Source organism: Lissotriton vulgaris, chromosome 5 (assembly GCF_964263255.1).
Source record: "Lissotriton vulgaris chromosome 5, aLisVul1.2, whole genome shotgun sequence".
In the NCBI taxonomy this organism is placed as follows: Eukaryota; Metazoa; Chordata; class Amphibia; order Caudata; family Salamandridae; genus Lissotriton; species Lissotriton vulgaris.
Window position 1 is genome coordinate 1,061,883,403 of NC_141693.1, and position 1,078,924 is coordinate 1,062,962,326.

The following is a 1,078,924-nucleotide window of genomic DNA, read 5'->3' on the forward strand; positions in this document are numbered from 1 at the left end:
CCATTCTCAACTCCCAGGTATGCTCTTCATAACATTTTAAACATTTGACTACACATAATGTTTGGTGGTGAGGAAAAGCTGGATAAACAATGCATCTCGAATCCATCTTATTTCATTTTGCTATGGAAAATGACATCCCCACAGGAGTGAACACTACCTGGATGAATGCGAATTGGAAGGTTACAGGATAACTCCATCACCACTGGAAAGTACGACTGCGCCTTCCACAGCCGAGTAACTAGCACCACCTCGGCTATTTGCATGCTCACTTGTGCCAGAACCCTATGAATCATTGAAAAAGGAGTGAAGGCATATGACAGGTCCCCCGACCAATCTTGTAGGAACGCATACGAGCTAATTGCTCGAGGATCCGGTATTCAGCTGTTGAATTATGGAAGCTGAGAGTTGAGTCGCGAGGCAAATAGGTCCATCGAGCATGGATCCCTGTGCAAATTCTGGACCAGAAACACTTGTGGGTGCAGCCTCCAATCACTGGAGTCTTGAAGGAAATGTGCATTTCAGTGCACCCATACGTTGGACAAGCGCGAAATGTATTCCGCTGTCACCGAGATTTGATTCTGAAGACAAAAGAACCAAAAGTCCTTGGCAATCTCCGCCAGAAGGCAAGACCTTGTCCCCCCTAAACGGTTGATATAACAAACCACCAATTCATTGTCCATCTGTAAGAGAATGTAACAACTCATCTTGTGTGGTGACAACGTCTAGATCAGAAAGGAACCTGTCAGTAATTCTAGGCAATTTATGTGGAGAGAGTTTTCCTCGGAGGACGACCTGCCTCCTGTCTCCACCGAGTCGCAATGGGTTCCCCAGCCCCATCGACTGGCATCCAACTCTATCACTACTTCTGGCATTGAAGCAAAAATGGCCTTACCATTCCAGGGGTCCATGTGCTCCAGCCACCAATTCATCTCTGTCTTGATCTCTCGTGCTGTGTCAAGGAAATCTGTCCTGTGAAATCGCCGCCCAATTGTAATAAAACAACTGAATTCCCCCTCTACTATGATTTCTGATTGAGAAAGTAGGCTCACCTGCGTAAGCGATATCCGCATTGCTGTCTCCACCTCGGTAACCTCCTCGGCGGGCACGACCTCTGCCGCATCAATTTCATGTAGGGTAGAAATTTGATTGACCGTGGGGAGCGCCCCTTCCTCTGAGGGTGTATCCTCGTACGGCCTGTTGAAAGCCACGGCCGGACACTAGTCCACAATAGCGTCCGGCCCTGACAAAAAGGTCCCTATTAAAGACCACCTTCAACAATGTCTGTGCCTTGTCCAGGGCTGAAAATGTTGACAACATACTTTCCCAAATCTTTGATGAACTTTTCGGTGAACAGCAAACCGTTGACCAAAGTGCCCGCCTCGTTACAGGCCAGATCTGCCAGTTGCGGATCTATGGCATCTAGGGCCCCCTCAACCTCTGCCACAAGATTTAGGTATGGACTGGCCGCTGTTGCCCATTGGATGACGGCTAACTGCTTGCAGTTGAACGCAGGGAAAACCGAGGTGCTGCTCCTTGGTAAGAACCTAAGCTGCTGGAGCAACCACTGGTGGCCCTCTTCGTTGGGCCCCATCCCTCCCCCTAAGACCTTGGTGAAAAACCTGGGAGTATGGCTAGACTCCTCGCTGAGCTACAAAACCCACACAAAAAGAGTGGCCGCTACGTGTGTGGGCCTGTTGAGAAGCCTCTATCCTATTCTTGGCTTCTTTGATTTCAAAACACGTCAGCTCATAGTCCAATCTATCATTCTGTCCAGGTTGGACTATGCCAGCGTCCTGCTGATAGGCGCTAATAAAGCAGACAACAAGGCTTCAACAAATTCAGAATTCTGCGGCTAGGGCCATAGTGGGCCTTCCAAGAAGATGCTCTGCTAGAGCCACCATACAAAGACTCCACTGGCTCCCGGTGGAATCTAGAATCCAATTTAAGGCCCTTACTACTGCTTTTAAAATCTTTAAAACAGATGGCCCTGAACTCCTCCGCCCGCTCTTAGTACCCTATACCCCTCAGCGCAATCTGCGCTCCCTAGGTCAACATCTGGTAGTAGTCCCCCGCACAAAACTTTGCCGTGTCGGAGGACGCTCCTTCAGAGTTTGGGAGCAAAACTCTGGAACTCCCTTCCCCTGAACATCCGTTGCCTTGACAATCTGTCCGCCTTCCATAAGGCAATTAAAACCCATCTGTTCCCACTGTCCTAAGCCTCCCCCCTCCCTCTCAGTAGGTTTGCTCTGGTTTCTTAGCGCCGGGACGCCCCGTTGCTGGGGCAGCTGTCGCGCTTTAACAAAATCGTAACATAACATAACATTAGAACTGACTTGCGACGTTCGGTGGATAATGAGCAATTGCCGTTATCTAGGAGGCATAGAGCTCACTGCTCCTATTCCAGGATTGTGCCCGGGTACAACAGGGATTGGGTGTCTTTAGCCTGTATCACCAAATTCAGAATCTTTGTGATGGGGCCAGAAATATATTTGTCCTGGCAGCCTCTCCAGGCCCTGTCTAGGCCCTTCTTGGGGTCCTTGCAGAACTTCTTAAGGAACGTGGCCATGTTGGGGATGAGTACTATCACACAAGAATAGATTCAGTGAAGAAGCTATGCAGAGTGTTCACCAGTGTTCAAGAGTTGCAGTGCAAGCCTCCCAATCTAGATGCTGCATAGAAAGTGTTGCTCTGATTTGACGGCCTTTAGTGAAAGTGGAACAACAAGTACAAAGTCACACATAATGCATGAAAAGTATTTTCCAAGGCACAGAGTTTACTCACTAATTTTACACTTCATGTCCACAATTAATTTCTTGTTTCTTGAAAGTGCAAGTCTCAGGAGGTGATCCAGATGTGAATCAGCCAGTCTGTTTACTAGTTTATTGTTTAGAACTCCCATTGTGGAAAAGGAACACTCGCATACAAATGTGGAGCCCAACATGCAAAGTATTTTCTGTGCCAAGGTAAAAAGAAGAGGGAATGTATCAGATGGCACACAGAAATCTTCTGGTTCCTTCCCCAAGAAAGAGAACTCAATCACAGAGCTGTATTGCATGTCAATTAGTTCTATCTCAGCTTGTGCCCTTTTCAAACCAAGAAGTTCAACAGCTTTAAGATTCCTTGCACTAACCATCCATGGATTTTCTACATGCCTGAAAAATGGGATGAGACTCTAAACTGAGAAAATCGTCTCTTAATGTCCCCAGACATTTCCTCCAGATACGCACACTGATTGTGCCTCAACAACATTTCCTGGGCTTTTCAACCCTCTGTGTTAAAGCTTGCAACTTAGGAAAGTGTGTGAGATCACCATCGTCCAGCTGCTCTCGGAACAGGTTGAGTTTACTTTGGAAGGAGTATATGGCACTCATCATTGAGGACACAAGTTTCTGACTACCTTGAAGTGCCAGATTGAGAGTGTTGAAATGTGAGAAGCTGTCACACAGAAAATGGAGCATGGTTAGCCCTTGCAAGTCATATAATTCTGGGAAGGACTGCTCCCGACTGATTACAAATTGTTCAATTTCTGGAAGGAAAATAATAAACCTTTCGAGCACTCTACCTTTGCTCAAACACCTAACTTTAGTATGCAACAACAGGTCTGCATAGTCACTTTCGGCATCCCTCAGCAATACTTTAAAAAGTCTGTGGTTGAGTGCTTTTGCTTGAATATAATTAACAATTCTCACGACTAACTTCATAATATCGTTTAGTTGCCCTTGTTTTATTTTTGCACATAATGCTTCCTGATGGATTATGCAATGGTAATCAATTAAAGTGGATGATTGAAGTTTTTTTCTTAACAGAGATACAAAGCCCGTCTCATATCCAATCATGATGGTACCCCATCTGTTGTGATACTTACAAGATTGTTTGATGGCAAGTTATGAGATTCAAAGAAATGACACATGCTGGCCAATACATCCTTCCCTCTCATATGACTATGCAATGACAAAAGGCAGAGGAGCTCTTCCTTTGGAATGATCTCTTGTTACAAATACCTCATCCAAATCATTAACTGAGCCACATCACCTTTATCGGTTGACTCATCAACAGCAATGCTAAAGAAAGGGGACAGCTTGACTGCATTGATGACCTGTGCTAGAACATTGCCACCCATTGACTCAGTTCTACGTGTGCATGTGGAATCTGACAGTTTAATACACCTATTTCCTTCATATTGTTGGATTTATTAGGACAGTTGACAAATAAAAGGTCTGCTGCCGAAAGAAAACATTTCTTAACCAGCTCTGCCTCTGTAAATGGTTTGTTTCGCAAAAAAGTAGCATATTTGGAAGAATACCTCAGTTACAGCCTCAGATTCTTTCATTTTGCACAGAAAGAGCTTTTTTTGGGATAGAAGGGCTCGCTTCAGTGATGCCACCTTCGCAGAACACGGTTTTGGGGACATTGGGAAGTTTTCTGTAAATTTAGAATGTCTTGTTTTATAGTGCCGCTCCAGGTTATATCTTTTGAGGACATTAACCTTTTCTTTGCAAAGGAGAGAAGTAGCTTTCTCTATTGGACATTCCATAAGCCTGGAACACCCTGTGTTTGCTCTGTATGGATCTGGGTCTTTTGCAAGACTTTGTTAATAGGCTGTATGCAGTGGTATAAGTGGGCGCCGATCGGAAGGGCACGGCATGCCCCTACTTTTAAAAATTATTTCAGTCTGTTCCCCTACTTCTTTGTTTTAAAAAACGGTCTCAGGACAGCAGGAATAGTCCAACTTTATCTTTCAGCATGTGTTGTGCACATCGAGGAAGCCTCTGCAGTGCCCACAACCTCCCCCCGCCCCCCTTCCCCTCTGTATCTAGGGGCCTGCAAAGCAACACTGAAAGGGCCATCAGTCTTAAGCTAGTGCGAAAGGGCTAGCTCTGATGGCCCTGCTGCTGCTGTGATTCACACCTCATTCAGTGAGGACGCTAACTGCCTGCCCCCACTGTGACCAATACAATGGTCACATCAGGATGCTTTGGTGCACCCCCCCCTGACCTCCTCTGCCCTTTATTTTTGGGCTGACGCCACCTTGAAAAGAAGAAAAGGGCTTCATTGTGGAATTTGTGGCTTGCTGTAAATCTGCTTTCCACCCAGCCAGAACTCGAAAATAGGACGACGGCGGCTGCTGTAGAAGAGGCCCTCCACTGTACCCACAGCTGACCCAGCCCCACCAGCCTCTCCTGGATATTGTTCTGCGTGCCTGCCCAGAGGTCCCCTTCCCCTCCTTTACAGCTCTGCTCTTTTGTCTGCACTGGGGCCTGCAAGAGGAGCCTGGACTGCCTCTGAACTCCTCATGTAATTTAGTAAAGATGTTTTTTTTTTTTTAAATAACTGGAAAACTTCTTATGTTATTTTTGCAAATGTGTACCACTGCTTCGTCTGTGTTCAGGGATGTGGTCTTTTAAAACAAGTATTTGCAATGCAATAGGTCTAGCATTATTGAAAGTTTGACCTATTGGGGTTGCAAATAATAATGCAGCGCCAAAAGCTTAAACTTTCAGTAATGTGAGGCCAATTGCATTGCAAATACTTGCGTTTTTAGGCAGGGGGAAACTAAGTGATTTCCCCAGAATCAAAGGATTCTTGTGCCTCCTGCCAGGCACAAACCTGGCTCCTCAGCTTCCGTCTTGTAGGGCACCAAAATATATTGATTATGGCTACTTCTAGAGTTGCCCCTCAGTAGCAGCTTCGTTCACACTGAAGCAAGGTAGAGGTCAGACAGATAAGGGCTGACAAAATACTGTAAATACAAAAAAGTTTCCAAGCACGTCAGCTGTGCTATTGCAAAGCCGGCATTGCAGCACCAGCCTGTGATTCGTTGGTAAATTGCAACATCAGTTCAACTTGACTTGTGTACACGCCAATATTAGTTGCAAAGCGCTTTATACCACTTCTGCCGTTTTTAAGCATTATTTATCCAATCTAGCAATACTCAAATTATCTGACCTGGAAAGGATTAATTGGTTTTGCCAACGTGATCAACACACAAGACGTCAATGATGAGTATTAATTCACAGAGGTATGTTGGCACCTTAGAAATACCGTCTATAGTGCCTGCCTGCTTTTTCAGTGTGCTTTGTGTTTGTTACAAGGTGGAAGCCATATGTGGCACACACTACCACAAGGCTTGCACAGATACGGAAGAGCCTATTTACTCAGGTAGAGAGGGGGACCGGGGTGGAGCTTCATTGAGAACCAAGTCAAGTGCCAAATCTTGTGTAATTAACCTGCTGGACAATTGTGTACAGGTTTTGACAACATTTTACAGTGATAGTTGCACTGACGATCAGTTACAAATCCAAATTTGCACTGATAAGTTAACTAAACAGAACATTTTATTTTTCTACCAGTCGGAGGGGCCAAATATTGGTACAAAACTTCCCAACATACCTGCAAAACCTCATGCCACTTGTGCAAATCATGAGGCCTGGTCCATAGTGATCACACCTGAGCCTCTGCGCTCAAGACAGCCAGTAAAGTGACTGCGCAGCCCCATCTCAGTTCATGATAAAGCCTGCAGCCAGTACTTAATTTGAGCCGGTGGTTGCAGGTGCGGATATTCAGCAGGGTGGTTCCATGAGTTAAACACTCTCTACTGAGATCTGCGAGCCATTAGTGTCGTGTTCTATCTAGGACCCCGATCAATATTGTGATCTTATGCCCCTATACGGCTATAATCCATCCATACCCCTATAATGGCATAAACGATCAGAGCCATATTTCAGAAACTCGCCTCTGCAGCTCATTACAGTATATGACACAGCAGAAGCCACTATCTTAGATTCCTAGATTACACACCGAGTTCTTTCAACAGATAAAACCCCCAGCAACCTGGGAAAGCCCCACTTGCTTTGTTTTCATTAGTAATAGAACTCTAATGAGCACTGTAAGAACGACCAGTTCTTAGTGACATCTTTATTGACGTCTTATGTCCAAAAACATACGTCAAACAAGGCACCTTCCAGGTATAAATAATACCAGCGTTGCCTTAAGCAAACACAGCGATGGTGGTGATGAATACAGGAGCAGAACAGCTGTCCCTTGCAGAGCCCAGCAGATGCGAGAAGCCCACGGACGCTGACCCTCCTCCTCCTTGACGCGCTGAGAAAGACGCTGTCTTTTCTCCTGCCGTGAAAATTCAGGTCCGGCGTTTCCAGCCTACCCTTGCGGGTAACTGGGATATCGAGCCCTGAGAGGAGATACAAGACCTCCAACATTCTATTCCAGAGGTACAGTGTTGACTAAACCCTTAGAGATATTTCTTGAGGCAAACCCTTGGCAAACCAACTTAACTTAAACTGCTACTTACTTACTCCCTCCCAAGTATTAGGCTTAGGTCAGGTACACTGGGGTAGGCGTAGTTAGAAGCACCAGTTGAGGACGTTAGCTAAATGTATATATGAATGTATATATTTTATTCATTTTAACTATTGTATGGCTAAGAAACCATATCAATGCTTTTACAGTATTATTTCTCAATCCTCATTTTACTGTACGCACTTTTTATAATAACAAGTCCTGCAATTGTGGCAATTCATTTCTCTTGCATGAGAAGAAAGACTGTTCAATAAATAATACCTTTTATTGAAAACGCCCGTCTCTCTATTCTCTGCATCCTGGTGAAAGTAATTCTTGCACAACTGACTGAGTGAAATAGCTGTCTATTGTTTCACACGACTAGAGATTGACTCTTATTCTAAGGAGCAAAGTTGTCATGTTTATGCGGTTGTTGGAAAACTGAATCCCTTCTTGTCTGAGCCAAGGAAGCGGATCACTTCCTATTCAGTCAAGAAAGTTTCCAGTGACCTCTGAGCTAGTTGGTACAAACCCAATTAAGTCTAACATAGTCAGTAGAGACCTGGAAGACCGCACTTCTACGTCTACACTGCTGTTTATGTTATTCCAATGCGCAGGGCCTATAGGGAAAATAGGAACTACACTATATGGCGCCCAACGTTTGGTAAGGGGATAAAACCAACGCAAGACGTTAGAGTAACTTAGTCGTGCTATTTCACACAGACCCTTTCTCTCGTAAATACTCCAATAGACATCTGGAGTGGATGAAAGGTTAAAATCCGCCCGAACTTAGTAGGAAGTGATTCCTATGTAAAGCTCTGGTTTATTCAACGTTGAAGGATACAGTGTTCCAAAATATTGTGCACCTAATCTTTGTCTCCTTGGAGACCTGCTCTGAAAAACTTTCATTTATACAATGTCAGTACTAGACAACGGGACCGCTGATGCCGCAGTAAATGCGACTCAGCAGGGTCCCGATGAAATTAATGAACTGGGTGCGATAATCATCCCGGTCAACATAAGAAAAACTATAACATTAAAACTTATAGAAAATGGACTGACCACACAAGGTGGCACAGTCGTCTTCATGATAGAGGCACATGAATATCGGCAGACAGAGGTATTCTATTCTTGGATAAAATTTCCAGCGGCAAACGCTGCAAGACACGAATTCCACTATTACAAAATAGAGGAACCTCCGGAAGAGTACGCTCCTTTCGAGGAGATTGAAATCCCATTAAAATACCAAGAGCACCTGCTCTGGTTTAAAGGCGCCCTAAAACATAATGATCATATTACCAGGCTCGGTCCACTAGGTAGACCAGGAGCAACGTGGCCGGTTCTAGCCAGCTACACACCACATCCGGACATTGCAAAAATGTCGAAAGAAGAACTTTTAGCACAGCTAAAAACATTAATTAAAATACATAGACAATTAGTACAATATGTAATGCGGACTGCAACAGTCCAAATAGCTGTTAATGTCCCACAGCTGACCCCTCATCAGGGGAACACAAATAAAATTACACCACAGAACATACAATCATGTCTTGGTAAAACACCCTTAAAACTGGAACAAATTCCTTTCTGGTTAGCGCAGAAAATTACTCAAATAGAGGAAGTATTTCCGAATACTACCCCTATTGAGAAACACAGAATTCTGACCATCTGCCTTCCAATGGGGGTGGCACCACATGTGGAGGACTGTGACACTTGGGGCACAGTCTTTGCTTCCATTTACACGAAAACACAAGGTGTTCCGTCCATGGCGGTAATACCAGATGTGCTGAAACAGATTCAGAATGAATACGGTCCAGAACCTGCTTTAACTCTTGGTATGAAATTACTGAAAGACTTCAAGCAGGTCACGGCTATATTACTAGCAAATATAAAAGGAGAAGCAGCATCTGTGGCGATCCGCCAGAAATTGAAGGAAACAGATATAACAGATCAACCAATTGAGCTTGCCAGAATTATAGAAAAATGTTATGAAGAATTAGGTAGAGACCGCTTGGGTGGGAAACAGTAAAACCCCAACTACTCAAAAATCCTGAAAAATTATTTATTAAAAATTATCCAAACACTCCTAAAAAGAACTGGGATGTAAATAAACAATCCACTCCCAAGGAAAAAGTTTTCCAGTCCAGAGGAAGGTCTCCTCGACGGAGGGAAAGAACTCCGACTCGAGAACACCAGTCTCCCCAGAGGGAGCCCTCTGAGAAAAGATACCTTAGAAATAGGGATAACTTGAAGAAGCCTGATAGATATCAAAGTATTGATTCACGTTCCTCTCGATCTTTTTCGCAGAAATCGGAAAGAAGAGGACGGTCAGACCCAGGAGAGCACACCAAGTCCAAAGACAAGGAACCTGCTGAAAAGTAAAAAATCACAATTTCCAAGAAATAAGGTAGCCAGTATTAGAGTAATCGAACATTCCGAGAATACTGAGGACACAGCTGAAAAACGGAGAGTGGGGACAGACAATGCTAGACAGTGCAGCAGAAATCGCCATAGCTCGCAAGATCCTGATGAGTCATCTGGAGGCAGTGGACACGAATGAATACATTCAAGAAGAAACTGCCGACACCAGAGTTAGAGAACCTCATAAGATATACGAAATAACACTGTGTATAGAGGGAGATAAGACTAGGAAAATAAGGGGTCTATTCTGGGATAAACTCTCAAAAGGCTATGACATCCTGTTAGCTGAAAAAGATTGGCCCCCGGAGTTTGTCAGGGAGTGCCCTCGTGGCGAAGAAATGATTATGCCTGCCTTCTCGAATCACATTCCGATTCACACTAAATATATATATGCAAGGAAATGGGCAGTGGCCCAGGCACCAGCATTATATAAAAACCATGTAGGATGGGATGAGGACTCTCCTCCTCACAAAATCCAGTTAAAAAGTCAACCGACTGCACAAAGGCAGTATCCAATTAAGCAAGAAGCTAAAAAACAAGTCAGGGAGATTTTAGATCAACTTGAATACCAGGGGGTGATTGAAACATGCACCTCTCAAATGAACAATCCTTTGTTTCCTGTCTCCAAACCGGACGATTCATATCGTCTAGTCTTGGACTACAGACACCTTAACTCATGTTGCAAAACATTTGCAGTACAAAATTTGCATAGTGCTGCACTAATGAATAACATAGTTCGCAAAAAATATAAAACAACATTAGACATATCTAATGGTTTCTTTTGTCAAAATATTGCACCAGAAAGCAGATACTTGACGCTTTCTCAGTAATGGGGTCTCAGAAAAATTTCTGTAGGCTCCCACAGGGATTCAAGAACAGCCCAGGATTATTCTCAGCCAGAGTAACAGAGGGGCATATTATCAAGGGGGTTTATCTCCGCTTTTTTGGCTTTAAAAGCCAAGAAAGCGGAGATAAAATTATCTCCCTATTACCAAGCTGTCGCTAACACCAGTTAGTGACAGCTAAAAGGAGATAGCGACCATCTTGGGCCCCGCTTTGCATGTCAGTGATATTTATCACTAATGACATGCAAAGTGGGCGTGCCAAGATGTTAACGACTGGAAACAGTCCCTCACATCGCTATCTCCTATTACCAACTTTTGGAGATATTCGCGCTAAGCGCGAATTTCTCCAAAAGCTAACACCTGCCCTGAGCAGTTCTTAGCCATGTTATCCAATGGGAGGTGGATAACATGGCTAAGAGCATTTGCTCGATAATGCATGAATATCGCTGACTTTTCAGCGATATTCATGCATTGCGGCCGTTTTTTAACGCATTTGCGATAATCCTTGCTAATAGCAAGGTTTATCTGCGATAAAAATCGCCGATGTGCGGCGATAATTTTTGTCTCTAAACAAGTTAGAGACAAAAATTATCGCTAGTTGTTGGTAATATGCCCCAGAGTTACTACAAATATATGATGATGAGGCATTATCTTATGTCGATGACATCTATCTCACAGACGACGACTTGGAGACTCACTTGAAAAGGGTGAATACCATAGTACTTGGTTTCGCAGCAGAGGGTTACAAATTCAACTTTAAAAAGTCTCGAATTGCCTATCTGACAGTCTTATTTTTAGGATACGAATTATCAAATGAATGAAAAAGCCTAGCAGACAACTTCTTAAAGAAGTGTGCGTACTCCAAGCACCAAAAACGCTGAAGAACTTACAATCAATTCTAAGCTTCCTGAATTTCGGAAGAACTTACATTCTAAATTATGCGGAGAGGGTTAAACCTCTCTACGAACTAATTAAACCTGATTTTAAACCAATCAACTGGACTCAAAAACACACAGAAATTTGAGATCACTGCAAACAGACATGTTAGCAAAAACAAAATTAGATACACGTGACAATAAAATCAACCTTGTAATCCGAGTCATCCCAGGAAGATGCGGATTCACGTACCTGACCTCTAATGAGGGAGAAACGGTACCAATAGCTTACAAATCTCACTTGTACACACAAGCAGAAAAAACATTCAGTCTCACAGAAAATACTGTGAAAGCAGTACAAACTGCAATAGCGAATGAACGAGAACTAGCACATGGCAAAAGGATCATTGTCCTCACAGCGGAATCCGCCTTCGAGGCGCTATTCAGCCCAGTAAACCTGCCTACAGTGTCACTGGATCCGAAATGGATACAGTGGGAAAATTCTCTTGCTGCGGAAGACGTGAAATACTATTTCACCCCACGCATGAAAAAACTGAATGATTTAACTTATGAAAAAGAATATCCTCTGCCAATCAAAATTCTGCCTCTTGAACAGTACTCATGTATAATCTACACAGACAGATTTGTACAGCATTACAATGTAGAAAATAAATCCTACGATGCAGCCTGCGCGATTGTTAAAGTTCGCTGGCTGTGCGGTAAATTCAGACCGAAAATAACAAAAACTGAATCACTGAGAAAATGTTCGGCTCAGCGAGCTGAAATCAGATCTTTAAAGATTGCGCTTGAAAATACAGAACGTGAATTCCCGACACTAATCGTGTGCGATTCGCATTTTTGCGTCAACTCCTACAATAATGATTTGCAGAGCTGGGTTCAAAATGATTACAAAGAACCATATAAACAATCAAGCATAAAATGCTTTGGAAACAGGTAGTTCTTTTACAGAAAGAACTACAAAAGACTCACGTGATACACACTCTGAGTCATCAACGTGATGGCGTTCATGTTGCAGGGAATTCATTGGCTAATACAGCCACAGCGGAAGCAACTAAACCGGCTTCCGTAGCCACAAAAAAGCGTTCAGAAAAATACATAGACGGGAAAACCATGCTGGCAGTAAAGACGTCCTTAAAAGGCGACTGTGCAGCACTACCCGTGAACTATCCACTCAATTATGCATACGTAATTGATGCAAACGCCGTTCCTTTTGCTCGAATCCCTGGAGTGGGGGATAGGGTAATTCCAAACACGAACCGGAGAATCTTTTTAATAGCATACGCACACATGGGATTGGGTCCGAGGCATAAAAAGATCAAAGAATCTCTGACTGAATTACAATCAAAGTACTGGTGGCCGGGGATGAGCGTGCAATATCAAATATTTGCAAAAAACTGTCAAGACTGCGAAAGAGATCGCAGTAGTGAACCGGTCCAGCCTGTTGCCCAGATACCTTTTATGGACAGGGTAATACTGTGTATATGCAAACCAGCGTCCTATTAATTGTTTAAGACTACATTCACTTAGAAAATGTGGCCCCAGCGCTCGGCTGACGCCAAAACTGTTATAAAAGATCTGCAAGTCTTTATCGGCACATACGCAATTGCCATGTTCCATTCTGACCAAGGTCCTGCTTTCAGCTCTCGAGCTTATAAGGAGGCCATGGCCAGTATGGGCGTTGGGTTGCGATTCTCTTGTCCATCACACCCTAAGGGGAACAGTGTAGTGGAAAGAAAAAACCGAGACATAAAGTAATCTATAACAGCGAAGGTATTAGGTTCGGGTGATGGGTGGGTCAAACATTTAATAAGTGTCCAACTTAGTCTAAATAATTTGCCAAGAAATTCTCTAAAAGGTTTCAGCCCGTACGAACTATTGTTCGGAACTAGAATGCATGTTCAGGACCTCGATAGTCAGGCTTCAGTGGTAAAAGATTGTTTGGCTGTTTTACAGGACTTGAATGAAACATGAAAATCCTTAAGCAACATAAAGTTAAAGCAAGAGCCAACTACCACTGAAGACACACCACCTGTCCCAGCAAGACCTGTCTGGGTTCCAAAGATTGGGGATCTAGTCAGAGAGAAAATAGCGGTGAAGAAGGAATTTGGGCCTTCTTACAGAAAAGCAGTACCTGTCTTGGCAATCAACGGAACAAGATCAGTAGTACTACCACCTCTTGCTGGTAAAAAGGAGAACTGAGTTGTATCAATCGACCTGGTAAAACCACAATCATGTGGCCTATAATCAACAGTAGGCCAAGTGGACTCCCAAGAAATAACAGAATACCCAAATTTGCAACAATCCAAGAGGTTCAAACTGAAAGACTAATCACATTTGATAAACCTGCAGTGCACAGAGAGGGACTATGCAATAATGCCATGGAACTCGTGCCTCTTGAAACACAGATTGAAACAGTTCGTCATGAAACACCAGTCTATAATGATGTGGCATCAGAATGTACTAACGAAAGACAAATTGAGAAACAAATTCCAACAATTGACAGAACTGCCTCTGGCTACTTCATCAACTTCGATACCTTTTCTGAAGATCAAAACGACCCTGAAGTGAGACCAGAAACAAAGACTTTTAAAGAAAAAGCAACAGAACTCTTTCATCAACTCAAGGAAACTTACCTTATTTCTCCATGGTTAGAGTTTTGGTTTGGGCTAGGTGTATTTTTCCCCCTGCTTTGGCTCATCATGATACTTTGTTTGGGAAAATTCATTGAAGGGAAATACAGTTCAATGGACACAGCAAGTCAGAACATCAACTTAGTTCTAAAACCTCACAAATCATCCCACGTGAAGAAAAGAGGACTATCATCAGTAAATGTCACAGCCATTCCAATACCCGGCGGGGTAGTATGGGACAAGACTGACTATGAAGTATATGGCCCGGTCGAGATCTTGAAATATCCTCACCAGTTCAAGGTTTCCTTAAGTGACTTTGTAAAACCAAGTACATTCTCTGATGATTGGGATTTTGAAAGTATAAATAATATGATGTCAGATTTAGTGTTGTCAGCCAGATTTACAGAACATGATTATTTACAAGGTTCGTCTAATTATGAACAGATGTACTGCTTCTCACATTACGGAGACCATTACTTACATAAATCTGCACAACCTAGAAATGTTTTTAAATATAACCAATGGGAACATTGTGCTACTCCACCTAAAAGCAGTTCAAAACGTTTTTTGAGAAATTCCAATACTTCTCAGGGTTTAATACAAGTAATGCAGAAACGTTTTATTATAAACTGTTGGATAAAACAGGGTTGAAAACAATGCTTACAAATACTAAATTGATATATTCAGAAGCATTTTATGAAAAAATTATGACATTTGGTTTTGATTTCTGGAAAAACAACATTGAAAGAAAAACAATCTGGGGTACAAAAGATTGGCAGGTACAAGGCCTAGAAGCATTATTTCGAGCCAGCATGATCCCAGAACAAATAATGTTCTTAAATGACACAATTCACCAAACAACCTGTCTTGGCCTAGCTAAGATTAAAGACCTTAACAAACCGTCTATTCCAAAGCCAATACCTGATAATGAAACAACAGAAATTGAAATAGACGTATCAATAATTTTACATCTAAACAGAACACATCCTGATTGGAAAAAGTGGTTAATCTGGCCTACTGACACAAATAACTGTCAAGATAGATTCCTGAACAAAACACAGGGGTTAACAATGACCAGACCAGACCCTAGATAATCCCAGAGACAACATCCAGGGATAGTAACAACATACAGTGTAGGGAAGCTGTGCCTTGAATGGCTAGAATAATCCACACTGGCAGAAATTAAGCAACACTTATCTTTACTTAAAGATGGTGCTGATTTGCGCGATTTCATTCTGCGACCATGCAAACAGCGTCAAAAAAGTTTCATAGCGGCAAGTGTATATGCGGCTTACAACGAGGCATGGAAAGTAATGCAAATTGAAACAGCTGAAAAAATACGAGAAATTGATCGTATTAATTTGGAAAAATCACTTTCTGTTGTGGACAATGGGTTAATGACTCTGTCCTCCAGAATATATTCACTGGACAGTATTGTATCAGCTGCCATCGATATAATAGATAAAGACTTCCTAATGTTACAACATGGCCAGTCGCAATTGCGTTCTATTGTACAGCTAGGCTGGACGCTGCAAAATCTTCGTTCAGGCTATGTGCCATGGCGTCTAATCAACACAACGTGATTGTTTTCTATCTTTAACCTTACTGATAAACAAATCAGCTTGGCACAGAAAGGAGCAGACTATACAATCCTGAGCATCGAAACACTTGAGAGATTACCATTGACAATATCAGAAAGACCTGTCATTGAATGGATAATACACGGGATTATCACAATTCCGATAACAACTTTCCAATTTAAAAATTGCCTTGAGTATATACCGACTGGCCAGTATGAACGATTGGGTAAAGGGTACATTAAGTCAGCATGGAAATCACCATATACACACACATGCTATAGTGACAGCAACAAAAATGTATTTCTTACTGGTGAAAATTGCACAAACATTCACTAAGCGGTATACTTTTGTGCCAGGGTATTAATTTACACAGGGCCTGTGAAGGAACTTCAAACAACCTTTTATGCCACCAACATGTCACACCTGCAACGCAGATAGAGCCTTTCTTTAAGCAACTTTCTAACGGGAGTTACATTCTAATAACAGATCACAGCTGTTGTGGCTTGATGCGTAACTTCCATGGTCACTTGCTGTATGCAAGCATTGTTTCCAACCGGCCCTGGAGATTCCGAGATGCCGATTTGGCCTCCTTTGAATGTCTCTTCTATACAAATTGATACTTTAAGCAGAATGAAGTCTGTGCTTTTACAGACAACAGTGCCCATAACGTCATCAAAAGAGACGTATGATCTCCAAGTTGCAAGGACAACATCGGAGATATATGACCTTTTATCAACAAATTGCCCCGTGCATTTCACAGAAATGCTTAGCCAAATTCTAAATATGTCGGATGCCGTAGGTATCTCAAACGTATTTAAAACGATTTTTTCGGGACTATTAACACCATTCAAAGCAATCCTGGGAATTATTCCTAATTTTGTCCATTCAGTCTTTGGAGGCATACCCCTAACTTTGGGACTTGTAGCAGGCATTTTATTTTTGACCCTGCTGCTCCGATATGGCAAGCCAAAACACAGACATGACTCCGGCAAGGATGGAAGGAACGATCCTAGCAGTACGCTACCAGGACCGCATAACTAGAGTCCTTGGATTGGCCAGGCTGAGAGATCTGAACATGACCTGGTTTCTTTCATTCAGACCTATATGGCAGACCTGCATCTTACCTGTGCTTCGATGTATGCTATGCGGAGAAGAATGCGTGTTAGACACCTGTCTTGCACTACCATCAGCAGTACCAATGGATATTGATACTTTGCTAAGTCCTGTAACGGCTCATGCATCGTGTTGTCCCCAGCGGCTACCAATCCTGATGACAGCATTCGTTGAGACTCCTGTGCTACGACTAGGTGGCGGCAGTGAAGCGATACATGAAAGCAACATCACCCAGGTACGGCCTTCTGTGAGCATTGCTTATCCAAACATCGATGATAGCAATCATTCTCACACCTGCTAAGTTACAGCATTATCGAACTTGGTCAAACTGTCACCTGAATATGTAGACCTGTTCGTTAAAAGCCTGTCTGATATGATGTTCTCGCCTGAACAACAACAATGAATTTTTTGAAACACATTCCGGCGCACAGCGTTCCCATGAACTCTGAATTTGGCCTTCAGTTTTGATCAACAAAAACTACTCAAAAGCGTTTGGAACTCTATTCCCCCGTTCACCATGAATTTTTTTTTTTATTGAACATTTTTCAAAATCTTTACCTTTTTTTTTTCCTGGCACGAATACCTTTGCTTAAAGTAGCACTATTCATAAAGAACACAACTTTTATTGTTAGTAAATCTAGAGACAAAATAACTTTTCCTCAGCCTCTAGCACATTTTACAGCAAATGCATTTACATGTGATGAAATAGTCGTGTTCTTCCTTTTTGTATTAAGAGACATTTCATGTGTTATTTTTTCACAAAATCGTTCAATTGATTACATATGCTATAATTTTTGAATGATTTCTATGCTTAAAGACGTACAGTACCTATATTTTCATGTATTTCAAATACGCCATTTCAAATACTATATGTATTTTGGGGTGGGAAGTATTACACGCACATCTTATTGCTTTAGTTTTTAGTAATTTGATGGACATAAATTCATGAAGTGGGTGTCGTGTTCTATCTAGGACCCCGATCAATATTGTGATATTATGCCCCTATACGGCTATAATCCATCCATACCCCTATAATGGCATAAACGATCAGAGCCATATTTCAGAAACTCGCCTCTGCAGCTCATTACAGTATATGACACAGCAGAAGCCACTATCTTAGATTCCTAGATTACACACCGAGTTCTTTCAACAGATAAAACCCCCAGCAACCTGGGAAAGCCCCACTTGCTTTGTTTTCATTAGTAATAGAACTCTAATGAGCACTGTAAGAACGACCAGTTCTTAGCGACATCTTTATTGACGTCTTATGTCCAGAAACTTACATCAAACAAGGCACCTTCCAGGTATAAATAATACCAACGTTGCCTTAAGCAAACACAGCGATGGTGGTGATGAATACAGGAGCAGAACAGCTGTCCCTTGCAGAGCCCAGCAGATGCGAGAAGCCCACGGACGCTGCCCCTCCTCCTCCTTGACGCGCTGAGAAAGACGCTGTCTTTTCTCCTGCCGAGAAAATCCAGCTCCGGCGTTTCCAGCCTACCCTTGCGGGTAACTGGGATATCGAATCCTGAGAGGAGATACAAGACCTCCAACATTCTATTCCAGAGGTACAGTGTTGACTAAACCCTTAGAGAGAATTCTTGAAGCAAACCCTTGGCAAACCAACTTAACTTAAACTGCTACTTACTTACTCCACTATCTTAGATTCCTAGATTACACACCGACTTCTTTCAACAGATAAAATCCCCAGCAACATGGGAAGAAAGCCCCACTTGCTTTGTTTTCATTAGTAATAGAACTCTAATGAGCACTTTAAGAACGACCAGTTCTTAGTGACATCTTTATTGACGTCTTATGTCCAAAAACATACGTCAAACAAGGCACCTTCCAGGTATAAATAATACCAATGTTGCCTTAAGCAAACACAGCGATGGTGGTGATGAATACAGGAGCAGAACAGCTGTCCCTTGCAGAGCCCAGCAGATGCGAGAAGCCCACGGACGCTGCCCCTCCTCCTTGACACGCTGAGAAAGACGCTGTCTTTTCTCCTGCCGAGAAAATCCAGCTCCGGAGTTTCCACCCTACCCTTGCGGGTAACTGGGATATCGAGTCTTGAGAGGAGATACAAGACCTCCAACATTCTATTCCAGAGGTACAGTGTTGACTAAACCCTTGGAGAGAATTCTTGAAGCAAACCCTTGGCAAACCAACTTAACTTAAACTGCTACTTACTTGCTCCCTCCCAAGTATTAGGCTTAGGTCAGGTACACTGGGGTAGGCGTAGTTAGAAGCACCAGTTGAGGACGTTAGCTAAATGTATATATGAATGTATATATTTTATTCATTTTAACTATTGTATGGCTAAGAAACCATATCAATGCTTTTACAGTATTATTTCGCAATCCTCCTTTTACTGTACGCACTTTTTATAACAATAAGTCTTGCAATTGTGGCAATTCATTTCTCTTGCATGAGAAGAAAGACTGTTCAATAAATAATACCTTTTTTTGAAAACGCCCGTCTCTCTATTCTCTGCATCCTGGTGAAAGTAATTCTTGCACAACTGACTGAGTGAAATAGCTGTCTATTGTTTCACACGACTCTAGAGATTGACTCTTATTATTCTAAAGGAGCAAAGTTGTCATGTTTATGCGGTTGTTGGAAAACTGAATCCCTTCTTGTCTGAGCCAAGGAAGCTGATCCCTCCTATTCAGTCAAGAAAGTTTCCAGTGACCTCTGAGCTAGTTGGTACAAACCCAATTAAGTCTAACATAGTCAGTAGAGACCTGGAAGACCGCACTTCTACATCTACACTGCTGTTTATGTTATTTCAATGCGCAGGGCCTATAGGGAAAATAGGAACTACACTACATTAGTCGGAACCATAGAAAGGCTAAGTGGGACCTCGATCCTTCAGAGGGTGGTAAATTAAATATCATTCCACAGGGTAATAGTAACATACATTATTTACAATGCTTGGAAGCGCAGGTTGAAACTCAATATTAAACAGGTTATTACCCTTAAAATATGGACAATTATAGGATGGAGGGTGATGAAGGCATACGAGAGACGAAGCCACCTGCTTAATACTAACTTCATTTTAAGAGCCACTTGTGGCTAAGCACGCTGAGGGGGGTCCATTGAGACCCACCGCCAAAATGAACAGTCTTGTCCATTCTATTGACCTCCTCCCTATCCTCTGTTACCCACTCAATTCTCAGCGGCCTGGATGCCCTCAAAGTCTAAATTAAGAGTCCTTCCTATGTGTGAATGGAGCCCCGAATAGTGAAGAGTGGCACGCACAGAAGCAGTGTTCCCTTCTGCTTTCCCATCACCCCTCTTCGCTTATGTTCTCTCTCTTGCATACCTACACTTAATTTTCCTCCTCTCCATCAGCGCTTCGTAGTTGCAGTCAGCCATAAATCTCATTCCCACGACCAACTCCATACAGCCCTCTCCTATATCCCTTGCAGTGCCCTGAAGAGGACAGCAGATGACTAGTACTTCTATGAACTAATGCATACGATGGCTCTTGAACGCCGCGATGCAATTTATTGTTTTAGAAAATGCTAACTCCGCACAAGCAGGTCTCAGAGTGCTGTGCACAAGAGGGTGTTCGAACACAAGACAACTGTGAATTAACTGGTGACACAACAGAGCAGGTATAGTCTACAGTATAGTTCCGTTGGGTAGCAAATAATTACAGACAATCAATCATAGTATAGTCATTAAGCAAAAACATGAAATTTTTTCAACAAACTCACTACACCAATTTGTAGTATTCTTATATATATCCCCGCCCAGGATGACTTGTTGGTAGTGGGGAGAGAGCAGCACAACCGTGCTGGCTGGAGCTGAATCCGGGAGACGATTGCCACCATCGGAGAATCCCCGCAGCAGTATATGGCAATTTCGTGAGCTGGCAGCGCTGGGGCATAATTGGTGCCCGGACCGGTCATTGAACCAGAGTCCGCGACAAAGCTTGCTACATTTCTGTTTGGGCAAAAGATCGACACACTGGCGTGGGGACTACAGTGGCCATCATTCATTGCGAGGACTTCAAAGGAGGTGGAAAAGAACGGTGCCTCCAAACTGGATTATCCAGGCTCCAATGTGAGTTTTTTACCAGCAGCATGGCCCCCACGGAAATAATACAGCACAGAACACAAAAGACTGGCAAAAATGCGTCTGCCAGGTGTTTTTTAATTGTGTCTTCTTGGTGGTGTCAATAAATTTACCTGGATTGGCCCCAGTGCATGTGTCGGACTTGTTTCTTCACGGAGGAGGCGGGATTGGAGGGGGATAGAGATATATATATATATATATATATATATATATATATATATATATATATATATATATATATATATATATATATATATCTTGAACAAGATACTGGCTCTCCCCTCTTCCAGCACGGACTCCAAATTGCGTGGCAAAAACAGATCTTTATTCAGCAAAGCCGTATGACGCGTTTCGGACAACAATGTGCCCTTGATCACATGTGGAAACGCAGTCCGCCTGCAATTTTTATTCTATGTTGTGTCATTTCCCCTGTGTCACGTGAGTAATACAGCATACTATGTTATACACTCTCACATAGTCTGATCTTTAGTTTTGCTAGATCTTCTATTAAGACATTTGTGTTTTTCCAAGCGCTGTACTATTTATTGTTTTCCCCTCAAGCAAAAACGGATGAGTCTTTGGATTACATCATTGTGATTATAATCTAATTGCACATTATCACAGTTCGATAAATAGGTAAATGCATATGAATTAAAACAATTTGAATATATATACACATTTCAAAACAATAGATGTTTTAAATATTTAAAATGCACTGGATGTTAAATAATTAAACATGTAATATTAAATATTAAACGTTAAAACCATGTATTGCTGCATAAATGCTGCCTACTATATGTTGCTGATTGAACTGTGCAAAAAAACTCACATAGTTACGCCTCAAATAACCAAGGTTGGACTGGTGGATATATGGTGTGGTACTATAGTGTAGAGTGAACCTCCTATAACTGCATGAGTGCTGTAAATTAGCTTAGCCGCCTTATTTCATCCTAATCATCCGACAGATTTAATAGTGTAACAGCTCAATGTGCTGGAGGTGTCTATTGATGAAATAGCCTGAAAACTCGGATTGCAGTATCTGTAAAGTGCAAAGTTAAGTGCAAAAAAAGTGCTGTTGCTTATTGGTAGCAAAGAAAACAAGTGATGGACCGAATGTGGATCAATGTCACACATTCATCCCAGTCCAAAGATCTGGGCCCAAATCCATCGTTTTTTTGCACTCCACACCACTCTGGGTTAGACAATGGCGATATGCAAATCAGCTCTGACCCTGTGCCCCATGGGAACAGTCCAGTCCGAACTACAAAAGCCATGTCCTTCCCAGAACGGAATCAAGCATCCGAGGACCGGACCGGTTTCGAGGTAACACCTCTCATCAGCCCGGCTAGCTTGACTCCAGTGGTGTGGAGTGCCTGGGACCCACGTCTGAGCATCCCCAGCGCACTTCGGGCGGAATTTGCAAACAAAACAAGTGATGGACCGAATGTGGATCAATGTCACACATTCATCCCAGTCCAAAGATCTGGGCCCAAATCCATCGTTTTTTTGCACTCCACACCACTCTGGGTTAGACAATGGCGATATGCAAATCAGCTCTGACCCTGTGCCCCATGGGAACAGTCCAGTCCGAACTACAAAAGCCATGTCCTTCCCAGAACGGAATCAAGCATCCGAGGACCGGACCGGTTTCGAGGTAACACCTCTCATCAGCCCGGCTAGCTTGACTCCAGTGGTGTGGAGTGCCTGGGACCCACGTCTGAGCATCCCCAGCGCACTTAGGGCGGAATTTGCAAACAAAACAAGTGATGGACCGAATGTGGATCAATGTCACACATTCATCCCAGTCCAAAGATCTGGGCCCAAATCCATCGTTTTTTTGCACTCCACACCACTCTGGGTTAGACAATGGCGATATGCAAATCAGCTCTGACCCTGTGCCCCATGGGAACAGTCCAGTCCGAACTACAAAAGCCATGTCCTTCCCAGAACGGAATCAAGCATCCGAGGACCGGACCGGTTTCGAGGTAACACCTCTCATCAGCCCGGCTAGCTTGACTCCAGTGGTGTGGAGTGCCTGGGACCCACGTCTGAGCATCCCCAGCGCACTTAGGGCGGAATTTGCAAACAAAACAAGTGATGGACCGAATGTGGATCAATGTCACACATTCATCCCAGTCCAAAGATCTGGGCCCAAATCCATCGTTTTTTTGCACTCCACACCACTCTGGGTTAGACAATGGCGATATGCAAATCAGCTCTGACCCTGTGCCCCATGGGAACAGTCCAGTCCGAACTACAAAAGCCATGTCCTTCCCAGAACGGAATCAAGCATCCGAGGACCGGACCGGTTTCGAGGTAACACCTCTCATCAGCCCGGCTAGCTTGACTCCAGTGGTGTGGAGTGCCTGGGACCCACGTCTGAGCATCCCCAGGGCACTTAGGGCGGAATTTGCAAACAAAACAAGTGATGGACCGAATGTGGATCAATGTCACACATTCATCCCAGTCCAAAGATCTGGGCCCAAATCCATCGTTTTTTTGCACTCCACACCACTTTGGGTTAGACAATGGCGATATGCAAATCAGCTCTGACCCTGTGCCCCATGGGAACAGTCCAGTCCGAACTACAAAAGCCATGTCCTTCCCAGAGCGAAAGCGAGGGTTAGGTGCCGCTGTGATCACATAGTATTTGAGACACCTAAGGTCATTGTTGTGTTCTAACTCAAAGTGCCTGGCAACTGGGTATGTTGTGTCATTATTGACAATTGCTTGCAGGTGCTGCAATATTCTGACATGCACCTGTAGCTTCGTACTACCAATGTACCTGAAGCCACAGGTGCACGACAGGACATATACAGCAAATTCTGTTCTGTTCTGCAAAAATGTAGTTGCCTTTAATCATTACTGCAGTAGGGCTGAAGGGGTTCGTATATTTTGTGTTTTTTTCTCCAAATTTACATATTCCGCAGGTAGAGCATTTGAAGAACCCTTGTCTTGACTGTAGCCACATTTTGCTAGAATGAACCTCAGGGCTACTTTTGACTAGTTGGGACCTCATGTTGACACCCTTCCTGAAAGTAATAGTAGGATTGTCTGTTAGATTTGGTGCCAAAGTCACATCTTTAATGATGATGGGCCAATTGGTTTGATTATAGACCTAATTTGTCTTTCCTGCTGGTTATAGGTAAGGATGGGTCTAGGTGCGTTAGTGTCCTATGATTCATCTGTGGTATCGATCTTCAGTTCCAACAGGGAATCTCTGGATTTCAGAGCCACATTTTCTAGCGCATCCTTGAGGACTGAGTCACTGTATCCTCTATGTCTGAATCTCATTGTTGCTTCATGTGTGCATCTTTCTAATTCCTGTTCGGTACTGCATATTCTTTTGATTCTCAGGAGTTCCCCATATGGTATACTTCTTACTAGATGATTTGGATGTCCGCTGTCGGCATGGAGAGTCGAATTTCCTGCTGTAGACTTTCTGTGCAGGGTAGTGGCTATGTGTCCATTTTTAAACTCTAACATCTAAACACTCAATGCTATCTTTACTGATATGTGAAGTGAACTTTAGATTAGCAGAGTTAACATTGATACTGTTGATAAATACATTCGCACTTTCTAGTATTTAACATGCCTGGCATACATATCTGAGTGTACAGCCCTGAGATCCTGCTTCTCCCACCAGCCCACCAACAAACAGGCGTAGCTAGGAGAGAAGCAGGCCCCCACAGTTGTCTATATAGGTCAGTACCGAACATGAAATAGTTATTGTTGAGGCACAATGATATACAGTCCATCAGCATGTTGTTGTGTTCATAGCATTCTGCTGGTCTGGTGTCTAAAAAGTGTTTGACCGCCATGGGCCCTGTATGATGTTCTATACATGTATATAGTGACTCAATGTCTAAAGTTATAAATACCATGTCATCATCCCACTGGATGCCTTTAATCTTGTTTAGGAAATCTCTTGTATCCTTTACATATGTAGGGAGATTTTTGACCAGTCCTTGTAAAAAGAAATCCACATACTGTGATATGTGTTCCCCCATGCTGTTTATGGCTGATATTATCGGTCGTCCTGGAATGGGGCTGATGTTTTTATGTGTCTTCGGGATAAAATATATTATTGAAACCACCGGATACTCCACCGATAAACATTTGAATTCCTCCAATGATATCAAGCCATCTCGTTAAAATAGATGTAACTTTTTTGCCAGAGATTCCTTAGCTTTGTTATATTCTTTCCAGTAGGATTTGCCATAGGACTCTCGATCTGAAAGTTGTCTTTGTGCTGCTTTAACACAGTCTGCTTTTGGCCATATTATGATGTTACCACCTTTATCTGCTTTTGTGATAACCACCTCATGGTGTTTGCTGAGTTTGTTGATCAATTTAATGTATTCACTTTCTCTGTACTTCTTTTTCCGTTTTTTGTGGTTTACTCGATGGTACAGTTTTTTTCATTTCCTCTGTCACGGTCTCATGGAATATGTCTATTGAGTCTTTGGGCATCACTGGTATGAACGTGGATCTTGATTTAAATTGGCTGCTGCCTGCCCCTCGTTGTATGATGTCCATTCGCAGGAGCTGCTCTTGCGTTGAGCCTGCTGATCTATGGAGCTCATTTTTATTGTCAGTTTCAGCATTCAATTCATGTGTAGTGAGCAATAGTGGGATATCTGAAACGTTCAGATTGCTTTTGTTGCTTTGCTCTGTCTGTTTTTCTAATCGATTGGCTTCCTAGACGTTTTTAATTGTGAAAATTCTTTTAAGTTTCAGTTTTCGGATATAGCTGAACAGATCAATTCTGGTTTGTGCGTAGTTAAAATCATTAGGTGGACAATAAGACAACCTCAAACTTTAAACTTGTTTCTCTGCATTTGTTAATACCATTGTAGATAGATTAACAATGATTTTATCTTCCATAATGTTCATTTGCGCCAATATCTTCTTTTTGGTTTTTGATTTGTGTATTTTGCGTCTGTTTCTCCTTTTTGCCTTCCTGCATTTTCTGATTGCTGCACTTGTTTGTGCGGTCTTAGTATGTTTCAATGGTCCATGACTAAAAAATCAACCTCTTCTCATAGGCTGAGTCGTCTATCTTCCATTGTTGCACTGATGGTGCTCACACTGCCACTTTCGAGCCTGTGTCGCTGGTCAAGGAATTTCCATCAGAGATTGACAGCGAGTCCTTAGATGTGCCTGCGCCGTATTGCATTGTGGTCTCTGTGCCTTTTCTAGATTCAGCATTGAATTTCTGTTTCTTAGCATTGGCGTATTTGCGGGCAAATGTATAGATCTGGCCCTGCTCGTAATCTGCAGGATCTCGCGCAAATTTGTATACTTTACGGAGTTTGATTTTCTCTTCTTGTTTTTTGAGGGGCGTTCCTGTATTTCTTGTCTAGTTTTGGTAATGTAGTCGTTGGGCTCTAGCCTGCTTAATTTCTCATTTTTTTTGTCTATTTCTTTTATCAGTTCAAGGCGATTAGACTGCATATTCAATGAAAATACGAACATCATTCATTAATGCCTCAAGATTGCTTTGTCCCCATTCCTTTAGCATGCTCAGATTAGGGTTTTCGAAACTGGGCGCCAAAGGATCCTCAGCCTGCGTGGCACTCAGCCTACTTCCTTCTATTTTATTAGTGATTTGTTTTCCCACCATTTGGTTACTTCAGACCTCATACATTTTTCTAACTTTTTCAAAAGAACTTTCACATTGCTGTCTTTGCTGCTGTTACTTGCACTTGCTTGCATATTTTCTCCTGTTGCAGTGACGTTAGGTACATTTTTGAACAGTTCATCAGCTGCTGCTTCTCTTTCTCAGACAACTTCAGCTGACATACCGTATTTCCCGGCGTTTAAGACGACCCGGCGTATAAGACGACCCCCTACTTTTCTTGATAAAATGTAGGTTTCGTGCTATACTCGCCGTATAAGACTACCCCCACTTCCAGCGCAGTCCAACGCAGTCCTGCATAGCCATTTTGAGAATTTATTTTGGCCTTATTAGTGATTCTAGTCCTCCTCCGTTTGGGTGAGCAGTAAGGCTTTATCAGTGGACAGTGTTAAGCGTTTATTGTACACACTCAAAGACTGAACTCAAACAAATTGGTTGTATAAACAATATTGCTTTAGTCACAATATTTTTATTTAGAAACATATGAAAAACAGTCACTTGTGAACATACCTGTTTGTCATCAAACATGTACGGTAAACATAAATTAGTGCATGAAACAGTGCAAGTGGATTAAACTTTTCATAACTTTTCATAAGTCCAAGCGATTTTTACAGGATTTGCCAACATTCCCTTTAAAAGCCTTCAAAATCCTCCTCTTCGTCATCTGATCTCATCAGTAAATCAATGAGATCTTGTGGTACATCTGTAAAGCAGTCATCGTATGGATCTGGTAATTCCGTATCAGATGGTGTGGTCTCGGCTTCGGCATCCTCTTCATCTTGCCACAAGTAGTCGTCCTAAATACCATCTAATGAATTTGATATGCCACACTTCTTGAAAGACTTTATGACTGTTTCTGCATCGATGTCATTCCAGGATTTTATGACAAAGTTGCACAAAACATCCAACTGTGGAGCACGCATGTTTCCTCCTTTTGTGAATGTTTTTTCACCGCTAACCATCCACTCATTCCACTGTTCTCGGATGCGATCTTTAAATGGCTTGTTTAGGCACACATCCAGTGGCTGCACCAACGATGTCAATCCTCCAGGTATAACTGCAGCATCTGTTTTTATTCTTGCCAGCCTTTGCTTGGTGCTTGGAGTTAAATGAGCCCTGAACATATCCCACACCAGTAGACTACGTTTTTGTAGAAGTCCACCTGGTCGCCTGCTCCATACATTATCAAGCCATAGCTTTACCCCTTCTTCATCCATCCAGCCTTTTTCATTCACATGCACAAAACAACCAACAGGAAACTTGAGTTTCGGCATTGTATTTCTTTTAAAAATAACCATTGGTCTCAGTTTGGCGCCATCAGCTGTGCATGCTAGTACCATTGTGAAACTGGACTTCTCATGTCCTGTTGTTTTTATTAAAATTGTTTTTTCACCTTTTTGATGGACAGTTTTGTTTGCAACCATATCAAAATTCATTGGAGTTTCATCTATATTTCCGATACTACTTAGCGCATAGCCATGTTCATTGCGCAGCTTAATAACGTAGCAATGGAAACTATGCATTTTGGCATCAAGATCTGCAGGTAATTTTTGGGCAATTTTTGTCTTTTGCCTCAATACCAGATTATGCCTTCCCAAGAATCTAGTACACCAGGATACAGTGGCCTTAAATCTGTTGCTGAGATCTGGGTTAGATTTGGCCCACTGAAGTGCAAACAATCGTATTTTATTTCGTGTCACTACATAACCGCTTTGGCGATGCTCATTCACCATGTCTGCTACATGTTTTTCGAGTTCTGGCCAATGTGGGGTGCCTCTTCTTAATGCTCACTTACCCCTTGGCATACTCCTTAATGCTTTCTCATTTGCTTTCCAGGCCCGAACCATCTTTTCTGTTACTCCATATTGTCTTGCAGCAGCACAGTTATTATGTTCCATGGCAAAATTCACAACTTTAAGTTTGTAACTGGCTTCATATTTCTTTCTTCTTGCTACTGCTGGAGCCATGATGGGTTCTTGACTGTCAGCCATTTGCACTGTATGTACTGGTGCTGTACAGTATGAACAGGTACAGAGACTGGTGCTGTACTGTCTTCACCACCACATGTAAATATCTGCTCACCAGACTGCCTTTCCTGTTTGCAACAACCAGCCAATCACGGCAAGTGCTCTACTGGTACTGGTACCGGTACTTCCTGTGTACACTGCATACAAACTCTGTACTCACTACAGCCCCTCTCGGTGTATCAAAAGAAGGTGAGTACCTAACTTATGAAATAAATATAATAATGGTTGTTTTAGCTCAGTCAGTCATATAAAAACCTTGGTAATAATAAATGTAGTGTAATGTTTTGTAATTCATTACATGTACCATGCTGAAAGAACTGCTGCAAAAACTGCCATCGGGAACATTCTACAGTCCCCTTTCTATGCCCATGGCCTGAGGCGATCATGTGGTACTGACGCTCCTCTCCTTCCGATCAGCGTGAGATTCATGGAGAGTGCATGTGGAGGAGCGCGTGTCAAACGTGCAACACAGCGGGGGCCGCCATCTTCGGCGCTGGCTGCCCGTTATATATTTCGGACGTCCTGCTGCCTCGTCCTGCTGCCTCGTCTGCCTGGGGATGTGCAAGCGGTTGGAGGCGCGTGTGCAGCGGCAGCGGCAGTCTAGGTAAGACTCATGGCGCCATTTGCTCGCTTGTGAAGCAGTCTGACACCTTCGAGTGAAGTCCTCGCTATGAAAAAACGCTCGCTTTCGATACTTGCACAGTTCATGGCGCGGGGCCTGGGTGTGGACGTTGCCAGTGCCGGTGGCTGTATTTTTTAACATAAGGTGTGTTGTTTCTTGTTATTTCCTATTGTGAAGCGGTCTGACACCTTCGAGTGAAGTCCTCGCTATGAAAAAACGCTCGCTTTCGATACTTGCACAGTTCATGGCGCGGGGCCTGGGTGTGGGTGTTGCCAGTGCCGGTGGCTGTATTTTTAACATAAGATGTGTTGTTTCTTGTTATTTCCTATTGTGAAGCGGTCTGACACCTTCGAGTGAAGTCCTCGCTATGAAAAAACGCATGAAAACATACCATAAAATTTGGCACCCAGCGTATAAGACGACCCCCGACTTTCCAGAACATTTTACGGGGTTAAAAAGTCGTCTTATACGCCGGAAAATACGGTACTCAGCTATTTGTGAATGCCAAGCCTTAGTTATTAGGCTAATGGTGTTTCCTTTCCACACCTCCCAACCTACGCAAATCCTATGGGCACTCACCGCTTTTGAATATGTTGTTGGCGGGCCCTCCAACCCTGCCGCCTCCGTCTCCTTAGTTTGTAGTCCAATTTGGCTGCGATAGGGGGTCGCCACCAATAATCCTTTCAGGATCCTCGCAAAAACCATATGTCAAATCATATTCATAAAGAGTGGGCTGTCATACAATACAAGAAAAAAAGTGGTTGAATAGTGACTGTTGTGATATGAAGTGAATATGGTGAGACAATGGAAACAAGAAATAAAAACACTAATACATGGATAACACAGATTGATGGCCAGGAAAGCTAGATCTCTGTCCAAGTGAACAAATACAGTAGTAACCTGGGCCTTCAATTATTTATGTTCACTGTTATCGGACATGAGAGACGGCACGTCGACGTTTCAACCCAACTTATCTATTTCATGGGGACATCATGGTGGGTCTTCTTCAGGACGAAAAGAGGGGGTTTAGACAGCCAAGTCATAAGGAAACAAACTCCTCCAAGCCTGGATGGAGTGAGAGTGGGGCGTCTTGTCAGGGCATCTCTACAAAATGGGATGGTGCCTTCGTAAATGTGAAGGAGAACGGAAATCTCTTTGAGTGTGACATGACAGTCATCTCATCATCAAAAGGACCATGAGGGAGTTTTCCTCTCAGAGAGTAAAAAAGTAGTAGGTGCTTGCATCTAGATCTGCCTCAGGAGCTGGTTCTTCAAAGAGAACGTCGAACAGCAGAGGTAGGGAAACCGGGACCGATCAACATTCTGATCAGGTCCTTAGGTGCGTCTCCCAGAATGGGGCACTAGTTACAAAACCTCTGTAAGGCCCTCAATAGTAAATATATCGCCATGTGTGCAGCTTGCGGAAGAATTGAAAGCAAAGCTACCTCCCGGGGTTGTCTCAGCCGAGTGAAAACAGAGTAGATTGTTGACAATGCAATATCGGCCCTTGATTAGCAGTGGATTCCAGAACAAGGAGTGTAAAATCCTCTGTGTAGAGTATGGTGCAGAGAGGGCAAGCAAACTAGTTTATTTTAACAAACTTACTACATTGAACGGGGTACCTGTGCAAACTGGAAACAAGGCTAATAACACAAGAGACGTGGGATTAGAGAGTGCCGCTGAATCTGGGACTAGTAGAAAGGCCATGAAGAGGCTGGACACATGGATCCTACCCTGAAGAGCTGGGTAATCCTCTGCCTTGACAAAGCACGGCTGTGTCACGCAGCTTCCAATCCACTTATAGCAAGCGTGTCTCTGAACCAGGTAGAGGAGAGCTTAGCCTCTGGCACAACACAGGAACAACTGCCTCAGGAAGATTTCGGCTGGGAGCTAACCCGGCCTGGACCCAAACCCATCTCTGCACAATACAGCTTCTTTTCAACTCAAAGTCACAGGACTGCAGAACAGATGGTTGCATTCTGCCTTTACTTCTATTCTGTACTGCATGCCCGAAAAAATTTACTAAATTGTCTAGAAGTTAAAAAACATTTTATATTGCTTGTTAGAAAGTTTATGTTAAAGGTGTAAACTTTAAAACATCTGCCAAAAAGGTTATGCCTAGTAAAGAACAGGCAGGAATTGAAAACATCTGCCAAAAAGATTATGCCTTGTAAAGAACAGGCAGGAATTGTAAAGGAAGGTCAAAAAGGTAAGTGGTCCTGTGTGAGGGTCCTTAGGAATAACATTAAATGTGCTTACCTAAGAGGTTTACCCACAGGCCCACTTTTGTGTACGAAACTGCTCATGTGTATCATTCAGGCAGGAGCCCAATTCAAAGGATATTCAGGAAGAATCTGTGTCTTACACTAAGAGTGATACGTCACGTTTATATCAAATAAGCATACATATTTGCAGTTTTGCATTGAAAAAGGTTTTGCAGTAACTAGGCAAGGTCTGGCTATTCCAGGCATCAGGCGTTTTCCAGGGCGACTGGAAGGGTAAGTGGGCCGCTTTAGTTTGTGGTGTTTTGTAGCAGTGCAGGAGTTTTAAAAACACTGTAAAGTTCTTTGTATATTCAGCTGGTTTCGGGCAACAATAAAAGTGCCAAGATAACTCTGGTGATCAATGTACCTGCTGGAGATAGATGGGGGGGGGGGGGAGTTTTGTCTAATAGCTGTTGTGACTCATCTAAGGTAGCGCAGACGGTTAATACACCTGCTGCAAGGAACGTGTACCATACATATTGAAGAGCAATATTTTATGTGCATAGCTCAGTGGGTTACTGCTTTTCGTTCACTTCCTGAATGAAAATATAATTTTGACTTTTACTCTCATTTTATGTTCAGAAATGGTTAGAAAAGGGAGGAGAAGTGCTGATGAAAGAAACGGCATGGCTCGGAGACAAATGGCCTATGATTCCACTTATAAGCGTATTTGGGACATTCTGTGATTGGATATATGTCCCACATTGCAAATGTATTTTAATGTAAACAACTTATATATTGAACCTCAAATAATCATGTTTATCCATTGTTTGAATTGAATAACATAAGCTGTAGCTGTTCAGTGAAATGCAAACGTACAAAAAATTGGCATGTTTTGCTATTTCCAGACACACCTCTGACTCCGCCCACTGATCCAATCCTCTGGCATGACCCCCTCTCACAGCAGATGGCAAGACCCAGTTTTAAATACAGAGCTCTGCACAAATCAACGAGGTGACACTGGAGTGCTGCTATTTGGGGGGAAACATGTTTGAAAATAAAATTTGTGTTGAAAAATGTAAATGTCCACATTGACTGTTTACTCCTCACTGCATGTTTTGACAGTGCCCTATTTGTACATATTAAGATACATTCGTGCATTTAAGCTTATAACTAGATATTAGTGCTTTACAAATAAAACATATTGGTATCACATTTCTCATGTACAGCCATCCCTACTTGAGAGCATTAATGGAATGAAGAAAGAAATAACATGAGGCCACCCTTTCTTAATAAATTAAGTACATATTTGTACAGTGCATCCACTACCTCAAATCCCTTCTTTCCCTATTACCCAGTCAGGTGAAATAGTAGCTAAGCAAAATATCTTGCCACTTACAATAGTGAACTGAAGTCTAGACCCTGGCAGGCCACATATGGTCCTGCCCTCTTGCATTCGTTGGAGAAAAGGTCTTATTTCAGTGCAAATTTCCAACAGCCGCAAATGCGCTTCGTGAAAAGGAGAGGGGAGAAGAATGCCATATTTACAGCAATATCGCACTCTCCTCCCCTTTCCCTAACACCGGCGCTGAAATCACCAGTCGTGTGCCAGAGATACACCTTTGCGCCACAGTACCGCCGCTCTGGAATTACTGCGTGCAAAGCCCGCCTCGTGCCAAGTCAAATCACATGTAGACGTGCCCCCTGTTGCACCCAACAATTTGCGACGGCCATAGCTTTTCAGGGATTGGGTAAAGGGCCGTAAGGCTTTAATTAATGCCCGGTTAACCGAACACTGCACTTGAGTATCAAGTGCCTTCACAAGTCGCTCCTCCATATCATGCTCAAAGGGGACTTTTGCATATTCCAGATAGTCCTCACTCACATCTTCCTGATATGCCATTGCCACTACACAGAGGAACAGGAGGAGGTTTAAGGGGGGAGAGTTAGCCCCAACCAGATGCTGTCTTAGTTGTTAAAACTAGATAAAGATAAAAGGGTCCCCAAAAAAAACTAACATTGCCAAAGTTCTTGTGGAGGGATGCACCGGTCTCTCCAAGGACAGAGCCCTTATCAACATTTATTTTGCCCCGTGGGGCGTTCACCAGTGACTATGAGCACTCTGTGCCTCTTTTAAAGGTATTACAGTTTGACCTGGAAATTAAAACAGGCTCTTACATATGGACTTATCGCATTGTCAAACAATAACTGCACTCAGTGTAGAGCTTCATAGGTATGACATGCATACCCTCATCTGGACGATCCCTTCCACCATTCACCCAGACATTTAGTAAAGGATCGACTGCTGTACAGGGCAATGTTCACTGTTTTCCCTCCTATGGGGCGTGATAACCCTCCCCCCAACTGTCTTTGCCATCTTTGACATGTACTACCGGAACAGACCGTAGACATCCTTTGGTCTTATATTTGGGACTTGGAGATATACATACATCTCAGCCCCTTCTTTGTAGAATAAAATATCCCAGACCTAGTCCCACTGTCTGGGTGTGAGGCCCCTCAGCCGCACCCTAGCAATGCATCGGCGGGCAAGAACCAGTAGCATTGTCACCAACTTCCTTTTACAGTGGGGTATATCAACAACACAGCCTATGAGCATTGGAAGAGACACACAGGTAGGCTGGGTGTTTGCTATTTCATTTATTGTGACTGTAACCTCAGCCCAAAAAGCATTAACTGTAGGACAGCTACAGGACAAATGCCTAAAATCAACAGGATTCTAAAAGCATCTGGCACATTCAGGGAGCATGCTGGATGTCTCTGATGTAGTCACCTAGAGATATAAAATACTCTATTTATAAATTTGAAAGGTATAAGTCCATGTCTTTGATTTATGGAAACTGGCTTTATCTGGTCACAACAAAGTCCTCCTCCCATCATTCCCTAATAGAATAGGTTGTTGAGACCATACCTTCCGTGACCATATATAATCGCGACTGCCCAGTGCATAAGGATAAGGTACATCAGTGCGAGCTGGTAAAACTCCCATGGCTCCTGAGAAAGCCTATCCTTCTGTACTGAGTCCACATGGTGTAATCTAATGTATGTGAAGAGATCAGGAGCTTTACTCTCACAAAGAGTCTTGAATTACTCTAGTGGAAAGAAGCTGCTGTCTACAAATAATCAACCCACTGTAGTACCTAATCATAGAAGAGTGGTATAGCTGACTTATCAGCCATGAAGGATTAAGTATAGGTTATTTTGAATGGGCATCACAGAAAAGTAGACTGTGGCAATGGACCAAGGCCAGCTCACTTCACCAAGTGCTGCATGCCCAGTGTGGACAGTGGGCCGTTTCTATACATGTACCTTGTGTCAGAACCCCATTCGGGGGGGCCTCCAGGCAAGCAGGAGCTACTGGGCTCACCTGTGGGGTTTGAGGCCTTTTACTCCTGATGTCCTGGGGTCCGACTTATTATCTGTGCTTACTTTGTAAAATATTAAGTGCCAGGATTCTGACCAGGAGGCCACTGCAGCTTGCATCACCCATCACCCATGTCATTGCTGCCAAAACAACTCCTAACCATCTCTCTTGCATGTAAATGTGACAGTTCAGATTATTCCAGGTCCCCGAAGCTAAAGGAATGGCTGGGGAGGCAGGTATTAGTCATGTTTTAATGTATTATTTTCCTAAACAACTGTGATAATGCTCATCCCTAAATTACATGAGCAGAACCACCTTATGGCAGAATGTGTGGTGTTGACACTTAGGTGCCGGTGCTCAGCACCAGAAAGCTCCGGCTCAAAATAAGCACTGCCTAATATGGGTCCTGAGTAACTGGGCCACTGGGCAATACCCACCAATCAAGAAACGGACAAAAAAATCTCATCTCAGGTCACCAAAAAACCCACAGACTTAAGCTTGCCAAGCATGCACTCAACAAGGCAGTGAGAGCAAAAAAGAAAGGTATCTACCTGCCAGGGGGGCTCCCCATTGCTGTTTTGCGAGCCAAGTACAAAAAGAACATCTGGGATCTGAAAAGAAAACGGATCGAACAGAATTGGCTGACAGTGTTTTCCATAATTAAAGGCAAAGATAATAGCAAGCTCTGGCGCTACATCAACAGCTTGTCATCAGGTGGCGTACATAAGGTTAACAGTGTTGGAAGAAAAGTATGGGAACAATATTCAAAGGGGCTGTATACTTGTGAGTCAAATCGGACGTCTCACGGTACCACCGGGTGGCCCAAGGCGGCGGCAGCTACCATCAGCCCGGAAAGTGCCTTGAACGATGTCTCAAGTCCGCCCGTACCTGGAAAATTCTCGGAGGCAAAGATAGCAAAATACATCAAAGCCATCAGAACCGACGGTGCCCCAGGCCCTAACGGAATCCCCGCACAGGTTTTTAAGAAAGATCCTGCATTCTTCGCTTCCAAACTTACTCCTCTATTTAACCACGCATTAGCAACTGCAACCCTGCCATTCTCCTGGAAAGGCTCAATTCTCTTTCCTATCCACAAAAAAGGTGACCACTCGAATCCGGCTAATTACAGACTGATAGCCCTCCTTGACATTGAAGCCAAGATCTATGCCCGCCTGCTACTTAAGGACTTGGAAACTTGGGTGGATAAGAACGGCATACTCCCGCCCTCACAGACCGGCTTCAGGGCTAACTGTTCCACGCTGGACAAAATCATAGCGCTCTCGTACCTCGCTAAGAAGGCCAACATGCGGAATAAGCTGCCCCTGTTCTGTTGCTTTATAGACTATTCAACGGCCTTCGACCGTGTGAACAGATGCCGACTCTGGGCAAAACTAGAGTCTTGGGGGATCCCTAGAGATCTTCTAAAGGCCATAAAAGCACTTTACGAGGGGACCTGGGTTCAGGTGAAACTAAGCGCCACATCTGTAACCACAAGAATTGCCACTGACTCTGGATTAAAGCAGGGGTGTGTTCTGGCCCCCCTGCTTTTCAACCTGTACACTGCAGACATGGGGCACGCCCTGAAAGATGCCAACCTAGCACCGCCCAGACTGGGGAAGCTGGTTCTGGGTACGCTCCAGTACGCAGATGGCACGGTAATTATGGACCACACCAGGGTAGGCCTCCAAAGAGCCTTAAACAGTCTTGCGACGTACAACAAGGAAAACAAGTTACATATTAATGTGAGCAAGACCAAGATAATAATCTTTGGTAAATATCCACACAAAACAAAATTTTCATGGTCTCTGGGGGAACACCGAATCACCACGGCCCCATCCTACAACTATCTGGGCACATGGGTATCAGAGAGGGCCACCGCAGTCAAACATCTGAAGGCGCTTAAACCAAAAATCGACAAAATAATTACATCTCTAAGACGTCTAAGCCACAGCCTGGTCAGTCCCTCTGCATATCCGATGCTGACAGTACTCAGGGCCAAATTGATCCCCGCTATCACGTACGGCCATATAGCCTACCCAGGGGCTTTTGAGAAAGTGGTCCAAGCGGCATAGGTGAAAGCATACAAGATGGTCCTACGGGCCCCCAAACAGGCTAGGAATAACAGGGTGAGACTGGAAATAGGCCTGAAACGTCCTGAACTGATACTATTGGGGGAATTGCTAAAATACTACATCAGAGTTCTGAAGTCGCCCGAAAACACCTTAAAGCACGCGCTAAAAACCATCTTTGGCAAAGCAGGCTCCCCATGGCAAGCCAAGATGGAACTAGCCATTGAACTTCTGAAGATCGAGGGGCGGAGTCTGCACTTAACACGAAATCCCATATTCCGCCTGGGCAAAGTCCAGTCTATTTCCTTTGAGCTAGACCTTTCCTCGCTCCGGCCCAACCCACTAACGTTGGCCCTGGACAAGTCCTACACTCCCGGTAAACCTCAACCATACTTACAAGACTCACTAACAACCGAAACAAGACAGAAAATTCTGTTTATGCGCCTCTTGGCCCTCAGGATAACGGACTTCAATCCACGCAGGGCACGCTCGGACGGAGCCACTGCCTGCCGACTTTGCAATTATCGCAGAGAATCCTGGCTACACTTGCTATGTTGCTGCACCAAGCTGGCCAGCAGCCGACAGCGTCTGCTACGTCCGGCACTACGCATCTTGGGCCACAGAACTTGCAAAGAGGCTTCGGATTGGTGTTTCTCTGAAACCACAACATGTTTACTAGCTAGGATAGGCAAGTTCATCCATCAAATTAAAATGGCACTCGAAAACCAATTAAAGGATACCATCCCGAAGAGCCCTGTGACCCGCCGTCCCAAAGTTGGCAATCCATAGATAACACAGGGAGCCGCCGAAAAGAAAAGGGTTCCATCGGTCAGAGGTATCCAACCGGGGCCAACCCAGGGTCCGATGTAGTCCACAGTGCAACTGAGGATGTCGAACTTATATACGCCTTCCAGACTCTAGTAAGAGAGGTCTCACGATGACTCTAAATTTTTAGTTCTTTTAATAAAGTATAGCACCAGTGAACATAGTCCGCACCAAGAACAAATATCGGTACTAATGGGCCAGACCAGTGTATACCGAGCGAGGGGGGGCATTTTACTGCATTTTACTGTATTTTATTGAACCAAACTGTATTTTTCTATACTGTAATGATTTTAAGTAATCGCACAGTTCATAAATAAATAAATACACTGGGCCAAGTGACCCTTCATCACTTGAATCTCAGTGGTATTGCGGGTCGAGCAGTCCAAGGCTTCTCTTGGTGGGCGAGGAGGAGGTAGATACAGGCTCACACCTCAAAATACGTTCAATAGCAGCAATAAATGATTGTCCAGTCAAATACCACACGATCCTCACTAACCCCTCCGCTCGCTATTCAATCTGTATGTTCGCCTGGTAGCAGAGATTGTATTTGCACTTGGTTTTACAGTGGTGTCCTACGCATATGACACACAGATTGTTATTTCACTGCCCCCAGGTGAAGTGGAAGTTTCCAATCAGTTAAATGCATGTCTAAAGGAAGTAGCATAATGGATGTCTGCCAGCTGTTTAAAATTAAATGGTGATAGAACTGAAGTATTAGTAGTTGGCAACAATACTGCTAGCGGAACTAAATTTTGCTGGTCGGACTTTCTAGGCGACCATCCAATTCCAAAATAAGGGTTAAAAAGTGTGGGATTTTGAATTGATAATAAGCTTTCCCTGGAAGTTAAAGCGAGGAAACTAGGCACAAGCTGCATTGGTCTATTAAGAACACTTAAAAAATTGTTGAATTCGCTACCCTGTTCTACGCGGAGAGTGGTGTTGCAAGTGCTTTCACGATTGGATTATAGTAGTTCACTCTACGTAGGTAGCCCTCAATCTGTTGGCAAAAGACTTCAACTCAGGGCCAGCTCTAGGGTGGTGCGACCTGTGACACCGCACCAGGTGCTGACTTCAGGGAGCGGCGTGTTTGTTGATTTATTTTGATTTTAAAAGTACCTGCTGCCGCGTTTCTCGCCTCCAGCAATTTCCAGGCAACAATATATATGTCAAAATAACTCCAGTGATTAATGTTCTTCCTTGACAGAGATATCAGAGTTTTTTTCGTTGAGGTTTTCGCTGATCATAAAATAGCACAGAGGATTAAGATGCCTGCTGCAAAGAATGTTTACTATGCAGATCACAAGGAGCATACAATGTAAATAGGACAGTGGGTTACTGCTTTTCTAAGAGACATCCTTTTGTTACTTGCCGTTTATAAGGTAAAATCCTAATATAGAACAGTGAATTATTAAGTGTCATCGTAGTGCTGCATGCACACTGTAAAGTATAGATTAAGCATAGATTGACGTTGCAAAAAGGGTTCTTTTGGGTAGACATCGATACTTATTATTAAAGAGAACCCCAAACTATGGTGTTCCATTTTCAAGTCTGAGTTTGTACTTCTCAAGAGCAAGCACTCAAACTATACTGCCTACCAGTATGGATGACATCACTCCTACACCTTGTAGTCCTCTGGCTTATGCAACATATCCTATACAATGATTTACACATGTATGATTGATTGTCTCTGTGTAATGTGTGTGTGATGCAAAGTGCTCTGACACCTTACACTGGTATGAGTGGCGCTATATAACCAATTAAATGCATCTGAAAGAGAGTGGTTATGGAGCCTTGAGGGGCACTGTTAAAGGGTGGTGGTGAGCGAATCTGTTGTGGAGGTGGTCACCGACTCCACCATGGATGGAGGACGCCACCAAACATTGTCCACACTGGGTGCCACCAGCCCTAAAGCCAGCCCTTTGTCAACTGATACAAAATGCAGCTGCATGGACACTGTTGAAAATACCTAAACACAATTCTGTTTCCAATGCTGTGGTTTCTCTGCACTGGTGGCCGGTATCCAAGAGTATACAGTTCAAGCCCCTCTATATATCCCATTGGGCTTTGCATTAGAAGGGCCTCCCGCTTCTACAGCACTCAGTGGCGGGTCCACCACTAAGGTGAAGGTGCGTTGCCCCACTGCTCAAAAGGAAAAATAAAATTATAATAACATATCATTATTATCATTTTATTTTACCAATTGCAGTCAGTGGTGGGGAGGAGCCTGGCCAGAGCAGGGGGAGGAGTGGTTTGCACACCCTAAGTGGGCATGACTGTTTGGCTGGCCTTCTTGGGAATAACGAGCAATAACGGGCACTGCACGAACCACAAATATGATTAGGCTTTCCTGTTTTCAGTTTCTATTTTTGGTAAATTCTGGTGGGTTTTTTTCCAGTTTTTTCAATATCTTAAAAAAACAGTTGTTATCAGTGGTTACACATTTTCACGCCATTAAAAACAACAGAAATAGTGTTTATGGAATTTTAATTTAATTGTAATTATTGCTAGCCTTCTGCCCTAATAGTGCATGTGTATAGATCGCATGTGCACAGGGTAACTGAGGTCCAAATACATTTTTACTGCACCAGAATGGACTACAAAGTCAATAGCATTCTTCATTATCACCGGAGATTGTAAAGATGCTTTTAGCATGCCATCTAGCAAGTGACAGCGATCTCTTTCAGGGAAGCATTTCAGCTCAGGTATTGATTTTGACAGGTCATCTTACAACTTTTTCATATACATAGCTGAAGTGTTGCAAATGTAAACAATATCACTCCATTCTTTATTGAACTAGGTAGGAACTTTTTTCAGCAGCGTTCCAAGTGACACTGCTTTCCATGTTTCCCAAACATCCGGTGTCATGTTTTCACCACTATCTCAGATGCTTGGTGACACCATTCTTTTCACATAAACCGGCCACTACATCTTGCATTGAATGTTTAAAGCCTGGGGTGTTTGGCAATTCACTTACAATCAATACTGACTCTCTAGAAAAGGGGGCTGATGTATCAAAAGATTTCACCCATTCTCTGTCTGTGGGTAAATGTGATGGTACATATTTGGAAAGATTCTTATGGAACCTGCCATTTTACCCATCAATGAAATCAAATGTAGCCAAAATATCAAATATCTACAGTTGATAAAATATCTAAATAAGACTTAAAACATGCATCTAAACACTGCATCATTAGACCAAAGACCAAAAAGCTGAAAAAAGCTGTAGGGAGAAGAGACAATGTTAGCTCAGTACTTCTTCACGCTACCTTGTATAACAAAGTTTCTTGTATGGGCCCCTTCAGGAAGAAATGAAAATGACTATTTCACTCATCTTTTCCTTTCTTTGAATGGCACTTAGTTTGTGGTTGCAAATGTGCTTTTTCAGTGTTTATTTGTTTACACCGTTGTTGGCTATTTTCCTTTTGGTGGGGTTTTATCAGTTATAATAGGTTTAAACCTAAAACCAGAATGCCTAAGTATAATTAAAGTGGTGCCTTGGAATGTTGCTGGATTGAAGGCCAAACTTGACTGTGCAGATTGGAGATCATTCCTAGATCAGTATTATATTTGTCTATTTCACAAAACCTAGCAGATCAAGGGAGCCCAACGTACAGATTTTGCTGACTTTTCTAAGGCAGCTTGGGGGGTAGGGGCAGAACCTCTTAGGAACTGTCCACCTGGATAGACACACACTGGGGCTGTGAAGTTAAGTTAAGTTAAGAAGACTACTACAGAGGATATTCTATGTCTCCTTCTTACTTTCCCCCTAACATAGATGTGCATTTGTTGAATGTCTACTCAAGATCAGTTAGTATGGAGCAAGAATACCCCATTGTGGAGCAACTAGCCACGCTCTTGACTACATTACCGGAGGGTGCTTTCAAGGTGGTGGGAAGAGAGTTTAACTGTCAATTTGGGGGAGCATCGTTTACGACGCGGTTTTTACACCGCAGTGCCTTTACCCCACAGCTATTACAACGCAAGTCGTTACTACGACTTGCGCTGGATGGCGCTGTGGGATAAGGAATCTTGCAATTTTATATTCCAACACCTCCCTACTATTACGGGGACTGGTGTTGGAATATAAAATTATAAGATTCCTAAATCCACGCCCTACAACGCAAGTCGTTGTAACGACTTGCGTTGTAAGACTTGCGTGGTAAAGGCATGCGTTGTTACAACATGCGTCATAACAACGTACATCCGTCGATTTGAGCCCCTTGAAGACAACCTCGATGATACTTTATGTAATGAGGATAGTATTTGGTCCATTCCAGCATTGTCCATACCCCCATCGAGAAATGGTCTCCCCTAGCTTTGCAAATATACGCACTTATCCAAAATCACTGTATACGTGCCTAAACTCAGATAGCCTTGGGTCACATACTTTTAATCGAGTAGGGTATTCAACACTGCTAGATTACATTCTTGTTGATGTAAGGTTATGGCCCTTTGTGGTCGATCTGGAAGTTTTAGCAAGACATGATCACAATCACAATGCCCTTTCCCCTGACCTAGCTCTTCCAACCAGAAAGGTAATGGCCACACAAATGGACCACTTGGATGGAAGACTCCATTTGGTTTCCAATAGATGCAGAATTAGATGGAGTGTATTGGAGCAGTCCCCGGGCTCAATCAAAACACTCTACAGAGTGGTGGGTAGATCCTTGACAGAATTGAGTAAATAAATCACCCCAGATGGCAAACTTGGCCAACAGGCAAAGGTGGGCGAGATTCACTCGATGCTAGCTGGTGTACTGAAAGATCTCTTCTACGTAGAATCTAGGTCTAAGGTGAATAAAACACATCTGCCCTTATGGTTTGGCAAACAGTGTAGATCTGCCAAAGTAGCCGTAATAGACACAATTAAATGTAAAGACAGAAACTTGATCCAAGCCATGAGAGCTTCCTGCAAAAATACTACCAGCTCTGCTAAAAGAGAGTGTGATATAGCCAAATGGGATGCTCTACTCTATGCTATTAAGCGCAATGATCACAAGGCTTTCTGGAGCATAATATTACAGGTGACATGTAGAATGAGCACTATCAGATCCTGGATGGTGAACTGAAGGGATCGGGTGATCTCTGCTGGTACCATTGAAAATGCTAGGCTGGGCAGGGAGTCTATTCAGGACCCAAAGGACTATCCAGCTATCAACCTTGATGACGTTCATAGGGCTGTAAATAAGATTGCACTACATAAGGTCCCTGATATCCATAAAATACCAGAGACCTTTATCTCTCAGAACCAGCTGTTTGGGGCCCTTACCTTTTGATTATTTTAAATGCTATCATGGAGTGATCCCCATTCCATATTCATAGTCAGGGGTAGAAATTATCCCTATTCATAAAAAAAGGCTCTTCACTGCTACCTGGAAATTACAGGCCTATCAGTTTGGTTCACATGATGCAAAAAGTATTCTCTAGAGTCATACTAGAAAGAATTCAGAAAAGGATAGTGAAAAATAAGGTTTTAAACCCCTTTCAAGCAGGTTTCTGGCAACGCACCGCCACTGTATACTACGTTTTTAGACTTCAACGCCTGTATTGGAAATCAGTGGTTTTAGAGGGTGGCAGACTATCTGATCTTTGTGGATTTAAGGTTGTCTTTTAATTTCCAGATATCGGTTTTCATTTTGGTGCATAATGAAATTACTTTGTGATTGCAACCATCTTGTTCAAATGGATCAAGTAAAAGACCTGCCGAGTCTGTCTAAATTTTAGTCTGTATTCTGTGGCAATGCTTTTTACTGGTGTGTTCTCCTGGCTCTATTTGTTGTACTGTATGATGAAATGTGTTTAAATACATTTTTTTAATTATTTTTATTGTACTGAACTATGCACTTTTTGATGTGCTCTTAAGGTTCTATGAACCGAAATAAAGTGAATAAAGTAAAGTAAAGCATATAAAATTAAACACACACACACCTGCAACGTAAATCTGTCAGAAATGCATTTTCCTTGAAGGACAGCTCTGTTAGTTAATGCAATCCCTTCAGATATATGGTTGTAACTGGATGGTTAATTATTTCAATCCTGCTCGGTGCACTAGGAAAATAGTGATGAGTGCTTATAGTGTAATGTGTTCCAAGTCTGAGACAGAAAGCTCTGTGAATAAGTCATTGATTTAAACATGTATTATATACAACTTAAGATAGGCTGCTCACAGTGTAAAATAGGCTGTTGCAAAAAGATTATGTTTAAATGTTTACAATGCTTTCAGAAAATATGTTTTTAGTAATATGCTAATTGCACCTAGTGCAAACGTTTTAAATGCAAATTATAGGAACGGTTTTGATCAAACGTATGAAGCTTGGGAACTAAACTACTTCAGTCTCTGAATACAAAATGGTATAGCGTAACAGAGGTACAATATGACTGATTTAGCCGTGTGGTATTGCAGTAGTTTACCAAATGAACGCTAGGTGGTGGTGTTGGATCACAGAGTCCCTTACATGGACCAAACACGATACATAGCAGACATGCCGTTTGCCATTCAGATGCCTGTTCTGTCAGTGAGTTATGGGTGATGAGAGGGGATTTTCTTCTTCAGCAGTATGAGGGGATTCGAGAAAAAGCTTGGAAAGAATACCTAGGACTAGAATTGGTACACATTTCGATACTGCTTCTTTACCGTGCGTATTTACAACTCCTGTTGCCAAAAGCAGCAGTAAAACATGATAGTTGATTACACTACTGTTGCATTTCAAGTGAATATGACTCTTTTCTTCTGGATATTCAAACAAATCTGTAGCAAAGAATTGTGCCCAGCATAGTCTAAGAAGTACATTCTGTAAACCGAAGATATTTTCAAATCAAATTGATCTCCCCAAAGCACTTCTTGAGAACTACTGCATGCTTTTGACTGGGATGTTCTTAAAGACATCCTAGAAACGACGAGCATGTGAGTTTGTTTCACCAGGAGACACTGTAAAGGCAGTGTGTATGCACTAGTTTATGCATCAGTTCTGTTATAGGCGACTACAGACCTAGTACTTTGGGAAAGCAGTCAACCAGTCAACTTCTAGACCCAAATTGTCACATGTGGTTGCTATATTTTAATATCATCCTACAGGTACTGTTTCATGTTGATGTAAGAGTGGATTTAGTGGTGACAGAAGCAGGGGTTATTACTTAATCATGTTCTTGTTTATCTCTTACAAGAAAGCCTAATTCCTACAACTGCTTCCTAACCCTTTCCCAGGGGCGGCTCTCCCGCTAAAGCGGAGGGGCATTGCCCCACTGCTTAGAGCAGGAAAAAAAATGATAACATCGTTATTATAATATTTTGGTGTCACAGAGGAAGGAGTGGTTCATGCACACTCTTTAAGTGCGCTTGGCGATTTGGCCAGCCTTCTTGGGCGTGCCAAACAGTCATGTGCACTTTGCAAGTTCCCCAACAGGCTGTAATGCACAGCCTGATGGGGAACATGCCCAGGCCCCCAGTCCCCGTCTGAGCGCCGAATCACGGTAATCAGAGCAATCACAATGCTGCATTGTATAGTTCTGATTGGCGTAGGAGAGCCGGTTGTGCCGGTTGAGCGGAGGGACAGGAAGCAGTAGAGCACCAGAAAATGTCAGCATAGTGACCCGCCCCTCCTGCCTACTTAATTTCACCCCCAGCGCGGACGCGCGCAGCGGCGCGCAGCGGCGCGCCAAAGGCAAGCCCGTCTGCGCCAGGACGCCGCCCGCCGCCCGGACCCCTGGCCTATTTACGGTCGTTAACGGTGAGGGATTACTATAGTTGTAGATATGATTCGCTATTCCAGGCTAGAACTCATATCTCTCAATCCAAAGAGTGCGACTATCATTTATCCTCAACCCTTGCGTTGCACTCTTGTGAATAACCCCGATATTACTGCCGCTTCCCTAGCGTCTGTGCCCACCTTTGCGACCTCCATATCTGTTACAAACCCAGGAAAAATAATCAGATCCACCACCTCTCTCTGCCCTTTACATAAATACGAGGTCCATCCCCAAGCACGCCTTGGAGTTATGGAGTCTACTTGACCATGAACGACCGGCTATATGTTTCCTTACAGAAACATGGCTTCATAGTCAAGCATCGCCAGATGTTGCCATTGCATTTCCACCAGAATACCATGTTATCAGACAAGACAGAGAGGGGAGGAGAGGAGAGGAGGTGGAGTTGCAGTGGCAGCAAAGGCCCCGATTGGTATCTCCCTGTTGGAATCCTTTTCAAACCCCCTGTTTGGAATTTTAATAGTTAACATCTCGTATTTTAAAACGACGATAGGAGGAGTTGCTCTGGTCTATAGACGCCCTGGTGATAAATCCAAATTTGTTAATGCTCTCTTGGACATTATCGCCTCACATGTATTAGCCACGGATCACTTCATTTTAATAGGAGATTTTAATTATCACATGGACCTTACTCTTGACACTGACTCCTGTCATCTAAGGACCACTATGGAAACCTTGTCATTAACACAAAGGGTTCTAGGACCTACTCACCAGGCAGGGCACACTCTTGATCTAATTTTTACTAATATGCCCAGTTTCACCTGTGAGCCCCCTCTGCCTATGACCTGGACGGACCATTTTTTAGTGAAATTTAGCTTCCTTGGTCCTAATAAGCCTAGGATCTCTAAGTGTTCAGACTCAATGCTCATACGGCCCTGGCATAAACTGACACTGGAGGCTTTTGAGACTCACTTTTACCCTTTCAGTGACACACCTAACAACATCGACAGTATGGCCAACCAGCTGGAAGAGTGCGTGAAGATTGCACTGGACAAGGTCATTCCTGAAACTAGAGTTAAAGTAAAATCTATTGCCTCCCCTTGGTTTACGGAGGAACTGAAAATAAAGAAAACTGCTAGTAGAGTAGCAGAAAGGTTGTGGAGATTGAAGATCGTAAAAATTATAAACAAATCCATTCTATCTACTTGGAAAAAATAAAAGAAGCCAAATCTAGCTATCTCACACAAAGAAATAATAAAGCCTCACACTCCTCCAAAGAACTATTTAAAATATTAAATGAGTTCACCGCACCACAGGTGGAGCAATCATCTTTCACCCCCACCTTGGAGTGGGTCAATGCATTGGCTGCGCACTTTTATAACAAAATCAAGTCTATCTACTCTACGTTTACAACCCCCGGACTCAATGACACCTTAATTGGTGAGGTTTCTTCCTGTAACTCCTTGACTCCACACCATACTGAGGGTCCTTTGCTTATGGAATTTGATCCTACCACGGCTGCCGAAGTGTTAGTTGCACTGGGGTAAGTGAAATCAGGTTCTCCCACAGACTCGCTAACCCCTCGCAAGTGCAATGAAATATTCCCACGCCTGGCCTGCTCTCTTTCTAAAATCTATAACACCTCTTTTGAGCTTGCATCTATGCCTAGCAGCTGGAAGGTGGCCCAGGTAAAACCTATCCTTAAAAAGCCCACTAGCGACCCCACCATTGCCTCTAATTACAGGCCTATATCTTTATTGCCCTACTTTGGAAAGGTACAGGAACACCTTGTTAACAAACGTATCTCCAGTTTTGTGGAAACACATTCACTTTTAGACCCTTCGCAATCAGGCTTCCGTGCTGCCCATGGCACTGAAACGGCAGTGATGGAAGTGGTAGATAACATTCGTCTTGAAGAACCAGGTTTTAGAACCCAGCAGCGCCAGGGATAACGCCCGATGTCTTCGGATTCCCCTGCCTCGGCAAACAGAGACATGGGGCACTTCTTGATGACATCAAAGACCATATTTTATTAGCTGCAACCAGGAACAGAGATCTACGAAGCACAACACGGGTGGTTCGCTAGAGACTGCACAAATTCATGGAGCAGAGCATCGTCTTTTATGCTAAAAATCACATTCCTGGCTAGCATCAATTACATACAAACTGACCAATAGAAGGGTGAAATTTCAAACATATCGCATAACGACAATCCCACTTTCCATTGTCCAGCCCACCAGAAATGACCAGGCAAAATTCAACATTCCTGTTCGAACGGGTCGGACAAACCCATCATAAAAGACCTCAACCCAAATCAATAATTAAGCCATAAAGGAAGGAAAAGAAGCAGATTAGAAGCAAGATAGAAGGGTGTGTGCATGTCCCATAAACTCAGCAATGTCCTGCTCTTTGATCCCTATCTGACCAGCTGCTTAACAAGGAACTGGCTCAACGAGGTTAGCCTTGGGCAAGAAGTCAGTTCGTCCAGGTCACACAGAAGTCAGCTAAAGGTGTACGTGTCCCAAAGACTCGTTCGGCCATAGTCATCGGCCTATGTGAGGGCAACCACACAAAATGGCTGCCACACACAAAATGGAACCCGAGGGTTCAAACGAAATCCCTGAATACGTAGTGTTCTCATTGATCGATTATGACGAAAACACTCGTACATAACGCACTCGTCATTTGCGGTCCGCTGATACCAAAATCGTCTATATCCGACGACCTTCATTGAACGGGTTCGGAATCTCGGAACCTCAGGACCACAGAACCACAGACCCTCCTTTTGCCCTTACATAGGCAACAAACCCAAACCCATGTCAGCCTGAATCCAGGTCTATATTCATCAGATCATCAAGATGTTGCTGTAGCATCATCCTAGTACTTAGCAACTCTCTTTGGACAGGTCTCCTCGCACACGAAGTAGCACAGAGGCCACATATAGCAGGAGCACACTGTACACAGAGACAGAACAGGAAAAGGATAGCTAAGATCATCCCAATGACCATCAGAATCGTCCATCCCCACGTGGATATCAATCCCCAAAACCATCCCATCAACGACCAATCTCCCTTGTCTATATGTCCAGACTCGGAGATCTTATGTAGCTTAGAAATGGCCTGGAAAACTGTTGGAGCGTTGTCTGGAATAAAAACACAGCAGCTCGATTGAATCAGTTTACACACCCCACCTCTATCTGCAAGTATGACATCTAGCGCAACTCTGTTCTGAAGTGTCATAAGGCGATCCGACTGGAGCTCAGTAGTCAAGTTACTAAGGGCACCGGCAGTTTCGACTATGGTGGACTCAACCACTCTCGTCAACTGTCGAATGTTCCTGCTGTTAGCCATAGGTTCCCAGAACGGAAAAAAAACCTTAAAGAAATCTCCCAATTCTTGTCCTGTGGTATCTTCCTTACTGAAGACACCTCTAGCAACTCTCGTCTTATGGTAATCTGCCGCAGCTGTAAAAGTGGGAGGCAACAGGAACGAAACAAAACATGTGCCTGAGAAATCAGGGGGCAACCATGTGTACGCTTTATCATAACAGATGAAATAGGTACCCTTAGCTGCTAAAAATGCTGGGGAAGTCTGAGACGCAAATACATATGTCTCAGTGCAAACACTCTTCCCTAACTGAGCTCTCGGATGCTTGCCATTACCTTGCAGACAATAATGACCTTGATGGGGCACTATCCAAATCGGTGTAGAACTCTTCGCTCGCTGGTTAACACTCAGACTAAATCCATATCCAGTAACGTTCCAACCAATGTATGCTTGTGTCTCATCTCTCGGGATAGTCTCATAGGAACTAATTCCTCTAATCATGTCGACTATACCCTTGACCAGAGCACTAGTCTTTGGACTATCTTTCACGGAACGTTGGGGATAGACTCCATGAGCATAAATGAACATCGTTCTATATGCCCAAATTGAACCATTGTAGCTGAAAGGCAAAACCAGGTAAGGAATACCTTTATCGGTTGTATGGGGTATGAGGCCACAAACCCAACAATTTGTCGTGTTCATTACTAGCTGGTGTTGGTGCAGGAGTTGAACAAAGGAATTATTTGCAAATTCCAATCTTCTAACGATTTCATGTTCGGGAAAAGGGTGAAAAGAATGAGAAGAAACAGTAGGAGGAGGCATAGGTTGCGTAGTGGGCATGAACGTCACGTGAAAGGAGAATGTCACATATCCAATTTAAAACATCATTAAACTAAGCAATGTAAGCAAACACAATATCAAAAAACATTTTCAGCTCATCAATTTACAAATTTTGCTCTTAAAGCTATTTCTTTCAACAGGTCTCTCCATCTCGAAGAACTCAATCCTCTCTAATTGCTGCTCGCGGTGGTAGGGTGTTCTATGCTAAGGAATGCTTCTGTCAGTCCAGGGCAACTCCCTTAGACCAACCAGAACCGTCGACTTAACGTCTTCGGCTTGCACTCCAAAGACTTGACAACCGCGACCCTACAGCTGAACCCGGATGGCGGTTCGAAAAACAAAAATCAAAGTAGTTCCTCGGGGGAGAGCTAACCTTCAAAAATCAGTAAAAGAAAGAATTTATCTTTTTATTAGTACTGCGACTCTCGGTCGCAAATTATAACGCTCTTTGCCAGGCAAAGTCTGTTCACGGAACAGTAAGTCAGGTTCAACAGTGTTCAAGCGGTTCAATGGAGGCACAGCTTCTTGAAGAAGATCATCACTTTCTTGTTCAGTGTTCATTCCAATCAAACAGGCATCGCTGAAAGGCAGAAAATGAGGCACGGTCTCAGTCTCAGAATCAGGAAGTCCTTTCTGGACCCACCGGTCGTATGGCAGAGGCAAAGGGGCCCTCTTATAATGTACACCGTGGATCCAGTTCTTTTTACCGTGCACTCGTACTGCAGAACGGGTTGATAGCAACACCAGATATGGTCCTGTCCAGCGGGGCTGCTCGTTCTTGGTCCGCTGAACATTTTTCACGAGCACACATGATCCAGGTTCAATGGCGTGTCCTGGATCTTCAGAAGCCTGTGGCAATGAATCGTGAACCTGTTGATGCAAAACACGCAATTTAGCCATCAATTCATACAGGTAGTCAAGCAACACAGGATGTTCTATTTCGCTAAACTTTGTCGGCCGTGGAACTCCCCAAACATTTGCCGGGCGACCAAAAACCACCTCGTACGGACTCAAACCCATTCATGAATGCACAGTCACTCTAGTGGACAAAAGGGCTAGAGGCAAGGCATCTGGCTATTGTAAACCAGAGCTCGCTTGAATCTTAGCTAATTTCAGTTTAAGAGTGCCATTGTAGCACTCGACTAGACCAGCTGATTGGGGGTGATTTGCAGCGTGAAACTTCTGCCGAATACCTAATCCATCACATATTATCTTCATCACTTGACCCACAAATTCACTCCCACCCATCTAGAAAAAGAGCAAACAACCACTAACACGTATTTCAGGTTGTTGCACCTCTCCATGTGGATGAAATCTAGCTGCAAAGCCTCAACCGGATACGTTGAAGGAGCAAAATGACCAGCTGGAGTTGGAGTTCCCTTACCAGGATTGTACATCAAACACACCATACAGTTCTTAACCAGATTCTCTTCACACTTAGGAATTCCAGCATTCTGCCATACTGGAGCCAACAACTTGCAAATCCCTTTCACGCTGATATGAGCCAATCCATGAGCCATTGTAACCACTAGAAGTACATACGCATCGGGTAACAACCATCTCTGATGCTCTGACAACTCAATCCAACACCCATTCGAATCCAATTTACCCTTGCTCTCTCTCCATTCATTCAACTCTTTCTCTGTAGCTTCAGCTTGGATAGATTTCACACTCTCAATCGTATCTTCACACATACTTCCATCTGGAACCCATCTCGCCAGACCTGCAACATACATTCGACTCATCACATCTCTCGCAGTTTCTTTCGCGACTTCATCTGCAAATGCATTACCACGACCAACATCATCCGTAACTTTCTTATGCGCACTGCATTTCACAATCGCAACTTGCAACGGCAAAGTAAGTGATTCAAGAAGTTCATTCACCAACTGACCATGCTGGATCTTGGTCCCATGCGAAGTCAGGAACCCACGCTCTCTCCACAAATGTCCAAAACTATGAGCCACCCGGAACGCATACTGGCTATCAGTATACACAGTCACTCGTTTTCCTTTCGCCAACACACACGCTCTTGTTAATGCAATCAACTCTGCTGCTTGCGCTGAATTATGTGGGATACGTGCAGCTTCAACAATCGTATGCAAAGTCGTAACAGCATATGCCGCAGTCGTATCACCATTCGGGAGCTTGACGCACGAACCATCAACCCATAGAGTACCATCAGACTCTGGAAGAGGAGTATCCCTAAGATCTATCCTCCCTTTCGTTTCTTCCTCTGTCCTAAGGAAACAATCATGCTGTTCGGTAACGTCTGTCTCAGTTGAAATCGGCAACAACGTAGCTGGATTCAACGTGTTGCATCTCTTTATATGCACATGACTCGCTAACAAGGTCAATTCGTAACCCGACAACCGAGCACTAGTTAAGTGCTGTGTCTTGGTACGATTCAACAAGGTATCCACTGCATGTGGAACCATCACAATCAGTGTATTATCCATCACCAAACCAGCAGACTGTCGAATTGAAACAGCCGCTGCCGCTGTAGCTCTCAGACAACTCGGCAATGCTCTAGCTACCGGATCCAAAGCTGATGAAAAATAAGCACATGGACGCTGCTTATCGCCAAACTGTTGAGTCAAAACTGACAATGCTCATCCCTCTCACTCGTGGACATACAATGTGAAAGGCTTACTGTAGTCGGGGGTACCCAACACAGGAGCCGAACACAACGCATCGCGTAATTCTGAAAAGCTCTTCTGACATTCGTCAGTCCAAGGAATAGGATTTGGAGTATCCTTAACAGTAAGAGCTATCAAAGGCTTAGCAAGCAACGAAAAAGTAGTGATCCACTGTCTGCAATACGATGTAATATCTAAGAAAGCACGTACTTCTCTCTGTGTCGTAGGCACACTCATTTTCGCAATCGCTTGAATTCTTTCTGGGGTCAGTTTCCTTCCCTCCTTCGATAAGAGGTGACCTAAATAGGTAACTTCTTGTCGACAATATTGCAACTTTGAAAGAGAAACCTTATGATGGAAATCAGACAAATGACGTAACAACGACAAGGTAGCCTCTCTACAGATCTCTTCATTGTCGGCCGCAACTAACAGATCGTCAACATACTGAATAAGAGCAGCACCATCAGGTAAAACCAGCAAATCAAGTTGTGTTTTTAAAGCCTGACTATAGATCGATGGACTCTCACAATATCCTTGAGGAGCACGCTTAAACCGGAAACTTCGTCCTTCTAAAGAGAAGCCAAAGATATCTCTACTCTCCACGGCAATCGGGATGCTGAAGAAAGCATTCTTCAAGCCAATCACCGAAAACCACGTGGCTGTAGCCGGGATCAAAGTCAGTAAAGCGGTGATATCAGGTACAACTGGAAATTGCGGAACAACGATCTTATTCACCTCGCGGAGATCGATCACAAACCTATATACAGGAGGTTGTGAAGAATCAGTTCTCTTCAGAACGGGCAAAACCGGACTATTGCACATGTTACCTCTAGTTTCCTCAATCACACCTTTCTCAATCAGATCATAGATGATCGCCAAAAGCGCCCTTTCACCATCACTGGAAATGCGATATTGCGGAATGCGTGGTAATCTAGCATTCGCTTTCAACGTCACAACATGTGGCGGAATCTCTAGAAGACCCACGTCATTAGGACCAGTAGCCCAAAGAGAATCAGGGAGAGAAGACAATTCAGGTGGAAGATGATCTTTAGACAAGTACATCGGAGAGATCACTCTCTTACCCAATGTAAGGTTTACTCCTGATGGAGAACAATATAGCGTCGCATACAATCTCTTCAACAAGTCCAATCCCAACAAGTTCTCACCACAACCAGTCGTCAGAATGAGGGGTGCTTCAAATTCACAAGGACCAACAGAAATAGACAACGGACTAGGAATCGGATTCGTAACCGGGGCGCCAGAAAAACCTACTGAAACATTCTTTAAGCCGGACAAAGGTGCGCCAGGGAGTTTAGAGTGCATGATAGAACTCTTCGCAGCACCAGTATCGAACAGAAAAGGCTCTGACACACCTGATGCAATCACTTCAACATAGGGTCCACTCTGATCTACTGGAACTGAAACAACTCCCTCTCTTTGTCTATGGCTGTCCTAGCAATCATTACCATCCACATTCTCACCTTCGACATAGTAATCATCCTCATAGTACTGCGCCGTCCTACCAGACGCACCATTCTGCTGATCAAAGCTATTCATAGAATTCTGTGGAGGCAAAGAACGCGCATTCTGACCACGACCTCTACCTCTTGGAGCTTGTTGAACACCTCGACCTCTCACACCAGAAGCACCATTTGTGCGCTGTAACAGAACCGGACAACTACTCTTGAAATGACCCTCTTCTTTGCAATACGCACATTGATTAGGGCCTACGGGAAAACGCTGTTGAGAAGTCTCGAACCTTTGCGAGTTTCTCTGATATTGCTGAGGTTGCTGATAATCGCGCTGATTATTACGAGGCAGATAAGCTTGCTGTAGAAGAACTTTAGTCTTCAATTCCTTAGTCTTCTTATCCGCTTTCTCTATCTCATCTTTGTTTCTATTCTCATAGTACTGGGCAGTAGCCAAACTCTGCGCTGACGTAGAAACAGCCAAAGCACTCTCAGAATCCTTCAAACTATTGCACAATTCTGGAAGCAAATTATGAACAAATTTGTCAACTAACAACCGTTGACCACCTTCTGTACTCATGTCCTGACCACTGTGGTCTACAAATGTCTCTTCGAACCTAGTGAAAAAGTCGGACACAGTTTCGTCTTTCTTCTGCTTGCATGCAGACAATTTATCCCAATTAACACGCAAAGCCGGCATCAAAGTCTTCATATAATCAATAATCCTACCAGGTAGTTCAGCAATTACATCCTCAGGCTTAGCACCACCTACTTGTCTACCATCTGCAGCTCTAAGATTATTCCATGTATCACCTAATTCCTGCGCATGATCAGTGTAACGAATCTTTCCCCAAATAGGCTGTGGAACAACATTCCCAAACAACATATCTATATCAGCTAGATTCACGATACATGAAAACCGCGGTTTGAGATAGCTCCTTATAAAACCCTGCTGGATTTTTGCGCGGATCAAGCAAAGTTTGCTTAAGAGCTAAAACTTCAGCACGCTTCCATGGAACATGTACCCAGACACGCTGAAAATGTGGCGGAATGGCTGGATTAGCAGCTGCATCACCAGGTCTCCAAACTGGAGGAACCTCACGCATCGGATATTGTCGCGCCTTTCTCCTAACTGAAGAATCAGGCTCAAACAGTCGCTGAGAAGGAGATTCACTCCTAAACGACAACGTCGCAACTGCTTTCTCAACCCCAAGACCCACAACAGTCCCTTTCGCAAACTCAGAACGTATACGGTACAACTCAGGCGGAGTTTGTCCTACCTCACCATCTTCCCATTGTTCGCGAAGGAAAGAACACATCATATCGAAAACATATCTTTGTTTCGGTGCTTCCCATTGATGGAAAACATCCAGAACACCCTCAAGGTCATAATGCGAAGGATATGTAATCCATTTACGCGCTAAGTGATCTAACACTGTCCGTTCATTATGATCAGGCAACTGACTACGCAATTGCTTACGCTCTACAACAGGAGATATACCCAATGAACCCAACAGAGGAGAAAAGAGACCAGTAACGGCATCAGTCATTCTCTGTCGAGCAGAAGGAGAAGTTGACAAAAGAACAGGAGACGGAGCAGAATGAGAAGAAACCGAAGTTGGAACAGTAACAGAAGGAACAGACAATACAGGTGTAGGAGTAGCAGATGAAGGAGGTAGCAAAGTCGGCGGCCCTTGAGAAGGCTGCACCAAAGGAATAGGAGCCAGTGGAAGAGGAGCTGGCTGTTGAGAAATCGCAGGTGGCAAAGCAACCCGAGGTTGCGCAACTACAAATTGTGGAGGTGCCGTAGCACTCAACACATAAGAGGGTGGCAAACTCAATAGATGCGACATTAAAGGATCTTTTTCAAGATCTTTCTTCTCTTCTTGCTGTTGAGGAGGAAAAGATGGATAGCACTTGTCTACCGCTAGTTTACGTTGCCTAAGCATTCGTTCGCTTTCTTGTTCTTCCTCATTATCCCTAAACTGTATAGCAGCTTGCACCATTGACATACCTCGTTCTCGTTTATTTCGTTTCGCTAACTTAATTTCTTTCTGTTTGGCATCCTTTCGCCATAAGCGGAAAGAGTCAAACATCGCCGGCCGGGCTTTCTTCTTGAACAGTTTAACTTCGAGATTGTCTAAAATCTCTGTTTCAAAGCTACCATAACGGGGCCACTGTAGGACACAATCTTTCCTGGTATATTTGATCCATATTTCATTATACGTGATGGGGCCCACTCCATGTTTTACGTAGAGCTCATAGGTCGGAGTTCCAATCGGAGGAACCGGACACGAATCCTCCAATCGAGAATCCCAAGTACAACCAAAACCAAATATCTTTCCAAATCTGCTAAGACCAGGTATCTTCGCTCACTAGTCTAGCTTCAAACTTCAAGGGAAATCTCAAAACGATAGTCTATATATACACGAGTCCCTCGGCTTTGGGGCCTGCAGGTACCAAATCAAAGCGATCCCGTTGGGATACCAAAACAAAACTAAGGACTGGAAGACGCTCCACTCATACTTAACTGAAATGTCAATGGCGTCACCAGAAGACCCGTCTATTGTCTCGCTCTACAAATCGTCTAATGGCTCCAAGACAGGGCGACAGTCAGGGCAGCAGTCCTTCGTAGCCGTCGGAAAGCGGGGAACCTCGCAGCAAAGACTTTCGGACAACGACAACATACAGGGGTCGATGAAGTGGCAGGCCTTCCTCCAGAATTTCCACACGAAGCTCCTCACGATCTTCAGGCTTGGACCGGTACCGCTGAAGTCGCCCTACGTTGGGCTCCAACTGAAGAACCGGGTTTTAGAACCCAGTGGCGCCAGGGATAACGCCCGATGTCTTTGGATTCCCATGCCTCGGCAAACAGAGACACGGGACTAAGCATGGGCGAATTTTGCGAATCTGGCGTTCGCGAATTTTGCGAATTTGCGAACTCGCAATCCGCAAAATCCGCGAATTCTCACGAATTTGCCGATTTTTTTTTTGTGTTCGCAAGGATTTCTGCCAGTTCGCAAGGATTTCTGACAGTTCGCGAGGGTTTTGTAACAGTTCGCAATCGCGAACTTACATGTCGGCTCGCAACGGTCACGATTATGTTGTTTCTACGTCTGGTTCATCATCATAGGTTCCCAGCACCCTCTGTTTCACCCCTGCCACCCTCTGTTTTACCCATGCCACCCTCTGGTACATCAATGCCTTATGCCACCCTCTGGTTCATAGATTATGGGGGGAAAAAGCAAGCACACCTGCCTGCTTCAACTGACATGAATTAATTTGGGGTTGATTTATTAATGTGTCACTGTTTTAAAATTCCAGTCTGGCACCTGCATCCTTATCTGTAATTTGCTTTCTGTTGCAGTGCAATTTTTTTTTCCAGGACCTTTGTGGCCTACTTGTAGCTATTCTATGAGCCTGCTGTGAGGGTCAGAGCAGGGTCATACAATTGTTGCAACTAGCAACTGAACAATTGTTGCAACTAGCAACTGAACTTTGGAGGGGCCCTTGTCAGGAAGCACTACAGGGAACGGTTACTAATGATGAGTTTGAACTTTTGAACCTGCTTTCACTTTGCAAAACTCGTTTTTCTGCAGAGCAGCATTACAGCAACTTTAATGCCCCACCAAGCTTATATGAGAAAGTTGATTTCTAATCCAAAAGTTATCCAAAGAAAATCAAAAGGCCTCAAATCTAAAAAAGTGCAGGCAAATGTCAACCTGAGGAGTTATTCTGATAAAAATAATCATTTTCAGAAGGTCTATGCTGCTTGCTAGTAGATTTCTTGTGCGGAATTGCAATTTTTGTAATTTTGCGAGTGCGAGATTGTTGCTGCCCGCCGCACCTACATGTTCGCAATTGCGAACTTACACCGCAAAGAAAAAAAATCTGCTGCGTGCGAATTTGCGGATTTTGCGGGAAATTCGTGAATCTCGCAGATTGCGAATTTACCGAAAATCCGCAAAATCCGCGAGCGTAACGGATTTTCCGCCCATGCTTACACGGGACACTTCTTGATGACGTCAAATACCACATTTTATTGGCTGCAACCAGGAACAGAGATCTACGAAGCACAACACGGGTGGTTCGCTAGAGACTGCACAAATTCATGGAGCGGAGCATCGTCTTTTATGCTAAAAATCACATTCCTGGCTAGCATCAATTACATACATGGGGTCCCGCTACGCTTTTTGCGCATACCAGAGATGCTGTTGCTGCCCCTGGAGGGGATCAAGGGGGAGGAACTTGCCCATTTCTCTTGAGGGGGACGTCTTCTGGCCATCAGCTCGCCGCACGGGACTCGGGAAACCAGGAGTCCGTGCGTGCCTGCAGCTGCTAGGAGCCCCGCCCACCCGCACACCGGGGGATTCAAAGCTCCTTGCCGGACCCGCTGGCGCGCGTCCCGCTACGCTTTTTGCGCATACCGGAGCTGCTGTTGCTGCCCCTGGAGGGGATCAAGGGGGAGGAACTTGCCCATTTCTCTTGAGGGGGACGTCTTCTGGCCATCAGCTCGCCGCACGGGACTCGGGAGACCAGGAGTCCGTGCGTGCCTGCAGCTGCTAGGAGCCCCGCCCACCCGCACACCGGGGGATTCAAAACTCCTTGCCGGACCCGCTGGCGCGGGTCCCGCTACGCTTTTTGCGCATACCGGAGCTGCTGTTGCTGCCCCTGGAGGGGATCAAGGGGGAGGAACTTGCCCATTTCTCTTGAGGGGGACGTCTTCTGGCCATCAGCTCGCCGCACGGGACTCGGGAGACCAGGAGTCCGTGCGTGCCTGCAGCTGCTAGGAGCCCCGCCCACCCACACACCGGAAGATATAGAACCTTCATACTCCCGCAGCGCGGGACCGCGCGCGGATCAGCGCCGGGCTAAGCCCGGGCAAACGGTGGGCCCTCTGTGGCCCTCAGAGGACCTGAGGAGGACGGGACGGGCCACCCCACTTGGCCCTATCAAAGGATGAGGTATAGAGACATTCTACCCTTTTCTTTTGTGTTGTGATTTGCCTATTGACGTTTGGGACCCCTTTTTGTAAACCAACTACCATGTCTCTCTGGGAAGAACTTAATGCCTTGTGTGGCACAAACTATGCCCCCGATATTCTTACTTCCCCTACAATGGACAGAGATATGGATCTCACAAACTGCACTCCCCAGGCCCTTGAAATAATCCTGCCTCAATCTGATACACCGTCTCGGGAACCAATCAGCAAAAGGAAAAATGAGGTTACTCCACCAAATGCCGCCCCTCTTTTTCCTTCGTCAACCCAAGCGTATTAACGCCATCTAAAGCGGGGACCACATCAAATGACTCTGTCTCCCCCTCCATTCGACCCTACTGGCCCATATTGAGCGACTGTTGAATGCGGCTTTAACACCCTTGCTCTCAAAAATTACGGATCTGGGAAATAGGTTGTCTGATGTTGAAAAAATAGTACAAAGGATTGCACCATCACCTGTAAATACTGTTACTCTCTCTCGCCCTACGCTCTCTACTAACCTTGTAAACCCCGAGTCCATCGAACACAGGAAAGATCCCTCTCTCAGTACACCCATCCTAAGCGGCAGTAAAGTTACTCCTAAGCCCACTCGCCTCCCTCTCAAAGCCTCTAGGCTCCCTCAAGAAAGAAGACACCAAATGAACTTACCCCCTGAAGCCGCCCCCTATGTGACTGTTCTCTCCGGGGTACCCGAACTTAGTCAGGACAAACATGAAACAAGCCAGGACCTGCTGAATAAAGCCATCTTTTGGCTCAATAACAATAGACCGCTGCCACCTGACCTAGATGGCGGAATCCTGAGCGTCAGGAGGGTGGGATGGCTAGGGATGATGCCCAAAGACATTCCGGGAGACCTGATACTAATTAAATTCAAACATAGGAACATTGTCCCATTTTTAAGATTTTCCCAGCCCAAAATTGGAGATGGCCCTATTTCTATCTGGGACTTGTTTGATTTTTACCCTGGCCCCAGAGCATCGAACTATAACACCTGGTGAAAGGGGTTTCTGTCTACCATGCGTTTTTCTAATTTGCACTAGATTGGTTTTAGTTTGTTTTAAATATCCAGTCTTTTCTCAACATTGTAATGAACTGTTGATTTCTATATACATGTATGTATTTCTTTTTGCTGCTTTTATGGTTTAAACTCAAAAACCGAAATAAAGCTTATTTGACTTGACTTTGACTTGAATACAAACTGACCAATAGAAGGGTGACATTTCAAACATATCGCATAATGACAATCCCACTTTCCGTTGTCCAGCCCACCAGAAATGACCAGGCAAAATTCAACATTCCTGTTCGAACAGGCCGGACAAACCCATCATAAAAGACCTCAACCCAAATCAATAATTAAGCCATAAAGGAAGGAACAGAAGCAGATGAGAAGCAAGATAGAAGGGTGTGTGCATGTCCCATAAACTCAGCAATACCCTGCTCTTTGATCCCTATCTGACCAGCTGCTTAACAAGGAACTGGCTCAACGAGGTCAGCCTCGGGCAAGGAGTCAGCTCGTCCAGGTCACACAGAAGTCAGCTAAAGGTGTACGTGTCCCAAAGACTCGTTCGGCCATAGTCATCGACCTATGTGAGGGCAACCACACAAAATGGCTGCCACACACAAAATGGAACCCGAGGGTTCAAACGAAATCCCTGAATACGTAGTGTTCTCATTGATCGATTATGACGAAAACACTCGTACATACCGCACTCGTCATTTGCGGTCCGCTGATACCAAAATCGTCTATATCCGACGACCTTCATTGAAGGGGTTCGGAATCTCAGGACCTCAGGACCACAGAACCACAGTCTCACACTGGACAGAGGTGATTCCGCATTTTTTATCTTATTAGATCTTTCAGCAGCCTTTGACACAATCTCCCACAGCATTCTACATCAACGGCTGTGGGAGATTGGTGTCAGAGGCAAGGCTCTGGCCTGGTTCAAGAGTTATCTCGCCAACCGGCATACTTACATCAGGATTAACTCTTTGGAATACAGTAGGACTCCTCTTTCTGTTGGGGTACCTCAAGGGTCTATTCTGAGCCCCATGTTATTTAACATTTATGTCACTCCTTTGGCCAGAATTATAAAATCTTACGGTTTCACCACAGTGTCCTATGCGGACGACACGCAGGTTCTTATTACCTGTAGTCCAGACCTTCTTGACACCCGCACCAGATTTAAGAGATGTATGATCCAGATCAGCGAATGGATGAATGAGAATAAACTCCAGCTCAGTTTCAGTAAAACGGAAATTATGCTATTTGGCAAGGCAAAGACACAGTGGTCACATGACTGGTGGCCTTCAGAATTCGGACCTTGCCCTGAGCTCAAAGAAGCGGTTCGGGACTTGGGAATAATGCTCGAATGTGCCCTTTCCATGAAGGCTCAGTTTACCCAAGTATCTGGCATCTGTTACGGTATACTACGAAAATTGCGGAAGATTTTCAGATGGCTACCCACTGAATCCAGAAAACCTTTGGTCCAAGGACTGGTTGTTAGCCGTCTGGATTATGGCAATGCAATGTATACCTCCATCAATGAAGGCCTGTTAACTAAGCTACAAACCCTCCAAAACGCTGCTGCACGCTTGGTGCTAGGTTTGCCCCCCAGGTCCCCCTCCTTGCCCTGTCTTAGACAATTGCACTGGCTCCCAGTGCGACAAAGAAGCCAGTTTAAGATCCTTAGTCTCACACATAAACTTCTACATGGGACTGGACCTTCTTATCTTGTTGAGAAAGTGGCCAGGTACATACCCTCCAGAACCTTAAGGTCTAGTTCTAAAGCCCTTCTGGTACAGCCTAGGGCTAGAACGACGAGAATGGGTGTAGAGCCTTTTCTTATTTAGCCCCCATCTATGGAACAAACTACCTGCACATCTGCTGTCTCTCTCCAATCATCAGGCTTTTTGTAAGGGCTTAAAAACCTGTTTTTTTCCCAATTAATTTTCTCTCCATTTCCCCCTTCTGTACTTGGTTGTTGTTTGTTGCTAAGCGCCTTGAGACTTTTGTGAAATGTGCGCTATACAAGAAATTATGACTATGACTATGACTGTGTGCTTCCTGCTTCCAGGACTCTCTAGGAAGCAAGCTGAGGAGAGACAGTAGCCGTGAGAAGGAAAGTGTTTTTTCAAATTTATATTTAATTCCCCCCTCCCGCCAGCCCTGTTCCCTGCAAGCTGCTACTGCCCTTTCCAAGTAATATGGGGAACTGTTGGGCCGGAATGGGATCCTAGGTATTTCCATGAGGATGACATGGACCTTTGACTGGTGGGATAGGCTCTTCTTTGACACTCGTTGGCATCAGCTGTGCATCTCTTTGAAGGGACAGATCACAGGCGCACAAGGGGAAAAAACAGAACACACCCGAGTACTGCTGAGCGTTGGAGTTATTACAGCTTAAAAAAGAGGCTACAATATATGGCAAAAGACCCTATTGGTAACCCCCGCATTATTGTGGTATCACGGAATGGGGCACCATTATGGAGCTGCTCTGTTGTTGGCAGAATGGTGGAAATGTCACCAAGAAGTCTCAAAGAAATAATTTTTTGCCAGTACCTACTAATGTGTGAGCTGTGTTCTTGCATTAAATCTCTATCCACCACGATTTTAAAACCAGCAATGAAACAAAGCAAAAGCATGCGAAAGTCATTAGGAACTAATATAAGATATGTAACTAATAAATAAAAATACTCTGCTTATGTTAAGTTATGTTAATATATTTATTAAGCGCACGAATATCCGGAGGTGTCTTGGTGCTGAAAGGTAGATTAAGCATGTATCTGTAAGACGTAGATCTCTATTTCTCAAATAGCCAGGTTTTCAAGGCCTTCCTAAAGGCAAATAGAGTTGGAAGTTTTCTAATGGAGAGGGCTTATAGACTGATGAGTAAAATGAGTAGAGTCTAGTCACCAGTGGGCTTTGAAAAGCCTCATCAAACCAGGGACTGAACTGAAAGAAGCCTGTGGCGGCCCTTAATGTTACCAAGTATAGAATAAACTGTAGCCTGTAGAAATTTTGAAGGAATAAAAGTTAGTAAAATACAGACATAAGCATGATTATCAATGTAATGGAAAGCAAGTATTTATGGCTTCATATATTTCATACTTTTACAGTGTTCCTACTGAAAAATCCTACATGTAGGTTGGTTGGTCCAACTCGCTAATAACATACATTTACATAATGAGGCTAATTAAATGCATCAACATAGAATAATAATCTATTTAGGATGCCTGTTAGACAAGAGTTATAGGCCTGGATGGAGAATCTGTTCCACTCACAGGCCCTGCTGGGTCAAGGTTGGTAAGCGCACACTGGAAGCATTGCCTTGCGGAATTGTTTCTCTTTTCCCTGCTTTGCCACCTCTCTTGTACCCACTGGGCCCGGTGTGCATTATACTGCTGACTTTCTTACTGTTACTGAACCTTCACCCCACAGAGAGCTTCCTTGAATTCAGGACTAACCAGCTTTCAGTCAGTCCATCTTCACATTTTTGTCCCGTCTGTAGGACCTTCATGGAGTAGCTGCCAACCCTTGAACACCTCTCAGGTTTGAGCTCCTCTTCAGTAATAGCTGCCACTGACTTGGTTTTTCAATACCAGCCCACATGTGTCTACGACATATTCTGGAATAATTGCTATTATTTTGCCTTAGGCAGCGCTCTCAGGACAGCACTTCATGGCAATGCAACATTACAACAATTCGACCCTTATTTAAAATACTTATTAACTTTCCCCAACATATTCCAGGACTGGAGAAAGAACTGTAAATAAGCCCTCTTAGGCGAAAGTTGCACTTTCACCAAATATTCTAAGACTACAGTTAGCAGAGTAAATTTTCCTTCCCAACATCCCCGACCCCTCTACTGGCCTCAGCGTGCAACTGAAGGCAAGTAACTCACAGAAACTTTTAAAAAATATACTGCCAGTAGTTTAATAGTCAAACTAAGTATGGTAAAGTGAATTTTTGTCTATATTTCAACTAAGTATCAGAACTGATTGAGTTGACCTTATAAATATATCATTTTTTCCAGCTGGAAGAGCAAACCAGAAAAGACAAGAGGTATGTCAGAGGAAATTGAAAAGGTGACAACATCTGTTAGCATAGGTGTAGAAGTTAACGTATGGAAGCAGTTCACATGCAGTACATTTTAATTTTATTGTGGAACACAAGAGAAGATTTTGTGCCATACTTAAATCATATTTCACCGCCTTGCGCTCAGCCTAATGATGTTTTCAAATAGTCTGCATGCTTGCTTTCCTGTTTTTTTTTGCTGTTTCGTCACCACATATTTGTGCAATTCCTCTGCTGAAGTATGGGGACATTTATCTGGGTGTGCTCGTGTCCATATTCTTCGTGCCCGCTTGTAGGTTCCTTGCATTTTCTTATGTCTTTGGCTGGATAATCTGGGTTCCAGATGGACTTGTTTTGTGGTGTTACCTTGAATTGCTCTTCTCCTTTTGCTCCTTGTTCAGCATGCCTATGTCTGATCAACTTGGGTGTCTGGAGTCAGATTTCCAGTTTGGTTATATATTCACTTACACCTAACTTCATTATTCCAATTCCAATTCCTCCTAACCCTGCCCTCCCTTTCTTTCTTTCTTCTGGGATCACCTCCGTGTCACTTTCACCAGGACTCTTAATTGGCTCACTTGGTATTTGGCAGTTGGGGCCTTGGTACAGTGCAAGTGTTATTGCACAGGTACAGCTAGAGTATGGGGATGTGAGAGAGGGGGGGGAAGCCTCTCCGCTATGTTTTAAAATTGTAAAAAGCTTTTTCCTAGTTATGGAACATGGGCGTTTCTTTTTTTAGGGTCAGAACTCAACTCACATACATAAAGAATGGGACGGGAAGAATTGGCTTAGTAGTAATGAAGGTTACGAACAAGTAACTGCTACATCACTCATTTTAATGGTACTGATGGAGCAGGGTGACGAGCAAAATTTTGTTCTAACCTGTCAACTTAGTTTAAAAATGCAATTATCAGTACACGTGGGATAAACTAATGTGCTTTATGTTGCAAACGCAAAGAAGAAAATAATAAACTAACCTTGTCTATTGTCTTTGTCAGTATTAAATGCGGCTGTATAACTAATGGCATGTGCTTATTATGTGTGCTTATGTTATGTCTTTCTGTGACAAAAGCTTTTGGAGTTCGTGCAGTTCCTGGAGGAAGAGTAAATATAAAAGCTGCATATTCGTGCTTCTGCTAGATAACATCATTAACAGGGTTAATTATTAGAAGGGGGCGGGTAACAGAATGGGTCTCAATTCTTTAATTAATTGATGTCTTGTGTTTGTTTAATAATAGTTTCCAAAGTGAGGCCTGAAAAGGTGGCCTAGAAAATATGGCTGACAGAGATGCAGACGTGAAACCTTGTCCAGAGTGGAGCCTTGCATTTACGCAGTAGAGGAGATTTTTGCAGCACAAACATTATTAATTGAAAGAACAGTTATTTGCTTGAATAGAATATGCTCACGGAGAGAAGGCTCAAGGACAGGAAGAAAGTGTCTGCCAAGATTAGGAAGTAATGTTCTGAACTCGAGGGAAAGCAACTTTTCTGAGGAAACGGAGAGACATGGAAATGAATAGACAATAGGGCTCATATGAAGCCTGGACTTGGTCAAAATTCAGAGATGACCTAACAGTGGACTGACATGGGTCAGCCAATGGGAAGCCTGGATTCCATTGAAAGAATGTAAAATGTAGAAAGTTTAGATAGAAAAAAGGGATAAAACCTGACACTTGGGTCAGGGAAAAAACGCTTGCTTCCCGATTCCTGAATGACGTGCTGTTGGACTGTTGGCGCACGTAAGGACAACAGACTTTAAATTATATTTTCCTTTTCAGGTGAAGCGAGAAATAGTCAGGGAAATAGATGTAGGGCATGGAAACTGTTATTTGCTAATATTTCATGATTCTGAACTTGCTTAAATAAACAAAGAAGCTGAAAGAAAAAGCTATGTGGGCACAGGTAAAAGTGGCTGAACAGCAAATAGCAACTTTAAACAAAAATGTTGATCAGAATCAAGGAAAATTTAAAGGTAATTACAATAAACCAATATTGATTGGAAACATAGAAGAGTTAAAAAAGAAACTCCCATGTTTTAATTGTGGCGAAATTGGACACTGGAAGCACGAGTGTAAGAATCCGCCCAGAAATTTTGGAAAAAATGCATCATTAAATCCACAGATGCAGAATGAGATAAATGTGCAGCAACAGCTACAGCGACACATAATGAATCAGCAAGGTCAGATACCACAACCGCCACTTCCAAACTGTGTAAATGTGCAGAGATACAATACAGAAACAGGATTCTGCGGAGGTGAACAGGTAAACAGATCACCGAGAGTGAATGTGTTAAATGTGTCCCAACAATTTTGGATGAAGGGAGTGAATCTGAGAATTACTTCTGACGGTGCCTGAGAGAGGAGGAAGAGTGTGTGCTTGGAGCCACTCTTGTCAGTTTATCCTAATAAAATGTTGCTTTCTTATTTGCTTATAAAATAAAGATTCTAAAATGGGCAAAGAAAAAATATGAAGACACAACAAGCTTAGCTTTTCCTATCAGAGAAAAGGAGACAGTGGCAAATGAGTTTCCAGTGAGAGAAATAGCAGGAGGTGGCTATGTGCATGTTCCTTGGACAAGGCAGGACATTTTAATGTTTACAAATGATTTTCCCCGATTAAGAGAAAAACCTGTAGAATGGTATCGACAGGTAGACAGATTTGTGAAGGTTTCAAAAGTCCTGTGGGTTGATCTAGATGGATTCTTTGACATAGTTGTCCCATCAGATCTTTGGACAGAATGTACAATTTCTATAGATTGGCCTAGAGAAGAACTCTCTTGAGATAAGGTAACAGGTGCTCCTTCGCCAGATGTAATGAAAATGTATGATAAAGTAATTGTATTTTTGAAAAACAAGATTCCCCCAAAAGAGGTAGATTGGGTTAAAATAGACAGAACAACCCAAGAGCCGAAAGAATCAGTACATTCATTCTATGAAAGATTGCTGCTGGTATTTAAACAATACAGTGGGTATGAGCATCTAAGTGAAAAGGATATGAGCCATTTTATATACAGGTTTGTATATGGCTTTAGACCTGAAATTGGTGAAATGATAAGATCTGGAATTGTTGGCTGGTAGTCACTCACAGTGGATGGTATTTTGAGAAAGGCAAAATACTGTAGTGATGAATTAGATGCGAAACAAAGAAGCTGAAAGAAAAAGCTATGTGGGCACAGGTAAAAGTGGCTGAACAGCAAATAGCAACTTTAAACAAAAATGTTGATCAGAATCAAGGAAAATTTAAAGGTAATTACAATAAACCAAAATTGATTGGAAACATAGAAGAGTTAAAAAAAGAAACTCCCATGTTTTAATTGTGGCGAAATTGGACACTGGAAGCACGAGTGTAAGAATCCGCCCAGAAATTTTGGAAAAAATGCATCATTAAATCCACAGATGCAGAATGAGATAAATGTGCAGCAACAGCTACAGCGACACATAATGAATCAGCAAGGTCAGATACCACAACCGCCACTTCCAAACTGTGTAAATGTGCAGAGATACAATACAGAAACAGGATTCTGCGGAGGTGAACAGGTAAACAGATCACCGAGAGTGAATGTGTTAAATGTGTCCCAACAATTTTGGATGAAGGGAGTGAATCTGAGAATTACTTCTGACGGTGCCTGAGAGAGGAGGAAGAGTGTGTGCTTGGAGCCACTCTTGAGTTAGATCAATCTGGTCCATTTGTGAATGGTAAAGTGAATGATGTAGAAATTACTTTCCTAGTGGATATAGGTGCTACCCGTTCTACTGTTAGATCAGTGTAAATAGAAAACCTCCCTCTCTCTGGTGAAAAGATCCAAGTAGTAGGTGTAGCTAATCAGCAAATTAAAACAGATCTAACTGAACCAGTTGAAGTTGAAATAGGTAAATTTAAGGACATGCATAGATTTGTAGTTTGTGATAGCAGTCCTGTAAATCTTTTAGGAAGGGATATCCTCTGTAAGATGAATTGTGCAATATATTGCTCACCGGATGGTATAGAGCTTCAAACTCCAGAAGAGGATGGACTATACAAATTAACAATGTCAATGGTTGAGGCAGAAGAAAGTAAATTATTTCCTGTTTTTGATAAAAATAATTTGCCTGAAGAATTAAAAGACACAGTGAATGTAAACATTTGGGATTTCACTGGAGATTAAATGGGTTTGATGAAAAACGTATATCCAGTACAAATAACAGTAAAACAAGGAGCAGATTACCCAAACATTCCTCAGTATAAAATGAAACCAGAAGTGATTTACGGTGTTACACCTGTAATAGACAAATTCATAAAACAAGGAGTTCTAAGAGAAATCGAGAGTAGCCCATGTAAGTCACCGATTATGGGAATTAAAAAGCCAAACGGTACTTTCAGAATTGTTCAGGACCTGAGAAAGGTAAACAAAATTGTCGTTCCATATTGTCCAGTTGTACCAATTCCAGCGGTAATTTTATATCAGATTCCGCATGATGCAGAATGGTATACAGTTATTGATTTATGCAATGCATTCTTTACGGTTCCATTGCATCCAGAAAGCCAACAAATTTTGCCTTCCGGTTCAAAGAGCGCATATTAGCATTGTGTAGAATCCCTCAAGGGTACACCGAGAGTCTATCCATTTTTAACCAATTGCTAAAGAAATCCCTGGAAGATCTAGAATTACCTGGAAATTCTATGTTAGTGCAGTATATTGATGATCTCCTTGTAGCTGCAAAAACAAGAGATAACTGTGTAACAGATACCATTACTCTTTTAAATCATCTGGCAGATGAGGGACATAAAGTGTCACCTGCAAAATTACAGTTTTGCAAACAAGAAGTAAAATATCTTGGTCAAAGAATTGCAAAGGGAATCAGACAAGTGACAACAGAAAGAATGAAAATGATTCAAGCAATGCAACCTCCAAAAACACAGAGACAGGTTAGAATGTATCTGGGAATGGTAGGTTATTGTCGCCAATGGATCAGTGGATTTTCAGTAATTGCAAAACCACTGCAGAGACTGACAAAAGCAGACATAAAAGACCCAATTAAATTAACAAAAACTGAATTAGAAGCTTTTGAACAATTAAAGAAAAGCTTGTGTGAAGCTCCAGCATTGGGAATGCCTGATTATGAAAAAGAGCTGTATTGCAGTGAGAGAGATGGATGTGCATTATCAGTTCTGATTCAAAGACATGGAAGACTGAGAAAACCAATAGCATATTTCTCAGCTGTGCTTGATCCTGTTGCAAAAGCTTTACCAGGTTGCTTAAAGGCAGTAGCTGCAACAAGTGTGCCTTTTGAGCAAAGTGAAGGAATAATAATGAGATTTCCAGTGACAGTTTATGTGCCACATTCAGTTGAGATTCTCCTCACCAGAAGCAAAACACAGCATTTGACAAAGAACAGGTTGACTAAATATGAAAAGGTTATTCTTGGTTCAGATAATGTCTCGATTTCAAGATGTGTGAATTTAAATCCTTCCACATTGTTACCTGACACTACTGAAACAGAAGTCGGAGATGAGGTTGATCATGAATGCCTGGATGTATTAGAATATTGTACAAAACCAAGGCAGGATATTAAAGATGTCCCATTGCCTGAATCAGATTTTGTTTTGTTTGTTGATGGTTCATGCTTAAGAACAGATGATGGTGTTCTGTGTGCAGCATATTCAGTGTGCACTGTTGCAGATGTACTTGAAGCCTCCAGTCTCAAAGGAATTCCTTCAGCTCAAGTGGCAGAATTAATTGCTTTGATTCGTGCATGTGAATTGGGAAAAGATCAGAAGATTACCATAGTGACTGATAGTCAATATGGTTATGGTGTAGTCTATGATTATGGCCTGCTTTGGCCTCAAAGAGGTTATTTAACTTCTGCGGGATCACCAATAAGAAATGCTCAACTGATTAAAAGACTAATTGACGGAATTCAGTTACCAGAAAAGATTGTTGTAGTGAAATGCACAGCTCACAAAAAGGGAGAGGATTATATAACTTTGGGAAATGCATATGCTGATGCAATTGCAAAATTTTGTGCAAAACAAAATGTGTCTGTAAATCGGGAAAAAAATAATGAACATGTTTTGAACTCACTTATGCGAATATCTGTAGTTAAAACTTGGCAAGGAGTAAAACAGTTACAAGATGAGGCAAGTGATGAGGAAAAAGACACATGGCTAAAAGCAGGATGCAGGCAAAGAGAGGAAGATGAGATCTGGGTTTACAAAGATGACAGACCAGTAATGCCAGATAGCATGATTTCTGATATGGCACGCATGTACAATGGTCCAGGACATATCGGAAGAGACTCTATGATCAGATTATTTAGGCAAACTTGGTACAATCCAAAATTCAGAATAATTGTAGAGTCTTTTTGCCAGAGATGTCTTATCTGCCAACAGATTAAACCTAACAGAAAAACTGTTGTAAGCATGGGAACCATAGGACGGGAGGGTGGTCCATTTACCAGAATACAGCTTGATTTCATTGAAATGCCACGTCACAACAGACTAAGATATGTTTTGGTGATAATCTGTTTGTTTTCAAGATGGGCGGAAGCATTTCCAACATGTCACAATGATTCAATTACTGTGGCAAAATTGCTTTTGAGAGAACTCATACCAAGGTATGGTTTTCCAGTGTCGATTGAGACAGATCACGGCACACATTTTGAAAACAGATTGCTAAAACTGATTTGTGAAGCACTAGGAATAAAGCAGAAATTGCATTGTGCCTACAGACCAGAAGCATCAGGTGTTGTTGAGCAAGTGAATGGTACAATAAAAAACAGGCTAGCTAAAATGTGTTTAGCAACAGGAATGAAGTGGACAGATGCACTTCCACTTGTTTTAATGACTTTGAGAAGCATTCCAGATAGAAAAACAGGTTTGAGCCCCCATGAGATTCTTATGGGAAGGGTCATGAGACAAGCATTTGTTCCAGTTGATAAACTACTGAGCATAAATGATAGCGTCATTATGGATTACTGCAAAAATCTATCTGACGTGGTGACTTATGTGTTCCACCAGGTAAGAACTGAAGTACTTCCAAAAGAGTAAGAACAAGCTCATGATCTGTTACCAGGAGACTGGGTAAGGACAAAGGTACATCGAAGGAGGAATTGCCTAGTTCCAAGGTGGCAAAAGGCAAGACAGGTGATACTGGTCACAACAAATGCAATAAAGTGTAGGGGACTGAAAAGATGGATTCATGCTAGTCATACTATACGTGTCCCTCCACCTGAAAATCCTGACGACGAAGGTGATACAAAAGCTGATTCAGATTCAGAAGAAGAACCTGAAAGAAATCCAGATTCTGAAGATCGACAAGAAAGTTGAGATCTGGAAAATTCAAATGCGAATGAAGCATTGAATGAAGAGAATGAAGAAGTTGTGATACAAGATTCTGAAGAAGAAAATGATAATGATCTGCTAGATCAAGTAGCAGAAGAGCAAACCGAACAAGAAGTGATTCAAGATCAAGATCAGGAGAGTATTGAAAAGCAGATTGGAAACTTTGGAAGAAGGAACGAAAATTCTGAAACTGGTGGATTGGAAGTAATTGAAGAAAAAGAAGAAGAAGAAATTCCAAGTATCAGCTATAAGGATGCTGTTCCTAACAAAGTGAAACTGCAGAGTAAAGAAGTAACTGAATCTGAAGAAGAATCCGATACAGAAAAACTGATAATTAATGAATCAGCTGATAACACAGAAAGTGAAACAGATGACAGTGGAGATGAATCAAAAGTGAAAAGATCAAGGAAAAGAGCTTGGAGAGTGGAATATAATTTGACAGAGCCAAAAAGGAGATTAACAAGAAAAGGAGACAATTGGCCAAGTGAAAACGAAGGCCTAAAATTCAAATTAGTGAATAAAGCAAAAGAGCAGGTGAATGAGATTACAAGTCAAAAAGAAGAAGACTTGAATAAGAAAAAGCAAACAGGAAAAAGAATAGAAGTGATCAGTAGCAGGCCAAAGAGAACAGTAAAACCAAATCAGAAGTATAAGTCTCCTGAGTGGAGCTACATAATAATCCCACCAGTGGTGGAAGTAAATAGTAGTCAAGTTGATTTAGATGATGAAAGAGAATGATTGATTTTATTCTTTAAGGTGACACAAGGTCGAAAAAAAATAGTTAGGAGACACAAGGTCGAAGAAATTGTGTTAGCTGAAAAACACATTTGATGTATGACATAAGGTCGAAGAAAAACGGTTAGAAAGCAAAGTTATCTGTTGAAAAAAAAAAAAAAATAAGAGGGGAGTATATTAGTAATTTTTAATTTTTCAATTTTTCTATTTTTATTTTTTAGTAAAGATGCCTTCTTATAATAATAATTCGAGATGCTCAATTCTCAGAAGATGTTGCAAATTGTCTTTAATATGTGTAATTTTGATAATTTTAGTTTGGTTAATTTTAGCTGTCATTTTTAGGTCGAGCCTAGACGAAAGCAAAGCGAAGCTTTGCTGTCTAGAGCGAGACAACTAATGTTGTTACTTTTGGGGGAATGTGGACAGCAGAGTGCCACGCGCTTTTTCAGGCAGAGATTTGACCTCGTGGGCGCGCACGTTATTTCCGTGCGCACACAGCCAGCCCCCACACCCCTGCACACAGATTACACAGGCACACGCTGCAGCCCCCCACCACACACACACACATACAGACACGCACGCATACGCACGCCGCTGCCCCCTACCCCCCCGCACAGACACACACCCCCGCCCCATGCATCGGGAGATCTGCCATACCTTCAGGGGAAGGACCGAGAGTGGCTGCAAAACCGGCAGCTTCCCCCACACCGGGGGCGCATCTCCACCAACATCGCAGAGAGCGGCGGTTGCAGGCCCCCAGCGTCAGAAACAGGCCCCCGCGGTGCGCACACTGGGAATAGCAAAAGGGGACGAGATCCATGGCACGTGACACGGCACAGGGAGGCGGTGCGCGCCACGCCTCCTTCGCTGCCTGGAACGTGTGCGCGTGCTCCCCAGCCTGTCGCGAGCACGCCTCCTTCTGGTTGTGACTTTTTACTTTACTTTAATAAGCGCGTCGCACGCTTTAGGCACCACGCTCACTTTATTTATTTATTTCCCGCTACACTTTCCTCGTGAAGCCCAACGCTCCATTCCTCTCCCTTCTCAACATACTCTGCGCTTGTTTTCTTGTCCATGCCAATGCTTTTGATGGCTCGTCGTGCCTGGGCACTGAGCGCCAAGCAGACCCTCGGCTCAGTTCTCGGAGTTCATTGCCTGGCTCGCTGCCTCGAGGTGGAAAGGGGAATTCCCCCGCAGTGCAGGGACCTGCCCTCCGGGGCAAGAAAGGCCCTGGCTGCAGAGAGCCCGGTTCACCCAGAGGCGCTGCGCGCTCTTGGAGGAAACTAAACTGAAAGTGATATTGACAGTACTTGGTTTCATCATTTCAAGTGGTTTTGCGTCTGTGATGTCATCAGTCAGACATTTAAGTGGCCTCCGAGTGTCTGCTCACTATAGTGCGCCTCTAGCAGCTGCCTGCCTCTGGAGACTCACTCCCAGACCAGGTGAGTGAACAGGGATCTGGGGTAAGGGGGTGAACCAACAAGTGAACAGCGAAGAGCCCTTGGCCGGCTCTGAGAGCCCGTGCACGAGACGAGCCTTGACAATGTGTTCGTGTAATTCATACAGCAATCCCCGTGCAAAATTGAGATAAAGTTGCTTCTTCGTTTACAAAATGTAGTTCTTTAACATGTGGGGTGGGTATTTAACCTAAGGTAACCCGTTTAAATCGCACTGTATCGAGGGCTATGTAATATAAGCGATAGATATTTAACAGGAAGTTAGAAACATTCATGCCCGTCCCTGCCCAGACAATGCCACCAGTGAGCTGAAGTGCAAGAGCCATCAGTTACTACCTAGTGTATTAATCAATACAATGTTTTTTTTTAGAGCACGAGTCCTGAAATCACTTACTTAAAAATGCTCTTTTATGTGGTGATGAAGAAAGCAGGCTCGGTGAAATAACACATTTGCCTAGGATCACACAATTTGGTCAAGCCGGGACTGATCCAGAGCTTTCTAGTTTCAGATTGTGTAATTCAAGCACTAGATGGTGTTGACCACATTTTCCTATTATATATTGCATTCAAATAGCACATTCACTCTTTCTTCCATTCTTGGCACCGGACGTTACACCATGGGTGGCAGGTAGAAGCCACTGGAAGGCTGGTCGCGTATTGGGCGCACGTGTCCATAAGGGCTCGAGATCAGCCAGAGGCAATTGTCTGCCTCGAGCCATCAGTGAGTCGCCCACCTTCAGGGGCTCACACGATGAGGCGGGCAGCGCTTGCTTCAACAGTACCCCACAGTAAGGGCGACAAGTACTTATGTTACTGGGCCACCACTTTCCCACTCCTGTGCTTATACAAATCATTGCATTCTGGGAGTTGTGGTATTGGTTTATTGAACCAACACAGCTGATAACAATGATATTTGAAAGCAAATTCCAGGAGTGGAAACCAAGTGTGTCATAAATGGAGGTACTTACTTCCCTCATACCTGTTTTGGCAGTTGCGATGGTTTCACTTCTGCAGGTCAGGTAGGCCACTCTTTTCATAGAGACAACACCTCCTTAGTGCCTCTGCTGCGGGGGAAACAGCCGTTACAATGCGACTATTACAACGCACTTCCATTACAACGCATTTTTTACAACGCAGGATCCATTACATCGCATGCCATTACAACGTAAGTATAGGTAAGTATTTACTTTTAGTTTATATTTTATTTAACATTATTTATTTAATTTAATTAATATTAAAATATATATATATTAATTTATGTATTTTAATATAATAAATTAAATATATTAATTTAAGTAATTTTTAAAAATAAGTATGAGTATAGGAGTATATGTTTTGGGGTACTGAGGTATATGTTTTGGGGTGTTTGGGTATTTCTAGGGTTCAGGGCTAGGTTTGGGTTATGGGGTACAGGGGTATTTTTAGGTTTCAGGGCTGGGTTTGGGTTTTGGGGTACAGGGGTATTTTTAAGTTTCAGGGTTGGGTTTGGGTTTTGGGGTACAGGGGTATTTTTAGGTTTCAGGGCTGGGTTTGGTTTTTGGGGTACAGGGGTATTTTTAGGTTTCAGGGTTGGGTTTGGGTATTGGGGTACAGGGGTATTTTTAGGGTTCAGGGCTGGGTTTGGGTTTTGGGGTACAGGGGTATTTTAAGGTTTCAGGGCTGGGTTTGGGTTTTGGGGTACAGGGGTATTTTTAGGTTTCAGGGTTGGGTTTGGGTTTTGGGGTACAGGGGTATTTTTAGGTTTCAGGGTTGGGTTTGGGTTTTGGGGTACAGCAGTATTTTTAGGGTTCAGGGCTGGGTTTGGGTTTTGGGGTACAGGAGTATTTTTAGGTTTCAGGGCTGGGTTTGGATTTTGGGGTACAGGGGTATTTTTAGGTTTCAGGGCTGGGTTTGGGTTTTGGGGTACAGGGGTATTTTTAGGTTTTAGGGCTGGGTTTGGTTTTTGGGGTACGGGGGTTTTTTAGGTTTCAGGGCTGGGTTTGGTTTTTGGGGTACAGGGGTATTTTTAGGTTTCAGGGTTGGGTTTGGGTTTTGGGGTACAGGGGTATTTTTAGGGTTCAGGGCTGGGTTTGGGTTTTGGGGTACAGGGGTATTTTTAGGTTTCTGGGCTGGGTTTGGGTTTTGGGGTACAGGGGTATTTTTAGGTTTCAGGGCTGGGTTTGGGTTTTGGGGTACAGGGGTATTTTTAGGTTTTTAAAAAAAAACAAATCTTTTAATTTAATTTTATAAATTAATTTTAATAATTGTATTATTTATTAATAATAGTTCTTTATTAATAATAGTTCTTTTAAAAATAAACTTAAAGTAATATATGTACAAAATAATTATTAAAAAATAATTTAATTTATTAAGTTAATTAAATTTAAATTAATTACATTTTTTTTTTAAATAATATACTTACCTATACTTACGTTGTAATGGCATGCGTTGTAATAGCATCTGCTATGTAATGTCATGCGTTGTAAAGCCATGCGATGTAATGGATCCTGCGTTGTAAAAAATGCGTTGTAACGGTGTGCGTTGTATTATTTCGCGTTGTAACGTCATACATCCCTGCTGCGGTCGAAGGTGTTTACCTGAATTGTGTCTTAGGATGATGCAGGAGGGCAGACGCGAGCCTGCCCCTGTCTACCCCCAACACGTCGGCCACCCCACCCATCCTTAAACCGAACACTGGATCGGGGTTGCACTTTGACCTCTGTTTACAACAGCTTGTGTTACACTGAGAGTAGCTCTTCTGTTTAACCCCTTCCATGCTCATGACGGAACGGTTCCGTCATGAGCATAAGGTGGCCTGTGCTTATGACGGAACCGTTCCGTCATGGTTCCATAGGCCCAATGGAACGTTCAGCACCGGGGGAAAATCCGCGCAGCACAGAAGGGGTTAAACATTAAACCTGTTACATCTGTGTGAACTTGGGCATATCGCTGCTGTTCAATCAACACCTGTGCTATGAGACTGAGATCCCCTGTTTAAACAAGCGTGGTACTTTGTGCGACCCGAAAGATAGTTCTGCTTTCCAAACCTGGCATGCCTCGCGGCGCAGCTCTGCTGTTTCAACTCTATATTTACTACATCTTTAGTTGGAGGCAGGGCACAAGTCCTAAACAAGCATTTGCAATGCATCAGGTCTCGTATTTACATGAGTTTCAGCTATTGGCATTGTAAATGACAATGGTTTTTATTTATATTTTGGTTTTTGAAAGCTAAATAAAACTCATTGTCATTTACAATGCCAATGTCCTAAAGTTGCGAAATGCAAGACCTATTGCATTGCAAATGCTTGTTTGTAATGTCCTTCACGTTCTGGATGAGACTGTTATGTTGCAGATGATCAAACAATTAACTGCAAGGAGAAAGAGTCCACCTCCGACACCTACCCCAGAGCATGCATATTGACCCTCCAGAAAGTGGGAGTTGCTGTGTGCAGCCTGCTGTTGAGATTGGAGAAATCAAGGGCCCCAAACAGGGATGGCAATATAATAAAACAAGCATTGAAAATGCAATGGGCCTAGCCTTTGATCAAGTTAAAGCCATTTGCTTTTCTATTGGAATTGTATAGCATAGCAAATGCCTTTAACTTAATGAAAGGCGAGACCTATTGCATTTTTAATGCTTGTTCCTTTTGGAATAGATAAAGAGATGTATAAAGCTAACATGACTAGTAAAGTTGTGGTCAATCAAGACAAAATTGATGACCCTGATAAGGTTATTGTACATAAACCAGAGATTCATCAAGATATATCCGTGGGAGATTTTCCTAGAAATACCTTTTCAAGACTTTTATCTGAATATGTTAAGGTGATGAACGCAAAAGATTGCTATGTTTGTGTGAAATTACCAACCAAGTGTCAGAGGGCATTACTTACAATATGCTTCCTCTTACTTATGGTATAACATGTAGTGTAATAGCTAGTTTGTTTTTATAAAACTGGACGTCTAGAATATTATTACTCTGATTTTGATGACATTTTTGCAAATTTAAAAATTGTAGAAAGCTTGAATGAAGTGAAATATGCTAAACAGATGAGGGAATTTTTCTTAGTGACTAGTGAACTTACATATGAGTATGCTTTTAAAAATAATCTAACATGTAAATTGAGAACAGAAGAGAAAAGGTTTTTAAATATGGTGGAAGAGAGGAGGGCAATTTACAGCGAAACGAAATGTCGAAGCAGACAAAGTCTAAATTTTGGCAGATAGAAGATGAAAAGTTTAATGGTAGAAATGTAAATGTCGCAATTCACATAGATAAACCTGTTAGTGGAAAATTTTGTATAAGAAGAGATAATACCCAATTTGATAATTATTTTGTCGGTGCAAGTCAACGTGAAGACACTTATCGTATTGTAGGGGGTTGGGGATTTAAAGGAGGCAAAGATCCAACTTTTCCTGGAATTTATTTTATCTGTGGAGATAAAGCTTATTACAATCTCCCGCACCACTGGTATGGGACATGTTTCGTAGGTTTAGTTTTTCCAAAATGTTTTCATGTTGATAGAAATGCAAAGGGTTCATTTGAAATTGGTAATCACTTAAGTAGATTTAGAAGGGAAAGCTTTTCAGAAATATTGGGAGATATATTTTGTGCGTTAATACCTATGGTAGGAATAACCCTGAATGCAAACAAAATTAGAAAGATGTCCACAATTGTTGATAGATTGTCAACAGACACTGCAGGTGGGTTTCAATTAGTAGATACAGAACTTGTTGCCATGAGATTGAAGGTAATGCAAAATCGTCTTGCCTTAGACATTTTGCAAGCAAAAGAGGGTGGAGTTTGTGGGATATTACATGTTCAACATTGCTGCACATATATACCTGATAAGAGTCAGAATATAGAAATGTATATAAAAAATATTACAGAGTTACACAGTGAAATAGTACCCATAGAAGATGAAAGTTTTTCAGAACGCTTGGGTAAAAGAGTTACACAGTAAAATAGTACCCATAGAAGATAAAAGTTTTTCAGAATGCTTGGGTAAAAGATTTGCAACAATTAAGCGCTGGTTTCAAGAGATTGGTAGTTCAATTATAAGTAAAATAGTTTTTCCTTTAATAGTCATAGCTATATTAGCACTTTTGTTTAAATTTTGTTGCATGATACACAAGAGAAGAAAACACTTACTAGAAAAGAAAAGAATTTACAAACTCAGAAAAGGGAAAGAAAAAGAGATAGAATTAGAAGAGTTTCGGAGAACTCAATATGAAAAATGCAGAAAAACAGATGAATCTAAAGTTTAGAAATACTAATATTAAGAAAGTCCAAAACATGTTCAGGGGTTGAAAATGTATAACATTTTGGGTATTGTTTGGTGATTGTGAAATCACCAGATTAGGGAGTTGATGGAGCAGGGTGAAGAGCAAAATGTTGTTCTAACCTGTGAAGTTAATCTCTCATAATGAATAACTAAACTAATAAGCATGTGGTGAAATTATTAATCAACTTATTTTAAAAATGCAATTATCAGTACACGCGGGATAAACTAATGTGCTTTATGTTGCAAACGCAAGGAAGAAAATAATAAACTAACCTGGTCTATTGTCTTTGTCAGTATTAAATGCGGCTGTTAACTAATGGCATGTGCTTATTATGTGTGCTTATGTTATGTCTTTCTGTGACAAAAGCATTTGGAGTTCGTGCAGTTCCTGGAGGAAGAGTAAATATAAAAGCTGCATATTCGTGCTTCTGCTAGATAACATAATTAACAGGGTTAATTATTAGAAGGGGGGCAGGTAACAGAATGGGTCTCAATTCTTTAATTAATTGATGTCTTGTGTTTGTTTAATATTAGTTTCCAAAGTGAGGCCTGAAAGGGTGGCCTAGAAAATATGGCTGACAGAGATGCAGACGTGAAACTTTGTCCAGAGTGGAGCCTTGCATTTACGCAGTAGTGGAGATTTTTGCTGCACAAACATTATTAATTGAAAGAACAGTTCTTTGCTTGAATAGAATATGCTCACGGAGAGAAGGCTCAAGGACAGGAAGAAAGTGTCTGCCAAGATTAGGAAGTAATGTTCTGAACTCGAAGGAAAGTAACTATTCTGAGGAAACAGAGAGACATGGACATGAATAGACAATAGGGCTCATATGAAGCCTGGACTTGGTCAAAATTCAGAGATGACCTAACAGTGGACTGACATGGGTCAGCCAATGAGAAGCCTGGATTCCATTGAAAGAATGCAAAATGTAGAAAGTTTAGATAGAAAAAAGGTATAAAACCTGACACTTGGGTCAGGGAAAAAACGCTTGCTTCCCGATTCCTGAATGACGTGCTGTTGGACTGTTGGTGCACGTAGGGACAGCAGACTTTAACTGATATTTTCCTTTTCAGGTGAAGCGAGAAATAGTCAGGGAAATAGATGTAGGGCATGGAAACTGTTATTTGCTAATATTTCATGATTCTGAACTTACTTAAATAATGTCAGTTTATTCATTAATTTCCTAATAAAATGTTGCTTTCTTATTTGCTTATAAAATAAAGATTCTAAAACGTAAATGCTCTTTCTTTATGAAGAATAAAGTTAATAAAAATTAGATTCGAAAAGACAGGCTGGTCTTGTTTATTCATGGTCTAGTTACTATCAGTTGATCCAATCGCCTTAAGTGGTCTGATTTAATAAATGATAAATGCTTAAATCCATGGTAAAAGATGATAAACTGCAGTTGTAATTAATGTTGTAAAGATTATGTCAATAGTTTTATAAATCATACCACTAGATTCAGTTGCTCAAAAATTGTCTCATTGGTGTTATGGGCCTGTTTAAGTGTTTCATGATTAATGGTGAGTATTGAGGTGATAGGTAGCGTTTGTGAGACAGTTTTTCTACTGGAGCGCTGGATCAGTACACAGTGTATCAGGCAACAAGATTTGAAGGGAGGAGTTGGCCCAACTGAGTCTCGAACCCTTGATTTGAAGGCTCTACAGCAATGTCAGCAGCAAGTACATAAAACACTGAACCTTCCTGCTAGCCATCATCTGTGCTCTAAAGAAAAAATTATTAGACTGTATACTTTTGGCAAACAATGGGCTATTTTTTGTAACAGTTTACTAAAATTGTTACATTCCACACAGAACAAATACAAATTAATTTCACATGATAGGATCTTTCTTCCATCTGCTCGTTCAATTTAGTCATGGCCAGGCAAATAGTAGATATTAATAGTACCATTAATATTCATGATACACTGGCTGTATTAGGTACTTGTAAAATAATTTGCTGATGATTAAGATTACCACACTCTGAAATGGTTGAGCAAAGTTACTTAGAGAGTCCACCTCCTTTCACGGACTGAGCTGATAGATTATCAGAAGATCATTGCATGGAGGGTATCTTGGTATTTTAATTCAGTAGGAGCGCTGCAGTAACGTCAAACAGTTACATTCCCACATTTTTTACCTTGATAAGGGCAGCTCTCTTGTCATACGTAGAGAAGCCTTAATGCCTTTCACCCTTACTAGAAGCGATTAACTGTTTAGTAAGCAGTATCTGGGTGAATAGCAGAATACTGGAATTGACTTGTTCAGGATATATATGGCCTAAGACAGCAAATCACATTTTAAGCACCACCCCTTTGGATTTAATTAATGAAATCAAAGAAGATTTATCAAGTGCGTGGGGCGTGGCTTGACCGCCGAAGCAGCATGGCGGACCCCGAGTGAGCTCCGTCACTTCCCGGAACTCGTTCTTCATTTACGAGCCTCTTTCGACTGCATTGTGCCTATCCTGCGGTTCGTGCAGCCCTATGCAGACGGGGTGAGTCTTCCGACGTGCTCTGAAGGGCATTTCTGTTCTTCCTTGCCGATTTTTATATCGCTGCATTTTTCTCTTCCTCACGAAATGCGAGCGGCCACCATTTTGGATCGCGGCGCTCGCACTCATTTTTTCTTGCCGAAGTGAAGAATTTGAATGTCCTGGTGAGCTGTTTTCATGCAATTTTCTTGCATTTGGCCCTCTATTCGACTGCTTCTCTTTGGAACTTTCTTCTGCTGTCACAGCTGATATAGCATTTTCGTTTTTTCTCTCAAGTCTCATTGTGTTTTGCATGTGGAATTTCGTCCTCCTTCAGGAGATAATGGGTGTTCCTGATTACTACACACCCCTGTTAAGCCTATTTTAAGAGCTGTGCTTTTAAAGTTCCTTGCTCCCCAGCTTTGCAGCATTTTGGTGCAGGTTGCAGGTTGCTCCATTTACCTCATATCACCTATACCAGTATTTGCCAGGTTCTGCCCTGCCACCTTTTCTCTGTTGCCTCATAAGTTTTACAGTATTTAATATGGCTCATGATCTTCAATCTACAAGATCCTCCTCCACTGGAACAAAGCCATAAAGGTATAAGAATGATCCTCCTTCTTCTATCCTCTCCTCACAGAACCCTGTTTTAGATTCTATTTTGGATGAGGTACGTGGTTTGGAGCCATTTATGACCACTACCAATGAAAAATTAAAACAGATTTAGGATCGATGGATTGTCATGGAGAGTAAGGTCCTGGAACTGTAAAAACTGGTTAGTGATATCCAAGATGTTTCCGTGAAAATTCCAATGCTTGAAATGGAAATTCATAAATTAAAAATTCACACTGAGGATCTTGAAAATCGTAATCGTAGAAATAACCTACGCCTTTATGGTCTTCCAGAAAATGTTGAAGGGACTGACCTGGGTTCATTTTTACAGAAGTTTCTTCCTGAATTACTGGACCTTCAAGTTGCGCCATCTTCCCTTAACATTCAGAGAGCACATTGTCTGGGTCGTCTGATTCCCATGTCAACCAAACCTCGTGGAATTATAATGCTTTTTTCTGGAATTTACTGAACTTATGCATGTCTTGAGGGCTGTAAGACTCAAACGTCGCCTAACTTGTTCGGGTCATAATATCTTTATTTCCCAAGACATTTCTAATGCTACAAATGCTCGGCGCAAAGAGTTCCTGGCTTTACGACTGCAAATGAGACAACTCAACATCAAATATGGAATTATCCATCCCGGTCTTTGTAAAATCACACGATGGTCGATCTCGTTCATTTGATGATCCTGCCAAACTTAAACTCTTCCTTGATACCATTTCATTGCATGGCATGGAGACTAATGACTAATATTTATTCTATTTGACGATTAGTTCATTATTCTCAGAGTATTTAACTACTTTTTCCTTTGCAGGATTATTAACTTCCTCTGTCAACTATTTAGCTTATATAATGCTTTTACTTGTTGATGGTTATCATTGTTCTTTTTGAGTTTCTGTATTCTAATTTTCCTACCTTCATGTGTATCCGTGTTCTTCGCTGTCACCATGTTTCTCTTATCTCGCATTTCTCTTCTTCTTCAGATCTGGATTTCTCTCTTTGATCTGTCTACCTTCTTTTTTGTATCTTCCTATCCCTCTCTTTTTTATTTCTTTTCTTCCTTTCTTTCTCACTTTCTTTTCTTACCAGTTCTGTTGTTCATTACTTGTCTTCTCTTTTGCATTGTCGCAAAATAATTGGTGTCTTCTTTTTCTTCTTATTTTATTGGTCCCACAGTTTCCCTTCGTTGAATTTGCTGTTTTGTGTTCCTGGTTACTTCCATATTCCCTAATCCTACTCCATGGTTAAGGTCGTCTCGTGGAATGTTCGTGGTCTAGGTCATCCTGTTAAACGTCAAAAGGTATTGTCTCACCCAGTTAAACTTAATGCTGAAGTTGCTTTTTTGCAAGAAACCCATTGTAATGATGTTGAATTTTTAAAACTCAAACGTAATAAGGTTGGCCAAGTTATTTTTTCTCCGGCTATTGATCGTCATGGTGGTGTTGCTATCTTATTTCACAAATCCATTCAAGCTCAAATTGTATCATCTGATTGTGATTCTCATGGTAGATGGGTGATTGTTGATGCTACTATTAACAAAACATTAATTATTTTTTTCTATATTTATGGTCCTGTGAAACCAGACACTGAATTTTGGCATACTATTAAATTGAAACTGATGTCTATCTCTAACCCTAATGTGGTGTTTGGCGGCGATTTTAATAATCAGTTAGACCCTTTCTCCGACAGAGTGTCATATTATAAATTTAAACCTGATAAGACCCATAAATCCTTTCAATCGGCCATCTCCTCTTGTACCTTGTTTGACTCATGAAAAACATGTAATCCTGATATATCTGAATTTACCTTTTTCTCCCCTGTCCACGATACAAGGTCCCGTATTGAATATATTTAAATTTCCAAGTCATTGTTACCTTGTTTGCAATCCTCTGAAATTGGTTCTATTTTTATTTCAGACCATGCTCCAGTTTCTACATGTATAGATACATCCCTTTCCCCACCCAAACAAGGCTTTAATAATTATTTGTTTTCTGACCGAACTTTCATTTCGGAAGCAACCTCTTTCATTAAGGAATTTTTTTAATTCAGTAACTCTTTAGACACCTCTATACATAACAACTGGGATGCTTTTAAAGCATCTTTCAGAGCTTTTACTGTTGCTTACTCAGGTAGGAAGAAAAACTTGCTAAATAAAGAATATAAAGATACACTTGACTTAATTAAAACCTTGGAACATAGTTACTTCTCCTCTAAATCTCCCTCTTCTTTACAAGAATTAATTAAAGCCAAATCCAAATTAAGCAAAATTGCCTCAGTAGATGCATGAAACATCCTCCTTAAAATCAAATCCAAATTTCATGGGGGTCAAAATAAAGCTGGGAAAATGTTGGCAAATTATTTAAAAATCAAACCCGAGTGCAAAAATATTGGCCCTATGCACTCAGAAATTCATAATCAACTACTTTCTTCTTATTCTGATATCATAAACACTTTTCTATCATATTACAATACATTATACACAGAAACCACTAAACCAACTGCAGGGGATTTCACATCTTTTTTCCAAAATATTCCCAAACCTATTACCCCCTGATATCTTTACCTCTCTTGAGGGAGATATATCTCTACAGGAAATTAAGGACACCCTTAAATCCCTGAAAAAGGCTAAAGCCCCTGGATCTGATGGGTTTTCTGTGGAATTACTTACCACCTTTTCCTCCATTTTTGCACCTAATTTTGCTGGAACTCCTTAATTCCTTTTTTATCTAATTATAAGGCTTCTGGTTCTTTTTTAGAAGCCCTTATTATCCTTATTCCCAAACCCGATAAATACCCTTCATTTTGTAAGAATTTCCACCCTATTTCCTTAACCAATTAACCCTATTCTTATTCACCCGGATCAGTCTGGTTTTGTTAAGGGTCGTTTGGCCTCTGATAATGCCAGAATGTTCTCGAACATTCTTACCCTTAGCCAAAAATACTCTACTCCTTTAGCAGCTTTATCATTAGATGCTGAAAAAGCTTTTGACCGGATTAGTTGGAATTTTATGTTACATACTTTACATTGGTTTGCATATCTGCGCAGTGCATTATTAAACTCGCCAAAATCAGAGGTGGCCACAGCTATATATATGTTATGTCTAGAACGTGCGCTGATCAGACCGAACAACAACCACTGTGTTGAAATAACCTTGAAGGCCTCTGCACTCACTGTTCAGACAAAGCTTACCAAGCAAAGCTGCTACTATAGGAAAACATTATTCTCTTGTGAAGCAAAACAGTCTGGTAGACTCTAAACATTTGTAATAATGTGTGCCGTGTGCAATGGCCAGCAGAAAGGAAAAATGGTGTTTAAACTTCTAATAAGCTCATGCTAACTTAACACAGCGTAAATGCAAGGCTCATCCCCATGACACCCTCCCTTGATCCGAGCACGGATAAGACAAGGGGCAAATTTGGAAAGCAGAGTTCAAGAACAACTGTCAAAACCAAGGTCAAATTGCCACAGGGAAAAAAGGGAACAAAAAACTCCATAATTTGAATGTACTTCAAATCAAGTAATTCTACCCATGGACATAGTGAAGTCAATAGGTCGGGGTAGAAAAAAATGAAACTGAGAAAAAAATATTCGATGTCCAACTCGTGACCTCGGTCATGGAAGAGAGAGAAGCGATGACACAACTCAATCCAATATTGTATATGCAAAATATGTAGCAACAGCCTCCAATAGGAAGTCACTGTTCTCATCTGAAAGCATGTCAGCCATCCAATTTAACAAAGGGAAAGAACATACATGTTCTTCAATTACCTGAGCCTCTAGCACCATCAGAGGGCAACTCGGTGTATCCTCAATGTAGCTGTGTGCCAAGAAATCTTGCACCGCTACGAAAACATTCCAACGTCCCAGGACTCCATGCATCGCTGCAAAGGCCATAATCCCTCCGACAGAACAAAGCAATTCATGAGCAACTAAGGGGCTCATAAGCTGATTATAATCAGCATCGGGAGACACCGTATCGCAGAGACACAAATCCAGGGCCCAGTCGAAATCGCAACTGAGGCAATGAAAGACAGGCTGGACGCATGTAAAGTAGGAAAATCGAAACGATAATCCATAAGCCGCACTCAATGTAGCAAGAGGCAGCGCTCCATCAAATTCAAGCATTCAGCCGTGGAGCAGCAGCTGTCGTGACACATCTTCTCGCAATACAGGACGTGCATCCATTTTGAAATAAACAAAACAGCAGAAGTACGCCTGCAACCAGAGCCAGCATTAAGGGAAATCCACCAAACAGGTTGGAAAAAATCGAATAAAAAAATGCTGGGAACACACCAAATCTAGTTTGAAAAGAAGACACAAGGCTACTGCTAAAAACTTTAAAAAAGTGAGCCAGCCCTGTGGTGGAGGATGCATTAAAGATAGTGTGAATTAATTCACCGAAATGCAGGGGCAAATCTGTATTTAATAAAGCATGCACTTCTGTGCGGGTGTTTGCCACGTGAAGGGCAAATGTTTCACGAGCAGATGTGAGGGCGACTTCTTTCTGGGACAATAGAGCTCTTATACGACTCAACTTGTTGAACTCTGCTTTCATGGTCGGAATCGTCGGCCAGATGGAAACATCAAGCTTCCCATGCGGAGGAAGAAACATCACATTTTTACAACAAAGCACACGCTCACTGACGGTAAACACGTAAGGAATTCCTGTCACCATCCCACAACAATCTTCATTATTTAAAAGTAAATAACTCCCGTTTGCCAGTAATGTGAATGTTGGTATGATAGCAGGTGCTGGTGTACCTTCCAAAACACAGGCCAAATTTGGCTCGTTCTGGTTACAATAGCCATGCAATTGGATATTCCTACACATCAATGAGTGATCAGGAGTTGTAGTGCAATCCTCACCATTCAAGTAAACTTCTTTTCCCTCCCTAAGTCATCTATAGGTAAATGGTAGCGACCAAGCTTCATGGAGATAAGCGGTGCCCAGTGGTTCATATCTGCCAATTGCATAGTACTTCACACAGGCTTCGAATTTGAAAAGGGGAAAAGGTAGAGTTATTAACCCGTGGATAAGCCACATTGCAGAATTGGTCTCAGCCACAGAAAATGGTAACGGTTCTAACTTTTCAATGTGTAACATAGAAAAAGTTGCATCCTTCATTGACATAAAACATTGTTTTTCAGTCAAATTAAATGGGCCAAACAATGATGACATATTCATGTAGTGCCACAGCACTTTTCCTGCTTTCAAGGTTTGTAAGGTCCATGCAAACTGCATAATAGAACTCAATTGATTTTGCACAATATCAACAACAGACACAATGTTATCTAACGTGTAAATGCGGGAAGAAAGTGTGTTAATGCTGTTATATACAACTGCTAGCACTTTTTCTAAATTTGCTTGATCTATAGCTCTGATGCGGGAAGCCGCCTCAATTTGGGACAGTTTCAAACTTTGTTGTAAATAGCATATATCTATCTTTTAGATCTGCCGGAAGCCGGGCCTTTCACAAAATCATTCAGATCAACATTGTCAGTCAATTTAGATAAATGATGCTTAACTGACGCCAAAGTGGAATGTTTGAGCCAACTCTGACATAATTTGCCTACAGTATAGGTAGTCACAGAATGGCACTTTCAAAACGGGGATCCACCCTGACCTGTGTGTAGCCTGGAGCTAAACCCAGAAAATTATGCTGGCATGGATCAGCACTTCTGTGCCACAGCAACCAACCCTTAGGATCCAAACTGGATATGTTAAAGGAAGAATTCAGTAACAGAGTCTGCAATTCTCTGATGGAAAACTTGGTATTATTATTCCAACCGGAATATTCTTCTAATTCAGGAAAGGAAGGAGCATTTAATTTTTTCATAGTAGCCAATCCAAAGCAAGTAGTTTGTGAAATTGTAGAATTAAAAAACAACATATGGTTCGGGATGAGGCATACATGATGCAAAGCCTCAGTGCCTTGCACTTGCCAACTTTTAGAGCCCCAAACAGATTTACGATCAATAGTATCTTTCCACAACTCGTAGCCTTCAACGGCCAATTGGTCTAAAAAGGACTTTGAATACAATAATTTTGTGTGGGAAAGTCTAACCTTGGAAGTGGACTTCTCAGTCATTTTAAAATAAAATGCATTGGGATTTGACTGATTAAAATCAGTAAAATAAGAGAACCTCTTCAACAAAGAAGTGGAACTGCCTTGTACAGGAGCGGGACAATGTTCCCACTGGGTATAATTAACAGTATTCCTCCTGGTATTTGCTTTATGCAGGTAGTGATTGCCAAAATGTTGATAACAAAACAAATCACCATAATTTGCGGAATCTAGATACAAATCTTCAGCATCAAAGGCAGCATAATATTTCAAATCAGAAAACAAAGCTTCTACGGCCTGAACATCCCAATCATCAGAACGTATATTTTGTTTAATTACATCCCCCATAGAAACTCTTAGGACATTTATAACTTCAGTGGGCTCATGGATTTGAAATCTAATAGCATCCCACACAATCCCATCTAAGACGGTCCAAGCAGTTATATTAACAAAAGCCAGGTCCGTCTTCAATCTGTGTGATGAGGAATGGGGAGCCAATGTTCCATTAATATGTCGAACGCATGTTCTTTCTTCAACATAGTGTCCGTTGACAAGGCGGAAATAATACACCACAAATCCAATAGACATGAACAGGTAAATTGAAAAAAGCACCAACCAAATGTAGGTCGAAGGAGGAATCAAAAAATGTTTTTCAAACAGTGTTGCAAGAAGGAAAATCTTGGAAGAGGTCTTCGATGTGTGAGAGTCAGTGTCAAATAAAAATCTGGATTCTGTAGCCAAACAAGTTTGCAAATCAGGCATTGATAAGTCAGTGGGGTAAGTATATTCAGTCTCATCAAGGTGAGCACCAGGTAGTGAGCTCAATAAAGGACTTGAAACTGCAGGCATCTCGAGGGCAACATCAGGCCTGGGGTTAGGAGCCGGGGCCAAAACAGAATTTCTCAAAATCGATGGACATGAGACTGCCGGAGTCATACTAAGAAGAATCGGCCACTCTGTGTAGTTTGACATTGTCAATGGAGATATACCTTTTATCTTTATGACCTGGAAGTGGTGGTAAAATGACTGTTCTTTTGCCCTGCACGCCAAGCATTGGAACCAGAGATCGATATGACCGACCAAACTCCTTTTTGTTTTCGATCTTCTCTCGAACCAGTTCTCCAACTTGGGTTAGCCAGCCAACTACCGGAATCTGCAACGCAGCTTCAGATGTGGAGGGCAAGTGTTCCTTTGCAAGACTGTCTCCTGTCTTTTGTAGACCCTGTAAAACATTGCAATGTTCATCTACGTCAAAGGAGGCAGCAACTGCCACCTGGTCTAGACCGTCAAGGTCTGGGACAAACATCTTGATACCAAAGAGCATCTTGTATGGGGTCCGCCCACCCAGAGACCTTCTAGGGAGATTATTAAGGGCACGCTGCACGCTATTGAGGTGGGCCAGCCAGTTCCTGCCAGTGCCTATAACCCTAGCTGTCAAAGACTGCTTTAAATCTCGGTTCATTCGTTCCACAACACTATTATCCTCAGGTCTGTATGGAGATGAAAACTTGACTTGGACCCCAAACAAAGTCATGGCATACCTATACGCCTTAGAGGGGAAAGCAGGACCCTGATCCGAATGGAAGGTGCCACAGACAAAAATCCCTACAAAGACACGCAAGTCTCTTATGACAGTTCGGGAATCAGCGCTGAAGTGTGACCACACCCACACAAAGCATGTGCATGAATCAACTACTACTAAGATGCACTTATACGCAGTATCAGAAGAAAAAGGACCGCAGTGATCTAAGTAAACACAACCAAGTGGTTTATTAGAAATGTACAACTAGGGCGGACGCGCAGCAGTTGAAGGTTTAATCTGCTGGCAAATGTCACATTGAAGGACATATTCACGCGTCTGTTTGTACAGTCCCCGCCACCAGAAACGTTGTTGTAACTGAGATACAGTAGCCGAAACGCCTGCATGCGCAGACGCAACACCTTCATGGGCAGCTGTAATCAGTGTGGACCTGCGGTCCGCGTTGGGAATTAGCCTGTCACCAACGTCCAGTATTTTCACATAAGGAAATTTATCAGGACTTAAGTGGTATGAATTCTTTGAAGGGAACCCCTTAGGATATTTACTTCCCTTCTCAGTTGCGGCTACAGCCGCCAAGATATAATTATCAATCTTACTCTTGGAACAGAGTAATGCAAGGCTCATCCCCATGACCCCCTCCCTTGATCCGAGCACGGATAAGACAAAGGGCAAATTTGTGTAACTGCTGCAACCAAATATGCCGATACTGCTGATTTTGCTGCCTCATCGGCCAAAGAATTGCCAACAACGTGAACTTCAACGCGCTGATGACCGAGAGTGTGAATTACATACACGAGTGGCAACTGCTCTTTAAGCTCAGCCACTCGGACCCAGATCATTTTATCTTTTATTGTGCTACCTTTGGAGTCACGAAAAGCATTCTGAATCCAAAAGAACAGGTTCTGATGCAAGCGTCAGAGCATGGAGCTCTGCCAATTGTGCGGTACAGTCCCCTAAAGTCTGCGTGTGCATGACTTTGGACTTGAATTCATCATTCACCATTGTACCTACCACAGTGGCGCAAGCTGAGACGTATGCATGCTTACACCCATGCACAACTTGCGCTGAACTATCAGTGTATATGATACAATGGAAATCCTCCAAAGGTCGCATTGTCAATGGCGCAGGATGAACAAATTCATACTGCAAAAACTCTTGTGACTGTAAGGAGGCATAAAAAATAAACGTGACATCGGGAGACGTCAAAGATGCTGCCCATTGTATCCACCGTGGGTGCAAAGCCTTAGAATTTGGTACACTGGCCTTCGTTACTGCCTCTAGTGCGGGGTACGAGGTAACAACCAACATATGTTTTCCCTGCGACAGTGCACGTTCTTTAAGAATCGCCATTTGCACTGCTGTCAAAACTTTTTCCATAGTGGAAAACCGCATATCTGCCGAAATGTACAAGTGTGACTTGTAAGCAATAGGTACTGTGTCTCCTTCGTTAAAAGTAAGGTAAGTGAAACCCACCGCCCCAGGGATGATTCTTACCACCAGGTTGGTGTGGTTATCACGAGTCAGTAAGAATTTAGATTCTAGAAGATCAGCCTGCAAAGATTGCAAAATGGCTGAATTGTGCAGGTAGCCAGCACGATTTGGTGAAAGTAGGTTGTATCAAAGCATACAAAGGCTTGATACGCTGGGCATATTCGGGAATGTATGTACCCCCGAAATTCAAAAATCCCAGCAAGGACTGTCGTTTTTTCAGCGTTTCTAGGAGCGCGCAGCTGTGCGCATTTCTCCAAGAAGTGAGAAGCCAATCCTCGACCTTCATTGTTGAGTTCATAGCCCAGGAACAACACTGTGTGCTCCGCAATGTGTAACTTTGCAAAGTTACATTTGTAACCGAAGTCCGCAAAGTTACAAATTATGCGGTCAACGCGACACAGATGCGCTCAAATTTCGTCTGTGAGATAGATGTCATCCACATACGAACACGCATCTGGGTCAACTCTCTCTAAGAGAGAGATGATACGGGAGGCAAAGACACCTGGACTATTCTTATAGCCCATAGCCAGGTGTTTAAATTGGCGTTGTTTGCTGCCACAAGTGAAACTGGTCCATTGGGAACTTAGACCATCCAATTTGTGGGCAAGAAAACCGTTGGATATGTCAAGTGTGGTTTTAAACCATTTTCACACAAGATCATCCAATAGAGCAGAGCCGTGGGTATTCTGTACTGCACAGGTACGGCAATACGAGTTCAAATGCCGGTAATCCAATACCAAACGGTACGAACCGTCTGGCTTAGTCACAGTAAAAAGTGGGGTATTCATCGGCAACACGCAAGTTTCAATTACACCTTGATATTCCAATTGTTTAAGGATTTCCACAACGGAAGCCTTAGCTTCACGTCGGATGGGATATTGAGGTTGAGGCTGTGTGTAAAGGGATGCCCGGCCAGGTAGAAGCGGGACCGTTCTTTTACGACTGGTGGAGTGCTGACTTTGCTTCCCCTCCCTCTTTGCACCATTGTCACAGCAATTGGAGTAACGAAGGATGCAGCCCGTGGCTAGAGCCAGAGGACGGCGAGGAGGACTACACCTTTAAGGAGAGATTCCGAGAGGACGAGGACACGCCCCCTGATGACGACGGACTCCTTGGATTGTGTAAAAGACAGGAACTCCAGAGTTTGGCATGTGACGACACCGCAGTGGAGTTCGGAGGAGGCGTGTGGAGCGGAGTAGAGACGGACGGAGTTACAGAGACGAGAAGAGAGGACGAAGAGAGAAAGCCAGGAGGCCAACGGTTTCGCGGAGTGCCATGCCACACTCCCGAGGAAGGAGTGTGGCTGCAGCAGGTACAGCAGCGGTTTGCAGGGTGGGTCGGGAGACGGGGATCCGCGGGCTCCTTAACACCGTGCGCATGCCTATCTAAAACCGAGCAACTCCTCCCCATTATACCTTCCTCCCTCCTAGTGTAAAACCCCCACCATCACTCATTCCTACCTCACCACTCAGGCACTGAGACCTGTTTGTACAGCACCGTTTCACGGGTTTCCCCTCACTACCCCGGTTTCCCTTGGGCATCCGACAGTGTACGATGTTCCTGACAAGCTGTTCTCTCTCTCTCTCTCTCTCCCTCTCTCTCTCTGCACGATTTGGGAACTGCCCGAGGGAGGAACTAGAAGAGCACCGGGAACAAGAGGGACCACGAGGGAGAAGAGCGTGCCCTTAAGACCGGAGGTTGCCTAACCAAAGTCATTGCCAACACGGATCCCGCTGTGTTCCAGAGAGAGAGACTTACCACTCGTTCTAAAAAGACACTGTCTAAAATAAAACCGTACTTACCCCGATCTAGTCTCGGGCCCCTTTCTGATACCCCGCCACACTGTGGCATAGACTGTAAGGAAATCTCGTTGTGTGGGGAAAATGTATCCTAAACACAGTGCGTACGGTGCAGAGCCGGCGCAAGGGCTTTAGCCCACTCTTCTGCAAAATTCAGCGCATGCTCCTTCGAGACTGTGTGCGCGAAACTAGGGAGGATCACCTCCTCCCCTCTCGGAGCTGCGAGAACAAAAGGTGGGGGCCAGTCAGCCTCCGCTAACAAAATGTCATAGGTAGTTGTAAGATTTTCCCAAAATACCCCTTTTATGGTACATTGTATGTCACCTTCAATTAAAAGGACTATTTCATAAAGTCTATCAGGGGGAGCTACTCTGGTATCAGCTGTCTCCACAACAACATATCGGTCAGTCGTTGTCACCTTCAGTAGTGGACGCAGGGCCTCTCGCACTATCGTAATCTCTGCTGCGCTGTTCAACAACATCAGCGCCCATGTCTGATTCCGAACCTGCGTTCTCACTATCTGTGGCATATCTCGCTGTTAAAGCGGCAATATACTTTTTCTGAAACTAGGGTCTTATTCTGTGAAGAATCGTCCTGCTTGCCTTTTCCATCTTTTGGGCGGGGCTGGCCACCCCGACCTCTGCCACCACCTCCACCACCGGAAGATGAGTACTGTAAAGAACGAGGAGAACGTTGATCAGGAACCTGAAATCTATCAGGCGACTTAATCGTAGTGTGGTCGTGCAAATCATAAAACGCGATCAGTAGACGCAGGCCCTGGTGATGGGGGACAGGACTCTTGTTTCTGTTGCTGTTTCCTCTGTTTTTATTTCTGTTCCTATTTTTATTTGGAGCTGTGGGTTGAACGTCTGTTTCAGACTTCGCACCCTGAGTTTGCTTCTTATCTTTAGCAGTAAAGGGCTTGCCACCTAAACTATTGCGGCCAATGGTTTTATACGCAGCCGTAATAATTCTCAGTAACTGTCGGGGTTTGTCGGCATCGGGGACATCGCGTAAGGCATTAGCCACTTGAAAGTTCACTGCATCTCCCTTTACATTAGAAAGGACGAGATCAGCTACTACATCAAACGTGCCAAAGAGTCTCATTCCCAATTCAACCGCAGCCTCAGGTCAGTGTTCATCTTGAACACACTTAATGACCGTCGGAAGGACAGTCATTGACGGAGTGCCGAAGCACCTAGTGTACACTGCCGCAAACATCCTACCCCATGACTCACAGTCACCGGCTTCTGGTACCAAATCCTTGGATAAACTAATTGTAAGAATCCTGTGTTTTTCTAAGGGACTCGAATTAGGAAAAACTGCCTCCAGCTGGTCAAATTTCTCGGCAAGCCAAAAAGGCATATCATCCTTAACTTGAGGACGCTTGCCCATTACTACATTGACCATCACAGGACTAAGCTTCATTCCGCTCGGTCCAGCTGTAAGGGCCGCAACACCAGGGGCCCCGCCCTGGAAATTGTGGGTAATATATTGAACTAGGGCCCGAATGACACTAATAGAAGAGTCATATAGGGTCCATAACTCAGCAACGGGGACCTGCCCCCCACGAGGATGCGGGGTGAATCCATCCAAAAACGGCCAGGAAGCGCCTGGAATGGGCAAAGGACCCAATCTAGCCGTCGTTACACTGTGGGGAAGGGCGCCATCAAACCAAACATGGTGCTGCCATGCAGAAATCGGAATCTACTGTGTCCTATAAGGGACATATTCCCTGGGCACAGCTGTGTGAGTGTAAATGTGAAAAACCTGCGTAGCCACTTCTACTGCAGGAAGCGTCACACAAGAGTAGAATATCTCAAACGGGTAAGCAACCTCAGCACTTACAACCAAAATCACTGCCATGCCCTCCAAATCAACATTGTATGCTTGCAAATGATTGCGAACCGCAATGCGACTATGCGGTATAACATTGTCAGCCATAGTGACACCGAGAAGAAAAAGCTACAATGTAAAACTTAGTAGCACAACTGGGTAGTAATTTGAAAGGAACCCGTTTGAAAAGATTCAAGCTTGAAAAGACCTATGTAACTATAGGTAGGTTTGTCCGACGCTACTATTATCCGGAAACAATAGCGAACAGAACTGTACATAGAGACTTGGAACCTCAGTGAATTAGGGTGTACCAAAACTCACCTTAGTAGCCAAAATCCCCTACCAGACTAGCAATCAGTGTCTCATTGGTTCTTCCATACCCCCAATGATTAGGCAACCCAGAACATGGAACTTAGAATACCTCAGGCAATGTGGAATACATTTAGTGATACTCTCATACCAGTCCAAAACGGGGAGTAAATGAAGACACGTGCAAGTTTGAAATATTTATTTCTAATGCCGTGTTCTCAGGCGCAGTATCTTAGCTAATACAAGCAGACATATTATAAGCAACAAGATTATCAGCATAGTTACTATTCCATAAACTATTCCATGGGGCCCACACCCTCCCCCTCAGAAACAGTGAAGAACCTCGGTGTCTTCTTGAACTCCAGCCTATCCTATGGACAGCACATTGGAAGGCTAGTGGGCAAATGCTATGGAGTCCTTAAAACCATACGTAAAGTACTCGACTATTTGCCCATTGACACCAGGAAATCTGTCATACATGCACTAGTCACCCCCCATCTGGATTATGGAAACTCCCTGTATATTGGCCTGAGTAAGAAAGGGTTACAGCAGCTGCAACGCGTACAAAACTTGGCTGCCAGATTGGTCCTGAATTGGTCCAGAAGAGCCTCAGGGAAACAGGCTCTTAAGACCCTCCATTGGCTACCCATGCAGGAACGCATCCTGTTCAAATCACTATGTATTACACATCGTGTAGCCCAGGGAAAGGACCAAGCTATCTCCAAAAGCTTCTTACGATCCATCACCCAAAACGCAATTTGAGATCATCTGGGAGCATGCTGTTTCAGGTTCCTCGCATCTTCAAAGCACGAATGGGAGGTCGCTCGTTCAGATACTTAGCTTGTAAGAGATGGAATGAGCTCCCTATCGAACTCCGTATGGAACCATCGGAAGCAAGATTCTGACTTAAATTGAAAACATACCTATTCCCTCAAACCTAAGCCCAGTATTTGTTTCCTCCCCCCCCCCCCCCCACCCCCCCCCCCCCCCCCCTTGTGGTGCCAAGTGCAGAAGGTCTTGCTCGCTGGTCGGTTTCTCTCCATAGCGCGGGGACACACTGTTATAGTGTAACCATGCGCTCTACAAATGGTTTTATTATTATTATTATTATTATAAAATACAAAAGGAGAAAGCATGTTAAAATGCTAAATGGAAATAGGCTAGATTACACCTAGATTTCACCCTCCCTTGTTAGTAGGTTACTTTACATCTACAGAAGCTCTCTTGGGTTTACAAGGGCGGCCCCATACCTCTGGTCCTAGTAGAAATGGATCACATCATTTTCTACACCAGCTCTCTGCATGCGAATGTTCTCCAAAGTGTGTTTGCATATGCCTGCGCAGTGCATTATTAAACGCGCCAAAATCAGAGGTGGCCACAGCTGCGTATATGTTATGTCTAAAATGTGCGCTGATCAGACCGAACAACAACCACTGTGTTGAATTAACCTTGAAGGCCTCGTCACTTAATGTTCAGACAAAGCTTACCAAGCAAAGCTGCTACTATAGGAAAACATATTATTCTCGTTTGAAGCAAAACAGTCTGCAAGACTCTAAACATTTGTAATAATGTGTGCCGTGTGCAAAGGCAGCAGAAAGGAAAAATGGCGTTTAAACTTCTAATAGGCTCATGCTAACTTAACACAGCGTAAATGCAAGGCTCATCCCCATGACAAACGTAGAAGGAGGACTTAGACAGCTGGTGCAATAATATGGTTCAATTAGAAACCATGGCAATTCAAGTTCAATACAGTTATCTGTGAGGCACCAGAGTGAACCCATTCAACAGGAGGCATCACACAGAATGCTTAAAGCCTCACTAAAATGATACCACCTCCAGCCCCAGCTCAGGGAAATCAACCAGCTGGCACAAGGGGAAATGAGCATCCAGAAATCACTAGAAACGCAACAAGACGCAGCAGAGAAGCAGTTTACCGTGAGGAGAAGACAGTGAAGATTACTCAGTCTTGTGTAGAAAAACTTGAAGAAGAGGCCATAAGATGGAGCGAATATTCTACAGGGGTGAAGATACTTTGCTGTCCCCTGCGCAGCATACCATCATCGTCACCAGTGAAGAAAACACCACCAGGAAGTTCTTTTATTTTAGCAAACTGGATTAGTATCTTCCGTCTAACCACCATGCAGAGCAGATCTGACAGAAATCAATACAATTCCAAACCAATTCTACTATAAACATTACAGTTGGGACGAGAAGTGGTGTGTAATGGGAAGGAAGATGTAAAGGGGCAAAGTAAAGGGTAAGGAAAACAACCACAATACTGTTTTATTCTTTTTTGGGCATATATCTGACAGATCGATGTGAAGCGAAAATGTATTAGACCAATAACAACAGATTTGGATACTTGGCATTCACCTTGGGACAGAGCCCAACATCTTTCACCCATCCAGAGAGACATTCTATGGGGGTTAGTCATTATCGCCGACCTGTGGATGGAAAAAGAATATGAACTCAAGCCAGTGCACAGTGGGAAGAATTTCTGAGACTGCAAATCCCCAGCAGTGGATGTACCAGTCTCATCTATCGGTATACCAGTTGGGCAAAGAGGTATGTATCACAGCAGGGACAGTCTTGGTTGGTTAGCTTACCCTGATCAGTAATATGGACTGATAAGAGACTGCCCAGCATTAAGATTCATCACCATACATATGGGAGATTGATTTGTATTTGACAGGATGGCAGTCATTTATTAACAAGAAAACAAGTTACTTACCTGTAACTTTAGTTCCCCAGTATTGGTAACTTTCATAGATTCCCATGCTTTGTATCATTCCCCGTCGTCGGAATGGGAGTCTCGGTAACAAAAATACCATAGCTGTAGGTACAAAAGACAATGGAAAAGGGCCTAGGCCTCATTACCTTTTGTAGCATATCACCCTCTTTGTGCAAAAGAGACCAAACTTTTGGCCTCAGCCAATCAGAAGTGCCTCACCACTTAGAACCTTCCTGAAGGAACCTCAGAGCCTCAGATTTTCGTAGCCGTTGTGTACTGAGACACCAGCTGTGCTGTAGGCTGAGCTTTCCCCGGGGAGGTGGGTGGGCGCATGGGAATCTATGAAAGTTACCAATACTGGGGAACTAAAGTTACAGGTAAGTAACTTGTTTTCTTACCCCAGTATTGGAACTTTCATAGATTCCCATGCTTTGTATCAGAGTAGTAAGCAGTAGCAAGATAATCACATTTTGCATTGTAAATAATAGCAGTAGAAAACATGACATTAGGTACAAAATGTGAAAAAATGGAAGGTGGGAAGATAGGAAAGCTCACCATTAGTGGAAGAGGTTCCTCAGGACAGCCTGTCCAACTGCTGCATCCTCCTGCTGCAGAGATTCCAAGCAGTAGTGCTTGGTAAAAGTGTGGACGCTGCTCCAGGTTGCAGCCCTGCAGATGTCCTTAATTTGCACCCCTGCGAAGAGTGCTGTGGAGGAAGCCACAGATCTTGTGGAATGCGCTCGTATCTTTCCAGTCAGAGGCTTACCAGCAGCCCTGTGACAATGTAATATAGCACTTGTAATCCACCTTGAAACACCCTGTTTGGAGAGTGGAAGGCCCTTACTCGGTCCCCCGAAGGCCACAAACAGTTGGGTAGATTTTCGAAAATCCTTAGTACGCTGTAAGTAAAACTTCAAGCATCGCTGTACATCCAATGAATGCAAGGCTTTTTCCGCCGGTGTGGAAGGCTGAGGAAAAAACGTTTTCAGAATGACCGGTTCATTCAAATGGAAATCCGAGGGGACCTTTGGCATGAACCTAGGGTTAGTCCTCATGATGACAGTGTTCCTCTTGAATTGAAGGAAAGGTTCCTGAATGGTCAAGGCCTGTAACTCCCCTACACGCCGAGCCGACGTGAGAGCGAGGAGAAGAGCCAATTTCCACGAAAGGTATTTGATGTCAGAACGATGGACTGGTTCGAATGGGCCCTTCATGAGTTGAGAAAGGACCAGATTCAAATGCCATGTTGGTGGAGGCGGTCTCACCGGTGGATAGACCCTGAACAGACCTTTAAGAAACTGTTTGATTATCCTTGAAGACCATAATGAAGGTCCAGATTCCGTCCTCCTGAAACGTGACAAAGCAGCCAAATGGACTTTAATTGATGAGTGGGCCAGACCAGACTTGGCCAAGGACAGTAGGTATGGGAGGACCTGATGAGGTTTGGAAGTGAATGGATCAATGTGTTGCTGTCGACACCAACAACAGAATCTTTTCCACTTAAGGCGGTAAGTTTTGTTAGTGGAAGGGGCCCTTGCTTGGGACAAAACCTCCCTAACCTCCTTAGACAATGGCAGGTTCATAAATTCTCGCTGCTCAGGAGCCATGCAGTCAGGTGTAACGACTGAGGGTCTGGATGTAGAATCTGTCCTTCGGACATCGTGAGAAGGTCCGGCAGAATTTGGAGAGGTAAAGGAGGAGCGATCGATAGCAGATGGAGCTCCGTGAACCAGAACTGTCTCGGCCAAGCCGGGGCTATCAGGATCATCCTGCACGGTTCCATCTTGAATTTCTTGATTAGTCGTGGTATTAGAGGAATGGGAGGAAAAGCGTAGACAAATGTCTTCGACCAGGGTATCAAAAGGGCATTTCCCAGAGAATTTGGATGGGGAAGCCTGCTTGCGTAAGACCGGCATTTGTTGTTGGTCGGGGTGGCAAACAGGTCGATGTCCGGTTTTCCCCACCGGCTGAAGATTTGTTCCAAAATGTCTTGATTCAACTCCCATTCGTGGCTGACCGATGATGACCTGCTCAGTTTGTCGGCGTTTTCGTTGAGGACGCCCGGCAAGTGTTCCGCCATCAGAGACATGTTGTGTCGGATAGCCCATTCCCAAATCTGCTGGGCTTCTTGTGACAATGGGCGCGATCTGGTCCCTCCTTCCTTGTTCACATAGTGCATGGCCGTGGTGTTGTCCGTCCTGATAAGCACTTGTGAACCCTCCAGGAGAGGAAGAAACGATTGCAGAGCCAGACGTATCGCCCTGAGTTCTAACAGGTTGATGTGGAGGCATTTCTCCTGGGGTGACCAATGACCACTGACATGAAGGTCCAGCAGTACTGCTCCCCAGCCTTCCAACGACGCGTCCGTCGTTATCACTTGTGGAGACGGGTCGCTTGCGAAGGATAGGCCTTGGGACAAGTTGTCTAGGTCTGTCCACCATTGGGCCGCATTCTTCATTTCCGGAGTGATAGCCACCTTGTCGTCGAAGGAACCGTGGACTTGCCGCCATTGATTGTCCAGTTGTTCCTGCAAGGGACGCATCCTCAGTCTGCAATGGGGAATCAGTGGAATGCACGACGATATTACTCCCAGCAGAGACTTGTAGCGGCGAACTGAAAGAGACTTTTTTGTTTGTAAGTCTTGGGCCATCGTCTGTAACTTGTGCCTCCTTTCCAGAGTAGGAAAAGCTCGTGAAAGCTTTGAGTCCAAGATGGCTCCCAGAAACCGGGCTCTTCTGGACGGGATCTGGCAAGATTTCTCGTCGTTGAGAGTGAGACCCAGGTTTTGGAATAAATTGGTACACGCTTGAACCGCCTGTAGCGCTGCCTCTCTGGACGGAGCCTTCAGCAGCCAGTCGTCCAGATAGGGGAAGACTTGAAACTTGTGCCTCCGCAGGAAAGCCGCTACTGGAGCCAGCACTTTCGTGAATATCCTTGGGGCTGAACGGAGTCCAAAGGGTAAAACCCTGAATTGGTAATGGCTCTTGGCTACTGTGAATCGCAGAAACCTTCTGTGTGCTGGGTGAATCGGAACATGAAAATAGGCATCTTCGAGATCGAGTGTGGCCATGTAATCTCCCGGGTTGATTAGCTTCAAGATGTCCTGGAGGGACACCATCCTGAAGGACAGAGAGATGAGATAGGTGTTTAGCCCCCTGAGGTCTAAAATGGGACGCCACTTGTCGAGCGTTTTCTTCACCAGGAAGAACCTGGAATAAAATCCCTGGTTTCTTTGGTTCGATGGAACTGGCTCTATCGCCCCTTTTCGGAGCATTTGTTGAACCTCGAGCCGAAGGAGACGCTGGTGTTTTGAAGGAGTGGCTGCCGGGGGCTTGGGTGGCGGAACTTGAGTGAACTCTAAGGTATGCCCTTTCCGAATGATGTTGAGCACCCAACGGTCCGATGTTATTAGGGACCAGTTGTGAAGGTATTTGTTGACCCTGCCTCCAACTGATGACTTCCTGGAGGAGGGTCCAGTAGGAAGAGCCAGGAGGCCGCTATTGGCGCTTGGACGAATCTCGTCCTCGCGCACCCTGCTTTCCTTTACTGTAAGGCCTGGAGTAGTTGGTAGACTGGCCTTGCCGCTGTTGGTAAGATTGGCGGTGCTGTTGGGAACCGGATCCTGTGTTGGAATACCGTTGTTGTTGGAAGGATCCTCTATATGTAGCACCCCTGCCTCTGGCTCCCTTGAAGGGGGACTTCCTGTACTGAAGTGTTCCTAAACACCTAGCGGTCTCTGTGTCTTTTTTAATATCTTGCAAAGTGTCGTCAATAAGTTTGCCGAATAGAGCCTCTCCATCAAAGGGGAGATCCAACACTTTATTCTGGACCTCTGGTCGGAACCAAGTAGCTTTAAGCCACCCTTGGCGACGGAGCACTGCCGCTCCAGCTAGTGAACGAAATGCCGTAGTCGCAATGTCCATTGCACAATCGATTATTTCCATCGACGTCGCTTCTCCCTCTTTCAGAACTTTCTTTGCCTCCGACATAGATTCAGGAGGTAGCTGGCCAAGGTACGGGGAGACATCGCACCAGAGTTGACGGTCGTACCTACCCAGGATGGCTAAGGCATTAGCTGCTCGCACCAGCAAACTTGCCATCGCTGAGAATCTTTTCCCCACATTATCTAACCTCCGTCCTTCCTTGTCCGGAGGAGTTGTCAGCGGTGCTGAAGGGTTGCGCGATTTCCTCTGCGCTGCCTGCGAGATCACAGAGTCTGGTTTCGGATGACCTGTCAAGGCCGCTGGGGCATCATCGGTCGCTTTGTACTTTTTTTCCAGACGCGGTAGCACCGGCACCACCGTCGCCGGGTGTGTCATGGTCTTTATGCCCTCTTTCCATAAATGATCCACAATTGGAATAGATCTGGCACTTTTCTGGAAAGGTTCTTTAAAGTCATATAAGAAGCAATCCGTGGTGACTTTAGGCATTGCTAACTTAAATCTCGCCGCCGCCCTCTCCATTAGCTGATGGAAACCTCCAATATCTGCTGGCGGGGAGTCCGCCGGGTCCGGATTCGGTGATGCGGGATTGTCAATAATGTACTCATCATATTCCGTGTCGGGAATAGAGACGTGATCCGACTGCTGATCCTCATCCGAGGATTCATCAACATCATGTGATCTTGGTACCCCAGAGGAATCCTGAGGGACGGCTGTTTGAGACTGTGGAGAGGTTGGTGCCGAGAGCGTAGGTGGCACCAATGACGCCTGAGTCGTGGAAGGTGTAGCAGGTGTTGATGTATTTGGCAAAGGTCTACTGGCCTTAGACTTATAGTCCTGTAGCATCCTATGTAGATCCTGTAGGAAAGATGTTGGCACTGAAACCATTCCCTGGTCAGAGTGCTGCTGTTGATATTGACTATGATCATGTTCCTCGTGGGTGTATTCGCCCTCTGAGTCAGTGTCCTGGCATTTGACAAATAGTTGCGAAGGACTATTGGCATAGCTATATGCATCTTGGTCATCTTCCTCTGACTGTCCCTCCTGCAAGAGCATTGTTGGTAGCAGAGGGGACACTGCCCTTGGAGAGGTCATCTCCGGTGTGATCCGCGTCACAGAAATGGTGATACGTTTTTCTGTGGCCAAGATCGTGGGTTCCGTCGGCGACAGTTGTACAGACGCCATCGAGATAGGCGTCGTGGACGTCGTCGTCGACGAAACTGTGGACACACCAGCCATCGTCATAGTCACCGTAGTCGTCGTCGACGCCCTCGTAGACGAGACCGTAGTTGACGACACCGTCGTCATTGCCGTCGACGGGACTCTCGTCGTCGACACCGTCGTCATCGCCGTCGACGGGACTCTCGTCGTCGACACCGTTGTCATCGTCGTCGACGGGGCTTTCGTCGTCGACGGGGCCTTCGTCGTCGACGGGGCCTTCGTCGTCGACTGGACCTTGGGCGTCGACGAGGCTCTCGTCGTCGACGGCTCCTTCGTCGACACCTGTGAAGCTGGTACCTTCGTCGGCGGCGCCTTCTCCGCCGTCGACGGTCTCGTCGTCGACGAACCTCCAGTCGACGGAGCCTTAGATGATTTAGTCGACGGGACTCCCGCTGTCGACGTCTTCGTCGTCGAGGACCTAGAAGTCCTCTCAGAAGACTGGCCTGAAGGCGTTTTGAAGGCTGTGGAAGTCTTCGCACCTGTAGACTGCGTAGAAGGTCCATCCCTCTCCTTTACACTTCCGTGAGGAGATTTGCTGGGACCTGGGCTCTCAGACTCACTGGGGGTCTTTTTTGAGGCCTTAGAAGATCGACTTACAGAAGAAGAAGGGGAACCCCTACCCCTTTTCACTGACCTTCTAGTAGAAGCCATCGATCCAGCATCTTCACTGTCACTGGAGACAGTATCCTTCCTCGATTTAAGCCTTTGCAACCATGTCAGGAGCCTACCCTCACGGTCCCGGAGGGTTTGGGCAGAAAAAGAGCGACAGATTGCACATGTAGCCACCTGGTGGTCAGGATAGAGGCAATAGATGCAGTCCTTATGCTTATCCTCCACAAAAAGCCTTTTCTTGCCACAGGAGGAACAAGGCTTGAAAAGCGCTTTTTTCTTCTCAATTTCCGACATTCTGTCAGGCAGCAACAATCCTGAGAAGAATCTGAAAGATCCTGAAGAAAAATACTGTAGAAAAACCTGAAGAAATCCTGTAGAAGACTAGAAGTTGAGCAGAGCTCAAAGGAGACTCCCTAGCACAACGTGCGGTAGAAAATCTGAGGCTCTGAGGTTCCTTCAGGAAGGTTCTAAGTGGTGAGGCACTTCTGATTGGCTGAGGCCAAAAGTTTGGTCTCTTTTGCACAAAGAGGGTGATATGCTACAAAAGGTAATGAGGCCTAGGCCTTTTTCCATTGTCTTTTGTACCTACAGCTATGGTATTTTTGTTACCGAGACTCCCATTCCGACGACGGGGAATGATACAAAGCATGGGAATCTATGAAAGTTCCAATACTGGGGTAATAAATGTTACATTTCAGATTAAAAAAGTAGAGGTGGGGCTGGAGGAATAGACAGGGAGGAGGGACTGTTAAGAAGTCTAGCACTACTTAACTTTATTTTGGCAGTGCAATAGTTCTGCCACATCAAAAAACAAGCTATTTTTAACAAGCATTGGAAATGCAATAGGGCTTGCATTTGGAAAGTTTGAGCTATTGGTCTTATAAATGATTTTTTTTATTTATGTTATTTTTTCAAATAGTTAAATTAATAGCTTTGTCATTTACAATGCCAGTAGTTATAACTTTCGCAAATGTGACACCTATAGCATTTGTAATGCAACATGTTTTGTAGTTACGTGACTTAGATGTATTGATATTACAAATAACAATGCTTTTAATTTTTTTAAATAATACTTAAATAATTTATTTAATTTGTAATGGCAATAGCTTAAATTTTTGTAAATAACTTTTGTGAAGATTATGTTCATTGTTTTTTATTGTGACGAAAATATAAGAACAGAAGTGAAATATTAACATCTTTTTGTGACATTTGTAATAAAGCTTGAAACATTGAGAGAACATATTTGAACCAGTGATGCTGTGGTGGTGTTGAGTGATGCTGTGGCTGTGCTGAGTGATGCTGTAGTTGCGCTGAGTGATGCTGTGGTTGCGCTGAGTGATGCAGTGGTGGTGCTGTGGTGGTGCTGTGGTGGTGCTGAGTGGTGCTGTGGTGCTGAGTGGTGCTGTGGTGCTGCTGAATGATGCTGTGGTGGTGCAAATAATCTCTGCGACACCCTCCCCGTTCTCATATGTGAGATCCTGTTTTGATCTGAAAATAAAACTTTGTTTAGGGATGGTGCATGAAATAGAATCACATTTCTCTGCAAAATGTCTATAATAGACTCTGCAACATCACCCACATTAAACAAGCGGTGCATAAACATAATTTTGTACTTCGTTGTTGCTTACCAGAAGCGCCTCGTTTACTGACAGCTTTACTTTTTATAAGCAAGGACTATAAGTACAAAGTGCGTTTTTACGCACCACTTACAGGTTTTCAAAACTTATAAATAAAAGGAATTGTCATTTATAATGCCAATAGCGCCAAACTTGAAAATACGAGACCTATTGCATTGCAAATTCTTCTTTTGTGAACCACGCAACTCCAGTTGCATCAAAACGTACTCTTGGCTCCGAAAATGAAGGCAGAGGCAAAACCCCTCTTCAAATAATACTAATTAGCATGTGGCTGATGAAGGAACAACTTCAGGGGGCAGCTGAAAAACGTGAAGTCCTGAGTGCTTACATAAAAAGAGTAGTTTCTTAAAAGCGAACAGTTGAAAGATACAAATCTGCCGATTAATGAAAATAATGTTAGGGAGGCTATGGTTTAGAGGGAAGGACAAACACGAGAAAGTAAAACATATTATGGAAGTAAACAAATTAGTGATAATCCAACCAACAGCAGGGAATGGGTAGGCTGTAAGTTCATAGGTCACTGTCAACTATACAGCTTTCACTGTCTATTAGGCACGACATAAAAAATAAAAAAAACTGTAGCATTGAAGTGATGAAAGCGTCCTCTATGATATGGGGTGAAGGACTAAAAGGAAAATCGGTGATCGGCTCCGCAATGCCTCAGAAGTCCTACAGAACAAGGGCAGCGCCAAACACTTAATGCGAGCCAGGCTCACTCAACAGTAGGATGCGGTATGTGCATGCCCCAGGGCTGGTCATTCTCTAAGGCATAAGCGAGGGACAGTGAACGAGGCTGTAGGATGTGAAACATCACTCTAGAGACCATACCGGAGCTAGAGGGGGAAGCCAAAACTAGTAACACTAGTATTGATGCAGTAGCAGGCATAATCCAGGAAGTTGTAACAGATAAAGTGTGAAGTGCTTCCTTCCTTCTGGCCATTTAACTCGTGAGACAAGCTGGTACAAGAAAGAAAACACACAAAAAACAGCAGTAGCTTCTGGAAAAACGTGTACCCCAAACAAAGGCAAACTTTTCCTTTTAGAGAGGCCGAAGCGCACACATTAGGGAAGCATGCATATACAGCAGGCACGCAATGCCGATAGTGCTCAAAAGGCTTTAGCACCTCCCCCCTTCGTCTTGCGTGTCAGCGCGCGCTGTTATGTTAAACAGATAGTAAACAAGAAAGAAAAACATGAGTGTTAACGGCAAAAATCTTTGTACCAGTAAGTTATTTCCAAGTAAATATAGCCATTTAATGTAAACGTACATTGTGTTGGAGTAAAAAAGCGAAATTCCACAGAGGCAATTACTTGTAGTGATTGAGGGAGGGAAGGGAGAGAGGGAGAGATAGAGGAGAGGAGGCAGAGGGAGAGAGAGAGGGGGAGAGAGGGACAGGGAGAAAAAGGAGAGGAGGGAGTGGGAGAAAAAGGTGAGCAGGGAGTGGGAGTGAGTGACAGGGAAAAGAGGAGAGAGGAGAGAGACGGAGACGGGGAGAGAGGAGAAGGAAGAGAGGGAAAGGAAGAGAGGGAAAGGGAGAGAGGGAAAGGGAGAGAGGGAAAGGGAGAGAGGGAAATGAAGAGAGGGAAAGGGAGAGAGGGTAGAGGGAGAGAGGGAGGGGAAGAAGAGAGGGAGAGGACGAGAGCGAAGGACGAGAGCGAAGGACGGAGGGGAGAGAGAGGGGAGGGAGAGAGAAAGGAGAGCAGGCAGAGAGGGAGATGGGGAGAGGGAGAAAAAGGAGAGCAGGGAGAGGGTAAAGAGAGGGAGAGAGGAGAGAGAGGAGGATTGAAGAATTGACATGTTCGAGCAAGGCTGTACTGGTAACCAGGAGGTCACAAGTTATTGTCTTACAGATGACATTTACCCCGCATATCTGGGAAACATAGTTTGTAACATTTTAGAAGTCTTTGTTCTGGTTGCTCTGAGCAGGACAATGCGAACCACCATAGCCATTGCCTCCAAGTCCTTCACAGATCTGTACCTTTCTGGCAAAAATCTTTATCAAACTGCAGCTGTGTTTTGTTGTAGTGTCTTTATAGACAGAGCGTCACCGAGGTGCAGCCAGAAGAAGCCAAAACGGGTGTCGCAGAGCAGAAAATAATGTTTATTTTTAGCAACTTGTGTCAGCCCTATATAAACAAGTCTGAAATGTGCCTGGCTGCCAAGATACTCAATAACAAATAGCAGCAAGCCTAAAATAAATGCGCAGAACAGTATAGGCATGATCAGATCTGGCAGTGACTTCCGGCACAAGGGGAATACCAGCGTTCTGGAGGAAGCAGTCTCAGATGCAAGTGAACGAAAATGAAACAAAAGCACATTCTTTCAGCATTTGATCATTGCGGCTGAAGGTGGGTCCGTAAACCACCTTACAGCAAAACAAACCGCATAAAACTTTCTTAAATAAACAAGGCAGCGCTGGGAGGGGGGCTGGGCACGAAGGAAGGAGAAATGCGAGTCACGGCCTGGCGGCCGGGAAGTGTGAAGCAGTGGGCGGGGAAGCAGATCCCTTTGAAGCTCTCGGAGGCAGGAGCAAATGGTAAGGGGAGGAGAAATGCTGCTGGAAGGCTCGGGCAAGCTCGTGCACGAGGACGTGCACTTCTAGAAATCCGCTTTGCTTTTGAGAGCTTAGCTTAGCTTTTGGTTTCACCCCAATAGGGCTCGCCTATTATATCCCTGCGGGATATTAATAGGCGAGCCCTAAAAATGGGATAAAGTACCCCCACCATAAGTCACCGTGAGGTTTCATCAACTTATAGAGAAAAAAGGCTGAAGGCCGAGTTCTCTTATAAGGTTATGCAACTGAGGTGATGTGCAATGTCTTTATCATGTACGACAGGGAATACTTTATTCCTTCTAAAACATGGTCACACCATTACCTTTTCCACAAACCACTTAAATAATTGGTGCGCAGCTCTTTCATATGTAAGAGAGAGCATGTTTGCAAATATGAAGAACAAAAATAGAATCACTGGTATATAATAAAGTGTGTTAATAAAGCTGTTAGGTATTTGTTACAAAAAGATAGAATCTGTTAAAAACTTGTCAGTGTTTTTTATATTTTGCACCTCAGCACGTGTAGAAACATGGAAACGATTCTAACTTTTCTATAATTACTTAAGGAGTGCAAAAAATAAACATCTTGCCATAAATATCTCCTTTTTACTTGTCACTGTACAGCAAGAAAAACAGAGCAGAAGAAGTCTTTGAAAAGCTGATTTCATTATGCTCTGTAAACTGTCCTGCCTTTCCCCTTTCCCCTTGGCTGCTGACTCAGGCAGTAGGCATTGTGATGTTAGAACTCAACTGCAATAAGTTAATACAGATGAGCAGCTATGTCATTGCTTTATTAAAATCGACCTGGTGCATTACATATATGGGATACATTACACCCTACTGTACATTATAAGGATATTGCAAGTCAACAATGAGTTCCTGGATGGATCTCCAAGTTGACTTGCAATAGCCTTATAATGTATGGGAGAGGGTACTTTATCCCTTATAATAGTATATATACTTTTAGCAGTTTTTATTAGTGTTAGACCTGGCACCATTGACATGGGTCTCCCTTCCATTTTTTGCTGTTGCCTCATGTGTTTTTGCTGGTGTTAGATGCTTTGAGCACTGTGCCACTGCTGCCCAGTGCCACAGTGCGAGTGCTCCCTACTGTAAATTGATGTATTTATTAGTGGTTCCATGATTGGATATTTGGTTTACTTGTCAGACCCTAGTACAGTGCACTGATTGTGCCCAGGGTGTGTAAATCCAAATGCTGCTAGTGGGCTTGCAGCACTGGTTGTGCCACCCACAGAAGCTGACTTGCAAAATGTGTCTAAGGTCTGCCATTGCAGAGCCCGAGTGCAGTCTGGTACTATCATGCAGACTGGGCAAGTGCACCCACTTGCCAGTCCCTGAAGCTTCCCTTTTCTTCATATTAGTCCCCCCTATGGTAGGCCCAAGGGCAGGGTGCATTGTAAGTATAAGGTAGGACAAGCCCTGATGTGTGTGGCATGTCCGAATAGTGAATTACAGCCATTTTCGTTTTTCACTTTTGCAAGGCTACCTGTTCTCCATAGGCCAGAATAGGCTGCTGGATTGTTACATGTTTATAATCCTAACAGGCTCAGAGAACATGGTAGAAATTCGAGTTTAGTATGCCTGGACTCAGAATACTAAAATACATCTTTTAGTAAAGTTTATTTTAACATTCTGTGTTTGCAAATACCACTTTTAGAAAGTAGGTATTTGCTTGCCTAACCATTTGAGCCCGCCTCTGCTAGGTTGTGTATTCCTTGTCTGGGTTTGTATGCGACAGGGATGGGGAATTCCAGGAGACAGGCTGGGGCAGCCCGGTGGTGAATAGAGAGATCTGCATCTAGATGGGAGGGAGGAGTTGCACCTGGGACCTGAATAGGGCTGGGCTTCCCTTTACAATGCTGGCTCCACCCCCTGTGGTGCGTCTGATGTCTCTGCCCTGCACACTGAAATAAGGGAAGGAAGACTGTCAACAAAGTGCTCCAGGACTGTACTTGCCTTCCACAATTGCTGGCTCCACCTCCTCTGAGGTGTCTGATGTGCCTGCCCTGCTCAGTGAAAGGAAAGGAGAAGGCTGGTAAACAGAATGCTTCAGAACTGGCTTGAACTGGACACAGGCCCCTCTCCTCTCAGAGAACAAAGGATTTTGGGGTATAAGTATTAGGACCCTGATCCCATGAAATTAGATCACTTCTGGACTTACAAGACAAAACCTCTGCTGAGGAGAAGGAACCTGAAGAAACTGAGGGGAGACTATTGACAAGCTGAAGTGCTGCTTGGGGGATTTGCCTGCAGTGGTTGCCTGACTGCCAAAGAGAGGAGAAAGAACTTTGTGGACTTTTCTTTCAAACTTGTGCAAAGATCTCCAAGGGCTTGGAGGAGAGCTTGCTCCCTGACCGAAGTCCCAGGACCGGTGGACTTCACCAGCCTTTGTGAATTGCTGCTGGAAACAAGTGGCTACAGAGGCAGGGAGCTGTGACCGACTCTCACGACCAGCCCGGTGTCCTGTAGGCACCGCATCAAGCAACGTCCGCCTCGAACAACGCAAGTTCTGCGCTCACCCACTCCGTCCTGACGCCGTCACCGAGCCGTAGCCTGCACCGCGACTGGAAGGTCACCGCGACGTGCAACTCCTCGCTACACCGAATCGAAATGGTCTGACCGACGTGGTCACTGCTGCTGACTTCGAGTCCTGTGACCGCACCGGGGTTGGGCACCGCCTCGCATGCTTTGCAACACACCGCCCGACCCATACCGCTGTCCGGACTGATCAACACCAGCTCCTGAACTCCGGCTTATTCGCCGCACCGCAAACTGCAAGCACCGCATTGAAGCACCGTCTCGCCCTGCAACGCAAGCATTGGATCCATCGACTCTGTCAACGGGCCACTGCCTGCACCGCATCGAGGGAAAACGCATCCTGCAACACTTCCTTTCTGCACGCGACGATCAACGGAACCGGCTCGCACATCCGTGCCGGCTGCCCCAAGTAAAAGGTACTGTGACTGAGTCTGTAAACCATTGAGTGGACCCGTACCGACGTGGTCCGCTGGATTTGCTAGACTCTGTTATTTTTAACAACGCTGTAGCCCGTCCGGGCTACCGACTCGCACAGAACCTTGACTTAATCCTTTTCAACAAGGTGATGTCCTTGTTCTTCAAATGGATGATGGAATGGAAGATACACGTGTACTCAGTGAACCTGGAGTGTGCACAGATATACAGTAGAACAATAAATATGTGGACACTATTCGCAGCTTACCTAGCACTGACGCATGCCTACTGCCAGAGAGATTTGCATAATATTGCCTCAGGAGGGGTGAGGGCAGATCCCCATTTGTGATCAAGCCCAGTGATGGATTAAGGGATGGGGTGAATAGGCAAACCTTGAAGACAAACGCTGCAGGATGGCCAACAGGGCATCATCAGCTCCCACCCAGTGTGTTAGCCACACTGAAAGAATCTTTGTCCAACTAAATGTCCCTCTGTAGGACAGAGAAGCCAGACACCTGCCCAGCTAGAATGAGGTTTCTATATTGAATGGGCCCAAATTCTGGAACAAAGAGGCAGCATAGATGTGTGTCGCTCAAGAGTAACTAACGAGATATACTTGGCCATCTCCATCAACCTATAAACATTCAGCAGTACTGTGGGTAGGGCGCTAGGAGTTCCCAGGTGCCCCCATCCCCACACACACACACAAACCTTGAATCTTTTAGGATGGCACAGAGATCTTCTGGGGAGTAGCATATACCAAAAGCCAACATCCACTTCTCACGGGCCAGGTAGCTTATGCTATAATATGTGCCTTATATCAGCATACTTAACACACAGATTTAGGTGCTTGTGCAACCATGTTTACACTTTAGAAAATACATGCCATTTGTATACTATTGCTTGATTCCTGTAAAGCGCTCTGATACCCTAAAGGGTCAAGTTCGCGCTCTATAAAACTCTAAATTACTAAATTAACTAACTCTAGAAAGCTAATAGTACTGTGGATTATTTTTGTTGTTTATTGGTCTTGTGGTAACTCTATATAAAGTATAACTTATTTTTTTATATAAAACCTTCGTGGTGTCCATTTGTAGTGTTGTCACTGGGTTACTGTATGTGGTCATAAATGCTTAACTTACACCGCCTCTGAAATAAGCCTTGACTGCTTGCGCCATGCCACCTAGAGGGTGAGCAGGGGTTATTTTAGGAGTGTAATCTCCCTTACTCTGACTAGAGGACAGGGTCCCTATTTGTCACAAGTACCTACCTGTGCCAACTAGGGGCCTTTAGTTCTAACAATTAGGGTTGAAAATACAGCGAATTTATTGAAGGAATATTGTACTTATTTTACAATTATGCTACTGTGCCCTGTTGCTCATTTTGCCTTAATAACGGGCTTCTTTCACTGTGTTTATTTTCTCGCCCAGACAGACCTTTGTTTTCATGTATGTCTTGAGGTGGGTGAGGTAGAAGTTCGGCCTCTATAATACTGTGAGAAATGCCAATAGTGGTGTGCACTAGAGCAAGGATAAAAACAGTGTTTATTTTATAAAATGCGAAATAAAGTTTTACGAAGGGCTTTTCTCAATGTTAACAGGACAGCTTTGAGTTATTTTTGCTATGCCAGCACGCAGTGCTGCCTCTATTGTTAATGTGGAGGAGGCTTTATTTATGATAATGGACACAGCACTGAAGGGCCCTCTGAATGGCTGGCTGTTTTCCCCATGACAGTTTAATGAAGTAAGATGATGCTGTGTTCGAGGTTATAACAGGCGACGTGTGACATTTTCCTCATTACAGGCATGTTCTGACCTCAGAACGCGCCTGTAAATTGGAAACAAAGCTGTTCTCTTCATAAAGATATTTCAGCATCCTTAGTAATATAAAGACATAAGAAAAATGTTTTATACAGGGACTGCAGGATCCCATGTATTCATATTTCATTCCGATTAGATATGATGATGGAGCCACGCTGGATTAGAACTTTTGGGTGACTTCTATAGAAGTGTGACAATATTTCATCAGGTTATATTAATAGCTGTGCCTGTTCATAAAAGAATACTCCTCCCATAGAGTACATGGCCATTTGAAAGTTTGTAACCAGGTGAATTGGAACTCATTTTGAGTTCAGATGGATGAAAACCGCAGTTTACCCTATTTTCTTTGGGCAATTTCTTATACTTTTGTTTATAAGAGCAGTAGCGGTATATGACAGGAGACATAGTAATGTGGATTCTCTTGATAAGTAGTGCACTATCTGATGGCGTACTTCTTCACAGAATACGTGCCTCCTTGTCCACAGATGTTAGACTTTACTGTCTGAACCCCGGAAGAGCAATTGTTTTATCACTTTGCCACCAAATGAACAAGCTACTTGCCTTCGGTAATGCTTTAGCTGGTAGGTACTCTATCTAGCTGCAGATTCCTTACCGTAAAATTATCCCCAGACATCAGGCTGGATCCATCACTTTTTTGTGAGCAGTACCCCTGCCTGACGGTAGGTGGCATCAATTGGCTCTGCATGGTGCCAGAAGTGATGTGTGCTGTGCCTACAGAGGCGCCAACCCAGCACACTGACATCAGCTTCTTTTCACAATTTTCCATGCCAGGAGCGCGGTGCCATGAAGAACACGAATCATTGATGTGGAACAGCGTTAACCCTAGAAATCTGTTCTCAGAGCGAGGAGGATGGTTGGGTCAGTAAGCAATCAGTGGCTAGATGAAGACTCTACCAGATAAAGCTTAACAAAGGTGAGTAAATTGTTCATTTGATAGAGATTTTGAGCCACAGATACCTTACCTTAGGATAGATACCCAAGCAACACTTCCCCGAAGGTGGGTCTGCAAAACAATTTTACACAAAAAAGTCCTGAAGGACCGAAAGGGCAAAGTGCCTGTTCGAATGGACGTTAAAGTCCAGGTAGTAGAGTTTTGTGAGTGTGCAGAGAGGCCCATGTTTCTGCCTGGCAGATGTCCAGGATCAGGACTCCACATTCTAACGCAGTGGTCACAGCTGTGGTTCTGATGGAATAAGCATGCAAAGCCTCAGGGGGTTGCTTCTTGGCCCATGCATAGCAGATTGTAATGCACAACAACAACAATGATCCTTTTGGGTATAGTCTGTGAAGTCGTTCCTCTACTCTCTAGAGGTGAGGTAGAGCATCCAAAGTAGGTAGGGTGATGGACTAGCCTACATGAAAGGTAGTGAATCTTAGTAGAAAATAAGGTCAAGCTCACACAGCTTGTATATGTTTAAGTATGGAGGCTAGAATGACAAAGCCTGAAGCACACTGTCCCTCGGGCAGATGTTATTGCCACCAGGAAGGCCGTCTTGATGGCAAGGGGTCAAAGGGAGCACACATCAGGAACGTCAGGACAAGAATAAGGTCCACCCGAGGCATGATTAAGGCAGAAGGAGGAAAAATATGTTGCAAACCTTTCAAGAGCCTATGTATAATATAGGGTTTGAAGAGGGACCGCTGGTCAGGCAACCACTAAAATACTGATATATCAGATAGGTTGCAAGGGAAAGAATAAACAGAAGAACCTGAGAAGGGGAGCAGACGGGGGTTAACCAGTCTTTCTGCATACCATGCCACAAACTTGCCCCAACGGGAGGCGTATACTGTCTTGGTAGATGGACGTCCGACTGCCAAAATAACATTGCAGACTTCAGGTGGAAGATCGAAAGCTATCAAATGTCGCAGCTCAATCTGCATGCAAGACGGAGCATTGACCGATTTGGGTGGAGAACCCTTCCCTACTGCTGCAACAGAAGATCCTCCTGAAGGGGCAGCCGGATCGGCGGATAGATGACCCTGCTCAACAGCTCGGGATACCCAAACTCTCCGAGCCCAGCCTGGAGCCACAAGGATGGCTTGGGCCCGGTCATTCCTGATCTTCTTGAGAATTCCGGGCAGGAGTGGTACAGGCGGAAAGGAGTATAGGAAGCTTAAGCTCGTTCAAGACAAAAAGCCCCTCAGAGCATGAGCCGCATTAGAAGCTCCAGGATGCAGAACTACTGATATTGCTCATTCTAGACGGTGGTTAACAGATCTAACCAAGGCTCTTCCCACAGGTGAAAGAGACCTTGAACCACCTCCGAATGGAGATGCCACTCGTGATCCGCTAGGCATCTTCGTCTGAGTTTGTCTGCCCTGATGTTTAGAGAGTCTGCCACGTGCTGAACCACAACGGATATGCCCGGACGTTCCAGCCATGTCCAGAGATGCAGAGCCTCTTGACAAAGGGTCCACGACCCCACCTGCCCTGTTTGTTGCAGTACAACATGGCGGTGGTGTTGTCAATGAGCACCCACACTAGCCTTCCTTTGATGAAGGGTAGAAAGATTGAATCCCAGCCAGATCATCTGGAGCTCCAGAAGGTTAACGTGGAGCCCGGATTCCACCAGAGGCCCCTAATCTCCACCTCTCAAAGAAGGCCAGTCCACCCCAGAAGTGACGCATCTGTCACCACTGTCATATCTGGTTGGGGAAGGGAGAGGGGTCGTTAACCACCACTGCAGATCTTTTGCAGTTCCCTCTGAGATCTGGACAATGTCAGAGAGATTCCCCTGTTGCTGCACCCAATGGAACTTCAGGTCCCACTGCAGAGCCCACATATGCCAGCAGGCATGTGTCACAATCAGGATGCAGGAGGCCATGAGGCCCAGTAGCCTCAGAGTCAGTCTCATGAAACTCAGGATAGAGGCTGAAAGATTGGTATCATAGACTGAATATCCTGGACTCATGGTAAGAGAGTAGACAATAAGGGTTTGGAGGCTTCGGCTCCGAAGGGGGTGGACTGGCTTGACCTCTGGTTGCCCGACCCATGGGGTCTGTCGGTACCATGTCCTCGGCCATGCAGAGGCTGGAAAGCTTGTGCGCCATGGTGGCTGGAATGGTAGAGATGGGGCTGGGAGCCTCTTCCATGACCACAAAAGGAGCGATAGGCGGATTGGGGATGGTGAGTGACCATGGAACGGCCCAAAGACCTGGCCATAGCCCTGCTGCCCATAAAGCGCTCCAGTATTGAATCCGCCTGGTCTCCAAAGTGACAGGAGCCATCAAAGGGCATGTCCATAAGTGATGCTTGGACATCCCCTGAAAAGCCTGTTGTTCTCGACCAGGCGTGGTGCCGTATGCCCACTGTCAAGGAAACTGCTCTGCCCAGCGAGTTGGTGGTATTCAGTCCACATCTGATCGTGAACTTCACTGCATCTCTCCCGTCAGCAACATCCTGGGAGAGTATGGTCTGCGCCTCCTCAGGAACCATGGGTAGCACCTGTGCACCAAAATCCCATAGAGCATGGGAGTAACGACTCAAAAGGCACGTGATGTTCACAGACCGCAGTGTCGGCCTGGTGGAAGAAAACATATTTTTCCTTTAAGTATCCAGCCTCTTGGATTCCCTATTCAGTGGGGCAGTAGGGAATGCACCAGGATTTACACACACAACCCCATTCTCCTCACACAACACCCTTAACCAGAGACCACCAAGCTCTCTGCGGAAGGCTGCTGTGTGAGGAAATTGGGGCCCCCCTGTGGCAGGGTGGTGGCGGCGGCCAATCGTCTTGTTCACAGGAGCCCATTTGCTGGAGTTGGACCAGGTCCCAAGCAGGATGTCTGTAGGGACCTCATTAAATGGGAGAAGCAGTTCTGAGGGGGACACTCTAAGCTGGAGCACCTCTGTCAAGATAGTCGTCTTGACTGCCACTGAGGGCAGGCTAAGGTCCAGAACCTTGGCCACCCTTCGCACAACCATGCAAAGGATGTTCCCTCCTCCGTAGCCATGATAGGGGGAGAAGCATGCCGGTATCTGGCGAAAAGACCAGTCCACTGCCCCCTGACAGGTCCTCACACCAGTCCATTTGTGGATCTAGAGGCTGTTATTCCTCAGGGTCCAGCGACCCCCCTCCCCATCCTCCACAAATTCTAGCCTTTAGGAATAGGGCTCAGGCTCTGGCCTGAAAGGCATGGCTCCAGTCTGCCTCAGAGGACGCCCCTCTGGCTCTGAGTCGGGTAGAGAATGGGGTGGTGCCACTAGTGGGTGCCATCAGCACTGGGAACGTTAACATCAGGACCGACACTGGGGAAGATCGAGTTGGTACAATCATCAAGATCAATGGGGCTGCCCCTTGTACCTCAGAAGCTGGGTTTACAATGCTGTAAGCTGCAATGTTTCTTGTCGGGTGTCGCAATTTCGTTGTAAGAAAAATAGGTTTTGGAGCGTTGCACCTATATAAGAAGACACATTTGTATGTTCTTCAAAACAATCCGTACTGGTTGGCCAATGCTGACCATTGTTTTACACCACTAAAGCAAATCAACAAATTTGTCACATAGGTGTGACATTTAAACACCTATTTTTCATGCAAAGAAATTGTGATACCCAACTGAACATATTGTAGCTTATAACTAGATGGTACAACCAGCGCCAGTCCAGATCTATCCCTGGATCCTACGGGCTTGACTGACACTGGAGCCGCAGGCGTGGAACCAGTTGGGGCCCGTCCCGAACCAGCTGGAACGTAGCACTCAAATATGAGGCGCTTGGCCTCATAAAACTCTTGGAGTTGAGCAGGGATTGTTCCAGCTCTTGAAAACTCTGAGCCAACCCAGATGTTGACTCAACCGTGCAGCAAGACCTCCAATGGCGATGCACCATCGTCAGCCGATGGATGAGGGGAAGTGGAAGATCTCTTCCACTTCTTATTCGCCTTCTTCTGGTGGGACTCACCCAAGTGACCTGACGACTTAGAGTGTGACAAAGATTTTCAGGCTCTGCGACCAATTCTGGGACCTTCCTCTCGACTGGGATCGAGACCATTGCAGCATCACACATTGAGCAACCAGGAGCTTGAGTGACTGCTCCCTCAAGGCCTTTGGATTCATTGCGTGACAGCTGAAGCACGTCATGGTCATGCTCGAGGCACCAGAAGCAAACAAGGTGCAGGTCCGTCACTGGTATAGATTGTTGACAGGCGCCACAGGGCTTGAAACCGGCTTTCCTAGAGGACATTCCTGCCACACCAGGATAAATACTGCTTTAAAAAATCATCAAAAGTTGAAAAAAGGGCTAGTTAGAAAATGACTAGGAGTAGCTCTCCTGATCTGCGCTGACCAGTGCAGATGGGGTGGCGCCTAGATAGGCAGTGGGCATGTCATTTCTGGAGCAGACGATAAAGATACCATGTGGAGCAGATCAAAGTAAGTAAGTAAAGTATGAAGTCTTATATAGCGCACGACTTACCCTGGGGCATCTCGGCGCTTGCTTAGGGAACCCGTCCTGGTATTCCCCTGTGAGATAGCCCTGGCAGGGTATCCACAAGGTGAAAGCCAGGCATCCCACCGCGAGGGGCCGTTGTGGAGATTAAGCAAGCTATTGCCCAGAGTCGCAGAGTGTGAACCCGTGAGCTGAGAAGGCACCGGAGCGAGAATTAACGAGTCCGCGGAATTTTGAGCCCAAGACCCGCCGAGGCGGGGAATTGAACGCCACCTTCACTGCACAAGGGTACTACTCAGGAAAAATACCGATACTATCTGATGTTTCAAGATAGTTCTGCGGCTATTTGTCAACAGATAATACTTGCCATGGCCCCTTGTTAATAAAAGGCCCACTCTCTTCTGCAGTCTCTTCATTTTTATTGATATTAAATGATCTGTTTTATTTCTAAACACGTTCCGCCTTTTATTCATTTCCCTTTTCAGCTGTACAGTTGTAACAGTAAATTCTACTTATTTTTATTTATTTCACGAGACATCCCGCTGTAAAGAAGTAAGGGGCCCTAACAAGGAGCCGAGCATAGACAAAGTCAGATTTTAGCAAATGTTTGAATAGTGTGTCAGTGAAAATACATGCTGAAAAACACATGTTCATGCTTTTTCATGTTTTATGGTGTTTACATATTTTTGTATTACTGTTCTGTATTGTTGTAAATATTGTACTAGGGTTTTAGGGAACTAGTGTCAAAATAAGTCTAATTTAAAGCAAAAAACCCACAAGACTTCATGGACAGAATATGCTGGGATATTTATGTGTGGTGTTTCTAGTTAATAAATTAATGTTGAATACGTTACAAGGCAACAGAGAAATGTTATTTAATATAGTGCTATGGATAAATAGGACAATAACAACAGCCAGAAAGATTACTCTTGGAGAATAGACATAGTAACCCTTATGGTTAGGCTACGATTTTCTGAAATAGTATGCAGAACGTTTTTGGACGTATAAGGCTAAGGGAAAATGTAATAAGCAAATGATCAATTGAAATTTTTGACGTGTAATTGTCACTGTAAATCATGATATTGCTAAGTGTTTAAAATAAAAATAACCTCTCCACAAATGTTGCCTGAGGCACTATCTATCTGCAATATGTGCCATACCTCCGAAAGTGGATGGATGTGGATGCTAACCCATCCTGGTACAGCATACATGCCATTACCTTGGGGAATAAGTGGTCATAAAATAATGTGTAGTGCCTGAATTGTTGTATTTAGGTACCGGAATGGCTCCTGGTGAGCATCTGGGGCAGAAACCACACATACGCAGACAGGCTGGATGTCGTACTGAAGAACTGTAGTTACTTAAACCACGGTAACAGTAGCCCAGCACACAGGTGTGCACAACCATAGCCCTCCAGCAGGCCAGGTACAACCATACTGTATCAGGAAACATTCTCACTTCACACACCCTTATGTCTCGTACACTTATCTGTTTTTTTTTCTGGCTCTCATTCACTGTTGGGAAAGGCACTTCCTCCCTCCCTGGTAAGTATACTCAGAAGTTTCCTACAGCTATTCTGAGAGAGTAGCTAAATAAATGGTGAGGCTGCAAGCAAGGCAGAGTACCTGCTACAATCTCTCTAGATGGAGGTGATCTCCTCTCTCTGGGAAATTACCGGTCCACGTATGCTCCTGCAAAGGTAACCATTTAGGATGAAATCTCATAGTTTACATAATCTTTTGTGAAGATACAGTGTTCAGTTTTCTCATTGACTCTACATATGTGGCTTGCTGTGAGCTCTACAAAACCTTGCTCATAAAGTTGTCTCACAGCCCTCTGCCATTGCACTCATTCATACCCTGAGAGCCAGCAGCAAGGTTGGGGGGCCAGCAGTAGTATATGCCCAAGGTAGTATATGATGCATTCATGTTGGGTGATATGCATAAATGCATAACCACTTAGTGAAGCCTCAACAAACCTTATGTAAACTAATGTATTCTTTAATTGCATCCAAAGTTTAAAGAACTGTGGGAAAAGGCACAATACAATACAAAAAAGAAGTCAAATGCATTAATAAAAATTAGACCTAATGAATAGCTATTTTAAAAAATAACAAATCAAAACAAGTATGATGGCTGATCTAAGATGTGTAAGGTGGGAAAATCTCTGTAGGAGAACAACTGTAAAACAAAAGTTGAAAATGTGATGTATTGCAATGTATAATAGATTAGAGCTTACTTTTTCTGCCACTGTCTCTTTATAAGGTACTGAATTATGCAATTTCAATATTGTAAAACATTTAGGAACAGAGTTAAAAAAGAGTTGGCGACTAAAGGAATACCAGTGTGCAGATAACATTTTTTAAGCCGGTCCTGGAATTTCTCAACATACATTTACAAAGAAGGAAATCACGGACGTTTGTTTTTATATTAAAATGGTCAAAATATTTATTTTTGTTTTTTTAGGGCAATATAAGTTGCAATGTAAACATGAACAAATTACAGAAGACATATCACAAACCATATGTTACAGTTTACAAAGATTGACACACAGGGCATTTTCCCCCAGGAGTCCTATAAACTGGAAACCAGGTCAGCTTTATAAATCAACATTGCACAGTGAATCCTGACATATCACAGCTGCAACTGAGAATACTATTTTACGATAAGACTGCATCCATGCGATAAAAACATAATTTTTGGCTTAACATAAATATATTTTAAAAATACACAAAACATAAGCTCATTAGCACCACCTTTGGTCCAAGAAATGTAAAAAAGCAGGGAGATGATCAAATATACTATACAGAAGAGCTTCACTGAAATAAAAAATCTGTTATTGGAATAATTGCAAACCTGATTTATTACACATTTGCTCTTTCGTCTAACAACCAAATTTTGCAGTAAATGTTTTTCGTATGCTACTGGAGAGTGGGGTGGGTGAGGTTGTGAAACCGAGTAAACATTATAATATGGGAGCAAGATCCACAGAACATGTGCTATGGCTATGTGAGGAATTTGTTGGCCAAACTGCACAGTAAACAAAGTATAACCGAGTTGTAATTCAATGCACAAATATGGCTAGGAACAGATTAACATCTCTAAAACATTCATGTGTTTCCACACTTTTGTCTGAATTGTGAACAGCTCATCTGTGGAGTATTCTTTTGCCCGGGAAATATTTGAACTGTGCTTTCAGTGTTCAAAGTGTTAACCACTGAAGGCTTACAGTCCAGATGCCATTATTTTTCCAACAATCATTCTTACAATCTGGGACTAGCACACTGCAAGGTTGAGCTAAGCTAAAAAGAAAGGTCATATTACCTAATGATCAGGAACTTGTAAGATTATTTGGTGTGCCAACCCTCCTGGGACTGGTTGGAATTAGTGGCACCAAACACCTAGTCTATGGTTGGATGTGACTAAGTTGTGGCTTTTCCAAGAGCTTCATGGCGAATAGTTGAACAATCTAAAACCCTGAATGGCTACATTCCTACAATTGCAGTCAAGTTTCATTTAAATTCTGCCTACCTCAATATTTTCTTCACCTGCCTCAACACAAACTTGGTCTGCTCCAGCCTCATCCTTTCTAAAAACATAATCTCGCAATCCTCCCTTTTCACCTATTCTTAGAACCCACTATGCATAAACATCAAAACACATACAACACCAACTAAAAGCCAAGAGCAAGTAAGACACCTTTGCTCACCAGCATCCAACAAACATTAAAACACATCCCTGTCCTTGCTTCCTGCAGTCAACAAACTTTCACACTTTCATCTCCCATCAGCAATAACCTCTTACATCATAAGTAAGAGTATCAATTTTACCAGAGTATCAATTTTACAACCTTTCGCATAATCAGCTTTTAGCTCTAATGGTGGCAAAACAGTCTCAAAAAGTGTGCTTGAATTCAGAGGGGTTAACAGCAGAACATTGCCAGTCTATTAAAAAATCCTTTTCCACACATTTTTGCATAATATTGATTTGACAAACTTGAGACAGCTGTACTGTTCTTTTTTGCCATATTAAGGAAATATCACTGCCAAAAAGACAACCTCACTCTTAACACAACCCTCACATTTACAAAGTGAAACTGCAAAAATACGGATGAGCCACTAAAAGTTCACATACATTGGGTAAAATTAATAACTTTAACTCTCTCCAATAATATGAACGTCTTTAGTAAGATGAATACATCCATAGCAACACCCATTCAAATTTCACCGGAAAGATGTGATGTATAGACCATACAGCCATTTCTATCCAAGACAAATCCGGATGCTAAAACTTATAATCGTCAGAAATCTTCGGATGCTCTTTTCTGACTATACATGACTGCAAACACCATGTCCAATTAGCCATATTGGGATGCAAAGGGCTAAGTATGCTCAAATCCTTTTGGTTGTTGTATCCTGAATATCCTATAATGTCATTACTAATTTGGAAAATTATTTGACAAAAAGCAAAACATAGCTGTTTGACAGTTATCACAACATTTGTAGAGACGGAAACATATTTTATAATTAACTCCACTTCAGTTTTTCTTCTGAAAAGAAGGAAAGAATCCCATTTAGTAGACAAAATGATAATGCTTCAGCAAATTGAACATGTCAAATAGTTCAGCAGTTGCTTGGATTTCGTATTGTTACAGCTTTTCTTTTAAAGAAATTATCAATTTTCTTTTCTCCATTAACCACAATCCCACATAGCTTCAGTGACCATCTTGCAGAATGAATAGGTCTGCCTTTTAAAGTCAATTTTCAGTAAGAACAAGACCACTAAAGTGTAGAATTCCTGACAGCAATAAGTGGAGTGGTTGTTTAAGGGCATAAAACATGTGGTTAATAAAATTCCACCCTTTTAAATTGTTACTTAAATGAATATTTCAGTTTGGTTTGTGAAATGTTATCTTTAATGTGAAAGGACTGCACAATAAATTGTCTGCAACCAGTCGGGGGATTTGGGATACATTTTAGATGTACCTCAAATGATACCAATGGCGTTCTCCCAAGAACTAATGTATCGTGGAGTGTTTGACCTGCACTGCCATCTTCTTGGTAAAGTTTCTATGCAGTTAAAAAAGAGAGGTTATGGTTAGACATTGTAGCTCATGGTCTCATAAGTAAAAATGGCTATATTTGACCAATCTGAATAAACATTTTTTTAACTGACAAAACTGAGAATGCAGAAAAGAGACATACAACACAATAAGCACTATTCAATAGGAAACCCAATATGGAACAATAATAGGGGTGCATTTCTGATCCTACTTTTAATTCATTTAATTTTCTTCATTTATATATTGATCTTGATCTGTGTGTCATGAAATTATGTTCATGTTTATCTAACTTACAGGAGTCTCAACACAGGACAGAAGTGGTTTGTGCTGTTTGTGACCAATCTGCAAATGCATGAAGCTCACCAATTACAAGGCTTATAAACAATTGCACTCTTGTACTACAACCTGCTTGAATGAACATACTCTAAAAAAAAAACTTTTTAGGAGCCATGCGGGACCAGCCCTACACTATTTACCCTTACCTGATAAGATCAAGCATACCTCTTCCAAGAGTAACATTTCATGTATGATAGAAAAGAAACAGTCATTCCTGGCACTTGATAGAAGTAGGTATTAGCAGTTCAGCAATGCAAAGTCTAACCTGACAGCAGTTGTTTATAGTCTTTGGCTCAAAATATTTAAGTGATAGCTCCAAGAAAAGCAGCCATTGCTATTGATATGACAATCGCAATCTAAAATAGCATACTTTACTTGAACAGCACACTACTAAAATTATGAGGTCTATATCATATTTCAAGTGCTTGTCTATTGTGGTTCATGCCTTGTAGCCCATGTTCCCATTCTTAAATCTAAAATGATCTGTCCCAGTACTTACTAAGAATCCACTGTGAACATTGTTCTCTCTGTAAACACATTTACCTGCAACAGGCAGTGAAAGTTCAGTGCAGTGGATTTTGTACTAGAGGCCCACATTATCCACCAGGTTGTGTGATAAATCCCCAGTAGATGGTCAACAGTCTGCATATACTGTGAAAGCACAACTCAATGTTGATGTTTGGTTGGATCATAAAGAAAATGCAACTAAAAATAGGTAGCAACTTTACACCCACAGTATCTGACCATTAGTGGAAATGAGGTTATATGGTTAAAAATTCTCTCAAAATTTTACTTAATGTAGAAAAATATAATTCAATTAAAAACTCATTTTGCGGAGTCAAGTGCAAATTACTCTGTAGCAAACACACAATTACGAAAATCAGGTCTCTCACCCATTTAACGGTTTTAAAATACTCTAGTACAAATACGTCTAGAAAGGAAAATGGTGCCACATCTAAAGCATATTTGCTGCACCAAGCTCCACTAGTTGTGATATCCTTGTTTATTATTTTTTCATTTGGGTTAGACTCACTAAATCAAAGCATTTCAAATACCAAAGTGTACACAAATGTTTGATAATTACACAATATCTTAGTTGACAGCCTATTTAGATCTAATGTATAGCAACATCTTTACACAAAGAGTGCATTAGTAGATAATAAGGTCATTTACACTGCACACCACTTTAAGTCCTGGATGAGGGGCCTGATAGTTCTTTCATATTATAAATATTGCACATATCCTCTCAATGTATTTTTTTGGTTTTAAAAGAAAAATGAATCGGTCATTTGCCATAAAAAAAAGAGCACAGCATTATGAATACAAAACGGAAAATACGTAACACATAAAAGCTACCAAAAAAGTTCACAAATTAAATACTACAGGTGTGACTCTCAATACTAATAATAGATATTTAATTATGCTTTACCAAATTCCCTTGTGTTTTTGAACATATAAAGCTATTTTACTCAGGAAAGCATCAAGATACATGAAATAAAGGCAAGCTGTACTAAAACTGAAAATGATTAAACAATTATATAATGCCATCGTCAATATTTATAAAAAGAATACAAAAAGATGATCATTCTGTTTTGCTGGGGTGCTTGCTTTGTTAAAATTATCTATTATCATTTGAAACGGGTTAGAATTTATTAAGGTACAGTGAAGAAACCCAGTGCAATGAACAGTTCTTCCACAATCATGCATTAATTTTCCATTAACCAAGAACAAAAATTCTGCTGATTTTAAATGTCTACTCATCTACCCACTGTAGAAATGAATGCTGTATATGGGCTGATTCTGAATTTGATTTTGTAGTCAAAATTCAATAAAAGACAATTAGAACAAAAAAATATTAGTGCCCGTCATTCATTCAGTAGCATTACAATGGTCTCCATTCTTCATATCTGTTAAATTCTGAAAGCAATACATTATGAATAGAGACATAGGGTCTTACTTACAGTTGGGCAAATGGAATTCTCCATTACATATCTGGGGGATGTCTCGTCCGCGATAGCACAAGTGCTTTATAGCATGTGGCACTTGTAATATGGTGGACCATAGATCTGTCATATTTTGACTGAGTATCCTGTCCGCTAAAGTCTAAATAAAACCCAATATCTAGTTATTATTGAGTATCAAGCCATGAGTGGCTCCTTTTTGTGCTTCCGATTTAGATATGGAGAAATGTAACAAATTTGAGAATTGTTTTTTCATATTAAGTAGTATTACATTTTCCAAAAGTAAACATGGAACCTGATTGTATTGGGCTAACTGGATATGCTGAAAATGTTAACAGTGCAAAAATCAATGTTGTGTTGGTGATCGGATATGCACATAATCAGTACATGTTTTTTTCCAATGGAAGTTTGTAATGATTTTGAGAGGAGTTGCTTTAACCCTGTCTAATCATGCTACTACATTTTTAGAACAGTTTCCAAAAAACACCAAGACATAATATTACATTTGTCCAAAGCCTGTGCTTTTTCTTTACCACTTGCTCCATTGTAATCTTTTATCTGTAGTGCCCCTTTCAAAAGGAATCTGTTCATTACTGAAGGATTGTGCAATTGAGGGAGCATTCAAGTATAGGACACTGAGGCCAAATTTTACCACTTCTTTTGCTATCGTGAGACCTGATGGTGTGTGAACACAAAGCATGGAAAATATATTGGGTTGGACGTTCTTTAAACTTGGTATAACTAAACTATACTTATATACGTGGCTGATCGGCCAATAAGTCTCCTCCATTTCGCCGGGGCTCTGCTGTTATGGGTCCGATAGCGCCGGGACACTCTGCTAGAGTAGCTGAGCGCTCAATAAAACACCAGCTAACATAACATAACCTAACATATCCACAGAATGTGAGCAGCGGGAAAACAAGCAAAGGACAAATATCCACTAGAGAACTGATTGAGGTCATTGCATTGTGTTACATTGACAAAAACAAAATCCAGAAGTTAATAAAGGCTTTTGTGACCTCCATGTTTTGGCCAGATTTAAAGTAGCAAAGTAGAGATGAAAGATTTTTAAAGCAATTACAAACGCCCACTTGACAGTGGTGCAAAGAGAGCATTGTGACTTCGAGATTTGATTTTTAATGATATACATTACTCTAAATTCATGTATGACTTCCCCTTTGAAACTTAAGTTCACAATTGAAGTTCGTGTATCTGGATTGACTCATATCACATTTCTTCGCAAAAGCTCCTTTGAAGCAGATGACTTCAAAATGCAGCACCGATATTTAACAGACTGAAAAATATTAGTTTCAAACATGTTATCATAGAGCTTTTGTGGGGCTTTTTGGTACTGCACTATGAACATTTTGCAGCATATACTAAGATATCAAAACTTGGATGCCCCGATTGCCTTAACTGCACCGATACTCTACATTAAGCTCGACTCTAAATTAGGCTGCATTTTTAAATCATGATACTAAAGACACAGTGCAAAGCAAGACACTGCAAAGTAATTTCCTGCACATTTATATAACCAGTTACACAAGAAAAACTGAAAGAAATGAACACATATCTCAAGTGATAGTGTACATTTTAGTAAATCAAACTGGATACATTTTCCCCCATAACAAAACAGTTTGAAAAGTGAAAAAAGAGACCCTTTCAAATTAACTATATCAGGCATTATATAAAAACTCAATAACAATCTCAGAAGTGCTCATTATTATTGAAGTTGCAGTAAACAGCAAGTAAAATTTAAATTCACATTTTAGATTCTATCCTAATTAAATTTCAGTTTGACTTTGAGGCAGTTTCAGTAATTGTGTGTTTTTGTTTTTAGAAAGATAATGCAATTTCAATGAGCTCAGTCCAGCTGCAGTACCCATATCCCCTGCCAGAGGGCCTCACCTTACTTTAAAACATTATTTATTTTTAGTGTCCGTCTAAGAACTACCATCAGCTTCAAGATCTAAGGATTAATAAAACAGTACTTTTGATTTCGGTAGACTGGTTCAAAATGTAATTTTGAATCTTCTTGTCCAACTATTGGTCTATGATCACAGTGTAAGTTGTGGCAAGACCGAGTCAAATGTAACTTGAAGATTTGTCTTACAAATCCAGTGCTTCAAGTAATATATTCAATATAAGCCACATATGGTTCTTTAAAACCGTGGCACATTCTATCTTTGATGTCCCTGTTGATTGCACAAAGTCTTATAGGATGCTGAACACACAAACACACACATAACAGCAAACCCAGCTGTACCAGAACGTCTGAGCATTGATATTGCGTATTATCTAGCTAAGCGGCACTGTGGCATTAGATGCTAAACATCACATGCAAATGGCACAGTGTGCACCCAAACATTGAGGATAACAGATATGTGGTCACTGCTGCTTTACATATATTTAAAAAATACTGTATTTTATCAACACAGCACTTTATCCTCTGACTACACAATTTGTAGCTTTCCATGGGTGTCAAATCAAAATGGCCTCAGCATGATCGCAATTTTTGCTATTTTCCTCAAATAGGACTCACTTTGGATTAAAACAGAGAGGCCTGAAATGGCTTCAAGGAAGCACCTCCAAGGTGGTAATGTAAAGCAGCTTTCTAACAAATCCTTTGAACATAATGTTAAAACATGTATAAATAATTATAAATTATTTTTTATAAATATGTGCTGTTTTCTGTACTGTGCATGCTGCACCTTCAAATAATGCACTTAATATTTTGTTGCATTTGTGTTGCTAAAGTGCATCAATTGAAAATAATGAACAACTTCTTCATCATTATTGTAACAATCAAAGCAAGTTACCTACCCTCATGTGTTTCCATCCATGGTTCACACCTTTGGAATTATTTCTCCCTGCAGAAGGAGCTGGGACCCTTTGAACAAAGGCTAAAAAGTTGAAATATATTATGAATGTCAGAGACCGCCTATGCACTTGCTACCTCCCATGTGGCAACATGAGCACTCGTCGTGGCGAAGTTTCAGACCTTCCTAAGTTCTGGAGGAAAACTGAACTTAATGCAGCCCTCAAACCTACAACAATATACCTGTTTGCTGTGTTGTGTTACAAGAGACTGCCTAAGAACACTCTCTAAGGGATTGGTATTATATTTTATGTTTGAGGACAAAATGGGGTCTTTCAATAAGAAGACAACAGAGGGTAAATATTTTCAAAGTCATAGTCTGAAACTAAAATGACTATGCAGCTCTTTCTACATTGATCTAACTATCTTCATGTTAAGCAGATTAGTCCTATAGCATAAGGAATACAACAGAAAAAATAACCTATTGGTTCAAATACTATTCTTTAAATGCAAAGTAAGATGTCAGAGGAGTGGTGCTTGTGGATCTCTTCTTGTCAGACCTTATGAAATGTTCTTCTGCACATTGCTTAGTTAACAAAGCGAATCTTTCAATCTGATGGTAGGCTGAGGAGGGACATTGTAACCTAATTACCAAAGCTCATTCGTAACCACAGAAAAAGCCAGAGGTGGTTTCTACTAGAAGCAGGCATATGAAGAAGAGATAGGTTTATTGTAGACCGAGAACATAGTAATTGACCACATTCAGAGTACATATACTAAGGTTGGTAGGGCTCTTAAATACGCAGGCAAATCGAGAGCTACTGTGTCAAGGATGTATATTTTGGTGAATATTTTTTGAGTAAATGAAGCCATTCCACAATATCAAGAACCTGGCAAGAAACTGTATTGATTAGACCACTGCTCTTCTGTGTTGCTTTCCTTGGTATAGCACATTGAAATGATCTAGCAAATCCCCCACAGTTTCTAAAAGATTGGGATGACAATTTTAAACCCTTTGTGAAGCAATATGTGTAATTTAGATTGGATATCATAGCTTTAGAAGTGCTCAACTCCTCTCTTGGCTGGTCCTTATTCTTGACACAGGACATAATGAACTCAGCACTGAAAGGCATGTTTGGTGAAGCAAGAACTAGTGTCCCCGATTTAGAGCCCATTCCTTAACAGAGCCCCATGTTCATAAAGCATTTTAAATTTACCCTGATGAGGAAACCATTCTAATTGCAACACCTCATACTTCAACATTTTTGAGGGCCTAATACTTCCGAGACTATTATGGGATAGATAATTGGGTCAATTCACATCTTACTCTTCGGCTCCATATCACCTTCTTTTGAGAACCTGAGGAGGTTAAGAAATACTGATTACAATGAGAGTGCATTACCTTCTTGGACAGAGGGCACCCCTCAGGCTTCACTTTGTAAAACATAGTTGTCATTCCCACACAGTTTGGGACTTTCTTGCTTGGCCCAATATAAAGCAATCCTCCATTTAGGTATAAATGAATGACTGCTCTCTCATCACAAAATGCTGAGAGGTGTATGATATTGGCAAATATTTATAGTACTGATGGGAAACCAATTGCAAGAGCCTGGAACATGTGATGGGAAATTTTATTCTGAAATATGATGCCCTTTATCTAAGAAGGATGGATTGGTGTATGTAAATAATGCATTCATTTGATGTATGCATCCAATCGACACCCCATTTCATGGCTTAACCTTAACTGTTCTGAATAACAGGATGAAATGAATGGTCATCTCTGATTGACTCAGTATACCTGGATTCATCCTTGTGGCGAGGACTTCTGTGGCCACGCAAGTATGCAACTTCATTTGAAGGAGCAGCGGGTCTGCTATTTTTTTGTTTCATTGGAGAGGAAAGGGAGAAACTGCTGAGTCGAAGGTCATTGTCCGCTAATCACCTCCAGAGCACAGTCGCGCAATGCTATCATCCATTGCTGATGGGGAAGAAATGTGCCCTCTGGCTGATTATGGGTTTGGCTGCACTCTCACTGAGACGTTTCATGTTGATGGTTTCGAAGCTAATGGTTTAACAGCAGATTGAGAGATCTGGAATGATTTCCCTCGTCTCTTCATTGATTAAATGCTCTTTTCAGAGACACAGATCGCCATTATGGAATAAACCTCAGCTCAGTCACTAGAAACATCAAGACAAGCCTCTCTCCTCAATGATCTACCAGTAGACAAAGCACTAGCCAAGATTGTTGCAGTTTTGACAGTGATAGAAATGTATTTAAACCAGGTGAAGTCACAAGGAAGGTCTCGCCTCTGCAGCCATCCCATTTCTGCTCATCTTTTGATATCAGATAGATTTTTGAACCCTGCATAAGAATACTATATCACTCTTCTTCTGGCTAACACTATAAGACACATTCTGACAGGCCATACCACTGACTTTGAGGTGAGTGAATGAATTCTACAACCAATATCTCCAGATACAAATGAGGAATATTAGATGGTAAATAAGAAAGAAACATTTAAAGAACCAGTTCTGATTTTTTTCAGCAGCAAACATTCAGTTCTACATGGAGTTCAATCAGCAATCCCTTTCTGTGGCTGTCTGGCCTTTGATCCTATATTTCTCTAATAGATTATTTCCCGATTAACAGACTGTGCTAGAGGACATTCAGCAGAGGGGTCAGTCTGATTGAATGATTCTTATCAGGACCTATGCCACCAATGGTAATCTTCAATGAGGATCTGCACACACATGCTGGTCTTTAGAATCAGCTCTGGTTTCCCCTTCTAGCAAGGAAGGAGGGACAATCCAGCAAGGATGTTATGATGGCTTCTGTTTTATTACAAAGTTTTCTTAACATATTCAGATCCTTAGCTGTACCACAGAATGCTTGACTCCAGAAATTGCATCTTTGATCTTTTGGTAGATATCCATAAAAGGATAAACTGTCAGAAGTACACCCAGAGCAGTAGTGGGTTGAAAGATGGCACCCTTATTAATAACTTGATTTCCGTTATTGTTCCTGAAACCTCACTGATCGGAAATGAACAATAAAATTCTTCAAGGTACAAACAGGAATGACAGGATCTTCATCACCAGCAGGAAATAAGAAATGAAGTTGTGCAAGGAAACGAGAAGTGTGAGCAAAAGGCATAACCCTGTTTTTCCCTTTTAGCCTTTGTAAAAAGTGGTCTTTGGTGCAGCTGAAGGAAGCATAATTTCTTAAGGTGAGATGTCACAGATAAAACCACATGGGAGACATACATTAGTATAGTTGAAATATTCAGAATAACTAAATCACTACTTATTAGTACTGCAATCAAGCAGATAATTATTATGTATTTCTCTATTTAATACTGTCCAGCAGAGAATATAGTATTTCTAATAAAAAATCACAAAAAACAACCCTTGTTCTTAATTTCTACAGTCTATACATCACACGCACCACGTGTGGTAATAGTGGCCCTGCAGAGCAATTATAGCTGCAGACCATAATTGCTCTGGAACACACCTCAGGTTACTTCTTCTATTTAGTTTTTTTATATGGACTCTTCTAGAACTTTGCATTAGCCCAGGCACCAGCAGACCTACCACTAGGGTGCACCCCAACCCAAAGATTCCAATTATTTAGGAAGGAGCTGAGGAACACTGGTACCAGAAGCTCTTCAGCTCCGGGTCTAAACCATATGAAACATCTCAGTAAGTCCCAATGGAATTAATTTGCATACTAACACAAAAACAATAAACAAACCTAACTTCTAAAGGACATTTTTTACAAATGCACGATGCCCCTACATACAGTACTTGCTGTAAGGCAATCCACTACCTGTCATCCCTACATACAGTACTTTCTGTATGGGAATCCAGTACCTGATGCCCTTATATACAGTACTGGTTGTATGGGAATCTACCACTCCAAAAAGTCTAAGTACCTCATATTTTATAGGTGGAAATGTAAAAATCCTTTGCCCCTGCTCTCTTAAGTAACACAGGAGCACGGACGAATGGATAACTAGTGTAATGTTATTTTATTTTACTGAAGTTGATAAGACACTGAAACCTAGCATTTAATTAGTTATGGGGCTTTCCAAACGTCATTAAACGGGTTTGCAAGTATGCTTTTCTTGTCCCATCTAAGCACAGGGTTCATAAATGTAGGCTCCACAGTCTGTTTCACCTTTACCACACCCTTGCTGCCTTCTAGATCAGTGTACATCGCAGATATATAATATTCTTTTTTTCTACCTCAAATTAAAGATGGATGGATAAGGGGAACATGCACACCACGTCTGTCCATGTTGTCACATTTTGGGTCTAACTAAATATCACGTATTCCCTGTTTTGCCCTGAAATTACACCAGGCATGTTTTCCAGTACAGATGTTTTGAATTCAAGTGGGCACAATACACACATTGGGCCTTACGAGTTTGCAGTTAACTCTTTCCTGGTAAACAAAGCCATTTCAAGCCACAAAATGAAATCTGAAAACATAAAAACAAATATCTTGAGCAGATTCCGAATGAAGGAATGACTCTGTAAACACTGATTCTTCCAAAGGCTTCAGCCAAGTGCCGTCTGGATAGTACGCCCTTCTTTCCTCAGCACTGAATCCATTAGAGAGACCTTACTTTATTGTAGTTAATATTTAACTTGTAGTAACAATATAAGCATTTTTTTATCAAAATGGCAGTGTAGCATGTCACCAAAGGAGATCTTTCAGTCAATCACACCAAAAGCCAGGCCCTACAGTACAATACATATGTAAAGTAAGTGCTGCAAAGCGGGCACCGGAAGCTGGCAAGATGTCAGGATAGGACAGGCAAGATGCTGAGGGGCTCCAGGAGGGTGGCACGCGTGAAGCTCAGTACCCACACCTAGGCAAAGTCTAAAACATACATGGACTATTTATAAAACTGAGCTCCTGCATCCGGGCCATGCTTGTGTTTGGTTCCATGAATGCTTGGCTTACTCACGATTGTGTTCCATGTGCTTGGCACCAAGGCTCTGGTATCACTGATGCACGGGAGCGAGCAGGAAGAAGAGCTAAGGCTTAGATGCACACCCTGCAGCAGTGTTCACTACCCCGATATGCTTCTGAGCAGGCGTCTCGTGGGAAGGCACGTTTTGGTTTACTACAACTGACCATGATAGATGGGGATACCCTGTTGCATAAATGGTTAACAGTTCCACAAAATGCGTTCTTTTTTCCTTTTTACATACATTGCTTTACAAAATCTCTTCACCAGTTCTATCTGGAACTCAATTTTTTCCAAACATGGCAGCTAAACTACTGTTTCCATCCTCTTTTGAAACTGCTTCCGAGAACCAGCACTTTGCTGGACTTAGTGTAAAATACCTCACATATATATATATATATATGTATATACACAGCTATTATATAAATTAGTAACGCACAGTTCATTAGTTCTTTTTTTCTAAATAATTTGAAGGCACCCAGCCTTTGAAAGGTCGGCCGCCACCGAGGATCTGGCAGTACCACCAGCCATTTGGGTTTTTCTCCAACACTTCCATGGAGACCCCTTCTTGGAACCCTGCAGTCTCGTCATCCCCCTCATAGTCCGCAATGGAGACGTAGACCTCCTTGAGGTTATTGTGAATGAACTGAGATTTCTCAATTGGTTTCGGTCGGACAGCGGAAACTGGAATCCCATTTCGCTGAGGGGGCTGGGCTGGGCTTTCTGGCCTGTCCACGGCTGACCTGTCTACTGGTTTCACCTTCGCTTCTGTTCCCTGTGGTCTTACCGTGTTAAACGAGGAGTTCCGACGGACAGGCCTCAAGTGGTCTGTGGAAGACAAAGACTCATTCCTTCGCAGAGAGCTACAGATATTGTTTTCTTTGGGTGGCACAGACACAAAAACTGACTGTGGCCTCACTGCAGCTTGCCGCACTCCATTTCTCAACTTTACAGCAGCTGTGCCTGAGTGTTTAGCAAAGCCTCCAGGGGGTCTGGATGGAATTGGTGGTGTTGCTCTTTTGTTTTGGTTGATGATATTTAAAGCCTGGACTTTTTTCTCAATTTTCTCCAAACTATTTGATTTTTCATTTGCTTTTGTCGAGCTCGAGCAGGGTTCAGATTCGGGAGCAGGGTATTTGGGTGGTTTGTGATCTTTGAGTACTAAGTAATGGGAAGGGGCCCATCCCATTGAATCGCCATGCTTTATATACCACCACCCACTCTCTTGTTTCTCTAACACTTCAACTTCAACTCTTGCTGGAAAACTGATTTCAGTCTCTAAAACCTTCTGATATGCACTTGTAGTAATGTAGGCAGTACCCTTGGAATCTCCATCTTGCTCGGTTTTGACTTGATGGCTGGAGCAAAAAACAGGACTTGAAACAGATGTAGTAAGATCCATGGAGCATCTTCTTGGCAGCTCATCAATATGCTCAGTGCCTGAGCGTGGGGGGCTTTCAGCCTCTTCACTTTTTGAAGCTTTAAGTCCACTCTTGAGTTGGCCTGTCGGTCTCAGTTGCCGTCTTAAAGTGCTTATATCCATTTTTTCTTGGCTTTGCGAATCTGCCTTGCTAAGGAAAGGCTTAGGCCTAACTATCGGCTTTGCTCTTGCAGACTGGATTTGTGCTGCTTTTTGTTCCAGTTCTTTCTTTGCGCTAATTTTTGGCACATTACGCAAACCGGCATCTGAAGCGGACCTGGGCTTTGTTTCTTCACTTTTTGAGGTTGAATCCGGTTTACCTACTTCAGGCTGAATCATTTTTTCCACTTTGAACCTGACAAGAGAGGATTTTGGGGAAGAAGAAACGGGGGAGCCTCTGCTGATCAAAGACAACGAAGAGCTCTTGAAGGAATCTGAATCTCCACTTGACTCTTTACTCGATATGGCATCCTCGGCACATTGTCTGAACCCATCGTTTTCATAAATGTTCTCATCTTCATGTGTCACATCCTCCAATGACTCTCCTACTTTGAATGTTGCCCTTGGCTGCTGAGACACATGAGACGGCTTGCATGCCTGAAACATTTTTTCAAACGCAGAATCTTGACTTTGAGATAAGTGGTCAGCCTTGAAGCTGTTATTCAGATCAGGCTCAGAGTCAAAGCCCATAGCAGGGATATCATATTCTGGTTCCTCATAATACTGCTTTGATGGAGAATCTTGGATTTCTCCTATGGATCCATTTCTAGGAGTCGGTCCATCCTCTGGCTCTTTCACCTTGCTCGGAGGTGCAGGAGGAGGAACTTTTGGCCTTGTCAGAGTGCTAGTTCTTCTGTTTAAATTAGGTTTCTTCCTCTTATCAATGTAGGAACATGGTGCCCAACCTTCTTTTTCTCCAATCTGTACATACCACCAACCACCGGAGTTCTTATCAATCACCTGAAAATACATTAATACCGTTTTTTATTTGTACTTTTTACAAATAGTAGTAGTTTTACAAAAAAACTTTTCGTGTTTAGTTCCCAGCACTTACATCAGCTTTTTGTCCACCTTGAAAACTAATTCCATCAGAGATACAGGACTGAAACTCTGCAATAGTGTAGTATTCCACTTCTACCGATGGAGGCTCAGGAGGCTGTGGCAATTGAAATCCCTGTGGGAGAAGCAGAACAAACGAATTAGTTGGAATCGTACAGTCTATGAAGTCTAATTTCATAATATTGCTCAGAATAAAAACAATATACCAAGAGTCTTCCAAACGTTTAAGAAGGAATGGAAACTGTACTTTAGAAAAACTCATGTGCAAAAAATATGCAGCAATGATATAATGATTCTTTTCAGGAAACCTCTGAAAACATCAAAACAGGCTGCTAGGAAGTCAGTCAACTCCCGCCTGCCATGCCAGGCACATCCATGTTCCTTCTGTGATCTTTCTATGAAGGTTTACAAAATCTGTGTTGTATCACATTCTGCAATGAAGAGAAGATGCTTATTTCTCTGCCAGTACGGAATACTTCTTGCTCCCTATATAACGTTGCAGGTGGCACTCTTTGGGCATATAATTGTACTTTTGGCCATGCGAGTCCTCGTTTGATCCTTGGGTTCACAGGTTTATGACATAATGGCAGTTGTTGCCAATAGGGGGGCACCACTGACAATGGATTTGCCCTCTGGTCATATGTTGTCAATTCATAGGTACTCTTAAACGTAGCAGGACAAGGAGATTTGGGCGTTAAAATATACAATCTCCTATACAATAGAACAATTTCAAAGGGGTAACCTGCTTTGATGTAAACGTCTAGGTGATATATTAAGGACCTAGAATGTAGTGCCTCAATAGGAGCATCTGCTCTTAGAAGCAAGTGCCCTCACCCACCTGAAGGTGGCATGCTTCATCATCAGGCCTGCTCCTCGGGCTGGTGCTGCAATGCACAACGGGCCCCAAGAGTGGGCACATTGTTGGAGATCTTTAGATTTGCCGGAGGAAACCTGGGAATACTAGTGTATCCCAATATATGGGTGAGGAGATTGTAAGTGAATCTGGGTTAAAATTGACTATAGATACTTTGTAGTCTGTTTTAACAAATGTAAGGGAATATATATAAAAGCTAAAAAGAATTTGGGAAACTAAGGGACATAATGATCTTCGTTCCTCCTCAGCAAAACCGAATTAAGGTGTAGGAAAGAATGCGCAATCAAATGAATTCAAATTAATATATCACCTGGAAGTTTACATTGGAATGGGCTACTCCATTGAAATAGTCAATTCATAGGCATACATAGGCCTAAAATGGCACTTTTTGGATGTGTTGGCACTTCAGTACTATAATGTGGGGATTCCTATGAACTTCTGGGGCATAATATGGCACGTTTGGGAATGAGGCTGGCACAGATAATAGAACTATAAGGCCATGCTTTCGCTGCACATGCTGGCATCTGTTTGACTTATGTGCCCCTCCTCTGCCATATGATGGCCCTCTTTTTACATATAATGACAACCTTATTTAAACTCTGAACAGTTTACATACAGTTTACATACTGCTACAATACACGACATAGACTTGCAAAAATGAGCTTTGGTGTTTTTCTCTTTCTTTTGTTAATGTCTCATTGATACATTGCGGTTAATACAGTCATAAAGCAATGGATATGTACTCTCTAATGTTGTTACTTTCCAATAGAGGACACTCCTCTAATAAATCCACTCAGAAGAGTTATTGTAACCAGCAGATAAGCTGTTTAAAGTTTGTTATTTAAAATGTTATATAGGATGATACACTGAGCTGTGTGGTGATATCATCCCCTCATGCTTCATGGTGGACTTAATGGTGTAGTAATGTGGCAAATGTGGCGCAGTGTCACCTTGTGGTGGTAAAGGAGGATGGTCAAAGTAGTCTTAAACTCTTTAAAAAATCTTTGTGGCAATACACACATAATTTAGTGAGAAAGGAGAGTCTTAAAAAACTATAAAGTTCTTGGCAACGCACACATAGTTTAGTGAGAACAGATATACCATACATGCATCATCATTGTGCCAGGACACTTGCCAGAATATAGAACCACGGTAGATGACCAGCCATCACATGACAATAATCTACCCTGCGACTAGAGCATCACCTTGTGGATTGACCACCACTGCACAATGATGATGCATGTATAGTATATCTTACTACACCACTAAGTCCACCATAAAGCATGAGTGAATGATATCACCACACAGCTCAGTGTATCATCCTGGTAAACAGTCTAAATATCGACTTTTTTTCCGACAAACAAGAATATCGAGTTTCAAATATCGGAAGGACAGAATATTGAAATCAAGAATATCGACGACCAGAATATCTACCTGAAGGTAAGAAATATTGTTTTTGTTAATATCGATGTTACTAATATCGATATTAATATTAGTGTTATGTTTCTTATAATGCATTTTATATGTTTGTTTTTATAATTGTTGTTAATTATTGTACTAGTTTTAAAATATATGTATTACATTTTTAGAAATTGTACTAGTTTTAAAATATATGTATTACATTTTTAGAAGTTAGTAATCATTTTTTAAAGTAAATTATGCGTTTTAGTACCGCAGCGGGTTGTGGGTTAATAGGGAAATATGGTGGGAAGTAATTATAGTAAATTAATTAAATATTTTTTAGTAATAATAAATATTTTTAAATACATTTTGCGTTTCAGATCAGTAGCAGGTTGTGGGTTTATAGGGGAATAGGGTGGGAAGTAATTTAATTGGAATTAAGTAAATATTATATTTTAATGTATTCGTATTGATAAATATTTATATGTTAATTATTAATTGGTAATTATTTTTTAGTAATTGGTAATTCATTTATTAATTGATTAATTGGTAATTATATTAAGTGCATTAATGTATTATTGAAGTGTGTTGTGAGGCTATAGGGTAATAGGGTGGGAAGTAATTTAATTGTAATTAAGTAATTATTTATTTTAGTGTTGAGTATTGATAAATTATTGTTAATCAATTATTAATTGGTAATACATTTTTAATAATGAATCTATATTTTTAAATTAATATATTGTTAATTAATTATTGATTGTAATTCAATCAGATTTTTTATAATTTATTGGTATGTATCAATAATTTATTGTTAATTATTAATGGTTACATGTTTTTTTAATTATTGTTTTTTAGTATTGAAAATTAATTTATGTTTATTTTATTATTATTTGTTAATACATTTGTAATAACTATTTAATTGTATTTATTTTAATTAATTAATTGGTAATTATTTTTAAATTATTAATTGGTATTGTTAATTAATTTGCTGTAATTTAATAATTAAATTATTTTTTTTTGGTACAAAAAAGTATTTTGATTATTAGTAAGTTATTTTGACCCCTACCATATCCAACACTTTCCCTACTGTTGCACCCTCTGAAGTTGGAATAGTAATTTTAACCCCTACGCTATCCAACACCTTCCCTACTGTTGCACCCTCTGGAGTTGGAATAGTAAAATGTACCCCTACGCTATCCAACACTTTCCCTACTATTAAACTCTCTGGAGTTGGAACAGTAATTTTTACCCCTACGCTATCCAATATGTACTGTTCTAGGTAATGTAGTGTATAATTTATTTAAAATTATTTTTTTCAATTTGTTATATATAGTTTTGATATTGTTATTTATATTATCTTTGTATGTGTATGTATGTATTTATAATTTATTAAATGTTTTTTTAATAATTTATAAGTTATTAGAGTAATTGTAAATATTATTAAGTATATATATTATATTTTATATGTATGTTTATTTTTTTTACATATGTATTACTCATAATTTTGAACATATTTGTAACTATGTTTATTTTAATTATATTATTTATTTAATTTTATATTATTTTTAAATATTAAAAAGACCAATATTTTTTAACTATTTTTTACAATAGTTTTTTTCTCGATATTTTTGTACTTACCTTTATGTAGATAGGACTTCGATATGCTTGACATCGATATTCCGCCTCTGATATTTTTGACATGGATATTATGTCAGACATTCTATCATCCTATAAAACATTTTAAATAAGAACATAAGTTACTTACCTGTAAACTGTGGTTCTCCAGTATTGGTGTCTTTCATAGATTCACATGCTTGAATATTCCCCGTCGTCGAAGTGGGAGTCCCACGGTACATAAAATAGCAGTAATATATGCATGTATATATGAGAAATATTATAAATAAAATATACATACATATAATGCAATAAAAATGTAAACTTAAAAAAGTACCATAGAACAGAATAGGCCCATTGAAAAGCCCAAGGGAGAATTCACTTTAGTAACTTATAGGAGTCATTATGTGTTGGTCCACATTCCAGCCAATCAGGCTGTAGCCTCCTCTAGAACCTTCTCCTCAGAAGCCCAAGTCCTCAGATTTTCGTAGCACAAGTAAGTATAAATGCTTGAGGAGAAGAGAGCCTCTGAGGGGAGGATGGGAGGGTCGCATGTGAATCTATGAAAGACACCAATACTGGAGAACCACAGTTTACAGGTAAGTAACTTATGTTCTTCTCCAGTATTAGGGGTGTCTTTCATAGATTCACATGCTTGAATAAGAATAGAAAGCAGTAAAACATACATTAGTCATAAAGGAAGATACAAATTAAGTTTAGGCATAACTTATCACTTAATAAGCAATAAAAAACCAAAACATGACAATACCTTTATGACTGGAGGCGGGTAGCAACAGAGGCTCACCTTTAATGGAAAAGATTCCGCAGCACCGCTTGACCCACTGCCGCATCCGCGGCATCTGTTGATTGCAGGCAGTAGTGCTTCGTGAAAGCATGGCTGCTGGACCAAGTAGCAGCTCTGCAGATTTGTCTTAGAGGTACCCCCGCAAAGAGGGCAGCAGAAGTCGACACAGCTCTCGTGGAATGAGCTCGAGCAGGAAGGGGCTTGCCAGCCCGTTGATGACAATAGGATATGGCAGACGATATCCATCTGGTGATAGTCTGTTAAGTTACGGGTTGTCCTTTGCATACTGGGCCATATGCAACAAACAATTGATCAGACTTTCTGAAGGCAGCTGTGCGTTGAATGTAAAATTTAAGATAGCGCTTGTAAAATTTAAGATAGCGCTTCACATCCAGAGTGTGTAAGGAGCGCTCCGCTGCAGATTGAGGTGCAGGGAAGAAAGTCTTAAGAACAATAGGTTCATTGAGATGAAAGTCACTGGGAACCTTAGGAATAAAACTGGGATTTGTTCTCAAGGTAACAGCCTCGTTGGAAAATTGCAAAAACGGTGGCTGTATAGTAAAAGCTTGAATGTCGCTGACGCATCTAGAAGAGGTCAGAGCAAGTAACAGAGCCACTTTCCACGTGAGGAACTTCAGATTGGAAGAATGGATGGGCTCGAATGGAGGCAAAAGCAGCTGAGACAGAACTAGGTTGAGTCGCCATGAAGGTGGAGGCCGACGGATTGGAGGAAACATCCTAAAAAGGCCTTTGAAGAACTGTCTTATGATCCTGGAAGAGTACAAAGATGTTATGCCATCATGACGGAAACGAGAGATAGCAGCCAGAAAAACCTTAAGGGTGGAGTGAGATAGTCCTGATTTTGCTAGCGACAAAAAGAATGGCAAAATTTGTTCTGGCTGAGCACACATGGGATCTAGTGATCTAGTGGAACACCAAGCGCAGAAACGCTTCCATTTCAGCTGGTAAGTTTTGACAGTAGATTGTGCTCGAGCATTTGATAGCACTGCCCTACAATCCTTGTCGATATTCATGTGTGTAAATTCATAGTACTCAGGTTCCAAGCATGAAGTTGAAGGTATGCTGGATCCGGATGGCATATTTGACCCTGATGCATTGTGAGAAGATGTGGCAGAGGATGCAACCGTATCGGTTGTGTCAGAGAGAATAGGAGGAGATCTGAGAACCAAGGACGTCTCGGCCATTTGGGTCCGATCAGGATCATCCGACATGGTTGGAATCTCATTCTGTGTAACAGACGTGGAATGAGCGGCAGAGAAGGGAATGCATAACTGAAGGCGTTCGACCAATTTATTGAAAAGGCATTCCCACTCGACTCCTTGTGTGGATGCCGGCTCGCAAACCTTAGACATTTCCTGTTGAGAACAGTTGCAAAGAGATCCAACTGCGGTCGGCCCCACTGTCGGAAGATGTACTCCAACGTTGGTTGGTGGAGTTCCCATTCGTGGTTGTCCGAGAGGGCTGTGCTGAGCGCGTCCGCCAGCACATTGGCCACACCTGGTACATGGATAGCTTGGAGATGTATTTGACGTTGTAGAGCCCAGTCCCAAATTTCCTGTGCCAGCTGTGATAGCACGAGAGATCTTGTGCCGCCTTGTTTGTTGATGTAGTGCATGCTGGTGGTATTGTCTGTCTTCACCAACAATGTCTGTCCCTGCACTACTCTTTGAAAGGACTTCAAGGCCAAGAAAATCGCCAGTAGTTCTAAGCGATTTATGTGCCAAGTTCGCTGAGACGCCGTCCACTTGCCTCTCACGGACATTCCGTTGAGATGAGCACCCCAACCTTCTAGGGAGGCGTCTGTCGTCAGTGTCAGTGTTGGTTGTTCGTCCTTGAATGAACGACCTGTTGCTATATTTGGAGGATGAGCCCACCACTCCAAAGCTATTTGTATGCGGGACGTTAGATGTATCTTGTCCTCGAACGACCCTGATACCTGCTTCCACTGGCTGTCGAGTTCTTCCTGAAGGACTCTCATGTGCAGTCTGCAGTTGGGAATCAGTTGAATGCACGAGGAAGCCATGCCGAGGAATGACTTGTACATTCGGACAGAAACGTACTGTCTTGACTGCAGGAACTGAACTTTCTGTAACATTCTGCTCTGACGTTCCTGCGAAACGAACACTTGCCCTAGCCGAGAATCGAGCGAGGCTCCTAGAAAGTCTCGTTGTTGAGAAGGGCGAGTGTGACTTCAGGCAATTGATGGAGAAACCTAAAGTTTCGAACAGGGATATGCAGACTTGTGTGTGTTCTTGTGTCAGTTGGAAAGTCCTGGCTTTTATGAGGCAATCGTCCAGATACGGATAAAACTGGATGCTCTGTAAGCGCAGGTAAGCGGCCACCGGGGCTAGGATCTTGGTAAATACCCTCGGTGCCGATCGAAGGCCGAATGGGAGGACCTTGAATTGGTAATGAAATTGGCCGACTGTAAAACGAAGGTATTTCCTGTGCCTGGTGTGAATAGGCACATGGAAATATGCATCTTGAAGGTCTATTGTCGAAAAGAACTCCCCTGGAATGAGGAAATTCAAGATTTGAAGCAGGGTTAGCATCTGAAAAGTCTTGGACGCGATGAACTTGTTTAGAGCCCTCAGATCCAAGATGGGGCGCCACTCTCCTGATTTTTTCTTCACTAGAAAGAAACGGGAGTAGAATCCCTTGCCGCGTTGACATTGCGGTACCAATTCTATGGCTCCTTTCCTGATCAGAAGCTGCACCTGGGCCATCAGTTCCTTGAAATGGGGAGAAGGTGGGCCCGAAGGCGGGCGAGCGGGGGGAAATTTCGTAAATTCCAGGGTGTGTCCTTTTGAAACTACATCCAAGACCCATCGGTCGTTGGTGATGTTCGACCAATTGCAGAAGAATTTCGAGATTCGACCTCCAAGATGCACAATCCTCTCACTGTTTTTTGCTGGTGTTCGCACCACCTCTGTAGTTGGACTTCCGCTGGTAAGGTCTGGAGGTGGATGAACGATTTTGGGACTGATAAGATCCTCTTTGTCTGTTGTCGTAAGTGTATCCTCTATATTGGCCCGTGCCTCGAAAAGTAGAGGTTCCTCCTCCTCTACCACGTGCCCCACGAAATGGCCTCTTTCTGTATTGAAGAGTTGTTAAGGACTTCGCTGTGTCCGTGTCTTTTTTGATGAGTTCCAAGGCATCATCAACGTGCTTACCAAACAGAGACTCGCCATCGTAGGGCAAATCAAGCACTCTGGATTGAACTTCCGGCCGGAAGGTTGTTGACTTTAGCCAGCCTTGGCGACACAAAACTGCAGCACCCGCCAATTGTCGGAATCCAGTAGAGGCTATATCGACGGCACAGTCGATAATCTCAGTTGAAATCTTTTCTCCCTCGAGAATGATGGCCTGTGCTTCCTCCCGGATGGAGTCGGGCATTTGGGGAAGTAGACCAGCGATCTCGGACCACATTTGACGGTCGTATCGACCCAGAATGGCTAAGGCGTTGGAAGCTCTTACCGTTGTCGCTGCCATTGTGGTAAATTTCTTACCAAGGGAGTCCAATTTGCGGCCATCCTGATCCGGGGGGGAAGTTAGGGGAATGGCTGGATTTCGAGACCTTTTTTGTGCCGCCTGAGTGATCACTGAGTCTGCTTTAGGCTGTGAAACTAAGCAGGCCGGGGAAGTAGGCGGCGCTTTATATTTTTTGTCCAGTCTAGGTAGAACGGCTGGAATGGAGTTATGACGTTCCATCAACTTCAGACCCTCTTCCCATATGTGGTCAATAATAGGAATGGTATGAGTTTGGCGTTGAGGCAAATCTTTAAAGTCATACAGAAAACATTCTGCTTGCTGCGTTTCTAACGTTAGGTGGAACCTCTTTGCTGCACGAACCATAAGGCTGTGGAAACTTGCGATATCCACTGGTGGCGAAGTTCTTGGTGATGTTGGTGGAGTAGAGGGTGTCTGTGCCCTATAATTGTCCCAATCCTGCATTTCCTCGTCATCAGTGTCATTATCTCCAGTGTTTTGTGGAGTTTGACCCTCATTATCTGTATCAGGAGCAGCACCTAAAGGAGACGTAGGTGCAATAGTCGCTTGAGCTCGAGGCCTAGGTGCTGGAGACTGTGGTTGAAGCACTGGAGACGGAGGGCGTGGAGCTGGAGCCTGGGACCGCTGCACTTGGGGTGCTGGGGAAGGCGGCAGCGATGGTGGAAATCTACGATTGTAGTCATCCAGCATATGTTGTAGGTTTTTCACCATAGACATAGGAATTTGTGTAAAGCGTTCGTAATTTGGTTTTTGCGTGCTATCCAATGGAAAAAGGACATTCCCATCTTCGACGGTATTATCCGCATACTCATCCTCATCGCTGTAGTCCTGACACTTTATATGTAAATCCGATGGACTGGTTGCTGGTTGATAAAGTTGATCCACTTCTGAATCATTTCCAGATTCCTCTGCTCCAGATTGAAATAATTTCTCCGGAGGTTGCGATCCACTCCTAATAGGACTTAACTGGATAAGTGGGACAGACTTGAGGGACGAAGTAGAAACTACTTTGAAGGTGGTAGCAGATTGCAGTGGTTGCTGTGTCGTCGACGAGCCCGTCGACGAGAGTTGTATAACTTTAACACCCTCTAGTTGTTTTTTCGTTGGCGCCGCTGCATCCGGCGTAGGAATTTTAATTTTGGTAGACGATGATTTTTTGGTCGTCGACGAGGCCGTCGATGGAATCGCAGTCTTTGCTGTCGACGAGGAAGTCGTCGGCGGAGCAGCCGTCGACGGGGGGGTTCATCGTCTGCGTCGATGGTATCGTCGACGGGGCTGTCGTCGACAAGGATCCGGTCGTCGACGATGAAGCCTTGGTCTTCGTCGGCGGGAGAGCCGTCGACGATGGATGCGTCGACGGTGGTTTCTTCGTCGACGGTTTGATTGACGAGATCATAATAATGGATGAGATGGGTCTCACCTCCTGGCTGCTCGTCGACGAGATGATCATCGTCGTGGCAGAACTAGTCGACATGGAAGAAGTAGTCGTCGACGTGGAAAATGCCAAAACAGACTTCGTAGACGCTGAAGACGTCGACGGACGCGTCGACGAGCCCGTCGACGAGCCAATGCCCGTTTTAGAAACGGAGGGCATGGTCTTGGGACGAGACGCCAGAGAACCAGGTCCCGTAGGCGCGCCCTGAAGCAAGTCTTGTGAGGAGACATCCTTGGAAGATCCCAACTTTTTACTCTTCTTAAGAAAAGGAGAGGGGACTTCAGTCTCAGACCCACGCTTCTGAGAGGTTTTCGAAAAACCAGATGACATACTCTCAGCATCGGACACGATGTTGTCAGATGATTTCAACTTCTGTAGCCACAGAAGGAGACGAGCCTCTCTGTCCCTCAAAGTCTTAGGAGGAAATTTGCGACAGAGTCTGCAGGTAGAGACAACATGGTCCGGATAAAGACAGTAAATACACTTACTGTGTGGATCCTCATGAAAAAGGCGAAGTTTCCCACAGGATGGACAAGCCTTGAACAGAGTTTTCTTTGAAGAAGACATTTTGAAGAAAAAATATGAAGAAACTTGAAGAAACTGAGCAGAGCTCAGGGAGACTCCCTTCACACGACGTGCGGTAGAAAATCTGAGGACTTGGGCTTCTGAGGAGAAGGTTCTAGAGGAGGCTACAGCCTGATTGGCTGGAATGTGGACCAACACATAATGACTCCTATAAGTTACTAAAGTGAATTCTCCCTTGGGCTTTTCAATGGGCCTATTCTGTTCTATGGTACTTTTTTAAGTTTACATTTTTATTGCATTATATGTATGTATATTTTATTTATAATATTTCTCATATATACATGCATATATTACTGCTATTTTATGTACCGTGGGACTCCCACTTCGACGACGGGGAATATTCAAGCATGTGAATCTATGAAAGACACCCCTAATACTGGAGAACAAACTTTCTTTGGGCTATGAATTTGTCTCCCGTCTTTCCTCAGGTTGCGACTTGCTTGCTGTATCTACTCTTTCCCTAGGTGTTACCATACCTACGCTCTCCCTATGATCCCATGGTCTCTCTCTCTCCAGTGTAAGCACGGCCATTCCCTACCCTGCATTAACCTTTCTTCTTCTTTGACCCCTTTCCTCTAGGTGCATTATTTTCCAGAAGGTATACTCATACCTCCGGTAACTTTTTTCCACCATTTCCACACTTCCAGGATTACTATTGAATCCAGACTTAAGGGGGCGTGACACATAGTTCCTACTGGCGGAACATTACTTGCTGCCCCTTTAGAGTACATGAGGATTTTAAGGTCCTGAATTGCTGAAATTCTACCGGACTGATTGAGGCAAGAATCACGTTGACCCTCAACACAACTCACTAGGACTGACACAGGTTTAATTCTCACTTCCCAGTCCATGACTCTTTAGTCTGTTTTTATTCATGGCCCAGGTAGTCCACGAATCCAGGAGCCATTTTTACTGCACACTCACCATCTCACTTGTACTCACTGTTTAAAGGCACCCTCACATTAATACCATCACAATCAATCAATCAAAGACATTTATATAGCGCACTACTTACCCGTAGGGTCTCAAGGCGCTTGGGGGGGGGGGGGGGTGCCGTTACTGCTCGAACAGCCAGGTCTTGAGCTTCTTCCTGAAGGAGAGGTGGTCTTGGGTCAGGCGCAGGTCGGCCGGGAGGGTGTTCCAGGTCTTGGCGGCCAGGTAGGAGAACGACCTTCCTCCTGTTGTCGCTCTTCAGATGCGTGGGACGGCGGCGAGGGCGTGGCTGGCTGATCGGAGGTGGCGTTTGGGAGCGTAGAACTTGATACGGTTGTTGAGGTACTCGGGCCTTGATCGTGTAGGGCTTTGTGTGCGTGGGTGAGGAGACGGAAGGTGATTCTTTTGTTGACGGGGAGCCAATGCAGTTCTCTCAGGTGGCCGGAGATGTGGCTGTTTCGTGGGATGTCGAGGATGAGTCTGGCCGAGGCGTTCTGGATCCGCTGGAGTCTCTTCTGGAGCTTGGCGGTGGTTCCGGCATAGAGGGTGTTGCCGTAGTCCAGTCGGCTGGTGACGAGGGCTTGGGTGACGGTCTTCCTGGTGTCCGTGGGGATCCACCAGAAGATCTTCCGTAGCATGCGCAGGATGTTGAAGCACGACGAGGAGACGGCGTTGACTTGTCTGGTCATGGAGAGGGAGGAGTCCAGGATGAAGCCCAGGTTGCGTGCGTGGTCAGTCGGTTTGGGTGCGGTGCCCAGGGCGGGGGGCCACCAGGAGTCGTCCCAGGCGGAGGGCGAGGAGCCCAGGATGAGGACCTCCGTCTTGTCTGAGTTCAGTTTCAGGCGGCTGGTCGTCATCCACTCGGCTACATCTTTCATCCCTTCGTGCAGGTTGGCTCTGGTGGTGGCGGGGTCGTTGGTCAGGGAGAGGATCAGCTGGGTGTCGTCGGCGTAGGAGATTATGTTGAGGTTGTGTTGGCGTGCGATGGCCGCGAGGGGGCTCATGTAGACGTTGAACAGGGTAGGGCTCAGCGAGGATCCTTGAGGGACGCCGCAGATGACTTCGGTGGCCTCTGACTTGTACGGTGGTAGGCGGACTCTCTGTGTTCTTCCGTCGAGGAAGGAGACGATCCATTCCAGTGCCTTCTCCTGGATTCCGACGGTGCTGAGGCGTTCCACTAGGGTGCGGTGGCAGACGGTGTCGAATGCCGCGGAGAGGTCTAGGAGGATGAGGGCCGCTGTTTCTCCGTTGTCCATCAGGGCTCGGATGTCGTCGGTGGCGGCGATGAGGGCGGTCTCGGTGCTGTGGTTGGCTCGGAAGCCAGACTGTGAGGGGTCGAGGGATCCATTAGTCTCGAGGAAGGCGGCCAGCTGTTTGTTGACGGTCTTCTCGATGACTTTGGCTGGAAACGGGAGGAGTGAGATGGGGCGGTAATTCTTGAGTTCGGTGGGGTCTGCTGTAGGTTTCTTGAGTAGAGCGCTGAGTTTGGCGTGCTTCCAGCTCTCAGGGAAGGTGGCGGTGTCGAAGGAGGTGTTGATAATGTCCCGCAGGTGGGGTGCGATGACAGCGTCGGCCTTGTTGAAGACGTGGTGGGGGCAGGGGTCGGTCGGAGATCCGGAGTGTACGGAGTTCATCATGCGGATGGTGTCTTCGGTGCTGATCGGAGTCCAGGCTCGGAGGGTGGTGGTGGGCGGCGATGCTGTGGTCGTGGCGTGCGTTGGTTGAATGCTGAAGCTGTTGTGTATGTCTGCGATCTTGTTGTGGAAGTAGGAGGCGAGGGAGTTGCAGAGGTCTTGCGAAGGGGTGATGTCGTTGTTTCCGGCGTTGGGGTTGGAGAGCTCTTTCACGATGTTGAAGAGTTCTTTGCTGTTGTGTGCGTTGTTGTCCAGCCGGTCTTTGAATGCAGTTTTCTTGGCGGCGCGGATCATTTGGTGGTGCTTCCGGGTGGCATGCTTGAGGGTGGTCAGGTTGTTCGGTGTTGGTTCCCTTCTCCAGACTTTCTCGAGGGCTCGGCAGTTCTTCTTGGAGCTCTTGAGTTTGTCGGTGAACCATGGGGCTTTCTTGCTGGCGGGTCTGCTGGGCTGGGTTCTCAGCGGGGCGAGTTCGTCCGCGCAGTTGCTGATCCACTTCGTGAGGTGTCGGCGGCCTGGCTGGGGTTCGCTGAGCTGGCAGGAGGGTGCTGGCTCAGGGAAGCGGCGAGCTGGTCGGCTGTGATCTTGTTCCAGCTTCTTCGGGCAACCTGTGGCTGGTGGTGGTGGATCGTCGTTCTTTTAAAGGTGAAGTGGACGCAGCTGTGGTCCGTCCATTGGAGTCCTGTGGCGTGGCTGAAGGCGATGTCTTTGCTGGATGAGAAGATGGCGTCGAGTGTGTGTCCGGCGAGGTGGGTGGGGGTGGTCACCAGTTGCTTGAGTCCCAGGTTGGCGAGGTTGTCCAGCAGGGTGGTGGTGTTGCGGTCGTTGTTGTTCTCCAGGTGGAAGTTGAGGTCCCCCAGGAGGATGTAGTCAGCGGAGGGGAGGGCATGCGGGCTGACGAAGTCGGCGATGTCCTCGCTGAATTGGGTGCGTGGTCCCGGGGGTCGGTAGATCAGGGTGCCTCTGAGGGTGGTCTTGGGGTCGATGTGGATCTGGAAGTGTAGGTGTTCCGCGGTGGTAGGGGAGTTGTCGGTGCTGGTCGTGATAAGGATGGTGTTCCTGTGGATGATGGCGATGCCTCCTCCCATCTGGTTGGCGGAGCGGTCCCTCCGGGTGATCTTGTAGCCCTCAGGGACGGCGATGGCGATGTCGGGCGCTGAAGAGGCGTTCATCCAGGTCTCCGTGAGGAAGGCTTCTAGCTTCACAACAGCAAACCGAGAAGACCTCTGGCAAATAGCCCCCCTGCGGGGCCCGTTGGGCAATGCAGTGCCAGCCCACCGAGGAGCTGGCCTATGATGAAGCATGACACCCTCCAGGGTGTGTGAGGGCCCTTGCTCCTTATAGGAGCTATCCCTAGATGAGTGCTCCTGTCTCTGCTCTGTCTAGCACCTTGCGGAAACCAGCCATCACTGACGTGGCCCGTCCCCTTCCTTCTTTCATTACCTCTAGGAACAGCATACTTCTTTTCTTTATCAGTCGTCTGGGGACCTGTATGCTGGACCTATTAAGCCCCCGTCCCTCCCTGTGAGACTTTGACCCAAACAGGTACCAAATATTTATTTTCTTGACTAAATAACAACATGTTCTTCATACATACATTGATCATGTCAGTAACAGTGCATGTGACTTTTATACCTAACTGGACTACTAAATTAAAATCGAAAATACCCTTAGGCGTTGGCATCAACTGAATATATACTTGAGATTATTAGGAACACACATTAATTCTGATGAGCTTGTATGTATTCGATCTCCTCAGGAGATTAGTTGGACAATTTATAGCAAATCAACCTATGGAACTAACTTCTGATCTACACAGCAGCACAGTTATAATCATGTATTACAAAATAGAAAAATTATTGCAGATATTACTTGAAATGTGACGAATAGGCTTAGATATTCATTTTTTTATGGGATTTTAAAAAACGGCCAAATGTTGCATGGATTACATTGAGATTTTCTCCAGCGCTGTACTTTGGCAATGCTAGATCCACACCCTTTACATTATTGCCCTTTATTCCCCATTCTTCCTCATATTTGATGTATAGTTAGTTATTTTCCTTCTTTGTCTTTTAACACCCAATACATATGTTGCTGGTCAGCTGCGTGCTTCAGCTTCTGTTCCTCTTGCTTCACATGCTTTTTTAGGAAGACGGGCAGACTTCACAAACTTCACCTGTGTTTCAACCTACTCTGTTCTTCCTATCAGCTGCCTCCGTCCACTTTCAGCCCACCAAATTATACCACTCATCTCCACATTCTAGAGATTCCTGGATAGGACTTTCCTCCTGGGTAATGGTTTCAAAGAGGGGTCCCCGACCTTTTGTAATTGCAAGCCACATTTGAGTGTCATACAAAATGATGAGCAACTTTCAAAACACAGCAAGAACCTATTTATGCAGAAGTGTCAGTAAAAATAATAAAATGTGATTTTACACAGGGAGAAAAATAATATATGGATATACTGTGCTATACAGAATATATAGATGCCTACCTACATATTAATCAATGTTTCTCAAACGTGACAAAAAGCATTCTAAAACACTAAATTGGCCAGTAACGTACATCAAAATTTAATTCAACGACAAGGCAACAAAGGTCTGAAAAGTATTCCCTGGCGTTTTTTTTTAATTGTAAGTTATAAGGTATAACTGGCCAGCAAGGTAAATATTTGGTAAGCTTTCTTAATTTGGAGGCTCACCTGCCACGGAATAATGTGAACATATTGTGTTTAACGCTGTATTTTAAAGCATGTTAGGGGAGGAACTTTGTAAAATTTGAAACAAATTAAAATAGACTACACAGCAGAATATGAGCTTCACCCAAGGATTTTGGGGGAAATGCAATCAAAAATGGTCCTCTTTAATTCATTTTGTCAATAAAATTGGTAAAACTGGTTATCATACAAATTAGGTATGCGTTTCTCCTCCAATAAATGTTTGGGAAGTTAGGTGGCAAATGGCACATTAAGGCATATTTACCAAAACATATTGGGAACACTCAACATGGATACAAACTTAATCTTTACTCAAATGTATGTATGTATTTGTCTATCTATGTAGGTACTTGGTATTTCTGAAGCGCATAGCCAGACAAAATGCAGCAGAGCGCTGTACATGGCCCAAGGCATGCTTAAAGCTAATGAATCATAGGAGAGGAAGAGTTGTGGGTGGTTAATCATGATGTATTCGCTTAATTTTCTGTGCACTCTCTCAGCATCTGCAAATTAGGAACTAAATAATTTCCATACATACCAGACTTGACTCCCTTCTTGGTGGTGGTTTCATCCTTAGGTTCGGTGAACCTAAAAAATAAAGTGTTTATAGTGTCAATTTTTTTTAACGCTGTGTAATTTCATTATTCTTAGTATTTGATCACACAATTCCAGAGCCATGCCCTGCAGGTGGTACAGACATTATTATTAATAATTCTGCCCTCAGAATACTGCATGCATTACTAATTGCCACTGAGAATGCTCTATGCCCAATGCCACATAGCATATCCCATATGTATGAAATTCATGAGTACTCCTTAAAGGGCATGGCAATTTACCCAGAACCTGCAGGTATTCACTAGGTGGTGAAAGATGCAATCTGTCCTTTCGCAATAAATGTTTCAAAGCTTTCCGAACTGTCTGAACTACAGTCAAAAATATTCTATATTAATGGCATCTGAACTTAGATCAGCTTGTTTTCAGCTACAAAATTGCCAAAGGCTACAGATTTCCTGATAGGCATGTGATGAGAGGAGGGGTTCCATCAGGTGAGCTAAGGGGAATCACCTACTGGTGACACCAAATTATTGCTGAAGGTGATAAAATTGCCTTTTTCGGTGGATTGGGAGTACCCGAAAAGACAAACATTTGCCTGACGTTCTGAACGTCCTTCAGCTGATTTTCTGTGCAAATTTTAGGTTAGCATTCTCTAAGCAAGCATGGTGACAGCTTCTTACAAACAATACATCTTATAATGACTCTGCGAGTAAGGCAGTTCTTTAATTTTAGATTGAAAGATGATGTGTTCTATTTTGCATTCATTGTCCCTACAGTTCTAAGCATGTGAAGAACAATACTGGCAAATATTTCCCCCTGGTTAGTGGAAAGCACCATCTTGTGAAGGCCGAACAAACTACATGTTTTATGTTGCAATCTTCGTCTCCATTAATAAATCTCTTTCTGGGATGTAGATCTCTAACATGACTGGAAGTAAAACAGAACACATAGTGGAATTACACAAGTTTAGAGACTGAGGTTTATTTTATAGCTGCAAACTCTTCTTACTGAGGGGGCAAGGAGAGAACAAAATATTCCCTTTTCCAGACATTCAGCCAGAAAGATCATTGGACGGTCACTCTTTGGAAACAGATCGCTGCCAGCTGGCAGGAAAAGAATACTACAAATGCAAACTGTAGGACCGTAGTACTTCTTTAATCATTTGAACTTTCTATACATGTATGTAGCCACGCTATGCTTACAACATGAGAGCAATGATTAATTGCATAACAACCTTTTACCCCATCAGCGTTTTTGCTCCAAGATGTGCAGTAATAGAGCAAGGAATTCCAGCTGCAGGATTAGCAAATCATATACAAAGGTAAAGGGGCCAATTCATGCACATTTTAGGCTACTTTAGTTAATCTTAGGACTGAAAAAAATAATCTACAATTGTTAATTCTACATCCTGATTCTCAGACTCGAGATGTAGAATTTTAATCCATCTTAATATAAGTGGAAAATGTACCTTGATGGTGTTTTTTTCAGGCAGAAAAGGAGGCATGACAGTAGAGTACCCAGAAACGTAAATTTAGTTTTGAATGATCAAAAGCCCCATGACTACTTCTACGGGGCCTTGCAACTGTGAGAAAGAACACTGGCCCACTAAGCAGCTGGGTTGGCAGAAGCACTGTCAGAATGATGGCTGGCCCATCCAATTTAGAGTTTGCTGCCTGTTCACTGGAGACTTTTTGCCTAAAGTATGTCCACCTTATAGTTTCAACCTTGTATCAAATTTCTCCCTTCAACTTATGATTCTGCTTTTTTCAAATTTTGGTCATCAGATTTTTGCCGGCTGCTGACTGTTGCACTCAGAGTACTACCACAGCATGAATCATACAAATACTAAGCGGCTAGAAGATCAACAACCAAAATATTGTGACAGTACATATCTATAGGTAAGTGTAGATGTTCTATCCTTGACTCCACATCTACGTACCTTGAAGATATATACACGAGAGAGTGTTAAAAAATCTATACTTCACAATATATTTTTGTAGTCGCTATTCTGGCTATGTTTTTTTAGCAGCTCCCTGTTTATATGCTTGATTTTCTGACATGCAGTCATTCACAGTGTCTTCTTCTTGTACCGCCTTCTGACAATCCTTATGTTTTTTGATACTCTGTGTTGCAGGGAATTCTCATGTTTTGAATCACAGTGTACCCTGGCTAGGAATCTTTCCCTAAACTCCCTTACCTAAATCTTTCTCTGATGCTCGAACATCTCTACCAAGTGTAACTAAGTCTCATTCTATAGGCAAGCCAGCAACAAGTTATGTGCCTCCTGTAAAAATGTCAATATATTTAGTCAAAGTATATCAGTTCTGTGCGCTGAGTCTTTTCCCTTCTAACTCACTGCGACGTTACAATGCCTGTAGTATGACTGGCGATTTGGTCTCTAATATTTGGTCTCCAAAAGTGTGTTAAGTGTTAACGGTGTGGTTGATGCAACACAGAAAAAAGTACTGGAAAACATTAGTGTCTTGAGTGATTCATTTCCTTGCTCTGTGGCTCTAGGTCCCTCACTGAAAAAAAGTTAGAACACTGATGGATAAGAGTTTAGAAATCGCACACCGAGAAGGAGTGGAGAGCTTATACAATGTATTTATAAAAAGAACAAGGCTGGCCCTATCAGACTTTGCCCAAGAGTTAACCATTTCAACATTTCATGAAGATGTAATATGCTTTTATGACATAATATCCAAGTTAAGAATATTGAGATACAAAAATATTGCAGCAAAAATATACCGTACAAAAATATCAACTTTACATACAATGCAAAATACAATAATATCGATTACAAGAATATCGTGGATAAACATACTGAAAATTAATAGGTAAATATGGGTGAAATTCAGTTTAAAAATGCATATAAAACAAAAAAATAAAAATAAATATAATAACTTTAAAAAAAGAAATGTAACGTGAAATAGAATATAAACAAAATATATGTATTAACCTTTATATAAATAATTTAAATACAAATGTAGTAATGTAGTAAGTTATACATATAAATATTACTGAAATTAAAATTCTAAAATCTAGTTAAATCATACAAATTAAATATAAAAATACATAATGAAAAGTAACATTTCTCCCACAAAAAACAAAAACAAAATAAAAAAATTGGATGCTTTGAACTTGAATAACACTAGTTCTAAAAATTTCAAAATAAACTTTTTTTAAGCATTCAAATAAAACATTCTTAAAGATAATCACAATTACAACTAATAATGTAATTCTGAAAACAAATAAAAATGCATACAACTTAAAAACAAAGAAAAACATTACAACTCTAATTATATATAAAATACAATTAAAAATCAATTACCTTCATAACTCGAAGCAAACAAAAGATATAAAAAGAAAAAAAAAATCTACTTCTCAAACTCCAACCTAAGCAACCTATGGAAAGTACTTCACTTCAGATGGTCAGTGTATAATTCCTGCGCCAAACTGAGCAAAAGTAGGGAAAGTGTTTGTTTTTGGATGGGTGAGATTTACTACTCCCAATTCAACATAAACAGTAGAGAAAATGTTGCACTTTGAAGGTCACATTTACTGTTGCAAATTCAACATGGCCAACAGTAGAAAAAGCTTTTGACCTAAATAAATCAGAATCAAAGTAAAACAAACAAAAATTATGATATATATATATAGTCAGTGGCAAAGCAAAGGTTAAAATAACATTATAGCTTGGTGAATAGGTCAGTGACAACATTAACATTTTGACCTTAAAAAACACATAAATTCACCGTTATAGTCTACCTATAACTTGTGCACCCACGCCATGAACTGATTATGACCTCACATTACATCACTCATGACATGTTCTTTGACATCACTGATGACATCATCCAAGCTTCTTTTGTACACATTACTCTATAAACTACTATGGCATTAGAGGCCATGATAATGCCCTGTCTCTTTTGCCTCAGCATCAAGGGGATTGTGTTTGCTGAACACATCAAGATAGCAGCAGCTGTTGATGCAGTCTAAAAACGGCCCAAAGTCACTCCCTCCCATAACATACTGATGTCTTGCACTTACACACTGCTCTGGGGAGAGGCTAGTATTGCAGATGCTGTGGTGGTCAGTTGAAGGATGGTTGGCATGCACTGTGGGCAAAAATGGAAGGGTGTTTAATTCATCACCCTGTATTTGCCTACATTCCTTAAGTTGCTACTCCAGAGGCAGGAAGGATTTAAACGGAGGCCTCACATCCGAATGTTGAACATGTACCATGGCACCGCAGAGATTTTTCTCCAGTTGATTCAGATTGTTCTCAGTTTATCATGGAACCAGAAGGATTGGTCTCCTATCTTTTGTGTCGAAGGTTGCAGGCGTCTATGTCCAAGAAAGGCCCAGGGAGACTGTCAACGTTGGAACCATTTGCAGAACACTTCCAAATCAGATGCAGAAAAAAAAAAGAATCTAAGCATGGAGTCAGTGCCCATGAGCATTGTAACACTAAGGGGGTCATTAGGATGACGGGCGGACTTTGTCCGCCCACCATCCTGCCGGTATGCATGACCGCCCGCCATAAGGGGGGGGGGTCCCGGGGGTGGTATTAGGCTGTGCCCGCCACAGTGGTGTGCACATCCTGCATGTACAGCATTGTGGCGGGAGGTGCTCTCAGCACCGACCGCCACAATGCTTAAAAAACACTTTTACATTTGCATAATCAAAGCAGCAGGCAGCGCACGGTGCCTGCCGCTTTGATTATGCAAATGCGGGGGGGTACCACAGGTACCCCCCCCCGTGTGCACCCCCCTACACTCCTTCACTCTGGGGGCCCGCACGGGGCCCCCAGAGTGAAGTCCGCCTGCCTTTCCTAGGCGGCATTGCCGCCAGGGAAAGGCATTGCCTAGAGCACTTCATAATATGGCTGGCGGTGTCTGATAGACACCGCCATAATATTATTCCTTTTCCGCCCCGGCCGCAAGGCATCCGGGGTGGAAAAGTGGCGGGCGGTGTTTTACTCCGCTGCGGTCCCCCCGCCATTGTAATATGGCGGGGGGAATTCAGGGAAGGATGTCAGGCGGATTGCCCCTGCCAGGCTGGCGGTGGCTACCGCCAGCCTGGCGGGGGCAATCCGCCAGACATCCTAATGGGCCCCTTAGGGAGGAGTTATACAACATTTTGTGACTTGTCATTTCTTCGAAGAAATACAACTTGTAATGTCCTAGCCCAACACTAGATGGCAGGGGTATGCAGCAAATAAAGTGCATTCACAGCCATATATTCTATTAATTTGAGTAAATTAAGAAATATGTAAAAAATCAAATTAAAATGGATAACCTAATTAATCAATGAAAACTGAATACGTTATGAATTTCTAAAGCATGATAAAATATACATTACAATGCTTCCCACCCTATTACCTTATAAACCCAATAAACCGCCAAAACATTTGTTAAATTTATAATTATTTACATTCATTACAAACTCCAAAAGCATTTCTAAAAATTACTTGCCAATAAGTAACATTCAAATAATATTAATAACTTAGAACACTAAAACCAATAAAACATTAAAAAATATCAAAAGCCGATATAATACACAATGGTATTACAGTAAACGTTGTTAAATACTTCCATACTCTTAGCGGAGTAAGAACATACATATTCTTATTTCTGATATTATGTCCCACAATATTAAAGTCATCACAGCATTTGTACAAATATAATAGGGTCGAACACAACTTGTTCAGTTTTACAGGTCTTAACTTCCCTTTTACTCAGAAAGACACCGTTTTTTTTATTCAACATGATAAATTTCATATTCATCAGTTTCTTGGTGCTGTAGAATCATTTTGTGCGTAGGTCCATGCAGACAGGAAATGAAGATCTGTTATCTACACAGCTAATTTTTAAGTTCTCCTAAACTTTAACAATAGAGATTTTTATGTAGGTGTATAAGCACGGTAATCCAAACATTTGTGTACCAATGTGAGTATTGCGTCCAGTTGAGTTTGTTTTTGTAAAGCTTTAAAAGTGGATTACTAAAACTGACTCACGATATTAACTGGGGCAGCAAGATAAATGCTGTTGCCAAGGTCCAGTTGTTACTGAGCACACATTTACCGCTGGCATAGGGAATACAGCATGAATTAAAGGTACCTTTAACCGTTTTAGACCGTAACATTTTGGAAACGGTTCACCGATTTTGCTGCTAATCGTCAGGAATCCCATTGAGGAAGTCCATAAATTCGCCCAGGAGACTCTGAATTTGATCGCAGAAGCTCTGTTATTTCAGAAAGCTTTAGGAAATCCACCAGGTAATCCTACTGTGGCAGGGGTACAGCAACCAGGCTCCTGCGTTGTATAACGACCCAAGTGAGATGTTCTTTAAACTGATGACTAGATGGCTGTTTTCTGCGTACCATGAGAAACGTGCACCATAATTGTGTAAAATGCTTGCTAGTGTCTGTTTGAAGCCCACCCCTTCTATAGGGCAGCTCCCAACCCGTTTTAACAGGGGCGACCACTTTACTACCATCACTCCATGTCCCACATGTACACATGACTTCCAGCATCCTGCATCCCCTTCCCTGTGATTGCTGCTTTCTCCACTCTTCTCCTGTGACCTGGCTTCTTCTCTCCCCTCTCATGATATTCTCACATATCCATCTTGCTTCTTCCTATAACTTCTCTTTTTGTCTCCCACCACTTTCCTAGGGATCTTCCAGCCTCCTCTTTGTCTTAAGGCCACCCAGCCCTCCAGCCTTTCAGTAACATTCCTCTCGCTTCTTCCGCCTCACATCAACTTCTGCTCAGTTAGCCTGCCAAGAACCCCCTACAATGTTTCTGCACCTTCATGGACTGTGTGAATGCCAGCTTCTTGTCGCCTTAAAGCCCACCTGTCAAGCTCTTCTTCCCCCACAGCCAGTGTGTCAGCTCCTAACCATCCCACCATCTGCCTGTCAGCTACTGTCTCCTGCCTTCCACCCTTGTCCTTCTCCCTCCTACCTTAGAAGCTCCTCTCATCTACCTGGGAGCGATCGTGTTCCCCTACTACTTTCCCGTTAGCCCTTGTGCCTCCTGCTCACGCTTCATCGCCTACAAATGTTGCTGATGTGTCATGAGACATGGGCTGATTGTATCTGAATAATGTGGGATGTTGTATGCTTTTAGCACACGTTTCACTTTTTTCGAACAGTGGGAAAAGGTGAACAGAAGTGTATGGCATGTTTTTACCCTTGCTACGATTGTGCAGAAAAGTCTATCAGCAAAGTGTCATGTGATGTGACAGCTGGCGATTTGAAGGGAGGTTCACAAAGTACTCATTAGGAGATTCCACAATTCAAATGCATCCTGTATCTGTTTCCAAACCTGTTTCCATCCCACAGCAAGCAAAGGTTTTCAAAAGACGGGAGGCATACGACTGCAGGCTTTAAAAAGAAACTCGACATTTCAGTGGATTGAACAGAGGGTACCATTCCTAAAGACTGGCCAATCTGAAAAGATTTTCAGGCACTTCTTATAAGTAAGAAAAGAAAAAAAGAAAGTATGAACGTCTTGAAGTTTAAGGGTTTCATTCAAACCCGATCTGGTGCTGCTTAGTGGTCATTATATAGTAAAACCTTGAGTAAGCGAGTTAGATTTGCACAGCTTGGAGAGAATTTCATCACACAACCCTGCAGTACCATGTTAAAAACAGACCACGCGCACGTGTGCGCACACACTCACAAATTCTCACTCTAACAGTGTCATTCTCTCCTTCTCTTTCCCTAAGAATCAGATTGTGTTCACCAATGTCCTAGTGTGGATAACGTGGACTTACTTATCTCCGATCTTTGGGGTGCTATCCTTGCCACAGCGGGGGACCCTTGGGCTAGCTTGGATGCATGTTTCTCCGGTGAGACCATGGCGTTGCCGTTGGAGTCGTTGCAAAGGATGGGCAGACTGATCTCTTTCTTGGTGATGTGTGGCTCCTCTGGCTCGTTCTCGGTTGAGGGCTCTTTGTCAGTGGACCCTTTCTTGTTCAGGAGGTTGCTGATCTCCATGATGTTCCCTATGATCTCCACTGGCCCTGATATGTTCTTCTTTCGGGAGGGAAGATCGTCTTTGGCCTTTTTCAGGTACGATGCGGGGGCCCAGCCCTCTTTGCCTTGATACCTGTGCACAGCAAAAGGAGAATGTTACCTTTATGGTGGCACCAGCACCTACAATTTGGGATAGAAGGATGCAAAACGTGAAATATATACACAACTACCATGGACTGGGCAAGGGCGGGGCAAGTCGCCTACTTCATGAGTGTCCAGCATTAGTCAAAAGGGGTCTGCTCCATTATTTTGAGGATATCCAGGTAAAATAGATTAAGATAAATGGAAATCAAATAGATAGTGGTTACCCTAAGCTGAGGCACAGATTCTGGCCCTCTTGAACCAATGTTGGACTCGGCAGACCTAATTCCTAGTTAAACAATGGGGCGCAGAAGCACATTTGAAAACAATGAACCTGGCTCAAGGTATGCTACGTAAGTGAAACCTGTTATTGTAAGCAAACTTTAAAGAGCAGAACACTACAGTTCCTGTGGTTTGCGTTGTGTTTAAATCTGTTTATTTTTGTGGTTAACAAGACAAATTATTAAGCAAGATAGAGTACAGGCTACAAAACCGGTCCCTTGTTAGGGAATGACATCCTCCAAACAAAATTTACAAATATCAACAAACTGTCTGCATGGGTAAATGCATGGCTACGCAACATCAATATCAATAAAGTGTAGGCCCACGTGAGAAAGCAATGCCACTCCGCACCTGTACAACTCTGTCTGCACTCTACTGTATTTTTCAACTAGTAGAATCAACATTCTGTGATTTTACCTGACATTGTCCATGATTTTGATGACTGTCAAAAGTAGAGCCCTTAGATATGCGGGTCATTTGAGGAGCTAAAGTGTATCCTTTTCCACAGTCAAGGACTGGTAGTCCCCCACATGTCAGGTTATGGGCAGGATGGTTGGTGGCAGATGTTCGTGGATACAGATCTTTTTACTTCTGTACATTATTTTGTAACTTGAGTTCGTATTTCTCTTATATGGTGTGTTAGCATGTGTCTAACTCTCATGAGGTTTACACATGAATGGCTGCATTTGTGAACTAGACTGCTAGAGGTAGTTATCTTGACAAAACCTTTATACGAATAAACCCCAAATGGTGGCTCTTAATTTTAGAGCGCTAACTGGGCCCCCTCCTCAGTCTTATCCTAAGAGAGGTTCCAAGCTCCTGATGGGTGTCAGAAGAGCTGAATTATAACCGAAGTTTGGCCCTCAGTGGACAGGGGTGGACCCTTTTTTAGCAAAATATGTGCAGGTTGTCACACCTGATAAGATTAATGCAAGGAAAACTGTGCAAAGGAGTGAATATGGTGGGACTATGTAGTATGCCACCACCGAGGTAATGAGAGCGGATGATTCATATCCAAAGTTGATTTGTAAGTACAATATATATTATTGACAGAACGTGAAAGCGAGAGCTATGCCTGCAAAGAGCTCGTTTAGAGACATAATTTAAGGCAAGATTCACAAAGTAATGGTGCAGATGTACTATAAAGGGATTTTACATTGAGAAAGTATTTTAAGTAGGAACAATATTCACAACAAGAATGGAGCTGTGTGGCTGTTTTCTTTTCAGGGAGTGGTATGGATAATGCAGTTCACTGCTCTCCATCTAGTATCCTAACTTTGTTCCCCGGGGCTGAATATGTGGCACACCCGTTTCACTTAAGTGTTATATGTTCTGTGTTTTAGTGTTAAATGACAGCTTGTTGCGGAGTGAGTGAAAACATGAATAGTGCAGAACAAAACAAATGTAATTTTTTATATGTACATTGGATATATAATATCAAAATGTTATTGAAAAATGTGTACGTAGTTGACTGGTTTAAATTAATTAGAAAAATATACACCTATTTCTGTAGCAAATAGTAGCCTTTTGACGGACTGCTGTCAGGCTAAAGCTCTGAACGACTGACGGTAAATCCAAAGCTGTGATGAGGCCTTTGTCCATCTGAACTCAGACAAAACCGAAGTCCTCATCTTAGGTAAATCCCCCTCTGCATGGGACGACTCCTGGTGGCCGGAAGCCCTCGGAAAAGCACCCATCCCAACAGACCACGCACGGAACCTTGGCGTCATCCTAGATTCCTCACTCTCAATGAACAGACAAGTCAGCGCCGTATCCTCTTCCTGCTTTAACATTCTTCGCATGCTCAGAAAAACATTTTGCTGGATCCCCCCCGAAACAAGGAAAACAGTCACCCACGCTCTAGTCACGAGCCGACTGGACTACGGAAACACCCTCTACGCAGGTACCACCGCTAAACTCCAGAAGAAACTACAACGAATCCAAAATGCCTCAGCCAGGTTGATATTAGACATCCCACGCAACGAACACATCTCTGGTCACCTTAAAGACCTCCACTGGCTTCCCGTCAATAAGAGGATCACTTTCCGACTGCTTACCCACGCACACAAATCACTCTACGACATCGGACCAGATTGCCTCAACTCTCGACTGTCCTTCTACACCCCCCCCCCGCCAACTTCGCTCTTCCAGCCTAGCCTTCGCCACTGTTCCTCGCATCAACAAGACCACCATGGGAGGCAGATCCTTTTCATACCTGGCTGCTAAAACATGGAACTCACTCCCCGCCTACCTTCGCCTCACCCAGAACCACCTAGCGTTCAGAAAGCAGCTTAAAACATGGATATTCGACAAATAATCCCCCTCCCCTTCCTAAGCGCCTTGAAACCCTCTGGGTATGTAGTGCGCTATACAAATTTTATGACTTGACTTGACTTATTAAACACGCTATATTTTGAACCGGAGAGAACCCTGGTACACATCGGAGGTCACAGTATGTGCATGCACAAAATAGTGACTCTCCCGCAAGTCACCTTTGTCCTTCCCTGTGGACATGACTACATGCATTCTGTTGTCTTTAGGGCACTCACCCTAACAGCGTGTAGATGGGCTGTGGGAATATAAACTGTGTCAGTGCCCAATGGAATCAACGCAAATCCATTTCTCCAAAAGTCATGCAAAGTAGCATGACCCAGCCTAGCATAGACTACAAGTGCCAAATTAAACCAGGCGCACACAATGGGCAAAATTTGGGGTAGATAACATTACCCAAGTTCACAACACTTACTATGGGATCCAATCACATACAATTCTCATGCTACTTATCTACATTTGACCGACATTCGAGGTGAAGATAATTGTATATAAGAGTATGCTTTGAGAACACGTCATCCAAGCTATAATTCAAAAGCCTTTAGTACTGCGCTGCAAGATTAAATTACGTTTAGTATCACTCACACAGCATTATTTGGGTTTGCGTGGCCAGAGTCATCATGGGCGTGCAACACATTATAAATACAACGCTGTCTTATTATTGTGTTTTAGCACGAGGAATCTGATTTTAATGCAGAACTGCAGAAAGCCCGTCCGTCGTATTAAAAGCGCATTATAGCCTACAGCATTTGTAATGCAGAGGACAGAAATATCTGCATACAATTTGATGGAGGATCCTCTCTGCCAAACTCTAAATACGGCCCTAATTTCCTAGAGTAGACATGTACTATATGGATTGTATACTGTGAGCACACCCATGTTTTTGAAAAAGGTTTTTTTTAGGTACAGTGTGCAAAATTTCCGTGTGTATAGGTTTACAATGAAAAACTCTAATATTAGGTCGTGTGGGCATTAACTATGCATTTCCAAATTTACACGTGAATTTGTGACGCAGCCCTGTTGCATCAAATTAATTATATTTCACTACTGAATTCCGAGGATATATTGGCGAAGGATGCATAAATAATTAACACACACAAAAGCAAATTTAGCCCCAGAAGTTCATCCGAGTCTGTTGTTTTCTAATGTATGAATGCTGGCAAGCACAGATCACTGCTAAAGCCTGCTCGACTCCTCCAACTCCCGAGCTGCATCACAACGTCCAGCACAGTAGATCAAATCCCGCAGAAAACAGAATGAAGACAACCTTCCAAGTTTTTACTGTCAGAAGCGGTAGCATGCATTTCCCAAATGGCCATTCTCAATTACCCTGCACCACAGGCCAGGTCCCATAAATACAAGCTTGCATCCCGATTCTGAGATCAGATTGCTTTCCTTTCATGGCAAGTCTATTGCCTTGGCAAGGGAACAAACATTTTGTAGAAGAGAAGTTTCCTTTTTTTTACCCAGCTACTGTTAACTCCACATGAATTATATGATACAACATGTTTGACCAGATAGAAATTGAATACATATTCTGTAATTTAAGAGGCGCGATTTCCCAGCTTCAGGATTTTCCATTTCCAGGTGGATGGATAAAAGTTCAACTAAAAACTCCTCTATGAAAGTCCCCAGAAATCTTTCAATGATGGGAAGTAGCTGTTGGGACATTACAAGGTCTACTAAGAAAAAAAGGACATCCCTTCGAAGCCTACGTAGCTGTACGCTCTACCTAGTCCACAACAGGGATCGAGGTCAACAATTGATGGGAGTAGAGGTGAGTTTGAGGATTGCAATCCTTTTCCACCTATGGAAATCATTGCAGACTGAAGTTCGGGCTTCAAAATCCCCTCAACTTCGAGAAGCAAATTAAGACCTTACTAGTGTTTTGATGGCTGCCCATATATCCGCGGTTTTTCCCCAAGTAGGTCCTCTGACGGGGGTGTAAAATGACAAACCGTGAAATCATGGCTTTAGTTTATTTTTTCAAATTCTCGTCAGTTTTCTTGAAAAAGACAAAACTTTCCCCTTGAATCAAAGACAACGGTGAAGTCAACATTTTCCAAATCCGTTTTTTTCTTCTGATTTGCCAAAAACCTTTGTATGACAATGAACAGCGTGATTGAAAATCAAGCCCATATGTTAGACAATTTTAAAGTTGTAAGTTCAGTAATTTACCACCACATTGAACAGTAGGCAGTCTGGACTGAATGTCTTGTTGTCGAAGATTAGGATTGAATTGCCAAGCATTCCAGCTCTGTGACAGACAACATCAGTGTGAATTTGCCATTACATTTTTGAGATGTCCATTACATCCAGAGTCTTTTACAATCACAGACCCGTCCGAATGCTTAGAAGTTAAAAAGCTATGGTCCAGCTATTTTGCTAACCAGTACCTTTAACAGTATAGCCAGTGACAAAAACTACATATTTAGTAGCAAGATTATGCTATTTGACCTCATGGTACATTCGCGTTGATTTGTGCAAAAAAACCTGGTTTGGCAATTGCCGTCTAGTAATTCAAAGGCTGCCCTACGTTGTCGTGTAAATGCAGCACTCAAGGGCAACAAGAGCTTTCGCGACCACAATGCAGGACTCGTAGGAGTCAAGAAAATTACTCATAACTTACTGCTCAGCTCTCTGCTTCCAAGGCACAGTAGCTGTCATCACCAAATATCAAAGGGGTTTGTCGGCCAAAAAGCTCCCTTTATCAGATGCAGCAAAGCACTTACTTTGATTCAGACAGTACCAAGGACCAAACAAAGAGCAGCCAACATGCTCCATTAGGAACACCCGTCCTGAATACCCAACTGCACTGCTGTCTGGATCCCTAATGCAGATTTTTGTTGTGATAGGCAAACACAGATAATGCGTGTGCCATGACATAGGCCTGTATCAAAAATTGTGGTCCTGTTGAACAGGGGAGGGGCACCCAAAGCGCTACCCATGTACTGGTGGAAGGCTAATGACTTCACCAGGAGTTAAGCAGCACACGTGTGGTGGTGGAAACATGCAGTGTAATGATCAGTAGGGGTAAACATGTTCGTTCTATCGTGTCAATAGATTGAAGCCCACAGGCTTATTCACCTTTTTAAAGTGCTGCTGCTGTGTGCTTAACTCACACTTGGCCGACATCAGATAAATGTAAACTGCTGCGAAGTGCAGGAATGGTCATTCTGTGCTGGATGTATGTGGGCATGGGAAGAGTGCAGTACAAGACTAAAGCAGTGCTGTGCAGCCGATGCATGGTGTGTGCATTTACTGGGTGTATGTATACCTGTCAGGGATACATTACATGAGTGATGCAGTGCTGTGCAATGAGTGCACAGTGGAAGCATGTGCTGGGTGTATGTGTACTTGCGAGAAGTACAATACATAAAGGGTGAAGTGTTGTGCAGCACGTGCACAGTGAGTGTGTGTGCTGGCAGTGTGTGTTAGCAAATATCACATCATGAACAATACAGAAATGCTACCGTACTGAGCAGTCCACACAGAATAAATGTGTGAGCTGAATGTATATGTACTTGTGATGGCACAATGCATCGAGAGAACAGTACTGGATGGTGTACGTGCTATGACCGTACACTAAGTGCAAGTGTACCTGTAATTGTATATTACATTGAAGACCCTGCATTCCATTTTGGGAAGCCCAGGCCTGCCTAGTGAATACATGAGTAGAAGAATCTCACAGACAGATCTGTGTATTGCTGCATTCCTGTGAGCTGGGTGGTGCACACTGGAAGAAGGGAGAGAGAGACTCCCCTGTAAACTTCAAAGGGGGCTCTTCTATTCGGTAATAGATGACAAGGAAAGGGCCTCAACACATCTCAGGAAAGAGATAGGGCTGATAAGGGAATCATAAAGAGTAGGCTTGGAGCCCAGCATTAAACTTGTGATGCCTATATCACTGTGACTGACATCCAGGTGTTAAATCTAGTCACTCCTGTGGCTGATGTTGTAGGACTATCCACTTCGGAGTAGCTCCTGCTGTGCCAGACAGCCTTTCAAAAGGATGAAGAGAGAGAGAAGTTTACATATCAAAAGAAGCATAACCCAGACATAAAACTTCAAAGACCCCGACCCTAAATCACATTTGATGTCTGGAAATGGACTATAAGTAGGGGAGGTTGAGATCCCAAAATGTTCATCTGCCATGCAGGTAGATGGGCTGGGTGAGAAGGGAAAGCTCTGCAACACTTCTGCCGGTCAACAGGGCGGGGTGCCAGAGCCTGCACATCCCCCTCCTGGGTGAGGGGACATCACCCACAGAAATCAAGACCACCTGTCGTTTAGCCTGGAGCACCAGCACCTACCGGCTTGCCAAGACCAGTTTGCCCTGTGAAGAAGAGGAGTGAGAGGTCCAGGGGGGAACCCTGTCAAGAGGACACCGGGTGGGAGGTGTGAAGAGACGGCTAGGCACTGATTTGGTTGTTGTCCATATGTAGGATTGAATCAGTGACTTCGGTATGCCAGGAGAGGGACACCGTGGACTGACCATGAATCGATTACCGTGCAGTGTGCAAAGCCAATACAACTACGTTATGGTGATCCCTTATGTCACAGGTGGCCACAGTAGAAGTGACTATGGCGACAAAGAGCCAAGTTGATTAGTTTTTACATAAAGAATGGCATAGAACAACCAACCATTGAATTGACTTCTTAATTAGTCTGTGGCAAGATAAAGATGGGCCTAAAGGTGGGGCTCAAGTTTCTATCTATGTGAAAGGCAGTTATATGGTTGGTGTAACCCTGATCAACAGGTCTGGGAGGGGGATCAGTAAAACATTTTTTTTTCCGGAAGGCTATTAAAGAATATTATATCAATATGAATACCGTGAAGGTAGTTTCCTTTAATGCAAATAGTGTTAATAATAGTAAGAAACTACGGGCCATAAAAAGTTGGATTTTAGCTGAACACCCAGCAGGGATTTTGGTTCAGGAGACCCATGTCCCGGTTGGAAAGCTGTCAGGATATTTGATGTTAAAAAACTGAGAAGCATATGAGGGTTTTATTCCTCTCAAGCAGCCCATCAGGGCACTGATGTTTTGGGGCAAAATGTCGGAGATCTATAGTTGTAAACAGTGCCAGCGATAAAGGAGGTCGCTGGTGCTGGGTGAGCTGCTTGGTGTGGTCAAGGCTTCCAATGTTGGTAAGCTTTTATGCCCCAGTCGAAGATAATATTACATCATACGAAGATTTGTTCTGGTCATTATTACAAAATATTGGTGAATTGATCATCGGGGGGTTAATATGCTGCAGATCCCAATAGTGGACTCCTCAGTTAAGTGATAAAAACAGACAAAACCAAAATCTCTGAAAATCATTAGGATCTTTCAGGAAATACTTGCATTAGTAGACCCTTAGAGGGCGGCCAGTCGTACTAAAATTATATGCACTTGCTTTTCAAGGAGATTCCGTAGTTCTTCACGCATAGATTTCTATTTAATCTCCAAAGCTTAGCATTTTAAAACACAAAGCACCATTCCTAATGAGTTTTCAGATCACACATTGATTATTCTTGAGATAGTGGTGGGTAAATTCCCATTTCTTCCTTGACGCTGGTTTTTTGATAAACAATATTTGCAGGAGGAAGGGTGGGTGCGTGCAAAAATGCAGAGGGGCGATAAGAGAATTTTTGATCATTGATGATAAGACCGCTCCACCAGGTATCATAAAGGATTGACCTGAAGGCATTTATTAGGGGGAGAGTGATGAGCAAAGATGCAGAAAATGGCTTAAAAGCAAAAAAACAAAAGCACATTTTAGAACAAAAAGGTACAGCAGAGCTGTTACAGATTTTTGAAGAATAAATACAGGACTAATAAAAAAGCGTTTGACACTGCTAGACAGGCAATGATCGAAGCATATTATGTAAAATGTGCCGCTCTAAGTCAGGCCCATTTCCAAAAAGTGTATGAGGAAAGCAACTGCACTGGAAAATTCTTAAGATTGGCAGGCACAAGAACAAGCGGTCAATAACAGGATAAATGTCCTGAAATGATCAGCCCCTGGATTTAGGAGTAATGAACTAGAGAAGATGGACGAAATCATGTAGATGTAAGGTATGTAAGGTTTTAAACCTTACAGGTCCTCGGATTGTGGAAATATGATCATTCCTAGGGTGCGGAAAGCAAAAGGGGAGGTAAAAGTTTTACCCATACTATCACCAAGCTTTTTTAATGGTGACTCTATCGTAATATTTGAAGTCCACTAGTATGAAGGAGCGCCTAAACTCTCTTGGGTACATGTGGCGCTATATAAATACTTAGTTTCATTTTTCATTGCATTTCATTACATTAGAACATGTCAAACAGCAGAGCCACTTCCCCAGCCAAAGTGGCAGGGCGCGGGAGGAGGGAGCTGGGGTCGAGGTATTCAGGGAACACATTTTTTTTTAAACGTACCTGACCGCTACCGCCGTCCGCTCTATCGTGCTCTACCCGCTTCTGGGACAGACTACCAGACTGCACTGCAACCAATCATGCTGCTGCAGGAAAGTGGTGTCAGGACTGGCCTGACCGCTATGACTTGGTGCTCCCAGGCAGACTGGGAGTCTGTGCCTGCTTTCTCCAGCAACGCAGCTGGGGCTGGAGAAAGCTTCACGGTGCATGAGATGTTTGGCTGGCCTGAAACGGCTGGACAAACACCTTATGGGCAGTGAAGGGATAAGGGAGTGCACTAGCATTCCCCCCACCACAGTGTCATCCCCCTGAGACCACCACCAAGACTCGTCATAGTCCTGGGGGAAGGTCCATAGATATTAAAATAAAACTGGTTAAAACCTGTTTTAATACTGTTTTATTTGGGGGTGGTGGTAGGGGGGCGTCGCTCCTCCGTCCTAATGGAGGGCCCGCAGCTGATTACAGATATATACACAAACTCAGTCGGTCAACATAGACTCTCTGGACAGGTTTTTCGAGGATTGCAACATTAACTAGAGAAGAGGGGGTTACTATGTCTCGCATACTTTTTTTTTAGATGTTTTAGCTGATTGCCTTTTACTGCTCGCTAATACAATGCTACAAGATGGGTCCTATACCACCACCTTTTTTTAAAGGGAATGCAGTACTTTTTTTAAAGAAAGGTAAGGATGCCAAGGATTCAAACTCGTACCGCCCTATTACTTTACTAAACACTGATTAATTATCACAAAGCTGGTTGCCAATAGATTTATTCAATTGCTTCAGGATTAATTCATATAGATCAGAATGGCTTTATAGCCAGATGGCATTTCGGGACAAATACACATTATTTGGCGGAAGCCTTGGACTATTTTGCAGTTAATGATATACAAGCTTTGGTGCTTCTGCTAGATGCGGAAACAGCTTTAGACCTCAGGGTCTGGGAAACCTTATTTAATATTTTGACTAGATTTGGTATTCCGCCCGAGGTCACAGGGCTTATATAGAAGATGTATTGTAAAGTAGAAGCTAGTATCATCATCAACACAAGTGGGGCAAATGAAGGTGTTGCCAGAACCCGACAAGGGTGCCTGCTATCTCCCAATTTATTTTCCTTCGTGATTGAGCCATTAGCTAGAGCAGTCCGAGGAAATAACAGTATCCGCCCCTCCCACAGATGGTTAAGATAATAAAACTATGCACTGACTATATTATGTTAATTTTGGTTAGTAGGAAGGAGAACCAAGAAAAGGCCTTTGAGATTTTTGTCATATATGAGAAGCTGGCAGGGTATAGAATTAACAAGAAGACAGAAATAATATTGCATGGATGTATCCCTGACGTCCTACATTCAGACAGTCTCATGTATTAATTTACATCCGAAGCGATATCTCGGCATCAGGTTCACATCGAAGAACGAGGATCGGTATTGCCCTTAACTTTGCTCTTCTCCTCTCAAAAGTAGAAGATCTATTTTCTCTGTGGAATTCTCTCCCGTTGACCCTTGTAGGGAGAGTCTACCTGACTAAAACGTGGGTCCTTCCATTGTTCAATTTTTTGTTTTCACCTATTCCATGTGTTTTAACTGCCCATTTTTTAAATCTGTAGAGTCCAAGTTCTCATCATTTATTTGGCAAAAAAACTGCCAGGGACCACTAAGCATTTTATATGAACAGCGGGAGGATGGATGGTTGGGTCTTCCCAACGTTAAGGATTACTATTTCGCCTATTTTGCATAATACATGTCTAGGTTTAAATCAAAAGGTTCACACGGGTCTTTTTATGAATAAAAGTATGCAGCTGATCTTTAAATAGTATCATATTCTGGATGCGTTAAAGTCTGTTAAGTCACCTAAAAGAATTCGCTATACGAGCTTGAAGTGGTTTTTCCAGAAGCGTGGGGATCTCAATTGGAGATATTCCATTCCCCATATTATTGCAGCGACCCCCCCTTGCCATATTAGACACTGAACCCGTGGTGAAGCTTGCACCCAAAATTGTCAAAAAGCAGGATATGGGAAAATCTCGAATTTTCTTTTGGGGGATAGATGGCTAAACACAGTGGAAGTCCGGCAGTGTATACAAGATGACTTTCTGCTTCTGGGTTCTCTTAGGACGTTCAATAAATGTTTCTCTAATTCGGACCTAGGGCAAATTCTTAGTAGCAGAGAGGTGGTTTCTGCAATAATTGAAGATGGGGTATTGGAAATGCCAGGGAATGGAAAAGAATATTTACTTCTATTAAAGGCTCCGACCTAGCTCAAAAAGCCACAAAAAAGGGAGCAAATTTAAGGCCTGGAAGTGACAAACACGATGTGGGTCACTAAATTGAATTTTAATGTGTTGAGGGGGGCCAATTGGTATTGAATGCTATTTTTTTTACCAAATGGCTCCCATATAGAACCCCATCCTTTTTTAATAAAAATTAACTCCAGTCTCCCAGGCCACTGTTTTCGATGCATAGACCGATTGGCTGCTAACTGGGTGCATGTAATCAGTCACTGCTCATCAATTAAGGGATTCTGAGATGAAATTGTCCAGTATCTTGCGAGGGAGTGGCAGGTGGATTTGGCTCCGACCACTTGGCTGAGAGTTCTGGGGTATGATCCGGCACTGGCCCTATCTTATAAATAGATAAAATTATTATATATAGCAACACCTGTAGCTCGGTACCTCTTGCTCCAAAACGGTGAACTCAGTTGATCCCTACAATGAAGCACTGCCTACAGAAAATTGGGTGAGTTAGAATTAAAGTTAGTATACTCTGAGCAGCTACTAGGCTATAGAATATGAAATATGTTTTTATATTTGTTTGTATGCTTGATTAATGACGAAAATTACCTGGAAAATATATATATGTGTGATGCAAGTTTATATCCTAATTTTAAAAAAATGTGTTAAAAAGTGCCAAGACTTGTGTGAACCTTACTGGCGACCCATATGCTGGGAGGGGCTGCAAAGAAGAGGTTGACGCCTTGCCAACAGGTACCGCGGCAATCCCGGATGCAAGGAGGGGCTGCCGGTGCTTATTATTGACAAATTCAGGCAGTCGCCTGGTAAAACTGAAGCTGTGACCTGCAGGTCAAAATTGAGAACCGAGACTTGCCCCATGGACTCTGGAAGCCTTGAGAGGACTTCGCTCCATCGCTGGGACCCGGTCGGGGGTAAAAAGATCAACCCATTCCCCTCATGTGGGAAAAAGCTGAGCTTACCACGCCAAGCATTGTTAAGACTGGCCACACCGTTCAGGAGAGCCAGTGCCTACTAGATGCTGCTGCGTGTCCTGTGTGTAGACCTTCTCGACCAAGCAAGACTGGAGTTTTGCAAGTGGCCATGGCACCTGCTGAAACACTGAACACCTCTGTGCTGCTGGAGTGGGTAAGACTTCATATGGGACCATTGGGCCCAGGGGACTTGCTGCTAAAGGTGCTGTGGCACCATAGACATTTTGACTATTTTCTAAGACTCAGAGTGTACTCTTGAGTAAGGCTTACACCAGTGAGCATTCCCTGGATGTGGTCACCAGTGAATGAGGAATAACTCCGACCATAATACACAGAAGAGGGTGGGGCAGAGATTTTTCAGATAAACTCTAGAGCCCCGACCTCATGTGGATTGTGTTATTGCCTACGAATGTTATAATACTTTGAATGCATAGCATTAGAAATAACACTTCTTGTTAATAGAACACCAGGTATTTGATTTGACATTGATTTATTGAAACTGCTGAATGCAATTTGAGTTTTGAGTCATTTGAAGGAGATGCACAGCTGTCAAAATATTGACGGGGCGAAAGGTAAAGAATATGCAGTACTTACAGGTATGTGTGTTGTGTTTTGGCACGGTGAGAGGGCAGTGATGCAGGCATGCATGTGAAGGAGAAAAAGGGCTTAAGTGTCTAACTGAGAGACTGAAGAACACAGTGGTGTTAAGAGGAGAACAGGAGTAATTGAAATACTTCAAAGAATGCTACCTCATCCACGGTCCATAGTAAAGTTTGATTTGTAGTTTGCTTACAATGTTTAAAGAAGAGTGAGTGAGTGTGTGTGTGTGTGTAAAAAACACATGTGCACACAATCTTCATGATGACCCGTTGTATGGAGCCCCAACACTTATCTGCTCCCCACCCTCCCCCCAACCCCCCAAACAATCACTTCTGGAGGCGCAACTGGTCCTGAGAACTCCCAATTTACCAGCACTCCCATATTCTTACAGGGAGCTGTTGTGCTTCTCTAGATGTGTAGTGGTGGGACACTTCTTCAGTCTGCCTTAATTTTACCTTTCAGTGCTACCTCCTCAGACCACCCTTCACACCCTGTTGTGCTAAACCTACACCTGAGAATTAAAGGCTCCAGTAAAGATGCTCTCAGTTGAATATCCTGTACCAACGCTCAAGAAAAACATTGGGATCAGTCATTATCTCCCTGTCTACTGGCATGTTTTATCACTCCCGTCCTCCAGGGATCCGCAGATCAAGACACTGAAGGCAGGGCAAGGAGAGCGCTCACTGGCCGATGTGGACATTCCAAGAGAGGTACGGTGCCTGGTGAGTATTCCCTGGGGGAATCGAAGATGAATCTTGGGTTGTAGCCGGATGCTGATGGCTTGGGACTATGCGGAGCAAGGACAGCTCAGGTCTGTTAGGAGAGGACAGGATACTCATGTAGTTCATATTCCAGAAGAAACAGGACTCTGAAAAAAGAAGCATTGTCACAGGAGAAAGCCTGGAAAGCCAATGTACAAATCTGTTGTTTATGTGCCACCTCAGTAACCTACTTAGCAAGACTTATCACTTTGTATTTTATTGTGTCGTGTTGAAAATTTGGTTATGCCCTATTGGCTAGAAGATCCAGTTCCTGGAAGTCACTACCTCAGGACGTCTGAAATGAAAACAAGTAGGAATCCACACCCTGCATCTTCCATGCTGGCCCAACCTTTAAAAAACATGAGCTCAAGTCTGTCTCTGGCCGCTCGATTGAGCCACCAGGCAAGTAAAGCCCAAGGTTTTTAGGGATTAAAGAGCCGTCCAACCACACTATATTTGGTGTATGTTAGCACAAAGCCTCTTAAAAGACCCAGCAAAGGGATCCTACTATAAGCCTATGCCTCTTGCCTCCCAGACGCCTCAAAACCAAAGGAATGGAAGAGCCTCCAACTTCGACATCCACCCCCCAATTCTCCAATTTCAGCTAGGGTACACATAGGTAGTCAAAGTCCTGACTTACAGGGAAGGCAGTGTCCTGATTTATAGGGCCTGACCAAGTGTTTCTCAAACAGCTAAAAGAATTTTATAACTTTTATTCATGACATTTTCTGTTCAACTCGCCCCTTCCTTCCAATCTACCTCTATCCCCTGGACGTCTGTCTCAACTCGTTTCCTGATCCATCCTGCTTTCCCCTCCCCAAATCCTCTCCGCCCTTTCTCCGTCACATACCCAAGACTGGCTACTCACCTGGCACTGATTTGCTGTCTTGTGTGATATTACTCTTTTGGGGGTAAGCTGCTCCACACCCAAGGCTCTCTCATCATTTCCTCTATCTGGTCCCCCTTTGTATTGCCTCCTAGCCCGCTTTTACATACTTTTGCTTCCTCATCAGAGCTTTGAGTGACCTAGTTGTGAAGTAAAGCACTAAATAAATAAGCAAAATGACATGAGGGCTGCACTCTGGTTATCTGGGAATGCTACTTAAAGGCCTGATAAAAAAAGAAAACAGCATATGGCAACAGGCTGTTGAGGAAAGTATTTCGTCGTATGTGGAAGTCTGTGAATAATGGCAATCCTGTTTCCGATTACCCAAGCGAAGCGTTTTTTACTGACCTATAATGCAAAAAACATCCACACATAAGAAAACAATCTGTAAGAAAATGCTCATTTTCACAACGAACAAGAAGCATGATGCTGGAATTAGTAAAAGATCTAAGGCACCAGTTCCTTTTATCCTGAAACATATGTGCTCACTGTTTGAGGATGCAGTGTATGTGTGCAAGACGATAAGCTGCATTATCCTATTATGATACACAGAGCATCGACATATCCTCAAATTCATAACCAAAATGTGAAGATTGTATTCCTTTATTTCACGTTTTTATTAAAGTGCAATCTTAAATTGTTGAACAGCGATGGATAACGAGTCAACAAAAAACGCAGTCAGGGTAATATGGTAAGCAATGGCTCTGAGACAATATAGTTGGCTCTGAGGAATGGCACAGTGGTAGGAAGGTGAATGAAAAATGTGAAGTTAGTAATGTAATGTAATATAATGTAGGGTGATTTGTAGAGCACTGCTTGCCACTTGTACGAGTATGCAGGTGCTGAAATAAAGAGAGGACAAGACGGTACCAGAGGATAAGATAATTGTAATTGTATTCATATAGCACTTTCTACCCCTGATGAAGGCATCAACGTGCTTTTCGTGAGTAGCACGCTATTCCAGAAGAAGAAAGAGACAAGCGAAAAAGCTGAACAGAGGATAGCATATAGCATAAGAAAAAAGAGGGGTGGGGTTGAAATCACAATAGAAATCTAAGGGAAGGGGACAGGTAATTTGATGCAAGGTGGCGATATAAGAGCAGGCTAAATGCAAAGGGGAAAAAAAGAATTCAGGGCCAGCGATGGCAGACTCCAAGGAAGAACTGGAGTACAAGGTGACATGCGGACATGCGTGAGAGACAGATGATGTCAGAAGAGGGAGGAAGTTGTTTGGCAGAAAAATAATGAAAGAGAAGGACAGGTAAATTAAAAGGCGAGATACAGAGAGAAGCAGGCAAGGGAGGCAATACTCGAAGAGAAAGAAAAAGTGGAAAGCACAGAAGGGGAGGTCAATAGGAGACTGAAGAGGATGTTAATGAGGATACGTTGAAAGGTGATGTGATGGTGAGGAGAAAAGAGAGTGACTGATAGGCAGCTGTGACTACTCAAGAAAATGTTTACTCAAAATGGGACAAGTTGAAGGAACTCAAAATGAGACTGTGAGGGAAAAGTTATCTAAAGTGTAGTATAGAGGTCAACAGAGGGTAGGCAATAGCGACTGCTCAGTCAGAATCTAAACGGGAGTTTTTAGCCTTTTCTTGGAGAAGGCCTTAGCAACCTCTTAGGTAAACTGATAGTGAGTTCCAAATGGAGGGAACTTCCTGTAGATAGATTGGTGCCGGCATTGTGGGATCTTATTTTTTTGAGGGGACGGTGGTTCCAGTTTTAATTTATTGATGATTTTTAAGTTATTAACACCCAAGATTTTGAGAGACGCTCTGAGATATTTCAGGTGCAGTTTATGTATGGCCTTAAAAGTGAAGCACAGCACCTTTAATTATATTCTTGCTTGACAGGAAGCCACTAGAGGGTCTTTTAATAGAGGTGATATGTGGTTACAGGGACAAATGGATTTCGATGGACAGACCCAGTGGTTTGGCTTCACTGACCAGAATGCGGGAAAAGCCGTCAATGTAGAACTCGGCCATTCCATCTTGAATTTGGATTCAGTAAGTCATCTGTTGAGGATCACTTCAGTTTTCTCTGGATTTAGCTTAAGGACGTCCAGTGGCATCCATTTGTGGACGTTAGTTAAACAGTTATATTAAAGAGTGTACTTGTGGAGATTAAATGTTTTTAGGTATAATTGGGTGTCACCTGCATATCCGTGGAATACTCACTCCTGCAGCATCCGTAAAGATTTCTAGTGCTCCAATTTACATGTCCAGGATAGTATATTAGCAGAGATGTGTGGGTGCTCATGCACACTCTGTGACCCACAAAGAGATAAAGAAATGTATTTTTGCTGGCAGTGCAGGAAGACCATGCATGAGCATATATGTACCAGCCTCTGACAAACTCTGAGGGAAAGAAGGGGCCTGTTCTGACTACGACCTCAGCACCCACCTACAACCTGAAACTGGTGTAGGCATTCGATTTCAGGAAGTCTACAGCATTATGAGAGGAGCTTCTGCTGGAATGTTGCAAATCAAGGCAATGCCTTTGTAAAGGAAAGTAATAAATATAGTACAGTGGGAAGTAAATATATAAAAAGGTACTTTTGAAGAACCAAAAACAAAAGCTGAACAGAAAAGAGTAGAGTGGGAGGCTAATGGAAACATGTTTACGGAAGACCAGCGGGGGAAAGCAACACTACTTGTTTGGTAACAAAAAGGGAGAGGAAAGAGAACAATAGTAACTGGGCTAGGAGAACCATGGAAGGATAAACACAAAAATGTGTTTATGAAGTAGGAAGCAGAGGGACATCCTAGTAATTCGTGGAATGACATACATCTAACTCTGCTTATAAGGGAGAGTATCTATAAGCTGCCTCAGGAGTGTGTGACTTTTGAAGACGCGCAGCCTGGGAATGTGTGCCTCTCTATGATGATGGGATTCATTGGTGACTGACAATATCGTTATAAAGAACAGTTAGTGGGTACCTTATGCCCAGAAAATATATGGGGAGTGTGATGTCTATTCAAAGCCCTGTAAATTAAATTCCTATTACAGGCACGCCATCAATAGTAAAATGATGTCCCTAGTGGCCTGTTTGCAAAGATGACTACTGCCCTGTCAGGTGCGGCAGTAGAAAGTGGACAGCTACATTCCCTCATACACTGTCTGGGACGACGTTGCGTAGCTGCCCACTCTGTGTCTGTGAATCACAACATGTCTCAAACACCCCGGCTGCTTCCGACTCATAGGAACATTGGTCAGCTGGTCACGCACTATCTTTCTGCAAAAATCACTTAGAGTCTCTGCACCCACTCTTTTCTGCTGCTAGAGCAGAAAATAAATGATTAGTAACCAGATACTCGGACAGAAAAGTAAAGGTGGCATCAGAAGTCGAAAAGTTATAGTGCGATGGTGGAGTATATGCTTCCAAAACCTATGTTTTCGAAGAGAGGGCGAGGAAGGAGATGGTGGTATGGATTATCAAAAATGTGACCTAAAAAAGCAGGGCGATAGATAGAGAAGGAAAGAAAATTATTGGCAAAGGCAATAGGTCTCACCTATGCAAGAGCCCTTTACTTTCCTAATGTGTTTTAGCCATGTTGTACACCAGTGTGGCCTCTGTTCAGCATGGCTAAAAGTTGTTGGCGTAGAGGAGAGTGGTGTGGAGTGCCGTAGAGTGGAATGATGAAGAGTGGAGTAGAGTGTCTTAGAGTGGAGCGGCATAGAGCGTAATGTATTGAAGTGGCATAGTGTGGAGTTGTGTAGAGTGAACTGGTGTAGAGTGCATTGGCATAGAGTGTTGCAAAGTATAGTGGCGTAGAGTGCAGGTGCATAGAATTCAGCGACGTACAATGTAGCATCATAGAACGCAGTGGCATAGATTATAGTGTTGCATAGTAGAGTGCATTGACGTAGAATGCATTTGTAGAGTGGAATGGTGCAGAGTAGAGTGATGTGGAGTACAGTGAGGTTGAGAGCAGTGTTGCAGAGTGCAGTGGCATAGAGTAATGCAGAGTAGAGTGGTAAAGACTGGTGAGGTGTAGAGTATAGTGGCATAAAGTGGAGTGGCATTGTGTGGAGCAATGCAGAGTAGAGTGGCGTAGAGTGCATGGTCATGGGAAGGCAGCAGTGAAGGGTAGAATGGCGTAGAGTTCAGTGGCATAGAGTGCAGTGTTGTTAAATGGCAGAGTTTAGTAGAGTGGTGTAGAGTAGAGTGGTGTAGATTAGAATGGTGTAGAGTAGAGTGGCATAGAGTGCAAATGAGTGAGTACAGTGGCGCAGAGTAGAGTGCAGTGGCATACAGTGAAATGGTGCAGAGGACTACAATGGTGTGGAGTGGTGTAGAGTACAGTAGACTGTTGCACTAGAGTGGAGTGTTGCAGAGTATAGTGGTGTATAGTGCAGCACCATAGAATTCAGCAGCGTACAATGTAGCATCATAGAATGCAGTGGCGTAGATCAGAGTGGTGCATAACCGAGTACAGTAGCATAGAGTGCAGTACTGCTAAGTGGTACAGTGTGGAGTGGCGTAGAATGTAGTGGTGCAGAGTAGAGTGGCACAGAGTGCAGTGGTGTACAGTAGTGCAGAGTAGAGTGCCATAGGGCGCAGTGGTGTCTGGTGGAATACTGCAGAGTGCAGTGATGCAGAGCAGAGCGGCGGAGAGTGCAATGTTAAAGAGTGGCATAGAGAGCAGCGGCATAGAATACAGGGATGCAGAGCAGAGTGCAGTGGCACAGAGTTTAGTGGTTTAGAGTGGTGTAGAGGGCAGTGGCAAAGTGGAGTTGTGCAGAGTGGAGTAGAGTGGCGTAGAGTGCAGTGGCATAGTTTGCAGTGGTGTAGAGTAGATTGTTTCAGTGAAGTGTATTGGCATAGAGGGCAGTGTTGCAGAGAGATGTAGAGTGGAGTGGTGTAGAGTGGATTTGTGCAGAGTGGAGTAGACTTGACTGGAGTGGTTTAGAGTAGAGTGTATTGGCATAGAGTAGAGTGTTGCAGAATAGAGAGGCGTAGAGTGAAGTGGAGTAGAGTGCAGTGGCGTAGAGTTCAAAAAAACTACTTAGCAAGAGAAGGAACCAGTGTTTCTGAAACAAGAGAAAAGTAGAACTGACTTTAGCATACATTGGGCTATATTACCTCTCAGGCACACTGTCCCGAAGTGGTGTAGAGTGAAGTGGAGCAGCATGGAGTACAGTGGCGTCGAGTGGTGCACAGTAGAGTGGTTAAGATTATTCATGGTGTAGTAGTACACTGCCATTTCAGACAACACATTTGAAAAGACCTGCTCATTTGCACAGACATACAGTTTTACTGATAAAACTATACAGCTCACAAACGATTACTTGAAGAAATGCCATTACCTAGTGTATCGATTTGTTTTCATATTAAAGTATTTATTTTCAACACACTTGTGCTTCATTTCTGCTTTCCTAATTCTGATATATTCTGAAATAGATGCACAGTTCGTTTGAATGTTGTGTGCTAAAAAAGCACCCCTCCCTAAACCCAGTATCCAACAAGATAGTCACATAAATCCTCTCACTTTGAAGTCAAAGAAAGAAAAGTAAACACCAAGCTCCCTTGGAAAAGAGAGCCTGATCTTTGACTACTGTCTTTGAATGCACAGCAAATGTGGCAAGATAAGAACAAGATGTACAGGCCAGTTTACAAAAAGGAGTACTTGTGGAAGAATACAGGGAGAGCTAGTATGAAAAGGTGTTGCTACTTGGCAGGGCCAAACCCAAGCTCGACAGCCTAAAACAAATAAAGCCAGGTAGTACAAAGCCAGAAAATGTGAGTTACAAACCACAAAGCCAATGGTAAGCAATGGTCAGAATGCCTTCCCAGGGAAGCCCCAAAGAAGTCTTTAGCAAACCAGACAGCTGCACTGTATGGTAGGCTTCATCCTAAAAAAGAAAGACTGGGTTCGAAACAGAGAGACATGCACACAAATATCTATTTGAAAACTAGAGGAGGGAGTTGAAGAACAAAAAAGCTACTCAGCAAGCGAAGGAACCATGTTTCTGAAACAAAAGAAAAATAGAACTGAATTTGCATACTAGGGGCTATATTACCTCTTAGGCACACTGTCCCAGACAGAATTGTTGTACAACGCTCAAGTGGGTTTGCTGGGCACAAGTTGGGTCTGTGTGAAAGATTACAAAAAAAATTAACTGTCCCAGGTGTGAAATCTTGACTGTTAGTGAATATGCTGGGGGGAGATAGTCAGCGAAGTTTGCAACCACAGCTCAGTCTTTCATTGCCTCAATTTCAAGAGGGTATGCTCAGACGTGAGTCCCTTGCTTACTTGGACACTGGATTCAAGATAGCCTGGCTGATGAGGATTATGAATCCGAAACCGGTCCCAGAATGTTTTTTTCCGGTCCGGGGAAGACATGGATTGGCAGTTCGGGCTGGACTGTTCCCATGAGGCACAGGGTCAGACTGATTTGCATATGGCCATGTCTGAACTGGGGTGGCTGAGTGAGCTAAGGAATGGTGATGGATTAAACCCAGATCAGTTGACTGGGGGCGAGTGTTTGATTTGCTCAAACGCTCCGTCCATCATCCCCTTTTGTATCGCTTTGTTCGCCCTAAGGTGGCAGGGTATGCTCAGACGTGAGTCCCTTGCTCACTTGGCCACTGGATTCAAGATAGCCTGGCTGATGAGGATTATGAATCCAAAACCGGTCCCAGAATGCCTGCTTCCGGTCCAGGGAAGACATGGCTTGGCAGTTCGGGCTGGACTGTTCCCATGAGGCACAGGGTCAGACTGATTTGCATATGGCCATGTCTGAACTGGGGTGGCTGAGTGAGCTAAAGAATGGTGATGGATTAAACCCAGATCAGTTGACTGGGGGTGAGTGTTTGATTTGCTCAAACGCTCAGTCCATCATCCCCTTTTGTATCGCTTTGTTCGCCCTAAATTGGCAGGGTATGTTCAGACCTAAGTCCCTTGCTCACTTGGCCACTGGATTCAAAGTAGCCTGGCTTGTGAGGATAATGAATCCGAAACCGGTCCCAGAATGCTGGTTTCCGGTCCAGGGAAGACATGGCTTGGCAGTTCGGGCTGGACAGTTCCCATGAGGCACAGGGTCAGGCTGATTTGCATATGGTCATGTCTGAACTGGGGTGGCTGAGTGAGCTAAAGAATGGTGATGGATTAAACCTAGATCAGTTGACTGGGGGTGAGTGTTTGATTTGCTCAAAGGCTCCGTCCATCATCCCCTTTTGTATCGCTTTGTTTGCCCTAAGTTGGCAGGGTATGCTCAGACGTGAGTCCCTTGCTCACTTGGCCACTGGATTCAAGATAGCCTGGCTGATTAGGATTATGAATCCGAAACCGGTCCCAGAATGCTCGTTTCCGGTCCAGGGAAGACAAGGCTTGGCAGTTCGGGCTGGACTGTTCGCATGAGGCACAGGGTCAGACTGATTTGCATATGGCCATGTCTGAACTGGGGTGGCTGAGTGAGCTAAAGAATGGTGATGGATTAAACCCAGATCAGTTGACTGGGGGTGAGTGTTTGATTTTCTCAAACGCTCCGTCCATCATCCCCTTTTGTATCGCTCAATTTCAAGAGGGAGCAGGGGTTCCCCCAAATGTAGGTGCAAATTTTGACTGCGGCAGGTAGCTGGGGAAAGCCTAGACGGACCATGTCACCATATGCTCCTCTCCTATCGAGTGCACCAATTGCTATGTAGTGCTCAATCAGTTTGCTACAGAGTCCGCCTCTATAATGTGGCACGGGTACAAGGGTAAATATTTTCCTTCATTTCCATGGGCCAGTGCCAGCCTACAAATACGGAATTCCACTCATGGTATCGCATGAGCCCATAAAGTATGCTTGAGCAAACCATATTACAGAAGGGTCCACACAAGCACCCCAGAGTGGTTTAAAAACAACAAAAACACACTCCTTGATTGGCTCATCTAATACAGCCCCAGGTCAAGGACAGAAAGGAGCGGATTTCTATATATTTTAGGAATGACATACTCTCAACTGTACATAAAAAGGATATAGCAAGCCAACACAGAGTTTGTGACTTCATAAAGATAGATTGGCTGCAGTCTTGTGTCTCCATGCTCATGAAACGCCTCAATTACTGGAGTATGGTTGTATTATTATGTGTACTTTATCAAAGACACACACATATACATCATACAAATAATGACATATAAATTAGCCTTTGATAAATTATTAAAGTTGAGATCATACCACTAAGTATATTCTGCCAGTGAGGAAAAATCAACTCAGCAGCGACAATGCAACTGCAGCCTGTTCATTTAAGGGCACTAGGGGCTCTGTTTCTAAAAAAATCCCTTTCACATGAACTCTCTTTCTCATGTTGTACACAGTCCATGGCAACAAGGAAATATATTGTTCTGCGTTTAGTCTTGTTGCTGCAAGTTGTCCAGAAAGAAGAAAAGGTATCCAAGTGTAAAGTACCAGAGGTGTGACAACAAGCAGCTGGAGTTGAAAGTGGCCTCAATTAAAGTGCTTCAATCACTTGTGTTCATGTGTTCATTTACCTTATGAGATGTGGTCTAGAATGCCAACTAAGCAAACCAGGGTCAGAATGGGAAAGAAAATAGGTCCAGGCACCAAATAAAAGTGGCCTGTCCCTATTAGTGAATTAGATAGCTAAAAAAAGTTGTTAAGACAAGCTGTATAAGTATTTTGCAAGGTACGGAAGACTGCATTGATCTGAGCTTGCTGCATGCAATGCTTGTTTTAATATCAGAACAAACAGCAAAAACCGGCATACCAAACCACAAAACAGGCCAACCAAAAGCCAGAAAATGGCCCACACACTGACCTGTCAGACTAGCCCTTTGGACACTGCCTGATAGCCCCAATCTCATAAGATTAACATTTTATGAGATAAATACATTTACAATGTTAAAAAGCTAATTGTTGGGAGAGAATTAGCACGAATTAAATGCGGATGGTACAATATCTGATAATGGTGCGACTTATCCTTAATGTTACAGAGCCAAACGTGCTTGTATAAAAATTTATTACTTTTGTTGCAGATTTCAAATTGAATTTTACGTTTGGGATCGTTTTGCAACTGTTTGCAACTATACTAATTGATATTTAATTGAAAACTATTTGGTCCTTAACTATATAGCAAGGACTACAATAACAAGTTCTATAATTATGTTGCAATTCATTACCAAGTGCGTGGGCCTTCCCTTATCTCAAATACAATAGCTACAGAAATACAATGCCGTTATAATTTGTTGGAGCTAAACGGTCTGTAACTGTGTGGTTGTGAGGTCACAATTCGCTGATTACATTACAACCAATGCCTTTCCGACCCAAGAGAACAGTATTGACAAGAACCAGAGGTCACAGGAAACAGCTACAGTTTACAGAGGCCCTCCTCTCCGCTGAGGAAAAGCAGCCAAGATGCACATTAACTCGCAGACAGCCAGCTTTCCACAAAACAAACCATAGCTTTTCTAAATAATGAAACGCCCCCCCCCCCCACTTCCATTTTCAAGGCACCCAATGAACATTTAAAAGGATGATCTGACAGATTTTAGGGCCTTGTGTAGATGGATTGGTATATTCCCTTTACTCTGTCAGTTTTTTGAGCGTTAACATTTGGTGTACCTGCCAGTGGTTCCCTGATAATTTAGACAAGCTTTTGTAATGCCAAAAGGTCTGCCTATAAAGGACTGATGTATGTTAATGTGGAGCATTACCATTAAGTAAGCAGTAAATAAGGCTATAGTAGTGGATGTGCATTTCTTTGAAAGCAAAGAACTGGTGAATAATATTGATGTAGGGTAAAAGGTCTATTGACAGTTAGACTGTCAAGCCAGCCCTAAAAATCCATGTAGGTTAATGACTGCCCTCCTCCCATCTGTGCTTGCTGCCAGAGGAAAAACAACATAAATGATCTAGTTATCCAAGACTCTTCAATAGCATTGCAGTGTCAGGCGTGTACCCCTGAAAATTCAAGCCTAGGCTGCTGGATAAATAAAATGATCACAGCTGTGTGGATGAAACGCACTTTTTTGTGAAAGTACACAACTTTAATCAAAACATGTACTCCTGGCTTCCTACATGTGGACGGAGCCAAAGCCCCTCTCTTGGTAATTCTCACATAATTGTCTTGGGACAGCTAAACTCTTAAGCCAGACCATAAAAAATGATGTAAAATTTACAAAAGGGGGATAAATATTTGCATACATGGGTTTCCAACTATCTAGCATGGAAACAAACCTTCTCAGGTGTCTCATATGTTCATTGCAAAGCACAAACTCTCCTAGAGATGGTAAAATTCAAGAAGGCAAACTCAAACAATCGTGTCCTGGTAGTAGACGTAAAGAGTGGGACTCTCAACCTCCCACTTTAGGACATACCCCTCCTACAGCAAAGCCCTTCTCTTTCAGCGCTACTTCCAAATGGGAATGTCTACAAGGTAACTCACCCTTATCCTGACCCAAGCTATGGGTGCTTTGAGATCTACTTCCAGTGACTTTCCAATTACTGGACAATATGCGTACTGTTTTTATGAATACTTATTTAATTGAAGCTTGGCTTTAGTTTTTCACCATGCCCCTCCATCTTTTAGCTTTGTATTCATTCTTGCTTATTTTAAAGCACTCTGCAACCTGGATCTGTTTCATGCTATATAAAATTACAAAAAAATTAATATATTATTTGTAATCTTCCTAGTTATGCCCAGTTTACTATTGGTTGGTGTACAACTGCCTAAACGGAAATATTCATTGTGCCCCTTGTTCATAATTGAGAAAGACCAAACAGCAAATGGAACTTGGTATTCTTGAAGCTAGAGAGGATGTGATTATAGAGAAGAGGTGTTCTGCATTTTAAGAAAAGGTTATGTTCCCACATGCTTGTGCATTGACTCTGGGTTAAAAACTCTTGATAAAGGATCAGTGGATAGGTGTAGCTGTTTTCTTCTGCACATAATTTGGTACAGTTTGGGAACTAGCTTTGGTGCTGCCACTCTCCCAAAGTAAAAAACAAATGTTCCAACAATGATAGAGACGCACGTATGAGCCTCATCCATGAACCAAAATCAAAATCCCAAAGTACATATTTGATGCTTTTAAACCAAGCCTTTTTAAGGTGTTGGCATCTTCTGCTTTTGGAATAGCCGTTAACACTGTTGTTGCTTGTGTTTGAAGACACAAACTGAGCTGCAACAAAATGAAGATCACTTTCAAAATCCTAGAATTTATGGGGGGAGCCTTACATTTGGCGGGTTACGGTTAAAACTATTGAGTTTTGATGCTAGCTTACAATAGTCAGAAGCCAAAAGGGTGAAGACTGTGAGTGAGTGAACAAGATAAACTGTATGTGTCTGTCTCCTTCTTCGCTTGTAAAGTATCTCACGGAGTTAAGCTCCCGCAACTTACATATTGAAATGCACCGGAGACAGACTCAGTCTTTGATCTTTCTGAGTTCAATAAAATGACAAATGTTGAGTAATAGAAAAACATCCATTATAAATGCAGGCGATTTCACTGCAACAATCATACCAATTCTCCTTGAATAATTTAGGGCAATGGTTGCTGGTGGTCAGCATCAGAACTCATTTTTAGGGACAAGGCCTTTATGTTTATGCATTTGGTTGCAAAGGCCAATCATTAATAATTTTATTAAAGAAATATATACTACATGGAATCTTGGGTGGAGGCCAAGACCATCACTCACTGCACAGTGTAAGATGCCACAGGTTGGAGATACCACCCAAGGCACAAGCCGACACACATCTGCTTCCCTCCAGCAGATATAATGAGCTGGGCAGGCTACACATGCAAGTGCATTTTCTTTACTCAAAGTCTGTGCAGGGTGGCTCTTGTCGGTGGTGACACCACAGCAGACTAGACTTGTTCTAGTGTCACCTGTGCCATCTTGCTGCTGGCCATACTCAAGGCACCAAAGGAGTGGGCTACAGAAAGCAATTTGAGCCACAACATGACCAGTCCTATATCACCAACATGGATTGGGTCTGGCACACTGTAACCGCTTGGACAGGGACCCTGGTGGGCAGATCAGTGAATCATAAATACCCCAGTGATTCAGTGAATGTAAATGCCCTTGCGGCATCGTGGAACACCTTCCCCGATCATACAGGAATTAACATCCTTTGTTGGATTTTCTCATTAAAGCTTCAGACAGAGTAGCAGAATGGAGGACTACATCATCTTTCGCCAATGTTTTTAGACATGGTGCTGATTCCTCACTGAACCTTCCATCTTTCAAAGGGGGCTTGTCTGGAAATCTTCCACTCAGCCTGTACAGCTCCGGTGATTGACACTGCGAATAACGAAATTACATATTCTGGCATCCATCTATCTGACTGGCCAGTCGAATATCAAGTTATCAAATTACCCGAAGGTAATTCCAGTGACTAGCATATAGTGTCTAAATGTAGCGTATATAGGATTTAGCTATCTAAACATGGGTATCTGTATGTATGACGAACTGCTAGGAAATAAACTCCCATGCTGCCAAGTGGCCTCATTTTACAGGAAAGACTCTACAGTTAAACAGTAATGAAATGTTGTTGATCTAACACAGGATATGGAAACATGTGAATTCCTGTTGATTTAAGTAGCTGCTTCCAATTGTTTCTTCATATTTACAGTGTCTGCTCCGGATTTCGTTTTTTATTCCAGTATCATTTCCCTTATTTTTTCTGCTTATCTTATCTTGGGCCAGAAGAAACCATTTGTAATGGTCAACTGGAAATTCCACTACCGTTGTAAAACCAAATGCTGTTATGGAATTAAATTCCAAAATCAGAATTCTGATTGTTGTGTCAGAACCTCCAGTAAAGTGAAACAGTAACAAAGGTTTCTAATGTTTGTGTTTTATAATTTAGTAACATATAGCCACAGGTGCTCAAATACAAAAGCCCTGTGTAAGTAAGGTTTGCTACAATAGTGTACAGAGCAATATGTATCTGGATGGGCCTAGCATTACTTACCTGTCTCTCAGTTTTTGTTTCTATTCTAAATATTTTAGCTGCGTTTACCTTTGCCTGTTTCACCTGAGATCAATAAATATCTTCTAGCCTCATACTTTAAGAGGGATAGAAAAAGCTGATCACTCTTGCAACGTGTTGGGTACAATAGAGGAATGGGTTCAATACTCCGGGAGAGGAAATTAAAGTAATGCATTGTCCAATGCAGCTTGAACTATGAAGATAGTAAGCAAAACCATTTCAAAAGCAGTTAAAAGACTGAATATTGTCTCACCCGGCGGCAAACTGTTAACATGGAAAATGTACTGACCTCCAAGGGTAGGTGAGCTCTAGTAATTCACATCCTGAATTCTAGCTCTCAGCATGTTGGACATTTGTACTCATACAAAAGATATAAACAAAAGTAACACAAAAGGGATGTAAAAGTTGACTTTTCAGTAAATGTAACTGCAGTAGCTGGTTAATACAACACCAGGACAAACAGAATAAACATAGATCAACATAGAATTGTGGAAAATATAAGAGCAGGGGTGTCTCAGGATGCAAGAATGTGGGGTATGTCTTTGTGTTTGCTGGCTCTCAGTGAAGTTGCACAGCAATTGCCACTCAAGTTTTTTCCTAGGCCACTATCCAGCAGCTGAAATGTGTGGGCCTTTTAGCCTTGATTCCCAATGTAATGAATGATATCATAAGTACAGGTTAAACTACGTAGTTAGTGTTGAAATAATGTTTACTCTCATGTTTTGTTCAAGTAAAAAATTCTCAAGAACACTATGACAATGATTTTCTTTTTTTTAACAACCTTGCTAAATTATTAAAAATACAGTCTTTCACATAAACATTTATTTTAACCATGGAGACATAACACAACTTCATCGGACGGCCAACATAAGGTCGGTAATAGCTGTTGCATGCACACAAATTACTTGATTAAAAGTTAGGGTTTTTGTAGTTCGTGTTGTTTTTACACTCTTAATGGGGAAGGCAATACCTTATGTACCACCATCCCTCCAGGTTCTTCTGGATCACATCAACAGAAACTCCTTTCTCGAACCCAATCTCGTCCTTCCCCTGGCTGGTGTAAGGCTGCACTGTGACATATTTTTCTTCTAGCCCATCAAGAAAAACACAAAGGAAAAAAATAAATAAGTTATGTCTGTAAAAATCACTCTCAAACACTGCAGAGGTCAAACTGGGTTTACAAGTGTTCGTGCCACACAGCATCAGTGTTCAAATACAACAAGAATTTGGTCTCAAGCCATTGATCAGCGGTGTTGAGTTAAAGCCAACGGGAACAGCAAATCCCAAACAGCATCCCTCCCATCCGGCTGAGAGAGCTCAAGACAACCTTTCTTCACACAAGGTTAATATCAATATGAACGCGAAGTAAGCAGTGTCGGGCTTTTTGCAGTTGGCTGTTCTGCCTCTGTTCGCATGTATAACAAGAATATTGTATTTGTACTGTGACTAGATGGCTCCCACATTCAATAAGGCATACACAACCAGCCCAACTGGGCAAGGCTTTTTGTATTATGAATGTGGTTGTATGTCTGGTTTGTTTGCTCACAACATATCTGACCCTGTGCTGTTAGACTTGCCAATGCAGGAAGCAGAGATGGGAATGGTATGCAAAGATTTAGTAAAAACATTACACACAGTCAATTCAGGGTAAGCACGAATAAGGAAGAGAAATAACCAAAAGTCTTTGGAATGTATTTGGAAAGACAAAGGTAAGTCCAATTGCAAAGCTTAAAGATAAGGCATACCCTCTGTGTCTGTATGGATAAAAACATTTTAGGGTATAATCTTTTCTTTTTTTTGGTCCTCATTTGCCTTATCCCCACAACAACAAAAAAGAGTAACCTCCATCTTTCTTTTCGTGTCCTGGTGTTCTCGTTGTTTGCTGCCCTCCACCGAAGACACTCAATTACTCAAAGGAGGCACGTGGGAAGAAGATTTATACTCCATCTAGGTTATCGCAAAACCTGTCGGACCATATATCTGGGAGACCCTTTAAGGAAGTCCAAGGAGCATTACAGGCATAATCATAGGACCCGGGGGAAAAACACAAAACAAAAAAAACCGACTCCTACTTCCAATTTCTCAACAGGTCCCAAAATGCCAAGTTGTTCTTATTACAGAATCTGGCCAAGTCAACCTTGGAGACTTCATACAGTGAAGACAGCCATTCTGAATGGGTCGGTGCTGTTGGTTCTATCCAATACTTGCATATTTGCCTCCTTGCCAGAAGCATTGCGTAGAAAAGCAAAGATTTTGCTGGGCCAACAATACGATCATCCAGGCCAAAGATGATAAGCTGTAAGCCAATAGTCAAAGGGATTCCCAAGATGGATTCCATAGATGTTCTTACTTTATCCAAAACAAAAACTCAGCTAAGGAGGGGCAGTCTTTAAACATGTGTATGTCAGATGCTTCTGGGAAGCCGCATTTGTTACAGACTTTCCCGGGCTGGAATTTCGAGAGTTTAAGGGGGGAGAGGTATGCTCTATGGGCTGTAAATATAGGATTACGCCTGAGCCAAGCAGGTTTGACTATTCTATAGAGAGTATTAAATGAATCCCTCCACAACAAGTCACACTGTTTATTCAACTGTGCTCCCCATAATTCATCGGCCAATGTAAATTCGCCATCTACTTCTTCTGCTATAGCCCAATACCATAATGAAATCTCTCTTCTCCCTCTAGGTTTTACTATAAGTTCATCTTCTAAATTGCTATCTTTCCCAAGAGGAACTTTGCTTTTAACCTGTGAGTGGAACCAACTATTCAATTGAAGATATTTAAACTTAGATAAGCCAGAACCCACTACCTCACGAAGATCTTTCCAAGAAAGCAAGGCTGGCCCATTTAACAAGTCTCCCCACGTCAAAAGCCCAGATTCTCTCAGAGGAGTACTCAAAGTGTCTCAGAGACATGCAGGAGTGCCCGGGGAATCCCATAATGGTGCCCTTTTTTAGAAATAGCCCAGCCCGAATCTCCTTCTGATATCCGACCAGCTTCTGGCTGTTGACTGTAGGTTCTTCAATTTAATTTTTAATTTTTGGTCTCCAAATTTGAACAAAAAAACGGATTTCGACAAGTCGGATCCCCTTAGCATAGCCAGATACATTGCTCCCACCGCTGTGCCAGTTGGCATTTTCAGCAACATTCGTGAGTGGGACAGCTGAAATGCCCATGCATAATATTGCAAGTCAGGTAATGCCAAACCCCCCTTTTCCCTCTTCCGCCTAAGTTTTTCCAGGCTAACCTAGTTGCTCTGTGCTTCCAGATGAATTAATTTATTTTACTTTGGTATTTAGCTAGTTGTTTCGTGTCAAAAGCAAGTGGTCTTGAGTTAAAAAAGAAATGTTATCTTGGGGAGGATGGACATTTTAACTAGGTTCATCCTTCCCAAGATTGTTAGAGGCAGGTGCAACCATGAGTTAAACTGTTTTTGACATTCTTTGGAAATGCGATTAAGGTTGACTTCCGGGATTGTTTTCTACATTCTGAGTTATTGTTATACCGAGATATCTCATATTAGTGACAATATCATGATGTAGGGTCTCCATATTCCACGCCATTATCTCAGACTTGTTAGCATTGATTTCATACCCCGATATGGCACCTAACTCCTCTGCCCTTGTAACGATAGTAGCAAAGGCTGTATCAAGGTCAGCTGTAAAAACCAAAATATTGTCCGCATACAGGGCCACCTTCCTCTCCCACTCTCTAAATTTAAACGGAACAATGTTAAAAACCTCTCTAAGTGCCTGTGCAAATGGCTCTATATAGAGGTTAAACAGGAGAGGTGCCTCTAGTAATCGCAAGAGTCAGTCAATATTCCATTAACAAGTAGTCTGGCCATAGGGTCTATATACAGCAAATCTATGACCCGTCGACAGCCTTTTCCTATGTTAAATTTATTTAACACCTCCGAAAGATATGGCCAATAGACCCTATCAAAGGCCTTAGTTGCGTCTAGTGTTAAAACTGCCAATGGGAGGGAAAAGACAGACGCAATATCTATAGCACCTATTAAATCATAGGTAAGATCTGCCAAGTGGCGCCCTTGAATGAAGCCCTTTTGATCATCGTGAATAATATTACCCACTACTGCCCCCAACCTTTTTGAGAGTATTGAGGGAAATATTTTATAGTCGCTGTTTAAAAGTGAGATAGGGCGGTATGAGCCACAGGCTGTTGAAGCTTTCCCAGGTTTTTAAATTAAGACAACAGTGGCATCGCTCCAAGAGCCAGGGGGGCCTCGCCCGTCATAAGTATGCTATTAAAAAGCTTCACCAACACTGGAACAATAGAACCAGAGAGTGCCCAATATACCTCTCCTGGGAGGCCATCTGGGCCAGACGTCTTTCCAGATTTGGAAAGGTAGATTGCATCTCTAACTTCCTTTTCGGTGATTTCTTTGTCTAAGCCTGCCTGTTGTTCGTTAGTGAGGCTCAGTAGACAAATCTTATCAAGCCATCTCTTCCTTTTCTTGGGATCCTCCATGCTGTCATTAGTATAGATTGCTTGAAAGAAGTCCCGAAAAGCCATCCCTATATCTGAATTAGATGAACGCGGCAAAGACTCCCCTTCCACCTTAATCTGCTTGGTGTGATTTCGTGCCTGGTCAGATTTTATTTTCCATGCAAGTATCTTGCCGGCACGCTCCCCAAACTCAAAATTGGAGATTTTGCTCGCTTGCCATCTGCGAGCAATTCTCTCCTGGCGAGTACTCTCTAATTGATTTTTAAGTGAGGCTAGCTCTTGCAAGTCTGCCTCTGCAATTATCCCTGGTTGAATATCTGGTTTTGATTGGATTCTAGCCATATCTTCTTCCAACCTCTTTACAGCATTGCTAAATTCCTTTTTCATGAAAGAAGCTCGCTGGTAATACAACCTCTCCAGAAAGCTTTCAGGGTGTCCCATACCACTGATACGTTAGCTGTATCTAAGTTAGTGTCAAGGAACTGGGTGGTCTCAAGAGCGAGATAGTTTACTTCATCCTCTACTAATAATATAGTACACTCAAAAGACCACGACCTAGATTGTTGTTTTTGTGTGAAGTAAAGGCTAAAAACTAGTGCCGAGTGATCCGATAAATGAGAAGGAAGATACTCGATATTTTTAACCAGATCATTTAGAGAGTAACTAAACAGCGCATAGTCTATCCTAGATTTTTGATGGTATTTTAGATTGATGAATAAAACCCCCGGTTGGTCGCATGCGCGTTCTCTCCAGATATCTGAAAGGCCAAGCTCCCTCAAGATGTTTACGAGAGTCTGACGTGATTTAGAAGGTGCTACCACTCGTGACTTAGGGGATTTATCTAATCTTGGATCTAAGACGATATTGAAATCACCCATCCATATATTAGGGTCAAGGAAGTCGAGCAAATGGTTACGAATAATATCAAGTCTAGAGGGGTCATCCTGAATGGGCCCATAGTACACCACCAAAGTAAAAGGTATATCCCCTAACAATATTTTTAATATGAGCAATCTGCCACTTGGGTCCTCCCTACGCTCCAATACCTGTGCTCTGGCTAGTTTTTTAAATAAAACCATCACCCCCCTGATGTTAGCTGACTGGTCTGTACATACAAAAGTGTCAACCCACTTCTGTTTTCTTAGTAGGTCCATAGTTTCTGACTTTACTAGATGTGATTCCTGGATGGCAATGACCTGCGCTGACGAATCTCTTAAGTATTGCAAGATTTTATCTAGTCTGTTCCTCGTGTGCAGGCCATTGAGATTCCAGGACAGAAACTGTATCAATACCATAATAAGTCTTTCAACCTACCCGTCAAAGCCAGGAAAAAAGAATGTAACAGCAGAGATAGACGGCCAATTTACCTCCCACCTGCTACTAACCCAACCCATCCACCAAAAATTTACTAATGAAAATTATGTGAGATTATCTAGTGCTAAAAAAAAAAAAAGGTAACAGCAGTGCTAATACTGTGGAAAACAGTACTCCCACCCATCACCCTGTTTCTCAGGAAGAAACCTTACTCAATTACATTTTACCCCTTTTCTCTTTCCCATTTAAAGGGTAGAAATTGTATTTTTATTTTATTTATTATTATTTTTTTCTGTTTTTGCTTCTTCCTTTTTTTTTTTTCCTTTCCTCTTCACCCGATCATTTCTCAAACAAAAAAGGGGGGGTGAACGCTGATCCCTTAATACTCGAGATAAAGATCATTCCTTCTCCCGTGAGGCGCAAGTCAAGGTTTCCAATAACTCGTCAGCCTCAAACGGGGTTCTGATGTTATACATCTTGTTGTTATACATAATCTTGAGAAAGGCTGGAAATCTCATCTGGACTGTAGCTCCTACTGACCTGAACTTATCCATTCGCTGGCCAAGTTCATATTGCTGCTCCAGAGTTACTCTAGATAAATCGGAACGAACCTCGAATGAAAAATCAGGCCCTTCCAGCAATTTAGCCTTAAGCGCTAAATTCAAGATTTTTTCCTTTACCACATAGGTAAGGAAATTTATGAGGATCTTTCTTGGTTTAGGTCTACTTGGGTTCAGACAAAATGGGTCTCTGTGGATCCTCTGGATATCTTGCTCTAGGAACCCCACAGATTTGCCTAGATTCAGCGAGTCCTTGAGAAATGTCACTATATAGGTCTTCAGATCGCTTCCCTCCTTACCCTCCGGAATTTTTAAGAGGCGTAGATTATTTCTGCGAGAATTATTCTCAAGAGACTCAACTATCTCGCACAGGACATCTCCGTCTCTGCGTAATGATTGGATTTTAGCCTCTGCTGACCCAAGGCTGGCTTTAAGATGGTCTACGGAACCCTCCAGGTTTTCAGTTCTTAAATTCAATAGGTCCACCTTCTTCTCCAGGGCGTCACATGCCGCTCGAATCTCAGTCTGATTTTCCTGAGAGACTGCAAACCCCTGTTTTTGATCGCTTTTCAGCGAAAGAAGCAGTGCCTCTTTCGAGCTAGTATCTAGCCCTTCCCCTTCTTTTTTTTCGCTCTTATCGTCATCCACCAGAGAGAGGGCAGTCACTGAAGGAGATTCCTCAAGAAGGTCAACTGAGTTTAAGAGCTTAGGGCTATTGTCTTGGTTACCGGAGCCGAAGTTGGCACCGACAGTTGTGTTCTAGGGGGGCATGAGAGATTCAGAGATTTCAGGAGGAGTGGATATCACCATTAAAGGTACAGTAGAAGTTACTGAGTTAGCCATCCTAAAAGAACTGGAGGGAGAACAAAAAAGATCTTCACCAGGAACAGATTAACTACCCCACTGAGAGGATGTTCCTTGGTTTGTGACGTTCAATATCTGTGGTTGAACTTTGAAAAAAGAACGTAGAGAGGGGGTGACCTTTATAGGAGCTGCCTGTAAAAGTGCCTTAATATTTCCCTTAGTCCCTTTGAAACTCCTCCCTTTTACTTGATAATTCTGAAAGGCCGAGTCATGCCCCCCACGAGGCTCTTCTTGCTTCTTTTCCCCTCTTTTCTGTTTAGGTTTTAGTGCCGGAGTATCTTTAGAACTGTCTTTATATGTGACCAAAACGCTATTGTCTCCACCTAAGTTACAAATGGGACTCCCCAGCTGCTTCTTATGTACAGAGTTATCGCACTTTCCCTTCCTTTTTCTCCCTCTTCTAGAAACCATAGATTTAGATGAGGTCTCAGGGATTGCTGTGACAAGTGTTGGGGAACAGGCGATAATGGGAGGAGAATCCAATGCCTGAGGGCAAGAACAACAATCAGTGCCGAGAACCGGCTTGTCCCCACTCCTACCTTCAATGGCCTGATCCAGCAGGGAGAGGAGAAACTCCTACGAGCCCGGCAGCTCTCTCCCGCAAGAGGAAGGCCCCTATGCCGCTTGTACTGCCTCTGCCCAAACCGCTCCGGAGGAGACCCCGAGCCGCCGCTTTGTGACCGCGTCTCAGCTCCAGGGCAACTGATTCCCAGCGCACCGGGAGCAGAGGGGCAGAGAAGGCGTAGAAAACTCAGTCTGGTCCGGGACACATCCAGAAGAGGCCGTGGTAGGAATACCGCAAATGTAGAGATAATCTGATGACTGCTACATGTCTAGCTCCATGAATCCCTTACGTTGTGGTGGCAGGTAGGGAGAGCGCAGAGCTGGGACGTGCGCTCCGCTCAACTAGCGGGCGCCATGTTTCCCCACATCCATTTTAGGGTATAATCTTATTAAATGTTGCACCTTGCAAATTAATTTAACTTCCCTAAAGTAACTCCCATTGGTTTTCAAGTGGAAAATGATGTACTACCTATTTGCTCAAATTCAATGTATTTCATTTGTTTCAGATGCAAACTTTATATTGACTGTCCCCCACGGTCTTTCAATAACAAGCGAAAACTAAAGTCATTGGCAAAGTGGTGGCTCATCATTAAGAGTGTTTGGGCAGTGCCTCACCCTCTGCAAGTGGATACTAAGCATGATATGCATAATGTAGTTTTCAGATTACATTACTGTTCTCTTTAGCCCTGTTTTGTAAATACTTTCTGATGACACTACTGTATATAAAAAATAGGGTAGCTCGAAGAGTAAACTCACAGGCATAATATCACTATCACACTAGACTATCTTCTGACAGCAGGGCCATGTAATCAAAGAGCCGTGCCTTTACGAGTGATAACTGAATTAGCTAGTCAACTGAGTATGTATGTTCAGATGGTTGGGAAGCTTTTGCCGACTGGGTATTCGTGTGCATTTTAAAGCCTTTGGCAACCTGTGCTGTGGACAAACAACGCTGTCTGCAGTTCTCTAACGGAGTGCTGGGTTTCCTGCCCAAACAGAGCCAGCCACTTTTAATTCTGAAGAGCGACAACGGGATTGTTGGCTTTGGTAGGCTGCAACTGTCCCACAAGTGTGCACTGTATACGGACAGTGGAAACAAATATATAGGGGTGGCAGGAATAAGAAAACAGGCCTATGACCCTGCATCTTTATTATAAAACAGCAAGATGGTTGGTCAAGTTTGGCTTCTCCATGCGGTTATTCACACACAAGATGTGTTTGCCCGGCAAGTGCGATAAGTGGTGAGCTGCTAGACCTCCATTTGTCACCTCAGAGGAGAACTGTGAGTGAACTTCCTGGGCCATCTAAAACAATAGACGGTAAATAAAGATACATTCATAATAAAAAATACTCTGAAATTAGATATTCCCTCCGACAGTAAGACAAGTACAATCCCAAACCTGGACAGGAGCAGAGATATGAACTTAAATGAGTAGTTGGCCGCATTGGAGGCAGTCATTTGCCATAGACTGGCTGTTTTTGAATAGGAAACCGCTCTACAAGAGAGCAGCAGACGATGATTTATTTTGTATTTAATGTTTTATTTTAGTAGCTTTACAGTTATTTATAGATTGAACTCGATCCAAGGGGATTAGAGCGTGTTGTTTGAGCCCCAGATTTCATTACATAAAGTCAGAAAATTATTATTGTGTTTTTTTGTAGGTGCGGGGATGTTACGTGACCTGGTTCCAAAGATTCCAGTCAGCAGCTCTAGACATTAGGCCACATGCCCCCCTCATGACAATGTGATGAGCGAATTTTCCACTGGAGTGTCAAGTACAGAGTAGTTGCACAGATGTGTGCGTTTTTTTTATTCATGTGAGTAAGTTAAATTGTGGGAAGGATTGTGTACCTCAAAAGGTGGATTACACGTTTTAGAGCAGTTACCAAAACCCCAGTAAATGTCACTATTCTCTATGACTGATATTTTTATTAGTAATCTCATAAGCAAACATCACCACTGGTGTTCAATCAAATACACTGCTACAGCAACATACCTTGTGTCTAGGAAAGTAGCATTCTATTATGTGTATGGAGTTGAAGGATAGCTTTTATTATGGGGTTTTGATTAAAGTCTAATGCAGAGGTCTTCAAACTTTTGTAGGTTGAGCCCCCCCAGCAGAATTGTTTTCGATGTTGGGCCCCCCCACCACTTGACAGAAATTTCTGGAATCTAGTACACTACATAATCGACCGCCGCGTACATATAAGGGGCCATATCTATTAACTAAACTGTAGTTATCAATTACATCTTTTTAAACACTAATCTGCTGCTGCCGTGAATAGATTGCTGTTACAGTTTTTTTTAGCTATGGGACTAGGTTTGTGTAGTACTAGTAGTAGGGCAGAAAAGTACCACGCCACGGAAGAACACTATCACAGCATGGGGGATTTTAGTTTAGGATGGGCGCACCACCTTATGCTTTGGGAGGCCTACAGTCAGGAGCCACAAGTGATGACAAGAACACCATGCTGGAATGGCTGACCTGCAGGCATGATGTATTTTTTACTCATGTATGTATGTGTCTGTTTAACAGAAGACAACATCTCTGGTAAATTATTTCAAATCTGCAGGCCTGGCCGCAGGGCTGCTCTGTCTCCTCATCCTTATCATGGCCGCCCTGACTAACTAGATTTATCTTCACAGACTACGGTTGACAGTTTTACCAGCACACTCTCCCTCCTCTCTTGGCACTGGGGCCCGGCTGGGGGAGGGGGAGGAAAGGAAGGGGGTCTGTTATGGCTCACGTCATAATCCTCATTCTTCAGATGCCCACTGTCCGCTCTCATTTGTTGTAACATCATTATTTCACAGCGTGGAGCGCACCACGCATTGCAAATGATTGAGATGAGATGAGATAAGATGATAATTAACTGAGATACAGAAATCTGCAGGCGCTGGGCCGCTCGTCATCCTTTAGGTTTACATCTGCAAGAGATCTCGGGTTTCATTTAATTCTGCAGACAGTAATCTCGCAGGCCGTGGTACTTCACTTGAGGCTCAGGTATTTTCTTTAAACTACGGGTGCCTGTGTCTGATTTGCCACTAGTGTCCTTCCATTTCTGGTGCTCTACAGCAGTTTCAAGAAGTTTTTGGAGTTTTTTGTTCAAATGGCTGCAATTTCTGATATTTGAAAGTTTCCTTCGTGTTCATTGAATGCTTTTTGTTCGCGAGAAAGTGTCACTCATAGAAGTTGGAATTTCACACATAGCAATCTGAAACCTTGACAGCTATGTCAGCGCTACCTATTAACCCCCTCCTGGGATGCTGAACAGTTAGCACTTCGCAAACAAAAGCATGGGCGCATCGTGCCCAATGATTCCCCCTCCCTCCCCCCTTCAACCCTCTGTCACCTGGAGTTCTTTAATGAAGGAAATTCCCATTTGAAATGGGTGAAGACTTGCTATGAGGAGGACAACAAAGGTAACATTTTAGTGCCGAGTGCGCGTCGCGCCCCCCCCTGGGATGGTGTCGCGCCCCCCTGGGGGGGCGCGCCCCACAGTTTGAAGAACTCTGGTCTAATGGGTTTAATCTCCAACTCCACCTACTTCTCACGTAATACTTCATATTTATGATTTGGGCTTACTTTCAGATCCGTACAAGGTCCAAAAAGAGATTTCACTCGCATGTAGTATTATACTAAAGATGTGAAAAATATTACCTCAAACATTGTGATATTCATTCATAATTATTATAAAGACAATGACAGGTGTTCAAAACTCAATCAGATCTCTGGGAGCTATACAAAATAGCCTTATGTGCGTGCCATGAAAAGATAACAGCACAGGAGCAATCTGAATAGCTTCCACAAGAACAAGGCTGAAGAAATTTCCGTTGACTCTGTAAAAACAAAATCATGATGTAATGTCTAATAGTGGCACAACTCTGCACTGTTTTATCCAAGTGTCTAAGCACATGCTTAATTAATAATTAAGCAAATGATACCCTGCAGCAAGTGCATCATCCTGCTGAGCTATATAGTCGGTGTGTGCCTTTTCTACATTATCGTTCTGGCAATGCTTCGTTACTCGTTGAAACTGGGGTGTACAAGAAGTTCGCTCTGCATGTTGTGTCTTGTGGGTGCGAATCTTACTATTTGCTATACTTACATGCAGTTCGGTTACGCCATGTAAATAAAAACACAAATGAAAAGTAACCAGAATATTCTGCTCCAATCTCGAATATTAAGTACCTTTGTAATACCGAATGCTACAACTCTGCTCCAATGACTAGCCCTTAACTTGCCATGGAGTATGTTGTGTGCATCTGTTGTATGATGGTGGCCACTGCCTACCTCTGGTACAGTGTGGGCTCTGGACAAAATTGTGATCATTTCTGGCCTAGTGAGGGCATCCCTCCCATGATTATGCCCACCATTGGAATAAGGGTCGCCATGACATACTAATGGTAATTAATGCATATATTTGGTACCCTTGGTATGATCGTCCCCACCCATGTTATAATTCTTGCTCAAACCTCATGGTGGTAATTCTGACCTATTTTGGGCAACCTAGGCATGAGATGGTGATATTTTGACATACAAGGCAAAATCTATGTGTAGTAGTAGTCCACATGAGTACTTAAAAAAAGTAACACATTGTTGCTAGGGTTCTAAACCACTATTTATCAAAGATAAAAAGCCAGTATTACCAGTCTATTTTCTCATTAAAATTTGATTTTTGGACGATGAGAACTATGTATATTTTTCATAAAATGAAACGCTCACAGTTGTTGGCAAAATGTACCTATTTCCAGGCTAAAAATGTAATGTTATGGAGGGAAAACATCGATTTCCAAATGTATATTTAAATTGGATAGTACAGTGATACTTCCTGCTGTTGTCTGAGACCCTATTTTGTAAAATTGGTGGGTCCCCACTGTTTTCCGAACCGGTTAGGTCTTCGTGACCCGAGTGATAGTATTGGTGTAAAATCTGACCAGCTCTGCAGTGAAGTAGGAGGAACCGTGAGATTGTGCATTTTTAGGTCGAGCCTAGGCAGTGCATGAGTTGTCTCTTTGAGACATGCTGTATTCACTCTGTGGGCTTACAGCTGGCCCACTGCTTTTCAATTCTTTGTGTCCTTTAAAAAACTCTCATGATTGAAACTGGGCTCACAATACCTCAACTGTGTACATCCTCCACTCCACTATTGAACTGAAGTAACCTGTATGTGCTTGTTTCTTTATTGCTTGTTTATGATTAAGACCCAACACTAAACACTTACAGAGTCCCAAAGGTGAGACCTATTGGCTATGGTGATGCTTGTTTTTTCTATCTTGCCCTTCCCAATGAGTTTGTTAGTTATAACATATGACGGAGAGTCTATTTTGAAGGGGTAGAACTGACAAATAAAAGGAGGAGAAGTGCAGATAGATGCTATAAATTAAAGGGGCATATTGAAATTGCATTTTTTGAACGGCCTGCATTATCTATGACTTTTCAGCCATTCTTTAATTTATGCTGAAACTGCACCATTATGCCCTTACTGTTTCAACATTGCCCAGTAAAATTAACTCGTTGGTGCCAATTTTTCAACCTCAGGTGAGAACCCTCCCCAACAGACCATCTAGTAAGTCATGTTTGCTTGCTTCGGTCGTTTATGTGTTAATATGTTATTCACAAACGTCTGCAGAAAGAGAAGCTTAACTCGGTTCTATCTAGAAGTGCAAACAACAGAAGTACCACTGAAACCCATATGAGACACTAAAGCAAGAGAGAGCTGTATTTCCACGTATAAATGAGAGATGGATAGAAGTGAATGTGGAAAATATTATTAACAGTAGCTCCAATGTTAGTTAGCATGGCTTCAGCTGGCCAGTCTCTGCACCTATATCATTTAGAGGTGTATAATATTATGGGCGATTTTTATTCACAGGACTCCCCAACCTGAAAGTCCCATTCAAGGAAACAAATCATCAGACCCTTCCAAGCTACTCTTTGTAATTAACATCATTCTAAATCCTTGATTTCTGAGGGAAATGTAAAGTAGTTGGACATAATGACTTTTCTATATCTTCATAGAAATTAAAACTCAAGTGAATGTGATGGACATCACATTGCGAGCCCCATTGAGGCATTGAGGCATTGAGAACAGGCAGCTTGATAGTGTAACATTTTGTCGCCCTATGCCCTTGCCCCTTCGGCCACTGTGGGATCTCTTTTAGATTGTATCCATTTTCTACCAGTAAAGGCCCCCATGGAACTTAACCAAAAAAAGCATTATATTTTACACCCTTGCATAAGGCCCATGCAGACTACAATGCGAAGTTTGTCTTAGTCAAAGACATTCAGATATTCACAGGGGTCTTTTGTCTTAGAGAGGAGGGAGAGTGCTAGGCCAGGCACACTAGTTGAATTCATGATATACCGAGATATCAGTAGATTTGATTGTCTTTTTGCTCGTTCCTCTTTACTTGTACTCTTTACATCCGTACGTAGACAATACTGCATGTATCTTTCAGTACTTGAAAATACATTTTGACTCCATACATTTCAATGAGAAAGACTTTTTGGGAACAGACATGTATTGCAAATATTGCATGAAAATCTAATGATCAGAATTCGAAGGATGGAAAGATGTTGGGAGAAGTCATACAGTGACAGATGAAATCAGACAATCATATTTGAAATATTCTTGGACAGATGTAATCATGTTCATCTGTGATAGTTCTTGTATTCCAATTCAAATACAACCCCATTTATTTAATTCTTTAACAACATGAGAATCTGTTGCTAAGCAATGGTCAAACAATAATAAACAACTGAATAAACATATAAAATAATAAGATACAGAAAGATGCACAAAGGCAACAAAGAAACACCAAATAATCTAGGAAGACTTGCTGCAGACAATAGCCAGATGTACGGAAATTTGAAAACAGTTGCATACCGCAAAGATAATTTTCTTTTCTGTAAAGAACATTATTGAATGTGCAACTGAACGTACGAAAAATATATAACCAAAAAAGCCCTCAATACTTCCACGAAGATTCATTCAATGAGTTATTCACTCTTAGCTGGCAATTGTGAGTGATCTGCAGGGCAAGAGTGCGGATCCTAATTAGACCAGCTCAGCCTTTCGTCGTTCTGAGCTGGATAAATTTAGTATTATTAACCAAAGTAAGTATAACATTTGTAATTTACATTGCATAGAAATGGCAACATTTTAAATTAAGTCAAAAATACAAAGAAAATAATAATTATTACTAAATGTGATTGTTAAGTAGCCCTGGGAGAAATTGTTTTTATCCTATAAGTAAAACAAAAATCTACCAAAATGTTCGTTTTTTACACATATTCTGCATAGGGTCAGCCACATAAAAATTGTAGGAGAGGAACCCCCTTTATGTCCAGAAAGCATGCAAGATGCAAGCTCAACACACTGCTTATTTCAAAGTCACGCCGTGACTGTAGGATAACACAAACGGATGCAGAATCATCTCAATATCATTAGTCTAACTACGTAAATGAGCCCTGTCTCGGAGCCTCCTTCCAAGCTCTTTTCCAAATGGAATGCTGGCAGACTCCAGCTGCAGTGTTTTTGACTTGGCGTGGATTTCTTTAAGAGATAACGGGATTCATGCTATTAGTAATTGTTTTTCTATACTCTAGTAAAATAGGCTGGGAAGAGAATGTCTTCTGTAATTCTTAGGTGTGACCATTTACTGACACAATCTGGCCAGGAGAGTTTTCAACTTTTAACTGGGGTGTAACACACGGTACATATGATATAGGTGACATATCTCTGGCTGAAAAAACTTTGATTAGAACATCCTTAGCTCTTAGCTATGTAATCACCAGAGCTTGTAGGGTGGAAACAAAGGGAGCCTGAAAAAACTGAAAGGAAGGGAAATAGGCCCTTTGTCTATCTTGCACGCCTCTCGCAGGACAACTGAGACTACCGTTAAAAATCAGGAGGGACTCTATTACTGTTTGTATGACTGTATCTATACATGTTATGTATTTTGTTCATTGTGGATCTAGCTGGAGGGAGCAGCTGGGTGCTTTTAGGGAACCAATTTTTAATAACAAAATTGTATTGGTTTGAGATAAATACACCACTATACAAGTACATTTTATTACTTCGATTCGACCTCCCAACCCGTGTCCCTCCAGGAACCATTTTTATGGTAGGAGGAACATGTCAAGCTTAAAGTGCTGCACATGGAACGGTATTGTATGTGAGATTTGATAAGGACTCAATTGCAGAAATTGGAGAATGGACAGATCATGAAACCGGGACAGCACTAGGTAGTAAACAAATGTCTGAGATAATTTGGGTTGACCTCAAAGATAATTTTGGAAAATTATACTTCGGACACAAACACAACACCAATAACAGAGCTGGCACAATAATCACAATGGAGACAACACAGTACATTTCTTAAAACATTCTAACCAAATAATAACTTTTGCTCGGACAGGTTCTCAGGATTACCCCTCTTTCTTCCTTAAACTCTGTCACCAATAACAATGTGGCTGTTAGACAACTTTTCTACTGTTTCAGTGGGAGAGAAGCCTGCCTTGTACCCCACAAACTGTGAGCGCGCAGTCGCTCTTCAAAACTTCAGTAATATAAGAGAGGTGGTGCTCACTAAAGCAGCTTCCTCAGAGATACAGAAAATTAGAAGCAGCTGTCGGGTCGTCAAACATAAAGGTCCAAAATAATCACTTCCAGGGACATCTTCTCTTTGAAATAGAGTCCAGAATAGCGGTGTTCTCCCACTGCCAGAAAATGTAAAACATGAGGCAACAGCAGTGGGCCTGCCACTGCTGCGACCGTACCTCAGCTGCTACTCAGCTGTCCTCGCGGACACAGGACTCAACGTTCTATGCCAAGCTACCAATGCTTGTAGAAGTTCACGCAGGGATAACAATAGAATTGAGATCATAGAAATAAAAGTGTTCTTAAATAAAATAATGTAATTAGAGAAGACCAACAGTGAATTTAGATGTTGGACAACTGCTGCAACAACAAATGACAGTCATTTCATGAAGTGTAAGAACGCAGTGTGAGCCTCAGGGATCTGAAGGCTTTGAGACTTGTGTGGGAGGAATGAAGATGGGGGATTGGGTTTGTTAAGGACAATCGTGACCAGCACAGACTGTCCTGAGGTAAACCAGGGTGGGCATCTGGGGAGCAGCCTGGTTGGCCTCGTCCACATTTGCTGATCTAAAAAAACCCTGCCTGAAATTGGCTTTTATTTGACAAGGAGAAGGCGGCAAATTGTGAATGTTAAGGATGAGAATGTGGAATCGAGGCCATTTCTTTATATTCATTAATTACATTTGTACTGCACCCCACAAAGAACTGATCTGTTGCAGGATGCCGCCAGGTCAGTAACTGAGGTTGCACTTAAAATGTCTCAGGAAAGTGACCCTGGCATGGCGATTCAGTTCATGGAAGGTGGGAGAGAATTGGGACTTCACTTATGAAGTGAGTTGGATTGTGACTAAGGCTCGACAATATTTAAATTACTCATATGTCAAAAAGCATGTGTCTTTGTAAAGATGATTGGTCAGCATCTAACCTAAGACAATGGCAGGATGGAGTCTGATCGTGATCTGAAGTCAAATGATCACCCACTCTTCAGGTTGGATGTACATGTCCATTAAGATTTAAGAGGCAACATATGCCCTAAAGGCCACGTCATCTTTAGTAGCAGCTTATGAACGTTTTTAGTGGCTCTCCTAGCCTGCCCATAAGACATGCATGTTTGCACCCCCAAGACAACACATTATCTCCTCTGTAGTGCCTTTTAAAATCTTTGGCTCTGTATTTGTTAGTTCCCATGGGCCAGGAAGTCCTTGTTGATATAAATAATATAGTCAAAGAGCCAGCAATTTACACAGAGCATCGCTCAAATTGTTTTCTAATGTTGCTTACATTCTGGTTAGATAAATAAACGTGGGTTTCTTTGGTTAACCAGACACATTAAATTAGTCATGTCCTATGGATTCACACATTTTGATTTTAACTTAAAAAAATTGTTAGCTACTAGCCCACCCATGTTGACAATGTGATGTCCATTTCTGTCACCCCAACGCGATTCTTAAAAAAAAAAAGGCAACAATTGAGTCCAGTTATCATCTAGGAAATCTTGTAGATGATCATCTACCCATGAAAGTATCATTTTACAAATGGCACAAAAACATCCAAAAAGCGAGTTTTTTTGTGACAAAATACACTACTGGATTCAATTAAATAACTTTCGCCCTTCAACATCCCTTCCTGCGGCACTTGCTTAAAGTTCCCTTTGTGGACCTAGGCCTAAGAGCTCTAGTCTGAATAGCAACAAAGAACAATCCCCACAAAATCATATCCAAAACAGTTTGGAAATTGTTTAAATTGTATACTGCACAGACATCATCACTAATAATGCCACTTGAATTCAAGCTGGTAGCAGCAAAATTCCCATAGACTACAACAACACATTACAATTAGACCAAGATCCACAACAAAATGAACAATTAGATGGTAACTGAGGCACTCCACCAAGGAGTAACTGTTAGAAATCCTAAGGAAGGTACAAACTCACAAGACCAAGAAACTAGCTCAAAACCAAAAATATTTAATCAACATCTATGAAAATATTATGCTAGGCATGTGACCCAAACTTAAAGCACTGAGAAGCAGACTTCAGTCTCCTTAAATGATGGCAAGTAAATTAACTTAAATCCCATGTTACGTTACGCTTTCAGCAAGATCCAAGTAATGGCTCCACCCACCATAGTCCATGACAGTCAGCCCTCGAATCACTTAGCGAATGTCACTGCTGGACGATCAAGAGCAGATTTCAATTATGACACTGTCAATCAACCTTATCCGGCAAAACTCCATATCAATATCCGCCCTACAGAAACCATAAACCTGCCAGAGTCCTTGTTGGAGCTACGAGCGGAAATACAAAGAACAAACTGAGCACCAAAAGAACCCTGCTATCCCACCAACAAACCAAAAACTGATCATAGGAGTCCCATTTGGCAGAATACATACCAATGATGCTGTCTAGACTCAATTTTTATCAGTAACAGGCCAGGAGGACCAGCTCACCCCAAGGGTATATATAAAGCACTGAAATAGTCTCCATAATGAAAATACACACAACAAAAACAAAAGGACCTCAGACACGCATTGCAAGAGGCAATAGCTGAAAAACATCTAGGCTGGAACAATAGTGAAGTCTGACATAGGGCCAAACCCAGTTCAGACTTGTAACAGACAGAAACCCTGTGGTTCAGAATAAATCAATCACGATGAGCAATTGTGGTGAACAGGAAAAACCATAAGAACGTCATACCATCATGATCATTTTTTTTAACTTATCATCAGACTAATTTACATGGCACAAACCAGAACTGCAATTTCAATTGAGCATTGAGATGGGAGATATTTGCATTATTCTACAAAATGGAGAGGCAAGTCACTTAACACCAGCAATCGGCAGATCCAAGACTGCAAACCTAAATGAATGGACTGCCAATTCAGCACTATAACATATAGACCTCAATGAAATATGTCATCATGGGTAATCCACAAAACCTTGAAGCATACGCATAATGCGACGTAAACCATAACGTATGCTGGTGAGTTTTAGAATAGCTACAGTGTAATTACAAAAACTTTGGCCACCAGGACCTCAATCAAGAAAAGGAAATCTAAAACTGAGAAAATTCAGCAAACTAGAGAAAGAGAAAATAGTTAGCAAACTTCAGCCAGGAGAAAATGGTGTGGCACCAAAAGATCACTAACCGGCCAAACTAGCGAAAGCCAACGGAAAATGTATTATATATTTTAAAAATATGAAATCACTGTCTTTGAACAAGTGAAAGTTTACACACCTTCACAACAGCTGACAGGAGACCAAATCTCATTCCTTTTGAACACAACTGAGTACATAGATAAACTGACATCCAGTCAACAGTAGTACCTGCCATGATGATACCATCATTAAAATCTGCTCCACTCCGCATAGACATCTGTCCACCAACATTTGAATCTTCAGGTATTAATCATCCATACAAGAATATGACTAGTCAGATCCTTCATTAATCAGATAAACACCCTCAGGCCTGAATTAGCTAGAATCTTAAATGCCTTTTACACCATTAGAAGGTCTCAGATCACCTCGGGTAGGCACTATTTACTGGTCTCTCCACAGAAAAAACAAAAAATGCGGATGCCAAAAACATACACAGTTCCGGGCCTATCTCAAATCTTCTCATAAAGACAAAAGTTGTGGAATGAAAGATAATCTCTGCTACACTACGAGATGATGGTCCTGCCAAAACTCTTGTCCATGCTCTTGGCAGGAGTGATTACCTCCCTTGTACACCTAGAACAATCATAGTTTATGCCCTACAGAGGAACTAGACTAAATCTCCAGAGGTTTTTTGGTGTCCTCCACTTGACCGAGCAGGAACCAGGAGAGCAATCAGCCCTTCTGTCCCTAGACCCCAGAATGGCATTTGACAGTGTGGAATGGAACTACCTTTTCGCGGGACTTGGAGCAGCTGGGTATGGACCCCAAGTTCACATGGTGGGTTAGAATTCTCTACCAGCAGCCATTGGTTAGTGTACGGGTCAATGCCACGGTGTCTCAGGTGTTTCCCTTGCAGAGGGGGATAAGACAGGGCTGTCCACTGTCCCCTATTTTGGGAAGAACAGATATCTCTGTATTCGGATGTTATCCTTCTAGACGTTAGGAAACTGCGACAATCGGTAGACCGAATGTTACAGATACTTCGCATATACGGAGAATACTCTGGATACCATATCAACTGGGACAAGTTGCTGCTTTTTCCCTTGGCGGGTGGGATACCCAGGCAAACAACCAGGAGTGTAGTGCTCATCGTAGAGCAAGGCTTTAAATACCTTGGGATCCACATAACAAAGGATGCCCAAGAGTTCTATCAGAAGAATCTAGGCCATCAACTAGATAGACATATAACAGATGCCAAACACTGGCATACCCTACCCTTAGCCATGATGGGCCAGACAGCGATATTCAAAATTATGGCTCTTCCCCGACTATTGTATACTCTGCAGAACACATCATTCGAGAGGTACCCTTCCTTCTTCCAAAGGGTGAATTCGGAACTCGGAGCGCTACTGTGGTGAGGATCTGTGCCGCAGATAGAATTAGGCAAACTGCAAATGAGGGGAGACTGGCGATACCAGATATTCGCAGCTGCTACTGGGCTGCCCTGTTGGTCACAATCAATGGATGGATGGATTTTCAGAGAGGGGATCAAACCAACTTACAGGGTAGATAGACTGGCCATAGGCAGGAAAGGGCCCCGGGCAATAATATACACCAGGTGAGCTGGGATGAACCTTCAAACTCATACCAGAACAGTAGTAAGAGCATGGCATGCAGCGACAAAATATCTTACAGGGATGACGCCCCTCTGGGCGGGCGACCGCCCGAAAGGAATATGCGACCTGGGGGCTTTACCAATTTGGATCTATTGACCCTGGAGACTCTGGGGGATTTATGGAGAGGACAGGCTTATATAATGTTAACAACCCTACAAACGGAATATGAAATGGGGAGTGGGAAGTGGCTTAGATACACCCAGTTAGGACACACCTTACATAAATATATTAGTAAGGGGGAGACCCTAGTGGAAGTCTCTACATTGGAAGACGGGATACTTACAGAACAGCTACAGGATAAAACTACCTCTGTGCTGTATAAAAAGATAACCAAAAAGGCTCCAGACACCTTGGGCACACTGAGAAGTACCTGGGAACGTGATTTGGGCCCCCTGGAGGAGGAGGAATGGGCGGAGGAGCTCAAAAGTCCAAGAGAAGTGGTAATTCGAACAAGGTTTCAATTGATACAACTAAAAACTCTTCATTGAGTATATTATCCCATATCAGTGCTGCACAAAATGAGACACTGTGACAACACACTTTGCCACAGAGGGTGCGAGTCAGACGGGTCCTTCTATCATTTACTATGGGAATGCCCAATCCTCCATGCATACTGGCTGAAAATAGCAGAGGCGATGGCAGCAACAATAGGCTTAGCGGTACAAGTGGAGCCAAAATGGTTCCTATTGCTGACCGCAGGAGAAGAAGACTGGCCAAGACATGTAAGACAATAGCTGGCTTTAGCAGCAATGGTTGCAAAAAGGAATGTTGCATAGAAATGGGAGGTAATCACCACTCCGACAGTAGAAGAATAGACAAATGATTTAGATTGGGGTTGGCAAGTGGAGCGCACGACATACAAGAGTAGATGGTGCCCCAAGAAATGGAAAAATATACGGGGGCCTTGCAAGCATACAGAGGCTATAGGGAGGGCACGGTATTTTAAAGGTTCGTTATTATTCAATAATGCTGTAAGTAACGTCATTATACAGCAGCACTTAACAAATGTTAAATCAAAGGGAATGATGATACAATATAACTGTTCCCAGTATTTACAATTCAGTGTGCATGCACCAATAAAAAAAAAGAGTTTAAAATAAATATATTTTACACAACCGTCCACTAGCAAAACACACAGTTGCCCACATGATGCTAATTTAGATCATCCGTTTATTTATCTTATTTATTTTTAGGATTTCTGTTGGCAGGGCACGGTCACCCTAGCGGAATCTTCTGGTACTGCCAACTGATGTCATTAGAAAACAAGATCTAAGGATTAAAGTTTGTTGAAGAGTGATGTTTTAATGGCTTTCATGTAGGTAAGTGGTGGATACAATGGATGGTGGGTGGAATTTTATTCCAGGGTAGGGCACCTTGTACCTAAAAAACACGACTGCCCCATCTAGTAAGTTTTATTGGCTGTATCACTGAATTGCTATGGAACAGGAGTAAATGGTTTTGGGTGGAGAATACTTTATTTTTTTCAGTCCAAAGATTTGCGGATTGGCTGTAGCAGATTTTATGCAGTAGGGAGCATGATTTAAATAATATATGTTTACGTATCGGCGAGGCAGTGGAGTTGCTTGAGCAAATGGGACAGCGAGTCAGATTTCTTTAGGTTGAAAATGACTTTTTTTTTTTTAAATGTATTCTTTGTATTTTTTTTAGGGAGACCAACGTATACGGAGTGTCTATAATCTAATCTCGAATGCACAAATGTATTAGTCAGGGTAGCTTTGTCTGAGAAAGACAGACACGGGATGACGCTTCGAAGAAGCCTGATTTGGTAAGGGCAGGTCTGTGTGACTCGTTATTTAAGCATCCATGTTCAGGTTGGAATCATAAATAATGCTCAGAGTGTGTACTGAGGTAACTCGTCGTGGATAATCTCCAAGAGAGAAGGCTAGTGTGAATTATCCTATTTGTTAATGGGACTTAAAGATGGAAAAAATACTGATTTACCTCACTTTAATTTAAGAAAATTGTCATTCTTCCTTCTGATGGTACGCATGGTCGATTGAACCCTAAAATTCTCATGATGTGTTTCATTTTGTAAATTATCAACCGTGTGTCATCTGCCTATAAATAGGATGTTTCTTTTACGAGGTTTAGAACCACTGTAAAAGGCTGACCATAAAGGGTAAAAAGCAGATGTGATAATGAGGAGCACTGAGGGAAACTACCTGGCAACTGATTGTGGGTGGATTATAATTTTCCCAAGTGAATTGTTTGGGATCTCTCTGTACTAAAAATTTCTAACCAATTAAGTGCATTCAGCTATCGAGTTAGCAGTTTTGTGGTCAATTTTGAATAAGGACGCAGAACGGTCAAGTATGATCAGCCCTGAACCACTAGCATTTGCAATCATTCTTCGATCGTCAACTGCTGAGTTTAAAACTGTCTGTCAAGAAGCTTGGTCTAAAATTGCTTCAGTCTTAAAGAGAAGTTGATTAGCCTCCGTGAAGGCCTACAGTTTCATAGGTACCACTTTTCCAACAATCTTAGTCACTAAACGAGGTTAGGGGGGAAAAGGCCTATAGTTCACAGGGTATGTTGGGTCAAGATGGGATTTCTTTAAGATTGGGTGAACTATTTCTCTCTGGAGATTAGGTGGGACCATGCCTATGTTAAGTGGAGCATTTATTATTTTGGTGATCATAAGACCAAATGTATTGCATAATGATTTGAGGACTACTGCTGGGCAGGTGTCACAGGGTGCCCAAAGGCTTTCTGGATTTTATTACATCAAGACCTTCTCTTGACAGGGGAGTGTAGGTAGAGACACTTGGTGTGGTCGGCGGAATCAGATTAGCCTGTTTGGATTCATTTTCACTTTTAAAGTATGTTTAACTTTAAATTAGTCCATAGAGACTTGTGAAATTTCTATGTCAGCTTTATTAGAGGAGTATATAGATTATCTATTGCATGAAATAGGATATGGATATTTTTATTAGTGAGTAGTAGTTTGTTTAAGTAATATGTTTGTTGAGCTTTTCTGATCATGGGATTGCTTTTTGCTTCTATATTTGATCAATTATTTTGTCATTCGGTGTGTACTTTTTACTCTATGATCTTTCTGGTTGGTTTATGAATTTTTTTTATTATGTGACCAGCCAGAATATTGACATTTTGTGCACTTTACCACTACTGACCAGTGCTGAAGTGTGTTTGCTCACTCTCTAAAACATGGCAAAATTGCATTGCACCCAATTGGCACATTTAATTTGCTTGCGAGTCCCTAGTAAAGTGGTACTACATGTACACAGGGACTGTAAATTAAACTGAAGTTTTAAACTGCCATTTCGGCCTGGCAAAATAAACCTTTTGCCATACCTAAACCTTCCTTTTTAATTCATATAATTCACTCATAGGGAAGGCCCTATAAAGCCCATAGGGCAGGGTGCAGAGTATTTAAAAAGTTGGACATGTACTTTTTTTTTCTTTTTACATATCCTAGTAGTAAAATAAAAATAAATTCATTTTTCATTACTTCAAGACCAACCTCGCCCATAGGATAACATTGGGTTACCTTATTACATTTAAGAAGTGATAACTTTCCATTAGGAGCAGGTAGGATTATAGTTTGGGGTCTAAAGAATTGCAATTTAAAACCCTCTAAAAATGGTAAAGTTGGATTTTAAGTCACAATTCTGAAAATGTCACTTTCAGAAAGTTAGCATTTTCTTGGCCTAACCACTTGGTGCCTGAGTCTGTATCCTGAGTCAAATGACTAGGTGTAGCTTTAGTTAGCTTTGTATATTGAGCACAGACAGTGAGACAAAGGGGTAAGAGATGTTGCCAGGATGGGCCATCTGACTTGAAAAGGGGAGGAGCGGTCACCTACAACACTTAAACATCACAAAGGATCTGCCTCAGCACATTCACAAAGGGTTTCACACCAGGGCCGGAATGGTATTACCAGGCATTGGGCATTTCCCCGGGAGGCTGAAAGTGTGGGGGCCAGTGATTCATCAGAGGGGGCTGGTTTTGCAGTGGTGCTGCAATGTCAGCCCCAATAACAAAAGCAGCAGTGTTTCACACTTGCACGTCCCCCTTATACCCCCCTTTCAAGGGAGCTGGTCGGATAAACGCCAGGGCTGCTTTGGGTTTTCAGTCCGGCCTGTTTCACATTAGTCTTTTGTACCCCCAGACACGCTAGGGCCTGGGCAGGGAGACAGGAAATTCCAAACTCCTACTTCAAGGCTAGCACCAAGTATAAATATTGGACCCTTAGACCCAACTTTTCAGTACACCCTTGGACCTGTGGAAGACTCGGAAGGACTGCTGTGCTGCTCTGCTGCAAAAGAACTGCTACTCTGCTGCCCTGCTCCTCTGCTGCCTCATTGAAAATGGCTGGACCTCTATTTTGAACCCATGACCACCAGAGTGACTCCAATTTCAGCAGAAGCCTTAAAACAAAGATTTTAAATTTGATCATCATGGTACAGAGACCATGCATGACAAGGATAACACTGGATGAGACTAATAGAAATAGCATTTCTCTTTTAAAGTTTATTTGCCCTATTTCTGGTGATTGATACACAGTATTCACTTGATGCTTAATTGCTTGTATTGTTGGGTGTTATTCGATACTCAATCCTGATATTTTGTAAGGTGTTGTAGGGCCACATTTGTGCTACATAAATAAACTGAGCTTTGGTCAACAAGGTCAATTTAGATCAAAATAATTTATAAAGACCTCACTGAAAGGAGAAGTCGATCCTCTCTCCCAGCCACGGCCTTGCAAAGATGAATTGTCAAAGCACACAATTGATTTCTTCCAGTCTTCTCCATACTCCCCTTCTTACTTACTTATTCCCATATTTTCCATTTGGAGCTTTAAAACCATATAAATAAAAGCAATAAAATGAGTTCATAATGCATATTCACAGAAATAAGTTTTTGTCAAAGCTTTACAGTCAAATGCAAAAATCCTGGAAAACGTAGCTCATTGTTTTAGCACATTCTTCCCTATCATTCTCCAAGATTTATTATTAGATTTTGATTTAGACTGGATAATTTGTGATATGAGAAAATATGCCACTGCTTAAAAAAATTCTGCAAACTTTAGAAAAACAGACTACTGAATTTTATAGGATACTTTTCATATACATTGGGGTTGACACACTGAGAACGCCTCAATCTCAATGAATCTGAACCCACACTAGCTGCATATTTTGTTTTTAATCAGTCAGTCACACAGTTGACATAAAATAACTAGATAATCTGTCAAAGACTATAATTTATGTCGAGTTCCTTTCTAAAAATGTCTCATGGCTGGTTGGCGGGGGCTTCTCTGCATCTTCGAGACCACAAAATTCATTTCTTTCAGACTTGTTTCCCTTCTGTCAGCAATCTCTTTTTTTTTCACTCTTCCGCCTGGAAAAATGCTCTCCGTTCCAGGAGGCACTGAATTAATACAAACTAGACTCTGTGCCAACAGTTTTGGGGAAGATTCAGTTTCTTTGGCTTACTTCGTTACTTGCTGATGCCCAAAAAACTCAGCGAAAACTGCAGAATCTTTTTCTCTTTTTTTTAACAAACTTAACCCGGATTTTGAATAATGCTTAATCGGAAAAAATCAAGTTTCAGATCGTGTCCAGGATCTCTGGGAGTGTTTGGTGATTCCACTGGCTTCGCGGATTCCCATACCTAAAATATCAAGCACCCTTTTTCGTAGAAAGTGCTGTGCATCATCTGGAGTTGTAAAATTTTCCAAGAGAAGCCAATGCGAAATCCGTAATATCAGGATAGCATCGGGCATGAAATAGCACTGCCGAATAACTGCTTTATGCCTGCCTGAAATTTCATTATTCCTTGCGTGTAATTGTATGTCCTATTCCTTCTCAATTGGGGAGGCTAATGAAAGGAAGGGAGATTGTTGCTTCCGGCTTGTCCCTCACTTCTCCATTGCTCCCCATCTGTCCCCAAGCCTTCAAGATGATCTTTGCCCCATCACCTCTATTGTAAGTATGGTCCATGACGCCCTATTTGTAATAATTCTCTAGTAGAAAACAAAATCTCTAGATCAGGGGCTGTATTACATACAGTTCCCTGGGGCGCAACGGGGTTTGCGCCCTCTTTGCGCGCCCCTCGGGCACTTTTATATTACAGAAAGGGCAGCTGATGCCTGAGCAGCCCCTTCTGGAATACCAATAGCGCTGGCGTATATAGAGCGTCAGCGCTATCTTCAAGCGGGAGTTCCCTCATTTGCATGGGAGCGTGCCAATCCAAATTAGAGAATCCCTTTGCCTCTGTGCCCGCGCTGTATTACAGACACCGGCTCAGAGGCAAAGAAGCACTCAAGAGACACACTAACAGTGCACATTATATAAGGTGGTGCACTGTCAGTGCGCCCCTGAGAGCAGCCCTCTGAAGGGAGGAATGGGTGTACTATGGACCCCCCCCAATCATCCCCTTGCAGCAAGGGGATCTCTATCCGCTTTAAAGTTGAGGCGGGTTGCCACCTGCACAGTGAAACACAAACCAGCTTCAAAGCAGCTGCTCTGAATTTCACGTGAGTGCGCTGCCACCCCGGGAAGCACGATTTCGCAGCTGCCTTGGGGGCAGTGCATTCCCCATAATGCGGCACACTGTCCTTAATTGGGCCGGGGACCCCTTTTAAAGGTGCCCCCAGCATAAAGAAGTAAAGTGTGCCACATGTATAATAATGCCCATGGTCTCCTTCAGATCAGAAACACAATCTCCACCATTGGCCAAGATGGCACCTTCAAACCCAGGCCAATATTACGCAAACCATGCCAGGTGAGGTCTTTCACAGCAACCAGAACATGGATCAAGCCACATCCAGGCTCAATATAGAGCTTCACCTTCAGAACTCACCATCAACCCAGATGGGTGCTGAGACAACAACACGTCACTTTCCCAAATGTGTTCTGGATCCTTTCAGGTGCAGGGTCCTCCTCCCCTCCCCCATAGGAAAGCTTACTGGTAGTATTGCCCAGTGTTACCATAGCACAGATTTATTTCAAGAAACGCTCCTATTGTATGCAAACAATGACAACAGTCATGAAATGGGATTATGAAGACATTTTTGGCAAAGCTGACAAAAAATGGTAGAAGCTTAAACAATAAAACAGCAACATGGGGAGTAGGATGCACACAGACAACTTTAACCAATATGTTCTCATGCACTTTACTGCAGTATCAGTTTGCCACATGTGACCCAGTCATGGAAGTCAATTCACCTCGACTCTGCTGCCTGTTGACCATGCCACCCAGAGTCCATCGCCGGTCCAGGCGCCGCAGGTGAGCTTTGCGTCTCTTAGTAACTGATGGGAAACATGGATGAAAACAAAGAAAAAGAAAGGAAGATGACGGGGAGATGAGAACAAAAAATAACCATGAAAATTACATGGAAGACAACCATGGCGCTAACTGATTACATGGAATGCAAAAAAAGTGATAGGTATTAGCCAAATGGAGGAAACAGGTGAACCTTTTGAGATCTGGATGCAAGTACAGAAGAATCGCGGTCTTCTCTTTGAAAACAAAGAAGTATACCCTTTTATTGCAAGCTCTCGATGTTTTGGAACAAAATGTCCTAATTTAGCACACATGATCTACAGAGTGGACAGATCATGTGTTCGTTCATGGGGCCAAATAAATGAAAGCTCTCCCTCTATTTCTTTTTAAATTTATGAACAAACGTGCAAGGAGCTGCCAAGTGTTTTGCAAACCAAATGTTTGACTTCCAAATATAAACTACATTGAGTAACTCTCAAACCACGAGGTCCACACAGTCTTAGTGTCTCTACTTGGTCTCGAAGCCTCTTCGGCTGATACTGGTATGCAGAACGAGGAACTGGCTGAATGCATCACTACAATGAAGACAATCACTGTCCTGAATGAGAATCACCTCTAAAGGGGACTGCTAATTAAGGCCATCACAAGGAGACTCAAACATACAAATGGGAAGTCTAGAATCATTGCTTCTCACTGTTGTCATGTTTATAGTGCACTGGGGCCACTTTTGTGACCTTGAAAAGTTCTTTTTTGAACTTGTAAGGTAAAGGTGTTGGCTAGTGACACCTAAATGTCAAGAGTTGGGGTATTTGTGTGGGAGGAGAATAGTGGTGTTCCAGTCATGTTGAAGCATAGTGCTTGAAGGGTGGTTGGAAATAGTGTTGAGCGATGCTCAGTGGGCAAAGAATTGTGCGAGAGCAGACAGGCACAGCAGGAAGGTATGTGTGGGTAAATGACAGCACATGAGTGTAAAAGTGTGTGGGTGAAAAGTGGTTGGCCATGTGGTCAGAAAGACACACCGATCTTGGTGCAGTGAACAAGATGTACAGATAAGGACTTTGCTAAGATAGGGTGCAGCGGACAGTGATCCTTCCTCAGAGCGAATTCTAGTAATAGCTGAGTTTTGGGAAACAGCTATATCAAGAGAGCAGTTACGAAGGCAATGTGATTGTGATTATTCCTTAAGCCGGTCAGAAGGGATTTCAAATGTTTCGCAAAAAAGGCAAAGAATGCTAAGCCTTTGTGTCAAAATGTGTTGAATTTTCGGGTTTGAAGTTCGAGTAAAAGGCAAGAAATGGCTCAGTGGTGCAAAGTTCACCAACGGATGTTCAGGTCAATGCCATCCATCTAAGACTAGGTAGATGGTACATAGGGCCTTGAAGGAGACTCCCCTGGCTCGAAGGCAGTGTAGATTAGGCAAAGCTTGAGATTTAATGCTCCAAAGTTGAAGATGATATGAAAGCCACACCACTATATTTTGCACCTAATGGTACTTACATAGATGGTATTTTGGTACATCCCAATAATGTTTCTTTGTGTACCTCAAATATGATTTTCGAATCCAATAGTGGCTTGCCCCAGATGGGCAAATGTAGAAGATTCACCTGTGTTAGACAATGAAAGAAAGATTTGGCAGCCGGGTCAACTTGGGCTCCGATTAATAGAATATACATCTAAAGAGACTCAAACACTTCTTAATATTTCTAGTCATCCACTCAATGACTGAGAAAGAATGAATCTAAATTCTGAAATCAGAAGCTCTATTTGTGGTTCTATTATGAAACTTGTGTTTGTTGCCAAGGTCAATGTAGCAGATCAGACTGAATGACTACAGCCGTTAAGGGAAAGCCTGTGGGGAGCCCGTTGTCAGAGATGGAACTGGAGATAAGGAAGGTGGCGTGCAGGTGAAGCGGAGAGTGTTGAAATGAAAGATGAAGATGAAGGCAAATCCAAGGCCCTGTCTTGAATGTTAAAAACACAAGTTTGGGAAGGAGGGTGGGGTGATTAAGCAGGCTAAAACTACTGAGATGTGGGTAGCTGCATTCGTATCCACATGGGTCTTGAGGTCATGCAAGTTGGTACTGGTGATGACTCATTCCTGCTCATATGTTGAGAAAGCAGACTTGGCCTTCGACCAGAAGGTTGAGGGTTTGAATGTTACTGTCAAACCGGTTCCAGGATGTTTGTTTCCAGTCCAGGGAAGACCTGGCTTCGCAGTTTGGGTTGGACTGTTCCCACGAGGAACAGGGTCAAGGGGCCTGAACTGGAGTGGCGCAGTGAGCTAAAGAACGATGATGGATTCAACCCAGATCTGTGACTGAGGACGAGTGCCTGAAAAGTTTCAGCACTCTGCCCATTATCAAAATCAAAAGATGGTCAGGCAAGATACTTTGGCATCAAATGCTGCAAAATGGACCACTTTAGCTTTTTTTTAACATTTGCTTGTTTACAAAACAGACAGATACCGCTCTGGCCCCCTCAGAGCCCCTGTTCTGAAGACATGTAACTGTAAAGAGTTCTTGCTGCTAATGGTATAGCCTTGCAAGTTTAAAAAGCATGAGTGAAAGCTGTAGGTAACAGGATTTCCAAACATTAGGGTTTACATGTTAGTGGGCGGACCAAGTCATGCTTAATTTGTAAACAAATAAGTGCCTGGACCCTTGTCAGGAGGACATTGCAGCTTGCACAAATCATTGCCCGTGCTGCCAAAGATAGTGCCAGCACAACTTCTAACCATCAATCTTCTAAAAGTGTGCCAATTCCGACTATTCCAGCCCCCAAAGCTATTAGAATGGCATGGGTGAAAGGTAATGGTCATTTTAAATATTTATATTGAATTCATAAACTGCTGCTGTTTACATTTGAAAATTAGACAAACAGTGCCACCATGTGGCAGACATTCACAAGCACAGGTGTTGACAAGTAAGTGCAGGTGCCCAGCACCGGAAACCATCGCTTCAAATTAGACACTGGGACCAAGGAGACCTGTTCTGGGCTCGGGTCAAATGCCTGGCTCTCTTTGAACATCATATCAAACACTCTGGCCACTTCACTGCTCTGCTGTGTAAAAAACACATTGGCCTGCTTAATGAAGGAGAGCTGGTGTGTTAAAGTTTGGGCATAATTCAAACACAAAGGTGTTGTTCTCACTTTCCACTGAAATTACAGTTTATAATAAATGCAGAAAGAGAAATTAAAATTATAATCAACAGCAAGTCAAGTTTACTTCTCAGATCCATCTACTGAGGGCTGGTAACTTGACAGCAAGTCGAATTGAATTTAGGGTGACCAGATTTTCCCTGACAGTCACTGTTTTCAGAGGACTGTCCTGGTGTTCCAACGCTTTCATTAATTTTGGCTACATCTCTCGGTTTTTGGGACAAAGGCCAGGTCATCCTGTGAAGCAGGATTGAAAGGTATCTTCCCCTTTCACAGGGGCCTCTGAAGTCCAAAAAAACGTATTGTTTTTAGCCAAGCAGCACAGGAGGAGGCTCGTGTCTGCATCCAGCAGAGACAGAGTGGGGAGCAGGGGGCGGCAGGGGGGCGGTCTTGCGATTGCTAAGGGTATGTAGCCATGTAAACGTGTGTGTATATGTATATATATATATATATAAATACACACACACACAGGCACGCAGTCCTACTTTTATATCTGACCTTTCCTGGTTTTTAACCTCTTCGCTGCTGATGACGAGCTCAGCTCGTCATCAGCCACGGTGGCCGTGTGTGGATGACGAGCTGAGCTCGTCATGTAACGCGGCTTTTTAAAATTTGTCGCACACAGCGGGAAAAGCCGCCGCAGCGATGCGGTTAATTCTCCAAATCCGGTCACGCTAATTGAATTGCAGTATCTGCGACTTCACTCTTATTGATAACGCATGTTCTCTCCTCTACTTGTTCCTTAGGAAATAGGTTTGTTTTAGTCCTGGGATACCATGGAGAACCAGAATGATGCACTTTAATGTCGTTTGCTGGATGTTTTTTTTTAACACTAAATCTGACGTGAATTATTACTTTCTGTGGCCTCTTTCTGTATTTTACTTCTACAAAAATGTTTTTATTTAGTTTCAGGTTGATATATATAATTTCCAGAGGCTTTGCCGAACACAGTCCACTGATTTATCTTTTCGAAATACAAATACACGCAAAGCTTTGTCCTTTTCTGTAAAACTAGGAGGATATCCCTCCTAAGGCTGTATTTCACACTGAGTGACCAGGAAACCTTGGTTCATATCTCGACTTCTTCTGCTTGTGCCCATTTGTGTGATCTTGTGCAAATAATTGTACATCAATGGGCTTATTTCTCTTTAATTTAAACATTTCAGACGACCTAGAAGCTAAAAGTAATTCAATAATCTATAACATGCTATATTTTGTTTCACATGTAATAATACTTTTGCCCGTTTATATAATGTACAGGACACCAAAAATGTAGGAGTCTTTTGGTTCATTCATGGCACCACAATCAGGCCATTTCCTTTTACAAACTTTCATGGGGACCTTTAATAAAAGGTACACCTATTGAGACATGGTTATTAGAATTTATGTGCAATTGTTCTGTAAAATGTTACTGTTAATGGTCTCGTCATATTTTTACATTCCATAAAAGGCCTTTGGATGGCTCGGTTCCTGCTGTTGCTCTAATGGCACAGTCACCTCTCAAACCGAACTCCCCCTTGTTCAGCCTGCCCTGCTCTATTTGTACAGCTCTACAGGCAACTGCAGGCTCAACCTATTACGTTTACTTTCTTGGAAAGGACCAGATCAGGAGGTGGGAAGTAGGCAAACTCAAAGAAAGGAAAAGGGTTCCGTTTGGAACCATTAGTTTAATTCTGGTTGCTCACAGAGACCTAATATGTGTGTCTTTCTTTAATTACTTCAACAGATCTAAGCTACAGTATAGGTTTGTAAATCGCTAACCCTGCTTGTGAAACAACAAAAGTTGCGATGATTGTAATTGGCAATATCAGCATACGGATAAAGCTATCAAAGTTAAAGTAAATAATGGACCAAAATGCAAAAGTCCTCCTTGCACAGGCGTGACAACAGATAACTAAATGGTTGACAACGTTGTGAGGATGGCAGCAGAACAGGAAGATGGTTATCCCATGAAAACATGGAGTCTTGAAAGCGCACACAGGAGACTAGCAGGGTGGAGAGACTGTGAAACACCCCCCCCCCCCACACACACACATTTCATATGTAGACTGGTAAAGTATTGATGACGAGTGTGCCATCATCGTCTGTTCTTGGTAGGGTGGGAAGACTAAAAGCGAGACCTTGGTTGTGCTCATGGTTTTATGCTTCTCTGGTATGCCCAGACAGAGCATAATAGTTTAAGCCGGACCGGAGAGCAGGGTGGGACACAATACAACCCTGCTAGAATAGGAGAAGTAGCAACGCTATCGTCGGCGGAGGTGTAACTTAAATCATCTTTGCAATGGGAATAGCTGCCAAGGTTTCAAATTGCCATGTGTGACATTTTCATAACCTCAGTGTAATTATGAGTGACATATCAAAGACTGAGTGACACTTTCACATGACCAAAATGAAGCAGTGAAGACGAGGGAAACATATATATATTAGAAATTACACCGGAGAGTGAGGCGGAGGCACGCATAGGTAACAGCCAGGCTGTGTTTTAATATGTAATACTAGTTTAGTAGCCTCAATGCCAGGGGTTTAAGTTGGATGAAAAAACTGGGTGGGGCGGGTGTCTCTCAAATGTAATTAAGGGTGTAGGTTAAAAACACGTAATGAGAAAAACTGTTGGCATATTGTACCGCCCGACTAGTATTTTGCTGCTTCTTTCCTTGCATCCTTTTGCTGCTTCTGTCATTGCATCCAGATATATAATACAAGTATCATTACTGCTGCAACAAGTTAGGATTATTTAGCTTTGTCAGTGCTTATTAGTTACATAAGATAAATAAGCAACAACTATAGCTTTGTTGCAAATAACATTGAAAATGCTTCCTTTGTGACATGGTGAGACTGTGAAAGAAACATAAGGAGTATCTTTGATGTTACATCAATGTCAGTGAAGGGTGTTATTGCTGTGCCCGACAGAGACCCATCTCGCTAAACCCTAATAATCATTACTCCAAGCTGAGAGGTCTGCCTGAGGCGGCAAGTGGAGTCCCTATATAAGCAGCCCTGCAGCAGGCACCAGCTCACACCAGCCTCAGGCAGGCTGTCACAGAGTTCCAGACAGGCTATGCTGATAGTGACGCTCCGGTTCAGAGCTGAAAGCCTGGGCGACAGGCACAAACATTACTGAAAGCAAAGATGGGGGCTAGGGAACCAGCATGAGGGTCTCAGACTCAAGATCTTGCCCCTCCCAGCACCATACTGACAATTGTGTTAACAGTGACACCATATTGTGGTTAACACTGACAAACAGGGTGGCAAGTGGCTAAAACAACAAACTGTCTACTTACTGTGATCATTTTCAGCCGGAACTTGCGTGATTGGACGTCGGACGGTGACTTGCACTGCAACGAAGGCTGCTGGGTGCTCATGCCACGAGTGAGATACCCCACAGGGCAATCTGCCTTATACTTTGCTCCAGGCTGCTGATGTCCTCACGGAGACCTGGCGGACCTGACAGTGACGGTCAGTCATGGCTCTCCGTACCCGCCACTGCACAATTCTCTCTGCGGCCGGATCGGAAATTTTAAGTGAATGCTGCGGCGGCCTTGATTATAATGGCCTACAGCACCGTGTGGCCGGGCCATCATGTGCGAGCAACAGCGCTGCCTGTCCCATAATTGATTATGACCCCTTTGGCGCCTTCAAGTTACTGAACAATAAACTCCCCGCTCTCGGAGCCAGCAGGATGTGACATACCCCGCGGAGCCCTAGATATTCATTGGGCAATGGACGTGACGTCAGGCAGGCTGACTCCGAGCCAAGCAGCACCGCGGCTGCAGGAGATACATTGTAGCAGAGAGCCTGCGACTGGCAAGCTAAAGGCCATAGCTTAGCTGGGATCACTGCCTCAAGACCACGGAAGCAGCCCGCTGGAGCAGGCCGACCACAGGCAGTGCCTGCAGCGAGCTTCCACACTCACGTTTGCAGCCATCATGTACACCTGAGACTGCCACTATGCATTATGCGTGACAATGCATTTCAGTGCGGTAATGCGGAGCACAACACTGAAATGCATTAGTGTCACGTCTGATGTGTGATACTTGGCAAGACTGAATGGGTATGCAGGACTGCAGGGGAGCTTCACTCATGAGTCCATTGAACAGGTAAAGGAGATGGGTAGCAAATAAACATAGCTTATATAAGGCACAAAAACACAGACTCTCCAGAGGTCATTTTCCTGTCAAGATCCTGAACCTGGTAGATGTCAGGGAGCTGTGGGAGGCCGTAGACCAGAACACAGGGCTTTTATCTCTTTCAGAAAGGGACATCCTCAGCCTGTTTTACCTGTAAAGGAGTTGGCCACACATAAACCTCAATGAGTAAGTCACCTCTGATGTGGAGATGTCCCACCACAGTGTCTTGAGTGTACGCATTGCTGGGTTTAACTATATGGTTTATCAATTGCTTTCAGCTTGAGCAAAGGTGAAGCTTGTAACTAACATTATGGAATTGCAGTATGGCACAAAAGCCTTTCCTTGTTTGCTCATCCCCGTAGCACATTGCTATGCATATTAGTTTCAAAACAACCACTCAACTTTTAGCATCCTTATACGGTTTAATTTAACTTGCATCATATTGCCTGCTCAACGAGGCTAGACGAGAGGGCGCGAAGACTACACAATTCCATATGCACAATCGACAAGTAATTACTGAATGGTATAAGTCTCCAAAAGTCGAGTCTGTACCTTCTCCCATTTTCGAGGTGTTAATGTCAGAGTCATCTTTTGTTCCATTCTGACACTCCAGGTAAGTTGCAGGGACCCAGCCCTGCTCTTCTGCGGTGCTCACAAACCACCAGCCTGAAAGACAAAACAAAAATCCTACTTATTGATCAGTGAGAGGACTACCAAACTGCTTAAAATGCCAACATAGCTAGTTAGGCTTTATATTGTCTACTACTAGCAGGTTGCCCAACATTAGTGCACAAAGACTGGATCTATGCCGTATTTTCATGACAGTGGGCGATCATGTGAGTGATAAATATTCAGATTTAGACTATGTAATTTTATCCTATGTGCATATTGATATTCTTCATCGGGCATGAATGTAGCCAAGTAGACTAATGCTGGACACCCCTGTACTTCTGTCTGCACAAGAGAGCAAGACTGCTGCGCCAGATATAGGACTATTCTTCATTTCACATGAAAGACGAGGACATTAAATTCAGCAGTGCGATGCAAGTCTTTACTACATCTTGCCTTGTGCAAACAGGTTTCCCTAATTTTTTCATGTAGCACACATGGGGCTAAATATGGTTGCTTTGTTCCAGAAATAAAACATTTTGTAGTCGGAGGCAAAGAAAAACAAGTTAATGCATTGCAGTGGTGTTGAAGTGATCATACAAAAGGGTAACACATGCGCCCTGCATGGTTTTCATGCAAGCTAAGCATCAAAAAAGAATTAAAAGGGAAAGATTCCTAATAACAGGAAAGTGAATGAAACCACGGTTTCTGCTGCTGGCATCTTGAAGACATTCCACTACATAAATCAGTATAGCTGATCACTTAATTCGCGGTTAGCACAAAGAGTACTGGTCGGTCTAGAAACAAACAATAAATCAGGATGGCGTAGATAAGTAGTCACCAATAAACTACTCAAGATATTGGCGCATATTAGTATGAAGGAGGCCGAGTGCAAGAGATGCCAAACTTCAAGTGGAATATCATACTATTTAGCAAGTTCTGAACACTTTAAGTCCAAGTAGGTCACTCAGTTCACAAATCAAGGTATATTCCAGATAAATAATAAACATCAAAGATCTCCTGAGAAACCCACAATTATATTACAAATTTGAGGAATAATATAGAAAATGCAAAGAATGCCTCAAACAACTGTTTAAATAGTTGAGACAGGCTTGAGGCGAAGCAGTTAAAAGATTAGAAGCAAGAATATAAACTCTATTATAATAATCATTTAAAACTAAATAAGGCAGCTTTTTAATCAGTCAAAAAGAGTCCTTGGGCTAAACCATTAATAAATGCAGTTCAGAAATGTGGGGCGCAGTTCAAATGATTTAGTCCCTGACTCATCCCACTTCATTATCTACTAACATAAACTCTGTCAAGATCAGATTCTTTTTTATTTATTGAGACAATTTGATCTGTAGACTACAATCAGTCTATGACTACTAGCTGCCCAGTCATGCCCACTGATTATGGTATGGTGGTGACTAAGTTGTTTATACCCCCCAAAAGAAAGGGGAATGATTATTCTCAATAATTCTGTAACTCACTAGCGCAGCACTTTCAAATGCGAAGTGGAGGAAATCTTTACCACTTTTGATAATAGGGTAAAATCGGATACTCATGACACCATAAGATCACGATACCAGAGCGCTCCCACCTTCTCAGAATTCAGAGCAGTACCCGTGAATTAGATAACCACTCATATTTTAAAAACAAAATTGGTCTCTACCCATGATCCTCTCCCTCCTATGATATTTAAAAAAGCCCCTGAGATCCTTGGCCCAAGTTTAACCTCCATTTTTAATTCAATGATCACAGAAGGTGTGTTTCACTCTATTTGGAAGAGGGCCTCGATTTTGCCCCTTCTGAAAAAAATCTATCCTTGATGCACTAGACCCAGGCATCTATAAGCTGATCTCGTGTCTTCCATTTCCAGCTAATTTGGTTGAAAAAGTCATGAATAACCAGCTCACATCATACTTACGTGAGCACAACTTGCTGAATGAGTCTCAATTTGGATTCAGGTCAGAACATAGCACAGAAACAGCCCTAATAAAAGCCAAAGATGAAATCAGAGCAGTATTGGACGCAGGTGGAGCTGCAGCTCTGGTCCTGCTCCGACTTTCGACACAGTAGACCATAAGATGCTGCTTAACCATCTGAATTCTCCTGGTATTTCAGAAAAGGCATTGGCATTGGTCTCCTTTTTAAGCGGATAGGCTACAATCAGTTGCCCTGGGCGACTACACCTCTCCATCCTTCATACTCCCATGTGGAGTTCCACAGGGTTCCTCTTTGAGTCCCACGCTTTTCAATGTATATGTATCTGAACTGGAGGCATTAATAAGATCATTCGGGATGGCACTAACATCCTATGCGGATGACACTCAAATCGTCGTGTCCATCTGTAAAAATGCCCAGCCGCCAGTAAAAAGATTTAGGGACTGCATGATAGCAGGTAACTTATGGAGAAGATCACACTGCCTTAAGTTGAACTCTTGGAAGACCGAGGTAATACTGCTCAGTAATTACTCCCCCTCCTGGTCTCAGATTTGGTGGCCAGATGACCTGGAAACAGCACCCATCCCGGTCCCTAAAGCCAAAAATCTGGGTGTGGTGAGAGATGAGAGACTGGACTTCGAAGCTCAAGTCAAGACAGTTTCATTATCCAGCTTCTTTATACTCAAAACGATTAAGAAAATCTTTCCATTCATTCCAACATACCCAAAAAGCAACTACATAGGCTTCCGATGATTCAAAATGCGGCTCCTCCTAGGGAATCCCAAATTTCAATCTGTGGGAAAGCAACATCGGAGTCTGTATTGGCTACCAGTCAAAAGTGGTCTTGAGTTCAAGCATCTGTGCATTACATATAAGGCACTACATGGTACCGGTCCTCAGTTCTTGAGGTGGTCACTGTATTGGTACTCTCCAAACAGATGACTTTGATCACAAGGGGAAAAATTGATACTTTCTCAGAGATTTTTTTAATCAAACTGGGGCGGTAGAAGTTTTAAGGTGGGTGCTACGAAGCTCTGGAACACCCTCCCTATTACCATCAGTAATCTTCGATCCTTGATATCTTTCAGGAAAGCCATTAAGACCTAGTTGTTTGATGAATAGTGGTCCAGCTCGCTTCTTGATTGTTAGCGCCAAGACACCGATGGTATTCGTGCGCTGTATAAATATATAACATAATTTAACATACTCTCCTAAAGGAACCAGGGCTCGTCTATAGACTTTCTATTGCGTTTACAGTGTATTTATCACTTACCTCTTGACCAACCTCAAGAGCGACTGACAATGAATCTGTTTTTTGAATTCTGCCATTGATCTGCACCCTTATTTATATCTCCATTGGTGAACCCTTATTTATATCTCCATTGGTGAACCCAAGCTCCTTTGTTCTGGTGATCCAAATATAAGAAAATAATCTAGACTCCAACATGTTGGCCAGGTTTGTGATACAAACTTTTACCAGTTTTGCCTGAGCTTGTTGAAATATCTGTGGTTGTCAGCAGCCATGGCCTCTGGAGGGAGTTTCTGTGGGGCGGAGAGGTGGGGCGGGGGAGGGGCAGGGTGGGGGTGCTAAAAACTGGAGTATGGAGAATTGAAGTTAATAAACAATTTGATTAATAAAACGAATTTCGTAGCGCTCCCTGCATCGCATTTTGCTCTCACAGCACGAGAGCAGCAACGGGACTGTTTAAGGCACTTCTCAAGGGCTCGCGCTACAGGAGGAAGGCATGCAGCAAGAAAGCGGTCAGAGACAGACATGTCGCAGTTTAGTCTTTTTTTATTTTTATTTTTACCCACCACCAATTTGCCCGCCTCACGACTCCCATAGATGCCAGCCGCCACTGGCGCTCTCATTAGCACGTTTGAAGAAGGCTGGCCTGCACATGGATGTCGACTTTAGGGTTCAGCTGTTGGAATGTTGTTTGTGTTATCGTGTATGGGTTACAATTGGGGTCTGAGTGGCCTAGACTACCTTGGGTTCTTAGGGTTTAAGAGGGTGATTGTACTAAATAGAATAGATTTCTAAAGATTGAAATGTGTTTGCGAATCAGATCGATATTTTCTCTAGCAGTGAATTTGTGTTTAGGATTAACAGGTTTCTAGGGCTTAGACCATAAACTTTTTTTTCTTTCCTTAGTTAAACACATACTAAGTAATGAACTGCTAGTCTTCCTATAGCTTGACCTGCCCATCTGCACCATGTTCCCAGTTCTGCAATCGATGGATGTAAGTGGCAATACAACCATGGCATAAAGGAGGCGCATCCGCATGGGGAATAACGAGCCATACCACTTGTCTGGTATCAGCCAGCAAGATTTGTTGACTCAAGCTGGCACCACTGCTACTATAACGATGCCACATGACTGCAGCCCCTCACCTACAAGGGAACGCGGTAAAACGTCTTGCTTTGGATCACACAATGTCAGAATACAGCTCGTTGTACCTTCATTGCTATAAATGTAATCATTTTTATTAAGCAGCAAAGGGGAGCTTCTGTGAAAACAGTTTTATAGTATTGGGTAAGGCACAAACAGAAATGCATATTTTTGAATTGTGTATGACCTACATACAATTTGGAAATACATAAAATGTGGAAAGAGGGAAGCATAACCACTCAACACAATGCTACCCGTTTAATCAGTACAATTGGGTGTACCTGTCTCCCTCTGCCACCTGAATGACCTTCTCCAGGAGCAAACGAATTTATTCAATCGGATCTATTCCTCTTGTCAAGGCAAATTAAACTGCTTTAAGTTATGCGTCGACCTCACAATATACTAACTGTTCCTGAAATCATCCAGAACACTTTTATGCAACTGGAGCCCGCCGTATAGTAGCCAATAGTTTATAGAGGCGCAGATTGACAGCTATGAAAAGTGACAACTCCCAAAATAAATGAGCATGATACCTGCAAGTGGATGGATTCCTTTGTATTCACTTCAGCTTTGGAAAGTCTCGCACAATAAACTTAAACTGACGACCAAAACAAAATAAACTTAAACTGACGACCAAAACAATGTGCGAAACCGTTTGCACCAGTGAGTTTAACACAATTATTAAAAATATTTTTTCCCTCAAAAAATCTTTTAAGACCTGTTCACATAGATTAAGGTATATATCTGCAGTCCAGAGCTGAAAATCCGTTTACACAATTTATTAACACAAATACTATGACCAGAGGTAGGCCTGGATTCAACAACAGCGGCTAGGTGACCTAGTTTAGGACACCCCCCGCGCCGCACGGCCACCAGCTGCTGCGTGTGCCTCCCGCCTGCCTGCCTCGCTGCCCCGGCCGCCGCCGTGTGACCACGCCCCCTGCCACCGAGCGGCGTGGTCTCCTACGGTGTAGCGCTGTGCTCGCCTGACCTGCAGCCGTTCTCTTGCTGTGTCCCCCTCTGCTTGTAGAGCTATTTTGCTCATTTGTATTGCATTGTGAATTTGTATATTTGTTTTTGTCGCCTGTTTCTCGCTCCCTCCGGTCTCCTCCCTACCTGCTCCCCGCTTCCCGCCACCGCCGCTAACCACGCCCCCTTTTTCTTTCTGTACCCTCCCCGCTCCCACCTCCCAGCTGCTCCGCCCTCCCTCGCACTTCGCCATATATGGCGACCGTGCGAACGCGCAGCGGTCACGCGCAGCGGGAGCGCCGATTGTGCGCTGAAGGCGCGCCAAAGGTAAGCCCGTCTGCGCCCGTCCGCGCCTGGACCGCGCCCAGTGCCAGGACCCCTGGTCCCCGCAGACACCAGCCCACCCGCCGGACCTACGACGCCGCCACCCTCAACGCACTCAACACCGGCGGGATCCCTGGATGCTACCGAGCCACTTTGAAGCACACCCACGGACCCTTCAGCTGCCACGCCTGCAAGTTCACCTGCATCCGGACCTGCCTCGCACCAGCACCCGCCAAGCCGAACACCAGCAGCAACCACCTCAAGTGCATCCTGCTCAACACCCGCTCCGTCCACAGACACGCCATCGAACTCTGGAACCTCCTCGACACCACAGCTCCTGACGTTGCCTTCCTCACGGAAACCTGGATGAACGACTCCTCAGCACCCGACATCGCCATCGCCATCCCAGAGGGATACAAGATCACCCGAAGAGAGCGCGTCAAACAGACGGGAGGAGGCATCGCCATCATCCACAGGGACACCATCCACATCACGACCAACACCGACGACACCCTGACAACCGCCGAACACCTGCACTACCAGATCCGCACCGACCCGAACACCACCCTCAGAGGCACCCTGATCTAAAGACCCCCGGGACCACGCACAAAATTCAGCGAGGACATCGCCGACTTAGTCAGCCCGCATGCCCTCCCCTCCGCTGACTACATCCTCATGGGGGACCTCAACTTCCACCTGGAGAACAACAACGACCGCAACACCATCACCCTGCTCGACAACCTCGACAACCTCGGACTCAAGCAGCTGGTGTCCACCCCCACCCACCTCGCCGGACACACACTCGACGCCGTCTTCTCATCCAGCAAAGACATCGCCCACGCCACTGGACGGACCACAGCTGCGTCCACTTCACCTTCAGAAAAACGACGATCCACCACCACCAGCAACAGGTTGCTCGAAGAAGCTGGAACAAGATCACAGCCGACCAGCTCGCCGCTTCCCTGAGCAAGCACCCTCCCGCCAGCTCAGCGAACCCCAGCCAGGCCGCCGACAACATCACGAAGTGGATCAGCAACTGCGCGGACGAACTCGCCCCACTAAGGGCCCCACCCGGCAGCAAGAAGGCCCCATGGTTCACCGACGAACTCAAGAGCTCCAAGAAGAATTGCCGAGCCCTCGAGAAAGCCTGGAGAAGGGAACCAACACCGGACAACATGACCACCCTCAAGCTTGCCACCCGGAAACACCACCAACTGATCCGCGCCACCAAGAAAACGGCTTTCAAGGACCGGCTGGACAACAACGCGCACAACTGCAAGGAACTCTTCAACATCGTGAAAGAGCTCTCCAACCCCAACGCCGGAAACAACAACATCACCCCATCGCAAGACCTCTGCAATTCCCTCGCCTCCTACTTCCACAACAAGATCGCGGACATACACAACAGCTTCAGCACTCAACCGACGCACGCCACGACCGAACCACCGCCCCCCACCACCACCATCCGCGTCTGGACTCCGATCAGCACCGAAGACACCGTCCGCATGATGAACTCCATCCACTCCGGATCTCCAACCGACCCCTGCCCTCACCACGTCTTCAACAAGGCCGACGCTGTCATCGCACCCCACCTGCGGGACATCATCAACACCTCCTTCGACACCGCCACCTTCCCGGAGAGCTGGAAGCACGCCAAACTCAGCGCCCTACTAAAGAAACCTACAGCGGACCCCACCGAACTCAAGAATTACCGCCCCATCTCGCTCCTCCCGTTCCCAGCCAAAGTCATCGAGAAGACCGTCAACAAACAGCTGGCCGCCTTCCTCGAGACAAATGGATCCCTCGACCCCTCACAGTCTGGCTTCCGAGCCAACCACAGCACCGAGACCGCCCTCATCGCTGCCACCGATGACATCCGAGCCCTGATGGACAACGGAGAAACAGCGGCCCTCATCCTCCTAGACCTCTCCGCGGCATTCAACACTGTCTGCCACCGCACCCTAGTGCAGCGCCTCAGCGACGTCGGAATCCAGGAGAAGGCTCTGGAATGGATCATCTCCTTCCTCGACGGAAGAACACAGAGAGTCCGCCTACCACCGTACAAGTCAGAGGCCACCGAAGTCATCTGCGGCGTCCCTCAAGGATCCTCGCTGAGCCCCACCCTCTTCAACGTCTACATGAGCCCCCTCGCGGCCATCGCACGCCAACACAACCTCAACATCATCTCCTACGCTGACGACACCCAGCTGATCCTCTCCCTGACCAACGGCCCTGCCGCCGCCAGAGCCAACCTTCACGAAGGGATGAAAGACGTAGCCGAGTGGATGACGACCAGCCGCCTGAAACTGAACTCAGACAAGACGGAAGTCCTCATCCTGGGTTCCTCGCCCTCCGCCTGGGATGACTCCTGGTGGCCCCCCGCCCTGGGCACCGCACCCAAACCGACAGACCACGCACGCAACCTGGGCTTCATCTTGGACTCCTCCCTCACCATGACCAGACAAGTCAACGCCGTCTCCTCGTCATGCTTCAACATCCTGCGCATGCTACGGAAGATCTTCCGGTGGATCCCCACCGAGACCAGGAAGACAGTCACCCAGGCCCTCGTCACCAGCCGACTGGACTATGGCAACGCCCTCTACGCCGGAACCACCGCGAAGCTCCAGAAGAGACTCCAGCGGATCCAGAACGCCTCAGCCAGACTCATCCTCGACATCCCACGACACAGCCACATCTCCGGACACCTGAGAGACCTGCATTGGCTCCCCGTCAACAAAAGAATCACCTCCCGTCTCCTCACCCACGCACACAAAGCCCTACATGATCAAGGCCCGAGCTACCTAAACAACCGCATCAACTTCTACGCTCCCAAACGCCATCTCCGATCAGCCAGTCACGCCCTCGCCGCCGTCCCCCGCATCCGAAGAACGACAACAGGAGGAAGGTCCTTCTCCTACCTGGCCGCCAAGACCTGGAACTCCCTCCCTCCCGACCTGCGCCTGACCCAAGACCACCTCTCCTTCAGGAAGAAGCTCAAGACCTGGCTCTTCGAGCAGTAGCAGCACCCCCCCCCCCCCCCCCCAAGCGCCTTGAGACCCTCCGGGTAAGTAGTGCGCTCTATAAATGTCTTTGATTGATTGATTGATTGGAGACTTCTTGTGGTTTGGGGCCTATCAGCCCTTAATCCAAAATGCTATGATGTCTAGAGGTCAAAGAATCAATGTATGCCATGTCCGGGTCACTAATAAAATTTCATCTGGGTGAATTGGAAATGAGCTGGTAATATTTTGATTCACTGGTGAGGACGTTAACAACCAAACCTAAGAGAAATGGTGAAGAGAGGATCTTAGGAAGTGCGGCTAAAAGCACTTCATGGGTAACTCCAGCCCTACACACGACAGTAACTCAAATATCTACCTGGTGTAGGTTCAGCAGAATTCAGCTTTCAGAACACTAGCCAGGAGCGGTAGAAGAGAGGCCATAAGCCCACTGGCGACAGGCAAATCACTGAGTAAATGCAAGAGTACAATTTACGGTCTGTTTGTGTGTACCAAAAAAGGGAAGGCCTGATTAGGCCACAGACCTGAGTAAGGTTTATGACCACCATGCTCTAACGGAATCTGCTGCAACACTTCACATCACAGTGCTTCACAGGTGCAACACTAGGACAGGAAGGCTTGCACTAATAGTGGAATATTGTTGCTACTGGTCACATTGCAGATCTGTTCCTCCAATGAAGGACGAAGCAATAAGGTCACTTTAAGTCAGGTTTTTATTGATGCTCTGTGATAAACCTATATGTGCTGCTCACTCAAAGGGCCTCTACATGTTGCCTTATTCTTGGCCTTTGAGGCGATCACATTCTTTGTATTGTGTACGACGCCTAGGCCGATTAACTAGAGAGCTAGGCAACTGGGTTGGATTGTAACATTTCTTCAAGCATCAGTGTCTATGTGTTGTATAGTTGGAGGTCAGAAGAAGAACGACATGCATCAAGGGTAGAGCTATTAATATGTGTCACATTGATTGGCCTCCTTCAGGTATTACACATACTCTCCTTTAGCATTGTTAAAATACGGGCAACACAGAGGAGGAATCCTTAGAGCAGCTCCATTACCCTTTTCCCTAGATTGCAAACCTATTCTATTCGATGCTGCAATATTGTAAAGTACTGCAGCACTTAAAATTGAAGAATATGCATGATTGTACATAGGTGGTGGCAATGTCAAGTGCGCCAAAAGGTGTATATAAAAGAAAAGTGCACAGTGACTTTTGCAGGAGAAACTTCACCATAAGTCCATTTCACATGAACCCTAGTTGGAAACACACACACCCTTTTGCTCTAGATCATATTATGCCTCTGAGGAGTAGCATGCATTTGTGTCCGCTCTCCTTGTGACCTTTGTGCAGGTTGTTTTAACATCTACTGCGATTTTGCATAGTGGCCTTAGCCACCTCTGTCAAAGATGCCTTCTCTCGGTGTTTAATAAATGTTCATCCCACTGCCAAAGACCCAAATCTGGACGAGCTTCTGGAAACAACAGCAATAGGATAATTATAGCAGCTCATCAACCCTATCACCTTTGGATTCCACCCTAAATTGTTTTCAATAATCCCTGGGGACTGAGTCAATCTTAATTGCCACAGATGGCACATTGTGTTTGAGATGGCTGGTGGAGGTATCAGAGTCCCGACCTGATTGCATATTTCTAATCATCCCACTATTCTATCTCTCTACACACTGTGGAAGTTACAGACCTCGCTTGTTGGTGTAGTAAATGTCTTGCAGTGAGCGTCCATCAGTGATAGTTGCCCGTAACACCTCACGCTTCAATGCTGTAATATGTCCCTGAGTCTTATCCTTTGACCTATAATACGACTAAATAAGAACTGGCTTGTATCTTGAGGTCATGGTTTAACTTTTCATGAACATCTCAATGACGCAGAGACTGGATTAAGGTAAGTCAGTGAACCATCTCGGACCACTACCCACTCCTCTGCTTGCAATTCTGATGACAATCCATGAAATCACAAAATTATCCAAAATTGTATCCCAGGAGGGCAGGAGCTATTAAAGTTTGACTCCAGCTTTCCTCCGTCCACGGGGCCTAAGACTGTAGCCAAGCACTGTGTGCAAATAATATGAGGGTTATCCGTGCCTCTGAACTCTCTCTTCAGCCACAGATCGTGCTAGTTTCACCAGAGGAAGTTTAAAGAATCTTTCCCTAAAAGGGTGCAAGCTATCACTGCGCTGTAGTTGTCAAGGCTTGATTCTGCAAAAAGGCCATATTCATTTCTTTATTTGTGGTCTATGAACATGACCTACCTTTTAAGGTTTTAAAATATATATCCCGTTGCAAACCTTGGGCGCCGTGCTTGCTAGTACAGACAGTTTATACATTTGTCATATTCAATTGGATTTGGAAAGCAAATAGACTAAAATTAAACAAATTCCATGTCATCCCTTTTCCTTCCTGTAAATGTTTTCATACTTTTTGCAGTTTGACATTTTTTACTCTGTCTACAGTTTTTAAAGTGAAGCATCCTGAAGGTAAAATGGGCATGTGCAGCTTTCAAACCGCTTTACCCATATCACTAGGAACCTTTTACTGTCTCTAGGACAGAATAGTACAGATGAACAAACAAGTACTCCATGCAGAGAGAAAATGCTTGGTGAAGAATTCAGCCAGGCAGGAAGTATTGGTGAGTGGGTGAGGAGAAAACAGATACAGCTGGAGGAAGAGGAAAACGCAACAAAGAGCAGGGAACTCCGGTGGACTGCTTAACCCCTTCGCTGCTGCATGCAGTACACTGGTCGTGTGCTTATGAAGAACAGAGCTCGTCATGAACAATGGATTCCAATGATTCTCAGCACAGAGGGGGCATTGCTGCAGCAGTCAAGGTGTTAAATCAAAACAAAAAAAGTGTCCTCTTAAGGGAGCAGTGGAGGGATACCACTCGTCCAATCAGAACAGTGGGAGAACGAAATGGTCCTAGGTGGGACAAACAGGAAGGAAAGCCTTCCAATCAAGAGCAAACTACTGAAATAGGCACAAAGCCATCCAACCACGAGTAAGGGATGTCCCAGAGCACATTCTAAGCATATATTATGTAACAGAAACAATAGGTCAGTTTACGGACAACTGTAGTTGAGTCCTAAAAAGACCCCTGGAGTTGCCTTCTATCATAATTTAATCCAATGGATTTGCTCTTCAAGTCCATACACAAAAATCGGTCTCGTAAAAACAGCCAATTCCCGCATATTGGCATAGAATTGCAGACATGCAAGAAGTGCTGCCCTGTGCTACTAGTACTGCATGGAAAAAGCAAGTTAACAATTTGACTGAACACTTTAGAAGGTATCACAGAACGATAAAGGAAGAAGTAAAAGGATACAAGAATATTGGCTTAGACATTAAAGCTCCGTATAGAATAGAAAAATATTGCAAAAAAAGAAGACATACAAAATTCCAATTATTGGAGTTATGGGGAATGTAATTCCAATAGTCATGAAGTATAGATCCATCGTAAACGAAGCAACGTGAATATAGTTCCAATATAGATGAAGTGAGGCGAATATATATATTCCCAAAGTGTTTTAAGTTTAAGAATACATTTGCAGCATAGTTTTCATGTGAATGTGCAAAGGAAGTATAGACTTTAATCACAGGCTTCACCACTACAAAATCACTGGCTGCCATGTATAAAAGACATTTTGTGAGTCCGAAAACATTTTCAGCCCATTTTAACTCGCAAATAGGCGGGCTTGAGTTTTCCTCCTATTTGTGAGTTGCAGTAGAATGCATCAATCAATGGCTTGCGACCACATCTGCTGTTGCAAACCACTGAAAGGTTACTAACACCCAACTTGGGGTGGTAAACAATGTGCAGAATGGAGGTTGGCCACTAGGTCAGCTTAAACTTTGTGAAGTCTGGAGGTGGGGGGGATGGGGGGTCTAATGGAGAGCAGAGAGTGAACCAGAGGACCACTGCATGCTTCCTCATATGCCATTTTTAGGTTGAGCCTAAGCAGCGCGCATACGAGGCATGGTGTATTCGATCTGTGTTGTGTGGCCACGCCCATCACTTATAATTGGTTTTTTGTAGTGCCCCATGTAAAATCTTGCTTTTGAATGGTCCCTTTGATGTCTTTGTCCCGCCTTTTGGATGTTTGTTTCCGCCCTGGCGACTGACGCAGTTTACATTGATCAGTTACCTTTTAGCCACTTAAGCCCTTTTGGTGCACTACTTTTTGTTTTGGCTCAGCTCTCACACCGTCTCTTCACCACCACCACCCACCCCTTGCTGCCTTTCATGCTTGTTTTTTTTTCCTCTGCTCGCGCACCGTCCTACACCCCCCCTGCGGCTCCTTTTCACAGTAGTTTTTTAAACGTCCTGGCACTGTTAAAAGTTAAACTAAGTATGAGAAAGCAGTGTAATGTGGGACAGACGCCAGTAAGTTATCCCGGGCGATAGGGGAACGTGTATAAGGAGAGCTAGCACCGTGTTCCTGGGAAATGCTGGCTCAAGTTTGCCAGTCGCTGGCCATGGTGCAGTCTCACTGGCAGCAACTGTTGGTGGCTTCATGTCTTCTGCTTAAGGCTGCCTTGGGTAGAAATAAAACTGTACCCTGCGGCCAAGCTCTTTCTCCTCCTCACAGTGTTTTAACCCCTTCCCTGCTCGGCACATTACCCTGCTGTGCTGGGGGGAGGGAGGGGGGGCGCGCAGCGCCCCGGTGCTCATGACGTGCTCAGCTCCTCATGAGCTACAAGTGCTCCTGTGCTCATGACGAGCCGAGCTTGTCACGGCCACACCCGTTTTAGAACGCTCAGCACAGCAGGGGAATTTGCCCAGCGTGCGAGCGTTCTAAAGGCCATGACGAGCACCGGAGCACTGTAGCTCATGACGAGCTCAGCTCGTCATGAGCATGCAAGGGGTTAAAGCAGATCGACCGCAGCGGCTGAGACCACCGCCCGCTGGCCGAATGCTGTGGTGGGAGCACTGCCCTCGCCCTTTTCAGCCTGGGGCTTGTTTAATCTGTAGTCACGCCCAGCGGAGTGCTAGGTTTTATTTTTGCAGTTCTCCGTTTCGATGGACAGCATCCATCTGGAGAGGGTCACCCCTTCTCCCAAGCAGCTGAGGAGGTCAAGGTAATCATTTGACTTAAACACAGCTCTGCCCATCTCATGGCTTCCAGAGACAAGCATTTGAAATGCAATAGGTCTCGCATTTACGCGAGTTTAAGCTACTGGCATTGTTGTAAATTACAATGCCTCTTATTTATGTTTTAAAAACCAAAACATAAATAAAGGGCATTGTCATTTACAATGCCAATAGCTCAAACTTGCGTAAATCGAGACCTATTGTATTCCAAATGCTTGTTTAAATATGTAACCATTTTCTTTTTAGAGCAGCCCCTGGACCCTTAAGAGGAGGAGGGTGAAGGCGCTGCGCAAAAAAACTTTCATATGCAGGAAAAACTGGTTGCTGTATTTGTAGGCTTCCATCTTTGCGATCCACAGGGAGTTGAGTAAAGCCACTTGCCTCATACACATGACACGTGAATTTTTGAGACCTCCTGTGAATGGACATTTTGTTATGTAATTGATTATTATACCATTTGTATCACAACATAAAATGATAACGGGTTGCAAACCAGCGTGAAAAAACACTGACTAAAATGAAACTGGGCTTCATACTTCAGGTCCATGATTCCAATTTATAGTATATATAAATATATATATAAAAATAAAGTTTGAGTGTGCATGGACTACATGTTCCATTTTCTGCATGATGCTTAAAGAGCAGATTCCGTAAACATGGTGCTAGAGAATTATTTTTCTATTGTGCATGGGAATATAGCTCCAGTGCTGCTAGCCTTGCTGAATGTACTCCTACTACTGAGTAAGGAAAAGCATGCTACTTCTGCTGTAAATATGAGCCATATGGTTTGCTTCAATTTTCTTTCTATGACATTTTCTGCTAACACCAGTCTTCCCCCAAGAAAACATGTGGTAATCCAGTTACAGCTGACATTATTTTGGCTTCCAGTATTTTATCTCCCAGTGTCAGTTGGGGCTTCGTAAATTCAAGTGAGCTTACGATCATACAATTCGATACGCTCTCTGACTAACATATTCACAAAGCCACATGATGCAATCGCAATGGTTGTCCCTCACACCTGCTCCTGGGGGTTTAGGAAAGAAAAATAGCAAGTCCTGAAAGGTAAATCATCCTAAGGGTAATCACAGCTGATGTTTCATTTCAGGGTAGACCAGGCCAACCCTTCTTTAATCTGTTGCAGCGAATTGAGCCAATGTGAAAAAAAGTCTGTTCAATGAGTTATACTGAGGCGCAGTACAGGACCGTTAGTTAGAGTTCATGTTGTGGTCAAAGGTCATAGAACTCATGAGGGAGATGAAATGGTGTCAACTTGCGTTGATGACGCCCATATAAAATAGTATGAGTACTTGACAAAGTGATGAAAACTTTAAAAAAATGGTCTCATTTATCAAAATTCCTCAATAATGAATTGGCTAATTAAATGCATTCCTCCTCCCTCTAGGGTACAGTCGCACCCTGTCCCATTCTCAGTCTCTGTGATATGGCACCCCACTTCACTGCATACAGTGCAACAATCCACCATTGATTTAGGTCTAAAAACATCCTTCTCAATGGGTAATCTATTCATTATATTACACATTATACATGAAAATTTAATGATCCACATATGTGCAGTGGGAGCAGGAAGCACAAGAGGAAGATCGTTGATATATAATATGTCGACGTTTCGACCCCAAAAGGAAGACAGGCCAATTAATTCCTTAAGTGGTCTTCATAAGGAGAGGGCAACGAGCAACCTGTAAAACAATTAAGGTGGGGGAGAGCTAATCAATTCATAGATCTTTGGAGTGTCTGTGAAAGGTACTATTAAAAGGTGGTTAAACTCACCTAGAGGCCACCGGTCGAAGACTGGTGGGGGTGGGGCACACTTTCAGAGCCAGCGGCTCCTTGGGGCCGATAAATCAGTATAAATGATAGTTCACAAGGATCCAATCCGTGGAATGCTGGAATATTTAAAGGCACGTCGAGTACCAAGACCAAAATGTAATACATAAATCATACAGGGCGAAGAATGAAGGGAAAAACTCACCTCAGTGTGTGTAAATTTAAACCTCGAACATACGGGGATCCAAATTAAGAGCTTTAACTTTTCTCCATAATATAGGTTTCTAGGTAAGACGTTGGAAAGGAGTATTATAAGGACATTCCAGACAGGCTCTCTTTGTTTTGTATGAATCTGTATATATTTCTTTTATGTAATGTATGTTCGCACTTATACCTTTGCCTTTCTTTTGATCTCTTTCACGAGCACTCTCTTCAATCACTTTCTTAATCACCTTTGAGACACTTTATTATATAAGAAATGAATGAATAAATGCATAAATATGTATCAATTATTAAACTTACGATAAAGGGTTAAAAAAATGTTTTGCATTCCTTTAGTGTCTGTTTCTGATGGTTCGGGTGCCTTCTACATGAATTTAATCCGGCTGGGGTCACCTGAAAAGCCAGGTCCTGAGGTTCTTTTGAACTGGGGCAATGACAGAGAATGCAGGAGGGGGAGGGTGTTCCAGTCTTTTGCTGTGAGGCAGGAGAAGGACTTTCCTCCCATTCTAGTCTTGCTGATACGATGGACAGTGGTTAGTGAGAGCTGGGCTGATCGAAAGTGTCTTTTGTGTGCGTGGAATGAGAGGTGGCTGTTCCGGTATGCTGGTCCGGTGTTGTGAAGGGTCTTGAATGCGTGGTTGAGGAGTTTGAAGGATATTCTGTTTTCGACTGGAAGCCAGTGGAGATCGTGGCGGTGTTGGATGATGTTAACAAAGTCTATAGATATTGTGCGATGCTGCCTGGGAGGGATAGACATTAGTCTTAAAGGCCAGTAGGTGTGTTGTGTGAAATCTTCTTAATCTATCCACATACAGAACCAGTCTGCACATATGATCAAACATCTGTGGATAAGATAGACCACTAAAAATTCATTTGAATTGTTACTACTGCAGGATGCTCAGCCATCTAATAGTCAGGAAGCCAATTCATAAATTGTGTCATTGTTGCTTTGAAGGTAAATACAAAACTTACTTTTATAAAAATTATTTGTTCCCACCTCTGCCTTCTTTTTCTCTCACTCATGTTTATTTATCAACCAACTCTAATTCTGAGCGTGCATTGGGTAGAAAGGAGTGTGATTCTGCAACATGTCCACCAAGTTGTTAAAACTTTATATCGAATTAATACAGCACATAAGATGAGTTTGTCACCTGTTCCTATTGTTGCTGCTGATGCCAGTTCTCCGATTTACCCTTCATAAAAATGTTACGGCGCAACTGAACGCAAATTTCTTTTTTTTTTTAATAATCAGCTTCATGCTGCCTTTATGAATCGACACTGGCTGATAAAAAAGCTGGCCTCATTGGAAATGTAATAAATGACGATTGCCTATATCCTGTTCTCTTGCTAGAAACATGGATTTAGGAAAATGCTGACCGTGGCATTTTCTTTTCTTCATCATCCTGGGCTTGAGATAGTTCAAGGTGTTTGGCAGAGTAGACCTGGTGGTGGGATAGCAGTGATTTCAGGGAGCATCTTCACTTAAGAGTTCATAACACTGAAGTATTTCTTTTTGCTGGGAGGATGTTTTTTTCTATCTCATCCATGGCTTCTACCTTACGTCCTGGTGTCCTGGAATATCGAACTCCTGGAAATCTTTCAGCATTTTTTGCTCATATTGTTAATTTCATTTCCACACTAGTTTTACTCCCTGTCAAATTTCTCTTGTTTGGAGAGTTTATCTTTTGAGATGACTCTTTATCTTCGAATGCATCTCTAAACTAATTCTAGGCCGTGCTGCAGTCAGCAGGCTACATTTTAGACTTAATATTTGTTGTAATTATGTTTCTCCGAAAAACAGACATTTTAGTTGTTTGGTCTGATCATGTGGCACGGCTGTTATATTTAAAAACGAACAATTTTCATACAATTCTCTGCGACCGCTAAGATGTTGACATCAAAGTGTAATTTGGCAAGTCTTCCCCCTGCCAAACTGAGTCAGTGCTCGAGGAGTGTCCTTAAACTATTAATGACAATGCTCAGGATAAAAGTACTAATTTTACTGCATGCATAGTTTTGGCTTTAGATGCTGTTGCTCCCCAGTCATAGTAGTGTCTCAATATAGGTCTCTTTCAGCTGCATAGTAAACTAATGAACTTGCAGATGCTAAACGTGCATGCAAAGCGATTGGAGAGGACGTTGCTATAAAATGATTCCCCGGCTGACAAAAATAAATATAAACAAAGACTTAAAAACTACAGAATACAAGTAAAAAATGCCTGTTCTCACCATTACGAGAATCACATTCAGGTCAGTAAAAATTCCAAGTTAGAATTCTTTAAAATGATTAAAGAATTCTCCAGTGCTAGTCAGGCTTACACTGAGTTATCACCCCCACAAGAGCTTTGTAATTTGCGGTCAACTTTTTTAGTGGAAAAAATCAATTTGAGCTATCAGTCCTCATTGACTGCATCAGGCATTGGCTCAACCTCTTTGGCAGTCCTTTCGGATTTTTGTCACTACTATCTATATTCAATGGTGTTACGGCAGAGCTGTTTCAACAGGCTTCACCATCTATTAAGTCTGGATCGCAAAATGATCATTGTTCAGCACAACTATTTCAGCTGATGGCTCCTTACATAAGTGCTGCCTCTGTCGTTTGTTGACTGTTCTTGAAAGTCACAGAGCAAATTGTCAAAAAATAGCTTTCTGAGTTCACACCTCAGAACTTGGTCATGAACACACAACAAGCAGGTCTTTGTCCGTATCGCAGTACAGACGTTGTGTTTGCAGCTGTTCAAGACAAAGTATGCATGGTACTGGATTAAAAAGGGGAACCACTGTGATTTTACCTGACCTCTCAGCCGCATTTGACGTGGTCTCCAGATTTACCACAATCCATGCGCAGCCTGTGCGCACAACTTCTCTTCTTCTCTTCCTTTGATGAAGGACCCTTCTTCATACCTAATTTCATGGAAATGTCATGGGTCGAGAACCATCTAAGCTTTAATGTTCCACAGTCAGTCTAGCTATGAAAACACTGGTAATCATTTTTTGTCTGAGCATCGCCCAGCTAAATGATGATCTAATTGTACCACTAAATCTATGAGCTCAGCACAGTTTATAGGGAGATTCTAAACCTGTACTAATACATATCAATTCATTTTGTATTCCTTGATAAAAGGGAGTGGATCTCTTTTCTCCTGGTAAACCATTCTCAGCTACCCAACGATTACAGGTGGTGATTAACTTACTAAATCTTGATGACTCCGATTTCAATTCAGTATTTCACTATACAAAGAAAGAACATAGGATTTCCTATCAAATAGCTTTGTATCTATTGAAAGAAATCCAAAGAATTTTACAATAGTGCATCACTGCTCTCAACTATTGGAAAACTCCACTAGGCAGCATACAACTGAAATAATATAGCAGAAAGGCTACTTTAGTTTGATTGTCAGGGAATGCCAGGGGTTTATATAGGAAATGTTACCTACACTGATTAAGAAATAATGCAAACATTTTAGGAAAACCAGACAATCTATCTGGCGGTGCTAATGTTGTCATAACTCGTACAATGCATGAATGCATATGAGATTCCGAGTCCCTCAGTGGGGGTGGTTTTGTTCCACATCCAGAGGCCTTAGTTTCTACAGAAATTGCAATATGACTATTCTTTACTCTCTGGCTTCAACAGAGCCTAATTCTCTTTTGATTTGAAGTAACTCAGATTGTAAAATCATTCTCTGATTTCAGTACATTAACTTTCTGTTGTAAACTGGTAACCATGGCTAGGATTTGAAACCTATTAAATTCTGGATCCATCCCTCAGGATGGAATGATAACATTGTCTAGGAATCACTGTTGCATAACCTGGCAATCCAGATCTAAAAGGATTGATTTTAGTATTCACACTTCCCTGAAACCACTGATGACCATGCAAAGAACATCCATGTTCACTGGCACTAGAACAGATGAAAAGGGAACAAGACACGAGAAAGAAAAACAGAAACACTTGATATCTCAACCTCATCAGTTTTTATTGCCAGACTCATACTGCACTGCAGAGGCTTAGATATGGACAAGTAATATTTATTTTAGTATCTGATCAATGATGTAGCAGTTCAATATTTCTACTACGACATATGTTGTGCCTTGTGGTTACTACCCACTTTGTGGTTGCTGAATAATCTAGGACTTCCTAAAGCTGAAAGATATAAATTCCCTTTGTAAATAATGTATGAAATGACCTGAACTGTACTATACATTCTTAAATCTATAACCACCTGCATAGAGTTATAAAATCAAGTATGTGATGTGAATCATTCTCAATGCACATAATTGATCAGCTGTAATGGACTGGCAATATGCATTTGCTTCCCTACCACAGGCAAGAGCTTACTACAAGAGGTGATTCAAATGCTCTAAAGAAGGTCTGTACACTACGGAGGTTTCACTAGCTCCTCTCATGAATAGGTACAAAAGAGTTAGTAACCTTATAAAGAATGGCTCATGTATATAGAGTTTGTAATCTTCCAAAGGGTGATTCTAATATTAGTACAAAGCAAAGTGTAAATACTTGGTATCTAATATTTATCCAGAATACTTCTCTAAGAACATGATCCTTGACAACTCTCGATGAAAGTGCAAATAATTCCAATCGCCTGGTAACAAGACTCCAGCTGTAGCAACTGTGTATCCAATTTGCCTGGCAAGGATTGATCTGAACCACCAGGAGCTTATACTTGATAGATCGTGTTGTTTGTCTGGATTCACGTGAATGTTTACCATAATGTATGTACTGCAGCTGCAAAGCCTCACAGCAAGAACACTCTGGATGCACTGCTGACTGTCTCTGCAGCCAAAGACTTTAGTAGGACTGAAGTTCAGAGGAGCTTGTCTTGGTGCCTTCCTGTCATGCACAGATAAGCATAGCTCTGGATCATGACCGGTCCAGGGAGGATGTTACTTTAAGGCCAGAGTTGCGATAGAACAAAAACACTTGAGGAGCCCATAAATGGCTCTCAGTGAATTTACTCTATAAACAGATACAGCCGACATTCATAAGGTGAGTGCACAGATCTGACTTACACAGCCCGGCAAAGTCAAAAAGCAGCCTCCAAAACAGTTTACCTCTTAAGCAGTTGTGATCTGGCAAAATAAGTGCCATTCTTTCTGGTATTGCATGACGGTGCAAAGCTGTACCGCTGGCACAAATTAACAAATATTCTCTTCAATAATACCTTTAGAACAAGTACACAACCCCTAAAGGGTCAGATTCTAACCCCCGCCAGAGCTAATGATATTCACAGACTTACTGATTTAGTGTGTTTAGGTGTTACATTCCCCTTCCTTCTCATCCAAAAATTATTGTCAAAATCCTTGTACACAAAAGGGGAAGGGAGGTAGAGGTTGGTGATAACTGGGTCTGCCTTCCTAAATGTATATTCCAAATAAAACCCGAGGTCTCAGGTTTGAGGGCACAGTCAGAAAGAAAGAGGCTCTGAAACCGTATGCCCAGAAATAGCCTTCAAGAAAGAAAAATGTATTTCTTGAGTCCCCTCACTCACAAGGGTTTCCGCACGATGATATGCTTCACATTCGGGCCATCCCAGTTCTCTACAAACTGGGGCGTGCTACGACTTGTGGAAACTACGTAGGAGCACTGAAAGGAAGACTATGTGTGGTGCACAGTGTGGTGGAGTGGGTGAAAGTGATTAAAAATACCTTTCTAGTGGTCTAAAATACTTTATTATTGCTCCTAGGGTTGGTATATCTAAAAGGGGGTGTTACACAGAAAAACCTAACTGTAGTGGGTAGGAGTCCTGTGAAAAATTTTCAAAGTAGAGAAAACCGCATTAGGACACCTATTCATCTCCCCGCCGGACCGCATCTTGTCAAAATCCTTGAACATAGCTGCCAAGGTTTCAGATTGCTATGTGTGGCATTTTCATAATGTCTGTGTAACTATGAGTGATATTTCAACGACTATAAGTGGCACTTTCTTGCAAGCAAAATGAAGCAATGAAGACAAGGCAAATATAAATATCAGAAATTGCACTCATTTGAGCAACGAAAATCTATGAAGATCTTAGAACTGCAGCAAATCACCAGAAATGGAAGAGCACTAACCTAGTAAAAGCAGTAACTGACAGCTAATCCTCAAAGCACAGTTTTGCAAATATGCATGGTTCATGTTCTTTTGTAAAATCAGTCACTAGACAAAACTCTGATCTTGCTCCAGGACTCCATTATTCACCTTGACCTTTTACTGTTGCATAAAAACTCCTGGGCACACACATAATTCAGCCCCACTGCCAGTTGGTTTTAAACCCATGTTATTTTTCTGGGCCTTTTCAGAATCTTAAAATACGATTCTCTGGGAGAGGTGGCGTCCCTACTGGTCTACTCCAGTCCATTTTAACCCCATTCATAACTTACCAAGGGTGTCTTCATCAGGCAGGGAGGAGAATGGAGATGAAGTATTACAAATATGAACGTCACGTAGCCATGTAGATATTCATGTGTTAAAGTATTCCTAAAGATACTACTTTAATGGAGACAATTGCTACTAGTATAAACTTATTGGAGAGAACACCTTAGATAGAACACCTAAAGGAAAGAGAAGCAAATTACGATAGGCAAGGGCGAGCAATCAAGAGAATCTGCATCACTGCAATGCCTGGTAGCAATCACCCAAAAAGCGCAGAGTGAATCGCAAAGAATGTGCAAAGTGAGCAGGAGCCCTGTGATAAGGAATAAAAAAAATAGAGGAATAAAAGAATAAATGAAATTCAAATACCACATCCAATACCTAGATTTAGTTAATATGGATGGGGATCCATTTTCAGAATGAAGCAGATCAAACTTAACCTGTAAGTGATCGTCTGTAAGCAATCTCAGAAAAGGCATTACAATATTTCACAGACCTCAATGGCTGTCTGCTGCCATTAATAAAGTATGCGAGCCGATCACCACAATATTCGCTTTGCAAATGTATAGCAGAGTTAGATTGGGATAAAAAAAATGGGCCCAGGAACGCAAAAAAAAAGTGGCCCAAATTAGCATATTTCCTATCCGCAAAACACTGCTTCAGCGAGCGAAATTTTATTAAAAAGGTGGGGGAGCGTCACAAAAAAACACAGATTTATTCACTCTGGTGAAACACACCTAAAAACATAGGCCCGCTTCTGCTCAGGCCTCCTGCCCCCGCTCAATATGCATTCATTAAAGGGCAGACCCAGGGAGAGAAAGGGATTGACACCTCTTCCTGTTGCTAAACGGGAGGCAATGAGCGCCCATCTGCCTTCCGAAAGGGCACTCCAGTACCCACTCGGCCTCTGGGCATCCGAACAACCCAGACACCGCCCAAATCGGCCCCCCAGGCTGCTCAAAAAAGCAGCCCACAGCTGGGACTGGACACCGGCCCCTCAGGAATTGCCCGGGTGCCCGTGTTACCAATTCGACGCTGATGTATAGCAACAGCCCAAAGTGTGAGCATTTCTTTGCATGTTTTCGTACAACTACACTAGCTCATTTGGTATAAGCCAGTGAGTGACAAACTGCAAGTAGTCACCCACAAAGGAATATGAGAAAACTCAAAAAGCATATAATACCAAAATAATATGTTGGTATGGGCACAAATTGATATTGAACAGTACACAAAACTGTCAGATTACTCCAAACAGCAAAGGTGCAAAGAAGCCGCTCCCAAACAAATAGATTAAACATTCAGATAAAGGGCCGAATGGCGAACAAGTTAGCTAAAATCGCATTAGGTGATTCTGGAGCTAGACAAACCCTCGGTGTCAGAATCCAAGTCCAGGAAATTATAAAACCAGCAAAGTACAAGAAAAAATTTGTGTTCAGGATGCGCTATTTATGTACGCTAGAAAAAGTATAACCGATTATGTTGACATATGCAAAAGTTGGTATCAAATACTATACAGCGCTCACAAAGCTGTCTGATTACTCCAAACAGCAAAGGCGCAAATAAGCCAAAACACAGTCGAAGTGGAATAACAAATTGCTCCCATCAAACATTCAGATAAAGTGCTGAATATCAAATAAGTGAGCTACAATCACATTAAGTGATTCTGGAGATGTATGGTATGTTGGCGAGCACTAGGGCCTCATAGTGGAACAATGACCACGCAGACACGGATGGTTACTTTATGGAACTGGCCACGAGCACGTGCACCCGGGCCATTTTATTAACAGGCTCACGTCACTCGTGATGCCTGTGAGGGATGCATGTCGGGGTGCATGTGTGCCCACTCCCATAGGGGAGTGGCTACTAACTCTGCGCCTGTCGAGACACTAGAAAGTGTCTCGCAGGAGACAAAATTCCTCCCAAATTTTAATAAAACAAAAAGCTCCCTAGTCCAACCTGTAGTGAGAAATGACAATGAAATATACACCACAGGTTTCATCAGCTTCTCGGGTCAGGCATCCAGAAGACAGCAGACCAGGACCAGTAACTCCAACTGTAGCAGGATGATCTCAGCGGGCACTCATCATTAAACTTGTGTGTTTCAGTATGCCAACGCTTGAGTGGAGATGTCAGCTGCACTCTAGTAACATGTCGGTGGAAGCATGCCCTTTGGTCCCATGTGGCTTCCTTTAGCTGATCTTGAGGATGGTATGTGGTGATTAACAACAGTTCATTAACTGGGTGAATCAAGATAATGGTTGGGGTCCATGGTGAAAGTTCACTGGATTATTTCAGGATTGCCTGAAGTCTCCATTAGGCTATCTTGCTGTGTTCGATAACCTGTTGGTGGGGCAATGTCTCTTCCAGCTCTCCCGCCTGGGGAGTCCCTTCATTGGGTTTGCCACAAGACTGCTGGTAGGCTGCGATGGGGCTGCGTGTGTGCCGGCTGGGGCAGCTGCAAAACCGCCAAGGAGCCAGTAGCCAGTCTCTTGCACAACATGCTCTCACTGCCGCAGTGCTGGTGCAGACCACATTAGAAGGTAGCCTCCGAGTTTCCTTGTTGTCTAGTTTGGCAATAGTGAGGACTCCAAACCAAGTGTATCCGAGATGGTATCGGTAGACGCACTTGATGAGTACTGGCATGGTGGTGTTGCCAGCCGTGTGGTGAATCCGGACAACGCAGGGTGATGACTTGCCTTGATGGATGCAGGCGTCTAGTATGGGGTCAATCACCTGAGTCAGGGAATGGCCAGGTACCTCCATGTTCTCTGGGGAGGCACTTGCATTCATGTACTTTGACTTCTTGGGCTGTTGGGACTTGGATGACGGAGGAGTGATGAACATGCCAAGAAACGTGCGGCATGTGACTCGGTTTACACAGCATGTGCAGCTTACCCTCGGACTCCCGCTGTGCGGTTCCCAGTTCCTTCTCGGGTTATCCCCTCTTCCCTTGCTGTCGTTGTGTCAGGACTCACTCCTGTTGTAGCTGGGGTTTTCTTCATCATCTGGCCCTGCCACTCACGACTTCCTCTTCTGACCTCAGCTGGTTGTCCAATTCTTGGTGTAGGCCCTCCGATTACACTTCCACGTTTCTTGCGGTGTCATGCACATGGCACTGATGACGTAGCTGCCATTGGACCTGGACGACAGGTGGTGAGATTAACTAGGAGAGTACATTTCTGGATGGAGGTCGTAGCCACATGATGGTCTCTTCTGAATCTTCTCTTGCACCTCTGGCATTTGCAGTCAGGGGCAGAGATGCCGTTCAAATCCAACTGCCGACACTCAGGGCTGGACAGTCTCACTGTGAAGTGATGGGAGCAAAGCGGTTTGAGCTGGCTGCGGCTTACGTGTGGTTCTCGCTTGGTGCTGTCGCCAGGGCTGTCGGTCCGCCTTGGTGGCTGTCTGGTGTCTTTGGAGGTGTTCTTGGCTTGTGGTGCTACGAGTCCTTGTGCTTCTCCCCTTGTTGTCTTTGACACACCTGCGTTTGTCCAGCTCTTCTGGGTGAAATGATCTCCACTCTTCTTCTGCTTCTCCTCCGGGTGCAGTAACATGCACCATGTTCTAACAAGGCCAACGGGCCTATTAACCTCATTGGTCTCCGGACCATACAGGCGAAACTTCTGTCACTTTTCTCGGCCGCATGGCGAGCAGCTAATCATCTTGGGTGTGCCTTCTGCAGGCAGCTTCTCAACGTTCCTACTCCGGGTGTTCCCTCTCCAGGGAATGGCTTCCACAGGCATTTGTGAGCTATGGTGGCAGCTGGCCACTTGTGGTTTACGACTCTCCTCTCGTCAGTCGTGGTTCATTGATGACTCCTGCTTGCGGCAGTGTGAGGGAGGACACAGTGCTGTGTTTGACCCGTTCTGGGCTCCATTGCTGTTGCGGCTGTGGAGATGTATGGGATCTCCCTGCTGTCTCCAGCAGTGATGCTTCTTTTTGGAGAGGTCTCCTTCCCTCCTGGGCATTTACCCCGGCTGGTGTGCTTCTGGGTGCATTTGTCACACACCTCGGACTGAGCATGCTTCATCTTTCCTTGGGCGCCCTCTACTGGCACCAGGTGTGCCTGCTCTTCTTTCTTGCGGCATTGGTCGTTCACCACCAGGGGAGTGTGACACTGTCTTCTCAAGTGCTGTGACGTTGGGCAGCCACTGGGATGCGCTCTCTGCACCAGCCTTTCTTGGGCGTTCCTCAGGGGCATGATGAGGCTGCATTGGGGCTTTGCTGTCTGTGTTGCTCTGCTGTTTGTTCGGGTATTTGGCACTACTTTGTCCTGACTTGCGGTGGTGCCTGTTCGCCACTGACGGTATGCATGCCCTTGGTTGCTTGAGGCGTCTCTGAGCTGGGGCAGCTCTGGGCTCCTTGGCAACGTCCTCGGGTTCCCTGTGCTGGGCATGGGATGTGGTGGGGCAGCAGTGAGCGTCTTGTGACTTCTCATAAGATTATTGGTATCTCCCACTCCCTAAGTTGCATCTTACTCTCTCTGCCATAGGGCTGCAGCAGCTGTCCCAGTGTTGCTGTGTGTTTCCTTTTCTATTGTGTCCTGTGAGTTGCATTTGTAGAGGGTGAACATGGCAGTTAGGGTTGCCCTTGCATATCCTGTTGACACTCAGTTACAGACCCTTCTACTTCTCTCTGTGCATGACAAAGTCTCAGGGGTTCTCTGACCGCTTAGTCACCCTGCTGGGCTTGCCCCTTGCCCTGTCATTTGCAATACTGTCTCCTGCAATATCGGTTTGCTGTCTCATGCACTGTACTGCTTAACGTACACACGGTGGCAGTGTCCCTTTAGTTCAGAATCCTGGCATCTTCCACACGCTGCGGGCCTCGTGCTCACCTCACTCCTAGGCAAAGCACCTTTTCCGATGGCCGCTGCCCAACTTCACTCTGCAGAGCACCCACGCACCTTTGGCCGTCGCAGAGGGGCTTCCTCTCGTTTGGGTATGTTTTTGGTACCCTTTGTTTTTTATTTGGTGTACGGAGAGGACTACACATCACCCTCCCGACTTCTCGTTAAAGGTCTTGGCGGCGCTAGAACTGGCCCCAGTAGCTTCACACACGCTACAGGCCTCGCTCCAATGCCTCATTCCTCTCGCGCTCCAATGCATGTTCACCTGCTGGGAGAGACATGTAGCACTCCTCCAACCTGCTTCAGTGACCACCGCCTGGGTACCAGGAGCGGCCTCAGCAACTATGCACATGCTGCGTGCCCTGCCTGGTAGATTCTTCATTTACACGGGCGCTCCTGCAGTCTCCTGACACTAGACTGCACTGGGACTCTTCAGCACACTGGCGCGGCCTAGACGTTTGTGCCTGCCAGACACGCATGCACTCTTCCTGCTGGTGGTGCACGGGCACCTACAGCTGCTCTCGATGCCTTAACACCACCGGGGGCCCTCTCGCTAGACGGCACCTCCTGCTCCCATCACCAGGTAAGTCTTTTATATTCGGTACGGCTTGCAGGGAGAGAGAGTGCAACATGCGGGCTGCGGCTCCGGTCCAGGCACCATCACACCCACCTCCAACAGTCTCACTCAGTTCATGCGCTGCACGGGGTGAGGCAGGGGTTACTGCGTGGAAGCTTCGTAGCTTTGCTATGGAACAGTGTTCACTTTCCTCCACATATGCGGGGTAGGCTCCCGCTTCAGATGGGGCCTTAGCAGGTCGGTGGCAAAAGCATGCCACGTTTCCATTTTTCCTGACCTGCAGTGGCTCACCTTCTGCCACCCCTGGCCGGGCATCACTCAGCCTCACAGCAGTCAGCGGGGGCAGGTGTCTCAGCAGTTTGGCCTGCACGCCTGTACTTCTGCCCTCCGAGGGCCTTACCTTGCCAGATATATGGGCAGCAGGCTCATCCGATGCGGGGTGGGCTCCCGCTCAGCTTCAGTTGGGCCTCCGCAGCCTGCGTGCAGGGGCATGCCACTGGCTACTTTGCACGCCGCACGGGGCTCTTACTTTCCTCACTGTGGTGAGATCAGATGCCGCCTTATGTCCTCGGGCATCGCAGGTGCGGGGCGGGCTGCCGATCACCTCTTTCACCCCTGTGACTCTTCGCACACCCCGCGGGCTATCAGACGCGTCCGGTACACGGGCACAATCTTCTTGTTGCCAATGTTATGTTGGCAGGCACTAGGCCCTCATAGTGGAACAATGACCACGCAGACACGGATGGTTACTGTATGGAACTGGCAATGAGCATGTGACCCCGGGCCCTTTTATTAACTGGCTCACATCACTTGTGACGCCTGTGAGGGATGAATGTGGGGGTGCAAGTGTGCCCACTCCCATAGGGGAGTGGCTATTATCTCTGTGCCTGTCGAGACACTAGAACGTCTCTCGCAGGACACAACAATGTACTCACCCCCGATGTCCAGGAAATGTTAGGACCAGCAAAAACGCGAGAAGGAATGTGTGCTCGGGATGCGCTATTAACATACGTGCGCTCCAGCAATAGAAAGAGGAAAGCCTATAGATAACAATGACAAGAGGGGCTACAAAACATTGCTATATTGGACAGTGTTAAGATCATGCTGATCTTGAGAAAAAATTAAATAGAGCAGCCAATATAAGTCTAATTAGAGACACTATAAATGCATGATAATTATTTTTAATGCAGGACTTGACTTAAAATATGTTAGGCTAACGCATTATGAGTAGCACTTGGCAGGGCTGCTTGAAACCTGAGGACTACAATGGAGTTTAGGATTGTCGAGTTCATTGCTATGGCTTAGCAGATTTATACCAACCAGATTCAAAATCCAAACTGGTATCAACATGAAATCGACAAGCAGATTGAACAGGGACTCTCTGAAGCAGTTCAATAATCACTAGGCGAAGCCATAAGACTTTTGTTCTTTTTAAAAAATTATTTAACGTTATTTTGTCATTTGAAAGTAAACAGTCTCCAGCGTTTGAAGCAAAAATAGGGGGGAGGTGTCACTGTACGGTGCACATATTGCTTCCAGTTTGTACTTGTAATAGAAGAAAAACATTAAATCTATATTGAACCACTATTGCTGCTTACACAATCGGGAATGAAACAAAACAGATAGTTATCAGTCAAATTACATAAAGACGTTTGCATTTGGGAAAATACAGTGAGTAATGCAACCACTGCAAAAGAAATGTGATACCGCTCGTTATATAGCATTTTGCACGAGTAGTCGAAGTTCTTGCAAATAAATCAATATGCAAAGATATCCTTTGCTTAAAAATGTATACTGATTTAGCATACATTTGGCTTTTTTGTTTGAAATTTTTGTCCATGTTTCATATTTGAAAACTAGAAAAATGTTATTCTCCACCCAGAGGTATGCAAACAGGGTCTGAAATCAGTTTGCTCAGCATTTTTTCTGATGTAGACGTTGGTAGGTAGAAATCCTCTCTGCTCTATTTCCTTCATTGCAAGAAGTGAAAATGGTGCAAAATGCACATGCTTTGTTGTTTGCATTGCGCAAAACGGTATATAATATTGTGCCTGGTTTCGTCGCTGGCGATGAATAGACCAGTCTACACTTGAGAAATCGGACACCGACACTGCAAGGAAAGTTTGGCAGTTCCCACTGCCTGGGTGTGTGTGTGTGTGTGTGTATATATATATATATATATATATCTTCACACGCCGGTTCCTGCTTTCCCAGCCACTTCGAGCGCTCAATGTGGGTGCGTTTCCCTACGGCGGAACCTCGCCGTTCAATATAGCACACTCCTCCGTTTTGACGAAAGAAATGGGCGCACACATCAACGCGTTTCAGTGCTCCTGGCACCTTGCTCACGATCGTGAGCAAGGTGCCAGGAGCACTGAAACGCGTTGATCGTTGTTTGTTTCCTAGCTGTTAAAGATCGAATAAAATAATTGTGGAAGGCAGCGAGTGTGCGCCCATTTCTTTCGTCAAAACGGAGGAGTGTGCTATATATATATATATATATATATATATATATATATATATATATATATATATATATATATATATTCATTCCATTCTGTTTGCATGAGTAACCCACAGGCTGTCCCCAGCAGCAGAGTGGAAATAGTTGGGTGGAGAGATCATCTTAACTCAAGTTTTTTTTTATCCCACAGTTTGGAAAACAATGAGCTCCACAAACTACTTTCAGAAGTCGTGCCTTGTATGCAGTGTTGCCCTGCACTGATACTTGCACTGCATTCCAGTCAAGATTCTTTAAAGAATAAGCTTCTGTAATGCAATACGTCTCACATTTACGCAAGTTTGAGCTATTGGGATTGTAATTGACAATGCCTTTTATTTATGTTTTGGTTTTTGAAACATAAATAAAAGGCATTGTCATTTGCAATGCCAACAGCTTAAACTACAAGGTAAATAAACAAGCCGGTGGTCACAACTGCACAGACAAGAGACCCTCCTGCAGTAAGAGAAACTCATTAAAGAAAATACTGCTTACAGACAAAGAAGACATATCGTGTAACAACCGAAGTACATGGGCCAGTCCTCATAGGAGGTTACCAATGAAGACAAGGCAGTACTGAGGAGGGACTAACAAGCCTAATAATAAAGCAGAAGCCAGCATTTAGGAAGGACAATGAAACAAGCCAATGACAAATGTGGGCGGCGAGTGGGCGGGGCTTCAAGTACATACTCCAATACAGCATGGCTCGCAGTGCATGCCCTGCCCAGGCTCGATCTAAAAATATAGACTGTGGATATAAATTATTAAAAATAACCTGTTTGTATTCCAAATTATTTTTTCGGGGCTAAGACATAGAGGGACATGCCAACAGAGTTATTCCTTCCTATATAGAAAGCCATGGGAGAGTATAAATGGGTCTGGTGGTAAAATTATTTTTAAAAAGGCAGATGGCAAAGCTAATTAGTAAGGTCTCATTAAAGACCTGACAAAAGAAAGAACTTGTGAGCAAGTGCGAGGATAGTTGTGGGTGTTATTGTCTGGATGAAACAATTGTTGTTTTTTAAAAAAAAATCCCTGGTCCACACAAAATGGCAAAAAGAAGATCACAAAACAATGTAATGTATAATTTGAATTCTGCAATTTGAGGTGGAATAGACTGCATACATATCTGGACAGAATATCACCCAAAAGGTAGTTTCATCCTTGAGAATTTACTTTGTAAAATTGCAGTTTGTCCCTATGACTTATGTCTGCAGACCAGGCCCGGACTGGCCATAGCGGGAACCGGGCAATCCCCCGGTGCGCTGCACGGGTGGGGGTCGGTTTTGGACCCCTGGGGCCGATTTTGTTACAGGGCCGTTTTTGCAGCATAGCTGCAAAATCGGCCCTGTAACAAAATCGACCGAAAACCGGCCCTGGCAAAGAGCTCGGCGGCACCCCGGGGGGTGGGGGGGCCGCCCGAGCACTCTGCCAGGGCCGGTTTTGGTTCCCAATCCGTCCCTGCTGCAGACAAAGTGAAAAGTAAATATCAGGCCCAGAAAACAGTATATGGAAAATAGACTCAAGGGTTCCCATTTACACCCTTTGCAAACGGCGTCACTTCTCCTAACCAGGACCAGCGTAACAAAAAGGTTTACTGGAACAGGCAACAGTTTCCATTTGCAGAATGACATCACAAACTGCCAGTCCTGCGCCGGAACTTTTTGTGGTGTAGCAGGACTGGGAATGGAACAGCTCGCTGCCAGAGTGGAACAATTCTCTCAACAGTTCCTTTAAAAAATACAGAAAATGGTCTCTGTCTAATATTGCTGTATTGGGTCTGATAAAATCGCTTGCAACAGACGTGCAAATTAAAAGCCTCAACGTTTTTTTCTTTCTTCACAATGAACATTCAATGCATTGGGAAATTATTTTGCAGGATCTCTGAATATTTTACAATTGTAAACTTTGCCAACCAGTTCTGTCTGTGAATCTTTTTAAATGATGCCACTGTGTTTCAACATAGTGGTAGCAGCTGTATAGCGATAGCTGAGAAAATGGTTCTTGCTACTTTTAAACGAGGTGCCCTCCCCTGATAAATGGGGTGCACCCCAAAAAATGCTTCTTTGTATTGTTTTTATGCAGGAAGATATCCCTTCCAGCACACAAACAATCCTGCCCCTAAAGAAGACAGCTGTGCACTCTTGTGCAAGGGTGAATGCATTGGCGATTAACAGAACACTGTACACCACAGTAAGTTGAGAGCCGAAGCGCTCCACATCTTTGTAAATCTGAATCATTTCTGCTCTCTTCCTTTCACGCAGCACATTAAGTTCCCTTGCCAAGCCGCATTGTATGAAATAGTAGCAAATATGCCCCTAGCCTAAAATTTAGACAAAGTGATATCTAGGTAAGGATGAAGGCTACATGTATGAATATGTCTCAAACTTAAATTCAACAAAGAAAGTTCTACTAACAAATTCAGACAAAGCCAATTCTTTAGTGCCTAGGAAATTATAGTAATGATAATGAGACCCGCTGATGTAATTGTTAAGATCAAAAATTGTTCCATTTATTTGTGAACTTCACAAATACATTTTTTTTGTCAAAGCGCCCCATGCCATGCTTTCAATTTAGTGGCGGCCGCACCCCTTTCTTTATATGCGGCTCGCTGTCAGCTGAATAGGATGAGCAGCATCTAAAGAAAGGAGAGTTTCAGCTGTTGCCATTATAAATGACAATGCCTTTCATTTATGTGTTGGTTTTCAAAACACATAAATTAAAGGCATTGTCATTTACAATGCTAATAGATTAAACTCTTGCAAATGCAAGACCATTTGCATTGCAAATGGTTGTTTTCTAAAGGGCAAGGGAAACGTGGGATTGCTTCCATGTCAGTCACCGCCACCCATCTGTGACGTCAGGGCATCCGTCACAAGGCGCACTGATGTCACAGATTTCCCACTGGTGCAAAGAGCCGAAAGAGGTAAGTGCTCTCTCCTGCTCCAGTGGGGGAAAAAGCACCAAGAAAGCCCTCTTCGTCTTTCAGAGAGATCTCGCTGGAACGGGGAGAGTCTCCTTTTTCCAATGAGGCCTCTCTGAAACAGTTTTCTGTGAGTCACATTTGTGTCACAATCCACAGCCAGGAAACCCACTAAGCCAATAGGGACTAGCAACATTCCAGTACTTTCTGGCACAGAAATGTGAGGAAAATATGCATTTTTAGTCAAAGTTTGAGGTCTGCAAGGGATTCTGGATAAAGAGAACCTGGTCAGAGCCATCCAAGTAACACCACCCTCAATACCCCTAAATGTCTAGTTTTCAGAAATGTACAGGTTTGCTAAGTTTGGCTAGGTGTCGGCTGAGCTATGGTCCAAAATCTACAGCCAGCCACATTGAGGAAAAAGGGTCAGTTGTCAGTGGAAAAAATGTGATGAGTCTATGTTGTGTTAAACCATGTTTATCGGAAAACTTGTGGGAAGAAAGAATAGTAGAACATTTGTTATTAACAATTGGATTTTGCTGCATTTGTGCCAGTCAAATGTAAGCTATTATACACAAAGACACTTTGAAAAATACCCTCTAAATCATACGCTAGTACGGTTACCCACAAATTCAAGGATGTACAAATGACCACTGCTACTGATCTCCATATCATGTGCCCATTTCAGAAATACATAGGTTTCCTTGAAAACCATTTCTCACTCTACATATTTCACCATATGGGTTGGTCTATACTCTGTACACAATGAAAAACCATCTCAGGTGTTGGCTCTGGGTATCTTGGGTTCTTGGAGAACCTGCAAACCTTATACATACCAACAATGAAAGGATCTAGTGGACATAATTGTATATTACTATTGTAAATAAGCCATACTGACAAAAAGTTAGAGACAAAATTATTCTCACAAATGCCCATTTTTGTCTACTCATTTTCAATATTTCTTTATTTCACAATTATTTTCCTTGGGAAAGTCTTGAGGGATCTACAATTATGATCCCTTGGTGAATTTGGAATTTTGTCTACTTTTCAGAAATCTATAGGTTTCCTGGATCACCCATTGGTTTCTGGAAGTAGGTGGAGTGCACAAAAAATAGGGAAAATGGGCTACCTCTTAGAACAAGCATTGTCAAAGCCAATAGGTTTCGCCTGTGCGAGATCTGTCGGCTTTGTAATTGTTTTTTACACTTGATGCACAGCAGCTCTGGCTGCTGTGCAACAGGGCTTTAAAGGATAGAAAATAATAGCGTCATGACGCGGTCAGTATTGCGTGTCATAGCGCTATTATTTTTGTTACTTTCAGCCATGTCACAACAGTGCGGACGCTGTTGTGCAACATACGAAAAATTGACATATCCAAACGGTCTCGCATAGACGAAACCTTTCGCCTTTGCAAATGCTTGTTAAAGTTAGTGCTGAGCCGTCGAGCTCAGTGCTGCTGTTGACCAGATAGTGGATGTAAAGGTGCGAAGAGACGGATACGGCCCCTGCCATCCTTCGAGTATCACTGAGTCTAGAGACATGTTCCTATGTAAAAACTATAATTCACACAACTTTTTTAAAATATGAAATATCGGGATGATTTCGGTGGATAGTTTTAGCGTCATATATTTGATATTACTGTGGAGGGATTATAATATTTATGACTACAATATTAAACCTGCTTTCTAGTTTTGGAGTTTTCCAGTTCCTATTATATTAGCGACCACTCAGTGATGGCGGTATAATTTGGGAAAGCACTCCAAAAAAGACGACCCTTTGCTTAAAAGCAGGAGGTCTGCGCAGCATTCTTTGAGCCGCCTTATCGATTTCACCTCCCTAATCTAGTGCTTCGAAATAAATCGCTGTGCTGACCCTTCCGGTTAGAGCTGTCGATCTCGAAGCTGGGGACTGGGTTCGAGGCTCGGCAATGACTCAATATCCTGAAATTCTGGGCAAATCACTTAATCTCCCCGTGCCTAACAAAAATTGTGAATGTGTCCATCTGTAACGCAACTGGTGCTCATGTAAAGCGCTCTGATACCGGATGTCTCGGGTCTAGTTCGCGCTATATATAAAAAAAACAAAAAAAAAAACTAACTAGGCGCAAAGTGGAGGGCGGTTTAAAGTTCACCTTCACGCGAACCGCTCTGTGTGGTGAGGTGACCATGTTTGACCAGCGTCTGACTCTTGGTAACTTGAGGGTCCAAATGACACAAGCAAATAAGAAACGATAGATCTGCATGATCAGTGCTTTCTGTCTTTCCTTTGTTGCTCTTTATACTGGATTGAACTAAAGCGCTGCAGGCACGTTTTCAGTCTTTTCGGCGCTATCAGTCAGTGGCCTTCCTTACAATTCGTCTACTGATGGTAACAGTTTGCATTCTAGCGCCCCCTCAAGGCACTCAATGGAAACAAAGAAACGCATTCTATTTCGAGAGATGCACCTGCCTTTGCATAAAGGCGTGCAAAAGTATTAATCCTACTTCATTCAAAAGGTGACAGACCGTGTAAGTGATTTCAAGTGGGTAGTGTGTGGTATGGCCTCAAAGTGCGACATCATGAAAGCTATGCGTAGCTAAAAAGAAACCAACGGGTGTAACAACTATCCAGCTCAGATGCCGTACTTTTATCGCCCTGTTGAGGATGAACAGCTGAGTTAAGTCTGTGACACTTCTCTGCCGCAGGCGCACACCTTTTCTGAGTTCTCGTACCTGCTATACTCATTTGTGCGTGGAGAGGTGGGCGCCTGTTTCTTGTTCCACACAAGGGTCGAGCTAACAGCCAGGCCATACATATGCTTATTGATATACTGCAACCCAAAGGCCGCAGGGCCAGCGCCTAGAAGCCAGCGCCTCGCCCCGGGAGGGTGGGAGGAACGGGAACTCAGGGGCTATGATTTGAGACATATTTATTTCTGGGCTTGATGCCAAATCTGATGCACGTGCCATTGAGGGACCCGCTGCAGATATCATAACTCGTCAGAGGCACTGATGGGGAAGAGCTGTCCAGGGAACCCTCGACCACACACCCCCCCCCCCACACACACACCACCCGTGGGTGGAACCGCTGCCCATAGATACACCCGAGGCTCTGGGTTGATGTACACATAGGGCTGAGTTCGAGAATTCCCAGGTAGGGATGGGCGGGGTGGAGGGCGGGGTGGGGGGGGGGGGGGGGGGGGGGGGGAGGTGGCGCATGGGGGATATACATGCTGTTATTAAATTACTATTACCAGTGATTTGGGGGTGGCTGTCAGGATAAGTGTTTAGAGTGTATAAGAGTGTGCTTGCTTTAATCGCTTTATTGTGTTATTACAAATCGCAGAAGTCATTTGTTGATTACTACACCCAGCGAGCAGCAGCAGCTTCATGACGCTTAGAGTTGGATGTACAGGGTTTATTGATAGGGTTGATGCCAAATTGTTTATTCTTTCCGAGATTTAATACTGTTCTGACGCTTTGTACTGTTCTACAACATCAAATATGTGAACATAAACAAATCAGGCAGCCAATCACAGCGCGGCCCGGGGAATGACGTCACGGGGGTGTCCCGGCTGGCAGATTCGGGGGCGTGTTTTTCGCCCTCTCCCCTTCCCATTGGCTGGAAGGTAAAATTCCAGCCAATGGGAAGAGGAGAGGGCGGGACTTAAAAAAAGACACGGAAACGCCCCCCGAATCGCGTTTGCACGGGGAAAGCGTGATTGACAGCCAATCTCTTCCAATGGCTAGCCTCCATTTATGGAGCTAGCCAATGGTAGACAGAGGCGGAACTAAGCCCCATAGTGTAGGATCAGAAGATTTCGCCCTAGGCGGAGCACCTGCTTCACAGGTGCTACGGCCAGGTCGAAACCTAAAAATGGCAAAGTTGTGGTGATTTTTTTGTTTTTTTTTATTCAGCTCTGCATGTTCTTCAAAGCAGGGAAGATGGCAACTTTAGCACAGCAAACCGTTCATTGATGCCTTGTTGAGGGAGAAAAACAGACACTTAGCCGGAGCACTTTTTCCCTATTTGTCTCAAAGAACAACATTTTTCTATATGTTGCCTATTTTCCAACTCCCCTCCAGGGGAATCCACAAACCCTGTGTATCTTTAGTATTTCCAGGATGGTGGGAAAAAGGTTATGGATCCCTAAGCGCAAACTACCCAAAATAGCCCAAAAAGGGTCCAGCACTGGGGAGGGGAAGGCCCAGCAGTTAAGGGGTTAAGAGCAGTGCTCAAAGATTATCTACACTGACAGCAGAACCATGCCAAGTGACCAAATTTGAAGCATCCTCACAACAATTTTGATGGGGACAGAGAAGAGGCCCAGTCTTGTCGCAGTGACGTAATGAGAGGTCAGGATGCCAATCATTAATGACAACCACAAGCTGTACCAGGTGGACAAGACTAAATAAATGCAAGCAGGTCAACTAGGGACATTCTGTCACTGCCCTGCTTGGTCACCCATCAGTGTGTACCATCAACATACAGGTTAGCGATGGTCCATGCCTCAGCACTTCCAGCGGGATGTTGTCATGTTCATGAGGAAGAGCTTCCATTTGGGAACAGGTCAGCCTCATTGAAACACTTTATTGTCACGCTAAATGGGAGGGCTGTGTCTTTCCAATTGTCTTTACTGGGTCACGGCCACCTCATCTCTCCTAAAGGGCTGTGACTTAGCAGAAAACATAGCAAAAATCCCTGGAGACGGCGGCATTAGGGGTTAAAACAAATAGATTGATGTTCCCCTTTTATTCTACAAAGTGTTTTTTTCAGAAAGAAATACTATTTTGTCACTTACACTTTTCTCAAGCACAGAGGAAGAATCGAATGACAGACAAACATTGGTGGGGGGGATAAAGGAGAGCAGATGATGCAGAGCACACGGGGATGAATAAAGGAGGACAGTTCTCGAGTGAGAACGTGCACTGTGAGGCTCTCGATGAGAGGACTTTTTACAAGAGTGCGAGTAGTTTGTGGATGATGAAGCGAGGTAGCAACAATCACTGAAGAGCTTGCAGAGCTCTGCAAAATGTGCATCGTGGTGCAGCTTAGTGTACGATTTAGATTGCAGAAGGATGAAGGCATTGGATAACCAAAACAGAGAAGCAAATGGCAGCTAAACTCAGAAATTATGTAATAGGGTGTGGCAGTAACCTGATGGGAGCTCCAGAATGTAATTACAACACTCTAAAGGGCTAGTGCTCTTCTAATCATTGTGGGGGGTTGCTTTTTAGGTGCAATGCCTTGCTATTCAAAGCAAAGAGCTACTTTTTGAGGACCAACTCAAACTGTACGGGTATAAAAAGAGAGGAGGGCATGACTTTCAAAAGACAGAGTAGCCCCGACTGCAAGAGAGCTTTGGCCATTCTAATGGCAACCATTAAGATGTCTGTTTATTTCACTCCTGTTGTCTCTTTAAAATATGTTTTTACCTCTAAACTGTATACACCCCCAACCAAACCTCTAGTCACCTTTGGGCAATGCAGGTAGGCTCAAATCAAGTACCACTGTTGCTTAGTTTTGTGCGTGTCCAACCCATTTTGGATCCTAGCAGTGAGATCGTTCCTCGCCTATCTACACTTAGCACGTTTGCTACAGATTTCAAGCTGAAGCCCTTTGCTACCAATCCCAGGTGGAGCCTGAAACTGAAAGTCAACAAGTTTTCCCCTTCACGCTGTTTGGTGCCATCTACTGTTAAACAAGGCCAACAGTTTCCTTCACATTATCCCTTTGTTGCTTAAGAATGAACCAAGGAGACGTTTGATGCGAGGATTACACCAGCAAATTGACAGATTGACACTGGATTAGTTGTTCCCACTGATGAACTCTGCATCTCTCATCCAGCGCTCCCTTAGTGTGACAAAGCTGCCAATGTCTGCTTAGCCCTTCACTCATCTTACACATTCTGTATTCTGAGCCACATCCAGTAAAAGGCAATGTTTTTCCCAGATGTTGCCTTACAATAAACCAGAATGTCTAGAAATAATGTCCTATGAAGTTTTTTTTTCCTTTAGTGGTCCGCCGCAACTAAATTGTGCTGAGATCGGAGAGACAAGCCAACAACAGCACTGAAGACAGTAGTTTTGAATAAATCAGGATTTAAAGGGATTATTTCATATTTAGCAGATCATTTTATTGTTAGGTGGTTGGCGTGGTTTAGAAGCGACAAACAGAAATTGGCTTTAATAATCCAGCAACTTTAATGACCCAGATAATACACAAGGCATTAACAGTCTTCATGCACGTTTTTTGGTAGACACGTAATGCACAGATCTTGGAAAACAGGAAGGAGATTGGGAGGCAGGAATCATTCCATGAGAAACAATTTGAAGGTCAACTGAGGGGATCTTTTTGCTAAGGGAGAAAACCAGACGCTCCTGCAATAGACCAACTTAGGTTTCTATCTTCGATAACTGAACAGGGTGGCCGCTACCCAATCTGGAGCATGGGAACACCAGGGGCTCTGGAATGTATACTATCCAAATACTAGAGGGTCAAAATGGATGAAAATAAAAATCTTGGTAGCACTGGTAAAATCAGCCTTGCCATTTTAGCAGAAATAACAAGTTGCCACTTCAATCTCCTCCATCCTGGAAGTAACATTTGGTGCTAGTAGCAAGTCCATACTGGAAACAATAATCAACAGTAGCCATATTTTCAAACCCGCTCCCATGCTGCAGGAGGACGCCACTAGGATGGGGCCATGGGGGAATGGGAGGGGGCTGCCTGGGGCATGGCAGCCCAACGTGCTCTGGAAAGCAGCCTCATGGCCTACAGCCACTGGGGAAATATCAAAGTAGTAGAATGGCCAGTCTGGCCGTAGTTTGTAGAGAGAAGCTGGCTATTCAATGAGAAAATAAAGTGAAGAAATTACAAGCAAACACAGGTCTGCAAAAGTTAGAATATATACAACTACAGCACGCCTAACCTCATCACTAAAAGCAGAGAATCACATGCTACTAGAGTGTCTTCCTGATACAAGCATACATGGAGAGACAAACTGGCGAGCCTGCTAGCTAGTACGCTACCAATTTGATGGATCCTGAAAGATCAAAACTATGCAATATGTTCTTTCAACCACAGCATCATTGGCGTGGAATGTATGGCTTCCTGACACCCTTTCAGTGGAAATGATGTTGCTTGCCATTTAAAAAGCAAAACAAACCAGTGAACCTTGGTTTAACTCCAGTAATTCTGTCACAAGCAGGTACTGCTGCCAAGACGCATTGAGCACAATTCCATGTGCATACACCACTCCAAATAAAACATCACTTGTGAGCCGGTTAACATTAGTACAGTAAAGGGGTATGTAGAGTGGTATCACCTAGATAAACATCTACAAAGGTCCTGAAATAATCTCCTTCACAGGCATTAAATGTGGCTAACAAAACAGCCTCCTTTTCGTGCCAACTGAGGCCAGCTCAACACGCCAAGTGGACCAATCTTCCCTCAACCTGCCAGCAGCGCCATTCAGCTTCAGCTTCTGCCTGTGCCTTGTGAATTGTCCATGTACCACCTGCAGAATCTCAGGAACTTTGTGCAGCCAGAATGTGCCACATGGGATAAGAACAATTGTTACTTACCTGTAAACAGGTGGTTCTCCAGTATTGGTGTCTTTCATAGATTCACATGCTTGAATATTCCCCGTCGTCGAAGTGGGAGTCCCACGGTAAATAAAATAGCAATAATGCTAATAATATATATATATATAAATATATAAAGTATCATATAAGTAGTAAAACTGATAAAATATGTACTGAAAAACCTTTACAAAGGTTACTACATAGGAATGCATTAGAGAGAAAAAACTCATTTGCAACATATCAGGGTCATTATGTTAGTCCAAACTGCAGCCAATCAGGCTCAAGCACCCTCTAGAACCTTCTCCTCAGAAGCTCAAGCCCTCAGATTTTCGTAGCACTAGTAATAATAGCGTATGAGGAGAAATGAGCCTCTGAGGGGAGGATGGGTGGGTCGCATGTGAATCTATGAAAGACACCAATACTGGAGAACCACCTGTTTACAGGTAAGTAACAATTGTTCTTCTCCAGTATTAGGGGTGTCTTTCATAGATTCACATGCTTGAATAGAATAGATAGCAGTAACCTCCTAGAGCTGAGATTGCAATATTTCCAAACAATTGCAGAACAATATATAGCATAAAAGCAAGGCAATCTCAAGAATGGAGGAGGGAAAGAGGCTCACCTTATTTGAAAAGATGACGAAGCACTGCTTGCCCCACTGCGGTATCCGCTTCGTTGACAGCTTCCAAACAATAATGTCTGGTAAAGGTGTGCCTGCTGGACCATGTCGCTGCACGACAAATCTGGTGTAGAGGCACTCCGGCAAACAATGCGATGGACGACGCCATCGCTCTCGTAGAATGTGCTCTCACTGGAGTAGGTAAAGGCCTGCCAGCCTGCTGATGGCAAAACGATATGGCTGAAGAGAGCCATCGTGTTATTGTCTGTTTAGTCACTGAGTGTCCTTTGCGCAGTAGTCCATATGCTATAAATAGCTGATTGGATTTACGGAAAGGGGCTGTCCTAGAAATGTAGAATTTCAGACACCGTTTGATGTCTAAAGAATGTAGTCGCTGTTCCGCAGGGGATTTAGGATCCGGGAAAAAAGTCTTTAAGAAAACTGGCTCATTCAAATGGAAGTCAGTAGGTACTTTTGGGAGAAAAGAAGGATTGGTACGAAGTGACACTCCATCAGGTTTGAACTGCAAATATGGAGGTTTGATGGTGAAAGCGTGCAAGTCACTTACACGACGAGACGAAGTTAAAGCTAAAAGCAAAGCCACTTTCCAGGTCAGAAACTTGAGGTTTGACCGATGAATTGGCTCAAATGGAGGTTTCATAAGTTGTGATAACACCACGTTGAGGTGCCAAGCTGGAGGAGGGCGCCTTAACGGAGGGAACTTCCTGAAAAGTCCTTTAAAGAACTGTCTGATGATTCTGGATGAACAGAGAGACGTAGAGCCGTCATGACGGTAGCGTGAGATGGCCGCCAAAAAGACTCTCAATGTGGCATGTGAAAGACCAGACTGAGCAAGACTTAAGAAGAACGGTAACAGTTGTTCTGGAGTGGAACTGATAGGATGTACGTTGGATGCTGCGCACCAATGACAGAAGCGCTTCCACTTTAGCCTATATGTTTTGATTGTTGATGGAGCTCTAGCTGACGCTAGAATGTCTCTACAGTCCTGAGGTATACTTAAAGAGGCAAACTCCATGAATTCAGGTTCCAAGCCCATAATTGAAGCGTTGACGGATCTGGGTGACACACTTGTCCGCCGTCCATAGTCAGAAGATCCGGACGTGGATGGAGGCGAATTGGTTTGCATTGGGACATCAGAAGGAGTTCTGAAAACCACGCCTGTCTGGGCCAACGTGGGGCGATTAAGATCAAGCGGCAGGGTTGCCTGCGCATCTTCCATAACGTCCTTGGTACCAGTGGGAGTGGTGGAAACGCATATGCAAATAGGCCGGTCCAATCCATGAGTAGGGCATTGCCGCTGGATTCCGGATGTGGATGCCAACTGGCAAAAGCCTGGCATTTTCGATTCACTGGCGTTGCAAACAGGTCGATCTTGGGATGACCCCATTGGTGGAACACGAGGTCCAGAGTCGACTGGTGTAACTCCCATTCGTGAGTGGATGACGCAGACCTGCTTAGGGAATCTGCTAGTATGTTTGACGCTCCCGGCAAATGGACTGCTGTCAAAGAAATGTGGTGACGAAGTGCCCATTCCCAAATCCTCTGAGCAAGACAAGACAGGGGTTGAGATTTCGTGCCTCCCTGCTTGTTCATGTAGTGCATGCTGGTGGTGTTGTCCGTTTGAACCAGCACCGATTCTCCGTGTACCACCGGTAAGAAGGCTTTCAGCGCTAGGAAGATCGCCAGCAATTCCAGCCTGTTGATATGCCAGGTTTTCTGAGTCGCCGTCCACTTTCCTTTGATGGAAAGATCCAGGATATGGGCTCCCCATCCGTCCATGGACGCATCCGTGGTCAATGTCAGATCTGGAGTCTGGATAAGGAAAGAGACTCCTTGATTCAGATTGGTCCGTCGCTCCCACCAGAGTAGACTGCTCTTCATGCCAGCTGTGACTGTCACCTGGTCGTTGAACGACCCCGACACCTGTCGCCATTGTAGGTCCAATTCCTCCTGAATAGGACGGGTACGTAACCTGCAATTCGGGATCAGTGCGATACAAGATGATGCCATCCCCAGAAATGATTTTAACATTCGCACTGAAACTGACTTTCTTGATCTGATGGTGGAGACCAGATGAACTATCTTCAGTCTCCGCTCGGGGGAGATGAACGCTTTTGACACGTCCGTGTCTATAACAGCTCCGAGGAATGTCCTGCTTCGTAGAGGAGTGAAATGTGACTTCTTTACATTGATGGTCAACCCTAGGGAGTTGAAGAGGGTGAGACACAAGCGTGTGTCGTGATGTAGCTGACTTGCGGATTGGGATTTCAACAGACAATCGTCCAAGTAAGGAAATATCTGGACTCCTTGAAGACGCAGGTAAGCCATGACCGGAGCCAGAACCTTCGTGAATACACGGGGAGCTGATCTGAGGCCAAACGGTAGGACCTTGAATTGATAGTGGTTGCGTCCTACTTTGAATCTCAAGTACTTTCGATGTTGAGGAATGATTGGTACATGAAAATAGGCGTCTTGCAGGTCTATTGTAGTCAAAAAATCGCCGCTGCAGAGAAACCGCAAGACTTCTGACAATGTTAGCATGCGGAAGGACTGTTGCTTCAGGAAGAGGTTGAGATACCTCAAATCCATAATGGGACGCCACTCCCCCGTCTTCTTTAGAATGAGGAAGAACCTCGAATAGAAGCCTTTCTCCCGCTGTGATAGAGGAACCACTTCGACTGCACCCTTTGTTAGTAATAGTTGAACTTGATGTTGTAGTTCTTCGAGATGGGGAGGTGGCGGACCCGAAGGCGGAGATGGAGGAGGAAACTCTGTGAATTCCAAGGCGTGACCCTTGCGCACAATGTCCAACACCCATTGGTCCGATGTTATTTGAGACCACTGGGAGTAGAACTGCGAGATTCGACCTCCAACATCCTGCTGACTTGGCAAGTCATTGTCGTTTGTTGGTGTTGTTGGCACCTCTATAATTGGACTTCCCTCTATAGGGTCTGGATTGTTGTTGGCGAGCAGATTGAGGATTCGAGTACCGTTGGTTTCCTTGATTGTACTGGCGGTACTGAGACTGTCCTCCTCTGTTAAAATTGGACGAGGTGCCCCGTCCTCGTGCAGCACGAAAGGGCTGTTTCTTAAATTGTAATGACCCAAGCGACTTCGCTGTGTCAGTATCCTTCTTTATGGTTTCCAAAGAAGCATCGATTTGGGAACCGAACAAAGATTCGCCATCATACGGCATGTCAATTATCATTGACTGGACCTCTTGCCTGAAAGAAGTAGACTTTAACCATCCCTGGCGTCTGAGCGCCGCCGCACTGGCAAGGATACGGAATGCAGTATTCGCCACATCTACAGCACAGTCTATAATCTCCTCCGAAGCCCTTTGACCATCTTGAAGGACCTGGAGCGCTTCCACTTTCGATGACTCAGGAAGTTGCGCAAGAAAGATGGACATATCTGACCACATTTGTCGGTCGAAACGACCCAAAATTGCAAGAGCATTCGCAGCACGGGCTGAAGTTGAAGCCATGGATGAAAATTTCTTTCCGATCGCATCCAATCGGCGTCCCTCTCTATCGGGAGGGGAAGTGACAGGCGCTGTAGGATTACGTGCACGACGTTGTGCTGCTTGAGTCACAACTGAATCTGGCTTTGGGTGAGAGAGCAGACAAGCAGGTGAGCCAGTTGGAGCCTTGTACTTTTTCTCCAATCTAGGTATCTGGGCCGGCAAGGAGTTAGGAGCCTTCATAATCTTCTGCCCTTCCTTCCAAATAAATTCAATAATTGGAATTGTATGCACCTGTTTATACGGCTGATTTTTGAAATCATACAGAAAACAGTCTTCATCCCTTTGGACCCTTGTCAACTTGAAGCGGTCCGCCGCCTTGTCCATAAGTTTATGAAAACTAGCAATGTCCACAGGAGGTGAATCACTTGAAGGGCCCTGTTGCGGCGAAGGTGTTTGCACTCGATAATCATCAAACTCCGCCAAATAAGGATCCTGCTCACCCTCTGAATCCTGACACACCTCTCCTTCCTCTCTCTCTGGCTCTGAATCAGTGTCAGTAAGTGGATTAGTAGACAGGGGAGCACTCAAATGTACTGACGGAGCCGACTGTCTTGGAGGAGTATGTAGTGGTTGATGCGAAAGTGTTACATCAGTAGACTCATGAACCGGAGTACCCTGAGGGGTAGGTGGAAAACGTCTGTTATAATCGTCCAACATATGTTGGAGGTTAGAGAAAAGTGTCATTGGAATAGACGTCATAGGGATTTGCACGCATTGGCCTTCGTGCTCATCTACCTGCTCAACTTCTTCTTCCTCTTCTTCTTCAGAAGAAGTGTCCTGACATTTAATGATTAAATCTGATGGACTCCGTGCATCCCCATAAACAGTGTCGTCTGGAACTGACTCAGTCTCATGGTCAGACACGAACAACTGAAGTGGTGGTTGTAGAGCAGGGGATTGAAGGTGGAATGCGGAATCTTCCTCTTTATTGAATGAGGACTGAACAGTAGAAACTGAAGTGTCCATGGCCACCAAAGGCATGTTGGCATAGGAAGAAGAACTGGAAGTTGCTGTCGCCGTAGACGGTAAATCTCCAGGCGCCTCCGTGGACGTAGACGGCTTAGGCCCCACTGTCTTTGGTTTGCTCATCGACGAGCCCGTCGATGACGCTGTCGTCGACGATGCAGGAAGCGTCGTCTGGGCCGCCGACGGTGACTGTATTGCAGGCGGCATCCTAGACATCGAAGGTGCCTTCGTCGACGGTGTCTTCGTCGACGATGTCTTCGTCGACGATGTCTTCGTCGACGGTACCTTCGTCGACGGTACCTTCGTCGACGGGAGCTTCGTCGTTGCCGTCGACGGGAGCCTCGTCGACGAGGCCTTCGTCGACGATGGGATTGACGACGATGGGTTCTTCATCGACGATGGCTTCTTCGTAGACGATATGATTGGGATCGTCGACGAGATAGAAGAAACAGAGGCTCTCGTCGACGAGAGAGCCGTCGTCGAGATTCTCGTCGACGATGACGACGCCGATGTCGTCGTGACTGTAGTCGTAGACGAGGCCACAGCAGCCAATCTCGTCGTCGGAGTGGTCGTCGACGGGCCCGTCGACGACCGCGCTGTGAGAAGTGTAACCACTTTAACAGAAGCTGGAAACGACGCCTGAGAGTCAGATCTCGTGGGCGTAGTTACAACAGGCATAGAAGCAGTAGGTGGAACTGTAGCCACAGTCAAAGCCAGCTTTCTTTTCTTCAGGAAAGGAGATGGCAACTCCTGAACACTGCCACGTTTAGAAGCCACAGAAGAAGGAGCTGACTGAAGGCTTTCTGCATCAGAAACAACAGCGTCCTTATCTTGAAGGCGCTTAAGCCATAATAGGAGGCGACCCTCCCTGTCCTTAAGGGTTTTAGGATTGAAAGTTCTACATAACCTACAATCAACCACTTTGTGATCAGGATACAAGCAATAAATGCACTTGTCATGAGGGTCTTTCTCAAATAAACGTAATTTCCCACAGGAGGAACAAGGTCTAAATAAAGACTTCTTACTTGACATCTTTGTGAACAAACTGAGAAGAGTAGATAAGTTGAAAAGAACTGAGCAGAGCTCAGGGAGACTCCCTTCACACGACGTGCGGTAGAAAATCTGAGGGCTTGAGCTTCTGAGGAGAAGGTTCTAGAGGGTGCTTGAGCCTGATTGGCTGCAGTTTGGACTAACATAATGACACTGATATGTTGCAAATGAGTTTTTTCTCTCTAATGCATTCCTATGTAGTAACCTTTGTAAAGGTTTTTCAGTACATATTTTATCAGTTTTACTACTTATATGATACTTTATATATTTATATATATATATATTATTAGCATTATTGCTATTTTATTTACCGTGGGACTCCCACTTCGACGACGGGGAATATTCAAGCATGTGAATCTATGAAAGACACCCCTAATACTGGAGAAAGACGCGAACAGAATAAAGAGGTAAAGCTAAGAAAGATCATCGTGGGCAGAAGGGTACAAAGCTCAGTGACTCAGTGGCCATCATGAAACATTGAATCCTTCCAGCCAAAGCCCTCCGGTTAACTCTAGGCTCCACAAGTCCATTTCTTGCAAGGATCAAGAGGCTATTGGTACTCAAGACAAATTTGTGGAGTCTTTAACAATCTTGCCTGTCAAATGAGATTCTCGGATTCCTAGTGTCCATCAATGGAATTATCTTGACACATGATCACATAACAACAGTGCTTTAAATGGGCCAGTAATGTCCGGTACGGAGTACCAGCATTTTTTTATTTTGAGAGGCAGAGTACCAGCACTTCTCAGGCGAAATGTAATACTTTTAACTGGAGAGTACCAGCATTTCTCAGAAACAAGCAGGTACCCTGGCACAGAGTACCTGCACTTCTATTTTTCATTTCAAGCACTGAACAACAGTAAGCACTCTATCGAGAGGTAAGTTATGAGACTAAACTTTCAATTACAGCTGAAACCCACAGGCAAAATCTTATTGCCCCATTCCAGGTATAACTTTGACATATTACTCAAAACAAATAAAGCTTACCGCGCGATATAGCATCATTGCTTGAGGAGTAGAGAGACCAACCCAGGATAACGCTGATAATTCCACATTTCTGTAAGTTTGAGCATTGCACCTAAGTCTTACTCATCCCATCGCTCAAGCAAGCATACCAGCAGCACCAAGTGACACAAACAGACCGGACCACATGTAAAGGCCTCAATGGCCCTCACCCAACTCTTCCCACATAGGTCATACTACACCGACACATCTCTACAAGCAAACAAAGGTCTGTCTGTAATTGCTCCGGGCAAAGTGCTATGATGCCACACTAGTGGCATCCACAGGCATAACATATGTTAGGCATGATACTGCCCTGTGGATTGCGCACAGGAGACAGAGAGGAGTATTGTTCCTTCCCCCTTCCCCACCCCCCAAGGAACAGATCATATGATACATCACAGGGCCAGATACAGATGGAAAACAGGTACTGTACCATGTGTTTCAATGAGGATAGAAAGTCAGTTTCAGCCCAGACCTTGTCTAATTGCACGTACAATGCCATGGCTCACTCATCCTCTGCCTCTACACAAATCACCCACCTCTCATCCACACTATTTATCATTCATCGCCCACCTCTTTACCCTCTTTACTAATTATCTCTACCACTTCACTCATCCACCATCTCCATACTCAGCTCTCACTTCCACACAGCACCTCTATCCCCACACCTGCTCACTCAGACCACATCTCCTAACTCAGTCACACAGTTCCTTACTCCCCACAATCCCTATGCTTATCCCCCGCCTCCTCACTGAACCCACCTCCGCACTCATCCCCCACCTCTTTACTTATTCCCTTACCTCATCTCACAAGCTTATCTCCCATAACTCATGACCACATGTCATTATTTACCCTCCACCCATCACTGAACCCACAGCATCATCACTCAGACCAAAACAAGATCAAAATGTAGGGTGGGGGTCAATGAATGTAGACCTTTAACCCCATATGTACTACATAACTTGATACTTCACAGCGGACACCATAATGGCAACCTTGCTGAGGTTAGGACACTCCCAATATCTGCCATAAGAATACAATCCCCACTCGCTCCAAACCTCTATATCTCTCATGTCCCATTGCCACATTATTAGTTGTCCATGACCATGGGTTTGTTTACTGATGTCTAAGAACCCGTTTGGCTCCATTTATTATTGAAATATAGATATTCATGGAGCATAATGTTTTTCACTAATGCAGTCTCTGGGTGGGGCTTTTATATCCACGTGATACAGAGATAAAATAACGGAACAATCCAGAAGCTCATTTATATGACCAACCCTGCTACATACTACAGATGAATTCACCAGGACCTCTAGTATGCAATCAATTAATTCCCCACTTACCAAACAGTGCATCTGGCAGTTGTTATACTGCTGTCCCAGAGTTCCTATCCAGAATGTCTTCAAAACACAACCATAAGGCATGAAGAAAGTCCTTCCAGACATCTGTCACACGCCTTCTTTTGACTTGTGAGCTGTATCTCTTCACCTGTCTGTAGCATTCAGCAAAGAAGACCAAAAAAGCCTAGTCCACAGAATAGAAACTCGCCAACTCATCACCACCACCACCAGCTGGTTCCAATGCTTCCTGGCACCCCCCCCCGCCCCCACCCCCACCCCACCACCACCACCATAACACTCTGTTAAAATGGCACCACACCTGACAAATCTAGCTGGGAGGAGAGCGTCATGAAGGAAGACAGACAAAAAAGGACTGAAGAGCGAAATCTCTGAAAAGGGGAAAAGACGTTAGAACAAACAAAGTAGTGAGGGAGGGGGATCCTGGAAGGTTAGAAAGTAAGGGTAATCCAAAGAAGGCAAAGATAGAACACTGTTTAAATAATATTAGACCAACAGGCTGGGTTTTTAAAAGCAAATTACGGGGCGTTCTGGAGACCAGAAATGGCTCTGATAACATTTTTAACTCTAAATAAATTAGGATTAACAAAAACTGGAGTCAAGCCAAAATAAACAAGCATTTGCAATGCAATAGGTCTCGCATTAGGAAAGTGTGAGCTATTGGTATTGTAAATGACAATTTTTTTAAATATGTGTTGGCTTTGAAAATATATAAATTAATAGCACTGTTATTCACAAAGCCAATAGCTGACACTTTCCTAATGTGAGTCCTATTAGCTATGGCAATGCTTGTTGGTAGCAAGCAAGGACAGTGCTGTTGTGGTGCCGAGTGATGAAGTGGTTGGGCTGAGTGATGTGGTGGTGTCCCCGAGTGATGTGGTGGTGTCCCCGAGTGATGTGGTGGTGTCCCTGACTGATGTGGTGGTGTCCCTGAGTGATGTGGTGGTGTCCCTGAGTGATGTGGTGGTGTCCCTGAGTGATGTGGTGGTGCCCCGTGGTGGTGCCCCTGAGTGATGTGGTGGTGCCCCTGAGTGATGTGGTGGTGCCCCCGAGTGATGCAGTGGTGCCCCCGAGTGATGCAGTGGTGCCCCCGAGTGATGCAGTGGTGCCCCCGAGTGATGCAGTGGTGCCCCCGAGTGATGCGGTGGTGCCCCCGAGTGATGCGGTGGTGTCCCCGAGTGATGCGGTGGTGTGCCCGAGTGATGCGGTGGTGTGCCCGAGTGATGTGGTGGTGTCCCCGAGTGATGTGGTGGTGTCCCCGAGTGATGTGGTGGTGTGCCCGAGTGATGTGGTGGTGTCCCCGAGTGAAGTGGTGGTGTCCCCGAGTGATGTGGTGGTGTCCCCGAGTGATGTGGTGGTGTCCCAGAGTGATGTGGTGGTGTCCCCGAGTGATGTGGTGGTGTCCCCGAGTGATGTGGTGGTGTTCGAGGGATGTGGTGGTGTTCCCAAGGGATGTAATGGTGTCCCCGAGGGATGTGGTGCTGTCCCAGAGGGATGTGGTGCTGTCCCCGAGTGATGTGGTGGTGTGCCCGAGTGATGTGGTGGTGTCCCCGAGTGATGTGGTGGTGTCCCCGAGTGAAGTGGTGGTGTCCCCGAGTGATGTGGTGGTGTCCCAGAGTGATGTGGTGGTGTCCCCGAGTGATGTGGTGGTGTCCCCGAGTGATGTGGTGGTGTTCGAGGGATGTGGTGGTGTTCCCAAGGGATGTAATGGTGTCCCCGAGGGATGTGGTGCTGTCCCAGAGGGATGTGGTGCTGTCCCCGAGTGATGTGGTGCTGTCCCAGAGTGATGTGGTGCTGTCCCCGAGTGATGTGGTGGTGTCCCCGAGTGATGTGGTGCTGTCCCCGAGTGATGTGGTGGTGTCCCCGAGTGATGTGGTGGTGTCCCCGAGTTATGTGGTGGTGTCCCTGAGTGATGTGGTGGTGTCCCGGAGTGGTGCCCCTGAGTGATGTGGTGGTGTTCCTGAGTGATGTGGTGTGTGAGTGTGAGGGGGTGAGGGTGAGTGAGGTGAGGGTGGGTGAGGGGGTGTGGGGGTGAGGGGGTGTGAGTGACGGAGGTGAGGGTGACGGAGGTGAGGGTGACGGAGGTGAGGGTGACGGAGGTGAGGGTGACGGGGTGAGGGTGACGGGGGTGAGGGTGACGAGGGTGAGGGGGGGTGAAGGTGAGGGTGTGTGAGGGTGAAGGTGTGTGAGGGTGAGGGTGTGTGAGGGTGAGGAGGTGTGAGGGTGAGGATTCGAGGTAAATGGTGGCAGAGCAGACATCATAAGACAGAGAGAAGAGCCTGGGTGGTGACTGCATTGGTCAGTTTCAGAATCAGGAGGGGCAGAGTCAGCACAGTCTGCGAGGGATCAACGTGTCTAAAGGCAAAGCATAGAGGATGTAGCATTGCAGCTAGCAAGTCAAGTGTTTTCAAGCTGAGTGTCCCTAGAGAGATGGCAACACAGCAACAGCATTTGAGGAGCAAGGCTACTGTAAACAAGCATGGTAGGCTTTCACTTTCGTCCACAAACAAGCATTGCTGTGAATTACCTTTTTATTTGCATCGGTGAAAAAGCGTACCAAGGCTGCCTACATTCAAGGTCTTCACTACTAGTCTGTTGCTGTATCTTTACTGCTTTAATATAAAATTGAATAACAATCTGAAAAACAATATCTACTGTAACATTTTGAAGGCCATATATTTTTAGTGCAATGTGTAGATGGATCTAAACCTCTCACCTCATGAACCTCTAACAGCAACACGCTTGCACAAGATTTATTCATATGACCGTAGACTCTAGCTTAGGGCTACAACACCAGCTATTTGGTATCACCGGGGCTTCCACTGAGTTGGTTTCTTAGAGCAACACTCAATATGGTTCTCTTCCTGCCACTGTTTTACTTGGAAGCCCGTTTTTGAAATACAAGTAGTTTGCATCAATGAACAAAAAGCTGGACACTTATGAACAAGTAAGATAATGGTTTCTTTTGACTAATGGTGTGTTTCTAAACCCACAAGATCAGTTCATCGAATACTGCCTTGGATATCTTATGAAAACACAAACATGCTATATTGCGGTATCATGTAGCACCACAAACAGTGAGCCTTTCTTCTCACAGAGTGCAAAAGAACTATAAAAGCCTTCCTCGAGAGTTCCTAATGCCCACAACGTGTCTATTCAAACACGGTCTACATGCGAAAGACCATGCACAGTAGGTCATCACATTTCAAAGAGCCAAATTATAACTTTGTCCAAAAGGAAAATAAAATAGTGAATAAAGTGGTCTAAAACTAGGAAAACATTTCTTACATAGCGGCATGCATTGTAAAGCTCTACATTTTAGCACAGCACTTCCAATCTTGCAAACAGCATTGGCAGAGTTTTTCAGAGAAAGTATACACAAGTCTTAGATTGTGGAGTTTTTGTAGTTGAGAGAGTTTTCTCTTCCTTCAACTCTCTTCTTGAGGGTGCAGGGTCTTCCTCAGTGACAGCCACTGATGTCTTGAATAATGTTCCTGCTTCATTAAACTATGGCAACACAGACAGGTCAGAGAAGCCACTGTTTTGCTATGCTTTGTAACAAGGCTGTGAGTGTGTACACTATTCTCAGGTTTTGGCATCCTGTAACGTTTAAACAGCCTTTCTCATTCTGCTACATATCAGCTTCTTGGTTCTGAGGCAAGGTACCCTCTGCTTGCCTTTAGCTGGGACAGAATGTATGCACTTGAATCCAATTTGGTACAGGTGCCAGCCACAACATCAGGAATGTACATTTACAGCCATAAAGCCATGTTAATCGCACAAAAGTCAATTAAAGGAGAACCAAAGTTTAAAATGTTTTGTTTGGCCACTGCCCAGGATCACCCTGCCTTCGTAGCTTCCCACGGCATTCAGATTAGGGTTTCGCTCCACAAAGAGAGGCTCACCTTTCAATTTCATTTGGTCTCCTCTACAAGCATTTCCACTTTGTTAGGTGAGACGTGAGTTACCTAGATGAGTTACAGTTGTTTGGTGGCAATTTCCAACACAAAAGGCAAAAGCAACTTTAACAAGTCATTAAAGTAATTGCGCTTCTCCTATGCTAGAGAGCAACCAAATAAATTTGAATGACCATTAAAGGATAACCTGTGAAGATTCCTTGAATGGCAACTAAACTGCAAGAGATCAAACATAGGACAATGGCATCAATAAATGACTAGGTCTTCCCCAATTGACCACGGTATAAGAAATCCGGGTAGAAATTGGTCTAACTTCCTGGAACAGTGTGTCAGCAAATTTAACCTTGTGCTTCTGGCACAGAATACGAATGTTTTTGACAAAATAAGTAATAAAGCTGTGCATGGAGGAAGTCTGCCAGAGTGAGCTGTGTTGGGGAAGAGGATTAAGGGGTCGTCTTAATGATTTGGCCCTCTCACTGAAACCAGAAGACTTAAACTTGATACACATATTCAATACACAAAAAATGGAGTTAAAGGAAAAGTGTTTTACAGAATTCAGGTCAAGAGATTGGAGTTCTCAATACAAAGAGTTTTACACAGTTGTTAAGAAACTCATGACATGACTGTACATGCTTCCTATATCTTTCAGGGATGCCAAATTGGCAGAGACAGCTTCTGAAATTTTGGGTAGGGTTTAACCCGGGATTTGAGGTTTTAGGTGATGGGAAATGTCTGATGGATAAAGATCATGATTTTGGCTACGGGCTCAACTTGAAACCCTCACGTGTGCACATTCTAATGGATTGCTTATACTTTACTGGAATTAGGCGTAAATTCATAAAACCAGATTTAATTAAGTATGGGTTAAAGTTGAGATTAGAAGCCATATGATTTGTATAAAATATGCAATTCTTACATGTATTTTGTGCAGTGAGTAGGTTTTTAGCAGCCTTAATCGGTTTAAAAAGTATAGGAGGAAGAATTAACTTTGTGAAATTTAGTTTTCAGTCTGTGGTTTTGTTGTTTTATGCATGCAACTTTTAAAATACTATTTTAATATTTATTTCTTTTTAACATGTAAATCATTTAGAAGTTTTAATCCTTGTACGTATGTTTTATACCTCTGGTGTAATAGACTATGATCTAAATAAACTTGATTGTCTTACCTTACCTTAGATGCGTGTCATTAGAGCATTTTAGTTTCAAGTTTTAAGGAAGTGAAGCGCCTTGTATTCAAGCGTGCACTAGACCAGACAGGGCTGTAAAAACCCACTTTCCATGCATAACGTTTCAAAGAAACATAGTAGTAGGCCTTCTAACTTTAGAAACTGAAAAAGCTAAAACAGTGACATTTTGAGTAAAATACAGGACAAGTTCCAGGCACAATCGATTTGCAGGAGGAAATATTGAAAATACACATTGAAATGGCCAAATATAGTTTTAATCAGCCAGTGTCTCAAAGTAGATTGTTGAACTTTAAATAATCTGTGATCCAGACAGACCTGGGCATTGTCGGTGGGGATGGGTATAGTTGACCGGTGGCCCAGGAAATGACACAAAAATTGCACGTAGAAAAGAGGTAGCTTTTGATGGACAAGACTGACACCCTGAAGGCATATTCACGTTTTCCGGCGAAAGCCGAGAACCACTACACTGCTGAACCTAGAAACAGCCAAAGTACTAAAAAGAAACTGCAAGAGTGTGCTGTCTGCTGGGGACCTTCGAGTTTATCCTTCTTCTATCCCCAAATGCAATTTACGATTTCACAACACATGACTTCAGTTAGTGTGACCCCTTGCTTGGCGCCCGTTGGATCCTGCTTACTTTCTGCTCTGCCTGGTTGTTACTGCGCTCTCAAAGCCAGCACTCAGAATGTTTCCAGTGCAGGGGAGGAGCAGCTGGCATGGACTCAGCACTCTATTTTAACTGGCTCCTGACTGCAGCCTGCTGAAAATCCTTCTTTATAGCATTTTATTCGGCATCTTATGAATTCACCACACTTTTGGACAGGTCTAATGACCGAGCCACACTGCCTGGCATGCATCACAAACCGGGCTTCGTTAAGAGGCCCCAGGGTCTGGTGACGTATGATGCTCTTACCAAGTTCCTTTTTTTCAAGAGATCCACCGTTCTGTGTTTCAATAAAGATGGCTCTGATAGACCTACAAGTCTTGAGGGTTTAGGGGCGAAGGGTTCATTTAGGACATGGGACAATAGATCTGCTAACGCTATTTAGTGGGGGAGCGAGTTGATTGGCAGCAGGGGTTGTAGCAGCAGGTAGATACTGGTACTGAGTGAATGAACGAGATATGAAATCAAACAAGATGAAGAAGTTCGTCATTAGTAACTACCAATGAGGTGTCTGTTCTGTGGGGGGTTTAAGCTAACCTCAAAGGATCTGGGATACAGATTGGTTTCAGAAAAGGTTTCTCCTGCAATGTTGCTAATATCAAACTCTTCAAGATGAATGGGACCGCAGCTTCTGGGCAGACCCAAGCTGCAAGTCTGGGGCCAAAAAAGTTCTGTTGAGCCTGAGGTTGATAAACGCTGGAGTCAGATAATCAGGAGCGGGTCCTTGCGAGGGGCTGGAGTCAACAGCGTAACAAAACTCCCCCATGGACACACTCAGGAGCTCTCAGGCCAGGATACTGTGTTGAGGGGGTCCCCTGGAGCCGCCCGCACCGTGGTAGCCTATGTTACACCACTGGCTTGAGTGGCAGTAACAGGGGATGGCATGGCTGAGGGTACTTCTGCGATCTATGGAGAGGAGTAGCAGTCATAAAGCTTGAACGTCTGAATGACTGCCCACCATTACTGAGGAGGTGGGGAGGAAGGAGAAAGCAGTTCAAGGAGGCATGATGATTGTGCAGCTCAAACTTTGATAGTGTAGGGGTGAACAGGCTATTGCCGCTTTCAATTATGATGAGAAGACACTTGGTACCATTCCTTTAAATGGGGAGACGTTGGGGCAATAATATATGGTTTTTGTTTTTAAATCTGAGATAAATGTAAGTCTCTAAGGCCAATGCCCTGTCCTGGACACCGGTGATGTTGATGCATTATAAGTGGATGTGTCTAATGGTAATCTTGGATACAACATCTGACACAGAGTGCATAGGTCTCAGATGAGATCACAGGCAATTCCAACAAAGATGGAATTGCGAAAATAGATGGTCATGTTTGTGTAAGGGAAGATTACCTAGATGTGAAGTATCCTTATTAACAGGTCTTACTTGCATTCAGCTGTAAGAATGAAAATTAACTTTCAATACCAGGACATTGTGATCTGTGCCCAGAAGGAACAATAGCAATGATCAGGATACGAGCAACAATTGGTAAGTGGAGAGGAGAGGCCAAATACTCAAATGATATGTAGAGAATCATTGAATAAATTAGGAAGCATGGGGTGGATGTTTCTGTTGATTTCACAAAGCTTTTGTCACTAGCATTGTCAAAGGCAAACACAGATGCAAGTAGTCTCCCCTACCTTGCAAAATACCAATGCAGATGGTCTTCACAAATTAAAAACTGGCCTGATTTGCAAACATGGGACTCTTTTAATTTAGCTATATGGATCGCGAATGGGGGCTGTGTTTATTTTTGTGCCTGGGTCTCTTTTTTGTCCCACTCCGACATTGGACACCAGGTGAATAATGAGCCAGTGATGAGCTTTCTTTATCTGCACATGAGATTCTGTAGAGAGATGGACCTTTAGATTATTTACTGTAAGGCAAGAGTTCTTGTATCATGCTGGAGGCAGCGCATAATTTGAGCAGGTGGTTGCTAGTGGGGCCACTGGCACTCACTTTTGGGGCAACACTTATTTTTCTGCATTGAACATTTAACAGGAGCAAAAGTGGGTAGAAACTAACAGAATGGAAAAGCGAAAGAAGTGAAAGACAGGAAAACTGCCACCCAAGAAGAAAGCAGGAGCCTTCAAGAGTGGCATAAAAGGGCCTGTCACAGAAGTGGATTAAAGAGTCCTGAGGTGAATTTAAGACTATGCAACCTTGGTATTCGGCGCCCCGACATTTATTTGCAGCAGGATTCTGAGAGGACCTATGGGCAACAGCACTCATTATTTTACATGTGAAGCACTGGCTGGAGGTAAACAGAGCTTTGGAAATGGGAGTTAAAAAATGTATACATTGATAAATCGGAGACTAGAAACAGATTAAACATTTTATTCTGACAGGGTGAAGAGAAAGAGGCAAGATTATCAAAAAAATTGAAGGCTGAACAATGTCAGAGATTTGTTTTCTTGGCTGGGTGTTTTGGATGGTGGATTATCATCAATTCAAATTCTTTATTTATATAGTCAATAAAAACCATTACAAGCTTTTAAAGAAAAAGATAGTGCAAAGTAAAGAAAGCTAAATAAAAATCCCCTGAGAACTAAACGAAAAATGCTGATAGTGGCAGTCACGACAAAACTTTCAACCACTCCCTCGAGAGTCGATATATAAATATTGTGCAAGTACTTCGAGATAAAACTAAACATGATCCGATAAAAACAGACATGTTAAAACATATGTATTAAAACATACAAGTCAGTGCATACGTATCTGGATTTATGCCTCACTGAATGGCTAAGAGGATCCCAAAATGCTTGAAATGATTAAAATGTTTAAAATGTTGTCAGTGTTACTGCAGCTTTGATCAGGGTGGCAATACAATTTACAGTATGTTCATGCCAAGAACCTTTTAAAGAAAAATCAGCTCTCAATTCAATTAAAGCAGGCATGTTAGTGATATTGGTTCCTTGGGCTGATTAAGATCTGCCTGTCCGGACACTTGCTTCATTATTTTCAAGGGTTTGAAGCCCCCACAAGTGCATAAAGTGAATAAAGTGCTGATTTAACTATATCATTGACTGGTTCGTTCTCGAGCCTTGCTCAGAGACCACCCCCTTCCATCTCCACCTCATCCCCTCGCTGACTATTTGCAGAGCGCAGATGCAGGCCTCACTTCAAAAGGTGAGTTCCTGGTGGATGTATTAGTCTTGATGAGTTATGCTATTCAATGCCCTCACAAACACCTGCAAGAATTTTACTAATCTCCCTAACAGGATGGGATGATCAGCTGAAAGACAAGCGATGGGTCTGCAGGAGACAATACCCAGTGCCAAGAACTGATAGTTTTAAATGAGTCTGTCTCTTTGGCGTTTTCTTCTTTGTGCAGGTATACAGTCCAGAGTCAGGAGCCCTCTGAGCCTGTATCAGATAAGTTGATGTTTAACATGAGCCGACATGCTCATGTTTTTGACTAGTTGCGGTCCCAGTTTGGTGCAATTACTTTGAACCGACCAGGCATGCAAGATTGAAGGCAGTTTTTGTTGATCAGCTAGCCATAATATATAATGCACCATTTTGATGATTATACTTCTGAAGTTGGCAAAGGAGGTGGGATTGCCCACAGTGTTGCTGCCCGAAGATTCTGGACCTATTGCTGCAAATAGGCCTAGGCTGCAGAGTGGCTGGCTGTTATGGATATCTCTATCCAAAGTTGGTTTTCCAGTGTGTCAGAGTCGGCTGTGCATAGTTCGAAACATATTCCCAAGAAGGCGGTTTGTCTTTCCAGAACTTGGCTATACAGGCCAAATTCCAACTGGGTTTGAGTAGGAGAGGTGGTTTTGGTAGGTGGAAAACTTTTTATAAGTACTCACTACTAGTTTGTCCAGCAGGTGGGAGCACCTCCTATGCATGACCTCTGAGCTGTAAGCTACAGTGAGTGGTAACTTAGCATGGATCACCTTCCTTAGCGGATCAAGTGAGGGTCTGTGAACTTTTTGGAAAGCCTAAGAAATGCCAGTAGCAGAGTGGCAGATTTCAACTTTAAGGTCTCCTTGTGGGGTAGAAAAGTTCTGTGATTATCCATGATAGCACCCACATACTTGTATTCCACAGTGGTGCTGACAGCGAGACCATTTAAGTGCCACCGGCCTAGTTTATTTTTTTCCTGACAATGATCATTATCCTTGTTTGCTTAAGGTTGATGGGAAGTCCATTTTGGTTTATATTTATTTATTTTATTTATTTAAGGATTTGTAGAGCGCCTGGTGACCCGAAGGCATCCCCGCGCTATAAAACCAGTAAGTTTGGCTAAGAGGGGAGAGAGGGGAGCGAAACTATTTATTTAGGGAAAAGCAGCGTTTTGAGTTGCTTGCGAAAGCGAAGGTAGCAGGGTTCCAATCGCAAACTGCGGGGGAGCAGGTTCCAGCGGGAGGCTGCCTTTACTGAGAAGCGACGACCTCTGGTGCGTGCTCTCCTAAACTTGGGGACAATCGCCAGTCGCTCACTGTCCAATCGCAGGGATCTCGAGGCTTTGTACGGTGTAACCATTTCTCCTAGGATAGAGGGGCCTTGTCCATTTAGGAGCTTGTGGGCGATGCACATAGCCTTGAACTCGATCCTCTCTCGTACTGGCAACCAGTGGAGTGCTTTGAGGGCAGGTCTTGCGGAAGATCTGCAGGGGAGGCCAAACAGCATCCGAGCAGCTGCATTTTGTGTTCGTTGCAGCTTACCCAAGGTGGACTCGGGGGCTTCCAAATAGACAGCATTGCTGTAATCCAGTCGTGCAAGAACCAGTCCTTGAATCAGTAATTTCCTGGAGAGAGGGGGGAGTAGGGGGAAGGATCTTGAGGACTGACCGCATGAGACCAAAGCAGGTACCGGCTGTTTTGGTAGCCTGGGTTTTCTTGGATAGGTCAGGTTCAAGCCAGACCCCCAGACTCTTAATTTCTTCTCTGGGGGAGGGCACCTCACCCATGGAGTCGGGCCAAACAGATGGTGGAATTGTTGTCCATTTCTTGCCCATCAGCATAACCTCTGTTTTGGACCCATTAAGCTTGAGCGAAGATTCCAGTGGTAGATCTTCTGGAGGCAGTGCAGCAGACTATCTGGGCGCTGGTCTAGATGTGAGAGCGAGACGACCAGTTGCGTGTCGTCCGCGTAACTCACAATCTTGATGTCAAAGGGGGCAACTACATCTCCCAAAGGGGCCATGTAGGCATTAAAAAGGGTGGGGCTCAGTGAAGAGCCCTGGGGAACCCCATTTATCAGAGGAAGGGAGTCAGAACGGGAGCAGCCATCCCAGACCTGAAATGAGCGGCCCGAGAGGAAAGACTCTAACCAGGCCAGCGCTGTGCCCCCGAGTCCCACCCTAGCCAGTCGATGGAGCAGGACACGGTGGTTCACCGTGTCAAGGGCTGCACTAAGGTCCAGGAGGATCACTGCCACTGATCCCCCTGAATCCAAAATGCACCTTGCCTCCTCGATGACGGCGAGGAGGGCGGTGTCCGTGCCCTGGCCAGGGCGAAACCCCGTTTGGGACCGACGCAGCAGATTATATGAGAATAAAGTGCATCCAAAAGCTACAGTAGTACCACTCTTGTTCTGGATAATACAAGGGTGCCATCTGCTTTAAGTAGATAGCATGTTGGTTTATCTCCCAGATTGGGGGCGTGGGCATTCTCTTCACCCAAGGCTGCCACCAAGAATACATTAAAGAGTAGAGGAGTAAGAACACAACCTTATTTTAGCCCAGTTGATATCTCCATTTTTCGAGACAAGGATGTGCCATCCTCCAGTTTTACCTGAAGCAAGGTGTTTGAATACAGGGTAATGATGCTTTTCAGTAGGAGGGGCGCAATGTTCCCTGCTTCGAGCTGCCATAATAAATTGTGCTGGACTGAATCAGAAGCTGCTTTGAAGTCCACAAACCATGCACATAACCAGGATTTGTTCTTGATTGTTTCATACACCAAGGAGGTCAGTGCTAAAAGATTTACTACATGTCCCAGACCCTTTATAAATCCTGTTTGATTAGGGGGGGGGGGGCGGACTATGCTGTTTTCATCCACCCACGACTCTAAGTCTCCTAGAAGGAGGCACACGTAGTGCTTCCTCATTGTCTATCAGGGAGATTTGTCAGTAATTTCCTGGGTCAGAGGGCTTCCCTCCTTTATATATGGGGTGAATTATCACCCATCTCCATGACTTGTGATCAATTCAAATATCCATGTTGAGCTATTAACTGAATGTTGTCAGAAACTAAAAAGGTGCCTTCATCTAACTCATATTTTTGGCACATTAGCAAATTGATAAATATCATTCCAAACAGCAACTCAAGACCTGACAGTTTTCCTTCAGATTAGACTATTAGCAGATCCTTGAACAAGGATTGCTTTGCGAGTGGAAATAACTCTTCATTTTCATTGAATGTAGGTGCTTATTTGTCTTTAATTTCAGAAAACGGAGTTTGTAAATTTTTTCTCCATATTTGCATCTTCATAGGATCTTAATTTGAAGTCTGCCTTCCAGCTTCAATGTCTCATTTGATAGCTTATTGCTTTATGCTTGCAGGCAGTCCAGTCTAATTGTAGGGACCACTACAAAGTGATGTCCATCACCCTCCTCTTGGTATCGCTCCGACAAGGAGGAACAAAATAGGGCTCTGGATGCAAAAGGCAAACAGAGGACCACTGTGCAGCCAAAGAAAGGAGTGATGATGTAGCACCAACATGCCTGTAGCAGAACAAATGAGCACACCTAGAACCTGTACCCCTTCCACTAAAAGTCACCAGGCTGATGTAAGAGTAGTTCCACGCAGACAGACTCAGGAGATGACAAGAAGCAAGTTTGGGCAAATCACAATTGCAAAACTTAATGCCTTTAGAAGAGCAGACAAACATGAGTCACACACTAGCAAGGGCTGTCAATAAAGTGCCCTCTGAAAGGGAATTTAGAGAATTTCATCGCCAAGGCATTCCTGAACTGAAACTAAGATAGTAAATCCAAGAGAAGCTACTGTCATTTAGCTATAACCATGTTTACTGCTTACTAATAGCAATGGCAATCAGACTGGTTGGAAACACACTTTTTTATTTGGAAAGAATGTAATGTTTTTCTTGTTCTTCCTCTACACATTACAGGATTCCATTGGAAGTCAATGAGTGATTTGAAAATCTCCTTATTAGTCAGCCCAAATGTACTGCTTTGAAAATTCCACACGTTCTCTGGTACATGCAGGAACTTTCGACAACAGTGCTTCTTGAACTTTGTAGACCCACAATCCAATTTTTAGAGTGACAACCTTTCGAGATCCACCTAGTTTTCAAGGACACGACGTGGGTGATTTTTTTAATGCAACTAAAGCATTGTGGGGTAGCACATGGTCCCATACAGAGAGCACATTTTCATTTAAATTGTCACTACGTTTGCAAAGACACACAGTTTTACTGAGAAAACTATTTTGCACACTAAAGATAATGTGTGGAAATCTGGTTTCAGTGAATATTTATCATTTGTGCAAAACAAAGTAAAGTGTCTTTATTTGTTTTGATCCTATTAGAATCTTTGTTTCCATCACACTTCAGAATTACAAAAAGCACATGCTTCATTTTTACTTTCTTGCCTGCTGGATGTGTACAATTCATTTACAGGTATTTACATGTGTGTTACAAAAAAAATGACATCTCACAGCCTTTCCTCCTTTCACTCTCTCTACTCCAGCAAGATTGTCACATAATTCATTTTACTTTCTCGGATGACAAAGTGAGAGGAGTTTGTAAACACCAGTCCCATTATAAAAATAAATCAGTAGCAATTTATCAGAAGACCTAGCCTGATATTTGACCTCTGTCTTTGAAGCGCAACAAATGTGACCAGCAAAATACAGAATGTAAAGGTATCTTTATTGCTTGGACTTTCACCACCCACACTTTGGTAAACACTGGTCTAGAATATATTGCTGGTAATTATTTTAACTGCAATTGTTTATGGGTTTAGCAAATGTGTATGTCTTTTCATTTTTCTACATATTTCTTTAGATGTTCTCATAAAAAACAGGAACATTTCTTTCAAAATATAAAACTGAGTGATTTGTTTCCTCACGGATATCGGCACAGTGACCTGTGGGCCACTTAACTGCCAAAAGTTAATTTAAATAATACAGAGATAAAACTTGCTTTTTCGCCCTTTTTGGGCATCTGTAACTTATGCCAAAAAGTCTTTAAAATGCTAGCTACTGTACCGAGCAAGCTTAGGAGAACGTGGTTTGATTGGGTCAGTCCCAAAATGAGGTTGGTTAAATAAATCAGATCTCTTTGCACAATTGGAAAGAATTATTCAAACCTTCAATCTTTCTCAGTTGGCAACACGGTTTAACTTGATGAAAGCAACCTGGGGGACCTGTTGAAGTAAAAGCCTACGTGCAGATGAGCCAAAAAACACCAATGAGGCTCACAGTCAGGTTTGAAGAATGGCTCACGCAGCCCGAGCCTTGCAGGGGTTCTCCGGCTTGAGGGATTGCAGCAGACCTTTAAGCAAACACATGACTTCAGAAGAAAATTGTTACTTCATAAATTTGCTTATAATGTTAAGTCTGAAGTGGAGCACCGTCTGGTCTGCTGAACTGGGAATCTAAATTTAATCCAGTAGCTTTAGCTCTTGTTTAGTGCTGAGACAAGGATGAGGTCAGAAGCAGGCTGAGCAATCGCGTCCATTCATGTGGACAGGCAGAAGGAGGCCGTATAAAATAAGTTGGAACTGTTAAATTCTTATTCAGCATTCCACCTTGGTTTGTATAACTCATACTAATGAGAAACTGGTCCATCTCAAGCACACTCCTTAGGGTATGGTACAAGTCTGACCTTACAAAAAAACACAGCACCCTTGTACTCCGGGCCAATGGCGGTGGCCATTTTCCCAGACTGGCTTTTACCCAACACGCTGCAGGCTAGTGAGCGGCTTTTCAAAGCTAGATGGGCAACCATGACCCAACCATGTCTACGTGATGCTAATTTAAACACCTTGCCAGGGCTGATTTTGGTTACCAGTCCAGCACTGTCTGAGCTGCTAACCATTTTGAAAAGAAACTGTCTTTCTCATTCACAAAGACATGCAGTTTCACAAATTGCAATGAATAATGCTTCAGACTTAATCAATAAAAATGAAAATAAGTCAAATGCCCCTTCAAAATGATACACACATTTCAACACTATGCATGTTCTTTGTTGGCGATATCTCGATATATGTCTCATTCTGCAATCAAAAACGCTTCCCAGTCCCTTCTTTATTATCTTTTGGTATTCATTTTAATATCTGGAGGGTTCTCCATTTTATTAACTCCCTTCAATCGTTGAATAAGGAATTATATCAGATCAAGTCACGAAGGGCCTTGTTAAGAAATATTACAGAAGCTTAGACACAACATAAAAGATGGCATTTTCCGTTAAATTCCATCAACAAGAATGTATATCTTACTTCATATCTTTGCTGCTGAAATATATCTTAGCACTGCATTTCCTGTTATCCTCTGGTGTCATCTCTTGTTTCAGAGATTGAAAAACGGATGGCAGCCGAAGTTAACTAAATGCTTCCACATATGTTCCACATTTGACAGATGCTAATAATTCTCAACTGAGTTGACATAGAATATAAGCAATATAGTAAGGACCATTCACACTCTTTATATAAAATCACTGGAAAAAACAACAGTTGTGGACATAAAACGGGATCTAACCTTTGCATTGCAGTAATAAATGGCTGAACCTGGTTTATCAGTACCGTTACTCCAAATCGCCTGTATTATTTGGCAACATTTACTTTCACTGGCATCGCATATATATCCCATAGCAGTGGCCCATATTCTTGACCATTTGAATCATCCTGCTCTTAGATCTTCATAGCTCGTGCAATGGGCCTACGCAAAGTGAGCGTTCCATGGTTATGCATAGATATTTGGTTTTACAACTGATCCAAGAGCAGGATGATTTAAACGGTTCAGAATATAGACCATTATTATGGTCATAAAGAGGGAAATATATGCCCTGCCAGTGAAAATACATTTTGCCAAATATATTAACAAAGTTCAGTCTGACAGAAACTCTTCTTGTTCAGGTCAGGCAGCCTGGAGCTAAATCAAATGCTCCTGGCTGCCTGAGCTGAACTTTGCCAGGCGGAGGATTCTCACAGTCCAGGGGGTGACCTTTTCAGCCAGGCAAAAGTGCCTTGAGTCCCTCCCACTCTTGACAAGGGGGATTGTCACTGATTGCCTTGGACCTAGGCGCTTCAGTTTCAAGCTCTGAAGTGCCCAGGACTGAGTGTCAATCATTGACACCTCATCACAGAGTAGGGTGGGTTCAGCAGTCTCACTGACCCCATTCCACTCTGTGATGAGGTTGAGACTGCTGCCTTCCCTCAGGGAAGGCAGCAGTCCTAACCCTCCTGGGACCTCCAAAGCTTGGGAGTACTGCCTTCCCTCGTTGGCTGACCTAAGGCCAGCCAATGAGGAAAGACAGCAGCCCCAACCCTCCTGGGACCTTCGAGGCTTCCCTCTCGGACACATGCAGTTAAGGTAAGTTTTATGTGTTTTTTGTTTGGGTTGTGCGTGTATATATGTGTATTTGTTAATGCGTGTTGTTGGGTATGTGTGTGTGTGGAAATGCATGGGTGTGAGTGAGTTGTATGTGCGTGTGTGACCCCCCACGCCCCTCCGTGGTAAAATTACCAGCTGCCACAGATTATGATGGGTCATACTAATCTGTGGTTCTTTCTACTGATTCTATTTGTTGTGTTGCTTTTATTTCTACACCCAGGTGTGATAGATGACAATGAACCGAGAGTATTTCTTTAGGAGAGAAAGCGGTTTTCAGAGTCAACCACTTTAGGTCCTGACGAAAGCCGGATAACCATCGTAAACCAGCTGAAACATACTGACCACTGGATGTAGGAGCCAAGAAGCTCCAATTTCATCCTACTTTGTTTTTAACTTGCCAAGGGTGCCCTTGGAATAAAACTGAGGCCCAAGGGTACCACCCATTGGCATTTTAATCCTAACCAGGAACACAGACTAGAGCCCTACTGTAACATGAAAGTGCTCCCTCCAAAAGTCGGGTCGAGCCCGCCTAGGAATACTGATAGTCCAATCGAAGATTCCATGATGAAGCATTTCACACAGAAATGTGTGAATAAAAGTCCGTAAAAAAAAGTTTTTTTCCCCCTAAGTGTCTGAAAATGGAAAAGTTGTTTTTCTGGGGACATCTTTTTTGATTAATCGTCAAATCATCTTCTAGTCATTTCAGGAATACACGTTGCTCCAAACATCAGCTTGTCATTATGCGATGATACACTCCCAAATGCCACTTTCATTTTCAGAAAATAAACCGTTTTTGTAACAAAACAGCAGCATTTCGTTTTCTCAAAATGCACTAATTTTGTCCTCAGTATTGGGATTCAGAACGTCATGGCACCCTCACTAGTGCTCCTCTCTCGGCCCCTCTACGTCCTAAGCAGCCTCCCTGTGGCATGGTAAGTCACAGAAAGAAGTAGTAGGGAACAGTTAGGAAGGGGGAGGGGACGACTCAGCATTGCTTCACCAGGAAATATACTAGAATACGAAAAAAGGTAACGAGTATGCATGATAATCAAAAACGTATTTTACTATTTTACTATTTTCCCCCGTGGCTAGTTCCCTGTTCTATTGTGGTATCCTATATCTACAAGTCACAGTGGTTTGTAGACACTGCCTGCAAAGCAGTCTCAGACTCCCACCACATTCCACCTCCCGCGCACAACACAGGTCTACAAGTCCGCACAGGAAGCCTGGAGCACATTCTCCAGGCCTCACTCAGGCCCTGGGCACCAAAACACTCTACTCATAGGTAACACATCTACTAACACCCTTCAGCAATCATGCGCTGCAAATGGAGTAGCATTTTGACCAATAAGAAAGCACTTTGGGCCAAGTCATAGTTATAAAAATATTGAAATACAATACCACATTTACAACACTGTTCCAGTCTCACATCCAACTACTCCCATACAGGTCCAACTCCACCTAACACCATGCCCAACCATACACTCGGAAGGAGCGCCCAGAAACCCGATCCAAATTAAAGCGCTTCGAAGCCTTCTCTGGTGTATTGAGTGCTATAGAAAATAGCTTTCATCTAAAGAATAACGTCTAACAACGCGAGGCAAACAAACGACAGATAAAATAACACAGTCATATTTCTGGTTACAGTGGAAGATTGTCTGCTAGCGATTACTGTACGAGTCCTGAGCCAAGTCACGGCTGTAGCTGAGTGGAGTCAGCACAGGGCTGGGGAACCATAACGGTTATTTCATTCCGTTAAAATTCTTGACCTCATATGACACAACAAAAGACGCACATCAGTCACCACCATATTGTCTTTCCCTTTTTGTAGATTAAGATTACACCAGGAAGAATCGCTCTCCAAGAGGCCAGCTTTACTAGCTGGCGAAATGACCGTGAGAGTTACACGGGGAACAAGTGACAGGAGCTGTCGAGTCAAAGCACGTCTGCCAAGAAAGCAAACCCTGCCGTGGCACGAGCCAAGCTGACGTAACCATTATCTGGGGCGGGGGTGGCACTCAAGTCGAGGAAACGTCTTGAGCCATCTGCTATGAAAGCAGACGGTCAATCTCCATCTCACTATCCAACCTCTGCACGCCCAGCACTTTAGGGAGGTCAAGCCCTTGTTTATTTATTGTCTTATGCAAACTCAGTGAGATATGTCTTGAAAAAAAGCATGCACTGTGGTTCGCTGTATAATGCATTTTTAAATGAAAGGTTAGCTATATATATGCTGAGCCTGGTGGCTTAGTGGACTAATGCATCAACAACAGAGGCCTGTGTTTGACCTCATGGTCACAGGTTAAATTCCTGGCGGGTCCACTCAGCCTTTCATCCTTTCTGAGAACAATAAAATAGGTACCATTGAGTTGGGTAACAATAAACATCTGTAATTCAGCGCCAAGATGCCCCTTTGAGGGTGAACGTTCGCTTTACAAATACACATGTTATGCTATAACCTACCACTGATGACATATACACCAAAGATCGCAGTGAAGGGGGTGTGGGAAAGACAGGTGAGGTGTATCTTCCTTCTCTCACTTTCATGAAGTGAGAGAAGGAAGAGGCAGCTAAAGAAGAAGCAAGCCTAATGTCTGTGGTGCCTGCTACCAGAAAGAAATGCAAATATACGCAACAGGTTAATCAGCAAATCTAAAAACTAGTTGGGAGACAGCATGGGCTTTAAGTGATAGACTTTGTCCCTTTAATTTAAAACAGTAGAAAAGGTTCACACTAAGTACAATCAGCATATTACTAAACTCATAACTTCTGAAAATACTGAAAATATTTCAACAAAATCTTTTTCCACATTTTGTGACAGTCTATTTACACAGTGTGCAACCTATCTTCATTGTATATAATAATTTTTTTAACTGATGACTCACTTTTTTACTGTGTAGTCTTTTCACAGGCTTGGTCCACTTAGCAGTATAAATACACAGCATTATTTCGCTAGTGCATCAACCAGGATTCAAGTTATTGACCATTCAGTTACACCCACAGATATCTGAAGAGACTGCATTAACCAACCGAATTGTCCTACCCGGAAAATGCATTTCCCACAGATAAATTTAAGTTACATTTATAATCCGTTAAGATGTGGGCATTATATTTGATATGATTTCACCTGTAGGTGAAAGGCCAAAAAAAAGAAACCGAAAACGTCGCTATTTTCAGTTATATAGTTGACCCCGCCTCCCACACTAGCTGACCACGCCCCATTGTACATAAACAAGTTTAGCAAATAAAGTGTACATAGCCGGGGCCATCTCTAGGGCGGTGCGACCGGTGCCACCGCACCGGGTGCTGACTCGGAAGGGGGCGCCATGTTTGGAAGTATTTTATTGTTTTAAAACCTCCTCTGCTGCCTTGCTGGCCTCCCCAATTTTAATACAAAAAAAAATGTCAAGATAACTCCGTGATTCATTTTCTTTATGGAAAGAGAAGGAGTTTTGTCAAGTGGAAGTTTTAACTCATTTTATGGTAGCATAAAAGGTTACAGTGCCTGCTGCAAAGAATGTGTACCATGCTGATCACAAAGTGCACATAGATTAAATAGGTCAGTGCTTTTTGTCAGAGAGATCTTTTTGTTACTAGAAATGTAGATGTTAAAATCCTAACATGGAACAGTGAGCTAATAGCTGTCATTAAAGAGCTGCATGCAACCTGCAAGGTAAAGATTAGAGCATTATGATGTTTTCCTCTGTCTTTCATTATTCTAATGTTTCAAAGAGTTCATTTTGGTTAAAAAAATCCCTATTATTAAATGTAACCCCCCAACCATGGGGTTATATTTTAAATTCTGAGTCTGTGCTTCTCCAGACCAAGCACTCAAACTATACTGTTTACCATTATGGATGACATGTGGCTCCTACACCTTGCAGTCCTCTGTATATGTTACATTTCCTATACACTGATTTGCACACCTATGATTGATTGTCTCTGTGTAGTGTTTGTGATGTAAAGTGCTCTGACACCCTACACTGGTACAGGTGGCGCAATTAAATACATCTGTGAGAGAGTGGTTATGGAGACTTGAGGGGGAACTGTTAACCCCTTCCATGCTCATGACGGAACGGTTCCGTCATGAGCGTCGGTTGGCCTGTGCTTATGACGGAACCGTTCCGTCATGGTTCTATTGGTTCTTTAGAACCTTCAGCACCGCAGCGGAATTTGCGCAGCGCTGAAGGGGTTAAAGGGTAGTAGTGAGGGAGTCTGTGGAGAGCGCCCATGGGGGGGCACCAACAAACATTGTCGCACAGGGCGCTACCAGCGCTTAAGCCGCCCCGGTACATAGTAGTACAGCTGGTAGATTGTATGATACAACCACGCATGTGTAAACAACGCAGTCTGAACCAGGACTGCGTCTTTACCATTCATGTCTTTCCAACAACTTTTGCTGTAAAGTCATGATTGTTCAAGTGAGACGAGTGGTAAAGTTGGCACTACACCCCCCATGCCCTGAGCCCTAGAACCTGAAACCCCAGCCCTGCAGTCCACCCCTTCCCAACCCTAAAAACTATCCTGACTCCCCACCCTGAGCCCTAAAACCCAGCCCCCTGCCCAAAACACTACCCCTACCACAAAACCTAGCCCCAGCCCTACTTAACAAGCAGCGTCCCAGGATCTTCCTCTCCCCACCCATCCGCTCTACATCTAGACAGCTGGCTGCTTAACCACGCGTTGTTCTGTTGGTACTGAAACGGCATCCGTGGCTCAGCCCGTGTTGTAAATGCCATTTATCCCGGCTGGCTCAACCTTATATTAGAGGTGAATGAGGAGTGTCAGAAGTATAAAATCTTAAGCACAACTTACTTAAAGTCAAGATCACCAACACCGACATCAGTTTATAAGGCTCGGAACAAGAGTGCAATACAGATAAGAGAGGAGTGAGGAGAAGGAGAAGAACTACTGAAGAAGGAGAGAATTACCGTTGTGATTCCAGAGATGGGGTGACCACCTGTGGAGAAGTCATTCCATGGTCACCCAAGGATGCTAATCGATAACATAAGAAATCAGAGTAATTAGAAAATGGAAAAAAGCAAGACATCAGGGAGCTATGCAGTGTGAGAGAAGATACGTTTATATAAAAGTCTTTTGGGGACGGCAACACAGATCATACATTAGTTTGCAGATAAACTAGAGCAGGTGAAATTGCAGGTACATTGAACAGCGAGGGCAAGAGGCAACAAATCTGCAATGCATGTAACTGGCAATAGAAACCGGCTTATACAGCCGGATCAAGCAAAAGCTGGTAATGGCATTATGCAGACAAATTGGTGAGTTACTTATAAGCAGGCTGAGCCAAGAAGTGTTGAAAAGTTGATCTGGAAAAAGAATCATAGCTCAGTCTGAGAATTGCATCACCAAGGTCATGAATGATAGCTTCAGGAGGCTAGACTGATGGGGGAGAGAAAACAGAGGACTGCTCTGAGATGGTGATCTTGGGCCAAGACAGTATACTGCCAGGAACCGGTGTTTCAAAAGGAGTATGAACATAAGAAAATATTTGAAACTATGTTAAGAAGCTATGTTTGTGAAGTGAAATGAGGCAGCCTTCAAGAATTTGGGGGTGTCGCTTGAAAGGGGATGAAAATGTGGAGTGAAGAAAATATTGTTTTTCCCAGCAAAGGAAGAAAGAAACCAAAATGGATATCTTCTGGGAGAGGTACTATGAAGTTTGGTGGCTCAGCGCTGTGTACGTTAAGCAGGCAGTTCTTATGCAGCGTGCCTCAATCTGGATCCATTCAAGGAAGACCAGGGCAGAGGCGATGTGCCCCTATTCGTGGTGTCTGTGAGAAATATTGGAGATGTATGGAGGGCATCTCTGAGTGGGCCAAGTCTGATTTTTGGGATAGCAGTGTGGAGAGAAGAACCACTGTAAAGATGGGAGATTATTTTATACTCAACTTGTAATTTTAAATCAAGAATAAGAGGGTATTTAAACTTTTTCACTTTATGGAGATGGAAAGGTAATGATGTAAATTTTGCTACAATTTGAATGTATCCTTGGAGGTTAAGGTGTGAGTCAAGACACAATTAAAAAGTTGTAAGAGAGGAAGAAAGCGTGGGAGTGATAGCCGCAAATTTTCAGGAGGCAGAGCAGATTATCTGCCGGGTCAGGTTAGGGGTATGGAGAAGAAAGTCACTCTTCAAAGCATTGCGTTGTCAAAGTTATCTTCCATTATTTTAATAATGCTCTGCAATGAACATTTTATTTTAAAGGTGTATTGAATGAAGTCCTGTTGGAGATAGACCTGTGTGTTAGCTGTGCTTCGGTGAATCAAGATGCTCACATTCTTGGGAAATTCATGTAGATGTTCAACTTTGATTGAGCAGAATAGGCAGTAGGATAGAGGCTATGGAACACCAATAAAGCGATACGAAAGTGAGAAACTAGTTTGGACTAATGGAAAGCATTCTGAAAGATAAGAGCGAAACCATTTTATGAATTTCCCTCTGGGCCCATTGTATGTTTCAGAGTGTCAAGGAGAATTTGAGGGTCTATGATACTGAATGCTGTGCTTGAATCGAGAAGGATGAGAAGGCAGAGGTGGCCTTTATCCAAGTGCAGATGATTCATCTAGCACCAACAATGTTTAAGGAGGAGGGAGGAGCTACGCTAGCAATCAAGATGGCCGCTTAGGCTCCCGGCTCCGCCGACCTCCGTCTTATGCCAGATAATCCTGTCATAAATCCTGATCGTACACCCGACCTCAGAGTAGATGAATCATTGCTGAGTAAGATGGAGCAATCCCGGTAATTTTATCGCCTTGATTGACGGAGTTGTGTCGTGTTTTGGATCTCGGCCTAACCCAGCGTGTGAGCCGGGGCCTCGAGTGCTGGCCCAGCCGGGTTACAGTTGAACAACATCGGCCGTGGGACTCAGACAGGGTCTGGTTTCTCGCAGTGGAGGTTATCCTGGCCCGATTCTGATGGCGGTCGTTTGGCCTGATTGAAATCGAAGGAGTGGTGTCAATTTTAGTTTGTGGCTCTGTGGGGGGGGGGGGGGTCCCTGTCCCGGCGCCCCGGTTTGCCGTTCCCGGAGTCTGCTGGGTTGGGGCCCTTTCTTACGGTAGCGGTACACACATCGAGGCTGTTTGTCCGATGATGCACCCTCCGATGCCGTCCTCTCTGCTCTTGCTTATCCCCCCGGAGAAACCGGGCTCTCCGGGGAACACGCCTAGGATTGAAATCGACAGAGCGGAGATGGGTCAGCCTAACTGTGAACCGTCATTGAAGACCGCATTGGCCGCCATTGGGGGGAAGGGAGACCGGGAGCTTGTATGAACTCTCCTCCTCCGTTTTCTTTTCTACTTTTAGAACTTAGTTAGTTGGGGCGACAGGCACACTGCTAGTTGGGGTTAGGCGATAGCCATATGCAGGGGTGCAGGGTGGGGGGTTGGGTCTATTGTTTTGTTTTGTTTTAGTGTTAGTTCTTATGGTTTCCCTTTTTTTTCCACTCTCTCTCTCAGTCTGTTCAACAATATTGGGAATTATCCTGTACTTGTCTATATTCTAGTATCTGGTGAACGTGCTTCTTACTATCTTGATTCTATGGGTGGATGGGTTCTGAGAATTTACGCCAGAGCTGTGGGGTAGATTGAAATGTCGTAAGCCCTGTTTTATAATTATTAACGCAGGCGTCTTAGCAACTCCCTTATCGCATTGTGTTTATCCTGATTTTGTACCGATCCGCCTATTATGATGCTTGAATGAATGACACCAGATAGATCTATTCCTTTTCCTTGTTTTCAATACAATAAAAAGATTTTTTTTAAAACAATGTTTAAAGAACCATACTGTAACCAGCCCTGTAGCCACTCTGGAATACACCAGAACGTAATTTTAGTGAATGTGGTTATTCAAACGTGTGGAATCAATGGGATTACAATTAAAAATTGGAGATAAAAGTGGAGTACATGGATTAAATGAAGTTTAACGGAGTAGGAGTATGAAGCGACGTGGTATTTTACCCAACTAGCTGTGCGACTGGGCGTGGGGCAGAAATGCTGCCGCCTATAGTATGGTTTAGATTACATGTGCTAGGCATCAAACCCAGTTCACTATGCACCCTGTGATGAACATTTGACGAACATGGTTTAATTGGACAAATTATGGTGTGCATCCCTTCATTTTGCTGATTATTCAATTGAGGAGACACATTTTTTGATAACTTTGGCAAGAAATGGGAAACCAGTGATGAGGCAGTAATTCTCAATCTTCGAAAGATGAAAGTTTGCATTTTTTAAGGATATTAGATTTCCAGCTTGATTAAGGAGATGTTAACAGAAACACCAAGTTGCAGTGTACTTTTGTTTATTTTGTCAGTGAAGAATACGGCAAATTTGCTGTGCCTTCTAGCATAGTGACCAGGAGTAGAAAGAGAATCCATTTATTTGTTAGCAATGTTATAAGTAGTGCAGCCCAAAACGGAAAACACTGGCGACATATTTAGTGGAAGAGTGCTGCACATATGACTATTCAAATGTTCTACATGGGTAAAATAGCCAAAATCAGAGGGATGTAAAAAGTGGCATGGCATGCTGTCGTACTCTCCAATTTCCAGGACATCACAAAAGAATGTACGTATTAGACATAACATTATTTTATCATCTGTAAACATATTTAGAATGCTAGGTGGCAGTATTTCAATAATTTGGTAATATGCACAACACCTGACTGCTACAACAAGCGAAAGCCAGAGGCACAGTTCATTTGAGACCAGTCCTCAGCTAGAACACAGATTTCGAAGTGGGGAACAAGATTAGCACACAGGAGTTGGCCTAACGGCTAGGGCGCTCGACCTCGAACCTGGGGATCTGGGTTCGAGTCTCGGTAACGACGCCAAACATCATGTGATTCTGGGCAAATCACTTAATCTCCCCGTGCCTAACAAAAATGAATGTGTGTCCTCATGTAACGTAACTGGTGCTATGTAAAGTGCTCTTGACCCGAATCGGGTATCAGATTGCGCTATATAAAACTCCGCAAAAAAACCAAGAGGTAGTTATTGGTACCCCAGGGAACTTCCAAATAATGTTTTGCACTCGAAATGCATTTCTAGTACCTCACACCTCCCAGACAGTGTCACTCCCAAACATTATTAAAGTGTTTAGGACACCACAATCTACATCAAAAGTATATCTCTGTAGATTTGAAGACTTTGGTCCCAGACAAAAAATTCCTAACACAAGGCTTATAAATGATTGTGTCCACCAAATGTACTACATTGGGTCTCTTGGGAACAGGTCTTGTTAGACACTAGGTACAGAGGTGAACTGATCAGGAGGGAACATGGAAAATGGTGTGTCACCCATGTCATTTGACAGCTACATTTAGAAGGAGGCCATCTGTGCCTCATCTCTGGCAGCCTTTCAGAGATGTAACTCAAGTTCCCTCATTTGCCTGTGAAAATGTCCACCTCTGAGTAAGGCACAGAACTAGAAGAGCATTCTGATTACTTGACTGAATTATCTTGGTTATCAGGTGGCCCAAAAGATCTGTGAGATATGCTAATTCTCACTCAGATTTGAGAAGACAAACGTCATTCTTTTTTGGTTTGCAATGGCTCCCTTCATTATATGAAACAACCTTGACCTTCAAAACTGATCTCTCAAAGGAACAAATAACACAGATAAAGCACTCAGGTGAGAACTTTTAGTGTGCTTGCATTCCAAAATGTAAACTAACATTTTTCTTATAGAGAATTTATGTAATGGGAAGCATAAATATATGTATTTGCTTTTTCCCCTCCTCACTGTGTCTACAATGCAGGCCCCTTATTGGTGTTGAATTTCTTACATGAAATGTGGTTGTGATCTTCCTCAGTAGAGAGTAATTCTGTGTTCCGCTTATGTTCAGGGGAAGCTTGATATTGTTCAATGAGACATGGTGTAAGAATGATTGACATCTTAAGATGTTTTTCCCCGTGTTAGGGGTGGGGGGACAGGGCTGGTCTATGCCTGTGAGGCATGGTTTAAGAATGATTGACATCTTAAAATGATTATGTCATACTCTTGTTCGGTGGAAGCTTCTTACGAGTCAATATGGCATTCAATATGGCATAATATGAGACCGATTATTTTCTTAAAGGCTTCCTCTTGTTCTCAGGTCCCGGGAGACTTTGTTTCATGTCTGTCGGGCACCGTGTGAGAATGATTGGCATTCCAAAGCATTTCTGCTTTCTTCTCATGTTCAATAGAGCTTGCTACATGTCTGTAGGGCACAACACAAGCAGTATTGATTCCCGAATGGTTTCTGTTTTCTTATGATGTTCAGAGGAAGCTATTTTCAGATCTTTGGCTACAGCATAAATATATCGCATCTTTTTGGGGTTTATTTTCTTCATCATTCTGTTAACGAAGTGTCTTTTTCAATGAAAACAAAGTTAAAGCGAATCAGAGCTCTTTGGAAATCCTTAATAAAAATAACATTTTGCACTTGCTGTGACACACCTTACTGTATTGTCTTATCTTTTTAGAGTGTTCAGTTTTTCTTTATGGGAACCATACTAATTGTTTATTGAAGTAGGGGCGTGTGGTTCATAGGTGACATACATGTTTCTGAGGTGCTAAAGCTAACTCTTGCTATATGCCTAGTTGTACAAGCACACGAGATATAACGTTTCATTGACTGTAGGTGTAAGATTTAGGGGCGTGATCTGCATTAGTTATGAGAACCCAGTTAATATGCTTTTACATACATCTAACAACTGTAAGTTGCACTATGATTGATCACTTGAATTTAAAAAGAAAACAAATGTAACTATGCCTGCGTGTCTTACAAAGCACGAGGTAATGGTGCACGGTCTCAAAATATATATTAAGTAATTTATACAAAAATACATTGTTTGTGTTCTATTAATAATTGGTCTATGATTCTTCTGTCCATTGAGGTATGAAGATTAACATAACTATCATAGAGTACTTTATATATGCAAAAACAGAATTCAGAAATTCTGCATCGCGTGCACCATCAACACTGCTGAAAGCATACTTCTATAGCAAGCTGTCATACTGCTGAGAACTCATGGTTAACCCCTCGTACGTCCTGCATGATATAACTTGCCTCTTTACTCCATTACTGACTGCTATTCTCTTTCCGATGTCTTAGCTGTGAATCTCTTGGGCTTGTGTCTGGCATAGAATGAGACTCTCAGTTTGGGTAAAAACCATGAACTCTGTTTGCGAAACAGAAGCTGGAATGTCCTGTGTGTTAATAAATTACTGGAAGAACCCACTTTTTGCAGTTGGTGTGTCCACCTTCCAAGTAGGAAAGGGATCCGGTTTGAAGCAAAGCACATGTTAGAGCAGTGCAGATGCAGCAATAACTTCGGTTCAACCATAAAACCATTGGGTTCCGAGGATGGAGGTTGAAACAAATGACATCACTTGGTGAGTCACGCCCATACAGGAAACTTAAAATGTATGGGTTTGCAGGCAAAGCTGTGGGGAAGTGTGAAGGCATTTTCATTGACGGCTTCCCTGTTGAATATTGCACTTATTAACCGAATTTAGTGGTCTTCAAACAGTGGCATGGTGAATTGATGTAAAGGGGGGGGGCACCAAACTCTTGCAAAGACGTGTACTTACCCTGACCCTGAATAATTCAAACGAACAAGCTGAAAAACAGTGCCTTAATGTAGTGAAATAAAATAGACTAGCTGTGAGTGGTCTGTAATTGGTATACTGATCAAAACCAGGGGGGGAAACTATGAATAGTCTGCAATGTTACAGAAGGCAGGAAGAAGTGAAGACAAAAATCGGGGAAGCAGGACCAATCTTCCCCGTAGCCAGTGTTCTTGTTGCAGAACACAGGGTTTAGCCTCTTATTCAGAGCCCTGTGTTCAGTTGAGCAAAGGGGCATTCATAAATACTCATGCGTGTTGTGGTCTTTGTACAGGACAGGGGATACCTCACTTTAGCTGTTCCTCAATCCTATTTAAATGGGTGATATATATATATATATATATATATATACACACACACACACACATACATACATAGATATATCGCCATTACTCCGCTGAAACCATGAGTACACTGGAGCTTCAATAGAAAGACAGCCGAATCCAGAACCGTATGCTTTTTTCTGCTACTGCTAGTGGACAGCTAAGAAGCCATTGCTCAAATCATGACAAAAGGTTCACTTTACATCATTCACACTTGCAAGCCATCAGGAGAGATACCAATGCTTTCCAGCTGCCTGTAGCTGGAAGCACAGTCCCATCACCACATCGTATAACTACATGTGGAAGGACAAATGGTAAGTATCCCTGGACCTGCTACTGGAAATGCAGCCAATGCTGGCAGGCGCAGGGTTTTCTTCAAGAGAAGAGCTTGGAGAAGACAAAGGTTGGTGCAGGATAATAGGATTCCTCTCCAGACTTTCCTGTAGATTGATTGGACAGACAGGGTTGGAGCCGTTTCCGGTGTGGTACAAATGCCACCTGCTCACTTGGTCGGGAGTGCAGAGTTCCACAAGACACTGGCCCTCCTACGCGATATCAGCCATCAGATGCTTTATAGGGCAGTGGTTAGTAACACTGATTTCCATCCCGTATACAGCTTACCACGTGCTTTTTCATTGAAACTGCCATTGAACTTTTCTGGCACTGAAGGCAGATGAAGGCCTTGTATCTACTGGATGATCCAAGAAGTTAACAATTCATATATCAAAAGTTATAATGAGGACCAGACTTATTTTCTATATTTTGACAGCTGTTTTTCACCCTCTGTTAAACAGAAATCTGCCTACCGCTGCCTGAAGCAGGTTCAGCATGGCCACTGCAGCAGTGATGCACACATCTTCTATGTACATTTCCATTGTTTATCATTTCAGTACAGTATATTCCTTCCAATATACTGAGCAGTGCATCTCCATAAATAAATGGTCCACTTTCAGGATATCAACCTGGTTGCATAGTTGTCAACATTTCCTCGACTGGTGAGGTCAACCTTAATGCTACTTACAAGTTTTTATAAAAAATGTACAATTTTTCAGTGACCATCCCAACACACTAATTTAATCCAAAGTACTCGAATGGATAATGGAAGTTTGATCTACATTTCAGTGAGAGATAACCCTCAACACAGCTTTCAAACGTTTACATCTATGTCAACTCTGACCACCTTACCCCTCCGTGCCCCCACTCCCCCCTTGCTTCAGGCATTTTTTGTCAATTGCTCACCAACAGTCGTACAGAAAGGACTCGAGCTGGTCTTTAAGTATATGATATTTCCCTGCAATGGTGTGCAATAGCAGTATGGAAAATCCCAAAAAAGCCCAACGCGAATCACTGATGCCCTTGAGGTCAACTGAAAGATGTGAGAAACATATGGCCACTGGCTTTAACCACTTCTTTTAAACTTGTAAGTTTGTGCATTGAGGTTATTTTATTGGAAGACCGTGGAAAAGTAAGTTGTAAAACGAGGATGAAATATAGAACATTTAATTATGAATGGGCGAAGATGTGATTGGTGTTACTGTGTAGGTAACAATCCGACATGGTGAATTTACTGCCATTAAAGCAGAGATTAAAGAACATTCCAGGGATTCAGCTGCCTCTGTTACAAATTTAGGAACTGGCAAGATGAGTTCAGTGTACTATTACTGCACCTGCGCTCCTATAGTGCTCACCATATCATCATGAGGGCACAGCATGTTATTCCGTTAGTTAATTCTTCGATGTAACGCCATATAGAAGCAGCAGGAATTTCACCGGGCACCCCATAATTTTCAGATGTTTATAAAATGTCAGTCAGCATGACATCATCACAGCTACTGTGCTACAATGCAAGTTCATAAAGTGTTCTCTCGATGCATTATGGAGTTCAGTCATAAGCAACTGAGAAAAGGCTTTATCACTAAGAGTTCATTAGACAGAAGCGTGGTAAACAGCTACTAAATCGTTTTGACCAGTAGTTTTAGGTCATTGTCGGGCTGTGTAAACACACTACCACGTGAAGTTAGCAATTGACTAATAGAGAGTTGTTGCCCACGTGTGTGGGTAATAACAGCTGTTACTTACCCTTCCTGCGTAATTATCAAACGCTATTACAGCACAGATAAGAACAATAGGGAAATTAGCACTCCTATCAAAAATAGGGAAAGCTGCATGAAAAAACACAAACCCAACATTATTCTTTAACAAAGAAAATTCTTCTGGTGCAAGCACCAAAAAAGATGTTCCAAGAATGTGGAGAACCAGGTGGCATTCATGTCCTCCTCATTCTAGGGGTAAAGTCCACCCTCCACGTTTAAGGGTTAAGGTACCAATGCAAATTTAACCCCCACCACCTCCAGGAAGCAGAACAGAGTTACTGCATACATAAAATAAGAGCGTGAGTGTTCGAATGAAGGAATCACTACATTCATTGACTCAGATGTAGTGAGATGAGCAATATCTTTCATTGCCAGCTTAATTATTGTTAGTAAATTAACACCTGTTCCTGGGGCATAAGATACTTCACATGCTGCAGACGTACCACCCTGTGCCAATAAAGATGCCCACAAAAAAGACGAATCATGGCACTTTTCAGACATGTAAATCATCTAGAGGTAAAAGGAAATTAATAACTAGACAGCCCTGCCAAGGACCTCACATTTCGTGTTACTATAACGCATTTTGTACTTCCACATGACTGTGCGCGCCTGGAATCCTCACACAAGCAGGAGAGCCGCGTCGCCTCATGTACTAAGTTGGTAATTTACACTGTGGCATGCACTGTTTTCTCTGACGAGCCTGGGGCCTCTAGACGTCACTTTTAGTGAGAAATACAAGGACAGCACTCCTCACCTAGGTGCCAAAGTGTCTGGATTTGCCCTCTCATGGCCTCCATCTACAATGATTGTGCAAAGATTAGGTTGTACCCACATGCACACTGCATAGCCCTTTGATGCGCCCCAGCTGAGAAGCTGGTGCCAGAGGCGCAGGAGTCAGAGGACACCCAACACTGACCCCAGTCACTCCACAGTTGAAAAGAGCTCTCCGGATGTTGAGACGCACTTCCATTCCTGGATCGTGGTCACCGCCGTATTCTGCATGGAAGTACTGTTAACGAGTGAGGTGAGACCCCCTAGGCCCATCTAGCCATGGCTGAGGCCCCAGACCCGTCTGTGCTGGAGCCAGCCTGCTCACTGAGGCCGAGGCTCAGGCGGGCACACCTGGCACGGTAGAAGCTCAGACTGCAGAAAAGTGCCCAGCACTGGGGCGGTTCTGTCAGCAAAGTGAACATGTTATGATCACGGTCCGGAGATTCACAAACTCTCAATGTTATAGACAGATGGCTCAGTCGGTTTTGTAACGATGTGGTTACCCCAAGGAAGACAGGACGCTGTGTGGGGGTAGTGACGTGTTTATTTATTTAATTATCAGACATAAACGGAGAGCGACGAGCATGCTGCCTGTCTCCAGCAGCTCCGGCACCCGACTCGCGCTAATCAGCGCAAATCCAATATGGCCGCCGTTCACGCTATGTCAACGCGTAGCGTGAACACTAGACCGCAACTCTACATATCTACCCCTTTTACAACAAATGGAAAGAGGCAGTCTTTGGGGAGTAATTCACTTTCCTTCTCCCAACTCAAAGTCTCGGAACCTAGAGGGCCTCACAATCAATCTGCCCCCCCGGTACTTTTTACCAGGGTGGTCGTCACTTCTCTCCCGCTGACCACCGTGGACCCCATCTCTCTACCTTCTTGGGTACACTGGCTCTCTCTGCAGGGAGAGTCTCTCTCCTCTCGAAGTTGCGCCTCCGCTCTGGGACTTCCGCCCTCTCCTGGCTCCACCTCTGGTTCGGCAACTTCCATAAATCCTTCCTGTACCGAACTGTCATTCTCCAGTGTCCTTTGACCTGCTGCCACTTGTTCCCGATCTTCAGGGAACCATTGTAAGATCTTATTGCATCGAGCCATGCGATCCTGGGACCACACATTGCCATCGCTGAGCAACACAGCACGGTCATATACCTCTTTTACTTGTAAGGGTCGGCTGTATTTGCGGTCACCTTTCTTCTTCAACACCGCCAGCTTGACCTTAACCCATTCTCCTTCCTCCAAGAACGTGTCCTTTACATTTTGTTTCCTATTGTAGTGTTCCATATAAATGGATTGAGCTCTTTCCAGGTTGTTCTGCACCACAGCAGGAGACCATTTACTTGTCACCATCTTCTCCTTCCAGGCCAGATTATCCCTTGTGAACGGATCTCTGCCTCTCAGAATTCGGAAGGGGCTGTACTCTGTACCCATAGGTGTGAAACTGTAAGCCCATATCATATGTAAGATCTCCTTTTCCCAGTCCTTCCCCATCATGATAGCTGCCTGGATGGATCCCATTAATACTCTGTTAAAGCGTTCCACCTGTCCTTTTCCAGCCGGATGATATATGAACATGTGTTTCGATGAGATTCCGTTTCTCTCCATATATTTGAGCCATTTCTCTGACGTGAACTGTGGGCCATTGTCACTCAATATTGACTTGGGGATGCCTTCCCTGAGAAAGGTCGCGGTAAGGAACTTGAGTATGGTGTCAGTGTCCATTTCCTCTTGAATGTGCACTTTCGGCCATTTGGATTATCTGTCCACTATGGCACATATATATTTGGGAGTTCCTTGGTCATCCAATATAGGTCCCAAGATGTCAATAGAGAGCTCCTCCCATGGATTCTTCGGGGTGGAGAATTTTTCCCAGGGCTGGCCTCAATGGCGTCGTCGTCTTATCTGCTCGCTGGCATTGGTCACACTCTCGTACATGTCGTTCCGTTTGTAGGTCCATGCCTGGCCACCAGTAACCCTGTTTTGCTCTCAACTTAGTTTTGACTATACCTAGATGGCCCTCATGCAGTATCGCTAACAACCTAGGAATTAGCCCCACAGGAGGCACCACCTTATCTACTCTGTACAGGAACGCTCCCTTGTCATCTAAACACAATTCCTCTCTTACTTCATAAGATTTCTTGATGTCCCCTCCTAGGTGCCTTTTCTCAGGCCATCCACCCACGATGTGCTGCATCACCTCTTGGATGTTCTGGTCCTCTTCGTATGCTTCCATCCATTCTTGGTTGCTTATTACCTTCTCCGGGTCTTCCGTCAAGGACACCATCTCTTCGTTCGTTTCCATCCCTTCGATGACTTCCTTCATTGCGGCGGCTCTACTCAGATAGTCTGCCACCTTGTTCTTACTTCCCGGAATGTACTCTGCGTCATATCGGTACTCCAAAAGCTTCAGGGTCATATTGGCTATCTTGGGGGTGGCGCTGGCATGTCCGCTGGACGTGAGTACCTTCACCAGGGGTTTGTGGTCGGTCTGCAGTTGGAACCTCGTGCCCCACAAGAACTGGCGGAATTTGGCCATGACCCACACTACTGTTAGCATTTCCTTTTTGATGACACTGAACTTCTTTTCAGTATCTGTCAGGGCTCTGGAGGCGAAGCTTAACGTTTCCATCGTCCCATTACTCCTTTCTTGCATCAGGACTGCTCCCAATCCTTTGTCACTGGAGTCAGTCGGTAATATCGTTTGTCCGTGTGGGTCGTATCCTTGCAGGGGTATGGCCTGACTGACCTCCTTTTTGATGCTTTCAAACTCCCTCAGCGTTTCTTCCATCCTTTCTCTCGTGAGTTGCCTCATGTGATGGGTCTTGGTGGTAAAGTGTCGTACCAACTTGCTGTAGTACTCCGCCATCCCTAAAAACGATCTGATTTCTTCCTTACTGGAGGGAGGTGGCGCGTCGCAGATGGCCTTCACATTATTCCTTTTTGGTGTGGTTGCTCTCCTATTTAATGGCCCAGGTAGGTTACTGAAGCCTTCCCTAGGCGGCACTTTTCCCACTCTGCCGTCATGCCTTTTTCTTCCAGCACGCTCAACACCTTGGCCAGTTTGGCGTCATGGTCTCCTCGGTCTCTCCACATCACCAAGATATCATCCTGGAAGTATTGGATTCCTGCCATGTCTTTGAAGAGGCGGTGCATGAGTTTCTGGAAGACGGCCGCTGCCGAGGCAAGACCGAAGGGCATTCTGCAGAATTGGTAACATCCAAAGGGTGTTATGAACGATGTCAATCTTCTACTCTCCGGGTGTAACGCTATTTGGTGATATGCTGATGTTAAATCAATGATGGAGTACCATTTTATACCCTTAGTCTTGGCTAACATTTCTTCTATGCAGGGTAACGGGATCTTTTCAACCAAGATGCATTTATTCAATTTGCGCAGGTCCACACACAGCCGGACCTTGCCGTTGGGCTTCATTACTACCACCAGAGGCGCCAACCACTCCGCGCACGTTATAGGTTCAATAATTCCGTTCTTCTCCAGTTCCCGCAACTCCTGTTGCACTGCTTCTCTCACAGCAATGGGGACGTTTCGTACTTTGTGTGATATCGGTGTGGCGTCGTCCTTGAGCACTATCCTGTGTGTGAATTGTTCCAGCTTTCCGACTTCCCCGCCAAACACCTTCGGAAAGTCCTTCTTCATTTTCTCTAGGTCCGGCCATTGTTCCGGCGCTGTCATTAACACTTGTATGGCATCTCCAGGGTCCAGTTTTATGCCCAGGTCTCCTTGATCCATCCAACCTAGGACCGACGGGCCCTTTTCTGCTACATACAGTTTGCATTCCGCACTGCGTGCTCTGAATTCAAATTTTAACAATTGGTACCCCACCATAGGGATACGCTCACCCGTGAGCGAGAAAGGCCTAATATCCGGGGGTTCCAATTTTGGTCCCAAATGAGGCTTGAACTTCTCATTCCAAACTGCTCTCTGGACAATTGTATACGGTGACCCTGAGTCCGACACAATGCTTATCTGCACTCCCCCTATCGTCATGTCGCACTGTGGTTTGTTCGATCTTCGGAAGTCCACACCCAGCACTTGATCCTCTATGCACAGCACTGTGTCCTCTTCCTCCTGCCTGCTCTCCTCCGTGTCTTCCTGGTCTTGGTCCACATATTTCACCGTGTTGCGGCCCGCTTTCTTCCGACACACCTTTTCGTAGTGCCCCATTATGCCGCAGAACATGCATTTTGCTCAGAACGCAGGGTATCTCTTGTCATAAGCTTCATGGGCCAAACTGCCACACCTTTAGCATGGGGTTCTGGCTCCTCTTGTCTGCTTCCCTTGTGGTACCAGTTTCCCCATCCATTTGTTGGGTCCTCCGTTGTTCGGCGCCATACCCTTGCTCCATCCCTTGGGTTCTTCTTCGTCGACTTTGTTCACCATCGGCCTCACAGCAGGTTCTTTCATTGCTACATCCGCACATCTCTTCACTAGCTCAGCCTTTTTTACTATCACGATCACTTCTTTTAACGTGGCATCACCACTGGCCAACAATTTGTCCTGCACCGTTTTGTTTGTCGTGTGCATCACTACCTGGTCCTTGATGAATTCATCATGGAGGGCGCCAAATTTGCACGTCGTCGCTAACCTTTTTAACGCCGCCACATACTCGTCAATCGACTCTCCTGTCTCTTGTTTCCGCTGCTTGAAGTTGTAACGGTCTATCGATACGCAAACTGCTGGCCGGTAATGTTCGTTGAGTTCTTCTATGGCATGTGCAAATACATCATCATCTGCATCTTGTCGGGGCTTGGGCACTAGGTTCTTGAACATCCTAATCCCTTCGGGGCCCAGGTTGTGCAGTAATATCCTTCTCTTCCTTTTGCTTGTGAATACTTCTTCATTCTCATCTTCCAATACCTCGATATAATTGAGAATGTACTCCCTACAATCTTTCCACTTCATCAGGGGTTCTCCCGGTTTGGGCAGGAATGGTATTGGAGCTGTCGCTGAAGACGCCTGCGTGCTCATGACTTCACGCTTTTTGGGCGCTGTATCCGGGCTCTCGGGGCTGCCTGGTGCACTGTTTTCCTTCCCCTGCTCAGGTTGGACGTGGGGACTCTCTGCACCTCCTGCACCACTGCTCCTTGGTTACGCCAGGGCACCTGTACTGTTAGGGGCTCTCTCTAGTCAGTGCTGCCCTCCCTGCGCGCTTTCAGTTATCCAGTCGGCAGTGGGCTACCTTCTACAGCTAGCTTGCACCCTTTCTGTATCCCACGTGGTGTTACTGCGTGTCGATTCCTTCCCCCCCTTTCCTGGAGTAGTGGCTGCCCTTGTACCTGGTTTGCTGGTGTTCAAGCCTTGCTGGCTCGTCTTAATGCTTCTGCCGCACTCTCCGTGGTGTTCCTGCTCCCCTTCAATCCTGGGGCTTGTAGTTTCTGTTATTGGTCTCCTTCCTGTGCTTCTTGTGGGTTCCTTCCCTGTATATTCTTCCAGATCCCATCCTCGTCGCCACTGTAATGATGTGGTTACCCCAAGGAAGACAGGACGCTGCGTGGGGGTAGTGACCTATTTATTTATTTAATTATCGGACATAAATGGAGAGCGCCAAGCATGCTGCCTGTCTCCAGCAGCTCCGGCACCCGACTCGCGCTAATCGGCACGAATCCAATATGGCCGCCGTTCACGCTACGTCACAGCGTAGCGTGAACACTAGACTGCAACTCTACAGGTTTCAACAAAATATTATATGCTCAATGTTTTCTTTCCCCGTTTGCAAAATTAAGCGGTTTGAACATTATGCAATAAAAAAATAGTTGTTTCCACAAATCATAGATTTCAAAATCAAGTTTTTTCCGAATTTTGGAAGGGTCATGATTTTTTCAGCAATAAATCTGAAATCCGGTTGTTTTTAATCTTAGCGGAAGCAATATTAAGCGACTGGCCCTCCATTTTCTTTGCTTTATCGTTTCTTTATAATTAAATATTCGGCAAGTCTAATGCACACATTAACTGACTATCTTTTAAAAAAACAAGCGCTAGAGAAGTAGTACAGTAACCCTCCTTTCATTTACAAGGAAGAAACAGTATATGTTTGAATACAGTGCAGTGCTGGAATTGGAGAAAAAAAAATCTTAGGGAACAGGGTGGGCTCATGAGGAAAGGAGTCCTGAGAAGTGAAGTATGACAGTGAACTTTTACTTTTTTTTTTTAAACGGAGCCACAAAGAAACTGGTAACACGGAGAAAGGTATTGTGGATAATTTAATTGTCCATAAATAGGCTCAATTTAAAAAATGGCTTGTGGCATTAAGGCACCTGCTGCAGAGATCTTTTTGCACCCAGATATTTTGAGGGGATAACTAGAATGGTAAGATATCTCTGGTCGTCAATGCACTTGCTAGAGAGTCTTTTGTTTTGTCTGGTCGCAGTTGTGACTCATTGGTAGTACAGCAGGTTAATGTGACTGCTGTAAGCACAATGTGTGACATGCAGACCAGAGATTTTATTTTATGTTGCTAGTTAAGTGAGCTACTGCTTTCGATACAAAGATCCCTTAGTTGCTTTCAGCTCATAAGCTGCAACCCTTCAGCTATGGAGCAGTGAGCTATGAACTGGCATCAGTTGCATGCTAACTGTAAGGCTGGGTTTAGAACCTTGCAGATGTTTTCTCAATTTGTCATTATTTTAAAGTTGGTGAAAAGGGTTTCTTTGGGTAGTAATAAAGTCTGATTAGTACAGCCAACCCCAGCCTCATCGTTACTCTTTAAATACGGACTTGGTGTTTCTCGCGGCTCTGCCCTCGAACATATAACGCGTGCCGAGTACGGACTATATGTGGCTCCCATGCCTTGTAACTATCCCTGCCTTATGGAACATTTCCTGTGTCATTGATTAACCCCATCAGTGCTGCCGTCGGCAGCTGAACGTTCGGAGCACTACCTGGCTGGTGCTGCGAACGTTCAATGGCCGACGCGGCCCCGCCCACTCTCTATAACGCCCGCACTGCGCCGAAATAACGGCTGCAGTAAACGGGTTAATACACTTGTATGTTATATTGTCCCTGTATAATGTGTGTGTGTGTGTCTGATGTGAAGTGCTTTGACACCCTATATGAATAGTGCTATAAAAAATGAAATGAAACGTATTAAATGCCATTTAAATCCTTATTCGGGTGATTACTCATACAGATGCTTCTGAGATTCTTAAAGTTCATGCATATCTCTTATACACATGGGTTGAACAAAGTCAAAAACCTGCATCCAGGCTTTAATTTATCTTAATTACTTGATGTGATAACAAGCTGTTTGCCTTTGTCTCTCTCCATTGCATTGGCATCTAGGTTTTTAGGCTCTAGACAGCACCACCCAGGATGATACTCGAACAAAAGTAGGACTGATGTCCCTTCAAATTGGGCTTTTGTTTTGGGCCTAGCTGAAAGAAATCCCCTTCACTGTTGCAGCTTGTTGCTGGGAACGTAAAGCAGACAACCTCCAGGTGCTTTTGATTGCGTTCCGGCAGCAGTTTCACTTGGGCCAGGATGAATAATAGCCGATAGGTCCAGAATCTAGCAGGATCCCCCAAATTTCCAGCTGCAGTGTGAAAGGGAGGACTTTGGTGTGTTGTGTGACAGTACTACTTACCCCTTCAGATCACTTGTGACACTGTAAGGTCACAGAGTTCCGCCTGAGAGTTTAGGCTGCTGCCTAACTCTCAAAAGCAATAAGACCCCTGGTTTGGCCCGTGCCCAAAAACAACCCAAGCAAGGCACCAAGAGAACTTACAGAAAGTTCGTAAACTTGGTGGAACAATTTATATTACAGTTATGTCAGATATACTTCTACGAAAAACACTTTCAAGTAAGAAACATACTTAGGTCAAATACTAATGCTACTTAATGGAGAATTAGGCACTTATGATAAGGAAAACACCACACAATAAACAGTGTATTTTATGAACTCATGAACGTCAACACCAGAGACCTTCCACAATCTCAAAAGCCATTGGATCACACAGGTGTAACCTCCTGCATCTGTGAGAAGCGGTCCTGCCTCAATGTACCTATGTCCTCATACCAGGGCACCGCCCCCCCCAAACACCAAGCTGCCTGAGAGGATGCTATGAGGTGGCCAGGAGCTGCAGCCCCATGCCCACGCTGGTGTGTACATCCTCTGGCTGGCTCAGGACGGCTAGATCTTATCCTTGGTGCTGTTCTGGGGAGTCTCTTTTGGAGGACTCCTCTGCTGAATATCGGTGAATTTAGGATTCGAGATCCCACCACCTAAACATAGAGTTGGGTGGGTGGGAAAATTGCTGGTATTCCACCTGCCGCGATGCTCTGCTCCAGAAAAGTCAGAGGCAAGGGTCACCTATATGCCCCTGGCCATCGTGGCGGTGGAAGTGACGCGCAGTCAGCACAACTCTGCACTTCCCAACGCCCCCGCATCTCGCAAGGTGAGGCGACAGAAAGTAGTCACGGGTCTGCAAGTCGCCGGATCGAGACAGGTCCTGGGCCATGGGGTTCTTGGGTCCTAAACGCTGCGCTTCCTATGGGAGGGGACGCTCTGTCCATAGGGTTTAGATACTGTCTAATGCACCGGCCATGAAGTTATGTTGAAAGGAGCCAATCCACCCCAAAGGGGGCTGAATAGTAAATACATTTTCAAAGCAAAGCATGACATAATTGAAAGTAACATCACTTGAAGTCACCACTGTCGGCGCTACCCCTTTGCACCCCTGATGCTTACCCTCGTTTGATAGCTCTCCAGAAGCAGTGCACATGCAACAAGGATGGTAGATGTTTGGGGCCATCTGGCATCACTAAAGTGCAGTGTACAGATGTAAGTGGACAGCTCTTCCGGATATTTAGAGCTCTGAGAGGCAGTCTGGGTGCACCAGGGGCTGTACCTTGCACTGGTTCTGCCCTCAGGAGCATATTGAACCATTAATGGCTCCATGTTTCAAATCTGCCCGTTAAATAACTGTGTGTTCCACTTGCATATCAATGGATGAGTGTGCAAGCTTCTGTCCATCTATAAGACTCTGGCACACTTCAGCTACAGCTGAGATCTTATCTAGAAACTTGCAATAAAGCAAACACAACAACTGGTGTTATGAAGATCGGGAAATCCAGCAACACAGGACTAGTATGAACATTGGGCACCAAGGAAGTCATTTCTGAAATGTATACAACTAAATGGGCATAACTGTTTAGTTTTACATGCGGACAAGTGTCACGTAAAGGGTCACCTCTATGGTACGGGAGTGTCACACGCAATAACAGTGAAGACATGGAAACGTCACCCATATGTAAACTAAGCAGCTTTGACTAGAAAACAGCAATTTAGATGCAAACACGTTTGGCACAATGCAAAAGTGTCAAGTGTTGTGAAAAACAGACGCGTTCATAGGCCTGGAGGGTGCTGGCCGCTAGATCAGCTTAGTCTAGACCCATAAATCTTGAGTTTTAGGGTAATGAAGCTCTAGCTTCTTACAGGCCCGCTGCGCGTGGGGAGGGCCACTAACCCGTGTTCAGACGTCTTCAGAGACTCGGCAAATATGCTTTCACTTTTCTGCCCGCATATTTGTGAGAAAGGAGGCCCCAGGAGCACGTGATTATTGCAAAACATCTAAGCAACAACTGCGATACGAATGTGGAATATTTCAACAGGCGTGACAGAAAAACAAAATTCCTATGAACAACGGAGAACGTGTTCAGATCAAGACACTCGAAAAATACGACGAGACATGATGAAGAGTACACGCTGAGAACAAACAACATTTCCGGCAATAGAGGGAACTGTTGAATGAAGTGAACAAAAACCACCAGCTGACCCGGGTATGTAAGAATACCACAAAAACTGCGGAACTGCTCTCCTTTCGTTGGATGTAAAGATCTCGAAGTGGTTAACTTTGCCTCTGGGAATACGAGAGCTTATTTTTAATCAATCAAGCGGAAGTCTAGTCTTGCTCTCACCAGAGCAACCTTTCCCATCACCTGACAAGCGTGTGGAGTGGACACCAAGTTCCCCTGTTCGCTCTTCTATGCGCCTCTCTTCCTCTGTATATTTCCTTCCACACAATTTTACTTTTTTCAGTGGAGGGCAGCTAAAGCATTGTGAGCAAAATCTTCAAGATGTTTGCTTTCTTGGTCACAAAATTCGCACAACTCTGGCTCACAAGATCTGCATTGTGTACAAGACAGTCAAGATGCCAAACAGATAGGTCTTCTGATGTTCGCCGTTTTGGGTGAAACCCTAGCCTGAATGAGGCGGCTATCGCCTCTAAAGCTAAAATAGATTTATTCTACTGGGTGACATTTTGACAGCCCACAGTGCTGGTGCCCTCCTCTGCATGTGTATTGTATAAAAGCTCCTCTTGTGTGACATTATCAATAAGCCGGAGTATTAAAAAAAGGTGATGGGTGGAATGCTTCGAATATCCGAACTGTCAGGCCAGGTCCTCCCTGGTGCTCTCACCGAAGAGCCACAACTAGGGCAGAAACTGGTCTTAGGTTTATTGTGATATGGATAAAGAGGACCTAGCTTAGCAGTTCGGGCTGGACTGTGTCTATTGGAGCAGGATCAAGGCCGATTTGCATATGGCTGCGGCATGGTATGCAAAATAATAATGAACTGGGTTGCCACCCGAGAAATTACCAGTGGCTTAGATTCATTTAAGCATCCCACCCACCACTTCATTGTTTATAATCCATAAACTCAGCTTGGTCTTTCAACTACATTCTGACCACACAGATCTTTCTATTCAAAGCAAAAGAGATTGGAAGAGCTCCTTTCTAAAAGCCCAACCCTTTGCAGGAATGGATTCAGTTGAGAGGTCTATACCTAAACAGATCCAAAGTTAAATCAATCCAACAAATTAGAGTCCACATCCACTTCCCACACTTTTTTCGGTGAGCCTCCATCCTAGAGTAATGTACAAAGATAAGTAAAGAAAGTCAGTACTAGAATGTCGTGAAGGGCTCCCAAGCTGTACTTTGCTCAAATATAGTCATTGCCCTACCGAGACTAATGCAATAGAATGCACTTATGTTTTCAAGAAAGAAGTAATAAAAGTTTAACAACGTCTTGAAAACAAATCAGCCCCATTGGTTGTAGAATTAAAATATAGAGACCAAACACCCCCTTAAATTCTTCAACAAGATCTCAGTGGACCAAAATATGTCCTTTGTAGATGCTATACCAATGACATACAAAGGGCATTAGTTCCCAGGCCCGATTATCTACACACAAATGTGCATAAGATACAAAGTGGACTGAAACCTAACATTGGCACATGCTCCAAAACAACATAAGCACGACTCAGCTAAAACATTACAGGCACATTGTTAGACCCACATGTTTGAAGCAATTTACAACCAAAGTAACACCAGCAAAAAGACCTCCTACAACACTGACAGTAGCTGAGAAAAAATATTTTTAGCTTTGTTAATGCTTGTTTTGTCATAACTTTGGTAAAACTTTATTGGTGGGGTGGGGATGATTGACTGGAACAGGGAGCCTGCACATGTTCCTCACCAGGCTGCGTAATGCAGCCTGGTAGGAACATGCAAAGTGCGCATGAACTGTTTGGTTGGCCCAATAGGGCCACCCAAACAGTTCATGTGCACTTAGGGAGTGCACACCACTCCTACCCTGCTCTGGCATGCCCTGCCCCACCACTGACTGTAATAGGGAAAATAAAATGATAATAACGATACGTTATTTTATTTTTCCTTTTGAGCAGTGGGGCGACGCTCCATTGCTGAGAAGCCGCCACTGGGTGCCAGGCATGACACATCGTCAAGTCACCTTGCAGAACGGGTTACCCTGAACCTTGGCAGAAGGAGCACTCGAGCCTTTGTTTTCTCTGACAGCGCACAGTGCTTCGAAGGACTCCAGGGAATGTACGCTTGAAGTAATTATGGTACCGGAGAAATGGAGCTCAATGGGCCATCTCCTGCTGAAGCCTGCTCCACCCAAATCCGCTCCCACTGTCAAAATAATCATCTGTCTGAAAGCATGTGGAGCACAGGCATGCCTTTGAAGTGGCCCCCGAAGAGCGCCGCGCTAAAAAAAAAACAATTTTTAAAAAAAACACTGGAAGAAGAAACTGGGCCTGGGAGGTTGAGTTTGGTAGGCTCGTTGACGAAGAAATAGAGTCTTCCATGTTTGTTATACCATACAGCATTAGTCAGCAATATTAATTGTCACTTAAGATTAGGAGTGTGCAAAGTTTTTTATCACACAAGCGTAGATGCCAACAAGTGCCCTTCACATAGTTTAAAGAGCTTTCAGTTTTCCCTTCCCCCAGACACAAGCACAGCCTCTCATGCTCGAGAACTCATGCATGCAATAAACATACCCAAAACACACATTGGCAAAAATGAAATAGGCCTGGCGTTCACTGCCAGCTTATTGGCTTAGCGAATGACAGTGTTTTTACTGTTTTTAAACTTTTTTTTAACAAAAACATTAAAAAGGGCATTCATGCATGTGCGCAAATGCGCATACAGAGGCGGTTGTTAATGTTTATGTATTAAAGTTTAGAAACTGAAAGTTGACTGCCCATGTGTGTACATTCAGGCACATGCACAAGCAAACGTTGACCAATGTTTTTGTAATAAAGTTTTAAAAAACATTAAAAGATGGTTGCCTGGACGTGAGCATGCGTACACCTGAGGTGCCATCTTTGAATTTGTCAGAATCCCAGTCTAAGATGGCCACATGAGTGTGTGAATGCGCACGTGCAAGCAGCCGCTATGGAATGGGTCTAAAGACCGTTTAAAAATGGACATCTTGTACAGTGCACTTGCAGAATGCAATACACAGCAAGCGGCGGCAAAGGTTCAGAAGCAACGTTTGGCGAGCTGCCGGAACACTGCTAAGTAGGAAAAAACAGAAGGTTGCAACTAAAAAGCTCGGCACCCCTCTTTTTAGGTCGAGCAGACCTACCCTCAATGCGTGAGCATTGAAGGTGTCTGCTTCAGACCTATTGTGGCCCGTCGGCCTGTGTTCTTGGGAATGAGGACACCAATCTGTCACGAGCGTTTTTCCTCGCGGGAGCGCGCGTCTGACCCGCGCATGCGCAGAGTACCCGCACATGCGCAGAGTAGCTCACTCAGACGCAGGCAGGCAGCCCCCACCCCTCTGCACGCACGCACGCACACACAGGCGAGCGCATGCACACACAGGCACACAGACACTCGCTCACACACACACACCCCCCTCCCTCACAGTCACACACACGCATGCACACATACATACAAAGCCCGCCCGCCCCTGCACTCGCGCGCGCACATGCTTCCCCCCCCCCTCGCGCGCGCACATGCTTTTCCCCCGCTCCCCGCCCCCCCCCTCCCCTCCCCTCCCCCGCTCAGCAACCCACTCACCGGCTTCCTTCATGCGGCGGCTCTCCTCAGCTGCAGGGCCCGGCAGCAGGACTCTTCTTCCCTCCTTCGGCACCGGGGCGCAGGGTAGGCTCCTGCCTGCTCCGGTGCTCCAAACACGGCTCCGTTGAATCGCGGCTCTTCCGTGGGAGGCGGGGTAGGCTCCCGCCCTCCTACTTCCTGTTTCTGGTTGTCCCGCCCGGCCTGCCTGACTTCCTGATCGCAGGCCGGCGGCGATGTTCCGTGGGAAAGGATAGATAAAACTGAATACAAAAAGAAAGCTTTCCATTGCCTAAACATGGTAAAAAGTATATAATTTTAAAATAATAGCAAGGAATACATCCTGGTAGGCAGATGTAATTAGAATGGTTCCGGAAATAATGTTTAGCTTTAAGGCACATCACTGGGAAATGTTTTATTTTTGCTGCAGAGAAACGGTACTGTTGCGTTTAATTACTGCATCCTGAAGACTTGTCCTGTTGTAGTGCGTGTTTGTTTAGTATGAACTCGACCGAAGGTAAACAAACTCGACTGACGGTAACGACGCGCTTTACTTTACATTACCAGTTGTATTTCAGATGGCCAGGGAGTCCCTACTGTACACTACACACGGACATTCTCTACATTAATCATACACGCACCATGTATCTCCGCTATTTAAACTTCTCCCCGTAAGCTGCTTATTGTTGTGGATTTTCACAGGGTAAATGCTCAGCTACCCCGGCGTTGTGTAATATTTGGTATCCCCTTGTCACCGGCTCTCTAAAGGCTTATGTTGCTAATATTCAAAGGTGAACAACAGACTGAACGTTTACTTATTTCAGTTGCTTTTATACAGCGTGAGTCGCCAAAAGACTGTTCCACGGTTTTCGATCCCACTTGTTTTGTTTAAATATCATGGACTTGTTACACATCAAAGTACAAGCACCGCTATCAAATTAAAGTGAAATTGCGGACCCCCATCTTTCAATGGGTGTTCATAAACTGTAAAAGACGGGAGCCTACTCTCATGTGAGAATTTCAAATCCCGTTTAGGGGCGAAGACACCCGGCAGACTCTGAAGCCCCACCTACCCCTCTATCGCCACTGTCCGCCATACCGGCCCTTCACATCTGCAGCGGAAGCAGGTCGCACTTTCTAGAGTCCTCAATATCTGTAAAGTAGTCATTGTATTGTATTGTATTGTAATTGCATTTATATAGCGCTTACTAAACCCGGACAGGGCGTGGAAGCGCCTCTTCGGCGAGTCACACTGACCGAGGCTGCAATCGTTGCTGTTCATTGACAGTTACTGAAGCAATGTTATCGTGGGCTTCAACGGATGACGTCGGAAATGCTGAAGAGCCCAGCCCCGGCCTGAATAGGTTTAGAAAGAGGAGGCAGGCCGCCTGTTTTTGGGCAACACTTCATTTTCCTGGACCAAACAAACTTTCCATTAGATGCCCCTAAGTAAAAAAAGAAACAAATAATGGGCAATTGCTCCTGACTTGAATATGTAAAGCGAGCTTGTGGTCTCATCCACCTGGCGCTGACACCAAGCGGCTTGGGGTTTTATAGGAGTGTAAAGTTTAAGTTTGGTTGAGTGGGTTACTGGGCGTCAGGGAACCATACGAGCATGGCGCTGTGCGTCTATGCCACACAAGAGTTCAGGCGATCCCGTGCTACTTAACCTCCTTGGTAATCACGTGACAACTCTGTCCTTTATTCCACATCTTGCTTCGGTGCTAACACGCAGGAAAAATCTGTTGATACCACTCTTGGTGAGTGTGTGTAAACGGGAAAGGGACATCTTGAACATATAAGAATAGTGCCAGAAGCTGATTTTATTGCATTTCAGTTGTATTAATTTGTTTACATAATGAGGTCATGAGAAGGGGCAAGTTAAATCATTTTCACATGTGAATGTTGGATGTGGCTAAGGCACTAATCAGTCTTCACTCCTTATTATGTAATAGCCAGACAACGCAAAATCAGTTATCTCTACTGGTACAGGGTTCCTCGTGGACTAGGGTTTCTTTGGTCATATCTCTATTACACATCCTAAGTAGTTTGTATTATAAAAAGTGTTGTGTATTTCGTCAATTCTTCTGCAATGTATGTCCCGCTGCAATAAGGACGGACTGGGGCAAGTGTATTTGCTACGTTCTGTATTACACACACACAGCAAGATAGTACCAACGATGTTCCCCTTGTTGATTGCATGGCTGCTTCTTGCAATAAGCTAGTACAGCATGTCAGGGGTCCGTGAGTGGAGCAGGATACGGAGGTAAGTGCCCGCGGTAAGACTGCAGCCCTGCCAAGGGTCAACCAGGGGTTAAACGAATGGACATTTGCTATTGTTATCCCATTCCCTCAAAATACTTTCGCATGCAATTCACAGCGCCAGTACTTGCTTGTAGTGTGTTGGTATTGCTATTGTTATCCCATTCCCTCAAAATATTTTCTCATGCAATTCACAGCGCCAGCACTTGCTTGAATTAGTGTGCTGGTATTGCGCTTTGCACAGACACCAACCGTTTAGAAGTCAGACTCCTGTGGCTCGCAGCATTCGACCCTGTTTTACTTTAATACTTATGGCAGTCCTGGCTGCTTTTTTTTCTTTTTTTGTGTGTGTGGTTAGAGGTGGTGCGCTTGGTGCAGGGCAGATTGTCTCTTAGGGAGATCTCGCCAGTAAGCTGTGCACCCCCTCCCTCTTCACACAGTGACATTTTATATACAGGTTGGCAGATCTGTATGAAATGTGCCATTAGTAGGAGACGAGGCAAACAGTGCGCTTGTGTTTCCTAGAACTCGCATGTATTCAGAGGGTAGGAGGCTTCTGAGTTTCTAAAAGCACTTTGCACTTCAGTAGGTATAGCCCACACAAGAACAGTTATCCCTCTTGAAAGTCCTCCTTCATGAGCTGAATCGCGACTCTCCAGTTCAGGCGTGTGTGCTCTCTAGGGCTTAAGCATGATTAATTGTTGGCAAACTGGTCTGACACCTACCTAGGTTAGTGACCTCTCTGTGACAAAGAGCCATGCCTTGTGGACTACCAGATCCTGTACACCTGTGCTTGCATACATTCAGTTCATAGTGGGCACTTCACACACACTCTGTAAACACTGCACCCTCACACACTGTACACACTACACCCTCGCATACACTGCACACACTGCACCCTCACACACACTGCACGCTGACACACACTGCACCCTGACACACACCCTCCACACTGCACCCTCACACATACTGCACCCTTGCACACACTGCACCCTTGCACACACTGCACCCTTGCACACACTGCACCCTCACACACACTGCACCCTCACACACACTGCACTCACACACACTGCACACACCGCACCCTCCAACACACTGCACCCTCACACACAGTGCACACACTGCACCCTCACACTCTGCGCACCCTCACACGCCACATAATTACACTGCACTCAATTCAACATACACTCCAAATACCACTCAGTGCCACATAATTACACTCCACATAATTACACTGCACTCAATGCAACATACACTCCAAATACCACTCAGTGCCACATGATTACACGCCACATAATTACACTGCACTCAATGCAACATACACTCAGTGCCACAAAATTATATGCTACATAATTACACTGCACTCAATGCAACAACACTCCAAAGAATACCACTCGGTGCCATATAATATGCTACATAATTACACTGCACTCAATGCAACATACACTCCAAATAACACTCAGTGCCACATAATTACACGCCACATAATTACACTCTTCTCAATGCAACGTAAATACACTCCACATAACACCACTCAGTGCCATATAATTACACACCTCATACTTACACTCTACTCAATGCAACATAGATACACTTTATCTATCTGTCTATCTATCGCACTCAGTCTATCGCCCTCACTCTATCTATCTATCGATCGCCCACACTCTATTTATCTATTGCCCTCACTCTGTCTATCTATCGCATCACCATAGCATCACTCAGCACCACCACAGCATCACTCAGGGGCACCACAAAATCACTATGCGCTACTACAGCATCACTGAACGCCACAGCATCACTCGTCGCCACCACAACATCACTCGGCGGCACCGCAGCATCAATCTGCGCAACCATTCAACAACAACTAGTTCAAATATGTTCTCTCAATGTTTCAAGCTTTATTACAAATGTCACAAAAAGATGTTAATATTTCGCTTCTGTTCTTGGATTTTCGTTAGAATAAAATACAATGAACATAATCTTCACAAAAGTTATTTACAAAAGCTATTGTCATTATAAATTACAATAAGTTTTATTTAAGTATTAATTATTCAAAAAAATAAAAGCCATTTCTATTTGTAATATCAATACATCCAAGTCACGTAAATACAACACATATTGCATTACAAATGCTTTAGGTGTCCCATTTGCGAAAGTTAAAACTATTGCCATTGTAAATGACAAAGCTATTAATTACGCTATTTTCAAAACCAACACATAAATAAAAAAATTGTCATTTACAATACCAATAGCTCAAACTTTCCTAATGCGAGACCTATTGCATTGCAAATGCTTGTTTAGCTGCAGTTGGCTATTGTTTACACCAGACAGACAGACACTCACCCTATTAGTGAGCTGAAGACCACGGAAACCTCTTTGCTGCACATCCTAGCAGCCAACCGTAAGAGAGCAGTGGAATTATATTGTGGCTAAAATTGTATTTAACAGACAAGCAGTGTGTCTTGGTTTAAGGCTATACAAAAGTCTGTAGACCCTCTGAAATTAGCCATAAGTGAGGCAGTGAGAGGTAAGAGCTGAAATGTTAGCATCAAGCAGCACAGTGGTACTAACGAATAACATGCGAGTCAGAAGCACTCCCCAGAGGTGTACTTCAACAAATTGGGGAGTAAAGTTGCCAGTGTGTCATGGGCCGCAGTGCAAATGAGGAAATGCCCCTCCCATATATGCTGTTCGAATTATAAATTACAGCAATAATCAGGGTTCAGTGGCCCCTCGGCTTCAGGACCCCAGCACAACTACATACGCTTCACCAATGCAAGTGTACGCCCCCTGGATGTCTCAGTCGCTATTCCCAGCATTAACCAAGGAAATGACTGCGGTCAGACTAGGAAATGTGAAGGAACATAATAAAGGGTTGCTTTGTCTACAGTGCACTACACAAAATTAATTTTCACTGAAAAAACAAATGTTAACGTACGTTATAGTTAGGTGAAAATGGCAGTTAAAATGTAACTAGTTAAAACGTAACATTTAAAACTCTAGAAAACACTAATAGTCGCCACTTATAGTTAAATGAAGTAACTGTAACTCGCGCCTCTATTATGCACAGGGTTTCCACCAATTATGTAATTTCACTTATCACTAATGTTATATAACATGTCATGAGTGTTTTAATATGCGAGGTCATAAGCAGTGCATGGTAAGGGTTTAAGTTATAGTTACTTGAGTTAACTATAACTGGTTAATTTCAGTGGTTTTTAGTGTTTGACACATTATATTTTAACTGACATTTTCACCTAAGTATAATGTCACTTTAATCTTTGTTTTTTTTCAGTGAATTGCCAAGATTTTACTAATTTGAAGTAAGATATTATTACTATACCTAACTGTAACTGTCACTTTAACCTTTGATTTTCCTCAGTAAATTTCTGGGGGGTTTTAACAGAAAGTAATAGAAGGGAGCTCATTTGAAAAAAAGAAGACCTACTTGCACAATCATTTATTAATATCCACAATACAATACATTTCTTATTAATACACACGACAACAACCAAGAATAATAATTGTACCAAAAATGGCTTAAATAAAGCATTTTTAATTTAAACAGCTATAAACGTGTTTCAGTCTTTCTTTAACACTCTTCAAGCATCATAATGCAGTCATGGGACAAAAACATGGGGTCCCCAAACTTCAGCTGAAAAGCATACAGCTTCAGCTCGAAGTAGTTTAAGAACACAATAGCAAGCTCTCCTGGGGGTCATGTATTTAATGACCCAGAAGACTTACTATATATTTTTTATGGTTCTGGGGGCCTGCTGTGCTCCCTGCAGCCCCCACAACATTTAAATAAATCATTTGTGGTGCCCCAATTTTAAAAATAAAGTCCTCACAGGGCATTTTTCGGTGCTGCTCCAGAGGAGTGAATATTTTAAGAGTAGCTGTGGAGTTTTTTTTCTTCTTAGTGGCCTCTCACCCCAAGTATTTTTCTTATTAATAAATGTATATTTTGGGTGCCTGGGTCCCACCCTGGGGGGGGACGCAGACTCTGCCACAATGCCACCATTTCCTTGTTGGCTCCCCGGCCTGCACCCTTGTTGGCTGTGCTGAGAGTCGGCTACAACTTTTATTATAAATTTGTTTTTAATGGAGGGTGCCCCGGTCCCACACGAGGCACAAATAACTCTTTTTTTCTGTTGGAAGCCCATGGGCTCCACCGCTCCCCATTCAGCATCCATCCTGGGTGCCCGTAGGAGCTGACCACTTTTTAACATTTTTTAATTATGGTGTCCTAGTCCCTCCCAAGCACTCAAAACATTGGATAATGTAGGGGACTGCGGTGGGAGTTCAATGACCCCACCGGCTCTCCATACACCACCCGTCCTTTTTGCCAGTGGGATCCGACTTTACTTGTTTGATCCTGCCTGATGGAGCAGCTTCTGTTTCCGATTCCCACCGAGCTGGAGGAAACCCATGTTCGCTAACTGCCAGAGAGCAGACAAGGAACACACAGTGTCCCAGTGGATGGGGTACCCAGGACACAGTCTACCGTCTGACTGTGAGGATGGGGTTCCCGGGGCCAATAAGTGGTTCGGTGGGGAGGACCCATGCCCCGTCCCCAAATAAATGAAGACTGTGTTGGGCCCCAGAGGTCGGGGAAAGAGGTGGCTTGGAAAGGTTAGCCTCAAGCTCCCTTTGCCAAATAAAAATAAGTTGAGCCCAAGGTTTGAGGTCCCCAGGGTCATACAGCTCAGGGAGCTGCGCACATACACATCACCTCCCCATATTAAAAAAAAAGAATGCAGTGACCTCCCCATGGCCTAGTCCACCATGGGGGATTCTAATTATGGAAAGGAGGGAGGGGGATTTTTTAAAACAATTTTACTCCTGTATCGCAGGACTACTGCGCTTCTGCTAAAACCAAAAAAGACAGTTTTTAGCCTCAGGGAGTTCGATCTGGAACACCCCCACAAGAACTTGGGGGTCAGGATATCCCTACCACTCACCAACCACACCTTATAGGTTTCCTTTTCTTTTTTTCCAGACACAGAGACGGAGTCATTGAGTACTAGGGTAGTTATCAAACATCTTTGTTGATGTAAGGCAGTCGATAAGATCTTATATTTTGATCAGCTAGTCCTATGATACTCCTGAGTTTATAAATACCTATAGATTTTGAACTTCAATTCCTCAAAAATGACAAAGGGAATTATACCAAATCACAAAAACCATGATTTTCTTGGTTAAGATGGTGCTTTCTGCCAATTTTTGTGTAATTCCATTCAGCCTTTTTGGCTGTAGCGGTGTCTAAATTTCCTGTAGGAAATTACATAGTAATAACTTGTTATGGCATCACCACTACCCCCCCACCATCACCTTCTCAGCCCTTGCTTGATAGATCCCCTCAAAGTTTTCCAAGGAGCAGCGGAGGTGGATGAACCGTTTTTTAATTTTTTATTTAAGTATTGCGAAGTTTTGTTAAACTGTCCCACTGTTAATAGCAAACCAAAATTTCCAATTCCTATGGAAACTGGTCCTACCTAAAACTTCCACTGTGTAAGATATGTACATTCACAAAAAAAACACAGGTTTCAGGGACGTTATAGTTAGGCTGACATTTCACTCGTACAAAACCAGAGAAATTCAGCCGTTATAGTTAGCGAAGCTAACTATAACTCACGTGGCCAAGCAATGCACTGCACTGCTGAGGACGTCACATATTACATCACTCATGACATGGTCAGTGATATCACTGATGACATAATCCAGCAACTGTTTCAAAAAGTTTAATATATATATATATATATATATATATATATATACACACACATACATATACATACATACACACACGCCAAGGTGTATTGAAGAATGAGTGGGTGTATGAGTGTCTGAATGCATGATTTAGTGGGTGTGTGACTGACTGTATAAGTGAGTGATTAAACTTTTCTTAGTGAATGCATGGGTGAATGACTAATCTGTGTGAATGTCTGCATCAGTCTGTCAGTTGGTGTCTAAGTGGCTGCATGGGTTGGTGAGTAGCTACATGTGTGTCTATATGGGTTGATGATTGGTTGTCTAAGTACCCGTATGGGTGCCTGAGTGTCTGGGGGGGGGGGGTCTCCCTGCATGGATGTGTGAGTGGGTGATTCACTGGGTGTATGGGTTCAAGAGTGTGTCTGGGAGGGGTTGTATGGGTAAGTGAGTGTACATATGGATATTTTGGTGAGTGAATGAATGTCTCAGTGGTATATGTGTGAGTAACTACATATTTTAAAGGCAGTATATGTGAGTGTTGGAGTATAAAAGTGGCTATGTGAGAGTGAGTGATTGTGAGAGTTGCTGTATGGATGTGTGTGTTCTTGTGTCAGTGATTGTATAAGAGAGTAAGTATGTGTTAGTATCTGTATGAATACATAGGTGGTGTGTGTATAACTGTAGAGGTGAGTAAATAGCAGTGTGATTGATTCTTTGGGTGACTGACTAGGTGTGTGAGTAACTCTATGGGTGAGTAGCGGTACGTGAGTGTCTGTATGGGACTATAGGTGCATACATTATTGGTAGTATTGATGAGTGGCTGCGTGTATGAGTGACTGTATGGGTGAGTAAGTGGATGTGTGTAGACCTATGAATTAGTGGTTGGGTATGTACCAACTGGTATTGATGTGTCTATGGTTTTGAGAATGGTAGTCTGTATTTTAGAGTGGGTGTATGAAAGGTTATATTAGGGTGTGAGGAGGTGCATCAAATATTAAATGGATGATGTCATCAGTGATGTAATTTGAGCTGTCATCAGTGATGCCGCTGACCATGTCATGAGTGTTGTAATATGTGATGTCATCAGCAGTGGCTAACTATAACGGCTACATTTCTCTGGTTTTGTACGAGTGGAATTTCAGCCTAACTAGAACATCCCTGAAATCTGTGGGTTTTTTCAGTGAATTTCTAACGTTTTTTAAATGCTATTTTCTAACTATGCCTACATAGGTAGGATATGCAGAAAAAGGAAGAAAGGCACAAAAAGAAGCAAGAGAAGTGCAGAAAGAGGCATGAGATGTGCAGAAAGAAGCAGAACTGAGAAGATTTGACCACCTATAGGATTAGCTATCTGTTTATTAAGCTACCATCTTCAGATGTATAACACATGTGAAAATACATGTACAAGTTGACATATACCTCAGTCACGAGAGCCCACAGACCTTTAAATTTGACAGCTTGCACTTCCCATTGGAGTACAGAAAGAGGCAAGAAAAGTGCAGAATGACGTAAGAGGTGCACAAGGATGCAAGAGAAGTGCACAAAGAAGCAAGAGAGGTGCAGAAGAAAGAAGCTATAGAGCTGCAGAAAGAAGCCAGAGAGGTGCGAACGAAGCAAGAGAAGTGTAGAAAGAAGCAAGAGAGGTATAGAATGAAGCAAGAGAAGTGCAGAAAGAAGTAAGAAGGGTGCAAAAAGATGTATGAAGGGTACAGAAAGAGGCAAGAAGAGTGTAGAAAAGGCAAGAAGGGTGCAGAAGGAGGCAAGAGGGGTGCAGAAACAGGAAATGGGGGTGCAGAAAGACGTAAGAAGTGCACAAGGATGCAAAAGAAGTGCACAAAGAAGCAAGAGAGGTGTAGAAGAAAGAAGCTATAGAGCTGCAGAAAGAAGCCAGAGGTGCAGAACGAAGCAAGAGAAGTGCTGAAAGAAGCAAGAAGGGTGCAGAAAGATGCATGAAGGGTACAGAAAGCGGCAAGAAGGGTGTAGAAAGAGGCAAGAAGGGTGTAGAAAGAGGCAAGAAGGGTGCAGAAAGAGGAAAGAAGGGTGCAGAAAGAGGAAAGAAGGGTGCAGAAAGAGGCAAGAAGGGTATAGAAAAAGGCAAGAGGGGTGCACAAAGAGGCAAGAGGGGTGCACAAAGAGGCAAGAGGGGTGCACAAGAGGGGTGCACAAAGAGGCAAGAGGGGTGCACAAAGAGGCAAGTGGAGCACAGAAAGAGGGAATATGGGTGCAGAAAAAGGCAAGAGGGGTGCAGAAAGAAGCAAGTGATGTGCAGAAAGAGGCAACAGTGGTGCAGAAAGAAGCAACAGGTGCAGAAAGTGGAAGAGATGTGCAGAAAGTGGAAGAGATGTGCAGAAAGATTCAAGAGAGGCACAGACAAGCAAGAGAGGTTTGCGCACTATTATTGCCAATTTAACACCTAAATTTAGCAATAAGTAACACTTGACCATTCCAGCTTTGCAAAGGGCCTTCCACCACACTGTCACACATGTCACTGCAGTTTTGTTAACACCCTCAGCGCGGCGCGAATTTTCGCGCTGTGCTGAAGGTTCGAAAAACGGGCGTGGTCGTGACGGAACGGTTCCGTCACCAGCACAGCCCAACCGACGCTGATGACGGAACTGTTCCATCATAAGCGTCGAAGGGGTTAACATTTTAACCGTTTCAGCTAGAAACAAGGATTTTTTTTGTTCAAATCTGCAGATTGTGCGTCAGATGATGGATAATGTGGCAAATGCAGAAAATGTATAATTAGGTGAACATCTGCGTGGCCGAACAGTCCCATAATTCCTGTGGCCCTTCTTATACCTCTGACTAGGTCCACAAGTGCTCCTCTGTGGTTGCTTCTTTTTTTGTGTCTTTTTGAATTTATAGTTTTGTTTCTATGGAAATAAGGAAGACTAACCTGAGATTACCACTGCACAACACAGACTACCATGCCACATAATTACTCTTCATAACTCATAATCCCACGCCATATAATTCCTATATACTAAATAACACACTTCCTATCCGCATAATTTCACTGTACAACATACCACATAATTCCACTACGCAAAACCTATTGCATTGCAAATGCTTGTTTAACTAGTTGTAACGTTTACAGAGTGGCGGAGAAAGGGGGCAGGGCCCCCAATCAGCACTCAGTAATTCCGCTGCGTAGGACTTACAGGAGGTACCAGGAGTGCTTCTTGGCCCCCAAAGTCCCTGAGGAGTAAAGTGTACTTTATCCCCTAACCAGTAGTGTGCCAGGAGGTATGTTTGCAGAGTGGTGCAGAAAGGGGGGCGTGGAGGGGTAGTTGGCCTCTAATGTCCTTGGGGGACAACTACCCCTCCTGTTACCTCCAGTAAGTCCCACACAGCAGGATTGCTAAGTTCTCATTGGAGGCCACACCCCCTTTGCCCACCACTCTGCAAACATGCTCCCTGTTGCGCTCTTGGATGGTGATTACAGTCCCCTTCGCTGCTGGGGGTCCTTAGAGGCCAACTAGCCTACCTGTTACCTCCGGTAAGCCCCACACAGCTGGATTGCTGAAAGGTGCGCAGATGCCACATCCCCCTTTCTCCAACAATCTGCAAACATGCCTCCTGGCACACTACTGGTTTGGGGATGAAGTCCCCTTTACTCAGGAGGGATTTTTTGCCATTATCTTGCTGTACTAGTGGGATTGCGGCAAAAAATTCAAATAGTGACCAGGGCGGCATTGTTTAATTAATAAGGGGGGGTGCATGGCCCCCCTCCTCAACATGCATTCCCCCATTCCCGCGGCCCAATTTATGAATATCGGTAGGGGAGCACACAACCCCCTTCCCGGAGCCATATTCGGCCCAGGGAAACCCATCCACAATGAGCCAAATGTATTAACATTGGGAGGAGTGTGGCTCCCCTCCCCAAACCATATTCAGCCCGTAGGACCTCAACCCCAGGGCTCGATTCAATAAACATGGCTGGGGCACAACACCCTTCCGCCAGCCATATTTGGCACCATGGACCCCATCCCCTGGGGCCCAACTTATTTTTTAAGGGGAGTGGGTCACGCAGCCCCCCCTGCCCACACCTTTAAAACACCCTGGGGACCCCATCCCCCAGGGCTGTCACTTTTTGAAAAAGGGAGAGAGGCTATGCAGCCCCCCTCCCTGAGTCTTTATCAGTCCCAGCAGTTTCCCTTCCCACACCGGCACGAGAATGTAAACTTATATGTTCCTTGGCCCGGTGGGAGCATTTGTAAAACTCATGCCAAATGGGAGCAAACACAAAGTTTGCTCCAAGAAGGCGGAAGCTTTAAAAAAGCTCCCACCAGCCGGGAGCAGACTTGTGGTCCATTTCCCTCCCCACACCAATTGAATATTGAATGTGGTAGCTATCTTCTCAGTAGCAACACACCTGAGAAATGTGATTGTTTTTGACTTTCCTCAGAAATGCAGAGAGTACACGCTAAACGCACTGTGCACAACACCTAGCACACAATTAGTATAGCACATTTAATAGGAGGAACCAAGACTCTTTTGTCTGAGGTTACAAACTGATAAAAAAATTAAAATGTTGTCTTCAATGGAGAAGACATCAATCTTGTTTAGCGCTTCCTTCCTGTGGAGCCCTCATGACAATTTGGGGGAAAGAATATTCTGGATAAAGTAATCATGGCAATACATGTGCAACTCCTTTTGTTATTCAGTATGGAACTCTTTTCAAGACAGAGCACATGAACCTCCACTAGCAGAAGTCCCTGCCACAATGAAACAGCCAAGACCTGGAATGACCTCCCCCGGTACCTCAGAGCCTCACTATCGCTCCAGCAATTCAGGAAGGACCTCAAGAGATGGATGTTCAACCGATAGGAGAACAGGCAGCCTTATCAGACAGTACATCAGAGACCCTCACGAGTGAAACAGCCGCGCTCTACAAATCCTGTTTGATTGATTGAAAATTGAGGAATACCTGTTTGACTCAGTGGTGGCAGCGAACTATTTCTTGCACTTCCAATGTCACTCATTTAGCTGTTTAGTGAAATATTCTCATGGAGAGCTCAAAATCTGAAACAGGAGGGTGACCGATATCATGCCGATTTCACGAGGTCCAGCATTGTCTATATTTAAGATGTGGAGATTCGATTCACTATCAAAAACCAAGAGCTGTGGGTATAGTGGCAGGTGTTTGGTCTAGTAAACAAAGTGCCAGGCACAGAGTTATGTCGTTTGGGTTACAACATGGTTGAATCTTAAAAATTAGTGGAAAGGGCAGAGTGATGAAAGCTTTTTCATGTCAGACACCTAGGTAAACGCATGTGGTCTCTTGATCGAAGAGCGAGAGAAAATGTTTTCTTTTTTTCACAATGGCTCCTGATAATGCGATTGAGCAGACCTTGATAAATTCCATCCAGGAACGAGGTGACTCACTGTAGCACTCTTAAGCAACAGCATGGGTTGATTAAAAAAAAAGATAAACAAAACAAATTCCTCTAAGGTAACTGAAGCTCAGTGGGGCACAGTGAGGGTGCAGGGGGTACACTTGGAAAAGTAGTGGGGCTTCACCAAGCAAAGGATCCCTTGCAAAGGGAAGAAAGTGGCAACGCTTGACTTTGCTGGGCACAAGTTACCAACTTTCAACAACAATAGCCAAAAGTTTGACCTACACATACCATATCTTTCTTCCAGAAAGTAACAAAGGCAAAAAAATATCCGATAGTTTATGTGAGTGACCAATGAAAACAACTAGACCTTATTTCGACTTTGAAGGGTAAGGGACTCAGTTTACCTTGCAAACCAAGAAAGCAAGGAATATAGGAATTCTCATGTATTTCCAAGCCTGAACTGTAAATGGGGAAAATCCCACAGGAAGCAAGGAATTAAAAATGTTAGCCTAAATTGAAACAAAACTTGAACTCCAGGATTTTCTCATAAAAACCAAATTCAGGAATTACTAGTTGGTTCCCCAGATGATTTTGCTAATTTGTCTCTCAGTTTTGCTTGAAAACATCTGAGCACTTAAGAAGAATGTGGATATTTGTTTTGGCTGACAGCAGGATGGACAATATAGCAGGTAGGGATGGCATGTTATGGAGGATGATGTGGGCACAAGCAGGATGGCCAACAAGCTTCTGCAGAAAGTCCCATATGTTAAATACTTCTCCACGTGGAAGAATATTCATATTGTGGCAATCAGGTAAGAGGATGTCAATCAAGATAACCAACTCCTGCTTTCATCTTCCATGTTTGATAATCTATGTTATCAATTTGATAACAAGTCATTCTTCTTGATAAATGTTGCCAAGCCATATTTTATGAATGTCAGCAAAATCCCTGACAAGGCTGAAGTATTGTTATACAAACGTTTTACATATTTAATCCCATTATTTGTGCTTGAGATATTACATTGTGTAACACTGCATTTCCTACCTTCCTCCGTCTTTGGAAACGTATAATCCGTTGTTCGGCACACTGAAGACATTGGTCATTACAGATATGGCCCATTGGCGTACTAACACAGTGACATCACTGTTCTTGAACACTCAGAGGTTTTCCTGACAAACTATAGTGTGTTTATGGTTTGCCATGGCACTGAACCAGCCTTTCTTTTGCAGGTTACTACACGTTTCGCCTCACGTCTGAAGGTTAGGGTCTCTAAGTTCTGTGCTATATTTTTAGATACATCGGGTGAGGTGGATCAGCCTCTGCCTGTTTCAGGGCATCCTTTAAAATATTGTAATTTCCATTTAAGTTTCCTATGTTCAGTACATAGTTTTTACAGCTGTTTTGTGACTTGAGCTTTTGTTGCTATTAAATCTTCATGGGGGTTAGAATAGATCCGAACACTGAAAAAAGACTAATGGGCTATGAAGGGTCCGCATACTTGCACCCACCCTCTGGGTGAGGTTGTTGCTGAGCACCTGATGCTGAGAGTACATAAATTGTTTTACGTACGCTTCTCATTACCTCCGAGTGAGTTCAGATGTTGAGATGAAGGCAGCCTCCGTTCACATACAGGTCTCATACAGAATCATCTAGAACTCTTATCAGCATCACAGCCCATCAATGACCAAGGGCTTGGAGCAACAAGAGACAAAAACACAGAAAAAAAGTCTTAGTGACAGAGGTCATAGTTTCCTTGAAGGTCACGAGAACGCCTTTCTTGAGCGCCAATGACTCACTTTTGTTCTTTGCTCGGGTGAAAATGAGGATATCTGGAAGCCTCTTTACAGTCTCCAACGTGCTGTATCTGCCTCCTGCTCCTCTGCCAGGAAGGGATACAGTTTATCATCCTCCTCTCACGATAAACAGTAAAGAGACAATGTTGTGCTGGAGTCATTTAGAGCATTATAGTTCCAGATGTTACAGAACATTACTCGGGGCCAATGCAAGGAATTGCCTGCCCTACAGGAATGCCATTGTGCTGCACCTAAACCCCAGCGTGTGCTGCTTCTGGGGGCCCCAATATCCTGGTCTGTTGGTCCAGTGGGTGGTCAGCCACTACACTACCTGGCATGTGAACTGACCACAGCAAGAGTAACATCCAAATCCTTCGGTGAGGCCTATCATTCTATCCAGCCTGCTCATTCCTCCCACTTCACAAGTCTTCTCTGATCTAGACACAAGAGATTATTGAATTTTTGTTTTATGCATGCCCGACCTAAATCCAAAAAAAATCTGAATGCTGGGCAGACACAATGGAAGTTTTAGGTGTGTGTGCGCTTCACTTTTCCTTCCTGACAGTTAATTGCTACCTTATCAAAAGCAGCCCTTTCACAATAAAACTGTTTCTGGGTCTCCTCTATTTAAAAAAAAAAAAAATCATAGATCCCTATACTATCAAAGGGGTGGCCCTGATAACACACAGTTTATCGCCTCGCTTCTCTGTACCAATTAGCTATTAAAGGGTTAAAATAAGTTGTTCAAAGTTTGGAAGCAGCTGGGGGTGTGCAAACATCTGGCTAAGGCAACTCAAGACTCCAGTGAGCTCAGAAACGCTCCATGTCGGTGGGATTGCGTGTCACGCGCCTGCTCTCTGTCAGGTCCGCGCGCGGAGAAGGGTTTGCTTTGGCGGGGGTTGATAAATGGATCCAAACGTTGCTCGGGGGGCGGGCAGGGCCTCTTGACCGCGGCCCAGAGCTTGGCTTCCCCGTCTCAGTGGGAGTGGACACGTTGCGAGGCGGTCAGGCGGGGCCGCTGGTTTTGGCTGCTATGAGGGAAAGTTCAGCATCAAGTGGGGAAGGCCGGGGATCCATAAAACAAACAGGACTTCTTTCCTAGAGATGTTTTCACGAGTGTTAAACGAACGACTAAACAGTACGTACGAGTGAGAATGAAAAAAAGAACCTTAAATAAACTAAGTTCTGAGTGAATTATTATCACCGTACAAAACATATAGCAACAATACAAAAATCTGCTGAGCGTGAGTATACTGGTAACTTGAGTGAGATTCCAGTATGGCGCTCAGCATATGCGGTAAAGTTCCTAACAGGCGCAGGTCTGCACATGTGAACACCTGCAGGCTTTCCATATTCCCCAAGGAGGATGCCTCAGTGTGCTGGTTGTGCAATGAATACGCTGCACAGCTGGCTGCCTGATGTGTACATGTGTACACTCATAACTGCCGCCCCGTAGGGGAAACTGCTTTAAAGAGTCATTGGATCACCAGGCCCCGGTGCTTGTCACGACATGTCAGAAAATAGCAGGGTAACTAGAGAGTAGGCTTTTACAGAACCAGGTTAATAATTACTGCGAAAAATATCAAGAACAAAAACAAAATATAGCCATGGTCAAGATTACAAGTACAGTCAGCGGATTAGGCCAAAAAAAATCTATCAGAGGCAATTGGACAATTTTCAACTATAGTATCTCTCCCAAAACCTTATAATATGCAGAGACGTATCCAAATATAACAATGGAAACCATCAGAGTCAACACCCAGTGACATTTGGGTTCAAGAATTATACGGGGGGGTTGAACAATGTGGGGTGTTGCTTGGGTTGCTGGTGGTTCTAGGGCTTTGCACATCTCTGCATCGAAAGGCGTCTTGCAATTGGAATCCCACAAACTGCAGCAGATGTGCAGCACCTGCTGACCTCCCTTCAGGTATGCAGGAGCATCAGCGGTGTGTCCCTCACAGAGGATAGATAGCCCACAATGTTGATAAGCATTAGCTTAGGAAAGAGGAGATTTTGCTGATCACCTATAATCCGCCTCCAGGTATCAAGGACATTTTAATAATTTTGGAGGCCCTTGCCCAAACGAATTTTTGGGGCCACTGTTCAGAACAGCTTTGAATATATGAATATGTGTTCCAATTTCAACTCTTTAATGCCCTTTTTGGCCAGGTCACTGGTAGTGAACAGGCACACTCACCCAAATGCTCAATGTGTTTACATCTAATATTCAGGGATAGTGAGGTGTGTTTTCAATATTGTAACAGCAGCAGTTCACGAATTTTTCTACAAATCTCTGTGAAGTCAAATTTCTAATAAGCAAAGTACTGTTTCGATCTAAAAAACTTTTTTTTATGGATGTGGCATAAAACATTAACATTTCTCTGCAACATGACTGTACAGACTCTACATATCACCCACATTAAAAGATACATTAAAGTAAAACGGTATTTAAAACAATCTGTTTAAGAAGTATTAAAGGCCATCCAGGCAAGAGACAGCAGAACAGAAGTGGATCTATTTTTTTGTGGGGGAGGTTTGAAATGTTGGGGCCCTAGGCTAAAGACCACTTTGCCCATGCCTTAAAACGTCTCTGTCAGCTATAGAAAACGGTGTAGGCCCGATCTGCAAACAAGGCCTCTGGGATGTACCACAGTAAGCATCATCACAGAAAGGATACACAAAAGAATAAGAATGCAGACTCAAAAGCAAAATCAACACACCATCAAAAACACAATGTCTTCATTTTTGTTTTTCAGCCTTAACGGTCTTGTTTCACTAATGTGGATAAAACTTTTATGCACATTGACAAACATTTATATGAATACATGTATATAAGACGTTCTTGTGCTGTATTTATACAATATAGTACATGAAAATACACATTTGTAGGGGACATTCTTCTAGTAAGAGGAAACATTTTGGCCTCAATCCCAAACCAACAAGGGGAGACTTCGAACTCGTCAGCCAGCAGCCTAGCACAGTACCAGATGGGCTAATGCACAGCTCCTGGAGGGGAGGGAGAGGAGAGGAAAGAACAAAAACAGACGTGGGGAGGGAGGGCAGGAAGGGACTTACCGCTCTCGTTCTTCTCGATGACGTCCACCACCTCGCCGGCCTGCAGGCTGATCTCGGAGTTCTCCTGCTTGGCATAGTTGGAGACCACCACGTATTGCTCCAGGATCATGGGGTCAGAGTTGGGGTCCGAACCTGGGGATGGAAGAAAGCAAGCGGTCAGCCAGCTGCCGGACGTGGCTCCCTTGGGGTGACCTCGGTGCACCCGACTCATGGTTGGCCTCCGCCTCGTCGAGACAATCAGAAGCCAATGTGAGCTCGCTGCATCTCCGCAAGTGGCCGGCCATATAGCAGCAGCCTCCCCTGGCCCCCAGCAGAGCGGCGCAGAGGGACATTGGGAGGCGAGGGGCGCGCGGCACCGGGGACTAGTCACAGGGTTTCATGGTGGGCTCCCACGTGACTGCCACCGTCCCGAGCCAAGAAGTGCATGCGTGACACAACCCCCGGCCGGCCCAAAGAGACAGTGCAGAGTTGCCCCCTCTGAGGTAGAACTCCTTCTCCTCTCCTCGGGGCTCGCGCTGGAACTCAAAGGGGTCTGTGCGGGCCAATCGCAGGCGCCCGCTCGCCAGCCCTTAAATAGAAACACATGAGGAGCGCGCGCGGGGAGGGGCGAGGAGGAGAGGGAGGCAGGGATGGAGAAGAGTGCTGGGAGCTAGGGGAGAGTGTTTACTTGAAGCAGAAAGACAGAAAAAGTCCCCTTGCCAGATTTTTACTAATACAGCATTAGACTCTTCCAAGAGCCTGGTGTTCCCCCTAAAGATCGGTTTCTGAAAATGTGAAAGGAAAAGAAAGCGCACACAGGCCAGGCCAAGCCCAGCGTTTCCAGCTGCCACCCCCAGCTGGTCATTCCGGTCATTCTCCGCAGCGGCAGTTTGCACTCGGGCTGCATGTGGCGCGCGCCCTGTCACAGACGGAGCCAACTGTCGCGTGCCGAGGCCTCCAGGCTACCTTTCACTATCACTCTGTGCACGAAGGGGCGGGGCTTCACAGAACAATGCCCTGAGTGCGCGGCCAGTCATTCATGCTGCAATGAAGAGTATTATCACACCACCACCGTGGCCAGCACAGAAACGTGCGTCCCACACAGAGCAGCGTTGCACTCTATAACAAGCTCCGCACAAGCACATACACCCCCCATCACACTCTGAACTCACAAGTCCCGTGACTCCTTGGCGAGGAGCTGGCACGGGGTTGTTATGATTCTGTTGTGGTGACAGGGAGATGTATTTGTCTCAGTTTTGTCTAAGGACCTAACAAAGTGTTTGATTCGGATTGTCCTTGCAGGGACTGGTCTTAAGACACATTTTCTAGGATTCGAATCAACCAGGAGCTTAGTTTTAATTGATGCAGCAGGTGCAGTGGCACCGAGGCTCATTCACTTGGACTACTGCTATCGTTTACAATCCAAACAGAAGCTAGGTGTGGGTAGGGGTATTTTCTGCTTTGCACTAGGGCTCCTGACACACTGGTTACACTATTGGGACTAACTGTCCTAAAATCAAATCTTGGTTTCCCATTCCAAAAAGATATTATCCTGGGCAAGCTACTCAACCTTCGGGTCCCACTTATGTTTGTCGTGGTCTGAATTCAAACATACACTTTGCTCTCCTGCTGTACCCTTATGCACCGACATTTGCACTTTTGCCTGATATGCAAAAAAGCTATTTACTGAATGAAGTGAAAATTGAATTTTGCAACGATTAACAGGTTCAAAGGTATTGATTACACAGAAGCCTCTCTATAGAAATGTTGGCGACAAACTTTTGCATCAGTACCAAACTGCGTAATTTGGACCCAGGAGTTCTTCGAAACCGCATATATTCTGATTTTAGCACTCTATAACCAACTATAATTTACAAAAGAAGCAGGAACATAAAACTGGCCAGATTACAGATTATGGCAAGAGGAAAAAAAATTAAACCGACAGACATTGATTGTTTTGAGACGTTACCATATATGTTCCTTTAAAACATACATCATGCATTGGCAGAATAAAGTGAAAAGGACGGAGTTCAGTTTGCGGGTATTAGGCAAAAACTAAGTTGACATTCTAGCCAGGTCAATAAACACTCAGACGTGACCTCACACCGGGCTTGACACACAAAATCAAAAGTCACCAGGTTTTTTGTAATCACTTAAACCGCAATTCACAGCACTTTAAACAATATATTTAAAACACTGAATATAGAAGTTAATATTTCCTCAATAAAAGTGTTGGCGCCATATCTTGGCGTTAATATTTGCTAAGGGTTAGAGTGTTTCAAGAAAGAAACACACCAGGTTATGTGTTTACATCCTGGCAGCCCCGCCGGCCTCCATCACCGCTGATGCCTCCTCGGCGGTAGGTTGGCGGTCACTTATTCATCAAACAATCTTCCCACACAACTCGACCTTCGGTTATACACAGAACCAGGCGCACCGCAGCCTCACACATGAACACAGAGATTCCTTTCTACTTACGCTCCACCCCTCCCCATCCTCAGACGAGCCCCGTCGATCACCCGGGAGGAATCCCCGTTCCTTATTTTCTGATCCTTACTTCCACTCTCCCGCACTAGCCTTTATAAAAGGCTCCATTTCAGGCTGGAGTTATCTTTTGTGCAAACTGTGATGCCGGTAAATACTGGCAGCACGGAGTGCGGTATTTGCAAGTGCCAGGTGCACCAATGACGCACCATTCCTAGATAGTGAGGTTGGAACGAGGTATAGGGTACGCTATCAAAGATTGGACCCAGGTCTTAATTTGTAAGTGCCAGGGCCCTCCTCAGAAGGTCACTTTAGCTCGCACCACCGTGCCCCTGCCAGCACTGCCAATAACAATACAAACACAACAACTGATCATCACAGTCCTACACGTGTGACAATTCAGACTATTCCAGCCCCCAAAGTCATACAAATGGTTTGGGCAGCAGGTATTAGTCATTTTTAATGTGTAGTGAATTAATAAACAATTATTGTTCTGCTCAGCTCCCGGTGTTGACAATGAAGAGTTCGTGCCGAGCTGAGCACTGGAAAGCTCCTGCTCAAATTTAGCACTTATTAGGCCCCGACTACCCTATGTTTTGCCACTTTCTGAAAATTTCTACTTGGGCAAATAGCACATTTTTTTCCGGGCTAAATGTGCTCAAGGAAGGAAATATGTGGAGGCTTGCTACCTGCGCACATCTCAACACCACTATTTTTCCATACACTTTAATTTGCACCCAAACTAGAATTTGTAGGGCATTTTTAATGAGGCCTTACAGTCAACCTGCTCCAAACACATACTGAACATAAGAAAAAATTTGGTGCACTGTTGTCTATCCCTTCCAGGAGAGACAGTGCACCCCTGTTAGTGCACCTCGCGCCCTGCTGCACTTATACTATACATAGCTTCAGCCACTTACGTAATTTTTAAAGGATATTTTAACTTTCGAAAGACGAGACGTATGATGACCCATACAAAAAGTCCACACTGCAATCTTCACCCTACTCATTTCAGCCTCCACTCTCAACCTGGTCTTAGCCCCCAACACCCCAATTTTGACCACAGCAAACTGTCCCAGCAACGCTCTCACCCAACTGCAATGGTCGAACCATGGTGAAAGCCTGTTCTCCGAAACAACATCAGCGATGATTGGCCAACAAGCCCACTCAACGTCACTTTCAAAACACTCATCTGTCAAGAACTGGCACTCCTATCACTGTGGAATACTCCAGAGGGCAACTGCACAAGCAGCCAAACTGCACCTCTCTTCTGAAAGAGAGAGGCAGGCTTCCTGATATTATATTGTCACTGGTCGTCATGTGGCCATACTGACGTGCTGGCATCCTACTAAAACGATTTACAAAAGGGGGTGGTGATGAACAGAGTGTCTGAGTTAAACAGACCACTCTTACCCAGTCCAAAGATCAGGGCTTGATCCATCACCGTTATTTATCTCACTGCCCCATCCCAGCTCAGAACCTGGCTATATGCAAATCAGTCTGTCCCTGGCCCAGTGCATCATGGGAACAGGGCAGACTAAACTACCAAGCCAATTCTTCACCAGAAAGGAGACAAGCTACCGGGGACCGGTTTCTGGCATTTCAGCCTTCTTCGGCCCGGCTTGCTTGAATCCTGATGGAGCAGTGAGAAAGGGACTCATGTCTGAGTATACCCTGCCACACCTATAGTGGCCAAAAACGATTTACAAAAGGGGGTGGTGATGAACAGAGTGTCTGAGTTAAACAGACCACTCTTACCCAGTCCAAAGATCAGGGCTTGATACATCACCGTTATTTATCTCACTGCCCCATCCCAGCTCAGAACCTGGCTATATGCAAATCAGTCTGTCCCTGGCCCAGTGCATCATGGGAACAGGGCAGACTAAACTACCAAGCCAATTCTTCACCAGAAAGGAGACAAGCTACCGGGGACCGGTTTCTGGCATTTCAGCCTTCTTCGGCCCGGCTTGCTTGAATCCTGATGGAGCAGTGAGAAAGGGACTCATGTCTGAGTATACCCTGCCACACCTATAGTGGCCAAAAACGATTTACAAAAGGGGGTGGTGATGAACAGAGTGTCTGAGTTAAACAGACCACTCTTACCCAGTCCAAAGATCAGGGCTTGATCCATCACCGTTATTTATCTCACTGCCCCATCCCAGCTCAGAACCTGGCTATATGCAAATCAGTCTGTCCCTGGCCCAGTGCATCATGGGAACAGGGCAGACTAAACTACCAAGCCAATTCTTCACCAGAAAGGAGACAAGCTACCGGGGACCGGTTTCTGGCATTTCAGCCTTCTTCGGCCCGGCTTGCTTGAATCCTGATGGAGCAGTGAGAAAGGGACTCATGTCTGAGTATACCCTGCCACACCTATAGTGTCCCTCACCACCCCTTGTTGTAAATATTTTTGTCCACCCTATGCGTGGAAGGGTATTCTCAGATGGGAGACCCTTGCTCATTGCACCATCAGGATTCAAGCAAACCGGGCCGAAGACGGCTGTAATGCCAGAAACCGGTCCCCGGGAGCTTGTTTCCTTCCCAGTGTAAGAATTGGCTTTTGTAGTTTGGTTTGCCCTGTTCCCATCATGCACTGGGACAGGAACAGACTAATTTGCATACAGCCAGGTTCTGAAACTGGGATGGTGCAGTGAGCTAAAAAACGGTGTTGGATCTAGCCCTGATCTCTTGACTGGGTGAGAGCTTTCTGCTTAATTCAGAGACTCTGTCCCTCACCACCCCTTGTTGTAAATATTTTTGTCCACCCTATGAGTGGAAGGGTATTCTCAGATGTGAGACCCTTGCTCATTGCACCATCAGGATTCAAGCAAACCGGGCCGAAGACGGCTGTAATGCCAGAAACCGGTCCCCGGGAGCTTGTTTCCTTCCCAGTGTAAGAATTGGCTTTTGTAGTTTGGTTTGCCCTGTTCCCATCATGCACTGGGACAGGAACAGACTAATTTGCATACAGCCAGGTTCTGAAACTGGGATGGTGCAGTGAGCTAAAAAAACGGTGTTGGATCTAGCCCTGATCTCTTGACTGGGTGAGAGCTTTCTGCTTAATTCAGAGACTCTGTCCCTCACCACCCCTTGTTGTAAATATGGCATCCTACTAAAGGATACGGGTTTGTTCCTCTTGGCAGCGGCTTGCTGTGTTCAATAAAAGGCTCCCAACAATGTATCCGTAAATGTGGCTGTCAGTGGGAAGGGAAGGGTATGAGTGTTTGCACAAGTTTAGGGCCAATTGCAAGCAAAGTGCTAAATAAGAGCGTTAAAAAAACAAGCATTGGAAATGCAATAGGTCTCGCATTAGAAAAGTAGGAGCTATTGGTCTTGTAAATGATTTTTTTTTTGTGTGTAGTTTTTCCAAATAGCTACATTGATAGATTTGTCATTTACAATGCCAATAGTTTAAATTTTTGTGAATGTGACACCTATAGCATTTGGAATGCCACCTGTATTGACGTGACTTTGATGGCAGCTTTTGTTGTTATGCCACATTTCTAGAGAGCAGGAGAGTGCAGCAGGGGATAGAAGCACAGCCCTGCAAGCTGAGCGTCCTCCCATTGCACACCCATCTGTGGCTTGAGTGGTGTGAGGGTGAGGGGTGTGAGAGTGAGGGGTGTGAGCGTGAGGGTTGTGAGCGTGAGGGTTGTGAGCGTGAGGGAGTGTGAGGGGGTGTGAGTGTGTGTGATGGTGAAGTTGAGTGAGTGTTTGTGAGGCTGAGTGTGTGTGACGGTGTGTGTTGGTGAGGGTGTGTGAGGGTGAGTGATGGTGTTTGATGTTGATTGAGGGAGTGTGAGTGTGTAGGTGTGTGACGGGGTGAGGGTGTGTGAGGGTGATGTAGGAGAGTAGGGTCTGCAATCCTATGATCACCCAGATTTTTTGCTTTTGTTTCACTGGTTTACGACTTTCTCTGGCTGTGGGCCTGCCAATCAGACCCACAGCCTGGCTGTTCTCTTTCTAAATTACAACATGTACCCTAGGTGCATTTACCAATTGGTACTGGGCCACCTTATCAGACCCTGTAACTCAGGGCATAGGTGTACCCAGGGCCGCCAGGGGCTGCAGCATGTATTATGCCACCCCTGGCTGGCCTCCTAAATTTGACACAACTGGCTGCATGACAGCTGGGGCGAAGTCGTGTAATCACCCTTTGCTTTAGATATAGTAGCTCTATATCTAACCATACAATGGACACCCGAGTCCCTATCAGTCACTCCTATGGCAGGCCTTGACAATCCTGAAGGCAGAGTGCATGGGCTCGCGTGAACTGTGTTCTGGCCCGAGCCGAGCCGGTTGCAGCTTGCGGAGAAAAGATCCAATGGCTGTTCCATGATAACGCGTGCCACATCGGTAACTTCGGTGTTGCGTTATCAAGACATGTCGAGTAAGGTGTCATACGAATCGGGATGCTGCCCTCTCACCAACTCTGGCGACGAGGTTAGCATTCCGCCCTTCTAGAGGGACACGACATGTACGTAACTGTGAACCCCGGTTAAAGTTAACGAAAGCCTCAGCTCCACAAAATGGACGCTGCCACCACAGACACGAGTCTGACCTCCTGCTGCTGGGAGTCCTTCCAGCGAGGAGCACTTGGACAAAGGGTTTCCTGTCGAGGGCGGTGTTCGCACCGTCCCAGACAGGGTTTGTGTATTCTGGGTAGGTAGGGCTTTTGCGAGAAGGTGACTGCGGAGTGGCACCCCGGTGCTCACTACGCATCTGCCGGTTAGAACCAGTTCCAGGGGCGACAGCCCTGGCCTGGGGAAAGTCCGGCAGGGGAGAGGGGTGTAACTACCCCCCTTCCTGGTCCCACCCTTAGGGCAGGACCTAGTCATGTACCCACCCCTTTCTTTAGGATAAAGGCCGGAGCGGGGACCCTTCCAAATTAGATCATCTTTGAATCAAGAATACTTTCTACGAAAGGACTTCAAGACTCTTCTCAAGATTTCTCCCTTGTGGCTAAGGAGTAGTCACCCTGCATCAGCAGGCACCACCTAAGAACTCTGCGGTTTGCTGTAAGTCCTTCCTCAAGGAATCCGACGGCCCAGCTCGACGAGAACCGGCTTCCCTGGCACCTCTGACCTCTACCCACGTCATCAGCTCAGCTGTGATCTGTGGGTGCGACGAGACCTCGAGGGACCGGCCATCATCAGAACCTGCACGCTCTTAAAACCAGCACGACCATCGAGGTAACTCTCTGGTGAGTGCTCTGGGGTCCGAGAAGCCCCGACCCTGAGCCGCTCCAGCACCGAAGTGCAGTCTCCCAGCATCTCCACGATCTGCGTGGGGCCCTTCTGCTCGCTGCTCAGCACGTTGTCTGGTCACTAGCCGCTGGCTTGTGTCCTTCTGTGACGACATCCGAGAATCATCACTGCCGGTCTGGTTGCTCCAGACTGGCCCTTGCTTCCATCTTTTCGAGAAGCACCCCGGACCCTCCTGGTCCACTCAAGACGCCGACAGCGACATCCGTCGTGGGACAGCTCGCACCTCCACCGTGGTCGCCGACAACGCCTCCTGGTCCGTGAGACTGCAGAGCCTAGCGTCGCCCACTCACCTGGTCGAGGTGACGGCCAACCGGTGCCTTCCTGGTACCCTCTGACTACTGGCTAGTAGTACGAACTTGGTCCCCTCTGCTTTCAGGTTTCCTCAATCTCCGATCCAGGCTTGGATCTCTACGAACTATTCAGCACTGGTCGCCGGCCAGCAACTCCTTTTCTTCCGGCTCCTGGCTCGTCAGCGAAGACCCCGACGCCTGTAAGACTTGTGCAGCCGCAGCCCTCGTGGCTAGGTAACTCGGCATTCCCGTGCCTGCATAGCCTCCTTACTCTAGGGTCCCGAGTCCCTCGCTTCCGACTTGCCTTAACCTTTCCGTGTCCTCGGACACTTGTTTTAACTGTGCACTTAAAGTATTTGCTAAAGAGATTTGGTTTGTGCTAAGTACCCTGTCCTCATAAAGAGTACAGGGCTGTTGTGATTCTTAATAAATATACTGTTTATTTTCATAACACTTGTGTGGTGTCCTTTCACTGGGTGTTCAAGGGGTACATGTGTGGTAAACAGCTGGCTTAACACGCCCTCTCGAGTCTTTAGCCTTAGACTGCTCGTATCCACGCTACTAGGATAGCTGGTCTATAGGTTGACTTACAACCAAACACCATAAGGGTCGTTGGAACGATACATAGCGGTCGCTAGAATAGCGAACGTTGCATATCGGGCCAACTTCTCACAGGTGAGTTAGGGAGTGTGATTGTGTGTGAGTGGGTGAGTCTGAGAGTTAGGTGTTGTGATGTTGATTGAGTGTGAATGAGGGTGAGGGGATGATGGTAAGGGTGTGTGAGGGTGAGGCGTGTTGATTGTGACAAGTTGCAAGGCTGAGGGTGGGTGAGTGTGTGGGAGGGTGTTTGATGGTGAGGGTGTGAGGTGTATTGAGTGTGAGAGTGTTGTGAGGCGTGTGAGGGTGTGAGGGGAGTGAGCGTGTGTGAGAGGAGTGAGCGTGTGTGAGGGTGATGGGGTGTGAGGGTGATGGGGTGTGAGGGTGATGGGGTGTGAGGGTGAGGGGGTGTGAGTGTGGGTGAGGGTGAGTGAGGTTGTTTGTGGCTGAGAGTGTGTGAGGTGTAGTGAGTGTGAGAGTGTTGTGATGGGTGTGAGGGGAGCGTGGGTGTGTGAGTGTAAGGTGTTTGAGGGTGAGGGGGTGTGTGTGTGAGTGTGAGGGTGAGTGAGGGGGTGTGAGGCTTCGGGTGTGTGACGGTGTGTGAGTGTGTGTGAGGGTGAGTGAGGGTGCAAGAGGTGTTGTTAGGCAGATGGTGTGTGACGGTGTGTGAGGGTGAGGGTGTGTGAGGGTGAGTGTGAGTCATTGTGAGTGAGTGTGAGTGAGGGGGTGAGAGGGTGTGGTTGTGTGACGTTGTGTGAGTGTGAGTGTGTCTGAGGGTGAGTGAGGGAGTGTGAGGTTGTGTGAGTGGGTGACGGTGGGAGTGAGGGTGTGTGAGGGTGAGGGTGTGTGGGTGACTGAGGGTGTGTGAGGGTGACAGAATGAGTGTAAGGGTGTGTGAGTCTGAGGGGGTTGATGTTGAGAGAGGGTGAGTGGGGTGAGTCTGTGAGGGTGAGGGTGTGCGGTGTAGTGAGTGTGAGAGTGTTGTGAGGGGTGTGAGGTTGTGAGTGTAGCGAGGATGTGTGAGGGGGTGTGAGGGTGAGGGAGTGTGAGTGTGGGTGAGGGTGAGTGAGGTGGTGTGAGGATGAGGTTGTGTGACGGTGTGTGAGGGGGAGTGTGTGTGTTTGATGGTGAATGATTGAGTGTGAGTGTGTGGGTGTGTGATGGTGTGAGGGTGAGGGTGTGCGAGGGTGAGTTACGGAGTGTGAGGGTGTGTGAGTGGGTGAGTTTGAGAGTTAGGGTGTTTGAGGGTGACTGAGGGTGAATGTGGTTGAGGGGAGCAGGGTAAGGGTGTGTGAGGGTGAGGGGTGTTGATGTTGAGATTTTGCAAGGCTGAGGGTGGGTGAGTGTGTGTGAGGGTGTTTGAGGGTGAGTGTGTGAGGTGTAGTGAGTGTGAGAGTGTTGTGAGGGGTGTGAGGTTGTGAGGGGTGTGAGGTTGTGAGGGGAGTGAGGGTGTGTGAGGGGGAGGGGGTGTGAGTGTGGGTGAGGGTGAGCGAGGGAGTGTGAGTGTGTGTGAGTGGTTGAGGGTGAGAGTTAGGGTGTGTGAGGGTGATGGTGTGAGGGTGATTGAGGGTGGGTGAGGGGATGAGGGTAAGGGTGTGTGAGGCTGAGGGGTGTTGATGGTGATAGAGTGTGAGGGGGTGAGTGTGTGAGGGTGAGGCTGTCCGGTGTAGTGAGTGTGAGATTATTGTGAGGGGTGTGAGTTTTTGAGGGGAGCGAGGGTGTGTGAGTGTGTGTGAGTGTGAGGGGGTGTGAGTGTGTGTGAGGGTGAGTGAGTGGGTGTGAGGCTGAAGGTGTGTGATGGTGTGCGAGGGTGATGTTGTGTGAGGGTGATTGAGGGTGTGTGAAAGTGTGAGAGTTTTGGGGTGTGAGGGTGATGTTATGAGTGTGTGTATGTTAATAATATATATATATTTTTTATTATATGTGTCGTGTAAAAAAATGTGATAGAGCTTCCCTTTGTAATTGTCCTGCCTTATGTGTATTTTTTCATGTAATGTAACTGTGTGTGTGTTTTAATTAATGTGTGGTGTTATGTGTGTTTTTGGTGTCTGTGGAGTCCCGCATTAATTTTCAAAATGGCCGACGCAATGTGTCACCTTGACGTTCCCTACATTAGCGTTCTAGTTTTTTTTTGTGTTGTGAGTGTTTACGTTTCCTTGACGTTTATTTGTAGCCAATCGGGGCGCGACGTTTTTGACGTTGCGTTCCGATTTGCTTACGTCAACGGTGGAATTCCCCAGAAGATCGAGAATGTTGGTGCGCGGAAGGCGTGTTCTTGTTCTTGTGCTGTTGCTGCGTCGTTTGACAGGTAAGAATTTATTCCAAAGTGTTTTTTTATGTAATGTAGTATCTATAGTATGTTTAACTTAACGAATGAATAGGAGTGTATTTTTATAACTGTTGACATTGTTTGTTTTCGTTCGTAATATTTGTAAATGTTTATTATGTAATGTAAATTAAAGTCTTGTTTTTAATCGTCGATATGTAATGTATATGTTTTCTAAAACTGTAATGTAATGTATTTTTAGCTGGTGTTTGTTATTTGACGTACAAGAGCTGTTGTTTGAACTTTGAAGTGCTATTTAGTTTCTATTATATTTATGTATGTTGTGTTTGCATTGTTTTTTTCCTGTGATGCTGAAGTAACCGGATTATATGTTATTGAGCTAATCGATGTATTAAAGGAAACTTTTTGTATTTGCTGAATTTATTTTCGCTATCAATGTATTAAGAGGATGCACAGTGATGTAATGTGTGTATTTTATGCGTTTTGTGAAAGAAATGTTTTATTTTCTAATCCCTGTTTGCATATTTGTGTATTAATAGCTGCACTCTCCTTGCGTTGCTTTAAGTTTGCTTTTGGAATAGCTGCAAGTGTGTAATCCGCGTTTTACGTAAATATCAAATAGTTGCTTAACGCTATTTATGTGTACAGTTGGAGGCTGGAGTTGTATTTGGAGGGTAGAGTTGTAGAGTGGTATTGTAGTTATAGGGTGTAGTTGGAGGCTGGACTTTGACAGTGTGAGGGTGAGTGCATGTGAGCATTTTGGAGTTTGCCACAGTATGTGTGACTTTGTAGTAGTGTATGCAGTCTATTTTCTTTCCCAAACGTGTTTTGTGTTTTTTAGCTTTGTATGTGTTAGATCAGAATGTGTATGTGAACTATCTTTGATGTATGCAACAGTGAGAATAAGGGTGTTGCTTCCAATTTATGGGCATAAGGGGAGACGTCTTTGGATGTTTTTGTATTTTCTGTACTTCCCTAGATGTTTGTGAACAGCTGCGTGGGCAAGGGGCGTTGTTCTCCTTGTCTTGTTGCCGCGTCGTTTGACAGGTAAGTTTATTTTTTAATACTCAATACATGAATATGGGAGCGAAATCTCTATTGTATAGATGTTGTTGTTAATTTGTGATCTATATAGATAGTTAGATAGGTATATTGAGGGCGATAGCTAACAACACATGCAGCATCACTTTCCAGCAGCCTAGCAACACTTACCAACACAGCCGCATTAATTATTAAACAATAGTATCATTGTGGTGTTGTTCTTTTGTCCATGTGGTGATGCAGAGTGGTGTTGTGGTGGTGCTGAGTACTGTTGTATTTTGGAGTGTTGGTGTGGTGCTGTGTAGTGTTAATGTGGTGTTTGCGAGTGATGATGTGGTCCTTGAGAGTGATGTTGTGGTGTTATTGGGTGTTGTTCTGGTGTTGCTGAGCGATGTTGTAGTGTTGCAGTGTGACAATGTTAATGTGCTGAGTGTTGTTGTGTAGGTGCATTGTGTTAATGTGTTGTTGCTGAGTGATAATGTTGTGTTGATTCGTGGTGTTGGGGTGGTGGTTAGTAGTGCTGTTGTGTTGTTGAGTTGTGCTCTTTTGATGCTGTTTGATGCTGTTTTGGTGTACGGTGTTCCTGTGGTTGTGCACTTAGCACCACCAAAACACTTCGTGCAACAGCAGCATGAGTCAGAGCAACACCAGAGTCTCGTGCTTTTGTGATTACGCACTTTGTTTGCGTTTTTTATTTTTTCTGGCATTGTTTAATGGTTTATTTTCCCTTACTTTAGTAAGTGCTTTATGTTGTGAATTTGTTTCCTTTAGCTCGCTTTGTCCACTTGTAAATTGTTGTATTATTTGCTGTGTATTCAGATGTTTGCCTATTTTGTGTGCATTTATGATCTTTGTGAAAGAAATGTTTTATTTTACAATCCCTTTATTCATTTTTGTGTATTAATTGCTGCACTGTCCTTGCGTTGCATTAAGTTTTAATTTTTGAATAGCTACAAGTGTGTAATCCGATTTTTACGTATTAAAATAAATCTTGCCTAACGTTATTTATGTGTGGAGTTGTAGTTGGAGGGTAGAGTTGTAGGGTGGTATAGTAGTTATAGGGTGTAGTTGGAGGGTGGACTTGGACGGTGTGAGTGTGAAGGTGAGTGGATGTGAGTGTTTGGGTGTTTGAGGGTGTGTGATGGTGTGTGAGAGTGATTGAGGGTGACTGTTTTAGTATGAGTGAGGGTGTGAGTGTTGTGAGTGTGTGTGTGAGGATGAGGGGGTGAGGGTAAATGTTGCCTAACGCTATTTATGTGTGGAGTTGGAGGGTGGAGTTGTAGTTGGAGGGTAGAGTTGTAGTGTGGTATTGTAGTTTTCGGGTGTAGTTGGAGGGTGGACTTGGACGGTGTGAGTGTGAGGGTGAGTGGATGTGAGTGTCTGGGGTTTGAGGTTGTGAGTGAGGCTGAGCGTGTGTTGGTGAGTAATGGTGTGTGAGGGTATGAGTGTGATTGAGGGTGTGAGAGTGTGAGGGTGTGATGTAGGGTGAGGATGAGTGAGGGTGTGTGAGGCTGAGGGTGAGGGTGGGTGAGGTGTGAGTGGTTGTGATGATGCCTATAAGTGATCATTTTTTCTCCGTGAATATTGTACACTTCAAATGTATTAATTTTGTGAAGCGTTGTTTTAGAAGCTAATCAAGACCTATGTAATGTTGATTGATGCTGTTAACGCTGAATCAAAAAACAAACATCAGTAACGTTTTTTATATAATGCATGTAAAAAGTTATCATTTTTTTGTAAGGTACACATCAATTCGCACTGCAAAAGCTTGGCTTGCATTAACATAGATGCGCAGTGATTTTGTCTGTGTTTGCTCATTAGAGACAATGTTTACCTCCTTTTAAATTTCCGACTACAGATGCGCATCAATTGTGGCAAAGTATAAGTATGAAGCCACCTTTAAAAATTGTATTGTTTTTGTTGTGTAGTTTGAGTGGAATACTTTATTGTACTTATGGAAGAATTGCAATTAGGATGTGAGGTCTCGTGCTCTTGTGATTACGCACTTTCTTTGTTTTGTGGATTCTTTCCACCATTGTTTAATGGTTTATTTATTTCCCCTTACTTTAGTAACTGCTTTATGTTGTGAATTTGTGTCCTTTAGATGTCTTTATCCCCTTTTAAATTGATGTATTACTCGCTGTGTATTCAGATGTTTCCCTTTTTTCTTTGGATTTATTTTTTTCTCGTAAAAAATGTTATATTTAACAATCCTTTTCTGCGTTTTTATGTATTAATTGGTGGACTGTCCTCGCGATGCATTAAGTTTTCATTTTTGAATACCTACAAGTGTGTAATCCGATGTTTTGTTATTGAATTAAATGTTGCCTAATGCTATTTACGTTTGGAGTTGGAGGGTGGATTAGTAGTTGGAGAGTGGATTAGTAGTTGGAGGGTGGAGTAGTAGTTGTAGGGTGGGGTTGTAGGGTGGAGTTGTAGGGTGGAGTTGTAGGGTGGTGTTGTAGGGTTGAGTTGGAGGCTGGACTTGGACGGTGTGAGTGTGAGGGTGAGTGGATGTGAGAGTCAGGGGGTGTGACGGTGTGTGATGGAGTGTAAGGGCGAGTGAGGGTGACTGTGTGAGTATGAGTGAGGGTGTGAGGGTGAGGGGGTGAGGGGGTCTGAAGATGAGGGTAATGGGGTGTGAGTGTGTGTGATGCTAGGTGTGGGTGAGTGAGGGCGAGTGTTGTGAGGGTGTGAGTGTGTGAAGGTGAGTGAGGGTGTGCGAGTTTTAAGGTTGAGTGTGTGACTGTGGGTGAGGGTGTGTGAGGGTGTGTGAGGGTGAGTGGGTGAGGGTGAGTGAGGGTGTGTGAGGGTGAGGGTGTGTGAGGGTGAGGGTGTGTTGGTGAGTGATGGTGTGTGAGGGAATTTGAGGATGAGTGAGGGTGTGTGAGGCTGAGGGTGTGTGAGGCTGAGGGTGAGGGTGGGTGAGAGTGTGAGTGGGTGTGAGTGAGAGTTGTTGTGATGATGGCTATAAGTGTTTATTTTTTCTCCGTGAATATTGTACACTTCAAATGTATTAATGTTGTGAAGCGTTGTTTCTGAAGCTAAGAGACCTATGTAATGTTGATTGATGCTGTTGTTAGCGCTGAATCCAAAAACAAAGACATCAGTATTTTTTTTAATATTATACATGTAAAATGTTTTCATTTTTTTGTAAGGTACACATCAAGCCGCACTGCAAAAGCTTTGCTTGCATTAACATAGATGCGCAGTCATTTTGGAGGGTGGAGTTGTAGGGTGGTGTTGTAGGGTGGATTCGGAGGGTGGACTTGGACGGTGTGAGTGTGAGGGTGAGTGGATGTGAGGGTCAGGGGGTGTGAGGGTGTGTGATGGTGTGTGAGGGTGAGTGAGGGTGACGGTGTGAGTATGAGTGAGGGTTGTGAGGGTGGACTTGGACGGTGTGAGGGTGATTGGATGTGAGGTTCAGGGGATGTGAGGGTGTGTGATGGTGTGTGAGGGTGAGTGAGGGTGACGGTGTGAGTATGAGTGTGGGTGTGAGGGTGATGGTGTGAGGGTGTGTGAAGATGAGGGGGTGAGGGTAATGGGATGTGAGTGTGTGATGATAGGTGTGGGTGAGTGAAGGTGAGAGTTTGAGGGTGAGTGAGGGTGAGTGTTGTGAGGGTGTGAAGGTGAGTGAGGGTGTGCGAGTTTGAAGGTAGAGTGTGTGAGTGTGGGTGAGGGTGTGTGAGGGTGAGGGGGTGTGAGGGTGTGTGAGGGTGAGGGGGTGTTGTTGAGTGATGGTGTGTGATGGTGAGTGGGTGAGGGTGAGGGTGTTGAGGTTGTGCGTGAGGGTGTGTTGGTGAGTGATGGTGTGTGAGGGAGGCTGAGGATGAGTGAGGGCGTGTGAGGGAGAGGGTGGGTGAGGGTGTGAGTGGGTGTGAGTGTGAGTTGTTGTGATGCGCAGTCATATTGGAGGGTGGAGTTGGAGGGTGGAGTTGGAGGGTGGAGTTGGAGGGTGGAGTTGGACGGTGTGATTGTGAGTGGATGTGAGGGTCATGGGGTGTGAGTGTGTGTGATGGTGAGGTTGAGTGAGGTGTTGTGAAGTTGAGTGTGTGTGATGGTGTGTGATGGTGAGGGTGTGTGAGGGTGAGTGAGGGTGTTTGATGTTGAGTGAGGGAGTGTGCGTGTGTGGGGGTGTGATGTTGTGAGGGTGAGGATGTGTGAGGGTGAGTTAGGGAGTGTGAGGGTGTGTGAGTGGGTGAGTCTGAGAGTTAGGGGGTGTGAGGCTGAGTGAGGGTGAATGAGGGTGAGGTGATGAGGGTAAGGGTGTGTGAGGGTGAGGGGTGTTGATGGTGAGAGGTAGCGAGGCTGAGTGTGGCTGAGTGTGTTTGAGGGTGAGGGGTTGAGGTGTAGTGCGTGTTAGGGGGTGTGAGGGTGATGGTGTGTGAGTGTGTGTGAGGGTGAGGGTGAGTGAGGGGGTGTGCGGCTGAGAGTGTGTGAGGTGTAGTGAGTGTGAGAGTGTTGTGAGGGGTGTGAGTGGAGCGAGGGTGGGTGAGGGGGTGGGAGGGTGAGGGCGTGTGAGTGGGTGAGGGTGAGAGTTAGGGTGTTTGAGGGTGAGTGTGTGAGGGTGACTGTGGGTGTGTGAGGGTGAGTGGATGAGGGTAAGGGTGTGTGAGGCTGAGGGGTGTTGATGGTGAGAGGGTGAGGGGGGTGAGTGTGTGAGGGTGAGGGTGTGCAGTATATTGCGTGTGAGAGTCTTGTGAGGGATGTGAGGGTGTGTGGGGAGCGAGGGTGTGTTAGGTGTTTTGAGGGTGAGTGGGTGTGAGTGTGTGTGTGTGAGGGTGTGTGAGCGTGTGTGAAGCTGAGGGTGTGTGACGGTGTGTGAGGGTGTGTGAGCGTGAGTGAGTGTGTTTGATGGTGAGTGAGGGAGTGAGGGAGTGTGTGTGTGTGGGTGTGTTACGGTGTGAGGGTGAGGGTCTGTGAAGGTGAGTTAGGGAGTGTGAGGGTGTGTGAGTGGGTGAGTATGAGAGTTAGGGGGTGTGAGGGTGACTGAGGGTGATTGAGGGTGAGGGGATGAGGGTAGCATATCTGTTTAGATAATTAACAAATAATTACAATGCCAATAGCCAGCGTTGAAATGCTGGTGAGCCCAACAAAATCAAAATACAATGGCAGCACAATATCTGTTTCGTGTGCCTTGATGGGGTGGGGGGCTGAGGGTGCTTTCAATGCGGCTTCCCTTTGCAGGCTCAGTTTGAAGCCCTGGTCTTAAGTATGCAGCCTAGGCACTCGATACAAACGGAGTAGCAGCAGAAAGGAACGGGCTGCAACTTGCAACCAGCATTTGAACGCTGCCGTTCACTACCACACATCTAGATAGTGTATTTTTTGTTTTCAGTACAAGGCTAATTAATGTGTGTTAGTTAATACAAATTATTTTAAGAACATGATGCTTCCAACATGTTTTAGTATTCAATGCGAAGATGTCAAATGCGGGTTTAAGACGAGACACGGCCGTGATACTGCAGGGAGAGAGAGGGGAGGTGCTGGCGGATGGGGAGGGGGGAGGAGAAATGCGAGCCTGGCTGTGTGCAGGGAGAGAGAGGGGAGGTGCTGGCGTCTGGGGAGGGGGAGGAGAATTGCGAGCCTGGCTGTGTCCGGGGAGAGAGAGGGGAGGTGCTGGCGGCTGGGGGCTGGGGAACAGATGTCGAAGGCTGCTGTGTGCAGGGAGAGAGAGGGGAGGTGCTGGCGTCTGGGGAGGGGGAGGAGAATTGCGAGCCTGGCTGTGTCCGGGGAGAGAGAGGGGAGGTGCAGGCACTCGATACAAACGGAGTAGCAGCAGAAAGGAACGGGCTGCAACTTGCAACCAGCATTTGAACGCTGCCATTCACTACCACACATCTAGATAGTGTATTTTTTGTTTTCAGTACAAGGCTAATTAATGTGTGTTAGTTAATACAAATTATTTTAAGAACATGATGCTTCCAACATGTTTTAGTATTCAATGCGAAGATGTCAAATGCGGGTTTAAGACGAGACACGGCCGTGATACTGCAGGGAGAGAGAGGGGAGGTGCTGGCGGATGGGGAGGGGGGAGGAGAAATGCGAGCCTGGCTGTGTGCAGGGAGAGAGAGGGGAGGTGCTGGCGTCTGGGGAGGGGGAGGAGAATTGCGAGCCTGGCTGTGTCCAGGGAAAGAGAGGGGAGGTGCTGGCGGCTGGGGGCTGGGGAGCAGATGTCGAAGGCTGCTGTGTGCAGGGAGAGAGAGGGGAGGTGCTGGCGTCTGGGGAGGGGGAGGAGAATTGCGAGCCTGGCTGTGTCCGGGGAGAGAGAGGGGAGGTGCTGGGGGCTGGGGAACAGATGTCGAAGGCTGCCGAATTTTGTTTAAAAAATAGTCTGTTTCAGTGTGTAAAAAATGAGTTGTGCATGTTTAAGGGTTTAAGACGAGACACGGCCGTGAAACTGCAGGGAGAGAGAGTGGAGGAGGGGAGGGGGAGGAGAAATGCCAGCCTGGCTGTGGAGAAATGCGAGCCTGGCTGTGTGCTGGGAGAGAGAGGGGAGGTGCTGGCGGCTGGGGAGGAGGAGGAGAAATGCGAGCCTGGCTGTGTGCGGGGAGAGAGAGGGGAGGTGCTGGCGGCTGGGGAGGGGGAGGAGAAATGCGAGCCTGGCTGTGTGCTGGGAGAGAGAGGGGAGGTGCTGGCGGCTGGGGAGGGGGAGGAGAAATGCGAGCCTGGCTGTGTGCGGGGAGAGAGAGGGGAGGTGCTGGCAGCTGGAGGTGGGGATTGCCGTGGGAGGGAGCCTTGTCGCTTTCATGTGCACGCGCTTTTAATGTCAATGCGCTTGCGCATTGAGCTTCAATTTGACGGGCACTGCAAGGAATCGCCATGGAATCCCAAGTTGGTTAAAGTCTGTTTAAGCCCCCATAGTCTCGCAAGCTCAATGCGCATGCGCATTGACAGGCGAGACCTAAAAACACAGGGAGTGCTCCAGTGGCAAAATCATTTTTCTGAAGCGCTGACATTGCTTGCAGTTTTCCAGTGAGAGCTATTCTACAAAGGAGTTGTAAATCTTCTTCTTATCTTTCTGGTCACCGTCTGTAGCACATGTCCCTTTCCTCCTGCCTTCTTCAGTTTCCTTAATCTATAGGTAGGGCATACATTACTTCAGTATCCCGCCTCTGTCCAATCATGCAATGTTTTTACCCAAAGCGTTTTACAGTGTTCTGTGCTAATAGATCTTATGCTCTCCTGGCATTTTTTATTGAGCAAGGGCCTTAAGGATGAAGACACAGGGTCAAAATTGGAACAGAAACAGTCTCAGGAAATAACAAAAAACACTGGCCCACATTTGCGAATTGTCACATTTTGCTCGTATTGTCCGGTTAGTAAGGGGAGTAGTCCATGAAGGTAACGGGGTGATGAAGAGGACACACCACGAGCTGGGGGAGGGGTAAAGCATCGCTGAGAACGTGCAGACCACAAGTGAGGGAACAGAGTAAATTAGTTTGAGGATATGGTTCCGAAAACTGGTCCAAACGTGTACTAACAAATTATAATTAAATACAACGTAATAGAGACAGTATAACTGAAACGGGCAAGCTAGTAAGGTATTTCACTTCCATAGAACCCTTATAGCGGTCCATTTGCTGTCAGCAATGACACCTTTCTGTGGGTACATAGAGAGCTCTCGGCTCCTTATAAGGGATCGTATTTTTGCAGACAGCAGAGGCAGCACTGGACCAATCACACCAGCTCTGCACCATGGCACAGATACACATACATACTGCCGCTTGGCTCACCCCTTTTCCAGCTACCCTGTCTGCTGGATAGCCCTCAGCAAGTGTCCTCTTCCAACTACACCAGGCTCGGACTGGCCTATAGGCAGGGCCACTGGAATTATGCGGCAGGAAAGGGCTAAATTATGCGGCAGGATTGAGTAACATGTGGCAAGAAAAGGTAAATTATTCGGCACATTTTGTAATAGCACAACTTCATTAATTCACAATTTTTAAACTTGGTAACACTGGGGGGGGGTGGTTAGCGCCCGTAGCGAATGGCGGCGTAGGCGTTAGCGCTCCGGTCCCACTGAGGGGAACAAGCGGTTCGCGCTCCTTTTTTAACTCGCTGCTGACGGACTTCTGTGGCGGAGACCGGCGGCCATGTAGTAGCTAACTCTGCGGCTCCCAGAGCGTCTCCGTTGCTGTTTTTCTGCCTCTTGAAGCTCCGGCCGCGGCTCTCATGTAGTCGCGGCTGCCATTTTGCTCCCGCGAATTGCCGACGCTGTTCCCCAGGTATGCGCAGCTCTACTTGACAGCTGCTCTTCTGCTCACAGCTTGCTCCCAATGTTTGCTGAGCCATGCTTCCCCTATTACTGACCTGCTTTACTTCTTGACTGTGCCTGCTCTTTCTTGGTGGTGTTCAATGCTGCCTTAAACCTCCTCAGGTTCTAAAGATGGCGGCCATTTTATGAACTGTGCTATTCTACTGGACTTTTTCTTCTACAGCTGCTAGTTTACCCTATTTTCCTTCATACATCAGAGACTCTTTTTTTTCCTTTTTCTTCTCATTTACAGCATTTTCCCCATCAAGTTGCTTTACAGTTCATGGGAATTTTGCGCATTTCCTATTTGACTGCCTTTCTTTTTTATGGCTAGTTTCCATGGGTAAACTTACGCCGAACGGCGTCACTAAACCTCTGCAGCATATTTTCATCAAAAATTCCAAGGTGTTCTCGGCCCTTGCCCAGTTAGAAGTTTCTCAGTCATCTTCTGCCCTTTCGCCACAGTCCTCAATGGAGCAATCTGCGCAGACTGTAGGGAAGGGTACCACCAAAAGGCTGAAAAAGGACCCTCCTTCTCCATCTAATCCTGCCTCTGCCATATCCATGGAACTGTTGCTGGAGGAGATAAGAGAATTGCGTCCTTTTATGGAAGAAACTAACGCCAAACTACAGGTACTAACTGACAATTGGTCCCAAATGGATGCGAGAGTCACGTCTGTAGAGCGCAGCGTCTCTTCTCTTCAGGAGTCGTCATCCAAAGTCTCCCACTTGCACTCACAGGTTGTATCTCTTCAAAAGCAGGTGGAGGAGCTTGAAAATAGAAATAGACGCAACAACCTACGTATTTACGGCCTGGTCGAGGGTTGCGACGGGTCTGACCCCATTGCTTTTTTCAAATCCTTCCTTCCCACCCTCTTGCACTTGCCGGAAGGTACTGTTCTATAACATACAACGGGCCCATAGACTTGGCAGAGCTCCTTCTCCTTCCTCCACTTCTTCGAAACCAAGAGGCGTCATCATGTATTTTCTGGAATACACCGACTTACTAAAGGTTCTTTCAGCAGCTAGAGCCTCTCCTCGTTTAACCTGGTCAGGATCTTCCTTGTTCTTTGCACAGGATTACGCAAGAGCCACAGCGACTCGACGCAAGGCCTTCCTGGATATGAGACCCACTCTTCGCTCCATAAGTGCCAGATATGGTCTCTTCCACCCGTGTTTTTTCAGGGTTACCTACAATAACAAAACGACAACCTACGAGGATCCAGTTCGTCTCCAGAGCTTCCTGAACTCCTGTCAAGCTGCTGATATGGACCTTTCTGGTCCATCCTCCTCTTTCCCTCCATGATTTTTGCATCTTCTCTCTCTTTTGATGGTTGATATTTATTGATGTTCTCCTCTTCATTTACTTTCCGTGTTTGGCAGTTGTGCCTTTTAATCCTATATGTTTCTGTATTCATTCCCTTTTTCCTTCATATATTCCCTTCTTGCCCTACTTTTCTATTTACATGGTTTCTCTTTGGTTTGTCTTTTTTTTTTCAGTGGTTCAGTTTCCTAATGTTATTCTTCTTTATCCACAGGTTACATATCGCGTTCCGTGTTCTCCCCTTGGTTGGGTGGTTCGTTGACCCTTTCGCCCAACCTCCTCTAGTTGGCTCTACCCCCCCTCCTCTTCTTCTCGTTTGATCCTCTTCTTGATTTTGCCCTCTCTTCCTCTCGTAAGTACAGTTTTTCTACTTGTTCATCATGTTTATTTTCCCTTTTGTCCCCCTTTCCCTGGTTCTCGTATTTCTTCCATGTTTAAAGGTGTCTCCTATACTCTACTTCCTTCCCCTTCTTAACTTTCAAGATTTTGTTTCATGCTCTCCTGTTTCTACATGTTTCTTTCTTGCGTCTGCGGCTTTTACTGTTTTATCTCCTAACATTTGCTTTTCTCTTCTTGCATCTTCTTTTTCTTTTCACTCCTGTCTTTTTTCCTTCTCCTTTATACTTCTCTCCTTCTTCCTTTTCCTTCTTTCCTCTCTTTCATGCATTTATGATCAATTCTCTCTCTTTTGCTCACTTTCTCTCATGAGCTCTTCTTCTTACGTTGCTACTGCTCTTCTTTTTCTTCTATTTTATGTATTATGTCATTGAAAATAATTACATGGAATGTTAAGGGCATTAATTCTCTGATTAAGAGGCAAAGAATCTTAACCCATCTAGCCAGATTAAACGTAGATGTTGCATTTTTACAAGAAACTCATTTATCTGATGTAGAATCGGCTAAACTCAAAAGAGGATGGGTGGGTGAGGCTTATTACTCCCAAGGTGACGATAAACGAAATGGGGTAGCTATTCTGTGTCGTAAAACCCTTACCCATTCCCTAATTGCTCAGGAATCAGATGCTAAAGGTCGATGGGTATATGTTAAACTGTCTTTAAAGGGTGTTCCAATTTCCCTTCTTAATGTCTATGCTCCCACTGGTGGTGATCCTGCTTTTTGGCATGACTTTTCTCACCTTATCACCAGATTTGCTGATGACAATTTCATCTTAGCTGGTGATTGCAACCAACCCCTGCATCCTTTCCTTGACCGGAATTCCAAGACTCCCTATGTTCCAAATAAATCTCACAAACTCTTTATTCAAGCTATATCTCAGCACAAGCTTATTGACGCATGACGACAACGAGAGAATTTACTTTTTACTCCCCTTGTCACCATTCCCAGTCCCGGACTGATTATATTTTTGTTACTCACAATATTGCCCAAACTCTTACTAATGTGGACATTGATCCTATTTTACTTTCGGATCATGCTCCTACCGTAGCTCATATTGACATACTTCCTAAACCTGTTGGACCTAAGAGATGGCGTTTTAATAACGCCCTTTTACTAGATCCCAAATTCACTGCTTCCTTTATTGAATTTTTTAATGAATTTTTTTTGTTTAATGATACCTCCTCTATCCCCAAACACTATCTGGGATGCCTTCAAGGCTTCGGCAAGAGATTTCATAATTGGATATGTTGCAAAGAAACTGAAAATTGCCCGCAAATTTACAGGAGATCTCCTTCAAGACATCAAGTAATTGGAACACGCCTATTTTACCTCTCATTCACAAGACAGTTTAACAGCCCTTGGTAATGCCAAAATGAAGTTCAACAAAAAATCTACAGAGGATGCTTCTTTATATGTATTGAAATCCAGTGCAAAATTTTATGGTGTTAGAAATAAAGCTGGGAAAATCTTAGCTAAATATTTGAAAATCATACACAACAAATTGAATATTGAGTCTATTTATGATACTCAATCTAATCTTCAACATGAAGATGCAGACATCCTCACCACATTCTCTTCTTTCTACAAATCCTTGTACTCATCTGAAACCCAACCCTCCACCCATTCTTTGGATCATTTCTTTTCTACCATACATAAACCCGACCATTTCCCTCTTGATCTTTCCTCCTTAGAACTAGATATTTCTCAACACAAATTACTTCTAGCACTCCAGACTCTCAAAAAAGACAAAGCTCCTGGACCAGATGGTCTTACTGTTGAATTCTTTCTCCATTTTTCAAAACTCCTTATTCCAAGATTACACTCTCTCCTAGACTCATTTCTTGCCTTAGGTGCTTCCTCAGGTTCTTTCTCTGACGCCCATATTTGCCTCATACCCAAGGAGGGGAAAGACGCTCAATATTGTAAAAATTATAGGCCCATTTCCTTGGTTAATATCGACTACAAGTTATTTGCTAAATCACTTGAAGCGCGTCTTGATCTTTTACTTCCAGACCTCTTAGGTGAGGAGCAATCAGGTTTCGTCAAGGGCCGATTCATCACAGATAGCACTAGACTTCTCTTTAATGTTTGATCAAAATCCCATAAATTACCTACTGCCCTAGCAGCAATTGCCCTAGATGCTGAGAAATCTTTTGATAGGGTTGAGTGGACCTATCTATTTCACACCATTAAATGGTTTGGTTTTGTCCCCAAATTTATCTCTTTGATTTCTTTATTGTATTCCAATCCCCGTGCGGCAGTCTGCGCTAATGGCCTGGTCTCTTCCTTTTTTGATTTAGGGAGAGGAGTGCGCCAAGGTTGTCCCCTGTCCCCTTTTCTTTTTAATCTAGCTCTAGAACCTTTTCTGTCCAAACTTCGACAAAACCCTAACATCCATGGCTTTTCTGCCTTAGGTTCCCAAATTAAGCTTGCTGCTTATGCGGACGATATTTTACTTTTTATCTCTAACCCCATTGAATCTATTCCTGCTTTCCTTGCCGAAGTCAGAGACTATTCTCAGATATCTGGCTACAAGCTCAATAATGACAAATGTGAGATTTTGCCCTTGATGAAGTTCACATTTAAGCCTGATTTTCATACTTCCAACTTCACATGGAGTTCCTCACACATTAAATACCTTGGCCTACATATCACCCCTTCTATTTCAGATACGGTCTCCCTTTGTTTAAATAAATGCATTCAAAAACTGTTGGACTTAACATCTAGATGGCATCCCCTTTACTTGTTATGGTGGGGCCGTCTTGATACAATTAAAATGATGCTATCTCCTATAGTCCTCTATATTATTTCTAATATTCCTGTCTCCATCCCCTCTAAATTTTTCAGGAGAATTAACTCAATTTTGACATCTTTCCTCTGGAGCAACAAAAAATCTAGAATGTCCCTTGCTAGGCTTATACGTCCCAAATCAGAAGGTGGAGTTAATTTCCCAGACTTCCCAGTTTATCATAAGGTGTTTTTATTACGACAGGCTTCCCTCTGGTTGCAGGACCCAACTTCCCCTTGCCCCTTATGGACTTAACTTGAACGCCTCTTCCTTTCCCCTTTCTCCCTTGCTGAATATCTTTCTTTTTCACGCAAGCCTTCCTCTATTCCTACTCCCATTCACAAATTCACCGCTAAACTGCTTCTATCTTCTTCTCCTACTCCCCCTGTCACTGTTGCGGAGTTCCTTACCTCTACCATTTGGCATAACACTTCCCTCTTGATACGTGATAAGTCCTTTTATTGGAAGTCGTGGCGGCATAAAGGACTAATTTGGGATTCCCAACTATTTCCACATTCTTCTTTTATACCCTTCCCTACTCTCCGCACCACCTATGCTCTGCCTGCTTCCTTCGTCCACAAATATCTTCTTCTTAAAGAGGCTGTAATGGCAACTTACACCCGTCTACTACACACACCTTCCCCTCCTTCTTCCCCTACTCCTATCTCACATCTTCATTCCTTTCTACGCACCACTCCTAAAGCCTCCTCTATTTACAAACACCTTCATACTAAAGACTTTATCAGACCCAAATCCAAGGTGGAGGAATGTTGGGAACAGGAACTTGCTGTATCTTGGCCCATTTCTTTATGGGATAAGATCTGGAATAAAATTCGCAAGTCCTCTAGAGCAGCGACCCGGACACAAACCTTGTTCTTCATTTATAATAGACTTCCCCTCACACCATCTGATCTTCATAAACGCTTTCCTGCCACTCCACACATTTGCTGGTCCTGTTCTTCCCCGCAGGTGACTCTGTTTCATATATTGTTCCTATGCAGACCGGTTCATGACTTCTGGTTGCAGGTCTGGGCCCATATTAATGTGATGTTTCATACTTGCATTCCTTTCTCTTGTACTAATGCTTTTTTAGGAAGTCTTTCTCCTTGTTGGGAGGATGTTGAACTTAATACTCAGATTGTCGACTTATTGTTAGCTGTTGCTTTTCAGCAAATTACAATCAACTGGATACATTTTTCTAACATCTCCTTTAAAGCATGGTGGTATAACGTTTGCCATAATCATAGACTAGATACTGCTTTTGTTTTTCCGGCCCACATGGCGGCAAAACGTACAGACTTATGGCTTCCTGTTATGCTTTACCTTGACGTATGTGCTAAACGTTCATTTCACCTGCAACCTTCACAACAAGAAGTTCTCAAGCCTCCTTAATTGCCCCCTACATTCCACTTCTTTTACATTATCAACTGTATGTACTTCCTTTTGTATAATTTTATCTCTACAATTGTTGCTCTTTGATTTTACTCAATTTGGACTCTTATGATTAGCTTCCACTATTGTTTATAATTGTATTATGCTCATTGCTTATCGATATATTCATATTTTCTATTGTATTTTGTATTGACACCTTGCTCCTCTTCCCTTTCCCGAAATAAAATTATTTTTGAACTGAAACTTGGTAACACTCTCTGGGCATTGGGTGCACCCCATTAGTACCACTTTAACACCCAAATATAGCAATAAGCAATAGAAAGGTGACCAGTCCAGCTTTGCAAAGGAACTTCCATTGCATGGCAACACGTGTCTTCGCATTTTTAGTAACTTTTGAAACGTTTGAGCAAGAAACACAATTTTTTAATGTTAAAATCTGCAGATAAAGCACCAGATGATAGATTATGTGGCAAATGTATAATAATGCGAGAATCCCTGCAGCTGCACAATTGCCTAATTCCAGTGGCCCTGCCCATAGCGAAATCATAAGAGCCCAACCTGTCCAACAAACCAGTGTGTGGCCCAGTTTTGGGCAGTTTGTGGGCCTATTTTATTATCGGTTGGGCCGGTTTTTACAGTTGATTTCCTTGATATTAAAAGAAACATTGGCTGCAACAATCTCCAATCCATGCAGTTTTACATATCTCGCATAACACCCATACTGTGGATCTTTACAAATTCAAAACTGCCATAATTTGCAAACATGGGTGGCGCACATACACACACACACACACATAGGTTTTAAAAATAAAAATATCTAATTCACTAATGAGGGCCACCTTTATTTTGGTGCCCTGGCCTATTTTCTGTCCCAGTCCATCCCTTAGCATCCTTTCTGGGTTTGAATTAGCATTGATTTTTTTTTTTAGACTGAAGAGATAACTTGGGTGATGGTAAGAGTCATGGGACTATCTTTTCTCTAACGCGGAATGGATCAGAGTAGGATTAGGAGACGAAGAGCAAGGAACAGATTCAGTTGTGGGGGTTCACTCTCTCCCCCCCCCCCCACTATCCCTACCTGGTAGTTTTTTCCACACCCCCTTTCTTCTCTTTCCAGCATCCCTCTCCCTCTCTTTCTCTCTCTCTCTCTCTCTCGGCACAGTGACCTTGAACACTCTACTTTGCCCTAAGGTAAGAATAGTAACTCACGGAGCTATCTAGATAGTACATCTGCACTCCGAGTGACAGCTGTGAACATAGCTCAGTGGTCACGGCTCCCTCTGTCCAGTTCCGCAGCTATATAGCAGGTCTTCCTTACAAACACTGCTGCGCGCCCAATGTTTCATTCATTTGAAAGGTTCATTCATTGGTTGCACAGCTCAGTATAACCTACAAGTTTGAAGATCCAGTTATTTTAATGTTGGTCACTAGCGAATGCACCTGCTGTCGAGACATGTGATGCACAGGGGGCAAAAATGAAATCTAGCTACACCAATTTAAGCTGCTGTCCCTCAGAGACTGAAAATGAACATATCTGAAGTTAGTAATAGTACTTTTAAGCGCCAATGCACATTTTTCGAACCTACATGCATATCCCTTTTCAGCACAATTATTTACCAATAAGTGCAGTGCATTACATGTATTGCGCATCGGGGAAGTACTGCTATTTGAGCCAGGACGCAGCACCTCTTCAGTACTGACTGCTGGATCCTGTTTTCCTGCACATTTTTAGGTAGAGCCTGGGCAGCGCATGCGAGGCATGCTGCATTCGAGTATGTAGTTGAGGCCCACCCACTCTCTGCCCATATTTGTCATTGGCTTGTGTCATTGTCCTTTCTAAATGCTGGCTACTGATTAATTAATAGGCTTGTTAGTCCCTCCTTAGTGCCGCCTTGTCTTTATTTGTAACCTTCCATGAGGACTGGCCCTTTAACTTCGTTGGTAAACGGTATGTCCTATTTAGTCTGTAAGCACATTCAGTGCGCCATTCACACTTTCACTTTCCAAGAAGCCCGGGACAATGGCGGCCACTTCTTTGAACATAAATATGTCTCACATTTACAAGAGTTTTAGCCATTGGCATTGTAAATAACAATGCGTTTTATTTATGTACTAATTATCGAAACCGAAAAATAAAAGGTGTTGTCTTTTACAAGGCCCATAGCTCAAACTCTGGCAAATGCGATACCTATTGCATTGCAAATGCTTGTTGTTAGCATGTATGAAGAAAATAGTTTGTCTTTTCAGACATCGCAAAAATACATGGCGCATTAAAATCCCCCTTCAACTAAAGGCCAGGGCCAGTGGAAATATGTAGCAGGGGAGAAACAAATTATGCAACAGTAAGAACCAAATTATGTGGCAAGAAAAGGCGAAATATGTTGTCTAATGCGGCACAGTTTGTGACAGTATAAAATCACAACTCAGCCTCTATAACATAAATTTATGTTCCCACAATCCCCAAATTTTCTCAAGTTAGGCAGTCAGAATACGAATTTGGGCCTCCCTTTTCCGCACACGACAAGCTAGCCATTACCGGCAGGCATCACTGGACGATCACCAATCTGTTATAAGGCTCTGGCGCATTTTAGCCGCCTTTTGTTTTAATTACATCAGTTTAGGTAGATATGGCGGGTAGAAGTAACAGGTCGTTGGCCAGGTCTATTTAAGTATGGTTTTATTTTACTGAAAACACGTTTATGCTGACTTGTTATTCTTTCAGTGGCAAACTTGGCGGGATCCGTCTTGTTCGTTAATCCTCGTCCACTCTGTACGGGTTTTGGCTCCACCTCTCGGGTTCCGATGACTGGTCTCTGTATTCCGTCCGTACCGATAGGTAGAGGAGGGTATGAAGCAAATTAAAAGAAAAAGGTATCAGGATTCTTGTCCGGTTGATTACCAATGCTTAAGGGACCGGGGAGTGAAGGGGCACCACACACACACACTTGTGCACGTCGTGACACACAACTAAGGTGGGATTCGTGAACTAGTGCTCGTGTATGAGGAAAGTTATAACTGGTGGTTTAGCAGCGGTCTGAGGCTTCTTGCTTAGGTAGTCATGTGATCTCTCCTCCCCACCCACCCAAGAACTTGTCTCGTACCTGCTCGAGCCACGCTCCTCCTGGAGCGTGGCTCGTCGACGCATGGGGACGTTGGCCTCCTGGAACCGTCGGAACTGCAGCTGGACCCGGACTTCGCTCTGCTCCGTCTTCCTCTTCCACTCCTCTGCTCACCACGAATGCTCTCACTCCCGGCTCTTCCTCCGCTCCGGTGTCGACGCACACCCACTTCCTGGATTTCTCCATCCTTAACGACTGGAGCGCCCTGATGTCATTTGGGGGGCGGAGTCTCATCATATTGGAAACCCCAATTAAAGGAGCCGGCTTCGTGTTCATCCTCCGTTAGTTCCAATAAAGTTGTGGAATCTGGCTTCCAGTCTTCCTGCTGAGAGGGGACAAGAGGGGGAGATAAAGGTACTGCAGACCACCAGTCGACATCGGGCTCTAATCTCTTGTCCAGTGAGCCCGTCCTGTCACAGTAGAAAACTTTAACCAGGGGAGCAGCTTGGTCAGTAAAATCAGAGGAGCGAGTTTCAACAACTAAGCCGGCATATCATGTTAAAATACACCAAATAACCAACATGTTTTAAGACCTTAATATGAGAGAAATAATGTAAAAATCCTAAGTGTAATCCGACAGACTCCTCACCATACCCGACTGAAAACACATCTAGCCAACAATTTTCTAGAGAATAGATTGGGGGGTGATGGGGAGGCACCCCAAACAACCCCCCTGAAACTGCGCCCCTGTCCTTAACCGAGAGGCTTACATGACTTGAGCTCTTTTCTTAAGTCTCCTGTCTCACTGGGCGAGGGTTGGATGAACAGATTTAACAGCAACTTTTACATCTCAGTCTTTTCAACACTTAAAATGATCAGGTCGTAAAGTCCATTTCCAGACTCCTGGCAGTTGTGTTTTTCTTTGTTCGTCTTCCATTGGCCAGAACGCCAGAAAGCCCGATCACCTACTCGTGTCTATTTCACTTCAGGGAAAACACTCAGCATGTGCAGAGTGCACATCCCGCCTGTCCCGTTAAAGCGCCACACTTTTCACACCTTCCAGTCGAGTCAGCAGTGGAGGTGTTACAAGGTTCCGTGCAAAATGGCAAAAGGAGGGTCTAAAACTCTATTACGTAAGTCTGAGGCTGAATGAGCTATCCCCCACTTCTCTCCATGGGTTTTAATTACCTTAGGGCACGAGTTATAGTTAATTGAGATAACCATAAATATAACTGGTGAATTTGTGTGGTTTTTAGATTTAACAAAGTTTCACCTAACTATAACATTACTTTAACCATTGGTTTTTCATTGAATTTGTCGTTTTTTTTTAAACATAAAGTAATATTTTCTTACCATACAAAAATTCAACCCCAGCGCATGGCCTTTGGCGGTTCGTGACAAAGGGTTGGCTGCAAGGCCTGTCCGGCAGCCAAATCCCCACATCCAGCCAACCCCACGCTGCACACAGCCTCTGGCCATGCTTGCTGGGGGATTGGTCAGGCATTGTCAAACACCTCCAGGCAGCCAAACCCATGCACGGGGGGGGGGGCTGGCCCTAGGTCCTTTAAAAAAAATTGTATAGATGTGGGTGGGGCTGCATGTGCCCTTTCTCAGCCTCAATAGGCCCTTGGAACACTATACCCCAGAGCCATATTATATTCAAAGGAGGGGGGGGGGGACTGTGCAGCCCTCCGCCAAGCCGTTTTCGGTCCCAGGTGCATTTAGAGACTCAGCGAGGGGGCCGTGCAGCACCGTTCCCCTTAATAAATACGGAGCCATGTAGCCACCTCCCCTAGAAAATAACGGCAGGCCCTGGGTGATGGGCTCTTGGGGGCTAAAAATGTCCTGGCGAGAGGAATGTGCACCCCCCTCCCCTTAACAATAACTGCAGACCCCAGGGGATGGGGTCTTCTGGGACAAAAACAGCTTGGGGAGCAGGGGTCATGCACCCCCAACCCTTATAAAATACTTTGGGCCCCTTAGGATGAAGTCCCCGGGGTAAAAAAAATTCCTGAGTAAGGGTGCTACGAGCAACCCTCCCCCCAATAAAAAATAATAATTACTTTGCCCTGGCCCACTCCAGGGTTTTTTAAGAAAGAAGCACAATCCTCAGTGAATTTGTGGCAAAATTTAAAAAAAGTGATTGAGGTGGCGGCAGCCAATCAGATATCAGTTTGAGATCGGTCGGCTCCGCAGATCCTCCACGATGTGATATATACAATTTTTGTGAACTTTAATTTCTCCAAAGCTACTGAACAGATTTACACCCAAAACACAAAAAACACTATTTCTGGACCAAGATCTAGCTTTCTGACAAATTTGTCTCAAATACGTTCAGGGGTGTGGGCTATAGCAGTGTCTAAAGTTCCTATGGAAAAATGAATGGGGAAAATGCCTTTTTCTCGGCCCCCACTTGATGGATCACCCCAGAATCTTCCATGCATAAGCTAGCCAAAAAGTAGCTTGCGCCTGTTAAGTAAGAACCACAATCCTTGTCAGGGTGAACCATAACATTTTACTAAATTAGCCTGTGCTTAACCCTCTGGTAGTTTGGCACAAAGTGGTCAGGCTTAATTTAGAGGGAATGTGAAAAGTATTTATGCAGCAGTAATAAAGTGAAACCACGACAAGAAAAATCCCACACCAATTTAGAAAAATAGTCTATTTGAATCAATAATTTGACACCAAAACGATAAAAATCCAACCAGTAGAACCAGATTTATGTATTTTTAAAGGTTTAGTTAAAAATAGTGCTAAAGTCACAAAGCGCCATCTGTGGTTATCTGGTTGCAGCGGACCAGGACCAGGCCACAAGTGCAGGCCGACCACCATGGAGTGTAGGTCATATACAGGAATCAGGTTAGGCCTGCTGAGAATGGTACCTTATGCCCTTGATGTGGGGCGTTGTGAAGACCGATGCCAGGTCCTGTGTCAAACTGCATAGCGCAGCACCGGTTTTAAAGACCTGCGAGGGCTGCAAGGTGAGGCCCTTGTATAGTTGCATCGCGCTGTGTCTGTTCGGATGAAGAGCTGCAAGCGCTGTGTTGGGGAGCATCGAGCTGCTTCTGAGAATGGACGTCATTTAGTGGCCATTAGGTGTCACTGCTGAGAGCCCTACCTTGCCCTTTGATACCCCTCTCACTTGCCTTTGCAAACCCTGACCTCAGAGGTTGCAAAATCAGTGCAAGGAACAGAAGTGCAGCTCACCCTTATGGATGCCGGTTTGGGCGCTGCTCTCTTTGCGTTCTGTCAATTTTTTAATTAACCGTATAGTGAATAATATTATATTATTTCTGTAATAAAAATGTGAGTACAAATAGCTGGAATATGTACTTCCCTGACAACGGAGGCCAGAAAAAAACATTACATTCTTTTAAATGTATGCTGTGTGCGTGTTGCAGGTGAGACAGTGTTTATGTGAGAGAGTGTGTATATGTGTGTATGTTTAAGCATGTGTGTGAGTGTAAGTAAAAGTCAAAGGGCAAGTGATGACACTCTGCTACCCCTGGCATTTTGGTGAATTAACATCTATGGTACTGATGGGGAGCTCAACTGAGCTAGCAGAGTACCTTTATCCCCACGTCCAAGGGTCCAGGACAGGGGCAGTATCACTTTTAGGACTCACAGCAGACAGAGTCCAGGTGCGGGTTCAAGGGTGTTGGAGCTTGATGTGTCCCTGTATCTCAGAACAGGAGGCCCTTGGATTCACTCTGATGGTCCTGGGTTCAAGGTATACGTCCAGTCCTTCTCACTCAGGCACCAGAGCAGCAGAGCAGTCCCTCTTACAAGCAGGGAAGCAGAGCAGTCATTTCTGCAGCAGAGCAGCAGGGAATCTTCCACAGGTCCAGGAGTGGTCTTAAGAATTGGGTCTGAGGGTGCCCTTTTTATACCTGCTGTCCAATTTGACGTAGAAGAAGCTTCTGGAGTTTCCCCCTACAGAGGTGTCTGGAATTTCCTCCCTTCCTGTCCTGGACCCAGTCTGTCTGGGGGCACAATACACTAATGTTAGCTGAGCCAGTCCCTTTGAAGTGCAAGTGTGGTAGGTGACAGCTCCTCCTACCCACCCTTCCATAGGTGGCCCATGCTGCCAGCTCCCAGACCCTGAATTGTGATGCTGTCTGGGAGGAATACACAGAGGCTAACTGCCAATTACACCTAGTCATGTGACCCAGGGACAAGCTGCAGGCACCAAATGGTTAGGACAAGAAAATGCTAACTTTCTAAGGGAAGGAGTGCATTGACCATCCCTTTGAACTTTACTTCGCAAATATACTGTTGTCCCAAAACGTGTTTGCACCCCAATGGTTTAAGGAGAAGAATTAATGATTAAAAAGTGAAATGAATGCCGGTCTGGAGACAGTGAATTCGATCATATTTCACAAGGATTAATTGACGAACAGCACATTCCACTGATTGGAAGCAAATTGAATTCAAAGACTCTACTCGTGTACCACACTTTAAGGACAGTTTCAGCTAGGCTTACGTTTAATGTAACTTTAAGGCAAATTAATTATGAGTTTGGATTTTATTCATTATCATGATTTGTTTGTTTTATGTATTATGGCACGATGATTCTGTGGTGGATTTGTGGGTGTGGGTTTTCGTTCTGGGCATGGAGTACGGGGCAATGCATTGTGGGACCTATCAAACTGTAATAATGTACACTTTAACATCCAACTATCCCCATGTAAATCCTTCTCAGGACTCCTCATCTACCGCCCACCAGGGTCACTGGGTCAATTCTGTAGTTCCCTGGTGGAATTCTCAACTATACTGTCCAGCACCTCGCCCAACATGATAGTCCTAGGGGACCTTAATATTCATTTTGACATCAGCAAGGATAACACCGCCTCAGAATTACTTGCAGACCTAGCCACCCTTCAGCTCCACTTACAGAGCAATGAGCCCACGCACAGGCTCGGACATCTACTTGACCCCATCATAAGTAACATGAGCAATTTCAAAACTAAGGCCCCGATCCCGTTGCCATGGTCGGACCACTTACTCATCCCTTTTAGGTGGGAAATACCCCATATCCTTCCGCCTAATAGACCCTCAGATAAACTCACGCGTACCATGGGCCAAGTTAGATACTGAGAATTGGAAGCAGGTTTTGGAATCCCATAAACCTCCCCTGGAAACAGACCCTATCAAAGCAGATAGGAAGTTTTCCTCCTGGATTGAAAACTCCCTTAACATGACTCTCCCAAAAAAATCTCATCCTACCTCCCATAAAAAAACATCCGCGCCTTGGTTCTCACAAGAGACCCGCCAGCTAAAGAAACTCTGCAAAAAAGCCGAAAGAGAATGGAGGAGAGACTTCGACCCTAGCCGCAAGAAGGACTACAGATTGTCCATTCTTACGTATAAAAAAGCCCTGAAAAATGCCCAAACCACTTTTTTCCAAGAGAAAATCAGCTCGGCATCATGCTCTTCTAGGGAGACTTTCCTAATCAATAAACAACTTCTCAAAACACCAGAACCCACCGGCTCTATCGATCCATCAAACAACCATTGTGATGAACTGGCCATGTTCTTTGACCAAAAGATCTTAAATATTTTACAGTCACTCCCACCCCTTCCACCGACTGACCAGACATTGCCAGGGGTACCGCAGGGCAACACTCTCAACACGGGATTTGAGTCTTTTACCCCGATAAGTCCTGATACTCTGTCCCCTATCCTCCAATCACTTAAAAGTGGCTCACCTTCGGACCCCGCCCCAGTCAGAATCCTAAAGCTGGTTGCACCTACTATTCTTGAACCATGGGCAAATGTGATCAATGCCTCGCTGACCAACGGATTGGTTCCCCCCAGCTGGAAAAAGGCGAAGGTGAGGGCCCTACTGAAAAAACCTAATCTAGACCCCCTCAACCTTTCCAACTTTAGACCGATCTCCCTCCTTCCATGCACCAGCAAGATCACAGAAAAATTTATCAACTCTCAGCTGTCTAAGTATCTTGAATCCAACGAATTACTTAAATCATCACAGACAGGCTTTCGCCCGGGCCAGGGCACGGAAACAGCGATGGTGACGGTGGTCGAGGAAGCCAGGAAGATCATGGACACAGGAGGATCAGTGGCAGTGATCCTCCTGGACCTAAGCGAGGCCTTCGACACGGTCAACCACCAGATCCTGGCCCAGCGACTCAGATCTTGGGATCACAGGCATCGCCCTGTCTTGGCTGAAATCATTTCTGCTGGACCGCTCATTCCAGGTCATAGAGGGCAATTTTACATCGAAAGAGACCCCTATACGTTGCGGAGTGCCTCAGGGCTCCTCCTTAAGCCCTACACTCTTCAACGTATATATGTCCCCCCTGGAAAAGATAGTTACCCCACATGGGATAAAACTCCTGACATACGCAGATGATACGCAGCTGGTGGTTTCCCTCTCCCAGCAGGAAAATTCCACCACAGGCCTCTACTCCTGCTTAAAAGACATAGTCAGCTGGATGGACAGATCTCACTTGAAGCTGAATAGCGACAAGACCGAGATCATGGTGATGGGGAACCAAGCCCACTTCCATCCAGACTCCCTCTGGCCCCCCTGTATGGGTAAACCCCCAACTCCCAAGCCTGAGATTAAAAGCCTCGGTATATGGCTTGACAAAAACCTCACCATGCAAACCCAAGCCAGGAAAACGGCTGGAGTTTGCTTCGGTATCCTACGGTCCACCCGAAAAATTCTGCCATTGCTCCCTTTCCAATCAAGGAAACTCTTGATCCAAGGTCTCGTCCTATCAAGACTGGACTACGGCAACGCACTGTACCTGGGTGTTCCCCAGAAGGTTATAACTAAATTACAAGTAGTACAAAACGCTGCTGCTAGGATTTTGACTAACACTAAGACCCGTTGTTCGGCCAAACCAGCTATCCGCGAACTACACTGGTTACCCATCATAGAAAGAGTACAGTTCAAAGCGCTCTGCCTCACGCACAAAATTCTCAATGGAAAAGCTCCCCCTATACTCAAAGATCTGGTCACTCCTTATATCACCTCCAGACCCCTTCGATCCTCTAACGCCCACCTTACACGAGTTCCTAAGATCAACAGAGCACGAACAGGAGGCCGTTTTTTTTCGTATAATGCGCCCAAATTGTGGAACTCTCTGCCCTCTGACCTTCGGGCACAACCCAATCTGCTTGCATTCCGAAAAGCACTGAAGACATGGCTGTTCCCATGAGCCCCCTCTTCCTATCTCAGCAGTAATGGGTCAGCGCTGGGACGCTTACGGGCAGCTATGCGCTTTAGAAATCTTCGAAATAAATAAGCATGTTTCGAGCGGAACAGGAGAGTCATGTGATTTGATTGCGCTCACCTGCATTAGCGGTTAAAAGAACAACCTAGGAGCGAGTAAGCAATGTTTCAGATCCTGTTTAGAAAGAAAGAAGGCATAACGAGATCAGCATGCCGTGCTCGGCTTTCACTAGGTAAACAGTGTTTTTTTGCTTTATGTAAATGTGATAGGTTGTCTTTAGTTCGTTTTTGCAAGCTATGTGAGAGTACAGTGGGTTGACTGCGGAGGGCACTTTTGACAGATTTGGTTATATTTCATTAGTTGTATTCATCAGAGGAGATTTTGCAGCTTTTTTGTTTTTACATTGGTTTGGGACACTGCGAGGGTGGCAAAGGGTGGGGATATACGTATTTTTAAGGCATTTTTTAAGTGATGATAATGTCTGTTTTTGCATTCACTAAGCCTGTGATGCTTGAGTAGATAGTTAAGGTGTATGCTTTTAATTCTTTTTCAGCAACCCCTGACGAAGAAATGCATTGGGTCATATGGAATGTTAAAGAACACGTTTATGTACAAGCTTGGATTAGCAACAGAAAACATTTGAAAATGCATATATAAAATATCCAGTGATTTTCAACTGTCTCCGGATTGACTTTAAATACGCATGAAGATGAGGAGTATAATTGTTTAAAAGAGACTGGTTTACTATGAATTACCTGGTTTAAATATGAAACATTGGAGTACTTGGAAGACTTTTTTCCCTCTATTGCAGTGCAACAGCTAGGGTCGCAACTAGCGTCACTTTTTTCAAAACTTTCTAAAAGTAGCATTTTCAGAATTGTGACTTATATTCTAACTTTATCATTAAAGAGAGTTTTACATTGCAATTCCTCAGACACCAAACATGACTTCCCTACCTGTTCCCAATGAAAAGTTTTCACTTAATAAAGGAAATAAGGCAACCCAATGTTATCCTATAGGAGAGATAGGCCTTGCAATAGTGAAAAAACAAATTGAGAGTTTTTTACTACCAGGACATGTAAAACCTAAATGTATTATGTCCAACTTTTTAAATACAATATGCCCTGCCCTATGGGCTGGTTAGGGTCTACTCTAGAGGTGACATATATATTAAAATGGAAGGTTTGTGCCGGTCTAAATGTTTATTTTGCCGGTTCAAAATAGTAGTTTCAAGTAGGCCTGGGCAGAATTTGCTGAGTTTTACTCCGCCAAGTCCCTGAAAAACTTTGCAGCACTTCGCGGAGTTCCACCAACGGCAGAGTCTGTTGAGCCATGCGGTTTGCACTGACTTTTAGCACCAGGAGTTTGTCCCACGCTGTAAAATCAGCGCAAATAGCACTAAGCATCGCACCAGAGAGTGCTGCTGCTTTCTGCCGCTCGAGTAGACATTCTAATAGAGAGGCAGCTTCCTCACCACAAATGGCAGATTTCTCAACGTGAGCAGTTGCGATCTGCCTCGACCGCCCGCAATGAGAAATCTCACCAGTAGGAGGTCTAGCACGTTATTTTTTTCTCGCAAGTGCTCGGCAGCTTACCATTGGCGAGCCGCTCAAGAAAAAACTGCACCCCGTACCAGGGTCGAACTGGGACAAAAGATAGGCTTGTGCATCAAAATAAAAGTGGTACCCAGTAGCAAAGCAGATAGCTATAAAAGTGGCAATATCTGGTAAATCAACAGTATAAAACAGCCCACCTGGTCATAAATCCAGCCCACAACTGACAAAAAAGAATGGCCAACACACTGACCTGTCAGACTAGCCCATTGAGTACTGCCTGATTGCCCTATAGGCCAGTCTGACATGAAGAGTAGTGTGCTACTTGCTGAAAAGCACTTCAAAGCCTTGTTAGAGGTGGAAAGTGCTATTTAAAAACTATTACAATGTGGTAGGTCACCCTCCACCACATCTTATTTCCTCTTGCCTTAGTAGGCCAGCTTACACTGTAGAGAGAATCATGTGCTATTAGGAGGCAGCAGATTCTCAATGCTTTTGCGTCATTCTGGCAAAGCCTATATTGGTGTATGCATGTGTCAAGCTTTTCAAAGGGAAGCTAATCACCACTGCTATGTGGTTGCTCTGTGTGCCTCCACACACACCTGTTGTAGCTGTAAGTAGCCCAGAGGGTTCTTTGATCTGCAGGAAACATTTACTGTTTGCCATGCCCATCAACCCCAACTTTCTCATTCCACTGCAAGCACCACCATTACCAAAGAACAACTCCAACTGGGCTATAAAAAGCGACCACAATGCTACAGCTCCTCAACACTACAGCAAAACTATAACCATATAAAAGCACAACTGAACGTTTACAACAGTATTGATGTATTGCAACAACACTAGAATTTGCCAGTCCTTTAATACACGTACAACCATTACAACAAAACAAATCCGCTCTAAGGGCCAGATGTAAGACCCACCATTTTACAAGTTGCAAACTGTGTCGCATTTGCGATTCGCAAATTGGGATGTACAAAAGTGTCTAATACACTGTTTGCGATTCCCAATGGGGTTGCAAATTGCATGCCTCATGCATATTAAGGAGGCTGTCGATATCTGCGACCCCATTGGGAATGGCTGGTACTCCCAAGTATTGCGGCCTGCTGGGGTCAGGAGGCCACCATGTCTGGGACTGCTTTTAAATAAAGCATTTTTTTTTAAATGCAGCCCGTTTTCCTTAAAGAAAAATTGAATGCATGTAAAAAATAAAACAAACTTTTCAGTTTCATTTTTTAAGAGCAGGCAGTGGTCCATGGGACCACTGCCTGCTTTTAAGAAATATTTTGAGAGACACTCGCAAAGGGGAAGGGGTCCCCTAGGGACCCCTTCCCTTTTGCGAGTGGTTTACCATCCTTCTGTGAAGGGTGGTAAACTGCGACTGTTTTGCAACTGCAATTGCGGTCGCAAAACAGTCATACATAGCTTCAGGAGTCACTATTAGGAAGGGATTTCCTTGGAATGCCCCTTCCTAATAGCAAGTCGCTAATCCTATTTTGCAAAATTGCAAATTGATTAGCAACTTGCAAAATAGGATTAGTACATGGGCCACAGGTATTTTGCAGTCGCAAACAGGTCAAAAACCCATTTGCGCCCGCAAAAAACGTTCGTGCATTTGGCCCTAAATCACAATAACCCTACAAGTACAACTACAGCAGTACAATTACAACCACTTTACAAGTAAAATAAGCCAGACCACTACAAGTTAAATAACCCAGTTACTAGTATAAAACCACAACTACAACTATTCTTACAACTCTGGGAACTCCGATTCCCACAATTACTGAATTTCTGCTGTCCAGTGACATTCTGAACCAGACACTCCCTTTCACAGGGAGAGCTTGTCCCAGGCATGTGACAACACACTGCCTTTCTTCTAGTTCACACGTGAGAGCTGAAGCTGCAGCAGCGCTCTGACGAAAACATGGACAACTGAGTTTGCTTACAAACGTTAGCGTTAAAGTGTGTACTGAATGCGCCATGATATGTAAACGTGTCATAAAGCTGTAACCCATATTTGATCCTTCATAACAAACCAGTAGAATGCGCCCTGGGAAGGGAAGACAACCTGCTATCTGCAATCGCCTGTCTGATATTTTCTGTCAGGCTCCCATGCAGAGCTGCAGTGTTTGCTTACCCTGTGGTGACCGACGATCTTGTCTTTTATCTCTCTCCTCTGCCCCTCTCTCAGTTCTCCCGCTCACTTGAATTTATTCCCCATATTGCTTCTCATAATCACTTCTAATGTCATCTGGCCTCTTCCTACCTGTCCATCAAATGTCCTTCTTTCCTATTCCTCCTCCACATCGATTAGGCCCCTGTGTGGAATGCTGATATTGGTGCAGCCAATGGAAAGGCTTAAAATGCGGGCAGGTGGCTCCTCTGTTAAGGCGGGGGAGCGTCACGCCCACTGGTCTCAGCAGTGCAGACAGGAAAAATAAAATAATAAAACAATTTTATCATCAATTTGTTTGTTTTGCGGTCACTGAGCCAAGTCTTATGGGCGGGGACACATCCGAACGGAGAGTCAGCAACAGGGAGGAGTGGTGGGTACTAAGTGCGCATGTTGGTTTGTCCGGCCGTCTTAGGATGGCCAAACCGACATTCGCACTTAGCCTTTCTCCAACCCAAGCTGTGCTGCACAGCTGGGTGGAGAACATGCTCAGGCTCCCAGTCCCTGTCTGAGCACCAAACCAGACTGCTCGTCCCAATCCTTGCACTGCTGTCATGCTGTTAATAGCATTACCAGCGAGGGAGCAGTGTCTGGATTGGTCATGGGGTGTCTGGGAGCCTGTGCATTGGCTGCTTGGAGTTGACAGGAGGAGAAGACTATTGAGGCAGTGGCCACACTGCCCCTGAGTAGCTACCCCGTTTGCTTTCACAGTAGCCACAAATGCTGAGCACTATTTTTAGGTCTCGCCTAGGCAGCACTTTTGCTGTCTCTTCGAGGCATGCTGTATTCAAGTATGGACTTGACGCTCCACCCATTTTCCACCCATCTTTTCCATTGGCTCCTATTACAGTCCCTTATTAATGGTGGCTTTTGATTCATGAATATGCTTAGTAGTCCCTCCTGAGTACCTCCTTTTCTCCTATTGTAAACACCCATGAGGACTGCCCCTGTAACGTGTTGTTACTAGGTATGTTTTATTTACAGTCTGTGCGCACTATTTTCTCCTATTGCACCACAACATGGTCTCCTGCAGCCACTTGTCTTTTTTTAAGAGGCGCTGCACGCCGCGCTTTATCTTATCTTATGTTTTTGCTTCAACAAGGGCAGCCACGCCATTACCGTTACACACGCCGTACATCTTTTTTTAATGTTTTTTATATATTATTTTATGTGTGTTTAGGCCATGCTTTTTTATTTTTTACCAGCGCAACACGCCTCAGGTTCAACAATGGGGGGCGCGCTTTTCTTTTCTTATGTGTGGCTCACCCAAATCAATCTTCACACAGCGCAGCGCAGCACACCACAGCTGCGCTTTAGCGTCACACAGTGCTTCAGCTTGAACAATGGCGAAGGCGTGGCTCGATCTTATCCCTCCTCTCCCATGTCACAGCCCCCCATCCCGTACCGCCCCCCTTTAATAACTTAAATATGCATGAGCACCGCGCTTTAGGTTTCAGCAAGCACCCGCTTTCATATTAACAACATGGGTGCCGCACTTTATGTTGCAGTACCAACCCACTTTTATTTTTACAAATACAATAGTTAAAAGTCTCGAAAATGCAAGACCTATTGCAAATGCTTGTTTATCTGCACTCTTGTATCATTGTAAGAACACGAAGCAGACAGACACAGAGGTGTACGACATGTCCCTGCAACCCTGCCATTGTAGAGAAGGGGCAGGCAGGCTCCTGGTCCTGAGGGTGTGCCCGCCCATCTGTCATCTTCACTCTGACGGTCTGGCTGTGAGGGGGACTCCCTCACCTACTACACATACCCCCTCCCCAACCCCTCCAGTTTTCGTTTCATCACCAAACAGGCAGATCATGTCTCCCTTTCTCCTTCAGCTCATGCAGGCCTCAATTTGCTACTCTGCTTTCCAGTCAACCTCTAAAAAGCTCAGGGGCTTCAGTAACACTGTTCTCACCTGCCACATGCCTTCGAGGAGGCAAGTCCCTTTGTGCCATTCATATGTTTACTTTACCTACTACCCTTGTATGCTAAAATGGGCCCCTCCTGGCACAGCTGAATACTCGATACACCCCCCCCCCCCCCCACCCCCCAAATGCATAATGGGACACATAAGCCTGGCCTTAGGGCAATGAGTGATTGTTGTAATAATGATCCGGTGTGTCAACTGGTGGCAGCGGGTGGTATACCGCGAGGCATCCCTGGCTATGAACCTTATCAGCTGCAATCCAGTTTTAGGAAATACTCATTTGATACACTATAATATATTCCTTCTACAATGCCTAACAGCAGATGTACAATAACACCGGGTTAGTGATTTTAACTATTTATGTTTGTTTAATTAATTGCACTCAAAGCCTAGTAAGCACTCAAGAGTCATTTCGGTTTCCTAAACTGCAAACGCTCTGAATAATGGTGCCAAGGGTCTCCCATGATTAATAAAAGGTCCAACCTTTCATGAAGACATATAAGCCCAATTATACCAGAGTCCGATCCGAAATAGTTACATAAATCAAATATATACAATTTCTCAAATTATTCCTCATCGACTCATTTTCTCCATACCCGGTAACTATGGGCGTCAATTATCAACATCTGTGTTCCAGATTTCTCTGAAAAGCATGCCATTTTACAAATATAAGCAACATTTGCGTGCAACGGGCAAAAACTGCTGAAATAATTTGTCCTTTTCCTTCAATCGCTTGTAACCAAATAGCTTAAGTAATTATCCTGTTTTCCCTGCTGGTCGAAAATGTTGGCCATTGCATAAGTGCAGCAGCTTTGGGTTTAGTCTAGACTTTGGACATGCCATAATTAATAATGAATTTCTAACTCTTAATCTTTATGAAGTAAACTTTTTTCCAACATCTCTGAAGACCAATCCGCTCTACAAATACATAGCCAGGAGAGAGCATGGTACAGCATTACTAATAATAATCTTAAGGCTGATGTTTTCCATAACTAAAAAAGGTAGAACGTACTACCAGAGCTTAGAAAAAGTAGAAATGAGCACTACGAATGCTGAAAATGTTATATAACGTGGCACACCATAACATGAAACAGACTTACACTGTGTAAAACATGTGGCATTTAAAACCAGCAGACTCCTTCCTTACACACACTCTGCATAATGAAAGACCAGGGGGAATGTCCATCTATGCAACATCAACGTTGTGAGGACACAACACATCCCTGTCTCCCGAAGGTTTCTGCAGAAGCACTAAAGGAGGAGGTGATGAACATGCATGAGTCAGTGAGTGGGAAGCCATTTTGAAGGCCATTCCCACACATATTATGAAATTCTCACAATGGAAGAGCCTTTGGATTGAGCAAGTGTCCATCCACATTAAGTCATTAAAGAAAATAGGGAGCAATTAATGGAGTAAAACATCACAGGATGAGGTTTAACCACTGACAGATGACAACAGTACACCTCTTGGTCACAATCTGCCACACACTCAGCCCATCACAACAAAAGTGACAAGGAAAGCAAAGGACAGCAATGCATGCAAAAAATGCAGCTTCATAGCTCCCTGATCTCTTTCCTGCAATTGGATATTTTGTTTGGCCAAAATGTGATCATCCCCTACTTGCAGCATGAAGGCCTTCCCATGCCAAGGAGATGACTAATGGCACTTGGCGCAGTCCCTCGATGATCACCCACAACCTGCCATTTTTAAATCCCTCCTCATTCATCCGCTCATACGAAGATCACTGAGCTCATCACCGCCATGTCTAACCACTTCACTGGGCTGAAGACCAAAGGCCTGTTCTTACTTTGTCGGCAGCTATTCATCTCTGCAGTATTTCCACTCACCTTGGTTAACACTCCATCGGGGAAGGACATACAGGAGTTGGAAACATCTATACATTCTGACCAGCACCGCTTTGCTTCGTTTGTAATTTCTTTGGAATTATGTTTCAACGAAAAAGAGAGGTCATTGAGTAATGAGCAGCGTACGCAGCTTTAAGTGCTCACGTTACAAACTTTGTCCAAACGATAATTGTTTCCATCTTCCGAGATATATATTAATAGAAAGAGCTAAATGATGAACAGGCAGATTTCACGGCCAACAAGTTCTGCGCATAAAGACTACACTGGAAAACAGATCACTGGAAGACAGGAAACCAAGGAGGTTTGGTACGGAAAAGAGGTAATGGAGAACCCAGCGGAGTAAAGAGAGACGCGTGTGCCAGATTCCGAGGACTTCAGGATCTGGTAAATGTCCAAAGAGAAGAAGATCTGGTCTAGTGGCCGACGACTAAGGAACAAGGCGACAAACTAAATCTTACCTTAACTTCGGTACAAGACCTAACTATGTGATCAGAGAAAGTTACTGTATCCCTGTGCTGCTGTGCTCTTATCTTCCAATATATATCTATCTATATATATATATATATATATATATATATATATATATATATATATATATATATATATATATATATATATATCTATCTATCTATCTATCTATCTATCTATCTATCTATCTATATATATATATATATATATATATATATATATATATATATGTATATATTAGTTAGAAACAATATAAATACTGGTAATAATTGAAAAAAAGACTGGACTCGAAATTGCACTGCATTGAAATCAATAAAAATTGAAAATTCTCAACTCGGAGCATATTTCGATCTGAATGTAGCACCTTGACTTACTGTCTTCCTAATCTAGGTCAACTCGTAGTAAACTTTAGCCAGAATTACAAGTGCTGGCACCCTTACACAGCTATAGTATTTGTTATGACTATTAGTAGTCATTGCATTTTGATGCTTAAAAACCCCCCATGGTTTTAACAGCTCGGGCATTGCAGATGTCTGGGCCAAACGCACAAAGATGGTACCCAGGATCTGGCCTTTAACAGCTGACATTTGTTCTTACCAAGATGGCCCCACAAACGCCTAGAATGTAAATATGGTGAAGGGCGAAAGCTGCCACTTTCAAAGTGGAGCCAAACTTCAATTTCTGTCAGCACATAATGGTAATTATTATTGTATGAATGACCTTGGAGCAGGTGTGCTTCCAGTATTACTCTTCGTGCTTAGATCTTTTGCAATTGTAATGGACGTGTCTGCAATTATAATTTATAGGGGAAAAAACACTACCACAGCCCAAAAGAATTACTTTATAAATAAAAGTCTTGTGCAGTGCTTCACAAATACAACTAGGAAGAGTAAAGTGAGCAGTAGTCAAATTCACTATTTAATGATGGCAACCCTATTTACAGGGGACATTATGTGCTTATTAGAGCATTAAAAATAACAGTAGGAGTGTGAGATCAAACGAGGGAAATATAGAGAATGCTGATAGGAAGAGGGTGTTATAAGGAAAAGGAGCTCATTGCCTACCTTCTGGGATGTAGAATTGTGATGCCAGCTATTGTTTATTGACATCAAATGCAAGCCATGTTTAGTTTTGGCATGCAGGATCACAAGTTTAAAGTAAAAGGTCTTAGTTTCCTTCACAGGACCTTTGCAACAGTCAGTAAACATTACAACTTTTTATGTCAGGGTACATATAACTAATCTCATTAGGTACATAGGACAGGTGCAAACTGAAGTGGACAGCCCTTAAAATGTGGCTGTACGTAGTAGAAGAGTTATAAAATGCACTTTAATCATAATATATACACTTAATGAACTGACGTAATTTTGTTTGTGGGCTCAACGTAATCATGCTACTAGTCTTTCTCTAGCTTCCTTCTGAGAAGATGGGTCACGCCAGTCGATTAAGACCAGTAAAGTTTAAAGTTACCGCTTCTCTCTTGACATCCATAGCCCTATTTACTAAGCAGATCCGGCCTATAGTCTGCAGTAGAAATCACGTGGAGATGGCCATTGATATGCCGAGGATACGTTACACACCGACAAAAGGTGGGATTTCATTTGTATATTTATGCTGCAGCGTTACCGCCCCACCCACCCGCACTGCGAAAATAACTAGAAAATAACTTTTACCTCTTCTCGCCCCATCTCCCAGCTTCCTTCAATCTTTAAAACACTTGAATGTCTAATCTTAATTTGTCTCAATTCTTATTTCTCCACCCATAATGTCCTCACCCTCTCCAACCCAGCTCGGTAGCAATTCGTTCCACAGCAACAGTTTTTAATCATGTTCCAAACGTTATCATCTTCATAAATCATAATATCACAACCCGTCCTCCTTGTCCTGCATCCTTCTTCTGCACTCAATATGGTCAACCGCCAAGGCTGGTGCTACATTCAGGCAGCGCTAGTCAACTAGCCCCTGTACACACTCGCTCCCGGACAACTTAATCTACTTTAACACAAAAAACACTTGTAATCGCGCCAAGCATGCATTCCCATATATCAGTAGTAGCCGGTGCCTGCGATGAGTCGCGGGTCGGAGCAGAGGTGTGAGGGGGGCATAGGGGTAATGAAACAAGGGGGCAAAATAATAACAAAAAAAACAAAAAACTTGCCTTCGGACAACCGCGTCCTGCATCACGCTCCTCTGCTTCAGGCACAGGCTCCCAGCCTGCCCCGAGGCCCATCCTGAAGCTGCTTTCACATGCGAGCAGCTTCAGGATTGGCCTGAGAGCTCTCGATTAGCGTGCCAGGACAGACTGGGAGCCTGTGCCTGCTTTCTCAAACACCAGCAAAGCAGCTGGGATTGGAGAAAGCTTCACGGAGCATGAGGGTTTGGCCGACCTTAGACGGCATGCCAAACTGTCATGCGCAGTGAAGGGAGTGCACTACCACTCCCCTTTGTGCTGTCAGCCCCCCAGGCCCCGCCCCCAAGACTCGGCAGGAAAGGAGAAATAAAACAAGTGTTGTTTTATCTTTCCTTCCCTGACGTTTTTGGGGGCAACGCTCCTCCGGCCATAGAGGAGGAGCCGCCGCTGCCGTCTATTGCTTTCACAGAGCTGACGGCCTATGAATAGCTCGGCACCCTATAGACTTCCAATCCCAGCCTTTAAAGCTAGGAATTGATCAGCCCCCTCTTCTGCCACAACAGCTAACCAGCTACACTCTTAGCAATCTGCAACACACTAGTTTAAACCACTTTTTTGTCCCTACCCCAAGCCAGATTTGTGTCCTTGTTAGAACCCTTTCTCAAAATGCTCCCTCCAGACTGACCCTGGTCTCACATCAGCTCCCATCACTCAAGAAGCTCCTGAAATCTTTACTGATGACAACTCTACACCAAGAAAGAAAGTCTGCCCCTTCCTATCCACTCCTGTGTACCTCCACTCTCTCTCCCCCTCACTCCAATGTCTCCTCAGACTCTACTATTGGCTAATCGCCCTGTGAAATATATATTTACGTAGCTAGCTTTGTTTCTATGCAAACATTAATGTGGTACGAAAAAACACATTTTCATCTGACAGATTGTAATTTGCTGGGGGTGCTGTTTTATTTCATCACTCAGCCTAGATTTTTGGGCAGGGTGCCGCATGTATGAGCAGAGAACAAAGCCAGGCAGGGTTTGAGTCAGAGAGGTCGGTATACATTCTTCGACCTGCAGAGCCAAGCTGTCTGATAGAACTGCAGCGGGGCGGGGGGCCGGGACGCCCTTTTTCTTGTGGAACATGGCCAAGACAAGAGTCCTCTAAGAGCGAACACTTTGTGCTAGCTAACAAAAGGACTGAAGCACTCTATCACAAAAAGGTTAACCCTGTTTAATCTATTTATCAGGCGACAGCAGAGAAACATAACTTGGCAGCAGACGGGGGGGGGCCTGGCAGCCCAATCAAGAAGTGTATCAGAGAGGGGGAAAGAGGCCGTTTGTGGTTAGTTGAAACTGATAGAAAACCCCTGGTTTTCTTTCTCGTGATGATTGAGAGAAGACAGCTGAGTTTAAGCAAGGGTTATGCCAGGCAATCGGCCAACAAAAAAGTTCAAGCATCAAAGACAGAAGAGCAGATATCTGCGAATTTCTTGATTTATGGGTAAAGGATTTGGAATGGTAATAAGTGACTCACTAAATAAAAAGTCAGAAAATCAAATGCTTGAAAAGAATGTACAGTCTACAATTGAAATGAACTGTTCGAAGCCAGGGCTGGCTAAAGGGCTAGGTGCAGTTTTAGTGAGGCAAGGGGAAACTTTGGAATGGGTTCTTAGGATCGGGAGTGCACAGCAATGGAAAACAGATGGCGCCGGAAGTGGAAGTCCCCACTCTCCTGCCACAGGAGGAAAGTGGTGCTAGAGGGAATGCGCAGTGCAGTAAGCAAAAGGCCCTACATTGCTGTGGTCACTGTGAAAGGAATAGAGCCCTTCAGAGAGGATACACAGCAGTAAATTTACCGACGGGGTTAAAAGCTGCTCAGAATCTTTGAAAATGGGAGTGATGTTGCCGGAAGAATGGTGACTGTCAGACAAACAAGGCATTACTGTATAGAGTAAATGAAACATATACATACCTGCCAACTCACACTGTAAATAGTGGTTTTCCAGCTCGTTTTCTGAGACTTTGAAATTCGGAAATTTATTAAGGGGTGTGATAACACCCCAGGACATCGGCTTTTGCCTCATCAAGCTATTTTTTGGGGACGAGGGGCTTGAGGGCGGGGTGGGGTTCAAAAGTGCCTCACAGGATGCTTGTTTCCGGTCCAGGGAAGACATGGCTTGGCAGTTCGGGCTGGACTGTTCCCATGAGGCACAGGGTCAGACTGATTTGCATATGGCCATGTCTGAACTGGGGTGGCTGAGTGAGCTAAAGAATGGTGATGGATTAAACCCAGATCAGTTGACTGGGGGTGAGTGTTTGATTTGCTCAAACGCTCAGTCCATCATTTCCTTTTGTATCGCATAGGTACTTCTTGGCATGAGGCCCGCCCCCATTTCAAGGCCCAGATCCCTCCTCACATGGTGTGATTGTTCTTTTAGTCAGAAGGTATGCGTATATGAAGCCAATGTGGTAAAGGCAGTTCCTGCTACGGTTGTAGCGTGTAGAGATAATTAAGCAACAGGTGTCGCAAGTATACACACTAAGCTTAATGCGTGTTTGATTAGATTTCTGCAGTTTTGTCACCTCTGTCAAAGTTAATCAAAAACATAATTGTCATTTGGATCTAGAATGATTTCTTCCTAAAGTATCAGTAAAAATTAACAAAATAGCAACTATGTGGTGTCTGAATCAACCAGCAAGAAAACATGAAATGTTTTCTCTTTATCATAACTAATAAGCAAGATCACTAAAGGACTGTTTTTCTCATGCATTATGCAAGTGCGATACTGAGAAGGGTACCTTTTGGTTTGCTTGTATGTAATGCACCATGTACTCAGTCACGTATGACATACTCTGGGGAATAAATGAGGACCCACAACCGCACTATGATGAAAAGTGGTGTAAACTATGTTGTAAAAGTTGGTTAAATAAAAATTGACTATGGTAGCCAATATTATGAGTGGCAAACTGGCCGGCCTTACTCAATCCTTCAAAGATGTTGTACCCACAAGGTAGAGGTTCTTGTTAATGAAATTTGAGGCTGACTGTACTTGAAAGGCAAGGATTTCCTTGAGATGGGCAGCTTCACCAACATAAAGAATCCTAGTCATTTATCCTCCATTTGGTGAGAGAACTAGACACCCTTTCTTTTATCACCATGGAGCACTAAGTGGACCTTCCCATGGTGGAATTTGACACTCATTCAGCCGGACATCTGCACTAGGTCCATTGATGAAGAATATGTTATGGATGCTACATATCTGGAAATATTGCAGCACTTCTATCGTTTACTGGAAGACTGTCTTCTCAGGAGTACAATACTAGGATCTAGACAAGCAGCACAACGAATGTACTGGAATGCTACATTAGCAAATGTCCACTTTTTGTTTGCCGTGTCCTTTGTAAGATGTGCTAATCGTAAGCAAAATCTCCTTCTGAAGCTCATAAAAAAACAAATGTTGTGACCCTAGTTAAATAGGTATACTGCCAAAACGTATTCAATAGCTTCCTTACACTATTTTTTTATTAAACAGTTGTTCAGTGTACAACCACATAGTTGATTGATCAATTGCACTACAGGCATTACAGAGAAAAAGACACTGCACTTACACAGTCTTTGGTAGGATCAGATGGAAATTTATAACATACATTTATATAAACAACCCAGTGTGGTAATGTCAAATACATGGTCGGAGTCCATTCAACAGAGTATAGCTCGCCCTTTTGCAGAAATCACTCACTGTCCCCTGTAGACACACCATTGTGTCAAAACTTTCTCCCATTTCTCTGATATACGACCCATTCCACCTGCTGGCACCAGACCAAATCAGTTTCCCAGTCCGCCACACACAGAGGCCGACCCATCCCCCAGACCCGTGCTATGTTCCTTTTAATCACCCCAGCAGCCAGAGCAAGCAATATCTTCTGGTATTTGGACCAACTTCCTCTCCAGTTATATTCAGGAGAGGCCACCGAGCTTCAAGAGGACTTGTGACCTGGACCATAACTTGTGTCATCCCCTTCTAGTATTGTTTGATTTTTGGGCATTCCCATAATATATGGAAAAAGGAATCCAGCATAGCATACCGCACAAAGAAGACAGAGGGCTGTGTCGTATCCCACTAGTCGGTGTAGGAGTGATCTAGAGTAGTAAAATATGTGGAGTATCCTTAGTTGTATTAAGCAGAAACAGACTCGTATAGCAACCTCTCTGGGACTCTGAATTGCTTTCACTCAGTTACCGTCTTTAAAAAGTTCAATGTCCCCCCTCCCATGCTTCCTTGGAGCACTTACAGGGCTCATGGGAGTTGTTAATTTTCTGTATGTCAGAGAGGTCGCTTTAGCCTTTATGGGATCCAGCAATAGTCAGTCCAATTGTGCTGACTCTAGCAACTGTTCTCTCTCCAATATATGTTGCCTCAGTGCGTGTCCCAACCGCTCTGTTTTAGCTGTGTCATATTCAGTCTGTAGCTCCTCAAAGGTTATAAGAGCCTGCCCTCATCACACACCCCCAAATTGGTCAATGCATAGCAACCCCAATTTGGAAAACCCTGTTAGATTCCCAACTTCCAACAGGAGGTCACTGTCCGACAATGGTGTCCTATCTGTCAGCCGTCCTTCCCTAATAATCTGGCAGCCTCTTGCCATACTATTACTACCGCCTGAGTGTGGGCTGGCAATACTCCTCTTCTTTTCCAGTACAAAAGCGATGGGTAGCCGTGACCACTATTGGCCTCTGTGTCTACTCGATTTGCCGACTCGTGTCTGTCTGCAAATGCCCAGTCATTGTTGGTATTAACTGGGCTGCCCAGTAGTATTTGCATAAGTCAGTGACTGAAAGCCCCCATTCATACACCCCTCTTTGGAGCTCACAGAGAGCAATCTTCGAGCTGTCCCCATTCCACAGAGGTTTCCACAGTTCACTATCAACTTTCTGGAAGAAGTCAGCAGGAATTTTGTAGGGAGTATTCTGTAGAACATAGAGTAGATGTGGGATGGTCATCATTTTAAAGAGAACAGCCCTGCCCATTAAGGACATCGGAAGCGTTGGCCAATGGGCAACATCGTTACAATGGCGCTCCAGCAGAGGGAGTAGATTTCTTCTCAAGAATTCCCCAGCATCTCGCTTTATGTAGATCCCTAGATATTTGAAACCTTCCTGTACACTCGGGGCTATGCATCTAGACGACAGGGCTGGGGCACCCCCGGCAACTGGGAACATGAGGGACTTGTCCCAGTTAACCTGATAACTGGAGTAGTCACTGAAGAGCTGGAAAATATGAAATATCCTGTCGACTGTGAGGTGGGACTGCATGGCATAGAGCAATATATCATTGGTATAAAGGGAGATCTGTTCTTTCCAGTCCCCTTCACCTTCGATACCCCATACAAGTGGGTCGTGACCGACCCAGGCTGCCAGAGGCTCAAGCACAAATATCATTGGGGGCAGGGGACATCCCTGCCTCATGCACCAGCAACTTGGTTTCAAGGTTTAAAGTGATATTGGTCTGTAGGAACCAGAGGTTGCAGGTGGCTTACCTTTCTTAGGGATAACCACAATGGTGGCTGTTCTTTGGTCTTCTGGCAAACAGCCCGCGACTTTGGACGCTTGAAACATGTCTAGTATATGCCCTGCAACTTTATCCACAATGCATTAATATAGTTCCACTTGCAGGCTATTTGTCCCTGTTGCCTTCCCAGACTGCTGCTCTCAGATAGCACCTTTGATCTCCTCAACCGTGAAATCAAGTTCTAGTGTATCCCTGTCATCGTCTGAGATTGTAGGAAGGGAAGGTCTCTAAGGAGATCAGCACAATCTTTCCCAGACCTATTGGTTATGGATTTGTACTTGTCTTCATAGTACTTTGGAAAGTCCAAGGCTCTAGCTGCCCCGGGTGTACGTCCCTGTGGATCCTGAATTTCTAAAACCCAGTTCCTCTCCTTTTTGTCTAGCCAGGCAATCAACGTACTGGCCTTATCATAAATTTCATATAGTCGTCGCTGAGAAACCAACGCATAAGCGTGAGCCTTGTTCTCTGCGCTTCCATTCACTATTGACATGATATATGGCAGTGTCCAGGGCTCTACTATGCTTTGGTCCAAAACAGAGAAGTTTTGACTATGCAACTATTCAGTGGTAATTTTACTATCTTCTTTAGGAGTTCTCCGATTACTCATGTTATTAGGAAGGCAACTAGTAATTATTCTCATATTAAAACTCCCGGTAGTTGAGGGAAAACATGCCTGGTCATGTGAGGTTAGTTGAATGTTTCTGAAAACTTGCTGCGGAATGGCTGCTATTTAGGGTTTTTGGTTGTAGCCCAGATGTCTACAGCAGGTATCACTCTTTTCACCCACCCTCCGTTAAGAATTGATAGATCAAATGCAAAATAAAGAAAGAGAAGTTGGCTATTCTACCATTTGAAGGTAGGTACAACAACAGAGGGGGGTTAATAATTCTGGGTAGGTTCGTACTAAAGCTGCATGCTACAATAACCCCAAAACGAGTATATGGGTTGCAAGTGGTCTAGAACCAGGCATCTTGCTTACTCCCCCACTCACAGGATCCAACACAAACCTCTGGTGTGATTTCTTCTCTCCGTTCGTTAAATCTTCTATTTTAAATTATTTCAATATGTGGCTTGTCATTTTAATATACATTACCACCCTGTATGGTATGATGAGATATACTGTGCTAATTAGAAAACTTGGAATATCGCCACTAACTACAGTTTTTTGTCTGCATACCAAGTTCAGCAAGTGTGAAACTGGACCATGAAGCGTATATAGTGGGTGTGTTTATCTCCATTTTTGGTGAGATTAGTAACGCAGCAGGCATTATCCATCGTTCCCACATGCATTTGGATACTAAGAGCCATATACTGCATTTTCTTCTTATTACATATGTTTTACCTTCACCAGGCCCATAATTACAGGAGGGTCAATTAACTGCCTCAGGAGAGGTCCTTAACAAATGTTAACGGTCTAAGCAGAAGGCAGAAATGCTTTAGGAAAGTTAATAACTGGGACACTACTAAGTACATTAAAACTGTGGGGTTGAGCTGCAGGCGGAGTTGTAATGTAAGCTCCTGTGGACGGTAACAGAAGGAGTCTCAAACAGCTATAGAATGGTGGGCAAGATTTTGCCCTGTCCTTGAGTTTGTAAAACGAGCTCTCATGCCTTGATGCGAAAGGAGGACAATTTGAAATGTGATTTGTTGCAGCTCTGTAAATATTCTTTTGTAGCTTTGTTTGTATTCGGCCACTAATGTTTTTTTACTGTTGAGTTAGTGCCTGCATAGAGGATGCAAAGCCCTTGTGCCCTGCTTTTATGAGGTCTAACCTAACTGCTTCATTGGAAATTTGTCTATGCTCTATCCTTGGTATAAACACCAAGCCAACAATATCTACAGTCAAATTGTTGGAAAATTTACGTCTCGTTCAGGTGTCTTAGCTTCTTTTAATGTCACCTATATCATCACCACCCTGCATCAATCTTAGTTTGAGATCATGTTACAGCAGCAGCCTTAGAGATTTGCAAAATCAGCCGTACAGCCACCTTTAACCCGTTAAGCGCGCCGCAAATGCTGCTCCAGTGCGGACGTTCCATTGCGCGGGCGGGTTCGGAACGTTCAGCGGACGTGCGCAGCACTAGCGAGGTAGTGCACGCGACGTCCGCCGAACGTTCGCAGCACTTAAAGGGTTAATAACACACCCCTTTGCTTTTATTGCCCATTTTATGCTGTAGAAGGACTATATAACGCTTATAGTGCAGCACATCCAGCTTTTTCCAAAACTGTTTAGCCTTTATCGGTTTACCTTTTGAATCTCTGAATCTTTCCAATGCAGTGGGCTATGTCTACATTGTAACCTTTTACATAGAAAGCAGAGTCCAACACTGCACCTGTGAGAAATAGCGGACCTGCTTTCCGTGGGACTAGGAGGAGGGCATCAATCTCCGCTATCTGTGCAGTGGAACCACCTAATGTTTAACTGTGAGTTTGTAGCAGCTTGAAGCCACTACACCAGAAAACTCCCAGCACTGTAGCACAAGTAACAAATATTTGTATTTCGTGCCAATAGCAAGCTGCATCAAGCCGTCCATACAGAAACGTTTGAGGGATCTGTGGTATTTCCAGTTGATAATGTAAACACTTATATGTATTCAAAAGGTAATTTACTCATATTTGGAGTTCATGCTCACTGCATGCAGTGCAAGTACAATGCATGCACATTTGGTATGCTAGATTGTGTAGATGCCACGAAGGCAGGTATAGGAGAAACTATTAGAATTTGTTTTCCCTGAGCAAGAGGACTCTCCTTCAAAATGTCCATTTGCATGTCCATAAGCATTTTCTGAGCCACAGTAAATTGCTCCTAAGCTGCTGAATAAAAGCGCAATAGGTAGGATGTGGGGTAATTTGTTGTTCATTGAATAAAACATATGTGTAGGCTGATGTGCTTGGAACAACCCTGATAATTAGGTGTTTCTTACTATCCTGTGTTTGGAAATATTTATTCTCTAGCATATCCACCTTTAGCCTATGTAACATAGCCGTACGTGTATCTGTCCAAATCTTTTCTGAAAAGGAGAGCAACATTAAATTGAATTATGGCATCACCTGTTCAGCCCTTCCAAAATTACAGAATCCCATTTGAGCTTGTAATTTTCACAATATATTTGGGTGCCGCAAAGTAGCACATTATTTAATTTCCTCAGCTTAGTGTGGCAGATCAGCTTTTTGCTTTTTAAAATGAGCTTTTGAATCTGAACTATTCTCTTCCTTCTTCATACTATGCTCAGTATCCCGAGACTTCCACTTCTCAGCTTTCAGACTTGTGTATTTATATCTTCTACAATACTTGGTTTGGCTGCTCCATTCATCTGCGGAGTATTGCTCCGAACGCCTACTCTCGTGAAGAATGGCCACTAGAATATTGATGCCAATCGGGATTTTTTATTTTATCATCGTCTCTCAGATTATACCTACCCTCATTGGACTTCTGTTTTGTGTAGGGGTCCAGTTCATCTTTTCTGTTTAACCTTCAATTTTTTTAACGTCTGTTGTGTTATCTTACTATGCCGTTTCTCTCTCTCAGCTTTAACCTTTAACTAAGAACTATTGGAGAGATAAAACCACATTAACTATTTCATTTTCAAACATAAATCAACCACCAGACCAATCTCCTGCTTATTCTTCATGTTTTTGGACATCTGGTCATAATACCATATAGGGAGTACCATGTGTAATGGTATGTATGCTAGCAAATATGCTTCCACGGGTACCACGTACTTCAGCTGGTTACACCATTCCCTTGGGAAGGCACAGTTGATATTCTAAGCTTGTCTTGGGGCTATGTGGGAGCTAGCCGGCCCATATGGATTCGTTTTGCAAGCAATCCAAAATAGTATTTAATCTCACTTTACGGGCTCTTTGCCCATTTCTATATTAATAGCCTGCAGACTTATTGTTTGTGTCGAGAGTCCTTGTGTGAATACTGAAGTCCCTACATTTGTCTCTACCATCTGTAATACTTACTGTTGTAGAGGCACTAATTCTGTTAATAACGGTCTTATTTGATCAGCAATCAAATTCTGGTCATGAGGTACATCCGGCTAACACCAGCCATGTGGGCTCTCAAAAGGATAATGAACTCATCTAACTGGCTCCACCATGTAGTGAGGATTCCCAATTGAACCATAATGCATGTTCTTGCTAAATTATATAAATCTCCTGACTTTCATGTGATATAGAGCATGTAAGAGAGCCTGCTGGGTAGTATGCAGGTATACTGTATTTTTAAAGTGCAAACCCTAGCCAAATAGGCAGCAGAGCGCTGTAGGTGGCAAACAAGGAGGAGTGTATCCTTTGTAGCAGGAAACTCTTGTGACGTCAAATGATTAGTTACTGACCCCTTAACAATGGCCCTTATTTGTAGAGTCCCATCTGCCAACAGATTCAGAATGCAATTCGAAATGTTATCAAATTTTGATGAAATCCTTTTACTATAACTGCTTACCAAGCCCTCTAACAGAATAGGGAGTTTGTATCTAATGGAAGAATAACTAACATTACAATGGATGTCCCAATATTAGTAATACTTGACAAGAACCTGTGTGTGACCCTTCAAGACACTCAGATATCCAAGTTCCATGTTGGGCGCCATGTTATGTTTTCTCAAGGGTTGTTAATATGGCCCGTTTATCCTTCTTGGCCTCATTCAAGCACAGGCATGGACCAATTTACCAATATGAGCAAAAGGAATGCACATGATACAACCCATACATCTCCCTCAAACTACATGGAGCTACTGAGCATGTCACAAATTAGGCAGGAAACAAACCTGCCGAGACTGTCAGGCATTCTGAATAATTGTGAAATCTGGTACCTGTTCGCTATGGGTGCATACACAGCAATCCTCACTGTTATTTTTTAAGGCTTACTCAGCCAAATGTTGTGTAGATTAAAGTATGGTTTCGGAAATCAATTAAAACGTAGCAAACGCAGTAGAAGAGTATGTAAATATTAAGAAAACGCACAACAATTTAAATGGTACCCTTTCAAAGGATGTCTAAATGCCTAATTATTAGCTTCAAAAGTTAAAATCACACATGCATTCCTCAGCTTCCTCTGTTTTTCCAATCCTACACCTATCTGACAGATTAGGTTAAATTATGCCTCTGCAGAAGGACTGTTGTGCGAAGATGACCTGAGGTGTGGCTCTGCTTGAAGCCATGCTGCTCTGCTTTCTGCAGTACTTTTCTCTCTCAATGTGAGAGTTGTGAACAGCAAATCTATACCATCTAAATAGTTTATTTTGTAAAAAATAAAATTTGCGGCTATGATTTCAGGCAGGAGAAATTATGTGAGAATCTACTCGAACATTCATGTTAAAGCCTAAAGCTTATGCCTCTTCCTAAACACCATATATTCAAATGAAAAGATGAACATGTGCACTAGATTCAGAACACATGATAAATGTAATACACATGGGTGCAAACTAATGAAATGCTTCATCTACAGCAAATCAGTAATGGTTTATATGACCTGATGCCTCAATGAGCAACTAATCAAAGGCATGATATTGGGTGGTTCCTCAGAGAAACATTAAGCAAAATATATAACAATGCTGACACTACTTATGTACTCTTCAAGGGAGAAATTTACTAAATGTATGAGAGTCTGGCAAATAAATCATTACTGGATAAGTCAACTTGAAAAAAGTGAAGTGCTGCAAGCTGCTACTGCTGCAGCAATGATTTGGTGACAATAGCCTACACCCCCTGTATACTTTTTCCTCTCCTCTCCAAGATTTAAAAATTGTTTTAATTTTGAGGGCTAGAGCATGGTGTTAAGAAGAGTGAGAAGACCTCCCTTCCAAGTAAGCTAGAAATTATATTGATCTGTGATAATGCCTATGCTGGGGGAAATTGAATACATTAGTGCATTTGGATATGAGAAGGCCAGGGAAAGTGGATGTATTAAGGACAATATTCTCTGCTCCATCAACTCAGGGTTAATACATTGAGAAATATTTTTCAACTAGACCATTCTTTTTTAAAAATGAGAAAAAACATCAAACATGAAAATCATTGCAAGCATGTTCAATGTTAACTTTTAATGTTTTGTGCAAAAACATGTGCTGTCTTAAAGAAGGCACTACAACCACAAAACACCCATTGCCATGCAGAAGACCATAACTGCAAAACAACATGGACACACTAGGCAATACCTGCGATGTCTGTCTTTTGTGTCGCAGACAAATTGGACATCCAGACTTGAAGATCCCAGAAAGGCAGCAGAAAAATCAATCACAAAATCAAATATCATTAGAACAATGGCATTCACAGATTAACATTACAACTCATTGAACTTTGTATACAATGTTAGAAAGGCATATAGGTTAAAGAAATCAAACACTAAGCCCTTGTAATGAGTAGCCAATTAAATTGCTAAAATGTTCTCCTCCTCTAATTACCATTATCAAACCCATCGGATTTAACGGCTGACTCAAAAGGAGGGCCTTAGTGGTCACATTATATTGGGTGATTTATTCAGGAATATAGTTGCCATCTGTTTTGCTTATGACATATCTAGGCATTGATCTCGGAGAAGGCTGCCTACGGTGCCACTTATGGGGTGGGACATTCACGAAACAAGTGTAAAAAGTTCGGGTGAAAAAAAAAAAAAAAAAGGAGTGTGCAAAATAACCACTTTGGCTAGAGTGCAAAAAAGAAACTTCAATTAGAACTGCATTATTGAACTATTCAAAAAGCAGGCATTCAGAAATTTACATAACACTATAAGTTGAAGTAAGTACTGCTGTACGTTTTGAAACATAGTCCTTGAATTTACAAACATCTCCAGTATTTAAACAATCTTCCAAAGAATTATATCTATTTCCATATTGGCAAATACAGATAATAAAACAAAAGCATTTTGAGCCATTAACATTATTAGAGGGGACGGTGCTAAAATGTTAAATTGAGGTAACTCAGGAAAAGCATTTTGCTTTCTTCTTAATAAATGTCTTTCTAAATGGATTTTAAGAGCCACACTTATAATTTTAAACACTGAAACGTCGGTGCTACTGCTATACTACAAATATAAACAAAACTCAAGATACACCACACAATCTCTCAGTCAGTACACCAAAGGCCGTCCTTAACAAAGGCACCCAACACACTGATATAACATAATTAGCTATCACTGGACACCAAACAATACTTTTCACCGAATAATACTTTTAAACAACACCTTTCCAGATACACTTAGAATTTGCCTTACTCAAACAGAATACCCATGGCAGACCTCTCACACAACACAGCATTAAAGGTATCAACTCAACAGTTCTACTCCTCGCCACACCAAATTTCATGTTAGAAATATTCAGATAAACATAGCATAAACTTAACGCACAAGTGCAAGCACATTGCCCCATAGCAACATTTTAGGATAGAAATTAGTGTGTAGACAACAGTCTTTGCAGGTTGAAGGTGAACGAGCCATCAGAAAAATGATAAATGTCCAATATCTTCGTCCATACAAATAGATTGCTGCACCCAACGCATTTTTCTTTAGCATTAAACAACATCAACCATTAATATTCTAGACATCCAACAAATCCTTACTAACCAAAATCAAAACTCACAGCCATATACAAACTATCAATGAAAATCCATAAAACTTAAGAAAGAACTCCCAGACTTTGAAAGCGATATGATGCAATATAAAAGGTAGACATATGCTGTTAACAAATCATACAGAGGTTTCTGGAAAGATTTATAACCACAAACCCCAAAAATGTAATACATATCCACCATTTTTATCCAAAGTGCTTAACATTCACGTGACTCAAAAGATTTTTAAGATTATGATACAGCAATGTATTAGCGAATTGAAAAACGCATTTAAATTGGAATGGCATTGCAATCCATTCTACTAGGAAGGCATTGCTCATGCTGGACAGACAGAAGGCATTGTGAATTTATAATCTGCTTTAGATATAGTCAAAAGATCAAAAATGTAATATTTTGTAAAGCACCAAGTAACAGCTACTTGTACTGCTCTCGGGCATCAATTTTTTATACCTAGGGAATCCCAGCTTCACCACTGGACACGTCGTATGATCCTAGGGAGGATAGTTCAACTCCTCGTGCTTCCAGTCCCATAGGGGCCAAAATAGTGAGCACCAACGTGTAGGCTTAACACCTTATCAAAGACTGCGCAAAAAATGTACTGAAGTGCTTTTAACATTTTGAGGCATTGAATTCATTCTAACTTCTTTCTGTAGCAAGAGGTTATCCTTTGCTGGACTTTGGGTGGTTACTTCAGACATTCACTGAGGTCAAAGAAGAGCAGCATACAATTAACACCTGATATCTAGAATATACTTAAGCACCCAAGGAATAACTTGACTAGAAGTGCCCCTGCATTCTGTTGAAAGTAGATTCTGTTTTCTTGCAATTTTTTATCTTATATTGTTTTTCAAAATGTCAAGACTCTTTCCAATGGTGTGGCTCTATGCTGAATACTATGAATAGACTATTAATCTATTTATAAAGTTCAGAAAGCCTCCAAAGGGCTGTCTTTAAGTAGTGTATTTGCATTACATAAAGCAAAATGTGGCCAGTAGAAGGGCATAGACATGTAAAGGTAGAATAGCAAAGATTTCTAAAACCTCACCATTTTAATATTAGGAATGCAGTGTTTAGAATAGGTCTCTAAAGGGAAAGAAAAATATTATTTTTTGAAGGTTGCATCTTATGGGGGTTGTAATTATTAATTGTATGTTAATAGTGAAGACTCCAGAGAGCTAAGATGTAATATACATATATTGCATGCTTTCACACTGATTCAGAGCTAGTTCCATTGTAGAGTATGTCTAGGTCAATGCCTTGTTTACCACCATCGCAGAAGGAGGAAGGGTGGCGGAATACAAAATTTGCATTCATTTTATTTTTAACTTTTTTTTTTTGCAAGAGTTTACTACTTGTTGCTGCATTGTCTTCTCTCTCTGCCTTATTCCTTGAATATAAGAAAGCATCCCATGTTCAGAGCTTTTTTTGAGCCGGCACCGGAACTCAATTGTCAGCACCAGCAATCAGTTGTGGCCGGGTTCAACAATAAAAAAATAAAAATATTAAAACCTAACTTTCTGCCAGCCCGGGTCACACGTCTTCACTGCTCGGTCTGCTCCCGCTCTCCGGCCTCCAGCAGGATCAGTAAGCAGGCAGCCTCCCTCCCCTACGCCAATCACAACGCTCCAGTGGAGCGTTGTGAATGGTCTGGACGCTGCCCAACCAGGGGCTGTAGGGGATTGCATGTTCACCATGAAGGCTGCAGTGCAGCCTGCATGGAGAAGTGCAGAGTGCGCATGACAGGTTTGGGTGGCCCGAGAGTCCCGAGGAAGCCAGTCATGCATACTCAGGAGGGGGGAAACCACTCCTGCCCTGCCCGGGCAGCTCCGTCCACCAGCTCGCCCGCAATGCGGAAATAAACATAAAATGGTAACCAAAAGTTATTACCATTTTATGTTTTGGCTTTCTCACACTGCGAGAAAGCAGTGAGGCGACGCTCCTCCTCCCTAGTGGAGGAGCCGCTCCTGCCAGCACTTAATTGTTAGGACCAACACTTTGACAGTCTACCACATGGTGGCGCTGTTTGTCCTACTTAGAAATGAGCGAACAACTGTTGTTAATTAATTCAAAATACATTCAAACTTACTAGTATCTGCCACCCAAATCATTCTTATAGCTTTGAGGACATGGAACAGTCTGAATTTGTCGCACTTGTAGGAGTGTGATGGTTAGTATTTGTGTTGGTACTCTCACTGGCAGCGCTGGCAGGCCAATGGGTGGTACAAGCTGCAGAGGCATCTTGACCAGAGCTCTGGCACTTATTATTTTACAAATTAAGCACTGCCCATGTCTGCGAGATAAACAACTGTTCCTGAGAACTGTCAAAGCAGAATGAGGTCCTTTTTATGGAATATATTGATGCACTGAAATATGTGAATGCTAGCCATCTAGGACATCCTCTCAGTATTGATTAAACGCACAAATATTTAATGCAAGCAGGCTTGTGGCATTAGCCAAGGGAGTGAGGGAAAGAACATCACTTCATCAATGTGTGCTGATTCACCTTCTCTGTGCACTTTACAAAATGATAAATAAATTATGGGAAACTCCAGCGATAATCCATAAGTGCTCTTCCATTGAGTTCTTTTTTTTTTTAACTTGGATTTGTCATGCTCCAGAGTGCAGCGTCACTAACAGCTGCACAACAGAATCTTCAAGAAAAGTATGATCTATTAATAATTTGAGTAATTAAAATAATTTCCTGTAACTTTGCAGTGAGAATGCAATCAAAAGGCTTACAGACAGCTGCAGGCTGGTCATCACCTCGGTGGAAGAGGCGCATTGCTCGGGATGTACAAATTACTGACTAAAGTGCAACCGAAAACATCGAAATTGCTGACAAATGCCCCAAAATTATAAAGACCCCTCTCTTTCCTTTCCCACAATTATCTGGTTTATTGAACTTGTGTGCACCATGGTAGCCATGCTTGTGATGGCTTCCAGCTGACACAAAAGGAGGACACATAATTACTACCAGTCACTATTCGGCTATCCAAATACTTGATTGATAAGAGACGTCCATTCAAGGGACAGGTGACCACCAGTGAGTGATAGGGGCTTCACTCTAAGATTTAGGGATTTTTTGTTACAACCAAAGTAGGCTGTAACTAGGTAATCTAGATTACTGTAGCACGTTCATCTCAGTCTAGCTAGACAGCTTAAATGCTAAATTCGGTGCCCAACCAAAATTAAGATTCTCGGTGTCTGGTCTGAGTAGTATGTGTCTAAACCACCATCTCCATAGAGCTGATCACATCTCTCGCAATACAGCACCAGTTCTTAATTTGTAATAAGAAAAGAAATAGATAGGCCCTCTATTCGGAGATCACTGTAGCTTGCAACACACATTGACCCTGCAAGCGCTGCCGATGATAGTAACAACACAACTACTAACCACCAAACTCCTACAAGTGTGAAGATTCAGTCTATTCCAGGCCCCCGAAGCCATGAAGATGGCTTGAGCAGCAGATAATAGTAATTTGTAATGTATATTGAATTAATAATTGACTGTGGTTGTGGTCATCTCTAAATTAGCCAGACTTCGCCACCTTGTGGCAGATTGTCACAAGCACCGGTGTTAACAATTAAGTGCAGGTGCCAAACCCAGAAAAACACTGGCTCAAATTAAGCACAAAACAGCACAGACATGTAGTTTTTGCTTATGTGCCTGCTGTAAACTGTACTGTCTCATCCGCCATACTCTTCATAGCAACAAGTGGAGGACCCGCGTCACAAGGGTAGCGCAGGTCGTATGCTGTCCTTTTCGTCTCCACTATCTTGGATAAGAAAAAATAAGTTAACAGGGAATTTAGTGCCTTCACCTTTATTTTGGTGCTTTACTTGTGCAAATAACAAGAAAAAAGTGCTTGAAGTTATTTTATAATTATTTGTACAGCGTCATTTCTTCCACAGGTATGAGCTTGCAGCACCAATGGCTCTGGTACCCTCTTATCTCTGTTTAGAGTATTCTTTAAGATTAGTTCACTGTTTGGTTCTTAGTTTTATCTTGTACACTACAGCATGAATAGATTGGATTTTTGTTGTTGAAAATTGGTGGGTGAAGCTAAAAAGCTTGCCAAGATATGTTGATGTCAGAGTTACTTTCCTTGCTCATTTTCTGGCAAGCTTGTTTGAGTGTGAAATAAGGTCAGTGCATGGCAGACTTTTGAAAAAAATAAATAAACTGCTTTATTAGCAAATACAAAATGCAGGTAAAGGGGTTGGACAAGCAGGATTAGAAAAGTTTGTAGTGCTATCATTGCTAGTGTCTATCACTGTGACGAACTCAGCATCATACCCAATGTGAGTAGATATCATATGCTGGTCTTAGTAATGTAGTGCTTTTGTGGGCACCTAGAAGATGTGCACCATTGTACATTATTTTATTCTCCAGGACCTATGTAGGCAGATGAGGCTGCTCGCTCCAGAGCATACAGTCCCACATCACAGGAGACAGTGGCTGGAAACGAGGACCAGGAGTGGTCCGCCTGTTTCTGAGCCAGATGTCTTTGATGCTTACTCGTGAATCATGACGCTAGCTAAACTAAAACTCAGGACTTGGCTTCCTCCTCAGTATTGTTGATTCTAAGCATGAAATAAAAGACACTAACGTCGCACTACCTCTAAAATGATAGGCAGAGACATCCTGGGAAGCAGGAGCACATATCTACATTCTCTTGATTAGGGAACAATATCCAGCTGTAGAAACCTCTGCCCTTAAATGGCCAATTAATTTTGAACTTGTGTCTGCTGGACCCAAACCCTATTATAAGGTACACACCAACACACCTCTGGAATGTAAGGCCACCATGATCTGCACATAACCGTCACATAAAGTAGCAGTGCGCTTGTACAAATACCCTATAACAAAACACAACATAATCAATGAGTCGAACATTTATTTCAGGCAAATTAGTTCACCAGTCTGTGGACAGGATCATGGCACACAATCTTTGACCTGCCCCATCCATCCATATCTTCGTGATCAGCATTGCAGTGTTAAAAAGGTAAGGTCCCACACCACAGCCAAAACGAGGATCAGAAGAAACATGGCAAATCGTTAAAGGGACTGCAAAATAAAGTCCCACAATGATTGACTGTATCGGAGGGATCTTCCCGCCCAGCGCTGCCTGCTACATACACTCCGAACGAAAGCAAGCAGGGGTTGCTTCCTCTTACAGAGCACATTCAGCCAATCCAAATGCTGCTGTCATGCTATTTATTTATTGAAATAGCACAAGAGCAGGGGGTGCAGCGCCCATTACGCTCCTATAGATGAGCCGCCACTGGAAAATTGAAAGTATCACTGTGAATACCACCCAGTCAACACTGACTGTCCAGGACCAGAATAAAAAGCCCACCAGGTTTAGCCAAGGAAGGGCTCGCGACTGTGTACACTGCCAAGAAGCGGTGAATTCTTAACAGCATTATAGGCCCCAGGGCAAGCAGTGCACTGGGCCCTGCCTACACAACCACTCACAGGAATAAAAATGTTTAACAGAAAATTTGTGTTAAATTCTGGCCTGCATGAGGCCCCTATAGCCATGCCCAGCGTGCCCAGGCGTTAAGACGCCACTGCCAGGAAGTGCAGTTCTGTTGCAAATAAAACCCCAAAGCGAGGTTGGTAATCTGAATTTTAGGTATGAGTGCAGATTTCCACAGACACAAGGTATCGCCTCCTCAAACTATTAGAGTAAAGTAATAGCCTAGTAAAGTGATGTTCTCTTAGACTTAAAGCGAAACTGAGATAAATCCCGGCATCCCCCACTTGACCAAAACGAAGTGATCGCCCAGTGTGTAAATTCACGAACCTGCCAAAGCTGGGAGTGCTCAGAAGCAGGCCAACATCCGGCGCAGTGGAAACAACCATGAACATTCTGCTGGAGCAAGACAGGAGTCAACGCAAAGGCGACCATGCCATACAATAAGCAATCCTCTCAGCTGCTCCGCGCACATCTGTTTGGCATTACACTGCCCCTTTGCAAAACGTTGCACACTAATTGCTCCCATCTTCGAGGGAAAAAAGGAAAATAATAATATTAAAAGGCATTTGGCATATTTCACAAAAGCCCCAAAAATGTGGATGAAGAAATATGCCAGCGCGTGCCAACCCCACGCTGGCGAAGCATGCACACGGCCGAAGAGGCAGAGGGGGAGCAAAGGCATTGTTTCATTCCAGCTAGACAAGGCCCGGGTTATTTATCATCTGGGACTCTTGCAATAAAGCATGGAACCCGGACTTCCTGTTATTCTCCCATGTTTTCGCCGTCAGAGTCCGATGGCTTTCACAGAACGTCCACTTCACGAGAAGATGAGGCGCTGTGTTCAAAGCAGGAACGTCATGAATCATTTAGACTTAAAAATAAAATATAAAAGCAACAAAAACTAAAAAAGATGGTTCAAAAATTAAAACCAAACAAGGATAATCCCTTCCGCTCATTAGAAAAGCAGTGTTTTGGCCTTTGATGTAACAGCTTTCTATGGTTTTGATGGTTCGGAACTGTAGTCTGCTGCCCTCCAGTGCAATCTAATAATAAACACGCATTGGCAAAACCAATTGGTCCCATCTTGATAAAGTGAGCGCGTAGTAGGGGCTTTGCATTGTCCACTTGAATTGCATATGGTTGGTGGTGCTGGGACGAGAGCAAGTCTGCCATGATTTATGCAACTAGAAGATTCTAGGTCAACTGGTGACCAGTGCATTCTAGGAGTTGTAGTCTTGGCTTATTTCAGCTAAACGAGTTGAACTAATATACCTGTTAAAGGTTTGTTAAAAGAAAGTGAAGGACTTTAAGGTGATTTGGTGACATCCAATTACCTCAAATTCCATGGTAGTGTTGTTTTCAGACTATTTAATTCAAGAGAAAAACTGACAGAAGATCTAATTGTAGGATACAGCCTTGGTCTATAAAGGAACAAAACAGAAATGTACAGGAACAGACGTGACTGCTCATCTGGTTGGGAGATGCTTTGTAAGCAAAACAGATTAGAGGAAAGACTCTACCTCGTACACTAATGAAGTGCTATCTAACCACACAAAATATAGGACTCTGATTGAGAAACATTGGCTTGGTTTTTCCATTCATCCATTTTAAGTGACTATGTTTCTTTGGTACCGTTGGAAAACCCTGAATTCTTCTAAGTGAGCTTCCAGTCGTTTCAGACTTTGAAGTTCCTGGAATCTCTAAAAAGCGAACGGTGAGTAACTGAAATAAAACAATTAATTTAAGTGCAATACATAGCGTAACAGGACATCGGCGTGATAGAAGCACTACTGACTTCTGACTGTTTTGCTTACCATTAAATTATAAGGCAAAAGTGCTGGTGATCATGGCAGGGGGGTGACAGTACTTTCACCAAATTCTAAATGGTGGTCCAAAGTATGGTCACCTGCTGTTGCAGAGAAATGAGCTACATCAGTGGCGTAGCAAGGGCTGGTGGTCTGCCTTGGGTGCCATGAGTTGTGGAGAGCGGCGGACCCCCCCCCCTGCTCTAACCTGCGGCCGTCGCGGGGCAGAAAAGAAGGGATCGCCAGCACCACTACCCTACACGCTTTTACCTGCCATCACGTGGCGGTAAATGCAGGGACCTCCACGGGCGGTCAAAGGTCTAGCCACGCCACTGGGTTACATCTCATCAGTAGACTCAACCCAATTTTGGAAGGTCTGTCATGAAAGAAAGAGTGTTGAGGAAAAGAAGCAAAGTTTACTCGCATGAGAAGGATCCCCTTGGATAATTACCAAAACAGCACCATGTGAGTATCTGAGCTTTTTGGACATGTGCTCAAATTTCTGGAACCACTGGAAGGAAAGGTGCACTAGAACGTCCTACAACGAAATTCTTACTTTCGAAACACTACCTGGATGCATGAGGCCATAAGCTCGGAGCACCCCTGCTTCAGACTGTGACAATGTGCCTATAATGCAATGCATCTTCCAGGGAAATAGATTTGACATGCCCTGGGTGCGGCTCCCGAAAGCCAGTGCAACCAAAACTACTGTTAGGAGCTGCTCTAAAAAGCCAGTTCGAAGGTGAAAACTAGTGTGTACTGGACACCCAAGTTGATGCAATGAGGAATGGATTGTGGAGAGGTGCTGGGATCCAAATAAGACTTTATTTGTATTATGTTTTAGGTGAAGAAGTAGCAACGGAAGAAAGACATGCTACGATTGACCGGTCACCATCAACTGCTTCCCTTACACACTGCCTTCCCGCTTCAACTACAGGCCCTCTGCATTCCTCCTTGTGCAGCACTCCAACATCCTTAAGCCTGACCAGCATCACTAACACAACTGAGGTTAACCTGAATGGACCCATGTGATGTGCAAGTTTAAGTCATTCATATTTTCAAGCAAGACACGAAACAACACAATTGCCAGGGCTTCAATGACAATTCTCAAGACCATACAGAGACCAAAAGGCACAGGTCTGTATCGACAATGCCTACAAGTTAAACCTGATTGACCTATGACCTTTGAAAGCAGGCACACTCGAGATCCACTATGTAAATTCAGGTCTACATGGCAGAATTTGTGCTAGATTCACCATTTTTTAATGGTTCAATAATAAACCCTATTTGAGCATGGAATAATCCGGAACAGGACTTCACTCTATTTGACTTTCATCTCATTCACAGCAATATCGTAGCGCTAGACTGGCTTATTTGCCTTTCATTCGATTCAGTGTAACTTCGTAGCGCTAGACTGACGTGACTGCTTGTCTTATTTTTTTAATCATTCAGACATCGCAGCGCTAGATTATCAAAGTGCGCTGTTAGTACAATTCCATTTGCCTGCCTGTAGATTAGAAGGTGTGCCTGACGTTACCACTGCCACTGCCATTTGCCTCGCATTTGCTTAGTATTGCGTTTTAGGCTGCCTGCCATTTTGTTTTTGTTGTGTTGTTGTGTGCCTCCCTGCCCGGGTCTCCGCCCCGCTCCCACCTCCCAGCTGACCCTCCCTCCCACTGATACTATTAGGCCCGCTCTCACGCATCGGCGCTGTGACCGTCCTGTATCCTGCAGACGCAGTCGCTCCCCACGCTGCACCCCGCCCTGCCTGCCTTGCAGCCTGGTATCGTAGCGCATCGCTGCGGCTCTTGCTGAAATTGATTTGCTCTTTTGAATTGCTGGACTCACTAGCGCTAGACTGCCTTATTTGACTTTCATCTCATTCACAGTAATATCGTAGCGCTAGACTGGCTTATTTGCCTTTCATTCGATTCAGTGTAACTTCGTAGCGCTAGACTGACGTGACTGCTTGTCTTATGTTTTAATCATTCAGACATCGCAGCGCTAGATTATCAAAGTGCGCTGTTAGTGCAATTCCATTTGCCTGCCTGTAGATTAAAAGGTGTGCCTGACGTTACCGCTGCCACTGCCATTTGCCTCGCATTTGCTTAGTATTGCGTTTTAGGCTGCCTGCCATTTTGTTTTTGTTGTTGATGTTGTGTGCCTCCCTGCCCGGGTCTCCGCCCCGCTCCCGCCTCCCAGCTGACCCTCCCTCGCCCCTCCCCTTCCACTATCCACATATGACAGATGCATTCGCGCGCAGCGTTCACGCGCAGTGGTCGCGCCCTATGCGCGCCAAAGGTAAGCCAGTCTACGCCCGTCCGCGCCTGGACCGCTCCCAGCACCAGACCCCCTGGTCCTGGCAAAACACTCTCCACCCGCTTAACGTACGACGCCGCTTCCATCCTTTCCCTCAACCCCGGACGCACACAACAATGCTACACAGCTACCCCAGGATACACCCATGGACCCTTCGCCTGCCACTCCTGCAAGTTCGCCTGCATCAGAACCCACACCAAATCCACTTCCCTCAAACACAGCTCCGACTCTAACCACCTGAAGTGCATCCTGCTGAACACCCGCTCGGTGCACAGACACGCCACTGAACTCTGGGATCTACTCGACACTACATCGCCGGACGTCGCCTTCCTTACAGAAACATGGATGAACGCCTCATCAGCGCCCGACATCGCCATAGCCATTCCGGACAACTACAAGATCATCCGAAAGGACCGCATCAACCAAACAGGAGGAGGCATTGCCATCGTCCACAAGAACACCATCCGAATCACGACCAGCTTCGACGACAACCTCACGGCCGCCGAACACCTTCACTTCCAGATCCACACCGACCCCAGGACCACACTGAGAGGCACCCTCATCTGTAGACCCCCAGGAACCCGCACACAATTCAATGAAGACATCACTGACTTCATCAGCCCACATGCCCTCACTTCCGAGAACTACATCCTACTGGGAGACCTCAACTTCCACCTGGAAAAGAAAAATGACAGCAACACCACCACCCTTCTGGACAACCTTGCCAATCTCGGACTCAAACAACTTGTTGACTCCCCCACCCATATAGCCGGACACACGCTCGACCCTATCTTCACCTCCAGCAAACACATCTCCTTCGATCACACCTCAGCTCTCCATTGGACGGACCACAGCTGCGTCCACTTCAGCTACAAAGAGACCACGACTCACAACCCCTCACAACCTATTCCTCGAAGAAACTGGAATAAAATCACCACCGACCAACTCTCCACATCGCTTAACCGAAACCCTCCTGCCATTTCATTGGACCCAAACCAAGCCGCCGCAAAACTCACACAATGGATCACCCACAGCGCTGATGAACTAGCACCCTTGAAAAACCACCAGACCAAACAAGGGAGCAAAAAAGCCCCCTGGTTCAACGATGACCTCAAAAAATCCAAGAAGTTATGTCGTACCCTCGAGAAAACCTGGAGAAAAAACCCAACCTCTGACAACCTGACCACCTTCAAGGACGCCACCCGCAAACACCACCAATTGATCCGATCCACCAAGAAATCAGCATTCAAGGATCGACTCGACAACAACGCCCACAACAGCAAGGAACTATTCAACATCGTCAAAGAATTTACCAACCCCACCGCCGGCACCAACGACATTACTCCCTCCCAAGACCTATGCGACTCTCTATCCTCTTTCTTCCACAACAAAATCGCCAACATACATAACAGCTTTGAAAACCAGTCTGAAGAACAGTCCACTCCACCCACATCTGAACCAAACCAACACTCTCACAACCTTTGCGCCTGGAACACAATCACTACTGAAGACACCATCCGCCTGATGAACTCCATCCACTCAGGTTCTCCAACCGACCCATGCCCCCACCACATCTTCAACAAAGCAGACTCCATCATCGCACCCCATCTCCGCGATGTCATCAACTGTTCCTTCAACTCCGCTACCTTCCCGGAAAGCTGGAAGCATGCCGAACTCAGCGCCCTTCTGAAGAAGCCCACAGCAGACCCCTCTGAACTTAAGAACTACCGCCCCATCTCACTCCTCCCATTCCCCGCCAAAGTCATTGAGAAAGCCGTCAATAATCAGCTCGCCGCCTTCCTTGAATCCAACAATTCACTCGACCCCTCACAATCCGGCTTCCGAGCCAAACGCAGCACCGAAACCGCCCTCATCGCTGCTACAGACGACATCCGAACGCTATCGGACAACGGAGAAACAGTTGCCCTCATCCTACTTGACCTCTCCACTGCCTTCGACACAGTCTGTCATAACACCCTCATACAACGCCTCAGCAACGTCGGAATACAAGAAAAAGCTTTAGACTGGATCATCTCGTTCCTCGCCGGAAGAACCCAGAGAGTCCGCCTCCCCCCATTCAAATCAGAGGCCACCGAAGTCATCTGCGGCGTACCACAAGGATCATCTCTCAGTCCCACCTTCTTCAACGTTTACATGAGCCCCCTCGCATCCATCGCGCGACAACACAACCTGAACATCATCTCCTACGCAGACGACACCCAGCTGATCCTCTCCCTCACCAAAGACCCAAACACCGCCAAACCCAATCTACTCCAAGGAATGAAAGAAGTTGCCGAATGGATGAAGAACAGCCGTTTAAAACTAAACTCCGACAAAACAGAAGTCCTCATCTTAGGATCTTCCCCCTCCGCCTGGGACAACTCATGGTGGCTACCGGCCCTGGGTACAGCACCCATACCTACAGATCACGCACATAACCTGGGCTTCATCCTAGACTCCTCCCTCTCAATGACCAGACAAGTCAATGCAGTCTCATCTTCATACTTCAACATCCTATGCATGCTCAAAAAAATCTTCCGTTGGATCCCCACCGAAACAAGAAAGACAGTCACCCAAGCACTGGTCACCAGCCGACTGGATTATGGTAACACCCTCTACGCCGGAACCACAGCCAAACTTCAGGAAAAACTCCAACGCATCCAAAACGCCTCAGCCAGACTCATACTGAACATCCCCCGTCAAGCTCACATTTCCGGTCACCTGAAGGAACTCCACTGGCTCCCCGTCAACAAAAGAATAACGTTCCGTCTCCTCACCCACGCACACAAGGCCCTCTACGACCTAGGACCCGAATGCCTCAACACACGACTGTCCTTCTACAAACCCACCCGCCAATTACGATCTTCCAGTCAACCCTGGCTGCAATTCCGCGCATCCACAGATCCACCATGGGAGGAAGATCCTTCTCCTGCTTAGCGGCCACAACCTGGAATTCTCTCCCCACTCACCTTCGCCTTACTCAGAACCACCCCTCCTTCAGAAAGCAGCTAAAAACCTGGCTATTCGACAAATAATGCGCCCACAATCCCTCAAGCGCCTTGAGACCCTCTGGGTGAGTAGTGCGCTATACAAATTCCAGAACTTGAACTTGAACTTGAACTCTGCTGGGATTTAGAGTATGTACATAGGTGAAGTAGACCCTGTACACATTGTGACTGTTGATGCCTTTTTATCATAAGAGCAACGGAACGTTTTTCTGGGAATATATATGACTTGACAGCACAGCTATATCTAGACAATTATGTGAACATCATTAGAGAGGGACTTTGGCTCCTCCCACATGTTAATAGCCTGGAGTACATGTTTCAATAGGGCAGACGTTGTGTTTCCACAAAAAATTGCTTGCCCTCCACACAGCTGTGATCATTTTGGTTGTTTGTCCAGCTGCCAGAAGTTGAAATTTCAGGAGCACACAGATGACATTGAATTGCTATTAAAGTGTCTTATATAACTAGATAATGTATGTGTTTTTCTCAGGCAGCAGCACAGATGGGAGGAGAACAGTCAATAACCTACATGGATTTATTTCGGTCTGGCTTGACAGTGCATTCATAAGCCAGAAATATTTGCTTTTTCTTTGAATGCTTGTCTTGAAAGGAAGACAGTACGGTGGCAGCAGGCAGTAAAAGACTACTCAAAGCAATATGGAGATTTTATTTTGTAGATCTCTACAGTCAGAGACACATGCACAGCGCCCCACATGCTCCACACCTGTGGAGAACTTAAGAGACTCAGGCCAGGCCTGTGATGTCAAGCCCTCAGCAGACTCAGCTGATAATGCTATGATTTTTCTACTTGTAGATTCGCATTTCTCGTAGTCTTGCTGCACCTTACCGTGTCCATGCACCTTACCGTGTCCATGCACCTTACCGTGTCTATGCCCACAGTTTTCCAGTGCACCTTTCATGGTGTGCTTCCTGAACTGCTCATACAGGAACTTTGCTTGAAAAATGAAAGCAAAAAATGGCTACAGTGTAAAGGCGTACTTCTCGCAGGGAGTGGTGTAGAGGGCCGTCCTTCAAGATTATGCGCCAGCATAAGGCACTTTTCAGGTCTGCAAGGAGTGGGAGAAAATCAGGGACCCACACCTTGGTAACTCGATCTTTCAAACACACTTCTAAAAACCGCCCACCACATTCACATTGTTTTTTAAATCCATTTTCTATAAGCAAATCCAGATGCCTAACAGCAAGGTAAAAGGTGCCATTGTGTTTGAAAATGCCTAATTCAGCTTAATGGAATATTTGCAGTTGCTGATGTCAGCACATGCATGGCTGGCTGGGCCCAGAAGTGGAAGTCCCTGTGTTTTCGAAGTTAATGTTTCTGAAATAAGAACTCGTGGCCTGGCTAACCGTGCAGACAGGGCGAGGCTCGTTTTCCAATGTCAGTCTACAACTGCCTCTCCTGAAATGGAGCATGGAGGAATATGAGAGTGTTTGAAACGCTTTACAATCCCTGCGCGGTATCAAGCCCAGTTCCCAGCAGATCCTATTAAACTTTACACAAAATAAGCACTATTGACTTGAAATCAGACACATAGGGCCAGATGCACGAAATCATGTTGCACTCATAACCCCTGCGATTTGCATAAATCACAAGATTTGCAACCACAAAATGTTATTGTGGCAGGTGCTGTAACACTCCTTTTCAGAGAATGAAAAGCATTTTTCTGACTCACAAAAAGAGTTTTTCAAATCATTATGAATCACAATTATGGGGGGCATGAAAGGGGAGTTCTAATAGGGATTCACAATGGTATGTATAAATTGGTGGTAACCACAATTGTAGTTGTAAACCACTAAACAGTTACTAAATTCAAAGGGGGTGGTAACGGACTCTCAAAGTGGAAGATATCCCTTTGGTAGCACTGCCTTACCTCCTGAATGTCTTCTCAAATGGGAAACATTTTCTTTAAAAAATGCACCTAAACCTTCAATGGACGCAGTCTGCTTTACAAAAAAAAGTTTCTTGTTTGAGAGAGCAAATGAAAGGGTGATGGCTGGATGGCTGGGGCCCAACAGGGCCCACTATCTCTCCATTTGCACCCCTCCCCCACCCCACATGGGGGTGGGGGAGGGGTGGTGGTGGGGTTCCAATTGCGACCCGCCTACTTAATATGAATACTCAACAATACCCCATATTCATTGTTTTGGAATTGACTGCCAATGTGCAGTTCGCGTACCCGTTCACAATCCAATCAGTCTGCAAAACACCTACTGGTTTGAGAATGGGTCCTGCTGCTCCAGGCTCCACAGTTAATGCAAAAGCATTTAGTTTAATACTCAGTGCAGAGATACTTGGGCACTGATTTAGGTTTTGGTGGATGAGGGACATCTGCCAAATATAGGTGGATGTCCTATCCACCCTATTTACTATGGATAGCCATGTCTGACTCTAAATAGTGCAGATGGGACATCCACCTATTTTTGATTGATGCCCTGCATCCGCCAAACTCTAAATCAGTGTCCTAGTATGGAAACTTGTAGTGCCTGATTATAAGTTGGGTGACGCTGTATCGCCAGATGTTATACAATTCTACCCAAATATAACTGGCTGCGGGAATACCGAACCTGAATCTACCAGATGGAAATTGTGGCTGGTTAAATCACTTTGGGATTAGGCTGCAAGTGCAGTCCGATCTCAGTCCCTGCAATAGCACCCACTCCACTATCTCACTTCCGCTTCTTTTCCCCACCCCCTTCGTGCCCCCACATGCCGTTGCCGCACTACCCCACCCACCCTGCTCCCATTTACAACCCGCTCAGAACAGGTGGTGAATGGGAGTGTTAATCCCCAAGGAATTGGGAATTTCAATAAGTATTTCACCCAGAAAAACTTGGAGCATAAGATTTATACATGAGAATACTTGCTTGAAATGTTATTTTTAGCCATACGGTGTTCCTGCAAATAAACCTACCTAAGGTAAAATCACGCTTCTAGTTTGAAAAGAAGTTAAAATGTGAACTTTAAGCACTATGACTGTTTGAGCAAATTTATTCTTACAACACTACAGTGACATGGCTCGGATGTCCAGATTGGCTAAAAACAAAGTTGAGATTGAAAAAAACATTCTGGCTAATTGTTTTTGAAGGAAGCGCTTTTTTTATAGATACAAAGACATTATAAACTAATTTGACTGAGTATTTGTTTCAGACCAATTATAACTCAAACTATAACTTTGGTACTTTGAACCGAGATCTTTTTAGTATGCGTTTAGTGGAGCCTAAATGTGGAGCCTTAAAGCAACCCAATAGATGCATATGGTGCCATGTTACACACAATAAACAGTAGATTCCCTCGCTAAACCTTTCTGCAGATAGAGAGTACTGCCCCTCACCACACTGGTTACATTTTATGGCAAAAACATTGTGGCGTTATAACAAATAATGATGCACCACAAATGACAAAATCCTGCTGTGATCATTGTCTACATCCGACACCTATTGTGTCTTCTCGAGGTGAAGGAAGAGGTGCAGGTTAAAGAACAGGGGATATAGAGGGCAACGAACGAAGGAGACATTACCATAGCGTCCTCTTTCCTCACCAGGGTTCTTGTGCCAGATGGTGCATCCCCACCCTGTATCCGAATTACTGGAGTGCCGGGGGGGGGTGCAACAGGTGTTTTGTGCCCGCTTTGCCCTCCTCCTAACCCCCCCCCCCCCCCCCCCCCCCCCCCCGGGCACTTTGGTATTACTGAAGGGGCTGCAAATGCTTATGCGTCCACTTCAGTAATACCCATAGCGTTGGTGCACATAAAGCGACAGCGCAATCATCAAAGGACATTCCCTCATTTGCATGGGGGTGTGGCCCCGTGAAAATGAGGGAATCCCTTTGCCTCTGGACCTGTGCGGTATTGCGGGCGCCATCTAAAAGGTGGCACACTCTCAGTGCTCCCCTGGCGGCAGCCCTCTGGAGGAAGGATAGGGGGACCCCCCCCAGACATCCCCTTGCAGGCGGGCACAGTCACTAAATACACCAGCCTGCAAGGGGATCTCCATTCCTCCTTCAAAGAGCAGTAGGGTTGCTGCTTGCACAGTGAAAAACAGAGCGGCTTACAAGCAGCCGCTCCGTTTTTCATCTGAATACGCCGCCCCCAGGGCAGCACAGGTTTGTGGCTGCCCTGGGGGCAGCATATTCACTATTATGTGGCACATTTTCCTGGGTAGCACCAGAATAACCAGGAAAATGTGCCACATATGTAATACAGCCCCTGGTGCCAGCCACCCAGCTGGGCTACTCTAGTCTCCACTTCCAGGCCTTACAGTAGCTCTCTTTAAACCACAGTCCTTTACTCTTCTATTACCATGCCTTCCCCCTTCACCTTGTTATACGTCTGTATTTTTCATTTTATGGAGACTCCCGCTTTTTGTGTAAGTCAAGCTGTTACCTTACTCTCTTAGATTCCTAGGGTCCTGCAGTATCTACTGGACAAGCATTCAGGGTTAGAGGACATGCGGTGCAGGAACAGTGCAATGGTTTTAGTACTCCAAGAAGCAGAATCTTTTTTATGGTGTAGTGCTCCCATACACTGATTTTTATAAATGCAATTTCCTGCACTTTTGTAGTAAACTGGATAGGTGGTGCCCTAAGACTGCTGCCTTTCCGAGTCTTATGGAAGAGCTGGTACTACCATCATAACACAAAGTGTATTTTGAGTGAACGATGGAGAGCGAGAGTGTGTTCGTCTGTCTTTCTTTAATTCTGTGCTGCTGCTTACGTTACACCTTAAGCTCAAGTGAACCCTCTCTTGCTGAAGACCAAGAAACCCTTTTCAATGTATAAAAGCAACAAGCATTGGCATAGCCAATAGGTCTCGCCTTTGGGACCTTATAAGTGTTTAGTTATCCAGCACAATATCCTTGGTGCAACAACATCAACTGTTGCATAGCTAAACACTTATACGGTCTCAAAGGTGAGACCTATTGGCTATGCCAATGCTTGTTTAAATAAACTCCTGCTTTTGCAGAACCCTCACCTCATGTGCTTTAAAGCTGTGCATTAATGTCAATATCTTAAGATACAAACAGTCCACCATACTCTCGAACTTCAGACTGAAAGACAACAAATCATCCGAATAAAAGGTGTTTTGAAAACTTGAATTAAATAGTAGCAATAAACACAGATAGGTCAGGTGTCCCCATTTTGACTTCTCTCACTGACAGCGCATTAACAACTCGTAGATCTGCCTCTCCGTCTATTTTCTCTCTTCTGATGTCAAGTAGACTCTTTGGTTTGAGAGTATTCAATCCATATCCAGCACCATCCCTATCCACCGAATACATCTACAGAAAAGTATGTGCACCAGTTGTGCAAGGTGAAGTGTGAGACAACTGGTGTTTCTTCATATGTTGGATTTGAGATGCAACTGTATCTACCAGGATGTGTCAATTTAACACCCCAGTCACTTTGCTTAGTAAAAAGGAAATGGTGAACCTGGTACCAGCTGAATGCACCATTTCAATCATTCGATAATTCTCTGTGTGATTTCTGCAAGAAACGAAGCTGTGGAAACTTCGTTGCAAAACCCATCTCAGCATACGCACAGTAATTTAAAAACTTGAAATCTCACGGGTGCATGATCCTCCTAACTTGAAAAACAACCACTGTGGAATTCATCTCTGGCAGCCCTCTCACAGGGCACCCATACCAATAGCGAAGTAACTATTTACTCGTGTGTGCTGAGCCATAATCACTGCACCCGAAGATCTTAGAACCTGCTGTTGTCTGAGGCAATATATTCATGTAACCTACTCCCTTGTGTCCGTGCAAGATAGCGGGTTGTGCTGCATGTAAGGAGCAGCAGAAAATGTGTTGGAATGAGGTAATTGAAAAGCAATATGCATCCAGGATGGGGAAAAAGGAGGTCTACATTATGGAACACATGGCGGGAGAGGAGGGCAAGAGAGAGTGAAAGGAAAAGAGTGAAAAAGAGAGAGAGAGAGCGATAGAGGGGGGAGAGAGAACGAGAGAGACTGAGACAAAGCGAGAGAGAGAAAGCGAGAGGAGAGAGAGAGTGAGAGCGCGTGAGAGAGCCCGGGAGTGCTGCGTGCATGCGCGTACAGTCTGCTCTTTTTGGAAGCACATACTTGTGCTTGTGGCGTGCCCATGCTCGCTCCCGCAAGGTGGATGCAGCCACAAGCACGAGTATGTGCTTCCAAAAAGAGCAGCGTTTAAGGAAAACAAAGGTCCTAAGCATAAAGGAAATCTTGCAATAGTATTATATAGACCACAATAGGCTACTATATATTTCTCTCCCTTGTCCAGTCGGACAGGGAATTTATTAATAAAGTGAATTATTGAAGGTTAAGTTCCATTTAGCAGCAAAGCATTACATTACAGTGGCACAGTCCTGTTCCGTACAGAAAAAAGGATAGGAAAGAAGGTAGTAGAGGGAAAAGTGTTTCAGGCAAAGGAAGTGAGCAACCAGGGCACTGTTGCAAATCAATATTATCAGTGTTTCCTGGAGTAACACATACATACAGTAATGTACATTGGTTAAACGTATGTCTACTCAAAGGAGTCGACGTTTCGATCCCGTGCTCAAGTTAAATAGGGATCATCTTCAGGACTTTAAGAATTATTTTGCCTGGTTAGAAAATTATATACGCCTCCGTGGAGGGTTGTAAGGCGTAACTGAAGAAAAGATACACGCTATATGCTGGGAGGATGAATTCCTTTTGGAACTTGTGGGCACAGACTTTAAGACGCGAATGTGTGGGTGTAGCGATCTCTATGTCACTGGGGTTACAACCATACCATTGTTGTGGTCACCGCTGTTCTGCTGTCCGACATGAGATGAGTGTAAACTACTGGAAAACTACAGCAACCAGCCTGCCTAGAGTCACGTCACCCGGAGGCTCAGGGCGGAACTTACAAAAGCACTTCCTTCGTGTTAGGAAGGTGCCTGCCAATCAACCTGTTTCTGTGGGAATGGCAGATGGTGTTCCCCGCTGGATTTCAGCTTGAAGATTGAAGCCGTTGCAGTTCTGGACATCCATTTGTTTCCGAGACTGAAATGGAGCCAGGTATTTTAGCGGAAGGAGTGCAGGCTCACCTCCTCCGCGTTCGCCTTGCACCTGTGCATGGATTTAGAAAAGAGAAGCCACGGTGTAATGTAAACGGGTTGTTACGCGTTCACATCACATTCGGTGGAGTGAGAAGGGTTTTGCTTTTGAACGCGTCTGATGATAAGACGCACTCTGAGTAATTTCCTTTTAGCAGTATTCAGGTGGAGCTGCCTTGTTTACTTCGTTCTGTTGGTGACCTTTGGCAGCAGTTCCTGGTCATCACGCTCACTCTTATTTTGGACACCGTGGCTCCAGTTAATTTTGTTATCGATTCGGTGATCACAATCACCAAAAGAACAGTTTTGAACATTAGCATTGTGTCTTTCTAACAACGCTATCACACTTGGAAAAGGATATTCCTGGGTGGGTTTTCTTGTGGTGACATTGTGATTCTACACGTTTTCCAGCAGCAAGTACAGACTGTTCAAGTTGTGGTATACACCGTACCAGATACAGACTATTTGAATTGGACTATTATTCCCTTGTTATTTTAATATTTTTGTTTTGGGACACAAGGGATAGGAAATACCCTGTCTAGCTGTATGACTTTCTGGTAAGGAGTGAGAAGACTTTGATTATTCAGCTGGGGGTAATCAGAAAAGAACAGGCGTAATATATTATGCTTTATCATCCTCTTATGCAGTGAGGACGTCCTTCCTGGTACCCAGCCGTTCTCTTGACCAGACCTTGAGGGAATCACAGAACCTACAGCTAGTTTTTTTATTTTATCCACTTCCCTTTTCCCCGGGGTACGAGTCCACGCAGAGGGTGTATAGTCTCCTTTGTTGGGATTCGTGTCTAGGAGGAATTGGGGAGCCTATCTCCAGACATCGTCTCCGCTGGTCACAAGGACAAGGTTAGTGGCATATATATTCTTGGGCTACTGGCAATCCCGACAGATTGGCAAGCCCAAGTATACAAGCCCGGCCTAGACGATGGACATCGATGTCGTGTTGGCCTCTGTGGTGGGAAGCTTGGCAGCTTTGCAGCAAGAGGAACACACTTCAAGAAATGAGAACCAGATACTGCATAAGGAAGACGGCTCCTTGCGGAGAGAGGTAGCAGGATTGACACGTGAATGTACTGGAGGGATTCCCTATATTAAACCAGCCACAATGTCAGCTCCTGTTTCGACCAGTCACACTCCCTCTGTAGGGGCAGAAGGGGGTGGGTTCTTTGAATCTCCTCCTGCCACAGTCCATCCTGCCGACCCTGTCCACACCGTACATGTCTTACAAAACATGGGAATACCGTTGGCACCCCCTGAGCGATTCTTTGGGGACCCCAGGAAGTTTGAGACCTTTCTCAACCAGTGCAGACTACATTTTTTATGCAAACCTGTGGTGTTCCATGATGATCCAGCCAAAACGGCATTCGTGACGTCATATATGGGTGGTAATGCGGTGAGCTGGACCATTCCTTTACTGGAGAGAAATGACCCTGTGTTGCACAGCTTTCCCAATTTTTGTTTAGAATTACGGAAAATTTTTGATAGGAAATCCCACATGATGACCCTTGACAGGGAACTGTTAACACTACGTCAAGGCTCCCAAGAGCTTTTGACCTACATTACGTCTTTCAATAGGCTAGTAGTAAAAACTGACTGGCCTCCGGCAAAAAGAATCTCTCTGTTCTATCAGGGATTGAGAGGGGAGCTCAAAGAAGTCCTGGCACAAGTGGTACAGCTTCCTAATACCTGCGAAGAACTTATAGATCTGACTGTCCAGTTGGACCACAGACTCCTTGATCGAAAAGGGGATAGAAACAGGGGAGATGGTCGGTATGTTTATCCCCGTTTCAAAAACTCTATTGAAGACCGTCCCAAGGCAGTAGAAGGCACAGAACCTATGCAAATAGGAGGCATCCGCGGCCCCCTTTCACAGGAAGAGAGGGAGAAAAGACGAAGGTTGAAACAATGTCTGTATTGCGGCAAAGGAGGACACTTGATAAAGGAGTGTAGAGCCAGAAATGCGCTACCCGGACGTCCTTTCGTGCCTCGTGTTCAGGCGCTTGTTCAGACAGGAGAGCCGGCGGAAAACTAAAAAACCCAAATCAGGAAGAGGTCTCTGCCTTGGGTTATCAACCTTCAACGATCTCACCAGTGCTAGCTAATACGTTACATCCTGCTGTCGCACACATGAACCTCAAAGTCACGCTATGGGTAACTTCCCATGCGGCAATGGATATCGATGCATTGCTTGATTCCGGTGCCACAGGGAATTACATTGACCAAGAATATGCCATGAAAACCGGAATCGTTTGCGAGAAGAAGGAAAAACCGGAGCTGGTGAAAGCAGTCGACGGAACCGTTCTGTCTTCCGGCCCTGTGTCTTATCATACGTGTTCCTTGTTAATGTAGACCAGCCAAAATCATCAAGAGTACATTCAGTTCGATCTGATCGATGCACCTCAGTTCCGGCTTATCTTGGGCATGCCATGGTTGACCCTTCATGATCCCAAAGTAAGTTGGGCGGCACGTACCATTACCTTGTCATCAGACTATTGTAAGGAACATTGCAATCGGGACCTTCCTGTTAACAACATCCCTGGCATAACGCCTTCAGTGTGTCTGGCGATGGAAGGCTCTCAAGAGCACTATTGTTGTGCTACCGTTACTCCTGAGGAGTACAAGGAATATCTCCCTGTGTTCGATCAACAACAAGGCGACCACCCTGCCTCCGCATCGGGTATATGATTGCCGTATTGCACTGGTACCCGACCCGGAGCAGACATCCCGTGCAGTCGAGTCTACGCCTTGACCGAGAAGGAAACACAATATCTAAAGACTTACATTGAGGAAACTCTTGCAACCGGCTTTATTAGACACTCAACATCACCAGCCTCATCCCCTATGTTTTTTATACCCAAAAAGGATTGCGCCGAATTAAGACCATTTATCGATTACAGAGCAATAAATCGAGTGACAATCAAGAATCGATATCCTCTCCCCTTAATACCTGTGTTGATGGACCAATTGAAAGGAGCCCGTTATTTCACCAAACTCGATCTGCGTGGAGCATATCATCTGGTCCGGGTCCAAAAAGGGGACGAGTGGAAAACGGCGTTTCGAACAAAATTTGGGTTGTTTGAATATAGGGTGATGCCTTTTGGGCTGTGTAACGCCCCTGCCGCGTTTCAGTTTTTTATGGACGAGGTGCTGCGTGGATGTTTGGAAACCTTTTGTGTCGTATATATAGATGACATCCTGGTTTATTCTTCTACCCTTCCGGAGCATGTAACCCATGTGAAGACTGTACTTGGCAGATTACAGCAGAATTCGCTTTGTGCAAAACTTGAGAAATGCCTGTTTCAAGCTCAGGAGGTTTCTTTCCTTGGGTACGTGATCAATGCACAAGGCGTTCAAATGGACACGAATAAAGTTGATACTATCACTAATTGGAACACCCCTCGGAATGTCAAATCGGTGCAGAGTTTCCTCTGCTTTGCAAATTATTATAGATGATTCATCAAGGATTTCTCTAAAATAATACATCCGATCTCCAGCCTTTTGAGGAAAAATACCCCTTTTGTGTGGAGCGAGGAGGCAGATAAGGCGTTTCAGTTCCTAAAGAAGCAGTTTACCCAGGCTCAAATCCTGCGTCATCCTGATCCGCAGATGCCATTCATACTTGAAGCAGATGCATCTCTAAGTGCTGTGGGAGGCGTGTTATCCCAAAGACATCCTGAGACAGGTCAAGTACATCCGGTTGCCTTGTTCTCAAAAAAGCTTACGCCATGTGAGATAAACTATACCATCTCAGACAAAGAACTTCTTGCGATAAAAAGAGCATGTGAAGAATGGCTCCATTATCTCTTGGGTGCGGTGCATACTGTAGAAATTTACACGGATCACAGAAATCTATTGTTTCTGAAAAACGCCAAGGCACTAACACCACGGCAACTACGTTGGACATCGTTCTTTTCTGATTTTGATTTTATTATCAAGTATAAACCTGGGTCGCAAAACGGGAAAGCGGATGCCCTTTCCCGCATAGGAGAAGTAGACGAGCAGCGAGAAATCGAGGGCCTCGAGCCACCTTTCATATTGACAGTAATGGGTGATCCGACTCCATCGGTAGCCCTGCTGTCCTCACAGGACTTCTTGGAAGAAGTGAGGATTGCTTTAGCAGGTATGGATGTACAGGAATGGGTCCAGGAAGATCCGGAGCATCGTGTGGAAAAGGATGATCTTACCTATCATGGTACGGCCTTATTTATTCCAACAGAGACATTGCGACAGTAGGTGTTAGTGTGGACCCATGATTCTATGTTGGGTGGACATATGGGAAAGTATAAAACAATTGCCAGTGAGGAACGTTCCTTTTGGTGGCCCGAGTGCGAGATGATGTGCGACAATACATTAAGAACTGTGCAATTTGTGAACAAGGAAAGGCTATCCATGCAAAACCTGTGGGACTCCTCAAACCTTTGCCTATTCCTCCACAACCCTGGCATACGCTGGCATAGATGTCTCGGCCCTTGCCACACGTGAGGAGATGACGGAACGGCAGCCGAGACACTGCTGCCTCATTAATAGGCAATAATAATCTTTCTCCACATACCCTCCCTTTAAGCTCCACTGTGCGTAATACACTTCAGGGGATACTCCTTGTTGAATAACGCTATTTCTTATTCCAGGGTCGCTGCTGTTAAGTTGTCTTCTAGTGCTATTGAGCAACGAATCAGTCGTTGTTTCTGAAGCACTATGTTACCTAATATCCGTCAAACACTTTGTAAAAATCTGGACTTGATTAAGACAGGGGGTCTGCATAGAAGTACACCTTTGCAGTCATGAGAGAGACTACTTCACAGCCTCTCAACTCAGGGCCACAACCACCGACCTACTCACTCACCACCCACACACACCCATGCACTTAGCTTCTTGGGTCTCATTCAGCACTGCACAGAAAGCCTCTCTGTTCACTTCACTTTGGAGAATGCCGTAATCCTGCTGAGCTTCAGGGGCCTACTGCACACTGACAGCGAGCATTGCAGACCCCTCTCCTCCGAGGGTGTTGGGCCTACACAGTCCTGCTCCACTATTCATTTCAATCAACATCTCATCACTGATACATTTCTCTCTGGGTCCTGGGAGTGATTCTCTGTCAAATCCCAGTTATCTGTCGGGCCCTCTGCCCCCTTGTATCAGCAGGGTGGGGCTCACAGCTGGGTGTGTAGGAGTGTTCTCTAGCAGGGAGGGGGAGGCAATATATGAGGTGGGGACCGCTTCCAGGGCTCGGGTGTTGGAGCGAGTGTGGGTGGTGTCTGATGTGGGTCTAGCCTTGTTCCAGATTGTCAGAATTCAGCAGCTGCAGGAGAGGCGAATCTCAACTGGATGAATATCTGAGGCTTTTGGAGCCATGAAGTGTGACGCCATTTCAAAAGGGAAGCACACGTGTTGCCCAATCGGTATCTAGAGTTGGACATGGCATCTCAACTTGCCTCCTTGCCCTGGGCGGCAGACATAGGTGGCGCCCGTCGTTTGAAGTAACAGGTGCCTTCATTTTTTACAGCAGTGAGACCAGCACCTCAGTCCTGAAACGCATAAGGGGGAGTGAGAGGGTTTTCATGAAGGCGGGGCAGTGAACCGTGGCAGGATCGAGCTTTATCCTGGTTATGGTGGCCCACTGTTTCATGGCGGTCTTGTAATAAGAAGCTACCCTGAGCTGTTGCCCGACATGGGTGCTCACACACCAAGGTATTGTGCCAGATACTGAAGTACCTCTTGAGCTGTTGTGTCTTTCAGAAGGGTTCTTGAGTTGCTATGTTGACCCAGGGGCGTAACACAGGCCCACGCATCCCCCGCAGTGCGGGGGGCCCTCAAGCTCAAGGGGGCCCACTCAGCACTGCACTTTGGCCTAAGAGCTCCTAATAGAGTCTGGAGGGGGGCCCCTCCACGTACCTGGCAGGGGGGGCCCCTCAATTATCGTTACGCCACTGTGTTGACCTCATGTTAAAGTGTTGCAGGTTTCTGGGAGGGGCCTCCTGAGCTGGCTTATCTTTTAGAAGCTCCTTTCTTTGCTGCCTGCCCTTGGTGTTCTTGTCTTACAGTTTTCAGGGTCACCGCCTGAGCTGTTGCTTTTGGAGCATGACCAAAGCTGCTTGCAGATTAAAAGACCACCGAGCTACCTTCTCTGTACAAAGACTTGAGTTGTGGTCTTTCCCTGACTGTTAAATACATGGTGTTACAAGTTGTTAGGAGAGGCCCGCTGGCGATGCCCGAACTTTGTGGAGGTTTCTTGAGTCAAACTTTGCAGAGGTTTCTTGAGTGGCTCTGTTTTCCTGAATGGTCTTGTTAAGTTGTTGGGAGGTAACCAACCTTCCAAGCTCCCTTATCTTTAAGACAATGCCTTAAATTGTCACCTTAAACTCAGCATTTTTTAAGTAGAAACTTGCAGTTTTTGTCTTTGGCACAGGTGACTAGTTGATCGAAGAAAGTTTGCGAGAGACCGTCGTGAGACAGGTTAGTTTTACCCTACTGATGATGTAGTTGCGCAGGTCTCCGGAGTCTAGAAGGGCTTTCGTTTTGGAGCGGGCACATTTTTTCATAATGAAGATTTCTTTGGGCTACTGTCCCTGGGTAGATGCTGAAGAGCAGCAGGAAGGTGGAGACACATGGCACTACCAAACATTTATGATGGAGCTTCCCAGCAATCATTGTGGAGGACCTAAACACCTCCAGTGTGGAGAGAGAGAGACTCCTGAACCTGCTGTAACTTTTTAATGATTTCCTGATGGACTGCGGACGACATGTGGTTCTTGATACAGAGTCACTATGCGCCTAACTTCAGTTGAATGAGGGAAGAAATATCATCAGTGTTCACCACCATCAGTAACCCATGCAACACTAAAATAGCAAAAACAAACAAGCATTGGCAAAGCCAATAGGTCACGCCTTTGGGACCTTATTGCTTTGCAAATGTCCTTTGATTATGCTGTACATCATTTTCTATGCAGTGCTGCATGGCTAAAGAAAAATAAATGGAACAATGATGTGGATATGCCATTTTGTAGATGAGTCCATGTGCTATTGAAGCTCTGGACACTCTCGCCCATATTTTTCATTGGCTTGTGTGCTTGTTCACTGTAAACTGTGGATGTTCATTGGTCGAAAGGCTTAGTAGGCCCTCCTTAGTACCGCCTTGTCTCATTTTGTAACCTCTCATGGCGACACCCCCTGTTACGTGTGTTGTTACTCAGTAGGCTTTAATTAAATCCTCAGAGCACTATTTTCTCAAATAGCTTTGTCCTGCTTGCTGTTGCAGGTAGGACACTCTCTCTCTTAAGGTGTTTTAATTTATTTTTATAGCGCGCATTTGCAATGCAATGGGTCTTTACTCAGCTGAAAAAAAAAACACATAAATAAAAGGCATTTTCCTTTACAATGCCAATAGCTCAAACGCTTGTAAATGCGAGACCTATTGCATTTCAAATGCTTGTTGTGTCATTGAAACATGTAATCAGGTGGCCAGCCTCTTGACCATTGGAAAGCAGTGCCAGTCCATGGGTGAAAGGCGGATTCAGGGGTCCTTGAATCCTTGTTTGAGTCCTCTTCTTCTAGCAGGAGGCAGCAGTCAGGGTCCTTCTCTCAGCAGGAAATGTTCTTTCGTCCAGCAGGGTCTTCTTCATGTGGAGTTTTCTTAGGTCCAGGAATGTTCTGAAGATGGGGCAGTGGAGTTGCCAGATTGATCTTGTGCAGTAGCCAGTGACTGGAGGAATTTTATTGTCCAATCCTAACAATTTTCTCACAGTCCCCACCTCCTCTTGCAGAACTTTTTCTTTGCCTTACTGTAAGATCACCCAAGAGTTATTGTTTCAAGATGGCGGGACCCAGCTGCTACCATGATGGCCTCTCTTTCCTGGCCCCTTTCCTAACTTACAGAGTCAAAACTGGTTTACCCTCCCATTGGCTGGAGCCGAACTGTCAAAGAGGGTACTGGGCATGAATAGAAGCCCTCCTTGGCATCTCCAAGTCAAGAGAGATAGTGCAAAAGCTTCCCTTTTTTCTGCAAATGTTTCCTGCCCACTTGTGGATAGTTAAACCCTGCTATTCATCAGTAGTTAACACCCATTAGCCTTTCCCAGACCCATATGCAAGCCATTGGCCTTTCAGTCACAGTTTCTACTCCTAACAGCCAAAGTTGCGTATTGCATCTCTGGAAGTGTAACAGGTAGCAGAACATGTTTTCTGCAAGTTTTGGCTCAGGCAGCTTAAATTACAATTTTAAAAGTAACTTTTCTGTTTAAGATGTAAAAAAATATCTAATTTCAATGTTAAGTCATTTTTTTAAACTAGGCAGAAATTACTTTGAGGCATTTTATAGCCCTTTCCTAATCAGAGGTGAAAAATAAAGATGTTAATGCCACCTTGGCCTATTAAAGAAAAAGTATAGCCACGCCTACAAAGTGAAATGGTTTTGGATGTTATTTCATTGAGGGAATACTAGCCTCAAATATGAGGTGTGGCCTATGTTTACAGATTAGAACCTTGCCATGGGGGCTTTAAAGGCACATTTTAAGGGTGACTTTTGAATATATTAAACTTAGGATTTTTCTATATGGAAAAGGCAGTGTTCCTTGCCATGAGTTATTGGAGTGCATTTAAACTGCAGCCTAGCTAGAACAATGTGGGGCTCATGCTTGAAATGTTGTTTTGTCATATAGATGGGTGTTGTAAATATACGCTGTTGCCCAAATATGACATGTAACTTTCCATTCCAGGTGCACTTTAGGGACTAATTACAATGGATTTATGGGGAAGTTAAATAGTCCAAATAGGGAGTTCCAATGTACAGCACATGTTTTAGAGGGGGCCCACATGCAGTGCTACTGTTTGGCATTGGTATAGTGCATACATTCCTAAAGCCAAAAATAGGGTCCAAAAAAGGTGAAAATCTGGGGTGACCATGCAGAAAAAGGTGAATGGGCTACACAAACAATGACAGTTCTTGGATGTTTTCTTGTGGGCAGTCTGACAGTCACAACCTGAAACCTTTGAAGTCAAAGGCAACCAGAATGACAAAGCGTGGGCTTTATAAACAGTCTACCAAAGGATTATTAATGCTAAAAGGGGTGAAACAGGGTGTATTTTGTAATAAGGAGTAATCTGATAACATTAAAACCTTTCCTATTAATCACGAGGGTACATTTGGTCTTTCTAAAATAATTCAAGTTGTTCCATAACAGGAGAGAATTTCATCAAACACCCTTTTTCTTTGCATTTTGGTACTCCTAGTTTTGTACTAGCATTAAAAAAAAGATCAAAAAAACACAAGATTAGGTGCGCTATTTCCATGCGACACGGAACAGCTTAACTTCTCTGTACCAGTGATGTTTAACAATTCTCTATTTAAAGTAGTGGTTTCATAGGGACGAATGAATGCTCTGTTTATATTCACCCACATGCTAGGAAAGTCTCAATCGCATAGGCGCTGCCAAAATGCAAACAAAACAACCCTAGGCAAGTAAACCCAAACCATAAATGCCTTCTTGTGACGCAGAAAAGACACCACAAGATGCGTCAGATGTAAAAGCCCAAAAGAGTAATCATAAAAAAGGCAATTAGTTCGGAACACAGCAAAATGGTAAAAGCTAACGGAAATAATGAAGGGAAAATGAAAGCTCGTGAGTTTTGTAAAACTCGGGGAATGGGGTGGGAGTGAAAGTAAAAGCAGCAGCAAGTAAAAGAAAGACCAGACAAGTGAAGGAAGCAGCCAATATGAGTTAGAAGCACACAGGTTTGTCCAGACACCACCACACACCAGTAGGCGACAGGAAGGTAAAACGGCGAAGCATTACTGGAGAGTGCAGATCGAAACAAACGTGTCACACAACACACACAGCGATGGAAAAATAATGAGAACGTAGGTGCTGTCCTTGATTAGAGCACAATGATCTTGACCCAGTGTCTAAATACTTAACAAACCTAGACACTTGTTTATCAACTTTGGCAGGATAGAAGCCTGAGACACCTAAATTCAAGCCCTGTAATCTCTGCCACTGCCACATGATACCTTAGTGCAAAAAAGAGGCAGTGAGTCCAAAACGAAACCGTACTATTGGCAATCTGTTAGGGCTGGGCCAATACCCTTTTTGGACAAAGCAAAAATAGGTGCCACGGGCGCTGCCATCATCACAAATCGAAGCCTGTCACCTCCTAAGCCGTGTACAGCCCAAGCCCCTTCTGCTACTGGTAGGAAAATATCTGTTTATGTGTAAAGACAGGTGATGATTAAGCTTACAGACAGTTATGACAGGCGCACATCACTCCCAATGTAGTACTGTCATCTTGATTGTTCTATTAAGTAAAGTTTTCTTGGCAGGACTAAACATGCAAGAAGGAGAGGGGCGCAGACTGAGGTGAGTAAAGGGCCCATCCCCGCCAAGGTTCATGTCAAAATCTAGCTGACCTTGTATGCCCAGGAGGCAGACTCATGCTCACCCCATTATTTTAAAATGGAACTAATGACAACCCTTTAGAATTACATATGAAATTCTCTCTGAAACGTCGACGAGAAAATGTACATAAAACTGCTCTTGGATGTACTGGGAGCAGGAGGCGAGGGGCAAAAAACCATCAGATTGGCTTTCGGCCAAAATGCAACCCTTTAAGTAACATATAACATCCTCATAGTCTCTATGGTTGCACGTGATCAAGTGCTAGTCAGAAAAATCAAACCGTTTGGTTCAGAAATGTTATTAACAATTTTGATAGTGTGGATAGAGCTGATGGTGGAGTAAACGGAGTTCATAGGGAATTAATTAAATTATGCTAAGAGCAATTTGCAAGCTCAATGACAGGACAGGGGTCCAGTTAAATTAGGACAAGAAAATAGGTTCTGAAGGCAGTTATAAACTAAAAACATACCTTAAACAAGGAAGCGTCTTGGCCCGCTTCCTATTTAATCTTATCCCGACTTGTGTCTTGAATGAAAAATACATGTCACCTTAACTCCCGTTCAGTATGCTGATGGTACTTACATTTTGGACTGCACATGGGTAAGCTTACCAAGATATTTCACAGCTTTGGATGCACATAATTGTAACAACAATTGTCAACAGCAATACAATCAAGAACTTAAGACTATGGCTTTACACGCAAATTCCGATGCACTTGGAGAATAGGCAACAAATGTACAACCAATGCCATTACTTACAATTACTTCGGCGTTTGGCTTGTGCCTTAGATCAACTCGCTCTCTCTTAACCAAATTAGTGTATAAAAGTAGATATTTAATATTCACATATTGTAGTCAGTTATGTAGTCTGTCAATGTTCACCATTAAGAAAATAGTTACATATCATTTCTTCCCTCATGAACGTATGGGATAGAATTCTTTCCATGGCAGTTGTCAGTTTGATGGGGGGGAGGGGGGAGGGTCCGCAGATCAGTTTAGCCAAAGGGCCAGGTCTTTAGGGTCTTCCTGCACGTGTTCAGGGAGAGGGCGCATCTCTTGTCTGCAGCCAAGACCTGGAACGGGCTATTGGCAATGTGAGAGAAGGATCTTCCGCCTGCTCTAGTTCTGTGGATGCACTGGGTTTCGGTCAGTGGGAGGTTGGGAGATTGGAGGTTTATTTTGGGTACGTGGAAGTTGATTCTGTCATTGAGGTATTTGGGTCCGATGTGTAGGCATCTGTAAGCGTGAGTGAGGATTTTGAAAGTGACTCTTTTCTCCACGGGGAGCAAGTGGAGACTCCGTAGGTGTTGGCTGATGTGTTTGTGTCAGGGGGATGCAGAGGACGAGTCAGGCAGCAGTGTTCTGTATTGTCTGGAGTTTGCGGAGTAGGGACTTGTTGATGTCGGCGTAGAGTGTGTTTCCATAGTCCAGTCTGCTGGTGGTGAGTGCGTGGGTGACTGTCTTCTTTGACTCAGGGGGATCCACTTGAAGGTCTTGCGGAGGGTTTTGAAACAGCAGGAGGTGACGGTGTTGACCTGTCGGTTCATGGTGAGTGATGAGTCGAGTACGATGCTGAAGTTCTTGGCGTGGTCTGAGGGGGTAGGTGGGCTTCCGAGGGCGTTCGGCCACCAGGTGCTGTCCCATGCAGGAGGGGTGGTACCGAGGACGAGGACTTTTGTCTTCTCGGCACTGAGCTTCAGGCAGTGTTGGTCATCCAGACTGAGACGTCTTGCAGTCCTTTCTGGAAGTTGAGTTTATTAGTGGTGGGGTCTTTGGTGAGGGAGAGGATGCGCTGGGTGTCGTCGGCACAGGATACAATGTTGAGCCTACAAAAGTGTGAATCTTCTGTCTAAATCAGGAGGATTTCCCTGTATACTCGAAATGTGCTCCAATGTACTCATGATGGACATGTTAAACGTATATGTGAGGGCTTAAGATCTGATGTCACTTCTTAAGATGCCACTTCCTGTGATGTCACACGTTGTGATGTCACATGCCGTGATGTCACTTGCAGACTGATTAACTAGGTTAGTCCCCCCACTTCTTTTTGTGCCCTGATCACAATTGGTACAAGCATCTTGTAATAAAAGCAGACATATGCATGCATTCATTGGCTTTCTTTGGGTGACAGCGGGTTCAGCACAGACCACTCACAAACTAGTATGTGTGAAAATGGCTGCTTTATTGAAACATGTGAACATTACAAAACTTTTGTAGGCTGAACGCCTTACACAACTAAAACCACACTATACAATGTTGTCACTCTTTCTACCCCCACCCCTAAATACCAGTCCCACACATAAGTACCCAGAAAATATCTATGTCATGACCATTGTAGCAGTTTAACTTCCCCTATTGTTTAACAGTGAATCTATTAACGTCTAGTAAATCTGAACTTCCTATGACGTAACCTTTAACTTCTGCCTCTTTCCGATGTGAGCTTGTTCACACGCTCCCTTTTAGCCTGGTTTGCCTATGGCAACAATAATAGCCTTATCTAAAACCCTGCAAACTTCTCGGGTAACCGGCAACACCTTGCACTTGTCTCAAGCGACAACCATACATAACCTTCAGCCCCTCCGCACCTGTCCCCTATAATGCTGATAACCCTACCGGACAATCCTCTCACAGGACCCTGAAACCTTAAACTAAGGGGAGGGTAGGTGGGAAAAATTTCCCTGTCACCTAATGCTAACACTGCCTCCCGATAGACCTTACACAAAATGATGGGTAGCAGCCCTAAATGGCCCCATATCTAACCATTGGGCTAGATCCTTTAACAGATATAGCCCAAATATAGCACAGTCGTCTAGACTGCACCTTAATTCCCCCAATGCCCAGGGGGACAGACCTCCCTCTGGGCGGCTGTCCCCCAATACCCTATTGACTATAACTAAACCAGTTGTGGGAGTTATTGTCCCCTAACAACACACAAGCAAGTCACAGACACCAGAGATTGAGATAAAACCTTCCAAAGGAATTGCTCAGAGTGCCAATTCAGGCAGACAGTACACCACAATAACGGATATGCTTTTATTATGAAAATAACATGTGTGTCACATTATTTATATCGTTTGGTCTTGTAGGCAAATTGTGTTTTTTTTAAACAAATCATGAATGTAGCTTTGTCTCATCAGCAGAACAACGGTGGCTCCTCTGCTAAGGCAGAGGACAACCACCCCCTGCTCTTTGAGCAGTGGAAAACGGAAAAATAATGTTATTATCATTTTTCCATAGTGAGGGAGGTTTATGGGGTAGGGCTGGGCTGTCTTTTGAATCATTTTTGGCCACTATAGGTGTGGCAGGGTATACTCAGACATGAGTCCCTTTCTCACTGCACCATCAGGATTCAAGCAAGCCGGGCCGAAGACGGCTGAAATGCCAGAAACTGGTCCCCGGTAGCTTGTCTCCTTTCTGGTGAAGAATTGGCTTGGTAGTTTAGTCTGCCCTGTTCCCATGATGCACTGGGCCAGGGACAGACTGATTTGCATATAGCCAGGTTCTGAGCTAGGATGGTGCAGTGAGATAAATAACGGTGATGGATCAAGCCCTGATCTTTGGACTGGGTAAGAGTGGTCTGCTTAATTCAGACACTCTGTTCATCACCACCCCCTTTTCTGAATCATTTTTGGCCACTATAGGTGTGGCAGGGTATACTCAGACATGAGTCCCTTTCTCACTGCACCATCAGGATTCAAGCAAGCCGGGCCGAAGACGGCTGAAATGCCAGAAACCGGTCCCCGGTAGCTTGTCTCCTTTCTGGTGAAGAATTGGCTTGGTAGTTTAGTCTGCCCTGTTCCCATGATGCACTGGGCCAGGGACAGACTGATTTGCATATAGCCAGGTTCTGAGCTAGGATGGTGCAGTGAGATAAATAACGGTGATGGATCAAGCCCTGATCTTTGGACTGGGTAAGAGTGGTCTGCTTAATTCAGACACTCTGTTCATCACCACCCCATTTTCTGAATCACTTTTGGCCACTATAGGTGTGGCAGGGTATACTCAGACATGAGTCCCTTTCTCACTGCACCATCAGGATTCAAGCAAGCCGGGCCGAAGACGGCTGAAATGCCAGAAACCGGTCCCCGGTAGCTTGTCTCCTTTCTGGTGAAGAATTGGCTTGGTAGTTTAGTCTGCCCTGTTCCCATGATGCACTGGGCCAGGGACAGACTGATTTGCATATAGCCAGGTTCTGAGCTAGGATGGTGCAGTGAGATAAATAACGGTGATGGATCAAGCCCTGATCTTTGGACTGGGTAAGAGTGGTCTGCTTAATTCAGACACTCTGTTCATCACCACCCCCTTTTCTGAATCGTCTTCACAGCCAGCAGGGGAGGAGTGGTTGGGGCAATTATGTATGTGTGCATGGCGGTTTAGCCAGCCAAAACAGTCATCCGCACTTTGCATGTTCTCCACCGGCTGTAATACACTGCCTAAGTGGAGAACATGCACATGCTCATAGTCCCCACCTGAGCGTCAAACCACGGGATTCAGACCCATCACGACGCTGCTGTCATGGTGACAGCAGCATCTTGATTGGCTTAGGGAAGCCTATGTGTGCCTCCAGCAGGAACAGAAGAGGACGGAGGCAAGGAGAGGCAGCATCCGGCAGCAAGGTAAGTAACTTTTATTTATTTTTCTATTCCCCCACCCTACCCATACTACTCGGTGGCAGCCGCCATCTGCAGTAGAAACCATCAGCAGTTGCTCTTCGATACAGCCCAAGAAACGAAGAAAAAAAAGCGAAACTATTTTCTAGAGGAAAAGAAAACCCATTTCGGAAGCTACTTGCCCAGATCACGCCGTAGGACAGTTATGAAGTGTCATTTACTTAACCTCTTCCGTGCTCGTTATGGAACCACGCCGTAATGAGACACGGGTGGCGTGTGCTCATGACGTCGTGATTCCGTCATGCAGCGGCCGCTCCGCCCACGCGGCACTGATTCCCCGCCTGTGCGGGCGAATTGATGAGTGGGCGTGGTCATGACAGAACCACGCCGTCATGAGCACACGCCGCCCGTGTCTAAGGATGGTGCGGTTCCGTAACGAGCACGGAAGCGCCGCGCTCACCCCCCATGCCCCACGCCACTGCAGAATTTGTGCCGCAGCGAAAGTGTTAATCCAATACATCAACACATACACATTACCATTATAATGTCTTGTATCTGAGTTCTGTTCTAGTGATGTCACAACTCAGCCAGTGATACAAGGAAAGTGTTCTGCCTAGAATGCCCATCCACTGCTCTAGGGGAAAGCAGCCAGGACTCGCATTAACTCGCAGGGCGCTGTGCTTTAGAAAAAGATGACAGACACATTTTACAAGCATCGGGAACCGTTCCACTGCCTGAGATAGTCATGTTGGTATTATTTGGAAAACTACATTTCCATGGAGTGCCTTTTACGAAGCTTATTCTCCATTCAAGCTCAATCCTGTTTCACTTATAAAAATGTATAAAAAGGAGTGCACTTTTTTTAATTTGTGTTTTATTTGAGGTTTTGCGTAGCGCTAATCCAGCTTCTCGCTAACTTCCTGGCACTTCATTGGGTGGTAGAGGAAGCCAGATAAATTTCTTGATCCTCTGATTCCTTTGTGTTCTTTCATGACCACAACAGTGGTTCCGAAGGCACAAGTGGCGCAACGTCCATGCTCAAATTAGGTCGATAACAGTGAATTGTATATAGGGAACTCATTAAACATCCTTGATATTTTGAAAAAGTGGAGTGCATGATTTGTGATGTTGGAGAATGAGTCTCAGGAGTGGGGAGGGTGACAGCAAAGATGGTGGGGTCAGCCTGCTTGACATGACGAGCTATGAGCCTATGCATTTATTGATAGCTGAAACGTCTAAAACCAAAGGTTACAATGTCTAGAATGCACACTGTTGGCTAAAATGTCAGAGGTGCATTAAGGAGTCAAACGTCATGGGCCTTCATTTTGCATGTGGAACAAGTAGTTGCGCCTTTTCAAATTAAAAAAAACACATTCATGGAGCCAATTAACCCCTTCGATGCTTGTGACGGAACGGTTCCGTCATGAGCGCGGTTGGGCTGTGCTTATGATGGAACCGTTCCGTCAGGGCCACGCCCGTTATTGAGCACTTCAGCACAGCGCGAAAATTTGCGCCGCGCTGAAGGTGTTAAAGGTGGGTCATAGTACTAGGGCACATGGCAGGGGCATGTTCATAGCTTAGCAAGTGAGATTTGGGTGGCGGGGGTGGTCTTAAATTTCACTTTGAGGAAGGGTGAGATGGCCAAGGTTCAGGATGGACTGTTGCTGGTTTGTACTAGGTGGGCCTCTGTCTAGAGTGGCACAGTGGGCACCAAACAATGGGTGGGAATGCTACCGTGAACAAATGCCACTGGTTAGACTATTTGTAAACATTTATCCCTTCACTTTTAGGTTGTTTGAGTGGCAGTAGTATGCCTGGAAACGTGGAACTGGTGCAGCTTACCAAGCCTTCTACGGTCGATGTATGTGAATTCCAAAATGTAGTACAATACCACTCATTCATGGATTACTCTATGGGTGCAAAATTAACTACATTTTGTTAAACCAATCACTATATATATATATATATATATAAATTCCTACTGAAAAAATAAACAAGTTAAAACCTCTTAGTGAAATGTGAACGGTGAGAAAAATGTCCAACTACAAACCAACAATGCATTTGAGGGGTGTCGCACCCCAAACGCCCCTGCTGAAGCTATACCCCTTCCAGGTCCACCTGGGCATGGTAGTTCTCCCTGCGAACTAATGAGTACACAATGGTCTTGAGTCCCTGCCCTGGGAACACTTATTTTAACTGAATTTTCACTACAGTCATTCTTCTTTGCCTCTGCTATGAGTAGCCTTGATGGTAGTTGTCACATCGGTGCATGTAAGCAGGGCATCAAGTTTATAGTTCTCACCTTTTACAAATAATTTTATCAAGGACTGATCGCCCCACGTTTTGAGCCAGGGTCACAAATAGAGAAGGGTGTGCAATTACTTTATAGGGCAAGCCAAGCCATAGGTCTGGCTTGGCTCTAAGAGTCTGTGCACAAACTGAGCCATAAAAACCTTTGCCATGTATATCGCACAAGAAATAAAATGCAAAGATTGTGCTACAGTCTCTTCAAAATTCCAAAAAGTGTCTTTCTTTAATATGCGAAAGTGGTTCTACTTAGTACATCAGATTATATCACTGCATAGGCAGACATTTATTAAAACTAATAGCGTTTAGAAACATTCATGGCTTGCCACCTAACGAAAATGACATTAGTTAACTAAGAGACAAGTCAGTAGTCATGTAAACGCAACCTAGACTTATATGAGAGATGGAGCAGTCTTATTTATCTATTAAATCAAACATAAGAGTTGCTTGTGCAGCACACATCCTGAACGCAGGTATTTAAAAGTGAGCTCAAAGTTGATAATAAAGAAAATAAATCTCTGTGAAATAAAATATTTCCCTAGGATTTAGGACAAGCAGTGAAGCCTGTATGGATTCCAGTTTATCTTGTTTCACATGTTGAAATTCAGTCACCAGATGGGTATATCTGGATGTCTCCCTCTTATTTTCATCAAGGGTCACTGATGTGTCTTTCATTTGTGGCTCATGACGAGAAAAACTGACACATAGGCCCCAGACCCAACTATCAAGCCAAGAATGCATTTATTTGGGAGAGTGTTGTACCCCAACACCCCACACCTGGGGCTATGCCCTGGGCAGAGGTGGCTTATCATGAGAGCATTTAAATACAAATGATCAACCATTCCCACTTATTTGGAACAAAGAGGCTGGCTATCAGGCTGCATTGGCTAACACAATGAGAGGCACCAGAGATTTGAGCCATAGGTAAGACCTCCTGCTCTGCATCCCTCCTGTGAGGATGTCTGGAGGAGTAGCAGTGTGCCTGAAAAGACACAATCTTCTGTGCTAGTTAACCACTGGCTGAGCATTGCAGAGAGTTTGCAAGCTGCCATTTGGGAATTATTTGTTTTTGTTGCAAAGTATAGTAACTGATATGCCTTAATGAACAAGGTACTGGAGTCTTGATCCCAGTAATTCTCCCCCTCTTCGACTCTGCCTATATGCACAAGTAACTATTTTTTCTTTAAGACCACATAAAATAGGGTTCAACTCCTTTGACCGACTGAAATAAATACCCACTTTATGGTGTTTGGACCCGCCAACTCCTGCACAACTAACTAAGACCCAACATGCTTATGACTTGATTGGTGGAAACAAAGACTGTTTGAAGTGTGGCATCTCCTCAAATAGTTCTACGGTGACTGTTCATTAAATGACATAGTCCACATTGAACTGAATGTTAGCCACCTGTACACGCAGTGTTGCGCTATCTGCTCACACACCTCGTTATAGTAGGTTTACTGAGCAGTGTACCATCTCAGGGTATCTTGGATTTGCATGCATCTAGGATGGTTGCTTCTATATATAAAAAAACAAGCATTGGAAATGCAATAGGTCTCGGATTTATTTGAGTTAGAGCTAATGGCATTGAAAATGGCAATGTCTTTTAGCCATGTGTTATGGAGTGTATGCATGTGGTGTGTAGTGGAATTATGTGGTTTGGATTGGAATTGTTCACCCTGCACACTCACACACTGTTCACCCTGCACACTCACACACTGTTCACACTGCACACACACAGTTCACCCTACACACACACTCTCACACTGCTCACCCTGCACACTCACACACTGCTCACCCTACACAATCAACAGCCCTCTGCCCTCAACAGCCCTCTGCCCTCAACAGCCTTCTGCCCTCAACAGCCCTCTGCCCTCAACAGCCCTCTGCCCTCAACAGCACTCTGCCCTCAACAGCACTCTGCCCTCAACAGCACTCTGCCCTCAACAGCACTCTGCCCTCAACAGCACTCTCCCTCTGCCCTCAACAGCACTCTGCACTCTGCCCTCAACAGCACCCTGCACTCTGCCCTCAACAGCACTCTGCCCTCAACAGCACTCTGCCCTCAACAGCACTCTGCCCTCAACAGCACCTGCACTCTGCCCTCAACAGCACCTGCACTCTGCCCTCAACAGCACCTGCACTCTGCCCTCAACAGCACCTGCACTCTGCCCTCAACAGCACCTGCACTCTGCCCTCAACAGCACCTGCACTCTGCCCTCAACAGCACCTGCACTCTGCCCTCAACAGCACCTGCACTCAACAGCACTCTTCCCTCAACAGCACACAGCACTCTTCCCTCAACAGCACACAGCACTCTTCCCTCAACAGCACACAGCACTCTTCCCTCAACAGCACTCTGCCCTCAACAGCACTCTGCCCTCAACAGCACTCTGCCCTCAACAGCACTCTGCCCTCAACAGCACTCTGCCCTCAACAGCACTCTGCCCTCAACAGCCCTCTGCCCTCAACAGCCCTCTGCCCTCAACAGCCCTCTGCCCTCAACAGCCCTCTGCCCTCAACAGCCCTCTGCCCTCAACAGCACTCTGCCCTCAACAGCACTCTGCCCTCAACAGCACTCTGCCCTCAACAGCACTCTGCCCTCAACAGCACTCTGCACTCTGCCCTCAACAGCACCCTGCACTCTGCCCTCAACAGCACTCTGCCCTCAACAGCACTCTGCCCTCAACAGCACTCTGCCCTCAACAGCACTCTGCCCTCAACAGCACTCTGCCCTCAACAGCACCTGCACTCTGCCCTCAACAGCACCTGCACTCTGCCCTCAACAGCACCTGCACTCTGCCCTCAACAGCACCTGCACTCTGCCCTCAACAGCACCTGCACTCTGCCCTCAACAGCACCTGCACTCTGCCCTCAACAGCACCTGCACTCTGCCCTCAACAGCACCTGCACTCAACAGCACTCTTCCCTCAACAGCACACAGCACTCTTCCCTCAACAGCACACAGCACTCTTCCCTCAACAGCACTCTTCCCTCAACAGCACTCTGCCCTCAACAGCACTCTGCCCTCAACAGCACTCTGCCCTCAACAGCACTCTGCCCTCAACAGCACTCTGCCCTCAACAGCACTCTGCCCTCAACAGCACTCTGCCCTCAACAGCACTCTGCCCTCAACAGCACTCTGCCCTCAACAGCACTCTGCACTTGCTTTTGATGTCTCCTTTCAGTACAGAGTCTTACCACTGTATACTAAGCTTCTGTTTGCTCACCTCTCACGAACTCTCTTGAATGTTCTTTCATGTATAATTTCAACACTGTTACCGGTACCTTATCTAGCAAAAAAGCGCCCGGAGCCCCCAAAAAGACGTATGCAGATTATACCCATGGTCACACTTCTTTGCATACTGGTGAAATTCTCTGAGGTTGTTTACAGCGGCTTGAAGTCTATTCCTACTAAGAGGCTTAAAAGGTATGTACTCCGCAGCCCTTTGGAATCAGAAATCTATAGAATAGAAGCCGAAAACCAAGTACACAACAAAGTAGATGCATCGGCTCCCAGTCCCTATGTGACGAGTCCAAAACTACTGCTGCGTTCACTTAAAGGAGCCATGTCTCAATACCTCAGGCAGTGGGAGGGGGGGCCAGCTTCCAGCAGCGACGGCGCGCTCCTCCCCGCGCGCCCGGCAGTGTGAGGCAGGCTCACCGCCGTGAAATAGATCCAAAACAACCAGCACATATCTTCAATTATCTACGCCGTGACGGCCGAGATAATTGAAGATATATGGCCTTCTGGTGCGCGTAACAGACACCAATGGGGCATAGGCGGAGCTACTCGATCGCCTATGGCCTATTGCATGTTCTGTTTCAAAAGCACACGCATGCGAAAACCAATTGCATTGCAGATAGCAAAAAAAAAAAAACACAAAAATGCACGAGCCGCCTGGAATTCGTAGGTACGTTTTTCGAAGCCCTGACTACAGGACTCTGGGCCGAGCCCACTGCTGACGCAGTGGGACGGTAGGCCCGAGCCCTAAAAACTAGTTGTCTTCTTGCCTTTCTTTTAGCTAATGTAATTTTAGACATCAGACTTACACTGTTGCGGAGTCTTGACTCTTTATAGAATTTACAGTGTTTTTGGAGTAACCCCTGAGGAGCCACTCATAATTACAATCACAAGTACTCAGGGTAATGTGACAATGAACACATATGAGTTTTCAGTCATGTAAAATCTTAGATGTCACCATCTAGGGCAGGTGTCTTCAAACTGTGGGGCGCGACCCCCAGGGGGGCCGTGGAGCGATGCAAAGGGGGTCGCGCTCCCAGTCACACTTCTGCTCATGCCCAAGGGCTTAAGCCCCCCTCTTCAAGCCCTGCACACTTCCTTCACGTGGTAAATAGTTCAGTGATTTAAAGCACCGGCAGTGGAACGGTGACAGGGCCCTCATTCACTCTTCTGAGCACAACAGAATCACTAACACGCTTGTGGGCTAGGAGGAGCTATGTTACAGATTAGCACTTTTATATATCTGAAACCTCCTTGTCCAGCTTCCTCACTCCATTGTTTACATTATGAGGTTTGCCTTCGTACACAGACAGGGTTTACTTATCCCAACCCTCAACTAAAATCTCAAAACCCACTAGTCCCAGCTCTTATCCTAGGCTCCACCCCTGGGAACCATCAACAGGAGCACCGCTGCGGATCCTCCTATTGGTTCACGGTAGGGCCGGGATGTCCCCTCTGGTGAGCCCAGCCATTATCCAGGAAAGAGATGAAGAGACCAGACCTCAGAGCAATGAGGAGTAGCAGTGAGTAAAACAAACACCACAGAGAGATACATCTCCACAGCCCTCCGAGAGCGAAGGACTTCAATCACAGCATGTGCATCTTGATGCTGTGTTTTCTCGGCACATATATCCCTCAACAGACATCTATTGTGCATCAAATTTACAAAGGCAGTGCCATTCTGCGCCATTCCGCAAAAACTGTGTAAAGGGCTGCAACACTGACAAGAAAGGGACTCATTGTCTGCCCTCTGCACATTCAGTATCTGGGGGGCCATTGCGCAGCTGTAGCCAGATTATCACTGGGTCCAACAAGGAGATATATTGATTATCTGTCATTTCATTTATAATCTGCGCTCTTTCGTACGGTGCCCACGTCGGTGGAGGCGCGCTTCGGAGTCTGCAGACTCGCATGGACGTCACATCAGAGGCAAATAGGATGCAAAGCTCTTCCCTCTTCCTGGGGAGGTGTTCAACATCATGTTTTTCATCTCCTCTTATTTTAAGTGATGTCCTGTTTCAATTAAAGGGTTGTGTACAGCTGGCAAGTATCAGCGCAAAGAAGTCTTAATAATCTGATTGAATTAAAGGCAGACAGTTTCCAGATGTGCCATGGAAACATGACATGATATTGAATTTTAATCGATCCACCGTCGTTGCAGGGATGCACTAAAACTCCCTATGACGTACTAGCATGTTATGCACACTGCAGACATCACATTTCATGCCATCTCTGCTCAATGATGGGTCAACTTTAGCCCAAATATTTTCTACATACTTCTATTACTGACAAAGGGTATTGAAACACCGTACAACCTGAAGATTATCAATTATACAGATGATTCATTGCAGTTAGGATATCTCAAATGTGTGTGTACCATAAGCACAGAATATAGAATTAATGATTACAGAAAAACAGCGGTCATCAGCATCCTGAGCCGCAAAACAGGCCAAAGAATTGAGGTGTGTCTTCTTTGTTGATCTGGAGGGGCACATGGTTTGAGTTATTTTGACAGTTATGGTTGCAGCACTTTCCTTTAATGTCCGTTGGTCTTCAGCATCACAAATGTTCTGTGATGTTGGGAGTAATGAGGGTGTGGGTGGATTAAGCATTTTACCTCTCCTTGCACAACTAAATGAGTGCATCAATGTCTCTGAGTGTTATTTCAAAAATGCGCGGCCAATCTGCAGCCACGTCATAGGATGCAGCACGGTGAATATGTAGTCACCAAGCACCACACATCACCTAGACACAAAAACAGGCACTTCATCTTAAGACTCCTGAATGTAAATGAATAACTTAACCAAACAAAACTGGAGTATCATTCCAGTACATGTGCGGGCCAATCACGAGTGGCCCAGGAAACAAAGTGTGGTAATACCTAATTCAGTGTTGCTAATTTCAGGGGTTATTACCACAACTGTACCAGAGGATTCCCTAGCCTTGATTCACGTATGAATGATTTTTTATGTTTTTATTATTTTCATAAACAGTATTTATTGGAGAATTTTCTGTCCCTAGTAAAAGCGGTATTTACATTGTATTTGCACTCTAGGCTCTCAAATATTATCCAATTGTGCACACTCTAAGCTAATAGCCAAAAGAAACGCAACTGCTGTAACATTTAAGAAGATCTGCACTATTTATGAAATAAGCATATGTATTCTGGTCTTTTTATCAGGCCCACAGGATCTGTGAATACTACTATACTGTTCATGTAAAATCGTTTTTCATGGTGACTGACTCTCACAGTTTATTTTGTGTTTTACTATATATAAAAATAGAGATCGCTAGATGGTGTGTTTATTTTAAAAATGATGTTTGCAAACAGGCACATGACGGTACTGAGTCACCACAATATAACAACATAGTGGAAAAATAAGTTACTGCCCTCATTACTAAAATGTAAACAATACAGTTTCGAAAAAAAGACTATCCTTAAACAGTCTGTCCCTACAAGACTGCGAGTGCTGTGGGTTTGACGTGTAGCCAGAGTGATTTACCGCAGGTGCACGACTCATCGCCCTATCAGAGCTGAGATCCGACACACACGTACAGAATGCGCACGTCAGCGCCCTCTGTGGGGTTTCGCGGCCCATGAAGGGATTATCTTGACAGATGGGGCAGGGGGAAATGGCCAGGCGCCTCTGCTCACCCACAGGAATGCCCCTAATCCACATGAATCATCCACAGAGTATCTCAGCACTGGGCCGCCTTTGTTAAAGGTGGCCCCGCTTCCAAAGCAAGGCAGAGGCGAACACTGCAGGGCAGCAGGGGCCGCCTCTGGGCGCTTACAGTGCTAGCATCAGCGCAAGGGGGGAAGCGTGTGCGTCACTGTTTGCATGTGCCATGAAGAGGTTGGAAGGAGCAGCATACGAGTTACTATTTAGCAACAGTGGATTTTTGCAGCTTCGGTCACTGCTAGTGGGTGCTTGCAGCCTTTGCGCCTAGGTGCACTCCTCAGCCCACATGTTCCTCTCGTGCAGCTGATAAACACCCCGTGAACGAGCAAGGGTGCAGCTAACGGGATTTCTGAGACAGCAGCACAGTTAGTGCTGTGTCATGGTTTATTTCTGAATTACTGCAAGCCCCAGCTTTGGTTGGTTCTATTTGTTTAGATTTCTGCATTATTATTTTTTTTGCCAGAGTGAATATCTGGTCACAGAAGCCTAAGTGTTCCATTACCGATTAGCACAGGAAATGACATCACAGCACCCTGCACTCTTCTCCCCTCCCAGGACCTACATAATGGCTGTAGCAACAGGGACGTGCAAAGAGCATCATAAACCCTAGCCTGATCACACCCAGCGACACTCCACAGCACTCCTTAGGTCACTGTGCCTCACACCATGGTAGAAGCTTGCACCTGCACCTACTTCTGGTTCTCCAGCAGCCGTACACCCCCACGCAAATACTAACAACGTCCTCAACAGCCCATCCCAACATGCACACACACAAGCATCAACAACGCCAACACCCCCACCCTACACAACATGCCACAGCAAAACTGCTCGTCAACACCCACTCGCATACATTCTTCGCGACGTACTCAACATCGTCTTTATCACAGAGACCTGGGTCAACTCCTCATCTGCTGTTGACTTTGCCACAGCAACCCCAGCAGGCTACAAGATCGCTCTACAGGACCGTCTTCAAAAGACAGGAGGAGGATTTGCGATCCTCTACAAGGAATCTATCAAATGCACAACATCCACAGAGAATGCCACCCCATTCATGGATAACCTGCACTTCAATCTGCAAATCTCGCCTACTGACCACCTGGACCACAAGACACCTTTACCAACCTCATCACCAATTTCCTCACTGAGCTTTCCATTGACTTCAGAGCCTACATTCTCCTCTGTAACCTCAACTTCCACCTGGAAGATCAAAACCATCCCTGCTCCACAACACACCTTGATAGCATTGAACGACATCAGACTCACCCAGCTTGTCCCAGAACCAACACACACCACAGGATGCACACTGGAACCCATCTTCACCACAAGCGACAGTGTCAAATACATCTCCAACACACCACTCACATGGACCGACCACTCCATCCCCTTCCAAATCAATACACCTTAAGCCAGTATTCCAAGATACAGCTGGGGCAAAATCACAGAAGCAGACTGGCTCAGCACCATCAGTATGGATCAACTGAGCCTCTTAGATAACCTGACAAGGACATCAACAACTTCAACAACTGCATCAAGAACTGCGTGAACTCCCTCACACCGATCAAACCCAACAAGGCTAGTAGATCATACAAGCATGCCAGATGGTACGCAGAAGATCTCTGAAGCACCACACATTATTGTAAACAGCTAGAAAGGAAATGGAGAGGCAGCCACAATACCACAAACAGAACTACCCACAAGGCTGCACTCAAAAGCTATCACCAGCAAATAAGAGACCAAGAAAAAAACACTAGTGGACCACATCGAAGGAAGCTCCAACAGCTCCAAGGAGATCTTCTTAGTGGTTTAGGATTTCACTGTGCCCTCAACCGCTGTCACTAACATCACTACCTCCCAACTACTCTGCAATAACCTATCCAACTTCTTCCACAGCACAATCGCAAAAATATATAGCAACTTTGCATAAGAACCCAACCCCAGAGAACTTATTGCTAACCTACCCACCACCAGCCAAGATGACCACCTGACAGAATAGTCAACCCTCACCAGAAACAACAGTGGCAATCAACTGACCCATGCCCCCACCACATCTACAACCTGGGGACATCACCAATCAGCACCACTCTGACCCACATCATCAAAACCTCCATCAAGTCCGCCACTTACTCGGACGAATGGAAGCTTGCCGAAATAAACACCCTCCTCAAACAACCCACAGCCAATCCGAATCAACTGAGCAACTTCCGACGTATCTCCCTGATTCCTTATCCAACCAAAGTGATTCAGAAGGCCATCAACAAGCAACTCACAACCCACCTCGAACTTTACCAACTTCTAGACAACACTCAATAAGGATTCAGAAAGAACCGCAGCACTTACCACAGCAACTAATGACATTCAAATTATCCTGCACAGAGGAGAAAATGCTGCTCTCATCCTGCTCGACCTCTCTGTGACTTTCAACACTGACTTCCATAACACGTTCATCAGAAGGCTCCACAAGATTGGCATTCAAGGATCCGCTCTCAAGTTGATCTGATTCTTCCTCATGGGAAGAACCCAAAGGGTCAGGCTGCCACCCTTCATACCAGGGACCAAGAAACTGAAAATCAGAGTCCCACAAGATCATCCCTCAGCGCCCCCCCCCCCCACACACTTTTGAACATATACATGACACTGCTCGACAACATCATCCTATCACCAGACATCGCATACCGTGATGACACCCAACTCATCACCTCCCTGATGGACAAAAAAACCCCTGCCAGAACCAACTTCATCAATTGCATGACCATGGTAGTAGACTTGACGCGAACAAACTGCCTGCAGCTCAACACCGACAAAACTGAAGTACAGGTATTCAGCAACAAGACTTCCCCATGGGACTCCACCTGGTGGCCATCAGAGCTAGAACCAACACCCACAGATTACCAAGAAATCGAGGGGTCATCTTAGACCTCAAGCTCAACATAACGCTCAAGTCAATCAATCAATCAATCAATCACTGACACTTGTAAAGCGCGCTACATACCCGTAGGGTCTCAAGGCGCTGGGGGGGGGGGGGGGGGGGGTGCCGCTACTGCTCGAACAGCCAGGTCTTCAGCCTCTTCCGGAAGGCGAGGTGGTCTTGGGTCAGGCGCAGGTCGGGAGGGAGGGAGTTCCAGGTCTTGGCAGCCAGGTAGGAGAAGGACCTTCCTCCTGTAGTCGCTCTTCGGATGCAGGGGACGGCGGCGAGGGCGTGGTTGGCTGATCGGAGGTGGCGTTTGGGAGCGTAGAAGTTGACTCGGCTGTTGAGGTAGCTCGGGCCTTGGTCGTGTAGGGCTTTGTGTGCGTGGGTGAGGAGGCGGAAGGTGATTCTTTTGCTGACGGGGAGCCAGTGAAGGTCTCTCAGATGTCCGGAGATGTGACTGGTTCGTGGGATGTCGAGGATGAGTCTGGCTGAGGCGTTCTGGATCCGCTGGAGTCTCTTCTGGAGCTTGGCGGTGGTACCGGCGTAGAGGGCGTTGCCGTAGTCCAGTCGGCTGGTGACGAGGGCCTGGGTGACGGTCTTCCTGGTCTCGGTGGGGATCCACCAGAAGATCTTCCGTAGCATGCGTAGGATGTTGAAGCACGCCGAGGAGACCGTGTGCACCTCCTGCATCCACATCCTATGCAAGCTGCAAAAAAATGTCAAATGGTTGCTCACAACACCAGATGGACCATCAGGCAAGCACTCATCACCAGCAGGCTGGATTACGACAACACTCTCTATGCTGGAATCTCCAAACAACTCCTACACAAACTCCAGACCATCCAGAACACTCCTGCAAGACTCATACTTGAGCTCCCACCCCACGCCACTCCCACATCACACTGCACCTCAGGAAGCCTCACTGGCTCCCCATTCACAAACGCATTCAATTCAAACTTTTCTCACACATTAAAAAGCCTACACAAAACAGGACCAGGTTACCTGAACCACTGCCTACATTTTCACAAACCCATCAGACACCTACGCCCTGCCTCACTATAACTAGCACACATTCTCCGCATCCGCAAAACTGGATTTCGCTCATTTCCCTACATTGCAGCCAAGACATGGAACAACCTCCCTCAACACATCACACCCTTCTCCTCCTCACTTCTTCAGTTCTGCCAGAAGCTGAAGACCTGGCTCTTTGTATAAGCACCTCTGGGGCCCACAACCCTACGCACCTGCCAAGCGCCTGGATACCCTTTTGGGTACTCAATATAACATAACATAGCAAGATATCCAATGGTAGGGGGAACAGTTTCCAGTCCTAAACTTTGGCCTGATCACTAATGCATTCCAGGTGTTGTAGTCTTGCATCAACAAAAGGTTTGGGATTGGAGACAGTGCCAGTGATGACCTGGAGTGATGCGGTTACCCAAAAGAGCCCATCAGACGTGATGTACACACTCTGTTTCAGCAGCTGCAAAGAATTTGTGTCCTGAAGTTTACAGGGCACGGTACATCCAAGCAAGATCTGACTTAGAAAAGAGGTTCTTTCTCGTAATTGCATGCAAACAAGTGTTACCAAATATGTTGGTGACACACTTTGTGAAGAATGGCTCTCCACCTGTCCTGCCAGGACACCTCTGTCAATGTCTTGAGAGGTAACCTACTGATGGCAAGTGTATACCGCTCTCGTACCTTAATCACTACTTCCTCAGCAATGCCTTCACTCCTCCCCTTGCTATTATAACGTCCTCTAGGCGCATCACACCCAACAATCCCGACTTTAGGAGTCATGCCATTCTAACTGTGAAAAGCTCACATTGTGTCGCACACCACAGCCATAAGGCCATAAGGCTGTAGGGTTGTGTTCCAATTTTTAAGCATAAGACATGCATTACATTTTCCAAAGCCCTCCATTCACAGGCCTGGTGTTCTGGTAAGCCATCTTTCAGAAACCTATTACTGCCCTCTGACCTCTCGTCATTGGGCTAACTCCAGCTTTGTTTGGACAACAGTAGAACAACATACGCTTAACTCTCGGCCAAGGGGAGACCCGGAGAGGACCTCTCAAGAATCTTGTTCTGACGCACATTTAATTGATTGCTTTACTTTGCTCGGGAGACATTAGAGCCGCGCTGCAGAGAGCTGGGGGTCACGGCATACAGTTTAGTGGCATTAGGAGTTCCGGGCGCCCTCGGAATGAAGCCAGATGGCGCACAGTGGAAGCCTTTTCATGGAGCTTTATTTCCCAGCAAGCTCTCTGTTTCTACAAGACGTTTTCATCGCAGGAGCAGCGGAAAGTCCCTCACGTTAATGATTAGCCACTGCACTATAAACAGGAGCAGCGCCACAATGGAAGGCTTGCAGGGGCGGAACCTCGCAGAGATGAAAGCGCGCGGGGGCGCCGCCTGCTGTTCTATTAGTGCAACAACAAGGCATGCCTTTAGCATTACTCGCATCTGACAGAAAGACCAGCAGGCCCCGGGGCAACCGCACACCGGGGAAGCTCCCCCGACCCCATAAAACATAGGCACGCATAAGCCCAGTAGACCTAGCTTAGCCCTCCAATGTTTCTGGTGTGGTGTGCAACTTCTGCATTATGTATATTGTTCCTTGTGAAGCCAGACGAACTGAGGCTAATAACTGCACTATTTGTATCACGAACGTGATCAGTGGACACACAACGAAGGTAAGCACGGTCCTTAATGAACTCAGACATTCAGTTGCACACAGTGCACTATTTCAAACACTGTCCTGGGTAAAGCCAAAGACAGATTTGGTTGTGGCCAGACACACAGCGAGCAGTTATATTACCACCAGACGTACAGACAGAATGTGAACACCAGACGTTTTGTAACAAATAGTGGGTAACACAAAGGTACGGAGAGCGAGACGTGCTACGTTCAAGGGCTTCCTGGATGAGAAATATGCCGTTCAGGACTTTGTGTCACATGCCCTTTTTTTGTGGGTATCCCAGTGCTTAATTTGTAAAATAAAATAAAAAAAAAGTGCCAGGAAGCCAATGCAGCTTGCACCGCACATTGCCTCTGGTAGTGCCTCTGCCCTGCTGCCAATGACAGTAACAACACAACTACTAACCCTGGCACTACAAGAGTGACAATTCGAACTATTTCAGGCCCCAAATGTATTAAACATGGCTTGAGAGGCAGGTAATAGTCATTTTAATGTATATTGAATTAATAATTAACAGTTGAGTTGGTCATCTCGGATTTAGCCAGACAGCGCCACCTTGTGGCTGGCTGTCATAAGTGCCAGTGTTGGAAATTAAGAATCTGAGCCGAGCGCCGGAAACCACCGGCTCAAATTACGCACTCTTCTTATAACCTTAACATTAGGTTGTATGAAAGAGACAACACTCCTTGATGACAGGTTGACTTACAAAAATGCAATTCATCAAGTGTAATGGTTTCCATGGTCAGGCACCAAATAACTTATTGAGCACACCGTCACCATCTGTGCAGCCCTAGCTGGGTGCGCCTTTGCAGACTGGGACAGTGCAGCCTAACATGAAAAAAATGTGCTGTCCCCAGTTCAGGCGCAAGCTCACACCTGAACTGGGAACATTGAACGGTGGACTTATCAGTTTCAACCTCAGGTTCCTCGCTGAATGCAGGGGGAAGGCCAGGGGCGTAACACAGGCCCCCGGAGCCCACGCGGTGCGGGGGGCCCGATGCTCCAGGGGGCCCCCTCGTCTCTACACTCTGTCCCGAGAGCTCCTAATTGAGCCCATAGGGGGCCCCTCTACATACCTTGCAGGGAGGCCCCCTCAATTTTCATTACGCCAGTGGGAAATGCTTCAGTTTTAACACCATGCGCGCGGCGGCTTTTCCCGCTGCGCGCTGACTTTTAAAAAAAACTGCGTTACATGACGAGCTCAGATCGTCATGAGCGTACGAGAACCGTAACTCATGACGAGCTGAGCTTGTCATGAGCGTCGAAGGGGTTAAGGAGGGGGCAAGAAGCCCTGGTGCAGTGAGTGCCTACACCGGGGTCCAATAAGGATATGTCTGCCTGCTCAATGCACCTCACAAAAGATGCTGCACAAGGTCTGCTGCTCCTCCTGTAACCATTGGTCATAAATAATTAGCACAAAGTGTGTTGTACCGACAGGGTATTTCTCTTATGGAGCCCCAACTGTAGAACTACAATACATTTAGCATCACAGTTTCAAATGTCTTCTGTATGGGCTCAGATTTTGACCCATTGAGGGCTGTCAAAATTGATCCCTATTTCGATCGGATGACAATAAGTAATCACAGAAGTCATTAAGTAAAGAATTTTGTATAAAGTTGTTTTTCATTTTAAACTGTGCAGAGATGTTAGCATTAGGTAATTTGCACTGAAATATGATGCAAAATGACTTTGATATTGATATTAGAGATGTGAGGGCGGCCTACTCGCTAGCTTTACATAAATTACTAACTGGATGGTTTTTCACCTACATTTTCCTTGTGCTTTTTGCTGTTTAACTGGGAGGAGTTCTTGCCATCTTAAAATGTTCCCAGTGCATGTTTTTGTCACCTGCACTTACATGTGCTCTCAGACTGCTGCAGACCTGGTCAGTTTACGTCCACAAAGAACTGAATATGTGCTTTACTAAAACAGGGTGCACTTCACATTTTATGCACACCTAAGTACAATTTAGTGGCAAAAAAAGGATGTGAGGTCAACATTCTATTCAAGAACGGTTGAATTTTGCTCTCTCAAATGAGATTTGTGTCATAGAAATTCCATAAATATGACAGAATTTCCATGTTATCGTCGCATAGTTTGTGGTGTTCATGAGGAGTCCATTAAATCGACCATGCATGGGTCCACCTGTAGAAGTTAATGAACACCAGCATACTCAACAAGTACGTACATATTCATTAAAGATGTTCATGCATTTTCCCGCCCTGACAACCTTCGTAAATTGACGCATTACAGACAGGTGTAACTGCATTTTGAGGCTGCAAACATGGAGGGACCAAATCATAAATTAAAGAGAGCGTAAGGGAAAGGAACAAACAGGCTCCCTGTGCAATAATAGGAATAAACGGCTTCCATGAGGAGGAACCCTTTAAAAAAAGGTTTTAAGCGCAAAAGAACAATTGTTTCACATTTCCACCTGGGAAAATATTTCCTTTTTTTTTATTTCTGTGTGTGAGGACTCGCAATCTGTGATAGTCGAAGATCCCAGGTGTACTGTTGGTTTTCTTTGAGAATGTCTGAAAAAATTGTAATTTGCTCCAAAAATAGAAGTAAGTCCCAGCGAGATTTCAGCTTTTTTTTCACAAAGTTTAGTAATCTTTTCCCAGCCACACAAGAAGTCCTTCCTTCCGGCAGCGCATGGATGACTCACATTTCATGGTGCTGGATTATACGACTCTCTTTAACCGCCAATTCTGAACCACTACATTTTGTGAAGCTCTTCAGTAGTTTAAGGGCCACAAGGACAACTTTTAAGGTGGGACCAAGTACCGATAAAGTGACCTGGTGGGGGTAACTAAGATTATAATTACAATCTAGAGCGGCCCTATACATTGCACTGTTTTATTTAGATTACAAATAAGTCACTGAGCTGAGTTTTCTTTTAAAACCGATAATCACACCTTTTATTCGTATATTGGTTACTTACAACCGTCAATAGGGCATTTCAGAGAGCTAAGGGACAGATGTAACCGTGATGGAAGTGCGTGCACTCGGACACTTACTTTCATTATCCTATGTTGAGATGGTCCTCTGACCGTTATGTTGAAAAACAGAATTGCACCTAAACCACGTGCATCACTTCCGAAATATATCCCTACGGTTTGCTAAAATGTGATATGTGATCTTGCATAAAAAATACTTCTAAGCAATAGCAGCTTGCTTGATGTTCGCTACTTTGAATTACTGCTGAAACCCAATCGGAGTCCATGCTACATTACTATTGTACACAACTCTTTGTAGTTGCACTCACCGCTAGCAAAACACACCTGATTATTAGTGCCAGCAGCTAAGGTGAAAGGCAGCCCATGGCCCATATCTGCAGCTGCAGTTCAAACAACGAAAGTCAGAAATGGCTGTTTTATTCTTATGATCCATTTTTCTAAACAAAAAGTGATCAGCAGAAATAAGAGATTGTTGGCATCATATTTTTTTTGCCTACAGTTCATAAAGTGAAAGGAAGAATCTCTCTGAATGTTACTATCCATTAGAAACAGCCTTTTAAAAATCTGATTTACAATAAACTGATTCTAAAATGTTTTGCAACAACTTACTAACTGGTTCATGTAAATTTGCACAACAGATTTAGCTGCTATCCTTCATGTCTGCAACTATACTGCTTCATTTAAAGGATCAAGACCCCAAAGGTTTAAGAGATTTGTGTGAAGAGATGACGTGTGATCATATATCATAAGTAATAAAGTACTCTCTGATGTAAAGTAAAATGATATTGCAAGACACCTCAGAGTTCCATGACCTTATAAAGGAAGTCATCATTCAGCCTTGGTCTGCTATATGGTCACAGAACTCTTCTGTGAAATGCAGTAACCTTATAATGTACACGAGGAGGTACATTTTCCCATATATTAACAATATTAAATGACATCCACAGTGGCCACCACCAAAATACTGGATTTCAAGCACTTTACATCTTTGATTTGCTTCACAAGTAAATCTCCTCTTGTTGTTTATTAGAGTGTATTTGCCACTGTATAGACTCACTAAGGAAAGTGCTGAAAGTGCAGAAACATTGCTATAGCTAAGCTGAGGTCAGATGTGAGACCAGACCCCAAAATCGTGCAATGTCAATGGTATATTTGGGTTTCCAATGTTGACCCGGATTATTTGGGTAATCCCTTTTTATATAAAATGTTCTGGTTTTGATACACTATATGTACTTACCTCGTGCAATTCCTAAATCAGGGGATTCATTTTACTTTCGTGAGCCAACATTAGACACTCATACAGAATATCAATTACTGCGTAAAAATAATTCCAAACAAAGGCCAGGGTCATACTGGACCAAGAAATGGGAAATTAACCTATTTTGAATAAATAAGGGAATTTTAAAATAATTTCCAAAAAACAAGTCAGAAGCAGTGTAGGAGTTTAGTGACAGGTTTGGCACATTTGTAAAGGAACCAATTAGAGGAGCATGCACTTCAGTTCTCTTCGTCAAATCCAGTATCTTCAATAAGAACTCTAGAATGTTCATTTATTTGATGATCTCTGCCTAGATTTTTCGATTTGTTGTGACAACACGAAGTAGATGCACAGTTAATTGACCACACTGTGTGGATTCAGGCATGACCTGTGTCACGTGAACAGAATTCCACGGTAAGAACAACCCCATCGGCGAAACCAGCAGACAGACATGCTTGTGGCATCCAGTCAGGCAATAGGTGGTAGCATGTCACTGCATAGACCACAAAATTAAAGATTAAAAATATAGCTCACAAACATGAAGTGTACACTGCTATCAAAATATTAGACATACACCCAATACCACCCTCAAGCTCTAGCCTCCAAAAAATGTTAGGAGTAGAGTTACAAGAGTAATTTACCTTAACCACACATGTATAGGAAGTGAGTTCGAATAGATTTGGAAAGTTTTAATAATGTGAACATATTTAGACACACATTTTAATCTTTATTTTTTAATCTACATTTTTGTGTCTTAATTTTCCCACTCTATACCACTTAACTGCATTGGTTGCCTTTCACCATCCGTTAAATGGAACATAAGAAGGATGTAAGCCATCAAGGATGAAGATCACACATTCCAACAAGTGATCAATTATTTCCTACTCAAGTGTCATCAGCTCGAAAGTGGATAAGAGAGATTGACAGACTCCATTTCGACACAGAAATGCAATAAGTGGAATTGATGTTCAGGATTGACGCAGCAGTAATTTTCATAAAAAATTAGCACCTTCAGGTTTTAGAGTAGGGTGTACCTCTCCCAAAGAATGAAGCAGGTAGGAGATAAATACTAAGGATGGGAGAGGCGGTCCTTCGAGTAGAAAAGAGTTCACGGGTCACCATGACATGGACAATTGTGCTTCTTGGTTCTGCTTAGCTATGTACTTGGCAGCTGCAACCTCAGTTTCCCAGCTCATGATGACAGAGATTAGCGCTAAATTTGAAAAATAAAAAGTGCTGGAGTCCAAACTTTTATTCGGAAGCCTGCGCCTGGTGCTACTGTATGTCGGTGTGCCGAATCCAAGGATGGTGCAGTCTTGATTCCACCTCATGCCTCTTTTACCCACCACCAGACACTCCCTGTCTCTTTATCTCACTCTTGCATGTTATTTTTCAGCCCTGCTTTGACCCTTTGATGGTTTGTCCGTCTTTCCATTCCTCCTCCTCTCCTCCCTTTGTGTTTTTTTTTTTTCTCTTTTGCCGAAGTTCAAAGTTTGATGAGGAAACACAAGTGTAGGTGCCCAAAGATGAGTGGTGATGGGTTCGACCTGCAACTGCCTACTTGCAGCACTTGCACAGATAGAAAGAGGACTGCTCTAAACCCATTTGATATAATGCTGATTTACATCAACGAAATCCCTAATACCGTGAATCAAAAAATATACACGAAGCCAGACTCATATAAATCAAATAAGGTAGTGGAAGATAAATGGAAAAAAAAGAGAAACCTGAACTGAACAAAAACAGCATTTCTTGGCAAATCCATTACATTTTTACTGCCCAAATGAATTATTCCAGACAAATAATATGTGGAAAATGATTAGCTAAAATTTCCAAAACAACCATCAAACAGGAAAAGACTCTGCAACGTGCACTCAGCTTGGAAAGGCCAAGGGCAGGGTAAGGCTCGGAAACCCTTCCTAAGAATTCACCCATTTCAGTGCAGCGAAGTGAATCACTCGTGCTAGAGGGCTGGCGGGCAGTCTCGTGATATGGTGCTGCCCAGTGTCAAGGCTTCAGCATAAGAAGTACATTCAGTCCCCCCATAATGTAACCATTCAGGGCTGAAAGCTAAACACAAGCGCCGTCAATAAGGCCTTTATTTGCATTCAGACTTTCTAGCTCTTTGTCATTATCTCAAAATGCTGGACGAAATCAACAGAGTGACCGGAGATGTCTGAACACTCGCGAGCCCCGCCCAGGGAAAGAATCGAGAACATTCTAAATCAGATGAGGGTGAAAAGTAAACATGTTTGTTGTGTACTGGTGCCAAAAGGACTATGAGGGAGTTGCCACAGAGTATAGGATCACGCAACCTGTGTGAAGCATATTGTGGAAAAGATTTTCGGGTCAGCAGCTAAATCGAAGTTTGAATTTGGGAGGTCTCCCTTCTCTAGGAACAAGGTTGGGTTTGTAGACATTCCTTGTAATCTAGCGCCTCCGTAAGGCTGCTTGTGCAAATGCTGTAAGGATACCTTTTATAGTGGCCTTTTTGTCTGGCCGGATGGCGGAGAAGCATGACTTTTCAAACACCACGAATTAAAAACATATCTTTGACTGCGTCGATGTTGTAGGTAAATAGGAGCATTTAGTTAGCTAACAGCATTTCTCAATCTGGCTAGGCCAATAAAAGGCGATATATATTTAAGTAACCTTAAATGAACAGCGCCACACTGAAAGAAAAGTAAAACAAGTAAACCTAACTTTGACTTGTATTACTCTTTCGATCCCCTGTTCCTTTCTACTAGTTACTGAAATATTATTTATTTAGGTGGGGGGCAAATCCATTTATTCCTACTTAAAAGTCAACGCTGAAAATATTTATTCAAAATAAATCATAATTTTTTTAATTCACCCTGGAGCCTGGTTTATGAAAATGACCTGCAGTTTTGAGCCTTCTACATAAGAATGTATATGCACTACTAAATACAATTACACTCGAGTTGTCCTATTGCATCATGTTAGGAGAATATGCAACACATGCTGTTCTGGCTGTTTAGGTCGAGCCTGGGCAGCGCATGCGCTGCTCTAAGAGGCATGCTGTATGCAAGTGAGGATTGAAGCTCTGCCCACTCTCCACCCATATTTTTCATTGGCTTGTGTCATTGTCCTTTGTAAATGCTGGCTTCTGATTTGTTCATAGGCTTGTTAGTCCCTCCTTTTTGCCGCCTTGTCTTCATTTGTAACCCTCCTTGAGGACTGGCCCTTTTACTTCTGCTGTTACACGGTATGTCTTATTAAGTCTGTATGCATCATTTTCTTTAATGAGTTTCTTCTACTGCAGGCACGAAATGCTTTTCTGCAACATTCAGCGTGCCATGCGCACTTCTTTCCAAGCAGCCAGTGACACTGGCAGTCGCTTTTTTTTTTAATGAAATAGGTCTTGCATTTACAAGAGTTTGAGCTATTGGCATTGTAAATGACAATGCCTTTAATTTTTGTGTTAATTATCAAAACAGATAAATAAAAGGCATTGTCATTTACAATGCAAATAGCTTAAACTCTCGCATACGCGAGACCTATTGCATTGCTAATGCTTGTCTTTTACAGAAAAGTGCACTCTGGGTCTTCGTGTCTGGAGCTTCATTAGAAACAATGGGATTTTCAAACCTACCACAATCTTTAAAGGCAAACCCAGGTTTGAATAGCATCCCGACGCCAAGGGACCCAACCTGAGCTGAGATATGGCATGTGCAGTTTCGCTGTACTTTGATGCTCTTTTATTTCACTGCAGCAGTTTCTACTCTCTTCGTGTCGAGGATGGTTTAGAGAGACAGGCACACACAAACACATAGCCACGCACACAACCACCGCCCTCCCCCTTCTGCATCTACAAGGTAGGGCTCGGGGGCAAGTCACTGAGCACGCAAGTTTTTTTTTTTTTAATCAGGCTTTTCGCATCCCTTTGTCCACAACCTACAGCACAGGAAGTGCCACTGGAAATATGCCAACAAATTATGCAGCAGGATTGACTACATTTTATGGTATTAAAAGTCGTAAGGCAATTATGCCGCGCCCCTTTCCATTAAAAACAACTTTCCAGAAAAGGATTATACATTTCATATTTATTATTGGTTGTTTCACTAGGAAGAATTTTAAGATTCAAAATCCTAAAAAAAATATGCAAGATATTTATGATTCTACCCACAAACGGGTGTTAGTACACTTTACAGATTAACAATGCTACAGAAATTGTGGTCTCTTTACAGTACAATGTAAAACGACATTTAAACGGATAAAAACACAAGGATGTAGGAAGGGGGAGAAAAAAGTGAATACTAGTGATAAGGTCACATACAATAACATGTCGACGTAAGTCCACCCAGAGTTTCAAAGATTCCCACAACAATCTTCAATGTGCTCCAACTAGTGCAAAAAGTATGGCCGCCTAATAAGGTGCCAAAATTATGGAACGAAGTCCCAATAAATGATAAGTCTTCAGCTATGAGCACATGAGAGGATTATTCATATTTCTTCCGATAAAATGTAAGTAAAATGTTTTTTATTTTGTTGAGTTTATATTTAAAAAAAATCTTTTTATTAAACATGCTCATCACATTAAACCAGAGAGAACAATACATAGCAGTTGCAGATGTACATCGCAGTGCAATGTCATCGGAAAGTCGATTCTCGTCATTACAGATCAGAACAGACGGATCATTTGAAATCAAAACACACTTATAAACAAAGGGTGCGTTCTTCATTTACACCTCGTCATCTTAACTGTGAAAGTTAACCCACATCTTGAGATTGTCATCCATCAAAGTTTATTTCCCAATATACCTGCATTGGGTTCCATATTTCCCCCCATTTTTTGGTGCATCCCCTACCGCGATACACCACTTCCTCTGCCCTTTGACACCAGTCTAGGTCTTTTTTCCCAGTTGGCCACCGAAGGCAGGAGCCACAACCCCCACCTTCGTGCAATATTTCCCTTGGCAACCCCCACCGCCAGTAGCAACCATATCCGGGCGTGTCTGAGCAGGTATTCCTACCCTTGCATCATCAGAAGTAGCCCTTTCGACTCGAGTGGGACTTCTACTGAAAGTACTTGTGATATAATTGCGGTTACTTCTCCCCAATATCGGTGTAACAGTGGGCACTCCCAAAGGATGTGGTAAAAGTAACCCATCTGTCCACACTCCCTCATGCACAGGGGGTGTCTAGCAGTTCCCATTTTATGAAGTAAGTTGTGGGGATAAAATGTTCTATGGGGGATTTTAAGTTGTATTAGCCTAAGCCATGCCCAAATCGCTATTTCTCGAGGACCTTGAATGGCCTCCGTCCATTCCTCATCGGTAATATCACCCAGGTCATCTACTCACAATACCCTCAAGGGCCCCAGTGGGTCCAGGGAGTTATTCATTACCTTTTTATAGATTACTGAGACAACCTTTTGTTGGATTGGGTCCGCTAACAGACAGGGAGAGGAGTCAGGTAGTGTCGCTCCCTCCGGGATATGTGCTCGTAGGGCATTCCCCAATCTATAATAATGAAGTGTCTGGGAGACTGCTAGATCAAATTGTTGTCTCACGGATTCAAAGGAAATGAAAGCTCCATTTCTCCACACGTCCCCTAAATGCTCAATGCCTATTTTTGCCCATTTGGAGAACCCGGTCAGGTTGGGCACTTCTGCCAGTCTATCACTGTGCCAGATGGGGGACATGGCTGTCAACGCATCTCGTCCTCCCACGTGAACCTCGGCTTCAGTCCAGCATTGAGTTCACATTTCTTGCCATCAAAAGCCAACATGTTTTTATCGATGCCCATCTGCCTCCTATAATTCTCCAGGGCTGAATAGTCAACAGTGCAAATCAAACCGAATCAACCTGTCAGAACAAATAGGACATAATAGTCAGAGCACATAAACAAGAACTTTTATCTCTCAATGAATCAAGGAAAGGGTCAGAGAGTAGGGCTGTGAAACAACGTCAACCGAGATCAATGTACGTCCGCACACCACATGAAGGCAGAGCTGATCCTCCAGTTACCGGCTTCCAATAGAGTACATTGGATTGGCCCACATTCCTGTCCTCTCACTCGAGTACATTCACATCCAATATGTCTTCAGGAATTCTGCTGTGATGATGACAAAGAGATCCTTTGAGCATCCACATGAAGCAGGAATAATCAAGCATTTGAAAAGCGTTCATGTCTTTACACTCAATGGACTGGGCTGGAAGCCCTGTAGGGTTAGATTGCCCAGAGATTGTTCTGTGGGAGCATTTACCAAGATAAGGAGGATGCAATTAGTCATGTGACGTTGGGCATGGGTGCAAGGTAGGGACACGCACAATATTCCCCTTCTCTTTTTGCATATTGCTTGACCGGAAATATAAAAGTGTGCGGAGGAACACAAGCGTAGGACCTCCTGAATGACACTAATGTCCAATGCCTGTCTGAGTTGCACATATGACAGTGCAGCTTACGTTACAATCACGCTAAAAACATTTTGGTTGGGTTCTAAAATGTACATAACCTATATTATTAACAGCATATTCAGAAGTCGTGTTTGTTTCATTAAAAGTGCACACTGGCATGAGAGGTGGAATGTGTGCGTCTTTTTTTTCTAACAGGCATGGCTTCCACCAGGCGTCTCAACGACACTGGATGGGATTCCAGAGGCTTAGCACTACCGCTGAAAAACTCCAGCCACTTATCCTGGACCGTGCAAATGAGGATATATTTAATTTTTTTTATTTTTATTTAGTGCATTTTTATAAAGCGCGGACATTACCCGAAGGTGTCAGAGCACTGTACAATAGAGCCAGTTACGTTACAAGAGAACAGTGGAAACACAATTAAACATTACTAAGAAAAACAGGAGACTAAAAATGAAGGTTACATAGACACAAAATCCAACAAACCACACAGGAGTGAGGAATGTACAGGAAAAAATAAAAACAAATTTACAATGAGGAGTAAACTTCCAAGAGGGGCCTGAGCAGGAACGTATTAGTTCTGAAAGTGTCTTTGAAAGAGGAGAGATTTGAGATCAGCTTTGAAGATTTGGGTAGAGGAGGTGGCACGGAGCAATGGCGGAAGTGAGGTCCAGATTCTCACCGCATTGCCTGAGAAGGATGGTGCCATCGATCTTTCCCTTTTGAAGACGGGGGCTCAAGCAGAAGCTTTTCCGCATTGCGCGAGAGTTGCGAGCCTCCGGACAATTTCAGTTTGTTTGTCAGGTAAGAAGCGGAGGACGTGTGTAAGGCTTTGTGCGTGATGCAGGCAGTTTTGTAGACAGATCTTGCCTCGATCGGAAGCCAATGAAGAGAGGACAGGATAGGAGTGATGTGGTCACTTCGTTTAGACCCTGTAATGAAGCAAGCTGCTGAATGGAGGATGGATTTGAGTGGGGAGAGGTGAGATTTAGGTAGGCCCGTCAGAAGAGAATTGCAATAACCAAGTCTTGAGAGAATCAGCAATTGTACCAAGGTTTTTATGTCTTTTTCCTTGAAACAGCAAACAGCCTGACTGGGGCGGTGCGAGCTGCAGTGACACAGCACCAATGTCAACAATATGGTTCTATGAACTCCAAAAAATGGAGACAACTGCTGCTACGAAGGGATGCTTGGTGACCCGGGGGTGTGATATGTGGGAGATCCCTTTAAATGTTTTGACGATAGTACCATGATGGAACCTCAAGTTATTCTGGGAAGGAATAGAGAAGATGTTGACTGGATATTCAAAGGCAGAAGAGATTTGATGATGTGCACTGAAAACACAATCAATATACAAGGAAGTGGAGGAGATTTTTCCCACTAATGTCTGAGTGCTAATGAGGGTTGAAGCAATCATGCAGAGTGGCTCCACAAAACCGCATCGACCAATCACGAGCCAATGCTCATGAGGGTGCTGTCCATTTATGGATTAGATGGCAATACTGAAGAGGGTAAAAGTATAATAATCTTGTACTAGATGTCATATGAGGTGTTTTCCTGTTAAAAGTGTTCTGAAAGCAGGGCATATAATGATTAGCCCAGCATACATGTTTTTAACGTAATTTACACTAAATCTAGCTAAATGGTTCACTTGTTAAGAGGGAAATATAGAACATTACATGATGCACCTCATAAACTGCATGGAATCTTGTTCAAATCAGAAAGCGGTGCTGAAATGCGCGTAGACACTGCGACAACTTTCTGTGGTGATTCTGGAAAGTCACTGCAAGACCATTTACACAAAACGTGTGTGGTTATTAACACACACAGCATTGCACAGCAGGGTGGCCGATACTAATGCGTCTAATGTATTTAACTTGCCTTCCATTTTTAACCCAAAGATTTACATAGTGAGCACACGGGACTGGGTGAGGTTTTCTTTACCACCAAATAATTCACCTCGGTGACAGCCCCTCGGAGAATAAATATTTTACACACTGCGTCACTGCTCTGGGTAGTATTTTAAGATACAAACAATTTCAACAGTAAAATATTACAGGAAGATAACTCATCTATTAGAAAGACACAGGAAACCACAGACGTGAATGAGTTATCCTCAGACCATATCAAAACAAGATATAACAGAAAGGATGTGCAATCATGTTCCTTATCTGGATTAGCAGTAAATGTATACATCTATATTATGTACACATCTGGATAAATGACAAAGTTCTATGAACAATTAATCACGCCCAAATATTGAAGGATAGGCAGCGTTGCTATGAAACACGGCATGGCCAAGCAATGGAGGGGAAGAGAAAGACTGGAAACATTGACAAAGTGAAAAAAGAGTGAGAGAGAACCTGCTAGAGTGAGATAAACAGAAAAGAAGTGAATGATAGCAGAAAAAAGAGGTATGAGGAGGAAAAAAACTAGGCAGGTTTGGGTATTTGGCAACCATGGCATTTGCCAGCATCTCTCAGCAGAGTCATAAAAACATCGAGGCTTTTCACTATTTGTTATCCAACTTCAGCACTGGCTAATACTCCAGGAGATTAAATAATAGGCCAGATTCCAACATGGTGGTCAAGTGGAGGATTCACAGTTGGCTCCATAAACATCACAACTCATGATGGAAATATAGACTGCTCAATATGTGGCAGGTGTTAGAACACAACACATCATGTTCACGATGATTTCTATGATGGATTAAAGTAATTATGTGCCTATAAAGAGGGTAAATAGGATATTTCCCCAGTGTACCAACCCACTAATCCTCATTGCCTCAAGCTGAGGCATTCCTCAGGGAGAGCAAATCTAACAATTCAGAGCCTCTCCTCGAGCAGTCACATAGACCCTTTAGTCATACATGGAACTATACTACGTTCACATGGCCAAGATAGGTTTCAAGACCGTATCTCGCAATTAAAATCCTATGTTTTTGCCCATTCTGACGTAGTATGTCACAAAAGCACACACAGTTGAATATCAATTTTAAAGGTCTTTCTACAGAGGTATGTATACCAGTGATTCTGAAAAGTCTTTTTTAAAAAGCATTGATAAAAATGGTATTGCATTTTAGCACAGAAAATATGAGTACTGCCCAGCACATCCTTTGATGACTTAGATGTACTAAAAAAGTACCAACATCTAGAAGTACAATATATACTAGTGGTTTACGTGTGCCCTCAATATGTCCTAGAGGAGTCCCGGATTTTCTTGCATTTCTTAAGTCATTCTTTACCTTTGTAAATGTCGTTTTCCGTAACCCTACACAAACACTACATGTGATTGCTACCCACCCACATTATGGGGTTCTGTTCAGCTCCAAAATTTAGCAACACCCCATCATGGTACCATAATTCATAGGTTATCATTGCCCAGTAAAAATAAGCTTTGCTCAACTTCCTTGTGGAATTCTGTCACCTGAGCCAACCAATCCCAGACCCCCTTTTGTACGATTATATTCTGTTCAGAGCAGCATATGAGGGAGAGCAAGAAAACATGCACTCTCGTGGAGTGCTTATATTAAACAGAAACTAAGTTGCCTAAAAGTGAGCACTGAAAGGATGCAAGTCAGCCAGTCAAAAGGATGACAGAAAAACCAAGCTTCATGATAGGGTCAATCACAAGAAGAGGAAGATAAGCCATCGAATAAGAAGCAAGCAAATGAGAGTGACAACAGACCCAGCCAATGGTAGGCAATAGGTGGACTGTAAGCCCACTACATTTATGTTACGGTCCACAAGAGTTCTTTTGCAAATAGACAACTTAAACTGTCTGTAAGCGAGACCTAACAAACTAATACAAGTTGTACTGTCTGGGTAAAGGCAATATGGGGTTCGTTCCTGTGAGCTTATTGGGTTTTACAGGAGTGCAGTGTCACTTCCATAACCATTCTGATCTTCGTGAAATGATACCATTCCTTGAGCCCCACTGGAAAAGAATAGATTGTCAGTGTTTGCCTCATGGATGTTGAGAAGATCATCAGTGATCTGTGATTAAGTGACTACTTTGGAAACTAGAGACGGGTATTACAATCCAAGATTCAGCACTTGACCAAAATACCCGGCGATTGGGAGACATCTATTTTTTATCTCTCTGAACATAAATAAACAAAATGGGAAAAACTGTGCTCTATGCTTTCTAGTATTATCTTAATATTGTGCCTTCTATCACTGCCCCACTACACGCGGTTTACAGTAATCTGCCTCTATCGGACTACACTAGTGTATGTGCATCACCTCATGCTTGTGATTCTGCTGCTGCACCATAAAATGTTCTCAAATTACTCCACTTCTCATTAACAAGGGATTTATATATATATATTTTTTTAATCAGATGATTCCTTGAATGTAAAATGCTATAATTTTCTGAGAGTTACACAGGTTTGAAAAGAACCTATGAGCATTTTAGAAGAAATAGCACACCATCCATCCTGACCTATCCCGTCTATATCGGATCCTGTTTAACCCCTTGCGTGCTCATGACGTGACCAGATCATCATGAGTCACAATGGAGCTGTGCTCATGACGAGCTGGTCTAGTCAATAACGGCTCCGCGCCGCCCACGTGCGATCGATTCCCCGACTGTGGGGGCTAATTAATCAGTGGGCAGGGTTGTGATGAGACCAGCTCATCATGAGCACAGCTCCACCGTGACTCATGACAAGCTGGTCTCGTCATGAGCATCGCGCTCCCCCCCCTCCGCAACGTGGGGGAATTACCCCTGCAGGGAAGGGGTTAAGAAAGAAGGCCCTTTCAGCTGATGTGTACCATGAATGTCCATTTTGAATGGGGTCCCTTTACTGAACATATTGTCGTCAATAAGAAACAAGAATGTAAACATCAATGTTTACAACAGACGGCTTTGTAAAACCTTTGTTAAAAAACTGAATGTAGGGAATACTTGTCAATTTCCCCTGGTCATTGTCAATCTTTAACTTCCTTTCAGCTAATGACTCCCATCCATCCGCTGCCAGTGCTCATTGATTTAATTAGCAAATCAGAGAGCGTTGAGCTGGAGTTGAATATACAGCCGCCTGCAGGCTCCAGTGTGCTATCAATTCAAAAGAAATGTGTGTGTGTGTGGGGGGGGGGGATAGGGGGGGTCGGTTGACCACAATACTTTGTTAGTAACAGAGTTTCATAACAAATGTCTTCGTAACTCCAAAAACAAGGAATGATGTCTTGGGCGCATTGTCAAGTGACGTAACGCACCTGAAATAAGTGGTTGACTCAAAATGACGTGTCACCCTGTAGAATGTGATGAGGGCCCGGACCCCCAGTCTCCTGTATCTTAGAGATATTCATTGGCATTTGGTTGAATTGGGGCCCCATAGAAGGGTTGGGGCTCCCATATGTCGCAGGAGCTGCAGGGGTCTGCGTTACGCCCCTGCCTGACATGCATGGATGCCTTAAGGTTTAGTGCCTCAACCCCAACTGGTGCAGCGAGAGCTGCACATATAGGAAGGCGTCACTGGACTATGGTGAATGCTCAGGATGGAGTGATCCCTGGACCAGGGGGGATCAGCTTTTCGAGGGGGTCTTCGGCCCCCAGGCCACATTCATGCCATGGACCTCTCCCTCGGTGTTCCACTAGGCTATGTGGTGGAGAAACTGGTCCAGGTCTGCGGCAGGACTCTCCTCCCTCCCTTTCTTTGGCTAGCGCCAGAAATAAAGGTCATTAGGGTTCTGCATTTCTTACATTTTTTGATCCTCTCACTGTGGCAAATTTCTAATTTTAGCGTGGGGTGCCCCTCGGTTTCCTGGGCTCTCCCAGGCCGCTGGAGTACATCCGCGGGTCCCCTCTACCCCTGCACTTCACTCGGCTGCTCTTTGTGATTTGGTCATGTGACAGCTGCAGATTTCACCCGAGACTGCCCGTTGACCAGCTGTGTCAGCTCAAGTGGTCACAAGCGGCTCCTTTATGGCAGATGCAGACACGACAGGCCGCCATTCTGTCTCCTGATAAAGGCCCTGTGTGTCCACGCCTGCTGCCCTCGCGCTCATCTGTCGGTGCGCGTGCCTGCGCCCCCCGCATCACTGTCTCTGGCCGTCCACGTCCACGTTTCCATGCACGCGGTGACGCAGTGAGCCGCGCGCCTTCCTCAAAGCCACTTGTAATCGAACCACACTGGAAATTAGGGCTTCGTTAAAAGGGGCGGAAAAGTAACCAGTAGTAGAGGGTCTAATGCAGCCTCCAAACAGAAGGTACAACTCGCCAGCTGGCGTCCAGCACTAATGCATGTAATAAGTGACAATCAGCGAGAAGGAAGGAATGCGCCGCTGCAGAACAGGAAGGGCTTTCAGGAACTCAACAGGAGCAGAGTAAGAACTTGTAAACACACACGGCGGCAGCGCAGTGGCAATTGTACCGGTAAAAGCAGAACTCGTTCCGTTTGACATCTATCATGTAATAAATGGGGCGAGCAGGTGTGTAAAGGCCTCTGCATGGCATGGAGCGCCTCAACCCACAATGGGCCCCCATTTTTTTAGCCTCCACTCCCCAATTCAGCCTAAGGCCCCAATGAATGTCTGTGAGATATGGGAGCTGAATCATTTTGTGTTACGTCACTGATAATGAGGAAGAGGGCAGGGGTTATACACGGCTCAATTTTTACATAAATACATGCAGAGGCCATTAGTTCTTCCTAAGGTGCTGCCTGGTCTTAGATCTACCTCAGACTTCCTTATTCCAGCACTCCAGGATTCCTGTCCCTTTAGCACACTCTTGCAGGATCCTTTTCATTCCTACTTTCCCCCTTTGTTACTGCTTCCTACCTTTTTCATCCTCCTTTCTGCCATTTCTGCATTTCTCTCTCTTGCACGGAGTCAAAGTCTGATTTTGAAAAATAAATCAGGTCCCCAAAACTGAGTGCCGATGCTCACCTCCTACAAACACCGGCACAAATTAAGTACCAGAGGTGGTGAGGATCTACGTGTCTTAATGAAAATATCACCCCAGAAGAAGCACAGAGTTGTATATAGGCATGGTTACCATATCAATCCTTGTCACTAGGGCAAAGTGCTTCGGTCCTGGGCAGTGCTTAATTTGTAAAAGGTGCCTACCTTCATTTGGTAACATTTTGGTGCAGACCTCAAACTTTATCACCGCAAAGATATAGGTATCTCTTATTAAAAATTAAATATATACCCCTCATTCTGAGGTTATTGCCATATTTTTTGTCATATACCCGCTGGAGTGAATCTGAGTGACTAATCCGTATTTGTAAAGTGTGAACTACTCACCGTTACGGGTCTCAAGGTGCTGGGGGCCGTCGTGGAAATTAAATGAGCTATTGTCCAGAGTCACATGGTGCTGACCTCAGCTGGCGCCAGGGATATATATATATATATATATATTTCCAAACCATACGCCCCTTCCTGTCAGAACACACAGGTAAGTCGATCCAAACACCTTTATTTTCAGTAAAAAGAGCAGCATGATGCATTTCAGGACTGTCCACTTTAAAAGAAACAGAGCGCCTCACTGGATTGGTAGAGACACTCCTTCCACCTAATGAAAGGAAGATGTTTTCGGACTCGCTGCCCCAAGCCTATTTGCTGCAGAAACACACGTGGAAGTCCTTTCCCCAGTGGGCGGTGTCTGCAGCTCCCTCTGCATTGTGGATTCTGTAGTGAGAAGGGCTGGAATTGACTGACCTTCACCCAACCTGTTGTGCCCCCAGCGCGCCGGAACACCTTCGCCTATGTAAGCCTAGGCGTCTTCATGAAGTCATGACCCAGTCTTAATATTCCTGGCAATGACCTGAGAGTTATGGTGGTCTGGCGTTTCCCAAGCGCCTTGAGACATTCCACCTTTTGCCACGATACGCCAGACTCTTGAGGGTGGGGGTTCGAGTTCGAGTGGCCACGAACATAACATATATATATATATATATATATATATATATATATATATATATATATATACATACACACATATAATGGGGGTATTTTTTAATGCGGAATAAGATTGATTATGGCATTTATTCTTCTGAATATTTTTTTTAATCCTCTAGTAGGTACTCGTTTGTACTGGACACTCTGGTGGACAAGCAATTTAGCTTCTGATTCAAAAGCAAGAGTAGTAGCTACAAAGGCCAGTTTCAGTATCCACGATCATGGTGCAAGTAAACTAGGACACAGATTCTCAATGGCATTAGAAGCTAGAACTCTACTTGAATGACAGAATATGAAGTGATTTCATACCAAGTGGACGAAGAGCTCCTCATCTGTGTTTGAAATAAAGGGAAAAGACAGTGTCAATTTTTATTATATTTCTTTCTTTCAACGGTCTTAATTGGAGTGTCCTGTCTCTTTCTGTTCATGCAACTTGGTCAGTGGCATCAAACCGCTGTTTATTTTTTTATTGTTTTTCCATGGCGTATCTGAGTCCCTGTTATTAATTGTTTTAGGATGTTCATTTATTCTTTTCTTAGGGGCAAATGTTGCGTACCAATATGTCTGAGCTCACAAGTGCTTTCCATGTGCAAATTAGCACAAATTATGACTCAGGGTTTCAGGTCTGAAAATGTGAAGGAATGCCTTTGGGTACCCTTTTTAGGTACCTGCGATTTATGGTGGAAGTCTTGAGAACACTGGATAAGCAGGAATGCTCAAGAGGAAAAATTGACAAGATCATACTAAACAGTAGACACTGTTCGGCTGAGTAAGGGGGCCAGCTTTTGAGGCTGACCACACAAAACAGTGGGCATAATGAGTCGCCACGGGGTAACCAGGACCGAGCACGAAAAGCTCAGGATAACAAGAACTGCAGATGCTAAGAGAAGGGCAGCCCAGGGAAAGGGAAGGGGCCACTAGGATCAAAACAAATGTGCATCGTTTTCCTTTCATTTTATATTATTTGCATATCGGAATTAAGATCATCGTTTTGAAATTTTCGATTCTACATTTTCATTTGAAATATGCTATATTTCTATGTTTTACTTTTCAAATTTGTAGCCGCAAAGGAAACTGCACCTTGGCATGTTTAAAGCTCTCAGAAACATATCAATTCTGGGTCTATATCACTGTAAACAATATCAGTATGGCAACCCTTCCTAAAATCTTCTGCCAATCATGACGTGCAGGGCTGCACTAGGAACCATAAACAGCCCAGTAAGAACAATAAAAGCCCCAACCTGCACTGAACGAGCACAACGACTGAGTTCAAATCCCTCTACCGGAATTCTGAGGTCTGGCCCTCTGACAAGCAACGTTTGAAAAATTGTGGCCAATCAATCAATGTTACAGCACTTTTTGAAAACATAATGGCTAAAACACTTTTGGACTTAAAGTCAGTTCTAAGGGAGAAATAATGATATTTCCCAGTGCTTCAAACTCTGCCCAGATTTCTAGGAACCCCTTTTCTCCTTAGCACTAAATCATAAATGTGCCTGTGAGAACAATGTGCACCACATACAAAACATCGGGTGGGCTGCACAGCAAGCCAGTATGTTGGTGTGAGAGAAGAACCACCTATCTCATGCATTCTAACTCACTGGGAAAGAGTCAATTGAACATCCTGTGCCAGGAGAAGTAACACAAGTTTGAATACAGGGTCAATATATCTTTCCCACCATTGGGCCTATGCCCTTTAATTGCCCATTATAACTTCTTCGGGACAAAATAAAAAGTAACCAGAAAAATTGCCATAACATGCCATGGTGTTGCCATCATGTGCCAAGAAAAGACCACAATAAATAGAAGCATAGATCAAATAGCCTAGAATGCTAACAGTTCTATTTTATGATCATGCTAAAAATATTACACAGTGATTTTAATAGAAGCCAACTGGGTCTGTCTGCCAAGAGTGCAGTTCAAATATGACAGACTTGCATTCAACGCGCCAGCCTGCCAGGGGTGACCATGGATGCCAACCAGACCCGGATAGATTCCATAGCAGGGGATCTGTTCACTGCACTGGGAGTTTGGGTGGCAACTGAAACTCAGGATAGCAGGTCTGTTGCTCACTAAGCATGGACAGGTGCGGAATAATTATTAACCCCTAGCACGCTGGCCGAATTTTCACGCTGTGTGGACGAAATAGAGAGTGGGCGGGATTCGGACGGCCGGGGGCCGGGGGCCGTCGTTAGCACACGCCCACTGTGACGCGTGACGCCCGGGGGCCGTCCTGAGCACCAAAGGGGTTAATGTAAGGTTATTAATCGTACTGGCTCACACATCCAACAGCAAATTATCCATCCACACTTCCAAGTGTCTCTCCCTCATATTAAAATAACCTTTGCATCCCCCAGTATACAAAACAGTATTGCCATACGTTTGCATATACCAACGGTATGCAAAGCTTCACTGACATACACACTAGCCTAGCATCTAAATAACCTCACCATGTTGTTCACTGGTTCCAAGAAGAGGAAACTCCATTACCATTTGTTCTGTTGATCTGACCTACCAATTTTCTAGTACTCCTTTTCCTCCACTTCATTCTTCTGGTTAATTTTCTTCCTCCTTCTCATTCGTGAGTTGACAGCGGACAGCTAATCAGCCTATGCCCATCCTGCCACCCAGTTAAGTAGCCCTTTAAACCTGTCTGAGACCTGGCATTGCAGCCTGTGTGTGCAGTTTTTAAACGGATATTACGACCTTTCAAAATAAACCTTTTGCCAGGCCTAAATCTCCTTTTTGAATAAATATTAGTTACCGTTAGGTATGCCTTGACCAGCCCAGAGAGCAGGGTGCAGTGTATTTAAAAGGTGGGACATGTACTTTTAAGTTTTACATGTTCTGGTAGTGAAAAACTCTTAAATTCGTTGTTCCCTACTGCAAGGCTTGCCTCTATATTAGGATAACATTGTTTTTCCTTGTTATATTTAGTAAGTCATGCCGGTTGGCATCTATGGAATTTAAGTAAAAGCCCTCTTTAATGGTGAAGTCCGATTTTTAATCACAATTCAGAATATGCCACTTTTAGAAAGTTGGCATTTTCTTGTCCTAACCATTGGTGCCTGCATCCTGATCCTGAGTCACATACCTAGGTGTATGTGATGAGTCCCGACTCGACTGCGGGACTTCCAACATGGTGACCGCGGTACACCAAACTGGAAGTGAGGAGGACGTTCTAGTGCCTGAGTCACGCTGCGAGGAGAACGTCTGGAGCGAGAAGAAGAAAGGAGCGAGGAGAAGAAAAGACCAACAGGCGAAGGCACGGGCATTCAGCGCTTGGAGCTCGTAGAAGAGGAGGAGCGACAACGTGACCATGCCACAAGGAGCGAGGGGACTGAAGACACGGAGGACAGAAGACGGAGCACCTACAGGCGGTCGAGGAAGTCACAGAGGAGCCAGAAGACAACCAAGATGATGACCAACGCTTGTCCAGCATTGCGCCCGAGACCGGTACTCCCGAGGGAAGGAAGGAGGCTGGTTCCCCCCTAGACCGGTACTCCCGAGGGAAGGAAGGAGGCTGGTTCCCCCCTTACCACAGCCCAGGAGGGTCATGGATGCAGGAAAGTGCCTAGTGCACATTCATTCACACTAAAGGGTTGGTGGGCAGGATTGCGGGATCACCTAAATAAACCACCCAACCCCTCACTTAGGCACTGCACTGGTAAAGTATTGGTGGAGGTGTGCACAAAAACCCAACCCCTTCTAAGCTCAAAGAAAGGGCAATAGCCTAAGGACTGTTTTGTTGTGTTTCTTTTCTTCCCTTGGCAACCCTGTCTCTGCAACGGTGTAAAAGAGGAGGAGGACAATGTTTAGGAAGATCCAGAGGAGACAGCTAAACATCCTTCGTGCAGCAAACCTATACCGTTTTTGCATCGAAATACTACTAAAATCCCTTGAAAAGACTATCCTGTCTCCCTGTATATGAGTGGAAAAGGGCTTTTGGGTAACCTAGTCAAGTCGACCAGAGGACAGGGAAGCCGGTAGTTGGTCTTTGTATATTGCTCCCAGACAGGGAGACAAAGGGAAACTACTTGTTGGCGGGATGGGCTACTCTGAGTTGATGAGAGGGAGGAGCTGTCTCCTTCCACACTTGAACATCACAAAGGCTCTGCCTGAATACTCTCACAAAGGGTTTGACACTGGTCTTTTGTGACCCCACACACGCTGGGACCAGGACAGGGAAGAAGGGGATGCCTGACACCTCGGGGGGGGGGGGGCATGGTAAACTTTGGAAGCTTCCCCTACTTCGAATAGGCCACCAGGTCGAATTGGACCCTCAGACCCAACTCTTCAATACACTTCTGGACCTGAGGAAGACTTTGCCAAGAGGAAGGACTGCTGTGCTGCTGAAAAGACTACCACTCTGCAGGACTTCTGCCCCACTGTGCTGACATGCTTCTCTCCTGCTTGGGTGAAAAAGACTGGACCTGCAACTCTAAACCTAGGACCCAAGAGTGACTCCAAGGGCTAGTTGGCTGGCCTCTTGATCAAAAGCCTCAGGGACAGAACAGGCTCCCAACAACCTTGAGTCCAGCACCTGCTATCTTTCAGTCCTGTCCTCCCAAGTGGCACCCCCCAGTTCTAGACCCTTGAAAGTGGGCCTGAAGTTGTTCTTATGCTAGCCTATCCATGAATCCAGCAGAACCAATGCCTCCCCTCTGCAGTGCACTGCATTTCCCAAAGACCAGTGCATCGTCTTTGCTGCTCAATGCAATGCCCTCAGAACCAACAAGTCTTCTCTGCTGTGCAAACTGTCTTGATGGAAGGATTTTGCATCACCTACAGCAGGCCATCAGAACCGCCACTGCATGAGGCATCTTCAAGCAAGGACATTGCCTCAACCAATGCAGCCGATCGGAACCGCCGCTACGCATCGCAGCTCCACACTAGGACATCACCTTGCCCAACACAACCCATTGGAGCTGCCGCTGCACAATGCACCTCCTCCCCCGGACTTCGCATTGCTTCTGCTATGCAATGCATCCTCAATATGGGGCTCTGCACCTTTTTGCAACCAGGATTAAGGTGCTGTGTTCAGCAGACCTAAGTATCCGGCCCGCTTTCCATCGCGGTGAGCCTAAACTTTCAACACTGTCACAGGCGAGCAAGACCAGAAACCATAGTTGGCACTTTGTGCCTTTTGGTGCTATTTTGAATAAAATCATTGAACATGCATATCTCTGATTGTACTGAATGAATTTGTCATTTTGATATTGATTTATTAAAATTTACTCTAGATTTTTCTAAATTGGTTTGGGATTTTTCTTGTGTTGTAGTTTCACTTTATTACTGTTTGACATGCTGCATAAATACTTTAAACATTGCCTCTAAGTTAGCCTGACTGCTGTGTGCCAAGCTACCAGAGGGCTGAGCACAGGTTAATTTGGGGTTTGCTTGTGACTTCATCCTGATAAGGATTCTGGTTGCTGCTGGAGTAGGGGTTCACCCCCTCAACTACTAACCCAATTTCTGACAGTGGCCATGTGAAAACGTAAATACTTCTTATTCGTCTTGTAGCCATCTGGAAATACCACTTTTTATTGGGGGCCTGGCCATTCTTGTTACTGTCCATGAGACACTGAGTGTTACTGAGAATATGAAAACATCATACTGGGCTTTTCAGAACCACTGTGACTACCAATATGTGCAACTTGATATTTGGAAAATGAAATATCTGTTACTTGGACATACGGAAACACAATATTTCACACTGGGCATGTGGAAATAGGCCACACTTGTTACTGAGCATATGGAAACTGGGAAGACACCTGTGTGACAACAATCTAACTACTGTAACAGGCTCTGTTAAAATGAAGAATACCTCTTGCTCACAGTGTAGGAATTGAAAGAAACTGTGAAAGGGCATGTAGAGACTTGCAATACCAATTATGTTCATATTTAAAATGACAATATATTTTGCTGCACATGTGAAAAATGTTATCTTTTAAATGGCATGTTCAAACTGCAAGTGCTTGTTAGTGGGCAAGTAGAAACGGACACTGCTTCTTAATGGCATCTGGAAAATGCCATTCTATGTACTGGGCTTATGGAAAGTGGCAATACTTATTCATTTACATGTGGCTACTGAGAATATCCTTTACTGGATTTGTGGAAACGAGTAGTGAACACTTTACCATCCTCATTTCTGGGTGAATCTCCATTTTCCCCTACAAGGTGGCATTCAAGTTCTATCATGTTTGGCCAGTATTGCTTATCTAATGGTCCTCCCTAAGTAATTTTTTACACAACTATTTTGTTAATCTTTTTTGTCCAATTCATCAATAAACTTTACAAATTAAAATGATGTATTGGGAAACCGGCTGTCATTTAAATAGGGCATTTGTTTTGTAGGAGGGGTTGAGTTGACACAGCTTGATTAGATTTGGAGGTTTCGTCCACACAGCACTTACACTGTGCTTGTGAAATCTCTTGTTAAAAATAGCTTAAAAGGGGCCGAGAGCCCTCCCATTCAATAGTTGACTTCCATGTCATTCTTGTTTCCTTGCTTCTTATTGGTCAGGGCATCCTTCTCGTCTCCGGCTTCCTCCCGGGGCTTCCTGTTTATTCTTGTCAAGGAGCATGGACCATGGACCAAGCACACTTCATGTCCGTGGACAGTGTCCTTCCACTGGATGCATACTCTTACAGGTACTATTTTTTTTTACTTTTTAACATGCACGCTTATAGAGTGCAAGACTTTGCAATCGGTCTCCCTCCTTATGCTGCTGCTGCTCACTTCCTACTGTTGCTTTCCCCCACCCGTCACTGTGGTCCTTGTTTCTTCTCTCCACCCACCCCTCCTGCTTCAATATGTTTCTTCTTTATGTTTTTCCCCACCCACCTCTCCCGCTGTCCGTTGTTCCTTCCCCCACCCCTCCTGCTGTCTGTCTATAACCCATCCTTGATCTTCTCCTGCTGTCCGTTGGTAGCAAAACACTTCCGCTCTCTTCCCGCTGTCCATTGTTTGAAATTCTCCCCTTGCCACCCTATCGTCGTCCGCTGTTTGCAACTCACTTCCAAACCCTCCTCCCACTGTCCGTTGTTTGTGACCCACCCCTGCCCGCCTCCCTGGTATTACTCAAGTCACTCCCACACTGTTTTTACACCTACTGCACAGCAGTTCGTGCTGCTGTGCAACGGGTCAAAAATAACATTGACAAAGCCAATACATCTTGCATTGGCAAAACCAATTGGCTTTACCAATGCTTATTGCACATGATAGCAAATAGGACTGTGCAAAAACCATAAGCGAAAGTGTACTAATGCAAACAAATACTGCTGCAGGAACTACAATAATCATATGGTTATAAATGAAGGGAAGGCGAAGCCTCGCATGGGTCCAGATACCCTACTGTCTCACAACAATGATAACCATATCAGCCCAATATATAGCAAATAGTGTATGCAACATACGGTAACAATATATGCACTATACTATAAATACAGCAGGATAACCATATAATATGGCCCCAACTGGCATCCAGCTACCAGAAGGTTGTTGGTCGAATGGTTTATATGGCAATATAGGACATTATAACACTTATGTATTTATTTTATATTACGTGTTTATACTGGGGTAGTCAGCTTGAAGGAGGTGTTCTTTCCAACAGAGAAATCTTTATAGACACTAGTAAGTGAAATACTGGACTATACTGTTTGGATGACAAAAAATATTTTTGAATATATATTTCAGGAAAAAAAAAACCTTTGAAGTGTTAAAAAAACACACATTCTACCCATAGAAGAAAGAGATTGCAGATTACAACAATACATCTCTCTCCCTCAAATGGCTCACCATAATATGATGTGGTCATCCGTTGCTGCAAAATCCCAGTAGCTCTGGCAGTTGGACAGAGTGGTTTGTGGCCTGTTATTTTGAAACCCATATTTCAAAAGGATCCTCGAAGTATTTGACATATCTCATAGGTACCTGCCTGAATGAGTGTTGTACCAATGAATTTTGTGAGCACACACACACACACACACACATATATATACATATATATACATATATATGTATATATATATATATATACACACACACACACACAAATATATACACTCATATATATACACACACACATATACATGCATATATATACACACAACATGCATATATATATACACACATATGGACAAATATATACACACACACACACACATATATAGGTCATAAGCCACATCTTCCCACACATACTGTTAAATGACTGTTACAAGGAGGTTTATTTCCCACCACCCACAAGCCTATGCAGCCATTAAGATGAAAGCTGTGCAAGATGCGCGCACACCAGCAGGGAATGCTTGCATCCAGCGACAGGCACCTGGTTCCATTCACCCATATTGACGCCACATGCCACATCTTACACCTGCCAGAGAAACAGGGAGCGATGCTTCATTTCTTGATGGATAAAATCCCCCAAAAATATAGAGCGTGGGCTCCAGAGAAAGATGTGACAGGCGGCCTGATCAGAGCAGCGCACCGGCTTCATTTTGCCGGAATTGGAGGGCGTGGGACCGTATCCAAAGGAATGGCTTGGAGCAGGAATACATGCATGCACAGGTGTGAGGAACAGATCCCTGTGCACATGAAGGTTCACAGATTCAGCTGATGTAGGAAGCTGCCCTTACAAGCTGCCTGCATCACCAGCACCAGGCTGCACCTTCAGTCACGGATTAGAAATTCGCATCCGAACGCAGAAAAGGAGAAATGCCTAACTGGGTGACACGTTAATGATGGGTGTAATATGTGCTAATAGGAAACACACTGTGGCACGACAAATCATCTCTGCACGATAACACATCCTATTCCGAGGCGAAAAAAAACACCTACGTTGTGTAGTGCCAACTAGTGTGGGTGGAGATGCATGTGGCACGCAGAGAGGCTGGCTTCAGGGGTGTATGTGGGTCTGATACTCGCACAACATTCATGTCTCTTATTACGACACAGCAACCAGGGCTCTTAGAACAACACAGCATACAGGTCCCGAATATTACATGGGAGCCAGCCATCCCTTCAAAAAAGCCTGTCCTCAATGTCCTTACTACACATGATTTGTGACATCTCAGGTCCCTTGTAATAAAGGAATGCCATAGCGGGTCCACTGTAATAGGTTAATGACAGTTGAATTCTGACGTTACAATAACTGAGTGAACCAGGACCTGAATGAAAGGTAAGTCATGGAGCATAATTGCCACCGCAGTTTAAACAGCAAAAACAAAGTTTGGCTTTTGCTTCTTCTTTTCTCTTTTTCTAGATGAACAGTGACCGGCAGCAATGTGTCAACATGTGTTTTTCCCCCAATTCTTTAATAATGGGAAAGATCGAATTTCTCTGCATGTTTCTATGCATGCGAAGTCACAGCATTTTTAAAATAAGAAATAAAGTGCAGCTGTTGTACATTATAAGAATATTGCTACTCATGTCACCTCAGAGTTCCATGGATTTATAAAGAAATTTGACCTTCGGCCTCGTTCCTCTATAAGGTCACAGAACCTTGCTTGACTTGTGAATCCGTATAATGTATGGTAGGCGTACCTCATCTCATATATAATGAGAGCAGTCACATCTTTGATAATGCCCAGGCATCTTATCGCACCAACACCCATGCCTTATATAACAATGATTCATCCAGGTACCCAACAACAACACACAATTCAGGTACCACATAATGACACAAAGTGTTTCCTGAACATCACACGCGCCCCCACTCTACACATTTTCAGGAAGACCCTCAAGACCTGGATCCTCGACTGACCGAAGTTGCTCACCCCCTTCTACCCCCTACCCCCCACCCCCAACCCACTTGAGACCGTCACGGATGAGTAGCGCGTTTTACAATTCCCTGATTGATTATGAAAGTTTGCTGTACCTCACAATGAACCCGTTTTCAGGTACCTCACAGCGACACAGAATTCAGGAAGGTCTCTTGTTGCAGTAGCACTCACGCCTTTTAAAACAACTTATTGTCCAGGTACCTCAAAATTGCACAGAATGCACTGCCCACATCTAATCACAAAACATCCTACAGATTTCTCAATGAGACAGTGCTCAGGTATTACTATATGCGCCACATTTGATGATTTGAGTCTCTTATAATGGCAAAATATTCGGGTATCTTGAACCGGAACAGATTTCAGGTATAGCACAGAGAACATCCCTTAAAGTGGCAGAGTAAAGTGGGTGTGTTACAACAACAGAACAGTGGTTTCTCTTCGAATGACAGAGCTTTCGGTTGGCAGTAATGACACAGCACTCAGTCTCATGCAACAACGCACACAGCATCTCTTCTAGTGCCTCGAAATGCTAGTCTGCTGTGACGACACACCCCCAAGGCTTCTTATGACGCTTCACGGCGCATAATCTAGGCGATTTATAACGACACAGCACATACATCTCTTCGAAGCATACGCCACACACGTCTCTTATGACGACACAACATTGAGGTCTCTTACCTGATTTTCTCTTGGACGTGCCATAGTCCCTGAAATAGAAACAACAACAGATAGACATGGTTATCGAGGGGAAGGCGGGTCGGACAGCCGTGCCCCACCCGCGGTCAGCGCCCCCTGCCCATCACCCGCGGCTTGCCCCGGACAGCCGGCCAGCAGTCACTGCCAGGAGCCTGCGGGCGCCAGAGCACCGCTCCCTCCACAGCCAGCAGCGAGCAGCTGCTGCTCGGGCTCTGGAAGCACCATGTGACCCTCAGACAGAGTGAACCATCCGCAGCCTGCATCAAAGGGGATTCTCCTGCTCCCACTCACAGGCAGCCGGAACATTAACCCGTGTGCTATCGGCCGCGCTGATGCCCTGGCAGGGACTGGTACTCTCTGTCTTTGGGCAGCAGTGGGTTGTCGTCCCAGTGGCCTGAAGCACAACCATATATATTCCCATGATTTTAAAATGTCACTTATTGCCTGCGGGAGACCCGGCGAGCGAGCCAGAGAGTCTTTAGAAGGAAAGAATGTGGTGAAGAAAGGATGCAAACAAATGTGGTGTTTTCGTGGTGCACATGGTATATATAATCATCACAAGGCCTGTGTAAGAAAAGGTGCATCAAGGTCAGATTTCTTTCATTCTGGGGACTCCATCAAATATACCACATATAAAATACACCATCATTTTATCTAAACATAAAATAAAAAAAGAATAAAACAAGAATGCACGTATCTGAGCAGGGCCATTCGAATGCCAACTGGCACCATTTCCAGTTCTGTGGTTTTAGCCAACTTGTATTTTGCAGGCAGGGTTGAACCTCGTGGTAATTTGCGAAAAAGTGTTAAAATGCTCTAATTTGCATTTTTAAACACGGTCATGTTACAGGCACACATGTCCTTAGGACATGTGTGTTTGAAACATGCACTTCAAAATACATTTCAGGGGTGCAGGGGGGGTTCCAAAGGACCCCCCCTGCACCCATGGAATGCATCAACATTTTGCGAATTCTAATTTGCGAATTCGCAATTCCCATTGATTCCTATGGGCCTTTTGGCCCACAGGAATCAATGGGAATTGCGAAATCGCGAATTGGAATTCGCATAATATTTGCGATTCGGTAAAAATTGCGATTTTTACTGAATCGTAAATTTTATGCACTTTCAATCATGCATCCCGTTTTGCGATTCCTTATTTGCGATTCGGTAAAAATCGCAAATTAGGAATCGCAAAACCGGACTTTGATGCATGTGGCTATAAAAGAAGTAGCGAGAAAGGTACAAACCTCAATAGAAACAGCATTAACAGCAGTGTTTGTAGCACTGGTAGAAGCAGTAAGAGAAGCGCGATTGCCGCTAGCAATGATCTTAACAGTCGTGTTTATAGTATTACCTGCATGCGCGCTAGCGGGTTTTCCCGCTGTGCACTGAAATTTCAAAATCGAGTCTTACGTGACAAAGCCAGCTCGTCATGCGCGCAGCGCAGGTAACGCCCATGACGAGCTGGCTTTGTCACCTGCATCAAAGGGGTTAATACTACTGTTAAAAGTAGTGGGAGCAGTACTGCTGTCAACTTAAATAGTCTCAAGAGTAGAGCTGGTAGCAATAGTAGTACTGACAAAAGTAGTAATAGTAGGAGTGCATGCAGACGTAGTCTTCTTAATAGTAGGGTTGATACTGCTGCTAGTGCTGGCATAAGTAGCAAGAGAAGTGTTAGTAGAAGTGGCCAACGAGTAGTGTTGGTAGTACTTTGAGTACCGGTTGATATAGACAGAGAGGTATGAGTTAATCAACAACACCAGTCCTAGTTCCTATGGCAATATTCATTTACTAGACTGTATACATCCATGGTCGAAAATCGTTATCCAAGGGATCTCTTTAGTCTCAAGATAATCCTAAGATGTTTCAATCTATTGCCTCTTTAAAACAACAACCTCTCTGCTCTATACAGACAGGACAGCACAAACAAAAAATGTGTGAAAAGCGAGATGGCACCTCACGGGCGCACCACCAATGGGACCCCTGGTTGGTACTCACCAGGATGGCCCTGTTCTCATCATCGGTGCCATCAAGCTAAAACCAAAAACGTGTCTCGAACCTCAAAAATAAAAAGACAGTGGATGGTGCAGTGGACACAACTTATATGTGACACAACTAACAACATGTAACATTTAACATATAAGTCACTGCGCAACTGGGACAATAAACTTTACTTTCATTCCCTTCTTTGTTGCAAAACAGTGAACACACATATACTAAAAAAGGAGAGAGTAAATACTACCTATCGATTCACTCTCTGCTTACAGCCGACATGTTTCATTGCCTTGGTTTCTATCAGGCAATTTCTTCAGGGCAATACACTTTAAATGCCACTGCAAGAGACACTGAAGCTTGGGTGCCTGCATGCAGTCTTGCCTCTCATACCAGTCATGAAGTTATGATAAAATCGGATTCCAGCTCCCTTAGGTGAGCATGGTCCTTACTCCCCGTTCGAGAAAGTTACGGTGTCAGAGTAGCGGTCGGCGTCCTCTCAACCCTCGAGTAGGAGTGCATGCAGACGTAGTCTTCTTAATAGTAGGGTTGATACTGCTGCTAGTGCTGGCATAAGTAGCAAGAGAAGTGTTAGTAGAAGTGGCCAACGAGTAGTGTTGGTAGTACTTTGAGTACCGGTTGATATAGACAGAGAGGTATGAGTGCCTGAGGATGTAGTCTTAAGAGTAGTTTTTGTAGCATTAGTAGTACAGGTAGAAATGGTACGAAGAGCAGAGTAGCAGTGGGTGTTGTAGACACCCCCAACCTGCTTCGTTACACAGGTGTTTGAGAGGATGGAGTAATAATCAGCGGGTAGCACATACGTACAGTCACATCTCAATCACACATGCACCTGCAGAACAAACATCTACACAAACCAGAGAATTATGCAGAAGATAGCGCATGTGGCAGGTACCACAAAGGTGGGACGCATCCATTGCAAAGCTGCGCGGTCTTGCCCTTCTACTTTAACACTAGTTTAAAATGTAAATGTAAATTGATACTTGTATAGCGCACTACTCACCCGCAAGGGTCTCAAGGCGCTTGTACGAATACCGCTGTGGAACCCATCCTGGCTTTCCCTGTGAGGCGTCCACTCCTGGGCACCCCCAAGGTGGAGGCCAGGCATCCATAGCGTTGTGGGGGCCGTTGTGGAGATTAAGCAAGCTATTGCCCAGAGTTGCAGAGTGGGACTCCTTGATTGGAATAGGCACTGAGGCGAGAATTATCAGGTCCGTGGAATTTTGAGCCCAAGACCCACCGAGGCGGGGAATTGAACCCTGCTAGACCTCTGCATCAGGGTCTGCCGCTCTAACCATTGAGCCACACTTCTTTACCAGGGCGGTATGAAGCACCGCAGTTCAGCCATAGGTGGAGGTGGGCCAACAGTGTTTGCGTCATTAAAGCTATTGACATTTTCGCAGCATTAATATATTGCATTTCACTTTGATTAAAGCATTGTAAATCCGTCCGCACACATGGAAATACATAAGTGACTTTCTCCAGTGCCCCATTCATTTCTTCTCATAAATTGGTGTATTGTATAACCCTCTCAATGTGCTCTTCACAAAGCAAGGCCGTGCTCTTCAGAGAGCTCAGAATAGACCCTTTATGGTACTGGGCAGTCCCAGGCCCCGGCACTCCATGCCCAGGGCTCACAGGCACAAAGATCTCTGTGAAGCCCAGCGCCATACACTGTGATCAACATGGTAAGCGCAGCCATGCAGCCAATAATTGAAACACACATAAAAAGCACTGACAAAGCCCATCGCTTTTGTATAGTGTACAGTATTTTTATGCCATGGGATACTAATGTGACAGCTAAAACTTCATGGCAACAGTTCGCTATGCCCTGTAAAGACCTCCATTGAAAGTTTCGAGCAGGCCCGCTTAACACATCATTGCTAATTTCCATTACTCACACTTAGCACATTATTGACTGTTTCAGTTATGTCTATTTTGCATACCACTGATAGATTCCATGAATGTCCACTCAGTGCATCGTTTATTCCCTGGACACTGGTGGCTTGGAGTGGTTAGTCTACATTTCTTTAGGGACAGGAGAAGAGGTGTGAAAAAAATCACTCCACATCATTAGCGGCTGCTACCGGACAGGCGAGGTGGGGCGGGGGAGGTAGATGAGGAATTAAAAAGAAAAAAAACTTCCTGAACTGAAACGGCCGGCCGCCGCCTGTCCTCCATCCTCATCTTCTTCCTTTTTCTTGTCCAGGCCAGCAGCAGGAAGCACCCGGCACACAGGCTCCCCTGAGCCAATCAGAACGCTCCAGTGTAGCATTGTGCTTGGTCTGAGCGCCGTGCTTCAGCGCGCCAACAGGAACAAGGAGCCTTTGCATGTTCCTCACCAGGCTGTGTAATGCAGCCTGGTGGGGAACATGCAAAGTGCGCATGAATGGTTTGGTCGGCCCAAGAGGGCCAGTTTATGCGCACTCTGGCCAGCTCTGACTTTAATAGAAAAAATAGAATGATAATAACAATACGTTATCATTTCATTTTTCCTGTTGAAAAGTGGGGCAAAGCTCCTCCGCCACTGCTTCACGTCCCCTTAATTGTACTTCACTTGTGCCCCAGGCCCTACTCTTAAGCTATGTATGTCACTGTTTGCTCCACATGTCAGTAAAGAGTCGCCAAGCATGAACTAACAAGCGCTCCTGTGGTGCACTCCTTTCTAGGATGCCGCATACATTTCATTAGGACAAATGCTGCCACTCGCAGTGCAAGACAGCCAATGGGTGAAATGGGCGGATCCATACTCCAATGCTGCATGCTGTACTAGGTGGAAGCAAATAGGTGTATCACGCTTGATAAAGAGTGGGGACTAGTAGCCCCCTTTAGGCCTATAAATGTATATATTTGTAATTGTATCATGAATGTTTGAAAACATGGGCCTGGCAAGACAGCTTCAGCTGTCTCTAGTTCAAACCTTCGCTAACAAAAAGTGCTGAGTGAATGTGAAAGCCTCTCTCGGCATACGTTCTGCAGCTTCTTGGGAGTGGATACTGCCTAAGAAACCTCCAACCTGAGGTGCCACATTTGCACTGATAGCACCAAACCTTGCAGCTATGAGTTGGTGACTAATGTCATGTTGCCCATGGTGGAAGGCTGAGGGGTCTGTGCAAGTGATTGTATTCTAAAATGTAAGAATCACGATTATGTGCCTGGCGCCACTGTATAATTATATATTAATCACAGTTTTCTTAGGAAGAGCATTTTGCTCTCATTAATCATTGTATAGGGCAGAAAGCATTCCTGATTGGCTAGCCACAACATGAACAAGACGTTGTCACTGCATCCAGAATATGAATTAAAAACTAGAAGGGGAAAGGGTGAGTGGGGAGTCCCTTTGATTTGCTAGCCACAAAATGTTGTGGCAGCCATTGCTTTACTTAGGGTCTTGACTACCATTAAAATGGATTGTAGTTAAGGGAAGGTTTTGAGGGTTACAAAAAGGAGCACATACAAAGGGTGAGAACAGATTTTAGTCACATTATAAATAATTTGCACGTGGTACCATACCAACTTTAGGAATTGTAGTATGTACCAATGGGACTTTACCCAGTGAAAAATGCTGATCTACTACTCCGAATTGATGAAGCATGTTTGAGAGAAAACTGTTTTTGTTCATAATGTTTTTCATAGAGGTTACTGAAGATGCTCCCGCACCAAAAAATGAAAGCTCATTTTCTATAAATTAACAAAATCTTTCTCAGTTATTCGAGAACAAAGTCTGACAATCGGAGTAAAACATGTACTTCCAACAGCAGTAGCGTCTGTCAGTTGATTCCCTAGTGTTCTACTACAGCCCCTACACTGTTCTAATGAGCAACTAGAGCGCTAACATTCTGTATTTTGACAGAACTGTAGCATGCCTCAAGCCATCTGATGGAATCAAAGCTGTAACACTTAAACCCTTTTCTTTAGAAATTAAGAACATGATGAGGGAGGCGCTTTTTGTCATAGAAATTATGAATATTGCTTTACAAAACGAAAATGAGGACAAGCTGGTTGCACTGACAGTGGCAGCACAATGGACTTCGGTGGGTATAAGCGATGGCACAGAGGCACAGACACAGAAAACAGCGGGGGTGTGGTCGGGGAGTCAGGGGAAGTAAGTTGGCCACGGTGGCAGCAGTGTAATTCTGTTTGGCTGTTTCCTAGATATGCTTGTCTAATGTTTTCTATGGAAAATGCATGGGAGAAAAAGTATTCTGGGGCCCCCCATTATATGTGGCCCCTCGCTTGACACACACCACCCCAAAACTTTCCAGGAAGGAGCGGAGGTGGATGAACGTTTTTGAAAGGTGTGTGAAGATTCATCAAACAGAGCCAAAGTTATTAGCAAAAGAAAAAACGGTTTTTCTATGGGAACTCTGACTCCCATATAACTACACAGTGTTGAGTACCACTGTATAATATATATAAATACATTTTGTTATGGGGAATTCCCTCTTTTTCGGAGTGAGCAGACCAAGCGTGCCTACATGGTGTGTGCATGAAACATTGCGTAGGTTACTTCAAATATATCCATTTGATACAACTAAACAGAAGTCTATTAATGCTTATGTAAATATTCATAAAATGCTTCAAGAAGTAAAACTTTGCTTCCAGTAACAAAAATATAGTATAGTTCTATATCACAACATGGCCTGCCATCTCTTGACATCAGGATTAAGGCCCCAGGGAATGGCTAGTGCTTCATAAGATGTACACTCTGGTGTAAAACATAGAACACCTGATTCAGATCAAAGGAGCTACAACCGATCAGAGATTCTGAGGGCCTCTCAATTAGGCCTCGAAACGTAGGCTGGCCAATCGGACTTACTTCAATTAATTAATTACATTTTAATGGTAATCCTTCTCTTTATCATTACTGCATACACATTTACTTCTGTTGTAAGACGAAGGACAAAACAAGTCGCATGATCTATCACAAATGAAAGTAAAACTTTGAATACCCATAGGATGCTTTTCATGTTGGAGTCTAAAATAGGGGTGTTTCAGGTACCATACTTCTGATTTGAACCCTAAACTACAGCCTGGGACTCTTCTCTGCACCTCTCCCTACTAAACCCTCTCTTTAGCTAAAGGATGCTGTGCTGAAACTTCTTATTTTTAGAATAGCTTCCACCTGGCATATTCCCTAAGCACAGTCCGTAACGGTCATCTTTGGTAGAGGGGGCGTAAGCAGCACCAAATCTGTACAGTTGACCTAACATGACTGACATTTTACTGGGGGACAGGATATAATGTTTCTTCTTTGGATCAGCACTGGCATGGGTTCCAAAAGCCTGGATTGTGTCCATTGGATGAGTGGTGATGTAAATAACCCAGCACTTTTTCTTCCCACCACACTAACTATGCAAGTGAGGTACGCTCACATGGTTGCAAGCACCCGCTTTTTGCGAAGGACTTTGATAAATTTATGAAATGGGGCTGCACATAAAGGAAAGCTGTTGACTCTACGAAAGCAGTGGAGTAAGTGAAACTCTAGCATTGGGTTGATGGCAAAAAGTCCTTGGACTGACTTGGTTCTGTTACAATGACAGGTGGTGGAGGACAGAATTAAATAAAAGTATCTAATACCATGTTACTTTAGAGCATTTTTCCTTTTGCTTATAGGAATGTATGCCTTCAAGAAATGTTGCACTGATCTAATATTCAGCCCAGAGCTGAGCCTCAAACATAAAGTAAGTTATATCGATGATCCTCAGAGTACTGTGAGTGAACTACACACTCCCAACTCGTCTCGAGTGATGCTCCATGCCCAGAGACGGTCTGCCCCACGATCCATTACTCTCACTCTCCAAGATGGTACCCATATCAGCGAGAGACATTCTTTTAGTTCTGCAAGGACCCAGAAAAGTATGCATCAACAGCCACAAGCCTTTTCAGCATTGTAGTGTTGCTAGCACGAAACCCCTACTGTAGAGAATTGTGTGCAACCTGTAGGCCCAGATTAGGTAGTAGGCAGGGTGGCTCAACTTCTTCCGACATCAATACATTGAGCACCAGCTTGGTTGGGGGATAGAATCTCTTTGCAACACAGAAGGGACAGCAAGCACTACATTGGTGCATCCATGTTTTCTCCATGCCACCACTTGGCATGGTCTAACTAAAATTAGTGCTAGTCCATTTTAACTTTTTCTGGCTTCAGCGGAAGCACAACTTATGCACTCTCTCCAAGCAACCACCGCGAGTGTTAAGTGTCCATTGGAAGCCCACTTAACGCCTAACCAATTTACCATGTAACCAATTGTGAGAGCACTGTGCAGCTCTCATTTATTTAGCCACTCATTCCGTTTCCTAACCTTTTTAACCAGTACCAGCTACAACATTGTTGTGCAGCAAAAGAGTAAGTAGCAATCAATGAAAAGCATGTGGAACATGGCCTCCTGACGCAGCCTCCCCTCTCCCGACAGGAGACCGCACCACGGGTGTTTACAACAGTCTTTTTCCTGGAAAGATACAATACAGGCACCATTTTTTTTTTAAAGAAACACATCTCAACATCTGGTTTCACTTTTTGAGCTTTTTTTTCCTGTTAGCATTTTTCACAGAAGACGTTTCATATTAGCCTTGTTATTAACTCAGAATTCCACTCCTAGAAAGACTGGCGTATGTAATCAGTAAAACTGACCCTTCCGCGGCGTCCGTTGTCTTAGCAGGCGCCACCATCATTTTCATCTAATCACTTGAAACGTGTTCAGTTTTTACACGTTTTTGTTCGCTTGCATATTAGTTTTTCATATTTTCTGAAGGAACAGCTCTGCTACCGGTCTATGCCCCTGGGTACCAGCCTCAGTAAAATGTCTCTGGTTCTTAAATCCAGATTACCTCAAAGAACACCAAGCCGGAAGCTCTGAAGAGGAACAGCAGGCCGGCTTAAAGGCATTTTTGTTGGTATCTTGTGTTTGAGTTCGTACGCCATATCTCAATGAGATTCCAGCTCTGTCTGGCCTGAGGATTGCAGTGTTGGGCAATACAGAGGACACCAGCTTTTCTGAAACAATAATGACTGTATGTGCGATTGATAAAAGCTTAAAAAAGGCGAGGGTCACATAATAGCGTTCAACTGTTTGCTCTAAATAATCTTGTTAGAAAATTTATCTCTAGTTGGCAGTGGTATGCACCCTGTGCAGGTAGGGACCACAATCCTAGTCAGTGTAAGCTAGATACACACTGAAATATAACCTGTGCTCACCCCCTGGTAGCTTGGCACAGAACAGTCAGGCTTATCTAAGGAGGCAATGTGTTAAGTTTTTGTGCAGCACACACACACACAGTAACACAATGAAAATACAACAAAAATACTCCACGCAGGTTCAGAAAAATTCAGAATAATCATGACTAACACAAGACCGAAATTACAAAAATCCAATAAGTAGAACCTGAGGTATGAATTAGGAATGACTCCACAGCTGGAGCAACCACAGAAGCTGTAGAACATCCACTGAGAGATGAATTTGGGAAGACGTCAAACCTAGTGATGGGAGTGTACCAGATGGTTCATTCACTTACAGCACATGCTGATGACATACACCAAAGAAACGAAAACCTGAAAAGTCCAGTTTTCACATTGAAGAAAATGCTTTCCTGGTGCAAAGGAGCCAAAGATTGGAGTTTTGGATGTGCACTGGTTGAGACAAAATACACACAATTGATGGACCGAATACAGAACAAATCAAAACATTCACGAGATCTGGGTTAAATCCATCATTCTAATGCTCACCATGCCACCCCAGTTTAAACCCGGCCATATGCAAATCAGTGTTGACCCTGTATCTCATGGGAACAGCCCAGCCCGAACTACCAAGCCAGGTCCTCCCTGGACCAGAAACAAGCATCTTAGGACCGGTTTCGGGGTTTCACCCCTCATCAGCCAGAATTGCTTGAATCCAGTGGCACAGTGAGCCCGGGACCCACGTACTGGGGTGGATGTATGACATTGTGCTGCATTCTGTCCATAAATTGTTGTTTTTGCACTGGTTGAGACAAACACATTGGCACTCTTCTCAATGTCATTCTGGCTCATGGCATGTAGCTTGAGTATTTTAAGTGTGTGATGCTGATGTGGCTAAATATATTGTTAAGATATTTTAATCAGCCTGTGCACTGGGTGAATTACTATTTTGATGGATATACATGCACCTTCAATTTGATGTACCGAATGCAACACCAGAATAATATCTGAAGGGTACCCCAAATGGCATTACAGACACATTGATTTACAGGAGGACTGACTGATACTTAAAAATTGATAGGTAATAGAGCCATACATGGCATCTTATTGCTACAGTTTATAAATTGTCCTACAGACTAAAGGAGACCCCACAACAAAACAGTACCACCAATAGTGAAGACAAAGAATTGCAACAAAAAAAACTAGGCAAGAGCTCTCCTCCAGCTATGCACCCAGGATCTGGAACAACATCCCCAAATCAATCAGGACCACCTCCATCATGATCTACTTTAGGAAAGAGCTGAAACACACCGCTTTAAAGAACACCATAATACAGTAATAATCTTCTTTCGCTCTAAGAAACTCCTCCTATCAAACGTCAGTTGTGTTTCTGCTTTTTGACCCTGTATAGGATTCTTCTGCCTTTCAGCTAAGTTTGCTTTATAAAATGCTACATACATACACACACACATATATGTATATATATGCCATTTGTACTCAGTTTAGATCACGTGGCATAAATATCAAGATCGGCAAAATTTAGGATGAGTTGAAAAATTGACAGAAATCCAACATTATGGTTTCAGATGCAATACAATTGGGGCATTTTAGGCTTTCACTAAAGACAGCTTTAGCTGTTTGTTAATGTTAATGTTAATGTTATTTTGGAATTTGTAAAGCGCAAACTATCGCTTCGAAAGGAGCATCCTGGCGCTATAGAGAGGGGGAGGTCAACAGAGGTGAGATCTATATGGTAGCGAGTACATAAGCATCTAACAGGTTAAAAAGCCAGGTTTTAAGTAGGTTGCAAAAAGGCGTTTCCTGATCAAGTAGCCTTAGCTTCTTTGCCATCCCATTCCGTGCCCTAGAGCCCAAGACACTGAGGGTTTTCCCCCCCTTTAGTTTTGAGGTGAAAGGCGGGGATGTTGGCAAGATCTATTGTCTCCAATATATTACATTTACTTAAAGTGAGCTTTGGGTCAGCCCCTTTGCCATGATTGGATGTCTTTGTTGTGTATTTCACTTCTCTGCTTCTAATTCAACAGGTGTCCTCCCTATTCTTTTGTTTGTCCAAGGATGTGCAAACAGCCCATTCGCAGAGATCACAAAATGGCATGGCAAATGAATATTTTGTGACCCTCTGTGAAGGGCTGCAAATTCAGCGCTTGTTGTTTGGAAGGGCCAGCAGACAAGCAACCTGCAATAGGAAACATTTGCATTAGCAAGAAACACGGTTGCTACTGGAGAGCACATTAAAGTGGCAAGGAACTCTCCCTGTGTTATATTACTGTCACGACGGAGAAGTTGAATTACTCTCTTCATAGCAAGAGAATGGGGGGGAGAGACATATACTGAAGTATTCCTCGTGGAGCAGGAGACGTTTGAAATAGACACAAACTGCATTATTCTAGAATGTATGTCTTTATTGCTTCAATTTATAAAAATGGTTAAAATAAATACAACAGCAATAAGATAAATTACATAATACAATTTTTGAAACAAGTGAAAATACTGAGTAACTGCTAAAAGTACAGGTGTTGCACAGATAACAGACTTTACATGACGTGGTCGGCAGAACAGGAATTCTGCATTTGCCCTGACATCAGCTCATGAATGGGATTTTATTTTGCTAAATTGAGGTCTATATCTATACACCGAAGAGGGCTAGTTCTGTAATATCTCTCGTGTTGAAGCACCAGTATACTGCTTCCTCGCATTTGGACGACCTGTTTTTTCTATTCTTTTTTTTTTTAAAGAGGTCTCAGTAAACGTGCGATTAAAATTCAAGGCAACAACAAAGTAGATGTACAACTGACTCCCTTCTGTAGTTACAAAACATGCCAACATGGTGAGTACTGGCTTGTTCTTCCATGATGCTCTGTATTGTTCTATAGGCTGTGCCATGGATCCCGCAGGTAAGATGCGGGGGGTTGCATTGCCTACTTAGTGCAGCCCTTAGATATGGCTGCATCCTATTTTCTTCATAACAGCTGCATTTTAGGCCAGCCTATTTCAGCTTAATTGCATTGGCTTCCTGTCATCATGCAGTTACTTGCCTTTCCAATATGGCTGAGTAACTCAGATTTCCTTGTAGGCAGTCGTTTATGAGGTTTGGATCTTTAATAGCTGCCTCTAAATATGTCGAACATGTAATTTCTAGTTTGTAGATATCATGGATCACCATTTTTAGTGTATTTGGCTTTGCTTTTGTAACCATATCCTAATTTTTAATAGGCCCTGATGTAAATTCCAGGTCCTGCTTGTGAAGAGCAAACTCGAAGCGAATTTGAGCCCGTCAGGTAAAATGTGAAATATTTTTCTGTATGTGATGCATTCTGGATTGTCTTTCCTCTTGTGAAAATTTAGAAGGGAAAGCAAGATAGCCAGAGGAAATAGTTGGAATCAGCTTTGCTTTAACAACTTTAATGATCGGCTCTGCCGAGAGGCTGAGTAGATGTGTGTTTAATTTGCACAAGGCATATGAAAGTGGGCTGGCTTTTTACCTGAATTCCTTTAGAGATGGACAAGCTCCCTTCATGCAGGAGCAATAGTTTCAATCTCTTTCCCGCACTCTCACAACTCTCGGCTGCTAGAAGGGGAGTGTTCGCTTTAGCTTGGCAGGAGCTCTGAGCTCCCGTCAAGCTAGAGCAAACAGTTATGTCCCGGGGTGGGCAGCCCGGGACATTGCAGGAGTTGGCAAATGGCCCCCCTATCCTTTGATTTTTAAGGGTCTGCCCCGGGCAGGTTGTGGTCCCCGGGGCCGAGAACTGCCCAGGAGAGGGGGTGAAGGGCGCACAACCCCTCTTCCCATTGTTTTCAAAGTATTTTGCCAAGGGCAGGAAGTGGTCCGTGGGTGTATCCACGGGTCACCCAAAATGGCTGACAACACTTTCTGGTTGAAGTGTAGGCAGCCAATCAGAGCTCTGCATTACCCCGCACTGGCTCGTTATTATTCGCGAATTGGCAGGGAGTGCAGGTAACGGAATTTGGATTTCCTTAACTTTCTCAACAACTACTGAACAGATTTACACCAAATAACAAAAAGCACAATCTGTGGACCAAAAGCTAGCTTTCTGACAAATTTGGTGTAATTCCGTCCAGCAATTCGGGCTGTAGTCGTGTCAAAAAGCTCCTATGGGAATTAACAAGAAAAACATTTTTTTTTCACCCCGCACTTTTTCTCAGCCTCCACTTGGCAGAACACCCAGAAACTTTCCATGCGCAACAAGAATCACCAGCACACTTTTTTGGGAAAATTTTGCAAAGATTGGTCATATGGCACCAAGGTTATAGACAAATCAAAAAATGCTTTTTCTATGGAAACATGTTCCTAACTATAACTACTTACTGGCGACCGCAAGTAAGTAATATACATATGTGTGTAGATAGATAGATAGATAGATAGATAGATAGATAGATAGATAGATAGATAGATAGATAGATAGATAGATAGATAGATAGATAGATAGATAATCCACAGGTAGTAGAATAGGCAAGTAAAGCTTTTGTTTAAAAGTTCTTGGTGCCTTACGCCCAGTGAAACGCAAGTGAACTGTAGTCTTCAAATCTACAATTTAAATAAAAACACGTTGCTTGCCATTTAAACTACCTATGAGTTATTCATATTATATATAAAAGCAACATAAAAGCGTGCTAAATGTTTTTACTCACAGCAACTTTTCATGATTTTGATCTACGCCTTTTGGGCAAAGCCATTTATACTATTCTGGATGGTATATGATGGAATGGGATGAAACTAAAGAGTGAAATAGCAGACGTTTCATGGCCCATTACATGGCCCTGGGCCACAAAAACATCGAGTTTTTTCACGACAAGAAGAAATTCCTTGAAAGCCTTTCCATTGCCACGTCATCCGTCTCCAGAAAAGCAGCCCTCAATGAGTGGACTCACTCTCGCGTGAGAGGCTGACAACAGCCAGGCCTGGGACATCTTTGGAGGCTGTCCTACAAAGCACAGCCTTCCTGTAGGAGATATTGCCTCTGATTAAGAGGACTTATTACTTTATGAACTATTAGAATCTGTGCAAATTTAATTCACATCTTCATATATTCTGCTGGCAGCTGGGGGGGGGGGGGGGGGGGGGTTCCCGCACGCCGCTTCTGTAAAATTTGGTGGTCTAAAGGTTTGAACATGTATGTTGAAGTGAGGATATCAGGCCACTTGCAAAAAAACTGGATTCGTTCGAGGTGTTGACACCATTTAAGAGGGAGGTCCTCAACATACGCCGCCCCTGCCACTCTCCACACCTGCTCTTAGACACCTGAGGCTGCACCCAATCATGTTACGAGATTCAGACTATTTTAAAATGACACAACTGAGGTCTTATTCATGAATATTCGTATACACGGTCACCGTTCTCACTCAATAGAAATGCTATTTTTCCTGTGAGTATTTAAAATCTATTAAAAAGACAAAGCGTTGAAGGTGAATTGTGGGGGGTTTCTCAACCCACTGAGATCCCATAGAGGGTAAACGCTGTGCCTCCTACCACTTCAGTATTGGTAGGAATCCTCTGTTAGCCATAAGGCTACAAACAAATCATCGACTTTACATTCGTCTATATGTCGAGTTATATTTCCGCAATCTGTCATGTTTTCACAGCTGGTAATGGATTTGTTATTTTAGCATTGATTATTTTTATTTTTTCCCTTCTTGTAATACTTCCAGACTGCCTTGAAGTATTTTAAAATCAGAATTCCTCGTATGGGAAAACGATGCCTGTACCTCAGATGCACCAAGGATGAGGCGGCTAATGAGAACATTAACATGCAACCAGTGAAAACACTGAAGTGACGGTTTCATTTTCCACCAGGCTCCGTATTTTATCGTCTTTTCCTCGCATCTATTTTCTTCTTTATGCATCAGCGTTAAAAACATCGTTAAGCCAAAAATAGAATCATGCCATGAAAGATTTGCAAAGAATAGATACAAGGAGAGGTCAGACTCCAGCAAACCAGCTCAACCCGAGTGGGGTCAATCTAGTTATTTTTCTGCTTTTAACAGCAGAGCAGACATCTGCTTTCATCCCCAAGGACGCCTGGAGTTATTTCCCAATAATGCTCTAATGCACCCCGGATCCGACTTCCTCACTGCCACTTAGGTACACATTTCATCACTTAAGATGATTACATTATCATATAGTACCATACAGGACATGAGCGCCGCTGGCCCATCCCCCACACTCGTCACGGACTCTCAAGCGATGGACAAGTCAGATGTGGCAGCAATGTCCAGGAAAGGGCCCATGGAAACTCTCTACATACCCAGCGCTCAAGCCCTCGAGGCTGGGGCGAGCCTCTTCCTGCACCTAATATACCATGTTTATTTGTAAAGCGCACGTTCACCCCGAACGGGGTATCTTGGCGCTAAATAACAGATGTTTATTGTTACCCAACTCAATGGTACACCTACACACTATTGCTACACAATGGAGATGACAAGCTAGGCCCAAAGGGAAACATCCTTTATGACGCAACTTTTACCACGCAGTGCCTTTACAACGCAGGTTTTTCAACGCAAGTCATTACAACGAATTGCGCTGGGGGGCGCTGTAGGATAGGTAATAGTTTAATTTACTATCCAACACCTTCCCTACTATCCACGGGGACTGGAGTTGGAATAGTAAATTAAACTATTCACTATCTAGCTCCCCCCAACGCAAGTCGTTGTAACGACTTGCGTTGAAAAACCTGCGTTGTAAAGGCATGCGTGGTAAAAGCATGCGTTGTAACAACGTACATCCGGGCCCAAAAGCACACAATCTTTTCTTTGTTTAACAGGAGGCTGCTATAGTAAATGCAAATAATTATTTTTCTATGTAGTTCTTTCTGCTGCACCGCAGTCTTGTCACCTCATAGGTGACTGGTTCACAGGTGTGCATAGTACACCACTCAATGTGTGTGTTATAACACTGGGATTTTAATCTCGAACGGTCACAATACTGACTGCAGAATATCAACCACCGCTTTCTTGTGGAGGTTTTGTTAAGTATAGCCCTAATATTCTTAACTCCTGATTTACAAACATATATCATCAAGGCAAGAAGAAGCAGAGTTAACATTATCTTTAAACGTATTTATACATACTTACCTTCACAGCACTCAGCTGGTTTTTGGCTAGGTTTGCACTACAGAATCCCACATACCTTCATAATATAAAAGTAGTCTAGGCTGTGCAGTATGGATTTTTGCAGGTCAGTATTTTCATCTTCGGTATTCTGACATGCAGCCGCTGTATCGCCTGCAGAAGCCTAAAATGCTGCGTTGGCCATACTAGAAAGCAAAGGAGGTTGGTTTGTGGAGACACTTGCTATCATTCACTACCTCCTGCCAGAAATGTGCCTCATGTATTTGCTGTAATCAATCCATATTTCAACTGTAGTTTGTTTCTCTTTTATACTTTGTTCATTAGTCGTAATCCTTTAAGGATATACATTTATCATCCTATACTGCAGGTGACTACCATACGTTCATTTGGCATTTTCAACCAGTAAAAGGGCATTCAACCCTATCAATTCCGTGGCAAATCACGGTATAGTCCGTAACTCTATGCGCCTACATCAACTGCAGTTTCAGATACTTAAATGCCTGCCAAGTGACCCAGAGGAATTTAAAAATACAAACAGAAAATCAATGTTAACAGTGCTGAAAAGAAAATCCATGATTTTAGCGCTCTTGAGCATGGGGAGGAAAAGTGATTTGCCCAAGATAACATCATTTGACCTAAGAATAAATCTTGGATTGGATCTCAGGTTTCCTAATTTTATATCACATGCCCCTGTTTGCTTCTAATTTAAACTGAGTATTTCCGCATTTGCAGTGACCTTTGACCTATATGGTCCGAGCACCAGGAACTCATTGGAAGGAGGATAAGCTTAAAGGCTACAGGGCTTAACCATCAAAGGCTGACTGGGGAATCTTCCACAGCCCAGGCGGCAACCAGCGGGTACAAGATTATTAACATATCTTTGGTATGATGCGTTTAGTTGTTGTGCTCAATTTTAGATTCAGATACCAACCAATTCGCCTGCAGTTGATTGTGACGTAGTAGGCGGAGACCCCAGTAACTTCTATTGGAAAATCTGTACTGCCTAGGGTCCCTTCAAGCAGGAAAGCTATTCTAGAACTAACACAGCATCTAAATTCCCAAAGACAGACCCTGAGGTACAGGGGAGTCTCTGTAGGAGGTGGTTAGTGTGTGTGTGTGCAAGAATGTGAAACGTGTATGTGAGGGAAAGGGCTGTGATCCAGTCCTGAAGCAGTGAGCAAGATAGGAACGCTAAGATGCCAGTGAGATATGTGGTACCTTGCACACACCAGGGACACAGCTTGCACACAGGCGTGGTCCAGGTGGCTCAGAGGGATCATGGGAATTAGAATTAGAGGCTGTCCAAATCCGCAGAAAATCATGAAAACGTGTAGAAAAAGTTTCAAATTGCCTTGGGAAAGGGAAGTAAGGTTTATAGAAACAAACTGTGAAAATTGAAGTAAACTTCCAGAGACCAAGCGGCAAATCGCCCCAAGAAACTATTTGAACTGGTCAAACAGCAATCTGTTATTGCTCCAAGCCTCTCTGAATCGAATGGCATCTTACCATCTTGTAATGACTTTGACGTGTTCTTCTCAGAGAAATCACGTCTTATCTCCATTGACCTTGCCTCTAAGAAGGCCCTTTTGCCCCCTTCATTAGCTGCCTCGCCCTCAGACTTCCTTGAAAAGTGTTTCCCGACCTTCGTCGATGTTAAGAATAATGCATCTTGGGGCTCCTTTTCCCCTTTTAGTGAAAAAGAAATTGGAGAAATTCTCCAGACTATCAATCCATCTAAACACTTCGGGGAACCGCTGCCTCCGGTCATCTTCAAGGAAATCAAGAGCGCTCTCATCCCCACCTGGACCAGGATTGTTAACGCCTCCTTATCTCAAGGCTTGATCCCCGACTGCCTAAAAGCAGCCCAGTTCTCACCTATTCTAAAAAAAAACCAACGCTGATAAATTGGATCTCAATAACTTCCGATCTATCTCCAACATCTCCACCCTTGCGAAACTTCTTGAAAAATGTCTCCAATCCCAGCTCTGTGCTCACATTGAGAATTACCAACTTTTAGACCATCATCAATCAGGTTTCCGGAGGGGTCACAGCACTGAATCAGCCCTTGTACACATTTTTTATGACATTCTGAAAATGCTTGATAAAAACGAAAAAAGCACAGGTGATGGACAGAATGCAGAACAATGTCATACATTCACCACAGTACAGAGATCTGGGCCTAAATCCATCGTTTTTTTGCACTCCACACCACCCCAGTTCAGACATGGCCATATGCCATGAATCCTGCCTCCTAATCCTCCTTGACCTTTCCTCTGCATTCGATACAGTCAATCATGACATCCTCCTATCCATCTTACAAAACAGAATGGGTTTCTCTGGCCAGGTGCTCCTCTGGTTTTCATCCTTCCTTCTACACAGATCTCAAAGATTCAAGTCAAACCACTCTCTCGCTCAGCCCTCCTCAGTACTTATGGGGGTCCCCCAAGGATCTGACCTTTCACCTATCCTCTTCAACCTTTTCTTGGAACCTCTCACTAATCTACTTAACTCAATGAACATTCTCTTCCACATGTATGCTGACGACACTCAACTCTATTTAAAAATGTCATCCCCGGATAACATCACTGCGCTTAATTCTATCATGTTGACTCAAAATTGTTAAAGGAGAACCATCTCCTGCTCAATGCCTCAAAAACTGAATTCTTACTCATTTCCCCGCCGCACCTCACCCCCAAGATCCACCTCTGGATGCCACACCTCACGGCTTTCAACTGTACTCCAATCATCATAGACTCAGCCAAATCGCTCGGAGTCACAGTGGACAGTCACCTGAATATGAAGACTCATATCAGCAATGTTTCTAAGGGAGCGAACCACTTGATGAGGACTCTTAGATTTATCAAACCCTTTTTGCCACAAAATGACTTCAAGCAGGTTGTACAAGCTCTTGTCTTACCAAGGTTAGACTATGGCAGTGCAACTCTCTGTGGCCTTCCTATATTTGCCCTGGCTCCACTTAGGGCCTCGCTGAACTCTGCAGCAAGACTGATTACAGGCTCCAAACGAAATGAGCACATATCCCCAGTCCTTAAATCTCTCAACTGGCTACCTTGTGAAGCATAAATTCAGCTAAAGATTGCAATCCTGACTCACAAATCCCTCCACTACAATACTCCCACGTACCTAGTGCAAAAGCTTGAATTATCATGTGGGGGGAGGGCATCTAGAAGCGCCTCCACTCTCTTCCTAAAACCTATCATCCTCAGTAAAAAGAGAACGTGTCTCCGAGCCCTCTCTGGTCCTGCCCCTCAAATATGGAACTCTCTTCCTCTGGATGTATGTATACTCTCCTCGACAACAGCCTTCAAAGTTGAAGCCAAAAGATTCTTAATGAGCAAATTCTTGCCGTAAAAGGATGGTGCACCTATAAGGCATCTATCTCTTTGTTCCTCCCTCCATGGCACAACTAACAGTCACAGATGTACCCTCTGCATAATGTTATACCTTATATTTGTTCCTTTGTTTACCGTTTTAGCAGTTTTTTCTTTTTCTCCTTTTCTCTATTACTATGTCTATTTCATATTGTCCTCTCTACCAATTTATTGTAAAGCGCTCTGATATCCTTCGGGATCTTGTTTGCGCTATATAAAACTTTATAAATAAATAAAGTACATCAAATTGCACACACTGTATTTATTTTCTTTATTCCTGAAGGTTTTTTATTTTTTTTAAACTAGCAGTCATAAGTAGTTTCGGTCTCAGACCTGGCAACTCACCCAATGCCCCGACACAATAATGGCTCTTGGTTAAGTGCTGAAATCGCACAGTTTTCAGAAAGTGAACTGGAAACACCAGCAGCGACCGGCTTTCCATCTTCTATTAGAAAGATCAAGATATCCAACGTCCATCTGGGGTTTTACAACCTCCCCAGAAAGTCAGCACCAGCCTCAAAAGCTTTTGTTATTCATTTTTGGGAGACCGTGGAGGTGTCGGCTCGGGTTAGGTTGTGCTATAAACCCGGCCTCCTCATTGATAGGCTAGGTTGTCGCGGGCTGAAAATGTCCGCCCCTCAAGGCCTTGCATCTCAACATGCTGTATCATTATTGTAAAAGTTGGCAGGTCTGCTACTCCGCCCACAACCCTCTTGCATGTCTCTCCCGCACACATCTTAGCAGCCTCGCTTGTATGTCCCAATGCAAGGGTATCCGTACCCTCACACTCAGTTCCTGATGCCCTCGTTAGCATGCCTGTACACTGAGAAGCCCCCATGTACTTAATGCATTAAGTTCTAGGGGACATGAGTCAGTGAATGAATGAGTGTCTTAGGCTGGGTGGCTTCCATGGAAAGACTCTGTAGATGCTCACTGCTCATTACTAATGCACGCATTCAAAATTAATGAGTACCTCAGTCAGTGACCTCCTTGTACCCCCCCCCCCCCCCCCACACACACACACACACACATTGGCCCCAGTCATTTCTCCTTCCTTTGTGGCGTTTGTAGTCCATTTCTCTTGGCAGGCATATTAAGAAAGCAATTGAAAATAAGGGTAATTTCCAAAGTTTGAGATATTTGTGGAAAATTTGCAAAATATTCGAAATCAGCAAGGAACTAAGACATTTTGAGTTTTCCATGGTAAATTGTGCGCCACAGATTTGGACTTTTACAGGTGATAAGCAAGCAAACACTAATGGTTTGATGGGCTTTTGCAATCATAGTAGTTGTAAGTGTTAGCAATGTGGGTTGGAAAGAATACATAATAACAGTGGCATGTCATCATTATGGGCGACAGGGCTCTGCCCCTGCCCTTTTCAAAGCATGATGAGTGTCTGTCCGACTGGTCAAATCCCACCATGTCAGGGTCAGACAACCTGACACTTTACATGTGCTAATGCACAGGCACCTGGCTGCCTGTGCGAAGGTTTGCTGGGCTGAAGATGTCACAGAACTGATGGCAGTGACATTATCAGCCCGATACACCCATGCAAAGACCCCTCCGCCCTGTGATGAGGGAGTTTGTCACTGATAGAGTCAGCCCTGGATCCTTCAGGTTTAAGCTTCGAAGTGCCATGGGCTTACAGTTTATCAGTGACATCTCATATCATCCTTCCCCAACTGTTCACAGAGAGCGGTCAACAAGTCTAACTGAACCCATCCCACTCTTTGACGAATTACGTAAGGTCCTCCTCTCACTGGCTAACCCTTGAAAAGGTTAGCCAATGGCAGGAGGTGCCGGGATCCTACATTTCCAGCAACCCTCCCGGAGCCTCTAGCAATTCCCGAGTGCCACTGCCCTCCTTCCCACCACCCGCTTGTTCTGCCATCAACACCGCAGCTCGGTAAGTGCCTTATTAAATGCTTGGGTGCTTGTGTGTATGTATAAATGTATGTGTATTTGTGCGCCTTTGCTGTAATTGTAAGTATGTGAGCATATGCGCTTGTGAATTGAGGATGTATGTGCTTGGGAATGGATGGGTAAGTGGTTGGGATGCATGTGCTTGTGAATATGTGGACGTATGTGCTTGTGAATGGATGGCTGTGGACATGCATGCTTATGAATGGATGGGTGCAAATACCTGGGTTTGTGTCTGCTTGTAAATACATGGGTGTGAGTATGCGCACACGTTTGTGCTTGTAAATGGATGTGTGTGTGTATTTGTGGATGCGTCACATGCAAGTGACTGTTCTTGTGTACCCATCTCACTACTCCTACAAGTTACCAGCTGACATTGCATAATGGCGCACAGCACAGTGAAACAAACCGTGTTCACTAAAAGACCCCCACCCCCAGCAGTGAACCTTTCTTTTGCTTCAAGAGGCCCAAAATAAAAAAATATACATATGCTCTGTGGGGAGTAGAGCTAAGACTAATCACGTCATGCTTTCTACTGCTGCAGAAATGTTTAATATCAGTGCGGAGCCACGGCCTGTTTCTGTTTCCAGCAATTCATTTCTTATAACCTTGGAAGAAGAAATTAAAAAAAACATGCAGTACTGCCAAAAGTGTCCCCTTGAACTCCGGGGGAGGGGAGGAGCTGGGGAACAGCATTTAAACTATGAGATAGGCCTGGCTGTGCCTACGGGGTGGAGACCCCTATCACTCACAGCCTTAATGCTTTTCAGCTGCTGGGAGAAGGGCTGAGATGGGCTTTTCCCTGAGAGGGGACCTCTGTCTGGCCATGATGTGCCCTGTGCTCACAGTGACGCCTTTTACAGGCACTGGAGGCCGAACTGGTCATTTAGCCCATCGGGCATTTCCCCCAGGGGCAGCAGTTATTGGAGGCCTGTGTCTGAAGGACACCACTCCCTCTGTCACTGTCTCTAGCACCAGGGAGAGAGGGCGAGGGAGAGAGGGCGAGAAAGAGGGGGGGAAAAACACACGAGGCCAGTTTATCATTTTTGCCAGGGCTGTGTTTGGTCCCCAGTTCGCTTCTTGCAGACATTGCTAGCAGGCCAAGATTCGGGGCACAACACCCCCACTTGTAGGGCGAAGTAGAGGCTTTATTGTTGTCTAACAAAAGGGCGTGGCCTGGAGTTTTAGAGTACAGAGTGATATGAGTTCAACTCCCAGCTCATCCACTTAACAAGCATTGTGATTCTGGTAAAAGAATAGGTCCATTAGTTATTATTTTTCTGAGAAAAAGGTGGGCTGCTCCAGGTCCTTTGTGAATGTGTTTGTCCATTCTTTTTCCTGAAGTGTAACATTTCGTGGACGATAACCACCTAAGCAGCAGTTTTCTTCGAAAATGGCCTTCTGGGGTCGATGACATCAGAGCTAAAACACACATCGTGTTGGACCAGTGCCCGTCCTCTCCGTGCTGTTCCACTTCTCCTCGCTTTACTCTTCATCAGCCCTCGCTAAAACATATGCGTTCGCTCTAAACGATGATTACATTGAGCAACATTCCTAAAAAGACAGCAGTCTGCATTCAATGATCGTATCCAGTTTCGTGATTTAAAAAAATGTTTTATTAATGCACTACTCAAACAAGAAGGTGGAAAGGGCGCATATAAGCAGACTCTGAATCTAAAGATGCACAGAAAAACACAAAGATGCATCCGAGCATAACCCGCCCTCTCCAAAACATGCAGATTAGCACTTCCTCTAGGAAAGAAACAAGTGAGCATGCCCTGTATAAAAGATGGACGTGAGGATGTCTTCTCCAGGATCATGTGTATGCACACAACCTCTGCAAATGGTGCAAGTTAAAATGCCTGCACAATATGCACTTGAGCAAGACCTGTACAAAAGGTGCTCTTGAGCGGGTCTTCCAAAAGTTTTATGAGAAAATGTCGACTGCAAGAGACGTGATCGTGTGCACTACTAAAACTGGAGGTGATAATACCCTGAAGAAGAGATACTTGAGCATGACTGCTACAAAAGATGTACACTGTAATGTTCTGCACAGATGTTGCAGTTGCTTAAGCCTTTTTTTAAACCAAAGAAAGTACATATCTATGTTGTGCACAAAACAAAACACGAAGAGCATGAACAAAAGAAGCATGTGCGGGAAATAGAACACGAATGTCTCCAGAAGCGCAGGCTCTGATGGCCTCTAACTGCTTGAATGGGATGCGGCTGAGGGGCAACAGTGTGATTGGTACCAGATAATGGTGGGTGGGGTCATCGGGTGTGTGTGAGGTATCTCAGCCAGCACTCGTGGCTAGGCCAGGAGCCTTCTCTCTTGAGGCCTAAAGAGTTCTGAGGCCGTCTCGGAAGAGTGGCACTGAAGAAGTGCCATTTGACTGACTGGAGGCCAAGCCAGGAAGGGAAAGGAGGTCTATGAGATGTTGTCTTCGGAGCAGCCATTGCCCAGGTTGGCGTGGTTGAGATCTTTACACGTCTCAGAGGCAGGGAGACGTTGTACATGAATGTTTAGTATTGTTCCAGTGATGTGGAGCGTTGAAGGTAGCACAGGTGCGTTCACGCATAAGGATGTTACATCCTGGCTGAAATGTGAGAGGCGCTATAGAGAGGGTCTCGACCTTCATCCCTCCTGCCCAAAATAGGACTATACAATTGAGGTCAACACAACCCAACAATGGAATTCCAACTTTCTCTCAATATATGCTGCTCTTCCGGTTCACCAGAGAAGTGAATGGGTATGCCTCAATAACTTGTTTTTTTATGGTGCTTCACACTTAAGATTTTACATTTATAAGAGCAGCTAATAACAGGTGTGCCTACCACCAAATGTAATGGTTCTCGATTTATCAACACTGGCTGGATTTAGTTACCCTTCTTGAATTCCTAAGCGTAGCCTGCTGATCACAAATGTGTCACTAAGGGGCGCTTTGAGTCATCTTTCAGGAATAGAGAGCAGCCAGACCCACAATGCAATTTGTTGTACTGGCCAACATAAGTACTTGAGTAATATGATGATAAAGCACTTTATGCTGTTCCCAAGCTGAACAGCGCATCCTGTGCTTATAGAATAGATAACAGTGTAAGCCACTCAATGCTGTTCATAATTTTGGGCTTGGTAGGGCTAAAGGATATGACTCCACACGTGTATCTAGCAGGCTCGACCACTCAGCTATTGTCTGGTTCTCACACATCAAAGATCACATTTTGTTTCCTTGCTGATCTTCTGATGCATGTGATGCTGCAACATCACCACGTGCCACTGACAACAATGCATTCTGGGTGAAGTAAGCCCTTCAGTCTGGTGCTTTCCGGTTCCTTTGAGGCCCTATCACACACTACTAGGAGAATGAGACAAAATGTGTGGTCCCGCAATCCCAGGATTCCCTTGTGATTCATGTTTATGTTTAGGGATTTATAGAGCGAGTAGCTGCCCGTAGGCTTCCCAGCGCTAGGAGAAAATGGCATTGGTGATCTTGGTTAGGTCGGCGGGGAGAATTTTAGGGAAAGAGCCATGTTTTAAGTCCTTTCCTGAACGTCATATGTGGACATTTATTTAGTTTAAAAGGGGCTGTTAAAATATAACAATGGAGACTCGACCCCTTTCGTAGCGTGAAATAAACACTTGAAAGATTTGGTTTGAATGATGACTTTTCACCCATCACTTAACGCTGTCTGCTTGAACCCTCACATACAGACAGACGGATGCGACGGCGGCATCAACACCCATTTTCAATAGGAAACCCAGTAGCAGCTGTTAGTTTGAACAGGCCACGGAACACAGACCGTGGGCTGTTCCCTGTACACTGAATGCATCAACGCCAGTTTACTAATTATCCGCTTGCGCGCAAATTCATCTGCAGCATATGTGCAAAATATGAAATTCATTAATATTATATAGCTAGCAGGACACCTTCCAGAGTCTCTGTACACCAAGAGCTCTCAACGTTTACAACAATCTTACAGAGCTCCCCACGGTTTTGTTGTTTATGGGTCTGCTTAGCCACCCTTTTCTTTAAATACTTGCGTATTTATAAGTTTAAAACCTCAAACTAGGCACATTATTTATTTCAAGCCAAGATACCTCTGTAGATATATATATATATATCCATTTTACTCACCTGCCTTCCCATTCTTCCACTGTACCTCATTAAAAACATCATGGCAGACCCACAACTGACTCTATATCATTATACGTTTTGGGAATTTGATGAGTTCTACACTTGAGGCAACATGTACATGTAAGCCTTTGTGCGTTCTAGGAATCACACAATAGCCTTGGCAAACCTCAGACAGGGCACTTCCCATGGTGAGCGAAGGACGTCAGCGGTTATAACTTCAGTCAAGCAGTTACAGCGAACTGACTAGAACTCTTGTTAAATATTGCAACACTACCTTATAAAAACTATAATGATGGGATAAACATGAATACCAAAGAACTATCTGTGCTTTTTCTCTCCAAAACGAGGATGTGTTCATAAATTATATACAATAAAAACCAAGTAAAATGCAATCGGGAGCACAATGCCACAGGCAACTAGCTTATGACTAACTGACCACAAGATCTCCGCATTGCTTCTGTCCTACCCATTCTCCATGCTGCTCCTGGCTTGCCAGTTCGGTCTGGACTCTTCGCATGAGGCACAGAGTCAAGACTGATTTGAATATGGCCAGGTCTGAACTGGGGTGGTGTAGGGGGCAAAAGAACAATGGATTTAAGCCAGATCTCTTGACTGGGGGTAAATGTCTGATTTGCTCTGCATTCCATCCATCATCTGTGTGTCTTTTGCTTTATAGTGAGTATGGCATAAACACGAAAAGGCATCAAGAACATTACTGATGTACAGGGAACCAAGGGCTCTTTTCACTGAACTATAAAGTGTGTCTACATATGAGAATTGTGAAAAGTAATAAAGAACACAACTGTGAAGAATGTTGGCAATTCTTTTCATAAAACTGAAGATTTTGTTAGCAGTTGTTAAGCATGTACATGTGGTTTCTCTATATGTGTGCTTTATAATAAAGGAAGCCAATCTTTTAGATGGAAAAGTGGAGATAAAGTACTTGGAAAATTCTTTGCGTCGTGGCATTAGTAACACACGCTTTCATGTACACTGTAAATTCGAGAGCATCTCAAAATTAACGAAATGTGGACAATGAGTAAGATTAATCCCTCTTCAGAAACCGTGTGGGGAATCTGTGGCTAGATATATTCTAGAGCAGATAAGGTAAGTAACTTGTCCTTTCTTTGCAAGTACGGAGTGTAGAAGACTTGCACTGTGTTAACCCCTTCCATGCTGATGACGAACCCCAGCCGTCATGCACTACGGTGCTCGAGTGCTGATGACGGCTGGAGTTCGTCACGGCCCGCCCCTGTTCGTGCTGTTTACAGCACACCAGGGGAATAGCGGCCGCATCGAAGGGGTTAATCCTTGCTAGGCTCACTACTCATTCATATTCATCCCATTATCGCATATTACATGGGGCATTGGGTTAGCCTGTTTATGGCACTATTATCCTGGGAGTGATGACATTTTACTTTGATCACACATTCACATCCCCCTGAAAATGAGTGCAAATCAGTGTATGGGCTGGCGACCAGACATTTAATTTTCCTTTTGCTTTTTAAGTCTCTATTCATTTCTTTCCTTCTTTAAAAAGTACATTCTACAGTTCCTCCAACAACTGCTTGTGTGCGCTATACTAATCAATATAACATAACTTGCTGGATCAGTGGTGTAGCAGTAGCAATGGAGAGATGGTTTATCTGGTCCTAGTATCTATTACAATTTCCTATATAGCACAATCTTCACAAATATCTAATGTTGCTATATTTTGCATCTTGAAATTGCATGCTGTCTCAAAAATATTCACTACATTCCTTAAACCTGGCATTAAAAAACTGTCCTTTAATTAAAACTTTGGTTTACAACAGCGTTCGACTGAGTGGACAGAGCGTTGCTATGGAACAAACTGAGGAAATTAGGAATCCCAGAACAGCTACTACGAATTATAATTGCCCTGCACACAGACACTTGGTGTCAAGTTCGAATGGGGAGGGAAAAGGGCCTGACCAACCCGATCCCGACGCCAAATGGACTCAAGCAAGGATGTCTCCTTGCCCCCTTGCTGTTTTCATTATATCTCAGTGATCTGCCGCAGCGTCTACAACAAGTGCGAAGCTTCCCACCAAAGGTAGCAACTCAAAATATACATGCCCTACTATATGCAGACGATATTATAGTACTGGACCTAACCCTGCAAAGCGATCTGGATGCCCTGTATAAGTATACCCATGAAAACATTGTAATTCCTAATTTAACCAAAACAAAAATAGTCTTTTTCAGGGAGGAAAAAAAGCAGCAAATACTGTTGGAGACTGGGCGATGAAAAAGTCGAAGAGGTTGAGGACTACACCCACCTGGGCAGGATCTTTACTAAGTCTCTAAAAAACAATCAACAGCTTTTAAACTTGTCCATGTCCAGAAAACCCGAGGTACATGCAGGAGCTCTGCAAAGGTTATACGCGGCCTCTGGAAATAGACATTTCTCCTCCCTGCTAAAGTCTACAGTGTTAAGATGCCTTCAGTTCTATCATACGCCTTGGAATACATTCCAACCAAACAGTGGTCATTCCTGGACCTAAAAGAAGGAAAAATACTAAGGAGAATGTTAAAGGTATCGCAATCTATTCCAGTACAATCTCTCCGCCTTGAACTTTCACTTACGAGCTCTTACTCTAAAGGTATCGCCAACGTGATTAGGTGGGCATACAACCTGCTACATGCGAAGGATGGGACTCTTCGCTCCCTGCTCAAAGCAGAGACCTTTGACTGCGACTCATCGAAACATGTATTCTTTAAAAACATGTCTATTGCCTTTAAACTGGCGGATATTAATGTCAATCTGCTGCTAACTTGGACACCATCTCAATTGAAACTTTTTCTGAAATGCTATACCCCAAGACTTAGCTTTGAACTTGACTCCTCGCATTGCGCCAAATTAACTTTATATAAAAACATAACGGAAACAGTGGAACTCAAGAAAACGCAGAAATATATCGATTTTAATCTCACGCATGGCGCTAGGAGATCAATCATCCTGCTTCAGCTGGGCATTTTACCCGTCCAAACTATAACAGCGAAATGGCATCCAAAGGAAACCAAATTATGCAGTCTATGTAATGGCGGGAAGCAAGACTTAGAGCATCTACTGTTCACCTGTCCCAATCCAAAAGTAGTAGCGGCAAGGGCAAAACATCTAAACCCCATATATGTCAGATGCCGTATTACCACCGTAAAGGAATTGATTATAGTATGCAAATCTCCCCCGAATGAACTGGTATGTTATAAATTTTATACATTTTTAAAACCTTTTTTATCTTTGTACTAACATGAGAAGTTCTAAATGCTGTAGTAATTGAATTTTATCTGTATAATGTTTGTGGTCCTCAGTGGAGTACCAAAACAAATAAAAATAAAAAATAAAAAAATAGGTTTATCACCTCTCCTTTTTTCTTCTCTCTTTCAAATGTCCCTCTCCTTCCCTTCCATCCTCTGCATGCCCCTCTGTCTGAGCACAACCTACTCTGACACATGCATGCTTGACTATTCTTTATTGCAGTAAATTTCCCACAACTCATTTACAAGATCACAATCTCTCCTCCCTCTGCTGAAAGTTATACTTATGTAACATAACAATACCTAATCTCCACAAACTCCTGTATTAATCCCACTAACCATGTGCTTGAGCTCACCCATCAGACTAATGATTGCGACCAACTGCTAATACTTTACTCCACCATTAGAAACTGAAATGACTGCACGGAATGGTGTTCTTTGAGTGCACAAGACTAATCCCAATAAATAACAAACAGTAACCAATAACACGGAATTAACCATCAACCTTGAGTCCCGGCGCAGCGTGCAGCCTGGCGTAAAGCACTTTGATGCCTTGTCAGGGGGTAGTAAGCGCTATATAAATGCAATTACAATACAACATGCATTCTTCAATCTAATAATACCCTGATTGGTACATACTTCCCCCTTCTATGTAAAGCACATCACTGCCCCAATGGGCCAGAGTTATGTTCAAGAAATAACAGTAAAATATATTAAATATAATGTGCTGATTTTATTACCCTGGTTGAATGTTTTTTTGCAGATAATCTTGTGTTTACTAATTGTGTCTTATTAAAATAGGCCACGCCTAGTGGCGAATTTCATGGGTACCATTTGTACCTAACAGTATTCAATTAACATAGGCCCCTTTGCACCTGGGCTCAAACAGAGCCTGGAAAAAGGGTGACTTGGACATAGCTCAAAACACAGTCATCTTTAAAAGCCAGTCTCTACGGCGGAAGGATGCTGGCGCTGCTAAGACTAATAAAGGGGCAATCTTGGTGCAGCCACAGAAATTAAGCTTGCTACGTGATAGCTTAAGTCTCTGTGCATCACTGGCTGCCTTCCGCAGTATTAATGCATAGCTTCAGCGCCAGGAAGGACTGACAGAACTACAGCACCTTTCAAGGGCTTGCGCGCCAATTTTCCATTTCAGCGAGCTTTAGAGGAAGGCTGACGTCACTGAGAGCCTGACAGATTGGCAGGAACCTTGATATGCTGGGAATGGCCAGCATTTGGGATCCACAGTTTTGTAAACCGACAGCGAGATTACTCTACGTTTAGGTGAGTTTTTGACATCAAGTATCGTAAATCTCGTAATCTTAATTTCGCGTATATCTTTTGATGGAATAGGAGGTGCACGAGACTGCGCATCACTAGGCTGAACAGCGAATGTTCGACATTCTGCACAGGCGAATCTTGCGTAGGATTACTCATAAGAGGGCAGGAGCAGTTTTAAATTCGTTGATAAATTATAGTACTGTATATTGTACACTATATATACATTGTATCATTTTATATATATATTGTACATTCTTGTACAGGGTATATTCTTGAGCACATTTCCATTCTTAAATTCATTGTGTACTGCATTCATCTATTTTTCAGCTTCTAATTCGACCACAGTGCAGCATTTGTTTATTTTATTCCATTATTCCTACTCACAAATAACTATTGATTATTTTGGTTAGCACTACATATTGTGAATACATTTAAAAAAAACACCTCAGCCTCCTACTAAGCTCATTTCCACGATGATTACTGTCAGGATCCTTAATACGCCATCATCTATACAGACCCGGTAGATTTATAGCTGTTTCCACCCTGAGCACCCGTATAGACTTCTGGGTCAAAAGTTTTCCCTGTGCATTACAACTAAACTGCGGGTCAGTTAGGCGCACCACTCAGGTGAACGAGCCACTCTCCTCCCAGATACACTTCACTGATTGGACGTGCAGGTCCCACTCCTTACTCTGCCATTTTAATTCAGACAAATGAAGCATCACCGCAGAAACATCGCACCAACCACAGACACCTGGCCAGCCGCCTCTTCCACACACTACTCATTTTTTACAGCGGTAATCTCAACCACTCTTCATTCCTGGGCAGGGCTGGTCCTTCAACCACTACGTCATTTTCAAGACAGGCTGCAGCATAAGGGATAGGGTGAGCTGGCGTGACCAATCATGCCTACAGCTCCATTACAGTCAAGCCTCCTGCAGTGTGGGGCTGGGTAAAATAATTTATTTCAGGGCGGATTTTGGCTTCTGGTCCAGCTCTGCTTCTGGCTTCATCCAATAGATTATCACAACACACAGACACAGTCCCCCTTAGCATCACTATTCCATAACGTGCCTATTCCCAACAAACTCCCCTATCACTACTCTCAAGTGATAAAAGCCTATTTCTCAGAACGTGTACACAAAAGCAATCTCATGCACATTAATAGTACACACATTGCATAGAACCTACATTACCATCATACATGCCAATAGCCCCGATTCAGGCAGGAGACTACCGATTTCTCAAGCCAAAAATGGCTTTATTTTAGCTGTCTCACGCCTGAAATTGCATTTTGTACAATAGAATTCAATGGGAAATTTTCATTCTCCCGATTTTTTATTTCAAATCTCCCCGTGCCTGTCCTAAAATGCTGGTATGTACGATTACCATCTAAATTGCATGCTTTAAAATGCGAGTTCCACAAATGCACATCACTCGGGTGTTCATAAAAGCACACATAATATTATTCAAGTACAATGTTTATTTGCATTGAGAGAGGAATGTGGTCTCCCCTTGGTGTGCAGTCACCTGAAGTGATACAATTCTAACTGTATGTCTGCAACTAGCCGCACTACCCTCACAGAACTATCCCTGCCCTGGCTACTTGAATGCAGTGTCCTCTGGATCATACTGAAGGCCTACAGGGGCAAGGACCAGGCTACCTAGAGAAATGGCCTATTGTGCTCCACACAAGAATGTGTGCTCAGCGGTAGCACGTCCGATCACTCAAAGAGTCTGCAGGTGGTCGAAAGATGGAGGTAGATTGTTGGGCAAAACTTTCTATCATCCTCAACACTTGCCTGGCTGCTGGGCCCAAAAATGCACATATTTTAGGAAACATCTGAAGCCTGAGCTGTTCAGGCTTGCTTTCAACAAAACACTACACAATACAAAGACTGGGGGTTGTGACTGGAAAGCTTTGGGCAGAGGACTCGCTGTATCCAGTAGCGGTGCGTCCATTGGGGGCGTTGGGGCGTTGCCCCACTAGCCTGAACGACCGCCGACTGGACTGCATAATAAAATATGTTATTTCCAATTTCCAAACCAAATTCCAATTTAATTCAAAATCGGAGCGCCGAGCACACCAAGGCCCCGGAAGAAGCCCGACAGGATCGGGCATCTATAATGAAGTGGGCCGGCCCGTGGGGGGTGGGGCTGCGCAGAGTGACAGGCAGGCAGCACACAGGGCAGGCAGAGGGTGACTCACTAATGTACTGCGAGTGCCGTGCGCATGTAAAAGGCCGGAGTTGTCGAGATTTCGACTGGCCCGTGCATGCGCACACTTCAGACCTTCCACCCCCCAACCCCCTCTCTACCACTATAGATAGGCATGGACCCGGGCCCCGGGTTTCAAAATGGGCAGATTTCAGTCTGCTCTTTAGCCAATCCTGGCGCAGTGGCGCTGCGCCAGGATTGGCTCCTGCAGAAGGATGGTGCCGCGCGCTCGTCGTGACTGCCTGCGTGTGTGGACTCACTTGGACCTCCTGCTGCCTGGACGGGCCTGCTTAAGCAGCTTTGTGATTGCATGCATGTGCACTGCTGAAGCAGCGTAAGTCGTGTGATCTGCAGTGACTGTCTTGTCTGGTGATCTGATCATCTGACTACATCCGGACCATCGATGATCGATTAGCACGACCGGACTGCGTCCCGCACCCACGTGATGTAAGTTATATGATCATCAGATCATTACATTGCAAAAACTGATCTGTTTGTTTCGTTAATCGATCCTGACCCTAATAGTGAAGAGAAAGATTGTTGGGCATTCCGCTTCAGCTCAGAGACAGGTAGATTAAGGGGGTCCGTCCGCATTAGAGCACAGACCGCCAGATCAAGGGGGTCCCTCCGCAATGGAGCACAGACAGGCAGATCAAGGGGTCCCTCCGCATTAGAGCACAGACAGGCAGATTAAGGCCTCCACTGCAGCTGAAGCCGCGGAGCTTCCGATGGAAGCCGCGGTCTGAGCAAAGGCTGCGCCACCGAGCGCTCGGGCCTCAAAGACAAGAACAGAGCAGCAGCAGACCACACAATCATTCTAAGACGCCGTCATTATTATGATGATGAGGCTACAGTAGGCGGTGACGGTGTGCGTTCTCCACACACCTTGGGACCGAGTGTGCCCCTGCACCCCTGCACTATGCGCACAAGCCTCGGCTCTTCTACAGTAGCGATGTGTTCCATTCTACATAACTGAGCTTGCACCTCTGCACTATGCACACAGGCCTAGGTGTACGCACCTCTGCACTATGGAAACATGCCTCACAGGCAGAGTTTCTACAGTGGTATGCAAGTGTGTGCTTCACCCTCCACACCTTGTGACAGAACGTGCACATCTGCACTATGCACACAGGCCTCGGCCCTCAGCTCTTCTACAGTAGACAAGTGCTGCCATCAGTCTGCTTCTGGGGCGAGCAGGGGATTCTGGCATCCACAGCTGTGCATAGCTGGGGGTCCGGTTGGGGTTCGGTGTCGGGCAGGCTGTGCGATGAAAATGCAGGCTTTCGAAAAGTGACACTTCATGCATTTTTTTAAAAAACATTGCTACCATGGGCAAAGGTAACAGCAAATCTGTTCTGGCTTGTTTACAGACAAAAAAATCTTATGAGGGTAATGCTCCTACTGCAGCGAAGCGAACACTGTATAGCCCAAAAGTTCCAGTAGAATAGCAACACATTGACTGTTGGTACATGAACTTGCTGAGGTGATTTGTGTACAATGTGCAGTATGGCCACAGGCTTGACTCGTCAATGTGCCCACTGCAAAACACAGCACATCACATGCAGGTCACAGATTGGCCCCAAGGACAAATGTGATAGCAAGTCTGTTCTGGCTTTCTTTGTTATAAAGACATTCTGCATTGTATAATAACTTTTGAGGGTAAAGAGATTGTTGCATAGAATGTTAATATGCCTATTACAAAGGATGGGGAATAACATACAGGTCACAAATGTGATAACTTTATTTTATTACTGATAGCTTAGTGGTTTACTGCTTTGGTTGCAGATAACCTTCTGTTTGTGCAGGGGTGGGCTTCTGATTTCTGAAAAGTTTAAAACAGCTGGTAATTGCCAGAAGTGCTAAAGTCTGTGGCCGATGTTAGATTTTAGCACGTCACACCTGGCAGAATCTAATAGAGCAAAAATTAATTATAGTGGCATATGGATGGATGTGGGTGCACTATCTTACAGCATAAGAAGGATGAGTTGAATACCACTGAGGATCTAGCCTTCCTCAGAATATTGAGGAATAATGTAAATGAATGACTAAGTGGAAAACCAGTTCGTTGGCTTTCTAATGCAGAATGACCTTACTTGCCGGGGGTCTTATTTAAGCACAAGCATTCAGAGATTGTGTAAAGCTTTTGGGGGGTTGTATAAGCTAGTTGGAACAGTGGTTTGATTTTGCATCAGTTACCATCATTAGTGCTATGTGGGCAGAACCTATTTACAACTGTTCCTTATTCCGGCTGTCAAATGTTGCTTTGTGTGTGTACATCTGCCAGTTGTTTTAATCTTTAAGTAAGCCCAGTTAAATATGAATGTTTGCTCTGTACTGCCACGTATTATACAAACCAAAGAACATAAACCTATGTTAACCTGTATTCGTGTTGATCATCCATTCACTTACGTTTATGTAATTGCTCGACCTCCTGGTTATACTGAATAAGCAGCTACCTATGTTCTATGACAGCTCTTTAATAATGTAATACCTGCACTTTCACAATTGCTTTATTAACCTTAAATCCCCTCAAACCCTCCTTGGGGGGTTCGGGATCGTTAGCTGCGCGAGATCGCTACGGTGCAGTATGATCATCTGTTTCCGCCCCACCACTTTTAAATGTCACCAGCCGCCACTGGCTGTATCCTACTGTATCCTACCTTCCCCCTAACTTCCCTGTTTACAGACTTTTGTTAAAACAGTCAGTATTCTGGTTGACCAAAAGGTGACACTATCAGATTCATAAAACCTTGGATAAACCAATGAATATAGCTAATGTAAAAATGCCCAAAAAACCTATATTCATAGGAGACTAGAAAGAAAACACTCAAATGTGAAGCAAGAGGCAAATTCACAAATAACAAGGAGTGCTTCAATGGGATGTTGTTGATGGAAAACACTACAATGCGTCTTACTGCAAAAATCACATAGGGTCAGGTGTGTCAAATGATCACTTTTCATCCACATAATCAAGTGAGAGAATGGACACTTTTAACTACGTACCCGTAGGTTAGATTGAATCACCCTCATAAACGCTATGTAAATTGTGCGGTGTATATCGTTTATCCGCCCCACATACGCGTTACGGCATTATCATTGGGTGTCCAAAATTGTACTTCATGCCAGCCTCAACCTGAGGCAACCTCTAATATAGGTAATAGTGTCCAGAGATAGAAGGGCACCCCCAAAAGTGAAAAAGGGGAAAAGTGAAAGGCACCCCCACTATTCATCCTTCTGGAAACTTCATTTGTACAATGGCATGAACATTTCAAGATGAGATCACTCACTTAGTTTAGTTATCACTTTGCAGCCGCCCGCTGGTAGTGAACACAAATTAAGATGCATGTTGAAGAAGTGGTACAAGCCCAAATGTTACATGTTCAAATCTGAGTGTGATTGACTTGGTCTTTTAACCATCGCATTTTGTTAAAGTCAGGGTCAATTTCACCTCTGTGATTGCAAATAAGTATGCACTTACCATGCATCCATTTTATTACGATCATCATATAATTAACTATTGGCTTGCAAAAAGTGGTGTTCTGTAGGGGCTATGATTGAACTTTCAAGCACTAGAAGTAGTACTGGAGTTTAGCAATTTGCTGTAGGCCAATTACTGGAGCCTCAGCTCCAGCGGAAACTTAAACAAAAAAAAGAAAGAAGCATGGGCTCCTGCGCTTCTGTAATCTTTAGCCACAGGGTGGGCCAGGTAATGGGGGCATTTCCTCATATAACTATGTCTGGGGTGCCGGAACAGCTCTCCCCATGTCCTCGGGAATGCCTCCTCACCGGGGCAAACATTCAAATAAATGCAGGGGTCCTGTGCGCCTTCCGGGGGCCGCCACCTCCACAGGGCTATTGCAATATAAATCTGAGCGGCCTCGCAGACCCCCCTCATGCCCCAGGGACTGCCACCTTCCTGTGGCAGGTCCTACTACATCAAAGGAGGGGGCCGCGGGACCCCCCTCATCGAGCCATAGTTTGCCATGGCGGCCGCCACCCCCCAGGGACGGCTCCAACTATGTCTCGGGGTGCCCACCCCCAGGACAAAGGTCCTTGCTGTGCCTTGGCAGGAGCCTTGACCACTCCCACCATGACATAGAAAAACTCATCTTCCAGCAAGCGACAGCGGAGAAATGCTCTTGCTTGCTGGAAGCGGAGTATCCATCTGTTTCCCTGCCCGCTGTTAAGCGAGCAGTGATAGAGACAAATTGCTGTCAGACCCAAGGAGCTGCATGTTTAGCAGCTCCTGTGTCTGAAAGCAATGCAAGCTCCTACAAGAGGCGGGGAGCTGGCAAGGACCGCTGGGGCCTACAGGCTCCCCCCACGGTCCCAGTGGAGACTGGATGTCCTGGGGGCACAACAGGAAACCATGAATAGACCATGGGAGATATGGTCCCTGGGACCGAAACTGGCCTGAGGGGGGGGGGGGGTGTTGCCCAGCCACCCGCACCCATTTGTAAATGGCTGGGCCCTGGGGGATCGTGTCCCTGGGACCGAAATCGGCCCATGGAGGGTGGCCCCACTACCTTACTAGAAATATAATGTAAAAAAGGCTGGCTCTTCCCCACACTGCATTGACTTACTCTAAACTTCCAGTCCCACCACCCTTCCACCAATCGTCTGGCAGTGGTGAGAATTAAAGTTAACAGAGTGCCACAGGGGTGGAGGCCAGGGTTTCCACTACAACATTTTTTTAAGCTAGATGCAACTAGCAGTAAAGAATAGGAAAACCATCTTCCCCACAAAGGAGAGTGGGGAAAAAAACACACTGTAGCGTGTGGAGCTGTGTCGGTCTTCGACACACAGCACCTAAAAGAAAGCAAGAGGAAAAATGTCAAGATTTTTTCAGTAGATTAGCTCAACAGAAAGTAGTCACAATGTTCAACAAACGGTCAGGAGCCCAAAAACTGAAAATTTCCTTTAAGGCAAAGTTATACTTGAATCAAAGATAGGTCCACTGTATCTAGGGAAGGCTAATAATGCTAGAATTTATGTGGAGTGCAGTCTTCTAGGGTCCTTTAGTAAAGATGACTGCACCCGAGTACTGGATGAGTTTAACTTTCTTCATTTCTCTTGTGATGTCACAGTTTTGCACCATATACAGCTGGGGAAGCGGCATCACACAGAAGATAAAGGGCACCTCTGTAAATTAAATTTGCTCACCTAACACTAATTTTGAAGGGCTACATTACACTTCTGACTAGGTCACAAGATCACTTAGAGCCCGATGTAGGTAAATCTATATTTACCACTTCATAAATACCGAATCATACCGATTCGGTATTTATGAAGTGGTAAATTAGAGGGGGGGAGATGTAGGTATTTCAGATTCGGTAAATACCGAATCTGTAAGATTCGGTATTTACCGATTCTGTAAATACCGATTCGGTATCCCCCATTGATTCCTATGGGCCTTGAAGCCCATAGGAATCAATGGGCATTACCGATTCGGTATTTACCGAATCGGTAAATACCAATTCCAGCAAGGGTGCAGGGGGTGTCACTTTGACACCCTCTAGCACCCCCAATACTGGCTTGTGTGCCATGTGGCACACAGACATGCCCTAAGGGCATGTCTGTCTGTCACATGGCATAGGTGTGCATGCACACATGTGCATGCACACCTGGATTCGGTATTTTAACACCCAATTGGATTGGGTGTTAAAATAGCGAATTTGAAAGGCCTGTGGGACTCAGAAGAGTCCCACCTACATCTGGAAGATACCGAATCGGTAAAAATACCGATTCGGTATTTTACAGATTCTGTAAATTTACCGATTCAGTAAATATACCGAATAGGTAAATAGTGGCCCCCTACATCTCAAAGTGCCAAATACCTGTCGGAAACGGCCGATTTCGGCCGTTTCCGACCGGAATTTGCCACCTACATCGGGCCCTTAGTCACTACTGTGAGAGTCTGCAAATCAATCTATATATATAAAAACGAAAGTATGTATGTTTGTCCTTTATGCATTACTACACCATTCATCCGATGGCCAAGAAACTTTGGGAAGTTGTGGAGTACACTCCCGCGAAGGTTTCTGGCAAAAAAGAAAAATTTGTTAAATATCGGCCCCCAGGACCCTCAATCTTTCCAATATGAACGTTTACAGTTTCCGGTGCGACTCGCTTTTGCAATGACCATCAACAAAGCACAAGGACAATCGCTGCAAGCGTGTGGACTAAATGAGGAGAATCCGTGCTTCTCACATGGACAACTGTATGTGGCCAGCTCACGCGTCTGAAAACCTTCCGATTTATTCGTGTACGCACCAGAGGGAAAAAACAAAAAATACTGTGTATCCGCAAGCACTCTAATAAATAAACAGAATTAAAACAACACTTTAAAATGTTTTCCATATTAAAATGAATAAGTTTCAATAAAAATGACAATGTAAATTGAATGTTTTCATAACTAGTTTCCTTAAATTTCCTTTCTTCTGAGATCGCAGCAACGCGCGACGGGTAAGCTAGTAGAATATAAAATTATTTGACTTATCGAAACTCGGCGAACAAGTTCACCGGTAGCTAGGTGGTAATTAGTTGAAGACTTTTGAAAAACACGAATCCTTTGAAGGAAAGGCAAGCCCCAAGGTAAACCTCGAGCTCCAGGCTACATGGCGTTTCTGCTGATTTGGTTGAATTAAAATGTAATGATATATTAAAATTCTCGCACACAGAAAAAAAATGCTAGATATGCAACAATATAATCTGCACCATGGGGCCTAGTTCCGTATCGAGATGTGAAGAGTGTCTTTGTAGAACTAATGGGAGCAAAGCATTTCCCTAACCAGTAAAGCTTAGTCCTAAGCACAGATGACAGAAATTCCCAGACCAGATTTTAAAACTTGATCATAGTACTCTCAGTGATAGATTATATTTATCACAAGAGATACGATTCATCTGGCACATTCAGGTAGAAAGCGCCAGGATTGTGCAGGCTGGAGACAAATCGCAGGGAGTAACTCTGCCAGGTAGTACTCTTTACAGAGTTCAGTCAAGGTGGCACTGGAAGTATAGGGCCTGCACGCCACAAATCCCACTGGCACAGCAGAGTATGCCCAGCCTCAACAAGCAATAATCACAGTAAACCACAACCCAAAGATGAACCTCTCTTTGCCACTGGAACCAAGCTGCCCCCTACTGAAGGCCGATTCGCATATGGTTGATTGTCTGTCTGATGTGGCATGGTGGGCTAAAAAACACCCAATGGACTGGGATGCGGCCAGCTGCCCCCTACTGAAGGCCGATTCGCATATGGTTGATTGTCTGTCTGATGTGGCATGGTGGGCTAAAAAACACCCAATGGACTGGGATGCGGCCAGCTGCCCCCTACTGAAGGCCGATTCGCATATGGTTGATTGTCTGTCTGATGTGGCATGGTGGGCTAAAAAACACCCAATGGACTGGGATGCGGCCAGCTGCCCCCTACTGAAGGCTGATTCGCATATGGTTGATTGTCTGTCTGATGTGGCATGGTGGGCTAAAAAACACCCAATGGACTGGGATGCGGCCCCAACTCGTTACCAGGGTCTAAGACTAATTTAAGTGTTACACCTGTCACTTTTTGATTTCTATATGGTGCTCAAGGGGACAGTCAAAGGAAGAAACTTCTGGTGTGTTGACTTTTGTTTCTGTCAACTTCTCTTTCCTTACAAGAAATGCGGGGCCAGATTTTAACATGTTAAGCTAGTCAATTCCGAATTAATTGGAGGTTGGCAGAGTGGTCCATCAGGGGATGGTATCAAGGTATCTGCCTATCACCTTGGGACTTTCAGGCTCCACTTCCTGGGAATCCACGAGCTTGCAGCATGTCTAGCCCTGTGCATAGTACATGCATTGTAGCCTAAACTGTTTAAACTTAGGCACCTTTCTGTGCCTACCTGGATCACTTGAAGATATCAATGAGCCAACACAAGATGAGACATCCTCCAAAAAGCCATTAGAGCATTTCAAACTCTGTACTCGGCACACAATGTCTGTACAAAAAGTAAAGATGTCCCGTCCCACTTAGAGCAAAGTTCAACAGGAGTCTGGTCACTCCCAGGAGTGGTCCTGAACCACAGAGATCAATCACAGACGAACCCCCAGGGTTCTTCCGTCCACTCGCATGTCCCCACTGGCACCAGTCTGGTCTCTGCCTCTTAACTGCTCCAGTGTACTCTAGCCCGGGGTGCCCAGATGTACGTGGGTACATTAACCAGTTCTGGCATCCACATTCAAGCGTGGCACTGCCCAATGTAAAACCATGGTTAAAATGTGTATTCATAAAAATTCCGCTTTGTAGTTTTTTTTTTAATCACTTGTACATACTTGGTTCACAGGCTTCTCGCGTGGTTGTATTTTTTCTTGTATCCTGCCTGCACTTTAGATGTTTACATGCCCAATGGAATGCTTTACATGAGCTATGATGAATTTACTTTGGTGTCTGCTGATCATTCAGTTCGTATTATAACGGTACAATTATTGCAATAATTACACCTCCTTTTTCCAAATTGTGATTTCAGTGGCGCCAGTCGTCAGTTCACACATCAGCACAGAGACAGACAGTACAGAGAGCAGCTATGTAAACTGTACTCACACAACGGGGGTGCATCTCAAAGACAAGCGTGCCCGGCATTGGTCTGGGGTTACTTTAGTTCCCGAGTCAGAGGGGGCGTGGCCGCGCAGTGCAGACTAGACTGTTCTCATTGAACTAGGACCAAGCATGATTTGCATAAGGTGTTGCCCTTGTCTCACAGTAGGCAAATAAGACATGCACTGGAATATGGCCCAGGGCAATCACCTGTCGCTTTTATAGGTCGCTAAACTCTTTCGAGCGATTCAACCGGCTTCTGCGGCTCTGGAAAGCGCCCTGGCCCAGCGACGGTGCAGGCATTCTGGTCCCGGGCTGGCACTGTGTGGTCGCCGCAGCTCCACGCACCTTCAGACGTATGAAGAAAACAACACGCAGTTCTCAGGTTTGCCTTTCCCAAAGCATAACACAGGTAGGACGGGGGTTCTGAGAAGCTTAGAGAAAAAAACATTTCAACGGAGCCTCAGAGAGCTGACCGCCTGCCCAAACCAGCTGATCCCATGAATCCCGACAGGATCTTCTCACTTGTCACTCTTATACAGGTCTACACGGGTTGGTAATTAGCATATCTCTTATTTAAGCGCTTAAAAGCAAGTACGTGTGTGGTCTGCACTACATACGAGGCATTTACTATTACTGAGAAATGTGTGTCCACGTGCACCAAATCACAGATTGAGGTGGTAAAGATAATGATGGCATTCAGAAAGGTCTGGGACAGGGATGAACTCCACCAAACTGGTTCGTACTTTACTCGTTTCGCCACTAGGAGGCAACATTGCACTGCGCGGCACAAAGTTTCAACATGGCTTTGATTCCAACGCGCTTCTGTTATCGATCGCCTTGAATGGGGACTTGTGTCCCTCGGCGCCGGGGTATGAACAGGAAAGCAATTGAGCAGAAAGAAGCACCACGCCTGACAACCCAGGTGGTCTCACCTTAAAAAAATATCATGTGGTGGGCTTGGCCTGCCTTGCAGTATTTACACGAGTTTGCGGGTAAACATCCGTTGTAAAGATCTGAGGTTAGATGTATATGGATCAGAAGACCAGCCAGCGCCAGATACCAAGGCCACACATGCCTGTGCATCAGCAGAGCATGAGCGAAGGTACGATTTAAAGGGACAACGTAGGGTGTGCAGCCAGGGAGTGCAGAGGTGGACGAGCCAACAGATTAACGAGGAGCGTCGAGCCAAGGGTCTGGCTCGGCTCTCAGAAACCGTGCACGAGTCGAGCCCATAAAAGGTTTCCCATGTACATTGTGCAACAAACATCATGCAAAATATGATCAAGTTTCTTCAAAATGCAAACGTTTATATTCTTGTTTACCACATGGAAGCGTTTCACATTATAACTCAGCACAGAGGCATGTATTAAAAGTGACACTTTTTAAACTTGACCTCAAAAACCCTCATGCCCCCCTCCTTCACGCCATTAGTGAACTAAAAGGCAAGACAGTTGTCCTATGTAGCCTAGATAATTACTAAACATGGAACAACATTGTCGTCTTTCAAATCCTTTTTTTATTAAAATTTTTTGAGAGAGACCCCTTAAAACCAGGGGAGTAGGGTACTGTAACACAGTGTAGACACGTTTTCCCTTGGCTAAGTTCAATAGCTATTGAAGCCCAAATACTCGTCTTGGGCACAAGCAAGTAGAAGTTCAATCATAAACATGGCAGCATTCTTTGTATGAAAATATATAAAAAAATTATTAAAACAATTGTCAATACCGGGCCACACGGACAAACACTTCATAAAAATAGAGTTAGAGTCCTCTTTAACTCTATTTTTATGAAGTGTTTGTCCATGTGGCCCGGTATTGACAATTGTTTTAATAATTTTTTTAATATATTTTCATACAAAGAATGCTGCCATGTTTATGATTGAACTTCTACTTGCTTGTGTCCAAGACGAGTATTTGGGCTTCAATAGCTATTGAACTTAGCCAAGGGAAAACGTGTCTACACTGTCTTTCAAATCCAACACAAGATGTTTTTGTACAGCACACAACCTGAACTCACGCATATGTAGGTGCTGCCACAAGTGACAATGAAGAAAAGGGAGACACAGTTAAATGAAATATTCGCCTAGGATCACACAATTTGATCAAAGGGGGAAGTCGGGATTGATCTCAGGTTTTCTGGATTCACATTGTAGAAGTCAGCCAGTGGATGGCAACCTCTCTCTCTCTGCCTGTTTTAATGCTGTGCCCTTCATACTTGGTCATGATGTTACAGCATGGGTGCCAGGCAGAAGCTACATTTTAGCTCGGCTTGCTTTGGGATCGAGGGGCCACAAGTACCTCGAGCCAGGTTGAGCCATGCATCTGGCTCACCTACCTCCATGTCTAACAGAAGTTGCCGTGATCCATCCCTTGGCACAACTATAGAAAATATATTATTTCTTTCATTCCAAACTCTTCATTTGTCTGGTCAGTGGAATTGGGGGAGTAACTGCTACACTTTTGAGACATTATTAATAGTGACGAAAACAAGGCTATTTAATGACCAATATTATAAGCATAAAGCAAAAAGCAGATTTTCTCTTGGCACTCCAATATTGAATGTTTTATGTTATTAATACCAAACACAATTCTGCTTATGTTGACATTGGAATGACCAAATGTTGCGTCGACTGCTAGGATTGGAACCAGTGACTTGCAGGTTCCCTCAGTCCACTGACCTCCATTCCCATAGCCGTGCAGTTTCAAAGTGCTGCAGATGACTGGAGCTACTTTGCCCTCACTGAATCCACCAGTTTGATCAATTCATTTAAATAAAAGCCCGAGTCAACCAACAGGGTTTCGGCTAGTAGATTGTGCAAAGAGCTCTGCATCAGGTACATTAGCTCACTATATTTTGACATTTCTTTAGTGCAAAGCTCAATGGGGTGCAATAGAACGCTGTCCGTGACCACATGGGTGATGAGAGCACCGTGTCACAAAGAGGGAGGAATGACCATGGGATGACGCGTGGGACAACATTCCGCCCAGAGGCTGTTTTCGAGGAACATTTGGAATATACTGAAGAGAGCCAATGACATTCGGTCAAACAGTGGAGCTCTGGCTCCATGTGCACATGCTTTGTTTAGCTTGGCACTGGGGTGTGTGTACTGCTGAGTACGGCCCACAAGATGTGCCATCACAAAGTTTTGACTTCTGTGTTTTTTATCCAACTCTGCCCTCCCTCCCACCCGAGGTTTCATATTCAACAAAAACTAACAGCTAAAACAATGACAAAAGGATTGTGACCGACTTGCTAAAGCTAGAATTTGAGAATGTCACCTCTTCTAGACTCTTAACTTGGACACTTTTTCTGGACGCTCGTGTGGACTAATAGTAACTTCATCTGTTCTGGTTCTATTTTAACTATTTTATGGCATTATTTATTTAATATTGCTAGTGCATTTACCGTGTAATAAATGTCCAGTAATTGTTCACACAATACATTCTCCAATTTTCCTGTGCTAAAATGATCACGTTCTTCAACATTGTTTTCAGACTGATACGAGTTTACAAACAAATTGCTCGTTCTCACAAGGATGACAACAAAGACGTGCACAAAATAGCTGACTGGATCATAAAATTGGCCCTGTGAAAAATGCTCAGCACAGAGCACTGGCAATGAAATAGAGGCTTCATTATAAAAGTGGAAGACACATATTGCGGCGCTGAAGCACGTTATGAGTGTGAATCAACCATCAGACTAACAAGAGCAAAGATAGTAGTACGGGAATCCAGAAGTCGAGGTGGCACTCCTGTTTTGAGAACAAAAATGCCATGGTGTGGCGATGGAAGGATTTGCCAATAGATACACACTGATATTGGGCACACAACCCAACACCTAGCAGTGGAGACTGCTAATGTTAGTGGCTTGATTGATTTGATTGATTTATCCATTTGTAGAGCGCGCGAATGCCCAAGGGCGTCTTGGCGCTGTGAGATACCGTTGGCTCTTGAAGATGTTGATTAGGGCTATGCGGAGAAAAGCCACGTTTTAACTTCCTTTCTGAAGGATTTCAAAGATGGGCTGTTTTTTATGTTTAGCGGTAATTGGTTCCAGATTCTTGCCGTGTGCACCATGAAACTTCTTCCGCCCCAGTTAGCTCTCTTAAATCTTGGGACCCTGATTATTTTCATTTGGCTGGATCTAAGAAGTCTGTTTGGCTCATATAGTTTTAAATGGGTTTTTAGAAATTGTGATCCAGTTCCATTAATTGCTTTATATGCTAGGCATAGTGATTTGAATTGTATCCTTTTTACAATTGTCAGCAAGTGGAGATGTTTTAGTTTTTGGCTGATTGGTTCCAATTTTGGTATCCCTAGTATCAGCCTGGCTGCTGCATTCTGCAGGCGTTGGAGTTTGAGTAGGATTTTCTTTCTGGCTCCGGCGTATAGGCCGTTCCCGTAGTCCAGTCTGGACAAGGCTAATGCTGTCACCACTGTCTTGCGTGAGTCATGTGGTAGATAAGGTAGGATTTTCTTGATCATTTTTAGGATGTACCAAAGTGATGATGCCAGCTCACTGGCTTGGGCATCAAAGGAAAGATTGGTATCTAGAGTGATTCCCAGGTTTTTCACCTTTTCTGATGGTTTGGGACATCCTCCTAGTTCTTTTGGCCACCATGAATGGGACCATATTTTTGTGTCTCCTCCTAGTATCATGATCTCACTTTTGTCCCCGTTTAGTTTTAGGCAGTTTGTTCTCATCCATTGGCTGATTTGTACCATGCAGATTTGAAATTTTTCTGCTGTGTCCTCTACGTCTTTATTTATTAATACCACGATTTGGGTATCGTCGGCGGAGGATATTGGGGTGAAGCTGCAGTTTCTTATTATTTGTGCAAGGGGAGTTACGTACAGATTAAAAAAAGTGGGGCTCATCGAGGAGCCCTGCGGGACTACACATGGTAGGTTGAATTGGTTGGATTTTGCCTCTCCCGATTCTACTGAGAAGGTTCTGTTCTCTAAATAGGAAGCAATGAGGGCACACGCTGAGTCATGTAGTCGTGCTGTTTTCAGGCGTGATATGAGGATCTCATGCCTGACTGTATCGAAGGCCGCCGATAAGTCGAGTAGTATCAAGGCGGCCTTCGATCCGTTGTCCGGTACTTGCCTGAGTTCCTCCACTGCTGTGATAAGAGCAGTCTCTGTTCCATGTCTTTCACGGAAACCAAACTGTGAATGATCCAACCAATTGCAGTCCAACAAGTATCTGGATAGCTGTTTATTTAATAGTTTCTCTAAAATTTTAGCGGCAAAAGGGATCCTGGCTATTGGTCTATAGTTGTTCGGGCTTTCGCAGTCTAAATTAGTTTTTTTTTTTAAGTGGCCTGATTGATATCATTTTCCAATCATCGGGGAAGATGTTGGTATTGATAATTTGGGAAAATAGTTTTTCCAGTATTATGCTCAGCTGTTTGGAGCAGATGTGCATTATTTTGGATGGACAAGGGTCCATTGGGCTACCTGAGTTAATGGTGTGGATCTCTTTTTGGATCTGTTCTGCTGTCGGGGGAGTGAAGAGGAAAAATGTGGTTTGATCTGGGTGTTTACTCACTAGGGTTGTTGTCTGTAATTTATCCCTTTCAGCTGTTTCTGTGCTATGGTTTTTAAAGGAATCAAACTGATGAAACTTTGCTAACAAAAAATTCACCTAGTACGTTACAGAAATCTGATGATAGTTCTTCTGGGTTGTTGTTCTCAAATTTTGATAATTTTTTTAACAGTGTCAAAAAGGGTTTTGCTGGAATTTTTAGATTAGTTGATTTTATGGATGAAATATTTACTTTTTTCTGTTATTATTAGTTTTTTACAGCATGCTAAGGTAGCTTTGTATTCTTGTTTGAGGTGAATATCATAATTCGTTCTCCACTTTTTTTCCGCTCTTCTACACGTCTGTTTCTGGGTTTTTAGTGCTTCCGAGAACCATGGTTGTGAGGGGGTTTTTCTTTTCAGAGTGGTTTTCTTTCATGGGACTGTTAGCTTAACTGCATTCTCCAACCACTCGTTAAATTGTTTGCAGGCTGTATTACAATTTTCGTGAAGTGCAGGGTATGATGATTGGAGTGTTTCAATAAATGCCTGGTTATCCATTTTAGACCATTCAAGGTAAGTTGTTTGTTTAGTGTGTTCCATAGGTCTTCCAGTGTCCTCTTTAATTTCTAAAGTAAAACTGATTCGTTTGTGGTCTGACCACGGGATAGGGATAGTATCTATTTTTGTTAGATTCTCACATGAAGTGAAAATACCGTCCAATGTGTGGCCAGCATCAAGGGTATCCATGTGTACTTTTTGTTTTAGATCAAAATTTGACATTGGATCAATGAATGGGGCTACTTTCGGGTCGGAGATTTTTTCTAAATGTAGGTTAAAATCTCCTAAAACTGTATAGTCTGGGCTAGTCACACTGGATTCTAGAAATGGGCTTAGTAGCTCAATCAAGGGCGTTTTTGTGCTAGGTGGTCTGTATATTAGTAGTCCATTAAACGTATATTTGTCTGTGATTTTTATTTGGAAAGTTAAGGTTTCGCAGTCTGGGGTACTTCCTTTGTCTGAAGTTTTAATTTTATATTCTTTTTTTGCTATAATTGCCAATCCTCCCCCACGCTTTATTTTTCTGTCAGCTCTGGAGAAGGTGTAACCCTCCTGAATGGCCAGGGTCAGGTCGGCATTGGAAGCTTTGTCTGCCCATGTTTCGGTGACAAATAGTATATCAATACTATGATTATCTATTAATTCCGCTGTTTGTATGTTGTGTTTAACTAAGGACCTGACATTGAGCAAGGCGATTTTCAGATTGTAGTTTCTATATTTTGGTATTCTGGTATTAGCCGGATTCTTAATAGAGGAAAAGTCAAAGACTTGTGAGCATGTTGGACATTTTTTACCTTCTTTGTGTGGTTCTATCCGGGCACATGAGACGCGTGGTCTCAATTTTTGATGTTCATGACTGGAGTATTTCCGTAGTCTTTTCTCAGGGTCGCTTTGGGCAGGGGATGTGGCCCTGGGCCCGGTCTTGGCGCGGACGGGCGCCGACGGGCTTGCCTTTGGCGCGCCCGCTGCGCGCGTCCGCTGCGCGTTTGTGGAGGGCACATTTCTAGTGGTGTGGATGGGGGCGTGGCCAGCGTCAGTGGGCGTGGCTTGTGTTCACTCCGATTCTGGCGGCAAGAACTCCGACCCGCCGCAGCCCTGAAATCGGCAGGGCGGGGAGTTCACAACAGGTGAGGTGGGGGAAGTGCTCGGGATTGCGTGCTACGGTTTTCAAAGTGCAATTTTAAACCTGTGCAGTCTTTAAAAAACAGCGTGCATCAATTTATCGACATACAAATTTTAAAAGTAAATCTTTAAAATCAGTTGATACAAAATAGTTAAAAGCAGTTAACTCTCCCGGCTATCTCGCCTCAGGAGTAGAGTAGTCTCTGTTTAGCGGCTTGAATTTAGCTCGCTTTTAAGGTTTTGCAAGGGGGCGTGGCCAGCGTCAGTGGACGTGGCTTGTGCTCGCTCAGATTCTGGCGTCTGCTTTATGATTACATTTTAAAAATGTGTCAGTGGGTTCCCTCTTCAAGTTGCCACACTGGTGGTAAATGGAATGCTCTTTGAAGAAGTACAAGTTTCACAAGGAGGCTTAGGACAACATACAGAGTTAGCTGTGTGCCACACTGGACTCTAAATCAAATGGCACTTGTACAGCATAATCCTATTCTTGTAATGGTGACATTCATCCATTAATAATCCATCCCTGCATCTTCAGTGTACAAAGGATGGGCAGATTTTTTTCTTAGCCTTTCAGTAATGAGACACGGGAGCTGGAGAGACGGCTGGTGTCTGCTACTGTAGCACAAGGACAGGACCTTTGTGCAACATTGATCATCATTCCTATAGACCTGTGCTAATTTGTATACTTGGCTGTAAGGTGACCTTTAAAATTTACTGACGAAATGACTACCCCCACCTCCTCCCATCTCCCACTGCACACATTTTAAAATGTATTTCTGAAAGTTCGGGTAAGTGTTCATGGTACCAATTGTTATTCCTCACTGATGGGGAAAACGAAAGACACACGTTGGGAGGGATTAAAGATAAATGACACAATAAATCCACAGGGATATGAAAAAACGGTTGGCGTCTGAAGGATACCCAAAAACTTCCAGAGAGGTTTCCAGGTAGGGCTTACAGTGAGAAGAGTTTAGGATTAGGCAGGAAGCTACAAAGAATAGGATGAAAGGAGGTACAGCTTAATAGCTGTGTTTGGTGTAACCCTCAAGAAGCACGAACAGGTACAAATAAATGTAGATTCATTATCTTGTGTCCGCCAGACTTCATCACAGGGCCACAAGAGAAGCGAGAACAGCTGTCACTTCTAAAATCTTGGGTGAGCGATGCGCCATGGCTTTACCACCTCATAGATCTGGTTGTCTTTCATTCTTCCTGCTTCAGTTCACGGGGATGTCGCTGGACTGGATGGCTTTATTTGTTTTTGTATAATAATCACAATGATACCACACAAATTAAAAATGTGCTTGTTGTTTACTTTCAGTGGCCCTTGAGGAAGGGACACGAGGTCCCGAAATGCATTGGGCCGAAGGTCACCAATCGTCACTCTCTGTTTCAACATTGTTATAATGTCACGATTGTGAAACTTTATTCGATGTACCAATTATAATGACATAATGATTATTGTACAGAACCTAATAATGTATTGTTAAAACTTCTGTCTTTTGAAAGCAAATGAAAACTTATGGTGATACCAATCTGAGAATATTATTTTTGTTACATTTTGCATGAAAGCTGGAAATATATTTAGTAGAAATTTGGTGTAGTAAGTGTAACATCCATCGGATGTGCACAAGGTCTATTTCAGGCTATCCTGGCTTGAATAACCACATACATTCATGTTCACATGAGGGACCAACAGCCCTCTTACACGGTTTAGCACGCTCCAGTTAGATTCACCTTCCCTTAAAATATTTTTTAACTCCATCAGACAATGTATTCGTACTTTTTGGTGTGCAAGTGACAACCCTTCATTTTTTAAAATCTAAGTTCAGGATGCATGCCATCCTTTGTAGCTACCGGTCTAATCCTGAGCTCTGTCCAGGACATCCCTCGCTTGGTTGCTGCAAAGTCTAGCTGATCACACATGCTCATGGATGAGTGCACATCATTTCTTCTTCCTCTCATTTTAGGGACGCTCATGGCTCTTCAAGCATGAAGCAGTGACTATGATCTTCCACACGCCCTTCCCTTCGGGCCCGGTAATATCAATATGCACCTCTGCTTTCCCTTTGGGTGTGTGGACCTAGTGCCTGCTCCCTTCCGGGTTTCAACCAAATCCCGCTCTGTGCCAGGCACCCAGTTTCTTTATTACAAAAGTCTGGATTTGAACCGTTTATTCGAAGGGAATGCATAGCTATCTTCCTGCCTACAGTGCACAATCCATAGAGCTATCTTAGAACCCTTTGTTGCTTGTGATAACATCCCTATTATGACATCCGACATCTCATTTACGGTGCTTCAAACTGTGAACTTTGAACAGATATCACGTGCACTCAATATTCTTACTAGATGGCAAACTCCAGAAATATTGATGTCCGTTATTTTGCTTGTGATTGATGAAATCTGTTAATATTCAACCCTACAGATCAACTTCAACTTGGCTTAGAGTATGCTAGGTTGACAGCACTGCTTGTCGTCAATATGACTTAACTGAAGATACAAAAATATACTTTCAACTTGTATTTTTCTCTTTTTGTGTTTCTTCATGAAACTCTTTTTAGAAATAATTACAATTGTATATCATTAATGTTATACTTCTCGGCTCACTTCGGGCTCATATTTTATTAAAGCAACAACAATTTCAAGCCAGAATTTTTCTGGCAGCGTAGGAAATCTGTAATGGTGTCTTCTTGGTGATATGAACATTATATCGGTCTCTCTCGCAACTAACCTAAACTACTCCACGTAACGTCACCACCCTAAAAGATAATATACAGCAACGTTTTTGTGTTTTTGTTATTCGTTCTTGGACTGAATACATACAGGCCTGTGTAGCAAACAATGAAGTAATGCAATACTACATCTGGCCATCAGGTGGCAACATAGGCCAAGGCACTGTTCACTGTTGGTAGGAGGAAGCAAAATATGATCTAAACGGCAACAAACGCCCAACCGACTGATGTTATTTTTTGGCAGAACATGTATTAGCTGTCAAATTAACACGTAGTGGTCAGACAATCATCGTCAATTTCGTACGTACATCAGCGGACAACCTTGTTGACAATCGAGATGTAAGGCTGCTGGTTGTACAGGAGTGCAATTAGTAACTTCAATAATTTAGATCATGTGAGATTGACATGTTAGAATTGCAGTGTCCAAACTGCCTTCTGATCAGTCTTCAGGTGAAAGAAAAACCACATACATACATACAACGGTGGCATTAAAGGTAAAAGTGGGGTAATGCAGATTGCGGGTACGGAAGAGACGTTGTTGGTGTTTTTAAAAATACGGGATAAATCTTTTAGAAAATTAAAGGGAAATAAGTTATGAAACTTTTTTTTGCGACGTTACCAAAGACCACGAATGGTAAGAATAATGCCCTTTTACACCATGGCCCGGGGGTGGTTATGCACGGCGGTGGGATCAGTTTTTCCACAAGCTAACTTATCGATGTGCTAGTTAGGACTGGCGCAAAGGCAGCTTTGGCTATTTCTCCAGACTCATGTAATCAAAAATGCATAAATAAAAAATACATGCATGCATAGAAGGGCCTTTGGTCGCCTCCATCCATTAGTCTGTCATCACATTTTGCTTCCTCCCACCAAAGTACATAGCACGAGTCATTGGGTGAGCCCACTTTAATGAATCCAAAAAGGCATCTTGGTGCTACAAGAATGGGAGAAAAGAAGAAGAGAGGAAGAAAACACTTTGGACGCTGGTTCATTAAGAACTGTCTGGGAGCTACTCCTAATGACTTGGTTCATACCCTTACTAAAATAAAAGGCGAGCCTTCAGTTTCTTACAGAAAGTTATATGGTCGGAAATGCCCCCCATGTCGTTGATTCCACACCTCTGAGGCCAAAACTGTAAAGGTCTTTCCTCCTTTTTAGGTTTCGACCTGGCGATCTGCGCAAGTAGTTCGCGCAGGCGAAATCTATTGTTTACATATATTGGCTTCAGGAACGTCCCCCGGCTCCCATTGGCTAGCTCCATAAATGGAGGCTAGCCATTGGGAGCCGGATCTGTCCGTCAAGGCCGGACCAGATTCGGGGGAGTTCCCACGATTTTTCCCTCTCCACCCACTTCTGATCGTCATCGCGGCGGTGGGTGTGTGTTATTTTTTTTTTTTTCGAGTCGGCCTGTTTTCTTCTTTTTACAAGTGTTTGTTGTTGGAGTTGGCTGCAAGATTTGAGCTCCCACAAAGCGATCAGGTAAGGAGCATTCTGTTTATAAATGTGTTTTCACTTTGAATGTTTCCCGTCTTATGTTGCCTGCCCGCCTCCCCCTACCGGGGTCCGTGCCTTTTCCAGCTCGTATTGTGTATCCCGTCTTATGTTGCCTGCCCGCCCCCCCTCCCGCTGTCCGTATGCACGCCCTCACCCCCTCCCGCTGTCCGTGTGCCTGCCCGACCCCCCCGTCCGTGTGCCTGCCCGACCCCCCCGCTGTCCGTGTGCCCGCCTACAGTTGTGTCCGTGGTTGCATGGCCCAGAAAGGGGTGACGCCTGCCAGAGCTGGTACTACCACAGCACAGGGGATATAAAGAGAATGTACAAGTCATTATAAAGAAATTGTATGGCTGTGATGTAAGTGAAGCCGTGAAGGCCAAGACATTGGTGCACGTATATTGAGGCGCCATGGTAGGGTGAGCTTTCTGGAGAAAATGCACTGGCCTGAGAGTGGTGACAAGTTAACCAGGGTCCAGACAAAAATACCAGGTCTGAGACACCCTGCAATGAACACAAAGGGGTTTCAGCTACATTAGGTGAACACTGCATGTTTACAAGGTTCAGCATAATAGAGTGCTCACCGTAACACCTGTGCCGTAGAAGAAATGGTGGGTGTGCGCCATGCTGGCTGCAGAATTTGGGCCACGTTTTGGCACACCTATTAAGTAGTCTCCAATGAGGGAATATAATGCAGATAAGGCAACAATGTCATTCAGTCAGAAGAAAGTGGTTCCCACCAGGGATTCCATTAGGACGTTCTGCCTCCGCAAACTCCCCCTTGTAAATGTAATAAGCAGTGGAAGCAGCCTGGAATTTGCATAAAGAGGAGGGGTTTTTAGTTCCTACAGAACTGCAGATATACAAGGGCTCTGAAATTCACACAGATTAAAAAAAACTAGAAACAAACAAAAAAGGATATTTTTAATCAAGGGAGGCAATCCAACAATAATTTAAGTATATGAATTATCAACAGATGAAGATGCAGTGGACATAATATGCTCACCCTCTCGTCTAAAGAAAGTTAAACCATTTCATACTGAGAGCTACTTCAAAAACTGCTGTTCAAGTATCTGGATAGTGATAATGCCATACTCCATGGCCTCCCAAAATCCACATTGGCTCCCGCTGTCCGTGCCTTTTCCAGCTCGTATTGTGTATCCCGTCTTATGTTGCCTGCCAGCCCCCCCTCCCGCTGTCCGTATGCACGCCCTCACCCCCTCCCGCTGTCCGTGTGCCTGCCCGCACCCCCCCGCGCGCTGTCCGTGTGCCCGCCGGCTGTCCGCGTGCAAGCAGCAATTAGTAATAATAATGTTCTATCCATTGTATTTTACAAGCCGGCGTCCATTACTGCTCTGCAGTGAAGTGTTATAGCCACGAGGCATTAACGCACTATGCGGGAAGTGATATTCAAGTGCAGGGAAAGCGAAACCAAAGACTCGAGCGCGTGCAGGCTTTAAGTGAGTCATAACAAATGCAACAGTTGTTGTGTGGGGATTCCGTGCTAGCAGAATATTTGCTGTTTTACCTCCCAGGTGATCAGAGTGCAGCCCCAACAATTTGCACAGTTCATACATGCGCCAAATTGTGGTGGATGTGGAATGGTTCAGACTTATTCAATTATGCTCCTCTGGCTACATTTTGTGTCATTATTTGCACTGTCTGACAATGGATAAGTTGGCACTGGCACCTACTGAAAAATGCAAAATAAATAATGTGTACCAGATAGTTATTCCAAAAGTCATGACAATTGTTGGTGCAAAATTGCTGCTAATTTATGGGCCAGATTTACAAATGTTTATTGCAACACAGCAACAACCAAATTTACTGCGCTGCGTTGCACTAGAAAACACCACACAGCCATATCTATGAAGATTGCCTGCTGCTGCAGTCATTCCCTGCACTAGCGCTCTGATTATGCCGGTGTGAATGACACATCTTTGCACTGTAGTGCAGAGGCCAGTGTGCTCTGTGAAGCACAGGATCTGTACTAGGCGCATCCCATTCATTAGATGTGTGCTGTGCACTTCGAAATGCATACAATATGTGGATTTTTTGAGAAACGGAAACATTTCCTTTGTTCGTGTCTACTTCAAGAAAGTGCGAGTTTTTAACATAGCGCCCTTTTTGGCTTTCTTAGACCAAGCTTTGCATTAAAGCCTATGGGATTTAGACTGATCCTTGCAAGTAACGCCCCATAAATGGAGGCTAGCCATTGGAACAGAGATCTGTCCGTCATGGCCGGACCAGATTCGTGGGCGTTCCCGCGATTTCTTCCCTCTCCGATCGTCATTAAGGCCGTGGGCGGGGTTTATTTTTTTTTAGTCCGTTTCGTTTGGTCATTCTGCGTTTTAATGCATGTCCAGATTTGTGTCGCAATGTATGACTGGGCGTTCGAGACCAAGTGAGTTGGGAAGGGAGCATGTATTGTATTGCACAGTCTTGAATACACTACCTCCTACAGGGACGCCTGCTGACTCTCCTCTTGATACTCTTCTGCAGGAGTAAATGCACAAGCCAGTTTTTATCGTAGTGCAAAATGCTAACTGAAATAGTTGCAATGCAAATCGCATTTGCGGGAGATTAAGCTATTGCCATTGTAAATGACAATGCCATTTATTTATCTGTTTTCAAAACCAACACATAAATAAAAAGTTTGTCATTCACAATGCCAATAGCTCAAACTTTTCCAAGGGCGAAACCGTTGCATTGTAAATGCTTGTTATAAATCGCAGAGAAATTGCCCCGACTTGCGAATCAGGATGCAAAGTCCGTGTTTCAATGGACTTAGTACTATAGGTCATGAGGGCAGGGTCATCAATGTGATTTATCGCTTTAAGTAAGGCATGGAAAATTATTCTCTGTTTCACCGTTAGCTAGGAAGTGCAGTTTATGCCTGGCCTCAAATATGTGATCAAATTGAGGCAATCCAAGAGCCAGCCTCACAGTTGTGTCTTAGTTCAGTTGCATTTCGGAGAGAAGTTTTGCAGACTACTAAGGTAACAAGCATTGGAATCATCAAGCCTGGGGAAGATTGATGCTGTGTCTCCCTTGCCATGAAATGCATACAAGATGACTCGGACGATTCCCAAGAGGTTTCAATTGATAGGCACATGCAGATGCTACAGAACTGATCTGAGTTTCAATAGAAAGTCCTTAGTCAAATTTAAAGCCTACATTTTTCACAACATTAACTGGGGCAGGTGGAAACCCTAAGCCTACAGACCAGAAGCCATCATTCCAAAGGGCATTGGAACCATACATCTCTGATATTTCAGAATGTAATTTCTGCATGCTATTGCTGATCACGGATTGAATAGCAGAAACGCAAAGTTTAAGAAATTGCCATCCAACTATACTGTCTTCAATCCATCCATCCCTTTCATCGTTTCATACATAAAACTTGTTTTTTTCAACTACCAATATAGCCAAGTATCTATTCATCTTTACACCCATTAATCATTTCTCTTTCCTGTATGTATGATCATAACATTGACACCAGTTTCTTTCACCCTGTTTGGTCATACATTTTTTGTTTGACTAAGAGAAGGTGAAATCCAAGCCTGGGAGAGTACCCTAAAGGGAACTTTCTTAGAAATCAAGGGACAGTGTCCTTGAAGGACTCTGCTAAGCAGGAATTAAAGAGAGAAAGACGCTTCAGGATCCACTGCTCGAGACCGGTTTGCCCGATCCTATAAAAAAAATTATAAAGGAATTTGGAAGGTCAGTTTTACCCCCACATTGGGTGGGGATAGGTATAGTCTGATGTAGGAGGGCCTTGCAATTTATCGTTATTAAAATATCAGATTCAATCAGTGTCTCTTGTGCACTGTTTGAAGGCATTTTTCCCGATAGTACGTGCACATCTGCCTAAAAAAACATGCACTCAAAAGGCGGGTTTGGATTGCTAATGTATTTTTTTATTTCCATTCGCTAACATTTTAAAAACATTTTCAGTCATCCTTGCTTGCTATCACTACAGTTTGTCAAGGAAACACCTATGGGCTTTGCCAAAACTTGTTTCTGTAAAGCTGGCAGGCACATGGCAGGGAGAGGATCTACGAGTCTACAGAGACCTACTTTTGTTTCATTTTCAGCCCGGCCCACATGGAAGGTTCATGTCCTTATGTAATCTGTGAAAAATACGACGGTGATCTCCAGAACAAGAAGCCTACATCCCGAACACAGAAAACACTCATCACCTGTAATTGTAACTGATGTAATGCTGCCAGACTGTGACACTGAAAGGGAAAGAAAGTTCCTGTAAAGCCAGCAGCAACTCGTGTTACAGAAAAGTCCTTTCCCTTTCTGTGTCACATTTGACATTAGAGCCTGTCAGGTCTGCATTAAACATCAACAGACTGCCAGGTGTAACAGGAGCTCGGCTTGGGCTGGAGTCTGCAAAGGCAGCAATTTATCTGTCATGCCAGGGAGGCTGACACCGTGTACGTCTGTCCTTGCTCAGCCTCTAAGACCAAGTCATCCTGTTTTATGCTCCATGTTTTTGAGCTGCTGAGAGTTTTGTTCTGTCTGCATAAAAATGAAATGTGAACTTGATGTATTCTGGCGACAAAAAAAACTTAAGAGCGTCCTAGTCCATAAAATATCATAAATAGTCTTTACGTTGTGCCAGGGGTGGGGTGACAAGCATGTGACCATCTCGATTAAAATTTACCTTTGGATACTTGCAGTCATACACCACTATATACTCAAGGCCTGAAGAATCTGAGCATAGTAGCACTTTATCTAACAAGGGTTAGGGTTGATTTTATTTTTTAAGCATCCGCACAGGGTGGGTGGTGAATTATAAAAGTGGTGGAGCGAAATTCATCACTCGATATGGGTGGAGCACATGGCACAGACGTCCTCCGTGTGAGCTCCAGAGGGAAGGGGGAGACAAGTATCATAGGCTCAGACCCAAATCATGCTATTCATCTGTGCAGAGCAGGGGTCTCCAACCTTTCGTGTAATATGAACTACATATGGCCAGTGAAAATCATCTTGAGCTACTAGTTTTATTAGTGTTGCGAATAGTTATCAGGTCAGACATGATGTCATTACTGCCATGCTATGCACGTTTACCAGCTGTAATTATGTCAGTGCATCAGGCAGGGTTGCCAGTAGTAATGTAAAAAAGGCTTTGCCAATTTGGAATTTACATGGGTAATATGTAACAACCATAGCTGCAATGGCATCAGGGTAATAACGTTAGTAATAACACTCCCCAAAGCCACATGATTTACAGCTCAAATATCAGCTTTAAATATCTTGTGGAAATTCAACAATTTTTCTCCAAATATCAGATTATCACATAGATTCATCATCGGCATGTTTTGCGAGTCTGTAATAGCGATTATTAAGGAATCGCTATAACAGACTCGCAAAACGGGATTCAGGTAAAAATCGCAATATTTATTGCGATTTCTACAGCTTCCTTATTTGCGATTAGCTAATTGCTAATCGCAAATAAGGAATAACTCCCCATTCATTCCTATGGGCCTAAAGGCCCATAGGAATGAATGGGAAGACATATCAATGTGCGAATCGCTATTAGCGATTCGCTTGTTGAGTTTGCGATTTCAAGGGTGCAGGGGTGTCCAAAGGACACCCTGTTGCACCCCTGAAATGATATTGGATGCTGGTGTTACGCACACACATGTCCCAAGGACATGTGTGTGTGTAACATACAACTTAGAAAAATGCACTTAAGTTCATTTTTCTAAGTTTCCGCTATTTACCACGAGGTTTGACTTCGCGGTAAAAAGCGGCCCAAAATTGCGAATTCACAATTTTTAAATGTTTCATTAATTGCATTTAAGGAATCTCAAATAGAGATTCCTTAAATACAATTCCTCGCAAATTTGCGAATTCTATAATAGCGATTTTTGCATTTGGGATGATGAATCCCAAATGCAAAAATTGCGCTCGCAAAGGGCCAGATTCTCAGAATCTGGCCCTTTGCGAGCCGATTTCGGCTTGATGAATCTACCTGTATGAGTTCTTAAAAACAACACACATTTTCATCTCTAAAATATGCTTTTCAATTTTAGTATATTATTTCAACCAAGCAAATGCTTCTATAATTTATTAGACTGGACTACACTTATGAAAGCTACTCGGAGGTAGACGGAGAGCTTCCAGTAACTTACAAGCTACTAATTGAAGAAGCGTGGTGTAGAGCATGGAAAACCAGATAGCGGGCAGGTATTACCAATATCTGTTATTCAGGGATGGGCATAGCACAGAAAGCTTTGGCACTAGAGATGATGAAATGCCTTCATATGTGTCATGAAATCACAGCCATAACAGCCAGTGCCTTCTCTTACAAAGGAATACAAACCAGAAATGAGTTTCCTAAAATCAACGTTTATTATCAAGAAAATATCTGCTTGAAGTTTATTCCAGAAATGCATCATGTAGTAGGAAACACCAGTTTGTCATTTTCTCAAAATAACGACATTTCAAAATGAAAAACAAAACATTCAGCTTGGGATAAATACATTAAACCCTCTACTGCTGAAGCTTGTAATTTTCATGAACAACACTGTATCTGCCCTGAAATCCTAGATGTTGATTTGAGTAAATATTTTTGTGGTCCTCAAACATCAGCTTGTCTTTTAACCAAGTATTCAAATGTGCCCCTATCGCAGATGGTAGAAGCAGTCATAATTGATTGCTTCTCCTTTTCTCAGTCATGCCCCTTAGTTCTTTGCCTGTCTGAAGAGAAGGCGCGGTTCAGTGAAGTGCTTGCCTTGGTAAAGAATTCACCAGTCCCTGCTTAGGCAGACGTTCTGTCTTTTTAATTGTGTTTAGCTGTAAAAGAATTGTGATGGCTCAGCCACCCTTCGTCTGCCTGTAGAGTGCAATAGGTAATTAAATGTTATAACATTCTCTCTTTACTTATTCACACTTTTCTCTATCCTTCTCCCTACATTACTCCTACGAACTACAAAAAGGGGGCCCGTCATAAACTAACCATGTATACCTACCATGGATGCTACCCTGTTTACTGTATGTATATGCATAAATACCATAAATATATATATATATATATTAAAGATATAAGTTCTGCCCCTCAGCTTTAGTAGCAAGAGGGTAAGATGTGAAGTGACAGGGCTCGGTCCACCACACCCCAATTGACCAGTCTAAACTGCATGTGCTGGCTCTCATATCCATTGCACGTGCACTGTGCTCCTATTATGCCTCAAGAGGGGGTACATGGTATAGGGTTCTCTCCAAAACAAAATGGGAAGCTGCTATTAGGAGTTTTTTGTGAGTCAACTGGTGTCTTAAAATGTTATGAGTAGAAGTGCGAGGCTTTCATCAAATGCATAATTGTAGGATCTGGCTATATTTAACCCCTCCCATGCTCATGACGGAGCCGCTCCGTCATGAGCATCGGCTGAGCTGTGCTCATGACGGAGGGTTCCGTCACGGCCCTGCCGCCGCGCCTGCGCGGTGCTGATTTCGTGCCTGCGCGGCGCGTTCTATTGAGCGGGCGGGGCCATGACGGAACCACTCCGTCACGAGCACAGCTCAACCGCGGCTCGTGACGGAGTGGCTCCGTCACGAGCATGCGGCCGCCGCTCCCCCCCCCCTAGCGCTGCGGCGGAATTGCCGCCGCAGCGAAGGGGTTAAACATTCTACACCAATATTACACATTCAAGCCAACCCCTGGCACTATCATGCACATAACATGGCTTCAAAGCATGTGGCTGGCTAAGCATTTGCCACCTCAACAGCAGATCCAAATCAAGTTACTTTCGAGCTACAACCTGTACACATTACACACTAGTCCTGGAAGCATCAGATTGTGAAAGCCCTACAGGATCAAACAAATGAACTACAAAATTGAACATAATATAGTATGAATTAACATAACATAATGCAATATGACATATCATCATAGCATGGCTGTCGGGGATCCATGACAGAGCTCACATCATATTGATTACAGATTAGCTGTGATAGAAAAGAATACAATAGGGCAACATAGAAAATATTCATGGTCTTGACTCATATTCAAACCCAGGATGGTCGATTGCTAATGAAAAAACGTACATACCACATAACCAGCATAAAGAGAAATGCAAGAGGATAAATGATTCTGGTGATACCAAAGATGGCGGCTAAAAACGAAGCTGTTTTCAGACTAATCTATGCAGCTAATCCACCGCCCGCTCTTTCTTCTTCACAATTTGCTGACCCTTGCACTCCATAAATGCCATTTACATTATATTACTTTACAGAGGGAGAGTGTGGGTGGAAAATAATGAAGAGACAGGGCAGTGATTATTAATAGAACGAAGAACCAATCTACAAAATAACTGGAGGACTGCAAGAAAAATAAGCAAATATTTTAAAAAATATTTTAAAAAATCAGGGAAGGATAATTTCAAGATTTAGGTACAGGAAGATTGGGTAGAGGAATCACAAAAGAAGAAGAGAGGCAAGGGAACAAGGGAAACTAGCTTACTAGAGAGATGGTTGAAGAGCATGAGGGAAGAAGAGAGAGAGTGAAGGAGTACTGAAGTTGAAACGGTTTCATTCAGAAAGCGATTTTAGAACTGCTGTTTAAGCCCTGGTACTCTCACATCTGGATGGTGGTAATGGCATACCCCATGGCCTCCCACTCTCTACACTGGCATCCTTTAAATGTGTCCTACATATAACAGCATGTCTCATACAGTGCATGAAGAAATATTATCACATCACCCCTATCCTAGTGGAACTCCTTTTGCACCCCTTGCCAGCCCCACCATCCTCAAAACCAGCTGCAGCATTTACCAAGCTATAACAACAACAACCAGCATTCCTTCGTATCTTGCAGACAAGCTCACCATCTCTGGTGGTTCTTGACACAACTGTATCCAGAACACCAATAGGCTGCAGACTAAGAACTGAAAAAAAGCAACAACAAGGCAGCAGGCCTCTTACATCTATGCACCCAGGATCTAAAACAACACCCCTGTATCGATCAGGCCTGCCCCACGTTGCTCCATTTTAGGAAAGAGTTGAAGACGTACCTCTTTAAATAACACTAGGTCACAATGCATTCACAGTCCACAAACCAGCTACCTCTCCTATTGACTTTATGCTCATGCTCCATATACACTCTCTGCTGCCTTTCGGCTAGGTTTGTGCTACAGAAGTGCATTTGTATAGTCAGGGCACAAGTTGGGGGTCCACACGGGTACAAGGGTCCATCCACTATTTTCACAGGGTGGACGCCATCCACCCTGCAAGAAGCTGGGCCCCACTGAAAAATGATGAACTTGTCCCGATGTAATTTCCAGGCACCGGGACGCACTCAGCAGCGCCTTAACATTGTCTATTTTCTTTCAGAGCAGCAACATGCAGGTAATAAAGAGAGGGCCTTCATATTTCAGACTCCAGCTGGGCCCACGACAAAAGCCACATTTAAGGGGTCAGCAGGCCTCCTTTTGTTCCACTATCCTGTCTGTGAGTTATCTGAGCAGTCACACCTAGATGCAAGGGGGAGGGGGAATCAAAGGCTTGCAGCTTAACTCTTCACAAATACTTGAGAGGAGTGTTTTTTACTTTCTTCAATTCCTGTATATAAGGAATATATGCATGCACTGGAAGAATGCCAAATGTGCGGGTCTGTCCCAGTATTTACATAAATACCATTATTGTATTTTTTATAGCCTTAAGATATGTCAAAATGTGGACTTTGCAACCAATTAAGTCGAACAGATATACTGCCGCATTTCTCCTAGTTGGCAATTTCTTTGTGGTAGTTTTTGCAAAATAAATATTTAAGTTGAGGCCCACATTGTGCGTCGGGGATCCGTCACTTTTTTGGCACAACCCCAACGCAAAATCTAATTTGTTAAATCTCGTAATAAGCTAAAAGGTACTCTTGACAGACCTGTTAAACGTATGTGTGAGGTGTTACGATCTAATGTCACTTCCTGTGAGATCACGAGTTGTAATGTCACTTCCTGTTAAGCCGCACCCTGATATCGCGCTGTGATGCGATGAGCCATGATGTCACTTGCATACTGCCTAACTTGATTAGTGCCCCCCACTTCTGGTGCCCTGGGTACAGTTAAGATTAGTGGTCCACTTGAAAAGAGTGACTGAAGGAGAGTGGGGAGAAAAGAGAGAAGAAAGTAGAGAGGCCAACTAGGCTAGAGTCACTGAGGGTGTGGTGAGATAAATGAGAAGAAAGCAGGGGAGGCCATCAACTGCAAGATGACTGAGGATAAACTGTAAGGAAAACCAGGGTGGGATCACAGTACAGCGCCACAGCTGTAACCGCAGAGAAGTAAAACCAGCCAATTTCACCTAATGCAGCTTAGTTCATACTTCTGTTACCAGGACCAGGCATCATGCAACAATCAGAAAAACGATTCCAAATGTGCATTACACATCTTAAATAAATGACATAGTGTACTCAAGACTGAATTTAACAGTAACCAAAAGGCCTGTAACTTTCAACAGTACTGAAAACCTGTTTACTATTACAGGAGAGAGGCCAGCTGGCTTAAGCATTAGCAGTGCAATCTCAGAAATTCTAGGAAAAACCTATTTTCAGACCACACCTTCAACCCCATGCTTGGGAACCATTCTGAAGTGACCCCGATGTCTGAACGAGCACAATATAAAAGTAAAATAAATAAGTCACCCTATCAAAAGAGGGTGAAATTCTGTCAGAGCCTTTTTTATTTCTACAGATTACAAAAAGAACACCATAACATTTAATGTTATAGTGATTTTAATTTCTTTTTTCACAATCTAGGGGGTAGTATTTCTTTCACTTTTGGATAAAGCTATTACACAATCCAGCAGTGCCCGCATTGTGTACATTTTATTATGGAAAACTAGAGTATGACATGTGGCCCTGTGGACACTGCCATCTGGCCTTCATCTTACTCACGGGCATACACTCGCCCTAAATTCAAACTAAAAACTGGGCTGAACAGCAAATGTCACACTCATCTCATCTCCAAGCCTCCCACCAGTACCAGTGACTTAATCCAACACACACCCACACTGCTACAGACCACTCTAGTCCCTTTGCCTCAAGAGGCTCGTGTTTCATCATGTCATACATACTAGAGGAGTGCAGCCAGAGCAAATGAAAAAAAGCTGAACTGGGAGAAAAAAACGTTGGCAACTCATAGCACAAGAGGTTTACGAGATGTGGGCACCTGCCAGCATGGCCCACCTGGCTCATATGTGCCACGTGTTTGATGTTAGCTTAAGGCTTTAAGACCCTGGACTGGAAACGAACAGCATACCACCTGCTCTTGTTTCCTGCATGCTAATTAACTAGCACACATACCTCACGACTTGGCATGTGAGCCGCCGCTCCCCGCCCAAAATATCGGGCCCACCTTAGAAGCAGCTGTGAGATGTCGGTCAGTGTCACTAGTGTTTCCTGAACCCGGGCTGGGAATATATCAGTTCACTCACATATTAAATATATCAGCTCATATAATGCAAGAATCATTAATAACAATAATGGATGCTGAAAATAAGAAGCTAATGTATCTGTGGGAGAACCCCTCACATAAATATTACTTGCATTACCTTTATGAGTTCAAATAATAGCTTGACTCCAACTGTGTCCTTATTTGGGAGTTATATTTAATTTAAGGTTTACTACTGCACAGTACCTGCATTAATAAGCCATTAAGTAGTTTCCTAACAAGCTATACATCTTTTAAAGAGTTAACTGCTTAAGCTTCAAAACAACTTATTATGGTGACCCCCTTGCTCCAGGTTATGATAAACAGGTCTTGAGTCCTGACCTTTCTAACTACAAATTATAGCTTTCAGGTGCATTCGCCTAATTCGTTCAATGAAAGCAAAGTACGACTACAACACCCAGAATGCAAAGCTCAAGGCTGGAAAAAGTGTCCTTCATGACCTGGAGGGAGATGGTCACCCTGGAAATTGTCCTTCAAGTAAAAAAATAGCCTTGCAAAATTTTGCAAACAATCGGATTTTTTCTTTTTACAACAGTGCACATTTGTAAGAACATCCGAATGAGGTTACTATATTTACGGTTCCCCTTCTTCTTTGTTCCTCCCTCTACAATACAGCTGTTTTTCTTCAAGGTCTGTGAGTAGTCACACTTTTACCCGCTACTACTGCGGTACCTCATCTTTGGACAAGATTTTGAAGCATATTTGTACCATATACCTTGTCTCTTTCTGTCTTGTTTCTTGACCCTTAAAAGATCAGTAAAAGGACACTGAAATTTAAAAACAGAGTCTTTAAGTAGTGAGGATCTTATTTCGGGCCATCTTATTCTGGCTAGCACGTTTATTCTCTGTGCTCCATTGCACTATATGTTTTGCCACATGGCTAGCACAACTTGACCATGAGAAGTGTTATTGTTTTAGACAATAGCCCAAATGGCACTCTTCATTTTCCGAGGAAGTAAACTATATTGGATGCTTTTATAGGTACAGCATAAAATACTATTTTTTTGTGAATGATTGCTCAATCATGCACACTTTGCAGTTTTAGACCAGGCGGAATAGGTATTCCTGGCACAAAATATTAACTATACTAAAATTAATAAAATATAAAAATAAAAAACACCTTCCTAACCTTCATCAGACATCCCATGCAGTCCAGCCGCGTCTCACTTTTTCCCGGTCCTACCTTTATCTCTTATGCTTCAAGCAGCAGCTCTCAAGAGGAGGAAAGCAGCTGGCTGTCCTAAGACATCATGTAATAGTGGGAGGTTGGGACCTCTCATGGGTTAAGCCGGGAGCGACAGCAGGTAGTGCTTCAAATGCAAGAACGTCTCCAGGGACCACATGTACGAAAGCTTCTTCAGTGACGCTGGAGAGCATATAGCTCTGGGCTTTAACTTCTAGGAGCTGGCAGCCATGGAGCTCACATCTTTGCTCCTCTCTACCAGTGCTCAACTCTAATCGCCAACATTTCACCTTCACCTCAACATTCCAATGATGACATCACCGGGTACTTGAGCTACAAATGGAACCGTCTTCTCTTCAGAGACCTATGGATACACATACTGTGTTTCCACACCAACAGATAACCCCTGGTAAAATGTACATTGGTGAATATAACCCTTGTTGCGTGGAGTCCTCTTCAGTCCAAGTGCCACTAAAACTCCACCCAGCACACTAGCATCACACCTGCTAGATAACTGACCTTCAACAATCACCAGGATTATCAACCTCATGGGTGCTCCTCAAGGTTATAAAAGACATGGACACTACAATTCTTCTTTCAATTACAGCAATAACCAGTAAGAACGTTCAGTAGGGTGACTGCAAAATGCAGCGCTCTTTTCATTACCCCTACGGGACGCACCACAGACCAGGCGAGTCCAAAGGGGTCTCTCTCTGTTGTTCTAACATGAAATAAGTACATCTGAGCTCGGTAATAAAAAAAATGTGTTCTGGAACTTCAAAACACAGTTCAATTTATTGCACATTCTGTGCAAATCAATATTTATGTAAGTATTAACAATCCAAGTATATAATTAAGAATCATTACAATAGTGTAGATACAATTAGCAGGTCTACCTGTGGGACACTTTGATTTAAACTTTTGAGACACTTCCCTCACTGTTGTAATATCCTACAATTTATTGCATAAGACACCTAGGCTACTGATGGTAAAGTATTGGTGAGAAAAAACAAAAATGTGAAAATACTGAACAAATCCGATAGAGATCTTACTCAAATATTGCTGTTAATAACTGCAATTGTGTGTGATGTTTCCCGACACCGGCAGGTTAAATCCCATACCACTAAGCACATCTACTGGTTTTAATAGAGTAATATGGTGCACACAACCTCCAGTATACACACTTGCATGAGGAAGGAGGCCCACACAAGCAGCGTCACCTGAGGCTGATATATATATATATATATATATATATATATATATATACACACACATACATACATACAAACAAATGAGAGAGCAATGTGGAACTGAGGGGGAGAAGAACAAGGCGACAAAGTCCAGTGGGAGGGGGCGATGCACACAAGGACGAGTTCACCACAGAGGGGAGAAACACACAGGGAGAGAGAGCAACACAGAGTGTGCAGGAAGACAAAGAAGCACACTAAGGAGACTGCTGACAACACATGCACGTTTGTGAAGTGCTTAAGTCAAAAGAAAAAAGTAGTTCCTAAAACTAAGCTGAGGAAGGATACAAGTTAATTGGAACGGAAAGACACAAGCATGTAATAGGCAAGCTATCGAATGAGAAACAGACAAATGAGTGACAGTAAATCCAACTAATGAGAGCAGTGGGCAGGCAGCAATATGTGGTTCGCAACCACTCAGCGTACCCTTTTGAGGCGGGACCTTAAAAGGATTACTATACCCGGTCTAACTAAACCTGTCTTGGACTCTCTTGATTTGTGCTCAGAACGATCCACGAGAAACAGTAGACACCGACATAAATCCCAGCTTCGCTTTGACGTATTGGTGACTTGTAGACTTTTTGTTTAAATCAATTTCTAAAAAAAATGAGCCGCTCCTAACCAAACATGATTTATCCAAATCATCAGACACTGATACACCTCCATCAATACGTTTGTCACCCATGCTGCTTCGGTTCTTCGGAATCTGGCCATCTACCTGGACACCCAGCTGTCTTTGCAAACGCATGAGGATTTTCCTTTCATTCCATCTGCCACCATGTCCGAGTTGTTAAGAATTTCTCAAGGCTGATGTTTGATGAATTGAATAATTGTGACGGGCACTTCAAAAAAGTCTTCCATGGACTGTTGGCATTTTATAGCCATGTTTCAGCATTGGCGCTACTGCTTTCACCAAACTCTCAATTCCAATTCACTGGAGTTTGGTGAAAGCGGTACATTCTCACCTCCAGCAGGTGGGTTTGTAAGAACTCTATGGCCTTAATTAAGACTGCCTCACTATGTTGTGATTCCAGTGCAAGGATCGCCTTTACAAGAGATGTGTACTCTTGGCATTTACTGCGTATGATAAACTCCGCAGCCATGGAACTTTCCCCAGTTGAATTTTAGCTTGTTAAAAATTAATACATTTAGCAGGTAAATAATGGCTGACAGGTCCAGGCTCATGTAGGTTTTGGTGTGATAAGCATCACAATCCACGTTATTCCAGATTGCTGGGTGAAAACATGTAGCAGGCGCCGTTTACCATACCGGATAAATAGCGATCCCTGAAAATCAGATTTTGTTGGGTGTAACGCCACTGTCTGCAGGGCACAAGTCCAAAACAAGCATTAGAAATGCAATAGGTCTCGCAGCATTAGAGTTAGTGCTTTTAGAATTGTTTATGGGTTTTTTTGTAAATCTTTAGCATTTTTGTTTCCTGTAGCCAATGCTAAAGAATTAAAAAAAAAAGCCATAAACATTTCTAAAAGCTCTAACTCAAATTCTCCGAGACCTATTGCATTGGAAATGCAATAGGTCTCGCAGTAGGAAAGTTTGAGCTATAGGTGTTATTTATTTTTTTGTTTTTTATTTATGTGTTGTTTTTTCTAAATAGCTAAATTAATAGCTTTCTTCTTTACAAAGCCAATAGTTATAATTTTTGTAAATGTGACACCTCTAGCATTTGTAAAGCAACATGTTTTGTATTAACGGGACTTATATGTGACTTATATGTATTGATATTAAAAAAATCAATGCCTTTAAAAAACAATTAATAATTAATACGTAAATAAAATGGATTTTATTTTATATTGCCAATAGCTTAAAGTTTATTAAATATATTTAGTGAAGATGCTGTGGTTGCGCTGAGTGAGGGTGAGTGAGGGTGAGTGAGGGTGAGTGAGGGTGAGTGAGGGTGAGTGAGGGTGAGTGAGGGTGAGTGAGGGTGAGGGTGAGAGAGGGTGAGGGTGAGTGAGGGTGAGTGAGGGTGAGTGAGGGTGAGTGAGGGTGAGTGAGGGTGAGTGAGGGTGAGTGAGGGTGAGTGAGTGAGGGTGAGTGAGTGAGGGTGAGTGAGTGAGGGTGAGTGAGTGAGGGTGAGTGAGTGAGTGAGGGTGAGTGAGTGAGGGTGAGTGAGTGAGGGTGAGTGAGTGAGGGTGAGTGAGTGAGGGTGAGTGAGTGAGGGTGAGTGAGTGAGGGTGAGTGAGTGAGGGTGAGTGAGGGTGAGTGAGGGTGAGTGAGGGTGAGTGAGGGTGAGTGAGTGAGGGTGAGTGAGGGGGTGAGAGGGTGAGGGGGTGAGAGGGTGAGGGTGAGTGAGGGGGTGAGGGGTTGAGGGTGAGTGAGGGTGAGGGTGAGGGGTTGAGGGTGAGTGAGGGTGAGGTGTTGAGGGTGAGTGAGGGTGAGGGTGAGTGAGGGTGAGGTGTTGAGGGTGAGTGAGGGTGAGGCGTTGAGGGTGAGGCGTTGAGGGTGAGTGAGGGTGAGTGAGGGTGAGGGGTTGAGGGTGAGGCTGAGGGGTTGAGGGTGAGTGAGGGTGAGTGAGGGTGAGTGAGGGGTTGAGGGTGAGTGAGGGTGAGGGGTTGAGGGTGGGTGAGGGGTTGAGGGTGAGTGAGGGTGAGGGGTTGAGGGTGAGTGAGGGTGAGTGTGGGTGAGGGTGAAGGTGGGTGAGGGTGAGTGAGGGTGGGTGAGTGAGGGTGAGTGAGGGTGAGTGAGGTGAGTGAGGGTGAGTGTGGGTAAGGAAAACATTTTAGCTGCACACTGCCTCCTTCTCTGGACTCTATTAGGCATTGCCTAGAGACCGCATTAGCTGTGTAACTAGCCTCATGTTTAAAAAAACAATAATTGATCATAAAAAAATCATATAGACATACATAGGCTTTCAGTCAGCCCTCCTTATCCATTGGTCTGTTTAAGTGTTGTGGAAGTTCTGCTTCTGCCCAAAACAGCATACTACAGGGGGCAAAGGGTCAACACTCTTCATCAATTGGATGTTGCGCTGTGAGTGACAGACTTTTCCAGATCACACAGTCGCCTGAAAAGGATTTCCATGGCTATTGACAGTTGGCTGCTGGGCCACTCGATTATTTCTATTTTTTGGGACGTGGTATTTTTTGCACACAAGACATTGCACGCTTGCCAGGGCCATGTGGTGGTTGGTAATCTTTGCAAGTGGTGGTGCCAGAAGTTCACCCCCCATTTATTTCAAAACTTGCCTTTAGAGTTCCTCATATGTTAAGAATTAACTTTATAGTGCCAATGCCGGGGCGGTGGGAGGCGCTAGAGGGCGCACAAGCGGAATTGCCGCCATTTGGTGAGGCTCCCACAGCCTGGAACATACATACTGCATTCATCCTCTTTAAATGGTTAGCCACCTGGATGTAAAGAGGCAGGCACGTACATGACACGTACATGACATGACCTTGATCCCCGGCCTCAAAGAAGATTTGGGTCCGAAACGATGCCCCCAGCCTGAGCACTGCTGCAGGATAGTTTCCCCCAGGAGCGGCGCTGGAGCAGCAGGAAGTGCAGTGAGCGGCGTATTGAGGCAGGAAAGTACGCGGCTTGCCAAGAGGGAGGTGGGCCCAGCAGGCTGTAGGCGGACAACGGAGAGACGGAACCCAGCGTCCCTACATAGTTAAGAGCAGCCTACGGGGACAACATTATGGTGGACCACACGTGGGGGCTCCATATATGTGCGGAGTATGGTATTTTGGCCCCTGAGGCGGCGGACAGCACTTAGAGCACCCGGTAACAAAAAGGGGAAAACACACAACAACAAAAGCAGGAAGTGCAGTGAGCGGCGTATTGAGGCAGGAAAGTACGCGGCTTGCCAAGAGGGAGGTGGGCCCAGCAGGCTGTAGGCGGACAACGGAGAGACGGAACCCAGCGTCCCTACATAGTTAAGAGCACCCTACGGGGACAACATTATGGTGGACCACACGTGGGGGCTCCATATATGTGCGGAGTATGGTATTTTGGCCCCTGAGGCGGCGGACAGCACTTAGAGCACCCGGTAACAAAAAGGGGAAAACACACAACAACAAAAGCAGGAAGTGCAGTGAGCGGCGTATTGAGGCAGGAAAGTACGCGGCTTGCCAAGAGGGAGGTGGGCCCAGCAGGCTGTAGGCGGACAACGGAGAGACGGAACCCAGCGTCCCTACATAGTTAAGAGCAGCCTACGGGGACAACATTATGGTGGACCACACGTGGGGGCTCCATATATGTGCGGAGTATGGTATTTTGGCCCCTGAGGCGGCGGACAGCACTTAGAGCACCCGGTAACAAAAAAAGGGGAAAACACACAACAACAAACAAGTAGTGAGGGGGCGGAGCTGGGGGAGGGTGCGAGAGAGAGTAGGCAAGGCTAGCGGCAGGCAGGCAGGGGAGGAGAGGAGGAGGGGGGAGGAGAGTAGGGGAGGCACGGCCTAGCGGCCGTGCAATCAAGTAGTGAGGGGGCGGAGCTGGGGGAGGCTGTGGAAGAGAGTAGGCAAGGCGACACGGCGGGAGGGGGCGGAGCTGGTAAACAAAGACGGACATGCACGCGCCCGTGACTTTTAAGGTCAATGCGCATGCGCATAAGCTTAATGCGCATGCACATTGACCTTAAAAGTCACGGGCACTGCAAGGAATCGCCACGATTCCTTGCAGTGTGGATAAAGAGTGGATAACTCGCAATACTCTCGCCTTGCTCGATGCGCATGCGCATCGACAGGCGAGACCTAAAAAAGAAGTTGGGGGGACTAACCAAGTTAGGCAGCGTGCAAGTGACATGGCATGTGACAGATATCACAGTGCGTGACCTCATGGCACGTGAAAGTATGCGTAGCATCACAGGAAGTGGCATCACAACCCATGACCTCACAAGAAGTGACATCACAATAAGTGACTTCTGATCTTAAAACCTCAAACACATGTTTAGTGGGTCTATCATGAGTACATTTGAGTGCATTACAATATTTAACAATGAGATTTTGCGTTGGGGTTGTGACAAAAAAGTGACACAACCCCGACACAAAATCTGGGCCTCAAATTGCACATTTAGTTTTTTAATACGCTGCCTCAAAGAAATATGCAACAAGGAGGAATGTGGCAGTAAATCTGCTGTGCATAATTGGTGGTAAAGTCTGCATTTTAAAGCATCTTATGGGGTTAAGGCACTTGCTGGAGAGATCGTTGTGTGCCCAGTTTATCTCAGGGAATAATAATAATGGTGAGATAACTATTTGCTGGAGAGGTCTGTGTTTTGTCTAGTTCCAGTTTTCAAACAAAGTAGCATAGAGGGTTAATATGTCTCCAGCAAATCATCTTATGTAACACGCAGATGACAGATTTTTATTTTAGGTAAGTGGGTTACTGCTTTTAACAGAGAGATCTTTTTGTTATTTGCAGTTTATAAATTGTAATCCTAATATAGCACAGTAAGTTATGAAGGACATGTGGCTACTACATCTTGTAACCTTCTCTGTCTTATGTAACAAATTACTTACATTTATTTACATACATATGATTTGTTGTCAATGTATTATGTGATGTAAAGCACTCTGACACCCAGCATTGGGATCGATAGCACAATAAAAGAAATTAAACAAAACAATGGTGTTTAAAGTGTTTTGTGTAAATACTGGGACAGACTAACATCTCATATTCTTACAGTGCATGCATATCACTTATATAGAAGGACTGAACAGAGTCAAAAGCAAGCTTCTTATACCTGTGAAGGGATACGCTACGAGTCTTTGTTTCGCATCCATTGCATGTAGGTGTGAGGCTCCCTATAGGTCCCAGACAGGATACTCAAAGAAAGGAGGTATGATGGCGCCTGATGGCTCCTCAATTTAGGTTTTCTTATGGCCCCAGCTGTAATCAGATTAGCCCCTTCCCCGACTGCACGTTTCTGCTTGGAAGGAAGCAGACAATGTGCAGGCACTGCTCAATGTGTCCCGGTGGGGACATGTTTAGTGTATTTCGGTGAGGCCCAACCTCTTGACAGGGTAGACAGCGTCCACCCTGTGAAAAACAGTTGGTAGACACAGTCTACCCTCATATGTATGTAGTAGTAGTTGTACAGCGCACAAATCGACCCATGAGGGTATCTCGGCGCTTGTACGCTGTGGAACCCTTCCTGGTTTTTCCCTGTGAGGTGCCCACTCCTGGGCACCCCCAAGTTTGCCCAAGGTAGCGTTGTTGGGGCCGTTGTGGAGATTAAGCAAGCTATTGCCCAGAGTTGCAGAGTGGGACCCATGATTAGAATAGGCACCGAGGCGAGAATTATCAAGTCCGAGGATATTGAGCCCAGGCAGGAATTGAACCCTGGTCTCGGGCTAGACCTCTGCATCAGGGTCTGCCGCTCTAACCATTGAGCCACACTTCTCCACCTTCGACTCCTACCCTGCCTGTCCGCGACATTCTTCACCAGGCCCCATGTGTTCAGCAAGATCAACATTTAATACAATTGCGATAACTTTCAAGCAGCTCTACTGTACTTGTTTTCAACTTTCTAGCCACACTTCTTTAAACGATCTGACACAAACAAGTGTGCGACGACAGGGCAAGACACGTCTGTGGCTTTCAGGCAGGCAGCAAATCCTTTTAAAGCTCTCCCTGCGGGTGCGTCTGCTTACGTGGAGGCTCGCGCGCCAGCATGGAGCACGGACTGTGCCTCGTGCGGCAGCAACAATGGAACCTTCGAGCACAGGCCAGGAGGCAGCTCGTGCCAGGGTCATGTGTCAGCGCGCTACACGCCCTGGCACTCCCGTCACTCAAAATACAGATGTTCAAACAACTGTAGCTGAGCTCCTTGCTCCCGCCCAAGGACTTCTAGAGATTTCGTGATAGGATGGCCCCTCTGGCAGGCTGCGGGGCTGAGGGAATGTAATTCCCATGACAGGTAGAGCCTGCAAAGCCTCTGACTCCACCCGTTCCATTGACCTCCCAGCTATAGAGTGACGCCATGACTCCTCGAGTCCACCTGGTCAGTAATAGCACCTCCATGCTAGGCTGCCCTCACATCCGCTTGGCTCGGCCCCAGCTCAACTGCACTCCCAGAAGCACTGGTGTGTCGCCAAATAAGGACTTTCACTCTGGCCTATTGACCTTTTAGAGAGCAGTTCCTGCCATAAGCAAAATATTCAGATCCCTGCCCAGCCCTAGTGGCTTCCCGAAGACACCGGTTTCTCCCAAAACCCACAGACCGTGCCCCAGCCCTATTGCCATCGCAGACAGAGTCACACGGCCAGTCCGGTTTTCGGCGCGCCTGGCACAGCTGGGGTACTTACATTGGGTCGCTGCATGAACGCGTCTCCGCTGCGCGAGGAACTACTGGACGGCGCGGTGAGTGCGCGTGCAAACACAGCTGCTGCTGGCTGGGTTCCCCTCGCGCGCGGGTGGGTGGACCCAGCTCGGCGTTCAAGACATCACATGCGCTGCATTCCCATCTCGCCCACCCTCGGGGGCTCCCTATAAGCTTTGCGATAATGCGTACAGTATGTGCAGAGTTTGCAATACTAGTTGGAGAACCCTCCTCTGCACAGAGCCCTGCTCCAGCAGCACAGAGCCTGCCCGGCACGTCTGCCGTGGGAAGGGCGCGTTAAGACTCCAATGACAGCATAGCTGGACCCAGGCCCATGTCAGGAGGGTTACTTCTTCCAGCCAGTGCTGGGTTTTCAGCCAACAGCACTAAGCATGCTGGGTCTTGGAGGCCCCCAAACATATGAAATGCCCTGCAACTAATTGCATGCTTAGCGTGCGGCAGAAAGTTACTCAGGATGAAATGAGGGAAAGTAACAGTTTTATGAAAGTATGTTACCGGTGGGCCTTAAACAGGACAAACATGTGCCAGTCATTCGGAGTCATAGCTGAGCACATGCGACTTATTTCTGGTCTTTGCAGACGGTAGGTAATCATGTTTTCAGTAAATACTACGAGGACATTTTCATCAGGATTGACAACCACAAGAGCCGCTCGCAGCTTTATTCTGCACAGGTAGAATTTGGCAAAAGGTTGCAGTGTGGTGCATTAACAATTGACCACCACTGCAGTGATGCAGTGCACAAGTATGTGCCCCCACCCGCAAAATGTAATGAGGGGCACCGAGCTTCCCATTTGCTAAAGTTACCTATAGACATTGGGCTGCACGTGGGCTCTCCTAGAGGGCCACAGCAGCTGCGGGAGGGGGCGGGGGGGGGGGCATTATGTCTCTGCTTTCTGCACATTACGGTGCACGTTATTTCACCCAGATTATTTCATACAGTTCACAGCCTTAGAAAACCTGACTGAAACCATCGTCAAGTCTTTGGCTCTGAGAAGAAAAAGCTCAGTGAGGATTAACTTTCGAACCCTGGCCTCACCCCTGAAGCTACGAGTTTAATGGTGGGCGAGTCACTGAAAGCTCGAGACAGGCCCGAGCCAGATGGCTGTGGCTCATCTCAAGGTTCTCCTGGAGCAAGTGCTTCATTTTGGACTGGTGGTTGCCAGAGCTTGGCACCGGTACTAAATCCTCAACAACTGCATTTAGGACAGTCCACCACAGGGTGCGCTGTTTGTCTATTTTTGAGATGAACACAGCAACATGGTGTTTTATCTTTCAATATACTTTAAAAATTAATAATACCTGCTGCCCAGACAAGTCTTATAGTTTTGAGTGACCTGAAAGTGTCTGAATTGTCACACTTGTGGGAGTGTGTTGGGACTGGCATGGGCAATGGGTGGTGCAAGTTCCAGTAGCCTCCTGCGGAGGGCCCTGGCACTTACTTTTTTTTCCACACAAATTAAGCACTGCTTGGGATCTCAGGCCCAAAACGAGCCAAGTGTGTACGGTAGGCCATGTGGCGTAGTGGCTACAGTAGCCGACCATGTGATGGGGGAGCCATGCTCGAATCCAAGACTTGGCTCAGCATCCTGTAAATCTCAGCAAATCTCCCTGAGCCGACCCCCCACCCCCAAAAAAAATAACCAAACATGGAAGGTAGTCTGTTGTGAAACACTTATGTCCTTAGACAAGGTTCTCACTAAGTAAAACTGTTAAAAATAAAATGTTGGTTCTGCCTAGCACCCTCGCTCCAATCTCATCCTCCAAGAATTAAGGATAACGTATTAACATTTGATGTCCAAAGGAAATACCATCTAGAGGCCGAATTAAACAGTGTGAAACTGAAAAATCTGGGATCACCTTGGCTTCCCTTAGTAACTAAATTAGGTGATCCTAGACAAATAAATTATTTCACAGAGACTTTATTTGTTCATTATCACATATAAGCGCACCTTTAAGTATGTGAGTTAACACTTTCCATGCTCATGACGAGCTGAGCTCGTTATGAGGCACTGTGCTCAAAACTGGCTCAACTCGTCATGAGCCGTGGAACGCTCGCATGCGGGGATAATTCCCCTGCTGTGCTGAGCGTTCCACGGGAACCGGTGCACCTGTGACGAGCTGAGCTCGTCATGAGCACCGGAGCGCCGTTGAGCATGCGGGAGCTGTACGCCCCCCCCCCCCCGCCCCTCAGCACAGCGGGGGAATTACACCCCCCCCCCCCCCCCCGCAGCGAAGGGGTTAAGGTGGGCGCTGTACAAAAACCCTTTCTGTTTTTAATTTAATAGACAATAATCATGCTCTATGAAAAATAAGAATCTTGCACACACATAGGGTACAAATGACTGCCTCTTAGTTCAATAATAGCATTGTCATCAGTGTGGGGACAGGAAGGTTTCTCAGTTCATGTTTAAAAACTCTCACTTTTGATGAATACTTCTCAACACAGAGATATAATCCAATGTGTTAAGGTGAAACCTTCCACATGTTAAAGAAGTTCTCTTTTTGAATATTGAAAACGCCTTATCATATTCTAAGATGTTCTTTGTTGCATGACTTACATTCCAAATATTTTCAAAGCTCGGCTCGTGCACGGGCCCTGAGAGCCAGAGCTGATCCCTGGCTCGGCTCTCCCTGTTAAATTGTTGGCTCACTCAACTCTCGAGTTTGCATTATCCTGGCTGACAAAAGTGCCTTCGGCCAAGACTTTTTAAAGTAAATGGCTCGCTCTGGAAAACATGTGTCGGCCACAACAGGGCAGGCTTACCTGGTTTAAATAACACAATATTCTCTTCCCACTTCAATAATATTTTTCACATTTTCTGGGCTACATTGTCGAACGCTTCACATGAGACTTACGCTCAAATCCCTCTTTCTCCATCCCATGTCCCAGGGCTGCAGATTTATTTGCAAGCAGCGCAGGCCCATCCACATTCTCTAAAGCGTTTGCTTTCATGCACTCAAGAAAGAACAGCATAATTGCGTTTTCCACTGCCATAAGAATCCCCCGGAGTCAATGTATTTCTTTTAATCTCCTTTCCTACTTAAGGCTGTTTTTTAAATATTTTATAGAAATCTCTTGTGAGCCGAAGCACAATTAGGGCAGTATTTGCATTATGCCAGGAGGCATATCTGCCAGGAGCATCTCCTCCGTTTGAGCAGAGGAGCGTCGCCCCACAAACAAAAGCCAGAGATGAAAAATAAAATGGTAATAAAGTTTCTTTATTACCATTTTATTTTTCAGCAACTGACCCATCCCAAACTGAGCGTCACCACTGGGCAGTGCCATTGCTGCTGAGTGGCTGCAGAGAGCTTTGTGCTCTGGAGTTTAAAATGTGCAAGTTTCCTTGGCCAGCCTTCTTACGGCCAGCCAGGCAGGCACATTTATAACCTATGGGTTAGAGAAAGCAAAGGCCTCCAGTGCTCTTAGGAGTGCTGATGGAGGCCGCTCCCACCAAACCTAGCACTGCTCACATATTGCATGTTGCATGACAGCAGCGCCAGGAGCCTGCCTGCCTCGAGGAGAGAAGGATCGAGGAGGACATCACACCCGTCAAAAAGGTAAGTAACTTTTAAATTTTATGTGCCCCCGCTCTACCACCCTTGAGGTATGCCAGCCGCCACTGAAATCTGAATGGGCTTGAAGTTTGTATAAAGATGCCAACAGTGTCTACGCACTGGAAAACTTTAGATGTTATGTGTCTGAAACTTTAGGCCATCAAAGATGCTTCAAGACAATGAAGGTGCTGAGGGAAGAGAAGAGATGAAAAAAACTAGGATAGAGGGAAGGAGGAGACGACAGAAAAGCAGACTTACCCTCACCAATGGATTTAGGACCAGATCTCTGTACTGGGGTGAATGTATGACATTGTTCTGCATTCTGTCCATCAATTGTTGTTTTTGCATTTGTCACCCCGAGTGGGATGGGTATGCTCAGACGTGAGTCCCATGCTCTCCACACCACTGGAGTCAAGCTATCCTGGCTGAAGACGGCTGATAGCCAGAAACCGGTCCTAGGATGCTTGATTCCGGTCCAGTAAAGACATGGCTTGGCAGTTCGGGCTGGACTGTTCCCATGAGGCACAGGGTCCAAGCTGATTTGCATATGGGCATGTCTGAACTGGGGTGGTGTGGAATGCAAAAAAACGATGGATTAATGCCCAGATCTCTGTACTGGGGTGAATGTATGACATTGTTCTGCATTCTGTCCATGAACTGTTGTTTTTGCATGGATGATTTTGTGGCCAACGCAGGATGGTTTCTTAATAGTCACTGCATTAGTCCTTCAAGATATTAAACAGATCTCTTCAGCAGGTTCTGAGGCTGGAGATGTAGTGCAATAATAGTGTCAGGAAAGCCTTGTAGAGTAACACAGTCTGGGGGAGTAGCACACGACCATGCCCACAAGAATGAATGCTCACAGACCACCCCCTCGCTGCTACTGGCAAGCTCACACGTGTGCCTTAATACCAACCATTTGCCCCGCTTTACCCCCACATTTCTTTGGATGGGTATTTCAATTAACCCCTGTACATATGCCCTAAATTCATATTCAGTTCTTCACAGGGTTACTAACCCACAGTGATTTAAACTGCATTTCAATTTATTCCAAAAATGATTTACCAAGGTGCAACCAAAATCGTGTACCGCAAAAAGCCTCAACATTTTGATTTATGAACGCGAGTCACGTTTATTTTTGGTGTCCTAACCTGTTTTGTGTCCCAGTCCAACCCTCGAGGGAAGGAAAGACTATTGAAAATCAAATTGTTTTCGACAAAAAGCTAACAACACACTGGGAGGAGGGAAAGTGCAGTGTTGGTAGCTGGCCCTGGGAATTTGGCTGCCAGAAGTAAAAGCCGGAGGGAGCATGAGAGACAGTTCTGTACTCCATCACAGAACTCGGATCTTTAGGGGTGTACAGAGAAGACTTGTCGAATTTGGTAGAGTACCGAATCATGATCAAGTATTGGGCAGAGGCTAAACAATTTCTTCACATATTAAAAAAAATGCAACTTGATAAACTTTTTACAAAATACATCCATTTGTGCGCTCATGTTTTTATGCTGTTGGTGTAGCGGCGCAACATGACTATCTAGAATGCAAGTATGGGAAAGTAAATCATTTGCAATCAGCAACCTAATTACTACTCATTAAGTTGAGCCTAACGCAGCGCGCATGCGCTACCTAGGAGAGGGCCTCTTGGAAACACTCAAGACTTTTAGAGCTCGTGCATGTGGTTGTCACATTCTATTGGCCTTTGCGTGTGGCTTTCAAAATACATGTGTTTGGTGCCATCTAGTTTTCACGTAATCCTTGCCATAGCTCAGAATAAGAGATTAACACGTTCTCTCACTTTCTAATCCCAGTGTCCTACACCGAAGTTCCCAGCCCTGAGGAGGACCTTCTTTGAATCCCCATGGTCCCCACACGAAGCTTGAAACGAGTCAGCTACCTAATCCCCCCCCCACCCCCCACCCCCTCGTTTCCTTCAATGAGGCCAAGAGTATTATTGAATTGAAAAGACACTATGGACATTCAAGTTTAGCCAACTAATGGAGGTTTAATTTACAGAAAATATACCCAGGTGTTCTCTGACCTCAACCCTATCTGGACCGACCGATGTACAAGTATTGAGGACAAATAAGTCACAATATCCTGTTACATGACAACAAAGCAGTAGGACTGTTTAGATTCACAATAAGTTTGTTTTTGTATTGCCTTCAAAGGTTGTTTCTGCGCTTTCCCTAATATGCTCTGTATATAGAGTTTTTAAAGTATCAGAATCAGGTACCAATCTGTAAAAAACAGTACCATTGTGAAATTATGTTTGTGGGAACATAAAAAGAACAAGAAAAGCAAAAAACTAAAAGTATGAAGTAAATACGTACTGGTGAAATATAAAATATTTTGATCATGTTGAAAAATGCTTGCATGTTGACTCACTGTTCAGAATAGAAATGAGATAACTACAGTTCATTTGTTGAACAGATACGGAGGTAAAAAGCTTAGACCAACGTAGTTAACAAGACAAGCTAATTTATGGTCCAAGAAGCACCTACCTATTGCAATTTTCAAATATGAAAGCACGCAAATGGCCAAAGGTAGGTGCATGTCCCGCCTTTTCTCTAAATGTTCACTCCCATGGCCTTTGGGTCTCGGGAAAGAGCAGCAGCACGCCGGGTGCCAGCTGCATTCCTGCAAACCTGTATGTCTGTGGGATATAACAAATGCATCTTGCGTGCACATTGATTTGCCACTCCTCACCGAGCCACGCACAGCATCATATCTGGAATCTTGTCCAAGTGACCAGCAGAAATGGAACAGGTTCTCTGTTTAGTGCCTACTAACCAGCACCTCTCCCGCTGGAGCGTGGAAATGGAACATGCTGTAAGACATGTAAATGGGTGGCAGTAGCTGGCAACTGCCGGGGCGTATCCGCTGCACGATTATCTTGCAGCCATTTTAAAGTGCTCAATTTCCAGATTTGATGTAAAGAGCGTTCATGAAGTAAAATACTTTTATGGTATTTTGGTGGAAAACACATGGTAAATTACTTTTTGCATGGTTCACGGAGTGCTCGGTGTGCTGCATTTAAAATATTTTGACATTTAAAACTAGTTACGGGCAGCGCATTATGATGTGGGGTCTTCTTTTACAATGTGATTGAAGACTTGGCACGCTTCAAAATGATCATGGCCTGTCTTTTTTTTATTTTCTGCTTAAATATATGAACGGTATTGCAATTCAATAGCAAAACTTCATCATGGCCACTGAAGTGCGCATTGCCAACTTTGTTCTGGGAAGTTGTATTTCAAATCACAGTGACAAGCCGCAAGTACACACTAGGGGTGGTGTTCAATTGTGATATTTTTCTGAGAACCAGAAGGAGCAGATTAATAAATTCCGAAGACTTACTGTATTGTGCTTAACACTGTGATGCGCAAAGTCGTTGAGATCTGCGGTGCTGTCTTTCAGCGCAGAGTGAACCTAACAAGTCGTAAGTACATACGGGATGGACACCGGAGACTTAACAAAAAAAATTGAGAACCTGGAGGGCAGGCTTATAAAGTCCAGCGACCAATGGATATGGGCGAGGATGGAACGAACATCCAGGGCAGAACTGTAAGTATAGCCAGGGATGAGTGTAATCTCCACACCCAGCTTCCCCTACAGGCTAAATGGTATCACGTGACAATTTCACAACCAAGGGATGGCTTTTAGCGTACTTAATAGAGATAACAGGCCATATGTAGCCCCCGACTGATTACTCCAGTCGTCATCGAACGAAAGTGGTTTTACAAGACATAAAACATGTCCACCGCAGCCAGCTGCCTGTTTGAGCAGACTAAACAAAACGTCCGAAATGCATGTTCTTCCTCCACACCGCACAGTTCTCTTCCGAGCTGCCGTCTCTGCTACCAAGTGGTACCAGTGTTCTCAAACTTGGAAGGATTGCAGGTTGAGGTGGCCTTGTTTTTTGGTGTGTTTAATCTTGCAGTGTCCTTCCTTCCTGTGTACGTGTGTGCTGCATGGCTAAACACTTTAAAGGTCCCAAAGGTGAGGCTTATTGGCTATGCCAATGCTTGTTTTTAGGCATGGGTTTTGACACCATATTCTTCATTTAGACAGTCGGTTTGCTTCTACTGCTACTAGTGGCCAGAAGTGGGGGCTGTGAGGTGCTTGGGCAGAAGCCCCTAGCCCCATGCCACACGCAGGATTTCATTGTGGTGAGCAGTAACATTTTTATCAAGCCCTATTGTTTTGGAGGAGTGTGACTATTGGGTGATTAGCAGATACTGTAACTTCGACACTCCATCTAGCCAGTTCATCATTTATTATATTTCGATTGCTTCCAAGACTGAGGGGAAGAAATACAAACTGAAACTTGATGCTTTAACCTTTTTCCATAGTTACCAAGTGGCTCATTGTCTTGTGTGATACTTTGGTCTGTCTGGGCTTTTCAGGTACCACAATGTTGCACTATCGAACTTGCATTTTTTGAACATTATATCTACTGGCTGAAAATCTCAACATGCAAAACGTCGCTGGTCAAAAAGCCAGGGCAGCCTTAAGCAGCCACGCACGATATAAGATCATAATACATTTTTTTTAAACAAGTTTCAATAACAGGTAAGATAGGTGTGGCAAGGGAAGCAGCAATTATGGCTCTTCTAACACAGCACATGCAGACCTAAAAAATGGGAGTGTGAGTGAGTAGATTGACGAGGGTGAGTGGTGTGATTGTGAGGGAGTAGGTTGGAAAGTGTAAGTGGATGTGAGAGCAAGTTTGTGATTGTGTGTGTGATAATCGCGAACAGAGTGCAAGAATGAGTGTGCGGTATTCTTGCAAGCATCCTACTGGCCATAGCATGATGGAGGTAATTTTGGCTTATGGGTGGTGTCACCCAGGGCAAATTGGTGTGGTGTTACTTTTAGCGAAATGTAGCCCTAGTTTACTGGAGGTAATTCTTATAACATATGGGCACGAATGGTATGGAGATACCCAAGGAAAAATGCTGCCTCTTCAATGTTGGGGGTAGGCTCAAACATCTGTGGGCATCCATGGTATATGGGGGCTATCTATAGACAATCCTGCCTCTGGCATACTGTATGTAATCTTTGGCATAAGGGGGCACCCATGGCATACTCAGAGCACTCCTGTTTGTATGTGGTATTTATATTAAGCGAAAGGCAGAGCAGCACTGTACAGGGTCAAAGGAAAGCAGAAAGTCAATCAGTTATAGATGTGATAGCTGGATTGTTACTGCACTGTGATGTAGTGTTCTTTAAAGAGGCGTGTCCAACTTTTTCCTAAATCGGAGCAGCGCTGGTGTTGTTATTATTGATATGGGATCTTGTTTCAGATCCTGAGTGCACAGATGGGCATGGTCTGCCGTTTTGCTTTTGCTTTCTTTACACTTCTTGGTCTCCAGTCTAATGGTGTCCTGACTGTGGGTGTGCAGAGATGTACCAGAGATGGTGAGCTTGTCCCAAGAAAAGAAGAGGTTCTTGTCCTGATGACTTTGTAAATGATGCAGCTGGTGCGTGCTGGTAAAGGGGAGCCCCTGGGGTTATTTGAGGATGGAATTGATATAATAATTTTTCTTCTGGCTCTGAATGATACGTGCTGTGGTGCTACAAGTACCCAGATGTGATAATACAAGATCCTAAAAAGCAGTTCTGAAATGTTTTTCTGAAATAAGTTTCATTTTCTTTAGAAGAAAGTGCAGGTACCAGGCTGTGATTGTGGTTTGGCATTTAACTCCTTAAGGGTGAGGTTGGCGTCCAAGGTGAATCCAAGTGACTTGGCATGCATTGAAAGTTGTGGTTCTAAGCCATTACGCTTCATGTCATTGAGCCACATTTGTATAAATTCCTGCACCCATGATAATATGCTAACCCTGGCATCCTGCAGGTAATTCTTAACATATGTGACACTACTGTGGTAAAAGTCTAGCTCTGGCATACTCGAGATAATACCTCTCACATGGGTGGAATTTGCTCCTTTGAAGGGTGAGGCTTGCTTGGCACACCATGAAAATATTTAAATAATTCATATGTGCCTTTCGGAAGCTAGGACTCTAGCAAATGCATCTATGAATGGTGCTATATATCGCACTGGAAGTCCCAATTTATTTAAAACTTTCTTAGGAGAACATCTCCGGATCCTTCCTGGAAGAAGTATGGTGCACACACTTTGCTCGTTTGCTTGCCTCAAAGTCTGGGCAAGATTTATGTCCCACCACTTTTAAAGTCCAACACCACAAGTAGCAGAGAGGAGAGGGCAGGATTTGGCAATGAAATTAACAGTATTGTCTACTGTTAAAACGGTAAAGATCGATTGCACTTCACAAGTGGATAAGTCTGCTGTGCACCCACCTTAATTGGATTTATTACAAGTGTACATTCAAAATTGTGTGATGTGACCCCAAATACTACCAATTATTTTATGAACCCGATGGAATTGATGGAAATGTTCACCTGTGTTCCCTGGGAAGAATTCTTCAACAGAGGAATCCGGGGAGACCATTCTGGCTTTGTATTATTAGTGTAGCAGGCGCAGTGGCACTTGACCCCAGGTTTGAGATGCTCATTGCAACCCAGTGGACTGAGGAAGCTTTTTGTTCTCTGCATTATTGAACACAGGACTTGTTAAGCCTCTGAGATCAGTTATTGAGAAAAATGAAGCCCATATTGGAATCAGGTCCGTCTCTCACTCAAAGGCATAGCTATCAATAGTTCAGTAGGTGCACCGGTGCCAGGGTTTGTAAGAAGCCCACTTCAACCATCCCACCCCTGCAACTATGGCTGATTTTATACTACCCATCTGGAATAAGGGGACCCATTTGTCTTGCCCATGACGTCCTTTACTACACCACCACTTCATCTGAAACACTTCAACCCCCCCCACCCCCAACAAGCTGCAGGCAGTTAGCACGACCCACAGCACTGTACAACATGCATCGCAGAGCGTCCTTCAATGCACTGAGCTCTTTGGCTGCGAGCTCGACTCCTCCAGATGTAAATCCTTCTCCAGGAAAAATGAAAAAGCTTTTCTGCTCCAAGCATCTTCATCTCCCTCCTCTGCGTGACTCCCACTTGTCGGCATTGGCATGTGGCCCTGGTGTGATCCGGGCATTCTGCTCACCCACTCACTATCCGCTTATTACAGCTGCAGAGAACTGTGGCACTGAGTGATGCCCTTTGTTAAGCGTTTCAAACAGTTCCCAGTGCCTCCAAACAAATGCTCGCAGCTCCATACCCCTTCTGATGTGCGAGTTGTGTGTTATCATGTGTGGCAGCATGGTACTGCTATTTTTTTATTTTTTATCTTTTTTATTTTATATAGTGCAAACTCGAGAAAAGGGTATCAGAGCTCTTTACATGAGCACCGGTTGCGTTACAGATGGGCACATTCATTTTGTTAGGCACGGAGAGATTAAGTGATTTGCCCAGAATCACAGGATGTTGAGCGTCCCTGCCGAGACTTGAACCCGGTTTCCCCGCTTCAAGGTCGACCACTCTAGCCGTTAGGCTTCATCCTCTTGTTGTTCTGATCATCTAGCACTTATACTTGTATGTGTGATATGGCCTGCAAAGGTGTGCTAGAGGGTATGATGTGTTAAAGGGTTTGGCGTGATGCTGTGTCGTTTGATAAGGTTTGTTGTGATGCGGTGTGGCATTAAACATACTGAAATAGTGTGATGTGCAATAGTGTGCTGTGGTGTTTGGTGATGTGATGTCGTATGAGTGATTGATATGATGTGGTTTAGTGTGATATGGTGTGGAGACATGTGGTGATGATTACAGCATGGAAATGTGTGTAGTGTGTTGTGTTGATATGTGATGTTTCAATGTGTGATGCGGTGCCTTGGAGTGGTTCAGTATTCTCTGGTGTGGCAAAGCACAGCTGAATATTTTGTGGTCTGCTGTAATGTAATATGACCAAACCAAGCCACTGCATGCTCTTTAATTTTGTGTGTTATGGCCTTGATGCAACCCTGTGTCAGTATTTTCATGTGTGTTGCATGCCTGGGTATCCCAGTGTCTGAGTATAGGTGTGAGTGTTTATGGAGTAAGGGAAGGCAGCGCAAATCCCTGCACTGGATTACTCTGCGTTAGGGAGGTGTGCCATGGGCCTTGGGGTGGGTGTTCCCATACAACGCTCATGGATTTTGACACATCCCCAGATTTACAAGACCTTGTAATCCTGGGGATTCGCAAAAACCGTATGCCTCCCAAGGGGAGGCGCAAAGAGGAGAAATATCACAATTTCTCCTAGATTTTTCCTCTTTCTATGTGTTCTGCATTGTGCAGCACACATAGAAAGGGGAAAAGCTCTAGAGGATTGCTTTTGTGCAGGAAGGTGCCCCTTCCTGCTCAAAAACAATACTGCACGCAACGTAGACACTCATGCACCACGGTGTAAGGGGGCCTGCGTTGGTGCTAGGCTGCCAAAACTGTGCCAGTGCAGGGAGAAAGGACAGAAATGCACTGTATGCCAAAGATACCCCGCATTCCTTTTCCTTTGATGCAGGGCAGCGCAGCCAAAATCTCATACATCTACCCCTTAATGTCCCCAGTAAAACATGAGCTGGGGTTCTCCACTGGATGCAGATGACACCAGGCTGGTGGTACGTGTGACGAGGGATGGGATGGGGAAGACTGCATTAATGAATGGCTAAAGGACCTTCAGTGATGGATGAGGAGGAGCAGGATGGTCCTCAATGGGGCCAAGCATGAGTGGTAACCTTGAAAGTAGAAGACGCATCGAAGCGACTCTTTAATTGGACAACCACTCAGGGAGCTGAGGCTTTGACATCTCTAGGGGTGCAGAAACTTGGAGTGTGCTCTGACTCCAAGAAGTCCTTGAAAAAGACTAGTCATCAGAGGTGATGACGACTTGTCACAAACAACTAGCCACTGGCAAGAATCTTGGCCTTTTTTAGCCTTTTTAGAGTTAGCAAAACACAGAATAAAGGCGAAGGGAGCAATTAGTGATTGGGGATGACATTGTGAAGGGGTGTCCTAGACCTTTAGAAACACCTTGTGGTGGCTTGAAAATCCAAGCTCATGCATGCTTGCAAAAAATATATTACCTTCTGGACTTCCTGCCATCTGTGATGAGATAAATGGCTTCAATTATCGATGACCAGTCCCTTTGGGATGGTGTTTGTGCTTGACACAATGCATGTATTTTTAATTTTTACTGTTTGCTTGTGATTTTGTATTTTCTGTTGTTCTCTATATCGTCATGTGGAACTTACCACCTCTACCCGCTGGAGGCAGAAGCACATGGAAGAGCTGATGATACAACGATGTCTGTTTTGAGATGGATAGCACATCTGAGTAACAGATCATCCCAACCCACTGGGCCAGATCATGGTCATTAAAAATCGCTGACAGTATCTTGCACTGAATAAGAAATCACCGTCGGCCAACTACCACGCTAGATACAACTAGGGAAGTCTCTTTTCGCAATAAAAACAAGAGAGTGCTATATAATATATTAAAATCTCACCCCGAAACCCCAATCTCTGAACCCTACTTCTCAACTAACAAAGACATATAATTAATGACATCAGCTTTTTTACTAAAAGAAGACCTCAATGGAGGAAAGCGTTTCTCACCCTGTTCTCAACCACCTCCACTAGGAAAACAGCACATGGTTTCACAATATCTATCATTCCCTCCCCATTCTACAAAGCTGCAGCAACAATCACCATCTACAATAATGGGATCATCCTTATGCAATCATAGGACCATAACCCAAACCTACTGGATAACATGTTTCCTCTCATCAAGGAAAAAGTTGTAAAACCCCATTGCACATCCCTAGCTGAACACAATCCCAGTTCACTTCCCATCATCCCACCTCTCCGGCCGATCTCAATTCAAGTTCACTTCCCATCATCCTGTCCGATTCCTTATTATGATATTCTCTCACGGTGTCCCATTTCACATATACACCTACCTCAGACCTAAACTTGACCCCAGGAGAGGACACACTTCTCCCCAATTCCTACCCGTCCCCCAGCACCACCAATATTCCTCCTGTTCCAATCACAACACACACTGTTACCTCCTGCCATCCCGCCTTCCTGCCCGCCCCCTCTCCCCTCACCAATACTCCCTCTATACAACCATTACCCCACACCCATACCTCCTCACATCCTAGCGATAACACACATCTCCTCAATTCCCTCTCCGCCCCAGCTCCACCGATATTCACACTGTTCCAATCTCACCCCACACTCTTACTTCCTCCCACCTAGCCTTCCCACCCACTACTTCTCCCCTCACCACCAATCCCACCGTCCCATATATAACCCACATACATACTCCCTCACATCCCGCCTTAAAACCGCCCTATGGGACAACCACACAGGAAAATTACTTTACAACAAACCAGATTATGACTCCCCCCCCCCCCAAACTACATACATGACTCAACCACATCTCCCTTAACCACAGCCCTTACATTAAATAAGTTACCTACGACACCAGACTCAATGAGATATTTCTTTCCTTACGACAAGTCAAAGAGGCCATCCAAACTCTACAAGACCTAATTCTACAACAACCCAAGTTCACGAGCTCCAAGCTAGAATTCACAGCATCCCCCACATCAACCACTCGAAACTTACCCAGCAGCTGCACGCAAGCTCCCCAAAACATGAGCCCCCAAGGTGGAGAACAGTGCCCTACCCCAATGCCTCATCCCGTCCGGTCAGGAAGACGAAAAACTCTCTATCAGTTAAAGACTTAACCTCACTACTCTGTTCCTATAAACTACTCGTTCTGCATTATAATACTGCGCTCTCTGATAAATAACTTGCATAAACCTTCCCTAATCCCATCCATTCCCCCAATATACAGAGTAACACAACACATTTCTAGAGGTATAATGGAAAACAACCTCACGTGAGTCCCCATCATACACGAACCCACCACAACACCCATCAAAACTCAGCTAAAATGTATTTTTCTAAACTGTAGGTCGGCCTCAACACAGGCAGCCGATATAGCTGACCTCATTCTCACTAACGACCCGGACCTACTAATTTTGACTGAAGCATGGATAAATGAAACATCCATGCCCATTCTAGACATACTAGTCCCTCTAAATCACGACATCACAAGACTTGACAGATCTGATAAGCCAGGTGGTGGTATTGCCTGCTTACATCGTAGCAATATCTCAGTGAACCGCTCCCACTCCCCGGTATTATCCTCGTATAAATACCTTTGTTCAGACATCACTAGTAATAATAAACCAATATGTTCACTACACGCATTCTACCGACCCGCCAGGGGATAACCTCACCTTCATAGAACATTTCATGGATATTCTAGCCACAAAGGACGGGCAACAAAATACTCAAATATTCCTTGGTGACTTCAATCTCCACTGGGATGACGCCCCAGGAGTCAATAGCCTAAAAGCTTTCCTCACTGACCTTAACCTGACCTAAATATGTGACAGGCCCACACATGATAAAGGCTCAACCATCGATCTAGTAATTTCCAAATTGCACTCTACTCAGCTTGAATCGATCCTCCCCTGTGACTGGTCTAACCACCACATCATTACATTCCACATCAAGGAAACAATTAAATTACTTTCTACCCAACCCACGAGAACAAACATTTGGAAGAGGAAACTAAAAAATGTCAGTTCTGACTTACTCAAAGCCTCCATTCCTACCATCCTGCTTGCCCCTGAAGGCTTATCGGATGCACAAGGTCTGACCAATCTCTACTTCCACTCCATGAACATGGTACTCGACAAACTAGCTGCCTTACAACTGAAAAGAGTCACTACAAAAGACTCAAAACCCTGGTTTGATGGTAGGCTAAATGAAGACAGACGATCACTAAGATTAATTGAATGAAGATGGAGATCAGCACCATCCTCTGACCACCTCAAGCTACTAAGAAACACGAGGAACTCCTATCACAGAAAGATCAGACGATCAAAAGCAGACTTCTTCAGTAAGCAATTAGACCAAGCAAAGAACTGCCCCAAAAAACTATTCAAACGAATCAAATCTCAATCTAAGGATGCACCCCACCGCCTCCAAGCTAACCCAGACTCACTACCCAATGGAGAGGAATTTGCTGCCTTCTTTACTATGAAGACAGAAAACAAAGAGGGACCTGCACAACAAATTAATATCTGACTCTCATATAGACACTTCACGGGCCCCGCTAGGAGCCACACTCACATGCTCTTCAAAGTTCGACCTCAAAAACAACGCATCCTGGTCCTCCTTCCACACCTACAGTGAAGAATCTATATTAAAAACGCTCACAGCCCTGAACCCCTTCAGCCACTTCACAGACCCTCTGCCCGCACACTACTTAAAATACTTCATACCACTGTTACTGCCTCTATGGACCAAGATTATAAACACCTCTCTCCTTTAAAGAACCATCCCAGAAATCCTGAAAGCAGGGCAGGTATCCCCTATCTTAAAGAAGCCATTGGCGGACCCCTCGTACTTAAATAACTATCGCCCAATATCCAACATCCCCACTCAGGACCAAACTTTTAGAAAAATGTGTTCACACACAGCTTGGCAAACACATAGATCAATTCAACCTGCTCAATCGGTCCCAATCCAGCTTCCGTGTAGGTCACAGTACAGAGACAGCCATGACCCACATAATAGATAACGCATTAATAATCCTTGATAAAAAACGAAGCCCGTCTACTAATCTTGCTTGACCTATCCTCGGCCTTTGACACTATTAAACATGACAACTTGATTTATCTCTTGAAATACAGATAGAGATTATGGGCCAGATGTATCAAAGGGTTTTGCCCATTCTGTGTCTATGAAGAAATGAGTTGATACATATGGCCCTATCTGTTCTGAATTGGTGCACCTCCTTCCTACAGAATAGATCACAAAGATTCAAGGTTAATCAATACTTATCCAAGCCCGTCCCAGTCACTTTAGGAGTACCGCAGAGATCATCCCTTTCACCCACACTTTTGAACCTGCTCATGGAACCACTCACCAATCTTCTCTGCTCCTTGAAGGTCCATTATCACATATACACACAGACGACACACAACTCTACATAAAGATCCACTCACTTGAAGACATCAAATCCCTCAATTCAACGCTTCAAGAAATGCAGAACTGCTAGACGAAAACCATCTGAAACTCAACACCCTCAAAACCGAATTCCTTTAATCGCTTCCCCCAACCAATCGACCACCATCCTCGATTGGATGAACCACCTAACAGCACTCAATGGTCAACCCCTCATTATCAACTTAGCGAAATGGTTGGGAGTGACTCTGGACAGAAATCTGAATATGTAGAAACACACTAGCACCTCTACAAAAGGAGCACATTTTCAAATGAAAATCTTGAGACGACTGAAACCCTTCCTGCCCGCAAATTACTTCAAACAGGTAGTTCAAGCTCTAGTTATCCCTACAGTGGAATATGGGAATGTCACTCTATGCGGCCGTCCCAGATCGACGACGGCCCCTCTTAGAGCCTCAATCAACGCAGCTGCTAGACTCATCATAGGCTCCAAAAGAAACAGTCATATCTCCCCTGACCTTCAAGCCCTCAACTGGCTACCTTTCGGGGCAAGAATTAATCTGAAAATCGCTTGTATGACACACAAGGCATTACATCACAAAACTCAGAGTTCTAGCTCAGAAACTGATGCTCTTGTGTGGTAACAGATCCAACAGGAGCTCCAATAATCTTCTACTGAAACGACAACGATTTGTCAAGAAGAAAACATACAACCACACCTTCTCAGGAATGGCTCCCAGGATTTTGAATGCTTTGCCCCCAGAAACGAGACAGAATCCTTCTACCGCATTCTTCAAAAAAGAAGTGAAAGCTATTCTCATGGCTAAATTTACCTGAACTTTCCATATACACCTGTAATATATTTATTTATATAGTATTAGTGACTATCTTGTATTAGACTCACCTTTTCTCTTTAATGCTCGTTTTCTATTACTTACATCTGCACTGCAAATCGTTCTGATACCCGTAAGGGTCTTGTTCTCGCTATACAAAACCTTCAAAATAAATAAAATCATCTCTGTCAGAAGAACCCTCCACCACCAGAGCCAACTTCCACAGATGTATGATGAACGTTGCAGACTGGATGAAGGACAAGTTTTTCAAGCTTATCAAGAACAAGACGGAGGTCCTCATTTTTAGGAACAACACCTCACCATGGAACGATACATGGTGGCCTGCTGAACTCAGCCCAACCCCGCCTGGACAGTCCCTGCCTGACATCTCGACAAGCTATCTATGAAGAAACAGGTAAAACACAGGCTCATCTGCCGGCTTCCACACCCTACGCATGCTCCGTAAGATCTTCTGTGACTCAAAGTCAACACCAGAAGGACCGTCACACAGAACCTCATCATCAGCAGGCTAAACTATGGGGACACACACTGTGTAGGAATCACTGCACGCCTCCGGAAGAGACTTCAAACGATACAAAACTCATCAGTAAGACTCATCCTCGACCTCCCCAGATGAATACACATCACACTGCACCTCAAGAAGCTACTCTGGCTCCAGATTCAGAACAGATGCCAGTTCAAGATGTTGGCCCACGCATACAAAGTCCTTCAGAACAAAGGACCTGCACACATCAACAAACGCATTACCTTCCACCAACCGACCAGATACCTACAATCCGCCTCCGTCTTCCTCGCAGACACTCCCCTGGATCCACCGTGGCAACAGCAGAGGGCGCTGCTTCTCACAAATGGCTTGGAAAGACCATTCATTACACCCAGGATTGGACTGCCTGTTGCGGGCACCGGGCAATCCCCGGGTGGGTCACAAGGGTGGAGGCCGGTTTTGGGGCCCTGGGGGCCGTTTTTGTTACAGGACCGTTTTTGCAGCATAGCTGAAAAACCGGCCCTGTAACAAAATCGGCCAAAAACCGGCCCCGGCAAAGAGCTCGGTCGCACCCCCAGGGCGCAGCCGAGCACTTTGCCAGGGCCGGTTTTCGTTCCCAGTCCGGCCCTAAATACACTTTAGAACCACCTCATTGCTCCAGTAATTCAGGCAAGGACTCAAGACCTGGCTGTTCGATTGAACAGATCACCACGAAGCAGTTAGCAACTCCAGCACCTTGAGACCCGCACAGGTGATTTGCCACACTTTGAAAATCCTTGATTTATTGATTGGTTGATGGAGTGCTGCACGAAAAATAAAGGAAATATTTCCTGAGTGTGAGCAATTGAATGGATGAAGAGGGCAACATTAAAGCACCCGTAAGTAAATGTATTATTCATATAGTTTTTATAAAATTATAAGGTCTTGGCAAACGTCAGACCGAAATGTGGGCAAGAATAGGGAATTCAGAAAAATATTTGGGAAAGAAGAAGCGTAAATTGAGAATTATTTGAGAAACGGAGGCAATGGGAAAAATATTCACAAAACAGAGAAACACTGCAAAATCCTACTTCAGTTGCACTGGCAGTGGAGAATAAAATGAGAAACTTTTGGTTGCGTACTATGAATTTGAAATAAACGACGACTGGGTCAAACGCGGCCTGTGGCAGTGAACAACAGTGAAGGGATTAGTGAGAATAATGCCCTGGAAGAGGCTATGATCAGCAGACTAAAAAAATCTCTGTGTGGCAGGACGATGCTGCAAAAACACCTTTACTCGGTGCACCTGATTTCCACGCTTCAGGCAAATTAGAAGCACTAACGAACAGGCTAGGCCCACTGTCAAGGGCCACAGAAGGCTGGACATATAAAGCAAGGGGGCAATGTACAGGGCGCGGGAAGAACGGGGCCTTTGAGACAAAGCCTTGGGACACAAGATGACGTCACATCACCAGTATCACAGATACCACATAATTTAACAAATGAAAACTACTCTTGGCTCCCCTTAAATGAAACAGTTGAACTAAGCAATGCGTTTTCAATGTGGGGTCACGTTCATGTGGTAGTTATCGACCAAGAATAAACAGCAAATAAATGTACACTTTTAGATAAGTGTAAAAAGAAAGGCCAGGACTGGACCCTGGTGGCTCCTGGAGTCACCTCACCGCCCTCTGCCGCTGGTCTTTCTGTTTCCCGCCATTTATCAAAAGTGTCTCGCGGGGACATGACCGGGCCACTGCAGAGCTCTCGCGCCTCACATGCAGCCGAGGCCGCGTTTAACAAGGATATAAACTCCGCACCGCGGGCCCGGCGGAGATTTATGCGTCCACCTGATAGACGCGGGCAAATCTTCCACCTTGGGGCGGTTTATACGTTTTTTCCCACTGTCATAAACATCTTCATGGAGATAGGGTTTTACTAGCTGCATTAGCACTCCGGATGGATTTCAGACAGGCATATGCTACAAAACCGGAGAGAAACCAGAATTCTTCATTAAAATAGTGTATTCCATTAACATCTCGCTCCTGGAAGAAATGGAAGTACATCGCACTAAATGCAGTTTAAAAACTCTCAGTTAAATACAGCAGGAAGGGTCTTCCCCTACCACTGGTGAAAATAAGGTTTTGTTGCATGTTGTCTGTCACGGGTGCTAACCACCGTGGCACATAGACCCGCCCCACCTGTTGACTGCTCCCACACACAGGACAGAATTGCGTGCACCGGTGGCAGAGCATTCGCTCCATTATATACACTAATCGACCAGTGCAAAACTGTATTTGAACTGAACGATCAGTGCATGGCAGAATTGCGTTTTGCACTGGCTATGAATACTCTGCAAATAACATTGCCCTATTTTCCGGTAACCGGCTTCAAAACTGTTGTGTTCCCGCGCATTCCATGTCCTTCGGCCGCTTTCAGCATCAATAGCCATTTGTGTCGAGTCGGGCGTGTCTGGTTATTAAAAGATGAACGCAGCCTTTCATCAAACCCAAATCTATTACATAGATCCCCATAGCAATTTGTTTCAAGCAATGCAATTGATGTGTGCAATTGTGGCTGCTTTTACCATTGAAGTATATAATGATTCAAGCGCTGGTATGGGTGTCTAAGCACTATAGATAGGCACAGTAGTTGCTTCTCAAAGTGGTAAATATTTAATTGATCTTGAAAGCATGAAAGGCTGGGTGGTCCTGGGCGGCTCATCAACCAGTGCCGTCTTAACACATGGGCATGCTGGGCAGTTGCCCTGTGGCCCACGAGCATCGGGCCCCACGCAGACCAGAATTTAAGACTCATTTTCCTTTAAACATTTTTTTCCCTGTGAGTGGTTGGGTGGGAGGGCCCAGTGCACTGCTTTGCCCGGGGGCCTATAATGCAGTTAAGACAGCCCTGGCACCTCTCTTTTCAAGTGAAAGGAAGGCATTTCAGTCTGTGCCTCATACAGGTGAGGCCGTACTATTGGGTAATTGTGGAACAATACTTGCACCTTAAATACCCTGTAGATAAAAGATGCGAGATGTTCACCCTTAGGGTGAACTCTTTAAAAACACACAGACACTAAGAGAAACAACAGCTGCAGTACTTTGACGTGCAGGAGCTGCCACTCCACACTACAAGAGCAGCCAACAGCACTTCTTCACAGAGCACAAACTCTACCAGTGTATAAATAATGCAACAGACATGACCAGGCAGCAAGTATCCCAAGGACCGGTTATCATCCAAGCACATTTAGTCAGTACAAAGGTTGTGGAAGTTACCTCCAACAAAAATAATACGTAAACATGCTGAGCATGACCAAAATAACTGGAAGCACAGGAACAAGGACTGTCCATGAATCAGAAGCTATCAACCTGAAAACAAAAGCTGGACAGGATATTCCTAACAAATAGTCCCAAAAAAAAGATTAACCGTGATTGACGTTTAAGTCAATAATCCAATAGTGCACATAAACCTATACACTTGCAAAAGCTGAACAAGATCCAATCAACTATCTACCTGCCAACAAGGACTAGGTATGGCCACAACAACTGTAAACCAGGACTAAACTGACCACATCTACCATCTTGTAAACAAGGACTGAGCTGGCCACAATAATTACCACCCTGAAAATAACCCCTTTGATGCTCATGACGGAACCGTTCGGTCATGACCACACCCGTTTTCATTAGGGCCCAGCACCGGCGGTAAATCTGCACCGCACGGATGAGGTTAAACACTGATGTGTACATAACAACTATCATCCTGTAACCAATAACTCAACATAGGAGAGGATAGGATGTATGTTTATAAAGCGCTCGATTGCCGTAGCGTCTTGGCGGTAGTGTATGTCAGAGAAAAAGGCTTATATCACCAGAAGGACTAGATGGATGATTAAAGACATGTTTTCAGATCTTTCCGAAAAAAACGCCGATTTGCTTGGAATCTCATGGCCATTGGCAATTTGTTCCATAATTTTGCTGCGCCATTCGATAATGTCCTTCCTCCCCATCTTGCCCGCCTAATCTTAGCAATCTGAAGTAAACCTAAGTTGGCAGATCTAAGGGCACACGGAGGGATGCAGAGGGAGAACATTCTTGAAATTTCCTCGGCACCACCACCGTAAAGTGCTTTGTGAACCAGGCACAAAGCCTTAAATTCCACCCACTGCTGGATAGGAAGCCAGTGCAGTGATTTAATACCTGCTGAAGTTGATTGTCCTTTAGGGATGTTCAAAAGCAGTCTTGACTATATTAACTATCAGTCTATCCATTATGAGGGGACAGGAACACACCAACCCCTCAGCCTGTAAACAACTTCCTTTTAACAAGAAACCGGTACATTGTTAATAAGCTCTCCGTGAGGAAAAACCCTTGTTGAGTGCCACTGGTGGAGGAGTAGACATTGAGACTGTAGTACCACAATACTCTCAGTAGGATCGAGCCAGGAGAGAACCACACCCATTGTACGCGGATTATCTACGGCTGATAGGAAATTTGAGTCAAGGGTAAGAGATGTTTCAGTGGATTCTCTCATATGACTGGTGTACAGATAGTTTGATCATTTGTTACAAAAGATATGCTACATTTATGATTTCTGGCAAGTGTATCATTGTGGGACGGAAGCGAGCAATTCTATGCATCTTGCCTAGCCTAAGAAATGCTTCTTTCCGTGGGGGTTGGTTTTGAGCTGAACCCTATAGGGAAGTGAACACATGTGCAGCTGAAAACATAGATAGTACTTTGCCTTCCCCTCACTCGCTGGAATGACATGCCTATTTCCAGATCTGGAGTGAAGCGTTACAAGAGAGTCTTGAGCTGTCAATGTCTCTCAGCAGCATCCAGACACACCTGTCGCTTGAAGGGGCTCGTTGAAAGCTTGACTCTGAGACTGGGTTATAGCCCAGTGGTTGAGTCACTTTTTTATAGGAGACATAATACCTTTGAACAAGTTCAGTAGTGTATGGCAGACTTTTGTATGCCATTTCAACATGTTGTGGTTTAGGTCTTACAAAAGCAAAATAACAAGCAACAACTGAAGTGAAGGTTGGATCTTTCAGGAAATGCTTAAGATCTTTGGCCTTGGTTTAGCTCCATTTGTACGCCGTGGATGAATAAACCTTCAGCGCTGTTACAGTGTTTAGTTAAACTACGTAAGTTGTAAAAGAATGATCGGGCAGGATTTGAGCGAATGAGGCTGTAAAGAAAAAGACTTGTTAGATGTGGAGTGGGATCCTCAAGGCATACTAGTCAAGGAGGACAGTACCTTTGTTAAATCAATGGTATTACCAACAATTGCTATCACATAAGCAAAGGTCAGAGCCATCCAAAACCTCAACATAATACCCTTTTGAAAAATGTTTGCACTGATGGGGAATCATATTTAAGACCATTTAATATAGTTCTTTCAATTATTACAACACATGGGTGTTGCTGCCTCCTTGTTTTTACATCCACTTTATGATTCCCAGACATGAAAGATGTATATATAATTAAATGAGACACCGATGAAAGACCTTAAATTATGAGAATTTATTAAGAATGGACACAGGTATCTAATAAGGGTCTCGAGCACAGAGGTGCTGAAGGTAAGCCAACAACTGCATGAAAGCCAAAAACAAGATGTCACCAGCGGCAAGAGCATTTTCTTTACTGATAGGGCTACAGATTGTTATTAGAAACTCCACTCTAATGAGAAAAACCAACAATATTACCGGCTGCTCTGGAAAGGCTCCAGCACAAACTGGAGAATGTTACAAAAGAAGGTACTCAATAACTAAATGTGATTTGACGAGACACTTAGCAATCTCCAAACTGGTTGAGGAGATGCTCACTAGTAGTTGCTATCAGACTCTTGGGCATAAAAGATTTAAAATAAACAAGGTGCTTATCAATATCAATCAGTGAAGACCAAGGATTCAAACCACATGGCACATGAGATGTCCAAGTCCTTCGGGACATAGTAAAAGGATGTCCCGAATAAATAAGGAGACCAAGATGAATCCACATTACAAAGAAAGGATTTCAGAAGGTTCCCAACTTATACTCTTCGACCTGGAAGTAATATAACTGCGTTTAGAAGCTTTTTCAGAAGGCAGACCCCAGAAAGATTGTGTCCTGAGAATTAGAGAATTAAGTTCCACACAATGCCTATACGCTGATAAACTAACTTAGCCGTCTTATGTATGTGAACACCACCATTGTTGCAATGCCAAACGCGAACTGTGTGGAGTTTATTCATGTGGGGTAATGCATTGCACATGCTGGCAGAATCACTCTCAGATGGCGCCACTGCTATAGGCTGCTTCTGCCTCCGGATAAGTCTCAGTGACCGACCCAGCAACGCTAATCTCTGCCACAATTTCCATCAACCTCTACCAATGCTTTTTTGCCCACTGCTATAACCGTGGTAAAGGTGTTTAGTTCATTGTCGGTCTCCGTTGAACCCCTGGACAAAAGCACACCACATTTGTATCCCACCCATAAAACATACACTTGGAATAAAACAGTAATTACCAGAAAACTAAATTACAGGAGGGAGATGGAGCGCGACAAGAAAACTGCATTTTTTTTCGCTTGTGTGCTTTAAATTGTTGCTACTTTATATGATGGGCCGTAAATAGAGCATTCCAAGAGGAATGGCGACTTAAAGCTCACAAAACAGAAAGGCATGAGCAAATAATGTTGATTGCTCCTTTTAATCGGATGGTTTTGGTGGGCCATACCTACAGGAAATAGAAATTCATCGCCATGACAGCTGGAGCCATTATTAAAGGAAGCCTTGAACTTTCAGTCTTTAATCCCTAGGTGCGGATAAGGGCTTGGTTTCTGAACTTGTGGGCTGCCCTTCACCCTGCACAGGACTGATAACATTTAATAGTCTTTTATAAAACTTTGCGCAGTGTCAACCTTCTGCCTGGAGGAAGTCACCTCTCGTTTGTATCTGCTTTCTTTCAGGGCAACTCCAGGGATGGGATTACTCGCTTGGTTAGGGAAGCTGTGGCACCCTAACCCTGCCACTCTTCTACTTTTTCTGATCTTTCTGTGCCCTGTGTGGTTTTACCAGAGAACTCGGCAATCTGTGAGTTGACGAGTAGTACTTCCTGATTTGTTTGATAATGTTTGACAGTAGAGCCACCGGCGACCCCAAAGTGTACCCAGATACGGAATATTGGGTAGCAACCAGCATCAGCTGATTCCGCACAGCCCCAACCCACATAACAAGTTGCCATATTTTCCTAAGAAATACAGTGTGTTGCCTGTGTGTGGCATTTCATATGAGTGTTGTGTAACAGGAAACTAGGTGCTGTGTGAATGGTGTCCGAAGAAGCACAGTGACTTCCGTTTGGAGATGCCAGCCTGCATGATGCCGACACTTAGACTCTACCCCAGAGACCCTGTAGGCCCTTGGTCGGTTGATTGAATACACATCTACTTTCCACCAGCTTGTTTCTGTTTGTGAGAGTACTCGCCCTCTCCTAATACCACCCTCAGGCTTCACCTGACAACCAGCAGTCCTGGTCTGCGGAAGCATAGTAACAATTCATGTTCCTTTGGCAAGTTGCAGCCAGCTCCTCTCCCGCCTTCCTGAGCAGGAAAAGGCCCTATATCCTGATTGGAGCAGTTTGGAATTTTTAACAGAGAGAGCGGTTTCTCCAACAGCGCATTATAAATACAGACCCAATCTGAACTGTACTGGTTCGGTTTTCGTGATTTCAAATCAAACTCTCTGCATCAGCACAGATAAACCTTGTGCCTGAAATAAGACAAGGCTTATTTTGTTTCCCTCAAAACAGGGAATGGGAGTGTGATTGCGGAGATGCTCTACTGTGCTCATGCGAAAGAGGAGGAAGCGACCACCTGATGCTTGGGAAGCAGCAGGCGGAAGATCACCAGGACTGAGACCAGGCACAGCATGCAGCGGGGTCATCTCAGGGAAGCACAGCAGCGAAGGAACCAAGAGAACCTTGCAGGCCTGTTGCCCAAAATCAACCAAAGAGCATCATTGTAACAGAGAGGTCAGGTTCCTACAAGGAAGCCTTTCAGGAATGCCATTGTGGTGACCATGCGTCAACCTGAATGTGTCCCCAACCACTGCTGACCTTGTCAGAATCTTTATCTGCCCCTTTCTAACACCATAGGTACTTCTTTATTCTAAGCCCTAAGGCAATGTCCGTCAGCTGAGGCACTTTGCCACAATTTTGAAACTGTTTTAATTTTCTAATACACTTTCTATTTAACTCTACATTCCAATTACCTATATCCCACTGTGAAGGTGTGTATTGAGTTGGTGCTCTCAGTCTCATGGCTGCACTCGCCAAACAAAAATACGCACTCAACAACTGAAAATCTTGAACATGGCGGCCCAGTTTGTTGAAATGTTGCCATCATGGTGGATGTACTCTGGGACTTATCTAAGCTCTAGCACCTTCTGCCACACTGTGTTTAACTCAGACTGCGGGAACAGTTTGGAACTTGACCAGTCACCCTCTCAACTCTCTCCTGTTGCGGATGCAGACTACTGGATCCAGGTAAACCTGTTAAATGGATACCAAGACTTTGTGAACAGCCTCATTCAGTCTCTAAATCTTCATTGCTGACATTTGGGTTGAAATCTTCTCATTTTGGGTGAATTTATTTCAGTTACTTGATTTTTTTAGTTTTTCAAAAGATTTTCAGCCACCGGAGCTCAAACTCGCTGAGTTATCTACATTTGCACCTAGGTCTGGGGAGAAAATAGGAGAGATGTATTATATTCAACTTGGTGCTTCCTTGCGTTTTGTCTCACATCTCTGCCCCAGTGACTGGTTTTTGGTACACAGAGTCCATGATAAGCACAATAGTTCACATAACGAGCTGAGGATGCATACACTTTTCACCAATAGGATTGTAGCGCCATAAGAAGACATATTACTTTCTTTACTTGTCTTTGCGGACATATCTCACCCCACAAGGTGCGAAGGTCTTCTGTTTTTGTGTTGATTTGTAATTTTATCTGTCCTGCTTTTCTAGCTGTAAATGAAAGCTTTGATTAAACATTTCGTTTTTTGAGCGTAATTACTTGTGCAACCTCGGACCAAGGCTTGGCCGCTCATCTGACAGCCTGGTAGAATTAAGCGTACATAGAGAGTTTCTTTGTTATGCAGTGATAGTTCAAGGGTCCACTGAGACACCAGAGTTAACACTTGTACATATCATAGATACCGTACAGTCAAGTGATATTAGCCCAAGGCTCCTTGTTTGGTATCTTCCTGAAATTTGGCGTGCTAGAACAATGCTCTAAACGCCACCAAAGTGGACAGATCGAAAATGGTGGTATGGTATTTTCATTTGTATCACACAGGTCCCAAACCGATGAGATAGCAACCACCCCATAAACTAATATTATGAAAAGAGAAACTATATCCAAGTGTCCCGTAAAACGTGTGCCGTTTACAGCAGTTGCAAAAACAACAAGTGATGGACCGAATGTGGATCAGTGGCACAGATTAACAATGTCAGGACCTCCTAAATCTAGAAATGCAGCTTCTGGACACCGACACTTTTTTGGTCAAACTAAAATAACTTGCCACATTGTGGAATGACACAGCCAGCCATCAAGTCACTCTAGAGTCTAGCCCTTTTAGGAAAATAACATCACATTCTGGGACTAAATCACCCTGAAATCAGGAGCGGCCCACATAATTGGCCCAGGGACTAGAAATAAAATGGTAATGAAGTTAATTCATTACCATTCTATTTTCCGTCAACCCGCACTGAACTGAGTGTCGGGCGGGGTCTGTTGAATGGCAGCAGTGGTGGGCTGTCTGTGCATTAGTTTATAGTGCGCATGTCTCTTTGGTCAGCTGTCTTGCAAAAGCCAGCCTGACATGCGCACTGTAAACCTTTCAACCCGGTTGAGGGCCTACAGATGCGCCAGTGTCCTCAGAGGAGCGAGAGGCCGACCCCTCCGACCCTGGAACTGCTCTCAAGCAGCGCCAGGATTGGTTAAGCCAGCTGGACGTGACGTCAGGAGAAGACGACGACCTGAACGAGGAGGACGTTTCTCCGGAAAGCATGGTAAGCAACTTTTTATTTATTTCTTTTGTGTATTTAATTTTATTCATGTAATTAACCCTTTTTCCCGCCCCTCCAATCGCATTACTTTTCAGCAACCACCGCCTGAAATAGTTAAATAGTTAACTCTTAGGTGAGACAATGTCAAACAATGCGGCGTGTCTGCTTCACTGTTGTGAGATACTAACAGACGCTGGGAAACCCAAGGGCTCGCCTACTCTCTCTGACGTCACCTTGCTTAACTTGGCTTGCTCAGTACATTAATTACCCTTTAATGCGACACAGATTTATTCTGCGTTCTATGGAGAAAGCCATGCAGAGATGTCAGACCCTTCTGCAAAATCCGTACCCCCCCCCCCCCCCCAATCTCCCCCCTCTCCCAGCACAATTCCCCGCAGGCTTTCGAGTTAATTGTCAATTGCACTGGATTAAAACTCCTAGAGTCGGTCAGAGTTATCTGGATTTTCCACTGAAACTAAAGCTCTGACAATCCAGCAATCCGCCCCACGGTCGGATTTGAGACAAAACATGCCGCCATTTGATCCTGGGAGAACTCCTGGAGAGAGCCAGCAGCAGAGGCTGTGGGGCAAGGACACCAGAGATGGATGGTGGGACGGCGCTTTCATCAATTTATCTTCATCACGTCACTGGCAGAGGAGATAGGTCTCTGAGTGAATCCCGTTTCATCTTTTATCTGTTGCACATTCTGCCCGGCCGCCGCTGAGACTCCCCCGGGCGTCTCCTAATGGGTTTCCCAGGGGGCCCCCCCATGAGAGAAAAGTACATAACATAGGCCACTCATAAGCGAGGCATTTTGGAAGTCGCGCGGCTTTATCAGTTTGGAGCAGAAACCCTGCAACTTCGTTGCTAGGGGGTCCTTTCTCCCTAGCAACGATCCTGCACTAGACGCTGGTTTCGGCTAGAGTTCGACACCAGAAAAGCTGGCCGATCACCAAAAATCTCTACAATCATTGGCAATCCAGAGCGCTCTCTGGCGGTGGGCTCAGAAATAAGAAAGACAGTACCAGGGATAGGTTCAGAAGGGCTGAAGCTGTAATACGAAAAATGTTACACACTTGTTAATTTTCACCTAAAATAAAACATTTTGAACCTTCCTGGGAAAGGGTAAAAGGAAATCCCAGATAGTACTTGAGTATGGGTGTAGAGGCCCAACATAGAATCTCTCTATGAGTATCCCTTTATTTTCGGGTGCATGTAGACACCGGTAGAACCACACATGATCTTTATTTGGGCGTGCTACCCATCCAGGCCTTTCCGAGGGAAATATTATACGAAAGTATATTTATTGTTGGTATAGTGGTTGATACCACAGTTGTACTATTTCTGAGGGCTGTAAATAACAGATGTTACTTTTCCCCAATTTTGGTACTCCATTGACCGACCTCCGGTAGATGGAAAGGAAAGCATTGCTTGTTGAGATTCAAACTCGTGCTCCTCAGATAACCCTTTTTATCAGCTACAAGTGTGTAGTAAGTCATCCTGCCGACTTTGCAGAGTCATTTGTATTAATATGCACTTTATACGGGGTCCTGCACTGTTGTAGTATGACCATGGTGGAAGAAGTAGGTTTTGAACTCCACTGACAAATCCTTGTGGTTGTGGTGGGCGCATGATTCCGAATGAAGCCTCTCCATGCTTCGGAGCCTATGACGTGGACAGGTCTTTAGTGGAGGAAGTTATGTCTCTATTTCCTGGCGATTATCCTTTTTGCAGTGGCCAAACTCCTATCTTGGAGAGTGAAATAAATATATATATATATATATATATATATATATATATATATACAAGCCGTGGAAGATGTGGAGCGGTGAGACAGTCACTAGACTGCTTTTTGGGCGAGGCGGATTCCCAGCCTTGCCCCCGTTGTGAGGACTCCAACGACTTAGTGGTTGCTGCGGTCTAGGGGGCCTGAGGAGCTTGCTTGACTTTGGGACACTGGGACTTTTGGGGGTTTTTAGTAACATCACAGCCCTTACTCTCCTGCACCCCCGCAATGCCTACCCACTTTTTGCACTGCATTCTGGGACCTGTAGGCGCCAAGAACCGGGCGTCCATCGGGAGGCATTTGCAATTGGACCTCATCTGGAGGGGGCGCAGCGAGTACAGAGCAGCAAGGAGGAGGCGGGTTTTTAAACCTACACATTAGCGCCTGCTTCCTTGACAAACACCCCAGGCGCTGAAGAAGGCTCACAATATGCCGAAATGCATTTGCCAGGACGTGTGTTTCCATAATAAAGCTGGCTCCCGAAGCCTTAATATGCCCCAGGGACCACATCCCTTGGGGCCAAATACACTAAAAATGGGGGGGGTGGCACGTGGCTACCCTCCCCAAGCCGCCTTGTGCACGAGGGATGGGGTCCCAAGGCCCCTAAAAGTTATGTTTGGAGGTGATCATGCAGCCCCCCTCTTTGAGGATTTTTAGGTCCTGGAGCCCCCATTCTCTAAGGCCAAATGTTATAAAAAAGGGGAGGGAGGCCAGGCGCTCCTCATCCCCAGCCCCGCCGAAGCCCCATTAGGGAACCCATCCTCCCGGGCCATATTTGTTCTTTAAAGGGGAGTGGAGCCATGAGTACCTAACGGTCCAGATATACAAATATTTTTAAACCTTCATTTTTCCAAAACTACTTAACGGAATTACATACAATCCCACAGCACAATCTGCAGACCAAGATCTAGCTTCCTGTCAAATTGGTGTACATTCCTTCAGCAGTGTTTGCCATAGCCCTGCCTAAAGAAATCTATGGAAAATGCATGGGGATTTCGTGTTTTGGGACCCCCTTTTTCTCAGCCCACGCGTGAGAGATCACAGTGAAAGATTTCCATGCACAAACTAGGCAAAATAGGAGCACTTTTTTGGAAAGGTTTGTGGAGATTCGTCAAACGGTGCCAAAGTTATTAGCAGATAAAGTATTAGAGACAAATTAAACGTCTCTGCTTCAATGGTAGCGGATGGCTGGTGAAAAGAAAAACTTCGGGCACTCTCATTATTTCAGTCTATGAGATAGTTTTGCTATTATAACTATACTCCCACCTTAGGGTCCAGGAAGAGAAACAAACCGTCCTTTCTTCAGTCGTGTACATCTGCCCCATTTATTAGATGACCACTTTAAGAGCAGTCCGCCCTCCAACAATAGAAACATTTCCTCACTTCCTGAAATTGAGAAACAAGACTTAACCAAACATTTATGGAAAGTGTTTCCAGTGTCTGAATATTCCATTTGCACTACAGAAAACATTATGTTGGTGAGAATGTCCAGAACATAATTTAACAACTAGTCTCTTAACACACAATGTTGTAGTTCTTTTTAGTCTAAACTTCACACAGGACTAAGTATTTAAGATTTCACAAGAGGTAAGCTTTTCAGGATGCGTAAAACAATAAAAGGGGAGAAAATTCCCGCCTGCGGCTCTACAGTTTGTAGTGAAATGATAGGGTAACACTGGCCCATAGCCACAAGTAAGGGGAGACTTGAGGGCAGCAGACTATGGATTAATTGAATTTACTGCTGACAGGCCTGAGGAGCCAGAAGCAGGATCAAGGGTATTTACTTTCATAAAAGCTATTTTAAACACCATGAACAGCTGTTCGAATGACCCACACGGCCAAGTTCTCACCACAGGAGTAGCACATATGCAAATGTTCGAGACCTTGGAAACTCATCGTCATGGCTAGACATGTTCCGGTCTTCTGCCATGCACTAAGGCTTCAGTGAAAGTATCACTTCCTGGGACAAGGGTTCTTGCTCAACTGCTGGAGAAACAGTTGGTGGAGCTCTGCGGCCAGGAAGGCTGGGGGTTAAGGGCAGGGAAATGGTAAAGGGGATAAAAGTTTTTTTAAGCTGGAGTGGGTGTAAATCTTCTATTTTATATAAGAACATGCACTTATACCTCCCGGGGAAGCATATTTATCACTGCGGACACCTGATAACCAATTGACGATGGAATTATTTGGCAAGAACGTGACTGCGCTTTAACAATGGACTGGAGATGCACCTCCTGGCATTCTGACTGGTCAGAAAGGCAAAAGAAAAGGGAACTAAAGAGCAGAGCTTGCCCAAAATCCACTCCTGTGTAGTCACTGACCTAAAGACTCAAACTCAAAAACAACAAGATGATGAAAGAAATGCTTAAATGAATCTCAGCCACTGGCAATTACTTGGGCCGCATTCCAATCCATAATTTTCTGCCCACCAAGCCACCTCAGTTTGGACCCATCCATATGCAAATCCGCCTTGACCCTGTTCCTTATTGTAACAATCCAGCCCAAACTTCTAGGCCAGGTCCATCCTGAACCGGTGAAACTGGTCCTGTTTTTTTTTTTAACAGAGTTTTTTTGTAGCGCGAACTTGACCAAATCAGGTATCAGAGCGCCTTACATAGCACCAGTTGCATTACATGAGGACACATTCATTTTTGTTAGGCACGGGGAGATTTGCCCAGAATCACAGGATGTTCATCTGTCATTGCAGAGACTCGAACCCAGTTCCCCAGATTCAAGGGGCGACAGCCCTGGCCGTTAGGCCAACTCCTCTCCCCAAGAAAGGGTTGGTTGCGTTTCGTGTTTTACTGGTTTGGAGTATTGTGACCTAACCAGCCCCCCTACATAATACTCCACTTTCCTACGGATATATAATATACTATTGCCTTTCAGTTTGGAGAGCATAAGCCATAGGGGCACAGACAGCATCAACGTGCTGGCTAACAAGCATGCACTAACAAACTAGCTAAACTAAGAAAGATTAATGAGGAAAGATGCAGGCTTTGAAGCATTTCCTAAATTTTTAGTTTCTATCAACACACTGTTGTGGAGATGGAGGATATAAGATAACTACACAGATGCAGCCAACAACAGAATTGACAGATGACATTATGGAAGGGGCGAACACCTATTACAAAGATGTTCTCACTCTGGGGTGCCATCACAATGCGATTTTCACATCGCGGGAACCTTTACATGGTACATCCGAACAACGCAATCTCTTGCATCACAGTGTCCTTCACGTAGCATGCTATTACTACGCAAGTCCATGTAAGTAAATAGTGTACTACGCAAGTATGGCCAAATAAATAATCAAGTTCGGGTAAGTAATAGTAATCATTCATAGCATACTACGCAAGTCTGGCCAAATAAATATTATTAAAGCCATTACTTTTGTTAACAAAATACATATATATAGATGTTGGAAAAGAAATATAAAGAAAAATAAAGTCGTACTATTAATATTTAGTAGTGGTTGCAATGGGTCAGATTGTCCATTTTTTAGTTTCACACACAGTGGTGACGTTTGGGTGACGTACAGGGAGTTTACGAGCCAAAACGAGAAACTATTACGCGTTGTAATGGCGTTCGATCTTTCGGTATGAGTCCTAATGGATTTTACTATAGGGTGATCAACATTGGCGTTGAAACGCCATGCGGTGGAAAAACGTGCAAAGTAATAGTCATTGCGATGTGAGGGCTGCGTGCTAAAAGTGCGCGGTGTAATAGTTGGCGATGTACTTTCATACATCCTATGGAAGGAGACCATCAGAAAAACATTAAAAGCCCCTGGAAAAAAATCAAGTCGCCTGCTATGGTCAGTAGGGTGAGTGAAGCCTTCATTAAAAGGAAGACTAGAGGTTTGGTCAATCCTGGTTTTAGGTTTCCCCTCTTAACTACAGGATGGGTCGAAAACACCGGGAGACAACCTAAGAAGAGTGACAGGCCACACAAAGCAAGTAAGTAGACACAGTCATATCTTAAAATCTTGCACTGATTTAGTGCGAGATTGGAGCTTGTGGCCCATTAATCGCACAGGTGGCACTAAAACCTTTACAAGCTTGTTTTTTATGACGCACCAGTACAACTTGTACAAACTTCCTCTTTCAGCATGAAATCGGCCAATAGCGAACCGGATGGGAGATTGGGGGAGCCCCATTTCAGCTATTCCAAGGCTAATGGGTCTGCAAGTCACTATGGGGCAGCTTGTTAGAGCCCAAGTGCACAGGGAGCAAGCATGGTCTGTGACCAATTGAAAGTGGAGATTTCTTGTAGTCCTTTCTGGGCAGCTCATCTTCCAGTGGCATAACCAGTGATGTCCACAGTCTGTACAGTCTGGCTGCCGAGACCAAGCGAACCAGTGCCAAGCCTATGACGGCACAAGAAGCTCTTTGTTTTTTAAATGTCACTTTACATTTGGTTGCTTTCTTAATTTTAGTGGGCATATATCGGGTGAAAACTTTGTTTGCTGGTTTGTTCCACTGCATGTGCAGGTGTTCATGTCCTCTCTGGGATTCTGATGGTCAGAGCTCAACCGTATGACAACACAGACAGCATCGCAAAGAGTAATTCGTCACACAACAAAATGCACCGCAAAACATACATAATAATAACAGTATATTGAAAATCACAAACAATAAATGCACATGCTATCCAAAAAATTAAAGTAAAACTAACACACACACAGACACAGACACACACATACACAGACACACACAGACACATACACAGACACACACACACACTCACACACACACAGACACACACACAGACACACACACACAGACACACACACACAGACACACAGACACACACACACACAGACACACACACACAGACACACAATAGGACTCTAAAATGAATAACATGTATTATTCTTCTGAGTATGATGCGTGATAACTAATGTATTCTGAGAATAAACTGGCACATTACAGTGCCTGCTCTCAATGTTAAACATCCACCATCAAAAGAGGTGTCTTTCTTTAACATGCATTTTTTAGCTGAACATTAGTAGTTTTAAGCTGTGGTTGCCCACACTCTTCACCATTATTTGACCAAAACAATACATTGCCTAATACTTTTAATGGCGCCGTTAAGCTGTGTCTGTCTTCCCATGACAAAGGACCGATACCCCAACATCCCGAGCTGAGCACTAGGGAGGAAGCGCAGTCAGCATCCTTGGTCTCACTGCTGATGAATAAGATGCCCGCACTCACTCCCCCAGGACATTCCAACATGGCGCCCATCCTCGGACAGTGATCTCGTAACATGATCCAGCGTAGGGCCAGTGCAGTATAGCTCACTGGGGAGTCCTGTAAGTGACCAGCCGTCAGGTTACAGGGAGGTGTCAGAGGTTAAACGATGCTACATTAGTCAGAGGCAGGAGCCCCTGAGGCCGCAGACAGCTCAGGTCATAAGTTCATGCATGAGATGCACTTTTCTAGTCAGGAAATTTAATTCCAGTAATTAACATCCTACTGGGCGAGCACCTACCAGAACTGCAGAAGCCAGTCAACAAAAGAGGAAGGCTTGTAAAACAATGTAATTGATTGATGGAGTATGAGATTTCCCCCACCCGTGCATGCCTGGGTGGTAGAGCACGGTCAATACTTGAAAATAAAAAAGGCTAATGTATGATCAGAAAATTATCTTGTTATAATTTTTTGAGGTTTCCGATTATCTTATTTTGACTGACATTTACTATGTGCATACCACCCACTGCAGAGATCGAAGACAGGAGGAAGATTTGCCCAAATGGTAAAAGATATCTTCTATGCACGACATGAGGGCTCACCTGATTTTAGAAACACATACTAGTGCCTTCAAAAGTTCACCATTCTGAGGTGGTGAAGTGACACAGGTACCAGGGTGATTTGCCGTCATCCACTTCTTGTTTGAATTCGTCTTTTCCCTATAATATTGAACCGGACTGTCTATTTTAAGTCTCTCTAATTTCCTCCTTCATAAGCCTCCGGGCCTTTGTAGGCCACTGATTATCCTTCAAGGGACTTGTTTCAGAAAACAATAAATCTCAGTTGAGAGCCGTACACACGTATCACACTCCAGTGTATCCACAGGATATCACACATGATAATTAACTGGAATAAATCAAAAGAGGGAAACGCGAACACACGGAGGAAGTGAGTTATATTCAAAGACAATTTGTATTTAGTAATGAAGCAACAAATGTGAATCTGGGGAGACGAAAACAGAGAAATAAATTCAAGCAAAAGAAGTTATGAATAGAGGTATATATGACATCTTCTCATCAGTTCACAACTAAAACATCAGCTCCTGGTAATTATGACACACAACCAAATTAATTAATAGACAATGGTCGTGTGTTGGTGACAATGCAACGCTTCTGGAGATGATGGAGGTGTCGACGTTTCGGTCTAATATGCAGTCGTCATGAAGACCATCATCAGGACAAAATATTTCAAGACCCGGCATGCCGACGGAAGACGCTACATTCACGATTGCGCAACTTGTATGATTCAAATTTTCAAAGTCACGCTGAATGCTCGGCTACCAGCTGTCCAAGAACCGCTCACCAAAGGGGGCCTCTATATACCATAATGAAGATTGTTCATTGAAATTAGAAGCAAGCCTTTTTGGAAATTTCAGGGAGTTTTCCCAGCAATTAAATATTTTATCCTGATGATGGTCTTCATGACGACTGCATATTAGACCGAAACGTCGACACCTCCATCATCTCCAGAAGCGTTGCATTGTCACCAACACACACGACCATTGTCTATTGTTTAATTTGGTTGTCTGTCATAATTACCAGGAGTTGATGTTTTAGATGTGAACTGATGAGTAGATGTCATATATACCTCTGTTCATAACTTCTTTTGCTTGAATTTATTTCTCTGTTTTCATCTCCCCAGATTCACATTTGATGCTTCATTAATAAATACAAATTTTCTTTGAATATAACTCACTTCCTCCGTGTGTTCTCTTTTCCTTCTTTTGATTTATTCCAGTTAATTATCAAGTGTGATATCCTGTGGATACACTGGAGTGTGATACGTGTGTACGACTCTCAACTGAGATTTATTGTTTTCTGAAACAAGTCCCTTGTAGCATACTTTGACCTTAAATATCCAGTGCCCAAGCCTACAAGGGTTTATTGGGTTTCCCCTGCCTATATCACTGATTATCCTTCTTCATCACCCAAGACTTCTGGGACTTTGAATGTCCCTCTGTTTGCTTACATGCTTAAAAACTCACTCAGTTGCAGATTGTCACTGTTCTTGGAATCCTCATCATGCTGCCATCAAGACCAATGCAGCGGTCCACTGCCTTCACAGACCCAGTCTCCCAGTAAATCTGCTTCACACTCACGCACGCCTACAAAGCTCTCCATGACGCAGGACCAGCATATCTGAACCACCGCATCTTATTCCACGTCCCCATCAGACACCTCCGCTCCACCCAGCTGGCCCTGGCCACCGTGACTCGGATCCACAAGACAAGAACCAGAGGAAGATCCTTCTCCTACCTCGCCGCCAAGACCTGGAACACCCTGCGACCCACCTCAGACAATCCCCGTTGCTGACCCGAATTCAGGAAGGACCTTAAGATCTGGCTCTTTGACTGACCACCATAGCGCAGACAAATCAACAGCCCGCCCTCTCATTGCCTTGAAACCCTCACAGGTGAGTAGGTGCTCTTTACAAACCATGATGGATTAATTGACTTCAAAAATGATCACTCTGACAGTAAATGTGCATCTCCAGCTGGAAAAATCCTCACCTCCATTGTCTTTCATGGAGTCATGCAACCAAAAATGGCTCACCTGAAAAGAAAATAATGGATTCACAGACTGAAACACTGGACTTCACCCCATCTGGAAAATAAACTTGTGGAGTTACATGTTGAGACTGGTGGGGCTCCACCTGCATCATGCCAAAGCAACATGCAAATTTGGCTTGCAACACAGAAAACCAACACGTTTATAATTCCTGGTCTCTGAAATGCAGGGTTAGAATGGTAAAGGGGGTGGGTAGTCCTAACGATAAACTGTTACAAACTTGAGTAACTCTCGTACAGAGAGGGCACTCTTTAATGATGTATGCTGTGAAAAATATGTTCTGTTTACTGCAGTTCGGTCACCCGCTCTTGATGCAAAGGACAAACTCGTTTTGAGCCAATGGAAACCCAGTTGTCATGTTCTCTTACCAAATCAATACAATGTTAAAATGTATGCATATCCTAACAAGGAATAAACTAAACAATGGCATTGTGGCTCTGAAGATGCTCGGTGTGGTACGTGGGGGGGGTGGGTTTATGAAGGGGCGAGAGACACTCTAGCAGTTGGAAAGTGCCAATGTGGCCGTATTTTAACAGAAGATGTTTTTGCCAAAGGCAAAGAAGACCTGTAACTGTGAAGCAAAGGGTGGACTGTAAAATGAGGACCGATTCTTTACAAAAGTAGAACAATGGATTTTAATTGGCAGGCAGTCTCATTACAAAAACCTAATTTAATTATTTGGGCTGTCCCGGGGCAGCAAGCAGACCACCAGGGCTGGCTTTAGGGCAGTGAGACTGGTGAGGCCGCACTGGGCATTGACCTGGGGGGCTGTGTTTAGCAATAACTGACAATTTAAAAACACCTTCAGCTGAATTCCTTGTGCATCCAGTTTTCAGGCAGCATTAAAGATGTCAAGAAAACTCTTTTGATTAATGTTCCTGCTAGAGAGAGAGATTGGAATTTTGTGTAGGGGCAGTTTTGACCTGCCATAAAGTAGAGCAGAGGGTTAATATGCCTACTGCAATGAACACATACTGTGTGGATCACAGATCTGTATTTTATGTGGATAGCTGAGTGGATAACAGATTTTGTCACAGAGATCCTTTTGGTGTTGCAGTTCATATCATTTTGTTCATTCAACCCTATGTACAGCGTTCTAATACCCTTGGGTCATGTGTGCGCTTTATAAAACACTGTAAATAATCAAATAAATAAATAAGCTATAAATAAGCTACAACCCTAATATAAAACTGTGACTGTTACGAACTGTCATCAAAGAGCTGCATGCAAACTGCATAAAATAGGTATGGGTGTTCTGCCCCCCCCCCACAGTCTTTCATTATCTATTTCTAATGTTGCTGAAAAGTGTTTGTTTGGGTAGATATACATGGTTATTAGTAAAATCAGCCTTTACCAGTGCATTAAAAACAAATGAAATGTATGTGTGTGAGAGAGGAGCTATGGGTAGCAAGCTCTATATAAATACAAACCTCTTTCCCTCTTCTATCCCGCCACCTACCCTTCTCTATACAAATAACTGAATAACGCATGCACTACTCAAATTACTTCATATTTTACTATACTAATTTTCAACACTAATCCTTTATGAGTTCCGGAGTGGCGTGCTACTCGCCAGAAAAGCGCTTCAACATCCATCAGGGGTAAAAAGTGCTATATGAATGCAAACCTTTCTTCCCCTTTTATCCCTCCGCTATCCTTCTCACTCCAAATAACTGACTAATATCCACCACTGAAATTACTTTCATATTTCACCATATTAATTCACCACTAATCCTTTATGGGCTTCCTGAATAGCATGTTTCAACACCCCATCAAGGGTAACAAGCGCTATATAAATACAAACCTTTTTTTTCTCCTCTATCCTTCTGCTATCATTCCAAATCCAAATAACGGACTAACCTATCCACCACTTAAAATGTACTTGCATGTTTCACTATACTAATTCAACACTAATCCTCTATGGGTCCCGGAGTAGCGTGCTACCCGCTGAAAAAGTGCTTCGATGCCTTGTCAGGGGTAGTCAGCGCTATATAAATGCAATTACAGTACTTTTGCCTGATGGTCATGAGGGAATCTGAGGAGGTGGTTATGGGGGAGCGACAAAAATGATTGTTGCGCCAACAGCTCTAAAGCCGGCCCACAGACTAATATCAATCGGCAAGGATTCCTCGCCAAACATCAATTCATGTGACTTTTGAGCCACTGATTCTCATTTGGGAACTTTAAGGATTGCTTGTGCCCATCTAAGAGTTTGCTGTGCCACTGCATCCATGCACATCTTTGACCAAAAAGGTCCCTGACAGATTCAGACACACCACATACTTCACATTAACCAACACAAACCATTTCACTGGATAGATCTACCTTCACTAGCACAGGGTGATCAGGCTACCTTGACTCAGGTTGGTGAAAATCTCAGAACAATAAGGAAAATGCTCCAGGGACACGTTTGTTGATAACGCAGCACATGGTATGCACTTGCAAAGCCAACACCAGAATAGTCCCAAGTGCAAGGGTGCACAAACTGTAATCAAAGTTAATGGTTACATTTTGAAAGATCCATTAATGAAGTGTGGTGGAATATTTCCGAGGATAACAGAAGGGTTTTAAGTAGCAACAGAAAAATTTCAACAAAATAGCCTTTTGCCCAATTACCAATGTGCGCTTTTGAGGTTCGGGAACTCATTTGGACATGGCTGTACTAGAGGAAGGATAATTACGGACTACAACCAAGCGTAGTTGTGGGGCTCTGACTATAGATCATCAAGTTTCTCAAATGTAGCAGAACATCCCTCAAATATCCAACAAAATACACTGCCGATGTTTGAGCAGAAGGCGGCACATATGACATCACAATGCATCACAAGAAGCCATGACATACCTACAGTAGGAAGCAAGAGCTACGAAAACAAAAAAACCCAATAACAAGCCTCAAACCGCACATCCTGAATATGGACAACAGAACACCCCAAGACATGAAAGCACATACCTTCACATGGTAAGGGTCATCATTGCCCTGATCTGCTCAGTCATTAAGAGTTCTGTATCCTTCCCCAGTTACATACATGAAATGTGCCCACTCCTAATTCTTGCACCTTCATGCCCCCTTGCACAGCTCTTCATTGTTCTCTGCTAGGTTGACCATACCTAAATAACTAACTAAATAACTACATACCCATGCCTAAATACACAAAAACTCTTAAGTGTTTCGTGCATCCTCCGTCATCAATCGGGTCGGTCATTGTTTGTATTTGTATGTGTTCAGTTCAGTTTCTGTACAGCACTACACAGTTTGCTTCTCCCCTAAAGTACAAAGAGAGGGGAGAAAACCAGTTGTGCGTGATAGAGAGGTGTGCATTGCAGCAGCTGCGTCATTGACAATGTTCTGTACAATTTCCCTGAGGAGTTAAGATGTTGAAGCAGAAGTGGGAGGGTCCACAGAGGATTCAATGCTGCCCGCTTGATAACTGGACCAGATACAGAACTTAGGTGTATGCTTGTCAGGAAGAGGGAGAAAAATTAAATATAGAGGTAAGTGATTAGGGATGCTCTTGGGCGCAAGAGAGCTACACTCATGGTTGATTTAACCCCTTAACTGCTGCAGACGGCCAACGGTCGTCACGAGCACTACCTCCCCAGTGCTGCGCACGACCGTTGGCCGTCGAGCCAGCATTCGTTCTTCAAACGTTCAGCACTGGGCGCTGAACGTTCGAAGCTCTGATGAGGTTAAAACACAGTGTGGTATCAACAAAATATTTTGAGAACCCTACAAGGAGAAATGTGCAACCTTCTCAATCGGTATTCATTTGGCACCAAAGCAGATTATACACATGACCTTACTCAAGCGGAACTTCTAGAGATCTGTAGTGTGCAGATCCAGATTTGAATCTCATCAGAGATGATGTATCTTTTCATAATCGTAAGATTGATCAAAGGTGTACGACATTCAGAGTAAAAGAATAACTTTGAAATTCAGTAGAATCATTATTGCCACCAGGAATCAACTCATTACTGAATACTCCATGTTTGGTGGTATCCGCTCATTTGAGGTAATACCACATATATGTGGTGTTGCCAAACTAAGTGGCGGAGAAGGTACTCCATTGCAAAGGTGACAGTCTTCCCCCCACCTGCCAATATAGTAGTCTGCCCAACAAAACTTAATTGGGGGGGGACCTTAAGTTTAGCCACAGCAGAGACTACTTTTGGGGTTACCTTTACATTCCTCCATACCCACCACTATTACACTTGCTCCGTTCCCAGACATTTCACTACCTGTAACGGCTTTGCTGCTTATGCACGCAGAGCAATGCAGGAGGCAAAATGTCCGGAAAAGGGGATCATGTGGCAGACTGAATATTTTCACTACTTAGAGGGGGAAGAGGAGCCATTTGAACTCTAGCTTCCCAGATATCTGACAGAACTTTGAAGGTGCTTGTCAAAATTTGCTACTTTGAATTTCATACCAGCCTCTGGCATAACTGATCCAGACGTGCAACTGTGTTGATTAATCAATTATACAATTAAGTGGGCACCACTTATTTGTTAATTGCATCCTTTCTGTTATTAATACACAGCAGGGTATTATTCATGCTGTCACTATTGCTGTATATTGACCATTTGAGGGTTTTTTAGAGTTACTATCCATGACGTATGACAAGTAGGTAAATGGGTGAGACAGAGTCCAACTCTCACACCGAGCTGAGCGATGGAATGGGGCACTGTTTTACCACTTCTGATATCTGACCATGGGGGATACTTTGGGTGGTGTGTTCCTCCCCACCCACTAAAACCATCTGTTTCAGGCATGTCCTTGTTTTCAGCCAAGGTGATTGGTCAGTATGTGAGCCAGTTGGTTTTGCCAAAACAGTATTGCGACTGACCAATTCCCAAAATGAGACTGAGGCTTGGATGTAATCCTGTGGATTATACACATGCTAGTATGTTTTACTCACCTTAATCACAAGTATACTACTGGTATCAACATCCTGGTCCTATCTAGTTCTACGCCCAATGTTTCCCCATTTAAGATCCTCTTCCGGCTGGCTGGCCATTTATGAGCTATATGGATGGAACCATCAGACATGGGTTAGATTAATCCACGGAGAAGGCACCCACAGCTCCCACAAGATTCAATGCCCTTGTCATCTAGCTGAAAATACCCGAAAAGTGACCTCTCCGGGGTTTCCCACTGCAAACTACTTACAAGCTAAGGCCACTCCTGAAGCTCTTCATTCTGAAGGTTTTCAATGCATTACATTATTTGTGGATGCTCCCACCCTAAAGTAAGATGGCTTGTTTCCAACACACACCTGCTTCTCTTTCTTTAACCAGCTTGGGCAGTACCTTCCCTTTATCAGTCTTTTAGCATTGTTCTGTTTGCTACAAAGGACTGAAATGGTGTCGCTAGTGGTACATCCCATCAAGCTGCCCAGATTTTCCAAGATAGGCCATATTGTCTTGCCCACTCCCCGTTTTGTGGACTCCCACAGACTCTGGTTTGTGTAAATGAACAGGTGGAGTCTGCAAGTCTCTTGTGGGGAAGTACGCACGTGTAGGCCACACTTCTTCCTAGATCAACTGGAAAAATAAAAGGGGTCTAAAGGAAGTTCTATCTGGTACTACTGTTTTAGACACTACAGGCAATGATGGATTCCCATTGTGTTCTGGGCAGCACTACCACCCCAGCAGTATGGTCGTCTGCTGCAAATAAGGGTCAGCCATGACGCATCAGCCATCATTGTTTTCCAGTCAGTACATACCTAAACAACTATAAACGCACATAAGGGGCAAACACACCCAACCATCATTGCATACACATTCATAATTAAAAAAACAAAATATCAGCTTTTTGGCAAGTATAGGATGAGAGATTTTCTTCTGCCCCGACACCTATCCCCTCCAATGGTGCAAAAGAGGCATACAATTTTAAAATCTCATTACAGTATGTTTTATGGGGAGACTGTTACGCAAGTAAAGCTGAAGCTCAATGAAGGCAGAACTAAAGTCAACTCTTTGCTGTTTCCAATTCTATATCATCTCAGGATGAAAACCCACCCTTGATACACACTTCCAACACTCACTGTACTTAAACTGCTGAGGTGCTTTCAATTTTTTTAAATCAACTTGTTGGCATATAGGGACTTTATGTAAAAATGTAATGGTCACTAATATTCGGCAGAAGGGCGGGTCTGATAGGTCAGTGTGTGGGCTGTTTTTTAGACTGTTTATGACTTTAACTGTTGATTTTCTTGATATTACAACAAGCACTGCCTGCAGCAAGCACAACTGCATGTAGTCTTGCATACTTTGCAAAACACCTATAGAGCGGGTCTGTTCAATTTCAAAACGGCCCCAATTGCAAATGTGGGCCACTTTTAGTCTGACCCTGGTTGATATCACGTCACACTTACTCTTTGGGAGGGTTCAGGTCTTCTGGCCGAGCCTCAAAGAACCTCAGTACTTCATCACACTGAGAGATGTGAGGAGGAAGCCGGACAAGCGCCTGTAATGGAAGCACAAAGGGACAAACATAAGTGTGTCATGAAACACAAGCTGCCCAGAGAGGGACAAACTAAAAGAAACTAGAAAAAATGCAAACACCTACAAGGGCAAGAGATTCACGTTAAGTCCTATCAGCACGTCAGCGAAAATGTAAAGAGGCTGATCCAAACATTAACATCGCTAAACAGCTAACAAGCGGAAGTATGGGAATTCTCACTGAATAATATTGATGACAACTGTTGATGCCTGTAAACTCGGGGACGTGCAAGGATGGGCAGACTAAGGACAACCACACAGGCAGAGAACAGGAAGTGATGTAGGAGGAAGCCGCGGGAAGGAAGGAGGCGACCTCCAGATAGGGAAAGAAAGAGAGGAAAAGCATCAGGGAGAAGATAACAGGAAATGGCCGGCTTGATTTATTTACTAAAATGCAACAGGACGGAAATGAACGATAGCTCGGGAAGCTGAGAGCACCAGCAGCTGTAGACTAATTGGGACAAGAATAAAGAAAAAAAAGAAAAAAATTCAGCCAAAAGCCTCGTGGCGCACCGGTTTTTCTTCTCCAATCATGTGTGTAGATCAGGAGGCATTGACAACATTAATAGTTTGGGCTTTTGTGTAGAGAACAGTTATTGATGTTGTGCTTCAGATGTTTTCATTTGCCCACACGGACTCTATGGGGAGAATGTGCCGTTGAGGGTAGTATGAAGCCTCAACCTGCCATGGTCGTGACAGTTCCTGAATCAGGAAATGATGTCCCAGCTCAGCTGTGTAATCAAATTCACTAGCTATGATGCACGTTAATTTAAGGCTGCTAATTACTCAGGTGTGCAAATGGGCAGTTTTAGAGAGGGAACCTTTAAGCACTCGCCCTCCAAAGGCATCTATGTACTGAGACTGCATGAACAAAGGGAGGCATTGTTGAAGACAGGAACATGAACTGGGAGAATGACAACTGTAATATACGTTTATGGTTCAAATAACGAGGACGTATGCTTGTAAATAGATTTACTCGCATGCACAGGTAAGTAAATCTGCTCACAGGTGCGAGTAGTGGGCATTTCAAAGTGGTAATGGCCCTTGGCAAGTTGTTGACACCCACAAGTCAAGTTGGGCACTTTTTCAGGGTCCCTACCTCCCCCCTCGCCTCCCCCACCCCTAATAAAATGGAAGCAGGTTTACTCTTGTGAAGGGTAGTTGTACATTCATATCTCTAGTGGGAATGGGAAATGGGCAGGGCAGACCCTCAAAATGGGTGCGGGTGTGAATAAGAAAGTCCTCAATGGGGAATTGTTTTTCCTCTTGGATCAAAAAAAAAAAGAAAACAACCTTTAACTTTCACATGTAAGGGACCCAGAATTGATAAATGTAGTTGAAGAACTACGCCTGGGTATTTGTGACTGTCACAGAAAATATTCCTAGAATCAGCTGTAAAATAAAAAACCTGAACATTTTCTCAACACATGGGAGTAAACCTTATAAGTTTAATATCGGGTCTTGTTGGAGAATCAGTCTGTTTAAATGGGTAGGGGGTAATTTTCCTAAATATGCATGCATGTAAAATGGGGTGTGACCCTGACTGAGAGCGATAAACAAAGGACATCAGTACTGTTTATGACTTCCTCTAATAAATAGTCTGCTGCACAGACACCTATGATCACAAGCCCCTCATCCCTTCTCCTGGCTGCCACTATGAGGCACAGGCAGGCTCACTGGTGATGTAGGACCCAGGCACAGGAGTGGTGAAGAAAATCCTAAGATGTTTCAATCTATTGCCTCTTTAAAATAACAACCTCTCTGATAAATACAAACAAGACAGCACAGACAAAAAATGTGTGAAAAAGCGAGATGGCACCTCACGGGCGCACCACCAATGGGACCCCTGGTTGGTACTCACCAGGATGGCCCTGTTCTCATCATCGGTGCCATCAAGCTAAAACCAAAAAAGTGTCTCGACCCTCAAAAATAAAAGGACAGTGGATGGTGCAGTGGACACAACTTATATGTGACAAAACTAACAACATGTAACATTTAACATATAAGTCACTGAGCAACTGGGGCCATAAACTTTTATTCTCATTCCCTTCTCTGTTGCAAAACAGTGAACACACATATACTAAAAAAGAAGAGAGAAAATACTACCAATCGATTCTCTCTCTACTTACAGCCGACATGTTTCATTGCCTTTGATTTTTCGGCAATTTCTTCAGGGCAATATATTTTAAATGCCACTGCAAGGGACACTGAAGCTTGGGTGCCTGCTTGCAGATTTGTCTCTCATACCAGTGGTGAAATTGTGTTAAAATCGAAATCCAGCTCCCTTAAGTGAGCATGGTCCTTACTCCCCGTTTCAAGCAATTTACGGTGTCAGAGTAGCGGTCGGCGTCCTCTCAACCCTCGGGTCCCTTGCAGTGGCATTTAAAATATATTGCCCTGAAGAAATTGCCGAAAAATCAAAGGCAATGAAACATGTCGGCTGTAAGTAGAGAGAGAATCGATTGGTAGTATTTTCTCTCTTCTTTTTTAGTATATGTGTGTTCACTGTTTTGCAACAGAGAAGGGAATGAGAATAAAAGTTTATGGCCCCAGTTGCTCAGTGACTTATATGTTAAATGTTACATGTTGTTAGTTTTGTCACATATAAGTTGTGTCCACTGCACCATCCACTGTCCTTTTATTTTTGAGGGTCGAGACACTTTTTTGGTTTTAGCTTGATGGCACCGATGATGAGAACAGGGCCATCCTGGTGAGTACCAACCAGGGGTCCCATTGGTGGTGCGCCCGTGAGGTGCCATCTCGCTTTTTCACACATTTTTTGTCTGTGCTGTCTTGTTTGTATTTATCAGAGAGGTTGTTATTTTAAAGAGGCAATAGATTGAAACATCTTAGGATTTTCTTCAGACTTAAGAGATCCCGTGGATAACGAATTTCGACCATGGATGTTTACAGTCCAGCAAATGAATATTACCATGAGGACTAGGACTGGTGTTGTTTATTAGCTTTCAGAGTGGAGGGCGTCCTAGTTCTGTTTGTCTTCCCTCTAGACTCCCATTTGTGTAGTACAGGAGTGGTGAAGACAGAGAGTTTCTGCTGAAGGAGGAAGAGATGACGAAGAGAGGTAAAGAGCGAGACACCTCTAAGGGAAGGGGTAAGTGGGGATGAGAAGGATGAAGCAAGAGGTAGAGAACTTAGGAAGATTATGAAATGGAAGGGCGAGACAAACATGCGGCATACCAGGAGGATAATGTGTCAGAGAGAAGCATAGAAAAGAGTAGAGCGGGGATTAAGATAGAGGGAAAGACAAGGGCACGGTTATAGAATAGAGAGAAGAGGGTCGGCAACAGAGAGAGAAGAGAAGATAAGGCTAAGCTTTCATTTGAAAAGAAATCTCCATTTGGGGCAGTGGAGGCCACCTCATGGGTAAGGACAGGGACTAGTGGCGGCTCGTCCATGGGGGCGTTTGGGCACCGCCACACTGCTTTCTCGCCATGCGAGAAGGCAGAAACCACATGGTAGTTATTACCGTAATAACTAGCATTTGTTTCTGCCTTCTCGCACGACGAGAAAGCAGAAGTTAGAGTGGGCGGTGTTACTCGAGGGCAGGGGGGAGCGGCTTCCCCACTGTTGTTAATACTGTCTGTTTGGGCAGCCTGAGAGGCTGCCAAACAGACAGTATTTAGAACAGTGGGCAAGCCGCTCCCCCCTGCCCTCGAGTAACCCCTCCCACTCTCCCTGCTCTCTGTATGCTGCGGCATACAGAGAGAAATGACGTAGGTAGGGCAGCCGGCCGAACCAATCACAGCGCTGGCTGCTGTGGAGGGGAGGGAGGCTGCCTGCAGCCTTCCTGTTGACGAGAGCCCAGACGTTTTCAAAATCCAGGACGGCGGGATTCGGGAGTCTGCAGTCTCGGGAGAAAAGCGGGAACTGAAGCCAAGGTAAGTTTTATTATATTTTATTATTTATTATCGTCAACGTCGCATGTAAAGTGCTCGGATGATACATGCTCCGTGTACCCGGTACATGTATCAAGTGCAGCTGGTCCTCACACTGATTTATCTTTAAAGTTTTGTAGTTTAGGAAAGATAAGTAATGTGGCACTGTTGTGTTGTGTAGTTTTACAGTAGTTTAGTTGACTATACATTTCTTTATTTCGATTTGTTACATTTCTGTGTCTTTAATTAAATATACAAGCTTGTTGCTAGTGGCTCCACAGCGAATGGGGACTTTGCCTTGTCGAGGGTCACGTATCTTCATGCATAAACTCACCGACTCTGCAGCGTGATCTGACTTTGTGATTGTTTCTCCTATGCTTGATGGTACACAGCCAGAACTGCAAACATTATAATTATTTGTTAACTTGCGGGAGTGAGAAAACACACAGTACGTCATTCCTGGGGCAGTTAAAGTCTGTTCCTGGGCATTACACAGAGTGTACGCATGCCGAGACAGACTGCACACTGGCTTCCCCGGTCTCCACATGGCGTGTACAAAGTCCACCCTCCCGCGTGTTCACCCTCTTGGCCAGTCACGTGCCCCCTCCACGGGTGTTTTATTACTGCTGGGTATCGGATGGACCCGGCGGCCTGTGAATTATTAATCCTGCGCCTCTTCCTGCTCCCCCAGGTGCCCGCCGAGGAGCCAGCGAGCCGCTCCCTGCGCCCCAATGCCCCCGAGATGGTCGTCTTGTACAACTCCACGCTCAACATCTACATGGTGACAGACACCCGGTAACCATGGCACGGGGATGGACGCGGGGGGGGGGTGGCTGGGGGAGGCTCGGCCCCATCTTCTTTCTCCCTCGAGAAGAACCTTGTCCTGGGGTGGCCCCCAACCACGTCTTCATGAGCTCCACCCTCGCCATCTGTAAGGCGAGATGCCAGGTGGACTGGGCATGGGAAGGTTGGGGGTTTTCTGCTTTGCGCCAGCCTCCCTCCCCTCAGAGACCCGTGCCTGTTGTGGTCCAAGCCTCAAGCAGCGTGACCCATGGGTTACAGTTATGAGTGGGATAGCAGGTCGGGCAAGCGTAAAGCTGCTCCAGTGTGCATCAGACAACAGCTTATTGATAGAGGCACAATACAAAATTGGTGACACTCATCCTGAACTTTTACGCCTCACTACTTTCAAATGTCACCAGCCGCCACTGACAGGGACTGATCAGCCACTGAGTGTAAACTTCAACATCAGAGTCCAGGACAGGTTTGGTGAAAACACAAGCCGCCCTTGTGGGCAATGGGAGGACTGGCACTGATGGGCAGTGGGTGGAGGTTGCACAGGAGGGGATTTGGAGAACTGGCGTTAATGGGAAATGCAGGGAGCTGGCACTAATAAGCAGTGGGTGAAGATAGCCCTTTTAGAAGTGCAAGAATCTAGTATTTACGGTTAATGGCACCAGGGGCCCCTCAGCACAGTACCCTGGCCTGAGAGCTCCTGACTCCGAAGGGGAGCCTCTCCATGTAATTTGTAGGGGGCCCCCTCAACTTCCGTTACGCCACTGCTGAAGGTCAGTGCAAGAGGCTGGCATTGCAGGAGCACAATGCGGAGAGGACACCTGTTGACAGTGCGAGAAGCGCATATTGATGGCCGGGTGTTGTGATGGCACTGAAGGGCAGCATGAAGGGAGCTAGCACTGGTAGGCAATGTGAGAGGCTCACACAGACAGACATTGAGAAGACTGCACTGGTGGTTGGGGCAAAGAGCGGATACGCGTGGGTAGTGTGTGGGCAGTCACTGGCTGGCAGTCTGAGGAGGCTGCACGGCCATTGAGTGTGCAATGTTCATATTGATGGGCACTGAGGGATGCTAGTACCATTACTATTTGATACTCTAAATAGCAGCAGGCTGGAATTCCAAACATCTAAAAAATGATACATAAGTCTGCAAGGTTGGAAATGAAATATCCTCACAAAGCACCAGCTTCATTGACTTAACCACCCTGCCAACTCTTCTTCACAAGGAGCAGGAGGCACCATGGTGGTATCATACCTTTATTGCCTTACTCTGAAAAGGCTCAAAATGATACTCAATTTTGGCAACCAATGAGTACACTTTAAAAATCATTTGTGCGATGGAATTCTGGACCTCCTCTGTAAATCTACAATGCTCTCTGTTAGAACTGGCTATTTCTGGTAGGCTAAGGCTGACGCCAAAGCCAGGCAGAAACCACCATTCTAGTCAGGGCAAGGGAGTCACACGCCAAGATAACCCCTGCTCACCCCCTTGGTAGCTTGGCACGAGCAGTAAGGCTAAACTAGGAGGCAATGTGTAAAGCATTTGCGCCAGCACACAACAGCAACAACATCCTAGGCACACCACAAAAAGGAACTCCACACAAGGTTATATAAAAATAACTTCTGTATTGTCAAAACATATCAGATAGAATCACACATGTACATTGTGCCAATTGGCACGGGCAATATTCACAAGACAGGGCCACGTGGGCCACTGTCATAATCAGCACTTAGTAGAAATGATATACTGTCAGAAATTAGAAAAAAAGAATATAAAATCACTGTAGCACACAGTAACAGTTATAAATCACATCCAGTAACTACTGGGAACAGGTAAGCACACATTACGCAACCCTAAACACCTTAGGAGCATGTCACGCAGGAGACCAGGACCTCACTAGGACCACCTGTACTGAAAAGAACAACCACCTAAGTATCACACAACATTTAGGGGTACAAGCACAACACATTACACATGATGCATGAAAACACATTCAGCGGTGTAGTAAAGGGAAACACATGATGCATAAACCTACACATTCAGCGGTGTTCAGAACAGAGCACATGATGCATAAAAATACATTCAGCGGTGTTCAGAACAAAGCACATGATGCAATAAAATACATTCAGAGGTGCAGCGCAAGAGGACACATGATGCCTAAGACATTCAGAGGTGCAGCGCAGGGAAAAGGAAGACACATGACGCATAAAAACATTCAGAGGTGCCAGAACAATACAACAGCGCAAAAACACACAGTAGGCAATTACCATCCTAAACATAGCAGGTAACCACATTGCGCACAACTTACATAAGCCACCACCTGTGGCAGTCCCTAGGCCAACTGGCCTTGTTGGAGCTCAGACGCCCTGTGTCCAATGTCAGGGCGCGCTGCCATGTAGCACCAGTCCAAGCACAAGCCTAAACGTAGCAAGTGCCCACTACTAGCTGGGCACCTGTGAAATCCCAAGACCTAAACGGTGCAGCTGGTACTAAGTGCTGCGCAGCTGTGACTGGCCGGGCACCTCTGTGCCATCTCTGTCCCTCTCAGGGACTCGCTCTCCATCTTGCGCCTAAACGGTGCAGCTGCCACCTAATTGCTGGGCAGCTGGAGATCATCAAAGAAACTGCGACAGGGTCCTCACTGACCCTTGGGCGCAAACTGCACCCACTGTTGGAGCCACACAGGCTCTGGGCATGTCACGTGCCCCAAACGTTGGAGCCACACAGGCTCTAAAGCTATAAATGCACCATGGAGCCCTCAGGCTCTGAAATCCATGGCACCTCGAGCCTCGCTGGGCTCGTGAATCAAAAATGGGGGCGGGAGCCTCTCGGGGCTCCAAAGAACAGAGCATGCCTCCAGAGCCTCTCTGGGCTCTACTGCCACGTTGGGGCGACCCACTGCCAACCGGGGCTGCCCTTGAAGCCCTCGTGGCTTCCTAATGCCGACAAGCGCGAGATCGCGCTACTGGGGGGGGCGGACACCGATAATGTGTCCCTTCCCTTCTGCACCACTCACCGGTGGCTCCTCGGTGCAGGCGGCCAGTCAGGCAGGCATCACTCTTCAGAGGGGCTCTCTCTCCTCATGGGAGCCCCGCCTTTACGAACGCCCGCCACGCTCCACACCCGGTCCCCCATCTCGGGACCGGGCTTTCTCTGGCTCGCACGCTCCTCACGCAGCAGGCCATGCTACCTCTCTCGGGGCTCCCTCTCGGTCACGGGAGCCCCGCAACGGCCGCCATCTTCTTCGCTCCTCGGGCCAGCAGCCAATCACGGCGCGGCCCGGGGAGACGTCAACAAGGCATCCCGGGCCGGCCAGCCAATGACAGCGCGGCTAGTCGGCGCAGCCTCCGGTGCTGCACCAACCCCAGCGCGGCCTTCAGGGCGAGCCTCCCGCGGCCCGCCAATCACAGCGCGGCACGCTGAGGGGGGCTCGTCTCTCTGAGCCAATCAGGGCTCAACTCCTTCGGTTTCTTCTCTCCGCGGCCATACACACAGCTCGGGCCGCGGCGGTGAACAAAGGGGCATAACGAGGGTTGGGCACCCTCGGTATTCAAAATAAAAGTAGAAACGGGGTGAGCACCCGTTAGGCAATAAAATAAATGGGGTGGCACCCATAAATAAAAATATAGAGATATCGGGCAAAAAGCAGGGTGGCACCTGCAATTCCCCACTCAAAATGCGGGGCAGAGACACGCTCATATAAAGCAAAAAGCGTTCCCAAGCGCTAGGGAAGACAAATCAAGCACTTCCAAGGCTATAGCAAAGAAAAGAAGGTCTCTGCCTCAAACAAAGCACTCCCCCAGTGCTACCAGCAAAGTCCAGCAGCAAGGGAAGCAAAGGGGACCCAGCAAAAGGTCTCCAGAGTTCAAGATAGGCCCATCAGGTTTCCAGGGCAAAGCACAGTCCCCCATCAGCCCAGGCAAGGCAGAGGGGTCCACCAGAAGTCCTCCAGGCATCCAGGGGCTGGGCAGCGCCCGCCCCTGGTAGATTCAAGTCAGAAACAAGAACATTTTGGAAGGGGACACAGCCCCTTCTTATACACAGAAAAGTCTTTGAAGTCTTTGTGTAGGCAGTGTGAGAACCAGCTAGAACTGGTTATAGGGAAGTCCCTTCAGTATCAAGGACAGAGGTGACAGTCGCCCAGCGGGGGGGGGGGGTGGAGCCAGCATTGTGGTCAGGCAGGCACAGCCCTTCACTATCAGGTGCCATCTCCTCCCTATTCCCTGGCAGCAGATGCTGCCTTTCATCCATGGGCTGACTCAGACAACCTCCTGGGCTCTCCAGCCCCTGTCACCCTCAAACCAGACAGTCAATCCACAAGCAGGCCCAGGCACTCCTGACCCAGGCTCACCAGCCAATCACACGCCAGACACAAATTACACAAATATGCCAACTTCTAAAAGTGGCACTTCTAGACTAGACACAATCATGCCGCAAATACCATTTCGCAGCATTCAGTCTCACGAGTTCTCTCATACGAAACTCGCCCCTGCACACCCACACATCAGGAACTACCATGGGCATACATATTCCCCATTCATTCCTATGAGAGGGCAGGTCACTCACCACACATACACAGAGAGCTCAAGCACTTTACACTGTACCACAGTGAAAAAGTGCGCAGAGGCCTGAAATCACCAACACCAGGTCTCAGAAACAGGCTAGGAAAAAGCAAAAAGTCTAGGGGTGAACCTGCCAAAAGGACCAGGTCCAACACTCTCCAATTGATGCTTGGACTGCATCTCACGATACTTGGCGCACTCAGCTCTTTCCCATCCTTCCTTCCGTTTCAGCAACTGCAGTCTGTCAGGCTAACCAAAAATTTCTCAACACACCAGCCTGACTCGGACAGGCAGGACAACAGAAAACTAGAGAAATGCACCAACAAAAAAGGTAGTAGAAAAATGTATGAATGAGTGGCAGACAGCCTTCTGGCACTTGCAGAACACATCAATGCTGTGTCCATGGCTAACCTACAAAAAGAACTTTTAAACAGGTACACTCCGAGGCCATCAACGTTCACATTTTTGTATGTACTGCTGTATTATTAGTGCTTATTCCTGGGAAGTAGAGCTTGTCTTAGCAATACCAGTCTTCTGACAAACAAAGAACCTCAAGAACTGAGCCACACGTCAAGAGAGAGGGTAGAGAGAATTTGAACTTAAATCTCCTGATTTCACAGTCAACAATGTGATCACTAGAACACATTTCTCACCGTCTCCAAAACTGTTTGCTCCATTAATTCCACAACTGCAAAAAACATTGGGGGAACAAAGCAGTAGTTTGTACAGCTTTTAGAATTCATTCTCTTTAAATACCACATTTGTCCTTAAAAGATGATGTGAACAATACACTGCAAATGAAAGTATTCATACCAAAAAGGCCCTCTCCCCATATTGGATGCATGAAGTTGAAGATATGCAGACTGCCTCAGGATAAAACCTACTTTCTAGGTGTGGCCCTGACTATGCATATTTCTATGCTATTCTATTGTTTCCAATATATATACAGTGGGCTTCTGGTCCGTCCCTTTATTAATTATTGATTGGCTTATGCTAACTCACTCTTGCTTCTGGAACTTTTCAGGAGTTCTGACTGACATCGTTTGAGCTCCATTGTCTTAGAATAGAATTTTTTTCCTTTATGGAATGTGCGGTTTGCAAATGATGATGCTTTGTGCTAACTTAATTTTTCTGTTATCAATTCTGTAACCAGATTGATACCGGATTACTGAATGAAGAGTCAGAGATTCTTAAATTTGCTTAGAAAATTAATACCTTTAAAACTGCTCATTATTGGCTAAAATCTTTATTTGCATTTTATGAATTGCTCATGTTTATGTAGGAGCTCTCTGGTCATAAACGGTGGCAAAGATCCATTAACCTTCAGCGGAAATCAGCGTAACGGTAATCAGAGGTAATGGTGCCACATTTCCTAGATTTTCCAAAGGGAGATTACCGTGGGATTTCCACTGCAACACAACCATTAGCTTTTATTGACCAGACTCTTTCAGCCATTGGCATGAGACCTTGCCAATCAAGTCTTGGCTCCACACAAAAGAGTATTTTCCGCTCTCCTAAAGCTGTTGGCAGTTTAGGCGCACCACTCCACCTGCAGTGAGTGTCTGAATTGGAAAGCATGAGAAATTATTTTAGACCTCCCAGACTCTATCAACTGCTCATGGCCAAGACATGCACAAAGGCAGCCTTCCTCATTTCTGTCTTTACAAGGGTTGGCACATTAAATTCATACTTACTGGCTTTGTCAATTTTTGTTAGCTAATGATTTAGTAAAACAGCCTGCCTCCAAGGTTTCTGAGAATGTTACTTTAAACAATAGTTTATCTGCCAAAAATAGTTACATTGTAATCATGTTCATCTACCGAAAGTGCACTTTGACCTGTAGAAATTCTCTTTTGCCCCAAATATATACTCTTTTGGTATCTTCAAACACTGCTTATCAGGGAACAAACATGCCCACACCGCAGAAGCTCTGCGGTGTGTAACCGGTGTATATAGCAGTGTGCAACACACGATCCTGTAAGCCATCCTTTTATTCAGTTGATAAAAAGTTTCCCTGTTGACGGATTCATCTGTCTGTCCTGGATAAAGCACTTCTTCTCAGAAGGAGGCTGGACCAAGAAGGAGGGTAGGGACAAGCGCATCTGCATCCAATCAAAAGAAGAGAAGGAAAATAATCTTCCCTTTGAACGTCTGAAGTCCTCTTTATTTCTAGGAGTCTTGTTATACCTCTTCAGGATGCACTGCCTCTGCAGTAACTCAAGGTCGAGACTCAGCTGTGGTGATATCTAAAACATTGTGGGTCCAGCGAGGGGACAGGCGGAGTCTCAGAACTGGCACTTTCCACCATAATAAGGGTATAGAACCACAAATCATTAAATTAGGTTCTAAAAAAAAAAAAGAATAGGGAAAGCACATCCAGGCACAAGATCAAATATTAATATTCAGGAAAACATCAAAAATATCAAATAAAATCTGAATCAATTCACTAAACTACTGGATGTAGTTAAAGTGACACACAAGAAAGTAACCAGGACATGGAGTCTGAAGTAACGATTGCTGCATTTAGCCCACCACTCAGCTGTAATGAAAACCCTACCAACAAAGACTGGACACAGTCGCCAAAACTCCAGCAAAATGGCAAGACAAGATGACGGGGAAAAGTGGAGATGATCACCACTAGACGCTCATCCTTCAATTTCATCTTAAAATGAACAAAGCTCAAGGCAATTTATAATAACATTTTTTTTTTAAATCAATGTTTTCCCTTAAGGAATTAAATTTGGGCAATGTGCTTGCATCATTAGCACATAGACTTTTTTCAATGAACACTCAAGCTCTCAAGTCATACCTTGACTCTTGCCCTACAGTTAGTTTCCACTATTTGATTATATTTTTTAGCTACAATATGTGCTTTGAAAAATTTTACTTTTTAAGTCTTTATACACGCAAATGAAATAATATACTATTGTGGAAGTAGTAGCTAAACATTCAGGTTGAAAATCCGTAATGATCAGCGATCACTTAGAAAAAAATGTCATTCCCAAATGCAGACAAGCATTGGCAAAGCCAATCGGCCATGCATTCACATTACTTGCAAATGTTTTCTGGTATTGGCTTTACCAACGCTTGTAGAATTGTGAAGCAAACACTAAAAAAGCCAGTTGTGTTGTATGGCCATCTTGAAACAAGGTCACCACACTGCGTCTATACAGTAAACACAATAAGACGCACATCTTGGAATGGTATAAAAATAAGTATACAAAGTAACATGTCAAAATGGCTGCCATGTTGCATCTAGCTACACAGTGGTGGCCTTTTTGGAATGGTATAACAAACTTATTTTGCATACCTATCGTTATACCTTTACAAGTTGGCTCCCTTTTGAGTCTACATACAACATATTTGCCATCTTCGAATTACACAGAATAAAATACGAAGATGGACACCCACCGCTACCGGTTTTACCAAAGCCGATGCAATTCTACAAGCATCGGCAAAGAAAATAGCAGCAGCGGGAAGAAGGCAACTACTGTGACTGGTGTGCTGTCCGAATGGGGTGTTTCTGTTCGGTTACTGGTCTGATGTAACAATGGAATGGTTCGGTATTTTGATTAGTGTGCTAGTATGCTATAACAATGTGATGTGGCCGCGTTATGGCTGGTCTTCAGTTAGAATGGAATGTTTCTGTACTGCTGCGGATCTGCTGTCCTGTAACAACGTGTTGTGCCTGTACTGAATGCGATATTTTAGTACCGTTTGTATGACATACCAAGGGGATGTTTCTGTACGGCAGCTGGGCTGCTGAGCAATGTGTTGGGTCTGTACTGAGACTGGTCTGCTTTCCGAACGGGACCTTACAGTACTGCAGCTGGCTTATACAACAATGAAGGTTTCTGTTCCAATACTACTGTGCTGACCATTGGAATGCTTCTTTGTGTTACTTGTCTGTGACAAGGATAATCAGATAATGCAACGAGACAAAACTTCCACAAAAACCAGAAGTAACTCATGAGCCCCCACATAAGGTAAACTGATTAATACTCGATAGTTCAAATGCTAGAAAGCATCAACATACATAGATAAGGGCAATTCTGTAATCTGTCATAGAGGAGAAGATGTTGTCATAGAGGAGAAGATGTTTAAAAAGAGTGCAAGGGCCAGAAAAGAAACGCCGACGGGGATAATTCAATTTTTTGACGGGTTACAGGATATAATCTATGCATTTGGCACTCAGATGATCTGAATGCAGTCGGTCATTTCCGGGCCAGAGAGGTCACAAGTCGCGTCTGCACTGAAGGCAGTAAATGGCTCCTCTCAGATGGAGCGCGCCTGTTGGGTGAACTCGTGACACTACTTCTCCCTTGCCTTCAGTAGACTTCCTGTCTGAGATAGCGATACTGGACTACCGGGCACAAGGGGGCCTTTATTTTGTAACCGCAGGGATCATGTTTTAAGCCATGGGCATGAACACGTCATGTTCGAGTTTGAACTGAGCTGAGCCCTGAATCTAACGCAACACGGTTGTCTTTAGTCAGGGCGCCAACAGCAAGAGTGACGTCATGCAAAGCGGCACAGCACCGGTGTCCGTGGAGAATAAAAAACGAATATAAGCTCAAATCTTCTTGTCTTCAGCGCAGTTATGAATGAAAGCGCAAGGAAAGGCAAGCGCTCTTTGAAGGAAAAAATACCCGCGTCTTAACGACGGACAAAGGCCACTCCACTGGCATGGGAGCGTTATCCAGGTGTCCAACAGGAAGCTAAACTTTCGATATACCGAGAAACCCCAATTTCAGTAGTATGTGGGTACTAAACATATGTTGAAAACTATATGGAGAAATATCACCACCAGAAATGCTCTCTCTATTCGTAGGCCGAAACTAAAATAAACTTTCTAGACACTGGGAGTGCCCTTTGGAGACCAGTGGGGACTGGGGATAAAACACATCGTGACAGATAGAAATCCAGAGGCACGTGGGCAGGGTTGGGCTGGCCCTTAAGGCAGGGCCACTGGAATTATGCGCCGTGGAGGACTAAATTATGTGGTAGGGTTCACTAAATTAAGCAGCAAGAAAAGGCCAATTATGCTGCGTAATTTAGTACATTTTCTGAGAGTGTTTCTGCATTTTTTTTGTCTTTTTTGCACATGTAATAATATCTGGGCAAAGATTTGACCCAATTAGTACGTGTTTAACAACCAAATTCTGCAATAAACCACAAAAAGATCAAGATGACCAGTGAACCTTTGAAAAAGTCACCCATTGCGCAGGAACATGTCACTATATTTAAAAAAAACTTTTGATCCAATTGAGCTAGAAACAAAAATTGTTTTTGTTTAAATCTGGAGATTATGGTGAAAGAACATGAATAAAGGGCGTGCTGTTTCCTATGGTGCATACAGCAACAGTCGATAAAGGGTTGTGTCAAAGCGGTTAATATGTTTGTTTTTACCATGCCAAAGGGGTGTCCTTGTGTTTACTGTATTATATGTGAAAGAAGATGTACTGAGCAAATTAACAATACATTTTTTTTTTTAATCTGCAGATTATGCAGCATATGATGGATTACGTGGCATATGCGGCAAATCCACAATTACGCGGAAACATCTGATAGGTAATGGGTGGGCAGTTTTTGGCTGTTTGTGGGCATGTTTTATGGTCTGCTAGGCTGGTTTTTAGGTCTCACCTACATAGCACATGCACTGTAATGCGAGACGTATTGTTTGCAATTCAGTGGGTTTACAACCCGCCACCAGAATATCATTAGTTGTTTTCGATATCCCTCATCTGCCATCTTTCCTTTTTTTTCTCCTGTAGGCTTCAGTTCCTTTCTTGTGTTTGCTCCTCCCTGGAGCATGGACCAAGTACATGTGTTCTTCCTCATCGGACTTCTTCCTCATCTTTTACAACTCACTATTTTTTCATTTAATTTATAAGTGGTTCGGTATTATTCCTGGACACGCAATGTGCTTTCCTACTTTTAACACAGGCATATGGCTTCTTATTTATGTTGCTTTCACCTTTCATCCTGCTGCTGTCGCTATTGATACTTATGTTACATACACCCACGACTGTACAACTCTACGTCACTCCACACCACTCCATTCTACTCTACACTATGCCACTCCACTCAATTCCATAATATGGCACTCCACACCACACCAATCTATGCCACTCTACGCCATTCTACCCTGCTACTCCATGGCACACTACAACCCTCCATGCTACTCTTCTCTATGCCACTCCCCTTTACTCCACTCTACCCTACGCCACTTTACTGCTCTAAGCCACTCCACTTGACACAATGCCATTCAACTCCACCCCACTCTATGCAGCTTTATTCTATGCCACTCTACTCAAAGCTACTTTACCCCTCTCTACTCAACGCCTTTCTACTCAACTCTACTTCACGTCACTCTGCTCCACTCTATGGCACTCCACTTTACTCGATGCCACTCTAATCTACGACTAATTAACTCCACACAATGCGGTTCTATGCCATTCAACTCCAGCCAACTCTACTCTAAGCCACTCTACTCCATGCCTCTACCCTACTCTACTGCACACCACTACGCCACTCCACACAATTCCACTCCTTGGCACTCTAGGCCACACAACTTTACGCCACTCCATGTTATGCTACTTCTACATTACTGTATGCCAGTCCACTCCACGCCACTCCACTGCACACCACTCTCTTCTACTCCACTTTACGCCACTAACTTGTAGTCATCTTGAACAGCAGCCATGCTACAGTACAACAGCTCTTACATAGCCGAGATGTTTTGGCCTTGCCAATGTTGGTTAATGTTGATTTCCCAGATTTGAAAACATTGTGTGCAGCAAGTTCAGATCCATGCAGTCTTCTATGCCTTACAAAACACCTATACATCATGTCTTTACAAGTTTAAAACTGTCCTAATTTGCAATCATGGGCCACTTTTTTAGCTTTCCAATTCACTAATGGGGGTCAGTTTTCTTTTGGTGCCCAAGCCCATTTTCTATGTTCGTCTGACCCGGAGTGTGGTCTCTATACAAATTTTAAGAATAAAACTTCCTAGATACACAGAGGCCACTTCAGTGGCATAAGATGGTATAAATAGCTCTCAAACTTAATGAACCTCCCTATATAGTCCAATAGTTGGGCCAAGTTCACTTAAGTACGCCCAGCTTAACTTTGGAGGCATTAGAGTATAATATGCCTTATGTTTTTAAGCACATTTATCAATTAGTTGGTCCTAATCACTTTTGTACAGGGCTTTTCTGAGGGTGTGTGAAACTTGTCTGCCGATATGTTCAATCATAAATGGTTTCGCAGGAAAATTAAACTCAACAAACATCGAAGCAAAACTCATCAACATGTATTTATCACTTATTGAAATTATTTTTTTCCTTTCATGTTGACGCCAGTAGCCCATTTTCCTGTCAACTCCTTCCCCTGTGACCTTCGCCTACAGTGTCTCTACTTTTACCATCTCTGATTTCTACCCCAATGTGTTTAGTTGGGGTTTTCATTGCTCACTGATGTCAGCACATTTCATTGACTGGAGACTTTAAGATCATTTGCACAATAATGGAAACTAATCATACCCTGCAGTATTCATCGATGGGCTTCAACCTCCTCACCGCTACATCACGAATGCGGCTCCTCCTGAACAGGACCTTGCCTGCAAAGAAATTATAAAGAAAAGATCTGTAGTAAAGACCATCGTTTTCCATGTCACATTTGTTGTGTATTACAGAACAGAGAATATAAATCAATTCACATAAGGGAACATGACATAAATGGTGTGTTCACTTCATTTTATTTCATTCTAGGACAGGCTCTTTAAACCCCTCATAGCCTGCAGAATGAAAACTAACCCTGCTGTAGGAGCCTGCTTTATGTAAGTAGGCCATGAACTTTGGACACCACAGGGTATCTGAGCGAGACCACATGCTGCTGAAAAATACACCAATCAGACAAAAACAAAATCCTACTTTTAAAGAAAGCAAGGCTCCCAGCAAATATGGAGTTCTTAAATGCCAGTTTTGGATGTACATATATGTATACTTTAAATAAATAATGACACATTTGTCTCCCAAAGAAATCGCCACCGATTGGTCAGACACCTGTGACAGTCACCCTTTCCATCTTGATTGTCTACTCCAAAGGCGTTCCCATCGTCAGACTCTACCTTGGCATGGACCCCACTACATTCATAATGTTTCACCGACTACTACAGTCTGCGGGTATTTAACTCTTATCCTAGCGATTTACCCTACTCCACTCTGCTCAGACGCCACCGCTGGGCTCGTAGGAGCCCCCAATAAAACCCTTTAATATTCGAGATTAAAAAAATTGCACCAGGACCATAACGTCAATAAAAATACAGCTATGTGTAAAAACGTGTTAATAAGTTTAAGTGTTCTCTAGAGGTATATTTAGGGTAAATAAGGCCAGAATGTACAATGTGAACATTTTGGATTTATAACATTGTTCAAAAAGTTTGTTGTTAATTAAACATAACTTTGCCAGGGTGGGGTGAGAGGGGAGACATTGTTTACTTCACATGCCATAACAACGCGGTTATTACAACGACTGCGTTGTTACATCGCATACGATTACATCACAAGTCGTTACAACGACTTGCTGTAGGAGGCAGAAGGTGTTGGATTGAAAATCCATCACCTTCTGCCCCCTACAGCAAGTAGCTGTTGCACAAACTGGAGTAGTGATAGTAAATTATACTATTCCTAAATCCAGCGGGCCCCTACAGCAAGTCGTTGTAAAGACTTGCGATGTAACAACGCAGCCGTTGAAAACGACTGCGTTGTAACAGCATGCGATGTAAGGCATGCGTAATAATGACATATATTCCTTTGTGAGTCTCACTGAGATAAACAAAGGAGTAATGGTGAAATTCCTGAACGGATCTCAGCCACCGAAGATTCCTCTGCATCAGATTCTAGTCCATCTTTTGTTATCCTCTGTGGATAGGTATCAGTAAAATGCAAGTAAGCCTTGGCCCTTCATAAGTAAAAAGAGTCCAACTGGCCTCTTGGTCCTTTCGGCAATTACATTTTCAAGCAAAAAAGGATGTCCTGGAGAGCGCCTAAAGGAATTACCATTCTTTCAGAATAATAATGTGACCTAAGGAAAGAACTCATGACTTACAATATCTTTAAAATGTACAGCAGGGGTTCCGACTCCTTTTTCACATATATTTATTGTTTACTATCGTCTTATAATAAGTGTAAAGAATGTGGATTGTGCGTACTTTGCATGTGTGTAATTTGCCTTCCCACCATAAATGATATTCGCCAGTGAACCACCGTTGTAGACTTCTGATGAGTCTGTAGCTTGGTTCAAATCAGCCTGAGGTCACCCTGAAGCAGCAATACTTCACATCATGGCTTACCTCCTTTGAATGCGGCTTGCATTGCACAGGGACGGCTCCTTCGCTAAGGCGAAGGAGCGGCGCCACACTGCTCTGCGAGCAGTAGTTAAAGGAAAACGAAAATGATAATAACCAGCATTATTATTATTTTAGTTATCAGTTTCCTGGTGTGGGCCAGGCTAGACTTCCAGGCAGGGTCCAGGAAGAGGAGTGGTTGCTCCACTCTAAAGTGCGCATAACTGTTGTGCAGACCCTCTCGGGCCGACCATAACAGTCATGCGCACTTTGCATAATCTGCACCTAGGCTGCATTACAGCCTGGGTGCAAAACATGCCCAGGCCCCCATTCCCCATCGGTACGCCGAACCACAACAATCAGACCAATCACAATGATGCGTTGCTGCTTTGTGATGCATCAATTTCTTGGTTGCAGTACCAGAATCACTTCCAAGGTTACAGGACTGGATTTGGCACCACTTGGAAGGTCAGAACTCACAGCAGAGGAGCCCAGGTACTGGTAGCAAGGTGCAGGGGAAGTCTTTGATGGCCCTAAGACTTCGACCAAGAGGAAAGCTCAACTCAAGCCCTTGGAGAAACTTTAAAAAGCAGGATGCAGAGAACAAAGTCCAGTCCTCTCACTCCCAGGCAAGAAGCCACAGACAGCAGGCCAAAACAGCAAAGTGGCAGTCACTCCTGGCAGTCCAACAGCTCTTCTTTCTGGCAGAATGTCCTCAGTCCAGAAGAGTTTCTACAGTTATGGTGACAGAGGTCTAGTACTTATACACATTTTGGCCTTTCAAGTAGGGAGGCTACAAAGAAAGTCTTCGTAGTGCACCAGACCCTGCCCTTCCTGGCCCTGGCTCCAAAAACACTAAAAGGGGGTATGCAGTTCTTTGGGTGGGGACAGGCACAGCCCTACTCAGGCGCAAGTGTCAATTCCTCCCTCCACTATAGCTCAGGAAGATCCATCAGTCCGGTGTTGGTCCACGGGGATATGCACGGCACACCTTAATTCCTTTTGTGTGTGACTATCTAGAGTGAATTCACAAAGCCCAGCTGTTACCAAACCCAGATGTACATTCTAGGCACAGGCAGAGGAACAGAGTGGTTAAGAAAATGCCAACTTTCTAAAAGTTTCATTTTCATACCTGCAATTTAAAAACTAACTTCTCTAAAAGATCCGTTTTTAAATTGTGAGTCCAGAGCTACCAAACTTCAATTTGACACCCGCGTAAAATGCTACAGGGCCGCTCCAATGCTAACCTTTGGGCCTTGATGCATTGAAAAGTAAATTTAGCACCTTTCACAACCAGGACATGTAAAACTTAAAAGCACATATCCCACCTTTTAAAAATACTGCACCAAGCATCTGGGCTAACTAGGGACTAGCTTTGGGGTGGGTTACATGTAGTAAAAGGGAAGGTTTGGACCTAGCAAGTAGATGTACTTGCCAGGACGATATGGCAATTAAAAACTGCACACACGGGCACTGCAATGGCAGGCCTGGGATACTTTGGGAGGGCTACTCATGTGAGTGGACAATTAGTGCTGCAGGCACACTAGTAGCATTTGGTTTACAGGCCTTGGACACATGTAGTGCATAGTACGAGGGACTTAACCAGTAAATCAAATATGCCAATCATTGAGAAACCAACTACCATTACATTGAAGACACAGAGCACATGCACTTTAGCACTGGTCAGCAGTGGTAAAGTGCCCAGAGTCCAAACACCATCAAACAATGTCCAGCACACAATCAAAAACAGGAGGCCCAAAGCAAAAAAACAGGACAAACAATGTCAGGACTAACAACTAGCAAAGCAAACCCTTTACCGGGCTCTTGAAGCCTCATCCACTATAGACACTTCCACTTAATATAAGTACCTAATACACAAGACAATTCAAGAACTCACATTCTAAGAATGGCGTAAACAGTAGTCAACTTGGTCCCCAGCTATCATGATGATTATCAGCTCACCATGGTGATTTTTTATATGGGGTATTTAAGAGCATTCCTGAAGTTTAGCTAGAAGAGTGCCTTTCCTAACCCTTTTCTATTGCTTTGTCCCAATGTGTAAGTAACTGATTTTTTTTGCGCATCTTGACCCTGGACCCTGAATTTTCCATATGGTTATTCACTAAAGAGTTAATCTGCAAACCCTTTGTGAGGAGCAGAGTGAAGAATGAAACACACTAAAAAGCTAGAAAAACAAAACTTTTAAAGTAGTATCTGAATTAAAATGGAAAGTGGTTTGAAGGCAAACGAGGTACTGCAAATATTGCTTTTTTGTGTTATGTTGACAGGGAACAGCACAGTGTTGTGTTAGTTCAAACATGGTGCAACCCTCCAGAACCAAACATATACTCTAAGCTTATTTTTTTTATTTTATTTTTTACCCCCACCCCCCCCAAAATAAAAAGGATTCGCAAAACGTAACATAGGCAAAGCTGGGAAATTCAAGGCACTAGAATGTATTGCTTAGACAGAGTCTTTATGTCTTGCGCAGCAGGCATAATTTTTTTTCTGCACTGGTCCAATACTCAATGGCTAAGACACAATGTGATTCACTGCACCCCAGTTGTGTCACCCTTTGTACGGCAATAACTTCCAAGCAGTCCTCAAAACTTCACAGAAGGCATGTCCACCTCCTGCCTGTTGACTGTCAAATACCCATGGTGAGAGCAGGTCTTATGGTCCATCATCGGTGACAGTGGATAAGTGTACAAGGATGGTGATTGGTTACTTGCCTCATTATCAAGCTAGTGCTCTGTCCTGTGGGCGTTGCTGCGTAAAGGAAATCATGAATTTGTTTTGAGCAATCTGCAAAGAGAATCGCTTAAACTTCAATGAGACATCTTGGGAAGAGCACAGCTCTTTTTTCCTAACATTTTCAAAGCAAGTAGCTTTAGGGTATTAAGCTGACCTCAAATGTGGGTACTTTTAAAGTTTTCCTTGAAGGTGGGATGTAATGATATACCTACCAGGGATTTTAACGTGAAAAATCAGGATCATACGCCACGAAGCTCAGAGTGAATTGACCCATCTACTTTTGAAAGGAATATGCAGCATGCACGGAGCAGCTACTTCCAGTTGACAAGTTTCAAATGGTTTCTACTGATTCCTCTGCCTACCAATAACTTGCTCCAAGGTGCAACTGGAATTGTATCTGGAACTTCAGCACATCTCCAAAACCCCAACTGAATCAGCAGAAACCATATGTGACTGGCACACTGGAGTGGTCTTCCATGAAATGTTAATGGGAATTATTTCATGAAGATGAAGGTGAGGAGGGATAAATATTCACTGACTCCTAAAGAGGAAAACTGTGTTCTTGTTTTTATTTCAGAAGGGGATTCTTTTGTTCTGGCTGTTAACAAGCAGGCAGATGCTATTGTTTCGAAACCGCAAGAGTGTACAAACCCTGCATTTTAAATCTGTATGTTATAGTGACGTAGGTGGCATGGCACTTGTGGGCATGAACAGTTTTCACACATTCATAGACTTTCTCTTATAAGGAGAAACACATGGAATTGAATAAAGCGTCAGCTGTACGCCCGTGCCTGCTGTTCACCTCTAGTCCCTGTTTAGTCAGTCGCAGACGATCTACACATGTACCAGGATAGGGGCTTCTCCGTAATCCTGGTACTACTGGATCTGTCTGCGGCATTTGACACCGTATCCCACTCCATCCTTACTGCCAGGTTAGCTAACATCGGCCTGAAGCACGAAGCCCTGGCATGGTTGAGGAGCTTCTTAACAAACCGCACCCAGCAAGTAATCATGGGTGCATATCGGTCAGAGGAAGTTGAAATCTCCAAGGGGGTGCCACAGGGCTCATGCTTGAGCCCCACGCTTTCTAACATATATGTGGCACCCCGGCTAACATCTTGAGACCGTATGGATTCATCCCGATATCCTACGAGGATGATACGCAACTCCTCTTTCCTTTTAAGACCTTTAATCCCGAGGTTAGGAACTCCTTCTCCCAGGGCATGAAAGCAGTGACACACTGGATGTCCTCCAACTACCTGCAGTGCAATGTTGGAAAGACAGAAGTCATGTTGTTTGGTGAGGTAAAACTACTCGTGACTCCTGACTGGTGGCCACAAGACCTTGGCCCAGTACCGGAGCCTAAACTAACAGACAAGAATCTGGGAGTCCGACTAGACCAGGAACTTACCCTCAAACAACATGGCAACCAGGTGGTGGGAGCCTGCTTCCATGTAATTGGCATGCTGCGTAACATTTTCCCCCTTTTACCAGATGCAACTAGGAGGATGTTGGTACAAGCTCTAGTCATGAGTCGACTAGACTATTGCAATGGTCTGCTGCTATCTGCCAACGAGGGAGTCATGACAAGACTTCAGGTGGTCCAGAATACGGCTGCCCGCCTGGTCCTGAACGCCCCTCCTTCACTGGTTATCTGTCAAACAGAGGGCCAAGTTCAAGGTATGCAGCACCATACATAAAAACCTCAACGGAATTGGTCCTGCATACCTGTCCACCAAATTTGTTCCCTATAAGCCTTCTCGCTCACTCAGGTCGAGCGAACAAGGCCTTCTCTGCGTACCTAGAGCAAAGAAGGCCAGACACGGAAGTAAAGCCCTTTCAGTAGCAGGACCTTCCCTTTGGAACAGTCTCCCTAACACTCTCAGGCTATGTGAAGATCACCTTCCTTTTAGAAAAACGCTGAAAACATTCCTATTCAATCATTAGAAAGCTGCTATACTAGCTCTTCCCTGAAACAGATGTGGTAGAAGTCAAAGGCGCGGAGATACTCCCCTGGGAGTCGAAGCCAGCGCGATACAAACCTGCAAATAAATAAATAAATAGGGTGTTTTTGACAAGACGGTCGGCTTAGCGCGATCCCCAGGTGACTTCTGACTGGACCTAGTTTGGCCCAATGTGAAGTCAGCTGTAGTCTAGCCATCAACTATAACAGGGCATGCAGACTGAGTCCACCCTTAAGAGACGGCCGGTGAATGGCGGAAGCTTACATTGAACTCAATCTTGAGCCAAGCAGCTCGATAAATCCTATAACCTACAGGTTTACATTTTTGATTAGTGTTGCATGGCCCAGTTCCGTGATTAGGTTAAGGACAATGCGTTTGAAGACAACTAATTAAAGCAGGCAACAAGCGTGAATGTTATAATTGAGCACCCAAGCACTGCTTGCTCGTTCAGTAGATCTCACCATCGTCTTTAGCCGTCGTACGCCATGGAGAAGGGTAAGATGCCAAACTTAAATAATGAGCTGTGTGCCCTCTTGCAGACCAAGGAGGAGACGTGTTATAAGTGACAGTATCGATGAGATAGGTTGCTTGATATTATGTCATTTCTTTTCCGTATACAAATATTGGCAACAGTTTTCATTGTAGCTACTAGGCAAATACTCACTAGGTTACAATTATAAAAGCAATACATAAGTGGTATTTTCCTACGTTAATGGTATTAAACGTGTCTGACATCTTCTAAAAAGGATAGTAGCTGTTATCAGCTGCCTCACAACGAAGTTCCCATGCAAAAGATGAGGCAAGGGCAATTACGCACTAAAAATCTGTTCTGACGTATACATTTCACCTAGGCAATTTAACAATTTTGAAGGGCATATATGCCTTAACCCCTTCCACGCTGATGACGAGCTGGGCTCGTCATGGCGTAGCCTCCTCGCACGCTGATGACGAGCCCAGCTCGTCACGTAACATGCGTTTTCGCAAATCTCAGCGTACTTAGGCTAGCGCGCATGAGGTTAATCCTCAATGAGAGGAGTAGTCTTAAAAAACACTGTGTCGATTCAAACATGATGCAAGCATTGCATTACTTGTGAGATATGCTCTCATGTGTGTCATAAAACATATTTATGTAGACTATATGTTCTAAGGGCCGCTCTGCAGATATGCACACTCACAACACATTCGAAAAGCACTTCAGACATTACATACAGGGATGGAAACCAAAAGGACCCGCCTGGCCAAGTTCAGCAAGAAGACCAAACGAGTCACTTAGGCTGGCTGTTTTAGATCCTGGACCGAGCGGTGGCCTCTTTAAACTCGGTGGTTCCATCATTCCCAAGTATATCTGTTCTGAGATAAACATTGTATTTGTCATGTGAAGTGCAATCCTTAACGGCCACGAGGCTTTTGTAGAAGGGATGATTGTGTCTCTCTAGCCCCACATCAAGGAGTGAGTATTACCTTAATGAGCACTTTGTATTTTGCTTTCTCGCTCACCATGATTTGAGCCTTAAAAAATAACTGACCCACAGCCTATAATAGATGAAGCTTCTGGTTAATGTGTGTGAGTTCAGGCAGCCATAACAAGAACACGTGGAAGGATAGGTTAGAATTTCACAATGAAAGAATTCAACATCCATATAGAGGAAGATGTTGGTCTTTCGCACAGTAACTTCGACCTACGAGGAGGAAGTTATATAAAGTGCTCCAGGGATTTTAACTGTGAGCGCCCATGGATTTCAGCAAACTCAGATGGGGACATCAGCAAGGGTGTGATGGGCAGGCATCACTTGGCAAAAGAACAGTTGACCAGGGGGCCCTTTAGTGGTCAACTGAAGAGGAAACTGTGATGTAAAATCTTCAGAGTCAATCCTTGTACAGCTAAAGGTACTGTGACTTTGTGCATTGATTGCCTTTTACAAGCTAAATCAGAATACCACAAGGAAACAAGGAGGGGAACAATGCGGAGAGTAAACATAAGGAATCGGTGATTCGACAGGTACTTTCTCATCTTCGGTCTTGGTAGGAAGTCTGCCTCCGCTGTGTCTTGAACCTGAGATTTAGTATCTTAGATTCTGGAGTCAGGGATCATGGAGATTCTCAATCACCCATTAGTGCATGATGCACAAGACCCCAGAAGAAGAGCATCCCTTACGGTGATGTCATCAGGTGGGAAACTGCATGTGACGTCACATCTTGCATCCCTTATGTTTTGATGAAACAACCCCAGTGCAAAGATGCAATACTGCTGCGCACCTACTGAGAGTGTATGTGTAGCAGATCTCAATGAGATGTAGTGGTTCATTCACTCAGATGCATATTACTCAGATCTTTGCGAATGTTTCACACAGAACACTAATTTAATTTAAATACTGGACACATAAATAGAAGGTTAAACATAAGCTAACTGCAGATTACTTCAACACTAGACAAAAACTGCATCTTCGCTTTGCTACATTCTCGGTCACTTTTCTCCTAAAGGAAACAGCGGCACAGCAAGCCAGTCATGAGCCCCAATGCAAACAAGGAGAATAGGCTCCCCTGCTCCTCGGACGGTTAGTGACGGGCAGACAAGACTGACCTTTACATACCCTTGAGTCCCAGTACCTTGGCTCCTGATGCAATAATGACAGCTCCATACACCTAAAGAAAAATGTCACCCCAGACCTTACATGAGGTCTCCACTGCGTTGTTTTACAGTCACAAGTCGAGGGATTTTAAAAGGAGGAAGCCCCCAGTGTCTCAAGCAGTGTGGTAGCAGAGTTGATCCCATATGGAGCAGTAAACTGTGCGGAAGGCACAAGTGATGTCCAGAAGGGCTTAAGGCTCTGGCAAGAAGGAGGATATTTGACGTTATTGATTTTAAAAGAATATACAAGTGTAGCCATTTTGGGGTGTGGGAGTGGCTTATCGCTCCATCAGACATTTTTATACACATTAAAGAATTAAAGAACACGTGGGTCGTCTACGTCACAGTATGGTAAACAGACCTCCCTCATGCCCAGCTTTTAAAATCATACACTATTTTCACACAAAAGATGAGGCTTAAATATACAAAACATGACAAATGCCCGGGTCGGTTAATTTTATAGTACATTTTATTGAAATATGTTTTATACTTTGCAGAAACATAATTAAAAACAAACTAAATTTGCAAAGCAATTTTTCACATATTTAGGCATTGACTGAGAGTGTTAATAAGAAAACGAATTCACATTAATATTCACAACTCATAATTGCATTATTCGTAGCAATAATAACACTAGCAGTACTTCTTCAATGGCCAATCATAATGCTATTACTACAACTAATAATATTGCTACTGAACCTTACAATGCATTATGTTACCGTTATTAACTTTAATTACATTTCTTCCCTGTAAAGTGTTTTTGTGAGTGGTATATTTCAATGCAGGATTCAATCTTCGACCTAGCCAAAGCATTTCCTTCTTTTGTTGTTGATTTGTTTTGCTATGCTGCTTTCTTTGGTAACACGGGGTGATTTGCATCAATCACACAGACACACAACCTTCAAAGATCGGATGGGAATACTAGAAACAAAGGTAGCCTCTGTTTATTCAGGTAACCCTTTGCACTATAATTTGTCGTTGACGATGCTGGTGTTGGGTCTCCTCCAGCAAAATGCTAGCGTGCTCCACAAGTACAAATTCTTTAACTACTCCCCTTCTGGTGACGGAACCGCTCCGTCATCAGCCGTGGTCGCGCTGTGCTGATGACAGAGCGGTTCCGTCACGGCCCGCTCGGCACGCCTGCGAGGCGCGGATCCCGCGCCTGCGCTGAGAGTTCCATTGAGCGGGCGGGGCCATGACGGAACCGCTCCGTCATGAGCACAGCGCAACCGCGGCTGGTGACGGAGCAGTTCCATCACCAGCATGGGCGCGCCGCGCGGCCCCCGCCCCCTTAGCACTGCGGTGGAATAGCCGCCGCAGTGAAGGGGTTAACTTCTGGTAAATTGTGTACAGATAGTGGCAAAGAGGACAGTGAGTGGCCCTTCCTGACGCAAATAGAGTCAGCTGAGTAGTCGCGCTCCTACTGTCGTCGTCACAGGGAATGGCAGCTCGCGCTCTCTGGGGGAGGGGTTACCGTGGGCGCCTCTAGAATACTTCGGCTTTGTGGAAAGAAGAGACGGGTTCTGTTGAAGAAACGCCTCTGCCCTGGTCCTGCTACGGATTAGCAAATTATGGAATAATAGGAGTCCTGAAATGTCTAACGATTGCCATTTTCCATCAATTGGGATGAATGAAGTACATTATCAGTGACGTCTGTGATTCGGTCACTGAGAATGTGAAACTGAATACATATCCGCCACGGTTGAGTATGCTACTGTTCATGACACTGATGGCTCAACACATTTCCAAATATATAATGTAGGGGCCACTGTCGAGATGCAACCTTTGTTGGATTACACAACTGGAAAAAGGTCAACAGAGTTTAATTTTTGCCTTTCTTGAATGAGAAATGATTAAACAATGTTTTGCTAACTTTGTTTATCTGTTGTTGGACCACTACAGTTACAATGATGGTATTATACGTGGTTTTAAAGATCACACACTTCCCTTCTTCAAATGAAGAAGAATGCCACGAGTTCCATAAAGTTAAGCAACTGTCCCATTTTCACACTTTTTTCTTCTGTCAGCTGAAGGTCTCACAATCAGCCAACTACTTAAAACAATAATGTTATGTACTACAGACAAATGCAAAAACCACAGTTGATGGACAGAATGCAGAACAATGTCATACATTCACCCCTGTACAGAGATCTGGGCCTTAATCCATCGTTTTTTTTGCACTCCACACCACCCCAGTTCAGACATGGCCATATGCAAATCAGTCTGACCCTGTGCCTCATGGGAACAGTCCAGCCCGAACTGCCAAGCCATGCCTTCCCTGGACCGGAAACAAGCTTGTACTACAGACAGCCTATTTATTTATTGGCTGTTTGCCTTAATAAAATAAAATTGATTTAAAAAAACGCCCAACAACAACACAAACATTTTTGGGTCTCAGATAATCAGGGCCTTAGTACTCTGTTGAGTCAGATGGGGCCTGGTAGGTTCCCTTGCGAAGTTGATCCAAATATCTAAGTCATGCACGAATGAATATGTGCTCATTGTAAAGATAGCTACATGCTGTATGGCGTTAAAATTTGCCCTATCTTCATGCTCTTAAAATGAATGCCAAAAACTTGAATTGACTTATGACCAATTAATGTTAAAATCCTTATGGAATGCATGTCAGAGATTTAGTTCTTTTATTTCACATGTTGAACTTAATCTTGCATTCCCCAAGAATGTTAGCTATTTCATCATGTTGCGTTCTGTATTTTCTTCGTGCCTCTTATTACTCTTGATTAGTGCATACTTTGAGTCGTTTCAGGTGTTTATCAGATGCTGAGGCTGATGGCAAATCAAAGTGCCTGTCAATGAGATGGCCTCTTTAGAGCACACAGAACAATGGTCACTTATTCCAGTTGTAATTGAACATCTGTGTAAATGATAGAAAGAGAATAAAAGACTGGTTGGTTATATTTCCTAAGGGCAGGACAGCAGTCAGCTCCTTTAGGAACAGGGGCCCTCACACACCCCAATGGGTGTCATGCTTCATCATTGGCCTTGCTCCCCGGCGGGCCAGCAGTGGAATGCCAGACGGGCACCCTTGAAGGGGCTCTTCTTCAGAGATCTTTTATTCCAAAGCCATAATGTAAAGTGCAGGTGTGGGGCCGTGGAGTGAAGATAGGTGTGTTGATGTGCAAAGTACTTAGGGCAGTGTAAATTAGACTAAGTAGTACTCTTCAATAATTTTATTGGAGGAGTCTACATGGCTAATTAAAACAAAAGTGGTAGCCCACTGACATAATGTCCTGTGGTTGTTTCTTCAGAAAGGTCAACATGTTTCTTGCCTGAGCTGTCACACAAGTGATCAATTGGTAATTCGTCAGGACCATAAATCTGTTTGCTTTCACCCCAGTGCCAAGATCCATGTTGAATTGTTCCCAGCCAAATAACTGTAGTCTTCTGCAGGTATGTCACAGTTCACAAATATCGCAATTCAAAGATGAACCTGAAATTCGCTGCAGTATATGTCCAGAAGGCCACTCACCATGTCTGGATCCAGTAGAAACAATGTGCAAATGGTTGTGGAGCATTTCCTCCAGGGTGTGCTTCTTCTGAAAGCTCCATGGCTTCAGCTCTCAAGCAGGACTTTAAACTGAGGTGCAATTATAGCTAGAACAGGAACTGTTGGTGCAGGTTTGTAAGGGCTAGCTCAGAATTTCCCGAACTGTGGGTCAATAGTTGATTTTTGGTGGGCTGTGAAAATCCAAGCAATAAATAAAGATGCCTTTAAATTCTGTGTTTATCTTCACACATTTGCTGTGCCTCAAAGACAGAGGTCAAATGTCAGGCTATGTCTTGTGACAGAGTGCTGCATATTTTGTAACATAAGATTAGTGTTTACAAACTCCTCTAACTTTGCAGCAAGAGAAAGAAAAGTAATATGAATTATGTGACAATCTTCCTGGAGTGCAGAGAAAGGCTGTAGGATGTCATTTGTTTGGAACACACGACAAAATGCAAATAGCTGTAAGTGAGCAGTACACTTTCAGCATCATGGAAATCAAAAATGAAGCACATTTTTTGTAATTCTGAAGTGTGATGGAAACAAAGATTCTAATAGGATCAAAACTAATCAATACGCTGTACTTAGGGATGCAAAAAAGATAAATATTCACTGAAACTCGATTTCCACACATTTTCATTTGTGTGCAACATAATTTTTTTTAATAAAACTGCACGTCTGTGCATATTTAGATGGAATTTCAATGACAGTGAACTGTTACACAATGCTTTAGTTACATTAAAAATTGCCGCCTCATATCCATTAAAGCTGAACGGATCGCAAACGTTTGGCCTTCTAAATAGTGGGTCATGGTTCTAAAAAGTTTGGAAAGCACTGGTCTAGCTTAAATCAGCTTCTGCCACGGGTTTTGTTTAGTGATGGCACACAGTGTTGACAAAGTGGGAATACACGGACCTCCATCTGGGGCCTTTTCATACCCTTCTGTCTCCATTTAAGGAGAATCCTAAACTTAATAATCTCCCCAAACTTCATTTTATTTTTGGCCTTGTGTAATCTTTATTTATTGTGTTTATCTTCTCTATCCCGGAAGAGACATTAGTTACTACATTAGTTTGAAGACATTGGCAGATACGGAGTCTCTACAGTAAACAGACTTTTGGAGGAGGAACTAGGATTCGTAGAATATTCGCGAAGCACTACAGGTCCTCGGGATGCTCCACCTGTCTCTATCGACTGGCAGGAATCTTTCGAATGTGCTTGCGGCTACTAATACAGATAGCTGTTTGCTTCACACCAAAGGCTTCCATTCCTTGTAAATATCTGGTTTTACCATTACCCCCTACTAATGGTACTCAATTTACCAACCTCTGCAAAATAGAATGTGAGTTGACTTAGGTGCAATTCTGACCTGTGACCTCTAGACCACAGCAGAAGAAAGTATCAGCTGTTTGTCTCACTGAGCCACTCTGCCTGCATTAAGAAGCATTAGCCAGGGTCAACGGTTTTGCCTCTTGGAAAGTTAAAGATTGTTATACTATTGTGCAGACGAGGCCTTCATTTGATCCCATAAGCTATATACAACTTTATAAATAAAATAAATAAATAAAATAAACACTCTTCTCAGCACGAGGGAGGACCCCTGAAGTTACATCTCAACCTAACAAAAGTTATGCAATTCCTCAAAAAATAAAATGTTGGGGCAGCGCGTGCCTCGAACATTCAGCTGCGATGATCTGAACGAATATTTCGTGATTAAATGATCGTTTTTTAAATGCAAATATCAGGAGATGAGGCTCCTGACAACTACATATGTATGTATGTATGTATGTATATAGGGTACTTGCAGAGCGAAAACTTAGCTTGAGAGCTTCAGGGTGCTAGGGAGGGGCAGATTATCAGGGGGCTGCACCTCGGGAGAAATAACTGTGCAAAGATTTTCTATGGCTGCTCATTTCCATATATATTTTCAGATTGCAATGATTCACGCTTGTGTGTTATCCGTACAATTTACATGGTGGAATGAGGGTAAACAAGCATTGGCAAAACCATATAGGGCACGCCTTTAAGACCTTTTGGCCATTTCCAGTACTTAATCTGTAAAAAAGTTAATGCGAGGGCCCATCTCAGGAGGCCGCTACAGCTTGCGCCACCCATTGCCCCTGCAAATGACAGTACCAACACCATTATTAACCTTCGCAGACCTACAAATGTGACAATTCAGACTATTTCAGGCCAACCAAATCTATACGAATGGAGTCGGTAGTAGGTATTTATCATTTTATAATGTTTTTTGAAATATTAAACACTGTTGTGCTCATCTCAAAAGCAAATAGAGAGCTCCAGCATGTGGCAGACTGTCATTAGTGCCAGTGTTGAGAATTAAGTGCAAGTGTCGAGCAGGAGGGAAACCACAGGCTCAAAATAACTGGCTATTTCAATGGTTTTTAGCCATGCTTTGCAACATGGCTAAATGAGGAAGAACAAGCCTATAAGGCAGCCTGCCACATCAATTTGTAGGCAAACTCAACAAGCATGCCTACCTAGTTTCTTTTCTTTTTATTTGTCGACGCAAGTTGGATCAGCAAGTTGGAAGAAAAAATGTGTGAAAGTGCACTTTTAAGCACGAGTGGTGAGAGAAATTCAAAGGACATGGGTGAAACAACAAGGATGGTGCTTTGAGAGAGCGCAGCACAGGGGTGGGGCAGAGCAGCAACGGGCAACAGAGAAGGAAGGTGCCGGGAAGCAATACAGAGGGTGGGGAGGGACAGAAGCAACACTGAGGGGCTAAAGAGGAGAAACAAAAGGTGACAGAAAGAGGGCATGGGTGGGGGAAAGCAACACGAAGTATGGGATGGAGAGGAGAAGCAACAGGCAAGAGAGCAATGTGGAGCAGTGACGGGAGAAGCACACAGGTCAGAAAGCAACCGGGATAAGGACCTGAGAGCAAAATGGAGGGGGCGGGCGCAAGCAAACAAGTGACAGAGCAACACAGGGTGCACGGGGAGAGAAATTCACAAGGGAGACTGCTGGAAAATGCATGCACTCTTGTGGAGTGCTCAGCCAAAAAGAAAAAAGTACTGCTTGAAAAGCAAGCAATGGAAGCATAGATACAAGATAGTCAAATCAGATGGCAAAGACTATGTTCCATTGGTGTGACACATACAAGACTCGCAAGCTGGGACACAAATAAGAAGCAGGCAAATGAGAGTGACAGGAAGGCCAATCAATGGTAAGCAATAGGTAGGCTCCTAGCTCTTGTATGTTCTTGGTAATCCTACAAATTGTTTCGTACAAGACCGCTCATGCGCTGTATAGTCGGTTCGACCTGAAAAGGATCCAGCCAGAAAACTCATACAGGTGTTGCGTTTTTAGGTGTATGCGGAATTGTCTATTCATATGTTTAACACCACAGTGAGGGCGACCGGTAAGTGACCACGATGTACCATCTCAACTCGTCCCATCACAATGAACGAAAGCTGTGTCAGAACCACCCAGTTCCCTCTTGAGTCTCTCCTGTACAGACTCACGTGAGAGCTGGATCAGAATGGGCCAGAATGTGCAGCTTCTACAAGAAGAGAAAACAAGCATTTACAATGCAACGGTCTCGCCTTTGCAAACGTTTGAGCTATTGGCATTGTAAATGACAACATTTGTATTTATGTGTTGGTTTTAAAAACAGATAAATAAATGCCATTGTCCTTTACAATGCCAATAGCTTAATCTCTAGCAAATGCGAGACCTATTGCATTTGCAATGCAATGGGTCGCCTATTTACGCGAGTTTGAGCTGTTGACATTGCAAATAACAATGCGTTTTATTTAGGTTTCAAAAACCAAAACATAAATAAAATGTCTCACACTGCTGTCTCTCTCACACTGCTGTCTCTCTCACACTGCTGTCTCTCCCTAGAACACACATATGCTGTCTCTCACACTGCTGTCTCTCTCACACACACTGCTGTTTCTCACACACTGCTGTCTTTCTTACACACAATGCTGTCTCTCACAATGCTGTCTCTCACACTGCTGTCTCTCATACACACTGCTGTCTCTCACACTGCAGGTGTGGGTTGTGGGATGTGGGTTTCCAGCTCATATCTGGAGGGTGGGTGCTGCTGCGTTCCATGGGTATTTTCTTTTTACATACTCCCCAGGGCATAAGTGGTAGCTTCAGAACGTTTTGTTTTGGGGGGAGGGATGTTGGGGGTCAGATCTCAGCCCAAAGCCCCAACTCCTCTTCATGACCTGGTGGGATGTATGACGGTACAACGCGTGCTTTTACAACACGTACTGTTTCGAAGCAGGTTTTACAACGCAAGTCGTTACAACGACTTGCGTTAGGGGCGCTGGATAGTGAATAGTTTAATTTACTATTCCAACTCCAGTCCCCGTGGATAGTAGGGAAGGTGTTGGAAAGTAAATTAAACTATTACCTATCTTAGAGCGCCCTCCAGCGAAAGTCGTTGTAATGACTTTCGTTGTTAAACCTGCGTCGTAATGGTACTTCGTTGTAAAAGTTCAGTTGTAAAGGACGTTCCCCACCTTGTGCCCTCATGCCTCGTAAACGCAATTGGCTTATGATTTTGTGAACAGTTTAGGTGGGAGGAAAAATTGGGAAGTGCTTAGAAGTGAACATTTTGTTAATGTACATGTTAATGATGGCATCAGCAATGTGTAGTATTTATGTTGAACACAAGTGTCAGGGAACAGAAGATAGCAGCGCGTGATACATGAAACGCTTGTAAACAATGCTTACTAATATGCATGAAGCAGTTTGTAAATAATGTTTATCGGTGAACTGATGTAGTTCAATTCTTTTTATACTGTAGAAACCCCCGAAGAAGGGATTATTCTCGAAATGCATTGGGTATCTCGCATTAAAACCTGGCATGAGGAAATGATGACTCCTGTGTTTTTTGAAGAGCGTAACTTATATGGAAATGGATAGAATTGATTCAAGAATAAAACGGAGTAAAAATATGAAGATGAAGAAGAAGATAAACATTGGAGAAAAGATAAACTGATTACGAATTTGATTCATTAAATTCATTATAATAGGCTGTGCAGCTATGGGGACAGAATGTTGTTCTTTTTGTGTTTTGCCCCTTTATAGACACATCTCCTATAAGATCCGTCTCCCAAACCCCCTCCCTCCCATTGTGAAATGTATCTGCAAGTTGGCATGCCTGGGCAGTCATTTTGTGGCAGTCAATGGATCACTGCAAAAATGCAGCGTGCAATTTATTCATTTTCTAGTCTGCTGCAGGCAGAAAGCGTATAATGCAAAAACTGAGATTTTGCACCGGAATCACGGCTCCTCTTAATAACAGTTGACAGTGTGTATGCTGGTCTTATCCTTGGTTGTGTCTTCACGGGCGACCCCCCCTAACGCCTGTCTCCTGCAGGCGTGAATCTGATTGTCACGTCCGTACTGTGCGTGTGTGTAAGAGAGAGAGGGGGAGAGACACACTGTGAGAGGGATCGTGTGTGTAAAAGATAGAAAGACAGATTATGTGTGTGTGTGTGTGCGAGAGAGAGAATTTGTGTGTGTGCCTTTATGTGAAATTACAAGTTATATGGACGGTGGTGGATTTTGCAGCGCAGGGCACCCTGCCACCCAGCCACCCCCACCTGGCAGTCTCTATGCGTCCAGGGGCACACATCGCGCTGCGCAGTCTCGCTCTCTGTGGGCAGCGCTGGGGAACCCTGGCACCCAGCCAATCCCACCTGGCAGTCTATGCGCCCAGGGGCACACACCGCGCTGCGCAGTCTCGTTCTCTGTGGCAGCGCGTGTGGTTGTGCCAGTCTCTCCACGCGTGCCAGTGTCTGTGTCTAAACGTGCGTGTAACTGTGCATCTGGTTGTGCACTTGTGTGCAGCTGCACCAGTCCATCCACACGTGTGCCTGTGCGTGCGTGCCTGGGGAGTGCCAGTATCTGTGTCCATGCCTCCATGCCTCTCTGTTGTGCGAATACTCCTGTACATGTGAGCCTGCGCATGCACGTCTCAGAGTGTGCAAGTCTGTGAATATTTGTGTCTTCGTGTGTGTATCTTTGAGCCTATGTGTGTGTATCTCTATCTTCCTGGGGTTGTGTCTGTGTGTGGTCTTGTCCGCGTGCATGTTTTACTCGTGCTTCTATACACCAATTTAGAAGCAAAATTGACACTATAAACCTTGTTTATGCAGTAAAGTTCTGTCCACAACAATAAAGGTAAAATGGAACAAATGTAGCAGTAAAAACTGTTCAAGGGTGGCGGACATGGTCACGTGACATGAGCACTAGCTATATTACGGCAGCCAATGGGACGGCCAGCTATCTGCCCATGTGACAAGGGCTGTACGAAAGTCTTTACAAGCCATAGAAACAAGACAGCGGTTGGTTGAAAAAGACGGAGCCGATTGTAAGGAGAGCAGGGATTGGAGAATCGCGGGCAGCGTGGGTCTGAGTTCTGGCTTTGTATACACCGGACAGCTTTGGCCTTTTAACAATGTATGGCCGGTGCATTCTTGATCGTTCATGTGCTGTAAACATAAGTTCCCTGAATACGTTACAAATCTTTATTATATACATCAAGTAAATTATCCCAGGTGCTGGCAGTATTGCAGGCGTGGGAGAGTGATGCTTTTTCTTTGTTAAGTGGCTGGGTTTCAACTGTGCGTTTCTTTCATTTCATTTCAGTATAATTGTGGCACCCGCAATTTACTTCTAACATTTTAAAAGTAAAGCGCGGGTGCCGCGATTATACTAAAATAAAAGAAATTTCTCTTTTAGCCCCGTCCTTTTCAGAAGGGCTCGGCATGACTTATTGCTGCAGTAAAAGGTTCCTTATCTTCTTTATGGGGTGAAACAGATGGCCCCATAAAGAAGATAAGAAACCTTTTACGCCAACAGTAAGTCAAGTAACCCAGTCTGAAAAGGACGGGGCTAAAAGAGAAAGAGGAACGTCACTAGGACCTCTTCTCCAATGGCTGGCCACCGTTTAGGAGGCCAGCCAATGGAGAAGAGGGGTGGGGCTTAACCCTCGCTAGTGAAGTACACTCTAAAAAATTAAATCTCGCGAGCTCGACTGCGCATGTGCGCAGTACGCCACGCAAGACCTAAAAAGGGGTGTAGGAAACAGAAGGGAAGGAAGATGGTGAGAGGGAAGGGGTGGGTGTAAAGACCAAAAAGAGCGAACTAGATGTAGCAAAAGTAGGAAAACATGCAACTGAAAGTGAACAGTGAGGCAGAAGAAAGAGGCAGAGAGAAGGGAGAAAGAAAAAAATTAGGCAAAATTACTGCGAGACCAATGGGCAAGTCAACTCAACAGAGAGTCATGTATGAGGGTGAATGGCACTGGTGAGTGCGGACTCTAAAGAAAGGCCTTTGTGCCACAGATTCACCCCTGAACTAGCTATAAATAAGAGCACTCAGGACCAAGAGTGGACAATTGAGCACCCCCTCAGTGCAGAGTCATGGGAGGACTTTAGAGGCATGCAGCAGCTGGCAAAAAGATAATGCAAGAAAAAAATGTGTTGTGAACAATACATTAAGAAGAACGTAGTGCTTTAGTGTATAAAAAATGTCTCCATGTGACAGTTTCCAGTTATCAATGGACAACGTCAAAAATATAAGCAAGGGCATATGAGAAACGAAAAGGTAAGTTGGCGGCATGTTAGGCTGTGTGCCCTCTGGCCTTACTGACTGTAAACTTGAAGGTTACCCATTGTTGGGGACGAAAGAAAGTCAGATAGAAGAACAATACTCAGTTTACTTTCCAAAATGTGTCATGGGAAATTTCTGCTGTGTATCCTGGTGCCATCTATTGTTAACAAAGGCTGTAACCAGAGTAACCTAAATTATACTTGGCTTCTATTGAAGGACGAGTCTTGATCCAAACACATCTGTGCCTGAAAAGAGGATGGCCCTTTAGTGGGCGTATAGCAGCAGTTGCAATATATTCCCATTCCTGGCACTCACATATCTCTTCGGTAACTCGCAGTAAGCGGCAGCTACTCCATTTTTGGAGCGTGGCTTCTAAGGCATAGAGCTCTTAGCTGGCCACTGGTGCTTTTTGCTTTCAACAACTGATGAATTCCTTTCAGAGCTCAAAACAAAATCACACTTTGCTATTTTGACATTCCCCCCCCCCCCCCTTCCTTATGACCCTTTCTTACGAACAGCTAACTTTTCGGTTTTTACTTTGCAGTCCATCACCGTTTTGCAGCTGTGTACAATCATTTTAAAAAGAACACCAGCCCTATAGTTTGGACGCTAAGCTACTGCTGACGTTTGCGATAAAAAGGGATGAAAAGTCCCGAGCAGAGAACGCAACGCCCGAATCTCAGCAATGCCGGCCTTATGAGAGGAAATGAAGGGGAAAAAAGAATCAGAAGGCGCTCATGGGGTTCCCACTGTCCGAGAAACCACAAACATCTGCTGGAGTCGAACAGCGCTGGCTGCGGTCCGAGGGGACGGGCGCAGAGCTGCGAACACCGCAGAGGGTGTTTTAGGACACGGGGATCCTGTGAGTGGAAAAAGCCAGCATCACCCAAGAAATTAGCACCCCCAGGTGATGACAACAACATCATTCCTTTCAGACTCATTTACGTTAACTAAGGAAAACAAGGTATACATGAAGAGGCGTCACTGTGGGAATCTTACAGTATGTGACTATGAATCTTAGATTTTTTACAGAAAGAGGGAGCTAGCAGAGAATGGAGAATACATAATTAAGAAAACTGGTCGGGTACTTTATTTACAGTTATGGAATCTTTATTACTGTATACAAACAATGCACTGCATTGAGAAGAATAGAGCATTCCAACATACAACTTCAATTAACATTTAAATGGTGCAATTATGTTATTTGAAACAGAGGGAATATGTTATTTATATTCTGATTTGTGTATTTGTTTATTGGTAAGGGGTGGTCTTATTAGAAATAGATATTCGCAAGGGGGCTGGTACTCGCAGAGAGATGAGTGCAGTTATGGATTCCAACATTCCCAGACAGTGCAGAAGTAGAAGAGAGCAATTATTCTTCAAATTTACATTTTCCTGAAGGTTATTAGTGAATAGTGCACCCAAATATTGCCTGACTCCAACATGCTTTCATCTTTATTCATTAGGGTGTGTAAAAACCCTCCGTGTATATCCTGGTACTCTGGCACCTTACCCTCAAAAACACAAGATCTTATTGGCCGTAGCCTCACCTGGCAGGAAGAGGGCATCTCATCTCTAGCGCTGAAAGTGACAGGGCTGAGCTCAGTGACAACAATACATCTGCCAGGAGGAGGTCACAGTTCTGGTAATGACCGTAGTGTATGTAATGGCCATGTTCATGTAGTGGCAGTCAATGTTGTAACAAACATCCCCATGTCATTGTTTTTGCGATGATTCCATTAAGATTGGTACGGATGGTGGTGTCTATGCAGGAGAGGTCTAAGGATATATGTGCAATCTGCTGTCTGACTGGAGGGTCAGTAAATGATCCCCCTTTTCATCATAAGCTTTGCACTTTTAAGATCCTGTCATTTTCATATACTTTGGATACAACTCCATTTCCAACTGAACTGTAAGAATTTCCTTTCATGCTGTTTTGTCATCGTAAACATAAATTGTATTGCTGATTTTGTGCACTTTTATGGTTCTCTTTTCGAAACTGAATAAAGTTACTTTGACTTGACGTGAACTCCAGTTCCTATTTCAAACCCACACATAATACCAATAATCACATTAATAACAATAGTACTTTTAGGACATCCTATCACTTTCTATAAATATTAGGTGTTGCTACTTCTCAATCATATGGCACTCAATGTATCCACCACTGGCGAATAGGACACCGAGTTGGCATTGCCAAATTTCAAACTGCGACTTATAGACCAAATCATAAGAGATGCCAGCAACAAACTTTAACTCAATGAGCTTTCTGGGGGTGGAGCTAGCCAAGCAACGGGATGGTCGCATCTTAGGCGAGCTCCTAGCTCAGGGCCGGCGCTAGGCATGGGCAGTGTGGGCAGCCGCCCAGGGCCTCGCGCTCGGCAAAACACAGGGGGCCTCGCGCCCCCGTGAAAGGTCACACGTTCACAGCTGACTGCAGGGCCCCCTGCCTCACCTGATCGCGCCCCCGTGAAAGGCACACATTCACAGCTCACTACAGGGCCCCCTGCCTCTCCTGATCACATTACATGTGGGGGAAGGTGCAAACAGAATGGGGGGCGGCATAACAGCTGGGCCAGTAATTATGTTGCCTCACAATGTCAGGGGCGGGGCAGCGCCTCGGTTAAGTACTGGCCATTCTAGGCTCTGTTTCAGCATTTTGTTTCCAGGCAACGGAGGCCCCTTTGTTTCTTTGGAGCACCAGCCGGACACAGGTAAGAGGAGGTGGGTGAGGGGAGGAGGGAGCAGCCAGATCAACTGTCTTTTGTATACTTCGAATCTTGGTAGGGCAGTGTCTCTTATCTCAATTGAGCAGAATGTTTGAGACCAGAGGGTGGGGTATCTTGTCGTGTTAAGCAAAGGTGAACTGTTTACCCAGTAGCCCCACCATCAACACGTTTATGTTGTAGATATCAACGTTTGCATTCTGAAACGTGTGTTTTGTTTTTGTATGTGTGCCAACAAATTCTGGCAAGCAAAAAGCTTTAATTTATAGAGAAATGTCTGGTTTAAGGAGTCCATACGGGTCGGGCAAAGCGCTTACGTTTCATAGGGCGAGACTTAAACCTCTTTCTACCCCATGAATTTGAAAAAAATGTTCCTTTATTTGTGAGGGCTTCACTTCAGAATGTGGAGATGGTCTCTGAATAGTTGCCCCTCCCCCCTCCCAAAGTTCATACACACTTTACTGCTCGCATCTGCTCGCTGTCCCACGGTTTTCCGCAAAGCCCTCAAGTTTCCCTAGTCCATGCGTTAAGTATCCCATCCACTCCAGATTTGTGCTCGGTATTACCGATTTAATGGCAAAGCCAACAGGTCTTGCATTTTGTGACTTATTTGTTATTGCCAATGGCTTTAAGCCCGGCTCTACAGTGCAGCATAGCTAAAGAATATTAATAATAAAATTCCTATGACGGCTCCGTCATTTTGAATGTAGGTGCACCATGCATTTGCACACCTACAAAATGACTCAGGAAATTTTTTTTAATACTTTTATTTTGCAATCCGAGTTGGAACAGGGAGGGCATGGGTAAGGGAAGGAGGAAAGCAAACATGCGAGAGAGGAACAGCGAGATGGGGAGAGAAGCACACGGCTGAAAAGCAACAAGGGAGGAGAAGAGCACAATTGTGAGTGCATCACAAAAGGATGAGGGAGAGAAGCAATTGGGATTGAAAGAGCAACATCGAGCATGACAGGGGAAGAGAAGCACACTAGGGAGACCGCTTGAAAACACATGCATTCTTTTGGAGGGCTTGAGAAAAAAAAAGAAAGCAATTCCCTAAAAGTAGAAGTGGAAGGGTAAAAGTAAATTGCATATGTTCCAGGGGAGTGATAGACATAAGATGGGCAAGGCAAGCCATTCAAACGGAAGCAAGTAAACAAGAGTGACAGTAAAGCTGACCAATGGAAATTAATGGGTGGGCTGCAAGTCCTTCTATGCTCCTTGTAATCCCACAATAAGCCTTTCACAACCAGAGAGGAATCGCCCTAAAAATGTGGATCAGGAATAGCTGCTTATTGCAAATCAGGCAGTTCTTACAATACACCACAAGATTGAGCAAAAAAAAGCCCCAACAGTGACAAGTGCCATAACTATTGATGTTGACCTCGTAATGGCAAAGCTAGCATGGCTATGCTATATAACTAAAAAAAGGAGTGGTAAGGACTGGTTTTGTGGAAGTAGGAGACCGTAAGATACTTTGTGTAGATTGGAGAAAGGTACTAAGCATGCCTCTGGAACACATTCACCTCTGCCAAGTGTTTGTTATAGCAAGCTCTGTTTTTTTTACCCTCACCCTGCCTTTCCTGGTCCATTGTTCATTGGAAGGGCTGAAACTCACAGGATAACTAGGGAGTGCAGAGTGACTACAGAGTGCTAGGGGGAGCTAGGGAGTGCTAGGGAGTGCAGAGTGACTAGGGAGTACTGGGGAGTGCAGAGTGACTAGGGAGTGCTAGGGAGTGCAGAGTGACTAGGGAGTGACTAGGGAGTGCAGAGTGACTAGGGAGTGCAGAGTGACTAGGGAGTGCAGAGTGACTAGGGAGTGCCAGGGAGTGCTAAGGTGTGCTAGGGAGTGCAGAGTGACTAGGGAGTGCAGAGTGACTAGGGAGTGCTAGGGAGTGCTAAGGTGTGCTAGGGAGTGCAGAGTGACTAGGGAGTGCAGAGTGACTAGGGAGTGCAGAGTGCTAGGGAGTGCTAGGGAGTGCTAGGGAGTGCAGAGTGACTGCAGAGTGCTAGGGACTGCAGAGTGACTGAAGAGTGACTGCTAGGGAGTGCAGAGTGCTAGGGAGTGCAGAGTGACTAGGGAGTGCTAGGGAGTGCAGAGTGACTAGGGAGTGCAGAGTGACGAGGGAGTGCAGAGTGACGAGGGAGTGCAGAGTGACTAGGTAGTGCAGAGTGCAAGGCAGTGCTGCAGAGTGCAAGGCAGTGCTGCAGAGTGCAAGGGAGTGCAGAGTGCAAGGGAATGCGAGGGAGTGCAGAGTGGCGAGGGAGTGCAGAGCGACGAGGGAGTGCAGAGCGACGAGGGAGTGCAGAGTGACTATGGAGTGCTAGGGAGTGCAGAGTGCTAGGTACGAAATGGTGTTACAAATTTGCTTTTGTTTATAAGATAATAAAAGCTCAACCAAGCAATTTATATCAGCTAATGCTGTTACTCAGTCCAAATGAACTATTCTTGCTTATTTTCAGAGGTTAAAATGGCTGATGTGGTCCTGCTGGCATTCAGATGAGTAGTGTGTAGTTACAAACAGATCACTGTAACAAGTGTTTTATGGCGGTGGGCTTTCTAACTTGTATGGGAACATGTGACCGAAAGTTTACACACAGATCTCTGCAGCAGGAACACGAACCAGGCTAGTTACCCTACAGGGGTTGTACCTGTAACCTGTATTATGTGTGGTAGAGCAAAACACACAAGATGATGGACGGAATGATGCACAATGGCAAAACATTCACCCCCAGTCACAGATCTGGGTTTAGTCCATCGTTATTTTGCTCACCAAGCCACCCCAGTTCAAACATGGCCATATGCAAATCAGTCTTGACCCTGTGCCTCATGAGAACAGTCCAGCCCAAACTGCCAAGCCATGTCTTCTCTGGACCGGAATCAAGCATCCTAGGACCGGTTTCTGGCTATCCGAGCACACCTCTGCGAGCCGTATATCAACTCCTAAGCTTTAACTGGGCATGCATGTTTGCGTTATGCATGATACACAGATGTTTGCGTTAGCACTCTCCGCACTGAACATTTTTATTGTGTGTAGGAGTTTGCACACATGCTTACCTCCATGCAGCCAGTACATGAGCGCCAGGAGCACTATTATGGGTATAGTATGTTGTGACCAGTAGGTGAGACTTTAACCCCAAAGTAAACTTGCCGGGATCAAAATCGGTGAACGTCACTTAACCTCAGTTGCTCTGTAGCAGGTGCATTATCCAACCAAGACATTTTATTGGCATGAGTACGCATTGTGTGTTTATACACACACATGCATACGCATCCCTGAAGCAGGTCCAGGGTCTAATCGAGGAAGCCAACGCCGTGCGCTGCGTCTACATCCTGGACCCCTAGTTTGCTGGCTCTTCCTGTTATAGCATCAAATGGTTTCTCTAGTTCTATCCATTCGCTCCAGTGGTTTGTTTAGGAAGCTTTATTGAAATAGAAAGAGAAAACATGGTACAGAAATATAAAAAGGAGCATGAAGTACAAATCCATAGAATAACGAGGAATAAAAAGTAAGAATCAAATGGTGAAAAATCTAATACATCAGCATAATATGCGATGTCGCTTTCTGTGATGTCACTTCTTGTGACGCAATATGCAATTAGGGGGGCCTCGCATCTTCCCTTTCGCCCGGGGCCTCAGAAGGCCTAGGACCGGCCCTGTCCTAGCTAATGCCCTTATTAATCCTTTAAAAATCCTTCACATCTAGGTTTGATCGACAAAACAAGGTGCACCTGATGCCAGCAAATCGACAAGCACCGGTTGTGACTAGAAATCGGCAAGCCTGAATTCTTTAGCAGCCGCAATTGTGGACCGGAACATCAAGGCCCTGCCGAGTGAATGCGGAACTGAAGCGGCAGACTGAGGCTGTGGCAGGCGCTGGGACGCAGAGCACGCAAAACGGCCCGGAAAGTGACCTCTGCCCGGTGGCACCAGTATAACGTGTTGGGAATCCTAAGCGGCGGCTACGGCTCAAAAAAGGTGAGCTACATGCTGCGGGGATGCAACATCAACTAACAGATGGTGAACAAATGGACGCCTGATGCGGGCGGCGCTGACGAGACTTTGGGGGAGCGTGGCTGGAGACTGCTCGGGTCTGCTGCGGAAGGAGAGTGGAAAGCCGCTCGAGACTCGCGGCACACAGAACCCTAAGACCTTCACTGACGAGGTGACTCCTTGGGCGGTAGAGAGGCGAAGCCGGGAACGGCTTGAAATCCGAGGTGGGGGAGGAATAAATCCCTGCCCATTACAAGCGATGCCGGCAGAGTCGGGCCGCTGTTAACTGCGAGCCCCGGGGGAGTGTAGCAGCTGAGGCGCTTCCTTCAGTGAGCTAACGGAGCGAAGTGAAGGGGAGCCCGGAAATATAGCGCTGGCTGGGTGGAGAAGGTCATGCAGTAGGGAGGACAGCACCTAAAAAGAAACTGAGCAGCCTGGTATCATGCACTATTATGAATAAAAACAACATAGTGCCATCTGCCCTGATTGAGCTGAGGACCTAGGACATAGGAGACAGGAGACTCCACCGGGTCCAAACAAGAGGAGCTGGGACACCAAGAGTCCAGTTTCTAGAACATGAGGAAGGCACTTGTCAGCCCTGGCCAACTGGTGCACTTGGACTATAGAACCCTACAGTGTGCAACACGTAGTGCATTTCATATGACACCAACAAAAGGCCAGCTTCAGTGACAACACGTAGATGGTTGAAAGTCCGCCCATCCTGGACCTCAGATGCCACATTAGGAGATACCACCCAACAATTGCATGTATGGACATCCTTGCCATGTAAGAACCCTTGTGATAATAGTATTAGCGGGGGACAGTGTGGAAGAAGGTGTGGAACTAACTTGTGGACACACGGGAAGTTGCCCCCGACCAACTCTGCACAAGGCACCATTGACTACTGGACCACACACCTGATACAAAACCCGCAGAAACCGCGCACGTTAAGAAAACTAATCACAGAACCACCAACGGGCAACATAAGACATTTCCACATCTGGCATCGCTTATTCCAGAGGAAATAGGAGCGAGGGCTGGCCAGAAGCTGTGATAATAGGTAAAACAGATAGGACCCAACCAAAAATAACGTTCGAGAACACTAAAAAGCAAATGGACCGATGAACGGAAGAACAGTCGTAACAACAGGAGGAGGCCGGAGCACCGAGTGGCGTTACAAATGTCGAAGTGCAAGTCATGTTCACCACAATACAAGCCGCACTCACCAATATCGATGGTAAATTGACTCTCAGATATCGAGTAGACAATGTCGGAGCGCCTGGAAAAACAATCCGAACGGCTGGACATGGCCGAGCGCAGAAACTCCGAAGCTGAGGATGCTCAGGTGCAGATGGATGCGAAGCAGTCGAGAAGGGACAAACAAATGGCAGCTATATCAGCGAAGGCAGAAGATTTGGAAGCGAGGTCCCGCAGAAACCACATCCGCCTGACGGGCATTTCGGAGACAACAAACACGGACCCCATGAAACGGTACGTGGAAAAATTGTTCATTACTATGCTGGGACGGGACACCTTCTCTGAGATCTTCATCGTTGAACGAGCACACAGATCCTTGGCGCCAAAACCGCCAACCTGCTCACCACCTAGGCCAATTATAGCACGGATATTAAACTACAGGGACCGTGATGCAGAGCTCTGAAAGGCCAGAGGGTTGGGGAAGTTGACTTATGAGGGCATGGACATATCATTGTTTCCTGATTTCACGATATCGGTACAGGAGGCAAGAAAGAAGTTCAGGCAGGTGAAACAGAAACTGAGAGATCTCAAAATTCCATGTGCGATGCTATATCGGCAAGGCTCAGGATCACGGATGACTGGAAAGTGAAAATATATACTGAACAAGCTGAGCATACTGGACATGCTAAAATTTCTACAACAGAAAGACCACACAAGACCGAGACTGAGATCCCCCGGAGGGGAAATGGAAGAACAACATACGACCTCAGATGTCGAGTACGAGGCACTGCAGAGGTCTCACAGCCACCACTGCCCGCCCAGAGAAGCAAGGAAAATAAAAATAGCCACCACCACCGGGAGATTGATGCTACTAATACAGACTGGAAGATAGCGGACAACCGTACACTAGCTCTAAAGGTTCAACTGGAATGCTGTGCGAATGGACAGCAGCAGGACGCACTTCGGGGGGACAGGCACACAACGCATATAAGTTAAACACCATTGATCTTTGGGCAAACCTGTATAATGTTATATTGGGTTTTGCATTTAGCTGTGTTTGAACTCAACTCCCCATCTGGAGACATTACCTTATTATTTAGGACTCACCGGACACACTTATATTTCCGTAATATGCTATGCTTAGTCTAGGTGTACATGTTTTTGCCGGGCATTGCCCATGTGGGGGACAACCCACAGGAAACGGGCTGACAGCCATCGCCCTCACGTGTATACCACACTAGATCACTGTAAGGTTTCTTTTTCTCTTTTCTGTTTTATCATGGTTAACCATACTGGGAATGGCTCCGCAATTGGAGACAGGGCGGAGTGGGTGGGGGAGGGGGTAGGGGAAATTAGAAAATGTCTGGTCGGAAAAAAGGGGCACTACCCACAGCTGATGTTATACACATATGGCATACGAAGTACACAACAAATTCAGGCAAAGGTATATGTACATGGCTGATATTAGAACGAAGACTCATAAATTGACATTTCTGACATGGAATGTACAGGGTTTGCAAAACCCACAGAAAATTAGCAAAGTGCTTGCATATTTCAACAGGCACGGTATTGATGTGGCATGTATTCAAGAAACACACCTTACTCCAACAACTGAAATGAGGGTGGGCACTAGATGGGCCACACACCGCATAGCATCTTCATGCTCCACGTATGCAAGAGGGGTATTACTGTTAGTTTGACGGAGTACCCCTTTACAGCTGCTCCACACACTGCATGACGACCATGGGCATTATGTAATGGTACAGGGTAATTTTGGAGGAGTTTTACTAACAATTATCACCTCCTATGGCCCAAACGTAGATGATCCTGGGTTCTATGCTGAAATGTGGGCCAAACTTAGAGATTTTCCAAGCGCACCAATAATATGGGGAGGAGATTTCAATACTTGTTTGGATCCGGCACTAGACAGATCGACAGGTAATGAACGATATGGCAAACAAGCAGCCAAAGCTCTAAAGGATGGTATGGCAATGTGGGGAATGACAGATGTGTGGAGGATGAGGCATGAGGGACGCAGGGAGGGCACGTGCACATCTACGACACAAAACACATGGTCCCGGATAGACTACTGGTTGCTTACAGCGGAGGCATGCACATGAACACATGCGGTTGAACACCTACCTAAGACACTGTCAGACCATTCCCCGGTTAGCCTAACAAAGGATATTCCCACATATATACCCTGGCATTTCAAATGGAGATTACAGGGAAGTGCCCTACTAGACCAAGTATTCCAATCCGAGTTGCAACAGGCAATAGCCGAATATTTTGAGATAAACGTCAGATCAGTGGAAAGTGCGGGGACATTGTGGGAAGCATTTAAGATAACGATTCAAGGTCACTGTATTAACCCCTTCGAGGCTGATGACGAGCTGGGCTCGTCATGGTGTAGCCTCCTCAAACACTGATGACGAGCCCAGCTCGTCATGAACAATGGGATTTAGAAATCTGCAGCACAGCAGCAGAATACCATGAGCATCGATGGTGTTAACAAGCATGCCGGGATCCTGAAAGATATCCAACAGCAATTACATATGATAGAGAAGGACATCAGTACACTGGAAGCGGAACACACAATCTAGCCCTATTGGCTTGAATTAGGGAACGAATAGAAGACTGCCAGAGATACGCTGAGGACGAGATAAAATACAAATCAAAACAATACACAGCGTGAAATTATGGGGATGGTGGCAGGCCAGGGCAAGCTTTGTTGGGTAAGATCAGACCTTCGTACACAAAATCATACATAACACAGATCAGGGATGACGCAGATAAAATATTGTATGAAACTACGTCCATATCAAACTGCTTCAGGAATTACTACTCACAGTAGTATGACAAAAAACACACTACAGCAGAGGAAATCAATCACTACCTTCAGGACGTAACTCTTGCATGGCTCTCAGACACACACAGAAAGTTTCTCAGCCACCACGTTACCAAGGATGAACTTATGGACGCAGTAAACTCATTACCAAATAACAAAGCTCCTGGGTTAGACCGACTCCCTGGGGAGTTCTATAAAACGTATAAAGACCTATTAATACCACACTTAACAGAAATGTATGGAGAAGCACATGAAGAAGGTAGACTCCCCATTTCACTGAGAGAAGCGCTCTTACTGGCCCTCCCCAAACCAGATAAAGATCTGTCAAGATGGAATCATATCGCCCCTATCTTTGATAAATATAGACATGAAGATTCTAGCTAAAGTCATTGCAACTAGATTACAGCTCCTGCAGGAGAAGCTGGTATTTCCTGACCAGGCGGGATTTGTCCACACCAGATCTACAACCCAAAACATATGCACCATCTTTGCCCTGTACCATCATTTAGATCCACAATTGCCAGCAGCAGCGGCACTGCTGGATGCTGCAAAGGCTTTTGATTAGAGGCGGCAGACCCGAGAGCAGAGGACGGCCCGGGACCAGGGTTCGATTCCCGGCGCGGCAGGTTTCTGGACCAGGGTCAGCGGACTCGATAATTCTCTCGCCTCGGAGCCCACTCTGATCAGCGATCACACTCGGCAACTCTGGGCATTAGCTTGCCTCATCTTCACTAACGGCCCCACCAGACCGCCGGGGATGCCTGGTCTCACCCTGGAGATACCCATTAAGGGACCATCTCTCAGGGAAGCCAGGAAGGGTTTCGCAGCGGTCGAAGCGCCTTGGGACCCTTCGGGTAAGTAGTGCGCTATATAAATGCCTATACATTACATACCATTACATTACATTCAGTGGAATGGTCCTCGTTTATGTTTTCAGTATTACGTAGGATGAGGTTCCCGGAACACTTTCTCAGATGGATAGAGATTTTATATCATGCCCCAACAGCTAGCATTAGACTGAATGGACAAGTGTCTGACCCGACAGAAGTGAAACAAGGGACGAGACAGGGCTGCCCGCTATCGCCGATCTAGTTCACCTTGATTCTGGAACCTCTTACCTGTAGGATCCGCCAGTGTCACAGGGAAGCTGCTCTACTGTTTAGCCTGCGCCCCCTCAGCATCTCCTTATATGCCGACGACATGGTATTATTTACGTGACACCCGAATATACATTTAAACAATCTTATCAGAGAATACATACGCTTTGAACAACACACAGGGTTAAGAATTAAATGGGACAAATCGGTGGTTATACCACTAACACCAGCCACGACCCAACCAGAACTAGATGTTCCCCTGAAATGGCAAACTGACACGGTGAAATACTTAGGCGTGTGGATACACAAAGACCCAGACCTGGTAATTAGGGAGAACTATGGTAGAGCAATGGCTAAGCCGGATGAGCAAATAACTAGATGGAAACGGATGCCCCTTACTTTAGCAGATAGAATAGCACTGCAAAAGATGATTATATTGCCCCGTTTTTTATACATATTTATTAATATCCCAATCTGGCTGACACGGGCTTACTTTTCAGATCTGCTTTCAGCAATACAGAAGCTGACGAGGGCGGGTAAACGGTCCAAGATTAGCTGGACTATACTGACGAAACCATATCATTTAGTCGGGCTTGGAGCACTGGACCTGCAGCTATACTTCTACTGTGCACAAGCTTAACACGCTCACTACTGGACTAAACCACATGCGTATATTTCGCACGTCGCAGTGGAAACAGACAGTGCACAACCCACTCCACTGATGGCGTTTGTGTCGAACCCGAGGCCTTACACACATATGGACACAATACAACCTGCGAGCTGCACTTCACATGCATGGCATGCATTAGCACAAAGAGCCAATAAACTGCCTATATACACCCCAGCGCTTCCCATTGCTAACCATCCGAAATTATCAGTAACACAAGAAAAGTGCATGATGAGATTGCTAGAAGATATGAAACTTTCCACTATGAAAGATGTTTTCCCGCACGGCAGATTCATACAAAGAAATGACCCGGCACTAAGCACACACAACACACCAATGAGGGTGTTTGCTCACCTGCGGCTGCAAACAGCGGCTAGGGAATTGTATGACACCTACCCAGCGGAACCGCCAACGTTACAAGCCTTACAGACCCTACTCATAGCACCGTCACGCCAGAAATTAGTAACCCGTTTATATAATACTTCACAATCGGAACAAAGTGAGATGACAAATAGATCATTAGCTAGATGGGAAACACTGCTAGGAGACAAGATAGAAGAGAGGGGATTGGTAATATAGCTGCACACAACTACATTTACTGACATTCAACTGTAACCTACGGATAATACATTTTAAAGTTCTCCACCAATTTTATTACACCCCAACCCAACTCCATAGATAAGGCCTCAGAACGCATGACAGATGTCAGAGATGTAACGCCTTGAATATGGATTTCCTACACTTGGCATGGACATGTCCACAGGAACACAAATATTGGCATGACGTTATAGGGGCGATAAACGAAATGCTAACTGAACAGGTGCCAAACACGCCTCTGGTGTGCTTATTGGGGATATATAAATTAATGCCGACAAGAAGGGGGAAGTTTCTGGCTGTGGCGCTGCTGCTGGCGAAACAACGAGTAGCTATTAGATGGGGAAGGAAAAGCCCCCCTAGATTCAAAGACTGGCTCACGGGCATGTCATATTGCAGGGAAATCATGGAGATGTACGCCGAAAAACTTCCGCTTTCATCGAGGCCCCCTGATTTCTGGGAACCACTGAAACAATACCTTTTGACTTTGCAGGACTCCAGTAATATATGTTATTGGTTTACAAGGTAAAACATAAATGTTGATCTGTCATACCCTTTCTCCCTTCCACAATTCAGGAGAAGATGAAAGGACTCATGGCTTGACTTCATGTGTAATGCAGGGTAATATCTATTGACGCCTGATGGAATGTAAGCCTCTGAAAAGAAGTTGTTATTGCCGTACTGTGATATGTTGCGATGCTCACTGTCAATTATGCCTGTACGAATTGACAAGATTTGTTAGGATATACTAAAAAGCTTGCATATGTTTTGAAGAATACCTCTGTAAATGAAAATGCCTCAGCATGTGTAAATAATAATGAGGACCAGACGAAATAAATAAAATAAAAAAAATAAAAACTAAATAAGCTTTCTTGCTGGAGAAACAGGATGTCCCACAGACCAGCACAATAACCAGGGCAATGTGAGCCTACTGTCCTTGGTAAAGTTATTCACAGACACCACTAGATTTCCTTTATGCAACCTGGGCAAGTAGGGTGGTCTCTGTTTGAAACAGAACAGTGGCCGCTGATGCTAGGATGGTGGCTAGCAGCATAAGGAACATTCTGGCGCATAGTACCCACAATGCAAAGCATTCACACTGACTAAAGAGAAGAAGAAACCTCCTCATCACATCATAGAATTTCTGAATACTGGCATTCAGTCTTACATGTGCGTCACCAGTCTAAGTCAGCAGTCTGCAGCAAGTGCCTAGAAGGCATTGGCTCCTATGAAAGGCGCTTCTGGGACCACAGGTCAATGAATGGTTCTACAGTTTTTAAAGAATATGGGCACATGAAAATAAGCATTATAAAAACTCAGACAACACCAAACCAATATAACAGCAGTACAACAAACCACCACCATCACTCAATAACAGCTGCATACAACACCACAAGAGACAGCCCTACAACAACACAATTGAACAGCATCTAAAATAAAAAACGTAACACCAACTCAATACTATCGGTAAATAAAGTAAAACAGCATGGCACAGCATCAGCAGCAAAATAATCTTAATGCAACAATGAAGCAAAACAGAAAAAGAAACATAACAGTACAACGACACAATAACATGGCAACAACACTACAGGTAAATTCTGACCACCACAACAACACAATATTTAAAATAAATAAGCATATTGTAGCATACTGAAATGCACCTTCACAGCACAGCAACATGACATAACAGCAACACAACAAAACACCACTACAACACTACTGAACAATACAACTCTGTACAAACAACCCAACACACCTATTGAATAACAAAACGACAGAACAGCACAAACAACTTCACACAACACAAGATACACAATACAATATTACAAAACAGCAATATACCGCGAACACACTACAGCATCACAAGTTAAACAACATCCACCTGCCATTGATCTTCACCACTCATGTAGTAGACATTAACTACCCAATCATCCACATACTGCAGAGTATAATCATTTGGACATTCAATATATACTCTGTGGGTCTCACATTAACTCCTTGCATGCTCATGACGGAGCCGCTCCGTCATGGCCCGCTCGGCGCGCCTGCGCGGCGCGAATTCCGCGCCTGCGCTGGACGTTCCATTGAGCGGGCGGGGCCATGACGGAATCGCTCCGTCATGAGCACAGCTCAACCTCGGCTCGTGACGGAGCGGCTCCGTCACGAGCATGTGAGCGCCGCTCGGCCCCCGCCCCCCTAGCGCTGCGGCGGTATTGCCGCCGCAGCGAAGGGGTTAAATATGGGCTGCACGTTTGGGTACACAGTGTTTATGAATGATCCACAGGGAGGTCACAGTGCTCATGTAGCCCTCGGCTTCCAGCTATATAAATAATGCGACCTCTGTCAGGGTCCACTGATGTGCACTGTGTACCTGAACTGTAACCCATATGGAGAAGTACAAACCTGTGAATTGTCTCCCAGTATATCTGGGCTGTGCAGCCTCAAATAGGGTGATGTGCCTGCGGCAGGGATGTCAAGGACCAGTCTGGCTGCAGCATTTTAGACGTTCTGTAGTTTCTTGAGCTGTTTCTGGATGGCACCGGCGTAGAGAGCGTTGCAGTAGTTGAGTCTGCTGGGGATGAGTGCATTTGTGACCGTCTTTATGGATTCCGCGGGGTTCCATCTGAATGTCTTATGGGGCAGGCGGAGCATGTGGAATCAGGCTGAGGAAACCAAGTTGATTTGATGCTTCATTGTGAGCGATGAGTCCAGTTTGAGGCCAAGGTTACGTGCATGGTCGTTGGGGTGGGAGTGGATCCCAGAGCAGCTACCCACCAAGAGTCGTCCCAGGCTGAAGGAGTGGATCCCAGGATGAGTACTTCACTCCTGTTCGAGTTGAGCTTGAGGAAGCTATCTTTCATCCAGGTAGCAACGTCCTTCATTCCACTGTGGAAGTTGGTTTTGGGTTTGTGGTTGAGGGAGAGAATCAGCTGGGAGTCATCTGCGTAGGAGACAATGTTGAGTCAGTCGCTTCTGACGATGGCTGTGAGGGGGGCCATGTAGACGTTGAAGAGGGTGGGGCTCAGGGAGGAACCCTGCGGCACTCCGCAGCTGATCTCTGTAGGTTTTGAGACGAACAGAGGTAGTCTGACTCGCTGAGTCCGGCCGGTGAGGAAGGAGCCTTTACCATGCATGGTAACTATGTGTAAGGCAAGGATTATATATATTTTTTAAATAACTACATTTATATTTTTTGTGGGAAACCCCCAACCCCATGTTTTCAATTTACTCCCAACCTCCTTTTACCACTCGCCATCCCTAAACCCTACAATTAACTTTACATCTCTTTACTACTACCCAACCCTAAACCCTAAAATTACCCTTAACCTCTACACACCTCTTAACATTACTCTTACTTCGCTTACCACTGCCCACCCCTATTCCCTAAAATTACCCCTACTTACCTTTACCACTGTCCATCCATAATCCTTAAAACTACCCTCACCTGTCTTTACCATTATCCACCCGAAACCTAAAAATTACTCTTCTCACCCTTTACCTCTACCCAACCATTAATCCTAAAATTACGCTTACCTCCCTTAACCTTTACCTGCTCCTAAACCCTAAAATTACCCTTACTCTTACCTTCATTCACTACTAACCACACCCAAACCCTTTTTAATTAACATAGCAATTTTGTTATTTAAAACAAAATCCTTATCAGCGAGGTAAAGGCTTGCGTGTTAAAGGTAAAACGTACTTATCGTCATGGAAAAGCTGTGTGGTAAAGGCATTGCATGGTAAAGACCGCATTGTAAAGGCTATTTCCTCCCCCCCTTAAAGACTTAAGTACTCCATTTCCTATGCAGATTAGACTCGGTTATAGTGGCTGTCTCAGCAAATCTCAGCCAGTCATTCAGCCAATCAGATTGCAGAGTTTGCAGATCTTTATTGGAAGTCTGCAAACTAGCAAGAATGGTAACCAACCAGATTTGATCTGAAGTTCATACTGATGTTTGGGCACAATCTGGGCACCTAATCCATTTAAATTTGCAGAGTCTGTATGTTTTTTGATATCATGAAAACTCAGTCACTGCTGTACAGATTTACATTAAACCATAAAGCGGTTACTTCCAATCCAAATTCTATCTTCAGGATACGTTTAGTATAAATCCGTGCAGCAATTTTTGCTGCAGGGGACAGCATAACATTACACAAAGATTTATTAACCTCTCCTCAAAGAGCAATTGCCACTTATAAAATGTTTGACCCGCTTGACCAGTCTGCACCAAATTGAGAACTTGGAAAATAGATTTAGATGTGTTCATTTGCTGCCAAATTTGATATAGATTCCAAAAATCAGCCAAAAGCCACTAGCAAAAAATATAAATAGATGCAAAATTCGAAAAAAAGGATGCCGTTGTGTCACAATATCAACTGTAAAAACAAATACAATTATATAAGATATACATATTTGTGTGTGCGTCCACAATCATTTTAACTGCATATTTTTGAAACATGGGAGTAATCACATCCAAGTGGAAATTTATATCGCCTTCCTGCCCAACCCTCTGCACTAACTTTACAGCAAATTAATTTCCTCTCCATTTCCGCAAAGATAAACAGAAATCCCATTCCATTCTGCCTAAGATCCCTTAATGCTTTCCAGGGCCTTTAGGCTCTTTCAGTGATTATGACCCCAGCTCAGTGCACTCTAGCATAACTTTGTCGACCCAAATACCCTTCAAGTCAGCTAAGTGCATAAAACGCCCATTAGGAGTGCCTGGGCTTTAAACACACACTTTGTTTGTGCTTCTGCAAGTACCCGGAAGCAATCAATCTTTTCCCTTTTGCCAATTTTACTCATCCATGACTTGTTATGCACGCTGTCAGTTTGCACTTCTTTGCTATTTTGCAAATGTGCAGCAATTTGTCACCACGACATGCGGGTATAGGGGGCCATGCTATTCTTCCAAGCAGGCCTGTGGTAAGTTCTGAGTAACTATTACATTCTTTGTAAACTTACTCAAAATGGATGAAAAGCAGCTGTGTGGAGTGTGAAATTATAGGGGGGCAAACATTTTCAGTACCAGTATATTATAACTTCTCGTTTATAACTTTTTAGGCTTCCGCCCAGTGTGAGCCTCATAAAAATGGTCAATTACACAAAAAGGATAACATGTATTAAAGCCTGCCCATGATTTATTCTCTCTCTATTGATCTTTTTCAAGCTACATTTCAGCAACAGTGAATTCCTGTTTTCTGTTATGAAATGTTGCGGTTTTTAGACAGTAGTTTATCATTTCTGCTGTCACGTGTAGTTTGTTTTCTAACTTGTAGTCATTTCTTTTTTTACTCATTTCAAACGTTTTACTGTTACAAGTTTATAATGGTTTTAGAAATGTATTTGGAAAGTAGTTTGATGACCCCTGAGTGGTTCCTGTTCAACCATGACAGTTTATAACTGTTAAGAGAATACAAGAATGAACAATCATATTGTGAGCACTAAGTTCAGAAAATTCTAAAAGTCAAATATTCTGAACAAGTTTTTCGGATTAATATTACTGTTTTAAAAAAAAAAAATTAAACACTTTTTTCAGATTAATATTACTTCTTTTTAAGATTGGACCCATTTCAATGATAATTTATCATCTGGTAAAGCACCTTTTGCAGATTATGTCCTGCTTCAATGAACTGGATAAGCAGATAATAAAATTACTCAAATTAATAGTAATTACATATTACCCATACATAACCTTCAAGGGCTGAGTTGGCCTTGCTAGGATTCCAATCAACGATGACAGAAGCCGAGGGCCAAGTCCTTGACCTTTTATTGAGTCCAGCCACTGGATGCAATACACACACTAAATTGGGGCAGAATCTGGGCTTCCCTAATCAACAGTGATTCTACCTTATGTCCCAAAAGCAACACAAGACATTTTTATCCTATCAGATAAGCCGGAATGGGCAAAGTTTAGTAGCCAATGTATTATGATGACATGAATTTGGGTAGTTAGGCTAAAATGCCCCGTATACCTCCAGGGCAGAAGGGACATGGAACTTTACATCACGATGTGTGAAAGACAGTCGAAGTGGGCAGGATAGAAAAATGGAAAGCACTGCTCTTGGCATACCTCTATGTGGTAGCAGAGTGAAATTCCTCTAGATTCTGCTATTTTCAGATGTGGGTGGAATGTAATGCAGACTTTTACCTAGGGATAACAATACACAGGACCTGACCTGTATGCCTGATTCCTGAACCAGGGTAAACAGAAAGATCAAGACAATCCCAACAATTAACATTGTTAATAGAGATTGTCTGATATTCAATTATAGACGGAGCAGGTGAGGGATGGAGAGAATTTGGACTGCTCTATTCTCTGGAAGCTACAGAAAGTTTCAGGCAGATTCTGGGTTTTAATTCAATCATCATCTGGCGTCTTGATTCCGCCATCCGTTCTTTTCAGCCTTGTGAATCAGTACTCAGATCACACTCTTTTCAGGTGATCCATGCACTTACCTATTTCAGTAACACTGGGTCTGTGGATAGTTGAAAAGCTGCCACATGTGTACCACTTATGAAGTCCTTAAAGTGCATTAGATATTACAGTATCAAGCTTGAAGGCATGTGTGCACAAATACTTAACTTTTAGGACGTTTAAGTTCACAGAAATTGTCAATTTGCTTATCATAATTCTGTTGTTATCAGCAACACACCCGTGTGGCTTAAAATGTAATTGTCAAATATCACATTAAGGCTGGTTTCATTAATGTAACACTGAGGTATATGTGTCCTCATTCATGGTGACCACAGAGGTGATTTAAAGATTAATAAGGATTCAGCAACACCAAGGAGGATTCAGATGCCGAGGGGATCATCTCGCCATATATCTTACTTTCACCACTGGGCTGGCATGGAAAGCCTTACTCTTTACCACAAAGATTGAATAACCAGAAGAGGGGAAGTGGGAGGAAGGCATCTGCTTTTATATCAACCTGAGCTCCCCAAGCACTGTGTTATTCGAAGGACGACAATCTAGCATTGGTAACCGTGAGAAGTTTGGGAGAGCAAACATTCTGAGAACTCAAATCATTACAAACTGTAAAAAAACGAATATTAATCTAGACAATGATAAAACTATGCTAATGCATGAGATTAATTGAAGTATCTGAACACGGTTTTGGTAGAATGCTAGAATGCACAGGAAAGAAACACAGATCTTACAACAAAAAATCCCAGAAGTAGTAAACAGAAATGCAGGTCAGTCATTCAAAAAACAGTAAAAATCACAACGTACCTGCTTACTGAAAAAACAACAAAAGGTATCAGACACATTCTATTACATACATTCTGACAGCAGCTGCTTTATAGAAAATGTAATTCTCTCTGCTTTATTTGGATTGAAGAATGGAGACAAATTGCTAGGGTATTGTGTGTGGAACAGCCAACACAAATGGGATATCATGCAAGATAAGGCATGTAGAGAAAGAAAGATAGCCAAAGGCAACATAATTAATCACAAAATGTTCATACAATGCAAAACAAACACAATGGTGAATAGATATATTTAAACCATTTTAGGGTTGAGACTTTAGCAAAGGCGAAAGGGAAAAAATAAGATCATACCTAAAGACAGTGTGCAAAACATGTAAGTAGAGAATAGTGGAATAGTGAACATAAAGCATGCTCTGGATAGAATAAGCCCCACCCAAGTGTTCCTTTTTTGAAGAAAGTAGAACATCTGGTTTTGTACCAGATCATCTTTATAAGGCCACTGTTGCACCAATGAAAAAGACTGAGGCATTCAGAATACTACAGCTAAAACCTGGAAGCAGTTTTAAGAAAGATTACTGTGCTACTTATGGCAGATTGTAATATAGCACCCCGACAGGCATAGATTCACCAGTAAGAATCACATTTAGGCATAACCAGTCTTAGCAAAATAACCTTCTAACCTCTATGAAATTATCACCAAAACGATTAGGCTAGGAAACACTGTGAATGTAATACACATGGACTTCAAAAAAGAATTTCAGCAATGCCTTACAGAAGGAAGCCTTTTAAATCACATCAAAAAGAACAGGGATCAATAATGCAATTTTACTATTACAAAAAAGAGGGTTGTAAGACAGGCTTAAGCAGGGAAAAAATAAATTGCACACCTTATCAGTAAGAGCTTTCGAGTGCAATGCGGCTCAGAGCTGGACCCAGATTTATTTAATGTATTCATAAATATTTTACAGGTTAACATGAAATTCAATTCTTCCACCTTTGAATAGGACCTTTAAGCAAACTGGATGTTAAAGGCCAAGCAGGACTCATTGATGTTAGACAGATACTTGAACAAAATAGCATTAACAAGCCAAAGAGCAGGCACTGACTATATAGGGGTACTGAATGTATTTTTGAGATTTGTCTAAACCACACTGTAGGGGTTTTAGGAAGTCTATGAACCAAGAGAGAATTGTGTAGACAATCATTGTATTGCATTTCTAAGTTAAAATAATGCTCTGTTTTATTTTAATTATAAGTCAAAAGAAGAAATAGATATTTATATGTCCTGATGAAGGTGGTCTTATCTACTAAACACCACTGAAACGCGTCGACGCTCTAGTTCTTGTTAAATTTGGAAGGTCAAACAGTATTGTGGTGACAGGAAATTAAAACTCATGCCCTCTGTTGTACCAATACAATCCAAATTAACATCTGCAAGACAACACTAACTGTCGATGTTTCCTCCTGTCAGCTTATGATTTGATTTTTAGGCTATTTTGTTGCTTTTAATTATGTATATGAATAATTTTAATGAACTTTTGTATATGGGGAATTGTTTTTAATGTCAAATAAATTTTGTGATATACTTTCATGTAACTGGTACTTTCTTTGTAAGTGCTTTATGATTTGATAATGGTTTGAGAAGTGGGTTTGATGTGAGTGAGGCGTCATTGGCTTCTATACATAGCGTTGCTGAAGGGAAACCTTTTCTTTTACTATACAGTATTTGGGTGCTCCATTCCCTTTGGTTGAAAGAGCCCCTCTCCTTGTTTTAAGATCAAAAACAATAAAACAGCACGATTATGTTTTAAGCTCCTTAACAAATAAAAGTGAAAACTACTATCCCCCCTTGATAGAGTAATTTCTAAACAACAGATCACATGATGCACCAGCTGCAATGACGTCAGTCTAGAGGCCTGCCTATCCACTCCTTCGACATTGAAGTAGGCCTCATCCAAAAAAGAGCACAGATAGCACATTTTCTCATAAGCCCGGAAATTGCAGTTGGTACAATAATACAAAGCAATGACGCAAAGAACCCGTTAGTCTAGCAAGAATAACGATTTAAACATACAGAAAAACTAGCAATCAACCCAGAGACCTGCACAAGCAAATTCCTTGCCTTAATCACCATCTGCAGAAAAGTATACATGGTAGATGCAATCTGCTCTGAGGCCAGGGATTGCGATAAGTGCAGTGCTTCTGTGCAATGACGCAGGGAGTGTATAATCAATAAAGGTTTTAAAACGCGGGACCTACAGTAAGCATAAAAGGTGCAATAAAAGTAATATTTGAAGTGCTCTGGGCTGATTTCTGATCACATGGACAGGGAGAAAGATCACGTGACCAGACATTACACTGAGGAACTGTGACCAGCCTATGGAATAAGCCGAGTAGAACCCTAAGTAGGGTAAAGTGCTTGTAGTGTGTAGTGTATCATATAACAGAAATGGTTGAACATTCCTGAGTGCTGTAAGCCCAATGTGTGAGACCACAGAGGAGGACTGGATTGCGCTTCACCACCTCTTGCCCTTCCAGTGGGAGAACTACAAGGCACTAAGCGTTTTTTTACCCACTAAGGTAAGAGTTCTAGACGGATCATCAAATGGGTCACGCCTGATTTAGGACGCGCCAATGTCTCTGATGCTCCTCAGCTATGGAATCTCACCCCTGGATCAGAGAGAAACAATCCTGAATTATCATTCTATCTAGAGATAGGGCCTCGAAGGTACACAACCTATGCCACAGTATTATTGGGCATGTCCTTAGGATGCCCTCAAGAAGTACATGCCCTAACTCCCTATGACAGATAAAATTGGCAGTAGACGGTGGAAGAGGCAGTAAACGGTGAGCAAACTTATTTTCTTTGACATGCAAGGACAGTGCCCCCTGCATAACCCAGACCACAAAACGCAAGGTGCCGTGTGAATACATTTTGCTTGATAAATGACCAGAATGTCCGCAAACTATCTTTTACCCAGTTTGGCAGCAAAGAAAAACAAGCATTTACAATGCAATAGTTCTCGCAATTGTGAGTTAGAGCTATTGGTGTTATAAATGGCAATGTCTTTTACCCATGTGTTTTGGTATGGAATAGAGTTTTTTAGCTACTAGAGTGACATTGTCGATTACAGTTACTTGCGCTTTAATTATCATGTCTGCACGCACCGTACACAGGCACAGAACTGATAGAAGGACTAAAGAAGAAGCAAATATTTAATTATTTAGATACTCAAGACAATGAGTGATTGGAACTGCTCCCCCTTCTTTCGGAAAGCATGAGGGAAGATGTTTTTCAATTTTCTCACATATAGCCTCAGCCTTGACCCTGAGGTGTCAGATATTTTATAACATTAACAACACAGAGGGGAGAGGGTCCTAGGGACAGTTTAACGACCCTACAATGCTACTATCCCTATATACAGTGTAACCAACCAAGAATAGCAAGGGGTCAAATATAATGCATTCCAAATTTCGTTACTAGGAAAGGGGAACCTCCTTCCTATCAAATGAAGAACTAGTGATGTGCTACTCCAGTCACACACGGGGCCTCCCTCTTTGTGAGAAGATTCCCATCAGTCACCACTCGGATCCGCCCTTCATCATCTGGGATCCTTCACACATGAAGGTAAGATGGCAAAACCCACTGTGGACTGGCAGATGTTAAAGCCTAGACCTCCATGTGGGACCCAGTGGTCAAGTTGTAGATAGTATTAATAAGGGTGACTGAAAGCAGTGCTCTAGATGTGAAATATATTGTGATGATGAGTGAATATAAGTGATTGTAAAATTAGGTAAAGAAGAGAAAAACTCTGTAATATGTTCTCTTCACTCCCAAAGTAATAAAAAGTGCGTAGTGGACTAAACAAATAACCACTATTGATGTAAAACGGTCGACATGTTTCTGCAGACTAGTTTGATCCAAATGGTATCATGCTGCTTCCTCAGGACCATGTAACGCTACTGATTTGTGAGAAGAAAATATTATAAAAAGGTAAAATATCACCTGATTTACAGTGATAGCATCCTTCTCCAGACCTTGTGGCAGGAGAGAAAAACCCCACCTCACCTGGCTGCAGCTCAGGTAAAACGGAGCACCGCTCTGTCCGTCGGTACCTCGGGCGTCCCTCCCACGACAGCCCAGAGGGACGCCCGGGGTACAAATCAGTAGCGTTACATGGTCCTGAGGAAGCAGCATGATACCATTTGGATCAAACTAGTCTGCAGAAACATGTTGACCGTTTTACATCAATAGTGGTTATTTGTTTAGTCCACTACGCACTTTTTATTACTTTGGGAGTGAAGAGAACATATTAAAGAGTTTTTCTCTTCTTTACCTAATTTTACAATCACTTATATTCACTCATCATCACAATATATTTCACATCTAGAGCACTGCTTTCAGTCACCCTTATTAATACTATCTACAACTTGACCACTGGGTCCCACATGGAGGTCTAGGCTTTAACATCTGCCAGTCCACAGTGGGTTTTGCCATCTTACCTTCATGTGTGAAGGATCCCAGATGATGAAGGGCGGATCCGAGTGGTGACTGATGGGAATCTTCTCACAAAGAGGGAGGCCCCGTGTGTGACTGGAGTAGCACATCACTAGTTCTTCATTTGATAGGAAGGAGGTTCCCCTTTTCTAGTAACGAAATTTGGAATGCAGATATTTTATAACTGCATTTCCCAGCTGAGTCTTAGATTCATGAGCACAGTATGTTCATTTTCTCCAAAGACGCGGGCTTAATAATGGCTCGGAAAGGAGACACATAGTGCAGTTCGGCCGCAATCTCTGCTTAAGGACATATTTAGCCGTGTGCCGTCTTGTCAAGTAGCTGCAGATGCACGGAGTCTAATGAGAGTTAGGCTGTAGCGTGGGGGGTTAATGCTCCTGGTGCCAGGGTTTGAGCGAGACATGCAGGAGTGAAGTTTTGGTGCCAGTTCCCCCAAATTTGCCGTTCATCCTTCTGATGCTAATGGGATGAGCCCAGTTCTCTTGGGTGTTAGTAATGCTGTCACAGCGGAGACCTGCACTCATTCGCCCCTGCGATTCTCAGGCAAGGCACCAGCAGGAGCAGACAGAAGGCTTAGGCAAAGGCCTGTTTGAACAAAAAAATAAGTAAAGAAAGAAGCGCTAGAAAAGAATTCTAATTGAAGGGTGGAGCGGACATTACCAACCTGTCTAACTTCAGACCAATTTCATTGCTTCCCATTTTATCAAAGATCCTGGAAAGACACAATAATACTCAATTAACACATCTAGTGGAGAGCTCGGGTTTCTTACATCCGTCCCAATCAGGCTTTAGAGCGCATCATTCGACTGAAACCACACTTCTAGGAGTCACCGAGAGTCTGCGGCACAGTGTCGATCGCGGAGAAACATCCGCCCTTATCCTTCTCGACTTAAGTGCGGCGTTCGATACTGTGTCTCATTCCATCCTCCTTGCGACTCTCCGGTCCCTGGGAGTAGAAGGTGCGGCTCTAGCAGGGATAGCCTCTTTTTAAAAGACCGCACTTTCCAGGTGTTTTCTCCTTCTGCTTCTTCCACAACTTATCCCTCGGCGTATGGTGTTCCCCAGGGGTCGATACTTAGTCCCTTATTGTTTAACATTTATGTAAGACCTCTAGCCACTATTGTGGAGGAAGCGGATCTTAACTGTACTCCTACGCCGACGACTCACAGATCATTTTTTCTCTCTCTAATAAAGAGTGCAATACTACCTCTGCTTTGAAAGAAGGTCTGATCCGGGTCTCGAGATGGATGAAGAGTAACTTCTTGAAGCTAAACGGTGACAAAACCGAGGTTGTGATACTGGGTAGGAACAAGGACCTCTGGGGCCCCCACCATTGGCCCCCTGATATGGGACCTACTCCGCAACCGGTAACCGTAGTTCGCAATCTCGGGTTTCTCATTGATGGGAAACTTACAAGGAGACAGCAGGCTGTAAAGGAGGCCTCCATCTGTTTTGCCACCTTGAGATGGCTACAGAAGATCTTGTGGATGTTGCCCCTTTCCACACGAAAAACGGTAGTCCAGGCGTTGGTTGTTTCCCGCCTGGACTATGGCAACGTCCTATATCTTGGAGCCGACCTAACAACCATAAGAAAACTCCAGGTTGTGCAGAACGCTGCTGCCTGCCTGCTCTGCAACGTCCCTAGGAGAACATCTGCTTCTACAGCACTCCGCGACCTTCATTGGCTTAAAATCCATAACAGAATTAAATTCAAAGCCCTGTGTCACGTTTTTAAAATCAAACGCGGCTCAGCCCCAAAATACCTTCAGGACCTTATCCAGGCTTACAAACCCAGTCGAACTCTAAGATCATCACTACATGGTGACTTTTCTGTTCCTAGATTTAGGCTGGCAAAAATGGGAGGCCGTTCTTTTGCCCATCTAGGTCCCAAATTCTGGAATACTCTTCCTGTGACCCTAAAGACAGAAACCAATCTTCTTCGTTTCCGCAAGAAACTTAAAACGTGGCTCTTCCGTCATTAATTTGTAGCCATGTAAAATCAGCTTGCCAGTCTTCTTCTTCAGTCTGCCCCTTAGCGCCGGGAAACCCACTGCGGGTAGCTGTGCACTTTAGAAGTTTAAATAAATAAATAAAGGGGTAGTCGTCAACCTGAAAAGCCTGCTCTTGGTGTGAACATTGAAAACATGAGCCTAAGCTCTGCGAGTGTAAAACATGAAGCGCTTAGCTGACATCAACTAAGAAAGTGTCATGGGGCGGAACTGATGATAATAGATTGTTTTGATAGCGCTCCGTACAGTGCTGCAATGTGGTTTATCGTGGCGCTTGAAATAAAAGGTGTTAACGCTAACCCATCTATGTGGCACTTATTTCACGGGGAGGGTATCGAGGCAGTGGCTGCGGCTGAGAGATGGTTGTGGCCCTCTAGGCATTCTTAACAGTACTGGTCAGAGTGGAAGTGCCGTTATTACAGTTGGCAGGAGGAGGCTGGCTTACTATGGTCTTGGTTGTCCGGCACAATACACACTCTCACACTGATACTCAACAACACGTAGAAACATATGCACACACATGCAGACGGGTGAGCTGACTAGTACAGGCACACTCACTCAGACACACACTGTGTCACTAACAGGCATGCACCCATAGGCGCAGACAGACATACACATGAACACACATAAAGAAACCCGCACAGAAACACATGCACAAACACACAGGCGCATATACATGGCACATACACACACAAGTATCATGCCCATTCACCCACTCATTACCTAAATTAGACAGAGGCGCCATCTATACTTCTGAAACACACACACAAACAGACACGTACACCAAAATACAGAAATTCCGACACACCCAGATGGAAGCATCCATGATTTCATATTTTCAGCACAGCTGCCCAGTCTCACAGTATCAGTGGACAGCGCCGAGTGGAACCGTGTGCAGATAGATGTATGCAGAGCCAGTCATAACTCGCAACTCTAGGTCTATAGATCCGCCGAATAAATGTAAATCTATATTCCAATTAAGGGCGCGCACTCCGAGCTCATCAGTCACAGGGTTCTAATTGTGCGTTCAAGGCACTTTGATCTCATAAAGTCTCACTACATCTGTGCCAGCAGCCGGAGAACCCTACAAACAGATAAAAAAAGTCTGCCGCTATCGGTGTGTGTCCCTATTAAAAATGCAACCTGCTTTCCGAAGTGTCTTGATGCTGTGAAGTGCTGTGTGCTCACCCGTGCTCATCCCGGTGCAGCAGCAGCCGGACCCGCATGGGGAAGAAGCGCTGGACGTGCAGCAGGGAACGCTGCAGCGGGGGGCCCACGCTGGCCGGCACCGCCAGCTCCAACACCATCAGCGGGAGGGGGCAGGAGGAAGCCGGTGCCGCGCACCGCTGCTCCGTGCCTCCCGCAAGCGATAGAGGCCTGTGCATGGAGGCTCTGATGCACAGGCGCTGTGCAGGGTGACACCAACACACTGCAAGGTGACAAAGGTGCTGTGCATGCAGGCTCTGACAGAGAGGCGAGGAAGAGGCGCTGGAAGAGATAGGCGGGATCAGTGCGGGAACCTAGCAGCGAATTGTCACCTTTCTGAATGACGGTCCCTCTGGCTAATAAGAACGCTGGGTGCGCGCGCGAGCCGGCTGACGTAACAACCAGTGTGGTAGGCTGTACCTTTACTGTCCAGGAAGAGCAGCGTGTGAGGTGATGCGGCGGAGCCTGTAACAGCGGAAAGAGCCCGGTGAGTGGTGGTGGGGGGGTGGGGGGGGTAGGGGGTGAGTGTGTCTGTGTGTGTGTGCACGCGTCCTGATTCGATTCCGGCATGCTGTTCACAGGAGCAATGGGCGCACGACCTGATTCGATTCCGGAGGCTTCGCGTGCCCATCTCCTGTCTCCTGGGAAGCAGAGCCGGTGACTATAGGTCTCGCAGGCAAGACAGCGCTTTCGCGCTGTTATCGCCAGGTGCGAGACCTAAAAAGAATATTAATATTTCTTTGTAGTTGATTGTTCCTAACTTCCAGCTGTGGGAACAACAAGCCTCTGCAATTGAAAGTTACCCCTAAGTAGCTAAAATTGTCATGTGTTTTATAAGGCACTTAAGAATCCTGCATGATACTGATCGTTAGAAGCAGCGCGGCTGGCAGGGAACAGCGGTGACGAGGCGGGTAGCAGAAGGGACAAGGATCAAAAAAGCAAGCTATTTAAAAAATAAAAACACTTACCATTTCATCTTATTCTATCCCAATTTACAACGGTTCCCTCACACCTTTTCAGTCTACATTTCCATTGCTGCTTTATGCTGTCTCGTCTTTGTAGTGTAAACAGGTATTGCCTTTTTGCCTATTTGCCCAATTTTCCTGCCAGCAGAACTTTATTTTGAATTTGCTTTCTCACTTATTTCTCTTATACTCAATTTATCAGTTTCTTTTCTAATTATATTCACACCTTTGTTTTACCTCTGGCCTTGTGGAAACCAATAGTGGAATCACGACTCCCTGAATTAATGGTTGACAATGGCGTACAAAGAATGTCAATGGCTCTCACTTCAAAGGAATGGACGCTCTTTCAAGAAAGCACTTCACCCAAAAAGGCAATTTACAAAACTGAAACCTTCAACAATCATTCTTAGTGATTTATGACCCAAAATAATTTGCGGAACAATATTTTTGGCCTGTTTTCTAACATTTATGGGCACCCATTTTAAATGCATTCTGGATATATGAGAAGGCCTCATCTCATGTCTTGCTCTTTACACTTATTTGCCTCGCGTCTGATTTTGGCTGCGGTGTGTCAAGATTCATGGTAGATGTCTGTCAGCCAGATAGGTAGAGGTGTTGGTCATGTCGGCTCTGTAAATAATACAGCTGTTTTTGCAAGTGGCAATGGGAGCCAATGGAGTTTACACATGGTTATCAAAATGTTCTGTGCGCTCCAAGACTGACTCCCATATATTGTGCTTTTTTTGTCCTTGGTGTTCCTATATCATGTATTACAGCACTGCTCTATAACAGCCTTGCGGATGACAAAGTCAGCTCAGCGATTTGACCAATGTTGTCCCAAACTGGGCTGGTAGGATAAGGAGGAGGGTTCCAGATAGCATAATAGTAATGCCAAAATCTTCTAGGTAACTCAAGGAGTTATAACAAAAGTCTCCTTCATAAAAGTTGCAAGTCAATGAGCTGGAGACACGTTTGAACAAACACCACAAACATAAGCAATGACGGTAGTATATATTTTTATTTATCCATGCATCTAAGTTGTTGATCAATTAGTCGACCTTTTATTCAATGTTTGGAAAAGCATGCACCTCCTCTCTGGGAGGGCTCGGTTCTACCATTTTGAATAACCCTCTATTTTATTATGGGTTGCCCAAGGGTGAAAGGCTCACATCCTTGCAGCTCATTCATATTAAATGATAATTTTATTTCATGTCTAACTAATTTAATGCGCTTAGAATACACCTCGAATGGAGGCATATAATTAGCATGCAGAAGGCTTTGACATATGTTTTAGCGTTTAGCTATAAAGAATTATTTTGGAGTTTTAGAGTTACTAGCCTTGTATAACAAGGTAGCTGTGGATAGGTTATGTGGCATAGGTATCACTATAACTCTTAAGAGGAAGTGGTTTTTGTTTTTATATGGTTGGAACATAAGTGGTACTGTGGGATCAATTTTTCGCTAAGACAACAGTGGTAGAGTTCTGATTTTAATACAACCAGGAATGTGTGCGTCAACAGATGGTCTAATCTGGAGTACTTGCCAGAGGGCTGCAGCTGTCTAACAAGGACGCCATCTACACCAGCTGCTTGTCGAGTAAGCTTCATACTTAAAAGGAAATTACTTTTGCTAATGATTTGAAATGTTCAACTAATCTTACCTCAGCTCTCCTCTTCCCTGAAACAACTGGTATCTCTAACACCTAATGAGGCGCGGCAGGACTGGTGATAGACCGCCAACTTGGACTGCAGCCAGACCACTCCTGCATCGCAGTGACACAAAAATAGTAACAGGGGGACAAATGGTTTCAGTATCCCGTGATCGGTACCTCATGGAAAAGAACCAAATAAAGACCAAGGGTCGCTTGCCCGATGATCGTGCAAACTGGAAATTGAAAATAAATAAAAAATAAAGTCTACTGAGCTACTTATTTTTGATAGTCCTAAAATAAAAACATTTCAATGTATAACCAAATACTGCAGAAGCGTTAATGACCAGTTGGGCTGGCTGTACGCGTTAATAACCAGTAGTTCTGTACAGCAAGCCCAACAGGAAGGAAGAGAGTAATTACATAATCATCCAAAGAAAGTACATACAGGGCTTTACTGGGCAGTATTTACTCATGTACAGGCAACAGTGTGGTATTTTCAAATATGCCAGTTATATTTCAGATAGTACAACTGCAGGAGTTATTTACCTCTTGACACAGTGGAACAGTCTTCAGATTGTGGTATGGGGATTTAAGGATTAGAATGAAACTAGGCCTCACTTGATCTTTATCTCCAAAAAGTGCCGCCCCCCCCCCCATAGCTCTCATATACCAGGGCTAAAATCACAAACACACGTCTAATGCCTTGCAGACAGGGTCGGATTGGGATCACAATTCGGCCCGGGCACTGAGGCACTGACGAAAAAAGTGGCCCACATTCAAGAGGCGTGGCCCATATTTAAGGGGCGTGGCCCACATTCAAGGGGCGTGCCCTTTCATGAAACACTATTTGCACAGACAAGGAATGAAAGTGGGAGGATACTGTTCTTGCACAGGACACAGGGCAAAGGTGCCAATGGCCTACATGCTGAGCAACTAAAAAAAATAGCAAGGCCCCTTTCTGTCACAAAATTATTCCAGCCCTCCAGCACAGGAGCACCTGAAAAGCAGCAAAGCCCCTGCTATCACTAACCTACTTAGCCCTCCCCAGACCTTCAGCTCAGGAGCACATGAACAGAGGTAAGGCCCCTGCAATTAGTAAATTAATCAGCCCTCCAGGCCTCGGGAAAATGTCCTGGCAGGGGAGCACAAAACACAGCTTTCTGGGTCATCCAAGGTAGCCAGGTAGCCAGGGGGGAGGCTGAGGTGAAGCTGGTGCATGGGAAGTGCCTTCCCAGTGTGTTTTGGCAGTTTGAGTGTTTACCATTTACTGTAGTATTACCCTTGTACCTGTGTATGGTACCCTTTTGTAACTTGCACACGTCACTTTTCTCTGATATCACACTGTATGCTACCTCTCACTTTTGTTTGCTTTAGATACTTGCACAAGTGCCATCATTGCCTATGTAACGTTTGTTCTTGTGCTGGAGTGTCTGCCATTTATTGCAGTATTATACCTCTACTTGTACTTTGTACGCTTTTGTAACCTGCACACATCACTTTTTCCTCCTGTAATGTACCGATTGCTACCTCATGTATTTTGGTTGCTCACTATTGTCACTTTTGATTCATGTAACTTAACGTTTGCTTTTGTAATTTGTCCAATTGTAATTTTTCTCCTCATGCATTATTGCTGTTCCTAGTGTGAAGCGCTCTGACACCTTCGGGTAAAGTCCGCGCTATATAAAATCGCATAAATAAATAAATAAAATAAAAAAATTCCAAACATCACCTGGCCCCCACAGCAAGACCCATTTTTCCTCGCCCACTATGCCCTGAATGTGAAGGGCTGTGGGCGAGGTGCTAAGACTAACACCGTTTCTGGGCTGCATGGGCCCCAGGGGGGCCGAGGTGAAAATGGCTCACAGGCCTGAGAAACACCTGGCCCCCAGGGAGGCCGATTCTTGCAAACAATCACCCCTGCCCAGCCTCAGCTTGATTGCTTGGCAGGGCAGGGGTGAAGGAGAGCCCACAGCTGACAATCGCTGTCCGGCCGCACGGCGAGGCTGCTTTCATTTTCTCTGTCTGTCTCGTGCCCTCCGTGGCCCGTTTTTTTTTTCTCCCCTTTCCTAGTCCACTCTCTGTGGACTGGGACAGGGGAGAAAAAAACGGCCCACGGAGGGTACTGAGGCACCGGCCCTTCGGCCCATTCCCGAATGCCCGCCTTGCCAATCCGCCCCTGCTTGCAGACGTACTTTCACCAAACCCCACTGGTGCCCACTACACACCAGGGAGTCATACCGCCTCCTTACCTCCCCCCACCCTCACTTTACTTCCGCACGCTCTCTTTTCTCTATCTCTCCCTCCCTTACACTCTGGCATTTCTTTCGCCAACCAACTAGGGTAGGCCCGTATCTACTCAGTTCTTGTGCCTGGGTCATTCATACCCATTGCTACCTCCTCGCTACCTTGAGTATGTCCGAAGCCACCCCCGACTATTGTTAAAACCGCCTGCAAGACCATATTTCATGTACTGTAATGTTGTTCTCCAAATACATTGTATACCGCTATCTAACACATTGTAATGTGCACGCATTATTCACTATGTTTTCCTTTATGTAGGTTTTGACAACAAAAACATTTAAACACAAAAAGAATGCAGCTAGATGGCAGTGTAAAACAAGGGAGCTTTTTGTAAACGTCCCAAAGCATGCCCCACTATCTTCGGACATAATGCATTTAACAAAAGGTTGGACTGTAACTGGAACTTGCTGAGGGTCAAAGGGTGAAGGTTTCGGTTTCCGGGGAGCTGTAACATTCTGTCTGCCTCACACCGAGGCCCTGTGAGGTAACCTGGAAACGCACGCGCAATGCCCACGTTTTCCGGCCCGCTGCAGAAGCACTCACTCCCACGTGCGATTATTACATCCTGAACACTACACTTACTATTTGCTTAGAAATACTCCCAGCCAAGCGTCGTTCTTAAGAAAATACGCCAGAGCCAATGTTTCTGTCACATCCTAAGCCAACAGACCTGGTGTTGATGCCTTTAAACATCTCTTTCAGCGCCAGAGGGCGTCCTGCCACTCGCATCAGTGAGTGAGCTACGGGTACCCGTCCTTTCACTACTGCAACCGTGCAGGCGTGGTTCGCGTTTACTCTAACCAGTGCTTTAAATGGACAAAAATAAGTGCAGGTACTCATCAAAAGGAGGGATGGACTGGGGGTGGAGTTTGGGGCGGGCATAAGGGCGGTGCTAAAAGCGGAACAAGGGGCGGGGCTACGTTTTTGACATGGTCAAGCTTTTTATGCAAGAAATCTGCATTGTTATAATACCAGATGTATCTCTCCATTCGTTTTTTACACTAATATCTATTTATATAGCACTTACCAATCAGTGTTTATTACTACACAAAGTAACCCTTTTTCAGCAACCTCAAACAATTAAAAGATTTAGGAAAAACCAGTAAGATTCTATATATATATATATATGCCTTGTTGTTCAATTCAGGTCCTTGCTGCAGCGCAGCCGCGGTGCGTCCATTGGGGCGTAGGGGCGTAGCCCCACTAAGCCTGGACGCACCGTGGCTAGCTAAATTACATATATAAAAATTCCCAATAAAGCGCCACAGCGCAGCGCTTCAATCCGGACCGGGACAGGCAAGGCGATAATGGTATGCGCCGGTGCGGTGCGCAGGGGGTGGGGGCGGGGCTGCAGCAGCTTGAGTGACAGTCTGCAGCAGGCCAGCAGCAGTAGTGCGCATGAGGATTTATGGGCTATGACTTGCCCGAGCATGCGCAACAAACCGAGTCCTTTGAGAGAGGGTATGAAGGGGCTGGGGGTGCTGCTTTCAGCCGGGCCCCGGGTTTTACAAGGCGCCAGGGCGAGTACCCTTTGTGCCCCCCTAGCCAATCCTGGCGCTGCATGCAGCGCCAGGATTGGCTCATCCACCACGCAAAATCCATCATTGGGTGGGTGGGGGCACACTGCTCAGCCCTGCTATCATGGCAAATCACTGTGTGACTTCAGCATGAAGCCATGCAGTGATCAGCCATTTGGGACGCGCGCGCCGTGACATTCATTCTAACTGTCTTTCTCTTCGTAGTGTCGTCATCACCATGTGCAGCAGCAGCCAGTCCAGCCAGCAGACGTCCGGTCCACACCACAACAGTCAGTCACGTCACAGACAGAACAGTATTGAGGTGCGTGCGTGCTGTCTTAGTTGACTAGGGTATATTGTGACGCCGGTGGCATCATGTGCAAAAACTCCGTCTCTAGCGCTGCAGTGCACAGGCTACAGTGCACAGGCTACAAAGCCTGGGTGGAGTTAGGGCTGAAGACAGGATGTGCTTTAAAATATTAAACGTGTTATTTGCGTGCTGTGGAAGTAACCCTGAGGTAACATTTGCTACTGCCGCTGCGTAGCATTTCCGCCCAATGGTTTCTGAACTGTGGCAGCATTGCGGGCACGATCCCCCTACATTGCCCCTGAATTGTTCCAAGAAGTTTTCCTTTGATTCTATCCGACTTTCTCGACCTAGTACTAGAGAGGGCTGTCCTCATCCGGCTTTTGCTACGGGTTCACGTGAGGCGGCAGCATAAACTTTTTGCACTATATCAGTGGTAGTAGCCTAGCCATACCTGTGTTACGCAGAGTGTCTCATGAATTAGTGTTTCTGTCCCATCTCATTCTTCCGGGTCACTGTGGGAAAGAGTGTCTGTAAAGATGACAGATTGCCCAAATGAATCCAGGACAACGATTTCATCCAAAGACAGGTTTATTCCATATAGGTTTCCATCACAGGAGGAGCGCCTCATCAACCAGGAGTCCAAGTAGTAACTGAAGAACCACAACGGACACCTGGCTGCTGAAGGCTGCCCACATTCAAAAGAACACATGTATACATTCCCCAGCATGCGACCCACATTCTCAAGCTAAGAGCACGAGTACATTAGACTAGCACGAGTACATTACACTACATCACCTTCCCCCTTATACAAAAACACAAAGGAAAAAGAGATAAAAGAAAACAAAATTAAAATGCAACAAATTCGTTAAATCTCGCAGGGGGTTTTCTGACACGACCACTGCGACTACAAGATGGAATTGCAGGGATAACTGCAGGACCTTGCGCAGGAGAGGAATCTTTTGAGGAAGAAAGTGAAGGAGGATCTAAACCAACATTTGATTGTACCACATTTGGTTGTAACCAATGCGACCAATCACATCCCTCCTGAGTAGATACATTTTTCCTCCTAGAAATTAGGGCTGCTTGGTCCGCAGTCAACTTTGCCAATTGTCTCACGTTCCACCAGCCTTTTTCCCCCAGGAAAACAGCATTCTTGCTGACTTTAACAATTTGAACCGGACTTGAAAACATAGACAAACCTTTCGCAACTTTATAGGGTTTTTTGATCATAACCCAATCCCCCACAAACATTTGTACGTCCCTCACGCTCTTCACTCTGTCAAAATTCTCTTTCATCACTGCCTGCTTCTGTTTAACCGTAAAGTCAATGTTATCCCTAGTTGAAGAAAATTGGTTGCCCTCCACCATCCTTAACCAAGCAGGAAACAACGGAGAATGTAGTTCCCTACCCCGCAACAATTGAAAAGGGGACACTTGAGTCGTACAATGAGGAGAGACATTATAATTCCAAATTTTCTTTTCCAAAAACTTAAAAACATCCACACCAGAGGCTAGAGCCGTTTGAATTCCTTCTTTCAAAACCTTATTGCCACGCTCCACCAGTCCATTGGAAGAGGGCGAATAAAGAGCCACCTTCAGTTGCTTTACATCGTGGGCTTTCAAAAATTTACACATTTTGTCCGAGACGAAGTGAGTCCCATTGTCAGTCACTAAAACTCGAGGAGCTCCTTCCAATAGAAACAACCTTTCCAGAAAAGAAATAGTATTATCTGAATCCGGAGCCTCTACAAATCTATAATACATCCACTTCGAGAAGTAATCAATTGCTAAAATAAGGTATCTCTTCCCTTCAGGAAGTACTTTATACGGACCGGAGAAATCCAAAGCAACCTTCTCCCAAGCAATCCCCGGAAATTGAGAAGGTTGTAATGGAGTCTGATGAGTCTTCCAATGTTTATCAGACAATAAACATTCCTCACAATTGTCAACAGTAGCTCTTACCTGGGAATCAATACCCGGCCACCAATAATGAGCTTTGATTCTCATACAAGTTTTAGTCACCCCAAGGTGACCCTCGTGGGCTAACTTGACAATAGTGTTTCTTAACCCACTGGGAGGAACGAATTTATCGCCTCTCAGCAAAACCCCATCCTTGACTGAAAGTTCTTCTGCCACCTGTGCAAAATTCCTTAAATCCCCAGATAGATTTCTAGCCTCTGGCCAAACATTAGCAGAAAACTTCAAAGCTTGAGACAAAATACCATCCTTTTCACTAGCTTCCTTCCAATCATTTTCAGACACAACCGAATTCCATTCCTCAACAGCGTCCACCACTGACACACACTCAACGTCTTCCTCCACCATGTCATCCTCATCATCTTTGTCCATCAACATCCTGGACAAGCAATCTGCTCTGAAGTTTCTACCCCCAGCAATGTGCCTTAACTCAAAGTTGAATTCCTGAAGTTTAGAGACCAGTCTAGTCAGCCTAGGAGAAAGACTATTAGTACCGGAAACTTTGCTAAATATAAATGAAAGGGGTTTATGATCAGATAAAATCACAAACTTGCGGCCCCAGATGTACATCTTAAACTTTTGAGACGCCCACACACAGGCCAACGCCTCCCTCTCAATCGTGCTGTAATGTTTTTCAAAATCTTTCAAAGATCTGGAGGCAAAGGCTACAGTGTGTTCTTTACCCTCCACCTGTTGACATAACACAGCTCCAAGGCCTTTCATACTTGCATCTACCGCAATAATGCACATGGAATCGTCCCTGAATGCCTGAAGGGAACGTGCAGAAACAATCAAATCCTTGACTTTAGCAAAAGTCTCATCTAAATCTTTGGTCCAAACAAACCTCTGACCTTTTTTAAGGAGTAACCGCAGGGGTTCCACCACCTGAGCGTAACCTTCCACGAACCTGGCGTAGTACTCTGCCAGTCCTAAAAATGAACGCAGAGCATCTTTATCACTTGGAGGTTTAGCTTCCATCAGAGCCCTAACCACAGAAAATTTAGGTCTAATGCCAGATTCAGAAATTGAATGACCCAAGTACTCCAATTCGGACACACCAAACTTGCATTTGTCCTCTCTGACAGTCATTCCTTTACTTCCCAGAATGGACAAAACTTTTCTCAATAGGATATTATGTTCATCCATCGTCTTTGCAAAAATCAAAATGTCGTCCAAATATGCTTGTACCCCCACCAGATCCCCAAACAAAGAGTCCATTAACCTTTGAAAAACGCTGGCCGCTGAAGCTAGCCCAAATGGAAGTCTCAGAAACTTAAAAGCTCCGAATGGTGTAACAAAGGTGGTTAACTCTTGTGAATCTTTAGAGAAGGGAATCTGATGGTAAGCGGACTTTAAGTCCAACAATGAAAACCATTTAGCTCCACCTAGATTTGCCAACAGCTCTTGAATTTTAGGAAGGGGATGACAGTCAATTTTAATGTTTTTATTGAGACCCCTGAGGTCCGCACATAGCCTGATCTCATTATTTTTCTTGCGTGCTACGACGATGGGCACAACCCATTGTGAAGATTCTGAAGGTTCTATAATTTTGTCTTTACACAAATCCTCTAGCATTTTTTTAAGTTCAGTCCTGACACTAAGGGGAACAGGGCGAACCTTATGAAAAACAGGAGATGCCCCCGGAATAAGTCTAATCTTGTGCTCCGCCCCTTTCACCAGGCCAATTTTGTTACTAAACACATTTTTAAACTCATTTAAAAGATCAGTTCTATCAATTTTCGCATCTTCTACAAAACAGATAGGGAACTCCCGCACCTTAATTGGATTCTCGTCACCCGGGACAAGATATAAGCCCATCTTAGCAAGGTCCTTCCAACCTACAATATCTTTCCCTTTAATTGCCACATAGATTTTTGTAACAATGGATCTACCTAGGACTTGAAGGTTTGCTAAGAAAAAGCCTAACATGTCAATATCTTTCTCCCCGAAAGCTTTCGTGTTGACATCTGATTGGTTTAAATTCATATCATTTCCCCATTTGTCAAAAAATGTAGAGTCCCTGAGGATAGTAATGGGAGCTCCTGAGTCAGCCATCACTTGTAACTTAATATTGTCAATCAGGGCTTCACATAAAGACCCTTTAATAGGTTCGGAATCCTCACAATCCACCATTAACATCAGATTATCAAAGTTGTCACAACATTCATCCATGTCCACATAGTTGACCTTAACAGGTTTCTTTTGGAACCTGCAAACCTTTTGGAAATGTCCCACTTTTTTGCACAAAACACAGCGTTTATTAATGGCAGGACACCCCTTAAAATTCCCAATGTGAAATTTAGATCCACATCTAAAACAAAAATTTTGTTTGTTTAGGTTAACATTTGTTTTACTTTGCCATTTCTCCTTATTTTCTTTACTAGAAACAGCATATAGACCTTCCTCAGACATTTCGTCCGAAATAAAATTAACTTTAGCGGAAGTATCTACTGACATCGCTTTCGTAGAAATTACTGATCTTTCAATGCTAAGACTAAGATCAATAACTTCAGATAACGATGGATTCTTACAACTGAGAATCCTTTCTTTAACTTTGGAAGAAACACAATTAAATACGAATTGGTCACGAATATAGTTATCAAGCAAAGGACCAAAATCACAAGTGATCGCTAACACCCTTAATGCGGAAATATATTCATCAATTTTTTCATCCTCCTTTTGTTTTCTCTTATAGAATTTGTGCCTCTCCAACATAATATTAGGCGATTCTTCAAACTGCTTTTTTAACCTAGCGATAGCCTCCACATAAACATTCCACTCATTATCCCCAGAATGAGCAGCTGGAGGTGGAATAGGAACGAGGCTTTTAAAAATGCGTTGAGCGGCAAGACCCAAACTACCAAACAGTAAGGCAAACTTTCTGGGAGGGGAATAGTCAGCCGCATCAATCGCCATAATATGGTTTTCAAACAAGCCAAACCATTCAGACCACAACAAAGCAGGTTTTCCAGGTTTTTCTAGAAAAGGAGGAGGTTGAGTGACTTCTCTGACAGAAGCCATGTAAAAGAAAAGGATAAAAAGAACCAATTAAATAAAGTAATAACAAATGAAATACTGTTAAAACGATACCTTCTAGACAAACACTTGTGAATAAACAATGACATCCATATGAATTGTTCCCCTGAAAGAAAACTTTACGTTAGTAGGAACAAGGAATTAACTTGAAACACAGGCGTGTGGATCGCCGAAAACGAATCACACGCAGTTGAATAATGAAGCTGTGAAGTGAAAAACTTCACCAAAATGGCCGCTGAACGTAATGTCTAACGTAGGACGTCAGACGCACTCCCAGAATCCCCAGCGGCACTTCTGACGAGAAGAACAGACGCGCTGCGACGAGCAGCGCAACCAGGAGTTCCAAGTTCCAGAAGGCCGGCACTAAGGGTTCGAGCACAGAAGAGTCACCAGGAGATCGAAGTTCCAGACGTACGTCCAGCAATGAAGGTTCCAGCGGAATGGCAGGGAAGAACGTTCACGTTCAGGGATCCACGGAAAATCCGGTAAGCGCGCAATTTAAAATGTGCAAGCGCTCGGCACCCAAAATTAAAGGTGAAGACTCAAAATCACAGAGTCGAGCCAGTAACCATCCGATTCACGAACTATAGACAGTTGCAGTCAGGTCGCTTGCGAGCACAAACAGTTTCAGACAGCTGCAAAGAGTCTCGCATGAACTGGAAGAGTCGAGAAATAAATTAGAATTTCACCAAAAATCCGCTCCTCACGCAGGTGAAAATCCCGACATTAATGTACATACTTGTGCCAAAATCCAGAAGTACAGCCAGGAAGAGCCAAAATCCAGAGGTATAGCCACGAAGATTCCCAAACGCTACAATTAATGAAATGTAAAAAAAAAAAAAAATTCTTTGCGTGGGTTGGTGAAGGAAACAATCCCGATCGTCGCCAATATGTAAAGATGACAGATTGCCCAAATGAATCCAGGACAACGATTTCATCCAAAGACAGGTTTATTCCATATAGGTTTCCATCACAGGAGGAGCGCCTCATCAGCCAGGAGTCCAAGTAGTAACTGAAGAACCACAACGGACACCTGGCTTCTGAAGGCTCCCCACATTCAAAAGAACACATGTATACATTCCCCAGCATGCGACCCACATTCTCAAGCTAAGAGCACGAGTACATTAGACTAGCACGAGTACATTACACTACAGTGTCATGCTAATGCCTGCGCTGGAGTTGTGTGTGCCATGCCGCTGCAGGACTGTTGTTTCTAAGCCCCCTTTATGCTGTACCCGTGAGTGAGTTGGTGCTCACTTTGGAGCATAGACTGTTGTATAATGTTGTTTTCAGCAGCCTGGCAGTGGTAGCAGAGCTGTGTGACTTCACCAGAGCGCCTAGTTTGAAGCCCTTCGAGGTGTAGCTTTGCCAATTTTTTCTTGGACTTATTTCAAGTTCTTCAGAGGTTAGGGGTCTGTCGACTGTCTCTAGAACCAAACCCGCTGCTTTGGTAATTCTGACAGAAAAATGCAAGCCTCCGAGTTGGTTTTTGCATCGCAGCAGTTTATTTTGTGAATTTTGGTTTCCGTTTCTGGGATTAGTCCCCACCTGCGATTATTTGCATGCCAGTATTTGACTTATTAATATTACTCAAATGACATCCTGCCGTTTGTGCGTAGAGTTTAAACACACATTTTCTAGCAAAAGTAAGTAAGTAAGTCACATGCAAAGCGTATAATCAGTGTTAAATATGTCTCTCTCAACTGAGGCTATGCATTTACTATTAAGCTTCTTTTCCCAAGGTGAGAAGTGTGATCGGGCAAAAAACGATGCCACTCTTTGCAAACAAAATGAATAAATAAACTATTACAAAAAAGATGTATTTTTACTGAAGCTCCTATGACTATTGCTAAAAATGTGCTTTTCCGCTGAAGGAATTGAATTAAATGTTTGAAAGATGAATTGGCAAAGCTAATGGCTCTCTCACGTGAAAAACCATTGACATTGTCAAGGGTTTTTTAAATAGCTTCCTTAAATGTGCAGACAACCAACTTGAATTGGGAACGTGACGTGTTAAAATATTACAAATGCATTTCTAGATTGCCACGCGGGTGTTGAGGCGTGCACAGCGTTATCTTTGAGTGCCTTCTATTTTAAGAAACCTAATTGATTTGGACGGCAGAAAGCAGGTGTTCAGTATGGAGAGCACACGCAGAGGGCAGAGAGTGAATATGAAGGGTGTGTCTTGTATGGACATGGTGTGCAAAGTGTGGTGTGCTGAGCAGGCTTTGCCAACACTTGAAGAGACAGCAGTTTCAAAGAAAAGAACTAAGAGCGCCAAGATGGAGAGTCAGTGGATGTTCAGTAGATTCTGACATGTATCTTTTTCACTTTCTAAAGCTGCAGCCATTTTTAATTGAAGTAAGAGGCTATATGTTTTTAATTCGGCTGCGTATTTCTGTATTGCCTTTCCATTTCTTCCTACAATTCTTGTTAAAGGGGTTCTAGGTATAGAATTGGGTGGATGAGGTGTGCACCTTCACTCTCCATCCAGACTTCCCTGCAGATGTGATCAACTCTCTGACGTGCCCCTGAACTGTGCATTGAAAAAGCCACCTGTAGTTAGTGTGTTTTACAGCTGTATTAGTCCGAGATTTTCAAATTGTTTTGTAATATCCTTTATCAAGTGTGGTTTTTAACTTTTACTTTCTCGGTCGGTCCCAACTTCTGACTAATGTTCATAATTCTCTTTTTGAAGGAGTGTTAGGCAAGTGGAAATGTATACGTTTAATGGGGAGCTCATTGTTGGTACCATTTCTTTGTTGCTGAAACATGTTCATTTTGCTGTTGTAGTTCACCTATGATGCTATGTGGGTATGAATGCCCGATTTAAACTGCACCTGTGCTGTTCAATTCCACTTAATCTGACACATCCCCCAGGGTCACAGCGTGCATTGGAGTGCCTGCAGGCAGCTGATGTTGATTCTGTCTGTGCACCTCTGCCATTCCCCAGGGTCTCAACAAGTCAATGTCAACAGATATTTTTGTGTATCCAGGTGGACACTTGTTTCTCCCATACAAGATCTTTAATAACTATGTTCTTGGTTTTGGATGGGTCCGAGTAGTGTTTTGGCTGGTAAGTTGCTACTCATACCCTAGAAGTGAGACAACAGTGCAATTAGTAAATTATGGCTTATTTTAAAGATGTCAGATTATTCCATTCAGGCTGCCCATTATCATCAGATCTAAGGTGTTCAGTCCATGAGGAGAACACATCTCACTGCCTTATGTTATTCTGTCTGAAGTAAGAGGACATGGAAAGAGGTACTGTCATTTCCGCCTCATTATCTGTAAAGGAGCACAGATGTGTCCCTAGAGGTTTCATCTCACAAAATAATTGGCAACTGAAGCGGACAAACATTTATTTACGGGATAGATACATTTCCGTTTCTTCTAGAATCAAATTGTGAAGGCGTGCCTGCCCATCTCCACCCTTCACTGCTATCAGCAGTTTGTACCACGCCACATGCAGGTGATCAGTAGCTTCAGGGCGCTTGTGACTGGCTGGACAATAGATGGGGTGAACGTGATAACAGGACTGAGGCAGGTGCACTAAGGCTGTTTCCCAACTGCTGTGCAACTTCTTCTACTCTTAGAGCTGAGATTTTCATGAAAGTCTTATAGTCTGAATTCAGCAGCGTAATAGGACAGAATGTATGAAGTTCTGTGGTTATACTGAATAAGCAGCTACCTATGTTATGCCATCTATTAATGTAATAACTGCACTTTCACAATTCCTTTATTAACCTTCCTGCTTTCTCAAATTTGCTTGAAAATGCGCGATATTTCTTCTTTTTTTTTAAAAAAAAACCCTTTTGGGGTTCAAGCTCGCTCGCTACGGTGCTGTATGCAAATCACTTTGCGCCTCACCACTTTAAAATCTCACCCACCGCCCCTGCTGCAGCGGCACAATTAACTAAGATATATGCCAAGGATGGAAACTTATGAGCTACAGGGAAGACAAGGATCTATGCAACAAAAGCAGCATCCCACTTAGCTATCTACATAAATAAAAAAAATACAAAATCTCTGATCTACATGTTGCAAGCTATGCTTTCCAGCAGGCAAAATGACCCTCTATGCAACTTTATGGTGAGTGAATTACCCACCAGAGTTATTCATTGTATTGCTACTCATGGTGTCCCAATCTTACTTACTCAAGAGAAAGGCCCCAGCTTCCTGTTTCTTAGGCATATTGAAAATACCCAATGCAGGCAACAATATTTCTTTTAATGGAAAAATGCTTGTATGAGTTTTGTAGATGCACACTATCAAGTATTTTTCACTTTTACATAGTGTTCAACATCTTTTCTTGTGATAAATGTATTGGCGAATTTGTGTTAAAAAGTCTAATGGCAGCAGTTTATAGCAAATTCTGCTACAGGGGCGTCATTGCAGCCCTGTGTTACCGTGAACAATACCTTTCACACCTTCCCCCATTAGGTTTAACAGCCGCCTGTCTACGCCCGCTGTGTAAGAACAAAGGATAAACTAACCTCCGTGAAGCCACACCTCTGCTCTGATGACTTCCAGAGTAAAACATGCAGATCTGTGTACCGGTGACAAGAGCGGCTGTCTTTTGGCCCATCCCAGGCTTCCATCTCAGGCTTCCATCGCCCATCCCAAGCTTCCATTAAAAGTTGAAAGTGATGCCGATGTGATCGATGATCGAGCGACATCTGCTTCAAAGCCTCGTGAGTACCGGTGCTCTCCTTGTTCAAGGTAAAGTGCCGGTACTCAATGGTGGAAAATGAAAAAGTGCCGGTACTCAGTACCGGTGAGTACCGGCCCATTTACAGCACTGACTGTACCCCCACTCCACCCCTCCCCCACCGAGTAGTTTTAACAGGAAAATAAAACAGTTACATCACAATCATTTAAACTAGCCGTTAGTTTTGGTTCCCATATGATTTATTGCGGCTACAATAGGATCTACTGGCGGCAAGTTGGAATGTATCACCTAAGGGTAAAGGTTAGTATACATCATTGTGATAGGGTAGGTCCTTCCAATAAAACAAATCACTGCTACACGTTTCCATGCTCCGGACCATCCCCGTTGGGCTCATCTCTGTTTCTGCAACTGTGTGTCCTCAGTCTTACTTTTATTTCTACTTGCATGCTTACATCTGTGACACAGCAACCTACAGGTGCACAGCATTACAATGTGGTCAAAACAACTCTACTACGCACCAGGCGCCTGCCAAGCCCGTACACATGTGCACATGTCCAGTAGAGACAAGTGATTATTTTCCAGTGGAAAGATGAACTGCAGAGGGCCACCATTTTGTGGAATTCTGTTAGAGGACTTACGTGGAATGGTTTCACTCCAAGCAGACTCACCCCTAGCACACTGAAGGACTCGCTATTACTGCGCAAAGGGGCTGTGCATTGTGGGGTGCCAAACTTGCATCAATAAGTATCAATAAGGTAGGAATTGGCCTGCTATTCATTACACAAAGCAATGAACTTGGCGATTGAGGTCTGCAAAGCACGGACCTCCTGCAAAGTGTCCACATCAGTGCTTCATTTTGCAGGGAAAAAGGTTTCTAGCCCACCACTGGTGTTGCTGAATGCCGGGGTTGCTAAAAACCAAGGCTGCCTCATTATGTGCACCTCAGGCCTCTCTCTTCTACCACACTGCACTTTGTCTCTTTATCTCACTCTTGAAGGAAATGTTTCATCCTCCTTATTCCCAATGTTTTTACCTTTCCTTTTTCTCCTCCTTGCTCCCATTTCTCCATTCCTTTTCAAGCTGTGGGTCAAAATCTGATGATGACAAATAATCCTTATACCCAAATATGAGGCCCCTGTCCACCACCTGAAACCACTGGTACAAATTAAGCACTGGCAAGGATTACCAACGTTATATCTTTAAGGTGTCACAATGCCACAATAAGTGGTACATTGTGAAAGGGCATGTGGTGGAGCATTCGGCAATGGACCGCGGTCTGCTCTCTCCCATGCCGAAAGCCAGCACTGCCACAGAGGAAGGTGCCACAAATGGAGTCACAAGGGGTTGGTTACATGTCAACATATCGAGCAGAAAAATATTGTACTGCTACAATACCCTGAAAGTATTTGTAATTAGTTAAGCATTGAGTTACCATTCTGGTCTCCACATCTTTGTACCTTTATGATCAACATATTTTCAAAGTACATAAAAGTGGAGTTAAGTGTAGTAGCTCTAAACTTGCCTGAACAATATTGTGGTAGCTGAGTTTTTGGCTACAATATTTTTGTACATATTTTGGCTATGACGTTTTGGTAAAATACCACCAGATGGCGGGTTGAACACCCCATTATCAATCCTTCCCTTTTCAAATTGCAATACACATCTGCAAAATGATCATTAATACTTCGCAGTCACTAAGTAATTGGCTTTGTGAGCACAAAATGTTGTTCTGAATCTGCCCCAGGCCACTCTAGCTTTGGAAACTTCCTCTGTGCTGTGAATATTCCTTGCTGATCCTTACAGTGGCTCCTAAGGCCCCCATTGCATCTCATGGGTCTTACCCTGTCTTCTTACCGGTTTACTTCTCCTGCTTGTACTTATAACCCTTCTGTTCCCTGTGGTGTTTGTTTTTTTAACCACTGCTGTTTCCTGCTGTGTCATCTTTCCTTACCTATGTTGACGTGAAGCAGCATCTCTCTGTAGGCCGGTGGTATCCTGGTTACTGGATCCAATGTTTTTATCTCATGTTCCTTTTACGTCTCACTTGTTCTATTTAAGCTCCTTTTCTCGTGAGGTGTTTGCACCCTTAGCTCATACCAGTGTTCAAGTTGGTGCATTGTCCTACAGCAACACCCACAAGAATTGTTGTACTAAGCAGTCTCTCACCCATTTTACAAATTAAACATTAGATAGAAAAGGGCAGGTATGTATATGTACAACCACGAGTAAGATTCCAGCATCTAATCTGATGTGTGAAGTGTTGGTTGTGTTACACATAACCACTTGAGAGTTCTTTTCTAATCAAAGAATGAGATTATTTGAATTTTGGGGGGTTGTGTTTCCAAATCTTTTTTATGTTTTTAGAATAGGTGCTATATATAAAGATTCTTGAAATTAATTTTCTGAAAATATTGATTGTAAATGTGCGTTTGTTAGTTAATTAGCAACGGATGTTCTTCAAATAACAATTCTTTAAAAAAACAATATTTTTTTGTTGTTTTCAAGTATTTGTTTTCCTATGTTGGTGTTTGTTGTTGTGCTTGGTCTATTTTTCCTGCCTGACATCTCAGGTTTATTTATGTCTCTTGAGCATTTTGCATGGTGTGGAGTGTTAGATTTTTTGCCCTGCTTTGCCACCGAGGCTGCAGTGACGGAGGCATTCCTTGCCATTGGCCCTCCTCCAATGATTCCCTGGAGGCTTGGGAGTGGTAAAGTACTTTTAAGTAGACTTTCTCCTCCAATTCTATGTCCCCACCACACATGGCAGGCTAAGTAGCTGAGAAGGAAGACCAAAGCCACCTTTTGACAATGAAAGGGAGAAGCTTCATAGTCTCGTAGTTGCTCGCCCCTTTTAGAAATAATGGCATGGTCCATTCATTTTGTTTTATTATTATCTATGACCTACATTTTAAAGCATTCCTTTCTAGAAATCTTTAACAAAAAAATGTTATTTCGCCCAGTCCCATAGAAATCCAGAATTACTTCTAAAGCAACTTAGCTCTCTAACGTTATTGTGGAAAAGACACAAACCGCCTATCGTAAGATAGAAACGGGCCAATAACACAGATGTCTGGAGATACTCAGCACTGGCTGCACCACCAATGGTAGAAACAAAAGATTGCTTAATGGAATTATTTGTTACCATGCACTGCATTTACCAGAATGCATCTGAGTGAAATGGGTTCTGGGATGTTGGGGCAGTGTCCTCCCGTCCTGTTTATGTCCAATAACACAGAAAGCTGGCATGATCTAAATCTCAGATCGGTACAAAAGGGGGTGGTGATGGACGGAGCATCTGAACCATTCAAACACTCACACCCAGTCAACAGATCTGGGTTTAATCCATCACCGTTCTTTAGCCCACTCTGCCACCCCAGTTCAGACATGGCTATATGCAAATAGTCTGACCCTGTGTCTCATGGAAACAGTCCAGCCCGAACTACCAAGCCATGCCTTCCCTGGACCGGAAACAAGCTTCCTAGGACCGGTTTCTGGCATTACAGCCGTCTTCAGCCAGGCTTGCTTGAATCCAGTGGCAAAGTGAGCAAGGGACTCACGTCTGAGCATACCTGCCAACTTATGGCGAACAAAGCGGTACAAAAGGGGGTGGTGATCTCAGGTCAGCATACGATCAGCCTCGATTTGTATGGATATTTTATACCACTGTATGAGGCACATTATGAATAATTCTGGTTGAAGCATTGTGGATTACTTTGATAAAACCGTATCTTAAGCCACATACATGGGTAGACTGCATGTGTGCTCAGAGGGACATGCCATGGCTGCATGCACAGTTCGCCTCAACCAACTGTTCAGATTTGGATTCAAGATAAGAAAGAGACGCCCATCAATATGTTAAATGTTCACAGTTTCAGTAGAACAGCTACAAAAGAGTTAACAGAAGCCGATGTTCTTAGCTTTGTAATTGAAGTTTTAGGGGTACTGACAACCGCACTCCAGCATCTACAAACCCGAAAGCTGCATATGGTTTTGAAAAGGATCTAAGAATCAAACATTAAAATCAAACTTAAATTACAAGGCAGAACACAGTTTAAGGTCAAAGAAAATTACAAGACCGAAATATGTGGTTTTCATATTTTATAATAGCTGACACATAAAAAGTGTGTGGGCATAAAAGAATTCTTGAAAATCAACCAACAATGTGTTCTTAGTCCACGCAGGATTCAGTGCTATATCCAGTACAGTCAGCATTTACATGGCACTACAACAGACTCTACCGAGTACGAGAAGCCATACAAAGAGCACCTTTCATACGACTGGGACACATTAATAGTGTAACTTGAGGGCAACAAAAACTAATTAGGATTTACTGAAAACTCCCAAATTCTCTAAAAGTGAAATCAATATTTCTGCATGAATTCTGAATTATGTATTACAGGCAGAAATTCATTTCAAAGAACTGAAACCTGGATTAGTGTTTTAATCATACTACAATAACCAGGCAAGATTAGAAAACAACATCGTAAATTGATCATGTAAATAAAAACTATTACTCTTTATAAAAGCCAAATGTTCGGGTAAAGAGTAATATAGTGCAGCATAGAAGATGAGAACTGTGTTAGTGAACAATCTTTCTCCAGTGTTTATCTGTGACAAAGTACACAGGTAATAATCGTAGATTCCCAGCTTAAAGCCCTTTGTATAAAGTGCCACAAAATGAGGACACGTAACATTATTGAACAACATTTTTTGCAAGCATGGGTTAAAGAGCAAGGAGGGACGTCCAGTGTGTAATGTTTTAACTCTACATCTAAGATGTTTACAATGGATTGACCTTCATTGGTTGCTTTCCGATGATTTGTTATTCTAACAAAATGCAGACAGTTAAAGTCTCTAAATTATCAAATAAGGAGGTCATATGATGTGATTTATTGAATCTCTATGGAGAATTGAGCAATTTTTACAATTGTACCTATTATTTCCTTAACTGCCCCATTTTAGGTTAAATGCTGCTAAGCGTTATTCTGCTACCATCCTTTAGAAACAGCTGGAGATAAATCCCATCTCTCCCTATAATATCAGGAGCCTCATAACAAAAAAATGTGCTCTGCATAATTTTGGCAACAATGGGTGATCACTGTTGGAATTGACCTTAAATAAGAAGATCAGCTTTGATTATGTGTGGTCACTACATTTTAATACAATGATGGAGTAGTATGCTGTCCCTACGGAGACTGTTCCTGCTCTTGAAAAGGAATTGTATTTATTGGTCAACTGCATTTGAACCACCAGATGGGCTTTTTTACCTGATAAACATATAGATATGTGCTCCACAGAGAAGGTCTTCCTTGCAATTCATTTGTAGTGTCAGTTGTGGTGCGTGTATGTCTTTCTTATATTGGAATTCTTTAAGTTACATCCCTTGATACAGGAACTGGAAGAACTTGTCGGGACTGCAGTTTAAAAGTAGGTTCTGAGACCGTGGGCAGACGACCCTTCGAGCTAGAGTCAGGTCTTGTTGCTGGTGACGTGAGAGCACAGATCATTAGACTCTATGTGGTGTTTGGGTCAGATATAGGAGGTGGTGTCAGGTAGGTTTGCAGAGGACGCCATCAAGGCACGCACAATGTTTTCATTATGCTGCTAATGTGAGGGACATCAATATGTCACTATTCTTAGGGTTCCTTGCATAGTAAACATTCATGAGTAGAAGAATACGGTGGAATAAAAAATAAAAATAAATCAGTTATAACCTCATGCCTATTCCTCTGGTCCTGTGTTTTATGTTTCATGGCATACAAAATCTGCATAAAGAAAAGACTTGGTGGCGAGTGGGATAAAGTTTGTGTTTCTCCTATAATTGTTTGTGCTGTTTCCGATGTCTAGGATGGGGAGACAGTTCACCATACAGGTTGCTGCACCTATGCCACTGAAATTCAGCAGCCAGCTTCATACCACTCCACCTTTTCAATCTCAAAGGAAGGTAAGATTGAGAGAAATTGGAGGTTGAGGCCTTTGATCTCAATTGTACGGTGGGCCCTTTTCTGATAGGTCGGCTGGGTTTTCAGGGCATGTGTGCCCAGTCAAGACTACATGCAGTATTTCACGTGTGGGGGTGAAGGTGATTCCAAGGTGGGTGACACCCTGCAAATGATGGTAAATTGAGATTTATGTGGTTTGGGCAGAATTGGAGAGAGCAGATTTTCAAGATTCTATACTCCACTGCCCTTACATCTGATTTTATGTATACCATTAACATGTGGCACGTAAGATGTTGCTCACTGAGTGTGACTTTTTTGCCACATAACGAGGAAGAATTCTTCAGCCACAACATACACTTTCCCGCACCTCTTCCCACTTTTCTTATGCCTTGGATCAGAGTCCATCCCCTATCTTTCCCATGAAAATACTCGTAACTCCTAAATAATTCTTCATGGCTTTCTATCCTTGAACAGCGCTTGCAAAGGATGTCAAAATATATCACCCTACAACTGAAGCTGGAATTCCATCTTCAGCCAGCCTCCTTCAATAATATAAAGTGGGGATATTTTAACTAATTTAGTCACAAATGAAGTGAGGGGAGTGAATATGGCCAGAAGCTCGAGCCACGCTGTCTTTTTATTCATGAAGTGCATTTCTGTAAACTCGGCTGAAGAGTCAATTAAAGGCAGTATTGGTGCTTAATTTGTGCCGGTGGCTACATGTGGTGGGCAGCTGAACTAATATTTGGGCAGCATGACTTATCATTCATCAACAAACCTTGATCTTGAGAGAGAAAAAGAATAAAGAATGATCAAGAAAAACTAGGAAGACAGTGACAAAAGGAGAAAGTAGGTATATAAAGAACACACAAAAGTGATAGCGACAGGGATGCAGGGTGGTGCGAGAAATGGGCACCAGGTGGAGTCACGACAAGACAGTCTTGGAATTTTGGCAACAGCCGCGTTCAGTTGGGGTTTTAAGAATAACTTTGGGCTCTTGGACTTTTATTTGTGTATTTTTTTAACAATATGCACGGGGAGCCCACATTGTCTCACGCAAATAACACCTGTGTTAGCTGAGGCTGCACACGAGAACGCTGGGGCAAATTCAAAGACTGCAGCATATCTTGATGTTTTCAGTGGAGTTCAGATTGAATGTAACTTTATACGGGAAATACTCAACAAAAAATAAGTCTCCTCGGGGCAGCAGGTAAGAAGAACAGTAAAAGTTTGAGTACTTCCTGCTATTAGCAAGAACGAAGGTGGCCGTCAAACAATAAACAGAAGGCACCGGCCTTGCTCAGCTTTGTGCTTCTCTCCACCCCCTTGGAGCTGAATCCGAACAGGAGCCAAGAGTCGTCAATTCAACGGGCGCTTTGTTTGAACAAAAGGCGCTGGGGGATGCTAAAAAGAACAAGTGATAAAAGCATGTGTTGGAGGACACTTTTCGTAAAACAATAAACCCACTGCGAGGAAAGCGCGTTGTCGACACATCGCCGTTCAAGCCTCGTTATTTCCACCGACGCCAGACAGCTCGAGGCCTCACACCGGCGGCCATTAAACGCATCCCCGTTAGAGGGGGAACGTGAAAGCTCCTAAACTCTCCGCCCGTCTCCTGAAGGGTCACACATCGGCTACTTTTACAATTGTCCAGGAAGCCGCCTCCCTGCGGGCGAACAGCTTAACACCGTCACGCAACAGCTCACTGAGTGCACTGGACCTGTGAAGAGGAAGCCGAGGAGAGGGAAGCAGTAAAAGATAATCTGAGAAGATGCATAGTAAATAACACGGCTGGATGGGCAGGGTCTGGTCTTAAACTCTTAAGTGCACACACAGATGCAAACAGGCGCGCACCTGTAGAGTCCTGCTGGACTCGCCCTAGTGTTCAGCAAGTACTGTGTCACCAGCCCCTCCCTGAGGACGGGCTTCCACACTCACCCCAAACCCAACCATCACGGGCATCATTGGTCAGCTGACCCTGCCAATAAAAGGGGCAGCACACACCTGCACTGGGCCAGTTATCAGCACATCAACTACGTGTCTGTGTCCATCCTTTACACAGTATATGAAGCTCAACTCAGAAGACCGAGGTCCTAATCATCGGACCCTGCAACTCCGCCTGGGACAACACCTGGTGGCCCTCCGCTCTCGGGAACCCACCCACTCCTACAGACTACGCATGCAACCTCGGCATCATCCTCGACTCTTCCCTCTCCATGAACTGCCAAATCAACGCAGTCGCCTCCACCAGCTTCAACTGCCTGCTCATCCTCCGCAAAACTTTCAAATGGATCCCCCTCGACTGCAGAAAGACCGCCACCCACGCACTTAGGGCTTTAAGTGGGCCGGGTCTAACTGGGTCTGAGCACCAGCAGTTTTTTTAAGGAGGCCTCGAAACGGGTCTCTATCGGGCTCTGTTTTGTGCCCTGGCACAGGTGGTCCGTTTTTTTCGAGCGTTGTAGGGGAAGGGAAATACTTTAAAGAGAGTCATTTTCTCTCTGGATTTCCCTTCTCTTTTTGAAACTCAGGAGCAGCAAAATTGTCGTGGTGCCATCAGGGTTTTAAGTGGAAGCTTTTTCAATATTAATACAAGTCCTAGTTGCTGCTTATTTATCTTATGCAACTAACAACCATTGACAAAGCCAATAGTCCTGACTTGTTGTAGGTATGATGTTACTTGTATCATATATCTGGATGCAATGACAGAAACAGCAAAATACCAGTCGGGCGGCACTTTATGCTAAGCACACATTTTTAGCTTACGTGTTTTTAAGCCACCCCCTTATTTACATTGGCCACACCCCCTTGAGAGACCCTCCAGTTTTTTCATCCACTTAAAGTCCTGCATGCACTCATAACCAGCAGGCTGGACTACGGCAATACCCTGTACGCCAGAATCAACAGATATCTGCTACACAGACTCCAAACCATCCAGAACTCCGCAGCCAGACTCGTCCTCGGAACACCGCATCACTACTTGGGTGAGTAGCGCGCTATACAAACCCCTGATTGATTGATTGATTGAGTATATGGGTCCATGCAAAAACACAATGGCGATAAGCGGGTCTGACCCCATGTTTATGCTGGCAGCCACCCTGCTGTTCCTCATGGGGAGAAGGGTAGCCCGTGTCTAGGGTACCCCGCACCTGCTGCTAGCATGATAGCCATTGAAAGTAGTGAAAGGGGGAGAAGCGTCGCCGCCAACACCGCACTCGAGGCGCCTCCATGTTGCCGATCCACACTGCTAGAGGCGAGAAGCCACCCCAAGCATGAAGTGCCCACAGGTAAGCAGAGAGTGGATCAGCTCTGCTGCATCCATCGTGAACGTCACACCCCCTGAAAGTCGTGGCCGGCAGCACTTGGAAGGCTGCCGTGACCCCTGAGACGTCAGCAAGCCGAACGGACTTGGCGCAAACTTTATGATGCCACTGCTAAGGAAACATACAGGGCAATGACCAGAGACTATCATCACGACATCGCGGCTAGCAAAAAATCCTATCTGGCTAGCAGAATTGATGGCGCTTCCAACTCCTGCAAAGAAATCTTCAGGATAGTCAAAGATTTCATCTCCCCCCCCCCCCCCCCCCCCCCCTGGTCCACCCCCAAAGTGACTCATTCAGAGTCCTGGATCTCCGAACTGGCAGACTTCTTTACCAGCAAAATCAGGACTACCCAGACTTCTTTCGGGACCGCCTATTTGAGACCCCCTCTCTTCTCAGGATCTCTCGATCCCCTCCAGACCTTGACCACTCCCTCCCTCTGGAACTTTCCTCCATTGTCTCTCCAGTCCTCCCTAGATCTCCTCTCCAAATTAAAATCAGGCTCTCCTCTCCACCCTTGTCCTGCTAAATTTCTTGCACAAATGGCCCCTACCCTTAACCATCTCATTAATCCTATACTTAAGCTTTCGCTCAACACAGGTGAATTACCACAATCTTGGAAGCAGGCCCTCATTTTGCCTCTTCTGAAGAAAGCCAACCTGAACCCTGAATCACATGTCAACTACAGACCCATCTCCCTTCTGCCAGCTTTGGCGAAAGTGGTTGAAAAACATGTCCACACCACTTTGTCCCACTTTCTAGAATCTAATGACATTTTACACAAATCCCAATCTGGCTTCCGCTCTAATTTGAGCATCGAAACAGCTTTGCTTGAGGTCACTGAAGTGATTAAAGAAACCTTGGACAGGGGAGGAAAAGCTATGCTGGTGATGCTTGACCTCTCCGCAGCCTTCGATACCGTCCCCCATGATCGCCTCGTATCTAGAGTCTGGGAGGTAGGTCTAAGGGGGACGGTGTTTAGATGGTTCAGGTCATTCCTCACCGGCCGCCAGCAAACGATCTGGGCTCCACCTTTTTCTGCCGCAATGCCGCCTCTGGAGGTCGGAGTGCCGCAGGGCTCGATTTTGAGCCCCTCACTCTTTAACATTTATATGACCCCTCTGGCGGCACTTGCAGAGGACTTTGGGGCCCAGATCGTGTCGTACGCGGATGATACTCAACTCCTGTTCACCTGTGACAGGGGAAATGACTTCGACGGGGCATCCATTCGGGGCTGCCTTGGGGCTGTGTTCGACTGGTTTAGTCAGCACAGCCTCAAGTGTAACTCAGACAAATCCGAGCTGCTCTTCTTCGGCTGCCCCGCTGACCCCAAATGGAAAGAGTGGTGGCCTGCAGCCATGTTCCCTCCCACTGGTGACTCAGGGGCTGCAAAAAACCTGGGTATTCAGGTCGATAACTGTCTCTCCTTTAGGGCTCAGGTGTCGGGCCTAGCCGGAAAATGTTTTGCCATCCTGAAGATGCTGAGAAAGTTCCTGCCGCTCCTATCCTTGGAACACAGAAAGACCACTGTCCAGGCCCTGATTGGATCAAGGCTGGACTACTCTAACGTCCTTTACCTTGGACTGCCAGACTACCTCCTATCACATCTCCAGGTGGTGCAGAACTCGGCGGCCCGCGCCATCTTCGGCCTCTCCAGGAGAGCAAGGGCCAGTGAGCTTCTTAGAACCCTTCACTGGCTACCCATGAAGAAGCGGATCACTCTCAAGGCCCTGACCATCGCGTTTAAAGCTCTTCATGGCACAGCCGCCCGCTATCTTCACAAATGGATCAGTTTTCACTCACCACCCAGATCCTTGTGCTCTTCAACCCAGGCCAAGGCAGTCACTCCCATGATCCGTCGTGCCCGCTGTGGGGGGCGCTCTTTCAAACATCTCGCCCCTCGGCTGTGGAACGATCTTTCTCTCTCTCAGATCCAGCCCCAATCTGTTGGCTTTCAGGAAAGACCTGAACACCTTGCTTTTCCTGCAATAACACCGCCCTGCTGAGCTACGCCCCCTTCATTCGTCCTGTCTTTTTCCACTCTGGACCTGTGAGGCTCCGACAGCGCCGGGACACTCCTCTGAGTAGCCGTGCGCTATAGAAGCACCCCCTATAACATAACAATCAATCTCAAGAAGTGAGAGGAAAAGCGCACTCCCAACAAGGTGAGAGCACGCACATAACCCCAGCGAGGACCGTTTTTGGATGCCTCCTTGTAAAGCGGCTGCTACCGATAGAACCTTGCTGCTCCTACACCCTCACTTGCCTTCTGTGCACAGCGCAGTGCATGAAGAAGTAATGCAGACAGGGTGAGAAACATCCAGCCGCATGAACTTGGTGCCAGCATGTAAGGGGAAGTGCACCTGTGGACAAATCGCGGGACCCCGCCAGGGGCGAGACAAAACTGAGCCTGTATCACCCCTATAGTAAGGCCTGCATGGCGCCTACCGTACGGCGCTGCTCGTTGTTGCCCCAGAGTAACAAAAAGTAAGAGGAAGAAGCCAAACCACCTCCAACAATTGTCCAGCACCACACCCTGCAGGCGAGGGGGCAATTATCCATTTGTGTTGGCAGCATTAGAGACTGCCTGCTAGAGGAAGAGACTGTGTCTGTGTCAGTGAGGCGTGGGGTGCTTCCGCCCATTGGGTGAAGATTGCAGCAAACTTGCAATGAGATGATGCCACACCCAGCGTGCAAGAGTCAGTCACAAGTGAGGACAGCGGTTGCAGCGCCACCTGGCGGCAGCCCTGAACACAGCACCAACACAGGCAGCTGCACTGACTATTATATGTCTGCCTTTGCAGCACCCGAGTGAAGCAATGTAGCTGTCAGCAGAATGAAAAACTGCTGCGGCCTCCTTAAGTACACCCTAGTGGCTGTGGGTTGGCACTGCAACTGACCTAGAGTGCTTGGAGGAGGGGCCTCGTATACCGGTGGTTTCAACTCACAAATAAAGATATTGAGACAAATGACAAAGCCACCCCGCGTGAGGGAGAGACCCACAACGCCCCTTTCACCTTCTTCTGTTGCCCATAGTCCAGAGGGTAGCCTCTCCTCTCAGTAAGTAAGTGCCGCACAGCCGATGAAGGTTGCAGCCCCTTTGTGGCACTGCACCTGAACTAAGCAAGCGAGCAAAGAAACAGCCCCCAACGAAGCTGACATTTGCACAAAGTACCTGCCACTTCACATTTATCTAAGAGCCTGCAATTCATACCTCATTGCCGCATAGCAAAGAAATCACTAAAGAAGCCAAGGCAAAAGAAAAAGTAGTGCAGGTACCAAAACACATGGCCCGTATCGAAAGGATCCATGCAGAAGGGGCAAACGGCAGGGCGGAAACAAAAAAGAAATAACAAGGGACAAAAGCACTTTATCCACGAACCAAAACTATGGCATTTAAAAAGGTGGACCTAGTAACCAATCACAAGCGGTAGGCGTGTGGGGGTGTCTTCTAACTTTCCAGAGACATTACAGCATGCCTCGCATAGCAGCGCATGAGCTAGTTACTCTCAGGAACTTTCTCCCTCCCCTTCAGCGCCAAGAGACCTTTCGGTATACGTGCGCTTAACAAATTTCCCAAACATAAACATGAGTGCTACCTCTAGACTCCACCTAAAAAAATGCATTGATACTGCCACATGGAATTGGAGGACCACTTGATTGGTCTTTCTTGTGGAATATATATATAAATGGTGGAAAACTTACTTTTGAAGGGGTGGGTAGTGGAAAAGCTGCCAAAAAAAGGGACCACTCCCAGGTGGTGTACATTTGGTAATCTGGCAAGAAAGCCAAAGCTTTCAAACACTACAAATATTTGAGTCAATAGGTCGGCATGCCAAAGCCGATGATTCAGTTGTCAAATTTTTGTGTGTGATCCACAACTGAATACAAATCTATATCTTCAGCTATAAATAATGCCCTACTTTCATCATAGTTGCCAAGGGGCCCACTGCCACACGTTTAACTAGTGTTTTAGTCATCAGCAGGTTTTAGTCAGAATTCTAAAACTGCTTTTCCAATTATAGGTTGTAGCCTAATGTGTCTGACCACATCCTCACCTATCCTGCACAAAGAAACTATATGTTCTCCAGCTTTAATCGTTATTTTTAGCTCAATTGATCCTCTTTGCTTGCCCCAGAATGCCTTAAAACATGCTGCTGTTATTGTCTTCTGTGGCATTGAAGGGAGGGTGAGTGTGCTACCTTTTTAGGTCTCACCTTGCGTACGCAGCGTATGCGTGGCTTCGCCTTGGCAAGACTATTGTTGGGGGAGCTCATTCTACCTTTGCGTGTACTTTTTGGTGCCACTCATTTGCCACTTGCCACTCACTCGCCCTGACGGGGGCTGTTGGAGTAGCTGCCCGTCTTTCTCCTTGGTCCTGCTGCCTGTGCTGCAGTGCCCGCCCGCCTCCCGCCGCCGCACACCCATTCCACCTGGTGCGGCCGCTGTGTGGAGGGGGGTTTCACGGCGCCCTGAACTACCAAGCCCAGCAGCCTATGCGGCCGGAAGCCGCCGTGGGAGAAATCGCGCCAGGAGGCGCATAAATTAAGGCGTCAACCCCAGTGGAGCGAGGAGCTCATTCTACCTTTGCATGTACTTTTTGGTGCCACTCATTTGCCATTTGCCACTCACTCGCCCTGACGGGGGCTGTTGGAGTAGCTGCCCGTCTTTCTCCTTGGTCCCCCTGCCTGTGCTGCAGTGCCCGCCCGCCTCCCGCCGCCGCACACCCATTCCACCTGGTGCGGCTGCTGTGTGGAGGGGTGTTTCGCGGCACCCTGAACTACCAAGCCCAGCAGCCTATGCGGCCGGAAGCCGCCGTGGGGGAAATCGCGCCAGGAGGCGCATAAATTAAGGCTTCACCCCCCGCATCGCGGGAGCTGCCCGGGAAAAGCCCGGGACAAGGGCGGGACGTCTGTGGCCGTCCGGGGCTGGCCAGGCTGGGCCACCCCCCTTGGCTCTCCATCTACACAGGACTACGAAGTAAAACTTTAAGATCCATAAGTAAGGACTTAGTGTTGAAATATACGCACATATCATGCCTGATACCCTGATTTCAGGACGAGGATCGCTAACAGGAGGCTCTGTTCAGGGGACCCTGGATGCGTTTATCACAAGGGCTACCTAAATAGTAGAGAAGAAAATTATTCTAGCTGAGCGGCATATATCTCGAGAATGGCAGAGAACGTTCATCTCTAGGGATTATTCAGTCAGCTAAGACCCCTACACATGCTAGCACCTGCTCTGAATCGACTAGCGTCATAGATATCCCTCCTCAGCTACAGGATCTTCCAGCTTCCTTACTAACTCAACGGGATCCCTCTAGCTCTGACACTAGTCTGGGGTCGAAATCTCTTTCCTCGTCGGAAGACTCATTACTATTAATTTCTAGCAATCAGGCTCTAGAACAATCTACCACCATTAAAAAGCCAGGGCCGCCCATCCCCATGAAAAGAAAGAGGGGTGGGGCAAAACAAAAGGGAAGTCGAGTGAAAGCTTGCCGAGTTGACAGGATGCCCATTAAGCCTATAAGTTCAGAAATAAGCGAACTTATTCAGGGTCATTTTTCACAACACCTTGAGCAAGTACTAACGAAAAACTTCGAACAATTAATTAAATCGTTGCTCCTGCCTCTAATTGAGAGGGGTAAACGCATGACCGAGCAAATAGGGTCCATTGTAGATATGGGGATCGTAAACTCAAATCTACTGAAAGAGATGGCAAATAGAAGATATACCTCGACTGTATCAGAGCCGACAACAGCATCTAAGGCCCTTAATAATGTAACCAACAGTAAGCTGCAGTCTAAAGCCCATGTTAAAATCACTACGGATACACATACAACGAATGCAGCTCCTGTGCCCACTAACCCTAGGGACACATTAGAAAAAAGGCGAGCTGATAAGAAAGATCATGAGACACAGGGTAACATTCAGAGTCCTGCCCACAAAGATAAACAGATCACAGGGCCTGCTCAGCACATAGACCTCCCACCGGAGGCTGAACCCTTTGTTATTGTCCTAACTGGGGTACCGGAGTTGACAGCAGGTTCCTTCGAAAGTTACCAGACTCTTAAGAACAAGGTCATGCATTGGCTAAGAGTTAATAGACCTCTACCGCCTAATTTAGACGGTGAAATTCTACATGTCAGAAGGCTGGATTGGGTGGGTAAAAGACCGAAGGATGTAGCGGGGGATATAATGGTCATAAACTTCAGGGACCGGAGGGCGACAAATCATATCCGAGACTGGTTCCCAGGAGGTTACGAGGGAGGTATATCCACCAGAGACCTAGGTTACTTTTACCCAAAAGCCCTGATGGGAAACCCCTGGAGACCAGGAAATCGAAACACCTGCACTGATATACGCCCCACGTTTAATATCCCTACCTCAAACCGCTTCTCTTCACTGATGGGGATGGAGGGAGTCGATTGACTGCCATCTGGTAGTGACAAGATTGTGAGGGATTGTGGACTTCTCCCAATCTCAGGTGACAAGAAACTAAGCAAAAAAAACCAATAAAACTAATGTAATTGGTATGGTGGAAGGGGAAGTTAATACCGCAAATAGTACACAAAAAAGCCAATTAGTTATTTCCTGGAACATCGCGGGACTGAGAAACAAAATGGGAGACCGGGAATGGCAAGATACAATATCTAAATATAACATTTTGTGTTTCCAAGAAACATGGCTGGTCCATGAGGTAACCCTGAGGGGTTATCGAACTTTCAATACACCAGCCACCCCTAGCAAAAATGGCATAAACGGTAGAAATAAAGGTGGGCTGTGCACCTACATCCTAAACACATCCGACATAACGGTTCTCAAATTCATTTCAGCAGAGTACTATCAAATTACACTAGTGAGCTGGCCGGGATTAAAAAAGTTAGCTATCATAAATGTCTACAACGATGCCCACGCTCCCTTATGGGATGGCATTATTTTCAACCTGCAAAGGCATATAAAAACACTAGAGGAATCAGGTGGTGGAGATCTGATTCTCCTGTGGCTGGGAGACTTTAATAGTTTCATCTGCACCAGTAATAGTACAGGTATATGCCCTCTGAAGGATAATAGTGAAGAAGCATTGACCCATTTCATTCACTCAGGGATAGGGGATTTGTTAAATACCTTGATTTATGAGTTTGATATGGGATTCATTAATGAACTTTGTACTCCAATGGCGGTTTTTGCACCAACTTTTAATGGAAGAGGGGTAAACTCGACAATTGACTTTACCCTTCTATCCCGCAGGCACAGGCTATTAGTGCGATCCTGGGAGATACTAGATCTTGCATATAGTGACCAATATCCAATAGCCGTCTCCTTGACTTCTCAGGCACAGGTGCAACTTAATAAGATGACTTACCACACGCCCATAATTTTAGGTAGCACGAATGGTTACACCATTAAGTGGGGGAGAGTGGACCCAAAAATCTTCCTAAAGAAACTGGTTACCAAAGTTTTTGAGCATTTGTTAATTTGCCTGTCGGAAACTCAAAGCCATCAACAAGTCCTTGTTTCCTTTGGGGAGATCACGGGCGAGATAAAGAATCTGTTGACTGCCATCCACAAAAAACCGCCCTTCTAAAGGGAAAAGATGGTTCAACGAAAACTGCTCAAAGGCACATAAAAAATTAATATCAGCTCTACATGAATCTCCAAGGTCATTGGAATTAGTCAGACAGGCAAGAACATCTTACCGAGATGCCATAGCTAATAGGAAGTCAGAATTAAAGCAAGAAATTTGGAAGGGCCTCCATGAAGCGGGTTTAAAAAATGACAACACTGCATTCTGGAGGGCAGTAAATGCTCCCTTTCTTTCAGATAGAGACACTGATATCATTGATGTAGTGGTGCCAGGAGATGTTTGGGTTATTCATTTTTCCAACTTGTATAAAAACCCTGATACAAGGCTGCATAATAATTCCATCGACAATCCAGGGAACTTAGAGCCGTTCCCTTTGGGGATTGTTTTTGATCACAAGGAGGTAATAAGGGCCATTAAAGAAAGTGCCCTAGGAAAGGCACTGGGACCAGACGGTGTCCCGATTGATATATACAAATCGGAACTGGCGTTGTGGTCACCTGTTATAACTAATGTTTTAAATAGTGTCAATGCCTTAGACTTTATTCCAACTTGGCCAGAGGCTATAGTGGTGCCTATTTTTAAGAAGGGAGATCGGAACGATCCTGCCTGCTACCGACCAATATCCCTTTTGGACGCGTTAATGAAGGTGGCAGGCAGGATCGTTCTTAACAGGTTGCAGGAATGGACGGATGAGAATCAGATCATCTCTAATTTGCAATATGGCTTCCGCTCAGGAAAAGGGACGATAGAACAGGGTCTCAATCTAGCTTTATTGATAGCAAAATATACACAAGCAAAAAATGAAGCCCTCTTCATAACGTTCGTGGACCTAAGCTCCGCGTTCGACTGTGTAGATCACTCCATGCTATGGGAGACATTAGTTGACATAGGCATGGAGCAGCAGATCATAACATTCATTAAAGAACCATACAGGGACGCAGATGCGAGTGTAAGGTTTGGGAGGGATGGTGCATGCTCTAATAAATTTGAATTCAAAAGAGGAGTAAGGCAAGGGTGCATTCTGGCACCCTTCCTATTCATTCTTTATATTAACAGTGTGGGCCGGCACCTTAAGTCCTTCCAATGCGATTATCCAGCGGTGGGGGGGGTTCCTATCCCCATCCTCCTATATGCGGATGACGCTGCAATTATATCACGAACCGTTATTGGTCTCCAAAGGGCAGTGGCCAAATTCTCAGACTATATGAGCACGCGGGGTCTTGAGATCAACGTCTCTAAAACATACTCCATGAGATGTGGTACCTCTTTAAAACACAATAAGGCAATCTTCTTGAATAAGAAAAAAATTGAGAACACTACCAGCTTTACCTACTTGGGAGTAAACTTCGATAGTAGGGGCACCTGGACTAAGGCAGTACAGGCCAGAAATCTGGCATTTGATAGAGCAAAGGGAGCCTTGACAAACTTTTCAAGAAAGTTAGGTGGCCGCCCAGTTAAAGAACTTTTGAAAATATATAAAGCTAAGTCTATCCCTTTGGGCACTTACGGTGCGAGTATCTGGGGTTTCGTTAAAACTGACCAGATTCAACGAACAAAAAATGACTATCTGCTACCTGCTCGCGACACCAAAATTTATGTCTACTTTTTTAACCATAGGGAATTGGGCATTCCGCATATAGAGGACACAATTAGATTGGCTCCACTCCTCCTGTGGCATAAGATCTGGGTCACCCCAGAAACATCGCTCAACAGAGAGGTTATCTCGGACTGCTTACAGTTAGATGGAGTGAGAAATATCAAATGGTTACAACACGTAAAAAACATGGCAACAGACATTGGTCATATAGAATATTTTGAGAATCCTATGTGTCTGGAATCTGTCCCAAGACGGGTTCTTAAAAAATAGATCATGGATTTTTTAGACAACAAAAGATGGCTCACTGTAAAAGAAAAAATGACTGCTAAAATGGGTCAGGGTTTTATCTTTAACACAGGTATTCAGCCATATCTATTGCTGTACCTTAGTCCTTTATCAAGAATGTTACTGACCAGGTTTCGAGCCGATACGTTTTACCGCCTGATAACTTTCCCTAATCGTAATGATTGGTCAAAACATCTCGAAAAATGTCCTTGCGACGGCCATTCACAGCAATCAAATATTCATTCGATTCGTTTTTGTAAATTCTTTGAGGCACCCAGGAAATTGTTTCTGAAACCAATCTTCTTAAATTGGGGCATAAGAGGAAATCGGGCAGCGTATTATAAACTTAAGCAGCTGGAAATAGTCCTGGAGGTTAAAGCTGTGGCTTCTTTTTTGAGAATTTTGATTGCCCTGAGGAAGACCATGTAACTTATGAGAACTGCCCTGAGGGTTACTAAACTAATGACCTGTATTGTGATTCTTTTTAATTCCGTCCTTTTTTTAAACAATTTTTAAAGTTTTTATGAAACATAATGAGTTATATCTGTTTTTAAAACAACATGTTAATAGTAACACTTCATTTATGTAACACTAGAATAGCTAGGTTTTAAGCATGGCTTGTTATCTCCAACAAAACGTCTAGTTCCGGGATTGTAGCATATTTTTTGTAACCTTTGCTGATTATTTGAACTGATTTTATTGAATGTTTTAAATACTTGTGCTTTTATGATTTTGTGTAAAAACGAATAAAGCTAAATAAACTGAAACTGAAACTATTGTTGTCAGTTTGGAGCGCGAAGGGAGACGAATCATGTGGGCAACCCGGACAGGCGATATGCACGCACACGGCGTCTTCTCTCTGGTGATCTTAGCTTTCACGTGCTCCCACCGCGCTCTCACTTTCATCACATGCTCCCACTGCGCTTTCACTTTCACTGTGACTTCACACAAGGCAGACATTTACATGCCTGACAAAAGATGTGCACACGCACGGCGTAAGGCAGACACATGCCCCGTCATGCAGAGTATTACCAGAGTCACCACAATGGGAACCGACCTGACAGGCACTAAAAAAGGGTATTGAGTAAATGAAGATCTCACACCGATTGTCTCTCCCACTATCCGAGCTCTGAAATGAACCTCCAGCCCACATCAGACTCATCATTACCCTGCTGATGCTGCACCAGCAGTTATCGTGGCCAGGGGGCAAAACACAATGTGATTTCTCAGAAGAGGTAATGTTTTAAACTTGAAATATGCCCCTCCAGTTTTCAAATTCCAGGTACTTTGCACTATTCACAATGCCTACTAGGAAAAAGCATTTGCAATGCAATAGGTCTCGCATTTGTGAGATTTTGAGCTATTGGCATTGTAAACGACAATGCTTATTTTTACGTGTTGATTTTCAAAATAGATAAAAGGAATTGTCCTTTTCAATGATAATAGCCTAAACTCTCGCAAATACGAGACCTATTGCATTGCAAATGCTTGTTTTTAATGTTGACACACATTTCCCTACCTAAAGTTAAAGTTATTAATGTGTGCGTTACACAATGTCACAACTTCCTTCAGCTTTCTTTTTAGGTCACGACTACAGACAGCTTTGTCTATTGTCGACAGACAATAGGTCTGTCGACAATAGACAAGGTTGTCTATGTAGGCAGTACTAGTTCCTCTGCTTATCATTTATTTGTTAGCTTTCTTGTCACTCTTATTTGCTTCATTCTTATTCAATGGCTTTCCTTCTGTTTCTCCTCACCTAGAGCATAGCTTCTTTGCCATCCTTCTGACTGAAAGGCTTGTTCCCTTCCATGGGTCACAATCAGGGACCTACTTTTTTAAAAGCTTTTAGCATTCAATTAGCCTGCATGTTTTTCTTGCTCTCCCCTCTCTACCATGTGTGCTGTCCCCTTCACACCCCCCCCCTCAGTTCTCCATTTTCCTATTATCACCCCCCCTTCATCCGTTGCTTCTTCCGCCCCTTCCTGTCCCACCTGGCTTTTTTTTAAATTACCCCCTCACTGTTGATCTACTGACCCTCCTTGCTCACCACGCATCCCTCACATTATCAGCAGTGTTTCCCCAATAACTCTTGTCCTTCTGTTGCTTCCCACCATCTCAAACATTCTTCACTTTCGAACCCCTTTTTAACAAGCATTTACAATGCAATGGTCTCTGCATTATTAAAGGTAGAGCTATTGGCATTGCTCATGACATTTCTTTTTTTTTTTAAATCATAAATAAATGGCATTATCATTTATATTGCCAATAGCTTGCATATGCGAGACCTATTGCATTAGTACCCACACACAGAGTAAGTAGTAGAGTGAGTAGTTGATAGTGAGTAGGAGAGAGTTATTAGGAAAGCGAGTATTAGAGAGCGAGTAGTACAAAGTGAAAGAGTGAGTATTAAATAGTGAGAGAGTGAGTAGTAAATAGTCCTAGAGCCACACATATTTACATGCACAGCCACACCCTTACATATACAAAGTGTATTTTTAGTTTCAGTAGTAAAGAGTGAGTAGTATAGAGTGACTAATGAGTGAGTAATGTTGAGTAGTAGAGTGTGTGTGTGTGTGTGTGTGTGTGTGTGTGTGTGTGTGTGTGTGTGTGTGTGTGTGTGTGTGTGTGTGTGTGTGTGTGTGTGTGAGAGAAAGTGTGTGTGTGAGAGAGAGTGTGTGTGTGAGAGAGAGAGTGAGAGTGTGTGTTTGTGAGAGAGAGTGTGTGTTTGTGAGAGAGAGAGTGTGTTTGTGAGAGAGAGAGTGTGTTTGTGAGAGAGTGTGTGTTTGTGTGTGTGTGAGAGAGAGTGTGTGTGTGAGAGAGTGTGTGTGTGTGTGAGAGAGTGTGTGTGTGAGTGTGTGTGTGTGTGTGAGTGAGAGAGTGTGTATGTGAGAGAGTGTGAGAGAGAGAGTGTGTGTGAGAGAGAGTGTTAGTGAGAGAGTGAGAGAGTGAGAGAGAGTGTGTGAGACAGAGTGGGAGAGAGACAGGAAGGTGCACTGGCCTACAAAGGCCTGGCAAACCTGTAATGTTTAAGTGTGATCCTTTAGGGTTTGGGCATGAGCCATTAAGGTTGGCCGTGGCTTTTGAGAGTTGAGTTTGTCAAAGCAGCTCAGGAACTACAGTTAACAACCCCAACAGAACCACCAAAAGTACCCGATGCTGCCTCCCATCAAAGCTGAAAACACCGCACTGAGTTACAACAGTGCAGAGCTACCACCCATGACCTGGAAAGCTACATGTAAGGTGTTCCAAATCACATGGCTGTTCATCGTGCAAAAATGTCTCATCACCCGATGTGACCGTGTGAAGAGTGTCAATACCATGTAGCACACAACAGCACCGTCTGAGCAGGATGCTGTGTACACATCAGCTGAAAAACTGAATCTTCAAATATATATTTTTTGGCCATTATCATTATTAATAAAAAAATATTGAATAGAATTGCATGGCAGAATACATTAATCTTAATATAACGCTTCATACCACACTCCTTCCATTTTTAAATACTGTAAACAATAGATGTGACTATCGCCCACTTTAACGATACCTAATTTACCGACCTCAGAAGGGTGAAAGTCAGAGCCAGCCTTGCCAAGATTCGAATTCAATGACTTGGAGGACATTAATTCTCCGGACCGGAAGCTGCTTCGCAAAGGTAGGGACGCCAGAGCGTCATAGTGCACGCATGCGTGTGCGTCTTGACGCATATTAAGTGCATGTTTTATTAAGCTGTTTTTGCTGATGTTGAGCGTCAGCAAAAATGTATCTTTTTGGTTTTGCCTATGTGGAAGAAGATAATTGGCAAAAAGCATAGGCAGAGTCAACAGATCAAGTGACACCAATGAAAGGTGAGACTTATCAACTTTGCCAATGCTTGTTCTCAGTGGGTAAAATACACCATTTGCCCAAAAGGGTACTACTTAAAGCCAGCACGATAGCTTGATTGGTCAGCGCAGACAACAATAATACAACATTAAAATCAGCAAGGAAACTCGTCCTCACACCCTTCCCCTACGTTCCAACTTGTAATTTTCGGGAATCTCATGGTGCCCATGTATTGTCAACAGACACCCATCCCTACTGAAGACTTCCAAACTGCTGTACAAGCGTTAGTCATCCCTCGAATAGACTACGAAATTGTGGCCCTCAGCGGACTCCCGCTATCCACAACAGCACCCTTAAGAGCCTCCCTGAACGCTGCCGCAAGACTCATTACTGGCTCAAGAAAACATTCGCATATTTCCCCAGACTTAAAGTCCCTAAAATGGCTGCCTTTTGAAGCCAGAATACAACTAAAAATTGCAGTTATGACACACGCGGCCGTGCACCACAATGCACCCAACTACCTCGCTCAAAAGTTGTCTATATCAGGAGGTTCGAGATCCAATAGAAGCTCAAAAAATCTACTCCTGAAACCCCGTAGATTCCGGAAAGAGAAAACTTACAAGCGCTCCTTCTCAGGAATGGCACCCAGGATCTGGAATGCGCTCCCTCCTGAAACCAGGCGTATCTCCTCCACTGCACTCTTCAAGAAAGAGGTGAAAACCATCCTTCTGGCCAAGATCTCCTGAACCTTATAGGTGCTGGATCAGAGACTCTGCATTGCCTTGTGTCAATGCTCACCTTGTCCTTTGGCACTATACCTCTACTTGATGGAGACACTACTACGCTACTTTCTTACAATATATGATACACGTTGGGTCACTGATTCACCCTCCCGGTGCCCCCACTCAGTGCTCTCTCTATACTAAAACACTGGTATAAGCCTTCCACACACCCAAAGTGTACCTGAACACCTCTGTAGTGGGATCAATGACTTGTGCCGTCTTATACTACCTGTTTACCTGACTGTATATTGATATGTTTTATGTATGTTATTATTATCCTTTCATGTTAGTGACTACTACATTGCTCCCATTACCCCTGTTCATTCCTACTGCCCCTACCCTGTCATTGTGAAGCGCTCTGATATCTGTAAGGATCTTGTTCGCGCTATATAAAACTTTGAATAAATAAATAAATAAATAAATAGCTGCAGACTAAGGAATTCAGGTTAACACAATGACACAGTTTTTACAGGAGTGCCCAAAAAAACCCTCATACAAAGAAATGTTGCACAAATGTCTACAGAACAAAGTGGGCATGAAACTCTGGCATTGTCGCAATTGTCTCCATTGGCATTCAACACAGGATATGGTAAGGGTCGTAGGCATTGCAGGGGGCGTGCGGAGTGACGATGGCTTCCACTTCCACCAACTCTACATGGTGGCGTGGGCAGACACCTACCTTGTTCAGACGTGGGCACAGGAAGACGACGGCTCAGACATTTGGTGCAGAGAGACACAGTGTGACGTGGATGACGTTGAACGGGCAGACCTGGGCACCAGAGTCAGCTTGCAGTTAGTGCCATGGGGGCTTCGAGGCCATAGGTTGGAATTTAGAGCTTCACTCAGGGGACAGACACCAGCCCAGACCACCAGTCTCCATCCATTGACTGGTCTGTGCAGAGGGGCAGGCCCCAGCCCAGTCACACATGTGCATGTGAATAACTTCTACCGTCTGAAGAATGCCCACTTGAAAACAGGAATTCTAGCAGGCCCCACTGTGGAAAAAATGTGCACGGCGACCGCGAATTTTCCGTTTGAAAAAATGACCACTCCTGGCCGTATTCTTTCATGACTTCAGGATTTATTTTTAGCTACATTTTTTTTCCTTTTCTCTCGCTCTGTTTTTAATTCTCGGATCTTGTTGGGAGCGATACACAAAGGGGCAAATGTGAACTGTTGGAGACACGTTTGAAAGAACGATGGAAGAAATAGCATGTTTCCAAGGTTCTCACAAGTATTTATCCCCCCCATTCATTGGTTGTTCAGCTCTTTGTTTAATACCTTCCATTTGCTAGTTTTAATTCCATTCTCTCTTTCAGTCTCACAAAATTGCTCTCCATCGTCTTGCACTTAGGCAATTTTTTCACTTATATATTTATTTAACGTTAATTTTTCCCCTCTCTTGCTACTTTATTATTCTTCCTGTCTTTTTTAAATACCTCTTTAATTCTGCTTTGTAAGTTCTTCTCGGGCATGATCCAAAAAAGGAATTTAAACAGAACCGTATGTTTTCTATTGTAATGTGGGGTTTTCTGTCCTTGTTTATTTTGCAGGCCTTGATCGGGCGCGTTTTGTATGATGGTTTTTCGGTTTTGTCTCTTTCTCAAATCTCCAGCGAAAGCTGTAGCCGCTCATTTGGACTGCTCGTGAACATTCCAAATCGGGCTTCTTAAAAGTTACTTGTGGTTTTATTTACGTGCGTATAGGGTGCTTGTGATTACTAACAGACGTATGGCAATATTTGACTCTGGGTACACATACGAGGGAAGTTTTAACTTAGAAGATGAAGGAACGCTATTTGCACGCCGACCTGGAATAGATTGTTTTAGGAAGTTTGGGCTCAGGGGCAGAGCTTTGTCAGTCAGATTGGGTGAGGTGAGCTACAGATTTCCTAACCGTCACAGTGGGATATCTTGTTAAAATACATCATATGGGAAGCAGGACACGAGGGTGGCTTACTGGGCAGTGGAACGAGAGAGGAGGGCGGATTCTTGAGGGTACTTAAGACACTATTATTCAAACTAGCCAACATTATCCCTACGTCCTTGTCACACTCGTGAGGTGCTGTGGCGTCACTAAGGGGGTTCGGACCGCGCGTCACCATGAGTTACCGCACTGGGTGACACCAACCCTAGTGACGCCGCTGTAATGATGGACACAAAATCCAATTTAATGCCGTGTCTATCAACTCACAAAAGACGGCGGGAGGGGGGAAAAGCCTGGAAACGTGTGTATGAAGCAGGGGAAAGAGGGGGAAAATCGCGTAATTTGCCACATTTAATGTTCGGGAGATGAATGTGCGCTCCAGGCAGTGGGACGTGTTTTGTGTTGGGTGCGTCTGTGAAATAAAAAAGGGTATTTTACCTCGATTACTTGGCCCTGCTAAAAATGAGCAGTGAGCTTGCCTCAATGCCGCTGGCCGATTTCCAGCTCTCCTCGCGGGCAGCGCGCTCAGCACATGCCGTCTGCTCCTCGCTGGTGTTGCCTCTGTCTCCACTCAGGGGGGGGGGGGGGAAGGGCGGGGCGTCTCGGCGCCTCGCAGGGGGCACTCTCTGTGTGCCGGGAAGAAGCAGAAAACCAAAGGACAACGTTGGTGAGGTCTGCGTCCTGACTCTCACTGCTCCTGGGTGCGTGGGGCGCAGATGGGCAGCGGTGGACGTCCCCTTCGATTTGCGGTGGGCAGCCGAACACGAGAGGCGCGATGTGTACTCTTGGGCACACAGAGACTGCCAGGTGGAGGAGGCTGCGACTTCTTGGGGCGGCTGTTGTAGTGAAATGGCCTAAAGAAAAGCGCCGCCATTTTCAGATTCGGGGGGCGTGTTTTTTGCGCCCTGAGTGACAGACGACGTCACAGGGCTAAAGAATGCAAAAAATCACGCCCCCAAATCCGAAAAAGACGGAGCTTCTTTGGAGGGACGAGTCTCTCCTCCAATGGCTGGCCTCCTTTTAGGAAGCCAGCCAATGGGGGAGAGACAGAGCAGGGAGGCGGGTTCTGAAGCCCCACTAGAGGACATTAATTCTCCGACCGGAAGCTGCTTCGCAGCTTAACGGTCCCTCGACCTAAAAATGAAATGTTTTTTACTGCTCAACACATCCATCATCTTGAAATGATAAATTTAAGAAAACTAAATGGATGGCATGTCTGGTTAGCAGCAGAAATATCCTATTTTTGCTTTTCCCAATGCTGACGAGCATCAGAAAGAATCATAGGCAAAGCCAAAAGGTGAGACCTATTGGTTTTGCCAATGTTTTTTAATGTGGAGCTGTCCACTGGAACATTGTGGCTCTAGAATCCCATGCTTTGGCAGTCTTTGAAACACTTTTTGGGTAAGATGTTATACAGCAAGATCCAGATTTGTTTGCTTTTATCACACACTCTAGAGATCGAGTCAGGGCTGGATGATACCAGGAGATTCGAGGTTATTAGAACTATTGAAAAACAGAATACCTCCGGTCGGACAATGAGTATAGCTGTTGTTACAGTTTGGACAACCCCTTATTATATTTTCATTTCCACTAAAAATACAACTCTTTTCCTTTAAATGAATCTTTTTAAATCCTTGCATCTACTCTACTACAATGAATTAGCAGTGAAGAGTACTTTTCTCAATCCAAAACTGTTTTCCTTCTACATCAAGAAGTTTCTAAGTTGGTAAAACATTAGCATTCAATATCTAACCTTATTTTTGGTACACAAAAAAATATCCCGTGCACTGGAAAACAAAGTAATCAAATGCACTACCTTGATTTAGTTTCCTCATCCCTCAAACAAGATAAACCAGCACTGGAGAGCCCTTCAGTTCCACGTGGAAGCAAAATGGCTGAAGGATACAGTGTCTGAATAATGGAAAATCATGTTAGCACTAGAGCTTCAAAGAATGAGTGTGTAATTCAAAACAGGCTGTTGCTAGGGACACCAAAATAGCGCAGGCTGTCAAACACAAGAGAATAAAAGCTCGGCTCTACACCTGGGTGGAAACCTATACATTTGCTATTTGTTTTCGTAATCAGCAACCATTCACGCCTACTTGTAATCAGGACCAGCCTGAATTGGTTCCAGAGGTTACAGCATATATGCTAGAGCTTAGGTTTCCCCTAGAGGACATGGGTTGCAGCTAATTGATTACAGCTCGGTTACTGTTCTAACCAAACTTCATCTGCATTTCATTAGGACACTGAGCCCACGGTGTCTACACCAAGGATTATTGTGAGAAGGTGGCCTGATATGCAGTGCTCACTATTCTAGTGAACACTATGTATCAGTCCAGCAACCCTTATTGATGATTGGTTGTAAGTCAACCTTATAGACCAGCTATCCTAGTAGCGTGGATACGAGCAGTCTAAGGCTAAAGACTCGAGAGGGCGTGTTAAGCCAGCTGTTATACCACACATATACCCCTTGAATACCCAGTGAAAGGACACCACACAAGTGTTATGAAAATAAACAGTTATTTATTAAGAATCACAACAGCCCTGTACTCTTTATGAGGACAGGGTACTAAGCACAAACCAAAACTCTTACAAAAATACTTAAGTTAGCACAGTATATACAAATGCCCGAGGGGCACGGAAAACCATATACTCTGAAAGTGGAATGCGAAATTACTAGCAGGTAAGTACAGTACTAATAGGCTTAGGAATCGCTAGGACTTGACTATAGAATCTTCAGATTACTTCTAGGAGGCCTAGGGGACTCGGGTGCAGAGTGTGCACTCTCACGCGTGATGCGGGACAAAGTCTATGGTAGCTAGTAATGACAAAGTTAGTGTTCTCGGGCGAACCCGACCTGGTAGGAGGAAAACGAAAGTGGATCCTGACCCTTGGATAGTGAGGCTATGCTGGGGCACCGAAATGCCGAAGTTACCTAGCCCAGGGGCTGCAGCTGCATAGGACTCAAAAGACGTCGGGAATCCTCGTTGCCGGACCAGGAGCCTGGAAGAAAGAAGTTGCTGGCAGGCGACCAGTGAAGAAAGTTCGATGGATCCAAGCCTGGATCGAAGGAAGATGACACCTGAAAGCAGAGGGGACCAAGTTCGAGACTACTAGCCAGTAGTCAGTGGGCACCAGGAGGGCACCGGATGGTAGCCACCTCGACTAGGTGAGTGGGTGACGCTGTGCTCGAAGATCTCACGGACCAGGAGGCGTTGTCGGCGACCAGGAAGGAGGAACGAGCTGTCCCACGAAGATTGAAGCTGTCGGCGTCGCTGGACCCAGGATTGGGCAACAAAGCCTTGGCAAATTCAAGCCCACGCGGTGGACCTAAAATGGCGTCTGGAGTGGACCAGGAGGGTCCGGGGTGCCTCTCTTGAAGAAGGAAGCAAGGGCCAGTCTGGAGCAACCAGACCAGCAGCAGTGATGTTGTCGGGCATCGTGTAGGAGGCCACAAGCCAGCCGGCTAGTAGCCACACAGCGCGGTGAGCACGCAAAAGCAGAAGGGCCCCACACAGATCGTGGAGATGCTGGAGGGCTGATCTTCGGTGCTGGAGCTGCTCAGGGTTGGGGCTTCTCGGACCCCAAAGCACTCACCAGTGGAAGACTCGGTGGGCTTGTTACAAAGAAGTCGTGCAGTCTTGGCGATCGTCGGTCCCTCGAGGTCTCGTCGCACTCACGGTTCTCAGCTTTGCTGTAGAGGTGAGTAGAGGTCAGAGGTGCCAGGGAAGCCGGGTCTCGTCGAGCTGGGTCGTCGGATTCGTGAAGAAGGACTTGCAGCAGACCGCAGTGTTCTTAGGATGGTGCCTGCGGATGCAGGGTGACTACTCCTTAGCCACAAGGGAGAATCTTGAAGAAGGAAATCTTGATGTCTTTCGCAGAAAGTCGTGTCTTGATTCCAAAGATGATCTAATTTGAACAGGGGGCCCGCTCCTATCTTTATACTAAAAAAGGGGGCTGACCCGGTGACTAGGTCCTGCCTATGGGTGGGACTAGGAGGGGGGTGGTTACACCCCTCTGCCATGCCGGACTTCCCCAGGCCAGGGGCTGGTGTGCCCCTGGAACTGGTTCTGACTGGCCTATGCGTAGTGAGCACCGGGGTGCCACTCAGCAGTCACCTTCCTGAAAAGCCCTGCCTACCCAGGATACACAAAACCATGTCTGGGACGGTGCTAGCACCGCCCCTGACAGGAAACCCTTTGTCCAGGCTCCCCTCGCTGGAAGGACTCCCAGCTACAGGGGGTCAGACTCGTGTCTGTGGTGGCAGCATCCATTTTGTGGAGCTGAGGCTTCGCTTAACTTTAACCGGGGTTCACAGTTACATACATGTCGTGTCCCTCTAGAAGGGTGGAATGCTAACCCCGTCGCCAGAATTGGCGAGGGGTTAGTATTCCAATTCGTATGACACCTTACTCGACATGTTTTGATAAAGCAATACCAAAGATAGCATTTAACCGCGAGGATTATAATGCACTTAAGAGTATATGGTATGCGATATCATGGAACAGCTATTAGGACTTGATTCCGCAAGCTGCAGAAAGGCTCAGCTCATGCCAGAGCACCATCTCACACGATTCCAAGCACTCTGCCTTCAGGATTGTTAAGGCCTGCCATAGGAGTGACTGATAGGAATCTGTGTGTCCATTTTAGGGTTAGATATAGGTATACTATATCTACAGCAAAGGGTGATTACACGACTTTGCCCCAGCTGTCATGCAGCCAGTTGTGTCAAATTTGGGAGGCCAGCCAGGGGTGGCATAATACATGCTGCAGCCCCTGGCAGCCCTGGGTACACCTATGCCCTGAGTTACAGGGTCTGATAAGGTGGCCCAGTACCAATTGGTAAATGCACCTAGGGTACATGTCGTAATTTAGAAAGAGAACAGCCAGGCTGTGGGTCTGATTGGCAGGCCCACAGCCAGAGAAAGTCGTAAACCAGTGAAACAAAAGCAAAAAATCTGGGTGATCATAGGATTGCAGACCCTACTCTCCTACATGACCCCCCCCCAAACTTTGGGACAATAAGCTAACCTTGACCAGGTGAGTCTTCTTGTTCTAAGTGGAAATATCTGGAGAGCCCATCGGCATTGCCATGATCAGTACCAGGTCTATGTTCCACTGTAAAGTCCATCCCCTGTAGGGAAATGGACCACCTAAGCAGTTTGGGGTTTTCACCCTTCATCTGATTTAGCCACAAGAGGGGCTTATGGTCGGTCTGAATCTTGAAGTGAGTGCCAAACAAGTATGGCCTCAGCTTCTTCAGGGCCCAAACCACAGCAAAGGCCTCCCTCTCAATAGCTGACCAATTCTTCTCTCTGGGGGTCAGCCTTCTGCTTATAAAAGCAATGGGCTGGTCTTGACCATCAAAATTCAGTTGAGAAAGAACAGCTCCCACACCCAACTCAGAAGCATCTGTTTGGACAATGAATGGTTTGGAGTAGTCTGGACTCTTAAGGATAGGTGCTGTGCACATGGCCTGCTTTAGGTCATCGAATGCTTTTTGACAGCCTGCTGTCCACTGAACCTTTTTTGGCATTTTCTTACTTGTCAGTTCATTTAATGGTGTCACAATGGAACCATAGTTCCTGACAAACTTTCTGTAGTATCCAGTCAGGCCCAAGAAAGCTCGAACCTGAGTCTGGGTGGTTGGAGGAGCCCAGTCCCTGATTGACTGTATCTTGCTCTCAGTGGCTGAACCTGGCCTCCACCTACAAGGTGGCCCAGGTATACAACCTGTGTCTGCCCTATCTGGAACTTGGTGGCCTTGATAGTGAGGCCTGCTGCTTGCAGAGCCTCTAACACTTTCCTCAGGTGGACCAGGTGATCCTCCCAGGTGGAGCTAAAGACAGCAATATCATCTAGATATGCTGCACAGAAGTCATCCAGCCCAGTGAGGACTTGATTCACCAACCTTTGGAAGGTGGCAGGTGCATTTTTCAGACCAAAGGGCATTACCACAAACTGATAATGCCCACCAGGGGTTGAAAATGCTGTCTTGGGCTTGGCATCCTCAGCTAACCTGATTTGCCAATACCCAGCTGTTAAGTCAAATGTGCTTAAGTAGTTGGCAGAAGCCAATCTATCTATAAGCTCATCTGCCCTTGGTATTGGGTGGGCATCAGTCTTAGTGACTGCATTGAGACCCCTGTAGTCTATGCAGAACCTCATCTCTCTCTTACCATCCTGGGTGTGAGGTTTTGGCACTAGAACTACTGGACTAGCCCAAGGGCTATCTGAGGGTTCAATGACTCCCAACTCCAACATTGTCTGCACTTCAGTTTTTATGCAGTCTCTAACATGATCAGGCTGCCTGTAGATTTTACTCTTAACTGGCAGACTGTCACCAGTGTCAACCTCATGGGTACACCAATTGGTCTGACTGGGTGTCAGAGAAAACATATGTCTGAAAGACTGAAGAACCTGTTTACAGTCTTTCTGTTGATGTTCAGAGAGGCTGCCACAAAAGACAACACCATCTACTGACCCATCATCAGGATTCTGAGTGAGCAGGTCTGGGAGAGGGTCACTCTCTTCCTCCTGTCCCTCATCTATGGCCATGAGCAAGCTCATGTCCTTCCTGTCGACATATGCTTTGAGCCTGTTGACATGGAGTACCCTGTGGGGGCTCCTGGGAGTTCCAAGGTCCACCAGGTAGGTGACCTCTCCCTTTTGCTCAAGAATTGTGTGGGGCCCAGACCATTTGTCTTTGAGTGCTGCTGGGGCCACTGGCTCCAACACCCACACCTTCTGTCCAGGCTGGTAAACAGTCAGGACAGCCTTTTGGTCATGCCAAGCTTTTTGAAGTTCTTGACTGGCCTTAAGGTTTTCAGATGCCTTCTCCATATACTCAGCCATCCTGGAGCGGAGACCAAGTACATAGTCCACTATGCTGGTGGCAGGCTTTTTGAGAGGTCTCTCCCATCCTTCCTTCACCAAACACAGGGGGCCTCTCACAGGGTGCCCATACAAAAGTTCAAAAGGGCTGTAGCCAACCCCCTTTTGTGGGACCTCTCTGTAAGCAAACAGAAGGCAGGGTATCAGGACATCCCATCTACGCCTGAGCTTTTCAGGTAGTCCATGAATCATCCCTTTTAGGGTCCTGTTGAACCTTTCAACAAGCCCATTGCATTGTGGATGATAGGGTGTAGTGAATTTGTAATTGACACCACATTCCTTCCACATAGCAGTTAAGTAGCTTGACATGAAGTTTGCACCTCTGTCAGAGACAACCTCCTTAGGGAAGCCCACTCTGGAGAATACTCCAACTAGGGCCCTTGCCACCACAGGTGCTGTGGTGGTCCTAAGTGGAATAGCTTCAGGATACCTGGTGGCATGATCCACTACCACCAGTATAAACTTGTGCCCTGATGCTGTCTGGGGTTCCATTGGACCAACAATGTCAATCCCCACTCTTTCAAAGGGCACCCCCACCACAGGCATTGGTATAAGGGGGGCCTTTGTTGTGCCACCTGACTTACCACTGGCTTGGCAAGTGACACAGGAGCGACAAAACTCCTTGGTATCCTCATTCATGTGAGGCCAGTGAAAGTGTGAGACAAGCCTGTCCCAAGTCTTTGTCTGGCCTAAGTGACCTGCTAAGGGAATCTCATGGGCCAAGGTAAGTAGGAAACCTCTCTGAGACAAGGGTACAACCAGCCTCCTGGTCATGCCAGGCTTGGGGTCTCTTGACTCAGTGTACAGGAGTCCATCTTCCCAGTATACCTTGTGGGTACCTGTGGCGTTCCCAGCAGCCTCAGCAGCAGCCTGCTGTCTGAGGGGTTCAAGAGAAGGGCAGCCTAACTGGTCCTTCCCCAGGTCTTCCCTTGAGGGTCCCCCTGAACCCAAGAATTCAACTTGATCAAGTTCAAACTCTCTGGGCTCAGTTTCCCTCAATTCCTGTAGGTCAGCCTCCTCTGTGACTTGATCCTCAACCTGGGGCAAGGGGGAAGGCACAGCCTTAACCCTACTGCTCTTCTTCTTGGGAGGTGTCTGGTCCATTGTTCCAGGATCCAGCACCTGTTCAGTGGGGCATTTCCTGACCTGTGACCTGGTCACAGCAAACACATGTGCTGGCAAGCCTAACATTTCCATGTGAGTCCTCTGCTCCACTTCTGACCATTGTGATGACTCCAAATCATTGCCCAACAAACAATCCACTGGGAGGTCTGAACTAACTACAACCTTCTTTTGGCCAGTTACCCCTCCCCAGGAGAAAGCTACAATTGCCATACTGTGACTGGTAGTGACATTGCTTGCATTGGTCACCAGGAAATCTGTACCTGGCATGATCTGTCCAGGGTCCACAAAGTTAGGTGTCACCATTGTGACACTGGCACAAGTGTCCCTATAGGCCTGAGCCATTTTTCCATTAATGAAAGGTGTCTGTCTGTATTTGCCCAAAGTATTGGGACTTATATCAGGGGACATATCCACATCCCCTGTACAAACAAGGACAGCCTGAGTGAGTGTGCCAACTAAGTTGTCACTCCCCTCAGAACCCAGGGTTAACTCTACTAAACCCTTGGGAGGTGCACTACCACTGCTGACTGTACTAGGGGGCACAGGTGCCTTAGGGGCTGCAGTGGCAGGAGTCTGCCCTCCTCCTTTCTTGGTGCACTCACTAAACCAGTGAGTTTTACTTTTGCAGTATTGGCACCACCTTTTAGATTGGCCTTCTTGGTTTTTCTTCTTCTGGGGAGCCTGACCCCCACCCTCTTTGGGTTGTTGGGGACCTGTTGAAGACTTCTGGTCATTTTGTTCCCCCTTAGAATCTTTACCCTTCTGGTCTGCTTTCTTCTGACCACCTTGATTCTGGCCCTGGTTCTGTTTAACTCTTGTTCTAACCCATCTGTCTGCCTTCTTTCCCAATTCTTGGGGAGAGGTCAGATCTGAGTCAACAAGATGCTGATGCAACAACTGGTTCTGACAATTGTTTAAAATTTGTTCTCTCATGATCAAATTGTACAATCCTGTATAATCAGTAACCTTACTGCCCAGCAACCAGCCCTCCAAAGCCTTAGTGGCACAATCTACAAAGTCAGCCCAATCTTGAGACTGAGTTTTCTGGGTATCCCTGAACAGCAACCTGTACTGCTCAGTGGTTAGGCCAAACCCATCAATCAGTGTATTTTTCAAGATTTGGTAATTGTTAGCATCCTCCACTCTAGTAGTGAGGAGCTTGTCTCTTCCTTTACCTTCAAAGGAGAGCCACAAGATAGCTGCCCACTGACTCTGGGGAACACCTTGCACAGTGCAGGCCCTCTCCAAAGCAGTAATCCATTTGTGGATGTCATCCCCTTGTTTAAAGGGGGGCACTATCTTACCCAGGTGTTTTGTATCAAAACTCCTTTCCCTATTGCTAGGTACAATGCTGCCACCAGTGGGGACTACCCCACTTAACTGTTGCTCTCTAGCAAAGGCAAGCCTCTCTTTGGCCAGGGCAAGTTCTTCCCTTTCAATCCTTAGATTGGCTGCCCTTTCTTTAGCTTCATACACTCTCCTCTGAGGGGAAGTCATCCCTCTTTGAGAAGAGTTGTGAGAGCCATTGGTTTGAAGGGATTTGCCAGAGCCTCTTGATAGAGATCTGGCTCGTCCATTCCCAATGTTAAGCTGACCTGAGAGTGGTCCCAGGGGTCCCCTAGTATCCATCTCATGTCTGCTTAAGTTGGACCTGGTTAGTCTACTGACTTCTACCTGTCCCTTATCTGCCTCATCCCCAGAGGGATCCTCATCCTCCTCCCCCTCTTCATTCTCAGCTGAGAGGTGGATTAGGTCAGGGTCTCCTCTGGTTCCTTCAAGGGGAGGCATACCTCCATCTGGATTAGAAGGGCTAAGAAGTCTCTCAGCCTTTCTGGCATCATAAGTCTCCAAGAGACCAATCAGAAAGGAGGTTGTGGGGTTAGACCCCTGCTTAATCTTCCTAGAGGTACACACTTGTCGTAACTCATGGAAGCTAAGCACAGTATATCTGGAAGGAAGGACCTGTGGAGGGTCCACTGACACAAGGGGAGACTCAGAGTTTCCTCCTTTGTCTGACATACTGTTTCTAGTGTGGTGTAAGTGATGCACCTACCTACACTATGTGTTTGCCTACTGATCCCTTGCTAAGAGTTGCAGCCAAGGTGTGCTAAGCCTTGAGGAGCTGCAACAGCTGGTTCAGTAGAACTCAGAGTATTCTAAGCTTAGTTATATGTACTAACAGTACTTATGTGATCTTTCAACAAGATATTCTTAGGATACGTGTGGTAAAACAACAGCAAGCTCAAATCCCAACCGCTGCTCACCAATGTGAGAAGGTGGCCTGATATGCAGTGCTCACTATTCTAGTGAACACTATGTATCAGTCCAGCAACCCTTATTGATGATTGGTTGTAAGTCAACCTTATAGACCAGCTATCCTAGTAGCGTGGATACGAGCAGTCTAAGGCTAAAGACTCGAGAGGGCGTGTTAAGCCAGCTGTTATACCACACATATACCCCTTGAATACCCAGTGAAAGGACACCACACAAGTGTTATGAAAATAAACAGTTATTTATTAAGAATCACAACAGCCCTGTACTCTTTATGAGGACAGGGTACTAAGCACAAACCAAAACTCTTACAAAAATACTTAAGTTAGCACAGTATATACAAATGCCCGAGGGGCACGGAAAACCATATACTCTGAAAGTGGAATGCGAAATTACTAGCAGGTAAGTACAGTACTAATAGGCTTAGGAATCGCTAGGACTTGACTATAGAATCTTCAGATTACTTCTAGGAGGCCTACGGGACTCGGGTGCAGAGTGTGCACTCTCACGCGTGATGCGGGACAAAGTCTATGGTAGCTAGTAATGACAAAGTTAGTGTTCTCGGGCGAACCCGACCTGGTAGGAGGAAAACGAAAGTGGATCCTGACCCTTGGATAGTGAGGCTATGCTGGGGCACCGAAATGCCGAAGTTACCTAGCCCAGGGGCTGCAGCTGCATAGGACTCAAAAGACGTCGGGAATCCTCGTTGCCGGACCAGGAGCCTGGAAGAAAGAAGTTGCTGGCAGGCGACCAGTGAAGAAAGTTCGATGGATCCAAGCCTGGATCGAAGGAAGATGACACCTGAAAGCAGAGGGGACCAAGTTCGAGACTACTAGCCAGTAGTCAGTGGGCACCAGGAGGGCACCGGATGGTAGCCACCTCGACTAGGTGAGTGGGTGACGCTGTGCTCGAAGATCTCACGGACCAGGAGGCGTTGTCGGCGACCAGGAAGGAGGAACGAGCTGTCCCACGAAGATTGAAGCTGTCGGCGTCGCTGGACCCAGGATTGGGCAACAAAGCCTTGGCAAATTCAAGCCCACGCGGTGGACCTAAAATGGCGTCTGGAGTGGACCAGGAGGGTCCGGGGTGCCTCTCTTGAAGAAGGAAGCAAGGGCCAGTCTGGAGCAACCAGACCAGCAGCAGTGATGTCGTCGGGCGTCGTGTAGGAGGCCACAAGCCAGCCGGCTAGTAGCCACACAGCGCGGTGAGCACGCAAAAGCAGAAGGGCCCCACGCAGATCGTGGAGATGCTGGAGGGCTGATCTTCGGTGCTGGAGCTGCTCAGGGTTGGGGCTTCTCGGACCCCAAAGCACTCACCAGTGGAAGACTCGGTGGGCTTGTTACAAAGAAGTCGTGCAGTCTTGGCGATCGTCGGTCCCTCGAGGTCTCGTCGCACTCACGGTTCTCAGCTTTGCTGTAGAGGTGAGTAGAGGTCAGAGGTGCCAGGGAAGCCGGGTCTCGTCGAGCTGGGTCGTCGGATTCGTGAAGAAGGACTTGCAGCAGACCGCAGTGTTCTTAGAATGGTGCCTGCGGATGCAGGGTGACTACTCCTTAGCCACAAGGGAGAATCTTGAAGAAGGAAATCTTGATGTCTTTCGCAGAAAGTCGTGTCTTGATTCCAAAGATGATCTAATTTGAACAGGGGGCCCGCTCCTATCTTTATACTAAAAAAGGGGGCTGACCCGGTGACTAGGTCCTGCCTATGGGTGGGACTAGGAGGGGGGTGGTTACACCCCTCTGCCATGCCGGACTTCCCCAGGCCAGGGGCTGGTGTGCCCCTGGAACTGGTTCTGACTGGCCTATGCGTAGTGAGCACCGGGGTGCCACTCAGCAGTCACCTTCCTGAAAAGCCCTGCCTACCCAGGATACACAAAACCATGTCTGGGACGGTGCTAGCACCGCCCCTGACAGGAAACCCTTTGTCCAGGCTCCCCTCGCTGGAAGGACTCCCAGCTACAGGGGGTCAGACTCGTGTCTGTGGTGGCAGCATCCATTTTGTGGAGCTGAGGCTTCGCTTAACTTTAACCGGGGTTCACAGTTACATACATGTCGTGTCCCTCTAGAAGGGTGGAATGCTAACCCCGTCGCCAGAATTGGCGAGGGGTTAGTATTCCAATTCGTATGACACCTTACTCGACATGTTTTGATAAAGCAATACCAAAGATAGCATTTAACCGCGAGGATTATAATGCACTTAAGAGTATATGGTATGCGATATCATGGAACAGCTATTAGGACTTGATTCCGCAAGCTGCAGACAGGCTCAGCTCATGCCAGAGCACCATCTCACACGATTCCAAGCACTCTGCCTTCAGGATTGTTAAGGCCTGCCATAGGAGTGACTGATAGGAATCTGTGTGTCCATTTTAGGGTTAGATATAGGTATACTATATCTACAGCAAAGGGTGATTACACGACTTTGCCCCAGCTGTCATGCAGCCAGTTGTGTCAAATTTGGGAGGCCAGCCAGGGGTGGCATAATACATGCTGCAGCCCCTGGCAGCCCTGGGTACACCTATGCCCTGAGTTACAGGGTCTGATAAGGTGGCCCAGTACCAATTGGTAAATGCACCTAGGGTACATGTCGTAATTTAGAAAGAGAACAGCCAGGCTGTGGGTCTGATTGGCAGGCCCACAGCCAGAGAAAGTCGTAAACCAGTGAAACAAAAGCAAAAAATCTGGGTGATCATAGGATTGCAGACCCTACTCTCCTACAATTATGGCAGAACGTTATGGCATGCAATACATTATAGCATTATCAATGAGCCCCATACGCTTTTTATAAGCAACATTTTTGATAATCCCCAAAAATTCAAGTCTTCCTCCTGCTGCAGGGTTTCTGAAGCTTAGATTTCTGAAATGTTATGTCATGGAGTGGTTCACAGACATTTGTAGGTAGGCAAGTTGGTCATCTATCATACATCGTATTTTACATTTTATGTTTGCCAAAACCAGCATGGGCTTGCATGGCTGGAAGGAGAGTGTCATCAAAGAAACATTCTTGGTTGACATACAGGGTGGCATTAGTGAGGTATTGTCAACATTTAAAAGCAGTAGCTGGTCAAACCCTGGTTGTAAGGAATAGAAATGCACCCAGATCGATGGGAGTAAATAGAATTTCCTGCATCCATAAGCTGGAATGCACATCAATGCAGGACGTAAAAGTTTGGTGCTGAAAACTTAGTTATGACCCTCATGAAGGTCTTCCCTGTGGTGTTTACCAACTAGTGTTGGGGATAGACATGCGTCTTGGCAAAATGTGTATAATGTGAAATGAATTTACTTTACTGATGGTGATAGCCAGAAACCGGTCCTGGGATGCTTGATTCCGGTCCAGGAAAGACATGGCTTGGCAGTTCGGGCTGGACTGTTCCCATGAGACACAGGGTCAGACTATTTGCATATAGCCATGTCTGAACTGGGGTGGCAGAGTGGGCTAAAGAACGGTGATGGATTAAACCCAGATCTGTTGACTGGGTGTGAGTGTTTGAATGGTTCAGATGCTCCGTCCATCACCACCCCCTTTTGTACCGATCTGAGATTTAGATCATATAGCCAGGTTCTGAGCTGGGATGGGGCAGTGAGATAAATAACGGTGATGGATCAAGCCCTGATCTTTGGACTGGGTAAGAGTGGTCTGTTTAACTCAGACACTCTGTTCATCACCACCCCCTTTTCTAAATCGTTTTTGGCCACTATAGGTGTGGCAGGGTATACTCAGACATGAGTCCCTTTCTCACTGCTCCATCAGGATTCAAGCAAGCCGGGCCGAAGAAGGCTGAAATGCCAGAAACCGGTCCCCGGTAGCTTGTCTCCTTTCTGGTGAAGAATTGGCTTGGTAGTTTAGTCTGCCCTGTTCCCATGATGCACTGGGCCAGGGACAGACTGATTTGCATATAGCCAGGTTCTGAGCTGGGATGGGGCAGTGAGATAAATAACGGTGATGGATCAAGCCCTGATCTTTGGACTGGGTAAGAGTGGTCTGTTTAACTCAGACACTCTGTTCATCACCACCCCCTTTTCTAAATCGTTTTTGGCCACTATAGGTGTGGCAGGGTATACTCAGACATGAGTCCCTTTCTCACTGCTCCATCAGGATTCAAGCAAGCCGGGCCGAAGAAGGCTGAAATGCCAGAAACCGGTCCCCGGTAGCTTGTCTCCTTTCTGGTGAAGAATTGGCTTGGTAGTTTAGTCTGCCCTGTTCCCATGATGCACTGGGCCAGGGACAGACTGATTTGCATATAGCCAGGTTCTGAGCTGGGATGGGGCAGTGAGATAAATAACGGTGATGGATCAAGCCCTGATCTTTGGACTGGGTAAGAGTGGTCTGTTTAACTCAGACACTCTGTTCATCACCACCCCCTTTTCTAAATCGTTTTTGGCCACTATAGGTGTGGCAGGGTATACTCAGACATGAGTCCCTTTCTCACTGCTCCATCAGGATTCAAGCAAGCCGGGCCGAAGAAGGCTGAAATGCCAGAAACCGGTCCCCGGTAGCTTGTCTCCTTTCTGGTGAAGAATTGGCTTGGTAGTTTAGTCTGCCCTGTTCCCATGATGCACTGGGCCAGGGACAGACTGATTTGCATATAGCCAGGTTCTGAGCTGGGATGGGGCAGTGAGATAAATAACGGTGATGGATCAAGCCCTGATCTTTGGACTGGGTAAGAGTGGTCTGTTTAACTCAGACACTCTGTTCATCACCACCCCCTTTTCTAAATCGTTTTTGGCCACTATAGGTGTGGCAGGGTATACTCAGACATGAGTCCCTTTCTCACTGCTCCATCAGGATTCAAGCAAGCCGGGCCGAAGAAGGCTGAAATGCCAGAAACCGGTCCCCGGTAGCTTGTCTCCTTTCTGGTGAAGAATTGGCTTGGTAGTTTAGTCTGCCCTGTTCCCATGATGCACTGGGCCAGGGACAGACTGATTTGCATATAGCCAGGTTCTGAGCTGGGATGGGGCAGTGAGATAAATAACGGTGATGGATCAAGCCCTGATCTTTGGACTGGGTAAGAGTGGTCTGTTTAACTCAGACACTCTGTTCATCACCACCCCCTTTTCTAAATCGGACTGTTCCCATGAGGCACAGGGTCAAGGCTGATTTGCATATGGCCATGTCTGAACTGGGGTGGTGTGGAGTGCAAAAAAACGATGGATTTAGGCCCAGATCTCTGTACTGGGGTGAATGTATGAGATTGTTCTGCATTCTGTCCATCAACTGTTGTTTTTGCATTTGTCACCCGAGTGGGATGGGTATGCTCAGACGTGAGTCCCATGCTCTCCACACACTGGAGTCAAGCTATCCTGGCTGAAGACGGCTGGTAGCCAGAAACCGGTCCTAGGATGCTTGATTCCGGTCCAGGAAAGACATGGCTTGGCAGTTCGGGCTGGACTGTTCCCATGAGGCACAGGGTCAAGGCTGATTTGCATATGGCCATGTCTGAACTGGAGTGGTGTGGAATGCAACAAAATGATGGATTTAGGCCCAGATCTCTGTACTGGGGTGAATGTATGACATTGTTCTGCATTCTATCCATCAACTGTTGTTTTCAATAGCCACAAATTCATACACAACGGATGAATGTGCCTCTTTCCAATCATGACATGGTTAATGTGTAATATACATTGAATGCGTCCAGATGTTGGTCAATTTTACACACATCTGAACTTCAACACTGAACAATGATCTGAGATTTGAATGTTCGCTCAGTGGGGATTAAACAGCACAGCAAGTTTCTATCTTGGTCTAAAATTCGACCTACTCTCATCGTGTCTTCCTCTCACGTACACTGTCTTCATTTCAAGGTGGCAGCTGATAAAGCACCATACATCCTTGTCCATTAAAATGTATCCATTTTCTTAAAAGACTTCAATACTTGCTGCCCCACATTCATATTTTTTTGGCAGAACATTAGAACCACTGTCCACCTCAAGAAGTGCAATAAACCACACTCTTCAACTAATGCAGGCTACACAACTATCCAATCGTCCATGTACTCGCTGGGCCATTACCATGGGTAGAATGTGCTGCCGACCACAGTTGGACTTAGCCGAGAGAAAGCTTCAGATCGAATGTTGTTGCGTAATTGCATGGTATTGGATGAAGGAGGTAACCTCTCATATCAATGGAGATATACCCTATTGTAACAAGGAACTCCCTGCTGGAATGTGCAAGTGGAAGGGCTCTACCAGTGAATTCAGAACTACCAAAAGGGTCAAAAGCTCCCGCCTGTAATACTGTATTTCACCAGTGGTACTCTTGACCCAAAACTAGCATGATTGGGGAGGCCCCAGATTTAGAGGAAGCACAATTTATTTAATTCAGTCCTTCATTTTACATGCATAAAGGAAACTGCATCTTAAATCAAGTTTTATTTTTCATGCTATGGTGTGGCTTTTTCATAGTATGAAAGTGATGGAGTTTCCTTATCCACAGCGATTGCTTATTCTGTGCTCATAATCCCATTTAAAAAAATAAAATCATAGAACTTGAATCAACCATGACATTTGCGAGATATGGAATCTTTTAACATATCGCACCAGTGACATCAGAAATGCAATGAACTAATGTTGCAAAAAAGCTGAATCAAACACACCATGCCAGACACGCACCAGCGTTCACCCCAAAAGCCAGATTACAGAGTTTCGGAAAAAATAAAACCTTAAAAAACAATGCATGTTTTTTCTCTGCGGGTTTCAAAGCTCACACAGAAACCCGAAGCTCTCTAGCTGGACGCAGCACTGGTTTGAAGAGCTGAAGTGATGGAGGTTCACGGCCTTTTCTGAGCCATTCGAGAACCACCTTGTCCGTCATTTCAACCCAAGCCAGCGCTAAGCTCTTCAAACACCCCCGGTTCCAGTTCTAATGCGCCAAGAACGACAGGGCCTAACTGTAATTGAAACCACAGGCTTGCTACCTTTGTAAGTCATTTCTCTTGCATGCTAAAGTTTCCGAAATGTATTGTCTCCAGGCATGACAAGCTGTGCTCCTGTGTTTAATGCATTATGAGGTAATGGCGTCGGCAATCAGTGCCAGTCGTGGCTTGACAGCCTTTGAGCAAAAAAAAAAAAAAAAGCCACAGAAATCCACTTTCCCTGAGCTCCAGTTTCACAAGAGCTCTCCGGCTCTCATGACACAAAGACATGTGGCATGGCGCGCGCTGATTTCCAAGGAAAAATGATTACCAGCGCAAGTCAGTTCGATTCTTACCGCTGTGGAACATGCCCACAGTGTCAGTAATGCAAAATATAATTATTTATTTTATGCAGAGGTTTTAAACTAAAACAAATACTTGTCTGCGAACACGTATCTCAAGAACGAAGCATTTTAAGGTCCCGAACATCCACCTCCTTAGAAGTGGAGTCTCACGTCGGCCTGAAAGACCCTCCTTCATCGACCAAACACCCCATTTTATTTTTTTTTAATTTTATTTTATTGAGTTTTCATTCCAACAACATACTGTCTGTCTGATACCGACCAAACGCCTATACTCACAGGTTTCCCCTGCACAGCCCATCACAGACCCTTGCTGCCACACTATTCCACACCGAAAAGCGGTATCACTCATTCACTTAAAAGGTGTGCAATTACTGTATACACAATATGATGCACAATCTCTGTGCATTCATTTTGATTTTAAAAATTCACATTTTTAAGGAGAAACATGCATTACCTGAATTTGCATTGCAGCGCTTTGGTCGATTATGCAAAGTTTAAAGGATTTCATATGCAGGCTGAACATATAACCAAACTATTACCTTTAGCTCGCTTGATGTTGTAATTTAAGGACCCAATCTTTAAAATAAAATTATTTATGCTTATGAAGAAAAATTTTTATATTTATTTACTGTTTGTAAAAAAAGATCTGTTCAACGGGAGGTTCCAGGAGCGGCATTCCCAAAGACAAGGGGAAATAAATGATACTGTCAGGGGTACAAAGCTAGAAGATGCAGAGTTTCCTGGCCCATGTGTTTCTAATGTATCGTGTAGTCCGTGGGGGCGGGTCATGAAGACATAAGCAAGTTCATTAATTGTACTCCCAAGCTAGTCCTCACTCTGATTTTTAGCCCACCGCCATGACAAGCGCATTCACTGTATCCAGTAAATTGTTTTGCTTGCTTTTGCTGGCCCTTCCGGTACAGTAGAAACAACGTGGACGAACCCACCAAACATTTCACTACTTCTGATGACTCAATATCCTTTAGCAGAGGACAAAGATCCGGTGGATTTATAAGAAGGCAACTCACCCACCAACCTAGTTGGTGGCATGCTTCATCATTGGGGTTCCAGCTGGGCTGCCGAATGCGACCCAGCTGTGCTACAACGCCTGATTACAGCGGAGCAGGTTTTGATGAGGGAGGTAAGTGCTTTGTGAGTAGGGTACTCAGCAACAGGTGAGAAATAAAAATGTCTCTAAGAAGTGCACCTGCGAAAAAACTTTAATAAAAGGGGACTTAGGACATGATTTAAAATACAGACTGGATATGGTGAAGTGAAAATTGTACTTCGATATCCCAAGGGATATCCCAAGGGATATCGAAGAACATTTTCACTTCACCATATCCAGACTGTATTTTTAATCATGTCGTAAGACCCCTTTTATTTAAGTTTTTTCACAGGGGCACCTCTTGGAGACATTTTTATTTCTCACCTGTTGCTGAGTACCCTACTCACAAAGCACATAACTCACTCATCAAAACCCGCTTCCCTGTAATCAGGCGCTGTAGCCCAGCTGGGTCGCATTCAGCAGCCCAGCTGGGAACCCAAATGATGAAACATGCCACCAACTAGGGTGGTGGGTGAGGGGTCTTATACATCCACCAAATGTTTGTCCTCTGCTAAAGTATATTGAGTCATCAGAAGTGGTAACATTTTGGTGGGTTCTTCCACATTGTTTCTACTATTACTCAGGGGAAGAGGACGCGGCCCCAATCTTTCTTCTCACTCTCTTGTTGTTAACTATACCTTCCTGTACAGTTCATATGATACTGGTATAATTCCAACAAATGAAACGATAAAGGTTGAAAAAATAACGATTTTGAAGTTTAAAATATGTACTCCATGTAGATATTGCCTAACTTCCATATCCTAGAATTGATGCTTGAGTATTTAGGTTGTCTTTATATGAATAAAAATTACAAAATAAAGAAAAGGAAAAAATGCAGGCTCGTTACTGAAGCAGAAAAGACACGCGGATCTACTGAGCACGTCTGGTCAGAGTTTTAAATAAAGCATGAAGACAAAAGTGATCTCAATTTATCAGTAGCCTAGGGCACAAAGAAAGTATAACAAAAATGAAATCTGACATTGCTGTCAGAAAATGAAGGGAAAACAAGTGGCAAGAGTGCAAGTGGACTTGGACGGATTCAGAGGTTGTCGGCTATTTATTTACAAATGCCACCTCAGGTCTTGACTACTGAAATCGGAGATAAAACCGCAGAATCTTGGACAGATATCCAATCAAGACCAATGTACCAGCAGGACATTTCAGACTTTTTTCCCCTTTTTTTTTTTTTAAGGAGAACCACGGTCCCCTTTCTTTCGAAAAATGATTCCGACTAAATTAACTCCTGGGGCTTTCAACTTGTTTTAGAGACTATAGGAAAAGCAAAACATGTTTTTAGGCCTTTGGCTGGGTACTCAACTGCTGGCTTTTCTGACTGATCAATACAGAAGGCAGTCTGCCTAACCTCATTTTCACGATTACACAGCTGTCTTCTAGAATGGAGGAAGTTGGTGGCTTTTTTTAGGCCTGGAATTAGTAGAAATACATAATATACTTGTAAGGGCTTCAACTCAGTCCTCTTTATTCTTTGGCCTATTATTGTGTTATTTTCACATTTTATTTCGTCTCTCTACAGCATGGGAAAATGGGTCAGGTCAATTCATCCATAAGCTAACTTCAGTGTGAATGACAGCATTATCCTATTTCACAAGGAGAACGCCTGCACTCAAAGTAGTTCTCTTCAGTGCCACGGACTGCTATAGCAATGTGTGTTTTAAGGTTAAACGATATTGCTTTTAGCCAATATTTTAGATTAGTGAAGGCTGGATAGCTCCTCCAACAATAAAGTTTTCTAAACAAGTGACAAAATAACACAACCATTTACTAAGCCAAAGGGATGCAAGCCAACGCCAAGTAGATTTGCTTTCCCACGGATTGTTTTAAGTACTTTATATACTTTTACTCTGGATGCAGAGGTTCATCCCACCCCTTTGCATGAAGGGAGTCTGTCAGAAATGGGGAAGTGTGCCACAGCTAATATTTAAGTACATTAACGTGAGGCCTTCTCTCCAGGTTTTTGGACTGCCAAAGATTACCGGGCAGCATTTGAGGTGGGTATTTTCCTATGGGAAACAGTCATTCCAGTGCAGCTGTTACCACGCATTACCCTTACCCTTACCACGCAGGATTTTAGAATGCATATGCCTTTACCACGTATGTCTTTGCAACAAATTTCATAGTAAAGGCATGTATGTTAACGACACACACACACACACATATATGGGAAATGTTTTTAGGGTGGGTGTGGGTTGCGTTTTAAATGTAAATATTATATATATATATATATATATATATATATTTTCCAACGTAGAGTATTAGCCCTCAGTGGAAGAAGCCACAAAAATGGTAACATTTGGATCCATTTCTTTTAGGAGCAGCTGCAACAGGAGAGCAGGGAGAACAGTCACCATCTGTTCGTGTACAGCCAGACCGGTTTCGGGAGTCTATCCCTTCTTCAATGGCTCCTGCTTGGCAATGATGATGCAGTATGCACTCATGATTATTAAAGCCTGCCTCTAAGGGCGTGGTCAGATCAAATGGCCTTGTGGGTCTTGTAGTGCATACACAATATACCTCGTGTGAGTTCATCATTGTGGCAGTTAATAAAATGTACGGTTAAAACCCATGTGGGCTGGTGAGCATGTGGCTCTGGGTGTCCTCTGGTCTGTGGTCAGCTGCTTCTGGACACCACTCCCCCGTACACTGATCGCACCGTTGGGCGCCATCACGGGTCCGCAGCAAGCAGCAGGCTTTGCTTCCGCGACTGGGCTCAGCCGCAAATATTCCAACATAGAGTTTTAGCCCTCAGTGGAAGAAGCCACAAGAATGGTAAAATTTGGATCCATTTCTTTTAGGAGCAGCTGCAACAGGAGACGCAGGGAGAACAGTCACCATCTGTTCGTGTACAGCCAGACTGGTTTCGGGAGTCTATCCCTTCTTCAATGGCTCCTGCTTGGCAATGATGATGCAGTACATCACTGGGATCTCCCCATCTTGGTGTGCAGTTCATTATCTGATGGCTAAATCCTCTCTTCTAGCATACTAATTATCTCTACCTGTGACCATTTACACTTGCCGGTCCCTCCCAAATGCTCACTTGCGGCATTCGCAAAAGGATGCCAGCCAACGGGATAAGTTTGCACCCCAAGCTACGTAGCGCGCCCTCGATCTCCGGGCCTAAACCATCGCTGATGGAAGGGGTCTGCGCCAAGTGGGCATCGAGAATCAAACAATTCTCGAGGGTGATCAACACTCCGGAGTACATGCGATCCCCGATTAATATCCCTTCCGAGCCGAAGCCTGTCATGGCAGCTGTAGTGGGAGTCGCCGCCACAGTCTTCATCTTTCCCGAGCACCGACCTCTAGTTCTCCGACGGGAAACTAACGAAGGCAGCTTACGCCATGCAACGCCGTTACCTCAACTCCCCCGGCTCCGACGAGCTGCCTAGCCCACTCGTTTAACAAGGGGTACGATGAATGGATGGAACTGCTGCAGTTCGCCTAGTATTGCTTCGTATGATTGGACAATTGGCTAAACGTAGGGCGGGACCGTCACGTCTTTGTTCCAAGGGAGCGGTTTGGGTGACGTAGTTGTTTGGTAAATCATGCACAGTGACGAAGTGGCCGAGTAAGTCCTTGCGTAATGGCGTCGGTTACCTAAGACCGAGTCGCCTTCCCTCAGTACGATTTTATTTAATTCGGTTATCTCGTATAGTGCGGATATAGTCTAGAGGCACCCGAGCGCTTCGCGTGGAACAGTTCTCAAACGCTCAAAGCTGGACATCGTTAGAGACGAGACTCGTATCAAAAGTAATAGGGAGAAAACCTGTACAAGAGTGGCAGTTCTCCCAAAAGCCTGCGTGGGAATACAATTGAGATATGCCATAAAAAACAGGCATATAAGAATTATAGGAACAAAAACAATTTAACCGAAGTATCTTTCAAAGAGACACACGTGGTCACACAGAAGGTTGGAGGGAGCATATCTTTGCGTGGCCGTCTTTTTCTCTAAGCCCCGCCCCTTTCAGACTGGGTGCCCGACTTCCTGCTGGGGTAAAAGGTTCCTTATCTTCTTTATTGGGCCATCTGGACCCATAAAGAAGATAAGAAACCTCTTACTTCAGCAGTAAGTCAAGTAACCCAGTCTGAAAAGGATGGGGCTTAGAAAGAAAGAAGAACGTCATTAGGACCTCTTCTCCACTGACTGGTCACCGTTTAGGATGCCAGCCAATGGAAAAAAGGGGCGGGGCTTAACCTCGCTAGTAGAAAATCCCTCATATCATTAAATCTTGCCAGCTCGACTGCGCATGTGCGCAGTCTTTCACAGGCTGAGACCTAAAAAGAGCACAGTTAGTCCTTCCCCGTCCATGATGCCAGCAAGAATCTGCTGCATTGCTTAGGAACTAATTCTCCCGTGGAACAAACGCCGTTTCTGCCAGGCGCAATGTTTTCAGAAGGGCACATAAACTGTTATTCCTACAGCTGAGAAATGATTCTCTTGAGTACTTGAGTGTTGTAATATTTCCTTAGCTCTCCTTCTAAATACTCCATAAGCCACATGGCTTTGCGACTAATACTTACTAATCTCAATAATGTCTCTTAAATTTGGAGTCCGAAGGCAGTGAAGTAACATTTGTTTTTGATTGAACCGAATAGGGAATTTATAATCTGAACAAAACTCCAATTCTTGATAAAGCTCATCTAGGTGGTCTTCTAGCAGCAGATCTTAATTGACACTTATTTATAGATCATCGGAAGACAGGAAAGTATGGATCTAAGGGAAGAAGTACCAGACTTCATTGTGTCAATGGCAGCCGATTCTCCAGATCCTTTACGTGTCAAACAGATTGTCCTTGTGATATGCATGTAGGAGCATAGGATGTTAAGGGGTTTATGGAGCCAGACCCCCAATTCCTTGTACAATCTATCAACTGGAAACCATAAAGAGACACCAACGCCATAGGCAAATACAAGGGCTCTGTGTGGGTTCATCTGCTAGGATGTATCCTACCCAGGGATGTTTGGTGCACAGCGATTGTCGCATTTCCAGGAACGGATTACACACCCCGGCTTAATACACATGAAGGGGGGTATGGAGAGGGTGGGAGGGGGGACACCGCCCAAAACCGGCTTGCATGCTTCAGATTTTCCTCAACACTTCTGGAGGTACGACCGGAGTAGGTGTGAGACCCTTCTGGGACTACATCATTAGGGAGGGATGACCTGCCCCTGTCAGTGATTTAAAGGGGAGAAGGAAGTGTGTGAGCAGTTAGGGTGCAAAGGCGAGCAACGTAAAAACAGAGAGCATTTTTCCCCTGAATCTGAATGACTTTGCACATGGCTTTCCAGAGAGCCGTGGCTGTCACTGCTCATTTTGCCCTGATGCGATCAGGTAACTTGCAAATACACTTTTCAGAGTATGCCACACCGTCAAGTGGTGTTTCTCGAGAACATACATAATGGAGGCTTTGCTGGGTCCACAAGCCACAATGGAGTCACTTTGATTTTTTGTGAATACATTATTTGTCTCAATAGAAGGTCTAACACACGACTAGAAATTATGCCCTCTCCTGCACAGCTTGGAGTCAATCTGACCACCTCAGTGGAGTGGCACCGAAGGGTGGTGAGTCAGGCTAAAAGACAGACTCGCAAACACACAAAGACAAACACACTGCATATCAACACCTATGCTGTGAATATGGGATAGGTCCGCTACTTACAGTGGGAGACGAGACACCCAAAAGTTTCATGGGACCCCAAATCCACCTAAAGGAGCTAGGGGAGTACATGGAGAACTTGACAAAAGTCTTAAGTCAATGGTTGCCCAGTGTATCTGAGTCCCCACGTCAGCAAGGAAGCGCTAGAAAGTGTCTATGGAGCACAGTCACTCTGCCATCTGATCACAGCTCAGGATGCAGAGTACTCAAGCTTCAGTTACCACTGTTGAGGGAACTTGGAACAATGTTCCTAAACCACACCTACTTCAATTATTTGTTTGGTCAGGTCTCTTCTGCTTTGCCCGCTCTCCCAGGTAGCTTCATTCTGGCCTGTGATTGTCAGTAGAGTTTTGATCATAATGTACTAACCAATCACCAGCACTTCATTCACACTAAGGCAAGTGTCCCTTTAAACTCAGTTGGATTGTGCGGAGTCATTGGTGCAGGGTTGCTTTCACACTTTGCACTCTCTCATAGATTGTACCCCTCGTCTTACAAAAGTCCCCCACCACCCCAAAGAATGCCCAGCCCTAGAATCCCTGGACGTAAATGCTACGTTAACAGGAGAAAGCAGTGGCTATGGTTTAAAAGACTCTAAAAATAAAATCGTATACATTTTCCTGCAATGGAATTAAATGGTCGATAGAGTGAAATGGGCAAAGGCTGTGCCTGTGTGATATCAGCCATATCGCTTAATAGAAGAGCTTATTTTATATACATTTTGGTGCAATTGTTTAGCCACTTTGTAACACTGTGAATAACTAATGCTACTATTGTCCAGGTCAATGTTATGGATGTTATTGATCCTGTAAAGCTGACCACACCAATAAGCCCTGTTTGGAGTCAAATCATTGACCAGTGGGTTATCTTAGCAGCAAGAGCTTCACTCATCGTTAGCAGCTACAGGGAAAGAAGGACGAGGAGGCACCACTGAACTGAAGACTGGTACCAGTGCTGAGTTTGTTTTCATCCCAGGCCCGATTAATAGTCGAATGGGGTGGGCATGGAGAGGAGGGGGCATATTAGTCTTCCTGATCCCAACTGGTAACAAGCATTTGCAATGCAATAGGTCTCGCATTAGGAAAGTTTGAGCTATTGGTCTTGTAAATGACAATATTTTTATTTATGTTTTGGTTTTGAAAATAGCTAAATTAATAGCTTTGTCATTTACAATGCCAATAGTTATAACTTTCGCAAATGTGACACTTATAGCATTTGTAATGCAACATGTTTTGTATTTACGTGACTTAGATGTATTGATATTACAAATAACAATGGCTTTGAATTTTTTAAAATAATTAATACTTAAATAAAAGTGATTGTAATTTATAATGGGCAGGCCGCGCTTAATACTTAACTCGAACCCTTTCAGCCATAATAATGAAATCACATGCATATATAATTTGTCTATTCTGCTCTCCCCACGGCAACAGTCCGAGGATACAGGTCTGTTTTCTGTGTATAATATTTAAATACGGTCTAGATTAAAACGGCAAAAGAAACCGTGTCTTTTATCGGTCTGGAGTTTCATTACACAGACAACCACCAGATGGCATTAGTATGAACACAACGTGAATTTGTCACTAGTGCTCTAAAGCTAGTTATTGGTAAGAAGCAACTTGCCTGCAGCGAGTTTAGTTATGGGTGTGTTTTTTATTCTTTACTACAGCAGCCATTTCAAAAGCAAAGGCATACAATAGCACCGACAACTCACTCTGTGTGAATTGTGCATACAATAGCAACCTCAGCAGGTGCAAAAACACCCACTGAGACACCCACTGCAAGCTTTCTTCACAGCTGCACAAGTCAGGCAGAAAACCGCCGCAAGCAGGAACAACCCAAGGCCCTGCTGCATGATGAGTCGATGGATACTGTCCAAACAGGGATCGGCATTTCTGACACTATCTACAAAGACAGCTATACAACACTGTACGACTACAGCTGGGACCAGAAACATTAGCTGCCGAGGGACCCGTGATAGAAAAAAGCAGAAGATCATGCCACTGAGCCACAGCTCCTGGTTCGTCCTGAAAAGAGGGGGAAGCTGGTGTGAGTTATGAAGACATTAAAGAACCTGCATCCACACACCCTAAATGCACCAAACGCCAGATACACAAGTGTAACATCAAGTGTGGTGCAATGAAAACAGGGTCTCCAAAAAACAATGAGGCAGTAAAACCATAGAAACTTGGCGGGGGAGAGGACCGGGCATGGCCAGTGACCATATTCACTGAATTCTTAGATTTTTGCTTACCACACCCAGAGAAAGTCACCAACAGCCCACATGCTAGGCTAGACAAGCACAGACATATTGGACATATTCACCCCCCCCCTTCGCGTCCACCAAAGGCGCCCAGCAGCCCGGGAGATGCCTAAAACGTACCTCCTCTGCCACCACACCGCAAGCAGGAACAGAGGCGCAGCAGAGCAACAATTGCTCACCAGTCCCACACGAAAGCTGCACCCAGCCCGCATGCTACGCTATGCGGACAGTGAGACGTGAGCAGCTGGACAGCCTGCACTGAAACCAATTAGGAGCCTGGAAGAAGAGGGCAAGCAGAGAGTGGGATGGTTGTGGGGAAAAACACAAGAGCTAGAGCAAGTCCAGGAGTGGAGCACACGCGCGCTCTAAAAGGAATTTTAAAACAAGGTTTGTGCGGCCGGACCGGAAAAGGAGGCAGGCGGAGTGAATGCGTCTCGCGGCCCGGGGCTCCTGTGAGCGATGGAGAGCTCCAGGGCCACCAGCAGGAGTCTGCGCAACTGTTGCGGGGCTCCCTTGACCAAGAGGGAGCCCCGGGAAAGGAGCTGGCAAGAGCCGCAGCGTGAACTCTGCAGAGGGGGCACGAGGCACATGCCCGGTACCTGCGCGTGCTGAGAGCGGAGTCCCCCGAAATTGGCCCGGTAAGTTTAAAAGGGGGCCGGGGGGTGGGGGGGCTTCGTACGTGCTGTTGCCCTGGCAGACCATGGCCCGGGATGATCACGATGAAGCGCGCATTGCAAGGGAATTGTGGCCTAACGGAAGAGCGCCCACACAGCAAGCAGCCAGATGAAAACGAAACTGATGAAAGCGAAACTGACACCACACACACAGCAAGCAGCCAGCAGTGCGCTCCCGCGGTCAAAACTGACACTGAAAAAGCTCGCGTCCGACTTGTGTCTACATTCCCAGAAACGGGTGACAATAGTTGTCGAGCAGACTGCAGCAATGCTTCGCATTGCTTGCGTCTAGGCTCGACCTAAAAAGTTTAGACACTTGGATTTTCTTGGTTCTGGAACCCAGGGTCCAATTTTAGTGCCTAGAAAAAGCCAGCCCCTAAAATTAAGTGAGAATTGGGCCTGCTGAGTCGGGCACATGTGCAACCCAGCCTCCACTCAAACCCCCCTCATTCTGCAATGGGGGAGTTTGGGTGGCGCCCCCCAAGCCTGTCAAGTCAAGCTCTATCCCATGATAAGCTCCACAGCCCCTTCCTAATATCCCTTGCCCCCATAGACCCTACTCCCATTTACCACCTACTATATACAGGTGGTAAACGGGAAGAGAATGGTTCCTGGAATGGGAAATCTACAATCGGAATAAAGCCCAGTAATTCTGAGTTCACTTGTTATTCCCCATTCTAGTGATAAAATCTCGTAAGTGCACAATCCAGTGGTACAACTACTGTCTGGAATCGATAATTCGAGCCTTGAAATTTTGGAGCACCAGCACCAAGCACCTTGTACCTTTTAACTCAGGCCTCAGTCGGTTCTCAGAGCCAAGAGACCAATGGATACATGCACAAAGGGAATGGAGTGCATTGGTATGATTGGACAATGACTCGAGTGTTACAGAAGGCTAATAAGAACACTAGGAGTGCCCTTGTCTTCTATGCATAGCAATGGCTTCAATGGTACTTTATTTATTTCGCAAAATCTAGATTGGCTTTGGTTTAGAAATTGAAGAGAGATGTAGGCACCAAAGCATGTGCCAGTTCACCAAGGTGTGGTTCTGGCTGATTAGTGAACAACATTGAGGCATAGCGGTAAGACACCTGTACTTGTGCTAGATATGCTTTAGACGTAATTCGAGAATTTCAGTACGAAGTGCTTCGAATTCAGCAGTATCCACATGTAATCAAGTCTAAATTAACAAGCATTGGCAAAGCCAGTAGGTCTGGAGTTGCCTGTCATCTTTTGGACTTTGTCAATGTCTGCTGTTTTGTCAGGGTTTTTGCAAAACATTATTGTTCCGAAGCTGTCAGGCCCTCGTCAATCTAAAACAATCACTTGCTGAGAGCAAAACATATTTTTGTGTCTCAAAAAGCACACACTGCCATAGTAGCCCCTGAAGGGAACTAGATTATGTGTGGATGTGCACCTTGAGAAAAGGCAGAATCCCTTCTCTCACAGTGAAGTTAGCCAACAGCTGAAATGGACTCACCCCTTGGCCCATTCTATGTGCTGTAGTGGGCAGAAGAAAAATGTTAATGACTAAACAACACAGCTGTGGATGTAGGGGCTTGACATTATAAGTAAGTATACTATACATGTATTTAGGTAAAATCAAAAGGCCTTGGCTAACTCCAGATTTAAAAATGATCATACAAAACAAAAAAATAAAAAAATAATAGGGCAGTACTGTTGAGGATCACTTCACACCGAATTGGCTTTTTATGAGCATTTGTTTTAAACAAACTGCATTTGCCTTGTAAAGTGCTGACCTTCATCCTTTACAAAAAGTGCAGTTTACTTGGAGAAGCCCATGCCCCAGGGTTTCCAGTCAGCGTGCTCAGACGGGTACTCACGGCACGTTCTAGGCTACGATTATGGTGGGAATCCTGTCACAGCCGTGACTCACTCTTCGGAGGCAAGAAGGCTTAAAAGTCAAGCTTCTCGCTGCAAGTCCTTGGAGGCCTAGATTAATGTGGAGGTGTAGACAACAGCCCGAATGCACGCAAGCATAATCCAGCTCTGAATAATGCAGGCCTATATATGCCGCCAAGGGCAGTCACCAGGCAGGGGTGGGTGCGGCTGCAAACCAGGGCCAAGCTGTTCTGCACAGAGCACACATGGCAATCACTTTCATGTTTCATGTCTTTTAGCTGAAATGTATATGTTCTAAAGTTCTAATTTCACACTGATTGCACTCGTGCAAAGCCCCATACATGTAAAGTCAGACAGAAGTAAACAAAAAAATGGTTGTATCTGACCCTTGCTAACAATTGGTAATTTCACCAAATAAAATGTGTGCATAGTTTATGGTGTTCTTGGTCCAATCAGAGGTGCTGTTAGAGGATTGGTGACGTTACAACGCAGGCTATTACAACGCCTGCTGTTACAATGCGGTTTTTACATTGCATACCAATACAACGCATAGTGCTTTTAAGCGCTGGATAGTGAATTATTTAATTTACTATTCCAACTCCAGTCCCCGTGGATAGTAGGGAAGGTGTTGGATAGTAAATTAAATATATTCCCTATCCTAGAGCACCCCCCAGCGCAATGCGTTGTAATGGTTTGCGTTGTAATGGTTGCGTTGTAATGGTAGTGCGTTGTAATGGTAGTGCGTTGTAATGAATGCGTTGTAAGTGATGTTTCCCACTGTTAGATAACCTTCATAAAGAGCTCATATTTTTCTACTGTGCTTCCAGAAGGAACAACTTGAGGACCGGTTAGTCAATGCTCACGTCTTCAGCATCTTTCAGGGTGTCATGTGACAACCTAGCACATGAATTTACATTTTTGTCAGGTACTTAGATATAGCAAGCAACACCCATTTCACTGTGCTTTGAGAGATGTATGCAATGCATTTCATCCTTTGGAGCAAACGGCTGTCATATGTCATTTTAATTGCATGTTTTACTCTCTGCGGCATCAGGAGCCTAACTGAACCAAATACTCGTAAAATGAAGGCACAGCCTTCACGTTAAAAGTGGTTTCCTTACAAAAAAACTATTTGATTAAGCAAGAAGGAAGGCACCAGGATTTCCAATCTCAACTATAGCACTCTTTGGGGCGGTCAACATATAAAAGAGAGGCCTGGGTTTCCCTGAGCAGTGACTTAAAAGTGATCACTCCACACATATGTGACAATCTTCAAGATATGAGTTGGAAACCCAGTAAGGCCTACTAGGCCTTCCATCCTTTTGAGGGTGGTATGTTGATTATGATTACATTTAGAATATATTTATGTTTGTAGTTTACGTAGCACAAACCAGACCCACCGATATAGCAGACTTTTACATAAGAATTCAGAGAAATGTCAGGTAAAATGTGAAAGGAAAGGGAATCTTAAAGTAGAAACAATTTGCAATAGTACATGAGCTAAAAAGAAACAATTGTGGGGCATGCCTTCTGTTGATTGCCTGTTGATCCAGTGCAGGGTGTCTTTAGCTATGACAACAATGGTCGGGTGTACAATAATTGTTGTGAGCGGGGTGAGGCGGTGTGACGCAGACTCCCCGTGCGATGTAGGTCTGCACTGCACAACCATCCATTGAGGTCACCCAACAACCGACCTCCACAAGAGTTTCCCTTTGATTGGGTTAGGAAGCATAAATCGACCAACAGAGAATAAACACAGACAACAGGTCTCTGGAAGAGCATATTTTATATTTCTAAACTCAAGAAGAGTAAAAGACGCACATCAGTGTATCCTAAATCAAGTAAGCAAACATTGGAGTTCAAAGCCGAACATCATTTACAGCCTCAGTACTGGTAGGACCTACCTCGCAGAGCATTGGTTGGATCAAAGACCTGGTACTGCAAGGAAGTGCAGATATCATCTTTCCCTCACCAGATAAGAGCCCCGGACCAACAACGCCTTCCCTGCCTCGCAGACTAAGTTACACCACCACCACACATACCCCTCAGTAATCCCCCCCCACCCCCCCACTCCCCTGAAGGATTTCCCAGACCAAAGCACCATGGTGTCCCTTGGGAACTGGGGTGGGGTTAGAATTGTGCTGATGGTTCAGGGTAATCTGGTGGGGTGACATCCACTTCAACCAGGCACCAATGAGTCACCTCCCTAAGACTAAGCATGACCGGAAGTGTCAGCCCACTCTTCTCCTACAAGACCTCCATTTTGTTACCTCAGTGGAGAGGGGATTTTGCAGATCCAAAATGGAGAGCTGATTCAGTACACACAAGCCTCAACTAAACCCAGGCATCCATCCATTTATATACTATCTACACTACCATGTAATCACAGTATCTCACTGTCTATAACACTCCCAAAAGCACACCAATTCTTTCCTAACTCTCTGTTCATTACACACACACACAAAAAACAGGGACAGTCTAAAGTGAAGAGCCCACAGATTGAGGTTATCAAAGTGCAATGATTTAGCATTTTGGACAACGGAAGATGTACAGTCCAATGGTTCTGAGGCATCTAGCCTGAATACCACTTCATAAGTATTGTCCAGGCGAGAGGTCAGTAGGACCTTCATCTTCCATGGGTTCAGACTGACATGATGTTGAGTTATCCATGCTTGTAGGCCCTCTATGAACTTTGCAAGGTATGTCATCTCCTCAGTAGAAGAGACTCCTGTATAGCGGAGTGTCATCTGCACGCAGGTCGAAGTAAATGTAATAATAACACTTGTTAGAGAGCTTAAGGTGCTCAAAGATAGCAACACCCACTTTTCAGATCCGAGACAGAAGTGTGGTATAAAACACTATGGTAGAATGCATTGGCAACGCAAACACCTGAGTTTAGTTGCCAACACATGTAAACATAGGCATTCACAAATGTTGTTTATATGAATTACACAGGCAAAGGATGATTATCACATTAAAGTAAGTCACATTTCCTTCTTATAATGTATACAGAAGTTAAAGATTTGAAAGTGACAAAGTGATGATTGAGTCTAGTTTTCAGATGGTCCCAGATGCATTCCAGTGGAAGCACTTCCTACAAAGCGGAATGATGCATTAAACAGCCAATAGCATATTGCGATAGAGAGATTTACCCCTCAGCCTGGATCCAAACCTCACTATTGGCATAACTGATAACAGCAGGAACAAAGAAAATACCAGCTATGCAAGACCTAAAATTTAGTTACTATGAAGGTACAAAAAGTGTCAATCTATTGCCATCATGGGTTTCTCATACTGTACACAGTGGATGACAAATGCATTATGGAGCAGAATCACTATTTTTAAGTTGTCACTTTGTGTATTTCATTAATTGACTACGATATTTTTATGCAGATAATGGAGATGCTATGAGAATTACTTTGATACAGATGTGTGTATTTCACGACTTTGCAGCTGGAGAGATCATCAAACATTTCTTTTATTTTTTTTAATAGGACCTTTCTTACAAATATCAAGTACAGAAGTAGTATCCTTGGCATGTGCATGGTTGCACTTTTTAAATGTTCATGTCAATAAAAGGAGAAGCAGAACGACTGTCCTAGAACAATGCTAATATAATCCCTATACACTAGAAAATATATATAGCCTCAATAACTTCATTTATTAGAAAATACAGCAATAAAGAGCCACGTGCATGTTCAATAATCTGCCGCAAGACAATGACCTAGTGTAATAACTACCACTTAAACGCAAAATACCATAACATAGGAACGCTGGTTCAACCGACCAACAGAGTTGAAAAGAAATGGATTGATGCATCTAAAACTATTCATCTGTTTCTTTTCTTATCCAAAATTAAGATTACATGTGATTTTTTTCTATTGCTTTTCAGTAAATACAAATGTATTTCTAGATAGTAGGTATTGGAAAATGTTTTTGCTGTTTAAGAGATACTTTGTTACAGAGATTTGCTACTGAACACACGGATTCCTTTTTGAAAGGTAATATATCCAAACATAATACTAAAGTGGAGCAAATAATTCCAAAATAAACCATTGTTTAAACTGTGCAATTGGAATTTCTGGACGAGGTATGGAAACAGCATTTTAAGTAATCTTCAGATAAAACGGATTAGAAAATGCATTCGCTGTTTAAGAATTCTTTGTTCGTTTCTATGTGCGCAGGGTTTCATCGTTTCCAATACTAAGGTACCATTAAATGTTACAAAAGACACCATTTGGAACTGGGTATTTAGAATTTCCACCTGGTAGGAAAAACAGTATGATATTTTAGAAAGTTGCCTAACCAACAATAACAAGCATTAGCAAAGCCAATAGGTCAGGCCTTTGAAAGCCAGTGTAATGGTTATTTTTTAATTTTTGATAGCACGCACATGCAATAATAAACAAGCATTTGTAATGCAATAGGTCTCGCATTAGGAAAGTTTGAGCTATTGGTATTGTAAATGACACATTTTTTATTTATGTTTTGTTTTTGAAAGTAGCGAAATTAATAGCTTTGTCATTTACAATGCCAATAGTTATAACTTTCGAAAATGTGACACCTATAGCATTTGTAATGCAATATGTGTTGTATTTACGTGAAACATATGAGCTCCAGATACCTATCTAGCTCTGGTACACATCGGCAGAGATTTTATCAAGCCTGGGGCTTTATTTAAAACAATTCCCCATATATACCATGGCATATTTCCTGCGCTGTGATCAGCAGGTCGTCGGGCTCTTCTGTGTAGTGCCGGCTTTGAATCCTCCACCTTTATGCTTTGTACGCCCTCCCCTGTATCTTCATAGAAGTGTCTTGACCCCTCACTGCCCCGTGGAAAAGTTTAACAATTCTCACAATTCCAAGACCCAATTTGCCATGTTTTCCTTTGTTTGAATAACTGGGACGTTTACCATGTTGGATCTTCTTTATCTCAATGTTCATGTGAAGAAGATACATTTGGTATCTAGCACTTCCTGTGTCAATATATATATATTTTTTTTCTTAAAGTCTCAAATAGTGGGCGGAGCAATCTAAAATCGTGCGTCCATTTCAGTAGACCTACATTTAATCATATGCACAAGATGGGATGGAGTTAGGAGTCTCTATAACAGATCGAAGGGATCTATGTGTGAGAACATTGAGTTTTTTTTTAAAATATGGCTCCATATTTGGTGAAACTTAACCTAAAATTGCCTGAAGATGCCGGTCGGTGCGCCTTTATCCAGTACATGTGAATCAAATTTAGTGTAAAACGTGATTTAATCACTATTTTAGGAGCTGAAAATGTACTTGCAGAAAACGGCTTTTCTGCATTCTTGGGAAAAAACAATAACTTTTCGGGGGGCGGGATACAGTTGCCTCCCCGATATTGGAGTAAATTCCAAATGCCTGTTTTATGCTCCTGTCATTTGCAGTGTTTGTGATATGAGTAATCTTATGGATTGTTACAACGTTATTGTCTGCAGTTGTGAAAAAATAACAGCAGATTCACGCTGGGGAAATTTAAAGCTCGTGCAAACATAATTTTGCTATAGTCCCCTCTTACCCTATGGATAGGCCGCTCCTACGATGTGCTATATTCAGATCAGCGAACGTGATGTATACAACCCACTCCTCATGTAGGTGCACTCACGCGTTACTCTGCGAGCTCCACCCGGCTCATGCTGCAGAAAGGCAGTTTGTTTCCCTACAGGAAATGACCTTGCAACGTGTACTCTGCCCCTCTCCTGACAGGAATCGGGCTATAGGAACTGTTCGAAAGTTAAAATACATATTTGCCCTGGGGAGGTCAAACCGCCTTCTCGAAAAACACGGGTGCGTCTTTGTGTTTAGGTTCCCGGTCAAGTAGTCCGCGCCCCCATGCTGGGGGCGTGTTTGCAGTGCATGTGCTTATAGGGGTTGTCACCTGTCCTTGAAACCTTACCAGCCCTGTTTTTCCAGCTATGTCCCGAAAATAGTTTTAGGATGGTGCTTTCCTGGGGTTGGTATACGTGCCTATAAACAGCACAGCAGTGCTTGGTGGCAGGGTCCGGTCCTGCCATTCAGAGTTCCTGGCCTCCAAGAAGTGTGCGTGTGCACAGCCTTATGCGGGATTCCCACACAAGCTCTAAACTCTCCTAATATGCCTGCACAGCGGTGCCCGGAGGCTGCGGTCGGCTCAAGCCTCACTGACTATTTTTATAATGATTGTTTATTTATTATTTTGGTGTTTTTTTTGTTTTGCATGGAGTGGACATAATCACACAGGATGTTGTAGCATTAAGTGTGATGTGTGTTGAGCGGGTAAACGTTTCTGTGTCAGGAAATATAGGCTAGACGAGTAATATAAAACAAACTCACGACATTAAAAAAAAAGCTTTAAAGGAGCATTGTACAAGCATATTCAGCTTCGCTTGCACTTTTTTAGGTTTTGGAACTCGCCCACTGATTTTTGAACGGCAGGGAAGGGGAGCACATTTCCCTAAAACAAAAATGTTAAAGGGCGCCGCCGCGCTGCCCGCGGCGACCCGGAAGCTCTTGCCCGGCCGGCCAATCCGCTCGCTGCCGACCGGAAGTCCCGCCTCCCGAGGTCCGCGAGCTGCCGGCGCATGGAGCGCCCTGCCGTCCGGTGTAGCCCGGGTCCCCAGGAGGGGGCCAGGGAGAAGGAGGAGTGTGGCGCCTGTTGCGGGGCTCCTCTGACCTGAGGGAGCCCCGATTCAGATGAGGAGACGCGCCGTGAGGAGCCCCGCCGGAAGAGCGCAGTCGGTGAGTGGGGCCCAGGGCTGATGTGAAGTACGTGCGTGCCTGTGTGTATGCCTGGGGGGGGTGGGGGGGTGGGGGGGGAGGGGGGGAGTGTGCGCGCGCGTGTGTGCGTGTGTGCGCGAGGGAATGTGTGTGCGCATGCGTGACTGTGTGTGATTGAGAGAGAATGCGAGGTAGGGGATAGTGTGCCTGTATGTGTGCCGTATGCCTGCGTGTGCATGCGCGCGCCTGTGTGTGTGTGTGTGTGTGTGTGTGTGCGTGCATGCAGAGGGGTGGGGGCTGCCTGTGTCCGTGTGTGAGGGCTTTGCACCGCGCATGCGCAGCTACCAGACGCTCGCTCCCGAGGTGAAATCTGACCTCGTCAAAGCGCGCGTCTGGTAGCTGTCCACATTCCTAAATACGGGCCACAAAAGGTCTGAAGCAGACACTCTCAATGCACACGCATTGAGAGTAGGTCTGCTCGACCTAAAAAACAAAAAAAATCTTTTACCACCTAAACCTGACTGCTGTACACTGCCAATAAAAGTTTCAATAAAACATTCAGTGATGTGACTGTTCTACTAATTGTGTTTGTAACTAAAAAGCGAATTAATAGCACCATTCCTTTTATTACTACTGTGAGTGTTCGAGACAAGATTAAACCATGACCTAACAAAGCAGTCATGTTGCGGGCAGCTAAAATGTTATAATGCCACCTAACCACCTTATAATAGCAACAATAAACAAGCATTTGCAATGCAATAGGTCTCGCATTTACGCAAGTTTGAGCTATTGACATTGAAAATAATAATGCCTTTTTTTGTTGCTTTTGTTTTAAAAACATAAATAAAAGGCATTGTTATGTACAATGCCAATAGCTGAAACTCTCATAACTGCGAGACGTATTGCATTGCAATGCTTGTTGCCTTCATTCTACTGAGTTGTAGGGATATTTAGAGTAGGTGTCTATGCACAGAATTGATGCTTGATATGGTGTAATGCATAATTGAAAACATCAATTTTAAGAAAAAGTAATAAAACCGGTGTTAAAACTATACAGATATTTGCATAGGCAGCAGTGTCTGCAATAATGTATGCCTTTCTGGTTGTGGTGAATGAAAGACAATTGTAAACCTTTATAAATCCCTGCCCCCACCCAAAATGTTTGTTCTGCCTAATTTGTCATCCCCTTGAGGCCTTACTCCTTTCTTTACATACGAGTACAAACAAAGGGGACACACAGCTAAGGCGGCGTTTCTCTATTGTGCTGCAGCGTGAATCAGCTGCTGGGTGTGTATCGTACATAAGTCCTCATCCCAGGGGTGTATGCATTCGTAGGTCAAGAACAAACTCAGGGTGGCCGCCATCTTGGTTGTATTCTGAAACGGACAGCACTATGTGTGGTTGTCCTTATTTTTGCAGCATGGATTCTGCTGAACATCGCAAGTGGTACTGCACTCCTAGGTCAAATCAAGGTGCACATCAGGCCCATTGCCATGGTAACCCAGGTACATCTATTTGCAGTGCTTCCAGTGTGCTGCACTAGGGGGCGCCATAATGACTGCTGCACCTCAGATCAAATATACATGGGTATAGTTTACTTCTCCCTTTGGCTAGCCTCATTCTCCTCTTATTGCAGAAGCCACAGCGTACCACACCATAACAAGAGCATCCTTGAAATTGCCTCATTTGTAGCACTTAAACTTTGTGGCTTTTGAGAGGCTTTTTGGAGCCGAGTGGGAGGTGCCCAAGCCACCCAATGTAGAAGAGGGGCATTTGGAGAACTGTAAAAGACTGGAGTAGTCGAATTACCTTGGGGTGTCCTTTGATGGCTAACGGGCAGCACTGAGGGTGACACTGCTTCACCCTGACTGCCCACCACGAATGGGTGCCGTGATAAAATGAGTCAATGGCACAGGTGTGCTGCTGCCTGGAGTACTGGTGGAGTACCTTTGTCTAATCTGTCTTCTCTGCCCACATGGTAGTGACGCTGGTTTCCCTTCTGGTCCACAGCCAGCGGTGCTGCTAGTTTTATATATGGGATTCTTGCTATCTTGAGGAGCACACCAGGTTTGAAAATATTCAGACTAGAGCCCTTGAAGTGCCCAGGAGCTAGCCACACTTTTCCTTTCTGCCAACCAAATACAACATAAAGCAAACAGATGTGTCTTGTTTCACAACAGGATGATACTGGACTAACTCCGAGCGATACCAGCTCATTTTATTTAATATTCAGTAAAATGCACTTAGATTGCTCCAGTCTCCCCTGTTTTTAAAGCTCAGTGAAGGACTCCTTGCTCAGCACAAGCTGCGAGGATTTTTTTGGGGCCACTCAACGGAGCCACATAGAGGGAGAGTAATATGTCAAAAGTCACACTGTGTGTTTGTGAGAGCAGAGGCCCTCTCCCTCAGCCTACCTGATCTCACACTCAAGCGCTTCTCCCAGCCAGACTTTGCTATGCCAGTCCGTGGGGTCTGACGGCATGAAGCTTCTAGGTCAGAGGGCTGTTCCTTCCAGGCGCTACAAAGGGTAAATGAGTGGGTTATTGCACACAATCGAGCGGGCAGGTGACCAAGCAGGCTCCCCCTCCATAACAGTTCAGACTCACATATTTATTTATTGTAATTATATTTTTAAAGCGCTTACTACCCCTGACGAGTCGCTGAAATATTCAAAGAGGGGCATTGTTCCTGCCCGAGTGAGATGGATTATAAAAAAAAAACACTGATTTCCTCAGACGCACTCCTGCTTCTATGGTCTGCGGGAAGAGCCCACAGCCCAGAGGGTGCAGGGGAATATCAGCGGCTCTGCCGTTAACTGCACACACTGTGTGCTCCGCGGCAGAGAGCGAGTGCTCCAGGGCCACTGCGTATCTGGGGCCCCTGCCAGCTGCACACTGCAGTTACTGAGGAAGCAACGGCAACTCACTGCTGCAACCAGGCATGGCCAGTGTCTCGTCTACATGACACAGACAACAGGAGATGTGATGTTCAGAGTGAATAAAAAGACGCAAGTTGCACGTTGTGCCTCATTTTTAGTCCACATATGAAACAAATCAATAAAGTCATGATGCTTGTTCCTTTAACCGAGATCGAACAAACAAGCTGTCTCCGTGGAGCCGAAGGGGAGGAAATGAAAGCATGCAATGTGCACGCTATGTAACCCTAGCCCTACACGGGGACAGGAGATGTGCACGCATCCGGAGTATCCAGACGCCGTGTGCGTGCACATCGCCTGTCTAGGCACGTACATGGTTTGTCTCCCTTTGCAAACCAAAGCGACAACAATAGTCTTGCCAAGGCGAAGCTGCGCATGAGATGCGTTTGCGAGGCAAGACCTAAAAAGAGATGGAATTACCATCTACCGGGGCCCCCAAAGTGCCAAGAACAACAAATAAGAAACCGTAAAAACCTGGCTCAATGACCTAAACCTTGACAGCTTTAAACCTAAATTTCACTGAATGCCAAGTCTCTTGGAATTACCCGGGACACCAACCTCACTCTCAAGGAACACATTTCCAAGACACAAAGGCAGCTGGGTACCAGCTCTCCCTTCTATAGGAGGCGAAACTGGTTCTTCCAAAAAGTGACTTCAAAACTGATGCTCAAACCCTCATACACTTGTATCAGGATAATGGTAATGCCATGCTACTTGGCTTCCCAGACTCCACATTGGCACCTCTTACGGGCATCCTATACACCACAACATGTCCCATCCAGGGCTTGAAAAAATATGACCCCATCACCCCATCCTAATGGAACACCGCTGGTCGCATCGCTGCCTGTACCCTCTTAAAACCCGGATGCATCATTTACAAAGCAGTCAAGACCAGAATCCCCACTTTTATTGCGGACAAGCTCATCATATCTCGGTGTTCTCAGCACACCTGCAGCCAGCACTCCACCACTACAGACTCGGAGTAAAAAGTAAAAACAAGCCAGCAGTCTCTATACACCCAAGATCTGGAACAACATCCCTGTATCCATCAGGAACAACCCAAGGGTGCTCCAAATTGGGAAAGAGTTGAAGACACTCCTCTTTAAAGAACACTACATGACAATACACTGGCAGTCCACAAACCAGCTGCCTCTCCGGTCACTTGTTGACTTTGTAAATGTCTTTAATCTGCACACGATCTGCTACCTATTGACTTGGTTTGCGCTGTAGAAATACCAGACACCTTCAAGTGCAGACAAAATAAATAACCAATATTTAAAGCTAATATAAAAAAATGTACAAAAAGAAAGGAAAAAAAACACACTTTGAATCAGCTTTGTTACGGAAGAGAAAGGAACTATTTTAGACGGATGTGAAAAATGTGGGCAGGTTTCCTGGAGTCTCTCAAAGTGAAGGGAGCCAATGGGTGAAGTGGGCTGGTCCATTGCTCCATGCTGTATTCTGTGGTGGCCAGAATGAAAATGAGAAAAACATAACATATCAATGGATGAAGCCCACTGACCCAGAGCCCCTCTACTTAAATGTGTAGTAGGTACAGCTTCTTTTTTTAAGCAGTAGTCTGCCAGTACAGCTAAAGGGATCCCATAGGTAAGAGTTAGAAAGTGTACTGGAATTCATTCAATGAGCAGGCTATGGCAAAATGATCTTCCTTTTCAAAGTAAGAAGCATGTTGATGTCAGAGGGCTGTAAATGAGCATATAAAATTAATAATACAAGAGGGCTTTATCATAATGCATTTTTATAAACAACCTGATGTTTCAAATGATATCATAAACTTTTTTTATTATTTATTTATTTAAAGTTTTATATAGCGCTGGCTAGACCCGGAGGTATCAGAGCGCTTTACATGAGCATCAGATCATAGTTACAGGTTACATCATTACAAAGGTTACACAGTTCTTAGAGAAAGGCAACATAGTTACATGTAAGGTCGAGATAAACAATAAGCACAAATACGTAACGGGAAAAGCAGGCAAGGTGAGAGATTCCGGGGAGAGGGGGTTGGAGTATGGGAAGTAGACAGATAATGAGGGCGGGAAAGGGGAGGGGAGGGTGAGAGACACAGCAAGGGAAGAGGAGAGGAAGGTTGATGGGGACACAAACCGGTAGACGAGTCAAGGCAACGTCCAAAGTCCAGTAAGGTGTGATCCCTGGGCAGACAAGGGGAGAGATTCAGGGGAGAGAGGCTAGGAGCTAGGCAAGAGACAATAAGGAGAGACGAAAAGAAGTCTGCCTAAAGACCGACTGGGTAAATGACGACCAAGGAGGGAATTCACGGCCCATCTCTTCTATAGCTAAACCAAGTAACTCCATCGGGCGTCAGACAAAATAGTTCAGTCTCAATACATTGAGAGAGGAGGGAAGAAGAGACATAAATAGAGTAAGGATGCGGTAGGAGACGACAGGAGAGACGAAAGGAAGTGTAACTATGTGGTTCAACAATAAACCAGAAAAGATCAACAAGTAAACATTATATCAAACAATCAGCAATACAATTAGGGGAGGGGAGAAAGGAGAGAGAAAGTAGTGGGGGTAGAGGAGGAGGGAAAGTGAGGATAAGGGAAGAGACAACCGTAGAGACGAGAGGAAGTCTGTCTAAAGACAGACTGGGTAGGTGACGACCAAGGAGGGAATCCACGGCCCATCTCCTCTATAGCTAAACCAGGTAGCTCCATCGGGCATCAGACAAAATAGTTCGGTCTCAATACATTGAGAGAGGAGGGAAGGAGAGACATAAATAGAGGGAGGATGCTGGAGGAGACGACAGGAGAGACGAAAGGAAGTGCAACAGTGTGGTTCGACAATATTCTAGAAAAAGAACAAGTAAACATTAAATAGTACAGTCAGCATTACATTAGGGGATGAGAGAAAGGAGAAATAAAGTAGTGGGGGGTAGGGGAGGAGAGAGAGTGAGGATAAGGGAAGAGACAACCGTAGAGACGAGAGGAAGTCTGTCTAAAGACAGACTGGGTAGGTGACGACCAAGGAGGGAATCCACGGCCCATCTCCCCTATAGCTAAAACCAGGTAGCTCCATCGGGCATCATACAAAATAGTTCAGTCTCAAGTGGCGAGGGAAGAGGTTCACAAAAAAACAGGGTGGGGACAAAGGACAGGCACAAGCGAGGGCAGAGGACAGAAGCTGGAAAGAGTCGGAGGGGGGGAGGGTTGGGGGAAGTGGGAGCACATATTTTCAGCAGCCGCAGGTTCACTTCTTTTATATAGCGCTGGCTAGACCCGGAGGTATCAGAGTGCTTTACATGAGAATCAACAATGTAACAGAAAAAGTTCAACAATTACACAAAACATTCAAAACATAAGCAATACAATTAGGAGAGTAGAGAGAAAAGTAGTGGAGGGGGCAGGGGAGGTGAGAAAGGGAGGATAAGGAAAGAGACAACAAGGGGAGACGAAAAGAAGTCTGTCTAAAGACCGACTGGGTAGGTGACGACCAAGGAGGGAATCCACGGCCCATCTCCCCTATAGCTAAACCAAGTAGCTCCATCGGGCATCAGACAAAATAGTTCAGTCTCAAATAAATTGAGAGCGGAGAGAAGGAGAGATATAGATAGAGGGCGGATGCGGGAGGAGCCGACAGGCGAGAAGAAAGGAGGTGTTACAATGTGGTTCAACAATATACCAGAAAAAGGTCAACAAGTAAACATAATATCAAACAATCATCAATACATTAGGAGAAGAGAGAAAGGAGAGAGAAAGTAGTGGGGGGTAGGAGAGGTGAGAAAGTGAGGATAAGGGAAGACGCAACCATAGAGATGAAAGGAAGTCTGTCTAAGGACCGACTGGGTAGGTGACGACCAAGGAGGGAATCCACGGCCCGTCTTCCCTTTCACTTTTTAGGTCTCTGGACCGTTAAGCTGCGAAGCAGCTTCCGGTCAGGAGATTTAATGACTCTTAGTAGGGCAATTTAGACCCGCCTCTCAGCTCAGTCCGCTTCCATTGGCTGGCTTCCTAAACAGAGGCCAGCCATTGGAAGAGAAGTGAGTCACTCCAAACAAGCCCCGTCTTTTTCGGATTCGGGGGCGTAAGTTTTGCTGTTCTTTAGCTCGTGACGTCGTCCGTCACTCAGGACAGCAAAACACGGTTTGAGGCAGCCATTTCTGCCCGACCGCCGCCGCCGCCGCCTCCCCAAACAGCTGGTGAGTGCCGTTTTTCTTGTTCTTGATTTCTCTGCTGTTTAGTTTCTGTCTCTCTTCCCCCCCCACCTTCCCTCTGCCCGCAGCTCTCCTTCGTCTCTCGTCGCCCCCACCCCCCGCCCCCCTTCGTCTGCGGAGTGCCGTGCTGCAGGAACTCGCCTTTCTACAGTCGAGAAGTCTCTTGCCCCAGGTCGCCTCATTGTGAGTGCGGTCACTGGTGCAAGGCACCACGGAACCTACTGCGTTATCTTTTGTGCAGGGAGGGGGGAGACTCCTCCAAGGCAGGTGGGTGCACGAGGAGGGCCTTCCTACATGGAGCTGGCCTTCCTACGGACGAGGGCCTTCTGCCCCAGGGTACCTCAGCGGGGATGAGGGCCCTTCAGGGAGCCCCTTGTTGCCCCCGAGGTCCCCTGCGGGAGGACACACAAGCTGCGCGTGGAAGCCCCTTGCACTGGTAAGGGTGCCCCGTCGCCCTCATTCCTCCATTTGAAGTCTCCTATTGGGCCACTTTGTGCGGTTCGTGAGACGAGAAGCCTCACAAGGGGGCACACTCCCGCCTCCCCGAAGCCTCACTTGTGGCGCCTTCACGGGGCGAGAAGTCCTGTTCTGGCTCATTGAGGCACCTTCTTGGGGTCAAGAGAAGGTGGATTCTAGGCACGTTGAAAGAGCCGGGGAGTGGGGTATTCTAGGCACACTTAAGGTACCTTTCCGGGCGAGAAGGCCCGTTATTCTTGGCACATTCACGGTGTCTTCCCGGTGACGCGAATACCCAATCTAGGCACGTTCTCGGTACATTCCCAGCAGTCAGAAGACCTATTGTAAGCGCATTACCGCTGGCGACGAGGCGCATTCACGGTACCTCCCGGCGGCTAGAAGACCTATTGTAAGCGCATTACCGCTGGCGACGAGGCGCATTCACGGTACCTCCCAGCGGCTAGAAGACCTATTGTAAGCGCATTACCGCTGGCGACGAGGCGCATTCACGGTACCTTCCCGGCGGCTAGAAGACCTATTGTAGGCGCATCGCCGCTGGCGACGAGGCGCATCCACGGTACCTTCCTGCGGCCGAAAAGACCCATACCAGGCACGGCCTGGAAGGCGCGCCCTGGCCCTTGTTCTCACCTCTTTGTGTTACAAGGAACACGGGCTAAACGGGAACCCTCCCGAGGAGGGGGCAGGTGGGGGTCTGCGCGGCTCCTGTTCCGGGGGTTTCCCTGCGCACCCCCCACCTGCAGATAGCTGCCCCTGCACCGTGTATCCATGTTTGCGGGCACAGCGAGGTGGCTAATTAGGAACAATCCGAGTGCAAAGACCCCGCCCGGGACGGGGCCTCGCCGCTGAATGGTGTTAACAAGCGAGGAGAGCGGATGAAAGCGCTCAGCTGCAGGGGCCAGAGCCTGCCAGGCCGCAGCAGCGGCTGCCAGGGCTGGGGGGCGGCGACGAGGTCAATCCTCAACTACAGAAGCGGGGCCCGTCGGGGGCCAGGTCACCCCACAGCTGCAAGGGCGCTTCACTGGGCTTCCTAGCAGCTTCCGCCCCCTGCCATCCATGCCAAGGCAAGGGGCAGCAGAGTGGCCCCAAGGTCACCCCAAGCCATTCCCGGATCCCCGTGCTTTCAGGGGAATAGACGTGTTTTCTGAGGCACACAATAGTGAAAGGATGAGTGTGTTGCGCGACAACGAACCGAAAACCCTTTCAAGTTCGACCCGTTTTATGCAGTGCTTTTCACTGGTGTGTGTGTAGTGCTGCTAAGATCTCACTGCGACAGTTACATTTGCCGAGGATCACACGCCTCTCCTCCAATTGAGAAGCTGGTATTAGAAAGCAGGCCTCTTACACCAAGAGGCAGCTATTCAGCCACCAGACCACCCAACACACAAACGGGTGCACCCTTTAATCTTTTTTTAAATCTGTATCAGTAGGAGTATGTCTCCGTGGTAGATGTGAATTATGCGCTGGTAAGAACTTTGTTTTTCTGTCACGTTTTTAGTTTCTTCAACACGCCCCCGAATCCGAAAAATTTCGGAAGGTTTGAGGCAGCCATTTCTGCCCGACCGCCGCCGCCTCCCCAAACAGCTGGTGAGTGCCGTTTTTCTTCTTGATTTCTCTGCTGTTTAGTTTCTGTCTCTCTTCCCCCCCCACCTTCCCTCTGCCCGCAGCTCTCCTTCGTCTCTCGTTGCACCCCCCGCCCCCCTTAGTCTCTCCTCGCCCCCCGTTTCCGCTGCTCACCTCCCCCACTCTCTCCCCACGGAGCTCCCATCTCTCTGGTCTACTTAGCTCGACACTCCAGCAATCCCAACGCCGTGGAGAACACACCTCAGCCCCAGGACGCAGAGAAGCCCCCCCCCCCCCGAGCCAGGGTCGGGTCTGACCTGGCCTGCCCCGGATCAGGGTCCGAGCCCGGAGGCGCAGCGGTGAACGCGAGTTTGAAGTCCCATCCCCTGGGTAAATTCAGAGTGTGCTGTGCACCAGTCACATACTTAGATGCAGAAAACTCTTTCATGTGCTTTACATTTATTATTAAGGGATTCGAGGCACAGGAGGAGTGCGGTTTGCTCAGCGAGTTAAGTCTAGAAAACAAACCTCCGGAGCCATGGCCTTAGATGCAACACCAAGGTCTCAATCACCAGTACGAACGGAGCAAACATTATGTATGACAGAACGTGTCTATTTTTCACCATCTGTCGATTGCCAGCCTCTTTACTGCCGTAGTACTTTTGCTTTTTTTCCTTTTACATGTAAAAATGTTACTGAATGAGTTACCCTAAATGCTTCCATGCATTGGGTCAAATGGACTTATGTTTTTTAGCAGGGTCTCGTTTAAAAAAAAAAATTGTGACCAGCTTCGCAATTATGTTCGCAGGTCACTGGGGCTACACGTAATATTATGGAATTGGAATTTTGAGTCACGTTACTTTGTTGTTGATCTGAGGCATGAATTAGTTCACAGGGTTTCGTCTCTTCTTTGTATCTGGGTACCCCAATATGCAAGTTTTAAGACTTGGTTTCTGCAACTTGAGCCAAATTCTTACAGCAATCATGAGGCCTTCAGCCCTGGAATTATACTGATGGTAAACACGGACCTAGAGTTGTTATTTAGGGGCGTGTGGGTTAGGCTTATCTGATGGTAGCTGTGCTAGTCAATTTTACATCTTGTCATTCCATATTCTCCCTAGACATGTAAGGTGTGTGTCTAGTTAGTTTAAATACCAAAATAGAAAAGTGAATACTAAGATACGGACAGTTGAGTGTGACGCGTCGTACAGACTCTGTAGAACAGGGTTGCCTCTATCAGGGAGGCCCCTAAAAGGCAGGGGCACTGGGCCAGAGCCCACTTGGCCCATGCCTTAAAAAGTCTGTGTGCATATCTCACCTCCAGGACCATTCTTACAGACCTGACCGAGTGAGTGGCTCGATAAGATAGCAGTGCTCTCCCAGGGCCGGACAGGGCGACACACTGCTGGTAGGGTGCCTTAGAAGCATGTGCACTTGTAATCACGCCATTATTATTTTTGTAGTGCGCTGCCTCCTAGAACATTTGAAGGGTTTTGTTTGCAACAAAATGGGGAAAACGTACATTACCTGCAGGGAGGCGTTAATTCAGAGTAGGGAGTGCAGAGCTGTGAGTGCAGGGTGCAGAGCTGTGAGTGCAGGGTGCAGAGCTGTGAGTGCAGGGTGCAGAGCTGTGAGTGCGCGCAGGTGCAGAGTGCGTGCAGAGTGGAGAGTGCAGAGTGCGCGCAGGTGCAGAGCTGTGAGTGTGTGCAGAGTGGTGTGTGCAGAGTGGTGTGTGCAGAGTGGTGTCTGCTGTTGAGTGCAGAGCTGTGAGTGCAGGTGCAGAGTGGTGTGTGCTGTTGAGTGCAGAGCTGTGAGTGCAGGTGCAGAGTGGTGTGTGCTGTTGAGTGCAGAGCTGTGAGTGCAGGTGCAGAGTGGTGTGTGCTGTTGAGTGCAGAGCTGTGAGTGCAGGTGCAGAGTGGTGTGTGCTGTTGAGTGCAGAGCTGTGAGTGCAGGTGCAGAGTGGTGTGTGCTTTTGAGTGCAGAGCTGTGAGTGCAGGTGCAGAGTGGTGTGTGCTGTTGAGTGCAGAGCTGTGAGTGTGTGCAGAGTGGTGTGTGCAGAGTGGTGTGTGCTGTTGAGTGCATAGCTGTGAGTGCAGGTACAGAGTGGTGTGTGCTGTTGAGTGCAGAGCTGTGAGTGCTGGTGCAGAGTGGTGTGTGCTGGTGCAGAGTAGTGAGTGCTGGTGCAAAGCAGTGAGTGCTGGTGCAGAGCAGTGAGTGCTGGTGCAGAGCAGTGAGTGCTGGTGCAGAGCAGTGAGTGCTGGTGCAGAGCAGTGAGTGCTGGTGCAGAGCAGTGAGTGCAGGTGCAGAGCAGTGAGTGCAGGTGCAGAGCAGTGAGCGCAAATGCAGAGTGGTGTGTGCTGTTGAGTGCAGAGTGCTGTGTATTGGCAATGTAAATGACAATGCAATTTATTTATGATTTAAAGAAAAAAAAAGAAATGTCATGAGCAATGCCAATAGCTCTACCTTTAACACCTTCGCTGCTAAGGCAATTCCCCTCCTGTGCTGGAAATTGCTATTTTCATTGTTTTATGACGAGCTGGGCTCGTCATCAGCACACGACCACTGTGCACCATGACGAGCCCAGCTCGTCATCAGCATCGAAAGGGTTAATGATGCCGAGACCATTGCATTGTAAATGCTTGTTTCCATTTCACATTTAGAAGCACTGGTAAAGGTCAGAATTTATTGAAATATACATTGTGAAGGGCTCTGAAACAGAAGGCCTAAATACAAGGTTATTTACAGCAGAAATTGGGACGCTAGCCAGTGGGATAGCTAAGTGTGTTAATCGCTTGTGGCTAACTTAGTCAGCAACCTAAAAGTCACAGGTTTCATTTCTGGCAGGTCTGAATTGCAGGGGCGTAACTGGGGACCCTGCAATCCCCCGCAGTACGGGGAGGGGGGGACTGGGGGGGGGGTGGGGGAGGGTGGGGGGGGGGCTCACCGCTCACCTGAAAGGGAACTCCCTTGGGCTGACCCGCTGCAAACAAATAAAACACCCAGAAGCACCAAGGCACTTAAGGAATGGGTAATGGGGGCCCCTCACCTTGCAGGGGGCCCCCAGCTTTTTGTTACACCACTGTGAATTGACATTTCGCCCATCCCTGTTCAATAAACCGCCCACCAACTGAACAGTAGAAGCGCCAACCGTTTATAATGCTAGGAAATCTATTGGTGGTGGTACGTGCTCCAAAGAAAAGTTACCAGACATTATTCGGGACTTCACATCATAGGAATTCCACTTTTAAATAGTTTGGTAATTTGGCAGAGGCGCGCAGAAAAATAAAAGCAATTTATCCAGAGCAGAGGAACGAGACAGTCTGTCCCCCGGGATTGACAATGTGTGTATTCTCCTCAGAGGTCACGCAGCCAGAAGGCCCTCGCGCAGAGATACGTCACGCTGCGTCGCAGAGCACTGGGTTATGAAAGGCAAGCAACGCTCCTGATGTGACCGACAACCGCCTCGGGCGCGCTCCGGCCATGCGCGCAGAACGTCACTGGACTCGGAGGATGCTGGGCTAGAAATATAACACAGCTGTGAGGAGGAAGAAGCAGGGCAAAGAAAGACGGCATTATAGTCTAACTACAAACGCTGACCAGGAAACATGGAGCAAGCGGGCTTATAAACGTGAGACTTTAAAGACATCCTACACCCGTCTCAAATAGGGAGACCAGCTGGCATGAGTGCAAATTCAGGACAATGAGTAAAAATTCAGTACAAAGGGTAAAAATTCAGAACAGGAGGTCAAAATTCAGGACAAAAAGGTAAGTTTCCAAGACACTTCAGAGAAGGTTGTGCAATAGTAAATAAGTAAGTAAATAGACAACTACTAAAGTACGAGTGAAAATAAGTTTATATTAGGTTGAGACAATTGTGCACTTCATGGTTTGTCAGTGTGCGCGCAGCTTTAAGAAAATGTGCATGTCTTTTGTGGTAACAAAACCGCCCCTACCTTTCCAGCTACCAGAGAAAATGCCTGATGCCCGGTCCGGCCAGTCTGGCCTTGATACCATCCTCCAATGGCACCCCTCATCTTCACATAGACCCTCTCTTATGTGTATTTAATTTCTTCTATAGTCCTACTCATCCCAAGTATGTAGGGCAGAGTGTTGGCGTGCATTACAACACACACATATTATATAGAGACAATCACTCGTATAAATGTGAAAGTAAATGTATAGGAAATGTTGCTTAAGAAAATGGGGCTTACAATGTGTAATCACGCTTTCATCCATCATTCAGTATTTCACCATTCATTCTGTCCTTCCATCTGTGAGCCCATCCCTGTCCATACTCATACATTTACAAACCTATCCGTCACGTATTCCTCCAGCCATCATTTCACTCATCCATCCCTCAATCCACCCTTTTACTCATTCATCATCCATCCATCCATCCTTTCACCCCATCCATCCGTACTCTCATCCATCCACTCTTCCACCCATCCATTCATTCACTCATCCATCCAGCCATTTACCTATCCAGCCATCCTTTCACTTACTCATTCATCCATCCAGACACTCATCCTTCCTCCCATTCACTCAATTTACCCATCCCCCTTTCTCTTTCAATCCCCCTTTCACTTAGCCATTCATCTTTCCATCCACCCACCCATCTACTCATCCACTCATGAATCCATCCATTGAACCTATCATTCATCCATCCTTTCACTCATTCATCCATCCTTTCACTCATCCATCCATCCTTTCTCTCATCCATCCCCCCTTTCACGCCTTCACTCATCTATCCACCCTTTTGTCCATCTACCTGCCTTTTCACTCACTCATCAAGCCTTACATCTACCCTTTTACTCATCCGTCCATCCATTCACCCTTTCACTTATCAATTCATCAATCCATCATTTCACTCATCTATCCACCCATTCACTCGCCCGTCATCCACCTTTTCACTCACTCATCCATCCATCCATCAATCCATCCATCCATCCATCCATCCATCCATCATTTTACTCATCTAGCCAAGCATCCATCCAGCCATCCCTTCACTTACTTACTCACTCACCTTTTCACATTAATTATGAGACCCATCAAGAACTCCACCCTCGCTGTAGTTCCTAAAGCAAGGGGTGGGGTGGGGCTGGTTTCACAATGCCCCTGCACATAGGCAATCTGAAAAAGTGGAAGGCATGAGTCATGCATGATGCATAGTGCCTGGATGTGGGGTGACTGTGACATGGTGTTGTTTCCAGAGCTTTAAGTGGGATGTAAAAACTAGGGGGGTCTCTCCAAAAGGGTGTTTAAGGTAATTAAATGTGTGGCTTAAAACACATAAGCTAAAAATCTGTTCTTAATATAATGTGCCGCCAGACTGGTGTTTTTGTTGCTTCTGTCACTGCATCCAGATATATAATACAACAAGTAACATTAAGCTTAGAACAAGTAACACAACAAGCCAGAACAATTGGCTTTGTCAATGGTTGTTAGTTGCATAAAATAAAAAAGCAGCACCCATTGCTGCTATATTACTATAACTATAATCGCATCCTTTGAACTTCTTTCACTGCCTTCCTTTGGTTAACTGGATTCTTACCTAGGAGCAGCATGGGCGTTTTTGCACTTCCAGGTGACAGAAAGCCCTGCCCTAGACCAATGCTGGAGGAGGCCACCACATGCTGTGCCAGCCCAGACTGACCCATTGTCATTCTGTATGTGGCAATCAGCCCCACACAGAATGACAATGGGTGGGGTGGGCTGGTCTTGTGCTCAGAGGAGTGCAAGGCTGCCCCATCAGGGATCTGAGGACTTTCACAGGGAACAGCTCTGTTCCCCTGCAAAGCCTAAAATTACGGACAAAAGGCGTCCGTAAAAAGGATCCTCACGGACAACGGACGTGAGGTCCAATTTACGGACTGTCCGTGAAATTTACGGATGGTTGGTCACCCGAGTCTCAAAACCAGACCTTCTAACTTAAAAAAAGAAATGTCAGCCTGCGACAAGGTGGCGGACCTTGAAGGGAGTCGAGCTTTATGTCCAGAAAAGTCTTAGAGTCACTTATGCACCCTACCACTCTGCCTAAAAAAGAAAAAAAAAGTGAATCTTCTTGAAACTGTCCCTAATGTCCTGGGGTGTTTTTACATCTCTCAATGGACATCTGCAAACCCATTCAGTGCAAGGATTTTCTAGCTCACCTTCCCAGGGGTGTAACACAGGCCCCTGTAGCCCCTGCGGTGCGGCGGGGGGGTCCTCACCCTATAGGGGGCCCCGTCAGCACCGCACTTCTGCTAGCGAGCTCTAGATTGAGTCCGGATGGGGCCCCTTCACGTACCCTGCAGGGGGGGGACCCTCGAGGTTCGTTACGCCACTGCACCTTCCCTGCCACCATGTAATATCCGTTCTTCACTGTGTGAAGGGAGCGTATTCATGTGACACACAGTGGCACCGTGTGATTTGGCAGGTCTGCTAAACACTAAGGCACAAGCTTTGGTATGGTCCACATAGACACAAGGGTCACAAAGGTCAACTCGGAGTCTCCGACTGCTGAATGTTTGATTACTTTTGCTAGCATTTAAAGTGGTGTGTGATTGGTCAGACTACTTCAGTGTCCATGAACACTGCATAACACCGTGGAAGCTGGCATGAAATGGTTGGGGCTCTGCAGTTATGGTCATCCATGTTATTCACATATATGACTGCATCTACACTTATACTTTTCTGGGGCGAGGAGTTGACCTAACGGCTAGAGCGGTCTACCTCGAATCTGGGGAACCAGATTCGAGTCTCGGCAACAACGCTGACATCCTGTGATTCTGGACAAATCACGTAATCTCCCTGTGCCTAAAAAAAATGAATACGTGTCCTCATGTAACACAACTGGTGCTATGTAAAGCGCTCTGATACCCGATACCGGGTCAAATTCGCGCTGTATAAAACTCCGTAAAAAATAAAAAAACTTTTCTGAAACACTTCATGCATATGCACAGCTACAAGCCTGACGCACCATGACTGGAGCAAGTCACAGATAATCCTGCATCAAACCCAACACCTCAAGTAGAAGACAAAGTAAAACTGCACAGCCTCTCCAACCATGAACTCCAAAAGGGCCTCTCAGGAGCCCAATGCCAGTCACTGCGCTGTGAGGCCTTGTTAGGTGCATGAAGCACTGTGTATATTCTAAAGTACAATCCAATTCACTTTCACAAGGTCAAGTGTCACAAATGCAGTACTACCCGAATAAAGACACTGCCATGGTTAGTCACTACCATCGCCACATGCTCTCTCCTCCATAGCCAAGAGACTTTCTAATGTGCTGATAATAACAACCTGACATCAGGGACAAACTAGCAACCAGGAGTTTCGTTCTAAGCAAACAATGCAAAAACAAATGGTTTCAAAGGTCGCTTGAAGTACGCTTTAAAACCATTTTTTTTGCAACATTTTAATTTGAAGCGCTACACACAGGACGGTGGCCTGCAGGTACCCAGCAACAAAAGCAACCCCCACAGCAGTGAAACCGGCCTCCCCCCTGCCAGCCCACTGAAACGTCCTGGAGCCAGTCCGGCCCTGTATGATAGGACTGGTGGGCTGCAGGGCATACTTTTTCTAGTGCTGAGTTCAAGCCACTGGGCGCTTATACGAAACCCCCTTGTTCCAAATGTGTGTAAATGTTTGATTTTTTCTTAGTATTTTGATGTGCTCAACAGCGGCGGCTCCTCTATTATGGCGGAGGAGTGCTCCCAACCCCCATGAGCAGCTGCAGAAATTGACAAATAAAACAGTTTTATTATCATTTTATTTTTCGTCTCTGAGCAGAGTCTTGGGTGTGTGGCTATATTCACTCAGTACTACAGCAAGCACAGAGAGGGAGTGGTGGGCACTGCTGTCAGTGCGCATGTCGGTTTGCTCAGCTGTCTCAGGAAGGCAAAACCAACATGCACATGTACATCTCTCCAAACCGTTCTGCATTGCCGTGTGGAGAGAACAGCAGGCGCAGGCTACCAGTCCCTGATGGAGAGAAAAAACAGCCCACTCAGCCAATCCCAGCGCTTCTCTAACCAGCATGAGAGAAGCGCTGGGATTGGCCGTAGAGGAGTGTGGGAGCCTCAGCCTGATCACAGCAGTCAGAAGAAAGCAAAAGAGCAGCAGCCAGGTAAGTTCTTTTTTTGTTTTGGTACCCCGCGCTGAGTCACCACTTTCACCGGGTACCAGCCGCTACTGGTGGTCATCTGCATTTGAAAGGTCATCTCTGCTATCTCCACCACTCTAAATCAACTTTCTTCCATTTCAAACACTATGACTGCTTGGCTCTCATGCAAAATTAACAAACTACCAGAAGGATCCAGATCACATAGAATACCTTAATCAAGGGCAGGAGACTTTTCTAGCAGCACTTTGCCTGCTGGAGCTTGTAGTTTTTAGTTTCAACCTTATAGCTATTGGGTGTTGAGTACTTATAATCATGGATCTTTTATTCACGTTATCAACGCTGAAGCCATCTCATTTGTCAAAACACCACTTGCAATGCCACCACATCACAGTTTCCATGCTATTTTTACATCTAGACCCATGCTGACAACGCTTATTTGACACCCCGGGATGATGCTGCCTCTGCTCACCTCAGGTGTAGCTGGGAATGCAAATATCTACTCGCAACACCATGTGCACTCTTGGAACATCCACTGGCTTCTGTCAGGAAGTGACTACAGTGGCACCCCATAGCACAATACAGACAACAGATGCTGGCCTCTTCCAAGAGGAAGCTGCAGTGGTGCCCAGGCTGCTACTATCACCACTAAGTACAGTTACAAGCATTGGGAAAGCTAATAACGCTTGCCTTTGTGACATATTGGCTTTTGCCGATTATTTTAGCCATGCTGTTCAGCATCTGCAATGCAGTGCAACGTGGCTAAAGATATAAAAAATCATTCATTGTTTTTAAACCAAAGCCTTTGACATTATCTTTCATGCCATTTTGTAGGTGCATGCACCATAGATGTGCACCCCTACAAAATGGCGTAGGCACTTTTTTCTTTTTAGTTACTGATCTGATTTAGATCAGTAAACACAGACAAAATAAAGTACGCAAAAGCATTTTTGTATTTAAAAACAAGTCATGCGGGGGTAAATGAAGCAACACTTGGCAGGGTGGGGGAAATGGAGAAGCAACATGGTGGAGGTTGGGTGGCCAACGTCAATCCAACACGGAAGGGGGTTCGGAAACGCTAAAGCAAAATGGGAGGGGAAAAAAAGCCCTAGGATGGAGGATTGGGGGGACCCAAAGCCAAAAGGGGTGGGAGAAGCTGTCTGGCAACAGGGAGTGCAGGGGGAGAGATGTATAAAAGGGAGATGGCTTGAAAACGCACACACACTCTATTAGAGTGATTTGCTTAGCACAAAAGAACAAGGATTTGCAATGCAATAGGTCTCGCATTAATTAAGTTTGAGCTATTGGCATTGCTAAATATTACAACACCAATTGCAACAAAAGTCTATACATTGTAGGCCAAAAAACTGTGTATTCATTTTTTTAGCAATGGTGGCATGCTGCGCTTAAGGTAAATATGTTTAAAAGTAAAGTGCGCCATACTGCGATTGCCACAATAGTTAATTGTGGATGCGTTAATAATTGATGTGTGCACTGATGGCTGGTGGTGTGTGTGCCTGTAGAAATTGTGCACTGATGGCTGGTGGTGTGTGTGCCTGGCGGAAGTGTGCACTGCCGGCTAGTGGTGTGTGTGCCTGGTGGAAGCGTGCACTGACTGCTGGTGGTGTGTGTGCCTGGTGAAAGCGTGCACTGACGGCCGGTGGTGTGTGTGCCTGGTGAAAGCGTGCACTGACGGCTGGTGGTGTGTGTGTGCCTGGTGAAAGCTTGCACTGACGTCTGGTGGTGTGTGTGTGCCTGGTGAAAGCATGCACTGACGTCTGGTGGTGTGTGCCTGGTGGAAGTGTGCTCTGATGGCTGGTGGTGCTTGGGCCTGGTGAAAGCGTGTACTGACGGCTGGTGGTGTTTTTGCCTGTTAAAAGCGTGCACTGACGACTGATGGTGTCTGTGCCTAGTGAAAGTGTGCACTGACAGTGTGGTTGTGTGTGTGGTTGTATATGTGGTTGTGTGTGTGGTTGTGTGTGGTTGTTGTGTGTGTGTGTGGCTGTGTGGTTTTGTGTGTGTAGCTGTGTGGTTTTGTGTGTGTGTGTGGTTGTATGTGTGGTTCTGTGTGTGTGTGGTAGTGTGTGTGTGTGGTTGTGTGTGTGGTTGTGTGTGTGGTTGTGTGTGTGGTTGTGTGTGTGGTTGGCTGTGTGTGGTTGTGTGTGTGGTTGGCTGTGTGTGGTTGTGTGTGTGGTTGGCTGTGTGTGGTTGGCTGTGTGTGGTTGGTTGTGTGTGTGGTTGTGTGTGTGTGGTTGTGTAGTTGTGTGTGTGTGGTTGTGTAGTTTTGTGTGTGTGGTTGTGTAGTTTTGTGTGTGTGTGGTTGTGTGTGTGCTTGTGTGTGTGTGGCTGGGTGTGCGTGTGGTTGGGTGTGTGTGGTTGGGTGTGCGTGTTGGGTGTGTGTGGTTGTGGGTGTGTGTGGTTGTGTGGTTTTGTGTGTGTGGCTGTGTAGTTTTGTGTGTATGGTTGTATGTGTGGTTGTGTGTGTGGTTGTATGTGTGGTTCTGTGTGTGTGGTTGTGGTAGTGTGTGTGTGGTTGTGTGTGTGCTTGTGTGTGTAGTTGTGTAGTTGTGTGTGGTTGTGTGTGTGTGCTTGTGTGTGTGTGGTTGGGTGTGGTTGTGTGTGTGCTTGTGGTTGGGTGTGTGTGGTTGGGTGTGTGTGGTTGTGTGTGTATGGTTTTGTGTGTGTGGTTGTGTGTGTGGTTGTGTGTGTGTGTGTGTGGTTGTGTGTGTGGTTGTGTGTGTGTGTGGTTGTGTGTGTGTGGTTGTGTGTGAGCGGTTGTGTGTGTGCGGTTGTGTGTGGTTGGTTGTGTGGTTGGTTGTGTGTGTGGTTGTATGTGTGGTTGTATGTGTGGTTGTGTGTGTGGTTGTGTGTGTGGTTGTGTGTGGTTGTGTGTGGTTGTGTGTGCGAGTGGTTGTGTGTGCTTGTGGTTGTGTGCGTGTATGTGGTTGCGTGTGTGTTGTGGTTGTGTGTGTGTTGTGGTTGTGTGTGTGTTGTGGTTGTGTGTGTGGGTGTGGTTGTGTGTGTGTTGTGGTTGTTTGTGTGGGTGTGGTTGTGAGTGTGTGTGGATAGACTGAAAGGCTGAGATGAAATAAGTGACCGGGTTAGAAATGTAAATGTAATGTAAATGTGTTTGTATTTATATAGCGCCTTCTACCCAGAGGTCTCGTAGCGCTGTATTCATACCGCTATGGAACCCATCCTGGCTTTTCCTGTGAGATGTCCACTCCTGGGCACCCCCAAGGTGAAGCCAGGCATACAGGCGCTGCTGGGGCCGTTGTGGAGATTAAGCAAGCTATCACCCAGATTCACAGAGTGGGACCCATGATTAGACTAGGCATCGAGGCGAGAATTATCAGGTCTGGGTAGATTGAGTCCAAGAGCCACCGAGGCGGGAATTGAACCCTGGTCCCGGGCCAGACCTCTGCATCAGGGTCTGCCGCTCTAACCATTGAGCCACGCTTCTCCCTTTCCAGTGCAGTTATCCATTTGTGGATGTAATCCCCATTCTGATAGGGAGGGACAATCTTGTTTAAGTTTCTATGGTCATAAGACCTTTCCCTACCACTAGGGAAGTAGCTGCCACCATGGGACTCTAGTCCCATCTATTGTTCCAGCTTTTTTCAAGCTCTAGGGACTCCCTTTCTAAGGCTACTTTCTGTCTCCTTATTCTCAGTTGAGCTTCTTCAAGTCTCATCTGTCTTTCTCTCTTCTCCTGGGAGGTGTCCCTCCTATTAGAAGAGACAGAGGCCCCTACAGATGTCCTCTTCTAAGTGTCCTTTATCTATAAAATTCCAACTGCGACTTCCTCCATAGAAGTTAATGGTGATTCGCGGCTGTGTTTAGACACTGCACCCGTCCCGTGTGGGACTCCTGTGTCACTACCATGGGTGGTTCCTGGTGGCCCCAGCGGTTCTAAAAGACTCTAGGCCTTGTATCTATGTCAGTCGTGGTTCTTATACCACTTTCTTAAGAAACAGAGAGCCTTTGGTGAAAGGAGGGGCAGGGTTACAAGGAGACGGGAGAGACAGCTGCGAATAACCGGTGGGCAGCATCCCCAAAGGCCACGCCCCAGCTTCCGAGCCACAGATCAAAGCAGAGCAGAAGAAGGTGGTTTAGCAGACATTTATATTGACTGATGAAAGAAACCTAATGGGGATGCTTATTTTAGATACGCCTTCACAGTGACACACTGTGTTATCTTATGCGGTTTTGTACTGCATAGCATTCACCAACGTGTCCTTTCAGCGTTGTTAAGAAGTCGGTAAAGTCGTATTTGTAGCTGGTCAGACCACCAGCGAAGCAGCAGGTCAGTACTGAGGCGGTACTAGCAGACAAGAACAGGCATGGTACACGTCTCTAGATTCAGTTTTACATCATTAAATTGCTTGTGAGCCTTTTAGCCTACGTATCATTTGAGAATTAATGTTGGAAACTCAACAGCATTTTCTCTTTTTTCAGAAAACAAGAGAGAATATATTTGATAATGTGCAAAAATTGCACGGCTTCCTTTTCTTCAACTGTGCCTCTCAAGTTCTAAACCCGAGGCAAGGGAAAGGGAGATTCTAAGTAAAATTAAGAAGCCAAAAAGAAGAAAGCAGGCAATCGCACCTCCCTCCCATGCGGAGAGGTCCCTGCAGCTTCAACAAGATGTGCCGCTATGGAAGTACAACAGCATATGTCTCCAGAGGAGACAGCAAATTGTACCAAAGGGCTCACAGAGACAGTGCCAGCTGGAAGGGGGAGTCCGCGAGAAGTAAAATAGAGGGAGTAAGAGCGAGAAGCAGAAGCAGACAGGCGGAGGAAGAGGAGAGGTGCCAAGAGTATGGATGAATAAGGACAGCAGGGAGATGAGCGCAGACAGGATGGAGCAAACAGGAGTAGCCGTCATCGGGGAGGGTAGAGCCGTCTGGAAGCCGAGATGGTAGAGAAGAGTGCAAGGAGAACAGACATGCAGGGTGAAGAGGTGGGAGAAAAGACGGGTGTAGTGAGCCACCCGGGCACATGGCAAATGGTGATCACTTTCGTGGCCGCTTTGATGTTCTCAGTGGCCGTGCGGCTCACTGAGAACATCAAAGCGGCTGCGAAAGTGCTCCAAAAGGCTGCAGGCTGACAAATGGTGCGCGCGCCCGGCGCACATGCACTGTACCCGATCCGCCTGCAGACTTTGGGAGAACTTTCAAAAGCCCCTTATTTAATATCTGCCCAGAGCATCGCTTACACAAAAGCTTAGGCGAGACCTAAAAAGGTAGTGCTTAAAAAGCAAGCAGTGAAAGCAGAGATGGCAGCCAATCGAATGTATTGTAAATCCACAATGCTCCATGGGAGAAACAAACACAAAATTGATAAGCTGGGACACGAATAAGAAGGAGACAAATGAGAGTGACAAGGAAATCCAACCAATGGTAAGCATTGGGTGGGATCCAAGCCTCTCTATGTTCTTGGTAAGCCACAATATGCCTCGCAATGGACAGCGTATGGGCGGTCTACTAGCTTTGACCTAATAAGTAGTCCATCTCTAAAATGACGTTACTGTAATGACGCAGAGTAGGGTAAAATGGGTGCGAGTAGAAACAGTAATGTAAAGCTATCCTTCTAATGAAGAACACAAGCAGCGAATTGACAAGTCGCACTTTAAATGTGAATCTAAAGGTCCAGACTGCAGCAAAATATACCAAACACTAAAACCAGTCATTTGCTGAAGAAATGGAACAGAGGACTGCACAGCTTTCAAGTGACTCCATATCATGTATTGTACCCACAGCTAGTCCTGGCTCTGTTGTCAAAATGCACTCTCTAAACTGAAAGTTGTAGGGCCAAACTTGTACAAGGAAAACAAAACTACGAGCCCCAGACTACAGAACACGGTTGGCTAACATGTCAGAAAGATGCCAGATGCAGAACTGGGGAACTTGGTAGCTATGTGTCTGGGGCTGGTGCAGGGTCGGCAGACACTGCACACTTTAGGGAAGCCCTTGGCCCCATTTAACCATATGGTATTTTATTCCTCTTCTAGCTGGTAAAATTGTTATGTTTTCCTTGGTCTAAAAGCGTCTTGAGACCTGTGGGTGAGTTGGCGCTATACAAACTAAAGTAACAATAACAATAACAATAACACTTTAAAGTCCTCCTACACCGATCTCCAGAAACCCAGGCACTGCTCATAGTTTCCATCCAAGAATCTGGTGCAAATTGCACAACTGCACCTTATGTTTGGGTATTATGCCACACACTGGATGTTTAGGTTGTTCTTTTTGTTGTAGTCTCTCAGTTATCGCAAAGCCCTAAATTCCATTACATTTAATTCACTAACGACTGTTATTCTTGTGTGCATGTTAATATGTAAACAAATACTGGGAGTCAACAGACAAGCACATCATGTCAGGCATACTCACCAAGCCTGTCTCCTCCCCCCTCGGCCTGGTGGCAAATTAGTCAAATGTATAAGAAAGTGTAAACTAATATGCTAGGGTCGTAAGAAACGAGAGCTAATCTGAAAGTGATCACTGCTCTTTGGGACAAAGAAGCACACAGTAAACCTATATCTGACATCACATTTAGGTTCAAGCTATTGGAAATCAATAAAGACCAAGCATTACTGACAGAGGAAACTATTAACCAAATCATTGCAACATCAAGATGGAGTCCCAAGACACAAAGGAAAAACAGTTGTAAATTATGTCAGCTTCCTGTTTGGTCAATTAACCCTCTCTGGCTTGGTTGTCCAAAATATGCATTGTTTTGCCAAAGCTAGCATAACATAACGATAATTATGTGTAAAGTAAGGCTCACATCTGTCCTTTGGGCATCTTGGTGTTGAATAACAGGGGTTTATTGTTAACCAAATCAATGGTACTCATTTTATCGACATGAGAAGGATCAAAGGAAAGGAGACCCACAGGGACTCAAATGTGTAACCAGGGGCCTTACTATGCATAGAGCACTGGGGCTGCAACGGGCCTATGCACCTGCTTTGTGCACCCCAGGGCACTATAGTATTACATAAGGGGATGAATACATTGGTGTGGTCCCTCCTTTAATAATGGTAGCATTGGCACACATGTAGGGCCAGTGCTATCTAGAGAGGGAGTTCTCTCATGTGCATGGGCCGGCCCCATGCAACTGTGGGACCTGCTTTATCTCTGAGACCGTGTTTTATGACAGACGCAGGTGCAGAAGCAATTATGCACTAAGGAGACGCACTGAAAATGCACCACAAAAAGGTGGCACACTAGCAGTATTGCACCCTGAAGACAGCCCTCTCTAGGAATGGAAGGGGTCCTATTGGCCCCCTAGACATGCCCTTGCAGGCAGTTGCAGTCACTCACTGTACTCACCTACAGGGGGTTCTCTGCCCGCTCTTTAAAGTGCAGGCAGGTGTTGCCCTAACAGAGAAAGACAGCTTCAGCTTCATTCAGCGGCCTCATATTTCGCGGAATGTGCACCCCCAGGCAGCACTAGTTTGCGGCTGCCATGGCGAAGCACGTTATTTGTAAAAGGGTGCACTATCCCTTTTTGCACCTGGAGCACCTATTTAAAGGTTGCACTGTGACACAAAGAGGGAGTGTGCCCAATGTCCGTAATACTGGCCCTGGAGTGAATGAATCAGTCCAGAGAGACACCAGACCCAACAAAACTATTTATCATCATAAAAATTGATACGCAGATACCAAGATTTAAGCTGGCAAGGATGGGCGGACGTTCCTTCTCCTATCTTGGTCCCAAATATTGGAATGCCCTGCCCACTGCCCTTAAATTAGAGACCAGTCTTCTTCGTTTTCGCAGAGCACTGAAAACGCTGTTGTTCACATAATTAGTTGGTTCCTGTATGCTGGCTATCTGATATCTTCTTCTCCAGTCTGTCCCTAGCGCCGGGAAACCCACTGTGGGTAGCTGTGCGCGGTAAAAGTTTAAATAAATAAAATAAATAAATGTCGTAGTTGCACGTATACACCGCACATTGAGCCTCGACTGGTATGTTTCGATTTTTCTTTCGTCCTAAATAGAACAGGAAGTGCATTATGTGCTTCCATCATGAAGGTTGGTGAACACAAAGGTGTGCAAGTAAAAGCTAAGAGAAGCACCAGTCACATAATCCAGGTGCAGCCATAATGATATAAACAAAAACACAGCTATAAAAGTTCCGGCGTGCACGCCATCAATCAAGCAGGAACAGGAGCACCGTGCAAGGTAATGATTGTGATTGAATATACATCTTACCTGGCAGGAACGGAATAATCCTCTGTTTAGGATCTTTCTGACCTCCTTCCACAGGAAACCGGTCCAACATTTGCATCTATAAACAAAACAAATAGAGGAAAGAATTAATGTTCAGCTGGCGTTTTTGCAGCCCAGATGCTGTTGCGCACGCTTTGCCCTCTATACCAGTTGCATCTTAAACGTATTGTTCTGGGAAGCTTTCCCATCTAAAATCACCTTGAATCAATGGAGGAGTTGCCTACATTATAATACTGTGCAGTCCTGTGCCATGAGCATATCTGATATCTGTTCTGAAGTGCTACTAACATCAGTGGAGGAGTGTAGCTCACTGATTAGAGCGGCAGACCCTGATGCAGAGATCTGGCCCGGGACCAGGGTTCAATTCCCGACGCGGCAGGGTCCTGAGCCCAAAATGTCCACGGACTCGATAATTCTCGCCTCGGTGCCTACTCTAATCATGGGGTCCCACGCTGCAACTCTGGGCAATAGCTTGCTTAATCTCCACTACGGCGGCCCTGCCGCTGCGGGATGCCTGGCTTTCACCTTGGGGATGCCCAGTAGGGGTTATCTCACAGGGAAAAAGCCAGGACGGGTTCCCAAGGCAAGCGCCTTGATGCCTTTGGGTGATACGTGCGCTATATAAGTTGCAATACATACACATACATAGGCGCCATACTACACAAAGTGTTCCAGGGGCCCAACAGGCGTTTTTTGCCTGCTTTGCACGCCCCGGGGCACTTTGATATTACTGAAGGGACCCCAGACACTTGTACGGCCCTTTCTGTAATACCGATAGCGCTGGCGCACATAAAGAACCAGCGATCTCTTCAGAGGGCGGGGCCCAGGCAAATGAGGGCTCCCTTTGCATCTGCACCTGCGCCGTGTTAAAGATGCGGGGGCAGAGGCAAGAAGTTCTCAACAGGCACACTGACAGTGCACCCCCAGAGAGCAGCCCTCTGGAGGGGGAAAAGTGGGTCCTATGGACCCCCCCACCCCCTCCCCCAAGACAACCTCTTGCAGGCGGGTGCAGTCACTGACTGCACCAGACTGCAAGGGGATCTCCAATCCCCCTTCAAAGTGCAGGCAGGTTGCCGCCTGCACTATTAAAACACGGAACGGCTTCAAAGCAGCCACTCTGTTTTTCACATGAATGCACTGCCCTAAGGGCAGCGCGACTTTGCGGCTGCCCTGAGGGCAGCGCATTCATCATAATACGGCACTTTTTCCTTCACTGTACCGGGCGCACCTTTTTAAAGGTGTGCCCAGCGCAATGAAGGAAAATGTGCGCATGTCAGTGTGTGTGGTAAAGGTGAATGCACTTCGATGCACGTCAGGCCCAGCGGGCCACCGTACTTCATCGCTCTTCCGCTCTTCATTCAGCTGTGAGCAGGAGGGAGATGAGGAGTGTAAGGACCTACCTGACTCAACAGAGGACCACCCAGCTCACGGATTGCACTGCAGAGACCTCCACAGATGTTGATTCTATTAACACAGAAACAAACGAGTCTTAGAGCTCGGGCCTCCCCAGTGGCCGCTGCCACGGGCTCTCACGGAGCTTTTTTGGGAAGGAGCGCCTCGGCAGAGCCATTTCTAGGTGTGTCTCGTGGCAAAAGGGGAGAGAAATATATCAGACTACAGACTGACTAGTTACAGGCAAAGCATAAATGAAAAGCCAAGGGAATGAGAAGGTTACTGAGTCAAATCAAGTAGGTGCTCTGAGTGAATCCTGCCTGTAGAGGAGTTGATGTCACGAGTACACAGGACGAAGCAAAAGAGGAACAAGCATTGCCAAATCCAACAGGTCTACCTCTCATTATAGCTAAAAAATCCCAGCGTTGTCTGGGTGCTACAAAAGGCAAGAACATGGGCCCACCAGTGCCTGCTGGCTTGCCGCCTTCATTCAATATCTAGGTAGCTTTGTAACTCAATATATACAACCACTTTCAATTTAAGAAACGTAGAAATAAGAAAGCACTCCAGATGCAGCCAGGCAACGCAGGAGCTGGTAGAGACAGGCGCTGAGCATAAGAGACACATGTACTGAAGAAGGGACGCAGTGTCCAGATAATCAGAGCAGAATCTGCAGCAACCCGAAATTCACACGAAATAAAACCCGACCCCCCTACTATTCCAAAGTCTCCCGCGTTGAGGTCTAGCTAATGTCTGAAGTGATGTATACAAGTTCCAACACAAAATATGATAATATAACAGATTAAATGACCGTGGAGGCAGCTTTTGACCCAGAGAGATGCCCCTGTGTTCGCCAAAAAACTTCTACATAAACAAGCACAAATCTGATGACTGACAGAGCGTTTTTGGCTACAATTAAAGACATCTGATTTACAATCACTCAAAGGGTCAATGTATAGCGTGCTCAACAAGTGCACGCAATAGTTCATGGATGGGGTTGGCCAAGAGTGGAGAAGTGTGGCTCACTGGTTAGAGGAGGCAGACCCTGATGCAGATGTCAGACCCGGGACCAGGGTTCAATTCTTGACGCGGCAGGGTCTTGAGCTCAAAATGTCCACGGACTCGATAATTCTCGCCTCGGTGCCTACTCGAATCATGGGTTCACACTCTGCAACTCTGGGCAATAGCTTGCTTAATCTCCACTACGGCCCTACCGCGATGGGATGCCTGGTCTTCACCTTGGGGATGCCCTGTAGGGGTTATCTCGCAGGGAAAGCCAGGACGGGTTCCCAAAGCAAGCGCTAAGAGACCTGTTGGTGATTTGGCGCTATATAAATCGAAATTAACATAACATAACATAAGAAGACTTCCAATCAACAGGCTAAGCTCAGAAAGCAGGTGGTTAAGTTGGGAATATAGTTCTGTCACCAATAACTTAAAAACCCACCCCACCCCAGCTCAAAATAACATCACACAACATTGATTACACCAAAAACAGAGTAGACCTGCACAAACTACCTCATCATCACTCACTTATATATATATATATATATATGCACAACTGTCTCCCGTTGGAGAGGCATCAGACACCAGTAGGATGAAACCGATCCACATGAACATCAATGTACTTATTTAAAAAACAAATTAAATTGACCATCCACAGAGAACGTGTGACAATCTGAACCATTTCATGGACAACAAAATAAAAGGTGCTGATAAGCGCCCTCAAATTTACCATGTGTGTGCTTGAGTAGCTTATCCTGTGCAGGTTTTACTCTGCATTCTGGAATTTGTAGACCTAGTTTCATAATGGGATAAACAGAACTACAAGCCCCAAAATGCAAGGCCAAAACCTGAATTGCAAGAGCTATGCATGCATGGACTTGGGAAACTTACGAGGGAGGGTCTGGGACTGAAATGACATATTGGGAGCACTTCCTGTTTGTGCCATGATTTCTCAAAAAATGCACTGTCTGTAGTGCAAGCGCAAGTTCTGTCAGCTCCCGCCTGTGCCTAGGACAGTGAGTGAGTGAAAGACAAGGCTGTGGTTTGAAACAGCAGCTCCGTCTGCCATTGGAGGTGCACTGACCTCCTTTTGGAGAAGGAGAAATCATCCCCTGCAAGCGGGTGTAGTGTATTATTGCACCAGACTGCAAGAGTATGCATGGGGTGCTCCGTCTGACTCCTCTGGGAAGGGGCCACAGACTATGCACCACCTTTACCTGGTGCACAGTCTCTTCACCTGAGTCCGTAATATGACACGGATGCAAAGGCAAAGTATTCTCTCATCCGCTGGTGCCACACCTCCATGCAAACCAGCTAACACTCCCTCATGAAGGTGCAGTCCATATTACACAAGGCCCACACAAGCATCTGAGGTCCCTTCTGTAATACCAAAGCGCCATGCAGGCCCAAGAATCATGCACCAACACCCATTGCATCCCATAGGCACTATTCGTGATATGCGCCCTGGTGCTAATACAGACCAACACAATAGTACTTATTCCGTGCACCTCGAAAAATCACAGGCCTGAGTAGACACTTCCAAATTTCAGTCTCATGGTCTTGAGAGGGCAAGCGATGGCACTTAACATTCTGAGCTAGCTTATTGGCTTCAACGAAAATGCTTCTCTGAATTATGCTAAGCTGGCAATATCTTTTTGCTTGTTAACCCCTTCAGCGCGGCGCGAATTTTCGCGCTGTGCTGAAGGTTCTAATGAGCCTATCGGCTCATGACGGAACGGTTCCGTCATGAGCACAGCTCAACCGACGCTCATGACGGAACCGTTCCGTCATGAGCATGGAAGGGGTTAAAACACCAGCTTTAAAGTTTGGGCAAACTTGAAGGTGATCGGTTATATTTTCTGAGAGGCATTTTTTCACTTAAGTCGATAAAAATGGGTCTGAATTTCAATAAAAAATAAATATTTACACACGAAAGTGCAAAGAAAAGTGCTTTGGGGCAGGAGGTCGGAAAGGAGTACGCTCTTACACATAACTCATGATCAAAGACTCCTCCTGTGTGCCGGCAGATGCCACCAGGAAGCTCTGCAGGCCCAACACCCAGTTCACACCGGCTGCCCGTGCTGAAAATACAACTACGGCTTCCTGCGCTCCCTTGACACAGGTGACTATACAAATAAAACATGCTTTCTGCAGCTGACCGGCCTACATTCACGGCCCACAGAAAAAGTTCAATTTTCTAAACAAAACAAGGCTAGGAAAACACTGGCACATTTCCCCCGTTTCAGCATTTTTAACAGATGTGCGGGCCTGAAGTGTCAACAAAGAGAGCATGTTCTTTGGGGTGGGAAAATAATTCGGGCTGGTTTGAATTTCTCCCCAAAAAATCCACAGTCTAGATTAATGGAGCAACACGAGAAGAAGTGGTTGGTTTAAAACTATGTTAAATAAAAGAAGAAACCACTTTGCACTCTGTTCGATGGTGATTTGGAAGTAAAAAGGTCATCAGATGCTGCCTGGGGTATGCAAAGTGAGGTCAGGCCGAGAACTGGCGTCGAGCCTTGGCCACCAGTGGCCTTAGATTATGATCAAGTCCATCAGGGTTTATCAGCCTCCTCCACAAAGAATAGCTTGCAGAGGTGTAAGTAACAACTGAATAAAAACATTTGTGAGAATAGCTAATTATCTCCAAAGCCAATCAAGTGAAAAGTCAAGTAAAATACCTACGAACAGAAACTTGACAAAAAGCATCTTTTTAATGCATTCTTAAAGCAGGTCAGGTATAAAGCCAACTCCCAGGGCTTCGGTGATTGACAGTGATAAATAGTGAAATATAAAAGATGATTATATACAAAAAAGGATAGCAGTGGTATGGTGTGCTGTGGGCTTCAGGATTACAGTGATGCGGAGGCCAATGGTATACCTCATCTCAGTATAAATTGAGGCACCGCGTGAGCCCCTTCTCATTAATTGTCCCCACGTGCCAGTTCCAGTGAATTTTGACACCAACCTCAGGGGTGTGGCTCTGTTAAGCAACTTTCTCTTCTGGGCCTATCTGAGATCGTTGTGGAGATTTTTATATCCTCAGTTCACATCCTTAGTTCTCGGGCTTCTCTGGGGCATATTCTTGTCTAGCACCATCTTGTCATAAAATGCAGCTAGGTCTGTACACTAAAAGTTGATTCCCGGCATCTTTAGCACTGGCAGAATAGAGGGTTCTGGGTTGAAAAGGTGACCCACACTGCGGGAAGTGGTAACCTCAGGGGCGCATTAGCTGCATGGACTAGCAAACCATTGGCTATTCGCTCCCACACCAGTGACTTCCCTAAATCTAGAATCTAAGGGATACCCCTGGCACCAGAACCTCAGTTCTGAACAACCTGAATCAAAGAGGACAGAAGAGGAGACTGGTGTCTACATAAGAAGACTTGCTCAAAGCAAAAGAGGGATACCCTGCACATGTGGCACTGCTCCTGGAACTGGCTGACTGAGACTCGTCCTAGGCTATCTCTCAGTTCCCCCAGACAGATGGACACCTGTGGAAGTGTGAAGCACCCACAGGCTCCCCTGGACTAGTGGCACTAGTCCCCTGCAAACAGCAGGTAAAACAACGTCCTGGATCTGAAGAATCGCTGGCCATTAGACCCTTTGAGTGATACCCAAACCCAGATGGTCTAGTGCTTTGTGGGGACTGTAGTCCTGCCTTCCACAAAGTTACAGGAAGCTACCACGTTCCCCAGGACCACCAGACGCCAGTTACTTTCTGCTCCAGTTACCACTGCCAAGGTTTGTTGGTCGTCAGATCGGCAACCAACCCCTGCATTTGACAGTGCACCTAGAGGGAGCTCAATCCAATGTTCATCCGACATCAATCAACAGTGGACCCATTTTTGTGTTTTTGCATGTTTTTCCCCACAGCACCATATCAGCTGTAAAAGAAGCTCTCCAGCGGCCCCCGTTCAGCACCAGGGACAGCCAGGACAACTCTGCACCCAGGCTCCACGGGCAAGGTAAAATTGAACTGACTTCCGTGGGTTGGTCCTGGGATCTGCATCACCTTTTCCCTGCAAGGATTCAACGCAACTAACCCTGCAAGTGACCGATTGGCACTAGCAGTTTTTCCCACTGACCGCAATGTTACATTTTCACTGTATAATTTGTCTCTGATTTTGTATTAAGAACCTATTCAGTTACATGTATGCTATTTTGTTTGTTTTGGTCTCTAAATTAAGATAAAAATGTACTCCATTTTCATAAATTAGTGTCAGATTTCTCTCAAATTGTATCAATTACTTATCTTCCATGCTGGTAGTCTGAAATGCTTAACACATGTTCCTCTGGTAAAGCCGGACAGAGCTTTGCCCCTCTACCAGGACTGAGCTAAGGATTTATTAGTGTGAATCCAAGGACCATCTTTGGGCTGACATAATATTATTACATGGTGAGGTCAAAGCCCCACACCACATCGTACTCCACTCTCCTACAAGTAGCATCAGATGATTGAAGGGGAAGGAACAGAGGGGAGGAGGGGAAAACGAGGGAGAAGTATAGAGTGGGGGTGAAATGGAAAGGAGGAAGGAGGGTGTTGGAGGAAAGAGGAAATAGGAGAGGAGGGGGACATAGGGTAGGTAGGAACATATGGATAAGGGAGACTTATGAGAAGGTGGAACGACCATAAAATAGAAGGGAAGGAGTTGGTGGGGGTGGTGGGAGGATGGAAGAGGGGAGGGCAGGACCCAGGTCAAGGGGTAGATGAGGCGGAAGCAGAAAGCATGACAGTGAAGAGAAGAGGGGAGGAGGCAGAGACAGTAGTGAGAAAGGGAACAGGACACATAGAAAGGCCTAAAAGGGGCCAAAGGTAGAAGGAGATACAGAGAAGAGGGGAAGATGAGAGGGTAAGTGGAGGCAGAGGGGATAGCGGGAAGGAGGTAGGGTAAGTTTGGGGCTTGGGAGAAAAGACCAAGAGGAAGGTGGGAGGAGTGGAAGAGAGTCCAGGGGAAAAAGAAAGAGAAAGGATGGAGCAAGAAGAAGAGGCACACAAAAAGGATCAAGGAGAAGAGGATTACATGGAGATTACACAGAAGGAATCGAGGAGCAACTCATTAGAGATACTCATGAACTACAAAAGTATTAGATTGAGTGAACCAAGGCGTGACAAAGGAACAACAGAGGAGCAATCCATAGGAAGTACTGTTAAACCACCAAGGAGTACTATATGGAGTCTACCAGGAGTAACAGAGGAGCCACTGAAGAATAACCAGAGGAGCAACTCGCTGGAGGAACTGTTGAGCCACCAAGGAGTGCTATATTGTTTTGTATTGCAATTGCATTTATATAGCACTTACTACCACTGATGAGGCAGTAGCACTCTACTCTGGACCCATAAAGGATTAGTAGTGATTTAGTATTGAGAAAAACTAAAGTAATTTGAGAAGTGGATATGTTAGTCAGTTATTCGGATTGAGAAGGATATTGGAGGGACAGAAGAAGGGAAAAAAGTTTACATTTATATAGCGCTTGTGACCCCTGATGGGGTGTTGAGCATGGAGTCTACCAGGAGTAACAGAGGAGCCCCTCAAGAATAGCAGTGGAGCAACTCATTGGAGGCTCTGTTAAACCACCAAGGAGTACTGTATGGAGTCTACTGGGAGTAAATGAGGAGCCACTCAAGAATAACAGAGGAGCCACTGGCTGGGGGCACTGTTAAAACACAAAGGATCATTATACAGAGTCTACAGAGGAGCAATCCACAGGGGAGACGGTTAAACCCAAATGGAGTATTATATGGCATCTACCCAGGAGCACAAGAGCTGCAACAGAAAAGCAGCCAAATGTAGACGCTGATTACCCTAGTATGGGATCAACAACGGCAAAGTTAAGCCTTGTTAAGCCCTCAGTGGAGAAGTGTGGCTCAATGGTTAGAGCGGCAGACCCTGATGCAGAGGTCTAGCCCGGGACCAGGGTTCAATTCCCCGCCTCGGCGGGTCTTGGGCTCAAAATTCCACAGACCTGATAATTCTCGCCTCAGTGCCTATTCGAATCATAGAGTACCACTATGCGACTCTGGGCAATAGCTTGCTTAATCTCCACAACGGCCCCCACAACGCTAAGGATGCCTGGCCTTCACCCTGGGGGTGCCCAGGAGTGGACGCCTCCCAGGGAAAGCCAGGACGGGTTCCACAGCGGTATTCGTACAAGCGCCTTGAGACCCTTGCGGGTGAGTAGTGCGCTATACAAGTATCAATTTACATTTTTACAGTGTGTGAGCCAACCACAGAGGAAAGAGCCATGCGGTATTAAAAAAGGGTAGCAAAGCAAAGAAGGGGAGAGTAGAGTCAAGAGGGGAAAAGAATCAGAGCAAAATAGAGTGAAAAGAAGTAGGGCACAAAAGAGTTAACAGAAGCAGGACACAATAGAGTGAAATGAAGCAGGGCACAATAGAATGAAAAGAAGTAGGGCACAAAAGAGTGAAAAAAAGCAGGACAAAATAGAGTGAAAAGAAGCAGAGCACAAAAGAGTGAAAAGAAGCAGGGCACAATAGAGTGAAAAGAAGTCGGGCATAATAGAGTGAAAAGAAGCAGGGCAAAATAGAGTGAAAAGAAGCAGGGCAAAATAGAGTGAAAAGAAGCAGGGCAAAATAGAGTGAAAAGAAGCAGAGCACAATAGAGTGAAAAGAAGAAGAGCACAATAGAGTGAAAAGAAGCAGGGCTCAAAAGAGTGAAAAGAAGCAGGGCACAAAAGAGTGAAAAGAAGCAGGGCACATTAGAGTGAAAAGCAGGGCAAACTAGAGTGAAAAGAAGCAGGGCACAAAAGAGTGAAAAGAAGCAGGGCACAAAAGAGTGAAAAGAAGCAGGGCACAAAAGAGTGAAAAGAAGCAGGGCACAAAAGAGTGAAGAGAAGCAGAGCACAATAGAGTTAAAAGAAGCAGGGCACAATAGAGTGAAAAGAAGCAGAGCAAAATAGAGTGAAAAGAAGCAGAGCAAAATAGAGTGAAAAGAAGCAGGGCACAATAGAGTGAAAAGAAGCAGAGCACAATAGATTGATAAGAAGCAGGGCACAATATAGTTAAAAGAAACAGGCCACAATAGAGTGAAAAGAAGCAGAGCAAAATAGAGTGAAAAGAAGCAGGGCACAAAAGAGTGAAAAGAAGCAGGGCACAAAAGAGTGAAAAGAAGCAGAGCACAATAGATTGATAAGAAGCAGGGCACAATAGAGTGAAAAGAAACAGGCCACAATAGAGTGAAAAGAAGCAGAGCAAAATAGAGTGAAAAGAAGCAGGGCACAAAAGAGTGAAAAGAAGCAGGGCACAAAAGAGTGAAAAGAAGCAGAGCACAATAGAGTGTGGCGGCGTCAGCGTAAAGCACTGTGGTGTTAGACAGCAAAAGAATGTACCTAGAGCACAGCTGAGCTCCGCGAGTGAAGCACAAGCAGATTAATGCAGTTTGGGGCAGAGGACAGCAGTAAAGCAAAGCCTTCTGGGGGTTTGAAAGCGCCTCCAAAGCAATCAGATATTAATATGCATGGTTCCCCCGCCCACTCATGCTTTATGCGGAAAGGTGCGTCTGCCACACTGCAGTTTGCTTGTTGTTACTTGCAAAGCGTTCTTCTATTTGTTTATGTCTGCAGCGCTATATAAAATAAATGAATAGAAACACACGACTATTTGAGCCACACATGTAGAAACCAGCGGGCCTTTAATGTCATGGCCTTCATATCACTAAAGTCCTGTAATGACAAAGTGTCATGTTCTGCACAGCTGCAGTCCTTTATAAACATATACATTTCCAGACTTTTCTAGGGATGGCGGCTGATTTCCAGGTGTTTGGGGTTACAGGAGGTCTTGCTTTCGTCATGACAGGCCTGTTTATGGATTTCCTTTCCTGTACTCGCAGTAAAGGGTTAGATCGCACTGGGGGCCCGGATAGAGTTAAAAAGCTACTGTACGAACCAGTGCTCCCCAGAGATGAGAGTAAAGAAACTCACAAACATATGTCATTTCTGATCGAAACCGGAAGTCTCAAAGTCAAGCTCCCTGGGGGAGTCTTCGAGGGCCATTAGCTTTGATGAAGCTGCCACATCAGCCACATCAAAGATGGGGGTCACAGCGAGGGTGAGATGTGTGCAACGGTTCCCGACATATTGGAGAGGTCAGGGGCACATTTCAGATGAAAGCAGTGAGAGCTCAGAGAAAATCTATACTGACGGTATAGGGTGGGCAACAGCAGCCATATCGCTATATGGGATTTCAAGGTATTCTTTAATTCAATGAGACGTGAACTCAGAGTGATGTGGCCAAAGCCAATGCGGTAATTTCACCGAAATTATAGGGGTCGTGGGAGGGGGGACTCAAAAGCCCATTGATTCCTACAATGATGTCACGACATTCCACCACAGGATGATGGGGCATTGTCCAATTTTGTAGACTATTGTTTATTAAACACTCTAGTCTGTAGCATATTGACAAACCGCTACTGATAAAGGTCATAAACCGGCTGCCACAATTAGCAACAAGCATTGGCAATGCCAATAGGTCTGGCTTCAAAGGAATGCTGTAGAGTAATGTGGGACATTACAGGTAAATAGCATGGAAATAGATATGTATGTGTGTGGAAGCAAAGAACTGTAAAATAATATTGATGTAGGTTTAAAAGGGCTGGTGACTGTGTCAAGCCAGACCTAAAAATCCATGCAGGTTAAGGACTGCTCTACTCCCACCTCTGCTGTTGTCGGAGGAAAACAACAACACTTATCTAGTTATCTAAGTCACTTTAATTGCATTTCAATGTAATGTGTTTGCCCCTAAAAATTCAAGCTTAAATAAACAAAATGATCTCAGCTGTTTGACGGGCAAGCACTTTTTTGTGGAATCACACACATTTTTCCCAATCAAAACATGTACTCCTGGCTCCCAACATGTGGGCAGACCCAAAGCCCCTCTCTGGTGATGTTCACATCATTTTCTGGCAACAGTTGCGCTATCAAGTCAGACCCTAAAACCGAAGGTGCACTTCTACTTAAAAGATGATTAGTCAGGATGGTTAAATCACAGTGCTTGTAAATAGCAGCCTATGCGTAGCAGTTTCTACCCCTCACTCCACCTAAACAATGTCTCTCGCCACCGCTAACAATGCATACTCTTCCAGGGCTGGTATTGTATGTGTTTCCGTGCCTGCCCCCCAAGAACACAATCAAGTTACTCCACAGCTGCGAAAACTGCGTTTTTCACCGATGGGTCATGTATATTTAATCCCTTGTTCATTCTGGAATTTGTAGGTCAGCACTTAGGAAGAAGAAATCAAAGTTCTAGGCACTAGAACAAAAAAACACAACAGCAAAAAATACAAACACAACAAAAAAATGAACTACTCATTGCTAATACTGTACACCTTCGGCTTGTTTTTGGCTTAGCCTTGACTAAAGCCTGGTGTGCATGGTCTTCTCTTGTTTATTTCCTTATCATATGTAGCCTGGCTAGTTACCGCGTATTGTTGTTGCAGTAGCCATCTTGTGTTTCTGTTCACCAAATCCTATACTCCGAATAGTGTTGAACAAAAACCTGGCACTAATGCAGAACACTCATGCTTTGAAACAAGGCTACACTTATCCTACCTGTTTCATCACAACCTTAAAGAACTGTGATTGTTTACATGTGTTAGGAGCCAGTGATGAGGTTGAGAATCCACCCCATGAAAGTCTCTGGTCAACCGCCCACCCTGCTTTAAATCCCCCTGTGACCTGTCTCTGTTGACATGGCACCCTCCAGTGCGTCAGCCTGCAGGAGAGGACCCCTCAGTGGAGATCCCACAGGCCGCACCAATGACAATGATTGCTGCTGTCACTGGTTATTGTTCAGCTCTTGTGAGATGCCCGCCCCCTAGATATATAAGTGTTTATGCGATCAGAGTTTTTAATGTACTTACCCACTTGTGGGTACTTTCTGTATGTATACTGCCTATTTACCTTAATAAAAAAATGTTTATCAAAAAAAGCAAGAAGGAAAGAAAGAAAAAAAAAGAGAAAGAAAGAAACAAACAAAGAAAGATGAGCACTCAAAAAAAAGTGTTAGGAGCCATTGTTGTGGCTCAAAATCCTGGAAAGGGACCAGGGTTCGTGCTTTGTGTCGAGTGAAGCAGATCAGAGGTGTCTAGCGGAGGGGATGCGACCCAGAGTCATTTCTAAAACTGCAAGCATGAACCATGGGAAGAGCTGTTGGTGACCCCGGGGAGAAATGCCGGAAGCCCCATCTCAAAGGAAGCGGTGAGATTTCAGTTCTTTCTGGGAAGGGATGCTTGACACACTGTGGGAACCAGCAGAAGATACAGAAGATTAACGGGCTGCATTAATTGCCCCCCTCAATGCAGCTTTTCACTGCCACACGCCCTCAAAATCCAGCCCATGCTGCATCATCACACTGGACTCCCAGCAGGAAGCAGGACAACAGTTAAAGGAGGAGGGATGTAAAAACAGTGCCTGGTACCCAGGGCGGCTTTGACTTATTCAATCCCATCCTTTATGTCCATGTATGTACCAGTATGTTCTTCAGTGTAATGTAACCAGGAATCAGTGGAGCGCGGCACATCCAAAGTGCTCTTATCCGAGGCGATGGGACCACCAAACTCCTAACACCTCCCAATAACAACTTTTTATGAATCCCAGCGATTGTATGAATTTGATCAACAAGGAAACAGTAGGCAAAGGTTTGAAATACTGGGGTCAAACATCTGAAAACACTGTGCACCACCACATAGGCATGAACAGTGTTCTGGGGACTTACTCGGACAAAAATCAAGTAATTGTAACCCAGCAGAAACAAATACTACCTCAACCTCCTTCTTGCAGTTCATTCCAGGACCCATTAAGTCTCTGCTGCAAGGACCTCTGGTAGCGATTGAGGGCCCACAATCCTGCATGATGCTTCAGGTCCGCAATAGACAGGCCCTGCAAGCAGCAAGCAACCCTGGAAGGTCAATAACCTAAAGAGAGGAAGAAATTGCTCCAGTGACGCTCTCTCTGCAAGGTAGCAGAGCTCCTGCACTTTTTACCGCGCTACACCACGAGAAACAAACAAACGGAGAAGCAAAGCTTTTACAATAAACGCGAGAAGTCGTATTGTTTTATTTGTGCTCATCTCTTCAGATAAAGTCCAAATCCTCAAGTTAGGGAAACATAAATATGAGCAACGCTTGTACTCTCCTGCGGGAAATTCATTTACCAGACAAATGTTTCTACTGGGATTCCTGGAACTCTTACCATCTGTAAATCGCATCACTGCATTTTTGAAGGATTTCCTAATATGCAGCTAGTTTTCAAAGATCTTTCCTCGAAAGTGTGTAGTGGAAATATTGCAATTATTATAACTGAAGTGGAGCTCTGTCACTTTGATTTTTCAAAGAAAGCACCATCCCTGCAGTTTAATATTAAACCCTGGCATATCCTTAGATTTAGACAAGGTGACGAATTTCTTGTTCAGAGTATATGATTAGCGTCATGAACAGCAAATATGCGACAAATGCAATGGGCACATTACCATTGCAAACAGTCATTCTAGTCCAGGCGGCAGTAAACCCATGGAAATGAAAGAAATACCTAAAATCTTGGTAGCATATACATTTGTGACAGCGAAGCGTGGACACATTTGTGGATACATTTCTCAGGTAAATTGTTGGATTTTCCATCCATATAATCAGTCAGGCCCTTCCGGATCATACTGAGCCATGAAAATCCTTCAAAATTACATACCTAACCAATAAAGAAATTTTGCTAGTGGATAGGCGATTTCTTCTTTCCTATAGTGTGTTGTCCATGTCACCACACTTTGAGAAGCAATGCACTGCCCATCTATTTATTTTTCACTGGCCTGTCAATAGGATAAACATGTCACCTCCCAGAGAGCTCACAGTGTTAGCGAAGAAGAGATTGTATATAGGCAGGCTGCTCTTTGGGGAATGAGGGTCTGTAGAACAGGTTGGGCAATAATAGCCACAGACCATGGAAAGTGAAGTCTAGGTTGCATGTCGGTATATATCTTCAGAACAGGCACATACTGCATTAATAGAACATTAGTGTCCTTGTTCCACCTGGAATAACCTAGCCTGATTAATGTTATCGGCTATCAATACAATAATCAAACACGAGTGAATGCTAGTGAACGAAGGCATTAGAGCCCGACTTCTGACCATCAAAAAATAACAATCACTGTTGAACACCTCTCATAGCTTCAGTGACATGCTAACACAATGCAAACACTCGGGTCAGCAGTGAATTTAATTCAACCTAGTGACTGTATGGAGTCTTATGGAAAAAGTAAGAGTAACAGTCTACTGGTTCAAATTAAAATGTGACACAAGAGACGACTTGCTGTTCACTTTCTAAAGTAATATCCCCCACAAAAAAGTTTTAAATGGAATGTTTCATGAACACTCGGTCTGTCGACTTGAAAAAAGTAACTGATGTAGCATTATTGGCCCAAGAGCCATCTAACAGAAGTTGTTAAAGAAACACATTCAGGGTAAAAAATTAATTGGAGTAAGAGTTAAGCCCTGCCTCTAACACAACTAACACTACCAACGGTCTTGGCCGATCCATCTTTGAAATGGTTCCCCGCCGCCATTCGCTTTCTTGGCATAGAGGTCATGCCAGGACTCAGATAAATGGTGGCACGAAAACTCAAACACTTCCACACGAGCATTCAGGCCGACATGGCCCGTTGGTTCTTTCTCTTTGGGGGGCCACACAGATCCTGAAAATGAATGTGGTGCCTCGGCTGACCTACATGTTCCATATGCTTCCACTCTGCATTCCAGTACACCTGATGGACACCCTGGAGAAAACCCTAAAGACCTTTCTGTGGAGCATCCAGAAACCACAGATGACACTAGATAAACTATAGGCTGCCACGGACCATGGTGGCCTCTGCTTCCCCACCCTTTGGTGCTACTGACTGGCGTCTCAACGGACTCCTCTTTCATACGTTATTCATGCTACCTCGGATACTCCCAGCTGGGTACACCTTGAATCCGTTCTTTTGGACCACCTCCGAGGATTGTACCTGCTCCATTCAAGGGCTATCTTTAGATCACTTGCTTCCCGCCCTGTTTTGATGAACACACTCCGTGCTTGGCGTAAGGCACACCATCTGCTGAAGCCACCTCACTGTCTGCACACATGCCTCCCAGTGGTGCAATGCCTCCCTCCTAATCGGGGGTTCTGGGCCCCACTGGCTGGACTTCCGTCTCTAGGGGCTACACCAAATTACTGATCTGGTATCAAACGGACACTACAAAACTTTCCTGAAGCCCAAGAATAATACGGCCTCCTGGTGTGGCATTAATAGAACTATCCAACCTTGCTGTGCTACCTTCACCAGGTCCTAGACTCCTAACCTCTCCTTTTGCCCTCATTGCCCCTGATGGAACACTTGCGGAAATGGGACACCAACAAAGGGGCTATATCGGGGCTATACCAAACTTTTGTCGACCGTCTCTACTTCACACTGATGCCCCACTCCCTGTGGGACTGGTAGGTAGAAAGGCTGCACCTCCAATCCTGTGATATGGCTTAGGGTGACATACTAGCAGAACATGATAGATACCTCAAGAAGGCCCATCTCATATTCAGTTACTACAAGGTTCTGCACCGCTGGCACTGCTCACCACATCAACTCCGCAGGTCTTCTCTTCAACCGTCTGTCGCTGCTGGAGGTGTGGGTCCATAGTCAGGGAAATCGTTCATGTCCTGTGGTAATACACCATCCCAGCGGCGTACGGGTTCGCCATCACTGACATCTTCAGAATGACTGTGCCACTAGCTGGGGTCCTGAAAGCACAAACTGTTTTGCTTCATGACTTCGCCCAATGCCCTACAATCACAAACCTGCTATATAGGTGGCTGACCGCCACCTTGGCCACGTTTCATTCTGAGGCTCTGGATGAAGCCCACCTGGCCAACTTAGGAGAATTGGCTACGTGAGGTATATCAGGTGGCCTCTTATGACGGATTATCACCAGACTTTCTCAACATTAGGATTGTTTCTGGAGACTTGGGCACCCTTCCTTAAGGCTCCTTGAATGTATCACCCATTCTATTCCGGCCTGGCCCTCCCTCCACTTTCTTCCCTTGGGTCCTGCTGTGTCTCGTTTTGTTCACTGCTGGCCTCACCCTCCCCCTATTTCTTTTCCCTTTTATGTTCACTTCTTGGAGTGTCTGATGTTTTATATCTCCCTCTATCCCTCCTCCCTTCCACCCCCTTCAGTTACCTCCCTTAGCCGATTACTCATGTCTACTGGTCTCACCCAGGTCTGGCAGGCTCCTCCTGGGTTCTTACCTGACCTCGTCCTTTCCCTCGCTGTGCGGGACCCATTGGTGGTGAATATCCATTACCCGTTCGCCTTACGATTCTGTATCCCTCATATTGTTAAGGTTGGTCGTTTTATCTGGGTTGGTCCTGTTTTGCTTTTATTAGCACGGATGTTCCCCATGTTCTGTTTGTGTGTCGCTACTACTTTTTACCGATAAAGAGTGTTGAAACTTTAAAAAAAAAACATTGAAATGAACTAAACCAGCCTGGATATCTACAAATGTGCTGTCTTCACTGGCTCTCACAACACTTCAATATTTTAAAGAGCACGACCGTAATCAGATTTGTGACTCAACTGGCAGACGGGTCGGTTCAAGATTCTTCCCTTTTAGTCTGTCTGGTAATAACTATTAATTCCAGTGTAGATAAAGAAAGCTGGCCAGGTCATCTTCTACCATCACAAAAGGTGGAATTCTACTATCAATGGATTCATTCTCTAGTCCATTGGGCTTAAATATGTGAATTCAGTTTACTTGTGCAGCAGAGGAACGATGAGGTAACCTGAACACTTCTGTCCATGAGCCTGTCAGGTGGATGTCTTTGATTCTGTGCTTCCATAAATGTCATGTAATGGTCAGCCAGATTTCCATTTACCCAAGGAGGTACTGAAGTATTATTCTTTTCTTTATTTCTAAGCACTCCAATACAGATCCCATTTTCCACATGGGCTTAAACCCCAGATGTAGACCCCCGAAATTTAAGCAATTAAATAATCTCCTGACAACACAGATGTGCAGCAGATTACTTTATAAAATATGAGGTAACTCTGATGGGTCCAGCACTCCCTGCTATGCACCATAGTAGCTATGAAACACAACAAATCATTGACACAGCAGGTAATGGTTAATACAGAATCATGAGGATCATTGTTGAACCCACAGTTAATCGCCACCACTGTGTCGTGAAGGCACCCAGAGTGAACAACAACCTTCCTCGGTCCACAGAAAGGCAAGTGTTGAACAACACCCCCAGAGACAGATGATAGCATGGCCTACAAGCTTCTTGGACATTCCCTTATTGGGTGCCTTGCTTTCAGGAAGAGGCCCCCCCTTCCCTTCCGATTTTCTGCACCCATCTGTAACCAGTAAACAGTAGGGCTGTTTTGTAGGTACCACTACTTGCAAAGTTATAACTCCTGTCCAGCGGTGTGGTGTGCTGGCTCATAACTTCTTCCCAGCAATTTAATATCTCTTGGCCTTTAGCCTCCCGAAAGAGATGATAATTCCGGAACAAGTCTTCTCTTACCTTGGTACATTTTGTCTGCTTCTTTAAGTAACAAAAAAATCATTCCACAGAATATAGGATCACATCACAAAGTTCCAAAGAGCAACTGTTAAAAATAATTAAAACAACAATTATAACTTCAGATGATGCTAGTGTCAATTAACTATACTGGCAGAACAGGAACCGACAGGTTGAAGAGCTGGTGAGTGCACCCTTCACAGCTCCAGGGGAGATTTAGAAACCTGTTCTGGGACATGATGGTTCATGCCTCACCACAGACGCTCTGTTGTGTGAGCTGGAGCTTTCAGGTTATACGCTTGTTTCTGGTCAAACATTATCCGCAAACTTCGTTGAGCATGGGCTGCACCCTATATGTGTCTATAAGTACAAAATATCAACATTAAACCATTAAGCTTACTCATGCAAATATGGATTCAAATTAACTGTGCAAGATGGCGCAGTGTTGAGGGATATGGCGTGTGGCAAAGAATGAGGATCTGTGACCTTGTTCCACCCTTGGCCAAGAACGGAATAAAAGCAGAATCCGGACAGACGCAGAAGAAAGGTAAAAGTTTGAAGATTTCTCCTGGTCAAGAGTGGTGCAACCCACTGCAAAATATGGTTTCCAGCTCCGGAACTTCTTGATTTCTAGCACCGAGCACTCGGTCTGGACAACTCGGATACATACAGACTTCACGCTCATTAGGGTGCCGTGGGACAGAAATATGGGGGCAGGTGTGCATCTGACAGTGGTTTAAGTCACAATAGCGTTAAAAGAGTTGTTGAAATTCCCAACACCCCATGTAGCCAAGAGTGCATAAAGGGCCAGGACTGCACAGTCAACCTATTCAGAAACAACATGGCCACTGGCAGCAAAAACAAACACTAATGTCAAGTTGACCTTCTTTAACATTAAATCACATTATGTTGAAAAAACAATTTTGAAACCAAAATCAATGAAATTCAAAGCAAAGGTTAGAAGGGGCTAATATTCAGGGCATATTGATATATCCGGAATCCCGTCTATATAGTTAGAAATAGACCTAAAAGATGGAACTCAAGCAGTCCACCTAGCCGTTATCCTGCAGAAGAGGTCCAGGTGAAGTGTGGAGTCCTTGGGCTCTGCATGGTCTCCACATTTATTCAATATCTACATGAGACCTCCGATAAGAGAGCGGACAGCAAAAGGATGCAGTTTATAGAACTATGCAGATGATCCATCCACAAATCCTGATCAGCCTGGATGGGGGCAATGCTTCTCAAGAAATGTCCCAAGACACAATGCGTCCCATCTGTGGCTGGGTGAGGAACAGTCATCTAAATGTAACGCAGAAGAGACTGAAAGAATAGTAGCCTACTAATAGTTCGCAGATATAGGAAAGAGGGGAGAGCAAGGGTATTGAGGAAGGAGCTTATAGTCATAGCCCAGAAAGAGTTGAATTTCCTGCCAATCTATCTTTGCTCTGAACTTGATCATAATTCCTTTAGATCATTAAAACCATCGTTATTCACAATCTTTTTTATGAGCAGTAGGCTTTGTCCTCTGTCTTTTTATTTACTCTCCTGATTCGCTGCTCTTCTGTTTGGATGTACATTTCCTCGACACGTACTCACACTTGATTAGTGCCATCGAATCTTTGATGTATGCGCACTCTTACAAATAAATATAACATAAATTAATAATTAATCTTAGGGTCATGGCTAGCATTACTTTTAAGTTTCACATAAGGCTTGGGGTCATTTCTATTGTAAAGCATAGGATTAATGTTAAGGTTACGTTGCGCACTAGAGGTTAGCATCAGGGTTTTAGTGGGAGGGTTAGTAGCGATTTTCAGATGTAACTTTATAGTCATAACCATTACATGCTTAAGCGTATGTACTTCATTTTGAAATTATGTTTTTGATATAATTTTTGAGTCATGACAGTTTTCGTTTTCTGATTTGCAACCATCACTCTAGTCTGCCTTATTACCAGTGGCGCTTCGCCAACTGCTCATGAAGCAGTGTAAAAGAAAAAAGAAAATAATAATAACATAAGCTATTATCATTTTATTTTTAGTATCCGCCAGGTTCCGGCGGGCATGGCTCCTGTGACGAGGGAGGAGGAGTGGTTGCTGCACTCTAAAGTGCGCATGATGGTTTTGCCAGCTGTCTTGGCCTGGCCAACTGTCATGCACATTTTTCATGTTCTCCATACATGCCCCGGCTCCCATTGCCCTTTTGAGTGCCGAATCGCAGCGCTCAGGCCAATCACAACACAGCATTGCGATTGGCTCTGAGGGGGCTGGGTGCTTCCTTCTTCCGGCCGGAGCGGAGGGACGACGTGGGAGGGACGGAGGAGAGACAGCGATCAGGTAAGTGAATTTTCTTTTTATACCTACCACCCCTTCCCCCACCTCGCTGCCTCGCCACCCCCGATTCGTACTGGCCGCTACTGCTGATTACATTCAGTTGATGCAAGGAGTGCATAGATTCAAAGCTTGAGAATCAACACAAAGTCTCCCTAGGAGCTACTCTTGGCTCAAGAAGGTTCATGTAAGTTATATGGAACTTTAAGAAACGTTTGCCACAAACCAGTTACCCTGCAGACCCGCAAATAGCCTTGGCAGGTTACAGAGTTTATTAAAGCAGTTGATAAACCTGAAACTCTTGAACAGGCTCCTCATTTTGAAGTGAAGTGAATGCACCACAGAATTACAAATCGTTTATTGTGCATGCTCCTATTGCATGACCGCCTATGTCTGAGTAATTCTGGATGCTGCTCGGTGGGGAAACTCCCATAGCCTCATTGGGACTGTCACTCATTTCGCGTATTCACCTTAATGTCCGAGTCGCTTTAAGAATGAGTAGCATGAAGGGGTAATGTAGTTTTCGTCTCTTCCTTTCCTGGTGACCATGGAGTGAGTGCGATGTAGGGGCTTGCAGGAGTGTAGACCCTGGCAGTCAGTGAGGACTGGCAGAAGAAGTAGAGCAGATGCTGCTCCTGGTGGGGATATTCTTCCGTCTAGCCCATTCGAAGCCTGAATCTAAAACCTACGCTGTTTTATAGGATAAATCCTGCACGTTTTGTTAATGGGACACCGGACATTTCTGTAAACGCTCTTTAAGTGCTAGGTTTCTTTTATAATCCTAGTTAACTATATAATTAGTCTATGCATTCAGTGACTTTAGCTTAAATGTTTGTCAGGTGGCTGGATTACCCAACACCTCTGTTCTTGGCCTTCTTGGGCACATTGCTTAGCCCCCTGGACTGTATATGTATGTGGGTAGCAGCACAGGGACTTATTCAGGACTCATGTGGCACAATGCCCATTTTCCCACCTAAAACCCTATCGTGAAAGGCAGGAAAAGTGGTTTACAGTCTCTTCAGCCAGAGCTAAGGATAGACAGCGGACCGTCTGGTCTGCCAGTGTCGAAGATAGACAGTGGACCGTCTGGTCTGCCAGTGCCAAAGACTTCTAGCTCCCAATTCAATGCACAGACAGGGTGGATCATTTATCACCCTGGACAAAACCACTGGCTCGTCATTGACCCATCATTTTCTGTAGAGTGGTGGAGTTTTACCACTGCAGCGATGGCCTTTGAATCCACCCATGTGTGTTAGCAAAGTGACACACTGTGAGTCAGCGGTGAAGAGATATTTTATGACAGCAATGAGTGGTCTGACCAGCTGCCTGCCCACTACTGGTGGCAAGTAGTGTCTTCTGCGGAGTGAACTGTAGAAGCACACAAGGAAATTGAATGACTAGTAGCAGTCACCAGGAATGTAGCAACACAAGACAGCTGGGTCCATTAGCCTTTACATCTGTGACATGGAGGCTAAACATTGTGAAGCATAGTGCACAGTAATATGTCAACTGGCAAGTGACTTCGCATCGGGTGCCAAGTGATGCGTGCCCACATTGGGTCTGTCCCATCCCTCAGCGAGGTCTCTGTAAAAAGCCAAGTTGGCGATGAAAACAGAATGTGGCTTCATTGGCATGATGTCGGAGGTTCTCATAAAGCCGGTCTCTCACGACTGGCTTCTCAATGAACACACAACAGTACATTTCAGGGAACACCATCTACTAATGTGTGGGGGACCAACTTCACTCTACGCCCTTGGGTCTAGAGGCAGAAACATAGCTATTTCAATGTGGCTGGTCTTCCAGATAAGGTGGCCCGCACTTCCCTAAACGAAGACTAACTTCTAAAAGATGGGGAGCACAACCATCAAAAGGAGACTATGGCAGCAGCTATCCCAGAGGCCAGGGAGCAAGCCTGGCAACAGAGATCCACGGAATCATGCACTCGCCAAGCAAGGGGAAGCCACGACCTGCTGCTTTCTGAAATACATGCACATGGCCAAGACGAAGCACAACCGCAAGCTCACCTCCTACACCATCAGGAGACTCCTTGAGGGACACATGAAATTCACATGAAGCAGTGAGAGGAAGTTGGAATCCCTTTGTCACTTCTACCATAGACATCGGGTTCCTTTATTCCTCATTTTCATGTCACATTGGGGAAGCATTTGTAAACTATTTCGCCAGTAGGAGTGTACACTCAGTACTGGTCAAGGTTTGCACACTAATACGGAGTGAAAGCTGGTCACCAATAACTACCCTCATAAATGTAACCCCATCATTTACAAACATGCTGCTGCAAAAGCTTGTGAAGAGGTGCAAACATGTCCAGATCAAGACTTCCCTCCCAATATCCCCAAAGACTCTCTACTGCTCCTCATCCTACCTCTCTGTTTTCACCATTGACCTCGAAAAATAGCCCATGGTGACCCACCATCACAACTGTTCTCCTTCCAGAACAGCCTGCTTTTAATACATGACACGCGTACCACATTGTTGTCATTGTCTAGCACTGTAAATAATGCCTCACAAAATATTTCTTATTCGGTCAACCTCAAAAAGAACGAAAAGTAGAGCAACCTCCAGGGATCTGAACCTTGGCACTGCCTTAACAGGGAATGAACCTACTGAACTATTCCTCAGCAGTAGCTCTCCAATTACCTAACAGCTGTCATCAGTTAACTTGTTCCTTATTTCGAGTTTCTCTAAAATGTCCTCTCTTTACTAACTTTTATCACCAATGTGGACTTGTACTTTTAGGACAACGCAGCACTACATCAAACGGCAATCTGTTTTCGAGCTCTTTTTGCGCAGCAATCATGCGCATTACACCGTGTGCACATGCAGTGCATTACAAACTCGGAGCAGTAATTATAGTTGTTGTGTTTCATTGCCTTACAATCTCCTGCCAAACAAATTTGATGACTTCAGCATTTTTATCAGGGGCAGGGTGCAAGCGGTGCGTGCAGACCATGCTATCCTCATGTTGGCGCGCTCCTTACAGACTAAGTTACAAAGTACTTCAGACATTGCGCTGTACCTCATCGGGTCAGTGCGGAGGTGCAGCTGCACATGGAATGGATATCCCACAGGATCCTGATGGAACTCTACACGGTACTCAACAAGACCATAATCAAAACAGAAGGGGCTCCAGATGGAAACTGTTCCCCACAGTGCAGGCGTGTTCCTGGCATGGGAGCTGGAGTTCCAGGCCAGCAATAGAACTAAAGGCACTCCACGCTTTCACCGCACCAACAGATGGAAGGCCGGGTCATGTGGAGTTCCCAGAGCAGAGGAAGATGTCAGACTTTAGGAGCATAATGATTACTTTATTTACCATTTACAACTCAATAAGAGACCCATCTTAGGGGACACACACATGTTTCTGATCAGATATCTCCTTTTTCGATTTGTTACTTTAAATCAATTTCAATTCATGTGTTTATTGACAATTATTTTCATAAAGCACATTTCAGAAAGACTGTTGGTTATTGCATATGTTGGTACACCGTGGAGTGAACCGTCAATTTTGGATTGTAGACAAAAAAAGGATTCCTGGATTGATTAATAGGATATGAAGTAAAAATGGCCTTTGTACTCCACTGTCCTCTTCTTTGCAATAAATGCTGCAAGTACTGCACTATTATAAAATTTACTTTAGTCCACGTTTCAGTTTTCTCTTGAACATTTACTGAACGCATTACATATGCTACAGAATTGTTCGAATCCATTGCTGAGATTTTTATGTATATTTATCAACTCCTGCAGCATAATGGTGGCATAGTTCTCTTTCACCTTTCACAACAAATTCAGAGTTTAGTTCTAGGATTAGTCACTTACCAGCTATAAGACATCAATCACTACGCTTCAGATGGAAGCCGTTATCCAGAGTGACACTACTATACAACTCTCTCAGCAACCACCTTAAAGGCAGCATGCTTCATCTCCAACAATTCTGAAGGGAAATACTCCCTTTATTTTTTTTACTGATTTGCTATTTAAAAAAAAAAGTTTTTTTTGAGGTAACATTGTGCCAGATATTTGCATAGTGCACATTCATTTCAAATTGTGGGTAAGCTAGCGTAATGCTATCCTAGCAAATAAAAATCAACCTGAATTTACTCCTGAATCCTAATAAATTCTTTGGATTGTTATATGGATGGTTGGAAGGTTTGACCTCAGTGTTTACTTAGGGGTCAAACATTCGCACTGTGAAACAGATGATGTGCTACATATTTACTTTTCGGATGAGGCGGGCGGCCAGTGCCCTGGCTTGTAAAATCACAAGGAAGGTAGTGCTGTGTTCCTGATTCCACGCAGTGCACATATCTCTTTTTGTAAGTACACAGACATGTGCTCCAAGTAGAGTCATTTCTAAACCTTAACACATACCATATAATATCTAGCATTAGTTCAGCATATATGCTTACTGGAGAACAATGATCAGAAATAATATATAGACTGGTTTTAGAAAATGATATCTAAACTGATTCGAAGTCACTTTGTAAACACTGCTAGGTCTGAGACCTGGCCGGACCTGCTTCAAATAAAGCCCTAGGCTTGCCACTCATAGCACTGCCAGGCTGATATTTTGGAGTCAATATTATGGTCATGATATAGGCTGATATTTCAACCGAGATAATGTGGTCCACACCCCTCAGTGCTATGCAATGCTCTCATCACATGCATGTAAGAGGCCTAAATGCCATTTATAAAACGAAAAGTTATTACCAGCGGCGGCTGCTCCGCTAAGGTGGAGGAGCGCCGCTGCCCCACTGCTCTTTGAGATAAAATGATAATGACATGTTATTATCATTTTATTTTTCTGTTGTCAGGCAGGTTTGTGGGGTGGGGCTTAGCTGTCATCACAAGAAGGAGGGGAGGAGTGGTTGGGGCACATAAGTGCGCATGAGGGTTTGAATGGCTGTCTTGGCCCGGTCAACATTCATGCTCAATTTGCATGTTCTCCACTGGGTGTATAGTACAGCTTGGGTGGAGAACATGCAGAGGCTCCTACGCCCTGTCTGAGCGCTGAACCACAGTGCTCAGACCAATCACAACGCTGCTGTCATGGTGACAGCCATGTCATGATTGGCCATGGGGAGCCTGTGTGTGTTTCCTGCTTCTGGCAGGAACACAAGAGTCAGAGGCCAGCAGCAAGGTAAGTAACATTTAATTTATTTTTCTATCCACTCGTAATGCTTGCTGGCAGCCGCCACAGTTTATTACCTGTGCGGTGTAACGTGGTAGAGATTCTGGACATAACACATGCACAAAAGTCCACAGATGCAATGTTATTCGTGAATAGGGGACTAGGCCGGCGTATCTGGGAGCTAGACTCCAACACTACCATCACAACCAGACCCTGAGATCTAACCACCAGTGTCTCCTTGCCATCCCCCGCCTTCGTAAGGCCAGGACAGGTGGCAAAGCCTTCGCGGTTAGAACCTCTAAACTTTGGAGTGCCTTGCCACTCTCCATCCACTTATCGGAGTCAGAACTAACTTTTCGGCATGCCCTGAAAACCTGGCTTTTCACCAGCACCTAGTTTTTTATTTTTCTCGCCTTTCATCTACCGCCTACCTCAGCACCGGGACACCCCCGTTGGGGGTAGCTGTGCGCTCTACGAATTCCTTAATAATAATAATAATAATAATAATAATAATAATAATAATAATAATAATAATAATAATAATATTAATAATGACTTCGGGGAAGATCCTACACGATCCCATCTATGTTTAACTGATGCAACACATGCTCCAACTCAAACACAGCAAAGAAAATAATAACAGTGCACCAGGAATGCCGACAGAAAAGACTATGTCCCATAACATCAATCAAGCTGTGAGGCTGTCCTGTTTGATGAGACAGGTTTAGGATAAATTTACCTCAGGGGGAAAACAAATTCATCCCAGCTGTGAATTATGGTTTTTGAATGCAATATTTCTTCCCATACTGGCCCAAGTTGAAGTGCTTCTCTCCATTACATCACACACCCAGAGTTGATTACAACAGAGGGAAAATGGTACAACTACAACTTTAAAACTATTTTGCATCAACATGAGAATTGATGCAGTCACCACTTGCCAGCAAAGTGCAGCTTAACAAGTGAATATGAATGACATTTCAGATACAAAGAACAATATGGTGATCTTAGGCACCCTGGCAGCGCCCCTTCTGTGAAAGTTACAACCAGCAGGAAAAATGAGAGCAACTCCAGGATGAAATCAGGAATTACTACTTTACCAGATAGGTAGGCCAACAGTTGCGTGAAGTAAGAAATACAATCTTAGGGCCAGATGTAGGACCATAGCATTTTGCGACTTGCAAATTGCAAGTCGCAAAATGCTATGTATCAAAGTGTCTGAGACACTGTTTGCAATTCCCAATGGGGTCGGAAATTGCAATCCTCTTGAATATTAATGAGGCAGTCACAATTTGAGACCCCATTGGGAATGGCTAGCACTCCCAGGGATAGTGGCCTGCTGGGGTCAACTGTGAGAAAAGACCCTGTAAACCAAGACAGTCAAGTTACACAGTAAATTAGAAACTGCCATCTTAACGAGGTAGGCGGGCCAACTAGAGGGTAAAGTGAGAAGCAACTATGTTAAAACAGCAACTAGAAAAATACCCCAGTTCTTCCCCAACATACTAGAGATGGGTAGTTCAGAAAATCTGAGAAATAAAGATGTAAGAGGAAATAACTCTGTATGTACTTAAATTTAGTAAATACACAATACAATTCCCAAAATGTGGCCAATGACAGATAAATTTAGAGTTTGATGGAATCACAAACGGGACGGATACCACGTCCTTTGCATTACAAGTCAATTATATCCTATGGCACTTGTAGTACAGAGGATGGGATATCCGCAGTGGCAGCCAGTGCAGGTGAGAGTGGTGGGCAGTGGGAGACAGCAAGGGAAAATAAAATTTAAAAATAAGAAAAACACTTACCTTGCAATCGTCGCATCGCCAGTGCGGTGATGAGGCGGGTGCAAGGTAAGTGGTTTTCTTTTTCTTTTATTTTCCCTTGTCTGTCGACTCCCCCAGACCCCCACTGTGCCTCACCACCAGTGGCTGCTCCTCCGCTATGCCAGTGAAGAATCACCTCACTGCTTTTGAGCAGTGTAAAGTTAAGGAAATGAAATATAATATAATAATAACTTTGAGCTACTATAATTTTATGTTTCCTTTGCGGGTGGGCGGATCGGTGGAGCTGCTCTTCTCTCGGAGCAGGGCAGGGGATGAGTGGTTTGCCAAGTGCGCAATGACTGTTTGGTCGGCCCTCTTCGACCACCCAAACCAGTCATGCGCACTTTCCCCGTCTCCATGCAGGTTGCATCACTGCCTGCAAGGATAACATGCTTGGGCCCCCATTCCCTGGTTGCGCGTCAAACCAGGACGGTCAAAACCAAACACAACTCTGCATTGCAGCGTTATGATTGGTCAGGGGAGCCTGGCTGTTCTTCCTGGCTTCCTGTTCCTCGGAGGAGTGCAGGAGCAAGGAGCTGCGACCTGGGACCCGGCGGCAAGGTAAGGTTATATTTTTTTATTGCACAAACCTGTGCACCTCCTGACCCCCCAACCCAGCGCCCATCCCACCCGCCACCCATGAGTCATGCCGGCCGCCACTGCTGACCACTCTTACCTGCACCGGACGCGACTGGATATTCAGCGCATTTGGATGGAGTAACCCATCTGCCACACTCTAAAATCAGGCAGTTAGTCACTTGATATGGCAGCAAAAAGAAGCTGTTGGACTCAAAAAGCTTTTAGATTTAAGAGATTGGTATATTAGTCTAGACTAGCTTGCCAACAAACCTTTCTTTGCACTAATAAATTATCAAACCACTGTAGAAGAAATTTCCCCAAGTCACAGCTAGGTAAACTCTCATAGTGTGAGTCGGTGATTAATGCCATATTTGGAAACTGTATGCAAGAATATACAGCTCAGTAGTATGGCCACCCTTGGGCACAGTCAAGTGACAAGTCCAACAACTTATTGAAGACAACATTTATCAAAAGTGGTCATGTTTCGAGGCATTTAGAATGCCCTACAAAGTGCTGGAGGCTGTAGAAAGCTGAGCAGGTCCACTGGTTTTCTCTGGGGAAGGTCCCTACTTATGAGTTGCTATATTTGTCCCCAAAATATCAGCATGATTAATGAACCGTAACAGGGACTCTGGAAAAATGAAAAGTAGTGCTGATCACAGAAGTGAATAAAACATGTTCTAGAAAGCACAGCTAGCAATTCCCGAATTTCTGTGCCAGCCAACAAACAATGCCTGTCTCCACCCATTCCCAATGCAAGTGGAGTTCAACAGGTTTCTTCTGTGCTTGTATGTTCTATACTGATTCAGAAAAGGAGGTGGTGATGAACAGAGTGTCTGAATTAAGCAGACCACTCTTACCCAGTCCAAAGATCAGGGCTTGATCCATCACCGTTTTTTAGCTCACTGCACCATCCCAGCTCAGAACTTGGCTATATGCAAATTAGTCTGACCCTGGCCCAGTGCATCATGGGAACAGGGCAGACCAAACTACCAAGCCAATTCTTATACTGGGAAGGAAACAAGCTACCGGGGACCGGTTCCTGGCATTTCAGCCGTCTTCGGCCCGGCTTGCTTGAATCCTGATGGTGCAATGAGCTAGGGACTCACATCTGAGTATACCCTTCCACGCTTATGGTGGACAAAAATGATTCAGAAAAGGGGGTGGTGATGAACAGAGTGTCTGAATTAAGCAGACCACTCTTACCCAGTCCAAAGATCAGGGCTTGATCCATCACCGTTTTTTAGCTCACTGCACCATCCCAGCTCAGAACTTGGCTATATGCAAATTAGTCTGACCCTGGCCCAGTGCATCATGGGAACAGGGCAGACCAAACTACCAAGCCAATTCTTATACTGGGAAGGAAACAAGCTACCGGGGACCAATTTCTGGCATTTCAGCCGTCTTCGGCCCGGCTTGCTTGAATCCTGATGGTGCAATGAGCTAGGGACTCACATCTGAGTATACCCTTCCACGCTAATGGTGGAAAAAAATGATTCAGAAAAGGGGGTGGTGATGAACAGAGTGTCTGAATTAAGCAGACCACTCTTACCCAGTCCAAAGATCAGGGCTTGATCCATCACTGTTTTTTAGCTCACTGCACCATCCCAGCTCAGAACTTGGCTATATGCAAATTAATCTGACCCTGGCCCAGTGCATCATGGGAACAGGGCAGACCAAACTACCAAGCCAATTCTTATACTGGGAAGGAAACAAGCTACCGGGGACCGGTTTCTGGCATTTCAGTCGTCTTCGGCCCGGCTTGCTTGAATCCTGATGGTGCAATGAGCTAGGGACTCACATCTGAGTATACCCTTCCACGCTTAGGGTGGACAAAAATGATTCAGAAACGGGGGTGGTGATGAACAGAGTGTCTGAATTAAGCAGACCACTCTTACCCAGTCCAAAGATCAGGGCTTGATCCATCACCGTTTTTTAGCTCACTGCACCATCCCAGCTCAGAACTTGGCTATATGCAAATTAGTCTGACCCTGGCCCAGTGCATCATGGGAACAGGGCTGACCAAACTACCAAGCCAATTCTTATACTGGGAAGGAAACAAGCTACCGGGGACCGGTTTCTGGCATTTCAGCCGTCTTCGGCCCGGCTTGCTTGAATCCTGATGGTGCAATGAGCTAGGGACAAGAATTGGCTTGGTAGTTTGGTCTGCCCTGTTCCCATGATGCACTGGGCCAGGGACAGACTAATTTGCATGTAGCCAGGTTCTGAGCTGGGATGGTGCAGTGAGCTAAAAAACGGTGATGGATCAAGCCCTGATCTTTGGACTGGGTAGGAGTGGTCTGCTTAATTCAGATACTCTGTCCATCACCACCCCCTTTTCTGAATCGTTTTGTCCACCATAAGCGTGGAAGGGTATGCTCAGACATGAGTCCCTTGCTCACTGCACCATCAGGATCCAAGCAAGCCGGGCCGAAGACGGCTGTAATGCCAGAAACCGGTCCCCGGAAGCTTGTTTCCTTTCCAGTATAAGAATTGGCTTGGTAGTTTGGTCTGCCCTGTTCCCATGATGCACTGGGCCAGGGACAGACTAATTTGCATGTAGCCAGGTTCTGAGCTGGGATTGTGCAGTGAGCTAAAAAACGGTGATGGATCAAGCCCTGATCTTTGGACTGGGTAGGAGTGGTCTGCTTAATTCAGACACTCTGTCCAATCCCACACCCTTTTCTGAATCGGTTTGTCCACCATAAGCGTGGAAGGGTATGCTCAGACATGAGTCCCTTGCTCACTGCACCATCAGGATCCAAGCAAGCCGGGCCGAAGACGGCTGTAATGCCAGAAACCGGTCCCCGGAAGCTTGTTTCCTTTCCAGTATAAGAATTGGCTTGGTAGTTTGGTCTGCCCTGTTCCCATGATGCACTGGGCCAGGGACAGACTAATTTGCATGTAGCCAGGTTCTGAGCTGGGATGGTGCAGTGAGCTAAAAAACGGTGATGGATCAAGCCCTGATCTTTGGACTGGGTAGGAGTGGTCTGCTTAATTCAGACACTCTGTCCATCACCACCCCCTTTTCTGAATCGTTTTGTACACCACAAGCGTGGAAGGGTATGCTCAGACATGAGTCCCTTGCTCACTGCACCATCAGGATCCAAGCAAGCCGGGCCGAAGACGGCTGTAATGCCAGAAACCGGTCCCCGGAAGCTTGTTTCCTTTCCAGTATAAGAATTGGCTTGGTAGTTTGGTCTGCCCTGTTCCCATGATGCACTGGGCCAGGGACAGACTAATTTGCATGTAGCCAGGTTCTGAGCTGGGATGGTGCAGTGAGCTAAAAAACGGTGATGGATCAAGCCCTGATCTTTGGACTGGGTAGGAGTGGTCTGCTTAATTCAGACACTCTGTCCATCACCACCCCCTTTTCTGAATCGTTTTGTCCACCATAAGCGTGGAAGGGTATGCTCAGACATGAGTCCCTTGCTCACTGCACCATCAGGATCCAAGCAAGCCGGGCCGAAGACGGCTGTAATGCCAGAAACCGGTCCCCGGAAGCTTGTTTCCTTTCCAGTATAAGAATTGGCTTGGTAGTTTGGTCTGCCCTGTTCCCATGATGCACTGGGCCAGGGACAGACTAATTTGCATGTAGCCAGGTTCTGAGCTGGGATGGTGCAGTGAGCTAAAAAACGGTGATGGATCAAGCCCTGATCTTTGGACTGGGTAGGAGTGGTCTGCTTAATTCAGACACTCTGTCCATCACCACCCCCTTTTCTGAAATGTATGTTCTATACAGCAGCCGGACATTGATGCTTATGCAGGTTTAATGGGGTAGCTAAGCATGGTCATTTACCGGTTTCTCATAAGTTCCAGTTTTCCTTGCTGTCACCTGTTTATATCGGTGCCTAACGTTACTGTATTTTTGTAACCTTCAATGTTTGTTTGTTTATTTATTTATTTATTTATGTTGCAAGTATATGTTTCTACCACCCCCACCTTCTAAGCCTGTTACCATAGAGGTAGAATATAAATGTGGCTTGGGTGCAAACTATGGCATTAGGAGCAGGTGTTCCCCAACACACCTCTCCTGCACCCACAAGAACTAAAATGTGCGATGTAACCTATAAACCACTTCTCATAATCTAGAGATGGAACTGCAGTAATAATTGCCACCCAATGACTGACACCTTGCAATAATACAAGGATATTTCTACGAGTAATCATCCACCATAAATGACATACTACTAGAGATGGAAGGCTCATCAGATCTTTGACGACAACAACCCCAACGAGGAACCCCCTCCCACCGCTCCCAGCACCACGCAGCCGACACTAGACAGCTGGACCGCCCTCAGAATCGAAGACACCCTGAAGATGATGAAGACCACCCACTCCGGGGCCCCCACGACCCCTGCCCCCACCACATCTACTACAGAGCCGCAGACATCATTGCCCGAGTTCCAACAAATCATCAACCGCTCCTTCGAGACCGCCTCCTTCCCCAACGACTGGAAACACGTTGAGGTCAACCCTCTCCTGAAAAAACCCTGGGCGGACCACACCGACCTCAAGAATTTCAGACCAAACTTCCTGCTCCCATATCCAGCCCATAAGTCATGGAAAAAGCTATTAACAGTCAACTCCATACAAGAAGACAACATACTCAACTCCTCCCAATCAGGCTTCAGGAAGAACCACAGCACCAAAACCACCCTTCTACCGGCAACAGACGATATCCGCTCCCTCCTCGACAGAGGAGAGACTATGGCCCGCATCCTGCTGCACCTCTCCGCGGCCTTCGACACAGTCTCTGACTGCACCCTAGCCCGCAGACTCCACGACACGGGAATCTGGAACAAGGCCCTCAACTGGATCCTATCTTTTGTCTCCGGCAGAGCGCAACAGGTCAGACTCCCTCCTTTTCTCTAAGAGCCCACACTGACCACCTGTGGACTCCCACAAGGTAATTCATCAGCCCAAACCTGTTCAATATCTACATGGCCCGCTCGCATCCATCGTCATATCACGCAGACTCAACATCACATCGTACGCAGATGACACCCAGCTCATCCTTTCCCTATCCAACGAACCCAACATCACCAAACGCAACTTTCAAGACGGAATGGAAGCAGTCACCAGGTGGATGTAGAACAGCTGCCTACAACTCAACACATACAAAACCGAGGTGCTCATCATGAGCACACATCCCGATGCCTGGAACAACACCTGGTGGCCCCCCACCCTCTGGGATCTCCCCACGGACCACGCACGCAACCTCAGAATTATCGTGGACTCCAAACTCAATATTGGACCGCCAAATCAACGCCATCACTTCTTTCTGCTACCACACCCTCTGCCTACTCCGAAAGACTGTCAACTGGATCCCCCCCCCCCGAACAAAGGAAAACCACACTCACGCCCTCATCAGCAGCAGGCTGGACTACGGCAACGCACTCTACAACAGGATCAACAAGAAACTCATCCGCAAATTCCAGAATGCCGCCACCAGACTAGTCCTCAACCTATCGCACCACTGCCACAGCAGCGAACATCTACGGACACTACACTGGCTACCCGTCAAGAAGAGAACCCCCTTCAAGCTCCTCACCCATGCTCACAAGGCCCTTCACAACACCAGACCTGCCAACTTGAACCACCGCTTCATGTATCATGCTCCACACAGTACCCTCTACTCGGCCCAGCTCGCCATCGTGACGGTACCTAGCATCAAGAAAACCAGAGTAGGAAGACGCTCCTTCTCTCTCCTTGCTGTCTAAGAATTGAACTCCGTCCCTCTCCACCTCCGAAAGACTCCATCACTCCCCAAGTTCTTGCAGGGCCTCAAGACCTGGCTCTTCGACGGAACTCCGTGATCTCCCGAGAACTGCAAGCACCCTCCTTTTCTCGCTCCCCATCCCTAAGCGCCTTGAGACCTTTCCGGGTGAGTAGTCTGCGCTTTCCAAACCCCTTATTGATTGATCGAATGATGGATTGATGGTGTTTCAGGCCCTTCCATAAGAGATGGTAGTAAGAACAAGCATTAGAAATGCAATAGGTCTCGCAGCATTAGAGTTAGTGCTTTTAGAATTGTTAATGGTTTTTTTTGTAAATCTTTAGCATGAGGTCGAGGGTGAGTGAGGGTGAGTGAGGGTGAGGGGTTGAGGGTGAGTGAGGGTGAGGCTGAGGGGTTGAGGGTGAGGGTGAGTGAGGGTGAGTGAGGGGTTGAGGGTGAGTGAGGGTGAGGGGTTGAGGGTGGGTGAGGGGTTGAGGGTGAGTGAGGGGTTGAGGGTGAGTGAGGGTGAGTGAGGGTGAGTGAGGGTGAGTGAGGGTGAGTGAGGGTGAGTGAGGGTGAGTGAGGGTGAGTGAGGGTGAGTGAGGGTGAGTGAGGGTGAGTGAGGGTGAGTGAGGGTGAGTGAGGGTGAGTGAGTGAGGGTGAGTGAGTGAGGGTGAGTGAGGGTGAGTGAGGGTGAGTGAGGGTGAGTGTGGGTGAGTGTGAGTGAGGGTGAGTGGGGGTGAGTGTGGGTGAGTGTGGGTGAGGGGGTGAGGGTGAGTGTGGGTGAGTGTGGGTGAGGGGGTGAGGGTGAGTGAGGGTGAGTGAGGGGTTGAGGGTGAGGGGTTGAGGGTGAGTGAGGGTGAGGGGTTGAGGGTGGGTGAGGGGTTGAGGGTGAGTGAGGGGTTGAGGGTGAGTGAGGGTGAGTGAGGGTGAGTGAGGGTGAGTGAGGGTGAGTGAGGGTGAGTGAGGGTGAGTGAGGGTGAGTGAGGGTGAGTGAGGGTGAGTGAGGGTGAGTGAGGGTGAGTGAGTGAGGGTGAGTGAGGGTGAGTGAGGGTGAGTGAGTGAGGGTGAGTGAGGGTGAGTGAGGGTGAGTGTGGGTGAGTGTGAGTGAGGGTGAGTGGGGGTGAGTGTGGGTGAGTGTGGGTGAGGGGTTGAGGGTGAGTGAGGGTGAGGGGTTGAGGGTGCCTGACCACATGTCATCGACAGGAATACTTAAATGTGGCATTTTGTGTCGGTATACAGTGATTAAATGCAGTATCACATTTCTTATGTGCCCCTAATTTTTATGCGGTGTGCATTCAAAATAAAATTGGTTCCTAAAAGTCTTCAAAGTCCACCTGATTTTTGGAAGCAGTGGCACTGTTCAATTAGAATATGCAATATTTAATTAAAGCACGTTGGCAGCAAGCCCAGATGTAGACTTTTTTTTTGCTATTCTTGTGGCACAACCAAAGACCCCTGCAAAGCCAAGCAACCTATTCAACAATTAAAGAGTTGTTCCCTACAAAATAATTAATTACCAAAAAGCCAACAACCGAACCAGACAAACCCAGTGAGTAATATACACATCGCATGTGTTAATAAGACCGGCCCATGTCACTCCTGTCTGGGCTCCACCAGTCCATATCTGAGCTATTTTCACTAACTAGACCCAAAGAGGGATATCCATGTGGGGTCAGGTTTCTACGCCCAGCACGCTTGCTTTGCGCTTCGAAACTAGGAATAAGCTTGTTACACTATTCCATCTTTTCATAGAAAGGGTAAATGTATTTACACCCTTAATAAACCAACAATAATCTTGTCTCAAATTTTAAAAGCACCGTTTTCTACCCGCATACAGACAGGCGTCTAAAATCGACTCTCCAAACCGAAACCTTTTAATGTAAGAAACCGATGAAATGATTACTTACTGATATTCAAAAAGAAAACATAAAACAAGTTCGCAAAAATGCACGTCAGCGTAACAGAATGTAATCTGGATTTTCATGTCGAAAACATCTACTTAATAAAAGATGCAATTTAACTACAGTTTACGGGCATGACCATATAAAGAGATTAAATCTCCAAGTAACAATATATTTGAATAACATCGAGATTTAACTTGAAGAGCTAAATCCTCTGACAAGAAGCATTCCCGATAAAAAAAATTAAACAAGTTGAACGCGTCCTGGAACTGCGGTCAGTGGTAAACCCTACCTGGTGAGACCTGTGGAGACCCCTGCGACACACCAACCGCTTGCCGCCAGGATTAAACAGATTGGGTGGATCTGGTCGACCCCAAAGTGCAGCCTGTGCCTGCACGCCATACTGTGAATGGGCCCGCTTTCTCTTTACAAGTGGTAACAAGAAAGGGTGGAGGGGGCAGGGGAGGAGGGGTCCGGGGAGGAGGGAAGGGCCAGAGGGACTTGATGGGAGTGGTGGGGGGGAGGGGGAGGGTATAGAGAGGGAGAGGAGGAGAGACAGGACAGGGGGAAGCAGCAGAGACACGGCGGGTAAAATAAACAAACAAGCCTTTAACTTCCTCCCTTATTGGCTGTAAAGAAAACGTGCTTCAGGCAGGTTAGGCTGCGGCAATCGAGTCACAGTAGGTTCGTCATACATTCTCCTGACCAATCCCCATGCGATGCTTTTGGTGTGCAGGTGGGCGAGTTCTTGGGCATCGATGTCACGCTGGAGACGATGCAAAGACGAATCGCAGCCAGAGGGCACAAGCCGGCATCCACTTCAAAGGATGTCACAGCCATTAGTTTCAAAATAAAGACAGGTTTTGAAAATCCACTAATACATTTATTGGATTTTAACGACGCCCACAAGCCATCAGATTGCTCCACGCGCGCACAAAGTTCGAAAGTAATTGCATCCTCTTAAACAGCGCGAGCTTCGCTCATCTGCAAAGCCGCCTTACCAGATATGCTTGGTCAGCACGCCACTCATTTTGCTTCCTGTCCCTGACACAAAGTCCTTCAAATGGCCCGATTGTGAGACGCAGCGCACTAACACGGGCGGAAAACAAATCTATTGCTAATGTCTGTTGTGGAGCGAGCCCCTCAGACAGTCATTTCCCGCTGCAAAATATGTGAGAACGCATGCCAGCCCACCTGAAGCACAAATAGCCAGACACTGACAGACATCTCGGCTGGTCACATTGCAAGACAACAATCGGCGGCTGGAAATCATTACCCCTCGTTGTTTTACTCTACTGAAGCCTCAAAAGACCTCCTTAAATTAACACCGGATATCCGTCTCAGAAAGAACCACTTAAAAAAAACTAGATCAGGGGCATGGCAGGGGAGGAGAGGAGGAGGGGGGAGGAGAGTAGGGGAGGCACGGCCTAGCGGCCGTGCAATCAAGTAGTGAGGGGGCGGAGCTGGGGGAGGCTGTGGAAGAGAGTAGGCAAGGCGACACGGCGGGAGGGGGCGGAGCGGGTAAACAAAGACGGACATGCACGCGCCCGTGACTTTTAAGGTCAATGCGCATGCGCATAAGCTTAATGCGCATGCGCATTGACCTTAAAAGTCACGGGCACTGCAAGGAATCGCCACGATTCCTTGCAGTGTGGATAAAGAGTGGATAACTCGCAATACTCTCGCCTTGCTCGATGCGCATGCGCATCGACAGGCGAGACCTAAAAAGCGCATCATACCAAGGTTACATCACATGGAAAACAAGACAAAAAGTGAGCAATCCATTTATGGTCTGGAGCCATTACCTCTAGACCAAGATCTTGTTTGCGTGTTATGGTCCAGAGAAACCGTTCGAGCACCATTCTCCTCTCAGGTCATTTTAAGCAAATGCAGGGCACTAGTCCCACATGCAAGAGATGCTTGACCAGGTGAGGGAGGCACAATCAAGGGTAACAGAGTCTTTAGAAGGTAGATATGAACGCCCCCACAAGAAAAATCAGGTAGGAACTTTCCATCAGCACAGAGCACGCCTATCTTGGAATAGTTGCTGCAACAGAGCATGGGTCCAGGGAGTGGGACATTGCTCAACCAAATGGTAAAGGGACAGTAAGGCCCTTACAGTTGTAACTGATCACACACATCAGAACAGCAACAACCATGCAGATGTCAAAATGATATTTTCAGTGTAAAAAATGCTTATAAAGAATGTTTCCAATGTATACAAGAGTTCTGAGGATGGATTAGAGGGGTGAAATCAATCAGAGGATCTTGGGGCAAAATCCAGCCTGCCTTTAGGCCCTATCCACACAGCGCTGAGGGGATTCTCTTTCAATGACTCAGAGTAACATCATTTATAAATACCAAAATCTGCTGCACTCCCTACAGAGTTGTTTAATTCTAGTTAAGATTGAAATTCTTTTTCAGAATTCATATTCGGGAATTATACACTTTAACTTTAAAACTTGGTGAGCAGAGGACAGTTTCTACAAAAAAATCTCTGTAGTACTCAGAGGTGTAATGTGAGAAGATTACATCTCTGAGTAATACAGAGATACAATAATCTGACTCAGACATTCAGTAATTTGAGCAAATACAATTACAATATCTTAAAATACTGTAGGATCATTTAAATAATTAATATGGAGCAAAGACAAGTATTTAAAATGGTACTTGACAGTATGCATCTGCACAAAGAGATTACTCCAGTGAATCATGTCCAAAGTTGAACTGAACACTATTTCTTCATATTTATTTTGTTGGTGGCAGTTTCTCTTTAAAGAAAAGATCAACAGTAACTTAAATCCGCTTTATCACATAAAGCAGTTTTATATAATTCAATTTTCTCCAAATGGCTACAACAGCTGTCCAACAAAAGAATGTCTGCGGAATGACATTTACGTTAACCTGGAGGCAGCATCTCTGGGGTCTCCTTGTGCACGACATTATCACTCTTGCCTCCAGTGTTCTGCACAATAAGGATGGGACCTGGATGAAAAGCTGTGTGTTTAAGGGGCTCGTGATAGGCCTTGCATGAAGGGGTTATTGAGGGAAACTGGATTATTCTGGTGACTAGCCTAGCAGCAGCGGTAGAGAATAGCAAGGTCTCTCAGTGGGTTAAGCACTTGCTGCTGAGATCTTGATACAGCCTTCCAGTTAAGGGTTTTAATGGTGGCGCACTGGGGGACCCAATTTATTCAGGTGGGGTAAGGATGTGAAAAAATGGGCTGTAGCAGAAGAGCTCAGGCTACGCGGGTGTAGGGTAGATGAGGAATTTAGGCTCTGTTTCGGAGGGAGGTGCTTCGTCTACGAAAGGTCTTGAATCTAACAAGCATTTACAATGCAATGGTTTCGCCTTTGGAAAAGTTAGAGCTATTGGCATTGTAAATGACAAAATGTGTATTTATGTGTTGGTGTTGAAAACAGATAAATAAATGGCATTGTCATTTACATTGCCATTAGCTTAATCTCTCGCAAATGTGAGACCTATTGTACCATACGGACGAGCTCAGCAGACAGCAATTACTACCACACACACACCCAGAGCCAGCCACACACACCCACACCCACACCCAGAGCCACACACACACCCAGAGCCAGCCACACACACCCACCCAGAGCCACACACACACACACACACACACCCAGAGCCACACACACACACACACACCCAGAGCCACACACACACACACCCAGAGCCACACACACACACCCAAAGCCACACACCCCCAGAGCCAGCCACACACACACACACACACACCCCCAGAGCCACACACACACCCAGAGCTACACACACACCCCTCACACACCCAGAGCCACACACATCCACCCAGAGCCACACACACCCACCCAGAGCCACACACACCCACCCAGAGCCACACACACCCACCCAGAGCCACACACACCCACCCAGAGCCACACACCCCCACCCAGAGCAAAAGCTAACTGCAATAAATGTTGACATAAATCATGCAAACAGTCTATTCAAAAGAGGCAGCAGCTGAAGTGTGACACCCGGTTATCTTGTTTCCCGGCACACCGTGCTAATTAACTCAACACAGTAGTGAGGTTTCTAAGCAGGCAAACACGGATGTGGGCCCAGGTATACAGAGAAGGTTTCCAGTATGCTATTTTCCCATTTAAAACATTTGCTACAAAGTGTAAATAGATGCATGTTAATCAATATGGATATTTTATTTTTGGTCTGTGATGAGGAGCAGTGTGAGTCACCTGCTGTGGATTTTGTATGCACAATTTAGCTGCTTTGCCACCAGTCACACATAAAACGATCAGAGCTAGAAAGTAGCCAGCCCAGACATGCAGAATCTTTAACAGCATTAGTCAGGCCCATGGAATGCACCCCTGCCCTGATACCCCACTGAAGCGGACGTAAAGCCGTTTGCCTAGCATAATCCCAGGATGTGGGCACGATCTTGAGGCTCTCCCAGCCTCTCCCAATCGGAGCGCTTTAATTCAGCACCGTAAATACATTCAAATTTAAGCCAGAGAGATTAAGACATTTGCAGATGTCTGAACGCGACCTCGAGGCTCGAACCCGGGTCTCCTGCACCAGCGGTGGCAATTTAGGCTGCCGGACCATGTTCCGCTTATACCTCCTTAACTCCCACAGTTACACCCGCAGTGTGGCTTTGCGTGCTGCGCACCTCTTCCCCCGCACCCCCTGCCCCTCGTTGCTAAATGGGGGGCGGGGGGGGTGGAGGCATCCACTGCTGACCAAGGTGGGGGTTCTTGGTTCTAACATCAAGGCAAGCCCCGCGTTAGACGTGACTACCGCGTTGCTAGGGGGGCACACAGCATCGGGAGCTCGAGCGCACCGCCGTGTAAATAACGGGGAGGAACCACGCTGCGACCCTGCAGCTCTCCCTTAAGGGCAGGGGTCAAGGAGGCCTTCTCCACGCCACGCCCCCAACAAAGTAACTGGCAGCGGAATCCCTGGGTCATCGGGATAGCTCCTGAATAAATTGTCGAGCAGCTGCCATCTCCGCACGATCTTGAGGCTCTCCCAGCCTCTCCCAATCAGAGCGCTTTAATTCAGCACCGTAAATACATTAAAATTTAAGCCAGGGAGATTAAGACATTTGCCCATGTCTGAACGCGACCTCAAGGCTCGAACCCGGGTCTCCTGCACCAGCGGCGGCACGATCTTGAGGCTCTCCCAGCCTCTCCCAATCTGTATAACTAATGAATGCATTGTCGAGTCCGAAACAGCAACAGGTCAGGCGGGCTGGGCGGAGGAGGCACCACTTACCCAGGGGGGCAGCTCTGCTGTGTTGATGCGGAGCTTCACCAACTTCTCCTCATCCTACAGGAAGGCCACGGCCGCCGGGAGCTCTTGGCCAGCTTGTTCTTCGGGCGCCATCTTCGGAGGAATGGCAAAAGCAAAACTTGGCGAAAAAAAAAAATAACATCGGCCCACCGCCGCAATGACGCACGAAAATAGGCGGGATGAGTAAAAAACGCCGGAACGCCCACGAATCTGCTCTGGCAATGACAGACAGATCGCTCTTCCAATGGCTAGCCTCCATTTATGGAGCTAGCCAATGGAAGAGAAGGTGGGACAAAGTGCCCATACTCTTAACATGAGATTTCGCCTGCGCGAACACTGCTGCGCAGCGGATCGCGAGGCGAAACCTAAAAATGAAGGAACCTCCTATACTGACCGCACGCAGCATACGACCTGTAATATTGAAGGCCTTTAGAAAATGGGAATGGATTACTAGACACTGCACTGGAAAAGGGAGGAATGGCTATAAAGTTCACTTCATGTTTGTAAAGGTTATACGGTATAGAATTTTCTATGTCAACAAATGTGAAACTGAAAAAATAAACAGATTCTTACAAAAATTGGCTTTTGAATGCTGGCATGTTGGAGATTACCTTTTAACCTTGTGAGGTCATTTTATGGAGCATCCCAGAGTTGGGTAACAGTAACCAGAGTCGGAGTGGGACAGTAGATAGGCCCAGGCACAAAAATAAAAGTGGCTCCCATTAGTGAATGAGAAAGCTGAAGAGTGGCCCATTTGGGCAGTTGTAAACCTGTAAAGGCATTATGCCCAGGTGTTTTGAAAGGTATGGAAGATTGTGTGGATTTGAGCTTGCTGCAAGAAATGTTTGCTTCAATATCTGGGAAATCAACAGTAAAAACTGACCTGGCTAACGATAAAACAGGCCCACAAACAGCCATAAATCCAGCTCACACACTGATCTGTCAGATGAGCTCTTTGTGCACTGCCTGGTGGCCCTATAGCCAGTCTGACCCTGATAGTAACACTTGCTTGTTAAAATGACAGAAAGGCAAATCTGTGGTAACAAGCACCATGCCATGGTCTAGAGGTTGTCGGCCCAGCAACTGGGTTGCGGTAAGTAGTTAACTGTACTTTTCTTGCCTTATTTTAAATGGGTGCATGTGCACCACTGCACTGTAAGAGAAGAACATATCTAAAATAACCCAATTGAGAATACATAAATAGTATACCAAAATTCTACCCAAAGTTGTAGGATAATAGATTAGGTATTCAATTTCTTTTACATGAGCACAGCGATGTTGCACAACACAGAGCAAAACTAGTAAAAATAGTCAGAGTCAGAGTCAAAATACTTTATTCGGTTTGGCAAGTATGAAAACCATAAAAGCGACATTACAACAATAAAATGGGTCAGTTTATAAAACATGTACGTTAACCGTAAACAAGTGACATAAATAATTCATTCAAATATTGACACAAACATGTTAAAAACTGCAACCGTACAGTATATGCAGACTCTATGATAAAAAATGTGGTTAAAACAATAGCCACGATGTGGAGAACCGTTAATTCGGAAAGCGTTTTCTCAATCTCAATGCCGATTTTAAAAAAACAACCACAAATAAGGTGCTTTCTGGTTTTAGCATTTGCAAGAAGCAGAGAGCTGGGCGGACTTGAATAAAATTCATCTTTTTTAAAAGGGGCTTTAAAAAGAACCTCTGGGGAGCATTCTAGTAGTGGCAAAAAAACATGAAGTGCGTCAAGTCCTGTGGAGATGAATCTTCACAGCCACAGGGAGACAGCACCTGGTTTCTATGGATTCCCTTTGGAACAGCAAGTAGGAGATGGTAGTAGTCAAACCTAAACCTGGTTAACAGGAACCGCTCATGGGAAGAGAGGGGCCACATAAGATAAGGTTCCAGCGATGGTACAGTTTTAAGCAGCATAAATTTGTGTACGCTAGGTTGTACCAAATCTGCCCCATTTCGATTTAATTTTTGCCATAGAGTAAAAGTCTTTTTTTACATACACCACATCCTCAGCGGAAATCGTATCAGGACTTAAAAAAAGGTCCGGACGCCCCAATTCATTAAAACAGATTTTTAAGTAATTTAACCAGGGGATATTAAGCATATTATCCAAGGACAAGGCTTTTTTAAGCAACTGGTGAATAAGGGTAAGATCTTTATTTAACCAGCACTTAAGCCAAAAGAGCAAATGGCGCATAGTTAAAGTGTCACCAATAAATGGGAGCCCGGTTTCTTCATGTGTTATTAAATTTGAAGTTCCTTTGGGTACTCCCAATAGCTGTTTTAGGAAGTTATTCTCCGCCACCTGAATGCCCTTGACCGCTACGTATCCCCATAGCTCGCTGCCATAACTGCCAATTGCAACACTTTTCGCCTGATATAGTTTCAGCATTGCGGCAATTGGGCGCTTGCGCATTTTAGTCGCAAAGTTGAAGATAGCGGCATTCGCCCGTATAATCTCTCCTCTTTTCCTCTCGACTAGGGAGCCCCAGTTTAAATAGTCATCAAATAGGACACCCAAGTAGGAGAAAGCTGTAGTTATGGGCACTTTTTCAATATTCACCATAAAAGGGTAATTACGCTTCGGTCGAGTCCCAACCTGTAGTATGTAGGATTTAGTGTTGTTTATGGCTAGATCACAGTCAGTCATAAAACTACGGAAGGCATTCAATAAGGACTGCAGACCACTTGCGGTTCTAGCCAGAAGGACCGCATTGTCCGAATAAAGCAGGACGGGAAGGCCCCTGCGCCCTACATATGGGAAGTCCACCCCAGTTTCGGTCAGAGTCTTATCCAGCTCGTTAATATACAAGTTGAAAAGAAAAGGAGCTAAAATACAGCCTTGCCTTACTACCCGGTCAACAGTAAAATCCCTTAATACTCCGAGGTCCTGGGAGAATGTAATATTCGCCCTGGTGTCCTGTGCAGATCCCTCAGTAAGTTAACCAGAGTGACGTCCACCCCCATGGCCTGCCACAATTTCCCCCGATTAACACAGTCAAATGCGAAGGAAAGGTCTATGAACGCCATGTAGAAGGCACCCTTGCGGGCAACGGTGTACTTCCCGAGAATCATGTGCAGGTTAAGGAATTGTGCCAGAGTAGAATGCCCTGGGCGAAACCCGTATTGGATATCAGAGATGACCCTATTTTCTTCTGCCCAGGAAGACAGTCTATTCAGCACTACTCCGCCCACGACCTTAACCACAGAATCAATCAGGGAGATTGGTCTGTAACAACTGGTGCTGTTATGATCTCCCTTCTTGAAAACTGGGACGATCGTGGAGGTACCCCATGACTCTGGACAACCTTCCACCACCGCTGCGTTAAGCACGGCCGTGAGGACTGGGGTCCAGAGAGACTAGTTTGATTTGAAAAGGTCTGGGGGCATGCCATCTGGGCCTGGGGCCTTGTTTCAAGTCAGGCCTGAGATACCTTTCTCAACCTCACACAACGTGAACGGGACAGGGTTTCTTCACTTCTTCCCAACTTGGGGTGTGACTCGGTCATAGTACTCTTGAATATGGATCCGCAATGTTGTACCCAATCATCTTCTGTGATGTTAGTACCAATAACATCCGGCCGTTCTCTCTCAAATACGGGTCTATTGATTAATCCCCAGAATTTCGGGCTGTTACCTAGTGTGCTTGGGTCTAAGAGTTCTTTCCAAATGGCGTTCTTTATTTCAATTTTTCGAGTTGTCATGGCCCTTTTATAATTAAGACGGAGAAGCCTCATCCAGGATTAGTCTCTGGAGCTGGCTTTCAGATCCGCCTTTAGCTCTCTTGCAGCTTTCGAGCATAGGGAATCAAACCATTTAGGGTCTCTAGGCGACGGTCTTTGTGCGGGAACAGTCATCAAGGCCCCCACCTTAATGACAACTCCCTCAAAGGCCTCGAGTACATTCACGCAGCATGGAACCCTGGGTTGCCGCCGGAGTGGAGACAATGGGAGACCTCTGCACGGACGGGGGCCTGCTTCCTTTCGCGGAACTATCGGAGAGCACTGGCCTGCCGGCGGGGCAATTCCTGCTCCACGCGTCAGTGGTGAGGGCGTACACGGAGTCCTGGGGGGACATCCAGGAGGAGCCACCACTCCATCACTTGATCCAGTACCTACATGTTATGGGCAGAGGATCACACATTACACACTGGCTGGCACAGGCGCTCCTCATGCACACCCAGAGGCCCACACAACCGATTAGGGACAAATGGGCGACCCACCGGGGAAGGGAATGGACAGACAAGGAATGGAAACTGGTCCTAGCCAGCCCTGTGAACGTCCCACGTAACTCCCGCTTCCGCACTATTCAGCTGTACATACTGCACCAGGCATATCTGTCGCCAGACAGAATAAATAAGTACTTCGCGACAGACACCGCAGCCTGTCCCAGGTGCGACCTGCTGGATGCCGACATCCTGCACATGCTTTGGAGCTGCCCGACTCTGTCCACATACTGGGGGGAGGTGACATCGCTCCTGACACACAGCACACCAAACACGTGGGAGGCATGCGTTCTTGGGCTGTACAAGAGGACTAAACAAAATAAAACACAAGCCCGGTTCTGGGACCTAGGCCTTATCACGGCCAAGCGCCTGCTCACCAGGCACTGGAAAAGAAGAGAACCGCCAACCCCCGCACACTGGTACACATCCTTTATCAACTGGGCCAGAGCAGAGGGCACGGCACTGCGAGGAGAGGAGATAGCGGGTTTGAGGCAGTTCCCGATCGTACACGTCTGGGATGATATCCTGGGGTCCCTGCGGGGGGAGGGCGAGGCCAGGGGGCTCACGCAGAAACAGCTGAGAAGGGTAGGCGCCCCGCGAGCGGCGACACCATAGACAGGGCTACACGCCGCGCTAACCCCCCCCCCCCCTCCATGAGAGCAACACCGACCCCCCCGACACACAAGCCACGACCACAATCAGCCGCACACACGAGGGCCCTCCACCACACAATAGCTCGAACACTGCTCTTAGCACCTTTGCCCTGACACAGCCCCCACGAGTACACTCCCCCCCCCCCCCATTTCCGACCCCCCACGCAACCCCAAGTTAAAGGTTTCGCACTCCTGTTCTTACTAGCCGCGTGAACACCCACCATCACACAGCGGCGGTCAGGTGCCGCTGACTGGACATTCGGCAGGGAACACGGGAGCGGGTGACACCCACCGAAAGTGCAACAGGGGCGACACATATGTCCGCCACACACGCCGTACACTGAACCGACAGATGGGGGGACACCACCGCTCACCGAACCTGTTCCCCACCAGCTTTACAGCTAAACACATAAGCGAGCCATAGATCCCACATTTCACTGATGCGCCACCAGCGCATGCCTAACAAGTTGATGGGACATTGGTGCCGTGCGCACCGATGGTACGTGGCGCTGCACTGGCATCACAGACACACTGGGACATACCGATATGACCAGCCCTGTTTTATGTTGAAGAGTTAATGGTTGAATTATAGAAAAATGTAAAATGAGACGTCAATTATAGAAATGATAGTGTGCGAAATGCGAAGAGTATACATAATTCACCAGTGACAAGGCACGCTAGACAACGAACGAGGCGATGAATAATGCCTTCCCCTGTAACCCTATGACCCTACAATACACGGACTTCTTGCAGCCGGCCCGCAGGGTTGTAGGCTTTGCTATGTGTACTGCACTTTTTTTCACAATAATAAACGTCTTCAAAAAAAAAAAAAAAAAAAAAAAAAGGCCTCGAGTACATTCCCGGGACAGGAATCAAGAGACACACATGATGCTAGTTCAACAGTGCATGATTCCCGGATGTTGTCATAAAGTACTTCTGAGTTCACCTGGGACCACTTAAGTCGACGCCTACCATCCGTAAGTTTCAGAACACCAGGAGCTACCTTCTTCCTCTGGGAATTCAATAGATCTCCACCGAGGTGGACACATACGGGATTGTGATCGCTAAAAATACTATTTAGAATTTTAAACTCTAAGAGTGAGGAGTGTAGACCAGCAGAAATCAGAACGTGATCTATAAAAGACCCCCCATTATGGCCTTTAAAAGAGGGAACACGCTTTTTATCGGAGTCATCTACCATGGACATGGCAGAAATCAAATCTAATTCGTTAACTAAATTGTTGAATGCGTCTCCCTGTGGTGAGTGCTCGAAATGTAGTCCCCCATCCTAGCGCAGCCCATTTCTCCCATGCAGGTTAATACCGGGTCTCCGCACAGGCGTAAATTAATATCTCCATTTAACATAAGGCAATGGGCAAAAAAAAATCAGTGCTGTTTGACCAACTCGCCCAATAAAGTAATCTTGCAGGACCTCACGGGATATACTGCATTGTAAAAATTGATCAAACAAAGGCTTGCATTCCCTTGCTTTAGAGCAATAGCTTGGAAATCAATGTGGGGGGAAGAAATGTCCTTAATCCTGCATTTCAGGGCTAAAGCTGTATAAATAACCAAACCACCCTTAGCTCTACCCCATGACGAGGGCAAAGCAGGAAAAAAGAAGGCTTTATAGCCCTCTAAGAATAAGTTGCATTCCACCGTCCAAGTCTCCTGCAAGCAAATCACAGGGAATTGCTTAATAAACAATACCCACTTAGGGTCAAGAAACTTCCCCGCCAGTCCTGCGATGTTCCAGGGAATGATGTTATGAGATACTTGCTCTAGGGAATCCCCCAGGGAAGTATTCAATTGGACCTCTGATGACACGGGGGTATACACCCTTGGCGGTGGATGCCTGCGGTGTAAAGGGCGAGTGGATACCTGGGAGTCCGAAGTTAAGACGTTGGATTCTAGGTTTGGGCTCAGTCAATCACATTCCTCTAATCTCGAGAGGGCATCAAATATGTTTAACCCCTGAGGGATAGGAGAAAAAAGCGCCCCTCTAAAGAAGTGTGTCTCGCAATGTGTGGAATCATATGTCTAGTCACACCTCCCTCGCTCTGGCCATATGGCTGGTAGTAACCCGATGGTTTAAGTTAAAGCTACGTAGCGGCTCAGGTTGATAGAAAAAGCCTAGGGAGAGGATCTGTATGTTGGAACCCCTGTTGGGCAAGCCGAGTGGAGACTCTCTAGGTATTCTTTCAACCATCATTCGATCATTAAAGTTTACAATAATGCAATCCCCCCCACCTGTTTTTCTGGCATTACCCACCCAACCCACACGGCGGACCATTAAGATCTTTCAGTCTACCGCTGGGCCTACTGAGGGGTTCCTAGAAAGCCAATGTGTGAGTTTTTTCTTGAGCTGGTAAAAGGCCTCGTTAGTACCTCGAGAAAGAGGTGGAACATTCCCTAGAATAACCACCAAGGGTGTTGATTTGGGTGATAAGTTAATGGACGTAGGATTTGAAGAGGCGACAGCATGACCACCATCAGTACTACCGACGATGTCCCCCAAGTCCCAAGCCACGGGGAGCCTGGACCTGTTGTGAAGCTGGCGAAGACCTAGCCTTTGCCAAACCCTCCTTAATGGACCCCGCCACCTGCCCTGTGTGGTTGGTGTCCAAGTTTCTCCCCCGAAGCGTGGTATAACTAGGTGAATTAGAAAGAGTTGTATTCCCATGTCCACCTATAGTTTGTTTAGGGCCTACGGTGGGATCTAAACTAATTAGGGCATTATTAATATTCTCAAGTGTACCAGATATTGGCAGGGTTTTGGTTTGTATTGCTAAACTTTGCTCTATCGTGTTTAATTTAGACACAATGGTGGCCAGTTTTTCCTCCAGGATAAGGATTAACATAGATTTCATAGTTTCCAGCATATGGTGTTCGTCCATGGGCGGAATTACTGCCTGGGGACCCTCTATGGCGGAAGCCGGTGATGGCGGGTTATTTGGTTTAGTTTATTTTGCTTGGCTAGAGATGGCTTAACACTTTCTTTTCCTACTGCCGATAGAGCGGCTATCTTTCCCCAAGCGCTTCGATATAATTGGGCCATTAAGGCCTTCATCAAGCGCAGCGGTATTCTGTCCATTGAGGCCGCCCTCCCCTGGAGTAAGAATATGTGTGGGGACCTTCCTATTTGCTATTATTACTACAGGGGATAGAGGCCTGTACAATACCTCCCCCGCACCTTCTAGAACACTAGGGGGCATATCCTTTACCGATGTTTCTCTTTCTACATCTATGGAGGGTGAGATACCACCTAGCTCTACGATGGAGTCTTTGGGGCCATTATTTGTGTCACCCTGCGAGTGATGTAGAATGCCTAGGGGGGGGATCTAGAAAGTCTGTTGACCAATTCGATCTCCTTGTCGATGACTAGAGCAGCCCTCAACAGGAAAGCGTCCATTGTTGTTACTGTGGATTTGGCAGCCGCTATGGTCTCTGTGGAGGACACCTGGGTCTTTCTCTTCCCCATCAGTACTACCCCGTGGGGGAGCGTAATGGCCCCACAAGTTATGGACTGAGCAGGAGAGGGTTGATAGCTTACTTCAAACAATTGAATATACAGGGAACAAACAATGCACTAAGTAGCCCTGAGAGGTCGAATGCAAAGGCGAAATAACATGGCCCAGCCCGGCTTCTTACGACCCCTGACGGGCACAGACGGGCCCAGGCTTTTCCAGGCGCGCGCGTCCCGCAAAGCGGGGGCCGCATGAGGTAAAGTAACGTTTGTGGGTGGGTCCAGCGCAGGTAATCACACTCCCGGGGCTCCTGGAGTTTGGAGTCCCCCTCGGCAGCACAACAGCAGATGCCCAGATCAAAGTCTTCCTCTGCGAGCGGCTCTCGGGCAGCAGGGGCCGCGAGAGGTAAAGTAATGTTTGTGGGCGGGTCTAGCGCAGGTAATCACATTCCGGGGCTCCTGGACCTTGGAGTCCCCCTCGGCAGCACAACAGCAGATGCCCAGATCAAAGTCCATCCTTCGAGCGGCTCCCGCCAAGCGGGGGCCGCGAGAGGTAAAATAACGTTTGTGGACGGGTCTAGCGAAGGTAACCACACTCCCGGGGCTCCTGGACCTTGGAGTCCCCCTCGGCAGTACAACAGTAGATGCCCAGATCAAAATCCACCTCTGCGAGTGGCTCCCGCGAAGCGGGGGCCGCGAGAGGTAAAGTAACGTGTGTGGGCGGGTCTAGCGCAGGTAATCACACTCCCGGGGCTCCTGGACCTTGGAGCCCCCCTCTGCAGCACAACAGCAGTTGCCCAGTTCAAAGTCCACCTCTGCGAGCGGCACAATAGTCCTTACAGTCATGCCAGTTAAAAGCTGGATTATGGTCTTACTCGTTTTAAATCTGGTGGCCTACATGAATATTGCTTTTAAGGCTAGGCATATGGTTATCAGTGGCGGCTCCTCCGCTATGGCCTGGGAGTGTTGCCTCCTGCTAGCGGCCTTAAAATTTGAAAAATTAAGCGATAATAAGCCCGGTCTTTCCTGGCGCTACTTGTGGGTGGGGCAATTGGGGGGTGCAGTCACAGGAGGAGTGGAGGCACTGCACTCAGTGCACATGACGGTTTGGCCAGCTGTTTCAGGAAGGCCAAACCGTCATGCGCACCCTGCATCTCCACAACCCGCGCTGCATTGCCGGGTGGAGAGAATAGCAGGCGTAGGCTTCCAGTCCCCTTTAGAGCAGAAAACAAGCCCACTCAGGACAATCCCAGCATTTCTCTCAGGCATGAGAGAAGCAATGAGATTAGCCGCAATGGAGTCTGGGAGCCTCAGCTGAAAGGAGAAGTGTGGAGAGAGGTAAAAAGGTAAGTTTTTTTTTCCTTCATTTTTGTCGTCCGTCCCCCGCCCCCAACTCACACTCCACTCCTGCCCCGCCACTCTGCCGTGAGAGCAGCCACTAATGGTGATTATGTGAACTTATATATGGTATCTAATGGAAACAACAGCAGGTTAAATACATTCTGGATGTAATGTCCGTCTACCAGGCAGTGAGATAGGCTGCAGGAGGGACAACTACCTTGAACAAGCAAGAGGTGATTTTGAATATCCTTTGAGATTTGCACCCTTATTTTGAAATAGTAATATGGTTTCCGATACCGAATTATACTTTTTGTGAACTGTTCCTAAATTCCCACGTGGAGTGGTCAGCAATTCAAATTTTGTTGGAGAGGTTCATGTCAGGAATGGTTTATCCTCCAGGTTTTTATGTGGTAGGCAACCAATCATACCAGAGTTAAAGCTGGAAGTTTTTTGACATACTGGTGGGTAGGGATGTTGTGATTAACCAACGTTCTAAATGTTCCCATTAATGGCCAGTAGAAGAAAAATCAGCCAGCACAAATTTGAGGAATAATGAGGGTAAAAGGGGATTTCAGGAGAGAGACTTGTCCCATTCTCACCTGCTGGCGTGGCCCGGTAATGGAACTTCTAGATGTTGAAGTATCTTTGTCCACCTCAAGCACACTTATACTCATGGATCAAGGAAAAGCAATGCTGGCTGCTTCAGGTCACATAGGACTCATTGAACTAAAGAACACAGACAGAAAAAAACTAAACTGCAGGGGGATGTCCTGACGAGGTGCACCGTGCACTAAAAATCAAGTTAAGGACACTTAAAGCACTTCCCTGGGAGCCCCAGTATATTCAGCTTTGTGTTATGGGAAGCAGGAAATAACACATTTGAAGCCAAGGGATCACTTGTTTACAAGTAAACCTACAGACGGTTCATTTTGTACATATTCGGCCATCACTGGCTCCCTAATGAGTGACCGCAAGTGAATGTCTTAATGTCTGAATAATGTTGGTAACTCTCATGATTGTGCTCTTCATTGAGCCACATGCCCACCATCATCATTTGAAGTGCTTCCATCTCTTGGGTCTGAATCCAAAATAGAAGAATTGCTTGAATCAGCTGTACGACATGGGGAATGCGGCGTACCGCACAGATTTTATGCATTTGATTTAAGGTTTTGTGTATCCTCTCACTTTCCAGTGGAAATCTAACAACAAGGATATAATAAAGAGATTACGTAATTGGAGAGGCTAGGTCACTGGGAGTTTTTCGTGTTTATAATTCACTGTTGACATAGAAGCACTTTGTTTTGATTTTCTCATAGAGGATCCGCATCCTGTATATGTATAATATGGATGATATTTCAGTCCTTTTCCTGTTTAAAAACATTGATGCCGTTTAGATGTTGTTATCTCTTCTGCTCATCTGAGTTGTTATTTACAGTAACCTTTGAAATGGCCAACCACAGCCACCTCTGCTCTGGGCTTGTACTCTTGCATATAAACATACAAATAGCAGCTTCCTAGCTCTGATTGGGATGTATGACGTTACAACGCATACTTTTACTCCGCATACCATTACAACGCGGTATTCACAACGCATACCACTACAACGCATAGCGCTTTGGGGTGCTGGATAGTGGTAAGTATAATTTACTATTCTAACTCCAGTCCCCGTGGACCCTAGGGAAGGTGTTGGATAGTAAATTAAACTTACCTCTTATCCTAGAGCGCCCCCCAGCGCTATGCGTTGTAATGGTATGCGTTGTAATGCCTGCGTTGTAGTGGTAGTGCGTTGTAAAAAATGCGTTGTAACAGGTGAATACCCTCTGATTGCCTCTCCAAGCATGGGTCTGAGTTGGATTTACTGCATGACCTTCCAGATGAAGGGAGCATTGTTACAGCAAGAGCTCTAAACAATGTACTTGAGGAACATTTGTTAATAGACATACACATAAAATGCCACGTTTCTTGGGCAGGCCAACTCTCAGAGTCTTGGGGTCTTGAAATCTCAAAACCTTTTTTAGGGATGGCCCAACTATTTGCTGCAGCATTTATGAGGGACCAGTCATTCAAGATGCAATCTTAAGGAATGGCACCAAAACAAAATAAGTTATCAAAAGGGTGCTATAGGGATTGCTAACTGTTCCTTCACTTTCTGGGTCATGATGGAATATCCCAAAAATGGCAGCTTGTACTGATCAAACATGCCAATCAAAGTTAGCGGCAAAGAGGCATGGTCTGTTTCTTTGGACCAACATCTGAATAACTAGCTTACAACATTAGAAGCACCTTTGTACTGTGGACACACTTCAGTTGCTGTCATTACCTCAGTCAGGGCTCGTGTGGCCGTTATCAGAGTATGGGTCTGATGATGGGGTGTCTCAGCCAGATGACAGGAAGGAGATAGACACACTAGCATCTTTAAACGATACAGAGATCATCCTTGGACAGGTTGCCCTTCATCAACAATTATTCTTTTGGCGAGAAATGTATTTATTGCCGGTGCAAGAATGGATGTCATTAGGGGTATTTTATTTCTTTCGGCAAGACACCTCTCATCTTTCATCTTCGATGAAATTGCATGTGTATGAGGGAATTTAAATTCCAAGTTTATTTTACTAGCATAGTTTCTTAAAATCACTGCATAACAGCATTAAAATATTCTTAAAAATGTTTAAAATGTTGTTTAGGTAGATGTAAACCGTTGGACAATTTGAACTCAAAACTCAATTCAAAATTACGTCTTTGGAGGAGTGGCCATCGATGGGGAACCCATTTTCCACTAAAATTTGTTTTGTGTTGTTATACTCTTGGGCCTAAGGGGGCACAAAATGTAGGTGGATTCAGTGATTTCCTCAAAAGTGCTTTAGGTTTGCTGTGGGTTGTTTTAGCCATACGTCCCTTTCTCAGTGAGCTGGCCACTAATGTCAAGAATTTTACCAATCAGCAGTTCAACTTTGGGTCCTCTGGTATGTGTATGAGGGAAGGGGGACCTTGTAGCACCAGCTGTGAAATCTAGAGCTGTTCTGCACTCAGACAATTGGATAAGCACATTTTACACCACTGCCACAAAAACGCAGAAACTCCGCTGTTCCGAACAAAACCGCAATCTCCATTGTTCCATTTCAGACTAAGGAAAGAAGATTGGTGGCTTCCTTATCTTACAGCGCTCAGTGGTTCTTCCTATAGATCTGCCCTCTCTTCACATTATGTGGGTGCAGCCATCTTGGGGAGAGGAGTTAGCCTGATGGTTGGGCGGTCGATCTCAAATCTGGAGAACCGGGTTTGAGTCTCTGCAATGACGCTCAGCATCCAGTGATTCTGGGCAAATCACTTAATCTCCCCATGCGTAATAAAAAGAAAGAATGTGTCTTTGTGTAATGCAACTGGTGCTCATGTAAAGCCTGCTGATACTTGATACCTTCGGGTCAAGTTTGCGCTATATAAATTTACGAAGAAAAAAAAAATCTTAAAAGAACAGAAGCAATACTTGTTCTTTCTTTTACCAAGGTGTTTGGCTAGTTGAGAATGGCAAGGAAAAGACTTACTCTTTAGCTACACATGTTGGAGGGAGAACTTCCTGACATACAAGGTCCTTTGCATGAAGTATTTTCTATGGGCCTATCTTAATTCAAGTTTGTGAGAAGTATTTTTGGGTTTCCAAAGACATCTTCAGCACTGGTACTATAAGAGAATAGCTGAAACTCAGTTCCTTGTATCTCAAAGTTTGTGGTTCTATATCCCATTGCACACCAATCCCTTGTTTCTATTATACTTGGGATTCTCTGCTTGACAAGTGTCAGCTTGTTTTTGGAATTTGCTTTCATAGTGCTTGCTTTACATTTTTTGTTGCATCTTTTTGCTTCTGTACTTGAACATTTTGTGAGAGGTTTTCTTGGTGCATGCTTACTTTTTATTCTCGTAGGGCACTACCTTACTGTTAACATCTTATTAATCTTTTCACAATGTGCTGTTCTCTTTTTGGGGCACTCTCTAACATCGCCCTTCTTTTCATCCTGAGATTCTGGAAAACAGTAATGTTTGATTGAAAAGGGTCACCTTTGTCACCTTTTCCCCAGAAAAAAAGATATATAAAGGGATGTGTGACCGCAATTCACAGCAAAACGTACAGGTGGTGTGTGAGATGAAACATGTGTCAACCTCTAATCCCTCCTAAGATACAGAAGTCTATCATATGGAGCTGTTGGTCTAGAATTATGGAAATCTGTGTTCCACTAGAAAGGTGTATTGCTGCATCACAACTTGGGAGCCCCGATTCCCTAAAACGGTCTTTATCATTGGCTGGGAAGGCCACACACAGCTCCCCTCATTTGTGAGCCAAAGGCGCGGGGCAGCATGCACCTTGGAAAACTTGTTCTTCCCAGTGGGGTATGAGAGGTGGCTTTGGAGGACTGTGTTGTGGGTAACCCCATTGCTCCATTTAATCCTGTAGGAAGGACGTCCTGCAGGTTGTGTGAAAGCTAGAGCCTAGACTGAATGTAAGACTAGCATCCAGGCACTTTAAACATGCCTTTTCAATTATGCTCTGCATGAATTGCATGCTTGGCTGTATGCCTATGTTTTTATTTTGGATTAAGTATGCTTACTGGATCCTTTCTCTCTTCAGCACCACTGGCTGTGTATCCTGTATAGGCATCCTCTCACTCATTTTTTGATTTGCAAAAAGAAAATGAATTACTTGTGCAGGACTTAAATGCTTTACAATTAAACAAACAGGCATAGCTTGATCCATGTGGCTGCAAGCAGCTGGTCCCTGGTGACAACTAGATCTGCCAGCAAGAGCATTCAATAGCCCAATCCGGGGATTGGGAAGTCAAGTTCTAGGGCTTCCACTTCCACCAGTAGCGGCCATCTTAGAAGGCTCTTGCTTGCGTACCAGCGAAGGCGTGCAGACGCGCATCCCGACATGCATTTATGTGCATTCCTTTCTCACACACTACCTCGGCACCTAAACACAGGCTCTACACGTGTGACAGCGGGCAGGATAGTCCACACCCACCATTAAAACATCTACACTACTTCAGAAAACGCTCCCGTCAATAATTAAAGACAGACGGGGCCCGATATGGAGCACGGCTGACATATTTATGGGGTATGAAACATGAAAAGCAGATGAGTACGCAGTTGCAGTCTATGCAGTGCACAAACTACTGATTAGGTGTCAATAGATTGGTATTTAATTTTTCGCTCGAAAGCGGTTGGAAAAGTAAACAAACTATTTAAATGAAGACTGGCAAGCAGTTACTTGTCAACGCGTCAGCTTACCACATGTTCTCCGCCCTGCTCTACATGTCATGCGATATAGTCCATAGAAAGCATAAGGGTTGCTTTTATTTTGGGTGGGTACCAGTTGGATTCAATGTTGGGTTCCTGCACAGGGCGTGCTACACAACAACTCAACTAGCAGAATAAGTACATTCAAGCTGGGGTTGTTCTACATAGTTCCACCATCGTGCAGGTGGAGGGCGTGAGTGGGAAACTCACCCTAAAAACATGGGATGGCTTAATTAAGGTGGAATTTATGGGGTCTGGTACTTGCTAACAAAATGGGCTAAACTCATTGCTTTCCATATCCAAGCAGATGAAAAATCTATATAGTAACAAAATGCATGAACAACAACCAATCACAGGGTTGGAGAGGAGGGCTTCCTAGTCTGGCCTGGGCAGATCCTAGGCCTTACTGCGAATGCTGCAAGTCACAAGCACAGTGCATGCCTAGAAATGTACGCATAGCTCTAACAGTAAATGCACACTTTTGTTCGCAAGAGTTGCACATTCACAAATGTATCATGTCCACATTCTGTTAAACATTAAGAAAGTTGTTCATACGTGCATGCTTGGACGTCTGCAGTTGAAAATATTCGTGCAATTATGACCAGCAAAAAGTGTCATATCAGTTACTAATAAGGCAAGCAATCTATATATAGTGACTGCGACGCCCAGAGCAGTGCAGAAGGGCTTCCCAACATTTAGAAAACAGCAGTATGCCACGAACGCTTCTCAAAACAGTAATACTACTATAAGTTCTGTTTCAGTTCCATGCTTCATATGTTTTACCACGTTTCGTACTTCTGTAAAACAAGAACAACGACTGCTGAATCTTGACACATCTGCAAAACGCTGTAAGAGATCTTCTGGCAGGTAGAAATGCACTTTTATGGTACACCGAACTTTCTTCTCAATCATGCTAAATCCGATTTTTGGAAGTAGGCTTGCCTTGCTTCATTCCTACAACACATCGCAAAAACCTATATGACTTTCTGCAAAACAGCAGTAGGACAGCCAAAGTGTTAAATTCTTTAGCGCAAAGGGTTTGCGGTTTTAGCAACCCGAGAAACTATCGAATTACTTGTAAATTGGCTTGCTGAATCTTGTACAACATATTCCTTGTCTATTCAAGTTTTCTTTTAAGCCGTCTGCACAGATATAATCTTTAAATGCCAATGTGCTGCAGGTAAAAGGCTTTCGATAAACATTATCGGGTCGCTTCTCACAGGTGAGACACATTTAGTGCTGCTCACCTCCGGTGTCAACATTAGACGAGGATATTGACAAGCTGTCAATAAAAGACCAAACCACGTGACAAAATCAGCCCTCAACAAAGACAGCCCGGGTCTCATTACTGGATTGCTAACGCCGAATCCAGATAGGGCACGTCTGTTCTTCCATCCACTCACCGTGCTCTTTTGAAAGAGGTTTCTTCGCTTCATTAGTCTTTTCTTTAACTTCCAGGACCTCATGTTCATTCCTTTTCCTCTCCTCGGCTGCCTGGGCTCACCTTGTGGTGCAGGCGCCTTTGTTAAAGCCCCAGTCCGGCGCGCGGGCAGGGCCTACCTGGAACCAGACAACCACAGCGGCGGGAACACCCGTCTGCACTAATGAGGTCTGAACAAGTTACGAGCTGCAGTATGCTCATTTCACTGGGCGTCACCTCGATTCAGGACCGGCCTGTTTGTTTAATGTGAGGCTGAGGCAGCGAGGGCAGGTGCACGCGCGTGCCTGGCCCAGTGAGTAACACTGCCAAAGAACAGCCAGGTACACACTTCTCACATACATTTTTAGTTTCACTTCAACCTCAGAAAAATACTTCTACAACTATGTATAAACACAATCATACGTCATATGAACATATATTGCACATACACATTTTACAGTTTGCTGCCATTGACCGCATGCTAAATTGTAATATGCAGCTCTCATGTTAAAATTTAAATATTGTCTTGCTTTCTCATGTCTTGTCCAAATTCACTTGAACTTGTCCTATACACTCCTGTAGTTATGCGCTAATCTCTAATTGTTCCCAGTACTGTATTCACATAATTCACTGTATTTATATGTATATGTATGTATATGCCATTACCTATATTTGCTCTGTAAAGCACTCTGATACCCGCAAGGGTCTTGTTCGCGCTATACAAAACCGCCAAAATAAAATAAATAAAATATACATTTTCTAAACAGAAATAACAAGGTCTCCTGATAACCGGAAAAATAAATACAACTCAGACCATTTGAGCTTAATAAATTTGCAGTGGTCGGCCCCTCTCTGAAGAAGGCATAATTCCACCCCTTCTAGAGAAAGGCAGGGCCCGCCCACACCTGAAAAACATTTCACCCATTTCAGAAACTGCAGTGCAGGAAGTTGACTCCGCCTTCAAATCAATACAGCAAAAAATGGCGAACAGGCAAAATTAAAAAAAAAAAAAAAACAATTTTAGAATATTCACACCATGAATGATCAAGAATTTTAGCTTGTACATCTGTTGTAGGGTAGTTTGGAGAATTAGGATAATACTTGAGTACTATCGCAACAAACAGCTACAAATGCTAAATTCCACCATTTTTACAAGACCTGCTGAATAGAGGTTTTAAAAACACTCTATACCTAAACCGTAAAAAAAAAAAAAAATCAGGTCATCAAAGAAGCTTTTCCACTGCCTGGTATAAGCTTCCCATACGCGTTCTCGTGTAGTTTTTTTTGCCACGCTCCAGTTGCCATTCAGACTGGCTCTGACAGAAGCAACCCTTTAATTATTCCATTCGCAAAACAGACTGTGGTTGGAATGAAAATTCCTTTCCCAATTTAAGCCAAGTTGTCAATTTTCAAAGTCTTATAATGAGTTATTTGAAGCCACAAAGTCCAAATTACTCTCCCTGTTTAAACACAGTTGCGTTTTGTAAGGTGCTTAATCAACGAAAATGTACCACATCAGTGCTTAATTTGTAAAAAACGTATGTGCCAGGGTCCACGTCAGGAGCCTACTGCAGCTTGCACCATCCATTGCCTTTGCCAGCACTACAAATTACTGTACCAATACAACTACTAATCATCACGCTCCTACAAGTGTGACAATCCAAACTATTTCAGGCTCCAAAAGCTAGAAGAATAGGTTGGACGGCAAGTAAGCCATTTAAAATATATATATATATTTAATTAGTAAACAACTATTGTTGTGCTCATGTCTAAATCAGACAAACAGCGCCCCCACGTGGCAGTCTGTCATAAGTGCCAGTGTTGACAATTAAGTACCGGTGTGGAGCACCAGAAATCACTGGCTCAAATTAAGCACTACAGGTCTTATAATTCCAACAAGAAACAGCCCTGTATTTTCTGCGGTGGACTTTCCTGCCCTGGTGGTAAACACATGAGCTAGAATATTTAGAGATCAAGGGGACCTTGAGGCATCTTTGTGAAATAGAATCAACATTCAAGACTACATGCTTGACACTGGACAACCTTCAATGTCCTTTTGTGGTTTCTTGGGGAACACAGAATACATTTCAAAATTATGTGCTACACAGAATTGTAAAATAGATACCCAGAAAAGAATCCAACCAGTGGAAAAGTCATTCACAAAAGCCTGTCATTTTATTTATTCTTTCTTCCTCTTACCACCCAAGCGCCCAGATGACCCATTTCTAGGCCACGTTAAGCCTGTACAAAAACACTTAATATGACATTTCTGATCAAATATTTAATCGGAAACAGCTTCATTCTTGCCACTCTGAGCTGTTGGATCTCTGTCCTTTTACATAAAGTTTGTGAAGGTCCCAACTACTAAGCAATATACTTATTTCTAGTTCTTCAGTACAATACTCTTTTAGAGAAAACATCCAGCTTTTCCGGGTCTGCACACAAGGATTAGAGCCATCATAGAAGAGCTTCTGCTTCTTAAGTGTTATGATTGAACTCCTTCCAAAAATTAGTAATATAGAAATGACTGAACCACGGACATCTTGTCAACTGGTCTGAAGACACGCTTTAAAAGTTATCCATAGGGCTCCTGCAATATGACCACTCTCATCCTTTGTTTGAATTTATGCAGAATTAATCTTTGAACCTCTTTTTGCCTCATTTTCAGCTGTCATTACAGCTGAGCACCATTCATCATCACAAACAGCGCCTGGATACCCTTGCGGGTGATTAGCTGCACTTTATAAATCCTGACTGATGATTGATTGATTGAAAAGAGTCCTCCTTCTGCATTGCACCTCCACTTTAAGGTGAATCGAGCCAAACCACCCCTTTAATTTAGGATTCTGTAACCCTGAGACCACACACGTTCCCTTCATTATTTTAAACTATTACATTTTAACTCACGGACTGGGGACAGAACAAAGCTGTTTGTCTGTTTACACAGGTACTGCGAACATCGCTCCAAGGTTCTACAATAAATCTATTGTATGCCCTTCCAGGGTACAGACATATGCATTCTGGATTAAGTAGCATGTCTTGATGATCGTGGTACTCAGACAAATAGATAAAAAAAAGAACATTAAAGATTCACATATGGCCAGATGCTCAGTTCTACCCTGGACAACTGGTCCCTTGTCCATGCTATTCTACAATGCGAAAAATGATGCACAACGTAGTCGCCCACAATTGGTTGTCAGCTCCAAGAAGCCAGAATGTTTCAGACAGATCAGCCTTACAAAAAACCACTACAATAATATAACACACACAAGTGGCACAAACGTGCACACACTACAAATGCCACACTTGCATGGTGTTATGTGGAAATAGAAAATGCCCTCATAGATAATGCAATTTGAACCACTGTGTACTTCTTTTGTTCACGCATCGCTCCTTGCAGGATTGTCACAAGGCAGATGTTCTCAACTGGAAACAGACAGAGCTCATGGGCACCAGTGACGTCACAAGGAGCCAGGAGTACAAAGACTTTCCTAGAAGCCAGTGTTTAAAAGGTCAGTCCCAGTTGTGGAGCCTCAGGTACATGGTCAACCTGGCGGAGAGTTTTTCCTGTTCACCATATCCCTGCGCCTTTCTAGCTTACTGCCTTTGCACACTGTGGGACTCTTACGCTTAAGATTGGCTGCTCTACTTGGTTGCCAGGCTTAAAAAAACTAAAATGAGGAGGACTACACCTGGTACCTGGCACCAGGCCGCTGGCATCTAAGGTCATTATTTAGAGTTAGATAATAGATCACAAAAGTGGCAGATTTCCCGCTCACCGTATTACAAGTGAACTATAGCCTATGGCACATGTAATATGGCGGATGATGAATTATCCCACCCGCCAAACTCCAAATAAGGCCCTACTAGTGACGAAAAGTTTAGTAATAGAATGTTATTAAACCTTCTGCTTCCATGATGCTCACTGTAGAGCTTGCTTGCAGGGAGCAGGAGTCACCCTGAGGCAGTAGCGGCTGGTCTGTTGGCAGAGTGGCAGGGCGGGGAGGAGATGGGGGTTGATGACAGACGACGGAGAGGTAAGGGGATGAACAACAACAAAAAAAAAAAAAATTAAAAGAGGAAAAAAAGAACTTACCTGCCCCATGTCCTCACTAGCACAGGCTCCCAGTGTCCCCCTGCAGCCAATCCTGCCACTGCTCTCATGCTTGAAAGTAGCATCAGGATTGGTCTGAGTGCCATGATTTGCACTCCCGGGACACTAGGAACCTGTGCTTGCTGTCTCCAACCCAGCAATGCAGCCGGGGTTGGAGACAGCTCAGTGCGCATGTGGGTTTGACCAGTCAGACGGCTGTCCAAACCACATGCGCACTTAGTGCAGTGCCTACCGCTCCCTCTCGTGACTGCACTACCTCCGCGATGGCCCCACCCCCAAAACTCGCTGGCTCTTAATAGAATTTGAAAAATAAAACGATAATAAACCTGGTTCAATATCGTTTTATACAAGTTTTGAGGCGGGGGGTGGGGGGGGGGGGGATGCTCTCTGTCGTAGCATAGCCACTCCTGCCATGAGTGCGTGTGGAAACACTTTGGTAGCGCAGTTGATGAAATCTGCAATGCACGGTTCTTGCATTTGCACTGAACCCACAAACTACTAGGAGCTTTTAAACAAGTGTGGTGGTGTGAAAACAAGAGTCAACATTTTCAAATGTGGGCGTAACAATGCAATTTCAGGATAAACTCTTCGCAAAAAGGATGATGAGGTGGACTCTTTTGGAGTATGGGTTTTTTTGAATAAAAAGAAAATGTAGCAAAGGATTTGAAGTCACGTTACATTTACATAACTTTTTTGCTGGGATCAAATTCGAGCAAGATCCCTGAAAGATAAAGCTCCACATAAACTTCCAAAGGGTTACTTATGGTGTTAGGCAAAATAAGCAAGAGTTAAAATATGTGCAAAGCTGTGTGGGCACAGAGGGAATTTCATACATCAGCTATGTTCAATGTAAAGAAAGCAGGCGATTATATCTGGAGCACAAAAGCTCAGCTTGTGCTCTGTATTTAGAGAGCGGTAACCCTGGGCCTTCGGATAGTTGAGGTCTGCATATGAGAACCATATTGGGGTGGCACGTGGGCTGCAGCGCTGCAGTTTGATGCTCCTGCGTCTTTGGAAAATAAGGAAGGCACATGAGTTAATCTATTAGCATGTTACAGCAATAGTCGAAAGAAGGAAAGGTTTACAGAAAACAGTTGCTCATGATGGAGGAAGATGGGCCTTCACAGTTACAAAGAACCATTTTTTTATGCGGCATGCAGTCCGCCATTGTTTTTTTTTTTTTTTAATGCCGTGCAGCGGAGGCTGTCAAGAAGTGGACTGGCCTATGCAGAAAGTCGGACAGCTCGCAAGGCGGGAAAACAACCGAAAGGTGAATGGGGTCGATCGAAGACCCCAGGCCTTGCAGAGGCACTTACCTGCGAGATAAGTCTTGTAAGACTGGTCTCTGAGGCTCAGTGCTCCCCTGAGGTCCTTTGATCAGCTTCAGGGTGTCACTCACATTGCTGCCACAGGGATGCACATTTGAGATCAAAGAGGGATACAGCAGATCACCAAGCAGTCATTCAGGATATTAAACTTTGGGCGAGAATATGTATCTTTGGGATATATTCGTAGTGTGAACCTAGTGAAAGGCGGCACAAAGCGGTGCAGGGCGAATGAGAACCGTCTCACAAGGGATCGCTCTCGGTTATCAAGAAATTGTTGAATCATGGTAAGGGATGAAAAGTGTGATGAATAACAAGAGTAATCTCCCTGGGTGCCAGTTAGGATTACACTAGTGTGTATTCGATAATATTATATTATCATTTGCATACAGTGTTATTCAACAACTTAAGTAAAGTACATGTTGCTTTTTGTTTACGTAAGTAGGTGGTCAATTACGGCAGATATCAACCAACATTTATTAATCTGCTTCCCTGGATAATACGATATTGACTCTTAACACTATTTATACATTAGTTAGCAAAGATGTCAAAGCTCCTTTTATGTCACTTTCAGGGAAGTACTCAGGTGCGTTAAAGGGCACCTGATGTCATCTGAGTGCCACTGTACCCGATTCCCTGCAAAGATTGTATTGATCAGAGTCGCATAAATGGATTTCATTTAGTTCCAACATGTCGATTGAGTGGACTCTGGGACAATAAATGCAGGCATGTACAACCATGACAACTAGAAGTAACATGACGCCCTGGTGAAGAGCCATTTATTTTTAACCCTGCTGCAGAAACGTATTTTAGGTTTGGTCTATATCTTAAAAGGGAGAACAAGCAGCTTGACATAACTCATGCAGCATTGCTTGCCAGCTCGCGTTTTGATCTTTCTTGGCTTCCGTTGTGCCAGGGCAAGGGAGTGGGCATGCTTAAATGCCAGCGGTCCCTTTTATGCAACAAGAGACCACAGAGCCGTGGAGAAATGAGGCACTGACCGGAGGTGTGATGGATATGATAACCGGGGAGTTTAGATCAGAGATAATGTGGAGTTTAGATCAGAGATAATGTTTTTAAAGTTGTAGGAGCTCATTTCACAGAAAATACAATGTGAATGTACAATGCATAGTGAATGGCGACAAGAGAGGCATAACGTTGCACCGGGTTTCGCTTAAACAAACAAGTATTAGTAACCGTAACACTGGTTTTATTATTAGGGTGCTCCTGAGACCTAGGTTGCCATTTGTGTTCCTTTCTACAGTTGTGTGTGTTGTGTGACTGTCGAGAAAAGTTCAGGTTGTTATTAAAGAATACTCCTGCAACAATATCATAACCTTAATAACAGGAAATAATAATGTTGTTAGCTCAGTGCCACACTAACACACGTGTTATTACTGGGGTGGTGGAGTGAGCTAAAGAATGTTGATGGATTAATCCCAGATCAGTTGACTGGTAGGGGGGGGTTGATTTTCTCAAACGCTCCGTCCATCATCCACTTTGGTAACACGTGTTATTACAGCACACTGATTGAAGGATTCAAGACTTCACTTCCGTGATCCCTGTATCAAACACCATGCTAAGATGGCTGCTGTCTAGTGTTAACATACAGGGAAGTCAATGTGACGAGCCTCAGCCTGCACACCTGAAAGTGGGTAACCTCAGTGTTTTTAGGTCGAGTCTGGGGAGCGCATGTGCTACTCTGAGAGCCATGATGTATTGGAGTATGTACTTGAAGCCCCGCCCACATTTTCATTGGCTTGTTTCATTGTTCTTCGTAAATGCTTGCTTCTGATTCATTATTAGGCTTGTTAGTCCCTCCTTAGTACCGCCTTGTCTTCATTTGCAACCTCCCAAGAGGTCTGACCCTTTCAGTTCGGCTGTTACACTGTACTCTTATTTAGTCTGTAAGCACTATTTTCTTTAATGAGTTTCACTTACTGCAGGAGAAGAGGGGGTCAAGCATTTGGAATGCAATAGGTCTCGCATTTGAGAGAGTTTCAGCTATTGGCATTGTAAATGACAATGCCTTTTATTTATGTTTTAAAAACCCAAACTTAAATAATAGGCATTGTCATTTAAAAGGCCAATAGCTCAAACTCACGTAAATGGGAGACCTATTGCAGATGCTTGTTTAGTGGAAGCCTGCCGGGTGGCACAGCTATCTGTTTGCAAAAGACTTATTGGGGACATGTTGACAGCTGACCAGGAAAGCAACTCTGCCCACTGCTTCCATTGGCTTTTTGTTTTGTTGCTCTTATTTTGTTGCCTTCTATTCAATGGTTTTGTTTGCTTTAGCCCATCCATCTAGCACTTTGTTCCCCATGTGTACCATAGCTTGTTTACAGTCTCTCGGACTGATTCCTTTTATCCTTCCACAAGTGACTACTTTCCCATAATGTTTTTTTTCTTTCTTTTTTTAAAAACACTCCATGAGAGTGCATGCATTTACCCCATTCTCTGTGTTTTCCCACTTATCCCAGTATATTTATTTTTATAACATTATGAAAATTCTATTTTACAGATCTTTATCCATCGAGCCACTCTTACGTATGCTTTCACTTTTATACTGCTTCGAACCTTTGAGCAATTCTCCCATGCACTTTAACTACATGTCACACTTTCTCTTGTTCATTTACTTCTATCTCCTCCATGCTGCTCTGTCTCCATTCTGCCTACCAAGCACCCCTGTGTTGCTTTGCTGATCCTCCATTTTGCTTCCCTACTCCAGTAACTTCCTCGCCCTCAATGGTTCAAACCTACATGTTGCTTGCCCCACCCACTTGCGTTCCTTAATTTTTTGTGATCAACCCAACTCGGATTGGTAAGCAAAAAGAAAAAACTCATAATTTTTTAAGCATGTGCATTCTTGGTGTGCACACCTACAAAATCACGAAAGCCAAAAGTGTACACTAATATTTTTCTGTATATTCCCCATGTTGTAAAGCATTTTGGAAGCTGTGACGCAGGGCTAAAACCACTGGCAAAGCCAATAGGTCCCAAAGGCCAATGCTTGCTTCTATATATTAACACTTGCTTCATAGGGGTTTCATTTCCTTTGGAGCTGTTAGTCATTGAACGCATGGGTGCCCTGGGTGTACATTGAGCTAACAGGTCCTAGGCAATGAAAAACAACTGCTTCTCTACAAGCAACCAAACTCTCTAGGCCTGCAGCTTCACAGTGTACCTCTCAACAGGCTTAGGTTACTACTACCCAACAGCAGGGAGCACTGAGCTTGTGCCCCATCTAACTTGAGCTTCGGACAAGGGAGAAAACAATTATTTATTTGCAGGGGTCTGAGTATGCGAATAGCCAGCTGGACAGAATGTTCGGGCCTCCTACTGCCCATTCCCTCTTGAAAAATCATGCTATTTTCCACCCGATGGAAACAAAACAGCTATTTTTATTCACAAAATGGGGACCTGAGAAAACTCTTTTACAGCTGCTCAGGATATGAAACCAAAAGATTTTTCTTTTTTTTGGGGGAGTTTTATATAGCGCAAACTAGAACCGAGACATCAGGTATCAGAGCGCTTTACAAAGCACCAGTTTCGTTACACAAGGACACATTCATTTTTGTTAGGCACAGGGAGATAAAGTGATTTTCACAGAATCACAGGATGTTGAGCATCGTTGCCGAGACTCGATTCCGGTTCACCAGCTTCGAGGGCGACCGCTCTAGCCGTAAGGCTAAATCCTCTAAACAAGTTCGCACACAGATCCTGGTTGTGACCAAAAGTCAATCCTGCAAGTTGCTAAACCCAAGTTATGTTCAGCATAGTAACCCACTGCTCAGCATAGTCCCAGTTTGAAAGGAAGGCCGTTCATTTTTTGCAGTTAAAATGAAGCATAGAGCTAAGGTTTTAGGACACAATGTCCCACTAGCACATGAAACGTTCCCAATGCCTTACGGTAACAACTGAGTGCATGTTATCGGACTGTCCGTAATTTCGGCTGTAGGTATGCATTCTTACTGCTCTGTGAGTCATTATGCTACTACTATTTTATCGCCTTGATGGCTGTTGTGTCTATTTTTTAAATCCAGTGCCTGCCCTAGATCCTTGTTGTGTTTGGGATATGGATTTGAACTAAAGACCAGAAATCATCCTGTGCTCCTATTATATATGGGTGGTCCCATTCTTTCAGGGTTTAACAATTTGGTGGCATAGATTATTTGGTTGTATTATACTTTGCTAGAGATGATATATCTTTGATAAATCTGGAGTCAATCATGAACTACCATCTCATCTTATTCTGCCCCATCTCGGATATGGAGTTCTTTCACAAATGTTTCCCCAATAAGCAAAGTAATATGAAGAATAGCCAGTGGGACAACACCTTCTAACATTCTTGCAGGAACACTGCCTAGTGGCATGTATAAAGCAATTCTGCCCATCTCATGATGCAGAACTCACAGTCTTGATGAACACAATCTCTCTGTGCAGAGCTGCACTAGGCCCCTTGAACTATCATCGCACTGTTAAATAAACCAGCTGCTGGCTTGAAAGTCGTGACCACTACTGGCCAATCTCCAATTTAACCTAATCCAGAAAGATCATGAAAATGGAGGTTATAAGACATCAGTCAAAATATGTTAACTAAAGGTTGCCCTCCATGACCACCAATATGGCTTCTGGTCAGAAAACAGAGCCACAACTGCCCTGGATAACATCGGAGAAGACCTATTGTCCATGGACAAATAAAAACAATGGACTACAACATACGGTGGAGCGGACTCTAGAAATGGGCTAGAGTCACTGACTCTGCCTCGGAATGGATGTAGTTAATACTTTCAAACTGTAGTTAATGCATCCAAATTAGATCAGTGGAATCGTCCCATCAGATTGTGTGTGATCATCCCTTTCATGTCTGTACTTTAATAGTGCAGCGCGTAGAGCAGTAGTAGGTGAACCGCAAGATGTACACTGATGAAAACTTAGATACACTTCAGCTAGTAAATCTCCCCACCAATATTCTGTGCCCCTACAAAAGCCTTGGGGTACCGAGGACAGGATAACTCCAGAATCTGAAATTTGCATTCAGCAAATGAAAGTTTGTAGCTCATTGTGCCCAGATGTTGAAGAAACACTGGCGGCAGAACTCTGGGAGTTACTGGGGAACTTACTGTCAGGAAAGTCTCAGGGCTGAACCAAACTATATGCTTCCAGGAAAGGCCTAAAAACAGATCTCTTTAAATGTTTTTCAAGGAAACGCCTCCCGTCTCAGAGTAGTACGTGAAGAATATTGGTCAGGGGCCCTCCAATCACCAATTGGGATTCAACCCTCCCTTTTCTGTATTTTACCTAAAGCTCTAAGTAACTGTAAGGACACAGAGCACTAAAGACGAAAAAAATGAGGATTAGTGACAAAAGGCTCACATCTTTTAAATGCTCTGCTAACTCCTGCACAGCATCACCAGGATTCACCTTAGCACGACTACCACACAGCCAAAACCTCCAAATACCCTAGTTCTCAGAAACCTTGATTACAGAAACAGCCTCTCACCTTGAACCCCGCCCTCCCAATTCTGGTATTTCGAAACCATGACCAAAGTTCTCTTCATGTTCAATCTATTTTGCTTCCCACCCACTCGCTCCTCGTTGCTTCAAAGCAGGACAGCTCTAAAACAGCTGTTATTGGTCAAGTTCATAACATTTATTTAAATTCATCATCTACTGCTTCACCCCATCAAACCCTGAAGATCACAAAACCTCCAATGCTTCCTGGTCCCAAAACTCCCACTGCCCATTCTTCAGGTTAGCATGGTTTGCAATCCTAAAGCTTCCCCGCTGGAATGCCACCACCTGCAAGATCGGATTCTCTGCAACAATGGTGGTGTTCAAGATAAACCTCCAAAACCACACTCTTGAAGTATGATGTGAGATCCCTCCCTTGCTGCTGATGTTTGAAGTACCACTGTGATCCCTGTTACTCTTAAACCAATTGCTGTGGTCTTGAACTGGTGTCGTACACCTAGCCTCTTCGCCCACATCCCTCATATCCCATCTACTGCCTTCATTACAGGCCCTGCCAGTGATATCCATTGTCAATCCAAAGTCGTTCACAGGATGTCTAAACTGAACACTTCAATACATAATTGAAAACATTCAGCTTGCGTCAGGGGTGGCTCATCTCAGAAAGACATGTAAGCGAATATGTAGTCTGACAAGAATAGTTAATATCGTCGGTCCATAAGTGAGCTGGGGAGATCTGGCAAGGAGGCGGGTGTTACTGGGATTGATTGGATGTATATGGAATGCAAGAAAGGCCGAGCACATCAACAGCTAAGGGAGGAATGATATATTCTTACTCAGCGGTCCCAACGATAGAGGCAGCAGGGGCCGTGTCTTGCCAACAGGCTAGCATTGTATCACTTATTGGATATGAATGTTCTAACTTAGAATAAGCAGTCCCAATGTCAAGTTCCGGGACATCTTATTGCCAAGCCTTTCACTCATGGGAATATTGCTATAATGCAACTCATCCCAGACATATCAAACTTAATGAAACCGTCTTGGAAGGTCTCCTCATTTTCACAGAGTATGTTGCATAAGTATGAATTAAAATAACACAGTAACTACGGCATGCCTTTTTGAGATGATACACAACAGTTGCTTCTGTGCTAAGAGGTAGCAAAAAGAGAGGCCAAGCATTGGTTTGCAGAACATCAAGCTTTAATAGGACCATATGTCTTGGGGTCTAAAGCATTCTGGATAACAACGATACGCTGCTTGATCACTCGACAACCGCGAGCCACAGAAGTCTTAGATCTCAACTTCATGTGGCTTCCATGGCTTCCAAGGGAATGCGAGCAAATGGCAGCCTTGCAATCTGTGCAGATGGATCTGTGGGTTGGCGCTTCATGAGAAGCCTCAGCCGAAGGGAAGACGCACCATTCTGTAAATTGTAGATCAGGCCTCATCAGACCACAGAAAGAAGAGCCTTCAGCCCTTTATGTGGCGACAGAGGCTCCTGGCCAGAATCCAGGCCTGCTCCTGCATTATGTCTGGTTAGGACGATGTACCCTGGACAGCAAACGAGCCTGGGTGTATCCACCGCACTGCTGAGGCACACACGAGTGTGGCTGATTGACGGACCATCCCTTTCGGAGTTACAGTGCTTTATGCTTATTTTACTCTTTTTTTAACATTATCGGCGAATTCAACTGCTGGGTACTGAGAGACAGCAGCAGGTGCAGTAACATCTTTGTCCTTATATTGTCAATGGCAAAAAAAGTACATAAATGTGCAACCATATACGCTGTTAACGGATTTCAAGTAACACAAGCTATAAAGATTGGCTTGGAAGTTTTATTCTTGACGACGCCGACATTGGCCACAAATTATACAGCCAGACACCAGTTCTTACGCAGGAAGGTTCCCTAATCAGTGGAGAGACACAAGCACGCTCACTGGAATGGTTTTCTCTCTGTTTTTTATTTTTTTATTAAGGGAATGCTTAACAACTTGTTAATGCTAATTTAGTAACGTGAGACACTTTAACTAGAACAGGGTGGGATGGCTGCCTTACATTTCTGGGCGGACCGCCACTGGGTCAGTTGTTTATTCATTTCAGGAATGGTTTATGAACTTGTTTATTGGAAACCCCCTGCCCCAGGGCATCAGCAGACTGCCTGGAATCCGGAAGGCACGCCATCACCTGCTCGGTGTCCACAGATCAGCTGCCTGTGGCACCGAGAGAACTCCCATAAGTCCCTGCGGGGTAGCATTGGATGGCACGAGGACAAGCACAGGAATCCAGGGTGGGACTGATCTCGCGCTCATGTCCAGAAACACCAACAAACATTGGCTTAGCCAATAGGTCTCGTCTTTGGGACCTTATAAGTGTTTAGTTATCCAGCACAATATCCTTGGTGCAATAATATCAACTGTTGCATGGCTAAAAACTTATAAGGTCCCAAAGGCGCGACCTATTAGCCAATCGGAGCAAAAAATCTGCAATAAATCATAATCTCTGAAGCATGGGGAAGGGAATTTTTGGGCCATTCAAGGTGAATATGGGTGCTGTCATACAGTGCTTTCGACTGAAAAATATTTATAGTCTTACTGACAGCTTTTACTGCGGCCAAGAACATCTTGCGAAACTAGCAGTAGTTATTTGGTAATTACAGAGCTATAGCAGTTTAATTTCCAAACTGCTCCCAAATTAGTTGTCACTTCGCAGTATTGCCATCTCTGCATGGCACTGATTTTAAAATTCAACTGCAGCTCACATCATCACATCTCCCATTTGCGGCTATATTTAGTGCGACTTCGGTCCGATGTTACGATGAAATGCCAGGCAGCGGTGGGGGTCTAACATTGAATTCTCTCAGACATGTGCTCGGCTGGTCAGCGCATTACTGTTCTTTAACAGCATTTAGAAGGTCAGGTGATAACTGTAAAAGTGTAGGATAGTATATATTAGCTTTATTGTTTAAATGGGAAACGAGTATTCAAAGTGAATTGAATGTTAAATCGTCTGAGCTTTCGTTTTACACTTGCCACTGAGCTTTGCTTGTAGTGTATTTCAAGTATAATGATTTTTGGCCCTGCGTTTATGCACAGTTGATCTACTGTGGTTTGCATCGTATTTCTGTGACTAACTAGATACGTTTAATGTCCTTCTAAATTTCACAGTTACACGAAAGCAGAGCGGGATATATGCCTTGTTTCAGTATACAATCATGTCCCCATCTTGGGGTAGTCGAGGGCAGGCCTCAAGAAATACACAAAATATCTACAAATAATTGTATTCAATTCAGTCCAATGATTATCTAGCCCACTTCGTACATCCTTAAGGTAAAACATCCCTTAGACTGGTGTCCTTTGTTGTCAATAAAAAATGTCCTCCTCTCTGAGGTCCTCATTAACTTTTTTCAGTCTTTCACCTCCAGGTAACTACACATAAAAACGCACACGAAAGCGGTGTCCAGCCACCCTCAGACTCTCAGGCGAGAAAAGGGTTAAGGATGTGCCAAACATCGGTCCCGCAATGTGTCAAAAGGTGTGATAACTGCTACCAACATATACTAAAGCAAATGGAGAATTGCATTTCCAAGGGATAACAGCCTTTACCTGTGGGTTGCTTCCTCTAGTGCATGTTCCAGGTTGTCCGTTCAAAGTGGAATACTCTGCTAAAACAGTTTCCATTGATTTAAGGCTGAAAATAATGATTACGAGTAAAATAAAGGGCGGCTAAATTTCCATATTTGTGCTGCTAAATTTCCATATTTGTGCCACTAAATTTGCGAATCCATGCCACTATATCCTAGGGGTCTGATTAATGCCGGTTGCACAAGGTCGTGTTGGTACATTCCAATATAGCCAGCTATAAAGAAGGGATATACATTATATCATTCCAAGATTGGGGACTATGTCCCAGTACAACTAGTGGCCCTAAGGGCATCCTCAAAAATGAATACCAGGATAATGATATAGGGGTCCACAGGTGTGTGTGATTTAAGAGCATGATGCATTAATGAAAATAATAACCAGAAGATTTCAAGAAAGAAAAAGAGCACAAAAGGAAAAAAAGAATAATTCAAATAACCATCACCAACTAACGATAGAAGCAGCAGTTCACCACCGAAGCGTCATCTCCCTCCTCCACAGCTGTCCATGGGGGAGAAGGGAGGAGGAAAGGGAACACTGGAGCCAGGTCATCATCTCACAAGTAGGGGTATAGCCTGCCTAGGGCCAGCCGTGTGGCAGCCGGCAGATGGCCAGAATGACAAGCCGAGGCCCATGCGAGCTGCCTTTCTGTGAACGGTAAGCGTTAAACGCAGTTTCAGTTATTATGACAGTAAAACTATCAGAAAGTAGAGTCTCTTCCTGACCTGTATTTAAATATGTAGTCCTTAATGATCTCTGAAAAGTGGCGAGGTAAAGACTTAAAATGTGCATTTAAGCTAATCTGTAATTTACTAGCACTGTTCCAGACAACCAGACCTCAGAACAATTAGTAGTTTATTTAAAAAAGCATTGGTAATGCAACAACTTCGCCTATGTAATGAATAAAGGGCTGCTTTCATCAATCATTGTCAGGGAGAGGGAAAGACCACCCTGACAGATAACATGGGAGGGTGAACAGCCCTTACTACGAATCCGTCACCACGCATGCAATTACAATGCAGTCGTTACAACGACCGCTTTGTAACAATGCATACCATTGCAATGCATACCATTACCCCATAAGGCATAACAACGACTTGCAGAAGGGGAGAAGGTGTTGGATTTAAAATACAACACCTTCCTTACTGTCCGCACAGACTGGAGTTGGATTGGTAAATTATACTATTCCAACATCCAGCACCCCCCTCCGCAACCGGGTTGTAACAACATGCGGGGTGATGGCAAAGCGTAAAAAAGAAGCATATTCACACGGGCGTGGAGAGAATGTGGCGCAGCATCCAGAGCAGCCGACGCGAGAGCTGGGGATCCTGGTTCGCGTCTCGCCAGCGCCGGGCAACATCCTGTGATTCCATGTAAATCACTTAATCTCTCCGGGTGAGATAAATTGTTATATAAATATGCTGCAATACTAAAAGGCAAAACTTTAAGAAAATATAGTTTCACCTATAGTTATTATTATTATTATTGCATTTTATTGAGCGCACAGCTACCCGGAGGTTTCCCGGCGCTAGCCTTGGGAACCCGTCCTGGCTTTTCCCTGTGAGATAGCCCCTACAGGGCATCCCCAAGGTGAAAGCCAGGCATCCCACCGCAGGGGGACGTTGTGGAGATTAAGCAAGCTTAATGCCCAGAGTTGCAGAGTGAGAACCCATGATTAGAGCAGGCACCGAAGCGAGAATTATCGAGTCCGTGGACATTTGAGCTCAAGACCCTGCCGCGTCGGGAATTGAACCCTGGTCCGGGGTCTGACCTCAGCTTCCGGGTCTGCCTGCTCTACACCGTGAGCCACACTTCTCCAGTTTCATCAGAGTTTCATCAGAGTGGATGTTCAGAGTATTTCAGCAGCAAGAAACTGATCAGAGAAGCAGACGAGAAGCAAGCATTGGTAAATGAAGGAAAATATGCTAAAGCCAAAAGAAATGGAGGAAGGTAATGAATGAGTACCCATGAAAGAGAGGAGGTGAGATGTAAGTCCTATTTAAGTTTATATAAAAAAGCAATAGATTTCTCAAGCACAGCGCAGGCGAAACCTAAAAAGGAATCGATCACAGAGTCTTATCCCCACAGTAGGTACAGGCAACCTCTGCGGCAAAAGACACTACTAAGGGTTTTTGAAGCATGAATAGTTCCCCTGTCAAAGTGGATTCAAGGTAGAGATGGGTCAGTCCAAGTTTCATAGCTAAAACATTCAAGAAACTGTTACTAAAACAGCAAACAGGACTTTATTTGGTGTAGTGATGTAATGAAACAGCTTTGGTTCATACTGGCATGGTTCTATCTAATAAATGTGAAAAATAGGATTGGTAGTTACGGGGTAAAAAACAAGCTTAAGAGAATCATTGGACTTGTTTATGTTCCAGTTATGCCCAGCAATACTCCACAAAAAAAGAGCAATAAACCACATGAACAATCATAGGATAAGCCGGGTAGGGTTGAATTGAGATCACATAAGAAACAGCTAGTCTAAGGCTAGTCTAAGGCCTTCATTATAAGTGGCTTCTTAATTCTGAAGAGGCCTTATTGTCTTGATCACTTTTTCCGGGGCCTGGCAGGGGAGCAATGCCCACTTATAAGTAAAACTGCGATCTATAAAACTGACTGTTTAAAAACACCGACCAGTATTTAGGTTTAAGTAAAGTTGCCTGGAACATTATGCATATATAAAGCAAAGTTATGCATTTGAGGAATACAAACTCAAGAATACTAACTCTGAGGGTTAGCGTTACGGGCTAGCGTTATTGGCTTTCTGTCATATAAGACTTTGGTTATTCTGTTTAGGGCTACGGCCTATTATGCCGCGTCCCTGACCACATCCTGAAAGCTTGCGTTGGGTTTTAGTAATACCCCTCTGACTTTAAAACATCCCTGAGCTCCTCCCTCGCAGCAAGGGGGTTGTAGCCAGCATCATGACTAGGCTTCATGGTGTGAGGAGGTTCCCCAATGATGAAGCATGCCACCTTTGAGGGTGAGGGAAGCCGTCCTTTAAAGGGATGCCTTCATTTTCAGCCTTCAACGTTTCTCTCTTTTAGACCCGAAGGGTCTTTGTGTTTTATTTAATGAACTAGGGGAGCCTACCCTTGCTGGTCTATAAACCTATTCTGGCCTCCGTTTCTGTGTGCCCCATTTAACATCTCCATAACACAACAAATGGGGAGGGGGGTCCGAGGCAAACTGTTTAAAGACCTGCAAGGAAATATTTCCCCTATAAAATACAATCTTAACACAAAACTAATCCTTGGGTCTATATTAGCACACACATATACCTATGAGATAACAGACTATTCTCCCACACAATTCTCCACTAGGGAGAAATCCCTTTTAGGACGAATACCCTCACCCACCATAGGTGGCATGCTTCATCATATGTGTATCTCCTCTTAGTGGGAAAACATAGTACCAATAAGGGCTACAACTTTCTCTCTAAGAGGAAGGAGCTCAGGGATGTTTTTAGATGTTACTACACTACCAAGGATACCAAATCCCACAGATGAGTAATGTTGTGGTGAGGACGCAGTGCAAAGCAAAATATAACAAGTGAGATAGTGATGTTAAAATTGCCTAGTAGGGACAAAAACTTTAATAACTTGGACCCACTGACAGGATTAAAAAGACAGTGCAAATAAGCAGTATGGGATTTTAAACTGCTTAATTTCTAAAGCTGGTCTACATGTTTCAGCCAGGTCGATCTACATTAAGTATCTAGGCTTTCATCAGGACCAAGAAATATATTGCTGCTGCCAATATAAAAAAAACTGAAAGTGTGTAGACGATATCAAAACAGTAATCCTTTCACTTCTTTTATGTTGGATTTTACTGTTTGTACCCAAAATTCTTGGACAAGCGGCCACACTTCAACCTTGCAACAGCTCAGGGAAGGGGGCCCACTCTGTCCGTCAGTACCCCGTCACTGTACTAGAACTGCGGCCGGAGGAAATTGTGAAAAACTCTGGTAGGATATTTAAATGCAGAACCAGTGGTCCGTGGTTCTCAGCGGATGAGTTTCGCTGGTAGTGCCTGCAAAAGTCATGTCTTGTGCCTCAGCTGTCCTGGACATGGGTACTCAAGGAGCAAGAACATCTCCAACCTTGAAGTATCGGTGGAGAAGGGAGCTGGCGATGCTGGAGAACAGCACCCTGTAGCTAGTTTTAACTAACCTTATCACTTGCACTGTGTCCCTGACCACATCCTGAAAGCTTGCGTTGGGTTTTAGTAATACCCCTCTGACTTTAAAACATCCCTGAGCTCCTCCCTCGCAGCGAGGGGGTTTGTAGCCAGCATCATGACTAGGCTTCATGGTGTGAGGAGGTTCCCCAATGATGAAGCATGCCACCTTTGAGTGTGAGGGAAGCCGTCCTTTAAAGGGATGCCTTCATTTTAAGCCTTTGCGTTTCTCTCTTTTAGACCTGAAGGGTCTTTGTGTTTTGTTTAATGAACTAGGGGAGTCTACCCTCGCTGGTCTATAAACCTCCTCTGGCCCCCGTTTCTGAGTATCCCATTTAACATCTCACAAGCTCCTGTTCCAAATTCAAGCTACTCTTTCAGCACAGTATAATCAGACTTCCTAAAGAAATAGATGTAATAAAAATGACTACTATTAAATAATGTTGCTTTGCCTTTAGCAAAAAGGTTCCCTCCAACTTAGGAGGAGATTTAATCCCTATTGTCGCGTCAGATCACTTATATCTAATATGCTCAAACTATTTCAACGGCCTCACATTCGGAAAGCTAGAAGAGACAGCAGACCTCTGCCTTTCTCGCTTCCAAACTGTGAAATGGTCTTTCTTTCAATGTAGGGTGCAGCCCCTCTGAATCTGTCCTCAGAAAGATTCTTAAAACTCTGCTTTTTGACTCTTGCCTAAAGGGCATTCAAGCCTTTGGGTATTAATCTTTCCTTTTTTCTGACCTCTACCGCTAGTGCTGGGACGCCTTTTCAGAGGCAGCTGTGCGTTCTACAAGTGGCTTGTATTGTACAAAATAAAATGAAAATATGCAACCTTCATAAGCACTACACTTACATTGAAGTTAATTCTTTACATAAACAAATTCCAGAAAAATCCAACTACAGCAACATACTAATAAAACACCATACATTACACTGCCCTTAAAGCCCACCTGATTGGTGAAGGGAAAAACAGTGATGTTTGGATCTGCTAGAAATAAAAGAGTTAGACTGAGTGCTCTGATCAGTTTCCTTAAATAGTGTGAAGGGCAAAACCGGTCGCACAGTGGGCGCTTTGCACTGGAGCTCGGCTCTTTACCAGTTTATCAATAGGACCTTTCAGAATTCGCTCCCCACTGATCAGGGCATCATTTCCTGCCCAACACACTAACCCTATTGATAACTTCAGCCTGATGAGAACTTTTCCCATCGACCACGGAAGGCCAGGAGACCCAAAAAACATACACATGAAAATAAAAGCGGTATTTCCAAAAGGAAACACGAACCCTCACAATCGTGATTGTGCAACCATCAAGCAGTGCAGGGTTCCATGCCAAATGCTTATCTACGAGTAGTGGCAGCCAGAGACCAGTATTCACCAAGTAAAATGGGAGTACGTAATGTGTTAGAAGAAGTTACCATGGGGTAGTTACTATGAAGTTCGATGACCGCACACAACCTGAATTAATAAGCATTTGCAAAGCCAATAGAACTGGGTTCAATGTTCTAACATGTAAACATAAGCATTTACAGATACGTTTTGCATGCAGAAGTGCAATTTAGCACATTAAAGCCAAACCTGTTAACTTTGCCAGTGTTTGGAAAAATGTATGACAATGCATGAGTGAGATAAATGTAATTTAAGTGGAATGATTGATTGATTTCCCTTTCACATGTAAAATAGCCCCTCATGCATTCCAAAGAAAGCACCCCAACAAAGTGGACGATATTGCCAAACAGCCGTAGTATGAGATGAGAGAGGATTTACTCCTCAGGGCGGAGTCAAAACACACTCACAATGCATATTTTAAAGACATGTTTATAAAAGATCATTCAAACAGTTGCACTGTCAAAAATAGACCTACATATAACTCAGAAACTCTCTAAACATCTTCATATTCTGCCATTCAAGTCTCAAAAAGTTTCAAAAGAAAGACTCAGATATTGACATTTTTCATTCAGATTGCTTTTTGATACACCGATGACTTTCAGCACGGTAGGCCCATGAATGCACATTAAGTACAGTTTCCTATTGCATAAAAACACAAACACTGTATAGAAAGCAGAATTGACCAATAAAAAAAAAAAAAACAAAGAAACTCAATACAAACACACCATTTTCAATGCCATGGATGAGAATGAAGACCAACTACAAGGAGTTCAGCTCCCCATTTGCCCTGATGAGTGCAGAGAGGCCATCAATGAGGCCTGTACTTGAGTAATCCTAGGGTGAATTTTGACCCACCGCAGATGCTGAGCCTTCTATGTCTTGGAAAGGTTTAGATAATTCAAAAACAGCCCCATGAGTTGGACTAGTGCTTCAAAGTGCCATCTATCACGTGCCAGTGTGTTACACATGCAAATAAATAAATCTAAGTTTGCGAAGTACCCAGTTGTCCTTCTATTGTCAGCCATTTCCCCATGTGTTTGGCTAAGGTGCATTCAAGATGGATGATAGGATGTGTTTGCATCCCCTTTGTCTATTGGTTGCTGGACACCCAGTCAATAGCATGGAACGCCTGCTGGATGGCCATGAAAATAAGAATCAGAGAAGTTTCTTCAACTAGAGGGGAGTAGTGTGTAATTATTTGAAATATGCAGCCTGCACATCAGGGCAGAAAGCACCACTGTCATAACTGGTGGATAGCCCTGAGTGGTACGGCCCGAATTCTTCACAATAGAAGTGTACAGTCTTTAAGAGATCCTACCTCTGAATAAAGCAGTAGGAAAGCAGGACAAGAACCTCGTTGCCCTGGACAGCTGGGCTCTTGTACCTCAGGAGAGTCAGCAGTGGCAGGCTCCCATAAAAATGTTCCCTCTTTTAAGAAGTTCAGGGTAAAAGTCCACTCAGCTCACATCCAGAAAATGTGTGGATGAGTACAATTGCGGCTAACAGAGCACACTTCTGCTACCTTCTTGGATGATAAAGGGTAGACTTTGAGCACTTTTTGCAGCAGAATATTTACCCTGCTTGCAGAAGAATGCCAAGAGTGGGTGGCACTTGCCCAGTGCCGGACTGGCCACAACGGGCATCATGCGTTTCCCCGGTAGGCTGGCTTTGCAGTGGCGGGGGCCTGTTTTGCGACTGAGGGCCGGCTTTGCAGCAGTGCTGCAATATCGGTCTGCAGTAACAAAAGCAGCAGTGCTTCATACTTGCATCCCTTCTTCCTCCGGGGGGGGGGGGGGGGGGGGGGGGGGTTGGTCCTACAAGATCCCATGGCTGCTTTGGGATCTCAGTCCGGCCCTGCACTCCTCTCTCACCTCCGCTATGTCCCTGAATGAGGATCACGAACAGCCTGTAGCCTATAAGGTGGAGGCATTATCAAACTCTAGAATGACTTTATATTATATATATGTCAGCAACCTTCACATCCCAAGCTAAAGAACTCCTCTCGCGCTCCCTAGTTCAAGGAAGAATGGAATGCAGATCCAGCTTCATGTCATTTTCTACATGGGGGATGATGGCCCCATAGATGGATAGGGTTTCAACCAGTTGAACCCATTTCTTCACTAGGGGAGGGGTGCCGGAAGTTCCTGCAGGTGCCGCCCCGTGCCGCCCGCAGGGGAGGTGGAAAATCAGAGAACATATGTAAGTATATGTATATACATAGGCACTGCGGGCATCTATGCAACACAGGACCGATCATACGATCCATTAAGTCAACAGTACCATGTATATGTGGGAAACCCTTAGTGCACCAGGAGTGATTTATCGTTGACATGTGCATGTTTTATTCATAAATGCCACCCTGCAAACATTGAATGTTGATCAATTTGTTTCCACAAACAAAAGTCAGGATTGCGATCTCTTTTGGCTTTACAAAAAATGCATATCTATGGAAGGTCTTGAAAAGATTAATGAAATCAACCAAAATATTTACCTGAAGGTCAAAGAATTTGCTGTATCTTCGGTAGATAACCTGGGATGTAGAGTCCGACCATGATACATTGATTATATAGACCTATAAAACAAAAAGTGAGAAGGACATTGAATATATTACATTAGTATTTCAGAACCTGTGCAGCGTTCAGTGAACAAGAACACATTATCACATGAGATACAAAGAATTGCCCACTAGTCATGCATAGGCCATGTTATAGCGCATGCGTTTACAACGCATGCCATTACAATGTGGTCATTACAACTACCGCGTTATTACATCGCACACCATTACAACGCAAGTTATTACAACGACTTGCTGTGGGGGGGGGGGGTGGGGGGGGGGGGGCCTGGATTTTGGTATAATATAATTTACTATTCCAGCTCCAGTATGGGCAACAGTAGGGAAGGTATTGGATTTAAAATCCAACACCTCCTGCCCCCTACAGCAAGTCGTTGTAACGACTTGCGTTGTAATGGCATGCGCTGTAACAACGAGGTTGTTGCAAAGACCGCATTGTAATGGCATGTGATGGGTAAACATCGTTGTAAACGATGTTTACCCACTAGACATACATATGGTGTACAAAAAATTAAGCAGACTTGAAATTGCTGCTATCACTACGTCTGTGGCCCCTGGAACTATACGCCTCACAGTGCCAAAAAGTGCATAAATATAAGGTAGGCTTCCATCTGGAGTCAGAAGCTAAGGAGTGGCTGACATTATTCAGATTTATAAAGAAGGTCCAAGGTGACAAAATCTTTCTAATTTTAAGGATGTGGCATGAACTCACCCATGACCTACGTCAGAATTCAAATTTGGATACATTTTGTAACTCTCAAGTCTCCCCTTTTGTAGATTGTAGGAAATCATGGATGAGCGGGTTCGTAGATGAGAAATCCACCGCTGTCACCTGGATACCCCTGGGTTTTGGCGCCTATACATGTTGATTGATAGAATAATTGCTGTGGGCATGGGTGGAGCCTATTCTATAATGTAAACTTTGAGTTTAAAGAAGTCCTGCCGATCACCAAGCGACAGCCTATCAGTCATTCTAGAGTTCAGTTGTATGAAGTAGAGTGTTTCATAAACACAGAACACTAAATTACTGCACACAAAGAAAAAGTTCCCCATAAATTGTTTCACTGTTCCGTAAGCACTATCATTTTCATATGCTTGTACCACAGAGCACCACCAGGCACCAAGATGGGACACTTTTCAGAGAAATTTGCCAGGAAGCCAACAGAGAAGAGATTAACATATCTGGACAAAGTCACGAGAAAAAGTCTGAGGATATATGAAAGTCAAAAGAATGTTGAAAATCCCTGACTGGATGTTAGAAATTATTAGCACTGGGACCTTTATGTCTCCTGGCCATGAGTGGCACGCTCCATCTTACAATACTTGCCCAGTGAGACGAAGGGCTGAAGTGCAGCCCCCCTGCTCCATTTTCCTTTAAGCATGATCCATCCCTCTGGGCTTTCTAAAGCCATACACTATGTACTAACCAGCAGGATTTCAAATTGAATATCAAAATTTACGCTGGCGCTCGGTCGCTGAAGAGCTGTCAACAGTCGGCCCTACTCGCCAGTTCATGGATCGCGTAAACTGATCTTACTTCCCTCTCTCCCGCTGAATGGCATGACTTTTGCAGAAAAGCTGTTTATGAAGGCAAAAAGAAAAGAAAGCACACATTGAGATGTGGCTCGGCCTAACACTATTAGCAAAGGTCTGCTTGCGTTGGACAATATCCAGCTGTTCTTGGCGCCGCTCCAGATGTTTAACCTGATGTCACATCAATCTCTTGCTACTGTTGGTAGGTCAACAATTCAGAAATTGAGGTCTTGTTCGCCATCATTCTCTGCTAATTGCTGTTAATTGACCCAAGCAAACCATTGCACAGCTCATATTTTAAACTCTGGAGGTTACTTCTGAGTGGGGCCCGAGCTTAACGCACAGGGTTGAGCACGAAGCAGCCATTTTTTCGGAAAAGTAAGAGCGGTAATTCTAGCACATGTCTCTATATGCTTTGTTAGATGCATGAAACAGACTTACTGGAGATGTGCTGGTGACATCATAACAAGGAAATCAGTATATTTGAGGTTTTTAATTTAGGCACGGTGTATTGTTGTGTTACAAGACCTGTTAACACGCCAACACATCTGTATAGTTTTACAACCAGCCTTAAACAAGATATTTTTTAAACACAGTGACAAGGTAAACTCTTTAAATTTAGCACTTCTCGCTGTGCTATTCGTTAATGATCATCAAAGTCTGTATCTTTGTCCCAATCTCAAAAAGTGGGTTTCAGCCAGTTTGAAGACCTGGGGTTTTCCCGCAGTGTTTGTTTTAGAACATCAGATAAACATTTAGTTCTCCAACCACAAGATGGAAGAAGAGTTCCCCATGTAATGCTGGCCACAATGATTCTAAGTTTTGTTTTTGTCCAAATGAGATACCAAATAATACCCTCCGTCCAGATAAGGCGAAAGTCAAAGGTTCCCCAGATAATGCCAACTAGAGGTGGTCACAGAAAATGGTGCCAACTGCAAGTCCGAAATAAAGTAGATTGTCAGATAACGCTCACCACATAAAGCACCCAGATAATTAATGGCCTCCAAAGAATACTGGATAATGTGGTATGATAGAGCTATCCCCTAACTTCCCCCCAGCATTAGTCATCAGAATCCCCCATGAAATTGTGGCCACTAGAGGTTCCCAAGTAAATCTGGCCAACATGGGCCCACAGACAATTTTGGCCACTCATGATCCCCAGATAAATCAGAACATCTGAGCATCCCAGATAATGCAGACCCCAATAGGTGCCAAAAACATAGGGGTTTCCAAATAATGCAGGTAACTAGAGGTTTCCAGGTATTGATGACCACTGGAGGGTATGACATTTAGTGAATATTCCAATAATGCGGACAGCATCACAGGATTCATTGTTTTTTAGCAGAAAACTCTAAGTCATTAAAATTTCACAACGCTCACACAGACCTGACAGATAAATACCTCCATTATGCTATATGAAATAAAGGATAGAAATTGAGTAATTAGGATGTGTGTGCATATAAAGCATCTCATTGGCAAAATAAAATAACTGAAAAAACAAATAGATATATCTAAAAAGGTCCATTGGATTTACAAGAGTAAAAAGTCTTGGAAAATAAGCTTCTAGAAACGTCAACTGCATGTACAAAATTAATATATTCACATACTCCATTAATATGCATTTGTAATCTTCTACACTAGGGCAAATCCTCCAGGTAAACCGATCTACTCATGCACAATAGCTGACGTCACATGGAACCCATGAACCTGAATAGGTCTAGCCGTAGGGACAGGAGGGCTCATGGCTCCAGGAAAGGACAGAAAGGCAACGCGAAAGGCCTGCAAGGTAAGAGTAAAGTCCATCACGTTAGTCGAGCGGGCAGTTGTGAGCAGTGGATAAGCAAATGTTGGTTGCAAGACACATAAAGCAGATCTTCTGGACTCCCAGTGTTATTTTAGTTGTGGCTTGGTTTCATGAATACTGCGGAGCATGGCTCTTAAACCCCTGCATGCTGATGACGGTCCCCATCCGTCATGCACTACGGCGCTCGTGTGCTGATGACTGCTGGGGGCCGTCATAAACCCGCCCACTCGTGATTTGGCCGCACAGGCGCAGAATCGCGGCCGCATGCAAGGGGTTAAACTGCTATTCTACAACAGCACATACAAGTACTGCTTTCTTATTGCTCATCCATACACACTTTCCATCTCTCTCGATAACAGATAGCTGCACAGACCAGTATTCTAAATATATGGAATTGTGTGTAGCTGAACGCTGCCAGGTGATCAAATCACCTGCAGTGCCAAGTGCTGTCGGAAACAATCATTGACACATGGTTGGTGCTGTCCACTCTTAGTGCTTTACTATTGTTTACGTTAGCCACCATATTCGCGGACCTATTGAATCTTAGTGTACAAACTGCAATTCAAAGCACGTGGACTGACTTTCATGTGTCTTGCACCGGTCGGAAAGAATTTGCAGGTAACCAGCCAGGTCCTAACTTCGTACAAGGATGCACAAGGAAAGTAATTAATAATAAATAGTGCTACTGTCCAGTTAAAAGGGCTACCATGATGTAGGCACATGAATGTAGCAATGTGGGTGCGCCTTCTTGCCTTTCCTCAGTCAGTTATCTACTGAGAGAGCTTCACCTCAGGGCTTGTACCGCAAGGTACGAACTTCAGTATCAGCAACCTGATTGGCTGGGCCTGCTTTGAAAAATTCAATGTATATGCTAAAGGTAATTACCTATCCATTAATATAACCAGATAAGTGTTGTAAAGACAGCTACAGTAAACTAGAGTCTCCAGGAATGCGCTCTAATCTGGTACATTACTCTCCCAGAATGCTAGTGCGGAGCAGTGTTGATGTTAGCGCCATTCACCAGGAGATTCACTGACTCAAGATGGAGGACACAGCATGATCCTTTCCAGAGCCCAAATAAGTAGCCAAGCACATTGTGCTGCAACACATGGGTCTCATGTTATACAGAATGCCCTTTCCAGCACGCTTATAGTGCGTCATGAGTGACAACTCCTGCTGGGAGTATGCGCCTGCCCTAACACAACTCACTCAGCCATCCACAGTTATGGTTTATATTGAGGCGTTACGGTTTACAATATTTGTAAACATGACCACGGGAAAACGACTAGTTACTCATTCATTTTAGGAATATATTTTGCCCCCGGTCTCGTTTTTTCAAAAGATGGTTAATAAATGAGTGAATGAATCAGTGTTGAATAATATGATGCAGCACCACAAAGCTAACCACTTCTAGATGCTGTGTGGCTGATGGAAGGGCGACTTCTGCCTTACAAGTGAGGCAGTGTAGATATGCAGTGGAGAGGAGAACATTCCAGAACTTCAAACAAGTGCCCTCTAGGTCAGAGCACAGACCTGCAGCAGAGGATGCCAGGCTCTCGAGCTAAATGTTCTTGCCTCTGTATACAGGTTCTTTTTTTTTTTTTTTTTCAGAATATTTTTTATTGAAAAGTAAAATTTTGTATACAAAACAAGGCAAAACATTCGTAATACTTGTACCGATCTTGCAAAGTTGCGGCCTGGTGGGGCCGTTAGAGGAAAAAAAGAAGAGAGGAAGAGAAAGAAAGGAGGGGGGGGGGGGGTGTTGGTCACTGTTCTAGATATGCGTCGAGAGCTTCCCACATGTTATCTTTAGCGGTGTGATTCGCCGTCTTGTGTTTGGCAGTGATGTTGTCCGCCCCCCGGAGGAACGTGACCCAGTTGAACCAGCGTTTGAAGGTGGCTTTGCTGGTGTCCTTCCAGTTACCCAGGATAGTTTTCACCGCAGCCGTCAGAAGTACATCGACCAGGTCTCGTACTTCTTTGGACTGAAGTTCTGCTGACAGGAAGGCGGTGGCTATCCCTGCTAGTCCTCTTTGCGTCTTGCTTCCTGTGACTGTGTCTATGAGGTTATAGACCTTGTTCCAGAAAGTTTTGATTTTGGGGCATTCGTATAGCATGTGGGATAAGTCTCCTGTTGCCCTCTGGCAGTTCCAGCATGTGCTACTCTCGTTTGCTCCCTCTTTCCCTAGTTTCGCTGGTGTCCAATGCAGCCTATGGAGTAGCCAGTATTTGGTCTGTGCTAGTTGTGGCGTTATTTTGTTTTTAGACGCCGCCATCCATAGCCTGGCTCTTTCTTCCTCGTTTAGGGGTCTTTGTATGGTCTGCTCCCAGAAGGCTAGTGTTTTGTTGTTCAGAGATGTGGTGCGCGGTGTGATTAATTTGTAAATTTGCGCTGTTTGGTGGCCTGTCTTGTTTAGGTTTTGTGTGTATTGTATGATGGTGGGTGTCTGTTTCGAGAGGTTTGCTTTGGTGACAGCCGCTTTGATTTTGAGGAATTCGTAGAACTCCTTGTTCGGTAGTGAGGTTATCTGCTGTATTGCCTTGTAAGTGAGCGGATTATTACCTGCTTCTAGTTGTGACGGCGTTGTGATGCCTCTCCTGTACCATTCCTTGCTGTTAAGTGTACTCCCCTTGTAAGTAATTTTTGTGTTGTGCCACAGTGACTCCCATTTGGTGCCCTTGATACTCACTGCCATTTCTCTGTCTACTCTCAGCAGCGCTGTCTTTGTGTTGCGGATTATCGCGTTTTTTGCCTCTGGGTGTTTGTGCGCCGTAAGAGCCATGATCGGATCTGCGCCCCCTAGAATGCCTCTTTCCAGGTCCACCCATACCGGCGTGTACTCTGGTGTTGGGGATATCCAGTGTAGTCCCTGTTTGGCAAGGCATGCCGTCTGGAAAGCCTTGTAGTTTGTGAGATTTAGTCCGCCCTGTTCTTTTTTAAGTCTGAGTCTGGCTAGGCTTATTCTTGGTTTTTTTCCTCCCCAGAGGAAGACGTTGATGTACTTGTCCATGCGTTTGTGGAAATCGGTTGTGAGCATGAGAGGCAGCATGGAGAGCATGTAGTTTAGCATGGGGGTGATCATCATCTTTATTGTCTCAATTCTTCCCCACCAGCTTATGAATTTGGGGCCCCACGTGTCTAGACTGGCCTTTATTTTTTTTTAACATCGCCTCCTCGTTGTGGTCTAGTGTTGTTCTTAGGTCTCTTCCGAAGAGTAGGCCTAGGTATTTCAGTGGTTTTTTCTGCCACGTTAGGCCTGACGAGCCTAGTACAGACCTGGTGGTGTGGCAGTTCATAGGTTTACATTCCGATTTCTCCCTGTTCAGCTTGTAGCCTGAAACATGCGCGTATTCCTCTATTGTTTGTACGAGTGCTTCAATCGACTCTTGTGGGTCGTTTGTGGTGATCAGAATGTCATCGGCATATGCAGCTAGCTTGAAGGCTTGCCCCTCTATCTGCACCCCCGAGATCCGGGGGTTAGTTCTGATCATGTGGAGGAGTGGTTCCAGGGCCAGCAGAAACAGCCCTGGTGAGAGGGGGCATCCCTGCCTTGTTCCCCTGCCTAGTGTGAATGTGTCCGATGTGGTTGCGTTCACCACCACTCGAGCCCGAGGGTTTTTATAGAGGGCCATGATCATTCCCCTGTACTTCTCGCCCAGTCCAAACTTGAGCATGCACTGGTTCAGGAAGGGCCATGAGACTCTGTCAAAGGCTTTTTCTGCATCTAATGCGATCATGACGGCCTTCTCCGTGCTGCTAGCCGTGCGATTGATTAGATGGCATAGCAGTCTGGTGTTGTCTTGCGAGAGTCTATTTTTCAGATAGCCTACCTGATTTTTGTGAATGAGCGAGGGAAGATATGTGTTTAGTCTTGCTGCTATGATTTTTGCGTAAATTTTGCAGTCCACGTTGATTAGGGAGATTGGTCTGTAGTTACGTGGGAACTGGGGGTCTTTCCCCTCCTTGGGGATAACAATAATGTTTGCCTCTGCCATTGAGTCAGTCATGTTTCCTTTATCCGCGCATGCCTGGAAAGTTCTGACTAGGGTGTCATTGAGTAACGGTTGGAATTGTTTATAGAAAGCGGCTGTGAAACCGTCCGGCCCTGGGGCTTTGTTTGGTTTTAGCGCGTCTATGGCCATCCTTACTTCTGCTTTTGTTATGTCTTGGTCTAAGGCCTCTCTCTGTTCTTCGCTTAGTTTGGGTAGCTCAAGCTTCTTTAGCAGTTTAGCTCCGCCATCTGCCTCCAGTGAGGCATCCGCTGTGTATAGGTCTTTGTAAAACTTCCTGAAAGTCTCGAGAATTTGTTTGCTGGTTGTGTGTGTTTTGTTGTCGGCGTCAGTGATTGCTGCCACTACGTGTTGCCTTTGCTTGGCCTTCAGGTACCCGGCCAGGGCTTTCCCTGCTTTGTTGGCCGAGCATAAGTTAATGGATTTGTATTTGTTGATCCATGTGGAGGCTCTCTCGCTTAAGATTCTATTTAGCTCATATTTTTTTTTTGTTAGTGCTGTGAGTGTGTTCCTGTCTCTTAGATTGGCTGTGTGATTCCTCTCTAAATCCTTAATCTGCTCCTCTAGATCTTTTATGTTTTTGTTCCTGCCCCTGTTCATGCGTGCTTTAATATTGATGAGTTTCCCCCTTATTGTTGTTTTGAGTGCGTCCCACAGTGTTGCTGCCTCTGTGTCCTCTGTATCGTTGTATAGAAGGTATTCTTTGATCGCTGCCTCTATTTCGGTAATGTTGGCGGGGTTCTCGAGTATGTCACTGTTAAGGCGCCACCTCCTGCTCGGTGTTTCGTTGTGCTTGCCACTTAGTGAGAGAGATATGTGTGCATGGTCTGAGACTGTTATGGGCCCTATTTCAGTTGTGTCAGTCAAGTGTGTGTGTGTGTCGGACATGAGTATGTAATCTATCCTGCTGTAAGAGTTGTGGGGGTGCGAGTAGAAGGTGTATTCTCTGGCACTAGGGTTTTGTAGCCTCCACGGGTCCGCTAGTCCGAGTTTGGTGCATAGGTTTTTGAGTGTGTTCTGTTCTTGTGACATGTGGCTGGGTCTGTGTGGATGTCTGTCTGTGGCGTTGTCCATTGCCTGGTTCATGTCCCCTGCTGCGATTAGTAGTTCGCCCAGTGGGATCTTGTTTAGTTCGTTCTCTAGGTCTTCCCAGAATTTTTTGTCTGCCGTGTTTGGTCCATATATGTTTGCTATGTGTACTATTTCGTCACCTCTTCTAATAGATGTGATCAGCCTTCTCCCCTCGGTGTCTGCGTTGTTGTCGTGCACCTGGAATTTCCCTTTCTTACTGATTATGGTAATGACTCCTCCCTTTTTGTTGACTGCTGGTGAGCACAGCACCTCGCTAATCCAGTTGGCTTTGAGCCTGCTGGCGTCTTTTTCGGACACTCTAGTTTCTTGGAGGACGTATATGTCCGCCTTCAGTCTGTTTAGGTATTCTAATGTTTTCCGTCGCTTGACGGGGTGGTTGAGGCCCTTGACGTTAAGAGACACTATTTTAATGTCCGAGGCTATCTGTGCCTGGCCGCTAGTGTCAGGTGACGTCATGGTGTGTTCGTATTTCGCTTTGCCTTAGAGAGGGACCTACGCTTCTGTTCTGCGGTCTGTGTTCCTTTGCCAGCTCCCCATGACCTTGGTGCCCCCCAGGGATGCGGGATGGGGTGGTGGGATGTATGTGGAAATAGGAAAAAAGAGAAAGAAAGAGTAGTGCCTCCACCAGGCTAAGATTGTCCGTGCTACATGGCCTCCCCCCCTGCCCTCACCCCCTCCCCTCCCTACCGCCCCCCTCCCCCCTGTCAACGTACTGTAAACGTGCGACAGCAACGGTTCCCGCCCTCCGCTCCCCCGGGTCCGGATGAAGCAATTGAAACACCTCATGGCCTCCCCCTCCGTGCTGCACCGTTTTATGTAAAGGATATATCCTCCCAGGTGTGCATAGTCCATGATCTTGTATGAGGTAGACTTTGTTCTCTGAGTTCGCTGACGCCTGGCATGGCGTGAGAGATCTGTGTTCCCGTGTACTCCGCTGGCTTAGTCCTTTTTGTGAGGCCGGTCCTTCTCCTGACGAGGATGTTTCTACTCCCGCCGTCTTGTGTTACGGATATTGTCTTCCAAGTGTACAGGCCCAAGAACGATCATATGTAAACCACTAAGATCCAGCCACACCGATGCCATCTTCGCCTTCGCACGGAGGGGCCATACCCCTACCTGGAAAGGTAGAAAGATAATCTTCACCCAAGACCTTTCTAGAGGCACAGTGGAAGCAAGGAAAGGCTTTCTTGCACTAAGAGACACCATGAAAAGAGCAAGAATAACCTTCAGCTTTGTAGGCCCGGCAAGAATGAAGATAATAGACGGCCAGGACATACGTATGTTCGACGACCCAGCAGAATTACGCAAATACCTCAGGAAGCCAGAACAGGAAGAGATGGAACAGACAAACCCCGGCACGGCAAAAAGAAGAGCCTCATCAGACAGCTCAGGGACGGAAGACAAAGGAGCAGCAGGTGGTAGATAATACCCAAACTCAGGAAGCAACAGTTAACCAGAAGAGAATAAAGACCACCCCATCAGAAGAAGAGACTACCTCACCAAGAGGACTAGGTTGAGCGTTTTAACCCAAGAACACAAGACCTTCTTGCCATGCAAGGGACCATGTATACAGGTTCTTTTCAGTGGAAACATCTGTGAATGGGGCACTACACTTGCAGCGTTACCTCAGGATACACATCAAGGGGTTTCTTTTCAGCCACCAATAAGGCTGCAAAATCCTTGGCTTTTTGAGAGTTCTATACATTTGTCCTCCAGCTGGTTTTACAGATAACCTAAGGACACAGCCGCACATTTTCTTCAATGTCAGTGAGTTAACTCTTGAGTTTTTATTGTTGACTTCCTACTAAGTGATTCAGTCTGGCCATCCAAATGAACGCCTTCCTTCACTAGACTAAAACTGAGCAAAGGCAGCCGCATATGGGGAAGACAACTTTGGGTACAAATAGGAGAGGGAAAGGGAGATGGTTTACCGAGCTTACGTTTTCCCACTACCAGAAGAGGTTTCAGATGCCCTTAAGCTAGCATTGACAGAGTGAGACCCAACGTGGGATATTGGTTGCATGGATACATCTGTTGGGCAAGTGGCATGAAATGAAGGTCCATCACATCAGAGGTTGTCGCGTCCTCGCATAGGGAGCCTCCGGACTCTCACCAGGGAGCTGCATCTGAGGCTTCTAAGGCAGGGACAGGGATGCATTGTCTCCCCTAAAAGTCATCAAATATGTAATACCTGACCAGTCTGCCCATCTGCCCAGGGAAATGGTCTGCCACTATCTTTTGTATACCAGGAAAAATAACTTGGTTAAATGAAAGGAATATAAACATCTCACACTACAGGTAACAAAATATTCTAAAACATGTTTAGAAATGTAAAGAAAACATATCTGCAGTTAACTTAAGTAGAAATCCATTCTAATCAACTAATACAAGCTGGGAGTGCCCAGAGAGCCTCAATATTTATACAGGTGGTAGTGAAGAATGGCGGGCTCCATCCAGATCACTGTGGGGTGATTTTCATCTCTCACTGCATGCAACTCCATCTTTGGCCCAGTCTTTCTTCTGTCTCACAAGTGATAATTTCAGCTGGTCCCTCCCTTTGAATGTCCTCTTTTATAGTGTTAATTCCACAGGTTCTCAAACCTACACAAGTAAATTCACTTATTAATGGTATTAATCAGAAAGGCACTGCATGACTATGCTGGATTTCAACACCTTCTGGAAGTACAATCAGACCATTGGGCTGATTTTAGGGACATACTTATCTTTTGGTGCTTGCAATGACACTCAAGAAGTGCAGCAAGTGGGGTTGAGGGATGGTTGAGAAGGGTGCAGGACTGGGGTCCAAAGCCATGGGGAAACTTTGAGATAATGGAGGGCAAATACAGAGGTCAGACAAAGGGAGGGGGCACTCGTTTTCAGCTATGAGCGATAAAACAGAGCTGTTGAAACCATTTCTGTTGTGTTGCATCTAGCTCTATTTACATTATGAATTTGATATTTTTATTACAATATTCCTGAACCCTTTCTTTTGTAAGAGATGTTTAAGCACCAAACTTGGGACCACATGTACGACCGTCAAGTTTTGATCATCTCAAAACCTGATGTACAGTAGTGTCTCAGACACTGTTTGCGATTCCCAAATGGGTCGCAAGGGACCGTCACAATTTGCTATCCATTGGGAATGGCCGGCACTCACTGGGCTGTTGGCCTCCTTGGGTCAGCAGACCACCATGTCTATGACTGCTTTTTAAATAAAGCAGTTTTTTAAAAAATATAGCCCATTTTCATTAAAGGAAAATGGGATGCATTTCAAATATAAAAATTCAAAGTTTTCCTTTTATGTTTTTTAAAGACGATTTATAGAAATGTGCCACAGAGAGGGTAGATTGTTTGAAATTAATGTGTTGGAACTAGATGTGAGGTCAGTGCCGGACTGGCCATCCCGGGTATCGGGTATTTTCCCGGGAGGCTGGAAAGGTGGGGCCGGTTTTACAGTGGTGGGGGCTGGTCTTGTTACTCGAGACCTGTTTTGCAGCGGTGCTGCAATAACGGCCTTCAGTAACAAAAGCAGCAAAGCTTCACACTTCCAGCCCCACACCTCGCAGGGGCTGGTCCAACAAAATTGCCAAGGCTGCTCCGAGTTCCCAGTCCGGCCCTGTGTGTGGTAACTGGGTGACCCAGGAATAACTGGAAGAGATTTTCCCTTCATTCATTCACGCTTCCCCCTTCCTCCCTCACCCACCCCTCCCCCAGACTGTCCCACGCCACCTTCTTTTTAAATGTGCCTGTTTTGCTGTTACCTGGCTGTTGTCTGCGAAGAGAAGTGTTTTTGATATACCTGTTGTCACATCACTCCTGTGAAATCCGAGTGCGTGGGGCGAAGTGGCACTGTCGCAATATGCCATGCTGAAAACCAGCATTGGTTTACAATAACAGAAGACTAATTCATTCTGTTATCGACATAACACTTATGTAATTGATATCGGAAATGAGAAACATTAATGGATAACAGAAAATGACCAAAAGGTATCATGTTGCCTTTGGGCACACAAATAACCACTGAAAAGCACTGGGACTTCGGAGAAGCAGACAGATGGCAGCATCTTAGGGCTTTATTTAGTCCAAACCCCTTAAACCCCTACTATTAGAAGGCCATAATCTCCAAAATCTGTAGTCGGACATACATAATAGAAGCCATGTCTGGAGAAGCTTCTATTTCTAGTCTCAAAGAGCAGACATTCAAAGCCATCGCATTTGTTTTGAGTATTATGTAAAGCCGCGCCGCGTATGGGGTGAGGCTATAACGTGATAGGACCAGATTAAAATGAATTAAAATACAGGAGATTAGAAGGGAATTAAATTCGTCTAAGTATAAGGAAATCTAGCTAATGAACTCAAGGCCGATTTTAAACACAATGTTTTAAAGGATTCGCTTTGAAATGAGCTGGAAAGAAAATGTGTGTTTAGACGGCGAAGAGAAGCAATAGTTGTGACATTCCGTTGCAGTTTGTATACATCTATGCAATGCAAAGCGAAGGGTCAGCAGGATGTGGCCGGCTTCCCAGGAATCTGTGAGGCTAGCCCGGGATATTGTGACCAGCCTCAAGTAGTAAGCGGGTAGTCTAATTTGTCCCTACGATGGTCTACATGGCCCACGACCAGAGTTCCCGGATGAACGCAGCAGGCACCTTTCTTAACAGAGGCTCATGAGGGTGAGTCTCTGTCACTTCCGGGTGTGCTCCATATACCACACTTCTTGGTAGACCCCACCTGTCCACTTGCTAAGCACTCTGAGGATAGATATGTGTAGATCCGCCTATTTTCACATTTGCTGAAATGCTTCACGCTTATGTGCAGATGTTCACCTCACCATGTTAAATCAAAGCATGTTTTTGAACCTCATCCCCTCACTCAACACCGCCCACAGATCCAAACTACAGCCAAAAAAACACTATCAACCATGCGCTGCACAAGAGCACCAGGAATTCAATTCAAATCGAGAGTGTTTGTTGGCGATGGTGTGTGCCTTCAGTTTAAGGAGTGCTTAAAAACAGGTTTCATTGATGAGTGACAGCCTCGGAGTATCCTTCATGAAACAGGCTAAGTTTCTGTGTGTAGCTACATTGAGAAATCTTGGAACATGAAACAACTGCCACGACCACCATAACGCAGAAGGGCTTGTGGCTGGTGCGGGGGCTCCATTCACAATTAGACTTTCTCAATGCTCCTGCATTCAATCAACTTTTGGCCAGATGTGGCCGACATCTATGTAGCACACAACTTTTGCAACTGATTCATATTTATCTTTTAAGATAAAAACCATCATTTCACTTTTAGTCTGGTCTTGAAGCATTTTCCAACTTTGCCTCCTGAAATGGACCACAATTGCGGTCGCACCACACACCCCGACTCGAATCTGGCCTGTTAAAACTACAGGCGGCGACCAAGTCGGTGGTAAGTGCATCACAAGAGGTCTCTTAATAAGAAGCAAAGACAGCAGATGGGGTACTCTGAGAGAAGATGCTCAGAAGAAAGAAAGCTTATCTGCCCCCCTTGCCGGTCCAGGAAATGCAACTACGTCTCGAGGATGCAACCTTTTATTTAACAAACAAAAAAACATGGTATTGTGCATTAGATTTCAGATTCACACTTCTGTGAGCCAACAGCACTTATGGCTGAGAAGGGACGCAATATTACGTTGAAAGGATTCTGATGACATAAGTTAAGGTACAATGCCCTCTTTGTATTTTTTTCAGTTGGTCTACAAGCGAGGACTTACACAAATAAGCACTGGCATTATCATGTTTTGACAAGCGCTGGCAGTGCACAGGTGTGGCACATATCGCTGCAGGTTTCATTTCATTCCCTGGCGTCGTTGATTGTGGACACGCGGCTGTGAGGGCGGGAAGCCAATCTTCACTTTACGAGGCCGTCGCGAGCTCTACGCAGAGCGTGCTGTGCTCACAGACCAACGTGTGCTTCCATGTTGAGACTGTTCTATCCTTGCTGTACTTTTTTGTTTTACTAGATGCGGAAATTCTTTAAAACAATTAATTGTCCTGCATCTTCTAGTTCTATAGTGGGCTTTTCTTTTAGAAGAACAAATGTTACTCGTTCTTCTAAATTTATCACAAGAAAAGAGACAGTTTGCTAATCTAGCCTTGGTCTTTCAGCGCACGGATGCCCTTCCGTGTTGTGCTGTATTAGTCAAGTTAGTGATGATTATTTCAATGTCTTTGGGCTTAAACTTGTTTTTCCCGCTAGTATTTTAGTACTTTTTTCGTTTCAGTAGGAGACGTGTGTGCTATGTCATACATAGATACAGGGTTAAGGATCCCAAATTGGGGCCCTAGGAGAGTAGAGAGGTCCCCACTGAAGAAGCTGGTAGGCATACGTCCTCCCTATCGTATACTTAACAAACCAAGAGTATCCCCTATGAAACCAAAATGGGTCCTACAGGAAAAAAAAGGGGGAAAAATGTGTTTAATAGTACGCCTGTTAGTGGCCGACCCACTCTTGTGGGTGGGAAGGGAACAAGACCCTTTTACTTAACCCCTCCCATGCTCGTGACGGAACCGTTCCGTCACGAGCCTCGGGTGGGCTGTGCTGGTGATGGAACGGTTCCATCACGGCCCGCTCGCCGTGCCTGCGTGGCGCGAATTCCGCGCCGACATTCTGAAGAGCGGGCGGGGCCGTGACAGAACCGTTCCGTCACAAGCACGGGACCGCCGGGCGGCCCCGCCTCCCCCTTAGCGCTGCGGCGGAATAGCCGCCGCAACGAAGGGGTTAACATAACCCTCACTCACTGTAGTAGTGACATCCAGAAGGGATACTCTTTTGGTTAGTTGCCTATGTCATACATATTCATGTGCAGTGCAGTCTGTCAATGGTATGGCAATACAGTGCCAATCTGGTTCAATAAACTCAATCCTTGGTTAGGGGATTCTATCACAGACCAAAGTCTGGAGTGTTTGCAAGTGTCAGACCAAATAAGGAAATGCCATGCTTTGTTGCCAAAGAAATATTCTATCATGTTTGTTGGATGTGGACGGAAATCTAGCCCAGATGCATCACTAAAACATGGGATATTTAGCTTGCGCAATACCTGGTGAGTTCCTATGTGCCTGAATTAACCGGAAGCACTGAGGGGTGCTGAGGAGCTCAGATGTCCATCTGCTGGCATAACTGGGCTGTTGGGTGGGTGTCATGAGTTTTAATTAGATGTGCTGTTGGGTTGGGGTGGGTGTCATGAGTTTGCTTAGATGTGCTGTTGGGTTGGGGTGGGTGTCATGAGTTTGCTTAGATGTGCTGTTGAGGTGGGGTCAGTGTCATGGGTTTTTCTTAGGTGTGCTGTTGGGGTGGTTGTCATGAGTTTTGCTTATATGTGCTGTTGGGTTGGGGTCAGGGGCGTAACACAGGCCCCTGCAGCCCCCGCGGTGCGGGGGGCCCAAAGCTCCAGGGGGCCCCCTCACCACAGCACTTGGGCTGCAGAGCTCCTGATTGAGCCAGGAGGGGGCCCCTTTACGTACCTTGCAGGGAGGCCCCTTCGAGTTTCGTTACGCCAGTGGTTGGGGTGGGTGTCATGAGTTTTGCTTAGATGTGCTGTTGGGGTGTGGTTGGTGTCATGAGTTTGCTTAGATATGCTGTTGGGGTGGGGTTGGTGTCATGAGTTTGCTTAGATGTGCTGTTGGGTTGGGGTGGGTGTCATGACAACCCCCCAACAGCACACATAAGCAAAACTCATGAGTTTTGCTTAGATGTGCAGTTGGGATGGGGTGAGTGTCATGAGTTATGCTTAGCTGTGCTGTTGGGGTTAGTATCATGAATTTTGCTTAGCTGTGCTGTTGTAAGATGGGGAGTGTTGATGGTTTGGTTGGAGGCTGCTGTGAGCACGCTGATATACATTGAAATGGTACAACTGTGCTGGGTGTACGTGTGAGGTGTGCTGTCTAATAGGGTGAACGTTTGTGTATTATTTAGTGGTAAATGCTTCTGGGAGCACATTGGCAATCTAGTAGATGTAAGGCCCATACTCTGTTTGTTTGTAATGAGTTCTATTTAATGTCTCCAGTAGGAGGTTGCATTAATAGTGACTGCTGTTGGGAGCCCAGGACACCCTTTTAAGGCATTTCTGAACTGTATTAGTTGTGTGTATTATGTTGACTTCCAAGTTTGGTGTTGGGCTACCTAGAAGACTGGTAAAATTCTGACACAGCGAACCCAACCAAGGTCCTGACCTCCTGTCCATCCCAGGAATATTACTATAATAATGATACAGCTAGTTCAAGCCCCAGCTGTCTATCCCTCACACGCGTGTTAGCATACAAGTGTAATTAATACAGGTCCCATGCAGTCTGTTCATTCTGAGCTAATTACCATAACATGTTGGATAGTACTTTAACCACTACCATGGTACCAACACGCTTTTTTTCTGGGTGTCTTTCACGGAGATGCTAAACCGATGCTTAAAGAAAGAAACAGTGTGTGAGTGCAATCCTACGTGTGCCTGTGCATGCTACACATACACAGAGAAAATGGTGTAGTCGGAGGATTAACATTAACGAACGTCTATTCGAGGGATGGATACAAGACAAAAGAAGCTGATGTCTCCTCACTAACTGGTAGTGTCTGTACTTAGCCACAAAGAGCTTTTTCCTCTGCAACCCAAAGGTTGAAGAGCAGATAGTGGGAGGTAAAGCTGAGGCTAACATTTTCACCCCCTTACTCTTCCTAGATGCTCTGACCTCTGCTAAGAGCAGCAGTGTTGAAGTTCGAGTAGGTTTGCTACTCAGGATGCAGAGCCGGACTGGGAACCCAAAGCAGCCCTGGCAATTTTTTTCAGACCAGCCCCACCCCTCTGTCCCCAGTGGGCGGGGGGGGGGGCTGAGGAGGGTGCATTACTGCTTTTGTTACTGGGGCAAAACCAGCACCCTGTGACAAAACCAACTCCCAGGGGTCCAAAACCGGCCCCCAGTAGGAAAACCGACCCCCGCCGCTCCAAAACCAGCCCCCACCCTTTCAGCCGCCCAGGAAACACCCGATGCCCACTACGGCCATCCGGGCCTGTCAGGATGTCGAAGGGCTTCTCCCAGCACTCGTCAAGCTAAAGATGGCCGGGGCCAGCCTACTAGAGGGTAGGGTCTATCCCTATGTAACCGGCAATCCCTATATGTGTGAGCCCCGCCAGGAACACATTCGTGGTGAGGATCACCCAGAGATGAAGTGAAGGGTGCTTCTTAAATCGATACACCTATAGAAGGTGTAGGACCAATGAAATGTACATTTTAAAAAGAGCATTTGTTGTACCAGAAGTATAGGCAGTTTCCAAAACAAAATACACTACTTTGGCAACTGTCCCAAAAAAAAGAATGTAAATATTTCTAATTTAGGAGACAGAAGAGCAAAAGCAAAGAGCTGGCAGGTCCTAATTGTCTCTTCCTCTACAGTGGGAAATTCAAAATGACTTAGACTGGTGCCACTGACCATCATTTGAGGCCAGTGTTTATGTGGACAAGAATGAGCACTATTGTGCATTTCGCACTTGTTTATTTTGTATTAACAAGTTCTCTAGGCCTGTCACTAGAGTGCAGCACCTCCAACAGGGATGCATAATGGAGGCCGGGCTCGTTCCTTTGGGCTCGTTTTAAATTTAGAATCAGCTTCTGCAGTGCTTAGTCAGCCTCCACTTAAAAGGAGGTGTCAACAGCAGTGGCGCTGCTCAGTTTTAGGAAGTTAAGCGCTCCTCTGTGATTCGGCGGTTGGCAGCTGTGCACAGTGTGATTATGTGCTGATCTGTCCTTAATGACCAATAATAAAATGTGAATCAGAGACTTAACGGGGACTCTGTACCTTCGTTTAACTTCAGAGCAAATAGGATCTTTGGAACTGAAACCGTGTATTTATCCACTTTGCCCAGGACCTTTCTTACTTTCATGTTGAAAGTCATTCAGAGAAACCACAAGATGCCTTTGCAGCTTGTACATGGTGCTTCTGCCCTGTGGCGCGATGATTCACAGGCAGCTCATGTGTGTGCAGGGACAGGGCAGGGGCTGACTAAGGCTCATGCATCAAAGGGCGGCTATGAATAGAAGAGAAAATGATAAACTGAGCCCAGCTCAGGGCCTCCTCCTTGGATTCCTTGGCCTCACTGCAGGGGCCTCGGATAAAGCGATGCTGAAGTCTGGATGAAGACACTGTATGCTGCAGTCGAGATCATGGACAGCCCAGGAAAATGGAATAAAATATGAACTATTGTTAAAAGCTCAAACTGTTGATGTTGATTCGCTACAGTGTCATAGGTGGCAGAAGTGATGCCACTTTCACCCCAGTTTTAATCAGAGGGCCATCCCACCCTTTGCTTCCCACCAGCTTCCTATTTGTTGCTCAGGGGATGGGGAAATGCAAGGAGAGGAAACTACAGAAAGTAAACAGAGCTGGTAGGACCAGGTTTTATTTGTGGTCCTGCTGCTGGCAGCATAATCCCAGAAACCCAGGATAGCAAGTGGACAATGGACATACAAGCGGTAGCCGCTGCCACAACTAACTAGCCCTGATTGGCATACATGCTCAAAATCTTTACCAAAGGAGAGAGTTCAACAGTTTCATCCAGACATGCTGAGGAGCAGGGCCCTAATAATGGAAAGGATGTAGCCACGCAACAGGCAAACACAAACCAAACAGCACAGTGGAATTGATGATGAACCGGTACAAATAAGTCATCAAACCTCACGCCATCTTAAAGTGCCTTCCGGGGTACCTCTCGAATCAAGAGTGACTTTGAGATCGCATGCCTCATACACAAAAGCTATCCACACCGCAATATTCACCTAGTTTGTTTGTTACTGGTTTATGCTTCTCAAGTTTTGCATTCTAACAAAACGACTTGTTGACTCTACCAATGCTAAGATTCGCCATATATCTGTTAAACTCTGCTTAGTAACATATTAAAGTAACCATAAGATATCAACTTGCACAATTTAACTTTATGTTGATGTACTGGCAAAGGTAATAAAAGTAATATGAAAAGTGAAAAATACTTTAATTTATGCATGAAAAAAAAAGAAGATTTTTTTTAATGTAAGTTATCTACAACGCCCTGCCTCACCAGCTGAACAACAAACTCAAGATGACGGATGGTCAACAAAATACAAGAGGCATAGATCGTCTAATTCTTGAAATTCCGAAAGTCAAGAATATCAAAACAATACAGGCATTTTTGTCTGATTCATGGACGATGGAACTCTATTTCGGACTACATAAGACTAAATCCTAACCTTCTTGGATTCAGTAAATAGTTTAAACCCATCTCTTCACAGAATACTTCCTAACGTGACGCTAGACTAACTCCTCATATTGTTTTTTGGGATAATTAATAGTTTATGGGAAAGCATTTTTCTTTCAAATCTATGCTCTATGCCCATGCTCTCTGCTCTGTAACTTATGCTCATTTTCCCTAATTTCTAGGTCCGTTCTATACAGAATCATTGTCCTTGTATTCACCTTTTCTACCCTTTGAACCCGCTCTCTGACCAGAGACATTGTCAGAAGCCTTAAGCAGAGGAACAGCTTCCTCGTCCAACAACACTGGCTGCAGCCTGGATATCTGCATAGTGTGGTGTGTGCAGAGCGGACCTTTGCTTCCACCTTGCAGGGAGTTGAGCCACTGCAGCTGCGACTGAAGACATTCTGGCGCCGCTTTCCTTTTCCCAATTCCTGTGAGGCTAGCGGTCCCCCGCCTCTTCTCCAGTGTGAGGCTAGCGGTCCCCTGCCTCTTCTCCAGTGTGAGGCTAGCGGTCCCCTGCCTCTTCTCCAGTGTGAGGCTAGCGGTCCCCCGCCTCTTCTCCAATGTGAGGCTAGCGGTCCCCCGCCTCTTCTCCAGTGTGAGGCTAGCGGTCCCCCGCCTCTTCTCCAGTGTGAGGCTAGCGGTCCCCGCCTCTTCTCCAGTGTGAGGCTAGCGGTCCCCTGCCTCTTCTCCAGTGTGAGGCTAGCGGTCCCCTGCCTCTTCTCCAGTGTGAGGCTAGCGGTCCCCCGCCTCTTCTCCAATGTGAGGCTAGCGGTCCCCCGCCTCTTCTCCAGTGTGAGGCTAGCGGTCCCCTGCCTCTTCTCCAGTGTGAGGCTAGCGGTCCCCCGCCTCTTCTCCAGTGTGAGGCTAGCGGTCCCCTGCCTCTTCTCCAGTGTGAGGCTAGCGGTCCCCTGCCTCTTCTCCAGTGTGAGGCTAGCGGTCCCCTGCCTCTTTTCCAGTTTGAGGCTAGCAGTCCCCTGCCTCTTCTCCAGTCTGAGGCTAGCGGTCCCCCGCCTCTTTTCCAGTGTGAGGCTAGAGGTCCCCTGCCTCTTCTCCAGTGTGAGGCTAGCGGTCCCCTGCCTCTTCTCCAGTCTGAGGCTAGCGGTCCCCCGCCTCTTTTCCAGTGTGAGGCTAGAGGTCCCCTGCCTCTTCTCCAGTGTGAGGCTAGCGGTCCCCTGCCTCTTCTCCAGTGTGAGCCTAGTGGTCTCCCGTTTCTTCTGCAGTGTGAGGCTAGCGGTCCCCCGCCTCTTCGCCAGTGTGAGGCAAGCAGTGCCCCGCCTCTTCTCCAGTTTGAGGCTAGCAGTCCCCCGCCTCTTCTCCAGTTTGAGGCTAGCAGTCCCCCGCCTCTTCTCCAGTTTGAGGCTAGCAGTCCCCCGCCTCTTCTCCGGTGTGAGGCTAGCGGTCCCCCGCCTCTTTTCCAGTGTGAGGCTAGCGGTCCTCGCCTCTTCTCCAGTGTGAGGCTTGCAGTCCCCCGCCTCTTCGCCAGTGTGAGGCTAGCAGTGCCCCGCCTCTTCGCCAGTGTGAGGCTAGCAGTGCCCCACCTCTTCTCCAGTGTGAGACTAGCGGTCCCCCGCCTCTTCTCCAGTGTGAGACTAGCGGTCACCCACCTCTTCTCCAGTGTGAGACTAGCGGTCCCCTGCCTCTTCTCCAGTGCGAGGTTAGTGGCCCCCACCTCTTCTCCAGTGGGAGGCAAGCGGTCCCCCGCCTCTTCTCCAGTGGGAGGCTAGCGGCCCCCGCCTCTTCTCCAGTGTGAGGCTAGCAGGAGGCTAGCGGTCCCCTGCCTCTTTTCCAGTGTGAGGCTAGCGGGAGGCTAGCGGTCCCCCACCTCTTTTCCAGTGTGAGGCTAGCGGTCCCCTGCCTCTTCTCCAGTGTGACGCTACTCCAGTGTGAGGCTTGCGGTCCCCTGCCTCTTCTCCATTGTGAGGCTAGCAGTCCCCTGCCTCTTCTCCAGTGTGAGGCTAGCGTTTCCCGCCTCTTCTCCAGTGTGAGGCTAGCGGTCCCCCGCCTCTTCTCCAGTGTGAGGCTAGCGGTCCCCTGCCTCATCTCCAGTGTGAGGCTAGCAGGAGGCTAGCGGTCCCCCGCCTCTTTTCCAGTGTGAGGCTAGCGGGAGGCTAGCGGTCCCCTGCCTCTTCTCCAGTGTGAGGCTACTCCAGTGTGAGGCTAGCTTTTCCCGCCTCTTCTCCAGTGTGAGACTAGCGGTCCCCCGCCTCTTCGCCAGTGTGAGGCTAGCGGTCCCTCGCCTCTTCGCCAGTGTGAGGCTAGCGGTCCCCCGCCTCTTCTCCAGTGTGAGGCTAGCGGTCCCCCGCCTCCTCTCCAGTGGGAGGCTAGCGGTCCCCAGCCTCATCTCCAGTGTGAGGCTAGCAGTGCCCTGCCTCTTCTCCAGTGTGAGACTAGCGGTCCCCCGCCTCTTCTCCAGTGTGAGGCTAGCGGTCCCCTGCCTCTTCTCCAGTGTGAGGCTAGCGGTCCCCTGCCTCTTCTCCAGTGTGAGGCTAGCGGTCCCCTGCCTCTTCTCCAGTGTGAGGCTAGCGGTCCCCTGTCTCTTCTCCAGTGTGAGGTTGCAGTCCCTGCCTCTTCTCCAGTGTGAGGCTAGTGGTCCCCCGACTCCTCTCCAGTGTGCGGCTAGCGGTCTCCCGCCTCCTCTCCAGTGTGAGGCTAGCGGTCTCCCGCCTCCTCTCCAGTGTGAGGCTAGCGGTCTCCCGCCTCTTCTCCAGCGTGAGGCTAGCGGTCTCCCGCCTCCTCTCCAGCGTGAGGCTAGCGGTCTCCCGCCTCTTCTCCAGTGTGAGACTAGCGGTCCCCCGCCTCTTCTCCAGTGTGAGACTAGCGGTCCCCCGCCTCTTCTCCAGTGTGAGACTAGCGGTCCCCCGCCTCTTCTCAGTGTGAGACTAGCGGTCCCCCGCTTCTTCTCCAGTGTGAGGCTAGCGGTCCCCTGCCTCTTCTCCAGTGTGAGGTTAGTGGCCCCCACCTCTTTTCCAGTGTGAGGCTAGCGGTCCCCCGCCTCCTCTCCAGTGTGAGACTAGCGGTCCCCCGCCTCTTCTCCAGTGTGAGGCTAGCAGGAGGCTAGCGGTCCCCCGCCTCTTTTCCAGTGTGAGGCTAGCGGGAGGCTAGCGGTCCCCTGCCTCTTCTCCAGTGTGAGGCTACTCCAGTGTGAGGCTACTCCAGTGTGAGGCTAGCTTTTCCCGCCTCTTCTCCAGTGTGAGACTAGCGGTCCCCCGCCTCTTCGCCAGTGTGAGGCTAGCGGTCCCCCGCCTCTTCTCCAGTGTGAGGCTAGCGGTCCCCCGCCTCTTCGCCAGTGTGAGGCTAGCGGTCCCCCGCCTCTTCGCCAGTGTGAGGCTAGCGGTCCCCCGCCTCTTTGCCAGTGTGAGGTTACCGGTCGCCCGCCTCTTCGCCAGTGTGAGACTAGCGGTCCCTGCCTCTTCTCCACCTGTCTCTCCCGTGCCTGCACCAAACTACTATTGTACTTCCTTACATCCATCTTATTTTTAGACCTATCCTGCACATCTGCAATATTTCACTTGTTACCTTTTCCGGTTTCAAGCAGATGTCTTCACAGCCTCACTCACCTATTCTTGTCACAAACCAGCGGTCTTCTAATCGTAATTCAGCACTCTGGTTCTGAGACTTGATTGTCATCTATTGGATCCCGCATCGGCATCACTACTGCTCCTGCTCCAATGGTACACTCCTAGAATATGGCCGCCGGAACACACCTGCTGCTACCAGTTTTTTACTTCTATGTTCTTGCTTTATTAGAAGTATCTATTTCCTGGGAAGCAGTCAACATCTGCTTAGGTCGTCCTAGTTCTGTACCTGTGCTGCAGTAGCTTTCTTGCCCCTTTGACATTTCTGGTTACTTTTGGTTTTGTTCCTGTACCTTTACTCTTAATTTTCTGCTCCTGAATCCCTATGCTTTCCTTTCTAAAGTGTCTGGCTGGGGAATCAGGCTCCGTTCAATAACACGCTTCGGGGTCTTCAGACCCCACCCGCTTATTCAGCCTCAGCATCTTAGTTGTATCCGGATTATTGAAATAAAACCTTTGCTGTTTCAGCCTGCAGTCTTGAGCTTGGGGTCAGAGACTATCAATGGAACTGTGGGACACATAGTGTAACCCAACCGGAGTTCTTAAGGAATGTAATAACCCTAGCATTAATTAAAATCCACTGCCATTACCTCTTGTAGTGATCCGTCTCTATGCTTGCTTCATTGGCTCCTGCTTGGTTTCCATTTCAGCCCAGCCTGGTATGGACTCTCTTCAATGTAGATCTTCTATGGACCTCTTGAGTACCTAGTTAGGCCATCTCTGCCCCATCCCTGCCCCACCACTACTCACCTCGATCAAACTGAAAGACAGACATTTTACCTCTCTCCCTGCCTCTCGTCTCTGTCTCTCTCTTGTCCAATTGTGACCGCTTTAATGGGCAAATCGCAAACTGGGTCCACATTATGAGTTTTCAAAAAGCGAGAGGAAATCAAAATATATTTACTACCATTTAAAACATTTATTATGTATTACCAAGTGGGTTTGGGGGCAGGTTTGCTTAAAGGATACACAAGCTTGTCAAATTAGCTTACAATCTAGAGGTTTTTTAAGTCACTCGGAAAGAGCATTAACAGGATTAAAAAGATCTCTTCACCGACTAACCCCTGTTGCCCCAAATCACCCTGGTCAACCTCTGTAAGGCACGGACACAGAAGCTTAGTCAAGAACTCAACTTTCAGGTGACATAAGGAGAGCTGGTCGACAGGGCACGCAGGGACTGAACAGTGAAACACAGGATCCACTTCCGGAATGTATTCACATGGTCCTTAAACGATATCCGTATATGTTATGACTTGGGTACTATAGGCGCTAATGCAAGCAGGAACGAGAAAAAGTGTTACCTCCATCTGGGTAATAATTCCGGTTCAGAGGTCCCCTCATATCCCTGGTTCCACCACACATTGGGCTCTAATGATAAATACATCCTTCTGTGCAAAGCTCGGACATTCTCTGTTAGACGCTAACACAGCCTGCAAAGACCACAAGGTTCCCTAAACAGAACACCACCGTCTTGCAACCTCACTACACTCGAAAAGCATCTCAGTGCCAAGTGAACAGCGACAAACTCACAGAACATAGCAAAGAATTCAAGCAGCATCAAATCCATAACCCAACCAGTGCTTTAAAGCAGCCTTGGGCTGGTAAAAGCTTGGCACAAACAACTGATAACAAGAAATCCCGGCTCCTGGCCTATCATCTCCAGAGAGAGGTGTGCATTAAAGCTCCCACCTTTGAGCTATGACATTGTTCGCCAGTGGGCTAAAGGGGCTTTCCATTTCCTAGCTCCACTCCATGTGACAAATTCCCCCTTGGATAAGACATCAACCCGCCAGTATCACCCCACTAGAAGGCATCATACAGAGATACTGGTAGTAGGTGTCTAGCATTTAACAAGGCTAAGGAGAGCAAACAAGGGAGAAACCCATCGCAAAACAAGTTTCACAGCCTAGACGACTACATGTTCAGTGCATTAATGTGTTTTTTCAGTATTTTGAATTAAACAAAGAAACGTGACTGATGCATGGTAAATTCTACCTGAACTAGGAAATAACTAAACCAGCTCCGATTCCCCTCGTCTGGTCCCAACAGTCTACATAAGCCAAAAGGTGAGACAAATATTTTTAAAAAGTCAGTGATTAAATAACTCTGCTTCAAAACAGCTCAACAGACACCATAACAAAGTGTTTGCAATTACACCCAAAAACTTTATAAACCAACGACAGTCTCAATGTTGTGTTTTTTTACTGAAAGGCAAAAGACAAAAGAGGTTCTAGTGTCAGCTCTGACTTGATCTTTCTGTTATAAAATTTACCATTGTAATGCTTCACTATAGAAACTCGTAGCTGCCATGTTTTCCTGCTAATGCAAACTCTGCTCCCTAGATGCGCCCATCCCGAGGCGAGTCGCAACTTGAATTCACGACAAGGGTGTTGCAAACCAGGTTGCTCAGTTGAATTTGTTTAGTGTTTTTACTTGTGAAGGCCATGCACTAGCTCTCATGAGCTCAGTCAAGTACCTGCTTGCATTCTTGGTGAGAATATGGTCATAGGATTGATACCACAAACTGTCTGTAAAATTGTATACATTTGCATCTAGCCATAGCGCAGGGAGTTTGTCTCCATTTGCCAGGTAGGAGGATGCCCCTATCGGGTCACTCTGCGATTCAAATACTCAAACGGATTCTATAAACACTCGACAGACTCCTCCTAAAGGTAAGATGGATTTTTCTTTGACACTGCAAATGCCTCCCATAATCAGTCTTGATACAACTGCTATGGATCTTGTAAGGAAGAAAGGCTAAGTCACTTTGTCAGGATTTTAGCCTGTGATCTGAAGGTTGCACTGCTCCCAACCTGACACACATGTACCAGGGTACTTCAGACATCACAATGCATACCCAACCGTGAATTTCTATTGCAACATATTTGACTGGATGGACATTTTGAGAGTACAGGGGGAAATTGGCATTGTTAGCCTAAAAATGAAAGTAAAAGTAAAATGAGGATCAAATTACCCAAAAGCTAGGAGTTTGTACTCTAGCCTTAATCAAAGCTAGATTCCTTATTCAATGCTTCATTAACTGCCTTATATAAACAGCTTTCTTATGTCTCCATCTGGAAATAGCCATACACCAACAGACCACAATATAAACCCATTTGAGAAGCTGAAATCTCTTCGAGCTCCTGCTGCATGTACGTACAGCACCACATGAATAAGATTTAATCAAAAGCAACACAAACGCAATGTGCTAAGGTGTAGTCTAAGAAGCTTCTATTATCGAATGCCTAACCCTACTTAAATATTCCATAAATGTACTTGTACCATGTGAATGAGTCAACACCCATTGTGCATCATTTTGGTCAAAGCCACATGATCTTTGCAGGGCTACTATTAGTTCCATCACAAAGCTCACTAGAGGATAATGAGGAGTTTTTCTCACAATATTTTTAGGGCAGTGGGTTGTGCAATAAAGTTAGAGCAAGTGCTCTTTTAACGGTGAGGATCTTCTTCGACTTTCGCACAAGATACGGGATGCCACTGGAAGATGCAATAAAGTGTCGAAGTTCCTCATGTCTTCTACAACACTGGAGAACTGCCAAACTTCAGCACATGGCTAAGAGCTCTTCAGCCAGGCCCGATTCTTGGAAATTGCGATTTTTGCTGGGAAGCCTTATGTGTCCGCCAATTCACTAAACTGGTGGCGTAACTAATAGTGGAGCAAGGGCACTGAAGAGCACCGGAAGGACATGAAAAACCATAAAAAGATAAATGGATTAAGGTGTTATGGACAAAGGACTCACTGTACAGATAGCAACTCAGAGGATTTATGAGACAATTAACCTAGAAAACGGGAAAAGATCATGACAATCTAGAAAACTGCTACCAAATGCTTAGAGGCGTTTCCCCTGAAGAATGATATCGTTGACATAAACAGTAAACTGGTATCAGAATGAATGTACCTGCTGCAGGAAATATCAGGATTAAATTACATCTGTTTTCCCCTTGATTATGGTACAGTTTGTCGTATTGGATCTTATAATTGCTAGAAATAGATACAAACGTGTGCACAATTAATGGGATACCAAATCTTTTTCACCAGGCTAGTATAGAACTATAGACAAAAAGTGAAAAGAAAGGGTCATTTCAACCACAATCACGTAATTCAATAGTGAATTTATACCAACCAAGCGTTGCTTATAAAGGGAGCGTAGAGTGGAGATTGCTTGGGTGAGCCATAGAAGGCAACATACAGGTGCCTGGTGTGTTTCTACCAATAACTAGAGGTGTTATTCTACAACACATTCCATTCTTAATCAATCATGGATCAACATGATGGAGATAAAGTGAACTTTTCCCAAAAAAAGAGGTCAACAAGGAAACGTGAAAGCACCGCAGAGTTACATATTGGAGGCGAAGGAACCTCAGAAATAAAATAGCGATTTTTTTCACTACACTAAGAAAAATTGGAACCCTTCAAAAAGCATCACCTATTCTTCTGCTTGACATTTACTTACACAGAAAACTAAGGAAACTTAGGTAATAAAAACGTTCAAAGATAGTACTAGAAATGAAAGGGTCAAAAGTTTAGGAATGTAGAAATGCAGAAGATATCTAGTACAAACTTTTACTACTCATTTTAGGTGGGTAGAACTGGAGCGATGAGGGTCTTTCACCTATTACAGTCCACCCACTTTGCAGTCTACTCTGGGAGTACTGGTTGTTCTTCTGTGTTCATCCACGTCCAGCTCCAGGACTCAGGACCTGAGGGGGCCAGGAAGAAGCATGGGAGGGCCATGGTGATGATTGGAGTTACCCTGCATCTCCCATGTGTATGGGAGATGGCTCTGGACATGCAGGATAGTCTTATAGGGGCGAGAAGCAGCACAGTCAACCTACTCTCCTGTTTGGGTCTACTAGTTATACTCCGTAATTCTAGGGGTTTGTACCTATGTACTTTATCCCTTTGGTTTTCTCTGCCTTACACCATTTTCACTTTTTTCTCACAGTCCGTACTCTCTGCTTCACCCTCCTTTCATGCCCACCTCACCATCTGATTCGTCCCACCTCATCCTCTTCTCTCCACACCTCTTCCTCCTCTTTCTCTGGCTCACTGTCTTACTCTCCACCTTATTCTCCTTGCATGGCCTACACTCTCTTTGTCTCACCCTTCTCTTTCCACCTCACCTCCCTCTCTTACTCCACCTTGCTCTCACCAACCTCCTCTCTCTTGCCACCTCACCCTTCTATTTTCACCTCACCCTTCTCTCCCCGACACACCCTTCTTGCTTTTTCTCCCATTCCTTTCACTGTCTGCCCCATCCTCCTCTGTCTTTTCAATCCACCCTTCTTCTCTTGACTTCCCGGTCTTCTCTCTAATGCGCACTATATTCCCTCTCTCTGCCTCAACCTCCTCCCTCTCTACCAACTCTCCCACCCATCACCTTTTCCTTTCTCCGCTTTGCCTTCTCCTCAATTCACCTAATTTGTAACGCAATGTTCCTCTGTTATAGTGCTCTGATACCTATGGGTAAAGCCAGCGCTTTTTAATCATTTTGCAACTAATGCAACGTTCCCCTGGTTTTGCGCTCAGATACCTCCGGGTCTAGATAGCGCTATATAACCTTCGCAAATCAAATAAACTAAAAACCTTTTTTTCCCTGAACGCTGAGACCTGAGCAACATGGGTGATGACCGGTGGAGCTGCTTGACAGCTAATGCGGATTGGCCCTGCTTTCCCCCTTGACCGTCACCTACCCAGCCGGACATTGGGCATTGTTCCTCCTCGTCTCCCGGCTATTACTCCTTCCTCCCCTCCCTCCTTCGAATTATTGAAACATTGTTTATGTGTACTGTACCTTACTATGCTCTTGTATCTGATGTAACTTGTAACAGAACGATTCTAAATGTAAAGCGCTCTGATATCCTCTTGGGTCAAGTTCACGCTATATAAAACTTTATAACTAAATAAATAAAAATAAATTAGGACGGGCCTGTTGATGCCTTTGTCATATTCTCTTCCACTTTCCCTGGACTCATCAGCCTCTCTTTCTTTCTACGTCACTCTACCCGCCTGTCCCTTTTGTTCTTTGAATCCCCTCTAGGATCTTCACTCTCCTTCTCTGGTCCCTACCCACCACTGACCATTCGCTCATCACCTTTCTCTCGGACCACACTCTTTTCTCATCATACTCCTCCTTAAACAGCCTCATCCGTTGCCTTCACACTTTCCTACTCCCCTCCCTCTACTCACCTCTCATCACCCCCATCAGTGCATGCCTACCCATATTCATACTCTCAAACACTTTACTTATACTTCTCCTGCTACATCCTACTTCATCATCCTACTTCCTCAGATGCCTCTTTTATCCTCCTTCCTTGACCTCTCACAGCAGATCAATCGCCTTCTCTATTTTATGGCATTCTTGACCATCCTATTCCTCTCTAACCAACCACCTCTGTCACGATTTTTCTTCTTTTTTCTTCTCCTCACTCCTTTACTCTTACTTCATCCACCTCTTTCCTTGGCATTCTTGTGTCTTATTCTTCATTTTCTTTTTCCTTACCCTTGTCTTTGCTATCCTCACTCTCTCCTCTAGTCACTCTCCATCTCTCACCTCTGTACCACTTCATCTTTCAGTCTTGGCAGGATTATAGAAAGATCATGATTGTCATCCTTTTGCGCCACAGTTATGAAAGGTGTGGCAGTGTTTTCCAATACTTCTAAGGAAAGGACATGCCACGTCCAAATCTGCTAGTTACTCAATAGCTAATACACTTTAGTGGCGTGAGATAAGAACTCTACCTTTCAAATTGCCCCAAAACATCACAATTATGTGAAACTCAAATAAGTGTGTTTATCTAGTTAACCAGCACCTAAAAGTTCTGAACAGTTATATCGATGCAAGGACATCATTATTTTTTACATTGCTTGCTTTTCATTCTTACGTCCGAAGTGAAAGACTGAGCAGCAAGTTTTGAATTTGTGAAGCCACTGCCTGTAGGAACATTCAGTAGCAAGTGCGTTAGCCCCCTATATTATCTTATCAGCTTGGGATCTGTTATTGTAGAGCTAAAATGCATTTCTAACTACTCATATAATCAAAACAGAGATTTTTTTGGGAAATAATTTTTGGGGAGAGAATAAACCCACAGTCACTAAAGTGCAGTGTCTGTGCCTTAAGTTTCTTTAAATTATATTAGCAGACTCGAGATATTTGTGTGATTGTATTTACATTTTCAATTACTTTTCGTCGGATGGGAAAATGCTATCAGAATGTTTCTGCTGTATGGCTTCACTTTTGTGCAGTGTGAGGGGAGCTTGGCTCAGTCTCTTTTGATGTATTGGGAGTGTCACAAGTACCCCTGTTCACACATGCGTGGTAATGGCCACCATTCCAATGGACTTCGCACCTGTCCCAGGTACCTAAAGTAACCCACAGCATTGGTGCTATTTACGAAAGCTAAACAATTAAGCTGGGAAAGCAAGGCTGCAGGCCCAGGTGAGTCATTAAGAGAAAACAAGCATTGGAAATGCAATAGGTATCGCATTAGGAAAGTTTGAGCTATTGGTCTTATAAATGATTTTTTTTTTATTTAGGTGTTTTTTAAAATAGCTAAATTAATAGCTTTGTCATTTACAATGCCAATAATTATAACTTTCGCAAATGTGACACCTATAGCAGACACACGTCAACATCCTATTTTATCAATTGAACATGTATTAATTGATTAAAAACGCGTTAACGCATTTCAACAGTGGCTGCATCCCGCGTGAACAGAGTTTTCCACAACGCTTTGAACATGCTGGGCAATCTACAATTGTTCACCCTCTTGAAACAAGACACACGTCAACATCCTATTTTATCCATTAAACATGTATTAATTGATTAAAAACTCGTTAACAACGCATTTCAACAGTTGCTGCATCCCGCGTGAACAGAGTTTTCCACAACGCTTTGAACATGCTGGGCAATCTACAATTATTCACCCTCTTGAAACAAGACACACGTCAACATCCTATTTTATCCATTGACAAGATACACTACAAACACTCCTTCAAGGTTCAGATGCATCATATTTCTTGCACAAAAACAATACGAACCATCACTAAACAAAACACTATACTGACCACACACAATGACACCATATCACCATGACCCCTGCCACTGAGAGACTCCACAATCGTGAAAAAGCCGACCAGGCTTCGAAAATGGTACGAGGCCATGATATGACCGATGCGTGCTACATGAAATGCTGAGGACGTGATATAACTTCCCTTGGCAAAAGCAAAACAGGAACATCAAGACGGTGCACGCCAGTACTGTCCTTTTGATAATTTTACATCAATGCTAACAAGTGGCTGTCGTTTATTCACAAGGCAAGAGGGAATTGCCACTTATACACGACGTACCGGTCTTCAGTTATCAGCCTTTACTGAGTCAATATTCCTTTACATACGATTAATGTAAATTAATTATCTAGGCCGATATAAAGGCGTCACATGACCTAGGCCGGTGGAAAGGTAGCTTCAGCAATGGGCGATGACAAAACACACTCGGCTACACTTACACACAAGAGGCACCTGGTAAAATGGTCAAGTGCACCCCTGCCAGTGACTCAAGTAAAGAAATCGCTCACAGTGGCATTAGTAGCCTTAGGAAAACTTGCTACACAAGCCCATCGAATTTCTAGGATGAACTGTCTCTAGGCCTTTGGCTGTGGTGCATTCTAGGGATGTTTTCATAGCATAGCGCTGCAGTTCAATACAGCCATCTAGCGAACTTCCTTTGGCGCATTTTTGGAAATCTCTACCAGGTACCATCATTTAACTAAACTGATTTGTCACTGGAACCCCCTAAATATCACAGTTGTTCAGCTCACGCAGTCGCTGCCAGTCAGTCATGCAACCAATTGCACACATTAAAATAAAATGACAGCCTTGTTGGCCAAATCAAAAAAATAAAAGCTTGGATAAGTAGCGTGAAAAGCAAAAGTGGGGGATCAAGTAAATCAAACAGGGAGGCATGCGTGCACCAGACGTCACACGAGGATTCTACTCTTCTCTGGGAGCAAACCCCATAAAGCAAGGCATTGTGCACATGCCTGCGCCATGCAGAAACATCCCAGATCCACACGACTGGAAGCCCAGTGATGTTCTTCAGAGTGCAGTGACATCCAGACCAGGCACAAGCAGGCGAGCTCGTGAAACTTCAAACACACGCAAGGGAGTCAGCAGGGCTGCCTGGACAATCGTCTTGATTGCCAACGTGCCAAAGTCACAATAAATGAGCTGTCCAATCCACACTCGCGATTTTCTCTGGTGTGCTTTCCACTTATGCTGCTATGCAGCTTGGGTGTCTGGAGACAATTCCTTTCAGTACTTTTGGCGGGGGAGAAGGGGGGGGGGGGGTGGGGGGATTAGTGGAGGCCATTGGTTAGAGGCGGATCACGCTTTTTGCAAACAAAAACAAGCCATGAATATAAAATAAAACAAGACACGGCCTGCCGGCCGTGAAAGTGAAAGTACGGCCGGCCGGCCGTGAATAATTAGGGGAGGAGCAGGCAGGCAGCCGCTTGTGATTCGGAGAGATGACACGGGATAGGGAAGGGAGATTGGGCAGGCTCAGAGCCAAATGGGATAGGGAAGGGATACCCGGCGTGAGAGTTGTTAAGACCTGTGCTCATGTTAAAAATGTCGTTGGGCGCCGTGTTCATTAAAGAAAACAGGGCTCGTGCCTCCTGCTGTGGGCTGAGATGGCACAGTTTGCGGCAGCAGAAATCATCAATTAAAACAATAAAAATAATTCTCCCATGCAACCTCTGAAGAGGGACATTGTAAAGAAACGGCGATTGGCCTGTGCGCCTAAGGCGCGCAGGTAACTGATGTGTTGGCAATTCCAACGAGTTAGGGGGCAGCAAGAACAAGACGGAGGGCATTGCTGTGGGGAAGGGGGAGGAGAAATGCGACACGGCCGCAGCAGGGGGCGGAGCGGGAGAGCGGGGATGAGGGAGAGACACGGCATGGCGGCCGTGAATAGTGTGAAGCAGCAGGGGCCTTTGAAGTGAAGCTAAGCTTCACTTCAAAGGTGTGGGAGGAGTGCTGCTGGGGAACAGATGACGATTTGATGATGTGCACGCGCATTTTAGGTCAATGCGCTTGCGCATTGACCTAAAAGCGCACGGGCAGAGCATCAAATCGCCAGTCTAGTTAAACCTTGTTTAAGCCCCTATAGTCTCGCTCCGCTCAATGCGTATGCGCATTGAGAGGCGAGACCTAAAAAGCTGTTCTAATTGTAAATGGAACCTGGGTAGGCTATGGGGCTACCTTGGGAGGGCCGGGCACACCAGAGTCTCCCGGTAGATCCGGGCCAGTGTCCATCTACCTATTTCAAGGGATTTCCTGCACATTAGCACAGTACATATAAGGGCTGGACTGGTCGTAGCGGACATCGGGCATTTCCCCAGGAGGCTGGAAAGGAGGGGCAATTTTTGCAGCAGGGGGCTGGTTTTGCAGCGGTGCTGCACTATCAGCCACTGAAACAAAAGCAGCAGGGGAGCTGGTCCCTCAAAATTGCCAGGGCTACTTAGGGTACGAAAGGCATTTGATGTGTTTTTAAATATTATAAAATATCTTAGGGACATTGGGGTTCAGAGTGGCATAATAGACAACTCGCGCTTTGCCCTCATCAATTTGATGTCACTCAAAGCCCCTAGGTGGAAAACATCCCTGCTATATTCCAATTACCCATCTATATTTCCATATATCACCGGGTATCTTTCTCTACTTCTATGAATATGTGGCAATGACGACATCAGCCCATACATTCAAGCTGACTATTAAATCTCGTACACAAAAACAGGATTAGATCAAATGTTGACCTACACATTTGAAGCACTTTAAAATCTACAGACAAGCGCGAGAATGGATGCCACACACACCTTACTAGATTGGGAAAACAGACCACAATCAGTATGTGCATTGTTTATCTATATTTAATTATTCGTCAATGGTGTTTTAGTCTATTGAGAGCTCATTTCCGATGGGTCCTTTCTTTGTTTCGTCCTGTTTTCCATCTTTGTTAACTGCTGGTTTCTTTCCGTTATTCAGGCTGAATGTATGTTAACCAATATTTATCAGTGTGATTGTAACTATGCTGTGGCATTGGTTACACATGTCCAGCTGCAACAACAGAAGAGTAGAACTGAAGAGACCAGGATAGCAAAGCTGACACAGATCCCATTGCAAGCAGGAGAAATGGGACCCTCGACCTCAAATGTTTATGAAAAAATATCGATACTTGGGTTGCACCAGGTCGCTCACACCTGAAGGTCACGGTGCCACTGCACCTGCTGCATCAATGATTGTTGTGCTCTAGCTGCATACATGGTTATATAAATTAAAAGGAGTGAGAATAAACCACGGAGAAACAAAGGCAAAGCGATGGGACTAGAACGACCCAGTGCTGCCACAATTACAAAGCAACCCTCTGAAGAAAGTGTAGACTGTTGATAAGAAAAATGTAACCAGTTTAAATATAGTGTTTATTTTTCTTCGATGTTCTGTGAATAATTCCAAGATTATGAAGTTGACATTCGGGAAATTTGAGGAAACAAAACCTCCAACTCCTCGCAGAAATACGTTGATCAGATGTACTTACCAAGTGTGACATAAAGGAATGACACAAAACAAGCACTGGCACTACCAAAAGGTCGGACTGTAGAGGGTGATACCATTAGAGCAATGGCCATACAGGAAAGTAGGCTCAGTGTTCTGACAAGTGGTGCAGCCGTGAATTACTCATTACTTTACAGGTATACCTCTAAACGTGGGGGGGGGGGGTACTCTTATTACTGTGCAGGCGTGTCTCTTTAAAGGAGTAGAGTGTCTTTCAGTTAGTTGTTGCAGGGTCCCCATAACTGTTCATATGCATCTGTAGGTGCACATTCCCCCCTTTACATTGGTGTGTGTGCCAGTGTTCGTGCAGTGCTGTGGTGTGCATCTGGACGAGTTTTATGTCTTTGTGTTCGGGCTTGTGTTGATGTATGTAGACATATGCAGTCCTTTTATATCTGTACTCAGGGATAAGAGGGTGAGGGGTGTATAGAACTAGGGGGCAGAGGCAGTGCAGTTATTGGCACCCCTCTAAAAGGTGCTTTTGCAGATGTTTGCGGCACGCTCCTGCTGTAGGAGCTCCTACTGAACTGCAGACACTTGAGGAGATGAAGGGAGTCTTATGAAGCTAAATAGGTGCTGTTGGAACCCACTGCAACCACCGGATCAGGGCCGGCCTTAGGCATGTGCAAGCTGTGCACCTGCACAGGGCCACCAAACCCCAGGGGCCACCACACCAATATATATCCTTAATATATTTATCCTCTGAGGATGGATACATATTTGTGTGGCGGCCCCTGGCAGGGATTTGGCGGCCTCCGGCTAAGTTCTACTTCTAAACACCCTGACCCCCCCCCCCTCTTTGCTGGCCTCCGCGCTCTGCCCCACCCGGACCCCCTCTTCCGGGGCCCCCTACCTACGCTCCCTGCCCAGGGCCACCATGACCCTAGAGCCGGCCCTGACCGGATCCATTTAAGCACCGAGTCCATATCTTAATTATAAAGTGTGAAGTCATTTTGTACCTTTTATTTCCTTCCCTGCGCAATTCTTGCAAGTTTTACTTGGAGAAATCGGCATGGTGAAAACAGGTTGGAATGGAAATGTGCAGTGTTTGCATGGGGGAACCTGACTTCGAACGTTATTCCTCATTCCAAACTGAAAAACCAGGCAGTAAATTTGCCACAGAGGAAGGCCATAATGTACAGTCAAGGATTGAGCCTGGGGCTATTCGACCCTGCAGTAATACCAAGTTACTTGAAATATGGACCAGAACTGGATAATAGTAACTTGCACTAATTACCTAAAATGTTTGGTAATGCCAGAATTCTATCACAAAGCGCTCAAGTCCTTGAGAGTCAGTTTTAAGTGGTCAGCTCTTCATGCAATACATACCTTTGTCTTCAAGTCATGGGTTATCTAGAGGAAAGGTATGTTTAGGAACCCCCCTAAATTGTTAGATGTCTGGTCATTCCTACTGGTTTGTCTATACCAAAATAGGCACTTAACTAAAACTGTTGCACACAAAAATGGAGAGGTATTGCGTTTCTCTGGAAAAAATGATACAGATCATTAAGAGACATATCCAAATGGTGCAAGGAACGTAAAACACATGTTAGAAATATTGTGTTAAACAAAAGCGAGGCTGCTAGAAGTACAGTTTGAGCACAAACAAGGAAATGTCAAGACAAGATAGATCTTATAATCTCACTCTGCCAAAAGTCACTGAAAGAGGATCCTTACAAGGGAAAGTGTTACGAGTGGGTCCACAGATTACACAAACAACAAATTACCATAAAAGCATTTGTTTGGCAACTTGATGTGGTCGTTGCTCTGTGCTAGACTTTTTTTACTTTGTGAAATAGAGCATTTACAAAACATAACACTGCCATGATCCCTTAACTCCAGGAATAGTCGGCCCCCTGACACCGCCCATGTGCACTCTGTAATTTTAGGTATCTGGACTTGTGCCAGCCAATGCATTTTCAGACACAAGCACCTTAATAAATGGCTATTGTTGGTGTTTGTGAAATATTTGATTTTGTCACTGTTAAACTTCTCTGTCCTCCAAGGGACTGCTGGTTGACTGCTAGGACTCTGGCCAGCAGACCACAATTCCTCATCTCCAAATTAAAGTGAGCAGTCTTCAAGTCTAAGTTCTCCGTGGGCGGGAATGGTGGGCATATCCTTGTTCTGCTGCAGGCACTGCCGACACACACTGTTCCAGGTCAGTATTGCAGAGCTTCCGTCCCATCACTGCCACAGGGTTCTCGGATGCCGGATGTTCCTCTGTTCGCCACACAGACCTCCCCCGTCAGAGCCAGGACTGCTGCATATTAACCTATATGGCCAAGTGCTAAACACTTCCTGGGACAGGCCTCCACCCTTGCACCACCAGTGGTGCTCACCACGGGAAGTGCCTGCTATCTCTTCATGCTCATCCTCTGGCCCACTCGTCATCGCCCTTGGGATGAACACTTTCTAGCTTAACCGTGCACTCTGCTACGTTCCACTGGCTAAAGATCTAAAAAGATCCCACTCACTCTGCATGTGGAGATATCATGGACATGTCTCTGGAAGAGTACAGAGCCTTCAAGCTGCTTACGTTGAGGACGGTCCTTACCATTTGATTACAATGAGCTTTAATGGTAGTGTTCCATTCTGTGAGGTCAGTACAGGGCAACTGCATATTAATGCTGTTTACACTGCTCTTTTCCTTACTGCATGTATGCTCTGGTGCCTAACAAACACTTCCTTGGATTGTGCATAGAAAGCTTGGACACTGCCTCAGGGTTTGTGTGGAAATTGCTTGGCAGGGGTTATGAATGTTGGCAAAGAAGGATGACGTCACTTGTGAAACTGGGACCCAGGTGCTGGTTCCCTATTTATGGTTCATTTACTCAATATGGGAGAAATGTTATTCTCCTCATGGCCAGGCTACTGTAGCATGCAACACTCAGAGATGATGAAGTGTTGATAAGGAGTATTTTTATTAACAAGGGCCCGCGGTAGCGGGATACAACTAGCGTCAACAAAGGCAGCTGTCATCTGTCAGATAGCACAGATGACGTCACATAAATACATTCCTAACATTCCACAGTGACGTGTATGACGCTGGCAAAAGAAATAGAAAACATACTAACATAACATTGCCCCATTACAGTATAACATACGACATCTCCCTTCCTCCATGAAAACGTAACCTGAATTTATTCCATAACATTGTCTTTCAGTCTGGTAGGCAATCTTATTACTCTGCCCGTTCTAGAAGTTTGCTCCCCACCAAGATGGTCACCAACATTACTCATACCGGTGCCGCTCACTGACCTGCTCTGTGCCACGAAAGAGGAACTGCTTATTTGTCCAAATCCTGAAGCGCACTCCCTGGAGCTGAGGTCGGCTGGTGGGAGCGTTACTGCAATCGGCAGTTCACCATCTCGCTCTCAGCGCGACCCGCCCAGGTAGCAGTGCACTGGTTGTGTCCACAAACAGCCCACCGGGGGACTGCGAGGCCCAGAAACCACCGCTCCTTGCAGCCGGCGCCTCTTCCCCCGGAGGCCACGCCCACTCATTGGGACGCTTCTACATAACCTTTCGCGACACCCGCTGCGCGGGTGCCGCTCACTGACCTGCTCTGTGCCACGAAAGAGGAACTGCTTATTTGTCCAAATCCTGAAGCGCACTCCCTGGAGCTGAGGTCGGCTGGTGGGAGCGTTACTGCAATCGGCAGTTCACCATCTCGCTCTCAGCGCGACCCGCCCAGGTAGCAGTGCACTGGTTGTGTCCACAAACAGCCCACCGGGGGACTGCGAGGCCCAGAAACCACCGCTCCTTGCAGCCGGCGCCTCTTCCCCCGGAGGCCACGCCCACTCATTGGGACGCTTCTACATAACCTTTCGCGACACCCGCTGCGCGGGTGCCGCTCACTGACCTGCTCTGTGCCACGAAAGAGGAACTGCTTATTTGTCCAAATCCTGAAGCGCACTCCCTGGAGCTGAGGTCGGCTGGTGGGAGCGTTACTGCAATCGGCAGTTCACCATCTCGCTCTCAGCGCGACCCGCCCAGGTAGCAGTGCACTGGTTGTGTCCACAAACAGCCCACCGGGGGACTGCGAGGCCCAGAAACCACCGCTCCTTGCAGCCGGCGCCTCTTCCCCCGGAGGCCACGCCCACTCATTGGGACGCTTCTACATAACCTTTCGCGACACCCGCTGCGCGGGTGCCGCTCACTGACCTGCTCTGTGCCACGAAAGAGGAACTGCTTATTTGTCCAAATCCTGAAGCGCACTCCCTGGAGCTGAGGTCGGCTGGTGGGAGCGTTACTGCAATCGGCAGTTCACCATCTCGCTCTCAGCGCGACCCGCCCAGGTAGCAGTGCACTGGTTGTGTCCACAAACAGCCCACCGGGGGACTGCGAGGCCCAGAAACCACCGCTCCTTGCAGCCGGCGCCTCTTCCCCCGGAGGCCACGCCCACTCATTGGGACGCTTCTACATAACCTTTCGCGACACCCGCTGCGCGGGTGCCGCTCACTGACCTGCTCTGTGCCACGAAAGAGGAACTGCTTATTTGTCCAAATCCTGAAGCGCACTCCCTGGAGCTGAGGTCGGCTGGTGGGAGCGTTACTGCAATCGGCAGTTCACCATCTCGCTCTCAGCGCGACCCGCCCAGGTAGCAGTGCACTGGTTGTGTCCACAAACAGCCCACCGGGGGACTGCGAGGCCCAGAAACCACCGCTCCTTGCAGCCGGCGCCTCTTCCCCCGGAGGCCACGCCCTCCTTCCCTCCCCCATATCTAGACAGCCTCTAAACGCGCCGCGGGTCGCGCCGCGGGTCGCAGCCCGGGGCGAAGACCCGGGCAAAGACTGGGCCGTTTTAGGCCGTTAGAGGCTGGTAGAGACTGGACTGGGCAATCCCTCTTAACTCCAACATTATATTCTGACTCATTTCTCGTCAATAGTAAGATTCATATGTTTAACTTCATCTCTACAACTGAAATAGATTAGCAATGGTCTATACGAGAGGGAACAAAGCTAAAACCAAAGCCCCCAGTGCCGCAGGTAAACTGCTTGGTCCCATGGACGACTTCCTGGCGAAGGCAAACACGCTTATAGATGAAAGTATAACACTCATCGAAGAAAGGGTCTCCCTAGACCTGGCATTTGCAAAAAGATCCTCATTAGGAACTTTGGCGGAAGCCAGATCCCCAGCGCTAGGCATCCCATCCACTGAGTTGGCTCCAACTAGAGAGAGACGCAGCCTACCAAATACAGTAGACTTGTCGGTATCTCAGCTAGCGGACTCCCAACTCAGCTTTGATCTGGAAAAAACACCCGAATTGCTTCCAACAACTCCTGTAGATATCACCTCGTCAGAAAAAAGATTAGAAAGGGGTAGGAGGGAGGGAGCAATCAGTAAGCAAAGGGCATCACAAAACCCAACCATCCTGGACACCTTGGTAATAACATCAAGTATTCCACAAATCCAGAATGATAGGGCGACACATGTCGAGATACTAGCGTCAGTCCATCATGTAGATAAGGAGCCACCTTCCCTGATAGTCTTGGACCCTCATCCCACAAAACAAACTTCGACGGATCTGAGTGCACCTGAGGCTCAGGAACTAACACTCTCCAGCATAGCCAATGTAGTCAAGCAAGCACTACAACCCCTAGAACATCGGCTAGCATCCCTAGAATTACAAATTACTAACTTTATAAAAAATCAGCATCCCTCTGAACTATTACGTCCTCAAAAACCACCACATAACAACAGTAAAAAACCATTAAGCTCTAACGCACTAACGGCCAACTTACCCTTATCTATTCCACAACAAAAGACCCTTAGGATAACGACACCAAATGCGTTGACCAATAAAAATACCACAAATCTAACCAAAATAGCAAAAACTGTAACAGCTCACAGTTCTACTAGCAACCCACAACAGACCACCGTCCCGATTCCCCCAGCTGTGCCCGCAACAACTGTCCCTGCTGCTACTGCCCCCATTTCGACCGTACCGAGCGGTACTGCCAATAAAACCTCAGGGAAAACCACGCATAACGCAATAACAAAAACCTTACCCCCCCCCCCTGCTCCATTAAAAACACCAAAAACACCTGTGGGTAGATCCAAAAGAAATACTGCGGGGAATCTCGGTCCATCACGATTTCCAGCAGACTTCCCCCCAGAGGCCTCACCCTACGTTGCAGTCATGGCCGGCGTGCCAGAACTAACAGATTCTACCCCAGAACCGGCCTGGTCTCTGAAAAATAAAGTTCAGCACTGGCTTCAGACTAACCGCCCAATTCCATCTTCCTGGCGCGGTAAAATTAGATCTGTAGCTAGGGTACCATGGGTGGGTAACACCCGAAAGACCATTCCCGGGGACTGTATCACAATCACTTTCGAGGATCCTCGAACAGCGGATTATGTCTGTGCCTGGGAAGACATCACCCCAAATGGAGGAATTAAGATCAAGTCCCTCCCTTTTTTCTATCCCTTCAGGCATATAGACAGCTATATACATGAGCAGGAGCCCCCTTGGTCCCTCCCACTTCTGACATCCGTCCCATTCCCTAGACAGGATGGCTTTCAAAATACCATCTATAACGGTCCCCATAACCAATACGAGCCAGATTTCTCCTGGCACCCAGTGAGACAGCGCCGTCAGGGCGGAAGGTGGGATGACAGAAGACCCGATACATATTGGCCCCCACATAGAGATCAAACACGATGGGACCCTTGGCAAAACATCCCACTAAGTAATAGGTTTAGCGGCCTAGAAATGGTCGACTGACCATCAATAGAAATTTCTCCCACTGACACCCAATTATCTCCCCCCTTGCAACCCAATATCACTGTCCCACCTATTAGTAATAAGAAAAAGAATACGATAACCCCAGAAGCTGAATCTATTGATGACACCCCACTCCTCATAGCCTCTTACTGGAACATCGCGGGCCTCCGCAATAAAATCGAGGATGGTTCTGCGCAGAAGTTTTTAGCCTCAAGCCAAATAATTTGTCTCCAGGAGACATGGTCTGTAGAAGAACTCCATATACAAGGCTATAAAACTTATAATGTTCCAGCCTTAACCAGTACAATGGGCAGACCAAAAGGTGGGCTAGCCACTTATATTTCAAATTCTTTATCTTTTAATAAAGTGGCCGTACTCTCTCTGGATACCAATTATCAAATCCTATTGCTCACCCTCTCCAACAAAGACAGTATCATTTTGACTAATACATATAATAACCTATCGGAAGAAAAATTTATAATTCTTCTCACCACCATAACCGATAAATTAAAACAACTACTACATCAGAGCCCTGCTAATAAAGCAACCCACTTAATTTGGGGAGGTGATTTCAACCTCCACCCCTGTACAGTTCCCAGTTTAGTGTGTTGCGGGATTGTGGACGAATTTAACATCCCACTAGCTCACCTCGCACATTCTAAACTGGGAAACATAATTAATATTGCCCTATCAGACCTAGATCTCCAAATTGTCAATCATCCAAAAGCAGATCCAAATGAATTCATCCCAACTTATGTGGGCAGAGGGCACAAGACAACAGTAGACTTCATATTTCTCTCCCAAACCTTGATGTCGACATTGAAAGACTTCGAAGTCACTGTCACACCCTTTAGCGATCACGCAACCCTAACGCTAACTATGCCCATGCCTGCCAATCTTTCATACAAATCAGACATGGCGACCACTCTTAGGCAGAATAAGATAGAGGTCGGTAAACGTAATGGACTAACAATTAGATGGGCGAAAATTAATCCATCTGACATAATGGAAAAACTAGTAACGCAGTCCTACTCAAACATAATGAAATGTCTGGACCTTACAATTAGTCACAAAGAAGTTCTGGAAAATTTTAACTCAATATTAGATACAATAAAAGACCTGTTGACCACAAAACCTAAATCAAACCGCCCATCAAAGCCAAAGTGGTTTAACCACAACTGCACAGCGGCCCTATCAAACCTGAAATCCGCGCTCAAAAGCAACCCACGTGACGTGGCTCAGATTCAGCTGCTTAGGCGCCAATATACAAGGGAGAGAAAGATCCGTACTGCGCAACTAAAGCAAAAGTTATGGGATGATCTCCATCACGGAGCAGTCTCCCAAAACAGTGAGCTTTTTTGGCGTACGGTCAGAACCCCATACCTCACAGATAGAGAGACCCCAAAAATAGAAGTCGCTATCGACGAAAACACCTGGGTCTCCCACTTTGAGGAAATTTTTAAGAACAACCACCCAACAGAATCCCCTCCCCCTAAGGTAAACTACCCCATTCTGGTCCCTTTTGATATTCCAGATCTTATAGCCGCTCTGCAGAGTAGTAAAACAGGCAAGGCACCAGGACCCGATGGGGTCCCGGTGGACCTTTTTAAATGCAACCAAGATCTTTGGGCTCCCATCTTAACCAGAGTATGTACAGCAGCAGCAACTGAGGGAATCCTAACATCCTGGACAAAATCAATAATGGTCCCCATTTTTAAAAAGGGGGACCGACAAGATGTAAAGTGCTATCGGCCCATATCACTGCTGGACTCCCTCGGGAAAGTAGTGGGGAGAGTGATTCTCGAGCGTCTCCAGCAGTGGACCGAGGACCGGGGTATAATCTCGGACATTCAATTCGGTTTCCGAGAAGGCTTCGGCACCCAAGAGCAGGTCCTTAACCTTGCCCTAATAATGGCGAAATATACACAGGCCATCCCTACCAAGATATATATGGCCTTTGTTGACCTTTCCGCAGCTTTCGACTGCGTATCGCACAGAAAGCTGTGGAGGGTCTTAGCCCAATTGGGAGTAGACCCACCTCTTTTGGACTTTCTCAAAGAACTTTACACCGGGGCCACAGCCAGAGTACGCTTCGGCGTCAATGGTGAGATGACGTCCCCGTTTAGCGTAGGGCGTGGGGTCAGGCAGGGATGCGTCCTGGCCCCCTTCCTCTTCTCACTCTATACCAATGGTTTGGAGGGGGAGATGTTGAGGGGGGCCCAGGACCTCCCACGCATAGACCGCCGCCTGATCCCAGCCCTGCTCTACGCGGATGACGCCGTCATTCTAGCCCGAACACCCAGGGAACTCCAGAAAGCTGTAAATAGATATACATCCTTCATGGGCAATTTAGATTTAAAAGTGAATGTAAAAAAAACATTCATAATGACTGTGGGTAGACGCCGAAAAAGAACCCACCCAATAATCCTCAATAATCAAAAGCTTGAATCAACTCCACACTACCCCTATTTGGGGGTCATGATAGATGACCAACTCTGTTGGAAACAAGCAGTGAGCACAAGAGCACTTTTATTTAGGAGGTCTATTGCAGCACTAATAACATTCTCCCAGAAACTAGGCAAGAAGCCCCCAGTAGAGCTCCTTAAGATCTACAATGCCAAATGCAAGTCAATAGCAACATATGGTGCAGGAGTCTGGGGGTATACTGATGTTAGCTCTATTCAGAGGGCGGAAAACACCTTTTTAAGATTTTTGCTAGCCACCCCCAAAGGCACCTCTATTTACGCACTGCACCTAGAACTAGCCATCCCATACCTAGAGGATCTAATCAAAATTGAACCTCTAATGCTGTGGCGCCGCATCTGGAGTTCAAACAAAAATGCTCTGACCCAAGCCATCATAACAGATTCAATGAATATGGACAATTCTGTAAAAATAAAGTGGCTCCTATATGTTAAGAACTTTTTTACTGACCTGGGCCTTGAGAAGTATTACTCAGACCCGATATCTATAACGGATATCTCAAAAAAAGTTCTTAAACGTCAGGCACTATCCCATTTGGAGTCTCTAAGACTCGCATCCAATTCGACAAAAACGGCAGTGATCCATTCAAATATGATTCAAGTAGCCCTCGTCATTCACCCGTACTTAGAACTTGAAATGCCAACATACGAGAGAATGATTATTACAAGATTCAGACTAAATATATTCTTTAGAATGGTCACTTTCCCGTCACAAAATTGTTGGGAGCCCATACTCCCGCCTTGCCCCTGTGACGGTATATCAAGGCAGTCGAATTTGCATGTGATTCTGCTTTGTAAATATCACCAAGCCCATAGAAAGATCTGGCTCTTACCGATACTAAAATCCTGGGGACTGAGACAATGCAGACCTGCTCTTTTAAGACTGCAAATGTTGGAAACACCAAACGTCTGTTATTTTGTTAGTAGGTTCCTAAAATGTATAATGAAACACAGAACGAATCTCTAAAAATCTTGTCAGTGTGAGAATAAGCGGTACTTTGCACATTTTTAACTAATCTTTTTATTCCCTTTTTAAAGCATGAATTGTTCTCTTACCAGAAAAACATGTAATAAGTGTATTTTTATTCTGTTTGCTATTTGGTGTACTTTTATGGTTTTTCCAATGTGAATAAGCCGAATAAAGATTTATATATATATACTCATACCGGTTACTGTATTTTCATTCCTCTCTGTTTCATTGTCTATCATGGAATCCTCCTGAACAAAAGTAGTACCCTCCAGGCTAGAGGAGAGTCTGGTGGAGTTCCTATTAGAATTCATCATCTGTCCTCGCCTTGCACTTGAATGTAATACCTCTGAGCAACTAGACACATCATCCCATTCTAGGACACTCTCATCAAGACATCCGTCTCCCTCTTCAGCTTCTCTCATAATGATTTGTTCTTGGCCTGGTTTCAGCTTTACTACATCATCTTTACTGCGCCATCCTTCTCCTTCAACAAACACCGCTCCTCCTGACGCCTTACCAACTCTCATTGGTTTGCTGAGTCTCGACTCTCCTTTGCTCACCAACCCAGGCTTTTTCATTAGTACCCAATCACCAGGTGTGATGGTCTTATCCTTAGCTCTGTTTACCTTGTCGGCATACGTTTTATTCTGTACTTGCTTGCATATTATGTTCTCCCTCACATTTAGTTCTTTGTCGCATATTTGTCTTGCTTCAACAGCTGTTTTTTCCCACACACCTACTTTTGGTGTCATGGCATTGTTGCATGCCCTTCCTCTCATCAAGAAAAACGGGGTAAACCCTGTAGCTTCCTTTGGCGTATTGTTGTACGCATTGATCTTGGTTTTAATAAATTCTTTCACATCTACTCCATTTGCCACAGCCATTTGGATTCCTTCTTTGAAGAACCTGTTTATCCTCTCTACTTGGCCATTGCTCTTGGGACTGTATAGAGGAGTTTTTTCCTGTTTTATTCCACGTTTATCTAGAAATTCGACCATGGCTCGTGATACCAACTGTGATCCATTATCAGATACCATGACCTTTGGCTGTCCTTCTCTCTCAAAGATCTTATCTAGGAACTTTATCACTACCTCTGTAGTTACCACTTCCACGAATTTGTAACATACCCACTTGGTATAGTAGTCCATTAGAACTATCAGATGTTTGCACTCATCAGGCAAAATATTGAAAGGTCCAGCAAAATCTATTGCCACCTTAGCCCAGGGGCCATCAGGGATTTGCACCATCTGTAATTCATTTTTCTCCATTCTCCAGTGTTTGTCAGATTTCAAGCATTGCTCACATTTGTCAATAAGATTCCTGACTTCGCTGTCCACCCCCGGCCACCAATAGTGCATTCTCAGGACATTCCTTGTGGCCGTGGTGCCCGGGTGCCCTCTGTGAGCCATTAGAATTATTTTCTGCCTGAGTCCCAATGGCGGTACAAAGGCTTCACCTCTCTTCAAAAACCCATTTTCAAGAGTCAACTCATCACCCACTTGTTGATAATTTTTTAGTTCCTTTGGTATGTTTCTCACATGTGGCCATTTGGATTGAACATATTCTTTCACTTTTCTCAACACATTATCTTCCTTCGCACTTTCTTCCCATTCTTCTTTACCAATTGATCCTTCACACATTACTGTTGCGTCGATATGCGCAACTATGCACTCATTGTCGTCCTGTACCTCATCTTTTCCTTCTTTCACTGGCAGTCTGGACAGGCAATCCGCTCTGCCGTTCTTTCCTCCCTTTATGTGCTCTATTTCGAAGTTGAATTCTTGAAGTTTCGACATTAGTCTGATTAGTCTGGAACTTGAGTTGCCATTGCCCCGACCCTTACCGTCCATCATGTACACAAGCGGTTTATGGTCGGTTATCAGTTTGAATCTCTTGCCCCACAGATAGTCTTTGAGTTTGTGTACAGCCCATACACAGGCTAAAGTCTCCCTTTCAATAGTGCTGTAATGAATTTCTGTTTCATTTAGCTGTCTTGAAATAAAAGCTATTGTGTTTTCTTCATTTCCTTTCCTTTGGCAAAACACAGCCCCTATCCCTTCATTGCTTGCATCCACAGTTACTATATTGTCCAGTTGTGGATCGTATGATTTCAGTGCTGGCGCTCTGGCTATTTCCTCCTTGATCGATCTGAATGCCTCAACTTGTTCGTCATTCCACTCGTATTTTACATTTTTCTTCAGCAGTTTCCTGAGTGGACTCACCATTTCTGCATACTTTTTGATAAACTTTGCATAATACTCACTCAGGCCAAGGAATGACTTGAGTGTATCCTTGTTCCTGGGTTCAGGAGCCTCCCTTATTGCACGAACTAAATCGTCCTTGGGTAAAATTCCTTCGGCAGTTAGGACGTGCCCTAGATATTCCACCTCTTTAGTCATGAATTTGCACTTGTCTCTGGCAACTGTCATGCCTTTGTCTCTCAAGATCCTCAAAACAGCTCCTATCAATTTTATGTGCTCACTTTCAGTTTTTGAATGTAACAAAATGTCATCCTGAAAGGCTTCTACCCCTTTCACCTTTCCAAACAAGACATCCATGAGTTTTTGGAAAACTCCTGAAGATGACGCCAGGCCAAAGGGAAGTCTTACATACCTAAATGCTCCAAACGGCGTGATGAAGGTTGTTAATGATTTAGACTTCTCTGAGAGGCACACCTGATGGTAAGCGGCCCTCAAATCTATGAGCGAAAAATATTTTGACCCTGCCGTTGACTGAAGGATATCCTGTATCTTTGGTAGGGGGTGACAATTTATTATAATGTTCCTATTGAGCGACCTCAGGTCTACACACAACCTAATGTCCCCTGACTTTTTCTTCTTTGACACCACAATAGCAGAAACCCATTCAGATTCCTCTGCTTCTTCAATTACACCTTCTTCCTTTAATTTTTCTAACGCCTCCCTTAGCTCATTTCTCACGGATAAGGGCACTGTTCTTACCTTGTGCTTACATGTGCATTATCTTTCAATTTGATGTCATGACTGAACCCCTTTACACATCCAATCACATTTTTGAACACATCATCATATTTTTGAAAAACAGTATTTAAATCATTGTCTTCTCTCTCCTCACAAATACTATTCATCCACTCTTCCCTCAGTATTACTGGGTCTTTTGCCCCCGGGACCAAAACCACCCCCAGCTGGGCTAAGTCTCTCCATCCTACTAGTATTCTTCCCTTTTCTGCAACATAGACCTTTGTCTCAATCACTCTCCCCTTAAAGGTTACCGTGTCAATGAAATACCCCAACATATTTATGTATTTTTCTCCAAATGCCTTCGGGTTCATATCGGACTCTGTCAACTCCACACCCTTCCACTTATCCTCAAAAAGGGTATCTGATATAGTAGTGATTGGGGCACCTGAATCAGCCGTAAATTTCAGTTCTACTTCCCCAATCTTGACATCGCTAATAGGACCTTTTATCTTACCATCTTCCATTTCTATGTACAAAACAATATTCGCCCACATTTCCTCATCAAAATTTCCTACTGTATTAATACTTGTGTTACCGCTACTTCTCTTTGTCTTGCACAGGGTTGAATAATGGCCATACCTCTTGCATTTAATACATTTCTTCCCTGCAGCAGGGCAATTTTTAAAGTCTGCTAAGTGGTCATTTGATCCGCATCTAAAACAGCATAGCTGCTTACCTCCCACTTTTCTCTCATTCATGTTTCTTTCAATTGTCTTACCATCACCCTTCTTCTTTTCCTGTAAATAAAATACATTAGTATTATTCCCTGTTGAAGATAGTTCTTTAGTGGAAGTCAGAGATCTCTCTATACCTCTAGCAATATCTATGACCTCCTGTAAAGTTGGCCTTTTGCATGCCAACAGTCTTTCCTGCACCTTTTTCGTGTAACAATAAAATACAATCTGATCTCTGATGTATATATCAGTCATCTCCTCATACTCGTATTCTACTGCCAAGACTCTTAAGCATGCAACATAGTCTTCTACAGATTCTCCTTCTTGTTGTCTCCTTTGAGCAAACTTATGCCTGGCAACCATAATATTGTTCTCCTCATCAAATTGCCTCTCCAATCTCTTCAATGCTTCCTGATATTCATTCAGGGGAATAAATGTTCCAGGTGGACTTTCATATTCAGGCAGGCTGTCAAAGATATCTTGACCTGCTTTGCCTAATAGTCCGAATAACAAAGAACATTTCCTTTCTGCATCGAAATTTTTTCCATCTATAGAAACAATATAGTTTTCAAAAGCCCTCACCCACTTTTTCCATTTCATGGTGGGTTTACCGGGCTCATCCAAGAAACGTGGAGGAGCACAAATGTTATTGCATTCTGCCATATTATTTATATTTATAGGATATTCCCACAGAGTTTTTCACCTAAAATATGTCTTCCTTACTTCCGATTTAATACTCTGTGGCTTACTTGTGTTATTATCTTCACAATTCGTTTCTTCGTTTATTTACTTTCCTGCGCGTGTGATTTTCCTTTCTCCTGTGATAGTGCCTCAGCTGCTTTGAGTTTGTACAGCCGATGTTCAGAACTTAGCTAAAATGGCCGCACGCTGTTTACTACGTGATGCGCTCCAATCAGCGCGCTCCCGGCATGCTTCACGCGTCTCAGCTGAGGTAACAGACTGACGCCTCAGCTGAGCGCTGTCACCGTAACGCGCGAAAGCTTCCTTGTCAGTTTCACACCGCGTTACCGCCTGCTTTATTTCCCTCATTCAAGTCAGTCCACACAGTGTGGCAGCCCGACAAGATTCTCGCCGATTTCTCACGCTGCACTTCACTTCTTTTCTTCACACGTCATGTGCCCTTGAAGCCTCACTTTACGCGCTGCTGCTTCTCAATTAACACAAGTTTTCCTTCATTCAGCGCTCATTTTCAACGCTTTGTACTCACTCCGTGTTGCTTCCTTTTTTTTTCCTTTACTTCCCGCAATTACTCTTCACGGATCGTCTCGATCATCAATCATCGGTTGATCCGTCAATTACCTCCGCCGGCCCTTGTGGTGACAAGACCCTCGTCGCCAATTGTAGCATGCAACACTCAGAGATGATGAAGTGTTGATAAGGAGTATTTTTATTAACAAGGGCCCGCGGTAGCGGGATACAACTAGCGTCAACAAAGGCAGCTGTCATCTGTCAGATAGCACAGATGACGTCACATAAATACATTCCTAACATTCCACAGTGACGTGTATGACGCTGGCAAAAGAAATAGAAAACATACTAACATAACATTGCCCCATTACAGTATAACATACGACAGCTACCCTTTTCCAAGAGCTGATTGCAGGGAAGGGGGCACTCCCTCACATGAGCTTTTGGTGACAAAGGCTAGACTGAAGAATCTTCGAGTCACATAAGGTCCTGTCTGCTTGCCCTGCCTTGATGAGGTTCTTTCTTTTAAGTCTCCTCATCAGTCCCTGTGTGAGGAAATCCTTTCTTTGCAAAGTAGATTTCAGCTATTTCTATATTCCTTGTGTTCTCCTTAGAGGTCACGGAATTAAGAGCAGAGTTTTCTTTTTGTCTGATGAGTTCACATACACTGTCCCCCTTAACGCAGCGTGGAAGGAGACACCAAGCAATGCATTCATCACCACCAATTGATCAGAGGGTCACTCCTCTTTGAGGAAGTGCCCAAAAGGCCCACTCTTTGACCCACAAGTTTAGCATTAACATAACAAAAAAAGATACACTAAAGATGGAAACCTAAATATGGATGCTTCTTTTCTATTTTTCCACTTTGACAGGTTGGTCTGCTACTGATGCAGCCAGAGTGATGTCCAGTGTGCTAATTAAACTAATTGAATTGAACTCTTATTGGTCTTTTGAAGCGAGAAAGAAGCAGCCTCAGGCAGGTCAATCTTTTTAGATCAATCTTTTTGCTCTCTAAAAGGCTATAGGCTACCTTGAGGTTTGCAACACCATTGAAGGCCAACAACAACGTAACACTAAAAAGTTCTGGGAAACAATGTTGTGTGGAAATGACTTTGTTACAAAAAGGGCTTCACAGAGACCTGAAATAGCCATGCTCTTCCAAGTAGACACCTGGAGTCAACCCTCTTGTAGAGGTTTCCCATGTCTTCTTTGGTGTTTGAAGGGCTAAAATCACTAAAGAAAATCATGTGATTAAACTCTTGATACATTCCATTGTAAGGATCCTCTTTCAGTGACTGCTGGCAGAGAGAGATCAAAAGATCCATTCTGTCATGGCATTTCCCTGTTTGTGCAACTTGCTCCCCAGATATTACTCTGTTCCCCATGACTTGAAGACAAGCTTGTGTCTCGAACGTAGAGCTGAAAACCTAAAGCTAACCCTTGTCAAAGACTTTCATCCCCGAGCATTGAACACAATACTATTAATGTGCTTTTAAGAGTGTTTCATACTCTTTGATTGTTGTTAACAGGCAAAATAAGCAACTGGGATTAGCTATTATAACCAAATTCTGGATATCGCTCCATGTAACCCGAGATCGCTAGGGGTAAAATAGCCCCAGGGTAAATACATCACTGAACCCCAGTTCGTCTTTGCTGGAATTGTAACTCCCCTTTCTGAGTTTTTCAGTTCGGAATGTGGGATAATGGGTGAAGTAAGGTTCTGCAACTAAATAGTGCATGTTCTCCATCTTTCCAACTGGTTTCCATATAGAAATGTGTGCATGAACTGAAAGAACTGCGCAGGGAAGAACCACAAGGTACAAAAGGTCTTCACAAATTATAGTCCAGAGCTAGTCTCAAACAGTGCCTGTGCCCTGGTGTTCTCTGCAGACTGCAATGCAGGTCTAAAAAGGTACCTCCCAACCTCAAAAGGATGGAAGTCCCAGAAGGTTTTCCCAAGATTTGAAAGTGTGACCGACAGATCACACTAGATGCCAGTGGAAAATGTAACTCACTAAATAATCTTCGCGGAAAAATGACCTTTTCTACTCTTCCCTGCACTTGTCCTGCCCATGGTTTGTGTGGGTTTGCCTCTGCAGTGCCTGCTGCCACACAGATTGCCAAGGAAGGTCTTCGGGTCTTGTCTCTGGAACCAAGCAAGGAGTGGCATCAGCCCCATCTACGGATGGGATGTCCCAAGCTCCCTGTGGGCCAAGGGAATTACAGGCCGCATCAGGCCCCTTAGTGTAGCTCGTTCCCTCTCCCCATTTACTGTGAATGAATGAGCTGTGAGGAAGTGCCAGGAGCACCAACTGCCCACACTAGTATATTTGTTTGGGTTTGTTTAGGAGACAAATGGGAGTCATGGCTTAACTTCTGTCCTAAGGAATGAAAGAGGAGGTATGAGCGAAAGAGGAACAACCAGAGAACAAAAAAGTGACAGAAGAGCAGGAAAAACAGTGGGATTGATGGGGAAAGAGAAATTGAGAAAGAGTAAGAAAACAGCGTAAGGATGAACAAAAAACAGAAATGTTATAGACAGAGCACACTGACTGGGACACACTACAAAAAAATCTGAAAGAAATAGGGAAATTGACCCATCTCTGGACAGTGCCCCTGAGTCTACCAGATGCTACAGTTTGAAATAACCTGTGCAGAGGGTAGAGAAAGAACAGCACTACAAAAGGCCTACAGATTTACAAGCAACAACATGCTTTCCATTATGATTCCAAAAGATTCTCAAAGGTCTTGAAGTAGAGGGAACCCTTCCCAGAAGTGCCAAGCGATGCCATGGGAGCCACAGATTCTGGCTCTATCAACAAGCATTGAAAACTCAGAAGGTCTCGCCGTTTTGAGCTATTTGCTTTAACAATGCTTTTGCTGATGCTGTCTAGCATGGGACAAGCAAAACAAGGTGCAATAACGTAAACATGTGCATGTGTGCTTACACAATACTCCATATGTGTATGCATGTGTTGTAACATATGCATCACCACACGTGCGTATACGGAATGACAGGCGCCATTTCATTAAAAAATAAAATTACTAAACTATCCAACATGACAGCCGCCCCTTAGAGCAGTAAATAAAAAATATTAATTTTGACCTGCATGGAAGTCCTTTAAAAAAAACAGACAAAACCAGTTTGTGGAAGAGATCTAAAAAGAAAACAGGCGATGGAAAGATGCATAAATGCGCTACCCCCAGAAAGCAAATTCACAATGAATAAAGTATGAGAATGGTTAGTATCAAATGCTAACAAAATTCTCTATTAGTACGAATAAATATAAATGTTGTCTAACATCAGATTCTGACAATAACTTTCAGCAATGAAAGAAATGAGCAGAAACTACACCAGGAATCCACAGAAAAGTTCAGCACTAAGACGGTCTACCTCAAAAAGAAAGGTGCGATAAACTAAACAGTAAATCTGTGGGTCTGTTTTCTCATTGGGACATAGTTTGAAACCATGGACCACACATAGTCAGACTTTGCTATACACCAATGGAGGGTAGTGTATAAATGGCCACCATTGCTCCATCAAAAAGGCAACGCACAATGCATCAGAGCCTAGGTGCGACAGGCACAATGGGAACAATGGGTCATGGTTGTAATTAGTTGCTGCTGCACCCTCACAGTGACCTCCAGTTCCAACAAGTGCAATGTCATCCATGGCAGGCATGACAAAGACTAGCATTTTCTCAAACATTCCACGAGCGTACAGCAGATAACGGCGATTCAGAAGTGGCAAATACCTGCAAACTTTGACACTACTACTTGAAAGATCTCCACAGTCCCTTAGGAGGTGGGGGCCTCATTCCAGGCAGCATGAGATGGGGTCCTCTGGTGATACACAGAATGTGTCATATGGATATTTGCTTTCCAGGACAATCACCAGTTCAAGGTTTCAGGTAGCCCTCCGGGTTGAGCGTGGGCAAGGGCTCTGCGGAATGTCAGTCAGCATGTCTGGTACACTGAGGAGCAGTACAATGCAATACCATTACGCCCACGGTAGTTACCTCTTAAACATATGTACTTGGTGCAAAACAAACTACCATCGTAACTCTTAGATCATCGTATTTAGCCCAACTGCATATTCTTTAAGGCTAGAGAGGGTAGAGTGTAGTATTGTGTGGCCTTGTACACCAACCACTGTTTTTGGGGAAAAAATTGAAATCCTTTGTAGCTATGTGTTCTGAAATCACTGAGGATTACGTTGATTCTGGTCTTGAGTGTGTTATTCACTTTCATATTCTATTCCAAAGACTTCTGGAGCTGTTCAGCGATTCTCACAGGGTGAGGATATAAGTAAGCAATGGGGGGCTGGGGAGATGTACGGTATGCAGTTGTTGCAGCCCAGCATATCTCCAAGGACCGGACAAGAATTGGGCATGACCTTCTACCAGGTTGGAATTTAGGCTGGTTTAGCCTAGGGTAGAGACAAACTGAAGGCAATGAAATGATTTGTGGTCGTGTCTTGGACCTCACCTCTTGAGAACAATCAGGTTTCTGAATTCGTTTTGGACATCTGCGGCACATAGCTAAATTGTGGCCTTCTTTTCAAACAAACAAGGAGCAATCATTAGCATGGCCAATGGAACTCGATTTTATGTGCCAACGCAAGTGAAACAAGCACTCACAAATGTGGTTTGCATATGTTGCATGCACAAATGCTGTTTATCAAATTAAACTCGGCCCAGCTGGCTTTGTCAGTGTTCAGAAACGTAGTGGAGAAGTGTGGCTCGCTGGTTAGAAGAGGCATACCCTGAAGCAGAGGTCAGACCCGGGACCAGGGTTCAATTCCCGACGCGGCAGGGTCTGAGCCCAAGTGTCCATGGACTCGATAATTCTCACTTCGGTGCCCACTCGAATCACGGGTTCACACTCTGCAACTCTGGGCAATAGCTTGCTTAATCTCCACTACGGCCCCCCGCGGCGGGATGCCTGGCTTTCACCTTGGGGATACCCAGTACGGGTTATCTCACAGGGAAAAGCCAGGACGGGTTCCCAATGCAAGCGCCGAGATGCCCAAGGGTAAGTCGAGCGCTATATAAGAACACACATACATACATACATACATAGTAAAAAAAAAAAGGATTGTTTTCTCTATAGAATCCAAACAAGAGTAAAGCATTGAATATGACAAACACAATGATGATTGAGTGTACTTTTCACATTTAAAATATTCCTTCAGATGTTGCAATGGAAGCACTTCCTGGAAGGTGGGATCAGACACCAAGAGCTAACAGCATAAGGTGAGGCGGTGTTACTCCTCTGAGTGGAGCCAAAGCCCACTTGTTGCATACAATTGATAACGACAAGTCATCAAGCAGCTGCACTGTCAAGCCAGCCCTATAAAGACGGGGTGCCTGCAGGAAAGCAGCTATGGTATTTAGTAGTATTGTTCTTCACCAATAGCAACTTAGAAGATGAAAAAAGCTGCTCATTTGTATATACATGGTTATAAAATCAAAGACGAAGCAGTAAAAATATACCAGCTTCTCTAAAATTCGCTTTAATGTAACTGTGGTGGCTCAGTGTTGTTCTTAGGAACCCATGACATGCTCATGCAGATGGAGTTGCCAAAGGTTGGTGTGGGAGAAAGACTTGGGTCCAGATGATGATGTACTCGGAGTATCCTGGTGAGGTGGCAAGAAAATCTGTGTTGCAGCTTGTTTAATATAACGTCCTATATGGTGTTAGATACACATGCTCCCTCAGGAGTCAAATGGTGCCGGCACAGGATGAAGAGCATTACCTCCTCGCCAGTCTTCCTGTCCCATTCCTTACACATGAGCAGCTCGCCTGCTCCACAGAACCTATTACCTAGCTGAGGTCAAACTACTCCCCCCAATTTGGCGCTGCTTACCCTGCATGCATAAAGGGCGAACAGGCATCACTAGGGCAGCCTAAGAATACCCAAAAAACACAAAAGAAAGAAAACCCATAACAATCACCATAAACAGAAACCAGGGAGAGAGGGAAAAGCTTGGGAATGGAACAGGTGGCTCAGGAGTAATGAAGATTAGAGGTGAGTAACCGGGCATCTGACAGGCCCGGTCAGCCACATTCCTTCTGTCACACCTTGTGGTGCTGTCTCAGGATTGGACGATCTGGAACAGTACGCGTGAAGCTCTGCTGAGGCTAATGTGAACTGCAGTTCCTGGCATGTACAAATGTATGATACTGAGGATGTGGGGAGATGATGCCCCATCAAAATAGTCTAAACTACTTTGGAACTTTGAATGGTTTTAGCAGCAAGGGATCTGGTGATAGTCTGAGGAAATTATCAATTGCCGACATTTGAAAACTGTTGCAGCAATATGGACTGTTATGGGGTGTCTAATGTTAATTTATGAAGGAAGAGGATGCCTAAGGAAATGTAATAAAGTGTGTTGTCTGTGGATGCAACATTTTGGTGTAAATGTATTTGTCGACTCTGGGGGCAATAATGTACACTTGTTGTTCCTGGAAACCTTTATACATATGACATCCATTCTAATTATGGGAAAAGGAAATGGTATTTCTAAAGCTCCTGTTGATGCTCATACAGCGAATAACTCATTTTGTTCAGAGTACCTCTTGAATATGGGGGCAATAGGGTAATCTGTTTGTTCCTGGAATACTATAAAGATATGCCAACCTTTCTAACAACGAAATGCATCTCCGCATTATAGAACAAGTACTTGGTGCCTGTGGTGCTCCTGTAGATGAAAATACTGACCCAATGACTATGGGCCAGATGTATGAAGCATTTTTATGTTCGCAAATAGCCTGATTTGCAGAACCTGGCTGTTTCTGATCGCAAACAGCTTTTTCCTATGTACAAACGCCAATTGCGATAGTTATAAGATACCGAAACGCCATTTGCGTTTTTGACCCAATTCTGATTTGGTATCTTCAAAGGGCATGTTTTAGAGCGTCCCTTCAAAATTTCGAATCTGAATGGTATGTTTTGCGTACGGAATCCAACCACAAAACATTAATACTTTACTGACTACAAAAGTGTAGTGGTAATGGATTTGCAAACAGTAAGGGAAACCCAAGGAAACCCTTCACCGATGAGAATGTCCCCCAAAAAATTTAAGAGTAGGCACAGGTTCAATAAACCACTATCTATTCTTAAAAAATGTAACTTAAACGTTTCTTTTTTAAACATCCATTTTTTTTTTAAGGAAAACCGGTTGGTTTAAAAAAAAATTGCTTTATTTAAAGGCAATCACTGGCTTTGTAGTCTGCTCACCTCAGCAAGCCACCATCGCTGTGATGGCTGCAATTCCTAGAGGGTCGCAAAATGTGATCTACCTCATTACAATTCCTGAGGTAGGTTGATTTACGACCCAATACAAATCTGTAATTAGCGGACCCACCTATAAGCACACACGTCGGTTTGCAAAATAGCAATCTGGTCGCAAAAATACTGGTGGCAAATTGTGACCAATAATTTGCGACCAGGCTTGGGTACATTTGGCCTTATGCTCCTTACGTTATGTGTATTAAGTTGATAAAAAAAAGAATACCAATAAAAGATGGAGTCACACAGCATGCGGCATTAATCCTTCTGCAGCACCTATTAGAGGGTCTAAAATGAATATCGAACTCGGACTCTGTTCTGAAGTTCAGTTTAATTTCATACTCAGCAATATGCTGATTAATTCCAGCAGAGCAAACCCCATGGCCAAAATAGCAGGCACGCTGCAGCAATTTACTTCCTGTTTCTTTCAACCACAACTGCTGGAAAATGAATTTAACCGCTCCCTGCACATAGGAGGGGTAGTTTGTACATCTGCTCCCGGACACAACAAACACTCTCTTTTAATACCAATCTGTTGGGAGCCTGAGAACCGAGAGTGGGGCTGGGAAAGTCTTTGTAGATAAGGAGCTGGGCCAGTATCCCTATCAGCCCATTCAAAAAGAGTGATGCCCACATCTTAAAGACAACTGCAAAGTGCAAATAGTCAGCCAGAAACCTGCGCTGTTGGGTTCACGAATATTTAACCCGGTGAAAAGGGAGCACTGTGGTACAGCTCCAGGGACTTAAAACAAGCATCTAAAGAAACATCAAAGAAAGGGTGGAGTGTAACGTGTGGACCGATGCCTGATACTGTAACTGTAGGGATTTTAGCCCAAAGCAGGTGTTTATCAGTAGGGGTGCGAGAAAGCGCGAGGTTTCTTCGGCTGTTGCATACCCAAAAGCACATTTCCAAGTATGGGATTCAACAGTGAGCAAATCGTCAGCAATTGAAATAGAAAAGAGAATTTACCAGCTTTGTGTTGCTAAATACTTTAATAAGATGCTCAGCTCGATTTTGGTGCCGAGGTGCTGTATATAATCCATATAAAACTCTGATGGGCAGTGAAAGCCATCTTTGAAAATTTGCTTTTCCAATGGCCAGACACGGCCCAATTAAGTTTGACTTGAGGAAAAATATTTAAAACCATTCTTGCAGGGTTTTGGGACTGAGATCTGCAAGGAGGAACAATAATTGAGTAAAGATTTTAGTAATGTGCTATCTAAATTTTGTACTGCAAATTATAATTGGAAGGCATGGTATCACGGGAAGAGCTTTAAAAACCAAAAATGGCACTTAAGCCTAGATTAATTCTAGATTAAGTTGAGCTAAAGAACATATGTGTATAGATGGGCAATATAATATTGTCCACAGTGTAAATAGATTGCTTAGTTCGTATGTATTATAGTTTTTGTCTAATATTAAGATTTCGTACTGCACGAGTATGGCTTATTTTAAGTATAAAAAGGTTTCTATTGAATGCGATTTTATGGATAGTTTCCAAAATAAGTATTGATAAACTGAAGACTGAAACACTAAAGGACTCTATATAATAAATCGAATATAGGGTGCTTGCTAAAGCAGGTCTATGGCATACTAATACTATATTTTACGGATTAACGCACCACTTCTGAATATCCTTCCCAATACATTTTCTGATATTCCTCAACAGTTCTATTTTGGGAATCTGTATTGTGTGATATTTGAATCAGTGGCATGTGGTTGGTCCCTAGCACTAAATTATATTTACTCATGTGCGAACAAAGAGCCAAGTGGATGCCTCAGGTGCAAAATGTGACGTTTAAAATTTGGTAACGTGAAGGTTGTACTTTCTGGGATATAGTTCGACTGCAGAAGGTGCTAGAACATCTGCTTTCCCGATCATCATTTTAAGTGGCCTGCACTCCATTTAAGTAAATAAAAAAAAGTATTTTAAAGGATATACAGTCTCTAAACACGGATTTGTGTAGGATCGTGTGTCACACTGTGCCGGAGTACAAAACCTACCACCAGCTTTTGGACTAAGTTCCCCATGGAAGCTGCAAGGGACAAACTTGGTTACACAAATTAATCAGTAGTATCTGAAACACTGGGACACCAGCGGTCAATTACATATCCACCAAATAAACTGACCACTAATCACAGACTTCCTCATGACTGGCTTACAAGATCCCAGAGACTGTCGATGAAGGGAGGGTTGTTGTTGAAGATGGACCCCTGAGCCATACTGAGCTGGGTATGAATGGGCGTGGTCCTTGGAATTCATAGCGAACATACATGTGAGCATGGTGAAGAGTCTTCCGTTTGTTCGCTCTAGGGGTGGTCAGGTGGCCACCATGAGGACTATGTGCCTAACACATTAAATTATTTCATGTGTGTTTGATAATAAATCTTGTCCTTAAAAGGCTTCTAAGCACAAGGAGAGCATCTATGCTTCCAGCTCAACCCATCGGAGCACGTATTGCCAAACTATTTAACTCCTTCAGCGCGGCGCAAATTTTCGCGCTGTGCTGAAGGTTTTAAGAAACGGGCATGGCCGTGACGGAATGCACAGCCCAACCGGCGCTCGTGGCGGAACCGTTCCGTCACAAGCATCGAAGGGGTTAATAAAAGCTGACGCTGCAGCCAGACCTGCTATGAGCTTTGATGTGTATTATTTGAACTTAGTGATTGTGGTCAAATTGCAGCAGTATTTGAAGTTAAAGACACTAAACGTGCTGCTTGGGATGTCCTTGTAAAACTCATTCTTGGACTCTAGCCTGCAGCCACTAGGTAAATACAGGCCTAAGCATTTCCGGGAATTCACTGGGATGGCCAGTGGTTTGCAGACCTAGGAATAAGGTTGACTCAGAGATGAATCACAAACTTGTGGCTGTGGAAGTCAATGGCGTGGCTTAATTTTAGAGCTACGAGATTATGGGTGCAGGACAAAGTTGATCACAATGTAACTCACTTTGAAATAAATCTCACTTATTTCACTCTACACACTTCAGAATTTGTACATTCCAAGTTTGATAGTCCTGCCTGCAATACAACACTAGTTATGTAGGTATGGAGGATGGGATTCTTAGAGACACATGTGCATTGTTCTTTGAAGGTGTGGCCACACTAATCCAACATTCTACTTCAAAAGAGCAGATAAACACGGCCAGTATTTAATTGAAGATGACACAGATTACAGTTTCCAAAGTTTTAGAGAAGGACAACACAATTATTTGTGACTGTGCTGCTCGCAGTGGCTGCAGACAGTGGTCTTTGTGCCAATAGTGTCTGATGGTCGTGGCACGCAGAGAGACTGCGGGCTCTCACAAAAGCAGTGTCTGCGGTACTGTCAAAAGATGCTGCTGGTGACCATCGACTCTGGTAGGTGCAGAGTGGGGTACTGGTGCTAGTGAGAATGGTGGAAGCACGTACCTTGCATCCTCGGACACTTGTAATAATGGAAACAGATACCGAAACACAAGTTAGATGGAGAAAAAGCAAAAGAATGGCTATTCGAAAAATACTTTAACTTGTTCATAAGCTGCCTCAACAATGCCGGCCCAAGTGTGCAGATGGCAAGAAACCAATACCAATGATGTAGCTATACACTATCCACCTGGAAATTGACAGTTCACTTCCAGAAACCTTTGCTCCTTATTGTAGGATTGAGTCTGGTTCGGTACAGGGCATGATGCAAGAGGTATGGGCAGACAATGGGACAGAAAGAATGAAATGCACAAGTTTCCTTGTGGAAAGCACGGTTTGTAAATCTGAAGATCTGATCTCATACCACTATAGTGTTGAGGCTGAGGAGGAAATGTCCTCATGGGAGGTTACAAGAAGAGAAAAGCTGGTACTAAGGAGGGACTACTAAGCCTATTGACCAATGAAAAGCCACCAATTACAAAGGACAGTGACAAGAGCCATTTAAAAAGATGGGCGAAAAGTAGGCAGAGCTTCTTGCCCATATCCTCATAGGAACAAGCAGACAGACACAGACCATGCTGAGGGATTCCAGGCCCCATATAAAAGTAAAGACTCTTTGACAGATTCCAAGTTCCAATTCAACAAGCATTAAAGCAACCCTAAAGGAGTTCTAATCATCAGGCCTACCTGACCATGAGAACTTTGCGTCATTCGATCTTCTGATTTATGGGCTCCCAAATCCATATCGATATCCCCAAATGCTACAGTGGTAAAGAGAGAACTAGAACAAGGCACACTTCTGAGTAGAACTGCACCAGTGTTCAGGCTTGCCACTAACATGCAATCAGCAAAGTCCACCCACTATATAGTTAAAAACATAATGCCCACATACAGAAATGCAAAGATACAAGATCCAGTAGCAGACAACACAACATCATAATTACGTCACCAAAATCCCTACAAGTCATGCACCATGAGAGGCACCGATTAATAACTGTGGTCTGACTAAATGATATGGTTGAGCCACGTCTTATTCAACCTTGTGATCTAAAAACTCTCACGAGGGGTTTATGCCCCCCGCAAGACCAGAAGAGAAATGTCGTCTTCAGTGAATGAAACTTATCAGGAGTCCCCTTGAGGAGCATGGAACTAAATATTAATTTTTCAACCTCAACTTAGCTCTCCAATTGGCTTCCTCACCTATGCCGCTAATCCACCATGCTGGCCTGCCCTGAGAAGAACCAGCATTAGTGAAGCCAATAATTATGGCTTGCCTCTTGAGCCCTGACTAAACTATTTATAATACCCTGCTGCAGTTGAACAAATAAAAACCCAAAAATTCAGTGCATCCATGAGATAACACATTTAATGTGTCATGATTCAGTGCCCTTTTGAAATGTAAAATGCACCTTCATGCATTTCAATGCAAGCACTACATAGGAGGCAGAATGATAGACCTGTCTAGAGCATTAGGCAATAGAGAAATATTCCTCTGGACTCAGACAAAGCCAACTCTGTATGCATTTTAAGTAATTAGACATATTATGTCTAGCAAATTGCCACCATGTCAAGCCAGATATAAAATGGCATTGAGTCTCCAGCCATTCGAATAATTAAACAGATGTTTGAATTTTGAATTTCCTCCCTGATGACCCTGCACTTCTGTTGCCTTTAATCAATGGATTCACCAAACCCTTATTTCTTCATGTCCATCCCAACTTTAGCCGACTTCACTTGGATCTACATTACAATTTTGATCAATGTTTTTTTTTTTCACTTGTGCATCTTTTCTTTTTAGATGCACCAAAAGCCAGTTTGCAAAAGAATGGCTATTAACCGCATGCGCGCTAGCCGAATTCCGCTCCTGTGCTGAGATTTCGAAAACCGCACTTTACGTGACGAGCTGGGCTCGTCATCAGCGTGCGAGGAGGCTATTCCATGACGAGCCCAGCTCGTCATCAGCGTGGAAGGGGTTAAAAAAATACTTTAATTTGTTCTTAAGCTGCTTCAACAATGCCAAACCAAGTGTGCAAATGGCAAGAAACCAATACCAATAATTTAGCTATACACTATCCACCTGGAAATTGACAGTTCACTTCCAGAAACTTTTGCTCCGTGTTGTAGGATTGAGTCTGGTTGGGTACAGGACTTGATGCAAGAGGTATGGGCAGACAACGGGACAGAAAGAATGAAATGCACAAGGGATTGCCTTGTGGAAAGCACTGTTTGTAAATCTGAAGATCTGATCTCATACCACTATCGTGTTGAGGATAAGGAGGAATGTGGACTGCCACTGTTGCTGGGGATCTCATGCTCCTATCCATATTTACAACAGAATTAATTACAGACCGTTAATTGAGGCGGAGCCAAATCACCTGCTTTTGTCCTATGTTGGAGCAAAGTACATTGTGACATCAATTTTATAGAAGATAGCATGGGTCGTGAAAATGTTTACTGTACAAGTGTAGAGGCCTGACTCACAAAGTAGGACTGCACACATCTAGGCACTCAACAAGCCAAAGCCAACAAGGGAAGAAAGGCGTTAATAGGGTTTTGGTTTTCAATAGCCATGAAATAAAACCTGAGGAACAGATATCACTGTTGCCATTGGAAGAATATTTCTTGCTCATGGGCAACCATTCTATACTCAATGATGATATTAAGAGATACCTGTGCATTATGTGCTCTGGAATCGGGTTTTCAGCTGAGACTGGATGGATGAATAAAGAATCCCTCCTTGTGTCTGAGACAGGAAGTTAGGTTCTTGTGAAAAGCCCAGTACCCAACCTCTGGTCAGGCAAGCCAGATATGAAATGTAATGCTTTCCTGCCACAAATACCTAATGTTGGGAGGGACAAGATTATATGGAATAGATTTCCATAGTTGGTGAGCATTAGAAAGAACAACACTGGATAAAGGAACATATCTGGCCAATCCTTAAGAAAGGCATTTGTAAGGGAATCTAGGCCGGACAAAAGGAGTACGTTCTGCCAACAATTTCTAAATAGGCCTGACCTCAACAGATTCGCCATCACACAGTACAGCGGAGTTCAATTTTATATCAAGCAACAAATGCTTGTGCTAATAAACTAGTATAATGGAACGAGTAAAGTTGCTGATATGATACATGCAAGACCGCTGTGCACCTGGAAGCGATATTGTTAGGTGTCGGGGGGGGGGGGGGGGGTATTGGGCAGAGAGCAGCAGCTGCCGGATTCCGCTGAGGGGAGGGGAAATCACAAAGCGCCCTCCACTTTACTGACCTATGTCCGCTCAGATTATGATTGCCCTCTCCCAGATGAAGATTCTTCACATTAATTGAACATTTACTGAGGGAACAGATAGGAAGTACCATATACAGTACAATGTGTTTAAGTGCCAAACTGGATAGAGCTCGGCTATGGGCGAATCTTCATCATAATGCAAAAATTATGGCAAAGAAAAATGAACAGTTTCAAATAAAAATGTGTAATCTGGGCATCTCAATATGTACCTATGGGTATGTTATCATTATGGAATACGTTAATAAACTTACTCATGAACAAGTTGGCACATGCCCACGAGTCACAAGCAGTGTGTATCCGGTGGGATGCCAGGTAGCCATCAGCTGGTTTTCCATGGAGGGAAGCAGGGAAGTTTAATGCATGGTGGGCAGTTGTCCAGGGCCCCCACTTTTCAAGGGGCTCCCTGGTAAAGTGATTTTTCTCCCACTCGATCACAACCTCTCTCCTTTGTCGTCTACTGACTTTCCCTACCAAGTGTTATTTTTAGGTTTCGCCTATTACCATTCGCTTGCGAATGGAATAGGCGAAAATTCATGGGCTTGATCGAGTAGTGAAACCACTGCGGTTTCTACACAGTGCATGTGAGGTCACGTGACCACAAAAGCGGGTCACGTGACCACACAAGCACGAGCATCTCCCTAATCCGCCTGCCTCCCCTCGTTCGCATTCACGCCCCCCACCAGGCTCTCCCGCCCCCATCAGGCTTCCCTCCTAATCCGCCTGCCTCCCCTCGCGCATTCACGCCCCCCCACCAGGCTCTCCCGCCCCCATCGGCTTCCCTCCTAATCTGCCTGCCTCCCCTCGCTTGCATTCCCGCCCCAGGCTCTCCCCGCCCCCATCAGGCTTCCCTCCCCTAATCCGCCTGCCTCCCCTCGCGCATTCCCGCCCCCCCAACAGGCTCTCCCGCCCCCATCCGGCTCATTAAGTCGTGAAGATTACATCAAGCAATTCACTTCCTGTTTTCGGCTTTTCCGTAGCTCTACTTCGCTGTGGAGATGAAGTTTTTCGCATTATTGTATAATGGACTGCGCGAGGAGGACAAAGACGTACACATCGAGCTCTTCGTGAAGGTGGGTCTACTGGCCGCCTCTGTTTATGCGCGGGCAGTCTCAGGTGGTGCGGCTTTAAGTGATTGTGTCGCTCCCGCCAGGGCAGGGTATTATGCCGTGGAACGGCCCCACCTCTCGCACCCCTCAGAGCACAAGCGGACATTTCCTAGAGCAGGCCAGCCTAGTGTCTCCGGCATCCCCAGTACCGCACTCATGCCTTCACCATATACAGCATGGCATTTCAAAAACACGCACTAAGATTGCCGCGCACAGTGCTCGCGGAAATTTTACCAACTGAGGGATCTGTCCTGGCACAGCAATATAAGTATGCCGCCCCCGCCCCCAGCAGACCACACCCAGAATGGGGAACTTCCAATAACTACCCACTAGGGAACACCCCACACAAAGGTCAAAACTACTTTTTAAGATCATACTAGCCGCTTAGCCGCAGACTGCACACTCAGTGTGGTGTAATCGCACACCAGACCCATATGTTGTTACCCACAACCAGTACCCGATTGGTCTGCACGCATAGCGTCCCAGAAGAATACACCCATTATGTAGCACCACCACAGACCACACCTGGTTCAATGCTTCTATCAACATGCATGCAGCTACACGCTGCACTCCCTGTGGTGGCCTACTTTGTGCGGGGCCCTCCCCAAGGTATTACTTCATGTTGCTGTTTTAAAAAAAAATTTATTTTCTCAACATACATGCTGCTACGCTCTGCACTTCGTGCTATGCCTTACTCCGTGCTGTGCTCGTCTCTCCCTCTACTGTGACGTCCAACCGCCACCTTCCGCCCGTCACTGCTTGTTTTTATTTTTAAACGCTTCTATCTACATAGCTGGAGCTACACGATGCACTCCGTGCGGTGCCCTACTCCGTGCGGGGCTCCCCCCCCAGGGATTACCTCATGTTGCTGTTTAAAAAAAAAATGCTTTTCTCAACATACATGCAGCTACACGCTGCAATTCGTGCTGTAAGGCACATCACGAAGTGCAGCGCGTAGCTGCATGTATGTCCAGAAAAGCATTTTTTTCGACCCGCCGCCATTCACAGCACTCCGTGCTGTCCTCTTCTCGCACATCTCGTCATATTGTATTTTTTACATGCTTTTCTCAACAGAAATGCAGCTACGTGCTGCACTATGTGCAGTGCCCTACTCCATGCAGTGCCCTCCACCACCACCATTGCCTCATGTTGCTTGTTTACACAAAAAACATGCTTCTGTTGACATAGCTGCAATTACACGCTGCACTCAGTGCTCAATTATATAGCTGTGGTGAGACAATTTCTTAAAAACGATGTGCCATGCCGTGACCAAGCACATTGTTTATCCGACTATTCTGTGCAAAAGAGGAGCACTGTTATATTGGCTAACTTCTCATATTGTACGGGCCATAGCTACATGCAGGGTGTGGCTTAACAGCTAGGGCCGCCGACTCTGAAGCTGGGGAAGCGGGTTCAAGTCTGGTGGGAGGCTCAATCATCCTGGGATTCTGGATGAATCACTTAATCCTAATCAATTATTTACATAATTCCAGTTGGTAATACAAAGACGTGTGAGATCAGTTTTTAATTACTTATATAACTTATTATTACTTATTATTTGCAGAAGGTATGCAAATTACTATTTGGAAACACTTCTGCAGTGATAAAAGTAAAAAGGCTGTTATCTGTCTGTCGCAAAGCCCAACAGGCAACAAATGGCACAAGTTCTAAAATTAGAAGCAACTAAATATAAACCTGCTGTGCTCCTATATTGCTTCCACCCTGTCTACCCACAGTCTTCTGTCCTTTCTGTTCTCCCTCTCCACCCACGTTCACTTCTATCTCTCACTTTTCTGTGCTCTCTGCCATTTTCTGACTTCTCACAGTACTCTTGTATTTGTACCACCTGACTGGAATGTTCAATTTAGTTATTGACGTAAGTTCCAGTTGTGTAATTCCCCTGTGTATTGATAGAATGGCCATGTGTAGGGCAGCCACTTTCCGCTCTGGAAGCTTGTTTACTAAATATTTTTGCGCTCCTTAGTGAACCCAGGCTTGGGGGCAGGATGTGGAAATGAAGGAACACATTATATTATTCAGCAAGAAAACGAAAGCCATGCGGCCTAATGACATACTGTGGCAGTATTATTTCACTGTTTGGTCATTTTAGCACCTGTATAGACTGAGAAAAAGTAGTTTAATACCTGAATACAACAATCCTTTACTGCAAGGTGACCAGTTAAGACCTACAAAAGAGTCTGCCACTGCACTGTACCATGTGCCATACTATTTGTTGAGTTAGAATTTTTTTGTGTGTAAATCTGGAAATTATGCTTGAGATTATCAGTTATGCGCGAAGGTGCTAACTACATAATCATGTAAAAAATGCTGTGGCTTCAGAATCGCACAGCTCACTCACCATGAGTTTAACTTTATATGAGCAAAAGGATTTTATTTTTGGGGAGTTTTATATAGCACAAACTCTAAGGTATCCGAGCGCTTCACATGAGCACCAGTCGCGTTACAGACAGACACATTCATTTAGTTAGACATAGGGAGATACGTGATTTGCCCAGAATCACAGGACGCTGAAACGCAGACACGGTTCCCCAGCTTTGAGGTCATGCTCAAGCCATTAGGCCACATCTTCTAAATTTTATATTGCAATTCAAAACATTGGAATGAGTGATCTTTTATATTTGCACTTACGATAGTGGAAAATCTCCCAGGATATCCGCCTTTCATTGTTGTATATTTAGGGTTAAGAGCGGAAAGGGAAACACATCGAGGTGCCTATGGAAAATGCATGGAACAACCCAAAGTTAAATGTTGTTTGTTTGTTCAAAAGGGTTTTGCCTGGCCATTGCCAGCATGGAAGCTCATTAGAAAAGTTAAAGTGGCAACTGTGTTTCTAGGGTGGGGATTGGTAGAGTACATAGGCAAATGCCATAAAGCTGAGCATCACTCTTCCGGGGGCATGCACGCGCTACCACAGCGGGAGGCACAGGACCAGCATAGGTGCTCGCACCAATCACTGCATGAGGCGCACACTCCTCTGCAGGATGCACCAGCGCCGCTTCCAGAGGCGGCTCAGGGGACAGCACCAGTTTTAGGGGGCAGCCCGTAGTATCAGGTCGTGGTGTTTGCTGTAACTAGGTAGCAGCACTGTTATAAGCTCTGTGGTGTATGTCACCGTAGCTGAGTGTGATTGTAAAAAGGTAAGAATTCTGCCACCTACTATGGGCTGCACCGCACTGCTCTCTGTGCTGCTGCATGTTGTGTTGCAGTCCATATCATTTGTTTTCTAACAGTACATACCTCGGTCATTCGGATACCGGGACTCCTAGGCCTTAGCTGTGCAGCTGTCTGTTTGTGCCCTACTGCCGCTATTTGTTGTGTTGCTCTCTGTGTGTGCCCTGCAGCTGTCTGTATGTGCCTTGCTGCTGTCTTTATTTGCTGTGTTGCTCTCTGCGTGCGACGTGCTGATAAATGTATTTGTTGTGTTACTCTCTGTGTGTGAGTTGCCTGTATTTGTTGTATTGCTCTCTGTGTGTGATCTGCTGCTATCTATATTTGTTGTGTTGCTATCTCTGTGTCCTGCTGGTGTCTGCATGTGCCCTGCTGTTGCCTGTATTTGTTATGTTGTTCTTTGTGTGTGCATGACACCTGTCTGTATGTGTCTAGCTGCTATCTGAATCTGTTGTGTTGCTCTCTGTATGTGCCCTAATGTTGTCTGCATTTGCCTTGCTGCCACATATTTTTGCTGTGCTACTCTGTTCCCTGCAGCTGTCTATATTTTTTGTTTGTATGTTCGCTGTTGCTGACTTTATGTGCCCTGCTGAATGTAGTTGTTGTGTTGCTGTCTCTGTGAGTCCTGCTGCTACCTTTCTTTTGTTGTGTTACTGTCTTTATGTCCTCTGCTGCTGTCTGTGTGCACCCTGCTGCTGCCTGTATTTGTCTTGCTACTTTCTGTAGCACTGCCGTTGCCAATAGGTTTCGCATTTGGAAAGTTGGAGCTATTGGTTTTGTAAATGACATTTTATATTTATATATCGTTATTGGCATTGTCAATAACAATATATAAATATAAAATGTCATTTACAAAACCAATAGCTCCAACATTCCAAATGCGAAACCTATTGGCAACGCCAGTGCTTGTTTTTTTTAGGAATTTTGGGGTCCCAGGGAAAACATTCAGCCGTTTTCGTGTGAAAGTTAACGTTTAATGTAATACTGTTTGGCCTCAATGAGGTGTGCATTGGTAGAAAATACGTAATAAAATTCTAATTTCATCCTATAACGGGGTGCCCCAAAATATTTCTTACCCAGAACCCTGAAAAGTCTTAAAATGCCACTGGAGGGAAGAGACACGCATGAACTCCCAGCTGGCCAAGAGAAGTGACTGGAGTCTCTCCCTTACCTCAGCCGCTGGCAGGCCGCCATTAGGAGCTGGCCCCGCTCCAGGAGCGCGAGCCATGACTCTCCCTGTCATGGAACCCAGTGTCACTGACTGCCATTCTCACAAACCCGTTTACAGCCCTTAAACGCTCTGCAATTAGAGAGCTGGCCCACTGTAAACAAAGCTTTGAACTCGGCCCGCCCCGGCACCCTCTAGTTCAACAATGACGTGCCCTGGGCGGGCAAGCAAGGCCTCCCGCGCCACGAAAGGATCTTTACAACCAAGCAGCGCATCGGGCAGGAAGTGGAGACAAAAGGAGGTTGGACGCAAGTTCCATGTCAGCTTCTCGTCTTTCCTTTATTGCTCTCTTAAGGTCTTAAAGGGGAACTTAAACTAAAATGTCAAATCCATGACGCAGTTGAGGCGGTATTGGCTCAGTTGAGAGACCGTGTAGCTGCGTCACTCCTGCAAGGTGGAGATGGAAGGGGTGCATTCCGGAAGCACACAGGACTAATATTATCCCTGGCACTGCGAGTGCCTGGAACTGCCTTATGGGATTGCATTACATGCAGGTGGGGAGTAGGAGAGTGCCTCTAGAATTGCTTTTATACTAGGGCACCCACCTCACACCCTGCATGAGAGAATCAGCAACATTACCTCTCAGGGGACACAATCTCACACCATCAGTGATAAGAGTGAACATTTCAGCAAAGATTATACTTTTCATATCACCATCCCTATCATCACAGTATGTGATAAAGATACTGAAGTTCCTTCTCCATGTAAAGGCAGTATTTACTGGTGGAAATTCTATATTGTAAATGGTTGATACTAGTTCCAAGTATGTATGGTTTTGGGCCACTTAGTCCAAAGAGGTGCAATTATTGGGAGATGAGCGCAAACACTTGTGTTTAACAAGGGCACACATTCCATGAAAACCTGCACACTTTTAGTAAAAGAGCACATCATGGGGTTGCCTACCCTCTCCGAGGCCTCTGCAAATTTGTAAAATAATGAATGTGTAACGTTCTCTAGTGTTTGTGGAGGGGGCAACTGACACCAGCATGTTGTGGTAGCATTTACACTTTACAGAGCAATTACAGGCAGACCTGTTTGTTTTGGACAGAGAAAGTTTGATTGTAAAGTGTCCAGTGTGGAAAGAACCAAGTGCGATGTGTGAGATCCTTACACATGGTCGGGTGATGTGGTGAAATTATCACTGCTAGAATGTGTGTCAGAATTATATGGAGGTATGTGTTTGGACCGTTTGCACTATATGCAACATTTGTTGTACACACAACACTGGCCGAAAAATAGTAGCATGAAGTATGCGCTGTCCAATTGTTTTCATGGTGTGTAGTGTCAAAATAGCTAGGGAGTCCTCTAGGAATACACTGGCAGTCATTTTTTGAAAAAGGCTACGTTTGCTTGTTGAGAAGTTGATTGATGTGTTGGAGGTCCTAAGGTTTGGAGAGGCATGTTTAGTCTCCTGGAAGCCACTTTTGTTGTTTTATTTTCCTTGTGTCACAACACACAGGCCTAAAATTCACACCTTCTGCATCTGTATACACACCACCTCTTAAGCGGACGGCACACAAATTGTCATTTCCCTGTCCAATAAAGATCATAATGCAGGACTCAGATTTCCTGATGGTACCCACTTTGTCAGCGACTGGATGAACAACAATTGCTTGAAACTTAACTCTGGAAAGACAGAGGTTATTCTGTTAGGAAACCAGGTTTCCTTCTGGTACCCATCATGGTGGCCAGAAGAATTAGGACCTATACCTTCTCCACCGAAGACACGAAGCCTAGTAGTTGTTGGACAACAACTTACGTTTGGAGACGTAGTTCACTCCATCACATCATCTTCATTTTACATCCTGAGGACAATAAGAAAAGATTCACCCGTTCTCACCCTCAGATATACAGAAAACTGTGGTAACTTCATTAGTGATCTCAAAGTTAGACTATTGTAACAGTCGTTATCTCAATATGCAGCAACATCTCAACAAACTCCAAACCGTGCAGAATGAGGCTGCACAATTGTTCCTAGGTATCCCAAAACATCAGCCGGTCTCCAGATTCCTGCATAAGTTTTGCTGGCTCCCAGTCAGACAGAGAATTAAGTTTAAGGCCTTATGTACAACCTATAAAGGAGTGTATGATTCTGCCCCTGCTTCCCTGGAACAGAGTTTCAGCTGGTACGAGCCATCTCAAAATGTACGCTCAGCTGGAGGAAAAAGACCCAGACTTCCCAATTCCAAACATTCTTCTTGGGGAGGTAAAAGTTTTGTGTTAGGTACCGCTAAAATCTGGAATTCACTATCTTTACACATCAAAGTCATGCCCATCCTCATTACCTTCAGGAAAGCAATGAAAACGTGGCTTTTCACCAACTATTTGGTCGACTTCTTCGGTTCAGCAGAGCTAGCACCAAGACACCTCCGAGTATTTGTGCGCTCTATAAGTATATATAACATAACATAATATTAAGCGACTGAGTCTGTGAAAAGTTGTACTAGGAGTTTCTAAAAGATAGGGGCTTGTGACAATATCCAATGGCTTTCTTCACAGGGACCAGGATTCCCATGATTTGGCCTAGAGACAGAGTTAGCAGCCTCAAGCCTAGCCTCAAGTTTTCAAATACAATTCATAATTAAAAATACATATATACATGCACAGAGAGGCTTAAAGTCATCCCTCTTCATCCATTGGTCTCTTAAATGGTCATTCACGTTTTGCTTCACCACACCCCTGCATAAAGCATGGAGCAATAGGGCAACCCACTTCAGCCACTGAATGTCTTGCACTGTGAGTGGTAGCATTTTTGCTGATCAAATGTGCACATCCACTTCAAAAGTATTACGTTCCAATGCCAGGGCCAGTGGCGTAACGAAACTTGAGGGGGCCCCCCTGCAAACTACATGGAGGGGGCCCCCCTCCCATCCTCCGTGCCAGTCTAGAGCGCTCAGGCCAGCGACCCGCCATACTGCAGGGGATGCGGGCGATTGTTACGCCACTGTCACCAATCCAGCCGTTGCAAGTAACACTGAATGGTGGAGTTAAAGCTTGGGCTTAGTCTGCCCGCAGGCTATCATAGGTGGCGGTCCATTCATTACAGGGTCCCTGCCATCAGTACGCCGGGGAAGTTTGCCCAATGTTATGTGGGTTTCCTGATGCAGACTCCTGTCATGATATACAACATCGGGCCCACGCATCGTTTAGTTTTGACAAAAGTGCATCCACTGCTCCTTCTCATTTCCGTTTTAAGACATTGGACAAAGCTTCAATGCAGTATTTCAAAAGCAGATGTAACCACAAAGAGCACATTTTGATAATACATTTTTATTTTTATTAGACAATGGCAATCTTAAGAGGCATTGCATAGCTTCATACACACTTTGACCCCAATTCCATCACAGTCTCTCTCTCTGTCAGTCAGTATCTCTCTTTCAGTCAGTCACTCTCTCTGTCAGTCAGTCTATCTCTCTCTCTCTCTCTGTCAGTCTGTCAGCCAGTCAGTCTCTCTCTGTCATTCAGTCTATCTCAGTCAGTCAGTCAGTCTCTCGCTCTCTCTCTCAGTCTTTCTGTCAGTCTCTCTTAGTCAGTCTTTCTCTCTTAGTCAGTCTCTCTCTGTGAGTCTCTCTATCAGTCAGTCTCTGTCAGTCAGTCTCTCTCTCTCTGTTGGTCAGTCTCTCTTTCTCTGTCAGTCTGTCAGTCTCTTTCTCTCTCTGTCAGTCTCTGTCAGTCAGTCTCTCTCTCTCTGTTGGTCAGTCTCTCTTTCTCTGTCAGTCTCTCAGTCTCTTTCTCTCTGTCAGTCTCTGTCAGTCAGTCCCTCTCTGTCAGTCAGTCTCTCAGTCAGTCAGTCTCTCTCTCGCACAGTCAGACTCTCTCTCTCCCAGTCAGTCTCTCTCTCTCTCCCAGTCAGTCAGTCTCTCTCAGTCAGTCATTCTCTCTCTACCCCAGTCAGTCAGTCTCTCTCTCTGTCAGTCTCTCACTCACTCAGTCAGTCTCTCTCTCTGTCAGTCTCTCACAGTCAATCAGTCTATCTCTCTGTCAGTCAGTCTCTGCCTCTCTCTGTCTCTCTCTGTCAGTTAGTGAAGTAGTGTGGCTCACTGGTTAGAGGCGGCAGACCCGAGAGCAGAGGACGGCCCGGGACCAGGGTTCGATTCCCGGCGCGGCAGGTTTCTGGACCAGGGTCAGCGGACTCAATAATTCTCTCGCCTCGGTGCCCACTCTGATCAGCGATCACACTCGGCAACTCTGGGCATTAGCTTGCCTCATCTTCACTAACGGCCCCACCAGACCGCCGGGGATGCCTGGTCTCACCCTGGAGATACCCATTAAGGGACCATCTCTCAGGGAAGCCAGGAAGGGTTTCGCAGCGGTCGAAGCGCCTTGGGACCCTACGGGTAAGTAGTGCGCTATATAAATGCCAATACATACATTTACATTTACATTTCTCTCTACCTCAGCCAGTCTCTGTCAATCAGTCTCTCTCTCTCTGTCAGGCAGTCACTCTCTCTCTGTCAGTCAGTCTCTCGGTCAGTCAGTATTCAGTCTCTGAGTCAGTCAGTCAGTCTCTACTCTCTCTCCACTCTCTCCATTCTCTCTCTCAACTCTGTCCACTCTATCTCTACTGTCTCTCTCTCCACAATCTCTCTTCTGTCTCTCTCCCTCCACTGTCTCCCTCCACTGTCCCTCTCTCCCTTCTCTCTCTCTACTCTCGCTCCACTCTCTCTCTCCACTCTCCACTCTCTCTCCACTCTCCACTCTCCACTCTCTCTCCACTCTCCACTCTCCACTCTCTCTCCACTCTCTCTCCACTCTCTCTCCACTCTCTCTCCACTCTCTCTCCACTCTCTCTCCACTCTCTCTCCACTCTCTCTCCACTCTCTCTCCACTCTCTCTCCACTCTCTCTCCACTCTCTCTCCACTCTCTCTTCACTCTTACTCTCTCTCCACTCTCTCTCCACTCTCTCTCCACTCTCTCTCCACTCGCTCTCCACCCGCTCTCTCCACCCGCTCTCTCCACCCGCTCTCTCCACCCGCTCTCTCCACCCGCTCTCTCCACCCGCTCTCTCCACCCGCTCTCTCCACCCGCTCTCTACTCTCTCTCTCTACTCTCTCTCTTCACCCGCTCTCTCCACTCTCTCTCTCTCTCTCTCTCCACTCTCTCTCTCTCTCTCTCTCCACTCTCTCTCTCTCTCTCTCTCCACTCTCTCTCTCTCTCTCTCTCCACTCTCTCTCTCTCTCTCTCCACTCTCTCTCTCTCCACTCTCTCTCTCTCCACTCTCTCTCTCTCCACTCTCTCTCTCTCCACTCTCTCTCTCTCCACTCTCTCTCTCTCCACTCTCTCTCCACTCTCTCCAGTGTCTCTCCATGCTCTCTCCACTCTCGGTCTCTCCACTCTCTCTCTCCCCACTCTCTCTCTCCCCACTCTCTCTCTCCCCACTCTCTCTCTCCCCACTCTCTCTCTCCCCACTCTCTCTCTCCACTCTCTCCAGTGTCTCTCCATGCTATCTCCACTGTCTATCTCCACTCTCTCTCCACTGTCTATCTCCACTCTCTCTCCACTGTCTACTCTGTCTCCACTGTCTCTCTCCACTCTCTCTCTCTAGCCACTCTCTCTCTCCACTGTTTCTCTCCACTGTTTCTCTCCATTCTCTCTCTCTCCACACTTTCCCACTCTCCCTCACAAAGTAGTGTGCGTTCCATGGGTGTCCGCAGAAATATTTCCAGGGGGGGCACATTTTTAACTTCATCACCATCCCCCTTGTACCCTTCTCCCCTCTGCCTTGCACCCTTTTTGCCCTCCCTCTTGCACCTTTCTCCCCCTCCCCCTTGCACCCTTCTCCCCTTCCCCTAATACCCTAGTCCACCTCCGCCATGCACCCTTTTCTACCTTGCACCATTCTCCCTCTGCCTTGCACCCTTCTCCCCTCTGCCTTGCGCCCTTCTCCTCTCTGTCTTGCACCCTATTCCACCCCCGCCTTGCACCCGTCTCCAACTTTCACCCTTCTCCTCTCTGCCTTGCACCCCTTCCCCCCTCCGCCTTGCACCCTTCTCCCCCTCCGCCTTGCACCCTTCTCCCCTCTGCCTTGCACCCTTCTCCCCTCTGCCTTGCACCCTTCTCCCCTCTGCCTTGCACCCTTCTCCCCTCTGCTTTGCACCCTTCTCCCCTCTGCCTTGTACCCTTCTCCCCTCTGCCTTGTACCCTTCTCCCCTTTGCCTTGTACCCTTTTCCCCTTTGCTTTGCACCCTTCTCACCTCTGCCTTGCACCCTTCTCCCACTCCGCCTTGCACCCTTCTCTACCCTGCACCCTTCTCCTCTCTTCCTTGCACCCTTCTCCCCTCTGCCTTGCACCCTTCTCCCCTCCGCCTTGCACCCTTCTCCCCTCCGCCTTGCACCCTTCTCCCCTCCGCCTTGCACCCTTTTCCCCTATACCTTGCACCCCTCTCCCCCTCCGCCTTGCACCCTTCTCTACCTTGCACCCTTCTCCCCTCCACCTTGCACCCTTCTCCCCTCTACCTTGCACCCTTCTCCCCTCTACCTTGCACCCTTCTCCCCTCCACCTTGCACCCTTCTCCCCTCCACCTTGCACCCTTCTCCCCTCCACCTTGCACCCTTCTCCCCTCCACCTTGCACCCTTCTCCCCTCTACCTTGCACCCTTCTCCCCCTCCGCCTTGCACCCTTCTCCCCCTCCGCCTTGCACCCTTCACTACCTTCCACCCTTCTCCTCTCTTCCTTGCACCCTTCTCCTCATTGCCTTGCACCCTTCTCCTCTTTGCCTTGCACCCTTCTCTTCTCTGCCTTGCACACTTCTCCTCTCTGCCTTGCACCCTTCTCCCCTCTGCCTTGCACCCTTCTCCCCTCTGCCTTGCCCCCTCGGCCTTGCACCCTTCTCTACCTTGCACCCTTTTCTACCTTCCTTGCACCCTTCTCCTCTCTGCCTTGCACCCTTCTCCCCTCTGCCTTGCACCCTTCTCCCCTCTGCCTTGTACCCTTCTCCCCTCTGCCTTGCACCCTTCTCCCCTCTGCCTTGTACCCTTCTCCCCTCCGCCAGGCACCCTTCTCCCCTCCGCCTTGCACCCTTCTCCCCTCCGCCTTGCACCCTTCTCCCCTCCGCCTTGCACCCTTCTCCTCTCTACCTTGCACCCTTCTCCCCCTCCGCCTTGCACCCTTCTCCCCCTCCGCCTTGCACCCTTCACTACCTTCCACCCCTCTCCTCTCTTCCTTGCACCCTTCTCCTCATTGCCTTGCACCCTTCTCCTCTTTGCCTTGCACCCTTCTCCTCTCTGCCTTGCACACTTCTCCTCTCTGCCTTGCACCCTTCTCCCCTCTGCCTTGCACCCTTCTCCCCTCTGCCTTGCCCCCTCGGCCTTGCACCCTTCTCTACCTTGCACCCTTCTCTACCTTGCTTGCACCCTTCTCCTCTCTGCCTTGCACCCTTCTCCCCTCTGCCTTGCATCCTTCTCCCCTCTGCCTTGTACCCTTCTCACCTCCACCTTGCACCCTTCTGCCCTCCACCTTGCACCCTTCTCCCCTCCACCTTGCACCCTTCTCCCCTCCGCCTTGCACCCTTCTCCCCTTCTGCCCTCCGCCTTGCACCCTTCTCCTCTCTGCCTTGCACCCTTCTCCTCTCTGCCTTGCATCCTTCTCCCCTCTACCTTGCACCCTTCTCCCCCTCCGCCTTGCACCCTTCTCTTCCTTGCACCCTTCTCCTCTCTTCCTTGCACCCTTCTCCTCTCTTCCTTGCACCTTTCTCCTCTTTGCCTTGCACCCTTCTCCTCTTTGCCTTGCATCCTTCTCCTCTTTGCCTTGCATCCTTCTCCCCTCTGCCTTGCACCCTTCTCCCCTCTACCTTGCACCCTTCTCCCCTCTACCTTGCACCCTTCTCCCCTCTACCTTGCACCCTTCTCCCCTTCCGCCTTGCACCCTTCTCTACCTTGCACCCTTCTCCCCTCTGCCTTGCACCCTTCTCCCCTCTGCCTTGCACCCTTCTCCCCTCTACCTTGCACCCTTCTCCCCTCTACCTTGCACCCTTCTCTACCTTGCACCCTTCTCCTCTCTTCCTTGCACCCTTCTCCTCGTTGCCTTGCACCCTTCTCTTCTCTGTCTTGCACACTTCTCCACTCTGCCTTGCACCCTTCTTCCCCTCCACCTTGCACCCTTCTTCCCTCTGCATTGCACCCTTCTCCCCTCTGCCTTGCACCCTTCTTCCTCTCCCCTCTGCCTTGCACCCTTCTCCCCTGTGCCTTGCACCCTTCTCCCCTCTGCCTTGCACCCTTCTCCCCTCTGCCTTGCACCATTCTCCCCTCCGCCTTGCACCCTTCTCTACCTTGCATCCTTTTCCCCCTCTGCGTTACACCCTTCTCCACCTCTGCCTTGCACCCTTCTCGGCCCCCCTTTCCCTCTCCTTGCGGACGCCCATGGTGTGTTCTAACAAGAGTGCTTACCCGAGGGCACCATTTTGCTGCCTGTCCCTTCTCATGTGAGCTTTGCCCTGGAGAATACTCTGTCTGGGGGCCCCCACTCCCAGCCTTGTCAGGGTCCCAGCACTGCTCTGTGCTGTCTCTTGCTCTTGCTCTCTGAGGCCCCCACCTCATCCTTGTGCCTGTCTCTTCTCTTCTCTTGTGAGGTGGGCCCCCCACCCCATCCTCGTCCCGGTCTCTTCTCAGATGGGGGCCTGTCCCTGTCTCTTCTCTTCTCTTGTGGGGTGGGCCCCCACCCCATCCTTGTCCCTGTCTCTTCTCTTCCCTTCTCTTGTGGGGTGGGGCCCCCACCCCATCCTTGTACCTGTCTCTTCTTTTCTCTTGTGGGGTGGGCCTCCCGTCCTATCCTTGTCCCTGTCTCTTCTCGGATGGGGGCCTGTCCCTGTCTCTTCTCTTCTCTTGTGGGGTGGGCCCCCCACCCCATCCTTGTCCCTGTCTCTTCTCTTCTTTTGTGGGGTGGGCCTCCCGTCCCATCCTTGTCCCTGTCTCTTCTCGGATGGGGGCCTGTCCCTGTCTCTTCTCTTCTCTTCTCTTGTGGGGTGGGCCCCCCACCCCATCCTTGTCCCTGTCTCTTCTCGGATGGGGGCCTGTCCCTGTCTCTTCTCTTCTCTTGTGGGGTGGGCCTCCCGTCCCATCCTTGTCCCTGTCTCTTCTCTTCTCTTGTGGGGTGGGCCTCCCGTCCCATCCTTGTCCCTGTCTCTTCTCTTCTCTTCTGGGGTGGGGCCCCCACCCCACCCCATCCTTGTCCCTGTCTCTTCTCTTCTCTTGTGGGTGGGGCCTCCACCCCATCCTTGTCCCTGTCTCTTCTCTTCTCTTGTGGGGTGGGGCCCCCACCCCACCCCATCCTTGTCCCTGTCTCTTCTCGGATGGGGGCCTGTCCCTGTCTCTTCTCTTTTCTTGTGGGGTGGGCTTTGTTTATCGAGAGGAGAGAGTGGGGGCCGGGCTCTGTGCTGCCTCAGAGGAGCAGTGGAGACTGCTGTCTCTGGGGCCCCCATCCTCTTTCCGGGACTGCCTCTGGCTCTGACTGAAGAGAAACAATGTATATTGATACTTTGTTTCTCTTCAGTCAGAGGGAGGGGGCGAGGGGCTCGGAGCAGGCTGCACCTGCTTCAGATGCAGAGAGAGAGAGGCTTGCTACTTCAGCGCAGACCTCTCTCACAGCTCTCAGAAGAGCTGAGGGGGCCGGGCCCCCTGGGGCCCCCTTCATTAACTGTAGAGAGTGAGGCCCCCCCACTGCAGGGGCTGCGGGGGGCGTTTGTTACGCCCCTGGCCAGGGCTTTAGGCCAATCTATATTAACTGTGATTCTTTTTTGCTAATTATTATTTTCCTTTAAACTTTTACTTTCTATTGAATATGCTTACTAAAACACAAACAATATTGCAAGGTTGTCAAGGCCAGACCTATTGGTTTTTCAAAAGCTTGCTTTATTCTTTGCTATTGTTTTCAAATACGGTCTGAGGCACAAGGATTGCCAATGTTGCACTGATTCAAGCCATTATCCTCACAAATGGTGTCATCGTCTCCAATTCAAAGGGACGGCGGACCCTATGAAGCTGCACGGTGAGGACCACAGTTTGAGCAGATTGTAATTAAGGCGGCCCGTTTTCAGTTTTTACTGATTTTTACAAATAAATACAGTCAGAAAACAACGTGTTCCCTTGTCTGTATTTATTTTTAAAAACAACAAAATTCAGAAAATTGTGCTTCTTGTGAGTGACTCTCCATGCTGTCGTTCGTGAATTCCAGGCCAATAGCTGAGCAGATAGATGGCAAGTGTGGTTAAAAAACAGGATGAGATTTCTTTAAACACAGGCATATGCGAACATCTATTTGTATCTGTGGGTGCAGTGTAGTGTTATATTTGGCTGCTTAATTTGCTAAAATGAAAGGCATCAAAGTATGTTTAGCAGTTAAATAAATGTGGAAATATACCATTTTACAACTCCATTTATTCTCAAAACACAAAATAAATATGGATAAATACCAATAAAACGGCCCAAAAAGAAATATGGATAAATACAGACAGAAGTGTTAAAAAAAAGAAAAATACCATAAAACCGTGAGCCCTAATTGTAATCAACCCTATGGAATAGCATCTGCATTTCCAGAGTAAAGTGCATCTCCACATCTGAGCAAAGAGGCTATCCCTAGGACAACAGAAAGAAGGAAACCACTCCTACAAACCGCTCATATATATTCCACATTTGTAAAGCGCAAACAATCACCCGTAAGGGTCTCTAGGCGCTGGGGGCCGTCAGGAAGATTAAGCAAGCTATTGCCCAGAGTCACATGGTGCTGGGCTAATCTGCCGCCGGCACCGGGGATCGATCCGTGATCCCCAGTTCCAGCGCCAGTCGCCCTGGCCGAGACACCACACCTCTCCCACTCATGAGGCCAGACACAGGCCTCCAGATTAGGATAATCTAAAGGCAGTTCTAATACTATACGAGTCACATCAAAGTAAGAGTTGAATCTGAGCCAAAACAAAGGTGCAGCCCTCTGAGTAAGCACAGAGCAACAAAACCTAGTTTCCATGAGTAAACTCCTGACTCACAATAACCTGGCACACAATACATTAAAGGCTGGTGTGGTTTGTGGGGAGTAAATCTGGGGCCACCAGACCTCCATGTTTGAATGTCACTCATGTCACATCAGTCTCTCCGCTTCTCTAGTGTGCTTGTCATCAGTTCAGGCCGCAGGTCCTTGACCGGTCAGACAGCGGAGGGTCAATGACAGTTCTCTGCATTCTCTTCTCTTCCGGGCATGAAACCGGTGCCATCAGGAAGCATGAACCATGTCCTCTTTCGCTCTGCAAAGAACAAACTGTTTTTTGGAAACAGGGCCACGAATTGTAGGCAGGGCATCTTTTTCTACCACTATACTAAATTCGGCCTCAACCACTGAAGTAAAGCAAATGGCTTCCTAGTGAATCTCTGGTACCTAGAGCAGGGGCGGCTCTAGGCTCATGGCGGCCCTGGGCAGGGACCGTAGGTAGGGGGCCCCGGAAGAGGGGGTCCGGGGAGGCCAGTGAAGAGGGGGGGGGTCAGAGTGTTTGGAAGTGGAACAGAGCCGGAGGCTGCCAAATCCCTGCCACTGGGGCCGCCACGCAAATATGTATCCATCCTCAGAGGATTATTATATTAAGGATATATATTGGCGTGGAGGACCCTGGGTTTTGGTGGCCCTGTGCAGGTGCACAGCTTGCACATGCCTTAGGCCGCCCCTGCCTAGAGTAAATAAAGGTAAAAAAAAAAAAAAAAGTCTGATATTACGGGCCAGCAGCAAACCTGGTTAAATATAGCAAACAATACCCGGCCAAAGTCACTGCTGGAACCACTTACTGAGTCCTAAGCTGCATAATGTTAGTGTACACATTATAATACTGTTATTGCACGGAGCCCTTGGGGACCTTTAATAACGGTGATTGAACTAGGCGCTCCTGTGGATGGAATCACCTTCATCCCTGCTCTGCCATTTCCGCTTACTTACTAAGTAGTCGTGCTTCTTCCTTTCATGCGTTGTTTTCTTCAAAGGCGGAATGAATCTCAACATCTCAGTTCAGAGTGGACTTGGGGATCCCTTGACACCAGGCTGCAAAGAAAGTATGGAACCAGCTAATGCCTACCTCCTACAAATGATGAGCTCTACGTCAGAAGAACCAAGGAATCAGTCATGTGAAATTTGACCAGATGACTATTAGTGCACAACAATATGATTTTGTAAAAAGTTGGAGAGACACTTTCACAAAATTAGAGTTTTTGGGGCATCTCCAAATCTGGAAACTCTCATAATCCTAAACAAAAAGCCAGCTTTCGTTCATGATGAATAAAACCTTACATCTCTGCGATATTGCACTTTTTAATATATTGCACTGTAAAACGGTGCTGGTGATGTTTCATCTGTCAGTCTCATAACCCTTTTTCCTCTTCTGTATTGTGATTATTCTGGCTCCAAATGAACTTCAGTGGGGTCTTTACCAGGGCACCACTCGTTAATTGGCCCCAAAGCTTTATCTTGGCTCTCTCCCTATACAACTACTGCACCAGGCTTCTTCTCATGCAGGAAATGTCCAATGTGCATGCCTCCAATGCTGACCTGGCATCAAAATCGGACTCGATAGCCTAACTCTCTTTTCCAATGCAAGTCACTATGCCAGGGCCAGTCACTGCCTGTTTAAGCACTTAGGCATAGATTCATCAACCGAAATTGCGATCGCAATAGCTGCGAAACAGCTATTGCGATCACAATTTCTGATACCGCAATTCATGAAGCAAAAAAACACCAAATTGCGAATTCGCAAAAATAAATTCGCAGAATCAACGTGGAACCCCCTTTGTGAATCTGTAATAGCCATGTTCCACTGATTCTGCAAATTATTTTGCGAATTCGCGTAATAATAGCAAATTCAATTCATCAAAAATCGCTATTTGCGAAAAACACCAAAATCGCAATTTGCGAGGCGCAATTTAAGGAGAAGTCAAACCAGGTGGTAACCCTAAAGTACAATTACAAAAAAAAAAATCCTAACAAGAAACAGGTGCGGGGTAAAACAAACACACTTAAGGCGACACAGTAGGAGCATGAGGACATTCACAATGCCAGGTCTCTACATCGTGGCAAGGCGGCTAAGGCTCCAGGCTGCAGCCCGGAACCGACGCAGGATCCAGGCGCGCATCTTCCGGCTGAGGATCACACTCCTGGGCCAGACTGAGATCTACTTCAAATACAGGCTGAATGGGGCAATGATAACTAATCTCATCAGAGACCTTGACCCCCTGATGCAGCACACAACAAGGAGGACCAATGCCATGCCCACCCATGTCCAGGTCCTGTGCTGCTGCACCTCCTGGCCTCTGGAAGCTTCCAGGGGATAGTTGCATATGCAGGGGTGATCTCACAGGGCACGCTGCCTACGGAGTTTCCTGGACACCATGCTGAGCTACACCACTACATAACCTTCCCTATAACCCAACAGGACTTAACCCAAACAAAACTGGACTTTTACCACACCGCCCAATTTCCCCATGTAATTGGCTGCATTGACTGTACTTACATCCACATCTGTCCGCCTGCTGAGACAGAATACATGTACCGGAACCGCAAGTCCTACCACTCACTAAACATCCAGATGGTCTGCAATGCGAAGACCATCATCACCGACATTGTGCCCCACAACGTGAGATTGTTGAAGGATATTCTCGCTGTATTTTGTGTTATAAAGTAAATATACTTGTTGACCACTGTCCGGCTGAACAAGTCACTTAAATACAGAATCCATTGTGTCTGTATTCATTTGTATGCTTTATCCTGTGTTGCATGGGACCATTGTGGATTCTAAAAAAAATTGCTCCCTGAGGTCCTGTGCTGACTTACTTGGGGTCCGTTGTTGTTTTGAAATACACCAATACCCGGGTAGCACGCATGACTCGTTCATCTTCAGGCACAGCGGCATACACACCCGATTGGCCAGGGGTGACTTTGGCGAAGGACATCTCCTAGGTAAGTACACATGCCCACATACAGTATGTCAAGACCATGTATATGCGCATAACAGGCACTGACCCTCTGCTCCTATCCTTCAGGTGACAGCGCCTATGGCCTCCTCACCCCATACCTGAACCCTGTAACACAGGAACGGCGTTACAATGCTGCGCACATTCACACAAGAAATGTAATTGAGCGGACATTTGGGATGTTAAAGAGCCGATTCCGCAACCTACACAAGACTGGTGGGGCCCTCAAATACCAGCCTGAGGCCAGCTGCCGCATTGTGGCCGTGTGTGCCATACTCCACAATATTGCCACCAAGCGGAGGATACCTGTGGAGATCTCTGGTAGTGAGTCGGAGGGGGACAACCGGCCAGCTGCACATGTGCATCATGCACGCGGGGAGAATCCTGCAGAAGGACACAGGCGCCGCAACAACATCACACTGAACTATTTCTAGTGCACCCATACCCCTCACACAACACTGCACTCATGCATGCCACATGGAATAATGACATGATGAAGATTTGTTTTCAGAATAAATTGTTATTATTATTTACAACAAGATGTAGTAGTTTACTTGGTTTCAAACAACATTACCACTTTATTACGTCATACAGCCTCTTGTATGTAGAGCAGGCGTGCTTGGTACTTCAGCATGGCACTGCTGCTAATGTTCTACCATTCACTAGCGCCTCCTGCTGGACGCACCCGGTCGCCTCTTCGGCTCCACGTTGGGAGTATCCGGGCGTGATGCTGCACTGGGCCTGGTACTGCGGCGCCTCTCTGGTATCACCGGCACAGACAGGCTGCTCAGGCTCGATGTGCCCTCACTGGCATCATCACCCCCCAAGACCCCACCCCCCTTTTCATGGCCATGGCCACACACCTGTTGGTGTTGGGACTGCGGTTGTGACCTGCTCGAGGGCCTTTGCCACGTCTTGGCAGCATTGCATAATTTGGATCTGCATGGCCAATGACCGACGAGACAGTTGGGATGTTGCGTTCCCTATAAGGTGGTTAGAGCGGGTATATGCCGATAGCCGGGTCAGCAGCTGGCGGTGGCGTCGGCGGGTGATGTCCTGCCGTGCAGCCATCAGTTGGCTGTTTTCCTTGACTGCAGCTGTTAGCTCCTGCACACTCTCGGTGAGCTGGTTCACATTGCGTGCAGTCTTGTACAACTGCAGCTGCATGGCTGCCATGTGCTGTGCCTGCTTGCGGTGCACAGCTAGCATCCGGGCTTCGATCCCTAGACCGTGATCTTGGGCCTGTTGCTCCCTGTCAGCTCTTGTGGCCAAGGAGCGCTGCTGCCTCAACCGTCCGCTTGCCGGGAAAAGCACAGTGGCTGTGCGGCGTGTCTGCCTCCTGGTTGGTGGTGGGGCCTGTTCCACTGCCATGCGTGATGCCTGGGTTGGTTGCACACCTTCTGTGGCTGCTGGGGTGGCCCTGTCCCTCTGGGAAGGTGGTGGTATTTATTTATTTATTTATTTATAAAGTTTTGTATAGCGCGGACAAGACCCGTGGGTATCAGAGCGCTTCACATGTAGGATAAGTTACAAACATTGGAGGCAATTGTATCAGCAGACATACATGAGTGTAAGGTCTAAGGCGGTAAGCTGTAAAGGGGATTATAGGTAATAGTTCTTCAGCCTATCCAATTAGTATTAGGAGGTGAATGAGGTAGGGTTGTATAGCATAACAGTGCAAATATCGTGTATAAATAGCATTAAGGAGTAAAAAGTGCTGCTATGTAGCCGGTATCCTAGGCAATAAAACAAAGTGAGGTAGAGGGTATATCGTATTGTCTGAGAGTTACAGATATCGGATCCCCTTGATTTGAGGTAGTGGTAACGTGTGTGGCCAATGTATAAACATGAAATCAGTCAGTTAACAGATAATTGATCTTCAAGAAGTTCCAGTCGAGGCCATCTCTCTTAGGTGGGGATATTCTCATCAGTACTCAATACTCTTTCCTAAGAGAGGTGTTTGCTCATCAAGTGGTTCTTCAGTTCGCGTTTGATTGATATCAAGTTTTTAATCTTCCTGATGTTCGGAGGTAAAGAATTCCAGACTCTGGGGGCGGCTCCTGAGAACGCTCGGTTGTAGGTCTTTTTCTTACGGAAAAAGGCTGGCCTCAGTAGCAGTTCTTTAGCGCTTCTCGTTGGTCTGTTGCTTCCCGATAGCTTAATTTTCTTGGCAAGGTATCTCGGCATGTTGAAGTGGACTGCCCTGTGGGTAATACAAGCAATCTTCATTTGAATTCTGGCTTCATAGGGTAGCCAGTTTAGTGTCTTCAGGTGAGGAGATATGTGGTCGAATTTCCTCGATCCCGTGATCAGTCTTGCCGCTGCATTGAGACAGGCTTTTAGCGGAGCTATGGATGTTTTGGGTAGACCCGCTAACGTAGTGCAACCGTATTCAATCCTCGAAATAACTAGGGATTGTACGGCCAGTTTTAGGTCCGTCTTTGAGATGTATGGTTTCAATTTTCTTAGATAGTTCAGATGGAAGCGGGCACCCTTGGCCATTGAGTTTATGTGGTCTTTCATGTCCAGGTTCTCATCCAAGGTGATTCCAAGTGATTTAGCTGACTTAACTAGGGTCGGGGTGCAGTTCAGGGCTGTCACCAGTTTCGTCAATTCCTTTACCTCGGGACGGTTCTTTGTCGGTGATATTAACAGGAATTCAGTTTTATGGACATTTAGTTTCAAATGGTTCGTGGTTAACCACTGTAGGGCTCTCTTTAGTGTCATGTTCATTAGGTCAATGTCAACACGGGAGGCGATCTTTATGTATATTTGCGGGTCATCTGCATACATATGATAGGGTATCTGTGATCCCCGAAGAATCTCCGTGAGAGGTTCAACATATAGGTTGAATAGATCTGGGGATAATGTTGACCCTTGCGGGACCCCGACGGCAGTAGGACAAGGGGAAGAGGTCGCTTGATTGACCAGGAAACGTTGAGACCTATTTTGCAGGAAAGATCTAAACCAATTCAGCACATTTCCCGACAGGCCCATCCTTTCTTGTAGCCTGGTCATCAGCATTTCATGATTTACCGTGTCAAATGCAGATGACAGGTCTAGGAGAATCAGCAGGCATGCTTGATTTCTGTCTAGGGCTTGTAGGGCGTCGTCCACGATATGCAGGATCGCAGTTTCAGTACTATGCCCAGCTCTGAATCCAGATTGGCAATCATCTAGTAATGAGAACTTAGCGATGTGTTGACTCAGTTGACCTTGTACGCATTTCTCAATAGTTTTGGCTAGTAAAGGTATGTTGGTCACTGGTCGATAGTTGTTCGGGTCAGTTGCATCCGCTGTCGGTTTTTTGATGATGGGCACAACCTGACCTGTTGGGGCTGGATGGCTCTCTCCCTCCGTCTCCTCTGGTGTCTACTCGATATGGAGTGCCTCACTATCTGTGGTTTCAGCATCTGCAATGTGAATGGGTGCATGATTAATGATATGAATCTTGCACATGGGATGTTGCAACATGCATGCAGGCTTGCATTCCCTGACTGGCTTTAGGGATATGTTTCACTTGACCGTTCTGGCTGTGTGTGGCTATCAGGGAGCATTTTCACACTACTGGTCCCACAATGCAATAAGGAGTTTCTGATGTGCAGGGACTGATTTACTGGGGTTATCTAATGGCTAGCTCTGGGGGCATGGGCATTGTTAGGGGACGGGGTCGCATTTGCATGGATTTTACATTGTGATTGTTGTGTGGGTCGGGAGGTGTCCACTTAAGTGACCCCCACGCAGGCTGCAGGGTTGATGGTGTCCTCAACCAAGTCCTCCAGTGGTGTGTTGGCGGCAACTGTGGATTCTCCTCCTCCCGTGGCCAGTCTCTCCCCCAGCCTCTCTGCTATGCCTTCCTTTGCACGGCCTCTGAGGTCATACCACCTCTTCTTAAGGTCATCGATTGACCGCTGGGTCACTCCTACGGCGTTTATCTTTGCCCTGATGCGCAGCCAAATGCACCTTTTGTCAGCCTCTGGCACCTTCCTGGATAGCTTCCCAAAAAGCTTATCATGGTCCTTGCTGACTCCCTCAATCAGGAACACCAGCTCCTGTTCAGAAAATTTTATTTTACTTTTCCGGCCAGTTTCACTGGATCCTGCTGCTCCCTGGGGCATTGTGGAATGTGAATGTTCTGTTGTGGGGCTGCAGGGTATGTCTCCTAGAGCTCAGGGCTGTGCCTCCTCCCCTCTCCAGCTCTGTGTTCAGAATGAGTAAGGGAACTACCTACTTCCTGGTTGTGATGTCATCATTGTGCTCAAAATGATACTTCCCGTTTTTGCGATCTCTCAATTTGGGAGATCGTTATTTGCGATCTAGCAAATAGCGAAATCGCTATTTCTGGTTGTAAAACAGAGGATTTTGCTAATTTATGCGATTTTCTGTAATTTGCATTCGGCGATTGCGGCCGAATGCGAATCGCAAATTTTTCTCGCATATTTTGATGCATCCCATTTTGCGAATTCCAAATAGCGATTCTGTATTTTTTGCTATTTGGAATTCGCAGAATGGGTGCTTGATGCATCTGGGGGATAATCAATTATGATCTTGGCCCCCTGTGGCATAGATTTCATTGGTGAATGAAGACGCTAATAACAAGACCACCACACAATACAGGAGATCTATTGCAAAGGACGCCATTCACAAGCAGCCAACATAGATTCACGTCGCCTCATTTTCATCTCTTCTGTTTTTTCCTCCTGTTCCTCTTCCCACATTCACTCTTCTAGAAGCCTCTTGTGCTCTGAAATAGCTACAGGCCACAGTTACAACAATAAAAGCAGCCATCATGGCATACAAAGTACTAAACAATATTGCGCAGGCAACTCTTCTGTTTGCTTCCTTCCATGGAGCAAAAAAATGAACAACGAAGAAATTCCAACAAGTTACTGTTGTCATTGGTATGGTGTGAATAAACACGGTTTTGACCAAACCTCTTGTGATAAGTAACAAAACTCCTATTATATACTGAGAATACATTACCCTGTGTTCTAACTAGGTGTAAACTTCACCCCAAGGGCATCAGCGTTACGCACAACTTAAACCAATGATACAATACGTAACAAACTGCTTCAGTTGAAGAGACAATACCAACAGTATCCACACCCAAGGATGTTCCCTTTGTTCCTCCATTAAAAATCTCTTCCGCATTCCTAGAGCTTGCTCTAGCTCCAGGTGCTACTTCAGGGGTCCTGGTTATGGAACGTGCCAGATGCAAGCAAATCACCCGATCGATCAAGAACCACCAAATGCTTCTTTTCTAAAGTGCATCGCCCTCTCTTGGAAGGGGATGCAATTCAGTTTTGCACAATACCGGCACCCCCCTCGCTCCTTGACAAACACAATACATCACCTGCTTACTTCATAGGTCAACAAGATCATACCAGTGCCAAAGATTAACATATTCAATGAATATGGAAGAACCACTAGGAGAACAGCCTAGTCTGCAAACCATTAATGCATAATGATGGAGGCTTGCAACTGGTTCATAATACTTTTGATGTTCTTATGTTTTGAGTCCCCTGCTTCAGGCGATCAGCCTGACATGGACCTAGTACTGAGTCAAGTCATCCAGGTGATGCAAGCGTTTCAGCCATCCAATGACAGTCCAACAGAATCAAGGGAAGTGTGGTCATAGCAAGGTACTGGCGAGACCAATACAGTCACTTATTCAGAATACCATCTCAAGGTAGTAAAGCACATTTATATAACCCCCTCAAAGCAATAAGTGCAATCGAGGTGGTACTCTAGGCTGCATGTCAATACATATCTTTCATCAGAGTACTCATGATTTTAAATTGAGCACCAAATAGTGGAATGAGAAACAAACAGCCTGTAATAAGATGAGGGCAAACATTCCCCACACTAGATCCTTCATTTGACATTCCAACTATGGAGTACAATTGTGTTTAAAATTATATGATGAGCCAAAAGTATAGTATTGCATTGAAGAGTAGGGGGAGCAACCAATTAAAAAATATATATATATGTGTTACCCAGTGGCGTTCACCATAGAGTAGTTATAGTTAGAACTACGTTTCCACAAGAAACTTTTTTTGTTTTCCTAATAACTTTGGCACCGTTTGACAAATCTTCACAAAACTTTTCCAAAATAAATGCTCTTCCACCTCAGCTTCTAACTGGAAAGTTCAGAGGATGAGTCAAGCTGGGGTCAAGAAAAAAGGGGTGAGTCCCAAAACGCATTTACCCCATTAATTTCCACAGATTTACGCCAAATTTGTCAGAAAGCTAGATCTTGTTCCAGAAAGAGTGCTTTTGTGATTTGGTGTAAATCTGTTCAGTGGTTTTTGATCAATGAATTCTCAAAAGCTTTGTATATATCATGCCGTGCAGGATCCACAGACCTGACAGATCTCAAGCTGAGATCTGATTGGCTGCCACCACATCAACAACGATGTGGCGGCAGCCATCTTAGGACTCTAGTCTCAGTCCTTAGTCATAAAAAAAAGGTAAAGAAAAAAAGACATAAGTGTATTATAGGGATACCCTGACACCCTAGGCCTGGTGGTGGGGTCCAAAAATGTTTTTTAAGTTACCGCAAATTGGCAGAAAATCTGCAAATCCAGGGCAAAAAAAAAAAAAGCGGGTGCTCCTTCATGTCTTTTGTACAAAACCCTAGGGGGAAGAGGAAATTGTTTTTTAGGGGAGGGGTGCATGGCCTCTCTCCAAGACTCGGTGAGGCACTCGGGACCCCATTTCCTGGGGCCGAGATAGAATATGAAGGGAGGGGAGTGCGTTCCCCCCCATCCTTGGAGCTTTATTATGCCCCATGGATCCCATCCCCTGGGGCTGAAATGTATAAATTTAAAAGGGGGGGCGCTTGAGCCATAAAAGGCCTCGGTACCCCATTCCTGTGACTTTAAAGGCCCTGGGGACCCCATTTCCCGGGGTCGGCTCAAGTCATCTGTCCGGGGATCCCACTCCTGGGGCAGAGTGGTTTCCCTGCCTGCACTGGCAGGGAAACATATGTTTGCTCTCATCTGGCAAGAGCATTTTTAAATCTCCTGCCAGGGAGCAAACATGCTTTCCCGGTCTTCAGCTGTGCAGGGCAGGCAGGTCTGCTTCCACCCAGTGGGAGATTTAGAAATTGCTGCCACTGAGTGGTGGCATACTTCTGTTGTTTCCCTTGCCATACTGATGGGGGCAGGGCATCAGATAATGCTCCCGTTTGTCAGGAACAAGCATTATAAACTATAACTGGTGAATTTCAGTAGTTGTGTACTTTTAAATTGCTACGTTGTGACTGAAATTCTCACCCAACTATAATGTTACTTTAACCTTTGTTTTTTTTTCAGTGTGAATATATATATATATATATATATATATATATATATATATATATATATATATATATTACCTACTGGCGGTCGCCAGTAGGTATATATAGTTAGGATTTTTTCTCTATGGGATTTTTGAAAATTCTATGTCTAATAACTTTGGCGTTTGTGGACGGAATTGGCTGAAATTTTCAGGAAAATGGAACATTTTGTTTCTGAGCAGCCCCTGACAATTTGGGGGGGTTTCATCAAGGGGGGGCCGAGAAAAAAGGGGGGTCCTAAAACGCGTTTTTCCCATGTTAATTTCCATAAGGCGGTTGGCCTCACTTTTAGCTCGAATGGCTGAATGGATTTGCACGAAACTTGGCAAAATTGTAGGGACTGTTAGCCCGATGTGCCTTTGCTAGGTCTCAATATATGTGCTCCAGTGGATTTTGAGTAATTTAGGTTCAAAAAAAGATATATATCTGGGCGGAGCCTAACCACACATCTGATCTGATTGGCTGTCAGCACTTCATCCAAGAAGTGTTGGCAGCCATCTTGGGACCAATATACATGATAGCACCTCATTAAAAAGCATTGTAGTTAATAGAGGGTTTTAGGAATTTAGTTACATTATAAATCATTTGTTGATGGTACCATACTCGTTTTAGGAATTGTGGTGTGTTCTAAGGTGATTTTACCATGTGAAAAAAACCTTCTGCTGTGATATCATGAATATTGTTTGAAAGAAAACTAATATCTCATGATTTTCCCACAGTGGTTTGGAAGGGGATCTATAAGCTAAACTGAAAGCATATTTTCTGTAAATTCACATTATCTTTCTCAGTCATGTGAAAATGAAGTCTGACATTCTCAGTAAAACATGTACATCCAACAAGGACAGAGACTGACAGTTGATTCCTTTGTGTTCTACTGCAGCCTCCTAGAGTGTTCTAAAGAACAACTAGAGCACTAACAGTCCTACTTATTACAAAGGTATGGCACACCTGAAGCCATCTTGATTGGAATAAAGTGGTAACTCTTAAAACATTTAATTTAAAAAGAAACAACATGAGGGGGTATATTTTGCCATAGAAAGTATGATTAGTGCTGCAGAATGAAAAATTAGGGCACATTTTGAGTGACTTCTCAAATCCTTTTCTATTTCATTAAAACATTCTGACATGCAGTCTCCCAAAATGGCCACCAGAGACAAAAGAGCCCAAATGTAGCCCAAATATCACCCAGATGTAGCCCAAGTATAGCCCAATGACAGAATGTCCCAGATTGTTCTAAAGAACAACTAGAGCGCTAACAGTCCTACTTATTACAAAGGTATGGCACACCTGAAGCCATCTTGATTGGAATAAAGTGGTAACTCTTAAAACATTTAATTTAAAAAGAAACAACATGAGGGGGTATATTTTGCCATAGAAAGTATGATTAGTGCTGCAGAATGAAAAATTGGGGCACATTTTGAGTGACTTCTCAAATCCTTTTCTATTTCATTAAAACATTCTGACATGCAGTCTCCCAAAATGGCCACCAGAGACAAAAGAGCCCAAATGTAGCCCAAATATCACCCAGATGTAGCCCAAGTATAGCCCAATGACAGAATGTCCCAGAGTGTTCTAAAGAACAACTAGAGCGCTAACAGTCCTACTTATTACAAAGGTATAGCACACCTGGAGCCATCATGATGGGAATAAAGTGGTAACTCTTAAAACATTTAATTTAAAAAGGAATAAAATGAGGGGGTATATTATGCAATAGAAGGTATTATTAGTGCTGCAGAAAGAAAAATTAGGGCACATTTTGAGTGACTTTTCAAATCCTCTTCTATTTCATTAAAAAATTCTGACATGCAGTCTCCCAAAATGGCCACCAGAGACAAAAGAGCCCAAATGTAGCCCAAATATCACCCAGATGTAGCCCAAGTATAGCCCAATGACAGAATGTCCCAGAGTGTTCTAAAGAACAACTAGAGCGCTAACAGTCCTACTTATTACAAAGGTATGGCACACCTTTAATTTAAAAAGGAACAAAATGAGGGGGTATATTTTGCCATATGAATTATGATTAGTGCTGCAGAAAGAAAAATTAGGGCACATTTTGAGTGACTTCTCAAACCCTCTTCAATTTCATTAAAAAATTCTGACATACAGTCTCCCAAGATGGCCACCAGAGACAAAAGAGCCTAAATGTAGCCCAAATATCACCCAGATGTACCCCAAGTATAGCCCAATGACAGAATGTCCCAGAGTGTTCTAAAGAACAACTAGAGCGCTAACAGTCTTACTTATGACAAAAGTATGGCACACCAGAAGCCATCTTGATTGGAATGAAGTGGTAAGTCTGAAAACACTCAATTTAAAAAGGAACAACATGAGGGGGTTAATTTTGCCATAGAAAGTATGATTAGTGCTTCAGAAAGAAAAATTAGGGATCATTTTGAGTGACTTCTCAAATCCTCTTCTATTTCATTAAAAAAATTCTGACATGCAGACTGAAACATGCACTTTGAATACCAGCAGCAGACGTCCCTGGTGAGCAGTAGCTTTACTACAGTGATCTAATGTGCAACTAGAGTGCTAACATTCAGAATTTATGGCAAATGTGTGACACATCTGAATGCCTTCTTGATGGAACCAAAGTAAACAAGCATTGAAAATGCAATAGATCTCGCCCTCGTTTAAGTTAAAGCCATTCTGTTTGTAATGAGGTGGCTTTTTAGCTTTGCTTTTATTAGTGTTTTTTCAACTTTCATGTAAATAACATGCATCTGTATGCATATAAGTATATGTATGCATGCATTTATGTTTGTATTTATATAGATATACAGATGATATATGTTTATATATGTATGTATATATATATATTCACTGAAAAAACCATAGGTTATAGACCATATATAGTTAGGAATTAGCATTTACAAAACCTTGAAAATTCACTGAAAAAACCATAGGTTATAGACCATATATAGTTAGGAATTCGCATTTACAAAACCTTATTTTACTCACACAAAACCATTGAAATTCCATATATAGTTAGCTGCACTAACTATATATCGCGCACCCGCAATCCACTGCTGATGATGTCACATATTACATCATTCATGACATGGTCAGTGACATCACTGATGACATCACTGATGACATCTCAAATGACATCACTGATGACATCACTGATGACAACATCCAGTGACTGTATGTTTCTGTAAAGTTAAAATATGTCTTACATATTGAAGAATGAGTGGATGTATAAGTGTCTGGATGAAGGATTTAGTAGGTGCATGACTGACTGTATGAGTGAGTGATTAAATGTGTCTCACTGAGTGCATGGGTTAGTGACTAAACTGTCTTAATTTGTGCATCATTATGTCTGTTGTTCTGTAAACTGTTGCATGTGTTGATAAGTAGCTATATGAGTAACTATATGGGTTATTGATTGGTTGCACAAGTATTTGTATGGGAGACTGAGTGTGTGTGTGGGTGGCTGGGAGGTGTATGACTCTGTGCATAGATGTGTGAGCAGTTGATTCACTAGATGTATGGTTTCAAAAGTGCATGTGGAAACAGCTGTATGGGCGGTTGACTGTGTGCATGAGTGTATTGGTGAGTGAATGGATATCTCAGTGCTACATGTCAAAGTAAGTACATATGTAAAACACAGTACATGTGAGAGTTGACATATATAAATAACTGTGCATAAGAGCCAGTGAATGTGTGAGTGGCTGTATGGATCATTGTGAACTTGTATCAGGGATTGTATAAGAGAGTAAATATGTGTTAGTATATGTTTGAATAAGTAAAGTTTGTATAACTGTATAGTTGAGGAAATGGAGGTGTGATTGATTCTTTGCATGACTGACTAGGTGTGTGAGTAACTCCATGGATGAGTGACAGTCTGTGAGTGTCTGTTTACACTGATTGTATCTAAGGTTATATTAGAGTCTGAAGAGGTTCATCGTATTATCACATGAATGATATCATATTTGATGTGATCAGTAATGTCAAATGAGATGTCATCAGTGATGTCATCAGTGATGTCATTTGGGATGTCATCAGTGATGTCATCAGTGATGTCACTGACCATGTCATGAATGATGTAATATGTGACATCATCAGCAGTGGATTGCGGGTGCGCGATATATAGTTAGTGCAACTAACTATATATGGAATTTCAATGGTTTTGTGTGAGTAAAATAAGGTTTTGTAAATGCGAATTCCTAACTATATATGGTCTATAACCTATGGTTTTTTCAGTGAATATATATATATATATAAACACACTGGCTTAAGAAAAAAAAGTAAGGTCAAGCACTGCTGGCTAGCCACTGTGGTTGCCAGCAGGGGGAAACTCCTCAAATCTTCTCGGATATATCCCGGCTTGTGAACATCCCAGGTGTCGGGCGCCTTGGCTGGACAGGGAGAGCCGTCTGTGACAAAACCACACTGTCCTCTCATATAATAATCAAAATGCCAAAACTGAAAAAAATCCGTACTTCATAGCTCTACTCAGGGTTTGAGGTTACGGGTTTTATAAAGTTTAAGCGGTGTTACGAGTGTTTCAGTGGAACGGGTACGATTAGTAAGCCAGGGCGGATAACTCCGCTTCGCCCGCGGAGTGTGTGGAGATTGGCATACTCCGCGTTCCGCGGAGAAGGCAAATCTCTGCACACTCCGCACCGTTGGCCAGCCACTGCCTCTACTCCCCCCTATTAACAAGTAATTCTACATGAATTGAAAGTAAATTAAAAGCCACTTACCTGTACTGTGGCGTTCCCGGGCTGCCCTCCTCCTCTTCCTCACCGTCTGGGTAATCCTTGAGAAAACTGCGCATGCGTGGTGCAGTTTTCTCAAGGATTACTCAGACGGTGAGGAAGAGGGCAACCCGGGGATGCCGCAGTACAGGTAAGTGGTTTTTAATTTACTTTATAATTATTGTCGAATTACTTGTTAATAGGGGGGGTGGAGGCGGGTGGCGGAGCGGAGCAGAGTTCCACAGAGTTTGTTTGCAACTCCGTGGACCTCCGCGTAGCCCCACTACGCCCAGGGTTACCCATTAGTTTATACCATCCTATTTCAACAGAATGTTTTAGTTATTACTTTCTAGAAAAAAGAGAAGCCACTGTGTTGATGAACAGACTCCCACCAAGGAAAGAACAGAGGAAAAGACAGTCTGACAATTGGCCCATATTACTTATGAATGAGTCATGGTACCTTTGTTTGAACAGAGGTTTTATATTGTAGGCATAAAATGTTCATAGACGTCTCTCATGGACCTAACTTTTTCACAGAAAACTACTTTCAGTGGGGCTCGTATTCTTACTCATAGACCAGACAAAATGTTCTGCTGGGTTACTGGAACAGAAATTATTTGAGGCATATTCCGAGCACAGCAAACCTGAATATGATGTGATCATCAGGAAATGACAATTGGAGGGAACGCTGGGTGCTTGAAAGGAGAGGTAAGGGGTGGAAGGCGAAGGGGAGGGCTGTGAGATTGTGTCGAATGCAGCAACAATAACTGCTTCCAGCTGGCCAGTGAGTAGAAGCCAAAGACAGCAAGAGTTTCCGAGAGCGTGGAGTAATGGGAAAAAGAGCCAATCCTGTCCAGATGAAGGACGGCACACCGATAAAGGCTGCCAGTTTGGACATCAAAAGCACTTTAATACAGAAGATTGAACCACGCACACCATCAGCGAAACAGTGCCTAAAATATCAAGTTACCCTGGCAGACAGTGCCGGATTAAACCCTGTGGAGGCCCCTAGGCAGTCGAAACTTCAGCCCCCTCCGCAAATTATCTCCTAATACCCAATGCACTGGATTTTTTTTACAAACTGACAGCTGCCAGAAGATTGCTTTTCAGAAACAAACTTTGATGTGAATCTGCGGTCTCTGATTTATGCACCTTAAGTTGCTAATGGGTACATTACATGAATACAGTATTTTCTCTATAGAGTCTTTATTGTTAAGTTTTCATTGCTTTGAGTTGATGGACTTTTTTCTATCTTTTGGAAGCAGTATTTAAGAAAGCTTGATTGTAATTTTCTTTCAAGATCAAATCAATATTATTTTGATCCGTTGTTGCGAGGCCCCAAAAAGGAGAGGGGCCCATAGACGGGTGCACCACAAGATGTTCACACTGGGCTCGACAGGGGAGCACTCACTGTAAGGCTATATATAAAGGGTCCCTGAACAGGGCTGTAGTGATCACTGAACAGCAGGTGCAGCAGCACCAGAGCCAACATCTGTTAAGGTTGTACTGCACCCCAGCAATGGATGGCATTAACTAGCCACCCTGAGCTCATATCCCTGCTAACTGTGCACACTTGCATGAGAACTACTACCAACACCTTACTTCCTGCTGCTGCTTGTGCCAGCTTCCAAGCTGCTGCTCGAATTGGCAGATCTGGCACAGAGGAGGATCCTTAGTAAACTGACCGAGAGGACATGGAGCTGCTGTGCTGGTTACACATGGAGGGTGTATACATTGTGTGACCATGTAACTCTGGGACGGTCAGGGTTATTGATTCCATTGTTATGTGCGGGGCCAGCTCCTCATCTGCTTAGGCTTACAGATCCCTACATTGGTTCACATACATAAATGTCTGGGAGTAGGTGGTCTGGTTATGCAAATCCAAGTGTTAATTTCACAACCGTTAGGTTCCTCCTTCAATGTACTTGGCTGTCGATAGGAAGAAGCGACTCAAGTGCACAGACTGAATTTTGCACCCGGGTGGACCTATTCGGTCATTGGCTTTTTTCCAAGTCTCTCCTTTGGCTGTGGCCATCCTTATCAGATGTGTACCATGCCTCTTCCACGGGGAACAAAATGATGACTTGAGCACAGAACATGTATGTGGCTAAACTGTCTGTCTTGCCCACCGTGTGCGAGGCTGACTCAAGAGCAAGGGTTAAAAATGGCCCGGAAAGCTCAGTCATGAGGCAAGGGAAACTTCATTAGGGCTGTGATCATAGCGGAGGTGTGAAGGGGAACTTATTTGCTTTTTGAGGAAGAAAATTCTCCCTATAGCTGCTCAGTCTTGGTGGTGGTGGAGCGTAAGAACCAGTGGCGGCTCCTCCGCTATGGCGGAGGAGTGTCGCTCCCCAAGAAAAACATTACGGCCAGGTTATTATCATTTATCCCCCCTAGCGATCTCCTGGTGCCGCAGTGGGCCATGGCTGGACTGCCCATAGAGCAGGGGAGGAGTGGTGGCACTCCCCAAGTGTGCATGACTGCTTGGTCAGCCGTCTTGGGCCATCCAAACAGTCCTGCCTGTAATACACAGCCTGGTGAGGAACATGCCTAGCCTTCCATTCTCCATGTGACGCCAAGCAATAGCGCTCAGACCATTCAGATTGGCTTAGGTGAGGGAGCCTGGGTGCTTCCTGTTCCTGCGTCTGCAAGAACAGAGGAGATGCGGCCACCAGTAAGGTAAAGTGTTTTTTTTTTTAATCTCCCGCTCTGCCTCACCACTGAAGCCCGGTAGAAGCCGCGACTGGTAAGAACGGATAGCGGTCTAAGTCATTCCCTGAGACCCTCCATGCCAGATTGAGGCATGCTGCATCTGCGGTTTTGCTACCACCATGCGATGTCAAATTCTGACAGGACCACTGTACTTTTTATTCAGTGATACCAAGTCATATCTGAGACCTTAGATCATGGAGTTATTTCACGGCTTCCTTTGGGTGTAAATAATTATATAATCAGACTATTTATTTTAAGAGAGCTTGGAGTATCGTGCCTAATTTAACAAGCAAAAAAAAACAGTCTTTATTGAACATTAACTGTTTGAGGGATTTGGCATTACAATATTTGTGAGGGATTGTTGGTGGATGAACAGATTTCTACTTTAACTTCAGTTGTTTTTTGTACATCAAGCTGCAACACATACTTTGTAATGTGTCATAATACAGTTTAATAACGAACGTTCGATAAACGGCTCGTTGTTTGAACTACAACCTAATAAAAATAGGATTTTTTTTTAAACATGTTGCACCATGTTTGGGCAAAACGTATAATGGGCGATTTCAGCCATTTGAATTACAGTGTAAATACATTCTCTCAGGTGACTCCTGGTCTCTTCGACCAAAGAACAGTTTAAAAATGTTTCTGTTTTGTCATTTGAATTAAACACTAGGTTGGGTAATTCTCCTGCCACAATGGAAATTTCAGGCGACCATTCAGAATAGTTCTTTCTGGATCTGGTTGCTAGCATGTTTGTTTTACAAGAATTTAATAAACTGTTTGTGACTGTGAGTCAATTCCCGTTGGCACCAACCTCATCTTGAATTAGGAACAGCTTTCTAATAGTTTCACGTTTGCCAGGTAGTATTTGAAAACCAGTGGAATTTGCCATATGTTTTCAACTTGACCTCCACAGCCCAATGTCCAAAGGCACATTTGTGCCTCCGACAAACTCCCTAATAATCTCCAGCAGGGGCACAGCAGATTGATCGGAACACTTCTTTGTGCTTCCACGTTAAAGACGCGGAGGAATCGTGGTTAGAGGAGGAGTTTTCCCATGTTCTACTTTGCACAGCAGAGATCATGTTCTACAGAAGAACCACACAATGCTATGCTTCAATGGCTTTTCACAAACTTGGTCCCCCAAATTCGAAAAGTCTCATGGGTGGACTGGCATTCTCAGTGCTGGCTCCAGGAGGTGGATTGCCTTGGCACCTTCTCCAATTAGAGAACACAACACCTTGTTTAATAAGAAAATACAAAACACGGATGGTAATGCAGCACGAGTCAATATATTAAATCATCTATGAACACAAGACACAAATGAATACAGAAAACACAAATAACGGCAGAAGTGGGTATTTTAAACAGGCCAAAGAATCTAGTTAGTGTAACAACAGCAGGAACCATATCTAACACCATACAAGAGAACTAAGGGCTTGTTTTAAGTGTAATCCTCAAAACAACAAGCGTTCAGATGTAGAGCTTCATGGCATGTCACAATAAGGTTCAAAAGAACAAAATGGAGGAGTACTACCCGATGAGGGTAAATGAAGGCTTTTGTCTGTACTCAGGAAACATTGTTCCTTTGTTAGGAAACCCCTCACTCACCACCTAGTGGTGACTTGCTTCATCATCGGGGCCCACCCAAGTGGCCTAGCGTCACTTGGGTGTGCTTCAACACCTGCAATTGCAGTGGAGCTGGTAGTGAAATGTGGGGTGCAAACAAAGAGTGTAAGTGTTAAAATTGTCCTGGTATTCTTTTATGTAGAGTTTAATAAAAAAGTAACTGGACAAAATTAAAAATAAAGTTGAGATAGTAGTAGGGAAGTTACGGCCTACTTATCTCTATTTTATGTGTTGGTCGACATGTTTCTACCATCAGGGGAAAATCCCCGGTATTCCTCAGGACCAAAACAAGGAAGTGGGTGGTATGTGCCCCCTAAAAGACACACCCAGCCCTAAATCCTTGGACGACCAGAAGAAAAATAGACTTCTGGGACGCACGCCTAAAATTAAGGGTGCTGCAAAACCTGTGGAAAAGGAAGAAAAGGCGAATAAAATAATTACTATCCTGTTACGTAGTGCAGTGATAGAGTGCAAGATACGTGAAGTTATTCTGGCTTTCCACAGTGGTGGTTGACACAGTGCCTTCATCGATGCAGAGCGTGTCTACAGGTGCTGTGCAAACGTGCTCTTAGTTTTGGAGATAAAATATCTATGGAAAAAGGTCTGATTTTAGCCTTAGTGCGTGCTATATAGGGTACATGTTGGCATCGTAGTCTGGGGTGCACTAAGTAGGAGTGCTCATATTGTGTACCGCCGTGGTTTATTTTAGGTGCCAGCTAAGTGATAGTTAATCGCTTTGGTAGGACCTGGTCATGGTTCGTGGTCAACAAAAAGAGACAAACTGGACTAACAAACATAAACAACATAGAGTAATTCACAACTTGTGATATGGCAGAAAGATGGTAATAGGGCTTACAATGCTGTGGCTCAGGTCGAGCTGCATCAAGCAGGAGTAGGGCGCTATGCCGGTAACAACATAATCTAGGAAGAAAAAGATATGTTGTTGGTAAAGGGAGTAGTTCCCTTATTTAGCGCTGGGGGGTGGCCTCCGTTGTTGGTCCTGCTTGTGAGGGAAGGAAAGGGACAACTTACAGTTGTGTTGGCGGAATCAGGCGGTTCACCTACTTCTCCGTGCTAGCTGCTTGGTAGCAACGAGAAAGTGAGGGCGTGGCGCATATATGCGTGTGATCGCTTCCGGCGAAGCCTGTGTGAGTATGGGAGCCCGGGAGGGTCAAGGGTAGGCATGGTTACCAAAAGATGCCGCGCTTGCGCTGAAGTGTGGTAAACAGAGGCTGACTGCTGGCGGTGGGCGTGGTGGCCGCTCGGCGCCGCAGTGTGCGTGACCCAGAGGTTGGCATGGAAACTGCACGGCGTCGCGCCTGCGCAGTGGAATAATAAACACTGGCTGACGGGAGGAAGCGGGGTATGCCGCCCGGCGCCGTGTGTTGAATAAACTGGAGGGGGGGAAAAAGTTACGAGCAATCTCCGATAGGTTGGACTTAAGCGACTTAAAAAAGCTTGCTGAAATTATTATCAGCGGGAGGGATCTCACTGGGACTTAATGGGGATGCCAAGTAGGGCATTAAAACGGACAGAAGGAGTGTCTTCAGTCTGTAGGGCCTAATGTTCAAAAACATAGGAGGAGTTCTGCGTTAGAAAGACATGGGGAACTGGATGTAGTATAAATGATATTACAGCCATTGGTGAAAGTCATAGGAAACATGGGGAACTGGATGTGGTATAAATGATACTACAGCCATAGGTGAAAGTCATTGGAGAAATGGGTGTAATGAAAAATATCATACAGCCATAGGTGGAATCGTATATGTGGGAAATTATGTACAGTCAGGTTAGTTGGAAAGGAGATTCATCTCAACACAGAGTTCCATGGGATATTATCATTAAGCCCATGGATGTGAGTGGAAAGTCTATATATCCATCTCTGTTCCTTTTCAAATAGGCGGGCCTGGATGTTGGGGCCCGCTTGCAGCTGTTCAATGACTGTCCACTTCATATCGTTGGTAGTATGGTGGGCCGTTAGAAAATGGTCTGTGAGTTTCGTCATGTTCTTCTTACATCTTATCGTACTTCTGTGTTCACAGATTCGTTGTTTAATTTTTCGCGTCGTCATGCCGACATAGGGTTTGCCACAGGTACAGGTGATAAGATAAACCACATTGGAGCTATTGCAATTAGTATGGGATCTCTGCTCCCATGTCTTTCCTGGTTCCAAATTAATGGTCTTGGTATTTTCAGTGAGGTGACATATGCTGCAATCCCCACAGCGCGAGTGTCCAGTGACTGGTGGTAAACCCCATATCTGAGTTAGTGTTGGTTCGTTGGTATTGTGATTATTTTTGGATCTGGTGTTCACCAAGGTATTTTTTAGACTGTTTGCTTTTTTATATGAGAAGAGTGGTTTCTCCCAGTGGAATGATCCAGAGTTGATAATTGACCAATGTTTTCTGATACTTTTACTCACTTCATTGGAAATGACATTGTAGGTCGTCACACATGTCAGAGGTATGTTCTCAGTGTCTTTTACAACTTCCTCCAGAAGTGCTTGGCGTGGTTGGTTCCTTGCCCGTTGACGGCATTTCTTAGTGATTTTGGTGGGGTATCCACGTTGAGACAGTTTGGTGGAAAGGTCATCTGCTTGTTCCCTGAAATCCTGGAGATTGGTACAATTCCTCCGTAGTCTTAAGTATTGGCCGTAGGGGAGGTTCTCCCGTAGGGGCCGGGGATGAAAGCTTTCAAACCTGAGAAGGTTATTCTTAGCCGTGGGCTTGAAATGTGTCTTAGTAATCAGAGTGTCCTGATGTTTTTGAATTTCAATGTCTAAGAAGATCATTTTTTCTTTGTCTATGCTGTGGGTAAAGTGTAGATGTTGGTCACGTGCATTGATCCAAGTGATAAAAGTTGTTAATATCTCCTGGGGGCCCTTCCAGATTGCTAGCACGTCGTCAATGTAACGGTGCCAAAACACCAGGTTTCCAAGATAGGGGTTGTTGGGCGAGAGTATGTGTTGTGTCTCAAAGTCAAAAACATAGAGTCCGGCTATGCTAGGAGCAAAAACACTGCCCATTGATGTGCCCCCTATTTGTAGGTACAGGGATCCCTCAAATTCAAAAAAGTTCCTTTTAAGAGCCAAGGTGGCACAGTCAATGATGAAGTTTATGGGTGTTCTATATTCCCATGTGGTCTTTTCCAGTGTTTCTTTCAGTACTTTGATGGTGGCGTCTTGGGGGATGTTGGTATAGAGACTCTCTATATCTAAGCTGACCAATATCATATCATCCTCCATTTTTATGGTTTCCAAGATGGTGAGGAGGTTTTTAGTATCTTTCAAGTAGGTTGCGGTCCCTTGCACAATCGGTTTCAAAAAGTAGTCGCAGAATCTCGACAATGGTTCGAGGAGTGAGCCAATTCCAGATACTATTGGTCTCCCCGGAGGTGGGTTTTTGTTCTTATGCATTTTCGGGACTATGTAAAAATATGGTATTTTCTCTTCAGTCTTGGTTAGATAGTCCGCTTCCTGTTTGGAGATTTCGCCTCTGTGTTCTGCTTCTTCCACCAGATTCATAATTTCTCTTTTCAGGTCATCTGTGGGATCCTGGGTGAGGGGGAGGTAATTGTTCCGGTCCTCTAGCAATCGTCTGCATTCTTGCTGGTAATCGGTGGTATTCATGATCACTAGCCCCCCGCCTTTGTCGGCTGGTTTTATGATGATCGTGTCATCCCTTTTTAGGTCAGATAGAGCTTTTCTCTCTGCTCCACTGATGTTCTGGTAGCGTTTGGGGATTCTTGTGGACTCTATGTCTTTAAACACTGCTTGTTCAAACGTGTTTATCTCCACAGGAATGGTATGTGGTGGTGGAACAAACGTTGACTTTGTCTTTAAGCCGGTTTCATTGGGTATTTCCTCCGTGTTTTCTTTATTGGTTTTCTCAAAAAACGCTTTGAGTTTCAATTTTCTAAAGAACCCTGCTAGTTCACAGTGTAATTTAATGATGATAACAGAGCCATCCTGGTGAGTACCAGCCAGGGGTCCCATTGGTGTTGCGCCCGTGAGGTGCCATCTCGCTTTTTCACCTTTTTTCTATGTTACACTAGGTGAATGTGGGCTTTGTAAATGTTTGTTAAGTCTATCAGAGTTGGGCTATTTTAGAAGTGGCAGCAGACTGAGGCATCCCCTACCCCAAATTCATTGCAAGAGGGGAGGTATGTTGTAATTTTGGTGCAACTTGTGATGCCACAGATCTTTTGACAATATTGTTTCTGCCTTGAGCACTAGGACATCATTATTGTTGTGACTTAATGAGTGGAGGGCGTCCTAGTTCTTGTGTTTTCCTCTGTGCTCCTTCTTCTAGTCCACTTTCTGAATGGCGCCAGCATTGAAGAAAGGTGGAGGTGTACGGGAAAGTGATTATAATCTTGGTAGGCAAGAGGATAAGCGAGGCTTGCAAATGTTTGACAGCCTTTAAGATATCAAGTTTGCCCATTCTAGAGGTGTGGCTCGTGCTAGTACCTCCAGAGACGTTTACTTGGTTGGTGATATAGTTAAGTCTTACAAGACACAGGGTTTTTCGATCACGCAAGAGGTCTTAAATAAGATTTACATGGGATAGAGAAGACCGAGTACAGGATTTGTGGGGAGGACATCTGCCTGGACTCAGTATTATTTTAGGCTGTTGCACAAAGCTCACTCTTAAGTGGAGTCAAGGTATAGTCTAGGAGGCCTATTAGGGGCCAGGTATAGCCCATGGAACAAAAGATGTTAGGATGGATGACATTACTGATTTTACAAAATAGGCTTAACCAGAACCACACAGACTGTAGTTGATTTTACATGCTATATGAAGGATAGGCTTCAGTCAGAGTGAAATGCAAGGGATCTAGTGCCAGCAGAGAGGGGACGGAAGTCTTAAAATGTATTTATTTATGGGGGATTTATAATGCGCATGGCTGCCTCAGCGAGGAGGCGTCCCAGCGCAACCAGAAACCAGAGGAGGAACAGAGAGACCCACAAGCGCCTGAACATCAGATAGTGGGAAACAGCCAAGTTTTTATAGTCTTACGAAACATCAAGAGATTAGGGATGTCTCGAATGTGCGCTGGGAGAGAGTTCCAGAGTTTGGCCGCCAAGAGGCCGAACGAGCAGCCCTCGCTCTCCAAACTTGAGGGACACAGACAAGCCCAAAGTCGGCGGATCTCAAAGCACGCCTGGGCATGTAGGGCTTCAATAGACCAGATAACCCAATGGGGGCTTGGTGCATCAAGATTTTATGAGAGATGCACAGCACCTTGAACTGAATATGTTCTTCGATGGGCAGCCAATGCAGCTGGGGAGCACATGCGACACCGACTGGGATCTTGGGAGAGCCACTAACATATGTGCTGCTGCGTTCTGAAACCTCTGCAGGCGTTTTATGCTAGCTTTGTTGGCACCCAGATATAAAGAATTTCCATAGTCTAGCCTGGCAAGAATGGAGGCCTGCATGATGGTTTGGCACACTCTGGGAGGGAAAAAGCCAAGCAAGGGTCTCAGTCCTCTCAAGAGCCCAAAGCAAACTGCATGTAAAAGTTCTACATGTTGAGTAACACTTGGTAACATCTGCCTTATTACGGAGGAGGAACTTCTCTTTGGGTTCAGCCTGAGGTATACAAAGGATCCAGGTTTATTAGATGACCGGCTGGAGCAGGGATCTTGAGGAGTCCAAATATAAACAATTTTTTGTATGAGAGACAGGTGGTGAACATTTCTAAAACAGTACTGTTAACAGAAATGCATGCAGGCAGGTTCTCTAGTGCCATGTGGTCTATGGTAAAAGATGCAGAGAAATCAGGGAGCATCAGAAAGACTGTCCGAGATCCATAGAGCATCATCCACCACCTGGGAGTCATCAGGCTCAGCGAGCTGTCTAGCCACAGCCAATAGTAACTTCAGGATACACCATTTGTCTAATCTCTTTCTGGTAAATGTTCTTTCACTAATGTCCACCTACACAATGGTAGAGCCATAGGCATGGTTTAGATTCCATCACACTTTAAACCAAAAGCAGACACAATCTGCATTGGGCTCGGTGATTTTCTCAGAGCATTTCATTTTAGGCTACATCAAGGGTTCAGCGCTTGTTGCTAAGAGTTGTAGTCGTATAATGACATGGACAGGAGCTGTGGCACTCCCCATTTGCATACTGCTTATGCTTAAAGTCAATGCTTAAAGTCATAGCAAGAACCAAATGATTAGGTCATCTTACAATGACCTTGAAGAAGAGGATGTGTGCATTCAGGACTTTTTAGAGCAAATGTAGAGAGTGGCTAAAAAAAAAAAAAACACTCTGCGTAGCCACCATTACCCTTGAATATTGGGCTACGGACATTAACCTACGCCCAGAAAGATTGCAGTCTACATTCGCGCAGACAAGGTACAGGCATACCAGCTGCTCCTGATGCAAGACATCAGGAGAAGCCCCGTCACACACAGCGATAGAATACATTGCCAATGGATTTCCATACACCTTTATAACTATATCTGAAGCTACATGTAAAATCTACAACGCAGCCTACACAGTATTTCCCAGTCCTACAGCTTAAAGTCTCTCATTTTGAGAAGTGTCAGTGGTGCATGGAAACTCTCATTAGTATGAGCAAAAGCAGAGAGTGTAGCGCTAAATCGCGAAGATACCCTAGGCACACTTAAGACAGTACCACATCCCAGCCGCCAGCTGAGGTGTGATACTGGCAGCATTACAAAATAACCACAACACTAGCACACCTCTTCAAAATCCCGCAAATGCATCGCCCTAACAATAAAAGTGCTGCATGACACAGAGAAGACAACGGGGTCATGATAAAGGGATAAGTAGGATCTGTAAGCCGCACCTCACCAGGTAACACATATAGAAACCAAGCAGATAGCCAACTGAACTTCATACAGTTAGTGGAGAAGTGTGGCTCAATGGTTAGAGCGGCAGACGCTGATGCAGAAGTCTGGCCCAGGACCAGGGTTCAATTCCTGCCTCAGTGGGTCTTGGGCTCAATTTCCTCGGACCTGATAATTCTCGCGTCGGTGCCTTTTCTAATCATGGGTCCCACTCTGCAACTCTGGGCAATAGCTTGCTTAATCTCCACAATAGCCCCAACAACTCTAAGATGCCGGGCCTCACCTTGATGGTGCCCAGGAGTGGACACTTCACAGGGAAAAGCCAGGAAGGGTTCCTCAGCGGCATTCGTACAAGCGCTGAGATGCCTCCGGGTAGTCGTGCGCTATACATGTACCTCTACATTTACAGTAGAGATAGCGCATGAGCACACCAGGAGAACGGTCGGTTTGAAAAACCATGCCACCTATTATGTGTTCTGTTGTCCCTGTTCCGTTATAACCCGCATCCACAGTTAGCACATCAGAAAGTGCATGTTGCGCATGCAGACAATGCGTAGCCGGCGCTTAAAAATTAATCAGACTACTCCGTTGCTAGCTCCAAGAATATGCATTGATACCTGTGAGTACCGACACACAAACTGTACCATGGCAATAAAATCGCAGTGCATACAACTGTAATATGGAAGGCTGCCCATCAGATGTAATATGTGTCAGTGATATGTATGGTTAAAGAAAATCTAACTACACCAATACACAACTTAAGCAAATCTGTACCATTTATGTAAATGCAAAAAACACAATAAAGAAATGAAAAAAAAAATAGAAGTGTCCATTGGTATGAGAGCAGAACGATGGGCAACATTTTTTCTTCACCATTTCGTTCCGTGGAGCTCACAACGGATGTGACATAAGGAAGAGAACGTAGAAAATGATCGCTCTCCCCAACCAGCTGTTTCCCCTCAAAGTACAAAATTAGAACTCCCTGATGTCACTAGTTCTCTCAGAAGCTTCAGGACCAACAATTGTTTCATCCCTTTTCCTGTGCAACATCTGACTCTACTCCAATATATTCAAGGTAAACACTCCACTCCTTGAGCATAGCGGTAAGCGGCACTCGTACTGAGGACTGCTAGATATAGAGGACTGCTAGATATACATTCACTAAAAATGTTCAAAGCCCCCATGATTTATTTTTTTAAAAACTTTTATTTAAAGATTTATCCCAGCAAAGACAATCAATGCATCTTAGGATCCACAATTATACACATTCCACCATAACATAACAGTTCATTTCAATCTGTATCCCTGATTACATACATGGTAGACTAGTATAACAAATACAGCAAGTACAGTATTACTACTCTGCGGCGGGCTCTGGGTCAGTTTGCGAGCTCCCCGACGTCTGGGCCAACAGCAACAATTTGAATAGCTGCCAAATATCAAGAGGGCGGGAGGCAGGGGGTTGCAACTGGGCATACAATTCCGTATTAGAGTTACAATAAGTCATGCTATACAACCAGCCCTTTAAAGTGGTGGGAGCGTTGGTTGCCCATAGCGACCTTCCTTTTTGCCAACAGTAGTGTGAAAGCGCAAAAACGCCGACAGAATTTGGGGAGATCTCCAACATATCCCAATAAGGCCATGAGGGGGGACGGAGGGAGAGGTCGGTCCAGCATTGAAGATATCGCCTCGAAAACTTTTACCACAAAACGAAGCAACCTTGGAACAAGACCATGCCATGTGCGCAAAGTCTGCCATGGGGGAATTACAACGAGGACAAGAGTGGGGCCTGGAGGAGTCCATCCGGTGGACAACCCCATGAGCCATTTGATCAGATGTATTGACTCCCTTACTCTCCCTCCCTTTGTGTCCATGATTTGAGTTTGGAACATAAACCCTAGGGAGCCGATTCCAATCAATTAAAGCGTACTACTGCGTCGATTCAGACCTTCATCTATATATTGTTTGCTTGGCAAGGAAGCACTCTTCAGAAGCCATATGTTAATAAGCAGATAATGTTTTTTTAAAACATAACAGGATTTTCTAAACCTTATGGGGAACTAGATAAAGCAGAAGGACTATCCAGAATTGTTAATCTGAAATTTATAAATAATTAGATCCAACCAAAATATTGAACATGCACCTCGATTTTAGCAGTGCACCCCAAAGGAGAAAGAAACAAGTTATTTTTTTGTTGTTGCAACATTGCACCTTCTAGTATTACAGATTAGTGTTAACAAGAAAAAGACCCACCCCCACCGGCCAAGTAATAAACAAGCATTGCAAAGACAATAGATCTCCCCTATGCAAGATATATTGGCACGGCCAATGTGGAGTAGCACAGACTTGCATGGTGTGGCAAAGAGTGGAATAGAGTGGCATAGAGTAGAATGGAGTGGATTAGAGTGGCATGAGCGGGGTGGCAGAGTAGAGTGGGATTGAGTAGAGCTGCATAGAGTGGAGTGACGTAGAGTGGGGTAGAGTAGAGTGGAGTATAGTACAGTAAAGTGGTGTTGCCTAGAATGGAGTGGCATAGAGTAGTGTGACAGAGTGAAGTGGAATAGTGATGTGGCGTGGTGTGGTGGCTTAGAGTGGAATGGCATAGAGTACAGTGGAATGACGTAGAGTACAGTGGAATGGCGTAGAGTAGAGTGGCACAAAATAGAGTGGCATAAAATAGAGTGGCATATATTACGTAACGTACAGTTGAGTGTTGTAGAGTGGAGTGGCGCAGAGTGGCATAGAGCGGAGTGTTATGGAGCGGTATGGTGAAGAATGGCGTAGTGTAAAGTGGCGTGGAGTGGCATGGTATAGAGTGACAGAGTACAGCGGAATGCCATAGAGTAGAGCAGCAGAGGGTAAAGTGGCCTGGAGTGCAGTGGCCTGTTGAGTGGAGTGGCCGGTAGAGTGGAGTAGTATGTAGAGTGGCGTAGCATACAGTGGTGTAGAGTACAGGGGAGAGGTACATAATGGAGTGGCATAGAGTAGAGTGGCATGGTGTAGAGTGGTGTGGCAAGGAGATGGGTAGAGTGGCATAGGATGGAGTGGAGTGGCGTAGGGTAGAGTGGCAGAGGGGTGTGGAGTTGAGTGGAGTGGCATGGAGTGGAGTGGCATAGAGTGGACTTGCATAGGGTCAAGTGATGCAGAATGGAGTAGAGTGGCATGGGGTTGAATGGTGTGGAGTGGCATAGAAAGGTATGGAGTGACAGAGTAGAATTGAGTGACGTAGAGTGAAGTGGCATGGAATAGAGAGGAGTGGCATGGAGAGGAGTGGCGTAGAGTTGTGTAGCATGGCGCTAAGTGGTGTGGAGTGACAGAGGGTGGAGTGGCTCATTCTGCAATGCGTAGAGTGCAGTGTCATATAGTAAGGTTACGTACAGTGAGGTAGAGTGGCATAGAGTGGTGTGTAGGGTGGAGTGGCATGGAGTAGAGTGGCATACAGTACAGTAGTGTAGTATAAAGTGGAGTGTCGTAGAGTTGCATGACCTAGAGTGGTATGGCATAGAGTGGGGTGGCACAGAGTGAAGAGGGATAGGGTGGGGTGGCATAGAGTGACGTAGAATTGAGTGGAGTGTGTGAGAAGTTGGCCTGGTATATGATGTCCACTATTCTAGTGGGCACCTTGCACCAGTCCAAACAACCCTTATTGATGGTAGGTTTAAGACAACTTTTATAGAAAGCTATCCTAGTGGTAGCTGTGGAGAGCAGCCTTCAGGCTAAGTCTTGAAGGAATGTAATGCAGCTTGTTTTACCAGTCTATAATCTCTTGAATGATCAAATGAAAGTACACCACACAAGGTATATATATAAAATATATGTATTTATTCTTAACACAACCCCTCTAGTCTCTTTATGAGGCTAGAGGCCAAAGTACAATACAAGGAACTTAATTAGCATAAAATAAATTGCACCGTATGCATTTTGCCCAAGGGGCCTCACAAACCATATACTAAAATAGTGGTATAAGAACCACGTGAGGGATAGAAGTCAGGCCTAGGGCCTGTAGAACCGCTGGGGCAATCAGGAACCACCCAAGGTAGGGAAGCAGGAGACCCACGGGGGACGCGCGCAGTGTCTAAACACAGCCGCGAATCACAAATGACTTTCTATGGAGAACGAACAAGTTACAATTTTAAAGATTAAGGACACTTAGAGGTGAACTACGACGGAACCCTTTTAGACTTGGACACTTTGAGAGTCAAGACCCAGGGGAGCACCGGAGTACTCGTGTTACCTCACCCAGGGAAGCTGGGTGCATAGGTGCCTTTTGGTGTCGGGTTTCGTCGTCAATTCGAATGGAGAGCTGCGAAGAAGTGCTGCGGGCGACCAGGGTGGATCAGAGATGTGAAGAACCTGAAAGCAGAGGGGATAGAGTCTGGGTCACTAGCCAGTGACCAGGATGGCGACAAGAAGATGCCAGCTGATGTCAGGTGCTTTCCAGTGAAGTAGGTGAAGCTTGACTCTTCAGCCACGAAGACCAGGAGGCGTCGACGATGACCAGAAGCTGGATTCGAGCTGTCCCATGAAGGATGTCGAGTGCTGCAGCGTCAGAATCCGGATTGGATCCAACAAGCCTTGGCAACAGCAACCCACGCAAGATAACAAGATTGGCTTCAGTGCAGACCAGGAAGGTCTGAGGGACTCTCCATTTGGAGGGGAGTCAGAGCACGTGTGGAGCAACCAAGAAAGCTCAAGAAACAAAGAATTGTCCTTCGTGGGGACCCATTAGCTAACGGACTAGGGATCGCGAAGAAGCCTCAAGCTGCGGTGAAGAAAGCGGGCCACGGGACACTCGTGGAGTGTAGGCCTCTAAGCTTCAGTGCAAAACGTGCTCGGGGCAAGGGCAACAAATAGCCCAATGCACAACCTCAGGAAACTTCAGGAAGTAGTTGCAGTTGCAAAATTGCAGGATGTCCAGGAGTTCCAGTCCCACGTCTATCGTGTCAGCCAAAGGTCTCAGCTTTGCTGGGGACTCGTGTCAGCCTCGGAGATGTCTGGAAGTCTGTGTCTTTGGGATCCGGCAGGAGTTTCGTCCAGGATAATCTAAAGTCCTAGTGACTGGGTTCCTAAACTTATACCAAGTTTAGGGGTTGGACTAACTAGGGTCACACCTATGGGAGAATCTGGGGAGGGGGTGGTTACACCCCTTCCCCTTTGTCCAGTTTCACGCCACAGCTGGGGCAGAGTGCCCCAGCAACCGGTTTGAACTGGGAAATGCATGGAGCACCTTGTTTGCCCCAGGCAGTATCTGAAAAGCATTCACTGAATGCAACCCACCCTGCCCCAATACACTAAAGCCTCTCTGGGGAGGTGCTGGCACCTTCCTGGACAGGAAAACTGTTGTCCAGGCCTCCCCTGCCTGAGTTTCGTCCTGCAGCAGGAGGTCAGACTCGTGTCTGTGACAGCAGCATCCATTTTGTGATGCTGAGGCTCTGTTTAACTTTAACCGTGTATACCAGTGTGTACATGTCTTTTCCCTCTAGAAGGGTGGAATGTTACCCCCACTGCCAGAACTGGTGGGGGGTAGTATTCCAAAGTGTTTGACACCAAACACAACATGTTTTGATAAAGCCAAACCAAAGTTAGCATTAACCACGAGAATTATAATGCACTTAAGAGTATATGGTATGGCTATATCATAGAACAGCTATAAGGAGATATTTCCGAAAGCTGCAGAGAGGCTCAGCTCATGATAGGGCACACTCTCACACAAAACCAAGCACTCTGCCTTCAGGATTGTCAAGGCCTGCCATAAGAGTGACTTTTAGTTACTATGTGTCTATATGTATAGGTAGATATAGGTATACTAGATCTAAGTAAGGGGTGCTTACACCACCTTACCCAGGCTGCAAGTGCAGACCTGTGATGCCATTTTGGAAGGCTTCCCAGGGGTGGCACAATTCATGCTTCAGGCCCTAGTAGGCCTCTGGGGTACCTATGCCCTTGGTACCTAAGACACCATATACTAGGGGCCCACAAGGTAACTCAGTAACCAATCTGGTATGTACCTAATGTACATAGAATCCATTTTTATAAAGAAAGCAGATAAGACGGGGGCCCTTAATAGCAGGATCCCAGTCCAACTAAGTTGAAAACCAGCAAAAGACCAGGCTAAAAGTGGGGGTACCATATATGGTCAGATTCCACCTTCCTATAGAGTGGAGTGGAGTAAAGTAGAGCGCAGTAGAGTAGAGTGGTCCACAGTGGACTGGCGCAGAGTCAGGGCCGAATTGGGAGCCAAAACCGGCCCTGGCAAAGTGCTCTGCCGCCCCCCCACCACCCGGGGGGGTGGGTGGAGGTTGGGGATGCGACCGCGCTCTTTGCCGGGGACGGATTTCGGACGATTTTGTTACAGGGCTGTTTTTGCGGCCCCGTAACAAAAACGGCCCCCAGAGGCCCAAAACCGCCCCCACCCTTGCGGCGCACCAGCGGAGTGCCCAGTGCCCGCAACGGCCAGTCCGGGCCTGCGCAGAGTGCAGTGGCACAGAGTATGTACGTAAAGTAGAGAGGAGTATTGTAGAGTAGCATAGAGTGGAGTGGTTTGGCGTACAGAAGAGAAGTATAGTGTGGAGTGGCAGAGTGCAATGGAGTGGCATAGAGTGGAGTGGCAAAGAGTACAGTGTAGAGACCTGTGGAGTTGTGACAGAGTAGAGTGGAGTGGTGTAGAGTAGCGTAGAGTGGCAGAGCGAAGTGGCGTGGAGTGGCATAGAGTGGAATCGCAGAGTGGAGTAGGCTGGTGAAGAATAGACTGGCATACAGCAAAGCAGGCCTCTCCAAACAGTAGATCGGGAGCTACTAGTAGCTCACCAGCACCCTCAAAGTATCTCTCAGAGGTGAAGCCATACCAATCCGATCTCAGGGATTCTGTGTATATTAAAGAAAGCAGCACTGCTTGTTTCATTACCCGTAAGAGATACAGACAGCCAAACCAATGGCAGAACCTCTTGAAAACACTCAAACACACATCTGTTGGCCTATCAATCAATCAATCAATCAGGGATTTATAGAGTGCACTACTCACCTGTGAGGGTCTCAAAGCACTGTGGGGGGGGGGCATTTGGGCAGCTGCGGTCATTCAAAAAGCTAGATCTTGAAGCTCTTCCTGAATGCTTTCAGTGTGGGGTTTCATCTGATGCTGAGGGGGGGAGTTCGTTCTAGGTCTTGGCTGTGATGTAGTAGAAGGATCTGCCTCCTGTTCTGGCTCTGTGGATGGGGGTGATTTTGGCCAAGACCTGGTCTCCAAAGCGGAGGTTTCTCTTGGAGGCATAGAAGGAGATTCTTTTGTTGAGGTATTGGGGTCCAGTGTTGTGGAGGGCTTTGTAGGTGTGTGTGAGCAGCTTGAAGGTCACTCTTTTTTCAAAGGGGAGCCAGTGGAGGTCTCGTAGGTGCTGGCTCATTTTGTCTTGTCGTGGGATGCGGAGGACGAGTCTGGCTTGGGTGTTCTGGACGGTCTGGAGTTTGTGGAGCAGAGATTTGTTGATTCTGGCATGGAGGGCATTCCGGTAGTCCAGCCTGCTGGTGATGAGTGCATGGGTGACGGTCTTCCTTGGATTCGGGGGGATCCATTTAAAGGTCTTACGAAGTATGCAGAGGGTGTTGTAGGCATGTGAAGGCTACGGTGTTGGCCTATGGGTCTGCCACATGAACCATCTTTATCCACTTTAAATCTTCCTAAGGAGGAGATTGGCCATGTTATATGCCCTGCTCTATCAGTCACACCATGTGCGACATCAAAGAATAGTGGCAGCAGTAACCAGGGCTGACCCACCAAAGTGTGTGACTGCAAGAACTAGAGTGAAAATGTGTTAATTGGGACATGATCAACCAAAGAGCTGAGGAAAGAGAGTATGCATCCCGGGCAGAGAAAATTAAAAGCATCACATTTATTTTTGTGTGGGTGTGTGACATTGTGCCCTTCACTAATAAACAGTGATGGTTCCTTAAAGCTACTCCTAGTGTCAAGGGCTGCCAAATATGTATGCTGGTCCCCATCATAAGAGTATTATCTCTGACGCAATTGTGCCCGTCCATGGCATAATTGTGCCATTTCCATAATATTTTCATCCTAGACTATTTTGGGCATACAAGTCTAGTAATTAAATACTTGCTGCCATCACGGACATAGTAAGAGCATGACTGGCCTGCTTTTTAGCCATTCCCGACAGAGTGGCAACCACTTCTCCCATAATAATGTCCATAACTGATATATGTTGGGCATCCAGCTGTGGCACAGTGGTAGCCCCGGTTTCAAGGTGGGCATTATTAGCATAACAGATGCATTAATAGTGTTATGGTGAGCAAGCATGGCCCATGATTCCAATTCCTGGGTATTTGAAGCAGAATTTGTCCATCAGAGGCATTTTTACATGGCAGTACTCAATGAAAATGAAAAGCTGATGTATAGGGACTGTGTATTTTCTAACAATGAAAACGGATTTGATTTTTAAAGAAAAAAATTATGCTTTTTCTGAAAAGATTTTTCTTTTGGAAAATTGAGTTTGATTGCTCAAAAAGGAAAGTGGTTTTGATAGCAAAATATGTGTATTTTTAAAAACTAATATGCTAATGAAGACAAAATATTACAATTCTAAAACACGTTTAAAGTGGTTGGCTGAATAATAATTGAATTTGAGTTGGGGAGACTTACTGCTGTGGTAGTATCCTTTGTGGCACACAGCATGTGATGATTTGAATTTGACTTGATTACAGGCATTTAATATTGATAAACGTTTTCCTAGCATTCTGCTGATAACTTCATCTGGAATGTTTGGGTGGTTACTACTGATAAATCGTTCTACGAGTGGTCATAGTGTAATGTTAATACGTATCATCAGCATTTTACAGTGATAAAATATGTTAGTAGCTTGGCAGGACTTTTCTTGAGCAGAATTAGCTCTCACTATAGAAAAGGTTGGAGACCCCTGCAGTAGAGTAATACAGTTGTGGGTGTAACTTACTTAAACAAGGAACCAAACTTAAAATCATTACCCAGGTACGAGGCTTAAAGGGTGAATAGAGAAAGCAGCACAAAACTGGAAACAGGAAGTTTCCTGAAACATGTATCTGTACAGTGATAAGAAATAGAAAACTTTTTTTTTTTTTTTACAGATGTATATAAAAGTGCAACAGTGGAAAAAAATAGTATTTAAATCACTGTGCTATCAGTGGATGGACAGTAACCAAGAGGAAGCAATCTGTGCTTGGCCCTTGCTCCATAGAAAGAAAAAGGTAGTGACACCCAGCAAACAATGCCCAATTAGGAGCCAGTAAACAAGAATGACAATGAAGCCAACAAATAGTGAGCAACAGGTGAGCTTCAAGCCTTTTATTGTAAGCAATACCACTCATAAGCGAGAGCATATAAATGCGCTGTCGCAGGTATGCCCTACAAACCACAAGCCTAACATAACAGCCAAGGTACTCTTCAAACAATTCGCAATAAACAGCAAAAACTTGAAATCTGTGCTCCATCCAACATGTAACAAAGACACCTACACACTGCAAAACCCGTAGTTCTCTTAATCATGGGATTACCTTAGAAGCACCACCTGACTCATGTATCACCCCACAGTCCTGGGGCAATCTTTCATGAAATACGAAAAGACAACAGTGCAACAGCATCTTATGGACTACCACAGAGCCTACTATTTAAAGAAAATAATCAGAAGAGCGGACCACAAAACACTAGCAACGGTACTTAAGGGAGTCCATGCTTCCAGTTTTCAGCACTGTATAACGAGGATATTATCAAAATGACCGTACAAAGGAGCAGGGGCAGCTCCTCCGTTTGCGCCCAGACTAGTACTCGACACATAAATCCAAGCATCCCAGTGCTGCAGCTGGTGGTTGGGGTACCCTTTTAAAACCACCAGTTTGGGGCATTATTTCGCACTGTAATGTGTAGTAGCGCGCACTAGTGTACGCACGTCACGTAAGCCACGTGACGTGCCGCGCCTGCGCAAGGATACGCGCCTGCGTAGTGGGTTGGCGCGGAAGACCGTTAGGGCAGTTGAGGCGCTGCGCTCTTCAGGGATAGACGTGTCTAAATAAAGACTGTTAAACATACATGATTGCAGCGTCATCATTGCTGGGTACTACACGACATTACAATGGCGACGAGGGTGGGATCAGATATCCCTACCCCGCAGTGAACCAACAACAACCAAGCAACCACCTGGAGAGCGCGGCAGGGCCGAACAACTACAACCTCCTCCAGAGCCCAGAGAAGGGAACGAGGAAGACACGTGCAGCAGCTAGCCACGAGGTATCGTCCATTAATCAAGGAACGAGCTGGATACCTTGGTAAAGATCGAGGGGGCGGACACAGGTGGTCCCCAGAACCACGCGTACAAAGCCGAAAGTGATAGCGCCCCGGGAAGCCCCAAAGGACAAACAAGCCACCAGCCCACGATCAAGAGTGAAAGAATGAGCATCCAAACTGGATACGCGATGGCGCCGGTGCAATTCCTGCCCAGGCCAGGAGAGCCGCTAATGAAGTGGGACGATTGGAGGGAATACATCGACAACTTCATTGGCGTGCTAGAGGACGAGAGCGAAGAGACGTTCAAACCAGCAAGAAAAAAACGTATCCTGCTATTGAACTTAGGCCCGGAAGGTTTGAGAGTATACAAAAGTCTGGTGCCGAAGCAAAGAGACGACACGGATGACGACGTATACGCCCAGGCAATTGAGGACCTGAATGAACATTTCAAACCGGCGGTGTGTGTGTCGGTCGACAGGTTCAACTTTCAGCAAAGAAAACAGCGGCCAGGAGAGACGGTTGAGGAGTACGTGGTGGCGTTGAAACGGCTGGCAGCCGCATGCAAGTACAACAACTGGGAGGAGGAATTCATAAAGGACCAAGTGATTATGCACACCACGTGCGTTTCTGTGCAGGACAAGTTGTGGGCCAGCGGAGAAACCACCCTGAAAGATGTAATGGTCATTGTTAAAAGAGCGGAGCTGGCGAGGAGATGTGCGGATGCAACTAAAAAGGAGACGGCAACAAGTTCTATGGTGAACAAGATCGATGAAGACGTGATCCGTAAGGACAAATCGACTAAAAAGACCACGGAAGGAAATGGCGCGAAATGGAACAGCAATGGCGGGCCCTCAGGAAGGCACGTGGGCGCCAACCGGAAACCATGCTACAGGTGCGGAAACTGGTCGCACGAGGCGCACGATAGGAAATGTCCGGCGTTCCGGGCCAAGTGCATGTACTGCGGTATAATAGGACACTTCGAGAAGGTGTGCAGAAAGAAAGTCTTCAAGAACACAGTGAGACCAGTCGGCCAGGACAGTGACACACAGGAAGACACACCGGAAGAGGAAGTAACCACAGTACTGGGCATATACGATCAGGTACTGGGAGCGGATGTGCAAGTCATGAGTGTGGATGGGAAAAGATCGATGAAACCGGTGCTGGAGATGGCTATGGGAGGAGTCACGATCAGCGTAATAGCGGACACCGGTTCGCCGTATACCATCGCCCAGAGGGCCGTGTGGGAGGAGAAGTTTGCGCCACGACTAGGCCCGGAACTGGAGAAACTAGATATACGCCCGGTCACGTACAACGGGGACCGCATACCCATGGTGGGGTTCCGACCACTGAAGTTCGAATTCCGAGGCCGATCGGCCCACTGCAAGCTCTACATAGCAGAAAAAGGACCATCGGTATTGGGATGGCTGGACCAGGGCGACCTGGGCATCAAGTTGGACCCAGGGGGAGTGGAACAGATCTTGTTAACGGAACATGAGGAGTGGCCTGACCAAGACAGGTGGAGGAAGACCTTCCCCAAGGTGTTCGGAGGCACGGTGGGGAAGCTGGAGAAGTTTGCACATAAGATCATCCTGAAGGACAGGGCAGTACCGGTAGACCACCGAGTCAGAAACATCCCCATAGCAGTACGTGAGGCCGTACGAGAAGAGCTCCAAGAGCTGGAGAGGAAGGGGATCATTCAACCCATCACATGTGCGGAATGGCTATCGCCCTTGGTGGTGGTCAAGAAGCCCAACGGGAAGGTACGGCTGTGCGTGGACCTCAGGGAGCTGAATAAGAATATAGTTGTGGAAAAATTCCCCCTGCCAAGGATAGAAGAGATGCTGACCAACACCCGAGGCATCAAATGGTATTCCACCCTCGACCTGACATCCGCCTACCACCAAATAGCCCTGCATCCAGAAAGCCGCCGGCTCACGTCCTTTATCACCCCGTTCGGGTGTTACCAGTTCCTCCGCATGCCATTCGGACTGGTGTCTGCAGCGGCAGTGTTCCAAAAACTGATGCACCAGCTCTTCCATAAGAGCACTGGCATCCAGTACTTTCAAGACGACATCTTGATAATGGGCCGAGACAAGCTGGATCATGATGCAAAACTAGGGAACGTGCTGCGGATTTTGGAAAGAAAGGGTCTTACAGCGGAATGGTCCAAGTGCCGCATTGGAATGTCGTCAGTGACATATCTGGGTCATGAAATAGGCATAAATGGAGTGACCCCCAAGACGGAGAACGTCAAGGCGATACGTGAAGCACCGCCTCCAACCAGCAAGGAGGAGATAAGATCATTTCTCGGCATGGCCGAGTACTATGGAAAATTCGTGCAACATTTTGCTTCCAGAACCCATCACATGAGGCAACTCACGAAGGAGAACACTGAGTTCCGGTGGTCAGCAGAGACACAAAATGAGTTTGATGACATCAAGAAGGCGATCACGGAAGCCGTTCCCCTTCAAGGGTATGACCCCCAAGGCAAAACGGTCCTAACCACGGATGCCAGTGATAAGGGCTTGGGAGCAGTCCTGATGCAGGACAGAGGGCAAGGACAGATGGAAACCATATGTTTTGCCTCGCGCACGCTGTCGGACACGGAGAAACGATACAGCGTAATAGAGAAGGAGATGTTGGCAGTAGTGTGGGCCACCGCGAGGTTCAGGCAATTTCTGTGGGGCATACGGTTCCTATTGAGAACAGACCATAAACCCCTGCTCAAGGTATTGACGTCAATTGGGCATGCTGAAGCCACACCAAGAATATCAAAAATGTCATTGAAACTAATGGAGTTCCGGTACGATGTGGAACATGTACCCGGGAACCGAAATCGTGTGGCAGACTACCTAAGCAGAGCTGCTGCGATGGAATCCAGTGAAGGAGATATGGAAGGATCAGAGGAATGGGTGGCACTCACAGAGGACCAAGAAAGTGCTATCAGCCTCGCAGAATGGAGGAAGGCATACGAGGAAGACGCAGTGCTGCGGGAAGTGAAGCAGTTTGTGACACAAGGCTGGCCTGAGAAGAGAGTGCTGGTGAGGGAAATCAGACCCTACTACGAGGTTAGAGAGGAACTGTCGATAGGAGATAATGGAACATTTGTGCACAGGGGAGAGAGAGTGATACCACCTGCCAACCTCATAGACCGGTTACTGGACACACTCCATGAGGGACACCTGGGGATCTGCAAATTGAGGTTGAGGACCAGGCAAAATTACTGGTGGCCGGGAATGGACTTGAAAGCAGAAAGACATGTCAGGAACTGCACCAGGTGTCAAGGAGCAGATAAAACCTTGAAACTTCTCAGACCTGAGATGGGGAAGTTTGAAATACCAAAGAACCCGTGGGAAGAACTGAGCGTGGACATACTGGGCCCGGTTCTGGACATACAAGGAGTACAGAAGTACGTGTGTGTCATGATGGACAGGTATTCGAAATGGCCTGAAATTATGATAAGAGAGACCATGGACACAGATGCAATAATCAAGTTCCTGGCAGACACTTTTGTGAGAGAAGGCATCCCCAAGGTGGTACTTAGTGACAATGGACCCCAGTTTAAATCCGAGAAGTGGAACAGATTCATGGAAAGGAATGGCATAGTTGCTAGGCACACGGCTATCTATCACCCAGCCGGCAACGGTTTGGTCGAACGCTTTAATAGAGTGGTGATGGGCTCAATCCAGGCTGCCATAACTGATGCCAGAGACTGGGAGGCGGAGATTTGGCACATGATCTGGGCGTACAGGATAACACCTACCAGTACAGGATACAGCCCGTTCCAAATACTCCGAGGCAGAGAGCCCTTCACACAGGACAATCGAGTGGGGAAGGAAAAGACAATTACCAGTGAATGGTCGCCCGCGGTGGTGCGAGCCAACCTTGAGAAAGCCCAAGCAACTTACACGGAACACTACGATCGCAGACGGAATGTACGTGACACAGGATTAGAGAAAGGAGAGTGGGTGCGTGTGAGGTTGGCTAACGTGCAGAGGAAGGGAGCGAGTAAGTACAGCAAGCCGATGCAAGTGAGAGGAGTAAGAGGCAGAGCGGCCCTACTGAGTGATGGCAACGTCTGGTCACAAGACCGCATGGCAAGATGTAACAAGGTTGTGGACTGGAATCAGAGAACCACAGACTGGGAGGATGAAGGAACAGAGTTGGCTGAGCAAGAGGCTCCGGAGGGAGCGCTTGAGGAGGAAGGAGTAGAAGCACAGGAGCTAGAGACAAGAGAGAACGAATTGGAGTGGATGGCCCGAGGAAGTAGCGGAGAAGGAGAAGGAGGCGCGGCCGCGCAGGAGTCAGAAGGAAGTAACGAATGTGAGAACACCAGCACCCCGGTAAGACTGACCCGAAGTGGAAGGGTGGTGGTAAACCAGTGAAATACAAAGACTATGAGTTGAACAGTGGACAATGAGGGACTATCTCCACGTTGGGTAAAAGGAGGAGATATGTAGTAGCGCGCACTAGTGTACGCACGTCACGTAAGCCACGTGATGTGCCGTGCCCGCGCATGGATACGCGGCTGCGTAGTGGGTTGGCGCGGAAGACCGTTAGGTCAGTTGAGGCGCGGCGCTCTTCAGGGATAGACGTGTATAAATAAAGACTGTTAAACATACATGATTGCAGCGTCATCATTGCTGGGTACTACACGACATTACATAATGATTATTCTTCTCAGTCTCACACAACACTCTTGATTGTTTTTAACCACCACCAAATACCAACATAATTTTCTCTGGGGCAAGAACCCAACTTCAATGGCACTTACTGGATGACCTCCACATGGAAGGGGACACATGGATGTTCTCACCCCCTTCCAGTTTCCTGGAAAGGCAAACTCCATTCCCATCCTTCCCACCCAACCAGCCCCAAAACAAAAGAACGGCCTGAGGTGAGACGCTTGTTTGGTAGAGACAAACACATTCAGGCCGTGTTGATTAGAAAACAAACACCACGCATTAGCTAGACAATAGCGCACAACCTCAATTTCCCCGTATTAAGACCAGAATTTTGCTACTTTTAGCCTGGGGTGCGCATGGGTTCCATAGACTCTGCCAACCAGATGTAATGGGCTTGCTAGATCTTACCACTTTGCCATCCCTTCGATCCAGTGGGGTAATTTATGCCTGGCTCAACTGTAGAACCGGTGGCAGAACAGACAGCGTTGAGAGATGAATGGGCCAAATCTGCTGTTTTTGTCTTCCCAACAAGGTGGAAAGGGATTTATGTGACCACTCTCTGCCCACCTCAATAAAGACTGTAGGAGGGCCCTGGCATTTTATTCGTCTGCGGAGCAAAAATTGATGCCACCTCCATGGGGTAGAAAATGCATAGTTACGTAACTTTGAGAGACAATTAGCGCCATCTGGGCAGGGAAAAGTTGGAAGGAAGGGAGTGAGATTTAAAGTCACAGAGCATTTATATCTATTTTGCCTTCAGCTCAACTCCGTTATTAGTTGTGTTCATGAACTACATCTAAAATGAGCAAACCAAAAAACATTGACCGAAAACAAATATACTTATGAAAATAAACTGCTGTGCATTCATTCACATGTCTGCCAAGCCGCTGATAATCGCACTGAAAGTCGCTCAGGTCTTGTGATCTTTATTGACAGCGATCTTTGACCACTGAGATATGAACCACAGCTGGCAAGCATCAGCATTGAAATAGAAAGAGGACAGGGATATAGACAGGCACAGCACCGTATACTTGTTGAATGTGCACTGCACATCTGTGACTGAAGTTCAGCACCTAGCCTCATTTCACTATAAACAGTGAATCTTAGCAAGTCTGTACGTCCTAAACTCGCACGGGGAGGTGGATGGAGGGACGGAAGGACAGGTATGAGCTTAAGAGGATTAAAGAAAATTACAATTTTACTTGAATGATCCACTAAATTCAAAACTCAGTGTTTTCAAGGGTTGATGGCAGAGTGTTCAGAAAACCTACAGTGTCGCAGACAGACCACATATTCAATGTTATTTCAGTTTGTGTCGCTATGCTGAAAACTTGCGACAGGACAAGGTAGAAAATAAATAAGTACAAAATAAAATTTACTCACCTCGCCCTGAGTGATATGGGGAGGAGGCCATTGTTAGACTTGAAGGCTAGGTGGGATACTATCTTGGACCGCTAGATTACAGACATGGACTGGGACAAAATAGTGGCCTACCCAAAAAAAGGTTTCATGCAACACGAGGCTTCAATATAATCAATTCAATTTTTTACATATTGCATACCTTACACCCACAGATTACAGGTAATTTATGGGCGGGGGGGCACAGAGATGCCCCCGGTGTGGGCTCCCTGATGCCAAATTCATCCGTATGACATTGACCTCTCCCACCCTCCCGGTGTTCTGCAATGTGGTCTTCAATAGACTGAAACACTCTCGGTGCACCAGGTAGAGGCCTGGCTACTGGGAAGGTTCCTAGACCTGAGAAGCACAAAGCGGGGACTACATTTTTGGACCTGGCACTAGCATTAGCCAAATGCGGAACAGCAATGGCTTGGAAATCGGTGGGAGACCCCAAATTTGACACATGGGTACAAGATGTTAGCTCCTGGTTAGGATCAGAGGAGAGAGCTCTCCGCAGGGAAGATGCCATAGGAAACCTGGAGAGTTTTATATAGCGCGAACATGACCCATGGGTAACAGAGCGCTTTACAGTTACATGTCGTAAATCGTTTAGAATACAACAGATATAGCAGTAGTAGTAAACACATAGTTCCGATGAGTATCTTTCATACCTGGTTACGACAATAACTATAGTAGGACCCATTAAGTGTAGTAATGTACAGCATTAGTGCATTCTTAGCTATCTAGAAAGTTTACCCTTAAATACGTTATTGCCCTGTTGAGGGAAACTTCTATACCAGATCTAATTGGCACTAACTCCTTAGCTGGGCTCTGGACTGAAATCCTAGGGAGCTGGGAACATCCGGTAAGTACCGCAGATTCGGATCGGGGAGCTTCTGATGGCTCTGGAGGTTGCCCCCACGGAGAGCAGACATATGGGGAGAACGGAGGGAAGGAGATTGCTGTTCCCTGGAAGACTGCCAGGAATAGGGGCCCCATTCATATCCTGATCGGAGCTGTCTGACTGGTCACATCTTACCAATTCCCAGACTCAGGGAATCATACTTCAGATAATATAGGATGCATTTAAGACTCTGATGCATACTGATGAATAGCCCACCCAAACATAATCGTTTATAGAAAAAGTTTATACCCCGATAATTGGTGTAGCTACACCTTTTGCCGACCCGCGGCTACCATGGTTAAGAGGGGGTGCTGGGCATTCCTGCATTTGCCGTCCACGACGGCCGCAGGTAAGAGCGGGTGGGGGGCCGCCGCCTCCAAAACTCATGCTGCCTGGGTCAGACCCCCCCGCTACAATGAATTGGTATTTATTTAGTGTATTTATATATAAAAGGTATTGATTTTAAAGAATGTATGTTTTAAAGACAGAGTCTAAACATTAAACTGAACTGAACTTGCTACCCCAATGCCCTCGAGCAGATTTAGTTCTAATTACACTCTTTTTCTTTGTGTTTTTTTTTTACTTGGCTATCACATTGAGCGATATCATCCTCTGTGCGCTGTGTGAATCTCCTTTGATACAGCTTATTCAGATCGCCCCTCTCTCCCTCATTGCTCCTGACACAGAGCCCAGGATATACCTACCCCCACTGCTGATTTTCCATCTGCTCCAGTGACTTGCTCACTTTCTTTATAAGCGCTTAGAGACCTGAAGGTGATTTTGCGCTATATAAAAAGGCATATAACATAGCAATACCTACAGGCCATGCCGGGCATTAAGTTCAGGCCTCATCGATCGCTGAGAGTAGGGACAATGCCGTTTTGCGATACAGGCTGAACGTTATATATATATACACAGAAGACAATTAATGTCAAATGAGAAATTAGTCAATGCTATGGAAGATTTGTTATTAGATCTTTACACAGATATCACTGTTTGATATGTAAATGTAAATTGATACTTGTATAGCGCACTACTCACCCGCAAGGGTCTCAAGGCGCTTGTACAAATACCGCTGTGGAACCCGTCCTGGCTTTCCCTGTGAGGCGTCCACTCCTGGGCACCCCCAAGGTGGAGGTCAGGCAACCTTAGCGTTGTGGGGGCCGTTGTGGAGATTAAGCAAGCTATTGCCCAGAGTTGCAGAGTGGGACTCCATGATTGGAATAGGCACCGAGGCGAGAATTATCAGGTCCGTGGAATTTTTGAGCCCAAGACCCGCCGAGGCGGGGAATTGAACCCTGGTCCCGGGCTAGACCTCTGCATCAGGGTCTGCCACTCTAACCATTGAGCCACACTTCTTTTGCTTTTACTACTCTAGCGATGATGGTGTTGGGAGTGTAATATATAACAAACTGTATCAGATGTTTAAAATGCACATAAAGACATTTGGTGAAAAAAACTTAAAAGTTTACTAAAATAATTAAAGGAGTGGTATATTTGGATCACTTGGGGAGGTTCAACTTATGTGGGTGTATATCCTTTATGAAAACGTGCTCAGGTAGGTTTCTGGTTATTTTCTTTTTTTAAGGCTTCTCATGATGTGGCAGGGAACCAGCCCCAGGGGCATGAGGCTGTGCAAGACGAGGGTGGGTGCATGAGAGTGTGATGTGTGTGTGTGGATTGTGAGTGACCTTGCCACATACATTACAGCTTTACATATATTTAGGAAATCCATTTTTCTATAAACATCAGCTTATGAGCTCTGGAAACACACATTTTCATCACAAAGGCACACCTTTCGGTTTTGGGATACATAGATTAACTCAAACCAGCAATAGTTTTTAATTGAGTGTGGTGGCTGCACACAGGAGAGCTACTTCGAAGTAGATGAAGAGCTACCAGTATCTTATGAGCTACTCCTTGGAGAATCCGGATATACAGCATAACTGTTATGAGAGGGTGGAAATAGAAGTAGTCCCTTACATGACTTACAAGGCGGCCTTCAGATGGGAGAACCACTGTCCCTCTGCACTCCTGATGTCCTTATTTTAGTCTTAGCCAGTGAGCAAAAAATCCTCAAAAAAGTCCTAAGCCTGCTCACAAACACATTTCAGTTCCAGTAAATCATACAAGAAATCTCTTTGATCATTATAAAAGAGTTTTAATTGTCCGATATCAATGCTTCACTTGGCAATCAGAGATCATAGTTCAATGATTATGTATATCAGTCCAGTACAGTAACACAAACCGTATTTGAACAGATGGAATTCATGTTCCTGAGGTTTCCTCTGTGTCAAAGAGATGAAGGCAGCCGACACGTGTTTCGTTACTTACTGTAACTTCAAGGCGGCAAGCAATTTCAAAATATACATAACAGGGGATATTTAACAATGTAATATTAATATCTAACACCGTTTACTTTAAAACAAAAAAAACAGCATGGAGGAAACCCCTTAAAGAAGAAATACAAGTGTTTTAGCACAGAATGCATTCGAATTCGACCCTAAATAAAGAAAAGCGAGAAAGTCTTGAACCTTCGTCCCGTGAACGGCAGCTGTCATTATAAAATATATATATAACATATAGATTAGACTGGGTCTCCGATGCGGAGACAAAGGGAGATGCAGGCATCAGTCCGCGCGCCTGCTTCCGGGTGTGGAGGTGCGCAGAAGGTAAACGGTGCGTCACCTTCTGCTCGGTGACCTGCGCCGTGACCCGTGGAGCACGTGCACGCTACAGCACGTGCACTGCCAGAGTAAACAGAAGCAGATGGGCGGGTGTACACCTCATGGACTCGATAAGCCACAGGGCCCCGGGGAGCAAAGGTGCAGGCGGCAAGCCCTTCACCCAGGGCCTGACTCACACAGAGTGTAATCAATGGAGGCATATGAGGAGGGGAGCCAGGCACAAGAAAGAGAACAATACCCCTCAGGCATGGCCCTGGCATAAAGTATATCTACATCACTTGATGGAGAAGTTATTCGGGGAAGTTTACCACCCAACGTAGGACTAACAGTTCTCTTGAATAGCAATTCTAGAATGCACAAGCTGTAAGTATAAGCAGGACCAGTGCAATTGTGCAGTAATGGAGGACCACATTTTGCAGCAAGACTGAGTAAATTATACAGAAAAAGAGAAAAGTACGCGCCATGATGCGGCACATTTTGAGTCAGGTCTAAATTGCACTTTGGCAGTTTAACACACATTATTACTGTCTGAGAACTATTTCACCTCGTTAGTGCCACTTTATCACCTGAATATACCAATTAACATCTGAAAAGTGTCTAGCACTGTACAGCACTTAACTTTATTAACGTTTGATCTGTTTGTGCTAGAAACATTTCTTTCTGAAATCTGCAAATTATGAAGGAGGGTGTGTATTATGTAGTAAGTGGAGGACATGCATCATTATGCTGAAAACAACATGCCTGCAGAATCACATAATTCCAGTGGCTCGGACTACAAATAATTCTACGGTTATCATGTCATTTGAAATGCAGACATCAGGTGGTTGGTCACATGTCACTTTTAATACCCGTCTAGGACTTCTAGGTCACCTTTGCCCAAACGACATATATGCCTGCAAGCAATGCATGCAAATTTCTGTTGGAGCAAAAGCCAGGACTAAAGGTGCCACCCATGGCCTGGATAGAACACTGTTATGTTATGTTAATAACAACTTATAAAGCGCACGTTCACCGAGGGTTTCATGGCGCTAATCGTTAGGAATGTCGTAGCAGAGTGACTATGCGTAGGCTTGCTCAAATAACCAGGTCTTTAAGGCTTTTCTGAAGCTCAAGACGTTATCGCAGCTCCTGAGTACAAGGGGGAGAGAATTCCAGAGCTTCGGAGCTAAATAAGAGAAGCGGCATCCTCCTTGCCGTTTCCGTTTAAAGGAGGGGATAGTAAGCAGGTGGAGGTGGGCCGAGCGGAGACTTCGCAAGGGTGCGTGCTTCACGATCATACTGTTGATAAATCTAGGGCTTTTGGCATGCAAAGCTTTAAAGACTAGGCAACCGGTCTTAAAGGCTACCCGTTGAGCCATTGGTAGCCAGTGAAGTTTTAGTAGCCCGGGTCATGCTGATAGCCATTTAGGCTGATAATGGATGAGTCTTGCTGCCTGATTCTGAACAATTTGGAGGCGTTTCAGTAGACAAACTGGGAGGCCAAGGTAAATAGAGTTCGAGAAGTTGAGTCAGGAGAGGACCAGGGCTATCACCACCGGTATGAGGGCTGAATGAGTCAGCAGGAGGGCGACTTTCTTAATTTTGCGCCGTTGAAAGAAACTGGCGGAGATCACTGCTCCCACCTGTCTTCTGAGCGAGAGATCTGCATTAATGGTTACCCCCAGACTTTTTACCGAGGGGGGGGAGTGGGGGGTGACCCCAATTCCGCCAGCTAAAAGTGCGGGCCCCAGCAGGTCTCGCTCTTCCCAGGCAGCACTAGTGCATACCTTGCTCATCACACACTTTGGCGGAGTCCTTCAATTTAAGTGCCAGGGAGTCCAGAGGCCTGGATCCATGCCACGTTTTCACAGTTTACATATAAAGCAAAACAAATTTATATATATATATATATATATATATATATATATATATATATATATATATATATATATATATATACACACATTATATTTGGCCCAAGTCGGAGGCTCCCGGGTGCTCTCAAGGCGGTGCACGCGAGGCGCGGCAGGACCCACCGCGAATTAATGAATTCAGCTTTTCCCCTTGCGGAGAAGTTTGTTACTCATGCACACCCATGTGAATTCGAAAGTCAGCCACACTGGTACTTTAGTCGATTGAAAAACACCTTACGTGTTTCGGTCTCTACGGAGACCTTGCTCACAGGTTAGCTAACCTGTGAGCAAGGTCTCCGTAGAGACCGAAACGCGTAAGGTGTTGCTGGTTGCTGTAATAAAATTTTCAAACGACTAAAGTACCAGTGTGGCTGACTTTCGAATTCACACGGGTGTGCATGAGGAACAAACTTCTCTGCAAGGGGAAAAGCTGAATTTATATATATATATATATATATATATATATATATATATATATATATATATATATATATATATATATATATATATATATACACACACGTGATCAAGCCGCAAGGCGAAACGCGTTGTGTGGAATAAACTTGTGTTCCTGCATATGTGGTTTCTGACTCACTTTCCTGAGAGCGTACGTGTGAACTTTTTCAAAAGACTTGGATATATATATATATATATATATATATATACACACACACAAACGGATACACACACACCTTCTTCTAGAAGAAAATCCTTTACTTATTAATTGATTGTCTTGAAAATCTGGCATGGATCCGACCCTTCCTTACATACAGTGGACACTCATCGTGGGGTCTCCTTTGCTTACCATCTCAGCTGGCCGAAGTTACACAACCTCAGTCACCAGTGTAACTGCTCAACTTATGGTATCAGCCTCAGATCAAAACAACCAGTCTCTACTTCTTAGAGGATTCTTTTTTCAAGCTCTTAGTGGTCAACTCACCTCATATCGTGACACTGATTTCTAAGTCAGGTCTTGTTTTTTAACCAACAATACTAAGCATGTAGGGACTTGTAGTTTAATTTCTCACATTGTAAGTTTAGCCCTTGGAGTGGACACTCTAGGTTGAAAAACAGAGATTTGCTAAAAATGACATGCTTGGCAGTGGACCTTTTTAAGAGTGATCATATCCAACCCCAGCTGTGGGAGTGACAGAGAGGCACTACGTCACTTTGGAATCTCTCCATCACTGAAAAATAGAGACCTGCTTAAATGTGGTGCATGGGAAACATGAGGTCAAACCACGAACAGGAAGTACATCCGTACTTGGACATCTGTGCTGGGCTATCACCCCATGCACATCATTCGCCATTCACAGGTTTCTTAAATGCTTTATATGAATCAGGCTTCGCCTCCTATCGTTTAACACCTCCGTAACAAGATTTGGTTCCGGTACAAGCCACAGGGTACACAAATCTTCAAACTGTGAGGGTGTAGATATAAAACAAAACTCTCTACTGCAGTTACTACCAACAGGTAGCACGGCAGCTAGGTAACTAGCTACCAACTCTCCCAGCATTTCCTGTAATTTTCCTCCCCAAAGTGTCAGTCTTGCCTTATATGGTGGCCAACACATTTACAGAAGTCAAGAAAATTACAGCATATCCCACTCTCTGCAATGGCCGCACCCTGACTACGACAGAATGCAACTCAACCACTGCATCCCTGTGCTATTATACACGTTTTAGAAGGCATGCCATCCAACTGAGGAGCCATCCCTGATGCAGGTGAAACACTGGGCTCTTGTGCTTCAAGAGAAAACAGATTTTGCCAATGCACTAGCACAACCAATGCCAGAGAAGACCGCCGAGGGACATGATCTACTTTAAACACAGGTGAGTGGACAAAATAAAAGGAGTATAAAAGCTTACAATGTTCTCTCATTCAATGTGCCAAACATGGAAATAGGCTAGGATTTCCCAAAATGTATGACAGAGCTTTACATCAAAGAATGAGGCGGCGTTTGGCACCGTTGATATTTGAGCCATATTATGAGCCCATTTGGTAAGTGAAACCTACCAAGGAAAGCATAGTTTATATATTACTTTGTGCTAAATGCCATGGATAGAGTTATAAAACCCACAAGATGGAAAGAATACACTACAGTCTTATAAATAGCTGGATGTGAGACTTTGGCCATCAAGGATTGTCACCTACGGATCTCAAACTCATGGTGGCAGAGGAGCCACAACACTAGATGACAGACTGACACATCGCGGTCTCCAATGTAAACATTACCAGATTTCAGGACCAGGATCCAGAGATAACTCCCAAAAAGAATGAAGTGGTTATCATACGGAATATTCTCAAAGGAACTGACAGAAGGGACACTGAAAACAGTAACAAAGCTGAACACTGAGCAAGAGCTAGACTGTGGGTTCCCATCCACCGCTCAGTACGTCATGATCTGCTTTGCAGACAGCTGGACCAAGTGCTGTCTTCAGAGATCTGCAGATTGTGGGTGAAGAACTGCTGTAGAGTGGGTTGGCCCACGTGTAATGAACTTTAGCGCCCACCTTGATGTGCTTGCTGCCTGTGGAAGTGGCACTTCAAGGACCCTAGAAAGAGGCCAAGAAGAATTTATAGATCAGATACAAATATCACAATACTCCTCTCGGACTCAGGTGTGAGTTTGGTTTCCATTGGGCCATGGGTTCAAAAGCACATCCAACCAGAAAACAATAAACCCAAGCATAGGCACCAGACAGAAGATAGGCCACTGACCTCACACAGCCGCAGTTACGCACAGCTATCACAACAGGGAAGCCCTTTACATGGCACTGCTGCCACTGCAACACCTCAGGGATATGGAAGTCTGTCATGAAAGGCCACGCCATGCTGAAGGTACAAGGACAGCGGTCCAAGGGTGGTGGACCCTCTGCATGCCACCGTACATTATAAGGATGTGATAGAAAGGTACAAGCATCAATATGGGAGCAACAATAATAATAACTACACCTACATAGTGCATTCTAATACTAAGAATGTGTCTAGGTGCTGATAACTGGTGGTACATATCATCCAACTCAACAGTGCATACTTAATCGAGCTCCCGTAGATGAAAGGATAAATGGACCCTAGAGGATTTGAAATGGACATTCAGGTTACGCAGATGTCTCCACAAAGGATGCATTAGTCCACTGAGTTATCTTACCAGCCAGGAGGACCAATGCCAACATGAAATGACCAATGCCAATACATCAAACAAAAGTTACCACGTTATGGTAGCCAAGTATTTAAAAAAAAATCACATAATCTGAAGCAATAGACAGAGTGAACTAATAGGCAAAACCAGCAAACTAACTACAGCCTTTTCTATTAACTTGGTTGTTTGCACATTGCAAAAAGTAATGCTGTACATCGGTTCGAGAACAACGCACTTGAAGAAATTGAAAGAGTTGGTACCAAACCAGTGGGTGAGTTAGGTCACCTTTGCTGGAAACTTGTTATTCAGTCCCTGCTGAGGAGGTGTTCTGGGAGCCCTTTCAGCTTGGTAGAGGTCCATTCACAGAGCTAAAGCATGAGAGTCACTAGATAAACATCAGTGATAAAGCCAATCGGTCAGGGTTTCATATAATAATGCATGCAGCGCTAGAACATTAAAGTGAGACACACGAGGGAGCTAGCAGAGAGGGCCGAAAGGGCTACAGCTGTAAAGTAATGCATCATGCAGTTGAATGCAAGCACTCGAGTGGAGAATGACGGATAAAACCAAAGAGCAGCCAATATCAATAGGTGAGAGATGATAATTTCACTGGGATGAGCCAAGACATGATGGACAAAGTTTCAAGCCAATGGCAGGTGGAGCCTGGTTGAAGAAAATATATATATATATATATATATATATATATATATATATTTTTTTTTTTTTTTTTTTTTTTGTTAGCAATAGATCAGTTTGACAACAGTGCTACCAAAAACAAAACCTAAATATAGAAGGCACTTGATAAATGGTAGAGGGGGGAACTTGCGACCACCTTGCAAACTGTGGAATAAGGGGTCTTCAATTATGGTCTATTCTTCTGTACAAATGATCGAACTGTTTGATTCTGAGCAACTCATTTTATCCTCGTTTATTCATCTGTCGAAATCGTGAACATTTGAAAACAGATTAATCTTCGATGCTAGGTACTACATTAATATTCACTACTTGTGACTATTGAGACGGCATATGGGAAAACTCTAATAATAATTGGACTATACTCTACTTCAATATATTGATAAATCTAAAGTAAAGGTGGAGAAGAGGAAGGAAGCAACCTACACTAGATACGAGAAGAACTTGGAGGGATAAAAACATGTTTAATGAGGAAAAGAACAACGTTTTGATAAAGGAAAAGGGTAATCCTTGAAATGTGTAGTAATAAAGTATGACTGACACCCTGAAGGTTCCTGGTACGGAGGAAAGAAACAACTGCAGAAGGTTAGACTTGTAATAGTCAATTTTACTCCATCTTTCCCGTTTCCCCACCCTTCCTCTCAGGTTTCACACCCTTCCTCTACTGTTCCCAGCACAGCAGCAGCCCTAGGAGGACACAAGTATGCAACAAGACATCACCTACCCCTTCCCTATACCCCGTCTCATACCACCTCCACCTGCTTCCTCACAGTGCTCTGAAGCAGCTATAGGATAGTATATGTGCTATACAAACAGCCAACATACATTAACATGATCCTTCTCCTTCTCAAGGCTTTCTTCCTTCGTTCCTTCCCTCCTCCGCCCCTTTCCTGTCTCTGTGGTCTGACTATGCTAAAACGTGGCCAATCACTCGGGGAAGTTTTGAGGACAACCACGTCAGTTTGGGATGCCTGAGGTTATGACAATGTGCTGCCCTGTGATACAAGAATACCAGGAGCAAGCTGATTTGCAATTCAAAGATGCAGATCAGAGAAAGAAGACTGTGTGGTATGGGCGGGGGCTGTCCCCGTGCGCCAGAGCACGAGGTGGCACGCGCTCATTCGGGTTTCTAAGGTCCATGAAAGGCAAAGAGATATAAAAGTAGCAGGGCAGATCTTCGTCAAGTCTATATCTGACATAAAGTAGCCACCAGCTCTTACCCGTCATGGCCCAGGTGTCTGACATAAAGTATCCACTTAAGAAACCACCAGGTAATGCAGGTGCAGTGACACACTACAGCACTGCAGTCCAGCTGCACAACTGCTGTGGAAACAGGCAAAGGAGAGGAGAACAACCAGGGGCTTCCCGGGCTCATGGACAGTACGAGCAGCTGGCGCTGTCATTTCTCAATGTAAATATCTGTGACGTTTGCAAAAACCACAACAGTCGTTGCAAAGAAAACAAACGTTCCCTCGCAGAACCCAGATGCGACTTGGCAGCAAAAAAGTCCCACTGGGGACCGTCTCCGGGTCAGCGTGGGAAATCAATGGAGGCGACGTTTCCTGCTGCAAACCCACGGCTGACTTCAAACCGACACACAGCTGTCGCGAACTTAAAGCATGCCTGTTGTGTGCACAAAACGCTGCAATTCCCAAGCACCCAGGGCCTGGTCCTTAACAGTATGTGAAATGAGCAATGCTTACTCCCGCACGGGAGGGGGGCTGGCTACTCTAAATATGACTGACAATCTATTTTTACTGTAGGTAGAGGAATAACTGGCGCACAACCCAGCCACTGTAGACAGGCGCGCGCTTATCTGTGGTGCCTCTTCACCCCTGGTGTCCTTGCACCTCTGGTGCATACCAGTTGTTGCTGCACCCCGTGTCACTCACTGCACCCCGCTGTCTGCAGTCCTTGGTTTATCGGCGCCCCTGCTGTCTGCGTTTCACTGCACCCCGCTGTGAGCGCCCCTAGTTCTAGAGGCAGCTCCCCCGCTGTCTATTGCCTCTCCACCGTGCTGCGCGAGCCCTTATAGTGTCTCTGGAGCCACGGTGTATTTGCACCCCTGGCGTTCCCGCGCTTAGTGCTCTGCACCCCGCTTTCTATGCACCGTTAGTTTCACTACCACCACCACCACTACTCTGCCTCTACACCCCACAGTCTCCGCACCTGCGCCTTCCCTGCACCCCCGCTGTCATTGCGCCTCCAATGACCCTGCACTTCTAGTGTCACGGAATCCCTGAAGCCTCTGCACTTTTGGTGTCTTTGAGACCACGGTGTCACAGCCCCCCAGCCGGTGTCTGCACTTTGCACCCTTCTGCCTCTGCACCCCATGCTGTCTCTCCCCCAGTGCGGTCAGTAGCCCCCCGCTGTGTCTGCGCCCGGCAGTCTCACACTCACATAGTGCTTGTTGGGGTTCCGCCGCTTCTGTACATCCTCCACTTTGACATCCAGCACGCTGTAGGGCGGCATCTTCACGCACCAGGCAGAGCCACAAATCCAGAACCCAGTTATCTCATTATTCACGGTCCTCTCTCAATAACCATGTCCTGCGCTGCTTGGCCAATGACGGTCCCTCCTGGCTAGGCAAAAAGCAGCTCCCAGAGGCGTTCCTCCCAAGTGAGCAGCTGCAGCCGAGAGCTGGACGCGGCGCCTGGAGTCGGCGTGCGGGCGCTAGGCGCTGGGAGGCAGCAGCCGGGGCTCGGAGGCGGGCATGGCCCAGCGGCGGCTCCCTCGCTCGGCCGGGCTCGGCGTGCAGCGCTGCCCGAGCTTTGTTCCCTTCCCTGCCTGCTCCTGGGACCCGTCCCCTCCGCCGCCGGTCCCTCCCCTCTCACGCTGCCTCTGTCCCCGCCGCTGCCTGTGCTCCGAGGGGCGGGGCGGAGGACGGGCCTGGGGTCTCCCCCGGTGCAGGGCGGGAGGCTCCCGCTGACTCTCCTTCAGGAGACAAGGTCTGGTCCCGGTGGCTCGAGCAGGGGAGAGAGAGGAAGGAAGCGCCGAGGGACTCTGCCCGCTGCCAGGTTGGGTGAAGGGGAGTGCCGGGGGTCTCTCGCTCTACCCTGGAAGGTGTGGCAGGCGAGGGGGAGGCGACCAGCCTCCTGGCAGGGAACTGTGACAAATGTGATACTGCTGCATGTGCCGCCGACCCCTCCTCCCGCTGTAACCGAGGCGCGCACAGTGAGTCCTGCCGCTGCTGGGCACCAGGCGGGCGCAGTTTAGATACTACCCATGCTCCAAACATCACTGCCCTCCCAGCATCCTTGCGCCCTATGACCTTACCCCTCTCAGCCGCTTCCCCCCTAACTCATAGCCCACGCGCCTCAACAGTTTAACTCTCAACTCTTTCCTCCCTGCCCTCAGTAACCTCATTCAAATGTGTGCGGACTCTTGCTTCCCCAAAACCCCCTTATCTCCCTATCCGAGCCATCTGTCTCCTCTCTGCCCAGCCCACTTCCTCCAGCACCCCACCGAGTCCCTTGCCTCCCTCCTGCTCCACACTCGCTGCTCATCCATAGCTGGCAAGTAACCCCCTGATGTGTGGCACAGTCGGCCAGTGCTGGCGTTTTAGCTAAGGTGGAACTACAAGTCCCATACTGTAACATGCTGGTGGGTGAAATCCAGGATTGACACAAGGTGTTCCGCACATCACACGTGGTTACCTGGCAGCTATGGCGGTCCGCCATGCTCCCGGCTTCGAGCCCCTTCACCCCTTTCTACCGCCGGCGACCCCCGAGCCCCTCTTCAAACCCCCATGGCTCCCCATTGATCCCTACACCCTCTCCCTTGCCTCCCTGCATCGAAGTCCCAGACTACTATGCTGCCAGCCACCCCTGCATTCCCTGTTCCTGCTCCTAGCTCCTGCAGTTTGTGTGGGGGGGGGGCAATAAAACGCAATTCACTCTCTAAAGCATCTCCTACAATTCAATACCGACAGCAAAAAAAGCGCGAGATGGTAATTGCAAAACAGAACAAGGTGGAAAACAGAAGAATGGGCAAAGGAGCAAAATGGGAAGAAAGAGAAATGATGAAGTGAAGAAGAAAGCATAAATAGGAAAGAGAGACAGGCCCAGCTCCAGGAATTTTTATTTGAGTGGGCCAAGGGTGCTTTCGGGTTGGCCACTACCGGCCCAATTTGTCGCTTCTCGAGGTAGTCTACAAGCCATAAATTACATCATATCTACTTGCAAACAACAGTCACCAAGATACAAGGATTGCTTCTGTGTGTATGCAGAGCATGTGGAGAGTTATTTATTGGCGCCTCACCACTGACCTCTTTCTCTGTAGATACCTTTACTACCATCCTCCAACAGTGCACGCCATCTCTCTGTAGCCCCTCCCCCTCATGACCTCCTCCTCAGACTCACGACCACCGTCCACCAGTGCCCCTCATCTCTCCTTATCTCCCACCCTCCCCCAATGACCTCCTCCTCTGATTCCCTCACTGCCACCCTCCAACAGTGCCCTTCATCTCTCCAAAGCCCCTCCCCCTCATGACTTCGTCCTCAAATCCCCTCAGTACCACCCTCCAACTGCACCCTCCTCTCATCAAAGGCCCTCCTCCCCATGACCTCCTCCTTGGATTCCCTCATTGCCACCCTCCACCAGTGCCCCTCATCGCCCCATAGCCTCTCCCCCTATTGACCTCCTCCGCGGATAACCTCACTGCCACCCTCCAACAGTGCCCCTCATCCCTCCGTAGCCCCTCCCTCAATGACCTCCTTCTTGGATTCCCTCACTTCCACCCTCCAACAGTGACCCTCATTGCCACAAAGCCCCTCCCCCTCATGACCTCCTCCTCGCATACCTTCACTTCCACCCTCCAACAGTGCACCTCACAATCTCTCAATAGCCCCTCCCCCTCATGACCTCCTCCTCAGTCTCCCTCACTACTACCCTCCACCAGTGCCCCTCATCTCTCCGTATCTCCCACCCTCCCCCATGACCTCCTCCTTGGATTCACTAATTGCCACCCTCCACCAGTGCCTCTCATCGCTCCATAGCATCTCCCCCCATGACCTCCTCCTCAGACCTCCTCACTAGCACCCTCCAACAGTGCACTTTATCTTTCCATAGCCCCCCACGACCTTCTCCTCGGATTCCCTAATTGTCACCCTCCAACAGTGTCCTTCATCTCTCTGTAGCCCCTCTCTCATATTCGATTTCATTTGTTGTATAGCGCTACTCATAGTGTAGGGTGTCACATTACTTACATCATGCAGAGACAAGGAATCATACAAGTATGTAAATCAGTGTATAGGGAATGTCACATAAGACAATGAGGATTGCAAGGTGTAGGTATCACATGTCATCCATACTGGTGGGCAGCATGTTTTAAGTGGGTTTGGTCTGGAGAAGCACAAACACAGGACTTAAAACATACCCCAGTGGTTGCGGAGTTGGCGTTACAGATTAAAATGTATATCTGCCAAAACAAACTCTTTATAGCATCATTAGAGTAATGAAAGACAGGGTAAATTCTAACTATATTACAACACACAAAAAAATAAGTTCTAATTATACCATCAAGGTTTGTATGCAGTTCTTTGATGTCAGTTCACAGGTCACTGTCCTATTTTAGGATTGCAACTTCTGTACTGCAAGTAACCCACTGAGCTATCCACATAAATACAGTTTATCTGCATTTAAAAATTGGGAACAGACAAAAAATTGCCCTCCAGCAGGATCATTAATCACCAGAGTTATCTGGACATTTTAGTGGTTGTGTCTTGCATCCGTCATGATGATACAACGATATAAAATATACACAGCATACACGAAGAATGTGTCATGCTGGGCCCTCATAGTTTTTTTTAAAAATTAACTAATATACACACATCCTCGATTCATACATCTAGCAGGGACTTCGCAGATTAAAAGCCATGCTCATGTTTGGGTGTGCCTGGCCCACCCGCTAGAACCGGGCCTGAAGAGAGATGGGGTAGGGTGAACGTAAAATAAAGAGAACAGAACAGCAAAAGAAACCAAGGTACATATATAGGCAGACGAGGTTTGAGGAGGACTGATTGCGACCACATAGGAGGAGTGGGAAGGTGGGGTGAGTGAAGGAAGATCCAGACGGGAAGGAGACTGGTGAAAAGGAAATGAGTGAGGGTGGCATTTAGATTTTGGCAGAAGCGCCCTCAAACTGGTGCCTCCCCTGTTCTGTTTACAGTTTTGGAAAGTGCTGGATTAACACTGGCAGAGACATGATGGTTTTGTATATGGAAAATATACAGTTGTCCTCGCATCCCTGGAGAAAACTGCAAATGATTAGGACCATTTCGTTTGTTTCCTTAAAACTAACTCCTAGTTGGGGGTTTGTTTTGAGAAAGCAAGGTACTTTGTAGGTGGTGTCAAACATGGGGCCTGCTCAGGCGCCCAACACCCATTCGACTCACAGGGCAGCTTACCCCGTCGGTGTGGCAGCCGGGATGAGAAAGCTTCCCGGGCACACACACAGCCGCACCCGAGCACTTTACAGGTCTTTAAAAGACAATTTGCAGGTTAATGAGACATTTTTTTTAAAAACACATTTTATTGGGTTTTTTGTTTTGTTTTCAAATTATAGAACATATATCACATGTACTCCTACATAGTTTCAGCATCAAATCTCGCATATAGTACAGTTGAGACGCTGCTCTTAATAATGTATCTCATACAGGTGTGGTACCTGCGTGAGACTAGCTTTCAACACAGCCTTCTCGCATGTTACATCACATATATTCGAGCATATTTATCGGCAATAGCATGAACCCATTTTTACCCCAACTGAAACCCCCCCACCCCCAACTTCTGACTGCAGGTACATTCTGTGATACAGTGGCTGGGTCATTGTCAATATTTGCATAGCCGATTATTATCTTATGCATTCATATACCATCATGCATGTACACAGGCGCGCAACACCCATTGGACTCACCGGGCTTCAGCCCCCCCCGTCGTGTTTGGCAGCCCGGGATGAGACAATCCCGGGCACACACAGAGCTGCACCCGAACGTTTCACAGGTCTTTAAAAGACCATTTGAATGTTAATTAGGCCTTGCTGTTGTTTCACCCCTTGTTGGAGGCCCTGCAGCTCCACTCTGCCTACTGATTAAAGGTTCAGCCCCCCCCCCCCGAAATTGTTTCCCCCCCCCGATATTTGGCTCTAGTTGCGCCTCTGCATGTACATCGTGCACATTCAAATACAAGTACAAATACAAGACGTGAGCAGAACAGTACACCACAGAGGATGTTCTTTAGGTATCCTGGTCTATTTCAGAGTCCCTCAGTGCAACCAGCATGACTTCCCATTCCAGCGAAATCGGTATCTTACGCAACCCTCTCATCTCTTCTCTTCGCAACATAGCACCCTCTGCACTGCCCCATCTTATCAACTCCCTACTCCAATGCAAAGGGCTGGGGGGGTTTAGTCGACTTCCATCGCATGGTCAGCGTTCTAATAGCTAATATCAGTGCAAGGTCTATGAAGCGATATTGGACCTTATGTTTAGATGCATGCTTGTGCAGCTCCAATATGCATTCTTCCACGGTATCCTGTAACTCCCGGTGTGTTACCACCTGGACTACTTCCCTCACCACATTCCAGTATCCGCGTATAATCGGACATGCCCATATCATGTGTAGCAGGTCTGCTCCCACCTTCTTGCATCGTGGACAAGCATGCTGAGTTTGCGGAAACATCTTGTCCAGCCGCTTCGGGGACAAGTAAGCACGGTGCAGCACCGTTGTTTGGATAAATTTAAATTTGGAGTTTCTAGACACATTTCGGGGACGCTCTATTATGGTCTTCCATTCCCTGTCTGTAAGGTCCCGATCAATATCTCCCACCCAAGCCGTTCGTAATTTATCCAAAGGGTCCCTTGTGTGGGCGCAGATACCCGTATACAACCATCGGATCAGGTGTCTACCTTTCCCCATATAATGCACATATTAATCAGTTCATTGCTGGGAGGTTCCATTCTCTGTGGCGCCCAGTGTGTTTTCACATATTGCACCAGTGCAGCGTATAGCAAATACAAGTGAGCTGGTGCACCCGTTTCATGTATGAATGCCTCGTGGTCTAATAGTGTCTCATTTTTTAATAGGTCACCCACCGTGCTTATCCCTACTTCTGCCCATGGCGCTATTCTGCGTTTAGTGAGTGTACCGCTAGCCAACGGTATTCCCAGTAGTGGTATGTTACTGGAATATGGAACTGGTGTACGCATGTAGCACAGGGCCGCCTTCCAACATCTGAGCGCCGTATCCAATAATGGGGGTAGGTCTCTTGGTATATTATGCCTAGGTGTTAGCCATGCATGCAGCCTCCCTGCATCTATATCCGCCGGGGTATACCCTATTTCTTGCAGGTTTCGTCCCGCCCCCCAGTATGACAACCACTGCAATTGACAGGCATAATAATAAGCGCGGAGGTCCGGAACTCCCAGCCCTCCTGCCCGGGTGCTCACTTGCAATTTCTTTAAACTAATGCGCTTCCCACCCGTACCCCATACCAGATCTATTAAAAGAATGTTTAGCAAGCTGAACGTAGTCAGCGGGACCATTATAGGCAGGTTGGTAAAATAATACGGTAAGCGGGGCAACACCACCATTTTTGCTATCTCTATTCTCCCCATTACCGATAATGGTAATGTAGTCCAGAACGCAACCCTAGATCTTAGGGCCCTAATCGCTCTGTTAAGGTTGCCCTCTAGCATATCCGCATTAGTCCTATAGATTTGGATCCCCAAATATTTAAAAGTTGACTGTGCTACCTGGAGTTTGGCTACACCGAAATCTATGTCCATCACATCTACATGGTCTATGAAGAAAAAAGCATGCGATTTTGAAACATTGAGTGCCAATCCAGACAGTGTTTCGAACTGTGTATACCAATTAGCTATGGGGGTGAGAGGCAATCGGAGATCATTAATGTATATGATAATATTGTCGGCATATGCCGAGATAAGATGTGTCATATTTCCTATCGGGACACCCCATTCTAGAAAATCCTGACTCATTTTAATCGCCAATGGTTCTAATGCCAAAATAAAAATGAGCGGCAATAACGGGCAGCCCTGTCTAGTTCCTTTATAGATCCTATACTCATCCGATATGTGTCCACCCGTTCTGGTCCGTGCCTTTGGAGCCGCATACAGCAGGCGCAGCCAGTCTACATATCCGTGTGGAAAACCGAATTGTAATAATACCCTGAACATATATTCCCAGCTTATGGAATCAAATGCCTGTTTAAGGTCCAAGGAGAGACAACCTGCATGCGGAAACCGCTTAGGTGCCTCGGACAGCAGATAGTGTATTTTTCTAATATATAAGGATGTGCTTTGTGTTGGTAGGAACCCAGTCTGCTCTATATGGATCAGTGGCGACAGGTAAGGTAGAAGCCTATTAGCCAGTATTTTACTTAAGATTTTATATTCTGTGGACAATAACGAGAGAGGACGGTAGTTGGCCATATCTGTATGGTCCCTACCCGGTTTTGGCAGCGATATCACCAGTGCCTGTGCAGTGGTGAGGGGCAAGGAACCCCTATCCCAGGCTTCTGCGTACAGTGCCAGCAGTTGGGGTACCAAGACATCCGCAAATGTTGCATAAAATTCAGTGAGGAGCCCATCCATACCCGGGGTCTTATTACGTGGTAGTCCCTTCAAGGCGACCTTAATTTCATGTGCTGTAAGGGGCCCCTGTAATTCCTTCTGAGCTGCGTCCGATAACGTTGGAAAAGTTATAGAGGACAAAAAGGCCTCCAGTTCATCCTGTGCCACATCTGTACCCTTCCCATATAGTGTCTCATAATATTTCCTAAAGGCCTCATTTATCTGGTTAATGAGACATTGTGGTTGTTTTACCCCTTCTAAGAGACCCTGCAGCTCCACTCTGCCTATTGCTTAATGATTCAGCCACCCCCGAAATTTTTTCTTAGCCCCCCCCCCCGAAATGTGACTCTAGTTGCGCCTCTGGGCCTGGTCGGCACCTTCAGTAGAGCGCCCACAGCGAGGCTGCATACATCCCTACCTGCATGGGGGAACACCTCCTGGAGAGAACTTATGTGGCGAGAGCCTACTCCACCTGCAAGATTCTACATGACCCTCTAAAAGTGCAATAGAATCATAAGACAGAGGATAAATAGTAGTGTAGGAAGAGTACTTTGGGGCAAGAAAATAGTAGCTGAGAGTCAGAGAAAGAAGCAGTGGTGAGAGACACGCTTGGAAAGCAGAACAACCAAACTGAGAAATGGAGATGTGCGAATGGCAGAAATTGAGGTTTAGGTGACATGTATATATGTATCGCTCAGCTGGACATTTTATTGACCCTTCTTCATATTATATGGCTATTGAAGATAACCTGGTGCCCTGGCATAAAGTGTCCCTTCATGCCATATTTTGTTCATTCTAGTCTTGATGAAGACCATGACCCCTGATCTTCTTGATATGCTGTGGTTTATTGAGGCACTGGTAAAAGGGATTCTACTGTGGGATATTGTAGACATTCAAGGCACTATTGTAGCCATGACATAAGATGGTCCACCTTGATCTCCTGTAAATATCCAATTCTGGAGCCACCCTGTATCAGTCCAAACAATCCCTTATGGTGTCTGGTTGTAAGTCATCCTTTTTGGACAAGCTATCCTAGGGGTAGCATGGACTAAGCAGCCTTAAAGGCTTAACTTAAGAGGTTGTGTTAAGCGAGCTGTTTTACCACATACAATCCTGTAATACCAAATGAAAGGACACCACACAAGTATATATTATAAAAATATATGTGTTTATTTCTAAATTAATCCCCAGTACTCTTTATGAGCAAAGGGGCACAAGCGTTAAATAAACACATATATTTTTATAATATATACTTGTGTGGTGTCCTTTCATTTGGTATTACAGGATTGTATGTGGTAAAACAGCTCGCTTAACACGACCTCTTAAGTTAAGCCTTTAAGGCTGCTTAGTCCATGCTACCCCTAGGATAGCTTGTCTAATAAGGTTGACTTACAACCAGACACCATAAGGGATTGTTTGGACTGATACAGGGTGGTTCCAGAATTGGAAACACCACATATCAGGCCAACTTCTCACATTGGTGCGCAGCGGTGCGGATTTGAGCTTGCTGTTGTTTTACCATTGCAATCTTTTTATCAAATTGAAAGATCACATCAAGTGTGGAAAATTAATACAGTTTGGTGAACATTATCTACGCCATCTTGCCTTTTTCCCGATGCCACACTTTTCGTCATGCACATCCGCCATATTTTAGCCGTTACGATCAGAATCACCCTCACGAAAGACCCCCACGCACCGGTCATTCCCACTCTCACATGCCTTGCGCATAAGCGGCAGCCATTTTAAACACCATGGCCTCCCTGCCCCTCGCTGATAGCCAGCGCGTCTCTCTCTCTCTCTCCTAACCTCGCAAGCATCCCCCGCACGCTGACAACCCCCGCTCTCTCATGCCTTGGGTCATAAACCCCTCTTCAGCGCAGCTTCACCACAGAATCCCATCCTGTTCCCAGCGCGACACCTCCCCTCATTCCTTTCATGGTCTCAGATCCTTTTGATGCAAACCCCCTTTCCCTGTGTCCCCGTTTGTCTTCCTTGTTCCCAGGCCGCCACCTGGCCCTGCGGATACTGTTTATCACCCTGTACAGTAGGAAGCTTCCCCTCCCCATCAAAAGACCCTCGAGCTGATCAAAGCCCCCACCCTATGAGATCCGATCAACTCCACGCATTCCGTGAACCGGCGGAATGCCCTTCTGCGCGACAATCATCACCTGTTGTGACCGGGGTGGGGAATTCAACTGTAAATGTATGTGGGAACGGGTCTGAAGGGGAGATTCCGAGGATGTTCTTTCAAATATCAAAGTGTTGCGAGAATGTGTTACGTGCAATAAAGGTCATAAACCCTAGTATAAGAGGCCAGGCCTCAGAGATGTGGTTAGAGCACCTCGTGACGATACTTGCTGTCTGAATTGATGTGTTCTCCTCCGGAGAGAATAAAATCCTCGTTTCCTGCCTTCCAGTCTCCAGCGCCTGCTTCTTCATTGATTAATATTGGTGGGTCATAGAGGCGACACCGCCGGGCAACATAAAGGGGTCTTTGGTTACTGGTTGTCTTTGAACCCCTTTTAACAATTGGCGTCCCAAGCGTGGGGCCCATCAGCGACTCGTGGATCCAGTGGGAGAGGTCCTGACGACAGAGTGAACGACTGCAACGATCGGAAGGTACCCTGTCCGATAGACCCTCGTCTGACAGCCAATCATCCGAACTTCACTGGTTCCGAACAGACCTCTCTCGAGTGATCTGCGGTCCTGACTGGGAACCATCAGGAGTGCCACAAGGAGTACGAAGAGAAGAGGACGATCGGGCGCTGGATTCGGAAGACAAGAAACTGTCCATGCGGTCCGGGTAAGGTCGTGTAAACACGACGAATTGCGAAAGTGATTGATAATTGATGAGAAAATACTAGTATTACTTTTTGTTAATTTATTTGGAGATTCACTGTCTGCAAACGGAGAAACAACAGGCTCTCCCTTTATAAACAGTGAAGGATAGGTACGCATCCGTCGGACCTATCTTTCTCCCCCACTGAACAATTGCCCCTCCCCCATTGATTAACTGTTATAGATTGTTTCCTGGAGATTCTCTGTCTGCAAACAGGGAAGAATAGGTCCCCTCTTTGCAGATAGTGAAAGGGTAGGTGACGCGAACCTTTGCGAGCCTACTTATTCTCCCCATTGACCATATTGATTTTTTATTTTTGACCTAACATTGATTGCTCAAGATTGGTTCATGAGGTATTCACTGCCTGCAAACAACGTAGAATAGAAATATTCTGTCTAGTCTTTGCACGCAGTGATAAGATAGGTAGTGCTGACTATTATCCCCATTGTGATCCGTCATGCCTGTCTTCTCCCCACTGGTTAGTAGCCTGTTTAGCCCGGACCGCTTATTAGAGATGAACCATCCGGCTCCGCTGGAAGGCACCCCTAATAAGGACATGTTCATGAAGCAGGGATTAATCGCTATAGCCTATAGCGAGCTGTGGCATAAATATACGAAAAGGGATCGAGAAAGTCAGTGGCCACTGATAGGATCCTTCGATCTTGACAAAATAGAAACGGTAGAAATAGCCCTTCGTAGGAATGAAACAACACCTATTATGCTCGATAGTCTCGGTATGTGGCGCAAAGAAGCCACACGACGAAAGGAAAGCGATGAAGTCAGAAAGGGTGAAGAGACACGACGGACAACCCTCCAAACGTCTAGTAGGCAAAGGGAAGGGCCAGTGATGGCACAGTTCCGAGGAGTAGACATGAAAAGGGAACGGTGTAAAGGGATGTGCCGACAGAACAACCCCGGGACACAACGACCCGAAAGTAATCCCCCGACACTATGCACAGGACGAACAGATTTAAAACAAAACCAATGTGCTTTCTGTAGATGCCTCGGGCACTGGAAAGCCCAATGCCCGACTCTACAGAGCATAGGTAAGAGCGGAGGGTCGACAGAAAGAACTGGCCGACAGAAAGGGAAAAGGCGCGAGATAAAAACCAATCAGACTAGCACGGACAGGACGGATAGAACCACCACGTTTGATTATGCTCGATGGCACAGATTTCGTCAGACCAATCTTAACGACATGTTAGAGTTCTGGGACTGATTGCTCTCTGTTGCTCCCCCACTCTGAAAAACAAAAAAAACAATTACAGGCCAGTGTAAACAACCCCCGTTAGAGAAAGGACTCAAGGAAGCCAAGCATCTGTTATATAATTTAGGATTTAATTACGGTAAAGATAACACACAACCAACGGTAAATAGAATAACTAGTAAAACACTCTCTAAAGCAAACTGTACTAATAGGAGAAATACAAAACATATTACGCTCACTCCGGAAGTCCTCGAAATGTAACAGTTCGACGGTCCCGCCCACCCGAAACACATAGCACGTGTGGGGCGGAGCCTGCCAACAGCCATAGACCAAAAGAGATCGCCGGCGAGAAGGTACAGGAGGCTCCTCAAAGCAGGCAATGAAATGGTCTTCCCATACTACCCTTCCAGGGATGGCATCCCCCGGGCCACGAGTAGGGAGGGGGCGGATGCAAATGACCCCCTCCCTCGTATCTCCTGGTCCGGCCATCACGAATTCCTCCATCGAACTGATGCAGGGTGGACAGGGAGGGAGAGGCGACGCGGACGAGCCTCTCCCGCCTCCGCAGGTAGGAGGTTTCCCAGCCCTGGCCCGGCGCCGATGTCCTCCAGCCGGGCGACGGCCATATACCTGCGCAGCACAGAACTTACAATGTCCGACGCACATATATTTACGTAGCACAGGACATACAATGTCCGACGGGCATACTTGCGCAGCACCGGACGTACAATGGTCCCCCAAGAGTCGGAATCAGGGGTGTAGGGTGGTCATCATGTGCACCCCTGATTCAAAGGGACGGCGTGGGATGCGCCGGGAGAGGGAGACGGCACGGACGAGCCTCCCTCACCTCCCCAGATGAAGGCTCCACAGCTGCACCCTGGCGCCCCGAACCAAAATGCCCTGCTCCAACAGCATGATGTTCCGCTTTCATCACCAAAAGAAGTTTCTTCCACTCCTGATAGATACGACGAAGGGCGGCAGCTGCAGGGTCTCAAAATGGCGCCTGGGCCCTCTGGAAGGCGGGTCTAGGCCGCTGGAGTAACTTTGTCCGAAATTGCAACTCGGGCACTTGCCCACCTGGGCGCAAGCCCCCACCATCGACAAACATCCCCTCGACTTTGAAGATTCTACCAAAGTCCCAAGAGCCCTCGGCCCCTTCAGGCTTCCGGTGGGGAACAGCTGCATTGATCACTAATGAAATAACCACGGCACAGCAGCAAGATGGCGGTGCTCTCGTGTCTGCACCAGCTTCAGTCTGAACCACCCAGGAACATTATGGGCTAACAAACTCGAGTAAGTTCCGGCTGAACATCAACATGACCCGGTAAGAAAGACTCTACCTCCCTCCCTCTCTTGATTGACGGTCCACACCACCAGCCCCTCTGTTAGCACAGGTTTTTTGAACTGCCGAAAGGGACCCTGGTCCAACCGCCAATCGTCGGAGACATTTTTGCCCCTGATGCTACTTCCGGACTAAACCGGCCTCGCCCAAAATGGCGCCGGTATCAATAGGAACTAACAGATGCCTCGTGGTGTTCCTTAGCTAATGAGACTTGATGTACTAAGATATATATACGAACCTTTGCGCACTTGATGAAAAAGGGAGGAGGGTTCACTTGGCGAACATTCGAAAGGGGTCCCGTAAAAATGTTGATTTCAATGAACGATTTATTTTGATATTTATTGTAACTGGTACATAACGTCGCTTATGATGCACACCCACGGTATACATCTAGGAAATGCGATTACGATGAGCTTGACTGTGTTTCCATTTATGAACTGAAATGCCCCTGATCCCTCATCACGCAATGGAACGTTTTTAGTTACTTGCAAATAATTAATTAGGCCTTTTTTAACATGTTCTTGTGCCGCAAAATAACCCCCCTACTGTATGTGCTTCCATCGTCGACATGTCCGGCCAAAATATGATTGCACTCTCACATTTTACGTACTGAACGATTATGCAAATAAAGGTTTTCCAAACTATGAATAGGCATCACATGCTTTTGTAAATGTGGGAATTGGTGGGAGGGCTTTTTCTGTGCGCAACCGTTCTGCTCTTTTTTAAGGTTATCTGAAAAATGGTTGTTCGGCCCTGGATTGATGATCGGATCAAAGGTATGATACGCTGCCTCCAAAATATGCGACTAAGCTCAGGAACTAACGTATGAAGAAGGACCTCGACTTCTGAGAATGGGTAAAGTAAAGCGGTGTGATTGATAGAATGTTATAAAGGTATGGTGGTCGAAGGTACTAAGGGACAGGGTTGACCGAAGAACTGATATGCCTTAGAACATCACAGCTTTGGGAATGATTTAAGGATCCCGATGACCAGATACATCTACAAAACCAGGTACCTCGCGCTAGGCACCTCTGATTCCTCTTTTTAGCGTTTCCCTACACACGATCCATAATGCCACCCTCGAACCCCCCATGAACCACCTATCACACTGCCCGCCCCCTTGACTTCAGAAACCAAGACCCTAGGGATTATATCCCGGGGAGATAAGTACGAGTATGTGGTAAGTAAAGGACTTTCGTGCCCGTACATTTGATGTGCTCGGATGTTGTTCCCCCTCCCTTTTCCTCCTTTTTTCCCTCTGCAGATTACATTGGAGTCCCGATTAGGGTACCGTAAAGGATCTGGAGCCACGTCACGCCCGATGCATGAAAACGGACTAACGCTGCAAGACGACACAAAAAGACGCCCTACTCAATGCGCGACCTTTTTGTACCTGACCTAATGCTCTTCCGTCCCAAAACTGCATGCTTTCTACATCCTAACACAGACCCGAAACGTCTAACGTTGGGTAATGCACTGAATAGCCCAAACAATACACGGTCATTCTCCATGTCACACGTGTACTATTTGGCCTATTGTTACTCTCTCCCTCTCCCTCTCCCTCTCCCTCTCACTCTCACTCTCACTCTCACTCTCACTCTCACTCTCACTCTCACTCTCACTCTCACTCTCACTCTCACTCTCACTCTCACTCTCACTCTCACTCTCACTCTCACTCTCACTCTCACTCTCACTCTCACTCTCTCTCTCTCTCTTTCACCCCTCCACACTTTCCCTCTTCCTAGCGACTGGCACCTAATTGGCGAACCTGGTGCACCTCCTGATTGGCCCCAAATACCACAAGTATTTGCACAAATTCGTCCTAAATAAAATCGTATCGATACCACGTTACTACCTCTCCTTTTCTGCTAAATATGGATGAAAATTAAATTGGCCAAAAGGAAAGGGACAGGTAAGACGACTAAGGTTCCCTAAATTTGACCCACAGTCAGGGAACTATTTGTCAGTGGCTTCTATGATAAAAAAAAAAAAAAAATGTCTGTGGTAACGCGACCTTCCCCATTCCAAGTTGTCTCCATACCCCAAGCAGTAAAAAATGATCGAGACACCCCCGTCTTCCCAAAATGCCCCCAGTTTGGTATCAGCTGCCCTGAACGAGAATCTGAAAAACGCCCCTTGCTCCAATTCGCTGTGTTCCTAGTTGTTTTCCAACAGACCCCACCCACCCCAAGGATAAGTCTAATAATTATCGCAAGCCCCCCGAGTTTTTGTAGTAGCCAGGTTGCGAGAAACTATATAGAAAATTAGAAAGATGTGTGCAAAGTTAAAATTAGATCGAAAACTGAAGGAACTTGTTGCAGTAAACCTTGTTGAAAATAGGATGTTTAGCCAAAAGATAGGACGCATTGATGTAATGGAGAGTCGTTTAGCCTATGTTCATCCCTCAGAAGGATGCCTATCAGACTATGGTGAATAGCACGTTGCACTTTTCCGTAAGATACAAAGCCCTGAAGACCGGCCTAGCCTTGCAAGACTCGTACTAGGGAAATGGGTCTCTACCAGAAGAACTGACATCTACTGTAATAGACGAATGCAATGAATGGGTGTCAGACCTTGTACCACGACAAGTGAAGTGAATGTAATAACCAACAAAACGCCAAAGAATTAGCCACAAAGGGAAGTTGTAGGAAATCCAGCAAACCCATCATCAATTGTTTATACGTTGGCTGCAAATCTCAATGTAGCGGATGTTTACCCCAGTTGCTTGGTGTTGGGAGAGAAATAGATTTATGTAATTACCTTCTTCTGCAAAATCTCTAAAGACTGTCTTTTCGAACTCATTTAAGGGTACCACTGTCGGAGGAGAAAGAGACCGGATGTGGGAGCACGCGGCCTGACTGCGGATCGTGGAACCTCAGCGACGGAGGCCAAGGCGAGACCACGGCAGTAAGGAGTCGCAGGATAAGGCACTGTTTCAGACAAAGCTAAGGAAGGGGCTGACCTGAAGCCCCTGCTCTATGATCGACGTGTGCCAAAAAGGTCCCCGCTCTCTGAACCTGGTTACGGACCCGCCTGTCTCAAATTCTCCATCCCCCTGATCTGTTCCCGACTTGGCCCTGCTCCATCCCCTCCTCCTCCGACCTACCATAAGGACCGTTCACACACACACCTTTCCACCTGAACTTTCAAGTTCCTCCAAATCCTACTGAGCTATCCAGAGAAGGGTATTCCCTGCGTCAAAAGGGAGGGAGCTCCGACTAAGTAGACCACGAACTATATTAATCTCAGAACGGTGACCTAGAACTCCACCAAGGGTCGCCCCCGAAGAGAAGATGAACGAAGTATGTGGTTCTACCCGCTGCTGAACGCCTCGATAATGATGGAAGCAACAGGAAATACCCATCACAGAGACTCAAGAAACAAACAGACCCCACCACCCAAAGACAATTGCACTTTTTATCACAATCCTTTCTGCTTCCTAATAACTATGCTCTGAGTTACGGAAGAAAATGCACGTGCTCCGGAACCATGATGCATTCCTCTCAAGAGGTCTGGCGAAACAAAACAAAGATGCACTCCCGCCCGCAGACCTCCAACGACTCAATCCACACGAACATTCCTGTTGACAGAACGAATTGTAATCCAGGTGCTTAACAGTGCCAACAGAAGACGACAAAGACACTGAGAACTCTGATATTTACTATATCTCATTTCTCTCCCAACCACCATTGGACTGACTATGCTCCCGCCGAGTACAAAAAGGACTTACTTATATGATAACTTACCAGTTCCTATTCCAAATGACTATAAGTATCTATGATCTGTACCCAACGCCCTCGCTACATAATTCTAGTCTGATATTGCATTACTATGACTTTTTCTGCAACCAACTTAACGATGACCCCGCCTACTAGATGATGAGATTTTTCAATGTGATGTTTATAATGTGATGTTTATGTACAGTTCTTTTGCCTAAGTCCCCTCTCCCTTACTTATGACCGCTGCAATAGGTATAGATAGGAAATAGGCCAGCAAGATGTCTTGGAAATGTTAAAGGGAGGACTGTGGAAAATTAATACAGTTTGGTGAACATTATCTACGCCATCTTGCCTTTTTCCCGATGTCACACTTTTCGTCATGCACATCCGCCATATTTTAGCCGTTACGATCAGAATCACCCTCACGAAAGACCCCCACGCACCGGTCATTCCCACTCTCACATGCCTTGCGCATAAGCGGCAGCCATTTTAAACACCATGGCCTCCCTGCCCCTCGCTGATAGCCAGCGCGTCTCTCTCTCTCTCCTAACCTCGCAAGCATCCCCCGCACGCTGACAACCCCCGCTCTCTCATGCCTTGGGTCATAAACCCCTCTTCAGCGCAGCTTCACCACAGAATCCCATCCTGTTCCCAGCGCGACACCTCCCCTCATTCCTTTCATGGTCTCAGATCCTTTTGATGCAAACCCCCTTTCCCTGTGTCCCCGTTTGTCTTCCTTGTTCCCAGGCCGCCACCTGGCCCTGCGGATACTGTTTATTACCCCGTACAGTAGGAAGCTTCCCCTCCCCATCAAAAGACCCTCGAGCCGATCAAAGCCCCCACCCTATGAGATCCGATCAACTCCACGCATTCCGTGAATCGGCGGAATGCCCTGCTGCGCGACAATCATCACCTGTTGTGACCGGGGTGGGGAATTCAACTGTAAATGTATGTGGGAACGGGTCTGAAGGGGAGATTCCGAGGATGTTCTTTCAAATATCAAAGTGTTGCGAGAATGTGTTACGTGCAATAAAGGTCATAAACCCTAGTATAAGAGGCCAGGCCTCAGAGATGTGGTTAGAGCACCTCGTGACGATACTTGCTGTCTGAATTGATGTGTTCTCCTCCGGAGAGAATAAAATCCTCGTTTCCTGCCTTCCAGTCTCCAGCGCCTGCTTCTTCATTGATTAATATTGGTGGGTCATAGAGGCGACACCGCCGGGCAACATAAAGGGGTCTTTGGTTACTGGTTGTCTTTGAACCCCTTTTAACACAAGTACCTTAGGTACATATACATCAAAAGCTTAGCATATTAACTTCTACTGAACTTAGTAGTTGTAGATTAAAGGGATTAGCACACCCTGACTACAACTCACTAGCAAGGTACAGTAGGAAAACACTTAGTGTAGGTAAGTGCACCACTTACACCTCACTAGTAGTCATGTCTGATGCTGGTGGAGCCTCAGGCTCTGTTCCTGTAACAGTTGACCGTACCAAGGCAACTTCCAGATATGACAACCTTAGCCACAAAGACTTGGGTGCCTTGTGCACAGCAAGGGGGCTAAAAAAGGGCAGAGGCCCTACCATTCCTTCCCTGATAGCCATCCTGGAAAAAGATGACTTAGATAAGGTGAGTCAGGCTCCCTTAGAAACAGGAGAGGGGTGAACTCCCCTGAGAATGAGAATCTCCCAGAAGAAGAAGAGGAGGAGGAAGAGGAGGAAGAAGGCTCAGAGATAGAGGAGCCTGAGAATCAGGATCAGAGGGTGACCCAGGCACAGGTTGGCAGGCTTAACCAGGCCAACTTGGACCTGCATGGGATTGGAGAGGGCCAGCACCTCCCCAGATCCCATAACTTAATTCTCCCAGGCAATAGAAGGAGGAGATCTTCATCAGGAGACTCATGTTTCTAGTGTCTCAAGAGAATCTCAAAGGGGAATGACTTCCCCCCCAGAGGAAAGAGCATAGGGCCAGGATTAGGGCTGTCCAACTCCAGATAGAGAGGGAAGAGATAGCCTTGGCTCAAGCTAAACTTGCTTTAGCAAGAGAAAGAAAGTTGTGTGGCTCAGATGCCACTGGTGGCAGCAATATTCCTAAAGAAAAAGACAGGAGCTATGATAATAGAAACCTGACAAAAATTGTGCCCCCCTACAAGGAAGGGGATGACATCCACAAATGGATGACTGCTCTTGAGAGAGCCTGCATGGTACAGCAGGTTCCCCAGGATCAGTGGGATGCAATTTTATGGTTCTCCTTTTCTGAGAAAGGGAGAGATAGGCTCCTCACAGTTAGACCTGAGGATGCCAAAAACTACTCTGTCCTGAAGAGTGCTCTTATTGAAGGGTTTGGCCTAACCACTGAGCAATACAGGTTGTTGTTCAGAGACACCCAAAAAGCACAGACTCAGGACTGGACTGATTTTGTTGATTGTGCCACTAAGGCTCTGGAGGGTTGGCTGCAGGGAAGTAAAGTCTCAGACTATACAGGATTGTACAATCTTATAATGAGAGAGCAGATCCTTAATAACTGTCAGAACCAGCTGTTGCATCAATACCTTATTGACTCTGATCTGACCTCTCCCCAAGAATTGGGAAAGAAGGCGGACAAATGGGTCAGAACAAGGATTAAGCAGAAACCCCAGAACCATGGTGACCAGAAGAAAACAGACCAGAAGGGTGGGAATCAGAAAGAAAAAGAAAAGGACCAGAAGTCTTCAGGCCCCCAAACTAGTAATAAGGAGGGTGGTTCCCAAAATGACAAAAAGAAAAAGAAGAATGATGGCCCAAAGAAACCTTGGTGTAATACCTGCAAATCAGTTTCACACTGGGGCAGTGAATGCACTAAGAAAAATCCAGTTCATGCCACTGCAGCTCCTAAAGCAACTGCACCCCCTAGTACAGTCAGCAGTGGTAGTGCACAACCTAAGGGGTTAGTAAGGTTAACCTTGGGTACTGCGGTGGAATCTGGACTAGTCAGAATCCCCACACAGGCAGGTCTCCTATATGATGTGGACTTATCTTTGACCACTGCAGTAAGCCCCAGTAACCTGGGCAAATATAGGCAGACTCCCTCGATCAATGAGAAACTGGCTCAGGCCTACAGGGACACTTGTGCCAGTGTCACTATGGTGACACCAGACTTTGTGGACCCTGGTCAGATTGTACTAGGTGAAAGTTACCTAGTGACCAATGCAAGCAACTCCACTACTTCACATAGTGTGGCTGTTGTGAACTTCTCCTGGGGAGGGGTAAATGGCCTAAGGAAAGTTGTTGTGAGTGCAGACCTCCCAGTAGACTGTCTGTTAGGCAATGATCTTGAAAGCTCAGTTTGGTCAGAAGTGGAGTACAGGACTCATGCAGAAATGCTAGGGATTTCAGCTCATGTCCTTACAGTGACAAGGTATCAGGCTAAGAAGTGCCTTCCTGAACCAGTGGTGGATCTTGAAACATTAGACCAACCACAACCCAAGAGAAGGAGCAAGAGGGTTAAGGCTGTGCCTTCCCACTTGTCCCAGGTTGAGGATCAAGTTTCACAGGAAACTGATTCTGCAGTCCCAGAGGAGACTGTCTCTGAGGAGCTTGAACCTGACCAGGTTGAGTTTCTGGGGACAGGGGGACCCTCAAGGGCCGACCTGGGGCAGGCCCAATTAGATTGCCTTTCACTTGAACCCCTCAGACAGCAAGCTGCTGCTGAGGCTGCAGGGAATGCTCAAGGTGCCCATAAAGTTTATTGGGATGATGGACTCCTTTACTCAGAGGCTAGAGACCCCAAGCCTGGTGCCACCAGGAGGATGGTTATACCTTTGAAGTTTAGGGGTTTCCTTCTCACCTTGGCCCATGATATTACCCTTGCAGGACACTTAGGCCAGAACAAGACTTGGGACAGGCTTGTTCCTCACTTTCACTGGCCTCACATGCCAGAAAATGTCAAGGAGTTTTGTCGCTCCTGTGTCACTTGCCAAGCCAGTGGTAAGTCAGGTGGCACTACAAAGGCCCCCCTGATACCATTACCTGTGGTGGGGGTACCCTCTGAAAGAGTTGGCATAGATATTGTGGGTCCCATGGATCCTCAAACAGCATCTGGGCACAGATTTATACTGGTGGTAGTGGATCATGCCACCAGGTACCCAGAGGCAATTCCCCTGAGGACCACCACAGCACCTGTGGTGGCAAAAGCCCTCATTGCAGTTTTCTCAAGAGTGGGCTTTCCAAAGGAGGTTCTTTCAGACAGAGGTACCAACTTTATGTCTGGATACTTAAAAGCAATGTGGAAAGAGTGTGGAGTAAACTACAAGTTTACCACACCCTACCATCCACAGTGCAATGGGCTTGTGGAAAGGTTCAACAAGACCCTAAAGGGAATGATAAAAGGACTACCAGAGAAGCTTAGGCGGAAATGGGACACCCTTTTACCCTGCTTGCTCTTTGCTTACAGAGAGGTCCCACAGAAGGGGGTTGGCTACAGCCCTTTTGAACTTTTGTTTGGCCACCCTGTGAGGTGTCCACTATGTTTGGTGAAGGAAGGATGGGAGTTACCTCTCAAAAAGCCTAAGCTAGATGTGGTGGACTATGTACTTGGTCTCCGCTCCAGGATGGCTGAATACATGGAGAGAGCATCCAAAAACCTGGAGGCCAGCCAAGAATTACTGAAAGCTTGGTTGACAGGGAGGACATGAGTCTCCTCATGGCCACAGATGGGGATCAGGAGGAAGAGAGTGACCCTCTCCCAGACCTGCTTTCCCAGAACCGTGATGATGGTTCAGTTGATGGAGTAGCCTTGGCAGGCAGCCTCACTGAGCAGCAACAGGTGGACTGCAGACAGGTGTTGCAGGCTCACAGGCATATGTTTTCACTCACACCCAGTCAAACTAACTGGTGCACCCATGAGGTGGACACTGGTGACAGTCTGCCTGTGAAGAATAAGATCTACAGGCAACCTGACCATGTCAGGGATTGTATAAAGGCTGAGGTGCAAAAGATGTTGGAGCTTGGCGTGATTGAGCCATCAGAGAGCCCATGGGCTAGCCCAGTGGTCCTTGTGCCAAAACCTCATACCAAAGATGGAAAGAGAGAAATGAGGTTTTATGTGGACTACAGAGGTCTCAATGCTGTCACTAGGACAGATGCACATCCCATTCCAAGAGCAGATGAGCTCATTGATAAATTGGCTTCTGCCAAGTTTCTGAGCACATTTGATTTGACAGCTGGCTACTGGCAGATCAGACTAGCTGAAGAGTGAAAAGCCAAAACAGCATTCTCTACCCCAAGTGGACATTATCAGTTTGTGGTAATGCCCTTTGGTTTGAAGAATGCACCTGCCACCTTCCAAAGGTTGGTGAATCAAGTCCTTGCTGGGTTGGATGACTTTTGCGCAGCATATCTAGATGATATTGCTGTCTTTAGCTCCACCTGGGAGGATCACCTGATCCACCTGAAGAAGGTTCTGGAGGCTCTGCAAAAGGCAGGCCTGACTATCAAGGCTACCAAGTGCCAGATAGGGCAGAGTAAGGTTGTGTACCTGGGCCACCTAGTAGGTTGGGGTCAGGTTCAACCATTGGAGAGCAAGATCCAGACCATACAGGACTGGGCTCCTCCAACTACCCAGACACAAGTCAGAGCCTTCTTGGGCCTGACTGGGTATTACAGAAAATTTGTAAAGAACTATGGGTCCATTGTGACACCATTGAATGACTTGACATTCAAGAAGATGCCCAAAAATGTTCAGTGGACAGTTAGCTGTCAAAAGGCATTTGATGACCTGAAGAAGGCCATGTGCTCTGCACCTATCCTGAAGCGTCCTGACTACTCCAAACAGTTCATTGTACAGACAGATGATTCTGAGTTGGGGGTGGGAGCTGTGCTTTCACAACTTAATCAAGATGGTCAAGACCAGCCCATCGCTTTTATTAGCAGAAGGCTGACCCCCAGGGGGAAACGTTGGTCAGCTATTGAGAGGGAGGCCTTTGCTGTGGTTTGGGCCCTGAAGAAGTTGAGGCCATACTTGTTTGGTACTCACTTCCTAATTCAGACAGACCATAAGCCCGTCTTGTGGCTAAATCAGATGAAGGGTGAAAATCCCAAACTGCTCAGGTGGTCCATTTCCCTACAGGGGATGGACTTTACAGTGGAGCACCGCCCAGGGACTGACCATGTAAATGCAGATGGTCTCTCAAGGTACTTCCACTTAGAACATGAAGACTTATCTGGTCAAGGTTAAGTTTAATGTCCCTGTGTTTGGGGGGGGGGGTTGTGTAGGAGAGTAGGGTCTGCTATCCTATGGTCACCCCAATTTTTGCTTTTTGCTTCACTGGTTTTCAACTTACTGAGGCTGTGGGCCTGCTAATCAGACCCCCAGCCTGCTGTTCTCTCTCTAAATTTGTAATACATGTGCTATAGGTACATACCACAATTGGAAATGGACTCCTTGTCAGCCCCTGTACCATGCACTATAGGTGCTCAGGGCATAGGTGCCACCAAGGCCTACCAGGGGCTGAAGCATAGCTTTTGCCACCCCAGGCTGGTTCTTAAATCGACACAACTGGCTGATCACTCAGCTGGGGCAAGTGGGTGTAATCACCCCTTGCTTAGATATAGTATACCTATATCTAAACCTATATCTGGACACATATAAACCTGTGAGTCACTCCTATGGAAGGCCTTATCAATCCTGGAGGCAGAGTGCGTGGTTTTATGTGAGATGGAGCTCTGGCATGAGCTGAGCCTGTCTGCAGCTGTCGGGAACAACTCCCTAAGCTGATCCGGGATAATGCCATGCCATATACTATTAAGTGCCTTATAATCCTCGCTGTTATATAGCAACTTTGGCTTTATCAAAACATGTCGTGTAAGGAGTCATACGAATTGGAATACTACCCCCTCGCCAGTTCTGGCGACGGGGGTAGCATTCCACCCTTCTAGAGGGAGAAGACATGTTACTTTACTGAAACGCGGTTGATTTTAAATGAGCCTCAGATCCACAAAATGGATGCCTCTGCCACAGACACGGGTCTGGCCTCCTGCTGCTGACCGAAACTCAGCAGATGGTGGCCTGGACAAAGGGTTTCCTGTCGCAGGGCGGTGTCAAACCACCCCAGACAGGAGATAGTGGATTGTAGCAGGGAGGTTTCAAAGAAACCAGACACTGCCTGGGGAGCACAAGGCTGCCCCTTGCATAATCCGGCCAAACCGGTTCTGGGGCACACCAGCCCCAGTCCCAGCGCGGCCAGGATCAAAGGAAAGGGGTGTATCCACTCCCTTCCTGGGTCCCACCCATAGGAGGAGACCTAGCAGGTAATCCAGCCCACCAGATTCGAATAAGAGTGGGAGCAGTGCCAATGCAACTCAGATTATCCTGAAGAAACATAAGAAACGAAACTCTGGACCCTTCGACATCCTACTCAACGTAGAAGACTGAAGAATCTCCCTTGTGGTCAAGGAGTGACCACCCTGTGCAAACAGGCACCATCCAGCACCTTGACCCTTGCTTTGTTGCAGTTCCCGCCGGAACTCGAGCGACAGAGATCGATGAGATCAAGCTTGCCTGCCTTCCTCCAGCCCGATCGATAGTCCCTGCAGAGCTGAGACCTGTGGAGGCGACCGGAAGCGTGGGGCATGCCATCTTGAAAAGGCCACAAGACGCTGACCGTGCAGCCCACGAGTGACCCTCAAAGCTGTACACCGGGGTTTGAGAAGCTCCAACCCTGAGCTGCTCTTGCACCGAAGCTACCCCCTCCACATTCGACGAGTGCTGCGTGGGGCCCTTCTGCTTGCGTTGGCTCGACGTGTTGGCCCGGTCACTTGCCAGCTGGCTTGTGGCCCCTGTGCCGACGAAAACCTTAAACCAACTTGCTTTTCTGGTTGCTCCAGATTTTCACCAGCTCCTGTGAAAAGGAGCCCCCGCTCTGACCCTCCTGGTCTGATTGAGAAGCAATCTCCCGGTTCCGCGTGGATTGCTTTTGCCAAGTGCTGTTTGCTCCAATCTTGAAGCCGATGGCGCTGACGGCGAGAGCCTGCGTGGGACAGATCGTGACCCGCTCCTTGATGTTGCAGATGCCCCAGAGCCCACGTGACAGCGCAGAGAAGCCTCTCGACAACCATCTGATTGCGCCCGACATTGCCTGGTTCTGTCCTGGTTCCACCCTGGTCACTGCTGAGTGACCCAGACTCTGTCCCCTCTGCTTTCAGATTCTTCTCGACTTCGATCCACCCTTGGATCACACCGGACACTTCTGCTTCCCATCGCCTGCAGCATCTTCAGCTCCAAGCACCAAGAGCCTGCGTGTCAAAACCCGACGCCACTTCGACCCTCTGCACCCACTTCCTGTGGGTGAGGTAACATTGCAACGCCGGTATGCCCACCTTGGTACACACCTCTAGGGTCTGTGTCTTAAGTTTTGTTCCTCTAGGTTCAGCGGAAGTATCTTTAAACTAACTTTGTGTAACTTTTACGCACCATTGAGATTGCATTGGTGCAAGCCGCACTTTACGTGCTGCACCCGAATCCCGCGGGCTTTTCCCGACTTCAGCATTGCTAGTCATGACTGCTCCCAGCGATTCCCTAGGCCCTAGGTCTAACCACTGTTCGATTGGTATCTCTTATACCACTTTTTAGGTCTCGCCTGTCGATGCGCATGCGCATCGAGCAAGGCGAGAGTATTGGGACTTATCCGCTCTTTATCCACACTGCAAGGAATCGTGGCGATTCCTTGCAGTGCCCGTGACTTTTAAGCTCAATGCGCATGCGCATTGAGCTTAAAAGCGCGTGCACGTCCGTCTTTGTTTACCCGCTCCACCCCCTCCCCTTCCCGCCGTGTCGCATTTCTCCTCCCCCCTCCCCTCTCCTCCGTCCGTCCGTCTTGTTTGTTTCTTTAATTTAACCCGCTCCGCCCCCTCCCCTTCCCGCCGTGTCGCATTTCTCCTCCCCCTCCCCTCTCTTCCGTCCGTCCGTCTTGTTTTCTTTCTCTCCTGCCTCTTGTGTTTTTCTCCTTCACTGTTGCCTTTTCTCTCGCCGGCTCGCTGCTGCAGATACTTCTCCGTATGTACATTTCCTCCCTGTCTTATCTCTCCCTGCATGGTGCGCTCCTCACTGGCTCTGTCCCCTAATAAGCTTAATAGGCCGGCTTTATTTAATTATCAGTGATCGCGCTCTGTTCTTTCAGGCTCGCCGGTACTGTATATTGAGCCCTCACTGCGGATTTGCCAGGACAGCGCTCCGTGTCCCCTCCACGGGCCCCTCCGTGGTCACGGATCGGTACCTCCCAAGGCATCGCTTCCATGTCCGTCCCCGCTACACCCCAGCAACCGCCTCCCCCTTGGCAACGCAGCCCGGGCGCGAAGGCATGCATGGCAGGAGTCAGTCAAGTGCTCAGCACTTCTTCTGTAATAGAGCCGGCCCTGCTCCTGGGGTGAGAGGAAGCCCCCCTGTTTCCCCATCATATTGTTCCCAGCGCCTCGGTTGTTGTGCCCGGCCCACTTCCTGCTCGGCTGGAGGACGGGAGGCCGCGTGTGACATTCCTTGCTGCTAGACCCCTTAATTGCCCTCTTGGACCATGACATGCTTCCTCCCTCCTCCCTACTTAAAGAAATGCTCACGATCGGTACCCACCCCGGGAGTGCACAAAACCTTTCCCCTACATGTCCGGCTTCTTGTCTCTATGAGCATGCGCCGTGCGAGGGGGAAGGTGTGCATCCAGAGTGGCCTGTCTGGACTTATTTATATACTTGTGCAGGATATCCTTGTCTTACCAATTCCTTTACTCTGCCGACCCCTTTTTCCTACCACTTACCCCTTACGCCGGGTCTTCTGTGGCTGCCTGCGTTGGTGCCCCATCCCCCCAATCCCTTTGGCGCCCTTCACTCACCCTCAACTCCTCACTCACCCTCAACCCCTCACCCTCACTCACCCTCAACCCCTCACCCTCAACCCCTCACTCACCCTCACTCTCACTCCTCACTCCCCCTCACCCTCACTCACCCTCAACCCCTCACCCTCACTCACCCTCAACCCCTCACTCACCCTCAACCCCTCACCCTCAACCCCTCACTCACCCTCACTCATCCTCACTCACCCTCAACCCCTCACCCTCACTCTCACTCACCCTCACTCACCCTCACTCACCCTCACTCACCCTCAACCCCTCACTCACCCTCACTCTCACTCATCCTCACTCACCCTCAACCCCTCACCCTCACCCTCACTCACCCTCAACCCCTCACCCTAACTCACCCTCACCCTCACTCACCCTCAACCCCTCACTCACCCTCAACCCCTCAACATCAACCCCTCACCCTCACTCACCCTCACTCACCCTCACCCTCACTCACCCTCACTCACACTCACCCTCACCCTCACTCACCCTCACTCACCCTCACCCTCACTCACCCTCACCCTCACTCACTCTCACCCTCACTCACCCTCACTCTCACTCACTCTCACTCACTCTCACTCACTCTCACTCACCCTCACTCACCCTCACTCACCCTCACCCTCAACCCCTCACCCTCACTCACCCTCAACCCCTCACCCACCCTCACCCACCCTCACCCTCACTCACCCTCACTCACCCTCAACCCCTCACCCTCACACAGTGCAATAGGTCTCGGAGCATTTGAGTTAGAGCTTTTTGAAATGTTTATGGCTTTTTTTTTTAATTCTTTAGCATTGGCTACAGGAAACAAAAATGCTAAAGATTTACAAAAAAACCCATAAACAATTCTAAAAGCACTAACTCTAATGCTGCAAGACCTATTGCATTTCCAATGCTTGTTTAATATATGGGTTGAGTGGCCACCCGCCCTCATCCATAATTGTGCTACTTTGTATGGTATACTGTGCTTTTGATTTAACGCTTGTGCCCCTTTGCTCATAAAGAGTACTGGGGATTAATTTAGAAATAAACACATATATTTTTATAATATATACTTGTGTGGTGTCCTTTCATTTGGTATTACAGGATTGTATGTGGTAAAACAGTTCACTTAACACGACCTCTTAAGTTAAGCCTTTAAGGCTGCTTAGTCCATGCTACCCCTAGGATAGCTTGTCTAATAAGGTTGACTTACAACCAGACACCATAAGGGATTGTTTGGACTGATACAGGGTGGTTCCAGAATTGGAAACACCACATATCAGGCCAACTTCTCACACCTTGTCATTATGGTGGCCCTAGAATAGAGTGGCTATCTTTAGCACGTTGTCAGCATCTTTTACATTATTATGGACATCACATGCACAGTGGCGGACATCTTTACAAAATGTTGGCACACATGACTTAGGTTGGTCATCCTTGCAAAAGGCAAACATTTGTGGCATTTGGTGGCTACCACTAGCCTACCACACGAATCAGTGGAATGTGTTCATTATACATGAGCATATGAAGCGTATTCTGCCCTGTTGGGAAAGTAGAACTTCATGTGCTTGATGAAAATGCATTGTATTTGAGCTGAATAGAAGAGACAGGAGTGTACCAGATGCTCAATGTGGGCCAAAGAGGAATGAGAGGAGTTTGTGTCTACAAGCTTTGCATTCTAAGATGCCTTGTTCAGTGCATTGCTTGGTGTCCTTGTTGTCTGGTCTGCTCCGAGGTCACGGCACTCATGGGCACTCCGAGGGGTGTTGTAAATCTGGCTCACCTGATGCCTCCGATGGATTTTGATTGCTAGATTGAAGGTGATCAATCTACTTTTGAACCAATTATTCAACAGTTCAATCCAATCTTCTGTGTCATCCTGTTGGAAACAGGCTTGATTAATACTGTTATTAAAATCCCTTGGTGGTTAGAATAATGTTGAATAATTTATAGGTTCATTTCATTCTTACCAGCTATTGTTGTGCAGCTCTCCACATATGTGGAACAAGGTCAGCTGTTACATCACACGCAGTCAGATCTACGACCACGATTCAGTACTGAATCCGCATTAGTGTAGATGACAAATTTCATCAAGTTGGCTTTGGTTCAGGGGAAACCAACTGCTTTGATACTACTTGATCTATCCACAGCCTTTGACAGGGTGTCCCGCTCCATCCTTCGCCATCGTTTGGAAAATATCGGAGTCTGAGGTTTATCTCTGGCATGGTTGGGTCCCTTCTTGCTGACAGAGGCCTATCTGTTTGGATTGCACCATTTGCATCTTACCCTTGAGTGACCAAAATTGGAGTCCCGCAAGGCTTTGCCCTGTACACTACTCTCTCTAATATTTATATGGCTCCTCTGGCCTTCTTAGTTGATTCCTATGGGTCCAGATAGTGTCATACGCAGATGACACACATGGAAAACAATTCACCTGAAGCATCTAGGATGTTTAGGAACTGTCTGACAGCTGTTTTTCACTGGATGTGGGCTAGCAATTTACAATGCCAGCAAAACTGAGATTTTGTTATTTGACTCGCATCCTCCTATCTGGGATAGTGAGTGCTGGCCAGGAGGTGTCACCCCACCTTCTCCTCTGGCCACAGTAGCCTGGGATTTAGAGGTGAAGATCGACTGCCAGCTAGCTTTTGTTCCACAGGAGGCAGCTGCGGTCAGTTCATGCTTTTAAAATCTATATTGAAATCTTTGCATCTGCTCCCTCTTCAGGTACTAAAAAACAGTGATACACGCACCCATAACCTAACAATTGGATTATGCCAATGCTTCATATCAGGATCTCCTAGCATGTTTACTAAGGATGTTACAGATGGTTCAAAATGCAGCAGCTAGGACTCTAGTAAACATCCCTAGACAGACGTCTATCCTTTCTTACTTAAAGGACCTACATTGGCTTCCTGTCAAGGTGAGAATTCAGTTTAAATCTTTAGTTCTGGCCCTTACAGCTTTGTATCAGATGGCCTCTAGCTATCTTTCCGCCAGGATCATTTGTTACCATCTGGCTAGAACCCTCCACTCCTCCATGGCCAGGCTTGCTTTCATATCAAGAGTCAAGCGTAAAGAATTGGGTGGTGAGTCATTAAATGCTCTTCCGCCAAGCCTGCAAGATTTGCTTGAGGAAATCTGCTTTAGGCATGCCTACAAAACTTGGTTATTCAAGTCAGTCTTCCAGTGATAACCTATTGGGTGAGAATATGTTTATGGGGTATGTCTCGTGGAGTAGCCCTGCGCTTTATAAATCCCCTGATTGATTGAATTAGGGTTATGCCAACTCAACCATATATAAAGGGGGAGCACAGGCACTTTACTACTGGTAAGCAGGGGTAAAGTACAGAGAGTTCTCCAGCCATCAAAAACAGATAGGGTAACAATCTAGGGTACATCATGTAAAGATGCTCCTTTCCTACAAAGTCAATGAACCTTATCATGTATTAAACTTGTTACTTTCACCAAAAGCTATCCAAGGAGCTGGTGGAAGGATCTATTCCTAGAGGAAGCCCGTGCTATTCTTGAGGAGAAGATATCATCTAAGAATACAATACTGCGTTTATTATTCTCTCAAAATGATGGTTCCCACTTAGCAAGAATATTTGATGCTGATGACTACTTCAAACCCCCAAAAATGTCATCCATACTTTGGTATAAAATACATCACTACATACTTTGTTTGTATGTATAATAACAACATACTGCACAACAGAGGTTGACACGTTTTGGAGTTCAACTTTATTCAAAGCAAGAATTATCACAGCATTGGCCATGTTAAATCATCAAATGACTGACACATCCCTTAAACATAGAAAAAGTACTTAGTATTTTTTGTGATAAGGTCAAACCATTTCATCTATATTGCACATATATTGAATTCATGAACAGAACATTATTTTGTATTCTTTGATTTGATTTGATTTGATTTGATTTTAGGTTTTCTACAGCGCGCAGCTACCCTGGGGCATCCCGGCGCTAAAAAAAGACCACGGTACTGAGGTAAGGAAGGGTCAGGAAGATAAGCTCAAGGGAAAAGAAGGGTTTTTAGACGTTTCCTAAACCTGAGGTGGTTATGTTCTTGCCTCAGGGAGAGAGGAAGGGCATTCCAAAGTCTGGGAGCATTATAGGAGAACAGGCGACCGCCTGTTCTGGCCTTCCTAATTCTAGGGACATTGGCGAGGGAAAGAGAGTTGGATCTTAATTGTCGACTTGAATGCTGTTGAGTCACGAGTGTCCTAAGAATGGGAGGGCCTTCGTTGTGCATAATTCTGTGAGTGATGCACAGGGTCTTAAAATTGACCCTCTCTTTTACTGGCAACCAGTGCAGGCTTCTGAGAGCTGGTTTGGCCGAATTCCTCGCTGGGGTTCCTGTGAGGATTCTAGCCGCCGCATTCTGTGCGCATTGAAGTCTATGGACAACCGAGGCTGGGGCCCCCAGATACAGGACATTTCCATAGTCCAATCTGGAGTTCACAAGCCCCTGCATTAGGAGTTTCCTGGACTGGAGCGGGAGTAGATGTAAAATCTTTCGAGCCATCTTTATCAGGCCGAAACAGGTTCCCGCCGTTTTCCTCGCCTGAGTTTTGAAACTTAGATCCTGGTCAAGCCATATCCCTAAGCTCTTGACTTCGGATTTTGGAATAGGTGGCGTTCCCATGCTTGGTGGCCAAGGGAGGGATGTGGGGATTTTGTTGCGAGTTCCCAAGAGGAGTATTTCAGATTTCTCCCCATTAAGTTTTAACCTGGAATCGCACATCCATTGATGCACCTTCTCCAGGCAGCTGCTCAGATTGGACAAGGCGTTGTCTGGTTGGTTAAGGGCGACGACGAGCTTTAAATAATGATAACAAGCATTTACAATGCAATGGTCTCGGCATCATTAAAGGTAGAGCTATTGGCATTGCTCATGACATTTCTTTTTTTTTCTTTAAATCATAAATAAATGGCATTGTCATTTACATTGCCAATACACAGCACTCTGCACCTGCACTCACTGCTCTGCACTCACTACTCTGCACTCACTACTCTGCACTCACTACTCTGCACTCACTACTCTGCACTACTCTGCACTCACTACTCTGCACTCACTACTCACTACTCTGCATTCTGCACACTCACTCTGCACTCACTACTCTGCACTCACTACTCACTACTCTGCACTCACTACTCACTACTCTGCACTCACTACTCACTACTCTGCACTCACTACTCTGCACTCACTACTCTGCACTCACTACTCTACACTCACTACTCTGCACTCACTACTCTGCACTCTGCACTCACTACTCTGCACTCTGCACTCACTACTCTGCACTCTGCACTCACTACTCACTACTCACTACTCACTACTCTGCACTCACTACTCACTACTCTGCACTCACTACTCACTACTCACTACTCTGCACTCACCACTCTGCACTCACCACTCTGCACTCACCACTCTGCACTCACTACTCTGCATTCTGTACACTCACTCTGCACTCACTACTCACTACTCTGCATTCTGCACACTCACTCTGCACTCACTACTCTGCACTCACTACTCTGCACTCACTACTCTGCACTCACTACTCTGCATTCTGCACACTCACTCTGCACTCACTACTCTGCACTCACTACTCTGCACTCACTATTCTGCACTCACTACTCACTACTCTGCATTCTGCACACTCACTCTGCACTCACTACTCTGCACTCACTACTCTGCACTCACTACTCTGCACTCACTACTCTGCACTCACTACTCTGCACTCACTACTCTGCACTCACTACTCTGCACTCTGCACTCACTACTCTGCACTCTGCACTCACTACTCACTACTCTGCACTCACTACTCACTACTCTGCACTCACTACTCACTACTCACTACTCTGCACTCACTACTCTGCACTCACTACTCTGCACTCACTACTCACTACTCTGCACTCACTACTCTGCACTCACTACTCACTACTCACTACTCACTACTCTGCACTCACTACTCACTACTCTGCACTCACTACTCACTACTCTGCACTCACTACTCTGCACTCACTACTCACTACTCTGCACTCACTACTCTGCACTCACTACTCTGCACTCACTACTCTGCACTCACTACTCTGCACTCACTACTCTGCACGCACTACTCTGCACGCACTACTCTGCACGCACTACTCTGTACGCACTACTCTGTATCTAGCCGAGACCTAAAAACTCCACACATATTGCTTAACAAGATTCCTGCACTCCAGGCTTAACCCATTATTGATGGTACCTCCACTCAGTAAGGCTCCAACTCGGGGGAACTCCTTTCTGTCTAAGAAGCTAAAGTGTGGAATTCAATTCACTGCTCGAATAAGAAGATTGACAATCACCCCCAATTCCGAAAAGCACTTCGGACTTGCTTCTCCCCACCTCTGATAACACAAGCTACTGACCCGATACTCAAACAAACGGCAAGCGTAAATGCATGGCTGCATCTCCTCTCACACACACCGCAACCTTCCACATGTATGCGCCATGAGATAAGCCGAACCCTATTTGGAGCATGATTTCGAAACTCATGCACCTCAACCAATCTCTCCCACATAGGACTGTACCTAGGGTAGAACCAGATGTGAGCAGTGTACTTTGATATTCAATACACTGACTGACTCCGCTAGCCCCTCATATGTCAGGAGCCTGGTCCATAACTTTACCGATCTCACTGCACTAAATCCTTACTTAATGACGTTATTCATCCTCCAGTCCAGGCGATGAGCATTGTTCTGTAAATGAGCAGGTTCTCTGTTACATCTCAGATGTCCAATTTACATAATTCTAAAATCAGTCAGCCACCTCCTGTCAGCAGCAACAAGTACAACCACCACACACAGCACTTCTGCACATTCTAAAGCATTTGGCGACCTTCAAATAGTGTATTTAAAGAAAATGATAAGTTCCTCTTTGGAGACTCACGGAGCTGCAGATAAAATTATTTGAGTATCCTGTTGCTGGCAATGCACCGTAAAACCCCAGTTCGCAACTATGTGTCAGGAAAAAAAACTTGAGAGACCTTACCTAATAAATATTTCACCACCAACCACGAACAAATGCAATGCAAAGCCTAGTTTTACACAGTTGCACTGGTTCAAAGTGATATGAAATGCCAGCACCTTTCGTAAACATCCTCTCTCTGGGAGAATAAACCCCAAACCACCTCCATAAATTGTCTTTAACATCTATGCATTGTTAACCGCGGCTACTTGCCGGCCCAGGCTATTGCGCTTGAATGGTCCATTAGCCACTAATATACTCAGCACAATGCCTACCTGCCTACGCACCTGTGCCTGGGGCACTGGGCAGGCGGGGGCACTGTACCCGGAAAAAGAACCCCCACCCCTATCAACTGCTACAGGACTTTTGGGGAGAGGGGAGCCGGACAGAAGGACAGCGACGCGCACCGTACCTGGGGTATGGCCGGCGGTGGTCTCAGGAGGCAGCCGCTAGCCGCTTCGAAATCCTCCGCGGTCCCCCTCACCCAAAGTCGCCCTTCAAATGTAAGGAGGCGGAGGACCCGTGCAGGACAGCACCTACTTCCGGTTTGGCCGGCAATGCTTCCGGGTCGCCGCAGGCAGCGCGGCGGCCCGCCCTGCACGGGGAAGGGAGGCAGCTTTCGAGGAGGACAGCACCTGGCCGCGAGCGCGTTCTCGTGCGCGTGGCCTTAACAAATCGGCGTGCGCAGCCAGTGCTGTCCTCCTGGGAAGCTGAGCCGCTAACAATAAGGTCTCTGGCGAGAGCGAGCTTCACTCGCTTCTAGCCGAGACGCTCGCTTCTAGCCGAGACCTAAAAAGACAGACAGTGAGTCCTTGTCCTCCTCTGCCCACCCGTCCTCGAACGGCCAGGGAGGGCTGAGTCTTATCTACAGGCCTTAGTTATTACTGACTTTCTAGGGCGCATTTTAAAAATAAAAAGGAGGGAGTGAAAGAGTGATATGTCCATCTGAGGGCCAAGGGAAGTTTAGGATTAGCTCTGTGTATCGTGGGCGTGATGGCTGACTGTACTAAGGAGCACTAGGGAGGACAGCAGTTTGACCTGTTTGCACCAGGCCGCGCTATGGCCAGAGCTACCTAAGGTTTGTGAATAAAAAGACCCTGCGGCTGAGCATAGCAGGGATTAAACAGCACACCTGAGTACTGCGATCACCCACATGATCCTTGCAAAACTATGGCGACATGCAGGCCCCGACGAGCCCCTCTCGCAGTTAGACCTCACATGCCTTCCCCTCAGCTTACCGCCTCCTGCTTCCCCACAGCAGCAACCACGCAGTGGCGTAACGAAACTTGAGGGGGCCCCTCTGCAAGGTACATTCGAGGGGCCCCCGAATCAGGAGCTCTCGGGGCAGATAACTGTTCTGAGGCGGCATCCCACAGCTTGGGGGCCCCTGCAGGTCTGCGTTAGGCCACTGGGGTAGAGGAGGACAGAATGTGGAATTAGTCCAGAACTGCTGGAGGGGGAACCAGGTGTGAGTCACAGCAATCGGCTCAACATCAACAGTGATTCTCAGCAAATCACTAAATCTCCCAGGAATGTGTCCTTGTTTAATGTAGCCATTGCTCTTGTAAAGTACTCCAATAATTTCAGGCCAAGTTTGTGCTGTATAAAACTGCAAAATAAATTGGTTTCAATCACTCATTCAGCCCAGTTTGCATCGCAAATGCTGAAGGTGCTTCTGAATCTGCAAGGGGCAGGACCCCACCTGTGCGGCAACGCCTCCATGCCTGCCAGTGACAAGCTAACTCTTTCACAGTTCATAATAGGCTGAATGAGAGTTGATTGTACTTTGAAAATGCCGGGGTGTCAAAATGCAGGAGAATTGGTATCATGCTGTGCTGTGTGCCTTTGAGTGGGCAGTCGGGATAGAATTGCCAATCACAGGCCAAATTGCTAAATGTAAACTGGACTCAAAGCTATGGTTTGGGGCTGCAAGGCACCTTTCTCTATTCCTCCCAGCACTAAATGTGCCTGCAAGGCCCAGGATAGAGACGCCCCGCCCCTCAGCGGGTCTGGCAGAGCTGCAGCATAGGGGTGAGACCACATGCTTATGTGCTGAGCACTGGGCCCTGAGCATCTGCCCATGCCTAACATTGGCCTTGCAAGCCAGAGCCTTGGCTCGGTCCTTCCTGTTAATTTGTTGAGTGGCCTACCTCTACTGCACGCAGGCACGCAACGCCCATTGGGCTCAAAGGGCTTAAGCTTCCCCCTCCCCCCATTGTGTGTGTCAGCATGGGTTGAGACAGCTTCCCGGGCACACACACAGGCGCACCCGAGTACTTCACAGGTCTTTCAAAGACATTTACTTGTTAACAAGGCTTTGTTGTGCTTTCACCCCTTCTTAGAGCCCCTGCATCTTCACTCTGCCTATTGCTGGAAGTATTAGACTCTTCCACCCCCCAGAAATGTTATTAGCCCCTCCCAAAATGTGGCTCTAGTTGCGCCTCTGACTGCACCCATAGGGTGATCACTCTCAAGAGTTCCTCCCATGCAGGGGGACTAGCCACACCATAATAAATAATTGATGAGGTTTTTAAAATGTTATGTAATGCAGTTTTGTATAGCACGAACTTTACCGAAAGGTGTCTGAGGGTTGTCATCCTCAAACCAAACAGGGTTTCTAGTCTATGAGATGGTCTTTTTCTTTGGTGCAAACACCTAGAGTGTTTCTAGCTTTCAATTTGACTGAAACAGTTTTTAAATTGATGTATAAACTGTTATTAATTCTGCTCCTCGTGACACCGTTCTTCATGCCTGTTCCTCACGGCCCCCTCTTTTCTGCACGCCCCCCCCCCCCACCCTCATAGCTACGAAGGTTTCAGGTTGCTTATGCGTGACATTTTCATAATTTCAGTGTAATAATGAGTTACATTCAACAACTACGAGTGACACTTTCTCTCGAGCAAAATCAGGCAAGGAAGTCGAGGGAAACATAAATATTAGAAATTACACCCATTTGAGTAATGAAAAACTCCTTTTGCATGCGTAAAACTAAACAATGTAGTCCACAGAAAGACATTAATATCAGAAATTACACTTTTGAGCATGAAAAGCTCTCAAAACAACTTTAAACTACTGCAAAATGCTTGAAATGGAAGATCACTAAAGTACAGCCGTTTTTTAGGACGACTATTGCATTTTCACACAGTGCTTTATTTGCTGGTTAGGACCTCATGGCACTATGAATAAAGAAATCAGTAATTCCCAAAGCACAAAACAGGGCACAAATCTGTCTCTCTCTAGTTACACACACAACCTACATGTGAGTGCGTTAATCAGTTGAAGTTTCATAAGGTAAACGTAAAAGAAAAAATAATTCATTTTCCCATCAATTTAACTTGCATGATCTATGAGCATCTTTAAATTAAAGTATATCATGGTTGTATATATGGTTACCTGAAGAACAACGATCAGAATAGTTTTAGAACATTTTGTTCTCAAAAGCCATGTGATGTCTTTTACACCCACAAACACACTCTGAAAGACATGATTATTCCCCCATGATTATACAGCACTCACCTTCTGTGCTCTGCTGGACTGTCACCTCTTGTGCCACCAGAAGCCCAGCGAGCGTCTTTTCTTCGGCCAGATTGTTGGTCAGGGTGGGCAAGTGAGCTTCACACAGTGCTGAGAGATAAGTAGCAGGTTGTATGTGGCTGCATACCTCTCTCCTCTAGGACCGTCGGCCAGGGTCCCTCGATGTAAACAACTAGTCAAACACCTGAGTAGGTGAGGGCTGGCAGACCTCGATACACAGGAAGATTGCAGGGAAAACAGCATCCTGCCAACACAACTCTCCTTCACAAGCTTGCTAAGCTCTTGAACTGGCCTCTAATTTAGCAACTAGGGAAATGTAACAGCGGCCAGCAGTGGTCTTAAACTGCAACACACATCTGCTCTGCCAAATTCATTTCAATGTAGTACAGTTTGTTAGAAATGTATGCACAGCGCACAATCCATAACTCAGAAGTCTGAATGTGCCCTCATATGTCAATTAATAGAAGTAGGCCCAGTAAAATTAAGTATTTGTCCAGGATCACACCACTTGGTCAAACAGGAAAGAGCGGGTGAGAGGCAAAACCATGTTGAAAAGTGGCCATTTTTACTGCAAAGCAGATCAGAAAAGCAGATATAATTCTTTCTTCCTGCTACCGGATGTCCCTCTTTAGACTCTCCAAAAGCGCATTTGTGTGCATGCAGGTGATAATTAACGCTGCAGTGCTCAAATCACTAACCTAATACCAGAATGCATTTTTCCAAATAGGTTGGTCTTTTTAACCATAAAATTCAGGCATGCCCAATACGGAACTCCTTCAATTTAGGGCTTTGAGACAAACATTGGGAAAGTGAACTAAGTGCTAACTGGATAGAGCTGCAGAATTTGGAAACTGGGAACCAGATTCTAGTCCGAGCATTGGCTCAACAATATTGTAACCCTTGGCATATCACTTCACCCTCATCTCCCCTTACCTTTAAAATATACATTCTAACTTAAGGCATTCATATAGAATGCCTGGTTCTCGTGTATAGCGCTACTGCCTTGGGTCACGTTCATACTGCATAAACTGCAATTATAAATACAAAAAATGAAATACCCCTACCAATAGTCTTGCCACTTGGAAGTTTCCATTTGCGTATAGTTTCCATCTGCCAAGCCGGGGACAGAACCTGCAACACCAAGTTCTAAGACAGAACAACTATAGAGTGCAAAGGGCTGGCTGTTGGAAAAAAGGAGGCCACAGGAATGCATCGCAATTCAACTTTCATTCTGGCAAATGTGTTTGGGGTGGCCCAGTTGGAGACTGGATCCCTCCCTTTGGAAGAAGTTAATCTGTCCTTGAAGTGAAGTGCATGGCTGAAACGTGGTGCGTGGATAGGGCTGGCAGCTGAATTACCGAGTTATTGTTTGGGAAAAGGGGGTTTTCAGAAGGGGTGGCAGCAGGCACAGGTGAAAGCTTCTTGGGTCTAATTGAGCCACCTTCTGTCCATGGCATGTCTGTCCCATCGAAATCGCCTCTCTACAGCAGCAGCGTTACCGGGATGGTGTTTCTCTGTAATTGCTCTTTAACCTTAGCTTTGATCTGAAAGGCCACCACCATCCAATTACCGCTGTGAGTTTCGGGTGTCCTAATTCTCTTGTCGCCTGCTCAGCGTGACGTGACTACGGCACACTTTGGCACCTGGGGAGTGCATGCAAAGCCATCAGCAGGGGCTGCAACCTCGAGGCGAGGGACTGTGCTCGGGACCCTACAGACAATACTAGCCCAGCATTGCCGCACCCTATGCATCCCCTGAGGCTGAAATTAAACCACGCTGCTGCGTGCTGCGCAAAATGTCTTCACGTACGCGACGGTTTATTTTGAGGCGCGGCGGCGGGAGTAACTTTAAAAGTACCCTGTGCTGTTGGGAAACGTACTGTCTGCCGAGGGGGCCCCTGGAGCTCGGGGGCACCCCGCAATGCAGGGGCCTTTATTACGCCCCTGCAACCACGCAGAGCACTGCGGCGGTACCTGAAGCCGCCTCTCGAGCCCCTCTCGCAGTTAGACCTCACATGCCTTCCCCTCAGCTTACCGCCTCCTGCTTCCACGCAGAGCACTGCGGCGGTACCTGAACCCGCCTCTCCTGTCCTCTCGCTGGGCTTCTGAAGGGATGAAAGTCCGGTGCTGGTCCATGCAGCGCGCCGCGGTCACAGGCTGGTTAACAGCCACAATCACTGGTAGTAATTGTAACGCTGCCGCGGAAGTTTTAAATTCAGAGGACTTAGTGTGCATGCGTGAAATGACACGCATGCGCACGAAAAAGGCAATCCTCAACTGGTAATGGTGTTAACGCTGCCGCGGGAGCTTCAAAATGAATGAAAAATGACTTAGTACGCATGCGTGAAATGACGCATGCGCACTAGAACGGCAGCACACGGGGAAGATCAAAAATATCTAGATTTAGAAAAGGAGCGTTCTGCGCATGCGTTTACTGATATGCATGCGCACAAACGAGGGGGGAGATCAGCCAGATGGGAAGATTGGAACTACGGTACACCGGCGGTGGTCTCAGGAGGCAGCCGCTAGCCGCTTCGAAATCCTCCGCGGTCCCCCTCACCCAAAGTCGCCCTTCAAATGTAAGGAGGCGGAGGACCCGTGCAGGACAGCACCTACTTCCGGTTTGGCTGGCAATGCTTCCGGGTCGCCGCAGGCAGCGCGGCGGCCCGCCCTGCACGGGGAAGGGAGGCAGCTTTCGAGGAGGACAGCACCTGGCCGCAAGCGCGTTCTCGTGCGCGTGGCCTTAACAAATCGGCGCGCGCGGCCAGTGCTGTCCTCCTGGGAAGCTGAGCCGCTAACAATAAGGTCTCTGGCGAGAGCGAGCTTCGCTCGCTTCTAGCCGAGACCTAAAAACAATAGTTGACTCCTGTACTCTACCCAACAGTTTGCATTTTCCCAGTGTTAAACATTTGATATTTATATAATGCTGAATTTGTTTAAATGCGCAATGAAGCCCGATTGGAAAAATAGCATGTATCAATACCACATTATAGTAATTCTGTTATTTTCGCAATTTCTTCTACCATTTATGTTTAGAACACTATGCCTGTGCTTTAAATACATTTAAATCATTTCATTAATTTTCATCTAATACATCAAGGCCATGTGGAAAAAATTTCACAAATTTGTGACTTATTGAGGGGAAATAGTTAACTTATGCAGCTCCTATCATCACTGATTTGTTAAATACTAGTCATATAGAGCTCTTTATTATTTGAAATTTAAGTATTAAGAAAAAACTGATTTCAAATACTACATATGTACCTATAGTTCGACTTTCACATTTAATCTATTACATTTCTGATTGTCCAAATCAATTATATATTAAGACTCTAATTGTCTAATTTCTGCTATGCTGACTGGCTGGTCCTCAATTGAGGAGGAGGAGACTGGGGGCTTCTCCAGACTCCACAAGAGAAGCTGGTGAACTGAGATTGCTGCAATATGCGTGGAGTTCTTTTTTTTAAAGCATTTGTTTACGTTGAATGCTGAACCCATAGCCACACACAGATGCCAAAAAGGGTTGACAGTGTATGTAAAGTCAATGTGTGTGCGTGTGTGTGTGTGTATGTATATATCACCTACTGGCGGTCGCCAGTAGGTAGTTATAGTTAGGACCTATTTTCCATAGGAAATACGCAACATTCTATCTGAAATAACTTTGGCACTGGTTGACAAATCTTCGTGAAATTTTAAAAACTGGTGGGGCACTCCGGTCCGCTCATAACCTGAAAGTCTTGGGGTGATTCGTGAAGCGGGGGCTGAGGAAAAAGGGGGGTCCCAAAACGTGTTTTCCCCATGCAATTTTCCATAGGCTCTGTTCATCTCGGCTACAGCCCGAACGGCTGAACGGAATTACACCAAATTTGGCAAAGTTGTAGTCCCTGGTTCAGACTTGTGCCTTTTGCTTATATGGTGTAAATTTGTTCAGTAGTTCCTGAGAAAATGACAATTAAAAGTACATATATATCTATGGCCTCAGTGGATGCACGCATCTTGCGCTGACTATAAGCGCATCGTCCCGATCACACGCAGAATGCTGATTGGCTGTGAAGTGGTTGTCAACATTCGTAACCAGGAAGTGTTGGCAGCCATTTTGTGCCTCAGTAGAAGCGAGAATCTAGAAATTATCGGAACAAGTGTTCAAAATGTATAAATGGGGCAGGTACGAAAAATTTTGACCCTCTAGACATGCTCAGGGGGTCCCATAAGGACCCCTAGGGCCCAAAAAAATAATATATATATTTTTTAAAACGGAGAAATGTGCGCTGGGTGCATGGATCCTCCGTAAAAAAATAAAAACGAAGCGTGGGTTCCTGTGATTGTTTAAAAATTAGCTACCTGGGAAGGACAAATCCCGTGGTCTAAAATATTGCATTTGAAGCGGGGGCAGAGAAAAAAGGGGGGTCCCAAAACGTGTTTTCCCCATGCAATTTTCCATAGGAACCGTTCATTGTGGTTACAGCCCGAACGGCTGTACGGAATTATATTAAATTTGGCAAAGAGGTAGTTCTCGGTTCAGACTCGTGCCTTTTGCTTAAATGGTGTAAATACTTTCAGTAGTTTCTGAGAAAATTACAGGTAAAAATACATATATATCTATGGCCTTGGTGGATGCGTGTATCTTGCGCGCACTCTAAGGGCACCGTCCGATCACACGCTGAATGCTAATTGGCTGTCAAGTGGTTGTCAACATTCGAAACCAGGAAGTATTGGCAGCCCTTTTGTTCCTCGGTAGAAGTGAGGATATAGAAATTAGTGGAACAAGTGTTCAAAACGTAAAAAGGGGGCAGGTAAGAAATATTTTGACCCTTTAGACTTGCTTAGGGGGTCCCACAAGGACCTCTAGTGCCCCAAAAAGATATTTATTTTTTTTAATGGAGAAAGGTGCGGTGGGTGCATGGATCCGCGGAAAAAAAAAAAAACGAAGCGCGGGCTCCTGTGCTTGTTAAAAAAATTAGCTACCTGGGATGGTCAAATCCCGGGGTCTAAAATATTACATTTGATGGGGGTTCAGAGGGGCCGTGTAGCCGGGGGATCGCCATTCCTCTGTGCTACAAAATAAATAGGGGAGGGAGCTCAAAGGTCCGTGCAAGCACCGGGGATTACCCCCCTCCGGGGCTTTTTATATTTTGGGAGGGGGGCCGCGTGGTCTCCATTCTGGAGCAGTCGAAGGCCTTGGGGAACACCACCCCCCAGGAGCAGCTCCTGATGTGTCTTGGGGTGCCTACCCCCGGGACACTGCTGTTTGCTATGGGAGGGCGGGAGTCGAGGTTCCCGCTCTGTGATAGCAAACTTGAGGGCATATTAACAAGTGCCATTTTACCGCAATTTTAAAAAAAAAGCCAAAAATGCGGTGAACATTATATCACCCTATTTACTAGGTAACGCTAAGATGCATTGATGCATGTTAGCAGCCGGTTTGCTAAGGGCTCGCCTCGTATCTCCAATGAGTTGCAATGTAGGTGCTCTCAGTGGCAAGGTAGGTGTTTCTATGAGAATATAAAAAGGAAGTGGGAGGTATGACAACAGCGTTGTATTTACAAGGCGACCCTTGATTTGAGGACCAATAGCAAAACTCTGGCTAATTGCGGTTTACATCGGATCCTACTGAGTTAGTGGTATGTCTTGTGTTTAGTGTGTGCTCACCCTGCGATGATGCGTGGTCTGAACGGGCTGCACTCAAAGCATTGACTGTTGTATACTAGGCTGCATGTACTTTGAGGGGGAAAAAAAATACCATGGATGGTTATCAATTCTTCAGCAACAGAATGATCAGAATCAGATGATTCTTCCAGTGGTGTAGATATTTTTGTCTCCAAAAAAGAAATTCAGATTTCCAATGAAGAAAAAGTGAGGTTCAAATTGTGACCTATGCTGTCCACAGTGTAGACTATCATTAAATGTGCCTTTGCACTTGCAGCGTGAATTTTATTATTCAACTAAATCTATAAGTTATATAAAAGAAGGTTTTAAAGGAAGCATACTAATGGGATACTGTATAGGGTTTGATAAATATTATACATAGGGACCGATTAGGATTGCGGTTAATCCGCATCCTCTGGGCCGGCGGAAGCCACCGCCGGGCCAGAGGATGCGGATCAACCGCTGCTGACTGAAAAAAGACCCCCGCCAGATTAGGATGGCTGGGGGATCTTTTTTCCGTCCGCCGCTTTTCCGCTGCGGTCGCCTTCCGACCGCGGAGGAAAGGCTCTAGCATGGCTGGCGGTGTCTATCAGACACCGCCAGCCATATTAGGATGTCAGTGGTACTATGCCTTTCCATGGCGGCATTTCCGCCGTGGAAAGGCATACAGACTTTTCTTTGGGGGCCCGTTGCGGGCCCCCAGGGGTGAAGGGGTGTGGGGGGGCACATGGGGGGTACCTATGGTACCCCCCCTGCCTTTACGTGCACGAAGCGGCAGGCACCACGCGGTGCCTGCAGCTTCATGCACGCAAAGGTAAACATGTTTTTTTTAACATTGGGGCATGTGCTGCTTCAAGCAGCACCCGCCGCAATGTTAAAAATACAGGATGTGACCGCCAGGGTGGTAGTGAGCATGTATGTAACCTGTATGTAACCTGTGATGATGCGTGGTTCGGGCAGGCCACAGTGGGAGCAATGTTTTTTGCCTAGTGAATTCTTCCTTAATAAGGCCACGGGGAGATGACTTGTGGTGCAGTGAGTTAGTGGTACCTGAAGAACTCAGCGTGTATGCCCCCTGTGATGATTCGTGGTTTGGGCGGGTCGCACTGGTACAATGTCTTTTGCCTACCGGAATGCGTCATGTGCTATGTATGTATGTATGTATAAACCATTTTATAGCGCGCTCCGTTACTTGAGAGTATCCTGGCGCGGGTACAGGAGAGGCAGACAGCAAAACAGAAAGAAAGCATCTTAGCTTACACTCTTGAACAGATGTGTTTTCAGGTGTTTTTTGAATTCAGCCACTGAAGGCATAGAGCGCAGATGGAGGGGGAGAGTGTTCCAGGCCCGTGCCCCGATCACAGAGATCGATTGGCCACCGAGTCTTGCTCGTTTGAAACGGGAAAGGGACAATTTGAACAGAGTGGACGATCTGAGGGTGCGTGCAGGGACATAGCTGGTAAATCTCTTTCTCAGGTACGAGGGGCCTTGATCGTGAGTAGCACGAAACGCAAGCACCAGGGATTTAAACAAAATGCGTTGAGCAACAGGAAGCCAGTGGAGCGTGCGTATCTCTGCACGGACGCTCTTCCATCTAGGGATGTTAAATAATAGACGGACAGCCGCATTCTGGATAATTTGCAGGCGTTTCACCAGATAGGCCGGAATGCCACTGAACAGTGCATTCGCATAGTCCAGCCTTGCCAGTATAAGTGCCCGAGCAACCGTCTCCTTAGCATCCCTAGGGAGCAAGGGGAAAAATTTGCGGAGCATTCTCAGATTGGAAAAACAGGTGCCTGTAAGTTTTTTAATATGGTCCTCGAATCTGAGATCCTCTGTGAACCAGATGCCAAGGTTTTTGGCAGGTCTCCCCATCTCTTTCGGGCTGGGAATGTTTGGAGGCCACAGTGTGTTTTTGAACGAGGGGGGGAAGGAACCATAGAAAAGCACTTCAGATTTTTCCTCGTTGCATTTCAGCTGGGCCTGCGTTAGCCAGCGAAATACAGAGGACAAACACAGATGAACTGCCGACATATCCAAATTATCGTCTGGCCAGGTGAACAGCAGTTTGGTATCATCTGCATACCCTATGATCTTAGCCCCAAACTGTTTTGCCAAATAAACCAGGGGGGTTATATAGACATTAAACAGTAGGGGGCTAAGAGTGGACCCCTGCGGAACCCCTGTAAGCAGTGGTTTAGGCTCAGAGGCGTGAGGCGGCATCCAGACCTGCTGGGTCCTGTCAGATAGAAAAGAGGACAGCCAGTCTAAAACAACCCCACCAATGCCAATGGCCGACAGCCGGCAGAGGAGGAGCTCATAAGGGACGGTATCGAACGCGGCAGAGAGGTCCAACAAAATTAGGACCGCTCTGCCACCTCCGTCTAGGCAGTCCCGAATTGCCTCGGTCATCTCCACCAGCGCCGTCTCAGTGCTATATGCAGCCCTGAAACCTGATTGGGCAGGGTGGAGGGCATTGGAGGCTTCAACGAAGCTCTCCAGTTGTTGAAGAACTACCTTCTCACAAATTTTCGTGAGTGCCGGTAAGAGGGAAATGGGCCGGTAGTTTCCGGGAACCGACGCATCCAGTCCCGGTTTTTTCAGAAGCGGCAGCAGTTTGGCCTGTTTCCAAACTGAAGGCACCTCGCCAGCGGCCAGGGAGAGATTAACTATCTGCGTGATCTCAGCGCAGACCGTTTCCGCCACTTCCGAAAGCACCCGGGCCGGGCACGGATCGGCTGGAGAGCCAGACTTCAGAGACTGGAGGAGAGGGAGAACAGTACACTCCGCAATTTGCGCGAAGTTCGTAAGCTGCTGTCCCGGACATGGACATAATGAAGGACCCAGGTCAGCTGCAAAGCAGTCGGCGGGAAGAGCCGCTAGAAGGTCCTGCTGAATCCTCGCTATTTTAGTAATGAAAAAGGTGGACAACTCCTCGCACCATCACGCAGAGGACGGGAGGGAAACAGCAGCCGCAACAGGTGACACAAAGCTTTTAACAATAGCAAAGATCTCTCTGCTATTGTTATCCGCCCTGGCGATGCGCCCTGCATAGTAGTTCCCCTTGGCTAATTAATGGCTGCATAATAGTCTTTCTGGGCGAGCCGTAGAGCGGATTTAGCCTCAGAGTTATATCCACATCTCCACGCTCGTTCTAATTTTTTACACCCCAGTTTCATCTCTCTCAGTTCAGGGGAGAACCAGGGTTGAGAGGGAGAGCACCTGACTCTAGTCAGCGTGGTATGCTTAGTGGAGGCAGTGGCCGCCTGCCGAACCCACTCATTAAACTCGCAAGTTGCAGCGTCCAGAAGCGTCTTAAGTTTTGGGCGAGTTCTGGACAAAGCCTGTCTAAACGCGGGCAGGTTAATCTTTTGAGGATGACAGATGGGAGGAGGGAGGCTTGGTTCTGCCATTTCCCACGTAAACCTGACCAGATCGTGGTCGGACCAGGTTGTTTTTTCAACAATCACGGACTGAATGGGGAAGTTGGAGCAAACCAAATCGAGCAGATGACCACCCGCATGAGTCGGGGCAGTCACCCATTGTTTGAGCTGAGCAAGCTCGAGGATTTCACCAAGTTTGCGGGCTTCGGGGGAATCAGGAACGTCCATATGAATATTTAGGTCACCGACCAGCAAAAACTTGGGGAAGCCTAAGGCCCGTGGCACTATATATTCTTCTAGGGAGTCCAGAAAATAATTAGCCTGGCCCGGGGGCCTATAAATCAGAGATCCACCTAAGGTGAAATGGGGGGAAGTTTTTATAGAAAAATGAAGAATCTCACCCCCTACATCCGCAATCGGAGGCTCAGAGGCGAAGCTCCACCCATCCCTAAAAACAACTGCTAATCCACCCCCTCTACCCAGGGGTCGATCTATCCTAGCTATCTTAAAGCCCCTGGGTATAGCAAGTTCCACACTGGGAGCGGAAGTACTGGTCATCCACGTCTCCGTGAGGAACAGTACCTCCAACTGGCCGTCCACCAGCTATCATCATTCCATCTGAATCGTGAGCCCTCACAATGTAGATCGAAGGCAGTAGTCATCATAAACATCATTAAATTATTTTTGTCATATCCTTTAACAAAATCTGAGGACATAAAGTACAATTATCTCTACCTTAAATAAATCAAGGCAAAATTTCATGCTGTCCGTAGTATATATTCAAAGCTGAATTGAAGTTGTGAACCCTGCTGTCCGCACTGTAGATCGAAGGCAGTAGTCAGCACAGATATCGACAAATTATTTTTGTTACTTATTTAAAAAAAATCTGAACACATACAGTAGAATTGTCTCTGCAATAAATAAATAAAGGGTGAATTCCCTACTGTCCGTAGTGTATATGCAAAGTTGAATTCCAGTTGTGAACCCTGCTGTCCGCAGTGTACATCGAAGGCAGTAGTCGACACAAACATCAACGAATGCTTTTTTGTCACATACGTTAAGAAAATATGAGGACACAGTACAATTGTCTCTGCCTTAAATAAATCGAGAATTAATTTAATGTTGTCTGTAGTGCTTATGCGCTTCTGGTATCAAGTAGTAAACTTTGTTGATTGCAGTGTACAGTTGAAGGTAGTACTCAATACAGACATTGAGGAATATTTTTTGTTGTATCATTTAACAAAATTGTCTCTGTCTTACATAAATCAAGGCTAACTTCAATGCTGTCCATAGTGTAGATGCAAAGCTGAATTCAAGTTGTGAACCCTGTTGTCCTCAGTGTAGACACAGAGATGACACAGACATCGAAGAATGCTTTTTTGTCACATACTTAAACAAAATCTTAGGCCATAGTATAATTGTCTGTGCCTTAAATAAATTGAGACTGAATTCAATGTTGTCTGTAGTACAACTGGTATCAAGTTGTAAACTCTACTGACCTCACTGTAGATCGAAGGCAGTAGTCGGCACAGATATTGATGAAGAATTTTTGTCACTTATTTTAACAAAGTCTGAGGACATAGAGTATAATTGTCTTTGCCTTACATAAATCAAGGCTAACTTCAATGCTGTCCGTAGTGTAGATCCAAAGCTGAATTTAAGTTGTAAACCCTGCTGTCCGCAGTGTAGATCGAAGGCAGTAGTCGATTCAGACATAAGTCTGCGTTACTATGGCACTGAGTTCACAATGGGCCTGTTTCGAGGAGTCACGTGGTCATGGCGGCAGCCACATGGCAGGGTGCGGACCTTCGCTGTGACGGAGTCTCTTCTCTTTGCAGAAGTGAACCACGCCCAAGGCGTTGGCTAATTATTTATAGTCTAACGGTGACGTTGCATACATTGGACCGGCCCACTCCGCTTCTGCTTCAAGAGGGGGTGACAACACCGCTACATGACCAAAATATTCCCCAGTGTCTGAGATGATATGGTTGCGTCCAATGTGCAGTACACTACATGTATTAATAGTATATCTACACACGGAAAAGTTTTTGGTTTCTATAGTGAGTTATGTATAGCATTTCACTGGTAATCTTGGCATTGTGTACATTATTGTTGATGTGTGAGTTCCTTCCCTTATACATAGTTGGTTGCCACATCTCTGAACATTGAGCTAGTGTGCTGTTGTGGGGATATATTATTTTGGGAAGGTCCATTGTCCTGTTTTGCGCTGCCTCTGAGGTAGTAGAAGGGGAGGGGTCAGGAGGGGTGGTTGTAGTGGTGGTGGTGCTGGGTATTGTGTTTTTGTTGGGTGTCGAAAGTTTATAATTAGTACCTCTATCACATATTCCTCTTTAGATATGGGTATAAGTTGGATGTAATTCACGCAGTACATAGTCGACGTCCTTACACTAGTTAAATGTTGATGTTAATTTGTTAGTGGTAAGTGGAACTATTGCCTGTTTGTTTAGGTAGTATTACAGATTTGGCTTGTTGAACATATGGGGAAGTGGTGAACATCATAATTAGCAATTGTCATTTAAAAAACCTTTGCAATTCACTGAAAAAAATATAGGTTTCAAGCAGGTTATAGTTGGAAATGATCATTTAAAAAACCTTAGACATTCATTGAAAAAAGCATACGTTTCAAGCAGGTTATAGTTAGGAATTATCATTTAAAAAACCTTAGAAATTCACTGAAAAATCCATAGGTTTCAGGGGTGTTATAGTTAGTTGGACATTTCACTCGTACAAAACCATAGAAATTCCCCCGTTATGGTTAGTTCAGCTAACTATAACTCGCGCGGCCGCAATGCACCGCTGATGACGTCACATATTACATCACTCATGACATGGTTACTGACATCACTCATGACATCACTGATGACATCTCAAATGACATCACTCATGACATCACTGATGACATCATTCTTGTGATAGAGTGGCAGACCTCCTCTCAGCCTAATATAACCTTTGATACACACACTCAAAAATAGAAACAAACATTTTCAAAACAATGACCATACCAATACCACTTACAACACACCAATTCAGTAATTCCAAGATCTACATACACATCCACTCATTCACCAACAGTCCCATACAGTCACTCATACAGGTACTCAATCATTGTTGGACAGGCCACATGAAGGGCTCGTTCCCTCCCCGCACGACCAAGCCCAAGCCCGGCTACCCCAGTGTTACACACCACCACGACCCGTTTACCGTCCCCTCCGGGACCCCTGCCTCTGAACATCTCGACCTCATGGGCACGATTCCCTACCGGCCTGCCCGCCCGACCTGGGCGCCATCTTGGACACAGCACCACGCGGCCGCGTGGCCTCCGATCGACCCTAACCCTGGGCCTGGCCAGGCCCGACATCCCGGCACCACCATCCACCCAGGAGGTGAGCGGCCCACTTGGCAGGTCAATGGGAGAAAGAGGTGTCGATGGCTCTCCCCCGCCAAGGGCCGATCGCCCCCAGCTCCCCCAGGCGCTGGCTCCACCCCCCTGCTGGGTGTCTGGACTCCCTCATCCCGGACCTCCCGACCCCCAAGTACGAGGGTCCGGACATCAAAGGGCGCCAGACCTATAACTGGGGCAGCTCCAGAGCAGGAAGGCAGTTGTATCCTGGAGTCGAGAGACGCAGAGAAGAACTCATCCTTGACGGACTACTGGCGCTGCCGTAGCCCTGCCTTGCGAACTATCGTCCTGCCTGCTGGCGCTGCCGCAACCTTCTGAAACCTTCATCGTCGTCGGGACCTGCTGGCGTGGCCGCGGACCGTTTGTAACCACCACCTTCACCGGGACCTGCTGGCTCCGCCGCGGACCGTCGCTACCTTCCACCATCTCGGGACCTGCTGGCTCCGCCGCGGCCCGATCATCTAGAACGCCGAGCTCGAGGATTGAGAGCTATTTCACCTAACCAATTGGTAACAAGACTGTCCCGCTACCCCTTTCCCAATCCAGAGACCCGAACCGAGGGGACCCCTGAGTCCAGACCTCCTTGTACCACTTTACCGTACTTAAAGAATTGCTTATAAAGTATCGTTGAACCTTATCCTTGTGTGGTGTACGTCTGTGGGGGGGAAGTTACTTGTCTGTACGATCGCTGGAGACGGTTCTCCCCGGAGACCTCTCCCCCTATCCTCGGCCGACCCTCCCGGTCCGTCTAACATTGGTGGCCAGCGGCGCGATCCGAATCACTGCATAATCGTACAGAGAGTAGCTCACCCCACGACGAAATCACAATGACAACCAAAGAAAGCGGATCCACCGAGAAATTCCAGATGGAGAAATTGGACGAATACAGCCATCGTGAGTTGAAACAATTCTGCATTGAACTAGGTATCACTACCACCGGCCTAAGTACTAAAGACGATTTCAAGCACGCCCTTGAGTCCTGGGCAGAAACCGGGGCCGTCAGACCCCCGGACCAAAATGTCGCAGCAACAGAAAAAGACACCACAGCTCCCGAGGAGCGAAGAACGGGTCTCTCGCAAGACGAGATCCAAGAACGAGAAAGAACCCGACTACATGAACTAGAAATGGCCCGGCTCAAAATGGATGGTGAACTCAAGTTAGCCGAACAGAAACTGAACCTAGAACATCTGCGGCTCCGAGAAGAACGGGAAGAGAAACAGAGACAAAGAGAGCTCGAGGAAAAGAGACTGGCATATGAACATGAGCGCAAATTAGCTGAGATAGACCTACGCAAGCAGAACAAAGAATTAGGAGTGCCCGAGCAACCTCGCACCCCAGGGGCAACAGAGAAAAAGGTACACATCCCCAAGGATGTCGTTCGAGAATATTTCTGAGAGGACGACATCCAGCAATGGTTCAAGGCCTACGAGATCGCTATGACCTCCCACCGGATCGATCGAAGCGACTGGGGAGCCGGTCTATGGGGGAGGTTCCTCAATGAGGGCCGCGATGCCCTGCTACAGCTCCCAGACCATCTGATGACCTCCTATGACCACATGAAAGCTGCCCTCCTCACCCGCTATGGGCTCACACCCGAAATGTACCGTCAGAGGTTCCGAGACTGCACCCGAATCCCGGGTACGACTTGGGTGGAATACGTGAACTATTTCAGCCGGGCCTTCGAGGGTTGGATCAAAGGAAGCAACGTCACAACTTACGAACAACTCTTCAATCTCATGGTATGGGAGCATCTATCAAACAACTGCTTCATCGAGCTCAGGCAGCACCTCCTCGACAGCAAATTGACTGATCCACGGCAGCTCGCCGCCGAGGCTGACCGGTGGGAAATCACCCGAGTGGGCCGAAATGGGTCCTATGAACAGAACCGGAACCACCACGGTCAGCACCGTCCCCGAGGAGGAGGAGGGGGCCAAGGACGAGGAAAGGACAACGCTCCGGCCGCCCCCGCTACCAGCACCCCACCCCCGGCCAACCGGGGCAACACCCCGGCGCGGCCGGGTTACAGAGCCAATGTCACGTGTCACCGATGTCAGCGAGTCGGCCACTACGCAAACGACCCAAATTGTCCACAGAGCCAGACTCCGAGACCCCGCCAGATGGCTGCCGCCGCCCTGGGGGAAGAACAAATCTCCGAGGAACATGAAGAATATGAGCAAGAACACCAAGAATGGGAGCCAGCCGCCATGGCTCTAGCATGCTTAGGGGGAAGAGACATGGTCCCGCGGGTCCCCCTACCCGCCAACACCCGGAAGTACAGTCAATGGGTGAGCATTAATGGACGCCGGGCCGAAGCCCTACGTGACACCGGGGCCAGTGTAACAGCCGTCCGCTGTCACCTGGTGACCCCAGAACAGATCCTGCCGAACGTTCTCTGCCCTGTCCGTTCAGCCGACAATTCGGAGAGTCTATGTCGGATGGCTTGCGTCCCCTTCGAGTGGGGAGGGGTCTCCGGCATGTTAAAAGTGACGGTCCGAGATGACGCCCCCGTAGACTGTCTCCTGGGGAATGACCTTGAAAGCTCCCCGTGGGCCGCCGTCGAAAGAAGAGAGCACCTGGGGATGTTGGGCATCCCGGACTGGGCGTGCGTCACCACCCGGTCCATGGCCGCCCGGGCCATCCCCCGACCCGAAGAACCTGAATGGCCGGCACCTCCTCCACCGGTTGCTCCAGTAGAAGACGCCGACAGTGCTGCTCCCCCAGAACCAACTCCCGAGGGGCCCGTTCAGTCTCCGGACCTCTCCGGCCTGGATCAGTGGCAGCAAGAGGGGGGGCCCACCCAGGAACAGTTTCGCCAAGAACAGAAAACCTGTCCCTCCCTCGAGGGACTCCGCCAACAAGCCCTCGCTCAGAGCGCAGGGGATACTTCCGGAACACATTGGGTCTATTGGGACAATGACCTGTTGTACAGCGAACAGAGAATCGCGGAGTTAGGGGCCAGTCGAGTACTAGTGGTGCCCCTCCGTTTTAGAGACTTCTTGCTAAACCTGGCCCACGATGTCCCCCTGGCTGGCCACCTGGGTCAGGATAAAACCTACAGTCGCCTAGTGACCCACTTCTTCTGGCCTAAGATGAGGAACGACGTACTCCAACACTGCCGGTCTTGCCCCACGTGCCAAGCCAGTGGGAAGAGCGGCCGCAAACTGAAAGCCCCCCTGCAACCATTTCCAGTGGTCACCACCCCGTTCGAGAGGGTGGGGATAGACATTGTGGGGCCCCTCGACCCCCGCACCGCACAAGGACATCGGTTCATCCTGGTACTAGTGGACCACGCCACCCGCTACCCTGAGGCTGTTCCCCTGCGGACTGTGACAGCCCCGGTAGTCGGCCGGGCCTTGATGGGAATCTTCTCCCGTGTGGGCTTCCCCCGAGAGGTCGTCAGTGACCGGGGCACAAACTTTATTTCGAAATACATGAAGTCCCTCTGGCAACAGTGTGGGGTCACCTACCGATTCACGACCCCCTATCACCCTCAAGGAAACGGACTCGTTGAGCGGTTCAACCGCACGCTCAAAGGGATGATTGGGGGGTTGGAAGAGCCCCTCCGTCGCCAGTGGGATGTGCTACTACCGTGCCTTCTCTTTGCCTACCGAGAAGTCCCCCAGAAGTCCCTCGGCTTCAGCCCGTTTGAACTCTTGTATGGACACCCGGTGCGAGGGCCGCTCAGCCTGGTCAAAGAAGGCTGGGAAATGCCCCCTCTAAAGAACCCTCCAGATGTTTTCAAGTACCTCTTAACCCTCCGCAACCAGACTCGACGATTCCGAGAGATGGCAAAAGCAAACTTGGAGGCCAGTCAGGAAGACATGAAAAGGTGGTACGACCAAAATGCCTCCTCCATCGAATTTGAACCCGGCCAACAAGTATGGGTGATGTCCCCCACCGAACCATGCGCCCTGCAAGACAAATGGACGGGGCCCTTCAAAGTAATCGAGCGCAAGGGCCCTGTCACCTATCTCATCGATATGGAATCTTCACGGAATCCTCTCCGGGTTCTCCACGCTAATAGACTGAAACCCCATTTTGTGCGTTCAGAACTCAGCCTCCTGATGGCAACAGACAATGGGGCCGTGGAGGACTCCGAACCCCTCCCTGACCTCCTACGGACCCGGGAGAAGGACGGCTCCGTGGACGGGGTCCGACTTTCAGAGGCCCTCACCCTGGAACAACGCCAAGGATGCCGAGACCTCCTGTTGCAGTTCGCCAGCCTGTTTTCCCTCACCCCAGGGGTCACCCCCTGGTGCGTACACGATGTAGACACTGGGGACAGTCCCCCTATCCGCCACCGGGCCTACCGCGTACCAGATCGGGTACGGGCCTGCATCCAAGAGGAGGTGACCCGGATGCTCACGCTCGGAGTCATCGAGCCCTCCGACAGCCCCTGGGCCAGCCCAGTAGTACTGGTCCCCAAAGCAGCCACCCCCGGCACCACCCCAGAACTCCGGTTCTGCGTCGACTACCGGGGCCTGAATGCAGTCACCAGAACAGACGCGCATCCCATTCCCCGGGCAGATGAACTAATCGACCGCATGGGAGCTGCCCGCTACCTCAGTATCTTCGACTGACAGCGGGCTACTGGCAGATCGGCCTCACACCCCGGGCCCAAGAACGATCCGCATTTTCCACTCCGGATGGACACTATCACTTCAAAGTCATGCCCTTCGGCATGAAGAATGCCCCAGCAACGTTTCAGAGGCTAGTAAACCAGGTCCTGGCGGGACTCGAAGAATTCAGCGCCGCCTACCTGGACGATATCGCTGTGTACAGCCATCACTGGTCCGACCACCTCCACCACCTCCGAGAGGTGCTACAGGCCCTCCAACGAGCTGGCCTCACGATCAAGGCCAGCAAATGCCAAATTGGCCAGGGGTCCGTGACCTATCTCGGACACCAGGTGGGAAGCGGTCTGGTGGCCCCTCTGCAACTCAAGATCGCTGCCATCCAGTCCTGGCAGCCCCCCATCACCCAGACCGAGGTACGCGCCTTTTTGGGACTCACAGGCTACTACCGGCGGTTTGTGAGAGACGATGGCAGTATTGTGGGGCCCCTCACGGAACTCACATCCAAAAACCACCCAAAGAAGGTCAACTGGACCCCAGACTGTCAAGCGGCCTTCGAGAAGCTGAAGGCCGCCATGTGCTCCGCCCCGGTGCTCCAGGCCCCCGACTACAGTCGGGAATTTATCGTCCAGACGGACGCCTCCGACCATGGCATTGGGGCAGTCCTTTCCCAGTTGAACACCAAAGGACTTGACCAGCCAGTGGCCTTCATCAGCCGGCGCCTCCTGGCCCGAGAACAACGCTGGAGCACCATCGAGCGGGAGGCCTTCGCCGTGGTATGGGCCCTCAAAAAGCTCCGGCCCTACCTCTTCGGCACCCACTTCCGGGTCCAGACCGATCATCGGCCCCTGCAGTGGCTAATGCAGATGCGGGGGGAAAACCCAAAACTACTACGCTGGTCCATCTCCCTGCAGGGGATGGACTTCACTGTGGAACATCGACCTGGGCAAGACCACGCCAACGCAGATGGCCTGTCACGCTTTTTCCGCCTCGACGAGGAGAGTCCCCAAGAGGATGGGTGACTCTCCCCGCCTTCAGCTGGGGGGGACGCATGTTGGACAGGCCACATGAAGGGCTCGTTCCCTCCCCGCACGACCAAGCCCAAGCCCGGCTACCCCAGTGTTACACACCACCACGACCCGTTTACCGTCCCCTCCGGGACCCCTGCCTCTGAACATCTCGACCTCATGGGCACGATTCCCTACCGGCCTGCCCGCCCGACCTGGGCGCCATCTTGGACACAGCACCACGCGGCCGCGTGGCCTCCGATCGACCCTAACCCTGGGCCTGGCCAGGCCCGACATCCCGGCACCACCATCCACCCAGGAGGTGAGCGGCCCACTTGGCAGGTCAATGGGAGAAAGAGGTGTCGATGGCTCTCCCCCGCCAAGGGCCGATCGCCCCCAGCTCCCCCAGGCGCTGGCTCCACCCCCCTGCTGGGTGTCTGGACTCCCTCATCCCGGACCACCCGACCCCCAAGTACGAGGGTCCGGACATCAAAGGGCGCCAGACCTATAACTGGGGCAGCTCCAGAGCAGGAAGGCAGTTGTATCCTGGAGTCGAGAGACGCAGAGAAGAACTCATCCTTGACGGACTACTGGCGCTGCCGTAGCCCTGCCTTGCGAACTATCGTCCTGCCTGCTGGCGCTGCCGCAACCTTCTGAAACCTTCATCGTCGTCGGGACCTGCTGGCGTGGCCGCGGACCGTTTGTAACCACCACCTTCACCGGGACCTGCTGGCTCCGCCGCGGACCGTCGCTACCTTTCACCATCTCGGGACCTGCTGGCTCCGCCGCGGCCCGATCATCTAGAACGCCGAGCTCGAGGATTGAGAGCTATTTCACCTAACCAATTGGTAACAAGACTGTCCCGCTACCCCTTTCCCAATCCAGAGACCCGAACCGAGGGGACCCCTGAGTCCAGACCTCCTTGTACCACTTTACCGTACTTAAAGAATTGCTTATAAAGTATCGTTGAACCTTATCCTTGTGTGGTGTACGTCTGTGGGGGGGAAGTTACTTGTCTGTACGATCGCTGGAGACGGTTCTCCCCGGAGACCTCTCCCCCTATCCTCGGCCGACCCTCCCGGTCCGTCTAACAATCATCATATGTAATCATACACCTATACATCCTGTTACACACCGTCAATCATCCATAGAGTTACTCACACACATAGTCACTCATGCTAATAAAGAATAAAACATCTATTTACTTGCATATACAGTTATACACACACTACCACACTTACTTCTAAGAAACCTACCCATACTTACTCTTTAAAACAATCACTTATAGAAACATATACTTATTCTTATAGGAACTCTTCCAATCTCTCACTCTCACATATACTCACTTATATACACCAATACTCACATGTACTAGTTTAAAATATATGTAGTTCCTTATAAAAACACTATTGAGACATTAATTTACTCACTAACACACCCATACATACACTCATCCACCCATACAGTCCAGCACACATAATGTCTTTAACACATACAAACAGTGACGCACTCATTCATGCACCTATGCACTAAGTAATACCCTCCACTGAACCATACAGACATTCAGACACTCATACTGATACTCGAAAAACCAAGTAATAACCAATATAGACACTCATTTAGCTACTCAATAACCCATGCAGTCCCTTATACACAAAGTGAGAGACTGATACAGATATTTACATATTTAAACATTACTCACTAACCCATGTATTGACTAAGATACACTTAATCAGTCCGTTATACAATCAATTTTACAAAAAAATCATCCATTTAGACACTGATATACCCATTTATTCTTCCATCGATCTTGAGATGTACATATATAAAACATTTTTAATTTTCAGAAAAACACACATTCACTTGATGAAGTCATCAGTGATGTCATCAGTGATGTCATTTGAGATTTCATCAGTGATGTTGCTGACCATGCATGTCATGAGTGCTGTAATTTGTGACGTCATCAGCAGTGCATTGCTGGTGCACGAGTTATAGTTAGCTGAACTAACTATAACAGGGGAATTTCTATGGTTTTGTTCGAGTGAAATGTCTAACTATATATAACACCCCAGAAACCTATGGTTTTTTCAGTGAATTTCTAAAGTTTTTTAAATGATAATTCCGAACTATAACCTGCTTGAAACCTTTGTTTTTTTCAAAGAATGTCTAAGGTTTTTTAAATGATAATTCTTAACTATAACCTGCTTGAAACCTATGTTTTTTTCGGTGAATATATATACATACATAAGATTCCCACGACTATTCCAGGTCGAAAAGCGGGACACGGACACCAGGTAAGTGTGAATTTTCTTTATTAGCTGACGCTCAGCATGGTGGATGATGCGTTTCGCCCATCCAGTGGGCTTGATCACTTATATATCGAAAGAACTGCTTTTCGTCGCTCGTCAAGTTTCCATTCAGCAAAGCAGACACGGACCCAAACTTGCATGCTTAGGATAGCTTCTTAATGTCGGCCATTACGCGTTTCGCTCCTCAAGGGACCTTGATCACAATATATATATTTATTAACATATATATATTTATTTACATATATTCACTAAACACAGTTAAAGCACACTTATGGTTGCAATACAAAGCTACTGAGATTCACCAGTTAAGTAAACTAACCATAACTTGCATCCCCATCATGCACTGCTTATGAGATCATTTATGACATGTAAAATGATATCATTGATGATATCACTGATGACGTCACAAATTACACTATTGATAGCATCCTGAGATACTTATAGTCTGCCTTTGACTATACACAGTGGAAGCTAGCCTTGACACCAGGTGTGAGGCCAACCCTGTGTGGGTATCCAACACTCTGTGCACATCAGGGGTTGTCCACAGGAGCTGTGCCTTCGACCAGGCCCTATGGCTAACCTCCCGTAGGTAGTCAACTCTAGATGCACATTTTGGTCAACTGTGCACAATGAGGCTGGCCACAGGACCCGACCTACAGCTATGCCCTGAGCTCAATCCTCCATGTATGGCCATCCCATACCACGCAAAGCATTTGGCCATGTGCAGCAAGGGTAGGCCCTTAAGTCCTGGCCTTCAGCCAGACCTTGCACCCAACCCTCCGTAAGTGATCAACCTGCTGTAAGCTCGACTGAAGACAGTGTGAAGCAAGGTTTAGCTTCATGAACCCAAGCCTCCATACCTGTATGATTCCCTCTACAGTCAACCCCTGCTGCATAGAGCTATAGGGACCCTTTTAAAAATGTTTTACAGTTTAGTCTCATAGAAGTTTCATAGATGATGCCATCAGTGATGTCATCAGAAATGTTATTTGAGATGTAATTACTGATGTTAGTTATCCATATGCCATCACTAAATAGATCTGATAGTGTAATGACTTCGATATTCACTTTTAGGAATCCTTTATGTACTTAACATGACCGCATACGGAGGACCAATATCATATATGAATATCCAGGAATTATCACATCATTCATATATATTTATATCTTCCATGAAATAAACTCAAGGAAAAGTCTGAATAAGAGTTCCAGAATGTTCCATACAAACTCTCAGGACCAAAGTATTGAATTCAAACATTAATTTTTTGATAAAATATTCACACAGTCGCTTTCCTTTGTTTTTTGGAACTTCAGAAAACTTCAGAAGGAATTACTCCCAATCACTGACATTTATTAAGGTAAGTACTGCTACTCACCATCTTTATGTATGCACTTTACCAATTTATAGCAACAGTCCTTCTATTAGTAAAGGTAAATGCTTTTCTTTTTAGGGTGACCAAGGGCCTTCTAAGAAGTAAAGTGGCAGAAAGCAAATGCTAACCTCAGAACTTCCTGAGAGTCTAGAGACCAGGATGAAGATTCAAGGACCACACTGATGGCTTTTATTATTTGGTTACTTAAAACCATTACAAAGTAAAACAACATAAACTATGCATTCAAATTACAATAACTTTGAAGCATTCAAATGTATCTGTGGAGCTCCATAGTTAATCGACCAATTGTACTTCTACAGTAAGGCTCGGGTACAAAGCCACCCTTAAACCAACTCCTAATTCAATTCAACTCAAAGTTTCTTTATTCGTTTTTTTCCATATACAAAAACCATAAAAGCACATTCAGTATAAAAGTTTTATAACATTTCGACTCAATAATAAATACAATTTATAATAAAAATGTATAAAACCAATTTTAAAAATCAAGCTGTGAACAGACTGTTAAGTGGCGATGAATTTTTGTCCTGAGCATGATTGAAATCTCTTTTTTTACTTTTTTACTTTTTCGTTAATTTTGTCATTCTATATTATTTCTATGAAGGACGATACGCTTCAGGAATTTCGTAATGATCTTTACCAGCCATTGTTCGTCAAGTAACTGTAAGAAGAGGAAAGCAGGGCGACATCTTCTGAAACCCAATAGTTTTAACGGAGGTATAAGCCATTTCTTTCTGAACTCCGCATAAAACTTACAAAAAATAATAGTATGCATGGTTGTCTGAATGGAGATGTCTTCACAAGGGCAAGGAAGTAAATTTCTTGCCCAGTTATGTCTAGTGGGAAATACAACCAGTCGATGGAAAAAGTTTAGCCTAAACCTTGTCAAGAGAAAGCGCTCGTAGGTGATGATGTCATACGTTAAGTAGGGCTGGATGGCAAATGTTGTTTGAACAGCCAGACAGTGGTTAACTGTGGGTTTCAGAGCCTCGATCGTTAGTCGTAGTTCGTTGAGGTGGTTAAGACAATGAGCCTGGAAAGCCTTCCTCGGTATCTCCCGAATTGAAATGGGGTCCTGGTAATATTTTTCTAACCCTAGATCAAGTAAGAACCTTTTCACATAAGATAACCAACTAGATTTATGTGTGTTCTCCAGGGCAATACAATCTAAGATTATCGATTGGGAAAATGCTGTTTTTTCTGACGTCAGATTCGGTGCCACAGTAAAAGTGGCTGTATTTTCACAATGTCTGACAAATGGTAGAGTCCCAGTTCCATGTGACAGGAAAAGGTGGCCGTGCTCCTGGGTACAGAATATATCTTAAGAAGGTGTTTTCTACCCCCTGTAATACATCCATACCCACATGGCCCCACACACCCGCCCGGTAGAGTGCCACTGTAAGACATTTTGCTCTGTAGATTTTAACAAGTTCCACAGGGGCTCTTTATCCTAATTTCCTTGAGAAATTTACGAGGGCTGTAGTGGTTCTTATAAAGTGGAGTTTCCTTGTTTCAATTGCCGGTTTCCAAGAGAGTTTTTGGTCAAACATGATTCCTAGATAGGGGTATTTATGTGTTACCGATAGTTTTTCGTTGTTTAAATAAATGTCCTTCGATTTTTGATTTCTGCCGAGCCCAGTTTTCATAACGAAAGTTTTCCCAATGTTGATATTTAGGTCCAGCTCGGCCATGAAGGAGGAGTATCTATTCAATGCCTTCTGCAATTCAAGTGGGGTACGGGCTAAAATCACTGCGTCGTCCGCATAGAGTAACGCAGGAATCGGGCGGTTGTTTATTAATGGAAGGTCCTGGCACTCCTTGAGCATTTCCCTCTCTAAACCATTGGTATAGAGTGTGAAGAGGAAGGGGGCCAGGACACAGCCCTGCCTGACTCCCTTCTCCACTCCGAACGACGCGATTAGCTCTCCCTTAGCCCCGTGCCTCACCCTTGCAGTCGCATTTGAATATAGTTCCTTCAGGAAGTTTACCAGGTTCGTATCTACCCCCATCTCCACAAGTATAGACCAAAGTTTGGCGTGGGAAACGCAATCCAAAGCGGCTGATAAATCCACATACACCATATAAAGGGCTCCTGCTTTTATATTTACGTACTTGTCTATCAACAGTGACAGGTTTAAAGCTTGGTCACTGGTCCCCACTCCCTTGCGAAACCCATATTGGAGGTCTGATAAAATCCTGCCATCATCTGCCCATCCCTGCAGGCACTCAAGAATCACTCGACCAGCCACTTTTCCTAGGGAGTCCAACAGAGAGATCGGGTGGTAACAGGATCCAGACTGCCGGTCTCCCTTTTTAAAAATAGGGACCAGTATTGACTTGGACCAAGACTCCAACAGGCCTGTCGCACAAGATGCATTTAGAACCCTAGTCAAAAGAGGGGTCCAGAGCTCCATATTGGCTTTAAAAAAAGTCTATGGCCACCCCATCCGGGCCAGAGGCCTTCCCATTTTTACTTGCTCTCAGGGCCTGGGCAACCTGTTCGATAGTAATTACTAGGTCAATTGGATAAGGGTTAGATGTTTGGCCGCTAGCATTTGTTTCACATTGATTTGCGACTACTGGATTTTTTTAAAAAGTCTTAGAGAAATGCTCGACCCAGTCCCTTTCGTCAATGGCCAGCTCAATTGTAGGAGAATTTCCATTTTCAGTCAGGAAAGGGGATTTAACCACTGACCAGAATGCGGCGCTGTTTTTATGGATACAGCTCTCATGGAGTTGGTCCCAGAGTTGTTGCTTTAACTCTAATTTCCTTTCCTTTATTGCAAGGTTGTATTCTTTTCTTAAGTTTATGATCTCCTGGGGGACTCTAACAACTTTTCATAGTGCAGATTTTAAGTTTGAATAAGCCGCTGTACACCTATGGTTAAACCAACCCTTCCTCTTCTTTGATGTACTTTTGAGTTTTACCCATGAAGCGTCGTTTATAGCTATTATCACCACTCCAAAACTAGTAATAACGTCTGCATCTGAAGTAGCCATATCTAAGCATTTCTTGATGGAGAGGGACGCAGTTTTTTACCACTGATTTGGTGATGTCAAAGGGGTCAACTTTACCCCATTTTAGAGAATAGCCATTTTGTCTGTGTAATGTTAGATTGTTTTGTGCCAGGACACTGACAATACTACGTTTTGTTTTGTGTGACAGTGGCAAGGTGATACTGAGGGGGAAATGATCACTTACGGCATTTACGTGTATGGTGAAGTGTGTGTCTATGTTCTCCAGTCGATTTGAGAGAAGAATGAAATCTATTGTGCTTTGAGTACCTCTCCCGTGGAAAGTAGGAGCCATCACTGTATTTGAGTTGGTCATTTTGTTTGTCACTACCAAGTCTAGATCAAACATAGTTTGGTTTAAAGAATTTCCCATTTTCGTGTGTCTGAAGTGTGCAATTGGGTTGTCGCTCTCTTCAGTAATACCATATATTATTCTGTTACTCACTTTAGATGGTCCCTGATTAAAATCTCCACCCCAGATAATCGTGGCCTCCTTCGATGACCTCCTTAGTCTACTTAATAATAGGGAACGAATCAGACGTACTAAGGGTACTGATTGTCCCTCAGGAAGATTATTATAAAAATGTACCAATAGGAAGGTGTCCTTGTTATTTATACAGGGATTAAGGACCTGGAAGTTGGGTTCAAGTTTCATGGGTATTATTTCATCTGCCTGTATCAAATTTGAAATGTAGGTTGTTAGACCTCCCTTTGCTCTACCGAACTTTGATGGTTGGGCATGCGAAAAATACGTTTTGTACCCTTCCATATGGGTCTCTGAGGTTGTCCAGGTCTCCTGAAGACATAAGATTTAAAAATTTTGAATTAAGTTTATCCATACATCGTTTGCTAGCTTGGAACGGTGTCCTGCAACGTTCCAAAACAAAGCAAGCAACGATTGATGGCTGTCTCCCCTCCTGGTTACCTCTCTCCGTCTCAGTAAGGGTTATTGGAATTTGTTCGACGTTGGATACCGTAAGTGCCACTCTATCAGGTGTGGATACATTTGGCCCAATGCCCTCTATCAGAGGTTCTGTATCTTGATCCAGATCTTGTGTTGTCTTATTGAGATCTGGAACGGGGTTGGGATAGGGAATTGGGTGCTTGGTGGTGTCAGTTACCCTATGCTTTTTCTCTATGAGCCCGTGTGAGCTTTTCGAACCTGGGAGTCAATGGTTAGGTTAAGGGGGGAAAAGAAAGTGTTATCTATAAAGGAAAAGAAGAGAACTACCTCATAGAGGCAGGTCTGTGCAAAATTACAACGTGCAAAGTATGGACAGACATTTTCGATAGATAATAAGTGCAAAATAGCAGCATACTTTTTTTCAATAGGAGTTGGTTGCGAGAGCCAGTTATGCCAATTAAAATTGGCTCAGTGTGACTTAAATACTTATAGGATATGCTACACAGAACTATTCACATAACACTTTAAAATGGGTATTTTATAAACAAGTTCCACTGTAAAATGAAAAATAATATATAAAATCAGTGCTGAGGAGCAGACTCAGCAGAGCAGGGTTCAGCAAAGTGCAAGATCCTTCGTACATTGCGAGGTCCTCAAGCAAGTGCAATGTACAGGCAACTCCATGGCACTGCAGGTTGGCTGTTCCTTCCAGGCAGCCCTTCTGTTCTTAGATCATTTAACTGGACAAGTTTGCTTCCATGTGCAGTAGAGGTGGTGCACCATTATGTGGAGGGTTTGAACTTGTGGCTAATGCCACACCACAGGTTGAGTCCTCCCTCCTTAGTTTATTAACTGCTAAGGCCACAAACCTGATCAGCAGGATGTTTATTGTGGTGTTATATGGGTCGAGTGCGTTAATGATGGCCTGCTAGCAAGTACGAGTGCCTAGTGTGTACCATTATTTCCTTAGGGGTTCTTACTGATCGTCTTACAGAGCAGGGCAGCTGCAAACAATATGATAGAGAGATTTCTTTTATGCACTGCAACCCCTGCACGATATTGTTTCCAAAGGCTTACGCCACCTAGCTAGATGTTTCTAAAATGGCCAGTCCCCTAGCCTCAGAGCCATAAACTTTAGTTTTTAGGTCTCGCCTGGGCCAGCGCGCATGAGCTGCTCTGTGAGACATTTAGTAAGGGCTTTAAACTTTGGAACACACGCTCGTGCGTGTGCTATTGTTTTCTTCACCCGCTATTGGCCTTTGCATGCGTCTTTCTAAGAAAGACAGCATGCACTTGACCAAGGCGGGTGTTAGTCCCGCCTTCTCTCAGCTTTGGCATAGCGTCCGCGGGAACGAGCACGGCTTCTCTCCCTTGTCATGGCTCATTAAGCACAGTGTGCACTTTCAGCTCCAAACGCGGTCGCTTTGACTTACGCGTACTGCGCTTGTTTTATTTATTTATTTACTAGAGCACCATAATGTCTTTCTGCACAGAACACCCCTCCCACCTCCCAAACATCAACCAGAGCGCTGCCGTGGCTTGTTTCTAATATTCTGCCTCTTTCTGCTCTCCCATGTGCCCCTTCGAGATCCTCCTCTCCTTCCACATTCTGCCAGCACCCTCCTACCCAATAGCTGTACACCCCCATGTCCACCACCATGTCCACCACCACCATGTCCACCACCACCACGTCCATCACCATGTCCACCGCTACCACATCCACCACCACCACGTCCACCACTATCACATCCACCATGTTCACCACCATGTCCACCACCATGTCCACCACCACTACCACGTCCACCATCACCATGTCCACCACCACCAAGTCCGCCATATCCACCACCACCATGTCCACCACATCCACCACCACCAGTTCCACCACCATCATGTCTTCCACCACCATGTCCACCACCACCACCACGTCCACCACTATCACATCCACCATGTTCACCACCATGTCCACCACCACGCCCACCACCACTACCACGTCCACCACCAGCATGTCCACCACCACCAAGTCCACCACATCCACCACCACCATCACGTCTTCCACCACCACCAACACCATGTCCACCACCACGTCTACCACCACCACCACTACCACATCACCACCACCACCACGTCCACCACCACCACGTCCACCACCACATCCACCACCACCACCATGTCCACAACCACCACCACGTCCACCATCACCATGTTCCCCACCACCCCGTCCACCACCGCCACATCCACCACCACCACGACCATCACCACCACATCCACCACCACGTCGACCACCACAGCCACATCCACCACCACCACGTCCACCACCACCACATCCACCACTGCCACGTCCACCACTGCCACGTCCACTGCCACGTCCTCCACCACCACATCCACCACCACCACATCCACCACCACCACCAAAACCAACCACCACCAAGTCCACCACCACCATGTCCACCACCTCTAGGTCTACCACCACGTCCACCACCACCATGTACACCACCACCACGTCCACCACTATCACATCCACCATGTCCACCACCACCATGTTCACCACCATGTCCACCACTAAGCCCACCACCACTACCACGTCCACCACCACCATGTCCACCACCACCAAGTCTGCCATATCCACCACCACCATGTCCACCACATCCACCACCACCAGATACACCTCCATCATGTCTTCCACCACCACGTCCACCACTATCACATCCACCATGTCCACTACCACCATGTTCACCACCATGTCCCCCACCACATCCACCACCACTACCACGTCCACCACCACCATGTCCACCACCACCAAGTCCGCCATATCCACCACCACCATGTCCACCACATCCACCACCACCAGATCCAGCACCATCACTTCTTCCACCACCACCACCACCATGTCCACCACCACCACTACCACATCCCCACCACCACCACGTCCACCACCACCACCACCATGTCCACGTCCACCACCACGTCCACCACCACCACCACGTCCACCACCACAACCACGTCCACCATCACCACGTGTACCACCACCCCGTCCACCACCACCCCGTCCACCACCACCACATCCACCACCATGTCCACCACATCCACCACCACGTCGACCACCACATCCACTACAGCCACGTCCACCACCCCCACATCCACCACCGCCACATCCACCACTGACACGTCCACCACTGCCACGTCCACTGCCACGTCCTCCACCACCACATCCACCACCACCACATCCACCACCACCACCAAAACCAACCACCACCACGTCCACCACCACCATGTCCACCACCACCATGTCCACTACCTCCAGGTCCACCACCACCATGTCCACCACCACGTCCACTACCACCACCACATCCACCACCACCACGTCCACCACCACCACGTCCACCACCACCACGTTCACCACCACCACGTCCACCACCACCAGGTTCACCACCACCACGTTCACCAGCATGTCCTTCACCAGCATGTCCACCACCACCACGTCCACCACCACCACGTCCGCCACCACCACATCCACCTTCACCACCACGTCTACCACCACATCCACTACCACCACCACTTCCCCTATCACCACCACGTCCACCACCACCACCACATCCACCACCACATCCACGTCCACCACCACCACCACTTCCACCACCACCACATCCACTACCACCACCACATCCACTACCACCACCATGTCCATCACCATCACCACATCCACCACCACCACGTCCACTACCACCACCCGTGATGGGTATAGTGTCACTGGAGGGCAGGGGTAATAGAAGTGTCAACCCCGGCTGTATATGGGACATTTAAGGATGCATTGGGTGCACAAAGACGGTATTTAGCGGTTAGAAGTATTACACCCGACCCAAGATACATTTTGAAGAGGCAAAATGTCAAAGGGGCTCCGGTAAAAGCACTCACAGCATCTCTACCTCATAGTGGCATACCTGCTTGAGACACTCACTCAAAACAAGCATTGGCATAGCCAATATGCCTCGCCTTTGGGACCTTATAAGTGTTTAGCCATGCAACACTTGATGTTGTTGCACCAAGGATATTGTGCTGGATAACCAAACACTTATGAGGTCCCAAAGGCGAAACCTATTGGCTATGCCAATGCTTGTTTATATTTGGAGAACGTGCAGGCAAGATAATGTTGTTGATGCCACAGCTGGTAAGATTTGCTAAGTGCCCAAGAGTGCCTACGCTTTGACAGAATATCCTTGCCAAGCTGGCGTGAGAGAAGCCGTACTCCCCGTCTGATGCTTTACTTGAATGCATTTTGGTATTCGTGTGATGTCCAGAGCTCTCTGGGTTCAGGTGATCGCAACATTTCTGGAAGCACAGGGAGTGAGGTTGTCTGGCACCACCTGATTAAATTTTATTCCACATTAGGGCCTCCACACTTACGTCTGTGGCCAGTGGGAGTTTGGGGAAAATATTTAATAACGCACCTGCATGTGCCACCCATTGATGAAGAAGGCCAAGGCAATCGAATCGGCGTGGCAGATGAAAATCTCTGCAAGCAAAGAGTGGTCCTGGAAATCCTGTGACCAAATTATTTAGAAGCTTACCATTGCTCCCCAGCAGGATCTCGCTGCCATAGACCAAAGATGGGATGATTTTAGCCCTCATTAATTTCACAATTGGATCGAGGCTCATCCCCCACAGTGAGCTAGGCAGTTTTGACAGAAGGGCCAGGGCCTTTGTTGCTACAGCCTTAATATCGGTGATAGAGGAGTACCATGTGCCAATTGTAACTCCAAGGAATTTGTATGTCTGTTCTTTGGCAATCTTTTGATATTAAAATGCCAGCTGCCCATCTTATTCATTTTTCCGCCCAAGATGAGGATCTTAGTTTTTCTTAAATTGACTTCCAGGTGGTTTGCTTCGGAGTAAGACTGCAAGACATTGAACAACCGCTGCAATCCGACTCTCATGTAGTTGAGCAAGGTCTTCAAATCAGTTAGCTTGTGACCTGAACGGGTTATTCAGCAGGAAGAGGTTTCAGCAGGGAAGGGTTTCAGCAGATGTCAACATTCCTGCTAAGTATTGCAGGTAAGTAAAGAATAGCAGGCAATGGTGGCCTCTGGTCACAGCTTTTGTCTCAGTAACGCCCGTAGATCGAGACTGCGAGGTTTGCACTCTCCCAGAGTGGGTGTACCCACCTGACACACAGAACACGGTCAGAAGAAGGAGACTGCGTCCTGTTCAAGAGCTCTCCTTTGGGCCACGGCAGCGCCTGTGTGTTCGCTGCAGCTCAGACAATCAGCAGACATGATCACCTCAATGCCATAGGATTCGATAGTGGGTGGAAGTGGGGCGAATGTTCATAATAAAGAGTGCAGGACGAAAAGCAGAACCCTGCAGGACACCATAATACAGTGCTTTTGATGCCTCTATAAAGGGTTCGAGAGACACCACTTGCTCTCTATCAGAAATGAATTAATCTATTGCAGAGCTGAACCACCTACACCAACTGCTGAAGCTGAAGAAGTGTATGAAGAGAAATTGTCAAATGCTACTAATGGGTCTAACAAAATCAAAGCGTCCTTTTTGTATAAGATCGAAGGTGCACCAGAACAAAGTCAGTAAACTCCAAGTATATCCAAAGTACCTTTTATTGTTGTTGAAGTTAAAAACTGGACATAAGCCAACGCGTTTCATTCCACAGCTGGAACTTCATCAGGGCTGAAAAAACATATAGACAAAACAACACTAAATCACACTTCACATTATAACAAAAACATTAAAAATACATACACAATATATATATATATATATATATATATATATATATATATGTGTGTGTGTGTGTGTGTGTGAATGATACAGACAAAATCAATGACATTAACAGAACGGCACAAAACATTAGAACTATACATTGATGTGTAGTTCTAATTTTTTGTGCCTTTCTGTTAATGTAATTGATTTTGAGACGGATTGATTGGGATGTAGCAATTCTAAGTATTCTAAAAGTTGGGTGGTAACTAGCTTTTTCAACATTTTTGGGGTGGCTGGCAAAAGTGAGATGGGCTTAAAGTTGGCGGAGTTAGCTGGGTCTGCTGAGTTTTTTAAAAAAAAATAAAGGTACACACAGTTGCTTGTTTCCAGTTCTTTTAAACAGTTGCTGTCACAAGAGATGTATTAAATAATTGATTTAGGACTCAATTGATTGTGTCTACCCCTAATGCTAAAAGGGCAGGAGGGCAAGGGGTCACTAGGAGAGCCCAATTTATAAATAAGAATAGCCTGCCTCGACTGTTGTATTTTTCCCACTTTCTCTTAAAAAAAGTTTAAGATATTGTCACAGAGCTTTTTAGAGGGAGTGATCTTTACTGTGCTGGGTTTTGGCTGAAGAAATGTTTTAACAATATGCAATATTCTAATTGTGGAATTTCTTGTTTTATTTATTCTTCCTGAAAAGAATTCCACTTGGGCTTCTTTTATTGCTTTCTGATAAAGTTACAACATCTTCTTGTAAATCTCTCTATTATCTGGTTTATAGCCTTTGGCCAGGCCCAGCTCCCAACATTTTTTTTTTTTAAAAATTTGTTTTTATTGCAGAATTAGAAACCATTGCATACAATACATCAACCAGCACACTCATGGCGTCCCCCCGCATGGATCGAGTAAACATAGATTATACACAGCCATTCAGCCCGTATCCCGGGGGCCGGGCGGCATAATGTTCCAGTTGCCAGCAAGACATCATAGTGAGCATCCCTGAGGGACAATTGGTCGAAATCTCTTCATGTATCTGCACTATCAATTCCCACGCACGCGCGGATTCCAGGCTCTTTTCATTATCTAGCTTGGCCGCTTGTCTCATACGGAGCACACTCTCGCATTCAGACCACCTCAGCAATTCATTCGTCCATCTCCTTACAGACGGCCCTTCCCTAGACTTCCAGTGCCAGGTGATCTCCCTCTGCGCCAGTATCAGTCCTCGGGCAATACATTTACTTGTCACCCTAGTGTTTTTTGTGTGTGTAAACCAGAGCAACAAGCACGCTGCCATATCAAACTCCACCTCCCTGTCGGTCACCGCGTAGAGGAGTTCCCCTACCTCCGCCCAGTAACCCTCTAGGTTCGGGCAGCCCCATAACAGATGATCCAGATCCGCCTCCAACGCCAAGCACCTCGGACACCGCGCCTCCTGTACCTGAAAGTACCGTTTGATCTTCTCCGGGGTCAAGTAGGCCCTATGCAACACATAAAAATGCACCTGCTGGAAGCGTGCGTTCCTCGTGCCCTTCCACGTACGCTTAAGGATCTGACCCCACACCGTGTCCGGAATGGGCCTGCCTATGCTCACCTCCCATTTCGCTTTCAGGCCCAGGAGCGGTTCCAGCCCCTCATGCAACATCCTATTATGGAGGCAGGTCACCGCTTTAAAGGTGCCGGCGGCCATCACTACATACTGGCAAGCCATAGTCGTTTCCAGTTCAATGAGCCCCCCTTTCCAATGCTTTTGCATGGCCGCCACCACAGCCGCATGCAAGAGGAAGCTCCCCTCCGGCAGCCCAAACTGTTCTTGTAGCGTTTGGAAGGGCACCAACGTCCCATCAATATACAAATCCCCCACCACTTGCAGTCCCAGCTCCTCCCATTCCAATAATGGAGACCAATCGCTCCCATGTGGCAGCGCAGTCAGCATACCAATCGGTATCTCCGGGGCATACGGCCGGGACGCCCTCGCCCTCCTCAGACTCCTCTGCCAGCACAACCTGAGCGTCCTCTCCTCCATGGTAAGGCCTCGCAGCTCCAGTCTCTGCTGCATGACGATATAGGCCAGGACATGGCGTTGTATGCCCCGCTCTCGGTCGTGTTCCGGCCCTCTAAACACCCTAGCCACATGCTGTGTGAGAACCTGAAGTTGCGCGGCTAAATAGTACAATTCAAAGTCAGGGACCGCCATCCCCCCCTCAAGCTTGGGACGAAGCAACGTGTTCAGTGCCACCCTGCGGCGGCCGTGCCCCCAAAGAGAGTCAATGACCATCGTCCGCAAGTCCCTAAAAATCCTCTGAGGAATCCAAATGGGCAGCGTGCGAAAATAGTACAAGAGCCGCGGGAGCGCCACCATCTTCAGCAGAGCAACCCTACCCAACACCGACAGGGGGAGGGAGGCCCAGAAAGACATGCAACCTCTCAGCGCCCGTACGCACCGCCCAATATTGCCATCTAATAAGTCCGCGACCTCGTGGTAGATTCGGATTCCCAGATAAGTAAAGCAAGATGGCTCCCAGACCACCCCTACGTCACGGGTGGGGCAGGGCGCGTCCGCCCTAAGCGGAAAGACACAAGTCTTTGACCAGTTAACCCTGAGACCCGACAACCGACCAAATTCAGACAGCATTTCCATCGCCCCTTCCAGAGCCCGTTCCGTATCCCCCATGTAAAGTAGCAGATCGTCCGCATACAATGATATGTGGTGCAACTGCCCTCCTCTAGCGATCCCTGCATACATGTCTCCCGACCTGGCACGCACCGCCAGAGGTTCCATCGCCAGTGCGAACAGAAGAGGGGAGAGGGAGCACCCCTGTCTCATCCCCCTACCGACTGGATAAGCCGCAGACACCAGAGCGCCCAGACGTACTCGCGCCGTTGCCGAGGAATACAACACCTTTGTCCATCTGCGAAACCCTTCACCAATGCCGAACCTCACTAGGACTTCATCCAGATAGATCCATTCCAAACTATCAAAAGCCTTCTCAATATCTACAGATAACACCGCCTGGGCATCGTCCGTATCCGCTGCACTATCCAATATTCCAATCAGACGGCGAATATTCAGCGCCGTGCTCCTCGTGGGGATAAACCCCGCTTGGTCCCTGTGCACCAGGCTGGTCATATGTGGGGCCAACCTTGTGGCTAAGATCCGGCTTAAAATCTTATAGTCCACCGTCAACATGAACAATGGCCTGTAAGACCTCACATCAGTCGCTTCCCTGCCGGGTTTCAGCAGCGGTACGATCAGTGCTTCCCTCATTGATCCGGGCAGACCCCCCAACCTGTAAGCCTCCTCATACACCACCAGCAGCCTGGGCGCCAAGCTATCAACATACTTCTGATAAAATTCTATCGGCAGGCCATCCACCCCGGGCGTTTTATTCCTCGCCATATGTTTAATGGCCGCCCAAATTCCGGCCAGCGTAACAGGTCCACCTAGGTCCTTTGCATCGTCATCGTCAAGCACCGGAAGCTGCATGGATTCCAAATATTCCGCAATTTTGCTAGCCTCCACTCCCAACTGACTTTCGTACAACTCAGCATAGTAAGCCCGAAAGCACTCTAGCACCGCAGTTTGTGAATAGACCGTCTCCCCCAGTTCATTTTTGATGCTCAAGACCGGGCAGCCTCTGAGTTCGGGATTAGCAAGCCTAGCCAGTAACGTGCCCACCTTATCCCTTTCAGCATGCGCTCTAACGGCATATTGTCTGTAGTCATAGCACCGCAGCCGTTCCGTTTCGGTAGCCACCACCTCCTTGGCCTCCAGCAACCGGGCCTGTAAATCCGGCTGGTCCGGCCTCCGCCGCTCCAAATCCCTCAATTTCTCCTCCGCACTGGCAAGCGCATTCAACACCGACATTCGAGCATTCGAATACCTACCCAAGCATACTCCTCTCACCACCACTTTCATTGCATCCCATTCAGTGGACCTACAAGTAGCTGTCCCCTCATTCTCATCAAAATACTGATCTATGCCCCGTTGGACTGCATCACTGAACACCGAGTCCTCAAGGGTGTCGGGCCGGAGCCGCCATGTTGGAATCGCGGAGCGTGCCCGCTGCCACTGGACATGCACCAGCAGAGGATTGTGATCCGAGATGGACCTGGCCAGGTACTCCGTATGGGAGACGAGTGGGGCTAGGGACCCGCTGCACAAAACCGAGTCAATCCTAACATGTAAAGCGTGGAGGGTTGAGAAAAAGGAGTAGTCCCTACCACCCCGATGTTGTTCCCGCCACACATCCAGCAGTCCCCATCTTTCCTGCCAATCCTTCCTGTGTGCGGCTAACTTACGTACAGGGGAATCAACCAGTGGTGGGTGAGATCTATCCAAGGCCACATCCGTGATCGAGTTGAAGTCCCCCCCAGTATCACAGGCCCCGCTAAGAAGGAGGCCAAGGAGCCGGATAGACCATCAAAGAAGCGGGCCTGATCAACATTTGGAGCGTATACACAGCTGAGAACCACATCCCGACCATACAACCTCCCTTCCACCGCCACATATCTGCCCTCAGGATCCACCAATTGATTTAACACCTGGAACGGTATCCCCGCTCGCACCCATATCAGTACCCCTCTAGCAAACGCAGAGTAAGTGGTGCCAAAGACCTGACCCCTCCATCTCTTCTGTAGTGCTGTGCATTCCCGTTTCGTTAAATGAGTCTCCTGCAGCATGGCGATCTGAACCCCCCGTCTCTCCAGATAAGCATGCACTTTGTGGCGTTTGACCATAGTTCGCAGTCCTCGGACATTCCACGTCAGGCATTTCAAGTTAGGTAACGTCCCCATACCAACATAGAGCAATCCAGTTCAAGTATAGCCATTCAAGGCCCACATCATAGCAGTTGCCCCCCCCCGAAACGAACCATAGAAAAAACTCCCCAAACCCCACTCCCCAGGACAGAGCCTACAAACCCAGTTTCAGCCCCGATCCAAACCTTAAACAAAACACACATCCGACTAACCTGTGGTCGCCACCACAGAAGGCCTTAAGGGCCCTGAAGGGGTGAGTTATCGCCGACCCCGGGCAGGCGGAGCCCGCACCCCGCGCCTTCCATCCCGCAATGCTAATGCTTCACCCCACATTGCGACCTATCAAGTGCCAACAGGATACCACCCTACCAGTGACAATGTCCCAAGTCCCATAGAAGAGTCAGCCATGAAAAATTTCATCAGACGTCTGGGGGGTGACCACCGGCCCCTTCAAGCTCTCCGCCTCCGAAAATTCCTCTCCAGTCCTGCCACCGTCCTCGCCAGAGTCCGTGGCCGCCAAGTCACTCTCCTGCTGTGATCTCGTGATGGCCGCCGTCGCTGCCAGCGCCCCTCTTTTGTCCGCAGCCATTTGGGCCTCCCGTTTCGCTCGCTGAAGCTTATTGCGGGAACGAATCCTTTGAGATTTCCGGGCCTGAGACGGCTTAGGCTTCTCCCGCTGACTTTTGCCATTCCTGTCCGTGCCAGCTCGATACAGTTCCAACCACGACCACGCTTCTTCCGGAGTTTGAAAAAAATGAGTGTTCCCATCAAGGATTATCCGCAGCTTGGCCGGGAAGAGCAAGGAATATTGGATGCCCTCCTCCCTCAGCTCCTTTTTCACCGCCAGGAAGGATGCCCTATTCTTCTGGACCGCCTGAGTATAGTCTGGGAAGATCGTGACTCGGCTGTTTTCCACCTCATACGGACCCGAGGCCCGAGCTTTCTGGATTAGGAGGTCCCGGTCTTTATAATGGAGGAGCTTCACCACCATCGGTCTGGGGGGGCGGCCAAGCGCTGGCAGGCGAGCCGGCACCCTGTGTGCTCGCTCCAACGTAAAGAAGGAAGTGAGTCCCTCCGGTGCCACCACTGTCCGAAACCAGTCCTCCATGTAGGCCACCGCATCCTCCCCTTCAATTTTTTCCGGCAGGCCTACGACCCGCACGTTGTTCCGTCTGTTGCGGCTTTCGGCATCCTCCAGCCGGGACAGGATGTCCGTTATCTTGTGTTCTGCGGTCACCACCGCCGGTTTTAGGTCTAAGAGCAGCTGCTCATGGTCCTTAACCTTATCCGCCAACTTGGCATGATCCGCTCTCAGGAGCCCCAGCCCCATAGCGACCTGCGCAATGTCCTGCTGCAATGCCTCCTTGGTCGAGGTGATGGCATCTAGAATAGCATCCAGGCGCCGATTCAGTCTCTGCTCCTGGTCCATCATCGGCGGGGAGGCCTCGCCAACCTGGGATAGCGCGGCCGAATCCTTCTGGCCCTGCTCCGTGATGGCCGCTCCTCCCGCGGCCGCCATCTTAGGTGTCTCTGTCGCTGCTACACGGGCAGGCCCGGACCCCACCAGGTCCCGATATCCTCCGCTCTGGGGACGTGCGCATCAGCAACGACCGAGGTAGAGTGCCTCCGCAGTGCCCGCAACTCTGAGAATCAAAAGTTCTAGCGCCGTCCGCCCCACTGTCGCCAGAACCGGGGGTGGGGGAGGGGGGGAAGAAGAGACGAGTGCGTGCCCCCAGTACACCAATCCAACGTTGGACTTTAATCTCCCCGCTCCTCAGGTCCGTGCCAGCAGGTCCTGCAACTCCGATCTCGCACAGGCGGGCCACCCCGCAAGCCGATGCCAACTCTGCTCAGTTTCGGTTCAGAGACCATCGACCCTCGCCGCCGCCATTTTCTTCACACTCCAGGCAGCACCTCGGACGTCGTCTTACTAGGTCTCCGTGGGACTAGCGGTCCCCAAAGAGGTCTCAGCCGCTCTCCAGTGGTTCCCCAGCACATCGCAGGCCAGTTGCTCCGACCAGGGATCGCCCCAGGTGTGGTTTTCAGGAGAAATAGCGGGACCCTGCGCGGAGCTGCAAGCTCACGCCGCCATCCCGATCGGCGTCCAAGCCACGCCCCCCGCCCAGCTCCCAACATGACACCATTGCCGGAATGCCACTGTACACAGCCTTCTGCTATGTGCAGAGGGGCTGTCCACCCAACCCCTGTGTGCAGACATCTCCCACTGCGTCCATGAGCAGCAGGGGTTGGTCACAGAGCTTGACCATGGCACTCACTGTGCCAAGCCCCAATATACTTACACATACCACCTCGCATGGTTCCTCCGTGGGTTACCAATTGGCCTTGCTGAGGCCAGGCCCTGCACCCATCTCTCTGCAAATGTCCAACTCACATTCTTGTCCCTTAGTGATGAAATATGTGAGGTCATAAGCAGTGCATGATAGGGGTGCAAGATATAGTTAGTTGATTAAACTGTAACTGGTGCATTTCAGTGATTTTTTTAGTTGTTTAATGTTAGCTCACGTCTCACACCAACACCTAACTATAACGTTACTTAAACCTTTGTAATCCAAGACTTTTTGGGGTTATGATCATTTTCTAAACCGGACCTACAGCTATCCCTTCACATGCAGCCAATCTCTAGTGCACAAGGGTTTGGTCATGGTATGGGGCTTTTGCTGTGCACAGCCAGAGTCCTGCACCGAACACTCCCTATGCTGATAACTCCCGCTGTGCAAGGCCAAAGCTGGCATTGTTCCATGCCAAATTCCTCAGAAAAGCTTGCACAGTAACACAGTACTAGGTAGTAGATGCTTGCAAAGCAACTCCTGCAAGAGTACCATGGTACCTCACAGGGGGTTATGCTGTGTCCCACGAGAATACCCTGATACCTCTGGTCAAATTTAGTTTTTTCCATCTTAATCTCTGAGGTGGTGTCCCTCTGGGTCCCCAACAAAAGTGCATGGGGTTCAGGGTGTCACTACCCTGCACCTTATACCTTTTTTTTATTTTTATAACTTTCTCAGGAGAACAGCTGCAGAGTCCTGTAATGGCTAATTCAACATTTCTTTAAGATGTTGTGGTTAGCCAATCTGCTCACGAGGTGGTGCAACATCCCATTGGCTGACAGGAGAAAAGGCTCCCTTAGCCAGTGAGATTAGAGTATTTTTTACATTTTCAGTACAAGTGGAGTCCTGCGGGTACATAATGGTCCACTTATCTACGTTTTTAGGCCTCGCCTATTCTATTCCGCAAGGAATGAATTGCGAGTCTAATGCCGCTAAACCACTACTTCAGGCCAAGGGCTCTCCTCCAGCGGATTTTGGACAGTTCACGTGAATCAAAATCATGTGACCTGCTCTCATGCACGAGCCTTCACCCTGGCAGCAGCATTTCTCCTTTCACGGCCGCCAGGCCACATCAAAGGGTTCCGCTGCCCCGCCCCCTGCTTCACGGCCATCTGTTCCCCAGCTCCAGCACCTCCCCTCTCTCTCCCCGCACACAGCCTTACTCGGATTTCTCCTCCCCCTCCCCAGCCAGCTTCCCCCAGGCCGTGTTCCCTCCCATCTTTCCTCCTCTTTGTCCCTCTCTCTCCGTACATGCAGGCAGTTCTGATGAGATTCCTATAAAGAGTTATAGTACGTCAGCATATGTCTCAAAGTCGAGAACCAAAGGCGAAAATTCTTCAAGTTATTATTAAATCTGGGTGCTTCTTAAAACTTGTGCTGCTTCCTCGTGGCTGCTTGCAGGAATTTTATCGATGTGCATCAAACCATCCCTCCCACAGGCTTCCCCAGCGTGCGCTCAGCCGGCCTCCCTCCTCCTCCCCCCTAATCACCACCCCCTCCCTCGCATCTGCTTCTCCTGCCCACCCCGTTGCGCTCTCCCCAGGCCCCCCTTACCTACATAACATTTGGTCTTGTGCTGGAGTATCTGTCATCTCTTGCGGTATTCTTTAACCCTCTTCTCCTCCTTTATCTCAGCTCCCATCTTTCTCGCTGATCTCCTTGTACTTTCTCACATGCCATCCCCTGTCTCACGTTTCTCACCGGTTCTGTCCCTTTTCACATGCTTTGCCCTGCTACTCCATAACCTGGTTTTCGACCCTGCTATGCAGAGTCTTGTGGTTCAGTGGACGAATGCAACCACTGTAGCGGCCTGTGTTCACCTCATGGTCACAGGTTCAAATATTGGTGAGTCCACTCAGCCTTACATCCTTCTGAGGTCGATAAAATAAGTACCACTGAGTTTGTTGTGTTTCATCTAGGACCCCGATCAATATTGTGACCTTATGCCCATATACGGCTATAATCAATTCATATCCCTATAATGGCATAAACGATCAGAGCCATATTTCAGTAACTCGTCTCTGCAGCTCATTAAAGTACATGACACAGCAGAAGCCACTATCTTAGATTCCTAGATTACACACCGAGTTCTTTCTACAGATAAAACCCCCAGTAACCTGGGAAAGCTCCGCTTGCTTTGTTTTGATTAGTAATAGAACTCTAACGAGCACTGTAAGAACGACCAGTTCTTAGTGACATCTTTATTGTCGTCTTATGTCCAAAAACCTACGTCAAACAAGGCACCTTTCAGGTATAAATAATCCCAACGTTGCCTTAAGCAAGCGCGATGGTGGTGGTGAATACAGGAGCAGAACAGCTGTCCCTTGCAGAGCCCAGCAGATGCGAGAAGCCCACGGATGTTGCCCCTCCTCCTCCTTGACGCGCTGAGAGAGACGCTGTCTTTTCTCCTGCCGAGAAAATCCAGCTCCGGCGTTTCCAGCCTACCCTTGCGGGTAACTGGAATATCGAGTCCTGAGAGGAGATACCAGACCTCCAACATTCTATTCCAGAGGTACGGTGTTGACTAAATCCTTAGAGAGAATTCTTGAAGCAAACCCTTGGCAAATCCAACTTAACTTAAACTGCTACTTACTTACTCCCTCCCAAGTATTAGGCTTAGGTCAGGTACACCGGGGTAGGCGTAGTTAGAAGCACCAGTTGAGGACGTTAGCCAAATGTATATATGAATGTATATATTTTATTCATTTTAACTATCGCATGGCTAAGAAACCATATCAATGCTTTTACAGTATTATTTCGCAATACTCCTTTTACTGTACGAACTTTTTATAATAACAAGTCTTGCAATTGTGGCAATTCATTTCTCTTGCATGAGAAGAAAGACTGTTCAATAAATAATACCTTTTATTGAAAACGCCCGTCTCTCTATTCTCTGCATACTGGTGAAAGTAGTCTGCACAACTGACTGAGTGAAATAGCTGTCTATTGTTTCACACGACTCTAGAGATTGACTCTTATTCTGAGGAGCAAAGTTGTCATGTTTATGCGGTTGTTGGAAAACTGAATCCCTTCTTGTCTGAGCCAGGGAAGCTGATCACTTCCTATTCAGTCAAGAAAGTTTCCAGTGACCTCTGAGCTAGCTGGTACAAACCCAATTAAGTCTAACATAGTCAGTAGAGACCTAGAAGACCGCACTTCTACATCTACACTGCTGTTTATGTTATTCCAATGCGCAGGGCCTATAGGGAAAATAGGAACTACACTACAAGTTGGTTAACAATAAACATCTGAAAATCAACAATAAACATCTGAAATTCAGCGTGAAGATACCCTTCTGAGTGAACGTGTGCTTTAGGAATGCACATGCTATGTATGTATGTTCCAGTACTACAATACCCATAAAGCTCTAACAATGTAAATCAGCCCTTAATGTCTGTATCGCCAATTATTCCAGTACTGTGGAGCACTTCCAGTTCTGCCCAGGGTTTTCCAGGATGGTCTTCAGGCAACAATCCACGAATTGAGTATCAGACCCCACCCGTAGCTGGGTCACTACACCCTCACCCTCACTTACAAAAACCAGTGCTGTTTCACATCCGCGGCCCAAACAGCGCAGCCAATACACCCAGTCCCTAACCGCAACAGACCTTTTTATAGTTAAAAACTGGGACAACGCAGAGTCCTGGCAAAGCGTTGGCTCCACAGCGGTCACTCTTCAGGAACTCGAACTCTGCCAGGGCACCTCACTTCTGATCTACACACGGCTCTGACGAGGAACCTCCTTCCTGAGACACACAGAACAAACACGGGACCGATGCTGTACCCCACCCACGCTGCCATGCAAGAGTCAGAAGGCGCAGCAGACACCCAGGACCAACGCTCACATAAATGTCTCCGATGTACTTTAATCCTGAGGAACATTAGGCAAAGCTCCGCTGACGCACCACACTCATATCGGCACTCAGTACACACAACGTGCTGCTATTGTGTACAACGTGCATTTATAAAGCACATATACATTGGAGTTGAATTACAGATGTTTATTGTTGTCAATGGCACTCATTCATTCGACCTCGGAACGATGAAAGGCTGAGTGGCAGCACCATGACTTGTTTTGAATTGTCTTACTATAGCACATACAACAAATAATGTTTTACTAAGGTCAGTTTTTCCACTCCAGCAAGAGGCAGTGGTATAATACAGCATGTTTTCTACTGAAAATAGGCAGACAGGGCTACCATGAATTATAAATATGTAAGACACCACATCAATTCAATCCACAACACACAATTCCACATCATGCCACAAAATTCAACAGCACACCACATAATTAAACTACACTACATACCAATCCACAACGCAACCATATCACATAATTACACTTCATGACACAATCCCACTCCAGATAATTCCAGTACACTCACAACCACATAATTACTATCCACATAATTCCACTGCACACTATGACACCTAATTTTCATAAACCATACAAATACCCTGCATACCACACAATTCCCCCCCGAATTCAACACACATAATTCCACTCCAAACCACATATATCCAATCCACTCCAAACCAAAACACATAGATAAAAGGCATTGCCATTTATAATGCCAATAGCTCAGGTGATGGTGCTGTATAATAATGTTGTTGTGCAAAATGCTGCTGTGGTGGTGCTTTGGTGGTGCTCAGTGATGCAGTGGTCGTGATGAATGGTGCTGTTGTGGTGATGTGTAATGCTGGGTTGGTTATCAGTGAACACCAACACAGCAGCACTCATCACCAACACAGCACTACTCAGCACCACACTAGCATTACTCAGCGCCACACTAGCATCACTCAGCAACACACCAGCATCACTCACCACCACCACAGCACCACTCACCATCACAACATCATCACTCAACGCGACTACGGCATCACTCATCACAACAACATTATCATACAGCACCACCACATTATCACTCAGCACCACTACAGGATCACTCAGCACCACCAAATCACCTTTGACCACAACTACATTGTCACCCATCACCACAACATTATCACTAGACAACAACACAGCACCACTCAGCACAACCACAGCAGTACACATGAGCACCATAACACTAGTCCGTACCACAACGCCATCACAAAATAGCTAACTTATACTAATTAGCAAACATATACAGTGACATTTCATTATAAAAATGCGCAACCAAAACAACATTCAAAAAAGTAAACAAATTTAAACATAGCAATTAATACGCATCTGTGGTGAAAAATTTAAAAGGAGGTAAACATTGTCTCTAATGAGCAAACACAGACAAAATGACTGCGCATCTATGTTAATGCAAGCGAAGCTTTTGCAGTGCAATTTGATGTGTACCTTACAAAAAAATTGATAACTTTTTAAATGCATAATATTCAAAAAATTACTGATGTTTCTTTTTTGATTCAGCGCAAATACCAGCATCAATCAACATTACATAGGTCTCTTTTAGCTTCTGAAATAAGTCCAGTACACTCACAACCACACAACTACTATCCACATAATTCCACTGCACACTGACACCTAATTTTCATACACCATACAAATACACTGCATACCACACAATTCCCCCCGAATTCAACACACATAATTCCACTCCAAACCACATATATCCAATCCACTCCAACCCAAAACACATAGATAAAAGGCATTGCCATTTACAATGCCAATAGTTCAGGTGGTGGTGCTGTATAATAATGTTGTTGTGCAAAGTGCTGCTGTGGTGCTGCAGAGTGATGCTGTGGAAGAGCAGAGTGGGACTGTAGTGGTGCTGAGTGATACTGTGGTGGTGCTGAGTGGTGCTTTGGTGGTGCTCAGTGATGCAGTGGTCGCGATGAATGGTGCTGTTGTGGTGATGCGTAATGCTGAGGTGGTGATCAGTGAACACCAACACAGCAGCACTCATCACCAACACAGCACTACTCAGCACCACACTAGCATTACTCAGCGCCACCCTAGCATCGCTCAGCAACACACCAGCATCACTCACCACCACCACAGCACCACTCACCATCACAACATCATCACTCAACGCGACTACAGCATCACTCATCACAACAACATTATCATACAGCACCACCACATTATCACTCAGCACCACCACAGGACCACTCAGCACCACCAAATCACCTTTGACCACAACTACATTGTCACCCATCACCACAACATTATTACTAGACAACAACACAGCACCACTCAGCACAACCACAGCAGTACACATGAGCACCATAACACTAGTCAACACCACAACACCATCACAAAATAGCTAACTTATACTAATTAACAAACATATACAGTGACATTTCATTATAAAAATGCGCAACCAAAACAACATTCAAAAAAGTAAACAAATTTAAACATAGCAATTAATACGCATCTGTGGTGAAAAATTTAAAAGGAGGTAAACATTGTCTCTAATGAGCAAACACAGACAAAATGACTGCGCATCTATGTTAAGGCAAGCAAAGCTTTTGCAGTGCAATTTGATGTGTACCTTACAAAAAATTGATAACTTTTTAAATGCATAATATTAAAAAAATTACTGATGTTTCTTTTTTGATTCAGTGCAAATACCAGCATCAATCAACATTACATAGGTCTCTTTTAGCTTCTGAAACAACGCTTCACAACTTTAATACATTTGAAGTGTACATATTCACGGAGAAAAACTGATCACTTATAGGCATCATCTCAACACCGCACACTCACACCCTCAGCCTCACACACCCTCACTCACCCTCACCCTCCCTCACACCCTCACATACCCTCACATACCCTCACACCCTCAATCACCCTCACACCCTCACACACCATCACACCCTCACCCACCCTCACAACCTCAACCCCCTCACACACCCTCACTCACCCTCACACCCTCACCCACTCACCATCACTCACCATCACCCCCTCACACTCACACCCCCTCACCCTCACCCACACACAGTCACACACTCAACCTTCAAACTCACACACCCTCACTCACCTTCACACCCTCACAACACTCACCCTCACTCACCCTCAAACTCTCACCCTCACTCACCTACACATATCATCACATACTCTCGCACCCCCTTACCCTTACCCCCTCATCCTCACACCCCCTCACCCTCACAACCCTCACACCCGTACTCCTACTCACACCATCACCCTCACTCACCCTCACACACCATCACACACCATCACACACGCTCACACCCCCTGACCCTCACATCCACTCACCCTCACACTCACACCGTCCAAGTCCATCCTCCAACTCCACCCTACACCTACAATACCACCCTCCAACTACTAATCCACCCTCCAACTCCACACGTAAATAGCGTTAGGCAAAATTTATTTCAATAACTAAACATCGGATTACACACTTGTAGGTATTCAAAAATGAAAACTTAATGCATTGCGAGGACAGTGCAGCAATTAATACATAAAAATGCAGAAAGGGATTGTAAAATAAAACATTGTTTAAAAAAACAATAAATGCAAACAAAATAGGGAAATATCTGAATACACAGCGAGTAATAGAACAATTTAAAAGGGGACAAAGCCATCTAAAGGACACAAATTCACAACATAAAGCAGTTACTAAAGTAAGCAAAAATAAAAAAACATTAAACAATGGTGGGAGTAATCCACAAAACAAAGAAAGTGCGTAATCACAAGAGCACGAGACTTCACAGCCTAATTGCAATTCTTCCAGAACTACAATAGAGTATTTCGCTCAAACTAACAAAAAAAATCAAAACAATTTATTAAGGTGGCTTCATACGTATACTTTGCCATTAATTAACATACATACGACTTTATAGTCATTCAAATGGTATGGAGAACATAACATTTCTTTTTGATAATAAAAAATACATGTTTTGAAAAGTATAAGCTTAGACTCCATAAGTATTGCTTTAAAATGTTATAGTACTTAAAAAAACATAAATATGGAATTGCTGCTCATACGCATCAAAACATGTAGGTTTCAAACTATACAGCAAATATAGCTTCTACGTACCATTACAATAAGTACTAATATTTAAAGGTGGTTGAAAATCACAAAGTATACGGATAACAAAAAAAAAAGCATAAATACGATTTAAGCAACACAAAAACACAAGGAAGAATATAAGAAAGTACTGTCTAAATAACACATTGTCAACCAAACAAATATAGCAACATGTGGGAAGAGTACATGCAAACACTTTTTCTTTATTACATACATTACATAAAAGTAAGCAAAAAAACATTAAATAAGGAAAATTAGAAACATTCCATGAAAGTACAATAGGTACATACACAAGCCGAGTACGATCGCAAACAAAAATCTTTAAAAAACATTACTAAACATTACAAAACTTCCTAAATATATATATAGTAGAGAAACACTAGGTAAACAACAAAAAGAAAACTTACATTGACAACTTACCTGTCAAACGACGCAGCTACAACGCAGAAAGCACGACACGCCTTCCACATACGCCGGTTCGTGAAGATCTGGAAGTTTCCCAATTAACGTGACGCAATTGCAACGCTACGTAGGACAACGTTGCAATTTGATTGGACGGAATACATGTCAATCAAAATGCAAGGTAAATGAGGAAAATAAACTAGAACGCTAACCTAAAAAACATAGGTAGCGTTATGGCACGGGGTAGCGTCCGCCATTTTTACGCACAGGAAAAAAAGAAAAAAAAAGGGAAAAGGGACTAATTCGAAGACTAGGCCAATATCTGTACTCAGAACGAACACACATACAAACTCACACAGCCACACACACATAAGCTCACAACAACAAACACACTTACAACAGACTTACAGTCACCCCCACTCACTCACCCTCACACCCTCACTCACCCTCTCCGGCTCACACACCCTCACTCTCACACACACTCACCCTCACAACCTCACCCAATCACCCTCACACACACTCACTTAACCTCACCCAATCACCCTCACACACCATCACTCACCATCACCCTCACACCCCATCACCCTCACACACCACTCACCCCCCACACCATCAATCACTCACACCCCCTCACCCTCACACCCGCACAACCCCTCAGCCTTACACCCTCACCCATTCTCACTCACCCTCACCCTCACACACCCTTACTCACCCTCACACCCTAAACACCCTCTATCACACTCACCCTCACACATCCTCAACAACACAAACCCTCACATCCTCAAATCCTCACTCAGACCCTCACCCTCACCTACCCTCACACCCTCACACACCCTCACTCACATTCACACCCTCACACCTTCATACCCTCACACCCTCAACCCCTCATCCTCACACACCCTCACTCACCCTCAGACCCTCATCCCCCTCACCCTCACAACCCTCACACCCTCACTCGCCCTAACACCCTCACCCTCAATCACCCTCACACACCATCAAAAACACTCACACCCCCTCACACACCCAATAACCCTCACACACACTCACACCCTCTCCCTCCCTAACACCCTCACACACACCCTCACTCACACCCACCCACTCACCCTCACACACCATCACTCACCATCAGACCCTCACCCTCCCACCCTCATCCACACACAACCACACTCACCCTCACACCCGCACACCCCTCGCCCTCACAACATTCAAACCCTCACTCACCCTAACACCCTCATCCTCACTCACCCTCACACATCATCACACACCCTCACACCCACTTACCCTCACACCCTGACCCCCAATCACCCTCACACACCATCACACCCCCTCACCCTCACACCCCCTAAAATTTACATCCACTCACCCTCACACCCTCAAACTCCAATTCCACACTCCAACTACACCCTCCAACTCAAACGTCCAAGTCCAAATACAACTCCACCCTACAAATCCACCCTACAACTACAACTGCACCCTCCAAATACAACTCCACCCTCCAAATACAACTCCACCCTCCAAAAACAACTCCACCCTCCAACTCCACCCTCCAACTCCACCCTCCAAATACACCATCAAACTACAACATCCAAATCAAAATACTACATCCAAATCCACCCTCCAAATTCACCATCAAAATCCACCCTCAAAATCCACCCACCAAATCCACCCTCCACCATCCAACGCCACCCACCAACTCCACCCTCCAAATACACCCTCCAACTCCACCCTCAAAATCAAAATCCACCCTCCACATCATCCCTCCAACTCCACCCACCAACTCCACCCTCCAACTCCACCCTCCAACACAACCCCTCAACGCCACAGCACCACTCAATTCCACAGCACCTCTAAATGCCACAGCAGCACTGAATGCCACTGTACCACTCAATGCCACAGCATTACTCAATGCTACAACATCACTCAATGCCACAGCATCACTTAATGCAACTGCATCACTCAATGCCACAGCAACACTCAAAAGCACAGCATCACTCAATGCCACAGAAACAGTCAACGCCACAGCATCACTCAGCACCACTCAACGCTACAGCAACAGTCAACGCCACAGAACAATTCAATACCACAGCACCACTCAATACCACAGCAACATTCAACGCGACAGCATAACTCAGTGTCACAGCATCCCTCAGCGCCACAGCATCAGTCAACGTCACAGAAACAATCAACACCCCTCAATGCCACAACACCACTCAATGCCACAATAACACTCAACGACACAACATCCCTCAATGCCACAACATCGCTCAACGCCACAGCATCACTCAAGGCCACTGCATCACTCAATGCCACAGCATCACTCAAGGCCACAGCAACACTCAAGGCCACAGCAACACTCAAGGCCACAGCAACACTCAATGCCACAGTATCACTCAAGGCCACAGCATCACTCAATGCCACAGCGTCACTCAACACCACAGCACCACTCAACACCACAGCAACACTCAACGGAACAGAACCACTCAATGCCACAGCATCACTCAGCGCCACAAAATCACTCAGCACCACTAAATGCCACAGCACCCCACAACGCCACTGCACCACTCAACGCCACAGCACCAATCAGTGCACAGCATCCCTCAACGCCACAGCATAAAACAATGCCAAAGCATCACTCAACGACACAGAACCAATCAACGCCACAGCATCCCTCAACGCCACAGCATTACTTCACACCACAGCATCACTCAATGCCACTGCATCACTCAACGGCACAGCATCACTCAGCACCACTGAAGGCCACAACATCAATCAGCACCACTGAACGCCACAGCATCACTCTGTGCAATAATTCAACAACAAATTGTTATAATATGTTCTCTCAATGTTTAAAGCTTTTTTACAACTGTCACAAAAATAATGTTAATATTTCACTTCCGTTCTTGGCATTTCATCACAATAAAATACACTAAACATAATCTTCAAAAAAAATTTACAAAATTTTAAGCTATTGCTATTATAAATTACAAAAAATGTAATTTAAGTTTTGATTAATAATGAAAAAAAATATTTGTAATATTAATACATCTAAGTCATGTAAATACAACACATATTGCATTAGAAATGCTATAGGTGTCACGTTTGCAAAAATGACAACTATTGGCATTGTAAATAACAAAGGTATTAATTTCACTATTTTCTAAACGAACACATAAATAAAGAATTTGTCATTTACAATTCCAATACCTCAAACTTTCCTAATGCGAGACCTATTGCATTGCAAATGCTTGTTATCAGATGAACCCCTTAGTGAGCACCCTAAGCACAATTTTAAAATGCAAATTTCTCAAAAAACGACTTAATAGATTTACACCAAATAACGAAATGCAATCTTTGGGAGTAAAGTTCAAACTTTATGTCATATTTGGTGTAATTCTGTTTAGCTATTTTACTGTATCAGAGAGCAAAGTTTCCAATGAGAATTAAAATAGGAAATCAGTGTTTTGGGACCATCTTTTTTCTTGCCCCCGCCTGACGGATCAGCATGAAGCTTTCCAGGAAGGAACCAAAGTGAGTTAACTTTGTTTTTTGTTTTTTTGTTTTGGGCAGATTTGTCAAATGGCACCCACGTTATTCATTCGACAATGCCTTTCCTATGGAAAGTCATCCCTAACTATAACCACACTGGCGCTAGCACAGCCAGTGTACTTAATATACAAAGACCTACTGTTTACATGATGTTATGGTTACATAGCAAAACCTAATAACCACTGCCATTTCCCAGAAACAGTAAGCTGTGCAGACCATTGCTCATACCTCATGTGCACTGCTACTGATCTCACATGTGGCCTCTCATATGACATCATCAATTATATCTCATGGCACAAGCTGTGCTCCACTCCTTGTTCACAGATTTGGACCAAGGGTCTGGTCTTCACCCTGACCCTGCTTCGAGGTCCTACGTGTATTCTGTAATTTGAGGTGTCATCAGTGTTGTCATCATAAGCAGTGCACAGCAGGGCATGATTAAAGGTTTGCACAGCTTATCGTATCAGAAGTCTCACTAGTTTTTAGGTCTCGACTGAGCCAATGCACTTGCGCATTGCTCCGGTGAGATTATAGTAAGCGGAAAAGAAAAGTCTACCAAAACGGCTGCGGATCACATACAGTTCATGTGATTTATGCGCGTGCACAGAGCCAGCCACATAACACATCACCATTTGTCTGTGCCTCGGTATCAGACTTCAAAGGCTGCCGCTCCCCCGCCCCCGCGTGCACATCGCGCACCACCATTTGTCTGTGCCTCGGCATCAGACTTCAAAGGCTCCCGCTCCACCGCCCCCCACCCCCTTCTGCCACAGCAATGCCGAGAGCTTGTTTCTGGACGAAAGTGAAAGCCTACTGTTCTTGTTTACAGTAGCCTTGCTCCTCAAATGCTGTTGCTGTGTTGCCATCTCTCTAGGGACACTCAGCTTGAAAACACTCAACTTGCTAGCTGCAATGCTACATCCGCTATGCTTTGCCTCTAGACAAGTTGATCCCTTGCAGACTGTGCTGACTCTGCCCCTCCTGATTCTGAAACTGACCAACGCAATCTCTTCTCTCTGACTTATGATGTCTGCCCTGCCACCATTTACTTTGGACCCTCACCCTCACACCTCCTCACCTTCACACACCCTCACACCCTCTCACCCACCCTCCCTCACACACCCTCACACCCTCACCCACCCTCACACCCTCACCCACCCTCACCCACCCTCACACAACCTCACTCACCGTCACTCACCCTCGCACCCTCACAACCCTCTCACCCTCACTCACCCTCACCCCCTCACTCACCCTCACCCCCTCACAACCCCACACCCTCACACCCTCACACACCCTCACACACCCTCACCCTCACACACCCTCACCCTCACCCCCCCTCACCCTCACCCCCATCACCCTCCCTCACATCCCTCACCCTCACAACCCTCTTACCCTCACTCACCCTCACCCCCTCACACCCACACACACCCTCACCCTCACACACCACATCACTCAGGAACACCACCACAGCACTCCTGTCACCATCCCTCACCCTCACACACCCTCACCCTCACACACTCTCACTCACCCTCACACCCTCACCCACCCTCACACACCCTCACTCACCCTCACAACCTCACACCCCTCACCCTCACAAACCTCTCACCCTCACTCACTCTCACCCCCTCACACCACCACACACCCTCATCCTCACACACCACATCACTCAGGAAAACCACCACATCACTCAGGAACACCACCACATCACTCAGGGACACCACCACATCACTCAGAGGCACCACTCGGGGGCACCACCACATCACTAAGGGACACCACCACATCACTCAGGAACACCACCACATCACTCAGGAACACCACCACATCACTCATGGACACCACCACATCACTCAGGGGCACCACTCAGGGACACCACCACATCACTCAGGGACACCACCACATCACTCGGGGACACCACCACATCACTCTGGGACACCACCACATCACTCGGGGACACCACCACATCACTCGGGGACACACCACATCACTCGGGGACACCACCACATCACTCTGGGACACCACCACATCACTCAGCCCAACCACATCATCACTCAGCACCACAACAGCACTGACTTGCTTGCTACCAACAAACATTGCCATAGCCATTGGACTCGCATTAGGAAAGTGTAAGCTATTGGCTTTGTGAATAACAATGCTATTAATTTATATATTTTCAAAGCCAACACATAATAAAATAAATTGTCATTTACACTACCAATAGCTCACACTTTCCTAATGCGAGACCTATTGCATTGCAAATGCTTGTTAGGTTTGTATTATACCGGTGACATAACTTTAACTGTACTTCTGTAATAGACAATCTTAATTGTTTTTAAATAAATGATATATGTGTTAAACACAGCCCTTACTTACACTTTACACAGGTTTTGTAGCTATTTATTTTTATGATGTGCTGCACACAGCCAGTTTCCACACAAACCTGCTATACAAAGCATTTGTTTTTTTTGTATAAGGCTGTGGGTAAAGGGCCTGGTCATCCATCCCTTGTCCCCAAAAAAACCCAGCTTTGCACAGTGGGCAGTGCACACCGAGCATGCTCCAAAGCCAGGCCCTGCGCACACCCTCCTCTCATCCATCCAGCTGCAATGATCCTTGACCTTGGGCTGCTGGTTAAGTGGACAAAAATTGAGGTTTACATTTATTTTTGAAAGGTTTTATATAGGACTGGCTCGACCCAGGGTATCAGAGCGCTTTGCATGTGCACAAAAGACAAAGAGCAGATTATTATATAACAGGGAATCCAGACAGGCAATATAAGACAAATTAATTAAACAAAATGGGCAAAGAGCCATATACATGAAAAGGCACTTGCGGAGGTCTATTTTAAACCTTAACAGGAAGCACGGGTACAGTTATGTAGAGAGTGAAGGTGTGAGAAAAAAGATTCTGGTTGATTTGGGATGAGGTATAATTAGATAGGAAAAGGGGGGGGGAAACCAAATTGGGGAAGAGGCAGTAAAGTAGACAAAGAAAGATTTTTGGAGGAGAGGGGAAATGGTAGTAGGTGGAGGAGAGGGGAGAGAAGGGGGCATTGATGCCTGAACTGTGGCCATGCGGATTTTATTTAAATTATCGTACGATATGTGGAAATGCACGTGTCTTTTCATTGAATTAATTAACAACTCCATTACTGAAAATCATTCTTCAGTGCCCCTCTTGCCCTTAAGGACTGAGGTGTTTATTGGACACGCTTCTATCTTGCACGGGAGGGGGTGGAGGGGTCTGTGTTTGACAACTCCCCTCTCCCAGGGGCATTTAGATATTTGTTCTACACAATATGCTCAAGGTGAGGGGAGGCTGTATTTTTGTATTTTTCATCTTTGCCTTGACCAAGGGCAGGAAATATGCATGCCCCAGACTTCTGTCTTGCTCAAGGGTATGGGTGTCTATTTTTGTCATCCTGCCTTGCCCAAGAACAGATGAGTAGTTTATTTCATTCTCTCCTCCATCTTGTCTAAGGGCAGGGGTGGTATACTTATTAGGCCCTGTCTTACCATAGGACAAGGGGTATGTCACACCCTGCCCCATGCTTTACCCAACAGATGGATAGAATCTTCTAATGTTCTAATTTGTCCAAGAGTGAGGGGTTAGTTCTTTCCCTTCACCCAAAGGTTGGGGTGTCTTTTTCCAACCCTGCCTTTCCCTTTAGCTTGCCAGTGGGTGAGGGTATGTTATGTCTTCATCCCACCTTGCCCGAGGGCCAGAGTGTATCATTGTTTCCCCAGGGGTGGGGATGGTTGTTTTTCCCCCATATTGTGCTAGTGCTGGAGTGTATAATATGTGAGGTATTTAATTTCCTTCCCCTCTTCACCTTCCCAGTGGCAGGGATCTCTTTTTACCTCTCCTGCCAAGCCTAGTGGTGAGACTGGCAAATGTGTTTCCCCTCTGCATGCTCAAGGGCAGGAGTATATTGTGCTCTCTACGGGCCTTGGCCATGGGCCGGACTGGTCCTTTGTTTGCATCTGCCTTGCTCAAGGGCAGTGGGGTATTTAGTAACCTCATTCCCTCCTTGCTGAAGGACAAAAGGGGATGTGTTTGCTCACCCCCATATTGCCCAAGGGTCCGACTGTATTTTTGCCATGCTCCACTCTGCACAATATAGATGTATTTGTTTTCTTAACAACTTCACTCACCCAAAGGCAGGGTGGATTTTTTAGTCCCACCCTGCCAACAGACACTCCTATTGCCTGTTGGCTGTCCCTATTCTCATTGACCCATGTCCAAATGAGGGAGAGGAGGCACATAACTGCTAACAGCCACCTCAAGGCCCTCTTTTATTTTATTTTAAAAAATCTCTCCCAGTGTTTGCAAACACAGGTAGGAATTTTTTTAATTGCAGGCTTGACCCACTCTTCTCGGGAGCGTAGGCACGGGCCAACTGACAGCTGGCTTAGTGTTGTGTACACATTAATTCTCCACTGTGTATGTGCCAGATGTCTATGTAGTTAAGGAACATCCTATGCAATCCATTGTTCATGAACAATAATGAACATATATAGCACTGGTGCGCGTGTACTGGACCATTTTTTAAAATCATCGCATCCAGTTGGGTTGAACTTCGCTGACAATTCCACTTGATTGATGCATATTATAGGAGATCTCAGGGCTGCATTGATTTCACATTCCGAATGGAATCTTCACTTTGCAGTCACTGAGCAAACAATCTTGTACTACCTGGGGAAGGTGGAAGCCGAAATATTGAAGTAGAAATATGTTTTGTTCTTTAGTAGAGAAAAAAAAAAGGTCACCAAACGGAGAGTAGCTACGTGCATACAAAATTTGGTTGGCTTTGTTCAGCGGTTTAGGAGATATTTCCTTATGGTAATTTTCATAATGTATAATAAAGTCTCTGATTTTGCCATTCCTCTTATAACATTTGGAGCTAGATGTACGTAGCAATTTTGTGTTTGTAAATGGCCCAATTCTGCTAAAAAAAGTTTTTGTGAAGTACAAAGCCCAAACTGATTCAGTTACTCGTTACCAACTTACAATTTCGGTTTAACGATTCGGTATTTGGAAGGGGCGTGTTTAGGGCGTCCTTCCTCATGCCGAATTGGAATGGTATGTACGAACGTTTTTCAACCGAAATGCGGTCGCAAAACATTTGCAACTTACCGCCAATTGAAAGTTGATGGTAACCTATTCGCAAATGGGAAAGGGTTGAAAAGGAAGCCCTTGCCCTTTGGGCATGGTTGGAAAATGTTGTTTTTAAGACAGGCGGTGATTCAAGGACCCGCTGTCTACACTTAAAAAATGAAACTTCAAAGTTTCATTTTCTTTTCTTTTTATACGTTTCAAGTTTTACTTTAAGGAAAATGGGCTGTGTGTAAAAAAAAAAGAAGATTGCTTTTATTTAAAAGAAGATTGCTTTATTTAAAAGCAATCACAGACATGCTGGTCTGCTGACCCCAGCAGGCCACCATCCCTGTGAATCCAGTTGGTCACAAATTGATTGCAACTAACATCATTTATATACATGAGGTAGGTCTATTTATGACCCAATCCGAATCACTAATGAAACTCAAGAGTTTCATACATTAGAAATAGCGATTTCCTAATTGCAATTCTCGAAAAAATTGCAATTGGGAAATCCTATTTTCACACATCTAGCCCTTGATCCCTTTGACCAATCTACTACAATGTTGCAATTTGGATGCTGGTCCTTCCAAGATTGGAATATGTTGATGAAGGAGGAGGGGCATAGATTATAGAGGTGCAAAGTGGGATTTCCTGTATATGATCTGCTATGTTTTCATGCTCCTAAATCCACCATGCACTGCCATGCAAGTTATTAAGGATGCAGCACAGAATTTCTTAATACTTTGCTCTCCTTTGGGAATGCAGCCTTCAGGCAGAGGGCTAATGTCATATTTGATGCCAATGATTACATTTATGAGTTATGATATCCATTTGTAGAGCTCAGCGAATCACACCCAAAGGTGTATATCGGCGCTAACCTCTCCATGAACCATCGTCATAGATCTAGAATAGCCAGGTGGTTTGCAACAGCTTTTTAAATTGACTGAAACCTGCACAGCTGTGCAAATGGACAGGAAGTTGGTTTAATGACCTTGGAGTGGTGGAAGAGAAGGATCTACCTCCATATTTAGAGAGCCGAATCTGAGGGATACAAAGGAGTGCTTTGTCACTGGATCTCAGTGTGCGTGTCAGACAGTAATGGCGTTGTTTATTTATCAAGTATGAAGGGGATTTTCCCAAAAGATCTTTGTGGGGCAGACAGCAAGTCTTAAAAAAGATGTGTTTCCTGTCCGTCAACCAGTGCAAGGACCTTAATATAGGAGCAGAGGGAGAACCTGCTTGGAAGTTAAAGACCAGTCGGGCAGCTGTATTTTGTACGAACTAAAGTTTCATAAGAAAAGTATCATTGGCTGCCATCAACAGGGCATTGCTCTAACCCAGGTGACTGATAACCAGCACCTAGATCAGTGTTTTCCTGGCCGAGGAAGGAAGCCAAGGAAAAACCTTCTTCATGGTGTTCATGGTGGCTAAACTAGTTCCCCTTACCGCAGCAATATGATTTTTCATGGCCAGGTCCTGGTCGATTTTAATTGCTACATTTTTCACTGAATGGCAGGGGGTCGGGCATGCCCAGCTTCACCAGCCACCAGTCCCTTGACCAGAGCCATTGTTCCTTGCCGTATACCAAGACCTCTGTCTATTCACTATTGAGCTGAAGACCGTTTCCAGCCACCCAGGCAGTGATGTCTTTCATACAGTTTTGAATGCGATGTCTTGATTCCTCAATGTCCTGTCTTATAGTGATGATCAGCTGCGTATCATCAGCATAGGAGAATACTTCAGAGCCATGGGATTTCACCAGCTGTACCAGGTGAGCAACATAAATATTAAATAACGTTGGGCTCAGTGATGAGCCTTTAGGCACTCCCTTGGTAAGAGGAACCTCCCTTGGTAAGAGGAACCTGCCGAGATCAAAAAGAACCCAGTGTAGTGATTTGGGTCCAATCTTTTAGAAAGTCCGCTAACCATTGCAGGACGATCCCTCCAACACTGCTAATCCGATCAGAATGAGAAAAAGTGTTGAAAGCTGTCCTGGCAGGGGCACCACCATCCAAAGAAAGACAGATAGAATTGGCTACTGTTACTAGAGCAGTTTCAGTAGTATGTGCTGCTCAGAAACCTGACTGAGTGGGATCTAAGATCGAATGATCATCCAAGAATGTCACAAGCTGTTTGCTCACATGGATATCGGGCGGTAGTTGCTCAGATTAGTAGGATCAATGTTAGTTTTTTCTGTAAAGGGACGACCTGAGCTGTTTTCCAAGCCAGTGCTAATTTAGCGGATGTTATCTTTGATGCCATGAGCCGTGCATGGCTGGGATGGTAGTAAAGTTTTGGTAGCCACCTTAACTGCCATTTGCCAATGCTTTTTAATGCTTGTGTCAGAGACACTATCACAACAACTCTGGTTTTGAGAACGTCATCCAACTGTTTCAACAAACCTATATGTTAAAATGAGACTCTTCACATAGAACTGTTCAGAAATGGAAGTTTATTCTTAAGACTTGATGTACAACCCTAACGGACCTGGATCCAACTCCCAACTGTCCAACCACAGTTCTACTCAGAATACTACACAGTAAAATCTAGAACATGTAATGCATCACTAAAGTGACATAGTAAAGATTCTCAGGAAGACTTAACCATAACACATCTCCCTTACTAAAAGAAAACAAAATTCAATCAAAACAACAAATGATTAAATACAAATACATACAAAAATATCAAAATATAAATAATGGAAAGAAAACATTCATTAACAATGTATATTCTCAAAGAAGTTAATCCCACCGAAAAGTATATTCAATGTGAAGACATTTCATAATCACTGTGCCAAACTGGTTTAGATCTTGATCTACAATGCTCCCTAACTGATGTGAAATCAGATGGATTATGTGATACACGATGAGAGAGTTGTGAATGATAATTCTCATATTTCACTAAGCAAGACATATGCCATACATCTCCTGAATCTAGTACAAATACATTTTTCTTTACAATGGAAATTTTGAAAGGACCCATGAATTTGGAGTGTCCTTTCCTTACAATACCAGGTTTCTTCACCAAAACGGTGTCACCAACATTCCATATAGTCACTTTTGTGTTGTGTTTATAGTCATAATCATGTTTGTACTTGTCTTGGTGAATCTTTCTACGTACATTCATCTTAGTTATTGATGGTTGATTATTGGTGGTATTGTCTAGTCCTAACCAGACAGGATTCAACTTACAATGTTGCTTTCTCCCTCTAAGTATTGAAAAGGGAGAAACACCTGTGACACTATTAGGTGTAACTCTATGTGCCCACCAAGTTTCTCTCAAAACCACCCTCAAAGATATTTTATTCTGAATAGCACGTTGAACACAATTTTTTACAATTCTATTCAAACTCTCAGCTAAACCATTAGTCTGAGGTGAATATAGAGCAGTTTTTAAATGGACAACAGCTAAACTATACAAATTATGTCCCATTATCAGTAATTAAAGTCTTTGGAACTCCTTCTCTGGAAAATTAATCTTTTAAAAACTCAACAACAGTCTGAGAGTTGACTGATGGAACACATTTGGTCACAACCCATTTTGAGGTATAATCCACCATTAAAATCACAAATCGTTCACTTTGTTTAAGCAACTCAAATGGCCCTGCAATATCCAATCCTAACTTTGTCCATGCTACAACAGGTATTTCAACAGGTGAAATTAGGACTGAAAAGGTATTCTTAGACTTATCATTATTAGCACACTGCCAACAATCTTTCACAACACTTTCAACCTCATGATCCATAGCAGGCCACCAATACCACTGACGAAATCTAGATTTAGTTTTTTTGCGGCCCAAATGATCCTCATGTGCCAAATTAATGAGTTTTTCCCTCAGATTTAAAGGAGGAACCAAACGACTCCCTCTAAAAATCTTCTCATCATCAATGGATAACTCCTCTCTCACACAAAAATAGTTTGACATGGAAGAAGATAACACCTTCCTATCTGGCCAACCCCTAACAATGAAATCTTTCAACACTTTCAAATCCAAGTCAATCTTGCAAGAATCAACCCATTCCTTATTTTCCAGAGCTGATTCACAAACCCAATTTATACTTGTGGAATCCATTTTAACATCATCAGTATGAATGGGAAGGCTTGACATGCAATCTGCTAAGCAATTCTTAGAACCTTGTACATAGTCAACCACGAAATTATAATCAGATTATCCATCTACCCAACACGAAATTCTTGGAGAAAGATTGTCCAAATCCCTAGAAGTAAAAATTCTTGAAAGAGGTTTATGAACAGATCTTACTGTGAAAGGTATTCCCCACAAAATATTTTTTTAATGAAGAATGCCCCAAAATACTGCTAATGCCACTCTCTCAATCACCGAGTACCTTTCCTCTGCACCTCTTAATGCACGTGAGGCAAAAGCAATTACCTTCAAATCACCAGAAACAACTTGGGACAATACAGAACCTAATCCATACAAACTCGCATCAGTGGATAGAATTGTTTTACTATTCACATCAAAATATCCTAACGTTGGTAGTTTAGCAATGCTCTTTACAACATTAGTGAAAGCAGCATCACATTCATTCGTCCATTCAAACTGCGAGCCTTTTTTAACAGAGACCTCAATGGCTGGAAGATAGAAGCAAAATTCTTTATAAACTTTGAACAAAACTCAGCAAGTCCCAAAAAGTAACGTTTTAGTCTTTGTTAGTAGGTTTGGGTGCCTCTATTATACTCTTCGCTAACTCCAGTTTTGGACTCACACCCTCACCTGAAATTGTATGTCCAAGATATGTTACCGAAGTAACCCTAAATATACACTTCTCTTTCTTTATGACCAAACCAGCAGACTGTAACCTTTCTAAAACTTGCCATAATATAGCATCATGCTCCTCATAATCTTTCCCATGCACCAAAATATCATCTTGAAAAAGCAAGACCTTGTCTAAACCATTCAACACCTGCTTCATTATACGCTGGAAACACGCCGCTGCAGATGCAAGTCCAAATGGCATCCTTAAAAACGAAAAAGCTCCAATAGGGGTGACAAACGAGGTTAATTGTCTAGTCTGTGCATGTAACTTGACCTGGTGGTAAGCAGAAGATAAATCCATAACACTAAAGATTTTTGCATCTTTTATTAGTGTAAGTGTTTCGTTTATATTTGGTAACGGTTGTCTATCAACCCAAATGAACTTATTAAGTCCCCTCAAATCTGCACACAAACGTATCTCCTTCCCACTATCCTTGGGTGCCAAAACCACCGGAGCCAACCACTCTGAACTTTCAATCTCCTCAATTACCCCTTTTTCCTTAAGTTTCTCAATTTTGCGTTTCAATGGTTCCATCATCATGCTAGGAACCTTTCTTACCTTGGCCACCATCCCATCCTCGTCTCCAATGTTAAAATGAGACTCTTCACATAGAACTGTTCAGAAATGGAAGTTTATTCTTAAGACTTGATGTACAACCCTCACGGACCTGAATCCAACTCCCAACTGTCCAACCACAGTTCTACTCAGAATACTACACAGTAAAATCTAGAACATGTAATGTATCACTAAAGTGGCATGGCAAAGATTCTCAGGAAGACTTAACCATAACACAATACTGTACCTTAACTGAGGTATTTTCATTGGAAATCAGTGTCTTTGAATTAAATTGTACACCCTACCACTGTGTCCTCATGCAGCTTTGAACATGGCCCATGGTTGTGTGCAGATGTTCAGGGCGAGGCATTCAGCTCTGTCCTGCACTGAGCTCCCATGTGGCAGAACAGAGCCCTGCTCCTTATCTCTCCAATATCACCTGCATTCTTTTTGGATTAACACAGCACTCTTTGCAAAGAGCTGCCACTGTGCAGCTGCATGTGTGTCAGCGGTTTGGTAAATTTGTATCTATTGCAACCAGAAATAAAATAGTTGTTTTTATTAAAATCTGTTTATTTTGCAGCATGTGATTTTTATGTTGCAAATTCTGATATCACAAAACGGAGAGGAGGAGAACAAAACATCCATGAGATCCTCCTGTGCATAAATCACACATCTCAAAAAGTAGGGTGCCTTTGTAGAAAATACACACATGTACAAGGATGACTCCGTACTACACTTCTGTGGAGTCATACGTCATTACTATATTCAGTGGGAGTCAAATTACAATGGGAAAGCCCATCCTACATGGAAGAGTATGTCTCACACATATAATATGATGATCATAGACATCCTCCCCCCCCCCCTTCTAAGATGGGGCTACCAAGGCAGGATTGACCTCCGCAAAGACTTGGCGGATGGAGGGAGTTCTTACATAAAACGTACTGGACAGGGCGGGATCCAGACAATCTAAAAATACTTAAAGTTTGTCGGTTATCACATTTATTTGTGTGGGCTTTGGGCATAATTTAAAAACTGTGCTCGGCGGGTAAGGAGAGCACAATGGCTCAAACCCGCCTGCTAGTCACCAGCATGTTTCTGCCCACAAAAGAATCAGCCTATCTGGTCTGGAGCATTCGTCAGGGCTAAAGGATCCCTATCATAAGAGCCACTAGGATTATTGCATCATTTTTGGTAGTGCAGGAGCATCACCACATACCAGGATCAACCATGTGAGTTCTACCTGGAATTTTTCCGAAGTATTCTCGTAGAATACCCTAAACTTTAGGGGGTGGTGTCCTTTATAGTCACACTTGCATCAAAAGGTTCAGCACTCCAGTTAACCTAGGGGTTCCGTCTCCAGGCCGCTGGATGCAAATTCAACAAATCCATAATTATGCAGCAAACTCCGCAGCTGCAGAATTACATAATTGCAGTGGGCGTGGACCTGAGTATAACTGATCTAAGGTGGAGTGGAGGTGGTCGAAGGATTTCTGCATTGGACAAGCCGGGCAATAATTGTCACTACGTGCATATTTTATGGGGCATTTGCAGTTGTGATTAGGCATCCTGAAGACCATGGAGGGAGTCATTTAATATTGCAAGGACAGTAGTTATGACTGTTTAAGAGGTTCACTATTCTGATGCAGGAGGTACAAATTGGGCAAGTGGGGATCTTTACCTTCTATATTTCTCATAATACATATTTTATACAGTTGTGTTTTTTTTTTTAAGAAAACCGTGGGTTAAATTCTAACACATAATGCCATCAACTCCCAATGTAGGTGTTCTGTTAGTGCCGCATAACTCTAGCTCTCTGAATCTATTCAGAGACAAGGAGCCTAGAATCTGATCTGATTGCAAGTTTTTCAAAGAAAATGTGGTACTCTGTCCGTGTTATTTTGGGTTTTTAATTGTACATAATTGCACTTCACTTGAGCCATTGTTGCTGTGTGGTCTTTAGAAAGACGTTGCATTTAATTGTACGTTTTTGAAAGTAATTTTGAAGTCATTACAGCGGTAGTTTAGATTTGTCATTTTAAAGCTTTCATTTCACAGGAACTATTAATGTGTGGTTTTTGGAGAGAAACTGCATTTGTCCGTATCTCAAATTAAATCTGGGCCCACTTTGCCGGAATTTTGCTCTGTAGGTGTAAAGCATTTCCTTGCATAGTGTCTTCTGGTTCTCGTGTTCCGCCCTCACCCACACCAAGCATCCTTCTCTGCCTCTTCCATGATCTCTTTAATTTCTGCCTGCAATACTAGCAACATGCAAAGTAGCAATGGCTTGCTAGAAAAAATACATTTAATTGTACATGCTTCAAAATCTATTTGAGGCCGTCTTGATGCTGTTTTTGTTTTGTAGGAGTAAAGTGAGCCTTTCCATGACCTCCTTCATTCTTCCTTTTCTGCTGTTCGCATAGTCGTTCGTGCCCCACCTACATAGCTCCTGGCTGCTCTGCCTTGGAAAAGTAAGAATAGATTTTTGTGTTTCGTTTTAGAAGCAGGTGCATTTTTTTTAGGGTTTGAAAAGTAAATTTGAGTATGCTTTTGCTATTTTGTGTTTGCAAGTTTAAAGCATGTTATTGAACGAGAGATAATATGATAGATACTATTTTTAATAGGAGCTTTTAAAAGTAAGCCTAAATCTGCTTTAGATCTCTTCTGCAGTTTCAGCTGTATGTTGTTGACAAAACCAACAGTTACAGTGCACTTTGGGCACTACTGCTTACCAGTGATTGGCTTTCTTGCAAGAGTCATTTGGTTTCTTGTTATTCAATGGCTTTCCTTCCCCTTTCCCTCCCACCCCGCAGCATAGCTTCTATGCCATCCTTTTGATTGGATTACTTATATTCTGCACGCATTCAGGGAACTACCTTTTTTTCTTCTTTCAAAACTCCATGAGAGTGCCTGTGTTTTCATACTCTCTTCCTCGTGTACTGCTTTTTCACTTAACCACCAACTCCCTCATGTGCTCTAAATTTCTCCCTCCTCCCCCTGCCCTCCTATCTATTGCTTGCCCCACTCTTCCCTGCCCAGCTTTTTTATTGCTATTATTTTTTTTATTTGTCTTTTTCCACCCTCCTCGCTGCAAGCTACTCCATTGCTCGACCGCCTGTCCTGACACGGTCATCACATTCTTTTTTTATAAAAAAAGTCAAAATATGTTTGGATGGCTTGGCATTTGCAAACGATTGGTGTCTGTGTTGTATCCTAAGATTTACATTACTATGTGCATCAGCCTAGGTCTTCCTAGCTGCTCAGCCAGAGCAAGAGATGGTGACAGAATGTTGGTGTGCCTGTGATGAATGGAATGCCTGGGTGCCTGTGTGTGTGAGTGTGTGACAGTTGGAGATGGGCTGAACAGCTAGGCAGGCTGCTCCTGGTGGGGCTGGCAGGGGCTGGCATAGGAGTTACTAGAGCTGGATTGCAGTTGTACATGCTTGATCCCTGTTTGATATTGGTAGACATGTATTAATAAAGAAGACTTCAAGAAACCTACAACCTGACTACAAGTTTCTTCATATACAAAGTACAACATATTTTTGGCGACGAGGATGGGATATATACAAGGTACAACAGTCTGCCCTCTGGAAATTAAAAATATGTATATTAAAAAAAATTATGGTGGTATCATTGTGTATGTGTGCATTAGTTGTGATACATGCTTGTGAACACGTTATGAGGCCTGGCATCACGAAACATACACGTGTCTATGTGATGGGACCAGTGAAACCATGGAGGTGTTGTGGCTGTAGAGCTACTGGGGCCAGGAAGATGCTGCAGGCATGGAGACGTTCTGGCCAGGAAGGCAATAGTGTACTGTGACGCTGCGACCAGGGTTTAACTGAGGCTTTAAAGCTTATGGGGCAGGGAAACACTAGGACTGGGGAGCCACTGCGCCTGGGGAGACAATAGCGCCTGGGGTAGACACTACAGTGAAGGAAGACATTGGTGCATAGAACTTCTGGTGTCACTAAGTAAGTCATGTAGGCCATGGAGTCAAGCAGGCCGAGGCGCCACACAGCTGTGTAATCAAACAGGCTTGGGAGATGACCAGGTAGACAGCTGTATGAGGGAAACACTTGGTGTGGGTAGACTCGGGAACCAGGGAAACACAGGGGTCAGAGATACTCTCAGCAACTCGGATTCATCTAATGAAATATTAAAAATATATTGACACAGGGAGACTCAGAAAGAGGGAGATCTGGAGATAGGGCTGCACTTGAAAAAGAGCACTAAGGCAAACAACCTTTGAGGCTAGCGAACCAGAAGACACAACAGTGTGGAGATGGCATATTTAAGATCATGAGTCTTGGTTCAAAAAAGGCATGGGGCCCTTGCAAGAGGAAGAATATGGCAAAGAAGGAAACCAGCACATGAGAACTTGAGACATAGGGATTAAGAATCCAAGAAACATTAAGAGGAGGGAAACATGACAGGACGCAAGGGTGCCTGCATTGGGGCTAGACTGCCAAAAGTGACCAGTGCAAGGAAAGGACAGGAATGCACCAAATAATGTTAAATATGGCGCTTTCCTGCCCTTTCGCGCAATGCAGCAAAGTGGCGTGCTGCCTTGCACTGCGTGAAAGATAGAATAATCTTCCCCTAAATGTCTTGGATTTACACTAACATAAAATAAGAATATGTAATAGGTTGAAAAAGTAGAAGCTACAGTCTTGTAGACAGACGGTGGAAATTCAACCTTAAATGTTTACATAAATGCCCTTCTTATGTGATGATGAAATGTAGGTGCCAACCAAGACCTGTAGCCTCTATTAACACAGCTGAATTTCAGAACTACACACTTAAGAATCATCAGAAGCAAACTATGTTTTCGTGTAATAACAGTAAAAACATTTCAGAAATGATTGATGACATTTTGTGATCCATTAATACATTCAAAGTTGTTTCGTATTAAAAACTATATTTTCTTTTTCTGTGTACCATCCATGTTCACATGTTTGTATACATTTTTAGTACGGTAAAAGACAAGTGGTTGCTCATTTAGGAGGGAATCAATTAGCTTTTCAAAAACCTCAATATTTTATTGGGATATAGTTGAAAAATAAAACTGTTTGGAAGAAAAAATCCCTCATATGGTGACGATGAGCACCTCTGTCCTGAGTGCCCAACTGCAATGATGTATGGATCCCTACTGTTGTTTTTTGTTGTCATGGGCAAATGTGGATCATGTCTGTGTGCCATGATGTGGGCCTGTCTCATGGAGTGCCGTCTTCTTGGTGTGGGAGGGGCACCTAAAAGGCAACCCTCATTTTTTTTTTGTTAAACAATTTTTATTGCAGAGTCAATTACAGTGTACTTTCTGAATTCAGGATCCCTGAGTGCAGAGTCGTTCTCCCATCACATCCCAGTTGCCACTTACACAGCCATTCAGCCCACATCCCGGAGGTCGGGCGGCGCTACTCTTTTACAGTTTACACTCTTGACTGGGTTTTCTGCTGCAGTCGACATATGGGGCCCTCCGCCCTCTGCTTTTGTATTTTCGCCCCGCTCCTGCTATCATTCGCCAGAGTTCGTACATGTGTCGCTACAGGATCCCGGGATGCTTCCCTCCCCCCCCCCCCCTCCTCCCTCCCCGGTGTCTAGATCTATGCCTGGCGCAAGGATACGTGCTTATACTGTGGGCCTTCGGAGCTTTGTGTTTTTATAGTGCGTGTGTGTCCGGTGTTGGTGCCGGGGTCATAACCACCTCTACTGGAGCCTCCTGCCCCTCCGCCTCCTCTTCTCCCTCTTCGTCCACTGTACTATCCCTCAACGCCTGTACTAGTATTTCCCATGCCATTGCTGCGTCCTGTGCTTTCTCGTCTGAGTTACGGCGGGCCAGTTGATATCTGATCGTACTCTCCGCCGTTGCCCACTTCAAGAATTCATTCAGCCACCTCCGGTGTGTTGGCCCTACCTTCGACTTCCAACCTTTGGTCAGCTCTCTCTTTGCGATAATTAGACCCATGTCGATGAATTTGCTACATAGTTTGTTCTTACGTGTGTGTGGGAACCAGTGTAAGATAGTGACCGTGCTATCGTACTGCAATTCCCTGTCTGCTACTTCATTCAGGGTGTCACCTATTTCCCTTCAATACTCTTGTAATCGGGGGCAGCCCCTCAGCATATGTACTAGGTCTGCTCCCAACTGGTGACATCTGGGTCATGCTGCGTCCTCTGCGCCAAAGTATGCTGCTATTTTACTCGGGGTAAGGTAGGCCCTGTGGAGGATATAGAGTGTATTAGTTGGAAACGCGCGTTTCTGGTGCGCTTCCTAGCTCTCTGCACTAGTTGGGACCACGTCGTGTCTGGGATGTCTAACTGTATGTTTGCTTCCCATTTATGCTTCAGCGATGTAAGTGGTTGTAGGGTGTCTGTGTGCATTCTGGAATAAAGGCATGTAACTGCCTTAAACGTTCCTGCCGCCATCATTGTGTATTGGCACGCCAGTGTCGTTGTGGGCTCCATCAGTCCCTCCCCCCAGTGCGCCTGTATGGCCCTCACCACCGCTGCATGCATTAAGTAATCTCCCCTCGGAAGGTCGTATCTTTCCTGCAATGTCTGGTACGGGGCCAATACCCCGTCATCATAAAGATCCCCCACCACCTGTAGCCCTGCATCTTCCCACAGTCTTAGTCTCGACCAGTCTCCGCCATGTGGGAGAGCTGTCACCATGCCCAGCGAGATCTCAGGTGCATACGGGTGCCCGGGTCCAATTCGCTTTTGCGTGCGATTCCAACACAATCGCAATGTTCGTTCTTCTTGGGACAGCCCTCCGAGCCTCAATTTTTGCTGCATGGTAATGTATGCCAGTATGTGACGGGGGGTGCCGTTTTCCCTCTCCTGTTCCGGGCCGCGGTAGACCCTTGCAACCTCCTGTGTAAAGAACTGTAATTGGGCCGCCAAGTAGTAGAGCTCGAAGTCTGGAACCGCTAGGCCGCCCTCATCCTTCGGGCGGGTCAGCGTCACCAATGCGATTCTACGTCTGCCCGTTCCCCATAAAAAGGACACAATCATTGATCTCAACCGTCTGAAGATCGCTCCAGCTATCCACACAGGGAGGGTCCGGAAGAAATATAATAGTCGCGGTAGGGCTATCATTTTTAGGAGTGAAACCCGGCCCGCCATTGAGAGGGGCAGGGTGTCCCAGAAGGTCATACTGCCCTGCAATGCGCGGACACAGCAACCTATATTACCGCCTAGTAGGTCCGCGGGCTCGTGATATGTGTACACTCCTAGGTAGCTCAGACAGCTAGGCTCCCATCTAATCTCTGGGTTGGTTAGGGGGCGCTCCTCCTCCTTCCTCAGCGGGAAGAGGCAAGTTTTCGTCCAGTTAACCCGCAGTCCTGATATTTCGCCGAAGCGCTCTAACAGTCTCTTTGCGCCGTCCACAGCTCCCTCAGCATCTTCTAAGAAGAGGAGAAGGTCGTCTGCGTACAGGGAGATGAAGTGGTGGGTCCCTCCGACTTCCAACCCGTTGCAATGTGTCCCCCGCCTAGCCATCGCTGCCAGAGGCTCCACTGCGAGCGCAAACAGCAGGGGAGAAAGTGCACATCCCTGCCTTGTTCCCCGATGCACCTCATATTGGTCCGACACTAAGGGTCCGACCTTCACCCTAGCTTTCGCCGAAGCGTAAAGCACCTTCGTCCACCTGATATATCCCTCACCCAGGCCAAAGCCCTGCATCACTCTATATAGGTATTCCCATTCCAGGGTGTCGAAGGCCTTTTTCTATGTCAACCGCCAATACCAGGGGGGCTCTCGCTCCCGGCGGTGGGTCATCTACTAGTCTGAGCATCCTACGGATATTGTGTGTCGTGTTCCTAGTGGGTATAAAACCTGATTGATCTTTATGAATCAGGTCTTGCATATGGGGTAGCAGCCTGGCGGCCAGCACTGTGCTCAAAATTTTGTAGTCTGTTGTCAACATTGACAACGGCCTATAGGATGCGGGGTCTGTGCTTTCCCTTCGCGGTTTTAATAAAGGAATC

The 1,078,924-nt window shown here is 45.0% G+C and overlaps 1 protein-coding gene across 4 annotated transcripts; it reads right to left on the reverse strand.

Annotated features, from left to right (window-relative positions):
- Nucleotides 1-131,893: 131,893 nt before the first annotated feature.
- Nucleotides 131,894-974,006, reverse strand: SH3PXD2A (SH3 and PX domains 2A). Of its 4 annotated transcripts, XM_086922728.1 has the most exons (15): nt 973,389-973,572; nt 838,630-838,710; nt 758,851-758,926; nt 607,521-607,597; nt 590,593-590,684; nt 472,947-472,975; nt 393,032-393,076; nt 334,813-334,944; nt 223,010-223,123; nt 215,114-215,197; nt 187,725-187,842; nt 158,980-159,314; nt 151,178-151,227; nt 135,110-135,229; nt 131,894-135,015 (listed from the first exon to the last, which is right to left on the reverse strand). In XM_086922728.1, the coding sequence occupies exons 1-15, from the start codon at nt 973,458-973,460 to the stop codon at nt 133,081-133,083; spliced, it is 3,360 nt and encodes a 1,119-aa protein (XP_086778854.1). In that variant the 5' UTR covers nt 973,461-973,572; the 3' UTR covers nt 131,894-133,080. The 4 variants fall into 4 exon arrangements, with proteins under 4 accessions (XP_086778854.1, XP_086778855.1, XP_086778856.1 ...); XM_086922729.1 differs by lacking the exon at nt 393,032-393,076 and having other exon boundaries at nt 973,389-974,006; XM_086922730.1 differs by lacking the exons at nt 393,032-393,076; nt 838,630-838,710; nt 973,389-973,572 and adding an exon at nt 815,999-816,198.
- Nucleotides 974,007-1,078,924: the final 104,918 nt, after the last annotated feature.

Bases quoted from the DNA above. Each gene is read 5' to 3' on its own strand.
- SH3PXD2A (XM_086922728.1), bottom strand. From the start codon at position 973,460: ATGCCGCCCTACAGCGTGCTGGATGTCAAAGTGGAGGATGTACAGAAG. The intron at 838,711-973,388 runs GTGAGTGTGAGA...TTTGTTTTATAG, and splicing joins GGAACCCCAACAAGCACTAT to GTCTATATAATCAATGTATC. The intron at 135,016-135,109 runs GTAAGTGCTGGG...ATGTATTTTCAG, and splicing joins AAGGTGGACAAAAAGCTGAT to GTGATTGATAAGAACTCCGG.